At 44.8% G+C, this 1,134,188-nt stretch overlaps 12 protein-coding genes and 12 long non-coding RNA genes across 89 annotated transcripts; 17 read left to right on the top strand and 7 right to left on the bottom strand.

Annotated features, from left to right (window-relative positions):
- Positions 1 to 1,305: 1,305 nt before the first annotated feature.
- On the top strand, positions 1,306 to 30,118 carry VEZF1 (vascular endothelial zinc finger 1). 6 transcript variants are annotated; one of them, XM_079955659.1, is made up of 9 exons: positions 1,307 to 1,622; positions 14,349 to 15,067; positions 15,718 to 15,781; positions 18,200 to 18,383; positions 21,313 to 21,354; positions 22,734 to 22,886; positions 26,629 to 26,667; positions 27,580 to 27,624; positions 28,319 to 30,118. In XM_079955659.1, exons 1-9 carry the CDS (start codon positions 1,590 to 1,592, stop codon positions 28,744 to 28,746), a joined length of 1,707 nt encoding a protein of 568 aa, XP_079811785.1. In that variant the 5' UTR covers positions 1,307 to 1,589; the 3' UTR covers positions 28,747 to 30,118. The 6 variants fall into 6 exon arrangements, with proteins under 6 accessions (XP_079811788.1, XP_079811787.1, XP_079811789.1 ...); XM_079955660.1 differs by having other exon boundaries at positions 14,349 to 15,046; XM_079955662.1 differs by lacking the exon at positions 27,580 to 27,624 and having other exon boundaries at positions 1,306 to 1,622.
- Positions 30,119 to 33,061: 2,943 nt separating this feature from the next.
- Positions 33,062 to 39,156, bottom strand: LOC307204347. Its single transcript, XR_013833622.1, has 3 exons — positions 38,829 to 39,156; positions 34,509 to 34,611; positions 33,062 to 33,812 (listed from the first exon to the last, which is right to left on the bottom strand). It is a non-coding gene; the product is annotated as an uncharacterized lncRNA (long non-coding RNA).
- Positions 38,328 to 103,748, top strand: CUEDC1 (CUE domain containing 1). Of its 6 annotated transcripts, none has more exons than XM_079955787.1 (14): positions 38,328 to 38,346; positions 62,207 to 62,331; positions 83,415 to 83,540; positions 84,314 to 84,533; positions 85,950 to 86,586; positions 90,498 to 90,625; positions 94,990 to 95,116; positions 96,939 to 97,122; positions 97,787 to 97,870; positions 100,407 to 100,481; positions 101,005 to 101,098; positions 102,103 to 102,161; positions 102,529 to 102,592; positions 103,411 to 103,748. In XM_079955787.1, the coding sequence occupies exons 5-14, from the start codon at positions 86,296 to 86,298 to the stop codon at positions 103,415 to 103,417; spliced, it is 1,113 nt and encodes a 370-aa protein (XP_079811913.1). In that variant the 5' UTR covers positions 38,328 to 38,346; positions 62,207 to 62,331; positions 83,415 to 83,540; positions 84,314 to 84,533; positions 85,950 to 86,295; the 3' UTR covers positions 103,418 to 103,748. The 6 variants fall into 6 exon arrangements, with proteins under 6 accessions (XP_079811913.1, XP_079811911.1, XP_079811912.1 ...); XM_079955785.1 differs by lacking the exon at positions 38,328 to 38,346 and adding an exon at positions 56,423 to 56,548; XM_079955790.1 differs by lacking the exon at positions 38,328 to 38,346 and adding an exon at positions 56,424 to 56,548 and having other exon boundaries at positions 102,529 to 102,597.
- Positions 103,749 to 104,110: 362 nt separating this feature from the next.
- Positions 104,111 to 108,934, bottom strand: LOC307204332. The gene is made up of 2 exons (XR_013833598.1): positions 107,336 to 108,934; positions 104,111 to 107,269 (listed from the first exon to the last, which is right to left on the bottom strand). It is a non-coding gene; the product is annotated as an uncharacterized lncRNA (long non-coding RNA).
- Positions 108,935 to 113,543: 4,609 nt separating this feature from the next.
- On the top strand, positions 113,544 to 118,230 carry MRPS23 (mitochondrial ribosomal protein S23). Its single transcript, XM_079955920.1, has 5 exons — positions 113,544 to 113,701; positions 114,152 to 114,328; positions 116,031 to 116,108; positions 116,220 to 116,343; positions 117,799 to 118,230. Exons 1-5 carry the CDS (start codon positions 113,658 to 113,660, stop codon positions 117,946 to 117,948), a joined length of 573 nt encoding a protein of 190 aa, XP_079812046.1. The 5' UTR covers positions 113,544 to 113,657; the 3' UTR covers positions 117,949 to 118,230.
- Positions 118,231 to 127,437: 9,207 nt separating this feature from the next.
- Positions 127,438 to 134,954, top strand: LOC307204334. Its single transcript, XR_013833600.1, has 3 exons — positions 127,438 to 128,965; positions 130,247 to 130,465; positions 134,394 to 134,954. It is a non-coding gene; the product is annotated as an uncharacterized lncRNA (long non-coding RNA).
- A 25,591-nt stretch (positions 134,955 to 160,545) lies between these two features.
- LOC307204363 lies at positions 160,546 to 164,742 on the top strand. Its single transcript, XR_013833639.1, has 2 exons — positions 160,546 to 160,897; positions 161,159 to 164,742. It is a non-coding gene; the product is annotated as an uncharacterized lncRNA (long non-coding RNA).
- A 26,345-nt stretch (positions 164,743 to 191,087) lies between these two features.
- Positions 191,088 to 235,365, top strand: LOC307204319. 4 transcript variants are annotated; one of them, XR_013833574.1, is made up of 4 exons: positions 191,088 to 191,256; positions 204,826 to 204,966; positions 230,939 to 231,014; positions 235,167 to 235,365. It is a non-coding gene; the product is annotated as an uncharacterized lncRNA (long non-coding RNA). The 4 variants fall into 4 exon arrangements; XR_013833575.1 differs by having other exon boundaries at positions 204,826 to 204,942; XR_013833577.1 differs by lacking the exon at positions 191,088 to 191,256 and adding an exon at positions 196,356 to 196,408 and having other exon boundaries at positions 204,826 to 204,942.
- On the bottom strand, positions 231,218 to 644,586 carry MSI2 (musashi RNA binding protein 2). 44 transcript variants are annotated; one of them, XM_079955691.1, is made up of 19 exons: positions 644,477 to 644,586; positions 636,753 to 636,908; positions 630,913 to 630,976; positions 630,375 to 630,415; positions 629,726 to 629,807; positions 628,929 to 629,013; positions 624,584 to 624,625; positions 510,089 to 510,181; positions 417,080 to 417,128; positions 336,290 to 336,372; positions 319,615 to 319,729; positions 305,282 to 305,356; positions 287,594 to 287,632; positions 280,838 to 280,861; positions 278,345 to 278,461; positions 257,714 to 257,890; positions 245,202 to 245,410; positions 242,267 to 242,344; positions 231,218 to 236,662 (listed from the first exon to the last, which is right to left on the bottom strand). In XM_079955691.1, exons 2-18 carry the CDS (start codon positions 636,796 to 636,798, stop codon positions 242,303 to 242,305), a joined length of 1,383 nt encoding a protein of 460 aa, XP_079811817.1. In that variant the 5' UTR covers positions 636,799 to 636,908; positions 644,477 to 644,586; the 3' UTR covers positions 231,218 to 236,662; positions 242,267 to 242,302. The 44 variants fall into 44 exon arrangements, 41 of the variants coding, with proteins under 41 accessions (XP_079811817.1, XP_079811851.1, XP_079811850.1 ...); XM_079955725.1 differs by lacking the exons at positions 636,753 to 636,908; positions 644,477 to 644,586 and having other exon boundaries at positions 278,402 to 278,461; XM_079955724.1 differs by lacking the exons at positions 636,753 to 636,908; positions 644,477 to 644,586 and having other exon boundaries at positions 245,202 to 245,356.
- On the top strand, positions 364,325 to 369,282 carry LOC307203582. Its single transcript, XR_013833305.1, has 4 exons — positions 364,325 to 364,458; positions 365,725 to 365,847; positions 365,929 to 366,013; positions 368,493 to 369,282. It is a non-coding gene; the product is annotated as an uncharacterized lncRNA (long non-coding RNA).
- Positions 498,558 to 505,236, top strand: LOC307204498. Its single transcript, XR_013833716.1, has 3 exons — positions 498,558 to 498,807; positions 499,965 to 500,049; positions 504,446 to 505,236. It is a non-coding gene; the product is annotated as an uncharacterized lncRNA (long non-coding RNA).
- LOC307204350 lies at positions 518,173 to 523,009 on the top strand. The gene is made up of 3 exons (XR_013833625.1): positions 518,173 to 518,587; positions 520,451 to 520,533; positions 521,676 to 523,009. It is a non-coding gene; the product is annotated as an uncharacterized lncRNA (long non-coding RNA).
- LOC307204507 lies at positions 535,985 to 540,392 on the top strand. Its single transcript, XR_013833720.1, has 3 exons — positions 535,985 to 536,091; positions 538,374 to 538,455; positions 538,958 to 540,392. It is a non-coding gene; the product is annotated as an uncharacterized lncRNA (long non-coding RNA).
- On the top strand, positions 601,060 to 602,835 carry LOC307204577 (G2 and S phase-expressed protein 1-like; the record flags this gene model as incomplete). The annotated part of the gene is given in 4 exon segments (XM_079956182.1): positions 601,060 to 601,160; positions 602,154 to 602,622; positions 602,626 to 602,631; positions 602,635 to 602,835. Coding segments are annotated over 4 exon segments (777 nt in total).
- Positions 606,886 to 611,364, top strand: LOC307204439. Its single transcript, XR_013833694.1, has 3 exons — positions 606,886 to 607,531; positions 608,205 to 608,792; positions 609,330 to 611,364. It is a non-coding gene; the product is annotated as an uncharacterized lncRNA (long non-coding RNA).
- A 49,218-nt stretch (positions 644,587 to 693,804) lies between the features above and the next one.
- Positions 693,805 to 737,808, bottom strand: AKAP1 (A-kinase anchoring protein 1). Of its 4 annotated transcripts, none has more exons than XM_079955517.1 (12): positions 736,813 to 737,808; positions 735,101 to 735,228; positions 708,194 to 709,859; positions 705,923 to 706,056; positions 704,866 to 704,992; positions 703,516 to 703,643; positions 702,058 to 702,235; positions 699,455 to 699,605; positions 699,143 to 699,210; positions 697,753 to 697,826; positions 697,061 to 697,126; positions 693,805 to 696,277 (listed from the first exon to the last, which is right to left on the bottom strand). In XM_079955517.1, exons 3-12 carry the CDS (start codon positions 709,833 to 709,835, stop codon positions 696,215 to 696,217), a joined length of 2,631 nt encoding a protein of 876 aa, XP_079811643.1. In that variant the 5' UTR covers positions 709,836 to 709,859; positions 735,101 to 735,228; positions 736,813 to 737,808; the 3' UTR covers positions 693,805 to 696,214. The 4 variants fall into 4 exon arrangements, with proteins under 4 accessions (XP_079811643.1, XP_079811642.1, XP_079811641.1 ...); XM_079955516.1 differs by lacking the exons at positions 735,101 to 735,228; positions 736,813 to 737,808 and adding exons at positions 732,314 to 732,415; positions 733,356 to 733,519; XM_079955515.1 differs by lacking the exons at positions 735,101 to 735,228; positions 736,813 to 737,808 and adding an exon at positions 733,356 to 733,518.
- Positions 737,809 to 748,891: 11,083 nt separating this feature from the next.
- Positions 748,892 to 911,075, bottom strand: NF1 (neurofibromin 1). Of its 4 annotated transcripts, XM_079955334.1 has the most exons (59): positions 910,778 to 911,075; positions 901,275 to 901,418; positions 899,176 to 899,259; positions 896,851 to 897,041; positions 893,743 to 893,849; positions 891,983 to 892,050; positions 891,272 to 891,347; positions 890,072 to 890,229; positions 888,795 to 888,968; positions 887,482 to 887,604; positions 886,505 to 886,579; positions 884,847 to 884,978; positions 878,882 to 879,016; positions 877,254 to 877,367; positions 876,827 to 876,906; positions 875,340 to 875,463; positions 874,902 to 875,057; positions 874,029 to 874,275; positions 873,369 to 873,442; positions 872,679 to 872,762; positions 871,407 to 871,847; positions 864,913 to 865,052; positions 864,022 to 864,144; positions 862,585 to 862,668; positions 861,639 to 861,755; positions 860,790 to 860,971; positions 860,490 to 860,701; positions 859,825 to 859,986; positions 859,135 to 859,238; positions 857,858 to 857,993; positions 852,665 to 852,727; positions 848,746 to 848,904; positions 847,756 to 847,853; positions 846,185 to 846,331; positions 844,973 to 845,119; positions 844,520 to 844,630; positions 794,810 to 795,242; positions 793,770 to 794,110; positions 791,192 to 791,394; positions 788,497 to 788,690; positions 785,681 to 785,821; positions 783,702 to 783,981; positions 781,305 to 781,519; positions 780,442 to 780,503; positions 780,158 to 780,272; positions 776,431 to 776,532; positions 774,685 to 774,825; positions 773,530 to 773,656; positions 770,839 to 770,970; positions 769,570 to 769,705; positions 768,682 to 768,839; positions 768,121 to 768,240; positions 767,689 to 767,816; positions 766,504 to 766,604; positions 765,392 to 765,534; positions 762,705 to 762,751; positions 761,837 to 762,053; positions 757,933 to 757,983; positions 748,892 to 749,828 (listed from the first exon to the last, which is right to left on the bottom strand). In XM_079955334.1, exons 1-59 carry the CDS (start codon positions 910,835 to 910,837, stop codon positions 749,686 to 749,688), a joined length of 8,562 nt encoding a protein of 2,853 aa, XP_079811460.1. In that variant the 5' UTR covers positions 910,838 to 911,075; the 3' UTR covers positions 748,892 to 749,685. The 4 variants fall into 4 exon arrangements, with proteins under 4 accessions (XP_079811460.1, XP_079811461.1, XP_079811462.1 ...); XM_079955335.1 differs by lacking the exon at positions 757,933 to 757,983 and having other exon boundaries at positions 910,778 to 911,074; XM_079955336.1 differs by lacking the exons at positions 757,933 to 757,983; positions 852,665 to 852,727 and having other exon boundaries at positions 910,778 to 911,074.
- Positions 797,720 to 996,864, top strand: EVI2A (ecotropic viral integration site 2A). 3 transcript variants are annotated; one of them, XR_013833548.1, is made up of 3 exons: positions 797,720 to 798,077; positions 800,872 to 802,242; positions 996,630 to 996,864. XR_013833548.1 is itself a non-coding variant. In XM_079955852.1 (2 exons), the coding sequence occupies exon 2, from the start codon at positions 800,887 to 800,889 to the stop codon at positions 801,697 to 801,699; it is 813 nt and encodes a 270-aa protein (XP_079811978.1). In that variant the 5' UTR covers positions 797,720 to 798,077; positions 800,872 to 800,886; the 3' UTR covers positions 801,700 to 803,157. The 3 variants fall into 3 exon arrangements, 1 of the variants encoding a protein (XP_079811978.1); XR_013833549.1 differs by having other exon boundaries at positions 800,872 to 802,226; positions 996,646 to 996,864; XM_079955852.1 differs by lacking the exon at positions 996,630 to 996,864 and having other exon boundaries at positions 800,872 to 803,157.
- On the top strand, positions 819,704 to 822,991 carry OMG (oligodendrocyte myelin glycoprotein). 2 transcript variants are annotated; one of them, XM_079956082.1, is made up of 2 exons: positions 819,704 to 820,295; positions 821,171 to 822,991. In XM_079956082.1, exon 2 carries the CDS (start codon positions 821,177 to 821,179, stop codon positions 822,503 to 822,505), a length of 1,329 nt encoding a protein of 442 aa, XP_079812208.1. In that variant the 5' UTR covers positions 819,704 to 820,295; positions 821,171 to 821,176; the 3' UTR covers positions 822,506 to 822,991. The 2 variants fall into 2 exon arrangements, with proteins under 2 accessions (XP_079812208.1, XP_079812209.1); XM_079956083.1 differs by lacking the exon at positions 819,704 to 820,295 and adding an exon at positions 820,927 to 821,041.
- LOC307204562 lies at positions 827,279 to 832,347 on the top strand. The gene is made up of 2 exons (XR_013833741.1): positions 827,279 to 827,646; positions 829,071 to 832,347. It is a non-coding gene; the product is annotated as an uncharacterized lncRNA (long non-coding RNA).
- On the bottom strand, positions 924,383 to 929,260 carry LOC307204366. Its single transcript, XR_013833643.1, has 2 exons — positions 929,112 to 929,260; positions 924,383 to 924,917 (listed from the first exon to the last, which is right to left on the bottom strand). It is a non-coding gene; the product is annotated as an uncharacterized lncRNA (long non-coding RNA).
- WSB1 (WD repeat and SOCS box containing 1) lies at positions 929,347 to 948,558 on the top strand. The gene is made up of 9 exons (XM_079955766.1): positions 929,347 to 929,511; positions 933,438 to 933,606; positions 935,952 to 936,220; positions 938,086 to 938,217; positions 939,675 to 939,775; positions 942,757 to 942,929; positions 944,083 to 944,196; positions 946,225 to 946,332; positions 947,443 to 948,558. The coding sequence occupies exons 1-9, from the start codon at positions 929,472 to 929,474 to the stop codon at positions 947,600 to 947,602; spliced, it is 1,266 nt and encodes a 421-aa protein (XP_079811892.1). The 5' UTR covers positions 929,347 to 929,471; the 3' UTR covers positions 947,603 to 948,558.
- KSR1 (kinase suppressor of ras 1) lies at positions 971,188 to 1,085,106 on the top strand. Its single transcript, XM_079955947.1, is given in 21 exon segments — positions 971,188 to 971,943; positions 1,033,151 to 1,033,291; positions 1,055,843 to 1,055,990; positions 1,057,146 to 1,057,598; positions 1,057,601 to 1,057,603; positions 1,064,139 to 1,064,199; positions 1,064,914 to 1,064,997; positions 1,066,105 to 1,066,166; positions 1,066,325 to 1,066,431; positions 1,066,967 to 1,067,135; positions 1,067,596 to 1,067,637; positions 1,069,110 to 1,069,164; positions 1,069,746 to 1,069,794; positions 1,071,943 to 1,072,328; positions 1,073,291 to 1,073,387; positions 1,074,309 to 1,074,442; positions 1,075,296 to 1,075,427; positions 1,075,778 to 1,075,913; positions 1,076,873 to 1,077,006; positions 1,080,431 to 1,082,723; positions 1,083,120 to 1,085,106. Coding segments are annotated over 20 exon segments (2,766 nt in total). The 5' UTR covers positions 971,188 to 971,649; the 3' UTR covers positions 1,080,510 to 1,082,723; positions 1,083,120 to 1,085,106.
- A 9,916-nt stretch (positions 1,085,107 to 1,095,022) lies between these two features.
- NOS2 (nitric oxide synthase 2) lies at positions 1,095,023 to 1,130,232 on the bottom strand. The gene is made up of 27 exons (XM_079955946.1): positions 1,130,158 to 1,130,232; positions 1,126,760 to 1,126,963; positions 1,123,421 to 1,123,496; positions 1,121,886 to 1,121,999; positions 1,121,099 to 1,121,247; positions 1,119,976 to 1,120,138; positions 1,118,798 to 1,118,889; positions 1,118,572 to 1,118,713; positions 1,117,338 to 1,117,477; positions 1,115,633 to 1,115,807; positions 1,113,984 to 1,114,085; positions 1,112,318 to 1,112,512; positions 1,111,714 to 1,111,796; positions 1,110,429 to 1,110,573; positions 1,109,420 to 1,109,524; positions 1,109,273 to 1,109,322; positions 1,107,803 to 1,107,977; positions 1,105,779 to 1,105,911; positions 1,104,813 to 1,104,891; positions 1,104,252 to 1,104,430; positions 1,102,797 to 1,102,960; positions 1,101,720 to 1,101,930; positions 1,100,476 to 1,100,563; positions 1,099,064 to 1,099,182; positions 1,097,514 to 1,097,662; positions 1,096,466 to 1,096,660; positions 1,095,023 to 1,095,357 (listed from the first exon to the last, which is right to left on the bottom strand). Exons 2-27 carry the CDS (start codon positions 1,126,897 to 1,126,899, stop codon positions 1,095,229 to 1,095,231), a joined length of 3,492 nt encoding a protein of 1,163 aa, XP_079812072.1. The 5' UTR covers positions 1,126,900 to 1,126,963; positions 1,130,158 to 1,130,232; the 3' UTR covers positions 1,095,023 to 1,095,228.
- Between the last annotated feature and the right edge of the window lie 3,956 nt (positions 1,130,233 to 1,134,188).

Raw genomic sequence — 1,134,188 nt, forward strand, 5'->3', positions numbered from 1 at the left:
TAAGTATCTTAATAAATAAATTGAACTTTCTTCAGAGTAAACATGCAGGATTCTGCTGTTGACCTGACAAATTGTACTTCAGATTAGAATAAGGAAACCCTACAATACTAAAGAAATCTGTACAGGGTTCTGTATATGTAAGTTAGCTGTAAGTCATATCGCATTAGATGAGGCTCTCACCCAAGTGCTACACAGGGCAATCCTAAGCTTACTCAGAAGAAAGCCACATTACTTTAAATGGGACTTACTCCCATGTAAGTCCTTTTAGGATTGCAAGCTTAGATGGTGTAAATGGCAGGATTCTTTTTTTGCAGGATGCAACTTTCTAAACTTCCCCAATGTTGCAGTTTTGAATTTTAGGCTGGGGATTTGAGCTTGACATGGAAGAGTTACCCTGCTCTGCTTGGTCTCATTATTTGTGAATGGTGACATTGATTTCAGAACATTGTAACAAGCTAATTATGCTTTGAAAGGCAAACGAGAAGCCCATTTGATAAAATAATTCCTATTGTCATCTTGTGTGTGTGGTTGGGTTTTATTTTGCGTATGCCTTTGTCTTTGGGGAGATTTCTCCCCGCTAAGCAACACCTATTATACATATTTGTGTGAAGGAGGTTTTTGTGGATTTTAATACTTCTCAGGGAAAAATGGAATTCCTCCACTCCCAGATGCTGTTTTTGACAGGAATTCCTCTTCCCTGCTTTTCAACCTCACAGGACACTCTGTTTGGCTTTATTTTTAAAAAAAGTGAGGGCGGGACGGGGAATAGCCTTGGTGACCAGCCCGGGCCTTCACCCTCAGCCCTCTCTCCTCCATCTTCTCACAGCTCAAAAAAGGCTCAAACGCTTCTCTCTTCCTCCCCCCCCCCCCCACGCCCCGCGCTTCAGCAGCCTGAGGAGAGCGGGCCGTCCCATTCCGCGCCTCCGCGGGGGTGCCCTCCTCACCACCCTCGCCTCGCGCCTCCCCCCCGGGCTCCCCTTCACCCCTCTCTTCCCCGCACCGCACCGGAGCTCAGCCCCCCTGGGGCCAGGGCGCGGAGGAGCGGGGTCCCCGGCTCCCCATCCGGCTCCGCCCTCTCCCTTCTCCCCGCCGAACCCCCCTATTCGGGGTGATGGTACGGCCCGCGGGTTAGCGGAAGCGCGGCCGCTGTGGCGCTGCCATGTTGAGCAGCCTCCTCCTCTCCACCTCCTCCTCCTCCTCCTCCGCCGCCGCCGCCGCCGCAGCAGCCCCAGCCGCCGCCGCTTGTGCTTTGTTGTCGGCTCCATGTAGTTGGGGGCCCGGGGGAGGGAGGAGGGGAGGGGGGCGGGCGGGGGAGAGAGAGAGAGAGAGAGGGGAAAAAAAAAGAGAGGGAGAGGGAGGCGAGCAGGCAGGAAGAGCGAGCGGGCGCTGTGAGGAGCCGCAAAAAGACCAGGCCGCCGGGCCTGAGGAGAGAGAGGGAGGCACCATTTATATATATATATATATATCTATATCTTATAACTCTTATCTATCTATATACAGAAGGCACAATTTTTTATTTTTTTTTAAACATATATATATATATATAACCTTCCGTATTCCCGGCTGCCGCCGCCGCCGCTTCCAAAGCCATGGAAGCCAATTGGACCGCGTTCCTCTTTCAGGTGAGGGGAGAAAAGACGACCACCCTCTTCAAAAACCAACACCCCCCCCCGCACCGCGCGCGCACTTCTGAAAAGCCCCCCCCCTCCTTAAATGTCCCCGCCTCTCCCTCCCCCAATCCCCCCTCCCTCCCTCCCGCCCGCCCGCGCTTGCCTGCCTCCCCCCCCCCGCGCAACCCTCCCCGCCAGGCCCTGATTCTTCTTGCAAAGGGCCGGCTCGCTCTGTCAGCAGCAGCGGCGGCGGCGGCGGGCGACCCCCCCCCCCGGCTAGAATAGCCGTGCGCGAGGGGGGGGGGCGGAATAGCGGGAGGGAGGGAGGGAGGAGAATGTAGCTGCTCTCTACGGCGCTGTGGGAGGCCGGCTATAGCGCGCTCGCTCTCCCTCTTTCTCTCTTTTCTCCTCTCTCCCGCACCTTCCCTCCCTCCCCCCCCCCCCCGCAGCCGCCTGCGTCCGAAACAGCAGCCCCGCCACTACCGAAAAACAAACACAAACCTGTTTTGCGGAGGTGGCTTTCCTCTCCCCCCCCCCAATACTTTGCTGGCTGGTGTTTTTTTGTGTGTGTGTCCATTTTTTCTTCCCAAAGAAGGAGGAATTCGAGCTCTCTCTTTTTTTAATTTGGGGAGTGGTGGCTGCCCTCCGCTCTCCCGTCTACTCATCGTATTTGCTCAGATATTGGTGGCCGAGGTTGCGTTTTTTTAAGGGGACCATCCAGTGTTTTCTCCCCCGCCATTGAGCTAGAGTCCCCCCCCCCCCAATCTTGGGCTCATATCGGTGGCTTTTAAGGGGAACAAAACCTGTTCCCATATATATAATTGTACTTCTTGGTGCTTCTGTGCTTTTTCCTCATCTTGTGCTCAAGTATCCGTGCTCCTTTATATGTTAAACTCCTTGACACATTAGTTTTTCTTTCTCCCCACCCCACCGGATTTTTCTACTGATATATATATGTGTGTGTGTGCTCTTAGTTCTTTTTTATGTTCTAATTGTTTACGATTTTAATTAATCTCCCCTCCCCTTGTATATCCCTCTCCTCACTCGCATTTTCAGCTGCTGCATTCTTTGGCTCCCCCCAGTTCTTTAGGACTCATTTACTAATTTTCCCTCTTTCCTCCATGAGCTTCTCTGTGCACTCTCTCTCTTGCTCCTTCCCTTGCCACCACATTTTCTGCTGCATTCTTTATTCCAACTCCCTCCAGTTCTTTAGGATGTTTAACTAACTGCCTCCTATGAGATTCTCTGTACACCCTACTTTCTTCTCTCCCCTCAACTCTTTTTGCATTTTTCATCTCGTCCCCTACCCCGTGTTTAATTGGGAATCTTAAATTATTTTTCTCTCCTCGCTCCCACAATGGAAAATAGGATTTTCTGCATACTTTTCATTCACTTCAATCTCCTCTACATCTTGTGTTTTTGAGCTGCTTATTTTTCTCCCTCAATACTTCTGCTGCTTTGGGACTCCTTAACTAATCCTTACCATGTCCTCTCTACCCCCTCTAAAGATTCTCGACACCTTTTACTCCCCAGGCTCCTAGTAGTTTTTGGTCTGCATTATTTCTCTTGTCCCAAGATACTTTTGCTGCCTTTTATTATTAAAAATAAGTGGTGACTCCCTCCCCCTTGCCCCATTTATTTTGCTTTTATGTTTTCTTTGGTGCTTTATTTGCATTTATCCCCCCTTTTACTCCCATCATCGGCACTTTCCCTTTAGTCTTTTAAGGTGCAATAGGGCCTTATGTCTGTATGTGTGTGTTCTGAAACTAACGGCTACTCTGGAATTTCTTACTTTGTAAGTTGCTGCTTTTTGGCCGCCCTTACCCCCAGCATGTTACCTTTAACTGTTCCCTCTCTTTTTTTAACCATGTTTTTGGTGGTGCCAGTTTTACTGATTTTTCATTCTTTTTCTGTCCTGCAAATCATTGATCTTTTGACCCTCCTTACTTTGGCTTGTGGAATTCTGTATTCCTCCCCTTCTTTGCCCTCTTCTGTTGTTTTCCAGTTTTGAACTGAGCTACTAATTCTTGTTCCCTAAACAATTATGCTCTTCCACCTTTTGCAACTTTGTCCTCCCATTTTTACTACTTTTTTTGCCCTCATATTTTTCTATCTGCTGTGCCTCCTGGTTCCTTTTCCCTCTTTCTGCTCCCTCTACCTTTTTTCTTTGTTTCCCCCCAGTTTTTACCATGTACTTTTAAAGCATATTTTTTCTTTAAAGATTTATCACTTTCTCCAGTTTGTCCTGTTTCCTCTCCCTTTTTTCTAAAGATGTGTATTCACATGTTTCATTTCCTCTTAGCCCATTCTTCAAAAAATTGTCACTTTCTCTACCCTTTTGTTCTGCTCTCCTACTTTAAATTACTATTCTCTTCTCCCTTATTCTGTTTCCTCTCTGTTACTCTGTCACATAAAGCCCTTCTACTTACCCCCTGGGTTTTTACTATTCTTCTGTTAGGAAAGTAGTCCACTGTCTCCTGAAAATTATTTCTAAGTGGTTCTTTGGGCAAGTCTTAAGGACAAATTTTATTTTAATTTCCACGCCTAACCCTCATTCTTGGGATATAGGTCAGGAATCCCCTTACCTGCATGTGGAATCAAATACTGGGCTTCTTTGAGGAGAGAGCATGTTGATAATGTAGCTGGAATTTGTTGACTTAATAAGAAAATGTTGGGACAAACCATTTGGAGTGGGGGCAGGATATGTTCAGGTCCTAATCAATTTACTAGTCTGCAGTTTTGATTTCAAAGAATACTTGCCCATGATAATTTTCGAGGGATTGCTCTCTAAAACCAGGGCCTGAGTGAATGATGAACATGTCTTCTATTAAGCAGCTCTCCTTGCTTTAACCCCTTTGAAAAACAAAACTCCCATTAACTGCTTTTTCTTAAAAAGATGCCAGAATAATGTAGTCAAAATGATGCCTTATAGCCTACAACTTGAGTCACTTAAAAGCATTAATATTCTGTAAGGAATGCAGCATGCCAAGCTACTTCCTCCTTAAATCTACAATCCAAGTGAGACCCTAGATTACAAACCATTCCCCTTTTTTAGCTTGGAAAAAGTAAACTAATTACAATACCTCTTCTCCCCCTCTTTCTTGAAGGTAAAATAATCCTCTCTGCAAATTACAAGTCTGCGTCATTTTCCCACTGAGTCTTCTGTTCTCTTTAAAATACAAAGCATGACTCCAGTTTGAAAACATGAAGCGAAGGAATAAATCTGAGGCAAATGCACTGCAGTCTTTCTCTTCTAAAGGAAAATAGTCACCCAAGTACAAAGATGAGTCATTCGCTTAGGTGCCCAGTCTTTGGATGCAGGCTTAAAAAATCCTCTTGAAAACAGAATCTGTTTGAGCTTGTGATAACTAAGAGCTCTTGTGTGACTTTTATCTTTGAATACAAGGAATGAAATGTTTTACCATAGGCAGATTCTAGCAGTGATACATCTGCAGTCCAATGATGGGTTTGATTATTTTCCCTGTTTAGAGATTTGAACATTGTTAATCTCCTTAGTGAATCATAGGTTATAAGATACATTTTTTCTTCTCTTTACCAACCTCTACTCCCTTGGCTTCTTTCCATAATAACCACTTGAAGGAATGATTATTGTGAAAATATATGTTAGGACCTTAATGGCTGTCTCACAGTTATATTTGTACTTCACTTGGCTTTTACTGCTTAGCTAAATAATTTGGTACAGTATTTCAGAGTTGGGGTAAAAATTAATCTTATAAGGAGGTCAACTTCATAAAAATATGCTAATGTCAATTAGTATGCATGATGGATTTCCCCCCACTTTTTAAAGGTTTTTGATCTTGTTCATGTGTTGAAAATGTCCTGCTTTGAAGCAAGGTGGAGGTTTTAAGCCTGAGTAACTTTTGCCTACACACCGGTGTCTGAGCTTATGTATATGTTAAAGCAGATTTTATAGCTGCCTAGGAAGTACACGTTGCATGTTTAATACATATTGGGGGAAAGATAACCCATCTAATAATGCAACCAAGGTATGACTCACTTATGCTAATTGGTTGCTCTGACATCAAGGCTTCAGTGCAAAAAAACTTTGCTTCTGGCAATGAAAGTTCACAATGCCAATCCTTCCACCCTGGGTCTTGAAACTGTTTTGTTTTCTATCACAGAAATCACAGTAATAGAAAGAAAATCATAAGCTGTTGATTTGAATCCCAGGCTAAATAAAAACTACACTGCAAGTGAATGAAAATGACTTAACAAAAGATAGTCAAATGCTCATGCCCTCATTTACCATTTAGCCTCTGATCCTTTTTTAGAAGGCCTTAATGCAAGAGATCATTAGGAATCACAGAAACCATTGCTTTTGGCAGAAAAGGGACATTGATTTAGCAGTTTCAGCAACTCTTAGCAAGGTGAGATACCCAGGTCTTAAAGTACATATCCTTGTTCAAATTACTTTTATAGCAGAAAGCTTTATGAGTATATAGAGTTCAGCCATCTTAACAGTTAACGTAGGTTTTGTGTTAAAAGAATGGACCTAGTCTCCCTCAGACTTTCATGTTCCCCCTTGCCTGGTGGGGCTGCAAAGAAGAGTTTGGAAGCTTCTACTTCAATTTCAGATAAACCACAGTTTAGTCTATTATCCGAACCCTAAATCTTACTGGTGATTAGTGAAAGCATGGCAGCCTCTTTTAACTATGGTTTGAAATTAGACTGTTTCTATTAACCATAGTAAAATAATTCAGTTTTTCAAGATGTAGACAAAATGGCAAGTTGCTGGTAATAAAAGAGGGCCTAAATGTCTTCTCATGGTTGCATGGGGGTTGGGGAGAAGAGTGTGCAAGTCCAGAGAGAAGCTAAGCTTGTTCTAATGATGCTAAACCATAGTTTCTTGCTGGGTCCACACAAACCCAAAAGCTTTAAAAGGCTCTTATTAAAATGTGGTTTCTTGAATCTTGTTTGAAGGATTTGTGTTCCATTTTGAACTGATATGTTTGTGCCTTGATAATGTGATTTAGGTTAGGTGCCTTGGGCCAAATCTTTCCCTTCCATTATTTTTTATTGGTACCTCAGTTACCAACAGAGGTAAAGGGAAGGGCATGGAAGCAGATGTAGGAGCTGTGCTAATCACTAACAGGCTACTTTGATAGAGGTGGCTATGGCCCTGGCCCCCTGCTGAGAACTGCTTGCAGGCTGCCATCGTAGATAATGTGTGCAGTGTATTAAAATATGTAAAAACTTTGTATGAAGATAATTGGGCTCCGAATGCTTACTGTCTTCAGTTTTTTTGTGTAGAGCCTACAGGGAAATAAACATATAGTAAAAGAGTTAAAGCTTGTCTGAGTTGGGTTTCCAGTGGTTGCATCCTTGGCTGCAATTGTTTTACAGGATCATTATGATATTTTAGTTGAAATCTTGATGAAAAGTGGAACCTTGTGTTGGGTTCACGCTCTGGTCATCCAGCCTCCAATCCCTGCTATATTAAAGATGCCTGTGAGCATCTGGGGCAAAAAAGGTTCTGTGCAATTCATACAAAATTGGGCACTCACATTACCTAGCCTTGGAAAGTACCCCCCCCCCCCCCCGCCAAAGAACAACACAGTGCCATTTATCTTCAGTGAGCAATCATTTCAAAGGTCTCAATAAACTCTCAGATGCTGCATCTGACAGACGAACTTGCACAGGCTTTTTTCTTTTTTTCTTTTGGAGGGATGTGCTACTGATCGTGAATTAGTAATTAGTGACTTGCATGTTCTGTTTTATGCTTTGCTCATTTTATTGTATTGTTGTGGGTGGCTTTTATTGAATTTTGGGGTTGTAATATTTTAATTTGGTTTTTAATTCTATGTCGGCTACAGAAGTACATTTCCTAGGTAAATAAGTGAAATAAATAAATGTTAAAAACAAACCTGACAGCAACAGCTAACTTCATAATAATGGGAGGCTGGACTCTCCTAAACCCATCTTTTCAGCTTGGAATATAGTGGAGGACTCTGTAAGGACAGAAATGTCTCCTCTTCCAGCCTTGCTGAAAGTGGCCACAGGTGCTATCTAATTTCCAAACCATGTGCAGATGGAGTAGAGAATGGCAGAAAGGTGAACAGGGAAGCTGAAATATTTGGGAACTTCTCTTGTCACTTCCTGTACTCTGTGCCTGGTGGGATACTTATAATGGCTTGTGGACATGATGAAAAACCATGTTGTGGGTGACCCGCTGGCTGTTCCTTGTATATGAGGTGGGTTAACTGGTTTAAGTCAGACTATCTCAAGTGAAAATATATGGTTGAAATTGTGCAACTCATGAGAGGGTTCATGGGACGCAGGTGGCGCTGTGGGTTAAAGCCTCAGCACCTAGGACTTGCCGATCGAAAGGTCGGCAGTTCGAATCCCTGCGGCGGGGTGCGCTCCCGCTGCTCGGTCCCAGCGCCTGCCAACCTAGCAGTTCGAAAGCACCTCCGGGTGCAAGTAGATAAATAGGGACCGCTTACCAGCGGGAAGGTAAACGGCGTTTCCGTGTGCGGCTCTGGCTCTGGCTCTGGCTCTGGCCAGAGCAGCGATGTCACGCTGGCCACGTGACCCGGAAGTGTCTCCGGACAGCGCTGGCCCCTGGCCTCTTAAGTGAGATGGGCGCACAACCCCAGAGTCTGGCAAGACTGGCCCGTACGGGCAGGGGTACCTTTACCTTTACCTTTACATGAGAGGGTTGCATGTTGTTTAGACTTTGTTTTCCTCTGAAATAAGCTATCCAGGTGTTTCAGAACCAGCCTATGCTATCCAGAGAGCCCAGTTCTCACAAGGCTCATGCAGGCCTCTAGTGTGAGCATAACATGGCCTGGATTTACTCACTCAGCATGCCTTGTAAGTCTCCTTAAGCTATTTCTAATAGCAAAAGTTTGTGAAAGGCTTTGTTTTTCACTTTAGTACTTGATGGAGTGCCTCTAGACATGAACTGCAGAGGGAACTGTGGAGGTTCTTTCAAAACATGGTTGTTTAACTCAGCTTCAATAAGGTCTGTCTTCAAATGAAGAACCATTTCAACGCTGGATTCTGATTCAGACTAAAAATGTATGACTAATTTTGGTTAATCCCAACTATCGAAAAGCAAATGACAGTGTAGCTCATACAGCGTGAAAGGAAACAAGCCTCAATTTTTTTCTTACCTCTATAGACAAAATTTAAATAAACTGTACTGGTAACAATTAATTTGCCCAGTTGAAGAGAACCTATAGGGTCTGATTCCAGTAGGAGCATGAGTACAGGCAAACTGTTCATTCCTGGGAAATGACATAGTGTGTACAGTTGTCTTTCTCTGCAGTCATTCAGGGTCAACTTGTACTCTGGCAAGTTTTAAGAAGTCTCTGCTTGAATTCTCCCCAGTCCTATACAGTGAGACCCATTTATGGTTTTAAAATACTTTTCTTTGAAAGCAAGCTTAGTACAACTTAGATTTGTTAAGGTTGCCAAATCTTACATAGTACCCCTAGATAACACTCGAGTATGGCTGGAATCCACCCCACGCCCCTTCTTAAGCAGAGTCATGGAATACTTGGGCAACTGTGTACATGGGATCTCTTTTGTCTTCATGCTGGGCAAGTGAGTTTCAAAACTGGGATACAGCTAGCACCTATTCTCACATCTCCCTTGGTTTATTATTCTGTCTGATACAGAGCACTGTCAAAGGCTCTCATTACCGTAAATGCCAAGAAACAGGGCCATGCATACATTCCTTAAGCACAGGTTAGCATGCGTTTGAAAAGTTGCTCACCTGAGAATATTTCTCTTGTGAGCTCTTTTTAACATTGCAAAGTGAGAAATCCAACCAAATGTCATGTCCTCTCCTACCTTTGCTCCCTCTATAGAAGTGTGGTTCAGCTAGAACCATTCCCTTTGTCCTTGAGCCCAGCTTGTTTGTGCTCTCCATGGCATCCAGGTGATATGGCTTGCAGGCCATAGCCCCATTATGGATTTAGAAGTGAAACCTCTTGGGTTGTCACCAGATCCTTGATATTTGCCGATCTAAAATCTATTCCCCAAGGAGCTGCTGACAGAATAAGAAGTACATCTCTTATTTTCACCTGTCTTCAGCCTGGAATGCCTTAGTCATTGTGTTACTAAATATATACATGTCAGAAGGTGTGAGTTCCCAGTACATGCTCCTTGTGTTTAGTTCCAGCATGGACAAGTTATTACAAGTACAACTGACTTGGTTGTACTGTCTGTCTGGCGGGCTCATGGTTGGCTTTCAGAAGCAGCCTTCCTGTCAGTGGACTGGTGTCGACAGTTGTGTTATCCCCCATGTAATGTATCCACAATCTAATAGAGCAGACTGGGCATTATAATTGTATTTGTAACTTGTAGTTAACCAAATAGGCTGTCATTAAGATAGGGATCATGTAATATGTTGAGCAGCATGGCATACACCCAGTCATTAGCTGCAAGAATTGCTCCCCTCAGGAATTAAAAAAATGGTTTGCTGAAACATGCACCTTACTATATCCGCCTGATGAACGCCTGTATTTAGAAAGCAAGTGGCTTATCTTCCTTTTGGGGAAATTACTGTGGGTGGGATTATATAACTCTAATGTCCATTTACCTCAGTTCTTATGTTGAGGATTTGCTCCTGTGTTTATAGTGGGAGAGAATGGCATAGTAAAAAGGTGGAAACTTCAGTGGTTTTACAGGTGACATTGCTATTTAAGTTGGCCAGCAATTTACTTTAAAAACACACTCCTGGTGTGTCATTTGTTGGCAACAACAAATTATTTCCTTCACCCATTATATGGCTGAAATGAAGAAAGCTAGGAGTAGGGGAGGGGATCTTTTTGTGGAAGGACTGAAAGCTCTGCCAGTTGTACTGTATTAAAAACAAGTTATTGGGTTTAGAGTGTTTTAATTCTAAGTGTGTCATTTGTTCTGGTTGGAGGATTTGGGGTTTTAGTAAAAAAGAAAAGAAAAAGGCGATCCTGCATGTCTTAAGTCTGCCTACCTATATTCTAGGAGTATGCTTGGTTCAAGCAGGTTTAGTGATGAAGTCGAATAGTCAATACAGTGGTACCTTGGGTTACAAACACTTTGGGTTATAGGCTCTGCTAACCCGGAAGTAGTACCTCGGGTTAAGAACTTTACCTCAGAGTGAGAACAGAAATCGTGCAGTGGCTGCACAGCTGCAGTGGGAGGCCCCATTAGCTAAAGTGGTACCTCAGGTTAAGATTGGTTTCAGGTTAAGAACAGACCTCCAGAACGAATTAAGTACGTAACCAGAGGTACCACTGGAGTGATAATAAACGTAAGGCATAACCTCATGGTCCAAGTATTTGTTCCTCCAGCCCAGTGCAGCCTGCTCTAACGGGCAGCTGCTCTCCAGAAATTCAGGCAGACATCTTTCCCATCACAAGTTGCCTGAGATCTTACTTGGCAATGCTAAAAATTGAACTAGATACCCTCTGCAGTGCAAAGCTTGTGGTCTGCAACTCTTTCTCTTTTCTGGGTTCCTTGGAAATTTCTTGGAATCTTCTGCAACCCATAGCCATTCCTTAGCACTTAAGTCAAAATGGGAAAAGTCCACTGAAGAGAAAAAGTTTGAAAACCCTGTTGTTGTTTGTTTGTTTGTTTGTTGGTTGGTTGTTGGTTATATCACTTTTCATCACAAAAGAGTAACCCAAAGCAATTTACAAAAACTGTGGCAGTCTGAGTGGGCAGTCTACGTGAGACTCTCTGGGTCAGACCAATTATATGCAAATCTGTTCTCCTAATCTCAGTGGAACTTATTTTCAGTAAGTATTTGAGAACAGTGACCTAAAAAAAATGTTTTAACTGCAATTTTCAATCCTTACTGCCTATTTTCTATTATTTAGGATGACTTGCTCTTTTAAAAAAGTTCAATTCATCAACAGTCAGTCTGCATAAATATACTTCCCAATAATCAGCAATAAGAGAAACTGTTTTATTAATATTTTGAAACAGTTCAAGACGCGTCACAAAATAAAATGGGTTGTGTTGTGAATTTTACTGCTGCTGAGTTGCATTGAGCTTGCCTTCTGCTTTAACTTTATTTCCAGCCTGAAGGATACTGCAGGTCCTAAATGCTGTAGTCAGTGCATTGGTAACCTCGATGCTGGATAACTGTAACACACACTGTGTAGGGTCTGCCCTTGGGCCTGGTTCAGAAGCTTCAGCTGGTGCAGAATGCTATGACTACATTGCTGATGGAGGCATCTGGCTGACAGCATGTTATGCCAAACCAGGTTCAATGTCTTTGTATTGATTTACAAAGTTCTGAACAACTTAGGTCCAGGCTACTTTAGGGACCACCTGAACCCTTATATCCCAGCTCAGTCACTTCAGTCATCTGCTGGAGTGATAGAATCATAGAATTGTAGAGTTGGAAGGGACCCCAAGGGTCATTAGTGCAACCGCCTGCAATGCAGGAATTTCAACTACAGCATCCATGACAGGTGGCCATTCAACCTCTGCTTAAAAACCTCCAATGAAGGAGAGTCCACAACCTCCTGAGGGAGTCTGTTCCACTGTAAAACAGCTCTTACTGTCAGAAAGATGTTCCTGATGTGTCACCAACTATGTTGGTGAGGTTCATTTGACAAGAAACAAAGCCTTTAGTGGCACCAGCCCAGTATTCTGGAATGCTCTGCCAAAAGAGATTCAGCAGGCTCCTTCAGTTTCAAACTTTAAATGCCTGCTGAAAACTTTCCTATTCCATCAGGCTTATGTAGGCAGTTACGAATACATCTTTCCACAATAGTTAGCTGATCTTGATTTTAACTTTTTGTATGCTTTTTATTGCATTGTTTTACATTCAGTTGTTTTAAACAGCTCTGATATACTTTTATGAATAAAGTAGAATATACCTGCTGGGAACAAAAGGATCAGTATTACTTTCCTTTCTCTTGGATAAGTTTGTCCCTTCAGGTGCTAGATGGACCAATACCCCACTTTCCAAGTAAGATTGGCTCCTACAATTAAAATCCATACAAAATCCACCCCCAGTTGATAACATACAAAAAATGTGACTTTGGGCTGAGTAAGTACAGTTGTATTAAGTAACAGGTGAGGTGGACCAAACATTACTTGTTATTCCTGGCCTGTTAGCCAGTTGAGGATCAACATTCTGATCCCATTGGTGGCCGTGTGGGTGGCTTTCTTAATGGAGCATGGATTGGGATTTTGATGTCTTGGGAGGTGTATTGGAAGACTTTGGAATTTTGACATTCCCAGCACTTTTGGCAAATGATCATTAATGAGATGAAAGCACACTACAGTACAGTCATACGTTGGATCTTGAACACCTTGGCTCCCGAACAAATCGGCTCCTGAATGATTGAAACCCGGAAGTGAGTGTTCCGGTTTCTGAACGATTTTCAGAAGCCAGATGTCCAGCGCGGCTTCTGTGGCTTTTGGTTGGCTGCAGGAGCTTTCTTCAGCCAATCGGAAGCCACACTTTGATTTCCGAATGTTTTGGAAGTCGAACAGACTTCTGGAATGGATTCTGTTCGACTTCCAAGGTACGACTGTATATAGTATACAGCCCTCCTGGCCTTCCTCTCAGCTGCAGAGCACAAGGGAGTTAGTCAGAAGTGGAGCCCTGACTAGCTGTTTCTGTAGGCTCTCCTGCTCTATACATGTTCTGTGGTGGTTCATACTCTTAGCTTTCCCTCAAACCCGGAAGTTTGATACTGGTTGCTACTTAAAACGCATACAGTAAACAAAAGCAAATGCCTAAACCAGTACTTAAACTGCACTCTTCCATTTTTTAGCCTGAGGGTGGGGAACCTTTGGCCCATTTATAGGCAATTTTGACCAAGCCACACCTACTTGTCAATCACCTGTTTTGGTATTAAAAGCTCTATCAGCTGATCAGCAGAGCTTCAAAGTACTGCACAGCACTTTGAAATCCTGATTATCAGTAGATATCTGTGCATCACAGCACTGCAATGTCATTTGCAATGTCAGATGATTGATAGATGAGCAGCCCCCACATGTCAAATTCAGCCCATGGGGGTGGGTTGGGGAGCTACGGATCCAGTTTCCCACTCCTGCACTAGCTATAGCAAGTTTCCAGTACTTCATATAAAGAAGTATAAAGAAGATTTTATGAACTGCCTTCACCTGCTTCCTAAAAATAGAAAATGACGAGTTTAGGTGGATCTCCTGGAGGAGGTAATTCTATAAAAGGTGTGCCACAAACTGCTGGCTGGCTGTACATGAGAACAAGATTCATTTGTTAAGACAGGTTTCTTGCTTACAGTGTCAAAAATTTGAAAGCAGATTGACTGACTGATGACTTGAAAATGAAACAACTTTAGTCAGGCCTGTGGTAAAACTTGGATGTCTTGTCCCTTCTGTTTGCTCAGTCTGTATAACTTGCATTCATTTCTTGTGTCAGGCTTCCTAACTCTTGCTAATGGGGGGGGGGGCGAGGAAATTAAAAACCTGAATTTTGGTGGTGGTAGTATTAATTAGCAAGGTAAGATATGTACAGATTTGCTTTCAGCATTCTCTGTGTGCAGCTTGAATCCCTTTGTTGCCTTGTGTGTGCACAGTCCTAATGTTAAGTGCCATTTGAACATTAGGAGCTGGGGCCTCTCAAATCTGTTCCAGTGAAGGGCAGCTCTTGCCTTCCAAATTAAACCCTACCAGATTAGGTAATGCATGGAATTTACCATCTCAACAGGTTTCTGAGCAGTCTTCCCTTATCAAAGCTAAGTGGTGCGTTTGTAAGTTACAAATTAATATTTCTGTTTTTAGGCACACGAAGCATCACATCACCAACAGCAGGCAGCACAGAACAGTTTGCTGCCACTCCTGAGCTCTGCTGTTGAGCCCCCCGACCAGAAACCAATTTTACCATTACCAATAACACAGAAACCTCAGCCCCCACCGGAAACGCTAAAAGATACCATAGTCGGGATTAAAAAGGAGAAACCGAAAACCTCCTTTGTGTGCACATACTGCAGCAAGGCCTTCAGGGACAGCTACCATTTGAGGCGCCATGAATCCTGCCACACAGGGATAAAGTTAGTGTCACGGCCAAAGAAAGCTCCTGCAACGATGGTGCCCCTAATCTCGACCATCGCAGGTGACAACAACCGGTCAACGCTGGTTTCGACCATCGCAGGTATCCTCTCAACTGTCACTACGTCTTCCTCTGCCACCAACCCAAGCAGCAGTGCTGGTGCCACGGCCATGCCGGTGACGCAGACGGCAAAGAAGCCCAGTAAGCCTGTCAAAAAGAACCACGCCTGTGAGATGTGTGGCAAGGCCTTCCGTGACGTCTACCACCTCAACAGGCACAAGCTGTCCCACTCAGATGAGAAGCCTTTTGAGTGCCCAATTTGCAATCAGCGTTTCAAAAGGAAGGACCGCATGACCTATCACGTGAGGTCTCATGAGGGTGGCATCACCAAACCCTACACCTGTGGTGTTTGTGGAAAAGGCTTTTCGAGGTACCATGTAGAAAATCCCAGGCGAGCTCAAGTATTGGATTTTCATTCCGTGTTCGCGCGGGGGGTGGGGGTGGGAAGGGGCCGTAAGGAAAGTGAGTGTGGGAGGCGGGGTGGGGTGGGGGAGGGGACAGTGACCCTTCTTGGGTCTTAAAATCTGAATCTAAAGGCAATTTTGCAAGTGATAGGACATGCTGCCTGTGAATTTAAAACAAAAATTATTTATGTTGGTCTGCATTGGACCTTGCATGAGCAGGCCGTGGATGGAGATCTTAAAACAACTCATTATATACAGACCAGGAAGAGTACCAATCTAGCAATATTGGGGAAGCAGAGATTCTGTTCTATTTGGATGATCTCCAGTTCTAATAGCTAGTAGATCTTTCTCTTAAAAAGAGAATTATACCAATGGGGTATACCCCATTTATACCATTGCGCGGGGGGGGGGGATTATTTTTTTTCTAGGCAGACCTGCAAATAATCACAGGCAAGCCATGTGACCTCTTTGAGGAATGCACTTAGAATGCTGCTTATAGGGAAGTATGGATTTGAAAGATTTGGGTGGTTGGTTAATCGTTTATTGTGGAGGATGTTGGGTTTTATAAATGACCTACACTGTGTTATGTGTAACAATGTGTTCTCTTTGTGTCTCTACTTTTTTCTTCCTTATACAGGCCTGATCACTTAAGTTGTCATGTTAAACACGTTCATTCCACAGAGAGGCCCTTCAAATGCCAAGTAAGGGGTTTGGTGATCTACAGTGCTAAATTTATTTGCTGTCTGCTAAACTGCTTCACACAAGAGTCTGGATTTGGATGTCATAGGGGCTCTTTGAATTGGAAATAATGGGGCGTGAGAACCAGATTGGGTCGCATTATGGATCCTTGGAATCTCACCTTTAGGTTGCATCAGTAGGGCTTCACCTTGCTTTAGAGCACTCTTTCAGCTTATCTCCATGAGGCGACTTTGGCTAAGTGCTGAAATGGCCCAGAAGTCTTTTTACAGCGTAGGTGAAAAAGCACAAGGGAGAGAGAAGCTCCCGCTTCTGGTAGCAGCTTCCTTGATCTTGGGCTGACTTTGGTAGCCAGCCCAAAGTGGTTGGGTCATGTCTGTGCCATTATGCTAAGCTTGGCATGTCACAGAAGAGCATGTAAGTTCAAGGTGAATCTCTTCCCCTTTCCCAGCTTCAGAGCACCAAAGCAGGGACACTTAACTGTCATAAGAGAAAGTGAAAGAACTATAGCTCAGCAGTGAAGCATCTTCCTTAAATTCAGAAATTCCCAAATTCAATCTCTGGCGTTTCCAGGTATGACAGATGAATCAATGCTTTCTCTTAGTAGAAGGCAGCTTCCCATGTTCCTAATCTGTGGACCATTGTTAGGTGTGTTAGGTCCATAGACTGTCTTCATGGGCCCCAACCATTCCAGTGTCTATACGAGGTGTATATGGGTGTGAGCGCATTTTAATACTGTCATTGTAAGCTGCTTAGATAACGCTTGTTCTTCAACATGAATGCATGTACATGAATGCATTTAATGAGTGAATAAAATGTGTAGCTATGTTTACTTGGCTGAATGTACATGCTCCAAATGTTCTTGATAGAAGCATGAATGTATTTTTGTCTCTGTATTTGAGCAGGACTGTACACGTGGATTACCTGAGTGTCTTGTTTTGCTGTCTTAAACATGTTAACTTCACTGTTTCCTTCAGTGGAATGGAAAATGTCCTCCATCCTGAGACCATATCTAGTCTTAGTTCAGTAAGCACATTCTAAGGCATTTTCAGCAAATATTGCCAGTTCTAGCCTCAGTATTGAAAACAATTTCTTGTGACAAAAGTTAGCTAGGAACCAAAGTCAGACTTGCAAATATCTGTTTGCAAATAGGAATCTCCTTCAGCTGACTGCATAATTAAGCTTTTGTAAACTGAAGGAATAGTTGTGTTCTTTTTTCCCACTTGCAACTTGTTACTGTGCCATAAATGACAACCTGCATGCATATGTAGGCAGACTAGCAATTCTTTTTGTATTGGCTAATAACTTGTCAACTAGTTTACAAGGTTGAGCTTAAAGGCAAGCAAAATGGCTAAGTTGATTGAACAGTTGGCTGTTCTTCTATCTTGCTTCATCTGTGCAAGACTGAGCTTGTTCTCCATGACTCAGCTATGGCCAGCTAGTGCTTTGAATTAAAAGGAATGACTCTTCATGCTTTGTGCTTAGTTTTTGTCTTGATTTTTATTTAACTAAATGTAGCTGAACAGTGGAAAAATCATAAGCAGGAGTGTTGGCAGAAAACAATACAAGAGACCACCTTTGTGTGTATTCCTAGCATTTATAAGCCCCATGGCAGTTTGGTATGCGAGACTGTCTTGCTATCAAAACACAAAAGTCCCACTTTTGTCCTCTTTAAGTATTACTCAGCTCTATGACATGAGTGTGCTGTTCAGTGTTTGGATAATGGGTACATCAGTTAAGAGACGGTTGGAACCATAGTTGGTATCCAGTTCATAGAATCCCAGAATGTATTTAGATTGGTCTTTTATTGGCTGCATCTTCATACTGCCTTCATACTAACCAGCTGCAAAAGCGTACTTCGGTGGCTAAGCATGTTAGGCCTGGTAGATGTGCTAAAACTCCCAAACCACTTCATGGTTCACATAGTTGAGTGGCACTATACGCACACACAGATTCTTTCCAGAAAGAAGGAGAGGAAGGATTCTAGCCTATATGGCAAATAATTTGTATGCAGGAGGATTCAGTCATGATACTCTCCCCTGCTGTCTTCCCACTCTGGGCAGTCTAAAGCTGTACAGTCCAGATACAGGTTTACAATTTTACTTGTGTTTTAACAAATTAAGTTTTGCATCCCGTTTACACATACTCTGATCGATATGACTACTGGGGTGGGGTGGGGTGGGGAGCAGCCATACTGGTTGGGCTACAAATGAAAGGGGTCTTCCTTCACTGTGTATACTTACGAGGAGGAATACTGCTATGCTTTAATTGCACGTCAGAAGGGTTTGAACTAAATCTCAAATTTCAGTTCCTCCTTTGTGGGGTGTAAGGACTGATGGTGTATTTAAAATAAGAATATACCTAAAATTAGCATTCATTGGTGTAAGGGTACCTGCCCAAACCTTCTGTTTCCCTCCATGTAGACTTGCACGGCTGCCTTTGCCACCAAAGACAGGCTGCGGACACACATGGTGCGCCATGAAGGAAAGGTGTCATGTAACATCTGTGGTAAACTTCTGAGCGCGGCGTATATTACCAGCCACTTAAAGACTCATGGGCAAAGCCAAAGTATCAACTGTAATACCTGTAAACAAGGCATCAATAAAAGTAAGTGGACACCCCCTTTTTTCAAAACAGTCTTTCAACGTACTCTTTAGCATCAGCTATATGTAGTGTATGTGTGGCATGTTTAAAATATAAAATACATGCTGTAGCTCAGGCATAGGCAGACTCGGCCCTCCAGATGTTTTGGGACTACAGCTCCCATCGTCCCTAGCTAACAGGACCAGTGGTGAGGGGATGATGGGAATTGTAGTCCCAAAACATCTGGAGGGCCGAGTTTGCCTATGCCTGCTCTAGCGTATGTGAGAAATGGCGGGGAATTGTAGTCAAACAAATGGTACTTGCAAGGAAAGGAATTTCTGTATTACACTGGAGTTTGCACCAATTTTTCTTTCCTTACCTCAGTCGATCTCAAACATTGCCAGGCCTTACCCAGAGCTCTTTGAAGTTGGTGGAAAGTATCCCATTGATTTTAGTAGGCCCTGAATTGTCGCTTCAAAGTTCTTGGCATGCTAGAGCTGATGACTAAACAAGTTTTTTTAAACAAAGCATTCATCCTGATGGAGTTTTTAGGGCACTGAAGATAAATCTTGGTTGTTGCAGCTGAAATGCCCAGTCATGTTTAGCAGTGCAGATAATGAAGACATTTCCTCCCCTAAAACAGCTACATGAGAATGGAATTTTCAGTGGATCGTAAAGGAATTAGGGATCCAGCAGCTCACTTCAGTTCATCTTTTGAAGGATTTTCATAAAACAACAAATGTTTTCATTTTTTCCCTTCTGTTGTCTGTGAAAAAGCTTGAAGGGCACGTATTAGCTATGGGGAAAGCAAGATAAGAAATTTATAGGATCGAATTGTTCATCACATAATAGGTTTTGATTGTCAGAATTTGCTAATCCAAACATAGGTTTATAAATAACAATTTGTGGTGAGTAAGAATGGACAGGAGTTGTTATGAATTTTAAGTCACTTACAAGATTTGGCCTATACATGCAGTAGAATGAGAAGGTAGAGATCTGAAGTGGTACAGTAGGCTGTGTCACCTCATTGAGTGGCATTTTTGAATGCTAGTTAAAAATAAATAACACTTCAGACAGAAGACTGGCACAACAAGAAGCAGACTGCAGTAGATCCATCTCCCTGATATTCTTTGGTAGAGGGGGTTATTTGCAGAGAAAGTTTTACTATCAGTACTAAAAGACCTCCCATCTTCCACCTGTTGTCTAAAAGTAGTAAGTCCAGTCTACCAGCTCAGAAATCTTTTGCCTCATTCTATTGCATGTGTAGATGAGACACGACTAATAAGATGTGGGCTAGTAACTTTCATAGGTTTAGGCTGACTAAGAACTAATAAACCTACAAAATAAGTGATAACCTACCAGACTGAAGGAAAATAATTATGTGTGTTGTTGCCCAGTCTCCTCAGATACTAGAGGCAAGAGTCAGTCATGGATTAGCAGTCTGGAAGAAAGGTTTCTGTATTGCCCTTCCTCATAACTCCTGTTCTTCCCCAATAACTTCAAAAAGGGCATGTCTATGATTGGTTACATCATATCCAGGTAAATCAGATGTTTAGTAAAGACTTTAAAGAAAGAGGATATGCAGATAAAGATTCTAAATTTCAAACGGAGATAATAAATAATGAAGTAAAAACTATATCCAAGATGTATAGAATGCTGTTGGATTGGAATTTAAGTGACGAAGAAGTTAAATCAGTGATGATCCGTTGGGCAAGGGATGTAGGCCACTGCATACAATTTGAAGATTGGGAAGAGCTCTGGAGAGAGGGATTAAATTTTACAGCGTGTACAACGATAAAGGAAAATGTCATGAAGATGTTTTATAGGTGGTACTTAACACCGATAAAATTATCAAAAATGTATAAGACGGACAAGAAGTGCTGGAAGTGTAAAAAAGAGGAGGGCTCCTTCTACCATATGTGGTGGGAGTGTGGAAGAGTGAAACAATTTTGGGAGAATATATATATTGAAATAAAGAAAATTCTAAAATACACGTTTAGAAAGAAACCAGAAGTCTTCCTGTTAGGGATGTTAAGGCAAGATATCAAAAAAGAAGATCGTAGGATAGTATATTACGCAGTGGCAGCAGCAAGGGTAGTATTAGCCCAAAAGTGGAAACAGCAGGTAATACCAACGGTGGAGGAGTGGAGATTTAAACTGCTGGATTACGCAGAGCTGGATAAACTAACAGGGAAAATTAGGTATGTAAGAGACCAAGTGTTTATCAAGGATTGGGGAAAGTATGTGGATTACCTGGAATGTATTAGTGAGGGACAAACAACGCTAAAGGGATTTAGAGACGCACTGTGAAAGACAAAGATTTATTGTTTGAAGCAAATAGGAGATTGAGAAAAGTTTAACGACAATAATAAGTAGAGAAACGTGTGAATTTGATTACTACTTCGAAAGATTTATGGACAAGCTGAAGGAAGTCTCGAAAGGGATGTATATGTAAGAATGTCAATGGGCAAATCAAAGTTTATGTATTTTTGTTTACTTGTTTTTCTTTCTTTCTTTTGTAGATCTTTTTTATTGTATATGTGTGTTAGTTTTTCTTTGTTTTTCTTTCTTTTTTGTGGAATTAATAAAAAGAATGATGAAAAAAAAAAAAAAATAACTTCAAAAAGGGCTGCTTCAGAATATATATATTTATTTGTGATACCGTTGCAACAATCCAGTAAGGATCGATTCAGACTTAGCTAGTGGTCAGCTCCATGGCTTGGCAGGGGGACTTGAAGCAAGTTTTCCCATCTCTAAACTGTAGCCGTACTCACCACATAGGCTCTGTTGCTTTCCCTCCTTTGCCTGTGTCTCCCCCATTTTTTCACCTTCTCTGTTTGTCCACATACCCCTTTCCACATTGTGAGTGCAAAAGAAGTCTTTTGGTGGAGATAAATGGTGTCTTGTGTTAAATTATGCAAAGTTGCTTTACTCACATTCCTCTTAATTGCAGAATTTGGGTTTTTCAAGCAAGAAAATCTGCACCTCCCTGCTTGTGAGTAGCAATTGTCTAAAATTGATATTGTTAGTGTGTTAGGCTGGAAATGCATGATGCAGTAACTGATAACCTGCCTTTATTAAGATACTAAGTTTTTTGTTGATACGGGGACTGCTTTGCATGTTAAACTATGACTTAACACAAATGAGCAACCACTGTACAAATCAGAGCTGCGCCCCTCTTCTTTGCTGTGCCGGAAGGACACAAACCAAGTGTTGGCTTAAGTCTTATGTGCACCCAGGGCCCTTGATTGGTTCCTCTCCAAACAAGTCACAAGAATAATCCAAAGAAGATATTCCTTGTTCTTATTTGTTTGGAGAGAAACAAGCCACAGTCGCTGATGTCCATGTAACACTAAACTAGTGTTTATATTTGTTTTCTTCTGGCTTTGCAAAAGAGAGGAGGTGGGACAGGTGCAGTTTGAGCAGCATGCACTAGCACACCTGTTTATTCCTAGTAAGCCATAGTTGCTTAACTCTTGCTTGCCATTATGAATGAACCAGGCTACTGAGAGTTGTTGTATCTAACTAAGGCCTACTCAGAGAGGACCCATTGAAATAGGTGCTCCTAAATTAGCCATGTCTATTAACATCATTGGGTCTACTCTGAGCCCTTGTACAAGCCATGGTGGCATAGGTTTCCAGTTTCCCCCATAAATGATTGCAGCCAATCTGTCCTGCAGTGCAGTCTGTCAATGCAGCTAGGCCACCTTCCATCCATCTGCTTTATCCACAACTGTGGTCAAGGAACAGCTGCACACACTTGGCCACTCTGTGCACACTTTAGTCAGAAGTGGTCGTTTTGACACAACTACATTATGGAACTCCCTGTTGGCAGAGACAGCATACCTGCAGTTGCTGCAAGTTCGGAAAGCAGCTGGGTCTCTTCCAGTGGGAAGGTCTGTTAAAACTCATTTGTTCTTGCTCTTAATCACAAGGACTTAAGCAGGGTAACACCCACTCTGTATAAAGTAGACAGGTCAGTGTCCCTTAAAGAACTCCTGATCTAAAATGAACAAATTGGACCCATGAAATGAGAGGCAGTGGGAGGCTATCTTTGTCCCAGTCATTTCAGCAACACACTTAAAGGTGAGGGTTTGGTCTCCTAGTTCTTCTCCAATTTGCTAAATGGCTGGGTTTGAAGCTTTATACAGCTGTCCTAGCAGAGGTGATGTTGAAAGTGTTAAAATTATTCGCATACAACGGCTTCTGTTCAAAATCATGAAGGGATAGTTTTATGGAAATGCAAATCTTCCAAAACCCAAATCCACTTTCCTCAAGAGTTGCCAAACTTCAACAAAATTATTCCTTTTGATGAAAACTCTAACATGCATCTGTATATATGTGTCTCTCTTAAAAAATATTTGGCTGGAATAGCATGCATGAATGAAGAGAGTAACAACCAGAAGCAGCAGCAACAGCAGCAGCAGCAGCAACAGCAGCAGCCACAACAGCATGTCACAAACTGGCCTGGAAAACAGGTAGAGACCCTGAGATTATGGGAAGAAGCTGTTAAAGCAAGGAAGAAAGGTAAAAATCTATGCCCTTAGAATGTTGTTAAGTTATGCTATTGGTGATAGATCAAATTCACAATAACACCTGTGTCATGGCAGCAGCCACTAGATAATCTGGCATTCCCTCCTGCCATTGCCAATCAGACTCACAATAGGTCCTTACTGCTTAATCACCTCAAGCAATTGCCCAATTATGAGAGCCAGGCTGGGAGGCATTAGTCCTATTATGTGTTAGCAAGTCACCTGTCAGCGTGGTCTGCTGCTTAAATAAAAAATGTGAGCTTTTGCTCCAGTGTTAAGAATCGGGGACATATAGAAAACTTTGATTTAAAACCTTTTATGGCAATTTCTTTTGTTAAGCTATGAACTCTAGTGATAGAATTAAGACTAGTCAGAGGCATACTAAAAAAAGAAAAGAAAAAAGAAGTTACAAGTCCTTCATCAGAGAACTAGTTTCTGGGTTCCCCATGGAGAATTCTCCGCAACTTTGGAAAGCCAGAGAAGTTAAACTGGTATAAAGCCACAGTGTAGATATTCTCAATTTTGATGTCAGGTTGCTCTAAGTTGGCTAGGAAGGCATCTGGCCTAGGTTTCTTGACCTTGTTACCAATCTCATCCCACTTGCTTTTTATTCCCATCTTGTCTTTCACTTGACATTTTAACAACTTTCTGTTGCTTTCTTGTGTGATTAGTTGCAAAACAACAAAAAGTGGTATGTTCTCTTCTTGCCAGGGTGACTCCAAGACCTGCTGTAGGCTGAGCTGGTCACTCAGTTGCCTTTTTGGTAGCTCATTTTTGTCTTAACTTTATAACGCACACAAGTAAGCCAAGGAAGTGTTGGCTGACCATTGGAGGATAATGACATAACTCATCTAATGGAGTCTAAGTTACTAATTCTTCTCCACACTTGAGCTTCTAATGGCGGCCCTTTTGTTTCAGATACATTTTTTTCTTAAAATAGTATGAAAAGTACACTTCCCTTTCTATTCTGTGTCTTGCGGTGGTGTCCATACAAGGAAGTAGCAGTGACCTAATGGAGTGAAAATCAGTGCCAGATTTTAAAAATCACTGTTTAAATGTAGGTAATAGTGGCCTAGTTTGCACATATGTTAAGTCATGGCTTGTTAAACCATGATTTGTTGGCTTGTCTGATCCCCTGTCCAGCAGCTTAACTATGGTTTGTTAATTGCCAAGAAACCACATTCTGAAGCCATAGTTCGCTGGCTAAGTTTTGTTTTGACAATGTTTTGACATTAAGTGCAAATCCAGTACCTTTCCTTAACCATGGTTTGTTCAGCCACTGCAACCTAGATGCTTGCCAAGCTACAAAGACGGAAGGCAAGTGTAGCTAGGGGAAAAAAATCAACTCTTGAGAAGGAAGCCATATTTTGTTAAATTGCCTGTGGAACAACTCTTGGTTTGTTAGCCAAACGAGGGTTTTGGGTTATGGGTGAACTAGGCCAGTATAATATATACATGGTTTTTTTGCATGAATAGAAGCTACAGAACAACTCTTGGTTACAGGTCCACTTTGATATTTCTCCTTCCATCCACACTAACTTTTTCAACTGTTGTTGATCAGTGTACTTCCTTAAAGAATGTTACTGTAGTAGAAGTCTTGCAGATAATGATCATATGGCAATGTCCAGTTTTTATTAGGATTAATGAGTATATTGTTATCCTTATTATTTGGATTTTTGTGTTGTACACCAAAGAAATCTGGCAATTATAACAAACCATCCAGGTGTTCCTCTTGCATTATTCTGCTTTCAGAGTTGAGATTTTCAGGGCAAAGAATGATACAGTAGATTCCATAATTATAATTTCTGGGCCACTAGAACACACTCTGACACACACTAGTCTTACCATGCTTTCTTCTAATTTCCCTTTGAAAAAGCTAAGACTTCTTGGGATGCTGAATCCTGAACACTAAATCCCACTCTTTCTAGTGAAAGATGTAGCAATATTTAATCTTATAATCCTGTTCCTCCAATGGCAGCATGCATGGCTTCATGCTAATTTGGCTTCACAGATAAATTGAGAATGTAACTGGTTCAAGGTTATTACTCAATTTTATGATTGACTAGGGATTTGAACCTGGGTTCCCCAATGCAAATCCAGGTTGCTTATGTATACGATCCTGACATGCTCTTAATGCTTAATGCATAGAGTCTTCCTTAGGACCCAGAGTTTCCCTTCCTTCCCAAATAAAGGTGTGTTGAAGTAAACTCTAGTTCTTCAATAACTGATGTCATATTTTAGCCCCACCAAACACCTGCATTTCTTTCTTGTGTTGCCATTTGCTCCTTTATCTTCCTCTGGTGCTTATGGTGGCTGCTAGCATCTTAATTTTCATTGCCCTATTTTTTATGAACTGTGCATGTACACAGTACCAGGGAACTTGGGGATGGAGAGACTGTTCTTAGAGTTGTAGCTGGGTGGGGACCTGTGGAATGCTGAACTCTCCATAGGGTACAAAGACTGAACTGGGAGAGAAGCCCCCGCAACCTAGGAACAGGGATGGTTTGACAACCTGGTGGAAGCTGAGCCTGCAATTACATTAATGGCCAATTTTCTTGGGCAAGAAGCAGAAGGCATTGGCCATTCCTTAAGGCAGTTTTAACCATTGATTGTTGGAAGACAGAGTTTTCACACATGATGTAGACTGAGCATTTTTATACCTCAGAATGCAAGAAAAGGGAATGTCAAGAAAAGAAACCATTCAAATAATTTTTGCCTGGTAACTAAAGGGCTGTGGAGATAGCCTGAGAAAGGATGGTCAGAGTGCGAGTGGAAAGTACTTTAGTCTTTTTTTTAAAATAATATTTATTACTTTTAAACCTTACAATAAAGAAGAAAAAGGAAAAAAAGAAGAAGCAAAAGAAAGAAAAAAAACAATACGATACAATATATAAACAGTACACAACGCAACAGTACTTTAGTCTTAATCGATTCTGAATCACTTGCACAAAAGGAACAAAAGTTGCATTGCACTGAGAAGTGGAATCCATTGGCTCTGCTGCAGAAACACCAGCCACAGCACAAAGCAGCCCAGTGAACAAACAGAAAGATCTGACTTCAGGATGCATCCTGCCTTGGCTTCTTGGGACACAAGTGAGGATGTGCTCATCCCAGGGGTACCAGGAAGCCTGGATGCCCTACTTGTGTTTGCTTCTTTTTCTCTTGCACTGTTAAAGTCTGGGTGCTCCTTAACTCATTTTCTCTTGTGATGGCAAGTTACATTGGTGCACACTGAATTATTGGCACCTAGGTTCCAACAGTTATAAATGCAGGGCAGTATTGTGCATGCACAGTATCCTAAGGAATGTGATGGTCAGGACTGGAGTGCTGGCAGCTTCTGTATGCAATAGGTGGCAGATCAGGGCACGATGAGAGGCTGTAGGTCAGTTGAAAAAACCCATGCTCCACAGGTGGCAGATTCAACCCATGGCATCTTAAGTTTAAAAAATCTCAAATTTGCTGAGCTTGAAAAGTCCCCTGGTTCTCTGAAGACTTTGTATGCAGCTGCTAGTAAGAGTAGATAGTACTGGGATAGATTTTTGCCTCACACTTTGAGAGCCTATGTTGGCTGGGAACACTTGGCTTTGGTTAGAAATTTTAAAGTTAGACATGACAGTTTCATGCTCGTGTGTAAATGCAGCCGCCTCGGTTATACTAGAGAGTAGGGGGAAACTAGAGAAATGTCACTGAATGGCTTAATTGCAACACCTTTCCTCCACCTCCAATTTTGATTGCAGAAAGTCAACAGACACTGAGGCCAACTTCAGTCAAGCAAGGTAGGGTCAGATACATTTATATAGCTTGTATGGTAAGACCAGACCCTTGGCTCTCTTAGAATCTGATTCCCCAGATACAGTTCCTCCACGTTTGTGGGCTATAAGGCGGCAGTTTCCAGACTCAGACAATAACACTAGCTCCCTGTCACTAAGAACTAAGCACCCTGGGGAATTGTATAGGGGCTAGAGCCCTGTCTACCCAACCACCTTTTGCCCCTGCCAGTCTTTTCTTAATCTCACCCTCCCTAGTTGTGCAGTATGAGGCCCACCTTTTGAAGGGTGGGATACAGTCTTGGTTGTGCAGCAGAGCAATAGCATGGCACAACCAAGGCTTCATGCAAGTTGCTACCTGAAAGAGATTCTGGCTATATGGCTTTGATGCACTAGCAAGTATGTGAACAACTTTATGCCTTGGCTTTATGCCTGGAGCTTGCTTAAGTTGAGGTTTCCAAGAGCAGTTAGCTGTTTTCATGCCATAACTAGAGGAGTTAGTTGCACAACGTTTTCTCCCGCCCCCCCCCCGCCCCCCGTATGTGAGCATAAGTGTTCTATGGCTAGCCAGCAGGTGGTGCTGATATACTAGAGGTATTTACCTCTACCATCTATTCTTCCTGCTTATTCTCCCCACACAGTTAGCCCCAAGGGTCCTCCTTGTGTACAGCGTAAGCCTAACTCTTTCTCAAAATTGTAAAGGAAACATTGGTGTGTAACTTTTAGCCAACCTGAAAAGCTATGTGACCAGTGGGGTTTGATGCACACACCTTACTGACTAGGGTGTTGTAGTAATTTAGTAAGAAGTTACACTTACTAAATTATTCCGCCAACTGTGGTTTAAATTGATCTTAAGCAGGTAAATAGTAAAACCAGCTTTATGTATTGGTCCCTAATAATGACTTTTTAAAACCTTCACAGAATGTCAGTACAACTTTGAGAAGGCTATAGAGTACGTACCATTCGGTATGTACACTCTCCTCTACTTATAATGTTCCTCATGAGAGGATTTTCTGCTAATACTGTGCTGTTTTTATGAACAACTCCCCCTTTTATATTTTAAAAAACAACTTTCGAAGGAAATGTATTTAATTCAGATGAATTGCATGATTGAAGTTAACCTAGGCTGTAGAATTAATTGTATTTAATGGTCTTATTCCCAAGTTGATGCTGTTTGAGGATACTTAACTGTTGCAGAGAGAGAACTGAGAATTTGTTGACTGCCATTAGTTTTCTAAAAAAGAATCCAGTGGTTTTGCCAGATTACCAGGAAACCTGAGAATAGCCGCAGGTTGATGGTTAATTTGTTGGCCTGCAAGCACTCCATAGCCATTGGCTGAGCTGCTGTGAGGGGATCAAAACATTCTCACTGCTCAGGAGTGAACTGTCAGCAATGAGGGTCTGGAGCTGGAAGGGGCCATGTGTTGCAGTGGGAAGGGATACTTAGAGGTGGAGGGCTGGCTTTGCAAGAGTACAGGTATGAACCCACAAAAAATTGCAGTAAGGTTTATGTAATGGACTAGCCGTCCATTATTTAATGGACCCTTCTAAGGACTGCCATGCCAGGGGTTCAGAGTCTTCTCTGGGGTGTCTTTAATTTTAATGTTTAGGAAAAACAACAACCTTTGGTCTCTTTTTATATCTCTTTCTTGTTTTTTAGAAGCTGCTAACCTGTGCCAAACGTCCACTGCTGCCACTACGCCTGTGACTCTTTCTACTCCCTTCAATATAACTTCCTCAGTGGCATCTGGGACCATCACCAACCCAGTCACAGTGGCTGCTGCAATGAACATGAGAAGCCCAGTCAATGTATCAAGCGCAGTTAACATCTCCAGCCCGATGAGCCTAGGCCACCCTGTCACCATTACCAGTCCGTTGTCTATGACCTCTCCGTTAACACTCACCACACCTGTTAATTTACCAACTTCAGTAACTGCTCCAGTGAACATAGCACATCCGGTCACTATAACCTCACCCATGAACCTCCCGACGCCAATGACATTAGCTGGTCCATTAAATATAGCAATGAGGCCAGTGGAGAGCATGCCTTTCCTTCCCCAGGCATTGCCAACCTCTCCCCCATGGTAAAAACAAGCAAACAAAAACTCACAGCAGTATTAAAAAGAGGAATGAAAAGCAGGTCCTTACCAGCAATTATATTTTTGTTTCGTTTGTTTTTGTTTCGTTTTAGTTAGCAGCGGTAATGAAACCAGGCTAATTCAGCTGGGGCAAAAATAATAATAATCATGCACCGTTTTTAAAAATGGAAAACTATTATAGTGTCTCTGTTTAGTTAGCTGGCTGTTGATCTATATTACTGGACCACATTTGTTTCCTTCAAGCTGGCAGTGATGTTGGAAGAGGAACAGATCGGAGTTGAATCCAGTCATTTTTTAAAAAAACAAATAAATCAGCATTGCTGATAGCCCTGGAAATTGCGAATGAAGAAACAGTTTTAATCTAATGAAGAAACGGTTTTAACCTGAACATTAGAAGGCTTAAGAAAGGCCCTCCATGTTATCATGGGATGGAGATGGATCACTTGCCAGCTCGTGTCCCTCTGATTCAGAACGTAGTGTTTGTAGTGTTGTTTTTTTAAGTAAATGCATTACATGGTCCTTTTTTTGTTTTGTTTAAGAAAATGCATTTTGAGTAATTATGCATTTTACCTTTTGGGAATATGATAATTTCAGGCCGAATTCCCTATGGGAAAAGTGATACCAGCTCTGATATGCAAAGCATATGGTAACTTATCATTCTACCTGCAACATATACATAACTAGGGATTGTGACCTGATATTTGGAGATGTAAATATTACGAGACATATTACCCTAAGGGAATATAACATCATATTCAACATTAAAATGGAGAAAAAAAACTGTTCAATGTTTGGCAAGGAACAGCTGTGGCTGGTGGAAGAGGATTTGAAACCTACACAAGCATGGTCTCTGCTCAAAACCCAGTTGGGACTCTTTCGGAAGAGCAAATAATGGGCTTTGGAACACAGAAAAACAATGCTTTAAGCTAGAAGACTGGAGATGCTGGGGTATGATGTATGTATGCCCCCCATTCTCCCAATCAGAACCTGCTGACTGTGTTGACAAAGGAGAGCAGGTGTTGTTCACTAGAAGTTTTTTGTCTTATATTATGAAATGATATACAGTTTTTATTCTAACCACTAACTAGTTAGGATGCCCCTTCAGGACAAGCCAAGTGTGCATCTTATTGTTTTGTGTTCTTTTCTTTTTTTAAAGCCCCTTTCTTCCCTTCTCCTTAATCAAGTGTTGTGCAGATCTCTTCAACTTTGTAAATATTTGCAGGAGAAACCCCCCCCCAATCATTTTTACTTTTAGTTAATTGTGTTAACCCATAGTTATCAATTTGTGGGGGGTTTCCCAGTAACTATCTGACCTATCCAGTGAAGGAGAAATTCCCCTTTCCCCCACCCGATGGTCTCATATTTTTTTTAAAAAAAAATACAGCTACACATTTCTTTCAACTTTTTTTATCTGTACTTAAAAAGTAGGATGGAAAATCTAGGGAAGAGGTTACTTTTTTAGGCTATCATGTCACAAACATTTTTTAATCTTCATTAAGACCTGTCCTATAAACAAGATAACGTGAGAAATAATTGGAGGAGCAGCCAGGTGGCTATTGATTGGAACCAGGGGCCTCATGACAAAGTGGCTATCAATACTTTGATTTTAATGGGATGCAGGCAAGCCTGTGAGGGTCAAGCCCACTGGTGTGGTTTTTTTGTGTTAATACCCATCGTGTCGGTGTAAAAGCAACATATTCCGTACTTTTGAGGCATACGTCTGGGGTCAGGAGACGGATGCCCAGATTATGTGAAAACAATTCTAGGGGCTTGGACTACATAGTAAAAAAAAAAGGGGGGGGAATAATAGAACTTAGTGTAAAATAATTTTATAAATGATCTTTTGTACCTTAGGACATCAAATTGTACAACTTTTGTATATATAAAAGCTTAGGAACTTCCTGTGTAGCAGAAAGAGAACACATTCCTACACTTTTAATGTATATGTTTGTTATAATGTCATGTAAACATATGCCCCATGTTTGTGCCTTTTAATTAGTTTGTCTCAATAAACAGAAATGTAGAGACGTCGTAGTTATGTGTGTATTGCCGTACAGTATTTGTATTTATGCACTGTTCCGTTTTCTATTTTTGTCAAGATCAGTGCATGAGGCAGCTTGCAAACCTTGCGATCCGTTGCAAAAGTGCATTGTTCCAGGGATGCATATGTGCTCATTTGAAGATTTTGATCTGTATGTCCTGCCTGTTCTATACAGAAGAGCTAACCATTGATTGGGATGAAACCATCAAAAAACCCTCTTCCATTAGTGGGAATGCCTCCCTGCCCTGGAAGAACTGTTTCCTACTTTACAGAAGAATGAAAGACTCTACACAAGCTCTTTTCATGAATTCCCCCACCCAGCCACAAGTTTCCTTGCATCAACGTATGTTATTACTGTACTCCTGATGTATAGTGGCTCTGTGCAGAGGAGATAAGTCATTCTCTGTTAGCTCTTGCACAATAATTCATGGAACGTTACCAATCCATTTTATCCTCCTTCACTCACAGTTCTTTGCACCCAATCCATTGTCTGGATATGTGATTTGGTAAAGTGGTGAATCAAACCACAGCTGCTTGCAGCTTGCTTAAACATAACACCCCATACATACATAAATGTAGAAAGGGGGAGGGCTCCAGAGTTGGCAATCGCCCAGTAAGAACACTTGTGTAGGTGTTGCTGGTCAATGGTCCTGTCAAGAGCCTTTCCTACACATTGTAGGTAATGAATACATATAGAAGGTTGTATATAAAGACCAACCAGGTTGATGTGTTGGTTTTAATGGATGATTATGTATGGAATTCTGCAACACCGTGCTCCTACAAATTTAATGCATCCCAAATAGTTTGTGTGAATGTAACTCTTAAAAGAGTTCACTGCCTGTGCTTTGCAAGCTCAAAGTAGTGATTCATTCACCTTAGAAAGCAGGCAGCATTCTCAGCAGGTAAGTTCTATTGCCTCTGTTTCAGGTGTTTTTTTATTGTAAACCACCTTGTGATCCACATACGAAGGGTGGTGTAGAAATTTAATTAATAATAATAATAAAGTGGGCCACCCAGGGACAGTTCCTGTTTCCTGTTGCTCCAAACAGCAGTACTACAACAGATGGATGGAAATTGCAGGTTGGGTGAGGCAAGGTTTTTTAAAATAATATTATTTCTTCTGTCCAGCTGGCTGGACAGAAGAAGAGGGTCAGGAGAGGGTCAGAGCTCTTTCCAGAAGACTGAACTGATCTCTTGCAGAGGGCTTCCTTCCCATTCCATTGCTTCCTCTGTTTGGCTCCCCCCACCTACATTAAATCGAGCTGGCACATATCCACACCACCCATTTAGAGCACTCTCATGTCACTTTAAACAGTTGTAGCTTCCCCCCAAAGTACCCTGGCATGTGGTTAGGTAAAGGTGCTGAGAGTTGCTAGGAAACCCCTATTGCCCTTAAGAGTTACAATTTCCAGAGTTCCCTGAGAAGATAAATGGATAAACCATTCTGGGAATTGTGTCTGTGAAGCAAGTCAGGGTTTCACAGCTACCGTACTGTCGGCACCCTTAACAAACCAGTTCTTTTGGAGAAGCTGTGACTTGATGGTACAAGTGTCCTTTAAATACAGTCGTACTTCAGTTTACGGACTTAATCCATTCCGGAAGTCCATCCTTAAACCAAAACCGTTCTTAAACTGAGGAGTGCTTTCCCTAATGAGGCCTCCCACCGTCGGTGCCCTTCCACCGTTTGGATTCTGGTCTTAGACCAAGGTAAAGTTCTCAAACCAAGACACTATTTCCGGTTTTGCAGAGTTTGTAAACCAAATTGTTCTTAAAACCAGACTGTTCTTAAACCGAGGTACCACTGTATGCATGATATGGGTGTGACTGACTGCCAACCTCATTCACCAGAGGATCATTTTGAAATATTTGTGGTCTTGTAGTCGTGACTTCCTTGGGTTACTGTTGTTTGGGGGAAATGTAGGGGTGGGGGAAATCCCTTTGATAAGCTGGATCCAGGCCATTTTGGGGGTTATAGGTAATTACAGCCACCTTAAATTTAATCTGGGAGGCTCATTTGTCTATGCAAAGACCTGATGCCTGTAGGCTTAATTAAAATACTGGTTGGTTGATAAACTTAAGTTTGTTTGTTTTTTAGCATTTACTGGAATGTGTGAAAGCTCAAGAAAATAAATATTATGTGTCAAGACTGGATGCAGTCAGCTGTCATAGAGATGTATAACTTAGCAGTTGAGTGCCAGCAGGATTGGAGTCAAAAATGGGGGAGGTGGGTGTTCATCTGAAACAGGAATCTGCTTACTCAAGATTTATTATTTACAGACTTCATTAATTGCTTTATATTGGAAATACCAAACAGTGTATAAAAAATAATTTTTAAAAATTCTCTGCTTTTAGCAAACAAACTACATGAACAATTTTACCAAGCTTTCAGCTGTAATACTTGAAGCCAGTCGACCCAAAGCCGTGGCAAGCTCTTTCCTACTGCAGTTTGGGCCTGTCACACCAAATTGGGTGAAGTCACACCAAAGTCATGTTTTGGTCCGCCATGTTTATTCAAAATGGCACCCTGCATACAAACTTTGACAAAGAGCACTGCCTCCACTTTGGGGACACTCATGTTGAGTGGTGGTGATACAGTGAGAGGTGCACAAGCCTTTTGCCAAAAATGAGTGAAGTCACCCCATAGTGACGTTCCATCTTGATTCAAAATGGTGTCTGCCATACCAGTATTGACTGCCGTCATGACCTTGGGAACCCTCCTGCTGAGTTTGGCGATGATAACCAGCAACGGGACCCATAGAGTGGGCAGACCAGAGAACAAATGACTTTCCAAAATATATAGTACACAAATGGGGAGTGCCTGATGCTGCCAGGGAATCCTTAAAAAGCAAAAATATATAGTGATTTATAAATGGATAGTGTAATACGTGAGTTTGGACCCGTCAAGCCAATGTTAGGAAGTTTTGCCAAAGTCAAGTTTTGGTCTGTTTTGATTCAAAATGGTCAGCATCCAAACATCAGCAAAGCTTGCCCCTGCCTCCTCAGGAACCCTTGTTCTGAGTTGGTGATAGATTGAGTGGTGTCAGAACACATAGGAGGCAAACAGGACAGACAAGCAATAAACTTTCCCAAATACATAAGAGTCTCAAGTATGGAGCGGCTGGCTGGCTGACAGTCTGAACACGAGCACTTCTGTTATGGGATAAGGATGCAGTGCAATGTTTTGTTTCAGGCCCTGCTCATCTGATCTAAAACTCTTGTCAATAGTCTGGTTGATGTCTAGCTTTTTTAAAATTCTGGATTTTGTATTGTAAGCTGTGTTGTCAATTAACTTTGCTACAGTTCTATCAAGCTCCATGCCTTCTCTCTGACCTACGCTTTGAAACAAGACTGGATGATTAATATTTTAGCAATCATTTGCTGGCTGTACTTCAAAGCCAGCTTGAAATGATAAAAAGTCATTGGCGCTAGGCAAATAGCAGTGTTGGTTTTTAAAAAAACAAAAAAACCTGCCTGATTGTAAAAGTGCACTTTGCCCTCCTCCCATTTATAATAAAATGGCTTGAAAGCCAGACAAAAATCCACAAATGCAAAACGTGGAATATTCTGCATGTCAGACAGAAAATGACATGCACAGCACTCCAGAGGATGGATCACTGGGTGAGTGAACATTTGAGTAATTATAGCTGGCCACAGGCTAAACATGATTCATAGGAATAACTGTTCTTTAAAAAGAAAAACAAAGGAAGTACCTTTTGGGCATTTGACAGTCATATCCTAAAGATGAGTAATAGCTCTTTATTTCAGTTCCAGACTTCAGCTCCATTTTTTCCCATCATTAAAGTTGTGTTGATCCTGCAGACGATATAAATACAGTAACAGGCACTTGGGTTTTTGTTTTTTTTTGGTCCAGTTTATGTGCAGTCCTGGGCATATGAACCACTGTTTCACAGTGCTTAATCTCTAGTACAGGGTGGGAGTGGGGATTTCAGCCTACTTTCCCTAATGGGCACAAACAAATGGTGAGTGTGGCCCATTGGGACACGTGGGCTGGAATGCAGGGAGGCCAACAGTAGGTGGAGTCAGAGCCAATGGCAGGTAGAGTTGGAGTCAATGAATTTTGCCTCCACTCTCCCTGCCGAGTTCTCCAAAGGCAACACTGCTACTGAGAAGTTGGCACTGCCACCCCCTCGACTGGTTTGCAGCAGGTAGGCAGGTGAGGTCTGGCTGAGGGCACGCTGAGCTTGGCGGAACAGTGCCCCAATTTGCCCTGATGGACCAGGTGGGGCACTGGCTGTGATTGTTGCCCTTGTACAGTAGGCCCACTACATACATGTACATCTCTCTCCAGACAAGCAAGAAGCATGAATGTAACTGAAGGACACAAATAAACCCAGAGGAGGAGGAGGAAGCTGACAACCAGTGCCACCCCCTTGACTGGTTTTACAGCGTCTCAGCTTTGTCTACGTTGGCTTCGTCATGTCCACAGTATGGAAGATGGCAGGATCCCCAAGGACGTGGTCTATGGGGAGCTGGCTTTCAGCGTCAGGCCAGTTGGCAAACCAACTGTGTTACAAAGATCTCTGCAGCTGGCACATGATGTGGCAGCTAGCAACACCAGCTCTGCCATGTGGGAATCCCTTGCAGACAACCACAGTGCCTGGAGACAGGCAGTCAGGTCGTGTATCTATAGCAGTGAGCAGAGGAGAAATGACTGCTGGAAGGAGCACAGAGAGAGGAAATGCCCTGGTGCATCCGCAGCAGCACAACTGGGTGCCTTCATCTGCCCCAACTGCAACAAAACATGTCTCTCCCGTATCGGTCTCTGCGACAACAGCAGGTGTTGCAACCTTCCAAAAGCTTGGCCTCACCTCCAATGGCGCATTTAGGTAGGTGGGGTGCTGGCTGAGGGTAGACTGAGCTTGGTGGGGCAACCCCTCCCCACAAACAGTTCAGATTGCAAAGCACTTGAGAGGAACCTGAGGTTTAATATGTGTTAATAAAGGATAGTAACTGAGTGTTTTTTTGTTTTTTGGGGCAGATGAGATGGTGCTCTATTTATGGTGCTACCTCGCAAAGTGTGCTAATGGATGCTAAAAATACCAGCCCAGGTGACACAAGTAGGGCTCTGCCCGTCTAGAATGGTTGGGTACCTTGTGATGAATGGGCGGAAGGCGAGACTGACTAGGCCTGACTCATCAATCCCAGTTTGCATGAGATTGCCTTATACAGGACCAGACCGTTGATCTTTTTAGCTTGGTATAAGACAGCTTCCTATGTCCTTAAAATCACACCTATCACATGTGATCTGAGAGGTGGGTGTGTTGGACCTGATGCCCTCCAGATGTTTTGGACTACAATTTCCATCAGCCTGAGCTGGCAATGCTCGTCTACTCTGGTTTTGTCATGCTCATTATGTTCTGTGGACTGGTTGTTTTGGAGGAGGGGGAAAGCACCTGTCTCTACAGGAGCTCTGCTTCTCCAGAACATCTCAGTTAGCTGTGCACCATCTGGACCAGTGTTTCACAAACTTGGGTGTCCAGGTTTTTTGGACTAAAATTCCTATCACCCCAGCTTAGCAGAACCAGTGGTCAGGGATGATGGGAACCGTAGTTCAAAAGCAGCTGGAGACCCAAGTTTGGGAAACACTGATCTGGACCGTGGTCTGGACACAATGGCAGACTGGATGGGGCCCAGTAAACTGATCCTGAACCCTGGGAAGACTGAGGAGCTGTAGGTTGGAGGTTCCTGAGTCTGGGTGTTCTCCTGAATTTTTGTCACTAGAGGTCCAGTGGCTAGGATTGCCTTTTACCTACCACAGCTGGTGTATCAATTATGGCCATTCTTGGACAAGGATAGTTGAGGCCACGGTGATTCATAGAATCAGGAAAGGATCCAGCAGATCATCTAAGTTCAATCGCCTGCAATGCAGGAATATGCACCTGTCCCCTACGGGGATCGAACCTGCAACCTTGGCGTTATCAGCACCATGCTCTAACCAACTGAACAGGCTGGGCACTGATAGCCTCAAGACCCCATTATTGCAATGCAATGGGGCTACCCTTGCGTGCCTGGTCTAGAGGCTCCAACTGGTGACCTCCCTGGGGCACCAAAGTGACCTCCCTGGGGCACAAGCCTGGTTGGTGTGTATGGAGGTCCTGGGCTGGCCAGATGACAAGATACCTTTCTTGGCCTTGCTGATGTGGTCCAAAGGAAAGCAGAGAAAGTCATTTAGGAGCAGGAGTTGCCAGAAGCAGGACAAGGCACCATCCAACCGTCTTAGGGACTCCACTTCAGATTTGTGTAGGGTTTACTCCTTAGCCTTTTCTTCTCCTGAAGATGTCCTGCAACGCACTGGGTACAGATTTTTCCTCCCCCTGAATCAACAGAGACTTGATTACTGCATCTAATGTTACTGCCTTGGTCTTCTACGCCAACAAGTGTGCACTGACCCACTAGGAGGATTGGGTGGATGGGACATCTTATTGGGAGGGCCATCTCTCAGAGGTGGAGCATCTGCTTTGCTTGCAAAAGGTCCCAGGTTCAATCCCCAGCCTCTCCAGGTCGGGCTGTTAATGTCCCTTCCCCGAAACCCTGGGAACCACTGCCAGTCAGTGTAGTAGACAATACTGAGCTGTGTGCACTAAGGGCCTGACTCTGTATATGGCAGCAGCTTAAACCAGTTGCTACCTGGGGGAAGGTCTCAGTATTTTAATGTTGCTTGTTAGTAAAAACACATGGGAAATGAAATTTTGATTTTTTCAAAATGTTGGATTATGGGTTGTAGCCAATGCCAGTTTGCTAGATCGCTCAGAGTAGATCTACTGAAAATAATGAACACGAGTCACTTGGGTCTATTAATTTTAATGGGTCTACACAGAGTAACACTGAGTTTTGCCCACCTACCAATTACTTGCAGCACTGTCTGAAACGTATTATTATTATTATTATTATTATTATTATTATTATTATTATATTGGTCGTATACTTGTTGAGCTTGTCTTTTAGCCCGGGAGTGCAGTGCTGAGTCGTCGCAATTTGATATAATATGCTCGGGTACTCATGCCATGTGTTTGCGCGTGACGGACCGGGGCCACCACGCCTTGGGTCTGAAGAACCCCAACAGCAAGGGAAATTAGGGGGAGGGCAAACTCCCGGCCAAATTTGGGAGCTGCTCTAGTCCTTTGTGAGCCCCTCCTCTTTCTCTCCCCCCCCCCGCCGTGTTCTCGACACCCTCGGCTCCCCCCCCCCCCGCTTTCCTCCTCAAATCTGTGCCACTTGTGGCGAGGCGGCCTTCCTACGGGGAGGAGGGGTGTGTTACACAGCTGCGTTTCAAACAACCGGCCGCTAGGCTTGGGGAGGGGAAAAGGTGGGGGGCTAAGAGAGAAAGCAGAGAGAAAGGCAGCTTCGCCCGCCGTTACGTTGCCCTCCTGTGTTTGCAATGGATCTGTGTGACCATCGGGGAGGGAGAGGCGATCCAGCGAGCGGCCACGCCAGCATACATTAAAAGGCGCGCCTCCTCCAGCGACCAACCTGCCCCCCTCTCCAAGGTCTTGGATACGGAGGAGGAACAACTGCGAGGGAACTAACGTAGGTAGACCGGGGGAGCGAGCGGGGAGGGAGAAGCGGGCGTAGCTCTTCTCCTAGAGGGGAGGGGTCGGCGGCGGCAGGAGGATCCTTGCAACACCCAGCGCGCTCTCCCTACCCATATCTTCGGCTAGCCCTAGCCTGCTTCTTCCCCCGGCAGCGCAGCGGTGTCGCGCGTCTCCCCTCCGAGCCCTCCTCGAGTGGCGCGGGTAAGCTTTGGAACGCTGGGGGTGGGGAGCGGGGCGGGGGAGGGGCCCTTTTGGAACGCCGAGGCGCCTTTTGGAACGCCGGGGACGGAATTGTGGCTACTTTCCGCCGCTTCCCTTTTTGCGCGCGCCGAGCGTTCTCTTAGAGACCCTCCTCGCGGGAAAAGGGGAAATAAAGGGGGTTGGGAACCCCACCCCCGAAACGCGGCGGCCGTTCCTACCCTCCCCACCCGGGTTTCCGAAAGCTGTAGCAGCTGACTTTCCAGCCCACCCACCTACCCCGCGTCTCCCCTCCATAGCGGCCTGTTTTGGAGCCCGCGGTGCTTCTCGCCTCCCTCTCCCTTTGCGCCTCGGAGGGCCCTCTCCTCTAATGAGGCGCGTTCTCGGCTCTGCTTTCGGTTCCTCGCTCCTAGAAGGACCTGGCGGATTGGAGGCGGCTGGGTTGGCTGGTGTCCCTGCGCTTCTTCCTTCTCCTCCAGGCGGTCATGTCCCCCACCTCCTTTTTCCGCCACCCCCTTATTTCAACTGCGAGGGGCGTGTGGTTTGGAGGGCGCAGATAAGAGCGTCTTTCCCAGTGTAAAGGGGCAAAAAGGGGTGTGTATGGGTGTGTTTTGAAGCAAAATGAGCTTTGCTTTGGGAGGGGGCAGAGAGAGAAGCATGGCTGATGTGGGAAGGGAATCAAGAGTTGGGAGTTGATTTGTTGTTGTTTTGACACCTACCTTTCAAAGTTTACTTCTTTGGCATTCCTTGTTTGCATAATGAGGCGCTGGAAGGCTGCTTTGGAGAGGTTTGGAACCTCCTTTCTTTCCCCAACGCTCATTATTTAGGAGGAACTGGTCCTGGAATTGTATTTATGCCATTTCTCTCTCCTCTTCTCACAGCCCCTCTCCCAAATAATCTGCTTTCCCATCTCCATTCCATAATCGTTGCACATTTGTTTCTCTCTCAAATTTCTTCCAAGTTCAGCATCATAGTAGTAATAATCCACAGTATTCTCATGAATGAATATATATACTGCTTAATTGCCAAACACACCTTTTAAGCAACTTACAAGTATAAAACCAATTACAAAATAATATAATGGTGTGTAAATAAGAATGCACAATAAAACAATTCAAATGAAACGTTGAAATAAGCATCCATGTATAAAAAAGCAAACACCTTTGAAGAGCGCAGCAGTTTAAAAAAGCAATTAAAAGAATTTAAAATTAAATATAGTAATAGTAATAAGTGTTTGCATTGAACTGGAGTGTTTTGATGCTGCCGATAATGTATTCTTGTAATCCATGTGACACCCCTGTCAGGTATGCCTATGTTATTATCTCCACATTGCAGAGGGGATAACAGGCTGAGAGAGAATGGCTTTTTAAGGCTACATAGTGGGAGGTGAGATGAACTGATTTTACTCTACTATGTAATGCCAGTGCTTGGTTAAAAAAGAAAAATGAGAGGTTCTGTATCCTGAATGGTGGGCTATCAGTTGTAATAAATGGGACCTAGTTATGGCTGGTTTATTAGTTTCTTCAATTTTGATACACACCAATGCAGTTCCATTTCTGAAATCTGTCTCTACTTTGTCATATAAATGCTATTGCTTGAGTGGCATGGCAAATTGGCTACCTTTGTGCAGGTAAAAGCATTCACTAGTGTCTCTCAAATGCTCCAATTTGACAAAAAAGGTAGCAGAAAGCTTGCTGAGTGGGATCCACTGGTGGCCTACTAGGTTCCATTGGGTTCTTGGGCTGAAGTTGGAAATGACTGAACTGTCAGATTGTTTCCGAGTTTCCGAGCCGCACTGTTATGATTGAAAAGATTTGGTTCTCATTGCCTGACTCACTCTTGGCCAGTTGGAGTATTGCTTCCCACCTGAGAATTGATGCAGAAGCATCGCTGCTCACACTGTCTGCCAGGTGTTCCCAGCACACGGAAATAAATGCAGAAAGTGCTTTTCTAGGGGAAGGATGACACCTTGTTTCTGAGAAGAATCTTCCTTCTTCTATCAAAGTCAGTTTGATGGTTTGGATGTTGCCTGGGAGTTTTCATTGTTAACTGTTGTGACAGGATTTTATTTCATTGATGGTTGTTGTTGACATGCCCATCAAAGGATGGAAATACTTGAAATCTGCTTGGAATTTTGAAACTTGCAAATAAGGAAGGTGGCAGAGACCATGGATTGGTTTATTGGCTGGTGATGTCACCGATGTCCTTTTCCTTATTGCTGTTCTTTGTAGAATTGGGCAGACCACAGGTTTTCCAAGATCTGTTTATTAACTTTGACCCTCTCATCTTTCTCACAGCACCTCTCTCACTTGGGCGGATAAAAGATTTTAGAAGGAGCAATTTGATAGGCTCAGTTGCAGGAATCTGAAAGATATTACTTGTACCTTGATTCTACCACACAGAAGTGATTTTATGTTCCATTCTTCTGTGCAACACCTTAACAGAATATATTTAATTAGATGCAGATGCAATTCCAAAACGTGGAATAAAGTTTAAATATGAAGGTGGGAAATGAATACAAAACGAAATACGATTTTCCTCCTGGAATAGAATTATTCAGGCTCTGCAATCCTGTACACGCTTGAATTCAACAGGGCTTAACTTCTAAGTAGGCATGTATAGGATTGCACTGTAAATCTGCTATGTATTTGGACAGCTGCCTGTTAGCTATGCATTCAGACATCTCTTAAGATATAATCAAAATTTGTGTGATGATTCCTGAGATCCATGAGCAGGTTTTTGCCTGTGTTTGGATACAACTGAACATCACTTTGAATCAAGATGGTGGACTGAACCTTTCAAAATTGCACTGATTGTAACTACTACACGCAATACAAGGGATGAGGCTACTAGTAGACTATATATTTCATCCTGTGTTCTGTACATGCTCCCGTTTATTAGTGACCCAATTAAAGAAACCTTAGTTGGCTGATTGTATGAATTTTAGTTGGTTGATTAACTAAATTGCATAAATTCACCCATTGATAAAACAATATCTGAATAGTTCTTTAAACTTGTAAAACATCTTGACCTATTTTTTATTACTCATTTTGCATAGGTCTCTGAAAGGTGACCTTCTTCACCTACAGACCCACTTGAGTGTTGCCATCAACAAAGCAGGACCCTCTTGGTCCTTCTGTGCAGTGTTCAAAATTCCTCTGGCGTGTTTAGCAGCTGGTGTATGCCCAGTTGCGACCACCTGCATTCTGCCCTACTGGTGCCAATGAGCATCTTTTAAAAGTGGGGTTTGATCACAGGGCAGCATTTCAGATTTTGGAAGGTGGTGGGGGCAAAGAGAAAAGATAAACATCAAGGTTTAAAGCATATTTTTCCAATCTGGCGACCTTCAGATGTTGCTAGACTACAACTCCCATCATCCCTGACTACTGGCCACGTGAGCTAGAGCTAATAGAAGTTGTAGTCGAAAACATCTGGAAGGCACAAAGGTGATGTAAAGGCCATGGGTTTTTTTGATACCCTAGGAGTTAAATTACCAAATTAAATTTCCCAGAAACAGCATGCTTTAAGAGCATTTGCTGTGGTTACTTTTTAAAAGACCCATAATTATTGTGATATGATTGGCACAGATTAGAATACCACCCCCTCCCAAGTAATGGGACTGTGCCTTCCAGCATGCAAGCCCATTTAATAGTTTATTGTTGGTTTGCTATGGTCCTGTGCTTTCCTTGGAACAGGCCCCACTGAATGCTGGGAGACTTCTGAGTGAATATGCCTGGAACTGGGTTCGAGCTCTGAAGCATCTTTGAGCAGGCTCGAGATCTAGGTTGCTCCAGAGGTGTGTTGTGGAAGCCAGTTAGTGGGACAGATGCATGGACTTAGCCTCTGAATTTGATCCCTGTATCCTCAATGTCTCTTAGTGTATCGGAATTAATTTGGGAACTGCTTGCTGACAGCCTGGATCACAGATGTCTGTTTTCTAAAACGATGTGGTTTATTTCCCTTTACATTCCTGTGGGCTGACAATAACTCGGCTTTGGATGAAAGTCTGCAAATGTTTCCAACTCAGAGCATACCTTCTCTTCGCCTCTAATGTAAAGAGTACATTTTCCAGATACCATCTAATACTGCAGTAATACAGTATATAGATTTGCAGCCCTCCAGATGTGCTGGTGAAAACTGGCCTGGAAGAGGTGTCTGTGTGTGGGCAGAAACTGCTTCCACTTCACTTCCTGAATCTTCCTCACCTCCTTGTACTTTGTTTTCCTCTTGGTCTCTTTAATCTCGGGTGCTACCAAGTGTTTGGTCACTATGCCGTCGACTTTGAAGAGAAGCGGGAATCAAGCTTTGCAAGAACTGAGCTGCTAGGCCTAACCTCAGAGCACCTTGCGAAAGCTCAGCAAATCATAGAGAGGAGATCGGCTTAAGTTCAAGTTCAGACCTTGAACGGAGCAGAAGAAGACTTAAAATGAGTGGTGAAAGAGTAGGCCAACCAGTTCCATCTGTCTGATGGAGATCTGAAGTGGAGGCTGCAATCCTCTGTACACCTTCCTGAGAGTAAGCCCTATATAAGACAATGGGGGTACTTCTGAGTAAGCATGCATAACATGTGTCATGTGGCAACATTCTCATATTTAAATCACACTGGACACCAAGGAGAACTGCGGTAATTAATAATAATAATAATAATAATAATAATAATAATTTTTATTTATACCCTGCCCTCCCCAGCCAAGGCCGGGCTCAGGGCGGCTAACAAGCAATAATAAAAACAAGTTGAATGAATACAATTTAAAAACAAGATTAAAATACAACAATTAAAATATTGAAACATTAAAATATTAAAATGCAGCCTCATCACAGGAGGAGAAAGGAAAAAGAAAAAAGAAAGAGGTGGAGGGAATCAAACTGGCTCCAAGCCAAAGGCCAGGTGGAACAACTCTGTCTTACAGGCCCTGCGGAAAGAAATCAGATCCCGCAGGGCCCTGGTCTCATGAGGCAGAGCGTTCCACCAGGCCGGAGCCAGAGTTGAAAAGGCCCTGGCTCTGGTTGAAGTCAATCTAACTTCCTTAGGGCCCGGGACCACTAGGGTGTTGCTATTTATGGACCTTGAGGCTCTCCGTGGGGCATACCAGGAGAGGCGGTCCCGTAGGTACGAGGGTCCTAGGCCGTGAAGGGCTTTAAAGGGTAAGGGATGAAAGCCATGGCTGAATCCTCTTTGTAAGTAGGAGAATCAAAATTGCACCTGGGTGCACCAGTGTGGTAACCCATATGCAAAATGCCCCGGCTGCATGCTACCCAGGGAAGGAATGAGATAAACACCATTGTGCATGCTGGCTGGGACTGATGGGAGCTGTAGTCCAATAGCACCACCAGCCAGGGCTCAGAGGGGCTCAGCACATCTGATTACATAAGTAAAACTTGCATGTGATAAAGTGCTCAGAGGATTGTTGGGGCAGAGGACTGAGGAAGCCAAGCATTGCGTATTGGTTGGTATTTTCCAAATCAACCCTGTGGTGTTTTTTTAAATGGGAAAACTATCAGAATCCAGTGGTGGAGAAATGGGATGGCTGGCGGCTAATGGATTGAAGTTGAATCCCGACAAGACAGAAGTACTGTTTTTAGGGACAGGGGGCCAGCAGGTGTGGGGGGACACCCTGGTCCTGAATGGCATAACTATGCCCCTGAAGTACCAGTTCTGGGAGTCATTCTGGACTCATAACTGTCCATGGAGGCGCAGGTCAATTCTGTGTCCAGGGCAGCTGTTTATCAGCTCCATCTGGTACGCCGGCTGAGACCCTATCTGCCCGCGGACTGTCTCGCCAGAGTGGTGCATGCACTGGTTATCTCCCACTTGGACTACTGCAATGCGCTCTATGTGGGGCTACCTTAGAAGGTGACTCGGAAACTGCAATTAATCCAGAATGCGGCAGCTAGACTGGGAGCGGCCGCCAGGACCACATAACACCAATCCTGAAAGACCTACATTGGCTCCCAGTACGTTTCCATGCACAATTCAAAGTGTTGGTGCTGACCTTTAAAGTGGCCTCGGCCCTGTATACCTGAAGGAGCGTCTCCACCCCCATCATTCAGCACAGACACTGAGATCCAGCACCAAGGGCCTTTTGGCGGGTCCCACACTGTGAGAAGTGAAGCTACAGGGAACGAGGCAGAGGGCCTTCTCAGCAGTGGCAACCAGCCTGTGGAATGCCCTCCCATCAGATGTTAAGGAATTACATAACATTTAGGAAACATCTGAAGGCAGCCCTGTATAGGGAAGCTTTTTAAGGTTTAATGTTTTGTTACGTTTTTATATATGCTGGAAGCCGCCCAGAGTGGCTGGGGCAACCCAGTCAGATGGGTGGGGTACAAATAAATTATTATTATTATTATTATTATTATTATTATTATTATTATTATTATTTTATTATTAAATTATTTACAAAGAGTTAGATAATGCAGGCAGGAGTCAGTAAAAGAAAACCAATTTAGGGAGCAGTCCAAATAGCTCTTGAAATTGGTGCATTTATGTGCTCTGAAGCTCATGAAGTTGAGCAAATACAGACACAGCCATTTCTCTGAGGCCACATCAGTGCATTTCTGGGACGTCTGCTCTTGGGTATTTGCAGTCTTTTCCGCTGCACAGCTTTGCCGCCTGATGCTTATTGCAATGGCTCAAGAGCTAATGTCCTAAATCCAAAATAAATTAAAAGGTGTTCCTTCATTTACCGCAACAAAATGACTTCCTCCTCCTCCTGCCTCTAAATCCTGGGCTGGGTATTAGTTTCCTGGCTCCATGTTGGGGGAGTTATTATCCTCTGTTCTTCCAGCATCTCAAATCTCCCTTGCAAGATTTTTAATTTAAAATCTAATTAGCTAAGCACGCAGTCGGGTTGTCATAGGTAACGGAAGCGGACGCTTTGTTGTTGAGGCCTGCGGATGGCCTTTCAAGATAGCCTTTGTGCATTCAGCAAAGGACTTTCGGGGTGGCAATGGTGTTGTTGAGACCGCTTAACAATGATTGGTTGGGCTGCTGGGCTGTCACAGAGGGACTGAGCAATCGGAAGGCCTCTATTGGTTGCGCTGCTCAGATTCTAAAAGAGGGCTGGGGCAGAATGAATGGTCTGGGGCAGGGAACCTGGAGAACCTGTTGCCCTCCAGAGGTTGCTGGATTATAACCCCCGCCAATTCTGACTACTTTGACTACTGGCCATGCTGGTTGGACTAGAATCAACATTTGGAGTGCCCATCCCTAGCCTAGGGAATTTTGAAAGCCCTGGTGTTCTCTGGGGAATCTACATTCCTTCCCTTAACCTGAACCTTTGCTAGGTAAGCCAAATTAAACGGATGTCTAGTTGTGCCCACCTTTACCACAGACCCCACAAGTGTCCCAGATTATTCGGGACAGCCCAAATTGGCAGAAGATGCCCCTTCTTCTTCCAATCCCAAATGTCCTGGTTTTGCACCCCCGCGCTGGTTGAGGGAGCAAAAGACGGGCGATTTTTTAGTTCTGCTATGGTGCGAGTCCAGAAACAGGTCTGAAAAACTTAACCTTGACCTCCTCTTCTGGAAGTTTGTCTGTGGTGCTTGAAAAGGAGGCGGAGGGCAGGGAATAGCTCAGAGAATCACTGTCTGCCACCCACCTACTGAATTGAAAGTGCTGTAGGAAGGCAGTGTGGTGCAGTGGTTAGAGTGTTGGACTATGACTTGGGAGATCAGGGTTCAAATCCCCACTCGGCCGTGAAGATCACTGGGTGACCTTGGAGTCAGTCACAGCCTCTGAACCTACCTCACAGAGTCATTGTAGTAATTATCTGAGGGGGTGGGGATGGGCCACACACTCCTTGGGGAAAAAGGTGGGATAATAAACAGTTAAGCAGAAGGGCTTATTTATTTAAGAAAGCTGGAGATACCAGCCAGAGGGAGATGGCAGCTGGACCTCCAGAGATCTCTATGTGGTCGTAATTGGACCCACACCAGTCGTAAAACACATCTGGTGCCTGGCTAATTTATAACACTGTACAGGACGCGGGTGGCGCTGTGGGTAAAACCTCAGTGCTTAGGACTTGCCGATCGTATGGTCGGCGGTTCGAATCCCCACGGCGGGGTGAGCTCCCGTCTTTCGGTCCCAGCTCCTGCCCACCTAGCAGTTCGAAAGCACCCCTAAGTGCAAGTAGATAAATAGGTACTGCTTTATAGCGGGAAGGTAAATGGCGTTTCTGTGTGCTGCGCTGGTGCTGGCTCGCCAGAGCAGCTTCATCACGCTGGCCACGTGACCCGGAAGTGTCTCCGGACAGCGCTGGCCCCTGGCCTCTTAAGTGAGATGGGCGCACAACCCTAGAGTCGGACACGACTGGCCCGTACGGGCAGGGGTACCTTTACCTTTTACAGAACATTGGGTCAGCTGCCTGGAGACCCTTAGCCAATCATGGGTGGGATGATTTTATAGTTTAGCTGCGAGATAGGGCCTGGATTGGGAAGTTGGTAGGCTAGACATGGCAAATTCCTCAGGAGGAGGGAAAGGTTCTAGAAAGTGGCTAGACTTTTTGTTTTTTACAGGCGGGGTAGAGCGGATAGCCATTCTAAGAGAGCACTAGATTTCACACAAATGGTTTCGTTGAAGAGACTTGTAAGTAAATTTCTCTTTTAAGCCTGTAACAGTGTTTATGACGGATCCTAAGTGTTGTGCTTTTATTAGTGAAACCATTGAAAGTGTCTGTTAAAATAAAGTACAGTATTGTTTCCAGTGTGCCTCAGCTTTAATTTATTCCCAGAACTGGAAATAAATTGCCTTGGGAACTCCTCGCTGCAGATTCTTAGTGTTTGCATTCACACTTGATTTATACAGGGAGTGACCAAGGATAGGTTTCCTATTCTCAGTCCTGTTGCCTCGGGAGTTTGTCACACCTTCTGACTCTAAAATTCTGTAATTCCAGGTGGGAATGTTTCCAGTTGTCCTTTGCAAATGGCAGAATTGCAGCCCATTAAATAAGTAGATAATAATACATGGGTTCTAATTTTTCCAAGCTTGTTCTAATAGGCAAGGAGGTTATACGTTGCGTGCTGGAGCTGAAGTAAGAGGCAATAATTGAGTCCAGAATTAACATTCTCACGACTTTTCCTCTTCTCTTCCTAGCAAAAGTTGCAGGGTGGAGTTTGATTTAACATGAATGTTGTGCTCAAAGCTGCTCACAATAATCACAACAGCGGTGAAAAAGAACAATAATTGCAATCACGATCATATCAAACACAGTAGCATATAAAGCAAAGAACAACCAATTCATCAAAACAATTGATGCAATTTAATAAAACCATAGTAGTTCAGATTTCAGCGTGCATCATAAAAACATAGACTTGTGGAGCTGGAAGGGGCCAGAAGGGTCATCCGGTCCAGTCCCATGCAATGCAGGAATCTTTTGCACAACATGTGTCTTGAACCCACAACCCTAAAATTAATTGTCTAATCCTGTACCAACTGAGCTACCAAGGCAGATAAGAAAACACATAGGGCTCGTTGATGAGTTTGTCTTTGGTTGGAGTCAAACGTGGGTGTTCTTAGTCTGTGAAATGGGTGCAATGGCATAAGCTGGTTTGAGAGGCTGGCCAGGAGTGAAATCAAGGCCATCCAATTGTATCAACATGTGTCCCTGGGGAGGAGTCATAATTCTGTGCATGTGCAGTGCTTGCAGAAAGTCCTAGCTTTTATTCCTGGCGCATCCAGTTGAAGAGATAAGGTGGCAAGTTGATGAGGAAATCTCTCCAGATTGTTAAATTTCGCAGTCCTTGCGGACCAAATTTGTCAGGTGGGCGGGACTGCCCTCCTGTCAATCGCCTGATGTCACAATGGTGTCTGTAGGGATATTGCAGAGCGCTCTCATAACCACCTAGCACAGTGATGGCCAAACTTCACCCTCCAGCTGTTTTGGGACTACAACTCCCATCATCCCTAGCTAACAGAACCAGTGGTCAGGGATGATGGGAATTGTAGTCCCAAAACAGCTGGAGCTGTTTGGCTATGCATTTTTTTTAAAATGGCCAACACAACTGGCTTTGCTGCGGTAATAGATCAGCACAAATATTTTAATGTGCTGGAATCCCCATTGCTTACAAAGAAGGAGTGGGGCACAGGCTTGCATTACTTTTAGTGAGGAGGAAGAGGAGTTGGGCTACATGTTTTTCCTATTAAAAAAAATCCAGGCCAAATCTTACTACGAAGTTTCCGCAGTAGGTGGGAGGGAAGCAGGAAATCGAGTTATGTTCTGCAGAAATAAATATTTCTCTGGGTAGCTTTGCAATGGGCCTGGCAGTTGATTAGGTTGTGTGTGAGTCACTCTTAATTCATCCTGTAATTAAGACAGCTGTGCGTGTGTGTGTCGTGGAGTTAGAATAGTGTAATGATTTAGCTGTGGCTTTTCATGGTATTTTAATTTTGTTTGTTTTTTGTCCTATTGTATGATGTATTATTTAACATATGTCTCATTTTTGTAAGCCCGTCTGGGTACTTACTTAACGATCAAGTGATCAAGTTGTTTTCATTGCTGTCACTGTTGTATAGCCAAGAAACTGAAATACAAATCAGGAGAAGCCAAATTTGAATCTTGCCCCTACATTAATTCACTCACTGAACATAAAAGTATAGCAGGGCTGTTCATATGCTCTTGGGGGCACCTGGGTTGAATTTTTATTCATTTACTTGCTTGAAAACTGCACCTATATTCCTCCTTCCTTCCAAGGAGCTTGTGCTGGCGTTCATGACTCTTCCTGTCCCCATCTTATCCTCACAACAACCCTGTGAGGTACTTTAGCTTCTGTCTTTCCCTATACCTTCTGCTTGGATCATCATCCAGGACTTTTCTCCGTAGGCCCTGGATGACAGAAGGGTGAGAGAATGATACTTTTAGGGTGACGCTGTGGGTTAAACCACAGAGCCTAGGACTTGCCGATCAGAAGGTCGGCGGTTCGAATCCCCGCGACGGGGTGAGCTTCCGTTGCTTGGTCCCTGCTCCTGCCAACCTAGCAGTTCGAAAGCACGTCAAAGTGCAAGTAGATAAATAGGTACCGCTCTGGTGGGAAGGTAAACGGCGTTTCCGTGCGCTGCTCTGGTTCGCCAGAAGCGGCTTAGTCATTGCTGGCCACATGACCCGGAAGCTGTATGCCTGTTCTGTCGGCCAGTAAAGCGAGATGAGCGCCGCAACCTGAGAGTCAGCCACGACTGGACCTAAGGGTCAGGGGTCCCTTTACCTTTACCTTTACCCGCTTAAACTCCAACTCCCATAAGCTCCAGCCAGCAATTGTCAATGGTCAGGCATGAGGAGAGTTGTAGTCCTGCAGCGTCTTAGGAGAGCTACAGGTTTCTCAGGTAGCATTTATTTATTTTTTAAACAGAGCTGAAGCAAGCGTCATTGTGTTGCTGTGCTTCCTTGAGTTTTCACTCTGTTGCTCCGCTGCAATATTTCTGTTTGTTTCCTGTCTTTGTATTTTATTGGATTTTTATTCTAAGTGATGGGACTCAGAACACAAACACTGAGCGATGGTGGGGATGGTACAGCACTCTGCACACCCTGAACCATGAAAATGGCTTGCTTCTTTGGCCTGATCCCTGCCAGGCTGTAGAATTCACCTTCGTTTCATGGAAAACAGGCCTGCCTCATTATTCCAGCTGCATGCAAGCAAGTTCCAGCATGCAGCTGTTGCAAACAGCATGTTTGACCTGCCTCAGCCAAAGGCAAAAATCGGACTGCCTCTTAGGTTGCTGATGGCTCAATCATTCTCGCTTTTGCCAACATGCTGACTGAGGCGGATGAGACCTGGGGGCTGCCAGGCTGCCTTATTCAGATGCGGACTTTTTGGGCTTCCCACTCATACAGAGGCGCATGGGGAATGCAGCTATAGAGTGGCAAAACCCTTTCTCAGGCTCTGATTGGCCCTTGTCCTGGTCATCTGATTGGCTAGAAGTCCTGTAGAGTACACCCTTCCTTCATTACCAGTTTGGGAAAGCCAGGCTGGTTTTTGGCATTTGGGTCTTACTTGAGCGGCCACTGCTCAGTGGTAGAGCACCTGCTTTGCATGCAGAAGGTCCCAGGTCCAATCCTGGCATCTCCTGGTACAGATGGGAATGTTCTTTGAAGAGCTGCTGCCAGACAGTGTAGACCAAACTTGGTTCTCCAGCTATTTTGGACTACAACTCCCATCATCCCTAGTTGCAGGACCAGTGTTCAGGGATGATGGGAATTGTAGTCCGAAAACAGCTGGAGGTCCACGTTTGGGAAACCCTGATCTAAGAACTCACTGGCAGGGTAGCTAACTGATCAGCAAAAATGTAACCTGACCTGCTCCTGTGTTTTTAACTGAGAAAATTTAACAGTGCAGAAGTCAGCAGGCAAAACTTTTCACTGCTGATCAAGCTTGAAAACTTTGGTCCCCATCCTGTACTCAGCTCTCACCTGTGGCTCCTAGAAGCTGTCAGCATGTGACAGTGGCCACACTCCCAGGAAACTGCTTTGATTGGCTGGCTAAACCAGGTGAGGGCAGCAGGTGGGTCTCAAGCCCTCAGTGAGTTAGGGAGTTGTGAGGGATTTCACCTGCATGTGATGACAGGCTGCAATGGATTGAGTGGAAGAGACCAAGACTATTTTTCTTTCCTCTTTCCTTTTTGTTGTTGAGCATTTTTGGGGAAACCAAAGCTTTTGGAGCTTTTAAGCTTTTGGGTTTTCCCTGACATTTTGCCAATATGGCAAAATTCCCCCGACGCCATTTTTACACCCAGAAATTGGGACACATCAGGAATTCTCCTGTATGGCAAACCTAGGAAACCCTGATGCCAGTGTTTGAAATTAGCCAGGTGCGCTTTGTACCTGACTGTTGGCCACTTGCGACCAAGTGAAGACGCCTGGGTCACAGGATGGTGCCTGGCACTTCCACCATCTGGAGGTGCGTGCCTGGGAATCATTGAATCTTGACTGTTTTCACACACTAATGCCACATTCTGTAGAATTCTATCTGTTCTATTCTATCTGCCCAATCTGAATGATTTTCAGGAACCAAAATGTTTTTTCTGTGCAGCCTGAGCAGGAGCAGTGAAAAGCTTTACAGTTAATTGTTGCAGCTTGTCTTCACTTACCCCACCCTGGCGCCCTGCTCACAGTTGTGAATAATATTCTTACATTATGAATGGTGTGTGTCATCGTTAAGAGGCAGGCCGATATATGTGTGGACTGTCCCTGGATCAAGTGACTTTTCTTCTTTAAGTTTTCAAAGTTAGGGTTGCCATAGGTCCTCCTTTTCCAGGACAGGTCATCTTTTCCAGGGGTAAAATTTCTGTCCAAGTGGATTTTTGGAATTTGCCAAAATGTCTGGGGGTCTGGGAGCGGGCTGCTTTTTATGTTTCATACGCAATACTAGACAGCCAAGTGCAAAACGTATACATACTGTGTGTGAGTTTTGCATGATGCAGGAAAGGGATAAAAATCCAGGGGTGTGTTCCCCCCCCCCCAAACCACTGATGCCAAAGTTGGCATTTTGAATGGACATCAGAAGCATACTCAGCCCTGTATGTATAATACATTGGCTCACCCTATCTCTCCCCCTTCCATTCCTAAGCTCCCTACCCTCCTAGTGCTGGGCCAGCTGCTGTGGAGGATGAGTAGATAATTCATGTCAGCAGCTGGTATCCTTTTTTTAAAAAAAGAAATCCTGGGGAACCAGAGACGACTGCCTGAGCAATCCCACTCGATGGCAACCTTGTCAGCCGGCAGCCCTGCAGGGACAGCTTCTGTGTTCGCATAGCAGTGAGCGCTGTTGTCGGTAGACAGCTTGTTGCTTTCTCTGGGTACCTGCTGCACCGCTCTCTTGCCTCAAAGGGAACTCTGGGCACGGATGCAATTGGCCAGGCAGGCTTCCGAAATCGCACCACAGGTTGCTTCCCTTCTGCCTCCCGTCTGGCAGCAAACTCTGTCTGTCCCCCTCCTCTCTTAAAGCACAATCCAGGCTACCGCAATGATTTTTATAAGGCTGGTATTGCCTTTGTAATAAAAGGCACCCACCCACTGTAGCGCTCTTGCATAAGATGTTCTCTTAAGGACCAAGTCAGACTACTGGTCCACGCTAGCTCAGTATCTTCTATACTAGTGAGGAATCTGTGCCCCCCCCCCCAGATGTTCATGAACTACAGTTCCGATCACTCCCTACCAGTGTCAGAGATGGTGAGAGTTCATCATCATCATCATCAAACCTTTCATTGGCATCACATACAAACATCCAAAACAAATCAATACAGAATTACCACTTCCCCAGCGGCACAAAACATTTGCTAAAAGAAAGGAGGCAGAGCAGTCTATTGTTGGTGAGAGTTGGAGGCCAGCAAAATTAGGAGGGCCGCCGGTTCCTCACCACTGGGGATGTAATAAGGCACCATTCTCTGTTCTGCCTTACATCTATTGCGGAAATATTCTCTACCATTCCACCCCCCATGTGACTTTGCCTTAAAAATCACATTATTTCCTACATTGTTTTTGACGTTTCCCTTGCAGTTAGGTGCATTTAAGCTAATTAATCACATAAAGGTAAAGGTAAAAGGTAAAGGTACCCCTGCCCGTATGGGCCAGTCTTGACAGACTATAGGGTTGTGCGCTTATCTCACTCTAGAGGCCGGGAGCCAGCGCTGTCCGCAGACACTTCCGGGTCACGTGGCCAGCGTGACAAGCTGCATCTGGCGAGCCAGCGCAGCACACGGAATGCCGTTTACCTTCCCGCTGGTAAGCGGTCCCTATTTATCTACTTGCACCCGGGGGTGCTTTCGAACTGCTAGGTTGGCAGGCGCTGGGACCGAAAGACGGGAGCGCACCCCGCCGCGGGGATTCGAACTGCCGACCATGCGATCGGCAAGTCCTAGGCGCTGAGGTTTTACCCACAGCGCCACCCGCGTCCTACAGCACCACCCGCGTCACATACTGTAATTAATTACACAAGTTTTCAGCCGCAGCAGTGAGATGAATAACCTGGGTTTTAGTGGAAACCGAACTGTAGTGGAATAGAAGCAGCGCAGATTGCACTGAGCACTGGATGGGGGGAAATCGCTGTTTCCTCAATAGAAGGCTCTGTCCTGCCTACATGCCAACCACTTCTTTATTAGAGGTGTAATAGAGCCTCAAAGATCTGAGTACAGGCCAGGGATGGGGTAGAAATTTGTTCCGTTTGCATTTTAATGTGTACCTACCCAATTTCTTACTTGCCACACCAATGTGCAAACTGAAACGCAGCCGCTTTTTTCTGAATTTCGTGATGCACTCCTCCAACTCCAGTCCCCCCCCAAATGTGTATATAAAAAGCATGTATTAGAGAAGGATGTGCTCACAAATGCTTGTTGCATTAATGCAAAATGCTGTAAGAAGATGTCTTTTACATGGAAGAAATTACTTGCAAATTGCTTGTGTTTCATTAGGTTGAACAATGTGGCTTTTTATGCAGACTCTTTAATTGTGAAGCGATGTGAAAATGGGGAGAACTGAAGTGAAGGTTGGGGGGGGGGATGAGAAACCAAAATGGGCAGAATTGTCTGTCCCCAGTACAGGCCCAGCTTCAGTGAGCAGCATCCTTGAGCAGCTGTTGGGGATTGACTTGGAAGAACAGTTGCTAAATGGGGCCGGCCCTACCCTTAGGTGAGATGTGGGGGACCTTTGGCCCTTCAGATATTGCTGAATTACAATTCCCAGCATCCTTAGCTATTGGCCATGATAGCTGGGGTTGAAGGGAGTTCAGTAGCATCTGAAGGTTCCCTACAGCTGCAGTCACCATTGTGGTGGTGGATGCTGTCCCATTACCAGTGTTGAAGTAAGATTCAGTTGCCAGTACAGTCAGCTTCCATACATGGAACGGGAACACCATCTGGTCCATCATTCCCCTGTAGCTCAGGGGTGGAGCATCTGCTTTGCCTGCAGAAGGTCCCAGGTTCAATCCCTGGCATCTCCAATTAGGACTGGGGAATGTCCCCGTTCTGAAAACCTTAGAAAGCTGTTGCCGGTCTGTGTAGACAGTACTGAGCTAGATGGACCAATGTTCTGACTCGGTGTAAGTCAGCTCCCCCCCCCCCCCCCATCTCAGGCATTAAAATGCTTTGGGCCACTTCCTGCTTGGTAACGTGCAAACAGAAAATAAACGGAACAAAACAAAACTGGTGACTGTTTTGTGAAACCTCATGGTACTTTGCTACATGGTGTAAAAGAACACAGAAAGCTTTTTGGAATGCAGGGAAGAATGAGTCTTAACGGGGTTGTTGGTGGCAACAGGAGAAAGCAAACAGGGATGCATGAGACAAGCAAAAGAGCAATTCTTTTAAGATTGCCATTCTCATTGGGTGCTTAAGAATGTGTGAAGCTGACCAATACTCCCCCTGCCCCCATTGCCTTGCAGATATTAAACCCTGCATTTCTGAATGTTCTGTATACAGTGGTAAGGTAAAGGGACCCCTGACCATTAGGTCCAGTCGTGGCCGACTCTGGGGTTGCGGTGCTCATCTCGCTTTATTGGCCGAGGGAGCCAGCGTACAGCTTCCGGGTCATGTGGCCAGCATGACTAAGCCGCTTCTGGCGAACCAGAGCAGCGCACGGAAACGCCGTTTACCTTCCCGCTGGAGTGGCACCTATTTATCTACTTGTACTTTGACGTGCTTTTGAACTGCTAGGTGGCAGGCACAGGGACCGAGCAACAGGAGCTCACCCCACCGCGGGGATTCGAACCACCACCCTTCCAATCGGCAAGTCCTAGGCTCTGTGGTTTAACCCACAGCGCCACCCGCGTCCCATATACAGTGGTACCTCTGTCTAAGAACAGTCCTGTTAACGAACAATTCGGGGAACGAAATCTGCAAAACCGGAAGTAGGTGTTCCGGCTAGCAAACTTTGCCCTGGAAGACGAACGGAATCTGAATGGGCGAAGGGCACTGGTGGCGGGAGCCCTCATTAGCGAAAGCACGCCTCGGTTTAAGAACACTATCGGCTAAAGAACAGACCTCTGGAACGAATTAAGTTTGTAAAGGGAGGTACCACTGTACTATGATCATCCCCACATGCAGGATTGTGGTGTGTGCGTGTTTAACAATTCCTCACCATTTCCCAAAGCTAGCTGTTTTTTCAGACAAATTCAAACACAGCGAGTCTTGCTGGATGAGGCCCGTGGCTACCTCTAGTCCAGCATCCTGTTCTCACAGTACCCAAGTAGATGCGCCTGGGGGAAGCCCACAAGCAGCATTTGAGCGCAACAGCACTCTCCGCTCCTTCGGCTCCCGCAACTGGCATTCAGACGCATACTGGGCACACTGCCTCTGAGGCAGAAACTAGCTGTCATGGCTGGAAGCCATTGATAGTTTGGTTCTCCGTGAATCTTTTCTGTCTGGATTTTCACTGTTTGAAATATGGCGACCCTAGCTTACTCCTTAGCCTTTCCATCTCCTGAAGGTATCCTGCAAGACAGCGCAGGTTTTAGGATCCTGCAAGGATCTGTTGTGGAGGGTTTGGGAGCACCTCCAAAGATATATGGAAGGTGGTTTAGGAGACTCGCTATTTTCCATTCAAATTCTTGCAGTGTTCTTTACCTCCTCTAAGACAGCTGTAACTCGTCTCTAACAGCGGCTCTTTCCCCCAGCTGAGCAGACTATATTCCAGCAAAAGTCAGAGGTTTCGACCAATAGACACCAGTATAGTGGGATGAAGCTGGCCTTGGGATTTAGTCTAAAATTCCCTCACAGAGTTGTTGTGAGGATAAGATTGGGTCATGAAGATCCATGGAAGAAAGGTGAGCTATAATCCTGGAGGAGTGGCTCAGAGGAATCTGGTGGAATTCTCTTTCATCACACTGGTCTCCTAGCAGCTGCCTGTTTACCTAGTTTGGAGACCAGGTGTTCTCTTATCTTGAAAGTCCTCTTAAGAAGACCAGATCCAGCAGCTGAGGCTGGAGAGGCAGCCATCGCTCTTGGTTCTGCCATTTGGTATCTGGTGTGGGCTCGATAAGGAGCCTAGCCCACTGTTTGTCCTGTGTGATCAGAGAAGGTAGGTCTTTGGTACAATCTGTTACGTGTTCCTTACAGTTGGGTGTATTGCAAAAGTGTCCAGTCCAATCACCGCCACCCCTTGGGAGTGAGAAGCTAGGGATGATGGGAGTTGTAGTCCAAAAAAAGCTGGAGGACCAAGTTTGGCCACCACTATGCTACACAGTAGGTAGTATTTTATGACGAATGTTATTCTGAACACTGGGAATGGGCTAATCTGTCAATTTTGGTTTCTCTCAGATACTCAGTTTTTTTTCCATTCTTACATTCAGTTCTCCACATTTCCACATAATTTGTGATTAGTTTTCAGAAGGTCTTAAAAAAAATAAATCAGCATTTTAGTGTGAATTTCACCTAATGCACACATTTACCTGCAGTTTTTCCTAATTTTATTTTTTGCAAAGCAGTTCCCCATGATATAATATTTTTTTGACACATTGTTTTCACGGCTTACGTATTTTTATATACACTTAGTACACGTATTTTTGCACACATTACTTGGCTGGAGAACTGCATTGCCACGTTTAGAGAAGTGCAAATTTGGAATATGCCTGTGTTTCGGTTTGCATAGTGTTTTGGAAAGCATGAATTAGGTATGTTTGCCTTTAAATGCAAACTGAATTTAATCTCTCTCCCCCCCCCCCCGCATTCCTAGTGCCCATTGAGACTGGTGGGTCAGAAGGCAGGGAGCCCAAGCAGTAGGTGGAGACAGCGCTAATGGCAGGCAGAGCCAGTGAATTTTCTCTCCTCACCTCCTCCCTGCTAAGTTTTACATGGGTAAGATGGAAACTTAGGAGGAGGACGCTGACAGGCAGTGGCAGCACCTGGGCTGGTTGCAAGTACAGAGGCAGGCAGGTGTTGGGGGTTGAGGGCAAAATGAGGTTGGTGGAGCAGTGCCCCCTTTTCTGCAATGGACCTGCCTCCATGACCTGGAATAGACGGTGTCCCTTCTGTTGTCTTCAGAGCTTTAATTCAAGCATGTATCAGCGCTGCCCCTTTAATTAATGGTTCTTTTGCAGACAGCTGGTATGATTCCCTTTTTAATCCCTTCTGCCTCATTTGCATATGGCTTAGTCAATGACCTAGCCTCCTCCATCTGAGAAATGCAGGGATTCCCACTCGCCCTTATGGGCACATGCAATGCACTCTAGGTAAGATGATCTCCTTTTATTGACTTTATTTATTTGTGCAGCGGAGGGAGCAGGATGTAGGCGTTTGTGTTACACAGAACTCATTATCAGGCGTGGTTCTGTATGCTCCCTTTCTCAAAACCTCAACGGCTTATTTAGAAGATCACCTTTAAATATTTGCATGTCCTCTTCTGTGAGGCAAACGGTTGTGAAAAAGATAGCTCCTGCTAGATGATAGGCCGTGATTGTTGCCATAGGATGTACGGTAGAATCCTATTCCCAACCATATTCTTAAAACCTGTAATTCTGGAAAACTCTTATTCTGCATTTTATTTTATTTTTTATTTATTTATTACACTTACATATCACCATAGGGACGCGGGTGGCGCTGTGGGTTAAACCACAGAGCCTAGGACTTGCCGATTAGAAGGTAGGTGGTTCGAATCCCCGCGACAGGGTGAGCTCCCGTTACTCGGAGCCTGCTCCTGCCAACCTAGCAGTTCGAAAGCATGTCAAAGTGCAAGTAGATAAACAGGTACCGCTCCGGCAGGAAGGTAAAGAGCATTTTCGTGCGCTGCTCTGGCTAGTCATGCTGGCCACATGACCCGGAAGCTGTACGCCAGCTCCCTCTGCCAATAAAGCGAGATGAGCGCCGCAACCCCAGAGTCGTCCGCAACTGGACCTAACGGTCAGGGGTCCCTTTACCTTTACCTTTACATACCACCAGCTTCATGGCAGAGTGGGGATTCGAACCCTGCTCTCCCAGGTCCTACTTGGTAGGGCACACCATTTGCATTTTCTTCCAAGCCACATACTTGCAATATTGCAGAATCCTGTTGTTTTATTTTTGGGGAGTGTGTGTGTCACTGCATGATGGAAGAACGGGAGCACGAAGGGGCCGTAGCTCAGAGGAAGAGCTTCCACCTTGCATGCAGAAGGTCCCAGGTTCAATGCCCTTTATCTCCAGGTAAGACTAAGAAAGAACCCCCGTCTGAAATCCCCAGGAGCTGCTGCCAGTCCGTGTAGGCAGTAATGAGCTTTATGGACCCAAAGGTCTGACTCATGGGTCAGTACAAGGTTCCTAGAGGCAAAACATCTTTCTTTTCACTTAGCTGTAGCGTACGGTTGCCATATTTTCAAAAGTGAAAATCTAGACACAAAAGTTGTTGGTTTTTTGGCAAAGTTGTTGAGCTCAGATAATTATAATAAAATATTTTGCAAAATCTCCCTCCAAAATGAAGTTTTTGACCTATTTTTTTAAGGAAACTGGACAAAAAAACAAAACTTTTGGCATGGGTTGCTATACATCCAGGTTTTCCTGGACAGCTTTAGCAATATCGGGAATTTCGCCCGGATGCTTTTTTCAATGGACGAATCCTGGATATGTCTGGGGAAGCCCAGATGTATGGCAGCCCTACTGTAGGGCAGCTGTGACGAACCTTTGGCCTGCCAGATGTTGCTGAACTACAACTCCCATCAGCCCCTGCAAGCATGAGCAGTGGGCAAGCATGAAGGGAGTTGTTGGTTAGCAACACTGGGTAAACCAAAGCTTTCCTACACCTGCAGGTTACTAAAAGCAGCCAGAGTTGGGGCAGTAGCCCAAATATGGAGGAAGGAAATCCACCCAGATAGGGTGTGGAGGTTCTCACAAAACACCAGGACCTCCTGCAGAAAAGGAAGTGGTTGTTTTCAATCAGTGTTCCAGCATAACAGCCAGGAGTCTCACAGCTCCTATAAATCAGGGATTTTTGAACAGCTCTGTGGACCGCCAGTGGCTTGCAAGCTTCATTGAGCTAGTCTCTGGCAAGCCCACCTTCAATATATTGGTTTTTGTATTTGCATTGCTCCTTTTATTTCTTGTACTGTATTTTAGTCTATTGCAATTTGAAATGTGTGAAATTGTGTGAAATGTGTGAAATGTGCAAATTGTAATACAATATATGAAATAAAGGAAGCTATAAAGATACAATTAAAAACAGCATCTATCACAGCACGGTGCAGTTGCTACAAGAGGCCAAAACGTCATTCAGTCCTCATAACCAGGAGGACTAGGCACTTGACTTTAAAGCAAGAAAATTGATAGTTGGCAGGAATTCAGAATAGATTCCATCCATTTATTCTTAACCCGCTATTGATTTTGTGTATGTGTGTTAATCCCTTTTTGGTGCATCGGGATAATCTGGGCTTGCTTTCCTGTGTATTTCTAAAACATATATACAATGTAAGGTCAGAGATGAAGTCATTTAGTATCCGTGTGTGTGTGAGAGACATTAATGCACCAAGAAAAGGCACAAATGTCTCTTCCTCGCCCCTTGAAGATTTTTCTTAAATGTTCCCCTTATGACAAGCTGTTTTCTTTAGCCAAGCTGGTTTTAGATTAAGATATTTATCCAGTAAAAATGGAGAACAGAGATTACTCTTGACGGGCTGGATATAGGGCTGCAGGCTCCGAGTCTGGGTTGGCTGCATCTTTCGTGCACAAAATTAAGAAGGAAAAAAAATGTGTGTTGTGGGGGGCGGGGGCGGTTCAGTAGTTGCTGACAACCAGAGGACAAAAATCCTCCCCAATACTTCAAATTTATTGACCCATTCTTCCAATGGGAGCTATAAGAACATAAGATCAAGCCAATGCCTCATCTAGTCCATCATCCTATTTTCACAGTCACCAAATATTTTTCCCAATGGGAAGCCCGCAAGCATAATTTGAGCGCAATAGCACTTTCCTTGCCTGTAATTCCCAGCAACTGATATTCATATTGCTTCCCAGTCCTCCACCTCCAATAGGTTGTTTAGATTTGTGCTCTAAGGACCTCAGCTACAGCCGGGCAAAACGTGTCATTCTATGGTGCTGAGGGTGGTCCTCTGAACTAAGGGTTACCTGGTGGTCAATGCTCAGCTAACTTAGCAGCATCATTTCTATTACAGCGGTACCTTGGTTTGCATATGTCTTAGTTTGCATACGTTTTGGATTACAAACACATCAAACCCGGAAGTGCGTGTCCCGGTTTGCAACCTTTTTTATTATTATTACAACCCATTTTTTTGGGATTACGAACAAATTTTTTTTGGAGGCCCCATTGGCAAAAGCGCACCTTGGGTTACAATCTGTTTTGGTTTACAAATGGACCTCCGGAACGGATTATGGTTTTAAACCAAGGTACCACTGTATTTATGGGACGCAGGTGGCGCTGTGGGTTAAAGCCTCAGCGCCTAGGGCTTGCCGATCGAAAGGTCGGCGGTTCGAATCCCTGCGGTGGGGTGCGCTCCCGCTGCTCGGTCCCAGCGCCTGCCAACCTAGCAGTTCGAAAGCACCTCCGGGTGCAAGTAGATAAATAGGGACCGCTTACCGGCGGGAAGGTAAACGGCGTTTCCGTGTGCGGCTCTGGCTCGCCAGAGCAGCGATGTCACGCTGGCCACGTGACCCGGAAGTGTCTCCGGACAGCGCTGGCCCCTGGCCTCTTAAGTGAGATGGGCGCACAACCCCAGAGTCTGTCAAGACTGGCCCGTACGGGCAGGGGTACCTTTACCTTTACCTTACCACTGTATTTGGGCATCGAGGGTGCCATCTAGGCTTCAGTACCAGCCTGCCTGGACACTCTGTCAGCTGACTCTTGAGGGCCAATCCCAGGCCACCAGCCCCTATAAAGCCCTGGCCTCAGAGGATGCTCTTCAGCAGGGGTCAGCAAACTTTTTCAGCAGGGGGCCGGTCCACTGTTCCTCAGACCTTGTGGGGGGCCGGACTATATTTTTTTGGAGGGGGGAAATGAGCGAATTCCTATGCCCCGCAAATAATCCAGAGATGTATTTTAAATAAAAGGACACATTCTACTCATGTAAAAACACCAGGCAGGCCTCACAAATATTTTTTGCTCCATGAGGTGGCCCCTTTGCATCACAAGGACTGAGGCCTAGTCCCAGTTACCACAAGCAGACCAAGGATAGGGACACAGCACTGGTTTCCAACTCTGGGGAACCGGTTTTCCTGGCACATATTGAACGCTGACAGTCTGCAAACATTAATATTTGAGGAGGTGGTGAATAACTGAGGGGCGATGAGAAACCAACACCGTTTGTGACGTCTTCTTGTGCAGAAATAGCTTTAATGTGCAGAAATTGGAAGCACTTTTGTGTTTTTCTGGTCAGCGTTTAACGATCCCTCGTCCCAACACCTGGCAATGGGTTTGCTCATTTTATGGGTGCATTTATTGCTTGATGTTAAGCCCATTTTTGTCCCATTGTATGTCAGAGGGTTATGCGGGATCTTGAGAAAAGACCCAGAAATCTAAAGGTCCTCATGTGAAGCATTGCCTTGCTTCATTGCTTGATAGGAAGCTGCACAATCCATATCTGGAAATGTTCCATGTTTAGATGCGTGTGCAATCATATTGTTACTGCCGTTAACTTATTTGCACAGTGCTTCCAGCACACATCAGGACAGGCCGTAGCTTCAGCGGCAGAACACATGCCAAATGTTCAGGTCCCCAATCCTTGGAACCTCCACTTTTTAAAAAGGATATTCTCTGTTTCAGTGCTGCTGTGTCTGAAGAATGGGCCTTCACACTCCAGCTTGAGCGGAAAGCAGTCAACAAGCAGGAAGCGGGCATCGTTCCAAGTAGATTCCTAAGGGGTGCCAGCCAGCCAGTGCTAATTGAAGGTAATTGCCTCATCAATATTTATAATCCCTATTCTTTCCCCTCCCCCAAACGATGATCTGGTTATGCCAACAAATCAGCGTGGGCCTGAGGGGCCCCTAGTGTCGTCGTCACTCGCTAATGTTTCTTTAAAATGCCAAGGACTTGGTGCTTTACGTAGGAAATTAATGAAAAACCCACAGTGCCCCAATCTGCAGGCTTATGATTTACGTGTTGGGAGAGGAAATGGGGATTTCTGGCTACCTCTCAGTTGTGGTGTGATCTGCCACCAGGATTCTAGGGTCACATCTGCACCACACATCTAAAGCAGGATCATACCGCTTTAGACAGGGCTTCCACCAAAGAATCCTGGAAACTGTAATAGTAAATTATTATTATCATTATCATTATCATTTGTACCCTGCCCATCTGACTGGGTTTCCCCATCAACTCTGGGCTACTTTATTGTTATTATCATTATTATTAGTAGTATTTATTGCATTTATATACTGCTCTATACCTACAGGTCTCAGGGCAGTTCCAAGGATAAAATTAGAATATAAAACCACAAAATACATAATCAAAATAAAAACAACAGCAACCAGAGTGGTTAGGACAGGCATAGGCAAACTCGGTCCTCCAGATGTTTTGGGACTACAACTCCCATCATCCCTAGCTAACAGGACCAGTTTTCAGGGATGCTGGGAATTGTAGTCCCAAAACATCTGAAGGGCCAAGTTTGCCTGTGCCTGGGTTAGGAGAACCCCTATAAGAAAACACAATGGTGTTTTTTCCTTGAAAAAACGTTTAGGGGTACTCCCATTTTGACTCAAGAAAATCACCATTTTATAGTTAAAATACAGTATATGGACAAAAGTACAAAGATTCACAAAATGTTTAGGGGTATACGTACCCCTGCGTTTCCCCCCGTCCCAGAGGGGGGGAAAAAGCACGGAGAAGGCATCCTGGTTTAACCTAGTCCTAGCCAAGTTAACTGGCTGCATCTTTGCCTGGTGTTTTGGATACCCCTCTCTCTGTGATTTCTCCTTCCAGCAAGGATGAATTGGTCCACCAATGGAACAAGATTGCTGGTGGGGCAACCTGCCACATAGGTGAAGTTGGACAGGATGCTCCAGCATTTGCTGGGCTCTAGCAGCTGTTGCACAGGGTGAGAAAGAAGACGCTTGTACCTGTCAAGCAGCAACAGTTGGAGATCGTGGAGGTTTGCCACGGAGCAGCAATTACGATACAGCCTGGCTTCCTATAATATCTCAACATGGGTGCATTTGTCAACAAGAGAAGATCAATAGGAGGTTGTCAGATTTCCTACGCCTAGAGAAACGGGATCTTTAAATTCACTCTTCTTCTTTTGTTTGTTTTCTTTCTCTTTGACAAGTTTTAAAGCTGTGTGCTCTCGGCCTTGATGATCAGTGTGGCGGTGGGGGGAGGGACGATGGGAAATTTGGAGCTTATTAGAAAATGGGGCTTGACTCTATAAAACCAGCTTAGTTTGACCAGTCGGCTCTGCTGGGGAACATGGACAGTCTGCTGAATGAGGAAAGGAGGAAAAAGGAACCTTTTAGAACTGCCTTCTTCTATAGATCCTTGCCTTTTCTCTTAAGAGCTGCATGCTACCCAAAAATGGGACTATAACTTCTGTAATAGCTTTATATGTTGGCTGTCTCTCCAGGAAATAAACCAAACCCAGATGCATGGGATAAACCCTTTTTCTTTTAAAAACACCCCCACTATGAGCCATTTCTATTTGCAAGACAGTAGGAGGATTGTTTGTTCCATAGGCTTCTTTTGAAGACCTGATTCACTCTTGGCAATGCCAACTAAGCCCCCCAAACCTATCTATTGTCATGAAATATGAGCCAGGGTTCAATTGTAGCATTAAAAGAGTTGCTGTGACTTGGAATGTGTGATGTAATAATGTGTGGAGTTCCTTTCCGTTGTTCCGGCGAAATCAAAACTGCCCTCCATGTATCTGAGGTTTTTATTTGGGAGAGGGGCTTTCAGGAGAGGGGGGGGCGGGGACTTCAACATGGATGTGAGCCCCATCACTTATCTTTACAAATTAGCTGCACATTTTCTGTCAAAAGCGAAGAGAGGCTAGCTTCATGTCGTCAGGGATGGGCAGCCTGAGTTTCAGGGCCAGATGTGACCATCCAGTATTCTCTATCTGGCCCTTAGGCCTTCTTCCAGGCCACACCCCGTCCCTAACCACACCCCTCACTGGGCCTAGTATAATACATTTTTTAATGTACAGTGCAGATGGGGGCCTTAGCCATGTCTACTCGTTTTGGTGGGTGAGTAGCTCTAATTGGATACCACCCTTTGGTTATTAAATCTTTGCCACCATGTGGAAGGTGCCATTTTGGATTCTTTGCCTCAGGCTCCACCCCATTTCTGGCTCCTCCCCCAGCACTTTCTTTCACCTTATTGCCTTATTAAGGGCAGAAGGACCCAGCTTTACTCGTGGCAATAGAAAATGAGTATTCATGTGCACTCGTGTATTATTATTATTACGCTGGTGTGGTTTTTTAATGTGGTTTTCCATATTGTGTGCTTACTGTTTAATTCTGCAGTTATTTTTGCAAGCAGGGCATTATTATTATTATTATTATTATTATTATTATTATTTTGTTAAGCCAACAATGTAAGACCTAAATGACTTGCCTTCTGCTTCCCAAGCATTAGGCTGGTGGGTCTGAATTAAGCAGGTTGTGTCTCTCTGCATAATGAATAGCTTTAAATCTTTCCCCTTAGACCTTAATGGACAGAGCCCTGTCCTGCTTAAATAATTTACAGTGCCCATAAATGAGAGGGTTTTCTCTCCCCCCCCCCAACTCTTTTCAAACTGCACACATTCTGTTTCCATAGAAACACATGCAGTCTTTCTGTTTTTGCCTCGCCTTCGGCAAATCAATAGTGGTTTATTTCTCTTTTCCTACACACACACACACACACACACACACACCCCTCCTGCCTTTTAAGGCCTTCTGTGGAGGCCTTGGGAAGGAGAAAGAGATGTCAAAGGCACGGTTCCCTTTTGCACTCTGTGGGATAACTTTGTGGTGTAGAGCCTGGGGGGTTCTGAGCAGCAATTGACCCACCGGTGTGATTAAGAAGTGGCGGTTTTAATTGCACATTATACTGCAACCCACCTCCCCTCCCCGTGAACTGCTGCTGGCTGAGGACAACCCAAAGCTCTTGGATCCTCGAAGGACCCCCGCCATGAGGAACAGGCCCGTTGATAGTCAGGCCCCCTCCAATGTACAGGGGCGGCACTATATAAATAGCTAAACGCATTGCCTTTATGATTTGTGAGAAATTCCAGTCAGAGCTACAGGGTCCTGTTTCCTTTTGTACAAGAGAGCTCTGATGATTTATTGTATCCTCGGGGAACATAGGAAGCTGCCTTATTCCTAGTCAGACCATTGCTCCATCTGGCTCCGTATTGTCATCAGAGCAGCCCTCCAGGGTTTCAGACAGGAGTCTTTCGCAGCTGGGGAATTGAACCGAGGACCTTTTGCATGCAAAGCTTGTGCTGTGCCACTTATTGGAAGGCTGTGCAAAACAGGCAGGAAAATGGTTGTTTCTGCGCTGTTGGATTCTCAGAGAGCAATAATGCCCCTCCCTCTTCCCCTGCGCTTCATGGCTTAGGCTGCTTCTGGCTCAGCTAAACTCCCAGCTCCGTTTCCAGATATATGTGTTTGTAGATGTACCGCAGGTGAAAACGCTCTGATGGGTGTCTCATTCCAAAGGCCAGGGGGAGAGATTCCAAGGCCATCAAGGTATGAGGAGATACTTCCATTAGGTAGCTGCCTACCTGTTAGGTTTAGCAGGCAAAACTATAGCAAAGGCTCATTTTGATGAGTAAGAAGGTACCCATACTTAGAACAACATGAAAGCCAGTTCCTCACATTCCAACCCTTCCCATCTCGCAGCTTTGTTCCCCACCTCACCCATCCCTGGACGACTGCAGTTTTGAACCTATTTTGTAGGTTCTTGCATTAAAATAATCACACAGGATGGTGTTTTGTTTGCTTTTTAAAATCCCACAGTCATTGCCCTGTGAATAAGGTGCAGACATTTAGTCAATCAGGATGCTTTTAATTAATCAATTGGATGGATTGGCTAAATGTTTGCCTCCTTTAAATTGTATGTGTATTACTGCCAGTGGGTTTTTTCTGTTGCTACACTTCAGTATGGAGTTCTGGCACCTTTAAAAAAAATCCTTCTTATTATTTATTGAACTTACCTGCCACTTTGTTTACTAATCTTAATTCAAAGCAACTTACAAACATACACTAAAACCAAAGTAAAGGTAAAACGGAGTAAAAGCTAAAATGCATTCACATTTATAAAGAGGCAGGACCAAGACATTCTGCTCACTGAAGGAGGAGGTCAACGGCCTGGTGGAAAAGAAATGTTCTTGCCTGGTGTCCAGATACAGGTAATGATGGCGCCAAGTGAGTCTCGCTGGGGAGAACATAAGCAGGGGGCCACTACTGAGCAGGCCTGTTCTTGTGTTGACACCCCCTGTACTCCCTTGGAGGGGAAATGGGAGAGAAGGGCATCTGGTGACTAATGGGGGTCCGGGTTGGTTCATGCGGAAAGAGGCGGTCCTTGTGGTATTGGGTCTGGAGCTGCTTAAGGCTTTGTAGGTCAAAACTTGAACTGAGCCCAGAAAACTAAGTGGAAACTAATGCGGTCATGCCTGAATTGGTGTTATGTGCTCAGACCATCTTCTCTTGGTCAGCAGTTTGACTGCAGTTGCCAAACTGTCTTCAAAGGCAGACCTACATATAATGCATTACAGTGATCTAACCTAGAGGTTAGAAGGGTGTAGACAACAGAAGCAGGGTTGATGAACCCCTGATGCTCCAAATCGTTACTTCCCTTCCCACTGAATGGGCCAACTTTGGCAAGGGGTAGGCCCACCAACCTGTCAATCATCTGATGTCATAATGATAGTAGATGATTGATACTCGTGGAAGGGGGGCAAATGGCGCACATGAGTAGGCGTTCGACTCTTCACCTGTTGGACAAGGAGTTCAGTCCTTCTTTGTCCAGATTTGGGTGTGTGAGGGAGTTCTGTGCATGGTACCCCCTCATGCACCCAAACTGAGGAGTATTCAGCCCCCCCCCCCCATCAGCTAACTGGTTCGGTGTTGGTGTGTGATAATCCTGTCTTATGCCGGTTTTGTGTTAGTGAAGCAGGCTTTGAGTTACCCGCACCCCGGTTTCTGTGTTACAAAAGCACTGAGTATTGCCTTCACATTCTCGCCGTACTCCCTTCTTGTAAATCTTATTTCATGTTTGAATTCCCTCAGCTATTTCAAGAATGTCATCCTACTGAGGTCAGATTACTTTCCCATGCAATGTATAGAGAGAGCAAGCCTGCGAGGCATAGCACTTTTCAATTAAGTCCCTCTACTTTTCTCAATTAATTTCTTAATTTAGAAGTATAGGAGGCTGGAATTCTAGTATGGAATAGCAACACATCAGTCACAAGATACAAAGGGGGAGGGGAACCCCCCCACACACACACTTCAGATAGTTTTAAAGGCTGTTCTAGAGAGGGTCAATGCCCCCCAACACATTTTTCTGAAAGCCAGATGTGGTTGTTTGGGTCCTCGCCTTCGTAGCATTGAAGTATTGCTTTTTTAAAGACATAAATTTGCATTGTGGCTTGAGAGTTGAGCAAATAAGGTGGCAAGACAGATGCTCATCTAGTGGGGAGCGGGGAAGACGCCCACATTCTCCAGGAACGGAGAGACACAGGTTCAAATCCCTGACTAGTCTTGGACCCTGGACCCCAAGGAGGAGACACTGTTTTCCCTGTGTGGCAGGTAACCCAGAGCAGCCGTAGGAACAGAGAACCCCTTTCCTTCCCACAGTTGCTCCAGCAAAAGTGCTGCCTGGTGACTATCTGTAGGAGGCTAGTAAAACCAGGTCATTTTCTAGATCCCCCGATCCTCTTTGTATGCCCATTCTTTCCATTGCTGTGGTTGGTATCAGTTTGTTCATTTGTTCTCTCAGCTTCTGTAGTAATGCTCACCCCCAACCGCTTGCCCCTCCCTTCTCCTGTCTCTGCTCTCCGGCCAGACTAGGACGCCCAGGGCAAGGTTGGCGGGTGAATTACTTTTTTCAGAACAGAACAAACACGACCCGGTAGGGCTGCCACCACTCCCTATGTCCAGGGGACACCGAACCACAACCCAGGGAGAAGGCTGTGACCCATTTAACCTGGCTGTCCCCCTGTTCCACAAGCTGTATCCACAGACTTGCAGGCAGAAGTTCTACGGTAGAGCGTAACCAAGCGTAAGGCTAGGACTTAGCTATTCCCTCCGGAAAGGCACACAAACTGAAACAGTTTCATTCTAAAAAGGTTTATTTTAAAATAACATAAAAACATGCTAGATTAGCAGGCACTCTTTTGAACGTTACAGACAAGAAAATAAGAACATTGCATAGTATACCTAGCTATACATACTCACAAGCTCTAACACACAATAGGATAGTTGAAACCTTTAGGACTCTGCAAGTTGAAGGCTTTTGAAGATCTCCATTTCAAAAGGCAAAACGACGGCTGATAAGATGGGACATCAGAGCCGGGCCTCTATGCGGATTGCAGAGCAATGGCAGAGAGCGCCATTTCTCAAACAATTCCCTGATCCTTTATTCACAATTCGCATTCTGCGTCGTAACTTTCAAGCCAATCATAAGACTCAAATTATTTTTGAATACACCAATGACCGGCTTGCTGGTCAATCAATTTACTTCTTGACAGCTGGGCCAATTTGGAATCCAAACTTTAAATCAAAGGGTTTCCTCCCTTCCGTGGAAATTAGCCAGAGACACATTCCCAAGCAATCCAAGGACAGATAGCATCACTGAGGGGGGATGTTTGCACCCTCGAACTCAGGTGTTAGATCTTTCATTAAATCAAGGCTTCCTTGGTTCCCATAAAGCTTTCAACTAAGGAGACATCTAGTCTAGAGTTTAAAGATACACACTTCTTTCCCAGGGTCCTTGTGGCTGATGAAACTCCCACAAGGCCTCACTCCTTTTGCTTGACCAAAGAATAATTTTCTAAATAAGACTAACTTTACTACACCCTCCCCTCTAAGATGAAATTATAGGGTGAAGTCCCATAATTTCATCAAAGAAAATTATTTACAGACTGAGGTAGATCATCCGGTCCAGGGGGCTTTAGCAGCTTTTAAGACATACATCACTAGCAGCACCCCCCTAATCCGATTTTTCACAGTTCTTAGGCAATACTCAATAATAACATCTCATGGAACAGATTGGTACATCCTAGACAAAGTATCAGCAACAACGTTACTCTTTCCTGCGATGTGAGTGACTTTAAACTGAAAATCTTGAAGAGCCATACTCCACCTAAGCAATTTCTGGTTGGATGATTTCACCCTTTCCAACCAACACAGTGGAGAGTGGTCAGTTTGAACCTCAAAGGTGTTACCCCACAGATAAGGACGCAGTTTGGTCAGAGCCCAGACCAAAGCAAAACACTCCTTCTCTATGGTTGAATAATTTTGTTCAGAAGTGATCAACTTTTTACTCAAGTAAACCACAGGACGCCAGTTTCCTTTTTCATCTTCTTGGAGCAAAACTGCTCCTAGTCCAGTCTGACTGGCATCAGTCTGCACTATAAACGGACGTCTCTGATCTGGGGCCAGCATGACTTGGGAACTCATAAGGGCATGTTTTAACAAATCAAAGGCCCTTTGGCACTCCTCGGTCCAATTTACTCTAACTGGCAAAGACTTCTTACAAAGGTTGGTGAGCGGAGCAGCTAAAGTTGCAAAATGGTTGACGAAGCGCCTATAATAATTCACCAACCCGATAAAAGACTGCACATCCTTCTTCACGATGGGGCGAGGCCATTCTTGAATGCACTGCACCTTGGCCTCTAAAGTCTTGATGTTTCCTGACCCCACTCTAAATCCTAAGTACACTACTTCCCCTTGGGCAAACTGGCATTTTGATATTTTAACAGTCAGGTTTGCCTCTTGCAACCGGGCCAAAACTCTCTGCACATGCTTAAGGTGTTCTGGCCACGATTCAGAAAAAATTGCTAGATCATCTAAATAAGCACAGCAAAACTCATTCAGGTCATGAATCAAGGAGTTGATTAACCGTTGGAAAGCTGCAGGAGCATTTCGTAATCCAAACGGCAGCACTTTAAACTGGTACAAGCCTACATGAGTGACAAAAGCAGACTTTTCAGAAGCTTCTGGGGACAGCGGGATTTGCCAATACCCTTTTGTCAGATCCATGACAGTGATGAATCTCGCCCGTCCCAATTTCTCAATCAAGGTGTCAATCCTAGGTAAGGGAAACACATCAGGGACAGTAACTAGGTTAATTTTTCGATAGTCTATGCAAAAACGAATAGTTCCGTCTGGTTTTGGAACCAGTACTATGGGAGAAGCCCAAGCACTCTTACTAGGTTCTATAACTCCCAACTCCAACATTTCTTTCAATTCCGTCTCAATGTTCTGTGCATGTGCCTCACCAACTCGGTATGGACGTGAGGAAATGGGGGGAGTGTCCCCCGTGACAAAATGATGTTGAGCCAAGTGAGTCTTACCAGGCTTGGTGCTAAATGTGTTGCTATAAGGTTGCAGTGCTTCATAGAGCTCTTTAGCCTGAGTCTCACTTAAAGTCGGCAGCTGCAATACATCAGAAATACTTCCAGCCTGTTTGTATTCAGTTAAAAGATCCACAGGTGAAGCAGGCACCTCCTCCTGGCTCCGCGAAATGGCTAGCACAGAGATCTTTTGTTCCACAAACTCTTTCAAAGAATTAACATGATACTCGCGAGCAGTGGGGTGCAATTCCTTGCATTTTACAAGGTAACGCACAGGACTCAGCCTCGCTTCCACAACACCAGGACCTTGCCATTTCACATCTAACTTGTGGGGGCGAGACGGTCTTAAAATCCATACCTGATCCCCCACCTCAAACTGTTTGCACACAGCTTTGGCATCATGTACTCTTTTTTGATCTAATCGGGCGTTCTCTAAATTCTCTTTGGCCAGTTGCCAAATGTCTGCCAGAGTTCCTTTTAATTGGGCAAAATACTCACTAACTGAAGGCAGTTTTATCTCTTCCTCAGAACCTTCCCACTCTTTTCGAAGCATTGAGAGAGGGGTATTCAGAAGCCTTCCAAAAATTAACTGATTGGGTGCAAACCCAAGGCTTCTTTGATGGGCATCATTATAAGCAGCCACCACCAAAGGCAAATCTTGGTCCCAACTAGTACCATGGGCCAGGGCATACTTGCGCAGCATCTGAACCAAGGTCTTTTGCACTCTTTCCACCAACCCATTTCCCTGATGCTGGTAAGCAATGGATGTATGGTGGCGAACCTCAGACAAACGCAAGACCTCCTGGGTTACTTTAGCCATAAAATTAGTTCCCAAATCGCTCACCAAAACTTTAGGAATTCCTAGGGAACAGAAGGCAGAAATTAAAGCCTTAACCAGACTATTAGCAGAGGTATTAGTCAAACTTGTGGCATAAACATAACGAGACGCATAATCAATGATCACGCACAGATATTGCTTCCCTGAGCGAGTTTTTGGTAAGGGACCCACTAAATCAATTCCCCACTTTTCCAAAACATTTGCTTCTAAGGGGACACTCTGTAACTCATTGGGCAGGTTATCACGGTCATTCCCCACCTTCTGGCAAATTACACAAGAACGCACATATGCTTTAGTGGTTTGATACACATCAGGCCAGTAGAAGTAACGAGTCAGTCTCTCTAAGGTCTTTTGTAGTCCCATATGACCCGCCAAGCCGTCTTCATGGGCTAAGCTAAGAACAGTAGATCGCTTCTTTTCTGGAACCACTAGTTGTAAAACAAAATCTTTATCTTTCACCTTTTTTGGTACAAATTGTCGATATAAAAGTCCCTTTTTATACACAAATTGGGCCCTCTTCGTTCCTCGGAGAGGAGTTCCAACCGCCTCCCGACAATCCTGCAAGGAGGGGTCAGCCCTTTGCTCAGCAGCAAACTCTCCCAGGTCTCCCAGTTCCACAGAACCATTAAGGTCCTTCTTGGCAACCTCATCCAAGACAGGTAACTCTCCCTCCCCTCCAGGTTTTCCATCCAACCCAGTCTCAAACTCCACCACATCCTTCCCTGCCGGGGAGGGGGTGGGGGGAGTTGCCACAGTTACCGGATTCACATTCAGCTGTTGCTGCAGATAGACTTGAAACCCAAGATCATTCCCAACCAAAACGGGGCTTTTGCAGACTTCTGGGTCATGAACAATTACCAAATGGTCCCCACTATAACCTTTGTATTTAAGGGGAACTATTGCTGTTGGCTGGAAAATTTCCTCCACTCCATAAGGGCTAATCTTTAAAGGTTTAGCCTGCATCTGGCTGGGTAAAACCAGATCTTTCGACACGCTAGTAATATCAGAACCAGTGTCCCGGTACGAGTCCACAACAGTTTTATTGATCTCGATAGGGGCAGAAAACTCCAAATTTGCCCAATTCACATGGGGTGTTTTTACAGAGTTCTTGGTGCATACAGGACCCACGGTCACGGATGTTTCAGGTTTATTCCGAACAGGTGTTGACCCACCCTCCTCCTTCAGAGCCAAACTTTCCACTGCTCCAGGTGTTGTCGATTTCTCCTCCCAATTTTCCTCCTGCCGCTGTATCATACGGACAGCAGGGGTGGAGGTACGAACGGGGGGGTTTTTCCCACTCAACTGGGGACAAACTGCCTTTACGTGCCCCGGTTTTTTGCAAAAGAAACACAGTCCAGAACTCGGGGGCACCTTAGCACGCTCTCCCCCAGCTGCAGCGGAGTCTTTAGCAGGTGTAGGCAATCCTTTACTGGATTCTTTGATGGGGGGGGCGGACCTTCCCGACGATGCTGTAGATTTATACATGTTACTCTGTCCTTTATTGACAAGATGGGTGCGGTTCAGCCAAAAAGATTCAGCAAGGGCGGTGGCTTCTGCCAGCGTCCTGGGCTTTTTATCGGCAACCAAACTAACAATTTCCGGGGGCAGGGAGCGCATCAATTGTTCAATTAACAGCAGCTGCTTGATCCCTTTCAAATCCTCTACCCCCTCGGCTGCAAGCCACAGTTCAAAGTTTTGGGCCATTTTGGCAGAGAAGACTGCAATGTTGTCAGTGAGCCCTCCCCTTTCCACTTTCCGAAAAGCTTTTCGATAGTGTTCAGGATGTAAGCCATGCCGCTGCATGACTAATCTTTTAAAGCTTTCATAGTCATTCATATCATCTGGGGGGAGGTGTCCCATAAGCTCGGACAAGTCACCACAAACTAGGGGACGTAACACCGCCATATACAGTTCTGGCGCAACCCCCATGTCCCGGCAAGTCACCTCAAAAAGATTTAGATAACTAAGGGCATCAGTGGGGGGGTGGTATTTCTGGAACACCTTCCAGTTAAGATTACTTAAAGTCAGTCCTGGAGGGGACCGTTGGTATTGGTCTCCCCCCCTCCTCGGGACAGGTTCATACCTTGGTGTAGGGTTAGGAGGCAATTGCCCCTGGGCGTGTAGCTGTTCCGCCGCCGTTGTTGCGTATCCACGCAGGGGTCTCTGGAAGTACTCTTCCTCCTCCTCCTCTTCTGCCTCGTACCTTCGCACCGGCACACGCACCTCTCGAGCCCTCACCGGCGAGTAGACTCTGCCTGGGCTGATTGGACGCTGTCTCACCCTCCGGCGAACGTCCGGCGCTGGCGGCTCTCGACGGCAGTCTCCTACAGTCATCTCCTGTGGCTGCTGCGACAGGTCTTGAAAGTGAGGCGCCATCCGGCTAGCTCTTGGTCCCATTAAAAGAGACTGGTTCACTCTGGGATACTTATCACGGCAGCGGAATCCACCGTTCACCGGATCTCGCATCCACTCCACATCATGTCCTTCTGAGAAATCCATCTCTTTAGGCTCTTTAGGTTCTGCATGGACAGAATAATTCTTTCTAGAACGCGTGGAGTCCACCACGGCCTCTGCCTCCTCACGAGGGGATAGGGTTTGGTTAATTGGCGTGCCCTTCCCCCTGTCCACAATGCAGGACTCTCGCTGGCCCCTCCGGACCGTGCTTATTTTACTGGCATCCGCCAACTCTTCCTCCGATCCTGAGCCATCCGAAAACCAGGAAGCGGATTTCACTCCAGGGCTCACAGTTCTAGGGGGGTCGGTTTCCACCGGGAGGGAGCTATCTTCTCCCAAATATCCCCATTGATCTACAGTTTGTAATGATTGCTGTTGCGAAGTTAACAAACTGTCCTCCATTCTCCTAACTATCACTATCCAAAAAAAATAAACCACCTGTAACCCACAAAAGATTCGTGCCAAGTTTTAAAAGATCAAAGTGCCTTTCCGTGGGAAGTTCAATCCCACCACGCTGCCAACATGTAGTAATGCTCACCCCCAACCGCTTGCCCCTCCCTTCTCCTGTCTCTGCTCTCCGGCCAGACTAGGACGCCCAGGGCAAGGTTGGCGGGTGAATTACTTTTTTCAGAACAGAACAAACACGACCCGGTAGGGCTGCCACCACTCCCTATGTCCAGGGGACACCGAACCACAACCCAGGGAGAAGGCTGTGACCCATTTAACCTGGCTGTCCCCCTGTTCCACAAGCTGTATCCACAGACTTGCAGGCAGAAGTTCTACGGTAGAGCGTAACCAAGCGTAAGGCTAGGACTTAGCTATTCCCTCCGGAAAGGCACACAAACTGAAACAGTTTCATTCTAAAAAGGTTTATTTTAAAATAACATAAAAACATGCTAGATTAGCAGGCACTCTTTTGAACGTTACAGACAAGAAAATAAGAACATTGCATAGTATACCTAGCTATACATACTCACAAGCTCTAACACACAATAGGATAGTTGAAACCTTTAGGACTCTGCAAGTTGAAGGCTTTTGAAGATCTCCATTTCAAAAGGCAAGACGACGGCTGATAAGATGGGACATCAGAGCCGGGCCTCTATGCGGATTGCAGAGCAATGGCAGAGAGCGCCATTTCTCAAACAATTCCCTGATCCTTTATTCACAATTCGCATTCTGCGTCGTAACTTTCAAGCCAATCATAAGACTCAAATTATTTTTGAATACACCAATGACCGGCTTGCTGGTCAATCAATTTACTTCTTGACAGCTGGGCCAATTTGGAATCCAAACTTTAAATCAAAGGGTTTCCTCCCTTCCGTGGAAATTAGCCAGAGACACATTCCCAAGCAATCCAAGGACAGATAGCATCACTGAGGGGGGATGTTTGCACCCTCGAACTCAGGTGTTAGATCTTTCATTAAATCAAGGCTTCCTTGGTTCCCATAAAGCTTTCAACTAAGGAGACATCTAGTCTAGAGTTTAAAGATACACACTTCTTTCCCAGGGTCCTTGTGGCTGATGAAACTCCCACAAGGCCTCACTCCTTTTGCTTGACCAAAGAATAATTTTCTAAATAAGACTAACTTTACTACAGCTTCTTTCCCCCATTTTGAGGAATACAGACAAACTCTACAATTTGCCATTGGTTCTGCATCCCCTGATGGAGCTTTTACTCTGCTGTGGAGTCTTGGAGGATCAGTTGTTGTTGGAAAAGTATGTGTGTGCCTGGTTGTCCCCAGAGGGCTTGCCCATTTCATTTTCTCCTGATTGCTTTGCGTCCCTGCCCCCCGACAACTAGCTTAGTCTCTGCAGCTTAATATATGGCTGAACGGCATTAGCAAGGGATCACTCAGGTGCTTTTATTTTATCAGAGTTAGAGGCCAGCGCTCTCCTCTTCCTTCCCCATGTTTTGATGGCACGGCAGCAATGCTCTGAACTGGCACCGGATAGCCAGGAGCTGCCATTTTAATTTCCCACAATGCCCTAGAGCGATAGTCCTTCAGTTGCATTGTGGGTAATTTAAATGGTGGCTCTCAGACTCAAGACTGTTTTGAAATGGAGGCAGAGAGGCTAAGCAGATGTTGGTTTGATATGCTGCCACCAGGACCTTGTAAGCAGGGTCTGGCCTCTAATGACACCCTCAGTGTGGTGAGCAAGAATTTGGGCCTCTGCTTGTGACATACATATATGGTTTTGCCCTTCTCTGCTTTAACCTCACTGAAAGTGAGGTCACTCAGAGAGCTTCGTGGGCAGGTCTTCTACCTTAGAATCATAGAATTGTAGAGTTGGAAGGAACTCCAAGGGCCATCTATTCCAACCTCCTGCAACCTTCTGTGGTTTTGTAGGTGAACGCAAAACTACTTCAGCAAGTCATTAAACAGCGTCTTACCCTTTCCGGTCTTCTGTCATTTAGCAGCACTTCTAGGGATGGGGGAGAAATTAGATCCGGTTTGCATTTAAAGGCGAACCTACCTAATTCACAGTCCCCAAAACAGTACCTGAACTGAAACATGGTCATTCTTCAAAATGGGCTCGTGTTTAAATCTTGCAATTCAGTTCTCCAGCTAAGGAATGCGTACAGAATGCGTATATTGGTGAAAATACATGATATTAGGCGAAACTGCTTTGCAAACATGTGCCTATTAGGAGAAATTCGCACTAAGATGCTGGTGGATGAGACCTTTACTTTTTTTAACAAAACAAACAAAAATAAATTGGAAACGTATATGCAGATGTGGAGAACTGAAGACTGGAAAAATAAGAAACGGAGAGACGCTGAAATTGACTGTTCTAAGGAGAGGCTGTTTGACACAACACTGAGCTTGGTAGGCTTAGGAGGTTCGTTTTTGCAGCCTTCTGCTCAGTGTGTGTGTGTGGGATTATGCTCCCAGCCCTGGTAAGGAGGACAGAGGGGAGTTTCCACAACCGGCCTCTGCCACCTCTGCAAACCAAAGACAGGTGTTCGAAGTCTGAGCCGACGTGGTATTAAATGCTTTGGACTCCCACATACGAAGATCAGCTGTCAGGAATCCGCACAACTCACACAGGCCTGCCCAGGTCCACTGCACGATGACGCAAAGGACAGGGAGCCAAATGTATGCCATGGATGTGTGACCCAGTTTTGCCTTTCAGAGGGAACGTCTTGTCAACTTTTTGCTGGTGTGAACTCATAGTGACGCCCTTCCTCAGAATTCAGCTGCTGCTCCAGAGTCTCGAGGGGTTATGTCTGGGAGGGCATGTGTGGCATGCATGCATCTTCTTTTTAGTGTAAAAGGTAAAGGTAAAGGTACCCCTGCCCATACGGGCCAGTCTTGACAGACTCTGGGGTTGTGCGCCCATCTCACTTAAGAGGCCAGGGGCCAGCGCTGTCCGGAGACACTTCCGGGTCACGTGGCCAGCGTGACATCGCTGCTCTGGCGAGCCAGAGCCGCACACGGAAACGCCGTTTACCTTCCCGCTGGTAAGCGGTCCCTATTTATCTACTTGCACCCGGAGGTGCTTTCGAACTGCTAGGTTGGCAGGCACTGGGACTGAGCAGCGGGAGCGCACCCCGCCACAGGGATTCGAACCGCCGACCTTTCGATCGGCAAGTCCTAGGCGCTGAGGCTTTAACCCACAGTGCCACCTGCGTCCCTCTTTTTAGTGTACCCGCTGGCAAATACATCCATGCTGAGACTTAAGGCCATATCCGCACTCTCATACCTCTTTAAACTGTCATGGCTTTCCCCAAAGCATCCTGGGGGACTGTAGCATCCTGGGGGACAGGTGCTGAGAGTTGTGTGGAGACCCATGTTCCCCTCACAGAGCTACAATTCCCAGAGTTCCCTGCAAAGAGGGATGAATTCATTGTCATCATTTTTAATTTCTATCTTACAATACTCGAGGCGGTTTACAAGCTGAAGAAACAAAAAATGTACATCTTATAACAATCTAATGCAATACAAAAATGTGATAATAAAACATAACTTTAAAATAGGCAACCTCCTTCAAAAAAGTATCATTCAACAATCATTAGAATAGTATAAAATAATATCAACATATAAAAGTTAAACAGAAATCCACTCAACAGTTACAATAATGTCTAAGCTATAATCAATAAAACAACGGCAAGCCACAGTACATAAAACAATACAATACACATTGAGAAGCAGAGAGTGGGGCAAGGCAGGTGGAAGAGGCCTTGCCTGGTGGAGTCTCTCCCCTCACAGAATTGTTAAACTACTGTGGGGGATTATAGCTCTGGGATCTAAGTGTCTAGGAAGCTGCCTTATCAGCAGGCCAGATCAGTGACCCATCTAGCCCAATATTTGCTATAGTGACTAGCAGCTAATCTCTAGACTTTCAAGACAAGTTTACCTCATTCATTCAGGGACTTTCCGCATGCAAACCCAGATGCTGCACAATCCTTTTCCTGTCTCAGCCGGCTGGTGGCCCTCTCGATGCCAGCAAATTGGTGCTGTAGAGTTCACTCTCGCAAGTGGTAGTTACGGCCACCAACTTGGATGGCTTTAAAAGAGGACCTGGACAAATTCACGGAGGATGAATCTGTCAAGTGGCTACCAGCCCAATGGTCATGTTCGGCCTTCATGGTCAGGGGCAGTAATGTGTTCAAGCTCTTCTTGAGGATTTCCCACAGGCATTTGGTTGGCGGCTGTGAGGATGCTGGACTAGATGAGCCATTATTCATTATTTATTATATTTCTATACCGCCCTTCATCCGAGGATCTTGACAGGGTGGTTTACAATATGAAAACACAAAAATGCACACCATGGTAACAAACAGAAACAATAACCCCCCACAGTATTTTACTGTTCTTGTGTCATGTTCAATTCATTTAAAACATCAACAGCTTCTGTTTTTCTACTTCTACTGGTCAACTGTTCTCCAGATGCAACTGCTGGTTTCATTTCGCTTTTTTAATATTTAGCAGTCATTTATGCCTTCCTTTGTAAGCAATTTTTAAAAAGTGCTTCCTTAATGTTGTTTCATTAATTCCCTTCTTGAATTGGAGGGCTGGAAAGCTAATCAGTTCATGTGGAGCGGGATTGGTTTACAAATCATTAGCAGAGGATTTTGTGCCAAATACCAGAAGCTAGGAGGAGAACCCCACAGCAGAAAATTTAAGTTGATGAACATGGTCTCTTAGCCAGATTTTTAATCTAAATGGTTGAAATGTCCGTCCCCCCCGCCCCCACTAAAGCACTCTCAGTGATTTTTGTTTGCTTGCGTAGAATAATGGCTTCCAACCTGAGAGCAGCAAGGCTTCCATGCCACTGCATAATGAAGCGCCGTAATGATCAGGTGACGTGGCCATGGATAGCAATTGGTGGAGGGGAGGAGCCAAATGGCAGTCAGTCCTAGCTGAGCCAATGGAGGGTCCCTCCCTGTCTCACCTCTTCCTCATTGACTGCCATGTGGCCACCCAACCTCTGCTTAAAAACCTCCAATGAAGGAGAGTCCGCCACTTCCCATAGGAGTCTGTTCCACTGTCAATCAGCTCTTATTGTCATAAAGTTCCTATATTGTTAGAATCTCCTTTCTTGTAACTTGACTCCATTGGTTCAGGTCCTGCCCTCCAGAGCAGTTGAAAACAAGCTTGCTCCATCTTCCATGTGACAGCCCTTTAGATATTTGAAAATGGCTATGAGATCTCCTCTCAGTCTCCTCTTTACCAGGCCAAACATACCCAACTCCCTCAACCATTCCTCATAAGGCTTGGTTTCAAAAACCCTTTATCATCTAGGTTGCCCTCGTCTGCAAATGTTCCAGATTGCCAACATCCTTCTTAAATTGTGGTGCCCAGAACTGAACACAGTACTCTAGGTGTGGTCTGACTAAGGCACAATAGAATAGTACTATTACTTCCCTTGATCTGGACACTTAACTTCTGTTGATGCAGCCTAGAATAGTACTCATTAACTGTGTTTGCTTCTGCATCAAACCTGCCTCCTCGCTTTGTCCTGGGGCAGGCGCTCAGCAGCATAAAAAACGAGGTCGCTGCTGGCGAGCACATTTCTGGTTTCGTGTGCAAGGGTTCTTGAGAATTTCCAACATTTCTTTGCACTGGAATGGGTGGAATAGCTTTGAATGGAGCGCGTGGGAGGCTTTATTGGCCCGATGAAAACCTGCACACATGCCAAAAGCTGTGAATGAACAGTTAACATGCCTGTGCGGGGGGAGAAGCATGTGTTCAAGGGCCTTCTATGAGGCATTCGTGGACAAATTGCAGAAGGGCGCAATATGGTTTTGATCCATTTTGAAAAATGGCAGCGGGTGCGTGCCAGGTTTTTTCTAGGGCCGTCTGCGTAATGGTGAGGGTGATTATTATCCAGGCGCTGTTCTGTATTATCCAAGTGGGGGGGATGGAATGACATAGAAACCGTGAACACCTAGCTGTTTCCAGCAACAGGGGTGGGGGGCAGGGGGCTTATATTGAAATAATGCCAGGCGATCAACCAGGTTGCTGCATTTCAGGGTATGAAAGAGAATAATTCCCCATCTTGCTGGGAGCCGACAGCTGTGCTACAGCTGTAATCCTGCTCTGATTGACCTCCGTGCTTAGAGACTGCCTACCTCGGAGTGCCAGATGCTGAGGGCAAGCAGCAGAGAATGCCCCATTTCCCTGGAAGCTGCTGGGTGCAGAGAAAAACGTTGGACTGGATGGGACCTTTTGGCCTAGTCCAGCAGGGTTGTCTTCTTATAAGCCCCCGGAGAGGGTGCCTAGAACAGGAGTGGGGATCCTCAAGCCCTGGGGGGCTGAATGTGGCCCTCCAGGCATTTCTGTCTGGCCCTCAGAACTCTCCCTGGGCCAGGCAGCTCTGCCTGGAGATTTAGTGGATTGAACCTTGGACCTTCTGAATGTGATGCAGATACCCCAGTTGGTTAGAGCATGGTGCTAATAATGCCAAGGTTGCAGGTTCAATTCCCATTTGGGACAGCTGCATATTCCTGCATTGCGGGGGGTTGGGCTAGATGATCCTCAGGATCCCTTCGAACTCTACAGTTCTATCCTTCCTTCCTTCCTTCCTTCTTGTAGCTGAGCCCACTCTTTTGAGCTAAGACACTTTTCTGATAAGTAAACTGGGAAGTCTTATCGCCTTTGCTGGAATGCCTCTTTCTGGAGGCGTGCTAAATTCATGTCCAGCGGTGAACAATACAAAGCAAAAGTTGTTTGTGCAAGTGAGCACTCGGAACAGGATGCAAAAGAGACACGGGTGAACCAGTTTTGTTCCTCTGCGAGCTTGTAATAACCCGCTCCGCGGCACCTTGGAGATGTTCACTTAATTGAATTCAGTCTGCCGTCAGCTTAACGTCCCTTTGCTTGGTTGTTAATGAGGCTGGTACTAAGGCTCCTTGGCTCCTTCCCCAGCTTGCAGCAGGAAAGCTCCAAAGACTTGCATGGAAATGTTCAATTTGCTTGGGCTATTCCTTGAAATCCATTCAAAAGCCAAAGCATCTGCAAGGCAGATGAGCATTGGGCCTGCAGAGAAGTAGCCACCTTGAAACGTAACAGAAGTGGTTCGGGTTTTTTTTGGGGGGGGAGGGTTTAAGGACCTCTCCAGATGTCTTTTATTGTGCATTCATGATTATTTGTGATCACAATGGTTTGGGGGCAGGTATATGCAATCCCACTTTGTTCCTGCAAAAGCTTTGAAGCAGTCATGCTGCCTTTATTTCCAATTGGTGCCTTTTGCATAACTTCCTGCTGAAGCGCTGTAACTTTATATGAACAACAAGAAGAAGAGTTTGGATTTGATATCCCGCTTTATTACCCGAAGGATTCTCAAAGCAGCTTACATTCTCCTTTCCCTTCCTCCCCCACAAAAAAACACTCTGTGAGGTGAGTGGGGCTGAGAGACTTCAGAGAAGTATGACTAGTCCAAGGTCACCCAGCAGCTGCGTGTGGAGGAGCAGAGACGTGAACCTGGTTCCCCAAGATTACGAAACTACCGCTCTTAACCACTACACCACACTGGCTCTCACCACAGATGTTATGCTTTCATGGTGCTATAGTGAAGGAGTGACCCTCCCATGGCAAAAATGTGGTAACATCAGGGAATCATCACAGAACAACTAATAAAGTTGAATGATGTGTGGATGGTCCAGTATATTGGTGGTCCAGTATATTGGTGGTCCACCACCAATGCACTGTTACTGCATCAATGACGTGATGCAGAATACTCATGGCAAGAAAACAATAACCCTTTAGCCTGGAGGTATTTGGCCCAGTGTGTTTTTAAAAGCCACATCACTGTGGGACAGCCTCCCATGCTCAACCGAACTTTCTCACCAGAGTGTCTTTCTATGAAGGTTGGTGACCAAGCCGCTTGGTTGAGAACAAACTCGCATATGAAGCAGGTGAAAAGCCACACCCACCCAAGGCCTAGTCTCTGCAGCTCCTACGCTCTGTGTAAAAACTGGACTGGAACTGTTCCAAGCTCTGCTAATCTGGAACACATAAAACCTGGTCTGGATACCCTTAACATTGCAACCACCACCACTACCTCCCAGAATAAGGGCCACACCAGGAGCGTTTGTTTGAGGAGGATCTCAGGTATACTCATGCAATGCCAGTGGCATCGAATTTGCCCTCCACCCCCCCCCAGAGGATTCTGGGTTGTTTTAGAGGGTCCCCGCTGGAACTGCCTGTGGTTTCTTTATTTTCTGGTTAGTGGAGCAGGGAGCTGGTGCTTAATCTACGAGGCTCCCTGCTCAAGACCCACTGAGCAGAAGGTCCCTGTGGATTATGCCCCATGGGTCAGACCTCTCTGTGGATCCTTTGACAACCTTTGACAAATCGTTTTCTAGTTACTGCCAACATGTGATAAAAGGAAGCTCTCTAATATTTCCTGAGTACGGCAGGTATGAAGAAATTGCGATGGCATATTTACAAGATGTAATAATTGTGCTTGGAACAACTTTGCTCTTAATATTAATCGCCAGTCTGCAAACTGTCACTGCCCTGCAACACCCCCACCTAGGTTTCCCACAAGTTGAAATAGCAACATGCACCCTGAATTCCCACTGAAAGTTGTTGGAGAAGGTTTGTCTACATGCCAACCTTGTTTTGCTGGTTGGGGTCTTTTTTTTTTGCCGCTTTACTTTCCCTGCGAAACATTCCCCCACAACCGTTCAGCAAACTAAGGAATGACATAGCACTAACACAAGCATTTTCTTACAGGTTGCTATGGTTCCCCCACTCTCGGTCTGAACAGGCAATGAAAGAATCTCCCTCTCTTGGTAACAAGTAGCTTTCCTGGAATTGCTGGAGAATGAAATGGCGGTGCGGCCCCTGTGAATTATCCCGGTAAGTCTTCTATGTATTCCAAAACAGTTTAGCTGAAAACACAAGGTTCCCCCCCCCCCCTAATAAATTCATTTTATAAGAAGAGTTCTGCGGTGACAGGCCATAATCCAAACCATAATTTAATGGAAAAATCTGCTGGATTATACAGTCTTCAGTAAGCACCAGAAGTTCTGGCCTCAGTTGCATGACATCGGACCCACAATAGCCCCTGGTGGCTATGAGCCGAGGGGGGAAGAGTATAGGCAACTGGTGTTGAGCAGCACAGTTAGGGGCTGGCAGTCCTCTGCCCCCAACAGCAGCCTCCAGGGTAGGGCAAAAAGGACCAGTTAGGGAAGCCTCCCTTTTCTGGAATCAAAGAAGAGCCCTGCTAGATGAGACCAGAGGTCTCTCTAGGCCAGTGTCTATCAATTTGCAAGGTTTTTCTTTTTCATGACAGTTCATCAGCATTTCAATGCAGTTGCCGTCCGTACATTCTACCCGGCCCTCAGAACTCTCCCCGGCCCTCACCACTCACTGGCCCTGCTTCACACCCCTGTAGTTCCCTGCCTGTAGAACAGTGCTTTCCAAACTTGGGTCTCTAGCTGTTGTTGGACTACAACTCCCATCATCCCTGACCACAAGTTCCTGCAAGCTAGGGATGATGGGAATTGTAGTCCAACAATAGCTGGGGACCCAGGTTTTGCAGGGAGTCCCATAGTGGGCGGAATTGGAGCAGACGACAGGCAAAGCTGACTCATTCTCCTTTTGTCCCCATCCTTTTCCCCATTGCCTAGTTCTACAAGGGCAACACAGACTACTGTATAAGGAGGAGGCAGTTGGAAGGCAGGGCCACCTCCTGGACTGGATGTAAGAAGTCGGGCGGGCAGGTGGAGGCTGAGTTCAGACTGAGGTTAGTGGGGCAGCGCCCCACTCGTCCTACCAGACCAGCCTCCCGTGTTTCCAAGAATAATTCAGAGCGTTAAAAGGCTGCAGTTTTATCGCTGACATGAATTGGTTAGTACAAGAACAGAACATCTGTGCATAATATGTGTGCGTGATAAGAGAATTGTTAACGCATGGGTAAATTTTGCAGCTTATTGCTTTGCCTAATGGTGTTAAGTCGGCCTGCACGCTGTCTCGCTAAGAGGTTCTAATGACATTTCTTTTTCCTTTGCGTACACACACACTATTAATATGGTTCTATTATCTCGTTGGCTTTTGAAATCTTCTGCCTGCCACGTAATGGAAATGAGATAATGTGATGGAACGCTCCTCCCCCCCCCCAAAAAAACCCTGCCCAATTCATTCCTGATGTAATTTCATCCATCAGTGGAGTCTGTACCAGAAATAAATGGTATTTTCTTTCTGTGTTTTCAAAGGGGGGAAAGGCAATACTAATAATTGAATTGGTGGTACTTTCTGCTCTTGTGGATTTGAGGTATTTAACAGCAAAGCATAATACTATGGGTTGCATCTAGTGTTAAGTCATGCTCAGAGTTAGACCAGTTGAAAATAATGGGCATATTTAATACATGTCCATTGGGCAGTATCCAGCAAACGTGTCCTTTCAGCTCAAGGATTTCTACTTTTGCTGCCTTTTCTTCCCCATTCATGCCCCGTGCCCTTAGTGCTGCGTTGAGTAAAACCCACCAACTTCAGTGGGTCAGCTCGGAATAGAACTTGCTTGATTGAATACAACCCTATGAGGCACATTTCTGCAACATGTCTTGACGTATTGTTTTCCTATAAATTTTGTTTGCTTTATATATTTTCTTTTTAACACTGAAATCAACACAACCAACGTAGCAAAAAGAGAGTTGTTTAATTTTCCTGCTATGCAATTGTGGACACATTTATTAAGTTATTTTAAATTAGACGCTTGCTCTAGTATCTTCTTCCTTTTTGATGCTGCAAAAATCCACTTCATCTTGTTTTTTAAACACATTTATATCCAGGCTTGCCAGCCTCTAATTTCAAAAGCAAGAGCCGCAGCTTATTAATAGCACATCTGCCTTGCATGCAGAAGATCCCAGATTCAATCCCCAGCATCTTCAGGGAGGGCTGGGGGAGACTCCCTGTTTGAAACCCTGGAGAACTGCTGCCAGTCAGTGTCGACAATACTGAGCTAGATACCAACAGGTCTGACTCAGTATGATCCTAAAAGTAATGACACACTTGGAGGAGGCGAGATGCATAGCCAACACGAAACCTCCCTCTCTCATTATACCAGAACTCAGGGACATCCAATGAAGTAGAAAGTTTGTTCAGATGTTTGAATAAATTTTATTTGAGGATTTCCATCCCAAACTCAGCTCAAATTCTGCCAATTCCCAGTTGTCTCAGGAGTTGTGTGGGCAGGTGAACTGTTTAAAACCAGCTATCTCTGGTTACATTTCTCGCACAAAATAAAAAAATCTTTTTATTTTTCAGTCAAACATGTTTCTGAGGCTTCGGACACCGTACTGAAGGGCCTTCTCTTGGACTTCCTCCTGTGGTAGATTCACCTTGGTCCGAAATTCTCCAGGCGTATTCAGCAGCGTTGCATTTTGGCATCGCCAATGTCCCGCCATTTTGTTGTGGATTACTGGCTAGCGGTGCTGGAAGATGTTGACGTAGCTTCTTGACGACAAATCTGGAAGGCAGACTGCGTGCCTCCTCACCTTTTCTTCCTCCTGGCCCGGGGATTTATACGTTTATTCTCTTTCCTTCCTTTCTACCTCAAAAGCTGGTTTGAAGAAAAAAAAGTCTAAACATTTTCCAAAAGCAGTTATCAAAAATGACAAGTCTGTTCCGGCGGAGCAGCAGCAATGGCAGCTCAAGGAACGGCTCCTCTGCCCAGGAACTCAACAACAGCCGCCCCGCAAGGCAAGTCCGGCGGCTGGAATTCAACCAGGCCATGGAAGATTTCAAGACTATGTTCCCCAACATGGATTATGACATCATTGAATGTGTCTTGAGGGCGAACAATGGCGCCGTGGATGCTACCATTGACCAGCTGTTGCAGATGAACTTAGACGGCAGCGGGTATGACGACAGCTCGGATTCAGATGACAGTATTCCTCCTGAGGTAAACCTCACTGTGTTGTGGAGGCCGTCCGCAAAATGCCCTCTGGTGGACCCCTCCTTATGCTTGCGTGCCATGCATACCCAACATGGCAGTGCTTCTTCGATTGCTGCTGGGTGTCCTCTGTTTTTACTGCTGTGGGGCATTGTGGGAAGTGAAAATGGTGGCTGCCCAGCCCAGCAGTGAATACTGGGGGGAATGGGGAAATCCAATGAAAGGTGCCAAGGCACTGGTGCCAGCAATGATGCTTTATGGTGAAACCAGGCCTGGGTGTTTCCTAGCTGATGTTCCAGGGGTCGGCTGTTTTTCTTGTGTGGAGAAAATAAAACTAGAGGATTTGGGGGAGCAGGGAACTATGGAGTCAACAAACTGGACTGTGATTGCTGAGGTGGTGGTTGTATTTTATACTACACTTTGTCATGCTGCTTTGTTTCTAATCGGTGAATATCCTGTAATTTGCTGCGGAAAGACTGAAACTTTTTAGACCCCAAATGTTCTGGTTCTCTCCCCTCCCAAAATTTGCTGCATTAATGCCATGTGGTAACATTGGAGAAGCGTTGTGGAATGACTGATAGAGCGGAATAAACCCACCACTAATGCATTGTTGCTGTGTGAGGATCGTATTTTATAAGTCTGTGTTTCGCACTCTACTCCATTTTAAGCCATTTGTTGTTTTCTTCTAGGTTTTAGGTGTTTTTTTTTAATAGAATGTTGTGGGGTTTTTCCGCTCCCTCTGTTTTTATATAGATAGCTTAGCAGTTTGAAGTGTATACAGTGGTATCTCAGGCTACATACGCTTCAGGTTACATACGCTTCAGGTTACAGACTACGCTAACCCAGAAATAGTGCTTCAGGTTAAGAACTTTGCTTCAGGATGAGAACAGAAATTGTGCTCCGGCGGCACGGCAGCAGCAGGAGGCCCCATTAGCTAAAGTGGTGCTTCAGGTTAAGAACAGTTTCAGGTTAAGAACGGACCTCCGGAATGAATTAAGTACTTAACCTGAGGTACCACTGTATAGCAGTATATATTTAAAATAAATAAATACGCTAGTCCCTCCTGCCCTGCCCCGTCCCATGTTTTGGATTACAACTCCCATCCGCTTGAACCGGGACAGAAAAATTCTATAAAAATATAAGATGAGCTGTGCTGGATCAGGCCAGTGGTTCATCCAGTGCAACATCCTATAATTGCAGTGGCAACCAGATGCAAGTGGGAAGCTCTCAAGCACGATCTGTACACAGGAGCACTCTCCCGTCTGGTGGTTTCCAGCAACTGGTATTCAGAAGCATAACCAGCCAGGATGAATTTAATCTAGTCCTTTTTTGAGGCCCATCCAATTTGGCGTCCATCCTACCTCCTTCAGGAGCAAGTTCCATAGTTTAACTCTGCACTGCATGAAAAAGTCTATTATCCTGAATGTTCCAACATTCAGCTTCATTGGCTGCCCATGAGTCCCAAACACTACCGCAGCCAGTTACAGATACGTAGCCGTTATACATGACAAAGCCATTTTTCACCTTCTCACCCCTTGCTTTTTCCTGTAAGACCTATTGCAGTCCTTAAGAGTCGTCAACAGGCTCATCACAGCTATCTGCCAATCACCCAATCCCACCACCCTTCTGAGTAATACCCCTCCCCACCTTCTCACTATATAGAAGGGTCTGGTGACTTCTGTTTCAGTGTATCTGAAGAAGTGTGCATGCACACAAAAGCTCGTACCAAAAACTAACTTAGTTGGTCTTTAAGGTGCTACTGGAAGGAATTTTTTTATTTTGTTTTGACTACGGCAGCCTTCCTTCATAAGGGCTCCATCTCCTTGGTCATTTTGGTTGCCCTTCCCTGAGCCTTTTCCAACACTACAATATCTTTTTTGAGGAGAGGCGCCCATTCCAAATGTGGTCACACCATGGATTTGTATAACAGCATTAGGATATTGGGTTCCTTTTCATATGGGGTCAATGTCCTTCATTGAGCTCTCTACTGTGACTGACTACAACAGGTAGAGGCAAACTCGGCCCTCCAGATGTTTTGGGACTACAACTCCCATCATCCCTACCTAACAGGACCAGTGGTCAGGGATGATGGGAGTTGTAGTCCCAAAACAGCTGGAGGGCCGAGTTTGCCTATGCCTAGACTGCAAGATCTCCTGTTCCTGGTCAGCCACTGCCAGTTCAGGCCACACGCAGGTTTACGGGTTTGGGGCTCTCCTGTTAATAAATAAGGCGCACAAGTGTTATAGGGCATTAAAGGATAACATCTCCCGCCCCCATGCGGACCTTAAGAATGGCAGTAGGAAAAACTATGTGCAAGAGCTTTGCAGTGCAGAAAAAGACAAGGCGGGGGGGGGGAGAGAAAGGGATGACAACATCAGAGCAGCCACGGTGAGATGAAGCCAACGGCCTCACATTCTTTCAAAGCAAATCTGACAAGGGCAGGCTGTGTGTCGCGCTTGGTTAGAGGGACAACTGCAAGCGGGTTTCATGTTGCGTGAATAGCTCGTTGACTATTTGCGGATTTGAAAACATCCTGGCAAGATGATAGCACACGCTCTGTGCTCCAAGGCTGCCAGGATCTCGGTGGAGTTGAAACTCTTATTTTTGCTCTAGTAGCGGGAGACGTCAGGTGTGGAGGGGCATGTCCTGCCTTGGGGTGACTTAAGGCCGAGTGGCCGGTTGTCTGCCCAGTCTTGCAGTTCCCCCAGGGGTCTACCCGACTCACGGCCTTTGCAAGATGCATTCAGCCCACCAGCTGGGCACGGCAGGGGCCTCCAGAGGGCAATGGGAGCCTGGTTGTGTCGTGTGTTTGAGGCTGCAGAAGCAGAGGCGGTTGTGAAGCACCTGTCAGGCCCTGAAAGGTGGCTATTGAAGTGTATTTAGCTGTGTGGTGTCATAAGATGCTTAGCCTTGCTCTACTGCAGGGCTTTCCAAACTTGGGTCTCCAGCTGTTTTTGGACTACAACTCCCATCATCCCTAGCTAGCAGGGCCAGTGGTCAGGGATGTTGGGGGTTGTAGTTCAACAGCAGCTGGAGACCCAAGTTTGGAAAGCACTGCTCTACAGGCAGGGAGCCTCAGGTGCGTGAAGCAGAGGTGTGAAGCAGGGCCTGTGAGTGGTGAGGGCCGAGGAGAGTCCTGGGGGCCAGGTAGAATGTATGGAGGGCAACTGCATTGGAATGCTGATGAATTGTCATGAAAAAGAAAAACCTTGCAAATTGCTGCAGAAATGTGGAGAGTGAATTTAGGGTTGGACAAATGAGAGGCTGAGTGGATGGAAAGTTCTTCCGTGACTTGTCCATTGCTGCCCCCTCCCTTAACCCCCATTTGCTACTTTTAACCTTCAGCTCCTTCTGCAGATCTTATGAGTTCATTTTCCTTTGGCCTTCTGCTGTCTCAGTTCCCACTTCCCCTGCTCTTCATCTTACAGAGTCGCCAGTAGCTTTTTAAAACAACAACAAATTAAGAGCTGCCTCCTTTTAGAGAAAGCGAGGAAGCCACAGCTTCAGTGGGGGTGCCATAGAATTTGGTCAGAAATGGGGACTTAAATTGCCGCAATTTATATATTTTTTCACCTCATGTCTAGAACAGTATTTATGGTTGTATTTTTAGTCTGAAAACCTTATGGAAAGGATTGTGTTACTGTCTGTATCGTTTTTGACATTGCCCTTCTACTGAAATGCATTAATATGAATTATGATATCAATTGCACAAGTTTTGGCCCTAGCAGATAGAGAGGCAGTTAACATAGGTCTTAGCAGAAGTCAAACTGTAGCAGAACAGAAACGCTGCTGATTGCAGTGAGCACAATCACTGCCTCCTTTACATCCCTAGTCCTCACCGTTTCTGCACTTCTCGGATCTCTGTAATGTGCAAAGCCATTCTAAATTCTGTCTCCTTCTACCTCTCTCATTTGATTCAGATTTTGGAACGGACTCTAGAACCTGACAGTTCAGATGAAGAGCCGCCTCCGGTTTACTCTCCCCCCTCCTACGATATGCACGTGTTTGACAGACAGTACCCACAGGCTCCCCCGACACCACCCCCCAGGTAAGCAGGCTAAACTCTTATTTGGAGTTCACAAAATTCTAATGCATTTTGTTCAGCAGTCAGGCGATTTGCACGAGCTGTCCGTCTGAGGCATAAAGTGCATTGCCTTGCAGGCCTAAGAGCGGAGTGAAAAATAGCTGAATCCACAATATCTGGCCCACTAATCCAGTCTTGCAATTAAGCACTAGCCTGGTAGCCATAGGCAACCAGGAGTTTCATGTAAACAAGTAACCAGGCTGGCAGAGGAGGAATGGAATATTCCATCCTCTCTCTGTGTGTGCCACAGAAACCAAGCAGAGCAAAGCCCCCCTCCTCTGCACACAGTCCGTGGAGATTAGGAGAGCAGGGCAGGATGTTAGAAGCAGGGGTTTCATCACCAGCTGGAGATCACAGGCCTTTGGAAGCTACCCCCCTCCCGCCCCATCTTCAGCTAAAAGCAAGCTGCTAAGAGGATGCTTCAATGCAGGGACTCTCCTGGGCTGTGTGGAACCGGCTGCTGTTTGCAACTCGGGATGATGGAGGATTCCCACGCAAACAGAAACTGCTGCAGTTCATGTTTTCGTCTGTAGCCAGGAACGGAAATAATGCAGTAATACAAATCTATGGTGCGGCCGTATTTGGAATATTGTTCTCAGTTGTGGTTGCCTCACTTCAAAAACAGTATTGTGGACTTGCAAAGGGTTCAGAAAAGGGCGCCCCAAACGATCAAGGGGATGATCCCTCTTTGGGTCTTTTTAGTTTGGAGGAAAGATGAATAAGAGGTGACATGATGCAAGTTCATAAAATGATACATGGCTCGGAGCAACTAGACAGAGAAAGGTTTTTCTCCCTCTCTCATCAAACTCTCATCCACTGAAGTTGAACGCTGGAACATTCAGGACAAATAAAGGAAAGTTCTTGTTCATGCAGCACAGTGTTAAACTATGGTACTCCCTGCCACAGGAGGGACTGGTGGCCACCAACTTGGATGGCTTTAAAAGAGGATTAGACAAATTGGTAGAGGAGGAGGCTATCAGTGGCTACAAGCCACGCTGGCTATACTCTGTCTGCACCATCAGAAGCAAGAATGCTTCTGAAAACTAGTTGCTGGAAACCACAGGAGGAGACCGTGCTTTTTTACTCAGGTCCTGCTTGACCGTTTCCCACAGGCATCTGGCTGGCCACTGTGAGAACAGGATGGTGGACTAGATGAGCCACTGGCCAGATTCAGCAGGCTCTTCTTACGAGCCAAGCCAATGTGATCTGCGTTCCTCCACGCAGTGCTGTTTTTAAGTCTCAAACAATATGTAATTAATGACTTTATTTCAGCACATTGTGACGTTTCCTTTACCTTGAAATAAGTGCTAAGTTAAAAAGCAGACAGTGAGATGGAATAATGTAGTATTTAGCAGAAACTGAACTGCAGAGGAATAGAAACATTGCTGGTCTTTATGGATACAGGACAGAATGGAAATCGCTGCCTTCTTACATCCCATTTTGCATCCTGATATCCAAGGTGAGGGGCAGCACAGCTCTCGTCTGCAAAGCAATGGGGGGGGGAGAGGTTTGAGCCCCAATTTGTGGAAGGGCTGAGCCCCTGGCACACGTTGACATGGGATCGCTCCCCGATTTGAGGAGGCGTGTTTGCATCCTTGACAGCATCTCTATGCCCAGCTTCAATTACCTGCTCACTACTCCCTCTTTTTAAAAACCCTGCCCTAATGAAGACACTAACCTGTGTATACAGTCATAATTGCCTCTTGCCGCCCTCTCTGACTTTCATGCTCCAATGAAGGGGCCGTGAAGGGGAATTCCCAGCGTTGAGACGCTCGGTTATTAGCAGCTGCGAGCTGAGCCAAGATCTGAAATATAGCAGAGCCTGGGTCCCTGTGGCGTTCTTTCCTCATTTTTTCCTCTCCTTCTTTGGCTTTGAGCCCTCTTCCACGAGTTGGCCTCCCTCACGTTGGCCAGTTAAGGGAGCCTGGGCCCTTCTCTCGAAATCCTGGCACAGCGGAGAGACCAGATCTCGATGGGTGTTCTCAGACTCCTGCCTCGGCCTTCGGAGTTTGTTGAGTTTCTTTTCATAGAACCATAGTTGGAAGGGACCCAAAGCACCATCTAGTCCAACCTCCTGCAATTCATTGTGTGGAGATTTTCCTTCCACAAAAAACCAAGGACCCTGTTTTTGTTTTTTGCAGGTGCATTCTGCAACATGCTACTGACACAAAAATAATGGTCAGCCACTTAGGTCTTCAACCAGTGGGTCAGGACAAAGCTTTTGCTTATGTTGGTGTCTAGATAAAGCTCACCAGAGCACTCTATGACGTGTCTGGGCTAGATGTAAATGTCTGATGCAACACTCATTTTATCAGTTTCTATGAGTGCTGTGTTGTGGCAAAGGAAAGGCATGAGCCTTTTCCAATAAGATACGTATTTCTGATCAGTCATATCCCCCACTTTCCTGTGACTACGCCTGCAGTGAGGGAGTTCTCTATGGAGCAAGGGCACTCGGTTCACTTTCTAGTCTGCTCCTGTGGCTTTTCGAGACTCCTCGTAAAATGGAATTTTGCTTGGAACGCTGTGGGTTAAACCGCAGAGCCTAGGACTTGCCGAACAGAAGGTTGGTGGTTCGAATCCCCACGACAGGGTGAGCTCCCGTTGCTCGGTCCCTATGCCAACCTAGCAGTTCAAAAGCACATCAAAGTGCAAATAGATAAATAGGTGCTGATCCAGCAGGAAGGTAAACGGCGTTTCTGTGCGCTGCTCTGGTTCACCAGAAGCGGCTTAGTCATGCTGGCCACATGACCTGGAAGCTGTACGTCGTCTCCCTGGGCCAACAAAGCGAGATGAGCGCCGCAACCCCAGAGTCTGCCACGACTGGACCTAATGGTCAGGGGTCCCTTTACCTTTACCTTTAGTGTGCAGAAGTGTCAGCTGTGGTGAGGCAGCTTGGTTGCCATCATAGCAGCAATGGCAGCCCAGGAAGTGACAGCAAGAGTCTGGAGCTGCAGGAGGTTAGAGTTTCTGGAGGGAGAAGGGCTGCCATGTTTGTTTGTTTGTTTGTTTTTCATTCATTTCATTTCTATACCACTTCATATCAAATAATATTTTTTTTTAAATCTCAAAGTGGCTTACAATCTGCATTAAAACATCAAATAAAACAATCCAGAATTAAACATTATGGAAGAAAGTCAAATATAAAGTATACATTCAAAGTAGCATAATCAATGGAAGACTAAAATATTATCTTAAAAGATTCCAGAAGGAAACATTACAAAGGAGGTCGAGTGCAAGAATGCCCATGTAACGCAGCAAAGTTAACCCCCCCCCCCATTAATCTCAACATTTCAAATGAAAACCTTACTAATGGAAACCAAATATAAAACACATGTTTATTTTTTTTAAAAATAATATTTATTCCAGTTTTAAAAATTACAAAAGAAAACACTAGATTAAACAAGAAAAAACAAGACAATACATCACCATAAATACAGACAAGCAAAAAATTTAAAAAAACCCCAGAAAAATACAAACAATTAAGAAAAAAAGAAAAAAGGAAAGGAAAAAAACAAATCAAACTTTCCCATAACTTATTTTCCATTTGCTTATTTCCTTGACCTCCTCACACCTCTCTTTTTTGTATTCTAGTTCAATTAGATATTTCAGCAAATCCTTTCCATCTTTGTTTTTATCCCAATAATTTATCTTAACATACTGTAATTTTACACTCTCTTCTTTCACCAATTAACCATCCATTTTTACTTAATCCTTTATATCATTTCTGCTAAAACCACATAACTTCATTCCAACATCCTTCTAACATTATAAAACACATGTTTAAAACAGCATAATTAGCAAGAGACTAAAAATATTTTCTTACAGCTGTTGCTGTCCTGCCAGTGGTGGCACATGGCTGGTGGCAGCTGTGGAAGATCAGGCTTTGCTGACCTGGGTCTGCACTAAAGAGACAGCCAAGATGTCTCTGGCCTCTAACACCTTCAGCTTTTGTAGCTGGAGTCAGTCCGGGCTTTGCCCTCCCAGGCCAAGTCGGAGAAGGCCTGCAAGGCAGGGAGCACGTCATCCAGGACTCACGGCCAAGATTGTCATCCTCACTCCTCTCCCTGCAACTTGAAATTTGGTTGGGTCAGGGGAAATCCAGTAGGAGCACAGGAAGCTGCCTTCTTCCAAGTCAAGACCACTGGTCCATCTAGTTCTGTATTGTCTACACTGACTGGCAGCAGATCTGGTGTTTCATGGAAGAATCTCTCCCACTCCTACCTGGAGATGCCCTGGGCCTGGGCAGAGCAGATGCTCTAATAATCTGCTACTAGGTTTCAAAGCTTTGCCTTAATATGCCTCCCCCCCCCCCGCTGTTGACCCTGCAGGAACGATATCCAGAATTCCAGTGGCCCCCAAGCGCAAAGGCGGTACCGGAACTGGAATCCACCGTTGCTAGGCAACCTTCCTGATGACTTCCTTCGCATCTTACCCCAGCAAATGGAAAAGGTGCAGGTAGGGTGGATATAACTTTCTATATTTGGGCTATGAGTTCAAAATACAGACAAGGTCCGTTCAGTGTTTCGGCCTTTCAGGGCATTAGATAGCTCAGCAACTTGGGATTGATTGTGTGTGTGTGTGTGTGTGTGTGTGTGTTGCCACAAGCTCTTGAACCATACTTCAGCTCTCCTCAATTTGCATATAGGCCCTCATAGGTCTGGTACCACCCGCTGAACAATATAAATGCTTCTGGGACATTCTTGTTCCCTGATCTCAGCAACTTAGGAGTCATAGAATTGTAGAGTTGGGAGGTACCAAAAGGGTCATCTAGTCCAACCCCCCTGCAATGCAAGAATCTTTCACCCAAGGTGGGGCTTGAACCCATGAAGCTGAGATCTCATGAGTCTCATGCTCTACCACCTGAGCTATCCCTCAGGTCCTTGCTGCTTCCTGCCGGCCTCCATTGCCTTCCCCCTCTTCTGCCTTCTCCATCCTGCCCTGCTTGACCCAGAAGTAGCTGTGTCTGACGCTGTCATGCCTCCAGTCCTTGAAGTCCCTTTTCCTGCCCTTTTGGGTTAGTTTTAGGAGCAGAGTTCAGATCTAAGTTTCAAGTAACGCATTCAATTTTATATGTAATCATAGCACCCCAGGGGGGTATTTTATTACTTGTAACCGTTCCAGATCAGATTGGGTGGCAACCCTGTGAACCTGATCTTTAAAAGATCTGTTTCAACGAAGGAGGATTCAGGAGAGAGGAGAACTCCCAAGGAAAACCAATAATATTGAATGCGGTGTGCAAGCTTTTAGAGTAGGCTTTCTCAACCTCAGCCCTCTAGATGTTTTTGACCTACAACTCCCATGATCCCTAGCTAGCAGGACCAGTGGTTAGGGATGATGGGAATTGTAGTCTCAAAACATCTGGAGAGCTGAGGTTGAAGAAGCCTGCTTTAGAGGTAGGCAAGTTGTTGCTATGGTTGTTGTTGTTTATTTATTGTGTTTATATCCCACCCTTTTCTCCAAGGAGCCGTACATTGTTCTCTCTCCCCCCCCACTTTATCATCATAACAACCCTGTGAGCTAGGTTAGGCTGAGAGGCAACAACTGGCCCAAAGTTGCCCTGTGAGCTTCATGGCTGAGTGGGGATTAGAACTCTGATCTCCCAGGACCTAGTCCGACACTCTAACCATTATGCCACACTGAGATCAAAAGCTGAGCCGTTTCATTTGCCCCAAGAGAGACAGTTTAGGTGGTTCTGTGTTTGGAAGAGAGGAGACTTGTGGGTTTAGGGCCAAGCTGGACATCCAGTATCAGATTCCTGTCTCAAAATGTAGGCTCCCACTAAGGATCTAAAAAGCGTTAAATTTGGAGTGTATGATTTGGAGAGGAAATGTCGTGGGCAAGAGAACAACACTTTACCCTGTTTCCTGCATTCCTCTCCCCCAGTTTCCCCGCTCCCCGACCAAATCACACACTGCCAGTCCTAATTTTTATAGTAGGCAGAGATCTGGTTCTTCACTGAACATCAAGTTTCGTTTATTATGTGGACTGAAAAATGAAGCCTTGTGGATTTGAGTCCTCAGAGTGACAGCTTCATGTGTTATGTTTTGGGGGAGGGCAGGTAAAGGTGTACACGCAAGATTTTTAAAAAAGTTTCTATTTAAAAGAAGGTATGAATGCTGCAAAATGCATGCATCACACAGGTGGAGCCATTGGGAGTGGGTTCTGATGGGTTGGGGCTCTGGGCTCTGGGTCACTGTGGTGGTCATGGGTTTGCTGCCCTGTGAAGCCTGCAGCCCTAGCCATTCCTTCTCTCTCTATACGCAAATGCCACCTCCAGAGTCCACAAAGCTGCCACCAAAAAACGGCAAGCCCAGGAAGCCAGAGGGCCCATGGCTCATTGGACCAGGAGAGGAAGTGGAAGCAGTATCTAGAAGATGAGCGGATCGCGCTCGTCCTGCAGAATGAGGAGTTTATGAAGGAGCTGCAGAGGAACCGGGATTTCCTCCTGGCCCTTGAGAGAGGTAATTGCATATTTCAGAATCTTATGGTGCTTTGTTTGTTTGTTTGTTTGTTTGTTTGTTTTTTGGTAGGAATGTGGATTTTCTTTTAGCCAACCAATTTTATGAACAGTCCCCCGTCCCATTTTATTTATGTTTTTATTACTGTTGTCGTTTTTGTATGGTGTGCTCTGCTGTATTTTTTAGGAAACTGAGGTGTTTTATATATATGATGACACACATAAAAGAACATTCCTCAACACAAAGTCTTATCTGAGGCAGAGCAGTAAAAGCCTATCAGTATAGAAAGGTCTTGACTTGGCATAGGCAAACTCGGCCCTCCAGATGTTTTGGGACTACAATTCCCATCACCCCTAACCACTGGTCCTGTTAGCTAGGGATCATGGGAGTTGTAGTCCCAAAACACCTGGAGGGCTGAGTTTGCCTATGCCTGGTCTTGACTGACCAATGGCAAATGGCAGAGAGAGGGCCATTTGAACCTCAAGTGGCAAGGAATTCCATTGAGGATTGACCTGAATGCAAGGCAGCAGGTCTCCCACTGAGCTACGGTGCCTGAATGGAAATCGAGCCCAGACCACAGCAGGGAAAGTGCCAAATCCTGACCACTTGACTGCCAGTTTGTGACACTCATGCATTTCCTTCTCTTACTTTTTTGGTCGCCATCTAGATCGATTGAAGTATGAGTCGAAGAAATCCAAGATGAGCAGCGTTGCCCTCACTAATGATGTTGCTTTCACCTCTGTAATATCAGGTATTACCCCCCCAATAGTTCCCCCCCCCTAAAGGACGGATGTTAGCTTTGTGGTCAGCTGCCAGAATCTGAAGGTATCTGAAGAAGTGTGCATGCACACGAAAGCTCATACCAAGAACTAACTTAGTTGGTCTTTAAGGTGCTACTGGAAGGAATTTTTTTTGTTTTGAGCTGCCAGAATGTAAGGGTGCAAATCCAGTAAAAAATTATTCCAGTTCAATCAGTACTTAGGTTACTTTGACTTTGCAGGTGTGGCCAATGACTGGCTCAAGGTCACTCAGAGAGCTTTGTCTCCATATAAGAATTTGAACCTGACCCCCCCCCCCAGGCCTTGTTTGACACCAACAGTTAAGCCGTGTATGGGGAAGCTTTCTTTTGACCATTTGGCATGTTGTGAATTTTGAGAGAGTGCTGGGGGTGCCAGTCACAAAATGGCTGCTATGGGGGGGTGGGGCATAACACAAAATGGCTGCCGATGGTAACACAGAATTAGACAGTCACTCACGACAAATTTAGGCTTGCCATGGGAAATCGGCTTTGTCCTGCTGGTCCAGGTCGTGGAGATCACGCAGTATTGATTTTACACATGCACACACATTCTTTTGCTGTCTGATGTAACAGGGAGCATTCTTCTTCAGCAACAGAAATAAACCACACCATGTGGACTCCCATTTCACAGAAATAGCTTAGAAGAACTTGCACCTTTTTGCACCTTTTTCCACCTTTTTAGGAAGACTAGAGACTTTTTTAAAAAATGAAAGGTCAGCATTGGGGATCTTGCCCCAGGGTAACAGTGAGAGCCTCCACAGGCATCAGTTGCACCCATAGGTGCCAGTTTGGACATGCCTGGTTTAGTATGTCTTGGGCATCTGGGGCAAATAGCTGGTGTGACACAACAAATATGTTTTCAACTCTTGCCCTGTACATCTGCAAGGAAATGCTCATAAGTATCCTTTTGCTTTGGACTGTTGGATCAGGACTTAGTCTTCCCTGCCCTCCCCCCACTCCAGATCCTCCCCCATCCCATGAGGAATGGGCACAAAATGGTGAGCAACCTGCTCTGGTCCCCAGTCGTAGTAAGCACGGATTCCTCCTTCCTTTTCATCTTTGAACAAAGGGGATATTGCCTCGCTGGCAGAACGAGGACATAATCCTGCTTAACCTTCACTACCCGAGCCGAGCGGCAGCCTCGGAGGAGGGAATTAGAGCCACTGTCTGTCGCTATCACATGAAAACCGTGGAACCGTCGGGGCCTAGCCAAGTATTATAAAGAGACTGCTTTGGCTGAGGATGCTAACGGCAATTGATGCTACGCTGCAGGCAGTGGAATCTGAGCAAATGGGGCAGTGCCCCACCAAGCTCAGTCTGTCCCCTTCCCATGCCTTATCGCTTACAACTAGTCTGTGGGGTGGCCCTTCCTGCCACCTTCCTCCTCCTTAGTGTCCAAGTTGCCCCTTTAAGATCTCAGCAGGAAGATGGAGGCAAAACTAGAATGAGCCAGCTCTACCTGTTTTTGTCTCTGGCGCCACCTGCTGTTGGGCTCCCTACCTTCTGCCCTACCAATTCCCAGAGGGCACCAGCCACGGCTGGATTCAGGGGCAAAATGCTGGAAAGGGGTGTTTAAGAGAATTGGGGCATTCTGGGCATGCCCCACTGTCAGACCTCACAAGAGCCAAATTTGGTGTTAAATGCCGAAGAGTTGCGAGGAGACACTCTCTGGTTCTTTAATTATTTACTATTAAGTTCCTAGTCCTTGAGGCTGGAAATGCTGCACTGCGTGATCTGGAGAAAAAAGGACAAATATAGTTTCCTCCCCTATCATTCAGCAGCCAGGCTGCTCACTGGGGCAAGACGATTGCAGATATAGCACCAATCCTGGCCCAACTTCATTGGCTGGCAGTTAGTTTCCAGGCCCAATTCTATGTGCTGGTTTTGACCTATAAAGCCTTAAACAGCTCAGGACCGCAATACTTCAAGGACCGCCTCTCCCCACATGAACCAACCTGGACCCTGCAATCATCTGAGGCCCTTCTTCATGTGCCTCCTCCACATGAGGGTGGCAACATGAGAATGGGCCTTTTCTGTGGTGACTCCCTGCTTGTAGAATGCGCTCCCCAGGGAGGTTCACCTGGCGCCTTCATTACCTATCTTTAGGCACCAGGCAAAAACATTCCTCTTCACCCAGGCCTTTGGCTAATTAAACAATATATGACCTTTCAAACTGTGTGTGTGCCGGGGGGTGTGTTGTTTTTTGTTACTACGTTACGTATTTTTTTGTTTTTATATCGCAAACCGCCCTGTGATCCTTGGATGAAGGGCAGCGTAGAAATTTAACAAGAATGATAATAAATGGCAACATGCCTAACATGTTTAATCCCCTCTCTGTTTTTCAAAATGCACACGATCGGCTTTCCAGCCACAATACCCCCGACTTTTAGCATTTTGTTTTAACTGCACGCTAAAAAAACACACATTGAAAATTCGCCTCTGTTTCTTCAGCGTTGTGTTTTAATCCCGAGTTTGTTTTGCCTTCCAGACGATGTAGCTCGCTCCAGTGGTGCCGTCTCCGATGATGCCTTATTCAGGGACAAATTAAAACACATGGGGAAATGTGAGTTGTGTCATGGTGGGCAGCATGGCTGGATCTGGAGCTGCGGTGGGATTTCCCCCACCGGTCTGCATGAGTGAATGTATCGTAAATGCTGCACTAGACCACTGAATTACTTTGACAGTATATGGGAATCTTAATACCTGCCTGTTACTGACTGGAGTTTTTGGGAGGGTGCATGTGACCCTTGCAGTATACAATGCAGGCAGGAGCTTTTGCCAGCACAGAGGGGTGAATGGGGATGACTGCACAGTCAGCTCAGGCTTTTGGATCCATTTTCCTGGCCACAACATTTGGCAGAAAGCTAGGTGCGGAATTCAGTATCCCGAGAAGATCACGTCTTTTATTTTAAACAGGTTCCCAGTCTTTAAGGCTAGAACCTAACCCTGATTTCAAAAGCCAGAGTGAGTAGGGTTTCCAGTGGTCTTTGATTCAACAATCCCTAGAGATACTGCATGGTTACATCCTCTTTCTCCTTTAAAAAACAACCACAAACCTTTATTTCCACCCCACCCCTCCTTTCCAGCTACACGCAAGAAGCTCTTTGAACTTGCCAGGGCTTTCTCAGAGAAGACCAAAATGAGGAAATCGAAAAGAAAACAGTTGTTGAAGCATCAAGTGTATCCTTCCATTTGAAGTCTTGCTATTGTTTCTTGAGGGTGCTAAATTCCCTGCAGTTCCGAGCACATTTAAAGTACATGGTTTTCCCCGAAGAACCCTGGAAACTGTACTTTTACCCCCACTGTTACAGTTCCCATGGTTCTTTGGGGGAAGACCATGTGTGTAAAATACGCTTTAAATGTTTGATGTGCATGTGACCCTCAGAACCCCACCCCCCTTGCATTCTAGTGTGAGGTTGGCCATGCCAGCCAAGTTATGTTGCTGGCACAGAGCTGGCTTTCTGCACTCAAGTTCCTTGTGGCATGGCCCAGGGGTCAAGAGGGGCCTCTGTTTGGGTTTTCTCCACTGCCCATGCCTACCCCAAGAGCAACCAGTGAGCTTTGTGCTTGAGCAGGGAGTTGAACTCCTTTCTCCTCCTCCAACTTGAGAGTCACTGTGTTGTTTTAGACTTCAGCAGCTCAGCTGAAAATGTAATAGACCTAGATTTACAACACTCTTTGCTTGTTCTTGCTGATGTCACCGTCAGCACCAGCTGTGGTTGGTGTTCACTGGCAATGGTGGGGCTGATGGCAGGGAAACCAAACAGTAGGCAGAGCCAAGGAAAGGCAGGGCCTGCTCATTCTAGTTTTGTCCCCATCCTCATCCCTGCTGCGTACCTAGTTGCGAACCTGCTTCTTGATCTCAGGATTATGGTATTTAAAGAGGTGGCCAGGTGCATAGAGAACAAACAGCTTTCCAAAATATATAATAGGTGATGACGATGCAGTGTGACTTGGGAATCTTTGGATTCCCAATTGAGTTTGCAGATCACTGAGTGAAAGGCAATCTTGCACGTGTGTGCGCACACACAGAGGAACCCTAGCTTTGGCTTCTACTCTCCCAGGGCTGAGCCATAGACATGGAAATCATGGTTCTGGAGCTCAGATAATCTGAGGCCTGGCTTAGATTATGCCCTCCACATGCCATTGGTTTCCTCTTTTTTCCTCCTTAATCGCAAGTGCAGGATGGGAACAGCAGCTTCGACAGCTAATCTTCTTGATGACGTTGAAGGACATTCATGCGGTAAGACGAGAGCCTGTTTCTAACTTGAGTGCTACCTTTGGGTTGGTCCCAGCTAAGCTCAGTGTGCCGATTTATTTGTGATCTCAGCTCATAAGGCTACCGCTTGGACTGATTCACCCATTTAAGACCCTTTCAAACTGTATATAATGGTGCCTGATCCTTTATTGGTGCATAGCTCGAAAATCTAGCCCTATATCTTCACCTGTGGAGGCTGGTCTAACACAAGATTTCCCAGTCCCCCTGCTTATTCTGTGCTCTCTCTCGTTTGTTCTGTGGGGCCCATGTGACAGCAGCTCCACATAACTGCAGAGTGAGCTGCTTCTCACCGGCAGGTTTCCATATTCTCTTACCTTCCTCTGCCTTTCAGATGAAGAAGGCCAAGCAAGAAGGCGACAGCTACACACAGAAGATGAAACATCAAAAGAAGCACAGTAAGGTGAAGAGTATTTGGAGATGAGGGAGAGGGATGTAGCTCAGTGGCAGAGCATATGCTTTGTATGAGGAAGGTCTTGGGTTCAGTCCCTGGCATCTCCATATAGAGCTGGGGAAGATTCAGTGTCCGAAAACCCTGGAGAGCCACAGGTGTTCAGTATAGACTAGGTGTTGCTGAACTACAATGCCCATCACCCTTGGCTGTCAGCTTACCCGGGGATTATGGGAGGTAGTTAAACAGCATCTGGAAGACCAAAGGCAGGCGTCCTCAAACTCGGTCCTCCAGATGTTTTGGGACTACAATTCCCATCATCCCTGACCACTGGTCCTGTTTGCTAGGGACCATGGGAGTTGTAGTCCCAAAACATCTGGAGGGCTGAGTTTGCCTATGCCTGGCCAAAGGTTCCTCACATCCAAGGTAGACAATACTGAGGTTATATGCACTTTGGGGTGGATTCCTATACAGAACTTTTACCTTCGGTTCAGTATTGAATATTCCATTTTAAAAAAAAGATGCTTCCAGAAAGTGGGTGTTCTTTTTTTCTATTTTTTTCCCCCCTATTGACCCTTCCAGTTTGAGCCACTAAAATCCACTGTCTTTGTCGTAGCATGGTGCTAAAGGACAGCAAGACTGGTTTCAATTCTGGTTTTGGGGTGGCACAAAAAACATCTGAAGTTTTGAATTTTTGAAGTTTTATTCTGTTTTTAATGTTCTGTTGAAAGCCGCCCAGAGTGGCTGGGGTAAAAATAATAAATTATTATTATGATTAAGCTCAATTTTACTAAGTATTGAAATCTGCTCTCCTTTGTCTTCTAGATCCTGAGCTGGCCAATATATATATTTTAAAAGAAAAGGTGAATAATGGGAGAATTAGAAGATGTCAGAGAGCACGATGGTGTCAGGTGCTTTTGTCCTCCCCTGGAGCTGTCAGATGCTTCCCGAAGCCCAAGCTTTTTCTAATGCCAGGCACATGGTTGGTCCTTTCTTAGCAGTTGGGTTCGAAAACAGTTGCCGGTTGGTTTTTCCTCCTCCAATCTGAAGAATCACCAGCCCAAAAGGAGGAAAGAAACAGCGATCTGATTTTACAGCTGACCTGATTTTTTTTTTCTACGTCAAAACTTTGCAAACTGCAGAATGAATTTTCGAGATCTTAAGGATGGGTCAAGGACCTTTCTTTATTTGTTATATACTGTAGTGTTCAGACGTCTGAACGAAGGGCGGGGGGAGATGCCGTTCAAATGTGGATTCTGGCCTGGTGTTTTTAAACCATATCTCTTTAACTAACAGATGACCTTTCTCCAGCCACAGGATGGCCTCAGAATTTCATTGTATCATTGATGATTATCATTACATAATTATTGCTGCTAACAGAAAACAAGCCCAAATCAAGAGATTGGATGGTCAGGATGTTATAAACTTCTCTCCACGTAAAAAAAAAGAGAGAGAGAGAGTTTCTGCTGATTCCAACTAACAACCAGAAATGCCTCACAGTGGATTAATCCCCTGCCCTTGGTCCTTGTTTATTATTATTATTTTTAAAGTGGGCCTCGGAATCGCCGTCCCTCCAGCTAGAAACCACTTTCATCCCGTTGCTTCATCGTGGCCCCTCTCCTAACTATGTGTTCCTTGTATTGCTGAAAATTATGATTGGAAAATAGGATTGATGTAAAGGGTTGTATTCTGTATGTGTTTCTGTGAATAAGGCATTCTTCATGTGATGGTGTGAAAGCCATGTGGTTTTTGTCCCATGTTGCTCAGGTGATGCTTTGAAAGCCTGGAGCCAGTCGATAATTAAGTAGGAAGGAAGCATGCAGTTGTCCTCGCCCACTTAGGGACAGGCTTTTGAATGCTACCTTCGTGCTTTATGACAAGGCCATATGTGAGGGGACTCTTCACAAGAGGGTCCTTCTAGGACAGAAGTCTTTGGTTCCTCTGATACAGCGTCTGGCTGGCGTCCCCTGGGACTGGGGATGGGGGGCAGACTGAACTTAGTGGGGGCAGTGCCTCGTTTGCCCTAATGGCAAATGACCCTTTGTCAGGCCCACCATGCCTGTTGCTTGTGACTGCCAAGGTTTGATATGACACAGACACTCATCCTGCCACTCAGAAGTGACACTGACCATAGAGATCTGAGTTGTTTTGGTGGTTTTTTAATGCCCATCCAAAGCGGTGCCAGCAGCAGAACCTGTGCCTGTTGCTTTAAATCACAGGCGCAGAATGCCCAGCCGGGCTCTAACAAGAGGGGGGGGGAAGGGGGGATAACAACAACCCAAACCCTCAAAACCCTGAATGAAGGTTTGTATGTTCTCCAGCACAGAAGTGACGTCAGTGCAACTTAGACAAAAGTTCAGCCTCTTGGACTCTCTCCTCAGGGCTGTTTTGTACGGGATCCAAGTTTCCAGGGAGAGTTGGGAGAAAGCAGTATTGCTTAAAAAGATCCCCAAACTTGGGGGGCTGCCAGGCAGAAACGGTTCCCTTTTGGGGAGGGGGACTGGGGTAAGCAGAGAGAGAGAGAGAGAGAGAGAGAGAGAGAGAGAGAGAGAGATCCTTAGGATAAGACACAACCCCCCTCACCCAAAGCCGTCTTTGAGGCTAAGCATCCACTAGTTGCCAAGGAGAAAGCTGGAGGGTGGCCACTGGAAATAAACAGCCAGAGAAGTAGAAAAGCCTTCCAGCCTCTCTCCCTCTCCCCCCTTTCCCGTGGGTTCCTAGCTGAATAAGCCACCGGCTGTTCCTCTTTTGACATCTATAGCTGGACTTTCTCTCTCTCCCCCTCTATCTGAATGCTTGGAAAGGACTCAAGTTCTGGAATCGGATCTGCTAGTTTGAAGGCTCCATTGCTTCGTGGCTTAACTTTTTAAACTTTCCATTTTATTTTTATGACGCAGACAGAAGCCAGGGAAAAAATCTTGCTGCATGGCAGTGGAGGCTGCTCCTTTAGGGGCGAATGGGGCATTGCCCCACCAACCTTAGTCTGTCTTCAGCCAGCCCCCCCAAGCTGCCTGCTTTCTTAAGAACAACCTGTATGGGGCAGGGAGGGGTTGGCCTGCCAGTAGTGTTACCCCCTTACAGAACAGCAGGGAGGAGAGAAGGAGAGCAAAACCAGAATTAGCTGTCTCTGCCTGTCGTTGGCTCTGGCGCCCCCTGCTGCTGGGCTCCCTGCCTTCCACCCCACCACGAAGGCAACTTTGCAGGAAGTGTGTCGGGGAAGAGGACATGTCAAGGGTACTTGCCCTTCCTCAGGACACGCTGCCTGTTGTGTCTTTATCCCTCTAGCCTCCAACAGTGTAAAAAGCCATGCAGACAGCTTTCCCCAAGAGGTGGGGAAATGGCCCCACCTGTTTTGAGCGAAATGACTATAGGGGATTCATTGCACGGCAGGAGGACAGAAATATGAGTAAGCTGCACCCACAAGCTGCGATGCAGTTGCTGCATTTTCTCCCTGCCAGGCTTCCTGTGCCTTTAACGCTCTAGCTGGCAGCTAGTTGAGGAAGGGGCATAGCTCAGTAGCAGAGCACCTCCAGGCAGAAGGACCCTGGTTCAGTCCCTGGCATTTCCAGGCAGGGCTGGGAGTATCCCTCGTTTGAAACCTGGAAATCCTGGGGAGAGACAATCCTGAGCTAAATGGACCAACAGTCTGACCTGGTATGAAGCAGCTTCCTATGGCCCTAAGGTTGCAGGTGGAAAGGAGGAATGGGCCAGGGTCCTGTTGTATTACTACTCCAAAATGGGCTGTTGCAAAGTTTCACCGCCAAAGTTCCCAACAAATGTCCTTGACTCTGGGTTGGCAGTTTTTAATTTTTACAGGGTGGATGGGTGGGAAGGGATGCTTCTCAGGCAGGAGGGTGGTTTTTGCCTCGAGGCTTCTGGCTGCTGTTCCTTACGGACTTCTGCCAGGAGGTTATTCTTCCAGCTCTTTCTCCTTAGCAAGCTTTGCTTCTCCATCCTGCCCTCGTTGGCTTGACCAGGACTCCTTTCTCAGAGCCATGGCTCAATCGGTTCCTTCTGCCATTGCAAATTCTTTGCTTCCCTGTTGTCCTGCTTTATTTTATTTTATTTTACATTTAAAACCTCAGGTCAGTGTGGTCGCTTCTCTCTGCCTGGCCCTTGAGACTTTTCCCCAGGCAACACCCCCTCACCAGCCTTCCTTCACACCCTTCTTGGGTGTGTTTGCTTGGCTGGAACATGTCTTTGTTCTTGCTTGCTTGCCTGGATAGAAGAGGCAGAGGAGGGGTGAGTAGAAATCTCCTGTATGAAGGTAAAATCTGTACTCATTGCTCCACCTACCTTTGCCCCTGGTCCCTGCCCACCACTGACATGTGGCCCCTGGAAGGTTGCCAAAGAGGACATGCGGCTCTTGGGTTGAAAAAGGTTCCTCGCTTCTGTTTTAAAACAAGTGCTGGCTGCCCCTTGCTGTGACTGATTGATAGTTTCAGCATACAAATGAGAATCTGGGTACATTTGTTCAGCTCCCATGAAACCCTGAAATCCTTGTGAGTCTACACAGATGAAGCCTGGGCTGTTTCAAGCAGGTGCAGGGAACCTGTGCCTTCCCAGATGCTGCTGAACTGCAACTCCTATCACCCCTGGCCACTGCCCATGTTTCTGGGGCTGATGGGAGTTGTGGTTCAGCAACAACTGGAGGGCCAAAGGTTCCCCATGCCCAGCTTAGAGGCTGGGGAAATTTCTTTTTTGGAGACCCCTCCTGGTTGTTCAACAGTACTGCAGCCTGAAAGGGCACACCCACTCCAGATGACCCATTTATTGAGCATTCATACTGATTTGCTTGCCATAAAGCTTATGCAGAGGTTAGACTACACTTGGCCTTTACTGAATACCCATTCTCATTTGTTTGTTTATGACAAGCATTTGTCCTTATTTGCTCGCGCAGCGTGTTTAACATCTTCCCCGCTAAGCATCTGTTTGTCCCACCTTTTCCAATGTGTTTCCCTAACCGCAAAAAAGTCTGATCTTTCGAAAGGTGGGTTTGTTGCACTCAAGCAAACAGAGCGCTTTGATCCACTTCAGTTGCACAACTCTACGCTTCTGGTACAAGCTTGAATACATTCCTGCAGAATATTGGCGGTCTGGATGCAACTGTGGCCCTGTGCCCTTCGGCAGGTGAGAAGAGCAGGTGGGCAAAGGGGCCAGGAATGCGGATGGGAGAAGCGTAGTTGAGTCCTCCTTGGTAGCTGGGATAGGTCTCTTAAAGAGAGGGTGGTTTCGTGGATTGGCCGGTCAAGAGCAATAAGGGATTTGTTTCTTCCATATTTTCGGGGAGTTTCATGGATGGAAGGGAGCAACTGTTTCCAAAAGAGGCTCCCATATAAATAATAGCACGCACACACCCCAATGCCCAATGGATCAGGATTAGAACCCCGGCCCTCCACTTCTTCAGGTAGCAACACTGACATCCTTTTAAGCCTCGCACAGTAAAGAATGTAGGCTACATGAGAGACAGAAGTCAGGGAAGTGCTGTAGCTTAGTGGTGGAACACTTGCCTTGCATGCAGAAGGTCCCAGGTTCAATCCCTGACATCTCCAGGTAGGGCTGAGGACTCCCAATGAAAAACCCTGGAGAAGCTGCTTCCAGTTAATGTAGCCAATACTAAGCCAGGTGGACTGAGGATGGATTCCGTGCAAGAAAGTTCCCTATGTCGTCACTAGGTTTGGAAAGCAATTGGGGAATGGCCAAAACAGAATGGTTTTGTATTTGTGCAGGTGGGTTGAAACTTTTCAGACATTTCCTTTAGCAGCCTCTGGACATTTGGACCAACTGAGCCCATGGGGCATATAGCCCAGAGGAATGAGGGCGAGGATGTCATTTTTAAAGAATCTAATGTAAATGCATTTTAGAGGCTGCCAAGTTGGGCTCCTAAACCAAGCTGTGTTTCTCTGACCACCAAACAATGTCCTGTCCTTGGTAATGTTTGTATTCCTTTCTTTAAAAAGGGGGAGGGAGGGTTGTTGTTTTTAAAAAAGGAGACAAACCAACAAAAAGAAGAAGAGACTCCTGTGACATTTGTGAGTGTTGCTATTTTAGAATTTATTTCCATACATGATTTTTTTTCTCTCTTAAAGATGTTTAATAGTAATTCATATAATAAAGTCATGTTGTACTCTCGTAATGCTTTTGGCTTTGTGAATCTCCACTGTGGTTTGCTTATTTATTTTCAGAAAGGGGAACTCGAGGCAACTTGTTAAAACACAAACTTTAAAAAGAAGTGCAAAAAGCAAGGACAATAGCTCAGTTGGTAGAGCGCGAGACTCTTAATCTCAGGGTTGTGGGTTTGAGCCCCGTGTTGGGCAAAAAAATCCCTGTATTGCAGGGGGTTGGACTGGATGACCCTCGTGGTCCCTTCAAACTCTACCGTTCTATGACTCCATAACTTAGACTGCTCATTTAGAATATGGTGCAAGAACAGATTCAAAGGTCAAGCCCACCTCCTGCATCCCAAATGTTGGGTTTGGAAGAAGGGAGACAGACATCCTTTTTAGATACAGAATGTGGGCTTTGCATCGGCTGGTCTGTAATTAGAACAGTAGGAACCTAAATCTGGCTTACTGGTATTCTTAGGATGTATCTCATAGACATTTCCTGGAAATACTGGAGGTATGAGAAGACTGCTTGTTCCAGTAACCTTGGTGTAGGTGTTTGAGCGCATTAATCAAAGGGGATGGTTGGGAGTGAGTGAGAATACAACGAATATGATGTGAAGTGTTACATCTGGTGACATCTGGTGGACACATATCAGAAGTGCTGGTAAGCCTTCAGGAAAACATGCACAGAGACCCCGAAGACTAGGCCTCAAGCCTTCCTAGGCTGTGTAAAATGATGCCAAGCTAAACTTCCTGCACTGTGCTCAGATGAAATCTTTCCTCACCAGAACTAGGCTTGGGAAAGCCAAGTTAGTTGCATAACCCTACTCTGCACAGCACTGATTGCCTAAGACCTGTAAGGTCACAAACTTGCTGCCCATCCCCAGAGTAATTTTGCGATGCTTTCAAAAGCAATTCCCTGCTTTTAATTACAAAGGCAAACCAAACCAAAACCTAGAGCAACAAATGAGTAAAGCGAAGAAACAAATGAAGTGCCTGGTTCAAGGCTTGGGAGATCTAATGTTCAGTTCCCCGCTCAGTTATGAAGCTGCATGACCCTGGGATATCTGCTAGCCTACCTGTCATGAGAATAAAATGGGGTGGGAGGAGCTCATTGGAAAAAAGGTACGATAATGAATAATAAAAACCAGAATAAAACAATAATAGTCATTTTGGTGGACACCTCCTTTTCTAGCCATGCTTCCAGCCTGTTGAGGTAACCCCAGGTCTGGTGGCTATATGTGCCCCCCTGGGTTTCTCTACCTGGCCCTCAGAACTTCCCTGCTCACCACCCTTGCCTCCTCACACCTTCCTTGAGTGTTTTTGCCTGGCTGGAATGTGTCCTTGAACTCTGAGCATGCCTTTTGTTTTCCTGGATGGAGAACAAAGAGCATAGCTGTCAACTTACAGATTTGAAAATAAGGGACCAGCAGCCTTGAAAATAAGGGACCAGCAGCCAAAATAAGGGACCTGCAGCCTCACCTGTTCCAGGCACTCCAGTCTTCCTGTCCTCCTGCAGTCTGGTCAAACTCTTGCTGGTAGCCTCAAGAACACTGTCCAACCAACTTTGTAACCAGAGGTTCAACTGAATAGAATCTGAATCACATGCACCATAAGGCCTATGCAGCCTTAGCTTAAGATTGCTCCCCGGCCTGGCTTTGCACTGCAAGGTTTGCAGCAGCACGTGCAACAAAATGGCATCCAGTATTCAAAAAACCCCTCAGCTTGCATTAACTAGCCACACACAAGGCATGCAAGCTTCACCCCTCAGTCGTTCTTAGACTTCTTATTGGGTGAGCAACACAGCCAAGCAACACAGTTGGAGCCTCCCTCCTCTCTGGCCGGCAGGGAGGGAGGGAGAGGAGCTGCTTCCTTTGAAATTTAAGGGACATCATTTAAGGGACATTTAAGAGACATCCATCAATAAGGGACAGCAGCGGGACATGGCGCTGGAATAAGGGACTGTCCCTTCAAATAAGGGACACTTGACAGCTATGACAAAGAGGGCTGTGTGCAAGTGTGTAGAAACTAGCCTACAGTACAAAGGTAACATTTACCTTTGTTGCCCCGCCCACTTTTGCCTCTGGCCCTACCTACAAGAAGAGATTTGCAGGGTTTTCCTTCCCTGCTCTAAAGCATGGCGTATGTCACCCAGAGGTGAGGCGTATGTCACCCAGAGTTGAGGTGATCTATTAAAGTGTGTTTTTCCGTACAAGTTTCCAAAGGGGTATACAGTTTAATCATGGATTGCAACAACCAAAACACAGTGTGTCCTAAAATATCATATAGCAATTTAATCACAATTCAATAAACCATGACCAGGCTTGCACTGTGCCCTTCTGAAATGTTTTTGCCTAGCTGAAATGTTGTGCTCGGCATGGGATAATGCCTTCTGCTTGACTGGATAGAGAGGGGGGTGTTTGTTTGTTTGTTTGTTCATATTGTAAACTACCCTGTGATCTTCGGATCATAAGGCAATTTAATAGTGATTTTAAAAAATACAGCAACCTCTGACTTTCCTATGGCTGGAATGTCCCATACTGTACAGAGGTCCTTCTCTGCCTGTAGCCACAACTTCAATCTTCTTTCTCTCTCACTGGCTGCATTCCAGCTGTGAAACTCTCCCCTCCACCCACCTAACACACACCAATCTTTAATTCAAGCAGGTGGAGCTGTATCTGGGAGCCATCAAAAGCCAGCAATGCTCACTAAGCAACTGTTTTTAAAGCAATCGACGCCCATCTTTAGCAAAAGTGCTCAACAAGTCAAGCAGAGAAGGGGGAGGAAGTCCCATCCTTCCTTGACATCCGTAACAATGTCTTCCTATTACGAGATAATTGCCACAAAGTGCACATCTATTTATGTTTATGCCGGGGAAACAAAGCTGACAGAAGCCTCATCAAGCCTTTCAGGTTTGGGAGCCATCTGGACTCTACGCTCGGCCATATGGTCTGAGCTTAAGGACTTTAATTTGTGTTAAGTTGCAAGGCATACCGAGCGTCTGTCCTCCCCCTCCTCTACTCAGATGCGTTTCTTTCCTAATGGGAAGAAAAGTGGCATTTGCCAGCATCGCTGTTCCCTCTCACTGTCGCGCTCTGGGACTAATAAGCAGCTGAAATGCCTTCTGTCCCCGTAGAACCAGTTCACGTGCCCCTTTGCGATCATGAGGAGTGTGAAACGAAGGAGAGGGAGGGAACGCGTTAGCTGGTGCCCGGTGGGGCTGGAGGGGCGGAAGGCAGGGAGCCCCACAGTGGGCAGAGCCAAAACCAAAGACGGACAGAGCCAACTAAAGCCAGTTTGGCCCACCCACCTCCTCCCTCCCAAGCTCCAAAAAGGCAGCCCCGAGGCTAAGAAGGGGGAAGCCCCTGGTCTGGTTGCATGTAAGAAAGGGTGAGGTTGGCGGGGCAGTGCTCCATGGTGCAGCTTCTGTAGCCTTATGAGGCTTTGCCCTCGGGTGGGAAAAATATTGCGCCTGGGAAAGGGAAGTGGGAGTCAACAGACACTCAAGGAAGTGGGAGTCAACAGACACTCAAGGAATAGTTTCGGAGAAAAGGCTTTTATTTCTACCATCCATGAACTGGTAGAAGCAGCAAGTGTGATAAGTCACAAAAAGCATGCACGAGTTCACAATCATGTGCACAAGCATATATACCCATTCCAGATCCCTCCCCCTTTCTCCTCCTTCCAGAGTCCTGCCCCATGAGTTCCTCTGAGCATGAACAGAAAGCTGTCTTGGGACTATTGGGACTCTTGACACCCTTCCCAGGAAAGGGGTTTCAGAGTGTTCAGATATGTTTCAATCTCTTGTTCTGGCATGGTTCCCGGACAGAAAGTAAGTTGCAATGTGGTTCTTTAGCAAGGCCAGAAGGCATCAGAAAGGCCTGAGAAACAATGGACTGTGTTCCCTACCTTTGTTGCAATCTTTTTAGTTACAGCAAGCGGAATGTTTCTGATGCTTAGCTAATGCCTTTTAGCTGCTGAGAAAAATGATTTTGAAAAGCTCCGAGAAGCTTTGAGCCTGCTTTGGTGGGGGGTGACTTCGGGCCTAGGTGAGGTCACCTGTCCTCACCTTCCTTCACTTCCACTTCGAAGAGAATATAACCAGGATCCCCGTCCCCTGCACCCCCCCCCCCAAAGCCAGGCTGTCTGGCGCAGTGGTTCAGGTGGATGGTAGAATTGGAAGGGACCACAAGGGTCGTCTAGCTATTGAGCTGCTCTTCGATGCACTTTGAATGTTGACAGGTATACCATATGGGTTTTGACGTGAATTTACTTTGGTTCTTTTTTATATAATAATAATTTATAACAATAATTTATTATTTATACCCCCGCCCATCTGGCTGGGTTTCCTCAACCACTCTGGGCGGCTTCCAACAAAATATTAAAAATACAATGTTCTTTGATATATGATTGTCCTGTCTCCGATTCCATTTGGAGAAATGGTGTGTTTGGGGAGTGCCTTTTACAGCACATTTGCAGTTTCTTAGGTCGAACTAAATTCTACTCCGAAGGAGGGAAGCAATTTCACGCTCACGCTCCTTTACTATTAAGGAAGCAAGCCTACAAACAGTAACTTGAGAGTAAGCCAACTTCCCAGTAAACATGCATGGAATTATTATTAATGATAGTCACTGCATTACCAGTTGCATATTCTATGGCTGAGCCATAATATTGCAAATGGGTTCTAGGGCAGAGATCAAAGGAAAACAGTTCCCCGCTCCTCTATCATACAGAAGGCAGGCAGCGCCCTCTTCAGTCAGCCCAGCTCTTCCATCGATTGTTTCTGCCTGCCTTCGCTCATCCATACTTCTCCTGCTTCTGTTTGCAACTGTTCTCACAAGTCTGTGAGGCGCTCGCGTCCGGCAGGCGTCTCGCGAGGCTTTGCGTTTCCGGTTCCGGGTGCTGCGGGTTGCTAGGGCCTGCTCCGGGTTGCTAAGAGAGGCCTAGCGAAGGCCCGAAGGCGTTATGGCGGGGAGTAGGTTGGAGAAGCTGGGCAGCGTCTTCAGCCGGTGAGGCAAGCTTTGCGGGTCCTCCATTTAGCAATTCGGGGGGATGGGATGGTGAGGAGGGACTGTCGAGGTTGCAGACTCGGGGCGGCTGGTGTAGCGGGCTCGAAGCGAGGTGTCATAAGAGAACGCAAGAAGGGCCCTTTTGGTTGGGAACAAATGTTCTTGTAGCTCAGCTGTGTGTGTGGGGGGGGGAACCTGCGCGCCCTTCAGATGTTGCTGGACTACAGCTCCCATCATCCCTCACCATGGTCATACTATCTGGGGCTGATGGGAGTTGGAGTCAAATAGAAATCTGGAGTGCTACAGATTCACCCCCCCCCATTTCTTCCTTGCCCTATCTTAGACTGAGGACACCCTAAGCTTGTTTTTTGTTGTTGATGTCATACTCTTTCTTTCTTTCATTCTTTCTCTCTCTCTTCCTCTGTATATTCCCTTTTAAAAATACCGCAGCACACGGGACCTGCTACGTTCAGGGGTCATTCCTGAAGCCAAGAAACCCATCTGGTTCGATGTTTATGTCGCTTTTCCTCCGCTGAGGGAACCTCTCTATCGGGAACTTCGTCCGCAATATGGCAAGATCCAAGATGTGGTCCCCCCCATCCTGTACAAGGAGGACGAGATTAGAGCGTAAGTTCACGCCCTCACCTCTGCTACACACATTTCTGCTCTCGTTCATTCATTTGCTGATTGCATCATTATATCCCACATTTTCTCTCTTTCCAAGGAGCTCAAAGTGGTGTATGCCCCCATATAATCCTCACAACAACCCTGTGAGGTAGGTTAGGCTGAGTGGGAGTGTAGCTGGTCCAAGGTCACCCAGTGAGAGCTTTGTGGCCAAGTGAGGATTTGAACCTAGGGGTGGTCTAGTGGGGAAATTGACGAACAGTAGATTCAACATGAAGAAAAGGGCCCCCTTCTTCCTGATACAAGATGTGGTGATGGCAACTAACTGAAGAGGGCTTCACCATGGGAAGTGTTTATTTATTTTGAAAACTGCTTGTGTTTTAAAGTGCAACCAAACATATATGCAATAAAAACCATGTGAAAATGGTTAAAAATGGAGATCAGCTAACCATGACTGGAGTTGCTGTTGTTGTTAATTGCCTGTGTAAGGTTGGTAGCATAAAAAGGTTTCCAGCAGAGCTGGACAAATTTTTGGAAGAGGTAAGGCCTATTTGTTAACCATGAAGGGCAAATGCCATGTTCACACTCAGAGGTAGTATGCTTCTAGGGACATAGGAAGCTGCCTTATGCAGAGTCAGATGCTTAGTACATTCAGCTCTGTCTGCACTGACTGGCAGGTGTCTCTACAGGATTTCAAACAAGGAAAATACCCATCTCTACCTGGAGACTGAACCTGGGGCCTTCTGCATGCAAAGCTCAGGGTCTACCACTGAGCTCTTCCCCCAAATGCTGAATATCAATTGGGTTTTTTTTGGGGGGGGCTGTTGCCTTTAGGTTCTCCTTTGAGCTTCATTGACACATCTGATTTACTACTGTGAAAAGAAGAATGGAGGATTAGATGGCTCTTCTGTTAATTATTCCCCTGTCTTTTAATTCCAAGGAAATTACTGGTCGCTTGGCTGCCTGGTTATATGAGGAAATTCTTGCCTGAGCAGAACTTCTAGTAGGGCACACATCTCAAAAATGTTTGCCACTCTCAGTCTCCTGTGAATAAGTTTGAAGTCTTTAGTGGATGTAACCAGAAATGTCCACTGGAATTTCAAGTATTCCTTGGAATGTAAATATGTTATCTGACTGCTCATCACCCATGCCTGAACCTACATTCAGGAAATAAAAGATTTGTTTAGAACTCCATCCCAAGTGCTTGGAGTAACCAGCAATAGTCTTGTGCAAAATGTTTGTATACACACCTGCATGCTTTATCTAAATCTGTGTTGCCAGAAGGCAGCCAGCCAGAAGGCTGTCCTATGTTGGCTAAATCAATAATCAACTTTGACATTGGTTGGTCAGCAGGGAAGGCAGTTTCATAAGTTGATGCTTATGACCCTATAGAGGATTGGAAATTCTAATCTGAGGTAGGCATGGGGAGGGGGACTATCTTTATTATGGATTAGTTTACTTGCAACCTTTTTGCTTCTGGCTGTAGCCACCATTTGCACCCACTACTCACTGCTTGTATATAGTCCCCAACAGAATGTAACCTGACTTAGTCTTTAAGGGTGTAGGAATCTAGCTCAGATCATGAAGGGGGGGAAACCCTCTAGAAATTACATTTGCTTTATCACTACTGGATCTACATATTTATTGACATTACTGTCTTTATATAGATCAGTCCCAAACTGAAACTTCTTGTCTTATTTATTAGGAAATTTTATAAAGCTTATGGAAATGGTCCAAGAGCCTTTGAACTGTCCAGATTAAATTTCAAATCCACCTGCCAAAGGTAAGTGAACAAACTCTGACATGAAGATTTGCCCCTGAAATGATGGAGGAATAGGGATTCATTTCCCCTGCTTGTTGCTGTTTGACTGGTGACGGGTGCCTTGAATTTCAGGTTTGTTGAGAAATACATTGAACTGCAGAAACAGGGGGAAATCGATGACGACAAACTGTTTGAAGAAACAGGGAAAGCACTCTTGGCCGAGGGACTTCTTTTACGCAGAAAAGTGACAGAGAATGTAAGTATTCCAAAGAGTTGCTCTAAAGGAGAGGCAGGGGCTGAATTAAGTTTTTGAATGGTCTTTGGGGCCTCAGTATATGAGGGCCATGGACTTGAAGACTGGTGGTTAGAGTTTAGCTTTGGAAATGGCCTTAGTTGGCGATACTCCAGAGCTAACTTGACAACTAAGTAACCATTGCGTGCAAACCCATACAAGATAAATTTAAAAAGCAGTTTACTACTCAGAGGGTAACCGTGTTTTATTTCTGTCCACTATTGATACACATTTACTTTCACGAATAAGTCCTGATATAACACAGGCAATTTTAAGGTTACAGTGGTGGTCCTTGTAGCACATTGGTTATCCACGGGGCACTGTCACATAGAGGAGACCCTTTGGGGTAGAGTAGGGACTGGTGTTCCAATGTTTTGCTTGACTTTGGCCTATAAATGTAGAGCCAAATTAGACAAGACCCAATACACACAGATAAATTGTGTGGGTGCCTTTAAAAAAAATAAATGGAACGTGTGGGTGTGTGGGATGATCTGGATCAGAATGCTGGTGGGGATTGGTTAAGCCTTTGCTCCCTGAGGAAGGGCCATCACTCAGTGATAAAGCATCCGCTTTGCATGAAGAAGGTCCCAGGGTCAATACTTGGCATCTCCTCATGGGGCTGTGAGAGTTTCCCTGCCTGAAACCCTGGAAAGCTGCTGTCACTCATTGCAGAGAAAATTGAACCAGATGGACCAATGGCTCCAGCTCTGTATAAGGCAGCTTCCTGTGTTCCTATGCTGTGTTCTTGGTTAAGATCTTTAAGATCTTCCATTGGCATTAATGGAAACCCCCCCCCCTTTATAAAGCAAAATAGTAGGTGTGGATGCCTCAAGTTAGATCAAGACCACAGTGGCGGACAAAGGGTTTGAAACAAAAACCCTGTCCCAGAGTCCTCACCCACTTACTTCCAAAAACTATTATTTCAGTGGATAACTCTGTGAATAGCATCTCATTTAGTTTGGCCCTAATATCGCTGCCCATAGCTGAGGTCAGTAGTGGAGCAACTGCTTTGCATGCAGGAAGTCCCAGGTCCAATTGCCAGCTTTTCCAGGTCGGGTTGTGTAAGATTCCTTGTCTGAAATTCTGGAGAGTTGAGCCAGTCGGTGTAAACAGTATTGAGCTGCATGGATTAATGGCCTGACTTTGTGTAAGGAAGCATCATGTGCTTTAATTTCCTGATGCTACAGCAGGGGTGGGAGGTCTTCAGCCCTCCATATATTGCTGATCTACAGGTTGCATCAGCCCTGGCAAGCATGGCCAGTGGCTAGGGATCAGGGGAGTTACAGTTACAGTAACATCTGGAGGGCTGAAGGTTCCCACCCACAAGGATGGTACAGCAACCCTGTAAGGGGCTAGACTCGAGCTGCTGACTCTGTTTCATTCTTGCCTCTGTCTTGTTCATCTGCTTGTAACCTCCAGGTAGCCCAGCAGGCTTCTCTGGAAGCCAGAACCAGGGACCCGATGTTAGAGATGCGACTCCAGAGCATGCTGCAGGAGATGCAGGATGGCAAGCAGGAGCAGCAGCTTGAAACCACAGATGCACCAGAGAAAGGTCCTGCCCCATCCTAAGGGTTCCACATTTTTCAGTTGCCTTGTAAAATAAGGGTTAGATGCCACTGAATGTCTTCTCTGTGGGCATATGACTGGCTGGACTTAGAGACACTTACAAACAAGCGGTTGGCCTTTTTCCATCCACCTCACTATTTCATGTTGTTACACACATTGACTTGCAGCAAATGGATAACGAGGACTTTGTCTCATTGTGACTTGCTATGGCACAGGAGGGGCCAGTCCTGCACACTCATGTGCCTAATATGATGGATTTGATTATTAAAACTTCCTTCAGAAGTGTGTCTTGCCTTGGATGTTTGAGCTTTCAGTTATGCGGTGGGTGAAGGGTTTGTGGAGTCGTCTGGTCACTAGGCTGCTATCTTTTACACTCACTTGGCAGGAAGTCCTATTGAACTCAGTAGGACTGACTCCTTAGTGGATAGGATTGCACTGTGTGATGGATTATAGCAAGAAAGGACAAACTGAAGTTTTGTTTGCATCCTTTTGTGTGTGTGGAGGGGGTCTTTCTCCTTTGCAGAATGTAATTATGGCATATAATATGGACAAAGCTGATGGTTCTAGATGGGCAGAGTGATATCATGGGGACCTCTCCCTCCCCTGTCCAAATCTCAACTGAGTAGGTGACCTTCAGACAGTTGCAGTCTCTTAGGGATGAAGTACAGCAAACCTCTTACAATAACTTGCAATTGCAGATGAATTGCCAGAACACAGCAATAATAATAACAATAATAATTTTAGTTCGCCCTGCCCTTCTTTTCTTCTTCACCACAGGTCAGTATGTTTTGTTTTGTTTTGTTTGTTTGTTTGTTTTTGCAGCTTGTATCCTGAAATCTTTGTGTAAGCAACATGGTTTAAAGCATACTGGAGGTGGGAGGGAATTGGGAACACAAGGAGAGCCCTGCTGGATCAGGCTAAAGGCCCATGTAATCTAGCACTCTGTTCTCCCAGTGACCTACCAGATACCCAAGGGAAACGCATAAGAAGGACATGGGTGTGACAGCACTGTCCCAACTACAATTTCCAGCTACTGGCATACTGCCTCTGATAGTACAGAAGCACAGGAAGCTGCCTCATATGGAGTCCGACCCTGGGTCCATTTAGCTCCGCCTTGTCTTCACTGACTGGCATTAGAGCCTTTCCCAGCGCTACCTGGAGATTAAACTTGGAACCTTTTGCAGGCAAAGCAGGTGCACTGCCACTGTGCTTTGGTCCTTCCCCATAAAGATAAAGTAAGATTCCAGTCCTCACAATAAAATATCGGAGACATGTAAACAGGGGAAGCTGCCTTAAACCAAGCCAGACTCCTGGTCCATCTAGCTCAGCATTCTTTGTATGGATTCAGTGAAGTCTTTCCAGAGACACCTGGGATTTAATCTGGGATCTTCTGCAAGCCACCCAGCGACTATGCCACTGAGTCATGGACCTCCCCTTTTAGTTATGGCGTATGGCGCACTCCCTAAAATTTCCACAGTTGGGGTAGGACGTGGTCATTGTGAGCGTTAGTAGCTACTGAGAGCTTTCTCCATGAATTTGTCCTCAGTGTCAAATAAAGGCTGGAATTTTTCAAGGGAGGCCAGTCCTGCTTCTCTATTGCCACAGCCTGCAGCTTATAATAAAAATATAATAATAATAATTTATTATTTATACCCTGCCCATCTGGCTGGGTTTCCCCAGCCACTCTGGGCAGCTTTCAACAGAATATTAAAATACAATAGACAGCTTAAACAGAGATCGTTATACACCAAGCACACCTAAGCAAATTAAGGCTGTAATTCTATGCATGCTTACCTGGGGTCAGCCCTGTTTGTACGCATTGGGACATCTCAGCACCGAGGATTGTGCTTTCATTTCTGTTAATTTTAAAACTGGACTCCTATGTTATTCAATCCAGCACCATCTTTTTTTCTCCCTTTGCCTCCACTCCCTGCTTTTGTGTTTCTGTTCATCCTGACTGAAGAAGGGTTTTGTGAAACCCATAAAGTTTTTTCCACTTCTTTTAGTTCTTCTGTTGGTTCTAATAAATGGTATTGCTTGGCTTTGTATTTTGCAAGGAGGCAGGGATTTTACCTAACTGGCCAAATTGCCAACCAAATTGCAGCTGTCTTCTTAAACCTGATAACTAAATGGAAAACGCTTGCCGTATCTCTGGGGAACATGTTGGCTCCAGCAAACCTCTGGTGCAAAGGAGCCCCATGGAGCCCCATCTCGGTTTGCACAGTGTACCCAGATGGTTGAATTTAGGGAATGTTCCCTGCCCTCATCTCTTTCTTCAGTGTTTGGGCTACTGGGAATGCTGCTAACTAAACACTTGTTCTAAAATTAAAATTGACTTGGAGAAGAAGTCCCAAGGAATTTGACTTGTCCAAGGCTGGAGCTGTCGTCTTGGCTGCCGGTTTTATGATCATGGCTTGGCTTGACACGTTGCCACCTCTCGAGAGAAGCCGCAGCCATTGGGCCTGCTGCCGGAGGGGAGAGAGGCATGATGGTGTTCCGTGTAGCTAGTAATGTGGTCCAATTAACTGGAAAGATTTGAAATGCCTAAGTGAACAGCAAAGCTAAATGAGCTGGCAGGGGTCAGGACTTGCTGCTGATGAGGGCGGTTTGTTGGCTCTTCTGTGGCAACAGAGATGGGGAAAGAGTTGCTTGTTTCTCTCCCCACCCCCCACCCCCTCTTTAATTTTAAAGGCAGCTTCCAGAATTGGAAATAGCTTTTTGGAATCTAAGTTGTTTGTTGGCTGACCTCAATCCCAAAGAACACATCAGTTGGGGTAGTGGCTGCCAGGCAAGCTCAAGTCTCTCATTTCCTCCAGCTGGCTGGGAAGGGGGGCAATCTTTGGGGGTTCACCTTTTGAATACACAATGTGATTTGCAAGTATCTTTCGCATTAAGAAGGAAACAGCTCAGAAGGAAACCATGTGTCTAATCCTCCCTTTCTGTTGGGTGAGTCCTTTGTACTCTGGGCTCTGTCGTCCTTAGTGACCTTACAGAAGCTGGAGTATTTTTTAATTAAAAGGTTGTAAGCAAAACCCCCAAGGGTGACCTATTTACTTATTTATCAAGCATTTACCTTCCAGCTGTTAGCAAAAGGTCACTAGCTTCAGCTGATGCTTTAGGAGTTATGAGTGTGTGTGCTTTTTAAAATTCATTCCCCCCGTTTTTCTTTTTCTTTAGCTTAGATGAGAAAGATGCTCGATCAGTCACTCCACTAACCTTGGGGTGGGTTTTTTTTCTTTCTCTTTTTGAATGCATGCAACATTCCTTGCCAATAATGATGTTGACTTTTAGGATGCTGTGCCTGCCTAACATACAGGGACAAAAAAAGAGTGTGTTTCTCATTGGTGTTTGTTTCCGCAAAAACCAAACAACCGGCTAGTGATTATGGCCAATAATGAGATATTGATTGTTTTGCAAATGTCACTGCTGGAAGGGCAGCCGTGCTGGCAAGCAACATTGCCGGTTATGCTTCAATCCACTTGGTGGCACTGTAGGGTTTGCCATGACAGTCTGTTAATTTCTGTTTTTATATACAGTACCATGTTTTCAAGGAGCAGTGTCTCCCCTCCCCAATAAATCCACAGGTCTATATTAGATTTATTTAAATTGTTCAATTAACAGTTTTTAAATACCATGAAGCACATCTGTTTTATTGTTTGTTTATAACCTGTCTTTTTAATGAATGTATTTGAGGTGGCTTATATACAATCAAAATACTAGACAGGCGGCCGTATAAGTACAGTGTGTGCGTGCATGTGCATAAAACATTTCCAATATTTATCTAATTTTAAAACATTATAGCCAGAGGTGAAAATGTGAATTCTAACCCTTCTGGCAATTAACAGGAGCACACAATTTGCACATAGTTCTTTATGCGCAGACACCATTGGAAGGAATCTGCTAGTTGAGGTCCGCACCAAGTTCTCTTGCTTTGGCTGCACAGAGTCCCTGTTTTGTGAATTAAAATTTGATACACATCCCAACAATCTATCTACATTATTGGGGTGCTTTCATGTTTAAATGCACACACAATTTTGCCCTGAACTGAAGGTCGCAGGGGCAAGAGCAAAGGGAGAGCCAGTGCAGTTAGAGTGTTGTATTAGAACCTGGGAGGTCAAGGTTCAAAAACCCCACTTAGGGACCTTGGGTGACCTTGGGCCCGTTAATGGAGGGAGGGGAGAACCATGTACTCTGCCTTGTGCTCCTTGGAGGAGAGGTAAGATATGCATGCATTAAATCATAACAACTTGGAAAATCTATTCATGACTTTAAGACTTGGAATGCAAGGCCTGTAGCTGAGTGTTCAGAGTGTCTTCTTTGCAAGTAGAAGGTCCAAGGTTCATTCCCCAGCACCTTTAAGTGGGGCTGGGAAAGGTGTCCTGTCTGACATCCCAGACAGCTGCTGCCAGTCAGTGTTGAAAATGTACACCACACGCAACAGTGGTCTGCCTCTGTATAAGGCAGCTGTATTCCCTTCTGGGCAACTTTTCAAAGGAGGTCATAGTCTAGTGGTGGGTGGTGCCAGAGACAACAAGCGGGTGGCGTACAGTTTTTGCCTTTGTTCCATTGGCCAGTTTTCTACACACCTTTCTCTATCCTCCATCTAGACAAGCAAGAGGCATCATCACAGTTCAAAGACACATTTCAGCCGACAAAAACAGTCCAAGGAAGTTGCAAAGAGAGCCAGCAGAACAGGGGCCAGCAACCTTTTTCAGCAGGGGGCCAGTCCACCGTCCCTCAGACCTTGTGGGGGGCCAGACTATATTTTGAAGAAAAAAAAAGAACGAATTCCTATGCCCCACAAATAACCCAGAGATGCATTTTAAATAAAAGCACACATTCTACTCATGTAAAAACACGCTGATTCCCGGACCGTCCGCAGGCTGGATTGAGAAGGTGCTTGGGCCGCATCTGGCCCCCGGGCCTTAGGTTGCCTACCCCTGCAGTAGAAGGTGTGGCTTGGAAAGGGGAGGGTCCTGGAGCCCCAAGGGTCAGATAGAGAGTCTTGGAGGGCTGCATTTGGGGTTTGAGGTTCCCCACTTCCGTTTAAGCACGCATGGTTAGGTGTTGGGATAATTTCTGAGAATACAGTAATTCATTATTTAGGGCCCAGCCCTGCCCTGCCAGTCACACGCATATGTCACCTCATTCAAAATCCAGTTTTGTGGAAGTCACTGGAACCATCCTTTTTCAAGCTAAATACTGAGCATGGCAGAGAATGAGCTGATGGGAGTTATAGTGCAAAACCTCTGAAATGCACCTGCTTTGCTAAGGCTTGTTGGTCTAGATCAGGCATGGGTAACATCCATAGCCCTCCTGATATCGCTGGACTCTCTGTTCTCATCATCCCTGACCATTAGCCGTGTTCTCTGTTGTTGACGGAAGTTGAAGCTCCCATGTGCTGAGATGGCAGTGAGAGAATCAGCTTTCAAGATGGTTTGCATTGTCAGTTCTAGCCTGCCACTACATTGGATAATGAGATCCTTCATCAGGAAACCATTTAAGTAAAAACAACAGGCCCTCCCCTGGGATATGTAATGGGAAGGGAGCTTAATATAGTATGTAATAAGAGGGCCTGTCTTAATCTTGCACAAAACAAGGAGCTGAGATCTCTCTCTCTGTGTGTGTGTCTCAATTCACTTAAAATTCCCAGTCTAAGACCCATGGTGATGTGGAGGCGGGCAAAATGTCTGTCTTTTTGGGGGACATAAAGGAAGCTTTCCATCCAAGTCTGCAGCTCTATAGCTAATGAGCAGAGCTGGGCTTCATCTGTCTCTAGAATCCTATACCCCATTAAGAGAGCACCCAGTTGACCTTTGTGGGCTAAATTGCTGGTGACCTCCTTCCTGGAAGCTAACCAAAAGGGATATGGATCACGAGCCCCACACGAAGCTTCTGGCAAGCTTCATCAGAACACATTGTGAGCCAGCCAGTTAACAGTCAGTGGCAAGAGGTCAGCTTCTCGCTTCCACCATATGCCTCGAGGCACAATGGAGCTTTAAAATAACATCCTCTCATTTAAACGCTTCAGAGCAGGAATGAACTCTGTCACCCCCTTCTGCCTCCTCCCCAAATGGCATTCAGATGGGCCTGTGCTTCTCAAAGGTTTCCCAAATTTCTGATAGCTGAGGCACCCTTTGCTCCGCTGAAAAGATGTCCTTTGGAAGCACACAAGGTTCACCCACGTTCCAATAGTGCTTTATAGCCCCGTCACTGATCTGGTTATGCCTCCTAATCAGAAGCCAGTGTCTCTATAGGAGGGACAGTAGTTATTAAATTGCATCTAGTGCTAGGACGAAGCAGAATTAAATTGCATCCAGTGGTGAATGCATCTACAACAAAAGAACGTCTATTCTAAAAACATTCTAAAATCAGCTGTCAATCTCACGGGAAGGAGCCAAGGCCAGAGCAGTATATCGTACAGAGATGCAACAGGCAGCCTTCTGAGGGCGAGCGATTCTGTCTTGACTTTGCTTGCGAACAAATGGGTCATTTAATCCTAAACAGTACCATCCACATACAGGAGGAAAAGTATCAGCAGGCTTGGGAGAACTCGCAATTTTATGGAAATATTTAAAAAAAACACCTTTATTGGGGTGGGGGTCTCCCAAGAGAGTCAGGAACCTGGAAAACATTTCAGCTACAACTGAGCATGCTCACTAGCCACAGACTGCTGACTGGCGGCAAGGGAGAGGAGAATGGAATGGAACAGTCAACACTGCAACATTATGTTATAGGTTGTCATACCTGATACAGAACTAATCCTACCCTGGAAGAGGCTGATTGGAAGAAACCAAGGGAAGAGCAGTTAATCATACAGAGAAGCACTGGCAAACATTTGTCTTAGGTAAGCTATCTAATAGGTCATTAGGGGATACAGACATTAATTGGAATAATTTACACTTTCCTCTTCTAGGAGACCAGGACATTTAGTATTACAAGTGTATATCTGTGTGTTTGTGCATGCATGCACACACTTATAATATTTATTAGAGCTGCAACGTTTAGTCAATTAAAAATCTTGCTCACTTAAAAAAGCCTCCGACTAACCAAGTACCAGTGTTTTGTTCTGTTTCGAATAGTTGCTTTTGTAAGTACTTATAAATCCATAGGTGGCAGACAGGAAGGGACATTCCTACTTCTCTCACACAGGAGGGAATACCTGCTATGGCACTTACGTCCATCATCTTAAAAACAGAGGGATGTTCTCTCTCCGTGATACACACCACCCATTTCAAGGAACCCCCCTCAATAATCTTGGGAACTGTAGTTTGTTAAGTGTGCTGGAAGCTGTAGCTTTGTGAGGCGTAAACTACAGTTCCCATGGTTATTGTGGGTGGGTGGGAAGGAACGTGCTTTAAATGTGTGGTTTGTAGGCAACATTACTCTGAGGTAAATGGTAGCTCATTAAAACCAAGGCAATAGAAATGTGGAACATTGAGTGATATTGATTGATTGATTGATTGATTGATTGACAAACATTGCTTCCCTGATGGAGTTTGGTGCCTTGAGAATATTTAACCCAGGGCTTGATTATGGCAGGCCTCTGCATCAGTGCATGCTGAGCTGTATGTTAAACACTGGGATAGTTTATTGGAAACCAGTCCCTTTTGGTAAAACTTCCTCAGTCGGGATGGGAGGGACAGGAGAGCAAACAAGGAGTGCACCCCCTTCTGCATACTCCTCCTCCCTGCTTTGCACCCACGCTGTGCTGGAACAAGCATGTGTCGATCATTTGGGAGGCAATCCACGGGAGCTTCTCAGTTTGCCTTGTCCTCCCCCCCACCCGTGTGCCTCCGCCGCTGAGCATACTGCAAGCTCATTCTGCTGTGCGCTAATGCTATTATCCTCCCGAAATTAAATATCAGGCCCAAACCTATAATGTTTCACAGGGTGGGAATTGGGGTTATATATTCCTGGGTAGAAGCTACCTTCTATTTCAGTCATAGCATTTAATTATGATTGGTATGTTAGTGCCCACCAGAGCATAACAAATTGTCATTATGTTATTCTGCTGAGTCTAATTTAATTGGCAAGTTGTCACAAAAGCAATTATCCGTCATTTATTTTGTTGCCATAACCACATCTTGGAGAGCACCTGCTGTCTGTGATGTGGGGCGGTCGGGCGGGAAAGGATCCCCTAAGTTCCCCCCCAGTCCTGGATTCCTTCCACTTTCCCCAGCGCGAGAGGCCTTTCCTTTGTTCCTTTTTGGTTTGGCATTTAAAAATTTGTGTCCTGGTCTAGAAGATGTGACATCCTTTTGCCTAAAAAGTGCATGGCGTTGAGGGAAAATAGGAAATTGGGGAATGGCCCAACCGTGGGGCAGCAGGGTGTGGGAATCAGCCTGAACAGCATTTGGATTAACCAACTAGCTCTGCTCTTCTTGCTATTCGCTTTACTATTTTATTTATTGACAGTGAATAAGTGAATATATTTTGCCATTCTACTTGGTGCCCATGGAAGACCACAAATAATACTGCAAGTGACACCAATTTAAACTGCCGGTGTAAATAAGAGCTCTAAAAATGCAGCGGTCACAACACTCTCTGTGTGCCTGGACTTTGTCTTCCTATCAGCCAGAGCTTTCCCCAGGGACCAGAGCACTGCAGAGTGGGTCAGGCAAGATCTATGGAAGTGCTTTTCGTTTGTATCCCACCCAGTGGTAACACCAATCTATCAAAAAAACAGCAAAACCCTAGGAAAACTAATAGTTTTAAATTTGTTCTTTCACAAATACATTGTGATCTGCAATTGGCTTTGCAATAGGTTGTCAGATCTTGTAAATGGCTAAAGGTTTTAAGTGGTATATAAATTTTGTTAAATAAATTGATACTTAAAAAAAAGATGGAAGCAGAAATACAGTGGTACCTCGGTTTTTGAATGTAATCAGTTCTGGAAGACTGTTCAAGTTCCGAAATCTTTGAAAACCGAGGTGCAAAAGGTGGCCTGCAAATTTAATGGAGAAAATTGAAAACAACTCAGCAGAAGCCATTTGACTTCCGAGGCACATTCGAAAATGGAAGCATTTACTTCTGGGTTTTTGGTGTTCGAAAACTGAAACGTTTGACTTCCGAGACGTTTGACAACCAAGGAACCACTGTACTGATAGGGCAGGGTTTGCTTGCCTTACTCCATATGTGCTGTTACAAGTACCGCATAACACTCATTCCACACAAAGTAATAAGAAACCATTATTTCGGTGTGGCAGCACCTACTCTTTGGAACTGCCTATTGACATCAGGCAGGTGCCTTCACTGTACAGTTTTTGGGACCCACTGAAAAGGTTTTTCAGTAGGAAAGTCTATCTAGACATGCAGAAGCTGAGATTAAAACACACATCTTTTTAGCCTATTGTTGACTTCAATTATGCTTTGAATATTTTCAACAGTCTTTTATTAATACTTTGAAGGGGTTTTTGTGGACTGCTTTTAGGTTTTATTACAGTCAAAATTTGTTAAACATCTAAGGCCATGGGTAGGAAACCTGTGCTCATCTAGATATTGCTGGACTCCAACTCCCATCAGCCCCAGCCAACATGGTGAGTGGTCATGCATGATGGGAATTGTAGTCCAGCAAAACATCTGAAGGGCCATGGAGGTTCCCCACATTTGATCTAGGCATTTTATGAACATAACACACTTGGTTACATTACTTGTGACACAAAGGGGGCTTTCTCGCTGCCCTGTATGTGGAATGCCTCCTTCAGAAAGCCTCTTTTTGATGCTAACACTTATTAAGAAAGCTGAACCCTTCCTTGCCCTTAGATTTTTCTCTCAGAAGTGAACCGCACTTGAGGGAAAAAATTCTGCAGCCACAGAGTATGAAGAAATAAGATGGAGAAATGGTTTAGATCCCTTTAACATGTGTGCCATTTGATGAAAAAAACCCACAAACACCAGAGTACGCTGCCTCACTCCATGCTTTATATTTGAATGGTGTAGAAGACAAGTGAACAAACAAACATGGCTGCTGCCATCATGTCAAGCTCAAATTAAAATGTCTGAGGAAAATTTAATGGCTTTAGTCAAATGTTTAAAATTATTGCTGAAGTAGTACTTGAATGGAGTAGACAAGTGAACAAACAAACATGGCTGCCACCGTCATGTCAAGCTCAGATTAAAATGTCTGAGGAAAATATAACCGCTTTTGTAGAATGTTTAAATTACCGTTGAAGTAACCTAACAGGCTTTGGGGAGGGAGGGAACTGGTGGCTGCAGTTGGGGAGGAAGATGTCACCTCATACACAGAGTTCCCTTTTGCCCTGAACCCTTTTCCGTGCGCAAAAAAAGATGGTTGCGTTGAGCCGGCAGAATATGTTTCGTGCGAGCGAGAAGAGAAAAGGGGATCTCAGCCCTGATTGTAATGGCTTGGTAGGAAATTAAAGCTGATCTCCTGGCTCTTCAGAAGAGCTCGCATCTTCCTGATGGGCTCTGATTCCGCATTACTGAAAGGGCTTGATTATTATTCCGTGCAAATGAGAAGTAATTCCACCGAAGCCAGAAAGGCTGCTTTTTCTGTGGACTTTGCTCCTAGCATAGTTAAATAAATGCTTGGTGGTGCCTCCTTCCAGTCTACATTGCAAATTACTGAGGCCTTAATTGCGTCCTCCCCCCTCCAAATTTGGGCAAATTAGCCTGTGTTTGTGTGGCTCCAACTTTTGGCTTGAAATTGTTGGTGTGGATTGTGCCATTGTGTCTGGAGGCACATTACTAGGTTTGGGTAATTCGTGCTCCGGTAGCCTCCCAGTTGGATTACTGCAATGTGTTGCACTTGGGGCTGCCTTTGAAGATAGTCCAGAGTTCAACTGGTGCAGAATATGGCTGCCGTGATTTTAAGTGGGACCACAGGCATCATGAACACATTAATGTGTCCTTTCTGGCTTTCTGATTGTTTCCAGGCTCAATTCAAAGACTTGGTTTTGACCTATAAACTCTGCAGAGATTGAGACCTTGATACCTGGCGGACCACTTCCTGCCCTTGTCCTAAAATGATAAACAGAGGTCCTTCTCCAAGAATCAGGTCAGCCTGAGATATGGAGGGTGCCATACGGGAGGAAGGCTTTGCTCCCCATAGAGTGGTTTGCTTTGTGTTCATGCTGCTGTATTTTCTGTGCCAGGCAAAGACTTTTATTCTCCCAGGTCTTTTAACATAATCTTAAATATCTATTTTGCCATCTGTAGAACTTTTAAAGAATGTGTAGGTTAGCGTTACTGCATTTCAAAAAGTGAAAATCTGGACAGAAAAGTCATTGAGAATTTTTTTTACAATCTCTCAGAAAATTGAAGCTTTCCAGCTATTTTTAAGAGAAATCACCAAAAACGACACTGCCAACATGGGTTGCCATACATCTGGATTTTACTGGACATTTAAGCAATTCCTGCCAGGAACTGTTTGCAATGGCCAATTGCTGGCTATGTTCAGGAAATTTTGGACGTATGGAAACCCTAGTGTAGGTGATCTTTTGAACTATTTAATTTATTTTGTCTTTGTGGTTGAAGGTGGTGGGCTGTTGTTTTAGTTTTTGTGGTATTCTTTGAAAATTATTTCAAAGTGTAAAGTCATCTGCTATTATTTCTTATTGGGGTTTTAAGGGATTTTTAAAAAAGAATTTCTATGTTGATTTTTTCTGTATTTATCTACTATATATTGTGGAAAGTGGTTGGTCTGTCTGTCCATCCATCCATCTATCTGTTCTCTATATGTTTGGCCTCCTCTTGAGAGACCGTTGCCATGAGGGTTTCTGACGTGGGGGGCAGGGGTCGTCATCGACATTTGGACACTAGCTGCCATTTTGAACCAACATGGCGGACCAAAATGTGACTTTGGCTTGACTTCGCCAAACTCAAAAATTACACTATCCATTTAAAAATCACATTTCTTTGGGTTTTTACAAATTCCTGGGCACCAGTGACGTAGCGTGGGGGGTGCAGGGGGTGCCAGCCGCACCGGGCGCAACATCTGGGGGTTAGGGTTAGGGGGCACAAATCCACGGGTTAGGGGGCGCAAATTACTTGCCTTGCCCCGGGTGCTGACAACCCACGCTACGCCACTGGGCACTCCCCTCTAGTTATAATCTGCAGGTCACCTAGGCATCCCCTCCCCATAAATAAAATATGTTTTAGGCACATAAATAAGTCCAGATGGCATTGGACTTATTTATATCTAGGTGCAGTCATGAGTTCACTGTGTCCTGTTATTGTGAGAGTCAATTAAGTTTTCGTCTATCTTCCTTTGTCCTCTAAGCGTTTCATGATAGCATTCCATTTTATAATTATTATTCCTTTTCCCCACCACCTTTAGTCTCATTATGATGCAGATAGGAGGTGATTATGTTTTAAGAACATAAGAAGAGCCTGCTGTTTCAGGCCAGTGCTCATCTAGTCCAGCATCCTCACAGTGACCAGCCCGATGCCGAAGGGAAGCCTAAAAGCAGGACATGAACACAACAGCACTCTTCTCATGTGCAATTCTGAGCATTCTGCCTCCGACAGTTGCAGTAGAGCATAGCCACCATGACTAGTAAGTAGCCTTTGGGTTGTATTCAGCCAAGTTACATTCACAGACCCATTGGAATGAGCAGACTGGTTAGTCATGCACATTCATTTCAATGGGGCTGCTCTAAGCAGGATTAAGATTAGCCCAGCCCATCATTAGCTTTATCTTCCTTTATTTTGTTTGGTCTTCTCTTTAAGCCAAGTTGATGGCCATCACTACTTCTTGTGGGAACAAGTTTCAGAGTTTAGCAATGTGCTAGGCAAAGTAGCGTATTTTTCGCTCTATAAGACGCACCAGACCATAAGACGCACCCAGTTTTTGGAGGAGGAAAACAAGAGAAAAAAAATTCTGAATCCCAGAAGCCAAAACAGCAAGAGGGATCGCTGCACAGCGAAAGCAGCGATCCCTCTTGCTCTTCTGGCTTCTGGGATAGCTGCTCAGCCTGCATTCACTCCCTTACTTTTTAGGAGGGGAAAAGTGAGTCTTATAAAGCAAAAAATACGGTAATTGATGCTTTTGAATTATGGTCCTGGAGGAGACTCTTGAGAGTCCCATGGACTGCAAGAAGATCAAACCTCTCCATTCTTAAGGAAATCAGCCCTGAGTGCTCACTGGAAGGACAGATCCTGAAGCTGAGGCTCCAATACTTTGGCCACCTCACGAGAAGAGAAGACTCCCTGGAAAAGACCCTGATGTTGGGAAAGATGGAGGGCACAAGGAGAAGGGGACGACAGAGGATGAGATGGTTGGACAGTGTTCTCGAAGCCACCAGCATGAGTTTGACCAAACTGCGGGAGGCAGTGGAAGACAGGAGTGCCTGGCGTGCTCTGGTCCAGGGGGTCATGAAGTGTCGGACACAACTAAATGACTAAACAACAACAACAACAACAACAGGCAAAGTGATACTTTCTTTTGCTTGGCCTGAATCTTTCAGCATTCAGTTTCATTGGATGGCTTCAAGTTCTAGTGTTGTGAGAGAGGGAGAAAACCTTTTTTCTATGTGTTTTCTCTATGACTTTTCATTGCAAAATACACCATCATTTCCTTTTTTGGTGCAGGAGAGATATCTTGCATCTGCTGCCAGTTTCATTGAAACTTCATGTCTCTCTCCATCCCCCTGGAGTTCTATAAAAAGAAATGCTAGGAATTCTATACTATTTTTGTTTTGAAAGCTAAAGAGGTAAGCTGCTTTGATAGCTGAACATGGGGCTTGCCTCTTCAGCTTCCTGAAATGCTAACGTTGCTTCAAAATGTGATGGGAATTCTGGGGGATTAGAACAAATGAATAAATTGTTTCCTTGCATTGACTAGCTTTGTTTTGCTTTTTGCTAACATTGTAGAGATATTTTCAGTACACATGGGTGGGTCTTGCCTGTATATTCCTCTTCCCATTTGGATTACAGCTTGTGTTCTTGTTCCCAAACCTTTCAATATCCTAGCTCCTCTTTGCATTACAAAGAATTCTAATAAATTCAGTGCAAAGATGTTCAGAACAACACACCATTCTAACCTCCCTCCCCTTAAAAAATAAATTCTGATAAGTAGTGGTTGGCTATATGTATTTGTGCCAGAGAGAGGGGCGGGGAAGAGGGTAAAAATTTCCTAGCCTTCTTTTTTTCTCTCATTACTTCAGATTTGATTATTTTCTAAACCAAGGAAATAGCCTAAGACCACGATTTATTCATCAGACACACGTTGGGGTGATGTAATTCTGAATTGCAAGCGAGGCAGGGGCACCAGATCAGTATAATTCATTCCTCTCTTTCCGACACCAGCCCTCCTGCTGTAAAATCTGCACAGCGCTCTCCCTGCAGAGAAGCTTAATTGTTTCACCTGAGGGGGGGCGGTGGCTTTCCTGTCCCTTTTTATGCAGGAGCGCTCACTTTCAGAGGAGCATCTGCTCCTGTCAATGTGTTTATTATCCCAAAACCTTCTCCTCTGGTTTGCATCGCAGCTTAAAAATGTTAAGAAGTTTGCTGCTGCTAGCCTCAGTCAATAGCTCACAAGTAATATTCAGATAAACCAGCCTCTCTGGATCCAATTCTTATGCTGCACAGATGATGATGGTCTGTGCTCGCAGTAGTATCGGGGTGGTTATATGCGACCCTGCGTGTTGTTTGCGCCAACAAAAGTTCTGATACAGACACAACAGACTTGTTTCCAGTCAGTGCACGTCCTGTAGCTTCCTTCTGAAACCCTGTAACTTTTCGTGCCGCAAATGTTCCAGGTTATTTTTTTTTTGTCTCACGCTGTTGTGCTGTAGCGCACGAGTGCCCTTCCAGCCGGCAATAATGCAGTAACATTGGGGAAACATCGTTTGACGCAACCATGTGTAACCACTTTGTAAACAAATCACAGTGAATGCTCATTAAACAGCTGATGTCATCTAACCTCCCTACACACTTTCTGCAAATAAATCAGGATGAACGCTCCATAAACAGGTCTTCTAGAAGCAACCAGAATGTCATTTCTGGCTGAGGAGTGCACTGGGACTACATGTCCCAGCATCCCTGGCGAGAAATCAGGACCAGGCCCAGGTCCAGGGGGTGGGTTTCCTCTGATACCCTGCTGGGCTGACCTGGCAGTGAATGCAGTGGACAGCAGCAACTATTGGGTGACAGAGGGCCAGCGTTTGAACTTTCCACGATGTCCCAGAGTAAGGCTACTTCAGGGGCATTGTGGGAAAATTAAAATGGCATCTAGAACCAGTTACCGGCTGCTGTTCAGAGCACTGGGCTGCAGTGAAAAAATAAAAGGGGCCCCCGGGGTCTTAGCAGCTGCCTAAGGATGTCAGGGACGCGGGGGGCGCTGTGGGTTAAACCACAGAGCCTAGGACTTGCCGATCGGAAGGTTGGCGGTTCGAATCCCCGCGATGGGGTGAGCTCCTGTTGCTCGGTCCCTGCTCCTGCCAACTTAGCAGTTTGAAAGCACATCAAAGTGCAAGTAGATAAATAGGTACCGCTCCGGCGGGAAGGTAAACGGCATTTCCGTGCACTCCTCTGGTTTGCCAGAAGCGGCTTAGTCATGCTGGCCACATGACCCGGAAGCTGTACGCCGGCTCCCTTGGCCAATAAAGCGAGATGAGCACCACAACCCCAGAGTCGGTCACGACTGGACCTAATGGTCAGGGGTCCCTTTACCTTTTAAGGATGTCAGAGGCTGACATCTGCCTTGTAGGAAGGTGATGCTATTTGCATCATTTCCCACCAGTAAAGGTAAAGGGACCCTTGACAATTAAGTCCAGTCGCAGATGGCTCTGGGGTTGTGGAGCTTATCTCGCTCATTTCCACCAGTAGAGGGGGCTAAAGATTAGGATAACAGATGGAAGGTGTGGCAAACTTACCTGAGTAAAGAGTAGGAATGAAGGAGAAATTTAGGGCTTGTCCACACTTCTGCCAGGCCTAGAATGCGTGGGTCTAATTGGTTTTCCTCTTGATCCACATTTTCTAGGCATGGGTCTTATCAGTTTTCTCCTTGCCACGCTCCTTTCTCAGGGAGATCTCGCTCTTTTGTGCTAAATCAGAGCAAACATAAATCTGGAGAAACCCTGAATTGCTGTTTGTTCCAGTTGAGTGCTAAAGAGTGGGTTTTCCGTGGAGGGAAGCAGCAGGGCAAGAGGAAGTGCAGATAAGCCCTCTGTTGGCATTTTAATGTGAACCTACCTAATTCACACTTACTGGGCCAAAACATGTACTGAAATATACCTGTCTTTCAAAATCCGTAGTTCTCTGAATTTTGTAATGTAGTTCACTAAGCAAAACTTGATTGCAGCTGCATTTTAAAAAATTGTGTACATTAGGAGAAAGTGTGCAAAAAGGGTATGCATTAGAGAAAATAGCATACAAAAAAATTAGGGGGAATTGCTTGCAAAAATGTCTGTTGGGAGAAATGCTGATAATATTTAATGAGGACTTTCCCCCTTACTTTTTCTTTTAAATGCAAACTGATGCAGAAATTTAGCAAACTGAATTCAAGAATGGAAAAATGAGAAACTGAAAGAGCTACTCTGAGCCCCCCACCCCCAGACCTAGCCCACAGAGCTTGCAAAGGTTGGTCCCTTTTCTTGGACATATGCTTCCTCCTGTTTCTAAGTATGTTGGGCCTTGGCGAGAGACGTCTTCTCTTTGAAACGGCTCTGCTATTTTTAACATATTCATCCCCATCAGCATTTTGGATGGAAGGAGACTGAACAATAGCAGCCGCCACAAATATAAGACAGGGTGTGGAGGGTGAAATCCAGGAGTGGGAGGCAGGCAGGCAGGTTGATCATGGAGAAGAGCTTTTCCAATTTCCTGTAATTTGTCTTGACAGGTCAATTCTATTGTTGCTGAGCGGGGAAAAATGTGATTATGAGAGGCGCGTTTGCTGCTGTTGTGATTCCCACCCCCCGACCCCCTGATTAGGCTTCTGTTTAATGTGGCAAATAAATAAATAAATGAAGTGTAGAACATAGCTATTCTCAAGAGCCAGGTCCTTGGGAATCCTGCCCTAACAGGAAAATGCTATAAAAAAATTCCTTCCAGTAGCACCAAAGAGACCAACTAAGTTTGTTCTTGGTATGAGCTTTCGTGTGCATGCACACTTCTTCAGATACACTGCAACAGAAGTCACCAGACCCTTCTATATAGTGAGAAGGTGGGGAGGGGTATTACTCAGAAGGGTGGTAGGAATGGGTGATTGCTGTCAATATCCTGGATCAGCCAGGCTGCAGAGCAAGGTGATCAGATCCCTTCTCATGTTACATCTGGACGCATCCACGCCATATATCTAGCGCCCACGGATTATGCCAAAGAATCCTACGAATGTAGTTTAAGGGCAGTGGGAATTATAGCAAGCTCTGAAGGGTAAACTGCAGTTCCCAGGGGTCTTTGGGGGGAATCAAAATATGTTAAATGTGCTTTCAGCTTATGGGTGTGATGTGCCCTGTAATAATTACTTTGCTTCAGTAGTGGTCATAGTCACAATCAAGGGAGTTACAGAGTGGCAAGATGATGGATTCTAAGCCATGATTCTAAGTTACTGTCCACTAGGGCAATGTTCCACCTGTATGGTCAGAGGCATTATGTCTCTGAATTCTAGTTGCCAGGATTCACAGGAGGAGAGGTTGGACTCATGTCCAACTTGTAGGCTTCCCATAGGCATCTGGTCATCCACTGTGAGAACAGGATCCTGGGCGGGAAGAGTCACTGGCCTGATCCAGCAGGCTCATCTTATGTTTTTATGACTGTGATAGGGAACTCTGTATAGTTCCAGGGTGTCGTGGGCCAGGAGTTGGCTTCACCTGCTGAGCAGCAGCCTGAAGGGGCAGAAGGTGAAGTGACTCCAGCTGCAGCTGATCAGCCTTCTTGCTCCTGATGAGAACCAGCTGGCTCCAGCTTTCTTAAGCAGGGTTTCCAGCCTCAGTCAGTTGCTGGGAACAACCAGGGCCAGGCAGAGGCCCGGGCCAGGCAGATAATGTGCCCCCCCCCTTCTTTACTCTGGGGATAACTGAAGTCTTATAAATAAGTAAGTATATAAATAATTTTCACAAAAGTTATGCTGACAAATAATTTTATTTCAAGGCTTGAACTGTATCTGCAGATAAAGACAAAATGGAAAATATAGATAAATATGCTGACCAAGGCCCCCTTTGGAATTGGAGGCCCGGGCCAAGTGGCCCATATGCCCCCCCCCCTCTGTCTGGGCCTGGAAACAACATTTGTCATTCCTGGCCAGACCTTGCTGCTTCTTGTGACCTTGGAGCCTCAGCTTTCTTGACCCCCAGATCATCTGACTATGTGATCATTCCTGACCTTAGGACTGGACTGAACCTTGTATATGGACTCTGCCTACAGGCAAGTACCTCCCCCTGAGACTCCGCCAGTTGGCTGGCTTCTCCCTCCACTGAGCTCTCCAGTTGTTGGGCTCTTCCAGATGACGCATTAGTTGCACATTCATTCCGATATGCTTGTGCAGAGGTTGTATGACAAGGAACATACATCCTGATTTCATTCTGATTTGCTTGCATGGTGGTTGTGTGCAACTTCCAGTTGATCAGCTGTTTATGTCAAGGGAAAATGGCTAGGCCTAGATTTTGGTCTAGAAAACTGCTTATATGACAGGGGATGGGAGGGGTGATAAAGAAAATAGGAAGGTTCCGAGAACATACAGTCTGTTCTGTAATCACAAGGATATTATTTAAGCTGATTAACGTGTTTTGAGCTTGTGTTGAAAACACATTGTACAGTGAGATAAAGAAGTATGCTAGTATGGGGTTGTTGTTTTTCTACATGAGGTTGGTATTCTCTGCTTAGGGTAGAAAAGCTTGTAACGCTCAGTTGTTGAGTTGTTTCTCCCTGCCCCCTTGTAATAAAGGAGCACCAGGTCATGTTCTAATCAAAGCATAACACATGGTTCTTTTCCACAACATTTATCACAGTTTTTAGTGCATTTCCCTGTCACCTTCCTAACTGCAACAAGTCTGTTTCCCCCCAAAGTGGATTTGTTTCAATGGAGCCCTTTAATATACTTTAATTGCACAAACCTACATTTGAAGTATGCAGTTGAATCCCTCCCTCACAATACCGAGGGTGCTTCCCGACTGTCACTATTTTTGGATGGGATTCAGTCACATATTGACAAATTCAGTTTGTCAAGTTGAAAGTTGATTGGGAGGTCTTGCACAACCAATCTGTTCCCCCCCCCCCCAAAAAAAAAGATCTGACATTTTGCAATAAGTAGAGTGATAGCAAACTGCTCTGAAAAGTGTGAGATACTGCTAGCTTGGTGCAGCGTCGTATAGCTTCCCTGCAGACTTTGTGCAAATTAATCAGGATGAATGCTCAATAAGTAGCTTGTCTCAAAGCAACTCACATAGACACTGCCTACCAGAAATGTTTTACTTTGTACTAGAACACTGACCCCTCCCCCCATTTAAGCACAGTTCTGCAAATATTTTAGAAAATCTGGATACAATATCTTAAGAGATTGAAAATGTATAGTGAACAAACAACTTTCCAAAACATATAGCAGATTAATTCTGATTTGATTGCACAAAGCTTACGATCTGGTTAGACTATCTCTGGTCTTTATTGAGCATTAATTCTGATTTGCTTATGGGACAATTATATAACTATGAGCATTCAGCCTGATTTGCTTTCCACTTCTTCCTGTTATTCATCCGCCCAGCTCATATTTTTCAATGGATTTTCAACGCTTTCCCCCATCACTTTCCCAAATGCAAATAGTCTGTTTTGTAAATAAAGTGGATTGGGTTTGCTAGGATAACCCAGTACTTTAACCCACTTCAAATGAGCAAACATAAATTACCAGTGCATGCTTGAATCCCTCTTGCAAATATTGAAAACAAGGCAGCACCTCCCCTGCTTAAAATGTGAGTGAATGAAGTGTAGCAATTCCATTCCCAAATGCCTAGTGTGGAAGTACAAGTGTTGAAGTAGGAAGCTGGAAATGCAACAGTTTGGCAGTGATCTCAGTTGGGCTCTCCATGAAAACTCTGGGAACAAGTGATCTCTGAGCTGCAGGAAATGTCCAATGTGGAAGGAGTACAGACAAAGAAGAAGAAGAAAGAAACCACCTTCCTTAGTAGCAAAGGAAAGCTGGAAACTAGCTAGCACAGAACATTCTCTCTCTCTCTGGCCTTTTTGGATAAGGACTACTGGCTGGTGTCCTGGGCTAAAGTTCAGCAAGGATGGCATGAGCTAATGTTGTGGAAGCCAAGGCTCTTGCTTGACAATGGATTCTTTATCCGTTTCTCTGTTTGCATCATCACTCGGATGAGTCAACCTCTAGTCATCTAGGGTTTTTGGGAAGCCGAACATCTCACACGTTTTGTGATGGGAGATGCTGGAATAGAAGCAAGTTGATCTGGAGGTTTTGAATCCTGTAATTTAATCATTGGGGATATACATATTTTGAAGAAAATAAACAAGTAAAACAAAAAAGATTAGGAGAATTAGTTAAACGATTATACCCTGCTTTTCACATGTGCCTCAAACTGGCTTTCAAAAAAACTGAAAACCTAGTTGAAAACCTCAGAAAATAAAAACATTAGAACAGTGTGCATCCTGGAACAAATCTGGTTTGACCTGACATCTTACATTTTGCAGGGACAGTGTCTGCCAGGTTTCTACAGGGAGGAAGTTCCAGACAATGGAACTTTTTGTTGGCGTGAGTCATGCTTCTAGATCATGGGGGAACCATATAGTTGACTTGGTATCCCAAAGCAAATAGGTTGTGTGTAAACATGTCTCTTGAAAAAAGAACTTTGAGGAAAGGGGGAGCCGAAAGCTGAGAGCTCGTAGTACAAATCTGAAACAAAAAAAGTACTTCTGGCTTCAGAGCAATTATTAATACAGCTGGGGGAGATAATGGGTGCTTTAATGAAAACCAAAATTTGCATGTAATATCCTTGTGATTTTCTTGGAGACACGAAGGGTCACCCACTGTTTTAAAGCAATTTTTCATCCTAAAAATCCTTTTGCATAAAAGTAGGTGCTACGAGAAACAGAAATGCGTTGGATTCTTTCTAGGGTTGTATCAGTGCAGCTCATAAACCTACCTGCTTGGAAGCAGAATCAGGACTTCCTTCCAGAGGAGTTGCTAGTAGGGGCTGTGATAGAAAACATCTGGAGTTAGGTGCAGCTTTGGGGAATGACCTGGAAAATGTCTCAGATACCTTTTCAGAAGGAGCTCTGGAGAGCAGTAGTACCAGAGGGGCAAGCTGGAGTCTCTCTCAAGCCAGAGACAGATGGAGAACCTCTGGAGAAGGGAACATGGGTGCACAATGAACCCTTTACCTCAATGTTTGCTTACATGGAAATGCGGGAAGGTCCTGGAAGGAAATTGCAAGAGGGCTTTCCCCTTATTCAAGCCTGTCCCAGAAAAAGGCTGAGTCAGAGCTGCCAGGAAAAGGATAGCCTTGCTTGAAGTACGGTTAAGACTGCACTTATTGTTTGCAGGAGAGTGACATCACTGAGTGAGATCATTGGCATGGACTGGGTTATTCACAATGTGCTGTGACACCTAATGTAATGCCTAATAAAAGCTGTTGAGTTGAGCATTCCTTATGATTGTTCATTTGTATAAAAGAAAAAGAAAGAAGGGCCCTTTGATGTGCCCTTGCCCATGGATGCCCAACACAAAGGAGGATGTGAAAGTGAGATGGGATCTCTATGCTAGTAACCTTCAAAGCTTCCTTTTAACATGATGTCAAACCAACAATTTTTCCCTAGTGGGATGGATCAGGGAAAGGTGCATGGCTCAGTAGTGGAGAGCATTGCTTTGCATGCAAAAAGTTATGGCTTTGATCCTTGGCATCTCCAGATAGAACCTGAGGAATACTCCCACCTGAAACCCCAGAGAGCCTATGACAGGTCATTGTGTAGATTGGGGATTCCAAGCTGTTATTGGGTCAGAGGCACCACCAAAATACCAATGTCCAAGAAGGAAAAACCCAACACTTGGAACCCCTGTTTTCCCAACAGGCAAAACCACAAATAAAACACGCATTAAAAGAGGAGACAGCATCCCCTCAAAGAACAGGCAGGCCCTCCACACAAGCAACTAACCTCCCCTCATTTTATACTTAAATAATTTTTCAGAAATTGGGAAGGGTAGGAGACCTTGGCAGGTGCCAAGCATGTATCTGAGGGTACTGTGGGGCCTGTGGTTGCCACATTGGAAACCCTTGATGTTGAGCTAGATGAAACAATGCTCTAACTAGGGAGGGGCTGTGATTCACATGCAGAGGGTCCTAGGTGCAGGTGCACTTGACCTGGGCACCTGGAGGACAACTGACAGTCAGTGTGGCTAATACCGAGCAAAATGGACTAGGGCAGCTTTTTGTGTTCCTTGGGTATTTACCATTCTCATTCTTTGTGGGAATTCATGGAGAACCCAAGCTGGTTTTCTGCTTTGTCCTCACATTCGACATCATATGCTATCTAAAAGCTGCAACACTGCTGCCTTCTGCCATGTCCGTTCTCAGATCCTGATATCCCTGGGCCTTTCCTTTTGCTTCCACCTTCCTCAGCTACCTAAAGATCTCCTTCACCTCAAACAACTTTGCCCTGTACCACCTCATTGCCATTAGGAATGGGTGGCTCTGTCATTGTCGGTTTTCTCTGTTTCTAACTTTTCCAATCTTGCATCCAGTTCTTTGCATTCCTGCAGCATTCTTTTTTAAATCCTCATGAAAATTTGTCAGCATCTTAGTGTGAATTTCTCCTAATGAACATATCTGTATGCAGTTTTGCCTAATATATGCATGTGTGCAGAGCAACTTCCCCTTACAATGGATATCTCTGTTATTTTTACCAATACATGCAAACTGATCCACACTTTACCCTAGTATGTGCATTTTTGTACACATTACTTTACTGGATAACTGTGCTGCAAAATTGAAAGATGTGTGAATTTCAAAGGATGGCTGTGTTGAAGTTGGAGCATATTGTTTCGGAAAGTGTGAATGTGGTAGCTTCTCATTTCAATGTAAACTGAATTGAATCTCTCCCCCATCCCGTAGTGCCTCTTACAGCACCTTTAGGGTATCACTTTTCTCTTTCTTCAAATCCCTCCTCATCGTGACCCAGCTTTTCTGTGAAGCCTTTGCATAGCCAAAGATCCAATAGAGACACCCTTATTTTCAGCAAACAGGGAAAATCTATACAACTGGCTATCAACAGACCCTCTATGGCAGGGGCGGCCAACATGGCACTCTCCAGATATTGTTGGAGTCCCAACTATCATCAGCCCCAGCCAGTATGGTGAATGGCCAGAGGTGGTAAAAGTTTAACTTGTGGAAGTGGTATTATATGCTACGAAACACTGAAGTTTCTATGTGGTATATGATAAAATCACAAAAATGTACAGTGGGTAAAATCAATTAAAATAAGCTGGAAAATTGGAAAGCTTGCTTAAAATGCCTGCTGAAATAGAAATGTCAAGTGCCTGATGTACAACAGGTAGAGGGCCTTTCTGATCTCCTCCAGGATGGAGCTCCTGGTGGATGTAAGCTGTGCATCTGAACCATGGGGGAATCACTAACAGTGATTCCCTGAAAATCTCAGTGATTGGGCAGAGCTATAAGGAATTGGGGGGCCCTTAAGGTATCCTGCACTCAAGTTGTTAAGGGCCTTATAAATCAACACAAAAACTTTGAATTTGGCCTGACAACATATGGGCAGCCAATGCAAGCTTCTGAGCACTGGAGTATGTGTTGGCGGTAGTCTGTGCCCACCAATAGTTCAGCTGCAGCATGTTGTACCAGCCAGAGCTTCTGTACCAGGCCCAAGGGTAGTTCCTCACAGAGCTCATTGCAATACAAGCAATCCTCATTTTGTGTGGGGGTTACGTGTGTGTCAGCGGAGCCCACATAAAGCATTTGACCCCACCCCCATTCCACCCTTTTAGGGATGTTTTGGGGTCACTTCTGGGTTCGGCGCTGTTCATGTGTGCGCATTCGTGTGTAAATCGGCCATTGCCTGTGCAGCGAACTCCCTGTTTGTGTGGGGGTTGCATTCTGGGTCATTGCATATGTAAGCCTGTTCCACCCCTCTTCCGCCCCTTCCAGGATCAAAAGCTGTGTGCATGTGTTTGTGTGCAAAATGGTCATTCCATGTGATTTAGTTTTGAGATTACTGGTGCATGAATCACTGTGACCAGGCTATATCTGTTCAAGTATAGCTGTAATTGTCATACCAGATGTAACAGGTAAAAGGCACTCCAAGCCACTGAGGCTACCTGAGTCTAGGGTGGCAGGGGTAAATCATGGTGCATTTCCCAAACTATGGAACTTTTCTCTCAGAGGGAGCACAACCATTTCCAGAGTAGGCAACTGGTCAATTTCATGTTGTAGTCCAGCAACCTCTAAGGGTCACTACACTGGCCACCTTTGACATTTGAGCGCTTGGACATGATCACTTGCCTCAGCCTCAAGAGAGCACACATTTGTTATGTGTGCCTGCTGTACGATTTCAACTCCTTTGACTATATTTCAGAGTTTGCACCAGCAGAGGGTGCTGCGCTCACAATTTTAGCAACTCAGAGAATTCAGAGGAACAGCAAATAAGGTTACTTGTTCGGGGAATGTTGATATGAAAATGGAAATAACAAGACAACTTTATTCTTCCGCAGGTTTTTTTTGTCCAAAAAAATATTATTGTTATTAATATTTCCTTGCTCCCCAGCCAGCTGCTGTGGATCGTGATGATATTAGGAATGACAGCTAAGATTTCTTTTTCCACCCGCTATGAGAGAGGCTTATTTCAATTTTCTGTAATCCGGAGAAGGGGAAGGTGTCCTTCTGTTGTTGACCTCTGCTTGAAGACTCAAGGAGAAAAAGCATAAGCACCGGCCAACTCTTGGGAGGCTGGGTGTCATGGCAAGCCTCAAGAGAAAATGTTATGTCTCTGGAGGCTTTGAGCCCCAGAGCAATCGGATCCACCTTGTTCATAAATTCAGTTGCTGGGGCAGAATGAGAGCAGAATGAGGCCAAGCCCAGACAAAAAATGAAAAGTAAATGCATGGGCATAACCAGGATTTTTTTTTTGGGAGGGACAGGCCTTTGGTTAGGGGGGCAGAATCTGAGTTTGCTATGTATTTTTTTTGGGGGGGGGGAGCTGCCCTTCCCCGCCCCCCCGACTACGCCCATGAGTAAAAGCATAAAGAGGAAAATTGTGAGCTGCATTGTGTCCTTACGAAGAGTGAGTAATCTATGACTGTCTGGATGTTGCTGGACTGGAAATTGCATTATTCTTGACCCCCAGTGGTATCTGATGCCCATTGGGATTGGCAGGGCAGAAGGTAGGGAGCACAACCCATAGGGAAAGCCAGAGCCAATGACAAGAAGATGGTAAGGTGGAGGCAGATTGAGGTTGGTGGGGCAGTGCCCCAGTGAACCAGCCCCTAGTGCTGACCACTGGGTTTTCTAGCTGGGGCTGATGGGAGTTTGAGTTCAGTGACATGGGAACAATCATAGGTCCCTCCTACCTGTTCTGTACCACTATGGAACTGCCCATTCCATTTCATTTCCATTAGCTAGAAAAGTCTGTATGTCACTCTAGTGCTACCCACAATTCTGGCTCCAGGTTTTGCCAAGGTAGCTTGGCGGGGGTGTCCCCACTTTGAGTGGGCCCCACCACCTCTGCCTTACCCTGTCACCTCTGCCTATTCCCTTGTCCTCTCCTTGGGAGCTCACATCTGCTCAGTTTTCCTAAAGGAGGACTGAAGGCAAATTAAGGGTGTTGTTCCATTGCACCCGGCAATTCACCCCTCCCTTGCCAAGGGCAGATTGTCCAGAGAAGGAATATATATGATGCAATTGATCCAGAGGGGCAGAACTTAGCTACTTTTTACAACATTCTAAGACAGTGTTCAAGGGCAAAGCCTGGATCACGAGCTCCTAGGAAAGAGATTATATTATAGTCATCTCTCGAACGGTCATTTGATGCAAAATGTGAAATAATCTTTCTGTGTCATCAGAGAGATGTGCTGGGTGCCTCTTGCTAGGCTGAAATGTACTGAGAGACAGATTACCTGACCGTAAACAGAGGGAATGAACCTCACAGTTCCACACTAGCTTGGCTCTGCTTGTGAGACCATCTCCAGGAGGCAAATGCCTTTGTAATAGACACTGTTTGCAGGTACCTGGCAAAGGAATGGTGCTGAGTTTGTGTCAGGGCTGCGTACTTCGGAAGAGAGGTTGACATATATAATGTTATGCAGGTTTCATTCTCTGGTGGCTTGTAAAAAACCCTGAAAGATGCGCCATCTTTCTCTTGTGTGCATGCGTGTCTGTCCCTCCCACATGACCTTGGCTATTTTCTTAGCAATACTATTAATGTGAATTAGGGAAGACGGTGTGTGCAACATTTTACGGTAATGATTTATTACCTTCCCTTCACCCTAGGTTCCCAGGGTGGGTGACAACAATTTAAAACAACAAAGCTAAAAACAAATTACGGAATAGGTCCTAAATGTATACCTCTCAGGTCTCAAAGGCCCAGGTTAAGAGGTTTTTCTTCCCCCATATGATGAAAACTGTATAGTGAAGGTGCCAGATCCACCTCTTTCAGGAATTCTTTTGCTGTGATTCCTTTATTGCAGGGGGTTGGGCTAGATGACCGTTGGGGGTCCCTTCCAACTCTACAGTTCTTTGATTCTATTATTAAGGTGACTGACTAATAAAAAAAATGCAACTTAAGCGAAAGTCAAAAGCGAGGGGTGCCTGCTGAATCTCTGCTGAAGAGCATTCCACAGCATGGGACCAGCAACACTAAAAGTCTGGTTCTAGTTGAGCCTCTGTAACATGGGAGACAACTAATAGCACCCGGATACTTCAGGGTAGGAATGGAGTCCAGTGGCACATAGCGGGCGGCAGAGGATGGCTACCAAGTGCCACTCTTTGATCTGCTAGACTCCCTTTCCCCCTCCACATGCTGAGAATAGAGCTTGATAATTTCTGCATACAGATCTCTACTGTTAAGCTATGATGCACACACCTTCAAGATACAGGTTATGAACATAGCAACCTTCCTGGGAGCATTAATTTGTCATGCAAAGCGCATGCTCTACCACTGAACTTTTGTCCCAGTGCCTCGGACATTTCAGCGCTGCTTCCAGTCAGAGAATGCCATACTGGGATTGATAGACCAATGTCCCATCCTGGCTCCATGCATCCATCAGCGGGCAGCAAAAATCCATTTATCCTCAAAGCAAGGGTCTGCTGGGCTTTGGGCAATGTGCCCAGAGACCAGGATGAGTCCTCCACTTCAAAGTTTTTGCCTTCGCCTTGAATGCTGTCCTATCAAAATAATCTGCGGATTACCACCGGTTGAGTTTATTGGCTGCAGAGATAGTGTAGGTGTTTTTTTCCGGTCGTACAGGGGGAAGTGGAGATAAGAGGGAGGGGGAGGAGAGCAGGAGGACGACAACTTGACGAACTGACTAAGATAAATTTAGTGTGCTACAGGAAATCGAAATGGGAAATAAAGATCTCCAGGAACTGAAATATTTAAAAAGATAGAGAAGTTAGGCCACAGGCGCGAGCTGTTCCAAGCCCTGATTTCCCCAACAAGCTGATCCTTAAATCAATCTATCACCCTATCCAGACAGAATATTGTAAAGCTAATAGAATGGAAGAAAAATTGAAATGGAAGTGAGGCCATTCTATGAAGTAAAATGACAGAATCCCTGAAATTTCCATTATAATTACAAACATATTTCCATCTTTGCTGCTCCCCCACATCTGCTATGCCTTCCTCTAAGTGTATACATAGATATTATTAAGATCACCCCACTTTATTTGGTGAGAAGGCTGCAGCGCTTACCTGAGTTTGGTTTCCTTTGGAAGCATATTGGCATTCTGTAATGCTTGTGTCTATTTACAAATATACTGGCTGGTCCTAAGCCAGGAGCAGCCAATGTAGTACCCTGCAGATGTTGGTAGACTACAACTCCCATCAGCCCCAGCCAGTATTGCCAGTGGCAGGGATGATGGGAGCGGCCCTCCAACCACATCTGGAGGACACTATATGGGCTGTGTTCAAGGGCACAGGGAACACTCCCAACCAGCAGCCAAAGTCCATCACTCCCATGTCGGGTCACTCCAAACTCTGCTGACTCTGTCTCCATCTCTCCTTCAAACTTCAGTTTTCTCCCTTTGTTTTTCTCACAGACACTTGCCCGGTGGTAGAGCATCCATTTTCCATGCAGAAGGTCCTCTCTGAAACCCTGGGGGGCTGCTGCTGATCAGTGTTGACAGCATTGAGCTAGGTGGACCAGTTGTTTGACGTGGTATAAGGAAGCTTCCTGTGCTCCGGTGCTACTGCAATCAAAATGCCAGCATCAAACTGTGAGTATCAGAATGCCAGATTTCCTGATTTAATCTAGATTTACCCTTTCAGCAACTGAACTGCAATATCTGAATGACTCATTTCCAGTATTAATCCCCTATCTAGAAACTCCTTAAAACTGTTATCTATAGACATACTTACTTGGGTGTAAATCCTATTAGCTGGGTTACTTTGGGCTCCCAGTCTCTTTCTCCTCCCTCCCCTTTCCCTGGAGGAGATCACTTCGGTTCTGCTGACGCAGCGGTTTGGCTTCACCCCCGGAGGTGCACTCCATTGTGTCTCAATACAGATGGATGCCAACAACATATTTTCCTTGCAAAATTAGACATTCAGTATTCTGCATTGTATCCAATGTGAGTCATATTTAGGGATGCAAGTAGGCATCTTTTCTGGTCTACCCTATATTTGCTTCATGCAGCACTGTTTCCATTCCACCGCAATTTGTCTTGTGCCAAAAACTACATTATTTGTCTCACTGTCTGCTGTTGTGATATTACATCACTTCTGTAATTAATTATGTTGTCATTAATTTATGCCATCTCATTAGTAATACAGATGGGGGATGGATGAACATAAACTTGTAGCATTTGCGGACTGAAAGTAACAGCAACAGTGAATACCAATCGTATTCACTGGGTTGATTTCTGTTCTGGACATCGGACAAATAAGTGAACATGGGCAATTTCTGCTAAGGTTTCTGTTATCATTGGAATTCTCCAACATCCCTAGTTATGCCTGGAGTAGATCCATTGAAAATAATAGACATGACTATCTTCTGCCCATTTATTTCCATGAAACTAATTTGAGTAGAATTTGGTTAGTAAGAACGCCCTGTTTCAATTCCATTCCTGAAGCGTCTGTAATCTGAAGCGTCCGTAACCTGAGGTACCACTGTATTTTTAAAAAACTTACAATCTCCTACTTTATGGGGAAATGTTAAATGAAGTGGTAAAGTCAGCACAAATAAAGTGGGCTCAGGATTTAGGTCATAATATACAATTTGAAGATTGGGAAAAGATGTGGAAGGTGAATCTAAAATTTACAGATTGTATCTTACTGAGAGAGAATTATATGAAAACGATGTATAGATGGTATATAACACCAGAGAAAGTGGTCAAAATGTATAAAAAGGGATCCAAAACTTGTTGGAAATGTAAAGAAAAAGATGGTACATTCTATCATATGTGGTGGGAATGCAAAAAGATTAGAAATTATTGGGAAATAATATATAATGAATTTTTAAAAAATGTTTTAAAAGACTTTTGTTAAGAAACCAGAAGCATTCCTCCTAGGAATTTTAGACCAAGATGTAAAGAAAGAAATTTGGAAATTATTTATGTATGCAACAACAGTGGCAAGAATTATATTAGCATAAACTTGGAAGACAGAAGAAATACCAATGAAAGAACAATGGCAAGGGAAACTTATGCAGAACTGGAATATGCAGAACTGGCAAAACTAACGAAAAAATTACATGAAAAGGACAACAAAGATCTCAAAAGAGAATGTGAACCATTTACAACATATATGAAGAGGCAACATAAAGAAACGGACTCACTGGCAGGGTTTGAGTAAACAATCACAACTGTATACAACAAAAAATAAGACTATAGTGGTACCTCGGGTTACAGACGCTTCAGGTTACAGACTCCACTAACCCAGAAACAGTACCTTGGGTTAAGAACTTTGCTTCAGGATGAAAACAGAAATCGCACAGCGGTGGCGTGGCGGCAGCAGGGAGGCCCCATTAGCTAAAGTGGTTAAGAACGGACCTCCAGAACGAATTAAGTTCTTAACCCGAGGTAACACTATATATGTATTGGGAAAATTTTGAGGAAACAATACGCAGGGTGAACTATATGGAAATAAAACAAAACGGGAGTATGAGGGAAGTCCAGGGGAGGAGGGTGGAAATATGAAAAATTGTTAAAGATATATTGTTGGAAGAAGTATACATGGAAAAATCACATATATATATATATGTATTACACAAGATCTGGGGCGGGAATCTTTGCCCCCAGCAAGTTTAGAGTCCAAGTAAGTTATTGGAAATTGGATGCTATTAAGCACCGCCTTGTGTGTTTTTTTCCTGCTTGCTTCCATCACGTTGGAGGCAATCACGACTCCAGCCTGTCGGAAGATTGCCTTGTCCATTCCAATGATCTTTAACTGCCCGTTTTCACGGCAAAAATCACAAACGCTTTTCTCATTGTCCGGTTGCCTTGCCGGTCGCTTCCCATTTCTTTGCTTTCCAATCCCAGGACTCTGGGCCAGTCACATCCCATCAGGCCTTTTCTACATCTTGCCCCTTTCTTTTTTCCTTTTGGTTGCCAGCAGGTCTCCTGATGGCTTCAGCTTCTAGGAACATTGCCGCCATGATAAGCTAGGAGGTTATCATGTGTGTGTGCTGATATTCTTGGGCTTGCTGCTGAATGTATATTGAGATTTCTGTTTGCCCAAGGCTAAAGGGAGCGAGCATCAGGGAAAAGGGGGCACCATCCCACCACCTCCATCTGCTGTCAGAAAACCCCCCACCACCTTCCTGCCTTCTTATTTACAACCAGTCCAGCTTCCTCCTCCTTTTTCTCACTGATGCCCTTGCAGAACAAGGATGGGGACAAAAGTAGATTTAATTGGCTCTGTCTGTCATTGGCTCCGGCTTCACCTACTGTTAGGCTTCCTGACTGCTTCCTCATCAGTCGCAATGAGTACCAGCCATCACTAGGAGCCTTTTTTGTGGGTCAGAGTTCCTTCCCAAGATCAGGCCGCAAAGAATGTAGACAGGTGAGCAGGTGTCTGAGTAGAGGCAATGTAATGATGAGTAGGAACCAAAGGGTGCTATGAGTGGGTCCACAGAGGGAAGCAGTTCCAGGGAACACCAATGGAGAATGGAAAGCTACAAATGGCGGTTTTTTAAAGGCGCTGAGAATAGTTAGGAGACCTCTCATAGATACTCCCACAACAAACTACAGTTCCCAGGATTCTTTGGGGAAAGCCATGGTTGTTTGTGGTATAAAAGTGCTTTAAATGTATGATGGTGATGTGACCAAAGTTTGCAATTACATACCACCGCAGTTTCTATTTGCACATCTTAATTGAAATTAAACCACTTTTCTACAATGTAAAGTGAGATTGCTGCTGCTATTCGTAGTAGTAAATTTGCATGCTCCTTTTCTAAGCGAATGAGTTGTTTCCAGATGACCTGTTTCTGTGAGCACTCATCCTGATTTTTTTTACTGGGTGTTTACACATCTTCCCATTCAACATTCATTCACCCTGCACTTTTCAGTTCTATAGGACGCACTTTTTCCCCTCCTAAAATTAAGGGGAAATGTGTGTGCGTCCTATGGAGCAAATGCAGGCTCCTTGACTTCAGCGATAGCAACGCGAAGCCTCCGGAGCACAGCGGGAACTGGCGCTGTGCTCCGAAGGCTTCCGGGAAAGCCGCCTGAAGCCTCTGGAGCGCAACGGGAGGTCCTGTTGTGCTCTGGAGGCTTCGGGTTCCTTTTGCTGAAGCCAGGAGAGCAAGACTCTCCTGGCTTCAGCAGAGAGGGAGAGCTGCGCAGCGCTCCTTCAGCCAAGCAGGAGGAGAAATGGAAGGGGCTCCGTTTCTCCTGCCGCTTCGCTGAAGGGGCGCTGAGCAGAGAGGGGGAGACTTTTTTTTCTTGTTCTCCCCCTCTAAAACAAGGTGCGTCCTATGGTCGGGTGCGTCCTATAGAGCGAAAAATATGGTAGTTGCTTTTTCAGGTGACTGTATATGTGCCCAGTGAAACACCCCATTTACCATACTCTTCATTCTATTTGGTAAGCTTGGAATTTGACCCTTCCCACTCTAGGCTTCCCAGTCTCTTTGCAGGCCTTACAAAAGCAATCTAGTTTGTCTTTCTCCCCGCTCCCCCCACAACTTCCCACCAAGCCCCACTGTGCATACAGCTGCTCAATAAGAAAAGCATGTAATAGAGATAGTTGGATTGTCAGGTTTCATAAAGTAGCCTAGGAATCTACAAGCCAGCCTTTCTTCGCCAGCCTCGCTCCTTCTCCCGTAACTGAGCTAATAAGATATCTCAAGAATATTCCGGTTAAGTGGTTGCAACATGAGCAATTGGCAAGAAGGATGTTGGGTCGGGCGGGGGGGGGGGGGGCAGGTACTGTGCTGTGCTTTTCTGAAGGGAGAAGAGAAGAGGAAGAGACAGAGATTTGTGCCATGTGGCATCAGGTGAGGCTTTGCAGCCTCAGTGGAATAGGCGGATGAAGCCACAAGGTGGAAATCCAAGGGTCCTTGGCATCACTCAAATCTGGAACACTTGTTCAATATTTTCTTTACATTAAGTGCCTATTAGGGGAGAGGGGTTGGCTAGGTCCCCTTAGAGATATTTCAACCCCATTCCTGGATTGTCAGCTTTCATTTAAGGTTCCTTCAGGGACGTGGGTGGTGCTCTTGCCTAAACCACTGAGCCTATTGGGCTTGCTGATTGGAAGGTTGGCGGTTCGAATCTGCGAGACGGGGTGAGCTCCTATTGCTCTGTCCCAGCTTCTGCCGACCTAGCAGTTTGAAAGCATGCCAGTGCAAGTAAATAAGTACCACTGCAGCAGGAAGGTAAACGGCATTTCCGTGCACTCTGGCACTCATCACGGTGTCCCATTGCGCCAGAAGTCATGCTGGTCACATGACCCAGAAAACTGTCTGTGGACAAACACTAACTCCTTCTGCCTGAAGCGAAATGAGTGCCGCACCCCATAGTTGCCTTTCACTGGACTTAACCATCCAGGGGTCCTTTACCTTACCTTTTACCTTCACACAACTAGTTTGTTGAACACTCATCCTGATTTGCTCACACAAAGCTTAAATAGTGGTTAGACTGGGAATAGGAACATTCCACACTGCAACATTTTGTTGCCGCCATGTGTGTCCCCCTATATAAGATAGGCCTGCTAAGACAGAGTACAGCAGCTGCTCGTCTTAATGCTACCTAGTAACTTTTTATTGCTGCTGCTGTTTTAAAAAAGCTATTAAACACCTCGAGCATTTTGTAAAAAATGGAAAGACGGGGCATAACATATTTTGAATAAAGAATCCAACAACGATAACTTCAAGGTAGAGGAAAAATTGTGGGAACTACCTGGTCCAAGGTATGTAATATTGTAGTCGTGTTGCCAAATAACTCTCTGGTAGCCCTCCTGTTTTTCCTTCCTTAAAGCACAGTGGATAAATTTACCCCAGACTTTTCGCCTCAGAAAGAATAAAGTCACGGGCACCCATTATTGGCTTATTTTTACATCAGTTGATGCATCAACTGAGATGAATATCCCTTTTTGCTCCATTGGAGGGGGATAGAACAAAAAAAGAAAAAAAAAGGCAAAAAATGATGGGAAACATCGATATTCTCCATCTCCTAAAACCCAGCAACTTGCCTTTTGATACTCCATCTTCACAAAGCCTCTGCTCTCTGAAGATTAATTGATGTTGTGGTCCACTCAGCCTGTTTCCAAATCCCTTTTGAGCCACCTTTTAAAAACCACCTGCCTTTAAGAATAAATAAATAAATAAATAAAAGTCACCAAGCCTCACCACCCCCCTACACTTTAAAAAAAGGAACCTGGATTCTCAAATGATTGTCCGGCTTGACAAATTGGATTCTGAAAGCTGATTCTTGAAAGAAAAGGCCGCAGGTTTGACAAGACAAGAAACAGCTCATCCTCTGAGGCGGGAGGATAAATAAATAAATAAATAAATAAAGGAAAGAAAAGAAATCCCATTCTTCCACTCTCGTGCGACTCAATGGGCAACCCCCCCACCCTTGTTGCTGATAAGATTATCTCCTCTATGATAGGCGGCAGAGCCGTACAATGGAGACCTAAAGCAAGCTGTACTTTTGATAGCCCCCTGATTAATAGAACTGTCCAATGAGGACCTTGGCATCTGGGAAGAATGATTAATGACATTTTATGTGACCTTAGACCCTTCCCTCTTCCCCAGGAAACGGGGAAGAGAAGGGTGATAGTAGCTGGTGAATTCTCTCAGGCTGACAACTTGAGATTTGCGCCCGACACCCTTTTGTGTATCGGAAATGGCACTCTGGCAGGAGGCAGTCCCTTTCTCACAAAAATCAATAGCTACTTTGCCAGTCCCTTTACCGAGACATGGACTTGACTGCGCCTGTTCCAAAAAGGTGGCCTTTTTTTCAATAAGGAGATGGACTCCGCCGCCGCCCTGTTTTTGACATGCATCTACTCCAGGCTCCCAAATTCACTTGCCATTATCTGGAATGGGACTGCCCTGCAAGTGACCATGATGTTAAGGACAAGTCAGAGCCGGTCTGAAAATGCCCTAAACTGCATTTAGTCCAAACAAAACCTATTACCATGTGGAGTCAAGCTCCAAAACCCACAGTTGTGCAGTTTTGTAGTAAAAGTTAGTTGTCGAAAGTGCAGGGTGGTTTGGTCCCATGCTGCCATGGAATTCCCTAAGTGGTTGAGCTCTTCGATTTGATTTAATATTTCTATGCTGTTTTTCCAGTAACAAGGTTCATTATTTTATATTTAAAAGTTATATACCACTTTAATATTTGAAAACATCCTAGCCTAGATGATCTAGCTTGCACCAGCTGATGAACATCAGACAGATTTAAACAATACTTACCATAAGTCCCTCTACCATTTTTCCTATCTTTTCCATGTTTCCCCATCAGTTTGCACTGTTTTTTTAAGTCCTCATGAAAATTCAGCATATGAATGTGAATTTTCCCCAATATCCCAAATATTGTAAAGCAATATTTCCTAATATAATGCATTTTTGTTTGTGTTTTTCAGTAATTTATGCACACTTTATTTGTTTAACATTACATGTCTATCCTGCCCCTGCTCCCAAAGGAGCTCAGAACAGCAAACAACAAGTGATAAGAATAGAACGTGTTTTTAAAAGTCTTTAAAGAAATTCCAGTGCAGATGTAAACTGAGAAAGATCTCTTCTTAGAAGCCTTGTTGAAACAGGTTCTTCCTCCTGCAAGGACAACCAAAATGGCCCTTGTCTAATATTTGAGGGGAGGGAATTCTGAAGGGCAGGTGCCAGAACACCGAAGGACCAATTCCCATATTGTATGGGATGAACTTCCTGATAAGCTGGGATCTGCAGAAGGCCCTCTCTTCTGCAAAGCACAGTGACTGATTGATTATATAAGGGGTGAGATTATATTTCTGTTATTCTTGCTCCAACCTACTACATAGGGCTTTACATGGGTATAACCAGGATTTGGGAGGAGGGGAGGTAGGATTCATGGGGGGGGGGGCAGAACAGTTTTTTTATTGATTTACTTGATTTAGGTGTGGGGGGAGATGCCCCCCACTCCCACTCCCCTGGCTACACCTATGGGACTTTACCTTAATTTTGCCTTTTTGCATATATTACTTGGCTGGAGAACTGCATGGCAAAATTCAGAGAAGGACAAGTTGCATTGTCTGACTGTTTTAGTTCCTATGTTGCTTCAGAAAGTGCAAAGTGGGTATGTTCAACTATAAATGTGAACTGAACCAAATCCCGCCCCCCCCCATCCCTAGTGTGGGATGAGGCTGGTCAGTTGATTTCATTTAACCTTAGGATGTGGCACACTTCGTTGCAGGAATGTTTTCTTTCATTCTGTCTTTCTGTCTTTCTTATAAATACATGCCACACAACCTAGCAGCTAGTCCAACCAGGAAGGAGAAGGGCTGCAGTCAAATGTTCTCAGTCAATATAGAATAAAAATTGTCAGGCAGTGCAAATACTGATGATCTAAGTTGAAATGGGTAGGTTTCTGAACTGCTGAATCCCCGTCTCTCTCTCTCTCTCTCTCTCTCTCTCTCTCTCTCTCTCTCACACACACACACACACACACACACAGAGTTTCTAAGGAAATAATTTGCATTGTTGTTTTTAACCATAGTTTGATCCAGCTTAGCTGTGTAAAGCAGGAATTTAAAATCTTGCTCAGTAAAGGGAGTTTTCCATGGTGCTTGCAGCTGCAGAACTATTAGCCCATTGAATACCAAAATACCGTCCTCTGATACTGGTTTTTGCAGCCCCTCCACCCCACCCCCAATTCCACAAAGGGCCACTGAAGGGGGGAAACGCTGACACAGGTCCTCTAATGCAGAAGGTGCTTGTGAACTCCCTGCTGTGACTTTCCCCTCTCCCTTTTATCTTTTTGAATTGCAAATAGAGCTTCAGGTCTGGGGATGAGTCATTTGCTGGCTTGTTAGGCAATGCATTGAAGGCAAGGTGGAAGGAGCTACAAGCAGTTTCACTGCTCTTGCTGATCTCCAGGAGTTTACCTGGCTTTTTACTGTAGCTGGCTTTGTGCAAAAACTTCATCTCTGCAGAGATGGAGCAGTCTCCTATGCTAGGCAGTGTGACAAGTGACTTGCACTCCTGCCTATGGACAATGAGATGGCAGCCTTGAGAGATGCTCCTCAGTGCTGTAATGGTAAATTCTGAAGTGTAGGAAGAGCTCTGCACCCATAGCTGTGTCCCCAAGGAGTGCTTAAAAATGTGGCCATCTTACGCACATTTAACTTGTGCAATTTCAACCTTATGCGGTTGAAGGCTAGCTTGTTGAAATCCCATGAGTTAAATGTGGAGGCAGTGAGAGGAGAAAGCCTTGCTTGAGCCTTGTTCCTGATGAACATCTTCACTCCCCTCTTGTTCTAGGGGACGGCAGCAGCATTTTGTGGTTCATCTCAGGTGCCAAATGCTGTATTTGATGCATTTTACAGTGTTGTGACACGCCCTGACACATCATAGAATCAAAGTTGAAAGGGACCACAAGGGTCATCTAGTTATCTAATCCTTCTGTAATGCAGGAATCCTTTGCCCAATTTATGCCTTGAACCCACAACCCTGAGATTAAGAGTGTCATGTTCTGCCAACTGAGCTATCCCGGTGGTAATGATTTTTTTAAACACACACACATTGTGTGGGTAGGAGAGCATTTTAGTGAATTCCCTGAGCATGTTTACTAGACACCCTGAGAATCTGAGGATGAACAGAGCCTAAGGTCCATGTAGTTGCAGATCCCCCCCCCCCCGCCTAATTTTTGTCCTTACGGATTTATGTGGTATCACGAGTCACTTGCTTGAGAACACGACATCCCTCTCACAGATTACTGCTGTCAGCAGATGAACACGGTCACTCAGAAAAATCTATTTCTAGCCCTCTAATGCCATCCCCAGATGCTACTTGTGGTCACTGGTACTGTGTGAAAACAAAACAAAACGTCGAGATTTTTGCTGTAAAGGGTTTGCTTTGAATTTGCTTCAGCAAAGTGCTCAGAGATCTATTAATTAGGAGAGTTGCAGATTAAAAATAAAATAAAACCCTAGCATGATACAAGCAGATGCTTAGTGTTCCCAGTTGCGGGGACAAGGGGGGCTTGCGGGAGGTCAGCGAATACAATCTGAGGAGCTGGCAGTACCTAGTTCGCTATCATGGTGAAAAGTCTGGCAATCCTAGCCCCTGTGATATTGACAAGGAGAGATGCTTATTTCTCTGAAGGTCGCCTGGCAACTTCCAAACAGCTGTTCAGCATTGCACGACCTCAGGAATGTTCTGAAATAAGAGGTTTCACTCCTGATTTGCACATAACCGGAGGCTTCTTCAACTTGATGTCTGGTAATGAAGCCTTTGTTGGATCTGCTGTGCTGTATGGAAGTACATCGAGTTGACCATATGGCTGGGGAATATTGGAAGCTACAATCGTGACGTGGTGCTAATTAACTGGTATCTTTATCTGCCCTGTCTGCGTTATTTTTAACCGTGAAAGGCCTTTAATTATTATTATTATTTTTTTAAAAAACTAAGCCCTTATTAAATTGCCAGTGCAAACAGAAAAGCAGCAACAAATCTAACCCCAATGACAACACAGCCCGAAGATCACATACACGCCCGTCTGCTCTTTTCTAAGTCGTATGTAGAGCAAGCAAGCAAGACCAGCAGCCAAGATTGCTTGGCATGGCTTATTCTTCTGATTTGCAGTATTGGTTTTTCAGTGGTAATCTGGATTGTTTCACAGGAAAAGGAACAATCACACCTTGAAGGCCTATAAGATGCAGATATATGAAGTTTCAAAGTAGTGTTTTAGTCTCAGAGTAGCATTTGGGGGCACATCTACACCATACAGTGGTACCTCGCGTTACATACGCTTCAGGTTACAGATCCGCTAACCCAGAAATAGTGCTTCAGGTTAAGAACTTTGCTTCAGGATGAGAACAGAAATCGGCTCCGGCGGCGCAGCAGCAGCAGGAGGCCCCATTAGCTAAAGTGGTGCTTCAGGTTAAGAACAGTTTCAGGTTAAGTACGGACCTCTGGAACGAATTAAGTACTTAACCCGAGGTACCACTGTACATTTAAAGTACACAACAGCTGCAGACGTTAACCCTAGTTAAATGAATCCTTAATTGGAGCACATCTTTAGGTTGAAATGTATTCAGACGGAGACTTGGTATAAAATAACAAACTCCCAAGAAATAGCATGCCTGTTTGTTGTGCCACCCCTATCACTTGCTCCTGGCTGTTATTTGTGACCTCCAGGTTGTGGTGGTCCAGACTGATGTCCTGAAACTAGTCTTAATGGTACTGCTGTGTGTGTTCGTGAGTGTTGTGAGAGGCAGTGTCATGTAATGGTTATAGCCTCAGACTATGTATTTGGAGACCTAGCTTGGAATCCTTTATGGCCGTGAAGTTCACTGGGTGGCCTTGAGCCTGTCACTATCTCTTGGCCTAATCTACTTCACAGGACAGCTGTTAGGATAGATAACACACACACACACACACACAGAGAGAGAGAGAGAGAGAGAGAGAGAGAGAGAGAGAGAGAGAGGGAGGGAACAAACAAACCATATGCATCATCCTGAACTCCTAGGAGAAAAGGTGGGAGTAAAATGCAATGCCTATAATCACAGCCCTCCAAACGTCATGCAGAATACACCTGATATTGAGAGCTGCATTGTGAGATTGCAATTCATGAGCAAATTTAGCAGATGCAACTTGAGCTGTGAAACCAGGGCTCTGCCAAACAGCCCTGAAAAGTGGATGTTTTGTGTGTGTTTTTTTGTATCAGAGACCACATAATTCACTCTTGACAACCTGATAGGAGGGCCATTGGCTTCTGCTGAGCTGCAAGGTAGTTCGACATGATGTTACTTGGTGTAATGGTATAGGCGCTCCGGGCTACGGAAAGGCTTACACCTCCCCCCCCCCCCCAAAAAAAGGATTCTACTTTGACTCTTATCTGCTGTTGTTTTCTAGTCAAGACAGCTGGCTTCCAGAATTGCCTGACAGAGGAGAGGATGGTTAATCAGAGCAGAATGTTTTGGTACAGTCACTTCTTCTCCTCTTTCTTCTTCCTCTTTCCCTCCACTCGCCCCCTACTAAGATATCCTGGAGAGCTCCATTTAGTTTGGTCTGAAGTTTAGGCTCCAAATGATGGGAAGCCATCCCAGCAAACAGGGTTCCCACTGCGAAATCCAGCTCGGTCTCTAGTACTGAAAACACATTGTGCTTGGCGGTGGACATTTCGGCACAGACATTTTGTGCACTCCTGCACAGCAGCAACACAGGTTTGTTGCATGTAATGCTCCTTTGCCATCACAGCACTGCGCTGTGTCTTTCTACCAGGGGCCCGCCACCCTTACCAATACTGGTGTATAGAAGTTGCACTGGCTTCTTTTTGCCTGCATTTCCAAGATTAAAATTAGCACACAGAGCACTCTGCCTGCTTGCTTCTAAGGCTTGCTGCTTTCTTTGTTTCCCTTATACTTTATTTCTTTGGTCTCCAAATAACATTAGTTAAGAAGTTTGCAAATAATGATAATAATAACAAGGAGCACCTATCAGTTCCAAATGCGACTGTGGCTCCCACAAAGAGAACTTTGCTATATTAATGGGACACGAGTGGCGCTGTGGGTTAAACCACAGAGCCTAGGGCTTGCCAATCAGAAGGTCGGTGGTTTGAATCCCCACAATGGGGTGAGCTCCCATTGCTCGTCCCCTGCTCCTGCCAACCTAGCAGTTCGAAAGCACATCAACTTGCAAGTAGATAAATAGGTATCACTCTGGCAGGAAGGTAAACGGCGTTTCCGTGCGCTGCTCTGGTTCACCAGAAGCGGCTTAGTCATGCTGGCCACATGACCCAGAAGCTGTACACTGGCTCCCTCGGCCTATAGAGTGAGATGAGCGCCGCAACCCCAGAGTCGTTCACGACTGGACCTAATGGTCAGGGGTCCCTTTACCTTTACCTTTATTCCTCCTGGACTGATGAACATCAATATTAAATCTGAAGGGGAAGGACACATACTAGTTCGGTGACCCCTCCTCAGATTTCCCCCACCCTTCAAAGTCTGTTGGATGATTGGCAGTGGGGAAATTATGATCAGCTATAGAAGGAAAGTGGAGTTTTGTGTGAGAGTGTGCATGCAAGAAGGTGTGTGGGGGGGTGGGAGACTATGTTTTAGGGTGGGGGCATAAAGGCAAATACTAGTTTGAGAATCTAAAGGAAAACAAGGCCAAGAGGAAAATGGTTTCCAAAAAAGGACAACACAAGTGGCTTTGATATGGATATGTTCACTGCCTTGAAGAGACGCGGCTCTGGAGAAACTCTTTATCAGTGTCAAATTATGACAAATGACATTGGGGGGAAAGTCACAGGGGCCGCTGAACACTGTCGCAGCAGGAACACCTTAGAAATTACACAGGTATTTTTTTCCACCGCTCTGTGCCTTGGGGGGGGGGATAGTTCCCTCCCCTCATTCTTCTTCTTTTACTACTTCTCCTTCCCCATTTCAGTATTAATTAATCAGAAGGAATAAAGGATTGTCTTCTGTTCTATTCATATTTTCTGCTTTATTTTAAGCCTAAGAAAATGGGGGGCTGGGAGGGAAAGAAACATGAAAATGGAGCGTTTGGGTGAAGATAACACCGCCCAGCTTCTCGGCGCATGCAGAAAGACGTTATTTGCCTCTCTTGACAAGACAAATTGCAAAATTTGTGACCTGCTGTCTCGTCTGGCAGGACGGCTTGGCAAATGCAGAAATGTAAAATAAGCAGCAATTATGGGAAGACAATAAAAGTCAGGAGGCTTTTCTTTTTCCTTTCTCTTTTGGCAGCAGTTTATGAGAGGTAACCTTAGCATGGAAGCTAAGCGGGGGGCATCCAGACTGTCACTGTTTTATAGGAGGGGTTCAAGCACAGACCAGAACTTTTTAAGCTGTGTACACACCATGGATTTAACGCACATTTAACGCACATGGCTTCTCCAAAGCATCCTGGGAGCTGTAGTTTGTTAAGGGTGCTGAAAATTGTAGCTCTCAGGTTTGTGAACTACAGTTCTCAGGATTCTTTGGGGTGAGCTATGTACTTTAAATGTACTTTAAATGTATGGTGTGAACACAGGCTAGGTTTGCACAGTTTATTGTTATTATTTCTTAGTACATTTATATCCATCCTTTTATCTAAGGAGCACAAAATGATATATATATATACACACTTCTCCTTTCTCTTTTATCCTCATGACAATCCCATAAGGTAGGTTAGGCTGAAAAGTAGCCCCAGTGGGCTTCATACTGGGAGCCAGTATGGTGTAGTGGTTAAGAGTGATAGTCTCATAATCTGGGGAACCGGGTTCGCGTCTCCGCTCCTCCACATGCAGCTGCTGGGTGACCTTGGGCTAGTCACACTTCTCTGAAGTCTCTCAGCCCCACTCACCTCACAGAGTGTTTGTTGTGGGGGAGGAAGGGAAAGGAGAATGTTAGCCACTTTGAGACTCCTTCGGGTAGTGATAAAGCAGGATATCAAATCCAAACTCTTCTTCTTCTTCATGGCTGAGTGCAGATTTGAACCCTTGTCTCCTAGGTCCTAGTCCTGCATTCTAACCACTTCAGTGTAGAAAGCATTCCCTATTTGGAAAGTTTGAAAAACACTGATCTAGACCAAGAAAAAACAACCCTTAACAACTCTCCAGTCTGTTTTTAATGTTTTCTAACAGCTCCCTCAAAGCCTTGTCTATATAAATGTTGAATTATATGGTTCTTTGACTCTTTACTAGAAATTGCTCAGTATGACCTTCTTTATATAATCTTTTTCATTTCCGTCCCCCCAATATTCTGCCGTATCTCATAGAGGAATATCTATAACTGTCAAGAAGCACAACTCCCCCCCCCCCCCATCAAGAGACAGCTGTGTCGCTCACGCTTAATAAAGTTGTCCTCTCTCCAGCTATGGGGCAGTAATCTGAAAGAAAAATGTTACCAAAAAATGAGGTTGGTTGGATGGAAATCTTCAGCATCGGTTTTCTTAAGACACACACATACACACAGCATGTTGGAGATGAGATGGAACACAGAGAGAAGATAGTTTATCAACTTGTTATATTTCTGATTTCACCTTCTGCCCTCGTTCCTGATGGAATTCCAGCTGGGTCAGTATAAAAGGTTTCCAGCTGAACTCGCAGTGTGTCTCTGTTTACAAGATCACACCGTTCTTACTTGGCTTAATTCATCTGGAAGAAGTACCACCCTGTTTACCGTCCTCCTAAGAAACAATTAGGGTTTTCAGCCACAGTCTAAGTCAGAGGCAGTCAGAAGATAGATTACCGTATTTTTCGCTCTATAAGACGCACCAGACCACAAGACGCACCTAGTTTTTGGAGGAGGAAAACAAGAAAAAAAATATTCTGAATCTCAGAAGCCAGAACACCAAGAGGGATCGCTGCACAGTGAAAACAGCAATCCCTCTTGCTGTTCTGGCTTCTGTGATAGCTGCACAGCCTGCATTCGCTCCATAAGACGCACACACATTTCCCCTTACTTTTTAGGAGGGAAAAAGTGAGTCTTATAGAGCAAAAAATACGGTAGGTAGGATCTGCTGATCTGCAAATAGCTCTCTGGGCTATTTGCACCAAAGTTTTCTGATTCCCAGTCATTTCCCAGCAGCAAGTTAAGGCCATTTCTGCTCTGTAGATTTAAAGTCCTCTTGTACTACTTAAATAGTTGTAGGTGGTCCCAAAGAGTTCTGGGAGCTGTAGTTTGTTAAGGGTGCTGAGAGATGCTAAGAGAGACCCCCTATTCCCCTCACAGAGCTGTAATTCCCAGAGTTTCCTGGGAAGAGGGGTTGGTTGTTAAATCTCAGGATTGTAGCTCTGGGAGGAGAACGGGGGGTCTCCTCACAACTTGCAGCTCCCTTAACTAACTACAGTTCCCATGATTCTTTGGGGGAAACCATGACAGTTTAAAGTGGAACAATAGTGCATTACAAGTATGGTACAGATGTAGCCTAAAATAGTAAAAATAGGTTATCTTCAAGCCCTTATTTGTGTGGCCAGTGGGCCACTGGATTTCTACTAGTGAGCTTCAGAAGAACTGGGGAAACCAATACTGATGATTTGAACCCAGGTCTCTGCAGTCTAAAATTCCACCCCCTACAGAGATAAAAGCATTCCATGCCCAGCGCAGTGAGCAAACACGTACATTTTTTACCTCTTGGCATTTTGGCCAGGCGTGAGCCCCATTCTCACTTTCCCCTTAGCGTGTAGAAGGATCAATCAAAATAGAATTACAAGGACAGAACAGGAAAATATTTGCTCAGCCTAATGGATACGCTGATCCATGGGGAGGGGACATTTTCGGTTTTATAGGGCTGATGCCATCGGGATGCTATATTTAGGACCTTACACTTTAGCAGAAAGAAACACAACAACCCCTGCCCAAGTGCGAAACTTTCCTCAGAAATATTTAGTCACGCTTTTGGTTTCAAAATACTGTATTTACCCGAATGTAATGTGATCCTTTTTTGGCCAAATTACGTCACGGAAATTAGGATGTGCATTAGATTTGATGGCACATTTGCATTCGGCAGCAAATACCTCTTCCTTTGTTTTTGGTTTTAAGGTTTTGAAAATTGAGGTGTGCATTAGATTCAATGGTGCATTAGATTCGTGTAAATGTGACACTATGTGCAGAAGGCTTCTAAACTTATTTTAGTTGTTGTTTATTTATTTAAACCTCCACCCACTCTCCTCTTTATCCAGAAAGGCTCCAGAGTGAACCTTATATAATATCTGTAACAAATCTGACAGTCCCTGCAAGGCTAGGAGGAGTGGCGGTGGTTCAGGCTCCTGGCCTTAACTTCCTCCTAGCTGGATAACAGTCTGTTTCCCAGAAGCCTTTGTGGGGGCTTTATCCCCCATTGTCAACATGTATTTAAAGTAGCTACCCAGATCCATCGAGTTGTGGAGAAGTTTTGGATGTTTCTCTGTGAGATGGTGGGCGGGGAGTTATCACATTGTTCACTTTTTGAAAATGCCAAGGACTGACTCTCACGGAGAATGGAGCTGTGGGGATTAAAGCCTTTTCAGGCAGAAGCAAAAACTCAGCATTATGATCATTTCTCCCACCAACAAGGCAGAAGAATTGCTTAGCCCAATCCACAGGGGTATTAGGAGGACTAATGGGATGAAACTAAAGAAGAAGCATTTCGGCTTATAGCCTTGTGAAATTCGTGGCGGGGAGAAGAATTAGGCTGCCAAATAGCCTCCTCGGGAGAACAAGACTTTATCTCTCCTGGGACCTTTAAAATTAAGGAGGACACAATAGTCACAAATATTCTGAGGAGAACCTTTAGCTAAGTTATACAGGGCTGGGTACGTGTGGAGGACTTAATATGTGGGTGGGCAAAACTTCTAGGCATTTCCCATTTTGGGCTTGGCCGCCGGGATGTCTTTTAAGAAGGGAAGAATGATCGTGCTGTCAAATTATTGAAATTATTTTAGCCGATTAAACTGTCAGGCTTTTAACTTGACTAAAGCAATTAAATTATTTTGCATGCTAGGCTCCTCAATACAGGTGCTTTTTTTCAAAGTTTCTCTGGCAAGGTTACTGCTTTCCTTGATACACAAAAGGATTCCCCCCAAAAAAACTCTTACTGCAAGGCCCCACCTAAGTGAGATATACAGTATATGGAATATTGGCTGCTCTTTTTTTCTGTTGGCTTGGTTCCCCCACTCCAGTTTAATATATAAGTACTTTCAAAAACAATAATAGTCCTGGAATCAGTTTTGAGGAAGGGAAATATATAAATGTTTGTAAATAAATACATGGTAGCTAGTAGCCATCAGCTGCCAAAAGCGATTGTCTGAGTAGGGATGACCAATATAGCATCATTTCTGGACTACAAATCTCATCCTCCCTGACCATTAGCCATTGATGTCTGGGGCTGATGGGAGTCGTAGTCCAAAATATTTTAAGAGCACCATGTTATCTACTCCTGAATTAGAGAAGAAAGTTCCCTCTTTACAGCACAATAGCAAGCCTGTTGCAGTGCTCTCATTCTTGCTGATCAGGAGTAGAAACTGAAATAAAAACAATAGGCCAACAACCTGTAAGAAATAAACCTCCACAACTCACAAAATCAGAAGATAAGAAAATAGCTGCACATGATCAATTGGGCAAGTATGGTTTGACAAAGTCAGGTTGTGCTGTGCAATTTTATTTAAGCAGCAGGCCTGGCATATGTCATGCAACCAACTCTGCCATTTGCTGGTTTGACTCTGAGGTCACAATCTCATAGCTCAAGCCCACTTATGACCTACAATTGGCCTAGCAAGGATGACTTCAGGAGGAGCCATGGGGATTGCAGGACCTGCAGAGCTTCATTTCCCCTGCCCTTGAACTACCTTTAAGACCTAGATGGAAACCTGGAGAAGCTTTGAGCTTGTTGGGATGGAGTCAGGGCGACAGTCCCGAGAACACCCTTCAGAGTCTCCATCTGGTAAGACAGTCTTGACTGGCCCCACTCAAAGCATCTCAGCCTGCCTCCTCTCCACCATGACTTCTGCCGTTTGCACCCAATATGCCCTGGATTTGGGGAGATTGTGCCATGACCTGAAGAACACTCAGGAGGACATGAAGAACTTCCAGGACAAAGTCACGGGCACCTTGGTGAAGCTGGAGGGCATCCTTGGTTACTTGACAGAACTGGTGGCCAGGCTTGAAACCAGAATCCACAGTGTGGAGCAGAGGTTGAGGGTAGAAGAGGACAAAGGCACAGCACGGAGCAAAGTCCTGTCATTCCTGCTGCCCAGGGAGAATGATCTACGCAAAAGATGTGTTATAATGGAAAACATGTTTTTCAAGAAGTGGAGCTGGCTGGAGGAAATGGTCCAGAAATGGACCAAAGATTGGAGAAGCCCAGCACAGTTGCAATTTGCAATCCGTGAGAGAGGAAACAGAAGCCTTGCCCTCGAACTTGGGTCAGAGGACCAAACGTCAACAGGGAGTTATGAAGGACTGGGATGGGAATGAAACAAAATGAGGATAACTAATCATAATAACACATAGACACTGTGCATCCTAATGCTCCATGCTTTCTAGCACACCTGAGTATTCATGTGAACTTTGGAGGTAATAAACTAATTATTTGTTCCCTAGTTTATTTATTGTTTTAATGGTGCAAAGAGAAAGATTCTAGTTCAGGGGGTCAGCAACCTTTTCCAGCTGTGGGCCAATCCACCATCCCTCAGACCATGTGGTGGGCCGGACTATATTTTGCGGGGAAAAGAACGAATTACTATGCCCCACAAATAACCCAGAAATGCATTTTAAATAAAAACACACATTCTACTCATGTAAAAACATGCTGATTCCCGGACTGTCCATGGGCTGGATTGAGAAGGCAATTGTGCCGCATCTGGCCCATGGGCCTTAGGTTGCCTACCCCTGTTCTAGTTGATGCAAGAAATACAGTAGGTTGTTTATTTCAAGCATATATATGCTGCTATTGGGAAAGGTATCCTCTCTTCTTGGGAGCAGGATGAATGAAATGCTATTTAAGAAACATTAATACAGTGTAAAATTGCAACATACTAAACATTCTGAAAAGCCTGGATGAATAAAATTACTCAGCTGGTGCCAAGGAGATAACAGAGATGGCACCAGGCAAGCTTCCTTGGGGAGAGACTTGCAGGGGCAGAATGCCCCAGAAAAAAAGACCCTATTCCATCTCACACTTGTTAAATACAATCAGTGTTAGTCTTTATCCTGCCAATTCCCAGCCAATACAATAGCGTTAATGGGTCCTCTAATCAGGGTTCAAAATTGCTCATTAGGAACTGAGACCTAGAGAAAAGCATGGTCAAACCCATGCCAACACATTTAAAGCTCGTTTCTTCTCCCAAGGGAAACTTTAGTCTAGGGAGGCTGGAAATAGTAGCTCTGTGGGCAATAGACTGCAGTTCCTGGGATTCTTTGGCAGAAGATATGTGCTTTATATGTTTGTGTGGATGTGAACCATGATAAAAGACTACAGGCTCAAGTCTGTAACTGAAACATATAGATTGGTTTATTTTTTATTAATGTAGCAAAGCATCTATACTACTTGATTGCAATAAAATCTCTACGTTTACAAGGAATTGGTTATAATTCTTCATTATCATTATCTTCATATGGAAGCTAATGTTATTTTGAATTTGGGAGAACACAAAGTGGTTTAAATCAATGTAATATATAGCAACACAGTTACAGATAGGTAGCCGTGTTGGTCTGCCATAGTCAAAACAAAATAAAAAAATTCCTTCCAGTAGCACCTTAAAGACCAACTAAGTTAGTTCTTGGTATGAGCTTTCGTGTGCATACCCCTCCCCACCTTCTCACTATATAGAAGGGTCTGGTGACTTCTGTTTCAGTGTATCTGAAGAAGTGTGCATGCACACGAAAGCTCATACCAAGAACTAACTTAGTTGGTCTTTAAGGTGCTACTGGAAGGATTTTTTTTATTTTGTTTTGAATATAGCAACACAGTATCTTTGGAAAACGTAGTTTCAGAATGGCGTTAAGAATAGCTTTAGAACTGCATAGACAAAGGAATCACACTGTGTGTTTTTCCTGTTCTAGTTGACCATTTGGCCTCCTCCAGTGTAGTTGTAAAAGAGAATTCCTAAGTTTTGTAGCATCTCAGTATTTGGGAATGAAGTTCATAGCTACCTATCTGTGACTGTGGGCCAGGATCTTGTAGCCTTCAGCTGGGTGAAAGCAGGCCAAGCAGAATTGTATAGACAGCAGGTAGAAAGAGATCAAAGGATTATTTGAACACATCTTATATTGACCAGCAAATTGGGCCAGGAGGGCAGAATTTCCCATCTTTACGTCAATTTTATTATTTATGTAGGGGAACCCTGTAAGATATTGACTGGCATAACTCATCTGGGGCCCCTGCTTTTCCAGCACACCCTTTACAAACATTCCAAAAGCATTTATAATTCTACTGCCATTGTGATGTTGTTCTTCTTATCCCATCCCATAGCATTGCTTTCAAAAGACAAATGGCTCTCTATTTTTGCTGCTGGGACGCAGGTGGCGCTGTGGGTTAAAGCCTCAGCGCCTAGGGCTTGCCGATCGAAAGGTCAGCGGTTCGAATCCCTGCGGCGGGGTGCGCTCCCGCTGCTCGGTCCCAGCGCCTGCCAACCTAGCAGTTCGAAAGCACCTCTGGGTGCAAGTAGATAAATAGGGACCGCTTACCGGCGGGAAGGTAAACAGCGTTTCCGTGTGCGGCTCTGGCTCTGGCCAGAGCAGCGATGTCACGCTGGCCACGTGACCCGGAAGTGTCTCCGGACAGCGCTGGCCCCTGGCCTCTTAAGTGAGATGGGCGCACAACCCCAGAGTCTGTCAAGACTGGCCCGTACGGGCAGGGGTACCTTTACCTTTACCTTTATGATGTTATCTTTGAATCTTATCACTGTCCAAAATGCCAAGGTCTCACATGACTATTTCTGAGAGTCGGCAGAAAGTTCCAAGCAACTTACATAAAAGTGGCATGGAACTGTATTTTTTTTTCTTCCATTTTGGCCGAATCATGGCAGCTCTACTGTTTGCTAAAATTTGCTGTAGTTGATGGATCTGCAGGCTTAGGTGGGTCCAGGTTGGCAGCACCTTGCCTTTCTGTTGATAGCACAGGGAGCTACAGAATCGCCCTGTAGGAAGCTCTCGTTACCTGGGCAAGTTACGCTTATTTATTGAATTTATATCCCGCCCTTCCTCTCGAAGGAGCCCAGGATGGCAGACAGAAGCACACTTTAAAAATGAAAACAAAGCAAAAACATTATAAAACAGTCAAAACAGTCTAAAAACATTTACAGTTAATACCATCTAAAAGCAGTTAGAAACATACTTCCATCCAGTGATCTTGGGGTTGCTAGGAACAACCTAGCAACCAAATGCCTAGGTAAACGGGAATGTTTTCCAATTCCCCCTGAAAGTTAAGATGGAGACTGGCACACCTCACTAAGGAGGGCATTCCAGAACTGAGGAACCAACACTGAAAAGGCCCTGTTATGGGTCAGTGCCATCCAGGCACCAACAAGGCCTTACCTGTCAATTGTAGTATCGGAGATGGTTGGTATTGAGGAAGGCTCTCTTTTAAGTACTTGGGTCCCAAGTTCAAGTGGTCCTTGAGATCTCCCGGCCCTAAGCCTTATTAGGCTGCAGTCCTACACCTTTCTACAGTAGATGTAGCAAGATTGTCAACTTGCATCTTTCTAGATATAGCACGATTGCCAACTTCTTTTCACAAGCTCTACTGTTGCTTAAGCAGCAGGCTGATATGCAAAATAAAAGTTGATGGACGCTGCTTTATTTTGAGGAGTACATCTTCTTCATTACACTGAGACTTAGTTCTAAGCATACATGCAGAACTTCAAGATGGAAGCATTCCCCACCATTGATCTAACCATGGCATGAATAGCTTCACTTGTTTAATTTCTGCATTCCAGGCTGTGTTTAATGGTACAGGAGTACCTGCCTTCTGCCCCACCAGGCCCACTAGGGACCAGCCACTACTGAATGCCTTGGAATGATACACTGCCAGGTGTTCAGGGGCACTGTGGGTAATCAAAAATGGTGGCTGGAGGGCAACCAGTGTAGGAGAGAAACCACCTTGCAGAGACCTCCTCAGATCTGGACCTGCCTCTTCTAGCATCTGCTTGCACCTCCTCCAGAGAGAGGCCTGCCTTGCTCTTTGAGAACCACTTTGCCAATGAATCTGGGTTCTTTCCCCATCACTTTCCACGCCAGCTCCTTACCTGATGCTGATGCTACTCTGCCTGACAGCCAGTTTGAGACAAAACAGAACCGCCGCAAAAGAGATCCAGCCGGCTAATCGTACATGGCAGATAAATAATTAACCATCCATCTCGGCTTAATACCAGAACAAACCAAACAACACACAAACAACAGAAAAGTCAACATATTTAGGAGCGGGTGCCCGCCCGCTGCTGAAGGCCCCATAGCCCTGCCTAAGATTTAAAATTTACAAAATGCTAGTTCGCTAAATAATCAGACGGCTTTGGTTGTGTCTCAGAAATGGCCACCTGCGGCTAATGCTCCAATTTTAAATGCATCCCCGAGTCAATCTTTGTAAATTCCACATTAAAAATTGATCTGCCTGAGAGGAGCCTTAATATGGTATGTTTAGCATACACACATTACATTCAGAGAGAAGCCGCCGAGCCAGGAAATTTAAGAGCACATGCGATTAGAAAGAAGAGTAGTTGGGCTGTTCATCTGTAGTGAGCGGAAATTGAGTCAAGGTGATCCTGGAAGGGAGCTTTCTAAATTATGGTGGCACTTTTCAGACAAATACGGCTGTGCACAAATAAATTTGCATAGAAGTGTGGGCATCCAGACAGTTCCACCCAAGTCACGATGTGTAACAGCAACAACTGGAGGAAATAAAGACCTAACATCATACATGGAACTTGAAGCTTTATTAATTACCTAATGAAACAACATGAATAGAAATCATCAAGATTGCAGCTGCTCTATAAAGAGTTATAATTTTATCTTGAATGTAACTGAAACTATTAAGATTTTGGAATGCTGACAAAGAAAAAACTTAGGAAGCCTTCAAACCTAGCATGTGGGGCGCACTTTAATTAAAATGTATAATTTGGTATTTGAATAATTTGTATCAATGTATTAATTGGATATGAAATGCCATTGTTATAATGGGACCATTATTGGAATAATATTGGAAAACTAATAATCATTTATTTTTTAAAAATAGGAAGTGTGGGCAACTGGTCTAGCAAATCTCGTCTCTGCCCCCTGTTTTGCCGGCTCCAGTTGACTGTAGTAGTAGTCATCAGTTCTGAGAACTCCCTTCCTTTGTAACTTGGTTCATAGTACAGACTCAAATGGAACCTCTGTGCGGTAGGAAGTCTGTGAGTAGGTATGAGTTCCAAGTGCTGGTACAGTTCCCTGCAGGCGGATCTCCATTCAGCCTTTTTGTCTGAAACCTGGAGTTCTGTTCAGGTATTCTGGTATTATCTTGCTAGGTAGAATTGATGGTCTGACTTGGCTTTAAAGTAGCTTGTGTTTCTGTTTTTTTATTTTTATTAAATTTTTATTAAGATTTTAAAGGTTACAAAAAGAAAAAGAAAAGAGGACAATCAAAGAAGAAAAAGAAAAAACAATAAAGGTAAGGTAAAGGTACCCCTGCCCATACGGGCCAGTCTTGACAGACTCTGGGGTTGTGCGCCCATCTCACTTAAGAGGCCAGGGGCCAGCGCTGTCCGGAGACACTTCCGGGTCACGTGGCCAGCGTGACATCGCTGCTCTGGCGAGCCAGAGCCGCACACGGAAACGCCGTTTACCTTCCCGCTGGTAAGCGGTCCCTATTTATCTACTTGCACCCGGAGGTGCTTTCGAACTGCTAGGTTGGCAGGCGCTGGGACCGAGCAGCGGGAGCGCACCCCACTGCAGGGATTCTCAAAAAACAGAAATAAAAAGAAATTAAAAAAAAAACAAGTCAAACCTTTAACTCACTTATTTACATTCACTTATTTCCTTGACTTCCTCACGCCTCCCATTTTTGTATTCTAATTCAATTAAATATTCCAGAAAATTCTTCCAAAGTAAAGTAAAGTAGCTTATGTTTCTGTGAAAGAGTTGGTCAGAATTTGTAGAGGATCCTTAGCTCACTATCTGCTTTCAGTCCCTGAGATCTATGGGTGAAGGGCGGTATACAAATTTAATAAATAAATATATCCAGTAAAAGGGATCTGGTGGCTGGTGATGGGGCAAGCCCAGTGCTATAGTGGAGGGGGGCTGGGGCTGTCTTTTTTCTTTTCTTTTCCAGAGCAGGAAGTGATGATGTTCTAGTCACAGTTCCAGGGTAATTGATGGCTTATTCTGGCTTTGGCAAGTGAATGAGGTGATAATGAGGCTTTCATCTTTGTTTGTGATAGATTAGCATAGAGAGGAAGCCAGAGTCCTGGAAATGATAATAAAAGTGGTGACTGAATACTCTCCTTTTCTTTGATGGGGATCTTAGTTCACACTAGCAGTTTTAACAGTTCCTTGCAAGATTATTTGCTCTACTACTTAAAACTTTAAAAGTTTGCGTTTCGGGTGGTTAAAGGTCGTTTTGTTTAAAGCTCAGTGTGTTTTCCATCTGGAAGTAAGCACTATGAAGTTCAGTTGTAGTTCTACTGTGTATTGCTGCTCTTTGATGGGCTGGATCATGTGTGGCCATGACCACTGTTAGGATGAACAGTCTTCAAAATTGATCATTATTCAACTTCAAAGGCCTCTGCCTATCTGATACCCTGGAAGGCTGCTGCCAGTCAGAGTAGACATTACTGAGCTAGATGGGCTTACAGTTCGGCACAGTCATTTCTAAGCCATTTTTATAGTGCTGCTCAGTTCAAGATTTCCAGGTAATGGGTGTGCCCTATGCTTCAACTATAGTATGTTGTTAACATGTAGAATGGGTCCAGTTCAGATCTTCCTATCTTGGTCTGATAAACTGTGGTTTGTCAGGTGGGAAATGTGCCCACACAGTCCCTTTTCTCATATGCTGCTGATAATGCCAAGGCCATGGGTTTGATCCCTGTATGGGTGCATATTCCTGCACTGCAGGGAGTTGGACTCGATGATCCACCGGGTCCCTTCCAACTCTATGATTATATGAACTACAAATGTAATGGAGACAGTGGGGATATTTCAGATCCTGACAAGACATCGTGGGTGTCTTGGGGCCTGCCTGCCTGCTTGCCTGCCTGCCTGTGGGCTGTGTGTCGCCTACCGCAGTTCTTAACAGATCCATCATTTTGTATAATTCTATTTTCCTTGTTCCGATTGATTGGTCTTGGAGTGCATTGATCGGCCTTGAGCTCCATAGTGGACTAATTTGGGTAAATGTTGATTATAAGAGGAGATGATGGCTGGCTCTGGGGGCCCTGCCAGGCCGTGCAAAACTCTGCTTGCAACCGCATGGAAGGGAAAGTCGCACGAGTGTGTGTTTTAAATTGCAAGCCCATCCGTTAACTGTCATTTGCGTAGTTCCAAATAAACCCAGAATAAATACAGCACTGACTCAGATTTGCCACAACTACTCCATTTCTTACAGGTGAGGAAATTAATCTTATTTTCCTCAGTTTAAATATAATTACGCCACTAAGCTATTCTTTCCTCTTTACTGTAATTATACAGATTAAAGGCTACTCATTTCCTGTACAAAGATACGAGCACAACATATGGCAACAATGGAGCTTTTCATAAATTATATGTATGTTTCTCCCCAAAATATATTGAAAGCCAGGCTGAAACAAACAAACTGCCTATAATGGAGAACAGCAATCTTCCCCCACAAGAAAACAAAGCAGACGCATCTCATGACAGGTGTAATTTTGACAGAAACCTGCTTCATGAATATGGAATGGCAATTAGATGTTTTATTTAAAACTCGGATGCCCTTAGGGGGAAATCCAAGCCCCCCACTTCATTTATTTCCCTAAACAGAACCTGGTTTAGCATGACAACATATTTGAATGATTTTCTGCTCTTCTTTCGCACAGAAAAGAATTGAGGGTATCTGCACCACAGATGCCATTGGGTTAGACTTGGGAGCAGAGCAAAAGTCCATGAAGAAAGAATCCGCCAGGGACACACCAGGCTAAAAACAGGAAGCCACCAGTGTAGGCTGCAATAACTTGTGTGGGTGGTGTCAAGTGGGCCTCCAAACCATTCATAAGAACCCAAGCAAAGCCTTGCTAGATCAGTAGATGGAACCAGCGGCTTCAGACTCTTGTTCTTGCAGAGGCCAGCCAGACCATTGCAAGCTGGGTTCTAGTCATCATTAGGGTTGCACAAGGATTGACCCTGCACTGCATACACCTGTCTAAGGGGGCAGGTGTCTGGGGTCTCTTGCCCAGAGGGTGAGGGTGCAAAAGGTTCAGAGGAGTGCATCTGCTGAAGCTTCCACCTGGCTGTGACTTCTTAGCTGAGTTAATGTCCAGTACATAGCTGTCAACTTTTCCCTTTTCTTGTGAGGAATCCTATTCGGAATAAGGGAATTTCCCTTACAAAAAGGGAAACGTTGACAGCTATGGTCCAGTATTGGAGCCTGCCTAGAGTTAGGATTCCTTTAGGAAGCAGAGGGAAGGTCTAAAACACACACACACACACACACACACACACACACACACACACCATAAAACATGAGCACACAAGAAGAGCCTGCTGGATCAGGCCAGCAGCCCATCGAGTCCATCATCTTGTCCTCACAGTGGCCAACCAGATGCTTCTGAGAAGCCCACAAGGAGCAATTCTGCCCGCTCGTTTCCTTCAACTGCGGGAGATTTGACTAGATCCCTTCAGCTTTATGACTCTAAGAAGCCAGATCTTCCCAATTCCCCCTTTTTTGGATAACATTTTCTTCCTTAACTTAAACTGATAACCTCTTGTGTGTGTATCATTAAGGCTAACCTCTGTTTGCATTACCAGCTGGCTAAGCAAACCAGCCCTAGCTCCTTTCCCACCATGATGGACGTGTGATGGAAGCTCAGGAAGCATTTGGTGGCAAGTGTGGGCAACATCTTCCCAGGGTGATAATTTATGCACCAGCAAAGGCCATGCTTTCCAGTTGTTTGAGTGTGCAGAGTTGGGTAAAGCAACATCTCAGTTCTGTTGGACAAGTTTTTTGGGGGCAAGTACTCCTCATGCTACAAGCTGAATGGGTTTGGCAGGCTCAGAAAACAGTGCCAGTAAATAAGCTTGTGTACAGCTTTTAACAATTTTTGTTGGATCTTTACTATTTTTCTGTCAATGTCACTGAGAAGGGCAAGGGCAATGGCTTAGCACTTTTCTCATAGGTGCTCCAGCAAAACTAAGGAACCATGCTCATTGAGGCCAGTGGGGGGGGTGTGAAGCTGCCCCCCAACACCTGCATCGGTTGGGGCTTCGCAAATGCACCAGTGGGAATGCCGATAGTTCTCCCCCAACTTCATATGCTCATTCACTCTCTGCTATGTCTGCTTCTCCACTTGGGGCCTGCATCACTCTAGCTTGGCGATAAATCGGGTCCTCCCTTAAAGAGGGCATGTATTGCGGTGAGACCTGGAAAACTGACACCCTGTGTTGTGGGTCGGTACGATTGGTCAGCCACAATACCTGATTGGTAGGTCCCTCGAAGCTGGGTGCAATCTGGCCAATGGGGCACAGTCCAAACGGTTCAAGGGACCTATTTATGCCCATGCACGTAACCCAGAGCTTCCTCTTTCGGCGCATGCATTAGAAACACCCGCCCACCTCTCCCTACTTTTAGGGCTTTGCCCTTGACCTTGCTATGCCATCATGTGTCATCTGTTGTTGGGACAGGGGCATGACAGGAATTTTCCCCACTTGGCTGATTGGCTGTTGCCATTTGGGTTTCGCCTGCCGCGTAGCAAATCGTCACTACTTGTAAGGTGGCGGATAGGCTCTGGTTCAGGTGATAGGGATGGGAGAACGCTCTCGCCATCCCTATGTGAAGGGTATTCTGTTAAAGGAATCCAGGGACTCGATGGTTTGGTCAACCCCTGAGAGGGGGTTGTGCCCGTGCCTGAGTCTAGGGGGACATTTGGGTAGTGGAGTTAGCCCATTCCCGGCGTTCCGCTTATCCAGGTGTTCACCCTTGGCTGACCTATGCTGGAACCCTGGGTCAGCGCTACCTGCATGGCAGGGAGCTAGTCGAACCAGAGCCTATGCAACCACTCACTTTCTGTAATCAATAAAGTTGTGGCCTAAATTCTGCCAAAAACCAGAACCAAATTTTTGAGTCAAGTGTGAATTTATTTAGGGGGGAGGTTTCTGGGTCTGAACACGTAATCTTATGCATTTTACTCAGAAGCAAGCCCCATTGTCTTCAATGGAGCTTACTCTCATATGCGTGTATGTGGAGTTGCAGGCAAGGTGCCCTGCCAACCTTGGGGTCACCTGCTGCTTCCTCACTCTTCTTCCTGTTCTGACTTGGTCTCCTAACTCCTGGCAGTGTGTGTTCGCACACACGCACGCTTTTCAGCCAAAGATAGAATGTTTTATAAATCTGAGTGGTACAATATCGTGATTTCGTCTTGTTAAACACCCCCCAGGCTCCTGTGGGATGGTTTTTGGAAACAAGATACAGCAATCTCAGAGAGCTTATTCCTCAGCGCTTGAACGTTAAGCAAAGAGAAGTGTTCCATGCAACACTGTATATAAAGAGAGCCAGGATTAGATTTCGATTTGCTCCCTGTGAGATGGAGTGCCTTCCCAGTTTTTCTGTCTTTTAAAATCGGATTTCCCTCAGATCCCCTTGTGAGATAGCAGGATATCTAATGAAAGCACCAGAAGTGTTTGTTGTGGCAAAGTAGTGGAATGTACAGGCTGACCGCAGGACCTGGCTTCCTTCCTCCAGACCCCCCAGGTGTCCCATTTTCCTGATTTAGAGAAGCCATCCCAGTTTCTGATTTGTTCCCAGAATGTCCCGCTTTTCCTTAGGATGTTCCTGTTTTCATTGGAGAAATGTCGGAGGGTATGGAGTTACCTGACCCCTGAGCTGTCTAAAGGCAATCCTGTATAGGGAGGTTTTTTAAAAAAAATGTTTAATGTTTTCTTATGTTTTTATATATGTTCGCAGCTGCCCAGAGTGGTTGGGGCAACCTAGTAAGATGTGTGGAGTATATATACAGTGGTACCTTGGGTTACAGACGCTTCAGGTTACAGACTTCGCTAACCCAGAAATAGTACCTCAGGTTAAGAACTTTGCTTCAGAATGAGAACAGAAATCGCGTGGTGGTGGCGCAGCAGCAGCGGGAGGCCCCATTAGCTAAAGTGGTACCTCAGGTTAAGAATGGACCCCCAGACCAGGGGGTTCTTAACCTTAGGTACCAGTGTAGTAAAGTTATTATTAAGGAATGGAATGTCCCTGTTTTCATTTGAGAAATGTTGGAGGGTATGTTCCTCACCCTCGCCTTACCTTTAGACTAAGTGGCACCCACAGCAAATAGGGTATTTGGCACCTCCCTGCATTTGTTCAACCTTTCCATATCTTCTTTTTTCATTATTACATTTATTTGTTCATTTCACGACTTTGATGCATGATTTATGCCTGTCACATAAGGTGAAAAATTTGTACACATTGATATGACCGCAATCGCTCTTGTGCACACTGCAGTATGTACACAATCTTTCTTTGTTGGGGGGGAGGTCATTGAGAGTGTTTCTAGATTTGCTTATGTTGCTGGCAAGATTCAGTGGCATGCTGACAAATTCAGGTTGCCCCTATTAAAGTGGATTAGGAGTAGGGCTGGGTGATACCAGCTGTTCAACATCATGGTATATCACCAGCCAAACATCGCGGTCAGGCGATATATCGTGATGATGAAAAAATAAGCCGCAGTGTCCTGAGCCAATGGCCTGCCCCAGCTCTCACCGTAGGAGCCAAGGTGGTTTCACCTTAGTGCCTTGCGAGCTGGGACAACGCAGCTTGTTTGCATGGCTCAGCTGGGGCGGAGGAGGGCTCATAATCTCCAGCAGAGTAATCCTTGGTTCCCCACTCCACTTGTGTGGGAGCCAGTGCTGGGGGATCTTTTAACTGCTCGGCCGAGAGGAGTGCTTCCATTTTTCTGCAGTTTGTCTTCCGCCAAAGCCTGCCTTATTTGTGCTGCTGTGTGTTGTGATGAAATTACAAAATTAACTATGTGAAGAAAATTAGCCAGTGTACGCTGTCTTTATGTTATTCCACCCTGTTCATTTCAGTGCAAAGGAAACACAATGCAAATGAAGGAAAAAATGTGATCAATTACATATTGTTTGCGGACTGAAAGCAATGACAACAATGAATGCCAATCATATTCACTGGGATCAGGCATGAAATGAATGGGAGTTTTTTTAAAAAAAAATATCCAGTTTATATATTTCCCTTCCTCCCAAGGTAGCCCAGGGCAGCAGACACAGCAGTGTGAAAACATTAAAACTAATAAACTAAAAAAAAATTCTTTCAAAACATTATCGCCACCAGTGATCTCAGGGTTGCCAGGAATAGTGTACTTCAGCCATCAAGTGCCTGAGTCACCTTCAGCAATTTCTGCTCCTTTTTTCTGTTTTTCCAGGGATTTCCTGACATCTGCAGTTAATAGTGGCCTCAAGGAAGGCCTGACTGGCTATCTGAAGCCCTGAATAGGCCTCACTTGTAATCAGAATATATAGCATTGATCCGTTCTATGTCTGTTACTTTTATGCACTGTTTTATATTTTACAGTTGTGTTTACTGTTAGCTGCCTTAGGCACCATTACACAAAGAGGAATAATACTTATTTAAATAAATAAAAAGACTACAGCTAAAAATGTGAAGGTGTCCAATGTCTGCTTGCAGTCACCTGTGTCATACAACAGTGATTCCCAAATCTTTTCCCCCATGGATTTTTAATTTTATTTTTAGTTGAATCAACACGGAACATCTTAATTCTAGCCTCCCATTAATTTTGCTGCTAATGCTTTCTACTCATTTCAAGCCCCTCCTCCTCTGGTTGTTTCAGGTTCTCATAATGCAGAACAGCCACTGAGTCCGCTGTTTGTGCACCACCTGAATGGATCACCCGTGGGCCATGGGCCACCATTTGGGAACCCATCATACAGCTTCACCTGTTTGGGGTTGCAATTGCCTTGCGGATAGCTGGATAGCTCAGTTGGTTAGCGCACGGTGCTGACAACACCAAGATTGCAGGTTCAATCCCCATAAGGGAAAAGCTGCATTTTCCTGAATTACAGATGATCCTCAAGGTCCCTTCCAACTCTATGATTCTGTGAGATATCTATGAGACTCTGGGAGACCTGAGTTTGTCCTGCATAATCATATATGCGAAATGCTTCTTAGGCTGTGGTCCTCCCCATACTTTACTTGGGAGTCAAGCAATACCTATTGAACTCCTTCTTGAGCAGTGTGTCTTACAAATATAAATAAACCAGATACTGGAGGTGGGGGCAGACTACGCTCATTGTATCATGGGGGTTATTTCTTAAGTGCTGCTGCAAATTCAGCAGATGTGCGGCTTCTACAAAACTGCTTGCTTGTGTCATATGCATATTTCTTGTTGATGTGTGTGTGTGAAAGCTCCCCACCCCCCTCCAAAAACAAGAAATAAAACAACCCTTCCAACACCACTGGAAACCTTTTTTCAAAAACCTGAGCACTTCATACTTGAGTGGCTAATTTGGATAATATCCTTCGCCGGTGGAAACTTGCTCCGCTTCCCCGCCGCCTCTCCGTGTGGCGTTACTTTCACTCCGATAAATGTGCTCGCAGCTGCGTTTGGCAGGGAGAGGCATTGATCTACTGTGGCCGGTTACTTTAATCCGAGGTATTGCATTCCCCCCGTGGAGATTTCCCCCCAAGGCTGCCTCCATTACCCACTCCTGACAGCTGAATGTGACAGCTCAAATTACCTCGGCAACACGATCGAAATGGTGACTCTCTCCTTCTCTCGCCCGCCGCCCAGCCGCCAACCCCCACGTGCACCCCCGGTTTGTCTCGTTTCTAATTAAGCAGTAATGTCTCCTGTCTGGATTGCTAAATGTCCAGGGCCGGAGACAGCCCACAAGGAAACGTTAGCAACAGAAACAAGCAAAATAAGTTCCTTTTGCCTAACCTTCCCCACCACTCCTTCCTTTCTCTCTCTCTCCAGCCCAGCGATATTATTGATCGCCGGGACATACAAGTCTTGTGCAAGAGTCAAACCTGCCCCCGGGCGCTGCTTGCTGACTTCCATCCTGCGCAAGGAGGGCAACTCATCACGCACATGCGACGTGGGGCGGAGAGGAGCGAAGAAACGTGCCATTTGGCCACATTTCCCACGGGCCTTGCTGTGCACAAAATGAGCAGCTGACATTTTGACCTCACAGCCACAACAGGAAGCTGCCTTCTGCTGTGCCCTTGGCCCATCTGATTCATGTCCTGCCTACAGTAGCCTTTGCCCTCCAGGGGTTTTGGACTACAACTCCCATCAGCCCTGGCTTGCAAGGCTGCTCTCCCACCCGCCCCAGCACCATACAGGTGACATTGATGGGAGTTGAGGTTCCTGGTCTTTATTAAACTCGTGAGTGCTGTATGACGCAATTTACAAGTTGTGGCTCAAAATATCTGGAGGGCAGCAGGCTAGCGAAGGCTGGTCTACACTGACTGGCAGCCAGCTCTCCAGGGATTGAGGCATGGGTCTCTTTTCCCGGCTCTACCTGGAGACTGACCTGTGGACCTTTTGAACTGAGCTACGGTAGCTCTCTGCAAATTCTGCCAGCTCTTTCCACGGACACAAATGAAGCTGCCTGGTTCTGAACCACTTCATTGTCCCATCCAGCTTGGAAATGTCTACACAATTTCAGTGGGTCTGAGTTGGACTAGCATTGGATATAAACTTTATATGCATTTGCTCGTAAAAGAGCAGCTTATAAAAATCCGTAACGAATCTCTCAGTGTTAATCCCTAAAACAGGCTTGTACAGTTGATGACATTGGGTGGTATTCAACTAAGTCATCTTGCGAGTAAAGGTAAAGGGACCCCTGACCATTAGGTCCAGTCGTGGCCGACTCTGGGGTTGTGGCGCTCATCTCACTTTATTGGCCGAGGGAGCCGGCGTACAGCTTCCGGGTCATGTGGCCAGCATGACTAACCATGGCGAACCAGAACAGCGCACGGAAATGCCGTTTACCTTCCCGCTGGAGCGGTACCTATTTATCTACTTGCACTTTGATGTGCTTTTGAACTGCTAGGTTGACAGGAGCAGGGACCGAGCAACGGGAGCTCACCCTGTTGTGGGGATTCGAACTACTGACCTTCTGATCGGCAAGTCCTAGGCTCTGTGGTTTAACCGACAGCGCCACCCGCGTCCCTCATCTTGCAAGTAGACACATTTGAATTAATAGATCTTAAGTCATATGCATTCACTTCAATGTGTATACCTGGAGTAGAACTAGCATTGTATACCTCCCTTTAATTGTACCCCATTTTTCCTCCAAGAAGCTCAAGGCTACTGGCTACAAAAGATAAAAATCTGACTGAGCCTTGGAAATGATTGGCCACACCTATGAGAAGACACCAACTTAGGGTGCAATAGTAGGGGTTGCTCATATGAACACCCCTCTCATATAGATGTGTATATCCTGCCTGTTACAATATCCTCCTCTTCACACACCAGCTACCTCCAATACACGTTTGTTGGGCCTCTTCCGTGTGATCTTGGACCATTCAGGCTCCCTCTCACATGGATGTAGCAATGGGCGAATCTGTCAATCTTGGCTCATCTCAGTTTCTTGCTTTTCCATTCTTCAGTTCTGCACCTTTCTACATCAGTTTGCGATGACTTTTTCTTTTAAGTCCTCATGAAAATCAATCACCATCTTAGTGCAATTTTCTCTGAATACGCATGGCATCGTATGCATTTTCTACAAAGCAAATTGCCCCCCCCCCCCACAATGCATTTTGTACGTAATTTTCATGAATGTATATATTTATATGTACACGTTACCGTGGTGTATGCATCCTTCTGGTACACATTACCTGGATGGAGAGCTGCATTTCAAAATTCAGAGAAGTGCAAATTTCGAAGGATGGATGTGTTTCAGGTCGCATACAATGGTACCTCGGGTTAAGTACTTACGGTAATTCGTTCTGGAGGTCCGTTTTTAACCTGAAACACCACTTTAGCTAATGGGGCCTCCTACTGCTGCCGCGCCGCCAGAGCACGATTTCTGTTCTCATCCTGAAGCAAAGTTCTTAACCTGAGGTACTATTTCTGGGTTAGCGGAGTCTGTAACCTGAAGCGTCTGTAACCCGAGGTACCACTGTAAGGTTTTGGAAAGTGCAAAATGAATTGCATTTCACCCCTGTTCCCTACTTGGATGCGCTGAGTGCCTGTAGGGGCCAGTTCAGATGGCTGAACGTATGGCCGGCAGGCGACACAATGAGCTCAATCGGGGACGGGTCTGACACGTGCGCACAAGCTGGAAATGACACAGAACAAATGGCCAGCCTCCAGCTTCTCTGCCTTGTACTTTTGTGTATCGGTGCACCGACGCGTTCTTTCACTGTCACATCGGTTCTAATGAATGTTATTCGCACACCTGCCAAATTCGAGGTGGCTTCTGAGTGTCATTTATAAGCTGAGGAGGGGGGGAAACATGGACGTTTTCTGCTTTGCTCATTTCGGTACAAATCTCCCAAGTAGCTGTCAACACCACTTTCCTCTTGTACTTCACCCCCCTTCCACCTCTTTCGTATAATTCCTTGCTATCTTCTATGTGGTCAGCCTCTTGTTCAAAATACATTTTAATAGCGTTAAGGGAAAGGGGTGTGTGTGTGGAAATACACCCCCAACAACACTATAAAGAAATTGAAGGCTGTTAGTAAGTACTGAGAGGAGAAGATGGTTTTTAATCTCTCGTACGGCGTTGCTTATGCAGTAATGAGATTGAAATAACAGCGGGGCGCAATGTTATGTATCATAGCAAATTCTGCCCGGCGTTTTCCCCATGCAAATAGTCTTAGTGAAGAGCTGGAATTGGGGTGGGTGGGGGGTGTTATTGTTTTATTTTTACAAAGGAAAGAAATGGAGCATGTAGGTCAGGACTGTGTGTGTCTTTTGGTTGGATAGCGCAAGGCAAGCAAATTATCTGGCCTAATTGTGAATATATTGTCTGTCTTGGCTTGTTTCTCGCCTGCTCCTGCCTCTCCCTGCCTGCCGCTCCTTCTCTTGCTGTGGCTGTGATATTTGAATGCCTTTGTGAAGTGCTGAACAGATCGGTCAAAAGCTTGTCTGCACACGGAGCCCCCCTCAATTTGTCTTGTGGTTAGAAATTGGCCACAAGGGGGATCCCCAAGGGTTAGCCGGTCATCTGCTGCCGTTAGCCTTAGGGCTACAAAGCCAGCTGGAAATGACAGAAACCCTCTTGAGCTGCAGAGGACATTGCAAGGTTAAACTAGGTTCTTTCTTCTTTTCCATTTTTGTTTTTTAAACAAGGGTGCATTATTTCCCCCCACATCCACCTTTTTTGTTTAAACTGAACAAGTGCATATTCAGCAACCATTTTACACAGGGGTTACGTTCCGAGGCCCCGCACGTTTAAGTGAAATCGCACATATTGGGAACGGCATTGAAAAAGCTTGCAAACAATGCAGTCACTCGCTCCAAATCTGTTTCCTCAAATTCCAGCTCTCCACAGTCCTCAACAGCTGGTGCAAGGGCTCATGGGATTGCACTTGCAAAGGTTCGTGGGATTGCTAGGTGCTGTTTTCGCCCTTTCTGTGCTCTTTTAGGTAACGCTGGACTAGATAGGGAATAACCTGACCCGGTGTAAGGCTGCTTCCTCTGCGTGTGGCATGCTGCAAAGCCCTTATAATGAGAGAGATATTACAGCTTGTCAGACCAGCTGGATTAAGTTGACCTAGGGAGCCTATACAGGTGCTGCTGGCCTTCTGATTTGAGCTTGGCTCTCCAGCCTGAGCTTGGGTTGCCATATGCCTGGAATTTCCCAGACATTGCCAGGATTTGCCCCTCGGAAACAGTGTCCGGGCGCAAATTGCTGAAACGTCTGGGAAAATCCGGACATATGGCAACCCATGTTGGAAGTGTAGGTTTTGGCGAATTTCCTTAAAAACATCTCAAAAACTTCATATTTTATTTTTGCAAAAAAAACCCCCACAACTCAGCAACTTTTGTATCTGGATTTTCAAATATGGCAATCCTAGCCTGAGCTATGTGTTAGATTGCAGGGATAGAGACCCCTTTTCACCCTGAGGGCCACTTTCCCTTGTGAGCAGCAGCCAACTAGGGGTCGTGAGCCAGTGATGAGCGGAGCCAGAGGCAAAAGTGGGTGGAGCAACACATGCAAATGTTTACCTTTGCGAAGTAGGGTAATTTTTACACACACTCGCTCACCCCTATTGTACCCGCCATCCAGACAAGGAAGAAGTCAAATGCCCATCCCTGCTAGACAAAAGCACTCTGGGTGCGGAGCAGAGCTGGTGAGGTTTGTAGCCTGGGGAGAGGTAAGAGGGCCAGATGAAGAGGTCTGGAGGGCCACATTCGTCTCCTAGGCCCGAGATTCCACACCCCTATGTTGCTTTACCTGTTCTTCTGATTTCCGAAGCCTAACTGCTTGTCGGTCAAGCCTGCCTGATGGACAGCACCTGCTTCTGGCTCCCCACAGCTGCTGTTTTGGGAAATTGACTTGCACCCTGACCTCGACTGCAGCTCTGGCATCTGATACTGACAAGGAGTAATCCTTCAGATCCTAACCCTAAAAACTGGGCCTGAGCTCACTGGGTTGTTGCGGGTCTTAATTTGGCTGCCAGGTCGCAAAGCCCTTTTGCGTTGCAGTGAATGCAGACAATTTCCTTCATAAGCGAGGCCAAGAATATGTCAGGCTCTGTATTGCAAGGATTTCAGTTCCTGGGAGGTGAGCAGCAGCTGTCGTCCCACAGCTCTTAGGGGCCAAAACAATATCAGAATACAGTGGTGCCCCGCAAGATGAATGCCTCACAAGACGAAAAACTCGCTAGACGAAAGAGTTTTCCGTCTTTTGAGGGGCTTCGCAAGACGAATTTCCCTATGGGCTTGCTTCGCAAGACGAAACGTCTTGCGAGTTCTTGCGAGTTTTTTTCCTTCCCCCCCTTTTTCTAAGCCACTAAGCCGCTAATAGCCGCTAAGCCGCTAATAGCCGCTAAACCGCTAAACCGCTAATCCGCTAAACTGCTAATAGCCATGCTTCGCAAGATGAAAAAACCGCAAGATGAAGAGACTCGCGGAACGGATTAATTTCGTCTTGCGAGGCACCACTGTAACTTGTTTCTGTCAGGCACCTCTGTAATAATGCATTGGGCTTTTTCTTCTTCTTCTGCTTGACCTTCGGGCGACAGACTGTAACTAAATGGCAATGTGGGAAAGGGAGGCCTGTTTAGGAGAGAACTCTTCCAGACCGAAAAGAGTTGCAGCTTTGGCGTCAAAGCGACGACAACATGGATGGACTTTAATGGGTTTTGTGCGCTTTGGTGGACCCCTGTGGGCTTCTGAGTTGTTTGCTGGGGGTGGGGTGGGGATAGAAACACCTTTTAAAGTGTGCACGCAGAAGGATGAAGAGAGAGAAAACAGGAATGACAAAATAAAATTCAACCACAGTATAGATGATTGTTGCAAAAATGAAGCTCTATTCTGTGAGCGGTGCTCTACAGGTGTTGTGTCATCTCTATGTAGTACAGGAGTGGGGAAACCTTTTTCAAACCAAGGGCCACATTTCCCTTTGCATAACTTTCTGGGGGCCAGAGGCAAATGTGGGTGGGGCAGTGGCAGTGGCTCTTGTCCCAAAACACAATGACAGTGGCTGTTGCCTGAGGAATTTCATATTTGAGAATCCAGTATGAACAACTGAGATAGCTCCGTAAATAGAGCATGGGACTCTTAATGTCAGGGTTGTGGGTTCAAGCCCTATGTTGGGCAAAAGATTCCTGCACTGCAGGGGGCTGGAATGGATGACCATTAGGGTCTCCCCTCCAACTCTACAATTCTATGATTCTATGTGGAATTCCCTCCCCACAGAGGTGCATCTGGTTCCTTTGCTGTACAGCTTTCAGTGAATGCTGAAGATGCACTGGCCTTTGACTCCGGAGATGTGTGTTTGCAGAACCTGCCCTATTCCCGTGTCATCTGTTTTAGAACTCTTTCTAATGCTATATCTTATATTGCTAAAACAAAATAAAAAAATTCCTTCCAGTAGCACCTTAAAGACCAACTAAGTTAGTTCTTGGTATGAGCTTTCGTGTGCATGCACACTTCTTCAGATACACACTGCTGGTGAAGGGCAGTTAATAAATTTTGGAGGATTAAGAATCTGCACCTGTTTTTCACAACAGCCACTATCTTCCTCTGCCAATGTGGCTGCCCTGGTTAGGTCTAGTTGTCCTGCCTAGGAATGGTGGGTCTTCAGGGGAAGCAGAGGTCAAGCCCAGCAAGGCTGTGCAAGAGTGGGCACGACCTAGTAGCACAGAGCTGAAGTCAAACACTGGTCAGCTGGATTCCAAAAGCAATATATCAGCAGGGTCAGTAGCACAAAACCAGCAGTGCAACCCCAATAGCCTACAATGCTCCAGCAAATAACAGTATTCGGTGGAGAGTTCATGTAGCACGCGGAGGGCCCACAGTTCAGTGGCAGAGGGACCAAGGGCCTGACTCTGTATATTTCCTATGCTCCTGGTTTCCCAGACCCAGCAGCAATTGGTTAGACCAGCCTTCAAGAGTCTTTATTTCTCAGGAGCTCTCTTACTACCAAGGACCCTTGAGTCACACATACCTTTGAACCACAGGTGGCTGCCTGCACCTTGTGCTGTGCCATTCCTGGGGCTGGGAGATAGTTTGACTTCCCACCCAGTGCAGGCTGGTCCATTTGGGTGAACAGGGCACCACCCCACCAACCTTAAGTTTTTTTAACACCCGGTTGCCACCTTACATTAAAAATGAAATTTTCTAAAGCAGTGTCCTTCAGATGTTTTGGACTACGATCTCACACATACCATTCATTCAGAGCACGCAGCATCCCCCAAAGAATCCTGGGGACTGTCGTTTGTTAAGGGTCCTGGGAACTGTAGCTCTCTGAAGGGTAAGCTACAATTCCCAGAATTCTTTGGAGAATGTGTTTTAAGTGTGTTGTACATGTATGGTACGAAGGTGACTAAGCTCCCATTCACCCGTGTGATGGGATTTGTAATCCAAAGCAGTTGGATGGCACTAGGTTTTAGGATCCTAAAGGATCAGAGCATGAGGAAGTCCTTTGCTGGAGATTCTGAAGGGCTCCTTCCATCCAGACCAGACAATATATCTGTCAGGGAACTGCCATCGGAAGGACAGGTGGTGAGAAGGCTTCAGGAGAATAGGAGAGACAATTCTTCAGCAGAAGAGGGAACCAGTAGGGGGAGTGCGGGAGCTCCAAAGGAAAGGGAGTCGGAGGGGAGGCTCTGGGATACTTCCAGTGAGAACAGTGAGGAGGTATCAGAACAGCTTTTAAGGACCCCCACCCCCCGCCGGAAACTGTCACGCAGGGAATCCAGGAGGCGCATGTCCGTGAAACAGCTTTTATGTTGGAAACGTTTCCGCAAACGCCCACTGTCAGATTCTACCAGCGACTGACGGAGCCATGCTGAAGGGCTCCGCTCAAGGCAGGGTTTCACTACACTGAGTGAGCTCTGAGGGATCCAGCTTCAACGCACAAGCAGCTCATCATCCCACCACAGCAATCTGACAGTCACTGAAAAGCAGCTTGTGCAAAGAGAGGCATCATGAGCAACCCAGCCGGAGCCGGAGATGGGGGAGCAGCTGCAGCCGGTCCTAGCCTGGAAGAAAGGTACAGGATGTTGGAGGTACAGTTAGCTCTGCAAACGGCGAGGCTGGAGGAGAGGAGGGCTCATGATGCAGAAAAGGGGAAAGCCGCCCAGCTCTCGAGGAAAGTGCCAGGACTGGTGCAGAAGTTTGGGGGTGATCCCAGGAATTATCAAGCCTTCAGGACAGAGATGCAATATGCCCTCAATCTGCAGTTTGATGATTTTCCTGATGAGGATTCGAGGGTTGCTTATGTGATTGGGCATCTCGAAGGCGGGGCCAAGGATTGGGTGAGGCCACTAATGGCAGCCAATAATGAAGCCCTAAGGGACACAAGGAAGTTTTTTCGCGCCATGGATCTGATGTTTTCCAGCGAGATTGAGCAGGGAGTGGCGCGCAGGCAGTTAATGGCGTGTAAACAAGGGAACCGATCTGTCCGTGAGTACTGGACTGAGTTCACCATGTTGATCCATAAATTAGGATGGGATTTGTCAGCGGAACCGATACAAATGCTGTTCGAAGAAGGACTATCTTCGGCAGTGAAAGACGAACTTTCCCGGGGGCCCAGGGCGGAGTCTATGGACCATCTGACTAAATCAGCGCTGGCCATAGGATCACGCCAGGAGGCCAGAGCCTTGGAGAAGCGGGAAGGGAAAGGGGAGCGTTGGAGGGATTTCCGCATTCCAGAGATGCCAGAGCAGCCTTCTCTGCCAGCAGAGCCGATGGAAATCGGAACAGCGCGCGCGCGCGCAATTTCAAACCCCAGTGAGGGGCGGAAGAAGGAGGGAAAAGGCGCCAAGAAATGTTTTCTCTGCCAACAGCCAGGTCATTTTGCCAGAGTTTGTCCGCAAAGAAAGGAATGGCAAGGAATGGCGGGAGCTGTTGGGGAGGAGGGAGAAGGAGCTAAGGAGCAAGTAAAAGCCAACGCCTGGCTGCCACCGACGGGGCACAGCAGCCAGGCCAAGGAACAGTAAATGTGCCCACGCCAGAACCCCCAAGACCAGCTCTTGTAATAGAGGTATTGCTGGAGCTGGCAAACGGACACCCACTAAAAGTGAAGGCGCTATTAGACTCAGGCAGCTCCTGCAACTTTATGAGTAAGGAGTTTGCAGCCGCCCATCAGATACAGACCATTCCTTTAAAAAATCCCCTGCAGGTGACCACGATTGATGGGAGGGCGCTGTTGGGGGGAGAAGTAGACCAGCAGACTGTCCCCATGACAATGAGGGTGGCAAGACACACGGAACGGATAGCGTTTAATATAGCCACGTTGGGCGGAGCGCCCATCATTTTGGGGATGAGCTGGCTAGCGCTGCATGATCCGCTTGTGGGATGGCATCAGAGAGTGGTTTCCTTTGGGTCAGCACATTGTATGGGACACTGCACAGAAAAAGGGGGCCAAGTAGGCACTCAGGCCACGTTAGCAAAGATAGAAGCAATGGATCAAGGTAGGGTACCACGACAATATGCAGATTTTGCCGACGTCTTCAGCGAAAGGGAAGCAGATAAACTACCCCCGCACAGACCCTTTGACTGCCAAATCAACTTACTTCCAGGAGCGCAATTGCCAGTGGGCAAGGTGTATGCAATGTCTGACAGAGAGATGCAGGAGCTAAGGGAGTTTATTGACAAAAACCTCAAGCGTGGGTTCATCAGGGAGTCACGAGCGGTGGGGGGTAGCCCAGTGTTCTTTGTAGACAAAAAAAACTCGGACAAACCGAGATTAATTGTGGATTTCAGGGCCCTAAACGCAGTGTCCGAACCCGTGACTTTCCCTATGCCCAGAATCGATGACATTCTGACCCGGGTGAGAAAAGGGAAGATTTTTACCAAGCTGGACCTGAGGGGGGCGTATAACCTGATACGTATGAGAAAGGGAGATGAGTGGAAAACCACTATGTTCACCCCCTTGGGGGCATTTGAGTACTGCGTTATGCCTTTCGGCCTCCAGGCGGGTTCAGCAGTATTTCAATCATTCATGAATCACGTACTAGGACCATTGCTGTACAAGAACTGCGCTGCGTTCTTGGACGATGTACTGGTGTACTCAGAGGATGAAGAGCAGCATGTGCGAGATGTACGAGAAGTACTGAGCAAACTGCAAGAAAACCAGCTGTGGGTGAAACTGGAGAAGTGTCAGTTTCACACCAGGGAGGTGGAATTCCTTGGGTACCGGTTGTCGGACAAGGGGCTGGCCATGGATCCTAGCAAGGTGCAAGCGGTGCTGGAATGGAGGCCACCGAAAACTAAGAAAGATGTGCAGAGGTTTTTGGGGTTCGGAAACTTCTATCGGAAGTTCATCAAGAACTTCGCCCATTTAACAGCCCCCATCACGGATTGTCTCAGCAGTAAGAAGAAATTTGTCTGGACGGAAGAAGCGCAGCGAGCTTTCGAAAGTTTAAAGAGGGCGTTTGCTTCGGAAGAACAACTCTTACACGTGGATCTGCAGCAGCCGATGAGGGTGGAAACCGACGCGTCTGACAGAGCGGTGGGCGCCGTGCTCCTGCAGCCAGGAGCGAATACGTCGGAATGGAGGCCGTGTGCCTTCTTCTCGAGGAAATTGAACAAGTCTGAGAGGAATTATACAGTGTACGACAGAGAATTACTCGCTGTCCACGAAGCGTTCAAGAGATGGAGACACCTGTTGATTGGGGCGCAACACAAGGTTCAAGTGCGGACAGACCACAAAAATCTAGAATACTGGAGAACAGCCCGAGTATTGAACCAGAGACAAGTAAGATGGGCGCAAGAGTTCTCCAAGTTCAATTTTGAAATTCGCTACGTGCCAGGGGCTGAGAATGTCAGGGCGGACGCTCTCTCCAGAAAACCTGAGTACTTGGAGGGGGAAGGAGGGGCGGAAGAAAGACATATCATCTCAGAGGACCACTGGGTTTGTGGGGCGGCATTGGTGGGGCAAAGAGAACTGGTAGAGGGTATTGAAAACGATGAATATGCCCAAGAGAAACTTAGGGAACTCAGGGAGACAGGTGAGAACGCAGGGGGGTTTGAGGAAAAGAACGGAAAACTATATTACAAAGGGGCGCTCTACATACCAGGTGGGGAACTAAGAGGGCGGGTGCTTAAACAGTTGCATGACAGCCCCACGACGGGGCACTTCGGGCAGCACAAGACCATGTGGTTGGTTACCAGGGAGTTTTGGTGGCCCAAGGTGCGGGAAGACGTGCGGGAGTATGTCAGGGGATGCGACAGGTGCCAAAGAGCAAAGGGAGAGAGGTTGGCGCCAGCAGGGTTATTAGAACCCTTACCCACCCCAGAAAGGCCATGGGAGATGGTATCCATAGACTTCATGACCGATCTACCGAGATCCAAAGGGAAAACCGCGGTCATGGTGGTGGTAGATCTACTAACTAAGATGTGCCACTTTATAGCTTGTTCACATGCAGTGACAGCGGAAGAAACCGCAAGGTTGTTTGTGGAGCACATTTTTAGGTTGCATGGCGCCCCCTTGAGGGTTTTGAGCGACAGAGGAAAACAATTTACTTCTAGGTTCTGGAGGAAACTAATGGGCATGTTGCATGTGGTGGTAAGTTTTTCCACCGCCAGGCACCCAGAAACAAATGGGCAAGCAGAAAGGGCAAACGGGGTTTTGCAACAATATCTGAGGTGTTATGTAAAGGACAGAGAAACTGATTGGGTAGACTGGTTACCTCTGGCAGAATTTGCCTACAACAACGCGGAGAACGTGTCCACAGGGATGAGTCCCTTTCTAGCCAATTATGGGAGTCATCCTCGGGCGTTTCCAGGAGAGGGCGGGGGAAGGTGGAGTGTACCTGCAGCGGAAAATTTTGTTGAAGAGATGGAAGCGATCCACCGTCAGCTCCAACTCAACTTAGAGAAAGCCAAAGAAGAATATAAGAAGCAAGCAGACAGAAATAGGAGGGAAGGCGAAACCATAAGGGTGGGTAACCGGGTGTGGCTATCCACCCAAGGACTGCCGTTCAAGGGAGGGTGTAAGAAATTGAGACCCAAACGGTTGGGACCCTTTGAGGTCATACAGCAGGTCAACCCAGTAGCATTCAAACTCCGATTGCCCAGTCACATGAAATTGCACCCAGTATTTCACAGGTCATTACTGTCGCCATACAGAGAGGGATGTGAGTGGGGGGAACATGAGAGGGAGGTCACCCGGACACCCGTCATAGAAGAGAGAGAGAACGCAACATGGATGTGGCAGGGATCATTGATTCCAGGTGGAAGGGGAATCAGGTGGAATACTTGGTAGAATGGGAGGGGGAGGAAGAGTCAGAAAACACATGGGTACCGGCAGAGGAAGTCAAAGACGAGATTTTAATAGAAACGTTTCATCGGCGTTTCCCAAGGAAACCACAACCAGTGGCAAGGTTTAGGAGGGAACACTTCGGGACTACAGATGAGGAAGGGGAGTTTGAAGGGTTCCCAGAGTCGGGAGTGGAGGTGGAAACAGATTCCGACGAAGGAGAGGAAGAGGGGGAAAGAGGCGGAAGGCCGTGGTTAGAAGTGTTTGAATCCTCGGAGGATGAGGGGAGTTCCTTCCAGGGATTTCCGTCCTCGCCGCCAGTAAGAGAAGAGGCGGGAGGGGGTGAAGGGGGCCCTGGGGGGGAGGTGGATGTCAGGGAACTGCCATCGGAAGGACAGGTGGTGAGAAGGCTTCAGGAGAATAGGAGAGACAATTCTTCAGCAGAAGAGGGAACCAGTAGGGGGAGTGCGGGAGCTCCAAAGGAAAGGGAGTCGGAGGGGAGGCTCTGGGATACTTCCAGTGAGAACAGTGAGGAGGTATCAGAACAGCTTTTAAGGACCCCCACCCCCCGCCGGAAACTGTCACGCAGGGAATCCAGGAGGCGCATGTCCGTGAAACAGCTTTTATGTTGGAAACGTTTCCGCAAACGCCCACTGTCAGATTCTACCAGCGACTGACGGAGCCATGCTGAAGGGCTCCGCTCAAGGCAGGGTTTCACTACACTGAGTGAGCTCTGAGGGATCCAGCTTCAACGCACAAGCAGCTCATCATCCCACCACAATATCTGACCTGATGTGAAGCAGATTCCTATGTCCCTAATGTTGCCTTCCTTTATGAGGCAACAGTGACCAACAGCATGTTGGGGGAGCCAATCAGGAGTTCATTTTTAATAGAAGCTTCACAAACCTGGTAGTTGGGGAAAACATGGGCGATGAGATTTTTCAAGGCAGCTCAGAAAAGCAGGGTGGAAGCAGAAAGCCCTGGAAGAAAACAGGAATTGTGGCAGAAGGGGAAGAATTAAAGTCGAGGGAAATGGAAATAAAGGGAAAAGAGGTGAGCATATTAGTCAAAACTGTTGGAACAGGTGGCTGCGTCTTTAAATACAGATATGGTATACAGCATTGTGGGAAGACTCACTTTAGACATGGAGTCAAATAGTAGATTATACTAATCTTATAGGTCAAACCAGTGCTTTTTTCTAAAAAAAATGTTTAAGGGTACTCTCATTTTCTTACTCATTTTGAAGTACTGCCCCTCACTGGGGCCAAACTTAGATTCACAAAATGTTTAGGGGTACATGTCCCCCTGCGTCCCCCCAGAAAAAAAGCACTGGGTCAAACCATGGTTTGAGTTTTTTAAACGTTCAGAGAACATGATTTAGAACTGCGTTTCCATCTGTTTAGCAGTCCCATCTCTTAAGCTCCAGCTAGTTTTAGGAGGCAGTGAAATGACCACTTGTTATGGATTTTCAGTTCATTCCTCATGCCAAACCCATAGTTAGCTATCTAATTTCAAGCCATGTTTTTGGATTCTAGTTTGCTGGCCAGTTACAAACCATAGTTAAAGCTTTCACAGCCATGGTTTGGCATGATATGAATTGTGCCGGTGTCCAAGAGACTTAGCTGGACACTTGGTCCTGCCAATTTCAATATGCTGAAGAAAATCTATAACCAGTCTCCTGCCTGAATGTGGCTCCATCAGCACTGTATGGCGTTTCCGTGCAATGCTCTGGTTTCAGTGATCTGTTGCGCTAGAAGCAGCTTAGTCATGCTGGCCACATGACTGGGAAAAACTGTCTGTGGACAAATGCCGGCTCCCTCGGCCAGTAAAGCAAGATGAGCACTGCAACCCCAGAGTCGTCTACGACTGGACTTAATTGTCAGGGGTCCTTTACCTTTACTTTTTATAGTACTTTAAAGTGTCATGGCTTTCCCCAAAGAATTCTGTAAAGCGTGCTGAGTGTTGTTAGGAGACCTGCATTCTCCTCACACAGCAACAGTTCCCAAAGCTCCCTGAGAAGAGGGATAGATTATTAAACTACTCTGTAAGTTGTGGCTCTATGGGGAGACTAGGGGTCTCCTAACAACTCTTGAAACTTTTAAACAACCTATATTTCCCAGAATTCTTTGTGGGAAGCCATGACTGTTTAAAGTGGTAAAACAGTGCTTTAACTATGTAGTGCGCAAGTCTTTGCAGTTCCCAGCAATAAGGTTTTAGAAGGGCTGAGAACAAAAATTGTAGGAACCACCAGGGGTGTTGGTGGGAAGATGAGTCAGGAATAAATGTGATGACCGAGAGAGAAACCTCAGCAAAAGCAGCAATGGAGTTTAGGCAGCAGATGGATGGCAAAGATGGATGCCAACTCCTTGGCGTGACCCGCTATATATTGTGGAATGGTTTCACAATGTCCCTAAACTTTCAAAGTGGAAAAGAAAGATTGTGTGGTGGATTGCTGCCTCAGCATTTACTGTAGCAAAGAGCTGAATCGGGAAGCTGGCCTGGCAATGACTAACGAGGAAGGGAAGGTATAAATGATGTTTCTGGGTTCTTTTTTTTTACGTCACATTGTTTTGGATGGTAACTGCCTGTGTTTTCTGGAGGAAAGTCTGCTCCCTGTGAGGTGGAGAAGGAGGAGGTTCAGACACTTGATTTGAATAGCAGTGTTAGGCTAGCAGGTGTTCAGGCACTCAGTCCGGATTAACATCCCATTGGCTGCCTTCCCAGTTGTGGTTGCAGAGGATCTGGGACTGGGGTTCCCACGTTTCAGCAAGTTCTACACAGGAGGAGGGATAAGGAGATGAAGGAAACTTAATTCCACTGAAACCAATGAGGCTTCAAAACAGGTGGCTAACCTTTGGCCCTCCAGCTCCTATAATTCTTGATAATTGGCCATACTAGCTGCTGCTGTTGCTGCTGAAGAAGAAGAGTTTGGACTTGATATCCCGCCTTTCACTCCCCTTAAGGAGTCTCAAAGCGGCTAACAATCTCCTTTCCCTTCGTCCCCCACAATAAACAGTCTGTGAGGTAAGTGAGGCTGAGAGACTTCAGAGAAGTGTGACTAGCCCAAGGTCACCCAGCAGCTGTATGTGAAGGAGCGGGGAAGCGAACCCAGTTCACCAGATTATGAGTCTATCGTTCTTAACCACCACACCACGCTGGTGCTCCTGAGAGTGTTAACTCAGCCACCTTCTTGACCACACCTCTGTGGCTTAATTGGCCATGCCACCCTTCCAGGTCGGGGCCTACCAGATGCCACTGCTAGAAAGAGTCAGTCCTCTAGCTCTTGGATAGAGATGTAAAGGTAAAATACCCCCGGACGGTTATGTCCAGTCAAAGGCGACTATGGGGTTATGGTGCTCATCTCACTTCAGGCTGAGGGAGCTGGCGTTTGTCCACAGACAGCTTTCCGGGTCCTGTGGCCAGCATGCCTAAACCACTTCTGGTGCAATGGAACACTGTGACAGAAACCAGAGCACACAGAAACGCCATTTACCTTCCCACCGCAGTAGTACCTATTTATCTACTTGCGCAGGTATGCTTTCGAACTGCTAGGTTGGCAGAAGCTGGGACAGAGCAACAGGAGCTCACCCCGTCATGCAGATTCAAACTGCCAACCCTCCGATCAGCCAAGCCCAAGAGGCTCAGTGGTTTAGACCACAGTGCCACCCGTGTCCCTTTTGATAGAGAGGAGTGTGCAGACACTAGCCTACTGTACAGTGGTAACATTTATATTCTTGGCTCTGGCCACTTTTGCCTCAGGCCCTGCTCACCACTGGCAGGTGGCCCCTGAGAGGTTCTTCAAGGGAAAGCTGCTTACGGGCTGAAAAAGATTTCTGCACCGCTGCTCTAGGAGACGACAGCCTTTAATGTGTCTTCCCCCAGTGGGTTCAGATCAGCACATCTTTACTTATCCTATGGCAAGTAGCTGTTCTCAGGGCAAGCAGAGTCATGTGCTGAAACAGAATGCCCACAGGTTTCCCTTTCTCATTCATGTGTGTGGAGAGACTGACTGCCGTGAGACTCTAGGAAAGCAGGGCTTCAACAAGTTCCTTATCTGATTGCAGTGCCCTCTTGTGCGTCAGAGCGCTTGGTTTTATAATTGTGGTTCACTTGTTAATCTTTCAACGCCAGTATCTGCAAGGTGCTGCAAAAATAAGCAGTATTTTGCTTTAATTGAAGGTCAAGTGTCTCTGTGGAATATGTGAAGATTGTAGATGGATCAGTGATGGGCTCTTGAAGCCATCTAGATAACTCAGGAGCATTAATAGTTCCTTTTTCTCCCTCCCAGGAACATACACAACTCTTCACATCCTCTCGTTTGATTCATCCCTTGTGTTTTATACCTGAGGAATTCATTGGAATAATACCTCCCACCAACACCAGGGAAGAAAAAAAACCCCTCCCTAATTTGTAATGCCGTATTTACTTTACCTTCACTTACATTCAATGCTTAAGACAGCCTTTCCCAACCTGGTGCCCTCCAGGGTACAAGGCAGCTGGAGGGCAGCAGGTTGTGAAAGACTGGTTTAAACCATTTGAAGGATGAGGAAAAATAATGTGGGTCTCTAGAAGCCAAAGCACAAACATTAACAAGACACACAATATAATAAAGGTTCCCCTTGGATATTGTGGCTTCACTTTGTTTTGTGTTTGGAGTTAAACAAACCACAATGCTAGTTTGGACATAATGCTGAGCCAGGGACCATGGTTTGTTGCTCCGCTGTGTGTTCCATCTGTGTTCTAACTTGAATAGGGACAAGGTTTTTAGATTTATACTACATGTGCTAAGTGTCTCACCCTTGAGCCAGTGTGGTGTAGTGGCTAAGAGTGGTAGACTCCTAATCTGGGGAACCGGGTTCGCGTCTCCGCTCCTCCACATGCAGCTGCTGGGTGACCTTGGGCTAGTCACACTTCTCTGAAGTCTCTTAGCCCCACTCACCTCACAGAGTGTTTGTTGTGGGGGAGGAAGGGAAAGGAGAATGTTAGCCGCTTTGAGACTCCTTAAAGGGAGTGAAAGGCAGGATATCAAATGCAAACTACTCTTCTTCTTCTTCTTCTTCTTCTTCTTCTTCTTCTTCTTCTTCTTCTTCTTCTTCTTCTTGTATATCTTGGTTATCAACAACTCTCTGTGTGTCTGTAGCCTCCATATTTAATAATGCAATTATTGCTGTCTGCACCTTGCTTCATTTCCCTTCCTTTTGATCCCAGCATTTACAATCACCATCAGCAACAGCAACCAATGTGTAGACAGATATACATGTAACTTAGGCTAGCACACCATGTATTTGATGGAGTGCGGTCTACAAAAGCTTATGCCCCAATAATTTGCTATTATTTAGGTGCCACAAGACTCTTTGTCATTTTCCCATTAACTATGGTTTACTGTGACATGCAAACAGAGCCATTGTGATGTAATGCTTAGAGTGTCAGACCAAAACTGTGAAGTCCCAAGTTCAAGTCACTGCTCAGTCATGTAGCTCACTGACCTAGGACCAGTCACCCCTCTCACCTTAACCTGCCAAGGCTTGCGGCTCACAGGGCAGGTACAAGACAAGATAAATCAGGAACCTGAACAGTTCCTAGCAAGTCTTGCTAGCTGAATTTGGAAATATGTTGTTACAGCAAAAGCCTGCCTATCCCTGCTTGCCAATTTTAAAGGACCAGTAATCTGGTCTGCAGTCACATGCTCCTCAGTAGGGTAGAATGGAAGAGGTTGCAGAGAAATCATCCTCAGGCTCTGTGGATGGCAGTAGACCCACATACATAGGCTAGGGCAATGTAAAAGTAGGTACTGAGGGCTCCCCCTTGAGTGGGGTGACTGGCGCACCATATGAATTAGACGCTGGGGCTCAGAGGCAGAGGACAAGACAGAGTCTGCCTCGCAGGATTGTTGTGAGAATAAAACGTCAAGTAATAAGTGTTCCGTTAGAACCCTTCCCCATGTTATCTTTTGGGATAAAGCTATCAACAGCTACTAGTTATGCTGACCACTGTAAAAGGCAGGATGTCTCTGAATGCCAGATGTTGGAAACTGCAGGAGGGAAGAGTGCTGTTGTGCTTCCCAAAGGCATCTGTTTGGCCACTGTGAGAACAGGATGTTGATGGGCCATTGGCCTGACTGAGTGGGGCGCTTCTTATGGTTCAGCACTGCTAGTGATGCTGCTCACAGCTTACTGGATGTACTGACAGGACTCAGGAAGTCAGAGTGAGTCTGGAGAGATATCTCTTGGTGGGGTCTCCGTGAATAAATCTAATGTGCCTGATTGCAGCAAGATCTGGTGCATGCTTTGGCTTGGGGTAGAATTGCTTTTTCTTAGGGACAAAATATTGCCATTTGAGCGCCGGAAAAATGTGTCTTCACACTATCTTGTGGAAAGATGACTGAATACACTCGTGCACATATACACATTAACATACTGTGTGTATATCATCCTACACTTCAAAGAGACTTCCCCAGGATGCCCCTTTATCACACAAAAATTTATCCCCTGCCTTTTCTCATACAGCTCGATGCAGTTTGCAAGTATAATCAAATGCACTCAAAGAGCAATCTATAAAAAGAACAGAATACAGTGAAATCCGGCAATCAAACAACTTTTAAATGTTGCAATAAGAAATGCCATATAAAACACAATAATAACTGGATTTTAAAAAGTAAAAAAAAAGCATCAACAGAAGGATTGCATATAATTTATATGAAATACCATTCATAAAGAAATAAATAATATCGCTATGGTAAAAGGTAAAGGTAAAGGTACCCCTGCCCGTACGGGCCAGTCTTGACAGACTCTGGGGTTGTGCGCCCATCTCACTTAAGAGGCCAGGGGCCAGCGCTGTCCGGAGACACTTCCAGGTCACGTGGCCAGCGTGACATCGCTGCTCTGGCGAGCCAGAGCCGCACACGGAAACGCCGTTTACCTTCCCACTGGTAAGCGGTCCCTATTTATCTACTTGCACCCGGAGGTGCTTTCGAACTGCTAGGTTGGCAGGCGCTGGGACCGAGCAGCGGGAGCGCACCCCGCCGCAGGGATTCGAACCGCCGACCTTTCTGAAGCTGCAATGAATGACCAACAAGGAGGGGGCAAGATGAATATTTCTTTAGATAGAGAGACTCAAAATTTGGGTGTGGCAGAAATGGTCCTCTCCGTTATTATAACAAAATGTGGGTTTGGAATTGACAGGATGGCCTCTGTTGATGATCTTAGCGAGTGGGCAGGATCAGTTGGAGGAGCTGATCTGCGAGGTATGAGCAGAAGCTGTACATTCCTTGCACATAAACACACTCTTTGCATTGGAAAGGCCTTAAGTTTATGAAGGGAGCCAGTTCCACCCATCACTGGACCCCGTCTTCCTCCCCTGCTAGTCCCTGAAAAGGGAAGGGTGTCATGCTATTAATTCCAAGTTGCGAAAATGCAGGCGATGGTTGCAAAGCTGGACTCCATGCGAAATATTGTTGGGGATGCAAAGCACAATGGGGCCAGCTCAGATGCGAAGAGGATTATTTGTGTGAAGTGGTCTTGCTGTTCTCTCTCTCCCCCCGCCCTGCTTTTTTTTTTTGTGCTGCAAAAATGCTGGCAACCATAACGTGATTATTGAGGAATATGATGCACCGAAAGAGGTGGTGGAGGAGAAAGAAATGCCACTTAAGTCGCAAAAGTGCTTTTCAGCCTGAACAATCGAAATGAAAAAATAATTGCACTCCCCTTTTTTATTCTCTCCAGCCTTTCTTATCAAACGACTTTATCACCTTTTGGGTTTTATTTTACACATTATTTAGACTTTCCTGTAATCCCTGCTATTCTACCATTGACACCTCCTTAATACCTTGTCTAACGCCTCTGACACTTCTGGCGCATGCCTGTGCCCTCCTATAATAGAGAACAGCTTTGGCAAAGGAGGAAAAGAATCAGGGGGTGGCTGAGTAGCGGGAGAAAAGAACAGAGGAATTATTTGCTGCTCAGACTGTGAATAATAAAGTTTGAGAAGAGAGAGTGGTGCCAGTGAACTCTTCCCTGTCAGGGTGAACTTTGCCGTCTTGTGTGATGTCTGTCCTTGTTCAGCCACCGCCTGCAGTTTGAAGATTGGGAAGACGTGGGAGAGGGTTATTATGTGCAAGAAACGGCTTGCTCTATGGAACCAAAGCAAATCAGTCCCTCTTGCACAGGTGCAGACTACTGTCTCCCATCCTATTGCCAGGCTTCGCCCTTCTTTGGCCCCTGCTGGCCCTGGCACATTTTGACTGCCAAGGATATTGCTCTTCCTCACAAATCACTTGTTCCCATTTTTGCAATGGCTTTACAGCTCCTGGTTCTCCCCCAAGCCAATATGTTCTTCTGTCTTGGCTTTGTATGTTGTGAAGAACACAATGCTAGCTCTTTCCCAACTGGGCACCATCTGACAGCATCCTCAGCTTGCTTCCTGAGGTTATTGCAAAAGGACCACTGGGGGATTTTTTTAGTTCAGAGGAAAGGCAAGTAAGAGAGCGGGGTATGGCAAAGGTGTATAAAATGATGCAGAGTGTGGAGAAAAAGGATAGAATTTTTTTCTTCGTATGTCATAATACTAGAACTTGGCTGAATTTTCGAAAGTTCAGGACAGACAAGAGAAAATACTTCTTCGCATAGCACACGGTTAAATTGTGGAATTCGTTCCCACAAGAGGCCATGATGACTTGTGACTCAGCTATACAGCTGCAAATAAAACGCTTTAAGTGTGTTTTAAGTGCAATATACAATTGTGATACTAGATGGTGATAGTGAGCCTTATGGAAAATTCAATGTATTTTTAGAAACGCTTTTACAAAAAGCGTTTTCAGAACGTTTTTTTTACATGTGTGTAGATTCCACCTTGGATGACTTTAAAAGCAGTTTAGACACATCCATGGAGGGTAAGGCATTTTTGTACAACATTCCTCCATGCAGTCTGGCTGTGGACTAATCCTGCCAACTCAGGCTGGCCATTCAGCTGTCCTAGATAGGAAGCGCTGCAGGTTAATGGCTCCTCCAGACAACCTGTTTGTTGAAAATTTATCCTGATTTGCTTGTGCAAAGCATGCACAGAGGCTATATTATGTCCACTTTTAATTGAGCTTTCATTCTGATTGGTTTACAGCAGGGGTCAGCAACCTTTTTCAGCCATGGGCCCATCCACTGAACCTCAGACCATGTGGTGGGTCAGACTATATTTTGAAAAAAATAAATGAATGAATTCCTATGCCCCAGAAGTAACCCAGAGATGCATTTTAAATAAAAAGATACATTCTACTCATGTAAAAACACACTGATTCCCGGACCATCCGTGAGCCAGATTTAGAAGGCGATTGGGCCGCATCCGGCCCCCGGGCCTTAGTTTGCCTACCCCTAGTTTACCGGGAGGTTATACCTCATCCTGTCCAAAAGTGGTTAGCCCATTTTTAGAGCACTTCCCAGTCACTTTCCTAACCACAAAAAAGTCCACCCTCGGCTTGCTTTTAGGTGGTACTGTTGCAGCAGAGCACTTTCTTCCACTTTTAATTGCAGAAACCTAAATTTCCAGTGCACAGTTGAATCCCTCCCACCACCTAGGACTTGGCATGAGTAACAGTGTTTATTCCTTGCTCTGGTGTGTTCCACTGCATCCCTTGGGGGCATTCCTCTTGGCTCTTCCCCTTCCTTGCTCATCACTTCACCTACAACACTTGCCTATGGCTCAGCCTTGGCTGAGCATTAGAAAGCCCCTCCCTGCACTCCCTACATCCCATCTCTCTCTCCCCCCCCCCCCAACACCAACTCAGCGAGTATATCATGAAACCCAGCAAGGTATTGCTTGGCCTTGTAAGCAACACAGGTATTGCTGCTATATATATACCTGGATCTAATTTCCTATTAAATAAACTGTATCTCTGAAGTGGGGACTTGTGGCGGCTTTATTGTAAGTATATTACATGCTAATTCAAGCAAATAAATTTGCCCTGGCTGTGGAGCTGAAGCGATTAATAAGCCTCGAAGATCACTTGGCTGCCCTGATGAGTTTCTTCAAGATAGTGGAGTATATTTGGGGAAAGCATTTAGACAAGGGCTCCCCCCCCCCCAATTTTATAGGCTTTAATTATTAGTGACACTGTGCAAACGGCTTCATATGACTGGAATACCAACTACTTAACTCCCTGACCTTATTATTCAAATAAACACTTCTTATTATAGCAGTGTGGCTCATTCGTCAACACATCAAATCAGCTGCCACAGCAGTGGATTTCAATGTCCCCACTGCGTCAGCAGAGAGCATACGGACTTCATTAAGAATGTAATGGCAGCCTTTAAGGCATCGCCACCACCCCAACTTTGATTTAAGCGCTATTGTGTGTTGCTGAATGTACAGCTTGATGCTCTTAAAAGGGTCTCAAAAGCCGTTGCCTTCCTATCTAGGAGGGGATGTTTGCGAAAGAAGCCTTTCACATCTCCTTCAGCAGTTTAGTGGCAATGCAGAAACCTGCTCCCCCTGCAAAAAAGCAGGGACAATGTGACTTGGCCAAGGTTCCCAAAGACATTGCTCCATGGGGCTCACAGAACTTAACTAACCTGACAATTTCCTCTTATTTTCATGCACTGACTGTTACCTTTACATCACCTAAGGCAAGGAGTGGGGAGCACTTTCAGCCTGGGGTTCCCATTCCCTCATGGGCAAGCTTTCAGAGGCCACATGCCAGTTGTGTGGGGGGCCAGAGGAAAAATGGGCAAGCAGTGGATGTGACTCTTAACTTTGCATGGTAGGATATATTCCAGCGATTCAAAAACAGACCCACCCTTCTCCATCCAGCCCAGCAAGAGGCACCGTCACAGATCAAGGACACATTCCAGCCAGGCAAAAAGATCTAAGGAGTGAAGGGTGGGCCTGTGAGGAGGACCAGACAGGGAGGATTGGAGTGCTGCAATTGGCCCCAGGCATGACTGTTACAGGGACGTGGGTGGCGTTGTGGGTTAAACCACTGAGCCTAGGACTTGCTGATCAGAAGGTCGGCGGTTCGAATCCCCGTGACGGGGTGAGCTCCCGTTGCTCGGTCCCTGCTCCTGCCAACCTAGCAGTTCGAAAGCACGTCAAAGTGCAAGTCGATAAATAGGTACTGCTCTGGCAGGAAGGTAAATGGCGTTTCCGTGCGCTGCTCTGGTTCGCCAGAAGCGGCTTAGTCATGCTGGCCACATGACCCGGAAGCTGTACGCCTGCTCCCTTGGCCAATAAAGCGAGATGAGCACCGCAACCCCAGAGTCGGTCAGGGGTCCCTTTACCTTTACCTTTATGACAGTTACTTATTCCTGACAGTAACTCACACCTTCTTCCCACTGTAGCCCCTCTCCATAGCCCATAAGAATGTGAGAAAAGCCTGTTTATTGGATCAGACCAATGGCCCATCTAGACCAGTATCCCCCCCCCCACTTCTTTGAATTTGCTACTGTTCTTTAAAAGCTAACTAAGCTAGCAGCTACCTGTACCTTTAAGGCAGCCTAAATGAATTGCACACTTACGTCAGTGGTGGGAAACCTGTGGCCATCCAGTTGTAATGCAGAAACACTTCAGTAAAGTAACTCCTCCTGACCATCTTGAATCTCCTGCCCATCCATTTCATTGGATGACCCCAATTTTAGGTTATGGGGGAGGGAGGGGAAAATTCTCTCCACCCACTTTCTCCACACACCATGGATACTTTTATAAACCTATTATCATACCCTCTTCTCTTGTCACCTTCAACCCTCCAACTACTCCTAGAAAAGCTGATCCAGCTCCCTAATAATTTTGGTTGTACTTTGTTACACCTTTTTGAAATCTGCAATATCATTTGTGGTAACCTTCTGCATTAGGTACTCTCAGCAGAAGAGAGTGATGATGATGATGATGATGATGATGATAATCACTATAATTATTTGCATAGTCACCCCACCTTTGCTATTGGCCAAACGAGTCTTTTTGTATTGCTTCAAAAACCTTTCAAACATATTTGATTGGAGGTGAAACTTTAGGACCTGAACAATTTTTCAGTATTTTATTTACAGCCTCTGTATTCCACCTCTTAAATTCTCTAGGCAGCTTGCAATGAGTAAGAAAGCCATATAAATACAAAAAGAACATAAAATGCAGCAAAAACCAGAGACGTTGTGTCCCCACAGTTAAAACACAAATTTAATAACTGAGAGGCGCAGACTTCATCAGGCCTAGGTGTGACCAGAGCGATCTTCACCTGGAGCCAAAAAGGTCACAAAAGATGGTACCAGATGAACTTACCTGGGAAGGCTGTTCTATAACTGGGGCTAGTGTCCACCATGTAATAATAATAATAATAATAATAATAATAATAATAATAAAATTTATTATTTATACCCTGCCCATTTGGCTGAGTTTCCCCAGTTACTCTGGGCAGCTTCCAATCAAGTGTTAAAAACAATACAGCATTAAATATTAAAAACTTCCCTAAACAGGGCTGCCTTCAGATGTCTTTTAAAGAGAAGATAGCAGCTTATTTCCTTCACATCTGAAGGGAGGGCATTCCACAGGGCAGGCGCCACTACCGAGAAGGCCCTCTGTAACCTCACTTGTCGCAAAGAGGGAACTGCCAGAAGGCCCCCGGTGCGGGATCTCAGTGTCCGGGCTGAACAATGGGGGTGGAGATACTCCTTCAGGTATACAGGACCGAGGCCGTAAAGCAAAGCCTTATCCCAAACACATTCAGTTTTCTTTGGGATTTATTGTCTGTCTCCAGCCAATCTGTCCACACCACACACCCCTGCAAACACCTGGTTGGGTGATGCTTTCTCTTATAGCAGGGAGGAAAATGTCTCTCAAGGCACTGCCAGTCACTCACTCCTGTTGAATGCAGACTCCAGGTTACCACTGCCAGATCTCAGGAGGTTGACCAAAAATTTCAGATTGGAGTCTCTAGCAGAAGGTCTCTAACATTCAGTGGTGAGGGACTAGGACCAAGGATGTTTGTTTTTCCCCTGCTTGGCTTGAGGGAGTTTTCGTTATGAACAGGGATAGACAGATCAGTCTCTGCAAATTTTGCATATGGTTCATTCATAAGCCTGTTCCAATTTCTGCATTAATCTGCATTAAAAAAAAAAACAAACTGAAGATTTGTATTTAAATATATATTTTACTAGAATATACGTATTGAAATGTATATTGTGGGTGGTATGCAATTAAGTTTTATTCAGGGTACACCCACTGAATGACCACAACTAAAATGGAATTTACACACATATAAAAAACGCTGTGAAAATGTTTTTTTTAAAAACGTTTTTAAAAATACATTGAATTTTGCATAGTTCACTGTCACCATCTAGTGTCACATTTGTGTATTGCACTTTACAACACATTTAAAACATTTTATTTGCAACGGTGTAGCTGAGTCCTAAGTTAGGCCCATTAATTTCAATATGTAAAATTCAGTTGAATACCATCCTTTACCACGGTGCCTGAATTTCTAAACATATTTTTTCTTTTAAAAAGTTTCCCTAAAATATGTATATTTAATGTGTTTTGATAGTCATTTAGTTGAGAACTGTACTGCAAAGTTCAGAGAAGTATGAAATCATGTTCTGGACCATGTATTAGTTAGGTAAAGGTCCAGTCGTGACCGACCCTGGGGTTGCGCGCTCATCTCACTCTATAGGCCAAGGGAGCCGGCGTTTGTCCGCAGACAGCTTCCAGGTCATGTGGCCAGCATGACTAAGCCCCTTCTGGCGAACCAGAGCTGTGCACGGAAACGCCGTTTATCTTCCCGCCGGAGCGGTACCTATTTATCTGCTTGCACTGTGCACTTTCGAACTGCTAGGTTGGCAGGAGCAGGGACCAAACAATGGGGGCTCACCCTGTCACGGGGATTTGAACCACCGACTTTCTGATCGGTAAGCCCTAGGCTCTGTGGTTTAACCCACAGCGCCACCTGCGTCCCTTTATGTACTAGTTAGGGAAGCATAAATTTGGTCAGTTTGCTTAACAATGTGGACCAGGCAAATTTTTCCACCCCTAGTGTATGAACTCCCCTGCTCCTCAGTTTAATCAGACTTCACTCTTAGCCACCGAGAGCACCCTAACATGCCAGATGCCATTAAGCTCCGCCCCAAGTACAGCAAGATCCACTATATGAAACATTCAATCTAGGAATCTGAAACTGCAACTTTCCATGTTGAACTTGGATCAAATGCAGGAATATCCAACTCCTTTCTTGTCTCAAGCCTTCAATCTGATCAAAGGTGTTTTTCCCTTCTGTCTCTAGTGTAACCCTCTTCTCCCTCCTTCCCCCCCCCAAAAGAAAAGCAACACCTTATAGGAGAGCATGCAAAAAAACAAAACAAAAAACCCAGTGTTAAATTTCTGCCTCTGCTGAAGCAGTGAATCAAATCAATTCTCCCTTTCTTCTTTTTGATTCCCTGAGCTTTTACATTTTCAACCCTGTCACAGAAGAACAGGGCTGGAGAAGCAATCCCTTTTGTATTCCTATTGACTCAATTATTTTGCCTCTTGATTTTCTATGAAACGGACCAGAATGGCAGGCTGATTGCTAATGGTCCACGTATTGTTAAAAGCGATGTGTTTTGAAGGTGCTAAGTAGAATATCTTTTGTCTTTTTCTTATTTTTTTTTTCTTTTAAAGAAAGAACTTGGACTGCATTGGAGTTTTATTTTGATTGATACAAATCATAGCGGACAAGGAAGGATATGCAAGATGAGCTTTTAACCATCGGCCGGGAGAAATAAATGTGGCTGCATCGTAAGCCGGTTCTCACAATGAAAGGTCATGCTTTGTCATTCTCTGTCTGTGCACTGCATCGCTGACCTTACTTTTTCTTTGACCCACTTGTACTAATAGACTAAGTCATATGATACCCTGAAGAGCCAATGAGATTAATCTCCTGCACACTTTGATCGATAGAGGCTTGGCACGGGGCGTTCTGTCGATGTTGCATTTATACAATGTCATTGATGATCCGTATTGACAGCTGAATGGGTGTTCTCAGCATCACAGAGGGAGCTGCTTGTCACAGGTTTTTAGGTTTTTTTAACTCAAACAGCTGCTCCTTGGGCAAAGAAATCTGGCGTTGGATCATTCAAGTGCTATAATACATATCTTCAGGTCTCTTTCTAAATGCGGCTCTGGTGATCTTAACTGGGAAATATCCTTGCTCTCATGGGTGCCTTAAAGAATACAAACTAAAGAATTGCAACTCCCAAAGCACTTTGTAAAAAGCCTGTGAGTACAGGTTAACAAACAAACAAACAAACCCCAACGCCTCTTGTTTTTGAAAACTAAGTTTCTAGTCCTTATAGAGACAATGTTAATAGTAATAGTAATAGTAATAATTATTATTATTATTATTATTATTATTATTTATTATTTGTACCCCGCCCATCTGGCTGGGTTTCCCCAGCCACTCTGGGCGGCTTCCATAGAAACCAAAAATACACTAAAATATCACAGATTAAAAACTTCCCTGAACAGGGCTGCCTTAATAATAATAATAATAATAATAATAATAATAATAATAATAATAATATTTATACCCTGCCCACTCTGGGTGGCTTACAGCATCTATTGAAACATAATAAAATATCAAACATTAAAAATTTCCTGGTACAGGGCTGCCTTCAGATGTCTTCTAAAAGTCAGATAGTTGTTTATGTCCTTGACATCTGAAGGGCAGGCATTCCACAGGGAGTGTGCCGCTACTGAGAAGGCCCTCTGCCTGGTTCCCTATAACTTTGCTTCTTGCAGTGAGGAACCACCAGAAGGCCCTCAGAGCTGGACCTGAGTGTCTGGGCTGAACAATGGGAATGGAGGTGCTCCTTCAGGTATACAGGGACGAGGCCGTTTAGGGCTTGAAAGGTCAGCACCAACACACTGAATTGTGCTTGGAAACGTACTGGGAGCCAGTGAAGATCCTTTAGGACTGGTGTTATATGGTCCCGGTGGCCACTCCCAGTCACCAGTCCAGCTGCTGCATTCTGGCTTCGTTGTAGTTTCTGAGTCACCTTCAAAGGTAGCCCCACGTCTTGAAAATTTGATGGGAAAGGACTGGAAATAGGCCGGTAGTAAAGAAAACGGTATAGAATTATTGAATGTTCTCTCAATGTGTCCTCTGGTTCTAGCTTGCTGGTTAGTAGAGGTGCGGGGCGTCAGTGCTGAATTCCTAAAAAACAATAGAGGAGGTGCTGGGCTTTTTAATCTGTGTGGCAGATATATGATCACTTCTGTAAGCCTTTCTTGAATTCTGTGGGAAGACCGCAGTGAGAAAGCCCTCTGTGTATGCGCAGGTGCACCATTTTCTTTGTTATTTCTGCATCAGAGCTCTGCCATGAATCTACTGGCTAGTCCTTTGAAGTGGGGCCAGTGCCCTTAAAATGGTATGAGCCAAACATATTTTATTTTACATGCCATGTAGTGAAGCTCACTTCAGTGATTTTGTTATCTGGAACCATCTACTTTTGATCATTCAGCATTTTTAGTTACTGCCATATTCGAAGCTCATTTGGGTATGGATTTTGTTGGCCTGGCATTGTGTTGACCCATCATCCCAGCCTGTGCCAGTTGAGCTCCCAGACTTTACTTGCCCCTTCTACTTTTTCCTCTGCCTCCACCTGTCACCAGCATGTGGCCCTTGAAAGGTTTCCCAGAAGGAAAGATGACACTCAGGCTCAAAAAGGTTTTCTACCTCTGCCCTGATATAAATACTGCTGTAATATTTTGCTCTTCGGACTAGCTTCATTCCACCAGGGATTTGTACCGTATTTAAAGGTAAAGGTAAAGGTACCCCTGCCCGTACGGGCCAGTCTTGACAGACTCTGGGGTTGTGCGCCCATCTCACTTAAGAGGCCAGGGGCCAGCGCTGTCCGGAGACACTTCCGGGTCACGTGGCTAGCGTGACATCGCTGCTCTGGCGAGCCAGAGCCGCACACGGAAACGCCGTTTACCTTCCCGCTGGTAAGCGGTCCCTATTTATCTACTTGCACCCGGAGGTGCTTTCGAACTGCTAGGTTGGCAGGCGCTGGGACCGAGCAGCGGGAGCGCACCCCGCCGCAGGGATTCGAACCACCGACCTTTCGATCGGCAAGCCCTAGGCGCTGAGGCTTTAACCCACAGCGCCACCTGCGTCCGTATTTACCGTACCGTATTTACTTGAGTCTAATGCGCCATCGAATCTAATGCACACCTCAATTTTCAGAACCTTGGAAGCAAAAAAAGTATTTGCTGGCAATTGGAAATGTGCCATCAAATCTAATGCACACCTTAATTTTTGCAATGTAACTTGGCCAAAAAAGGTGAGCATTAGATTCGAGTAAATACAGTACAGTGGTACCTCTGGTTACGTACGTAATTCGTTCCAGAGGTCCGTTCTTAACCTGAAGCACCATTTTAGCTAATGGGGCCTCCTGCTGCCGCTGCCCCGCTGGAGCACAATTTCTGTTCTCATCCTGAAGCAGAATTCTTAACCCAAGGTAATATTTCTGGGTTAGCGGGGTCTGTAACCTCAAGCGTATGTAACCTGAAGCGTATGTAACCCGAGGTATCACTGTATGTGTGGGGGATCAACATAATTAGCAGCCCCCATTCCCCTTTAAAAGCTGAATGTTTACATGTGGTTGGTAAATGAAAGTAATAATAGGAAACTTACCTTTAAACTGGTTTCAGTGGAGACAAGTGAGTACAGTGGTACCTCGGGTTACATACGCTTCAGGTTACATACGCTTCAGGTTACAGACTCCGCTAACCCAGAAATAATACCTCGGGTTAAGAACTTTGCTTCAGGATGAGAACAGAAATCGCGTGGCGGCGGCACGGCAGCAGCGGGAGGCCCCATTAGCTAAAATGGTGCTTCAGGTTAAGAACAGTTTCAGGTTAAGAACGGACCTCCGGAACAAATTAAGTACGTAACCAGAGGTACCACTGTACTATATTTCTAGCAAAAAAAAAAAAGAGGGCTTGAGGGCATTGTACCTTTTTTAAAAAGCTAATTGAATCTGCTTGAGGGCATTCTCTCATTTCTTCCTGAATGCACCCCTTTTTGTATTTTGTCTGACAAAATTCAAACTGAATAAAAGACTTTTTTAAAGAAATATTGCTGCCTGGATTTTTCCATTCTGGTCTGTATTCTGAAGTCCCCAACAATTCAGCATTGAAGGGTTTAGTTTCCACTCTTTTTCGCTAGACAAGGATTTTGGTGAGTTATCAAGTTTTAAAAGTGTTATGGGGAAATGACTTTGGTATGGAAATAGAAGATTGGGGTTGGTCTAGCCCTGTGCTGGAACATGTGCTGCAAACTGTTGCAAGATGTGCACACAGCGCTGAACCTAAAAATGGCCCCAAAACGTTACTCAACACATCACAAAAAGGGCAGAATGGGGTGGGGCATGTTTATACGTGCTCCAATGATGCACACGGGGCCAGAACAGATCCCTTGCACGAAATGGTAGTTGGCTGTATAATGTAAGGAATTCATCAGACAACTGCTTATGGCTGCTTGTTTAACAGTTGCTAGATTTGGAAAAGATTTGTGGATGGAGATTAGCCTTGATAGAGATCTTGATGGAGTTTATATACTTATAAACTGAAAGTTGTCAGGAACTGTGCAAAGAGGGATTGATTACCGTATTTTTTGCTCTATAAGACTCACTTTTTCCCTTCTAAAAAGTAAGGGGAAATGTGTGTGCATCTTATGGAGCGAATGCAGGCTGTGCAGTTGTCACAGAAGCCAGAACAGCAAGAGGGATTGCTGCATTCACTGCGCAGTGATCCCTCTTGCTGTTCTGGCTTCTGAGATACAGAATATTTTTTTTCTTGTTTTCCTCCTCCAAAAACTAGGTGCGTCTTGTGGTCTGGTGCATCTTATAGAGCAAAAAATACGGTATTTTGCATGGGAATGGTTGAATTTCTTCACTTTTGTTAACAAACAAACAAACAATGAATAAATAAATGTGGTTGGTAATCCACTCTGAATGAATGCTTTAGCGATGGTGCTAATATTTGAAATGTGTGTGTGTGTGGGGGGGTACTTTTCTCACTAGAAATACTCAAAACTGGAGAGTACAATCCAGTCAGAACATGTGCTTTTAAAAAATCCTGTTACTATCAATGGCAAAAGTTAAGCAGACACTGAAACCTCCCCCATTTTAATCATTGGGATATCAAAGTTCTTAACTTTTCATTGGACTGTGTTTGGGAGGGTGGGGAAACTGCCCCCTGAAAGTATTTGGGCCTCTGACTCTGTGGTTGAACCCCTGAGGTTACTTGAAAGAAAGGCATTTTTATAATATGTGAATGATAAACAGATTATAAACCAGACAGAAATAATAAGGCAGCAATCCTAGGTGTGCTTCCTTGAAAAGTTAACACCATCAAAATCAATAGGGTGTGCTTCAGCAGGAGTGTCGAAGTAAAATATACGGTGGTTTGGTTTCCAGAATTCTCATGTGGGACAAAGACACACATGGTGAAATCTACTTTGACCTCTCTGCCCCCCTCATCACCAGTATTTTTTTGCCTAGTGCTGTTGCTCGGCTGTCGATTACGTTTGAGAGGAGGGGTCCAGGTGGCAGCTGGGCCAGGGTGGTTATGACGATCTATATCTGTCAATTAATGAGAATACTTTGCATCACATAGGCGAAGGTGGTGATTCTGCCAGACAGTGTTTTCACACGCAGTGGCGTAGCGGATTGTGATTGCATGTTGCTCCAGTTATTAATACACCAGGCAAACCGATAGGATCCAGTCTGTTTTGGTTAGCCTCAGCCCTGAACACCCATTCTGTCTGCCACACTGATATTTTACTGGCCCTTTTGTCAGCATAAATCAGGGTCTTGTCGTTATTTTGACATCACCTTTCGACGATTACAGACTCAATAGAGGCAGTGCATAAATCTCTCCGGCCGTGGCTGTGGTATGTTATAAACCTCAGCAGTAATATATTTTCCTGTGTAAGCCGTGTGTGGGTCCTGGCTGTCCTGCAGCCACCAGCAAAGGACGTTATCATTCAGACGGAGCTGGAAGGCGCATGGCTCAGTGGGAGAGCATTTGCTTTGTGTGCAGAAGGCCCCACGTTTCAACCCCTAGCAGCTCCAGGAAGGTCTGGGAAAAGACCCTGGTCTGAAACCCTGGAGAGCGCTGGCAACCAGGGTAGATGACACAGAGCTAGACAAACCAATGGCCTGGCTTGGTATAAGCTTCCTAATTTTCACCAGTTTAGACGGCATTTAAAATAAAGGATTAGACTAGTGTTTCCCAAACCTGGGTCTCCAGCTGTTTATGGTCTACAGTTCCTATCATCCTTGACCACTGGTCCTGCTAGCTAGGGATGATGGGAGTTGTAGTCCAAAGACAGCTGTAGACCCAACATGGGTGTAGTAGGATTTTTGTGGGGGGGCAGGCCTTCTGTTGGGGGGGGGCAGAAGAACCTCACTTAGCTATATTTTTATTGGTTTTTTTGAAGTCGCCATTTTTTTCTCAGCAAGTGCACAGAAGCAGTGATTGTGAAAGGCCTTGGCCCTTGCTTTATATATTGAAGTTTGCTAGTTTTCTTCTGATCTCCGTTTTGAAAGGCTAAAGAGGTGAAATCTTCTTTCTCTTTCTCTGAAATCCTTCCTTCTTCTCCTCTGCAATAAAAGTGTGTATTGGTGAGGTGTGTTCCTGTCAGTGCTGCCTGCTCACCCTTGTAGTTCTTACATCATCTTACATCTTTGCAAACTCATTGCAAAGAAGGCACAAGAATCTCAACAGCTTTTGAGACGAGAAATTGCTCTGTAGTAACACCCACTCACGGGACGCGGGTGGCGCTGTGGGTTAAACCACAGAGCCTAGGACTTGCCGGTCAGAAGGTTGGCGGTTCGAATCCCCACGACGGGGTGAGCTCCTGTTGCTCTGTCCCTGCTCCTGCCAACCTAGCAGTTCGAAAGGACATCAAAGTGCAAGTAGATAAATAGGTACCGCTCTGGCGGGAAGGTAAATGGCGTTTCCGTGCACTGCTCTGGTTCGCCAGAAGCGGCTTAGTCATGCTGGCCACATGTACGCCGGCTCCCTCGGCCAATAAAGCGAGATGAGCGCCGCAACCCCAGAGTCGGTTACGACTGGACCTAATGGTCAGGGATTCCTTTACCTTTACCTTAACACCCACTCACACCAGCTATGGGTGTATTTTTTAAGAGGTAATATCAGAATTTAGGCTTCTTAAGCTGCAATCCTAAGTGAGGGTTTTTTTTATTTGGCAGGTGGGAAACAAAATTCAAATGTACTTTGGTGGGAAAATCCTGCACCATGCTGTGATTAAACTATCCTTGTATTAATTTTTAAAAAAGGCTTTTTAAAGGAGTGAGAGATTGAGACATGTTTCTGAGCCTATCGAAATTTCATCCTGGTTTAGGGTGGGTCAGGGAATTTGGGCAGTTGAATCCTTCAGATCCAAATTGCTTCCAAGTTCCTGGTCCTCCCCTGGCTTGCCTCTGAACTGGTGGACATTAGAAGTTTTTGAACAGAAAAGAAAGTTCTCCTTTCAGCACAGTTAAATTGAGGCACTCACTCCCAATGGAGGCAGTGATGGCCACCAAATTGGATGGCTTTAAAAGAGAATTAGAAAATTCACAGGAGGACAAGACTACCAATGGCTACTGGCCACAAGGGCTACACTCCCACTGTTCAGAATCACAGGTGAGAAGAATGCTGTTGTGCTCATGTCTGGCCTGCAAGCTTCCCACAAACATCTGGTTGGCTACTAAGAGAACAGGATGGTGGATTAGATGGGCCATTGGCCTGATCCCACAGAATTGTCTTCTGTCCTTATTGCCCCATTATGTCTCCATTTTGGCCATACAACATTGAAGCTCTGACCTCAGCTCTTCCTCCAGTCCTGGAGAAGGGGAATCTCAATGCCGGAGCATCTGATTAACATGCAGGAGGTTCCAGTTCCAATCCCCAGCATCTCTAGGTACAGCTGGAAGTACCTGAAACCCTGGAGAGCTTCTACCAGTCACTGTGGACAATACTGAGCTAGCTGAACCAGCAACTTCCTTTGTTTCTATGATCCCTAGAACATCCAGTCAGCCCTATGATCCCTAGAACATCCTCCCAGGAGTCTTTGGTCAACCTTGAAAACAAAACAGTTTGCCGAAGCAAAGAAATTGATATTTGGGCAGGAAAAATAAGACTTACTCGTGCCTACAAAGCTGCGCAGACATCGTGTGTCCACTGGGTGCCCACCAAATCACCCAGATTGTTTTGCCAGGCCTTGTTAACCGGCCTTTGAAACCTTTGTGCCGCAAAGAGTGCGGCAGCAGCAGCAGTGTGGCTGTGAGGCATATCAGTGTCAGCAAGCCAGCGGTTTGGGGAGGATTGTGTCTCTTTGAGCAGCCAGCGGAAGGCTGCTGCCAGGGAGATGGGACGCGTCGCCAGCCCCAGGGGTCACCCCTGATTGAATCCCTAAGCCAGGTTAAGTACCTCCAAAGCTGTGTGAGCACTTAGCGCAGGCCAACCTAGACGTCCTAATTAGCTTTGAGCGAGGAGCCAAATGGAAGCCAGCGGCGAGTTCAGCCTCTGTCAAAACAGGCGCCGATGCATTAACTTTTAAGAGAGAGGGAGAAAACAAAAATGGTCTCATTTGAGCCAATTTGACAAACTGTACAGCACAATCCTTTTCTTTTCTCTTTGTCCGTAAATTACAGTGTAAGAGAGAGGCGCACTTCTCTCTCCTTTTTCCAGCAGGGGAGCTGCCTACTGTAGTGTCCTTGTTGGGCTGGTTATCAAATACAGTAGTTCTCAAGAAGAAGACGAAGGGCGGGGGATGAGAGCCTCTAAACCGGGTCATGTTTTCTCTCTCACTGTGGCAACCTTGAGTTAAGTGTGAACAGGGGATTATCCTCTGAAGAGCCAAATTGCTATAGTTTTATCATTAGAGCAAGTCCCTATTCTCCCGGTTTCCTCCTTCCCAATATATCAGCACCAGGCAGGCCTGTTACAAGAGGAGGGGTGCAATGAGGGGGGGGGGGGAACCTCTCCTTCCCCTCCTATTCAGAGCAAGAACGTGTGTGAGTTGAAGTAATGGGAAATGGATATTCTCAGAGCTCAAGTCAATCAATCATGATGGCATGTTCTGCAGGGGGAAAGAACATACAAGGGAATAACTGTTTGAGCAGAGCATCATTTCTGTTCTATAGGGATCCACTAATTTCTTTGAGGTGTTTTTTTTATTAGCAATTATAAGCCACCATGATTATGTCTTAATTCAGAAACTTGACAAACTGCCTGCATTTATAACCATCACAGAATTTCCAGGATGCCTCCCCTTCCTACTTCTGCTATATAATTTAGTAGTAAATACACTAAAATTCTGGTTGGTCCCATTCCATACATTTAAAGCACCCAAAGAATCAAGGAAACTAGTTGGTTAAGGGTGCTGGGAATTATAGCGCAGTGGGTGGAACTGCAGTTCCCAGGATATTTTAGGGGAAGCAGAGTGTGGATGAGACTGAATATTGTGACATTTCAGTTTAGGTGCTACAGGAATTTTCAAGCAGAATTTTCCAGTTTGACGTCAAATGATATATTTCAAGTTCATTTTCCCCAATGTGACAGCTGCAGAATGCATGTGTATTAAAGTGGTATCTATTCCTAATGTATGTTTTCCCCTTGTGCAGTAAAGAAACTGGCCAGCAATTAATCAGGGTAAGATGATGACATTGCTAATGTAACAACACCCACATAATAGCTTGAGAGGGAGAGATGAACGCTGACCCCCGCTCCTGATACCAAGCTGAGAATAAAGTTGGTTGAGAAGTGTTTGACTATCCATCCAACTTGTTTGCTACAGACAGTTTGGGTCAGATCCAGACTTTGTCATATTCAGAATAGTCCCACTGAAATAAATGGGATTTAAGTTTATTGTGACTAAGTCCCATAGATTGCTCAAAGCAATTAGTGTAATGTTGTTGTTATTGTTTAGTCGTTTAGTCGTGTCCGACTCTTCGTGACCCCCTGGACCAGAGCACGCCAGGCACTCCTGTCTTCCACTGCCTCCCGCAGCTTGGTCAAACTCATGCTGGTAGCTTCGAGAACACTGTCCAACCATCTCGTCCTCTGTCGTCCCCTTCTCCTTGTGCCCTCCATCTTTCCCAACATCAGTGTCTTTTCCAGGGAGTCTTCTCTTCTCGTGAGGTGGCCAAAGTATTGGAGCCTCAGCTTCAGGATCTGTCCTCCAGTGAGCACTCAGGGCTGATTTCCTTAAGAATGGAGAGGTAATACTAAATCATAATTTGGCTCTAGAGGAGCACGCCTCTCTCCTCCTCTGATGAACAGCCTGCAGGAAGGTTCATTATCCCATAACCATGGTTACTTGTTATGTTTGAACCTGGTCAAAATATTAACTATGTTAACTGTGGTTTTGGGCAGGCATGGGGACCTAGGGCAGGTAAGATGTCGCTGGAGTACATATCCCATCATCCTTGAACACTGGCTATGCTGGCTGGAGCTGATGAGAGTTGGAGTCTAACATCTGGAGGGCCACATGTTCCCTACTTTTAGTTTTGGCAAGCAAGCAAACTTCAAACAGTGGTTAATGATCCTGGCTCCCCCCACCCCCAAAATGTACTGCTAGCCACATTTCTGTGCTCTAATCTGTAGTAAAATAACTACAGTCCTCAGTTTGGTCACAGCAGATAACCATGGGTAGTTAAAAATGGAAACGAACACTTCTGATCCTTTCCTCTTTGTCTCACTAGATGCTCGTGCATGTAACGAAAAGCCAGGAATGGGGAACTTTCAGTCTTCCCAGTGATGACTTACCGTACATCATCGCTGGCCACTAGCTGTTCTGGCTCGGCTGATGGGGGTTTGAGATGGGCAAAATTGGAAGGACCAAAGTCTCTGCAGGTCTGACCATGATCTTTTAATACAGTTGTGGTGAATCTTTGTTCTAAAACCACAATCCCCATCGGCCTCTGGATGTGTGGCTCATGGCCAGGGATGATGGGAGTTGTAATTCAGCACCATCATTCAGCACCAAAGGTTCCCTACAGCTGCATTAAACCGTAGTTTGGCGCTGCATGCAACCAGGCCTGTCTGTCAAATCAGCTATTGAATGATACCTTTCCTCGCTGATTGTAAAGAGGGCAGTGAGTCGCTTAATAAAGATTACCATCCATGGAAAAACGATATCTGGGTTGCAATTTCTATATGCTGATCAGATGTTGCCAGTTTGCCTTCTACAGACCTTCCTGCTCAGAATTTCATGAGGAAGCTGGTATATGCCTTTTCTTTTATTAAAAACTGATTATTAAATATAAATGCACAATCTGCATCTTAAGCCTATTCCTTTATATATTTATTAAATCTGTATACCACCCTTCATCTGAAGACCACAAGGCAGCTCACAACATAAAAATACAAAAATGAAAACACAAAATACATAAAAACCAACCAACCAATAACCTTCCTCTGTAGAGTTAAAAGGCCATAAAAGGTTTAATCATCCAAAGACCTGGTTATAGAGAAACCTTTTCATCTGATGCCTAAAAATCGGTAATGTAGTTGCCAGGTGAGCTGCTCTGGAGAGAGTGTTCCACTAACAGGGAGCCACCACAGAAAAGGCTTGTTCTCATGTTGCCACCCTCTGGACATCTCATGGATGATGACTGCAGGGTCTGGGTCGCTTCATAAGGGGAGAGGTGGTCCTTGAGGTGAACCCAGGATGCTATCCACATACTCAGTTTCTGGATAATTGCTGTCTGAGTTAGGCTATAGGGACAGAAGAAAGATGGGTGCGCCATAGGGGTGAAATCTCTCTCAAACCACTATTTAAAAAGCAGAGAGTTGAGATTTGCGTTGCTTGCTTGTAGTTTGACCTCTGAACTACCAAGCCTCGCAGCTTTCTAGTTACCTTGATTATCTTGATCTGATTTGATGAAGAGTTGTTGCTCCTGGGGTGGGGTTGACCCCGCTGGTGCCGAGTGCGAGCTATGTGGAAGCAGATGAGCCTTTGTTCCAGCCGGTCTGGCCAAGTCATCTGAATGTTTATTTCGACTAAATTTGATTGCACACACTGGTACAGGAGGGCTCTTTAGGTTTTGTTCACCGCTGTGTTTTAAATTGGAGGAAGAGAAAAGATTGAATGCTTGTCTCAAATCAAGGCACCGAGGTGCCCCAAAGTGACTGCTGAGATAATGACCCCAAATTAGCCAGATACTATACACACAAACACTAAAACTTCCTAAATGATGGGGAGAGAAGGAGGGGGCGAGGGACTTAGAGGGGAGAAGCAGCTTATTATACCCTTAGCATTAATGAACATTTCACTTGCGGCAAGAAACACAGAGAGCACACTGGCTTCCTGGTACATCTCTAAAGTTATTAATTTTGCTACTGGTGTCATTTTCCATTTACAAAACAATGAAGCAAAGGATTTAATTATGCAGGCTTAAAAATAGAAGACGGTGTATTTTGCAGGCCCAGGGATTCAAGACATGCATACAAACAAAGGCAACTGTCTGTGGGTTTTGCATCAAGGGCTGTGGCAGCAGCACAGGAAGGGAAAGCAGCAGCCCAGGTGAAATTAGCCGCTCTCTCCCCATAAATCTCTGGGAAATTCAAACAGCCATTAATGTTTGTAGACATTTTAAGCGATGATTTCATAATCGCGCCAATCTATCTGTGGCTTTGCTATAGATGAGGGTCGTTTGGTTTAATGTACGTTTCAGTCTTCATTGCCTTTTAACTAGTTTTTAATCAGTAATTATTGCCGAGCTGGAATGGTATGCGCAGTCCTTCCTGCCTGCTTCCCCGGAAGAGTGCCAGTCAATATGTCATGTCAATTAGCCCGCGGTGCGTGGGCTGGCAGGAAGCGCCGGATCTCTCACTAGCAGAGGGCAGCTGGATAACTAGCCTGTCTGTCTGATCAACCTGGGGGAGTGCGGTGGGGAATCTCCCCCTCCCTCCACTCACATTTGCAATTCCCCCCCAGGCATCTCAGGGCAGGAAAGGCCAGGGCAGCTAAGTTGTGCAAATTAAAGGAATGCCGGTGCCTTTGGGTTTGCTTGCAACCAAAGCAAATAAGAAAGTGAACCAAGATTCCCATTTCAGTTAAGATAAGTTAGTTTTGGTGATAATTTGTGCTGCTTCCCAGTGCACTTGTGTATTCACTATTCTGATAGATGCTTGGACTGTTCTGTGGTTCAGCTTGTTACCACATCAAATATATGCACATAAATATCCATGTTACCCTCCTCCTGGTTATGTCACAAGCTTGTCCTTTTATATTTTAGTTGTGTGCCATAATTTTCTCACATTGCCCTTCTTTGGGATTAGTTTTTTTCTTGTTTATTTTACCCCTGTGTCCTGCTGCTGTACCTTGTGTTACCTTTCTGACTGGTTTGCTCTTAGAAAATGCTGTATCGCTGTATTACTGTTTCCCCAAAGCACATTTTTCCTCGAGTACTGTTGTGTTTTAATGCAAGATTTCACCACTTAAATAATTCCACTCCCTCATCTCGTGGAACAGTTTCCTAAGCATGGGAATGCAAGGTAGTATTCCACAGTCTGGGAATACAAGGTGGGGAACTTAAAGATGGATGGAAATTTGATTCAGTGCTCATTTAAAGGTGGCTGTACCTAATTCACAGTTTCAAAAACAATTTGCAAACTAAAAATGTTGCCATCTTCCAAAATCTGCAGTTTTCTGAAATTTGCAGTGCAGTTCACCAATCAAGTAATGTGTATAAATGCACACTGAAACTCTGGTGAATTTTCAGGAAAATATATTTTTTACATTAAAAAACAAAAAACAAATGTGGAAATGTGGAGAACTGAACTAAGACAGGAAAATGGAGAAACTGAAAGAAACCAAAACTGGCAGATTCACCCATCACTAATGGTGATACAATATAGTCTTTTTAGCTGTGGCACCAACATGCTGGAACTTGCTCTTGCAGTAGACTCATGTTACCCCCTTCTTAATCAGATTTTAGATTTCAAGTAAAGACTTAATTTCAGACAGCATCTTGGGATCTACTAAGTGCATGACTCTGGATTTAATGGTGGATTCTTTAGAATATTTTTCTGTTTTTTGTTTTTTATTGATTTATGCTTCTGGAGATGTTCAGAGTGCATTTTAAGTAAGTAGAGAGTGTCCTTGTACATCAGGGATTAGGGGATTAGATCAAATAATTCTGTATCCAGGAGTGAGCCCCAACACCACTTTTTGCTAAAAATTAACCAGTGCTTTATCTATAATGATTCCCCCCATAACAATTGTACAGTAGTACCTCTGGTTAAGAACTTAATTCGTTCTGGAGGTCCGTTCTTAACCTGAAACTGTTCTTAACCTGAGGTACCACTTTAGCTAATGGGGCCTCCCACTGCTGCCGTGCCGCCGCCGTGCAGTTTCTGTTCTCATCCTGAGGTAAAGTTCTTAACCTGAGGTACTACTTCTGGGTTAGCGGAGTCTGTAACCTGAAGCGTTTGTAACGCAAGGTACCACTGTAGTTTGATGAGTGTGCTGCGGAGCCTTCTAAATACATCCCTAGCCCTAAACGGTAGTTCACAGGGTTCTTTGGTACAGTATAGAGGGAATCACTCCTAGACCATTGAAAGTTTATCATGTAAGTATAATTGGGGATCTGAGGTGACCTGCAAAAGTGAGTTTGGTCTATCTCATCTGTCCAACAATCTATCTGCTACATTGTTCTGGTTGTTGTTGGATAATGCGGCTTTATCATAAAAGAATACCCAAATAAGTAGGCTTTATAGTAATAAAGGGCTGAGATTTTTTTTTCTTTTTCCCCTGGATAGATAGGTGACACATATTAATGGGTATAATTGTTCAAGGATGAGAATGATAGCTCATTACTGAAAAGCAGATGTTGCACCAAGTTGAGTTATGCATCATGAAAGCAAAGAGTTGACGGGACAAATGGAGAAGGGAAGCAACATTTCTCCAGAGCATCGATATAGGCTGCGTGTGGCAAGGATTTATTATGCTACTATGCATTTCTGCCTCCCCAGAAACTTGTGATATTGGGGTATAGCTTTCACCCACCTTAAGGGGTTGCTGCAAGGTTTATTGTGATGATGTACACATGAGGTGTCTCATATGGAGTTGGGCTGCAGGCCCATCTCCTGTCCAACACTGTCTACTCTGGCCAGCATCAACTCTCCCAAGGTCTTTGGCAGAGGTAGATATTTTCCCAGCCTTCTGTCAGAGATTCTTTTCACTTCATCCTTTAAGTGACAGTGCAGAGTGCCTTGCACCGATATAGCTACATTCAGGTAGTGATGGCTGCTGACTTGGATGGCTTTAAAATAGGGTTCATCATCATGTTCTTCATCATCATCATCATCATCATCATCATTTATTATTTATACCCTACCCATCTGGCTGGGTTTCCCAAGCCACTCTGGGCGGCTTCCAACAAAATATTAAAATACAGTAATGCATCAAACATTAAAAGCTTCCCTAAACAGGGCTGCCTTCAGATGTCTTCTAAGAGTCTGATAGTTGTTTTTCTCTTTGACATCTGATGGGAGGGCGTTCCACTGGGTGGGTGCCACTACCGAGAAGGCCCTCTGCCTGGTTCCCTGTAACTTGGCTTCTCACAGTGAGGGAACCGCCAGAAGGCCCTCGGCGCTGGACCTCAGCGTCCGGGCAGAATGATGGGGGTGGAGACGCTCCTTCAGATATACTGGACCAAGGCCATGCCACTGTTGGAGGTCTGAACGCTAACTGAATACCACTTGCTGCAAATTGTAGATGGGAAGAGTGCTGTTGTGCTCTGCTCTTGCTTTTGGGCTTCTCATTGGAGCACCCAGTCGGCCACGATGAGAACAGGATGCTGAACTGGGCGGGCTTCTGGCCTGATCCAGCAGTGCTCTTTCTATGTTCTTGTAACTTTTTGTTCCAATGCACACTGGGCTGTGCTGACATGTGGCTGAATTTGTGGCAGCACAAATTTGGGTCCATCATTGTGATAATGGGCATTTGTGAAAATAGCATTTTTTAAAAATAAAAAAAGATGGCTCACATCTCTTCTTCAGTATCAGTGCACAGCAAACTAGCAGGTATTGTTTCACTCTGTGTCCATGGTGGTTCCCCATGAACTCAGATGGAAAGCAGGATGGGGGCAAAAAAGAACCTCCCTTCCTCAGCTCCGTCCTATTTAGAGCTCTAGGGGGTACCTCCTCGACAGGGACAGATTTGAGAAGTCTCTTGTCAAAGACCCTCTGGTGTCATGCCTACTCTTGTCTGTGGGCCCACAGGCAGCTTACTTAGCAGTGGCAGCAGAAGGTCTCTGAATTAGAGCTGGTGGGGTCCCATATACATTTTCCATAATTTCCAGGGTGATGATCAGGGCTGTTTCGTGCTATTCTCTTCTCGCTGAACATGTTACCAATGACACCAAGGTCTACCTCACCAATGATCCTATCAGCTCTAAGCCCTTTCCTGGTTCTCCCACTGGCAGTGGGGGTTCTCCCCACCAGTCCTAGGTCCATCTTACTTATCCCTCTCTCTCTGTCATCCTCGCCCTCCTGCCATGTACTAATAGTTGTCGGAGCCAAGATTCTCATGCAGCTGTTACCCTAAGCCACTGTGGAACACCAGAAGACAGTGGGTATATTGCATCCACATTTAAGGGGCTTCATTTAGGTGATTTACTGTTTCATTCCGCCCCGCCCCCCGAATTAAGAGAACGTCCTTATGGTGCTATTGCCACAATATCCTGGAAACAAAGTCTGTGTGGATCTGACACAAACAGCTTTGCTACATAAAAAGGGATCTGTTTACATCACTGTGTCTGTCAACACAAGAGGAGAGTTTTCCTTCTGGCCTTTGCAGATGGCTTCGCTTTCACAGAGTCGCAAATTTACAAGATGCCATGGATATGCACCGTGCTTTTAAAAAAGCAAATTAGCAGCTGCCTCTGTGACTTGGATTGGCAAACAAAAGGGCTGTTTTGCAAAGGGAGAAAAACGAGGTCCGAAATACCTTCCACATTACAGAAATACTGAAGGGGAGGGGGTGGGGATCCAACCATTTATTTATCATTCATTTACCATTTTGATACACTGATTTTCAACCATAATTATTATCATCATTTAATATTTTAAGATACAGTTGATAGGTTCTTTATTTTATTGTGTACTGTATGGTTGGTGGTTGGCATCGGTCAGTCTCGGGAGATAATAGGAGAGTGCACCTTCGAGGGTGAATTCACATGGCTGGAGAGCTACTGTGCCTGTTTTGGCTATAGAGACCAATATGGGAGAGACATGTTTTATTGCAGCTGGAGCAGCGTCCGGTTATGTTGCTGCAGATGCACCACAGCGTTACTTTTCTCTGTGCTCCTCCCAGTGGTCATTGACTGCTGTGGATACAGGACCTGACTGTCTGTCTCCAGGCACTGCAGTCATCTGCAAGGGATTCCCACACGGTAGGGCTGATGTTGCCAGCCTTCATGTCACTTTGCAGACATCTTTGTAATGCAGAGTTGGTCTGCCAACGGGCCTCGTGCCTAAAGCCAGCTTCCCATAGAGCACATCTCTGGGATCCTGTTATCTTCCATTCTGTGGACATGACCACAGGAGAGTGACCAAGCTGGGAATGTGGGCTTGCGAGAGCGCATCTTTCTTTGAGACTCTGTCCTGCCCAAAATCTTCCTGAAGCAGCGCATGTGGAAGGCGTGGAAGCATCACTCCTGGAGGGTGTCGATTGTGTACTACTGGACATGAATAGGTGGCATGTAACAAGTTTTGGGAACAGAATTAGAAATGATGGCAAGAGCGTCAGTAGGCCTTGCGCCTTGACCTTCCAGCAACAGCCCGCCCCCTCAAGGTAGGTGAGGGAAGCCATTTTCTATTCTTGTCAATTTGGCGCCTCAGCCTTCATTCCTTCTCAGAAAGTCAGTATGTTTTCAAAAATGTATGTGGCCCAATGGGATCTGGGTGAATGGGCGGCTGTGTTCCTTTTTGTTCTATCTGTATAACTGAATGTGAGACAGATTGTGAGCTGTTGGAAGGAGTTATTGGATCTGCTGGGTCATCTCTGTGAACTGTGGCTGCATATGTGGCCAAGAGACTGAACTATAAGCAGAAAAATCTCACCCACTACCACAAAGTGATCAGGCGGCTTAGGCAAGTCGTTTTGGCTACACCTTGGCGCCCAGTCTCCCTTGTTAAGTTGATGACACCAGCCAACTTTCCAGGGTTGCTGTAAGGATTCTAACAAGATAATGCTTGAAAGCTCCATTTAACAGCTAGATATTTGTTGATAGAACATGAGACTCTTAATCTCAGGGTTGTGGGTTTGAGTCTTACAATGGGTAAAAGATTCCTGCATTGAAGTGGCTGGATTAGATAGTCCCTTCCAACTCTACAATTCTATTATATCTCTATGATTAATACAAATCGCCATTCAGCCATGAAGTTGTTTAGTGCCTTTGGGCAAGGAGCCTCAGCCTGAGATGTCTTTCAGGGTGGGCAGGTGCAAAATCTTCTGCCTCATATAGTGGCTGTGGCAACAGAGTCTGCTAAAGGTAATAAAAAGCTTCAGAGAGCTGTTTGGATCTCCTCACTGCAGATCCTTTGTAGTCCAGACAAGATAAAGGGCATGCTAGGGTTGCGCTGGATCTTTTGTGGTCATGGGTCTCCTTGTGGGGGTCTTTTCTAATGCTGAAGGCCTCAGGCTCCCCCCACCCCACCTCTGGATTGTGTGTTTGTTCAATAGCCAATTCTGACTGTTTTATGAGCATAGATGACAGCATGACAAAGCATCTGTAAGTGGATTCATGGCATGATATCAAAGGGGGTCTGTCTAGCCCAGCAGCTGTTGCTGGTAAAAAAAGGGGGGAGGGGGAGGGAACCAAACAAAGCCAGGACCTCTTGGAAACAGCCCTTTTGCTTTCTTTCACTAAAAAGCTAAAATAAGGGCTTCCCTTTCAACAGTGGCTGCCCAAGAAACTGCCTCTTAGAGTTCACATTTTTCACACAAGACTGTAAAAGGTTTTGTTTCTCCACTAGTAAACTCATACAGGAAATGGGGTCAAGTGTCAGGAAACAATTGAGGGACCCCTAGACTCAGTGGGGGCCCTGTATTCAGCAACGCTGGAGGTAAAGACTCTGGGAATAACCCCCTTTCTGTACTTTTTAAAAATGAGAGTGAATCCTTGTGCATCATATGACATGTTAAATGATACAGATAGCTAGATATATTAAGTGAGCCAAAACACCTGGTTTTCCTTGCGGCACTTTAGAACATGGGACTGTACAATGAAAACGAAAGCAAACTCATGGAGGAGAGGTTTCTATGCCGCCTCCATTTTCAAAGGCAGTATATTATGCCACTAGTAGAAGCTGGGGAGCCACAATGGGGAGTGGACTATTTCCATCATACGGGTGGGCATCTCTCAGTGGTTGTACCTAGATCACAGAATGCCCTCCCACCCCTTAAAGATGCTTCCAGGATTTCTGCCAGGTTCCACCTCTTGTTGCATTTAGGTCAGCAGTTAGGACTTGTTGCTGCTTTAAATCTCTGAAGATTGCTCTGTAAAATTGGCACTGCTATCCGTGTTTCATTGTCGTGTTGTTTCATGTTAGAATTACTGATTTTTGATGTCTGACTCTTCTTTTGTTTTGATTAAGTCATAAGCTGCTTTGAATGCAACATACCAAAGTGTTGTGTGTGTGTATGTGTGTGCGTAATACAATGAATTAAATTTTTGAAATAAACAAGGAAGTGGTAGCGAGGCCAGTGGCATAACAACAACAACAACAACAAAAATTATTATTATTATTATTTTATTTATACCTCGCCCATGTGGCTGGGTTTCCCCAGTCACTCTGGGCAGCTTACAGCATATATTGAAACATAATAAAACATCAAACATTAAAAATTTCCTGATACAGGGCTGCCTTCAGATGTCTTCTAAAAGTTATGCAGTTCTTTATCTCCTTGACATCTGAAGGGAGGGTGTTCCACAGGGAGGGTGCCACTACTGAGAAGGCCCTCTGCCTGGTTCCCTGTAAATAATAAGGCATGATTTTCCTTAGGACAGAATATGACTCACCTGTGGTTCCCAACAAGGGATGTAATAAGGCTTCTTTTTCTGCTCTGCTCTGCAGTTGTCACATGCAGCACTGTTTCCATTCCCCTGCAGGTCATCTTTCACCAAAAACTAGGTTGTTTGTCTTGCATACCACTGTGGCAAAATTACATAACTTATGTAGTTTTTGCAATTAATTGATTGATTGGTTAAATTTATATACCACCCTATACCTGCAGGTTTCTCTTAATTCCATGGATTATGCAATTACATCACCATATTCCACCCTTTCATTTCAGAGGAAAGGAAACCCAGTTGCAGATGTGTTTGTTTGTGTGGGGTGTTAATCAATTTTCAATTTGTGGACTCAAAACAACAACAGTGTATACCAATCGTATTCACTGGATCAATTTCCATTCCAGATATGGGATGAATAAGGAAACCCTGGCACATTCTGCTCCCATTTTCATTGGAATTCTCTGGCATCCCTACTCCCAACGCAGCAATCTTAAGGTTGCAGCTGGGTGTCAGGTGGTTCTAACCCCAGGGACCAGCTGCTTAGCAACATTGACTCTGACACTTGCTTCTGCAACTGGCTCCTAGGGGGGCGGCATTTGCGTCCAGCTCCTCACCCTCCTCTTGCCAATCAGTCGTGGCATGGTGTTGGGTGCTTGGAGGGCTTAGATCTCCGAATTTGTTTTGGGGATAACATCACCTTTACTAACCAATGGCCACTGTTATCCTAGCTGGGAGGGTGCCATCTTTTAGGCAGCCCAATCCCATGCGTGTTTACGCAACAGCTGTTAGGGATACGGAAAGGAGTTGGATTCAGTTCGCATTTAAAGCCCTTCCACACATCTTTTTTTATTTCACATTCACGATGTTTTGTACTCATGCTGGTATCGGGGCAGTTAAATACAACCCCACTTTCAATCGTGTTTGCTCTTGCAAAAGTTGCAGGGCAGGCATATAGCTTTGTTTCCAATCGGTGCATGTCCCATAGCTTCCTGCTGAAATCCTATAATTTTTCACATCAGAAATGTTCTGGGGAGCTGTGTGTCTGTGTGCTATAGCACTTTTGTTGCACTATAAAAAAAGCAGAATGTGTGGACACTACCATTGCACCATTACTGTGTAACTGATATGTTGCAGAATATAACTGCCTCTCAAAAACTTTTCCGGAGGGGCTCAAGCATGTAAAGTGTGAATGCACTCACATCTGTCAATTCAGAATTCTTGGCTACCCTGATCTGATAGTTTAGAATAAAAGCTAATTCCCTAGAGGAAGTGGAAGAGATGATTCACTTTGATCAAGTTTGTTTACCATGCTTATAGGAGTCAATTGTTGGTTGGGCCATTATAGAAGGCAGTTATTTGATCTTCTCCATATGTGTGAGGGTTGTGTGTGTGGTGGGGGGAGGAGTAGAATAGAAAAAATTCTATTTTTGAAAGAAAGAAAAAGGAAGATCCTTAGGGTAATAATCAGTCTGAATTACAGCTTTCAAAATTAATGCCATGCAGGGGTGGCAAGTATAACGTGTGCATTTTTAATCGGTGCACCCCCCCCCCCGTCGGTAATCAATATGCTGTATAACGAATGAGCTTTAATAAGCACACTCTGTTTTATTATTCTTATTAATAATAAGGAGGCCCTTGAAAATATCCATGAAAGGAGGCACTTAAGTTGATAATTAATAAATGCTGGTTTTGGTTTCCGCTGCTAAACAGCTTCCATGAGTGGGCTTGATAGCGGCTAGATCTTCATTCCAGCAGCAGAGGGAGGAGGATGAAAGTGTGTGTGTGTGTGTGTGTGTGAGAGAGAGAGAGAGAGAGAGAGAGAGAGAGAGAGAGAGCGCTGCAGATTAATAAGCAACTATAGCAGAAACTGCTTAACACAATGGAGTTATTTTGTTCTCCAGTTAGGAACATGAGGCAAGGTGGTGAGCTCAGCAAAAGTTCAGCTATGGCAAAAATTGTACCATCTTGGCTAGGTTGGGTCATTTCCCTACCTAAAAAGAAAACTTTTTCAAAGTAGCTTTAATTTGTTCCACCTACAGCATCCCTCTCTGGATGCAAACTGTATGACAGTTTATGATAAACAAAATCAGTAACTTGTACAGTGGTACCTTGGGTTACAAACACCTTGGGTTACAAACACTTCGGGTTACAGACTCCACTAACCCAGAAGTAGTACCTCAGGTTAAGAACTTAATAATAATAATAATAACCAGAAGCCAGGCCCCTGGCTCTAAGACAACTGTTGCACATCCTACAGACTGGGGAGCACGACGTACAGAGATGGGTTTAGTTATGGTGCCTGACCAGCTGTAGTGTTGGCTTATATCCCTGCAGAAGGGAAAGCAGCAACAGATTAGCGCATGAGGGCAACCTGAGGTATTGCTGCCCAAAGCAGTAGTGTTCGAATGAATTTGGGGGTGCACACGTTGGACAGGAACGCCCACAAACCTAGGAAGGACATGGAATGAGGGCAGCATTTTGTGCTGACCTCCCCAGTGCCAAAGGGATGTACTCAATGGGTCACAGAAGACGTAAAAATGGCCTGCCTCCTACTTCGGACTGGATTTGTGGCACGACTGTAAACAAATAATCATCAAGAACAAAATAGGCCGGCCACCACTGGACTATAGATAGGGTTTCAAACAGTGTTATATTTAACTATGAGGCTGCTGGCCTCTGCACATGAATCGTGGAGGGAATGGTAAGGACCATCAGTGCGATCCAGAAGCCCCACCCCGACTCTGCTACATATTGGGCAATCCCCAGTGGCAGCTCCAGACAGGGCTGGGAATGCTCCCTGCCTAAAGCCCTGGAGAGCCCCTGCCTGTCAGTGCAGACACTACTGAGGTGGATGGACCATGTTCTGATTCAGTATAGAGCAGCTTCCTAGGTTCCCAAGTTCCTCCTCCACCACACATGGGGGCAGCAGCTAGTTTAGGGGGCCAGGACAGGCCATGCGGCAGACACAGCTCTTGTTCCGTGTGGGGCTGCCACTGCAGCTGTCCCCCAGCCTCTGCCCCCTGCAGTGGTTGCCTTTCTGTGCCTAACAGTTCGACCAACCCTCGTAGCTGCATAATTGTGCAGTTCGTTCTGCTTCCACGGTGCAGCTTTTTAAAGACTGGGGCAGGTGGGTTCAGGACTGAAATGTAGGAATCGTAGGTGAGTTGGAAGGACATTGAATCGGAAATGAGTTTTGGGAAAAGGAAAGGCGGGAGTCCACAAATGGATAGCAGAGTGCGTGCTCTGCATGCAGACAGCACCAAGGTCAATCACCAGTTTAAAAAACCTCAGGTGATGGGGGGCGGTGTGCCGGCTGATCTATCCATCCCCTCCTACCATGAAATCTAGAATTTGATTGGAGACAGGCATTTTTTGGGGGTTTTTTGTTTTCCTGAAAGAGTTCATGAAGGACATAATAAAGGCATGACCACCCAAAGGGCAATACATCACAAACCTGTAGAAGCTTCTCATCAGAGGCCTCAGGTACACCACAGGAAATGGCTTCTTTGTCATACCACCTCCAACTAGCTGAAAACTAGTTAGCTGGTCTTCAGCCTTTGGGCACAGAGCACCCATTCATGGATTTTTAAATAGAAAAGGTACAAAAAACCCAACCCTCTTCATAGAAGAATTTTCTTCGAACAGCCTTTGAATAATTTTGGATCTTATTTTACTCTTGTGACAAGCTCCACCCCACAGCTATTAGCAAAAAGCAACTTCCCTCTCCCTCCCATCATTCTGCCCACCCCCAATGCACCTATCTGCAGCTCAGGTTACATAGTAAGAACAGTTCAAACAGCATTTTAAACCCATTGTAATCTACCATCATTGTTTATGGCATGAAGAAAAGGTCCTAAATTGCATTTTTAGGACTTGCTTTCTTCATCAAGGGTAGTAATTTGACAAGGAGAGGAAATTTTGGCTTCTTTCACAAGCTTGGCCTAGGATTCGGATTTAAATTTTTGAGAAGCTGCAAGGGGAACAGAAAACTTATTTCTGATCATTTGGGGAGTGGGTAGCTGTGTGGGGAGTGTCTGTAATAATAAAAATAAAAATCAGTTTGTTGACACCAAAGGCGCACGAGCATATTTTTAGCTGAGATATAGGAGGCCGTTGGGCATTTTGCAAGCGCATAACCCAACAAGTAACACACTCATAATTCACTAATGTTTGCTGAATGACAGGGTTAAGTGGCTGCTATTCCCGGCCTCCCACCACACTAATGTATTCCAGACCTGCTCTCCTTCTCCTGGATGGAAGTCAAATTGTTGCCTGCCTGCCTTGATACAGCAGCAGCCTTCCACCGCAAATAAGCCCCACTTCCTAAATGATTTTCATTTGTTTTTCTAATCTAATTTTTCCCTCAGTACCTCACTAATCATCAGTCCCATTAAGGCTTTGATGGGTTGACTGCTTTCCAGAGACGAGGCCATCCCGCAGCCAGCAGGGCGCTGACCTTCAACCGCAGCAGCCCCAAGTCCATCTTCTCTTGTTAAGCAACCTGAGTGCTGAGGTCTCTCTTTCAGCAATGGAAGAAGTCCCCTTAAGAGGGGGCAGAGACCCTTGTGGAGTCTCCACCGTCCCCATTTCCTCTTCCTACCTTGTCGCCATCTAAGATGAAACTAGGAGCTAGATTATTTCTTTTTTTAAAATGTGAAGTTCCAGCTCATCTGAAAGGCTAGGTATCTTATAACTTTCAATCTTTGATTCATTGAGGGGTTTCTGGTTAGGCGTGTGTAGAGATGAATGGAACTGTCACTTTTCAGTTCTTCCTTTTTCTGATCTTAAATTCAGTTCCCAACATTCCTGTCACAATTTGCGATTACAAGATTCTAATGAAAATTCATCAGAATTTTAGGGTGTGAATTTCTGCTAATAAGCACATTTTGGTATGCAGTTTTCCCTTATTTATATATTTTTTTGCAAAGCAGTTTCTCCTGATATAATGCAATTTTCTATGCTACTGTCATTTATCAGCTAGCACACTTTCCATCTTTGTATATGCTGCCTCCGAAGGATCGGCGGTATATTTTGGGCTGTGCCTAGATACGTCACTATCACTAGAGGTTCAGGTGACCTCCGTGGATTGGAGCACCCATTCCCAACTAGTTGGTTCATCATCTATGATTCCTGGACAGGGATAGCTTTGCCATCTAAATCTATGCATTGGTAACCTCACATCTAGATTACTGTAATGCACTATACATGGGACTACCCTCGTGCCTGATTTGGTTGCTGTAAAATGCAGCTTTCAAGATACACAGTGGGGAACCCAGTTTGCTTATATTACATTAGTGTTAAGAGGCAGATTAACTACTGAGACAAGCAAAAGGTTTGGGTGTTGATATGGAAAGCCCTAAGCCACTTGAAAGTGGGGTACCTAGCAGTTCACTTCCCCCAGTACAGACCAAGCTGAGCAGTAAGATCTTCTGAGGAAAGTCTGCTGGTCATTCTGCAGCTAATGGATTCTCGCTTGGTAACAACACAAAAGTGGGCCTTCCTCAGTGGCGGCACCCACCCTTGGAATGGCTCCCACTTCAGCATTTGAGAGGCTGAGATTGGTAATCAGCTTTCAAGCCTCTTAAAGACGTGTGTGTGTGTGTGTGTGTACTATTCAGTTTTATCCACTGTGTATTTATTTTTATTCTATTCTTTTAGTGGTGTTTTACATTGATTTTTTAATTATATTTTATGCAGTGCTATTTTTCTAGAAAAAGAGGTGCTGGAACTCACCAAGAACCAGTATACCAGTTTCTGGGTATCACAAGTGGGGAGAGACAGTACAGGTGTGCTCAGATCCTGTTTGCCTGCTTCCCAAAGGCATCTGATTGGCCACTGTGATGATGCTGGTATAAATGAGGGCTTTTGGTCTGATCCAGCTGCAGGGCTCTCCTTACAGCACTTCTGCCCTCACCTGGCTCCCCACACCTGTTGCATCATTCCCTCTTGATTTTAGCCCCAGGAATTAATTGTCCCAAGGAGCCACCAGCTGTTATCTTCATGGTGTAGATAACAGTAAGTCAGATGGGAAAGAGCTCCCCGCCCCAGCAAAAAAAATACCCCTACCCTTGTGGTGAATGCAAAGTGGTGCCTGAATTGGGGGCTGAAGCAAACCTTTGCAGACTATCTGATATCACTCTGGATAGAGTCATACTGAATCTCCCCCATACAAAATTAGAAATACATTGAAGCCCAGTCTGGCAAAGAACTATATGCTATCAGGTCCTTGCGCCTCTTCAGACAGCTCTAATATTCTTTGTAAAAGAAGAGAGTGATAAGCTTTTTTGAATCAAGGAACCTAGAGATGCAGAAGGATGGTTTTTAATAATAAGTACCACGGTGCAGCTCGCAAGAGAACAAGCCACGCCAGCCTTTCTCAACTCCCTCAATTTAAAATAACCAGTAAAAAAAATATATTTAGTCATTTAAAATATGGAAAGCCCCCGTTTCCAAGGCCGTTGCATCCGATGGGCAGTTAAACACCTCATTAGCCAAAACCATAATGGGCAAGTTGATGCTAGTTGGTGGTGGCTTGATAAATGGTTTGATGCTTTAGTTTTTAAGAGTCCCAGCGACTCTTTTTGCAAGCACCCACCTGGTGGGGACTGTGGAAAACAATCCATGAATCCCTGGGAGCTATGATGTCACACACATCCTTCTGAAGTCTTTCTTGAAACTTTGCCTTTCAGAGTTCTGATGCACAGGAGACAAGCATGATTAAAAGAATGGGGCATCTAGTTATCAAGAAAAGAACCTTCATGCCAGGTAGGTTTATGTCTCCTCCTTAGCAGATGTGGAAATGCGTAGAACACCTTGTCCGCTGTAACAGAGTAATTAAGAAATGATGATTGACTAACCAGAGCATATGGGCACCTTTTTGAGATGAATGCAGGTAAGGGAAGTGGAAAAATAGACATTAACAGCTAGGTGTCAAGCGATTGATGCAAATGACACATCATACAACACTGTTCAAAACAGATTTTTTTATTATTTTTTTCTGAGACAAACACATTGATTTTCTGGACCACAGTAGAGGATGGAAACCTTTCACAAACTTATTTATTTGAAAATACAAATATAAAATTATACTTTCCACATCTGTGATGTGAGAGACCCCCATCCATGTAGTATATTTTTACAACAGGGCTTCGGAAAGCCATACACAGAGACCTGAAAGATGCTTGATATATATAGATACACGTATATATATATATGTATGTATATATATATTTATATATGTATATAAAAAGTCACTACCAAAGTTCGCATCAGTTCATACTAAAATATAAAAGGAAGGGGCTAGGCCTGGCCACTGTGTCATTGTTGATTAAGTACATTTAGAACCACCTGAAAATGCTGAGACTTTGCATTGGATTTACTGATGGAATTCAAAACATGTACAACATATACAGTGAGATTATTTTGCTATCACTAGAATTCAATTGACACTCACATCCCACACATGTGTGGTGGTGTTGGCATATGTACAAACACAGGTTATTCTATAGCACGGGTGACTTCTTTTTTTGTTTGTTTGTTTTTGTCTGAAACAAAATTCTATCAAGACAATACATTCTGATTGTTTGGTAACTGGCAAACAGATCACTTTGATTTTGAATTCCTTTTATTTTTTGGTAATTTTTTTTATTACAGTATTAAAGTATTGCTTAGCTTGCAGAATCTCATGTAGTGCTTGCACACAGTGAGAAAATGGATTGGAATTAGATTCTGCGCACTTTATGAAACTCTACAGTGTATTGATGCAGATTTTTTGGGAATCTGCCAGTGTGTCTAAGGCCCCCTGTCACTCAAAACATAGTTAGACTAGCTTCAGTTTGCTCTTCCAACCATTTTGCTTTTCAGAAAAAAACCCAAAACAAAACAAAAAGGAAACCTTTCAAAACAAATACACCCAAGAGTAAAAAATAAGTAGTTAGTGTTTTTTTTTTTTGTAAACAATTTCATATGCAATATATATATTACACAACCATGGCTGACCTTCAAGAAAAAAATGTAGGAAAACTATATTGCTTTAGTTTTGTTTTATGTTGCATTGAATTAGATGGCAAATGAAACAGGGTGGTTTGGTGGCTGGAGTCCCTAGCCCTCATTCACACTCAAGATTGAAAGAATCGTACAGGGTTAATAGCTGGGTGATGGAGAAGAGAAAATTAAAAAAAGTCTGTACACCTTTCAGGTCATTATTATTTACCAACAATTACCCAATGATTCAACTAGCCTAGCAAGATGTGTAACATTCATCAGCTTGTGTATATACTGCTGTACAAGGGGAAAAAAATTACAGCAACAGAGCCATGCTACCTTAAAGTCCAAGCTACAAATTCAAATTAAAATGAACATTATGTAGAATAGGAAACAAAAAAGGGACAGGTTGCTCTTCATTTTAATCAAGTTAAGATTGGATGGGGTGTGTTTTGTTTCTCCCCTCCCCTCCTTCGGTGGGAGGAGAAACAGGCAATGTGAATTAAAAACTCCCAATATCCCATGAGTGAAATTCTGGCCCTCTGTTCAAGTCAGTAGCAAAAAAGAAAAGTATGCCAGGATTTCATGCCAAGCTCTTTCCAAACTTTTAGATCAATTTTGACATCCAAACACCACGGAAACAGAGAATTTCTCATAGAGTTTCCTGGTCTCTGGTTTTCACAAGATTGTTTTTAAAAATTAACTTTTAACTTGAGGCACAAAGCAGCATTTTCCAATGCTTTCTCCATGGAGGTGTGTAAAGAATCCACCACAGTACTTGAGTGGTGCTTTTCAATCCCTGTTTACACCATTCTGCTCCTACATTTTGGTTTTTGCTAACTCCAAGGCATTGTTTGGAAGGGGAAGTTTGGAACAAAATGATGAGATGCTGAAGATGGGGCTTTTTGCCTGCTCACCTTGACTAAAATAAAGATGCAGCTGAGCCTTCTGTGCTAAAATTAATTGTTTTCAAAAACAAACAAACGAATCCAAATCCTCTGAAACAGATTTCTAGATGAGTGAGGGAACTAAAACGAACCTTAGCCTAGGAAGCCACTTCAGAAACATACCAGGTTCCACACAAGTTGTGCTATGGGCCACTGGGGCTTTTCAAAAGGTATAGAAACATCTAAAACATATTCACACAGGTTATCAATTTTTTTCTTCTGAGCATTCTTTTTTAAAAAAATATTTTTTCTCTTAGTAAAATCATTTTATTATACCATGCCTCCCTCTTTTTTTATTTTAAAAAATAAATTAAAAAAATCCAGTTTTGCATATCTAGCGTTAGCATTTAAGGTAGTATGGCACACCCTCTTTATAAAAGTCAAAGGGTGGGGGAATCTATAAAATGCCGCAGCAGTTTTGCTAGCATTTTTTTCCTTCTTCTTCTTCTTTTTATTTTATTTTAACATTGTGAGACCTTTGGTTAGTTGAAACCACATGAGATCAGCAGAAAGAAAAAACACAAAAAGAAAATTTAAGTTTTTTAAAAAAACACCTGCCCAAAATTATTAGCATTTCGTTTTGTCTTAAATAAGAGAAAGTTCTATCCTTACTGGTCCTAAATCTGAATAACTACATCTATGTATTTAACCTTAATTACGATACAACTACCAATATGTACTAGAAGAGGAAGAAAGAGAAGAAAAGAGAAGGGTTTGGGGGTTGTCACTACACTAGCATCAGGACAGCACTCTTACAAGATAGTCATTTTTATACATTATTAACATACAACAATGATCAAATAATCTGCTATGAGGTGACAGGGAATGAATGACGAGGAGGAACACATGGTAGTATACAGTACAGGCACACGCTCCCGGGAACTCCTCACAGGAAAGCTCCATTGAAATGAATGGGAGCTGCGCAGAGCTCCTGGGAGGGAGAACTCGACATCATTTGAAAGGAGCCTTCAGAGAAGTCGTCCCTGATAGGTGGTACTCTGATGTCATCTACATTGATTAAAGAGTAATAAAAAAAAATTCCCTGACTTTTTTTTTTTTTACACACTTGACTCTCAGGGAATTTGGTTTGCAGTTAATTACTTTTCTTTCTTTATTATTATTATTAATAGTATTATTATTATTTAGTGTACTACTTGATCAAGTCTCAATTTTAAAAAGCGTCCAGCATTCTGGCTTTTAAACCTGGTTGTTTTGAAATAAGAAAATAATAATAATAATAATAATAATACAACCAAAGACATTACACAACCAACCAACAAACAAAAAACAACCCAAAATCAACAACAAACAAAGAAACCCATGTTTTTTGTTGTTTAAAAACAAGACCCTCCCCCCTCCTTACGGTTAGCATTATGGTGCCTCGGTGAGTGTTCAAAGATGCTTTGCTCTAACTTGTCTATTGAACAACTATGTTAGCCTACTTGTTAGTAAAGTTTTACAAAAATAGGAGCGCAGCAGCTTTTTTTTCTCTTAACAAATGTCGCATTCAGTGTCTTATTCTGGCTGTACCTAGAGTACCAAATTTATAAACGTAACAATTTAAAAAAATATTAATAAACCTTGTCAATATTAATGTTAAAAAAAAGAATATATCCACACTATAGTTATGCTTGTAATATCACCTACTGTGTTGTACTTCGAGTTGCTGTTGCTGGCCTATTTGACCCATATTTAAAAAATTAAATTAAAAAATATCCTTCATAAGACTCCTCCCCAGCAGAGGACCATATATATAACAGCCAAACATTAAACATGTGCAAATTGGAAATTGTCAGTTTTTCCCTACCAGTCACAGTGCAATGATGTTTTTTATACATTTTTTTTTTTCAAATCTGTTTTCATCTACAATAAATTAAATCTTCTCTTGCGTCTAGGGTGATAAACTTGTAGCACTGAGGTATTCAGAACAATATTTTCTTTTTTAAAAAAACAAACAAACTTTGCTTTCCCTAATTTGTTAATATAGGAAAGAATGGATGAGGTGAGAAGATGCAAGGCTTAATTTGCACCCCCTGCCCACAGCGTGGGAGCTTCCAAGTGGACTCGCTTGGCCAGAGAGCTATAGAAGGCGTCAGGGTGGCTGAAATGAATGGACAGTCAGTCAGGTGATCTAAAGAATGGTTTAAAAAAAGTGTGCTTGGATTTTTAAATACCGTCTTAAATATTATATTTGTAGCTTTTTCAATCTTGGGAAAAGCAGTTTTTCCCCCCTTCTTAACTTAAAAATGTAACTAGACTGTTACTTTATAAGCTGTGCACAGATGTCTAGTTAATATGCTGGTATGACGCTAGTACAGTTATAAGGTCTAACACCTACAGAGCAAGCTAAACAGTGTTGATCTAACTGCTATGGGCCAGCTCTGGCAGTCGATCTCAAACGTTTAAAAATGTCAGGGTGCGACCCACTGGGAGCTTTGCCATTCCATGTGCTGGCGAGATGAATGGGAGCCAGGAAGGAACTGCCCTTGGGCCTCTTCTGTTCACTTGCAGAAGAGAAGCTTCCAGCAGATCGGGGAGCCCTAATCTTTGTCTTTTTCTTCCGTTCAGTACAGAAACTGCCTTAGTCTGACTCCATCACAAAAATATTATGCATTTCTCTTTTTTAATAGTTTATATGTAAGTTAATGGAATTGTATTTACAGTATTATTATTTTTTCAGAAATCACAATTTCAAAAAACCTTATATCGCCTCTTTTTCAACAACAAAAAAATGCACTTATAGAAAAAGGACGCACAAAAAACTTTGTAGTCCTTGCCTTATTGCCGAAAATAGATATAATTAGGTTAACTAATACAAAGAACTGCTAGAGATCTTGTTACTGAGCCAGCCTCCCATTCCCTATACAGCATAAATAGAATATGTCCGCTCACTTGTCTTGCTTGCTCTACTTCTAAATTCAGTGTGTGCTAAATTCCACCTGAAAAAAGTTTTTTTAGCTTCAGAATTGGTACCAGTCAACTGAGAATCGTGTTACCACTTCAGCTTCTTTTAAGCGACAAAAGTACATAAAACAAAATAAAGGGGTGGGAGGTTATTAAAAAGCAAAGCCAAAAAAAAAAAAAAATCCTCGTATTATATAAACAGTTATATTATGGTTAGGCTTTTTCTAAATACACAAAGTAGTTGGTCTACGTGACTACAAGCCTATGTCAAAATACTACAAAAGAGTGATTAAAATAGATTTCAAAGGGGAAAAACATCAAGAAAAATAATAAAATGAACAAAATGGATTATATATATATACACGTATTCTTTTCTTTAAAAAGCTGTTGTTCTATATAGTACAGCAGGTTTGTGAGATGATAGAGATTGTGGACAACCCAAGTCCGCTGAATGCCACCTCCAGTTTGTGTGGGTTATTGGTGATGATGCAATGCTCAAAGTCTGATTGATGATGTATCACCTAAACATGGAACCATTCAGAAACTTCGCCCTGTCTTGCCTGGACATCCAGATATACTCTACAGTGCGTTTTTTGAAAAGGAAAGAGAGAGAGAGAATGAGAGTGAGAATTGATAGAAACAACAACAATTATAGCCAACATTTCAGAGACATGTTACTAGTTCTAGGGGCCTTCCTATGGGTTTTATGGTCACATGTTGAAGGTGGTCTACCTGGGATGTCATTTGTTTCCCAACAGGCCACCATACGTTTGTGTTAAAGGGCGAGGGACTTATGCATGTTGATATCCAGAGCTGTGTGTAACCAACTTTGTGTTAAGAATATCAAAATGCTGCACCACATCAGCTCAAGTTCAGAAACAGGGAAAGTGGAATTCTGGTGCTTACATACACTATGCAATTATGTCGTATGCCTCCTTATTCTGTGATTCACAGGGAGCTATTTGGCGTGCACGAGTCCCCTCCCCCGACCGGTGGAAAGCAGATTTAGCCTCCCCACACCCAACTTCTGATATGTTAGCGGGCACAGCTTCCAGGTATAAGGTTAGAATTTAATCTTTTTTCTTTTTCTTTTTTTTAAAGAAAGCTGAAATTCTTAGGGAATCTGATTTCGGTGGCTAATATCAAATTCTCCAGCTTTCTGCCGCTCTAGTGGCACCGTAGCATACACACAGAGTCTATTATTCATGTGGTAACTGCACCTATCTGCCGAGAAACGTGATAGGGAAAGAGGAACTGGGTGATTGAGACTCTTAGGCAAATGACCTACAAGGAGAGCTAAGATGGTAACTTACACATAATATGAATTACCCTTAAAACAGAAACAGGCAGGGAGCTAATGCTGCAAACAGGGACTCTCTGCTTCTAGGTCCATGCAACAAAATAAGGGTTATGTTAAGTGCCAGGAATGTTAATATTGACAATAACTTGGTCCTAGGGCCATAGCTCAGTGGCAGAACACATGCTTTGTATGCAGAAGGTCTCAGGTTCAACTTCTGACATCTCCAGGTAAGGCTGGAAGAGACCCCGTCTGAAACCCTGAAAAACTGCTGGCAACCAGTGTAGATAGCACTGAGCCATATGGTCCAATGTGTCTGACTCCGTATAAGGCACCTTCCTATGTTCCAAGTGTTGTCTTCCTTTTAAGGTCATGCGCTGTGGAGCCACAAGGTCCTCAAAATTAGAGTTCAATGCAAACCCTTTAAAATTTTTATAGGTTGGAGTTACTTGTGAGTGAGAAGAACTTCTGTTTCCTTGGGGTTCTTGGAAGGACGTCATGTGTCTGAGATGGCTCCTCCTCCTGCGCGTTGCCCCCAAAGAGTTTTTCTTCATACCATCCTTATGGGCTTTGGAGACATCATCCCTGTTGGCCAGCTCCTCCACCCACAACCTGCCCTCATGTTTATCATGGATTCCTGGGGGAATCTACTGCTGGTGCATTCAGCTTTCCCATCACCTTAGGCGTCACTTGTTGTGTCACTTGTTGACTAGTTTGTGTGATGGTTTATGTTTTCCTAGCATGCCCCATTCAGCTTTTCATAACTCTTGAACATGGAGAGTGATGCATGGCCATGCAGTGCCACTGGTCTGGAAAGGCAGCTTTTGGCTTCTTACAGCAGTTCAAGGAGCCTTCTTGCTTTGACCTCTCAGGAGAGGGAGCACTCAGTCTCAGAGAGCCTCTGCCCTAGGCATTCTAACTTCCTGCTGTATGCCTTCTTGAACAGGCTGGCCTTGGTGGTTCCATGCCTTATGGAATGTGCCACTAAGATGGACCACTTGTGTCCAGAAGATGGAGAATAGGAAAGAGGAGGGAGAAGAAGAAGAGGGCAGAAGGAATGCTGACTTAGTGCACCATTCTTCCTTCAATGGGACTTAGGTACATATTTACCCCTTTCCAGTCCTGGACAGGGGGACTGCAATGGTAGGGAAGGGCCTGTTGCTGGTGAGGACCTGGCAGCCTGCATCTCTCTGACCAGTACCCCTGTAAAACGTTTGAGAATTCCTTTTCTCCAGACAAGCGCAGTATTGAGAGGACTTAACCCCCTCCACTGACAGTTCACTTGCAGCCCAGGGCTTTAGCCTTCCTTGGACGTGGCTTGGAGGGCTCTCCTGTTCACCTGCTTCAGAGGCTTCTGGTTCCTACAACACGTTTCCCTTTGAAGGTGACTTTGCCCTGCTGTGGGGCATAGTGTTTGGCTGTTGATGCCAGCCAAGGCTGAGATGCGGGTGGGGAGAGATCCAAATGGGCTCTGCAGGCTTCTCCATCACCTCAATGAATCTCATGGTGCCTGCTTGCTCTCAGCCATCTGGGCACAATCTTCTCCACTATCCCACTTGGGGCTCCTCTCTCTCTCTGCCTCCTCCTCTTCTGTGCAATTGTGCCAGTGTGAACCACAAACCTCCTGTGCTACAGGAACAGCCTCCCAAATGCCCCAGCAGATGGGGAATGAAAGGGGAGGCAGGGAGAGAGAGAAACACACAGAAGAAGGAAATACAGAAGACAAGCTAGGAGCTCAAGTTGATCCCAACCATCCAGCTCATGAGGCAGGGTGGTCTGGTGAGAAGGATGTTCCCTCCCCCTGGGTAGTCTCATCTAACTGGGGCCATAATTTGATCCAGCCAGAGGGAGGAGCCATCCCAGACACATGGCTGCTCTCCAGGAACCTGTGGGGGAACTTCATTTACACATTTTTTAGAAAAGTAAGAGATGTGGTTGGCAAACAACTTGGATGAAAAAGCATGCCAATAGTTGATGTAAAGTCTTCCTTTTTCTGAAACAAACAGGCCCTCTTCACAGGACTTCAAAACCAAGTATGAAGGTGAACCTGTGCTCTTTGATGCAGGTGGTGGTGGGTGCATTGAAGGGCAAAAATAAAGAGAGTGGCATGAAAAGGGAAGACAGAGTGGTGTGTAACTAAGCGCCATGGTGGAGTTAAGAAAGAGGCATGCTGCATTTGTAATAATGACTTGGATATGGAAGTGATTGTTATTGAATCCCACCGGTACCTAATTTTTAATTTTTCTTACTGGCTTCAGCCAATATAATCAGTGAGAATGAGACATCTAAATAACACGTGTTCACACTGCCTCTCTAAAAATTAACTTCATGTTTCTATCCACCAAGCTCTTTATTCATTCTACTTGGCCTGGTGCCAGAAGGGATACCCTCTCCCAACACACCTGAAATCAGGCCTCACATATCAAGAAGTTCCCTAGAAGACGTTCTCAGAGCAAGGCCCTGGGTTTAAGGCAGCAAAAGTCATTTGTGGCAAAATCCTACTTGAAAAGAACAGAGCAAAACTTGAGTCACAGCTAACTCAAATCATGCTGGTGTCAGTAGGAATTAGCCATGGCTAGGGTTTTTTTTTTGCCAGTTTGTGCCCACTCGGCTATCAGGCTCTGGGTCTGTTTCAAGCAAGGCCTCTCTCTGGAAACCTCTTGAGTAGCTTGGCTTTCCCAATAGGCTTATGGGAAGCTGTCAGACAAGGCAGCTGCAGTGGATGGAGGTAGCACAGCTGACACCTCTGAGCTTCTGATCCCCAAGCTTCTTTCCTGTTTGGTGGTCTTGGTGTTTAGGAGGAGACGTGAAAAATACAGGTTGGAGAGGAAGCTATGAACCAGTAAATCCTCGTTCAGATCTTAGCTCAGCCATGAACTGAGCTATGCTAGTATCGCTGCTTCAACTGTGATCTGACCTGCAGCTCTACCTACCTACCTACAATGCAGGGCTGTTGTGAGAATTACTGAAATGTTGTGTGTGAAGGACTTCACTGGACTCCAATGCTAAGCATAAGAATAATGATCGGCAGAAGTATGTGGACCAAATGGTACAACCTTTCTGTAATTGGGAACAGGTTAGGAAAGGCTATCCAGGGCCTGTTTTTGCCTGTGTTTGTGTGGTTGTCAAGAAGAAACAAGGATTGCCGCAAAAGATATTCTCAACAAGGCTCACAGAGGACTAGATGTCTCTGAAGCTACAGCAGAAGATACCTAGTGGAGTGAAGAAAACATGGCGCACAAATTACAGAAAGGCTCTTCATTTGAAATGGGCTTATTTCAGCCACTGCTTATTGCCTTGTTAATGGCGGTTACAGCGCTCATGTGGGTACTGGGTGAATTAATGCCGTATGGTTACCTGGTTAACACTTGTTAGCACCAAAACACCATTTTAAACTGCTCATGTAGTGTTTTTTCTGTGAGTAGCAAGACTGCATTTGAACCTGGTTGCTGTTAGTAACTTTAACATAATAAGCAAGCAACCGTTAATGGCACCAGTTTGAGACCCTGGTTCACCTAGAATGGTGTCCTGGTTTTCTTTTTGTTGTATCTCACTGCCAGTCACTGAGATCATACTCCATAGAAATACATGTAACTGCCTTATACTGAGTCAGGCCATTGGTGCATCCACCTCAGGCAGCAGTTTTAGGTGGGCAAATATTTCCCAGCCCTACCTGGAGATGCTGGAGATTGAACCAGGGACCATTTGCTTGCAGGGCAGATGCCTGACCACTGAATTATGGCCCTTCCCCAACTGCATGTTCTAAAGGTTAGTGACAAGTACAGAATTTATTTATTTCAGTACATGTAATACCCTGTCTTTCTTCCACCATAGAGCTCAAGCTGGCATATATGGGATTCTCAGGCACTAACCAGACTCAGACCTGCTTAGTTTCAGCAAGGTATCTTTATCGCGTCACACCCTCAAGTCACACCCTGGGTATGATGCAGAGCATGCTCCCTAATGAGAATCATGGAGCATTGTTATGTGTTTTGCAAGGGGTGTGTGTGGAACAGATGCAACTCAAATGCCTTAGCATCCTTGAGAACCTTTTTAAAAACTCATTTGTTCATGGTCGAAAAACCTTGGGTCACTTAAAACCACACCACCATATACTTATTCACCCCTCTGACATTCATAAAGCCTTTCACAAGCATCATGCCAAATTCTCCTAATTTCAGCAATCATTATTTTAATTCCATGCATTGATTTGGAATTTAGAAGGCATGCAATTAGCAGCAAAATAAAGCATTTACCACATTTAGATATATATGTATATAAGCTGGTCATGGACTGTTTTCTAGGAGTTGTTTTTACTCTTTAGACTGAATATTTATAATTTGATATGCAAAGACCCCACATTGGGGTGGTCAGTTGAAGGGTAGGAAACAGGCAGGGATCCAGATAGGACATTAGTAAGTGGATAGTTTTAATTTGAGGTAGCTGTTCTGAAAGTACTAACAGTCCTTCTTGTGCTACGGGATTTGACATAGCACTTAGAGGTGGATTTGAAGCAGTAAAGCATTGCACTTTTGAATGCTGCTTTTTCCACAAGTCTCTAGTCCACATTAATGGTACTTATTAAAAAAAATGCTCAGAGAAGGTTGAGGATTCCTCAACAGCTCTTTGTATCTGAATAATCAAATAGATTGCATAAAAATGAAATTAATGTAAAGACACTTAGCAAAATTTGCTCAGGATCCCTTTCCACTTTCCATCCCAGAAAACTGAATAATAATAATAATAATAATAATAATAATAATAGTAATAATCTTACAAGGAAAAAAGGATTTAAAGACAGGAAGAAAGAAAAGTGTAAGAATGTAAAAAAAATGACAAAATATAAGGGACATAGTTGAAAATATAAATGCTATATACTGGAATACCTCCAAGTGAGATGGCAACCAACCCTGTGTAACGTTTCAATGGTATCCATTTGTAAAAGCCGTTGCAATCAAAGGCCCCTAAAATTGTACAATTGTTAATGTCATCAGTGTGATACATGGGAAGAGATTGTGATTTTTATTTATTTTTTGCATGGATTTATCAAAAATCTCAAGTGTGTGTGGTGCCAGCATGAATATTTAGAAAAGCTGCAATCTAGTCCTGCTAACATCTCTGTGGATTCAATTCTAGGGATATTTTTCCAAGATCACATCTGAAAAGTAAATTTCTTAAGCTGCTGTTAGTAAATGGATGGCGTGAAAGGTATTAAAAAGGCAGCTACTTTCTGTAGAATGTTATTGAACGTAAAATTAAAGAGCCAGCTGTGTGCAGGCACACACAAAATAATTTTAAAGGCCACATTAGTGCAGACAAAGCACAATGCTGAGTGCTGTATTATTCTTTGGAAGCCAGGCTGCTGCAAAAGGTCAACAGCGCACACATTTTCAAGAACAACCCGATCTTTTCTTTCTTTAGGCGAAAAATGGAAATGAGGGGTGTTGCAAAGTGGTGATAGATGGCAGTTTAGATTGATGTAGGTTTTAACAGAATAATAATCTGTCTTTCACTGTACAGCTGATCCAATGGGATTTTGCAAGTTACCCAGCTGACATTACAAGGGGAATGGAATTAAAACAAAAACCATACATGTCCGGGTGTTAACTTTTTTAACGCAGTAAAACACTTTTGGAACTTTGTCTGCACTTTGGGTTAATTAGGATATAGCTCCAGATACAAGAAAATGGACAGGAATAATCCGTTTGGCTTAAAATAATTTGGTTAACTGGCCACTAAACAGCGTCAGACATTCATGCTAACATACACAATTGAACACAGTAGAATTGAGATGGGGGGAGGGGGGACTTGCATGCAAATTTGTTGAGCAAAATTTCCACTCGAAAATTAGTAATTTTCCGCTTCCAAATTAATAATCACACCACATTAATACTAAAACATCTTGTATTCGCTTGAGGAAAAAAATACGTTAAAAACTTGCTAACATTTTTGCAGACGAACAGATTTAAAGCATCAACTTCAGTTCTTTATAAATTGGATTCACATAACCATTCCTCCACCCACCCATACACTATGCAACCTTTTTCCACCTTCCAAAAACGGATTAGATCTTAAAACTGAATACAAAACAATGGCACAGCAAGAAGCCCCTGTTCTGGTGATGTGAATCCATTCACTCATGGGTAGCTGGTAAGGTGAAGAGCAAGGTAACTTTCCATGCTAAGTGTTATTATATCAGTAGTTCATTTCTAGCCCAACTAAAATTTTAAAAAGTGATACAGGCCATTCCTTGCTTCCTGTTTTAAGGTTATAGGAGTGTTCCTGCAAATTCCTCCTATTCATACAGTGGTGCCTCGCAAGACGAAAAGAATCCGTTCCGCGAGTCTCTTCGTCTAGCGGTTTTTTCGTCTTGCGAAGCAAGCCCATTGACGGATTAGCGGATTAGCGCTATTAGCGGTTTAGCGGCTTTTAGCGGCTTATCGGCTTAGTGGATAAGCGGCTTAGAAAAAGGGGGGGGGTCATCTTGTGAAGCAAGCCCATAGGAAATTTGTTTTGCGAAGCACCTCCAAAACGGAAAACTCTTTCGTCTAGCGAGTTTTCTGTCTTGCGAGGCATTCGTCTTGCGGGGCACCACTGTACATCTACTTTTGACAAAGGGTTAGGGTGCAAGGAGCTGCTCCCAGATTCTTGGGAGCATGAGCAGAGTTCTCAACCTTTATAACTTTTGGGATATGGAGGTTGCTTGGAGGAGTACAGATAGATCTCATCTTACACTGATTTTACATACGTGATTCCAGCGTTACACAGATCACAGAAAAAAAATTAAAATAAGGAGGGGTGGGAGATCAGGGAAAACCCCCAGGAAGGCCGTCTAAGGTTATGCAATGGCTCCTGTGAGATCTCACGGGAGCCCTCCAGGGCCTTCCAGAGCCCAATAAGCGAAGTGGATTGGGGGGGGGGCAAGGTCCACTCGGTGACGACTTTAGACAGGGAGGGATGGTTGTGAAGAGCTGTTCCGGGGATCGTTCTGCCTTTGTGCAATTTCCCTTATATGCACAATAGCCGGAATGTAACATGTAAGTGGAGATCTACCTGTACTTTAGGATCTCAAAATTAGCTCATGTAAGCATTTTTGTGGGGGTGGGGTGGGGTGGCTTATAGCCAGAAAAAAACTTAAGCACACCTTTGGAAATTAAGCACTCCTGTTTTTGTAGGATTGTGGCATTTGTTATCTTTCAGCTGCTCGAGTGGGAGCACTAAAGTGAGATCTCTCACCTGGGTAAGATTGCTATGAAAAAAACTTAACAGGTTTCCTTAAACAGAAGCGCACACACATTGCTAAAATTAAAAAAAAGACACTTGGTGTGCTGTGCTGCTTGATGGATCAGAGGAAATCTCTGCCCCCCCCTTACAGAAATAAATACACAGTGCAACTTCTGTCAAATGGACACCTCTCAGCAGCTGACGTTTATCTGGAATAACGGAGCACAATGCAAGTCCAGTATCTGGCAAAAGATCTAAATATGTGGTCTGGCTGAATGAAGTCTTATTGTACCTTGCAAGGGAAGTGTAACGGTTTGCTGTTACAATCAAAAGAAAGTGAAGCTTCAGATATATGGAATCCATAGAGGATGCCGGGGCAAAGGCAGAGCCACACAAATAGATTCAATTTAGCTTCTAATACACGGGACAGGCTTTGTGTGGCTTTGAAGGCCTATTTAGAAAGTGTAGTAGCTTCTATAACAGGAGCCTACCCTGACAGCGGTGGGAGGGATTGCACTCGTTGGCAGCTAACTCTGCTCATTTCAGAGCCCAGGACACGCTAGGAGGAGAAACGGGGAAACGAAGAGGACTACTTACAGCAATTCCATGCCCAAAGCCGGAGCCAGGCTGGGGGCTGGCAGCACTTATGTAGTTACCAACACCGGAGTCTTGACTGGCTGTACCGTAGAGGTCTGCAACGGGACCCGGGCTGTTCGCCCCTGGGAATCCTCCGGGCCGGGCTGGGTTGGAGCCTGCCGGGGAAGCGGGTGCGCCAAAATTCGGTTGAGCACTGTAGCTATTCAAGACTGGTGTGCAGAGAATAAAGCTGGGTATGAGGCCAGAAGCCGAGCATGCACAGTTATTACAAAGCCAAACACTAAAAAAAGAAAAGAAAACAGCCTAGGTCCAACTTCTAACACTTAACCAAGGCCATGCGATAGGAGAGCAAGTACTCAATAATAGTCAGCCCATACTACTAAGAAGCTTGGAGCTCCAAATATATAGAAATATGTATAAAGAGAGAAGGAAAAAAAAACACCATTCAACACACTACTGCAACCAGAGACGGTAGGTGCTCAGTTTCACCAAATTATCACAAAAATATATATTTTTCAACATCTGATTTGATGCTCATGCAGTAGTAAAACGAGTTTTCTAGATCTGGGCACGTCGAGACAGCATTCACATCCCATGCAAACTACAAAGGAACTAGTTTTAGACTACACATTGTGTTAATATTGATATTAAATGTTGATAAGCAAAGAAAGAAAACCGTTTTTTGGATCCACTGAAAACTTTCAGATGAAATATATGTCCTGTCCACCCACCCACTTTTTAGCTCTCAAGGTACATGAAGACTGGGAGGTTTGAAATGCTTTTCTTTAAAACAAACAAACAAACAAACAAACAAACAAACAAACAAATGATATGCAATGGAACATTTGGGGTGTTTTAGGTACCAGAGGAGGGTTGGTTTCCCTTTCCTCCTCTCCTAATAATGAGTGTCTGTCTCCATCTCCAAAACTATTATTTGGGCACTATCGGAATGCACAAAGAAATGAGTAGCTAGAAGCAGAAACAATCCTATAATCTTAATTATTTCCAGAGAGGGAAGGAGGGAGGGAAAAAATGTAAATAGTAATAGGGAAGTCAGCTCCTTTAGCTGAAAGCACGATGCATCTCTTTTTGTCAACTATTTGGTAGAAAAAGTGAAATTAGCAGATTTAGTGGAGGAGGAGGAGGAAGACCCAACCATAAGTAGTATGCTACAAAGAGAGAGAACTGCCAGCTTTATGCTTTGAGACCATCCACCTGCCTTCATGACTATATCAAGGCAAGCAGTGCTATTTCTTGAGCTGATCATTCTTGACCTTTTAAAATCTATTGCTTAATTATGCTGAACAAGATGCTCTCAAATAGCTCTGACTATAATGCAAACCTAGAAAATGATGTTCCAGGAACGCTGTTATTAAATAAACCTTTGCTGTTATTGGTCTATTTGCATTGTCTAGAGATGTTTGATATGTAAAATAATTGGTGGAAGTATCTGAAAAATGCTTTTAAAGAAAAAAAGAGAAAGAAACAGGATTAAATAGCAAAAAGACACAGGGCCTGCCCTCTCTGACAACAAACTACAGAGCACCGTTCCCTCTATACATCTAGGCAGAGTGAAATGGGAGGTTGCAAAGCCTTTACCATAGCTTTGAATCTTTCAGCCCACCAAAGATGCAAGCTTGTAAGTTTCCCCAGAGGTCAAAATGCCATGTTGCCTGGAGGTATAGTTGGGAATCCTGCCTCCCCTTTCCCAAGCTGGGAGAAAAAAACTATCTGGGAGTAATATGCCCCTGGGCATTTCACATTGGTTTTCTTTCAGCATCTTGCTAGATTCCACACTTTTGAGGGAAACAGCTGTTTGTCTATTTACAGAAAACTCCACAACATTTCCTGGAAAAGAGGGGCTTTCCCCAAAGCCTCACACACCAAAAGGGAATCTTTCCACCTCTAACGAACACCCATACTTAAAAAATAGATAAATTGAAAAACAAATCTGGTACATCTTGAGCAACACAAATCTGCAAAGTCCTAAAATAAAGGCCAGCTGTAAATGTGCAGCCCCTCCCATAGCAAAATATTGTAAGTATTAACCTGGCAGAGATAAAATGGGGTCTGTGTGCATGGAGAGAATGCATGAAGCAGTATCCCTAGTGTTTGGCAGGGGAACAGGTGACTACAATCAGCACTGAGGCTGGGGAGAAAGATCTAGGAAAGTAACTGCATTGTGCTGGACTGAAATGGCAAAACAACGTACTTAAAAAAATATTAAAGATTAAATGTCAAGCTAACATTTGGCGTTCTCACTCATGGAGAAAAACATCCAGCTGAGATATTCAGAGGCCCTTTATTAACTTGCTAGAGCAGACTTTTCTTTTCCAGTTCAGTAAAGTGGATACAGGCCTTGCTGACAGCTCACCAGAAAGCCTCCGTTACCCAGGCAAATAAATGCTTAGGCTTCTGAAGTGAGTGATGCAGAGCCTCCACATGGAAGTGGCTTTAAATCACGCCAGATGGAGGCAGCCGCCTTAGTGTGAGCCAGAGGTGGCTGTCCTGGTAAGGTGAGGAGTCCTGGCAGGATGGGTGCACCCAAGGGAAGCTCAAAATGGCCACCATGCAGACATGGGCAGGCCTTGGTAATAGGACGCCCCCCTGTGCGAGGCCAGTGGACGCCTTCCTTACAGCCTTCGCAGTGCCGACTTATGCTGGGCTTGGGGAAGGATGTAAGAGGGCTCTGGCAAGGTCCCAGAGTGCTCCTACCTTCCCAAAGCCCAGTAAGCGCTTGCTTGGCTTTGGGAAGGAGGACGCTAGGACCCTGCCAGAGCCCTCCTCCCTCCTTCCTGAAGCCGGCCAAGCGCTTGCCTGGCTTTGAAAAGGCGCCCTCCTTGGCTTGCATGCCTTGTGCAGCTGCAATGCTCACACTGAACTAAATCTGCCTCTGATGTAGAGGCCCTTGCTGGGGAGCTGCCCAGATCTCCTTATTTCAATGTGCTTACAAAGAAGCACAGGGAACTTGAAGGGATATAATAATTTTTAGTTGTCTCAGGATTGTGCACCAAAGGAGCTGCCGTGTTTTTGGGAAGAGGCAACTGATGGAAGAGATGGTCCTGCCTTGTGCAAGATGGCTCCCTGACCTCTTCTAACTGTGTTCCTGGTTGCCCACGGTTATCTCCATTGCTCCTTTTTGTGTGTGTTTCCTGCTGGCTCAGGATAGATACCAAAATGAGTGCATTTCTGAAAAACGGATGCAAAGCTAAACACACAAAACATTCTCAGTAGATAAAAGACAAGCCCCTCCATCTCCACTCAGGTTTAAGTAAACCTGTCTGTGGGGGCCCAAAGCGCTGAGGGGGGGTTGACACACCAGTCAACTGATCTGTCAGATTTGGCAGCCTGGCCACCTGTTCTTTAATGGTGGTCCAATACTGTAAAAGTATTGCGAAGTAGGAAGTTTCAAGGACTGTTTTTGTCTCAACTGCTTGAATAAATATTCCAGGAATGCCTGTTTTATTTTATGATGCTTCCTTTCTTAGCAACTATAGGAACAAGGGCTTCTTGCTCCCTTTCCCTATAGTGGTTAAGATTCCATAATGATGATGGTGGAGGAAAAGAAGAAAACAGCTGCTGTTGGAGGGAACACTGCTTACCTAGCGCTATTGCATTTAAAAAGGGAGCTTTGGCTTTTCAACTGTACTGTACTGTGCTGTACTTTGCTTTCTTTCTGTTTTCATTTTCACGCAGTTTTGCAACTGCAGGCCCACCCTCCAGTTCTGGGATACAATCCAAATAGAAAACCAAGGCTGAAATCCTAAAACTGGGGAGGGGAGGGTGGTGGGGGCCAAAGGCAGCTTATATACCTCATCCAACAACCTGTTGGGCTTTTGACAGCAGGGAAAGAATGAGGGTGCAGGTTCACTCTTGCTTGCCTATGTCCTTGGCCTAGGGTTTTAAACATTTGTTTAAATCAGTGATTTTCAACCAGGGTGCTGTGGCTCCCTGGGGTGCCCTGAATGATGGTCAGGGGTGCTGTGGGCATCACTGGCCTCTGCCCCTCTTTCCTTCCCTCCCTCCTCTGATGCCCCCTCACATCTCTGCTTCCCAAAGGCTTGCACAGCTCTTTATTGCAGCAGCCCTGGCTATAAACTCTGCAGGCGAATGCTGCCTCTTGGAGGCCCCTCTCTTTGGGGTGGGGGGCAGCACAGAGATCAGGGGGCAGCAGCAGCTGCTCAGAGGACTCCCAAGGGAACACTCCACAAGGGAGGGTGTTCAAAGAAGGGTGAGAGGCTGCCAGCTCTGCAGACGGGGGTGATATAACTGGGTTCCTCAGCCCAATGTTGTGCCACAGAAGGAATGTAGTTGGTTAAGGGAACCACGGACTCAAAAAGGTTGAAAACCTCTCATTTAAATTATTCCCCTAGCATTGGTTCCATTGTTGGGGTTTAATCTTCAGTTTGGGGTGTGTCAGAGGACTGGGAAGGCTTTAGATCCAAGCCTTCCCCAGGTCTACACCTTCTCAGCCCCATTGATGTCTGAGCATCAATATTGGTAGTGCAAAGGCCGCCAGAGTTTCCACAGCAGGAAGGGGGAATAAAAAAATGAGATCTCTGTTTCCACTCTCAGAAGCTTCCTAAAGTTCATAGGAACCCTGCCAGGGACCAAAAGATTTTAGGACCTGTGAATTGTTTGCATTTATAGATGCCTTGCCAGGTATCCTAACAAAATTAGATTTTTTTAAATAATAATAATAATAATAATAATAATAATAATAATAATAATAGCAGCAGCAGCAGCAGCATTGTTTCCCTATAACAGTGATCTAATGATTATAGTGTTTGTTGTCATCATAAAAGTTAATGCTTTAAAAATTCTTGATTGAACACTACTCAGGGGAAAGGGGCTGTTGCCCAGGTGGGCCTGAATACAGTGCACCAAGCCCACAGGGCCATGTCAACAGTTTAGCCTCAACTGATTGCACACCAGTAGAGGATGTACAACTACACACAAGGCCAAGTTGCTTGGAGCAGTATTTTTTCCTTCTCCAAAATGACATCCACTGTTTGCACTCATACCTAGGGAGAGCATTTAACTGGTCTCTGCTGTGCTAGTGGAAAGAGCCAAATAAGCTCACTCTGCCAGGGGAATTCTGGAAGATATCGATAGGGGGAAATGTCCTTCTTAATGGGAACAACAACTGCAAAACAGACAATTTTCAAGAAAGTGTGAGCAAACTTATCAGATTCCAGAGGTTGGGGACTTTTTCCTCAGTGTTCTGCCCAACTCTCTGCCCAATAATTTTGGGCCTAACTGTTTTAGACGGCAGGAGCTTAGGGAACAGGAGCAAGCCCCCACAGTGCCCCCACACCTTCAGGGACACTTGCCCCCTCCAAACAGCCTTGCAACCAACCAACTGAATTCACCAGAACATATTGAAATGTATCTTTTCACAGTTGTTAAACACACACACATATGAATGATACTGTTTGTACATTCAGGATTTGCTTGTGAAGTCTGAACAAAGACTGTTGACTATACAAAGTCAAGGGTAATTTCCCATTGTTTGAACATCATTTTGATAGTTCGCTGTGATCGCAGAATTGACTACAGGAGAAATGCAAAGCATAAAAAGCACGCCCACTGGGACATTATCTTGCAAATACACTAGAGGAGTAGAAGATGTCTCGGATCCTTTTTTGTTCATGACCTACAAAACAGCGAGTTGCAAAAACTTCAGAGGAGCGTTTGGAAAAGCTGTTACAGAGCTGGCAGTCTGCAGTAGACCCAACACATTAGAGAAGACAGGTCTTGGAACTGCCACAGAGAAAAAGCACCTTGCAGAGACTGGCTTTTAATCAGAATATATTGCTGTAATATACTTCTCCAATACAAGCATCCTTGTAAGACTTAAAAAATACTGCAAGTTAGACGTGAAGTATCAAAAAGGAAGGGAGTAGTCATCTGATAATGTATTTCAGAAACAAATCTTAAATAAGCATGGGAGGTGATGGGAAAATCAGAGAACACGCCAAATCTAAAAGCTTAAAAACCTATTTGAAGTGCCAGAGAGAATGTATAACTTGCAGGGTGTAATTTTTTAACTCAAACTTTCTTATTTAGACTGGACAACAAAAAGTGGGAACCTGCTGCTGTTTTGTTCAGAAGAACACTGAAAATAAAATTAAGGAGTTTTGAAACCAGGCTGGGGGGGGATGCTAAAGAGAATCCCTGTGAGAAACAGGTGCAATGGCCTTGATCTGAAGATTAAGGCTGACTGCCTGGAGTCTTCAGGGGTCTGGTGGGGTTCTTTGAGGACTGGGTCTGCACAAACTTGTCCCTTGGGATTGCTTGGAATTCCAGTGTGCAGCCTTCTCACACTGCCTTTACCACTGGAAGATTCTTGCCAGATGTCAGGGTCCAGGCTTGGGTTGATGTTTTGAGGGCTGTGGCTATCTGGGCTTGGGGTCTCTAGGTGTGCAACTTGAAGGGAGAGCTGGTCTTGGAGTGAGAAGACCATGTTTCTTTAAACAGACATCTCATCTCTTTTTTCCCTGAGTGGTGAGCAAAGACTTCTTTTTGTCCTTTGTCTTCACTAACACTGTCTGGGGGATCTCCAAACAACTCCCTGCCTGAGGAGGACACCCTTGCCAGACTGGCCTAGATCTGGTGTTGGTTCCCCAGGTCTGGAGCCAAGGATTGGTTTCCTCTTGCCACTACATTATTCCTTTACACAGCATTTATATATTTTGTATTTATATTCAGCCCTTTAACCAAAAAGGCTCTGAGCGGCTTACAAAAAGCATCTCGCAATCTGAAAAAAGGCATCACATGAGGGAAAAGGAACAGGAGGGAGGATGGAAAAGCAAGTTGTTGTGTTCCCTGATGCTATGCTAGTGTTATTTTATAAATATGAAACATATAAAACTAGATACATTTTTTTTTCATGCCTTGTTGTAGGCATCTGTTATTTTGGGAAACCTGGAATGTATTCATATGTAATATGTGTTTAATATTATACATATAATTATGCATATAATATGTGGCAATTATATGTAGTTTAAGCAGAACCAGTAAAAAATAACTTGCTTCGCTTCAGGACTGAGGCTGGAATGAGAAAAAAAAGTGTGTCGATAATCAACACTGTGGTTTTTAGAAAATCCCATCCCTAAAGTTGACCCTTATGAGTTTAGTTTATGGGTTCTATTTTCAATGCTGGGCAAAAGATGCAGTCTGGGGTGGGAGGCAGGAAAGAATAAAAAGGAATACTCTTCTACGGATGGATGGCCATTGCACAATGCTTTCTCTTCATCCTCTTAATTTTCAGGTTGCCCAGTATCTTGTGCAAATGAGCAATTTGAGCGGTAACATCCTTGCCATTCAACTTGAGATGAAAACATGATCTCTGCACTGAAAAGCTATGGAATAAGTCAATTCCATTTCGCGGTCATGAAGTTTTATGAAGTACAGGGCAAAGCAATATTTTTGAAACAAGTAAAAACAAAAATGCACAAACAAAAAGTGATGGATTACTATTTTGGGCTCTTTTTAAATTGGGGTCATGCAGGTTGATGACTGCAATGGGAGGGGGAATATAGTGGTAAAAGCAGCTGTAATCTCCAGGTTTATTGGACAGTGGATCTAACCTTCCTGTCAACGCCAGCCTGCAGCTCCCAAATGAGTCTCTGGTGAGAAACTAATAAAGTAGTAAAAGTCTGTTTCCCACCTTCCCCTTCAGAAAACAGAACTGGGCCACAAACAGGAATGAGTGTGGGAAGCTCTAATGCCACATTGTGTGTCCATTAACCTAGATTACACACAGAGGTCCAGCAAGTTCACATTCAATTAGGAGCTAAAAATAATGACATGGACTCGCAATCATGCACTTCACGTCGCAGACTCAGTTCCTCCGGCTGCTTAATAGAGAGAACAAGATGAGTGTGAGTCAGCAATAATGCATTGTTCAAAAGCAAACCAGGGGAAAAAGCCCTACAACCTAAAACGTAGCCCCTTGGGGGGCACATTAGAGAAAGCGATGTATCCAAGCAATGGAAAACAACAGCATCATGCTGATCGAGTCTCCGATGACCAATTTTGTCCAGTTGGGCTACCATAATTCAAAACAAGAGGTGGGAGGAAATAGGATTGAGAGGATCAAGGCAGAAATGGAATGTTTTCAGATGTAAGTGAAGGGGAGAAACTGAAGGGATAGCTTTTTTGCTGAACCCAGAGAAAAGAAGATTGGTGGCGGGGTGGGCTGGTAAATATTGGGACTGCCATAAAGAGAGAACTATTCCCAGAATCATTTAAGGCCATTTGGCACATTAAACCAAGACAAACCTGAGTCTGGCACTGTGAGCTTTTAACTACAGACCACAGCCAATCGCTGTACCTGAATAGTATATGTGTTTGCTTCACTTGCACATTACGTTTTTTGATGTACACCTAAAACAAATAGCAGGCAGAGTAGCAAGAGATTTAGCTTGTAGAAATCTAAGATACCACCTTCCACATCGCAGGGAAAAGAGAGACCACTCACTTAACAGGTTTGTTTAAGCAAGCTAGCAAAACATTCAGCAGGCTGAATGAAATGATTCTGGATGAGCTGGTGTCTACCCTATTATTTCAGGGAGGACTAAAAGGTGCTCAGGAGACTGTCAGTAAAGGAACGCTGTGACACCCCTGCTCCATCTTTTTTACTGTGAGCTCTTTTTTATGTATCTATAAAAATATCTGCAACTCATGTTTTCTCCAAGGAGCTGGAGGTGGCATATATCATCCTGTCTCATTTCCACCCCTGTAAGGCAGCATAGCCTGAGGTGGTGACTGGCCTAAGGTCACCCAGTGAGGCCCATGGCTCAGTTGGGGGCAAGTGGAACCTGAGTCCCCAGTCTTTATCCAACATTACAACACACTGAGCCCTGGTTTTCAAAAACGGGAAAATTATCACCCAAAGGGCAAATAAGTAAAAGAGCTCAGTGGGGGAGAGCTTTGGAGAAGGGAGTACAGAAGGCAGCACTGATGCCAAGACAAGCACTTTTTTTCTGGGAGTACTCAAGGCTACGCAGTACTACTGACACCTTTTTTCTAGAAGAAAAGCACTGGCACCAAGAAAACTCACTCTGTTCTTCCTCACCAGGTGCATATTGAGTCCAAGTTCTAATCCCTCCTTTTCTTTTCTTCTGAGACAGGAGGAAGTTAGGTGGGTATGAAACAAGACTGAGACATGTGACAAGTTACTCTTCCCACAGCACACTGAAGGTGCCACATGTTGCTGTGGATTGTGAAGGTTCACTGCAGTATCAAATCTGGCTGGAGAGGGAGGGGGCTCATGCTACTACTGTTATTATTTATACCCTGCCCATCTGGTTGGGTTGCCCCAGCCACTCTGGGCGGCTTCCAACAAATATAAAAACATAATATAACATCAAACATTTAAAAAACATTTTTAAAAAGGTCCTTGCTACGGAATGTGGCATTTAATATAAATCCCTCCTGCTTTTCTCTGCTGGATCTCATCTCTTTCATATTCAGCGTCCTCATTCTCTGAGGACTTCATTTCCAAACTTCATTAGGGACATAACTGTTTCAATATACGTGTTAAAAATTCACACACTTCTGTACCCTAAACCTATACATTCCAACCTATATATTTTAAGCATTATTTCTGTAGCATCTCTTCGGTAAAACAATGTGCAACGTTACATGTACACAGAGATCTCGCCTTCCGAACAGGATTCATTCCCAGAAAATACATTGTCTGGCGAGTATTCACAAAACGAGATGATCATATCCATTATTTTCTGTGGGAACATGTCTAATGCATGCTTTCTCCCTTCATGCTTTCTGCCTGCAGCCAATCAACAAAAGCCAAAGAAGGAATAGCTAATTTGTCCAATCTTTCCTGCTTTCTGATTTGTCTGATATCTCACCCTTCCTCTGTGGTTTCCACTGAAAATGGCTGTTGCGGACCAGCAAAACACAACTGAGTAAGGAAGTGGGCAAACTTTGGCTGTTCAGATATCTGAATCAGCCGTTTGTGTAGTAAGGTTTGGATATAATTTGTTGTGTTCAGATAACTGAGATTTCAGATATAGAGCGTTCTGACAGCGGGGCCTGAGCGTATGTGTGTTTTTAATCCAAAAAGTGAGTTTTTATTAATCTGCAGAATAAGGTGATTTGTGGTGATATAATGAAAAGAATACAGCCAGAATTCTGCCTGATGGCTCACCAGGACATAATGCAATTAAACATTCTGGCTGTTCTGCAATGATCCTTAGAGCCCCCTCACTGTTCAAAGCACTTTTGCATGCACACTTAGAATCACAGAATTGCAGAGTTGGAAGGGACTCTGGGGATCATATAGTCCAATCCCCTTCAAAGCAGGAATATGCGACTTTCCTGTATGAGGATCAAACTGTGACCTTGGCATTATCAGCACCAAACACTAATCAACTGAGCTATCCAAAATACCAGGCAAACTAGTCCCACAATTTGTTTTGATCCTGGCTTGAGTGTTCCTACTTGCTGATTTTAAACTATTGCATCTAAAACAGTTTTAGGTGCGCCTCAATGCTGGTCAATTTTTAATTCATGATTTGATGAATTAACATATGCAAATGGGAAACAGGACTTTCTCTCTGAGACAAAGGGGAATCTACTATTCTGCTTACTGCATGATTTGGAAGCAAGGTGAGGAGCCCAAATGGTGAAATCTTAAAGCACCTCCCCCAATTTGGTGCCCTCCATATGTTTTTGACTACGGCTTTGATCAGCCACAAGCCCCATGACTGTGCTGACTGGGGCTGATGGGAACTGTAGTCAAAAACATATGGAGGGCACCAGGTTGGGGAAGGTTGCCTTAAGGAGTGCTTGTGTGGCAAAAAGCCCAGAGCATGATTCTGCTGGCACTGCTGACAAGTGAGAGCTAAGGCTGGCTTATCAGGCACTTTGTCCTATGAACTGGCATGTTAACACAAAGCCTGCACACAAATTACTCCAGTTCTGGACAAGAAAGGTCACCACTGAAAGATAAACTCTCTTTGATAAAATGGGGAGGAATTTCCAGCCATGATTCATTATGACATCTGCCTTAGCATATGGCGCATTATACTGAGGTGGATTCACAAAGTGAGGAGGAAATGATGGCTTCCTATTTTCAAGGCAAAAGCACTTCAGCAATTTTACAAGACTGTCACAAAATCAACCCCATGTACAGGTATTTAGGCCAACTAGTTACGTAGGATTTTCCAAGGTGGGGAGGGGAGAGTTGATGGCTAACTCATTCAAGTGGTGAACTCTATATAAGTATATATTTAGAAGCCACCACATGCCTATGAGCAACAGCAAGACATTCCTCCTCTTATTTAAACATTAAGGCCAGTAGGAACTCTTTCAACACATAATGTAAACCAAGGTTTCATTGTGAGAGTTCATTCTAGGTGGAATGCAGAATTTGCGAATCTGCATTTGGTGATGATTCAAAAACAGGTGTGAAGGGGCCCTGAGAAGACTGTCTGTTTCAAGAAAGAGTGTGCTAAAAATCTAAGTCATAGATACATTTGTGGAATCCTTGTAGAAAACAATGACCAGATTTGGACATAACACTAAGTTGTATTTTAGTGAGCCTGACTTGGTCTGCTCTCCCCTCTCTTCCTGTTATAGCCACAAAGAACAAATCAAAAGCATTTTCAACTAACCACTGTTTATTGTTTCATCCAAACCTGCATTTTCATTTAATTTCAACAATGGTTTTATCCAAACAAGTCAGGATCAGAAAACACAATTAGATCTTGGATTGTTTGGAGAAACCATAGTTAAATCTAACAATAGTTCCCAGTTCAGTTGAAATGATAAACTACATGAAGCTTATGCAGCATAAGATAGGTGCACTGAAGAGGTATTTAGGATCAGATTGCTAATGAAAGAGCTCATCAAATGTCAGAAACAAATTTCTGGAAGAAGCAAAGTAAAAGATTCTCAGGAGGATGAAGTATCATTCATGCACAAGCACACACACCTTATTCTAAGCATCTCTTTCAGGTCAAATACCTAGCTAATAATGACTTTCAACAGAATATGCAGTTTGAAACCTTTTGCATCAAAATCTCTGGGGTTAAGAAGAATCTTGAAAAAATCAACACAAATTATTAGGGTCCTTTATTTAATCTTTAAAGAATACAGCTAAATTTTGATTCACACCCATCTTAAGAGGAGGGAATGCACTTTTTAGTAACTCAAGACTTACTTTCAAGTAGACATGAATAAGATTGCCCTGCACATCTAATGAGCTACTTCACTCTCTGCTGTCATGCCTCTACAAAAGGTTTTGATTGACATTTGATCAGATCTGGAACAGCCCCTAAAAGAAAACTGTGCCCTTCACAACTGAAGCAAAGTCGACAAAAATTCTAGAACTGAGTAAAAGGATGGAGTGAAGTTTGATTGCCAACCATTAAGTGGCATACATAGCATGCAGATCTCTTTCTGTGCATTGGTAAATATGTAATGCTATTGCCATTTTTCTTTTCTTTTGCTTCCCCAAATGAATGAAATTCTATACAAACCTGGGCTTTTAAATTGATCCGGGCTGGGAAGGTGGTGAAGGGGGGAGTTACTCGCTGAAGCAGGGTGCTCGCTACGAAGCATCTGAGCCACCCGAGGCCCCATGGAACCATAGTCCGCGTAGGATAATTGAGCCCGTTGGTCACCGGGCGGAGAATAGAAACCGTAATCGGGGATCCCTGGAGATACAGTGACTCTATCATTGTGGATACTGGATTGGTTCTTATTTTCAATATTAAATTGTACTTTATTATTTTTTTTTTACAGTTACAAATCACGGAAACAAGAGCAAAAATATATGTATGTAGGATTTTGAGGAGCAAGTAGACCACAGCTTGATCATACACGCTCCAGGGTCCTTACTCAGACTCATAGGCACTTCAGACTTCAGAGGCATTGAGCCTGGATTTTGTAAAAAAACAAACAAAAAAAATAAACCCACCATCTGATGTACTATATATTCTTTTCCAAAACAGGGACAAGAACAGAAGTATGAAAACACAGAGCCCCAACTGATTAAAATGACAACCAATGCAATACATACTGAGAAGTGTAGAGAAAAGCCGAACCAAGCTGACAGGGCCTAACCTTGCAAAGCTACAGGGGTTCATCCACATGAAGTCCCGTTCCCCAAACTCATAAAAGGCAAAAAAAAAAAATCCCCAACCACCAGGTGCAATGTATACAAAGTGTGTGTGTGCGCATGTGCGCGCGCTGTGTGTACATAACTATTTGTACCAAAGTATATCTATGTATTGATTGAGAAATGTTCCTTATTTGATCTTACCTGGATTTCCTGTTGTACTGGATCCTACAAGATCACTCCTACCCCCCCCCACCTCCATTTTAGTACTGCATAGTGCAAGGTTTGGAGTTTGTGTTAATGCCCTGGCCATAACTCCACAGAGCCCCAGATGAGATGAGTGAGCCTCACACCATATAAAGCTATGGCTTTAGTAAGGCAGTTTGTAGATTTCATTTGGTTTGGGTCCCAGTAGGAAGTAAACAGAAGTTGATTTCTATTAAACCCCGTCACAACCTTGAGACTGAAAACTAGTATAAGTAACAAAAATTAATTAATAGGCAAGTATCACAAATAGTTGATCTACTCCACATTTAACCTAGCTAAGCAGGGGGAATCTCAAAAGAACTAAGAGCCATGCTCAATCAGGGCAATGAACCATCTTGTTCAGCATCCTGTGCTCCCAGTGGCCACCAGATGCTTCAATGGGGAGCCTGCAAGCAGGAACTGAGTGCAACAACACTCTCCCTTCCTGTGGTTTCTGGCAACTGGTATTCCGAAGTATACCGTCTCCAAATAGTGGAGGCAGAGCATAGCCATCATGGCTAGTAGCCAAGTTTGACCAAAGCAGTGAGTGAACTTCACAATGGGTTGGGATTTGAGATATTAAGCTTGTTCTTATTTCACATCATGGGCATCCTTTAAAGGACAGCAATTCTCAAATTTGTTGGTGCAAAAATGTCTGCATGCATTTTAACAAATCAGTCTACACATTTATTCTCCCAAGCCAAGTGGACTAAGAGGTACATTTTAATATCTGTGATAAACAAGCCACTGCTAACAACCAAGAACGCCCCCCGCCCCCCAGCATCAGGAAGACTTTTGCTCTTCCACATTCATAACTGCCTTCCAGCAAAAGGCAAGAGCAGGTCTGAACTTGCAAGACAGAAAAGATGAACTTAAATAAAACAGAAAGGAAGATTTATTTATTTATTTATTTATTACTTTCAGCATCAACTGTATCACCAAAATAGATCACTCCATTATGAAAACAGAGCCTCCAGATGGTGAATTCAAGAAAGAATTGAACAGGGAAAAATAAATAACTCTCAGGAAATTACTTTTCTGCTCCAAACTTCCATGAATCTCTGCAGAGTTTTGTGATAGTTTCTTTCTCATTAGATCGTAGCACAAAGCACCTGTATTACTGAGTTTATCTCTTTTTTGAGGTTTGACCAGTACTCTTAAATATGTGCTGCAAAGCAGGCACTTGCCTTGTGCCTTTGTAACTTGTGAAGGGTCAGACAGCTACCTATTTAGGTCCCAAAGACATGTATGGCAGATCTCCCAGAAGCCAGACAGAACGATGCATGTGGACTCTCTTCTGTTTCTCAACACACATCCTAAGAATGCACACCGAGAAAAATGAGAGAACTCACTCATGCAGAACTCACTCATGCAGAATTAATTTCCATGCCAACTAATTCCCCTTGGTGTGGTGTTCCTTGCAGGACTGACAAACCCTGGGCTTCCAACTCTTTCTCTTTCCAAGTGCATCAGCCATTGGGAAATGACCCTAAATCTGTTTGTAGGCCATTTTCTGCAGGATCGTGCAACATGGGGAATTTCTGCCCAAGTGGATGTAAATAATTGGTCTCTATTGAGAGCCTTGGCCCTCCAGAGGACACTTAACAACTGTGTGTTCCGACTTTAGCGCAGAATGATGGCAGCGTGTGTAAACGCTCCTTTATTAAGGGTACTTTCCAGAAGAACAGCTGTACAAACACTGCCTGAGATTCTGCTTCATCTTGCTATCCTTGCCTGGCTGTGGACCACAGTGCTGAGAAGTGAAGAGAACCCCAAAAGTCACTTCTGGAGGTCAAAGCAAAACTTCGGGAAGACTCAAAATGCTCTCAAGATTGAAAGGTCTCACTGACAGCAACCTGTCGACAGAGCTCCCTGTCTCTCTTTTTCTCTCCTCTCTTGCCATAAGCAGCCACACGCAATTTGGCAGCCGTTTGCACCATCAGTGTTTATGATAATAACCGTGCGTGCTTGAAAGCAGCAGGAAATTTTCAATATAACTATCATTAAGACAAAACACTTTAAATCAAAGCCATTACTGCTACTGAGAGTTAAAGCTCACAAGATTAGGCCGCTTTTTATCTTTATGAAAAATTCATAGAACAAGCTGCCAAACATCATTTTCCTGCTCGAGAGAGTAAATGATATAATAATATTTAATGCTGCCGATACAGATGAAAGTGGAGGCAGAAGCTGCGTGTAGTAATGTGTACATCAGGGAGACACTGTCGAACAAGGAGCGCCGACACTCAGCACATGTAGCGCTGGGCATACAAGCCAACGGGAAACCTGCTGTTACCGTCTCCAACTTTTATACTTCAAAAACCAGCGGCTGTTCTTTGGCGTTGCTTAATTTGGGTTGCTAGTAGAGGTCCAATGTACAATGTTGGAGCTAAACGGGTCCAAAGCGTGCTTCAGAACTGGAAGGCTGGAAGGACCCAACAATAGGACATGCTCCCTGTGTGGGGCTTCCCTCGAGATTGGCAGAGAAGCTGCAGGCAGTGCAGAATGCAGCTGCCAGGTTGTTGACTGGAGCACCGGGACGCACACATGTTCCACCTGTGCTGAGGGACCTGGACTGGCTGCCAGCTAGAGTCTGTGTCATGTTCAAAGTCTTGTTATTAACATATAAAGCCTTGGACAACCCTAGGCCACGTTACCTGAAAGACTGCTGCTATGGAGACTTGTAAGGACACTTATAGACAATTTGGAGGGAAATGGCTTGTGGCACCATACTCTACAGACTATCATAGTTCTCCACTGTTGCCTCTGCCTTATGGGTTGCCCTTTCCTCTGCCAGACGTTGCTTCAGCCACTTCCTCTTGCCTAGAGTTTCCCTGCCCCTTAAGACTGGACCCTGTTTTGACTAGAATTGGTTTTATCTGTTTTTATTATACAGTTTCGCTGTTTTTATGTTTGCAATTTTCTACATGGTTCAGAGATTTTAAATATTAAGTGGTTTAGAAATGCTTGTAAACAAGTAGAAACAGACAAGTGTGAAACGCCAAAATACTTTGGCAAAAAATGTCCCATTGTACCTTCTGTGATTGACGAGGGTCAGGTATTGCCATGAGCCCTGTGGCCAGGTACCTAGCCCCCTGACTGGCTGGAAGAGGAAATGCAGGCAGTTTGAGCCAAGCTACAACTCCGCAAACTGGCATCTTCCTGGTCCTGGAAGCCGGGTGATACCAAAGATTCTGTGGCTCTCCAGATGTTGCTGGACTTCAACTCGCATGAGCCCCAACCAGCCTGGATAATGTTCAGCGACTGATGGGAGTTGTAAGTCAGAGGTGGGAGCTGTTGTAGGTTTCCCATCCCTGGTGCCGGGTCAGTGCAGTACATGGCTGCTTAAATCTCTAGTTCATCAGCAGTAGTCATGATTGACCAGTGCGACTGAGTTGCTTTGTCAAGCAAGCCCTCAATAACTTTACCAAAGGTTTCCTTGTTGCAGACTCAGGAAGAAAGTGTCATAATTTCCCCTAACACCTGCTGCAAACATTCTACACATTACTCAATGGAAAGCCTTATTCTAAGACATCATGCAGGCACCATTTTAAGGTGGGATACAAGACAGACAGACAAGACTCGCCTGCCCAGGGGAGATAATACCACACTGTTAGACTTTACCCAAAGATGATCTGACTGATTTTCTTTTTTATCTGAATCTGTCTTTCTTCAATAGAACTCAATGAGATTTATGTTGAGGTCCCAGTCAGTCTCCCATCCAGGCCCTAATGAGAGCCAGGCCTGCTTAGCTTCAGCAAGGCTGCTGCATCAGATGCCTTCAGATTTTAGGTCTATATCTAGTTGAAACTGGCATTTGGGATTGTGTTTGTACAATCTGCCATGGGATTATAAACTGCCCAGTCATCATGCCAATTGTGCAGGTCACTCTCTAAAGCTTTAGCCAAGTGACCTGCAAAACTGGAATGATGATTGGATCACAGGGCAGAAAGGCCTTTCTTAAGCGGATGGGGCTCAGTGTCTTTGAAAGCAAAGTATATAGGATGATATGCCACTAAGAGCACATTTATGTAAATTTGGTGGTGCTTTCAAATCTTAGAAAGTTGAGAACTGCTGCTGACCCGCTGACCACAAGAATTCATCAACTTAAGAATGGATAAAAACATTGGCAGGATGCTTTGGAAACCCCTGCTACAATAAATCAAATTGGATAATTGCAGTGATTCTTTCTGACCACAAATACTGTGAATTAATTAACTGCAAGATGAAGAAAACCTAAACCAACAAACAATAAAAAACCCTAATACAATAAACAATAAATCCCACAAGAACACTTTCCTCCCTGAAACATAATCAAGTTGAACCTTTACCTTGCTAAGCATCTATTGATGCCCATAGGCATTCGCAAAAATGGTAAAAGGGGCTCCCAGGTATCAGGAAAGTGCAATATCATGGGGGACTCTGTGTACCACTTTGCCACCTGAACACACTCTTAAAAATCTGCTCATCTCTGGGTTGTCTCTTTTTATAAACGTATGAGCTAAGCAGCAGCAGGGCAGGGCATTGAAACAACTTGAAGAAAACAGGGAACATTCTTCACCTTCAACAAGGTGAGGAGCCCTTGTTCTATTGAGGGCTGCGTTCCTTTGGGGGTCAGCTGGGGAGGGTGTTGAATGCTAGTGGTGGCAGAACCAAAGAGAGCAGTGGATGAAGCTAGATACAAAGTGTGTGCATAGGGACCACTCATTTTCTCTATCACCCCTTCTCATCCCCTGCCTGATGGGCAACCAGGGAGAGGCAGATCACTCTTGCCCATGGTCTGCAGTGTCCCTTTCTTCTCCTTCTTTCATTTGTCTCCCTCTGTCTCTGCTTTCTCCCCTGGTTCTTCTTCCTCCAAACCTCCTCTTTCTTTCAACTTTCCCCACCAGCATGACATTAGACCAAGGGCTCCATGAGATGAGACGGAGGGCAACATGCATTAGGCTGGTTTGGTTGCAGGTTGCCCACCCACTGCCTAAAAGCAAACATCCATCATGCTGGAAGGGCCTGTAAATATTCTAGTCTTAAATCCCTCATCTGCTACATGATGGTGGTCTCAGAATTGGACTTTGGGGCAGATGACCAGAGCCCCAATCAGCAAAACGAGCAAGAGGGCTACAAAATGCAACATGACTAAACCTAAGATCTAAGTGGTGTGTCTGTGTATAAGGTTAGTAAGCCTAAAATTATCTGACTATGCTACTGGTGTCACTTCCACGATGTTGCTCTAAATAGGAAATAGTCTTGGTGTCCCTGTACAAAATGAAGACCACCTGGATTTTAGAGTCTGTTCAAAAGGTTAGAACATTCCTCTCTGCAAGCTTTGGAACATATTGATTGCTTCATGTAACATAACTGGGTAACATAATCACAAGGGAGGTTAAATGCAGCTCAAAGAGCCATTGTGCAGCTGGGTTCATGATACAGCTCAAAAGATATTCGGATACATTTGTAGAAGCTAAATCCCCATGGCATGTATAAAAAGAGCTGCAATCTCCAGGCTTTAGCATCCTGCTTTGTGGAATATGGACACAAGCCAGCGACAGCTAAGCAAGATCAAATCCCATTGAAATCCATACAACTCAAAAGGGTCAGTGGATGTAGGAGAAATGCCATACATCTCTTGCTGCATAATGTGGTCAGAAAGGGTTGTGGTGTTACCAGTTGCATCTGTAGCTTAAGAGCAGCATCAACAAGAGGATACATGGCACAGAGGAATGGAGGAACATTGGCAAAGACTGAATCCAGAATACATACAGTGAAGCGCAGTTTGCAAATATTGCTGATAGGTTGAGAATATGATTAAGAAAAGAGCTGTCTCTTGCAACTGGTTTCTATATGGAGATGGTGCATCAAAGAGTTTTGCACAGATCACATGGTGCTGAATTGTAGAAATGGCCCAAAATACTCCTGTTCCAGGTTGACAGGCCTTGTTTGTTGTGACCTACGGAGAGGCCAGAATGAGAACTCAGGAGAGCAGGAAAGATGTGCACCTCTCAACTTGCATCAGTATTATCCTCAAGATGGTTTATCATAAGACACGAAGGATTTCCTCTTTCCCAAAGTACTGCTAGGGACATAGCAACTGTAGTGTAGGGAGGGTGTGGGGGAATTACTCTTTCGCTGTGCCAGACAGATGAGGCACCGGGGCGTTTAGACAACCTCTTTAAAGCCACTAAAATGGCGATAGGCTGGGGCACTTTGATGTCTAAGTTAGCCACCCGTCCAAAGCCATAAGTATATTAGAAACAACTGCATCCTTAATAGCTGTTTTAGCTGAGTTTAAACTTGCACACTGATAAAGGATTGTCGACAAGTGATTGGGAACAGATTAACAAAATACTTGACACACAGCAAAGTATATAAAAAAACCCTCACAAAATAAAATCCTGCACTCGCTCATGGAGGCAAATAAATACATTTCTCATCTTAGCTATGATGTTTCATGAGCAATCAATATTTATAACCTAATCAAAATCTCCCATATTGCGAATTAAACACAGTGTCATTTTCAGATGGGGCCAGTGCCATCACATGCGAGGCCGTGCAAAGCTTCTCCAAGAGAAACGGCAATCAGGGCGCCAGTTCTTCTTGCAGCATTTGACAAAAGAGTTTCCACTTGAGGGGCTCATCTTTAATCATTACAAAAGCACAGAAGTTTAATCCATTTTTGATGTAAGTGCTAATAGCTCTGTGTCCTTGAAGTTCAAAGTGGTCTTCGTGCATGTCACTAATTAGCCAAGCAAGCAGCCAGTCTGCTCCCTCTCATGCTTCTAATTAGATCCTTAACAACAAACAAATGTCGACCTTTCAAATGCTGTGCTACATTTTTCTCTCTTTTTGTTACATAGTTTTGGAGGGCAGAAGATAACCATCCCCTCGGAAAAACCTGCACCATATTTTGACATCTCGTCCAGATATTATTATTATTTTTGAGTGGGGGGTGGGGAGAGAGAAGACAACAATCATAGAGGCTGGGGATTCCAAGGCAACCTGTCAAAATAGTTGACCATGCCAATCAACTGGTCAGCCATTTTGTTTCTTGGAATAGAAGGAAGAAGTCAATGTTTGACAGCAACTTCAACCACTGATTACCTGTTCCCCTTCTGAGCTATTCATTTTCACTTTTTTGCTTTTCTGCCATTAGCCAGCATGACGATTGATGCCACTATATCATAAAGCATTTTGCTGTGTAGCTTCTTCACCTCCAGCAATGGAAGCTGGTGTTTTGCTGGTCATGTTCTTATCATGGTGAATTTTTATTGCTAAAAATAGCTACTCACGAAGCCACAATATATAGCATGTGCTCCTTATCTCACACCTGCACTCGAGAGCAGTCTGGACTCCAAGGAGCTTGTCCAATGAATAAAGAGGAGAAAGGAATATTCAGAATACTTATCTTTTGAATGTCTTATCTGATCATGAGTGAGTCACTGAAAACAGTGGGCAGAACAAAGAGGTTACATGATCTTTAACACAAGTTGATAAAGCCAGGAATGAGCTGGTGGTGGCATGCAGCGGAATACAGCATGGTAAAAAGTGTGAAGTGGATTTCTGGAAGAAGGTGCCAGGTGAGGCCCAAGGTGCTTCCAAGGAATATCTCCCCAATCAGTGTCTTCACTGGGTTAGAAGGCAGCAGAATAAAGCTAAGTTGATGTGCTCTAGACCTTCACATGGTTGATTACTGCTGCCAGGTATCTGTTTGCCATTACTCTCTATATGATCCCTCATCTGAAACCCAAATACTTCATCTTTCTTTGCCTGCTTTGCTTGCTGTGTTGAAGACAAATATGGGCCCTCCAAGGTAAGTGTCTATGTTAGTTTCACTAAGAGTAGGGCTGCCATATGTCCGGACATAGCCAGAGTTTGGCCCTTGTAAACAGTGCCTGGGAGGAAATTGCTGTAATGTCCGGGAAAATCCAGACATATGGCAACCCACATCCTAAGTGTAGATTTTGGCAAATTTCCTTAAAAATAGCTCAAGTTTTCTTTTTTGTGATTTTGCTCAACAACTTTGTGTCCGGATTTTTACTTTTTGAAATACGGCAGCCCTAACTAAGAGAGGCTCTGGACATTCTGTTGTTGCTCATCATGATGAAATTTTGGAACCTGCAACACAGAGGATGTTCTTGATGCTCCAGTGCGAAGTCACAGCCACAAGGATAGTGGAGAGAGAACAGAAGAGCAAAGACTGAGGAAGCTGCTGAAAGGGTGGCTGAGGGCAGGTTGCTGCCTTTTTTATATTGCTATGTAAAATGCCCTTCATGGCAACAGTGCTTTCTATATTCTCTATTTCTCAGGACTGAAATACTTCAAGGGCCACCTGTCTCCATATGAACTAACTCTGAAAACTTCATATATCTGTTGTCCAGCTCTATTCAGAAGCCCAGCGGCCATTCCATTATAAGCAATACAACAACTCATCCTGGGTCAATATAGAATAATTTCCAAATCATTTGCCTTTTTTATCCAAAGGAATGGAATAATCTCTCTTACTTTTTCACTCTCATTTTAGCAATGAGTCTTTTACTGCTACCTTTTTACCACTGGTGACCAGATTTGCATTAATTGTTTACCACAGCCTGGACAGGCCTTTTATTAATATTAATGAGTGACTGGGAAGAAAGGGACCCTTTATTTTTAGCCTACTCTAATTGTGTAGTAATTATTCATCTACAAAACAAATGAGCCGAACTCCATTGCTATGGCAACTGAAACTCTGGCCTCCCACTGTAACACATTAATAGGCTATTGTTCCTGTTAATTTTAAATTGAGGCCTTTTGTGCAGCTACAGATATGAAAAAGAGGCAAATTAAAATAAAACCGGGACTTAACCTCACATTTAAGTCAGAATGGTCATTGTCCAGGCATGGTTTTAAGAGAAAAGTCACTTGTTGAAATGCACTGTGGTCCACTAGGTATTATTTATTAGGGGTGTTTAGATATACAGCTTTTCAGCAAAAAGTTCTAAAATGGGTTTACATAGTAAAACAGGGCAACAACTTGAAAACAGTATTTTTTAAAAAAGATCCTGAAATTTCCCCAATATTTTTATGGTTGGGACGTGGGTGGCGCTGTGGTCTAAACCAATGAGCCTAGGGCTTGCCAATCACAAGGGCGGCGGTTCAAATCCCCGCGACGGGGTGAGCTCCCGTTGTCCCTGCTCCTGCCAACCTAGCAGTTCGAAAGCACGTCAAAGTGCAAGTAGATAAATAGGTACCGCTCCGGCGGGAAGGTAAACGGCGTTTCTGTGTGCTGCTCTGGTTTGCCAGAAGCGGCTTAGTCATGCTGGCTGCATGACCCAGAAAAACTGTCTGAGGACAAACGTCGGCTCCCTTGGCCAGTAAAGCGAGATGAGCACCGAAACCCCAGAGTCGTTCGCAACTGGACTTAACTGTCAGGGGTCCTTTACCTTTACCTTTAATAGGGTGCTACTCTTTGCTGCGGACAATAAATAAAACCTGAATGTGTGAAGGCACTGTTTGGACCCAGGAACTATCAATGGTCCTGGAAGAAATAAGCAGAAAGGTGACAAATGATGACTCTGCATCGGAAGGGGAGGGGAGATTATTTGTGGCTCTAATATATAGCTCTTGCATTGCTGAGCTAATATGAAAAATAGCAGGAAAAAGGTGAGCTCGCACTCATATTCACATGGGCAACGTTTATGCACAGAGGTATGTGTTCTGCAAAGAAAAGGCATGTTAAACTAATAACTGTGCATGCAAAACTGTTGGGATGTGCAAGGAGTCTTCCAATCTTCATCTTTTTCATTCTTATAGCATCTCTTTGAGGTAAGGCATCCCTATTCTTAGCCTAAGGAAATTGAGACTGAGAGACAGCAGTTTGCCATCTCACAAACCTAGTTATTTGTATCTGACACTCTCTCAGAAAGACTCAGGGCAGCTGTGCTGTGGTTCCCTAGTGGTTTCCAATCTATAAAGTGTGGCCTGCTAAGTTTTAACTTGCATGAGTTCAAACATTACCTTAGTTGATCCCCCAATGTCCTGAGGGATTTGAACCCAAGTCTTTTGAGGTATGGATCCAACACTTGGTCTACCCTGGCTCTCCATCATTGTGCTTCTGCCTATATCTGAAGAAGTGCCTGAATAGCTTTTAGATTGCCAGAGTCCTCCTGGGACTATTATAATGGAAAATGGATAATGATTGCAGGAAAGAGAAAGAGAAGACCTCACTCTTCAGCTTTGTTCCATCAGGGAAAAATTGAGTTACATCAAGTGCCTGTTCCAGGGCTTGCCAAGAGTAGAGTAAAATTCATTCATGGAGCGAAAGAACCTTTTAGAGCCCCCTTTCCTCTGAACACATGATTAGTCTGTTTGGATCACAGGAGTGAAGTGAGGCACCCTGCAAGTCAGAGCGGGTTCCGTGGAAGAGTGTTTGCCCATTGAAAATAATTCCACTGATTGAGAAGACCATTAAAAGTTAGTGACTACATTCATTACAGATTAACTTATACCGTACTTAAGCCTGCTCTCCTGAGTTGGTCACTAATTGCGCTGGAGATGATTTATCAAGTGCCCTGGATTTTCTATTACAAAATAAGTGATTAAAAGCTAATACATTTTACCCACAATAGAATCAAGTAAAATTACTGCAGCCAGAGTCAGAACTTGGCCGCAGCATTCACAGAACTCCTCAGTGTGCAGGAGGGTGAGTGCTTCACTAAGAAAGAATATTCTGCCCTCGAATGAAGAAAATTAATGGATGGGGTGCAGGTGGACATCCCAGAATAGGCTCACAGGTATCCAACTTCTATAATGGTAGGGGTTTTCCTCCAGTGAGCACCTCCAGAAGCTGAATGGAAATCATTCTGCTTTAAGTTCTTTTTGAAAAATAATGCAGGAAAGCATTACTTGCAGGAAAGTAATTGTCGTATAACTGGGAGGGGCAAATCAGCATCACTAGAATTCTTTCTCTCACTCTGCCTACTTAAGGGAAGGGAACCTTCAGGGGCCTAGTGATGGCACGTGTTGCAATTTATTTTTCTCTACTGATGTGTCACCCAGGCTCACAATGCCTTGCTGCAACCCTTTTAAAAAGAGGGTTGATTGGCTGATTGAGGAATGGGATCCATGGACAGTTTCCCTGCAGCGTTTAAAGAATTCTCAAACAAGCAGCAATCCTCAATGAAGTTTGCCAAAGCAAGCTCCCCATGACACTTTTTCAGGCACAGAATAGAGAAAGGTGCCTTACGCCAACACATTGGCCTATCTAGTTCAGGACTATATACGCTGATTGGTAGAGGTTCTCCGTGGTTTCAGACTGAGGGGGAGCATCTTTTCCCAGTCTTACCTGGGATTTAACCTGGGACCTTCTGCATCCAGAGTATGTGTTCTACTAAAGAGCCACACTGCACTTTGAGCAAGAGAGGAGCCCCAGTGACAAAGCATCAAGGTAACAAGTGAGTTTGACAGCAGGGCGAGAACACCAGGGCAGCAAAGTGTCTCACCTTTTTATCTATCAAAGCACAATTTTTCAAGTAAACAAATTCAATATGTAGCAACAGCAGGCATGCAGGCAGAAAGCCAGCAGGGGTTTGAAAGCTTTCCAGCGTACTACATAAAGAGCCACATCAGGGCCGTACTGACTGGAGTCAGATAGTTGCCTTGAGTGGTAGAAGCCCAAGAGGCAACACCCAGTGCAGCAGAAAAGCAGCACCGGCAGCTGGCAAGATCTCAGGAAGTAGCTCTTGGACAGCATGAGATCTCCTAAGATTTTGGCGAGACCTTGGCAGAAGCCGGCGCTCTGCAGGTTGCCACCATGCCACACAAGTAAGGAAGGCTTGAAGGGCAGCACATTCCCATTATGCCTCAAGTGGAGAAATGGGATGTGCCACCTGAGTCGCATGCATGACTCTCTGTGGGACAGGTAAAGAAGAGGCTGTGTGCAGGCTGAGCTGAGGAGTCTCAATGTCTGGATCAGACCGTGGCACTGGGGGATGTTTAGGGACAAGCCAGGCCAGGATGAAAAGGATCGTCTCCATTTGAACCAGATAGCTGGCACTTAAAAGTTAGCAGACCAGCTTTTAAATGTGGGGAAATTGACAGGAGCTGAGGACCGTCCAGTCTGGGGTGAACCATGCCTAAGGAACCAGGATAATAATTTTTTTCTGGTGGTCCAAAAGGGGAAAAGTAGAACTAGGCAATGGAAGTGCAGGGGGGCGCAAAAGCCATTCAAATAAGTCAATGTGCTATAAGTTATATATGCTAGTTCAAGTGCTGGCTTTTAAAGGAGAGCATAGATACGGTGGTGGAATGAAGAAAACCAATGGACACAGTTATCTCTGGATACCAACCTACTATGGGAAGCACAAGGCAGGGAAGGGCGTACTAGGTTGTAGTGTTGTTCTTTACATTAAAAGACCCTTTCTAAGCCTTAGCTTACTATTTGGTCTACTGGATAACCCTCCTGCTCTGAACTTATGGACAAATCATTCCAGTCTCATTCTGCTGGCTAGGCAAATAGAAGCATTTATAGGGCTAGGCAAATAGAAGCATTTATAGATGCATCTTCTTTTTACCACACTATAGAGTGAAAATTAGTAGGTGCATTAAGATGCATTAAGATTTTCTCTTTCTATTGCATCAGCTGTCTAGGGCTCCAGTTGTAATTATTGGGTCTTTCAGAGGAGAAAGACATTCGAAAACCACTTGCTATCCCCCAGGTGGTGCTTGTTAACATTCTGACTACATGACTTGGATTAAATGTTATACACTTTTTAGACAGTAATATATATACATTTAAGCATCTAGGGCTTGCTTCAAGGTCTATCCCTTGGACTGTGAAGAAAACACAAGTGGCTATTCAAACTGTTCCAACATGTTGCTACAAATTTCCCCATCATCATTCTGTGTACACAAACCAACTGTTGCTCCCATCTTTTTTCTTTTTTTATTACTGCAATTTGCAAACAAGAGAGGTGCTTAATGACAAGACTAAATATTTGAAAGTACTGGAATTAAGTGTACGACGTGGATTGCTACTTCCCATGCAATTTTCCGCTTTGCTAACTTTTAGATACGTTACCCATCTAATTTTCCTGCATCACACATTTAACAGTGGGCCCCATTTCTTGTAGTAGATTTGCTGCTTAAGAGACAAGTAATATAATCATACCTCGAGTGCGTAAGATTTACAACTATACTGGCGCAATAAGGGAAGGGGGACACCTTCAATCAATGAAGGGTATGTACTCGTCATCTGGGTCAACAACATTTGGAGGGGGGGAGTCTGTGTGTTTTACGATCTGTTAGAACAATATTCTTAACTGCACAATGAAACAATATTTAGCGTACCTTATTTCTTCCAGTAACATATGCTGAGTTAACTGCTTGGATTTAACCATCTACACTGAGCATGCTCGGTAAATTGAACACACTCCAAACCAGCAGTGCATCTTCAGGCAAGATGTCGAACTGGGTGGGAGGGGAATGGTGATGTACGCAATCTACTCTCAGCAGGATATGTGCTGACAAAACAGTAGCAGCCACAAACCAAATGTAATGTGGCATTCAGGACTTGAATTACCAGCTGCCAACCCTACCCACTGCTGCTCATTTGGAAAACAATTTTGAGAAGCTGAGTACAGAAAACTAGGTGCAAAAAAGAAAGAAAGAAAGAAAGAAATGCAGGGAGGGAGAAGAAGCAAAAGACAATTTTGCTGGTTTGATGAGGAAGATGATGAGACTTGCCTTGGGACACCTAATATTGACTGTTCATGAAATGTTCAGTAGTGCTTGAGGGGAGGAAAAACCAAAACATTATCCTAAAACTTGGCAATGTGGGAATGAATACAAACAGTGGCAAGTTTGTGGCGTAGCCAAATTTGCACTTTAGGATCTAAAACCAATTCCCTTGTGCCTCTGCATACTCTGACAGTTAGTCATTGTACATACTCTCCAGGACTTAGGTCTCCAATGGACGGCTTTCCTGCTCTGCCGGCCTGGTTTAAGGCCTCCAAAAAGGATTCGGAGCGCTAATGCAGAATATTAAGAAGGTTAATGTTCTGTAGGAAGCCTTGAGTGTACAATGCTTGCTGAAATTAAACTTGGCCTCAAATCATAAAGCACTTACATATGAGTAACTCCCATTGGCTTAAGTGGGAACTACTCACAAGTAAGTGTATTTAGAATTAAAAGAAGGGTCGCTTTTTTTCTTTTACAACAGTCAATTGACTACCCCCCGCCAGACCACCAAGGGCCCTTGCAGAATAATAAAATGTCCTGATTGAATTTGGTAGGCCCAAGTTTGGGAGATAATGATCACTGTACTATGCATCCAGGTGTTCAGCATTGCTCTACACAGGTTGACCTACACTTCCAATCAAACCGCGGCTACACTGCAACTGCCATGCTCTTTCGAGCCGACAAGAACCTATAATATCAACTCAACAATGCATGTTCTACAACTACGTCTACTGCTACCGGTTACAACTACGACAAGTGCATGCATTTAGTTCAGTCCCACAGATACATAACACTCTAAGAACAGGCAAGGGGAGATGTGAGATGTTTCACGAACAACAAGTGTTTTGTTTTATTAAGTAAGGGAAAGTAATTTTTTAAAAAACCAAAAGAGAGAAAGTGTACTAAAATAAACAAAAATAAATATATATTTTTAAAAAGAGAAAGAAAGAGAGAGAGAGAGACATTTTTCAAGAGTTGGATATGAGTCGTTTCTTAAACCGTTTCATCTGAACAAGCAAAAAAAACATGCAACCAGCTGCTACTAACAAGAAGCTGGACACAGAGAGAGGATTAATAGGTGTGGACAAACCTTCCTGCTGAGCGTGCTCAGAAGAGTGTTTGAGAGGAGTGCACGTCCCAGTGTAAGAGAGGCCGGAAAGAATGCCTCAGAGACACCCTCTCTCACAGCAGCCCCAACCAAGCAAGAGAGAAAACAACAAGAACATAACTGCTCACACTCACCATCAAGGTCAGTAGCTCATGTTATGAGATTGGTTATAGCTGGCAAGTATAAAGGACAGTAAGGAACTGGTGAACTCAGGATTTCAGAAGTAGGAGCAGGACTCTGGCCAAGGTGGAGGGGAGCAAGAAGGAACTCTGGGGGATCTTTCTGTTTGGGGGTTTTACCACTTTGTTCTTAGTGCAGTCACTCACAAGTGGTCAAGCAAGTAGACTTTGGTGCCTCCCCACGGCCAGGCAACAGAATCACTGGCCATCTCATTTTCCAGCCACGAGGGAAGAAACTAAAGCCACAGAACTATCTGGCTAATGCATTTTACTTGCCAAATTTTATATTCCTTTAAAAAACAAAGCAAAACCCCGGATTAACCCCGCTCCCCAACTTCACCTTTGTGAAACAAAGAAGCAAACAGCATTTTCAGGAAAGGGTGAAATCGGCTCAGTGTACTATTAACGGGGTAGAAGAACGGACATGGTGGTCTTCCACCACCTATCCAAATAAAGCATGTGAGGGGTGCTCCATGCAGGGGCCTGTATGCATGATGGCCCAATGCAGGAAGAACTGCATGAATCAGGGCACTGGATACACAGAGCTCCCCCAGGGGGGAGGAGAAGGGCACCCACCCACTCCATGGACTGCTGACGATGCTTGGTTGAGTGTCTGAACTGGGCGGGGGGGGGGGCACACTAAATACTGGCGCTTTAAGTATGCCAGAGGAAAAAATCACCTCCAACCATCAATATCTTTCCAGTAAGCTCTGCCCCAATGGCTCCCTTCCCTACAAGTGGATTTGGCCAACAGGCAAAGAGGTTTGTGCATCAAGCTGCCACCTCCATCAAACTGAATGGCGAAGCCTGCCCACGAAATCCATATATGCTTGGAATCGTAACAGAAATGTGGTATTGATAGTGAAACTTGTGCATTGGAAGAGTTTGTTACAAGATGCAGACCATCATGCCAATGTGACCCAGGTCCTGATTCATCAATAACATAATAAGAGGAAAGTGAAATGTTGTCAAGGTGGGTGTAAAGGCTTGGCTTATATGGAGGGTTGCAATGTCCTCAACAATTGCGTGGTTTTAATAACGGTCTGGCTAACGTTTGGCACATGGGCACTGCCCATGACGGTTACCAGGCAGAGCCTCTTTGGTGATAGTCCCACAGCTGCAGAACTCCCTCCCAAAGGAGATACAATGCCATTCAGAGAGGCGGTGGTCAATACATTCTTTTTCCTGCCAAAGTTTTAGTTCGTGTTGTGGCCTGCTGGGAGGCTGGTTTCATTTGCTTTCTCTTGGCTTCTCTCAATGCTCTCCAGTTGTAATTACAGAAGTGCTTTCACTGTTGTAACCTGCCTTGGGGGACCTTTCAGGGCTGAAAGGAGGTACATAAATGTTTCTATAAATATGAACGAAGAAACATACAGCCCCAACTCCCAGGCTAATATCGCCCTGTGATCCTCGGATGAAAGGTAGTATAGCAATTTAGTAAAGAAAAAATAAAAATAAAATAAATGTTTCCCCACCAAAATTAAAAGCATAGGCCCTTGCTCCCGGGAGGGGTCATCTGCCTGTGGATTGTAATTGGTAGAATAGCCTTACGGGAAGCACAAGAGGCCAGAGTGGGGAGTAAGGACAGAATTCTCTACATCCAACAGCCAGCCTTATGAAGTGTGGTTTAAAGAGCCATGAACACACAAATTCTTATGTTATGAACCACCTAAGAGTATAGGGTAGTATACTATTTTAATAAATAATAATTGTGTGTACGGCAGTGCTGCAATCACAGGGCCCAACTACAAACTTCTGCAGGGGTGCAGGCCTCGCCCCCCCCAATCTGTTCAGCAGTGAGAGATCAATAAATATACACTGAACTGATGTCTTGTGGTTTAGACATTTAACATTCATACATCTTAAGACACAGGTGTGTCTTCGCTTTAGTAGTCATTTAAGTCATCTTGCAAGTGTGATATTGCTCTAATCATCAAAATATTGAAGCCAATTACTTCCATTTGTCATTCCCCCTCTATAATGAATCAGGGCTGAGTGCCATTAACATGAAGCTGACTCCATTGCTCTTAAATACACTTCACTATCAATGCTATTCCCTTTGATGGAAATGGCTGCAAATGGAATGCTGTCCCTGAGCCGAAGAGACTTCTTTGTCAATGGAAACCACTTCTGCACATCAACAAACAGTTTCCTTGAGGGAGCACTAGGGTAGATCTGCAAGTGCAGAGATTTTTTTTCAAAAACACACAAGAAATATATACAGGGCACCATACTGCTCTTTAAACTTGCCATATATGTTGGTGTTAATTTCAGGGTTAGAATTTTCTTTTTTTTTTCTTTTTTTTGGTATCACAAAGTTAATCTGTTCTTTAAAAAAGAAAAAAAAATCCAAAAAAAATGAAAACAAAAACAAAAAAAACAACCAAATGATATCAAGCAGAGAAATTGGCTGACACTCAGTTCAGCTGTGATGGGACACTCTGATTAAAACAGGACAACAGTGAAGATCAGACTTAATCTGGCAGAACCCTTGTCCTTTCTGTGGGAAAACTGATCATCTCTATTTAAAATTAAACTGGAACCAAATGGGCCCAAAGTGCAGGTAAGGGATGAGGGAATCTGTCCATTCTTCCTCAAATAATAAATGGAATCCTTTTCAGAAAAGGATTTTAAAAAGGAAAGGGGGGGGGGAAATCCCTTTGCTATCTTTGAGCAAACCAACCCTTGGACTTTCCCTACATACAACGATAAACTGCTACGGATGAATCCTTTGTAGCCCCGCAAGCAGTGCCAGTTTGCATGGAACGGAGTTCTCCAAACATCCCACTTTGGACCCTAAATAATTCAGTCCCCACCCCACCCCCGCCAAAGTCTATTGCGGTGTGTGTGTTGCTGCTTGACAGCACGTTCCCCACCTCTGGGACCTTTTGTTTTGTGTCAGTTTGAAGAGGCCTATAGCTAATGAGTGTAGAAATTTCCATGTCAAAGAACAAGCTTCATCATGAGAGAGCTGAATAAAAGTTACCTCCAAGTTGTTTGCTACATGTCTCAACGTGTACAATCTGGCTGGGGAATTTGAGCCCAATTGTGTTGTCTCCAATTGCCCCCACCGCCACCCCCAGTGCAACAACCCAGTTAATATTAGCAAGAACAAACGGCCGGATAAACGCACAAGACAGTACACAGAGATGAGCAAGCAAGATAGATTGGGGAGCAATAAAACCCACTGAAAGCAGCAGTCTACCCTTTGTCCTTGCTTTGTATTTAGGGTTCAGAATGGCTTCAGGCACAACCAAGGTATCAGCCAACAAGCAAATACAGCAAGAGAGAGGCACTGGTAAGTCTTAGCAGCCCACTCATGATTTCACTCAATTATGCCAAAGGGATAATTCACTTTCCCCTAAATTGGAATGCTAGGATATAATAGCGGCTTAACTACTTCCCCTAGCAGGAGGGGCACTGGAGAACAGAGTGGATGGAAGTGGAGCTTTTTATAGGTGGGCAAACATTTCTCAAGAAACTGGAGCCAGAGTTTGCAGCAGGTAACAAAAGATGGAACAATATTCATGCTCAAAGAGCAAAAAGTATTTTTAAAGGTGTCTGCAAAAGGTTATACCCTTCAGAGAGCCATTCCATTGTACGCCAAGGTGGAACACCCCTGATTTAGGTTGCACTCCTAAAACTGCAACTGACTTCAAACTATGGTGCAATTTAGACATCATGCCATGTCGCCGTTTGTGCTAACCCTAGTTTAGAACCAAAACCTTGGTATGAGCTTCCAAACATACTAGCAGACCACAGTTTAGAACAGCTTGTCTGCTGTTATATTCTGCCACTCAGCTTCCATCAAATCACTCTCATCTCCCTTTTGGTACAGCTTCTGGAGGTCAAACAATGGCTATCAATATCACACCAAACCAGAGTTAGCACAAAATCCAGTTTGTAAATCAACTTCCCTCATTGTATCAGATTCTGGTTTGTTGGCCAATTGCAAACTATGGTTTTGTCAATTCAAACATCACACCAGAACCATGCTTAAGCACCCCAACCATATTTTAGTGAGATGTCTGAACTGCAAAGTAACTGGGGAGAACTATTTTTCTAGCATCCAGGTCCAGCTGACCAGACTTGCCACCTAAAAATGGCACGAGAGAAGGCAAGCTGCACTGCTCACCCTATTCTGTATAATACTAGACCTGTTCGCATTGGCCAGATCTGGAGTGCCACCATTTCAAAGGGCAGGGACACACACTATAGTTCCCTTTTCTCACAAGACAGATGAATAAACGGAACTTACTAAATAGCTGAATGCTAAGCTGATTTGTAGGAGGTTGATCATGGTACCCTCCATAGATCAAAGTTTGATAGAGCATTCCTAAACACCATAATTTGGAATCCTTGCTGATATTAATGGAAATGTGGTTTCTTGCTTTGGATTGGGCCACCACTGAGAGTAACTTACTCACTGCATTCGTCCCAAACATTAAAGTTGGAGATGCAGGTTGCTGCCCTAACAAGTTGAGGAATTAACAGGTGTGTGTATATGTGGGTGTGAGTGTGGTTGCGTTGTTAGCCCAGTGCAAACTGTGGAGAAATGAAAACTTTTGTTGTCCTTGACATTTTCATAAAAGGTCCAGTTGACAGCTCCCAGTAGGGTGGACTTTGTACTGGGTGGATCTGCAAAGACCATCTGGTCTTACAGCCTATGCTCTGCTCTGAGTCTTATGGGCTCTGCTTGTAGTATTTGGTTTTGTTTGGTGGGTATCCCCGCACCCCCAGATCACTGTGAGAAAAGTCAGAGAAAGGGATGGACAGGTGCAGCCACATAGAATACCGACAGAGCTTTTACCTGGCCCTGCATTCTGAAGGTATGCCATGTAGCCGCCTCTTCCACGGCCCCCCCTACCTGATCCTCTTGCTGCTGCCACTGCCGCTGCTACTGGTCCGTAGGCTGCTGCCGGAAAACCTGGCCATGGGGAAAAACAAGAAGGGGTAAGAGGAAAGGTGCAACGGACAGCCAGTGTTTACAACGGCCACAACAAAAGAGGCAGGTTAAGGGCGAGTATGAGCGGGAACAACTCTGTGTGTGTGTGTGTGTGTGTGTATGAGAGAGCATTGACTGCAGAGGAGTTTGGGTGGGTCTTAAGAGTGGAAGCGCTTTGATGCCATTCCCTTTCTCCTGCAAGGTAAAAGTGGCAGCTGCCCATGGAGAAATTCAGAGCAATTCAGCACAGTTGTGAATGGGCAGCCAGTGGTCCTGCCAAAGCAGAGACGGGAGCCTATATTCCTTCTTATTTTGTGCAAAAATTCAAAATCAACATGTGAGTGGATCTTCCACTGAAGCAACACAAAATGAAACTCCCGGGTCAAAGCAGAAGGCAGGCAGGCGGTGAGCCTTAGGTCCAGTGGTTTGGGCTGGAGGAGAAAAGTGCTTGAAGGGATGCGTGTGGCCGGGGGAGGAAGCAAGCTTCAACTCCTGCCAAGCCCTGCACTCTTTTGCAATGAACATCAAAGCCCCCACCAGGTCCAGCATCAATACACAGCACACACACTTTTTAAAAAGTATTTCTGGAACCCTGCTTAGTGAGGGACACCCTTTTAATCCTCCACAATGCTCTGAATGGAGGCTATGGAAGGGGCACTGTGGGAAACAAAAATGGAAGCTCCCCCAGACACAACTGCCTGGTACTCATCAGAGTGCTGCTGCTGTGTGTCGATGCCAACAGCTAAGGCTACAGGGAGGTCACTGATGTGGGAGGGAGCCCAAAAGGCCCATCATTGTTGAGGGTTCCTCTCATACCTAGAGCTGGCCCAGTGTCCTGCTTAGATGTGAATGAGGAAGACTCCTGAATATGGCTACCCTGAGATAGGTCCACTGAGACAGGGCAGGGCAGAAGGTTGTGAGGAAGGCAATTCTACAGGCCAAGAGTCTGGAAGAGCTGACAGTCAAGTCAAGGATCTGTAGAACAGCAGTTGGGGCTGCATGATAGGGACCAGCCACCATTGAGGAGGAGCTTCTCAAAAGCAGTAAGGAGCTGGTAATCAAAGATGCCCCGGGCTGCAGGGACAAGGAGATGCTGGGAGGGTTTTCTGCCCTTTGTCAAATTTTGTCCAGGGATGCTGGTGCAGTTCTCTGAGCTTGGGTTCAGAAACAAGCTCAAATGAGGGGCGAGCTTTTAAAAGCCCTCAATTTCCCCCCTGACTTTAATCAGAATGTGAACTCGCTTCTCTCCTGCCTATTCCTGCCAGCCATCTCAGAACACACTCTCCTCCCTTCCCTACCACTGACAGGGGTGGATCTCAGTAATACAATGCCTTGGGCGAGGCCAAAATTTGACACTGAACTTGTGCCGCCTTCCCAAAATCTGGTAGGTGAGGTGCCGGGCTTTGGGAAGGAGGCATGAGGATTCTGGCAGGGTCCCAGAGTCCTCCTGTGTCCTTCCCAAAGCTGGGCAAGCACTTACTAGGCTTTGGAAAGGAGGCTGGAAGGCACCCCCTCAGCTTGGCGCCCTGTGTGGGGGAACCGGTCGTGCTGCCCTAAATCCACTTCGGCCACTGAAGCTGTAGCAGCGGCAGCAGCAGCAAAAGTTGCAAGTACATGGAGCGAAGAGAAGAGAGGTTTTCACCCTCTCTCATTACTTCTGTCATCCAGTCGGAGCAGAGGACACCATAGGAGATGTAGTTGCCTTGCCCCCACAGAATCCATATACCCACCCATATTTGATCTTAAATGAGGGCAGTGGCTCTTCAGAGAACTACATCTGTCACAGTTCCCCATGGGCTGGTAGGTTGTTAGCTAACATGTTGGTCTGCTTTCACTGTTGCTACCATTACTTCAAAATTAAGATCATGAAACGTGTGGGGGAGCGTGTGGGGAGACCTTTAAAGGAAGGAGAAGGCAGAAAGGCCAATAATTTCTCTGAGCCCTCGGAGTGGCTCAGAAAAATCACCCAAGTTCCTTCCATTTTTTCCCAAAGAACTCAAGTAATTTCTGAGTTAATTTGAGGTGAGCTTTGGAGAACTCTAATTTGTATTGCCAAATTTGGTTGTGATGACAAAAGACAGGAGGCACTCTTGGCCAGTGATTACGCTGCTCATAGTTCCTCATTATGAAGACAACCATATGGAGGCCAGAGGCAAAGAAAATAAAAAGAGGATTCGGAAAGCAGAGGAAAAGATAAGAGAGAGAAAAAGAGATCCAAAGAACTCAGCCAACTACAAGCCTGCTAGCTCTAGTTCTATCACCGTAGCTACATGTATTGCTAACAGGGAAAAACTGAACAGAAGTGAGAGGCTAAAGTGTCTCTAAACTACTGCAAAATATGAATTAAGAGAGACATACTTGCATTTAAATATGGTAATAGGGCTGTTGGAGGAAAAAAACATTCCAGGTAAATAAATGCAGCTGTCCTCGAAGCCCGTCCCCCATACACAAAACATTTGCTCAAAGAAAAGCTAGGTCCCATTCTCATTAAATGCAGAGGTTAATTGGCATGCTCTTCAATTGTGGTGCTGAAGTGGTTATCAAGGTTGCAGTGGCTGGGCAGGAAAGAAAAGAGAAACTGCTTGCAGAGACTAGACCCAACAAGTGCAGAAACTAATTCATTTTCAGTATGTCCACACCTGGCTGCCATGTCAGCTGGGATGGGCATGCGGGTCACCTATCAAGTATACCTGCTTCCACCTATCAAGTACACCAGCTTCCAGAGGCTGCCACACCCCAGATCTAGCGATCATGTTTTCTTATGACACTTGTGTACAACATCAGGCTGAACAATAGAGGGATACGATGGGTGTCAGCAACAGCAGGAATGGAAGAGGAAGGAAGTTTGTCTGGATGTTTGCTACTGAAAGGCAAAGATGTGTAACAATTTAACAGATTACTTTCTGGACCGAACAACTGGAAGCTAAAGGAAGTTTTCCCTTGTCCCTTCCAACAAATCCTTGGCCAGTCATAGCACCAGCCCCTCAGCTTGCCTATACAACAGCTCTGCTTCCTGGTTGCCATGATGCCATTTTGGGGTCGTGTAGTGCAGCCAAAGGTAGATTGGGGTGGGTGGGGGTGGGAGCCTTGATTATTTTTAACAGTGACTCAGATTCTCTGCTCCTCATAGACCTCTGCCTGAGACATTTCATCACCCAAGAGGAGGCACAACACATCCCAAGACTCCTCTATGATACCAGCCTTGGAGTAAACCTTTCAGATTGCATTTATAATAGACTTCTTACTTTTTTTGAATGTTTTCCTCTGAGGATCTGAGAGCAGCAGACATGGGTCTTCCTCTGCTCCCAATACACCTTTCACTTATACCCTGTGAGGTAGGTTAGTCTAAGATATGGAAACTCTGCCTGAAGTCACTTAGTAAAGTTCATGGTGATTTGAACCCAGGCCTCACTTGTCTATCTATTGCCCTATCCTTGCCTTTACACACTGCTTTGTACACACTTGCACACCTAAGAATACAGCTGCTCCAAACGTGTTGCACACTTCCTTGTGCAGTTCTTACGAGACAAACTGTTTTTATGAATGTAGATAGCACCCACTTCACTACAGAACGCTTCTTTCAATTATTATTTCCTAGTGTGATGCCATCACCTGCAACTTGCAACTCCAAGGAGTTCAAATCTTGAGGTGTAGTGAATGGGTACTGCCCATAGCAGCTGTATCTGCACTCCCACCAAATAATTAAGCTTTAGATACTCTCCAAATAAGCAGTGTAGCTGTTGGTATTTGTGGCACTCTGAAACCATCATCAAAGCTTAATATGAAATATGGTGCTAGCCTTCCAAAATCATGGAGTGCTTGGCTGGATAGCGCATTTATTAAATCCTGCCTAAGAACCAGGAAAGCATCGTGCTTTTAATAGAATGGCAAGGCACAATATGGCACATAATATGTAATATGAAGGTTCTTCCAGATATTTCGGATCACAACTCCTCTCATCCTGTGAGCTGCCCGGCTCCGTTCAAGGTGTACTAGGGTACAAAGCTCTAAATAACCTGGGACCAAAGTACCATCCATTTCAAAATTTCCAAGGGGGGGGGGAGGTCCTGCTTGTGGTCTCATCAATAGGAATAGCATGAGGGACAGGACACAAGATAAGGCACTCTTAGTGGAGGCACCCCAGCTATGGATCACACTAAGGCGTTTTCTGCATTCAGAAACACATAGAAGACTTTCATTATAATTGTCAATGTTAATCCAGGTTTTTGGCTAATAGCTTTATGGAGTTTTTATACCACAGTTTGCAAGACATTAAAGGTTATTCTTGTGAACCGCCCTGGGTTCACCTTGGGAAGAAAGGAAGGGCTATACATTTGAAACCGTATATAAATCCCTGGCCATTGGGCCATGCTGGGTAGAGTTGATGGGAGTTATAGCACCATGTTGCTCCTCTTGCAGCACAGGCTGGAAGAATATAAATCAAAGATATAGTTCGGAGATCAGGCTTGAGGGTGGTAGTCAAATGTTTTCCCAAGTCTGGCTTCTTGCCTTTACTTGGGGGAGGAAAGAAACCCTGTGGGCCCCTTTCACCTTTCAATAAAATTAAGAATGTTACGACTGGAGTCATCAGGAAAGGCTGGGGCCTACAGCAAGAAAGGACACAATTTGGTTTGAGCTACATTCCCTTCCCTAACCCAATGGATCCAGGGGCACAGGCTGCCATACAAGGGCGTGTTGAATTTTTCAACTTTCAAATTCCATTTGGTAAGTAAAATGTGTGTAAAATTGTATAGAAATCATTAAAAATGATTGTAAAGTACTTGCAGTTAGATATGATGATGATTATTATTATTATTACTGAAAGCAGTTTATGTGCTTTGTTGACAAATGTAGACCTACCAAGCTAAATGTTATCCATTCACAAAAATAGTAACACCCAAGAACATATTTTCCTTACACCCAAGAACATATTTTAAAGACACCTCTGAAATTTGCAAAAATTAAGTTTTATCCCCAAAATGCCATGCCCTACAGCCATACCTCATCTTGAGCACATCCCTTTTATGAACCATGATGTTCTTCTCAAATCAATTCAAATGCTGCACTCAAAAACTCAGATGCTACTTTATTTTTCAATATGTCATTTGGACAATTGTGTAAAAAATTTGCCACAAACTCAAAAGCCACTATATTACACTCTATTGGACATAAGAAGGTTTTTTGGGGGGACACAATTTCCAAGCACTCAAAAAACAGCATCTTGTTTCTAGGAAAATATACCTCTGCCCCAGATACGACATGTGTAAATGTTGCTGCTGTCACTTCAAGGCTGGCCCTCAAAGGATGGGAAGCAGAGCCAGTACTGATCAAGAACTTCCCTCCTACAGATCCTGTGCTGTGCCAGCTTATTAAAGTTTGAAGGAGGACACCTGAGACTCCATTGCAACCTGGTGTGTTATCCAAAGGCCCAGACACTCCTGTCCCTGCTGAACAGATCTCTCAAGCTCCTTTGTCTGTGTTGCACTTCTAATTGCCTGGAGAAAAACAAGACGCCAGAGCCATTCAAAAGCACTAAAGTGGATTTAGGCATTCCAATTAGCGGATATTTTACAATTAATGTTTTGAATGGGCTCCAGCGCTGCCCAAGAAAGCCCCCAGGATTCCGATCAATTTCATGCTGCCTTTATTTGTCAGCGAGAGCTAAAGCCGGCATTTAGAGTTCAATTTTTCACAGATAATATTCTACCCCCCCATGCTTCCTGCATCAATAGGTTCCCTAACTACTTGAACAGCCATGTTGAGAAGGACACATCTGGTTTTGACGAAGAAGCCCTTAGGCCCCAATTTGGTGAGAGGCTCAGTTCAAGCAAGTGCTTTCTCCACAGCGCAAACAACATCATGAGGGGAAGGCAAGCAGTCTTTTGGACAGATTATTATTATTAACATTATTAATTCACTTCTGACCTCACATTTAATTTGACAGGTTTAAAAGAACCTGGAACAGCCTGGTGGTATGCTGTTGCTTTTCAAGAAAAACTGTAAATAAAATATCTTCTTTTGGACTATTAAATAAACATTATTAATTGACTCCCTGATTTAAACAAATGCTCAAGTATGTCACTGAAACCACTGAGACTGACTGTGCTGAACTTTGGCTGGGTGGTGTCTGGTGTTTCTTGAGCTGAAGGGGTTCTTACAGGTCATCTAATCTGATCTGCTGCAGAGGAAGGTGGTCAAGAGCTAGAGCTCTCCTCTAGGAAACCTCCAGTGAAGGAAAGCCCATCACCCCTTTAGGTGTGTTATGAGGTCACTTTTTTATCAGCTTGTTTGAGGGAGTGGCAATTTAATAATTCCATTCTTTTAAAAGCCCAACAAACAGGGGACTGAACAAAAGCACCAGAATGCTGGTTCTAAAAAGGCAAAACACCTGTATGGCATTAAAACTTACCTTGCCATTATGTTCCCCATCAGGGATTAAATGTGATGACAAAGGTTTCATTCAGACAGGCTTGGGCTTCAGGAGGAAAAATGGAAAGAGCAAATCATTTTTACGCGTGCCCAATTTAAGTGCCAAGTCTGTGGCTTAGTTCGGATTGCCCTTTAGTGACCAATAGGCTTGAAGGGAATTAAGCAAAGTGGAATGTGATGTACTGAATTCACAGCCTAAGGCCTTTCATAGGTGCCACATGAAAAGAAACCAGAAGAGACAATGCTCAGGAAAGTGTTCTAAAAGTTCATCTAAAGGAAGATGCACAAGGATGAGGAAAGCACCAACTGTATCATTGATTTTATCCTTTTAAAAAGCACTTCCCCTCCCTTTGCAGAATACGTAGTCTTCAAAATACAAGTCTGTGGTTAGGTTCGTACAATACCTAGGTCAAAATATTGTAAAGCCAAGAATTCAACAACTGTCTTCAGGTTGAACAGAGAGAAATAAAGCAAAAGGAAATTTTGATAACCTTCCCCCCCCCCCAAACATAGTTTCCAATCCCTTTGATCAGCCTGGAAAAAGAGTTAAGAGGCTCCCAGCTGTTCCTGCAAATAGAGACTCTCTTTCATGATTCCTTTAACTGGGCCAGGCTGAGGCTACGTTCGGAAAAGGCAAAAGCAGGAAATGTCTGGGGTGTAATATTATTATGAGCAATTTACTTTAAAAACTTGTATATTGATTTACAATCCTTGGGTGAACATGAAATACCACTGCTGGTTTCTTTCTCCCCCCGATCAGTAATCCACACAGCTCCAGAAGAGCTGTAAATTTTTGCGGATGTAATATTAAAACTGCCATTGCAAGAGTTATAACTAATAACTATGGCGTGTGATGCATGCACTCCTCACAGAAGTTACCCATGTAACACAAGGACTGTGGCTATGCTTTAACACACAGAACCCTTGCCTCTTCCATCCCAACTATCATCTACAGGGATAGGTAGCTGTTCACACAGTACAGAAGGGAAACAAAGGTCAGGAAGGCATGAATTTGATCAAAACTCTCCAGAGAATTCATAGTTGAGCTACAATTCAAAATCTGATTTTCTCAGGTTTGACTATAAATAAACAAATGAAATCCTCCTCATTGGATCATGGTGCCTCTAAAGCAGGACTAGGTGTACTCCAGATGTTTTGGACTACAAATCCCATGAGCCTGTGCCAACAAGGCTGTGCTCGCTGGGGGTGATGGGCACCAGGAGGGGGAAAGTGAAACTAGAGAGTCAGAGGATGCCTGCAAGGTCTGCATTTTGGCAATCAATGAATACTCAAGCCTGAACCCAGTCAAAAATAGCTTGCGGAGGGTGAGCCAGTTCTTTATCCAGCCCCTGGGCTGAAAAGGGGTTTCTCACCCATTTTAAAGTTCAAACCCAGCACCTTCCACTAAGCCAAGAAGCCAACTATAAGTTAATGAACTTGTTTCAAAACTGGCGTAATGCAATCTCCGGGGCCTTCCCCAGTCAACATGGGGAGCTAAATACTGAACTAGTTTGGAGATTTGATAAGTCTTCAAGGGTAGCCCCACACTGAGAATGCTGCAAATCCAATCTGGACGTCACCAAAGCATGAATTACCATGGCTCTAGGTCAATCCTCTCTGGGAAAGAGCTCAATATTGGTCCAGGTCACTACTGGGGCATCTGGCATAAGAACATGGCTGACACTGAGTCAGACCATTGCGTCCACCCAAGTCACTATTTTTGACACTGACTGGCAGCAGCTCTCCAGGACTACAGCGGGGTTTCTCCCAGTCTTCCCTGGGGTTTGAACCTGGGACCTTTTGCACACAAAGCAGATATTCCTACCTGTGAGCTTATGCTCCTTCATCAAAGAGCATTGCCAAACCCAAATCACAGATAAGCTGGAAACCAGTCTTTAGGGCAAGCTTTCCAAACTGTGCGTCGTGACACATTAGTGTGCCGGTTGCTTTGTATAGGCCTCTTGTGTGAACGCTCCCCACGCTCCTCCCGGGGCTGGAAAGGGGTTAGGGTAACCTCCAGTTTGCTAGTAAAACTGAATCATTATGTTGCAAAATGATGCATATCTAAAAAAGCATGTCACCAACATGAAAAGTTTGGAAGCTCTGCTTTAGGGGAAGTACAACCCTGTCCAATAAAGGTACATATCTCTAGCATCGGCCCAGCTAACAATACATGTGTCTTTTCAAATTTTGCTCACACTCATCTAATTCACGGCTGACTTAAGCCCCCTATTTAGAATTCACACTGTATTCCCAGGGTCAGATGAAAGGGAGAGTTAGAATTGGGTATGACTGATCTACAGATGACGCCGCACTCCAGACATTGCACGTCTGGATGATCTCATCCAGCCATTTCATGAAATGTTAAATACCATGAGTGACACGATGGAACTTCTCGTTGCGTTCTGCAGCTGTATGTCACAGATGCAGCCCATGGCAAATCTCACTTTGGTCACAACCCAAAAAAGGATGCTGTCAGCGCAAATCTTCCTAGTGCCCTGGTGAGTATTTGTTCCATTTCCCATTGAAACAAAAGTACACAAAGCCAGGAATGTTTTACAGAGATTATTAAAAGCACAACAGAGATGTCCATCGTTGCATCAAGAGAGACAGAATTCTACTAAAAAGTTCGGGGGTGGGGGAGGAAGAGGTGGTTTAAAAAACTTTTAAGTGTAATGAACTTGCCTGGGTAACTGGGTTTGATTGAAGATCCCACGGTAAGCACTAAAAATCCATAGAATCAAATATAGGCATTACTGGGCAGCACAGCAAGCTATAAACTAATTTAAGAAAAATTGCACGACCTCAAAATTTAATCCATTTCCCCCTCTCTTTCTCTCTCCAAAGAAATAGTTTAACCCTGTGCTTTAAAATGCCAAATAGAGGTATACAAACAGGGCAGGCTCTCCTGGGTGCTTCTGATGGATTAATCCTATTAACATTTTTAACATCTGCCCAAGAGTGCTTTATTTTGACAGCCACGTTAAGTGTTTCCCTTTGTCTTTAAACGCTGCTCTAGATCAAGCTTATTAAAATATATTTCACCGGGTCAGGAAATTAGTGCATTTTGGGCTCAGTAGTGGCACGCATAATGAGGTCATCATTAGAGAGGCTACTCTGGTATTCCAGGCACAGGGGCTGACAAGAACAGAGGCCTCAAAAGAAGGGAGTGTGCAAGCAAGAATCCCCTGGGGTCTGGTTGGGTTGGGGGGTTTTCTTCCCAGCCTCCACATCCTTTTCTCTTACCCTCTCACCCTCTCACTAGTAGGTGGCCCATGGGGACTGAAAAGCAGTTGCCCAGGTTTTCCCGATTTGATGGAGAAAACAATTGGGAAGCATGTGGAGGTTCAGACTATGAAGAACTGTAGCCAAAAACGTGAAAATTCCTAACGGATGGGGAAATCAATGCACAACAGCCAGAGCATAAATAGTACAGGTAGCCTAAATATTATTTAACATTGTTTTGTGGTGAACAGCTGGATAGAAAAGTTATCTGCTGCTGCCATTAACATTACTAGCCCACTGGCTCGCAGTTGCCTATGTCAGATATTTGCAGCCTAAAACCACCACCACCACACATTTTGGGCCATTTCCCTGACCAGCTTTTCATGGTTCCCCATAAGAGGTTTCCACTTAGCAAAGGGTCACTGCCACTTTGCTGATAGATTTTGCCCAACTTGCAATGCTCACCAGGCAACAGCAAACACTCAGAGGCACCAAGATGCCTTGGAAGCAAAACAGGCTGGGCATGCGATTCATTTGACCCCAGTCCTCCAGCGGGACAACCCTCTTTCCACTCGCCATGCACCTGTGCTTCCATTTGTGTTGCTTGGCTTCTGTGAATCATAGTTCATGGAAAGTCTCCCAGCAGCTGCACCTCTGGGTTCCTCTAAGGGAACTGTGAGAAGAAATGAGGGGTGGACTTCCTGGCCCCATTTGGAATGGGCCAGATTAAGAAACAGAAATTTAGAAATAAATTCCAAAAATGTATATAAATGCATCCCTTTAAAATTCTGAGTCTGCTTCAGATTCAAAGGAGCCACACACCTGCTAATAGCCTCTACACCAGGCTTCCTCAAACTCGCCCCTCCAGATGTTTTGAGACTACAATTCCCATCATCCCTGACAACTGGTCCTGCTAGCTAGAGATCATGGGAGTTGTAGGCCAAAAACACCTGGAGGGATGAGTTTGAGGAAGCCTTCTCTATACTTTTGGGATGATAGCTGCAGCCCTTCCTTGTCTGGGCAACATTATGAAAGGGGGTACGAAGGAGGCAGCAAGGGCTTATGGGGAAAGGGACAAGATTTCCCAGTGCCTGGCATGCAGCCATTGGCAACATCCCACTTGCTAGAAGGAAATCCCTCCCTTCATTCCATCACACCTGGAGCATCGAGGAATTAAAGTGGGTGAATGGGTTAGGAAAGAAGAACTTGAAATTCTTCCCTGGCGCAGATTTTTAACCAAACTGAAGATGAACTTTCAGGACTCAGATTGCTGGCCTCCTAATACTGAAGTTCCAAGCCAGGTAATACAAAATCTGGTGACAGTGCAAATTTCTAGATGTCGCTTGTAGGACATTTCCTGATTTGATCTGCAGAAGACCCTCAGGATCAGACCCTGAGTGGATAGAGAGATGATGTGAAGCTGCTGCAAAGGAGAGAAGGCCCACATCTCCCCATCTCTCCTCCCAATCACTGAGACTGTCAATGAGAAGTGGGGCAAGTGGGGAAACCGACCACAATGAATTCATGTTTCACATTTTGTGGTCATAGACATACAGTTCTTGCCAAAGAGAACTGTAAGAGCCAGCCTATGACACACAACCAGCAACAAATGCTTGATGCTAACTAGGCTGATTTAGGGCCCAGAACAGCCAGGCGTCTAAGATCAAAGCCTGCCACACAACAGTTTGATTTAGTGCAGAGATTTACTACCACCTTTTATTTCATGATAACCCTTTATATTATTAGCTTTTAATGATGTTGCATTTACAGCTACGGGAAATTTCCTATCAAGCTGCCAGGCAGCTATAAAAGGCTTAAGCAGAAAATGCTTGTAAAACCTCTTATTACCACCAATCCTGGGCATTTAGGGAAAACTTAACAAGCACTTACATGGGTAGTTGAAGAACAGCACAGAAAACTAATCAGAACCAATAAGGAGGAGGATTTTCAAAATTGCTCAGGGTTGTGCAAATCTCATTTGAAATCACTCATTAGTTTCTCTACTGCTACAAGTAAAGCACTCTTTAACCAAATCCTGACTAGATGGAACGCCCCCTCAGTGGATGACGCTGAATCCTGCCCCTTTAGCCCCACCAGCTGCATTTCCATTTACCTGAATATTTGTAATGTCCCTTCCCACCCCAGTCTTCAAGGGCACAGAAAAATTAAACTGGCAGCTTCACTGAAGCACCAACATAGCTGCCCCTGCCTAAAAAGTCCATGGCACCTGCAGCTCCAGCTTCCCTGTCTTCACACCAAATCCCTCCCACTTTGTGGCTTGGTTCAGCAACCTTCCACGTGACAGAACCGCAGGGTGGCTCCTCAGGGTCCAGGCAGGCTGCCCTATTGGTGGGTTTTTGTTCCCCCTTGCGGTGACCGTGAGACCGTCTGAATGTCTGTCTCTGCAGAAAGATGGTGGCTGTTAACTCCTCAGGAATCTTTACCTGGAAACTGGAGCTCCTGAGGGGGTTACTTCAAGTCTCACACTATGAGGCTTTTGGGTAGCTGCAGTCTCTCCTCAGCCTTGGCACCAAGAGGCTTAAAGTCAAGAACCCCTGGTGGCTGGGTTAGTGGGAGTGAGGGGCTCCTCCCTTGGTGAGTCTTGGGTTCCTCAGCCCAACCTTTCCTCTTCCACCCATAGTCCCCCCTCCCAGCTTAGGGCCATTTAAGTCCGCTTCATGTACCTGCCCTTCATTGGGCTCATGCGCGCCAGCTGTGCTCCCATCTGCCCACCAGGCTGGTATGTGAGAGAGACCCTTAGTGTCTGCTGTTGGATCTGTCACTGGTACCTCAGCACTGTTACTGATGAGCCCAGCTGCACAATGGGCGCAGCAGAGACAATTACAGTGGCCTTAAGGGAGCAATCGGCACTGAATATGTTAAGGGAGGGGATCAAGTCCTGGAAGTTTGATTGTTTTTTGCTTTTAAACTTAAAGCTAAAAACTCTGAAAGGGGACCTGGAACATCCCTGAGTGGGCGGTAGGTCCCAACTTCCCCCTCTTCCCAGTGAAATGACTACCCGTGAGATTTTAGTAGGGCAACCAAACTTCTTCCCAACCATTTCAACAGCTCAGCATTTAATAATGTTGCTGCCACGCCTTGGAAGTAACTGGTTAAACATCTGTTCAACCTGGTATACAATACTCTAAGTCAAAATACCAGCAAATATGACTGGGCTAATCCAGGGCATTTCAGGACAGCCTGAAGCCAGTCATGTGACAACATAAAATCCTCCCCTTGTCACGGCAGGGTGAAGGAGGGAGAGGGAAACATTCAAATGTGTGTATTTTTAAGTCTTTTAATTTTTATTCATGAATGACCAGCTGAGTGGGGAAGCCTTATCGTTACAAGGCTCAGGAGAGACAGACTTTTCCCAATGCTATGCTCCCTATGGACTGAAAAAAGGGCTGGGGAAGATCTTCTGCCTGAAACCTGAGCTGCTGCAGGTCAGTGTAGGCAATACTGAGCTGGATGGACCAATGATCTGACTTGCTAGAAGATAGCTTCCTGAATTCCTATGATGCCACACTGCATGGAGACAGGAAGATGAAGACCAGCCTAATCTATCCTGCATAACAGATGTGGATTGGTAGTTCTCTGGTCCAGGAATTAAATAGATTGTATGTTCTGGATAGAGTCGCACCTGCCTTGAAAGAACAGATTTGTAGTCTAGAGGTGCTCCTGGAGCCAACTCTTTTAACTGGAAGCCCGAGTGACCTTTGTGCAAGGAGTGCCTACTATTAGCTTTGGCTGTTCCTGGATGGTAATCCCCACTCTACTAACCTCCTGACTGGAGGACTGTAATGTGCTCTATGTAAGGCTACCCTTGAAGATTGTCCAGAAGCTGCTAACTAGTCCAGAAAGCAGCTGTAAGACTGCTGACTACTACCAATAGGCAGGACCATAGAATGTAAGTCCTGAAGAACCTGCACTACTTGTCTATATGCTTCTGATCCCAATTCAGAGACTTGGAAGGAACCCCAAGGGTCGTCCAAACCCCGGCAATCACAGCTAAAGAATTCCTGACAGATAGCCATCCATTCTCTGCTTAAAAACCTCCAAGGAAGCAGAGTCCTTCGTAGGTAGTCCATTCTACTGCTGAACAGGTCTTAACATCAGAAAGTTCTTCCTAGTGTTTAGCCAGAATCTCCTTTGTTGTAATTTGAATCCATTGCTTCAGGTCCTACCCTCTGGAGTAGCTTGCTCCATCGTTCACATGACAACCCTTAAAAGATCTAAAAAAGGCTATCATATCCCCTCTCAGTCTTTTCTTCTCTAAACTAATTCAACATGTTAACCTTGCCATATAATAAAGCCTTTTACCTTAAAACCCAAATTCCTGAAGGATCACCTTTCTGTCAACCTGCTCATGTACCGAGATCAGGTTCTTCTCGTGGTTCCACCATAAGGGGAAGTGCATGGCATGTTGGCACAAGAAAGACCATTTAGAGAGGATTCTGGTATTGAGCCTACTTGAGTTTCGGTGCCTGTTAAAGAGGAATCTTTTTTTTATCCAGGCTTTTGGAGGAGGTTAGGCAATGTGGCCAGCTGCTATTTGTGTGCTCACCTGCTACACTAGTATTGTATGCTGTACTAAGGATGGCTTGAGTGGCTGTTTTAAGTTTATATTGTTTGATGTTTGATGTTCTGCTGTAACCTGTCCTGGTACAATGAAGGGAAGGCTTACAAATTTAAATAAAGAGAAATGGCAGCAGCTGGTCCCTCCCTCCTCCTGCCATCATGGTTTGCAAACAACATCTTGAATGCCCACCATGTTCTGTTTTCACAAATTTGTGCCAAAGAGAAACAAAAGTTTTAGAACTGATTAAAGAACAGGAGGCGGGTAGAAGTGTGTGTGTGCACGCGCACGCGCATGTTTATGGAGGGCATCCAGGCTGTGCCATATCATTTCACACTGATGAAAATTAAAATGGAAGGGCCTGGCGAATGATAATTAAACTCACTCTGGCTGATTTAATATGCACTTTGGAAGGGGGGGGGGTGTTTTATGCCATGCAGATGTTGCCGGCACCTTTTGGGTAAACAAAGTGGGTATGGAGCTGGAAGGATTAGGTCACAATTTGAAGAGCTAAGCATGAGCTGGGGGGAAGGGGGGGGGAGGAACAGATCAAGTGCTGCAGAACCAAAGCAGACTGCCATTGTTTGCTAGCCAGAGGAAAGGCTGCAGATCACAATAAGGTCAGAATCCCCAGGGAAGTTGCCCTTTGCAAGCCAGCCCAACTGAAATCAACATGGATGGTCGTGCTCTTTGTGCTACTGCCACAAATTTCAGTGATGCTTGTGCAGGAGACCTTTGTCCCGGGTGTGTAGGACTCAGACATCTTTTCCTAAGGGAGTGCTTCTGCTGTGTGGAAAGCACATCACTCCAATGGTCCAGATGCAGAATTCTGTCCCTGGGAAAACGTATAGCTGGGAGATTTAAAAGCAAACGAAGAGCCCTGCTGGATCAGATCACCAAACCCAGATGCTTCTGGGAAGCCACTAACATGCCAATAAGGAAATAGCTGTCTGTGCCACTAAACATTTCCCTTTTTGTGCCATTAAACATGAAGGAGCCATGAAGCTCTGAATCTGAGTAGACACATATAGACTAATAATTCATATACAGTACTGGTCAAATTTCTCTTTTAAAACTATCTAAGCTAGTGGGCGATGTCCTGTCTTGCATCAGTGAATTCCCTAAGGGAATGATGCCCTGTGTGAAGAAAGTCTCCCTTGTGTCTGTCCTGACCCTACTGCCAGTTAGTTCCATTTGATGACCTCCTGTTCTAGTATTATAAGACAAGGAGAATGTGATGCTTATACCAGAAAGGTCAGAAACACTGTCCAGCAGATACCTATGCAATAACATTTTATCTACCATTCAAAGTAAAAATAAATACTGCATGTAGTCCTGGTTGCCCCATCTCAAAGGGATATACCACAGCTGGCAAAGGCCAACCAAAACAATCAAGTGGGTGCAATCCAGATGTTCTTGGACTACAGTTTCCATCAGCCCCTATCATGTTCAGCCATGATGGGTCTTGTAGGCCTGTAACATCTGGAGAGTGCTAGGTTGGGGAAGATTGGGCTAAAGCATTTGAGGACTTTAGCTTAGAAAAGTCCTCAAATGTACTTTAGCTTAGAAAAGTCCTAATGATGCATCTGAAGACTGATGTTAATACAATTATCAATGACAAGTTGAATTGTTTTCCTTTTTCATTCCCTTGTTACATTGTTAACTTACAATTTTTTTTATTCCACCTGTGATCTTTTTTTAAAGCAAAATGTAAAGGCCAAACTCTCCCATGCTCAAGTGCTGGAGCATAGGTGTGGCCCTTTAAAACAAAAACAAGATTATCTACTCCCCCCCCCACTCCAAAAAGCATTCCAAGGGGATGGAAATTTGGGCCACAGTCATCACCAATGTTATTAAAGCACTAAAATGTATTACTTTTTTCATTATCTGGAAAGGCTCCTGCTTTCCCAAAGTTCAATATAAAAACAGAAGCAAGGTCACTGTTTTGCCCAAGCTATGACCTTTAAAAGAAATGCGTGTTCAAAGTGGTGTTTGTCTTGTGAATTTTAATTATTCTTCATCTGTGCGATGGATGCGTTTTTCAGTCCGTTTGTGCTGCCATTTCATTTTGCTTGCATGGAATCCAGGGAAACCCAGTGAAAATACACACATTTTACCTGTTTGGCCATACACCTGTCTGCATGGTGGGGGAAGGTGACACAAACTGAAAGCAGTGGCAGACTGTATGCACAAATCCAGTTGATCCTTTCCATTTTTGCAAAGTGCCTTTAAACTCAGATTAAAGCCATGTTTCTAAAACAAGTCAAACTAACTGGTTGAGTTAAAAATACTTTCCACCACCCTGGTATAGACTTTAAATTCCCTTTTCAATTTTTTATTTGCGGAATAAAATGACGGTGGTGCCACTGATGTGACCCAGCTAAGGTGGGGTGTCATTCAATTGTGGGGTTTGAGCTGTACACCAATACAACAAAGAATGCTCTCTGTCATGGACCATAATGATTCAGTAAGTAAGTAAGTAAGTAAGTAAGTAAGTAAGTAAGTAAGTAATAGATGAAAGTCTCATCAGAACTGCAGTCTGACACATTTCACAAATTTTGATGAAACCTGAAACTTTCAGAATTAAATAAGTTTTTGGGGTCCTACCCAGGGTTGAACACAGCTAAGTCAGGATGTAAAAACTCCATTTGATCACCCTCTTCATTTACTCATTTTATGTGCGTGCACATTCATGCATGGACACCCCAACACTGCAGACAGGTCTAGCTTGGCCAAACCAGGGCAGATTTCATGAGCTGAGAAAAACTAGCACCTAAATAATTTTATGGTCAGAGCCCTGCGAAATTAGGCATGACGTGAAGGAAGGCCTCAGCAATGTTGTATTCTTATTCTTGCATGTGATTTGCGTTAATGTGATTTGCGTGTCATTCTTTTTTAGAGAGACAGGTGGCAAACTGCAGTGGATGGACGAATTGCATTTATTTTACAGTAGAGTGCTACTCACTCCCATGTGTTAAAAAACAAACAACCCCAACAACTCATCGAAAAACACTTTTCAAATACCTTCCAGAACAGATCTGGAAACCAAGAGCTTGTCCACGATTGATCTGAGCTTCCTTCTGAGTATTTCTTTGTTTATGAATTCAGTGGGCTTTTTGTCATCCCAGTCTCTAAAACAGGGATGGTTAACCCATGGCCTGCAGGACGTATCCAGCCCAAAAGAGGTTCTTTGGTGCCCCTTAGACCTCCTTTCCCCAGATAGTCCTTTTTCACTAACTGCTCCATAGATCCCCTGCTGTGATTCTGTGATGCAAAAGCTTCATTGTGGCTCTCCAAGGACCCAGACCACCAATTTGTTCGTTGAAATGTTATCATTATCTTTTAAAAATAAAATAAAAACTACTTTATACTTCCAGTCCCCTGCTGTGATGCCAAAAGGTTTTGTGACACTGCCCCCCAACCAACTGACCTTAATAACAAAACGACACAAAAACTTTTGACCACCCCCACTTTGATGTGTGACTCTTAGTATGGGTTTACTATGAGTCAATGTGGCCCATTTTCAGACTGAAAAAGTTAGCTGCTGTTGATCTAAAATATTATTTTGCCCATGAAGCCTATTTTTGTTTAACATGGACAGCTAGGATACTCAGAGGTCAGCATGGTCCATTCTTTGTGCTGTCATAACAAAAAAGATACAACCCACCAGTAATCTACATATTCCCATTGCTTTTATACTTTCATTTAAATATATTGAACTAAAATGCAACATTTAATCTGCAGCAAAACTTTGACGTATGTTGAAAAGAGATGCCATGCTTTTTACTAAATTATGTATTTTTTCATTACATTGTTATTGGTACTGGTTATTTGGTACAACCGAATTGAAAGTGCAAGCTAAGAGAGCAAAAACACAGCTTGTCTATTGTAACAATTTATTATCACTTTTTCTACCTTTTCTACAAGGATTTTTTTTTACCAAAAAAGAAAAGCAAAGAAAAGCACAGATGAACTACTTACAAAAGAAACCAAAGGAATTAAGAAAAAAAAATTATACAACAGTTAAATGTCTGCAAAATCATGCATTCTAGGACAAGATCACAAATGCAAAGCAAATAATAGCAAAAAACCCTCCCCCGCAAAATAATAATTAAAAAAGCCATACAGGTTTCAAAAGCCATAGCTTGCAAAAAAGAGAAAAAAGAGAAAAACTAAACAGTTATTACATCAAGCACCATTATTAAATGAACAGCACAACTCCGATTGCAGTGACTTTGACATTTTAAACAAGTGAATTAAACATATATTTAAAAATGCATCCCAGTCCTACTGTAAGCATGCAGCCAATTTCTCACAAACTTAGGAAATAAGTAGAAGGGCCTGTTTTCTTTGTTGCATTATCAATATAGGAGGGTGCCCAGACTTGTCATACAGCTGGAAAGCCAATTCCCATGGAAGTCTCAAAGCCACAGAGCAGTGACAGTGAGGCCCAGCTGTCTGAACTGCAGGCAGTGGCTCACAAAACAGAATGCTCCTTCGGTCTCTGCACACAGAGAGCTAGCATGTCAGGAGGAAGGCTAGGTTGGAACTCAGACATCCAGGTTTCTATGTGCAGGGAATGCCCCTGTGCAAAGGATTATATCACGGCACCCCGACCTAATGTCTGAAGGTGGTAAGCCCCTTGCACATATGGACCACCCACATCAAAGACCAACCAGGCCTCATCACAACAACTCAGATTAGTCTGCCAAATTGGCTGCCAGCAGTTCACTCAATTAAGCCTGGGAAGGGCTGGGCTGCTGCTAACCAGGAAATGTGTCATGATGATACCACAACACGACCTGGCGTCAGGGATTCTGCTTTCGGCAGCAACTCAGTGTCAGTCGTACGATGAACACCAAGGTCCATGAGTTGATTGGCAAGGCAGCTTCACATTTAAGAGGGAGCACAACTGAGTTCTCTAAGCAGAGCTCTTGGTCAGTTATTTGAACCAGCGTTTATGGCTTTTGTGGTGGTGCGGAGCAGTCCACAGCATAATGGCTACTGAAAGATCCATCCCAAACCAAAAGTGACCTCCACCAACCAGATTAATTTTAATCAGATTCCTCCTCCTCATTTGTCCAATAGCTGTAGCAACCACCATTCTGAACGCCAACAAGGGATAGCTGCTGTTGCGTCTCAGAGCTGATGTATAGCAATAAATGCCAGCCGAAATCTCCTTCAGGACTTTTTAAGGTGGGTCAAACAGCACATCTCAGTGAAGACAAGAGAATTGTCCCTAAAAGTTTGTGAGAAATTGTAATGCCTTCACCCGCAGCCAACCCTGATGTGAGTTACATTCCATGTGGGTATTAAAAAAAACAAACTCATACAAAGCAGGGGGTGGGGGAACAAAAAGAAGGAAAAATCAAAAAACAGGAAAAAGATATGGAGATTTTCTTTTTTAAAAAATATAGTCCAGTCAGCCAAAGGAGTCAGTAAGAGCAGCATATTTTTTTTCCAGTGGATACTGATATTAATGTACAGACCACCCAGGCTTTCTCTCTCTCACTCTCTCTCACTCTCTCTCATTAGCACTGCAGTAAACCCCGATTAATTTGTTATGCATCTTTAAGAACTAGTTGATAAAAATTATGTCTTGTGAAATCGGCAAATAGTCTGCAAAGTGAAATAAGAACAGAAATTAATAGATTAAACTGTAAAGATAAGTCCGAGAACTTTTTTTAAAAAGGGGAGACAGGATAGCGAGCAATTTCAATTGGTTTCAAAAAGCATAATGGGGACTAAGGAAAGCTAGAAGTGCAGCCTGATCCCATCCATGTCTGTTCAGAAGAAGGTCCCATTGAGTACAATGGGGCTTGCTCCCAAGTTGTATGCTGAGGATTGCGACCTTAGTTGTCAAAGTGTGTGGCATTCCTTCCACCTTCCCAGAAGGTGACAGACACCATTTCTTCCCATGAATTATTGAGCATATGACAAGGTTTATATATTATATACTAAACGTGTATACCACTTTCTGACATGTTTTTTTTTTTACAAAGCAGTTCACAATTCAAGCAATAAAACCACAACATAAAATAGCAATGAAATAAAATAAAAACAGGCAAGGTGACACATTATAGAAAGGAGAGTCAAAACAAGCAAGGCTTAGGACTGCAGCATGAATAGTCACCTTAAAAGGGGGAATGGTTTTTCCCCCATGCCTCCTAAAGGCACAGAGAAGGAAGAAAGAGGGAAAGAGAGAGAGAGATGGAGAGGCAGACAGGTGATGTTCCACCATTTGGAGTTCATGGATTTGGGAGCCACTTCTCTTAATTTCTCAGGAGGAAGGGTATTTGCAAGAGGCCCTGCTCCTCTGATCTTGATACCCTGGGAGAGGGTTGTATCGGGGGTAAGCATTCTTTCAAGTGACCAGGGCCTACCTAGACCAAGTAGGGCTTAAACATCAATGGCAATTTCTTCAGCTGTGCCAAGAAAACAACTCATAGCCACAGTGCAAATGTAACACGGCCCCAGGAGACACTCTGTGTCAAGAGTCCAGCCAATGCCGCTGTGGGCCACTTGTAAGTCAACTTCATGCAAAGGAAATTAGAGGAGCTTTGCCAAGAGGTTATCAAGGAGAATTATGAAGACACCGCCACACGTAAAGCTTGAAAAAGAAATTCTGGCCACATAGCCAGAAGCAACACCCAAGAAGCAACCAGAAACACCCCCTCAAAGCTGTGGATCTATTCCTTCTATAGAATGGCTACTCATTAAGGTGCAGACTGACCAGTTGCCTACTCCCAGATGGTGATCCACCTATTGCCAATAATCATTTGTTGCAGCCCTGACTCTGTAGACCTCTGCTCAAGAATGCCACAATTGCAAGGATTTGAGGAAAAGGGAAAGGGCAGCTGGGTTTACTCCAGATCCAAACATCACCTCTTTCCAGTGGTTTCATGCAGACGTTTAGTACCAGAGCAGACAGAACAGAGCCCTAAGGACAGCCCCAACAGATACCTCCACTTGAATAGCGCTAGAGTCTATCTCTCTCCCTGTTTCCTGAAACTAACGCAAAAGTTAGGTGTAGGACCCCTGCAAGGCAGCGTTCCCTATTCCCAATCTTGTCAGATATTCCAGAAGGACACTACAGTGAATGGTACCGACAGATACCGAAAAGTAGAGAATCAATAGTATCACACTTCCTCTGCTCCCCATGCAGTAAAGGGGGCTTACATGGCCAAGGCTATTTTTGCCACAAAGCCAGGCCTGAAAACATTAAATGTGTCCAGATAATCTAAGAGCACTTGGAGATGACCAACCACATGATCACCTTCCCCAATAAATTAAGATTAGAGGCACATCACCAGAAACTGGTAAGCACTGGAGAGCACTTCTCCCTGCGAAGAAGAGCCTATAAGCCTGACAGTTTCAGACTATACTTCACCGCAAACAGGTATCAGGCACTGAGGAAGATGAATTCAGAGTATAAGTGGTTATATCAACCGCCCCAAAGACCTTTTCCACATCCTCAGTCCTCAATAATGGAAACTCATCCAAGCAATAAGAGGCAGCCAATGACTCCTGGGGTAGAGACTGTCACCCCTGAGAAGGCCAAGTTGACACAGATGCCAGAGATTTTATCCAAAAATTATTTTAAAAACATGCCACAGAGGCGACATCATAAAGAAAGCAAAATGGCTGCAGCTAAAACAAACAAACAACCTCCCCCCAAAAGAAACCCATGTTCCCCTCTACTCAAATAATGAAAACAAACACGCATAATGGAACAGGTGGATTGCGGCATTGTTTCACCTGACAAGAGTAAATATCACATTACCATGCAGTGTCAACTGGCATTTTATTTGCTTAAAAAGCAAGCAAACAAAAAGCAAATTTGAAAGAGAGCACTTAGTGGTGAGTCTGCTGGTATCAAAATATAAAAACCAACGGCAGTCCCAGGTTCTCTGCAATTGTAACTTAACAGCATAATATTTCAGTTTAATGCAAGGAAGAGACCTGGCAATGCCTCAGGGTAAGCGGATGTTTCTTAGTTTAGTTAAGACTACAGAACCATACTTTTTTATAACACCAATGGGTCTACTCTTGAGTAAAACTTTTTTTGGGAGAAAGTCCATACTATATTTAGGTTCCATACTGTTAACAGGTGGTGCGGGTGGCGCTGTGGTCTAAACCACAGAGCCTAGGGCTTGCCGATTGGAAGGTCGGCGGTTTGAATCCCCGTGACGGGGTGAGCTCCCGTTGCTCGGTTCCTGCTCCTGCCAAGCTAGCAGTTCAAAAGCACGTCAAAGTGCAAGTAGATAAATAGGTACCACTCTGGCGGGAAGGTAAACGGCGTTTCCGTGCGCTGCTCTGGTTCGCCAGAAGCGGCTTAGTCATGCTGGCCACATGACCCGGAAGCTGTCTGCAGACAAACGGCGGCTCCCTCAGCCAGTAAAGCGAGATGAGCGCCGCAACCCCAGACTCGTCCGCGACTGGACCTAATGGTCAGGGGTCCCTTTACCTTTACTGTTAACAGGAACTGACGAAGGGACTGCACTGTAATGAATACTTCTGACACACAGTGAGAATGTTTAAAGAAAGCCGCATCCAATCAAACCCAACTTTATTGTATCCTAGCAGTTGCTGTTTCTGAATAACCCCCAATTTACTTCCAAGGGACTTGGATGGCTCCAATCCTGCCTTATATCCTCTGGATATAAGGTTTAACAGTTGTGGGGGCCAGAAGCTTCCTTAATGTGCAGAGACCCATTTGAAGACAACAAGTCAAAATGTGTGTTCACCAATGACTCCCCCACTCCTCCGTGCAGGCTGACATCATGCTGATTTGGGAAGGCACTCCAAGCCAATGGGAATGAGCCCCTGGCTTTCCCCTCAGCTCCAAGCCAGCAGCAGCTCACACCTGTTTGTCATGTATGCTGCTCATACATTTCATTTACACAGCATTTGCCCCCAGGTTAAATTAGCTCGTATCTTAAGGCTGACCCCAGAAGTAAAACTAGAAGCAGACAATAGTCATCCTCTGATAGACACATAATACATCCAGTTAGCTACATGCAGGCATGAATAACCTATTTCTGCTCTGTATCCCTCTCACATGGGTTCAAGCTTAAGTCCATTCCATCCTGTTTCTGAATGAATCTGTGGTTATTTTTCTTAAACTGCACAACAATTCCCCTTATTTTTTAATGCATTTGTATTTTAATATGCACTGTGGTCCTTTTTTAAAGCTGACAGCTGCATCATCAAGTCTGAAGAAATGCAGAAACCAAAGGAAACAACTGTGTCCTGACTTGATGTATCAACCCAGGAAGTGTAATTCTTGTCTGTTTGCTGAAAAATGCGAACCAAGCTAGATCCTTGAGTATTCCCAGCTAAAGGGCCTGTTGCAACGAAGCCTGTATAACAGAAACACACACTTATTGTACCTCTGCTTACCCTGTCTTCAGTTCCTTTCCCTTCCTCTATTGACTCACTTGTGTCTATTTTAGATGGTAAACTCCTTGAGGGAAGGTACCTGTCACCTCAGTCTTTGTAAAATGCCAGACACAGCATTGCTGCTGGCATACAAACAACAATAATGATACCATTTATTGGTGGCTGGCAAAAGATAGAGGAAATGGCAAGAATAAACAAAACCTAGAAGTCAGTGCTCAGAGTGGAGGAAAGGTGTGCAAGTGCCCTGCTGCCTCCCACCTAGTCCCAGGTCTGGGGACCACTCCCTGGATGCTGTGTCATTTAAACTGGCAGCATCCAACACATGGAAGCAGCTATGGTAAAGTCTTACTGACATCAACATCTCCCAGGGGAAATGGCGGGGATCTCAATTTTTGCCTTTTTTACTTACGCTCAGTAGGATGACAGACTTGGCCCAGCATAAACCAGACCCACTCACCCCTTTTTAGTAGTAGTATTTCTGGCAATTGCTTAACCAAATATTTACTGATCTTGGCTGCAATAGTGTCAAGCTGCATGCACAGACCAAGCAAAGGATCAACCAGGTTAATTGCCACAAAATATGGAATCCCAACTGTCCATGGTAGGCTAGCAGGCCAAGCTACCATCAGTGAGAGCTTCAATTTCACAGTAAATGCTCCGCTGGGTCACATTCAGCAGCTGATGCTGACAGCCACCAAGTCTAGAGCAGAAATATTTGGGTTTCTTTATTGCAAGCTGAAGAATCTGCACTTAAGTGATTTTTAAAAACACCTTTGATGCATCCACTGGTGTAAGAGTATGCAAGCTTTTAAAGATACAGTGGTGCCCCGCAAGACGAACGCCTCGCAAGACGCAAAACCCGCTAGACGAAAGGGTTTTCCGTTTTGGAGGCGCTTCGCAAAACGAATTTCCCTATGGGCTTGCTTCGCAAGACGAAATGTCTTGCGAGTTTTTCCGACTTTTTCCCCCTCCCCCCCTTTTTCTAAGCCGCTAAGCCGCTTATCAGCTGATCCGCTAAGCCGCTAAAAGCCGCTAAGCCACTAATAGCGCTAATCCGTTAAGCCGCCAATGGGCTTGCTTCGCAAGACGAAAAAACCGCTAGACGAAGAGAATCGCGGAACGGATTCTTTTCGTCTTGCGAGGCACCACTGTACACTGAACTTGTGGTCAGGCAGAATGAAAAGGTAATAGTTCTCAGTCAAGACTAATGCAAAACATACCAACAAATCACAGTTGTTGTTTTAATGGAAACAGAACAAAATGGACAAGCTGAACCTTAACACCTCAGTTTCTAACCTAGTCTGTCCCACCACAAACCTATGACCAATGTTTCCTCTACCCTCAATTTTCACAAAACAAGGAGTCAAACAGTAGTAATGTTCACTGACTTGTCCAAGATCACATAGGAACTTCCAAGTGGGAGCAGAAGAGGATTCCCAGCAACATGCAGTTGGTACCATAACTATCATTACATTCACAACTGCATTGCAATGTACGGTACTGAAAATATGCAAAATAAGGTTACTGTTTGTGGCACTTCTGAGTATTCAACTCAGTGGCAGAACAAATGCTTTGCCTTTGGAGAGATCCTTTGGGGAGGGTCCTTTTGCAGCTTGGAATCCCTTTTGTTTTAACCACCCTTAACAACGGGGGGGGGGGGGAGAGATGGGGTTAACCCCTTTCCTTCAGTGCCATTTCCCCCTCCGAAAATGATCCTATATCCGGCTGCTATTTGTCCTGTTTGGAGAAACTGATCTGATCATGGGTCTCCATAATTTAATCTTGCCAGGGCCTAAAAGTGTTTGTGCAAGACATGGAAATGAAGACAGAAATGGTGGAACATTTGGAAAATGTTACAACAGTGAATGTGACAGGCCTCTGTCATTGGGAAAAATCTAAAATACTCTTAAGAGGCCTTGTTTTATAAGAATAAAAGTTGGTGGGAAGCTTTCCCAACTCTCTAGAATCCAGGAATGGTTAACCAAATAAACCTGGCAGTATAGATTATCCTAGGTAGTTTTTAAGGCTGTACTTGCTTCCTTGAAGTCTAAAATATTTCTACCATAAGACCTTGTTTTCTTTTGGTTTCTATTGATTTTTTTAAAAAATGAAGCTGCCTTAAATTTGGTTTTCTTAATTAACCTTAGAAAGGCTGTTTCCCCATCATTTCCCTTGTACGCAATTACAGAATGCAGGGCAAGGTGGCATAACCTCACACTTTGCGACACGCATTAATGAATTTAACATGCAGTGCAACAGTTTCCTTGCTGTGGTCTCCAGGTGGGCCTTTGCTATTAGCAAGCAGCAAGCTCACCGGTCCGAAATTGGCTCCACAGCCCTACTTATCCTGAGGTGGATAAGATGCCGGGGGGAGGGGGGGCAGACACCATACACTTTCTGGAATCTCCAGTTTAAGCTTGAAGCGTTGCTGGCATAAAAACAAAATCCAGGGCGTTTGGTTTCAGTGACTGCCTGTTGATAGCGGCAGAGATGAAATGCGAGGGGCTGCTCATTATCGGCAGGAGGGGATGTTTAAAAGCCAGCCAGCCTACCATTTCAAAACCTCAGGAGTTCTCAAAGTGACGACTGGAGGTATTAAACACGGACTGAACAGAGATTGCTAAAAGCAGCAGATCTGACAGCTGCACAAAATGGAAGAAGAGGGGAAGAGAAACAAACAAGAGGGAAGGTATTAGGTGAAGCCTCATCTCTGTGCAGAGTACAAGAGAAAGAGAAAGAGAGAGAGAGAGAGAGAGAGAGAGAGAGAGAGAGACTCTTCTGCATAGCACTACAAACAAACTCAACTTTGGGGGGGCAGGCGGGGAGAAAGACATGCCTTACAAAAAGGGAAGTAAAATACCTAATTGTGTGCTGTTTCAAAGGAATTCTGTTTACAAATAACCAGTACCAATTAAAACCCAAAATGAAATCAGGTTCTCCCCCCCCCCGCCATTTATTTCAGTAAACCAGAAAGAAAATGACATCTTGAGCACTACCAAAAGGTCCTCCATTTAGAGACTTTGCTGCTGTTGTTGTCTCAGTTGAATTATGGACTTGCAGTGCAATCCTATGCATGCTTTGCTCATGAGTAAGTTCCCTAATAGGATGTGTTTGGAATTTTCTTTTCTTTTGCTCGATTAAATTATACATATTAAAATTTCACGTACCTGGGAACTGATAACTGTAACTGGGGGCAAATCCAGGGTATCCTCGGCCATAGGTCGCGACAAAATTTGGATAACCTTGAATGTAGAAGTGTTTGAGAGAGAGAGAAGAATAAGATTTAAATGTTGAATCTTAAGTTGCACAAATACCAACAGGTTATATATAACCAAGTTTTACTCAGAGGATAACAACTGAAATTAATGGGCCCAAGTTAGTCATGCCCATTATTTTCAATGGGGCTACTCTGAGTAGGACTAGCACTAGATACAATCAAATTACACCAAAGACAGGTGAAGAATAATAGAATAATAGAATTGTAGAGTTGGAAGGGACCCCCAAGGACCGTCTAGTCCAAGCCCCTGCAATGCTGGAATCCATGACTGATGGCCATCCAACCTCTGCTTACAAACTTCCAATGAAGGAGAGAAAACTGACTTTGTACAAAACATTACAAGATTACTGTTCCTGTACAGAATTAATACCAAGTTAATGCTCAGCATTTATATATGACGTCAGCGTACTCAAAGTGCTTCACACATAATATCTGAATAATCCTTACAACAATCTGCAAAGTAGGCCTGTTCTATATTATATTGGCCATTTTGTAGGTGGCAGAGGGAGGCTGATGCTTTGCCACTTTGCCTGCAGCTAATGTTTCCTCTACATCCTGAGTTGCACCCTCAAAAAAGAAACATCTGGAGACTGGCATCATTTTCTTGGCCACCCCCCCCCCCGGTCTATCTCCATGTCTGAGGCCTGCTACTCATAATTAAAATGCACTCGAGTAGCTCAAGTCCAAGGACTGTGCCTACTTTTCTCAGCTGGGAAGAGTAAATGCCAAACGCTTAAGCTAAGCACATAACACAGGTTTGCTCTGACATTTGGAGAGCTTACAACAAATGTACTTTGCTTCAGAACTATTGACAGTTGGAGATTAAGGTACTAGTAATGCTTCATCCCGAGAGTGTGAAGGACAACTGTTAACGCAGCCAAGAGTCAGAGGCAGCAAGATCAAGGAGCTGGGAAGACCAAGAGATTTTAATTTGACCAGAAACTGAAATTCAACAAAGGGACCACAAGTTGCCTTCATGGAACACAGGCAGTTGCATCTGCAACATCGCAAAGTGTATCTCTGTAGCACACACACACTCTCTGTAAGAGTGAAATTAAACCATTACAAGAGAAACACAAGGCTCCCATATATCCCTCATGGTGCTAATAATGCAGGACCTGGGGACATTTAACAGAGAGAATCTGCAAGGTTCCTATACAGTGGTACCTCGGGTTAAGTACTTAATTCGTTCTGGAGGTCTTAACCTGAAACTGTTCTTAACTTGAAGCACCACTTTAGCTAATGGGGCCTCCCGCTGCCGCTGTGCCTCCGCCGCCCGATTTCTGTTCTCATCCTGAAGCAAAGTTCTTAACCTGAGGTACTATTTCTGGGTTAGCGGTGTCTGTAACCTGAAGCATCTGTAACCTGAAGTGTATGTAACCCAAGGTACCACTGTATATGTATCATGGTTCCCCTCTCTTGAGTAGTTATATTTTGAAGCCTGGTAAGGGGAAACAGCCTCAGATTTTTGATGGGGAGAACTGACAGGCACGGAAAGGGTTAAGATCCCCCTCTTCCTCCTACCCACCCATCTTTCTTTAGAAGCTGTCCTGGACCTCACTTTTCTGCTCTGATGGCAGATGCCTGGCGTGCTCTAGCCCATGGGGTCATGAAGAGTCGGACACGACTAAACGACTAAACAAAAATAGTGATTAAATGACCGCACACTCAAAACTATCCTTCTGATGGGAGCTGGCCTTACTAGAGAGCTTTCCGATGCTCTGACCAGAGAGCCTGGTGGGTGTGCAATGGCAGTAGAGCCCACAAAAGCCTGCCACAATGAGGCAACCCGATGCCTGGTATAGAATGGCTTGCCCCTGGCACAGGCAAATTGGAAGAACCAAGGCCAGAACACTGAGTTGGGCAGCAGCAGCACTTTGATGGGTGGATGTTTTGGCCTCACAAGAACTTTAATTCCTTGTAGCACACTAGCATTTCTGTCATGCTCCGGCAGACAGTGTGGGAACTTCTGTCCTGGGATAACACACACACTTTTAAAAGATGAAAGTAGCCAACCTCTGTTCTTGAGAGCAGGGGTTTATTGCAAAAGTGCTTTCTGCGTTTTATCTGGGCAAATCTTTCCATTGGTTTTAACCGAGATCAAGCTCGTGGAGTGCCCTGTTACCAAATGTAAATTTTGTTCTTTTGCTGAGGTTTCATCCCTTCAATTGTGTTCATTTTTAAAGAGCTGTTGCACTGCAATGCAACATGCTCAATTATTTTGCCAACATAGCATGTCCCCTCCATTTCAGATGAGATTTAGACGTCCATATTGTTTGCTATTAATCATCATTTAGAGGTGGAACATTAAACGCTTGGATGAATTTTGATTACTAATTATGACAGGATGGATCTGTGCACGCAAAGCAAAAAAGCAATGGCCAAACAAGGCACTCTAGCTTTAAATGCACGCGAACACCCTGTTTGTCTCCTTAACATGCATTTCACAATGCAAATCCTGCCAGAAATTTACTGGATCGTTCAGAGGTAAGTTTTGCAAACCGTCTCTTTGAATAACTATATTGATAAAATGCATTTCTGACCAAGGCACCAGCATCCACCAGGACAAAAAAACTCATAGTAAAGTGCTGTTTTGAAACCAGATACTATTTTACTCCTTAATGAGGGCTCACTTCAGGGTCAATGGAGTAATGAGTTTGTCACACTGAATTTGAGGCGCTCAGTTCTAAAAATTAATGGCTGGACCACATAACAATATAGTCATTCCCTATGGTTTCCGCAGTAGTGATGTATGGAAGTGAGAGCTGGATCATAAAGAAGGCTGAATTGATGCTTTTGAATTATGGTGCTGGAGGAGAATCTTGAGAGTCCCATGGACTGCAAGAAGAACAAACCTATCATTCATAAGGAAATCAGGCCTGAGTGCTCACTGGAAGGACAGATCGTGAAGCTGAGGCTCCAATATTCTGGCAACCTCATGAGAGGAGACGACTCCCTGGAAAAGACCTTGATGTTGGGAAAGATTGAGAGCACAAGGAGAATGGGGCCGACAGAGGACGAGATGGTTGGACAGTGTTCTCTAAGCTACTACATGGGTTTGACCAAACTGCAGGAGCCAGTGGAAGACAGGAGTGCCTGGCGTGCTCTGGTCCATGGGGTCACAAAGAGTCGGACACGACTAAACGACTAAACAACAAGAAGTAAAGGGGTGGGACATACAAGCACTGTTCCCAGAACAGTTCATGGGCAGATTCACATATTTAATTTTCCAAGCACCAAACTGCTCCTGTGGGTGATCCCTATGAAAATATATTGTGCAAATATGGAATCCATATCTACAGCATATGCTCCAACTGTTATTGTTTACCTGGCTTATTTTCTGGTTTTGTTTGTTTGGACCTGTCTCTGGCAAATGTCCCTCTTTTTGCCTTTCGGGAATACTGTGTCAAATGTAATTAATGTGTGTTCTTAGAGTTGTTATTTTCTAGGGTTCAGCTTCCACCCCAAGTTCTCAGAGTTATGAAGCTACATCTTGTCTCTAAAGCACATGCATGTAGATGCAGACAAATGAACATTACGGTGCTACAGAGGACACAGCCTGTCATTGTGCATGCCTTGATAAATAACTGTAGGATAATTATATTCTAACCCCCACAAAACATGGGAAGCTGCCTTATACTGAAGTCAGACTACTGGTCCACCCAGTTCAGCTGAGAGCCAGTGTGGTGTAGTGGTTAAGAGCAGTAGCCTCGTAATCTGGGGAACCAGGTTCGCTTCTCTGCTCCTCCACATGCAGCTGCTGGGTGACCTTGGGCTAGTCACACTTCTTTAAAGTCTCTCAGCCCCACTCACCTCACAGAGTGTTTGTTGTGGGGGAGGAAGGGAAAGGAGAATGTTAGCCGCTTTGAGACTCCTTAGGGTAGTGATAAAGTGGGATATCAAATCCAAACTCTTCTTCTTCTTCTTCTTCAGTATTGTCTACACTGACTGGCAGCAACTTTTCAGGGTATGAGGCAGGGTTCTCCCCTGGCCACACCTGGAGATGCTGAGGATTGAACCTGAGACCTTCTGCATGCAAAGCAGATGCTCTACCATTGACAAACCTTTCGCTAACAAATAGCCTTTGAGCTTTTAAAACAGTGCAGGCAAATAATTGTAAAGCAAATAAGAGCAGTCAGAGTAGTGCTGTAATACGATGGTGAGAAGATGGTTTGGGCATATTTTCAGAAGTGAAATATTGGAGAATAAGGTATTGCTCCTCTTCCATTCAACTCTGCAGAGCTGGATCTTGTGTGAAGGTTGGCATGAAGAGACATTTTTAAGGTACATTTTCCTCATCATTTCTGAGTATGTTTGCAGAATGACTTTTCCAGCATACAGTTGTCAAACTGGCCTTACAAAGGGTTAGTAATGTGTGCAGGTCATGGCTCAGCACGACTCCTGAGTCCTCTAATCCACTTTTACAGGGTTTTCAACAAATGCTGAGCCAGTTAGGAATATGTGATGCGCACAAATACTAGGGAAAGGGGGACAACACAACAACATGAGGAAACAATACTAAAAATCACCCTCGAAGCCAACCTACGTGGAGATACAGTCGTACTTTGGATTTCAAACAGCTTAGTTCTTGAACATTTTGGATCCTGAACACTGCCAGCCCGGAAGTGACTGTTCCGGTTTGTGAACTATTTTTGGAAGCCGAATGTCTGACGGGGCTTCCGCGGCTTCCAATTGGCTGCAAGAGCTTCCTGCAGCCAATCGGAAGCCATGCTTTGGTTTCCAAACGTTTTGGAAGTTTAACAGACTTCCGGAACAGATGCCATTCGACTTCCAAGGTACGACTGTACTGTAATGTTACAAGTACAAAACTTCTGGAGGGGCAACCTGAATTGAAGGAATGGCAAGACGGCAAGTGTTAACCCCTTTCCTGGTCCAAATTGCTATTCCCCAAGTGCCTTTTCCTCCTGTGGGGAAACACATGTTTTTCATTGACTCTGCAAAGAGAAAAAGCCACAGGTGGTGTTGGGGAGAATCTAGAAACAATAGGTAAGGACCAACATTCTCTGGTTCTGATCAATTCTCTAAAAGTGCTTTTTCTTGCTTAAAATGAACTCGCTGCCTATTGATATCAAGCAGGTGCCTTTACTGTATTATTTTCAGTGCTTATGAAAAACATTCTTGTTTAGATAATAATGATAATGATAATGATAATTATTATTATTATTTATTATTTATACCCTTCCCATCTGGCTGAGTTTCCCAGCCACTCTGGGCGGCTAGACAAGCTTACCCAGATGTGGGTAGCGCTGTGGGTTAAACCACAGAGCCTAGGACTTGCCGATCAGCAGTTCGGTAGTTCGAATCCCCGTGACGGGGTGAGCTCCCGTTGCTCGGTCCCTGCTCCTGCCAACCTAGCAGTTCGAAAGCACGTCAAAGTGCAAGTAGATAAATAGGTACCGCTCTGGCGGGAAGGTAAATGCCGTTTACGGTAAATGGCTGCTCTGGTTCGCCAGAAGTGGCTTAGTCATGCTGGCCACATGACCCGGAAGCTGTACGCTGGCTCCCTTGGCCGATAAAGCGAAATGAGCGCCTCAACCCCAGAGTCAGTCACAACTGGACCTAATGGTCAGGGGCCCCTTTACCTTTATCCAGATGCTTAGAAAGTTGATGTGCATTTTAACCTGTTTCAGTATTTTAACTTTTTGTATATTTTTACCTATTGTGGTGTATTTTTCTTGATTTTACTGCTTTACCTCGTTGTAAACTGCTCTGAGGTTTGCTTTTACAGTCGAGCAGTGCATAAATTTAATGAAATAAATAACTACATAAAATGGGAGGGACATTACAAAACCAAATGCCTAGTTTGGTCCTCACACATCGCACTTTCTTAGAGTGCAGGACACAGCCATGTGTTTTATGAATCGGCTCCTCAACTTTAGTTCCTACATGAAAAGGGGAACGGGTATACTTTATCTGTTATGAGCCTTAGGTGGCAAGATGATCAGAGTAAGAAAAATCTTGCGCCAGAACACACGGACTACAAGACTTCCTTCAATTTAAAAGCAAAAGAGAAAGAGAGGCTCAAAACCAATCAACCAGGATCACCGAACACCACAAGCACACCTGTGTCACTCCCCCTCCCTCCCACCAGCCCCTTGCTTCATACTTCCTTGAAACTGCATCACTTCCAACAACAAAGACAAAATATACAGCTGACTGGATAGTGGTTCTCATCCATATATCCCATCACAGAACATTTCTCGAGGTCAGGCAGATGAAATCATAAATTTATAATACAACATTACTTCAATTTTCCTCTTCATTTGCCGCTGCAGTGCCCAGCTCTGCTCTAACGAGTCAGAGCCTGATCCGCACGGGGGGAAATTGGCTGGCTGAATATCAATAGCACATTAACACCATGCCCATGTGGATGCTTCATCAAGCCAAATTATGGGCAGGCAGGCCGATCCGCCATTTCCCATTTAGCCGCCATTCTTGCCTTGCAATGGGTACTGAGCAATTTATTTGCTTCAGTACTTCTGGCGAATGATCAATCTTGCAGTAATTATCTCTTGTCACTAAACTGAAAAATCAAGGCTTTGCCTCGATTACCTCCCTTGAAGAGAGAACTTCCTATCCATGAAAGTAGAGACCTAAATCAACAATCAAACATGCTTTTCACAACACAACTTCTTTCTCCACTCTTTCTCCTTTGCCCAGAGACAGAAACACTGGGGCAACCCTGCTCTTCAGATGCCTGATAGGAAACACTGCAGATTTTTAGGCTAGTGTGGGCATGCAGCCAACACTGGCACTGTTCCCTAGAACCTGGGGACCACTGACACCCCTGAAATGCCAAGTCTTGGGATTCAATACAAGTTTACTGTCACTTTTTATAGGAGACTTCTGCCATCTGTAGTGCTACACTCTGAAGTGACTCGAGCAGCAAGTTAATGGCAGCAAGAAGCTTCTCAAACTGCCCACTACAACCAGCCCAACATACAGCATAGTGGGAAATTAAAAAGGAAGCTTCCAACCCATTGCTGCCAGCAGGTAAGCCTGCTGGGAGGCACACTGGCACACTCAAAAGCTCAACACAATGTCTGAGAGAGGAGCTGAAAAGTGGTCCTGAGAAGAAAGTGGGAAAATTCTGGGAAGTGCCGCTAAATCGGGGATTGCGTAGCATTAAACATGATGCAAATGTCCCCAAAATGCTGGACTTGATGTGAGAGTGCAAAGCATAAGGAATCCGTTTCCAGACGAGAGGAACTCTCCGTCACAGACAAGAGGATCTTTATAAGCTTTGCAACATGACGGTCACCATTGCCCAACCATAATGAGAAGCCTGGTTGTAAAAGGGTTGTGTGCATCAGTACTGCACAGATGCAGCCAGAAAGCCTGTACAGGTGCTACTGGCTGTGTCTGCTCATTGCCTGATTCTCACTGACCTTTTGCTGTGGGATTGTGTGCCCACGTGTGGCCCCAGTAATAATTCCAGCCAGCTCAAATGGAGAAGAGGAGCCTGGTCCTTGCTGCACACCAGGCAAGAAAGAGGTGGCAGGGCTCAAAAACTACCCCAACTCTGCTGCCCCTCTCTCAGACACCCTGCCTCCTGCTCAGCTGGGGCAAAGGGAGAATAAGCAGATCTGGAAAGTGTTCCTGGATCTCAAATGCCACCCCTGTGGGGCAACCCTCCGAGGCAGCAGGATGCATGATAATGCTTTGCTAAGTGGACAGCTGCCAGAGTTCCCCAGTGTGAACGTGAGTGTTCAACATTTGGCTCCTGGAAAATCAACTCTTCCCCTCTATCCGCCTTCTCATTCAGATAAGAATGCAGCTCCACTGCCGAGAGTACCAACTCCGTTTTGTCAAGGAAAGAATAATTTGCTTGTATCGATTTTGAAATCAAGGATCGGAAGCCTGACATGTCCAGACCCTTTCAAACTTAACAGCTGAGTTAGTTTACCTTTCAATTTGCTGCAAGCTTTTTTCCTGGAGTGGGAAAACTAGCAGCCAGAGCCTATGCATGTTTACTTGGTGGAAAGTCCCACTAATTTCGGTGGCAATTAATCCCTAGTACATGTGCACAAAACATAGCCTTAATTGCTTAGTAAAAGCATTTTTTTCTTGAATCATGGTACCTAATACACTATTCACAAGGCCATATCTTGACTAAGGCACTTTCCTATGTTGCAGTGTTCCTGCTAAATCTTGCAGAATCCAAGGGTCCATGGGAGGGGTTGTCTACTGGACCCTCTCTAAAGAAAATGCTCAATGTGGGGGCCACTAGGGAGCGCATCGGAAGATGGCTGACAATAACATCTCTCCGACCCACACGAGGTAATTTGGAGGCAATGATGGGAGTAATTAGCCTCCCTACCCCCCCCCCCCGGATGGTGGGGGGGACTGCCCTTGCCTGCTGTGCCCTATGCAACCCCCAGATTTGTGGGGATGGGGGCACTAGGCACAAAGCCCTCCTGTGGGATTCCGGCACTCCTGGACGCCGTCCCTGATCCGCGCCACTAGCTACAAGAACTTCAAAAGAAACAATTTGGATGAAGGAATGCATATATCTCAAGGAAGGAGGGGGAGTAAAGACTGCTAACAGAAGAGATCTCTGATAAAACAAGACAAGAATAAAACATGAGAAGATACGCCAAGATACGGTATGGCAAATGACTGATGGGGGAGGGGGAAAAACTTTCCTTTCTTTCCTTATGTGATTAAACAAGAATCCCCTCCCCTCACGAGTCAGAATTGTCGTTTTAAGGACTTAAGCTGTGGATTTAAGGCTGTGTGGAGATAAACTTTCGAAACAAAGCATGTTTTAAGAAGAGCGTGGAATGTATAAGAGCTTTGGAATGACACAGTTAAAAATGCCGTCGCCATATTGGGAAGTTCTGTCGGAGGACTTAAGTCTGAGAGGAGAAATAGAGCTGTTTTTATATTGTGGGTGAAACTCCTCAGTGGGACTTAAGAATGACAGTTCTGTAATTAATGATGGAAAGAGCGCTGTTATCTATGAAGGTGATGATATATGGAAACCATCTCGATTTGAAGATTGGAAGAACGTAAAATTCACACAGAATTATTATTGGTGTTTATCAGCTTAAGGAGACTATCAGAAGAGATCATAAAGAAAAAAGAGAAAATATATGAACAAGATGTGATGTGGAAACAGCAAGGTAAGACTGGATAGAATTATGAACTCTGTTTGGACTGATTTGGATTGATTTGGACATTAACGCAGTAGCAAGAAGATGATCAGAATCCCCCTTCGGATCTTGAAATATGGGTCCCCCCAACAAAATTTAAAATTCGGCTTTGTAATTCAGAATTTATGTGATGTGATATGTGTGTTCTGAGTTCCCAGGCTAGTAGAACCTCATATCTTCCACCCATCTACTCGGAAAGAAAACTGCCTCCTTGTGACATTTCCAAAAAATTAAATCTCAGGTGCTGAAACGAAACTGGGTTTGCAATGTTCAGATTTTTAGATGTACCCTTTACGTGTTTTAAATGAACCTCAAGAGTATGCTTCAAGTGCCTGAGGCACCCCATCCTCCCTGCCATCTTAATCACCTAAACTATACTCCTGAAGTAAGACCAAGAAAAGGGAGGAGGGGGAGAGAGAGATTTCTCTTCTACTCAGCCTTTTCCTTCCTTTGTCTTAGCTCAAGCCACTGTCCCAATTTCCAGTTCTGCAAAAAATGTTACCTGGAAATAACACTAAAAGCTAAGATTTGGGTGCCTGAGATGGTTTCTAATGGGACTTCAAGGCATCGAGCCTTTGGTGTACTCGTGCCAATGCCACCCTTTCCTTTGCTTTCTCTCATAAGGAGTATCTCCTCTACAAGAATGACTTTCTTTGAAGGGCACAAGCCTCTTTTATGCATGAATGCAGCCCAGCTAGATTGAACGTGTGCACTATTGCGGAGCTGTGGTCTGGCTCCCGCAGTAATATTAAAAAGTCAGTCAGAGACTTCCTGGAATTAAGACGTTCACATCAGGTAGTATTTCAGTGGTCCAGAGATATAAATTTTACTGGCTGAGCTTTTTTGTAGCCTGGGAGGGAAAGGAGGTGGCGAGTTAGAAGCTTTAGGTATTGTATTTAACAGATGGTCACAGCTAAGATGCCTGCCACTGCCGGGGGGGGGGGACAAAAGAAAGGAACCCTAAGTTTTTGTATTGGAAAGGTGTGGCATATAAAAAAATCACACGCTCAAAGGACACCTTGAGACTGGGATGTGGGTCCATTACTTTTTAAAAAATATGACCTATGTCTCAAGTTAAGGCCTTATCTTCATGAAGGATTAACCAAACATAACTTTTATTTTGTTCCACTACAGTCCCCTATGGAACTGGAGAGGCTGCTTGAACAAATTTCAATGTGCTAGGACTCCAGAGAGTAGGAAGTAAAGTAGGCATTCATGCATTTCCCCATCTGATTAAACAACTGAAAGCAGTACAAAAGTACATCCACACCTGCAAACTGGCTGCCATGATTTGTTTCAACATCCCTGCGAACTGTATGCTAAATACACTTCGTACTAAAACAGACCACTACGAACAGCTGTTGGCTGTAAGATCAGAACTGGACCGATGTGCATCTAAGTGCGACCTCTCTGAACCTCAGCCCAGATCCTTCAGACACCAGCTCAAATTTGGCCCACTATGTAACTTCTAAGAGTCAAATGTAACTCACATCAGTGTGATATCACATGGTCCCTGTAACAATCTGAGGGCCAACAGAGACCAGACACAGGGACAAATCTTCCAGATAATTAACCTATTGCTTGATTGCAACCAAGCCATGAGTTTCACATCTGGCATGGGGGAGGGGGGCGAATCAAACTGGCATGCTATTTTGTCTTTCTTCATCCAAGTTGCTGACACTGAAGCAGGGGCACTGACTTGGGCCCCAGGTTATGGGTGCCCAGTGGCACCTGTGATGTAACACGATGTCGTGACATCATGACATCACATTGAGTCAGCGGCATGGCCTCACGGGGTCTTGGAGATTACATCCTGTTCAGAGGCCTGGCAACATCGCCTTGGGAGGCTGCGTCAGGGCTCCAACATGACTTTCAGTAACTGGAAGTTACGTCGTGTTGTGGATGCTAAGCACCCAGATTTTTTGTGGGTTCCCTGGCACTCAGGGCCCCCTAGACATGGCGCCTATATACTGAACGCTGATACAAGACTCCATGGCTAGTCTACCAAGACCCAGTTGGGGGAAGCTCCCAAATGAGCATAATCTCAGGCAGCCCTGACTTTATATCCTGTATGAAAACTCTCCACAGCTCATGTGGGTCACCAGCAGAGCTGCTGAGTACCAGACCCATTCTTCTGATATAAACGTTCTCTTCTACAGGCACCTTCTGACTAAATGTTTTGTATCTACACTCTAGCTTCTGGAATGACTCCTAAAGTAGCTGCCTAGAAAACGCATTCAGTCAGAATGGGTCACCTATGTTAGTTCTTGAAAAGCAATCCTGGGAACTGATTATGCTTTTTAATCCAAGCTCAGGTTGACCAAGCTGTATGGACTCCAGTCCTCAGCAGCTTTGGAGGAAGGCTGGCTGCCAACATGGAGACAATGCTTTCAAGGGTATAAAAAATAAAATAAAAATACTTGGTTTCATTCTCTGAGAATCTGCAATGCAATTGTGCGACTAAAGGTCTTTGGCTAAATATCAGGCCACATCACAGTCTCCCTGTGCTAATTTTGCTTGATGAGTTAATTACACCCTTCTTCTGTTCATGGGTGGGATTTCACTGCTGTGCAACTGACGAGTAAGGAATGGAAAATTTTGATTGCATGCTGAGAATCCGCTGACAGCCGTCGACCTTGAAGCTGACTTGTTGGAGGCAACTAGGGATACATGCACATAATGGACAAGACAGACTCAGACTTATCTGCTGCAACTTGGCGGCTTCGTAATGATGCTACCTCAATAACCAAGAGCTGGGAAGGGGATAGAGGGGGCCAGAGAAGAACTGGAGCAGATAGTTAAGCATCTGGCCTTCATCATGAATCAATCATTCATTCAGAGCAAGTCAGGGTGATTTAAAATCTAATAAGATCACATTAGGAGTCACCCTGCAAAAACCAGTGGAACAGAACCAATTTGGATCTCTTAATGAATCCATGCACTCTACATGCACTAACAGGCACCTGTGTGGCAAGAGATGATCTGCCGAAACCCACACATGCCATTTCTTTTCAACTGAGGTGCCAGCCTGCAGTTTCAACAAGCAGCTCTATTTTAATGTCTAAAATAATCCAAGAGCTAACCCAAATAGTACTGAGTCATAAATATGTCTCAGGGTTAAACCTTTCTTCTGATTAACAGTGGTAAGCTTGGCTTTGAATACCCTTTCCAGATTTTTGGAGTGTGGATTGGTTTAAGGCGATTTAAATCAGCAATAAAATAATAGTAATCAATGATTTAAATGAGCAAGAAAAGGGGTAATTTAAATCAATTGATCACATCTCATTTCCCCTAAACAATGGTGCGATTTTGACCACTGAACCATGCGAACTTAGAACTAAAGTAAATCATTTATATTATTTTAGTATTTATGTGTGAGATATTATTTATAGTGTTGTTGCATTCTCGCTATATACATCTGCCAGGCTTTACTTTTATTTATTTCCAGAAGCAGGGATGGGCATCCTGTGGGCCTCCACATGATGGACTCCACCCCCTGTCAGTCCTAGTCAGGATGGCCAGTTGTCAGGGATGATGGGAGCTGTAGTCCGACAATATCTGGTGAGCACATAGTTACCAATATTATGCTCTACACATCTTGCTAGACTACAGCTCTCATCATCTCCAGCAGAACATAGCCAATGATCAGGGATGCTGGAATGCAACAACACCTGGAGGGCACTGGAGGTTGCATACCCTGCACTGCAAAGCCTTTCAAATGATCGGTCCCTGTGACAGTTTGTGAGCTTACATATGGGAACAGAGGGATCTGAGAACTGCACCATTTTGTCTTCCCTTCTTTTTTCCCAGTTTCTCCTTTCTCCACTCTCACAAAAACACAAAGAAAAAATGAAATGCTTATATCAAAGCTAATATGCTTTTATTCAAATTGTTTCATATTAATCTAGTTACAGTGGTACCTCTAGTTACGAACTTAATTCGTTCCAGAGGTCCATTCTTAACCTGAAACTGTTCTTAACTAGAGGCGTGCTTGTGGGGCCTCTTGCTGCCGCTGCGCCGCTGGCACACAATTTCCGTTCTCATCCTGGGGCAAAGTTCTCAACTCGAGGTAACTCTTCCAGGTTAGTGGAGTTTGTAACCTGAAGCGTTTGTAACTCGAGGTACCACTGTATTATTAGAATAAGGTGCTCAAGGCCCAGGACCTTCCCAGCGGTTGTGGAAGGAAAAGCCCAAGATTAGCTAGAATACTCAGGGCTCAGACAGAAGAGTGGCCAAGGACTACCTCAATGATATTAAGGAAAAAGAGGTAAGGAGAATCAATTTAACATTTAAGGGATGGGAGGTAGTGGGGTGGATAATCGGCATCTCCACTGGGGTAGACCTATCTCCCCCCAGTTTTTAATATATATTTACAATCAAGCAGTTGTCAGGTAATATAGGAAGAACAGCTAAGGAGAAACAAATGAGAGCCAATTATAACTAAGATGACCTGCCACGCAAATAGAATTTCAGCATTAAATACCATTTATCCCATTTAATTAGTACTTTCTGGACACAATGGTCTGGGCTCAAATACCGTCCTCTCTCCTTGGAACTTCTAATTATTGCTACAACCACGCTATTATGTTTCTCGCTGGGCTTTCTCCATCTTCTGTGCCATTTAAAGCCATGAAGATTTTTAATTATCTGTGCTGAACTGTCAAATATACCTTTAAGAATGTGTGACTCAATTCTTTGGGGGTGGGGTGGGGGGAAAAGGCGGAGGAAGAGAAGAGTTTTATGCATAATTCTGCTTTTGTGAATGTGTGTGGAAGGGCCCACTGAAAATATCCATTTAAATGCAAATTTGGGTATTCCAGAGTGTGCATGTGATCGCCTTTTAGCACAGAAAGGATAATTGAGCCCCCATCGTCCATACCGCTGTATCTTGCACAAGTCATGCAATTTTTGAACCTCCGAATCTTGGAACAGGCTCTTGCTGACTGCTCATCTATTGCACACAACAGTTTAGGCAGCTCTGAGCTTTGGAATATGTACAGAAAACATAGACACATTCTTGCCGATGGCTCATCTATTGCACACTTACCCAACATTCCCATCCCTAGCATAAAAGCATCCATGGTATATGGTAATCCACGAGCCCTTCCTCTCGTCCCTGGCGGAAACATCACTTCTTTAGGTTGTGCTTTCTTACATTCCACCTATTAAGCAGAAACATGTACAAATGAGATGCAAATGAATTCATGTAAAATGTCAAATGCTGAACTGATCTGGTTAAGTTGTGGGGGAAGGGGGGTTATTTTTAGCATTGCTCTTCTGTAAAATGTGAACTTTAAAAATAGGCCAGCGGTGTAAAGTGATTTTCAAAGAGTAAATATGTGTAATGTGACTTCAGAAAGCAGACAGTACAAACCCAGCTAAGGCAGGGATAATGTGTGGATAGGTCACACAGCTAAAAGCTGCAACCCATAAGTTAAGCTGTATTAACTTTTAGTGTGTTTCTAAGTGGTTACCTTCTTTGTGAAATAAACATGCAGCTATTGTTGTACAAGAAACAGGCTTATTTTCACTCCAAATGCTATTACGTTTATCATTTCTAATGCAATTGCCGTACAGAGAATGACTGCAACAGACACCTGTTGATATTACCTGTGACACCAAAAACAAGTACTGCAACTTTACCACCCAGGACTACCTTGGTTAGAGTTATTTGCTGGCTGAGTAGTCCTCTGCTTAAACACTTATAAGCATGAGCGTTCGTGTAGACATACAAAACAATACACAGTGGACCACCAGCAAGGTTAACTTATCTCCATACACAAATTCCTGACAGCAGTAACTTCCTACTGTCTCTCCTACTGTTGTTTTGATTGATTAGCTCTTCCTTTCAAAACACTTCATTGTTCTGGAGAAATCAAAGGCTAGTTGCCAACACAACCTTATTGCAAAGCGATACAAGCAAATATTGCCAACAGATTGGGTTTGTGCGGGAAGAAAATTCCTATTTGTGCTGGGGTTGGGATTCTGTACAATGTACCAATAAAGGGTTATTCCTGGTACCTTTGGAAGCTTAATACCATTTTCATCACGTTGCAAGTGTCTGGCTATTAATAACCTTTGAAGAGTGCATAAGGCCAACTATGGCCAAAAGAAAATGGCAGGGCACAAGGTCAAACTAAGAACTATTTCTAGCTGCTGAAACCAGGTGGGATGCTTGGAGGGAGAAGGTGCTTGATGTGAGCCAGGGAACAGACTAGGAGCAAGGAAGTGTTCTGGCAATTAGGTGCAAACTAGAAAATTTAGAGCATCCAATCTCAGGCTTGCCACCACATGTGAAAGAGACAGAGTGGAAAAGGTATGTCTGATTTTCATCTCACTTTTCACTTAGACCACCACTTAGGGCCAAATTAGGCAAATGTGATTGCATTTCAGGTCTCTGATTTGTTAAACAGAAGGCATGGTGGGGGGGGGTGTTCAGGACCAGGACTGCAGCATTAAGCAGTTTATAAGGGATTTTAGTTAGAACTCCTAGTGAAAGGAAACAGATACGCCCCCACCCCACCCCACCCCAGCAGTCTCAATTATGACCATTGCCTTCTCCAGCATTGATGATATTTAACGAACAAAAGAAGATATGAAATGCAATCATGAAATTCACATATTATCTAGTTTGACTCTTGGTAATAAATTTGTCAAAATATGTACAGTATTTTTCGCTCTATAACACACACCCGACCATAACACGCACGTAGTTTTTAGAGGAGGAAAATCCATAGGCATGCCACCCGTAGGCATTCCCTCCATAACACGCACAGACATTTCCCCTTACTTTCTAGGAGGAAAAAAGTGAGCGTTATGGTGCAAAAAATACAGTAGTTCCTTCTCTGTAGCCCTGCAAAGTTTATTCTCAGTATATGTACCCCCTGCCTTCCCCATCCACTTCCTAATATATGAACTGAAAGCTACTGGGGTTCAAGTGAAATGCAGTCATTGAATCATATTGGAGAAAGAAGAGAAGCCCTGTCATTGACAACTTTGAGCTGGGGCAAAATCTGCCCCACCCCCCAACATCTCAAGAAACAGATAGCACTAAACCAGTCTTAACCTGCATGGTTGCACCACCTCATTTGCACAGTCCCATCCTGGGTTTGGTTTTGAAGAGAACAAGTGAGACCTACAACAAGAGGTCACAGCAGGGGTGGACACCACCACTTGCCTGTCCATCAGCTGACATCAGTGGATGACATCAGCTGATAACCAGGGGTGCTTCTGTTCTTGCTGGGTGCTGCTTCGCCAAGATGTTCCCCAAAGCCAGCAGGACTGAAACCTCTGCTCATAAGCTGGTCTGTTTCATAAGCACAATTCCTGCAAAGCAACACCCCCCCAACCCACAGCTCACTTATCAGTCATCTGATGTCATCATGACACCAGATGATTGACAGAAAATAACCCTGCTCCCGTCAGAGTTGGCCAGCGGGGGTGGGATGATTAATAATAATAATAATAATAATAATAATAATAATAATAATAATAATAATTTGGGTTTCCCTAGCCACTCTGGGCAGCTCCCAGCAGAATACAAAAGACACAATAAAAGATCAAACATTTAAAACTTCCCTAAACAGGGCTGCTTTCAGATGTTTTCTAAACGTCAGAGGGCATTCCACAGGGTGGGTGCCACTACCAAGAAGGCCCTCTGCCTGCCCCCCCCCCCGCCACATACAATCAGCATTCTTTGGCTAGTGGGCCTGTTCCGTCCTCATTGGACTGTTTTTGGGGAGGGGGGATTGCCCCTTAGCATACTCCCTTAAATATTGTTCTACTTCTGCAAGTCTTGGGGTTTCTGCAGGCAGCCTGATAACTCCCTCTGGTTTCTCAGTAGCGCCATTTTGGCCATGTAGTCTTCATAACACAGCACCTGAACTCACCACTGGGCAAAAACATCCAAATTTGCCAAATATCTCAAAGGATCTCTTATCCCGCAGAGATCGTTTTTTCTTTTGGCACTGTTTGCACACGAACTCTGTCATCGGAGCGAGGAAGGAAAGGTGGGCGGTACTTTGGAGGTGCAAAACAGGTAATTACACGAGACAGAACTGGCAATGTAGGATAATGCTGCTAACTGGCTCTATTTCTAATAGCCCTATCAGTAACAGTGCATCCATTGTCTTATGGTAACCAACCGTCTGTTCCTAGGCAACCCAATCAGCGAAAATTTCAGGTTTGTACAATTTTCACTTAGGTAACGTAAAGGTTAACTGACTGTAAATGGGAGTATTTTAAACAAAACCACCCACCCTTTCTCTCTCTCTCTCTCTCTCTCTCTCTCTCTCTCTCTCTCTCCCCCTCCCTCTCTCTCTTCCCACCCCACCCTAACCCACCGCCCTGCTGCAAAACCTCACGGCATATCTTATTTATTCAGCTTGCAACATTTCACAGAGCAACAAAGCTTCCATTCTGCCAGCAAACTGTCAAAATACTGGTTTCGTGCAAACTGCTCTGCCACAACCTTTGGTATGTCAGAAAAGAAACACCTCCAAGCTCCACCAATGGACATGCCATGCAAAGGTAATGTGAACAAGGTGAGCTTACTCTGCTGGGTGGGAAGAGAGCCAATTGGGAGGGAAAATAAGGGAGTGGGAAGGAGGAAGCCACAATGGCCCATCGAGTCAAAGGAGCTGCAGAAGCTAAAGAGAGGCACACTCTGTCAGGAGAACCAGGGGTGCTGGGAGGCTACACCCCCTGCCTCTCAAGAAGAATACTATGGAATATAAGAGTACAGGAACCTGCTTTATACTCAGCCAGACCACTGGTCCAGCTAGCTCAGTACTGACTACACTGATAGGCATCAGTTCTCCAGGGTTTCAGGCAGCGGTCTATCCCAGCCCTTCCTGGAGATGACAGGGATTGAACATGCGACCTTTTGCATACAAAGCAGATGCTCTACCACTAACCTTCCCCCCTTCCCCAAACAGGTGATTCCTTCACAACAGATGGCAAGAGGGAGACCAACATGGCTCCTTTTGTCAGCTAATGAAGCAGCTGTCCCAATGCTTGCTTTCCTCTTCCCTCCTCATTCCAGTGCTTAGAACATTTTAGGTGCTTTAGAAGTACTTAAATAAATAAATAATCAGCAACCACCCAGCAGCTGGCCCCACAACGTTGGTTCCTGCAGGTAGCAATAAGTGTTGGGTGGCCTAGTAAATGTCTCAGGTGACAGCAGATCCACTCAGCTACCCAAGAGAGGCCTGTCGTCTGTGAATATGGGCACTGGCATGTGCAGGCTAACTTATGTCAGAAAAACATACACATCTTTGTTGGGGTGCAGTGGGCAAAGTGGTCAGATATTGACTGGGCTAAAATCTGTACTCAGACATGAATCTCTCCCTCTCCCTGTCTAAACAATCTCACAATGTTATCATGAGAATTTAAAGAGGGAGTGGGAAATAGTGGGAACCATTTGTGCTGTCCTGCACTACTTGGAGAAAAGCCAAGACAACTTTTACAAGTACTTCAGTTAAGTAGGTCTGGTTTATACCAAACACACCAGGCTCTTCTCCAGGTCTGAGCAGGACCTTAGCAAAGAGCACTCCTTTTGGGTGGGTGGTACCCCCTCATTGTCATCTCTGTGTGTGTCTCCTGGTATGAGAGAGCACCAGACTTTTCCCTTATAGAAGAAACATAATGCATGGCAAAGGTTCCTTTGGACATAAGCTGTTTTTGTTTCTATCACGATGCTCTAGGGCAATGTTTGTGGAGGGGACAAAATGGCAGATGCCACAAAAACATGGTGACCCTCCATATTTTCTCTGGCAAGGCCCAGAATTTTAGCCAAAGGGCCCAAGGGCTGGCAGGCACCAGGGTAGCTGCTCAAGGATGCACTGTGTCAGTGGCTGGCCTGACTAATTCAAGGCTAGCGACGTCCTCTCTGGAAACTAGAAGCTAAACTTTTGCAAAACACACTTTCTGTTTATTGTTTTAAACTGAGAATACTAAGCCCTAGTCAGCTGAAGTTGATTTCTTCAAAGCAAATTATCCTGAGAGATCAGCAGAGGTGTATCCATTAACACCTGAGCTGTATTACTTTTGCACCTGCCCACTGCTTGTATGCCATGGGGTCATCAGTGACATCTCCTAGCCATGTCTATTTCAAGTCACTCAGATCAATATACAGTGGTACCTCGGTTTATGAACTTAATTCGTTCTGGAGGTATGTTCTTAAACTGAAGCCATTCTTAAACTGAGGCGTGCTTTCCCTAATGAGGCCTCCCGCCGCCAGTGCCCTTCCACTGTTCGGCTTCCGTTTGTAGACCGAGGTAAAGTTTGCTAATGGGAACACTACTTCCAGTTTTGCAGAGTTCTTATACTGAATAGTTTGTAAACAGGGCTGTTCTTAAACCGAGGTACCACTGTAAAAAGAAGCAAGCCAGCTTACACGGACCATTAAAAGTGACGATGAAGCTTGGATTAGTACTATTAAAACAATAAGCTAAGTAATTAGCTTCTGCAATAAAACAATTGAGTTGAAACAAGCCGGAGTTGCAAAAAAGAACTCTATATATTTATTTTTTTTATTTATATCCCACCTTTCAACAGAAGCATCCTCAGGATGCTCAACTCTCAGCAGACAGGTCTGGTAAAACGTATTTTCTCTGTGTTACAAAATGCCCATGACTCTGTATCTATGGCTCTCCTCCAAGGTCAGCCCCCCCCCATTCTGGGTGAAATTTGAGGTGCTAGTTGTGCCTTGTAAAGCTCATCTGGTAAAGACTACCGCCTCCTCCATAACCCAGCTAAAGCAACATCCTTCCTGCTTCAGATCTGAATAGTGGACACACATGTTTGCTCTTAGGTTTTGGAACTCTTCAGCATTGTATGGAGGCAGTTTGGTGAGCATTTGCCCTTGAGCATTGTTTAGAGGCAGCCCAAACACATTTATCTGAGAAGGAATAGTTTAGCAGTTGATATATATTTTTTTTTGGGGGGGGGGAGAGACAGGGCTGCAGCATGTAATGTATTAATGGATATGATCAGATAATCAGAAACATTTTGACAGACTAAAAAGGTGCACTAATTAATACAGCAGTAGATATTTAATTTTTTTCCCAATTTTCTTTTTTTAATGGAAGTACTTAAATTGAAGATTGCAAATGCTGTCTTAGAAGAGACATTCCCTCCTGGGTGAAAAATTGAGAATGTCTCTTCCAAAAGGATATGGGCTGCAACACATAACGAAGGAAGTATGCTTTTTAGTAATTTTCTTCTGACGTGCATTTCCGCCTCCCCCCCCCCCCCAACTTTAATCAATCAACAACTCATAGCAAAACTACATAGAATCATGGTTTATAGAGCTACGTTTTCCTTTGCAGTACTGGGAACCAACCCAGAGCAGTAAGTATTCATTATTTTAAAAAATACAAAAAATACATACTATTCTGTATCTGTTAATAAATGCAGAAGGAGTCATTCCTACACCAGGGAGCATCAGGAAAAGTAATAGAAGCAAGCATGTTACATCCTGTAACCAAATATTCTGCCATGATGAAATTCATATATTGTAATGAAAATTAGGCAGAATTACTTGCTTTTGCATTATTCGGCATAACTTGCAATAACTGGGTTTGTTCAGGAATCCATTTTTTCCTTGTTAAAGAAATAGATGAGAAAATAGAGATAGGGCAGGCAGTGGTGCAGGCAGTAGGAAGTAGCAGTCACTGAAAGATCAGCTACCCTCACAAAGCACATCTACATCTACCTTGCCTGATGCAACTCATTTCTCTGGCATAGGTCCCCTTGGCTTCCTGACACACATTTTGAAACATCTCTCTAGAGCTGGGCACTAGAAACTTAGTCTATTAATGGCTTTTAAAATTTGACAGTGGAGTTTCTCAAGAATCCAAGTTTCAAGCAGCTTTTTTTTTTTTTTTTTTGCATTTCCCAAAGGATCTGACTAATTTTATTTACAGCTTAATGCACTGTTGCTTTTCTTGTTTTTCTTGTTTTCTGTTTGTTTAACAGAGCTTTTGATAATAATAATAATAATAATAATAATAATAATAATAATAATACAAGTTTCAGCACTTGTGGAAGTGAGCCCAGTTTTATCTCTGTGGCTGCCTTAAACTTTCCTGGAGTATCACCAAGTGAGTCTTGGAGAAGTGCAGTGCAATCCTAAGCATGTTTACTTGTGAGTAAATCCCAGTGGGTTCAAGTAGGCATGTATGTTTAGGATTGCAACGGGCAGCTGATATCCTGCTCTCCCACCAGGCACTTTCAACACACTGACTTCAGTTGGATAAACGACGGTTGCAGCCAAACGTTATGAGCATTCTGCCTGGTGTTCTAGTGCTTTTCTCATATTTATTGCCCCATCATCATTTCATACAGCTCATGTTATTTAACCATACTGCTTTCGTTAAAAACAAGGGAGGGGATTAGGCTATAATGTGAAGATTAACAAAGATAAAACTCTCGTGGGAAGCGGACTGTGTTACTCCTTAATAGGACACCTCCAAACAGCTGCATTCTACATTGGTTACCATTGCCTGCTAACTACACCGGGGGACGGGGGGGGACGGGGACGGGGACGGGGACGGGACGGGACGGGACGGGACGACACTCACATAGGTTTCATTTCTATACACAGCCAAAATGATTCCTCATGTTTGGCAGTATCAGTTAAAAGCACTAAGCAAACTCAACTGAAGATACACAGAGCACATCTCACAAAATGTGGCCCTGTGAGTTCTCCCTGTTCAGCATTCCAGCTAATCAGACGTGTCCATCTCTATGATACTCCATTCCATTCTTTCTCTCCCTCATCTGTGAATACTCAATGGACACTGGAGATACTCAATTCTCACTGAGTTGTTCTGGGGATATTTGCTCTTTCAATCTGCACTCACCTGAGCATACCATGACTTTCCCTTTGTGTGCTGGAGTGCTGTTTGGGTTACATAAGCAATGGGAGAGAGGTGGATCTTAGTATGCAGAATGAAAATATGCCTTCCCAGCTGACACATACAGGAAGGCAGTGTCCCCAAGATGAGGAAGGAGGGAGGTCAACATTTGTGAGCTAGTTTGCAGAAGCAATGCCCCACTCCCTTGTATTGACCACCTACCCCACTCACAGAGGTCATCAATTGAAGCCCTGCCATTTAGTTGTCCGCCACAAGAGGAGGGCGGCCAGTTACGCACTGTCAAAAATGAAGATCTGCATCACAGAAAGAGGGACACCAATTTGCATATTGGAATTCATATGTATGGATGTAAGCTTAAAATCAATTGCTACAATTTAAATAGAAATGCAATGCATCTCACCAGAGTGAGGAAGACACCAGGTGCCAGCTCAGTCTGCTGATCAGGTGCTACTATCTGGTGATGAGCAAGTTCACCTGCTCTCCTCTTCTTCTTTTTTTTTTTGGGGGGGGGGTTCCTTATCTTTAAACCAGATGCAGACTGAATGGCCTTAGGATAAATGCCACTTTGAAACAGAGGGCTGTCCTCTTGTCAAATAGAGTTGCCCCCATAGGATGGGCACAAGACAGAGCATTTTCAGCGGTGGGGCTGATGTTCCAGGTGGGCCCATTTTGTCTTATGGAGGCCTACTGGGTAATGGCAGCTTCATTTCAGAAGGGGCTTGGGATTCAGTAGCAACTGCCGGTCACTTCTGGGTTATTAAAAAAAATTTTTTTTGTTAGTCTGCTTTTATTGCTTTAATCTGACTGTGTTGCTGCTACTTGTTGCTGTCATTAAATTTTTGTTTTTGTAGAGCCACTTTGTGCACCTGCTTGCATCAAAACACCAGGAGGAAAAGTATCGTAAATGAATAAAAAATAATGAAAACAGAGAGCCCTCTGGTCTTGCAAACCATTCCCCAAGGCTTTTCTTTTATAGGATCTGCTATTTATACCTTTATCCAATTAACCGGGATGTCTTGGGCTGGAAGGTGCAGGCCACACACACCCAAACGCACACCCACACCCGGTGCTCAAGCATATGCACTTAAGTGTTGCCAACTGGTAAGTTTCTGGGTCAAATGGACTGCAGTGATGGGAGCTTCCTCATAGTATCCACCAATGCCAGTATAGATTTATTTGGGGAGGGGTTCACAGGTAGAGCACATGTTTTACATGCAAGTCTCCAGTTCAATCCCCAGCATCTCCAGATAGGAGTGGGAGAGGCCACTGTCAGAAACCCTGGAGAGCCACAACTGGTCAGGGCAGAAAGGCAATGGTGTGCCTCAATATAACGCAGCTTCCAGTTGTTCCACGGCGTTCCTGGGTCCCTAAGCTAGCAACCTAGATAGGCAGCTTGAGGGGGAAAAACAAGTAGAAATGCAGAGAGAGAAAAGTTGGGAGAGGAAAGTTGCCTCCCTTCCTCCCACCACTGTGTCTACTCACAGATTCTTGAAAGTGTCAATGTGTACACGTAACTTTCTAAGAGCACAAACACTGCAAATAGGAGCATCTGAAACATGCCGTATGCTGCTGCTTCCTCTTCCCGTCCTTGTTACGTGCATCTTAAATTTGTGAGCCTGCTAATGAATTCTCCTGCCCCCACAACTCCCCCCAAACACTGACTCGATTAAGTCAGTGCATGTTCTGAAGGAAATTTGCACATGGACAAATGTGTGTGTGTGCCTTGGTTGTGATGGGTGCAGAGAGGAGATGAAGAAGGCTGGATTTCCTGTGTGCCCTCTTCTTGAGTGGCTGGTAGACCTAGCAGGTGTGACTAACAATGAGAGCTAAATCAGCCTCTCCAGGTTTAGAAACAGACTATCCTGTGGGGAGTTAAAGAGGGCTATTGCCTTCATGTGCATTCGATGTGGAAAACAAGGTGTGATATCAGCTGGACCTTCGACCTGATCTTGCAGGATTCTTCTGCAGTTCTTAGGTATTTTGCATCACCTCCTGGCGGCTGGCAGCTTTAGTGGGGAAACTTTTTAAGCACCACATTTTAAAGAGCGCCTCAACAACAGAGCAAGTGATGTTGGTGGAAAGGGACGCGGAGAGGCAAGGGCCAAGCTGAAAATAAACCAGTTGGAAGGCAACTGGAACTCCATGGTTTTGCAGGCTGCCTTTTACTGCTGGCCTGAATTATCCTGCAGGAAAAGTCTCCCCCTTCACTACGCACACAAAGTATCGCACGCTGTTTCTATTTTTGAAACACCTCCGTTTCGTAGGTAAGTTATTTTTAGGGTGCCTGTTGTGTTTTCTTTGATGCCTGGCAAGAACCTTTTCACTCCCACACCAATAGTGGGTTTCACGTTCAGCGCCTCGCTAGCATTTGCCTGCTTCTTTCATGCTGCCTGTTTAATACGCCATTTGACATTCTAGCTTTATAAATGGTGACAAAAGTGGCGCAGAGACTCTAAAATTAGCTCCTCCGTGAAAAGGAGGCTGGAAATAGGTCCACCAACACAGTAGTGGAATTCAGCTCTTTCCCTCCCTCCCCATCACCACTTCAGGGAACAATAAATATTGTGGAGACACTGAGAGAGATTTCAGAATGATGAGCCTCAACTTAGAAGTCTAAAAAGGAAAGTGTCCTTTGAGGGTGGATGTTTTTCGTTGCCACGGCTGCTAAGCATTCTCCAGTCAGCGATAAGACAATAGTCTGGCTGCTGCCTCTGGCCAGCTGTGCCAGCTTCTCTTCCCACATGCTGGGTTGAGAACTCCTCTACTGGCTGAGCAATCCATTTGCAGGCATTCTTCCTGAAGGGATGAGTCAACCCCATGCTTGGATCACACATCATGACCTCCCGGAAGGCAGATACTGAGATGAGGTTTCCACAGGTGGGATGGAAAGGAAGGGACTCTGGACGCACAACGTTTTCATGGAGGTTACACTCACACAGCACGGCACACCAATGTGTAGAATGTTTAGCATGAGTGAGATCTTATTTATTTTCCAGATTTATTTAAATATTTATACAGGGGAGGCACTCTTTCAGGGTCCCAAGCCGTTTAGGGCTTTGTATACTAATGCTAGCACCTTACATTGGGCCTGATAGCTCACTGGCAGTCAGAGCAGTTTTTTCAGGAAAACAAAATTTTCTAAAGGCGTTCATTCAACAACAGGTATAAAAACATGAGACCTACCCCATCCCACTAAAAGATGAACACCACAAACAAGTCATAAATCATATTGCAGTGTAATCTAAAATAAAGTCCGAAAGCCTAGGTATTACAGAAATGTCTCAGCCCAAGTGCCTAGAAGAGGGTGATGCTGGTGCCAGTCATTCGGGCGAAGGAAATTGGGACAGGGTGGCTGGAGAAGGAGGGCAGGACCTGCTCCAGTGGTGGGACCCAGCACCGGAGAGCGTCAGCAACATCTCTTGCCTGCCACCTAGCCCAGCTCAGCCATACCCAGCACCCACTTCCTATTTTCCATTAAGCTGTACAGGAAGAGAAGGGCAGCAATTGGGCGAGAAGCAGGGTAGGAGAGGCCAGGGGCACCATAGAGCTTGGAACAGAGAGATCATAATTGGGAGTTAATTCCCTGTGGTGCTATGGGGGGGGCAGGGCGGTGAGGCACCACAGAAATACAAAAGAATAAGGTAAAGGTACCCCTGCCCGTACGGGCCAGTCTTGACAGACTCTGGGGTTGTGCGCCCATCTCACTTAAGAGGCCAGGGGCCAGCGCTGTCCGGAGACACTTCCGGGTCACGTGGCCAGCGTGACATCGCTGCTCTGGCGAGCCAGAGCCGCACACGGAAACGCCGTTTACCTTCCTGCTGGTAAGCGGTCCCTATTTATCTACTTGCACCCGGAGGTGCTTTCGAACTGCTAGGTTGGCAGGCGCTGGGACTGAGCAGCGGGAGCGCACCCCGCCGCAGGGATTCGAACCGCCGACCTTTCGATCGGCAAGTCCTAGGCGCTGAGGCTTTAACCCACAGCGCCACCTGCGTCCATACAAAAGAATAGAGATCTCTTAATCTGGGACTTTCTGTGTTAAAGGCAGAATCCATTATTGAAGTGTGATAGTGTTTGTACCAGCAAAATAGTGACAATTGAAGGGTATGGGGAAAGCATCCCACAAATGAGGAGCCTCTAAATGAAGATTAGGCAAATTAATGGAAGGTAGGATTTATGTATTGAGGGCTAATAGTCATAATGACTATATGGAACCTTCTGGTTCAGAGGCAGAATAGCAGCAGCGGAGGAGCAACAACAGGCCCTGCTTATGGGCTTAATGGAGGCACCAAATTGGCAATCCCTGATCCAGCTCCTCCTCCTCACTTGCACAGGGCAAACCTTGCTGAAGGTGGGGAGGAAATTGGTGCTAGATGAGGTTTTTGGTTAGGATGGGGTTAGGTCTTTGGGGTGTTTTTTTTTAGCACCTGCACTGGATAAAAGGAGGTAATAAGGAAAGGCTATTGACAATGACTGGGTCTCTACCAGAGTCCTTGGCCTAATTTTCACTGTGAATTTTCAAGAGGAGAAAACATTTCCATTGACTCCTAGGAATGCTGCATCCCACAGAGCATACAATGTCTATATGTGCTAACTCATTTCAGTTTATGCAGATTAAATATCTAACCATTGATAGAAGTGGAGGCCTAGCTGGGGAGGAGGCAAAGCAACTGTGGGGCAGAAAGAAACAGCCAGGCCACAGATGGTGACTCTTCTTCTTGCCCCAAGACATCAATCCCCATTGCTGAGTCATTCGGATGCACATTTGTTAGGAAGTCTGAAATAGCTGTGACATTCACCCCAAAGGAACAGATCAGTTTAAGTGTCTCTGGCTACAGGTAGATTCTCATGCAGTTTTCTGCCAGGTCGCACAGAAGCTGACATCTCTCACACTGTCATCTTCCACTCCTCACATCCCAGCAACTCAAATCCCATTTCCTTGCTCTACAAGGACCAGCATCCATATCAACAGAGCTAAGAAAACAAGGAAGATTCTGAAACGGAATTCCATCACTTGGAACTGCTAAATGCCCCTTATGGGTACAATTGGCTTTGCCTTGTTTGCTGCATGGTGGTCTCCCACACAGACAAACATTACAGGTGATCGCACCTCCTTGTGAGGACAACACTGCTCTAATATGGGTGTTATAAAGCACTTTAGGCTGCAGTGACTTGAGACTAAGGTGTATTTTGCTTCCCACATGAACCTGCCTGGCCATTATGGTCTTCTCGTTCACTACTAGGCAAGAATTCAAAGCATTACTATTAGTATATAAAGCCCTTAATGGCTTGGGATCAGTTTACTTCAGAGATCACATTGGTGCCAATCACTTCAATCTGCAGAACTTATATTTCTACACATGCCGTGCAATTTTTGAGTCTGCATTTGTAAGGAACCATTCCTTTAGTGTAGCAGCAGCATGTGCACTTTGGAATTTCCTGCCTACTGGTACCAGGCAGACACCATCACTGCATTCTTGTATATACTTGCTAAAAACTTTTCTGTTTCAATAGGCCTGGGAAGACACCTGATTTGGTGTCTCAAGCATTCAAAACAACCAGACAAGCAGGATATAAATTCTTTTAACATGCACACATTTCTTTTGTTCTAGTTCTGTCCCTCTAGTCACACAGCTTTTGTAGGTTTTGGGAGAAAACACAAAAACCTGCCAAATGTGTTTACCACAGACCAAAGTGGGATGAATGGAAGCAACAGAAATGCCTCTGTAGAAAAACAAAAAAAAAAAGCACAAACAGTTTTTGGTCTTCTCAGTGGTATTCCTGAATTCAACCCAAAATTGGCTGTTTTAACTTTTTCCACAATGTCCCTGTCTGCACAGCTTTTTCTGACTAATAAATATGCCAGAAAAAGAATCTGGGTATTCTGGCAGCAGAACCTGAGTGCCTTTTTTTTAAAAAAGCAGGACATCCTATGCAGCCTGCATATTTAATAAAAGAGAAGGAAGAGGTTTCTTTTTAAAAATAATAATAATACAGGCTGAATTTGTTTCTATCCATATTATTAAGTCTCACTGGAGGTTATAGGGGGAAAATTAGTCTGTGGCAAGAAAATATAAATGAAGAACCCTGTCAGTCATCTGGGAAGAGCAAATATAAATGAAGAACCTGTCAGTCATCTAAGAAGAGAGCTCAAGCTCAGTCTGTGAACGTGAATGGAAGCCTCTGCTTCAGGATCACCTCCTTTTGTAGCCACCCTTTTAAAGTCCAGTCTTGACATCTCAACACAGAGCATAAAAGAGGACCTGTTATTTTCATTTCAGATGCATATTGTGCCGAGAGGAACAATGTGAGGGATATTATTTCAGAGCCCTGGGAAAAATTAGCAAGTCAAATATTGAATCAGCCTCTAGCATATGGTAAGGAGATTGCTTTGATCTTATCCAGCCTAAAAGCCCCATTATTGAATTTAAAGTCTGTGAACACATATCAGACCAATATATAAAGCCTATCTGAATATAGGTTTGAGAAGCAGATGTTTTGACGAAAGAGGAGGGGGAGAATCTTTTAGCTCAAAATATCAGTTAAAATACAGGTGCCCTTTTCTGATTTGTTTCTAATAATCCAAGCCAAATGGCTTTACTGAAGGTGCAGTCCATTTCCAAGGCAAAAGCAGAGAGAAAGAGAAAAGAAGGGGAGCCGGTCCTATCCCTAAGACTAGGAGAGAGAGAAACTTTTAAAGAAAGAGTTCAAGTTATGAAGTAATAATGCAGGGAGCTGGGGCGGGGCAGGCAGAACCTCAAGGTTAGGCTGATAAATAATGACTAGTTCAAAGTCACACAATGAGCTGTGTGTCTAAGTGCAGGATTCAAACCCAAGACTGCCAGGTCTATATTCAGCACTATAACCTGGCTTGGGCTGATGGCAGTTGGGCATCCGAAACATCTAGAGGGCATAAGGGGAAGGCTGCTGTCACCAAGTACATACACTGCACTGGCCATTTGAGGTACATTTAGGTATTTCTCTTCAGTGAATCTTGCAGGAGACGTCTTACTGTCTGCTTCCGAAACAAATGGTCTGACCATCCTCAGGTCAATTTACAGAGAAGGCACAGGCCTCTCAGGACTGTTACTACTTCAGAAAGCATGTGTGGAACACAAACCGCTCCTGCAAACAACAGAACCTGTATCTGAAAAGTCCTGATCCTGGGGTGTTTTCTTTTTTTGCTCTGAAAGAGCTTTTAGTTGCAACAGAGAAGGTCAAATACTTTGCTCCCTAATTCTAGAATGCACAGTAAAACATAAGCGAAAGAGAGAGTATTATGGGTATTAGATTTGAGAAGTGTGAGGACGCTCAATTTTAAGTCATCCTTTAATAGGATAAAATGTACACTCAAGTAAATTGGCAAAATTGCCCTGACAGAAGATTTATTTCATTTTACAGCCTTGCCTGATCCCAATAATTCAGCACTGCTGGCTGCATCACAGACACCATGTCAGCTTCACTGGACCGAAGCAGCAACCGCTCCTCTAGATCAGAGTGGTCCAATACACAACCCTTAATACCGTTTTTGGCAGCCCTCAGCAACATCTGACACCCCCTTCCCACAGTCCTTGCACTGCTTTCCAAAGGGTAAGCAAGGCACTGGGCTTTGGGAAGGAGGAGTTGAGGGCTCTGATAGGGTCCTAGAGACATCTTGCCTCCTCCCCCAAACCTAGTTAGCACTTTCCCAGCTTTGGGAAGGAGGTGGGAGGGGTCTAAGACACTCGCCAGAGTCTTATGCCTCCTTCCCAAAGCCCGGCACCTTGCTCAGCCGGCTTCGGAAAGACAGCGTGAGGGCTGGGGATGGGGGCATCCAATTTTGGCCTTGCCTCCCCCCCCCCCCATGACAAGGCAGTGTTCAGCCCACAGGTTCCATGCTGTAGTACTCTTGCAGCCCACTTGGTATGAAAAGTTGGGGAGCCCTGCTCTTTAAGATGCTTTAAGTTCACAGAACTGTGGCGCCCTGGATCCTAATGTATACTATCAATACTGCATAGCCTTCTTCGTTTCACAGATGAAAAATAACAACGCTCTTGTGTATGTATGCCACTCCTACTCCTCAGTTCTCACACAAAGAACTGCTGCCTGAAGGTTCTTCCGCTCCTACACATTGCTGGTATTGTTCCACTCACTGACACCCTGTTCATATACCATCGAGCACAGTCTTGTCTACTTGGCTGGCAGTTCAGGCAGAGCGTCTTTCCCATCAACCATCAACAGTTTCTGGGGTCTTAACCTGGGTCCTTCTGCATACCAAGCAGGTACTCTACCACTAAGCTTAGGATCCCTTCCATGGCTATTTGCCCCTCCTCAACAGTCTCTTCTGGACTGACTTTAGAAGCAAGGCAGGGTAGCTATGCTCACTATGAAACAGATTGTTTTTCCCCTTTTTAAAATCTCAGTAAAATTATGCTTAATCTCAAAGTGAAGTCAGTACTTTATGGCAGAATAGCTGCCATTCGAAAACACATTAATCAGCATTCGCTATTCGGAACAGTAAATTTGTAAGGATAAAAGAGAAGCCACTGCACACACAAGCAACATTATTTAAAAGAACCCCAGCATCTCCTGAAAAGGCAAAACAGAAACACTCGATTTATCAAGGGCCTGCACCAGAAAAACAAATACACCTCCTAGTATATAGTGACAGTTGGAGCCTTATATACTTCTGTGCAGGCCTAATAGTAAGTTAAAGTTTCTGATCAAGCATGCTCAGAGACACCATTGATTTGTGAATAAATGTCACAACAACCCCCTCAAGGACAACTGAGAGACACCCCACCATGCCTATGAAAAAGAGACAGATATTCCTCAAAAACAGATGCACCCGCTGGGGAAACTTACCATTTTATTATTGATTTCATGAAAATGGATTTCACAGACTTTTTCCACCACATCTTCATTCTCAAAAGTTACAAAGCCAAATCCTATTTTTAAAAAGAAAGAAAGGAATATTAATCATGGTAAAAATACGTTTACCTTTTTTTCGGCTGCTTACAAAACAAATGTCTTTAAGGCACCTTAGTTAGATCACCACACAAATACGCATTCAAAAACCAAAGTGTGTTTCATCAAACCTTTAAAGAAAAACTCTTGAAGATTAATATGGATTAAATCAACAGGGGACTGCTAAAGCTGAAAACAAGGGCTATGTCTATATTTTTTTCTCCACGCTCTTTCTATACATTTAAATAGACAGTTGCTTTTCTGGAGAAGGGTAGACCAAAAACATGACATAAAAAGGACATAAATCTCAGCTGCACAGGATAGCTTCTGAGGAATAATTGTCCTTATATTCTTTCCCACCTGTCCATGAAGCCCTATTGGCTTCAGGTAGAGTTAAACCCTATGGGACTCTTCCTATTATGGATGTCTCATTAAGCAGCAAGGGGCGGGTGGGGAAGGGTCACTAGTACAAAAGGAATAATCATGAATCATCAGCCACACACTGCCAGTAAGAGGGCAAACGTATCAATGCTTCTGCAAACACACTGCAGTACATTTGCCTCCTGGAAAACAAGGGAGGGGGAAATCCAGCCGCCTGTTACTGATCAGGGTTAAAAGAGACCAGCTTTGCTCTCCCCAGAAAGCAGGCAGTATAATAAGCGCTCCTTGGATCTCTGCAGGTCCCAGGCTGTCCTTTCCGCTCATTGCGGCAGTTCAGCCCTACGGGTCAGCCAAGATCCAGAGGTGGTTATTTGTCTCTTTTCTTCCTGAATTACTTCCTCTAATACCTCATCAGGATATCCTGAGGCCTTGAAGGAACTATGAAAGTTGCAGGCCTCTCATCTGATCACTCATCTGTTCTGCACTGCCACTTCAAACGCAGCTTCTGATTCAGGCCAGTTTAAGGTCGTTTGATGCCTGCTGTCTGCCCGTCAGCTATACGCTGTGTTTACCCTGTCAGGTCTTCACCATCCCAGGCAAAACCAAGCTGAAGATTTTTGGCAGCATGCTCCAGCACCACATAATGATTCCCACACATATCTCTTCGGGGGAGCGGGTGGCAAGGGGGGGGGGAGGAATCTACCGTCACGTTTCTGGCATCCACTCAATGGACGAATAAATATAGAAACCCATTAAAATAAAGTGACAGCTCCCTGAGTGAACCTATAGAACAGAACCCCATTCCCAAAATAGTGACACAAGAGACTTGGCAGCTTCTAAGAGGATAGAAATTCAACACACAACAACAGACACAGAAGGCTTTTGCTCCAGGCAGCGACCACAGGCTTGGGAAATAAAACTCCGGCTATGGCAATACGATCCACATAATTTGCGCTACGCACACAAGCCAGCTGCAGGTGGCAAAGTAAACAGATCACATATGCTGAACCCGTGTGTGGGATTTGGAATGAAGGTATGTAAATGTATAGAATTGACAAACTGTCCCTTTGCAGTTTGTAAAACTTGGCAGTCATGTTTATGCAAGAAGACTGTAAGACCTTGTCAGTTCTAAGGAAGCTGACACCTGTCTGCAGCCAATTGCCCCCAAATCATGAGAAGGGACCTAAAACAGTCAGTGACATACAGAAGGTAGACAAGAAGACTCTGGGTTCGGAGTTCCCGGTTTGAATGCTTAACTCTGCTATAGGATCACCCAGACTCACATTCCATAGGGACTGACTAGATTCTTCTGGGAAGCCCACAAACAGGGCATGAAGGCAAGAGCCCTCTCCCATTGTTGGGTCTCCAGCAGCTAATCAGTGAGGAACTTGGGGCTTCTCTCCCTGAATTCTCAACTGGTAAAATAAAATACAAACATTCATGATCTGCATTAGGAGGATACTGCAAGGACATCTGGGGCAAAGGCTGTAAGCTAATGTTGCAATTCTAAGCATACTCGCTTGGGAATGAAGCCCACTGAAATGACTGGAACTTATTTCTGATTAAAGAGATTCAAGACTTTTCTGTAACTCAGTCACCTGTATCAGGTCACCTGACAGCAAGGCTCTTCCTTTTGTAAACGGGAAGGGAGCCAGTTGTGGTTTTCCTTTCAGCCACTGATGGTCTACAAATTGCTATAAATGTTATGTCTCTAACTAAAAATAATAGAATAAAATAAATCTGGGCTGGTATTTTAGCAGACTTATTTGCAATAAATACATTTCCTATTTACAAATCCATCATCCTATTTCTCCTGACTCACCATTAGGAAGCTCAGGGGTTAATAGCCAGGGTTTGTCCACTGTGTCCTCCCACCTATGGGGAATACACACCCAAACACCCACACCCACCAATGCTTTTTCCCCTTAGGAGAATAAGAGAAAATCATAGCAATGTTTCTACATATGTAAAAATCACTCACAAACAGCAGCAATTGTAATACCAGCTCCCTCCCCTATTCTCAGACCTATCTGCGTGATTTCAATGCCCAGCACTATCTGACAAGCACCTGCAATAGTCTACTCAAATGGAGGGGCCTCCCTAACAAGCAATCAACCCTCACTGCAGACAAAGCTGCTCATCTGTACGGTGGCCTTTGACCACTTCAGTGGCACTCAGGAAACAATGTGTTCTGTACTACTGACATTCGGAAGGATTAGGGAGGGGAAAAACAACAACCAATGGTAAATTGAGTGTCCACCTCAGGAATCCAGTTTCAGGCTGACATACAATGGGAACCACGGAGCCACTTTCAAAGATCCCTGTGACACAGATTTTCAGTTTCAGACTTCTCTTTAAAATGAACCAAAACAAAACATCTGTGTTGCCTGGCCTATTTTCTCAGACCTGAAAAAACACCTCCTTTGAAGAAGACATTAGTACAGAACAGGTACAGATCTCACTCTATTCAGGGAAAACAAGCATGATCAACAACAAAAGTTGTAAACAATCGTTTTCAGCTTTTTAAAGATCAGCTTCATTTCAAGCACATCTGGTTGCCTGGCTTGACAAGAGGGGGGAAACTGAACTTGATCTCATGAAAAGCTGTTTACTTATGGACTTGTGGAAGAGTCACAACTCAAAAAGAACACAGGCTGCTCTTTAATTATGTGATTGTTTTGCATTCTGGACCTGCAGCTTATCAGAATTAATGTTTCATTGTTTAGGTTCAAGATGGGAAATTTGTGCCTTCCAGATGTTGCTGGACTACAACTTCCATCATCCCTGACCACTGGCCAAGCTGGTTGGAGCTGATGGGAGTTCAACAACATCTGGAGGGCCAGAGGTTCTCCCTCCAGGACGCAGATGATCATGAATGCAGCACAGCTCATTCCTTAGACTCTGCTGTCCTCTCTCCTTTGCACACTTTAGAACAAACCACAGTTCTATATACCTCATTAGTTGTCCACATTTCAAAATATACACTGGAAGCTACTGTATGTAAAATAGCTGGCAATGTGTGTGTCTGGCGTGCAATCATGGGCACTAGAGAGAAAAGGTGCCTATTCGTCACCACAGATTTAGCTTCCCTGGAGAGGACAAGTCGGACAATTCACATTAAAATAAATTTAAATGGGCACTTTCAAAAGGCAAAGGCAAGGAGAGTATTTACCAGGCTCAGAACATTAGGTCTGTGGTCAGTAAACATATAGAAACTTGATCCTGCTTTGCACACTATGTGAGGTGCAGAGATTGAGGAGAACACATTGGTCAACTTCTGAACCTGTGCACCTGGCTAATAGACCGAACTGGTTCTGAGCAAAGGCAGCACTTGTGACACAGCAACTTCTAAATGCTGCTCCTAAAATGTAGCTTATTATAGGTTACACAGCATGTGAGCCGCTCTCAGCTACCCAGCCGTAGTCCTGAACAATCTGTGTCTATTACTAAAATGCAACACAACAGTCTTAAAGGCTACACAATGATCTCTTTCTGTTTCTATTTGTGGTAGCCCTTTAGGTAAATGGAAGACACAGTCTCTCCCCCTCAAGAGAACAGAGCAAGCTTGCTGTACTTCTAAATGGAGAAGCGTAAAAAATAATTAAAAAGCAAATCAATTCATTAACAAAATAGATGGACAAAGATGGTGGTGTTTCAAACACCCACACAATACAGATCCAAAGCTTAGCACGGACAGTCTGCACCTGAAAGGCTGTATGTACAGTAGCTACTTGGCAAGATGTGAACAAAAGAAATTGCCTTGGTAGTTTGGGGGAAGGTCCAGTATCATCTTCACAACAGTGGTTAACCAGGTGCCTTTAGGAAGCTGAGCAGCAGAAAATGTTGGTCATAGTTTACTGCTAACATCTGGCAATCCATGGTGTATTGCCTCTCTGAATGGAGGTTCCATCATGCCAGATGTATGAACTGGCCACTACATGGTGGGTGTCATCCATCAACATCTGGAAGACCACAGGTTCCCCATCCAAAACTAAAGCATGGAGCACCGGCTGATAATGCACAGCATTCGGCTGATTGATTGACTGAATTTCCATGCCACTTTCCATTCCCATGAATCCCAAAGTGGTTTACGCACCATAAATAACAATGACATAATAAAACATCACAAGTACAGCGTAAATCATATAATTAATGAAACATCAATCTATTAAACCATCTATTAAACACTATTAGCATACCAGCAACTAAGGCTAAACATCAGAATTACAGCGCAAGTCCTATTATATAATTAACAAATCATCAATAAAGCATTTATCATCTATAAAACAATATTGACGAAACAGCAACAAAAATAAGCTAAACATTATTACATTCACACACACACAAACACCATTCCCCCCCAATGAATAAGCTTTCACTCTGATCAGCCTCTTCAGTTCATTAAAATACACATAAACATCAATCATACAGGACTAGTCCACATTACAGTTGACTTAAAACCATTTCTCCATTCTCCTCACATATACTCAGAGCAGCATTCAAAGCCTAAGTTTGAGGTAGCTGTCCCAGGGCTTACCCATCCCACTCCCACCCACCACCCCACTCCCTCCAGGCACAGGTCCATGCCCCAAAGCACTGTGTATGACCCCCCCCCTTCCCCACAGAGCTTTCCCTGTGGAAACATCCCCCAGCTGAATTGGAGCAAACAGCAGTTCAGGTCCACCACAGATTGCCAAAGAGTGGGCCTCGGCAAGGAAAGCCCTATGTGTGTGGGTGGGGGGGGGGGAGGGTGCTCAGGCACAGAGCTCCAAAGCTTGGATCGTGTCCAGAAAGTGCAGAGGAAAGGCAAGTGCAGACCAAGCCCTCAGTCTCTCCTCCTTGCTAGTTGCCCACCTCTGCTGAGGCTTCCCTGTTCTGTGCTGACCACAGGATAAAATCTATCCGAGTTCTCAAGGGACACTGGCATTGGACAGACACCAAGGAGAGGAAGAGCTGAAGGGGTGGGGGGGCAGAGAAGGGGCCCCTAGAGGGGCCTTTGGCATGATCTTTTTATGTTCATAGGTCCAACTTGCAAAACAGACCCATAAGGAGCAGAAGGTTTTCTTTTTGAGTCTTTGCCCTTTCATAATCCCATTCCTTTGGCTTGTCTCCCCTGCAGGCAAGGCCCATATATGTGCCCTGTGCAGGAGAGCTTTCTGGCAATCTAACTATCAATAACATTTAACCTGAAATGAAGCTTTATTAAAATTTCCACAAAGAATCGGCTGATTCAAGGTCCCCACATCTCTCGGTATTTAAAATGCAACCCAACTGAATAATTTCCCCCTAAAGTCCAGAATCTCTACACAGTTAACTTAATCTGAAAGGAAACATCATAACCCAGGATGCGCTTAACTAGGGGTGGAAGGCATCTGTCCAGAATCTAAGAAACACAAGTACAATGTATGCCAAAAATACCACACACCCAAAAAACGTATTTCCCTTTCTTCATGCCCCATTAGTCAAGGTAATGAATACACACTCATTTTTAAATTACTTCAAGTCTTAGAAATCTTTCTGGATTAAACAGACAATTGTTTCTTATGAGTGGTACAAAGAGTCAACAACAGAAAAACCCATTCCACCGAAAGTGTATGAGAAAGATTAACACAAAACAAAAGAGGCTGTTTAAAATGGTGACATAAATAGGAATCTGGTTGTCAAGGAGTGTGCATTTTTAAAATGAAATTATACTGCATCCTCCTGAATGAAGCTATTATTGGAAGCTAACAAGCTCTATTTAAGAGATAAGCGGTTAACAGAGTCAAACAGGGTGGCTCCCCTCCCTCTTTATTCAAATGAAGAAAAACTGCATATACATTTGAATAATCTTTTTTGAGGAAAAAATAAAAGGATATGTGGGGGGGGGGGGAGGGAGGATAATGAGGGTGGAAGCAAAGACAAAAAAGCTCCTAAAATGTGGTGATCTGAGCCAAGTGAAATCACTGAAGGAGAGACACAGGCAGAAATACATGGTCTGGAGGTTTAAAAAAAAATGAAGGGGGGAAAAAGCAAATACAAGCAAAAACAATTCTGGAAATATATAAAAAGTCATCTCATTCAGAGGCAAGTCAATAGCCCCTGAGGGACACTGAAACTCAGTGAATCATCCAGGAAATTGACTGATGTACTCTGCACTATTTTAGCTGTTTATATTGCTTTATGATCCAAAGGAATTCGGCATCGGCCTCATTATCAGATCAAGTGCATGGCAACCTTCAGAGTCACCCTTTTAAAGGAGGATGAACTTGGGTCCAAGAGTGGGAACTTAAGTCCTCAAAGCACTCACTCCAGAGTCATCTCTTTTGACATCTCTGGGTTTATACTCCAGTGTAGCATCCCAATTCAGTGAAGCCTTGCGAGACTGCTTCATTCACAGAGCCTGCAAATATCTGCACATAGAAATAATAAGGTCATTGTACACAACGAGATTCACTTCTGATTAAGCATGCACAGGATTACTCTCTGAGATGCACAAATCTGCCCACATTTTGGCCCCAAAACTGGAACCAACACGTTTTAATTTATTCACTGACTCGCTTAAACAGCCATCCTCACCCCCCAATTGGTAAAATAATACTACCACCAGAAATGACGGCCATTTGGTCAGCTGATTGGGGGGAGATTATGGTCCCTTCCCCACTTATGAAACAATCAATTTGATGATTTGGATGGAAGAGATTTGGATCAGGACATGGAGTTGGTTGTTTATTTTTTATTTTCTCTTTTTGCTGCTGCCACCAAAATTAGAGAGGTTTCAGGGCCAGAGCTGGCACCCCAACTATAAAAAGTTTCTGCTTTCCAGCACAGCTAAAAGGATTCCTTCCTGATCATGCATGCTTTTCATGTTTGACCATTAAGAACAGCACTTTTTTTCCTGAAAATCAACACTCACATACTGGAGATCATACATGTATGGTGGGATCCATCAACATATAAGCACCCATCTGAAATGTCAACTTCAGTTTTCTCTGGAAAGGTTTTACGCATGTCTGGAAAAGCTGCTGCTGAGTCTATATTGCTGATCCCACAGCAAGACTTCCAACCCTGCTCCACTGTTAGCCACCGCACCTCCTACCCTTCCGGCCACCTTGACAGCACCAGGCAGTTAGAGAGGCTTGCCAATAAGAGATATACTGTTGAGGGCAGATGACTGAAACCACACATGATTAAAACAATTAAAGAAATTGGTAGAAGCCATAAATAAAGTTAACATGGAATGCCAAAGGCGCCAAGCACCAATTGCTTGGGAAAATTATGCCTCTGCATGCTGAGTTTTGGTGGGCTTTCCCCACCCCTCTCAAAGATAGCTATATTTCATACTTGCATTGGCTGCTGGAGAGGCCTCGTATTAGGTTGGCAGAAATATGGCTTGGATGATACTACTGCCATGAAACACTGCAGTGAGTGGTTTGAACCTGGCAGGATTTATTTGTCTACACACTGGTAATTGAACCACACGCAGTATGGGCGTCTATTCAGCTGTGTGAGAGTGGACACACACACATAGCAGCAGCATAAGGCCAAGCAAGACGTGGCATGGAAAATCCACTATAAGGCCACCAATGCTTTAAAATAGTAAAAATAGAAACAGCATCTTAAAATATTTTTAAAAAGCATTTAAATATTTTAATACTTTACTATGTATTTAAATCAGTCTTCACCAACTGGGTGCCCTCTGATGTTTTGGACTACAACTCCTAGCCAAGCTGGCTGGGGGCTGATGGGAGTTGTAGTCCAGAACATCTGGAGAACAACAGGTTGGCAACGGCTGCTTTAAATTCTCGTTAAAGTATTATTAGCAGCATGAGGAAAAGGATAAGTCAAATCTGGAAAGTGGTGCAAAGTTAACAATTCCATTCCATTACACTTGCTCTATGGTAATGCATATGCTAAGGTGTTAAAATACCCTAATCACAGCACCAGTGCTCCCACTAACTGTCCTGAATAGCTTTCAACTGATGGTGAAAAGTTCCCAGGTATTATTTGTGTAAGCACAAAACAACATGAGCCACTTATCCCAAAACGTACTGTTTAACTAACCTGGTCCTCTACAAACAATCAATCTAACAAATGCATTTATATATCACCTTTCCCATAATAAAAGTGTGCTCAAGGCAATTTACAGCAAACACAACCTATCAGTGGTAATAAAATAGCAAACTGTAACAGATACAACATCAGCATAGCAAACAAATTTGGTAATAATTCACTGCACAATTACCATTCAACATAAGGAGGTAAACTACAGAAGGTACTGCAGGAACCAGTATGCCCTCTAGTGGTGTGGATGAATCTACTTGCATAAATACGTTAAAAAACATTGACAGCTTGTTTCCCAGAGCTCCGAAACATACAAGAAGGGGTGCCCTTTTCACCCTGAGGGTAGCATTCCACCATGAGCAATATTCTGGTTGCCCATTTTAGTGGAGGGTGTGGCTAGATGCAGAAGTGCACAGGAGATGCCTAAAGTGGGCTACATTCCTACTCCAGAAAAGCCAGGGGTTTCTGCAAACACATGAGGAAAAGGATGAGTCAAATCTGGAAAGTGGTGCAAAGTTAACAATTCCATTCCATTACACCTGCTCTATAAAGGTAAAGGTACCCCTGCCCGTACGGGCCAGTCTTGACAGACTCTGGGGTTGTGCGCCCATCTCACTTAAGAGGCCAGGGGCCAGCGCTGTCCGGAGACACTTCCGGGTCACGTGGCCAGCGTGACATCGCTGCTCTGGCGAGCCAGAGCCGCACACGGAAACGCCGTTTACCTTCCCGCTGGTAAGCGGTCCCTATTTATCTACTTGCACCTGGAGGTGCTTTCGAACTGCTAGGTTGGCAGGCGCTGGGACCGAGCAGCGGGAGCGCACCCCGCCGCAGGGATTCGAACCGCCGACCTTTCGATCGGCAAGCCCTAGGCGCTGAGGCTTTAACCCACAGCGCCACTATGGTAATGCCCTAATCACAGCACCAGTGCTCCCACTAACTGTCCTGAAAAACACGCCCCTCTCCATCCCATCCAGGCAAGCAAGAAGCATTATCACAGAGCAAGAACAACTGAGACAGTCAAAACTACTCAGGGAAAGTGAGGAATAGGACCAGTGAGGGCTGCTGCGTGCGAAGAGAGCATGTCGCCTGGGGAGAGCCCCAAGGCCACACTTCACTTGTGTGTGTGTATATCCTCAGCTTCCAGGCTTTCAACTACAGAGTAGCCTACTTAATCAGGGATGCATGACCCTATTTGCCTGCTGTGAACTGAGTTGGGTAGGGGTGGGATTTCAGCTTTTTCAGGGAGCAGGGGCAGATTTCAATAGCAGGAGGTTGGTGCTCAGTTGTGCTCCTCTTAGTCCCCTGCTGCTGCCAGATGCTACTCCCTCTTCCCTAGAATGCCCCACTGTTTTTCCAGAAGAATGATCCTATAAAATAATAGATGTAATTCCAGGGTTTCTTAAGAGTTCTAACAAACATTACTGCCGTTTGATAATTTGCTGAGTAGGTATTTTAATGGAAAGAAATTGATTTGAAACATTTGTACGTGTGTGTCTCTCTGTGTGTCAAACATATATTAGTAGTAATATCATTTTTACTGCAGAAAATCTGCCCTCAAAAGGATAAATTGAATTTCTTCCATTGTTTATTTAATGAAATATTCATTCATCTATCTTATTTGTTATTTTTCTTCTAAGATGCCTAATCGGTTTGTCCTCTAGCTGTAGCTAAACATCTCTCTTATCTGTTTTTGGTTTTATTATTGATACTTATTATTTCAGTTTTATCTCTGTTTAATTTATATCCAGCTAATGATCCATATATTTCAATAATATTCTCACTCTTTCAGAGATTTGAGAGGTTTTGTAACAGTTAACACTATATCATCTGCATACAATTTTATTTACCTTATTTCTTTTTATCTAAACCCCAGTTATCTTAATAGTTTCCTTTATAGCAAGAGTTTCCAAAGCTAAAACAAAGGGCATTGTTGCCTTGTCCCTTTACTCAGTTCAAATGCAAAATCCCATTTAAGCAAATTTCTGCTTGAGATATATACCATGTATCAATTTCCTAAAAACTAGTCTAAATATTTTAATACTTCAAAAGGGTGGGGGGGGAGGAAATTCAAAGTAGGTAAGGAATGCTTGTGCAAGCCCCTTGCGGATGCCAACTTCTTACTCTGAGAGTGTTGGGAATAGATTATCTCTAGAAGCATCAAGTAGCCCCTCCATAGTTCTCTGATGGCTACCAATTGCAAAGAAGTATGTGAGAACACAGTGTGGGGACATGGGAGGTCCTTCTCACAGACTGTTGAGAGTTCGTTTTTGGTTGGTGTGTACTGGAAAAGTGGTGTGCACTGTGCTGAGCAACGAAACCATAACAAACTGAATAATTTAGCCCTGGAGGTGAAATTGCTGCTGAGACTGGTGCACAAGTCCCTTAGCATCATTCCTAGGCAGCCCAGCTAATTAAGCAGCAGCAAGACCTCCCAAGAGCACACTCTCTCTGCTGATTCATGCAGCGCCTCGACTGCTGCGGAGCCAGGGTTGCAGGATGGTTTTTGTCCCCAATGGAGACCAGAAGCACGAGTCTGGTGCTGTCTTATTCTAATCTTGTTGCCGACACTCATATCTTAACACGTATTCCGCCACCCTGCACCATCTCTCACTGGATGCACATAGAAATCCACACAGAGAACATTTTTTTTTACAATTTATTCCAAATTACTCTACTAGTTCTACAATTATGAAGAGCTAAAATTTCACTCCAAAAAGCACAACTGCCCTCTTTATAAGAACTATAACTTTAAGAACTGGTGCCTGAGCTTCCTTTTTCCCCTCCTTCCTTCCCATTCTTATTTTCCTTGTGTGTGCTGTGTCTTTTAGAGTGTAAGCCTGAGGGGAGGGACTCTCTTACTACTGATTTTTGTAAGCTGCTCTGGCAGCCAGGTAAATATTATTTCAATACCTCAGCAGCTGGCAGGCTGTGTATTGCATGATGGGTTAGTGTTCACACGGGAGCACAGCCATGCGCACATACGCCTCAGACAAGATGCCCCTCTTCTCCAATGCAGAGATTTAACTACCTGAGACTGTGTGAGAGGGCCAAGCACTGCAGAGCAACAATTACAACAGCAAACATTTAACTCAGGCCCTGGTTGTATGCTTCCCATAGGCATTTGGCTAGCCACTGCAATAACAGGAAGATGAGTAGATTCTATCTGGCCCCTGTGACAGTTTATTTTTGGGGGTAAAATCCTAAAAAAGCTCAATAACTTTGGTCAGCCCTCACACATGTTTACTTCATCAAATCTGGCCCTTTCTGAAAAAAGTTTGGGCACCCCTGGCCCAGTGGCTTGATCCAGCAGGCTCTTCTTATACTCTTAGCAGGACTGACCAGTGGTTCCCATGCCCTGCCCTAGAAAAGTTCCTCGAATCCTCTGACATGCACAGGGGTTGCAGAAAGTGTGGCCAAAACTGAACTGGACCTTGAGCCAGATGGAGCTGCAAATTGGACTCTTTCTCAAACCAGATGAAACTTCCTACTGTAAAAGCTGTGTTGAAATTCCAAACTGCTTGCTCTGACCACCTTCTTGCCAACATCATTATCATCTTGATTTTTTTCTGCATCTAAGCAGCAGGTAAAGAAAAGCACATACAACTTCCAATTTCTCCTCCCCAATAACAATGCAACATGCAGGATCTCTTACTATTATTATTATTATTATTATAAGGCAGCTTGACAGCCTCAGCCGCTAGATAGCTTACTAAGTAAGGTTTCCCCTCCTGATTACGGGGGAATGTGTGAATAAAGCAGAGCCATATTGATTCACACCAATCTATGCATCGACTGTGCGAAAGCCACTTGCAATTCCCAGCAGCACTAGTAAGCTTTACAATGGGGAAGAATATGACCAGGCAAGTTGAGAAAATAAATTAAAAGAGTGTCAACTTTTCTTGTTGCTTCCCTCGTTATTAATGGATGGAACGGGGGCTCGTTTATCAAGGAGAGGAAAAAAATTAATTGACGCTGGCTTTAATATTATTATGCCCAGCTTGTCTGGTCACATTTCTTCATTTTTTTAAAGGCATTTTATTACAGTTTACAGCAGCCAGCTGCCAAAGCTAGCGGTGTAAACAAGAAAGCAGGTGCATGAATAATGGGGCAGCAGAAAGACAGCATTTCTTTCCTGCGCAAGCTGAACTAACTTAAGTGCAGGCAACGGGACAGACAAAGTAAATACAGACCTGAAAAAGATCACCTGGCAAGAAATCATATGAAAGGGCATGACAACAGGGGAGTAATATTTCTTCATTATTCAGCTCAAAACTGCAGAAAGAGGTTTTGGACAGTGGTGGGGACAAGATATTGCATGTCCTTTTATCACATGAGGTGATTTGCGTTTGTAAAGCCCCAGCAGACAACCCATTTTTAATGGAAAGGTCACAATTTCAGCTGAGCAGGATCTTAAGGACTAGTAACCTCAGCTGTGTTCAATGATTCTTTACAATACATAAGAGTAAAATAACAAATAACACAGTTTGAACCGGATACTGGGCATCAAGGTAAACATCAGGCAAATGTTAGCCACTTAGCACCTGAGCAGCTGAAGACTGGCTAGGACCCCCTTTCAACAAAATTACACATCTTTTGTTTTTGTTTTCCGCTGCTCTGATGCTTCTCAGCTTCCAATCATCATCTTGGTTTACTTTCTGGTGCCCTGGAAATAATTGTTCTGAGCCATTGCCTGGGGTGGAGGAGGAATCACCACCCCGCGAAAAAACATGGTGGCCAAAAGCTGCTCAATGTACCCTTCACCAGTTAAATATAGTGTAAGTTTTTTTTTAACGGGAGGCTCAGTTGCACTTTTTTTTGGGGGGGGGGAGTGAAACAGGACAACACTTTTCCAGTGACCTCTCAACTCTGGAGCCAACCATGCCAGGTATAGTGGGGCCTGGAAGCACATGTATACCCCAAGCATAGGACCATGATCCTAGAACACCAAAGATCGCATCTGAAAGGTGTATTCCCAATGTGAATTGAATCTCCCCCCTCTTGTTCTCAGCTGAAGGGGAGGGGGGTAGAAAAGCATAGCTGTGGCCAAAGCTAGAAAATCCCAACCTCATTTAATTCTAAAGCTCTTGAACAGTGAGTCTGTGAATGACACTTGTCAAGGGAAAAGATTAGCTCGCAGGTGCTTTTTGGTGAGTGCGCAAGGGTGTCTGAAGGGAGGGGGAGGAGAAACACATTGCTGCTGTTTCTCTTGACAGACACAGGTATGACTGCCACTAAGATGTGCAAATGCACAGCCCAGGCCACAAGAGTAAGCTCTCAAAAACTGAAATCGGCAGACAAGTGCCTCCGAGCGAGAACTTCAGAAAAAGGTGCTAGCATTTCAATACAAACACAGCAGGAAAGCAGAGAGCTGAGGTCAGTAACACAGCTGGATAAAAGGGCAACAATATTCTCTGGCTTTTGCTCCAATTCTTTTTGTTCCAATTCTCTTCCCCTCTCCTGGATGGCTTTTGCAAGAGAGCTCATTCAAAGGTGTGAGGGAGGAGGGGGGTGGTTGTGGAAAGCGCACACAGAGCAGGAGGAACACTGCAGCAAGCATGATCCGAGCTAAACAATCACACCCTGCTAGGGCTCAAGCTTTAATTCTTGCAAAGCATGAAATGGAGACGAGTTTCTGCTTCCTTCCGATTTTTGTTGTAGAACATTTTCAAATTCAGATGCTAAAAGATGGATCCTAAAGCCATACTGAGATAACAGCAGTCTACTTTAACAAAATCTTGAGATGCCAATCCTGTCTGTCTAAAGAAACACTATGATGCTTTGGCATACGGGACCAATCAATATTGGCCTGTGCCACAAACAATCCCTCCAGGGAAACTTGACTGCACAGTCTATTGCTGCAGAAAGCTTGGGCTATGGACTTTATTTTGCCTTTTGGCAAAATATGCATTTCTAATGCAGAACTACACAAAATAAAATGCCATGCAAGCACTTTCAAAAACTACACCCTTGTATTTAACACCGTGCTCCATCTAAACTTATATATAGTCCTTGGCTGATGTCTCGAAGCATCACATTTAATTAAGAGGTTCAAAATGGAGCAGGGACATTTCCCCCCTTTAGCCCAGGGCGGTCCGATTTTTCATACCAAGTGGGCTGCAAGAGTACTTTGATGTGGAACCTTCTCGTGCAGTTGGGGGGAGAGAGAGCAAGGCTATAATTTCACACACACACACACACACACACACACACACACGAGAGAGAGAGAGAGAGAGAGAGAGAGAGAGAGAGAGAGAGCGCGCCAGCCCTTGGGCTGCCTTTCTAAAAACCCAGGAGGCGCGAAGCTCTGGAAGGGTACTAGAGTAAGGTTACCAGATTTTTTTTCAATGAATCCTGGGACACTTTTCAACTTTAATGAATTTTGTCAGGGGACTGGTTTGTAAATCCGGGGACTGTTCCCTGGAAATGGGAGGTCTGGTAACCTTATACTAGAGTCCTCCCATCTCCTTCCTGAGCTGAGAAAGCGTTAACTAGGCTTTGGGAAGAAGGCTGGAGGACTCTAGGACCCTATCAGAGCCTCACGCCTCCATCCCAAAACCCAGCGCCTTGCTTACTCCTTTGGGAGGCAGTGCGGAGGCGGTGTCAAATGTTGCTGGGGACCGCACAAAAAGGTATTGAGGGCCATATGTTGGACCCACTTGTGTTAGCCCTTTGACCAGACCGGAACTGAAACTGCATATCTCCTATTTATGTTCCCAAAAAGGGGTGGGGGAGGGAGAGTGGGGAGAGGGCAGGATGGGAGGGGGGAGGGAGGGGGCAAAGTCATGCCCGCCCTGAGAAAGCTGCTGTCAATTCTCCACAGTTTATTACCAAATTTCTGAAATATTACATTTTTTTATTATAGCCAAACTCACTTCATTGCATTTGACAATACAGATAATCACATACCATATGCTTGAGTGTTTTGAAAGCGATGTATGTTGACAGCACTTTTTATTCATGATGCATAATTCTATTCACGGCTAAGCAAAGAGGCAATGAAGCACCCAGGCTAGGGTGTTTTTTTTTTAGTGGCTTAATAACAGATTAACAATACTGCAAGTAGATGACACTTCACTTTCAGTCTAAATGGGAAATGTTCTTTGGTTGAAAAGAAGGGCTTATCAGAGGGATACTCACAAACACATTTCTAATGACTTTCGGCTATCGTAACCTGGCTTCTGAAACCTAATATTGAAAACAAAGGGTAGGGCACCATCCAATCCATGCTTTAATCTCATTGGCGCATGACCTCCTGACTAGCACACTGAGCTATTAAGATGTTCAAAATGGGCCCAGTAGAGGTAAAACAGCAATATACAGAGTTCTAAGTGAATGGCTTAAAGATAGCAATTCAAAGTGAAGGGCAAATGAGGCTCCACAGAAACACACCTTTTCCATCCCAGAATATCTCCTTGATGCAAGAGAAGGCTGTGAGGGCTCTGGTTCAACTACTCATCGGACCTTCTCCCAATTTTAAACTAAACCACCACCAATTAAAAGGTGGAAACTGGGAAGCACAAACCATATTCAGATACTGAAAACGTGAGATTATCCACACAATGATATAAAAGAGAGATTACAGAGAAACAGGCGTACGTTGTCTGCAAAAGCTTCCAAATCCAAGGAAGTGAAAGTTTCTTCCTCAGACTCTAAAGAACACTCCAATATGACCAGTCCAGAAAGTAAGGAAAGAAGAAAGACTGTAATATAGCCAAAGTTTGGGCAGTAGCAGCAGAAGGCTTTGTCCATCCCAGGGTCACCCAGTAAATGTCTAACATCAGCCTTGTCAACCTTGTAACAATTAAGGAAGAGCAGAGAACATTTATTTACTATGCTTATATACTGCCTTTCTGCCAAAATAAGGCAACTCATATTTTATAATAGTGTTTAAGGCTGCAATCCTAACCCCACTTATCTTGGAGTAAATGCCAGTGAATTAGACAGGGCTTACTTATGAGTAGACATGTTTAGGACTGCAATGCAAAAGGGAATAAAGGGAGAAAAAAATAAGCACAACTGAGGCACCAACTGTGAACAGAAGTGTGCCAATCTGAATTTTTTCTATGGTTTATTACTGTGTAGATCATGGCATGAGTAAAGTTTGGCATAGCTTAATATGAAAAGAGATCCCCATGATGAACTTGAGTCTTAACTCTAACGTGTCCTGGAAGGCACAGAGGAAACACCCTGAGCTCTTAATGCTTTGTGTAAAGATCAGTACACATGCAATATAGTTACCAGCAAAATCTATTGAACAACTCCTGTTAAAGAATGGCTGCCACACAGAAAAATAGTAAGATAACTTTAAGACAAGAAACAAACAAGTAGCGGCAGTTTAGTCAGTGGTCACTAGAATTATATTCATTCAGTTTATAAGAATTGCTCATCTCAAGGTCCCCTTCCTTCTCCATTAAATCTGTACCTAAACCCAACATTTTCGATGGCTGGCTGGCTGGCTTTCAAAGCTTCAAGAAAGCCCCTTTTCACCCTACGTTCTCAGGGACCAGCTTGGCACAACATGCTTTGCTTCAGGACACGTATGCCTTTCCCCTTTTCTTTTTTTGCATCACTATTAGCATGGGTTCTGTGGCAAAATTGTCATGCACACTTTCTGTAGGCTTTTGAGAATAGTTAGAGGTTCTTCCAGTCTTTAGATCAAGGTGTGTATGTACTGTAGGATTTGCTGCCTGCTTAAATTGTAATTTTGCTGCCTGAAGCAACTTCTATCTGTTCTGTCACTTTAATTTCATGTAATAAACCAATCTTTCTTTTATTTCTTTGGTGTGAGAACCTCTTGTGGGCACAAGGTCTTTCATTAGGAATTGAATTGCATTAACTGAATTGCAGAAGATAGTTCTGGGAATGGAAAAGCCAAATGGCAATTGGTTGTGCCTAGACTGCAGGAAGGGAGCCTTCTCTGTCTCACTTCCCTTTCAGATATAGCCAGGAAAATGGCTGCTGATGAAGACAGTCCTGAGAGGTGAGGAAACAAATGGAAGTCGGTCCCAGCCAGGCTGGTATATGTTTGGTTTTTTTTTTTTGGGGGGGGGGGTGTCTCAGCTTTCCCTCTGAAGCTGGGCATGAATGACATTAGAGATTTATACCATGATCTGTTTCACAAATAACACTAAGCCATGGTTTCTTTAGCTTAACTATTGTACATCTGTTTGTACATCTGAACCTACCAACTCAAGTAAATATGGTTAGTTTGTGGCCAGCAAACCAGAAAATGAAATTCTGGTTAAGGTTGACTTATGAACCTTAACCTCTGCTTCTGTTAACTGGTTTCTCATCCAAACATAGTATTCTGGAGTAACTCTAGTTAGCCTCAGTGCTCCACCATAAATGTCTACTAATTAGAAAATAATTCCAATATTAGGCAAAACAAACAGTAATTATTTTACTCATCTAATCAAACATACCATGCTTAAAACAAACCATGGCTTAGTGTTAGTACAAATGCAGCTTTTGTAAACATGAGGGACTTGCAGCACATGTTTTCTGGCTGGGCACCTTTGCCTTTAGCAGTTCAGTGTGAGACATCAAATCGACAGATGAATCTTTCCCAATCAATATATTTCAGTGTTGGGAAAACCTGAACCTGGCTGGATTTTTTTTTTACTTGGCACACGACTGTTGAAGGCACAGAAGACCCACCAGAGAATGTCAGCAACTCGTAAGTGTCTTGCAGAGGCTCCACCTGGGCCACAGGGTTAGTTTTCTTGGATAAACAACAAGCCCCATAAGCAGCAGCAGGTTCTGCTGTTCAAAACAAGTCCCAGCCTACCTATCCATATACCTTTTTGGCATATTAACATCCCGAGTGACACTTTGAGAGAAATGAAACGCATTACTCTTTCAGCAGCAATGCAAGGGAGAGACCTATGAAGCTATTTTCTTCTTTTCAGTGGAAAAAATAAACCCTGAACCGAGACTTTCTGTAACCAAAGGATGGATGATTTACACTTTATCCCAGGGCTTTAAAGTGTCCCTCTTAGAACAATCAAGGCCATTTCATGCTTCTCTTAAGCTTTTTCATTTGCTACAGAGATTTGCGCAGAACAACTGTAAGCCTATTAGATTATGTTACATTTAGAGGGGAAAGCGTCTAAAGGAAGGGGGGGGGAGCCCAAACTACTCCATCAGAAATGCTTGCGCTTGATCTGGCATGCTTTTAATGCTCGTGGCTCAGCATAACTCAGGGTCTTAACCCAGAACATCTCTCAGATAAAAGGGGTGGAAATGCTCATTTTCCCCAACCAGACAAAATAATAAAAATAAATGGAGGGGGCATATGTTCAAAGCCGTAGAAGGTGGAAGAGATATAAGAAATGGAGGCAACTTTTGCCTGGATCCCAGTGCTGGTGTGAAAAAGCTTTTAAACAATTCCTGAGGAGCAAAATAGACTGGAGATGGGCAAATGTTGGCTCCATCTTCAAAGGGGGGAGGGGGGAGAAGACCCAGGTAATTACAGTGGTACCTTGGTTTTCAAACGTAATCTGTTCTGGAAGACCATTCAACTTCCGAAATGTTTGAAAACCGAAGCATTTACTTCTGGAAGGCGCGTGGCATGTTCAACTTCCGAAAAGCGTTTGAAAACTGAAGCAGTTACTTCCAGGTTTTCGGCGTTCAAAAACAAAATGTTTGACTTCCAAGACATTTGAAAACCGAGGTTCCACTGTACCTGGTTTTCTCCTGTTCTGGAGGGTAGGACTCGAACCAATGGCTTCAAGTTGCAAGAAAGGAGATTCTGATGAAACATGGGGGGGGGGACTTTCTGACAGTAAGAGCTGTTCAGCAGTGGAACAGACTGCCACAAGAGGTGGTGGACTCTTCTTTCTTGCAAGTTTTTTAAACAGAGGTTGGATGGCCATCTGCCATGGATACTTTAGTTGATTCCTAAATTGCAGGGGTTGGACTAAGTGGGATCCCTTCCAACTCTAAGATTCTATTATTATTATTATTCTACTACAACCTAGTGGTGCAGCAATAAAACTGCTACTACATTTGCAAAGCTAAGGGTTTGGTATGGTTTCAAATTGGGTGGGGGACTGAGTGTAGAACTCTACAATTTCTTTCTTTTTGATAGAGTTCCTGGATTGGTATTCCTTTCATGTGATGATTTTGAGGCAGTTGGAGCTGGAGTTACGAAAGCAATGGGAAATTGAGGAGAGATGGGCTCGTGAGGAAAGGGGATCCTTGATGGTGAATCAGGAGAATGCTGTGGATGTAGTGTATCTTGATTTCAGTAAGGCTTTTGACAAAGTCCTCTATGATATTGTTGCAAAGAAGCTGGTAAAATGTGGACTGGGTGAGGTAACTGTTAGGTTGGTGGACATATCACGCTTTGAGGGTGGTAAGCAGCTAAGGTTTACACAGCAAACTAACTGGCATGTGTTTCATTACAGAGGCCTGCCGCTACCAAGGGAGGAACATTCTGGTTGCAATTGATGGAGAATGTATCCAAGTTAATTATCAGAGCTGTGACCCACTGGTTGATCCTCAGCAAGGGGCCCTTTCCCTCATGAACCCATCTCTCCTCAATCTCCCATTGCTTTCATAACTCCAGCTCCAAATGCCTCAGAACCATCACATGAAAGGAATATCAATCTGGAGCACCCTAAGGTGGGTTTATGCTTAGGCCTAGTATTCACTGGTATAGTCAATCTCAGGGCTCTGCCTGCTTCAGACTGCAGGTGGGAGATCATTTATTCATTTAATTGCCCATCTCCATTCGAAGGAGAGTTCCACAGTTGGGTTGCCCCTACACACAAGGCCCTCTCCAGTAAACACCCTCTTGACACACTTGGAGGCAGGTGACACACAGAGAAGGTCCTCTGTGGATGATCTCAGAGGAAGGTTGATGTGGGAGTAGGCAGTCCTTTAAAGGTCAGAACCAGTACTTTCAATTGCACTCAAGAAATGTACTGGGAGCCAGGGAATATTAAATTTCTTTTCTTTACCTAGAAAACTGGCATGCCAAACAAAGAGAAAGGAAGTGGGCAAGGGGGGCGGGTATTGCCTTACATTTAGAGCCCACCTGGAAATATTTTTATTTTCTTTCCTTTTTTAAAAAAAATCCCAGATCAGATTTTGAAGCCAAATTTCTGCTGGAACCAAATGTGAAATGAAGGGACAATCCACATACTTTTAGGTTCACTCACAACATCTATCAATCATGAGTTAGGCTCTTCTTTGAGGTACCTAATGGAGAAAGCAATCAATATAATGCAATTCAGCATATTTCCCATCTGATGGGTTGTTACAAATTTCCATCTTAGACAGAAAGTGAGGCTCTGAAGCTGCAGAGCTCAGTCAAAAAGAGCATAGGAAAGTAACTAAACAGAACATGCTGGCTTAATAATTAAAGTTTCCACCTCTCATTTTAAGGTACAATAAAAACCTACTACATAAATCTTTGTCTTGGGACCCCTGCCCCACAAACCAAAATGCAAAAGAAAAAAAAGTAAGTCTTTTGGAAGATGGGAAGGAAGGGGGTTCCACAATTATAGAGCAGCCACTTCAAGTGTCTCTCTCGGTGCAAATTCAAGGGAGCGCCATCAGAGAAGGGAATGAGATATGAATGTGTTGGTCTCGCATATGCTGAGGTCATAATATAGTCCTACTCAAAATGAACTCATACTTAAGTGCTAAGGCAAGAAGTCTCTAGGTCAAGACCACAGTCCCAGGAGTCTTGTCCTTTTCTTTGTTGAATCAATTGCCAAAAATATATGTGTAAGAGAGACATATTAATACAACAAGCTAGAAAATGGCACCCCCTTCCCCTTCCATCAACCCCCTGCCCTGACAGATCACAGCTTTGCCTCAGATCAAAACACAACCAACAAGCAGCCAAGAGCTAAAGGCAAAGTGACATGTACAGCCACCATGAGCTAATCTGGCACAAGATGGAGCAGATGTGCCAATCGCTTATTAAAGCTGCTCCCCATTTCTCGTAAGGTACCAATTGCCGACAGATCCTGCCTCTTGAAAGATGGAGGCACAGCACACGCCCAACAGAACTCTATGTCTCAATTAAGTTGTAACGGCCTGTTCCAGGGGTCTTTATTAGTCCGGTAATGATCACTTAAAGAAGGTTAGAGTCCTAAGCCAAGGGCACCCAATTCTATTAGCTGACTTGTTAAAAGCTGCCAAGCAAGTCATTATTTCTATAACCACTTTCTTCACCTTTAATGATGGCGCTTTTACACTTTTGTTCCCGATGTAAATGACTGCAATTCACAAAAGCTTGGAGGGGAGTGGGAGAAAGAACTTGCCAGCTGCCGCAGGAATGGCCGGGCACAGCTATTCCACCATGAAGATGATTCATGAGATACAGTTCTATAAGAGTCTGGCTGCTGATTCAGATCAAAGGCCAGCACCCTGTTCTCACAGTGGCCATCCAGATGCCTAAGGGAAGCCTGCCAGAAGGACCTGAGCGTAACAGCACCCTCATGCTCATATTCCCCAGCAACTGGTACCCAGTGCATATTGGCTCTGGGGCTGGAGGTAATACAGCCATCATGACTAGTCTGCTCTTAAAGCCAACCAGTTTGGTGGCCATCACTTCATCTTACGGTAGTGGAGTTCATAGTTTAGCTATACACTACGGGAATAAGTACCTACTGTTGACTAACCTAAATCTAGTATTAAGAGAGAGGAAAGAAAAACCTCGTGTCTATTCACTTCCTCCACACTGTGCATAATTTTATACATCTCTCCCCTGCCCACTGTTCCTTGCCTTCCCCCTTCCCCAAATTAAAAAGGCTTTTCCAGATGCAGGAATTGCTTCAACCCCTGGATCATAACTCACGTATTTGATTTCAATTAGGCTTACCACCGAGTACACATGTATATGATTGTACTGTGAATCATTCAAATAACAAATTAAATTTATTAACTCTTTGACAGGAGCTGCAATCCGACAGGCACATGGTCTTGGTTGCCTGTGTGGTTTCTGGATAGCAGCAGGAGGAAAGACTTTAGAGTATAGTCTGTGTTTAATAGGGATGAATACATCAGTGTATTTCCAGTTCATGTTAATTTCACACGAGTCAATTCTATCCCATTTCGACAATAAGCTGGCAATTTTTTAAAAGCAAGAAAATGTATTTTAAAAAACTTAATTAAATACTATTTTATCAGAAACTATTATTTATTTCAATGTCTGCATTTCTAACGCTTCCTTTCTTAAACACTACCAATCCAGAACACATTTACCATCTTGGGAACAATTCATTTAAATCTTGTTTCTTGAAATAATGATGTTGTTAGACTGACCAATATTCATATAATTTTATTGCAAAAACTGCCTATGCTTCATTTCAAGGTTCTCTCTCTCTCTCTCTCTCTCTCTCTCTCACACACACACACACACACACACACACGGAGCAAGAGAGCGAGAAACCTGTGATTCCTGCTTAATACAAACTCATTAGATCTTGAGCCAGGGCCAGCGTATCCATGAGGAAAGGTGAGATGACTGCCTCAAGCAGCAGGATGCAGAGGCAGCAGATCCCAATTTAGATCTTTATTTTCCCACTACCAACCTTGTTCCTGTTGTAGATCTTCACTCATCATTTCCTCTCTGGTGAGGAAGGAGATTCCAGTTTGTGGTTCGCCTCAGGCCCCAAAACGTATTTTTACTAACCAAATGTTTACTACAAGGCAAGGTAACTCTGAAGGTCAGACTGCTGCTGCATACCAGGTGGCATGACAACAAGTAGCTAAGATCTCTCATTTTTATTAATCGGTCATCTAGTCGACCTTACTGTCTTTAAGATATGAAATCTTGTAACTTGCAGAAAGGTTTTTATGCTCTTCATCTCCAACCGATGGGTGCTGGGAGATACAGCAACACAGCAATGGAGGAAAGGTTACACCCATGTAGACCAGGTCCATAATGTGCATGACTGTCCTTTGTATAAAGCCTGCTGAGACACTCGGGATGTATGCTTGGTCAGATGGCTTTATGGCCAGCAAAATCTGAATAGATTTTCATGCTGAAAGACAGTAATAAGATGGTGACCTAGAAAAGAAGAATCACTTGCAGTGGGCATAGCTTACGTATGATCACAAATTGTGAGTAATGAACTATCAAACTGCAGAAGTGACAATCATAACTGAGTGTTAGCGGACTATACTGTGCATTTGCAAGGATATAGTTTTATATATCTGACATGCCGTAAAGCAGAGGTTTTTTGCTGAGCAGTAGAGAAATATTAAGATTCAGCTCTCCCCACCTCACGATAATCCCTTTCCAAAACACAAGGTACAGATAGCTCCACTGAAAACACGAGCTGCAAAGAGAGAGAGCAAGACAGAGACAAAGAGACAGAATATACTCTTTTATCTATTTTAACCCTTAGATTAATTAACACTTTAAATCAGCTAAGTATGGTGCGAACCAAAACATATAAAACAAAACTCTACAGAGACCCCCACACTGTGGCACTCCAGCCAAACAGGTCACTGGTGAGTTACCTGTACCCTGTGCGCAGAAAGGAACTGAGCAGAAACCAACCAACAGCCAAAAAGACAGGCTGGGCATATTCAGGGAATGTAGGGGGATGGCAGACATGCTGCCACGTTCAGGTTCTCTACCTTGATTCAGCCTAAATTGCATTCTGCTCTCTCTTTCTCCCTCTGCTAATTAGGTAAATTTTACTCTTATTTTGTATGAAACGTATCTATTTTGTTCTTAAGCTTTTAAAAATGCAACTTGTCTGCACACAAGTCAATGGAGCACAAGGCTTCTAAGTGCTTTGTTTTTGCTGGGAGAGGGTTGCAGAGAGAAATGTAACTAGACTGGATGCTGCTGAAGGGAAATCTAAACTGTCTCCAGTCGTCCCATCCTGTCCAGCAATATTAACAGTGGATTACATTACAAGACAGTCATAAGCCTCTACTGCTCTTCAACACACACACGCACAGAGCCATTGCCACGAACCTGCCCCCCCCCCCCAGCCGCCACTTACAACTGTGGATAATGGGCTGCATTAGCATAGTACTTTAAAATGTATTTGTTAAAATAAAAAATGTTTCTCTTGTGAAATGAGACCTCGGTAAGAAAGTGCATCAGCGATTATTTTTGCTGCCCAAACACAAGAATGCTAAAATCCTGGATTTTTCCATTGGGCAGCTCTCACTTCCATCCTAGGGGATGAAATAACCTAAGCTTCAAAAGATAGAGCTTCTCTGGCAATTGAACTATAAGTTGAGAACCACCCTACATCAATGGATATTGCTCCTTCACTTAGATGCCAATCCTACTTCTCTCATAGGCTCGTTTATGATTGGGCACAATACTATCCACACATTCTGCCTGATGATGCTGATTCTAAAGGAGCTAAAGACAGACAGACAGACAGACAGACAGACAGACAGACAGACAGACAGATCAGAATCTTGACCAGCTAACGGGCCACACTGGCATCAGGTGGCATGGCCAGAATCCAGGCAAAATTTGCCCAAACAAACCATATGTGCAAATCTAGCCATAGATTGGCTTTGGCCTTTTGGAAGAATATTGCTAGGCGGTACTGGTGTTGCGAAGTCCTGTGCACAATGATGACCTCATTGTTTAAAATATGTAGATAAGATGCTCACAAAGGTATTTATTATGCAAAAAGGGGAGCTTAATTTCTAATTATTTGCTCCAGTTTCCCATGTGTACCCAAAGCATACCTAATACAGAAGTATCTTTTCCAGTGTACCCATACCCAGCTTTGCCACTTGGCACGATATCTTTGCTAGTGTCTTTATTTTGAATTTTAAAGTCTTTGAGGAGCTAGGCTTATACAAGGGAAAGAGCTGCAGTTGGTATGAGAAAAAAGTACTTTCAAGAAGAATACACACATTTTGAAGATAGTTTAAGAAGGTGTGCAAGATGCTGGTACTTATGAAAGTGGCTTACTTGTTTCCGCATTACAGTAAACTGCAGTTCCCTTAACACAGTTGTGTCATTAGTTACTTGACTGGCTTGCTTCATGCACAGGTAAACATTTAACACATCTTAGGTGTATGCCTACAAAATAATAGTGCACAGATCTGGTTACCTCACATTCAGGTGGACCTGTTGGAGAACTGCAACTTGCTGTTGAATGTATAGACAGTGGTAAACTGGGGTTGGCTGTGCACAATGTGCAAAACAGTATTTAGGTGAATACAAGCATGTACAGTGGTGCCTCGCAAGACAAAATTAATCCGTTCCGTGAGGCTCTTCGTATAGCGTTTTTTTCATCTTGCGAAGCAAGCCCATTGACAGCTTAGCGGATTAGCGCTATTAGCGGTTTAGCAGCTTTTAGCGATCAGCTGTTAAGCGGCTTATCAGCGGATCAGCTGATAAGCGGCTTAGCGGCTTAGGAAAAGGGGGAAAAAGGGGGGGGAACCCGCAGGAACTCGCAAGACATTTTCGTCTTGCGAAGCAAGCCCATAGGGAAATTCGTTTTGCGAAGCGCCTCCAAAACGGAAAACCCTTTCCTCTAGCGGGTTTTCCGTCTTGCGAGGCGTTCGTCTTGCGGGGCACCACTGTATACCTGTGTGGGGTTTTTTTCCTGTTTGGGACTTGTCCGAGAGGTTCATGGATCGTGAAACAAGTGTACCTGTTTTTCATCCAACAAGTGTTGGAAGCCATGTTAGCACAACGCATGCATGGTCACAAGAAAGGTGGCATGTAGAGACAGTGGACTGAATATGGCATTCTTGGATGACAACTGGTCGAAGCAGCTGTACTTTACAGTAATCCAGCATGACCAATACTATGGATAACACACACAAGCTGCCAAGCTTGGGAACTCATAACTGTCAAGGTACAATATGGCGGCCTGCCAGGCCCAGAGCTTTCACATTCACTATGCCAGAACATCCACACACAATTTAATTGCATTATAATTTCAAAAGTGCTTTTCAAACTGAAAAAAGACATTCACTGATTAACCAGTGAAGAGCAAAATTGTTTATGAAATTGAATACAAAAAGCTACAGAAATGTAATTGGGTCGTTCTAGCACCTAATTTTCAAGCCATTTTCCCACTTATTTAATCACGAGACACAAAAGGAGCGAGTGAATTGACTTCATACTAATTAGATTACTCCCTGCGATACTCACAGCCCATATTCCAACTGGTTGATAGCAACGTTTTAAAAATGAAACAAAAGCAGGGGAAAATGACAACAGCTTGTCTGTGGGATCCACTTATTTCAAAATTGGCTCCTTGTCTATGGGAACGCCATCAACGGGCTGCCAGAGGAGACCTTCCTCAACTGCAGCTCTTCACTCCCAAAATAGGCCTGGCAGTAGCATGTGAGAGCCAAATAGCACCTCAGAGAACAGTTTGGGATCCTAAAGGCCCAACTTGTACAAAAATGAGAATTAGAAATATTATGCATAATAGCGATGCATAACGAGTCTCAGTAGATTCAAGGTTATCAGTACACGGCAGCCAATATCCACTCTGTCAAACACAGTAATTAGGGGAGAAAATTATTCCTAAAGGCACAGTCCACTGGGAAGTTCTCCTACTAAAAGATGTATTCAACAGAAGATGGCGCCCATTCATTTCCACGAGTCATACGAAGAGAAAGATTTCAGTGGATTGTGTCCACTCTGATTAATTTAAACAGGCAAAGAGAAACAAACATCATAAAGGCTGGAATCCAGTTGAAAAATAAACATGCCTGATTTGATTCAAACAACTCCCGAGTAGCAAACCTAATTATCCACATTCACCTTGCAATGCCAAAGCAATTGAAAATAGAAAGAAATTCCATCTAACCAAATCTCTGGTTAATAGTTATTAACTGCCTCTTTGAACAAGTCATTTGTTCAAAATTACTTAGAAGGAAACACAAAGCTCCAAATAAAAATAAGAAGGGCAATGAAATAAAAATGCTTCCTAACTCAAATGCTGGTCTACCTGTCAGGTGCTCTCTTTCTCTTATCGACTGACATGAATGAAATTCCATTTTCCCCCTGAGCCATAAGTACTAACTTATGGGGAGATACCATAAGTTAGTACTAAGGAGGGTCCCAGCCACTCTTACTTTCTCCAGTTAAAGCAGGAATAGGGTACCTGTGGCTCTCCAGCCCTACCAACCCTGGTCAATGGCCAAGTGGGGAGGAACCAATGAATACTGGGAATCCAACCACATTCGGAGGGCCACAGATGCCTCAGTTGAAGATCTCATGGGAGGGAAGGGCACCCCTCTCCCTAGGGAGACCTCAGGATTGCCGCCAGCCAGAACAGATGATAAAGGCAGGTATATAGGTTCACATTGTATAGGTCTAAACTTACACACACATATTAGACGTGGCTTCGCAGAAACCAACGGCTATTTAGCTCTTCCTCTCCTCTAGCCATTATTACGCTCTCCCTCCACTGCCAGAGGCAGTATGCCTCCGAATACCAGTTGCTTGTTATCACAGGTGGGAAGAGCACTGTTGGGCTCAGGTTCTGTTTCCCATGGAGATCTGGCTGGCCACTGTGAGAACAGAATGCTGGACAAGATGTGCCCTTGGTCTGATCCAGCAGGGAGGTCACTTCCTATGTTCTTGCGTCCAAAACTGTCTTCCTCAGTAGCTGTTCCTACCTGGCCGTAAAACAGGACTGCACGAAGAATTAGGGTCTGAATTTGCTTGCAAGGTATCTCCCCCACCTGAAGGGTGTTTCTGAGGCACACTGTGTGCTTTGTTTGGTCTCAGATAAGCTATGTACCATGTTATATCTGAATATATGTGCATAGCTGTAGTGTTGTCTTTATTTGGACCCCTCTCCCCTAGTTGTGTCATTTGCATATCTGAGGTTGTTGATATTTCTTCCGGCGATCTTAATTCTGGCTTGGGATTCATCCAGTCCAGGCTTTCGCATGATGAATTCTGCATATAAGTTAAATAAGCAGGGAGACAACATACAGCCTTGTCATACTCCTTTCCCATTTTTGAACTAATCAGTTGTTCCATATCCAGTTCTAACTTTAGCTTCTTGTCCCACATAAGAGATTTCTCAGGAGACAGACGAGGTGATCAGGCACTCCCATTTCTTTAAGAACTTGCCATAGTTTGCTGTGGTCGACACAGTCAAATGCTTCTGCATAGCCAATGAAGCAGAAGTAGATGTCTTACTGGAAGTCTCTAGCTTTCTCCATAATTCAGTGCATGGCAGAATACCTTGATGGCAGCAAGTGAGGAGGAATTAAAGAACCTTTTAATGAGAGTGAAAGAGGAAAGTGCAAAATATGGTCTGAAGCTCAACATCAAAAAAACTAAGATCATGGCCACTGGTCCCATCACCTCCTGGCAAATAGAAGGGGAAGAAATGGAGGCAGTAAGAGATTTTACTTTCTTGGGCTCCATGATCACTGCAGATGGTGATAGCAGCCACAAAATTAAAAAACGCCTGCTTCTTGGGAGAAAAGCAATGACAAACCTAGACAGCATCTTAAAAAGCAGAGACATTTACCTTGCCGACAAAGGTCCGTATAGTTAAAGCCATGGTTTTCCCAGTAGTGATGTATGGAAGTGAGAGCTGGACCATAAAGAAGGCTGATCACCGAAGAATTTATGCTTTTGAATTATGGTGCTGGAGGAGACTCTTGAGAGTCCCATGGACTGCAAGAAGATCAAACTTCTCCATTCTGAAGGAAATCAGCCCTGAGTGCTCACTGGAAGGACAGATCCTGAAGCTGAGGCTCCAATACTTTGGCCACCTCATGAGAAGAGAAGACTCCCTGGAAAAGACCCTGACTAAACAACAAGAACCGCTAGTTTTGTTTTGTTTTTACTTTGGAGTTAATGTTATTCTCATCATTGTTATTTTCATTATTATAGTAAGCCACGTTGAAAACTTGATATGCCCAAATGATATATAAGCACTTCCTTCCTTCCCCCGTTTTCCTTTTTCCATCTTCAGTCTCACTCCTTGTTTTCATGCTTTTCTGACTAAAAATAGAAGGATGGATTTGTAGCAACTACAGAGATGCCCAGATCTATAACAACAGGGACATTTAATTATCAGAAGCCTCCTTCCTTCCAGGTAGTTTTGTGCCATTCCCCCACCCCCCAAAAATTGTGCATTTTTTGTTCAAATTTGAGTTATAACGGTTCTGCATTTCAGTTACAGATACTGACAGATCTTTAAAAACTACTGATAGGAACTACTGATGGGAAAGTAACAGCAGAAAGGCAGATAAAGGTATAGGGTAAGGGACCCCTGACCATTAGGTCCAGTTGTGATCGACTCTCGGGTTGCAGCGCTCATCTCGCTTTATTGGCCGAGGGAGCCGGCGTACAGCTTCTGGGTCATGTGGCCAGCATGACTAAGCCACTTCTGGCAAACCAGAGCAGAGCACGGAAACACCGTTTACCTTTCCGCTGGAGCGGTACCTATTTATCTACTTGCACTTTGACGTGCTTTTGAACTGCTAGGTTGGCAGGAGCAGGGACCGAGCAACGGGAGCTCACCCCGTCACGGGGATTCGAACTGCCGACCTTCTGATCAGCAAGCCCTAGGCTCTGTGGTTTAACCCACAGTGCCACCCGCGTCCCAGAAAGGCAGATACACATTCTTTAAACAATTTAACTATACAAATAAAAACTAAGTATTTATAAAGCATGTGCAAAAGTTCTCCTGATAGTCAGGACCAGTAAGCATCTGCTTTGATGACAGCTGAAGTCAGAAGGGAATCAGACTAGACTCCTCCCACCTCACCAGGTGACAATCCCCCTGGGCGGCTTCTTTGTAGAGAAAGACTAGAGAAAGACTCCGTTGCCGCTTGAAGACTAGCCAAGAACTTCCAAATGCACCCAAATGAGTCCCGACCTGGCACAATCTCCTTGCCGCTTTTGTAACTCATTTGAAATTTTATTAGGTGCAACATAATTGATTACATAATCAAACGAAGAACGCACATTATCAAGATATTGTAGCACTTCACGGGACATTTAATCACCCTGCCTGGCACAGTGCCAAAATGAATTAGCCTGCATTAGAGCTGAAACACATCTTAGTCCTCATATTTGTTTCCATCCTTAAGGAAGGAACTTGCTTGTGCAAAAGGGCTCTCCAATTCATCATGAGGTTTCTCTGTTACCCAGGCTGCTATATTATCCAAAAGAAATACCATTAAATTGCTGGGTTATAACTAAGCTAGGGATAGGGAACTATGTGGGCTCTCTGCATGCTGCTAGACTCCAACTCCCATCATCCCTGACCACTAGCAATGTTGGCTGGGGCTGATGGGAGCTGGATGCCAGAAACATCACAAGCTCCCCACCCCTAAACAAAGCAGTACTTTTTCAAAATGCCACATTGATTATTTCCTGGCACAAGGAGGCAACATATAAATATTACAATAAATATTTGTAATATTGATAAATATTGGAATATAGATAACTATATTTCGTGCAGACTTTCCAATATAGAGTCCCCAAAGCAGTTTACAATCATTGGGTTGTATTCAACTAATGGACCCAAATTAGTTAGGTCCATTATTTTCAGTGGGCCTACTCTTGAGTGTGACAAACTCTGGAAACTACCCATAAAAGAAGAAGAAGAAACAGGCTATCTTGGACTTTTGACATGCTCTACCACTTTTTATTCTTCCTGAGATATGGAAGATGTAAACATTTATAGGCCCAAGATGCTTAAAGCATCTCACTGGATTGCTTTAAGTTATTATGCTGTATGATAACTAGTGACTTCCAGCTTAAAGGGTGCTATATAAACTATTTAAATAAATAAATAAAGGCTTTAAAGGTTCAGAACAATACTGACAATCTCCTTACAGCAAAAAATAATAATTATTTTTTAATATAAATGATTTTTTGTTATGTCAAGGAAGGTGCATTCATATAAGGACCAAGAAAACTGCAAGCTCTTTTCTGTCTTTACCGTACATAAAAATCAATAAAAAGGTTAATATCCAGGCAATTAAAATCTTGTACCAAGAGCTGAATTCTGCAAAAGTTGCACAAGTACATTTGAATAAGTTCTATCTTGCACAACTTATTCCTTAGTTATTATCAGTTTGCCTTGTTGATTCCAGATTTGTTTGTCTGGGGTAGGGTAAAGAACTATCTGCCGGGCAGAGAAGCCACTGGAACTCTCAGCCCTCCCCCTATGTGACTTTGGCTAACAATGTACTCCCAGAAGCACTAGAAAGTCACTCTTTTTTCTTTCTTTTTTTTAAAGGAAACACAAGATTTTAAGGAAAGTTAAATCTGTACCCAGTCCCATATTTTACACTTTGACACAGCTTTTACTTTATGGCAAGCATTTGGCTATAGCTGCATGTCTGATGTAACTGAGAAATTTAAGCCAAAGTTATCAGATATTGGAGCTAAGCTGCACTGGTTGTTAGAAATGCCTCCGATGCACCTGAATAAAGCCGCAAATCCTACCAGTCCAAACTACCATGTATCTGACTTAGGCCCATCAATTAGGAGGCGACACACCTTCCTCCCTGGGAATCATCGGCATCTGGCAAAAGAAAGCAAAGAAAGCATGGAGCAACTATTCTAGGGGTGGCTCATCATCTGGTTTCAGACAAGGGGGGTGGGAAATGATACGTTGCATAAAATGCAGCATTGGCCATTTACCAAAGCTAAGCCGGAAAAGAATGCCTCTACTCAGAGCCCTCCCCGCTCTTGCCACTGAAATTATTTAATTCTCATCACCAGACTCCACTGAGGCGATCAACAGCTGCAGGACAGAGCAAAAGAGCAATGACGTGTCTGCAGCACTGACTTCGCATGGGGGAATTTTCTCAACAGCTGAGGCTCAGCGCTCAAGGTGACTCCTAAGTGACTGGTTATTGAGGGAAGAATCAGGGTGGATAGTGAAGGAGAAAATCATATGTCCTTCTAATCACAAAGATATTCATGTGTCTTTTTAATCATGCCGAGAAAAGAGAAAACACAGCTACCAGCAGCAGCATTTGGTCACTTTGAAGGGTGCATGTGGTTTTACAGTGTCCCGAGTGGCCTTGTCGTCCAAGGTCAGATCAATGGCTGCCCTAGCCTGCCTGCCTTGTGAAGTGGGGCTGCTACAATTCCAGTTGGGGCTTTAAATAAACAAAATGTCTAATTGCCCAGATGTTTTTATAGGACAAAGAGTTTTGTTGCACTGGGTGTTGTTCCAAAGACAGGGGCACTGTGACAGGAAACAGGCCAAGGTTCCTTTCAACCCTGATTTGTTTGGGAGAAAACTCTTGATCCTTCCACTCACTCTGCATGACAGACATTGTAGAGGAGCTGGAAGGGGCTGGAAGCTCAGAAGTCCACAAAGCAGATACAATAAAAGCACTGACTGTGGTCAAGAGAAGTAAGCGCAAAAAAAATGACACACCTGACCTTGGGCTATAATAATTCCATTGATTCTGTAATAACTCTTCCCCTTCAGGCTTTCGCTTCAGGCAGCATTCCATAATCATAGCAACTATATTGCTGGGCAGACAGCAGCTGCCCAATACTTAAGATAAACTGGCATATAACATTAACCTGGGAAAAAGATAATCTCTGTACAGTCAAAGGTTTTATCCGAGTGTAAGGCATCAGGGAGATGAATGACCAATACTTTGTGCAGCTATAAAAGAAATGATTGGTTGTGTTTAGGACTTTTTGAGCTTGAAAGCAGATCTTTGCTATGGGCTTTCTACAGGTTGTTGTACAAAACTCTGTGGGATCTGCTCTGCATTGCATGCCTGTATATCATTCATCCACTGAACCACACCAAGCCCAGTTCAATGTAAAGCATAAGATGGTACAGTCAAAGAGTGGGCAGCCAGTACATAGAGCAAAATCCCCCACTCATTTTCCATTTCCTGAAAGTTCAGAGTTATCTATAGTTTAAAAAGAAAGAAAACAGTATCCCTTACACAGTATAGATGTAAATTGAGGAAGGGGTCGGGACATTGGTAAAGCATTTGCTTTGGTGCATAGTTATTAATTATACTGTATTTCCCCTTGAATTTGGGGCTTCTAATGACTGGGGCATTTACACACTAGGCAGGTTCAGAGGCTCCTTAGCCCAGTCATAAGGAGTGGGGGGAGAACGGCACCTGGCAGGCTCATGACCCGGTTAGGATGATATGGAGGTGCCAGCTATATGAACTGATGCCCCCATGCACACACATGAAGGTGCCAGTTCATACAATTGACATCTCCATCCAATACCAGCTGGGCTGAAAGCTTATTGCCTGCACCATGCACGTCTTTGGGCAAATATGTGAAGGCCAAGAAGAGTGTGGACTGGGCCTCCATGTTGCCTCTATTTTAGAAAGGTAGAAAATGGGATGGGAAAGTTTAGACACTGTTGCTTCTGCTCTGTTTACAGCTCTCCTGGTTGCCACTGACCTACTGCACCAAACACACAAAAGGAGCCTTGGCACATGCAATAATTTTTACTATTTGGCATGGCATCATCAAGAAAATATTACGTGAATATCAATGAAGACCCTCATCTTACCCACTTACAAAAGTAGAATATATTCTATGTAAATAGCTCCTCAACGAACACCACAAGCAGCAACACAACATAGCTTTAGATGTTTCACTCACACACACACGTCCAGAGCAAACTCACAAACATACCAACGTTTGTTTCTGATCCATATTTTCAAAGGAAAATTGAGCTGTTAAGGAGTAAGGAGTGAGCCTCTCATATAGCATCAGATTTGATGCGTCTGCTTTAATGTTCAAGGCCACAGGCAACAAGAGGAGGATAACATCAGTTCCTTAAATGCATATCAAAGCAAACAGGTCTGGGTTTAACATGAACACCAGCAAATGAGAAGTTCTATTAAGATAATCATGTTTTACATATATCTTTAAGAACTGGGGAGTACAGGGAGACATGCCAATTACAGAAACACCCATTTACAACCCCCATGTCAGATTGTCAGAAGGAAAGAAAAATCTCCTGCGGCTTTAACAGATAACGGATGCCTTTCAGACAAGCCCGGTAGGTATTAAAAGAAGAGCAACTGGTTGCACACTGAAAAAAAATGCAGCTTTCTTCGGCAGCTGTCAGCAAGTGCAAAGAACGGCATATATACCTCTGCTCTAGCAAACAGAAAGCTCAGGCATCTGTGTTGGGGCGACAATCTGTTTGGAACTGGAATGTATGTAAATACAATCAAATCGGAGATGTTCCTGCCGTCTGCGTAGCAGACAGAATCTATCGCCAAAGCTTAAAACTAACAATGTGTGTCTGCTTTTTCTGCTGAACAAAGGCAGCACCCTGTTCTCCCCCCAAGTTATGTCTATATCAAAAGCTGACAGAACTAAAGGCCCCTGTGATCATTTTCAAAGGCCTTTTTGTCACAGAGTGAGGGTTTGCTTCCAACAGGACCAGCCTCTCCCCCTGCCGCCTCTTTCTTTCATGACGGCACTGCATAAAGATGAAACTTTGCAATGAGGAATATCTCAACCTTCGTCTTTCAGGAGGAGCCACATCAGCACTGGTGCCAAACTATGCCCAGGTGTACATCACACAGGTACTTTTTACTGCAAAAATCCATCCTGAGAAAACAAACTCCCACCTTCAGCATATTAAAAAGTGGCCATATGAATCTTCCAGAGACATGAGTAGAAAGGCATACACTGTTTTCAAAATGTGCTTTGTTGCCCTTGATTCTAAGTTTCCCCTTGAACAAAAATCCTTCTCTGTGCTCAATTATAACCGATAAACATCAGGAGTTTTGTACCCAGGGCTCCTGGGTCCCCCATGTCAGTCAATACCAGGGGTCAGCAAACGTTTTTAGCAGGGGGCCGGTCCACTGTCCCTCAGACATTGTTGGGGGCCCGACTATTTTTTTTTGGGGGGGGGGGATGAATGAATTCCTATGCCCCACAAATAACCCAGAGATGCATTTTAAATAAAAGCACACATTCTACTCATGTAAAAACACCAGGCAGGCCCCACAAATAACCCAGAGATGCATTTTCAATAAAAGGACACATTCTACTTATGTAAAAACATGCTGATTCCTGGACCGTCCGCAGGCCGGATTTAGAAGGCGATTGGGCCGGATGCGGCCCCCAGGCCTTAGTTTGTCTACCCATGGTCAACACCATCACCATCCTATTCTTCAACAATAATGGCCAGACCTCCTTGCCCAGGCCAGCCGAGATAGCTGCTAATCCATTTTAATTAGTCCCATAAGTAGAGAAGGGGGCAAACAACACTTTTTCTCTTTTCCATGAAAACTGCTGGTTGGACACAATTTAACTTTTCTTCTGATCCATCCAGATGAAAAAAGGCTGGCAAAGGATGGGAACGGTCAAAGTTTCCTCTGAAATACTGTAATAGGATGCAAAGAGAGAGGGAGAATGCAATGATAAAATCAAGATCCGTCACTACAGTGCTGGTGCCAGGCTCTTTTGCAGTTTAGGCAAGGCTAACTCTTGCACCACCACCACTCCAAAAAGATTGCTAACTTCAGAAACAGATGTATTGTAGAAAGAATTAAAAGCACAAAATTTGAAACTGCTTAATTCACTTTAGATTGTCAGAATAAGTAATATTTGATTATCCTTCTCAAATACAAAAGAAAATGGTTTAGCACACAAATCATTTTGAATAAGCTTGTGAATTGTGATGTTAAAATTTAAGTCTCTTTAAAGTTTCAATTTCAGGCACATCAACATCTTGCTTTGTGTGCCTCTTCCCTTGCAAATTTTGTCACCAATTACTACAGGTCAAGTGCTGATGCTTGGGCATGTTCAACTGACATAGCTGTCAGGCTAACTAGTTTCTTTCGCAAAACTGTTGAGCATATGTGATTTTTTATAAGTCTGAGCTTTGAGAAACTGGGCTTACCACTTTCCCGTAACACTGGAAGTGTAGGAAGGATCCTTAGAGAAACAGAAACATTAGACACTTTGTGCAGCAGTTTTTGTTGTAGTATGAGGCGCTGTGGGTTAAAGCCTCAGCGCCTAGGGCTTGCCGATCGAAAGGTCGGCGGTTCGAATCCCTGCGGCGGGGTGCGCTCCCGCTGCTCGGTCCCAGCGCCTGCCAACCTAGCAGTTCGAAAGCACCTCCGGGTGCAAGTAGATAAATAGGGACCGCTTACCAGCGGGAAGGTAAACGGCGTTTCTGTGTGCGGCTCTGGCTCGCCAGAGCAGCGGTGTCACACTGGCCACGTGACCCGGAAGTGTCTCCGGACAGCGCTGGCCCCTGGCCTCTTAAGTGAGATGGGCGCACAACCCCAGAGTCTGTCAAGACTGGCCCGTACGGGCAGGGGTACCTTTACCTTTTTACCTTTATGAAGAGAAGTACTCCTTGCAGCAGCATAGATTTTGGAAGCCTTTGAGCTATTGCTATAAGGTCACAGCACAGATATAAAAGTGTGCCCCTCAAGGAGCAGTACTGCACCCTTTTGTGGTCTGTGCTCTAGGCGGCTGCCTAGCTGGCCTAATGGTAGCACTAGACCCAAGTCATTACAGCTCACAATGACCTGGTTAGCAGTAATAATTTGTCCATCTCATAATGTTTGATTCCAACTAAATATATGGGAAAACTTTCTGACAGTAAGAGCTATTCAACAGTGGAACGGTCTCTTTCCGGAAGTTGTGAACTCTCCTTCCTTGGAGGTTTTAAAGCAGAGGTTGGATGGCCATCTGTCATGGAGGTTTTAGCTGAGATTCCAGCATTGCAGGGGGTTGGACTAGATGACCCTTGGGGTCCCTTTCAACTCTACGATTCTATGATTGCATATGCATGGCACCATCAGTGCACATAACAACAGTATGAGCAAGGATGGAACCCTTAAGAAAAAAATGAGCTTCCCACCCAACTCAAACACTGGCCTAGAAACCCTATAAAACCAGGCCAATTTCATATCAAGCTATCCATCATTAATAGAAATCTTACTATGCAGTTTAAACACAGTGACTAAGTTTGGCTTTGTTTTGCTTTTTAATCTGTGCAGCTTTGTCCTTCTGTCCACAGATAGGAAATCACACTTGTGGGGGGGGGGAAACAAGGTAGTGTAGCAGTGATCCAAACTGGGAGTGTTCAAATGGTCACCTGAAGTGTCCAATCAGTTTGTAACATTGTTGCTTTGACCCGACTGGAACCTGATCCCATTGTTTTTTTCCTAACATGAGCTGTGCTGTTAAGGCCCAGAGATGCTTCCTGCTGCTTCAGCTGTCTGTCTTATGCAAAGACCACGGATACGACAGGTTCATCCTGCCGCAACCTCACAGCAGACAGGGAGCTAACCAATTTGTTCCTCCTTTGATCAACTGAACTATTCACCAACCGAGATGAGTACAGTAAACTGAACATAGCTAAATCAACCCAATAATCGCGAGGTCAGCAAAGGCCAACTGGGGTGCAGACAAAAAGGCTGGAGCAGGCTAACACTCTTGATTGCTTAAGTGTGGTTAAGTAGCCAGGAATGTTACCTCTACATCTACGGAAGGAATCGTGCTGGATACTGACATCTCAGCCTTGGGGGAAATTCTGTCTTACCCCCTTGAGTCTCAAAGTTGACAACATATACTGCTTACATGTTTCAAAAATTCTCTACATTTGGGGATAATTCTGCATAAGAATCGCTGGTGCAGGGTGGAAAATATTGTGGAACAGAAATTTCCCCTCTTTTAGTTTTTCCAAGGACAGTTTTCTAGTTTTAGTTTATTTTATTTCAACCTGGCATTTATGTACCACTTATTCAACAAAGCTACCTGTATGGTTCGCAAAAAAAAATCTTAGAAGTACACTAAAAAGGAGGAGGAGCATATGTCAAAACTGTATTAATTTAACCAAGATAAGAGCAGTTTTCAAAATGCATTGGGTCACACAGTTAATTAGTAACATAATTAATGAGTACAATATGAGTTGAACTGGGGAAGCTGAAATGATACGATACTGGTCAAATCTAAAATCAAAGCTGTAATTAACATTTCCCCCCCAGGTGAGTCTCCCCAGGAAGCATACATCAAATATTTCAGTTCATCTATTTCTGGCTACTGGAAAAAAGTCAGATATTTATTTTGCATAACAAATTAATAAGGTGTGATAGGACAGATTGTAGCCTGCACTGTGAGAGGGCAGGAAGACAACCAACCAACCAACCAACCAACCAACCAAACAAACAAACAAACAAACCCTCTTCTTGTTAGTTTCAAGGTGCCACCAAGTGTGGACATCTTTATTTTATTTTTGCTGCCTCCAACCTTTTGGAAACTTGGTGGTGCAATGGGTCAGTGCATCTAGCTGTTAAGCAGAAGGTTTGAGGTTGGAGCCCACCCAGAGACAACTGTGGACAGGATTCCTGCATTACAGGGGGTTGGACTGGATAACCCCTGGTATACCCTTCCAAATCTACAATTCTATGATTCAGCTGTAACACTTCCCATGCTGAGGACTGCTTGCTTGAGACTATAATTGTGGCAGAGAGGGAAAGCCCCTATTGTGTGAAAATCCCAGCACTTGTTTTAAGCACGAGGTTGCACTATGCTCCAACTAATTTCAGAATCCAGTACCATGTCTAATGCAAGCAACACCTTCCACTCAGCCAGTAAAAGTGAGTATCAGCCAGCAGCCATACCTCATACTAATTAAATGAAGTATCCTTTTGCATTTCCTGAACAAGTCCAGGCCAGTCCCCTTTCAACAAGGACGAGGGCCCATTGCTAATAAACTGTTAGGCGTACTCCATTTTATATTTCCAGAGAACTTCCAAGTTCACTCATTTTTCAGCAAAGGGTAGAGCCAGAAATAGATTGAACAAACAGAAATGCCCCATGGTTGGGCTTTCACCCTATGGCATGACATTTAATTAACTCAGCTCAGGGTGTCTCAGGAGCTCTCCACCTGTGTCGTTCATTACAAAATTTAAGTCTGGCCCCTTTGTGAAAAGCCCCCTTCACATTCAGGGAGGTGCTGTGTTAGAATTATTCCCTAAAGCACTGTGAACTTTTTTCAGCATTCTGCCCAGGAGGTTGCTCCAAGCTCCATGCCACACCAATTCAGCTTTTTCAGACATTTCCAGGAGGCTGATCCATACCACACTTCTCCAAGACATTCTACTCCTTTGATGGACAGTGATGTCAGTGGGCTTTTCTGTCACTCACACTTTAGCTAGACCCCTTCTTTACCACCACCACCCCAGTTTCCTTGCCTCCAAACCTTGTTTGTTCTTTGTTTTCGGGACTAATCAAAGACTTAGTGGAGAATCAAGATTTTGGCTCAAGGGTGCCCAATAATCACTACCCAAGCTTTAACGTTTAACCTTCCTGTGAACTTTTGACTCTCCTATGCAGCAGAGCCTCTAAAAGAAAAGCAACGATTTTACAATCAAACACAAAATGGCTGAAAGTCCTACAGAGTTAGTAACACATGCTATACAAGATTGCCATGGGTTATATGATATACTTTCCAATTCAAAATTTTCTAGAAATCCTACATCAGTAATCAGAAGTCACATTCCATGCTTCTGTGGGATCAACTATATATGACACATCTGTGGAACTTCTGGCCCTCCAAATGTTGTTGGACTATAACTTCCATCATCCCTTATCATTAGGCACTGGCTGGGGCTGAAGGGAACTGAAGTCCCAAGTACAGCTGAAGGGCTACAATTTCCCCATCCCTGAACTACAGTTATAAGTCTAAATAATATTAGACATATCATAGAATCATAGAGTTGGAAGAGACCACAAGGGCCATCGAGTGCAACCCTCTACTGAGTCCAACATATCTACTGAGCTCAATGACCATAAAGCTGACTTTCATTATGATTCTCCATTAAACATTTATTGAACATCGGGGAAACCCAAAGTTAAAGAACAACATACAAGACCAAATATCACCTGCAGGGAAGCAGAAAGAGAAGTGAATACATTACGAGCACACTCAGTGCTATCTTCCTGAAGTGTTTTCACAGCCTTCTCTGTGCTGTCTTGCCCAGGCCCAAATCTATGACCCTGTACTTCCCAGCACCCCAAACTTAGAAAGAAACCATAAGGCTCCATTTTCACTCACAGCAGAAGCCATTACACACTTCCTGTCAAATACGTTTGAATGTGAAAAGGCAACTCCCTACAGAGACCATGTCAAAGGATTGTTAGATCTCGGGTTTTGAAGTCTCCAACCCAGAGTCTCAAAGGGAAGTAGTTAAATCCATGGGTGCAGAGAAAGAAGCAAGAGAAGGACTGATTTGGGTTAGAAGCTGAAGGGAGGAGGATTATTTTGGTCAGAAAATCTGATCTTAAGGCAGCAATGACTTGAGAATGCACTGCCCTGATACTGCTGGATATGGAACTGCCTGGTCTTGATCTTCGTGTGTGTGTGTGTGTGTGTGTTTTCCTCCACAGCAGTGAAGCAGCAACAGTATAATTTGTTGGAGAGTAGCCAATGCACGTGAACACATTCTGACTGCTTTAGTCACTACTGCTGGTGGGATGGGGCAGGAGCAGCAAGAGAAACGCCCCCACATCAAGGGACAGAAATGTGTGATGACACCTCTCCCTGGTTGCTATTAGCCCAAGTGAGAGTAGTGGGCACCTGCTCTTTCCTGTGGCTATTGCAGAACTTGAACAAAACATCAACATTAACAGCCAAGGAAGGCCTGATGAGTGGACAGATAACATAGCTGTCTTCAGTCGGTCTGCATTGAGCCAGGAGCCACAGGCTTACCTGCTGCTCTAGCCCCAGGGCCAAAATAATGGGAGAGACTATTTTCAGCACTTGGAACATAGGAGCTTTCCCAGTCAACGCTGCCTTCTTATTTTGAAAAAGAAAATTGACACAGAGCTTAAATATAAGGTTGGGTTAAGCCCTTTAGGGAAATCAGTTATGGTTGGTTTAAAATCACAAGTCACCACACCTTAGGAGGTTAAGGAGACACATTATTATCATCATTTCCCCCACAAACATTTCAGCGGAGAGAGCACTGTCTCAGGCCACCCAAATATTTTTTTGCAACCAGACTTGCTATGCCTCCCAACCCAACACTTGATCCCGTGTGCCATGCTGGTGCTCCATGCATTATATCTGGAAGACCTGCCATTAACTGCATTTACAAAGTTCAATGCCATCCAACACCCAGTGCTGTCCAACGATCTGTGTTATTTTAAATATTGTGATTCTCCCCATCGGAACGTGATGGACAGCTAATAAGAAGGCAAGCCAAAGTGCTGAATGGGGGTAATTATGTGGTGGTTCAATAGGCTGAAACGACAACTGCGTGGATCTTCTACTGTGAAATGTAAGCATGCCCTTTCCCCAGGGCTCTTATTTAAATACTGCTCCGTCTCCCACAGCCTTGTGCTGGAAGGATACTGCTCGCCACACTCCTCATAAAACCACATAATTATGAATAATGCCTCGCTTTAACAAAATAAATCACCAAGCGTCCTAGAAAAGGCGGCTAATTCTGACATGCTTCAGGAATTTTATTAAAAATGCCAAGCAAAATGAGGCACCCTTTTCCCTGAAAGGCTGATCTTCTGCTGTTCTTTTTCACTGCTTGCCAGTCTAATAGGGATTCCGTGGGACAGGAGATGTCAGGGGGTGGGAGACAGAATGGTCACCTGATGGCAAGTCCAAATGCTTTAAGAGTGATATCCAGTGGCAGAATGGGACTTTATCTATTGACATATTTAAGACTCTTGCACAGGAAAACGGTCTTCTCAATGGCCAAAGTAGCAAAATAGAACCTCCAGGTTCAGAGTCAGCACACCTCTGAATACTAGATGCTGGGGGCAAACAACAAGGGAGGCCTTTGCATCCTTCTTGTGAGGTTTTGAAGGCTTGTGGTTGGGCACTAGGAGGAGCAACAGGCCATACCAGATGGATCTTTGCCCTGGTCCAGCAGGGCTCCTCTATTTATGTTTTTTTGCCTCTTTTTTTTTGCTTTTGTTTTCAAAAGAAGTACAGCATAGTTTGCAGTTATGGTTCAAGGCTGCCTTTTAAAAACCCCAGAGTTCTTTACAAACACATGTGTGACTGAAATTTCCCCAAGCTCCTAGGTGGCTTCCTGAATCTTAAAGAAGCTGGAGTTGACAGCACAGTGTGATAGGGTGTTGCTGCTGCACAGCTCCTACAGCATTTAATGCCCCTAGAGTTGCATCCAATATTAGTGCATTAGAGAGACTCTTGGTGCTGTTGTGCATGTGGGCTCCATTTCTGGTTTAGGCCACTTCAAGGGCACTCTAGTGCCCAGTACTCTAGATGCATTAAAACAGTTAAGTGAAGCACTAACGGGCGAGACAGAATCCAGGTCATATTCCACTGCGCTACAGAGCAAAGGAGAGATGGGAAACCAGGCCACACCAGCAGATCTGAGAACACCTGCATTTGCCTCTTCCTCAGCTGTCAACTAGCAGCAGCCATTTCATCAGGCTGAGGGAGTGGGGAAGAGATGGGAAGCAGGCCCGCTCTGTTAGCTCTCCTAAGAGAGCTTGCTCACTTTCCTTTTCCCTCCCCATCTGCTTTTCCTTTTGCTTCACATATTTCAGATTGTAAGTCTGAGGGACAAAGGCTGCTTCTTTTAAAAACAGTGATTTGTAAGTCTCTCAGGGAGCCCTTTTGGCTGAAATGGGTTAAAAATGTGTTAGATAAATGTATGCATGTTTGTTTACAGAATTTATGGGGAGGAGGGGGGGATTCAAATCCACCTTCAATTCCACTTCAGGTAGACTTTGGTGGCAACCCTTTCTTTTTATAAGCAGAGCACAATATGGGCTGTGCTGCCAGTTCTGCTCAGCTACATTTCTAGCCACAGCATAAGTTGAGGTGGTCCAAGGAGAACCATTTTTAATTACTTTTAAACACTTTGGAGAGCTGGCAGGGAAATCAGTAATTGTAATTACTTATTGGTGTCAAAGCCTTTGAAAGCCATCTAAAGGGTTTTGAAGTACCTTAACTTGAATGCAATCCTGCTGTGTGAGCTGGAGGAAGTAAATCCAATCGCCCCACCTTTTGTCTGCCTCCAAGGTTTGGATTACAGAAATCCGTTAGCAGAGGGCAATTCGAGGGCAATGTTCTTAATAGCTGGTGCAGCCCACCTTTTAGTCCTCAAAGCAGGACAAAAACATCTGACCAATATATTTTAAGTGAAATGAATCCATGGAGATGGATTGTTGTGAATCCATGTTACAACAGCTCTTGGTGCCTCACCACCACCCTTTCCTCTCGCTTTGCATAGACCAATTAGTTTCCAATCTTTATTTACATATGTGAGAACTGTTAAGCATCCATAAATTTTTATGCCAGGCCTCTAGAGAGATAATTTAGAAGTTGGGAAAAGCAATTATCCTGTAGGCTGACAAAGTCCTCACCACCTCAGCAGCCAAAAAGCAGCCTCAGCCATTCCACCCCCACCTGCCCGCAAAAGCTACCACTTTCTCCTTGATTTTAGGGTGCAACTACCCATTGCAAATTAACACAAGCCTGTCACCAAAAAGAGCTAACTCATTTCCCTTTAACCCAATAAAAAAGCATACTATATTTGCATACCGGATAGCACTTTTTAAAAACATGGTGCCTGTGATAAAATGTTGCAGCACATCCCTACTTGCTAGGATGAGTGTTGCTGTTCAGGGCTGCAGACAGCCAGGATGTGGAGCGTTGGAGTGCGGCTCAGGCCTTAGAATTTCATAGCTATACAGCAGGCAAGAGAGTGGATTCTGAAGAGTGGAAAAGGAACAGATTCCTTTTTGCTCTCCTCTCTACGACTTAGAAATGCAGAGTCAGAAGGGACCCTGAGGACCATGTAGTCCAACCCCTTGAAATGCAGGAATCTTAACACATGGTCCTCCATCCCGTATGAAACCATACTGAACCCTGCTTAGCTTTGCAAATGTGCTAGAAGTTTTATTGCTGCGTCACCCATGAAACATTCCCATACAGTTCAGGGAGGAGAGTTGAAAGCCCCCAATGAGCAGTTTGGAGCATAAGCAGGTTGATTTCCACCTTTTTGCCCCCCCCCCACTGACACCACAATCTTCTATTGGAAGCTCACAGATGCTTATTATACTACTTTGTATTTTAGAAAAAAAACATCTTAAGTTAAAAACTTTCCTGCTCTTAGAGAGAATGATGACCCCCCCAAAAAAAAATTCCCCAAGAGGCAAGAAATAGGAACAATGGTTTACCAGGAACAACAAACCATCACGATACAGGGGTGACTGAGTGTGTTGTGAGAGCTCAAATGCCAAAGGATTGGGCCCAATCCTTCCTCACTCTTTTGAAATTAGTTAAGTTGCCTTAAATACCCCCCCCCCAAAAAAAACTAAGATACTTTCCCCTCAAGATGGTTGATATAAAATCTGTGGTGAGATATATACGGTATATTTGCAAAGAAAGTTTTCAAGCCATCAATCAAAGCTGGCCTGAGGCAACTGCCTCCCTCTGCTACTTTGACCACACTGCTCTCTTGAGATAAACACAGGACTTTTTACAATTATCTTTTGCCCACGAGCAAAACCAAAAGGGGAGGGGGAGCAAATCTTTCTACCAGTCAATAATGGAAACTTTCAATAGATCACAAAGAGAGATATTTTCAGTGTGTTTCAAATCAAGTTCAAAAAGACAGCTGGTGAAAAGGAAGTGGGAGGGGGGAGTCACCTATCTGCAGCTTTTTGCACTTTTGGAAAATGGTGTTAATTCTCACAACTTAAAAAGGAAACATCTCTGACTTATTTCAAGAAAAAAAGAAGGTTTTTTGAATCTCGTCATTCCCACTCCCCACTTCCACAAAGCCACTCAGTCCAGATTAGGGTGCTGGCTGACTTCAGTGAGGTAATTTTTACCACTGAGGCTAACTAGTCAATTTAGGAACAAGTGCTTTGAATGCTTGAGGCCAAGTTCCTCCACTGAGAGGAGGGGGTGGGGAAGGTAGGTTTAAAAAACTTCTATGAGCCTGTTCTGACATCAGTCTACATTGTGCAGCCCAAGACACCAAGGCAGTTGGCCCCTCACACCCCACACCTGTGACTTGCCTTCCTGAGGCGGCACTTAGTCCCCCTAGGTGAGGTCTGCCTCCTCCATACATTCTCCCTAGCCTAGCAATATCTACTCTAATCTTCACCAACCTGGTGCCTCTTCAGATGTTTTTCACTGCAACTCCCCATCAGCTGGTCTACCACAACTGGGAACAGCTCAAAAAAAACGCAGGAACTCGCAAGACATTTTCGTCTTGCGAAGCAAGCCCATAGGAAATTCGTTTTGCGAAGCGCCTCCAAAACGGAAAACTCTTTCGTCTAGCGAGTTTTCCGTCTTGCGAGGCATTCGTCTTGTGGGGCACCACTGTACTTGGGCGGTGGCGGAAGATAGGCAGGCAAGACATAATGCCACAAAGGGTTGGGATTTCCTTTTCAACCCCAGACCAGCCTGTCCAATGAGCAGTTTGCAGGACACAACAGAGCTCCGACACCACACCTATACATAGAAGTTTGGTTTCGCAAGCACCTTGTCCGCATCCTCAGTCCACAAAAGCTGGAACTGTTCCCATAAAACCAGATCAGATGATGCATTGCACCTGCAACAACAATGGCATTAAAGTAGTCATGCAAGCGAGCAACTTTATCCCCATTGTGCTTCACAAACTTGTCACAGCAGGCCTTCAGTGATTTCGAGTCACCATCCCCCAGGGCAGCTGTTAGCATACCCCATAACACTCAGAAAAGTTCTCCTGGGTGCAATGGAGGCAGAAAAAGAAAACCCTCTCTGCTACTTTCACTGCTGAATGATGCACATGTTTGGAAGCCTTCACAGAGAGTTTCAGGCCATTTGTGCTCCAGTCGCCTCTCCCCCCCCCCCCCGCCCCCGGGCTTTTCCCAGTTCCGCTACCTGAGATCCTTTTGACAGGAAATCCTGGAGATTGAAACCAGGGCCTTCTGAAGGCAAACGGTGTGCTCTACCACTGAGCAACAGCTGTAAAATGACCTTCTAAAACAGGCCAGGTGTTTTATATCTACATGTGATAGCTATTGTGTGGCTGAAATACTGGCTTCTTGAATGCCACACACCTCATTCGTGGCTGAGCTGAGCCAGGAACTATCAGCTTATATCAAACGCTCTTAACCATTGCGTGGCGAGTTCCCGCCCCCCACCAGGATAAATAAAGACACAAGATACCATAATTTAAGGTTAAATGGGCGAATTAGGCCACAACTTTATTGAATTCAGGAATGAGAGGCACTGGCTTAGGCATTGGTCCTATCGACTATCTGGCTCCAGCCCATTTGCTGGAGACACAGGAAGGGTTAACACCATAGAGGGGGAGTCTCCTGCTGGTTCACCGCTCGGGGGCGTGCCTTTGGCCCACACCTCCATAGGCTTCGGACAGGGCCACGCCCCCCAGAGTCCTTTATCGGACCACCCTTCGTTCACTGGGGGGAGGTGATGGCATTCCTCCCCCCCCACATCCTCTTAACCCCTTCTTACCAATGCCTAACCGCCAATGACGAGGAGTTGTGATGAGTTGCTATGAGGTAGGCGAAAAACCAAATGGCTGTAAATTGCCAATTGGGAAAAATTCCTACCATGCCCCTTGCGGTGACAGACCGAAGTCCATAGCAAAGTCAGAGACCTGCCTAAAACCTACCTAAAGGGAGGGAGGGTGGGAAAACGTGGAGGCTAGCTGGCAAAGAGGGCGAGCCCCCATCTGCGCCAGTCCTAAATAGGGTAGGCCACGCCCCCCAGCCACCCGATTGGCCAGCTGGGGGGAACGACGCGGACGGGATTCCCCTGCTCTCGCGGGGGCTGAAACCAGCCCCCGCTCACGTGGGGTGGGCGTGAAGCCCGCAACCCCACCTCCTGGGCAGGCCGGAAGTGGCTTTGCCACCATGAGGGAAGGAGTCTTTTCCATGGTGTTCTTGTGCTTCTAGAATGCATTACTAGCTTAGTGTCTGTCAGGCCCCATCATGACAGGCCTTTAGGAATGCAAGACCTACTTGTTTTTGCTGTTTTTCCTTAAGACAGAATTTACTGAGTTCCTGATGGCTCTTGGTTGCAATTATGGATTGGATTTTACCACTCTGTGAGCTAAATGTCTGTTTTATTATCATGGTTGGCTTTTAATTATTTGATGCCTGTGATTGAATTGTATTTTATTTACCCGAAATTGTGGCTTTAAAGTGTTTTAAATAAGTAAAAAGAGCATAAATGCAGTGGTACAATAGCGGAACTGGGGGAAAGGAGAGGGAAACAAACTAGGTTGCTCGCGGGGTTCCTGGTGGTCAAAATCAAAGTACAAGAAAAGAAATATGTGCTCTAAGCACCCATATCTCTTCCACACCCCTATAAAACCAGCACTTCCTTCACTTGTAAAGAAAAAAGGAAGGGCAGATTTATTTAAATTCGTTTAATTGGACATTGTATCTCCAATTCAAATGGCACATAATAGTGTACCCTTTTCCTCCCCACAACATTTGCTTCACTCAAGTGTAAGCTGCATCTTGCAGCTTCAACAAGCATTGGTTGGACCCAGAACATCTGGATTCTGTCCTCCTTCACTTGAAGTGAAGGCAGTTTTCAGCGTAAGCAAGACAACTTGCCTTATTTACAATCTCTAATGTACTGGAACTGGCATGAAATGAGGTACATTGGGTGCCCACGTTAAGAGTGGATTCTTAGAAACAGCCTCCATCACCCAGCCCTGTTGCAACAACGAAGAAGCCACAGAGGTTAATATGAATGTGGAATGATTTTGCCTCCTTCCCTTGATAAATGAGCAGGGCCAATAATTGCACTTTGGCAAAGAATTGGAAGATGGGGGGGGGGGACTCCCACTCTCGCTGCTGATCTGCAATTGAGAAAAAGAGCAACCAGCTGCTTTCTGGACAGACCTAGGCAGCACCCTTCATCTCAAAGCAAGGATGAAGGGTGGGGGGTATCCACAACCTCTCCTCCTCCCTTCTCATATTTTCTTCTCAACTTACATAGGCCAATGAAGCATCCTCCCAGCAAACTAGTCAACTGGGATAGTTATTTCTATTAACCTCCACACCTGCACTCAGCGGCAATGGATAGCAACAGAAGAGGCACAGAAGCGTCTCTGTTTAAACAAGAGAAGGGAGAGAGGGAAGCTCCAATTTCACCTCTAGCTGATTTCTGTCTTCTGGTTACCTACTGCACTTCCATGTCCCAAACTGGCCAAATATGTAAGGCTGCTGGTTGCTCTCTGCAATGTCCCTGCCTTCTTTCCTCAATCTCATCTCCAACTGTGCAATAGAATGCAAGTCTTAGACTTCTCTGTAGATAATTTGATGCTCAAGGCCGACATTAGCAATGCCTGTCTCTCAGCTAATCAGCAGGCAATTAGCTAGGAGAATTCAGTATGGTGAATGAGATGGAGAGTAAACCCGCAGACGCTAAATTATCATTTCACAGTGATAATACACTGCAGTCTCTCCCCCCCCCAATTCCCCTTCTTTCGTTTTTACTTTTAAAAATACATTAAAAAAAACACACACATACAGACTTCTGCTTAATCCAATATCACATTCATCACTAGATTTGAGGAACTAAATTGTAATAATGGAACAAACGATTATTTTGGAACATACAAAATACGCTTTCATTTGAATGAGCCATCAAGAGCAGTGGGGAGAAACAGGCCTAATACTCGCGTGTTCTTTCCATCAAAACTCGTTTTAAATTGTTGTTGAATATTGTGAAGTTTTAATTAGCTCTCACACTAGCTCTTTCCTGCAACATTTTTTAATAACTGATTGCAGGCAGGGGAAGCACACTGTGGAGCTGAGAGATGGCATATGACAGAGAGCCAAAGGAGGGGGGAATAACCTAATGTGTAAGTGTAGATTAATTAACTTAATTTTTTAGAAGGGAGGCAAATTTTAGTACCATTTAAGGTTGCAGCCCTACACACACTTAACATGGGAGTAAAACCCACACAAAACACAGTGGGATTTGCTCAATGGGGAAATATGTACAGGATCGTATTGCACATGATGTTCAGCAGTTGAGAGTCATAGCCCTGAACATCTTAACTCAGACTTAAGGCCTACCATTTTCAACAGGCCGTACTCTTAAGGAAGTGTGCATATGCTTGCAACCTTAACCAATTTCTCTGGTCACTTCAAGTGTGCTGTTGAAACTATACAGAATGGGGAAACAGCTTGTGCATAACTACCCCAAAAAACCAAAACTAGGTTTGCAATTTTAACAATGAAACAAAAAAAGAACCAACCAAGCAACAGCTTGAGGAAATGTCATTTTTCTTCTTCTTCATGGCTGATGCACTTTTTAAAAGGAAGGGTAAATATACAGATATCAACAGGGCATCGTGATTACATAATCTCACATCTGTCACGAAGGCCGGAGCTCCTCAACTTAGAATCAACATGGTACAAGGTATATTATTAGATCAGTTCCATCCAGGATTATCTCAGGACAGTGTCTCACTTATCCTTGACATACATTCATGCTCTGCCTACACCCACATCATCTTCCAGGCATCATATCATTGGGCTGCCAATTCACTACGGAATTGCCATCGATTAATCACATGAATTTTAGTCAATGAACTGACTGATTGAAATGACATAAATCTGCATACTAACAAGATGACAGTTTTGAAGCAAAAAGCTTAAGAGTCATTTTTACATGACGTGAAACGGGAATTCATTTTGCATGTGTCAGAGAAAGGGGGATGCCTTTTAAGGTGACTGTCATCTGTAGTTTTTATAAATCTTGCATTAATTCTACAAAACTATCTGATCAATCAGGGCTCCTTTTTAACATTTGTTAATCCAACTAATTAAACACTAAACGATTGGAGAGAGGAAGTAGAGTATGAAGGTGCAAGTAATTAGGCAATGCAATACTGAGGCAGTTTTGGAGTTGAAGATATCATTATCAAATGCTACAAAGGCATTGTCTAGATTGGATCTTTCCTGTCTTGTTCACACCAGCCTTTTCCTTACCCAAGTCAAACCTGGGATTAGTGGGGAAACATGGTTCTCCCCAAACTTGGTTCACCTGTCAATTGCTGCTCTTTAGCAGGAACAAAATGCACAGGAACCAGGCAGCACAAGGTGCTCCTGCCCAACCAAAAGCTTATCATCAACTACAAAGTCACATTAAACTTTGGACTAGATAATGTCTTATGAAATCCCAGACTGCAACTCAAGTTGTATCCTTTGACCTATAAATCTTTAATAGTCTGAGTATCTCAGAAATTGCCTCCTACTACAGGATCATCCTCAAATTTAAGAGCAGCTAATGAGGCATTGCTTCCACTTCCCATTTATTTTGAAACCAACTCTCCTCCAAGAAGAAGGGCTTTTTCAGTTGCTGCCCTGAATCTGGTCTGGATATTCTAAAACTAAGTGACATGTTTTGGGGGGTCACTGTGGAGAAGGCCCTGCTCTGGGCAATATCTAAGTGTACCTCAAACAATGGAGGGACCACAGCAGGACTTCCAAAGGTAGGTTCACATGGGAGGAAGCTACCCTTCAGAACATTTTATTCCTTAAGGGGCTGTGGAAGAAATGCTACCTGCAACCCTCACTTCTGCTTCAAGGAAAAGAGAGGCAGTTTTCCCCCTTAGCATTCACAGAAGTAGATGTGACTCCTGAACTGTCCAAAATGCACATACACACTACAAAATACAGGTTAAGAAAGACTTGTTATGGATTGAAGCACAGGTCAGGCAATCTAGCAACCATGCAATAGGGGTGTGGGTGTGTGTGTATCATTTTTGACATGAGAAGCATCTCTCATTGTAAATTCTTCTTCCATCCTCTAATATAGGACACGTTAATTCTGAGGTGCCTATAGGCAACACACACAAAAATTCAATAGGGATACATGCCACGGTAGTAAAAATTCCAGGATATCTAGAACGTTTGTTTCAGGTTTTGTGTAGCAAAGCTACTGGCAAGCAGACAGAGATCAGTGTGCACTAGAATAGAATGTGCACAAATATAAGATGGTGGACACCTGACTTGCCAGTAGTACATGTGAAAATGATCTAGGGGTCTTAGTGGACCACAAACTTAACATGAGTTAACAGTGTGATGGAGCAGCACAAAAAAGCAAATGCTATTCTAGTCTGCATCAACAGAAATGTAGTGTCCCGATCAAGGGAACTAATAGCATCACTCTATTTTGCCTTGGCCAGATCACACTTGCAGTACTGTGTCCAATCCTGGGTACCACAGTTTAAGAGGGATACTGATAAACTGGAACACCCTGAGAGGAGGGTGACCAAGATAATCAACTGTCTGGAAACCAAGCCTTCCTGAGAGATGATAGCTATTTTCAAATATTTCAAGGGCTGTCATATGGAAGATGGAGCATGCTTGTTTTTTCCTTCTCTGAAAGGCAGGACTTGAACCAATGGATTAAAGTTACAAGAAAGGAGATTCAGACTAAACATCAGGAAGAACTTTCTTACAGTAAGAGTTGTTCAACAATGGAAGAGACTCCCTCGGAAGGAGGGGGACTCTCCTTCCTTGGAGGTTTTTAAGCAGAGGTTGGATGGCCGTCTGTCATGAATACTTTAGCTGAGATCCCTGCGTTGCAGGGGGTTGGGCTAGATGACCCTTCGGGTCACTATCAACTCTACATTTCTATGATTCTATGAAGGTGGGAGTAAGTGTCTGCACGATACAGAAAAATGTTTTCAAATGTTGAACCTAGTGGGAAGTGAGTGTCATTTGGGCTCAACTTCAGGCAGTAAAATACATTGGTCTCAGGTGCAATTCCATTAACTCTGCTCTACTAGTTCTCCCCCTTGGAAACTGGGGGGGGGGGTGCGAGGGGCTGGAAATATGTTAACGACACTGGAAATCTTGAAGCTACCATTTCCAAAAGGCATGCCACTGTCTTGCTAAGTCAGGATGCTTCTGTTACTTTGATCAACGATGCCCACAAGGACCCACTGTCAGTTCCATAAGCACAGACTTAATCTCATCTAACAAAAACTATGCCCTATCTTCTACTGGTGGGATGTGACTACTTCTCCCTGTTTATTTTATTAGAACAGTTTTATATCACTTTTCCAAAAAGCTCAATCTGAATTACATAAAAAATGCAGAATAAAAGAAAATGTGTTGTTGTTGTTTAGTCGTTTAGTCGTGTCTGACTCTTCGTGACCCCATGGACCAGAGCACGCCAGGCACTCCTATCTTCCACTGCCTCCCACAGTTTGGTCAGACTCATGTTTGTAGCTTCAAGAACGCTGTCTAACCATCTCGTCCTCTGTCGTCCCCTTCTCCTTGTGCCCTCCATCTTTCCCAACATCAGGGTCTTTTCCAGGGAGTCTTCTCTTCTCATGAGGTGGCCAAAGTATTGGAGCCTCAGCTTCACGATCTGTCCTTCCAGTGAGCACTCAGGGCTGATTTCCTTAAGAATGGATACGTTTGATCTTGCAATCCATGGGACTCTCAAGAGTCTCCCCCTGCACCACAGTTCAAAAGCATCAATTCTTCGGCGATCAACCTTCTTTATGGTCCAGTAAAGAAAATGTAACTATGTTTAAATCCACAGTAATATGAAACATTAAAGAGCCACAGGTTCAATCCTTACCCAAAGGCTTGGTGAAAAATAAAGGTATCAAAAGGACAACAGCAAATAAAACTTTCCTTGGACTTCTAGGAGGGGGCTCCAATATTTGGGGGCAATTACCAAGAAAGCACAGCCTCCAGTTGCTGTCCAAACTCGTCATATAGCTGGTTCTCACTGGAGTGCCGGCAGATTGCCTCAGGGGGGCTGCACAACAGATCCAGCAACGGAAACAGCCTTTGTCAGCCACACTCAAGCCTTTCTAAAGCCACATTAGTGTCAATCAGTGTATGCACAGAAAGGCCTTTTGCAGCACCAAAAAGACTGACGCACTTGGCCTAACCAAAAGCCAAGAACTGTTCAGTGTAAGCCTGGACGCCACCTACTGGCACGTTCATTTGTTTGACATATTCTTTCATCTATGGGCACCCAGTCATTTTAAAGCAAAGAGTCTCAAACTTGGCTTTTGTGTTTTATATTATGCTAAATTATGTAGAAAATTCCTATTTTCGTACTTGCATGAATTTACAGAAATCTGGATACTTCATTTCACCAAGCAGGAGGCATCCTTAAAGATGTACTTTCTTTCCCTAAATTGCATCCATTCCATTTTTATCCTGGACCTCTTTGAGGTGCTCTCCCATCCCATTTTAGTTTCACAACTCTGTGAGCAAGGCCACATGGAGTGTCTGTGGCTGGCTCAAGATCACCTAGGAACCTTCATGGCTAAGTGGGCCTTGGAACCTAGCACCTCCCTGTTCCTGGTCTGATACTCTTCTACACTGGCTCACTTTATCCACTTCTGCTCACTATACAGTGGACCCTCCGGATACGAATTCGTTCCGGGGGTCTGTACTTAACCTGAAAAGTCTGTAACTGGAGGCGCCATTTCTGTGCACACACGCAGCACAACAAAACGCTTCTGCGCATGTGCGCGCAGTGAAACCCGGAAGTATACATTTCCAGGTTTGCCACGTTTGCAACCTTAAAGTATCCAGAGCGGTACTCAACTCGAGGGTCCACTGTATTTCCTACATACACGTCAAATGTGCGTGGGATTTTCCCTTGCTAGAAAACTATGGGTGCAGAACTTCTAAGAGCAGTGGCGGAGCTTCATGCTCCGGCACTGGGGGTGGGGGGTGGAGAGCAGGCGGGGGCGCAGCTGGTGCACCACTTGTGGGGGCAGCCGCGATGGCACCCTGTCGGGATCGCGCTGCCGGGGGCGGTGCACTCCTCTTCCTCTGCCAATGTCTAAGAGTACAAAAAAGTTAGTATCTGAATGCACAAAACACAGACTAGTGACATTGTAAGGATACATCCCTTCTGAAAACAGCCAGAGTTTGAACTGACCTTAACCAATGGCTCCAGAATAAAATAAAGCACTCTCACTAGACACTTGCTTGAGTTCTTCCGGTGTGTGGCATAAACAGATATAAACAGATATAACCATAAACAGATATAACCATAAATCATAAGGTTCCATTTATGTGGCACATCAGCGTAAGAGGCAAAGCCACTGTCCTACCCTCTCCTACAAAACCAGCAACACATGGGGGGGGGGGAGAGAGAGAGAGAGAGAGAGAGAGAGAGAGAGAGAGAGAACAGTCGCCCCTATTTAGTAAGCATACTTGTATTCAGTGGAAGTGAAAGAAAGGGGGTCCACAGTCAATGCAAACACTCCAAGTGTCCCGGTTTTCCAGGGACAGTCCCAGAATTACAGAAGCTGTCCTGCAATGTCCCTATTTCCCTTTTTCCTCCCCTTGTCTCAGAGAACAATTAAAGTTGTGTGTGTAGATACAAAACCAAAGTCCTTTACATCCTGAAAATAAAATCCCTGAATGAAGGAGTGTTTATTTCTTTATTGTACTCTCTGATCTTCTTCTTCTTCTTCTTCTTCTTCTTCTTCTTCTTCTTCTTCTTCTTCTTCTTCTATGTTGTTGTTGTTTCCCCCCACATTTTCCCCTTACAGGGACTCAAGGCAGCTTACAGTTAAAATCTTATTTCATTCAATTTGTCTGTGGAAGGTATTGTACATGATCCCTTCCCCTGTACAGTGGGAACTCAGGTTAAGAACTTAATTCGTTCTGGAGGTCCGTTCTTAACCTGAAACTGTTCTTAACCTGAAGCACTGCTTTAGCTAATGGGGCCTCCTGCTGCCGCTGCGCCACCACCGTGCGATTTCTGTTCTCAACCTGAAGCAAAGTTCTTAACCCGAGGTACTATTTCTGGGTTAGCGGAGTCTGTAACCTGAAGCATCTGTAACCTGAGGTACCAATGTACATTTTTTCTTTACAACAATCCTGTGAGGTAGGTTCGGCAGACAGGCTGTAATTGGTTGAAGTTGACAGGTGTAGATGCATATATGATGCCTATGTGTGTGGGAGATCAGACGTGGGAGAAGTTTCCTGGTGTAGAATAGGATGTCCTTATTTTCATCAGAGAAATGTTGGAGGGTATGCCAGCATGACCCTGCACATACCTGCACATGCCATATCTGCACATTCAGCTGAACATTTACACAGGGCCTACACACATGCAAACCGAAGACAAGGAGGTCTGGGGCAAGACCAGCATAACCAATCCTGCTCTCCCCCTCCATGCACTTGCTAGATACTAACGTGTCTCTTGAACAAGGCTGAAGTGTCACAAGAAGACATCTGCAGCAGTTTTCGTCGTCACAGTTTCACTCCTTATTTAATCTCGTTTTATGTGATGAGCAGTTAAAGGTAAATAATAAAGAGGCTGACTGACAAGAAGGGAACAGGTCACTCCAAATGACTTTAAGCATGGGAGCTAAGCCATGCACAAGTGTGTGTGGCCACCCAGGAGACCCCAGGCCAGCTGATGGGGGAGGGAAGGAAAGAGAATGACTTCCAAAAATGAAATATGGTGGCTGGCTTAGGTCCAAAACAGCACTGATCCTCAGTGTTTCCACAAAGGAAGCTAATAGTGGATACATCCCAGCATCCGAACGCAGCAAAAAGTCCTGCGACAAGGGAGGGCAGCCCAGAGCACAATTGGCTACCTCTAAGCGGATTAATATTAATATTGATCACTCACATATACACAAAGAGAGGGCTGGTGTTGATAGCGCGCTATGCTGCAACTCTTCACTTCACATCACCCCAGCGGACTAAGCTGTCCCCACCCCTAGTTTCTCCTAGACAAGTTAATAAGACGGAAGGCTCCCTCGAGGCCTGGAGCCAGTGAACATTATCACTTGGAAGCAAGGCAGAAATACTGACATGTCGGAAATGACTCCAAACCTATTAATTACCCTTTCTTCCCTGGCACATCTTTGAGAGAAAGCTTGACAAATTGAAAGGCAGGATAGATCAGCCTCTCCTGCCCCCTTCCCTCGCTAACCAAGGGAAGATCTTCCCTTCCACTTTATTATCAATTAATCCATTGCAAATTATCTAAGCACAGGGCGCTTTTTAAGGAATGGACACAGATGGTCTTTGCTCCCCCGTTTGAATTTTTATAGGTAACAAGCCAATGCGTATCAACAAAGCAGTATGCATTTATTTATACAGCACAGTGAATTCTAAAAAAAAAACCAAAAAACCAAAAACTTTGGAAATAAATGCAATCAATAAAAAGAAATTAATCCTGGCTTCTTTTCATCAGAAGTGTGGACAGGCAAGTGTGCACAAGTTTTCTATTAATTTTTGATAAGCAACTCTTGCTCCTGAATCTGCTTCCCTTAACTCACTCATAGATTCATATTTGCACTCACATATAAGCAAGGACTTCCATCCATAGCTACAGCAGGAACGGGGCTGTAGCTTTGTGGCACAGCACCTGCCTTACATGCAGAAGGTCCCAGATTTAACCCTCAGCATCTCCAGGTAGGCCTGGGAAAGACTCCTTGTCTGAAATCCAGGAGAGCTGCTGCCAGTCAGTGTAGACAATACTGATATGAGTCAGTATAAAGCAGCTTCCTATGTCCCTTTCCGCAGAAGACAGTGAAAACCTGGGTTGCAATTTTACCAAACGTAATGCTAGACTTCAGGCAGGCATACAGCAACCAGGGATAATCTGCGGATATATATATATATGGATGGTAAATCAAGGGGAAGTCATTTTATAGAATTTCAGAGGAAATAATTCAATGAGCATGAAGGTATGCACAAAGGGTGCAGGATGATGGCAGCTGTCAGAGTTCTGATGCTAAGACCATCAACGGATTCTGCAGTTTTAAAATGTAACCAATAGAAAAAGAAGATGGTGATGATGAAGAAAAAGCCCCTTGGCACATACGTTCACACACACTCATACGGCTAAATTCACACTCACTTGGCAGGGCAGTCTGGTATTGTTTGACGAGGCAACAGAGTTCCCATTGACCCAGCCTGTGTGCCATTTGGCTTGCCGTATTCCATGCCGATTCCATGTCCCAGGTTAGATTTTAAAATGTCTCCCTATCAGTCTTTTCTAATAATCAAATCATTTTGGACTGGGCATACACCAAACTTCAATTCTCTAGCGGTTGTAGACATGCACTTTGAGCCCTCACCCCATTTTTCAGAGAGGTGTATAAATGCCAGATTTCTGTAGTAATTAGGATGCACTGAACTACATTTGCAATAAATTTTAGCTAAGTCATGCAGAAGTACCCTAACTATGTGATAACCTTTCTTAGCTAGAGGCTTACCCACAACTGTCAGAATAAAAGGTAGCCCTGAATATACTCCCCCCCCCCACCGCAGCCTCAAGACTGATAATATGTTTTCCTTTCCTGCCTTCCCACTGAAATAAAGGACATTCCTATTTCTAATACTTGTCTTGATTTGGTCAGGCATCAAAGCAATTAATGCAACATTCCCCAAACTCCTGATAAGCAAAGCACTTTTTTCTGAATTAAAACTGGCAGCACACTTCATTGTCACATCTGAAAAGCTTTCCCTAGGGTAGCAAGAGCTGCTTGCCCTCAGAGGAATCTCTCTGCCGTTGCTTTCTGAGAATTCATGTTCAGAGCATACCTTCTATTTGGAAGAAGGCAAGCTAAGAGTCATAGCTCAAGCAGTGAGCAGGAATGGTTGCCCTTCAGCATTCGAAGTGACCAACTGATTCAATCACACCCTGTGCAGAGCTTAAGGAAACTGACTATTCTCAGAGGAGGCTGACTGGAAGTGGGTCAGACCAGGGAGTCATACAGAGATGCAATGGACAGCCTCCTTTGTAAACTGGTAATTCTTATGACTCTGTATTGGCGTAGATTGGATCATTCAATCACACTCATAAAAATCAATCATCAGTAGAATCCAACTGGAAGGATGACATGACCAGAACAATGGATCATGAAGAGAAACCACGTAGAAGCTCCTGGGGATATGGGCTCCAGCAGTGGCAGCAGGAAAAAACATTAAGGAGCGCACAGAAGGGCAATGTGTCTTTCTGAGTGGTGCGGGGGGTGTTATTCCACATATTAGATTTTGGAAAGGGGAAAAAACAATATTTTTCTCTTTAAGACCTCCACCTAAAATGTATTTTCTCTGAAATAAGTCCTATTGATTTTGATGGAGTTAACCTTTCAAGGAAGCATGTTTAGGGCTGCAGCCTTATTTTAATTTCCAGTTCATGATTCAATCATAATTTGTGTGTGAAAGGAACATTTTATTTAAGTAACCACAATGAGTCCAGCACAAGGCTGGTGGTGGGGGCAGCTCCTTCCCTGCCCCTCCTGGTACCACTTGTGGGCTCAGTAGAGGCTTTAATATTATTTATTGTTTACTGGCACAGAGTATGGGAATTCCTATTTTAGGGTCACCAAAACCTGGCTATAAACAACAAAATATTTTATCCACATCTCCAGCATAGAAATCTCACTGATATAATTGATCCTAATTACCCAAGCCAAGGATATAAATGCAGTACTGGTTTGCTGTGCAGCTTCTGCTTAAGGCTTTATGAAAAGGCTATTGTATAAATAAATGATTGGATTCCCTATTCAACTTCTCTTTAGATCTGACAGCCTTAATTTTGATGCAAAGTAGCCCCTGCCACAGCACAGAAAAATTCACCACCGCCTCTGCTATGGTTTTATTTTAAAGGTAAATTTGATGATATCTGGTGTTCTGTTGGCCTTAAAAAAAGTTTTAAACAAAACTCCAAAAGCCCATTTACGCAGGTAACCATCAAAAACACTGTTTGTAGTTTTTTTTTATTAGTGTGGCTGTAATTAAAAGAGAATTTCACACACACACATACAAACAAAATCTTTAGCAGCACTTATCAAAACCCATCCCCGCAGCCTATCAATTAGGATTACAATAACCCCACTCCCCTGTTGCCTTGGCTATTAGCATTTTGATTGAATGTCTGTTGAAAAGTGACTGGAAACAGAAGATTGTGCTCGGAAAGTAATGTCACTTTATTCGCTTTCATTGAAGCTTGTCTAGTTGTCTCCAAGCCCAACTCAAAAGAGACAAGACAGTTCCAAAAAGCAGCAATTTTTTTTGATGGTGAATTATTTATTCCCCCCACCTTCTCAAGGTGGGAGAGATTGGTTTATGGAAGGGGCACAAATGCTATTAAAGCACTTGACAGTAGAGGTCTTGTTCTGCTCAAAACCAGAATCAACTCGGAATTAGCTCATCCAAATGCTCAGCGTCCTGCAAAAAGCATACAGGGAAACAATGCTCCTCTTCCTCTGCCTGCTCCCAGCCACAAACCACCAAAAATACAACCCTAACAGTGGCCTTGGGTGAGTGACCTTCCAAGAGACTCTGTGCTAGCAAGCTATTTTCAGTGTTCGACACATGCTCCAACTGTCCCTGTTCACCAAAGACAGCCTCCATTTTCTGCTCCCAGTCCCTCGCTGTCTCCGTTTTTGTCTTTTGGGAATGACTTGTTGGTATGAGTTGCAATTCTTCAGGGTTCAACTCCTTCCCAAAGCTGTCCAGAAGACAAATCTCTGAAACTAGCTATAATAAAGCCCCTTGAAAGAGGGCTGGTTTGTAGCTGAAGACATCAGGCAAAAGAGTGGCCACATCCTCCCATGCAGATGGCCAGATGGTGAAATGGGTAGAGTCTCAGACTATGACACAGGAGACCCAAATTAAAAGTCCAACTCAATCCTGGGGCTCACTTGCTGACCTTGAGCCAGTTGTTATCTCACCACACATGAGACAAAGGAAGTGGGCTTTCATTGAATCAGATCACTGATCTGTCTAGTTCAGTATTTTCAACACTGACTAGTATCAGGTCTCAGACATTTTTCCAGTCCTTCCTGGAGATGCAGTTCTACCTCCACTGGGAGGCAATGCCTTTATCAAACCACTTTTAAAAGATTTACTGTCTCTCCAGCTTACTTTTAAGAATGCACACAAACTGGGAAAGCGACGGAAATGGACGTGAGATGCTGTGGACTCTTGTGCAGTTGCCTTTCAGGGTCATAGTTGCAGACAGAAAATTCTGCAGGTGCACTGCACCCAACACTCATGAAAAATAACCTATGATTACGGAACTCTTCACCCTCACATCAAGCAAGTGGCATTGTTTCCTTCTTCTCCTTTATGTCTCCCATCTGCTTTGTTTTGTTTCTGGTCTTGCATCACAGTCCCAGCAACGAACTGAGGAAGACCTAGCAGAAATGATGATCCAACTTGCTGTCAGCTTTGCTAAGGTCACCTTGATTGCTCTGGCTAGGTCCCTCCACCCCCTTTCACTAGAGCAGCAGTTCTTCCCACCCATTCAAGATCTCCCGCTTCCTCTCCCTTCCATCTCACCCTCACAACCGTCTCCCCACCCAGCAACAACTCCGTTATAATGGTATCTGGCAGCACCCTTTCCCCCCATCACCACCACCCATCTATATATACAGAGAGAGAGAGAGAGAGAGAGAGAGAGAGGGCGTATTTATCAAAGATTTCAAGGGAAAGATATGAAAAGACAAGTAAATTGTCATAGAGGGAAATAATGTATAAGTGCACAGTATTTTACAAATGAAAACAATAAAAAATCAGACAGTAGGATTATATAAACCAAGTATGCATGTGTGTGTGTGTGTGTGTGTGTGTGAGAGAGAGAGAGAGGGGGGGGAGGGAGGGATCTGGATTGTGCAGGAGAGATTGCAATTCTTTTGCCAATAATAATAATTTTTAAAATAATGTTATTCTTTATATGCCGCCCATTTGACTGGGTTGCGCCAGCCACTCTGGGCGGCTCCTGACAGATATCAAAAACACTCGAAAACATCAAACAATAATAACTTCCCTTTACAGGGCTGCCTTCAGATGTCTTCTAAAAGATCCTTGAGCACATGGAAATGTAAACACACACAAACACAATTTTATCTGACTGTCTCCTCAGGTGAAATATATTTTGCAAGTTTTTAAAATGATACAACACTCTCCAGAGCCTATTTGCCAGAGGAAAAGGTGGGAGGGATGTGTATATTACAAACAGAAAATTCCCTTTTCAAATCACTGTCAGTTCCATAATATACTCCATACTATATCCATTCTGATCATACCAGTTGTATCTATGGCAATATATTTAAATCCATACAAACTACAACAACAGGAGCTAGTTTGGTTTTCTGAGCACAGGTTCCAAGCCTGACAAGGGGAGTTCACCCTATGGCTATTTTCAACTTACTTTGGACATCACCTTCTGTGTTTGCCAAGCGTCATGTAGATATGAACAAGAGTTTGAGTGCAAGATTCTGCCATGAATGTGGGTCTCTTCCTGTTCCAGAGAGGAAGATACCTCAGCTCAAGGCTTGCTAACAATTAGGCAAAACACAACTCTCTTGCCCATTGCTACTGAAGACAGGAAAACAGACGGGCAGCAATTTAAACTCCTTAGACCCCAGTTGCCTTTTAATTTTACAATCACACTAAACTTCTATCCATTTTTTTACGTCAACTCCATGGGAAAAAAATCTGTTTCCCCACCAAACTCCGAAATAGTCAACTATGCACTGCTCCAATGATTGCAATGGGACTTCAACAGGCTCCACGTCCTCTGAATTTAGCAGTTACAAACGTGGTTGAACTATGTTTTGTTCCTCTCTCACATTTGTATTGTAAACTCCCCTCCAAGTAGCTCAGAACACAACCCCATGACACAGGCACAGTTGTGAATGAGAATGGCTGAGCCAAGGTCACCCAGGTGAGTTTCAGACCCATTCAAACCCAAGTATCCTCAAGCTCAAGTCCAGCACACTGATCATAACACCACACTGGCTCTCCATTAGACTTATTCCAGAGTTCATCCACCAAAGTGCCATTCTGTCTTCCTCAGTGTGATACCTAATTAATCAAGCATCTGATTGGTTTGGATACTAGGTCAATGAGCACTGCATAACATAAACATCATATATAGTTGCACCCTGGTTGTCGAACGGAATCTGTTCCGGAAGTCCGTTCGACTTCCAAAACGTTCGCAAACCAAGGTGCGGCTTCTGATTGGCTGACTGGCCCCGGAAACAATGCCAACAGCCGAAACGTACATTCAACTTCCAAAAAGTGTTTGCAAACAGTAACATTTATTTCCGGGTTTGCTGTGTTTGGAGCTGAAGCATCTGCGTACCAAGGGGTTCGAAAACCAAGGTATGACTGTACTGTATTTCAGAGCCCTAAGCCATTGAAAATTGGTACTGACAGCCATCATAGCACTGCAGTCGAAGCCCTCCCTTTCTCTCTACCCTTATATAGAACAGTCTCTGTGGCAAAATTTTCTAGGAAAGAAATTACTGATGGCAGTTTCCACTTGGCTGACAATAGACTCCGGTCTAGTCTGCTTCCCTTGCAAGCCTCACACTCCCACTTAACTGCACAAATAAACTTAAGAGATTTACATACATCTTATGTATACAGGCCTCCTGGTTCATGAGGTATATGGCGCAGGAGGATAGATTGTGACCATTTTGGAAAAGAGGTTCTACAGACATACCCAAACCTGTACATCTATCTATTTTCCCTCCATTCCAAGCTCTGCCTTCTATATCTTCCAAGTAGAAATTTCCACCAGAAATTCATGTGGATGTTAATTACAGAGACAGGACTGTTGAGGGCAAATGTTAAAGGTAATTTGAGGGGTGGGGGAGAAACTATGTATGCCACCTTGGTCTCCTTGGAGGAAAGATGGGATGGACTGTGCTATGGCAACTGCCTATCCTGATTTCATCTTGGCCTTCTTTCCAGGAAGTGTGGAGAAACACAGAGTAGGGAAAATGAATGGGCACAATGGGAGAAAAGAAGGGTAAGGACAACAGGTAACTGTTGCTGATCCTAATTCTTTACAAGGCTAGTATATATATGCATCCCTATGAGTATGGATATAGGATATTTACATTTCTTGTACACCCTGAGAAAGAAATACACAAAAAGGAAAGTGGTAACAAGATAACTGGCAGAATCAGAAGATTCAGGAGTTATACCGGATTGCAAACAGAATCTACCAAGTTCTTTTCTGGTGCAAAAGACTCTAGGAAAAAATACATTTTAAACAGCACAATTGTAATGCATGTTTACAGTGAGGTTTACTCCTCAGCATAGGGCTGCAGTCCTAAAGTGTGATTCTCCTCTCTGCCCGCCTTCAACATCTTGGCCTGTGGCACTGGAGCAACGTACTCAAGTCCTTTCAAAAATACACAATAAAAGAGACAGACTGACAAATGTGAAACTGGTTTGGCTTTGTTCGGTAAGTAGCAGCTGCACCAAGATGACGAGAGCAGCTGTGGGTCTGAAATTAGCCATTCTATGAAGAAATGGATTTGATAAATAATAAAATAGTGGTATTAGCAACAGATGCTTTGCACATCAGATGACTCTGAACATATGCAACAACTGTGGGTCATAATTTGGGGGTGGGAGAGACATGTCTACCAACATGCAAGCGTGAAAGTACATTAAAGTGCTTTATATATTTGACGCATACAGACAACACTGTTTGCTTCTGTCCACACCATTAGTACTACCAACATTATTAGTTTAGCTTTTAAAAGCAAAACAAGAACAGAAGATTGGGGGGGGGGGTGAGAAGAGAAAAACAGGTTTCTATGAGGAAAAACTCCTAAGGTGAAAAGTGAGACCTTGGCCAGCTGACCAGGAATTTGAGTCAACCACTCTATAATTTGCACTATCCATAGTTTTCTCATAAGGACTAGAATCTTCCTTTAAAAAACGCTGAAAGCTGAGTTCCCCACCCCATAATCTCTCCATAGCCATGGATTCTGTACCTGAGGCTGCATGGATAGTTTCATGGTATTTAATTATTGGATGACACTGAATTTAGATGTGTCTGTGTTGGGTCAGGAGTTTCCTGCTCTGTTGTTGTTTAAGAGACACAATGAAATTTTCTTGCTAGATTCCTGAGTGTAGTGTTCTCTACACTTTCTATGACCGGGACTATACTTCATGCGGTGTGTGATTGCAGCCACATTGATTTCAAGATTCACAGCACCAGCTTTCTAGAAAATGTAAGTGTACAAAAGCAACAGGGTTAGGAAGAAGCCCAGCCCATTATTAAAGAAACAGAAGGTAGTATATAAATGGTTCATTCCATGTGGCAATAACACAGTTGTAGCTTGGGGATTTAATTACCAGATAACCTCCTTGGGATCTGCCCTGCACAAGGAGCCACAAATGCAGGTCCACTGCGTATGGTGTGTTTTGATAAACATGGAAAAAATTGGCAGGGCTGGGAAAGGGGACAGGATAGCAAACCTCTGGTGGGAACAGGTTTACTCATTTATTTGCACCCGAAGATGACATATTAAACTAAGTGGTTAAGAAAGAATAAAAGACATGACTCATAGGCAACCTGAATTAATGCTAGCGCAGATAAAGCCTCTCTTAATGATGCAACAGGCTGCTTTCTAAAGTAAGTTATTTTTAGGGGGGTGAGGTGGAATCAACACAAAGAGACATTAACCCAATTGTTAACTGAGAGCCAACATTATTTCATGTTCCGTTCAGAAAGTAGCAAAATGATGCCATCATTCATACTAGGACTCTGACCTCCATGGAGACAGAAGGATTTTTTTAAAAAAGCCACTTCTAAATTACACATTTGGAAACAGAAATAAGTCAGATTTTAATCCTCAGCCTTCAAAGCCTCTCCTTCACAGCTCAATGGCTTGAGCCATGCAAGCAAGCACTAGCCTTTTTCCAATTCAGCTCCTGCTGTATCCCAAATTTATTTTTGAAGCATTCAGCAGCATCAGGAAAGCTAATATAATGACGGAGGAAAAGAGGATCTCAAACTCTGTCACAGGTGTATCCTTCAGAGAGAAGAAAGATTCAGTCTTCCTATGCTGAGCCACACTTCCATGTAGCAGTTATAACATGGATAATTGCAGAGCCAGAGTCAGCACAGACACGGAAACTGCTTGCACAGCCTAAGGCAAACTGGCACCCTCCAGATCTTTTGGGGTACACTGATGGGACTTGTAGTCCAAAGCATGAGGGGGACACCAGATTGGTGGAGATTGGTGTACACCATGGTGGCAGTCCATGCTGCTGAGCCACTCTCATGTGTTACGGCCACTTTCTTGAGCCACGCTGTTATGAGGAAGCTTCTCCAATGTTACCTCCTGTTGCTTTGTGGTCAAGGAAGTCGACAAAAAGGCTTCCATTATCCCTCAATATTTCCCTTAAAAAAATAAAAAAAAAGGTGGCAGATTCACCACATCTGCTTGCAGAACATAAATACGAGTCGGCTTTCTTTTTACCAAACCCATTAAAAACCACACTCAGAAATGACAACGTAGAACAAATTGTTCAGTATGTTAAAATGTTTTATGTAACATTTTCCTCGATGCTGGAGGGGATCTGCCTGTTTTCTCAAGGCTGCCTGCTGATTTATTACACTTGGCATCTTTAATACCACTCACTGCATTAAATCTGTCTATGTAAATGTTGCATTTTGTTCTTTCCCTTCGTGAGCACTTGGATTTCTACCAATTAATGTTTTGAAACCGTCCCACATGACTTGAAAACGCAACCTGATAATATCTCCGCTTTTATAGTTCTGAGATGGTACAAACAGCAATAATGCTCCATGAATTAATTCATAACATAGAGGTAGTAGGGGAGATATGTCCCAGTTTAAATCTAGAGAACACCACAGGATATTCTTCCTGTGCAGGACCTGAAGTAATTCATTATGATTCTGCACACAGTTTCTGGTAAACCTCTTAAGAGTAAAGTAAGTCTGCCAGATAATGGAAACGGCACTTCTTTGTATCTTAAGCAACAAGACCCTTAAAGCTCATCCTTCATACTGGAGAACACTTGGAAGAAGTTACATTAAGGTTGTTTCTGGACAGCACTTTTTATTTTAAAAAACTACAAAATGTCAAGGTTTCCAGTTATGGACAGGTTTACTCACCATCACTTTAGAAAAACAAAACAAACGTTTCTGTATTGATTCTTTTTTCTCTGGCTGCCTTCTGGAGATTCCTGCTTGCCTCATGCCTCCAAATTTCTGGAAGTGATTTCCCTTCATTACGGATCTTATATTTAGCAATAAGGTATGACAGCCAACATGAAAAATGGCAATTATTCTGCACCCCAGGTAGCACTGCACAGCATAGGAGGGGAGAGGTCAAGTGAATGGAATCACTAAAGATGTTCACTAATCTTCAGATTAGTCTTTAGTATGTTTACATGGAAAGGTTGCACAGAAGTGATCTAAGATTTTATTATAACAACTTAGGACCAAACAGGTAGTTGCAATGGCCTTATGTGCACATCACTTGAAACCACAGTTAAATTAAAGGATGGTTTAAAGGTGAATATGCAGCATGCTAGTGCATGCTGCTAAAACCAGGAGCATTTCAATCCTCCTCCGCTCTTGCTGTGCTGCTAGGAGCTGAGCCATGGTTTGGCTTACCATGACATCTGAACCAGGGCTAACGGTTTGTTTCCTCAAACCGACTACAAAAGGAACTTACGACTTTTCTTTTGGTGGCGGCATGACTACTCATAGCACAGAATCAGAAAGGACTTGAGCATCTACATATCACACGATAGTGACAGACTGTATGGACAATTGCTTTATCTGAAAAATTTACAAGAAAAGTGTGTACGCTTTGAATAGCAAACATGATGCAGATGTTAACAAAATATGAGACCCTTTTACAAGATTTTCTAATGAATGTTTCAACAACTGGCATCCACCAAGTTCACTAACAAGGTTATGTCAAGATCTGATAAACTGATCATCTGGGAAATGGGAACTTCTGCATTATGTTTATAATCTTTTGAAAATTTAGATACACACACACACACACACACACACACACACACAACCATCCAACCAAACAAGTTCAGGTAACACCTCATTGTTTTGTCTGGAGAGAAACAAACCACAAACCAAGGTTCTGATGTGATGCTAAGCCAGACCATGGCTTAGCTTCCAGCAGTGCAACGTCAGAAGGCATAGGGGAAGAAGCAAAGTGCCTGTAATTTTAGCAACTTATGTTACCACATTCACATTTAAAACCATTTACTTTGGCCAAGCTCCTTTTGGGAGGGACGAATGGCTATAAATGTAATAATAAATATATCGATTTGACCAGGTTTTTAGTTTGCACAGAAAAGGAGTTATGAATCTTAAATAAAACCTGAGTCAGAATTGCTCCAAATTCTAGTATGCCAAAGTCTGTCAAACAGACTTTTAAACATGGAGCAACATCAGAATGCACCAGGCTGGCCTGATAGCATGCATGGTTGCCATCAGCACAGCAGGGAGCCATCACCTCCCTCCCTACATGAAATTGATGATGTAATGATAGCTATTGGAACAAGCTGGTCAGGAGGAAAAGGATATGAAAACAAATATAGAACCAAAGATCTAATGGGAGGCAGTCTTGATGGCTACTCCAGTTTGGCTGGCATGAAGAAAACTGAAACAAGAGAGGGCTTCAAGTCCTTAATGAATCCTTGCTTAATTTCCTCTCTTAATTTCCAATTAAATAACATTAATGAAAAGCACCAGGTTTCTCAACCCTGGTGGAAAATGAATTAAATGGTGAAATAGATGGGAACGAGTGTGAATCGTCAACTTCTCTGCAGCTTGTGCAACCAGTGGACACTATTCATGCAAGAGAAGAGAGAGTTTTCTGCCAGTTTTGACACTGCCACCTCTGATCTGGAAACAAAGCTGTTCCCTGTGGATCAGAGAATGACTACAGCCACTATACCTTCTGTGGGGTATACACAAGCAAATTGCTGGACAAGGGCATTTATGATGACAGCCATTAAGCATCACATACAGTAGAAGTTCTTTACAACACCAATACTTTATAAGGAATCTTTGTACAGTGCTTAGAGTGCATGTAAATATGCCAGGTGGCATAACCACAAGTCAAGATCTATAAACCCAGGTAGGATTTATAGTATATCAAATCTTGCCATATGAAGGGACCTCAGCAGCTTGTGCTGCTGTATAAACACTTCCAGCCATATTTTCATTTTGAAATTACATTTTATGAATAAGTTTCTGAAACAAGGTGTGCCCACAATACCAATTGGTGCATACTTGTTGAGAGGTATAAAATTCCATTTGTTCATTAATGGTCCTTCTGTGTCTACATAGTCCTTCTGATTCCTTATTCCCCTCCCTACCGTGCCATTATAAGATTTAACAGCAAAAACCCCCACCACTCATCAACAGTAATTTTTAAAGGCTTCCTACAACTCTTCATTTTCCAGGTTTCTTTATGAGATAATATACACTATCCAAACCATGCTCCTTTTTTCACTGGCAACCCATTCCTTCTTACTGAAGCCTCAGAAGGCACACATTGATTTTCTGAATTTGCCCTAATACTTGCAAGCAGCAGCGCACCCAACATTCCAAAAATGCTATGTAGGGCTGGAGAGACCTGGGTTCAAATTCCCTCTTGGACATGAAGCTTCCTGGATGGCCTCTGAGAACAAGGCATGGTCCCTCAACCCAAGCTACTTCATAGGTTTGTTGCAAGAAGTGTATACCACATGTGCACAGCTCCTTGGAGGATGGTCAAGGTGGGAAAGTGTTAATTTTTCAGCGACTGTTAAATGGAACCAAGGGTCACTTGAAGGTATGCGCAAGACCTGTGATTTAGCAGCAGAATTTGGAAGGCAAGAAAGAACTCCGTCACAAGCAACTTAAGGCTACTGCCAAATTAGGCAATGGAACTGCCTCTTCTAAATCCATTTGTTGGTAAACTTCTGCAGGATCTTTCTTTAAATTTTTTTTAAAATGCATGACTTTGTTTTGCTTGAGCCAAACAGCAATAAACAAACAACGGCAGCAATTCTTAATCATCTTTATATAGTGTAGATAAAAACGTCAATTAGAATTTCAGAGGTCGGCTACAGAAGTGAATTCCTGGCATCCGTACAGAACAATGAAAGGCTATTTTTCTCCTTAGAAAAACATTATCCTGAGCCGGAGCTTAGACAATATCTCACCAACAACATCATTCCTGTCTCCTTCAATAAACAGAGTGATTACACCAACTGGCCATACCTAGACAATTACTTTTATTTATCAAGATTTGCTGGAAGCCAAATTCCTCGTCTTTCTTTAAAAGCAAAATCCAAAGGAAGGGAGGGGGGAGGGAGGGAGGGAGGGAGGGTGATGATATGGGGCAGAGAGGGATTGCTGAAGGGTTACACCGCTAAACTAAGCTGAAATTCCCTTTTACAGTATCTGAGACACAACACACACACACACACACACACACACACACTGACCCAGTAGAATCAGGGCTTGTCTGAACAAGTGTTCCTAGTTTGCTTAAAGCGTAACTGCTGAGAGTGAGCAGAAAGTAGATAGGAGATGGTGAGTAATAAGTGTCTGGGTGAGAAACGAGTGCAGCAGGGTAGAAAGGGAGGGTTGTATCCAATGCTGTGTGAGCAGTCTCGCTTGTGCAATGGCACTTCCTCTTCTGTCCCGGTGTGCTCCCAAAATCTGCTCCAGAGATTCCCCCGGCTTTTGCCGGGAGTGGGGGCAGGGGGAGCTGCTGCATAGGAGAGCAGAGGAGGGGGAAGTTCTGTTGCAGAAGTGGAAGTCTGCTGTGTGAGTGGAATGGCAACATTCAATACCAATCTAGAATCTGGGACCACTAAACTTGCAAGGCTATCTCCTCATGACCAGGACCCTGCTGCCTGATCCTCCCTGCATCCCTACAGCATCAAGACCTCCACCTTCTTTTTGCCTGACTATTCCTGGGGGTTGGACTAGATGACCCTCGTAGCCACTTCCCACTGCAATTCTATGATTCTATGAATAATAAAGCCCTTTGTGAGGACCTGATGAGACTTAAATTGAGAGGCTTTCAATCTGTGTACAGCTGCCCTGTATGGTGAACTACCACATGACATATGTTGCAGCATGTTTCTGGGCAGTGAAGTGCCACCAAGGCCACTGGATCCTCCTGGAGAGAGATAGAATAGGGCTTCCTGTTCCAATCAATGAAATCTTCCCTGAGTCGGGTGTAGTTCTATGTTCTGTGACTGTCCTTCAGTCCCGAATTTGGGCTTAATCTTTGATCCTGCCTCCTGGTTTGTCCGTCTGCTGCTTGAACCTGCACCCTGGTTTTCACCCATCCTGATTACTGGGCCTCACAGCAAGAACCCCTTCACGCTGCCTCCCACCTTCTTAGATGCCTTGTGAAAAGCAAGAATGGCTCTTGGAGCAAACAGCCTTTCTGCCAGTGTATGGGCCTGGGCGAGAGCTGGACACTGCCAGCCTCCAAAGCCAGCCTGGCTCACCTGCTCGGCATGCTCAGCAGGAGCCCGCGTGCCTTTTGGAGCTCTCTTACCTAATGAAGTTAGAAGGACATCATCTTGAGAGATCCTTTCCAGCCCGCAAGATCAATAACTACTGCTGAGTTTAAGATCTTATCTAGGAGGCTGCAAGGATAACAAAATAAAACTTTCCCCCCATTCCAATTACTTAATCCCTTCAAGATTGATCCTGGTACTTTTAAAAGGGGCTCAATCAACTTTTTAGAGAGAGTCAAGAGAACTCTTTTAATACGCTATTTAACCCCACCCCAACTCTTTTTTGGGGTGGGGTGAGGGATTATAAACAGAAAAACAGCCTATGGACACTTTATCACAGTCTTGTACAGAATAACCGGCCTGCTTGCCTGCCTACACTCTCCTAGTTGTCAGATGGGTGTTTTGAGTGGTGGGCCTGACAAGTTCCTGACCCAGAAGGAATCATTATTTGCTCCAGGTGAGTGGGCAGCTGCTAGGCTAAACTATACTTATCAACAGAGCTAAACTCTATCCTTAACTCCCAAATTACAGAGGAAACAATACAGCAGGCAGTTCTCCTGTCAACCACCAATGTACCAAACAAGACTTGTGCAAGAAAACTGACTGGTGGATTGTGTCCCTTGTCTGAAATCCCAAAGAGCCCTCATGCCTGTCAATTCTGAGCTAGATGGACCAGCTCCCTAGGTTCCTATGTATAACTTCAACAGAGCGCTATTCATTCTGGTACATCAAATGGAGCACCGGGAACTTTCTCTTTCATAGGGATACCCCCTTCTTCCTTTTATATGAATGCAGTATGTAGAATTTCACATCTATACAAGCAGAAACAAGTTTTTGCATTCATTGGATCTATCCTTCCTTTGGCAAATGCTGCTCTGACTGAGAAAGCTACTGACAACCCACTGCAATCTACCACGTTAGACTGCTCTTTCTATAAAAAGCTCAGGGTGGCATGCATGAGCCCACCTTTAATCCTCACAGCAGCCTGGTGAGGTAGGTCTGCCTGAGAATGTATGATTGACCTCAAATCACTGAAAGAGCTTTGTGGGTTGGTAGGAATTTGAATCAGGGTCTCGCTAGTCTAAGTCCAACACTCCAACCACCACATCAGAGTTGGGGAAACTGTTTTGGCCCAAGGGCTGCATGCCTCTGGTAGGCATGGCCAAGGCAAAAATGTGGGGTGGCCACAGACACACATACATCACACCCACACCCCTCGCTCTCTGACTGTGACCATCTGAAAATGAGAGGCTGGAGTTTTCAGCAGGAGGGAGGACTGCAATTCACAGAGAGGGGTGGGTTAACTCTTCCTTCTCCAGCTGTGAGCTCCCCACCAAAACCCAGTTGAACACTCTACAATTAAGCTAAGGGAAAGCTTTAAACTGGCTACAGTAGAAGGCTGATTTCAAAGCTCAATTGCATGGCGAGGGAGCAGGAAGGAGATGCTACAGGCCAGACAAGCATGCCCCTTGGGGGAGCACCCAGCCTGGTGACTGTCAGTTCTCTACCATGGTACTGCAACACACTAGTTCTCATTTAGATAGGGGCGAGAGAGCGCAGCATGCTGTTTGCACATGAGCGCACAACTATGGTGTTGGACTCTATCATTTATGGAGCTGGGGTGGAATCCGACCAGGATTAGAGCCCTGTCGATGGAAGGGCTTAATGCAGCTTCTGCCCACAAGCTGCCTATTGACAAAAACTGCATTAAGCCAGCTGAAGCTCGTTTGGAGAGCAGGCATGTAAAAAGCCTTAGGGAAGCTGTAACGGACAGCTGAGCTAGGCCAGAGTCTGCGGATGCAGTGCCTCAGGATTCCACCAGAGGGCTGGAGCCTCTCTCTGATTGGTAGAGTGGGGTGGAGCCAGCACTTTGGGAGGGAATATAAAAGGAGCCATTCCCAAGATAGTTGGGAGATAGTTGAGAGAGAGCTTAGCAGAGAGTTTAAGGGAAAGAGCTGGAAGGAGAGTTAAGAGAGCTGGTTCTGAGGTGTGTGTAACATCCACTCTCATCCGCATCTACAGTCAAGAGAAAGGAGTTTCTGAGCTTAGATAGAATGACAGTTTGTAGTGTCTTGTGAGAGCATTCAGACAAGAGTTAACTGGGAGGGCTGAGTTTGGGCAAGGAGAAGTAGAGCTGTGAGGATACACTCTACCTGGGTCTCATTTTGGTCAGGAAGGGAGTGATCTTCTAGAAAGGGAAGAATCCCAAACGAGTTAAGAAGGGTTTGGTGATCCCCTGGATCAGTAATACTGTGAGATGTACCTCAGGAGTGAGATTCATAGGAGGCTGGGAAAGTGACAGAAAGTACCACCTTGTTAAAAACCCAAGTAACAAGCTGTAACACCGCAACAATTAAGTCGAAGGAACCGAAGTGAAACAATGTGAAAGAACCTAAGCATTTACCACCTAGTCTAGAAACCTGCAACATCTAACTGAAGAGTAATAATTGAAAATACGTAACTGAAGTTTAAAAGAAGCTGTGTGTTTGCTAACTTTTCAGAAGCTTGTAACATCCACTAAATATATATATATAATTAGAATTGACTGTTTCCTGAAAGAGCTTTATCACCTGACGCATCATTTGTTCTACCAGCTTTGTTCTGTAAAATAAATCTTTCTTATTTGTTCAACTTCTGCCTGAGTCTCCAAGTATTAAAGTTTTATCTCACACAAAACCACAAGTTAACCTATGGAGGTTATATAACCTATGGAGATGCAATCCGCTGTAATTGGTAACCAGTGGTGGGATCCATTTCAATTGGTGATAGTGGTAGGATTCACTTCAGTAGCCTACCAAAGCTGATAGGCTGAAGAAAAGTTATTCTTCCTGGTTTTCTGGGGGTTGAGGTTGGAGGGGACATTGTAAAACAGCAGTCAAAGGTGCTGGTGTGCTGAAGTATGACTCAATAACCCATAAGATGTGGTTGGTGCAGGGCAATGTGAATGTTAGGGAGGCAAAGCAAAGGAGCAGCTGGAATCCTGCTTCCCAAACACACACATTTCGTAGCACATCACACCAATAAAAACATGTTTTGTTAACAGTAGTGTTAAAAATATAGCACTGAGGTATGTGGAAGAGGGAGACAGTGAAACTGAGTAACTGTATGCACCAAGGAGGGGATGATTCTGCCCCCAAATAGATGCTATGGATTGAAATTTAAAATGCGCCTCCTTTCCAAGCCCCGGACAAAAGCAATAAGTCTGTGCCAAACATCCCCAAGGACCTGTCTTTTTCATACACCTTGACAAGGCCAGCATATTTGGCCCTGCTGGTAGGAATGGATCCGAACTGGTTCCCCAGGCAACACTTTGATAAAGGCGCTGTGTCTCCACGGGTCTCTTGCAGAAGCTAGCAAGCGCACGCCTAACTTCTTGTTGCAGTCCTCAGAGGGATGAGCCTAGTCTAACCAGCAGGTCCTGTTGCGCAGACATGGCTAGGCCTGTTCCTTATGGACAGCCCCTGCCCCACTGAATTCTCCGTTTCTCCTGAATGAATTCCTTGTCCTTGTTTCTCTGGATCTTTCACATGCAGCTCACATAACAATGCTAAACGTGCACAGAGACACTACTGAGACCAGTCGTAAAGTGAGGCTATAAAACAAACCAGAGCCAATAAAAGTCCTCAAAATCCACACCTGCCTTGCTTCCAAGCAAAAGGGCTTTTGCCAGTTTACCTTAGAGGTCTCTGTTGATGTCAAAAGTGTCCTCTGTAGAAGCAGCCCTAATCGACAGTCCTTAACTCTGTGCTAGATAAGATAAATTGAAAGGTGTTTTGACAGGAGAATCTGCCCTCCGATGGCTTGTCACTCATGTTTGTACCTGATAACACCAGGTTTCCCAAACACCTTTTTCTACTTCCCTCTGGATCCTGCATTTGTTGCAGTTCACTCTAAGAATTAAACAAAAAGCATAACATTTACATGCTTCTCATCGAAGATGTAGTGGCTTGGAGTGGTGTGACAGCAGCACAGGCAGAATGTGTCTGCCTCCATGTGCTCATGAAAAAGGGGACTTCATTAGGATCACATTGAAATAAATACAGAAATGGCAGTGATCAACTTGGTTGTGCAGGAGGAGAGAAGAGCCTGAATCTCAGGAACTACATACTGCTAACAAGTCACTTTTGAACTTGTTGACCAGAAAAAGCCTGGCCTGGACTCCAATCCCTTATTCCAATCTCTTGGTGGGAACAAAGGAACTCAGAATGAGAAAAAGAAATTAGACAGCAAGCACAGGTATCCCTTCGGGTCGGGTTTTAACCTGGCGGTCCTGGGGATTGTGAGCCAAAGACAGGGAGAAAAGTAGTATTCTATCAGGCTGGCTAGGAAGAAAGAAGCTATGGAAGAAGCAGGGAGAACCAGAAGCAATAGCAAAGGCTGTGGCTCTTAGCTATTAGCTATTCTCCCGCTGCATTTCCAGTGTCTCTGAAAGGTACTGCGAACATGGGGGGAGCTAGATGCAATGATGCCAAAAATGCACACTGAATCATGTAGCTGATAGAGGGTAGGGTTGGTGTTCACAGGATGGGAAAGCAGCTACTGGACATGCCCATGGTGTGCTTTCAAATTGGCTCCACCTTCATTTTCTTGCACATTGGTGGGAACTACATTCTGATACGTAGAGCATACAATCACAATGTTCAGTTTCTGCACAAGTGCACAAATAAGTAAATATCCCCACTAGGGGCTGATCCCAGAACCCGCATTTGTCACAGAATATGCCTACTTCTGACCTTACCTATTCTCAGTGATTAGAACAGCAACACAATTGGCAGTAATCACACCACGACCATACTTTTATTAAGGTGTGCCTGGCCTTAAATGGGCTAGGCCCCGCCTCCCCTGCCAGCCGATTGGCGGACGGGGTGGAAGGCACGCCCAGGGATTCCCTGTTCACGCGGGGGCCAGGTCCCGCCCCCGTGTGTGTGGGAGGAGGGTTTTGCCCACAACCCCCTCTCCTCCCAGGTCGGAAATGGCTTAATCACACCACGACCATACTTTTATCGTTTGTGTTGTATCTAATTTACAATGTATTTGATAATCTTTATCTAGTTTCGTCCTAGTGGAATGCACACACAGGTATTTAAATTCTACTCATTCCATGAGACGAAGAGAAGCGATTCCAATTGACCCCAAACACCTCAATATAGTCTGGAATTAATTTATAAAATAATTTGATGCCAACTATCTTTTATTATAATAATTCAGTTCTAAAACTTTGATATATACATCTCCTGTAGCACACTCCCTAGTTCATATCAACCTTTTCTCCTCTACCAGCATCAAGGCAGTTCAGCATCAAAAGAGATGAGACCCTCTTAAATCTAGTCCCTCCCACCCCCTCTTTAAGTTAGGCGGCTAACATGCACAGTGCACAAACATGTTTGCTTCCCCCCTCCCCTTCCCTCTCTGACACATCTTTAAAACATTTCCACATTCCTTTTTTCTTTCTTACATTTTATCCGGCAGAATAGAGCATTACACTCACAGCAACCCTATGAGGTAGGTCGCAATCGGTCTCATTTTATTGGGGGTGGGGGGGAAGGAGATGGGAGTTTTGGGAAGCATGATTTGAAATGCAAACATTTAAGAGAATACTATGCTGATCATTTTTACTCCAGTTTTCTGAGCTCCCGGTTCTGCCGTGACAGTGGAAGGTGAGGTCAGGCTTTCCTCTCACCAGCTGTTTGGCATTGTAGGAAATGGGGTTTGGCTACTGTCCTCATGCGAAATTTCCTGGGCTTGTAACAGACCCTGATTTTACTCGAAGGCTCTAAACTTTTGTTTGGCAGATTCCCTAAACAAATTCACTACACACATTACTCCAAGAAGCTGACACATTTGTGGCTTATAAGACAATCGGAGCAGCCACTGGCAAAATGCCTTCCTCTTCTCAGAGTATAAACACTAAGCAGTTCAGTGCTTGAGAAATCAATGGGACAACTCTCGGGAGCTCTGTTTCCAATTGGAAACAGAAACCATAAACTATATCTGCCTCCACCTCAGCCATCGGGTTTAGTGTTAAACATGGTGTGGGTGGGTGTGGCTTATATCGACATTATACCAAGAGTTTGGTATTGAAACAATGGATATTTTAGGCCTACCTCTCACTGAGTTGGAGCAAATCTAATTTATCTGCACTGTACTTCTCTAGGCCACATAATGAACTGCTCCTTCAAATTAGAAAATAAAGAGTGGTGGAATATCTGCACATAGAAATAGAGAAGGGCAGGAGGAAGGCTGGCATTCCTACCATGTTAAATTTCTGAGTGCAGTGCGTTTGTGTGTGTGTGTGTGTGTGTGTGTGTGTGTGTGAGCATTCCATTATGTGAGCTCCTACATGCAATCTGAAGTGATCTGTCTCACCTCAGTGAGAATCAGGCCCTCTGAGCCAACACAAGGTTGAAAGATTAAGAATATATCATGCCCTCCCACCACCCAGGAGCCTGCATTCAGAATCGGTCTCTCTTCCTCCGTCTCTCTGCCCACTCCCAGAATGCCACCATAATGACAAGAACTCTATTCTCCCCAGACAGCAGAACAGAGGTGACAGTCAGGTTACAACACAATCTGATTGCTGGGAGGCCTTGTGTAAACTGATGCTCCCTTGGTAAAGGTAACTGACCTCCATGGGCTCTGGCTGATCTGTGCTGTATATGGAGCCAAACAGAGGGAACGTTGCAATGGTTGTGATATACTATGTGCAGGTCAGCCAAAGACCACATAGCTCAATTATCTTTTCCTTCTGGAAGTGCTTATATATGCTTCCTCTCCACTTGCAGGCACATCAGTTGCAAACCGGGTGAGTCGATCCGGGGGTATGATGAGTCCTTACGAAGTTTCCTGAGATTCTGAACAAGGACTTTGTCTGGAGTCTCCCATTTCCCACACAGAACTACAATTCCCAGGGTGATTTAACAGTCAATCTCTCTTCCCAAGGAATAAGGATATCCTGAGGACTGTAGCTCTGTGAGAAGACATGGGGTATCTCATAACTCTCAGCACCCTAAACAAGCTAGAGCTCCCAGGATTCTCTGGGAGAAGCCATAACTGTTGGAAGTGGTATGATACTGCTTTAAATGTGTAGTGCAGATGATGCCACAGAGGTATAAGCTTGCTATGTTCTCTCGTTTCCTCAGCTTAGATGCAGACCCTTCGAAAGAAGGGAGGAAGGTGGGAAGGCAGAGAGAAATATTGCCAACGTTCATGCCCAATGCCACTAATCAGTAGGGACTTCCATTGCTTGGTCAATCTAGACAGATTCTGGGAGGCAGTTGGTGAGCAGCTCCCAAGGGAAGGCTGCCTCACACTTTCCTATCAACTAGGACAGCTGTTCTTAAGCAGGCTGCAGCTTGCCTGGAGCTCAGCTGCCAGGAAGTCCAGCACCAAGGAGCAACAGCCTAATTTCACCCACAGCACCCTTTGCAGATCATTGCCAGAGGGCGAAATCTGAAAGAGGTGGGAAGGTGGGGAAGTTACTGATGGGAATTGGCTCTGCTCACACTTCAGCAAAGCTACAGGTGAGAAAAAGTGCCAACAAGAAGTTACTGTAGTCTGCCTCAGGGACATTAATTAAATCCTTTTGGGAGGGAAAAATCTACTCCCTTAACAAGAAAAATCAAGCCCCAGAATTTGACACCAAAGCGCCTTCGCTATTTCCATTCTAAAACTTGCCACCTTTTGTGCTGCCTGAGGGAAATGGCACATGGAGACCACACCAGGGCTGTTTGGCTGCTTCCCTATTGAACATCTTCTCATTATGTCTTTGCAAGCTGTCAGGCTATCAGATTTCAAGGGGGGGGGGAATAAAGAACCCAAACTTTAACTGGATTCAAATGTGAGAAATGTTCCAAATGGTTACAGTCGGGGAGCAAGAACGGTGGATGCCATACCTGTTCAAGCACCAATAAGCCAATGCCACACAAGACAGATAGCATTGACTGTGCTCGTTCACCAAGGTCAACTGTAACCCCCAAAACTCCTCAGCTGCCCTTGGAAAGGACACGTATTTCCAGTCAAGACAGTTAACTGGCAAATGCAAAACATGGGTGCCCTCACTTCAAAATCCTTTCATGCTGAAAATTCCAGGGAGAAACAAGTGGACAAACGGCAGAGGTGAACAGTCAAGCAGCGATTTGGAAAGAAAGCATTAGAAGTGAACCTGAGGGCCTTGAGGAGGGAAAAGCACACTACTCTCAAGGCAAGAGAGACAAAGGTTTTAACTTAAGAGGGCACAGATGCAAATTGGCAGCCCTGTAGACAGGAGCCATTGTTCAAAAATCTCTTGCAAAACGCTTGGCTGACACTCCACTGGTTTTATTCATGCAGTGTTACCCCACCTGCTTACATTTCACAGAAAAGCCTCCAAAGCCCAACACTGACCATGATCCAGCCCCTAAAACATTAGCCCCCCCCCAGATGTTTCTCATGATGTGTTTTAGTATCCACATCCCAGTAAAAGACACATTCCAAGGTCCTACTGTAGCTGAGGAGGACTTCAGACTTCAAGGTCACTCAGTACTCCCCATGTGAATCCTCCACAGAGTTATAAAACCCTACTTATCTATCCACAGTCCAATGTATTTGCCAGTTGTATGAAACCAACTGTAGAGGACATCCACAGCTTATTTGACCAGCCTACTATAATGCTGGGCCCTTTTGTATGGGCTCAGAAACTGGGATTAAATCATGTATGCATAACGGAGGCCATCACAGACCAATTGCAGCGCAAATGTGTAGTGGAACTTCAGCTCACCATATAGAAAAACAACGGCGACAGAGAGAACTAGACCTCTCTAAAATTCCTCTCTATGGGCATTTGCTTTCATTTGCAAAAACACAAAACCAAAGACCTACCTTGCTTCTTTTCAATGCCTTTGTGTGCACTAATGTTCAACATTTGGTGACACATTTGCCAATGGGAAACGGCGAGGCTACAGCCTCCATTTCAAGCAAGCTTCCATGTATTTCCAGAAAGGGGATACAAGTGAAAAAAAGAAGTCCCCAGTGTACATGAGGTCTAGCGGCACAATGAAGATTTGTCTTAAACAGTTTCCCCTTTTTCTACTAGGCTACTAGTGAGGACGATAAAGTGTTCAGGTGGCGACAACCAGTAGCAGAAAACAGTGTGTGCAAACTCTCACCGCTATATGAAGATTTTGTAGGCAGCTCATCCCTGCTATGAGTATGAATTTTCCCCGCTCAAATTGGAGGGAATTTTCCCTGCTCAAATTGTTAGTTCAAGGCTTTCATAGCTTCCATGATTTGTTTTTTTAAATCCACATTCTCATGTGGATACAGGATACAGAAGCCACAGCAATGTAGTTTACAACTCAATCTCTCACCCTTACCAGGGATCAAATGTGTCAGGAACCAGAGAAAGGTTTCATGTGCAAACGTTTAGAACACCTTTGGCTGTGGTTTCTTCCACATCAGCTAGAGTTGTAGTGGTAACCACGTAACCTAAGCAACTGTTCTGTCACTTTTTATACTTGTCCAGATCCCAAGTCTACCAACACAGAAACCCAAAGCAAAGCCTGAAAAGGGAACTTATCAAATATGACACAATGGATTCAAGCTATAAGAAAGAAGATTCCAACTAAACATGAGAAAGAACATTCTGACAGGAAGAGCTGTTTGACAGCTGAATGGTCTCCCTTGGGAGGCGGTGGATTCTCGAGGTTTCTAAGCAGGGGCTGGATGGCCATCTGTCATGCATGCTGAGTTGAGATTCCTGCACTGCAGGCGGCTGGACTAGATGATCCACAGGGTCCCTTCCAATTCTACGATTTTATAACTTCAAAAACCTCTTGAAACACCCGAAGCCAAATATTATCACTGCGGAATCTTGGTCACTGAGAGAGAAAGATTCACAACTTCACAGCTAGATTGGTGCTTCTCCAACTGAGGGGAACTCTTGTTGTTTGGGGAATTAAACTATCCTTTGGCCCAGAAAGCCATTCACAACACACTCCTCATTTAAACACAAAATATCCAACCAATGTGAAAAAGTAGCATCAGACCTGGGGATTGTTTCCCCAACTTACCTCTATGTCTGTTGGTTGTCTTGTCAAACATAAGCATGGCATCCTCTACCTGCAAGACACAACAAGTTTGGTTTAAAGGTCTTCAAAAAAAGTGCTTAAAGTTATACCAGAAAGCTGCTGATGGTCCCCAAAGCCACTTTTCCTTTGTATGACATCAGAAACATATAAATATTTGCATACACGCATAAAATTGATTACAAAAAGAAAAGAGAGCATTTATAGATGAGGACATAAGAAAGGAGTGCAAAGTATTAAATCTTAATGTAGATAATACCAAATCCATTGTTATTATTAGCATACTTATGCATGGTTTAACTTCAAAAGGGGCAACAGTTGTATCTGCAGTAATTGACTTTTGATAAAAACTTTTGCATATTGTCCTACAAATATATGAATGTGCATTTTCAGTGTTTTATTACACTGGTATCTGAGATTCAAGGCAACAGCAGCAGAGGTGCATCCAAAATAAGTGCATCCCAAGAGGTCCAGCATCACCATGGGTTTTCCCATTGGCCCCAGACAGTTCCTGTATCGTGGGTTATGTTGGATCCAACCTTGTGACAGCTTTATGAGTGGGATCCAAGTAGAGTTCCAATTTTAAAAGAAGGCTACTGCTGAACAGGGGCCTGTATCCAACCTGCTCTGTCTGCTAATGCATGAGCCCTTGCACTTGCAAATGGCAGGCTGCACAAGAAAGGACTCCAACACAACAGGCGTGCTAGCGGAAGCTTGTTGTATAACAGCTGGTGTTGTTGTTGTTGTTGTTGTTGTTGTTGTTGTTGTTGTTGTTACTACACAATAATGTGTAGACACCCAAAAAAAAAGGTAACAGAGGAAAAAGTAGTGCAACAGCTTATTCTTGTTGTACAATACATTGTGCCACAATCTTTGTAATGCTACTTGTGTTTTCCCTTGTGCAACAACATTCTGCCGGCGCAACAAATAAGTGACTTTAACTTAAAGGTTGACATTGGATACAACTCAAGATAGCTCCCTGCCAGCTCACCTCACCAACAGTCCCTACCTTCAGGGGAGCTGCGGGGAAGCAAATAAGTACAACCATTAGGAGCTTACTCCCCCCCCCCAAAAAAAAACCCCGTAATAAAACTGATACCACACACAGTATTGCCCAGCTCAAAAGCCTCTTTGTCCAAAAAAACCCTCCTGAAATTGAAGCCCCCCCCCCTTCTCTGACCCCCTCACCAATCTACCACAGCAGCTGGGGGAACATAAGAGACACACCCACAGACTCAGCTGAAAATATAAAGCCCTGACCTTCCTTGGGGAAAGCCACTGAACCTTAAGAGGTTCCAACAGGGTGTCCAAGGCAGAAACCTGATCAGCCACAAAGGTATTCAAAAGCCCTTTTGAAAAGCCACAGGAGATTGTGGGAAAGGGGGAGCGGGAGGCTACATTTGCATTGGTTCTGGCATTTCCACTTCAGAGAAGAGAAGGGTCTTGACTGACTAAATGTATCCAAGTGTGACAAAAAATGGCTTTCAAGTTCTGTCATTATTTGCATGATTTATTCCACCTACCTTTAATCTGCACAGCCACACCTAGGTTCAACACTCTTTCTGAAAGTACTGCTTTCAGAAAGATAAAACAGTACTCTGAATTATTTTCAACCACATCACTCATTCCCACCATCACCACGTACTGTCCCTGTAGAGTTTTCAGGACGTTTCACTGGCATAATACTGTGCCCTTAAAAGAAATGTCCAAAAGAATTTGTCTGGAAGTGAAGCAAGTCAAAATAATAGTCTTAACCAAATGGAGATTTAATAAGGAATCTGATTTATAAAAAAACAAACAAACCAGGATGGCAATAAATAAAAGCCTCTTGAATGGATGTCATGCTTTATTTAGCTCTGTAGATCAGCAACAACTTTGTTTGATCATCAACAGCGCTTGAAAGGCTCAGAAAGTTGTGAACTATGGGTCTACAAAACATTTTATCATCTGCATTTAAAGGAGATGCAATTCTTAAAAATTATTGGTCGGGTGAGATCCTTTCCTGCCCCTCATTGTGTATAAAGGTACTCTTTGACTCACTGTTGTAAAAGAAAGGATAGTACAGTGGTACCTTGAGTTAAGTACTTAATTTGTTCTGGAGGTCTGTTCTTAACCTGAAACTGTTCTTAACCTGAAGCACCACTTTAGCTAATGGGGCCTCCCGCTATTGTTGCGCTGCTGCTGCACGAATTCTGTTCTTATCCTGAAGCAAAGTTCTTAACCCAAGGTACTATTTTTGGGTTAGCGGAGTCTGTAACCTGAAGCGTATGTAACCTGAGGTACCACTGTATGTAGTATCAGCACCATCCACTAACGAACTGAACCACTCAGGCTGCCTGTACCATTTAATGGTGCTGACAACACCAAGGCTGCAGGTTTGATTCCCGCATGGGACAGCTGCATATTCCTGCATTGCCAAGGGTTAGATTAGATGATCCTCAGGGTCCCTTCCAACTCTACAATTCTATAGTTCTATATAGCTTTATCACCTGCAGCAGGACTCTGCCACTTCATTCTGCTAAAATGGACTGTGTGTTTCGGGAAGGAGGAGCCAGAGTCGGGCAGCCTCATCTCCTGATGGCAGATGGGTTCAGCCCCCTGGCCCCTACCCCGGGTCAGTTTATAGAATCATTAACTGATTTGAACCGGATGGAACTCATCGTGATGGCGAAAAGTTTCGGTGAGTTCCCAGGAGGCAGACACTCTGAAGTCCCTTTGTTCACAGAGTTGCTTTAAGCTACTTTTGTTGCTAGGGTAACAAACAGCAAGGAACTCAGTCGACAAGGGAGCTGCTCTTTGTCTAAGGGGAGAGCACCACACACGGTGACGCAGTCACCTCCGCATTAGCTGTAACCTAGGTGACGGTGCTGCAAGCCAGTTGGTACATGAGTTCCCCCCTCACCAAACTTCAGCCTACCAGAGCAACAGGTTCATAAAAGTATTACACATGCATTTGCAAGAGCAAGTTTGGGTGCAGGGAACTGTCCAATGCCTTCATTACTAACATATTCCTCACTCTCTACTGGAAAATTCATTCATCTAATTTTACTTGATGGACTTATGCCAGAGGTTATTGTTGTTGTTGAATTCAAATTGGTTAACAATGGCAACAATAAAAAGGCTCTCCTCCGCTACCGAACCATAAATTAGATTCCTAATACCTCAGATATTGATTTGTAACTGTATATGCAGGACATCCCAATGTATGGATTGTGGGGTGCAGTAAGCATTTTTTTTTTTAATCCCACCAGACAGTTCATATGGTTCCCCTCTCCAGTTTTATATTCACAACAACCTTGTAAAGTACTGAGAAGTATACGTTTATGGCTGAATAAGGGTCCAAGCCCAGTTCTCTCTGGTTCTAGTGTGACATCGCAACCACTTTACCACACTGTTCCATTAAAACGCTGTCATGCATAACACCATCATGCCTTGACATTCTTGGAAGACTGATACATGAACAATCTTGCCATGGGGAGTGGAATCGGCCCTGCCACCTACTGGCTCCTTTAGAGCTACGACCTGCTTTAGAGGGACAATTTTGATTCTCGTTCTTTCTCTACTGTAACACTTTTATCACTCTGTGGTGAACACTATCCCTTGTATGACTGGGGTGGCGTGGTGCCTGGACTCCCATGGGATGCCCAGTGTGCAGTGCACAGCTATAAAGTGCTCAAATATGCCAGGGTGATGAGATGAAAGTTCGGGCATTCATACTGAGGAGCAAACGGCAGGGTTATGACATTTCTGATTAACTCAGACTGATGACGGTGGGAAAATAAACAAGAATTTTGGATTAGGCTCTGAAAACAGCCCAGTAAAAAGGAAGGGGGGGAAAGGTTTCAGCAGAGACAAAAAGAGACAGACAAAGCTGGGAGTTATAATACTGGGTGGAGCTGGACGAAGTTCTCCCAAGCGCCGCTTTTTGTTTGTACCTATCAGTGGGTGATACCCCTGGATGTTTTAAAGCCAGGATGCCCTTTCAAGCCAAGCCTAGTTGGTTATCCTTTTTGTTGTGCTTCCTAAGGTCAGAACATTTTATCTCTGCCTCAGCCCTTTCTAAGTTTGCCCCACCCCACGTGATTTTTTTTTTTGTAGGGCACCCATTGTCACAGAAGAATAGCCTCTTTCCTCAGCAGCCAAGTGACACAATGGCACTACTCAATACCCCCTGAACAGATAAAGTGCAGCAAGGAAAGAGAAATTCTATAAACGCCTCCACAAAATAAAACATGTAAGTTGACAGGAAAGGGGGGAGTTTAGGGGTCAATATGAATAAGGCTGAGTTCTTAGAAGAGAAAAAAAACTTTTTAAAACACTCACACACAAACACACACACACACACACAGAGAGAGAGAGAGAGAGAGAGAGAGAGAAAGAGAAAGAAAGAATATCATATCATTGCCAGGTAAAGGGGCTGAGAGTTAGAATGCAGTTATTCATTCAGTCAGTCCCATTAATGCCCCTGAAATCTAAGCACACCAGCCTGAAGAGAAACCAGTAGGCATCTGAATATGCAAAAGCTAAAAAGAATAGACTTTCTCACGGGTGTCTGTTCCATCAAGACACAAGCTTCTTGTGCCTTCCCATCAAGGGAGGAAAGAAAAGTCAAGGTACCTTGCATGAAAACCAGAGGTTAAGCAAACTGATCTCTCTCATTCCCCCAGCCATATTGGCCCATGAAGCCCTAATGAAACTGTAGCAAGATTTGGAAGCAGTTTGCAAAATATAGTCCAGGAGTTAATCCCATTTGTCTTGGTTTTGATTCATTACAAGGAGTGTGTAACCAAGAGGAGTGCATGTATGCACGCACGCCTTTAAAGAGAGATGTGAAATAAATGAAGTATCTTTTTTATTTATAGAAGTATTTATATACATTCCTCTTACAAAACATCAATCTTGTCCAGTACCCTGCCTCCCACAACAGCCACCATTTTCCTCCAGGAAGCCCACACAAAAGGACAGGACAAAGGAAAGGACAGCCTCCCCAGTACAGTGGCACCTCTGGTTACAAACGCTTCTGGTTAGGAACGCTTCAGGTTACGAGCTCCGCTAACCCGAAGTAGCTGCTCCTGGTTATGAACTTTGCCCCAGGATGCCAATGGAAATTGCGCACCAGAGTCGTGTGCACAGCGGGAGGCCCTGTTAGTGAAAGCGCGCCCCAGGATAAGAATTGTTTCAGCTTAAGAATGGACCTCCAGAACAAATTAAGTTCATAACCAGAGGTATCACTGTAATGGTATTCAGTGCCATGCTGCCTCTGCCTCTAAACATGGAGTACTGGAGTCAGAACTCAAGTCACTGCAGTTTTCACATTTTCAAAAAGAAACCGGCCATTGCCTTTCTCTCAGTAACCTTTGGTTCAATTGTGTGTGTTTGTCTGTTTTATGAAGGCTGGCCAAACCTAGCGTCTTTTTTACTCCAAGTTAAGGCTGTTACAAACTTCAGGTGTGGAGGAAGATTAAGGTCCACCAAACACATCCCCTCCCCACCTCTTTCTGTCCCGTCCCCCCGCCATAGCCTGATGAAGAGTTTTGGCACTTTCTTTGTGGATCAGCTTCCTTGTGCCTTTTTCGCTTGTTCCAAATAAAGGCACTCTCTTGTTACTCTGTGATTATGTCTCCCAACATGGCTACCTGCAGTTTTTGCCAAGCAAGGAGAAGTCATGGGTGCTCCTCAGGGATGGCCCAGATGTTCTACAGGCAGGTCTTGAGCACTACAAAGAAGCTTTTCCGCTGAACAAAATAAAAGCATTTACCAGTGCAAAATGTTCCTTTGTAAAAGGCAAAGCACAACCACAAAAAAGCAGTTATCCCCACATGGCTCGATATGGCAGCTCGCAAGAACTGATTAATCCAAACTAATTAAGAGCATCAAATATCAGGGCATTACTAAATGCTCTCAAAAGTCTCAGCAGTTCGCAACTGTGGTGAGGGTAGACAGAAAAGTAGCATTTGCTGCAAAATTAAAAACAATAACAAACTTAAAAGTTAATAAATATGTCCCATTTCCTCTCTCTGATCAAACAAATATAATTTACTCTCTGACAAAGTTCAAGTAATGGGCTTTGGTTTATTTAATGTTTACTTCCTAAGGCAGTTTTTAAAAAGGAAGGGGGGGGGTGCTGCACTGTCTTTAATCAGTACTGCTCAGGGAGAAAACAGGGATTTTATACTACTGGTGAATTCCTGCTCTTGAGTAAGTCAAGCAGGGTGTCACTATCCTTTGGGATACCACTTCCATGAGCTACAAGGCAGAGCCCAGTGACTGAATAACTCCTCCTTATGACAGGCCCTTCCACAATTTCTCCTGCCAAGAAGCAGAGCATCAGTCAGGCTCCCTAAAAGCCTGTTAGTCTTGGGTCAAAAGCGATTTGAAAAACAACCCTTTAAAAAAAGTTAAGTTGACATCTTTCAACCCCTCTCCCATGTATTCGGATGGGCCTTTCACTAAACTAGGGAGAGCAATTGTCATTGCAGGAGTTTCCAAAGCACCAGCCCAACTGCTAACAACCTCAATTCCCCACAGGAATTGTCTGGTGGGAAGGATCCTGATTACTTTTATATGCTTATATGACTTATTATGGTTTTTAATGTGTTTCTGGTGTCACTAGAGTGGAAGGATTTTTGCTCTGAAAGGGAGGGTATAAAATACTGTAATAAATAACTATTTGCAATGATATTAATAATGTTTGCCTGGTATAGAGAGAGCTCTTTCAGTTTACTAACTGGGAACCCAAGACTCTCCACAGGAACCCACAGCTAGAGCTGTGATTTAAGCAATTTCCCAGCCCCTGTTTTAATGCTATAAACCAGGCATGGGGAACCTGTGGCTCTCAAGAAGTTGTTGTATTACATCTCCCCTTGCCTGTTAACTACTGGCCATGCTGACAGTGGCTTATAGGAGGGTAACAGGGTCACCATCCCTGCTCTAAAATCTGGCTCACATCAAGCTCCCCAAAACTGCGCACTTTAGAAATCTGGTACCAACTCCGAATCAAGTCCCATGACAGATAATCTTGCTTCTCTAATGCTGCACTATCATCTGCCACTAAACCATATACTTTAAATAAGATGCAAGTAAATGCTGTCTCTCTGGTGTAGTCATTTAAAATGATGCCAATGGCATAAAAGCAGGAGAGCCTAGAGCACTTTGGTGTTTGCTATGTGTCTAAGTACATCAACTGAATTGGAGCAAGCAGACATCACTAGGCCCTTTATGCCCATATCCTGGCCCAGGCAATGCGAGCAGAGAGTTGGGGCGGAGAAATTGTCATTGAGCACCTTCAGCAGGGATGGTTATGGGGGGAAAGGTGGTAGTTTAGTTAATAGACAGAGAGAAAGAGCCGTGATGGGCAATTACTCAAGTAGAGAGACAAGAGCACCATCAGCCACTTATGGCTGGGGAAGAGGGGGAAGCAACAGTTTCTTCTGACAGATGTCATGCAGAAGCAGCATTTGATGTTGGCGCATTGATCTGTGCTTTCCTTGACTAGCAACTGCTGCTCTTAAAACCCCATATTACAACTTGCTGTCACTTGCCACCTCAACAGATGGCTGAATCAGAAAGAACAGTTTCAACTTGATTCTGTAGGCTTTCCCCTCCCTCCAGTTATTTTAGAGCTAATAGACTTATTGCAGGGGATCCGGATGTCTTAAAGATGTGGTAAAACCAGCCCTGCTGTCCCCAAGTCCTGCCTTTGTGGCACCAATTCCCCACCACCACCCCTACATCAATGGATCAAGCAGCTAACTGCATTTTTTATTTTGCAGGTTACATGCAATATTATTCTTTACAGACAGGCCTATAAAGACTTTGTGGAGTGTGTGTATGTGGAAGGGATTTGATGCAAAACAGAAGGAAGCTAAGGTCCAAGTAACCAAAATTATCTTATGAAATATTTATACAAGTGTTTCATTAGTGAATGGCAGCTACCCAATAGACTTGAATTGTCTAGAATCATGGAAAATTAACTTCTTATTAAGTAAATGGTTATAGAATATTGCCTGCACAATTTTCCTTGTGTCTCCATGAACTCTCTTAATCGTGGTGTATCTGTCTCTGCATCTATATGACATCTTTCATTTTAAAAAGACAACCATGGCATTTCTGCAATAAAATAAATCAAAACTGTACTCCAGTTTCTTCTTGGGAACTTTGTTCAACCACTCAAAAATGGAAAGGCATATTCAGCTCAGAGAAGGGAGTGGGACCTATTGAGTTTCCAAAAACCAGTTAGGAAAGGATCAACAATGAGAGATTGTGGAATACAGAGTGGATAGCGACCTGTCCTTGCATGAGTATTATTAACTTGAAGAATCTCTAGACTGACCTTTAATCAACATTACCAGGGTGGTTTACAGGAGCGTGCGCGTGCGCGCGCGCACACACACACACACACACACACACCAGCACCAGATCTCATGAAATAACAATAATAAAATTGACTCTAGACCCACCCTTACAGAACCATCATTTCTAGGTCCTGGAGTGGAAACTATAACTGTAAAGTCAGTATTCAGGTTTGTAGCCCAGGCATGCCCCTGTGCATCTTTGCCCAAGAAGCATCTGCCATTAAGTGTAACATTCACCATTCACTTACACCCCAATTAATGAATGTTGACCGAGGTGATAATTGTACAGATCTATCTTGGGCTCTGTGGAATCAACGAGTTTATTACTACTGAATCAAGGAGCCTGTCAATAAGCTAATCTTTTTGAATACGTACAGAACAGATAGTGACAGCCGTGAAATAAGGCACCGGGAAAGAAAAAACAACACAAAGCAAACTCTCTGCAGCCTCCATTAAAGCTCAGTGCTGAACCATCAGGGTTGCCAGGCTTCATTGCTCTTTGGGCGGGGGACTGGCAAGCAGATGGAGGAATCTGGCTTGGGTGATCAGTGGGGTGAAACTTGTTTACTCTGAAACATGAAGGGGTCCAGGCATGCTGCTACTCTGCAAGAGGACCAAACTGAGCATACGTCTCCTGAACATGGGAAGATGAAGCTTTGCTAGATGAGCAAGGCAGCACTGCTCAGTTTACTTCTGTCTACTTCAGCAGGAAAATCAAAATTAATATCCATATTGAAACAATGAAAGCTTAAGGTAATTGGAAAGAACAGAAATTCAAAGTATTCCCTCTAATCCCAATACCATCTTGCTCAAGGCAGGTCAATGAAATGACTGGAGCTTATGTCCACAGGACCATTTCTCAGAATGGATCCTGGTGACTTGCTGAAGGTATCACCTCAATATGTACACTTCTATGCACAACTGCTGATGATGCATCCTGGAAAGGATGTTACTCATTTCTCATCAAGCTAATTCTGGCCAAAAAGAACGAAAAGAGTCAGAAGAGCTCAGGTGTGGCCTTCCAGATGATGCCCATCTTGGGAACTGCTACACCCAACAGTTTATTTTCAGGCATGAGTGCCTAAAATGAGATGCCCAGAGTAGACAGATCACCACTCGGGGTGACCTGGGGGCAAATAATTGCCCGACTGTTTTGATTTAAACTGACATATCACCTGATCTTGCCCAGAGAAGATGAACAAAGTCCACTTTATAGGACAGATGTTCAGAACTCCCACTCCCAAATAATCTCCTGCAGCGAGAATAAGACATTTTTTGGCACAGCCCAAAATTACAAAGCAGTTTGCAAGTTTATAACATTCAGAAGAGGATGTGCTTTGCAGACTTAAATATGTTTGTTCCTCATGGCAAACAAGTACTCAGCTTGCAGCAGGACACAGTGGGGCAAAGAATATGCATTAGGAGTAGCTGACCGGGCCAGAAAAAAGGTTTCCATTTCACCTGTTCTATGATTCGATATTAATTTCAGCATCACTATAAGGAGCTGTTGAAGATCACTTTTGTTTTGACCACTGCTGATTTGCTTAGCTCAGGATTGTTGTTGTTGTTTGTCTTTTAAAAGCTAAGAAGGGATTTAACAGTGTGACCTCCCTCCCCCAATAGTTTGAAAATTTAGACAAAGTCCAAGAACAAGAATGAGATCAAACAACACAGATATATGCTGCATTTAAAATTTGCCCAACCTCACGTGCGAACTTTCCTGCTCTTTCCGTTCTCTCACTCTGGAACCATACTGGGCACTGCTGGCTTAATTCCTCCGATTATTTATACACATTGCACAACTCATACAATATTTTGCTTTCTGAAGCAGAAAAAAAACTCTTAGCTACTCGTAAACTGTCAGGTGCTATTATTTTAAATACCCAAGTGAAACTCTAAGAGCCAGCAACTCACTCCTGCAGATTTACTATTTCCCCCTGTATAAATTAAACAAGACAATTGCATGTTGCAAAGCCAGATGGGGGCGGCGCTGGGGTGGGTGGGAGGGAGATAACACCCCTTTTTATCAAGCCTTGCAGTTAGATTACAGTGCAGTTGGACAAAAACAAAGTATTTTAACCTGATTACCCACCTCTTTTAAAATCCAATATGAGCTCTCAGGGCATCTTTTCCTTTCCTTCTGGTAATGAAGATAAACCACTGACTATTTACTCAAAATGTCACAAGGCTGAACTGTCTCTACAGTGCTGGCCTTGTGTGCTCTGGCCTCTACAAATAGGCTCCTTTTGTGGGGTGCTGAGCCAACAGCTTGTTAATAATGGGGTTAGGCTGGTCAGGAGTCAGGGCCAAGTCACTAGCCATGTCTCACAACGCCAACTTAAGCCTGGGCACAAACCAAAGCATAATTGCCAGACAGCTGTGTTGAGCCACATTTTTTAAAACCTGCAGTAGTTGACTTCAGCTCCAACTCCTGCCTGCAAAGACCTAAAAAGGTAATATCTGGAGAGGTGTTAGCAAGGGTTGCCTAAAGTGCAGAACTGCTCCATTCAGCAGAACCTCCTGGTAACATCTGAAGAGAGCATTAGGTGCTAGTTAAATTTTAAGAATTTACTGTCACAAAATAGGGAGACCATCACTTGTTTAAATGGCTTTATAAGAGGCTTAGAGAAATTCATGGAGGAGGAAGAGAACTATCAGTAGTTGTTACTCATGATCATTATGTGGCACCTCCATGTTCAGAGCCATACTTTGAATATTGGTTGATGGGGAGCAACAACAGGAGAGGATTATGACCCCCATGCCCTGCTTCTGGGCTTCCCAGGAGGCTTCTTTTGGGCTGTCGAAGAAAGAAAGATACTGGCCTAGATGGATCTCTGGTCTGCAGAATTTATGTTATATTGCTCTAAGACATGTAACAATACTAGTCTGGAATCTTTTCCAAAACTACTCAGATTTCACATTTACTCACTTGCGCAAGAGTTGGCCTTCCCCTTCCCCAGCAGCAATAACAATGCTTTTCTTAGAACATACAAGATGTTGAATTGTTCAATAATAATAATAATAATAATAATAATAATAATTTATTATTTGTACCCCGCCCATCTGGCTGGGTCTCTCCAGCCACTCTGGGCGGCTGCCATAAAAACCAAAAATACACTAAAATATCACAGATTAAAAACTTCCCTGAACAGGGCTGCCTTAAGATGTCTTCTGAATGTCAGGTAGTTATTTATTGCTTTGACATCTGCTGGAAGGGCGTTCCACAGGGCGGGCGCCACTACCGAGAAGGCCCTCTGCCTGGTTCCCTGTAGCTTTGCTTCTCGCAATGAAGGAACCACCAGAAGGCCCTCGGCACTGGACCTCAGCGTCCGGGCAGAACGATGGGGGTGGAGACGCTCCTTCAGGTATACTGGGCCGAGGCCGTTTAGGGCTTTAAAGGTCAACACCAGCACTTTGAATTGTGCTCGGAAACGTACTGGGAGCCAATGTAGGTCTTTCAAGACCGGTGTTATGTGGTCTCGGCGGCCGCCCCCAGTCACCAGTCTAGCTGCCGCATTCTGGATTAGTTGTAGTTTCCGAGTCACCTTCAAAGGTAGCCCCACGTAGAGCGCATTGCAGTAGTCCAAGCGGGAGATAACCAGAGCATGCACCACTCTGCCGAGATAGTCCGCAGGCAGGTGGGGTCTCAGCCTGCGTACCAGGTGGAGTTGGTAGTGGGCATTTTGAGGGAGTCACTGGAGTTCAAGGGCATTTTGAGGGAGTCACTGGTGGGAGCCACTATTCTTTGTCACTCGCCATTTGATTAAGAGGCCAAACAGCAGACCAAAATGTTTTTAATTCACTGCAAGGCAATTCCGCCCCCCCCCCCCCGTCACCTTGCCATGAGATCCCAGGGCTGGACTGTAAGTACCACTTCCATATAGCCAGTGCAGTGCACATATCAAAAACACAGAGCTACAGAGCTTCCTATGGCCTTCCATGTACTGTATGTTAATCAAGTTTGATGCACTTTGCGATCCCAGTCCAAGACAAAATTTAGCATGCTGCAAAAGCCATCAATACACGGGGGAAATCTATCCTTCCATTCACAATGAACAGACTTGTATAGGTATAGAAGAAAAGACACAAGGCCCATTAAAAGAAAGGAATGCCAACCTGTTTTGATAAGGATCAGATTTCCTACTCTGCAGGATGGAATGCATTATATAAACCTGCTACGTTTGCCAACACATTCCTCAAAACAGAGGATGAATCTGGGGGACTGTGATAAAGAAAAAGGAGCAATGTCTTTTGCCTTTCTACTAGGAAAACCAGAGGTGGCCGCGGTCTAGAACTTAGCAGGTAGTGTTTCTTTAGCACCATTTTGGACTCAACAGAGCAGGCCATGGTTCATTTTCTTTTGTGGTGCCTTCTCTCTGTGGAAAGCTTTTGCTGTAAGGTTGCCAAGATAGGTCACTTTTTCTCTCTAGAATGCTGGGGATGGCCTCCAGTACCAAACGCCAAGCAAACTACAGATTGTGGCACCTATTCATAGTGTTGCTATCAGTGCTTCTGCGCCTTATATGATCCAAGTTTGATCCACGTCCACCATCCTGTCCCCCAGAGTGGTCAGTCCTGGAAAGCCCAAAAGCAGGGTGTGTATGCAATGGCCCTCTCCTGATGCTGTTTTCCAGTGACTGGGATTCAGAGACATGCTACTAACATGGAAGCGCCACTTAGCTATCATAGCTCATAGCTGCAGAAAGAGTCATCAAAGCCAGGGGCCATTCATCACTACCTCTTGTAGCAGTAAATTCCATAGGCTGACTGGGTACTATGTGGAAAAAGCATGCCCTTTGTCTTGCCCTGAATCTCCTGCTGATTGTCCCACTGGGTGGTTGACAGTTCTAGTATTATGAGAAGCTGTCTTAATGTTAACATGCATAGGCTGGATTCACCTTTCATTGCAGTTCTCTACAACTAATTCCATATGCTCCATCATGATTCTCAAACAGCAGCCCCACTCAAGGCCCATGTCACACAGCAAACTACTTTTAAAACTGCTCCAATTGCCAGTTGTTCCTGGGATCTGACGGGAGGCACACCATGTCACCAGCCAGGTGCTGCGTTGAAGTCTCGCAGGAAGATCATGGCAAGAAGGAGACCAAGCTGGCTCTGTGGATCAGCTACTTCAGGGCTTGCTCCGTCCCTTTGTATCCTGTCCATTAGACTGTGAGTCTGTGGGAAAGTGGCTGATTTATCTTTAAGTAGTTGTACAGCACGTAAAACATTTTAGATGCTTTGTAAGTGTTAAATACAAATTGAGGGTGAAAGAGGAGAGTGCAAAATATGGTCTGAAGCTCAACATCAAAAAAACGAAGATCATGGCTACTGGTCCCATCACCTCCTGGCAAATAGAAGGGGAAGAAATGGAGGCAGTGAGAGATTTTACTTTCTTGGGCTCCATGATCACTGCAGATGGTGACAGCAGCCACGAAATTAAAAGACGCCTGCTTCTTGGGAGAAGGGCAATGACAGGCCTAGACAGCATCTTGAGAAGTAGAGACATCACCTTGCCAACAAAGGTCCGTATAGTTAAAGCTATGGTTTTCCCAGTAGTGATGTATGGAAGTGAGAGCTGGACCATAAAGAAGGCTGATCGCCGAAGAATTGATGCTTTTGAATTATGGTGCTGGAGGAGACTCTTGAGAGTCCCTTGGACTGCAAGAAGATCAAACCTCTCCATTCTGAAGGAAATCAGCCCTGAGTGCTCACTGGAAGGACAGATTGTGAAGCTGAGACTCCAGTACTTTGGCCACCTCATGAGAAGAGAAGACTCCCTGGAGAAGACCCTGATGTTGGGAAAGATGGAGGGCACAAGGAGAAGGGGGCGACAGAGGACGAGATGGTTGGATAGTGTTTTCGAGGTTACCAGCATGAGTCTGACCAAGCTGCGGGGGGCAGTGGAGGACAGGAGTGCCTGGCGTTCTCTGGTCCATGAGGTCACGAAGAGTCGGACACGACTAAACGACTAAACAACAACAACAACAACAACAAGTGTTAAATAACAATAGCCCAGCACCCTGATTCCAACAGGGACAACCAGCTCACCTGAAAGGAGGTGTTTAATAACAACAAGCTAACTGCCATAAGGCTCATAAACCAAGCATAGGAAGGATCACCACCCAAGTCTGATTCCTAAACAGCTTGCAGCTTCATTATACTAGCTGACTGGAAAAGGAAAAGCAATTTTACTCCCAAATCCTGACACATTCTTGCATACAAATATACAAAGGTGTCTTATACAAAGGTGTGATCTGTGGGCGAAGGCCGGTATAAAAATTAAATAAATGATAAATGATAGTAATAACATACCGAGCCAGACCACCCACCAGTCTGTCCAACTCCGTGCTTTCTCTAAAGATTGGCAGCAGATCTCCAAGGCCTCCAAGCTTGCCCCTCAATATTTTATTTTTACAGGGGATGCCAGGGATTGAAAACCAGGACCTTCTGCATGCAAAGCCTGGTGCTCCACTGCTCAGATGTGCATCCACTCCCTTAAAAAAAATGTGATGCCACCTGCACATCAGCTGTGTAGCCTGGATTGACTTCTATTCCCCACCAGTTTTAGGTTCCTTCAGCACAAGTCACTGCCGTGTGTTTTGACTTAAGCATTTAGAACTATTGAAGCAACTGTCATGCATAATCTCTAACGCTGTCAGATTAACAGTGATTAAACATCTTGCCATGCTCTGATTCAAATTATCAGAATCGCAAACATATTTGCTTGAAAGGCAAGCCCCAATCCACCGCGCTCAATGGCTTTTGAACGAACTTATTGATTTACAATGGGGAATTTGTTTTAATGGAACTTTTTTTCTGCTAAGTTGTTAGACCCGCTTCAATTATAATAAGCACTTTCTTTTGTCTGTACAACAAAAATGTAATTGCAGTTACCAATTCTTGGAAACTGCTGTGGCTAACATACTTTGCAAAGAGCACTGATTTCCAGTGCAAACAGACCTCAGTTCTCTTTCTCCAGCACAGGTGGATATACATCAGCGCCAAGCTCAGGAGGCTGTGCAGCAGAAGGGCTCTGAGCCCACTTCCGAAACAGAGCACTCTCTCAAAAAACAAAATCTGGAGGATGTTAAACAGCCATCAGTGTCAATATGGCTTTCTTCACAACATAAAACTGACAGAATGTCATGCAATGTACTACTTCCCTCTAATCCTAGCCAAAATGTGACAGCTTTATGTAAATAAAATGTCGCTGAATTATTCTACTAAACAAGCGGGGGGGGGGGGGCGGAGAGAGAAAGATGCCTGATAGGATTCCTTATCAAGGACTTGGTTTTTTTAAAGGTTTCTTCTTTGTTCTACAAAAGCGAGCTGAATTTTAAACCCTAGTCTTATGTGAACAATATTGGTTCACCCCGTCAGCCCTCAACCAAAACCAGTCTTCCGCAAGCTCATTTCCCCCCAGCATCAGTGGTGAGAGACACAAAGTCACAGCAGTCCCCTCCTGCCTGTTTTGCTGCAGATGGACAGCAAACCAGCCAGCCTGAAGTAATGGCTCACCCTTAGGGCCGCTACCCAACCAGGAAAACCAAAACCAAAAAACAGCATAGCCATTTTCTTGACCAGTTTCCAGATTTTCTCTCTCTTAAGTATTCATGATACAGGTTTTTTAAAAGCCAGAGTTCAGGTGCTTCTTTCTTGTCTGTTTTCAAGTTTCTTTCTACAACTGCGAGTGGTAGGAATTTTTTTAATATTAAAAAAAGCTTTTAAAATTTAGCACCCTCCTCAGCTAGTGCAATGCTTGACATGGGTTGACTAAGGGGCCAGACTGCTAAGCTCAGTGCCAGATATATATGAGGGGGGAAAGAAAAAAAAGCCACAAACTCAGCAGCTTCTCTCATGCCTGTTGTTTATAGTTTTCCTTTCGGTAACCATAAGGACTAGGGACGCTTGTTAAAAATTAAGCCAGATATTCACAGGATTTTTGTCTGTCAAGTAAGTTGGCCTACCTCTGGACAGAGATGGTAGTGTGGGGAGAATGACTCAAAACTGTGACTTGTGCAAATGAGGAATAAAGTGCTGCATGGAAAACCCCGAAACATAAACAAGCTGCTCTTAATCTGGGCTCAAGCAGTTCTGCAGTACCATATGAACTACCTGGTGTGTGTATGTTAATGTTTAGTGGAAACAGCACAAGGCAAGAAAAGGGCCTATTTCCTTTAGAAGTAGGGAGCTTCTTCCTTAGCCTCTCACAGCACTGTAATTTATTTCCCAGCAAAACACTGGGTGTACAATTGTCCACGTTAGCCTGATGAGGTGGGGGGAGCAGGGTCAGTATTTTGCATCCCAGCGCATTCAAGTCTAGAGCTGAGCCCAAACCAAGCTCTACGAAACTTATGTTGTAGCCTTTGCACAGGCTACAAACTTGGGGGATGTAGAAAATCCCTGCATTGCCTTGGCAAGTGGGCAGCACTGCCTCTCTCCCGGGATCGTAACACAGCAGAAATAATTACAAGAAGCATCAGCTTTCTCCTACTGCCTTTCTGCAAACAGCCATAAAAGAAGCATACTTAAAGCAAATTTTGGGGAGGATTTCAAGCTGGTGTGTGTGTGTGTACCTCATGCACACCAAATTCACACTGAAGACAATCGTTTTGGCTCAGTTCTATTAAAGACAAAAAATTCTGAATAGGAGGTAAGCAAACCAGGATAGCATTTGAGTCTTCCCTTTAGTGACTTGCCTGTATGTGCATGCACAGCCATGCATATGCACAGATTGTCCTCCACACTTAGGGAATCCAGATTCTGTGACAGCCTGCCCCAACCTGCTGTCTCCCAGGTATTTTGGACTACAATTCTCATCAGCCGTAGCCAGCACAGCAATAGAGGATATAACTCAAAACATATGAACATCACCAGATCAGAGAAGCTGCTCTATCACATTCTTAGCATAATAGCCAGTCCAGAGCTGGTCAAATCACTCTGGGATAAGAGTCTGTTTGGGAAAGAAGAGTTGATTCTTGGACCAGGAGCTCTGGTGACACCACTACAGAGAGGCTGGAGGGAACATTGCTCCTTCAGCACTTTGAGAAACCAGGTGCAAAGCAGCTTGCGTTTTTATTTTCACGGGACATTAGCCATCGTCAGCAGGAATAATTCTTTTTCCTTTCACGGGGCTTGCGTGCAGATTAACAGTACGAGGACTCTAGAGTTGCAACCTATTTTCTTTTCCAAACAATACAAAAAATGTAGGTAACACACACACACCTGTCCATCCGTACATACGTAACACCTTAGTATGAACAGCTATTGGGGGAGGGAGGGTACAGAGAAGGGAACAGGTCAATGCCTAAAACCTTTTGGCCAGTTTTCTGAGGCTCTGCAGCACAAGGCCCGTCTCGATCAGAAAGGATTTTATAATTTATTGCAGCCCGGTCCCGATCAAAGTGTCATGCCGTGAGGTCAGATTGCTGGCTCCCCAAGTCAAAAAGAAAGACACCGCATTTTGTAGCAAAAAGAGCTATAGCGCTTACGTTTGCAGGGTAAAATAAAATTGCATGCACACACAAGCTGTACCGAATGTCATGAAGTTTAATTATTCAGAACTCACCCTAACTAGTCTCTGCCTATAAGCCAAATGTGAGAAGCAGAACTGGATAATATTAAGCCAGGCAGATGGTCAGAAGTCCTAATTCTTATTTTGGTTTCCTTTTCAAAGAGCACACATCTGTTCTTCCTCACCAATTGCTAAATGGATCTGCACATACACCACACCAAAGCAAAACGGAAATCCAAGTTCTGTATCAGAATAAAACTCTGTAAATAAAGGAAATGTGCAGGTGTTTAACTTTGCCTGAGTTTGGCTTTTCCATTTGTCATGAGCTGGGGAATAGAAGGACAAAAGGATGGGGGGGGGCTGAAGAGGAGGGGGCTAAGGACAGCAAGAAGTGTCATAAAGCACCAAAGTTCTGCCTTCTGCCCTGGCCAGCAGAAACGGTGACGGGCCCCTCCTAATTTTCATCAGATGTTTCTAAGACTTTCATTTTAACTGTAAGAGCGTAAAAAGTAAAATCCAGCCACCAAGGTGATTCTGTGAGCATCCTTCTTTAGACAGAAGATAACATTTTTGTACATTACCACAAGTATAACTCAAAAGCTTATTTTGCATTCACATGGCAAAGCATTAAAACAGTACAGAAAGCTGCAATACAAATCATTGCACAGGAGAGAAAATGGTTAACACAAGTGCAATGTATAAAGTTTTTCTTTCGGGGCCCTTTTCAACGTGTGGGGTCAAGCAGCATATTTTTTTATATATAAACGCTTTAAAAAATCTGTCTGCTGCCTAAGCCTATTAGAAATAGGAGTATATCCACCTCCATCAATTTAAAATTATCGTAACCAGCACATCTAAATGAAACTATTTTATTAGCATTACTATTTTGCATTAATTGCAAAAAGAAAAAAATCAACAAAACACCATGTTAAAAACCTATACAATGCAGATGAAAGAGCAGTCAAAGTACAAAACAAATTCCTGTTCTCTCCTAGCCATTGTCTACTCTGCTGCCCTAGGGGGGCACACTGAGGACATTCAAAGATTGACTTAGCTGTTAGATGTGAACCAGCTCATTGTCACTGATTCTGATCTTAGGCTGTAGATGATAGATAGATAGATAGATAGATAGATAGATAGATAGATGATAGATAGTTTTAGATTTGATGTATTTATACTGATTTAACATGAGAGTGGCCAACCCCAGTTTGGGGGCCTGATCTGCTCCCAAAGCAAGCATTTCTGGCCCAAAATACCCTACTGATTTGAGTGGTTGGCCAAGGGTGAATATGTTCCTGGGATGAAATATTATCCTGTGATTTAACACCTTGCAGCACTGCATTGTAAATATATATTTACATTGCACTGTAAATATTGCAGTGGTAAATATATAAATTTGAAGCTAATGTGTGAGTGCTAAATGACTTCAAGTTACCTCTAGCTCTTGATTCCAGGGAACCATGTTCAGTCCAACTCCCAGCATGCCGGCCCACCCATGAGGCAAGGTGAAGCGACCACCTCAGATGACAGGATCCATGAGGGCAGCAGATCCGGCCTCCAAGGAATGAACACTCCTTGGAGGCTGGATCTGCTGCCTCCTCGGCAGCCCCCCGCAATGTCACCTTTACAGCAGCATCTTGGCAAATGGGAGGTACTCCTTGCCTCCTCACCTCCTTGTTCCTGATGGAGAGGCTTCAGTCACCCCTTCTTCCCTGACCTGGGAGGGGCACCATTTTATAGTTTGCCTCAGGTGCCAAAATGTCTTGGGCTGGCCCTGAGTCCCAGTAACTGAAGAACCCACATGCTCAACTCAACTAGCACACCAAAAGCAACATTAACTATGGCATTGGGGGAAGACACAGCGAACTAGTTCAAGTACAATGAGCCCCTAAAGGTGACAAAGTCGAAGCATAGCAGGAACTGAAGGGGGGTTATCCCCCTGGCCACCCCCTGGCATTCCCAAGACACAAACCAAGGTTTCGAAGGAAATGATTTGAGCATTAAAATAAGTTCCAAAAAGAGGATTGTAACCACTGCCAACTGCAAAAGAAGAGCTGATCTCACAGCCTACATTGCTCAGGCTGCCGCTTTCAAACCAGGTTGCATTGCTAAGTATCCCAGCTAAGCAGCAAAGGATGGATGAGGTTGTGCCAGTTTTCAGCTGGAGGAAAGCTGGTTGCACCTAAGCCACTTCCATCATATCAGAGAGCACCAGCCTACAAGTGGGACTTACAGATCACTCTTCTAAGCCATTATGCTGTCACAGCCCTAAGACATAGAGTAGCATGAAGTCAATAAGGTTTGTTAGAAAAGGAAATACACTGGGCGAAGAAGCAAAGGCTTTATGGCAGCTGTGTGGCCCTAAGGTAGGAGAAGCAGGTAAGCATATCTGATCCGGACACATCCTGTACAGAGTTAACAGGATTGAGTTGAAAGACTTTCCCACTGCCCTTTTGTAAATACCTGCTGAGTAAGTGTGAAGATAAGACAAGTATTACATTACGCTGGTTCCTGATGCATGAAGGACTTTTTTTAATGCACAAAAGTTCTGGCGGAAAAATAATATATATTAAAAAATGAACAATTGCCACAGCCAGTTTCACAGAAAGGCTCAGGTGCAAAATGAGAGTGTCGTTTATTAGCAGAGAGAAATTTATCTAGGTTTCCCACAGCTGGAAAGAAAAGGAGGTTAGTTATATTTCCTGTTTGATCTCCCTGCCCCCGTTCCTCTGTCTCAGACTGCCTTCTACATTAAAATGATTGTTTTCCACCTAAGCCAGTCTAGAAACCGAGACTAGCTCATGGGTTTATCAAAACAAGCGCACCCAAAATATTCAAATCATGAGCATTATTTTTCTAAGTCAGGAGCACATTTCCATAGGATTGCAGTGATCTAATGAAGGCAGCATGGTTGCAGAACTGTGGTCTAGCATGATACGATGAAAGCTTATTGAAACTAAGCAAGTTTGCATCTGGTCAGTGCTTGAATGGGAGACTGCCTAGAAGGCCCATGTACACTGCCTTGTGTTCAGTAACAAAAAATGTCAGACATAAACAAAATGTACATAAATTACGAACTGAAAAAATAAAAATAAAAATGTGGAATCTGGACAAGATCAGCTAAGTGTTGTGACTATGCCTGCTTCAGAGTCCCTTCAGCTCATGAGTTTTAAAGATATGTAGAAAACAGAAATGTTTAATGAATTAGAAGGATCCTTATGAGAAGCTGTATTTAACCGTACACAGAATTGTGTGTAGGGTTCCAGTCTCCCACAATGCTAGCATGTTTAAATCTACCGTAATTAGTGAAGAAAAGGGTTAAAACTATAGAGTAAGCTGTCCTGCCAGGCTTAGTCTATATTCTCACCCCTCACCTTGAAATGAAATAGGTGACCAAGCCTTTGTTACCCCTCTCTCTCTTCATGCGGCTTTCAGCATGTAAGGAACTCTGCATGTAAGGAGCTTTAACCAGCCTCTTTCGTTTCATGCCAGAATGGAATCTGAAACTAGTGTTCTTCCCTACCAATAGTTTAGAAAGTTTTACCTTTTGTAACTAAGCAATGTTTTACTGCCTGTGCAACGGGGAAAGCACATGAATCTGACATTTGAAAGGTTTTGTAAGTAAACCATTTTATGACTTACTAAACATGTGGTCCATCTAGGGATGTGGGATAGCTTGGAAAGAGCTTTTTAAAAGGGATGTTTTGGGACTCACTGGAAGGGAGTTTTACAGCCTATGTTTCCTCGCTATTCTTTGCTGCATGTTTTTGTGGTGTCAAATCTCTGCTGGAGTTCTCTCACCAAGGAGTGTGTGTCCCAAACATGCGACTTGGCTTCCAGGATTGCAACAGTGTGCCCCTTCTTTACTGCACTGGCTGCCAATTAGTTGCTCGGCTAAGGTGTTGGAATAGATGTATAAATCCCTACACAGCATGGGACCAGAATACTTAAAAAAATCTTCTCATCCCGTACATACCCAATTGGATCACTGTGTTCTGCAGCTATCTGCAGATCCCATCCTATCAGGGGGCCCTTCCGCACAATGAAGGAATCAGGCCTTTGGTGTGCTGGCATCTACTCTCTGGAAATCCCTCCTATTATAAATCAGGAAGACAACTTCTTTCAACAAGCATTCTAAACTGAGATCAATATCACAGCTAGAGTCTGTCTTGGATTTGAATGGATTTTATGTTGTGTGCTTCTGCTGCTGTTTTAAACTGTGAGATACACACACACACACACACACACGCTTTGTTTTTAAATATGCAACTGTTTTAAACTGTTTTTATATATGTAACTGTTTTACATGTTCTGATTATGCTGCAAATGGCTTTGGGATGCCTCATGAGAACCAATTCACAATTAAATAAATAAAAATAATAATAATAATTTGTTTTGAAGAAATGTGCATTTATCATGAAGGGAAAAACATATACACACTTCTGAACAGGGACGCTATTAATTTCAGCTCTCCAGAAGGTACTTTGAACACAAGGACCTGCCTAGGGCAACGTTTTGCTTCAGTCAAAAGAGGAGATTAAAAGAACTAGCTCTTCCCTGTGTGAATTTATCCTGCTCTGGAGGATCGGGAACCAAGGGAAATGCTCAGGGCCTTGTGTTGTATAGATGGAAACAAGGTACGTTGCTGTTGTTGGTGTGGGTGTGAGGGAGCACCAGGGAGCTGCTGGGGGGGGGAGAGGACAATTACCAATGGCCCAAAAAGTATCTCAACCCACCCTGCATTGCTTCCCTAAGGTTTCTTAAATAAAGGTGCTTTTCATACACAGATTATAACTGACTCACAATCTGAAAGTTAAAATAAGCCTACAACTCTAAGTATATTTTCTTGAGAGGGGATTCCGTTAAGTTCAACAGGACTTATTTCAGAGGAAATATGCTTAGGAAAAAATTAAATTAAAAAGCCAAATTACTGTTACTTCTCCTTCAAAAATCTAACATGGGCAAACCTCACTACCTAAACTGCACTCAGCTCCCCAGCCACAAATTGTTTCTGGTCACTGGGAGAAAATAGGGGGGCTTTTAATTAAATCCACAGGTCCTCTAATTCTTCTCCCATTTTAGCCAAATCATTCCCAGCCCCAGCACTCTAAAAACAGTAGACTTGACTACTCATGTGTAGATCAATTTATCAGTCGCTTGCCACCCTCTCCAACATCAACATGAACAAGCAAATCACCACAAAGACTCCAATGCCAGCAGTTCCCCTCCCCAAAGGAACTGCAGCCCACTCCGCATACTTTATTTTACACTATTTAGCAGCGGCAAGAGCAACACATTAGCCTGGTTTCGGAGGCTTTGCCATCATTTATTAATGAACAAGCTTACCCGCCATATAAAGGTTGTTCGAGGTCATGCAAAACCTGAAACATTTTGTGCAGTACTGCAGCATGCCAATCATACACCCCAGACCCGTGCCTCTCCAGATGATTATAAGGTTTTGCTGACCCTACTAGGTGAAAATAATTATAGCTTGAAGGTTTCGTGGTTCTGTGCTCTATGCGTCCTAGCTAAATTGCCTGTGTTGTGTTTTTTTAAAAAAAAAATTCCAGTCCATGTTCATTGTACCGTGTGTGTGTGTTTTGTTACAGTTATAAAAATATAAAACGCTCAGCTAAGAGGGATGAAACAAAAGGTACAAGGTAAGGGCCCCTCACCGAATAACCTGCAAGAGAACTTAAAAAGAAAGTGTTCTAAGTGGGTGTTTGATTAAAGTGTAACCTGAATTTTGGCTCCGTGTGCAGTATGGGCAGAGGGAGTGGGAGCTGAGGCCCTCCAGCAGAGGTTGGGCAGCTGGACAGGTGTGGTTTAAGGCAAAAGCTGCCCAACAAATCAACAAATGACGCATAACCAAGTTCCACATTCTGTAACCACCCAAGCATGATTAGGCAAGCCGTTCAACGTTAATTGTCAGAGTGGCCTCTGCCCAGGTTACTTGCTTCTGAAAAAGACTTGAAGATCTCTGATGTGCACTTATTGGTGAGTAAATTGAGTTTTTACACGTCAGCAACAAAGAGCTCATCATTTTGACAGATAATTTGCTATCCATTTTCTAAACGCCTTTGAAAAAGGCAACACACTTCGGCTAATTTTTAATTACGCTTCACTAGCACTGGAGTAACCCAGAAAGTCCTCGTGGTATTCAGACTGCCCCATTCCCCACCCCACCCCCAGCCACGAATGGAAGGACTGTAGCCACACGGAGTTATTTTTATTTGAAATCTGACGCCCTGAGTTTCCTGTAACCATTTACGTCAGTGATGACCTTCGAAAGTCAGGGTCAGCAATTGTTATTACTTTTGGCATATCTCCACTAAGAGGCATTAGCTACACAGGGTATTGTCAGGGGAAGACTCCTGAAAACTTAGGAAGGCTGTCAATGCTTTGAGGGAGACGGAGGAGGATATCCACGAATCTATTTCCCCTCTGCATGCATGTGATTTTCCCCAAATAGATCCAGCTGTGCCGAAACACCAGAACGAGAACATATGTTTTGAGCAGTGCACTTTCCTGAAGCTGCTGCCAAACACGTGTTGATGCTCTTCCACTGAAAACTGCTAGCATTGCCGCATGCAGAAACAACAGCAACATGTAGCACAGAAATGGGAATAGGTGAGGATCTTTAGCTGGGTAGGGACTGAAACAACCGCCTTGGAGTTGAACCGCACATGAAAGCTGTTCTCACTACGCCATTAAGTGGCACGAGCTGACGTCCTTTACTTGCTTTGCACGTGATGTGGCTGTTGTCAGTTTAGGGTGAAGACAGACGTAACGTTTTTACAAGTGCAACAGAAGCTGACTGCAGGCAGAGCCGACCGACTGGCGCCTGCAATGTCACCGACAAACCCTCCCAAGTGATCCCCAGGGCAGTTTTGCACTTTCAAGAAAGTAATGATTATGATTAAGGAGAAGCACGAGTGGATTACAGAGAAACAGAGACACGGTACTTTAAGAAATGGAAAGGTAAACACCCCACCTAAAGCACAGGGGTAATATTACGTCTGTCTTCTCTCAGGCTGCTTCAGAAATCCTTTAAAAATGCATCCAACAAATCTAGTGCATCTATGATATCTCTCACATATGTAGCTCTTTAGCATGTGGAGAGGGCTTCAAATCAGAGTTATCCTTACGACAACTCTTTAAGGGAGGCAAGCATTATTGCCCTCATTTTTCATGCGCAGCTTACCAAAGGTCTCCTTGTGGTCTCATAGCTGAGCATGGATTTGAACTAGGGGCTTCCCAGTGTATACTGTATTTTTCGCCCTATAGGATGCAATTTTCCCCCTCCAAAAATGAAGGGGAAATGTGTGTGCGCCCTATGGGGCGAATGCAGGCTTTCGCTGAAGCCTGGAGAGCGACAGGGGTCGGTGCGCATCACGGTGCGCAAGCTGTGGGAGAGCTGCACGACTTCGCACAGCTCTCCCACGGCTTGCGGAGAGCTGCCTGCACACAGAAGCTTGGGGCGCGCTGAGCTCAGCACGTCCCAGGCTTCGGGCTTCGCGCAGCTCTCCCACGGCTTGCGGATAGCAGCCTGTTCTGGGGGCTGGGGTCGGGGGAAGCTCGGGCTTCCCCTGCCCCAGCCCCGCACCGGGGGGGGGAATAATTTTTTTTTCTTTATTTCCCCCAAAAAAAACTAGGTGCGCCCTAGGGGGCGGTGCGCCCTAGGGGGCGAAAAATACAGTAGTTAATCCTTTCAGCCACAATGATGTAACATTACACAACTTTACTATCCGAGTAGCTGAACTGCTTCACAACCCCACACTCATTCATCCAGGGCACTGCTTCTTTTTAACCACAGCATCTGAGCAAAGGTCACAGATCAAGTTATTTTAACTTCACAGCTTGTCAAAGCAATTAAGCCATTCAGGAGGTTATGCCTCTATGTGTAAATTGAAACCTGACTGGAATGAGATGGTCTGTGCCAACGCTTACCTGCCTAACTCACTTACCTGAGGTCTGAAATATATGGAGAGAAAGCAAAAGAAACAAAGGGCAAAGTGACCAAGAAGCAAAAGGCGCCTTAGTGGCAGAGACCAAGGGCCACACTGCTCTGTGGACGATCTTCCATTGGTGGGCAGGGCCAAAGGCAACCGCAAACAGAGCAGTAGATGTGGCATTAACTTTCTGCAGTATGTTACATTTCAGCAATGCAAAGGCAGAGGTTTCTAAACACACACATTTCCCCATTCCCTATCCAGGCAAGCAAGACGTATTATCACAGTTCAATGATGCATTCCAGCTTTGCAAAACCACTCAAAGATGGGTCAGAGCAAGAGCAGTTTGAAGGTCCAGTATGTAGACTCAAAGCATGTCTACAGCCTACTAACTTATACACTACTGCCCACTGAAGGTATACATCTCAGCTGGGATCCAAATAACGGCACTAGTTCTGGACACACAGAGGGGTATTCAGATCTGTTTCTCAAACAGCGAGCCCCCAGTGTCACACAGTAAGCTGTCAGAAAGCTAAGGGGAGCACCTCCGTGTTAAGGGATTGGAGAAAGGTCCAATCATCAATCTTCAAAGATTGACAAGCTGTCCACTTGCTTGGGGCAGGGTGGAGGGAGAGAAATTGTTCCCTTGACTTCACTTTATAATATTGAAGGAACACAAGATACAATAATTAAGCCCTGATCTCGGTCGATTGTTCACAATGATAATTCCACCTTTGTAATGCAAGCTTCAAATAAACCCCCTTTGTTCTGTCTTAGAACGCAGATTCTAGTATCATTCAAGTATATTAACTGGAGCCTATTACTGTCACATAGAAATGCTCCCTGAGCCATAGCAAAGAACTCCCCAGACAAAACTTTATGTCATGTTAATCCAAGCTTTAATAACTAGGAGAATATATAACTGTATTCTAATTGCGCTTTGTGCTTCTGCATACAAAAACCCCCTCAAAGACATAAAAAATGACATACACAGCTTTCTTCAAACAGAGCAGTTTAACACCCCAAATTTGGGTGTTTAGGAGTTTTCTTTTCCCCCTCCTCAAAAGGGCAGTTTAAAACAGACTAGCATTAAAAAGGTGGTTGACAGTTAACGCCAAATAAAAAGGATCAGGCAGACACTAAGAGGGAAAAGGGGAGGGGAGGGACTGGGCACAGCTGTGATTTTGGCAACAGAAATCAACGCCCTCTAAGAGAGCACTTAAACAGGAATCATCAGTATTATGGAAATCTTTCATATTTAATTCTAGAGTGCCAGCTATAAAACCTTACAGGATAAAAGGACCATAACAAGACAGACCATTTTGTTAACTTGATGCTTTGGAAAATAAAGAGCCTGGGCAATTAACATACTGTATTTCCATATGAATGGCACAAGGCCCAGAGAGTGGTAACAAAGGCCTTCTTGGGTCATACTTCCCTTATCCTTAAAATGGGTTGGGATTTAAAATCTCTTTGCTATTGATCTCCCTTAAGTCAAGAGTATGGTACACACCTAATTTCCAGTGGCAGCGTTCCACAGAACTGGGAAGGACTGGGTTCGCGAAGCTTGCTGAGTAACCTGGGACAGTTCTAAATAATCTCTCAAAACTAATGCACATCATAGGGTTATAAAGGGAGAGGGGCCTCTGTATGCACCCCAAATGCCTTGGAGGAAGGATGGGACATATATGAGGGTGAAGGACTCATCTGTTTTGAGAACTGTTGGCATCCATCTGTCTTGAGAGACAATGAAATGTGGCTGCAGGGACTGGTAACTCCTAACTGCTGCCTCCTGTGTTGTTTTTGCTGCATTAGAAGCACCCAAGTGACATCTCCGGGGTGCAAGCCTGGGCAGTGTGTATGGAGGTCCTGGGCTGCCCAAACAACAATACCACCCTCTCGGCTTTGCTGATGTGGTCCAACTGAAAGGAAAGCAGTATGTGTGGCACCAGCTTGGCTGCAGGAGTTGCCAGAAAGAGGCATACAATACACCATCCAACCATCTTAGGTACTCTGCTCTGGATTTGTGTAGGGTTTACTCCTTAGTTGGGGGTGTGAAAGTAGCAGCCTTATACACAGTCAGACCATCTCCTAGTAAAGTTTGAGTTGACAGTGGCAGTACCCCAATGAAGAGATAGGAGAGTGAACCCCAATGAAGAGATAGGAGAGTGATTTTGATGGTCCTTCCACAGAGATTTGTGGAATCCTATGGATACCTGAATGCTCTGGGGATTTTCTGGTTGAAATGTTTGGTGCTCCTATTGAGGCTCTAGTTCCACTAAGGAATGGAGAGATGGGCAGGACCGTTGCCACGATTGCCACCAAGTGTCCTCTCAGGAACTGTGGAGCACGAAGTGCTCCCTTGTTTTCCAGTGAGCTTTGGATGGTGAAACCGGCAAGATAGCAGGTAGAGAGCAGACCGTGAATGTCTTGCAATGAATGTGCTATAGCACAGGCTATAGCACATAACTGTGCCCACCAGGTGGCGGCGGTGAAGAAATACCACTTCTTCTGCACAACTGGGTCCTTGAATAGCCCTCTGGTGTAGTTGTAGAGTTGGAAGGAACCCCAAGGGACATCTTGTCCAACCGCTGCAATGCAGAAACTACAACTAAAGCAAACATGATAAATGGCCATCCAACCTCTGTTTAAAAACCTCCAATGAAGGAAAGTCCTCAACCTTCCAAAATAGCCCATCCTGCTGTTGAACATCTCTTACTGTCAGAAAGTTCTATCGCAGAACTGTAGAGTTGGAAAAGACCACAAGGGTCATCTAGTCCAACCCCCTGCAATGCATCATTCTTTAGCCCAATGCGATTACAAGTCTCACGCTCTGCTGACTGAGCTATCCACTGTCAATATTTGTTTATATTAAGAGCAGGGTCAGAATGCACAACATGTTTTTCTTCCACTCAAAGATAGCTTCCTATGTACCCACGAACTGAGTGGCAATGTGCTCTTTGGCTGTTTCCAAAGCCATCCACTGCGATGAGGTGAAATGCTTTACATATAAACACACTTTTCTATCCTCTCAGCCCCCAAGCCCGGAAGGCATTCCCAATGCATTAATGCCATTAAGCAAACAGCTAATGAAAATAAATATTTTACATTATTTACTCATTACTGATTTATGCCTGTTAATCACAATAAAGGCTTGCTTTGAAATGACATTTAAAATGGTCTCCATATTTTAGCTAAAGAGCGCTGACAACTCAACTAACCCTTCTCATTCTTTCTTGTGAAATGCTCTGCAGCAAGGCAAAGTACATGTTAAAGCAACCAAAATTCCTGTCAGCATGAAAGACCCATTTCTGCCTCAATGTATGAGCTCAGTGTTCTTTAAACCTACAAAGGTAATCTCTGTTTTATACTACACACACACACACACACACACACACACACCCTAGATTGAGTCAGTCACTCCAACAAATTGCCCCATAAACACTGTTCTTGAGGGACAGTTATAGACACACAATTTATTTATGGATCAATCTCTGGGAGATGTTATTTGTTCAAAACAAAACAACTTGTTAGTTTTAAAGGGCTTGTGAAAAGCAGACCTGCCGCTTGAAGGGAAGCTTCTCAGCGCTGTTATATCCGAGAGAAATGCCCCCAAACTGTTTCCATTTCGGACAGGCTACCCCTCTACCTAAGCAACATGTCTTGTTTCATGATAAGAATCGAAAATGCTTTTGATATTCTCAGTGAGGGTTATTCAGAACAATTTGGTGTGGTGATTAGAACGTCAATCCCACTCAATCACAACGGCTGCTGGGTAACAATGGACCACTCACCATTTCTCAGTCTAACCTACTTCATAGGTTGAATAGAAAGTTGTAATAAAATTGTTAATGTATTTTCTTACCCTCATAAATGCCACCTACCCCCCCCCAAAGAACACACATGAGGGAGGAACAAATGCAATGTATATACTGTTTTCTCCTCGTCAAATTAACAAAAATAATGGTAACAATAGCAGCAAATGATCACCAGTAATTGAGAAGAAGTTGAGAACCATCTCTGTTCACAGAAACTTAAAAATCCAAGCCCATGAAGTCAGACAGGTAGGAAGCTTGCCTCTAAAGAAAAGTAAGAATCAACCAGGTGACTGCAGCCCACTTTGAGGAGAATGTGGATATAAATAGTAATTACTTCAGGACAGAGATAAATGTTACAAGTGTTTAGCTCATATGCATTTAGCAAAGACAGCTGCCCCAGTCCATACTGAGGAAGAGTCACACAGAGACAGAACACTACATTCACATTTTGTTTCTGGCTTCCTTGTGTTTTATATAAGATAAAGGTAAAGGTAAAGGTACCCCTGCCCGTACGGGCCAGTCTTGACAGACTCTGGGGTTGTGCGCCCATCTCACTTAAGAGGCATGGGGCCAGCGCTGTCCGGAGACACTTCCGGGTCATGTGGCCAGCGTGACATCGCTGCTCTGGCCAGAGCCAGAGCCAGAGCCGCACACGGAAACGCCATTTACCTTCCCGCTGGTAAGCGGTCCCTATTTATCTACTTGCACCCGGAGGTGCTTTCGAACTGCTAGGTTGGCAGGCGCTGGGACCGAGCAGCGGGAGCGCACCCCACCGCAGGGATTCGAACCGCCGACCTTTCGATCGGCAAGCCCTAGGCGCTGAGGCTTTAACCCACAGCGCCACCTGCGTCCCTTTATATAAGATACGCAGACATTATTGAGCTGCAAGCTAAGAAGGGGGGAGGGCGGCTATAAAGATCAAACACACATGCTCTGAGTGTCAGGAAATTTCAAAAACAGCTCCTTAAACCCTCCAGACTCTAATTACAGAGAATCTTCAGAATACTTCCTGCAGTAAATCCAATCATCATAAAATAAGAACACATCTTACTGGGAATAGGTTTTGTTTATTGGCATGAACTAACTGTATACAAATGCAAATTTCACCAGATTTGTTTAGACGCACGTGTGTGCAAACTCACACCAGACACAAACAGGAAAAAGCCAGGGAAAGAAAAGGGAGTTTCCTGCACCAGGAAGACAAGGAGCCATGTTCTATGACATCAACAGCCAATTAAGACAGAAAGCGTGGCCAAATCTGCCGGCCATGAGGTAATGGAAGCATTAAAGAATTACAAATACTTGCTTTCTTCATGCTGGTGGCGTGTGTGTAAAACAGAGGCTGCAATCAAAGGAACACAGGAACCGGCCTTATACCAGCCAAAAGATATCTTCACCTAGTCAGTACTGCCTAGTAAGTAAATCTGTCTCTTTAGACTTTACTAATGTTGGTACCCATATAAAAAGTGTTATTAGAAGATCACTTCAGAGAAGATGTCTGAAAACTTACATGGCCTCCAGAATGAACTCTTGACTCCTGTAATCTGAAACCCACCCACATCAAATAACACGTAACTTTCGGACTTTTTTTTCTTTAGACTGTCATTTCTTTGTGTAAAGTTTATACATAAAACTTCAGGAATCTTCATGAGAGTTGCCTATGTGCATGTCTGCCCCCCACCCCAGTTTTCTTCTTTGCACTGACCATGCAGAACCCCAGTGCAACCTGGGACTTTAAGCAGCATTTTGGGAATTTGCTGCAAGCATCTACTAAGATGTTTGAATTTAACACTATCAATTCCTGAGCAAAACATATATTGGTTGCACACTTCCGATTCTTGCCTTCCATCTTTCCTCTCCGCTTTCCTGTTTTCTGACAACCCAGTGCCGTAGCGTGGGGGGTGCAGGGGGGGCCGGCCGCACCGGGCACAACATCTGGGGTTAGGGTTAGGGGGCGCAAATCCACGGGTTAGGGGGCGCAAATTACTTGCCTTGCCCCGGGTGCTGACAACCCACGCTACGCCACTGTGACAACCCACATTTCTATATGAAAACTGGAAAACCTTCACTGTGCTTCCCCCATCTCTGTATGATCCACAGTGAACTCTGGAGTGTCTCTGGAGTGTGCTTCTGCATTCCTTCAGAAGCAGTGCTGGGGCTTGCAGCTCATAATCACCCCTCTTGCTTCCTTTGGAAGGAGAGGGGATGTGCAGGCAGCCTACATCTTTCAGCTGGGATACTAGCACTTCCTAGCTATTTCAAGTTCCTATTTCAAGCCACCTGGGTTGAAAGAGGTTCCCCAACCGTCCTCTAGGAGGAGAAGTCTGAGGTCTTTTTTACCACCAAGAAGTGCAAGGCTGCAGCCCTGTTTAGCTCTTATGTTTCACACCAAGTCTCAGGATGCGATTCAGCCTGTTGAACCTTACAGAGAAAGAGTCACTTAGAATCACACTCGGGATTTCCCTGTAAGCTGCCTGTTGTGGCGTGGGGTTATGGCAAACAGTTGATCTTTCAGGGAAGTCTGGTCCATCAAGACTATTTTTTCTTGCTCCCTCATTTGAGAGGAAGGGCAGGACAGTAAATAAATAAATAAATAAATAAATAATCAACTTCCAAAGGAATCCCAGATTTCAGCTTGAGAAATTAATGTACTAGTCATTTATGCTTTTGATTTTTAAACTCAAATTTCTGAATAAAATGACCTGCCTTGTGCTGCCCTTTCATTAAGGGTTGATAATAAATGCATATTAATTAATTAATTACAGCATAAATCAAAGACATTCACCGTCTTGAGGCTACAAGCCCACATATATCAGGGGTGAACAACTTGTTCAGAACTGACGTCTGCTTGAGAAACCAGAGGCAGGAGGGTCACACTAAACTTGAATGTTTTAATTGCACATACTTTGCAGAACCCAGCAGATGCAAAACTACTGTTAGCAGATGTCCTGCACTTATTCTTACAATGCTCTGAAATTGTTTCCAACCCAAATGTGAAAAACATGAACTGAATAATACTGATACAGAGACTTCTTCACTCCTCTCTCAAACACTGTTGTTACGGAAGTTCTTCTATATAACAAACTGAACTATAAGAAATAGAATGTTCTTTCCATGGAGTGCATTCAAGAAAAAGGGAATTAAAAAAAGACTAAGTAAGGAAAATCACTCATCATGGGGTGATGCCTGGATCAATTAACAAGGAACATAATGAATCTGCCCTTCTGTTTGCTTAGCTGCTTGATTCCAGTTCTTTCAGACTCTTACTGTCATAATGTTGAACCTGTGACTACATTCATGAGTATTAAGCATTTACTTAAAAGAAAAGCTCAACATTTCAGGATTCAAGAATAGAAGCAATCATAGGTGGAAATAAAGAATTCTCTCTCATACATAAATATTTACTTACTTCTCTTTTGTATAATATAGATGTATGGTAAAGGTCCACATTAAGTATTGCACTTCAGTCTTGTCCACAATCCCTCCCCAATGTTTGACCCATCTTCCCACACACCCTAAACTTGCAAAGTTAACAGCACTATGGAAACAACTAAAGCAGGAATAAGACAACTGGGAGAAGAGCCCTAGAACGTGCTGTAATAAACCAAATTCAGGACACGCAAAATATAATAAAACAGAGTTCTCCAGAGTACCTAGTAAGATGACAGTGTCAAAGTAGGACTGGGAAGACGCGGGTTCAAATTCCCACTGATTCATGTTAGGGATGTAAAAATGTAGGGAAAGAATCACGTGTGCTGTCCTGAGCTACTTTAGAGAAAGGATAGGATTATAAAATAAAATATATAGTATCTTGCTTGTGGAAAACTTAAAAGGATCATCTTCTCCCACCTGAATTTCAACCTGCCCAAAGTTTAAAATTCATATCAGTGGCACTTCTGTACATCTCTGCCTCCAGGTGAACTCAGGCAGGTGGTGATTGGGAAATGAACTTTATTACACCGTGATGATGGTCTATTTGAGGAATGCCCTTCCTGGACCAGTAAAGGAAGCACCAACCCTTGTATCATTCAAGAGACAAGTTCAAATGTATCTGTCTGAGAGGGCTTTCAATGGATAGAAGAAGTTATACAAAACTTGACATTTTATGTCTCTTATTTTTGATGGATAGCTTACACTTGCCTTTAAGTTTTAGATTGAAGGTAATAATTTATTGTTCCTGCACATTTATCTTTCACATTTTCATTGTTGTTGTAAGATACTTTGAATATGATTTTAATACAACAGCAGCTAGTAAATGTTTTAAATGAAAGCATACATAAATAATTATCTTCTCCTTCTAAAAAACCCAAAACCCAAAATAAGAATGCTTGTAGACAATTAATTATGTATACACAAAGTGCTCAGAAATAATAAAGCAATTCATTAACACAATGAGTTAAATTTTAAGGTGACTAATCTCTCTCCTTTTCCTCCCCCTCATTTGGCTTCAGTGAAGAAATACCACTATGACACTGCACACACTTAAATACATTTCAAGTCTGAAGCGTGTGATTTTTGGTCCACTTCCAAAATAACGTTAGCTGGTGGTGTGAAACATCTCTTTCAATTTTCTGCAGTGGATCTCCCTGGACAACACCAGATAAAGAGGCAATTTATCATTCAGCTGAAGGTTGTGCGTAATGCATTATCTGCCTTCCATGAGGATCGGCACATTTTGTGCAAGCCCTCTGTTTCTGCAGAATGACCTACAATCCTCCATTTTGAGACACCATGGCAACACCAAATTAACACAAGGAGAGGACTCTTAGGCAAACACATTTATTGATTGCTCAAAATCTTGCCATTCATAATTCTATTATCTCCCATGTCCTCTCAACTTCTTTATACGTACAAGAAGGCAGCAATCAGAGGTCAACCCTGAGGGGAAAGCCCTGTGAGAATATAAAATAAAATATACTAATAAAGTACGGACTGAGGGGGTTGTAGTGTTCACCAAGCATCACTTTCTACCAGGGCCTCCTTTAAAAACAAAAAAAAGGCCAATAGATTATGGGGAAATATTTTTTATTTTTTATTCTACACTGCTTTTCCACTTCCAGAGGGCCCTCATAACAGCTCATAAATGAATCGGTATTAGTGAATGGGTAAATGGCACAAATGGATGAAAGGATTCAAACTCCAGATTTATAGAATCCACCCTTTCCAGATTCCTTTTGGACTGGAGGTTGACCTCTCAGGAGTTCTGAGATGGCCCAGAAGAGATCTGATCACAGCAATTCCCTGTTCTTTCCTTCTACCACTTCCATAACTTTAGCAAGGCAACGAGGTGCTTTTCAGGAAGGGCTCCCAGGGATTGCCATGAGGGGATCTCAGGTGCCTCACAGAAGCTTAGGAGAGCCAGGGATGGGAGGCGTGTCACTGATTCAAAATGGAACCAGTTAAATATGGTTGATTTTGGATTTCTGCCAGTCATTCTCCAAATTAATCTGCTTTAAAAAGAGATCCAAATTGTTCCAAATTGTACCTTGGCGAGGGAGCACTCATCCCTAGTTAGTGGAAATTGCAATTAAAACAACCCAGAGTCTAGTCCATCCATTGAGCTATTTGTCCTGCCCTTAGACTGCTTGCTCTCACAGATCAATCAAAACTAGGGTATTTTTGTGGAAGAAATATCACCATCTTTGATCTGCCAATCATCACTTTGAAATCACCAAATGAATGAGAAAAGGAGAGACGCGGGGGGGGGGGACGGGGGACGGAGGGCTGGAAGCATGAGCTAAACATACTCTATACATTCAATGATAACTGTGAGTGTGAAATGCATTTCAACAGGCTTCTCCAATACCATCAACTTGCACACCACCATTCAGACTCAATTTAAAGGATATTTATAAAGACAATACATTGAAAGATTTCTTTTCAGACTTATTTATTTTTGTAGAATGGTTTAGATTACTTTTGTCATATGCTCTTCAGCAAAACGGATACTCTCCATTCCATATATATTGGAGGCTGCAGATTAGTTTTAGCAATGCCCATGCGTTACAGTTGCTCAAGGGAGAAAAGCAATGACAGCGCTAGCCTATCGGTGCTCAAATAATAATTTGGTTCAGTGTTTTTTAAAAGAAACTGACTTGGTTCCACTGGACCTGACTTCTCCCCCCCCCTCCGCAGTTACTCTTATTTAACATCTCTATGGAGCATAGCTGTCAACCTTCCCTTTTTTTGCGGGAAATTCCCTTATTCCAGCGCTGCTTCCCACTGCTATCCTGGATTGTTAGATATCCCATAGACTGTCCCCAGGACAGGTGAGGCTGCTGATCCCTTATTTTCGAGGCTGCTGATCCTTTATTTTCAAATCTGAAAGTTGACAGCTATGGTACGGAGTACCATTGGAGGAATGGAACTTACACACACACACACACACACACACACACACACGTAACTGGTAACTCCAGTCAAAACTATCTACCAGATCTCCATTCATAGAATCATGGAGAGACCCCGAGGGTCATCTAGTCCAAACCCCTGCAATGAAGGAATATTTTGCCCAGTGTGGGACTCAAACCCACAACCCTGAGATTAAGAGTCTCGTACTCTACCTGCTGAGCCATATCCATCTTTTTTAATCCTGATAGCTGGTGTAAGCAGCATCTGAGGACTGCCAGTTCTTTGTCCTAGGGCCCAAGCAAGACCTGGCCTCAGAAGAAGAATGAGGCCACCTTACTGAACCTAAGTAAGTCTGGATGTGTGGAAGAGTGACTGTCTGGGAACTACAAATATGCCATAATGGAAAGAGATGAGTGATACAAAACTAAATTAAAAACATTTCCTAGACACATTTGTGACAAGCACCCTCTATCAGATCCCAAGAAGCCACATCCTTGCAGAGCTCAGACAGATGGTTCCCAAAGAAGGAGAAGTGCTTGCTGGCCTGCCTGGGAACTGCCTCTTTAAGGGATGGAAATTAGTTAGGGATGGAAACCTGAAGTGGTTTTTTAAAGAGCTGTCACCAATAAAGCATGCAGAGTTTTTCACCTGTCCCACTCATGCCCCATGCCAGACTCAGGAACAGCAATCCAAATAAGCCCAACAACTAGGCATCTCTGCAGAACTCCAGATATCTAGCCTTCTAGTTTACAGCCCAACATCAAGAATCAGCTTGCTCATCTCCTTGCCTTCAGGCTGGACAACCCCAGCTGGCCATGTATCCCTCAGAGTTTGAGGTTCCTGACAAGTCTCACATAGGAACCAGAGGAAGCCTTCTACACTTCGCTTCTCATTGTGCCTTGCACTCCCAAGCAGGACATATGGGACTTGACAGAATGACACAAAGATCTTGAGCACTCAAGAGCACGAGAGATACAGATTTCAAAAGTATGGCCAAAAAACCCCACCTCCAACAAGGTCCTCAGCATCAACTAGTTTTATGAACACATGCTGCTCATTTACACCGAGTCAAAGAGTCAAGTCTGGAAGTGCTTTGACAAAGCTATTGTTACCATCGCAATAGCAGGCTTTTCGGCACTGTTCAAAACTAACAGTTAAGAAGTACAATTGGCAACTGACAACTTCAGCTTTCCCCTCTTTTCTTCTGTACTCACTTTTTTCCATAGAGACCCAATCTCTCTTCCCCTCTTTTTCTCCCCAAGATGTATGTTTTCAACTCAGATATAATGTCGAGGGTGTCAAGGTCACACAGAAAAGAGTGTTTTAAAGCTTTCGCAGTAAATCCAGTGCAGCATGCAGCAGACATTTTGTTTAGTATTACCTCCAGAATTACAGATGGCCACACGAAAAACAACCCGTAGCTCACGGAGGTAGAGTTTTTAACAGCACCGACTTTACTTCACTTTGTCACTTTCCCTAAACCAGCGAAGTTTGTCAGACTCTGAAGGCTGAGCCGAAAGAATTGCACACAATACATTCCATCATTCACTGTGCACAGCCTCCGCTGCCCTTTCCCTAGCGCCCCCTTGGCAACATCTTGGCCAGGCAAGGAGTCAACTTTGTCCTCCAGACTAATTTCCTGATGCTCAGAAAGGAAATCAACTCTACATAGTCTTTGGCTGGCTTCAATCAATAATCTCCATAACTTACCAGTGCAAGTTTTCAATGGTTTCAAACTACATTTGCCCTTTACAGGGAGATAAAATAAACACAGAGAAAAGGTGGTCCTAATACAGGGCTGCTGAGTAAGATAAAGAAGGAAGGAAGGAAGGAAGGAAGGAAGGAAGGAAGGAAGGAAGGAAGGAAGGAAAAAGCGAGAACTGATTCCAGTTTAACTGCTTGTGTATTTGATCAACGCCGCTCTCAAAGCAGAGAGACACAAAAACGACAGATACATTAAAAGGAAACTCATTTCTGATCAGCAGTGTCAAGTACTCAAGAGCAGACTTTCTTGTTTGCAGCCTGCCAGACTTTTAATCCATTAACCATCAGTTGTGTCTGTGGGAAGATACACATCAGTGGTAAAAGAGGGGAGCGAGAAAGAAAATAGTTTAAGGCCAAATGCATGTTATCTTTGAGACTGGAATTCTATATTTACATGTCAAGAATAAAAATAAACACTCGCTGGTGAGACTCTTTTTTGAGGAGGGGAGGAACACTATATTAGAATACATTTTTAAACGACTGGTTACCTTTATATCCCACCCTTTCCCCCAGGCATCTCGGAATGGCAGTTTTGCTTCACACAGTGAGTTTCATGGCTAAGCTGGAACGTGAACCAAAGGTTTCCTGTACACGAAAGCCCTGCCCTCTGGACCAGGGAAATCAAACTGGCTATCCCTGGAACTAATATGAAACACAAAGCAATTATTATTGTTGTTACTATACCTATATTAAGCTGTCTCATAACACTGTTCTGAGGGCAACTCACAGATATTTTATAGTCACACTTCTAAATGTTTATTCAGAATAAACATGAGTCGGACAAAAGAAAAAAGAAAAAGGTGAACCAAACCATCCAGGGCTTCAGACAAGAGCATCCCACTCACCATGAGTTAGATTTCTGGATCTCATAGAAACTACCACTATGAAGAATGGGTTATACGGTGTTACCCCTAGTGGGGCACCACAGTATTCTTAATAGTGGTAGTTTCTACACTGAGATCCAGAGAAAGGAGAGTTCGTTCTGAAAGCAAAGCATGCGCTCTAGGCTTGGTGCAAAGACTTTCCTTTCTTATTTTCCTTCTGATAGTGGCCTCATTCACACATAACAACAAGCCTTGGTTAATGGCTTAATGGGATGAAGTAGCATGCTAGTGCCTGCTGCCAATCACTCTCTCTTTCCTCCTCCCCCGCCCCCAGATGCACTGGCTTACAGAGGAGCCCCCAGGGCAAGGCAGGTTGCTCACCAAGGATTACTCCTAGTAACAACTTGCTCTGACAAAGGTTGGAAGCAAACACAGCTACTTGGAGGCTCTGCTTCCCAGTTCACCTCTCCTAGGCTGCACCCCTTTGTGGAAAACAGGGCTCTCTTATTAAAGGGCCAACATTTTAAGGCCTCCTACCTAGTGCACTCTCTGCGCACTGTGAATATTCTACCCTTCGTTTCACAGGTCCTGGTGCTGTGGGATCTGGTTCAGCAAGCTCCTGCCTTCCCAACCTCAAAGTTCAGCTGGCCTCTCAACAACATGAGGCTCAGAGCAAGGAACCCGGTCTGGCTCCTTAGCTGGTAGCACTGTAGCCTCAGACTTTGTGTCCTGATCACGGATGGACTCTGGAGTCATGACAAAGATTGTTATCTCTCTTGAAGAAATTCTGGTCATGGTTTGCTAGCAAGGAGGGGGGAAACATCAAGCCAAGGTTTCATGACTTGTACTTCTGCTTGCACCAAGAGAAAAGTGAAGTGGGAGTGATAAGTAAAGATGCACTAGCATGGCTTATCCGTGTGTGGACTAGTCTTCATTTATTCCTGATTTCTAGTACAAAATGAGAGACCTGAATGAATCCTGGCCGGGTTTCATATTCATACAAAGTTACTTCAAGGTACCTGGCATTCCCTTTAGGGAACTTTGTTTACTTCACACCTTTGAGACCAAAATAACCTACCTGGTCTGGAGCAAAGACCTTGTTTCTAATCCTGGCTCTATCTCCCACCTCCAAAAGCTTCCCATCACCTTTCTTCTTAAATAAGTCACTTTGACTTCCTTCACCTCCACCTTGTCTTGTACATTTAGGTGTTAACCCTGTTCAAGCAGACACCATGTCTGCTTCTCTCGACAGTGTCTTTTTCATGGGGCCTGTTTCTGTCTAGCTTTGAGCATTTTTAAAAATAGGGTTAGCAGGCTTTCTGTGAGTTCATGGAGCCTCTTAGGAGGAAATAAACTTATTAGGCCATAGGCCTATTGGCCTTTTTATGCTAAACTGTTTTTGTGAGTTTGGATAAACGAATGAATTGTGAATGTAATGCTGTCACTACCATATTGTTATTTATTCTACTAAAACAAATGGTTGATCTGGTCTATGATCTAGTTGAGATTCTTGCATTGCAGGGGGTTTGACTAGATGACCCTCACAGGCCTGTCCAACTCTACAATTCTATGATTCTATGTTAGGAATTGAGCATTATTGTATTAACTACTGAAATTAATAAAACCACTGAATACTCAGCTAGATTCCTTTTTCATTTTTGTACTGTTATGGGGCGGAAGTTGGGAGTGATGTTATTGTTAATACATTTACATCTGCTGTGAAGCACCTTGAGTGCAGTAACTGCGGGAAAGGAGTATAAAGACAAACACATGTCATGACTCAAGTATGCTGCCAGATGTGAGCATCAATGAAACTGGTGGACTGCATGACCTGTGAGGTACCTTCCAACTCTGTAGTTCTATGAAGCTGTTCAGGTGTTCAAATCTTTGTTTGAGGTCTGTTCTTCTTTGCTTGATGGGAACTGTAGTCTAAGGACTCATGGAAGGAGACAGTCTCTCCATCTGTGATTTACAATGACTGATAAAGCGGTCGGCTTGAAGAACAGAAGGCTTTAGAGAAATATAAGAGTGGCTGGTTGGCTGGGCATGGGTTGCTGTTGTCCACCCGCAGAAGAACACAGACAAGGTACCAAGGTACCACTGCCTCACAATTCTGTAGGGCACTGAACTCTGGTTCAAGAAGCATCCTTGAGTACTTTAATCCAGCTTTTCTCAGATAACACGTCAGTAGCCTCTACTGGTTGTGAGTTATAACTAGCAAACGACAGTGTTTTTCTTATGTTTCTGGTTAATACCATGTAACTGGAGCCACAACAGTTAAACACAGACATCATTAAACAAAGGGGAGAGGGAGGTAAACCTCCCCACCCCAGACAAGCTCAAAAAGCAGATCACTGTGAAAGACAGAAACAATCCTGCTGAAGCAGTGCCTCCACACAGGGGTCCTTAGATGCAGCCAGTATAAAGTGCCTTTGACTTTGACGCGCTGCGCAACGGAGACACAGATGAAGTGGAAGATACTGTTTGCTGGGAGTATGTAGATACAATCCCCTACACCTACTTTTATTCTTTTTAATCATTTCATCTGGTTAATGTACAACATTCAAAGGGGCTGAGAAAGCACAAACAGTGTGCTCCAAGAAAATGCATTGTTTTTCTTTAACAACATTAGCAAATGGGAAAAAAAAAGTATGAAGAAGCAGCAGCTCAAGAGCTAATCAGGACTCTTAAGGCATGGTGCTCTCTGCCATCTCTCTAACATCATTTTCTCTTCATTACTGCCTAATACGGTTTCCAATTGTTGTATTATAATATGTTGGTACCTGGGGCTAGGGTTCTGGGGGCAGAACTCAGAGATTTTCGAAGGGGCTGAGAATGCCTATTATCCTAAGATCATGTTTAATCTGTGTTTCCAGTAACTAACACTGGGTTCAGTTCACATGCAGAACTAATTGTGATAAAATGAGGGCAGAGAGAGAGGTATTCTCGGTGGCTCCCCCTGAAACTATGTCCAACAACCATGGTATCCTTCTGGATTGTTTTGCTGGGATTGGGGGTTTGGTGCAGCTGTTTTGGGTGGCTCCAATCTTTCTTGAAGGAAGATCTGGTGCTGGAGGGTTGATGCCTTGGCCTATGGCATGAAAAAACAACATGGCAGCCCCCTGCTGTTGTGGACTACAACTTCCATCATTCCTTTCCATTGGGCTAGCTGATTGGGTTTGATGGGAGTTGCACACAACATCTAGAGGGCACCATGCTGCTTGCTTTCTGAGATAATCTATGAAGGTTGGTCCCAATGTGCAAAAAGGGTTTTTTCTGTAGTGATACCTGCTATGTGTCCCTTGAAGTTAGATTATCTCCTCCTTTGCTGGCATTCTGTTATGATTTCAAAACCTTTCCTCCAGCAAGCAGTTAAAGTTAGCACTCTTCACAGAAGAGGCATCCTCCCACCCCGGGTGTAAAGAGACAGGGAATAATGTTTATTTTCACTAGTCACCTCCAGCTGGCTCACCCCCCCCCATTATTATTTTTTAGTTATTCCAATTCATTTTATTTTTATCAACCAGACATCATGCAATTTCAGTGAAAAGTCATCCGGTTATTGGCATCAGTCTGTCTCGAAAGACAATGGAGTGTGCCTCAAAGGGTGAAGTCAAACCGCTGTGTTAGCAGCATCAAAGTGACCTCTCTGGAGTGCAAGTCTGGGCACTGTGTATGGGAGTCCATGGCTGCCAAGATGACAAAATTCAGTAATGTGGTCCAAAGGAAAGCAGAGCAATGGGCCTGGCATCAGCATGGCTGCAGGAGTTGCCAGAAGGAGGCACACAAGGCACCATCCAACTGTCTTAGGGACTCCACTCTGGATTTGGGTATGTTTTACTCCTTAGCCTTTTCTTCTCCCAAAGATATTCCTTCCACAAGGCAGCGGAGGTTTAGGATCAGAGTTTTCCTTCTCGTAGATGGGCTACCTTCCCAGGTTTCTGAGCCCCATTTGCCTCTCACTTCCCTCTACAGCATTTAGATTCATATTGGACAGGACTCCCACATAATTATGATTGTACACACTAAAAGATACAGGCTTCTGAGGGGGAAAGTAAAATACAAATGAAATGTCTATTAAAAAAAAAAAAGATGAAACACAAAAGTTATGAAACTCATTTCCTGACCTTTGCATGACATAAGCACTGAGACAAATTCCTTTATATAATCCTTTTGGAAATAAATATATTGTATGTATGTAGGATCTATTTTAGGAATCCCACTGTATCATCCAACAATTAAATTGTTTCAATATTTACAGTGCCTTAGGCTGCCAAGTTTGAAGTTAGAGTAATGCAATAGTTATTTAAAAGAAGAAGAAAAAAAAACTAGAAACAAGGAGGTAAAAGAGTCTCAGAGGCCCCTGGGCGGAAGTACCCAATGTCAGGAAGCATTTGTTTTTATTTCCTTTGCGCCAAATGAATTTTACTCGTGGCGGTGGTTTAGAGCTGGACCGAATCCATACAGAAGCTAACCAGAAGCATTTGTTTCTTAAATAAATGCCTCTGCTGGGAACAAGCTATATATAAAGAGGAAACCTCTTTTCTTAACAGCCATATGCTACACAGCCAGCATGCTATTTACTGCTTTAAAAATAAAATAAAAAGTGAGAGAGGTGAGTAGCTTTAGGTTCCCAACAAAAAGCATTCAACGCATACACAAACACCCCCATTTCTGCATTTGGATATTTCTATTGAGATACTAAAAAGTCAAGCCAGGATCACAACTCCCCTCAGAGTTTTAATGTGAGCTTTACACACCACACATTCAGGGAAGGGAAGGGAGAGTGACGCATGCCTAGAATGGCATTCCTGCTTTTCCTGAGTGAACAGTTTGATGCTACCCCTAGCTCCCATTCCCCGCTGTAACAAAGTCAAAGTACATGTAACTGCAATAATCACGTATTCTCTCCGTTTACCCCTACACCTTTTACAGTTAAAAGCAATAATTGACACCACTGTCTCCGATACCATGTTCACTAAAGTATGCCAAAAGCCACTTACTACAGTATGTCAAGAATGCAGGTTGGGAAGAACAACATGAGATGTGGCCCTTCCTAGACTATACTTGTGAAATGCTCACATGGTGTGACATGCCATCTTAAGTTCCCCAACAAATAATATATGATTTGCTATTTCAAAGTAACTTAATTTTGGTTTGCCATTGCCCTTATAAACAATGGAAGGTTACACAGAAGAGGTTAGAGGTGCATTCTGAGAAGAAGTTCTGTGCTTCAGACTAAAATGTGGAAGTTCCTAATTATAATTCACTTTTTGGAATGGCTGTGTAAAATGATTCGGCTTCAGGTATCATGCGGGAAGGGGTTAAATTAAGAGATTACTAATCTGGCCATGGAGTGAACAAGACCTTGCATAAGATTATCAGGGCAGCCAGACAGAGGCAGCTGCCTCCATCAACAGCACAGAACCAGCTCATGCCAAGGCTTTAACCCTTTCCTTCCACAATTATTTATGCGAGTGTGAACAAATGAAATGGCAGGGCCCACAGAATGCTCATTCGCACCCTTTGTTATCTGCAGCTAAACGTAATGGAAAAAATTGACTGTTTGCTTGACGCAATAGGGCATGACTCTGTTTACACAGAAATAATAGCTAAACACTGATGGATTCTAAATCTCCATTACGGCAAAAGATTTGAAAGAGTAAAGCGGTTAGGGAAAATAATTAGCTCTCCCGTTTGGATTTTTAAAGAGCTTTTCACACATTTGATGGAACGACGTGGCCCTCTTCACTACTGGTTGGCTCTGCAGGGATAGTCAGTTTTAAATGCACAACCAAAGGAACCCTTCAGCTCACATAAGGATAAGTGAAGAAGGGCCATTCTTTGCCATTAATCCTGAAGGCCTGGAAAGCCCCAGGAGATGTCCGATCTATGCTTCCCAAATGCTGTTGGACTACCTCATAAAAGAAATAATAAATTCTGATATAAAGCCAGGCTTCAATGAGATAAATATATAAGCTCTACATGTCACTGCTTGGATTTGCAGAGCTGAAAAGCACTGTTTCCTCAGTGCTGCATACCTACAGACAGATGGCAACAACTAAAGCTGTGCTGAATTTCCACCCATTTTTTCCCCCTCCCAGCAAAAGAGTATGGAGGAGTTTCACAATGCTAACACCCACCTGCTTGTTAATGTACCACTTGACACCTGCTCACAGAGGCTTAGGCACTGGGTTTGCTTTTGTTCAATACACAAAGCCTTCTTACTGAGGAAATCCCAGCCACTCAAGAATCACATGATCAGAGTGATGACATCACATTATGACAGAGCCAAATAACATTTGGCTACATGATACCGTAGGGAGATTAAAGTTTCTTGCATTTGCTGTGCATGGGGGGATGTTTGCAACCCAAACCATTGTGAATATGGGAGGAGGTGTCATTTTGCACTGTGTGAGAGCGGTATTTTAATAAAACATCTCCTCCCACACACCACGTTTTCTTCTCCACCCTATCAGCAGGTATCAATGTCATTAATTTACAGGTGAAAATATCTGATGGAGAAAGGCATTCCCATGAGATTATATGGAATGCCAGGTGGGGGAAAAACTAGGGGTTGGCAAGGATGGCCCCTGCCAAGGGCCCAGGCCCGGGGGGGGGGCACAAAACTCACACTTCTCCACTCTGGCTCAAAGTAGTTGCCCATTTGCCTGCTCCCTGGGCAACTCCTGTGCTGCTCAGGGTTTCCAGGAGGAAGGCAGGAATAGCTCCTTGCCAAGGGCGCAAGGGAGTCTTAGTATGCCTCTGAATGGCAGTAGAAAGACAGATGGTCAGTTTTTCTTGCTTGCACTTCCTCACTTCTGTCCTGCCCATGCAAACATACGAATTAGTTGTTTTTTTAAACTCAGAAGGAACCAGATCAGGGTTGTTATTGTTCACTGTGTTCACTCCTAGTATTCCTGTTTGCTGAGTTTCCTATATTATCAAAATACAATAAAAGCATAGAAGCATGTGAGCACTATAGAAAAAAGTAATAACTTGTATACTGAAGAACATTTAAAACTACAATTACAAATCCATTTGAATCAAGAACAACTGATCAGAGGAATGAACTCAAACACCTGATACAGCACTTTTAACAAGTTTCTAATTATCAAATGCCTGACGCATTTTGTAGAAATGTGTAAAAGGATTGTGTAAAAATGCCAGAAATGCTTCTGATATACCCCCAAACCCAGCTAAGTCCCAAACTATCTTCTCCAACTCAAAAGGTACACACAAACTACTGTTGTTGTTGAGACAAAACGGGAAAATATGCCCAGGTTGGTAACATCTGAGCTCTAACAATTCAAGTTTATATCATCATTAAGGGCTGACTAGAAACCCTGGGATTCACTAACTGGAAAAATTCAACTAAGGGGAGGAAATCTTTTAAAAAACAAACAGTGAGATAGGAAAATTCTGACTGTTATGAAAGTCTGAACCCTGTGGGATGCTTGCAAATATTTTAAATGTGGGGAGGAGGGAAGAGAATGACCCAAGGAGGCAGTCATCATAAGCTGGAAAAGTGAGGTCAATGGGCTGCTGTGTATGTTTTCTAAAGGCAAAAGACCCCTTTCTTTTCCTTGCTTCCCTTTAAATCCCTTTGAGGCAACTTCTAAATTATTTAGCAGCGACTCTGATTGGTGTGTGTGTGTGTGAGAGAGAGAGAGAGAGAGAGAGAGAGAGAGAGAGAGAGATTGAGGAAGATGGCAGGAACCAGGGATGCTGGCAAGGGAAGAAGCCTGCTGGTGACATTTGCGCTATCTCTGCGGCACACTCTGAAAAGCCCCGAGTGCGCCTATTTGAAAATTGTACCATCACTGGCAACAATGGACCACCGGCTCCCCACATTGCTTTAGGTCATATTTACATACAAAAGCACAGCCACTGTGCAGCTATTGTGCTACAAAGTTTCCATTTGTGACCCATGGTGGGCTTGGGAGAGGAGAGGTCACTGGCAAGTGTATGGAACCTACTGAGACCCCATTAATTTTTCAGGATTTCTCAGGCTTTGGCCTTTTCAAACTTGGCAGGAGGAGAGAAAAAAAGAAGGGGAGGGAATCTAGTTATGAGTCTCTCTCTTCTCTCTCTCTCCTACCCCCCCAGTAGCTCGCTCCCCTTTCAAACTGTTTTTTGTCACAACACAGAAAAGAATAGAGCTTGCTCTGAACTTAACCATGTTCCCTAATTAGAAAAAAAAAATGGATTGCAGAGTGAAATAAGCGGCACCTTTCTAGAGGGGGAAGTGAACAGGCTCCAGACACACTGGCGTTGCTCTGAAGTTTCTCTCTGTGGCCCAATTTCTGGAAATTTATTCCAGTTGTAAACCATTAGATGCCAATTTTGTAAATCAATCTTACGATTCAAAAGAACCGAGAGCATTTTCTGCCTAATAGACTCTGAAAATCTTTTGCCAATGCACAGCTGAGCAAATGTTATCTAAAAACATCTTTATAAATCTCCAGCTATTCTTTCACCTCACTGCTTTTAAAAGGAGTCCAGCCAAAGGGAACGTAACCCAGGTGTTGAAGAAAGGAGAGGTAACCACTCAGAATGGAGCAATCCTCCCCTCAAATTAACGTGCTGTGGGGTGCCTTAGGGTTCCCATGTTGGCTGGAGTAGATCTATATATTTATAATCTCCAAGAGCACTTATCCGTTCTTGCTGGAGTTTCACACTGCCTCCTTCCCGTCTGGAACAGAACAGCCCTGAAAACTATGCCCATTGGCAAAGCCTGACAATGAACGACAAGGGGCGGATAACTCATTTGTCCTGTGACTTTTTATGAAGCATCTGGGAGATGCAGATTAAGTGAAGATCATTTCCTTTTTATTGGGCCAACTCTAGCTGTTTAAAGATGTTCAGCAAGCTTCAGAGCCGCAGATGGATCTTCATCCGGCCTAGGGGTTACGAGCACGAGAACAATAAAATCAGATTTCATTTGTTATACACAGGCTATAATTGAGTAACAGCAAAAAGTTTTTGGAGCAGCCAAGGAAGATGCCAACAGCCTCCATAGCAAACATAACTCTGTCTTGAAGCTTTGCTTGGAAAATATGCAGGCACAAGTATGTGATCCTGCAGGAGGTGTTTAAATTTAAACCCATCCACCCAGTATCCAAACCTCCCCAGTATTTTGCAAGAGGAAAGGCTGGCTCATTCACTTCAGTGTTGCACAAGGCTTTGTGTACATCATACTTGCAAAGCATTTCCATCACCTTGAGATGAACAGGCAATCGCTGAACACATGGCATCATGGCCATGCATCAGTCCTCACGCATACGAAGGAGATGCTGGATGGGGGTGTAATAGATACAGACATACACATTATCCTGCTCTTATGTGGGACTTGCAGCAGGCTCCCATCTGAAGAACTGATCAGGCAAACTCCAGTGCCAACTAGACCATTCACTTGAGCACATTTGCCACTTGAAGTCAAACTAATGCCAATACTTTTCAAGCAAAGACCATTCATACATTTAGCTAAGAGCCATTGCAAGGAGCATCCAAGATATGAGATCTACTGGTTTGTGGCACCTATTCTGGAGTAACTGCTATGTCTCTCCCAAGACAACAGGCTCTTCCCTTTCTACAGTATGGTCTTGCATATTTTAGTGCACCTGTGCTTACAGATCAGTCAAGTGTAGCAATTTCCTTTTGATATTACAGTCAGGGGTACAAAGTAGTGTGTGAATGGCCCCAGATTCCTGTGTGACCTTGAGTAGGTCATTTTGCTCTATTCTGTTCCTACAAAAGGCAGAGAGGTGCCCAGTCTCACAGGGCAGTGAGAAAGAACTAAATGCTGCTGGAGAGGCTGTTCAAATGCTATGGAAATGGGGGCCAGATGAAACTCTAAAGAAAGAGAGATAACAAATGAAGTCTTTTCTCTGCCACTCACACCTTTTTGTTGGCTCCTTGCTTTAAAATTGCACCTCAAGGCAATAGAGTGCACGCATCGGAGAGCAATTTGGGCTTCTTTTGTCAAGTTAAGCCACTGTGGTTTTTATCGGAAGGCGCGAAAGGAACGTGCAGCCATAAGTTCTTACATTTGCTCTTGTGCAAATGAAAGGGTTGAATGCTTTTGTGAAGAAAGCTCCAAGTGGAGAGGCTGAAAGCTCTAAAACCAAGTTTCATAAATGGAGGGCTAAACCCTCAGGATGGAGAGAGGGGAGAAATATCCGAGGTTATGTTAATGCTGACAAATTCACTGTATGTTTTAACACAACTTTTCTGTTGTTCCGAAAAATCCTGCGCTCTCTCTTCCGAAGTCTCACACAACAGCTGCTTCATTCCTCATCCTCAGACTCCACTCATGAGGAGCTTTCAGAAATAGCCAAGCCATCAGGCAAAGCAGAGATTACAGGCAGGGAGCCGCTCTCTGCCTTCCTGTGTAAACAAGGGCCAATCTCCATTAACTAGAACTTCATGCTGCCCTAGAAACAGCCACCTCTGGGATCATCAATGCCTCTGGGGCCTCCCCATAGGGGTCGGGGTGGGGGTTTGGTACTAAAGTTTTTTCAACACCTAAAAAGGCTTACTACTCTCTTTAGCAAAATAAATTTTTCATCAGTCAGCACTTTGGGGGTTTTTTATGTACTTATTAAAATTTAAGAAACTGAGCCACTGACCCCTATAATTTTTCAATTGTTCACACCACAAAGACTGGCTTGGCTAATTACGACAGAACAGCTGTTGGAAGCGACCTTGCGATCAGCAAGAAAAATAGCGATGAAACGCTGCCTATCTACCAAGATCTGAAGAGTGCATTCTCCTCTCCCCCCACCTTATTCAAAATAAGTTCAGAAGTTAATTACACACAATATCTCAAAGGGTTATATATGAGCAAACAATTTTGAGAGCCAAATGAACGACTGACCCGAGGAACACTTGCAGAAAACTTTGGACAATTTCTCTTTCTCTAGAACTGCGGTCACTGCTGTCATCTCAACTTGGGACAAGTATATTGCCTCATGCTCCGTAAGGAAAAAATTAAACAGAGCAGGTGGAAAAACCTAGTATGATACCCATGCAAACAGGCCCCAAAGAAAGACGGTCCACGTGATCAGCTAGTGCCCATTCCATTTCACATTGTAGTTTTTGTGGCAAAATAAAGGAAATAAAAATTGGGTCTTTAGGAAAAACAAGTGGAAGCAAAACACTCCTCTTTGCCTGCCTTTATACCAAACACAGTTAGCAGGTATGCAATCTAAAGGCCTCCCTGGTCTCAAGAGAGGATCTTAGAATGGGACCCTCTCGGCTCCACATTGTACAAAAGGTGCAAAACTTATAGCCCCAAACTCAGCATTACATATTTTGGGCTTCTTCTTTTTTTCTACATAATTCTTTAAGCTCAAATTCATCAAGGCTTCTATCCTATGCATACTTGCTTGAGAGCAAGCTCCACTGAAATCAGTAGCACTCTAAGAAACTGAAGAAGGCCTACCCCTTCTTTGACAGTAGTGATCAATCTAGACTTCGTCCCATGCTGCACAGTACTTTTAATGTGGGGACCGGGAGTCGAACATTCCTTCCTGGGTCCCTCCTTTTTATCCCTCCCTTTGCTTTTTCTCTTCTAAAAGAGCAGAGACTCACCTGCCCAAGGCTTTCTGTTGCCACAGTATTTGCTGGAACGTAACACCAGCCACTTATTACTTCAACATAATTTAAGTCAAAACAGGAGCCTGGGTGAAGTGCATCTACTTGATAACCCTTCCAAAAGTATGGTCACGGTATCAGGATGCAAAAGCCAACCTGATGCTGTTTTCAATTTGATCCTTAGACGTTAGCAACAAATAAATGTGTCAAAATGGTAACTGCTGATTGCTGCATCAGAACAAATTTGCAAGTCCTGGCTCCAAGATTTGGTCTGAAAGGCCAGGAAGCCGCAGCCTTGCTCAAACTAAGGTCTGGTCAGTGCCTAGATGGGAGACTGCCTGGAAGCCACAACTATGCCGTGTTGAATTCTATGATGGAAGGAAGGCAGGATAAATAAATAAATGATGATGTAATGCAAGTGACATCTACTGAATCCCTTGAAAGTTCTCACCATTTTCAACTTTCCCTAAATCACATTAGTAAAAGGGGAATGTCAAAATCCCACTGGCTTATATAAGGAAAACTGCCAGTGCTACTGAAAACCCAAACAAGTGCACTCTGCTTCCTGGGCAACTGGGTTGCAACAAAAGGAGTTCTCTGGGGTGCACAATTATCCCCATGACAAAATTACTCTGCCTAACCAAAACAGATGCCTCGCTCTTTCCAGGAAAACAGCATAGGAGACAATTTGTTGGAAATATAGATGGCCACAATTCTCACGAAATGTCATCCATTTCAAAACTGGAGAGAGATAAAAAGAATTCACATGGTTTCTTGAATATTCAAACAACAGTAGGGAATAAAACTTTTATTTCCACAGGGAATCAGCAACAAGCAATCCTTCTATACAAATTATTACATTTATATTCCACCTTTTTCCATCATGGAATTCAAGGCAGTGTACCCAGGCAGTCTCCCAACCAGACACTGGCCAGACTCAAACCTGCTTTGCTCCAACAATATGGTTGCCCCCAGTTCTTTCAGACCCTGTCCTGTAACTGATATACTATGTCATTGTAGGGTGCCATCTGAAAACCTTTGGGCAAGCCCAATGAATACACAGCTCTTCAATATATCTGCCTGTGAGAAGCAAAGCTGCAGGTTTATTCTTCAATAGGCAGTATGCAACTTCTTTGGCATGGCAAACTTCATCAGGGATTTTTGCCAGTACACACACAAATTTAATTCCAGCTGGGTCAACTAAGGTAGTTTTTATCTGAAATGAACGTCAATATATTTAACAATAAAGCTCAAGGCGGCTACAATGTGCCCTCCTGTTAAGTATTTGCCAAATGCAGCTGTGGATGTGCATACTGTGGAACCAGTGAGAATGTGACAACATTGCTTTGCTTATTTTTTATAAACAGGAGTCCCAAGCTGCAAGAGTTAATTTTTAAACACAGACAATGAATCGCACTACGCCAACGCTGAATAGCTGTTTAAAATTGCACATACAGCCTGTGCAAGCAAGTGCAAGGAAAAGACAGCAAATTAACATGACAAGTAGCATTTTACATGCACCCTTCTGAACATCTACCCTATTTGACACCCTGATGTTGCCTTATGCAACTTTTCTCTCTCCCCCTCCCCCTTGCACAGGTTTTACACTGACAGATGTTCCCATTTTGGAGGATAGCATTAAACCATAGCAGATAACACACAACTGTTTAGGGAAGCTGTGACAATTCTTTATGCTGCTGTTATGGTATATGTAGAAGCAAATTTTAGATTCCTGTGTTTTCCACTTTAGTCACTTATGGGACTAAGGCCTAGTTTGAACATAACAGCAAGCAAAACTATGGTTTCACGGGCATGAGCAAGTGTGCTGGTACACAGCGATGAAACTGGTTGCTTCACTCACTCCTCCAGTGCTCCTCTTTCTGCTGTGCTGGCAGGAGCTAAATCATGGTTTGGCTTAGTATTACTTTCAAACTTGGACTTGTGATTTGTCTTGTTCCTAATAAACCATGAGCTGTAACTCATGAGAGCCAGCGTGGTGTAGTGGTTAAGAGCGGTAGACTCATAATCTGGTGAACCGGGTTTGCATCTCCGCTCCTCCACATGCAGCTGCTGGGTGACCTTGGGCCAGTCACACTTCTTTGAAGTCTCTCAGTCCCACTCACCTCACAGAGTGTTTGTTGTGGGGGAGGAAGGGAAAGGAGAACGTTAGCCGCTTTGAGACTCCTTCGGGTAGTGATAAAGTGGGATATCAAATCCAAACTCTTCAAACTCTTCTTAACTAAACTCTGTTCATAACTTACTGCTTGTGGAGGCGTTCATAGAAAAATAAAGTATTTTCTAACAGAACAGACATGTATTATTCTCAACTACCCAACATGCAAAACCAGCACATGAGGAAACTGATGAGCCCTTTTGAATTGGGAAAGAGGGGGGATCGAGAGACCAGCTGCACAGGAAGTGGTGAGCATGGTATGTATGTGCGCTCTGGCAGCCTGAAGGATTCCAAAATTTGCAAAGTGATTGTTTCAGATCTTTTTTCAAATCAGCACCTGCCACCAGCTGAAGAGGGCAGATGATTATTGTAATCCACACACAGCTGAAACACCTTGATTCAGTGCTTTCCCTACAACTGAACTCTAATTATCCCAGTCCTGGCAAGACCAGTACCCTGTAAGGGGTTAATGGGATTATACTCATGGCACTGGCGCCATGGCAGCCATGCCAACCTAATAGGTTTTCAAGGGTCTACACATTGTTTTCTTAATCTGGTGGTGGAAAGTGAGCTGTAGGAGGCAACAATGGCGGAGCTGGAATGAAAACTATTTTAATGCTGCAGAGCAAAGATGTTTTCAATTTAAAGCTAGAATGCCAGTGAGCACCTGACTGTGGAAAGGGGGGGGGGGTCAGGCAGAAAGAAAAAGCAGCTGCCCAGAAGCTAATTCCTAAGGAAAAACAGCAACAACAACACAGCCATGACAAATCTGGGCAAATAAGCATGCCTGGCACCAGCACCCAACAAGGCCGGGCAGTTGCCCAGGTCAAGTGGATGTTCAAAGGGCTCAACAAGCCAAGGCCTTGACCCAGAACAATCCTTAATCTATCCTCTCTGTAGCTCTTTGGCACATAGAAGACCTGAAGGAGGGTGAATTACAGGCCACCGAACGGAAGTGGGGAATTGTCAGATCTCCTGTCCAGGAGGTGATGACCAATTGCAGGTCTCTTGGCCTGAAATACAGGCAGAAGGCTGGGTAGGATCCTGGCTGTGTGAGATGTTTTTCCAGGTTATGGGGTAGTGATTTGCATGAGGGGAAAGTGGTGTTAAGCCTTTAAAGAGACTCAAGTGTCTAAAATTAGAGGCAAAACGTTTGAAAAACCCATATCTACAGCAATGGTCATGGGAGCATGTAGCCAAAATTCTATTATATTCAGGCGCTTTGAAGGACACCAGAATGTAGCTGAAAACAGCTGAGTTGCATCGGCAGTGGAGCTACAATATAAGCATCCCTGGTAGGTGCCCCAGAAACTGAGAGTAGAATTTGACAGCACAGTTCTTGAACTGTTTGCTTGATTCATATTAACTGCTTAAAAGTGAAAAAAGAATGTATCAAATAGGATAAATGTTGCTAGCCAGGCCGGTGTTTCTTCCCAGGACAGGAATTCCCGCAATTTGCCATCTTCCAGGCCTCCCCCCTCTTTAGTCTGAACCTCCTAGCTTCCATCCTGACTGCTCTGGATAGGATCAGGAAGCAACCACACACATGACAATGTTGGCCATTTATAACACCAACAATTACAACACTAACTCCTATTAATCTGCTAAGAGGTAGTCAGGTGGTTTCTCAACCATGATGGAGAAATCAAAGGACTTACTATAGAAAGTAGGTTCCATGAAGCTAATTTGATGAAAGAATGTTCAAAGCTAGCACCAGTCTAAGACCTGGAGCTCAAATGTGCAATTATGTACAAGCCAGCTTTTCCCAATCTGGTGCCCTCCAGATGTTTTGGACTACAACTCCTATCAGCCTCAGGCAAGCACACCCCATGTCTCATCAGCCTCATCATATGGCTGTGCCAGCTGGGACGGATGGGCATTGTAGTTCAAAACTTCTAGAAGGCACAAGGTAAATGATCTTTAAATTATTTCAAAGACTACCTAGACCTAGGCCAATAACACAAGCAACTATAAAACCACTGGCACAAGTCTGTGGGCTAAATAAGCTTCACAAAAGACTTACTGCTTTGGGGAACATGCAAAAAACAGAAAAGGATAAACACCAATGTTTCAAGAAGTGCATACTGGTGCAAATATGTTCAGCAATGAAGCAGCTGTGCAAGGAGCTCACCATGTTTTGGGCCCACATATAACTGTCTCCCTGTTTGGGCTATGGGGAAAACTGATCTTCTACTTTGCAGTAGAGCAGGGGTAGGCAACCTAAGGCCCATGGGCCACAAGCGGCCCATGGGGGTCATCTAACCAGCCCATGAGCTGCCCCCGAACTGAGCTGCTCACTTGGCGAGTCCCCGCCCACTGTGCTAAACCAGCGCAGTGTGGGGACTCGCTTCCACGGTGCCGGAAATCGTGTCTGCGCAGACACAGACGCCAGAATTTGCGGCTGCGTGCGTTCATGTGCGCGCACTCCAGCCCACAGAGGGCTCCCCGCTGGAGTGAACCAGCCCAGGCGAGGTAAACCTTGCCAACCCCTGAAGTAGAGACTCAGTTTGCACAATGATGATAGGCCAGCCCTTGCATCAACTATGAAGCCACTTCCTCTGTTCTCAGAGCAGGGCTGTGCACTGCAGTATCGGTCTGGCCTTTATGTTGATTCTCCACTCTTTTTAAGGCAGATTTTAAAGTGTAAAAAAGCCAGCATAATAAAACTTTTTAAGGAAAGGAAAGGAAAGGAAAGGAAAGGAAAGGAAAGGAAAGGAAAGGAAAGGAAAGGAAAGGAAAGGAAAGGAAAGGAAAGGACTAAAACATTTAAGCATATAACTAAGAAGACACTTGAAATGCAAAAATCAAAACATCTGATCTGTGTGCAAGAGAGTGCAGGAAAACATTCAGTTTGGAGCCAAGCATATGCATCTGTTGAGAAGCAAAGGTTTGGGGAAGAGGAGGGAGCAGATTCTGTCCCATGCGAGGGGATCCTTCACCTTCTGCTTTTTTCATGTATTATCCGTATACAACCCAGCTAAAACTAACCTAGTTTTCATTTACTTTATCGCAATGTGATGAGCATTCCTTTACACAACTCTCTTCCATTCTTGTTTCTTACTCCGTTTTTCTTAAGTTCTATTTTATTGGTTTGATGTTTTAAAAAAGATTGCACTTTTAAGATGAGAGTTTCACCACAAAATGAAGAAAAGCAACACCCTTTTCTAAATTCTTAGAAATTCAGAGATTGTCTGGATGGCTTTTAATACGGTGCATTCCATCCAGCTCTGTCCAATATGCTCTTATGAGAACACAGATAACAGAGTGAGTCTTCTGTTTAGTGGAGGGCCAAGCATCAATTCCGTAGCAGAAACGACCTTTGCTTGAAGTTTCAATTAATTGCCACCTGCACCTTGATGGGGAATTTGCAAATGCTAGTGACTGATGGGCAGGTAATAAAATACATTTTTATCTGTGCGGCCGCTGCCTTTTTGGCTGCAGAGCCCTGCTGTATCTCTGAAACCAAGGCAGGAAGGGGGTAGCCCATCTAACAACAAGGGTCACATCAGAAATCTATCATGAGCTGTAGGGCTGCAGCTAATTTGCATATTTTCAATTTGTGTACAATTTGCATATGGCGAATGGGGGCGGGGGAGAAGGAAGACACCGCCAATCTCACCCTGATACTCTAGGGCAGATGGGGGGGGGTAGAAATGCCATTTATCGAGAAGAGGAGGCTGAAGTTCATATCAGAGCGGGGTATATTATACATATTTGATACAAAATGAAATTGAAATATTGAGCAGGCATATAGATTTTGCTTTTTAAACACAAAGCGAGAAGACAAGAACTGTTCTTTTATTAACCTCCCAACCTGCATCCCACCCACAACCAGAGTGACTAGACTATTTCTTATCTGTGAAGGTTGTTTGATAGATATTTTTAAGGGTGAAGTCAAACTGGCATGAGTTGAAGGCAGGTCACCTGACTAAGACAACAAGGACTGCAAGCCAAAGATGTATGGCTCACTTTGTGTGAAGGATCGGCCCCAGCATGCTTCCAATGCTGGGGCTCAACTCTGGGAACTACAAAATAACAGACAGTGCAGAGTGCATTCCTCTCACTAGCCAAAGGCCTACAAGCAGAGAAGAGGGCAGGGTGGTCATGTGGCCTGCTTTACAGAGGGAACGCCTCTATTCGAAGGACTGTGTTTGGTCTACGTCTGGTTAAAGACCCACAAAAAAGAAGGGCCAGGAGGTGTCTTAGAACCCACACAGCAGTCTGAACAGGCCCATGGATCACCTGGCCACAATCTTCCCCACTGTGGTGTGACGTATGGTGCTCCCATTTAAATTATAGTAATTATTTCTATTTGTGCATTTATGCATGTAAATCAGCACATGCAAATAAATTTACACCCCTTAGGATGTGTAAGTGGCCACCCTAGGGGAGGAGTTCCTTGCAGACTCAAAACCCATGTCTGCTTTCCTAGAATGAAGCGCTGCACCAGCGAGGCTGCGCCTGGATTTTGCTGGTAGCATGCACAATAGCGCTCACCCAAAAAACCCCAACCCTATCACTCCAATCAGGCTTTCATTAAAATGGCACTTCAGGGCACAACTCCCAAGAGTAATTTAGAGACTTTGGAACCCAAATCTCACTAGAAATTAATAAGACATATACTCAAGATCATTTAATGTGGATTAGTTATCCCCTTAACACCTTTTAATGATCAAGCACTATCCACAATCAGAGTGATTAAAGGGTAGATTTTCCCTACCACCACCTTTTCAACACATGAGCAAAATTGCAACTAATTCCTTTCAGAATTGTGGGCACGGAACCAAGTTTCCCCAGATTAATTAACGAAGTGTACAAGGACGTGATCCTGCATGTGTGGAGGACATTTCGTAAATGGGACTCAGCAGTCTAAGCTGCTTTTTGAACACTGTACTCTTCCTGTATGGTCTACATTTCTAAACATGTTACCAGACTACGAAAGTTTATTTTCCCATCCAGCTTTAACAAGCCCTGTGAGTTTTCCTTCCTCCTGTGCTGCTAAAGTCCCCTACATAAGATCAATCAGCTAGATTTGACCAAGAAAGGCGGAGAGGGGTGGGGAGGAAAAACCTGCCGACCTAAGAGGTGCTCTTCATTTTGCAAACAATGAAAAAGGCAAGCTTTTTGTCCCTAGAAAGTTCACACAAAGTCATACATCACACTGGTTGGCATGTTTACTCCTGAAGCCTCTAAAATGCAGCAGCTGGTCTCAAAGGGTTTCAGAAACTAGGAGCCAACGAGGAATTTTTCATTAACAACTCAGAGCAGAAATCAATGTTCCCCCAGTGTCATGTTATTTCAAGGAGTTGGAGTGGAGGGAGGAAGAGAGTTGAAAAATGCACAATGCAAGTGGTTTTTGGGCCCTTGCCAAACTATACCACACATTCAAGGCCTCCATTTCTTTTCTTAGCACGAAATATTTTTTCAAAGCTTTTAATTGTCCCTAATAAATTACCCACAGAGGCAGCAAAAGCAGGATCTCCCCCCACCATTCATTTATTTTGCACCACTTCATTGTTAGCAAGGCAACACCAACAAAGAGATAAAGCCTCCACCTGACCTGAAAGAGATAAACAGGAGGGCTGAGGCTGAGACAAATCACAGATAACAATCCTATAAACCAATGATCCAGACCAGTGGTCCATCTATCCAGGCTGGCAGTATTCATTCTCTTCTTCTGCAAAGAATACCTCTGCCCTAGGCCAATATTCTATGAAAAGCAAGGCCATGATTCTGGTACTGAGAACTGGAGCCCTTTTCTGAAACTGGGATGAGAGATCTGATGGAACAGGAGAGTAATGAATAAGGAACATTTCCTAGTAATCCTGCAGTCCCTAGGATAGAATAATCCACAGAACCTAAAGGCAGCTTCCTGCATCTCCAATGGAAAGGCAGAGGACCTGGTGCTAGAAGAGGGGCAGGTAAGCAGCATCCTGTTACCATGGTTTGCCTTAGCATGTCATCCAAGCCTGAGATTATGGGAAAGGACTCTCTTCCTTAAGCATGATCTACAGACAATGTCTGTCCTAAGGTTAAAAAGGTAAAGGTAAAGGACCGCCGACACCTAAGTTCAGTTGCGGATGACTCTGGGGTTGCGGTGCTCATCTTGCTCCGCAGGCCAAGGGAGCCGGCGTTTGTCCGCAGACAGTTTTTCCGGGTCGTGTGGCCAGCATGACTAAGCCGCTTCTGGCGCAATGGCACACTGAAACCAGAGCAGTGCACGGAAACGCCGTTTACCTTCCCTTCCTACCGTATTTTTCGCTCTATAAGACGCACCAGACCACAAGACACACCTAGTTTTTGGAAGAGGAAAACAAGAAAAAAAATATCCTGAATCTCAGAAGCCAGAACAGCAAGAGGGATCGCTGCACAGTGAAAGCAGCAATCCCTCTTGCTGTTCTGGCTTCTGGGATAGCTTTTTAGGAGGGAAAAAGTGAGTCTTATAGAGCAAAAAATACGGTATTTATCTACTTGCATTTTTTTGTGTGCTTTCGAACTGCTAGGTTGGCAGGAGCTGGGACCGAGCAATGGGAGCTCACCCCGTCGCGGGGATTTGAACCGCCAACATTCTGATCAGCAAGCCCAAGGGGCTCAGTGGTTTAGACCACAGCGCCACCCGCATCCCTGTCCTAATATTACAGATGGTTTTTAAGGAGGGGAGACCTTAACCACGATTCTGGGTTTGAACAGTGTGCCAAGCCCAGCTTTGGCTTAGCTCCCGTGTTGTACTGCACCAAAGGAACAGATGAGGAGAAAAGTGGGTGCAAGCTCCTCTCTGGGAGCCTGCATGTTAGTGCAGTCCAGGTAAGCAACAGGGTTCACCATGATATGTAAATGAGGACACCGAGAGGCACCCAGACAAGCAGCAAGTTCAGGCCCAATATATAGAGGCAATATAATGTCACTGGATAGACTAGCTGAGGAGCAAGAGAAGGGAAGGGCTACTGCCTGCATGCCCTGTTTGAGGTCTTCGCAGATTAATTTGGCTTGTTTGGCCACTGCAGGAACAATGACCCTTCAGATGTTGCTGAACTACAACTTCCATCAGTCTTAGCCAGCATATCCAATGGCCAGGAATGGTGAGAGCTATATTTTGGCAACAACTGGAGAGTCAAAGGTTCTCCACATGTGCTGTAGTGGATGGACCTTTGGTCTGATCTAGCAGAGTGGATCTTATGTTCAGTGGAAAACTAGCTATCTGGCAGGCCTGTAATAAAAGTAAGCCCCAATCAGGTCACCACAAGCCATAGGGCTAGGCGGAACTTAGGGCCAGGGAACTGCCCTGGAGGCTCCAGAAATCAACACTAAAGATGACAAAGTGGTTTACTTTCTTACCTGAGGGCCCAGCGACAATCTTGGGTAAACAGACGCTGGTCCAAATTTCATACAGGCCATTGTGCAGAAGTGGCATGTGGGGCGGAAACACTGTCTGACAAATTCCATTTCAAGACTGTTTAAGCAGAAAGTGTTTGGCAGTTTGAGAGACGCTCTCTATGCACAGAGAGGAAGCACAGCAACACCACCACTAAAGCCACGCTTCAAATCAGGAAGTGCTATTTCATTCTAGCCATTTGGAACAAGTGCCACATCATACTAACGGTGAACTCATGACCAGAGTATGAATGTTTATGTAGCCGAAACAGAATTGCCCGTAAACGAAAGGACGGTATCAGCAGGCCTAGAGGCACTCCCAAGTTTTTTTGAAGCCTAACACATTTAGAAAAAAATATCCTAAAGGTGCAGGGAGACAATCCAGTGTGGAATGAGCATGCTCAGTAGGTACAAAATGCTGGCGTTTGAGAACATGGCTAGCTGGAACCCAAAATTGTGTTAAGAGTTCCACTTACATGGCATCTTCAACCTAAGCTGGAGGTGAGAGGAGAAGCACCACAGAGACCTCACCTTTTATTCCATTTCTGAAATCCAGATAGACAAGCACCTGCTATACAAGTCATGGCATGCTCTCAAAGGTTTATGAGAAAGACTAATGTTGTCTTCCAAGGAGAAGTAGGAGTAGATTGTGAAGGTACATCTTCTTCATTTACTCATAAAAAAAAGTCTTGCTGGAGAATGATGATTGATACAATGCCATCAGTATACACGTTACTTTAAAGAGTCTCTCTCTCTCTCTCTCTCTTTCTCTCTCTCTCTCTCTCTCACACACACACACACACACAGAGAGAGAGAGACCTGCCCCGGGGTGTTTAAGTGGACCTGTCCAGGAAGCTTGCATTGCAGGTAAGCCACCCCCTGCACTATCTCTGCACATTATTTAAGGGCATCAGTAGCCCGACAGCAAAGCTACTAAGGATAAAGGTGCAACACCCAGAAGCATTAATTGAACTGAGCATTAGTCAATCCTACATTTGGATAACATGACACTTGTTGCATCTTAATACATGCAGCTTCCACTCTCTAAACTGCTTATGAAGACTATAATTTTCTCCACTAAAAACACTGTCTAATAGCACCACCCCCATTCTAATTATAGGCGGCTCTCTTATGCATTATAATCTTTACACAATTAAGCCCACTTAAAAGAGTAACTGATTGAATACCCCTCCAAAAATTAAAGTGTTCAGGGAGCATGAAGGTTGTGATGGCAAATGACAAAAGACTCAGAAAACTGAAAATTAGGGCATTTCACCCCTTACATTTATATATCAATGGGTTGGAAAAGCAGCATCAACTTCCAAACTCTAGCGATCAACAACTCACCCACCCATTATTGTTTCCGTAATGTAAAATTACATCCTTTCTGAGAACTGTGTGTAGAAAAGCGATCAGTCCCTCACACTCTATACATTATGTGAAATAAAGCTGTCTGGTTTCATGTCAAGTGGAAACCTTCTCTATGGAGTGTTTCAAGGGTTTAATGAAGGTGAGTCCTTGCAATTAAAACACAATAGTAGTAGACATGTAGACTGGAAAGAGCTGGAATTGATCTGCTTACATAAACACTTTCATGCTGTGGGTTGGGGTGGAACAAAGCTATACAGCCTTTGCAGGGCTCACCTGTTGTACATCTAAGCTCCCTATAAACATTAATACAGCGGGAAACAAAGGAACAAAGCTTTTTCTGATGTAGGTATTCATGCGCACAGGCAACTTTTGCAGCGTCTCTGAATAGTTATGTTTTTACACAATGGTAGGGCTAAATGAGGAAATGTATCACAGAAAAAAGGGGACATGGATCCACATAAAATTTGCATATGTATATGTACTAATGTATAGATATATACTGTGCATAGAAACATTTACTATAATTTTAATAAACAGAGACTATGTCTAACCATCATGGTGAAGACTGTGACCTGTGTACCTGCTCGCTCTCCTGCCCAGGTGTTATGCTTATTATCATCTTCAAGGCCCCCTCCTGCTCTCCCCTCTCATTTCATCCTTAAACCAGTTTTGGACCAGGCAGGCCTTCAAATAGATGATTGTCCTTGACCCACAGGCACCCAACATAGCTGAGAATTCAAACATCAGTTGTCCCCTCCTGGAGCCTGACCATGCAGCCTGTGGGGATCCTGAATACTACAAGTAACCAACTGGGTAGAAGGGGTGGATGTGAGTGGGCGGTAGTGCGTAGCTAAGTATAAAACCTGATAATCACTGTTTTGTCCTATATTCACTGCAGTGCCATACAAATTACACCATGCACCCAAAAATCTTCCCAAACTTGGTCCTCAGAAAGCAATGTAACACTTTCTCAGATGGCTGTAAAAGTAAATGTCAAGACAATTAAATGGAACCTCCATATCACGGTTCCATCACCTTTGTGTTTTGCTTGCCAATGCCCAGAGGTATGTGGCTGACAGTATTTGGGAGCAAATGATGGATTAACCCAGGGGCGAGGGACCTGTGGCCCTACAGATGATGCCCATCTACAACTCCCATCATCCCCATCATTTAGCATGCTGACAGGAGATGGTGAGAACCAGGAGTCCAACAACATCTGGAGGGCCACATAAGCCCCATCTGGTGCTGGGTAGAATGACCCGCTTTACAAATTCCTACCCATTTTAGATCCTGTCACCATTAAAATAATAATACTCCTCCAGGCTCCTCCCTCCCCAAAATTGCCTTCTCTAAATGCCCCCTATGATAAAATATAGTTTACTAAGCTATACAGATGTTCTTAAAAACACCTGTTTCTCTCAATCACATCCCCAGCTCAATCCAAAACTAAGTCCTCCTGCCTCCAAGTTAAAGAAGATCTAAGATAAGGGGCTGTTATCCCACTGGCAGCCACAACAGTGAGCCTCACCTACCCATCTCTACCACTCTGCCACACATCAGAAGAGGGAAGGTGCCAACAGAAGGCTTCAAGGTTGCCTGGAGGGGCAGGCAGGGACAAACCCTATTCACGCAGCTTCTGCTCCAGTGCCAGGTTTCTAAAAATCCTGCTACGTCGTCCTATGCAGGGTTTGCTGTGTTTGTTTGTTTGTTTGTTTGTTTGTTTGTGTTTGTTTGTTTGTTTAAAGGTACTGTGCATGCAAGACATCCTTGAAGCATGCTTTCATTTATTTATGTTCCACAAAATGTGCAATGCCAGTAGTGCATGATTTAATTATTCTATTACAGTAGAATACAGTGACAGGATCATCTACTATATGAGGAATGGCTACGGCGTTTAGGGCTCCTTAGTTTAGAAAGGGGGGGAAAGGCACCTAAGGTGGGACATGGCAGATGTTTATAAAATTCTGCGTGTTGTGGGAAAAGTGGGCAGAGGGGTGGGTGTTTTTCTCCCTCTCGCATAGCACTAGAATTCATAAGGTATCGAAACGGATTTGCTGCAGATTCAGGACAAATCAGAAAGTGTGCTTCTTGGTGTTTATTAGAATTTCTAAATTGCCATCTCGTTAAACGCACAGATATAATTATAAAAATAATAACACAGAGAACAAATGACCAACATGATGCATAATTCATGCATGGCATTCACCGCCACAAGAGCTGATGACAATGGCTTTTTGTTTAGATGGCTTAGAAGGGGATTAAGGCAAATTCATGAAGGAAAAGAGACCCACCAACAACTATTTGTTATGATAGCTATGTGAACTCTCCTGATTTGGAGGAAGTGTGTCTTCAATCACTGGTTGCTGGAGGCAAAAGCATGGGCTATTGCTTTCATGCCCTGCTTGTGGACTTCCTAGAGCAGGGGTTGGCAAAGTTTTTGTGGTTTGGGCTGGTTCATGGTCCCGCAGACGAAGCGGTGGACCCGAGTGTGCGTGCATGCACACACGTGCAAATGCTATTTCTGGCACGGAGGAGGCATGCGCAGCTTCCCATTGACTGCAGGAGCTTCCTGCAGCCAATCGGAAGCCGGCCAGCATCGCGGAAGGTGGTCCTCGCTCTGCTCTGCGCCAGTTTAGCGCAGCACACGGGATCCGACCGAGTGGGTGGTGGGGGTCCATGGGCCGGTTAAATGACCCCCATGGGCCGCTTCCCCAAGGCAAGAGGGCTTAGAGCCAGGGCACTGATGGTGGGACAATGATGAGTAGGCAGAGGGAGAAGAGGCAGCAGACTGAGAAGAGGTAGTAAATAAGCCCTTCTGCTTACCTGCTTAAGAAAGCTGGAGGGGCCTGCCAGACAGAGATCTCAATTGCCAACCTGGCACCCACAGATCTCCACACGGTTGCAGCTGGTCACAAAATGCACATGGTGCCTGACTAACTTCTAACACTGGAGGCATCTATCTGGTGGCTCACTGTGGCATGTGGGATGCTGGAAGAGATGTACAGTGATACCTCTGGTTACGAACTTAAATCGTTCCAGAGGTCCGTTCGTAACCAGAAACCGTTCTTATCCTGAGGTGTGCTTTTGCGAATGGGCCTCCCACTATGCGTGCCTCTGTCACGCGATTTCCACTCGCATCCCAGGGCAAAGTTTGCTACCGGGAGCAGCAACTTCCGGGTTAGCGGAGCTCGTAACACAAAGCGTTCACAAGGAGGACGGTTCACAACCAAAGGTATTACTGTATCCAGATTCTTCTTACATGCATTACTTCTTTTCAGAATAGTTTTTAACTTTACACATTTGGTGCACTGATAAGTCATCATTCCCCCAACCTAGCAGAGTTAGTTAACCAATAGAAAATTTCCCTCACTTTCTGATCCACCATATGTACAGCGTTTTTTCCAGCCCACTGTACCACATACTCCCTCTGGGGTTTTCTTTCTCTCTCGCTCCCTTTCCTCTTTCCTTCTTAACTGACATTTTGGGGTACATTCAGTCAGAAGCATCTTGGTTGCTACAAAAGAGGGTGTCTCAAAACAAGCCAAGGCAGCTAGCTGCCTTAAAGGCTCATTAGGCGATATCAACAGCTGCTGCTATTGGACACATGGCATCATCCGAGGAGCAAAAGGACAGAAACTTGGTGCAGATGGCTCTTTCCTCTTTCCTCTTTCAAGCAGCTTCCGACAAGGTGATTCGGCAAAACTCTTTGCTGAATGTTAAAAGGGAAAGTTCGTTTGTTTTCACCCCTTCACTTGGAATCTCACAAACAGCTTTAAAAAGTTAACACAGCAGTTAACACAAAGGCTAGGACAGCCTCTGATTACCACAGTTCCTGAGCTGTACACTTCTCGTTTCATCTGCTCAAATAAAGACATATTGCAGTTTGTTTGCACGGAACGTTCAAGCGCTTCTTGATTCAAAGTGGCTAAAGACATTCTTCCCTCATCACTTCTTTAAAACAGTTGAAAACCCTTTTTTATTTCCAAGATAGTGACCCTGAAAAGTTTGCAGTCCCCAAAGTATACAAATTTAGAGGGTGAAACTAATTTCAAGAATGTTATAAACAATACAAGGTTAGCAAATAATCATAAAGAGGGAATGCAGGAGGATTGGGCTGGTTTGGAATAACACATATAGCGAGAGATGGCAGGAAGTAGACATCTGCTTGTGGACCTCTGGCCAATTTCCATTGGACCACCTAGCACAGATGTGGGCAACCTGCAGCTCTCATGGCTGCCCAAGGCACACACCCCCTTCAACCCTCCAAAAAAGGCAATTATGATGGGGAGAATGGTGTGTGGGAAGGGCAACCCCCTTTCTTTGTTACCAATTCATTCTTCCCCCACACAGCATCATTCAAGCTCCTTTGCCCCCTGGCCAAATGCTTGCTGGAGCTGCATCACCCAAATCCATAAAGACTGAACTATAGCACAACCCCATCTAGATCTCAGGCAAGTAGAACACTAGGTCTCTACAGAGCTTACCCAAGAGTCAAGGCAAATGTGATGGGGAGGAAGGCAAAGACTGTACACAACTGTAGCTAACAGCTGGCAAGAATCAAAAGATTCAAAAATTGCACTGCTCCCAAAACTGCACAAAAAAAGCTGTTGCCAGAATTGGTGCATTCTGCTGTGCCACTTCAGGATTTTACTGCTTCTCTCTTCCTCCTGCGTAGGTAAAGGGTAAAGGGACCCCTGACTATTAGGTCCAGTCGTGGACGACTCTGGGATTGCAGCGCTCATCTCATTTTATTGGCCAAGGGAGCAGGCGTACAGCTTCCGGTTCATGTGGCCAGCATGACTAAGCCGCTTCTGGCGAACCAGAGCAGTGCACGGAAAAGCTGTTTACCTTCCCGCTGGAGCGGTACCTATTTATCTACTTGCACTTTGACGTGCTTTAGAACTGCTAGGTTGGCAGGAGCAGGGACTGAGCAACGGGAGCTCACCCCATCACGGGGATTCAAACCGCCGACCTTCTGATCGGCAAGTCCTAGGCTCTGTGGTTTAACCCACAGCGCCACCCGCGTCCCACCCCTGCACAGGTAGACCAGGCCAAAGAGGACTATTGAGCCAAGAGAACAAAACTATAGACCTACAATGTTCAGAGGCAGTTTGTCTCCAGATACCGATTTCTGCGGGTGATCCAGAGAGGGGTGGGCTACAGTCATCATGCCCAGCCTATGAGCTTCCCAAGAGCCACTGACTGACCGCTGTTAAAAACAGAGTGCTGGGAAGGAACAACCTCTGGCCTGATCCAGGAAAGAAATTATTCAGTTCTTCAAGCAGGTTCCTCCGAGCCCAACCACTGATGCAAGACCTCAGCAAGCGTGTGAGTGCCGCACAGCAAAACAAATGACAAGCTGAAGCTTCTCATTAAAAACAAACTTTTGCATACATTAATTTGATCGCATGCCTGTTTTGCATAACATTCGCTTCCCCTGCCTTTTCACCTTCTTTCTGCTGTTGTTTAATTGCTAGCAAAACAAACCAGGTCTCTGATGTTACCTTCTGTCTCTAAATTGGAAGACTCGCCTGAAAGAGACATGTGGCAATTAAACAAGTGTTTATATTACACCTTGTTCTAGCTGACAGCAACAGAGCAGGAAGGCCACCCACGCACTCGCTGGGCATTTCTGCATCACATGCCACAAGAAGCGGAGGGGGGGGGAGATGAGCAAGAAGCCAAGCACAGCCCTTCAGCTGGACAGGAACTAGGAGTTCTCTCCTACCAGAGTTGCTCCAAGGTAATCCACATTGGAGACAGAACCTACAAGCTCACCATGCCAATCTCAGAGGCAAAGGAGACATTCTCCGCAAAACACATTCTTGTTAAAAACTGACGTGGGGCGTATATTAAGAGAGTCTCATTACTCTTGGCGTAGCATCCTCACACAAGCAGCAGAGAATACAAAATGCAAGTGTCTACGGTGTTGGCCATTCATTAAAAACAACACGATGGCACTCAGCCAACATTATAAATAGCCCGGTTTGTTCTGAAACTGACCTGCATCAAGAGCAGCCACTTCAATTTTCTGTCCCACAGCGCCAACTGCTACTGGCAGGAAAAATCTCTCAAGGCCCATTATAGAAGAATAAGGCAGGAGTTACTGTTATGCTAAGTAGTTTATAGAGCAGGGGTCTGGCCAAATTTAGTTCTCTGCTGGGCCATTATCTAATTATTTGAAGTGTGTGTGTGTGTGTGTGTGTGTGTGTGAGAGAGAGAGAGAGAGAGAGAGAGAGAGAGAGAGAGAGAGGGAGAGAGATATTTCCCCTCATATATGCATATATATATATATATATATATATATATATACACACACACACACACACACACACACACACACACACACAAACCTCCTCTGAAGTACATTATGCTGATACAAGAAAAAGCGAATCACTGAGACTTGAGCAGAGATCTGAATCAGGGTTTCCCACATCCTCACTGTTAATCCACCGCAGTGTTTCTCAACCTTTTTCTGATTGTGGCCCCCTTCCGCCCTTGTTTCCTCCCTGTGCCCCCCCCCCTCCTACCAGTAGAAAGCTAGCTATTTAAATGTTTTGTTTGTAAATAGAACACACAAACACTGCTGCAGCCACACACCTTGCCCTTGACAAACAAGATTCAGACAACTTGGTCCATGCAGCGGTGGAGTGTGGAAGTGGGAGGGAGAAGGAAGAGGAAGCGACGTTGCTGCAAAGTTCGCGTGGTGATCCATCCACTGGGAAGCACGGTCAGTTCTCTGTTCACTCTACTTTTCTCTTTTCTTCACTATTTTCTGTTTTCTCTTCTCAGTCACTTCTCTGTTTTCTTTACTTCTCACTTCCCTCTGTGGCCCCCCTAGTCTTGTGCCTTGGCCCCCCATTTATGCGATTTTCAACTGTGGCCCCCCTGGAATATCCTGGGGGCCATATGGCCCCAGTTGAGAAATGCTGATCTAGGGCACCACAATGGTTCTCCACACCCTGCTCTATCAGAGCAGGGACTGCATACTGGGTCTAGTTGCACTGCACCCATTTGGGAGCTTGGGTGAACTGGTTCCAAAATAGGCCTGATAAAAGGAATAAAATTATCAAGGTGTCTCCCCTGCCCTGTTTGGCAGGGCAAGAAGCCTCAAATAAAATTTAAGATATTAGCTGATGCCAAAGAAAGAGGTGGATTTGCCCTGCCAGATCATAAACTGTATTATGAATCAGCGGCTTTTTGCTGGCTGAGAGAATGGCTGCTTCTTGAAAACACTGACGTGTCGGACCTAGAAGGTTTCAATAATGCTTTTGGCTGGCATGCCTATTTGTGGTATGATAAGGTAAAAGTACACAAAGCGTTTAAAAATCATATTGTTAGAAAAACATTGTTTAATGTTTGGATAAGATATAAGGATTTGTTAGAAAAGAAAACCCCAAGATGGTTGTCACCAATGGAAGCGAAGGCACAGAAAAAACTCAACATGGAGGCCAAATGGCCGAAATATTGGGAAATTCTGGAACAAGATGGAGACAGAATAAAATTGCAGAGTTTTGAAAAATTGAAAAATAAAGTGCGAGATTGGCTCCATTATTACCAAATAGTGGAGGCATACAATTTGGACAAAAAAGTTGGCTTCCAGGTGGAAAAATCAAAATTGGAAACAGAATTGTTAGATTCAAAAATCAAGAATTTGTCAAGAATGTATAACTTGCTGTTGAAATGGAATACTCAGGATGAAATGGTGAAATCAGCTATGATTAAATGGGCACAAGATGTTGGACATAACATAATGATGGCTGACTGGGAACAGTTATGGACAACAGGTATGAAATTTACGGCATGTAATGCCCTAAGAAAAAACTTAATGAAAATGATTTATAGGTGGTACATGACACCAGTCAAGCTTGCAAAAATTTACCATTTGCCCGATAATAAATGCTGGAAATGTAATGAGATTGAAGGTACATTCTTTCACCTTTGGTGGACATGCCCAAGGATTAAGACATTCTGGGAGATGATTTATAATGAAATGAAAAGGGTATTCAAATATACCTTCCTGAAGAAACCAGAGGCCTCTCTCCTGGGCATGGTCGGCCAATTGGTGCCAAAGAAGGATAGAACATTTTTCATGTATGCAACAACAGCAGCAAGAATACTCATCGCGAAGTATTGGAAGACACAAGAATTACCCACCCGGGAAGAATGGCAGATGAAGTTGATGAACTATATGGAACTGGCGGAAATGACTGGCAGAATTCGAGACCAGGGAGAAGAGTTGGTGGAAGAAGACTGGAAAAAGTTTAAAGATTATTTATGGAAATACTGTAAAATTAATGAATGCTAGAAAAATGTTGGAATGAAGTTATATGGCTTTAGTAGAAACGTTATAAGGAATTAAGTATAAATAGATCAACAGAGTATTAAAGGAAAAAATAAGGTTAGAATGTGCTAAGATAATTATAGGATAGAAAACAGAGGAAGATGGAATGGAATTACTGAAACAATTGGCAGAAGTGGAATACAAAAAGGGAGGTGTGAGGAGGTCGCGGAAACAAGTGATGAAAGATAAGATACTGAAATTATTTGATGTGTTTTAAATTGTTTTTGTTTTGTTTTGTTAGTTTAATGTGTTAGTTTTATGTAGTGTTTTTGTATTGTATTGTATTGCTCTTCTTCTTTTTTTCGTAGTGTTTAAATTGTTGGAAAAGTAATAAATATTTTTAAAAAAGATAAAAGGAATAAAATGGCTTTGGATGTCCCTGAAGCTTCAGGGTCTGCTATGATACCCAAAGATGTTGGGGCTAAGAGGACTCCAAGCTTACTCCATTCTCTTCTATTTCCCATGGTGTCCTCTACACTTTCTCCCTTGGATAGGCCTTGATGTACTTCCATTGAGTACAGTGGGGAAAACTGGGGTCTGGGATACTTTCCTTATCCTAAATCCAAAGAAAGCTGGTTAGTGTTTCAGACATATTCTTTTTTTTAAAAAAAATAATATTTATTAAAAAAATTAAGGATTACAAAAAGCAAAAGTAAAAGTAATAACACCATATTAAACAAAAACAAAACAACACATCACAATAAGGAAAAAAGAATAAAAGAGAAAAAAAACACAACTAATCTTCCCATAACTTATCTTTCATTTGCTTGTTTCCTTGACCTCCTCACACCTCCCTTTTTTGTATACTAATTCGGTTAACTATTTCAGCAAATCCTTTCCATCTTTTCCAATTTTTGTTCTGTAATTTATCTCAATATGATGTAACTTTACTTTCCCTCCTTTACCAATTAACAGTCTATTTTTTCCTAAACCCTTATAACATTTATGCTAAAACCACATAACTTCATTCCAACATGTTTCAGACATATTCTTAATCAGGTGTTTTATTTTTAAAATTAATTTTGGACTGGGCAAAGTAGACACTGTCCATCATCTCTACCTGAAGCTACATACATACTAGGAATTACTTCTATTTAACCAAATCTAATATTCATTTATTCTTGTTCCATCATACTGGAAATACAGCAAGCTGAGAGCAGGAGAAACTGGTTTCGTCCCCTGAATGGACCTTCATTTTTGTTTGCTTTAGTGAGCAGGAAAATATACCCCTCGTGCTTGTTCCTATGAATGGGAGTTACAGTTCAGAAGCATCTGGTGGGTCACAGGTTCAGGAGTTCGGCAGTGTGCAACTGCAGGGGCCTCAATGAGTACCTGACATGCTGTTAGCCTGAGGTCCCTTCACTGCTTACTGGATCCTCCACTTAGTATTATCAAGAGGAAGGATATGGCATGCTTAGAAAGCAGGGAAAGAATTCTAAGATGTCATCAGATGACTTTACTGAATGAGACCCTCTTTATGGGAAAAGGGAAGGAGTGCACTACTGCATGTCAATCAATCAATCAATCAATCAATCAATCAATATTATTACTCTCAAGAAACCAAAATTAAAAGCATACAGCACACAAGAATCAGCATATGATATATGCATGAACAATACAGAATTAAGGCAGTGATTCACAAATCTTTGCTATACAACACTCATATGCCTTTGTTTGTGTAAAGAGGTCCAGGATTGACAGATATGCTTCCATTCAAATTTCAAAGACGTAATCACGTTAGGCCTCCGCAGCAAAACCAACAAAAAGTCCTATGACACCTTACACCATCATTTGTTCGGTCTTTAAGGTGTCACAAGACTCTTTGCTCTTTTACTCCCAAGCAAGAGAGTGCAGCCAAAGGCAATGATCACATGAAATAAGGATTGGATCCTGTTTAAAGCCAACCCGTCTTACCCATACAAAATATAGTTTTCCTTTCTAGATAGCCAACACTCACAAGAGTTAACTAGTTCATGTGCACATCAATTAAAGAGGGTGTAGTTTAGCAAGCCTGAGATCTAAGACAGGGCTCCGTGCTAGCTCTCAGGCAACACAGCACATCCACCTGGATATGAACGGCAAAGGATCCATATTTCTTTCTGGCTAAGGTTATATGGAAGGGTAATCTTCCTTTCATTATGTATAATTATGATCATTATGGGCAACTTGAAAGAAATTCAACCATAGTAGTTATTTACAACTGCACATATGGGGCTGATGGTTATGGCAGGCTACCAAATTTGCCGTAAAGCTGGCCAAGTTTGCTTTATTAATTCACATTGCTCCTCTATTATACATGCCTTTCAGAATTAGGCAGGCTTCTAAAAGCTCATCAGAACAGGGCGATTACAGCAATCTGGAAGCTGAAACATTGCACCAGCCTGCCCAAACCTGGCGGGGGGCGGAGGAAATGCCTCTGTAGGAAAGAGACTGGAGGTGAAAAGGACTGGAACAGAGGGCAAGGGGACTGGGTTGGCATGGCTATCCATATGGCTGCCTCCCCAGGCATTCCAACATTAAGAGATCTTACTAGAGTGCTTGTGGCATATAAATTTTGCACAGTAAAGACTCCTCAAACCAACAGTTCAAAGTGTGACTCTGCTGATCAGATACACACACTGGGTGTGAAATAACCATTTTTAAAAGGAGAAAAATCATTTGCATAGACTTTATTCCATTTATCTGGACATTTACAAGTTCCAGGGGGGGGGGGGGGAACCATGCAATGACAGAATGAGATTGAAAGCTGGATTCCAAAGCCAAGTCTATTCCAGCTTTGACAATGTCCTGCGGGACATGCTATGGTCAAGTTACCTTCCCTCTCTTTGCTCAGGTATTTCCAACTATACAATGAATGCAGTTATTTTGACCTCTACAGTCAGGCACTGTTAGTGATGAAGACATACATTTATGTACACACACAGCCATGATACACTCCTCCTCCATGCATCCGGGAGTCTTTTCTTCCATTTTTTACTTCTTTAAGACGGTTGACCAACCCACTTCTCAAAGAGTTCTGCCTTCCATTGCAGCAGCCATAGGTTGCTCTGTCCCCAGTTCCATCAGTGTGCTACTACCTCCAGCACTGTGACTACTGCCAGAGCTTGGCAATGTATTAGGGACAGGGGCAGTTTAGCCACTTCACACACTTGCATCTCCTTTTGAGCCCTCTAAAAAAATGGGTGTTCTCTGTAGCATTTCAAGGTGTTTGCAAAACTCCCGTCTTCCTCCATTTTCACTCAGTCCTAAATTTCTGCCAGGCCCAGGTTTGAACCCCACTATATTTGCCAAATGCAGGGTTTGAATAACTAAGTAAGAACACCTTGGCCTCTTCCAATCAGAAGTATCAAACTGAGCTTCCTCAGCCCTGAAAGATCCTGAAAGAACGTCCAGTACATTGGATTGTTCACTAGGAAGAGGATGTGATACTTTCCTCACAAGGTTGCTGTGAGAACAAAGCCTTTCTCTTTTTTGTAGAAGGACCTTAAATGCAACATAAATGCTTTCTGCCAAGCAGAATCTATCCAGCACAATAGTAAACAATTAGATAATAGGAATTTTGGCTGGGCCGAACCCTTTCCGAGGCACTTGAATGAGTGTTTTTCAAGTGATATTTATAAAGTGTGGAAACCTTTCAAAATTTTCACCTTAAAGCCCTCACCTATAGAAAGGGACAGGAGCCTCTCTCCTTGGGAGCAAATCAAAGGACTCCATAGGCCCCAGTGGGAGAAGGACCTTTGCTTCAAAAGGCATTTCAAGCATTTCAGAGCTGGTGCTTTGATTAATAAGCTTTCCCCTCCAGCAAAGAACCATGTCGCCGGCTTTCAGCGTTCCTCGGGATATTGCCATGTTTGTTTTGTCTGCATGAGATTTTCTTTTTTTAAAAAAAAAAAAGAACAAAAAAATAACCAAAAGAGGGGTGGGAGAGGGGGAGACTGGGGGTGGGACAGAATCTCTTGGACACATTTATAAACCAAACTGTTTACTCAGTAAGTTGCCTTGACCTTCTCTCGTGCCACCATCCCGTTCTTTCCAGTCCCAAGCAACAGAAATTAAATTGATTCAGTCTATCAAGGCTCTGCATCTAAGTGATTAAAATTCCGCTACCGGGGGGGGGGGGGAGGGGGGCTGGCTTGTGCTGCATCTAAGAAATACAAGCCTTTGTCACCGCATGTGATCCTACCAGAGGTGGATAAGGGACAAGGGGAGATATAAAACACACCTTGCCATTGTGTTTTATCACAAGCACCATCTTTTTGCTAAGATGGGACAGAGGGGACAGGGAACTGTTTGCTACAGAGGTTAGAGGCTCTTGGCACAGGTGGTGCGAGAGGAGTGGAGAGCTTTAACCAGAGAACTGCTGTTTCATTAAAGGCAATCAAGAGGGAGAAAGTGACCATTCCACCTTCACTGGGATGCCCAAGCTTATTTGAAAACCCCCCCCCCTTCTGTGTATGGGCAGAGAGATTGGCAACTCTACCTTCTTTCAATGGCCAACCACCACTGTGTCAGTCCTCTTCAGTACTGCTTTGAGCCACAGGCAACTGCCAAGTGGGAACCAGGAGCCAGGAACTGAGAAACAAGAGGTCAGAACTGGAGAACATGACAACACTCAGGCAAAACTATCATTGGTTACGCAGCCTAAACAGGAGGCATGGTCAATGGCCACAAAAGATGGGAACTGAATTTCAGCAATATCTGATGAACCAATAAGTTCTCCACACCTACCCCATCTGTAGCCAAGGTGGCTGACCACACAGTTGACATGCACAAGACCAGAGCTTCTCAATTCAAGCCGAAACAGCTCCTAAAACATACTACCTTGAAGCTTGTTTCTGCTTTCATCTGAAGTATTCCCATACTGATGGGGCTTTCCAAGATAACACAGGCAAATCTTTAAAAGATTTGCTGGACCAATCACAACAGTACCCTTTTGCAAACGCTCAAATCTTCTGCAAGTTAATTGTTAAAATGTCATTAACATTAAACAAAAGTTTTGCTTACAAAATCTTGCAGAGGATCCAAGAAGCGTACAGCTCCCTGCATATCACACAGTCCTCCAGCAAATGTCTGACACATCACAAGTAGACTGGGTAGTTTCACTACCCAGAGAATGAGGGAAAAGATAATACCCTCTGAAAATCCACACATGCCAAGGAGCCAGCTGTGATGCCTCAGTACCACCTTCTGGAACTGGCCACAAATGCCTAATACAGACAATATATAATACAGGTAGTCCAGCTAGAATAACATCATGGTGGATAATAACAAAAGTCTCTGAGAGGTCCAGGAGAAACAACAGGGTCTCTCAATTCCTCCTGTATCTTTTAAAACCCCTATGTGTATTAATAATGAGAAAAGACTATTGCAGTGAAGTGGCATTAAGCTGCAGCACCATCTAGGAGACATCAGACGAACAAGTAGTAACTTCAGGTTCAGCCTTTTCTACACAGGAGTTATAGACACAAAACCCCAAGAGGGCAGGTTCACTGTTCGACCCTTTAATAGTTTCACTCCCTCTGAAATTTGTTTTCTGCTGCTTCTCTATGCCTTTATTTTAGAGCTTTAATGTTGTGGTGTTTTTAATAATTTTACTTTTAAATATGCCATTGTGGAAGAAAATATTTTTGAAGACCAGGACATGTATTTTATGCACGCACACGCACACACCACTTAGACACTAACATATACAGACAGACCATTTTTAAAAAACAGCCTGGAAACAGTTTGGATCCTGCAGAAAGCTGTTTCCTGCATTTCTTGCACTGCGAGTGTTTTGACCTGACCTGACCTCACCCAACTGCATCAAAAGAACCTCAACTAAGTAGGCCATTTCTCACAGAAGGGAGTAAAGTCGAGGGGAAGTAGAGAGAATTAAGAGCTGCCTTTCCCTCAACAACACTCCACAGTTGACAGGGGAGTCTTTTAAAAAATCTGTAATCGTTTTAGCAGATATAAAATGTTGTAGTGAAGAAAGGTACACATGTTCTGGGATAACCCACAAATTCAACTATCGAAAGTCAAATAAGCACATCAGGGTAGGTGGGTGGGAGGCTAAAGCGACAAGTTTTGCTGTACTAAATGTGGCTTGAAATTACCAATCTCTGTGCAGCAGAATAATGGTCAGGGGTCCCTTTACCTTTACCTTTACGCAGCAGAATAAAGATGGGGGAGAAATTTGTTCTGTTTGCTTCCCAAACAAATTCATGCTTCCCAAACCAATAAATACATGAACCAAAATGTAGCTATGGTCTGCTAGATTCACCCTTCTCCAAATTCTGTGCTACGGCTCTCCAACAACAACAACAACAAAAAGAGTACAAAAAGGCATTGTGTATATAAAAATATGCATATCAGTGAAAATAATTCACAAAAATGCATTATATTAGGGGAGGGGACTACTTATAAAATTGTGCATAATATGTGCACAGAAATGCATAAATTGACAAATTTGTCCATCCCTTGAGCAGATTTAAACGCACTCGATTAAAAAGGTATGGAGAGCTGCCTATCAATGAAACTAAAAGCTGGTACACCATTTAAAGTGCTTATTCGACACACATCTGTTTTCCATAACCATATTTCTAGCCTGGGGCTAAAGGCACATGATGCAGCAAAATTTCTGAAGCTGAGCAGGTCTGGATCGGGTCAGTGCTAGGATGGAAAGGCGGCTTGGGAACTCCATGAGCAGCATGGTGCAAGAAAAGCCAAAATATAGGTCACAATTAATCTTATTTATTTATTTAAAGTTATAACAAAATAAACTATCTGGTAAGGCAAAAAGTCACAAGGAAACAGAACAAAAGCAAGATGTGCTAACAGGCAGTCTTCATGCTTACGAGAGAAAATCTCATTTTTGATGTTAAGTAAATCTCAGTACACTCCTGAGACTTGAAGCCATTTTATACATTCGGCAGGATCAAATGGTAAGACTACTCCAGAGCTGGACGATTTCAGATACAAAGCCCCACGTACGGCCTGCAGTCATACAGTCTTGGAAATGCTTTGCAACTGCTGCCGTCTGAACTTATGTTGCATTGCAGCAATGGGTCCAGGACCATAATTAGGGAGCCTCTTAATCTTTAAAACGAATGGCTTTACAGGTATGAAAACAATGCACTGGTGAGGTCAGGTAGTCAGCAGATCAGCACTACTTCTGTGCAGCTCTCACATTCAACAGCAGTTGCTTGAAGCAAGATGTCTAATACAGCTGGAACTTGCTGGAGCCTTATGTCAAAGACAGCTGTTGCGGCCAAATAACCACCACATTTACTAATTAGGAAGGATCAGTGTTCAAGAGAGCCGATTCCCTATTCCTCTCCTGCAATCAGGGAAAATGCACAGGGTCAAAGCGAGGAGAAGTTTAGGTGTCACAGCTGAGAAACACAGGCTGCTCTTAGGATAATTTAGAAAAAAGATAAAGAAAACAGCAGGAAGACAAATTTTCATTGGAACTATTACTGGTGTGACAGAATATTCTCTTGGCAGAAGAATTCTAAGATTTCAGGGAGAAATGCAAAGGTTAATTTTTACTCTTTGGAGATTACAAGGACACATGAACACGAGAGAAAATTTAGAACATTAATGAGAGCAAAAGCAATTATATCACCTCTCACTGCCACTCATATATTTTAGATTAAGGTAGTAGGGATGGTTTCACTATACTTAACCAATGGAAACAAAAACAAGAGCCTCCTAATAATAGCTGAGCCACAGGAAAGGTAAAAAGAGATGAATGAAAGAGCACTTAAAAGAATCAATGTGAGCCTTAACACCCTCCCCTTGAAATTCCCTGTGTGGAAAGACCACCAGCATCCTGGGGAATGCTCAACCTTCAGCACGAGTGTCACAAGGTCACATGAGTGGTGGGAACGCTCTTCCTCAGAAAGGAGCGACTCAGCCTGACAAGGTCTCAGGCGTGACTGATAGTCAGGAACTCACAGCATTAAGAGACAAGGTCAAATTCCAGAGCACCAGAAACCAAACCAAAATAATAAAAATAAGTGACTGCCTAGTTTGTGTTGATTCACTTTGCATCTACAATCATGGTGCATTTAATCTCTCGCTGCCTTTTTTCTTCTTCCTCCGACACAATCAGCTCCTCGGGAGCCAAGGAGGGGCCAGTGGAGACCCATTGGAGTAAACGAATCCAGATTTTATGAACTGCTGGCAGCCAAATACTCCCACAGTATGGCCTATTATTAGATCACTTGCCTTACGTGGAAAAGGTTTCTTAAACTGCAGAGAGAAATAAATGGGCAAATCTAACACTGGAGTTAAAGTGGGTCTGCCAAGTGCACGCAGCAGTAATCCATAATGAGATGCAAATAGAAGAAAGAACATATATACCGGATCTCCTAAGACATACCGTATCTTTGGTTAAAAACCTGAAAAATTTAACAGGGAGTAATTTTCTGTCTGCGAAGTTCTTTATCACAAAAACAAAGCAAAGCAATATAAACCTATCTAATTTTCTGCTCAAATTGCATAATCCATGTTCCAGCCATACATAAATTAAGTAAAGATACTATTTCTACTATACTGTTCTACTTAGTACATGCACGTGATTATGCCAGACAAAAATTAGCTGTCATTGGTTTTAAGTGGAGATGAGCAAGAACACACAAAAAACACACTTTCCGACAAATTAAAAGGTAGACAGACAAACAGCTGACATATCCTTGTGTGCGTGAGAGAAGTGACTTGTTTGAACCAATTATCAGGAATAGTCTCTTTCCTGTTCAACATCTTCACTCAGTTTTAGGTCCTTCTTGGTCTCTTTCCTCCTTACACCCCACCCAACCACCAGCCAAGATGCAGATGGGGATAAGAGGGTTTTTTATTGTGCTGCCTAAATTATGTAACAGCATCAAAAATCAGGTTTATCTACCCTTTTTAAGAAGGCTCTTAAGAGCATTTTATTTTGGTGAACGTTCTTTAACCAGAGCCCCCTAGACAATGCCCCCCTTTCATTTCCCTGTTCCTGGTGTATTTTTTATTGTGCTTTCTCACAGCTACTGTGCATAAGTTGCTGCTCTTTTCAGAACTGTAATTCCCCTACTTTTATATGCTGTATGCCATCCTGAGTATGCCCTTAGCATAAAAAGTGGGGTACATAATTGCTAACATAAATAAATACATAAATTATACAAACCTATGATCATATCTATGGGACTTGTTCTCCCAAACACTGCATCAATGTGTCTCCCCTAAAAGCATCAGAGGACCTGATCTGGGAAAATCTTGGCAACAAGCAACAGCCAGGTTTTTTGCTCTGAGGTAGTAAGGGAATTGTATAGCTGCATAGATTTTTATTTATTTACTAAATTTGTATGCCGCCCTTCATCTGTAGAACTCAGAGAGGTTCACAAATACCAGCGGTCAACTTTCCTTCCCCCATATACTCTGATGAATTTTTTTGGCTATTTGGAATAGAAAACAACTGAACCCATAAGCAACTCTTAAAGCTTGGCAAAAGTAATGATGCCTTTGTTAAAATTATAGATCCAAAACACCACCAAGTTATTGTCACACAGCAGGTAGGGTGGAGCTATCAGACCACAACCAGCATGGCCCACTAAAAGCACAATGCCACGAAGGGTTAAGTGACCATGCCATAAGGCTGTGCTGAGTACTGTTGAATGTAAATCCCTTCCAACCCCTTCTATCTGATGTCATGTCAGAGCACAAATAATCCTGGCTCAGAATGCTCTAAAACCCAGTTTTTGAATAGGGCTGTCACCTGATTAAAGAGAGCTTGGCTGATAAATTTGTAATGAATTTTACTCTGCTAATTAACTCTATGAATTATATCTGTATATAAATAAAAAATGCTGCCAGCAAGCAGGCATTACAGAAGGCCTTGTCTAAGAAGAGGCATTCTCTCCAGTGAGAGGAGGGAGAATTCTTTTTCAAAGATGGCAGGTGCAGGTTTTATAAGTACTCACACTGAAAATCCTAGTGTTTGGGGGGCAATGATGGACCTGGGTGTGTGTGCTGAGGAAGAGAGTTCACATGTGAAAGGAAAGGAAACAGGGAGGGTTCAAAGGAACTATGACCCGCCACCCTAAAAAAAGGGGCTTTGCACGGCTCATACAAAAACAGAACCTCCCAAATGCCACATTGCACATGTAGTTTAACCCCACAGGCAAAAGTCTTCTCACCAGCAGATCTTGGTAGCCAATAGGTCCTTTCTGTTTTCAGCATGCATACTTGTCCCTGCTTTGCTCCCTTTTAAGCAGAAATAGGCAGGGCAACACCTGGAGCTCAACATGCCACTGTGTTAATGGGAAAGCACAAAGGATGTTGGTCGCCTTCCACGAGCTCATGCCTCTGTGCAGAGCTGCTAAGTCCCCCTCCCCTTGCGGAGGGTTGCTTCACCTGATAAACAATGTATCTATAAATATACCCACAAACACATTGGCACTTCTGCTAGTTCAAGTTTGCATTATCATCAACTATCTCCTGGGAGTGTCGGGCCACAGAAACAACCAGCTGGTGCACCACAATGATTGCCCCTTCAGGAGAAGCATATAATAAAACCTGAAAGCTGCAATATGAACTTCGCACATACTTGTCCTTTTGGTTTATTCATCAGAAATAATTATCAGTAACAGACATTCAGAGCAGCACATTCTTTATGATGGGCATTAACATTTAGCCCGTCTCCATAATTATAATGCTGCAAGCTCAAAGGAGGTGTACCAGCCTCCCCAATTAAACTAACTCTACTCAGGAAAAAACTCACGTTCTCCCCCGAAATGACATCATAATTATTTCTGTGAAGGAAAGCCTTACCTTAGTGTAGTAGTGGTTAAAAGATGAGGTCCTGAGTCCCCAATCTCACAGGAGTATTATTACTTGCTGTACTGTCTTCCAACATGCCACTCTCTCTCTCAGACGAAGCCCACCATTTTTAATACTGCAATAGCAAAGGCCCTCCCTCCAAGATTGTTGTAAGGATTAGTGAGATAATGTGAAGCACCGAAGCCTTGTGCACACACAAATGTATTTCATCTAAACATATAGATGCTATTTTGCTCTTTTTTATAATGACTGACAGCCTTTCTCCATGTATGCCTCTCATCCAATATAAGACAGGTTTCAATGTCAGAGAGGACAGTTCAGCCAGGGCACCCAGGTTAATAAATATCCTCCCCAAGGAAATCTGTGGGGCACCTACATTGTTAATCTTTAGGTCCCAGGCAGAAAAAGAGCACATTTTTATTGAGATTTGGGTGGCTGATATTGTTATATTTTTTTTATATTTTATCCACTGATAGTATTTTTTGTGATGTGCACTGTTGAACTGTCATGCCCTAATACCCTTGTAAATCATCTTGAAATCTAGTAGGTTGAAGGGCAATACATAAAGTATTTAAAAATAAATAAATAAAACACCTCTTCCTGCAGCTGACCACAGGGTTGGCACTATACCAAATTGATTGAGGCTTTGGGGGGGTTGCGAGGGGCCAGGCAGAAACATGAAGGGCGACAGGGGACATGCCCGTGGCCTGCAGTTCTCCCTCCCTAATGTATTACAATGCAAAAATGGTGTCACCAGCTCTTTGGATCAATATCTATTTATGGGCCAAGAAATTACATGTATGGTGACCTCGCCATCAGTGACACATTCTTCAGCCGCATCTGAGTCACCCGAGGCCCATAAACAAGCTTCCAAAAATAGGTCCTGTTTACTAGAGTTAAAACCCAGGCACTTGAACAAAAAGCCTGCACTGAAATGGGGGGGGGGTGTAGGAGGGGGAGCCCTGAAAAGCAAGATTCAAAAGTGAAGCGTTGCAAGATTACTGAACAGGGCCTATTAGGTGGCACCAAATTGCTATCTCGGTTTTCAAACGATATAAAAAACAAAGCAACTTCTGATGTTAAGAGAGCTGCGTGTGTTCTTTATAACCATTACCAACATCACAAATAGCCTTCTTGTCCTAAGAATGATGCCAGAGCATCCTTTGTGATTCACAGGTTGCAAAAACATACACATATATAACCATGGGTCATAAGGATCATTCACAGGAGGAGCTGGAAGTAATTGCTTAGAAAGTAGTGTTAAACAAAGGGTTGAAACCACAGAATTGCTGAAGAGGGAACATTAAAAATGTCAGCATGGATGAAAGACATTCACCAGCGCTTACTGTCAAGAAGCTACTGGCCTGCAGATGTCCTAAAGGGTACTTGGCTAATGGGATCAACATTACCGTTTATGATATAAATTATATTTCGGAAGCAAACAACACAACAAAAAAGCACAGAAATGGAGTAAGTTCAAACTATTCTTTTATAGTAATAGTCTCCAGTTGAGCATAATCACCAAAGCTACAAGTGATAAGATTGCCAAAACTAAGCAAACATCTGTGAGATGAATTCATCTCCGAGGGGAAGCCAACAGCTTGTTATCATTAAGGAGGCGATGCTCTCTCTGCATTTGAACTGCAGGCCCTTGTTACAGCTTTTGGAGAGGCAATTGCACCAGATGTTGGCAGCTATCTTCAGATGGACGACAGGCACCTGCTGTGGAGGGTGGAGGACTTAAGTTTTCACTGCCCTTTGGGGGGGTCCATTCTGGAAAACAAGGAAGTAGTTGACCCCTCTGTACAGTGGGGAAAGTGTGTGCTTATGAAGAAAATTCAGTGTGTACTTTCCAATTGTTCAAAACCTTCCTATTTTTAAATAAGATTCAATAGGGTTCAGTCGGGAGGCAATACCTCCTCCCACTTGAGCCCAAGAACTCTAGGCTTATCTAGGGAAGCTGAAAGAATTATTATTTCTCAGATGTTATCCAGACAGAGATGGAAGCTCCAAATTACCTAAATCTACTCTTTAAAGTGGATTTTAGTCATAACATAGATGGTAAAACCTGGCTTCTGTAGCTTATGTTGTTCTTTGTGTACTAATTACACAGCCAATACTACAATGAAATATCACAAGCGTTTGGAGTGTGCCTTCTGAACTTCTGCAGATGTTTCACCCAATGAGGACCCTCAAATTTGCTTCAATTTTGCCTGAGAAAAAACTCCAGTGGCCTCCCTAGAAGAAGTCACTGGTGAATCATGCCCACTGTGATCTTATCAGCAATTAATAACAAGACAGTCAATAGCAAAGGGCGCATGTCCTTTTTTACTTTACGTTGGGTACCTTGAAAAATAAAAAAAGGAAAGAACACTTAACCCTTAAGCTGATTCCACTACATGCTGTTGAGAAAATTAAGTGTTCGCCTCTGGCAAGGAATACAACCCTATCAGCTTCAGCTCATCCCAAGATCAAGGGGCTTACAAGGTCTATTTTGAAATAAACATCATGTTTGACACAAAATCATGATCTTCACTGTGCTAGTGCAGCTTTGAAATCAAAGCCCTGCTAGCGGGAATAGATTTTTCGCTTCTCTTATTGTTTCACCTGTGGAACATTTCTTTCAGGCATCAAGCAGACTGTAAAATAACCTATTGCAAATCTTCAGCTTGTGAAAACAAGACAACGCGCCATACTTTAAATAAGCACAAGGTAAGCGACTTTCAGGCTAAAACTCTAGGATCTTCGATCAGTTATCTGAAGATGCCAACACAATTCCATTTAGATATACTCCAGTATATGGCATACAGAGATATTGGAGCCAGCCATTTTCACAGTGTAGTTAGAACTCTGAAACAGCCTGGTTCATCATCAAACAGGCTGCCACCACATCCTAGATCTGGGTGGAAAATACACAGCAACAAAACTGTAATGTTGTTTTGTATGAAGAGCACATTTAGCTTCCCTAAAAAGCTAAATACTAGTATGCCGTAACCATACCCCAAAACTGTTTTATTTCAAGGCAATACACCTCGTAGGGGAGGGGGTTTAAGGGAAAGCAGCCCTTTCCCTGCCTGAGAGTAAATATGCATCTGGGAACCCTAAGGAATACAAACTGACTGATAGTAGTAGCTGCAGACAAAAGGCAGTATTTCTTCACACAACGTACCAGTGAAACTTCTTAAAATAAGGGTTATATGAGTTCTAAATGAAATTCCAGTCAGTAATCTGGCTGTTGCATTTTTGATCAGTTGATGCTTCTCAGTTGTTTTCAAGTGCAGCCCCACCAAGAGTGCATTGCAATAATCCAATATGGGAGCTAGGAGTGCATGGAGCATAGCGTCCAAACTATCTCTGCCCAAAAGTGGCCAGAGCTGGAAATAGGCACTCCTAGCCACTAAAGACATCAGAGCCTCCAGTAATAATGTTGGATCCATGAGTAGCCCAGACTACAGACTTGCTCCTCCTGGGGACTGCAACCCTGCACAGAACCAGCCATCTCTCAAGTTCTTTGTCAATTCTTAGTCAAGAGCACTCAGGACATGTAACATCCCTGCCTTATCAGGATTCCGCTTCTATTTATTGGCCCACATCCAGCTCATCACCACCTCCAACACTTCTCCTGGATGGAACAGAGAGACAGAATCTGGTGTCCCATTTTGTTCTAAAACTCATGAGGATCGCTCCCAGCAGCTTCAAACAGATGTAAAATATAGCATGCAGGACTCACCATCTACTTCCTGAAGCCACTCCCAAAGAAGAGGGTGGTCAATGGATAAAAGGACATGGAAAGGTCAAGAAAAATGTCAAGCAGGGCAACCAAAACCATTTCAGGGCCATGACCAGTCCTGAAACCAGACAGAAATGGGTCCAGATAATACTGTGAGTTATAGTCCAGCAGCATCTAGGGGGGCCACAGTCCCCTTATACCTCACTATATGAACCCAAACATTTCTCGCCTGCCTCTCTTTCAGCATGGAGTTAGGAGAGAAGTGTTAAGACATCCACAATTTCCAGGAAAAGGATATGTGAATTTTAGGCCTATAAAATATGCCAAAACTCTACCTCCCGAACAAAACTCTCTTTCAAAAACCAAAAAAGACATGTCCAAAAGTAATTTGAATCTACCAGCACCGTTAACTGCTATTAAGCGCAAATGCAACTTCAGGAAAGGCCACATGCATTGACTGGGCCACTCCAGCAATGACTGTGTGCATTGCAGACTTGTTTCAGATTATGAGAAAGCTAATCCACCTTCTCTTTAGATTACCCTGATCGGTTTTCTACCTGAGCTACTTTATCCTTGTCTCCCTTTTCATATGAATGATCCTATCAGCATACAATTAATTATGATTTTTTTAAAGCATGCAAATTATAGGTATGCGTGCATTTCTGTCATGATTATTAGCACAGGTAATAGCAGTGTGGAGTTCCAGAATTGGGGTGGGGGGCTTGTGTATCCCCTTAAATGTGGGCCTCCATACTTGCCACTGTTCACACTGGCCATTCTCTCTCCAACCTCTCACTACTGCCCAGAAAGAGAGGCAAGAGGAGGTTGCTGCTGTTCCTCTCTGCACATGCTCAGTGGCAGGGCATCTGGTCTGCTAGCTGACAGTCCTCTGTCCTCCCCCTGCCACTTCTAAATTTTGTGGCAACTTTGGCAAACCCACTATTTTTCTGCAGGTCTGTATGTACTGTGTATATGCTGTGTGCCTCTCTCACATCCCACTGAGAAATGTGAAATCCCTAGGCATGCTAAGACAGAAGGGAGAAATAAAAGAGAGGAAAGGCTTGCATCACAGCATCAATGTTGGCAGCTTAGGTTTTCTTGGCTGTTAGTGCCTTTCTTGTTCTGACAGATTTGGAGAAGGAAACCCAGTGACCAAGACTGGAGCCTTCAGAGTTAGCTAGGCATGGCTTTTCTCTTACAATCCCTCATGAGGGTGGTGTGTGCTGCTGTGACACATTTCCTAGCAGTCTTATCATAAAGCCACTGAAGAGACAGAGACATAAAAATACAACAAATGCTCAAAAGGGGAATGAAAATTGCCAGAGAGACTGGCTTGTCTCCCAAATGGAGCCAAGTGGCTGATGCACTACATCCTAGGTCTACCAGTTGCCTAAAAGCCTTCCAGCCTTAGACAATAGCACTGACTGTATATATAAAGGCACTTGAACAGGTCATAAGTGACCGATTTATGGCCATTTGCTTGCATGTAGGAAAAAGTGTCATTATACCCATTTCCCGCAGTACAGTGCTTTTTATCCACACCCCTCTCCTTACAGCCAAGGAACACTCATCTCTCAGGGATATTCTAAATGCTTTCCAGCTCTTCTGAGTATTCAGACCCAAAAATGGTCTGCTTAAAAAAAAACCAAAAAAACCAGTAACAAGCACTTTACTCAGGATGTTAACATTTTTTTGGTACGGTGACAACAATGTTTTGTGTCATTATCCAACACAATGCATTATTTGACAAGAGTCTTCCTTCCCCTCTTGCCCTTAAAAAAAGTCTTATTTCTTGAAAAAGTTCAAAGCAGGATGTATCACATTTTATTTTAGTGCCTTCAACTCTGGAGTTCTGGTCTGGACATCTTGCAGCACCATGCCAAGTTACTTTTGCCCCATCTGGCTCATGTGAATTTCAGGGCTAAGCATGGCAAAGGTAGCCAAAATGAACAGGACTCCTAGTTGCTCAGACCCATGAAGCTTTTTTTCAGAGATTAAGGAGTGCCACATCATCTCATCTGACCTACTAGTGTAAGGAAGCTCTCTTGATTCTATCTAAGCTTCGAAATAGACTGGATTCGCCCACCATGATCTTACTGCCACTCTTGGGCACACCCCTTGTTATGTTCCCATATCCCAATATGCCTCTCATACTGGTTAAAAAGATCCACCAGAGGAGGACAAGCATTTGGGAGGTGATGGCGGAAATGGTTATAAACCATTCCTTAAAGGTAATATGTAAATACTGCCTTCTAAAGTAGACTGGAATAATTTTCTTTCAAAATGGGTTTCTTTTCAAAGTTAACTGGACAATATACATCCAGAGTCAAAGTAGGACAATAAAATGAGATGCAGGTTTTTGTCTCCAGCCGGCTTCTGTAGGCACAGGGGAGATTAGCAACAGCCATGCAAAAATGCACCAACATATTTTCTCCAATGCATATTAAAATCTTTTGGGTACTCTTGATTATTACAAATTCAGATTAAGTCAAGACCTGACCTTCTATTACTCTGAATGCAACTAATTTACAAATATAGTGTCTTGAAATGCAGCACTGAAAATTGTAACTGGCTAACAAGTAGTCAATTTTTTTTTTTTTAAAAAAGAGAGATTTCTGAATAGAGGAACAATAATAAAAAAAAGCTTCAGTGTACCCTACTTACTAAAATAATCTACATTTCAATGTGTAGCAGAGGAAATGTGCCATTCCATCTGCCTGCCCATGCTAGAATAAATAACCCTTCACTGCTAGGAGGATCACAACCCTTCTCACCAACTGGCATCAGGCTGAAGCCAAGGTTAGGAGGTTGCACTGCCAAATCTCCCTAAAATGAACCCATGGAGAGAATATTGCCTTTTCTCATGCTAACAATCCTATTATCATGACATCTTCAGAGGCCCTTGGGGCCTCAGGGAAAAATAAACCTTGGAGTGTTTAATACTCCAATGGATCATTAACTTGTTCACACCCAGGTATCCATGCCAAAAGAGGCAGAGATCTCCTGTCTGGACGGGGTGATATTTCCACAGCTGTCAAAAGAGAAGGACTTGAAAAAAGCAACTAATAGTGTGACTTCTATCACTCTTTTGGGACATTCCTCAACTCCCGGGATTCTTGCGGATTGCACATATACACAATTTGAAAACACACAAGCGCATTTGCTGGGTTAAACAGGCCATTGCTGGCTCCTTGCTTTTTATTCAAATGTGTGATGTATTAAAAACATTAACAACAGGCTAGTACATCTTTATTTTCTTTGGAGATTACAGCACACTTTGGCATTCACTCTACTATTCTTGCAACATAAAACCCAAGCTATGCTCAGGCACACCTAAAGAAACAGCAAGTTTAATCCTTTGTTTCTTTTCTGTTTAAGAGTCAAAGCACCCAGGAAGGACCTAATGGGACAAAGTTTAGAGAGGCAGCATGATGCACTGGTTAGTGTGTTGGACTAGGATCTGAGAGAGACCAGGGTTCAAATCCCCACTCAGCCATGTGGGCCAGTGTCTCATTCTCAGCCTAACTTATCTCACCTGGCTGTTGTGAAGATAAAAATGGTGAAGAGGAAAACTATACACAACAGTGTGAGCTCCTTAGAGGAAAGGTGAGATATAAGTGCAATCAATCAATCAATCAATCAATCCTTTCCTGCCTTATCTGTGGGTGTGATCAGACACCTACTTCTCCTAACAGCAACAGTCTCTTCCTGCATTCGCCTCACCTGTAGAGACTTCAGTAGGAAGCAAACCACTGCCATTCCTCTCCGCTGAAAAGAACAGGCTATCCCATGCTTCTTTGCACCCAGTAAGGAAAAAAATCTGCCTCTGAAAGGGACATTCTACTCAACTATTTATGGCCAGGAGGACGGAGGTAGATCTGCTCTACACTAGCAAACGAGCAATAGTTTTTCAAGCAGCCCAGGGGCACAGAAAAACGGAGCCTACGTGGCAGAGAGTGTATCAAAGTGACTGAAGAGGCTTCTGTTCAAATTCCCTACTACTTGATCACGAAGCTCATTTTGGGCAAATCACCCAGCCCAATAGTGCTGTGATGACAAAATGGGGGTATATCACCAAAATGCAATTGAAGGAACGTAGTCATAATGAATTAACACTGAAGCACCGCTGGCCAAGCACCCTTTGCTCAAGACTTTAACAATTTAACTGGGTGCTAAATTTCATCCCACCTTCAATCTCTCACTTTAGGATAGGAAGGGGGAGGAGGGGGAAAAGACACTGAAAGCCTTGTCCACTTGAGGGGTTTTTTTTCTCTCTTTTAAGGCAGGCACATAGCAAACTTAACATGCCTCGCCTGGCTACTTTTCAAGAGAAATGCCTGAAGTCCAAGAATAAGAACAAATGCTTAAGGAGTCTTAAAACATCCTTGATCTTTTAAGAGAGATAATGTAGCACAGGTATTTTATTATATTTTATTTTATTACTACTTTTACCATTACACACAGAGAACAGAAAAGTGCATTGGTGTACTAAGTTGGCTTGACACATGCATCACTACTTCTCAGATCTGAAAAGTTCAGGCATCTACAACACACTTTTTACATTCCCACCATCTTGCTTACACATGGTGAAAAATAATATCGTACACCTTGCGATTCAGAAGACTGCAGCTGCAAAAGCTGAACACAGCTCTTCTCCAATAAGATCCTGCATGACTGGAGCAACAAACAAACAATTAAACAGCCCTGAAACTCCAGCTACTTTTAGCATTCCTAGTGTGTAGTGGCTTAACCTTTCTCTGCCCAAAATTGCATGTATGACCTAAATATTCTGGTACAGCATCCCAATGCTTGAGATCAGCAACTTCCAAGTACTTGTAAGGTGAAAAAGTAGCTTAGAAGCAAAAAAATTAAAAAAAATAATTAACATTTCACAAAGAAGGGCTGCATCTTGACACAAACCCAGGAAGACATGGGAAACAGGGCAGCTGAGGTATATAAAGGCCTGATTGTAGCAGCCCACTGGATTGGAAATGACTCGTAAGCCTAATGAAACAAAACTTTTGGCAGTAAAACAGAATGAAAGGAATGAGACAATAAAAAGACAGGAACAAAGGGAGCAGAGTTGTTTCAGCTTAGCAAAATAAGCTCACTTTGTTGTTGGGAAAAGCCAAAGCCGATTAGGATAAACCAGTGACTAAGCATAAGTCTTCCCAACTAATTACACAGCTCACCATATAAAGTATAAATTGCAAGTCTCCAAAAATAAGGACTGGGTTACTTTCACAGGACTTCTGGAAAGCAAGTGGTTACCTACATAGGGGTGGGGTGAGGAAAAATAACAATCCCTTTTATTAGCAGCAGCTTACAGCTTTAAAAGAAGCAGAACATTCAGGTCTTAGGATATTTTAAGTGTAAGCTTTAATCAAGTTTGGAGAGGCTGGCGACTTTTTTATTGCAGGATATTACTTACACACACACACACACACATGGATATATGCAAATTTTAAGTGCTTCTGTGTATTCTAGTTGAAGTATAGAGGTAAAAGTGGAGAAGTCAGAGTAAAATCTGGGATTCTCAGTTTTATCCCTGGTCTTCCCATAGATTCCTTGCACAATTGTGGCTATACCCATGCTGTATCTGAAACCGCAGCTCTCAAATAAATTGAGCAACCCTATTAAAGTTCATAGAATTACTCCAGTTACTTTATCAACATGGAAGGTGAGCTGCATTTCAGTTTCATGTCAATTTCTCTCCCAAACTGGCAAAAGCTAATAATAATAATAATAATAATAATAATAATAATAATAATACTGACGAAGATCTTAGGCCAGAGATATGGCATTCAAGTCAATAAAAAGAGAATGTCTAAAGAGGCCCCAACTCAAAGGTCACAATCCAGCTCATTTCAGCAAGACTTACATATACTTAATGGAGCTGTGGACTGAGGGTTGTATCCAATTAAGTTTTACTCACACTACACTGAATGAAATTAATGGACCTGTTAGTCAAGTCCAATATCGTCTGAGTAGGACTAGCATTTGAAACAACCCTCAACCTCTGAGATATTCAAATATCGTTTGTATTCGTATTCCATTCCAATCCCCTTCATTTGGCTGCTTTTTTTGGGGGGGGGGAAATCCTTTAGGGGATGATGATAATAGCCGAGTAGCCCTTTCTCTATACATACTGTAATTGACAATCTTTGCATATAATAAAGGGAAAGTTCTAAAATAAAGGTGAAATGGTGAACTTCTGGATGCTCCACAGGGAGGGAGAATTTCACACACAGCAGTGTTTGGGATTTATTGGGGCAGCTACATGAAACTGACCAATCAGTATGGCTAATCAGTGTAAAGCAATTGGAAAGATGCTCCCCATTTTAAAACATTTTACAAAACTACTTCTAAAAATGGCAGGTGGCAAACACATCTGAAAAGATATATTCTCCTTTCTCTCTCATGGGAGGGATGTCTCTTCTAATACGAAGCCTGCTACAACACATTTGTTCATCTATGAAAGGCAAAGAAGATCCACAATAAATCAACCTGGGTAAATTAGAAACTCATAAGATATATAGACTGAAATATTAGTAATCAGGTGACAGCCTTATTTCTTATTATAAACAAAGCATTGAAAACTGGTATTTTCAAAAAGGTCTGCTGAAATGGGATGCATTCAGCTATTAGGATAGCAATAAAAAACAAGTGTTGTTTGTTGTTGTTTTAAGAGGGGCATGGTTTAAAAGAAAAAGGGCCTTATAAGAGACTAACATAGAGAAATCTCAAAGAGGCATCAAAACCCACTTAAAACGCTTGGATGATCTCAGCCTGGTTGTCTATTTTTCAGACTCAGCATGAAGCCACCAGATGGCAAAACAAAAATGATTCCTCAAGGGTGCATGCGAGAAACAGGGAAACATGCATGCGGCAAAACTGTTATTAACTTCAAAACTAGATGGAGGAGTTTGGCAGATTTGACAATAACTAGGGAAGAAACATTCAAACGCTGCCATAATCCTTTAATAAAGGGCTCAGCGGGCTGTAAACATCATCCTGCCGGAATCGAAGATTATCATTGAAAAATAAAATGAATGGTTTTGCAAAACAACTATCAATCCGGCAAAATAACTATTTAGAAGTTCCCTCACCATGAAAGGAAGGTGTACACAAAACAAGGCATTCAAAGGCTACCCTAAAAATACAGGATACAATTTCTGGAACTTGCCCGTGTAAAACTTCACTGAGAAGGATGGCAGCTGCACAAGTGCAGCCTAAAAGCCCTCTGGGGGCAGGGACATCTTGGGTGTAATTTGTACAGTACCAAGCTCACATACTCACACCCAAAATAAATATTAAAAATAGTGGTGAATCTTTCCTTCTCTTTAACAGACCCCACGGGAATCAAGAGCTGGCCTGCAAAATATAATAGCACCCCCTTACCACTCATTAACTTGGAGCACATTCTATCACTAGTTCTCCAAATAAGCTGTGGAAAAGAATGCTAGTTGATACTTCACAAGGCTTACACAAGAGAACTTCATCCCATGGCTCAGATCTGTCAGCACCCAAAATACACCATCTCCAGCAAATGTGGCAAGGCCACTTATGATTAAAATGAATGAGAGCTGCAGACATGCAAAAGAATTGACCCCATCTCCACCCTCAGACCTTTTGTTTAATTAAAGATGTTGAAATTGATCTGGCTTCCAGATACTTCCATATCCTTCTATCAACAGCTGCTGTTGCAGGATTGAGCATAAAGAATCACAGCATAACCTACAAGAACCTTTGGTTGAACTGAGGTCTGTTGGATAACATCAATAGAATGTAAGAGATGTTTGATTTCTCTGAGGATCAGCTTATCCAACACCAGGTTGCTAAGATGTATGTGTGTATGTCTAAATATAAAGGCAAGTATCCCACAAATATAATTTGCAATTACAAGCAACTGTAAGTTATGTGCATGCCCATGCCCTCAACATTTATCCAAGCTGGACAGGCTCAGAGGGCCACAAGACTGCACTGCATCACACAAAGCCTCCTGCTTGTGTACCAGTTTGAAGGTCTGAGGAATAGACTACCACTGGACTGGTCCCACACAGGGAACAGCTATAAATTATCTAGTCCACAAGCCTGGCACCAAAACTAGCATCCCCATGTCAAGTTCTCCACTCTATTATTTAGTTCAGAACTTCCCCATATGCAAGTGCCATCATGCTATCCACTTCTCTGCCTCCAATCCACATCATTGCCTCCACTTTTAAGAACAAAGAAAAGCATGCCATGGTGACATCAATATATGGAATACAGGTTATGGAAAAGGAGAGCAGAGAGGAGTGAGAGTTTTTCTTTGGCAGTGAATCCTATACATGCCGTCCTGCCCACAGATGTGACCTGCTACCCAATCAACTCTTATGGTCCACTCGTTTAAAGCCTGCAGAAGAAACCAGACCAGCCACATTTTGGGGGATGGAATATAGCCTTTTCACAAAAAGAGCTCTACTGACTGTCATGGGACCATATATTAGACTAGATGTCTACTGCTCCCCCCATGATACACACCCCTACGGAAAAAGGAAACAAACTCTGCAGTTCTGCAGTCATCTCACAAAAACTTCTCCAACATGTGTGCTATGGCAGTGACACGCCACAGCCCTTCTCTGAACAGTTCAAAATGAAAGCAGATTAAAATGAATTCATTTTAAACTGAACAGTTTAAAACGAATTCATTCATTCACTCACTGTTTTACACGCACACACTTTACTATGAAAAAACCCAAAAACCTATCCTCCACTTCTTATATTACGCAAGATAAAAGAGTACATCATCGTGCCTGATGTGGAATCACTGTAGGGCTGAACAGCATGCTAGTTTGATGGCTTGCAGAAATACGCAAAGATCACCACTTCTCCAACAGCATGAGGCTCTTTGGCAACATACTGAAAGCAGCACTTGTAGACTTGCGTCACTGCTAACACAAAACTGACCATCATTAGAAAAAACCTTCATGTTTCTCACAAATAAATTCAGATTGTAAATTATGTTGACTCATGACTTACCTTGCCAAACTGTTCGAAGTATTGCTTTACATCTTCCACTACTGTATTAGCTGATAATCCACCTACAAATATTTTCTTTGTTCTCGTGACCATCTGTAAGAAATTAGAAAAGAAAAAGAAAAAAACATTACCCCAGATTATTAAAGGAAAACAAAAAATACAATGCATGTCATAGACATAGCTTTCAGATGCTATCCCTTTAATCCAGTTAAGGGTAAATCTCTTTCCCCATGAAAAGGAATGTACGTTCAATTCAATTATATGAAGTACTGCTGTTTGGTTAAGACTGCTTTGATGGCTGGGTTTAGGCAGCCACCAACCCCAGTGCCCACTGGGTATTTTCTTTTAATAAGCATTTTCATTTTGAGAAAGCTCCCTCACCCCCACTACCTCACCTCCATATAAAAGCCAAAACCAAAAATAAGTTGCAGCCAAGTTTCAAACAGTTTCTGTAGCCTGGCTGCTGCCTCAAAAGAAGTCCCCCTCCCCACCACACAAACACACTGGCCTCCTCCAACAATTTCCATAATTTAAAACAAATCAACACTTGTGTACCAACTGCTCCCCAAGTTGCTCAGGATGGGTGCCTCATCAACAGCCCCCCCCCCCCGGATTAAAACCTGAAGGAACACCTCTCTTGATAAATATATTTTTGAATTTAAAATATTTAAATCCCATCTTTTGGCCTAAAAGGTCCCAGAGGCAGCCCATGACAATTATTAAACTACAGATTCACAATTTCTCAAATCCACTCCCAGAGTAATAACAGCCAGGCCTACTTTTTTTTAAAAAAAGAATGCTGGATATAACCATTCACTCTGTCTCCCAGCATATCCTTCTAGGAATCTCTTAAAAATGTCTGCTGTAGTACAGGTATGACTCTGAAGGAATGAAAAGAGCAATGCTACATAGGATTCCCTGCTCAAAAAAGGCGCATCTGATATGGTAGGCCTGTGGCCCTTCAGATGTTGCTGGGACAGGATTGTCAATAGTCAGGGGTGATGGGAGCTGCAGTCCCAAAACATCTGGACTTGACTACAGTTTGCCCCATACAGGAACAAGGGTTTGATTTTTCTACATGCACTTCAAACCCTCTCATGTCACATTGGTGTGCTCCAGCGCACAGCCTGGGAATTATCAGCATGAGTGCCCACTTTTTTTTATTACTACAACAACTATGAAGCACATTAGCAGATGGCCAGTGAGCTTCTTGGCTGAGCAAGAATTTGAACTCAGTCCGTATCACTGACTGCTACACCTTACTAGTTCTGACAATGGGCTGGTCTATTATACATGCAGTAGAATGAAGTGCAAACGAGGTCGTAAAATGCACTGACAGGTACAATAATGAATATTCCACATTGCCCCGGGGCAGAGGGGGAAGAGAGATCCTAGCAATTAGGATCGTTCTCCCTGTTGCACATGTTTTATACTTGGACATCCAAAAATGGCAGAAAGCCCTGTCAAAAGTAGTCAGTATATTCAAAGTGCTGCACAAATGCTAACCAACAGAGGGGACCTAGAGCACTGCCTGTAAGATGGACATGGGTGGGCAGACATACTTTTAGCAGCTCGTGAAAACCACAAGAGGGATATACAGTGTTCGGAACTCCCATTGTTCTAGGCACATTTTGCAACAGGGAATTTTATCAGCGCGAGCAGTTTCCGAGCTCTGGGCGCAGTACTGCGCCTAAGATTTCAGATTAAAACTGCAGAGTGGAAGGAAAGGAGGACCTTTTTTGGCCTCCCCACTTCTAGCTACTCTCTGTAGACTGGAGAAGAGACCCTCTTAAGAATACTAGGGAGCTGAGAAGGGGAAGGACCAGAGCACGTGAAAAATGAACGTCCTATTTTAGCTGCAGTTCATTCATTTTCAGCTTTGTATTATTGCTATAAAAAGTGCACCTAGGCATTCCGTTGTTGCGTCCATAACCTAGGTTTAAGGTGCCATTTAGCTCCTAGCTTTCATATCTCGGTTTCTAACACTGGGGTAGAGGGGGGAGGGGAGCCTGTATAGCTACTGACACAATGGATAAGGTCCATTAAGCTAAGGTAAAACATAAATTTTGAGGGGAAACTCTCCAAGTTGTCTCCAGTGTTGGTCCTACTCAGCTTAAACCCACTGAAATTAATGGACATGACTAACTTGGGCCTATTCAAAGTAGAATATAGTTGGATACAACTCTCTAATCCCAACACTCTCTCACCCTTTTGAATGCTGAAGGGACTACATACAGGAGATGGAAATGGATTAAAACTGAGGTAAATTATTTTCCAAAGAATATTTGTGAGGCGAGGAAAAACTTCTAAAGACAGTTCCTCATCATGTTGTTCAGACAGTGGTAAAAAGAGAACCAAGGGGAGGGCCCTCAAGGCATACAGGATGAGGACAGGGGCTGCTGCATGGCTCTTTGAAGCCTCCGTCGTTTCCAAAATGCCGCTCTGCAGAAGCCACACGCATGACTGTGCACAGACCACAAAGAGCTTCCAAGCTTGGCGAGGCAGGAGGGAAAGAATAGAGCAGGTTGGAAAGAACAATAAAGACTTCACCCGAGATCACAAAAGATTTGCATTAAAAAATCTTAACAGGTGTCCAAAACAACTTGGAGTGCCTTTTGGCCACAGCAGCAAATGTGTTGTGACTTGCGCTGCACGCGGGAGCATTCTGTTACTCTGAGGATCAATTAAAAACTAATTTTAGTGAGATCGTGTTGTGTGTGGCTTAGGCAGCTCAGAGTGGGAGGCATTCAAGAGGAGAAGCAACAAGGGGAAAATTACGCCTTGGCTGCCAACAGTGCTGCTAGAAGACATTAGCTGCGACAGAAGCTCACAAACTTTCCCTAGCTGAGCTGAGGATGCTCTTCACTTCAGGAGTCAGAAAAGGGTTTACAGGACAAGGAGAACACACACATGCGGTAACCCCAGCACCTCGGTCCTGAACGCAAGAGCTTTCAGGTGAGGGACAACAAGTCATACCACAGTCACACCCTGACAAATTTGCAAGGAACCAGAGCATGGAGGTCTGGGTGAGCTCTGACCCCCCCCCCCAAAAAAAAAAAAAAGATTCAACGTGCTTCTATCACCTATGAATGTAAGGCACTGCATGTGATGGTGGAGGAGGGACAGATGTCTCCATTCCTCCTCCACCAGCCTACTTGGTTGTCCATACTACTAGCCACAGAGGAAGGAATACAATGCTGGATCATGGGGGAAGGAGGATTCACTTAAACTCTCCAATGCCAATCTGCATGCTAGAAGGCAATGTTTTACTTAGCCTGGCCTACCAGCAGGGAACCACAGATTGTTGTTGTTGTTCCTAAACTTTTGTAAGCTTATTTGCAATAGCTGGGTGAGGTGCATGCCACTAGCAACGCTGGTTCTGATTCACCACCTTCAACTTTCTGGGAGGAAACCACACTACCCTTTGTCCTTGGCTCCAAAAACCCAGTGATGGGCCAAAAGGTTGCTGTCCCAGGATTATTGCCTGCATCAACAGGTCCAAAGATTTCTTCTGTTTTTCTTGAACCTACCCATGCATTTTGCTTTTATCATAATATTAGAAATGTAATCTGATTTAGATCTAAAAAGAATGGCAATTTGTAGACTGGTTCTCCTGTCAGCACAGGAAACAGACTGCAAGAAAACCAAGAGGGCAGCTGTGATCTGGGTACGCAAATATCTGAAGCCCCACTCTCTATGTCCAATTGGCAGGCATGCCCAATCTCAGCAATGGCAAGGCCTAGAATCCATGGCTCTGTGGTGTGATGAGCCTCCAAGGCTATAATATGGACACTGGGCACTGACAAATCCCCAAGAACAGGTTTGACTCCTAACACTCCAAGTGTCCATTGGCTCTCCTCAACAGCAAAGATTCTAAAGACTTCCTGTTTAGGCTAGAACTTGTCTGGGTAATAAAAGCCTTTCCTGGATGACTTGGCCTGGCATTCTGGCTCCACATCTACTCCAAGGCACAACTCTGATACTCCAGTTCAAAATGCACATAACATTATACAGAGAAGACATGCATGCAGTTTTCAACAAATTCCAATTAAACCAAACTTGCAATTAAGTCTACAAAGTTTACCAGCCCAGGAAAATAAGAAGGAAGGAAGCATGTATTATTATATAGTTCCCACTAGGAGCATTTCAATGGTCTCAATGGCGGGGGCATAAGACTTTTTACAGATTTTTTCCTGCCTGTCTGGAGCCAGCCTTTACTTTCCACAAGCAACCATGCATGGGGATATTTATTAGCTTGATTTTGCTACAAATTGGGCCCTTCTTATGTATACTGTAAAGTGAAAAGTGCTGAAAATGTACCTGTCATACTTGGCAACTTTACTTTCCAATGATGGACACACACCTGAGTACACCAAAAAGCCATGTAAGAAATGGCAGACAGTTAAGATTCCAGGCAAATTCTGACCTTGCAGAGCAAACTGATAGTGTTCAATAAGAGGAAGAAAGAACAGGGTTGCAACCTTTAACTGATTAATTGGTTAGAATTAATTAATCAAACAAAACAGACTAAAAAGGCATCCCTAATAAAATTGGGTGACAACTTTAAAAAAAGTTTATTAATTTAACTAATACTAATTAAAGCTGTGAATGGCAGGCACCATCTTAGAAGAGGCATTCCTCATTCCATCTCACCGAGGAAGGAATGCCTCTCTTAGGATGGCACGTACTATGGAATATATATGCACAATCTAAAAACATTTCCTTCCTACTTGAGACAGCTTAATGCAAATTTATGCAGATTTAAATTGATTAAAAGACGATTTTTAAAAATCATATGACAGCCTTAGTTACTGAGCTAACAGCTTCAGTGAAACTCCATATGGCCCCTCTATATATTCTTGGGAGTCCCCATAATCATACTCCCCTCCAGTGCAGCAGCCAAAAAGAGAGAAAGAAAATCCCAGACAGAGCTAGGGAAAGGAAAGAGCATGTATTTATCAAAAAGCTGCTGACATACCAAGATGGCCTGGAAGACAATGGCTTATTAAAAGGAAGTTGTAAGCTCCAGGCACATACAAGTAAAGACAAGAAGCCAGGATGCAAACATTTCACAAAGAACAAAAGTTGCAGCAGTCAGTACCACAATATACTATCCTGACCTGGTGGTGGAAGGAGGAGCTGGAGGCTGTGGCATGAGATCTTTTGGCATGAGAGGAGAGAAAAGGAGGCTGCCTTCCCCCCACCAAAGCACAGGCACCCACACAGGGGGAGGTGCAAGAGACCACTTTCCCTTTAATGACTAAGTGCCCTCCTCCATCCACAGAGCTTGAAGGACACCAGAGGTTGGAGGAAGGGAGTTGGAGGGGGGGACGGACAGGAAGCAGAAAATCCACCAGCTGTACAAGTGCATCAGCAGCCATGGGACCAAAGACGCCCTGGCTGGAAAGAAGGCGTGTGAATTGATACTATTATCAGAGCTTATTGGAAGCAAGGATTCATTCCCCACACCCCACCTGAAGTTTTCCTCTGAGCTGCATGGAAGAGAGGGGAAGGTGGAGCATGTGAGCCCAATGCAGCAGTTCCATGGAGCACCAAAGCTTGCTCTAGTACTATGTGTGAACATAGTTGGTGCCTCTGTGCATGTGCAGAGAACCTTTCAAAAACCAGTGCCGGAGCCAGCCTCTGTGCACCTGAGATAGATGGGAAAGAATTCCAGCAAGCATCAAGCCCCAGAACATTCTCACAGTCCTAACACTGCATCTACCCCTAATATCTGAAAAATAATAATACTGAATTGGGAATGCCAAGAGGCGCCACTGGACAACGAGGGACACAATTGCGTGTTGGGATGTAGCCATGATCAAAAGCCTTCTTAGATTTTCAGTATTGCCATACACAACCCGTGCCTCCCCAAAGAACCCCAGGCAGAGCATGGAACAAATTAAACAACAGTCCAATTTCAAATGTTCACCCCCTTTCCCCAAACTGCAAGCCTAACTATCTTTCAGTGACTTAATTCACTCTATTTTAAATAAAATCACCCTAAAACCGAGCAGCATTAAAATTCAATTATTCCTCTCCTGGCTGCAATCCACGGCTCTACAATTGAAGTCCAAGCATATATTTTGCTGTAGAAAATTGTCATTTACAAATAAGAACTGGCTGAAGCAGCCTTGTAACTAAAGCATTTGCAGGCCTGTCAGGGGGCCTTTTGCACGCCAGTGTTTGATTTAATATGGGGCCAAGCATTTAGTGTCACAGAGGAGGGGGAGAACAGGGGAAAGGAGGGGGAGAGGCAATTATTCTGAGTGTGTGTGTGTGTGTGTGTGTGTGTGTACACATATGCAATTATCAATTTGATATGCAACATCTCAAAAAAAGAAAGAAGGGGAGGAAGGAAAGTGACTTCCTTTCGGAAACTGAGAAGGAAGGGGGGAAGCTGGGGGGACATCACTTTGCCTCAGTGACTTTGGTCAAAGAAATATTGGTAATGACAAGGAAACACACAGCAACAACATTTTAATGCTTGGAGATGCATTGCGAGGGAGGAAATTGTTTCAGAAAGCAGCTCTTTGGCGCAAAAAAATGGAAAGCACAAAATTAAGTCTCACTGTGGCAATCTATGTTTTCCTGAAAAGACAGTTCAATTGCTTCGTTATACATGTTCCCCTCCATGAGGGAATAAAAGTCATTTGTTGCCTTAGCAATTCTTTCCACCATGACAGGCTTAAGCAGATGTCAGCGCCCTCCTCCTCTTCCCCCGAGTGCAAACCACGGCCGTGACCACGCAACACCATGCCACCGAGTGATGCCACAAACCCAAGCCCTCCCTGAACGTTTCAACCTTTTGACTTTGTTCTGAATCGGAGATAAGGAGGTGTCACCAACTGAGGGGAGGGTGGCAGGAAGGCAAGCTAGAGTGTGGTGATTTTTTTCATTTATAAATAAAGTCAACATATGAAACAGCTTCCTTGCATTCCAGCCTTAATCATTCAGATACGTACTTATTCGGGTGGCTGCTTATGCAAAATAAAAATAAAAATAAGAGAGTCAGATTTTGCACAAAATTTGCATATGCTTAGAAGTATAGATGCACGTTTAGAATTAATCACTGTAATTTAAACAACACATTTTCATCATAGCAGGAAATAATCGTGTAATGAGGGGCTAACTGTTGACAGGGAACTCCAAGGCCACTGCTCCCTTATTATGGTTCCTTGTATTTAAACCGTCTCGGACTGGCCAGCCCTTCAAAGAGGAGACACCGCCAAATCAAAGAGAGTCACATGTAAAAGAGGACACCCACACACCCTGGAAGTTCTCTAAAAACAGGCAGCATGTGCCAGTGACATAGCATAGGGTTGGGGTGGCCACAGGGGCGGTTTCCCCGGGTGAAAAAATGGTTTGGGGCACAATACAGCTGTGCACTCCATCACTGGGCTCCATTGAAAACGCCTTCTCCATGCAAACCAGGAAGTGAACTCTCCAGGCAACGGAACAACTCTTCTTATCTCCGTGGCTGCGATCTCTCGGGTGAATGTGCACGCACCATTAACATATCACGGGAAGCAGCCGGCATTGCCCTGCTGCACAGAAGGCCCAACTCTGACCACAGGAGGCAAATCAATGGCTGTTGGCAACAACCTAACCCCAGAGGTGGTGAACCTGTGGCCTTGGACTACAACTCCCATCATCCCTTGGCCATGCTGGGAGATGGGAGTCCGAAGATTGCTTGGAGGGCTGCAAGTTCCCCCATCCCTGGGGTGGGTGGGTGTGTACCAACTGGCAGCTGGTCTCCCAAGCTTCTGACACATGTCTTTCCCAACCCTACCTGTAAATACCAGAGGGTGAACCCGAGACCTTCTGCATGCAGAGCACACGCTCTACCATTGAGCTACGGCCTGATCTCCACTGCTAACTCACATTACTCCTCCCAGCCGCCAGCTTCCGAGCTCAACTCTCTCATCTCGCCTGGCAGTTGGGAACTTACTGACAGAATTTCGGAGTCAGTGTTCCAGGTTGCCCCTAGCAACCCGCCACGTAGAGAACAATGGGATCAGACAGCTGGAATAGGCCCGGAGTCCAAGCCCCTCATCTGAGGACAGGATCCTGCCCATGTTAAGATCGCAGTCGCAGCACAAATCAATCAAACCATATACATTACAACCTCCTCAAGAGTGAGAAGCGAGGCCGAGCAACAGAGCGGCAGTCCCATTGACAGAAGACAAACAATCTGGTTCCAGGCCTGAAACACCCTTAAGACTGAAGGGGGAACTCTCAAACAATCAATAACCCATCCCCCCCAACATGTAGAAAACAAGCATGTGAGGGGGGAAAGCTAGCTTTCTGTGTGCAGGGTCAGAATAGATCGGTGCCCTCATTCAGCGGCATTGAGATCTCTTCTCTGCTGTTCTCTGACCTCAGTGCCTCAGTCACTGCGATCTTCATCAGCTATAGTCACTTCAAAGTGAGAATCATGACTTGGGCTTCTAGGAGACAAAAAAGGCACTGGTGATCACTGACAGTTTGAAATATTAGGTTAAAAAGATCTTTAAATAATCCTTTGAAATATTGATACTGCCTTCCTCTCGCAAAAGACAAGGAGGTTTACAAGGTTTATTCAGAACCACTGAAGTAAAAACCCATGTGCTGGTTGAAGATGATGAGTACTGCTACCTCAAAAATTCTTTGAAATTTCTATTTTGTCAAATATGAGCAAGAAAATTTTGCTGCCTTCTCACTACATTGAGGTGGCCAAAACAAATAATCCACCTTTAATTTCAGCAGCCAAGGGAGGAGATTGGAAAAAGAAGTTTCTCTCATTCAATACACTTCGCAAAACTGAACCATCCTTACCCTGATTCTGGCTTAGACTTAGTTTCAAACTAGACTCTGATTTTGCCTGCCAAAAAGGGGAGGGGGAGTTCAGGACATTCCAGATACTGAAGGACTCAAGGCTGAAAAAAGTTGGGGAGCTTCTGGTATCTCTATTCCACCATCCATGACATTTGCTGAGCTTTCACTTCCCCAGCACTTCAGTTTGACAGGGCTTGTCTGGAGAACTAAAAAGGTGTAAAGTGTTTTAATCTGCATCACAAATTGCCAAAATTAATTTAAACTTCAGAGGAAACTAATTAGAACTAAAGCTAATTCCACACCCCCCATGCCTTCCCTTCATGCAGATCATATATTTGAGAGAGAGAAAAATATTAGTGAGAAGTATTCTGCCTCATACATTTAATCTCAACTTTTGACATTTCATCCTTCATGGGTGCTTGTGTCTTCTAAATATATTTATAAGTGATGAGAGAGGAAGGGAGCAGAAATCACCATCTGTATATGCAGAGTTACATTACATACTCCACTGTGCTCTGCATTCAGAATACAACGTTACATCTGATTAAAACACAACTTCCCTAATGGGAAAAGTGAACTTGTAAATGAATTACCGGTGCTCTCATATCAGAATACAAAAGACAGTGAGGAACAAGTATTTCCAACGTCTGGAATTTCTTCAACTTGCTGGCAATATTCATAATATTTCTTAACAGTAGCCATTATTTTAATAAAAATAAAAATAAAATCCACTTGTACCCATTTGTTAAATCTGTATCCCTTCCTCCCAAAGGACCCCATTCAGGCAACCATCACAATGTTAAAACAATACTATTTGAAATACAAATTTTAAAAACTTGTTTTAAACATTTAAAAGTAATTAAAAACAATCTAAAAACATTCAGAACATTTTTTAAAAATCTAAATGTGCTAGTTGAAAATACCGCAATTTTTCGCCCTATAGGACGCACTTTTTCCCCCTCCAAAAATGAAGGGGAAATGTGTGTGCGTCCTGTGGGGTGAATGCAGGCTTTCGCTGAAGCCTGGAGAGCGAGAGGGGTCGGTGCGCACCGACCCCTCTCGCTCTCCAGGCTTCAGGAAGCTATCTGCAAGCCTTGGGAGCCCGCGGGAGTTCCCGCCGGGCTCCCATGGCTTGTGGAGAGCTGCCTGCACCCCGAAGTCTGGGCGTGCTGAGCACTCGCACCCCGGGTTTTGGGTAGCTCTGCACAAGCCACGGGAGCCCTCCCACGGCTTGCGGAGAGCAGCCTTTACTGGGGGCTGGGGTCAGGGGAAGCTCGGGCTTCCCCCACCCCAGCCCTGCGCCTGGGGGGGAAATAAAAATTATTTTCTTTATTTCCCCCCAAAAAAACTAGGTGCGCCCTATGGGCCGGTGCGCCCTATGGGGCGAAAAATACGGTAATGGGAACTGGCTGCTGCTTGCTTGCAACCGATCATTCTTCTGTCCAGTTCTCCAGATGTTCAGTAGACCCCAATGAGATCAAAATGCTCTGTGCTGTGGAAAGCAACAATGACTGCTACCTTTAAAACGGTTTTATTTTTATTTAGTGTCAGTCTGCTGAAACATGTACAGAGGCTAGGAACCGACTCTAAGCAAGGCGGTCTTGAAGCTTCTCAGCCTGCACACTAAGGCAAGAAGTCAAAGCTTGGTGATCAATATTGTATTGAAATGTACACACTGCTGTCTCAGAAGACAACAAATGTTTTTGGCCTCTAGGAAACATGCATCCCCCTCCCCCCCAACAACTGTTGCAGTCCCCTTAAACGTATTCTGTCTCTCCATCTCCATATTTCAGCTTCTTGTAGCTGGAAGCAGTGTGAGTTTGCTTGCAAAGGGGCTTTCAAACAGCCCCATGCTATGCTTTGAAGTCCCAACAATTGGGACTTCAAAGCACAGCAGCACCCGATGTCCCTACAACAGCATGTGTCTGACTAGTGTGTGGCCCCACCCACCTGTCAAATTTGGCCCATCGGGGGCGGGACAGGGGGGTAGGAATATAAGAATCTGATCCACCAGCCAGAAAAGGTCTTGCACCCCTGCTGTTCCAGCTCTTCACCTCCTTGTGCTCAAGTGCATCCCCTCCTGTGTACCTACTTTGTACCATGTTCTGCTCTAGGCAGCTGATGGGATTCTCTACTGGTGGCCCTGTGTGTTTATTTTCCTAAACTCCCATTTCCATCATCTTCGCCCATGTCACTCTCTCTGCCTAGAGCAAGACTCCTGCCATCTGTCAAGCTTCTCCTTCCAAATTGGCCCCGCTTTCCTAAGTCATGTTTGTCTTGCCCACTTTGCCACTGCCAACCATTCATCATCACAGCTCCTTGAGGAGAAGGGTGCTGGCAATAGCTCAGTGGCAGAGCTTATGCTTTACATGTAGAAAGTCCCAAGTTTGACCCCCAGTTGCTCCAGGCGGGGTTGAAAAGGATCCTGCATGAAACCCTGAATTCCATTGCTATAAAGTGCCATGGAGCCTTGAAGACACGAGAGTGTAAAATGCACCACTGAAACAATTTCTAGACGTCACCTTTTTGTAATAGTAATGCTTATCTGCTCTGTAGGTTCTGTTTGTTCTAGGGTTATGCATACATTTTATGGATGAATTTTAATTGCAACTTGTGGATTTTTATGTAGGTATTTTGTTGTATTCTGCTCTGGTTCAAGGACTAATACAAAGATATATATTATGCAGCTCTAGAGAGCTGCTGCTAGTCAGTGTAGACAGTACTGAGATAGATGGATCAATAATCTGCCTTCCTATGTTCCTCTCCCCAGCCGAGTGGACTAAGAGATGCCAAAGACCCCTGCTTAAGAAGAGCTGCCAGTCAGAGTAGCCAATACTGAGTTGATGGATAAATATAGTGTGACGTGGTATAAGATCAGCATAAGTTCCCATGTTCATCCTGCTCCTAATGCATTCCTCTCTTCCACATCCATAGCCCTCCCCTCCAGAAACACTGGCAACCTGCACAGTGTGGCAACCGGACACGTTAAAACACCCAGCTGCTTCTAATCATCAGAATGGCAAGGACCAGCTTCCTAATGGCCTTGTCCAATCAACGCCGCTGCTAAGAATCTAGACCTTGTTCTACTAAGACTGGAAAACTTCAGAAGGAAAGGGGGAGGGGGAGAGAGAAATAACAACGTTTAAAGCAATTTTCCTCCCTGCCAAACTACTCCAGATGATTTCTCAAAGAAGAAGAAAAAACCTGAACAAATGGAAAAACTTTAACCCTTAGCCTTGATTAATTTCATCTACATAATACAGATGCTTGCAGCAATCAGCCACTGATGAGCAAGTCTTCCCTTAATCGCCCGAGAGAAACCAATGTCTGCGCAACACTCCAATTGGTTTTTTCCACAAAGATGAGCTTTTCATCTGAAGAGACCCCGACAAGCACTCAGAAAAGGCCCAGAGATGCAAGGTTTCTCCTCCACACTTTTGTTATTATCACCATTTCTTATAAACAGAGCACCTCTTCACTGCCTGGGAAGATCTCTCAGGCTCTGGCCATACCCAGAAGACCTTGAAACCAACACTGAAGGGAGACTTCCCTTCCTATTGAGCCCAAACACTGCCCATGACCCCAAGGGACCCAACATTCCTGCAGAGCCTTCAGGCCCCAGCATTCAAAAGCTGCAATTTTGGAGGATTTGATGACAGTTGCCTGGGCTCCCAGCCAGATCCCAGAACTGCAGCAAAGCCAAACAGGAACTATGGCGCTGCTGGCAATGTAACTTGCTAGATGCACTGGGCTACTAATCTTATAAGACTACTCAAGAGGAGGAGAAAGTCTGTGTAAATGCCTGCTTTTGTCATGGTCCAGTTGACAGCCAGGAAGGAGCAGAGGTTCCAACTACTATGTAGGCTCTCTATCTGTGCCAGGCCACTGCTGGGCAAGGTGGCATGCGGCAAGTTCCCATCCATGTCCAGCCAGCAGCCAGGCTCATTTCGACTCCTGAACAAGAGGCAATGGGGAATAACCAGGATCTGAATAGGGAAAGCAGCATATAATAGCTTAAATACTCAATAACCTGAGCATGCAGGTTGTATCTAACACCAGTAATTCTCAGAAGAGACACCTGGAAATAAATGGGCATGGCTGGCATAGGGTCATTCATTTAAATGCGTCTACTCAGAGTAGAACTTAGCTGGCTACAACCCAACCTTACTAAAAAGGCTTGTTTAGACACAACTGCCAAGCCATGGTTTGTCCTAACTGTAGTGCAGGCGCCAAACCAAAGTGTGTGCTCCAAACAAGCAAACTATGGTTTATAAAGTACAGCCTAGCATCACCACTGCTAGGACCCAGAATGGGCAGGTTCGCCTGGGTGTTGGTGGTTCTTCAAGTAACTTGACGCCCACCAATAGCCCTGAGCGTGGAGGCTGGAGCCAAAGAAACCAATGCAGTTGAAGCAGCTAAATTAATATGCTTTGGAGGGAGCCATCACCCTAGCAAAAGTCTAGAGGAGACTGAGGGGGCTTGCATACTTATTTAATATTATCTGTATTCCAATATCCGTTTTTAAAAAATAAAATACCAAAGCACTTTACATAGCAACAAAAACAAGAACACAGAACAAAATGTAACAGTGGAAGTTATCAGCATCAATGATAGTAGCCAGAGGGGCCAGGAGCAGCTATTAACTGTCTGGGAAAGATTGAGGGAAGAACTTTGTTTTTCATTGCCAGCAAAAGTGCCCAACCATCGGCAGCCATCTGATCACCAAAGGGAGATTAGTCCACAAGTTAGGGGCCACCACAAAGAAAGCCATTCTTAGCACCAATGAGAGGTGGGCATCTGCAGGCTGCAATACAGATATTAGGGTTTACTTGTAGATCACAGTGACCTCTACCAGGTCATAGCCTGCAGCAGGATGATGGCTTGCAGCTGGGTCTTCTCCCTTTTCCTGGGTAGATCCTTCCTCCTGAGTAGCCTCCCTGCCAACAGCCCTGTCTGGCAGCAAAGCAGGTGCTCTGTGCCTTTGAGCATCCCGTGTGATAATGACTACCAGACAGTTAATTTTGATTCCTTTCAACACAGAATCCATGAGCTGATTCAAGCTTTCAGGAAAATAATGTGATACAGTCTCCCAAGACAGTACCACTTCAGAACATGTTTCTAGGCAAGAGAAGACTGAATGTGTGCATCTTCTCCAAGATTGGTTGGTTTTTTTGTTCGTTTTTTAAGAAAAAAGTTCGAGGAATGTAAAAATTAAGTGCAACACAGAGAAGGATTTGAGGCTTATCTTCTACATACAGGGAGTGTTAGGGAAAGGCACAGTAGGTTAGAGAATGGTGCTGATAACACCAAGGTTGCAGGTTCAATCCCCACATGGGACAGCTGCATATTCCTGCACAGCTCATACTCTGGTTTCTCTTCAGGTCGTAGAAATCTTTCACCTTTTATTAAGTTTGTTCCTGCACTGCAGGGGGTTGGACTAGAAAGTGGGGGGGGGGGGGGCGGTGATGGCAGTTAAAGCACCACCAATCAAAACAGTCCTCAAGTCCTGTAGAAACCTAAGTAAATGTGTAATGTCACAGATGTCGCACAGATACCAACGTCAGTTCCATTCGGATCATTTTTTCAAAACCCAGCAAGGAATAATCTCCCACTGCTGAAAACCATGCTAACAGGTCCTTTGGAGCAAGAGTTTATTGAAGCACAGACAAAGCCAGGGGGAAGCAAGGAACTTGGAAGCCAAACCTATGGGGTTGTTCAACAAGGGAACCAAGAGACGCCCGTCCTCCAACTTAAAACAGCCTACACTGGAGGTAAAAAAGCAGCGTGAAGAATACAATGCACCACCACCCCTGCCACAAATGAATTAACCCAACGCAGAGATAATAAATTCAACACTTGACCTGAACCATCAAAAGACTAAATGACAAGTAAACTGAGAAAATAATTTGTAAACGGCCACATCTTTTTATTTAAAAAAACACTACTTCTCAAGGGGCGCATGGCTTGGGTTCACCTACTGACGGACTGCAGAAACATGAACTTCAAAAGTGTACAGTGACCAATAGTTAGGAACATAGAACCTGCCTTGTACTGAATCAAACCACTGGTCCATCTAGTGCAGTATTGCCTACACTGGCCGGCAGAGGCTCTCCAGGATTCCAGGCGGAGGTCTCTCCCAGTCCTACCTGGAGCTGCTGGGGATTGAACCTGGGACTTTCTGCATGCAAACCAAATGCTCTACCACTGAGCTATGGCACCAGACTGGCTGCCCCTAAACAAACCACAAGACTGAATCCAACGTTCTCTTGTCCGCTTACACAAAAGGCCTCTGTGATCCAGCACAACAGTTACACCAGTGGAAACGCTGTGTGCAACAGATCTCCTCTTCCCAGGAACGAAAGTAAGTAAGAACAGAGTGGAGGGCATGCAAGACCAAGTTTCCCCATTACATTTGAACAGCTCTCTCTTTGAGGCACACATCAGCTTGCACGCTCAGCTTTCCTTTCAAAGCCTATTAACGGAGTCTCCCAATGCTGGAAGATTTATTGCTCAGTACGATAGCTGCTGCACACCGCTTTGTTTGTTAATTGCGATTACTTTGCCTGCAGAAGAGTAGTCATCTAATAAATCAGTTATCTCCAGGAAGAATTGATTTTAAAAGTTGTTAGCATTGTAAACTGAAGTACTTGGTAACAGCACACAGTAAAAAAAGGAAAGGTCCAAATCTTCTGTTTATATGCTCGTATTAGGCAATTCCTCCCACCCTTTTTTAAGGTTTTAAGAGACTCACAAACCAAGGAATCTTTATTGTTTCTTTGAGCTCATTGGTAGAATCCAGTTTCATTGTTACGGCATTAAAAAATGTCAGCACTGGAATGATATTTGTCAAATTTGAAAACGTAAAAAATAATAAATCTCACACTGATCATTAATATTCTGCACAGCAAAAGCTGGATTTCAGCTAAGTAAAATACCACTGAATGGATGTTCTAATGCACAACAGGGCAGTTTTGGCATAACAATAAGCTATGGTTTGTTTAGCTAAACTACATTTGTATCTACTTCTGAACCAGCTCATTAGCCTTGAAATGCTGGGGACTGACCACAAAAGATCATAAAGCAGTTTGAAGCTGGTTGGTGAAAATAATCACCCCCGTAGTTATTATCATAGGTTAGGGAAGCCCAGGTGGTGCTCTCCAGATGTTGTTGGACTCCAACTCCCATCATCCCTACCAACTGGCTATACTGGCTAGAGTTCATGGGAACTGGAGCCCAACAACTCCTGGAGGGCACCACCCTTTGTTGTTAGGATCCTGGATTCATTTATTTGGATGTAAAATTCATCCCCATCTTGGGGATGAAAGAAAATTAGCAACATCTGACAGATATGAAGCTCTAAACAAGTTTCACATACTGGGGTCTGGATTTTCCCCATGTGAAAAATACACACTACAGTGGTACCTCAGGTTAAGTACTTAATTCGTTCTGGAGGTACGTTCTTAACCTGAAACTGTTCTTAACCTGAAGCACCACTTTAGCTAATGGGGCCTCCTGCTGCTGCCATGCCACCGGAGCACGATTTCTGTTCTCATCCTGAAGCAAAGTTCTTAACCCGAGGTACTATTTCTGAGTTAGTGAAGTCTGTAACCTGAAGCGTATGTAACCTGAAGTGTATGTAACCCGAGGTACCACTGTAATTCCAAATTAAAATTGGAACCCTGCTACAGCCTTGCACCTTAAAAGTTTTATTATTAGGTTGTATAAGGGAAATATTTGCCCAGACAAGCCCCTCCTCCTTCTGGATTTGTGTGTGAATCATCACTGCCCTGGGCATAATTCCTGTCTGGAAGAAGTAAGGTCCATAGCAGTGAGTCACCCATAGAGACACAGACTGTGGCTTCCCCTTCAGGTGGGCAATGCAGGTCTGCCTGAACAACCCAATCACACGTGGCACAGGGATGCAGCAGAATTGACCACCCCCACTGTGGCTGATAGGGAAGAGGAAAGGTCATGCTACGTTGGTTTGGTTTTCCTCGAGCACCTGATAGGCCAAAGGCCAGCACACAAGAACATCCTTCATCTGTTGCAGGGACTCCAGCACCTTGGCAGCGTCAACCAATTTACTTGAGGGATCGCCTTACTCCATGCAGGCCAATTTAGTCACTTCAGTCTGCTGATTGTGCCCTTCTACAAGTGCCGTGCAATGTCTATTCGGTACAGGTTGTTCCTTTAATGTAGCAGCACCTGCACTTTGGAACACTGGAACATTAGGTACCATTACCGGCTAAAAAAGTTTTCTGTTTCAACAGGCCCATTCAGACGTATGGTTTGGTTATATCTAGCTTTGAATTTGTTTTAGATTATTTTTTTTTTAAAGTTTCCAAATATGTCCTAAATATGTTTTATTTTTATAGATGTGTTTGCCACGATGCGCCCCTATTGAACAAAGGACAGGATATAAATTTAATAAACCAACTACTGCAGCGTCCTTGCTTCCAAACCTCTGGCCATGTTTGGAATGTAGCCTGTCATTTCTTGCTCTGCTCACTTTCACTTCTGGCCCTCCTTACTGCTGCCCTGCTGCCCCTGGAAGGTGGCTCAAGAGGTAACGAAGCCCTTGGACTGAAATTGATTGATTGATTGATTGATTGATTGATTGATTGATTGATTGATTTCTCTTCTATCACATTTCAGGCCCACCTTTCCATGATAAAGTTCAAGGCAGCATGGATGCTTTAGTTTAGATTCTTGCAACAGGTAAAAAGGTAAAGGAGTCCTGGGTGGTTAAGTCCAATCAAGGCAACTATGGGGTTGCGGCACTGATCTCGCTTTCAGGCCGAGGGAGCTGGCGTTTGTCCAGACAGCTTTCCAGGTCATGAGGCCAGCATGACTAAACCACTTCTGGTACAATGGGACAGAAGCCAGAGTGCACAGAAACACCATTTACCTTCCCGCCACAGCTGTACCTATTTATCTACTTGCACTGGTATGCTTTCAAACTGCTATGCTAGGTTGGCAGGAGCTGGGACAGAGCAACGGGAGCTCACTCCATCATGTGGATTCGAACCGCTGACCTTTCGATCGGCAAGCCCAAGAGGCTCAGTGGTTTAGACCACAGCGCCTCCTGCATCCCATTGCAGGGAGTTGGACTAGATGACCATTGGTGTCCCTTCCAACTCTACAACTATATTATTCTACGTGGCTCTTCTCCAAGAGCCCAAGGACACTCACTGAGCTTCATGGTGGAGCCGGCACTCTTAACCACTACACCACAACAGCGTAATCTTCCCAGCCTTGCACTTTATAGCAAAAAAAAGGCTCTCTCCCCATTCAAAGGCTATACAACCTATTTGCCCTCCTCGCAAACCAAGTGGACCTTCTCAGCGAAATGCAGCCTCTCAAAAGATTGTGGGCCTGCTTACCTGCCCGCCTCGAGTCGGCATTCGAAAGCTTCCAAGTCACATGGCAACAGAAGAGGCTTCTGCACCATGTCTCTGTCTAATCTAACACGTGCTGGCATCCTGCTGAACCCGAGAGGAATCGGAAAGGAAAGCTGGAACGGAGGAGTGGATTAAAAGTCAATTGCTGTCGCGCTGCCGGGTCTCGTCACCACTCTCCCGTACCCAGAGCTATTAAACCTGCAGCGCTCCAGGAGCTGCTGAGTGGTGTCACTTCAGTCTTTCGCCTGAAATCACAGCGTACTTTAAGGATGTCAGTAGCACAGTCACAGCTGGGGAGAGTGGGAGCTCAGTGGTAGAACACCTGCCTTTGCATGCAGAAGGTCCCGAGGTCAATCCCCAAAATCTCCAGGTAGGACGAGGGAAAGATGCTTACCTGAAATGTTGGAGAGCCTCTGCTAGCCAGTATCAATAATACAGAACTAGATACACCAGTGGTCTTGACTTGGTACAAGGCAGCAGCTACCTATGTTCCTAAGGGAAGGGCCATAGCTCACTGATAAAGCGTCTCCAACTTTGCACGGAGAAGCTCCAGGCCTCAATTCTCAGAATCTCCAACTAGGGTTGAGAATGTCCCCTGTATGGAAAGTTGGAGAGTCGCTGCCAGCCAGTGTAGGAAATACTGAGCTAGCTGGACCAATTGTCTAGCTGCCTATGTATCTACAAGGCCACAAAACTCAATTCATCCACATTATCAAAGCCATACAAAAGTTTGGGGCATGGAAGATTTGTTTTCTTCTCACATGTTGATTTGACATGTCCATCCCTCTTCCTCGGAAACTCTGGGAATCATAGCTGGGGGTGGGGTCCTCCTAACAATTCCCAGCACCCTTAACAAACTACAGATCCCAGGACTCCTTGGGGGAAGCCATGGCGGTTGAAGTAGGATCAAAGTGCTTTAAATATATGGTGTTGATATGGTCCAGTTCTCAAAATGGAACGTAGGAAGCTGCCACAGGCTGTGGCTGAGTTGCTCAGATCCTAATAAATAATGGGAAAGAGGAGGGAGGGCCCTGGAAAAGGCAGCTGGCCAGAAAGGATAGTGGCTGAGCAATGGGAGCGATCAAGAAAAGAAAGCTGGAAGATGAAGTGGTTCAGAGAGAGGCAGCGTCAGGAAACAGAGTCCATATTTGCAGAGCCCATATTTAAAGCTCTTATGCCATTGTAGCAGTTGTTGCTTCCCCCAAAGTATCCAGGGAACTACAGTTTCATTAAGGGTGCTCAAAGTTATTAGGGGATCCCCCTCTATTCCCTTCATGGAAATGCAATTCTCAAGAGTTCCCTGGGAAGAGGGATTGATTGTTAGCTTGCTCTGGGAATTGTAGCTCTGTGAGGGAAATAGGGGGTATCTTAACAACTCTCAGCACCCTTAATGAAACTACAGTTCCCAGGATTCTTTGGGAGGGAAGCCGTGACTGTTTGAAGAGGTATCCCAGTGCTTTAAATGGATAGTGCGGGTGTGGCCTTATACAGACCCAGGGGAATAACAGAAGGATGATGCCTTCTCCGTCTGCAGCAGAACTAATCATTTAGCATGCAGAGCACAAGTGCATGTCAGAAATGCATGCCACATCCAAATGAGTTTTTGATACGTTACCACAAATAGCTAATAAGGAGGGGAGAAGCAGAAGGGAGGGACAGGCCACACCAACCTTTAGCATAATTGCTCTCCTCTCCTGCCAATACTCTTAGTCTCATTTGGGACTAATGGTCTGTCTTCAATTAGGCTCTCAGGCTTCCAAAAAAAATATGAAAGCAGCTTTTTATTGTACCCAAAGTTTATCTAATAAGCACATACTTTGCAAAACAGCAGGGCAATGTTTGGGAGATTTGTTTTGCTTTTTTCAAACCAAGAGAAAACATGGACTGGGGGGGGGGGGAGAGATACCTAAGCCAATGATGGGAGCAGGGTTGGCTGGAAAAGAAAAACAGCAGGAAACGTAAGGTTTTGCCTTAGGAGCTGATCCAGTGGAAAACCTGTTCTGGACTGTCCCACTTCAGACTGGATGTAGGGGGGATTGCATCACAAATTCTCTGAACACAGGTCAGTAGATATCAGAATAGAAGAGTTCCAGCCTATTATGTCATGGATTCTCTCCCCCATCCAAGGAATCCTGGGAAATTGTATAACTGAAGGAGCATTTCATTAAATATTTTATTTTTAAAATGTTTGCATACAATATTAATTGCATTCATCCATAACTATTTCAGTATTTGTATAGGTGCATTTCAGCCCACGTCATTCAACCTGGATAGTGAGGTCCAAGTTCCAAGGGCCTTCTGGAGGTTCCATCATTGTGAGAAGTGAAGTTACAGGGAACCAGGCAGAGGGCCTTCTTGGTAGTGGTACCCACCCTGTGGAATGCCCTCCCATCAGATGTCAAAGAGTTAAACAATTATACAACTTTCGGTAGATATCTGAAGGCAGCCCTGCTAACGTTTGATGTTTTGTTTTGTCTCTTCATGTTAGAAACTGCCCAGAGTGGCTGGGGTTACCAGCAACAAGTTGTTGTTGCTGTTGTTGTTGTTGAAAGGTTCTCTAACATCTAACATCTCTCAGCACCCTTAACAAAATACACTTCCCAGGATCCTTTGCTGGGGCAGGGACAGCATGACTCTTACAAGTGGTAGAAGAGGTATTTAAATGTGTAGTGCCGATGTGGCCTTCGTGAACAAGGGCTCTATCCTACCTGAATAGAGTGATATTACACCACTGGAAGCACAATTCCAGTTGAGCTTTAAAAGCACATCCTCCAAGCGGGGTTACCGTACAACACACTTTTCCAGGAAGCACAGCAAGTACTCCTTATCAACCAGCCACAGTAAAGAAACAGGATCACTGCCATATATATATATATATATATATATATATATATATATATATATATATACACATACACATACACACACACACACACACACACGAGAAATAACCTCTCCCGACAGCGTGACAGCTGACATTCTAAACTGAAAAAGCTATTTGCCAAGAATTATCAAGCCAGGCTTCTCCCTCTCTGATAGATGGCAGAAGAAAGAACAACAAAGGCCACACACATATCATAAATCACAACTATTATTGAATGCCTAGCCACATAATAGCAACAGTCAAACTGAATAAAGACGCTTTTCAGGGCTCATCTGTACAGGGGAAAGGGGGAGGAGGGAGAAAAAGGTAAGACTAAAAAAATCTGGAAAAAATCCCAAGATGTGATCTAGCATTTAAAAAACAAACAATCAAATGGCAAACCCATACCCTTTAAAGAAAAGGTATTTAATATTGTGCCTGACTTTTATTTATTTAGGACAGTATTCTCCAACCTGGTGCCCTCAAGATGTTTCTGAACTCTAGCTGTCATCCGAAACAACTGGAATGTACCAGGTTGTCAAAGGCCAATTTAGAGCATTAAAATGCTCAAGGATGCATACAAATACAACATGGTGTTTATTTATTTGCTGAAAATATTTGTTGATTGCTTAATAATATTCAGTAAAGTGGTCTGCATCTTGTATGTTTGCTAAGAGGGTGGGAAAAACACATCTCAGACAGATTTTATTTTGTTTTTTAGTCAAGTTGCAAGCCCTCAGTGTTCCATAGTTAATGTTGCTGCTCAAATGGGGTATTCGACAAACTTAAGAAACCATGCCAAATATTGCCCTAAAAAAGCTAACATAAAATTAAGAGCCATACTGCTCATTAAGAGAAGATGAAAACATATTAATAGATGTAAGGAGGAGGAACCTCCCAAGGCAACATTTTGTTTAAGAGAATATGTATATAAAGAGATACTGCGGCAGCTGTGTACACAAGGTAACATTTGGTCTTTTGTCTGCTTTGGCAATTGTTAAAAACTACATACCAGTTTTCTCCACTCCAACTGCAACAGAGAGCACAGTGCTGCAGAGCAGCTAAAAGGCTGAGCTGCATTGACCCTTGCGCCTGGTTCAAATTACACTTCTACCCTGAACTCAGCAGATGGACTTAGAGGAGTCATCATTCTCTCAGGGCCGGGGCGAATGTGTGGTTGTGCGGATATCATTGCTGTGTTTCAGCCCTTTTATGCTGCCTGGGTTGATGGGAGTTGGGAGTCCAGCAACATCTGTAGCGCCAGAAGTTCTCCACCTTTGGGCCAAGGCAATGGGTTAAGACAAACATCACACCAAGCCATGTCTTGTACTAGCCATAGCTTAGAACCTAGATGATGGAAGGCAGCATCCCTTGCAAATTCTGCCTTGCATGATTTAGGGGGAAGTGTTCTCACGGCCTTCCACGTGTTTTGGGCTGAATGTCCCCAGTGGGGAGTCTTGTCAGCTCACCTAGACTTTCTGTTGTCCTGCACCCACCTAGCCAAGGAAGGCAACTGGCTGGTGGTAAATTCTTTATTGACAAATGCATGCACTTATGGCAGCTCCTAAGGTGCTCTGGACGGACACAAGCCTTTAGCACCCACTTAGCTGACCTTAACTTTTCCAGGTTCATGCCCTATGGAGTGATGGAAGCAGCAGTGGGACCATGCCCTGCTCCTAGGCTTATGTACCCTCATATTCCAGAGTGTGCTCACATAACCTGACACTTCTCTTGCATGAAGTTGTTGCTGATCTTTCCTCTTCAATCCCCCCCTGGCTCCAGGAGACAGTGGGGATGGCGTAGATTTGACTGGCCTGCTCCTCGCCTGAACAGAGTCTTCCTCCACTTCCAACATGTCCTGAGCCCCCACCTCCATCCTAATGCTCCAACCCTTCCTCTCCCCCCTCCACCCGGCTCCTGCTGCATGGGTGGCACCAAACCCCTTAAATCGCTGGGTCAGTCACTGGCCCCCTTCCCTCCACCACACACTTGTCAGAGCCCTGACACCCACACAATTTAAATAACAGACTTGCATGGACTCAGTATTTGCACTGGGACTGGTCAGGTCAATTCAGGACATTATAAGAACATAAGAGCCTGTCTGGATCAGGCCAATGGCCCATCTGGTCCAGCATCCTGTTGTCACAGTGGCCAACTGGATGCCTCAAGTGGGAAGTTTGCATGAAGGACCCAAGTGCAACAGCACTCTCGTCTGCTACCCGTTTCCAGCAACGGATATTCTGAAGCATTACTGCCTGCAGCCATGTAGGCAAAGCATAGCCATCATGACTAGTTGCCATTGATAGCCTCCATGGATTTGTCTAATCCTACATCCGAATTGCAGATACTTATGAAAGCATGAAGCCCAACCTTCAGCATGAACGCCCCCCTATGGCTGCCAATAAACATTCTAAATGGTATTTTGCATTTCCATAGCGCCTTTCATCTGAGCAGTTCAAAAGAATCTTGGCACTTTGATTTTCAGAGAATAAAGAGCCAACATGCATTTGTTTTCATTCTTCCCCAGTTAACGGGAGAGAGCTTCTAATAAGAACTCTCCCAAAAGATAAACCCAAGGACAGCAGCAGCAAGAGGGGATAATGGAACAGAGGAAAGAAAGAATAATTATCAGCCACTTCCCCCAAAATGTTTCTTGCACATTTTTTCTGCATAGGCAAGGGTAGGCCTGAGATTGAAGAACTGCCACAGCCTCTCTCAGTTCTGTTGGCTCGGCTGCTCTGGTAAGATCCCTGCTGGATCACAAAAAAGTCCTATCTAGTCCAGCAGCCAGCTTCCCAAATGTTCAACCACTCAGTGCTTCAAGACTAAGAGGAAGGACTATGGCCCAAGTAAGTGTATCTGCTTTGCTTGCAGAACGTCTCCAGTTCAGTCCTCAGTGGTATCTCCAGTCCCCTGCCCTGAAACCCTGGAGGGCAGCTGCCAGTCAGTATAGACAGTACTAAGCTAGATGGTCTGATTCAGTACAGTGGTACCTCGGGTTAAGTACTTAATTCGTTCCGGAGGTCCGTTCTTAACCTGAAACTGTTCTTAACCTGAAGCACCACTTTAGCTAATGGGGCCTCCTACTGCCGCTGCACTGCCGGAGCACAATTTCTGTTCTCATCCTGAAGCAAAGTTCTTAACCCGAGGTACTATTTCTGGGTTAGCGGAGTCTGTAACCTGAAGCGTATGTAACCTGAAGCGTATGTAACCCGAGGTAACACTGTATAAGGCAACTTCCTGTTTTCCTAAGGATATAGCAGGGCATGAAGGCAATGCCCCCTGCCTCAGCTACTGTAAACCACTAAGATGTAGTAGTTAAGAGTGTTGGACTAGGCCCTGGGAGACCAGGGTTCACATCCCTATTCTGGGATGAAGCTTCCTGGGTGACCTTGGGCCAGGCACGCTCCCTCTCAGCCTAACATACCTCACAGGGTTGACTGATGTGGGGATGAAATGAGGAGAACCACTTCAGCCTTGATTGAGCTCCTTGGGAAGAAAAATGTGGGGTATAAATGAAAATAAAACTGACTTTCAGAGAGAGAGAGACTCCATTTAGCTACCATAGCTGCTACCCATCAACAGATCTCTCTCCTCCTCCATGAATTTGCCCCATTTTAATGCAATCTAAGCCCAACCTGGTGCCCTCCAAATGTCTGGGGCTACAACTCCCGCCAGTCCCTGCCAGCACCGTGGCCACACCCTCACCGTTCATGTAAAAGATTTTAAATGTGTGATGTGGGTTTGACCCTGCATAATTTAACAGCAAATTCCAGTCAATTAAACTACACACTTTTAGGCCTGGATTAAAGGTGTGAGGTCTGAAAGCCAACAGGCGGGAATGGCCTAAATCCCATGTATCATATATTGCAAGAAGAAAAATCATGAAGTCAAACAAAATGCAAAATCACCAAACTTCTTTCTTGTTTTCCTGGCTTTGGCTGAATGTCAATCCTCCAAATGACTCAAGGTGGACTCATTCTGCTTCCCCCTTATCCTCCCAACGGTAAGTAAAGCTAAGAGAGTGTGACTGGCTTAAGTTCACCCAAGGAATTTCTGGCTGAGCTGGAGAGCTTAGGGCCTCGGGCTACAGCCATTTTAGAATAATGGTTAATCCAGCCCTGTTCACTGTGTCAATAAACAGCTTCTCTCGTCTGCCCCGAATCTTCATCCGGATGAGCTCTGGCATCATTAGACAGATGGAAGGTGGGGAGAGCTTCTCTCTCTACACCATGCATAGCTTTAATAAACCTCTCTCCTGTTCCCCATTCACACTGCAATCCTCTGCTCAGAAGTAATCCCGCTGAGCTCAATTAGATTTACTCCCAAGAAAATGGGCATAGCTTCAAGGCGATCCAATTTCTTTCCGGAACTACTTCTAGCTTTTTATTTTTATATATATTTATTCCCTAAAGACTTTAAAACTGCCTTTCATCATCATCTTCACCATCACCATCATTAACCTGCTCTGAACTCTAAGGTCCTAGGGTGGGATGATGTTGTTGATGGTGATAATGATGATAATACCCTTTTGAAACTTCAAATGAAAAAATACAACCACAAAATATAGGGTTTACATATCAAGACAGTGGCAGAAATGCTTAACAATATACTTTTCAAGATGGAGCAGCCAAAAGTCTACCAAGTACTCCCAGTGTGGATGTAACATGGAATATTAAAAAGATTTGGGTTATTAAAATACTGGCAGTATCTTGGAAGCTTTCGTTTTACTGATGTCATAAAGAGGCTTTCTGGCCCTGACTTAGGGCTCGCAAAGCTTTTCAGACTTTAGAAACTGAATTTCATGGTCCATGAGCAACATATGCAAACTCCAGCCTCCTCTTCCGATGTCAATACTTCTCACGTTTTAAAATGACACCTTGTTGGTGAACTTTTGAGGAAAACAGACACTCCATGGTTATGTATGTGATTTCCCCCCCTCTTAATGTTACAGTGAATGCCCAAACTCTGATGAATGTTGACGTTCCCATGTGAACGCTGACAATCCCAGATGGATTCTGAAATTAGATATATCTATTTCCTCACTTTTCAGACATATACCAGCAAATGTTTTGACTGTGACATTTAGGTGACAACGTCTGATTTTTCAGACATTCACATGTGAGCGTCAATAGTCAATGGATTTTGGACATTTTCTGTCTCATATATGTGCAAACATATAATCACACACATAATAGATAAAAATGGATGGATAGATAGAGAAATTTCCATTAGGTCTGTGAGAGATCCTTTTTTGGTCATATAAGAAGCATAATTTTAAAGGAAGACCAAGAAATTGTTATCTCTCTTCTAGCAGCCTCAAGAATATGTATTAGCTATAACTGGAAAAAGAAGGAAGTACTGTACCAATAACTTCTCAATAGTTGTTGAAAATCTGGGCCACACCAGGGATATTAAAACTTATAAACTCTGCCCAAACAAGGTTGGTGAGGAGACAGTGTCTCCCTGTTATGTTTTGGAATTTGAAAGTGGATCCTATACATTAATATGAGTTTAGTATGGTATAAGCACATTATGGCAGACATTATTTAATTGGGGGCGGGTAATTAAGTTCATTGACAGACAGAGAAGAGTGAGCACTTGGTTTTATCCCAAGAATTAGCTATGACAGGAGAGATGCCACCACCCTCACCTCTCCACCTCTGAGAAGAAAAGGAAGACTACCCTGGCTTCAAGTCTTCACCCCATGCTTTGCACCCTCGGCATCAGAATGGAAGCAATCCTGGAAGCCGGATATGAGAGCAAGAGAACTCTATGATCTCCGCCAACCGGCATTGAGAGTTGTGTGGTGACTCTCCACTTATGCCCTGGAGAGTCCTTGTGGCTCGCAAGGAAACCCTCCCCGGAGCCCGAAGGGGACATCCTCTTTGGGCTCTGGGGAGGGTTTTCTGGCTTGCCACTCGTCACCTCCGGGTTCCCAGCACTACGTGTGTGCGCTGTCATGTGCAAGTAGATTGAGCAGAAGTGGGGAGTTGTTTGTACTGGAAGAAATGTAACCTTCGTAACAAGGAGCCAACACGTTAATCTGCCTCTCAAAAAAAAAAGCTGAGTCTCCAGATCTCTCTCAATGTAGCAGGTAGAGTCAATTTTTTTGGAAAGAGGAAAAACAAAAAAACAAGCAAAGAGGGAGTGAGCACGTGGGGCAACACCCTATACCACAGCAGCAACATTTAAGACACCCAACTCTCTTCTGTCTAAAACAGCTTGGGTGGGGAGAGAGGTAAAGGTCCAAGCAAGTCTCCAGCCAACTCTCACTGTCAAAAATTCAGGGACTCCTGACTATCCTGCATTGGAGGGTTGGACTAGATGATTATTTGTGACTCTTCCAACTCTACGGTTCTATATTCCTCCAGCTCCCAACAAAGCAGTTCTCCCCCCACCCCTAGCTATTGCATTTCCACCAGTCACAGCTCTCCCCACCCCCTTAACACCAGAACTGGGTAAAAAAAAGACAACTCAAATTCTCGAATCGTGCCAAGTGGCACCTACAGCATCCATTGCCCTCGAGTGCCATTATTCACAGAGCCTCAAAACAGGCAGCTTCCTGCAACACTGAATTCCCACGGCGGTGCCAGGCACATCCCCAGATATTATCAGCCAGGCTCTGCGGTAAACAGAAAACAGGAGATGCACTTCCCAGGGGCTGCTCCATTTCAGCGCTGGGTGAAACCGTTCCTCCCCACTAAAAAGTTTCCTGCTGCTCTCATGCGGTTCAGGCTGGCTGTTACGGAAAGTGCAACACCATGCCCATTGCAAAACAGTAAAATAAATTTAAAGAAACACTGTAAAATCCCCCACTAAGGAAGCTTTGGAACCCAAAACGCCACCACAGAAATCTTGTCGTCCACCCCATCTGTTCTTGCTGTTACTCTAGCCGGAAAGCCAGTCTCTTCTACCCTGACAGGTTGCACCAGAAATAGCTATGCCATCACACAGCCAGCATTGAAAGGGGGGGGAGTTGTTCCTACATGGGAACAGGCCGTAGTAACGACAACAAAAACAAATAATAATGCCTTCCCTCTTTTGCTACCCTCTTGTTTCTCCTTGCATAGGGATAATAAAACACAAGAGAATGCAAGATCTAAGCAGAATCATTTTTAATCCTCCACCTCCGTTGCAAGGTCTTCAACATGGCATTATTTAATTTTCCACTTTTTTCTACTGTTTGTTTATGCCAATGCAGGGTGGCAGAAGCAGAAAGAAAAGCCAGATTAATGAAAATCCAAGCACGTCTGTGTTCACTAAGCAAGCAGTCATAGACTTCAGTGGGTATTTTATTATTTCTAAGGGAAAACACAGGAAGGGGGTGAGGCACAGCTTAAAAAAAATATAGCTGTGTCACTCTTTCTGTATAGATATAGAAGGACCCACGACTAGAATGTACTTTATTTGCAAGTCTCATTTTCCATCCCACTGTTCGAATACATTTCCAGGCTCAGAAAACAAGCCAGGAGTTTAGCTCAGCCAGAGCTAACTCAAGCTGACAGCTATAGCACTGATGCCTGCCAGACTTGATTGACTGGTTGGATATATTTAGACCTGAGGGAGGGAACGAAGAAAAATGGAGGGTGGGTGGGTGGGGGAATGAGAAAGATAAGGAGGAGGACACTGTTGTACGTTTGAACTAAAAATATAAAAACACAAAGGCTATTGTTAGCAATGATAAATAATAAAAAAAGTTAAGGGGCATCGCCTCCAGCCAGGTCTTCATCCCCACCCATCTCACACTCCATATGAACATAATCTCAGACAGATATCCATTTGCAGTTTTAGGTTGGAGAGAGAGGAAGGAAGGACACCTTTCTATACGTCGATGGTCCCTGGCTCCATCCCCAGCAAAGTTATGAAGATCTCGGGAAGTATCCCTGCCAAAGACTCTGGAGACAGGTGCTAGCCAAGATGAGACCAACCTGAGCCTAAGGACCAATGATCAGGTCCAGCAGGAGTAGTGTTGCACTTAGGTAATTTTAGACTTAATGGACTTAATGGAAGCCCCTGCATTGGACGGCATGAAACACAATGCTTCACCAAGATCAAAATGTGGTATGTCAGTCCTATGAGGGCCTTCCTGCTCATTCTGCTGGGCCCTGAACGCCTACCCAATTGCCCCAATGGTGCAGTTGAATAATATAAGGCACCATGATACACATATGCTAATATGATTTAGCTCTGCGGAAGGTCAAATGCTCTACAGGCACAAGGCTCAATCCCTGGCATCTCCAGTGAAAATTATCTCAGCCAGCATGGTAGAGCATGAACCCTGTTAGAGACCTGCTGTTGGACAACAATGGATCACAAGATATATGGCCCATCTAGCCCAGGGTCCTGTTTCTCACAGCAGCCAACCAGATGCCTCTGGGATGCCCAGAAACCGGGAATGAAGCCAACAGCCTCCCGCTCTCCACTTCCTGTAACTGCAAATATTTGCAATTGCATACTGCCTTTAGGAGAATGGTTCCTCTAGCCCTGCAGGTGATGCTTGGCCGCAGCTCCCATCATCATCCCTGACCATAGGGCCAGGATGGCTGCAGCTGATGGGAGCTGGAGTGCAGCAACATCTGGAGGGCCAGAGGTTCCCACGCTCTCAGTTCTAGAAGCCCTACCCCACGGACCAACTTTGACAGGTCTTAGGAACAACTGAGCGCCTCAAAGCTCTATGACGGGCGCCATTTTCACCAGAAACCAAAACAGTTTCCTGCAATAGTTTGAAATTTCTGTTTTGTTAGCCACCATAATAAATAGGTGGTTTTTGAGATTAACGGCATCCTGCCAGAACAAACTTGCCTGAAGTGCTGCTCAATGCTTTCATCCCCGCAGTCGCCTCTATATATCATTCATAAAGTTTGTTACACATCATGGAGAAAGTGGGGGTGAGCAATGCTGTAATAGCTGGTGACAGGGTGGGAGGAGCCGGTATTGGATGAATGAAGTGTGATGATTGCTTCTCCAGCACAATAATTCAGGAACATGGTTAACGGGCACAATTCCTTGTTCTCTCCACTCCTCTCTTTTTACTTGACCTTCCATATACCTTAATTTCTCCCTCCTTTACTCCCGTCCACTCTGCCCAGTGCCCTTGTGGCCTGATTATGATGTCTGGGACTTTTTGCTTGCCTCTGTTCCCAGGACTTCCTCACTCTCCCACACAGAGCGTCTAATTCCCCCGCTCTGCATAATCTCCCTCTCTCCCCCGCTCCCCCATAGACACACCCTCTTCTTCTGGCCTTATGGACACTTGTAAAAGCATAAATATATGCGTTACTCATTTTTACTGAACTGAGCTGTGTCTGTCAGTTGTTGTTGTTTTTTAAGTATTTCTTGGGTGTCATAAACAGAGCTAGACATTACAAGCATTCCAGATGTGTGGGGTGGATGGGGAGCTATGGGGCAGGAGGAGGAAGACAAGGAGGCAGTGATGGCCACCAACCTGGATGGCTTTAAAAGACAAAATTCATGGAAGATAAGGTTATCCATGACTACTCGCCATGGAGGCCATGCTCTGTGTCTCCTTGGTTGGAGGCAGTACAGTGGTACCTCGGGTTACAGACACTTCAGGTTATAGATGCTTCAGGTTACAGACTCCGCTAACCCAGAAACAGTACCTCAGGTTAAGAACTTTGCTTCAGGATGAGAACAGAAATTGTGCTGCGGTGGCAGCAGGAGGCCCCATTGGCTAAAGTGGTACCTCAGGTTAAGAACAGTTTCAGGTTAAGAACGGACCTCCAGAACGAATTAAGTTCTTAACCCGAGGTACCACTGTAATGCTTCTGAAGGCCAGATGCTGGAAACCACATAGGGGAGAATGCTCCTGTGCTCGGATCCTGCTAACGGGTTCCCCGCAAGTGCCTAACGGGTGGCCACTGCTGGACTAGATAACCCGTTGGATCAAGCCAATGGCCTATCTGTGCTTTGAATGTATGGCAGGTATGGGGGGGGGGGGAAGCTTGCAGACAGTTCCTATAGTATTTGAATGGTAGAGAGGAGAATCCCAAACAAACACATAAAACAATACCTGAGATTCACTGGGGCATTTTTCTTTTTAAGTGTTCTGATCACTTTTTAAGTAGGTTGCATGGAAGATGCTGGCTCTGCAGGGCCAAACACATCCACATGCAGAATTGGGTGCACAGGTGTCAAAACAGCAATGGACCCTTAAGCACTCAATGCACAAATACTAACACCAATGCCAGAAGTATTATTCTTATTTTCATTGTTATTATCATTTACGCAAATGCCGCTATGGCTTAAACCCACTAATAATAACAACATATTTATATCCTGTCTTTGATGCTGAAGAAAGCCAAGGCAGCTAACAGAAACTGAAACAAAGCAAGGTATCCAACAAACCAATGCACCTTCTTTAAAGCCAACACATCAATGTAACCCAAATAAGCCAAGCAGTGAAGAAAGTGTAGCAGTAATACCAGACAGTCAGCTTGCCAAATTCTCCAAAGGCCTTCCTAAAAAAATAATAATAATAATAAAAGGCTTTCACCATACAGTGAAAACTGAGCAATTAAGAAGCCCGGTGGGCCTCCCTAGGGAGAGAATCAGAGACCACAGATGCCCTCAGCTTCTCATATCTGTCTGCCAAAATTCAGACGTCAGGAGGACATGGAGCAGAACCTTGGATGCGCAGCTAAGCTTGCGAAAGGCTACACACTGGAGGTCCTCATGGGTTCCATCTCCACGGGAATAGCCAAGTATGTTGCTATGCCCTGGCCTGATGCATGTCCCCCAGCCCCCTGCTCATGCAGAGCTGCAAATGTGGATCAGGGCACCAGGTTTTGATCCAAAACTGTTTTCCCCAAGACAGATGCCGACTTAAAGGATAAAGATTTCGAAGAAAACAACACACAAGCCTTAACACATACAGCGGCAGATTAGAGCCCAAGAACCTTAATTTATCAATTAGACACCATCTGCAGATTGTGCTCCTTGAAATAATTGTCGAATCTGACAATGCACTTCTGCTTCTAGAAAGTTTCAGCCAGCTTTGCTTCCATTTAATTAAATTTCTGCACTTAACTTTGATTGCGCTGAAAGCACCGCTGCTTTGCCCAGATTGAGTTCCTTCGCCACCTGCTGTGTTTGATCTAGCCACGTTTCCACAGTTATGGCAAAAATTATGCCTGATTTTTTTCTCTCTCTCCCCGCCCTCCCCAAGAAAACTGGCTTGCCTTCACCCTTACCCCACATCTCTTCATAAAAATGCAATGGTGGAACAGCAATGTAAAAATGCAGGGCTGTAGCTAAATGGTGGGGCGCATGCTATGCATGCAGAAGGGCCCAGGTTCAACGCTTGGCAACCTGTAATACCCCAAGCCGGGTGCAGCCCACCAGATCCTGGATAACCCATTCACACCACCCTAGTTTTGCAGTCTCAAGCAAGCAGGAAAAAACAAAACTATTCAGTGGGGCAGAGGGAATGACTACACATGCCTTAAGCCATATACAAAACCAGAACATTATTCCACACTAACTGGCAGAGGCTTTTTGGAGTTTCAGGCAGAGGTGGGGGCTTCTTGGCCACCCCCCTGGCATGACCAGGTTGCTTCTCTTCCTCCACTCTGCTACGATCTCCAGAGCAATTAGGCAAATGTTAAAATGTCTTTTTTCTTCTAAGTTACAGCATAAATGTATTCATTTCTATGGGATTTTTTAAACTGCTGACCCCTTTCCTTTTGTAATTGCTTTGTTCCATTTTTATGAAACTGCAACTTTTATCAAATTGCAAAGCCACGCCAAGTGGTGCATTCCTGCTAGAAGGTAAAGTGCAGGTGCTCTAATAAATAAATAAATAAGATGCAAGTGCAAACGTGCGGCTTTAAAATTAAAGAAGGCTGAATGGCAATAGGAAGGTTGCTCTCTCCCTGCTGGAGCGTCTGCTTTACATGCAGGGGGTCTGGGGTTCAATTCCTGGCATTGCCAGGAAGTACTGGGAGAGAGCCCCGCCTGAAATCCTGCAAAGCTGCTGTCTGTCAGTGTAGACAACACTAAGATGAACCAATGGTCTGACTCAGCATGAGACCACTTCCTCTGTTCCTGCAGAAACAAGACTTGAGGACTGACACATCACTTTAGCAAAGGGGGATTTCTAAGTGCTTCACTGCAGAAGGAGGGGGTGCACCTGCTTGTAACCCAGGTTGCAAAGCTGTGCTCACATTGGTTGTGAAGACTCTACAGCGGCTACCCTTTGAATTATGCATCTACCTTCACACCCTTAGTCACTCGCGGGATAATTATTCCTCCAGGACATGCTGGCAAGGCAAGTGCGTGGGCTGGTAAACTGTGTCGTATTTATCTGCAAAGTTCGTTGAAGGAAAGCCACGACGTGCCCTGAAGCAGGTGCAGTTGTAGTTACTTCCGAGAATAAATTTAAAACAAAACAAAGCATTTTACCACTGGCAGCAATGTTAGCGAAGTCACTTAAGTAATGCAGCTGGAGTCCAGAGAGAAAATACCTGATAACACTTCACTAAGCAGACTGAACAAAAAAGAGTGTCTAATTTGACAAGAAAGGAACAGAAAAGTTATGTCTTTTAGTTCAGGCCTTGAACAAAGCAGGGAGACATACAACTAATCATACAGAGGACAACTCCCTCAGAACTACATAGCCAATCAGAGGGTGCACTACCTTGGCAAAGATCAGGCCACTCTTGGGTAGCTGACTTCACAGTTAACAGAATTAACCCTTAGATTAAAAACTAGTTGATGCCAGATATTGCACTTCCAACAAGTAGTAACCTGCTGGTATATTTATGTAGGGTTTAACATACATAATCCTTTGCTAAAAAAAACAGAGGAGTTGGCTGCCTGCAAAAAAGTGCCATCAAAGGTATGTGCGGTTTGTTGGTTGTTTTTTTTAAAAAAGAATACCATACAAAGTTTACTGCTGAGGTAATCTAAACCTCTCCAAACCAATAATGTGTTTCAGCAAGTTCCTAAAAATAATGTATTTTGGCCTTGCAGGTACAGGAATGGCTTCATCTTGTATCATACGGTACAAAATGGATTTACAGTCATACTGAACGAAACAATACAGAACCTGGTAACACTCTCCAAGGAACCATCATTTCAGCATAACTATGTTGAAACATCAAAGACTGAAGAGGCAGTAATGCTTCTGAATACCAGCTGGCAGAAATGGCAGGAGGGGAGAGTGCTGTTGTGCTCAAGTCCTGCTTGCAGGAATCTGGTTGGCCACTTTGAGGACAGGATATGCCCCTGGCCTAATCCAGCAGGACTCTTCTTACATCTGCCAGGATGACCCATAATATGCCTTTTCTGAAGGGGAGAGGCAGCTGGCAGTTGGGGTGTTCGTGGCCAGCAGAGGAGTTAACACCTTTTCTGGAAGGCAGGGTCAAAACTATAAAAAACTTTTATTAGCAGCCAGCAAGAAGAGGAGGGAAACTTTGTAGAGTCATGGGCACATTTGCAAATCAGAGGTCATGGGGAACACACACACACCCCACTGCCACTGTACACAAAACAAATTTCCCCTACTGGTTATAATGCAATGCTTCTTTCAAACCTAAATCTTTTTTAGAGGGGAGAGACCCTGTGTTCAACCCTCTGCAATGGAGTAATCTCAGCTAAAGCAATGGACATGTGTACCCTCAGCTACCACACTGGCAAACTCTGTGCTAAGCTCCTCGTTTTCACAGGGAGTTGGCTTATGCCGAGTGAGACCAATACTGTTTACACTGACTGGCAGCATCTCTCCAGGTTTCCCAGCAGGGTCTGCCCAATACCTACCTGGAGATGCTCTTGATTGAACCTAAGACCTTCTGCATGCAAATATGTGCATGGCCCTTTCCTTAAATCCAAGTGGATGGGGTACGCACACGCACCTTAGTTACCTACAGAAGGCTGTAAAAGGGAATTCTTCAGGAAGAAGAAGAATTCTCAGGCTTCATCCATTTTGGCTAAACAGAGCCTCCATGTTCACAGACAGTGTATCTCTGAAAACAAGGTGCTGAGGGACAAGAGCCGTCCTGGAAGAGGGATGTGTGGACCATTTGTCTGATGCAGCAGCGCTTGTCTTAAGAGTACAGAGAGAAGAGAATGAAGAAGAAGGTGGTGTGCCGGCTTTGTTTTTTGTGCAAAGCAAGGCCAAAATGCCAAGCAGTGCAGGAGACGGTTGCACAGGTGTGCCAAAGTGCAACACGGAGGACAAATGAAGACAAGCCCCAATCAGGACAAGATCTCTGGGCTTACCCTCCCAAGCAGATAAAGTTCATGCCCGTAATGAACGGCATCTCCTGTTCTTGCTGCAGGTGCCCCGATGTCCTTAGCCCTCCATGGTAGAACTGCAATCTCGCAGAAGGGGTCAATTATATGACAAGAAGGGGAAGCAACAGAGACAGGACCATGTCCTGACTTTCAATCCTGCCCTAAATTAACTTTTAATACGGAACAGAATGTCACATTCACTTCTCTCCATAGTCTAAAAATTTCTCCTTTATGTTGCAGCAATAAAGGGGAGTATTTAAAAATTAAACAGAGCTTAGGGAGGAGGGCAGCATGCAGGAATATATTTCATTTCCACATGACTAGGCATTTTAACATCCAAAGAGGAGAGAAAGGTCTCTCAGAGTAGCAAGCAAGGAGATGAAGGGGTTAAATACAGGGGAGGGTATTTTACAGTGGAATGAATACACATTTCAGTTTAGTGAATTGTCAGGCTCCCAAAGTCCAAAATGTCTAAAATTTGACACGGAAGACCCAGCCTCCAATGTGAGGAGTAAAATAATTCAAGTTAAGCGTTTGTATCCAATGTGAAAATCCCTTAGCGGTCTGCTTACTCCGCCGGCAAAATGGTTTGCTCTAGTGTAATGTTGTCAACTTTGTGCAACCTGCTGCACAATGAATTTCCACTAGTGCAACTGTAGCATTGGGTTCCTCTGTTGAACAGCACTGCACATCTGCTGGCACACGAGCCTTTGCACCAACCAAGGTAGAACACCGGATGCAGACGGTCTATTCATTCATCATGTCAAAATATAAAAGGCGGTGGCTGCTTGTCACAGTAAACCACAATTAATGGTTTACCGTGCATGCACAGAAGGCTCCTACTTGAATGCATCCGTCTTACCCTCAGGAGCAACAACCCACAGGGCCCCGTTTGCTGTTACATCCCAACTGGGGATTGTGGTTTGACTCGCTCCAAACAAATCCTAACATGAAACCAAAGTTTGTTATTCACTTCACATCAAACTTAGCCAAAGTCTAGACTTGTGATATGCATGTTCAAATCCTCTTTCAGTCTTTTTAATCTAAAAATAAAAATTAAAAAATCACTAAGGCTGCAATCCTATGCACACTTACTTAGGAGCACAGTGGGACTTACTTCTGTGTAAACACATACAGGAATATATTGTAAGAGGCACTGGGCAACCTAGACTCATGCTCTGTTCTTCATCTGTAAAACAGGAAGAATAACAACCCAGAGCTATTACATGGACCATGAAAGATGAGAGGTTGCATCCAAGGAAGTTTAGACTCACTGAAATCAATGGACCTAACTTCGTCATGTTTATTAATTTCAGTGGGTCTACTCTGAGTATGACTAACGTTTGATGCAACCCAAAGAGTACTGAACTGAAGAAGTTTTGGAAACCTTGGTCTAGACTAATTGCGGAGACTGTCTCCAGGGTTTCAGACAAATGTCTTTTCCAGCAGTACCTGGAGATACCAGGAACCTGGGAGTTTCTTTATACAGAATAGGTGCTCCACCACTAAGCTGCAACCTAGGCCTACCGAGTCTATTATGGACCGGGACCTGTCGTGAAAAAAGTGGCCAAGAAGCCACATTAGAAGATGCTCCACCACCTTTCACTCACCGTTTCAAGAGGCCCTCTGGAACAAGCGGTTGTGGATAAGGTTCTCTAACTCCTTTATTTTTCAAAGAATTGTGAGGCGAGGCTGCAGGCCCTGTGAAGCTGCTTGCCTTTCCACCCTCACCACCTGTTGAGGATTAAGCCCAGGTGCATTGCAAGTGGCTCTGAAGGAAAGGAAGCAGCAGGGAGGCGTTCTGTGCTTTGCAAGCCACAGACAAAGAAGGGGCGTGGGGAGAGGAAAGAAGCAGAAACCTATTTCTATAGAAGGCTTGGAATAGTGGGGTTAACGGTTTGTCATGATATAAAATTACGCATGGCATGCAGAAAGAAGGTAGAGGAGGGTTTTTCTCTCATAACACTAGAACTCATGCACATCTAACAAAACTGAATGCTGGAAGATCCAGGACAGATGAAAACTTATTCAGGCAGTGCACAAGTTTATTTTGGAAGTCCCTCCGACAGGAGGCCTGGATGGCCACCAAGTTGGATGTCTTCAAAAGAGGTTTTGGACAAAATCATGGAGGGCAAGGCTATCAATGGCTACTAGCAAAACCAAGAGAGAGTTGCCACAAACAGCCCAACACATTTCGGAGAAATACCTTCATCAGGAACATCCTTAGAAGTAAATCTTAGCTCATTCATCTTTTTCTCACTGAACCAAACTTTTGGAGGCAGTATGTTCCGGAATACCAGTTGCTGGAAAATATAACTGGAGTGAGTGTTCTGGCCCTTGGGCTCTGCTTGCAGGTTTTCCGCAGGCATCAGGTTGGCTACTGCAAGAACAGGATGGGGTACTACATGGGCAACTGGTCAGATGCAGCAAACTCTTCTTAATTTCTTATCTCCAAGGAAGTTGGAAAGGAGACGTTGCCTTTTATCCTATCGTATAAGCAGAGGCTCTTAGACCAAATTGCCATTTTGCCCATTTTGAAAGCGTCAGTTCTAACACAGGTCTCCTGATCACTATACCATTTGAGTAGCACTCATCTTTAGGCGTAAACAAACAGAAGTTGAGGCTATCATAGGAACATAGGAAGCTGCCTTATACCAAGTCAGAATGCAAGTATCTAGCTCAAAACTGTCTACACTGACTGGCAGCAGCACTCCAGGTTTTCAGGCAGGTAATCTTTCCCAGCCCATCCTGGAAATGCCAGGGATTGAGCCTGGGACCTTCTGCAAGCAAACCAGATGCACCACCATTGAGCTCTATTCTGAAACCTCCCCCGACAGACTCTATTTCATCAGGCCACCTGGGCATCACGGATTCACTAGCATAGCTCTCAAATCAACACTGCATCTTCCACGGTTGTCAGCCAGCCCTGAAACCCTCCTCAATGCTCTCAACCCTGCATTTTTCAAACCCATGTTCAAAAACACAATAAAAATGAACGGAGCTTTTTTTTGCAAATGTCTGTCCTGGGAAGGTGGCAGCATTAATAATGACCCTTTTGTACAACTCAAACACATCTGCTGCCATCTGCAGCCATCACTGCAGAGTCCAAATTTAATCTGACAAGCTCTTCTCCTTCCTTTGGCACAGCCTGATTTTATTTTTAATGCCTCTTCCTTAACGGTCCATATTACAAGGAGGAGTTTTACAGGAGGGCACACTCACTTACTTTCAAAGTTAAAGGAAGGACAGCAGGGAGTCAGGCCCAAACTGGAACATCTTGATTTTTTAAAAAGCCATAATACATGGGCCATTTATTATCTATCCTATCCCACCGGCCTCTAAGAAGTTGAAATCAATTTCATTCATTTTCTTTTTTAAAAAACAACAACAACCCAACTAGCCGATTTGCCTAAACCACCATCCTTTTAAGTGAACAGGAGTCCACAAACAAAAATAAAAACAGGCATTCGCAAAAAGCAAAAAATACAAAAGCAAACCACCAACATGCCCAGTTACTTGTGGTTTCCACAATACGGAGGTGTGCCTTCGAAAAATAACTTCAGCTAACTAAAAAGCAGCACTCAATGGTGCTTTATCTGGGACACAGAACAAGTGCTAGTAAAGATGACCCAGCCTTTTAAAGACCCACTCAGATCTGGAGAGTTTAAAAGCAGCGGAGGTAGTAAAGGAAATTGTGTCAGAAAAGATCTCACACATGCATCCAGTTTGGCCTTTTGCTCTGATACAGGGGTGGGCTCAGATCAAGACCTGGCCTACCATCTGCCGGCCATTTTCAACAGGCAGGAGAGGCCACCCAACTGTCAATCACCGGACATCATTATGACATCAGGAGACAATTTCAAAGCCCGCCCTGACATTGCTGAGACTGGGACTGGAGCCATTGGGCGAGCCTCCACTTCCTATGAAACTTCTCGCGAGAACCAACATTGTTCCAGACACCTTCATCAATGCCGGTTGTTGAGAATCACAAGTGGGGAGAGTGCTGTTGTGCTCAAGTCCTGCTTGTGAGCTTCACAAAACCGTGATCAAAATTCCCCGGGCACGGGGTGCGTTTTGCTACTGGCGTGGGTCCAGCTGCGACTGCACAGTTTTCTGGGCTCTAGGTTGGCAACTGACATTTCCATCGAGCCAGCTGACTCGCACGCAGTCCATCATCATCACATCAAGGAAAGTAAGTGCAGGCAAAGGACAGATACAATGGGCTGTGCTGCAACCTTTCCACAGGCCACCCCAATGGAACTAACAAGACACAGTTCAAAAACTTCTGCCTTAGCCCATTTCCACTTCCACTCTGTGTGTGTTTCTCCTTCTTGCATACTGGGACAAGTGAATTGTTGTAAGAGCAAGCTACAGTTGAGCAATGTAGCGGAGATCATAGAATCATAGAAGTCATAGGCATGCCATTGTGGCGACCATAACCTAGGACAGGGGTCAGTAAACTTTTTTGGGAGGGGGCCGGTTCACCATCCCCCAGACCTGGTGGCGGGCCGGACTGCGTGCAGACAGGCACATGGTGGAGGGGGCTTCTCTCTCTCCCCCAGCCCTCCCCTCTCCTTGCCTACCTCCTCTGCCGCTCTGCCTGAGGTTGGGAGCCAGTGGCAGTAGCAGCGCCGCTCCTTTTCAGGCCAGCTTTCCCAGGTGCCAAGCGCAGGGCCAGCAGGCGCACCAAGCACCAGCCCACAGAGCAGCCATGGGGAGAGGCCGGCGGGTGGGTGGCGAGGCTTCCTATCAAAGCCCAGCCCCCTTCCTCCACAGGGCGGGGAGAAATCAGGAAGAGGGAGTGAGGAGGCACTGCCGCGTTGAGGGGGGGGGCGGGAATTGCAAAAAATGGCACCCAATTTATTTTTTAAAAAAATGGCAATCACACCGATCCAATCGGTGATTGCAGAACCATTTGCGGGCCAGATCCAGAGGGCAATTGGGCTGGATCTGGCCCACGGGCCTTAGTTTGCCAACTCCTGACCTAGCTTATATGTCTGAGTTTCTAACACTGTCCATAGGCATCTCATTGGCCATTGTGAGAATAGGATGCTAGACGAGATGCACCTTTGGCCTGAGGGGGTAGATTCCTGATTGTTCCTTTGCAGCCACATCTTTACTCTCGCCACACCTGATACCACATCAGGTGTGGGACAGGTGTTTGTGATTTAGAGGAAACTCCATCCCTGGCATAATTAGCTGAGTGGGCCAGGGGTTTCCCTACTGCTGTTCTCAAGCAGAACACCGTCTACTGAAGGAACCCCAGTCAAATGCATGCCTATTCCCTCACAGAAACCTCTAAACAAGGTTACCTAACAACTCCTGAGGCAAGACAGTCCACCTGTTCTGAAGGTGGAGAGCTACTCCTACTGTTTAAACACTGAGATCTACTTTAAAGTTTCAGATCCCTTATGGGCCTTGAGCTATCCAGGGTTAAGGAAAGAGGTATTTCCCATTATGTGTTAGCAAATCCTTTTAAACTGGGGAGGTGCCAGGGATTGAACCTGGGAACTTATGGATCCAAAGCATGTAGTAAATGAAGATCTGGTAGATATTCTGATATGCTACCAGGCAGGCTGGTGGAAAATTGAAGCTTCTCTCCACCCCAGAGATGGGAAAACCCAAATCTTCAACTTCCTGCATCTTGGTTTGCTTCTAGCAGCAGCAGCAGCAGCAGCAGCAGCATTTCAATATTAAACACAGAAAAATCAATTACGTACAAAAATAATCATGCAAACAGAAAGCCCCATTACAATTGGCAACTGTAACAAAAAATTAGTGTCTCACTATGCCTGCTTGGAGGGTGGTATTTGTTAACTAAGGCTAATGTTCTATGCTCACATAGAATTCACCTATTTGTAAAGACTTTTGGCAAAGGTTTGCCATTTTCAGATTGGTATGTTAAAATTATGGCGTTCCACCAATCTGCTGAAAACGTCTTCTTCTTCTCCTGACCTCTTGCCATACGCAAACTCTGCATTATTTTCTCAGTGAGAGCTAATTCTCAGACGTTCTAGCACATCTTGGTTTGTTACTGACCCCAGACCCCAATGAAGGCACCAATTAGCTCAAATCCAGCAGATTTGTCAACATCCAATTTCAGGAAAGGATGCACAACATACAGATACCAGATACAACACTAAAACAAGAGCAAAGTGGCCACAGCATTGGAATTTAAGAAACAGCTGTTAGAGGCTGAAGGCCTGCTTCAAAATGCTTGTTTAAATGACATTGTGAATAACAAACAACTGGTCAACCATGTGTTTAGTTCCTGAGCAAAGTGGCCTTTGCGATCTTCTCTTTGTTTTAAGGAGGTTCTTCCAAGAAATCAGCCTCAAGATAAAGATTCTTCAGTGGTTTCAAACATTCTCCATTTTTTACAACAAAAAGGCTCTTGAGAAGCAAGCAGGTCTTGCTCAGAGCAGCTGTCTTAGCCTGCCATTCTTTGTTCTACCTATTGGCATATTAAAGTCAGCTGCCTTCAGCTGCTAGGTAAGAGCTGTACACAGACCTAAGCTACCAGCCCCACCTTCAACCAGCTGAAATTGGGCACCTGAAATTATCATTCTATGTATTCCCTGCATTCAAAAGGGGAATCTCTGGTGTGCAATTACTGCAGCAGAATTGTATTCTGTTCATCTAGGATTCAACTGAGTCCGAGGGTTTATTTTCCATTAAAGGTGGGGAATTTAGAAGATTGTGTGATCGCCAATTGCAATTACCGTTGGCAACTGTTCTTATCTCACATGCATTTGAACTTTTGAGAATATCAGACTATATACCCTCTTGCATTTTCGGGGGGGGGGAAGTATTGTACAAATATCATTATGCAACTAGAAAGGTTTATCAAAAAAGAAATAGAGAAATTAAACATATTAAAAATGCAGACATTAAGACTGCTAAGAGAAATTAAGAAAGTTAATTAAAAAAATTTGACAAGCAGTAACAATAAATAAAAATTATTCTAAATTAAGTTTAACATTGCAGTATTAAATCCTGGTATTCATTATATGAATTGCTACAGGAGACCATGCTTAATTTAATTTTGTGGTAGACTTTTGATAAACAGTGATTTTAAAAACAAGTGCAGGTATCTTCCCCCTTTGTGAGAGTGCTTTTGTTGTGGTTGCATCTTTCAACATCTAGCAAAAATTACTGATTCTGCCATAATGAAATACTGCCTAACACTAATTTTCTGAAATAACATTTTTGGGCTGATTGGTCATTGGACATTAAGCATTTCTTAAATACTAGTAGCTTTGGTATCTTGTACCTATTGCATGCACTGTGGCTTTTTATTTGTTTGTCTGTTGTTTTATTAAGACATTTCTATACCGTCCTTTCTCAAAAGGCCACAGGGTGCTTTACAACACAAAAACAACATGACAATACAAGAAAGTTAAAGCAATTATTTCAATAAAACTCCCAACAAAAGCAGCAGCAACAAAAGCATTCACAAATTGCTACTGTCCCTGTTCCCTCAATATTAAATTTATATCCCACCCTTCCTCCCAAAGGAGCCCAGAGCAGCAACCAACAAGTGATAAAACAATAAAAATGTCTTTAAAACAATTCCAGTATAGATGCAGACGGGGAAAGATTTCCACTTAAAAACCTTGTAGGAAAACAAAGGTCTTCAGTAGGCAATGGAGAGGCAGCAGAGACAGCCGGTCTAATATTCACAGGGAGGGAATTCTAGTGGACCAGTGCCAAGACACTAAAGGCCAATCGCTATATTGTGCAGAGTGGACCTCCTGATAAAATGGCATCTACAGGCAGTGGCATAGCATAGATTGCTAGTGCCCGGGGCATGGAAAGTATGGCGCTCCTTAACCAGCACCTCCATGTGGTGCTGCTGCCACCACTGGGTGCAGCTGCAGAGCAGTCGCGGGACATGCGTGTGCCCCTCCTTGGGCTGGGGAGCCACCACCACCACTCCCTTCAGGCATTGACCTGAGCCAGACTTCCTTTGCTTCAACAAGGTGGCTGTATTGTGGGCATCAAAACCATGCCCTGGGAACTGATCGCATCTCATGCTCAGGTTTCTGCCACAAACAAGGAATGTTACCTTGCTAGGACCCGGTTCCATAACACCTCGTTTCAAAACCATTAGTAGAGTGGAAGCACAGAATCCGACACAACATCAGTTATGTTTTTTATTGAACACAAGGTGACCAGAGAGAGAAGCCAAGGGGACAGCTGTCATTCACGGGAGTCATCCGCGATCACCCAGAGGATTTTTTAAAGGAGAAGGGAGAAGAAACCAGGAACCTCTCAACCTCCCACAGTGGTGGCAGCTGTGTCCAAAGGATGCGGATCCCCACTGCTCTTTCTGCCACTGCCAAAGAAGGCCCTCACATCATCCTGAAACAGAGGGCGGTGTTGCAGTGGGACGTCCTCCCTCGCCAAAGAATAAAAGCCGCTTGCTTGCTGTGTCAACCAATTAAGTTTAGAGACATGGGCAATAAATATTTAAAGAGGACCCCTTTCTTCTGAAGCCACAGGCTGTCTGAATCTACTTTCCGCTCCTCATGCTTTCCTGATAGAACCTCCCAGCGGCTGCAGGCGAGGTTTAAACAGTTGTGGAAGATCAATAGGATCGGAAGCCCAGCCAAGTAAAAACCCTACCTTGTCTTGCTGTTTCTTATAAACTAGAGCAGCAAGATGAAGATGGTGCGGGGCAGGAGAAGCAGGGGAAACCCGTTAACCTTTTCTGCTAGATATTTTAAAAGTGTTTTATAGCCTCTTATTTTCTCTCTCTCCAAGATCTCTTGCTGGTCTTTTCCAAGAGCCTCATTCCAACAACTTTGCTGAAAGACCAGCTCCAAAAGGCACTCCCTGCCACTGAACTGTTTCCATAGATCATTATAAGAAATACTATCTAAGAACTGGTGTCTGTGTTGGCTGCTGCTGCTGCTTTTCCTCTTCCCTCCCTGTACCTTTGCCTTGTGCGTTGTGTATTTTAAATTGTAAGCCTGTAGGCAGGGACTGCCATGTTTTAATTGACTGCATACGTAAGCCACTCTGGGAGCCGTTTGGACTGAAAAGCAGGGTACAAAGGCTCTCTATATATAAATAAATGAGTCTCCATTTAGCACAAAGCCCATGTAATGATGGCTAAGGTCTGAGCTGCTTCCAACATGGCACTGCATATTGGCAATTCTTAACACAATGCAGTTGCTGCCTGCTCACAAGTACCTCTGCACCTTGAAGCAATGGCCTAATCTCACTCAGTTATTGCTCTCAATGGTATTTAACATAATAGCGTTGACCACGATGAGCTTATTTGAAATTATCGTGGAGATGGTTGGCAGTAGGATCTCCGCAGCAATTCGCCATTAATTACTGCACTGTTATTTTTAAGTGTTAGCCATAAACCAGGCTGCTGCTACATTTGCATTCAGAAGACACAAAAAAGAAAGAAAAAGATGTAGGGAGGTAAATGAGAAATAAATTAGAACAGAAGCTAAGTGCTGCTTCTAACTTTAATATTCCCCAATTAGTTTATGATCTGGAGGTAAAGTGTTTAACCTCGAGGTCACGATCCCCCCTCCCTCTCCTCCCCCCATCCCCTGCAAGGGCTATGAATACATTTTCTCTAATTTCTTACACTTTCATTTAAAAGGAAATACCAAGATGGGTAAAATATGGCCTCCGGGATCCATGAAGCTAGCTATTACCATTTCGCAGTCAGTGTAGAGAGTTTGGATGCCATGTCTTCCCAGGGCCATCCCAGAGACAGGAGTTAATAGCCCAATATTTATGTTGGGTTGAATGTGAGGAGAGATTTGGGGTGGCTCTCGGTCTTGTGCCAAGTTGCGCAGTCCCTCTTCAGATAAAGGGGAGATCCAGCACACAGACAGCCAAGGTATCTATCTACCTATTTCAGATACTGTTCTGTTCTCTCCTTTCATCACTTGCCATGATGGAGGCTATGTTCTTCCTCTACAGAGGTAGCAACGCTTTTGAATACCAGTTGCTGGAAACCACAGGAGGGGAGAGGGCTATTTTGCTTGGGTTTTGCTTGAAGGTTTCCCCCAGTCATCTGGAGGGCCACTGCGAGAACATGATGCTGGATTAGATTGGCCAGTGACCGGATGCAGCAGGCTCTTGCGTTTTTTCCCATGGAGTGAGCGTATAGGAGGTGAATGTAAAATTGTCTAATAATGTCCAAGCTATACAAGGTAAATCAAAACCAGGAAATCCCTTATGCAGTTTGGTATCCTTTTTATTTTGTATATACCATGAGATCGGGCACTATGAAACACCCTCCAACAGAACTACAAAATGATCTAGATTATAACTTCACTTTCCCAGTAAGATGACGATTTCTGGTCTTCCTTTAAATTGGGATCTTCTGCTAACCTCCAAGTTAGATTAGCACAACAGAGACATCAGCTGGTGCAAAATTCAGTGGCCAGGTCGCTCACCGGAACAAGACGGTTTGAGCATATTACACCAATCCTGGCCTGACTGTGCTGGATGCCAGTTCATTTCCAGGCCCAATTCAAAGTGGTGGTTTTTACCTATAAAGCCTTAAACGGCTCAGGACCACAATATCTCAAGGACCCTCTCTATCCATATGAACTGACCCAGACCCTGTGATTATCATCTGAGGCCCTCCTTCGTGTTCCTCCTCCATGTGAAGTCTGGAGGGTAGCAACACGAGAACAGGCCTTTTCTGTGGTGGCTCCCTGCTTGTAGAATGCTCTCTCCAGGGAGTCTTACCTGGTGCTTTCATTGCATATATTTAGGCTTCAGGTGGATTGTTCTTTTTTCAATTCATTACCCGCCCTTCAGGATAAGGTCTCGGGACAGGTGATGACAACCAAAATGCAGCGTTAATACCAAAACACGACATTACGCAATATTAAAAACAGTTTAAATCAGCTTAAAATTACAGAAATAAAGGGGGGAAACAGGAATGGGGGGCGAGGGGAAACGAGTCATCAACACAACAGGAAAACTGAGATGTTTGCAATGCATATGAAAAGAAAATGCAACAGAGAGAGAAGGCATAAAAAGGCATTTAAAACAATTAGACCGTTAAAGCACAGGTCACAGCAGTATCCTTACATGGGAGAGAGAGCAAGCCAAGTAGCTCTGAAGCAACTAACAGCCAGCTTTAGAGCAACTAGAGGCCCCCAGTGAACAACAAACTGGTCATTAACAACAGGTTTGGAGGAGGATTACAGTCTTAACAGCTATCATCAGAATAGGTGTACTGCTTAGAAGCTAAGCAGTTCCATATGGTTAATTTACAATTTCAGGACCAAACCTGGATAGCTTCTAAATAAGCAAGGCTCTGGAGGAAAAGGGAATCTGGAGCGGGGGCAGATTGTGTACAATTGTTCATTCTAACAAACATTCAAAACCAGACTCATGCCATGTGCCCTGCGACTTGCAGAAAGGGACCTGCATTTTACACGAACTCTTGGCGCACACAACTATGTTAGCTTCTGTATTGTGCTCATCCCACAATTCAAGTATTATCAACGCAGGAGCAGGTTCCAGGGAGTTGTGGCTGCGGACCTGGGCTGTGCTCCCATAAGAACCTAAGAAGAGCCTGCTGGACCCATCTAGTCCAGCATCCTGTTCTCATTGTGGTCAACCAGATGCCTGTAGGAAACCCGTATGCAGGATCCAAGCACAAGAGCCCTCTCCTCTCCTGCAACTGGTATTCAGAAGCATTACTCTCTGAAGAGGAAGAGCATAGCACCCATCATGGTGGGTAGCCATTGGCAGCCATGAATTTGTCCAACTCTCTTTTGAAGTCATCCAGATTGAGGGTCGTTGCTGCCCCCAACCCTGGTGTGGGAGTGGATTTCATCGTTTTATCTATGCACCATGTGAAGAGGTACAGTGGTACCTCTGGTTAAGAACTTAATTCGTTCTGGAGGTCCATCCTTAACCTGAAACACCACTTTAGTTAATGGGACCTCCCGCTGCCGCAGCACAATTTCTATTCTCATCCTGAAGCAAAGTTATTAACCCAAGGTACTATTACTGGGTTAGCGGAGTCTGTAACCTGAAGCAACCGTAACCCGAGGTACCACTGTACTTCCTTTCATTTGTCCTGAATCTGCCAGCATTCAAACTTCATTGGATGTCCAAGAGTTCGTCTTAGGAGAGAGGAAGAAAATCTCCAGCAGGAGGGCAGAGTGCTCTGATGCTCAGGCCCTGCTTGCTGGCTTCCCATAAGCATCTGGTCGGCCACTGTGAGAACAGGAAGCTGGACTAAATGGGCCTTTGGCGTGATGCACCTGGGCTCTCCTTATGTTTTTTAAAACATGTGTTTGGGCCTCTGGGTGCCTGTCTGCTGTACAGTCACATGTCGGGTTGAAGTAGCTTCGGGTTAAGCATTTTCGGGTTGCGCTCTGCGGCGACCCAGAAGTAACGGAGCACGTTACTTCTGGGTTTCGCCGCTTGCGCAGCCGCTCAAAATGACGTCATGCACATGCACGGAAGCGGCAAATCGCGACCCATGCACGTGTGGGTTGCATTCACTTCAGGATGAGAACAGGGCTCCGGAATGGATCCCGTTCACATCCAGAGGTACCACTGTATCCCACTTCAAAGGAATTTAAACCTGCAGCTTGGCTGGAGGTGTGAGCCCACAAAGGAGAGTCCTAAGCTCCAGCAATGGGTGGGAAGGCATGGGGCAAGCCATTCATCAGCTGTCCACCTTAGTAGGTAAGGCCCATGTGGTTGCGCATTTAGGAAACCTCCCTTCAACGGCACAAGCAGCGGCTCAGGGAATGGACAGCTCCAATGCGGCTTGCAATTATAAAGGTTTCTGGAACCACACTGAATCCCCCCCCCCCCATTATTGCCATAAAGGAGTGCAAATGGCACCGTGGCTCAAACATGACCTTCAGTTCTTGCACATTAGCCATTGGGGCAGACAATGCAAGGGCTGGGGTTACACCAGGTTCTTCCCTTGGGGAGGGGGGTGCAGTGCTCAGGTGTGCTCCATGGTGGTGTGAGGGGGTCAAGGCAAAGCCTCTCTCTTTCTCCTTCCCTCCTGCCCTATTATAGCATGGCTGGCCTTTAAGCTAGTTCTTAATTAAAACAAAATCTTGGAAGGAAAAAAAGGGGGGGACACACGGGCAGACGGGGAAATCTTCAGAAATAATTGGATCACACAGCAACACTTTATTAAGTTCTTAGCCTAATCCTGTAAATTTAATGATCAACATTTAAGTTGGAATAATTCATCCGCTTTACGCACACACACACATATATCAACTCATAATTGTGCAGTTACAGGTTCCAGCTAGTGGGATTGCACTTCAAAAAGGACTTTAGCAGCTCATTGACATCACCGAGGCAATTTTAAAAATGAGCTTAATGCTTCATTTTTTGTACAGACCTCTAATAGCTGAGGCATAGTTCCCCCTCCCCCATTCTTGAATGCCATTTTATATATATATATATATATATATATATATATATATATATATATAATGTAAGCACACTCCACCCAGAAAGGTTTTGTTTTTAAAGTATCAGCAATTAGAACTATCTGACTTGAGAAGAGTCTCTTGCTTGTGTCTCTGCCTGAGTTACTGTTCTGGGCTCAGCCACCTGTAAGCGCACGTAATCCTTCAGAGCCTCTGCCTCAAAAGGGATTGAATGATTGAATTCAATTTTATATCTCAATTCCATTCTTCAGCCCTGTGGAGAATTATTAGGAGGAGGCACAGCCAGAGTAATGGATCGCACAGAGGCACCAGAGACAGAAATAAAGGGAGGTCAGGGGGGAAAGAAATACAGAGGGGCAAGAAAAGAGAGGAAACAGATAGTGGGGTGCAGAAAGATCTATGGGGTGAGAGGAAAGATGGTAACAAAGATGAGGTGCATAAAGATTTGCAGCTGTTAGGAAAACTAAAACTAAAAAAAGATGCAGTGGTGCAAAGAGAGAGCAGGGAGCTGCTATATTTCAGGGCAGATGACTTGACCATCTAACTCTGCATTGTCTACTCTGACAGGGACACTCCAGGGTTCTCAGGCAATATATATATATATTTCCTGTCATCCGTTATCCTGTTATAACTGGAGATGTCAGATTAAACCTGGGTCCTTCAGCATGCAAAGAAGGTGCTCTACCACTGAGGAACATGAGGACGTAGGAAACCTCTTTGCAGTGAGAGTCATGCCATGGGGTCCATCCAGCTCAGTACCGTCTACACTGGTTGGCAGCAGTAATTCAAGGTCTCAGACAGCCCTACTTGGAGATGCTGGTGTTTGAACCACAGGCCTTCTGCATGCAAAGGAGGTGCTCCCTACCATTGAGCCCAGATCCGTCCCTGGCTGCAGAGCAGGCGCTATGAAGTGCAAGGAGAGAAAGTGGGGGGAGGAAGGATTAGCACAGGGTCTCAAAACAGAGGCCTGTGGTGGTACAGAAGAGAGTAGAAACCACAAGGTGCAGAAAGAGAGGAGCAGAGTTAATGAAAAGAGGGAAGGAAAGCTGTGCTGAGAAAGAGAGAGAGAGAGAGAGAGAGAGAGAGAGAGAGAGAGAGTTAACACAGCAATACACAGCCCTTTGGAATAATAATATTATAAAAATTGTCCCCTCTGAGCGCTTTGAGTTGTGCATGCCTGTAGTAAAGCATTATACATTCGTCGGGCTTTAGGTGTTCCTTGTGCAGCCTCTGCCAGTGTGGTTCTGACCCCTAAAACAAAACATGCACACAAAATGCAGCTCAAGCATGAAGTTCTTAGAAAGATTATAGGCTGGAGGAGAAACGGCTAGGGCTGGGTTCACTATTCTTTTTTCTCTCTCTCTCTCTCCTTTTTAAAAGCACCTTTAAGAGTGGTGAAAAGCGGCAGCAGTTTCCAGTGCGTCTGACAGTAGCCATGTGCATTCAGCTGGGAAAACAAACAGGGTTAGGAAAGCAGACCAAGAAAGTGGAGGTGGTGGTAGTGGGTGGGGGAAAGGAGCTGCCCATTTTCTCCTGGTTAAATGGGGAGGTGCAAGATGTCCATGTCCAATGAGGTGTTGTGCCAACATCCCTCAGAGAACCACATCAAATATAATTTTCAAACCAATTAGCTTGGGCGAGCGGGACTGGGGGGTGGGAAACATTCAAACCAAAGCAATGCCTTCCTCATTCTAATTACTAGGGCATCCTATTCAATGCCTAATGAGAGCAGAGACAAAGGCAGTATATGCATTAGGGTCTACTTCAAGAATTCCTTTTTCTTTTTAGCAAACAGATCCTCTTTTGTTCTGGTTAAACACCAATTACTCCTTTCTCTCTAACATGCAAATCAGCTGAAAATAGGGCAGGGTGCTGCCCGGATCCTGAGCCACTGCAAGTTTTTGAATGATTTGGGGGGGGGGGGTGAATCAAGGGGGGCAAAGAAAGAAAAGCAGCCCTCTAGGGGTTTTCAATTCCAAGTACTTTGTACTCTGATAAAGCTCTTTTCAAAGAGCTTTTTGTATTATCAACAGCATTTCCCATAAGGAGGGATTTTTGCCATTATCCAAAGAGAGAGAAAGAAAAAGAGAGAGAGAAAGAATTGGGGGGGAGGGGGGAGAGATAGCACATTTTTAAAAGGTGTACAATATAAGCAAGGGAAGCCAGAAGTAGCCAACAAAGCTGTTTACATGTAGCTTCGAGTCGCGCCATTCACAGCAGGGACGTAACAACTCAGAACATTATGAAAACTATTGTACCTAGGGAAATAGCTGGAGCAGAGAGAGAGAGAGGGATGGGAGGAAAAGAGAGGGGGAGATGGAACCAGAGCCCAGATTCACAATGTGTTCTTTTGTGCAAGTTGGAGAGTATTCATAAGAAAAGCCACATTGAAAGCCCTGGGAAGTACAGTGCTCCAGTCTTTTCAAGTGGTGGGACACAACCTGAGTTAACAACCCCTCCCCACCTCCTACTCGGGCTGGAAAAGGGAGACCTGCCTTCTCTGCTCTTGAGCACCTAGCAATTCCTCAGCCCACCCACCTAAAAAGAGACCTTTTAGGAGAGAATGGTCAACTGCGGCAAGGTGCAAGCTAAGAGCAACCCTGTTTTCTTCTTCTGGCTGTTAATTAGATTCATATTCCTCCCAAAGGAGCCCAGTGTGGCAAACACACAAGAGGTAAAACAATTAAAAAGATCTGAATACAATTGCAATGCAGAATGGGAGAGAACTCCACTTAAAAGGCTCCCTAGAAGAGAGAGATCTTCAACAGACTTGGAAAAGATGACAGAGAGCAAACCTCCTGATAAGATGGCATCTGCAAGAAGCCCTCACTTGCAGAGCACAGTGATCAGTTAGGTAGGGTCCCATACGGGGGGGGGGGGGGGAGAGGAGAGGATTTTTCTGGCAGTGGCCAACCAGACACCTCTTCTGGGAAGCTTTAAAACAGGACCTGAGCACAACAGCATCCTCCCTACTTGTGACTTCCAGCAACTGGTATTCAGGAGCATATTGATTCCAAAACTGGAGGCTGTACACTGCAATAATAAATAGTAGCCACTGATAGATAGATGTCTTGGAGGATGTGGCTATGTGTACTATACATGCAAACCACAATTTCATTTAATATATATATATATATATATATATATATATATATATATACACACATATATCCCAAAGCATTTACAATTATAGCTATACAATTTTTTTTAAATGCAAAAATCTAAAGTCACGGACCATCAGCTAGCTATTGAAGAAGATGTTTTCTTAAAAGGTAAAAGTAAAGGTACCCCTGACCGTTAGGTAGAGTCGCGGACGACTCTGGGGCTGCACGCTCATCTCGCTCTATAGGCCGAGGGAGCTGGCGTTTGTCCGCAGACAGCTTCCGGGTCATGTGGCCAACATGACTAAGCCGCTTCTCATGAACCAGAGCAGCGCACGGAAATGCTGTTTACCTTCCCAGAGTGGTACCTATTTATCTACTTGAACTTGACGTGCTTTCGAACTGCTAGGTGTGCAGGAGCTGGGACTGAACAATGGGAGCTCACCCCGTCGCAGGGATTTAAACCACCAACCTTCTGATCGGCAAGCCCTAGGCTCTGTGGTTTAGACCACAGTGCCACCCACGTTTTCTTAAGTGCATGCATAAGCTTGGCAGCAAAGATAAGTTTACAGCTAATGTCTGAAAGTTAGTACACCTGCTGAATCTCTACTGGAAGAGCATGACAATGAAGGCTCAGTTTTGTATCAGTGTCAAATGAGCCTCACCAACTCGGAGGGTGACCAATGAAACTGGTGCAGGTGATCTGGGTCAAGCTGGGATATTGAGGTCAGGGGGTTCCTAAGGTACCACGAGTCTAAGTTGTTCAGGGCTTTGCAACGCAGCAGGACTACATGAGGACAACCTGCTGCCCTCTTGATGATACAGTAGGACAATTTTCATTAACTCTGATCATTTGCCATCTTGCCTGGGGTTGATGGGAACTTAACAACATTTGTGCCATTGAAGGCAGCTTTCAATTTCATCCCAGTTGAGGTCAATCAACTGAGTGTCCACTTTTGAGGCCCTCCTTAAGAGACATGGCAGTGCATTCCCACAGAAAACAACCAGAAAGAAGCTCTCACTCACTCACTCACTCACTCACACACCCCTATGACTCTTTTATGCAATATAAAGGAATGGCCATTCATCTGAAAGAGGACTGGGGTATTTCCCAATCAGCCCCTGAATTACTGAACTTCAACATACCTAAATGCAGATTTAACTTCAGACCAAGGCTAAACACACTGTATTCTCCAACTATAAATACAGCCAAAAAGGAGAGAGAAATAAGTACAGCCAATTCATCTTCTCTGCCAAGCATTAAATTATAGCCCACGAGCCTTTCAAAAGTTCCTTATTCTGTTTTGCTGGCCCTTTTAATATATTTTTGATTTATGCCAGCTCGAAGAGGTTTCAATGCAGCTAAGGAGAAGAAAGCGTTCTTGTAATTCCAGATTCTGACTAGCTTTAAAGAGACACCAAAAAAACCGTAATAAATCTGAAATGTCATGCTAGTACTGTATCATATGCTAGCGAAGAGCGTTACAGGCTTGCATAGACAGCCACTTCCGAGGGAAAACCTGATTAGAACTCTTCCACAGGCAGCAACAACAACACAGAAATGAATGCTTGTTGCAAAGCCTGCTTTTGCATAACAGATCTCTAGTACTTCATTCAACACTCTCTGGATGAAAGCAAGCCCGGGAATGTACACGAAGCCAGACAGAGGGTGAACCAATGCGAGTCCGCTCAAACCCACCAAAACAGCAAGACAATCAATCCACAAAGCATTTACAACAAAGTAATTGGACGTAGGTTGACGTCGTCCTACTAAAGCCAGCAGGGCTTGAAACAGCCCACAGTTGCTTGAATTTCAGGCTTAATTTGTTTTGCAGAGCAGACTTGAAGAATCAGCACACCTGAAACATATGCCCACAGCAAAGGGACTGCAGATTTCATCTCCGCATGGATTTGAACCTTTGAAGAGTCTTCACAATCTGCAACTGGTCCAGAAGGCAGCAACAGGGATGCTGGCTGGCACTTGTTTACGCAAGATCACATTACACCTGCCCTGCAAGGGTTGCATTAGTTACCAATTTGCTTATTACGCGTTAACTTTAAACTCATGATTGGCCTAGGTCCAGGAATGCCCTCCTTCCACAACAGCCTACTTAAGCCTGAAGAGGTGATGGAGAGCTCCCTTCTCTATGGTGCAGACACAGATGACTAGAGGAAATGCCTTCTTTGTGGCTGCACCTAAACTGTGGAACTCTATGCACCAAGAGGCTCAGTTAACCAACATACTACATGACATTTTATCATATAGCAAGAAGTTTTCTGTTTAGGCAGGCCTTTGTATTATTAGATAGTGGGGGTTTTTAAAAAAGCATTTCACTATAAGCAAGTGTAAGGTAATGCACACGGAGGCCAAAAGTCCTAATTTCATATGTACACTAGCGGGAGCCTGAACTGGCAGTGGCTGACCAGAAACAAGGCCTTGGTGTAGCAGTGGATAGTTTAATGAAGATGTTGACCTAGTGTGCAGCAGCTGGGAGAGTTTCAAATTCCACATTAGGAGTTTGGTATACCAACAACAAAACCGTAAATGTGGCCTGGCAGTCTACTGAGGCAGTCACTGCAGTTGTCTCAGCAGAGGCAGGCATTTTTTGCCACTGAGGCAAACTTGAGCCTCAAGCGGCAATTACAGATCATGAAGTTTGCCCAGACTATGTACCTGATTCTTCAGCAGAATGCCATCCTGTCCAGAGCAGGCAACTGACTTAACGCCTGAACCACTCAGCCACAAGCCCTCAGTCTTGCCATTTTACCTTTACTGTATTCTTCTTTCTGGTTGGTTTACTTGTTGTTTGCTGCCCTGAGTAGCGTGCAGGCACCAGAAAGGGAGAATATAAGTCTGTATATAAAAATAAATTGATAAAATACCGATGGAGTAAGGAACACTCAGCAGCAGCTCCCTCCACCTTTGAATGGTGAAATATGAGGACTGCCTTCTTCCACACTGAACGTTACCATCTTCTTCCTCCAATGTGCATTCGCACCATCTGAGGATTGGTGGGCAATCATAATTGGTTGGGACCTTCTCATGACTTGGACCAAGAGGGCTGATGAGTCTGCCCAGGGAGGTCCCTCTCACTCCCTCCTTGATGCCTTTTAGGCACTAAGCAAAGGTGCTTCTCTTCCAGCAGGCGTTCAGAGCTTGGTGACTGTACTTTGTATATTTCCCAACACTGCTGTAATAGTTTTGCCAATGACGCTGCTCTGCTCAAGAGCATGCACTAGTCTAGCAGTAAGAAGGGCAGAATCTTTTACAACAGTGGTTCCCGACTGTGGCCTGTGGACCCAAGAGGGTCCACATAACTCACCCAGGGGATCTGTGGCCTACACCCATCAACTGTTCGGGACACCCCCTTTTGTGCAAGAGCACAACACCCAAAACACGCAAGACTGCAGCCGGATGCACGTCTCGTGTGAGATCATGGTGCCTCCAAGCATGTGTTTTTTGGTGTCGTGTTCTCACATGGGTCATGTGACTTGCACAGGAGTATAGCCTGGAAGACATGCATCTCGGTTTTACACTGGGACATGCTGGCAGGTAGGGTGGTACCATTCACATAACAAAAACTACTACAGAGATCTCAACATTTTTTAAAGGGGGAGAGGCGGTTCTATGGTTTGGCTGTTGAAAAGCAAGAGGTCCCAGTGCTTAGCTAATCGGGAACCACTGGGAACCACAAGATACACTGCTGCCCAGCAAAGAAAGCCATCTAGGGGTGCTTAACAGCAAGCCAGACAGTCGAACCCACTTCACTGTCCCCACTGACAGGCACTGCCAACTCCAGCTGCTGTTGGCTCATTCAGCTGCCAATGACATCCTGCATTTCTCTCACACTTCATAAGGATCCTCTTCTCCCAACCACGTGAGTCTCCCAAGTCCTCTCTGCAAGACATCAATGCTTTAGAAGCAATTGCGCCTGACTACCCTCATAATACACCTCATTTGGGTCAAAGTGATGAGGAATAAAAAGAACTTCTAGCCTCAGAGATGGATGGAAATTGAAGGGAAAATGAATAATGAAACCAGAAATAAAAAAGACCAAAGAAAAAGCAGTTAAGCTCCAAACATACATCAATAGTATGCTTAGCTTGGTTAACTGCTAGCGACCGGACAACTCCAGGTTGTTGGTCGTTGTTGTTTTTTTACTTTCTACAGGACCAAACTGCTTTCACCTCAGAAATAATGTTATTAACTAACCTTAATATTAATCCATGTAAACACTTATAATAGCACATTTTCATCGTTGTGAAGCTGTTTTCCTTGAGAACTGTTTTAGCTAAAAAGTACCTAATTAATTTATAATAAATAAGTAAGAGGGTGCTGTGAAGAATTCAGTCCTTTGTATACATTACTGTTCAATTCACCTTTTATATACAATCCTCATTTTCTTTTAAAGTTATTTGAGATTTAAACATGCGCACGTCCCCAACCACAGGCCATGCTGGCTGGGGCTGATGGGACTTGGAAGTCATTGGTCTCCTGAGGGCCACAGATGTTCCCCATCCCCAGTTTAAGTGGAGGGGCATTCCTCCACTCTCCCCTCACCAGGAATGCATAATTTTATCGTTTCTCTTCTTACTTGCCTTTTCTCTAAGCTGAAAAGCAGCAATTGCTCTATGCAGCCTTCCCTCACAGGGAAGTTGCTCCTTCCTCTTGATTGTTTTAGATGCCCTTTTCTGAACCTTTCCCAACCCTACAAATATCTGGCTGTTCTATTATATTTGCAAACCACCTTGGGGGCTCTATTATAAAAGCCAAAAGGCAGGATCAAAATGCAGAAATAAACGCAGGTTCATCTTGTCTGTCTGGGTACCTGGAGTGTCATTCCTGTTCTCCACTCGTGGTATATATTGCTGGACTGAATCGTAAGAAGTGGGGGTAAAGAGAGGGGGAAATGAAGAAGTAAACTAGACTGGAGGCCCTGGTGGTCTGGATCAGGCACAGGCAAACTCTGGCCCTCCAGATGTTTGGGACTACAATTCCCTAGCGCTAGCTAACAGGACCAGTGGTCAGGGATGATGGGAATTGTAGTCCCAAACATCTGGAGGGCCACGGTTTGCCTTTGCCTGGTCTGGATGCTTCCTTGGGGGGAAGGGGGAGGCTCCTGTCCAACAACCTCAGGCCTCCCTATCTTCACTAGTCCATTCTGAGCCCTGATTGTGACACAGCTTCCTATCTGGTGCCCCAGCAGCCTCTAACTCCATCACTGAATCACTGCTAGATTCAGGGGTCCTGACAGGCCATGTATTTTAAGAGCATTTGCTATGGTTACTTCTCTCTCTCTCTCTCTCTCTCTCTCTCTCTCTCTCTCTGCCACCTAAATACAGGTGGCTCCCGGAATAGTCACATGTTGACTGAGACAGGAGAATGGGATAAGACAAATAGACACACACACAAATATACTCCCAAGTCACTAAACAGCACCCCTGAGCCAAAATCACGGGACTAAACACTGGTTGCCGGCATTTAGACCCAGCTTTCCCAAATGTCAGGTGCGGCTCTACAGTTTGTGTCTGGAGCTATTCCACTCGCACAGTGCAGGTGGGGACTTACAGGAGACAATGCAAACAAACAACACCTACAAAAGCCACGTTTCCTCGTATAGAAAATTATGATGTCAGCAAGGATAAGAGACAAGTGTCCTTCTCCTTGACATGCCAGAATTTTATGTGAAGGGAACTTTTTTTTTCATAGAAAGGAGCCCCTACCTACAGTGGTATTCCCTAGGCCTGAGTGTACCACCTCATCTGCTTTTATAGCAGCCAGGTCTTGTTAAGTAAGCAGGTGACGCCAAAGTTAATATCCCTTTGGCACTGGCATCACACCAAGAAAGCAGATAATTCCACTCGCGCTGTATTGACGCTTCCTTTTCATACACATATATTGCAGTCCTGAAACATTTACTACCAGGGTGGGGTGGGGATTTAACTCCACCGGATCAATCCCATGCATTAATTATTGTACCAAATGACAGGACACTACATAGGAACAGTTAGCTGTGAGCATTTTATTTACAGTGTGAGCTTCCTGCGGAGTTTGCTGCCTACAAGGAACTGGAAACTCTTCGCATCCAACCCTCTGAAGTTATTATTCAACAACAAATGAGCACTATTTTTAGAACATTTTCCATGCGGCGCCCGTCTCCAAGGGCCATAGAGCCAGGAGGCCTTCAAAGGTTAAATGAGTCTATCAGACACACACACACACACACACACACACACACACACACTCACACACAATTTCTTTCTACCCCCCTCCCCCCAAAATGCCAACAAGTTTCAGTGTTAACTGCAATACTCCATTTTCAAAATGATTTTACTAGGGAACAAAACACACTTTAGTTCTGTAAACAAAAACAAAACCTAAACATAAATAATGTGTGTTTCCTTATAGGGAATAGTGACTTTATGTTTTTGCAGGAGTTGAGATGAGGAATTAACCATTCATTTGGATTATTGCCATTGCTGTCCACAATCTTTTGAGTTGGAGGGAAAATGCATGAGTAAAGGTTCGGGGCCCGTAAAACCTCCTTAGAAATTTAACAGTATTCTACAAAACAATAATCCTTAATACCATTTCATGATATTTTTACATGAATTTGTTGGACACTGCTGTGTGCATGCGCATGTATTAGACTGCAACTTAATTGGTGCCTACCTGACCCCAATACCAGATTAGTAAAGTGCTTTCTCCAAGTGCAGGAGGGTTAATAACAAACAGGCTAAGAAATTATTGGAAACCTTATCTTTTCCTGATGTTACAAGAGAGCTATGAAGGATTTTCAGTGCCGAGAAAAATATTGTTCTGATAAAGCAGCCATGCCGAAGGCGAACGATGGCCTTGCCTCAACCCATTCTCAGAGAATCTTTAACACTCTGAACCACCCGTTAAGGGCCTTGCATCAGACGGGCCAGACTCGGATATTTCAGTGTGTGAAGACAAAAGTGTCACAAGGCCTGGAAGCAAGAGTATTTACACACTGCATGCCATTTTCGCAGCCACAATGGAGCCCATTCTCTTCTGGGGGAGTAAAGGGATGAGTCGTTTATTATTTCAAACACACAGCAAAGTGGTTGAACTACAGAAAAAGAGCCTCACGTGCATAATTAAGCTGCATTTCAACTGGCTGAGCTGCTTTTAATGACCTGCATATTACATTATACTCCCCGAGCTTGAGGCACCCTTGTTAGGGAACAGAAGGTGGGAGGAGAAAACAGTATTAGATGACAGGCAAATAATGATGCTCTAGCTGGGGAGGAGCAACAGAACCACCCCGGGCTTGTCTTTGCAGTGGGGATGGTGAACAAATTACTCCCCTCCCAAAACTTGTGCCACAGGCCAGGGAGAAGAGGGTGGGGCAGCCAGGGATTTAAAGCTTTTCCATGCATCACCATCTGTTAGTCTTGCCCAGGACTCGGATGACAGGGAAACCAAGACCGCTCTTGAGACTGCTCTCCACTCCCAGCACACCCCCTTCACAGTTAAAGACTGGATGGGAACTGAATCTAGGCAGCACTTCTTAGTCATTGAGCAACCTTGGTCCACTTGCTTTTTCCACTCATTTATTTAAATTTTATTTGAGATATATTTTTATCCTCCCTTGTTCTCTTATAATGGCAATGGTACCCATCCAGCTCCAGCAAGTTCCAGCTGGAAAAAAAGCCCTGCCTGAAATACACTTTGCCTGTAAATGCATATTCCCCCACCCTTGCCACCCCAGCTATTCAAAAGTGCTTGTGGTTGTGCAAATCTGGGGAGATTCGGGAACGTGTCCCATATCTGATAAACGTTGTTTGGAACCTGTCAACAGAACCTCTGCTAGCTATGCAGCAGAAACTTCTGCCTCTTTTCACCATTTCTTCCTTTGCCACATGTCCTACTTTGCAGAGGCCTGCATTCATCACCTGTCCTCCTGAGCTGGAAATCTTAAGCATCCAAATGTCTTCAATTGGTGGAGAGTCTTCAGGGTGAGGGGCTGGTGGACAGACCTATTTATTGCTGCATGTTTGGCCTGAAGAGGGGGGCTTCCAGGGATCCAAAGTGAGTAGCAGTGCCCATGTAACATCTCACCCTTGGGGAAGCGAGGGAGCAACAACTCAAAACAGTCACGTGACCCCAAATATCCCGTGTCAAGCTCATGCAAATATGTGGAGGGCAAGCCTCCTCTTTCCTCCCAAGCCCTTTTCTGTTTATGTCCCTCCAGTGTTTACCAACTTGTCCCCCCAAAACACTGCCAGGCTGGGCATTTCCACAGAGTGCTCCAAAAGAGTTCAAAAAGGGAAATTTTTAGAGGGGGAGGGATGGGGAAACTGGAACGTTCCAGCCAGCACACCCACACAGAATGAGTGAGTAATATTAGATGAGGCGTAAGTTATAGCTAAGTCTAATACTGACAAACCTGACAGCTTCTCGACATGCCGGGCCCCCAGAGGCAGCTGGTCAACAAGATGAGAAATCTGGATTTAAGTTAATAAGTCCCAGCTGGCATCCCAATTTTTTAAAAAAGGTAGGGAGAGCAGGGTGGGGCACAGAGTAGCATTCGCCTGGCGTTTTTAGATTTCCTTTGATCAGGGGACCAGTTAAACACGTTCTGCTTCACCCTTTCCCATAAAAAAACCAAGCAGTTTGGTGGTGGGGAGGCAGCTTTGTATGCAATCCGCGCTGATGAGAAAGGGATCTTTGCGCTGTCAAAGCCTGATGGCCTGGAAAACTAGGAGGCCGCGTCATGGCTAGATAACAACCGGCAGCAGGAGGGGGGGGTGGAGGGAATTTCAGACGCAGACATCTCTAGCTTGGAAAGTCCATTGCATGCCAAGCTGTTTGAAATTTTGGAAACCGGAGAGCAGGGTTTCAAGAGAACACTACAGGGTTCTCTTTCTGCGGGTGCAGACAGGAGTGGGATTTGTGGTGAGGAGCAGGGAGCAAAAAACAAACTAGTTTCTTTAAACAACCCGTCACACACCCACACCCAAAAAATGAAATTAAGACTGGTGAACCATCTTTAGTTTTGTAAAAGCCACCTAAAAACACTCCCCATGTAGGCTGGTTTGTTTTTTGGAAAAATAGAAGACATTGGTTAACTAGGTCGAGCATCAATCTAATCCTTACCTAGATGAATACACACACACACACACACACACACACACACACACACACTGTGCATGTGACAAACTAAAAACAACAACAAAACAGCTCCTACCAACAGCCAGCATTTGAACTCCTGTCACACTTCATTAGAGTTAGCTCAAAGATGATGAGCAGGTATCGCCCTAATGACGACAGCCTGGTCAAGGCTACGTGTGCAGCTAGTCTCTTCTGGGTGCAAGAGAGAAAAAGAAAGCTTGGATCAGAGACTGGGCAGGGAGAGAGAGAAAGAATCAAAGTCTGGAGGATGTACTTTGAGGCTCATTAACCTGGCATGTAGCCAAGTGACAAACAGCACACTGGAGCAGCCCCCACCTTCGAAAGTGCATTAGAAGAGATTTCACCTGGAACACACCAGAAAATTCTAGCCGCTCATGCAAGCAGCCTTTTTATTCCTCAAAATCAACATGGATAAGGCAGAAGGAAAAAACAGCCAACAGTATGTTGGAAATAAATATTAGTATATTTTATGTATTTGCAATATTCCTACACAGTCTTTCAAGACTATAATCTTCCCATGTGGCTTACATTAATAGGAAATACTGTATACAATGTTATCAGTAACAAAACACCAAAACACACAATTCAATTTGCAATAAAAACAACATGATAAAATTCAGTAGTCACCAACAAAAAGCCCAGCAGCTACATAATAAAGCTTCAACATGTTCTTATATAGTATACATTATATTACATGTTGGGGCAACAATGTTTAGATCTGTTTGATTAATCTATTAAAATGTATAGATTACTTTGCAGCACCACTTTCCTCTTCTACAAATGTCTGTTGTGGCACATAAAAAAAGCTTTAAAACTATTTTTTTTCTCATATACACATTTATGCATATGGCTATATTCACTGTAAATGATTAACATCTGAACTAAATTTTAGTCTGCAATCCTATGCAACGTACCTGGGAGTAATCCCAACAGAACTGAAAGGGACTTGCTTCTGAATAGACATGTATGGGATTGCAATGTAAGTCAACCAAGTCTCCATTCCTAAACTCACTTTCCAGGAAGCAAGTTGGACACAGTGGAAATTACCTCCAAGTACACATGTATAGGATTCTAATGTTTCTTTCATTGTCTGACTATCCTAACACACAGGGTGCAAGAGAACTGCATCAAGGCCGGATGGTTAAAACATGTGCAAAGGGGAAGGCTAGCAGACTCTTTTGTATGCTACCCATGAGGAGGACTCTCAGAAGCAAGAAAGAATTAGCCTTTTGGCTCCCATACTTGTAACCTGATCTCAGTTTATCCTTAAAATAAAATGGTAGCCTGATTCACACTTTTTCTTCCACTACAAAGCAGTGAGAATGTAAGAGCCCTGCTGAATAAGGGTTCATTTAGTCCAAATTCCTGCTTCCCACAACGGCCAATAAAATGCCTCCAGGAAGTCCGCAAGAAGGGCCTGGAGGCAACAGCCCTCCCTGCTTATCTCCAGCTGCTGTACATTTAAGTTCCATTTAGCTATCATGTTTTAAGAAGCTGTTGATAAGAGTATAAAGGCGGCTCTGTGCGTTTTCAAAGCAACAGTTTTAAATCAAGGAAGTCTGCCATGGACTTGGAAACAAACTCTGATTTTTGGACAACTGGAAGCAGGAAATGGTTGTGGGAGTCAGACTCCTCTTCGTCAGGTGATGGAAGTGAGAGCTCTGAACCTGACGTGGAAGGACATACACCCCTGGCCTGAGGATGTAGCACTGCTGACTCCAAGGACTCCACTGCAAAAGATCCTGAAGAGACCTGATCCTCGCTTCTCTGTTGCAGTAGGAGAATACTGGAGAATGCTGGGCTCCTTTAAGTCCAGCAGCATCTTGCAGAACAGGTGGTGCTAATAACCAGGCTGCACCTGGTGCTATTCTTTTATAAGGGCTTGGCTCAGTCCTTGCTAGTGCAACTGCACAGTTCTTTGTTTCCCAGTGTCTAGGCTTCACCTCACCTTACCCTACATCCTTGTTGAGCCTTGCCACACCACAGAGCACGACAACATTCCCCTTTCCCTAAAGGGGTTTTAGCCAAAATTTAGACTGCAGAGATTGTATTGCCTTGGTCCTCTTGCCACTTCCTTACCTGTCGCAGCATCCCCTCCGCACTTGCTATTTACACTTTCTCTCCAGCCTTTGCAAAGGGTGCAGATCAGAGACCAGTGAGCTCAGGCTCAGGATGAAAGCAGGTTTTGCCACATCTAAGAAGGGAAAACAAAACCTCCCTTCCTTTTGTCCAGCCTAGGATCAGAGATCAGACACATGGCTCCCGCAGGATTGCTATTCTCTCAACTAATGAAAGGGGTATTTCCATAACTAATATTTAAGAAGAGGCACTTGAGCATCAGGAGATTACAAGAGCCCAGAGTTGCTTTTGATCTTTCAATTTGAGCCCCCTCCCCACACCCCTCCAAATAGAAAACTGGCCAAAAACACACAAATCACTTTTGTTGGTGGATTAAAAACTGTAAGAACTGTGAGAGCTGCAGTCTGGGAACGGGTTACCCAACATTAGGGCATAAATGGACCAAAGAGTACAGTATCAGCTGAAACTCTAGACTCATGAGGGCTGAATTCTGACACGATTTAGGAAGTTTCATTTCACCAAACACCAAACGTTCCTCACTTTCTCCAAAGCTTAAGCCACGCTGTTCTGAATAGCTGCATATAGGAGGATTGTTCTGATTTGATCTGACTGAATCCTATGTATATCCATGCACAATGATGGAGTTAGCACAACTTCAAAATACGCTAACTAAATGCGATGGGGACGTTTAGCCGCCTTGGCCAAATTCATCCCAAATCACATGCTGCATGCTCAGGAAGGGTGGGGGACTTTAAATCTTTATGCTGCCATACCAAGATAGAAAGAGACCAGAGTATCACTGCATGTAGCCACCGGCAGTGATTCTCGATGCACAAAATGGCAGCCCTCTATACTCTGGCATTGTCATGATGAAAACACGCACCGGAAGTTGAAAGCTGGAAACCACTTCAACTTTAGAACTAAGTCCCAAGAAACTATTGTTTGGGTATTCTTCCCCCTTCTTCTGGAATAAAACCTATTCATACATGGAAGGTTGAGGAGAGAATGACGTAAGAGCCCTGCTTGGAACAGACCCAAGGCTTAGTGAAGGTCACAGCCATTTACCCCTTGCAGAGCTACAATTCCCAGCACCCTTAACAAATGGCAGTTCCCAGAATTCTTTGGGGAAGGCAGCACACTTTAAACGTGTGGTGTGGATGTGACTCTATCTCAAGAATGCCACTTTCCACCGTGGCCAGCCAGATTCCTATGGGAAGAGTACAAACAGGGCAACCATCTCTCCCACAGCTGTTCCCCAGCAACTGGCAATCAAAAGCACGCTACCTCTGATGCTACAAGTAGGGGGAATTGTAAGTAGCGACTCACATGCCATTATTGCTTCCTGATACATGTTATTTATCTAGATGCTGAGCAATTCCAAGACCCACGGAATCTGCTCCCCCCCCACACACACACCATGTTCTCTCATCTCTCAGAGGGGGGTGGTGGTGGTTTTTTGGAGGAGAGAATAGAGCTTTTGGCACACGTCACTAAAAGTGTTCTCATTTTCAGCTTATCTCCACTACCATGAAGGCTAGAAACTTGATCTCTAAATGCGAAAGCTCATATTCTCAGCAGTCTTGGTGGGAAGGATCTCTCCGTTTGCAGGTTACCATGGCAGAAGCCAATTTCCATGATTGGTAGCATGATTGCAACGATGCAGTAAATTAGCATCTCCGTTTATGGACATTTCCATAACCAAATGAGCCAAGAGACGAAAGCTTGTCTGAAACAAAAACAACAAACATCACCATGGCTTCCGAAGATGACGAGGGATAGGCAATAAACAAATAAATAACAAAAATGCACGGAAGACATATTGTCAGGGAACTCCAGATGTTGCCTGAATATGTATTACACGAGCACACAATGCTGACACAGGTACTTTCAATGCCTGGCGTGCCAGTAAATGAAGTGTGGGAGACAAATTGATCCAGATTCCTCATCTTCCTCCTGTGACAATTCAGTAAACATTAGGAAAATTTACATCTCTCAAAACATCACTACCTGAATTTTAACTAGACCAGGTGTTATGCTGTGGCAAAGCAGCTTCGTTGCCATGCTTGAACGCATCACCCGAGGTCAGGGTCACAGAGGCAGCTAAGAGGCAAAGCCCTAGTAGTTGTAGCATTTATTGGACACGTTAGCCCCTTGTAACCTGAAGGTCTCTATGCGATTTACAACACATTGAAAACCCATACAAACAGAACAAAGCGACTCCCATGAACAGCCACTGGGAACTTTTGAACCATAGAAGCAGCAAAACAACATCAGCGTATCAAAAGCCTGGGAGAGGAAGAAAAGTATTCACACGGAGCTGAAAAGATGTCAATGAAGGCAGCAGGCAGACCTCACTTAGGAGAGAATCCCACAACTGAAAATGCTCCACTGTCCCATGTCACCACCCTCCAAGCCTTGGATGGTTTTAAAAGGGGAATAGACCAACTCATGGGTGACAAAGCTTATCAGTGGCTATTAGTCATGAGAGCTGAGAGGCAGCAGGACTCTGAAAACCAGCTGCTTGGAGAAAACAGGAATAAATAGTGATTGCCCCTATGCCCTGCTTGTGGGCATTGCAGAGGCTTCTGGTTGGCCAGTATGGGGAAGAGGATGCAAGAACACACAGGGCTTGGGTTGAATCCAGTGGAGCTCTTTTTACATTTCCATGCAAACCAAGGACTGTCCTGCCTGCACTTAACACAGATCTGTGGTGGTTTGAAGCTCTTCAGCCCTTAGCTGACCTGCCAAATGGAGACCAAAAACATCTGGAAATGTGTAGGTACTGGCAGACAACCGCTTCTGTTCAGTTCGGGTTGCACCTCTTTGAAGTGTGACAGCGTTTAATTTCTGAAGTGAGAGGCCCTGGGGCGCCTGTCTATCTTGAAATCACACCCTCTGCCCTAAAAGTTAACCTAACCTCAGATGTGTGGGGGCTGGTTGCAATTAGCAGCAACGGAAAGGCACTCTGCAGGTCCTCTCCAAATCAGAGGAAGGCATTCACAATCCTTTCAGCACGGATGGTAGTACTACTTACTTGCCGTCTTCCAGACTGGTGCCTCTCTACTGAAACCTGTTTAGTACAGCAATAAAACGACTAGCACATTTGCAAAGCTAAGCATGGTCTGGTATGGTTTCAAAATGCATGGGGGACCACGTGTTAAGAATCCTGCATGGCAGGGGGTTGGAACACATGACCCTCAGGGTCCCTTCCAACAATTGTATGATTCGAAGAAGCTCTGTTGATCTCAGTGAGAGCTGCTTCCATGCAAACATGCATAGGACCAGGCAGAAGATAAACTGTGGTGATGAAGGAGAGACTGAGCAATGCAAATCACCTATGCGGTCTCAACCACGAACTGCCAATTGGTAGGACTCAGGGAAGAGCTGTAACTTAGCAATGCACATGCAGAGGTCCCAGGTTTGATCAGCAGCAGCTCTAGGTAGAACCAAGTAAGACTACTATCTGAAATCCTCAAGAGATGCTGCTATGTCACGTACCTAATGCTGAGCTAGAAGGAGCAAAAATCAGTATAAACGATCAGCTTCCCATGTGCACTACTGGCATTTAAAAACATTCGACTTTGGGGGGTATTTTTCTATGTCAGGTCTTCAGTCACTGAAGGATTCTGAGGCATACTCCATCCACACATCAAATACAAGTGGAGCCTACAACACCCACCAACCCCTGCCTGCTTTTGCAGCTACTCTTTGCAGGGGACTATCAGCTGTGCGGGACAAGCCTGTTTTGTTCCTTCCACCAACCACTAAATGCTGACTTTTGTCCAAGTTGATGAACCAGCATGCAGGCAAGTGCGAGGAGCAACCAAGGAAAGCTTTGCACCCAAACAGATGCTCGCATTGCGCAATTTGTACCCAATATGCTTGGAACATGTCAATAAAATATTTATGGTTATACTGTGCCTCATTTCCAACTGTTGTGATTTGCTCTTGGCAAGAGGTTAATGCAGTCCTGTCACCATCCTGCAAAACTCTGTCGTAGTTTTTGCAGGAAGCAGACTATTACGGGTGAATGGTTAGTGAACTCTGCAAGCAGCATTTTAGATGGACAGCATCATTCAGCAACATCAAGCCTGGCTTGTACTGGACGTGGGATACCTGCATTAAGTTTTCCACGTGTGCCTGTTCACTCTGAAATCAAGCTCCCACATGCAACTGGCCCATCCATACGTTAACTTAGCACTCTAGCAATCCGACGTGTGTGCGTGCATGTGAGCACCACTGGTCTCTGACAACATGAGATGTGGATTGGCCAGTGCCTTAAAATGTGCAATGTCCCAAATCAGACCTTTTCTGGTTCACACAGCCCCAACAGGGCTGTGTAGCACACACTTTTCCTGAACATGCTGACCAGCTCCCCGTTTCATAACCCTGGAACATTTAGAAAAGTCAGGGGAGACAAAAGAAAGTACAGTGAATACCTCGGTTATGGAATTCACTCCAACAAGAGGCAGGAACGGCACCAGCCTGGATGGCTTTAAAAGAGGACTGGACCAATTCATGGTGGATAAGGCTATCCATGGTTATGCCACCATCATACCTGTCAATGCATCATGCCAACAACAATACCTTTGCTGTCAGAAGCAGTATGGTTCTGAATACCAGTTGCTAGGAACTGCAGGACAGGAGAGTTGCTGCTGCAACTCAGGTTCTGCTTTCAGGCTTCCCATAGGCATCCAGCTGCCCGCTGTGTGAACAGGATGTTGGGCTATGCGGGCCTTTGGTCGGATCCAGCAAGGCTCCACTGATATGTGCATTGCTCTTAGAGAGCAGGGTTGCACACCAAACAGCTTGTGAGCGACATGTGGTCTGACAACACATTTTGTGCTGCCCGGAAAGGGTCTGTGGTACCCTCAGGTTACTGACAACTCAGTCCTCCCAGCAAATGGCATCCTTTTAACTGGTGATGCCAGCGACTGGGCAGTGGTAAAATAGGTGCTGTCACTCAGCTTGCAGTAACTCTGCATTGACTTACACTGGAAATGGGTATTGCCAAGAAACCAACTACCATATCTACGATTGCTCTGTACCAAACAAGCTCAAATTAGGAATCCTCAGCAAATAATAACAACAAAAAGTTAAAATGGCACCTCCCATCTGAAGTTGCCACTCCCTGCTAATTGTTGCCCTAGGCTAGGGATGGCCACCTGGCAGCCTGTGTCAAAACCTCTTGAGGAAATTTAATCTGACTCTTAGCAGCCCCACCAAATTTCAAATCAAAGTACGGTAAAAAGCACAGGAACACTAGTACTAGCAAGAAAGAGAGAGAGAGAGAGAGAGAGAGAGAGAGAGAGAGAGAGAGAGAGACTGCACACATTAACACTGCATTTCTCTTTTGGGGTTTGTATGCAACATATCTGCAATGTGTAAATACTTGCACTTTGCGGTGTGCTTGAGCGCCACTTGCTCTATAACTGTGAAGTCTTTGGGACTATAAAGTTATGTGTTGAGATTCCTGCATTGCAGGGGGTCGTACTAGGTGACCCCTCTGGGTCCCTTCCAACTCTGCAATTCTCTTATTCTAAAACATGTGTAGCTGCCTTACACTGAGCCCATCCACAGGTCCATTATGACCAATATTGCCAACCACAGTAGCCAACATAGTGCCCTCCAGAAGCTGTTGGTCTACAACTCCCAGGCACATGAGGCCAATTTGGCTCTGATCAATGCCCGGAAAGCTCACATAGGTAGCTCTGCCTTATACTAAGACCACTGGTTCATCTAGCTCAGTATTGTCTGCACTGACTAGCGGTGGCTCTCCAGGGTTTCAGGCTGGGTTCTCTCCCAGCCCTACCAAGAAATACTTGCTGGGGACAGAACCTGGGACCTTCTGCATGAAAAGAAGGTGCTCTACCTTCCTGGTGAGGGCCTGGAAACCTCATGCACACCACCCTGGAAGAATGGGGGGGGGGATAATAAGTGAAAGAAAAATAGTGAATAAATGAGTAAATAAGTATCACCCCACCGCTGGCCATGCTGGCTTGGGATGATGAGAGTTGCTTGCCTCCAGATGTTTTCGGACTGCAAGCTGACAATCCTTGCCTGGCTGTCAATCGTTCTCCAAACCCTGTGTAATCTAGGACACCCAAGCACTGAAACAGGGACTTTTTATCTATGCAAACTATGTGCTCTACCGCTGAACTATGACTCATCCAGCTCAAGTGTTGCCTTCACCAACAGGGAGTAGCTCTTGGGAACAGCTCTCACTCAGGCTGCATCTACACCATACATTTGAAGCACTCTTATGCCACTTTAACAGTCATGGAGAATCCTGGGAGCTGCAGTTTGTTATGGGTGCTGAGTATTGTAGCTTTGCGGAGTCAGCACAGTTCCCAGGATTGTCCATGACTTAATGTGGTACAATAATGCTTTTAATTTTTTGCTGTGGATGTGACCTCAGCCCTGCTACAAAAGATCCTTTTCGCTGGAAATTCTGGGAGCTAAAGCTGGAACATGGCATTTGCTCAATCACTCACCTACAACCCTTGCTAGGTGGAGCCAACCTCACTGTGGAGCCTGACTATATATGGAGGAGTTAGTTTGTACAAGTAAAAAGGCACGGCCACATGGCCAGCCCTCCCAAGAATAAAGATTTCTGCCACAGGCAACCACCAAGAGCTGTCCAATGATTAAGTTCCTGGTTTAAATTCTGGAGCAGACAAACCCAGTTGACTTTTATCTTGGTGATCTTCATTTAAACATATATTAATAGAGTAAAGCCCCTGTGAGGTTAACTGCCAGCACTGTAAAACACGGGCAGGAATCAAATTGTTTACAACCACTTTGGAACCCGATCAGAAACTGGGGAAATATTAGCTGGCAGGCAGCTTGTACCAATTAAAATTTATTTTCACTCTCTTTTAAAAGTGCTACAATACTGGGAGGCAGGGGGAAAGCAAGAAATGTTTACTCTTCAGTACCTAGCACTGAATATAGAAAGTGTGCACAGCAAAGAAGGAAGAAGTGGGGGAATCAGCTGCTACCCTAGAGCAAAAGGTTACCTCAATAGACTGAAATCTGGAAAAGCTACTTGAAGCAACAAAAGAAAGCGGATGCACAGGTAGATTTTGTTTTTCCAGGGGGGTGTCCCAGGAGTTACATCAGTACTGGGGAGGACAGCGTGCTGATCTAAAGGGAATGTTGCTGTTTTATGAAGCCTTAATATGCTCATCTAGGGCAGATCAATGGAGTTTTGAGTCTTATTTGGGTAACCCAAGATACATGCACTGAACTAGTTTGGGGAACCTGTGGCCTCCCTACAGATTGCTAGATATTTTTATAAATACACAGCGATTATTTTGATTGTTCTAACTAATTGTCAGTTTCCCTGGGTGTTCTTCGGAACTTAAGGGCGAGGTACTAACTATGTCAAACAAAATCATTCCCTGCCCAATTCTGTCCTGATCACATATGTCTGATTTGCCAAACTTTATGTCCACCTGTGAGCCAACAGGACCTATCCTGGGTCTGCCTGTCACAGCTGTACACCCTGGCTTGAAAAGGTAGAGGAATCAGGCAGGATGAGTGGCAGTATCTCTATGCTCAATCATGGCGGCAATTAAAGTGACTGGTCCACGAGACTCAAGAATCATAGAATTGTGAAGTTGGAAGGGACCACACACAGGTTACGTAGTAAACCCACCTGCTATGCAGGAATCTTTCGTCCAACGTGGGGTTCAAACCCATGCCCCTGTGATTAACACGCTCTGCCAACTGAGCTATCCCAGAAGCACATTTGGTCTTGCAGTGTTCCTTACAGTCGCCCTCTCTGCCATGCACTTTGCCACAATACTCAGGCCATTTTCTGTAGTGCCTAACAACTGCAGTCACACTAACCTGCACAAATATTAACAGGCACTCTGCTATCTGCGGGGAGGGGATGGGGGGGGGGAGAGAGAGAGACTTTTATACTTATCGTGTGTCAAACACACACTGCTTAATTATTTCCCCACAGCCAACACAGCTTCAATTAGACTGCAGAAAGTCTCTCTAAGAAAGCTCGAGTCTTTCCCATTTGCCAAGCCCTCCGGTGGGACCTTGAGAAGCCCGGCTCCGTTGCCAAGCAGGATCTTTCCCTGAAGATTAATTTATTAACTCCGTCAGTGTGGCTGTTTGTTTAGAGGAACCTGAAAGAGCCTCCAGGTGAGCAGGCTCTTCCGGGAGGATAAAAGAAAAGACACAGGCTTCACAACAATCAAGACTTTAGCGCCACATGCGTAGACGGGCCTCTCCCACAGAGGCCTGTGGCAGCCCTCAAAAATAAAGCAAAATTAGAAGCAACTTGTGCACACACCAAGATCAAGAGGCATATGCATTCCTGCCATTTAATTTTCTGGGGAAAGCCTTGATACACGCCATTCATTGGCACTGGTGAGCAGGGGCTGTTTTCATATTTCAAGGAAATAAACAACTATTTGACTTTTAGAAGACATCCAAAGGCAGCCCTGTACAGTATAGGAAAGTTTTTAATGTTTGGTGTTTTTAGCATTTTGTTGGGAGCCGCCCAGAGTGGCTGGGGCAACCCAGTCAGATGGGCTGCATGTAAATAATAAAAGTATTATTATTATTATCGTTGTTGTTGTCGTCTGCAGGAAGGGTCACACTTTTTTTGTATGATCCCTGCTTTGACAAATGAAGAGCATTCTGAAACCCACAGCAAAGTTTTCTACAAAATATCTCTTGCAGGTTCTTTTGTTCACTGCATCCTTCTGCAAACCAACCAAAATGTCAATATGGCTTTTCCATAGCACTGCTAGCAAACACCCACCCATCATTTTTTAAAACTTCAAGTTAATACATTGGTTTGGGGGAACAAAAAGCCACTTGGCTTATTCCTTTTCTCCCAGCAGAACATGTGGCACAGTGAGGAAAATATTATGTCCACTAAATAATCCATTCTGGATTCCAACGAACTTATTGTGTGTAATCTCAAAAGTTCTGCAATTTATGCAATTTATGAACTCGGGAGTCTTTGAAGACTCATGCAGTCTTTCTGTTTTATGGGCCTCTCTCTATTTTTTCTCCTTCTGAATCTTTGGCCTCCATTCCTTTGCCTAGTCTTCCCCAGCACATTGAAACTTCTGCATTGTTGGCAAAAGGGGCAGCCTGGCTGACTATGAGTGAAAGGAGTTTCCGCCCATCGTCTCTTCTTAATAGGGAAGGAAGCAGAATCCACAAATATGGATGGGGTCGTCAAGCACCAGGTGTCTTGGAGCCCTCTCTCCTCAGATATATGCTGGAGTGGATCTAGGCCAGCTTGAGTCCAGGCCAACTTGAAATGGATCCATATCAGCAATGTGTGCCCCATGAAAGCGTCACCAACAGCCCACACTATTCCAGGCTCACTGAGAGGCAGCTGGCCACGGTCCTAGAGTTCACCCTGTGCAGTAGACTCCAAGTCTGGAACCCAGAATGTTGCCAAGAGCACATATAGCAGCATCCAACAGAGTGGACAGGGCCCAGGGGAACTACATTTCCCATCATTCCAAAGCATCCATGTGCATTGCCACACATGCCCATGGCAACATGTAAGGCTAAGCACTGCTCAGGGAAGCTTATAAAAACACATCCGTACCATAAAAAAAGCATAAAAAACAAACATTCTGGCCAGAAAAATGAGGGACTGTTGCATAAAAATTTCACTGGGGCAAGAAAACTCTTAACTAGCTGGTGCTTGGGAACTACAGACTGCAGTCCTATGCACACTGGGAGCAAATGCCACTGAAGGCAGTGAGACTGACTTCCGTGTAAACTTGCACAGGATTACTTTTTGTTCATATGCAGATTTAAATAGACTGTAACTTGTATCATTAATCAAGAAAATTGGATGGCAAGCCTAATAATTAGCATTGCAAAAGAGTATGTCTGGCACAGTTAATATCAAAAGCAGAGCAGGATCTTAAACTTAGGAAATAAATTTAAGGCACTTACTGGGGGCCAGGGGGGTAGGGGCTAGATCCACAGAATTATAAAGGGAAAACACAGGCAATATCCAGCACCACATCCCAAATCCTTCCCCTACCTTAGTTTTAAATGGAAGTTCTTCTCAGCCATGCACTATTAACTTCTCCAATTTATTACCAAACTGAAGGAAACAAATTAACTTTGATGAAAATGCAAAGGGATAAAAAGTGAAATAAACCAATGCATTCAGTCAGCAGACAACTTTGATCCAGGACAAAGAGTGGGAGGCGGGGGCAAATTGGGAGATTAGAAGAAATTAAAACTGCCCTAAATTTCTTAAGAGGTGAAAATTCACCTATATGGGTTCAGAGCCAACTATGGAAGCAAAATAACCAATCACCCACCTTGAAATTAAAAGCCATGGTGATGCAATGGCTAGCTAAGGCAGCCTAGGCTCAAATCCGAGTTCAGAGAGTGGCCTTCGGCCAGTCACAGTCCCTGAATCTAATCCACAACACTTGTGCGAGAACAAAAGGGGGGGGGTGGAGAACACCCTTCAAACACTTCCCTGAGTTCCCTTGAATGAATTACAGGACAGTCATGTCGTAGATAGAAATGAAAGATGACATTATGCAGTCACCTTGATAAAGCAAAGCAGGACTGGGCCTAGTCAATGCCTGGCTGAGAGACTGCCTGCCACTGAATACCAGTTGCCAGTGAATTGCTGGTGGGCCAAGCGGCTGCTACGCTCAGGCACTGCATTCAGGCTTCCCACAGGCATCCAGTCAGCCATTGTAAGAACAGGATGCTGGACTAGATGGGCTGCTGGCCTGATCCAGCAGGTTTGCCTTCTGTTCTTAAGAACCCCAATGTGTGCTTCCTTGAGTTCCACCATGGAATAAAAGCAAGATATAGAATGCAATAAATAAACAGCAAAAATAAATGAGGGCAGAAACTAGAGCGTTGTATTCCACATTGGAGATCTTTGCTTTGACCAAGCTTGATCAAGATCTTAGGCAGAGATCTCACCACCACCTGATGCTCAAGAAGATCCTTTAATTGAACCCAGGGCCTTCTGCATGCAAAAGCCTGTGTTCTCCTCAGTGCTTTTGGGGGTAAAAAAAAAAAAGAGGTACAGGTGCTTATCTATTGGTAAAAGTGTTGTGATTATCAACACAAAATGGCTGCTACAGACAGGGAGGAGAGAGAGAGAGAGAGAGAGAGAGAGAGAGAGATGACAATATTCTGTACTGGTGAGTACTTTCATCAAAATAAGACCATTAAACTACAGGTCCCCTGCTTCTTTGCATGCCAAGCCTACCTTTTCTATTCATTCACGACTGGGCCCACTCATCCTCTTGCTCACAATGTGTACCTGCATTGCTCAACGTCACTCTCTCAGAGCCTCTCTCTTTCCCATGGGTTCACAGCACAGTCAACAGGTCTAGTCTATTATGCTCTGGGCACACAACCCAAATGCCACCCAATGAAGCCAGGTGCAGGTGCTCCTATTGGGGATCCTGGCCAGCTCTATATGGCCACAACATCTTTTATCCTCCCTCTGTAAACAGAGTCATTAAGAGTACTCTCATCCACTCTAAAAGTCGTGCTTGGATTTTTTTTTTATTACTGGGGGTTATATGCCTGTTTAGCTTTCTACTGCACAAATTCCCCCTTCAAGAACTATGAAGTTATCAAGCTGCAAAGGCCATGTAGACATACTGAGAAATTCCCTAGAAGTGCATTCACCTTCTCTCTTGTGCTTCAAAACTTCACACCAGGTCTGGGTGGATCCTTAAAGGTAAAGGTAAAGGGACCCCTGACCATTAGGTCCAGTCACGGACGACTCTAGGGTTGCGGCGCTCATCTCGCTTTATTGGCCAAGGGAGCCGGCGTACAGCTTCTGAGTTATGTGGCCAGCATGACTAAGCCGCTTCTGGCAAACCAGAGCAGCACACGGAAACGCCATTTACCTTCCCTCCAGAGTGGTACCTTTTTATCTACTTGCACTAGCATGCTTTCGAACTGCTAGGTTGGCAGGAGCTGGGACCGAGCAACGGGAGCTCACTGCCAACCTTCTGATCAGCAAGCCCTAGGCTCTGTGGTTTAACCTACAGAGGGGTGGATCCTTATTTGTGCCCAATTACTGGGCTGGTGGCTTACTTCAGAGATGTAGAACTGGTTGTCCTTAGACAACCTCCAACATCTTTATTCTCTGGAGAAAAGTCACCACACTGCCTGAGTCATATCCCAGGTAGATCACGTTTATATCCATGCAATATTTTCTTCTCTACTTTTGACACTTCCGCTTTGGAAGACAGTCTGGCACAGGGGGAGATCAGTCGTGAAAATTACGCTCACCGGATGCTGGGCAGATGTGACCCCCTGACCTCCTGTTTGAAGTGCTTCACTGGCGCTGTTCCCTTCCTTGCCTTTCAAAACACAGACTTTCAAAATGCAAGCTTCTTTATGCAAGATGCAAAAGAATCGTTTTCAAATGGGCTTCAGCAAACACAACTCTGTATTTGGAAGGTTTGCTAAAGTATTTGTTCCCCATCCTTTAGTCAAAAAAAGAAGGCTTCGAGACCATTCTCCCAAGTTGAATAGCAAGACTTTCCCTGTTCTCAGGCTTACAGTCTAAACCAGGGGTTGTCAATCTGGTCCCTACCACCCACTAGTGGGCATTTCAGGATTCTAGGTGGGCGGTAGGGGGTTCCATGGCACAAGCTGAATCCTCCTTCCATCGAGCACCGGTGGGCATTAAGGAAATTTTACCATCAAGAAAGATGCGTTAGTGGGCGGTAGGTATAAAAAGGTTGACTGCCCCTGATCTAAACAGAGGCATGGCACACAAGGAAAAGGGGGTGTGAGTGAGGAAAGGAAAAGCAAGCTCAGGCGTCTGTTCTTACTCTTATCTTGCAACATAGTTATATAGCTTTGTCTGATAGTCTACAAAAGCAAACCCTCGGGCAACACATAGTTCTTTCCTCAGACAGCTGGCATGATGGAAGTGGGAATCTCCTCAAAAGGAGGAGGTTTGATAGAGTTGCCTTGCTCCCTTGTTGATGGATCAATAGTGGCTCTGCCTGCCTTGGCCTTGGCAAACAGCCACTCCTCTCTGGCAACTCTCCTCGTCCACAATGTGAAAATCTACTAGGGTCAGTCATGACCCTATTACAATGGCCAAGATCACATGAGCGGCTTAATTCTGAACATGCTAAAGGCACAGAGAAAGCGTGGTGCTTTCCAAGACAGGAGAACCCAATTTAAGCCAAGCAAGAAAAGCAAACCTACAGTGCACCACCCTCAAAGTGGTGCAGAAATCAATACTCTCCTGGGTGCACGCACACGCACACGCACACACACGCATTTGGATATTTGGAAAGATTTTCCCCCAGAGCCCAAATTGCAAGGTGCTCCTCCACAGAGTTCAGCTCAGGAAAACAGACTCACATTCTGGGGCCCAGTGCCAGTTCCCATGTCATAATCCATTTACGATGCAAGGGTCATCGAGCAAGCACAGGCTGCGCTGCACACCAAGAGCCCCGTCCAATCCTCCAATGGCAAAACATGTTGATAATTCTTGCTGTCTCCCAAAACACATGGCTTCCCGGGAGGCTTCTGCCAAAAACTGCAAAAGCCCCAAAACCGGAAGCCCTAACTGTGACTAACTGAAATGCTGTACCAAAGCAAACACATAGCTGAGATTTATGACAAAAGTCAGCAGCTGGACTCTTGCCCAGTGTTAAGAATGGAAGAAGAAGGGAAAAAAGGTCAAACAGTTTTTGATTTGTGTCGGTGATGCCCAAACCTTTAAATGTCCTCGGCTCAGATAAAACCACATCTTTTTTAATTTTTTAGGGGGAAAAACCCTACCCAAAAGTAGTTCCGAGTCTGAAATTTATGTATTTGTTTGCCAGATTTCTACAGCACCCCTTCAACAGCATTTCCAGGATGGCTTATAAAAACACACAGCAATCCATCAATAAAACCCATGCTACTACAAGAAAAGAGGGAATAAGAACACCACAGTCATAAAGCAATAATTAAGAAAGCTCTTGAAAAGCCTGGGGAAATGAAAAACCATGTGCCCCAAAAGGCATCAAGGTAGGAACATAGGAAGCAACCCTGTATCAAGTCTGAGTACAGGTCCATCTAGCACAGTATTGTCTACACTGACTGGCAGCAGCTCTTTAGGCAGCAGACTTTCTCAAGCCTACAACAACTGACCCAGCAATCTTTTGCATTTAATTCATGTGCTTTGCTACTAAAGGGAATTACCCAAATGGCAAATCATAGAATCAAAGAGTTGGAAGGAACCCTGAGGATAATCTGGTCCAACCCACCGCAACACAGGACTATGGAGCTGTCCCTTATGGGGCTCAAACCTACAACCTTTGAATTATCAGCACCACATGCTATCCAACTGGGGAAGAAACCTTCTCCTCTGTTGCCACCCACCCTCAGATGGAAAAGGTTCCTGGAGGAGGACGGGTTACGGCAAGGGAAAGTTGGGGTGCAGAAAAACGGACAGGCCACATCATGCACCCGCAGAAATGCCCCACAGCGGAAACAGGAGAACTATTCGCAGACATATTGCAGCCGGCCAAAGAGATTCCCCTCTGTTGCAAGCCAAAGCAACAGCTGGAGGTGGGGGGAAGCTTGTGAAAAATTTGTTAGTCAGCTATGTGAACCTTTCCTTCTGCTTCAACAAATAATATAGTAATAGCAGCGAAGTTACCACAGAGCCATCTTCCTCCACCACCCCCATTACAAGGAGGAAAAGGCGTTCACTCTGCATCCTGATTAGCTGGGAAGAAAAGCACGGCATATCAAGCCGTCTTCTGCCAACTTCTACAAAATGTCCAGCATTCAGAATATTTATTTTACTGGCCATTTCCACCACCACCAAAGAAATTTCAACTAAATGTGTGTTTGCCTTGAAATGAAACATCAATTTCTCCCCCCCCCTTTTTGTAAAGAAAGGTTCTAACAAGGATTCTGCAAAACTTGTCTTCCACCATTTAAAGGTCCCGTTAAGTTGTCACTACAACAACCACCCATTTCCAAGTGGTAAAGAGACCTAATTCAGGAACATCCCACAGCACTTGCCCCTGTTCTTGCCTTACCATTGCTGCTTCCTTGCAAAACACTTAACCTGACTGTGGAGTATCATATATCTATTCTAAATCAATTCAGAATTATGTCTTTATGATTGCATTCTTGACTTACCCCTTATCCATCTTATTCCTCTGCACATGGTTCTCTCTCACACATGGATGTGTATCTGCTTCATCTCTACCCATTTTTCAAACACTGACTGAAACCCCTCCCCATCCCCATTTTGAAAAATTGTCCTGCCAAGTTAAAAGATTTTGCATTTCCCCCTTCAAGGGCAATATCTCTTTCTCGCCCACCCCAATGTGCAATTAGGTTTGAAAAAGATTCCTCTTCATTCCTCTTGGTCTAGAGAGACCAAGACTATTTTCTAGGGTAACTCCTACTTAGGATGCCCGAGCCCCTTTTGTATTTACTGGAACTCCAGAGCCCTTCTGATTCGAGTTTTCATGCTGCCCTGCCTTGAAGTCTTCACACTGCACAGATGGGACAGCCACAAACACAACAAGATAAGCAAGCTGTTTTATTGAAGCTGCCATTACACGATGCTCCAGAGAGGGCATAACTAGCAGCAAGATATTAAATCGGACTTTGTTATGGCATGCATCGACTCAGAGTGGCATTATGTTTACAGAGAAGCCATACGTCTTTCTCCCCCTCCTGAATATGCTAAAGGCTGTGTGCCGTACTTATTTCATTAAAACCCTATTAAGGAATTAGACGCTGTTGTGCTGCAGAGAGGAGGGTATTCTTTACTACTTTAAAAGGTCCTGTGTTTATATATACAGGTGCAAGCGGTTTAATTAAATGTGCAATAAATCAAATATAATTTGCTACAAGAGGCGGCTGCTAATCTCCTCCAGGTTATTTATTGCTCGGGCTTCATTAGTGCTAGGAGACCTTCCAATATACAAGGAGGGTGGGTCCTTATCACCCAGCTAACCTCACACCTCACAGCTGATTCAGTGTGGTAAGATCAATGCAAAAACGGTATCACTTATAAAAGAGCTCCCTGGACAACCAATGTCTTGGCCAGAAAAAGGGGTGTACCATAGGGGTTGGGGTATACTGTAGACAACTGCAGTTGCTAGCTTCTGGTGTGTGCCAGTATCTAGCTACAATTAGCCTTGATCTTGCGATACCTGGACACAGCGAATGCGCTAGGCTTCTCAGTTAACTTTAGGTCACTCATTTCACTGAGTTACCTTCCTCCCCCCGCCCCCAGTAATAACATCACAATGAATTAGGTTGCCTCCTCTGGAGAGAGAGATCATGTATACAACATTTTATGAAATAAGTAAGTAAAAAAATAAATCTTGCTGGCTTTCAGGCCTGGCAGCCACACCAATAACTTGCTAGGATGGGATTAGCCAAAGGAGAACCTGAATTCAGTTCCAGTCCCTCTGCCTGAGAATTGATCCCTTTTTAAATACATCAAAACCACCAATCAATGGTCTATTTCCATAGCTTTCACCTATGACAAATATGGGGAAAGTTCTGCTCTCCACATGTTACTGAACTACAACTCCCATCATCCCTTGCCATTGGCCATGCATGCTGGAGTTCTCATTCATGGGAGTTGTAGTTCCCCAACATCTGGAGAGCCAAATGTTGCCCCACCTCTGTCACATAATGTCACCAGCTGCACAGAGATAGCACACACACATTCTTCATCTGGGCTTTTTGTCACTAGAGTGGCTGCATGTCCTACGTTACAGACAACAGTCCTCAAAGAACGCAAGAGCCTGGCTGCTGGACCCGTCCAAAGGCCCATCTAGTCCAGCATCCTGTTCTCACAGTGGTCAACCAGATGCTTCTGGGAAGCTCACAAGCAGGACATAAACACAGAAGCCCTCTCAAGGTTATGTATTCCTTCCTTTCGGCACTTTGTAAGGGGTCAACCCTATTTGTGGCAACCTTTTAGTAGGACTCAGAGGGGCATGAAAAGAGGAAGCACAGGAAAGTTTGCTTTGATCTTATTCAAGCCAAGGAACTGTCAAAGAGGAAGGGCTCATACACGACCACTATGATCTCACAGAGCTTCCAAAACAAATCATTTGGGGCTCACAGTCTTATTTACAGCTCAGCACCACCTTTACGAAAGCAACCTTCCCAAAGCAGCATAAAATGCTCAACATAATATTTAGCAGTCAACAGGGCCTTCTGTTCCAGTAGGAAGCGTGGGTTTTCCAAATACACCCTCAGACCACCCATTCATGTCTACTTATATTTACGTTTATTATTTTCTCCAGATTCAGGTGCGGATAGCAAAAGGCGATGGCCCAGTATCACACAGGCCCAATTCAAGAGTAAGAGCACTGCTAGGAAAGACCAAAAAGTCCATCTACATGGTAGAAGACAACTTGCTGTGTTATTGAGTCAGACCATTGATCCATCCAGCTGAGTACTGTCTATGCTGGCTGGCAGCAGCTCTCCAGGGTTTCAGGCAGGGAATATTTCCCAGATATACCTGGAGATGGCAGAGATTGAACCTGGGACCTTATGCGTGCAAGACAGATGCTCTACCACTGAGCTACAGCCTTTCCCCAGCATCCTGCTTCTGAAAAGCCCACTAGCACGGCATTGAGAAAGCAGTCGTCTGCCATTGTTGCTCTGAAGACAGATTCCATTTAACCACCATGGCTAATCGACTTCTCCTCCCCAATGAACCCATGCACGTAGCAAAATGTGGGCACAGCAGCACAGCCCCAGCCCCTAGTATGCTAACACAGTATGCACAGAGAAGGGAATACTATCTAAGTGAGATATAGGTTTTATGAGGAATGCCCACAGGTAAGCAAGCTTCTTTCCTCTATGTGCAGCGTTGCATTCATAATACGGCCTCGAAAGAAGAACAGAAGGGCACGTCCACATGGGAGCACTGTGCAAAATCAGAGACGTGGGTTCCAGGTTCAACACACACATGCACACCTAGAGCGAAAAGTGTGATTCTGCACAAGGCAGTGCACGCCAGCCCTGGCCCTTCTCCCACATGGATTATGCTGCCTGTAAACAATTCCCATGTACACAGGTGAAGAGGATGATCAGCACAGGATGTGCACCAGGTGCAGAGTGGCTTGGAAGGATCAGGTGCGCTGAATGAGCACAGAGAGCCAACAAGGAAGGTCCCCAGTGCTTCCAGCTCACACTCTGGCTGTAGTTTGGACAAGGAAGAGTTTGAGAGCAGAGGTATCAAGTCGTATCTAAAACTGCAACTTAAAGAGGGGGAAATTATTATGCATTAGATGGAAAGCTCTTTCTTTGCAACTTACTCCTTTGATCTAGTTATGGCTTCTTAATTTTTAAGAGAAGCAAACTGTACTGAGATCAGAGATAAAGACTGCGCAGAAGCAAAGCTACTAGAGCAGCAGGTTACAAGCTGGCACAGAATAAGAGTCAGATCTGCAGAGAACCACTTGGCCACATGGTGCTGGCATCTCATTCTGGATTTCCTGCTGCTTCGTTGCATACAAAATCAAACGGCACTGCCTTCCAAGTACAGGCAATTGTGGCAAAATAGAGACACACATGGATCTCACGGGTGACTGTGGAAACTATCAGTCCAGTGTTTCTTCCATGCCACAGACATGCAGAAGATAAGCAACACACATGAAGTGGCTCTTGGCTAACAGACATGTGGACAACACATGTGTTGCAAGTCTGCACACCAGTTCCAATGCCCTTTGGTCCAAGTCATAGGCTCTTCTCAGTGCTCAAATTACATGGGAGCTGAGAAGAGGCCTGGCTGCCTTAGCTTTTGTGATGGCTCCTTTTAGAAGGCTATGGGGCTAGAATTAGGGGGGAGGGCAGAGTTTCCCTCCCAACTATTCTCCTCTGTCCCCACCCTCGCAGTTCAAGCACAGACTTTTTTTTAAATGTTACATTTCCAGATCCATGTTCTCCAGACACAGGAATAAACACAGCACTTAAAAATATGAATGGAAACTTGGAACTTGCAAAGAGCCTAAAATAATGACTGAAAAAAATAACTCTCAAAAATGGAAGGCTATCGTCTCTTCAAGTTTTAAGCATATAAACGGACCCCCTCCTAAAAACACTGTAGTATTATTAGTGTTACAAGTGGCACAGTCATGAATGCAATACGAGCATATGCAAATTTATGTTTACTGCATCATGGAACTAAAAATGTAAAACTAGTCATGGGACTTGAGTTCAGGAAGGGGTTTTTTTTCCCTTTGTGCTAATTAAGCTGCCGCCCTCTCTCCTTTGCCTCTTAAACCGTGCAGATTTTCTCCACTCCTGCACACATATGAAATCTGTGTGAAAATACCAGAGATTCTCAAGAAACACAAAATCTGAGGATTTCCAGAGGCTGCAAGGCTCAGGAAATACTCCCTTCCCCAAATTTCACAGGACTCAAAAGCTGGCTCTCAATTCTCTGCTCTGAAAGCAAAGTGGGGGCGGTGGACACCCAGGATAGTCTATTTCTGCTACACCAACGAAAAATGTTAAGAGCAATAGCAAGGATCAGAGGAACAAGTTTCCCTGTCTCCAGTACTCCTCCACAGCTACTGTTTCAAAAACAGGATTTGAAATCCGAAAGGATGTTTTTTGGCAACAGCTCTTCCCCCACCCCACCCCCAAGCAGAATCTCTGCTTCCAACACAGCCATACGCACGTGAGGAATAGCAGGAAGCATTCAGGAGGGGGGAGGCGGGAATCACAAATTTAGAAAGACACACAAAGCCCTTCTCTCTCTTATCAATGAAATGCACAGACAGCAACAGAGAAAAACACCATTGCTGAAGTTATCATAGTCGACACATGCTAAGTGAAGATTTTGAGATGGAGACTATTACACGCACACACACACAAACAACAAACAAACACGACACTAGCTACCCCTTAACTCGGCACATCAATAGAGCTCAGCAAGAAAAGTTTTGTGGGGGTTTTTTAAAAAAATATCGCAAGGTCAGAAGTGTTATGAGCTAGATGGGAAAATGCTGGCATCTGATAGGATAAAATGTCTACGCCTCCATTGGTTCAGGAAGCCCCAGTGCTAAACCTGAAAGAGATTATGTAACCTAAGCTGCCCAGCCATCATCTGTTCCTCCTGCTTTGTTTTAAAGAGGCAGTGTGACCAGCAGCCAAGCTCAAGCACAGGGCAGGCTCCTGGTAAAAAGCAACCCCACTCCTCCTGCCCAACAACTATATAAGATACAGCATCTCTTAACATTTTTAAGCTTATCCCAACAGCTTACCTACTTAGGCCCACCTGATACCAACATTATAATTCCCTACCACAAATTAAAAAGAACTGATGCACATTTTAAAATGCTTTATCATCAGGCACCCCAGTTCTGCAGAACTGCAGAACTGTGGTTTGCACATAATAATAACCATGGCTCATCCCTACTTGCACAAGCAAGGAAACCTCTGGGTTCGCGTGTTCCTCACTCACTCTGCACAGCTGGGAGAAGGACTTTGCTAGTGTTTAGTTGTCACGTTGTACAAACAGAGACTGTGGTCTGAAGCAAGCTTTAGTTGTAGTTACGTTAGCCAGCTTCATAGCCCATGGTTTTAAGGTGGCTGGTTTTGAAAAGAACCAGAAGGGAGGAGGAACTGCATCAACCCAGGGCTCTGTTCACACACACAGTGCTTAGCACAAGAACTGCCAGTGCCGCACTTATGGGCACCAAGTTTGCCCACCAGTAAACATCCCAAGGCTCCTGTCAAAGCCTCAGTAATTTCACAATGTAAAAATCCACAGTGCCTGAGAGACAGTTTGCTCTGCATTGGTTTGGCCTCTCATACCTCTCATACCTGCCCCCACAGCAGCCATTTTGTGTTCTGCCATACTCCCACAGCAGCCATTTTGTGAATGGCACCCACAGCCCGCCCCCGAAATTCCAAACGTGACCACCAACTTCCAAAGGATGGTGACCCCCCCGGCTTAGAATTAAGTGAGAACTTGGCCAGTATCTCTGTCTCGCCGAGGCAATTACATGACTGAGCTAAGCAGCTCTGAAATTCTGGCACCTAGGAAGCTGCCCAGCTTGCCTCAATGCCTTGGACAAAGCACCTGAAAATATTCACAGTTGTTTTTAATTTAAAATATTTTTATTCAGCCCTTCGTTAAAAAAAAAAATCCCAGGGCAGGATAAAAATCAGATAAAACACATCAAACAATGCAATGTAGAAAAAGAAATACAGTAAAATACAGCAGAACAACCGTAAGCAAGGCAATTCATGAATGGCCCGATATCGGTGTTCAACAAAAACCTGGGCCTGAAGGCTATCAGCATTAACCCCACCATATGGGAATTCCTTGCAGGTGATTGCAGTGCCTGGAGACAGACCTTCGGGTCATGTCTCGACCGCAGTGACCAGAGGAGGAATGACCACTGGGAGAAGTGCAGAGAGAAGAAATGCCATGGTGCAGCTGCAGCAGTAAAACCAGACACCTTCATCTGCCCCACCTGCCTTATCTATCGGTCTCTACAGCCACAGCTGGTGCTGCAGCTCTCCAACATTTTGACTTTACCAATGGAAGGCACACTCTTCCATTGTCTCCCGAGAGAGGCAGATACCAACAGTAACAAATCTGCACTATGCATTTAAAGCAGTATCATACCACTCTGAACACTTGCGGCTTCCCTCAAAGAATCCTGGGAACTGCAGTTTGTTCCTGTTGCTAAGAAGTATTAGGATGGCCCTATTTTCGTCACAGAGCTACAATTCTCAGACTGATTCAACAGTCAATTTCTCTCCCCTGGAAACACTGGGAATTGGTGCTCTGTTTGTCCATCACAGTTCCACAATTCTTTTTTTTTTTGGGGGGGGAGCCATGGCTGTTTAAAATGGCATTATACTGCTTCAAATGTATAGTGCAGATGGGAACTAAACATTTTCTCCTCTACAAGATGCCACACAAGACTCTTGGTGGCACAGAAACAATGCAATTCAACTGTACCGATTATTAGTTTTTAAGCACACACGCAGCAACATATAGCTGAAGCACCTGAGCAGCAAACACAAAAGGGACTCAAATCATTGCTAGACTGAACCCCAATATTAAGCAGAGGAGGTCCTTCCAAATTTTTTTTTTTAAAAGGGACTATATTGCCTGGCTAGTCCATAAGTGGTACAAACCTGAAATAGACTCTAAGGAATTTAAAGCCACCTCAACTCTTTCCCTCCCTCTCCCCTTGCATCTCAGCTTTCAAGTCTTGCCTTTCATTTTGGCGGGAAAGGTCAGCAGTATAATAGCCCCTTGTTGATGGAGGCCAAAAAATGTAGCAGACGCTTACCTCAAAGAAATTAGAGAGCTTTAAAAGGGAAGAAAATCTCTCTCTACTCCCCCCCCACCCATACATACACACACCCTCCTTTGGAGACTACAAAACTGGCAAATTCTCCCCTAATTCTTAGCAGAACGGCAGAAAACAAGAGCCCTCTCAGTGTGAGGCGGGCAGCAAAGACTTGATTATCAGCAATTAGCAAATCGATGGTTCCCAGAAACACTGATTTAGGCCAGCAGCCCTTATTAGTGACACTCAAGGAAAAAAGACAAGGGCAAAGTACACAGAGACAGAGCCTGTTTCTAAGGCATGGGGAGGAAACAAAAACACCACCTTCCAGAACTACAAGAGTTGAAGAATTTCACTCTGCCACCAACATAGGATCAGTTTGATCTAGTTTGTGCCACACGATGCCAGAGCCTAACCTTACAGGAGTGTGAGGGGCGAGTACCCCATATTTTCCTCATGGGAAAAGGCACGTACCACCACGTCTGTCACTATTTACTCATCTTGATTTGTTGAACGAATGAATAAAATTTTATTGATGAAAGCAATGGGACACCACAATATAAATACAGCAAACCATCATTATTTACTCATCTTTGGTTTAATGTATTTCCTTTATTTCGACCATGAAAAGGCTTTGCATAATTATTAACCTGTCTCAGTAAAATTCATGTTAAAAAAAAGGGCCGCTATATTCCGCCAGAGCACTATAAAGGCAACCTAGGAAGAAGGACAAAACTGCCCAGCTGAAAACACAGTCTAGCACTGACCTAGCACACTCCCAAGAGTTGTAAAGACACCAATGTACATTATCTTAGTCACTGGTATAAAAGGTCTGCCAGGTAGATAGGAAGTTTAATCTCCATGTCAAAGACATGGAAGGGGAGGCTAAAAGAGGCTTGAACATTGGGTATCTCCTGGACCCACAGAGTCTAAGTGACACGAGCACCCCTTTAATTTTTTAATTTTTTAAAACAAATGTAAAGTTAGGTTCCCGCACTAAGAGTACTGACCCCAGACTGGGTAGCTGAACCTGCCACCATCTGAAATCCCCCACAATGCCTCTGGTTCCTATGTACAGTGTTAGAAACTCAGGTATATAAGCTAGGCACCAAATGTGCTCCTTAAACCAGGGTTACCATTGTAAAAACAGAATACCGTACCTAGTTGCCATTTTGGGGACAGACGGCTCAAAAGTCAAATTTTTTCAATACAACTTTTTAGTTCCAGAAATTCATTCTGATTGCCCAGATAAAATATAGCCAATAGAATTCTATAGGATGTGTTGCTAGTGTGTGCAAACAGTTGAGATCCAAGGATCCCCAGGCACGCACCTCCAGATGGTAGAGACATCAGGCATCATCCGGGCACCAGGGCATCTTCACTTGGTCACAAGTGGCCAACAGCCTGGTGCAAAATTGTTTGGAGAATTTAAAACGTTTTACCTATGTAGTGTCACTCTATGGCTTTGAGAAGCATTATGGGGCTGGAGTCACCCCTCCTTTCAGCCCCACCACCACCACTCTCTGCTGCCCATAGTTAAGTCTGGTGGGGAGGTGCCAGGGGACCAACAGAAGATATCCATCCAGCACTGGCTTTAAATGGAGGGCAGGCAGAGGTGCCAAGCGCCCATGTGTGAGCAGCGACTCATTCTTCCTAGACCAAAATCCTAATCACACTTACTAGGAAGTTAGGCCACACTGAACTGAAAATGGCATGGGGAAAGGTGTTAAGGATTACTCTGCTGAGGAGGTGGGACAGAAACAGTTCTAACTAAAGAAGTGGCTGTAATAGGTTGCATCCAGTGGTAGCCCTACTCAGAACAGACCTATTAAAAATAAAAGACACAACTAACTTGCGTTCATTAATTTCAGCGGGTCATTTCTGAGCAAAACTCGGTTGGATACAACCCAAACATAACAATCTGCCAGCGCCATGAAAGAGAAAAATCGCTTTCATTCTGTGTGGCTGCCTCTTCAAAACTATCACAGGAATTTTAGCACACACTTTATATTTATAGTTTGCTAATCCCTTCGCTTCCAGAGGGGTTACTTGCGCACACACAGAAGTCTAACCCACTTATTTTAAAAACCAATTAGGCTCTTCCCCCACCTCACAATGCACCAGGAAGCTAGAGAAGTTATAACTCCATTCAGACACCATGCCAAACCACAGTTTAAAAGAAGGTTGGCGGGAATCTGTGGCCCTTCGGATGTTGCCAGACTACAAACTCCAAACAACACTTGACATGCTAACAGGAATTGCAATCCAACATCTGGAAGGCCGCAGGTCCCCCATCCCTGGCTCAGCACCTAAATCACAGCATGAACTCCCAGACACACACTTGCCAAACCCTGACATGGAGCAGTTTTGCTGCTTCTGTTTCCCATTCACCAAACACGACCATCCCTGCACAGAGAAAGGGCCACAAGTCTGACATCCCGAGAACCTAGGTAAGTTATTTGACATTGGTTTTGCCATGATGACGCTAGGCCCGGGCTCCAGTTGTTATTACCTGATAAAGTCTGACTTCGCTCCCCCCCCCCCCCCTTTCCCACACTGCTGCCCCTTTCACTTTGTGTGCCTTGTAGTAAAGACTATAAGCCCACAGGCAGGCACTATCCTGCTTTAATTGACACTCTGGGAGCCTTCTCAGCAAAGCAACTGGCTGCATCTATCTCCCAGCAATCCCACAAGTGCCAAAGGGCCCCAACCAATTTCAGTACAGCTGCTACCTGTAGCCACATCCCATTGGTAGCAATCAATTGGAGGGGGGAGGCAGGAGGAGACTGCAATTTTTAGCGTTTTCTCACTTCTATAGTGACGAAAAGCTATGTGAAGGCAAATAAGGGTCCCTTTCTATTCAACAGGTTTCTCATTTTCAGTGACCACCTTTTGCAATATTTCTGGGAAGACAAGAGTAGTTTGAGGAGTGAAAAAAATTAAGGGGGGAGGAAACTTTTGTAGTTGTTTTATTACTTTGCTTAATGATCCCCCTCCCTTTTGAAGGTTGACTTGGGGTATATTTTAGCCCAGGAAAATATACCCCAAGTATATTTGAAAATCCCCACTCTGCTATGAAGCTCACGAGGTGACCTTGGGCCAATCACTACCTCTCAGCCTAAAGTACTTTACAGTGTTGTTCTGAGGATTAAATGAGGAGGGGGAGAAGCAGATCAGTCTCCTTGGAGGAAAAAGGTGGGAAATAAATGCAGTAAAAAAAAATTAAAAAACCATAGCCACACGTACATAACTTAAATCTCTGTTAGCAGAAAGATACATCCTGCCATTAATGTGAATGCTCACACATTAACATTAAGATACAATGTGGCACACAGCCTGCTTTTTCACATGCATTTCATTTTGAAGTGTTGAAAACAGATTGGAAGACAACTGCATTTTTCTAATAAATATTCACACACACACACACACACAGGGAGGGAGGGAGGGAGGGAGGGAGGGAGTTTAAAAAACAAAGCAGGAATGGTTATTGCAGTGGTTCTCAAACCTTTTTCTCTGGGCCTCATTTTCAGAACCAAAGTCTGCTTGCACCACACCGATTTTTTTTAATTACTATTGATAAGAAATACATGAGGGGGGGAATCTCCTAGCACTGCTTGATTTATAACATAGAACACAACTACTTTATAATATGATCATGGGACATCCAGAAAGGATCAAACAATGCAGCTACATAAGAACATGAATCATTCCCAAAATATAATACCGATCGTCCTTGAATCTCTCCCGTCACACTTGCCATCCTCTCCTGCCACACCAGTGTGGCACACCACACCCTTTGAGAACCACTGTGCTATTGCAAAGTAAACTGTTTCACTAAAGTACAGAGACTTTAACAATATGTTATCAGCTGAGGACGTGCATGGGCAATAATGCTTGGTATGAGGTATTGTGGGGTATTACATTGGTACCTTGGGTTAAGTACTTAATTTGTTCCGGAGGCCCATTCTTAACCTGAAACCCTTCTTAACCTGAAGCACCACTTTAGCTAATGGGGCCTCCTGCTGCTGCCATGCTGCCGGAGCACAATTTCTGTTCTCATCCTGAAGCAAAGTTCTTAACCCGAGGCACTATTTCTGGGTTAGCAGAGTCTGTAACCTGAAGCGTATGTAACCTGAATTACCACTGTACTAGCATGTGCTTTTTTCCCATATGCGAACACTGGAACAGCCACACAACCACCAGCAGCATCTGAAGCAGGGATGGGGAGCCTGGTGCATTCCTGGTGTTGGACTCCCAACTCCCATCACCCCAAACCGTTGGCCACACCAGGAGAAGCTCTAAGGCATCATGGGTAGGCAAACTAAGGCCTGGGGGCTGGATCCAGCCCAATCGCCGTCCAAATCTAGCCTGCGGACGGTCCGGGAATCAGCATGTTTTTACATGAGTAGAATATGTGCTTTTATTTAAAATGCATCTCTGGGTTATTTGTGGGGCATAGAAATTGGTTCTTATCTTACTGCTGAAAAAGTTTGCTGACCCCTACTCTAAGGCTTGGGGAATAGGCGCTTTCCACCACTGTGTCTGCAGAGCATTAATAAGGCACCACTTCCTTTAAAAACATTGCTACATTAAGTTATCTGCCTTGAAGTCTTCTTATCAGGCAGAAAATCAGGCTGCAAATATTTTAAATAAATGTTGGAGGGTATGTTTTGCTTGACAGTATCTAGTCAATGAATGCTGGGCAGACTGCAGAGGATTCTGGGGGCAGAGCTGCTGGTAGACCAAAGGCATGGTAGGCGAAAGGCAGCACTGTAGCTGCTCATGATCAATAATGTTGGACAGGGTGCCTTGAAAGGTGCTTACCCATCACTAGTGATCCTTCTCAAAGAATTCCTGATAAGCTTTCAAGGAAGCTCAGGACACAGTTCAAACATTACGGCTCCAACTTTAAATGGGCAACACTGGCGAAGATTGCTGTATTTCCTGCTGTATTTCCTCAAAGGCAAGAAGCCTTTCCATGCAGTTTCCCAATGATTCTGTTTAGGGAGGGCAATGTTGCAAAGGAACTACTGAATCACACCAGCAGTAAACATCAGACTAATTGCACTGGTATTGGACTACCTCTTGCATGTGCAAAATAATTCCTAGCACAAGATATTAAATTAGCAGAGAGAGAGAGAAAGTATAAACTATACTAAAATCCTACAATATATGACAGCTTTATTTTTGCACTTTGAATCTCCAAATTCTGTACCCAGAACTGTAAACTGTAATTACACTTGCATGTATCTCTTTTGTATAATTAATTCTGCTTTCAAGTTTCAGGGATTAACACTGAACAGTGGTGAACAACAAGCAAATATGGGGTATGCAGGTTAGATCTAAATGGGAAACAGCACAGGAAATAGCACAGTGGTAGGAGGGGGAGACAACAAAGGTCCAATCCTGATTAAGGCTGCCATCCTGTACACAATTATATGGGAGTTAAGTCCCATTTAACTCAATGGTACAAACAGCACAATCCTATTCTTCTGTGTTCTTGGGTTTAATGAAGCCTCTGACAACTTCCATATGTTCCACTCTCCTCTCAAGAACCATGAGAACTACCAACTTGCTTAAAGAAAAAAACAATGAAGAACAACGAAGGATTATGTCCATTAAGCAAAAAGATTCTCAGAACGGCAACCTCTGCAATAAGTGCTGGAGTCTATCTAAATTGTGCTGGGAACTGCAGAGTACACATAAATATATATATATATATATTCAAACAGTCGGCTGAAAGATTAGGCTGGAGTAGAAAACCACACTGTAAATTCACCAGGAATGGACAGGATAGAAAATGTCACTGAGTTAGAGCAACAAACATTTTGTACTCCAGACCACCTACAGAGCCAAAGATATGGTACACGGTGCTCCATAATGTCCCTTAATTTAGAAGTATTTCATCTTGCAACACTAACACATTAAGGTACATTTTAAAAAGAAGCCATTTTCAGTTTTCATCTCACAGCTATAACACTGTGTTATTGCTGAAAGGCCAGGAGAGCAGGTATGGGAACAGCTAATGCATCAAACAAGGGCTTTCGAGAATGTAAGAAACATTACAACATGTAAGCAATTCTAAAACAGACTCTTGGGTTGGGGTATTGTTTAGGCAACTTGGGGAGGGGGCGCATTCTGTTGCTGTTAGTAGTGCTGTTAAAATTGTTTTAAATTATTTTAAACTGCTTTTTAACTTGTGAATTTTTAAATTCGGGGACAAGACAGGTTGAAAGCATATTACATCAGTCCTGGTCCGACTGCACTGGCTGCCAATCAGTTTCCAGGCCAAATTCAAAATGCTGGTTTCGACCTATAAAGCCTTAAAATGGCTCAGGACTACAATATCATGGTCCCCATATAAATCCAGATCCTATGATCATCCTCTGAGGCTCTTCTTCATGTGCCTCCTCCACAAGAGGTCCAGAGCGTAACAACATGAGAACAGACCTTTCCTGCAGGGGCTCCCCTGAATATTCTTCCCAGAGAGACTCACCTGGCACACTCATTGCATGCTGTATATTTAGGCACCAGGCAAAAACGTTTCTCTATAACCAGGCCTTTGGCTGATTAACATTATAAGGCCTTTTAAATGGCGGACTCATTCCTCTTAGCGTGTCGCTTCAGCCAGTCGTATCATGGATGACGAAGGAAAACAACCTTGCATTCAGAATGTAAAATGACAGAGGCCAAACCCAATGAGTGTGTGAATAATGATTTTTGCCACCTGTCTGACGAAAAATTTGACTTTGACCTTTCGCTGTCTCCTATAAGTGAAAATGAGGGTGAAGTTTTTGTCGGGCCCATGGGCCATAAAGAAAAATGCATTGCGATGGCTCTTAAAGCAACGAAAGACCCAATTCCTCCATCACCACTTGCGGATGAACTAACACAGAGCCCCATTTCTGAGGAGAAATTTGTGGAGATTTTTAAGGAAGCTCACCAGATAGCAATCCAGATACAAACTGGAAGCAAAGCAAAAAGGAACAACGGCCGCCAGCTGGAAGAGCGAAAGACAGAAGCTATAGAAAAATTTGTGCAAGAATCTAAATCAAAACTGAAACTCCTTGAGAAAGGAATAGTGATGGATCAAACCCCAAAGGAAGTTAGGAGAGAGACTTAATGTGTGTGAGAGAGTCCACTCACCCCACGGCCACCTTCGTTTCAGAAACATTCTAGGCAGCCGATTGCAGGGATGGACAGCTCTTGTTCTCCACAAATTCCTCTAAATACTTCTAGTCCTGCCAGAATGAGCAAATTGCCCCACACACCACTTGCATCTTTAGCGCAAGGGAAGAGTGACACAACAAACCGAGCACAGTTCAGACTGTAAAAAATGCATCTGCATTTGGAAATGGTCTCTTGGCAGCGGGATCTGAGCTCTCCTCTCATCATTTTTACAACAGAAGGAAATAAAGAGAACTTAGATTCTCTTCTTCTGAAGTTTTGATTTCTTGAGCAAATCTCTTAACCTGGAAGAGTTTGAGCGCAAAAACTGATGTTTCACTAAGCAGGGTGTGGGTGGGTAACAGATGAGTAAAATAGACGTGAAGTTTTAAAACTGAGCACTTGACCAATGTAATGTTTATGTGTTGTTAAGGAATAATAATAAAGACTGCTTAAATATTGATTACTCTGTACTGTCAATAACTGATTGCAAATGCCTTGTGTGTTAAAATGTCTAGTTTTCCACAAATTTGTCAAATGTCATGAATTAAAATAAAGCAAATGCATTCAAAAAAAAAGGCCTTTTAAATGTGTTTGTATGTAGTTTGTTTTGTTTTTGCTTTGTTATGTATTTTGTGTTCTCATTTTGTATTTTTACATTGTGAACCACCCTGCGATCTTCGAATGAAGGACGGTATACAAATTTAATAAATAATAACAGAAGCAATAATAAAATCTTTAAATAGTACACACACACACACACACACACACACACACACGTACGTACGTTTCCAAGGGGAGAAAACACAGGGAAATTTCCTCCCTTGATCGAGCAGCTACATGCTCAAACGACCCAATTAGTTCATATCTGCCTAAATTTATTTAACATGCATGATCTGGTCCATGAAAGCGCATGAATTTTCTTTTGCAGAGGTTGGAATCCCATCCAACCACTTGGGGTAGGGGCAGAGAGGAGAGAGATAAAGGACCAATTCTGAGTATCCAGATGGTCCAAACACACATGCCCATTTCAGCCCCATTTATAAACAAATGGTTCACAAGTTTGGATATATTCAAGGTTAAACTGTACATTAATTGTGGTTACAGTTCTGAGTGGGGGGGAGAGAACACACAAGGTCCATAGCTTGGCACAGAGCCCCATAGTGTCTCACCCAGAAGATCCCAAGTACAACCCCAGGCATCTCCAGTCAGGAATTACCCTAAGGGAAATTAGGAGCTTCCCCCCCAAAAAAACCATTTCCGTCTATCCCATTGGCTCCCCCAGCTTTCAGTCACTGGATATTTGCATTTGTGCACAGCATACTCCTTGCTCCCCTTGCCACTTCTCTGCTCACCCAGAATTGCTGTTTTTCTTTTCTTTTCTTTTCTGAAGTCAGTTGTTTCCAATTAACAAAGCTCAAGCAGCAGGCTGGGAAATACCCCTCTCTGCCAGAGAGCTGCTGCCAATCAGAGTAGACAGTACTGGGTCTGATGGACCAATGGCCTGATTAAAGTTCGCCTCATCCATTATCATGGGCATAGCCAAAGGGGAGCAGGGGGGCAGCTGCCTCCCCCCTTAGATCAAGTAAAATAATAGAAATATTTAACTAACTGACCGATCACGTCGGTTTTGCCCCTCCCCCAAACCCCTCCCCTCCCCCCAAAAAATCCTGGCTACGCCCATGTCCACTATACACCCAACTGATCACTGTGGGAGAGGGCAACCTGCAGATACCATCTTATCAGGAGATCTGTTCCACACGAAGTTGGAACAGGGCCAACAAAGTAGTGGTCCCAACCCCTTGGAATTCCTTCCTGTTCCCTTTCCGGCAGCTACCCTATTGCGTGTTGAAGCCTCTCCTCCTTTCATCAAGCCTTCTAAGTCAAGCATTTTATCCAAGTCAGTATCTGAATTTATTTGAAATTGGTTCATACACGCAGCTATTTTCCTATGTATGGTTATTTAATTTTTAAATTTCTTTTCTTTACTTTTTTGTCGTCGTTACTACATATGCACTGGCTTCAACTGTTCCTGCGGACTCAAGATGTTTTGCATATGTTTTTTACAGTATCGTGAAATGCTTTTGAGATTATTCGTAGGAAGCGATTCATAAATGAAACAAAATAAATAAGGCAGGTGCGTAGTATTCACAACTACAGCAGTGTTATCGACAAAGGCCAATCACACACATACATCTGCACATTAGAACTGGTGCCTATGGCATATAGAGCTAGTAGGCAGGCCCATTTATGGCATTCAGTGTGTAGAACAAGCAAGTGGCGACATTGCTGCTCCTTAGGGATAGCACAAAACATTGGGGGGGGGGGAACCACTTCTTATCCCACCCTGCAACAGCATCCCTGAATGAGAGGAGGGCAACACTAAAGAAGAGCTAGCTCCCTGCCTACCCCCCTTCCCCAAAGAACAGCCGCCGCAAAATTTCAGGGAAGTTTAATTCATTATTAGGGATCTCTTCAGCGCTTTTACATGAAAAGCGCTTCCCTACAAGCTCCCAAGTCAGTTCGCAATACCTACTTGAGTGTTGCAGACAGGGAAACGAAGAATGACAAGAGAACCACCAACCCAGGGCCACCCATCAAGTCCAAACTGGGCTGGGATTTGAAACAAGGTCAGTCGTGTCTCCCTCAGTTCGATCCGATGGACCACACTAAGACTTCCCTCCCCTCTCTCTCCCGTCCTTCCCAAGTTAGATTTAGGAGCAATTGAGGAGATGAAAACAAGATGCTGTATTGCTTTAAGTAGCAAGGGATATTAAAACATCAAATGAAATGGGACCCCTCCTTTTACGAGCTACTTATAGTCGAAAGGGCTGCTTTTTTTCTTCCCCTCAAGCATGCAAACACACATTAAAAACATTTTTAAGGGACCAACGAGAGTTGTTTTAAAAACAGGCAGCAGACACCTTTTTTCCTCCGTGCAAATTTAAAAATACACAGAAAGAGAGAGAGAGAGTGAGTTTAATGCTTCAGGCTTGGTTATTCCCTTTTGTAAAACCTTTTTTCCACGTACATATTTTCTTGGGAAAAAGAAATGGAGGGAGGGGGGTAGAAAGAGAGAAAGCTTAGCCCCACAAAGGAGTATGAAATAAATTGCTTTAGCGAAGGTTAATAATATCCTGTCGCCCTGGTAAAAGACTCAATTACAAAACCTTCAGAAGAGCTCCCAAGGAAGCCATCTGCCCGCAGTGACAGAGGCTTAAACAGGCAAAAATACGGAAGATGGCTAAAGTGTTCCCCCCCATACAAGAGGGACTGGATGGGGAAGGAACAAGGGCAAAGAATGGGAAGACCATGAAAGAAAGAAAGAGAAAGATACAAAGAAGGAGAAGAAAGGTTAAGGACTGTGACCTGAGGACTCAAGGTTATATAAAAGAAGAAAAGAGTGGGGGGAATCCAGACCCAGAAAAGCTATAAATCACTGGGACACGCAATTCTCCATAATCTCAGGAAAGAATTATGGCCCAGGGAGACCAGCACTAATTTTAGTATTGGAATTATTATGCAGGAGGGAACATGAATGAGCAATGCCCATCTCCCTGCTCCTAACAGACTGATCTAGATCAGGAAAGCTCCAATGAAGGAGAAAGGAGAAAAGAAAGTGGGGGGAGCCTTTTGGCCAAACCTGCAAAAAGAAGCCCAACCAATGTGTGTAGAACAGGGATGGTGAAGCTGTAGCCCTCCAGGTGTTATCTGCACATGCAACACCTACCATCCTCAGGTCAAATGGTCAGGAGTAAAGGGTGACGGAAGTTGGAGTTCAGCAACTTCTGGAAGGCACCGAATTGGGGAAAGCTGGTCTTCAATCGGGACCCTCTATTGTTCAAGACGGGTTGCAAGAACAGCACTACTACCATCACATAAATACATCAGAGAAAACTGAGAAATGCATGCTTGGGCTGAAGATCACTCTTGGGTTTGAGACGTTTGAAGATTTATTTTTCCACTCTAGCACCTGTTCCCCAGGGTCACAGGCCGGGGTATTCCCCAGCTCTGCCACCCGAATTAATTTTAGCAGGAGATACCAGGGACTGTCTGCATGCAGACCTAGTCTGGACAAATGATTCATCGTATGGTCAAAATGTTGATGGACTGAACCACTTGGGAATAAAAGTAGCTGATAGCACTCTGCAGTATTCCATGGTTTTGGGAGGATGCTTTCAGGTAGAAAAATAGTACATCAGGAAAATGGAGTTTTCCACACGCAAGCAGGAAACAAAACAAAAACAAAAAACTACCAGTAAGTCTTCAGACATGCAACCCCTCCAACAGCCTGGAAATAGTACAGTCCAGGAATAGGTGAATGTGAACACAGACTTATACCTAGTAAGGTAAGTGGTACATCAGGTCCCAGTAATGTCTGCTCTGATTGGCAGTAACTACCTATGGTATAGGAGCATTACTACTAGAGATCTTCTAGCTTGCAATGTGGTGCAATGAACCTGGGACCTTCTGCATACAAAGCATAAGCTCTACCACCAAGTTACAGCCCTGTATTTTACATGGAGGCCTCACCATGACATTTTTATGGGTCAAAGAAAGCCACCCCATAACAAGACCAGCCCACAATAGCCTATTATGCTGTAAATAATTTGCTAGTCTTTAAGGAGCCCAGACTCTGCTTTTTGTGTTTTAACAGCAATATGGGTCTCAACGTAGGGAAGAAGCCAGACACAGTTTGAGATTCAACAGGCAGCAAACAGGAACACACAGAATTTTATATTCTCTCGTGGCTGGATTAAGGAGTTTTACCTTTTCCGCCTGCCTGCACTCAGCCTGTGCCCACTTCAAGGGCATTTAACTGCCTCCGTTTCCAATTATTCCCACTCAGGTAGAGCCAAAAGGTAAAAACAAGCAGGTGGTGTGATGTTATCTGCTTCTACCTCTCTTTTTTTCTTTTTCCATTTTGGTTAGGTTCCATAGAAGCAAATCTAAAAAGAAGTCATCCACAACAAGAGGAGAGCTGCACCTGCCAAACAGTTTTAAGAACATTATGAAAGAGCAAAAGTTCCTTTGATCTCTCCTGTGTTAAAGGAGCTTGCTATTGCATGCAAGCTCCCAACATGGGGTGCGGAGCCTAATTTTCAAAAGAGATTCCAGTGATATGCATTAACCTAAATTAGAGGTTATTAAGAAAACATGAAGCGGCTGTCCAGTAAGAGAAAAGGAACTGGCACCCAGCATCTTTTAAGGCATCAAGCACAGGGCCAAATCCAGCCCTGAGGACCACCAGGTGGACCCTTCAAGTTACCCAGTTACCCAGGTAGGAACAGTGTCTGTGCTCCCCACCTGTAAAAATCAGGTGCCAAGATTTGCTCAAAAGATAAATGAACTGTGAAATGGCAGACGGTGCCCTGGAGATTATATCTCCTCCATCACACGATGTGTCCGTGGTTCTCAGTAACGAGCAAACAAGCGGAGCACCCTGCGCATGCTCAGAGGCATGCTAAGTTAGATGACGGGGGCTGAGCCCTGGCATTCACAACTCGTGTTATTTCTTTGTATTTCTCCAAATAGTTCTGGCTGGCACACACGGTTCTCTCCCCTCCCTGCAACATTGAGAGGTGGGTTATGCTGAGAGAATGAGAGTTAGTACCTGGCTGAAAGCCATCCAGTGAACTTTGCAGGTGAGCATGGATTTGAAGTCTGTTGCAAGTCCAGTGCCGAAGCAAGTATACCATGCTGTGCGTCAAGAACTGGGTATTAGCTGAGCTCTTTCAGTTCAAGACTAAGTCACAGCTCATTTCATTCTTCAGGCATCACTTCCTTGTATGCAGCCTTCTAATCGCCAAAGTACACCACTGGCCTCTTAAACTCAACTTTATTAGGAGCTGCCATTTTGCACTACTTGAATTGTCTGCTTATAGTGTTTTTGCTACCTGCAGCCCAATGTTGGCGGGTGACACTCATTAAGTAGTCCATCCAATATTTCAGAATGCATGACCCTCTTTCTCCTGTTAAATACTAAACGCAGGGTCAAAACCTGAAGGTCAACGCACACAGCAGATGCAAATTTGTACAATAAAGCTTGGTGGTTTCATTTTGCATGAAAAGCAGACTCGGGAGGCTCCAATTGAAGTCAAGAAGCAACAGAGCTTTACAAAGGTAAATATCAATGTAGAAGGTCTCAACTGGGCAGGTGAGGAGAGAGAAGCGGCCTGGGGGAGTTTTTGAGCAGGAAAGTAACCAAAAGAATCAGCCCCTCCCCATGGCTCTCAGATCAAAGCCTTCAGTGGCTGCTTTTCTTTTTAAGTTGTCTTATTACACAAATTCATGTGTTGTTTGCCTCTGAAATCCCAACTTTTACAGGCAAGCAACATGTCTTCCCAACATCTAGTCAGCCACATACGAGTGCCCTTTCACGCTGAATATATTTGGATGAGTGGGCAGAAATCTTTTGGATTCCGAAGGATGAAAATGTTGGATTCAGCTATACTGAAAGACCTGCCGTTTTTGGCTCTAATCTTTTCATTCCAGCTGGATATTTTTAATTGTTGTGGCCTGCTCTGGGACCTCAGGGTGAAGGGTGGGAAATAAATCAAAATAATACTAACTGTGTAAGCAAGAAATGATGCCTAAATTTTCTTTCTTTTGCTCCTTCATCCCTCTTCATCCCTTTTCCTTTTGTGTTGTGTCTTTTAGATTGTAAGCCTGAAGGCTGGGTCTGTCTTTATCACTGGGATTTATAGAGGGAGCCTGAAAAGCAGGATTTTAAAAATACTTTGAGTAAATAAACAAACCGTGCTCTTTTAATTTAAAAAAAAATTCTGAAAGCAATGTTTTATCGCAACTTGTACCAGCTAGGATTACCTTTTGAAAAGAAGTGCGAACTAGGAGTCCAAAGGATATAGGCTGTTATGTTTTGCAAAGCCAAGGATGCATCTGTTCTAAGAAAAGGGAACATTCTCAAAGTTACCTTTCCCAGAAGTTGTTCAGTCTCATGAAAGAATAAGGCAAGGCTGAAGTAGCCAGAGCTTCCCACTCCTTCGCTTGGCAAAGCACCATGACGGTTTCCAGCAGCAACTAGATAAGAGATGCAGGGAACTCTTGAAGAATACAAGGAGTGAAACATCAAGGACACTGCAAGGCAGTTCAAGGTCACTGGTTGCAAAGAGGAAGGCTAGAAAGACACAGAGAAACTCCAGACACCGCGCGTGGCTGTGCATACGTTCGGCATACGACAGCCACATTACTGACCAGAATCTGTTGGTCGCAAGATATCTCACTAGTTTGAAAACAGTTTTGCGGACTTCTTATGCATTTTCAGGCACAACTGTAACTGTTTTAACCTTGAAAGACCTCTATAGCTTGCAGCCACTCAAAGGACCACCAGCTCCAACAGGATGACCCCATCTGTCAATTAAGATAATCAGAGGCCAGGTGCTCCCCACCTGACCCTCTTTCCGATGTTTTGATTGATGGACAACAGGCAAAGTCCTTTGTATCTGAGCAGACCGCTGTGAGAACAGACAACACTGAGCTCGATAAACCAAGACAGCTTCCTATATTCCTAGGTTTCCCTTCCTAGTCCTCTCCTATGCAACCTCATGTGACCAGTGACCTATTTGACAATATTTTTAAAAACCTAATCATCTAACAAATAAAGCAGAGCAAGTCCACAGTGAACAGAATCCATAATGCCACTGCCATGCCATGGCACCAGTCCCCATGATGACCAGTAGAAAAGCATTTGGCATCACCTAGAAGGGGGGGAAAGGGTGCAATGCTGCGTCAGAAGGCACCCAACACACACAGCTCCTGCTGTATCACAGGACTACAGCCAAGATGCTCACTTTACCAAAGAATAGGGACGAACTGGATTGACAGCAAAGGTTTGCAAACTCATTTTATAATGACCTCCCTAAGTCAAGAAAAACAGCACACTATTTGGGCATCATGAAGGCAGAAAGACAGCTCAACCAGCAGCATTTACTGTCATCCTTGCCCAAGGGCAGAGAGAATTCCAAACAGAAACTGCACTTTTAAGAAGGCTTAAAAAAAGAAAAAGAAATGTGTTGTGTTTGTGTGTGGGCAGAAAAGAAGGGGTTGCCTTGTGGATTTACCATGCCGTCAATCATCACAGGTATAGGACATTGTTCTCATTAGGGAAGAGGTGGGTTGACATTCCACCATGAGTCCAAAACAGGAATTAAGGGAAATGCATTAAGGCCAAGGATTTATACCTCTCTGAACAACCTTAGTTTACTTTTAGTGGACACACACTTCACTTTAAATGCCATCTGGTCTGCTTACTTGTGGAGGGTGGTAGGAGAGAAGAGAAACCTACATCCACAGGGCAGCCTATAGGATCTTCAAAGCATTGGTTAGCAAATCTACTTTAAATACCACAGATTCAAGACTGAGAAACACGCCGCACTGATGATTCACCTTTAGATGCAGATGAATCATAACACGGTCCAGCAGCAAGGTGCAAAACATACTGTGTGAAACCTGCCCTGTCTAAAACCCAATTTCTCCTGTGAGGAAACCTTATAATTTTTAGGTAGAGCTTCCAGAAAAAGAGAAGAGAGCAGAATTAGATCGCTAATGGCTTTCCCCTCCAGATCCATTTCTGGAACAAGATTTTTAAGGTTTCTCACGTAAAAAACCTCATAGAGAACCCAACGAGCTGCCAGAACCAAAATTGACGTGTTGAAAACATGTGTGGGGTGGATCCAAGGAGGACAGCTTAAACTTAAATAAAATTTAGAAGTACAGTGAAGCAGGCATGTTTTTCCCCCAACACACAAGTTCAGCCCAACCATATTTAATGCAGAACTTGCTTGAGGGCAATTTCAATTTCAAATGAACATTGCTGGCTTTAGTGATAGACAGCCGTGCTGCTCAAGTCCAGCTACTACTTGCTCTACAACCATGCGTGAACAGTCCTTTTAAGATAAACATGGCAACAAGGAAGGCTTTTTGCTATGGGCAACTTGGGCCATGTCCAAAACTTGAGCACAGCCTTCCTCTCCTCAACCCACCTGGCTATACTAAACTCATTCTCTGCTCTCTAATTCCTGGCTCGGCGTTGGCGTCACCATGTCCTGCTTTCATTCATCGTGTGTGTCAAGAGAGGCAGATAGTGGAGAATCTATGCAAAGCAATCCTACGTAGGTCTTCTCAGAACCAAGTCAAGGTAGGTCTTCATAGAACCAAGTGAGTTCAAAAGGACTTACTCCCACGTAATCATGTACTTACTTACCACGTAATCATGTACTACTTTCATGTCTATATTGTCTTTTGCACAGGAGAAGAATGGGACAAAGCCATAAAGAGTTGTCTCTGGCTCCTGTGAATCTTCAGCCCCACCTATCATTAGTTACTAATTATTTAACTACCCGCCCTTCACCCTGAGGCAGCGTTAGAAACTCAGATATATAAGCTAGGCACCAAATGGCTCCATAAACCAAGGTTACTGCTGCCAAAACGGAATTTCTAGTTGCCATTTTGGGGCAAGATGGCTCTCAAATCTTATTTTTCAAATGATGGAGTAACTGTGATTGGTTCTCAGTTAAACATCTGGCTAGTTCAAGTGGCAACCTAGAGCTAGGTTAAGAACTTTGAAAACTTAAAAGAAGAAAGGTCACTTTATCCACGGACAGCCCGCATATATATTGGCCTATTTTTTTCTTAATGAACACAGACCGTTCATAATGTAAGAATATTCTTCACAACTGTGAACAGGGCAGTGGGGTGGGGAGAGTTAAGCAAAGACAAGCTACAACAATTCACTGTAATGTTGTTCACTGCTCCTGCTCAGGCTGCACAGAAAAAGCATTTTGGTTCCTGAAATTCATTCCAATTATGCTGATAAATTATAACTGATAGAATTCTGCCTTATTCCAAACAATCCCTGTCCTTAGAGGTTTGAGGCAATGTAAAGAGTGGCAGAGAGCTCTTGCGAGATATATCTGGCAAGGGAAAAGACCCCGAATAAAAATGAAAATACTGGTGGATAAAAAAGAAAGAGGGGGTTTTTCCTTGCCAGATTTGAGTCTTTATTATGAGGCGGCATGTTTAGTATGGTTAAAGGATTGGATAAAATTGGAAAATACAGATATATTGGATTTGGAGGGCTTTGACAACAGGTTCAGGTGGCACTCGTACCTGTGGTACGGAAAAGTCAAGATACACAGGGGCTTTCTAAATCATATCTTCAGGGGACCAATATTCCAGGTATGGGAGAGGAACAAAAATCTTCTGGAAAGAAAGACCCCATGGTGGATTTCACCAATAGAGGTGTTGACTATTAAGAAAACTAATATGGAAGAGAAGAACGCCACATATAAAGAACTTATAATTAAAACAGAGCAAGGCATCAAACTTAGACCATATGAGGAGATAAAAAACCAATTCACTAGCTGGCTGCAATACCACCAGGTGAATGGTTTGTTAAACGAAGATAAAAAAAAACAGGATTTGAAGATAAAAAATCTAGATTCAATACAGAAGTGGTAGAGGGTGAGAGCAAAACTTTATCTAAGATCTATAATATATTATTGGATTGGTACACAAAAGACGAGGAGGTGAAGGAGGCAATGATAAAGTGGGCGATGGATATTGGCCACAATATTGATTTTGAAAGATGGCTGGAATTATGGAACAACAACATAAAGTTTACAGCTTGTACGGCATTGAGGGAAAACATCTGGAAAATGATATACAGGTGGTATCATACGCCTGTGAAACTGGCTAAAATGTACAGACTAAAGAATAAAAGATGTTGGAAATGTGGAGAAGCAGAAGGCGACCTCTACCACATGTGGTGGTCTTGTAACAAAGTGAAAGCTTTTGGGGAATTAATTTACAATGAACTTAAAAAAATTTTCAAATACACTTTTCCCAAAAAACCCGAAGCCTTTCTGCTGGGAATGCCAGGTAAAGAAATTAAAAAAGAGGACAAAACGCTATTCCTCTATGCCACCACAGCCGCAAGAATTATGTTGGCGCAAAACTGGAAAATGGAAATCATACCTAGTATAAGTGATTGGCAGGTTAAAATGGTAAATTATGCCGAACTTGCTAGATTAACAGATAGAATACGAGACCAAGATGAACAGAAATTTCAAAAAAATTGGAGTAAATATTGGAAGTATATTGGAAACGAACTGTAGAAAGCACTGGCGGTTTTGGAATAACACTCACAGAGAAAAACCAATATTTAAGATTAAAAAGAAAATACGTGACCGTGGAATTTATTCGATACTTACCAAAAGGGTGGAGGGGAGTCCAGGGCCCTTAAACAGAGCCCAAATATAGGGAATTTTGTGTTTGTGTTTTTGTTTGTGTTTTGTATAAATGGGGAGAGAACACAATGCGCTATGTAAATAATTTAGAATTAATACGTTTATTAATATATGTGCACTATGCTTTTGCCTTGATATGTGTATTTGTATATTTTGAATAAAAATGTACTGGGAAAAAAAAAATAGAATTCTGCCTAGGCTGTGGTATCAGTGTATGAAAACAGTCCAGATCCAAGGATTCCCAGGCATGCACCTCCAGATGGCAGAGATATCAGGCACCCTTCTGGCAGCGAGGAATCTTCACTTGGTGGCAAGTGGCCGATAATCAGGTGCAAAATGCACCTTGCGCCTGGCTAATTTCAAATACTGCCCTGAGGTCCGAGGACGGGTTACAGCATCAAAACACAGTACTGTATTAAAAACAACTTAAAACAACTTAAGTTTCCCTTTCCTCTGCCCCACCAATCCCAACGGGCACCGAGCACTATTAAGCGGCGCCCAAGAATGGAAAGGTAAAAGTGAGAAGTCAAGGGCAACCCAACAGATAGGCAATCAATTGCAACCGAAGTATTTGAACTCAACACCATGGCCTATTCAGGTCAAAGCAAGAACAGAAAGCTCACACAAACCACACACAACTCATACTGTGCATGCACATTCGCTGTTTAAAAAAACCCCTCCTGCAAGTACTTTTGAATAGTCACTGTGCACCCAGAGGCTATGTGTGTGTGTGTGTGTGTGTGTGTGTGCGTGCGCGCGCACGCGCGTGCGAGTTGTCTGCTGTTGCTTTGATGTGAAGAGGTCATGGTGCTCAGTTCATGTATTTTGCATGGCTGGCAGTAGGGAGCAACATCGTCAGCCTTGGAGGGAGAAGACAAGTGAATAAGCAGCAGCGAAAGGAGTGAAAAGGCCTCCTGGCCAAGAAGCCCAAAAGCATGGAACCAAGATGGAGTGTTCAAGCTACAGATGGAACCCAGCTCTTCCCTGCATGTGTTTTTAGAAGGCTGGAAGGAGCCAGTTTGACAAAGATGGAGGAATTACAGGATGAGCTCTTGGATTTTGTAAGGCACACCTTTCCCCTGATGTTCTTAACTCACAGTCAGCTAGTGGTGAACATCACTGAGGCCAGAGGAACATCGCCTGGCTGTGGGGCATGAAGGCCACTCCCCGCAAAGCCCTTTCCACCTGCCCTAGGGGGCGAAGCCCACACTCACCCAGCCCTACTGAAGAGGCTCCTCATGAGGCCAGGGGAACATCGTCTGGTTATTGTTTTATTGGTTTAATATGCTGTAAACCGCTTTGAGATTTTTATTAAAAATATAAAGCAGTATAGAAATAAAATAAATAAGTACATCAGGCGCGGGGAACCTTTGGCCCTCCACATGATGCTGATCTACAACTCCCATCAGCCCTAGCTAGAGTGGTCAATGGCCAGGGATGATGGGAGTTAGAGCTCAGCAACATCTGGAGGGCCAAAGGTTCCCCACCACCCCCTGCTGCCATGCGCTGAATTCAGCATCTAGCACACCATCTTCACTGCAACTTTGAGCACTTGCCAAGGCATGTTTGGGGCAGCATCTTGTGCACACAGCCACACACAGCCAGGCTGGAAGCTGGCACATGGACCCTTTTCAGTGTGCTCCTCCCACAGCTACCACCTATCTTGCACTTTCACACATCTGCCCCTGGAAGTACCAGCAGAATGTCAGGATTTGAGACGGCACCTAGAAACACACGACACTCAATTTCACTCCCATCCACATAAGCTATATCTAAGGCACATGCTGCGTGAGTTATGCTATTTCCAGCATCTCTTGCTAAAAATAAGACCTGCGTTTTCTCAGTAATACCGATTCTCAGCATATCAGGGGGCGGGAAGAGAGAGAGAGAAAGAGAGAGAGAGAGAGAGAGAGAGAGAGAGAGAGAGGAATCAGACAAGGCAACCGGCTAAAAAAAGAATCTATTATCATTAACTGGGCTGTCAGTGGCAGTGACAAATAAATGAATTTGATGGTTTTAGATTAGTCATTAGCAGACCAACCCCTAGGCTGAAAACGGCTGCTCAGTAGGCAGAGATGCTCCAAAAGTTGGGCAAGCAGAGAGAAGAACTGAAAGGACCCCTTGCTGCCCTACATCACAGCAGCCAAAGGCCAGCAGGGCCACAGGCCAATCTTCACCCAGCCCTCTTAATATACATTTGATATCCTCTCCTACCTGTTAGAGAGGGGGTGAAATATAACCCTGTCCTGTAACAAAGGGGGACAGAGGAGAAGAGAATAACAAAACACAAATCATCTGTGCCTATCCCAAATTGGGCCATTATTAATTAATTAATTAGTGTTTTTCAAGTTCCTATTATAATTTATTACCCACCCTTCGCCAGTGGGTCTACGGCAAGTTACAACAATTTAAAACTCAGCCTTTAAAAACAAATCACAGTGGGTCCCCAAAACACACATAGAATTGTAGAATGGTCAAGTTGGAAGGGACCACAAGGGTTATCAAGTCCAACCCCCTCCAACGCATGAATCTTTTGCCCACCGTGGGGGATGAACCCACCGCCCTGAGATGCTTCTTCAGCATCCTTCAAAAGCTGCATAGCATAGGTGCCAGACACACCTTTGTAAGGAGGGAATTCCATAACCTAGGATCTGCTGCAGAGAATGCCCTCACTTGGGCCACCACCAACACCCTGAACATCTGAGGGTAGTGGAACTATAAAGGCCCCCTATGCTGATCTTAACACTGATAGGAAAGGTGTTCTTTCAGATATTAAGAGCTCAAACCATTTAGAGCTTTAAACACTAACATAATAAAGGAAACACAGATTCAGACTTAATATGTATAACTATCCTTAAGTTTATTTACATGTCCTCCTTCTCCCTTACCTAAACTTGCAAAGATGCCAAAGACTCTTCCACCATAACAAATCAACACTGTCCCTAGGAAGCCTTAACACTGTACGTATTTAGTTTTAAAAATCCACCCTGCCTTTTTCAAGTAACCCAGTGTCAAAGTGTTGGCTCTGGGCAAATGTATCTCTGGAGGGTGTTTCATGACGAGGGGACCACCACCAAGAAGGCTCAACTCTACCAAGTGCAGATACTGTTGCACAGCAGCCAAAATGGGCAGAGAAACTAAGTTGATTATGAAGATAACTGCTGTTGGAATTCCTCAACAGCTATCATGAAAGATCATCGGTAAAAGTTAATCTTGGTTTTCAAGGACAGACAACAGAGAGAGAGAGAGAGAGAGAGAGAGAGAGAGAGAGAGAGAGATGAGGCAGCAGCCTTTCTCCTCTCTCAAAGAGGAAGAGGTCCAAGACTCTATAACCATTTAGAAAAACAACATCTTCCGAGACTGGCAACATTCACCGAATTAGAGATGCATTTCCTCTGTTGGCTCAGAGTGTGAAACTCCTGTCCAAATGAAGAAATACAAACACAACGGATTTGGTCTGTGTGTTCTCACACGTGCATTTTATCACTAAAACTCGTTAAAGCTTTCAATGTTCTGCAAGACAAAGAAATGCTTTGGTACAAAATTTAGAAGGCAAATGCTTTGGTACAAAATTTAGAAGGCCATTAGAGTCTTTCTTTCTTTCCTTCTTTCTTTCTTTCTTTCTTTCTTTCTTTCTCTCTCTCTTTCTTTCTTTCTTTCTTTCTTTCTCTCTCTCTTTCTTTCTTTCTTTCTTTCTTTCTTTCTGCATCATGCAAGTAACTGCAGGTGAAAGCTAATACTGCAGGTATTCCCCACCCATCTGCCAATAAGCCATGAGAACCAGAGTTTATTGAAGCTCACCGTTATAAGTCGTCTCAGACAGCAAAAGTAGTTTAGGATTACAAATGATGTGACCTGCTGTAAGCAAGCAACTGTGGAGACCCGGGCTAAGGTTACTTTAAGGAAAAGAGGTCCACAAGGGCTTTCAAGTCATTATAACCTGCATCTTTCCCCCTTTGAATCGCTTTGCACTGGCACAGGGGAATCCAGATGCTGATGGCACAGGATGAACAGCTGCAAAGCTCCCACTACCAATCGCTTAACCATTTCATCACTGTTAAATCTGCAATGGGCCAACGAAAGCTGTGAAATGTATTTCTGCAGCCGTTAAGAGAGCTAGCTTACAAGATCTCCTGGAAAGGCTCATAGCTCAGTACATGGTCCTAAGGTCAATTCCCGGCATCTCCAGTTAGACGGATTGGGCTACATGGACATGACTCAATATGACTCAATATGAGGCTACTTCATCATTCCAAATGATCAAGGATAGCATAGGTTAGTGATTCACAGTTGCTATTCTGAATCAGTAATCTGACGCTTTCAAAAAAGGCAAATTCCCTTGCCTTTATGCTGCTTGCTCTTCTTCACTAAACCAATTCACTCTCAGTCGAATTCTGAACTCCACACACCTGTACACACCAAAAACGAAGATTCATTGATGTTAGTCACTTGGCCCAAGGTGAAGCAAAGAGGTAATCAAGAACCCCTAACAATGCAGGGATCTTTTTGACACTTTGCTTTGGCCTCCTATTTCCTAAGCCATGCAGACAGAACCCAGGAACACAGCTGATCAAATTTATATCCTGCCTCTCCTCCAAGGAGCTCAAGGTGGGCTTCCTCTCACCCTGCCTCCTCCATTTTATCCTCTCAACAACCCTTTAAATAAGGTGAGGAACATCAACTGACCCCAAGGTCACTCATTGAGTTTCATGGCCAAGTGGGGGTTTAAACCAAGGCCTTCCTAGTCCTCATCCAACACCCTAACCACTATGCAGCGTTGATGTTTAACCTCCATTGCTAATGGCCATTCACGTGGGTCTGGACTGGGAAACTATGGTCAATGGCATTCAAACACACCAGGATATTAAGCCAACTTTAAAACATGGCTTCACAGGTGGGTTCATTTGGAAGCTGTTAACCATAGTTTCCTGGTCTGAACATAATGGGAAAACAGAGTTTATTTAATGAGGCTCGCTAGCTTCTTCACTTACACACACAAAGGGGACAAAGTGGCTGTGTGCAAGGCTCAGTCATGTCTCCGGCTATTAAGCTAACCTATGATTGTCCAAACACAGTCAACAGGGCTAGAAAACCCATTCTCTCAAGTTTTCCTAATAGGAAAGGGACACAGATCAGTACCACTGAAAACAGGCTTAGGGTTCTTAGGTACATATTGCAGAAAACAGGTCTTAAGGTATCTGATCCTAGGCAATAGAGGAATTTAAAGAAGCATAGAGTTGGAAGGGACCACCTGGGTCATCTAGCCAACCCCCCTGCAATGCTGGAATCTCAATTAACGCATCCATGACAGATGGCCATCCAACCTCTGCTATAAAACCTCCGAGAGTCCCCACCTTCCTTCCAGCACTTTGAATCGAGCCAAGAAACAAAACAGGTAACAAAGGAAGATGATACAAAATCAAAGTTATATGATCAGATCACAAAGCCCCCATGAGAACCCTGGCAGCTATGCTTTGGAACATGTTGCAGGCTTGCTAGGAACTTCTGTGGGCTAATTTGCAAGGCTGCACTAAACATGAAACAGTTCACAGCTACAAGTTAGGGACTAAATGCACAAAAAGAATGATTTCGCACTTCAGGAAGAAGCAAGCATTCCTGCAGATGAACAAAGCAAAGGCCAGAAAAATTCTAACAGCTGCCTTCTCAGATAGTTAAAAAAAAAAAGGGGGGGGGGAGAAGCCTAGACAAGAATGGGAGATTTGGGGACAGAAGCATCCCTCCACTGTATGTTTTGTATCAACAAGAGCTTTATTACAATTTGCGGAAAAGACAACCAAGAATCTTAGGCAGGGATGTAAGGAGGCAGCGATTTCCGTGCTTTGCTGGATTCATTACTTTATATTGTAAACCACCCCGTGATCTTCAGAAAAGGGTGGTATAGAAATTTAATAAAGGATAATAAACAATCACAATCAGAACAGTTTCTGTTCCACTGCAGTTCAGCTTCAGCAAAAACCTATGTCTATCACGCTATCCACTACAGATGAAAATAACATAATTATGTAATTAATTTCAATGCATTTAAATGGAAAAGAAATATCAACACAGCGTTTTTTGGAGTGAAAAGCAAATACCGCTCTTATTCGCTTGTGTGATTTCTGTTCCTGACCTTGGATGAAAATGCGGCAACTTCCACTCCCAACAATTTCTGAATGAATTCTCTGGCATCCTTAGTTGCGGGGCACTTTAAAGGAGGGCTACCTTGCTACGGTCGTTGACCCTGCTCCACTTCATCAGAGGAAGCTAAGTTTTATTGCAAATCAACACATACACAAAACAGCCAACAACCTTGGAGTTAAAGATCACCACCGTGCTCAAAGCGGGGATAGATGCTACGGTTGCAAGTCCTAAAGTCCTTTGCTTACACCGGAAGAGGTATTTCATGAGTAACTCATTTCTGCAGAAAGAACTGTCAACTAGCTCAGCTGAACGTCTGCATTTTAAAGGCAAACACTGGCCATTTAACTGTGAAAAATTAACTTTTCAGTTTAGAAGCCTCGTGGGAGAAAGGAAGCTAAGAAAAACCCACACAGGGAGGATCGCAACAGCACGGACGTTGCAAGTCCATTCCGCCTTGGAAGATTTTTGCCCGCCTTTGATATCATTTTACACATCCTGTCCATTACAAGCCCCTTTTAAAAAAACACAAACCTCAACAAATTAGAATGGATTAATAGGGAGGAACATCCAAAAAAGCAGGTGCGAGGCAAAAATACAAGCTTTCCACCTGGGGGAACCACATGCTCAACACAGAAGCCAGCATATGTTTTAATATTTTCACTGCACCTTTGAGACACTCACTAAGGGTGGGTGGGTGAAGAAACAATAACCTCTAAATAAGGGGGATTTAGGTTGCGTGCCTTTACGAGAAATTCTCATGTTACTAAAACTCCAGACCTTCCGATTTGAGCCTTAAAAAAAGAAGTTTGTACCAAGCTACAGAGAAGTCACTGCAAGGAAAGAAGTTTTAATAGCTATCGCAAGGTATCCTGAAAAGTAGAGATAATTTTGGTGAACCTCAGCAAATGAAGACAATGAGTAAAAAACAAATGATCCAGATACTTTTATAAAAAGAAAGAACATGACAGCAGTGCCTTGCTTTGTGTATAAATAGAGTATTCCAGAGCTTTGAGAAAGGCACCTTTTGGACAAGATCCAATCATAAGTTAAGCACTTTTCCAATGAAATCCGTAGGGCACAAACATGAAATGGGTTCTTAATTCTCTTCATTAAAAATCAGGACCTTAAAAAGTGCTGAACTTTGGCTGGACTGTGCCCCTGAAATACAATCGTACAGCCTCCTAAATTTGGAAAATATGGCGGCATTTGTATGACATATTGCTGTTCAGGCAATTTTGAATCCTGTTCAGAGAACCTGGGCGGTCATACAAAATATCCACCACGCTTTTAAGGAATCTACTTCACTTTTGTTCTGTATCAGAAAGTGTTAACTGAGTTACCACTCTTATATCTATGCACATTGTGCAAGAGCATGCAATCGACACACTTGCACTTCCCAACTCTTTTTTCCTACCACATCGGACATGCATATATGCCAGTCCATTTCCTGTAACCATGCTCAAACCTGTGAAATCCAATGTGAACTGAAAACAATGTGCAAGAAAGGGGGGGGCGGAATCTATGCACTTTAGTATCAGAGTAAGTCTCATTCAGAGTAATCTTGATTAACTTGGTTCAGAGGCAATCAAGTTCAATCAATAGGCCTAAGCTAGCTATGTTCATTCATTTCAATGGGTCTACTCAGAGTACAGCTAACACTGAATATAACAGTTTGATTTCAATGAGCCCCCCCGGAATACAACCTTATAAATGATGTTGTAGTGCAGCCTAGAGCAAAAACTCTACTATGTGAAACGTTCAGGACCTGTATGTAAAGAAACCATTTCTAATATGCAGTTGGGATTTTACATGAAAATTAAGACAGAAAAAAGACAGAATTTATCATTGTAAGTTTTACCGATCAACTTTTCTAGCCAATGCTGTAGAATGCAGAGATGACTCTTTTTTTTAAAAAAAAAAAAAGCTTATGTGCAGCATCAGCCTTGCAGATAATTCCATCTGGGCAAACTCGTTAGCTTAGTTCATGCCAAACCACAGTTATGGGTGCTTAACAATGGTTTGGGCATTCTGCCTGAACTGACAAACCATGGCTTGAAGCAGGTTTGCAGCATCTTAGATTGGCACAACATCTGAATTAACAAACACCAAGTTTGGCCACTGCTCCACTCCAGAGACCATTTACACCATGAAGACAGAAGCATATATGCCCAAGAACATAAAGCAGACAAGCCACTCTGTGCTATGGTTTTCCCATTGCAAGCTCAGACCATGGTTAGCCCAAACAAAGGTGGGTGGGGGTGGGTGTCCTGAGCTGCTGAGCCTCAAACTCTTGCAAAAAGGTGCATAAAAACACATTCCTCTGTCTCTTCCTGGGGGAGTGGGGTTGGGAGGATATTGTTTGGTACCTGAAACGGAGACACTGCTTAAGCTGCCCAGCAGAAGGGGGGCCAATAAGCAGAAATGGTTTACAACATTATTTATGCTTCTGCCTTATCAGCCCACACAAGAGCTCTGCACACACCCAGGGCAGTTTGTTCTGTGGAAGCAGAGTAGGGCCTTCTCAGCTATTGAGCTGCACCTGCAGAATTCCCTCCTTAGGGAGGCCCACCAAGCAGTTTCATTACTGTGCTTTAGAAGGTTGGTGCAAATCTATTTTCATATATGACTTAAAAGTTGAATACATCAAATAGTCTGGGTCAATATTTTGTTAAGCAGCTACATATTCTAGGAACTCCTTGCAAAAAGGTTTTTTTATATATATTTTTGCATCTCACTATCTCAGGAACATACATATTTAGATCTGGGAAGTGGTCTCACACAGCTTTTGGGTTCCTTCCCCGCTATTACCACCAAAACGTCATCCGGCAGTTTTAAAATCCAACATCATTGGGTGGTAGTCCACTACTGCTATTTCTAAAGAGCTGCACGCTGTTCTTCTCTAGACACCCTTTTATATTTTACACCACTGTTGCACAAGACTTAAGTTCCTTCCCTCGCCAAGGGTTGCATGCCACGAACAAGTGTTCCATTTGAACAGCTTCTCCCGGTCCAATTCTGACACATATTCCCTTGCTGGCTTGTGCCTGCAGTATCACACTCAAGACATCCTTCCTCTTAACAAATGGGCAGAATGGTGCCGAGGCAGGGAGAGAATCAGTTCCAAGAGAATTCAGTATAAATTAGCTTTGGAAACCACGTGAATTAAAAAGGTTCGGCAGCTGAGATTCCTCCGAGTCAAAAGAGGGGGGCAGCGGAGAAGCAGAGTCAAAGAGAACTCTGTAGAAACCTGGGCTTCCTACTAGCCCAGCAAACTGTAGCAAACATACCAATTTCATAGTTGTACTCATAAATTCTAAGAAAGTAATGCTGTGTGTTCCACCTTGGGCAGACCAAACCTACCCCGTACTTACTAACTTACACTGTACTTACTGTGCTAACCACTTCATGCCTGCGCTGTGCAACTATTTCATTAACCCCTCCCTAACCAGAATGGGCACAAGACATACCGTCTTTCTCTTACAGACAGATTTGAGTCCACCTTTCCCCCGCTTCCAAGAACACAGACCAGAGGGATTCCAGCCATGATTTTCTGTCCAAGGAGAAAGAACTAACGGGACCCAACTGCAGGAACACTCTGGGGGACGTGCCGTTGACGCTAGATGTTCCAGTACTGGTTGAGAAGGACTATTTCAGCTTGCATTTTTTTAAAAGAAAGAAAAACATCGCCTATGCCGAAAGTATTTCCTCCACATTAAGAGGATGAATGCAGCACCACTGCCACCACCTTGCGAACTAACAGAGCCAACCCTGAAAAGCTGGCCCCAACAGCAGTCTTGGTTCTGAGTTTTGTTTTGGAGGTAGCCTTCGGACAAAAGCTCTTTTGAACATGACTGACATGTCCTTGCAAGCAACCAAATGCATTACAACAAGGCGGCCCTGAATAAAGTGGGGGGTGGGGGGTGGAGAACAGGTCACTTATCCAATCAAACTTAAGGCTCTTTGTTCCAACGCTTCTTCCGCAGGCAATGCTCAGAGGAGCTCAGGCCTTCCAATACCAGCCAGAGGCTCCCTGGCTCAAAAGCTTGTGAGTGAACTAGCACTTCTCAAAGTTATGCACTAGGAAAAAAGGGGGGGCACGTTGGGAAGAAGCAAAACTAAACAGGAGGGAACTGCCCCACATAAAGGCACCAAAAAGCAGACAGGGAAACAGACAAGCCCTTTACTTTGTCAATATACCACAGGCACTCAACATAGTTGTCATTTTATTATTAAGATCCAAGGTAAGACACGAAAGGCTACTTGTACCAAACACACAATGACACAAGGAGATGGATCTGCGAGAGACGGGCCTTCCTTCACACAAACCAGTAATTTTCAGAGAACCTTCAGACACCAGGTATTCCAGCCTTAAAAGTCTCTGTTGCACATTCTGGTAGCTTCTCCCCGCCCAGCCCCTCAACATGGTCCATTCCTCTCTACATTGTTCAGCAATGTGAGATTCTCAGGATGCCTTGAACCCCCCCCCCCATTATTGATCTTTCTTACCTTAGGTTGAGCTCGTCGAGGAAATGCAACTTTAGGGTCAATCTGTGAGGGAGCAGGAGGGAGGAGAGAAAAGAAAAATGAAAAGCAACATAATTTGCGCTGATTCTTCAGAGAGGCAAAAAACAAACAAAAAAGATACTGTACTGAATGATTAAGCCTTCATTTCTCAGGTACATTGAGTTTTGCAGAGTTACTAATGGGGTGCAGAGGTGTAAGGGGGGTGATCATATGGGGGGGAAGAACACACAGAAAGTGAACCAATAATGTGTTCTATGAGCTATCAACAATATACAGTACTGTTTATAAAAAAGATTTTGAGCTAAGTAGAGGAAGGAGTTCCCTGTTGCTAATTTGACCATCAAATCCTGGATGCTAGACTCAATTTGCATATTCTGCAGATTGCATGCATTTAAAAATATGAGCAATTGGGAGGGGAATGCAAACCATTCTGACTTTCAATGCACACAATCTTCGTGCCGTTTGTGTTTGTTTTCTTTTGGATTCTTAAAGCCTCTGCAGTTTAAGAAAACTATTTAAAAGAAAGAACAAAAACAGCAACTGCCAGTTTTTAAAAAATCAGCTGGAATGCCTGAGAGGAAAGCTTTTTCCACCCCAAACTGCATATCCCCAATTTCACTTTTAGCAGGTCACCCTGAAAGGACGTTAACTGTGAAAAAACTTCCTTTAAGAAAAAACCACAACCACAACTAACATACAGTCTTGAACGTCCAAGGCTAACTATATGAAAATCAGTATCTGTTTAAGGCAGATTTGATTTTTTAAAGCTAATTTAATTCAATAACATGCAATCCCACCCTTCTAAAAAAATGAGAATAAAATAATAAATCAGGTAATAAAACTCTGAACCAAACCATAGAATTTTTTAAGGCTATATCCTTAACTGACAATGGACTCCTGTCTTCCAAGGTGCTAAAACCACAGATTTATAGCTGCCACGTAAATAATAAAAATGGTGACTTGTCAACGGGTATCTCAAATAAAGGTAATAAAACAGATTCCTAAAGCTGCGGTCTTAAACTCACTCACTTGGAAGCAAGTTCCACAGTGAATTAACTCCCCCGCTCAAGTAAATTTGTACAGGGTAATGTTATTGGTCTCGAATCTCCTTTGGTTCTAGACACTGCTCAAAATACAGTATTTCTGAATCACTTGATTTAATTAAAAAATGTCATGTACACCTCTATGAACCTCTGCATAGCAAACTTGGGTGGAGGACAGAACAGGGCAGAGAAGAGATTCCGACTGACACAGCTTCTTAATAAACTGCCTATGAAAGAATTAACCTTAGACATGAATAAGCATGTTGCAGATATGGGGTACAGGTTCCATTAACCAAGTTAATAGGATGCACAAAGCACAATCCTATTTCCTACTGAGGTCAACAGGGCTCACATACACATACCCCAAAAGTGGCTACAAGACTGCAGGCCTGAAAATAATTTTCACAACTTACTCCCCAGCTTCGTCAGCTGATTTGCTCACTGCAGGCTACTCGTATCACTTTAAAGCCTAAGTTCTGCTTGGAAACCAGGGGCGAGTCTTTAAGAGTCACTTTCAGCAGGTTAAGAATACCTATTCACAGCCTGCATAAAACAGGGATATTTTCAACCTGCTTTCATTCAACTTGTGTCCCTTAGCTGGCATGTGTCATCACACCACACTCCACTTACGATAAAAACTTAAAAAAATAATAATTAAAAAGCAAGAAAAGAAAAACCATATACCTGAGAAATGAGTGACTATATACCACTGTAACAGTTCGTGAAGCATGAAGAGAAAACTCATAAAATCCTTAATCTACAAAGCTAACCCTTTCATAGAGATTAACATTGTCTACATATATATACACATATATATTCAGCACTGGCTAGATACTTTTCTACCAGAGAAATACAACAGGTGCAGATTTCCCATTGAGTGATCTAAAAGTTTGGGGACGGAAGGGGGGGGGGGCAGAGAACAGGCCTACCATTATTATACAACTATAATGTTTGGGAGAGTTGATGTAAGTCATCAAGCTCTAAAGTGTAGGTTAAACTCAAAAGGTTGGGTGTCTTTCGTACAGTGACTCTTTTGACTGCTCCAAAATGGGGGAAATGTTAGCCTAAAGCAACCAGGAGATTTAAAGCACGACCCACACGGCAAATCCATACCTGTTGCGTATCCCTGTCAACTATTTAAAAGAACAGCCGACAGAAAAAAAGGCTACTAAAAATAAAAATTAGTTAGTTAAGATAGATACAATGCTACTTACTGTATCTACAAGTCCTCTAGGAAATGACTAATAATAATAGTACTATTTCTGATATGAATGGCCATTACCTAAACCAAGCTTTTAACGTAACTGTAAACAAGAGCGGCGCCTTCCATGTCAATACCCAACCGAGCTGCTTCCTGTGCTGAACGTTGAAACAGAGTCAAATGCTATGCAGGACAAGATACTATCAGAGGTCTAAGAAGTCAGCAGCTATAAAGCGAAACCCCATCTTAGCTTTCTCTCTTTTTAACTCTGGAGAAAAACAGATTTCGGGGCAGGTAACCCCATGCCAATCCGAGTGTGCTTGGGCGACATCGTGGTCAAATAAATGCAGTTTTGGCCTTGCTTACATCACAAACTAAGTGATGTGGGTGCACCGCAACCAACTGCTTAACACGATTCCCCATCCCAACACCACCCTATGAGAAAGTGGCTGGGCTGCCAGCCCTTTTACATACATGTAAAAAGCAATTTCTCCTATCTTTTGCTAGCCTCTTCTCTCCTTCCCCTCTATATTTCCCACTGTGAGTTTTAGACTGTAAGCTCCTTGGGGACAAAGATCTCTCTCTCTCTAGTTCCTCTGTAAAATGCCACATAGTTAATTGCACTGTATAAACGACAACGGTAATTAGTACACTCTCGGGATTAATGGTCAATAGGTGGAAGGATGACCAAAGCAGTGTACTTTCTTTGTACAACCCACGTTTACAAAAGGGCTTTTTCCTGCCTGGATTTTTACACCTAAATAAATAAATTTGTATAAACATAAGGAGACAATTTCCCAGGAGCGTAGCCAAATCTCATGAAATGCTACCACCCCACCAAATAAATAAATAAACCCCAAAATTATGAAATGCTTGAGCACGGCTTACATGCTCAGGCAAGCCCAGCACAATTTGTACATAAAAGTTATTAACAGCTCAAAAATATTTCCACCTGCTTTCATGCAAGCACGTTACTAGAAATTGGAAGGAAAAAACTCCAGTTTGATTCTATTTTTTTTTGTTTTGTTTTGTTTTAAAAGGAATCCATTACAAAACAGATCTTGGTAACATTAGTGCATATGTTGCGTCAAAGAACCACACACATAGACACACACACCTTTTACAAAATGGACTGTGCGCTATTAATGTTGAAGAAAAACATTCACATTAATTAATTTTATAAATGTCATGGGTGTACATCAGACAACTGCATCAGATGTCTCCCTCCTCAAAATTAAAAGGGGGAGGCCCCCACTCCATACAGAGAACTGCTGTAGCAGAGGTGACCTTTCCCAGTGTCCTTTAATTATAATTTTGCTCAAAGATTACTAATGAAGATAACAGGGCACAAACTTCCCTTTTTTCTGGTACGACAGATGAGTTAGGACTTGTACTGGGAAAGGTGGTGATGGCAGGAAACTCTTACGCTCTTAAATCAAACTAGCATTTAACTCTTCAAGCCGTTTTAAGTCCGGTACAATGGACGGACTTTGAATAACATCAACAAGAACTAAACAATGACTACGATCCCATTGAAACTTATTAGTTGCAGATCCACAAAACACACCTTGTTAGGTTAAAAAAAGGGGGGGAGCATAACTTTCAAATATCTGGAAGGGCATTAAGAAGAGGATTTTGAAGTTTTGTGGTAAGAATAATAACAAAACTTTTAAAAAAAAAAACCAACACTGAGCAAAACTAACATTTTTCTGACATAACAGAAAGCTTATTTTGTTGTTGTACCAGAATGCAGTTCTTTAAGCTGAGTAGCTCAAGATGCAATTAGCAGAAAACAACTAAGCACAACAAACTGGTTTAAAACTGAAGTGGCTAGCAAGTTATTTAACATTTTAGGAGATTTCATAAAGCCAGAAAGAACTTCCAGGCTTAGTAACAGACTGGTGCTTCTTTTAGGGAGTAAAAAAAAACTGAACGAGAAACCTCCGGCAGACTCGACAACAACAAAAAAGGGGCACTGTCTCTTTAAATAAGCCTGTCACAGTCATAATATTGCAGGAAATAAAGGAGACATTAAAACGCCGCACACACACAAACACCAATTCCATCACATCATATAACATACCGTCTTGGAATCTAATTCGTGGTGGGGTTGAGCTAATACTTTATCTACGCTTGCCGGATCAGCAAATGTAACGAAACCAAAGCCTCTGAAATGAGACAAAGAACAAGAGAAGGTGGAGAGGGAAATGGGACACAGCGTGAACTCAGCACTGGAAAAGAAGCGGCAAAAATATATAAAAAAAATATGGACACAGTTTCATCCTCTCTTGCCCTCTTTCAAGAAACTACCACCCTCTCGTTTAAAATATACACTTTGGTTCCGAGGAAGGGAAGGGGAAGACTTTATATACCGTTCTTTTAATCGTTCCTCCTCCTCCCCCTCCCCAAAAAGAGACCATTCCGCTTTGCTTTATGCAGAAGTGAGAAGAAGTGATGGGATGTGACCTCTTTATTAAAAAGAGGGTAAATAAGCCAAATTTAAAAAAATAAAATAAAATAAATTTTAAAACAACAAAACACCTAACAGCAGAAGCAAGTTTCTCCAAGAGATAAAGTGGGATATAATTTAACAAGTTCCCACCAGCAAAAATTAAGCAGTGTCCATCAGCATTTGCAAACAAGACTCAGAACTGTAAGTCAGAACTAGGAGTAGTCCAGAAGTTTTTTTTTAAAAAAAGATATATAAACTTCCAAGGAATCATATATACTGTGTGTGTATATATATATATATATTCTTAAATATATTGACACTTTCTTCATAGACAGAATATTCAGGCTTCCATAAAATACACACAGAGACAGAGAGAGAAAGAGAGGAGTATCCATAGGAAGAAAACTTTGATTTGAAAGATGACTTACCTGGAGCGCTTCGTAGTCGGGTCTCGCATGACCATACATTCTCTAATGTCTCCAAATTTACTAAAATAATCTCTAAGGTTGTCTGTGGGATGGGAGAAAGAGAGAGTGAGAGAGAGGAGGAGATGGGGGAAGGAAAAAAAAAACACAGAAGCAAACGTAAACATAAAAATAATAATACATTATTTAAAACCAGCCACTGGGGAGGGGAGAGAATGACCTATTATTTTCTTTCACAGAAGATGGGAAAGGATTCTTTGCTGGCACAAGGAAGCTTCTTTTGCTCTGCCCTCCCCCTTGCCCCCCAGCCTGCCATCCCTTAAAAGTGCGCACACGCAAATTTAAGGTCGAATAGAGGACTCGAGAAATGGATCTGTTATTTGGAGCAAATAAAATATCGCATCTCCTTAACCTTGTGGAAGGGGAAAACAAAAACAAAAAACGTGTGTCTGTCTGTGACTGTGTGAGAGTGTTGGAAAGGAGTGGGGGTTCTGGAGGGGAAGGAGGGGGGCAAGAACCCGATGCAACTGACCTGGGATAACAACAAAGACCTATCAAAGGAGACAGGGCTGGAGGGATGGGGGGGGAGTGGGAGATGGGGGCGCCCCCCACCTCTCCCCACACGGCACACGCACCCTCACCCCCGTCTTACCTGGTGATGTTTGCCAACTCAGGCCGCCAATAAACATTTTACTGGAAGAAGAAAACATAACAGAGTTAAGCACAGATGTCAGATCGGCCATTTTGACGTGTAACTTACAAAAGCGAAAAGGAAGGCAGAGGTGGAAAGGGGGGTGGGTGGCTGGGGGGGGGGCGCCGAGGGAAGCGGGAGCCTGGTCTGGCCAAGGGGGGTGGGGGGGAAGAGAGAAGAAGAAAAGGAGGTGGAGAAGCAAAAGAAGGGGTGAAGCCGGGAACGAGCGGGGAAGAGGAGGGAGGCAGATCAGTGCAACCCACCCAAGGTGAGTAACTCAGAAAGAGGGGGGAAAGCGAGCCAGAAAGAGCCGGCACCGGATCAGCCATTGGGGGCTTCTCACGCGCGCGCTCTCAGCCCCCCACCCACCCCATTAACCCAGTTTTGTTAAAAAGGTGGTGGGGGAGGGCAGGAGAGCATTCTAAAGTGGCAATGCGAGAGGAGGAGGAGGAGGAGGACACACGCGGAGGGGAGGGGGCGCGCGGACGATCCAACTCACCCAGGGTCGTGCTGAGAGTCATTGGGGCTCCCAGATATCGCTTGGCTCCCTTCCGCCTCCATGGCTGCAAACGAGAAGGCGGCTCAACCCCGTGGAGAGAGAGAAAGAGAAAGAGAGAGGGGGAAAGAGAGAAAATAGCCCCCACCCTGTAGAAACCCCCCACCCTCCCCCCTGGCTCTTTCTTTCTCCACCCCCCTTTTTGCCCCCTTCCTCTGATCACTTCTCTTCCTTTTATCTTTCTTTTCCCTCTTTCTCCCTCTCTCTCTCTCTCTCTCCCTCTCTCTTTTCTCCCCCCCCCTTCTCCCCCCTTCTCTCCTCTTTTTCTTTTCTTTTCCTGCTACCGGCGAATATTACTGGCTGGAGGGGAGGAGAGGGAGAGAGAGAGAGAAGCCGGGGAACCAGCCAGATCCTTTCACACGTGGGATCAGCTTAGCTTAGCTCAGCTCAAGCTCCTTGCTTTCTCTCCCTCCTCCCCCCTCTCCTCTCTCTCTCCCTTCCGCGCACGGCCATCCTCCCCTTCCAGAGCCAGCCAGCCAGCCAGCCTTGCTCCCTCCCATCCACCCCTCCTCCCCCTCCGCCTCCTCCCCCTCCCGGGGACGCACGTGGGGCGGAGTTCTCAGAACGTACAGTAACCGATTCGGGAGACGTCACGAGCCCCGCCGAGGCCCCGCCCCCTTCCCCGGCTCCCGCTTCTCTTCGCCCCGAAACCCGCCCACCGCTGGCGCTCCAAGCGCAAGGAGCCGGGCGGACGCAGGCAGCCGGATTCCGCCCGGCAGCCTGGCTTGACCGTGACCTGGATCCTCTGGGGCTGATCTGACATGCGCCGCCTGCGCCTGGCAAAACAGCGCTCTCGCTCTCGCTCACGGAATGGCGAGCCGGACAGCCCCACTACCTTGCAGTCCCCTCCACAGGTTTCTCCCTTGGTGGGAGCAGGTTAGTACTTAATTCGTTCCAGAGGTCAGTTCTTAACCTGAAACTGTTCTTAACCTGAAGCACCACTTTAGCTAATGAGGCCTCCTGCTGCTGCTGCGCCACCGGAGCACGATTTCTGTTCTTATCCTGAAGCAAAGTTCTTAACCTGAAGCACTATTTCTGGGTTAACGGAGTCTGTAACCTGAAGCGTATGTAACCTGAAGCATATGTAACCCAAGGTACCACTGTATAAACCAACAAACCCATTCATTGAAACAGCCATAGAGGGGAAAAGCCTGAAAGACAGTCCTGTTTTTAAAAAACGTCCCACCCAGTCAAGGAAGCCACAGATGATTAAGGGCCTGGCAGAAATGAAATGTTTTTGCCTGGCTCCTAAAGTTATGTAATGATGGTGCCAGGAGAGCCACGCAAGGGAGAGCACAGGCGGAGAGTGACCCCTGAAAAGGCCTGTTCTCACGTTGCCAAATGCACCCTCCGCGGACCTCCCAAATGGCGGGCAAACGAAAAAAGGCCCACAGGCACCACAGGCGTGCCTAGGGTCCCTTGAACCATTGGCAAGGAGCTGTATTGGCACACATGCATACATAAAATCGCTTTACCGCAATAGCCACATTAGAAATTACTGCAATTACTTGAAGCGTCCTGAGTAAGGGTAAGGTGAGGAGGAAGGGCAAGAAAATTTGCAACGCTTTTGTGCCATGGTGCAAGATGGAGGGGAAGCTTCCCCTACGTTTGATCTCGCCAAAATAGTGGCATCGTGTTGCCACACATATGTGCAGCATGTACTCCACACTTACAGGTTATTTTTGCACACGCACACACCAGCTTGAGTCCCCAGTGGGGGCTGGCTACACCGTTGACGAGCATACAAAAGCTTCCTTATATACTGGATCAGATCCCTAGTCCACCTAGCTCAGTGTCATCCACACACTGGCAGGCAGCAGCGCTCCAGGGTTTCAGACGTCTCTCCCAGCTCCACCTCAGATCCTATTGCGGTTTGAACCCAGGACCTGCATGCAAAGCAGCTGCTCCACCCCTGAGCTGCAGCCCTTCCTTATTGCAAAGGATCATCCTGAGATTCCAGAACAAGATGTAGAGCCCAATCCCTATGCATGTTTGCTCAGAGGCTATGCCAGGGGTAAGTTGGATGTGGTCAAAAATGAGATGGCAAGAATAAATATTGACATCCTGGGCATCAGTGAACTAAAATGGACGGGAATGGGTGAATTCAGTTCGGATGATCATCATATCTACTACTGTGGGCAAGAAACCCGTAAAAGAAATGGAGTGGCCCTCATAGTCAACAAAAGAGTGGCGAAAGCTGTACTGGGATGCAATCCCAAAAATGATAGAATGATCTCGATACGAATCCAAGGCAGACCTTTTAACATCACAGTAATCCAAGTTTATGCACCAACTACTGGTGCTGAAGAAACTGAAATTGACAAATTCTATGAAGACTTACAAGACCTTATAGAAGTGAAACCAAAGAAGGATGTTCTTCTCATTATAGGGGATTGGAATGCTAAAGTAGGGAATCAAGAGATAAAAGGAACAACTGGCAAGTTTGGCCTTGGAGATCAAAACAAAGCAGGGCAAAGGCTAATAGAGTTCTGTCAAGAGAACAAGCTGGTCATCACAAACACGCTTTTACAACAACACAAGAGACGACTCTACACGTGGACATCACCAGATGGGCAGCATCGTAATCAGATTGATTATATTCTCTGCAGCCAAAGATGGAGAAGCTCTATACAGTCAGCAAAAACAAGACCTGGAGCTGACTGTGGCTTAGATCATCAGCTTCTTATAGCAAAATTCCAGCTTAAACTGAAGAAAGTAGGAAAAACCACTGGGCCGGTAAGATACAATCTGAATCAAATCCCTTATGAATACACAGTGGAAGTGAGGAACAGGTTTAAGGATTTAGATTTGCTGGACAGAGTGCCTGAAGAACTATGGGTGGAGGCTCGCAACATTATACAGGAGGCAGCAACGAAAACCATCCCAATGAAAAGGAAATGCAAGAAAGCAAAGTGGCTGTCCAACGAGGCCTTACAAATAGCAGGGGAGAGAAGGCAAGCAAAATGCGAGGGAGATAGTGAAAGATACAGGAAATTGAATGCAGATTTCCAAAAAATAGCAAGGAGAGACAAGAAGGCCTTCTTAAACGAGCAATGCAAAGAAATAGAGGAAAACAACACAATGGGAAGAACCAGAGATCTGTTCAAGAAAATTGGAGATATGAAAGGAACATTTCGTACAAAGATTACCATAATAAAGGACAAAAGTGGTAAGGACCTAACAGAAGCAGAAGACATCAAGAATAGGTGGCAAGAATACACAGAGGAATTATACCAGAAAGATATGGATGTCTCATATACCCCAGGTAGTGTGGTTGCTGACCTTGAGCCAGACATCCTGGAGAGTGAAGTCAAATGGGCCTTAGAAAGCACTGCAAATAACAAGGCCAGTGGAAGTGATGATATTCCAGCTGAACTATTTAAAATTTTAAAAGATGATGCTGTTAAGGTGCTACACTCAATATGCCAGCAAAATTTGAAAACTCAGCAGTGGCCAGAGGATTGGAGAAGATCAGTCTACATCCCAATCCCAAAGAAGGGCAGTGCCAAAGAATGCTCCAACTACCACACAATTGCACTCATTTCACACGCTAGCAATGTTATGCTTAAAATTCTACAAGGCAGGCTTAAGCAGTATGTGGACCGAGAACTCCCAGAAGTGCAAGCTGGATTTCGAAGGGGCAGGGGAACCAGAGACCAAATTGCAAACATGCGCTGGATTATGGAGAAAGCTAGAGAGTTCCAGAAAGACATCTACTTCTGCTTCATTGACTATGCAAAAGCCTTTGACTGTGTCGACCACAGCAAACTATGGCAAGTTCTTAAAGCAATGGGAGTGCCAGATCACCTCATCTGTCTCCTGAGAAATCTCTATGTGGGACAAGAAGCTACAGTTAGAACTGGATATGGAACAACTGATTGGTTCAAAATTGGGAAAGGAGTACGGCAAGGCTGTATATTGTCTCCCTGCTTATTTAACTTATATACAGAATTCATCATGCGAAAGGCTGGGCTGGATGAATCCCAAGCCGGAATTAAGATTGCCAGAAGAAATATCAACAACCTCAGATATGCAGATGACACAACCTTGATGGCAGAAAGTGAGGAGGAATTAAAGAACCTTTTAATGAGGGTGAAAGAGGAGAGAGCAAAATATGGTCTGAAGCTCAACATCAAGAAAACGAAGATCATGGCCACTGGGCCCATCACCTCCTGGCAAATAGAAGGGGAAGAAATGGAGGCAGTGAGAGATTTTACTTTCTTGGGCTCCATGATCACTGCAGATGGTGACAGCAGTCACGAAATTAAAAGACGCCTGCTCCTTGGGAGAAGGGCGATGGCAAACCTAGACAGCGTCTTAAAAAGCAGAGACATCACCTTGCCAACAAAAGTCCGTATAGTAAAAGCCATGGTTTTCCCAGTAGTGATGTATGGAAGTGAGAGCTGGACCATAAAGAAGGCTGATCGCCGAAGAATTGATGCTTTTGAATTATGGTGCTGGAGGAGACTCTTGAGAGTCCCATAGACTGCAAGAAGATCAAACGTATCCATTCTTAAGGAAATCAGCCCTGAGTGCTCACTGGAAGGACAGATCATGAAGCTGAGGCTCCAATACTTTGGCCACCTCATGAGAAGAGAAGACTCCCTGGAAAAGACCCTGATGTTGGGAAAGATGGAGGGCACAAGAAGAAGGGGACGACAGAGGACGAGATGGTTGGACAGCGTTCTTGAAGCTACAAACATGAGTCTGACCAAACTGCGGGAGGCAGTGGAAGACAGGAGTGCCTGGCGTGCTCTGGTCCATGGGGTCACGAAGAGTCGGACACGACTAAACAACAACAATGCCAGGCATAGTTAAATAAATTGGAATAATTAAGCACTCCCCCATTGGGGACTGAAGTTTAGACCTTCTGCATGCAAAGCAGATGTTCTACCACAGGGCTATGGCCCTTACTCTTAAAACATAGGAAGCAGCCTTAAACCAAGTCAGAACATTGGTCCCTATCGCTCAGCATTATCTTAACTTCTCGCCAGGAGCTCATCAGAATTTTGGACAAGGAGCTTTCTTAGCCCTACCAGAAGATGCCAGGGACTGAACTTGGGACCTTCTGCATGCAGAGCAGATCCCACTGAGCCCAGGTTTCCCCTGTGCTGAATTTTAGATTGTTGTGGGGTGGGTGGGTCCTGCCCTCTTGTACATTGATAATGTTGCATTTATTTTGCCTACTTGTAAACAAGTGCATTTAGTGGGAGATCTGCGATGATGTCTACTGATGTTTTCATTTTTATTCTAATGCAGCTTGGGGTGGGGGGTGGTACTCAAAATTTGGTTGGAGCAGCAATCTGCTTCTTTTAAAGAGGGAATATGGGACAAACTGATTATTATAGGATAGCACCAGTGGCTCTAGCCTTCCTTACAAAGTGCCCATGGGAAGGTTTGCTTTTGAAGGGGAGAAGGAACACGGGGAAAGGCAGCACGTGCTTAACCCTTCAGCTGAATTTCACTTTTCGCTGGTACTGTGTGTGTTTGGGGACTGTGTTTCTCTTATAAACATGCACCTTGATAGAAGCAGCCGAGGGAAGAGTTTTGGGAAGGGGAAACTGATTGCAGGGACAGGGCTAAGAACCCCTTCCATCTCCTCTCTTCTGCAAAGCAAGTCATAACCTCCCCAAGGCTATTTTGGTAGGGAAGAAAGTGGGGGCCCTTGGGGATTTGTTGTTGAACGTGACTGCACCGTAACATATCGTTTGCTCCTTGGCAACAAATGGGAGCTGGTAGCTCAAAACGGGAGGAACAGTAGGGCTATAAGAAAATAAAAATACCTGCAAGAAATCTGTGCTTTGGCTTACATGACTGGCAGCAACCCATTCTGGAAAAGACATTCAGAAGACACACTGAATAAAGGCCTTGGGGAGGGGGTCTCCATCCCGTTCATCGTCTTCCACCTCTCCTTATTCATATCTTCTTCCCTTGTGCCCCTGGAACAGACAGAAAGTAATCCCACAAATTGCATTATGCCGATCAACTTCTCTCCGGTTCCTGGTTTAAATATAATCACATTGGCTGGAGTGGTAGGTAGCGGATCACAACCGTAAAAAATGTCCCCCAAAAGGCCTGATCCCATATGCCACTCGGTGGGACTCCTCACTTTATTCTCCGCGGGGGCAATTTTGCTTGCAGGTGATTCTGCAAATGAAGGAAACTTGAAAGAGACTGTGCTTTTAATCAGAATTCTTATTTTTGCCTTCTCTTAAAAAAAAAACCTAATTGTATTTCCCCACCTTCCTCAAAAATAATAAGAACACTGTTACTACTTGGTAGGATAGGGACAATTCGCTCCAAATGAGCAAAGGCAGGAAAAGGAGGAGCTGTTTATAATGTCTTACAATGTGGTGCCATTTCAAGGTCAAGAGAGGATTTTAAAAAATGTGTCACAATCCTCCCAGTTTATGGAAGACTCCCATGCAAAGGTTTTGGACACCTCCAGCCTTCATAAATATGGGGATGATGATGATGATGATGATGATGATGATGATTCTAGAGCATCTCACATCCATCTTTGGATTTACGCCTCTTCAACTTCTCTCCAGTATTCTCTGTTTGCTTCCTGCACCCACATGGTGTCATTATATTTCTTTATATCTCACATTTCCCCCAGACTCAAGGCTGCTTACCAGAATCAACACAACATGGACAAAATATGAAAAGCTGAAAGCATATTTTTAAAAAATTAAACAATGTTTACAAGTAATTAAACTATAATACAATTAAAACTATATAAAAACTAATATATTGGAATACTAGTAAAAACAGCACAGAACTATTAAAAACAGCCAGTTCTCAAAAGCCTGTAATAAAGCGGCCCTCCAACCTGCCAGAGGAAGGACAGCAAGGGATATCGAGTGCTGTTGTTATTGCTATTCAAATAAGAATAATTAATAATAATTTATTATTTATACCCCAGCCACTCTGGGCGGCTTCCAACAGAGTATTAAAATACAATAGTCAATTAAACATTAAAAGCTTCCCTAAACAGGGCTGCCTTCAGATGTCTTCTAAAAGTCTGGTAGTTGTTTTTCTCTTTTACATCTGGTGGGAGGGCGTTCCACAGGGTGGGTGCCACTACCAAGAAGTCCCTCTGCCTGGTTCCCTGTAACGTGGCTTCTCACAGCAAGGGAACCACAGAAGGCCCTTGGCACTGGACCTCAGTGTCCAGGCAGAATTATGGGGGTGGAGATGCTCCTTCGGGTATACTGGACCGAGGCTGTTTAGGGCTTTAAAGGTCAGCACCAACACTTTGAATTGTGCTTGGAAACATACTGGGAGCCAGTGTAGGTCTTTCAAGACCGGTGTTATGTGGTCTCGGCGGCCGCTCCCAGTCACCAGTCTGGCTGCCACATTCTGGATTAGTTGTAGTTTCCGGGTCACCTTCAAAGGTAGCCCCACGTAGAGCGCATTGCAGTAGTCCAAGCAGGAGATAACTAGAGCATGCACCACTCTGGCGAGACAGTCCACAGGCAGGTAGGGTTTCAGCCTTCGTACCAGTGTCCTGGACACAGAATTGACCTGCGCCTCCATGAACAGCTATAAGTCCAGAATGACTCCCAGGCTGGGCACCTGGTCCTTCAGGGGCACAGTTACCGCATTCAGGACCAGGGAGTCCTCCACACCTGCCCACCTCCTGTCCCTCAAAATCAGTCTTGTCAGGATTCAACCTCAGTCTGTTAGCCACCATCCATCCTCCAACCGCCTCCAGACACTCACACAGGATCTTCACCACCTTCACTGGTTCTGATTTAAAAGAGGTAGAGCTGGGTATCATCCGCATACTGATGAACACCCAGCCCAAACCCCCTGATGATCTCTCCCAGCAGCTGCATGTAGATGTTGAAAAGCATGGGGGAGAGGACAGAACCCTGAGGCACCCCACAAGTGAGAGCCCAGGGGTCTGAACACTCATCCCCCACCACCACTTTCTGAACACAGCCCAGGATGAAGGAGCAGAACCACTGTATAACAGTGCCCCCAACTCCCAGCCCCTCTAGACGGTCCAGAAGGATGTTATGGTCAATGGTGTCAAAAGCCACTGAGAGATCCCGCAGAACTAGGAAACAGCTCTCACCTTTGTCCCTAGCCTGCCGGAGATCATCGACCAGTGCAACCAAAGCAGTTTCAGTCCCATGATGAGGCCTGAATCCTGACTGGAAGGGATCCAAATGGTCCGCTTCTTCCAGGCCTCACCTTGCCCAAGATTTGAGACTGGGCAATAGTTGGCCATATTGGCCACATCTAAAGATGTTTTTTTAAGAAGCAGTTTGATAACCGCCTCTTTCAGTGGGCCTGGGAAGGCTCCCTCATGGAGGGAAGCATTCACCACCCCACGAAGCCCATCGCCCAGCCCTTTCCGGCTAGATTTTATAAGCCAGGATGGGCAAGGATCAAGGAGACAGGTGGTTGGTTTCACTCGTCCAAGCAGCCTGTCCACATCCTCGGAGGTAACAGATTGGAATTGATCCCACACAACTTGACTAGACAGGACTCTAGCACTCTCCCGCCCCAGCCCTGCTCCCACGGTGAAGTCTACCTCTTCCCGAATCTGAGTGACTTTCTCTGCAAAAAAACTTTGCAAAATCATTGCAGGAGATCATGTGGCCCGTAATGGGCCCCGATGTAGCAGGTGGTTCCGCTAAATTGCGAACCACCTGAAAGAGTCTCCTGCTGCTGTTTTCTGCAGATGCAATAGAGGCGGTGAAGAAATGCAATGCAAGAACTTTTTCTCCAAGGTTGGGCTCGAACCCATGAGCCTGAGATTAAGAGCCTCATGCCCTACCAACTGAGCTATCCTGCAATGGACACTTAATGACTTTAAAAGAGGATTAGACAAATTCATGGAGAATAAGGCTATCAATGATTACTAACGTTGCTGGATATGTTCTACCTCCAGTGTGGGGGACAATATGCTTCTGAGTACCAGCTTTCTGGAAACCGCAGGAGGGGAAAGCACAATAGCGTTCAGATTCTGCTTCCCCATAGGCATCTGGTTGGCTAGGATGACAGGACGCTGGACTGGATAGGAATACCTGCCTGCCCTCAGCATGACCGGTAGCAGATGTGCCTGTTGGATAGTGCCCACAATGCCTAGGCTGCCATCCCCTCCCAGCGCCTAAGAAAGTTGTTGAACTTTAAAAAATAAAATTAAAAAATTCGGTGTTTTTTAAAAAGGTATATGGAAGGACAGGTTTATATATTCCCTCCTGCAAACTCACTCTCCCCCTCTTCACTTCCTTGCCATGAAAGCAATCTTTTTAAAGTTGACTTTAGGAGTGAAATTAACTAGGCCACGGTAATCTGGTCCAGTCAATCAACTTTCCAACAAAGACTCCTGAAAGCAGTTTACAATCAAAATGAATAGCACACAGTAATTTGTCCTTGACTCATAATTCTTTTTCTTGAGAGCATTGCATACGTACGATGTGGGAGGGTGGGGGTTAGCCTTGGTGCTCAGCCTGAAACCATGGTTAAACCCTAAGCTAGCCATGGCATCCAAAGGTGGTCATGGCATGGCAAGATACCCTTTCTCAACTATGAATCATATGCAAAACTGACTAAGGAGGAAGGTGAATATATATGTTTAAGATTGGGCCACAAGTCAATGAGCATCAAACAGAAGATCTTTCTGGTGTTTAATGAATAGGGTGGAGATACGGAGGGGGGGATTAAAATTGTTTTCACACCATGCTTAAAAATTATTATGACTATTATTTAAACTGTATAGCCTGCCTTTCTTTAGAAAACAAAAATTCAGTGGGGCTAACAGTTGGTAATTAAAACAGACACAAAAGCATTACAAATAACATGAAAAGGAACAATTAATGGGCAGTCAGAAAGCCAGAGAAAAACTACATTAGGAAAGGCAATCAGCATTCTCTAAAAGCCCAGTCTAAAAGCACACATATTCTAAAAAGAAAAAGGAAATACGCTTCTTGTTCAAAACTATTGTTGGTACCTATGCAGAAATTTAATGGGTAGATGATTTGAGAAATAGAATAAAACTAATATGGTTCGACCTTCAAACCCTCTGTGCTTGTATTTCACATAATCATAGAATCATAGGTTTGGAAGGGATACCAAGAGGCATCTAGTCCAACCTGCTGCAATGCAGGAAATGGAATCACAGCTAAAGAAGGCCTGACAGGTGGTCATCCGAACTCTGTTTAAAAGCCCCCAATGAAGAAGAACCCTTGCAAGACAGTCTGTTCCACTGTTGAACAGCTCTTACCATCAGAAAGTTCATCCTAATCTTTGGTTGGACTCTCCTTTCTTGTAACTTGAATGCATTGGTTTGGGAACTACCTGCCAGAGCAGCAGAAAACAAGCTTGCTCCATCTTCTTGATCATCTTGGCCGTCCTCATCTGCAGGAATTCCAGTTTGGCTATACAGTATACTTCTTAAACTGTAAAGCCCAGAACTGGACACAGTACTCCAGGTGGGGTCTGACTAAGGCAGAATAAGAGTGGTACTACTATTTCCCTTTATTATGTTGTTGTTGTTGTTGTTGTTGTTGTTTAGTTGTTTAGTCGTGTCCGACTCTTCGTGACCCCATGGACCAGAGCACGCCAGGCACCTCTGTCCTCCACTGCCTCCCGCAGTTTGGTCAGACTCATGTTTGTAGCTTCGAGAACACTGTCCAACCATCTCGTCCTCTGTCGGCCCCTTCTCCTTGTGCCCTCCATCTTTCCCAGCATCAGGGTCTTTTCCAGGGAGTCTTCTCTTCTCATGAGGTGGCCAAAGTACTGGAGCCTCAGCTTCACGATCTGTCCTTCCAGTGAGCACTCAGGGCTGATTTCCTTAAGAATGGATGCGTTTGATCTTCTTGCAGTCCATGGGACTCTCAAGAGTCTCCTCCAGCACCATAATTCAAAAGCATCAATTCTTCAGCGATCAGCCTTCTTGATGGTCCAGCTCTCACTTCCATACATCATTACTGGGAAAACCATGGCTTTTACTATACGGACCTTTGTTGTTCCCTTTATTATACATATAGATAATTTAATTTGTTTCTTAGGAATGTAAGGTAAATAGATTTATGGGAAAGTATATATTTATAATATGTTAGAATACAAATGATACGATTATGTCCTTTTTTCTCTTCTTTCTTGTGCTATAATTTATTATATGGGGTAGTAATTTTATTTAATAACAATGATTTTTATTAAAAAAAAAAAAAACCACACCTCATGATTGATCAGCTAAAATCCAGCTGCAGCCCTAGTAAGGACGTATAAGCAGCCAAGCTGGACCCAAAGGCAAGTCCATTTCTCACCCTCCCCCCCCCCAAAAAAATAAGGACAACACAATGCAGGGTAATGCTATAGGTTATACCCAACATTAGTCATGCTCAGATTAGACCCATTGAAATTAATGGACCAATGTTACTCATGCCCATTAATTTCAGTGGGTCTATTCAGTGTTGACACCGCAGAAGAGAAGATATGTAATTATCCAACCGAAGCATCAATATTTCAGGTCACGGTGGCGACTGTTATCAAGCATCATTTTTAATTTGAACTATAATGTTTGATCTGTCTTTCATGCATGCCTTCTTGAGCTCCTTGGGGGGAAAGGTGGGATATAAATATAATAAATAACTAGATTCTTTTGCTGGAGGGCAAACATCTATGAACATGAAAACCAGCCTTACAGAGTCACAGCAGTGGCCAATCTAAAGATCATAAGATGAGCCTTGGTGGATCATGCCAAAAGCCCATCTCCAGCATCCTTTCTTCACAGTGGCCAACCAGATGACTTTGGGAAGCCTGCAAGGAGAACCTAGATCCAATAGCCCCACTTGTGAATCTGATCAACTGGTATTCAGAGACATATAGCCTCCAAAAGTGCAGATAGGACATAGCCACTGAGGCAGGCAGCCATTGATTGCCTTATCTCTATGAATTTGTCTACTCCTTTTTCAAAGTCATCCAAGTTGGCCACCAATTGCTACATCCTGCGGGAACGAATTCTTTGGTTTAACCAGGCACTACATGAATAATTACTTGCTTTTGTCTGTCCTGAATATTCCACATCCGGCTTCATATTGGTTGTGGGCAACCTAGTGCCTTTCAGATGTTTGTGCTCCATTGGCTGTGGCCAATGGAAGTTGGGACCCACAACAACTGGAGGGTACCACATTGGCTATAAGAACATCAAGAAGTTGGGCTTAGCCATCTCTTTTAAGAGACCCAGTCGGCTTCCCCAGAAACAGGCATTTATAGAGTCCTTCATTATCCTTTGACGTCTTTTGTCTCCTTTTCCCCTTATCCTGGAAGAGATTTGACTGCTTGTATTGTTAACATTCCCATATTATTATAAGATCTCATCTTATAATAATATTTTGAACATTCAATGCTCTTTTTTCTTTCTTTTCTTTTCCCATTTAAATTGGCTCTGGCTCTGGCTCTGGCTCTGGCCAGAGCAGCGATGTCACGCTGGCCATGTGACCCGGAAGTGTCTCCGGACAGTGCTGGCCCCTGGCCTCTTAAGTGAGATGGGCGCACAACCCCAGAGTCTGTCAAGACTGGCCCGTACGGGCAGGGGTACCTTTACCTTTACCTTTATATTCCAAAGCAGACTTTTAAGCCTTGCCGAGACCTCTGCCCTGCCAACAAGCACTAACTGAAAAGGCACCACCAGTGTTATTTCCAGCCAAAACAATGTCCTATCAATCGCAAAGACTGACTGCCGCTCAGGCCTGTGCAGAACACTGGTTCAACTGCACACACTGAACCCCAGTGGGGTAATCAGGGTTTTTTAAACAGATTTGCCAACTGCACGAACACCCTGTCAGACACAGAAAAAGAAAAAGACGAATGCTTTGCTCCTTGTTTACAGCCTGCATCAGGGGTACTCCACAGGAGCCTTACCTACTACCCGGCAACATTTCATATTTTAATCTGCCTTAGTTCAATAACGAACAGGTACAAAAATATTTACAAGGATGCAACAAGGCATTAAACTGCCTAAAGATGAAGGTGTGGAAGACAAAACTCCAGCTAAAAGAAGATCCTTTAATATGGTTTGGACAGTTTGTTTTAAGTATGGAAATTGAATGCATTCCAACCTTTCTATAATTTGCGTGCATGCTGTTCCTGACATGGCCTGTCATTCAAGTGCTTAATAAACACATACTTCTAACATGTCTAATTTCCCCATTATTCAAAATGAATATTATCAGCTTTCCAACTGCACAAATCCACACGCACCCCGACTCTACATTTTGTGTCCAACTGCACACTAAAAAAAATATAAAAATAAAAACCTTGGGGGTGATGATTCACTGCGCATCAGTTTGGGCACATGCGCAGCCTCCCGTTGCTCCGACCTTTTTCTCAGGCACACTCTCCTTTTGCCCACTCGCCTCTGCCACGTTTGTTTCTCTCCAGTGGGAAGCTTTATGGGATTCTATACATATTTATCGTATTAGAATGATTACATAAGGAAGCAAACAAGAAATGGAAGAGCTGTTGAATATGAATGCAAAGTACCCACCCTGTGGCACATCCTGTCGCTTGAGGCACTGTGGCCTACATTTTGCAGAAATATTCATTCATACCAAGTATGAGCCAAGTAAACACTTCAACGTCTTTGGAAGGAGCCTCCTGCAGGAGAGAGAGGCACGACATGAAAAAAAAAGCCAATAACTAAACGTTTTCATTTGGGGGAAGATACCCATCCATTGCTTTATTTGGTTTGATCTTAAATATCTCAAAATAAAGGCACTGTTTTGAATATATGCATACATGCACACAATTTCACAGTTAATAGTCTCCTAGGAACCCTAGGAATCAAGGCAGGGCCAGATGCAGTCTTAGTAAAGCAATATGTGCCACCTCCAGCTCATTCTGCTAAGTGGGGCCATGGACCTCAGCCCCCAAGTGATGCCTTGACTGCACCCCGGATGGACCTTTAGGATGAGTACACACAACTTTTCATTCTAGAATCAATGGAGACCAACTACTACTTTTTTCCTCTTTACTACACACACACATTAGATCTCTTGCATTTTTTTTCTTCTTTTTTCTTTTGCCCCTTAAAAGTACTTCTTAAGAAACAGTTTTCGTTCTGCAGAAGACAGAATCAAGATTCAAGATGACCTTAATGGATTGGAGAACAGTCCCAAGCTAACATAATTAATTTCAATAGGGACGGATGTAAGATTCTGCACATAGGCAGGAAGAACCAGATGCACAAATATAAGATGCAGGACACCTGGCTTACTAGTAGTACTTGTGAAAAGGATCTAGAGGTCTTAGCAGACCACAAGCTTACCATGAGTCAACTGTGTGATGCAGCAGCATAAAAAGCTGGTGCTATTCTAGGCTGCATCAACAGAAGTCTAGTGTCCAGATCAAGGGAAGTAACAATACCACTCTATTCTGTATTAGTCAGACCAATTTGGAATACTGTGTCTAATTCTGGGCACCACAATTTAAGAAGGACGTTGACATGTGCAGAGGAGGGCAACCAAGATGATCAAGGGTCAGGAAGCCAAGCCTGATGAGGAACAGTTGCGGGAGTTGGGTATGTTTAGCCTGGAAAACAGGAGACTGAGAGGAGATGGGGTAGCTATCTTCAAGTATCTGAAGGGGTGTCACATGGAAGACGGAGCAAACTTGTTTTCTCCTGCTCTGGAAGGTAGGACACGAGGCAATGGCTTCAAGATACAAGAAAGAAGATTCTGACTAAACATCAGGAATAACTTTCTGACAGTAAGAGCTGTTGTACAGTGGAATGGTCTCCCTTCCCAGGTTGTGGACTCTCCTTCCTTGGAGGTTTATAAGCAGAGGTTGCATAGCCACCAGTCATGGATGCTTTAGCTGAGATTCCTGCATTGCAGGGGGTTGTAAGGTAATCTAAAGGTCATCTCATCCAACCTGCTCCTCAGAAGTGGAGACTCTCACAGACAGATGTGCAGCCTCTGCCTCAGGGTTGGGGAGCCTTTTTCAGCCAAAGGGCCACATGCCAGCCGTAGGCAGAGCCAGAAGCAGAGATGGGTGGAGCCACAAATGCAAATTTCACCTCTGTACAGTAGGCTAGTTCCTATCAGCACTCTTGTATCATTCATTAAAGGCATTATGGGAGAACATCAGTAAAAACACTAAAGGAAGGTATGAAGCAGGGGTATGGCCTGGGAAAGAGTTTCAAGGGCCTGATAGAGATATCTGGAGGGCCACATTCAGCCACCAGGCCTGAGTTTCCCCATCCCTGCTCTAATTTAAGACCCCCCATAAGGGAGCCAGTTACCCCTCTAGGCAATCAGTTCCACCGGAGTAAACTGCTTTTACCATCAATACATTTTTCCTAATGCTCAGTCAAAGTCAATTAAGTTGATGGGCAGGATGTAAATTGAACACAAATATAAATCACCATGGTGATGCAGCTGTGTTTTCCCTCCCTTTGGCTTTCACCCGTCACCACATCAAAGCGAAATATGGCACCCCTTTCACCAACGGCCTGGCACTTGGGGTGGGAGGCTATTGCATTGTGGGTGGGGTCTCCGTTCACCAGAAGACAATCACCCCCAGGAAGCATGTTGCAGTAGGGGCAGATATTCAGTAGTGCTCCTACCCCCCTCCTTTGCAACAGGATGTGGGGTGGGAGGTTGGGAACAGAAAGTGAAGGGAATGGGAGCAATGGAAGTAGAATATGCCCCAAGATCTGTGCTTAGCTTAGCCCCAGGCTAGTTTTATCTACTAGTCACAGAATACTGTGCTCCTACAGGTTGCAATAAGTAGCCTGGAATTGTTCGCACTTTACCAAAGCAATGTGCTAAATTCTGCATCCATTATGTACAACTTTATTTATCTTAAAACTTGTACCTTGCCTTTTCTGAAAATCGAAAGTAAATTCAAAGCAGCATACAGCATGAAAAATACAATATGTAAAAACATATCCACAATAAAATTGCCACACACAAAAAGCAACTCTCACAAAACACAAGCCCCCAAAACAACAAATTCAAGTAAACAAACAGCTAAAATCCATCTTTGCTCTGTACCTGATTTATACTATTTTTATAAGCTGTCCAAATCTGCATCAGCATCCTCTTCTTTTGCATAAATTATTCTGCTCTGATTCTATGTGGCATGATCTATCCTGGTTTTGTTAGGTCGTGGGAATCCTTGTTCCTGAACGCCTGGAAATCTTAAGCCACCCTTCTGGCTTCTGAGATTTCAACAAACATTCCTATTTCACTTTCAGCCACTTCACATCTATAAGGCCTAGAGACTAGCTTTGTTTCAAATAAAATGTGAAACCTGAGATTTCCAGGAAGCTGAATATTGTTGCTTAGTCCATGTTCCCGTGGAAATCATGGGATAAGCCCAGTCCTGTGAAATACGAGTTCCGTAAATAAGTATAGTTGCAGTCCCATACCCTCCAACATTCCTCAGATGAACATAGGGCCATTATTCACTCTTGCCCCCTGCTGACCTTTCTCAGTCCCCTATTTTCTGTTCCCTACTTACTCCTGCAGAACACTTATCTACAGAAGGGTGAGTACCTCCACCACTGAAAACAATAGGACACAGCACACAAACCCTCCACCATCCTGAGAAAACCCCTAACCACAGTTTTGTTTTACTTTTTTCTTCTGTGGATTTACAAAAAGAAAAACGCACACCAACAAATAAATTTTAGAAAGGGGCAAGATTAGGCGCAGAAGCACAAAGTATTTTTTAAAATAAAAAAAATCAAGACTCCTTGCGTTCCGCTCCGCTCTCCCTTTCTTCCAGCCCAGGGCAGCCCTGCCTTGTCTGCACCTCAGAACTGGCGCGTCACACGAAGCTGGTCCTCAGTGGCAGCAGCCTCTCCTCCTCAACTGCTCTCCAGCAGCCGCCACGAGCTGCCCAAGGGAGGAGGCTGGCAGCAATGGCCATGGAGAGGCAACAGGATGCTCTCTCGCAGCTGCCACTGCCATTGCCCGCAACTCACGACAAGCGCCAGCTCATCTTCCTCCCCAAGCTCAGCAGTGGAGCTAGTGAGGGAACTAGGGGCATTCTGGGATCAAAGCAGCTTTTGTAATTTCAGGGTTGTCCCTGGGAAAATCGGGATACTTGGAGGGTATGCAGTCCAATTTGGTACAGTGGCCGAGACTAATGTAGTTCCTTCTGACATCTGACAGCACACGAGGCAACCACCTTGCTAACTAAGTAGGGCTGGGACCGGTCAATGCCAGGATGGGTGTAACACCTTGGGTTCCACGACGGAAGACAGTTGCTTCTGCAAGATCCGAAGCAGAGATGCTAGAGATTGAACCTGGGGTTTTCTGCATGCAAGCGTTCAGCAGTCTAAGGCTGTGTAAGCAACCCTACATTTAAAGCACATGGCTTTCCCCTAAAGAATTCTGGGAAGTGTAGTTTACTCCTCACAGAGCTATAATTCCTTAACAAACTACATTACCCAGGATTCGGGGTGGGCGAGAGTAATGTGCTTTACATACATGGTACATACACAGTCAGGTGCCTACCTAAATATTAACCAGAATCTACAAGGCTCCTTTAGACAGTCAGACTTTGGCCGTGGTTGTGTGATCCTATCTCAGCTTATTAATAAGCTGAGATATAAATGAGCCTGATGGCGATGAGAACAGGCCTTTTCCTCGTCTTTCTCTGTGAGCCAATAAAACCGTCCCTGTTTTTGAAGATGGCTTAAAATCCTTGCCTGTTACAACGCGGAGAGGCATTTTAGGTAAAAGAAAAAGAAAAAGAAACTGCTTTAAGAGACTTGAGCTAATTGGTACTTCCAGGTACAGTATGACTAAACTTAAAAGTCCAGCTGTGAAAGACTATATTGCCGATGCTTCCCTATTACTCAACTTGTTTATTATTTATTTAAAACGCTTGTGGTCCCCTCCTCACTGCTGAGAACAATCCCAGGGTCTGATTACAATTGGAATACACTGAAACTCAACACATTATAAAGGCAGTAATGCTAAGACACCCAGAACAACATTCCTCATAACAAGAAACTCCAAGGTCAGCAGATCAAGCAATGCTGCTGCCCATTCTCAGCTGTGGCACACCGGCCAGGGCAGCTGCACCCCCACGGTCCAGCATGACCCACAGGCAGAAAGAGGAGAATCATAGCAACACTGCCGCACACTCTCCTCAGCTGCGGTGCACCGGATGTGGCAGCTCCACCCTGGGTCAGGCACTTGGGGGCACTTCCTGCCTGCGCGCCCCAGGCTGCGTTGCCCTACGCTCCGCCAGGGGGAATTGGAGGTGCATGTGAACATGCAAGAAGAGTAGCCAGTGTCTGAGGAAATGACAGTATTTTCCCCAGTAGAGGAAAACGTGCAGGAAAACTCTAGGCCAGTGTCATGCGCCACAGGAGCCATAAAGGACTTTGTAGTTAATGGAAGACTTCCTGGTGTGTTGGTTCACTCCTGTGAAGGAAGGAGTGAAGGGGCTGGCTGCATACAAGCAGCAATGCTCATTCGTATCTTCTTAAGCCAAGATACGATTATCTGAACGTGACCTACCCATCTAGCCCAGTATTGTCTACCCTGATTGGCAGCAGTTCAGTAAGGCCTCAGGGAGAAGCTTTTCCCAAGCCTATTACCCGAGCTCCATTTAACATGGGAGAGGCCAAGTCTTCCACCGAGCTTCGGCCCCCTTGGCAAGCTATGTTAATCTTGATTTGCTGGATTTGTTTTCATCTATTTAAAATATTTATAAGCTACCTTTCTGGACCTTGTCCGCTCACGGTGGCTTATTGCTTTAATTCCGGTACCACTGTTGATCCTATTGTTAATCGTGTTATTCCATTTTGATTATTTTAATTTACTTTGTAAGCTGCCTTGATGAGAGTTCTCCATATGGAGAAAAGGACTAGAGTACCAATTTCCTAAATAAATAAAAGGCCATATGATGTGTCACTAAAATTAGCTGAAGTTGGGAGTTTTTTTTACACAAGTTTTTAAAAACAGTTATATAGTATATAATTTAATAACAAATAAATAAAAATAAGCCTGAGGAGATAAACAAAAATATAACTATTAAATGGTGATAGATGCTCCTCAAAGCAATCTTAAAGTTGAGTTTAATCTCGTAAAGCAAAACCCTGAACTGATTTCACCAAAGAGCTGTAACATTAGCCAGGGCAGAATGCAAACCCATTATTAAACAATCCAGTGTGTGCAGGTAGAGACTGCTGCCCTCTATTGAACATGCTCTGAAATAGCACCCTCTCTCCCCTGTTCTTTCGTGCTGAAATAATCTATTGCTGGCTTAACTCCTTTGCTGATTGAGACTTACACACACACACACACACACACACACACACACCTCACAAAGAGAGAGAGAGAGAGAGAGAGAGAGAGAGAGAGAGAGAGAGATACCTCTGACTGCCCTGTTTCTTCTAATCCTGATGCCAGAGACACAAAGCTAGGCTGGCAGCAACAGGGGCATTGATGCAGGCAATCGGGGTCTGTTATTTGCGGCGATGCCTTACGATAGAAGGTATTAAAAGGAAAGGCATTATGAAGAAATGCTAGGCAATCTAATAAAGAAGAAAGGAGAGCCCTGCCATGTACGTTATATAATAGTGCTGTGTGTTTGTATACACATACACACACGTACACGGAAGTGCTTATGAAAGGTACAATCATCTTGACACCTGGTTCACCCCAAGAAGAAACAAAATTTGTCGTAAGATGCGCATGCTTTCTTTCATAAGAACTCCAAAGGAGAAGGAGAAATATTGCAGAACAGTGGCTAGAGTCCTAATTATACGTTGTCTGTAGTACTGAGATCCTTTTTCTCAAGGCCTTTCTCTTTATCATGTAAAGGTCTTTGTGGGTAGCTGCTGTATGCAAGCCATCCCCTCGACCACTAGGACCTTCCCCTTCCTACAAATGGGTACAAGGCGGAAGATGCAGTAGTCAAACAGCAAAAGGCAAAAACACCTGCACCTTTGTAGGGCTATATTAGAAACCAATCCTGCATCGCACCATATCAATGACCACGTCAGGGGATGTTCTCAGGGGCTTAGGGCCCCAGTTACAGAAGACAGACACCTTCCTCAACAGACTCACCAACGAGGACAGGGTTGCAGATACAACGCAAGCCAAACAAGTCAAGCACAAAGAAGCAGGTCTAGAGCCAAATGTGATCCAAAGGCAAAGTCAGATGGCAGTCTGTGGTCTATCTCAGGAGTTCGGGTCCATCACAGCAAAACAGGAACTAGCAGGAGACCTGTGTTAGTTTCCAACAACTGGAAGGCTGAAGACGGAGGACTTATATACTCTGGCCTCCTTAACTATGCTCTAGCTACAGCTGCTGGCAGTGGCGTATTAAAGAATGCTTACAAGTAAACCAGCAACTCTGGGGTTCTTGACACATACTGTGTCATTGCTCTTTGGCCTAGTCCTGAAGCTTTTGCCATCAGTGCTCTTGAGGACTGGCTAGGGGTGGGCGCTGCCTCCTCTGACAGTTCCAGGGGTTCTCCATCAACTCTCAACCTCAAGGGGATCTTCAGCCTTGGACTCAGGGGGTCCTGCCTTCTCTTCAAGATCCTCAACCTGTGGGGTGTCTGGTTCATTCTCTGAGGACTCCATACCTGTTCAGGGCTGAACAATGACTATGTCAGGATCAGAGATAGCATGCCCCCAGAATACATGTCACTGGGGAGCAAAAGTGAGAGAGGGCTACTGTTCTCATGCTTTGCTCATAGGCTTTTGAAGAGACATCTGGTTGGCTACTGTTGAGAACAGGTTGCTGGACTAAAAAGGCCTTTGGTCTGATCCAGCAGATTCTTAAATCTTGTGTTCTGATCCATGGGTTCCCAGGCCTCTTCCTCAGAGGAGGTCTCCCTAGGATCTGAGTCAGTCACGATCCGGACAAATGCATGGAGAAGAATTTACCTGGAGCCTTTCAAGGATCTTGAGCTCATGTAAAACCAAAGGAGGGGGAAATTTATCACCCCATTTGGAAATAAGCAGAAGTTTCCAAAAGTCAATTGGGGAAAGGGGTCGGGGGGAGGATGGATGCAAAAAAGAAATCATAAATTAAAACGTATTGCCTGTCCTCAGTGTGTTCTTGTTGGTTGATGTTACGATAGAGAGAAGCTGACATTATGTGGAAAAGAGTGATGTATCATCAGGATAGCATTGTTCCGAGGATGTATGGTGCTAATACATCACCAGAGCGACGGAGCTTTAATGATGTATGACACCAAAATGGCCCTGGCCAGGAAAAATGCATCCAGGAGACTCCGTCCATTTCGATTTATAATCAGGAAAAAACTTTCAAAATTGGTTGTCTCTTTTCTTTGTCAAAGTTTCATTGATTAAGAAGAAAGTTCAAGGATAACCACCGGTGAGCACAGGAATTTCAAGGCCTGCGGTGGATATGCACAATGTTTTCCTTCCTACCCATCACCATAAGATCACCTTGGGCTCTGACCCCAGGTTGACGAGTGCATCATGGTCTTGTGAACAACAGAACATGCATCAATTGCAGGCCAGTTTCAATTTAGCAAGCTCAAGTCTTGGCAGACTCACCGTGAAAGTTTGGATTCCAAATCTGAGTTGCGTCCTTTCCACAGTTCCACCTGCTGTCCGCTACAAAATGAATGGTGTGTTTTTTTATAATCATTAATTCCCTCTAATAGCAAGCTCAAGTGGCTGAGTGCCTATCAGTCTGGAAGCAAAACAAGGCTATCCAAAAATAACAACTGATTGGCTTCTACATACTGGGAACCGTAGTTTATAAGGGCTTCTGGGAATAATGGCTCTGTGATGGGGAAATGACAATTCCCCACATGCTTTGGGGAAAACATGTGCTTTAAATGTTAATTGAATGTGCTTTAAATGTATGGTATGGATCTGCCTGAAGAGTTCTGGGGAAGTTGAAAGTATACATACTTTTTCATAATATTTTGGTGGGCTACTAACGGTATGTCGCTGATACTGATTTTGGAATTGTCCTTATGAGCCAACATGGCTGCCTTTCCCTCCTTTAGGAAGATACTTATCATCTGCACTTGTATTAAATGTAATTATCTAGCTACTTGTGGGATGCCTAGGGCTTGCCAATCAGAAGGTTGGTGGTTTGAATCCCCACGACGGGGTGAGCTCCTGTTGCTTGGTCCCTGCTCCTGCCAACCCAGCAGTTTGAAAGCACGTCAAAGTGCAAGTAGATAAATAGGTACCACTCCGGCGTTTCCGTGCGCTGCTCTGGTTCGCCAAAAGTGGCTTAATCATGCTGGCCACATGACCTGGAAGCTGTATGCCGGCTCCCTTGGCCAATAAAGCGAGATGAGCGCACAACCCCAGAGTCGTCCGCAACTGGACCTAATGGTCAGGGGTCCCTTTACCTTTACCTTTATCTAGCTACTATCCATACCTCTTTTTCACTGTACCTGAATTTGATTATGGTTTGGTTTTCTCTCCATTATTTCATATGCAACAGTTATTTTCCAAAAGAAGAAGTTTCCTTTTTTAGTTCACATCTTATAGTAGATTTGTCTTTTAAAACTTGTGGTGACTTCTGTCTGAACTCTTGCCTAGATGGGGAAAAATATGCTGGTGCCCAGTGGTTTAATTGTGTTTACATCTAAATTACTGCTACACATCTTCCCTTTCTTGAGACTGATCTTTTTTCTATTTAATTTCATAAAACAATATGAAAGAAATAAATCTTCATAAAAGTTCTGTGTCCTTTTTTCCCTTTCCTTTTTCCTTTTTACAAGATGCAGGAAGGACTCCATAATGTTGTCTCTGTCACAATCAAACTTAAGAGGGAATGCCTCCATCATTCTGATTGAACTGTCCAGTTTACTCCAGAGTCTGACTATTCCCAAAACTAGATCTCCAAATGGTAATTTTCTGCTGCCCTGAATTTTAACCATGCCAAGACCAGTAGTGTAGGGGCAAATTCAGATGTGCAGTGTTCCTTCATGATAGTAACAGCCATGCCCCCTCACAGGCCCGCTCTCTTCTTAGATTCTACAACCTTCTAAGGTTATACAATAATCTTGTTGTTGTTTGTTGTTGCTTAGTCATTTAGTCGTTTAGTCGTGTCCGACTCTTCATGACCCATGGACCAGAGCACGCCAGGCACTCCTGTCTTCCACTGCCTCCCGCAGTTTGGTCAAACTCATGTTACAATAATCTTATAATTATACAATAATTATAATGAGAGAAACAATGCAGATCTCCTTCTAGCTAAATCTTCTGTTTTCCGTACAGATAGACAAATGATTGGGAGTGCTCCAATATCTTCTCTCTCTTTTTTGGAGCGACTTAATTGTGCTTTTCTTGAAGTTCCACTGTACATACTTACTCACCATTCTATTGGAAGTGAAAACCTTGTGTTTTCAGTGTCTCTAAATGCTTAGCTTGGAGCATGCAAAAGAACCTCTGCGGTGTTCAAGCCAAGTACCTTTTCCAGAGTGATCCCAGGAGCCAATTCTCAGCACCTGACTCACCTCCTTTCACTCTTATTGGCTCCAACCAACAGAAAGAGTGAGGGGGCTTATTCTCAGTGGCTAAAAAGCTCCCCTTTTGTGCTGATTGGGAGGCTTGAGGACTCTGGAGAAGGGGACCCTGCTGCAGAACTAGTGATGGGTCTTTGACCCCTCATGACCCTGGAGCACTACACCTCTGGCTGAGACAAATGGAGGTCTCAGGACATCACAACAGATAAACAGAGCCCCACTCAGCAGAATGAGCAGAGGGTCCCTCCCAAAATCAGCAGGTCTAGTGGAATAGGCATCCACTGGGAGGGGGCAGTGAACCATAACCTCCAGATCCCCAGCTTTCATTTAAAAAGAGAATATAAACTTATAGCTTTGGTAGACTCTGAGATGGGAGGTAAAATGTACAAGTACTATTCTTCTCAGGCTGCCATCCATGGTGTGCATTTAAAGCACATGACTTCCCCCAAAGAATCATGGAAACTGTAGTTTGTTAATGATGCTGGACGCTGCGGCTCTGTGAGGGAAAAACTACAGCTCCCAGGATTCTTTGGGGGAAGCCATGTGCATTCAGCCTCAGTTTTTGTGAGAAACCAAACCTGCTCTCCATTTCAGACTTTGATTTTGCTCCTGGCACCCCTGGAAAAACTCCTGCAAGTGCCCATGAATGCAAATGACCATCTAAATAAGAAAATAAGAAATAAACAACTATCTGACTTTTAGATAGCGCTGTTTAGGGAAGCTTTTAACATTTGATGAATTATTGTATTTTAATATTTTGCTGGAAGCAGCCCAGAGTGGCTGGGGAAACCCAGCCAGATGAGCAGGGTATAAATAATAAATTATTATTATTATATTATTATTACTAAAGATGGGGGAGTGTTCATGTGTTCATTAAGTCCAGAGTCTACAGTTATGTAACTGTTAACCTGAAGTTACCTAACTGTCACCTCCTCCATCGTCTCGGACACAAAGATGCCAGCACCAACATGAATAGATAGGCCAGACCCAGCTGAAGTCAGTGTTCCCATCTGCAGGTGCAAACCCAAGCTGCATCCAGCTTGCCACTAGTTTGCAGCCATGCCTCTTTTATAACAAGCCCAGGGGGCACATCAACTGTTGGACCAACATCTTAGCTCTCCCAGTCATGCCCTGCACTGATGGTGCTGATGATCCTTGCTTTACTTTTCTACCAGGCAGTAAAGACTATAGTAGAAAATGAGATCTAAGATCAAGTCCTTCATCCAGCAGGAGCCAGGACAACCTCCTTGTTCACCTACCTTTTGATATGGCCAAAAAAGAATGAGCAAACAAACAATGTGTGGTGGGCAGTAAGATGCCACTGCCTGCCTGCTCCTTGGCTTTGTCTGGGAAGCAAACAGGCGGAAAGGAAAACTGAGTTGGACCATTGGTCCATAGAGTTCAATACTGTCTACATTGACTGGCAGTGGCTCTCCAGAGTTTCAGGCAGGAGTCTTTACAGTAATGGCCCTACCTGAAAATGTTGGGCATAAACCAACAAGGCTGAGAAGACACCACACATTTAAAACACACATACACACCCCAAAAATCCTAGGAACTCATTTGTTAAGGCTGCCAGCAGTGCTATTTTTCTAGAAAAAGAGGTGCTGGAATTGGCTTGTTCTCTTAGAATGGCAGTGGTACCCATCTGAGAGGTGCCGGGACTGAGTTCCCCTGAGTTCCTGCTGGCCGCTGGGAATTGCACCTCTGTGAAGGGTAAGCTACAGTTGCCCAAAATGTTGGGTGTGCAGAATGTGCTTTAAATGTATGGTGCGTACACGGCCAGAATTTCTGCTTGAAAAGCAGATGACGGCATTGAGAGAATCGACTCGGCATCAATAGAGGAGTCCCCATTGAAGCCTTCTTCCTGAAAGACCCGCCAAACCCCAAAGCCAGAGCACTGCTTGGTTGCACTCCACCCCCCTCCCCACACTCTCACAAGGTACTAATTAAAGGATAATGTGCAAGGAAGCCACTAATCTGCGCCATCTTAAGACAGCAAATGCATACCAAGCTGCTGTTCAGCTCTCATGGGGGGGGGGAGGCAGTGAGGAAATGGGGTGCGCACTTCAGATCAAGGCTGCAAAAGTGGCGGGGAGTGGGGAGGTTGGCAGAAATCCTTGGCATTCTTAAGGCGTGAAACTGGATTATGCTTCTTTGGGTGCTGCAAGGCCCCATGCCAAAGCTTGGTCTCTACAGAGCCTGGAATCCCCAATGATTGAAGCACAGCAAGCAGGGCTGTGGTGGGCAAACAACACTGAGGGGTTCCCCCCCCCCAGCAGAGTTCCCATTGCTTATCTAATCTCCATTTTCCTAATGATGCAGTTAAAATTAAATTATGGTGTGTGTTTTTTAATCTAGTTACGAATGCATTTACTGGGCACATTTCATCTTGAGTTACGTAGTGCTGGCATTTAAAATAAATGGCTTGTGGTTGCACAAACCCTCCTGGCTTTATGGACCCTTCGGCAGCCTTTCCCATGCCCTTTGAATGTGCCTCACCTGTGGCTAAAGATTTTAAAAGGGGGAGGAGGTTGGGCCAGATTCACACTCAGTGATGGGAACGAGGCTGGTGGCTGCTTCTTTGTTCTCAGTTCCTTATTCCCAGGTAAAGCCTGGGGGATTCATGTGCTGAAGCTGCTGGTTCTGCAGAAACCATGCTTTAGCCCAGGGAAGAAGCCTGCGGCATCTTGAAGAGGACTGGAGATGTGGGGTAGCCCAAAGCTTCTTACGGGACGCAGAGGCATAGAAACTTTATTTATTTATTTTATCATTCATTTATTGAATTTATATACCGCCCGATACCCGGAAGTCTCGCAGGGCGGTTCATGGAATAAAATCAAAATGTAAAACAACAAAAAACATAAAATAACAACAACAACCTTAGTTCCTTATTCAGGCTGCGAGGTCTGCCTTGTGTGAGCGACTGCCTCTTGTGCGCAGGAGGTAAGCTGCTCTTTTGGAGAGTTTTAAGGGATTCTCTCTCCTCCCCATCCCATGCTGGAAAGCTACACAGCCAAACCAGACAGCATTGCATGTTCAGAACGATGAAATTTCTCACAGCCCTTTATCACTCATAGACGGGTCTGTGAATTGGGGTAAGCTTGGGGAGGGGGGAAATTTAAAAGGCTGCCCTTTGGAGGAATGGCCACCTGTCAGGGATTTTTCAGTTGCGATTCCAGCATTGCAGGGGTTTGGACTAGATGGCCCTCAGGGTCCCTTCTACCTCTACGGTTCTGTGATGCTGTCCATGCAGTCGTGCCATCTTCAAACTATAGGGTGCCTATCCCTTTCACAACTGCAAAGCAGGCCAAACCCCAGCAGGGAAAACTCTTCTGGGTGTGGACTGGTAGGGAAAGCCTCAATTCCTGATTCATTTGAGCCTCTTATTCAATGCCTTAATAAGAAAAGTCCTGCTAGATAAGGCCAAAGGCTTCTCTAGTCCAACTTTCTCTTTCTTCAGTACTAGCCAATCAAAAACCATGAGAAGATCAGTAGCAGGGCAGCAAAGAAACTGTGTTTCCCAACAACTGGTACTCAGAGGAATATGGTGTCTGAATTGCCAGGTTCCATACAGCCATTGCGACTAGTAGCCAATGCATAGACCTATTCTCCATTAATGCACTGCGCCATAGCTTTTTTTTCTGATCAAAATAATCACACTGGCATCTCCACTTAGGGAGATTTGGATCAATACCCTGCAAACTAGAATATATCTCTCTGACTCAAGGATGGGGGACCTTTTTGGCTCTGCAGGATGAGCTTTGTGCACCAAATTTGACAACAGGGACGTGGGTGGCGCTGTGGTCTAAACCGGTCTTGGGCTTGCCGATCGGAAGGTTGGCAGTTCAAATCCCTGCGACAGAGTGAGCTCTCGTTGCTCTGTCCCAGCTCCTGCCAACCTAACAGTTTGAAAGTACACCAGTGCAAATAGATAAATAGGTACCGCTGCGGCAGGAAGGTTAACGGCATTTCTGTGCGCTCTGGTTTCCGTCACAGTGTTCCATTGCGCCAGAAGCAGTTTAGTCATGCTGGCCACATGACCTGGAAGGCTGTCTGTGGACAAATGCTGGCTCCCTCGGCCTGAAAGCGAGGAATGCCGCAACCCCGTAGTCGCCTTTGACTGGACTTAACTGTCCAGGGGTCCTTTACCTCCTTACCTACCAGATTTGACAGTCAAATCACCTGATGTCAGCTGGCACTTCAATACACATTGCAAGGTGGTGTTAAAAGGAAGAGCTTCTCCCCTCCATTTTGGCAGGGGAGTCCATGGAAACCCCTTATTGACTAACTTTTGTTATCTCACCCTCCCTTGCTTGCTGTTATCAATGCAATGCAGTTGATCCACATCTTACGCGTGGATTACATTCTGTAGATGGCGCGTATACAAAAAAAACCATGTAGTCAAACCACCCCTTGGAACGGCCCCCATGCAAGCGATCTTCCTTTCCAGACCCAGCATGCCAAATTGGTCTTCCCCACAAGCAAGGCAGGGAGCTTTTAAGCTCTCCGCCTTGCTTACTGTGGCTCTGGGGGGCTCTTGCAAGATCTCACGAGGCCACCCAAGATCTTGTGAGAGCCTCCCAGAGCCCGGTAAGCAAGGCAGCGAGCTTAAAAGCTCTTTCCATGCTGGGAAAACCCTGCACAAAAAGAGCTTTTAAGCTCTCAGCCTCCTGTGCATTTAATTTGTGCAATTTCAACCACATAAAGTTGAAATCGCATAAGCTAAACACACGTAAGTTGCAAGATGATTGTATATACCCATGGTGATTGTAATTCTATGGGTGCTAGCTCTTGTGCAGCCAAAACAGCAGTATCCAAGAAGGAATAGGAGGCTCAGAGGTGCCCCAAGGTATGCGGTGGGAGGGGGGAATTATATATGAAACCCGAGGAAGGGTGGAAGTTCCCAAAACAGACCAATGAGGATTCTGACAGGGTTGGTGATTTGGAAAACTGAGGGTAAGGAATCATAGACTCTTAGAGTTGAAAGGAACCCAAGGGTCATCTAGTCCAACCCACTGCAAGGGGGGTTTCCTGAAGAGCAACACTCCATGCTGCAATGCTATGTGCAGTGCCCACTTGTTTCACCCAAAGCAGATCCTCAGACCATCCACTGGCTCTAGCAGATCACCGTGCAGTGGTTCTAGCAGATCACCGTGCAGACACAGCTAGCATACAGGGTACACGTTGCCTAACCTCTGACAGCAAGCCATGCTTTGGATGTAACAGGAAACGGGTTCAACAAGCCCTAGAAGTCTTCCTTTACAGTGTGAAAGAAAAGCAAAGGAGGACGGGAAGATGGAGCATGTGAGCACAATGTTTGCTCTTGGTTCAATAAGACACCACTGGATATACATGCTGAAATAGGATCATTATGCCCTGAACTGGGCTACCGTGAATACTGTTGTTATCCAGACAAAGGGTTGCCACCGACATTAGTCATATTTGGAGTAGTTAAAATCAATGGACATGGCTAACTGAGGTCCATTGGTTTCAGTGGTCTACTCCAAGTAAACCTTAGTTGGATGCAACACAAAGTCTGAACAGGAAGTCTTTACCTTCCTTTAGGGAGAAGCCAATGGCAGGCTTAGGTGGGCAGAGTCACCCTAAAGCTCAGAAACTCTTTAGCACTTAAGAAGCACTTTGACCTGTGGCCCTGGTGGCTCACCACATAAGGCAGCACCACACAGATCCGTGGGCTTCTAGTTGCATATGGAGGTAGGGGTTCAGATCCCACTGCTGACACCATGTAGAATTAACAAAGAGCCAGCACACCATGTTAGGAAGGGCAAAACACGCTAGCAACAAGCTCTAACCTTCATGCATTGTGCCACTCATTGCCCCTTGTTCTTTTACAACTAACATCACACTAGGATCAGTAAGGTAAAGGTAAAGGGGGCCCCTGACCATTAGGTCCAGTCATGACCAACTCTGGGGTTGCGGGGCTCATCTTGCTTTATTGGCCGAGGGAGCCGGCGTACAGCTTCCGAGTCCTGTGGCCAGCATGACTAAGCCACTTCTGGCGAACCAGAGCAACACACGGAAACGCCGTTTACCTTCCCGCTGGAGCACTACCTATTTATCTACTTGCACTTTGACGTGCTTTCGAACTGCTAGGTTGGCAGGAGCAGGGACAGAGAAGCAGGAGCTCACCCCGTCGCAGGGATTCAAACCGCCGACCTTCTGATCGGCAAGTCCTAGGCTCTGTGGTTTAACTCACAGCGCCACCCGCGTCAGTAGCTCGCCACAAAATTGCTGATTCCTGTGGGTTGTAGATGGAAGCCTGTATGGGGTGTGGGTTATCTATTGCTGATGTGGCTCAGTGTCTGGGCACAGAACCCCTTTCCCTCTGCATGGAAGCAATTCTTGTGATGACGACACCGGGGGTCCCAACATCATAGCCATTACCAGCGATTCCCCCTCTGCAGATTTTGTTGGCGGGAGAACACATAGCCCGGTAGCAGGAAAGCATTGGGGATCAGCCAACAACATAAAAACCTGCATGGAAGCATTTAATTAACAAAAGGAAAGTAAACAAAACCACTCAACTCTCCAAGGTCAGTCAATAAACACCGGCAATTATGAGTTGTCATTTGCATAGCATTCAGCGGGAGGAGTCCTTCCCTGAATGCAGAGCACCTCCAGCTGAAGAGCCTGCCCTGAGGATCTTACAATGCAAGGCAGGAGAGCCAAGCAAGGAATGAGACATCATTTTCAACTTGGGGGAAATAATCAGCGTCTTAACAGTGCCCGAGCTCAAAATTCTATAATAGTGTTTTGTCAGTGGCTTCACCCCAACTGTTCAGTTATTTATGCTGTGAGTCACTGATTAATGGGTGCAATTTGAATTGATTGGGTGGCCATCTTACCAAAGCAACGAAGAAGAGGAGGAGTTTGGATTTGATATCCCGCTTTTATCACTACCCGAAAGAGTCTCAAAGTGGCTAACATTTTCCTTTCCCTTCCTCCCCCACAACAAACACTCAGTGAGGTGAATGGGGCTGAGAGACTTCAGAGAAGTGTGACTAGCCCAAGGTCACCCAGCAGCTGCATGTGAAGGAGTGGGGAATCGAACCCGGTTCACCAGATTACGAGTCCACTGCTCTTAACCACTACACCACACTGGCTCGCATAGTCAACATTATTGGCTTGGCCAAATTGCCACAACCCAGCCTCTCGGAGGTGCATGAGCATGACCTTGAGGTGCATGAATCTGACTCAGAACTCCACCCCATGAGACTGACCAAGGCACAGGGAGCTGTGCCTTAGAGAGAGGGTCTGCCCCCGAGGCCAGGAAAGTAAACCTATATAATAAGATGTGGTCCTGCCGTATGTTGGCAGGGCTTGAATGTCGTATTGCCGTATGTTGGAGTGCTATGGTTCAAAGGATGGGCTGCCGGTCAGGGATGTTGCAGAGTAGGCTTTTGTCTCACCTCAAGCTTAAACTGGATCCTTTAGTTCACAATATCAGCTCTTATGGGTTGCAGCAGAAGCAAGGAGGAAAAGGTGAAAGAGAAACCAAACTCGTGACTCAGAAAGGCCACCCATCTTCCTGGGCCTAGATCCATCAACTTCCTTGTGGCTTTTCTCAGCCACTTACTCCAGCAAGGGAAGAAACTTATAGGCTGCTTTAGATGGGACGCTGTTAAAGTGACCCATGATCCCACTGTTCCATGAAGTCAGCTGATGCCAAATGGCCAATCATATGCTACCAAGAGGTATCAAGGGTTGCAAATCTGCTGACATTCTTCAGTCTAGGCATCTCTTAGCTGGAGGACGACACATGGTCCTCCCTTCTGTGTGCCCAGTCTTCTGGGTTACCTGTCATATCTAACCTATTGCCCTCAGCCTTAGCATTTTTCTCAGAGCATACCCATGGGCAGCTGTTAGGGGCTGAGGAACCAGAAACCAGGAGTTATGCTAGGTGGTGAGGTCCAGCTGATACTGGAGCAACATCTGTGCTTCTTGGGATCTCTCCAAGATCCTGAAAACTCTACCCATGACTCCCTGGTAACAGTAACCTACTGACTGACTGCTGTAAGCTATAACCTAATGCTTAGACCCTGCTATTTGCTACTATTGTCCTCAACTTGATCCAGCACCAATGCTGGCCTCATCCAGGCTGGTACAGGACAAGCACAGGTCATCTATAAAGTACTATTGAGATAGGAGAAATGGAGTGGATTTGACAAAATGGTGGGGCAAGCAAATTTCTACTTTTCCTAATATGGGCTTAGAAGGAAAAGTAAAACTCACTGCTATCTATTTTTAAACTCCATCACAAAGGGGATAATTGAGATGGAGCTTCGTCAAGGAATCCATGCCAGGTTATATCCACACTATTCATTTTACCCAGCACGTTTTTTAAAAAGAAAACCTGTCTGTGGAGAGAAAACAAATGCATCACGAAGGAAGCCACAGATTCTCAATGCCATGCACATCGCCCAGTCTGAGAGTGCAAACACCATCCGTCTTTATTTTGGGGGTGTTCCAGCTTAGTTTTATCATCATAATGGATTGGAAGCAATGAAAGGAGCGGTATTAATACAGGAAAGGAATCTGAGGGAAGCAGCCTCCCCTGGGCATATTCAGGCCAATTCTGGATAGAGCTGGATTGAAAACTCCCTGTCTGTTAAAAACTAGCCTGTCAAGGAAATATCTCCAGGGATTTGTTTAATTTACCTACTTACACACAGAGGAGCATTTCAACTTGCAACTTTCCTGAAGTGATATGGTCCTGCACTACACAGCTCCTTCTGAATATGCAGTTTGGCTGAGGATGGTAGAAGCAAAGATGAAGAGGGGTGAGGACCGATGTGGGACAAACTCAATTCAGTTCACATTTAAAGGCAAACCCGCCATATCCACACTTTCCAGAAAAAATATGTGAAATGATGATGATTATTAATTTATTTATAACCAACCTTTTTCCCTGATGGGACTCAAGGTGGCTTGAAAAGCAGCCATCTTTTGAAACTTGTGCTTCTCTGAATTTTGCAGCACAGTTGTCCAGCCAAGTCATGCGTGCAAAAATGCATATACTAAGTGCATATACTAAGTGAAGTTTAAATATTCATCAAAGCAACATGTGTAAATGAATTGTACTAAGGAAAATGGCCTTGCAAAAAAAATGTATATTAGGCAAAAGTACATACAAAATTTAGAAGAAATTCAGCTTGAAATGCTGGTGAATTTGCACAAGGCCTTTAAGCAAACAAACCAAAAGTCCAAGCTGATGTGGAGAGCTAAACCTAATGTAGGAGAAATTATAAACTGAAATTGACAGATTCACCGACCCTAGGCAGGTGTTGGGCAGACAGAGGACACAGTGGATTGGGCCTGAAAAGACTGATTCACACAGAACCAGTGAGTCAGAATTAGACCTGGAAAGTCATTTCAGTCTAAGCCCCCTGCTGCAAATCCATTGCTAGAGCGCCTGCAGAAAGGTAAGAGGGGCTGGATATTTAAGTGTCAACCTAACTCTTTTCATTTCCGCAATTTATCTTGGGTGTTTGTGCTTATTTATTCCAGAATGTCTTCCTACACAATACTGTACGCACTTAAGGCAACTTACAGCTATTTTAAAAAACAACAAACATAACCACAACAGAGCCAATTAAAAATAAAGTAGCTGCAGAACACCTTTCTAAGAAAAGGCAGATATACATTTCTTAAGGAAACAAGAAAATGACTGCCAGTAGTTGCTAATAGGAGCATGCTGCTGAATCCCTTTTGTAACTGTTAAGAATCTCAAAAAACAAAACTGTCCTGAATCTTCAGTGGATGTCCATCAGTTCTAGTGTTGTGAGAGACAGAGAAAAACTTTTCTCCATCCACTTTCTCCGTGGTGTGCCTAATTTTATAAACTTCTATTACGTCACTTCTTCCTTGTCCTTAAAACAAAAACTGCCAAACGCTACAACTTTTCTTCATAGTATGAAGGGTGGCGACAAGAGAATTGGACTTCTCAGTGGTGGCTCCCCATTTGTGCAATGTTCTCCCCAGGGAGGTAGGCCTGCTGCCATCCCATCACTGTTTTTAGGTGCCAGGCAAAAACGTTTTTGGAGCTTAACTCTCACCATATTTTTAGAGAGATGTGACTGATTTAAATTTTCTCTTTTATGCATCTTATTGTATCTCAGGTTGTTTTTATATCTGTTTTAGTGTTTATAAGGTGCTTTGAGTTCATTTGGTGGTGGCAGGGGAGAGGGAGTGACTAATAAATAAAATAAATAAAAATAACTCACATCAGCCCCAGCCAGCAAGTTAGCAAGAGCTATTTGGCCCAGTTCTAAGTCCAGAGACTGAAGGAGCATTCAGAATTAGCATCTCACCAGCAGTCTGAACTAGTTTGTTCTACCACCTCATTCTCCTGCAGAGGTAGACCAGGCCTAAGACCATTAGCCTTATAAAATGTTGCTTCTCTGAGCAACAGTTGAAAGTAAGATTTATTTAAAATTATTTTGTTATCCTTCCTTTCCATCTAGCTGAAACAGCTTGCAAAAAAGGGGGCGGGGTCACAAAGCCAAGGATAAAACCAAATTAAAATGCAATTCAGAAGCACATTAAAAAGAATGTGTGAGAGGAATACAGCAGCACTAAACAGATCTTAAAAAAACCCAACAGCCATCTACCATGAAATGGATTCTTTCAATTAAAGAGAACTTTAATAGATTCCTGTTACTAATGCAGAAATCCAGGTGTGTGTTTTAATAAGGAGGTCAAGCTATAGTATTCCCACTGGGCTACCTTTGAAAGCTGCCAACAGCTCGACTGCTTTCCAGAGGATATAACCTTGATTTCTTAGTGTTGAGTCACATGGTATATTTGCAGCATGTATTTAAATTTTTTAGTCATGTGCTAAGGACAATTTAACAGTTCTGGCTGCCTCACCTCAAAAAGGATATTGTAGAGTTGGAAAAAGTTCAGAAAAGGGCAACCAAAACCATCAAGGGGATAGAGCAACGTTCCTGTAAGGATAGACATTTATAAAATTGTGCATGGAGAAAATGGAAAAAGAAAAGCTTTGCTCCGTCTCTCATAACACTGTGACTCATAGGCATCCAATGAAGCTGAAGATTCAGGACTGATAAAAGATAGTCCTTCACGCAGTTCATAGTTAAACTACGGAATGCATCATTTTAAAAATGTGTCTTTGTGTTTCCTGAAACACAATGTTGTCCTACAGACGACACCCAAAGCCAACAATCAGTTAGCTAACACCATTGAAGTCAACACTGCCATGTCATGTATCATGATATGACATGATATACCATGCAACTTCAGCTGCTGCAGAATTTGGTGGCCAGGTTGGTTTGATCATATCACATTGGCCTGACTGCACTGGCTGCCAGTTAGTTTCTGGGCCTAATTGAAAGTGCTGGTTTTGCCCTAGAAAGCCTTAAACAGCTCTGGACCGCAATATCTCAAGGACCGCCTCTTTCCATATGAACCTACCCGGATCCTGAGATCATCTTCTGAGGCCCTTCTTCATGTGCCTCCTCCACGAGAGGTCCGGAGGGTGGCAACACAAGAATGGGCCTTTTCTGTGGTGGCTCCCTATTTGTGGAACGTTCTCCCCAGGAAGGTTCGCCTGGTACCTTCATTATACACCTTTAGGCACCAGGCAGAAATGTTCCTCTTCAACCTTTGGCTGATTAATATTCTATGGCCTTTTAAATGTGTTTTGGGGTGGGTTGATAGTTTGTTTGTTTTTGTTCTTGTTTTATTACATATTTAGTGTTTTCCTCTTATATTTTTATGCTGTGAACCACTCTGAGAGCTTCAGATGAAGGGCAGTATACAAACTAACAATAAAATAAACAAAATAATGGATGGGTGAAGAAGAAACTGGTCCACTATGGTGAATAGGGCTTTGTGCCACCGGCCTCAGTCTGTCCTTGGCAAGCCCCCACCTGCCTACCTTCCTACTTCCATCTAGCCCAGGGGGTTGGACTGCCTGTCACTTTCCCCCTCCTATTTACAGCATTGCCCTTGCAGAACTCAGTTAAGAGGATTGAGATGAAGCTAGAACTAGCAATGACAAACCTAGACAGCATCTTAAAAAGCAGAGACATCACCTTGACGACAAAGGTCCGTATAGTTAAAGCTATGGTTTTCCCAGTAGTGATGTATGGAAGTGAGAGCTGGACCATAAAGAAGGCTGATCGCCAAAGAATTGATGCTTTTGAATTATGATGCTGGAGGAGACTCTTGAGAGTCCCATGGACTGCAAGAAGATCAAACCTATCCATTCTGAAGGAAATCAGCCCTGAGTGCTCACTAGAAGGACAGATCCTGAAGCTGAGGCTCCAATCCTTTGGCCACCTCATGAGAAGAGAAGACACCCTGGAAAAGACCCTGATGTTGGGAAAGACGGAGGGCACAAGGAGAAGGGGATGACAGAGGACGAGATGGTTGGACAGTGTTCTCGAAGCTACCATCATGAGTTTGACCAAACTGCGGGAGGCAGTGGAAGACAGGAGTGCCTGGCGTGCTCTGGTCCATGGGGTCACGAAGAGTCGGACACGACTAAACAACTAAACAACAACAACAACAAAACTAGGGGCACCAGTTCTAAAACTTTTCTGGAGGAAAACACCAGGATAGGCCGAATGCACCCTCTGCTTCTTCTGCTACCCAGTCCCCACCCCACCCTGGATAAAGGTTTTTGGTTTTCTCCCCTGCCACAAATGGAGTCGTGTTGCATCCAACTCTGGCGTCTCCATTACCTACATCAGCATGACCAATTGCTCCCAAAAATAATCATGGCATTTAATAAAACAAAAATACCCCCCTTCTATTTTCCACGCAGCTCCTGGCTGCACTTCCCCTTAATAACAGCACTCACTGAACATTTGTCAGGTGCAAACTGCAGCTGAGTGCGAGAGCAGGCAGGCAGCAGCTCTGAACTGACGACCGGCGGGACTCTGGAGACACAGCAGCCAATCAATCTCAAGAACTTACTAAGTGAGAGATGGGATATAATGTAAGCCATTATTCCTTCCTTATGCATGAAAATGAATTATTCAGTAAAGATTTAGACTCCTTTTTATTACCATGTTGAATTTATGCTGCATACAAACCATAAAGGCAGATTGGAAGTTGCCTGTGCGCCTCCTCGCTAAAGCCTGCAGCGACAGGACTTGCGCGGCATTTATTCCTCCGTTCTACCTGGCCCTGTGCATCCAGAGTTACTGAGAGTAGGTTCGGGCCTGGGGGGGGGGAATTGGACCCCCCCCAGCAAGGGTGGCCCAGCTAAAAATATTTACACTGTATATAAAATAAATGCATGATCTTGTTTTTATGTTACTAAAATGCCTTTTATGTGAATTTTAAAATACCTTTTATGTGAATAAAATATTCATACCTGTTGAGAATATTAAGAATGTTAAAACCCTAATGACTAATATCAATAATATGGGCACCCACACGATCGCTGCTGAACTATCCGTACACTTTACATGTCAAACTTGTACGTGTAACACATCACAATGCGTATCACACAACTTTGTTGTATCCGCATAGTGTTCACTTAAGAAAACATGCACATGTGATTACACATAGAATCATAAAATTGTGGTTGGGAAGGGACCCCGAGGGTCATCTAGTCCAACCCCCTGCAACTCAGGAATCTCAGCTAAAGTATCTATGATGGGTGACCATCCAACCTCTGCTTAAAAATCTCCAAGGAAAGGGAGTCCACAACCTCCCGAGGGAGACTGTTCCACTGTCAAATTAGCATAATAAGATGAGACTGCACCTTCATCCCGTCAAAGCACAGAAGTGAGTGTTCGTTTGGAGTCTGAAATACTGGAAATGCTCAGTTCATGGCACTGGTTCGCAAGCTGTTATTCAGAATTGTGTGTGCATTGAACATGAAAACATTTGAGCAATAATGATACCACCGAGAAAGACAAAAACATATGGAAGACAGTCGGGTGCCGGGGTCCTTTCCGGACTGCTGGGAGCTGGTAATTTGTACTGGCTTTCTCTGCTCTCTTGTTGGTCCTGTGTGCCCCATTTGCAATAGGTTGCTGCCATTCCAGCAACTCATGCATTACCTCTTAGAAACAACTTCATATATTGAGTCAGACCATTGACCCTATCTAGCTTAGTACTGCCTACAATGACTGGCAGCAGTTCTCCAAGGTTTCAGGGTGAGGACACACCCAGTTACACCTGGACATAACAGGGATTAAAGCACCAAGGAACACTCTTCCCCCTCTTAACTGATGCAGTTTTACTCTTCCCATTTTAAAGATGGATAGCAGAGTCTGGGACTGCTGAGTACCCAGGCCTTAGCCTTTGGAGGCTAAGGATGGAGCTCCAGCTCTTCAGGCATCAACCTTTAGTTTAGAGAAAAGGCGAGCAAGAGGAGACTAGCTAGACTAGATGGGCCTTCGCCTTGATCCACCAGGAATCTTCTTATTGTTCGTTGCATTCTGATACCTTCTCACCAGGAGGTCAAATCCATACAGTGTAGAAATCAGGCCTTACCTTTGGAACTCCCATCCACTAGATAGTTGCCATCATTACAATAAGAGGTGTATAAAAATTACGCAGGGTGTGTAGAAAGCGGAGAGAGAGAGAGAGAGAAGTTTTTCTCCTTCCTAATATGAACTCAGAGGCATTCAAGCTGAATGGCAGATTGGGAACCAACAAGAGGATGTCCTTCTCATAGCACATAGTGGAACTGCTATCCCAAGATGTGGTGATGGCAACTAGCTTGGACAGCTTGAAAAAGAGAATTAAGATAAATTCCTGGAGGATTAGGTTATCAGGGCCTACTGGCCAATGTACTACTACCTCCAGTGTCAGAGACAGCATACCTATGAATCCCAGTTGCCGGGATCATGAGCTGCTACATTTGTGTTGTGCTTAAGGGCTTTCCGGAGACATCCGGTGGCCCATTGTGAGAACAGAAGCTAGACTAGATGGGCCTTGATACACCAGAAATCTTCTTATTGTTCATTGCATTCTGATACCTTCTCACCAGGAGGTCAAATCCATACAATGTAGAAATCAGGCCTTACCTTTGGAACTCCCATCCACTAGATATCAGAAAGTTGCCAACATTACTGTGTTTGTGGCACCTGCTGAGGGGGGGGACCCTCCCCTTTCCAACAAGCCTTCAAAGTGAGGAGTTATACCCTAGTGACTAGTCTGTATCTGTACTTTCTGCATATGTTGATGTTTTAATTGTCAAATCGCGTTGGGATGTTTTGTAGGGAGCAGTTCCTAAATGGCATAAATAATTCCACATCTCATTTGGCCTCCACAAGTGAGGAAATTCAATCCTCAGTCCATCCCTCATTCACATATAAAGTGGTGGTGGAGCAGGAGAGAATGATATTACTTTAGCAGTGAGATTAGAGTGTAGGTGAGATGATTTTAATTTTTATTGGTGCTCCAGGTAAAAAATGACCTTTACGTCTCTCACTTTTTCTCTCATATCTGGGTAATTATTTTAGGCTTAATTTGTTTGCCCATTCCACCGGTTCAAAGAAGTGCTTAGTGTCATATCCCAGACTTGAGACGCCTCACGATGACAGTGCTGCAAAGCGGGTTTCTATGGATGTGGGTCGATGGAAGTCTTCATCAGGGATTCTTCCAGAATTTCCAAGTGGGCGTGAGGGACAGAATGATGAAGAACCACCCAAAGAAAGAAAGGGCTTGTGGGATTTGACACAAAGGGCCTCTTTTGTACTGGGGCTCTAAGCAAGAAGAAGCTTTTATTTCTGTGCCTCTCATCCAGTTAAATTGACTGGAATATTTTAGGTTCAACTGGGGAGAGATTCCATTAATGGCAGTCCCAGGATCACCACAGAGTTTTCTGAGGTAATATGACTGAACCTCCCTCAATTCTGTTTACACAAGAACCCTGACCACCCACTCATTGCTAGGGATGTGGGAGAAATCCAACTGTCTATTTTGACTACCTAATTTGAACTAATTTGAAGTGAACTGAAACAATTCACACTTTTGAGCTGCAGTTCTTCAGCCAAGTAACACATACAACAACAAATACGCATACGCTAAGTGTAAAGTGTGAATATAAAAACATATGTCAGTGAAAATACCATACAAAATGAATTACGGTAGGGAAAATCTACTTTGCAAAAAAATTGTATTTTGGCAAAATTGCATCCAAAGATTTCTATACGGTATTAGGAGAAACTGACACTGAAATGCTGCTAAATTCTTATGACATTATACGGATATGTGGAGAACGGAACTAAGAGTGGAAGAATGAGAAACCAGAATTGACCTATTTGCCCACATTCGTTGCTACTGAACTGGAATCAGGATGTGAGGCTATGAACTTGAGAGTATAACTCTTTTCTCAAAAGTCAAGCCTTTTCCAGCCAAGCCATTTGTTTCTCTTCATCTCCTTTCCTCTCACTCTCAGAACGAAGGATATTGTGTAAAGAAGACTTGTGTTATAGAGAGCCTTTGTGGGGTGCTATCACTCCTCATCTGTTTCCGGGCTTTAAAGCCAATGTGTCTGGTGAGAATGTATTTTTCCCACCTGTAGGAAGTGTGAAGATCTGATAAGATCTTAATTGCACTGGCCATCTAATTGCTTTATGGCCCCAATTAGCCCCAGTGGTCCGGCACGCTCCCAGCCAAGCTGCGCAGACCTTTTTCTTCTCCGGTTTCGTCTAGCAGAGTAAAAACACAGCGGATCAAAACTGTCGCAGTCTGCTTCAGATCCAGACAAACACACGAAGCACCTGTGTGTGTCCAAATTTCATCAGTTCTTTATTGTAGCAAATATTTACAGCTCAGCATTTCCCAAAATCTCCTGGACTGCTAGCATTCATGGCTTCCGTCCGTCTCTCTCAGAGACACAGAGAGAACAACAACTAGAACTCCTCCCTCTTTCCACACGTCAGAATGTGAGGCGTCACAGAACATCTTAACCCTATAAGTTCTGAATCCCAACACCCCCTCTCGCTGAGCATTCTGACAAGACCTGTGGATGTACCTTTGCAGACCTCTGTGAGATCAATCCCTTCCCCAATGCCTTGCGCCCTCTCCTGGCGTTCCTGTCAGGCATCTGTGGAATATCCTCACAACTCTCAGATTCGCACTGTGCGAAACTTACCCACGCACCCGTGGCCTGATACCTCTCAGGTGGAATTCCCTTCGTTGTGCGACTGGACCTTCTGGGCACAAACTCAGGCACTTCCTCTGACTCACTGTGGTCAGCAGGTGTGTCCCTTGCATCCTGGGATTCCCCCTCTGACTTAACACGTCTTCGAACCCTTGGAATTACCCTCACAGGAGAACTAGGCTCACTCTTGGGCTCCCTTTTTACAACTTGCGGAGATGCCCCATCCTGCTCCTGACTTTGGTCAGTGAGCTGATCGTCATCAGCAGACTCAGCCCCTGGCTCTCCTTCCTCCTCATCAGAACCTTCCTGCTCTGAATCGGAAAGACATTCTGAAAGAATATCGCGTCTGGCAGGGGTCTTTGACCTTTCCTCCTGCTTACAGAACTCAGCGTGTTTACTGATCAGCAGCTTACTCTGATCACCTGACGGATATGCAAACCTCCATGCACGAGCCGTTGGCTCATACCCACAGAAAATCATTTTCTGGAACTTGGGTTCACCTGGCCCTCGCAAAGCTTCAGGCACCGGCAGCAAGGCCGTTGATCCGAACTCACGGAGGAAGTGAACCTGCGGTTTCCTCCCGTGAAGCATGAAAAACGGTGTGTCTCCTACCACTGCATTGTAGGACCGATTCCAGGTGAAGCTCACATATTTAACTGCCTCCATCCAAAACTTTGGAGATAACCCAGAATCTGACAGCATCACCTGTGCAGCTTTAACCAGAGCCTCACTTCTGAGCTCTGCCACCCCCCTCTGTTGAGGAGAAGTCACTGTGTGACTTATCCCTTTCTTGTGAAAGAACTTCTGCAAAGCAGACCCAGTAAACTGTGAACCTCTGTCACTAGCAATTTCCCTGACTCTGGTGGAGAACATTAGTTCCACCTCTTCAATCCAACGACTAATCAGCTGTGCTGCATCTTCCTTGGATTTGAGACCATGTGTCCAGGTGTTCTGCGAAAAATCATCCTGCAGTGTCAGCAGAAACCTGGCCCCTCCCAAACTTGGTTCCTTCATGGGACCCAACAGATCTATGTGCACAAGATCAAAAGGTTTTGTGGTTACCCTCTCCACCCTGGGGTAACTGCACCCTCTTACCTTCGCCTGTCTGCAAGCCTGACAATCTAGGACTCTTGCACATTCCGCAATTCTACAGCCTTTGGAAACCTCAGGTAGCACCTGTAGTTCTTCAAGACAGGCATGGGCTGTCTTCTTATGCCACACACACGAACATGAAACATGAGTGGGAACTGTAGCACGCAGGGCTTGTGCTTTCTCAACCTTCCCCTCACCCTCCAGAGACGTTTTAAGAATGAAGAGATCATTCTGCCCCTTTGCAACTCTAACCAGTTGCTTCCCTCCTTTGGAGATTGTACAAACATCGTGTTCAAAGCAAACCTTAAACCCCTTTTTCAACAAATAAGGCACAGATAAAATACAGTGTTGCACTCCTGGCACAATGCAAACTTCCATCTGCTCCTGCAAAACAGAAAACAATACATTTGCAATGTTAGTCACATTTTTCTTTGTCCCACTTGCAAACTGAACAGTTTTCCCAGCCGGAATTGCCTTGCAATTCCACATCTCGACTGCAGGGGTCTCTGAGATCAGGTTGCAGTTAGCTGCTGAGTCGATTAGAAAACGAAAATCAGTGTGTCTCTCAGAGCTGTCCTCAAACAAAGCCATACTGGCAGCCAGCTGATAAGCTTCCTCTTCGCGTTTAGCACGTCCGCTCTGCTCAGCTCCACGTCTGGCTGCCTTGCCAGACTGGTTGCCATGGAAACCTGGCTGGTTCCCGTGGGAAGTGACCTTGGCAACATCCTGCCTTGCCTCTCTGCTCCGGTGGGGGCAGTTGCGACGCAGATGTTCAGTCGAATTACAGATGTAACAACGACGAACGGAAAAAGCCTGGACCGTGTATTCCGCTGGCTTGGCTCCGCCCTTACACCCAGAGCTCCCGGTGCCAGCTTTGCCCTCTCTGTGGCGGCGCTCTTCTTCATCTGATAAGCGTCCTGTGACGTAATTCAAAGTCAGCGTTTTCCAGCTATTGTGAAGCTGACTTCAAGACTTCAAAGCTCACCGGCAGACTCTTAGCAACAGTTTTATTAGCGGTAATTAGGTCCTCCCATAACCTGTGAAGATCTGATAAGATCTTAATTGCACTGGCCATCTAATTGCTTTATGGCCCCAATTAGCCCCAGTGGTCCGGCACGCTCCCAGCCAAGCTGCGCAGACCTTTTTCTTCTCCGGTTTCGTCTAGCAGAGTAAAAACACAGCGGATCAAAACTGTCGCAGTCTGCTTCAGATCCAGACAAACACACGAAGCACCTGTGTGTGTCCAAATTTCATCAGTTCTTTATTGTAGCAAATATTTACAGCTCAGCATTTCCCAAAATCTCCTGGACTGCTAGCATTCATGGCTTCCGTCCGTCTCTCTCAGAGACACAGAGAGAACAACAACTAGAACTCCTCCCTCTTTCCACACGTCAGAATGTGAGGCGTCACAGAACATCTTAACCCTATAAGTTCTGAATCCCAACAGGAAGGACATCTTTCAAGCCTGCTGAAATCCAGGTTTGACTTGGCATCAGTAGAATTTCTGCGTCTCTCCTCTCATCAGGGTAAACAGACAAAGCTGATGTCACACTTTAGGTTTAATCTGTTTGAGAAATCTAACGGAAGAGAGTTTTATAACTAGGGATGTCAGAAAATTCAGACAAAAATGGAAGGCAAATTGCTGGTGTTTGCTTATTCATCAATCCGGTGAATACAATCGGCATTCACTGTTGTTATTACTTTTAGTCTGCAAACGAAAAGCAATTGATTATGTTCCCCCCATTTGCATTGTTTCCTTTGCACTGAACTGAATGGGATGGAATAATTTAATTGACATTATTAATAACATAAGTAATGTAAGTTCCATAACGTTATGACAGTGGAGAGTAGGACGAATAACATGGTTTTTGACAGAAGGCGAACAGCAGCAGAACAGAAAACTAATCTCCATTCTTTTTACACAAGAGACCAGGCCACACACTGGTGTCCACTGAACTGGATTTAAGAATACATACAGTGGTTGTTAAGTATAATTGTTTAATTGACACTGAAATGGACAATGCCTGGGTGTGTATTGCTAACATTGGGGATTCTTCATGGCAGCATATTAAGAGCTCTCTGAGCTTTAACTAAGTTAATGATTAACTGAGAATGTTCTCTTCTCTAACATGTGAGTGTTTAACCTTATACCACATGATTAAAGTATTCAACTGCAAATCGCCATCATAAAGGGAGTTGCCTGAAAGTCTTTCTCTGGATGCCACAGAGAACAAAAGGATGAGATAATGGCTCTCAATAAGTGGCACAGCTTTAGGCTGTATTGCAGGCTAGTGGAGAGACAGACCTCTGATTTTTGGTCTATTGGAATTATTGTATATTTTGTAAGAAGCTGTGCCTGTGCTGGACATGCACAATATCCTGTAAGCAACTATTTTGGATGTATCACTATCGTTGATGTTCTGTTTAGAAGGAAGTTCTGCAAGTAAAATTTTGAACAATACTTACAGGGCTGGAGTCCAAAAGGAGTCTGCCTTTATCCATCCATTTGCTTCAAGCTGTGCAAAATTAATATTTGCAATAGTGGTACCATTAAATGTGAACTTTGGGATCAGAGTTGGTGAACCCACAGCCTGGGGGAGTGGAGGGCAAAAAGGATGCTAGACAGCAAGAAGCAATTGACAGTGGTTGCACCAGTCCAGAGGCATTCTGGAGAAATGAAAATGGCAGGTGGCTGGAGCATTTGGAATACTGCTCTGCAGCACGTACCCATCCAGTCACCCAAAAGAGCTAGGGATGGGAAGAAATTCAATCCAGTTCACCTTTAAAGGCAAACCTACCTTATTCACCCTTTCCAAGAACTGAAACACAGCCATCAATTGAATTTTGAAATTATCAAAATGTTGTAATACAGTTCTCCAGCCACGTAAGTCAAGTATAGTGTACTAAATGTGTACACTAAGGTAATATATGCATTAAAATATATATATTAGTGAAGATTACAAACCAAAAAAAGTATGTAATGGAAAATTGCTTTGCAAAAATAACTGCACTAAAATGCTTTGCCACCATAGGAACAGGTTATTGTGTCCAATTAATGTTTCTGGGAGTGGGAACAAAACTAAATTCTACGCTATAATATTGTCGCAATTCTAACTTCTAAAAGAAGAGTTTGGCAACTCCCTTTCAACTTTGTCATTTATAACAGACTAAAAGCATTTCTGGCTCTGCCTGAAAAATAGTCAAAAGTTTTGCCTCCACATCCTGCCAGCACCAGGTATGAAAGACTGAAAGAAAGAAAAAGAGAGCAAACCCCGAATGACCAGACTTGCAGAAGAAATAAGGCAGTAAACTCCATCAGTACTTAAATTTGGCACAACTGCCGTGAGGCAGCTCCTTATCAAGAACTGTTCCCAGGCTAAAACAGGAACACTTAAGCTTTTCTGAGGATGTTAGGAAGCTTCTAATCCCTTCCGCAGGTGGAGGGAGGCCAAAGGGCTTGGATTACGCCAGGAGGCAACCAGAGAGACAATGCAGGAGGATTTCCACTAACTTTCCACTCCTAGTTGGTTCTGCAGCTTGTTAGTTTTGTGGTTCAGAAGGAAACAGGCATGTGCTTTGTATTGTGCATTCATGATGTGTGCTCATGATGTTATCGGGACACCACTGGCGTCATCTAGCCAGTAATGTGGCGAATTCAGAAATGCAGGTTCCATTGATGAAAGTCCAGTCACACACTGTCACAACCACTATCACTTCCAAGATTATAATTATTTTATAAGATTATTGTATAATTAGTGGTGCATTGTAGTGATCAACGCAGATCGCTGTGTGTTACCTTTCAACTATATCTTCTGTCTTCTGTGCAAACAAGCAGATTATTTGGAGAGTTCCAATATCTTATTTTGGAGTGACTTCAGTTGTGTTTTCTTTGAAGTCCCATCGTACGTAACAGAAATTACACACCGTCATCTTGAAATGGAAGTACCTTGTGCTTTCAGTGTCCCTAAATGTTTAGCTCTGAAGCAGGGAGAACAACTCCTTCTTGGTGTTCTACCCTCATGCCTCCTCAAGAGTGATTCTAGGAGCCCATCCTCAGACAGAGAGCCAGTGTGGTGTAGTGGTTAAGAGCGGTAGTCTCATAATCTGGGGAACCGGGTTCGCGTCTCCGCTCCTCCACATGCAGCTGCTGGGTGACCTTGGGCCAGTCACACTTCTCTGAAGTCTCTCAGCCCCACTCACCTCACAGAGTGTTTTTTTGTGGGGGAGGAAGGGAAAGGAGAATGTTAGCCGCTTTGAGACTCCTTAAAGGGAGTGAAAGGTGGGGTATCAAATCCAAACTCTTCTTCTCTTCTTCTTCTTATCCAACTCACCTACTTTCACTCTGATTGGTTCCAATTGGCACAGAGGGTGGAAAGACTCCTTTTCTGTGGCTGAAACGATCCCCTTTCATGCAGATTGGGTGGCTCTAGGAGGCAGGAGGTAGGCTCCCTGCTGGGACCCTGCTGTAGAAATAGAAAGAAGTCTAAAAACCCCAAGACTCTGGAACAATACACCTCTGCATCATTATTGTTGACAGTGACTGGCAATGGCTTTGCACTAGCTGCCTACCTGCTATGGGGCCAGGTTCAAAGTTTACGTGTTAATACACAAAGCCCTGAACAACTTTGGTCCAGGAAACCTAAAGGACCACCTGAGCCCTTTTGTCCCAGGTTGATCACTGAGATCATCTGGAGGAGTGCTCTTAGTTGTCCCCTGTGTTATAGAGGTCCAACTGGCCTCAACCAGAAGCCAGATATCTGCAGTTGCTGGTCTCGTGTAATGGAACACTCTTTCAGCAGAGATTTGGTAGGCACCCTGGATTTTGGCTTTCTAGTGTCTCTTGAAGACAGGCCTGTGCAGTTGCATAAAATGTTCTTGATTAGCCAGTCATTTTGATTATTATTCTGTATTTTTAAAAAATGCTTTTTTAATGTTGCTGTTTCATGAGACAGCAGTATATTAAAAAAGCCTTTTAAATAAATGTAATTTAATTTAAAGCAACAAGACTATCTTAGGCTCATTCATTTCTGTGGTTTTACTATGAGCAGAACTTTGCTGGATACAACCCTAAGGGGCTGTCTTATTTATTTTATTAACGGGGGAGAGGGGAGTTGCTCTCCCAAAAAGAGAATGTGCAAGACTAGTAAAATGCAGGGTTATTTGGCTGGAGTTTAAGCCAAGCAACCACCAGCACATTATGTATTTTGAAACAGTTAATGACTTCTTTTCAGTAGGAAGCAAAAAAGAAGAAGACGAAGTGTCCATCAGGAGCGACAAGGACTTGTCATTTTGAGTTTGTGGAATCTGCAAGTCAAAGGTGATGATGAAATAGCTGCTCCCAGCAAAGTGATAAAGGTAAATATATACACACATTTCTCATTTTTACGGAAAAATACTTTACAATGCAACAGGAAGCAGGTGGCCCAAGATTTAGTGGAATGCCAAATTGCCAATCATTTTTATACCTCTGTCGTTCAAATTGCAATAATGTGCTGAATTGCAAAATTGGCTGGGCTGATGTGGCTTTTGCTTATTAAAATACAAGTACCGGGGAGATGAACATTCTGCAGTTTCTGATGCATCGTTGGGAGATGGGAAAAGGCTTGGAGAAGGAAATCATATGGAATGAAGCATAAAAACAAGACAGGAGTGAAATTTGGGAGATACGGTTCTGAAAACGTCAAGGACCAGATAACAAAATGTTACCTGCTTAGTATAGTGAATAACACATTCAATCAGGTGCAATCATCTTCTGCCTGTTGGTCAGTTAGGACCTCAGGCCTGGCTGGTCCAACCATTTAGGGAGAGGTAAAGTGCAGGACGGAGGAACGTGGGTGGCGCTGAGGGTTAAACCACAGAGCCTAGGACTTGCTGATCAGAAGGTTGGTGGTTCGAATCCCCGCGACGGGGTGAGCTCCCATTGCTCGGTCCCTGCTCCTGCCAACCTAGCAGTTCGAAAGGACATCAAAGTGCAAGTAGATAAATAGGTACCGCTCCGGTGGGAAGGGAAACGGCATTTCTGTGCACTGCTCTGGTTTGCCAGAAGTGGCTTAGTCATGCTGGCCACATGACCCGGAAGCTGTACGCCGACTCCCTCGGCCAATAAAGTGAGATGAGCGCCGCAACTCCAGAGTCGGCCATGACTGGACCTAATGGTCAGGGGTCCCTTTACCTTTAAAGTGCAGGACAATTCCCTAGGTGAGTTGAGGTGGCTACTTCAGGCAACTGATTTCAGGCATCATTTTAAAAAGCAGCAAATGTTTCTTCAATTAATTGATTACTGTTGCATTTTTACTGAAGAGGCACCTGCGTGGGATTTTCTGTTCCAGGTGCCAAAATAACTTGACTGGCCTTGGGTACTATTCGGGATGTCAGGGAATTCCAACAGAAACAGAAAAAGGAATAGAAATTGGCTGGCGTTAACTTATTTGCTCCATGTCCAGAACAGAAAGCAGTCCAGCAAAGGCAATTGGTATCCACTGTTTTTGAAGTTTTCAGTTTGCAAACGATACGCAACTAATTACTTTTTATACTGCATAATAATCGGTCACACAGAACATAGGAAGGTTCCGTATGCAAAGTTGGAGCGTTTTTTCCATCTAGCCCATACTAACTGGAAACATCTCTCCAGGGTTTCAAGCAGACCTACCTGGAGAACATGGTACCTTCTGCATGCAAAGGGGGGTGTTCTGCCACTGCACTATGACCCTTCTGCATCTCATGTATATGTCTTACATAGTCTGAAACCTGGGATGGGGAAATTATCTCCCCCTCTCAGTGGGTGTCCCTGCATATTAGATAGGAACTCCAGGTTGAAATCTGGCTGCTTTAAAGATGTCCATAACTCTCTGGTGCTATAGCATTATTCTCATTCCAAGAGAGGTGTAGGGAGGTCTGCATCCCCATCGCCCTGCATCTATTTCCCCACCCTGCTGCTATGCCCTGCCTTTTACGCATTTCCACAAGATGCTTCCAGGCAAGCCAACTCACCATTGGTTAGAAAACCTTGGCCAACTTGCAGCCATGTGGTACTCAGTGTGTCTCCGTAAAGAGACATTTTTCTCCCTGAAACAGGCAGCCATTACGCAGCGTGACAGGCACATAACTCTTTTTTGGATGAATAGATTCCTTAATCTACGATTTTTACAGCCCTATTTATATATAAATATGCTCCCCTTATAAAAAGGGTATGCGCATGCAAAAAACAAAACACCAAAGCTATTTCTTCATAAATGTGATACCCCCGATAAGAGGGTGAAAACATGATGTATGTAGGGATTGTGTTCTCCCCCCCACCATCCTGCGTCTGAAAAATTATTGCATGATTCATTAATCCTCTTCTCTGTTCCCACCCAAAGCATCCCCCCTCCTCTCTCCTCCTGCTCCCCACCTCAACGCAGCAACATATAAATAATCATTTCTCTATCATCCACGCCAGGTGTCAAAACTTCTGCAAAGTCATTCCAAGAACAGGCCTATCGAGGTAGGCCAGGAAAGGAGGCTGTTTTAGGTAAACACAAACATTCGGAAATACAGTACAGAATAGCAGATTATGTCTTTTTTGTCACAGCGGCAAAGGGTAGGGGGAACTGGCAACAACAATTTTTGGGATTAACAGATTTTAGAGAAGGGGCCGTAGCTCAGTAGGTAGAGCATCTGCTTTGCATACTTAAGTCTCCTGGTTCAATCCCCAATTGTATATCCAGGTAGGGCTAGGGGAGACTCCCTGCCCGAAACCCTGCAGAGCTGCTGCCAGCCAGTGTAGACAATGCTAACCTAGATACACCAAGGATCTGACTCAGTATAAGGTAGTTTCCTTATGTTCCTATGTTCTGTAATCTATGATTTTGCAGTCCCACCTGTGTATAAAGGTAAAGGTAAAGGGACCCCTGACCATTAGGTCCAGTCGTGACCGACTCTGGGGTTGCAGTGCTCATCTCGCTTTGTTGGCCAAGGGAGCCGGCGTACAGCTTCTGGGTCATGTGGCCAGCATGACTAAGCTGCTTCTGGCGAACCAGAGCAGCACACGGAAACACCATTTACCTTCCCGCCAGAGCGGTACCTATTTATCTACTTGCACTTTGACGTGCTTTCGAACTGCTAGGTTGGCAGGAGCAGGGACCGAGCAACGGGAGCTCACCCCTTGGCCGGGATTCGAACCGCCGACCTTCTGATCGGCAAGCCGTAGGCTCTGTGGTTTAACCCACAGCGCCACCCGCATCCCCCACCTGTGTATACAGATCTACAAATACAATCTAAACTCTTTACAATTTTTGTTGGCGTATGTCTCAGGAGCCAATGGAGGAGCGCGCCTCTGGGGGTGAAGTCAAACCACTGGAAGGTTACAGAACCTGCTGCGGCTGTAGAGACAATGCAGAAGAGACACGCAACTGTAGTACAAAATAATGACTTATTAAAAATGTTGCTATTCTATGAATGTGTTTGCAAAGACACCGGCCACAAACCACCCCCTCTCAGACTTAACTACCTCTCAGAGCTGTTGTTAAGGATAAAATGGGGCAGATCCGGGGGGGGGGGGGTTGGAACTATGTACAATAGCATCACCGAAAGGGAGGGCCAGAGAGGACATGTGGTGACCAGGTGTGTCTTCTCAGTCTGGGCAACTTCATGGCCCCTGCAGGGGTCTCCTTTCTTAGGCTTCTTCATCTTTAAGCTGTCTCCCCAAATTTCTGATGTATCGTGATGAGGGCCTAAAGCAGGGGTAGGGAACCTGCAGTCCTCCAGAAGATGTTAGAACTAAAACTCCCACCATCCCTAACCAATGGCCCTGCTGGCTGGGACTGATGGGAACTGGAGTCAAACAACATCTGGAGGGTCACAAAACACCTTTGGGGGCCCTGCCCCCAAACCCTTTTCCTTCACGGTGCAGGCCAGATTGGGGCGAGGTTTCATCCAATGCAGGCCAAGGCCAAGACAGTCTTCTCCATCTGCCACTATTTTCACTAGGCTCTTTGACTAAGCTTTAGTAAACATTTGCTTGCTGGTGAAATCAAGAGGCTGAAAAGTCCTCAAAGAAATCCCTCAAGCAAACTTTTCTGAAAAGTTCCTTCTTGTCTGCTCTTTAGACAGTAAGTCTATACATTTATATCCCAGCTGCCTTTTGACACAAGATCTGCTGGTTGCAATTTTAATTTTGCTGTTTGTTGGGGAGAGGTTCTTATGAAACTCTGACTTTTGGATCGCTTAACTGCTGCCATTTTTATTGTGGGCATGGGTGTACTGTTTTTAAATTATTTTTGTTTGATGTACTTTTAATTAAACAGAAAAGCAAGATATAAATAATAAAATAAACAACTCAGATAATTATTATTTTTTATTTTTAAAAAACCTAAGTAAATGAGAAGGAATTTATTCCCTTTTCCTCAAATTTTCTTTAAGATACTGCAAAGGAAAAAGGAGGTGGTACAAGAGAATTGAAAGTCCAACATAACAAAGACACCAAGGTTGTGAAGATTAACTTTTTAAAATGTTAATTCAGAAGAACAAAGGCCTCAAGACGTGAGATGAAATGAGAAAGATTCATTTTGGAGGATGCGAGGGACGCTGGCAGGCTTGCGCTGACCAGCGACAGGAGAGGCAGCCTCGATTTGATAAGCAGATGAGCAAAAATTGTGAATACGAGGACGGTGCTGATGGGGAAAATATCGAGGGGGATGGCAAGAGATGGAAAGGTGGAAGAAACAGCTGTGCACAAGGAGAGACACATGAGGCATTATGGAAAAGAGAAGGTCATTATGATCCATGAAAAGCCTCAAAAGAAATAGTGGCTATGGGAGAAAAGTGGAGGATTGCTGGGGAGACCAGATGTTTCCACGCCAAGACAATGATAGAACAGTAATTACAAAGAGATAGAGCATCCTTCAGACACACAGGGGGGGCAGGGGGAGTGGGGGGGAGAGAAAGGAGAGGTGCTTGTCTGGAGGCCTGGGTAAAGGATGCAGCAATAAGCACACGTCCCTGGCTATTATTGCACAGGTGACAGGCAAATGGGGGGAAATAGATGCTTCTCTACGTAAAATGAAGATGAGGAACCACTCCAAACTGGTGGGTTTGGGCAGGTGCATTCAGCAACATGTAAATACTGACAGAATAGTGGTGCATTTATACTGGACTGTCCACACACCAGCTTTGTAAGTTGTTCCGCAATGCTTATTGCAGTACAGTGGTACCTCGGGTTATAGACGCTTCAGGTTACAGACGCTTCAGGTTACAGACTCTGCTAACCCAGAAATAGTACCTCGTGTTAAGAACTTTGCTTCAGGATGAGAACAGAAATCGTGCGGTGGCAGCAGCAGCGGGAGGCCCCATTAGCTAAAGTGGTGCTTCAGGTTAAGAACAGTTTCAGGTTAAGAACAGACCTCCAGAACGAATTAAGTTCTTAACCTGAGGTACCACTGTATTGCCATCTGGAGGGGCACTCTTGCACAGGTAAAAAGCAGTCCTTTGCGCAGGGCACGGTTAAACTACGGAACGGGCTCCCACAGGAGGCAGCGATGGCCACCAACTTGGATAGCTTTAAGAGAGAACTGGACAGTTCATGGTGGAGGCGGCTACTGATGATTATGGTCAGAGGCAGTAATATTTCTGAAAACCAGTTGCTGGAAGCCACAGGTGGGGAGAGCACTCTTGGGCTCAGGGTTGTGGGCTTCCCCTAGGGGCACCTGGTTGGCCACTGTGAGAACAGGATGCTGGACTAGATGGGCTGCTGGCCTGATCCAGCAGGACTCTCCTCATGTTCTCTATAGTGCAACAAAAAGTGAACAAAAATACAAACACGTGTGCAAAAAGTTACAGGATTTCAGCAGGAAGCCACAAGACACGCACAAAGTAGTATGTCCACCGCCAACAGTATTGAAACTGGGATTGAGTGTAATTGCCCCAATATCATCATGAGCACATGCACAATAAAACAGGACAACTGGAGAGGTCTGTAATGGCATTACAGTGGTACCTCGGGTTAAGTACTTAATTCGTTCCAGAGGTCCGTACTTAACCTGAAACTGTTCTTAACCTGAAGCACCACTTTAGCTAATGGAGCCTCCTGCTCCTGCTGCACCGCCGGAACACAATTTCTGTTCTCATCCTGAAGCAAAGTTCTTAACCTGAAGCACTATTTCTGGGTTAGCGGAGTCTGTAACCTGAAGCGTATGTAACTTGAAGTGTATGTAACCTGAGGTACCACTGTATTAGAACTACAGTGAGAAAAAAGGGACCATCACAATTGGAGGATGGGGTGCGATAAAAATAGGGATGGCGGAACTAGGGATATGTTAACTGAAACAAAGTCATCCTTTGAAATGGATGTGGTTCTTTGGATACAAAGTCTACATTAGATTTGAAGAACCATGTGATGGAGGGCCTTGGCACATGTCGTAGTCTATTATTCCTCATCCTCACACCTGAAAACTTAGTTGACAAGTGTTTCCTTATGCAAAGATGGCCGAACTAGAAACTGGCCACGTTTGCACCTCGAAGGAAAACCTTGAAACCTGATAATCTTGCCAGCCTAAGTGGCTGCGGCCAGACCTCCATTTATGATGCTCTTCTGAGCAGAAACAAATATTTGCTTCTACTACTTAACCATAAGGAACTGTAGTCTTCATTAAAGGGCTTCCACGCATCCCTGCTACTGAGCTGCTGAAATGTTTGCTTTAACTTGGTTAATTAATTGATTAAAAGCAAGACACAATCAGCTGGGGGGGGGACCCTTTTAATTGGCGGGCAGACATAAAACAGAGACAAGGGAAGAGTTGCCACATCAGCAACATACATTTAAAGGAGTGCCATACAACTTTTAACAGTCATTGCACCCCCTCCAAAGAATCCTGGGAACTGTAGTTTATAAAGGGCACTATGAGTTGCCAGGCAACCCCTATTCCCCTCACAGAGGTATAATTCTTGGATTTCCCTGAGAAGACAGATTGATTGTTTAATCACTCTGGAAATTGTAGCTCTATGAGAAGAGAAGGAATCAGGGGACTCTTGCACCCTTAACAAATTACAGCTCCCAGGATTTGGGGATGCAATTGCTTTTAAAAATGGTACCATAATGCTTTAAATGTATAGTTCAGGTGTGGCCAGTGTTCTCCCCCACCCCTCGCCGCTCAAAACAGGGGTGGCCCAAGGCATTTTGATGCCTGAGGCAAAGGACCTGATTTCCATCCCCTCCAAATTCCTCGTTCAGAAGCCAACCAGAGCGGCAACTGAATCTAATTTCGACACTGACTACCACAGGGGCAGCAAGTTAGCTCTGAGAGTGTAGGGCAGGCTATAAAAGGGCAAGGCTGGCCCTAGCATTGGGCAGAGTGAGGCAACCGCCTCAGGTGACAAATGTTGGAGCACGCTCTCCTCCAAAACCTCACAGCCACTCCTTGCTCTCCGACATTTGCTGCCTGAAGCAGTTGCTTCACTCTGCCCAATGTTAGGGCCAGTTTTGCCCAGGAATTTAAAGCAACACTGAATTACCAAACACAGGTAACAGTTTGCAAACTGTTATCCTGGTGGCACAAGCCAAGCTTGAACTCAGAAATCTCTACCTGCTTCTGCTTCTTCCTTTGTCCTTTCCTTCTTAAGTGATGCTAACTTTTAGATTCCTTCCTTCCTTAGCTGACAGATATAAATCAAAATAACCTGTACATGTCATATCCCAAAGGGGAGAAAAAGTTTTTTGTGATGCATTATGCCTTTAGAGCCTCAATAGCTTCCTTTCAAGTGGTGTTTTTGTCAGTGTCAAAACACTGATGCAAATGCTTGCAGACCCTGGCCTATGTCTAAGATATAAATAGGCTAGGAGGGAACAGGGAAAGAAAATAAAGATACCATTTAATTTATCATTACTATTATTCTTATGGCACTTCAGAAGAACCAAAATGTAGGTGAGTGGTTGTTTTTTCTGCAAGCATGAGTTCAACGATAGCATTAAAGATATTTCAGCATCTAACATGGGGGGGGGGGAGGCAAAATTAATATCTGCTCCAAGATCAATAAATAAATGGTGGGCGGGGGATTCCTTGCCAAGTTTACCAGTGTAAGTCTGCTTGAAGTGAATGGAAATTCAATCTCATTCATTTCCATGACAGAGATGGGGAATCTCAGGCCTGGATCCAAATCCAAGTCTTTCTATACAACCCCTACGACTCTCTCCCAGAACACACCCCTCACCAGCCTTGCTTTGCATCCTCCTTGAGTCTTTTTGCCAGGCTGGAATATGTCCATGGAGGTCTGATAATGCCTCTTGCTTGCCTCGATGGAAGACAGAAGTGTGTGTGTAGAAACCAGCCTACTGCACAATAGTAAAATGTACAGTGGTACCTTGGTTTATGAACTTAATCTGTTCTGGAAGTCCGTTCTTAAACCAAAGCGTTCTTAAACCAAGGCTTGCTTTCCCATAGCGGCGGGGGACTCAATTTACAAATGGAACACACTCAAGAGGAAGCAAAACATGTTCTTATTCCAAGGCAAAGTTCACCAACCAAAACAACTACTTCTGGGTTTGCAGCGTTCTTAATCCAAGTTGTTCATAAACTAAGCTGTTCTTAAACCAAGGTTCCAGTTACAGATAGGTAGCCGTGTTGGTCTGCCATAGTCAAAACAAAATAAAAAAATTCCTTCCAGTAGCACCTTAAAGACCAACTAAGTTAGTTCTTGGTATGAGCTTTCGTGTGCATGCACACTTTTTCAGAAGTATCTGAAAAAGTGTGCATGCACACGAAAGCTCATACCAAGAACTAACTTAGTTGGTCTTTAAGGTGCTACTGGAAGGAATTTTTTTATTTTGTTTTGACTTAAACCAAGGTACCACTGTACACTCATTTCAGGGGGGAGTAATACAAAGGTCTCTAACATTATTATTATTTATTAAATTTGTATACCACCCTATACACACAGGTCTCAGGAAAAAATGAATCAGAAACAGCGTTAAAAATTTCTGAAGTAAAGCAAACTATTTGAACCCATCTTGTTTCCTTTTAAGGAAACCGGCCTTTAGTTTAGTAGCAAAGAAAACTTTGACACTTTGCCCCCAGAGAATTATATCCTACTGACTTTTCCTCAGAGTAGACCAACTGAAATGGCTAGACTGAGGTTACTCATGTCCATTACTCTCTGAATAGTACTAGCATTGGACAAAACCAAATTGCCTATTATAAAAATAAGTTGCAATACAGCTTATACATACAAACTGCACCCTCTTCCTTTATTGCAACAGAAAATACTTTCCTGAATCTTTTTATTTTGTAAAAGAAACTCCTAGAATGAATCTATATATTTTTTTCAACTGTGTAAGAAAAAATGCACGTCAAGATTTTATATACGCCAGATTTCTTGAGTCGTCTTACACGCAACTGAAACAAGCGAGGAGCAAAGCATTCACTGTGATCCTGTCTTGTTTCAACAAATCATTGTTTAAAAGTAGTCCACGTTCCCAGTACAAATGCAATGAGAAATTCCGGTTATTTTAAACCAGGAAGCGGATACTCCTAATCTCCTCATGGCCACAGCAGAACTGGGGCAGCAGGCAAAAAAACACGTGGGCCAGAAGTTTGAACAAGCTGATTCTTGCAAAGTTAAAACTGCAGGTTAGCATTACATTCAAACCAGACCGCTATCTGATATAGTAGGTTGGGAGAAAGCCAGACCATTTTGAACAATTCCCGTTTTTATTTTCTTTAAGCACAGGCACATGTGCCTTTGATCCATCTATGTTAGTGTAATCTGCACTGACTGGCAGCAGCTCTCTAGGGTTGTAGACAAGAGGTCTCTGCCAGCCCTACCCGGAGAAGCCACGACTGAACTTGGGACCTTCTGCATGCAAAGCAGATATTACAGCTCATCCCCAAAGAAAACTTAGATCATCGGGCGGGGGAGGAGAGCTAAAAGGTACATTTGCCTATGGCTACTATGTAAAAAGAATGAACACAAGTGATGATTTAAAAAAAGGGAAATAACAGCACACAGTGGTACCTTGGTTTACAAACTTAATACGTTCTGGAAGTCTGTTCTTAAACCAAGGTGTTCTTAAACCAAGGTGTGCTTTCCCATAGCAGCGGGGGGGACTCAATTTACAAATGGGACACACTCAACAGGAAGCAAAACATGTTCTGCTTCCAAGGCAAAGTTCACAAACCAAAACACCTACTTCTGGGTTTGCAGCGTTCTTAATCCAAGTTGTTCATAAACTAAGCTGTTCTTAAACCAAGGTATCACTGTAGTTTCATTCGATCTTGTCTGTGAAGTTGCAAAGACAGAAAGATGCGCAACCCTAGACAGAAGACAGTGCTTGCCCAAAACATTTTGCTACCTGAAGCCAAGAACAAATCACCTCCAGCTGGGCCAACACTTTAAAAAGTATTGTATGACTCCCAAAACAGTGCATAAAACGAATAGAAATGTAAATGATCATTAGAAAAGCCATAGATGTGGGAAAGAATAAGAATTTGGGTCCCAAATAAGGAACAGAATGGAGAGGATGGTGCAAGTACAAGTAACACTGCATATCAGTCAGCTAACAGACCATTTGCATGGTCTTGTTACTCATATAGAACACCTGAAGACCTTGGTGCCAAGTTACCCAAAAGACCACCTGCCCCTATATTGACCTATACAATCACTCAGATCATCTGGGGAAATTTTACCTGTGACACCACACCCTATAGCTTATCACCCTATAGATTTAACCTGAGAACAGGTGTTTTCTGCCTTTGCCCACACACTGTGGAATGCCCTGTTACTTCCACACATGAAGCAGCAACTGTTAGTTGCTTCAAATGTCTTGCACATCATACATAATACCAAAGTCAGGCTTTCCCTGAACCGTAAAGTTGGATTTTGTTGTTACTGAATTCCCTTTTTTATAATGCTGTCTTATTGTTTTGGTGTTGCTGTATTTTTGCATACTACTTAGAGGTTAAAATAATAATAGTAAGTGGTTTAGAAATGCTTTTAAATAAATAAACTTAAAAATATCTAGAACCCCTTTTATTTTAATCAGCTAAAACAAAAAAAAAGCATGTTTCATAATTCTTTAGTATTGCTTGCCATGCTGTTTTCAAATTAGAAGTGTTACATGTTTAAGCAGCAAACTTTCTTAGGAGTCTAACAAAGCACCTTGGAGTGGGGAAAGGTGGAGAAACAGCCACAATGTGCAATAGCAGCCCACTGCTACTCTCAGTTATCTCAGACTAAAACGTATGGGACTAGTATTTGGTAGCTTGTGCTACATCGCCATCTACTGACAAGTATCCAGCTGAGCCATATCAATGGGAGTCAGAACTGTGCACCCTTTCACAGGAACTTCAAGCGTCTTGTCTTTTGCTTCCTCCACTCCCTCACTTGGCTAATGCTTTTTCCATCAAACAACCACGCTCCCCCAAACCCCACAAGGGCTGCAAATAAGCCCTAGAGTACCCTGTGTTTCTTACTTACTTGGGTGCAGAATCAGGGCCCCAATTCCACAGAGGCTGCTGCTAGGGACTCTGATAGAAAGCAGCTGGAGTTAGCTGCAACTGCAGGGAATTACCATGCATCCTAGTTAAAGGGAAACAGCCTTACATTCAGATTTCTGGAGAAATTTGGTAAACGAATGAGATTTCATCTTTTGTCTGCAAGGTGCAATGGGTGGAGAAGAACAGATCCAAGGAGCTATTATCAATGGACCCATGGCAGATGCCTGCCCCTCCCCTCTATTAATTGCCTTCCACATATATATTTCAAGGCAATGTACGAAACATAATAAAAGCAGCTAAAAGAAAGTTAAAAACACTACAGGAAACAATAGCAAATGTATTTTAAAAACCACACAGTACATATAACTAGCCACCCATGGCAGAGGCCCATTCATCCCACTGGGAAAGATTGTCACACACAAAAACGTATTCAATTGTTAACGGAAAGTGCAGAAAGTTGGCATGGGTCATATCTTGATAGGAATGCTGTTACATAAAATGGCGGCAGCCACGCTGATGTTACTGCAGAGTAGGTGTTACAGAAAAAATATGGGGGTTGGCTTTTGATGCCCAACTCCCCAAGGGACTGAGTCCCCTAAGTCCATGATCAGATATGAGTGAATGGAGGCAAGATCCATAGGAAGCAAGGCAGATCTTTTTTTCTGTTGCAACAGAGTTCCCCCTCCCCATCCTCGCAAGGAGGTAGGAGAGACCCAGAACAATGGTGCTCAAGACCCTATAAAGACTTTGAATACTGTCCACCTTGTAGCCCAAAACCACCCCCCAAAATATCTCCAGCAGAAAATTGAGAGTGTTGCTTCTCTCCTGTCTGCCAGGATACCTGATAATGCCTTACTTGATTGCATTTTCTGGGTAGCCTGGCTATTCCTTTGAGCCTTTAGTTCCTGAATCTCTCTCACATATTGATAGTTTGCTCAGCTTAACAGATACTTGCCAAACTGCATTCAAATAGGGAGGTGTAAGCCCCTACCCTCCAAAGACCATCGGAAAGCTTTTCCCATTTCCTTCCTCCTTGCAGAGAAATATTTGAGGTAAATTTGGGAGAGTCCAAAATGGCTTCAGGAATGCTCTCCTGTACTATTTCAGACCCATGGCTTATATACTTACTTATGCATGTGTGTTTGCCTTGTACATTATGGATCTTTATTCTATATCTGAGACCTTCGAATTCTTATAATGATGGCTTCTGAAATTGTTGAAGGAGAAACTCTCCTGCAGGCCACAGCAACCCTTCTGGGTATAGAAGGGCCTAACCCTGTGGAGGTTTGCTCTGTAGCAGGAGCTACATGACAACTCAGCCAAAATGGCCTCATCCCACACTCTCCTCTGGCTTCTCTCAGGCCTGAAACTCTCCAGTAGTTTGATCCTTCCAGCTTGAACACAACCATCTTGTTTCCCCCTCTCGGCCTTGCTTACCTGCTGCCTTGGCTGGCCTCTAAAGTAGAGCAGGAAAAGATGGCTGTTTGAAGGCTGACTGGCCGATCATCTCCTCAGCTCGGGTTGGGAATGGAGGATGTTTGAGAGCCAGAGCGGCCTTGGTAACTGGAAGGACGGAGGTGGAAGGAGGAGCCAGAAACTAGGCAGCTACAGGCAAGCTCAGGCCCATGAGGGGGCGAAAATCCAAACTTAAGTTGTGGGAGGTAGCGTATGCTGTCTGGGTCAGGGTATTATTTAGGGCTTTAGGCAAATGTAAACTTGATTTGTTCTCTCTCTATATAGGGTGTCGTACGGAAACGCTGGCCACGTTCGCACCCTTTACGTTCAATGCACTTTTGCCATGCCTTTCCACAAAGGATTCTGGGAACCTGTAGTCTGCTAAGAGCGCTGAGAGTAGTCAAGAACAATGCCTTTTTGGGTATATATATAAAAAGGAGGCGCCAGTACTCAAGTGCTGAGCACAAAATGGCTGCCACACACAGCAAAACAAGAAAGGTGTGCTGGTACTCTGTACCAATGAGTGCTGTCACACACACACAAGCTGCAATTCCCAGATTTCAATGGGAAGAGGGATTTATTGTCAAACCACTCTGTGAGTGAAAATAGGGGTTACCCTGCATCTCTCAGCACCCTTTAAAAATCCAGTTCTTAGGATCATTTGGGGGAAACCTTGGCTGTTAAAAGTGGTGAGATAGGTTTTTTGAAAGAATAGCATGGATTGGGCCAGTACTGAACACTGGACAAGTCAGGCCTCCTTTTTTCAGGAGTTTCTAGGTCCAGGAGTTGTTGTTGTTGTTTTCCTTTTTGGAACCAGAAGCCTGTTATTCCCTTGCTAAGAAGTTTGGAAGCCATCTTTCTAGGGTCCTTGCTAACGGGAACTTCAATTCCCTGATTTCCATACATCAGAATAAGCATTTTAGTAAATCAAGTGGCGTCAGAAGGGCTGGATTTGAAGGCAACACCTCGGCGCTATGAGGCCACAAAATAAACCTCCAAATGCAGCATAAAACCATTAAGTGCAGAGTTCAAAATGGCTGGACTTTTGATTGACAGCTGCTGAGAGTGCGCTTTTGGGGGTGGGGGACAAGTGTTCCTCCCCCCCCCCTCCACATACATACAGGGCCGATGGAGGCTGGCATTTCACAACTGGCAGGAAAACACAAACAAACATCATTCTTGCCAACCTTAAGATGAAGCAAATATTCTGAGCCTGTGAAGTTTCACATTTTAAACTCACGCAGCTCACTTTTCCTCGCTTCCCACCTTAGGCCAGTCACTGGCTCTCATCCTAACCTACCTTACATGGATGTTGTGGTGACACGTCTTCATATCATAGGCATCCAATGTTGGTTCCTTTAACCAGAATCTTTGCACTGCAAAGGACCATGGGATGTAGCTGTTAGCCCTACCCAGAGTGTAAAGGTAAAGGTAAAGGTACCCCTGCCCGTATGGGCCAGTCGTGTCCGACTCTGGGGTTGCGCGCCCATCTCGCTTAAGAGGCCGGGGGCCAGCGCTGTCCAAAGACACTTCCGGGTCACGTGGCCAGCGTGACAGGCTGCATCTGGCAAGCCAGCGCAGCACACGGAAACGCCGTTTACCTTCCCGCTAGTAAGTGGTCCCTATTTATCTACTTGCACCCGAGGGTGCTTTCGAACTGCTAGGTTGGCAGGCGCTGGGACCGAGCAACGGGAGCGCACCCCGCCGCGGGGATTCGAACCGCCGACCTGACGATCGGCAAGTCCTAGGCGCTGAGGCTTTAACCCACAGCGCCACCTGCGTCCCTACCCAGAGTGTAGACTCATTTAAATTAATGGACACGACCAACTCAGGCCTATCAATTTCAATGGGTCCATTCTGCATAGAACTTAAGACCCTCATCTGAACCACACATTTATACTACTTTGAAGTGTCATGACTTCTTCCCCCAAAGAATCCTAGGAAGTATAGTTTCTTAAGGGTGCAGAAATGCTAAAAGTCCCTTATTTGCCTCTCAGAATTTCAGGTCTTGAGTAGTTTAACAATAAATCCCTCTTCCTGAAAAACTTTGGGAACTGTAAGCTCTTTGAGGTGAATAGGGGTCCCCTAACGAATCTCAGCACCCTTAACAAGTTCCCAGGATTCTTTGCAGGAAGCCATGACTGTTTCAAGTGGTATGATACTGCTTTAAATGTATAGTGCTGCTGGGGCCAGAGTTGGATACAATGCCAATTTTCTATTCCTCCAGCTCAATTTAGTAATCTCCAAGGCTTCAACCAATCTTAATCTGGCCAGATTCTTGCATGTTCTAGATGCAGAAATACCACTCATGTTCAACTGAGCTTACTCCCAGATTAGTGTGCACAGGGGTCTGATTCCTAAGAATTATCATCTTAGGCCTGCAGCCATTTGGGTGGGGTGGGGACACTAGAAAACATGGGTGATCTGTTCTCATTTTTAAAGTGCAAAAAAAGTTCGGTGCCTGGCAACTCTAGAATCAGGGAAGCAAAGTGATAGGAAAGACACTGCAGAACTGGTGCCAGCAAGTTGCTAACACCAAGCAAGATGGAGAAGCAGGAAGCTACTTTAGTGAGATGAACATGCATTCACATATCCCTCTCTGGGTACCATATTCTGCATGCCTTGTAACCATGGCTGCAATGCACTTCTTAACCGCCAAGTATATTGCTAATTTCACACCTTCAAAGCTGGGAGGGGTAACCTGTGTGGTCTTCAAGTTGTTGTTGGACGTCAACACCCATCAGCCCTGACAGTTGGCCGAGCTACCTAAGGCTGATGGGAACTGAAGTCTATCGTGTTTCCCCATCCCTGTTAGAAAGGAAGAGACTGTACAAGAAGATTGGTCAATCTGTGGCTCTCCCAATGTTATTAGAATCCAATGCCCAGCAGTAAGGGATGATGGGTGCTGGAATCTAGCAATATCACCACCTGTCTACTAGAGGATATAGAGTAATTTGCTTCCCAGCATCCGGCGCATCAATGCAACCACTCTCTCTCCTTGTCACAGTGTGGTCTGGGTGATGTGTATCTGACTGACCAGGCCTGTGTGGCCTCTAGCAGGATAAACACAATCTGTCAGTCATGTATTGTGAGGTTTATGAACATCCCATTATTCCACTCTGAAAAGGCGAACCGTAATACTGTAGGCTCCAGGCAACATGAGTTGGGCCAGTAGTTCTTATACTATCCGCCCACTGCAACAACCAGACATTGTGAAGAAATCGCAACAGACCAGCTGACACGAAGCATGTTTTTAGCAACAAGATTTTATAAGCAGAAATCCGAACACTTGTCAACAGTGCTCTCTCAATGATCAAGGAACTCTGTACAGCTGAAGTTTTGATGCTTGACCTTGTATCAAAATTGCAAACAGACTTTAAAACACATTGCTGGTAACAGGTGGGAAGAGAGCGGCATCAAAGATTTTTGAATCCGTGTAGTTTTATGGGAGTTTCCATGCTCTTTATTTTGTATATTTTTATCCCAGTTTTAATATACTGAGGCATTGAAGACGCACCCACAACCAGTCGAAAATGTTACTTGTCCATTTGCCTGCCGGAGTACTTTTGCATTCATGAAGGCTTGAAATTTAATGATTCTAAGAAAAAAGCCCAGGACTGTTTTGTTTTTGCATCCCCATTTTCATACCATTTGTATCCAGAGCAGAAGGAAGTGTGGAAAAGAAGGCATATTAGAACTATTTCCCCAGGTGCTTAACAACAAAAAAATGTATGCTATAATTCAAGGGGTGACGGTGGTAATGTATTCTAGATCTTCTGAACAAATTTAAGCAAATTTAGCAGCTAAGCTTCCCTTGAACACACTTAAACTTTTATTAAGAAAGAAAGCAAATCCTAAAGCCCACATAGATTGGATCCTGCAAAAGGCAGCTACACCCAACACTCATTTTTCTAGATAATTACACACAGCTTTCTACAGCAGGGATGGGGAACTTGTAGTCCTTCAAATGTCGCTAACTCAAGCATGGCCAATAATTAGATGATGAGCAACATCTGAAGGACTACATGTTCTCTACTCCCATCCTAGAGGAGCTCTGAAGCTGCCCAAAATCAGCTTCTAATGTGATCATTTGAATACAGACTCAAGTCTTTGAAGAGATAGGCAAGCATCTTACCAAAACAATTAAATACAAGTTCCTTGCATTTGGAGGCATTTAATTGTTGAAAGTTATCAACTTGTTTTCACATACAAGGTGTCCTACAATATCTTAGGAACAGGAATTGTGCCGGATATTTTATATGAGAAGGCAAATCTGAAAAACTGTAGTTGGTGGTCTAAATACAAAAAGTAGTCCCAAGCATCTTCCCCCACCAGTAATAACTCCCAACTCAATGGCCATGTTTAGATTCATTTATATTTTAATAGTATTAAATTAGCTTAAATTATTGATTTTTTTTTTAATTCCACATTTGAAACCAATCTAAAAAGGAGCAAAAAAAATAAATTGAGACACACCACTGCAATATTAATTCCAAATGTTAACTTTCCCCCCCTTTACGTCAGATCTGTACAGCAAAAAGTAGCAGAGTCCATTGATTACTGTTCCTACCATACAGCAAGCTAGAGAAAAGCCATCCTGTACACAAGAGCCTATGAAGGATCCTCCTCAGACCTTCTAATGCTTAGCTGCCAACAACAACACGCCCCAAACCGTTTTCTACCTACAGAGGACATTTTGGTGTGGCAAAAAAGGAAAAAAAAAACTGATTTTCTTTGAAGTTCCCTTTTTAGTTCTCCAGTATTTTTTTTCTCTTGTACAAAATATTACAATGATTTTTTATATATATTTACATAGGTTTTTGCACATCTAGAAAAACAGTTATGAATTACAATCAGGCTTGGCAATCAATTTTGTTGTTGTTAAACATGATCTAGGGATTTAAGACAGCTGCAGCTGTAGTGGTTCACTTAATCACATGATTTTTAAGGAGGTCTGCAAAGCAGTGTTTTCCATCTCTTGCGAAAACAGCTGTAATTTTAAAAAGTCAACAATATACTGTTAATGAGCGCTATCTGTTCATTCAGTCCTTCAGCCTCCCAAAGCACAGCTGAAGAAGACTTGCTTTTGCTGTTTGGAAGCACAGGTCTATGTCATGCGCCCAAAATTCAGATTAATCACCACAGGGGTTTTTTCCTCTTTTTGTGTCTGTGAGGGGGCTAGGTCTGAAAACAATTTTACTTCCACATAGAGTCGCCTTCATGTTAAGGCAGCCAGTTTAGAAAACTGGGTTGTGTTTAACACACATCTTAAATCCTCTGAGGACAAGTGTTATACAACCCTCCCCAGACATTTCGTTTCCCCCTTCATTAAAGTTTTGTTTAAATTTCGCTTTTGGACCCAGATCAGGGTGGGGTAGAGGGGGGCAGAATAAAGAGCTGCGTTTTAAAGCTGCAGAATTTTTATGGCTTATGGTTCAACTCCTTGCTTTTCTGCAAAATGAGGTATGATAAATAAACTGTGTCCGTCGGATGAGTACATCAAAACAGACTTAAAGCGGAAGTGACATATGCTGGGGCGGGGAGGAGGAAAGATTGCCAAACCCAATTCCGAAACAGTGCCAAAAAAAGAGGGTGGGGAAAGGATAAGGTAGGGATGGGGAGAGGAAAGATTAGTCAAGAAGACAGCCAAGAACTCTCCTAGTAGCTTTCGATCCACTGCGCAAACCCTCTTTCCACCAAGGTTCGGTTTATAGACACCAACTGGAAAAGGAGAAAATGAAAGGTGTTAGAAGTTCTGCTGTCCTGTGCTAAGGCAGAGATAAGCAGCCTGTGAGGCATTGCTGGACTCCAACTCCCACCAGCCCCAGGCCTGCATGGCCAGTGGTCTGGGACGATGGGAGTTGAGTCCAGCAACATCTGGAGGGACCTACAGGTTCGTTTCCCCCCCCCAGCCCCACAAGTTAACAAAGAAACTGAAAAACATAGGGTTGTAGCCAACTCAGAGTAGACCCAGTGAAATTTAACAACTCGAAGTTAATCCTCTCCATTAACATCAATGGGCCCATTTCATGGCATGGTTAGCGCTGGCCTGCTACCCATAGCATTCTGAATACAAGGCGTGTTCACATGCAGATTTACTGAAATATCCATCCTTTATTCTGATCCCCTAGCCCAGGAACCCCCAAACTTGGCCCTCCAGATATTTTTGGCCTACAACTTCCATCATCCCTACCTAACAGGACCAGTGGTCAGGGATGATGGGAACTGCAGTCCCAAAACAGCTGGAGGGCCAAGTTTGGGGATGCCTGTGCCTAGCCTATGAAATGGCAATGCACTGGATTTGAGCAGGGATACCCAACATGGTGCCCTCAATACGTTGCTCAGCTGAAATCTCCACCGTCCCCAGTCACAGGTTACGCTGACTGGGGCTGATGAGAAACATCGGGAGGGCACCATGTTGGCTATGCTGGAGTAGTTTTCATTCCTGGGCCCATTTATACATCAAAGATCCTGTCCCGATGCTCTATTTAGTAGCATAAATACCTCTTCTCCCATCATGCTCCACAGCTGTATTAGGGGCAAGCCCGTTGCACTGTCATAATTTGTCACCTGGAATCAGAGATGTCTATTAATGCCTAGCAAGAGAGGAGCAGTAGCAGCAGAGAGTGCACAATTATCCTCCAGACATATTCTGGTACGTTGCAACATACCTAAAGACAGCGGAAGTGATCTTTCCAGTTTTACACTAGCAATGTCACCAAAATCTGCAATTACCTGGCTCAGTATACAAATCTGCCTGGCTCGGAATGGCCAATGTATTACAAGTTCAGTATGCTTTTTGTCTTCAAACATTATTCTGTGGCTCCGAATGGAGCATGAGCAGCAGTGGCTGGCAGCCCCTGGTGGGATGGCTGTAGCCGAGGAGGTCATGTAAGTGGGACCGATAAGGTCACATGGTGGTAAAAATGGGCAGAACCAAGTTGTTCTGGTTTTCTTGGCAAAGATGAGGAGAGTAAGGCATTGCAGCTGCATAAGTACTTAGCCTAACTAAGCTGAAAAGTGTCTAACCTTGTTTTAAGAAACGGTCATTGCTGCCATGATTTTTAGTGCTGTTCAGAAGTAAGCCCCACTACATTCCAAGGGGATGGCTCCCAGGTAGGACTAGAGCCTTGTGTCAAGTTTCTCACAACAAAAGGGAGCACTAAACAGTAAAAGCTCACAGCCATGACACATACCTGTGCAAGCAAAGGTGTACCTCTGGTCATTTCACTAACAGCTGTGTCTGCCTCAGATGAAAAGTGATCGTCATCTTTCAGGAAAGAAGGAAAGGAAGGAAGGAGTGTTACTCTTAAGGTAGCACCATTTTCCTGTATATCTGAAAGCTGCTCCAACACACACAAGAGATCCTGCTTGCATGGAGAAAGCTAGCACATCAGTGATGTAATATGAAAGCACGGCATGGGAGGTGCCACATTGGGGTGAAGGAGGACAACCCCCCCAAAACAATATCACCCCCCACTTCCATCACTGGACTCCTATCATTAACATGTACTTTAATTCTTCTTTCAGAGACCTTAACATGCGGGACATATAGTATCTAAATTTTGGTAATAAGGAGGAAATAAAAAAATTACTGGCTTGACTGTATGGTCAAGAGGCATCCTGTTCCTTGATTCTTAACATTACACCTGCCTGCCTGAGACGCTATTTTGGTTGGTGGGCCTGTCTTAATGTGATTTCAAAGAACTTTCGTTTTCACACAAACCCATCAGGGAATTGCCAAGTTTGATCTGCCTACCTCTTGCCTTTGTGCTCACACACAGCCCCACAAATAGCAGAACACAATCTGGTGTAACTTTTAAATGAAAACTGAAAACTTCTATGCCAGCCAAGTTATGCAGGCCATTAAGAAAACAACTTTCTGTAACAGTTAGTGGACAATTTGCAACTTCAACTTTTTTTACGTGGTTTCTATTGTACAGCCTCCGTAAAGCATGTTGGTGCATGAAAAAAAACACAATGAAACAGCAGTGTATAAATATTTAGATATGGTAATTCTCCACAAAATGGAAGGAGTAGTGCTCCCCCCTCAAACGGTGCAGTCTACCTTTGACTGCGCCATTCCACCCACCTTTGTTTTTGCAAAATTGGTCTGCTACTGCAGCTGTACATGCAGTAAATCCAGCATGATGGAAGAGACCAAGTTATGTTTGAAAACAGCCACTATCCAGTTCCTAGCCTTTCACAGGAAGAGTTCAGGTCATGCAAGAGGGGCCAGGGAGAACTTGGGAATATTCTCCCATGGTTTCACTGAAGAGGGTCCCAATTACAGACACTACTAAGGCATGACTCTGATTAACTTTGAAGGGACAGCCTAATCCTACTGGCTTTAACCTCCGTAAACAGCCCCCTCTCTGCAAGAATGCAACATGAGCTGGAAGTAGAGCCTGAGTAGGCTCTACTGTTTTGCTGTTAAAGAGTTCTTACGCAGTTTGAATGGTGGGTCCTCCCTAAAAACCCTCCGCCTCATCTCACACCCCTAGACACGAACCGTGCCACTTACACAGGCACAAATACAAGTCCTAAAGGTAAAAGGAAAAATCTGCCACCAATGACTGACATTACCTGGAAGTGGCACTACGTTGTCCAAGAGGACCTCTGCTCCTTGGAAAGGTAGTGTTACAAAGTCAGACCTTAAAAAAAAAAAAAAAAAGCAAGGTGAGAGATTGCCAGAAAACAAGAACTCAACCAATAAACTATCACAGCTTGTTAGGGGCAGCAACAGAAGTGTGTGGCTTGAGGACGAGTGCTGAACAGGTTGAAAAGCTTCTCTGTGTATCACACCTTCATCCCCATTTTTACAGGACAACTTTTCCCTCTCCTTAATGATGGGAAGGGACAGGCACCCGCTATCTGCCATTTCTGAGGGCCGCTCACCTGATCTGCCTGAGTGTGTCAATCTTGACTCTCTCGTATCCACCATAGTCCACGTATCTGATCTCCACTTCAGTGGTGTCTTTGAAGTAGCCAATTACTTGCGCTCGCCACCAGGCCCCTTCCATGCCTGGCGCAGCACAGACAACGCCAACTGCAAAGCACAAGAGTTGGAAAGAAAGGATCCAATGTGAGATCACACACCAGCTTTTCTTTTTTTATAGAGAATAAACTATATTAGGGTTTATAAAAAGAACTACAAGGCTTAATATCAGATATCTTTTTTTAATCCAAACTAAGACATTAATGACATGACCCGGAAGCTGTACGCCGGCTCCCTTGGCCAATAAAGCGAGATGAGCGCCGCAACCCCAGAATTGGCCACGACTGGACCTAATGGTCAGGGGTCCCTTTACCTTTACCTTAAGACATTAATCTAAATAAGATATAAACAGAGGGGGGGGGAGGAGAAAGAAATAACAAAACAGGATATAGAAAAGGTATTAAAAGGGAGAGAAAGAAAAGTAAGAGTTCAGAAACTAAAGAACTTCCAATTCTTCATTTGTCCACTATATATAAACAATCTTCACTTCAACCACTCCAATATAACACCCAAAAACACCACTCTCTATAAACAAGCATTATCTTCAATAATGGAATCTAAGTGTCATTATTTCTCTTTTTCATGCAAAAAGTCTTCGAGAGTTTCCAACTTCCTGTTCAGTGCAAAAGCCTCATCATGTTCCCCAGCAATCACTCACCCACTTTGAACCTTTACTCAAAGATAAGGTTGCTGTTACTCTCTTTTAGGAGCAAACCGAAAACTGGGAGAATGACTCTCATGCTATTCGGTGCTAAAGGTAGAATCTAAAGTGAAGACTGAAATTAACTTGGCACCTTAGCCATTGGTTTGACTTTCTCCTACGTTTGCATCACCTGAAGAGACAGCCTGAATATACTTCTGACAGCACTGGCACTTTAATAATAAAACCACTGTCAATTCTTCATTCCATCATAGGCCATAAGTGGCAGGTTTATCTCTGAGTGGCTGGTGGCTATATTATAGAGAACTGACTGACTTGTTTGTGATCCAAAATGCTGCTCAGTTCACCTGAAATGGCTTCTAGAACTCTGGGAAGGGCCTTAGCTCAGGGTGTAGAGCAAGTTTTCCCAAACTTGAGTATCCAGCTGTTTTTGGACAACTCCCATCATCCCTAGCTAGTGGGACCAATGGTCAGGCATGATGGGAACTGTAGTCCGAAAACATCTGGAGACCCAAGTTTGGGAAACATCAGCGTAGAGCATGTGCTTTGCATGCAGAATGTCCCAGAGTCAATCCCTAGCATCTCCCATGTAGGGCTGGAAGAGACTTCTGCCTGAAACCCTGGAGAGCTGCTGCTTATCAACACAGAGCTAAATAGACCACAGGTCTGATTCTATAACTTTCTGAATTGGATCAGATTATTATGTGTGTGTTGTATATTTTGTTGGTGAAAACCTCCTTGTGTATAGCAATATAGAAAGGTGGTATACCAAATAAAAGGAAAATTAAATGAAATATATAAAGCAGCTTCTTATGGCTGTAATTGCAGGAAAGAAAGAAAGAAAGAGACTTCTGTTTGCTCCCTTGGCACCCTGCTCCTCTGACATCAGAGCAGCTCAACTAATAGAACTGAGTCAGGACAGAGAGATTAGAATAGAGAGATTTAGCAAGCTGGGCTGTGGCAAGGAACATTTTAGGCATTTCCCAGCCTAAGGACTGTTAATTGTTTGTTCGGTATATGCAACACCGGCAGCAGCCTGGAGGAACTAAACTTGTGTTGCTTTAGTTAGCAAGCTTAACAGCCAAAATGAGGAATTAAGATGGAAAGAAAACAAGAGGCAAGTGGGACCATTTTGAAGAATATTTAAAGAAGAGTGGTCTTAAGGTTAACTGGCAAGTGGGATAAGCCTATGGGCAGCAGCACACAAGACAAAGACAAGGAAAACAATAAACGGGGGAGAAAATAAAAGGAGATGTAGCAAATTAAGAATATGAAATAAGATAAATGGAAGGTAAGTTGCGAAGTGTAAGACTAAGGTATGATTTGTATAGATGTACCATATTTTTTGCTCTATAAGACTCACTTTTTCCCTCCTAAAAAGTAAGGGGAAATGTGTGTGCGTCTTATGGAGCGAATGCAGGCTGCGCAGCTATCCCAGAAGCCAGAACAGCAAGAGGGATCACTGCTTTCGCTGCACAGCGATCCCTCTTGTTGTTCTGGCTTCTGAGAGTCAGAATATTTTTTTTCTTGTTTTCCTCCTCCAAAAACTAGGTCGTCTTATGGTCTGGTGCGTCTTATAGAGCGAAAAATACGGTAATATGGAAAATGAATATAAATAAATAATAATAAAACAAACTTGGGTGCTTTTTTAAATTCTGCAAGACACAGGGGAGAGCAATGTTGTGCTGATCAAAGGCCTGGGAAACTACATGGGAAGAGCTGTGTTTGCTGGATCCCTTTCCACATCCAATGCAAGCGGCTTGTGCTAAGAGCCAGCGACGGTGGAAGTCAGGCAGATTCTACCAAAGGCGTCCCAGAGACATCGAAAGGAGAAGCACTCACCCTCCACCGGTGTCGGCATGGTGGGAATACCTGGCTGGGAATAGCACAGGTACATCTGTTGGTCTAGACTACGGAGGACGTGGTAAGTGGGGTGCGTGTGCTGCTGCACAAACAAGTGTCCCGCGTTGATTTGGTTGACCACGATCACTTCCACCGTGACCCCATCTGGAAGCATGAGCTGTCAGAGAGAGAACATGTTTTTCCACTCAGGTAACATCTTGGATTATTGCAACGAGCACTGCCCCTGAAGATGGCTAGGGAACATCAGTTGCTCCACAATGCAGCCGCCATGTTAATGGCTGGCTTTCCCACTTAGGTCTCACGTAAAACCCCATTATAAAACAGCAGCGCTGGTTGCCCATTCATTCCCAAACCCAATTCAATGTGTTCACGTTAGTGTTTAAATCCCTAAATGACTCAGGCCCCCAATATCAGAAAGACCGCCCCCGTTCCTACAGACCCTCTCAGGTGCTGAGATCGGCAAAGGAAACCCTCATGATAGCCCCTCCATCCTCAGAGGTTCTGTGTGTTTGTGTGTGTGGCCAGGGAGAGGGCCATAGGTCCCCCATTCCTCCCCTAGGGGGCAAATATCTTCCATTCCTGCCCTTCAAACGCAAACCAAACATAAAATTTTAAAAGTGCCTTAAAAAAAACCACACAACTGTACAGATCTACCCACACCTACACAAAGCCTGTTATATATGCTGGGCACACATTACACATTTTGAGAACCTAGGAGCAGTGGTGTGTGGTCAGTGGGCATGGGGCACCAGGCTAGTCCCCTAAATGTTCCTGGTAGAGCATTGAAGTATTAAAAGTCTGGCATCTCCTTCCCAAAGCCTAGGAACCTTCTGCCCAGCTTAGGGAGGCACAATGCTTGTGCACATGACATCGCCCTCACAAGCTGGCACCTCTGGCCCTAATTGTTCCACTACAAAAAAGATTCACTGCACGCCACTGCCCAGGAGTCTTAACTACAGAGACCTGCCGAAAAGGGGCCCACATGATACTGCAGCCCACCTACCAGTTGACCAACAGCTGGTGTCTCATGCAGCTCTTTAAGGGATTTTCCACCTTTCCGCAGGGCCTGCAAGACGGAGCTGTTCCGCCAGGCCTTTGAGCAGGATGCAGTTTGACTTACTTTCCTTTGTATAAAACAAGCCCGAAGGAGGCCCCCAACCTGCTCACAGGTCTTTGTATGATCAGTGGAAACAGTTGACCCCGGCAAGTATTAACCACTCTCAATTCCAACCTGATAATTGCCACCTGCCCAGATTTTAACTTGTCTGAATTAATTTTAAGATGTATTTTAATTAATTGATGTCGGTTTTATGCATATTGTTTTTATGATGTTAGCCGCTCTGAGCCCAGCCTCGGCCAGGGAGGACGGGATACAAATAAATTATTTATTATTATTATTATTATGCCCCAAAGATATCCCACAGACCCTGCGCTTACCCAGGAGGTCATGGGGAGAGAATGCACTGGCAGCGGGGGTGGTGGTGGAGCATAGATATTGGTGAGGCTCAGGTCCTTGAACTTCTTGCCAATCAGGCTCAGGGCTTTGTCGACGTTTTGCTGAGAGCCTTTTTGGGGGCAGGTGGGGGTGAAGGAGAGAAAAAGAGGCAGGCGCTTAGGAGGTTTCCAGAGACAAAGCAGGAGATCAAACTTGTCTGCATCTCTGTGAGGCAGGGTGATTAACTGTGCTCGTCACAACAAGAGTGACTTGTTCAAGGCTGCACAGATAACAGAAGAACAGCTTCTGCCAGGCTAGGTGGACCAACCATGTGACATGTAAGGGTGTAAGAGGAGTCCTGGTGCATTGGGCCAAAGGCCCATCTAGCTCAGCACTCTGTTCTCACAATTGCCCACCAGGTGGGGAAGGGCCATAGGTCAGTGGTAGAGCTCTATGACACTGGAGTTAACTGCTTATTAGCAAGAAAAGGGTCTGCACAGACCTGGTGGAGTGTCAGGCCTAATGAACACAGGAACTCATCCCTGGTAGGTCTTACCCCCCTGGACCAGTCAATGAGACTAAAGGTCCCTGCCTCCCCACAGCTGACTATGTCTCCTCCTCCACTCCAGGGTTTTTTCCAACGACCCAAGACTGCCCCTGCGTGCTTGTCTTTCCTCCTCCCGCTTCATGCCTCTTCTGGTTCTGGGAGACCAGGTGGGAAGGGAGCTTGTCGCAGCAGGACGGGGAGACACCTGTGACTCTTCAGCAGCCTGACTCATCTCTGCCTCTTGGCCTCCCTCATCCCACTCACCAGCTTCAGCTTCTGCCTCTTGACTTCTCTCTGTCACCAACTCTCTTCACTCACTGAGCCCTGGTACCTTATTAGCTTCCGACACCTCCTCCTCCCAGTCTTCTCCCTCTGACCACTCATTGTTGTCCCACCACCACTGCCTGAGTCCTGAACCTTCTTCCCTTGGGAGTTCCCCGGCTGGTTCCTCCCACCATTCCTCTGCATCCAACCAGGCCATGACACCTGGAAGGAAATCCTTGTCCGAAATCCTAAAGAGCAATTGCTAGTCAGTGTAGACAATGTTGAGCTAGGTGGACCGATGGCCCAAAAGGCAGCTTTCTATGTTCCTAGCTGTCCTCAAGGGAAGCCCCACAAGCAGAACCTGAGCGCAGCAGCCCTCTCCGCACCCGGGATTCCACCTGCAACTGGTGTGCAGAGGCATACTTCCTCCAACAGGGGACCCATGGAAAGGCAGCTCCCTAGACACAACCTCTTGGTTAGACACCCTGCTAGAGACCCAGCCAAACCACTCGCTCGGCCATCTGCCATCCCACCCACTCACCTTCTATATGGCAGATCTGGAAGTCCTGGGTGTAAGGTAGTGTGGAAATGTAGATTTTGGCACCGGACGTTTGTTTCAAGAAGCTCACGTACCTCCCCTGCTTCCCAATCAGCCGCCCGACTAAATGCTGCAGGGAACAAAAACAGCATGAAGGAACGTTCTGCACACAGAATGAAGCCGAAGTCGGTGCGTCCTGGCTGAACATTGCGAAAACCTTCTTGCAGTGGGCCCTGTTTGGGGTCTCCCTCACTGGAGGTCTCCAAGCAGACGTTGGAGAGCACCACCTGTCAGGCTGAAGCTCCATCTCAAAAGAGTTTGAGGAAGAGTCATAGCAGACAGAGCATCAGCTTTTCTGGTCCCAGGTCCATTCTCCAGCATCTCCAGGGATGGCTGGGAGAGCTGCTGCCAAGCCCATGTCAACAACGCTGAGCTAGATCAGATCAGATCCCTTCTGAGTTCTGAAGTCAGGAGAAATGACTTGCTGGGGGCTCTGTGCCAAGAGGGGTTACTTTTTCATCCTCTTTTTTATTATTTTGAGAAGCATTTGCTCTCTCAAGTTGCTTATGGTGTTTATGCTCTTTATGCTTAGCTCCATGCACCATCTTCTTACAACAAGTCAGCTACTCTTCCAAGCTTCTACACTAGCCAGGCCACTCCCCTCCAGGATGAGCTTCTTCAGGCTGCAGTAAGACACCCAAAGAAGCCCCTCACTACCACCCATCTACTTCTCTGTATTTTTAAACGCCTTGAGCAAAACTGTCTCCAGGATTTCTCCTCCAACCTGCTCTCTTATGGGCCCTGAAAGCTCCCCCAAAATCCCAGTTGCTTGCACAAACGCCTCCATGTCTAAACATGCGTGCTCATCCACAAGTCCTTGGGGAGACAGGATTAATATGAAGATGTATTCAACAATTCCTGCTTGGCATGTCTTATATGTTTCCATTACGTCTGAATGATTCTGCATTGATACAGCCATGTGTAAATATAGTCAACACACTTTCAGGTATGAAGCAAAACTTTGGTTAGGCCAGATTCTACCAGAAATGTGGGGCGTTACCTTTGGTACCTCTATCTCCCAGATAACAAGCTCTGTCTTATTAGAATCTGCTCCGGTCTTCGAATTCTGGCAGCTGTCCTTATTTCTGAGGGCACAGCCAATGTCCACTGAATCCATGCTATTTACATCCGAACCTACAAAGAGAGATAAGTTCCGCAGCTCTGAGGCACGTTACAGAATCTTATACATAAATAAATAAGTTTGAAATATGAGGAAGTATTAAGAGCCAGGGCGAAACTACACACCTAGCAGGAGTTCTGAAACAGGATCCTCCTTATTCTACAAAGCAGGGTGAGGGAAAGGGGGTCTTTTCCATTCATGGCACACCATACATTTAAAGCACCTCTCCCCTCTACAACACACACACACACACACACACACACACACACACACACTATGGGAATTGTCTCCTTGTGTTGTATGCAGACAAGGCCTACTCAGAATAGACCCAATGAAATTTATGGGCCTAGGTTAGCCATGTCCATTAATTTCAATGGGTCTACTCTTGAGTGGGGCTAGAACTGGATACAACCCTCTGCGAGAGGTAAGCTACAGCTCCCAGGATTCTTTGCAGGGGGTGGAATGTGCTTTAAATGTATAGCTTATGTATAGCCTGCATCTTCCCACATGCATGCTCCTGAAAGTGAATGTTCAAGAACCCATAGGGCCCTTACAAATTTTCCACTTTGCTACTGAAAGAAACTCAGGTGAGGAATGATTTGGCATAGAGTCATGGAGGGGAAGACCCCCATCCCAAAACAGCCTGAGCCAGGGTGTTCATTGCCTTCAACAAACACAGCCATCAATACAGCATTAAACACTAGAAACCAAGGCTGAAGTTCTACACACATTTAGATAATGTGACCCTACTGCCTTCCTGATGCTTGTGGACTACAAATCCCATCAGCTGGGGCTGATGGGAGTTCGGTGGCCAACAATAGATAGAAGAAGGCTGCAGGCTAGCTGCCCCTTGTGTCTAAGAGAAAGGCAATATTGTGAGAGGTTTGCGTTGGTTCACCAAAAAAAACTCCTCTAAAGTCATCTTGAGTTTAAGGACTGTTCACGCTAACCCACCTTGATAATTCTAGTAAATCTAACATACACACATACTTTACAGCAGAGTGAACAAGTTCTGCGGGGCCTCCTGAGCTGCCAGTTCTGTCTATAAATATAAATAAACACCATTCAGCAAAAGGGGACCTTTTAAGAATATATCTGGGTCCAGACCTCTACCAAAAGATCTTGCAGGTGAGGGGAGATGGAACACCTAACAATATGTTATCATCCTCATCATCAACAACAATAATAAAAACAATTAATTTACATACCGCTTAAAAGCCAAATGGAGCTTCTATGCAGTTTACAAGTACAAAACAAATCACACAGAAAATTTAAAAATAAACCCATGTCACTAAAATATGCTACTGAAAAAAAAAATCATCAAAACATGCATGGCTACACCATCCGTGCTGGCTTTCTGCCCATTTCCAGGTCCAATTCAAAGTGCTGGTATTAACGTTTCAAAGCCCTGAACAGCTCAGGGCCAGGTTACTTGAAGGATCATATCCCTCCAGATATACCTGCCCAGACTTCAATATCATCTTCAAAGGCCTTTCTCCAGATGCCCATACCAACCTGAGGCATGTAGGCAACTAATGAGCGGTGGGACTTTTTGGTGGTAGCATCCTGGTTGTGAAGTGCCCTCCCCAGAGAAGCTTAAGAGTGTTTTAACAGTTTTAGAATGCTTTCATTCTGTTTTTAAATTGTGGACATGTCTGCCGTCCTGGGCTCCTTCAGAAGAGATATAGAGTCAACATGCATACATACATCAGGAAAGCACCATGACAGCTCCTCTGACAACACTGGTTCCACTTAAGTTATCGGACCTAACAATAACAAATGAAAGAGCCAAACTCCATTTTAAAGCCTTTTAAGCTGCCTCTACATCTCACAATAGCAAACCTGACACATTCATGACAAGCTGAGAAAAGCAGGACTTTTGGCTGTGCCCCGAATCTGCTGCCAATACATTTCTAGAGTGACCCCAAAATTCTAGCGTTTATGTATTTTGAAGGAGAGAAAGCAAACCCTTACTTTTACACCCAGAGCAGCCCAGTGTAAGATGCCCATAGCTCTCCAAGGAAGCAGGACTCCATTTTATTTACACAACCCTGGAATCTTTGATGATGGGCAGTTAATGCTGCAAATAAATTTGGTGAAAAAACAAGAAACAGGACACATGCAAGAAAACCAGGACACAGGAATCCTTACCCCCTGAGTTGTCTGCATCCGCTTCTGCCGACCACGGCTGGTCGTGCCTCCGATGGGGGCAGTCATCCTTCAGCACTCCATTGCTGTACGGCACTTTGTTCTCCGCTAGCGTAGGGGAGGAGGGAGGCTTTTTGCTGGACGCCAGCTTGTGTTCCGAGTCTTTGAGCGCGGGCATGTTCAGCAAATCCAGGCGCTGCCCCAAAGCGGGAGAGGAGGTGCTTTTCAAGAGGTCCTCCGCACTCGCCCCATCTTCCGAGGTGCAGGCGCTGCAGCCAGAATCTTCTGTCATCGTCTGAGCGTCTTCCAACTCATCTTCGTGGTTTGCGGCTGGGTCGCCGGCAGGCTGCTCAGCGCTTCTGGAGTCCCTGGAGAGGCCGTGGCTTGGGTTTCCCAAGAGGCCGTGCGTCAAGTGGCTTGAGTACATGGCGTGGCGGTTGACGTTCTCTTCCAGCAGGGGAGTCACCTCTACGGCCGCCGCCTTCTCAGCGACACAGCCGTGGCCCTTGCTGCACTCTGCTTGGCCGGCAGCTGCCACGGAGATCTTCTCAACCCGGATGGCCATCTGAGAAATCCTATCCGACACGTCGCTGACCGACCCAGAAAGCACTTCCTCGGTGGCTGCCTGGATGACGTTGGAAATTATATGTATGGCAACCTGCTCAATCTTCTCGACTTCTTCTTTGTCTAAGCTGATGCCTCCCACCCTCGCTTTCTCCAAACTCCCCTTACAGCCAACATCTCCAAATCCATGGCGCTTCAACGTACTACCAGCGTTCGAACTGGACGTCTCTTCTTTCTGGGCCAATTCTGCGCTAGCAGGTTTGACGCATTTAGCCTCCGCTTCCATCTCTGTGGCCGCCGCAGAAGTGCAGCCACCACCAATCTCTTCCTTTCCAGCGGCATCCACAGAGGGTTGAGAAACCGCATCATCTGCCACTTGGGAGCATGGGGCGGCCAAAGAACCCGCATCTGAGGAGGTGGCTGCCACAGAACAGAGGCCTTCTTTCAAAGGCTTCTCTGGTGCATCATCCTGGACCACCTCCTCCAAACCGCTATCCCCAGACTTCTCTAAACTAGAAGACTTTTCTAGCAGAGCTGCTGCCGTCGAGACTGGTGATGGCACCCGGTCTGCCACTCGAGTGGCTGCCAGTGGCCTCTCGATAGACGCTTCACCAGCACAGGTACCGTCAGCTATCTGGGCACCCGGAAGGGAAGGCTCCTGTGCGGGGGATCTAGGTACATCTCGGCACCCCGTCACTTCCAGTTTTTCACTGTCGTCCTGAACCCTGTTGGATTCAATGGTTGTTTTTGCCGTGACAGGCCGGTCTCTTGGGGGGTCCCAGCGCCGAGCGCCACTTTCCAAAGGGGCCTGCAGGCTTGCCGAAGACTCGACGGTAAAGGCTGGTTCAGCAGGCCGCTTGGCTTCTGGGGGCAGGGGCGGCTGGCTGTTCAACGGCACCCCTTCTCTAGCGGAAGGCTCTTTCTTGGGGGAGCCTATCCTGTGTTCTTCTATGTTGGCCAAGTCTCGCCTGTCGTGATTGCTCGCACGCTCCTTTTTGCGTGAAGAAAACCACCACCACCCGATGAGCGCCAGCACTCCAGGGATGGCAAAGGGCAGCAAGGTGCGGAAGCGGAGCGCCATTTTGCAGATCCTCAGCGATTACACCTAGAGACAAAAAGAAACAAAAACACAGAGCGTCACGTTAAAGGCTTCAGTTTTCCTCGCACTGTTCTGAGAACATCTAAGCCAGCTGGCATGCTCCAGCATTCCTTGACCGCCATCGCTGACTATTGGCCACTCTGGCTGGAGATGATGGGAAGGACAACATCCAGGAAGTGCCAAGTTGGCAAAGGATTATTTTTGGCAACATTAACAACTGAGCGGCTGAGCTTGCCCAGCATTCACCAAAACGCCACCAAAACCTTGTGGCCTTGCCATTATGAGAGGCTGTGTAGCCAGGATCACACCAACAGTGCTCAGAAACACTCAAGACTAGCCTGCAATCAGGCATCCAAGCCGCAGAAGCTCAGAAGTCTAGTTTCTCCATCTTGAATAGCTCAAGATTTTTTTAAAAAATAAAGTTTCTACTCCTCAAGGGCTACGAAAACACCCTTGGAAGGGGGGGGGGTGATGCCTGCTAACATTTCAGAGGTACCTCTGAGGGCGCAAAGCAGGTTTTTTAGGAATTGGGAAGGGAGCGTGTTTTGATTTACAACTATGCAGAACCTTCTATGAAGACTTGGCTGTGAATATTCTAAGCATTTAAGATTCTTCCCTAGAAAGAGTTCAAAGGCAGCTCCTCGCATACAAAATAAGCCACATGATCAATACTTAAAAAAAAAAATCCTAACAAGTAGTAGGCAACATGATAGAGGCCTACAAAATAACAATGGAAATAAAAATGGGTTGCAGTGGGTCAGAGTGGCCCAGTCGGTTTAGCTGCTAGGCTTTGAAGGATCTAGGAGGCATATTTTGCCTAAAAGTGGGGAATGTTGGGTATTAAAGCAGAAACAGCCAACATACTGGCCTACGTAATATAGGAAGAGTCTGCTGGGTTAGGCCAATGGTCCAGCATCCTATTGTCACAGTGGCCAGCCAGATGCCCCAAGGGGGAGCCCACAAGCACAAACCCAAGTGCAAGAGCCCTCTCCCCACCTGCGATTCCCAGCAACCAGTATTATCCAGAAGAATACTGCCTCCAACCATGGAGGTGAATGGACTACAACTCCCATCAGCCCCAGCTAGCGTGGCCAAAGGCCAGAGATGTTGGGAATTGTAGTCCAACGGCTTCTGGAGGGCACCACTGTATTAAGGAACCCTCTGCCTCCCCGCATAACTGAGCCCTGCTGAATGCTTGGACTACTACTTTCAAATCAAAGACAACATGCATCCCCACCTTTGACCATGAAATATGCACCATCAACATATGCAAGCAGAGGAAATCACCCACCAGAAGAAAATCTGTGCTGCAAACACCTGGTTCGATATACTGTGCTGGTCACCTTTCCATAATCTTCCTTCTCAAGTGCTCCCCCCATGCTCTGCCCAGTAGCCCCTGATCTTCATTTTGACCTCAAGACCATAAAGATCACATGATGATTATTCGCTTTTGGTTTACAGGAGCAAAAATGTTTATAGTTGCAGATAAGGATCTCAAATACAGCAACATGCATCAGAGATGTTCGTCATAGATCCACAACAGAACAGAACAACACACACACACACACACACACACACACACACACACAGTGCTTTTTGTTGCACTGAATGTTGTACAACAAACTGTACGGCACAAGAAAGGCTGGACAACGGGGGACGTGGTCTATCTGTTGTGCATCAGCTTCCATCTAAAATAAATTTGGAAATCCCTGCCTTCATGAGAATCAGGGCTAAGTCCTACTCAGAGGAGACTCAATGGAATTAATGGACCCAATTTACTCATGCCCATTAATTTCAGTGGATCTACCCCTAACAGGAATATTCCACAGTCAAGATAAGTGACAAAAATTGAGGTTCACATTGTATTCTGCCCAACCTGTTACTTGAGCAAGAGCTCCCCTTGAGTTATAAAAAGACAAGGCTGGCATTCCTTTCCTTAACAGAGGAGAATCTGTGGGCCTTGTGGCTGGAATGTCAGGGGTAAACAGCTGCCCATTCAGAGAGCTGCTTGCTGCAGAACACTCTCACAGTTTACATTGGCAGCCAGCAGAGTTTGGGTGTCTCCAAGGGCACGGACTCGTCCTCCCAAGGTTGGAAGTGTAGAACCAGGAATATCAGCTCCAAGGTCTAGTTCTCAGAGAAGTGGGGCAAGCCTGTGTCCCGGCTGTACCTCATAGACTTGGAGCGGGGAGGCTTACGTGTCAGAACGATCTTCCATACAAACTAAATACACTCCCTGCATGCAAAAAGCCTGCATGTGGGGAAAGTGCCTGACCCGCTCTTTTTCTGCATGCAGAGGACGAGGTCTTTGTTGCTCTATGGAAGAGCCCTCCCCAACCCAAAAGTCTGGAGGGGTACAGCACAGACACAGGCTTGCCCCACTTCACTGGGAACTAGACTATGATGACAAGGTGCTTATGGAGTTTTCTAAAAAGATTCTCTCTCTCTCTCTCATACAGAGGAAAATCTGCAGGGATTTCTTCTATTGCCATTTAATGATGATGGCATCTTGAGGGCTCTCCAAGGGGAACCCAGGACACTTTCCAGAAGTAAGAAAGCAGAAGGTAAGCTGAGTGAGAGACATTCGAAGCATGCGAGGAGGGCGAGGGAAGAAGGCTGCATTGAGACAAAGCAGGTGCGAAGCCCTGATCTGAGCTGCTGGAGGAACAATCTGGGCTTTAAAAAATAAATTAAAAATTGCTTGTAACATTCCAGTTTATTATTTTTATTTTTATTATTATTATTGAGCCATGAGGACTGGTGATTCCCAAGACACAAGAGCCTCTCATTTGTGAATATTCCACCAAAGTTGGGCTTTTTCCAGCAATTTTGTCAGGACTCAGGTTCTCAGAAGCCAAAGGCAGGCTCTCCCCCTTATGTGTGATGAAGCAATGAAGCATTCAAGAGCAAAGCAATCCTCTTACCCACCCCCCTTTGGAGATGCTGGGAATAAAACTGAGCAACCAAAAGAAGAAGAGCTAAAGCAGCTTTAAGTTTATAAACCATCTGCAGCTGAAGGCTTGAGAGTGCATCACAGCGCATGAACATGAAAGGAGCCCAGCAGGATCAGACAGACGTCCTTCTAGTTCATCATCAGTTCTCTCCCACAGGTCAGCCAGATATAACAGAATCATAGCATTGTAGAGATGGAAGGGACCACGACGGTCATCTAGTTCAACCCCCTGCAATGCAGGAATGATTTGCCCTAAGTGGGGCTTGAACCCACGACCCTGAGATTAAGAGATCCTCGTGCTCTACCAACTGAGCTATCTCATGCCTCCAGGAAGCACACGACAAGGGAAGGAGATAGACAACAGCCCTCTCCCATTGCTGTCCCCCCCCATCTTCTGAGTTTCGGAGATATTCTGCCACTGAACATGGAGGTTCCATTAATTACGATGGCCAGCAGCATGAAACAGATCTCTAATAATAAAAGATGCGGCACCAATAACATTTGATTCTGCAAAGCGTAGATTTGCATTCAGGACTGCAAGAGGACAGAAAAGGCAGCAGCTGTTCAAAAATTAAAAGAGTGCCAAGACATTTAGGACAGGGGTGGGGAACCACTTGCTCTCCAGATGCTGCTAGAACTACAACTCCCATGCTGGCTGGGGCTGACGGAGTCCAACAAAATCTGGAGGGCCACAGATTCATCAACCCTGCTCTTACGAAAACTTACACTGCATATGATCTGTTTCTAATTAAGGGAGGTGGGCAAGGAGACATTCACGACACCTCCCCAGTTCACTATTCAGCCAACTTTCTGGAAACTTCACTAGAAATCACCCACAACAGGACTAGAAACTTGGCATGGGGCAGTGGGGTGGGATTCTATATGCATGCAAAAGGTGCTGCGATTCCCCAAGAAGTAGCTGTGTTGCCCTGCACCAGCCTCTGCTCTTCCCCTATTGTGCTGCTTCTCTCCCTACCTTCCAGACACCCTTGCTTACAAGGGAATTTAAAATTCCAAGTGTCGGGGATAATTGGCATGCAATGCTATTCAAGAATGCATTAACAGCATCCTGCACTGCAGAGGGTTGGAATAGTTGACCCTCGGGGATCCCTTCCAACTCTATAAAATATTCCTCTCTAAGGCAGCAAATATATATATCCCTGCATGTAGAAAGCAAGGATGGAAATGCTTCTTCTAGATACAGATTTACCACCTCAATGAGAACTTGGGATAGTCCCCTGCTCCCTCCTCCAGTAGGCAATTCCCTTAGGTCTGGTGTTGGGAACATGTGGCTCTCCAGATGTTCCTGAACCATCAGTGCCAGCGAGCATGATGGGAGTTGTAGTTCAGCAACATCTGGAAGGCCACTTGTTCCCCATGCCCACCTGAGGCAATGAGCTGAAATTGCACACTGGGTCAGATTCAGACACACCCTTCTAGCAATATACTCTTCCTGTGTTGCCTGCAGCTTCTGCCTGGAAATTTTTTTTGTGTCCGCTAGACATTGAACACCTGGTTCACATCTACTAAATGGGGTTGGGTGGGCACAATAGCACCAGATCTCTTTGGAAGTTGGTTTTTTTCTTCCCCCAATTCCTCCTTTACGTGCTGCAGAATCAATAAGCCCAGCTCCCCTCCAGAACGGACAAACCCTGCAGTAAGCGGATCCATATAAGGGCCGAAACGAACTAGTTGTGCAGGGTTTTTAAGGGGCGGACAAGGCAGCTCTGCCTAAGATCTGAGAAAGGAAGAAGTTGGCTGGTGTTCACTTCAGCACACGCATACATGGCAAGCTGCTGTGTTGCACATGCTGGCATTGTTCCCAAGCCTGGGATGGGACTCCAGTGTCGTCAGTAGACTCAAGGATTCTGCACTTGGCAAATGCACAAACGCATGGAGCACCCATTTGCTGGTGCATTATCTCCTGGGGTGAAAGGGTTGAAACCTTCCCTGGATTCAGGTCAGGCCCATCAAAGTGCTTTCAAATTAAAACCCAAACACTGGGAGACAGGAGGAACCAGCGTCGCGTTCTGCAGCCACAACAGTGTCCTTGAGGGCCCCAAAAGCTTCTGAGCTCCGCCTCCCTCAAAACTCGCTGCTCCTTTGGTGGTAACTCCCCCCCCCTAAAAATTACACAAAAGGGGAGGAACTTGGGCAAGCAATGCTCTTTCCCTCCTCCTCTTTCAGCTCTATAGGCTTATCAGGGCTCGGAAATTCTATTCATTCTGACTGTCACACAGAACGTGCAGAAATGCAAAATTTGTATGTTTGTGTGCAATCCTTCCCTCTTTGGGGGGGGGGAGAACTGATCTGGGGGAAAGGTGAAAGATGTGACCAGAGGGAGCAAGTACCCACAACACTTGCTCCAAAACCCAAATTTGTCCATGAGCCTTTGGCGACCCCTGAGCTAAGGAGATCAGTATCATGAATTTTGCATACACTGTCTGGCTCTCATTCACACAGTCCACAGACAAAAATGATTATCCACACCACCGTTAGGTTTCCAAGGAACTTTGGCAGAAGTTTAAGAGAAAGGGGCTTACGTATTTTCTGGAACTGGGAGGTGAAAATATCCAAGAAACTAGTCCTTGTTGAGCCCGGACAGCTCATAGGCTTTGGAATGGGAGATGAGAGAGGGATGCAAGAAGATTGCATTTGTACCACAAAGTGCCAAGACAACAGCGCAATATTAACAAGCTCGTATTCTTTCCCCTCCCTGGATTAAGGCTATTTGCACTCTGCATTTAATTGCATAAAACACCAAGTTTCTAGTCCTCAGTGGTGAGATGGTAGGTCGAACCGAGAACCAGAGGAGCAAAAAAGAAAAAGCCCGGAAGGAAGCAAGAGGTCAACATAGTGGGCGTAGAGAAGATTCTCAATAGGAAGCACCTTTAAAATTTCACAGCCTTCTCCCCCTAATCACATAACGATATAATTGTGTAATGCAGTGGAATTAGAAGGATGTGCGACACAGTGTCAGGGAATGCAGCCACCAGGGTGAAGAGGCATGCCGGATAGGACCCGGTTGCATTAAAAACTGAAGTCACAGGGGCCTGGAAATTTTTTCCACGCTAAAAATAGCCAAAGGGCATATGAGCTGCCTTATAAGCCACACAGAAGCTGGAGATTCCAGAAGAGATAAAGCTAACTTGGTATGCTAGCTTTTGTTATGTTTTGGGGGGGAAGCGGACTTCCTATTTCTCAGGTGAATCCATATTTTGGAACAAGGAAGCTACAAATTACTTGCAAGGTCAGAGAACAGAGTCCTGTCTTTCTCTAGGGTTTCTACTTGGGCAGCTGGAGAATCACCTGCATGCAGTCGAACCAGCACGAAGCACAGCTAACTTCAGCCGCTTTGACAACATTAAGAGGAGAAGCAAAAGGGAAGCAGGGAGAAATTAGTTGGGCTCCGCTTCTGAAGTGGGGATTGTGTTACAAATGGAGCCCTTGCCCTCAGAAGTTCAGAGGCACGGATTTTACTTCTATTTAAATATTTACGAACCACGTATTTTCATTAAAAAATTATCACAAGGAGGCAGGCAAAACAGGAACTCGAATCCAGAATTTTAAGGCTAGCTCTGCCCTCACAATTACAACCGCTCAGCAAAATGGCAACTAAAACAAAATGACACCTTTTGAGCTCCTCTCACATAAAATAGGTCTTAGCACATATTAGCAGATGGGTGGAGGGGGAGAAAGAGACAAATTGTGGCATAAAAACATGGTTTCCAGGTGGGAGAGACACTTTTAGGGGTGAAGCAGGTGTGAGAAAGGCTCAGCTGCTGCCCAGGACAGTAGGGTGCTGCCACTGCGCCAATGCCACGGGGTTGTAAAATGGAGGACAGCGGGAGAATTATTTGGGTTTTTTAAATTAAAAAAAACCAAACGCTTGCCACTGAACTTGTACCCTGCTACCGACTGTGTGAGCCGCAGGCCGTGCCCAACAACAGCATTATTTGGGGACTAAACCGAGATTCAGGTGTACTTTGCCCCGAATTATACAAATAAAAGCAGTCTGGCATTAAAGCAAACAAGGAGAAGCACCCAAGACAACAATGGAGGACAGCAAACACGGCAGCCGAGGCTGCGGTAAACCCGTTTGCCTTTAAAAGGGTACCATGAGACTGTTGCATTTGCTGCAATTTAAACAGAAACCTCCACAGAAATTGGACTGGTAGGGAAAAAAAGTTCAACATGCTCATCCTTCTACACCTTGGAAAGTAAAGGGAAGGGTATCTCTATTGAAACAAGGGCGGGGCTCCATTACCTCAAGGCTGACCACCTACTTCAGTCAGAAAACCACCATTAGATGCCCAAACATAGCTAGGAGGGGACAAGCGCAAATCACTTACTGTAAATCAGTCAGCAGAAGATCTCATTGTGTAGACAATACTGGGCTTGATGTGCCAATGGTATGACTCGGTAGAGGGAGGTGGAGAGCCGCCGATAAGACTTATTAGCCACAGCAGTGAGATAGAACTTCCATATTCACACCAAGGACATTTCTGATAAGTCACCTGCTGGAAAGCCGTGTTCAGGAGAGGCTGCCATATTCAAGCCCTGCCTGCAGGCTGTCTAGAGACAGTTGGCTGGTCACTGTGGCAAGTCAACTGCTGGACTAGGTGGACCTGATCCAGCAGGGCTAGAATCATAGAATTGTCAAGTTGGAATGGACCCCGAAGGTCTTCGACTCCAATCCTCTGCAATGCAGGAATCTCAACTATAGCATCCATGACATATGGTCATCCAAACTCTGCTTATGGTCATCCACAACCTCCGGAGGGAGACCGTTCCACTGCCGAACAGCCCTTACTGTCAGAAAGTTCTTCCCGATGATTAGTCTGAATCTCCTTTCTTGTAATTTGAAGCCATTGGTTTGAGTCCTACCCTCCAGAGCAGGAGAAAACAAGCTTGTTCCCCCTTTCATGTGACAGCCCTTGAGATATTTGAAGATGGTTACCATATCTCCATCTTCAAATATCTCAAGAACCCAAAGTTTGGGAAAGATTGTTATATCAGTGGAAGACTTGCGGTGATTAGTGGAGGCAACCAGAACGAGGAAGTTTAGATTTTTCGGTGATCCTATCTGCGCTCACAAGACTGTGAGGGGAGGCACACACAAAGCAAACAAATCAAGTGCCAAGTTTATTCCGGAAACAACGGAAGGCATTTCTGTTCTGACAAGCTTTCTCAGGTGGCTAAAGGGGACTTTGCCACGAGCATCTACTTGTTAGGGTTTCAGTCTTGCTTTAAATATATCTGGTTTTGTAATTTTAACTATTTCAATAATCTTAGGTGTAAATAGCCTTGAGAAGGTTGCTTAGAAGGCAATAAAAAAAAGGATGGTGATGACAATTTAACACTTTTATTTTCACTAGAGATGAAGCCCAAAAGTGTTTCTGGCAAGGCATGAGCCTCTGTTGATCTGGGACCAGCCATCTGAACACAGAACACAATGCAGGGTTCCCTGAGCTGTCGACAGCTTTGATGAAGTTGAAGTGAGTCAGAGCATTTTATTTTTTTTAAGGCAGCTTTCTTCACCAATCCAGAAGGACAAGCTCAAGACAACTGATTTAAGTCCTTAATGCATCTCGAGCAGCTAAATGAACCATGAAATCCCAATGCTCACAATTGGCTTCATTCATGTATCTGAAAGAAACTAGAGCTAGGGGATGGGTGGAAAAATTAGGAGGCATTGAAATTAACAGACTACGCAGAACTACCGTATTTTTCGCTCTATAACACGCACCCGACCATAACACGCACGTAGTTTTTAGAGGAGGAAAATCCGTAGGCATGCCACCCATAGGCATTTCCTCCATAACACGCACAGACATTTCCCCTTACTTTCTAGGAGGAAAAAAGTGAGTGTTATGGTGCAAAAAATACGGTAGATAAATTAACAGGGAAAGTCCGAAACCAACGAGATCACAAGTTCACCGAGGACTGGAGTAAATTTGTGGATTATATGAAAAGCATATGTGATGAACAAATAACGTTTGTGGGTTTATAGGAAGCTTTGTGAAGAAATATGTATAGAAACATTTTAAAAAATGGAAGAGGGGGAGTAGGTGGATTTTAAGATAAAAGACAATGACAAATTTAGAACTTGCAGTATAAAGACGAGAACACGGAGGATTCACAGATGAACTGATGGAAGTCAAAAATATGTATTTGTGATTGTATTGAAAATGTATGACTAAAAATTCTTTTTTATTGGAAATTAATAAAAAATAATTCAAACAAAAAAGTAAAAGAAAAATTAGGAGACGTACATAATAAGGACCCAGCTGGCTCAGACCAAAGTTCCATCTGATAATGGAGAACTTGTGGCTGTGTTCAGATGCTGCTGGGCTAACAACTTCAACCATGAGCTGCAAAGTTGAATAAGCTGTATCAAAGGGAGATGGAGCTTCAGAACCCAGCAAGAGTCTACCACACCTCCACCTCCAGCTGGGGCATAAAATAAGTGTAGATATCTGGTTGACCTTTCCCCTGCAGCCCTGCTTAGGAAGTCACCACCACTCACCATCCTCATGATCTCAGTTGTTTTTGGTACACACTGCCAGATTTGTCTCAAAATACATCCCACGCTACACCAGAAATAGGCAAGGCTACAGCAACCAAGCCAAGCCCTTGCCATGACTTAGAAGCATCCTTCCCACAATGCCAAGGATTTCATAGGAAGACTGTGAACACGCAGTCGCCAAAGGAGAGTAAGAAAACTGCACCAGGCAACTAAGCAAAGCTGTCTAAAGACAGAAGGAATAGACTCTTAATACTGCTTTTCCATGAAACTAAGGTAAAGGTAAAGGTACCCCTGCCCGTACGGGCCAGTTGTGTCCGACTCTGGGGTTGCGCGCCCATCTCACTAAGGAGGCCAGGGGCCACCGCTGTCCGGAGACACTTCCGGGTCACGTGGCCAGCGTGACGAAGCTGCTCTGGCGAGCCAGCACCAGCGCAGCACATGGAAACGCCGTTTACCTTCCCGCTATAAAGCGGTACCTATTTATCTACTTGCACTTAGGGGTGCTTTCGAACTCCTAGGTGGGCAGGAGCTGGGACCGAAAGACGGGAGCTCACCCCGCCGCGGGGATTTGAACCGCCAACCATGCGATCGGCAAGTCCTAGGCGCTGAGGTTTTACCCACAGCGCCACCCGCGTCCCACTTCCATGAAACTGCGCCCCAACAAACCTTACAGTGAGACAAACATGGAAACAAAGAATAGAAAACTAGTAAAAACGTAAGAGCGTGAGCACATCAAAAGAGAAATAACAAGCCTTGGGCAATGTGTGGGAAGGGATCTGGCTCAGTGGAAGAGCCTCTGCTTTGCATGCAAAAGGTCTTAGGTTCAATCACAGGCATCTTCAGGTAGGGCTGGGAACAGCCCCTTGCCTGAAATCCTGGAAAGCTGTTGCCAGTCAGTGTCAACAACAGATGGACCAAGGACTCAGTAGAAGGCAGCTTCCTGTGTCCCCATCACTTATCTGTCCAGTTGGTTCCTGAGACCGCTCACTTCTTATAGCCACCCCACCAACCCTGCTCACCAAGCCCAACATACCCATTGCTTTTTATAAGCAAGTAAAAAAAATAAATAACATTCTTGCCGGGGTGGGGGGGGCAAGTGGGGAGAGGCACTCCAGACAGCAGACAGTTCTCTGTCCTTGCACAAATGGAACAAGGGCAAATTGACGCTGGCCATGTGGCACCCGACGAGACAAAAATGGCAATTTGCAAAAATTCTAGAAATATTTGCGAGTCTAGGCACAGTCAGTGATTTGCATGCCCTTCCCGTGCATTGGGGGGAGAGGAGCCAAGCAGAGGATCGTGTTTTCACTTGTCCAGAAAGAAGTCTCCCTACGGGAAATGGGTAATAAGATTCCAGGCGGGTATCAGCCTTGTTCGGTCTCTTTTTGGGCAAAGCGTTGCAACAAGGAGTGGGGGGAACCTTGTGGCCTTCTAGATGTTGCTGAACTCCCATCGGCCCGTCAACATGGCCAACAATCGAGGCTGGTGTGAGATGGGAGTCCTGCAACAGGTCCCCCATTTCAATAAAAACATATCAAGAGCCCTGCTGGATCAAAGATCCATCTAATCCACTCTTCCTAAAGTGGCCCAACCATATGCCCCAAAGAGAAGCCCACAACCAGGATCCGAGTGCAACAGCACACACACCCCACTTGTGACTGTTAGCAACTGGTACCCAGGACTGTTCTGCCTCCAACAGTGGAGTAGCTCACAGCGAGTGCATCAGCACAATCCTCCACACATTTGCCTAACCTCCTTTGAAGCATCCAAGTTGGTCTCCATTACTACAGCCCATGGGAGCAAATTCTGAAACTTCCAGTGTTAGAAACTCAGATATACAAGCTGGGGGCCAAATGGCTCCTTAAACCCAAGGTTGCCGTCGCCCAAAAAGGAACACCATTTTGGGGCAAGACGGCTCTAAAGTCTTATTTTGATGGACTGGCTGTGATAGATTTTCAGCTAAACATCTGGCTAGTTCAAGATGACAACCTTGAGCTGTGTTAAGAATGTTGAGAACTTAAAGAATCATAGAATCATAGAGTTGGAAGAGACCATAAGGGCCATCAGGTCCAACCCCCTGCCAAGCAGGAAACACCATCAGAGCACTCCTGACATATGGTTGTCAAGCCTCTGCTTAAAGACCTCCACCACACTCCTAGGCAGCAGGAGTGTGGAGACTCCACCACACTCCTAGGCAGCAAATTCCACTGTCGAACAGCTCTTACTGTCAGGAAGTTCTTCCTAATGTTTAGGTGGAATCTTCTTTCTTGTAGTTTGGATCCATTGCTCCGTGTCCGCTTCTCTGGAGCAGCAGAAAACAACCTTTCTCCCTCCTCTATGTGACATCCTTTTATATATTTGAACATGGCTATCATATCACCCCTTAACCTCCTCTTCTCCAGGCTAAACATGCCCAGCTTCCTTAGCTGTTCCTCATAAGGCATCGTTTCCAGGCCTTTGACCATTTTGGTTGCCCTCCTCTGGACACGTTCCAGCTTGTCAGTGTCCTTCTTGAACTGTGGTGCCCAGAACTGGACACAGTACTCCAGGTGAGGTCTGACCAGAGCAGAATACAGTGGCACTATTACTTCCCTTGATCTAGACGCTATACTCCTATTGATGCAGCCCAGAATTGCATTGGCTTTTTTAGCTGCTGCGTCACACTGTTGGCTCATGTCAAGTTTGTGGTCAACCAAGACTCCTAGATCCTTTTCACATGTACTGCTCTCAAGCCAGGTGTCACCCATCCTGTATTTGTGCCTCTCATTTTTTTTGCCCAAGTGCAATACTTTACATTTCTCCCTGTTAAAATTCATCTTGTTTGTTTAGGCCCAGTTCTCTAATCTGTCAAGGTCGTTTTGAAAAGTCACTTTATCCAGGGAGAGTCTGCATGTTTTATTTTCCTTATACTATTTTGCTTAATAGTGACACAGACCATTCATAATGTAAGAAAATTCTTCACAACTGTGAGGTGGGGGCAAGTGAAGACAAGTGACAACAGTGAACTATAATGTTGTTCGCTGCTCCTGCGCAAGCTGCACAAAAACGCGTTTTGGTTCCTGAAATCTATTCTGATTGTGCAGATAAAATGGGACACATAGAATTCTACAGGAGAGGGTATTAGTGTGTGGAAAACGGTCAAGATCCAATGATTCCCAGGCACGCACCTCCAGAGGTGGAGGTGTCAGTCACCTTCTGTGACCCAGGCATCTTCACCTGCAAATGGCCAAGAGCCAAGTGCAAAATGCGCCAACCACACACTGTGCTAAGCAGTACAGTGGTACCTCAGGTTACATACGCTTCAGGTTACATACGCTTCAGGTTACACACTCCGCTAACCCAGAAATAGTGCTTCAGGTTAAGAACTTTGCTTCAGGATAAGAACAGAAATCGGGCTCCAGCGGCGTGGCAGCAGCAGGAGGCCCCATTAGCTAAAGTGTGGTGCTTCAGGTTAAGAACAGTTTCAGGTTAAGTACAGACCTCCGGAACGAATTAAGTACTTAACCTGAGGTACCACTGTACTTCCCTTTACCTGTCCTGGGTCTCCCAATAGGTGGGACATACTTTGTGGCAGAGTTCTTCACAGCAGCCATGCCATCTTCCCTTTTACATCCTAGAATTCAGACCATCATGGAAAACAGGAACGCCGCTGTGCTGGGACCCACAAACCCCACGTAAGTTAGCACTCGCATAGAGTTGACATAAAACAGATGCTGCATAAGCCATTAGTTGCATTTGAGGAATGGACTACCCCCAGGGATGTGGACTGGGAAATTTAGAACTGGGAAGTTTTTTTGCCGCCTCTTAAGAATGAACCGAGATTCAACTTATATTTCGTAAGCAAAACTAACAGCAGACTTACAGCATTTCACACTTGGTGCTATCTGAATCTCAAAATGTTTTGCCAATTAGCCAGAGGTAGATGAATCAACAGATTCCATTAGGAAGCCTTCCATGCAGAGTGCACTTAAACCTCAGTCCTACAAACGCTTATCTGGGAATAATTGGCACATAAATAAGCCGCAGTGTCTTCAAAATAAACAGCCACAGGATTGCGCTGTCAGTGAGGTCTAAATGTTATATTCCGATTCAAGTTCCTTTTATTGGAGGACTTGTAAATATTTTAAGACATGGCAACTCAATGCTACCCACTTGTCTTAATATAGAGCTTAAGGGGGGAAAATGGAAAGTAACGTAGACCATTTTGGCAGGCCTAATTTTAGCAAGCTTGAGGCACAGGAGAAGCGGGTTCTTCCTAGAGGGAAAAAAAATGGTAAAAACACTTTCCTGTCAAATTTGGCTATGGCTATTTTCCATTCTAGTTGCCCAGTTTGATTAGTATTGCACTTGTTTTGTTTCGCCACTAATTTTCTAAAAGCCTGCATTTCTAAAATTAGAGAATGGAAGAGAGAATCAGAAGTATTGCAACAGGGGAAACGAATCTGGATCATTTGTTTAGAAAACGTGTTCCACCACACATCACAGACTGTCTCGTACCCAAGGACTCCTGTTTAGCTTTAAGGCAGCCAACAAAAGATCACCTCTACCACCACTCTCTGTTTGTTTGTGCTGATAAGTATGCAAGCTTGTGAGCAGCACAGAACACCTGCCAAGACAACGGACTGACTGACCGGCACTTTCTTCACTAACGCAAGGTTAATAAATAACTATTTCTTCAGTAGTTCGAGGTAGGTAACCCTTTGATCAACCTGTTTAGGAATTCAAATACAGGAAAGGCATACACCCATCAGGCTGAAAAGTGTTGAAATGTGTTTAATTCCCCTCCTGCCAACATCATTATCACTTCATACCCCATATATTCTCCAAGGGTGGGTGGTTCTAACGATGTGAAGGCTTGGGGGGGAAGGGAATAGGAAAATTGGGAGGGGAAAACCAACTTTTTTGGAAACAAGAAAGGAAAATAAACTGGGAGGACCAAACACATTGGAATAGCACCTGGCTGCATGCACAAGATCCCGGGTTCAACCCCCTTCGCTCTCCAATTAAAAAGATCAGCTGCCCAAGACCTTCAGTCAAGAGTGGCAGACAATCAGAATGGGCAACCCTGGTCTACAAAACCAAACTGTCCAGCTTCCTAGGCTCTATATAATAGGGGGCCCTACTAGGATAATACAATTTTTGCAGCCGGGGGAAGTGGGGTGATAAACAGAAATTTTAATTTATGATTTCGTTTTGTATGTCACTTCCCCCCACATCAGTGCTTCCAATGTGGCTCATTTTGGAAACTGGTTTGTCTTTCTGTTTTCTATAGGCCGCCTCTCAAGATGTCTCCACCAAACCTGGCACAAGGGTTCCTGAACCAGGGGCAGCAGTCGTTGTCAATGTCTGGATACCAGCTGCCAATTTGAATCCAGATGGAGAACCCAATTGTGACTTTGGTGTGACTTCACCTAATTTTTGGCATGGCAGGTCCAAATTCACTAACTGCACTATCCCTTTTAAAATAATTATTTGTTGTTGTTCAGAAGACATCTTAAGGCAGCCCTGTTCAGGGAAGTTTTTAACGTGTGATATTTTACTGTATTTTTGGTTTTTATGGAAGCCGCCCAGAGTGGCTGGGGAGGCCCAGCCAGATGGGCGGGGTATAAATAATAAATTATTATTGTTGTTGTTGTTGTTGTTGTTTCTACAAATTCCTCGGCAGCGACATGCATTCCCCAATAGTAAACATTTGAACTACATTTGGAGCACATTATTTCTCCCAAAGCATCCTGGGAACTGCAATTTTTTTTCAGGGCTGCTGGATATTGTAGCCCTGTGAGAGGGAAATTACAGTTCATGGGATTGCTTCTTTGTGGGAGATAATGTGATTCAAATGTGCTTTAAAATTATATTGCATATGCAGCCGAAATGGTGATTCATGTCAAAACAGAAGGGGTTTTACTCAGAGTAGAACCACTGAAAAGAATGAACGTGTTAGGTCTATTAATTTCAATGGATCTACTCCAAGTAAAACTTAACTGAATACTGCCAAACATAACAATCCAAATAAATAATTCATTTTGATAACCTAGAGTACGCGCCAGTGAGAAAATGACACGATTTCACTGGAGTGCAGAGAGAAAGGAAGAGAAAAATTATACATAGAAGCCACAAAAAGTAAATTTTACCAACACTCCCTTTGAGCAAGTTTCTAGGCCTCATTGATTTTTTTTTTATTTAAAAAAAACCATTTACAAGCCTGAGGACGTCCTGGGGAAAACTTCAGGTGGCAGAGATAAGACCCCAGCAAGTCAAGTAGGGTAGATATAATGTTTATGGCACCCAGGGCCTTTTGTGTCACACCCTCAAACTTATTGCAAACACACCCTTGAGTCAGAGACTGGGGTTCCACACCCCACAAAAGCTCCTTGTTATCAACCAGCAGAAGGCGTCAAGTGAGAGATCTACGAGAAGTCTGCCCATTTACTGCACTGCAGAGAATCCAGATTCGCTGCTCACTCAATTACCGTATTTTTTGCACCATAACACTCACTTTTTTCCTCCTAGAAAGTAAAGGGAAATGTCTGTGCGTGTTATGGAGGGAATGCCTACGGGTGGCATGCCTATGGATTTTCCTCCTCTAAAAACTACGTGTGTGTTATGGTCGGGTGCGTGTTATAGAGCAAAAAATACGGTAACTTAGTACAGGATTTATCCTTCAAAAACAAAACAAAAATTTAAACGCGATGTTACACACGTAACAACTCAGCCAAGGACTTAGTTCAAACACAGATAGCAAAGTAAAAACTTTCCCCTCTTCCTACAGAGAGCAAGCACATCATTAAAGCAATTCCAGACCAGGCAGAGCTGCTCTATCAGACACACCCCTCTCAGCTTTGAAGTTCTTTCACTCCGTTTTTTTTATGTTTATGAGGAGGGAGGGGCACGCTTTCCCTTTGCTACCACTAGTCAAGTTGCAGATTTGCAAGGGGGGAGGGGGGAGAGAGAGTCAAGGCAACAAAAATCACCTAAAGGGGAACTCTTATGGGATCAATTTATTTTGGATGCAAGACTCTACAGGCTTCTGAGCTACACAGAACCTATCCCTGGGGCAGTTAGAAGTCTCGGCTTCTGGGTGAACCAAGGTCACTGAATGCAAAGTGGAGAGAGAGAGAGAGAGAGAGAGAGAGATATCACGAACTAATCAAGTGTGATGGGCAACAGGTGCTGTTACAGGTTCCTCTGAGCCAATAGAAGGCCTAAACTTCACAGCTTTGATTAGTCCGGCTGCTCTGACATCACATAGGGCTGCTGCAAGACTTGAGCCACAGCCAACTGCTTTGGGGCAGCAGGGATTCTGACTTCAGAGGCTCGGGAACAATTGAGGGCTTCAGAGGATGGTTTAACAATCAATGCCTCCTTCCAGGGAACTCTGGGAATTGTAGCTCTGTGAAGGGAACAGGGCTCTCCCTAGAAACCCTCAGCACCCTTCACAAACTACAGTTCCCAGATTCACTAAGGGAAGCCATGGCCGCAGCCCAATATTGCGTTAAAGGAATACTACAGGTTGGGTCCCAGAGCACTTAAGCTGCCTGCCCTGCAACCAAATGGCTATATTTTGTCCTCAGTGCCTTTTATTTGGCTAATTACCATTCTCTGGTCTTTTAAATGTGCCAGTGAGAAGGCGGTTATTGGTTTGTTTTCATTTATTATGCATTTCACGTCTTCATTTTGTACTTTTATGTTGCAATCTTCGGGTGAAGGGTGGTATAACAATTTAATAAAGAACAATCTTTAAAATGGGAACAATGAGCGTTTAAGGCAGAGAGGGATGCAGACATTAAAAGCAACAATATAGCTCAGTCAGTAGAGCAAAAGACTCTTGGTCTCAAGGTTGCAGGTTTGAGCCCCACGTTGGCCTGGGAGGTCTCTTCCAACTCTGATTTTATGATTCTGTTCAGCAAGCTGCAATTATTGTCTGCATCACGAAAAAAAGAGAAGAAAAATCCTTGCAGGTCTCTCCCACCTATGGACTTTGAAGCAGAACACAACCCTCTCCAGGTGGGGAATTGACCAAACGCTTTGAATCACCAAACACCTTGTGAGCTGAAAGCACAGGAGGCGACTTCAGTTTTAGTGTCTGAGGTCTGCACTAGTCCAAGTGTTAGGACAGGAATGTGGAGAACAAGCCACGATACCCACCAACTGGCCTTTGGGCAACTCCCTACGGCTGCATGCACACCACAGATTTAAAGCACATGACTCGCCCCCTCAAAGAACTGGGTGCTGGGAACTGTAGCTTTGTGAGAGGTGGTACTACAGTTCCCAGCACCCTTAACAAACTACGGTTCCCAGAATCATTTGGTGTGAGGGTAAGTCACGGGCTTTAAATGTACGCACCCAGCCTCGTTCTCAGTGTATTGGAAAGACAAATGGGGAGGGCGGGAGCCATGTGCCCCATTTCAAGTGTCAAGGAGAAAGGGCAGGACAAAAGTCATTTTTAAAAATGTAATTCCTGTGTGCCAGTTATGACCTCTCAGGTGAGACGCACTTTAATCAAAGGCCACCTCTGCTTTCTCTGTGTGTTGCTATAGTCACACAACATTGAAGAAGTGTACCTTCTTTAAGTACGCACCAAGTCAACACTGGAATCATTGCCTGTCAAGTGTGGAACTCCTTCCGGGTGCTGACTTGCCAAAATACAAAATCGTCCAGCCATTATCCAAAAATTGGGGGGGGGGCTGCTTCCCTCCAGTTGTTGATGGACTCCAGCTTCTATCAGCCCCAGCCAGCAAGGTATGATGGAAGTTGGAGTCTAGTATAGGTTTCCTACTCCTGGTCTACGAACTGGGCAGTATTTTTATATTTAGCTTTCTTTCGGTAGGGTTTCTAATTTCAGCAGCTGGATTTTAAAAAAACAAAAAAAAACATGCATTATTTTTAAAAAATGACTTCCTCCTAGCAAGTATTGAGGGGCAGCACAAGGCCTTTTCAGTGGTGGCTCCCCACTTATGAGATGCTGTCTTAGGTGAGGCACCCCTGGTGCCATCATTACCTATTTTTTAGGTTTAGGCACCAGGCAAAAATATTTCTTTTCACCCAGGTTTCTGGCCCTTAACTTGGGAGAGTTTTTTGGTATCTGTGGCCTCTGGAGTGGGATGTGTTATGACTTGCCTTTTTCTAAGTGTATGGATGTGTTTTTAGGTTTGTTCTGGGTTTTTTTATACTCGGTTTTAATGTTTGGATCACTATAAGTCGCTTTGGGTAATGAATAAACAGCAAAGCAGGCCAAAGACAACACAGCCTGTTAAGACACCACTGCCTCAGGGAATGGTATCTGAGCAGTATTTAAGGCTGCAATGCTTAAGACGGCCCTACATCTGGGAGCGGCATTACTCAGCGACATTTCGTCACGTGGCACACAATTAGCCTACGGAACTCATTGCTACAAGAGTCCACAATGCCCAGTTGCTTTACAAAGGATGGTTAGGCCATTTTGGGGGGAGGGAAAAGAGAGCCGTCCATGGCTGTACCTGCGCTCCTGTTCAAAGTGGACTGTTCCTACCCCTCCAAAGATCATCTACCGCCAACTACCCAACAGGGACAAGGTAAAGGTAAAGGTACCCCTGCCTGTACGGGCCAGTCGTGTCCGACTCTGGGGTTGCGCGCCCATCTCGCTTAAGAGGCCGGGGGCCAGCGCTGTCCAAAGACATTTCCGGGTCACATGGCCAGCGTGACAAGCTGCATCTGGCGAGCCAGCGCAGCACACGGAAACGCCGTTTACCTTCCCGCTAGTAAGCGTGTCCCTATTTATCTACTTGCACCCGGGGGTGCTTTCGAACTGCTAGGTTGGCAGGCGCTGGGACCGAGCAACGGGAGCGCACCCCGCCGCGGGGATTCGAACCGCCGACCTGACGATCGGCAAGTCCTAGGCGCTGAGGTTTTACCCACAGCGCCACCCGCAACCCAACAGGGACAGATACTGATTAATTGCAATATTTCAACATGGTCATCATGATTATTATTGTAGCTTTATGCACATTAGAAGAATTTGTATCCTGAAATGAGAGATATAAATGATGTTTTATTTTACTGCAAACAAACAAAAAATACAGTGGTACCTTTGGTTACGAACTTAATTCGTTCCGGAAGTCCATTCTTAAGTTGACGTACCACTTTAGCTAATGGGGCCTCCCGCTGCTGCCAGTGCGCAATTCCTGTTCTCATTCTGAGGTAAAGTTCTTAACCCGAGGTACTACTTCCGGGTGAGCGGAGTCCGTAACCTGAAGTATTTGTAACTTGAGGTGCTTGTAACCCAAGGTACTACTGTACCAGACTATGTGCCCCCGCAGCAACAATATGATGGGGAGCAACAACAGTAAAAACAGCAGCTCAGCATCAGGGATAACTTATTATTACATTTATATCCCACCTTTTCTCCTATAAACTCAAAAGTGGTGCCGACCCTTCTCTCCCTTTCTGTTTTATCCTCACAACAACCCTGTGAGGTAGGTTAGGCTGAGGAAGAGAGAGCAACTGTCCTCAGACTACCCAGTGAGCTCCACCATAGAAACCAAATCCTTGTCTCCCAGGTCCAAGTCCAGCACTCTAACCACTACACAACACTGCCTCTTGGGAGTTACCATCCCAGGACACACAATATTCCAGAATGACACCCTCTGCCTCCATCCAAACAGTCCCAGGACTCTTGCTTTCACTGTGACCACATGGCTAGCTCTACCACATATCAATGGCAGCCACTTGAAAATGATTCTTTTTTTTCAAGGCTTCCATTTAAAACAGCTGTACCTTCAGGAATCCGCCTAAGCGTTGGGGGACTGAGGTCTCTGCTCCAGCAGAAAAGCGAGGCTCTTGGGCTCCTTCCATTCCCCCCAAAAAACCATCTGAGTTTGCTTAATCATTCCCCCGCTTGCAAGAGGAAGGCATCACCAGCAGCCAATGGGAGAAGACTGACTCCAGCGGAGGAGGGACTGGAGGAGGAAAGAGTGAGTGACATTTCTCAAGTTACCATTCAACACTAGCCCCCCTCCAGGGAGGGAGGGAGAGAGCAGTGCAGGGAGGGTGACCTCCAGCAGCCTCTTACGCCAGGAAGCGCCAGTAGGGCAATTCCTCTCAGAAGGCAAGCCAGCTCACTAGCCTGCTACATAGGCCTTGCTTGGGGATCCGGGCACCAGGAACTTGCTCACCTCAGACAGGACGAAAGCAAACAAGGGAAGCTGGAGAACTTGTCCCATTGAAACTTCTTTTCCTTCTCCCTCCTCATCTGCCACACTCAGGAAGGTGATAGAGGGCACAGTCAAAGGGCAAAGGCCAGGGTCACCACTACAGACAGATCAATAGATCCTAAAAGATGCCCTTGGGCACAAGGCACCCTCTTCTCAAATCTGCCAGTGTCATATTTGTGGATCACAATGCAAATTAAACTGCAGTCTAGTGGTTTGAGCAGTGTTTCCCAAACTTGGGTCTCCAGCTGTTTTTGGACTACAACTCCCATTGTCCTTAGCTAGCAGGACCAGTGGTCTGAGATGATGGAAATTGTAGTTCAAAAACAGCTAGAGACCCCAAGTTTGGTAAGCACTGACTTAACAGTGTCAGAGCAGAACCTGGGGGATCTGGGTTCAAATCTCCATTAAGCTCACTGGGTGATCCTGGGGGGTAGTCACTACCTCTCAGCCTAACCTGCCTCACAGGGTTGTGTGGGGATTAAATGAAGAGGGGGGATACCATGTAGGCCACCTTGAGCTCCTTGAGGAAAAAGATGGGATGTAAATGCAATAAATTAAAAAGTACCAAAAAAGCACATCGGTTCAATTGGTGATTCACCTGCTTAGGAAAATCGGAAAGCGGCCTTCTGCTGAGTGAGACCATTGGGCCCATGTAGCTCAGTATAGTGTACACTGACTGGCAGCAGCACTCCAGGGATTCAGGAAGGGAGCTTCTCCTGCCTGTAGCTAGAGATGCCTCTGGGGTCTGAGCCAGAGACCTTCTGCACACAAAGCAGATGCTCCACCCATTGAGCCAGAGCCCCATCTCCCATTGGAGTAATGTCAGGGCCATGAGCATGTAGTTGCGTTATACCAGAAATTTTCCACACACACAAAAAAAATGTGTTTACAATCAAATTATTTCCCAGGAATTGTCAAAGGGTTTGCCTGTGTATGTGTGTAAAAGCAAAGGCACATGAAGTAACTGAAAAGGCAGACACAAGGTGTGGCAATTACTCTAGAGGAATTATCACAGTCCACGTAGCCGAAACAAATGTCAAACACTCACAAAACACACCCAAGCCAGCTCTGTGTCTTGTATTTGGGATGGAGGGGTAAAGGTCAGAGAGGACCTCATTACTCCTTGCAGCATAAGAGGGTTTGGTTGTTTTTTGGCAGGGGAGTGCTAATGAGTTTCACACCTGAACAAGTATCTTAACCTAACTCAACAGCCACCCAAACTCTCACCCATTGTGTGAAAGACCTACAATGCAAACCTCTTGTTAACAGCCAACAGCAGCCTCTTGCTTCACCAAACACCACCTGCCACTCAATAACGCTAGGTTTAACACAACATTTCCCTTACAAGCACAGAGCAACTCAACAACCCTGTGAGGTAGGCCTCGGCTGCAGATACAGTGGAGAAAAAGGCAACTTGACCAAAGCTACCCAGAAAAGTAGATTTTGCTCAGCATGCTGTTGTACCAGAACTTAACACAAGGGAAATATCTACACTGTATATTTAAACCACACGGCTTCACCCAAACAATCCCGGGAACTGCAGTCCGTTAAGAGTACTAGGAACTGTGGGGGGGGGGTAAAACTACAGTTCCCAGGATTCTTTGCAGGAAGCTGTATGCTTTAAATGTATGGTGTGCATGTTATCTACATGTGCATTATGTGTGTGTGTGCACAAGAGTCTACACATAATGTTTTCCCAGCATATGAGTTTAAAAGCAGCAACCAGAGCAAATCACACAGGCTCAATCCAGCGGCATCTTCATGGGATGAGAAGAGAGGTGACACAGACCTGTGAGTCTTCATGGGCAGACTCCAGGCAGGCCTAGCACCTGTTCCTCCAAGCCATGAACACTTTCCACAAGCCAAGGGCTCAGAGAAGCCACAACACCACCTGCAACAACGAGGGAGAATCTTACCAGAGGTCCCAGGTTTCCTACTTAAGGTGACATAGCTCCATAGTGCTTAGCTGTTCAAAGTTCATAAGGGGGAATGGAGGACCCAGAGAGCAGAGGAGAGGGAAGAATTAAGGAACATTTTGTCTCCGTATTCCCCCCCCCCAAAGTGGGGAGACATGAAAAGGAAGATACACATTTCAGTGCCACACAGCAAAGAGGCGCTCCCAAGGGCAGGCTAATGACAGTGCACTGGGGCCAAGGAGGAGTGGCTCCACGTTCAACAAAATCACGGGTGCAAAACTTTTCTGAATTTTCGAAGGACACTATAAAACGCTTTCTTTTTGTTTAATGCACAAGACAAAGTCGGCGAGAGCACCGCGGAAGAGCCGCGCTTTAACAAGGGTTAATCTCCAGCCTTGGCTCGAGCGAAGGGATCCCCTAAGAAGCCGCCGCTTTACGAATCTAGGGTGGGTGGGAGAGTGCGTGTGGGGTGGAGAGCGGCCCATAACGAGGAAGGGCCGAACCACGTGCCGCGGGCTGGGTGGGCGAAACGCCAACGCGGAGCAAGGCGAAGGAGGAGAGGTTACCGAGGCCTGCTCCTGGTGCTTCTCGGTGCAAAATGCCGCCCGCCGGCGGAGCTGAGCGCTCTCTCACCTGCTAACTGCCGCAGACCAGAAGACCCTTAAAGGGACACAGCTGCAGGGGCGAGTCGGGAAGTTGTTGCGGGAGGGAGGGGAGAGAAAACGGCAAAAAACACCCAACAAATGCAATTTTAAAAATCGCTACTTGGGAAGGAGCAACCGTACGTGTCATCCAGCGGAGGCCCCGAACTGCCGCTCTGTCCTCCCACAAAAAGCAAAGCGCGTGTTTGATGATAAAGCAGCCCTCCCCCATGAGGACTGGCGCCTTAACCCTCCAGTTAAAGCCGCTACTCACGATCCGCCCGGTGATGCTCGCCCTCCTCCGTCTCCTCCTAGCCGTCCCACCCCCGGTGCCGGTGCCAAGCCCCCGTGCGCTGCCGCCGCGCCCGGCCCCTCCACCCGCCGCGGGCTCCTCGGTCGTCCCCCCACGTGCTGCCCGACCGGGCCTTTCGGAACGCTGAGACATTCGACCGATATACACAACGTTCCGCTCGCCCCGCCCACCGCTCGCTCAACGTCCCCTCGCCCCGCCCCTCCCGCTTACCCCCTTCTCGGCCGCAGCTCGCGCGAGACGGCGAGGGGGAAGCCACGCCCCCTCCTTCCCCAGACTGGGCTCGTGAGTCAGAGGGCAAGAGAGAACGAGAACAGGGAGCGTGGGGAAGGGGCAAAGTGTGCGCATGCGCACCCCCAGCATGCTCTCTCTCTCTCTCTCTCTCTTCACCGCCCCCCCCCATGCAAGGAAATAAGAGGCGGGGTTAGTTCTGACAGGGTGTGTTTGACCCTCGTTGAGGCTGTCAGTCGCTTAAAGAGAACTTGCAGAGGAGGGCTCTGTGCGCATTTACTCTGAAACAAGTCCCACTTTCCCTAAAAGGCCTACCGCCTAAGTAAACGTGCATAGATCGCACCATCAGGCACTCTTGCTTGGGATCAAGCCCCGAAAACGGGCTTGCTTCTAAGTAACGATGCATGAGAATTTTGATGCAGTGATCCATTAAACATGCAAACATTTGCATCAGTAGAATATAAAAGCTCAGAGTAGCAGTCCTTTCTGTGTTATGAGAGGATGCAAGAGGCATTGTGACGGACATGGTGCCTACCCCCACATTTAAATTAATTATCGTTTTAAAATCAATCTGCCCAGTTAATTGGACAGACATTTTTAAGGTTGTCAACTTATTAATATTATTGATTGATGAATGTTCCAGCACTGATAGAGATTGAAAATATATTTTTGTCAGTCTTGTAGTTAATTATTATTACTGTATTCAGGGTTCTCTTAAAAGTATCAGTTGTCAGCTATGAAGTCACAGCTGGCCTTCCTTGCAGGGCTGTTGGAGGTTTTTGGGCAAAACACTGCCAGTCTATCCTATTTTACAGAGCGTTTGTGAGAGCTAATGCTGCAATCCCAGGCATACTCAGCTTGCAAATAACTCCCTTGAAATCTGGGGTTCATACCCCAGTAAATGTGCTTGGGATCAGGCTGCAAAAATGCTAAATCAAGGCTTTAGGTGGGATGCAAATAAATAAGCTTCTTCCACAGGGTGTCTGTCCCTCTGGTTTCCAAATTCCCCCTGCCCTGAACCCTTTCCACCTGGTTCGCCAAAGAATGCCCATACACTCCAAAGGATTCTTAAGAATATTAGTGGGATCACGATCATGCAGAGCCCCAGTCCCCAGCCCCTATTCTTTGTACTGTGGTACCTCGGGTCACATACGCTTCAGGTTACATACGCTTCAGGTTACACACTCCGCTAACCCAGAAATAGTGCTTCAGGTTAAGAACTTTGCTTCAGGATAAGAACAGAAATTGGGCTCTGGCGGCACACTGGCAGCAGGAGGCCCCATTAGCTAAAGTGGTGCTTCAGGTTAAGAACAGTTTCAGGTTAAGAACAGACCTCTGGAACAAATTAAGTACTTAACCTGAGGTACCACTGTATATTGTATTGTTGTTTTATTGCTATGGCCGATGGCTGACGTAAATAAAGATTCATTCATTCATTCATTCTTGTGGCTTGCCCATTGCTGGGAAAGATTGCTCACCTGGCACTATCAATCTTCAAAAGCCCAGGGTGCATGGCTGCTGATTTTGTCATTTAAATGTTTTGAAGGGATGCACCAGGTTACCCCAAACCCACTGCTATAGCAGAATCGAAGCCGGAGTGTGGTTTCTAAGAGTGAGAACAGAGAGCAAAAAGCAGGTCAGATGGATTATTTGTCTGAGAATGAAACTCCTGCTGTGCCCAGCTGTTGCCCTTTGTGCCAGGGAAATATGCACACAAATTAAAGTTCCACCAACCCCACTCTTTTTATGAGGTGGGTTCGTTCAGCAGAAGCCACTAGGATCTGGGTTAAGGTAGGTTTCCTTTCAGTGCTTGAGCAGGTCTTGTCAACTTATTTCCTAATGAAATATATTTGCACTTGATTTGGGGGTGAGGGGTGTGGTAGTTGATGCTCCAACCAATATAGCAGAGGAGCTGATTCCAGCTGTGTGTAAGTGGGAGAGGACGGGAGAAGAGTCAGCTGCAGGGACTCAGTGGGAGAAATGCACTCTGCACGTTCCCAGGGATACTCTTTTCATAGCGTGTGAGAGAGGAATAAAAACACAGGAAGCACTGCCTATCATCCACCTAGTTCAGTATTGTCTACTCTGACTGGCAGCGGCTCTCCAGGGTTGCCGCATGGATTATTCCATCATCTGCTTCCTGGTTTTCTTAAACTAGAGACACTAGGCATTGGATGTGAAACTTTCTGCATGCAAACTCTGTGCTTTTTCACTGGGGTTGTATCCTTCCCCATTGTCCTTTGTCAGGGACCAGCTCCCGTTCACAGGGCCCATGGAGCAGCAATGGAGAACCTGTGGTCCTCCAGACATTATTGGACTGCATCAGTCCCAGCCAGCAGTATTTCAGCAACCTATGGAGGGCCACTGCTCTGCTCTGGAGAGTGGGTGCATAATCCCTAGGGTCAATGAATGTGCATGAAGATTAAGGCACCATGGAGCCTGCCAATGTGCACACTGCCGCTTCTGGGGAAAGCTTTCAACTACTGACATGGCTGGGCAATTATGTTCCTCCCTTAGTTTATCTTTAACCAAAAGAACACACACTTTCTTTGCATTTAAATCATCAGAAGATAGGCAATCATAGAGTAAATGAATTAGGCATACAAACTGGTCCCCTCTACAGTTTCAAGAAGACATGAGGCTTTCTCCAATATGTACTATCTGATTCTTTTAACTGGAGATACTAGGGAATGAATGTGGGATCTTCTGCCTGCAAGGCATGACCCCACCTCTGAGATATAGTCTCTCCTTATTTTAACCCTGTTGATTTTCCTTTGGTTTTAAATCAGGGATGAGGGATGTTGCAGGACTATAACTCCCCACATCCCTGAGTCCATGTTGGCGTCCAACAACCTCTGGAGGGCTGCAAATGTTCCCAACTAATCCTCTGCTTTTTTTACCCATATGCATGACTAAGGCTTTCCAATAGGCATTGGCTCTTCTCAATGAGCAGGCAGAATGGGCAACAGAATATAACAAAGAAGAATTCTAAGAAGTATCGGGGAGACATGTAGGTGGGCCAACAGAGGGTGGAGATTTGAGTATGGTTGTTTTTCAGAGACACCAAAAGCTCTGCATTGTGTAGTGGCACTATTGAGATTACATGCAACCTGTCATGGTCTTTGGACAGAACAATCAAGTGGTTGGTTGGTTGACTAAATGTAGCTACCAAATTATGGCTCTATCTTACCTTGATCATCTAATACTGGTCATCTCTAGGCAATCTACAATATAATAATAAAGGCATATAAAAATTCAACCATATGCAACACAATAAAGCATTCCATTCTAATGACCACATCAGTAAAATACAAAATTATTAATAAAAACCACTCTCTTGACATGATCACCACACAATGCATACAAGTTGATCACACCCTACGAAGCAGTAGTCAGTCAACTGGAATACAGGTGGAACCTCCCTTGGTAGAGCATGCTGGAGTAACTGGACATGAGAAAGGGTTAATTTCCTTCATGAGCATAAATCATCCCATGAAGGAGCTAATCACAGGTGCAAGGTCATCCAAGACAGTTGCTATGGTAACAGCCCAGTACCCCAACTGTATCTGTGATTAATGCACGTCAGCAAAATAGTCTGTTAGTCTGCAGTTTGTCTGTTAGTCCAATGTTGTGTCTTGAATTGCTGAATTTATTTAGACCAGTGGAGATACTTTGCACTTGTGTGTATCTGTTTATATCTGGGTTTGCAAAAGCCTACAAGCTGTACATATCTACATCCAGAATTGTTTTGCTGAGCCTTATCTTCTACAACAGTAAACTATCTTAACATTTGTCTACTTCTACATGGCAGCTGATACTGGGAGCAAATTCTACAGCGTGGGTATCTCACTTATGATTCCCACCAGAACATTCAATAGGAGGTTCCCTATAGGATTGTACCCAAAGCAACACAGGGCTTGACCTCCCATTTTGCATAATTGGTGATTTTGTTACTCTGACATCAGAAGAAAGCCTACTGTAAATTATTATTTTTTTTGGGTGGAGGAACTCTGACCTCTCTTAATAAGTCCACAAATTTGGAATTGACTCAACCTGTCTCAGATCACTAAAAATGTGACCTAAACCATGGGTAGGCAAACTAAGGCCTGGGGGCTAGATCCAGCCCAATTGCCTTCTAAATCCGGCCTGCGAACAGTCTGGGAATCAGCGTGTTTTTACATGAGTAGAATGTGTGCTTTTATTCAAAATGCATCTCTGGGTTATTTGTGGGGCATAGGAATTAGTTCACTCCCCCCCCGAACAAATTATAGTCTGGCCCCTCACAAGGGCTGAGGGACAGTGGACTGGCCCCCTGTTGAAAAAGTTTGCTGACCCCTGACCTAAACAACCATCACAGCTAATGCTCCCGTCTGTGCTACAAATTGTACTTAATATTTCAAAATGAGTGTTCTTATATCATGTGCTCTCCTGCCTTCTTTCCATCACACTGGCACACACCCTTGATTTTTTTTTATTTTTTTTAAGTCAGCAACCTTCCATCTCAGGCCTTTTTGGAAGACAAAACCAGCAATCTTGCCTGCTGAAACAGGCCACAGCAGAAAAGGCAGGAGGTAACTCTCTTGCACAGCCAGAGAAGCTTATCCCGCAGGGCATGGGATTCACTGCCTGACAAACCAGCTGAACCTACCTACACCCGCTCAACATCTATAAAGTGTGGCCCTGATTTGAATAAGAATGCTCCCTGGTAGGGCTGGGAAATCTGTGGCCCTTTGAGCATTGTTGGGTAGGAATTCCCAGCATCCCTGACCACTGGCCATGCTGGGTGGGGTTAATGAGAGACCTATTCATTTTTATTATTATTTAAATTTGTATACCGCCCTATACTTGTAGCTCAGGGTGGAACATGAAAATCACAATATAAAAAAACACAAAATACATAATAAAAATGAAAATGAAAACAAAGACAACCCAAAAATGCACCTTCCACAACACACTTTAAAAGGCCCTTCGATGTCAATCAGCCAAAGGCTTAGTTAAAGAAGAACGTTTTCGCCTGGTGCCTAAAGACGTATAATGAAGACTCCAGCCGAATTCCTGAGGGAGAGCATTCCACAGCGAGTCACCACTGAAAATGCCAATTATTGTGTGGCCAGCCTCCAAATCTATCGTGGAGGGAGCACACAAAGAAGGGTCTCAGAAAATGATCCCAGAGTCTGGATAGGTTCATATGGAGAGAGGTGGTCCTTGAGGTATTGCAAAAGTTGACTCATTCTATTGGTCCATCTAGTTCAGCATTGTCTGCACAGACTGGGAGCAATGGCTCTCCAGGATTCCAGGTAGGAGTCTTTCCCAACCCTAGTGCTTTCCCCCCCTGGGGGTAGTCAAGAGTACGCAGTACAGACACCTTTTCCCCCCAATAAGAAAAGCACTGGTAGAAGGTATGGCACTTACTGAAACAACTTCATGGTGAGCACAGGGACCTTTTTTTCTAGAATAAAAGCATTGCCCAACCCTACTTGGAACTGCCAGGGATGGAACCCAGGACCTTCTGCATGCAAAGTAGATGTTCTAACCACTGAGCAATATATTTGGCACCAGATTGGCTGCAGGAGTTGCAGGAAGGAGGTATATAAGGTGCCATCCAACTGTCTTAGGGACTTTGCTCCAGATTCGTGTAGGGTTTACTTCTTAGCCGTTTCTTCTCCTGAAGATGTCCTGCAAGTATATGATTTGTTCAAATAAATAAATGTAGAAGGCTTGCTCTCAGGTCTTGCTTGCAGACTTCCCACTGGGGCATCTGGTTGGTAAGGACAAGATAGATTTCTTATATTGCATTCTATCGTCTCACAGTTTGAATTATATGGAATTCAGATTGTAATATAATAAAATTAAAGGAAGGAATTGCAATACAGCATATTACAATTGCTACAGCAGGCAGAAAAATCACTAAGTGGTCCAACATGGCCATCAGCAATTTTCAAGTGGTCCATGGAGGGTAGGGTGGGGGGAAGGTTTGCAACCATTGTTCAGGACTGCAATTTTTATGGGGATACAAATCCTGATTTATGTCTCAGGTGCTTTCTTTACACTTGGGGAATTTAGATTAATTTCATGTTTAAATCTTAGTTGAAGACTGCAACCTTTGTTGTTGTTGTTGTTTAGTCGTTTAGTCGTGTCCGACTCTTCGTGACCCCATGGACCAGAGAACGCCAGGCACTCCTGTCCTCCACTGCCCCCCGCAGCTTGGTCAGACTCATGCTGGTAACCTCGAAAACACTATCCAACCATCTCGTCCTCTGTCGCCCCCTTCTCCTTGTGCCCTCCATCTTTCCCAACATCAGGGTCTTCTCCAGGGAGTCTTCTCTTCTCATGAGGTGGCCAAAGTACTAGAGCCTCAGCTTCACAATCTGTCCTTCCAGTGAGCACTCAGGGCTGATTTCCTTCAGAATGGAGAGGTTTGATCTTCTTGCAGTCCATGGGACTCTCAAGAGTCTCCTCCAGCACCATAATTCAAAAGCATCAATTCTTCGGCGATCAGCCTTCTTTATGGTCCAGCTCTCACTTCCATACATCACTACTGGGAAAACCATAGCTTTAACCATAGAAAAAAATAGGACATCCCTGAGGGCATCAAAATTTGTTAAAGGAGTGATGAGTCAAAGTTGTCTGCATTTTAAGGCTGTTTTTGACTGTGGGTTTTGTTATTCTCCTAGTTAAAAAGACAAAATCTGTATGCATGTATATGGTGTCTTTCACTGCCCCCAGCCCTGGGGTTGTAATTATTTTGCTAACCGTGCACTGTATCTGATATGTATCGATGTTGAACCATTGAACTCAACATTTAAGCTGCAAAACCTATGGACACTTTCCTGTCCATTGATCCTTGCCCATCCTGGCTTATAAAATCTAGGGAAGCTTTTAATGTTTGATGTATTACAGTATTTTAATATTTTTTTGAAAGCAGCCCAGAGAGGCTGGGGAAGCCCAGCCAGATGGGTGGGGTATAAATAATAAATTATTAATTATTATTATTATTATTATTATTATTGCCGGGAAGGGCTGGGCGATGGGCTTCGTGGGGTGGTGAATGCTTCTCTCTGTGAGGGAATGGCACCCTCACCTGCTGGGTGAGGTGGAAATGATATCTGGTAGTCAGCAGAGGGAGCTCCAGGACTGCTTGTGTTTAACTTGCACAGTCCGGCTCCCAAATTTCTACCTCGCTCAGAATTAGAGCTGTGCCAAACTCTGTCCAGCAGGTTCTCAAACACTTTCTCCCACAAAAGGCATTTTCCATTTTCCTCCTTCATCCTCAGGGCACTTCAGAATTGGCAGGGCATGGCGTTCTGAACTTCATTGCAAGGTGGGTGAGGGACGTGTGTTGCTTTCTCCCTCAGTAAACTTTCCTGAGCTCTGCAGCACCTCTGATTTGAAAAAGCTTCTATAACAGATCCCACCGCTTATATACCAATTGCAGCAGATCCAAACTGCACACACACTCTATAATAACCACCACAGGTTATCTTTTTGGATTTTGTGTGAGGGAAAACTTTGGTACTTGGGAGACTAATGCAGAAGTTGGAACAAGTAAGAAAGATTTGTTTAACAGAATGACATGGATTTAAAAAAAGGATATAATGTTATTTCAGGAAACCGTTCACCTAATGGTATTTCTACTGAATCTAACGGATGTTATGGGCTTCTAATGAAGCACAGCTTCTTTCAAACTTCAGTTGCTTATGTTCAGTTACTTCCCTTCAGGTAGATGCTATAGGTTTCTAGACTAGATGGTAAACGCTCAGCTTATTTCCAGTTATTTCACTTCAGTTCCTTAACTCACTTGTTGCACAGGTGTTGCAGCTTAATACTTTGGTTCTTAAACAAGGTGGTACTTTCTGTCAGTGACCCAGCCCTTTGATAATCCTACTCCTGATGTACTCCAAGTAACAGACCCAGGAGATCACCACACCCCTCTTAACAGATTTGGGAGTCTTCTCTTTCTAGAAGAATCTCTCCCCTCCTGACTGGAATGAGACTTAAGTAGACTGTATCCTTTTAGCTTCTACTTCTTCTGGCTCAGCCTCAGCCTCCCAGTTAACTCCTGGCCTAATACCACACACCGTCCTTCACACTAAGCTCAGAGACTCCTTTCTCTAGCTTTGGATATGTTTCTCAGTGGCTGTTTCAACCCAGAACCAACTCTCTCTCCTCCCAAACTAAAGCCTATCTGAACATTCTCTCAGAAACGGCTCCTTTTATATTCCCTCCGAAAGTGCTGGCTCCACCCCCTTCTGGTTAGCTGTCTTGGTAGTTAATCAGAGAGGTTCCAGCCCTCTGGTGGAATTCTGAGGCACTGCATCCTCAAACTGTGCTCTGGCTCTGCTGTCCGTCAGTTTCACATGCGTTGTCTTGGGACACCTTTTCCTGGACTTTAACTGAAGCCTGAGCACCCAAGAAGGCTGCAGCATTACCTCAGCTTAAGAACTTAATTCATTCTGGAGGTCTGTTCTTAACCTGAAACTGTTCTTAACCTGAAGCACCACTTTAGCTAATAGGGCCTCCTGCTGCTGCTGCGCCGCAGCTGCACAATTTCTGTTCTCATCCTGAAGCAAAGTTCTTAACCCAAGGTAATATTTCTGGGTTAGCAGAGTCTGTAACCTGAAGCGTATGTAACCTGAGGTACCACTGTACTGAGAAGGATTTGTAGAATAAAAGGACACCTTGTAGCCACCTGCACCTCACCCATAACTCAATCCACCCCTCTGATAATTTTCAAATGCAATTTTCCCCCTCATAAACCAATGGCAGAACTGGGAGGGGAGGAGAGAGGGAACCATGGGAGAGCTTTTCTGCTACCTGGAATTTCATACTGTGGATGCACAAGGTCCCATGCTCAATTCCTGTTTCTTCCACACTGGAAAAAAAAACTAGGTAGCTTTCATCTGAGGCTTTGGAGATCCATTGCCAATCAAGAACACTTGGCAATGGTGGGCAGGAACTAAGTGTTAAGAGCAGGACCACCAGCATTTCAGTTTTATGAAAAGTACTATAAAGTGTGAAGCAGAAGTCATTCGTGTAAGGCACTCAGCTCAAGGCCACATAGAAGCCTCTTTTGGAAGCCCCTATTAGCATGTGTCTTTTGGGAGTGGTTATTAAAAAAAAAAAAATGATTGGCCATGTTCTGTGCCATGTAAGCAAAAGCACATGAAGTCTCCAACCAGAGTACTGTACATAATTTACTCTGAAACATTCACTGCTTTGAATGATTCATTTTGGTTTTGCTAATCCAAAGGGGAGGGGAAGAAGCCCTTAACCTTTGACATTTTATTCCCGCCTACTTCCTCTGGCTTCTGAGATTATCCCATACACTGACCCACCCACCTTTCAAAGCTGTCTTTGCCGCTCATAAGGGTTAGAAACTTTGAAGAGCATAAAGAAAAACTCAGAATCGTTGAAACCTGGACTGTGCATCCTGTCAGTTTGCATTTCTTAGTACAGAAAGTATTGATCTGATGTGTAGAGATTTTTCCTATTCTACTTAATTTGGGAGGGTTCTGGAAGCTTATCTGTGTCAGAAACAAGCAGAAGGTTCATTATTGTTTGGGTTATACTTTCAGAGAAGCTAAGTGCAGCTGGTTTGAACTGGTTCTCTTATCTCTTTCAATCAAGGTCATGCTGACTATAAAAGTAGTCCAGAATGAGCCTGAATTTCACTTTCTCTCTTTTTTAACTCTTTCCCCTCTGTGTGGTTTTCTGTACAAAGTAAGCATAGTGCTAAGGTTTTAGATTTATTATATGTTATTGTAAGTGTAAGGTTAAGTCTGCTGCAACTGGATTATTTATGGACAGTGCCAATTCCGAATGTATTGGATTTGTGACCATTATGCTCATTTGCCTTCAGTAGCAGTAAAGTTCTGCTGGATGAAATATTGCCTCTGGTCTATTTTTGGGAATCCTGCAACATGTTTAAAGTTTTTACTCTGCTAACTATACATTGGAATCTACTCTGGATCATATTGAGTAGATTTTCAACGACACACCCAACCCATATTCTGTACTTTTTCTACAGCTTTGTGGCATCCTGGTATACAGATAGCCTCTTATTCTGAGATGTGATCAATGGCTTTTGGGAAATGGCTGCTCTGCCATTAGTATTTCACACACCCAAGATGAAGCCTTTACAGATTAGATTCAGGACTGAGCCATGACCCAAATCAAGTGATGAAAATGGGTTTAGAACCATTAAAGACGCACAAGCAAATAATTACTCCAACAAGTCAAAAGCAGGTTGAATTTACATTTTTTACTTCAAAAAAAGGGAAGTACATACATGAGGGAAAGTGGGGGGTAAACAACAATTGCTTGAAACCATGATCTCTACAGGTTTATTTTAATTTTAATATATATTTATATATTTATATATATACCTCCAATTACCCACCCATAAGTGTGCAAGTCTGCGGAGCTCACGCCCAACGCCTTGCACAAGCACTTACAAATATTAACAGGATTGTAGACAGAGGAGGAAAGGGAACCAGTCTTCAAGGTTGAGGCCCCAACGGGAAGTAGCAAGTTCTATAATACATGGCGTTAGGTTTATAGTACACAGCATCACTTCCTTTCAATGACAGAACGCAACAGCAGGGGGGAAAGAAGCACGTTAACAGTTACTAAACAGTAAAAGATATTCAAATGTCATTATGTTATACATGTACAGCAACTAACTGCTTTACAAAAAAGCAAAATAATACAATATATTGTCACATGTATTTACAGTGTAGTAAATATACTTTTTTCTGTCAAATTTTACACAAAACTATTTACAGGGTGAATATACTGCATTAAAAAAAAGTGTGTGGCCAATGCAAAAAAAGTGACTTCTGTGGATAAGAGTCTCTTGCATAACATTAAGACGTGCTTTAATACATCGTGGGGGGAAATTAAAACTAGAAACAAAGCAGGAGGAAGGGGGAGAAGAAGCCCTAAAACCCCACAAACCCATCAGGAAAAGAGCACCAGCCACAATCTTCAGCGCTCAGTCCCGTAAAACGTTGACCTTGAAATGTTTCTTGGTTATCGAAAGCAAGTGCATGCGAATGGAAGCGTAACAGACTGGCGGATTTAACAGGGATTCTTCTTTACGCGCAAGGAAAATGCATCAGGCTTAAACTTCAATATCGGGGGAAAGATTAAAAAAAAAAATACAAAAAGAGAACAACGCAAAACAACTTTACAGTACTTAATAGTGCACATGGAGCCCGTGCTTGAAAACGAGGAGTGTCAAACTGGTTTCCTTTTATTTAGTGTGAGAGTGGGGAAAGGTTGACCCTGCAGACGCCACCGTACTCCTTCAGCCCCAGCCAGCATGGCCAATGGTCAGGGACAGTAGGAACGCTAAGCCCAGCGACATCTGCGGGGCCACAGGTGAATAGCCCCTGCTGCACAGCCTGCAGCAACCTTACGCTGCAGGTCAAAGTTACTTAGTTCTCGACATGATATATTGAAATCCTCTAGGAGAAGGTTCAAATTTAAACACAACAATCAAATTGCTAGCCCTCTGCCAAAGCCTGATAGAACACCTCTGGTTGAGAACCTCTTTCCTGTGTTCCATAAAAAAAAAGCAAAGGAAAACACTCCCAGAGGTCCCTCTCTTGTCTAAACATGCTAACGCAATAATTTATTCATGGATCTACTTTGTTTTAAAGGCACATGGATGCCACCAACGCACAAGCAGCTCAGCAAGATGCACAGCCTCCTCCAGAGCAGGGAAGTGTATTCTGCTGCTTTCAGATACACAGACGCCTTGGGCTGGAGAACATGAGATGGCCCCCAATGGCCCAGGACCTAAGCGTGAGAAGGTGTCCTTTTAAAGCAACAGCACGGAATTGTTCGCTGGGTTGTGTAGCCGATATCCGAAAAATAAAGAGTGAAGGCAGCAACAGTTGGTGGAAGGGCAAATCAGCTGCAGTGGCAGCTGAAGGAGAGGACATTTTTCACCAAGTAGATGAGAGAAACACTTAAGGCACTGAGCAAATCAGCCACTAAATGGGTTTTGTTCGGGGACAAAGCCATCCATGCCACCCTCTGCGCCCACCTTCTCTGCATTGGAAAGAAGCATCTCTGAATTGCTGCTCCCTTATCCCGTTATTACACCTCAGTTCAGAAATCAGCTCTACTAAAGCACATCTTGTAAAGTAAGCTTTTCTATCTTTTTGATTCTAGGAAGTCTGCCCAGATGAGTTTCTGCTGCCCTCTCAAGGGTGTAGAGTCTGATTTCTTTCGAAATATGCATAGTTTGGATGGCCGAAGAATGCAACAGATTCACTTACTATGACTGTGTACAGCACTAGGTCCCCGTGGTCTTTGGCCAACTGACCCATGCTGATTACTACATCCAAATAACATCGAATTGTGCATGTAGCTTCTTACAGGCTTTTAACATACAATGTGGCATCAGCTTTCATGGACTAAAGCTGACTCCACTGGATGCATCAACTTGCACATATAATGTAAATATATGTGCTGTGAAGACGACACTTTATGCACCTGACAATGTGGGCTCTAGTTCAATTCCTTGAGTGCATAATTCACCAGTTTCTCTAGAATCTGAACAATCCCCACCCCCCTTTTTAAAGGCTAACTTTGCAAAGAACACGAGAAGGGTCCTGAACACCCATCTGGAAATATCCCACTAGCCTCCCCTTCCAGGGAAGATGCATGCTGGCAGCAAGAAAAAGCAGTGTCAAAACTGAGATTAAAAATGGTGGGGTGCAGGGCTAGAGTGACCTCACTCCAACTCTCTTGATTTGTACCTCTGGAAAGTTATATAGCTGAAGGAAGTTCTAAAACTGAGTGCTTACATAATACAGCCTAATTTTAGAAACCAGGAAAGTCAGATTGTCTGGAGATCCTGATGTTTGGCAGGCTGGTGGGAGAAGAGAGAGAGAGAGAGAAGGAAATTACTTCCCTTGCCAACCCCACTTTGGGTTCGCTGGCCTGTTTTGCCAAACCCATGATTTGATGATGCAGCCTAGAGGCTACATCAAGACCTACTACTGTTAATGCTTCTCCTCCTCCCCTCCTGTATCCCTCTGCCCTCAAGAGTTCTCTTGGCTGTTCACAGTGACTGCCTGTGCAAACCCCAGCTGCCACACACCTAAAACATGGACGTTATCATAAGGAAACCTGGTGGGTGTGCTTGGAATTCTGACCTTTGCTGTGAATGGGCTGGCAGGCTGTGATCCTCTGGGCAGAGGATTAGCTGTGCCTATTCAGAGCTTACACTCCGCCACTCCCTGTTTCTGTCACATCTGCCATGAGAGGTCCTACTGGCTCAAGCTTTGGGTGAGCCCTCAAGGTATGCGATGGAGACAAAGGAATACATCAGAGGGGGGAAAGGATTAAAGGGGCTTCTGCGCAGGGCTCCCTTTGGGAAGCCAAAGGGTTCACCCACCTTGTCCAGTCCTCTGGCACCACAAGCTGCACATCTCCTGACCTTGGCTTGGGGGTGCAACATCTACACATGGCCCAGTGAGAGATGTTAGCACAGCACAGCACTCTTGAGGACTACACCGTGCTATTTTTCTCTCAGACTTATGATTTGACACTCCAGCACACTGCAATGAGAACAGGAAAGCTCCCAATGCAGGTGTGACCTGGTGCAATAGGCAGTCTTTCCTCTGATCACATAATGGGAAGAAACCTTAAGGATTCTAACCTGCGACAGTTTCATTGATCCTACTTTAACCCTTCCCACTTGATTAAAATATATTTCAGCTGAAATTCCAACATGATCAAGAGCGTTTCCTTTCTCTACCTCGAAAAATAAAAAAACCTTTCTTGATTTGGCAGACTGTTGTTGGCACCTTAAGACTGTGTTCCAGGAGTGGAACAAAATAAAATAGTTCCTCTCTGAATCAATACACCAAAAGCAGTTGTTTTATACACATAAAACCCATGACATTTTAAATGAATGTTAATAGCTTGCTAATGGACCATTCATTTGCACCCTCTGTCTAATGCTGTGGAATTTGATTTACCCAAAGTCAGCATTAAAATGTCACTGTACAGTTTCAATTGTATGTATATTATTCCCTTTGAAGCCACTGAATAACCGATTATGTCAGCTATACATACATTTCATTTCATTTCTGACTGACATGCTTTTTTAGAAGTTGAGAATTTGTGCTTCCAAAATCTAGGCAAGCTGCACACATTTGGACAGCCAGTCAAAGCAGCACGTTCAGCATCCATGTTGCTGCTGGGACTCTGGTAATCTCAACACAGAGTCACAGCAGTCTAGTGGCTGAGTGTCAGACAAGAACCAGAGAGACCCAGATACAAAACCCCAACTCAGCCACAAAGTTCAGTGCCTGACTTTGGCCCATCCATTCTCCAGCCCAATCAGCATACATGTTTCCCCCCTGTTAATATAGCCTCACAATACTGCCTATGAAGTATGGTTAGGCTATGAGAGAGAGGGGGGGGGATGGGGATGGGGAGGGGTCAAGGGTCACCCAGCGAGTTTCATGGATGAGTGGGGATTTCAATCCCCATCTCTCTGATCCTAGCCCAACAACCTAGCCCTTATTCCACATGGGTTTTTCAGAAGAGATATCTATTGCCGCTATAGCATTTTAACAAGGCCTTTCATGGTGGCTGAAAGCTGTTTCAATCTGTGGTTCCTAAAGCTGAAACTCTGGGTTTGAGAGCAGCAGTTGCTCCTTTAAGAGTAAGTAAAACTTTGAGTAGGAGCAATGTGGATATTTTAGAAAAAAGGGTTATGAGCCAAATAAAAGTCTAGGGAGCTTGGGAATTGTTAGCGACACCTTTCCTTAACTGGGAACATCAATGAGTTATGTCAGTGTGGTGCAAGGAAGGTGGGGGAGAGTTATCACATGAGAAGCAGCCGTAACAATCTTTGTGGGAGCGACAGCCCAAGGTGACACAAGCACAAATGGCTGTAGTCGAGCTTCCATACAGGAGCTGCTGTGGAACGAATTAAGTCCACACAGAACCTCAGCTGGGGAGGGCAAATGAGCAGGAAAGGCCCACACAATCACGACATTCACCCTAGCCATGCTGTGGAGTGGGACGGAACATTGAAATAGCTAGGATAGCTCAGTCAGTAGAGTATGAGACTCTTAATCTCAGGGTCGTAGGTTCGAGCCCCACGTAGGGCAAAATATTCCTGCATTGCAAGGGGTTGGAATGGATGACGCTTGTGGTCCCTTCCAACTCTACAATAAAGAAGTGCCCCTCCCCACAGATGCATTCATTCATTCTCTCTCTCTCTCGCAAGATGGAAGTGCTGCTGATCTATTATATATAACACAGCCAGCTTCTTCCAGTCTGGTTCATGTGCCCCCAGGAGGCTATTTTCTGGAGTATCAAGAGAGACACCCTGCACTCTGAAATGCCTAGATCATTAAAGATACACCTTGACTGGGCAAAAACTCTCACCCCTTGGTTAAACTCATTGCACTGTACTTGTGCTCAGAGGCAATTTAAGCTCAGGAAAAGGATGTCCACAGCTACAGGGATGTGGGATGGAAACCAGGATACTGACTGCGTCCACTGGCCATCAAAACCTCTAATGTGCAAACAGGATTGAATATTAACACTCCCCCCCCCCCCTTTAGATACAAAACAAGCCATAAACAAACAAACAAGCTCCCCCCCAATAAGGTAACAAAAACATGTCTGAAATGCGAGAGACATGATTTCTGCCTTTCGACACAACCTACGGTCATTTCCCTGCTTTCTTCAGATTCTTAAAAGTGGTTCTGTTCATCACAGTTTGGCTATTACCAGCTTAAAAACAAGAAAAAGAACAGAAGGGTTGTTGTTGCTGTTGCTGTTGCTGTTGCTGCTTCTGTTTTGTTTTTTAAAGGTGGCAAAAAACAGAAATGAAAATCCAAAATAAATTCAGACAAAATGTTTCGAGAGTTGATCGTCTGGCACCACGGCTGACGGGGTGAGTGGGCAGGAGGGTTTGAAATTAAGTGCGACACGACCACTTGTGGAGGTGGGGCAGGAAGTACTTACGCCACGTTAGAAAACCAAGGATGGAAGGAAGGGAAAACAAAGGGGAAAGAAGAAGGCTTCAGACAATCTTTTTGATGCTGTGGCGCTTGAAGCTGCCAGTGCTGCGCTGCTTCTGCACCTGGCTGGCGGAGCCGTGGCGCGTCCTCCCACTGCTGGAGTGTGCCGTGGTCGGGGAGAGCTCCACGTTCTCCTTATCGATTCCTAAGGTGGTGGTGGGAGTAAAAGAAAGATAATTAAAAAAGGAAGTGCCATGAGCGGGAAAGGTAATGTGGAAGCTTCCGCCGGACGACTCCATCTGAAATGGCCAACTGGGGGTCGGGGAGGGTCCGGTCCGTGGCCCTCCAGCAGGACTCCCAACATGGCCAGTGGTCCAGGCTGATGGGAGCCCAGCAACCTCTGGAGGGCCATACGGGTTTCCCACCCTGCTATTATCATGCAAGGAGGAGCTCCGCCTACAGTTAAGATCAAAGAAGCATCCAAAATGGGTGGCGGGGGGAAGAGAGAGAGGCAGGAGGCATTCTCTTTTGTGCCAAGGTTATGCCATGGGAGCTGGGAAGGAAGGCAAAAGCTGCTGGTGAAGCGAGAAGCAGAGATAGGGCTTAATGGGATTCCAGGGCAGTTCCAATAGTTTTTTCAATGCACATCCGACCCCCAGGTGGCGACTGCTGAGTTGCTGGGGAACGCATTGCCATTTAGGGAGCAATCAACTTCTCTAAAACAAAAGTGGCACTTTTGCCTCGGTTACAAGATGTTCCTGACTGTTTATTTAAAAAGAACCGAAGTAACCTGCAGGGCCATGGTCTAATAATCACATCTGCAGCTCTTGGCCTTTCTCTTTTTCTCCGGCTGCTCCAGCCTCCTCCCAGCTGCTCAAGCCACTTGGCCTGCTGTGTAACTCTTTCTTGCTCTGGGAGAGCCGCCCCCCAACAGCTCCAGATACTGAGGGCTGGCAACTCCCATCTCTCCCAGCCAGCGGGGCTAAGGGTCAGCAATGCTTAGGGTCTGGTCAGCTCTGCCAGAGAATCTTAGCCTGTCTCCTCTGTGACATCAGTCATCTCTTAGCTAGTCACAGCAAGTTACTTCCCCTCGTAGGGTGTGACTTAGCCCACCCTTTCGTGTCATCTGTATTGTTCTGATAGATCATTCTTTGAATCAGCATCTCTGACAGGCATCCTTGGCAAAGAGCATCACATTCATTCATTCCTTGAGGAACACCACTATCTGCATTTGGAAAACGCAGGGCAAGGGTGCAATTTTAGGGCTCAAAATGAACCACTGGGGAGTCTTTAGGCTCCTGCCTTTAATGTCTATTATTCCCTAAGCTTAGTTCATTTCACAGTTGCCAGGATGCTACCCACCGTTCAGATGGTTCAGCACTTCCAGGGGAAGCAGAGCAATGTATACATTTTTATGCCTTTCCTTGATCGATTATGGAGGCCTCACAAAGAACCCTCCCAGTAACAGATCACACTAAAACAAAGGCAGGATATGGAGGGAGGGAAGACAGGCCATGAAGCTAGACACAAGCAGTCCAAATGACTAGATTTCTTCATTCTTGAAGCCTTGTTGCTAAAAATGTTCCCTAGAGCCTCTGCTCGGCAATATACCTTCAGCCTCATAACACCCCTCCAAGGTAGGCCAATCCCCCCATTGGTACTTGAAAAGGAGTACCACTCTGAATTCCTGGATCTTGGGCACTAGCACTGACCATGCTAGTGCCAAGCTCTACAGCAGCATCTTGTAAGTGTAGAAGGGAATAGAAACACACACACACACCTTTTTCTCTTCTGCAAATCCTCCTTCACTGACTGCATGGATGGGGAGACTGTGTTCCACCAGATGTCGATGGACTTTTGGCTCCCATCACCCCAACCATTTATCATGCAAGTTGAGGCTTAAGAGAGCCCACCCAATGAATTCTGGAGGGTCACAGTTTCCCTGGCATCCATGAGGTTGCTGGATGTGCAACTGCCTGCATTTTCCACTGGCAAACAGTGAGAGAGGAGGGCACGATGTGCCATGGGTGCCTGACATCACCTCAATTCAAACTCACCATGCAGAAAGCACTCCAATTTCTTACTCGGTGGGTGCTCCCTCATGCACAAACAGAATATTTCTCAGGACAGGAAAACAAGAAGACTGGCTTGAAGGCACTTCTTTCCACAGAGCTTTCGCATGTTCTGCTAACTATTTTTCCCCAGTCCACTTCTCACTGCCATTATTTGGGTATGAGAACAAGTTCCCAGCCACACAGCATTGCTTCCAGTCACTTTGGAGCCTGTTCAAAGAGCTGCACATAAAGGAGATGGGGCAGAAATGGGTCCATGTGGCTTCCTCAGGCTGAAGCTTTCTCCAGCTCAACGTTGTGCTGCTGTTGACTGCCTAACTCTGGGGTTGTCTGCTTGGCATGATGCCACCCTGGAGGGCTGCTTCTGGCACCTGCAAACCTTCTTGGTCCATTTCGCTCACTGCTTCCTTCATCATGAGGTAGTTGGGGTAGTTACCTCCACCCCACCCTGGCAAAAAAAAGCACCTGGAACTCAAGGGGAAAGTTGAAAGAGCCACACTTTCCTACTTACTCTTTCAGTTCTATTCATTTTTCAAGGTTCATGTTGACACTTGGGGGGGGGGGATTATCAAGGCAAAAGAGGAAGAGATTCCCTCCCATGTCCTCTTCCAGCTTCATGCGCTTTTCGAGCCAGAGCTCAAAAGGAGAATGATCTGTAAGGGAAATGGAGCAGCTGGCAGGGAGAAAGTGGGGTGCCACAGGAGTCAGAGGGAATATGCACACACACACACAAATGCTCACAAAGCATCCTCCTGAAATGGCATGTTTTTGTTACTTGTTTCACCTACAACCACCATCAAATCACAGAACACATCTATCTCCATTGACTGAGGCATAAAGATCACAGATCCAGCAATGCTATGCCACAAAGAGCTGGGTGTGATCCTTATAGATCACCTGGGTTCATAGATGTGGTTTGTGATTTGCTAGTGTTCCTGCCACCATCCTGCATAAAAATCATAGAGGTCTCTGAGCATCTTTGCTTTAGATTAATGCTCCTGTGCTGCTGGCAAGCACTGGATCTGTGGTTTTTGCTGTTCAGTCTGCCACTGTATGCTTTATAATTCAATTACATGGGGCCGCGGGGTAAATTCATGCAAATTCAAGAGGATCTCTTTTAATTCTACTTGAGCCAACCTTCACCCAGACTCCTTGGGAAAACAATGTTTTGGGGTGTGGGTGTGCCTTTTCTCTGTTTGTCTGTCAGGTGGGGGAGAAGCAGCCAGACAGGGCAGGGGCCATGGCACTCTCAGAATTGCAAGTGGGTCAATGGGTTCAGAATGGTTGGCAAATTTGGAAATCTGCTGCCAAGAGGTTGATGCCATTTACACTGTTGAGAAGCACCCTTTCCTTTGGGTTTGAATTCGTAGGGGTCAGAAGAGGCCCAACCTTTTGCCTCTTGTGAAGGTTCTCTTAACAATGGTTGTTGGAAGGTGGGGGCATCATTTGACTAATATCGGGGATGTACGTGTGTGTGTGTGTGTGTGTGTGTGTGTGTGTGGTGTCGGAGCTCATGGATTTTACATGGGGAATCCCCAACTCCTCCCCCCAAATAAATGAGGCATGCCCCACTTCCTGCTTGCCACCCTAGACTGAAAGTTATTCCAAACATTCTCAAAACCCTTCTCACACTGAAAGGCAAGGATAGGTGGGCATATGGTCACTTGCATGAGGTAGAACAGAAAACTGAACAAGGCAGAAACATGGTTGGTCGGTAAAGTAGGGGCACACAGCAGACAGTAACACCTGGGCAGGGATGGGGTTCACACATTTTTATAAGCAGTTACAAAAGTCCTGCAGGGAGCTGAGACGGTCCTGCGATGTTGTAGTCCCCACAGGTAGCAACATCTACGGGTGTAAGACCCCCTCGAGTCCAGCAGCAGGCAAGAGTCAGTCAGAGGCTGCAAAGTCTACACCTAAGGATCTGCAGCCTGCTGCTAAAGATGGGGAGACCCCCCCTGAGCCTAAGATTCTCAGGCAGGAGCCCCCAGAAGAAGCTCCCATACCCTGAGGACTGGTACGGCTAGAGTCAGGCCCTTTACTTCTCTGGGGGAACCTAGTGCCTCCCACAGCATCTCACTGGCCAAATGGCACAAGGAGCACACCAGGTGGGAGGCTGTGGAACAGAGGGGGAGTGTTGGTCTGCAGGCCAGGGGGTTGGCCTTTTAAGAATCTAAAGTGATCCACAAGGGGGTGGGGCCTGGGAGAGGTAGGTGGAGCCTGGGAAAGGGGTGGGTGGGTTGCAGAGGCTTAAAAAGGCTCACTCTGCTCCCACCCTTTGTCCATCAAGTTGCTCACATGGAACTGTCTGTGGTCCTGCAACTCCTGACCCGCCTTGCCTCCCACCCTGACACCCCTGCTGCAGCTTCAGCACCAGACCAGAAAAACACCACAAACTGGCAGCATGGATTTGTTATTCATAAATTCTGGATGTACCACTACATGCGGTTGAGACTCAGGTCAAATGAAAAAGGAATGTTTTTGAAGTCACCCTGAGGGAGCCATGGGGTAAAAAGGTCTGTGTGGCTCCCGTGTGCAATGCCTTCCTGAGACTCGTGCCGCCGAGGAGGCTGACAGCAAGCCCTAGCTAAATGTAGGTTAGCCACATTAGGCAAAATGTGAGTGCTTGGCACCCAGCTTTCCCTTGTATCTTCTCCACCTAGGAAAACTGTGTTTTGTGTTAACAGAATGATGCACAATGCTGACAACCAGGCTAACAAGCTGCTGAGTTTGCATCCTTTATTCCAAACCCATTATTTGAGTGGTTTTAAAAAAACAAAACGAATGGAATTATGAATGAAGAAGTGGGATGGCAGAAAAAGAGGCACAATTCAAAAGGGCAATAGAAATATCACAGGTAGAGGGGCAGGAGTCCAGGAGGAAGAAGACGAAGAGAAACTGAGAAGATCAAGGGAGTGGATCACCTTCCCTTTAGGGAAAGGCTGGAGCCCCGAGGGATCCTTAATATAGAAGGGGTGGGGGCACACAACTAAAGGGAAGGGGCCTGGCAGCCATGTAGAAAACATGCACAGGGTGGGGAAAGTGTAACTGGTGCCTGTTTGCTGCTCCTACTGATCTTCCCAAACCATCCTTTCCCCCCTTCTTTCTTGTGTGCTATGTCTCTCAGACTAAGCCTGCAGGCAGGGATTGCCTTGTTTGCTACTAAGCCTGTGCAAGTCACTCTGGCAGGCGTTTTCAGCTGAAGGGTTTGATTTTTTTAAAAAATTTTTTAAAGAAACAAATGTGAAATTTGATTGGCGGTAGATGTGGGACAGGCACAGTGGCGTAGCATGGGGGGTGCAGGGGGTGCCGGCCGCACCGGGCGCAACATCTGGGGGTTAGGGAAATCCACGGGTTAGGGGGCGCAAATCCATGGGTTAGGGGGCGCAAATTACTTGCCTTGCCCCGGGTGCTGATAACCCACGCTACGCCACTGGACAGGCAGAAGAATGTGCAACGTCACATGGTGCGTCATTCAAAGATGTGGAGAAAAGCCGCTGGCTTGGATGGCTTTTGAAAGGAGAAGGATTTGGGGGAGATAACCAGACTCGCCAAAGGGTATCATTTACCATTACTACTGGCAACTTCCATGTTCAGAGGCAGTCTGGAATGAGGAGGGGAGAAGGGAAATGTAGGGGAAGGCTATTACTTCCTGTGCCCCAGTTCTGGGCCTCTCAAGGGTACCTAGCTAGCCAGTGATTTTTTTAAAAAGGGTGATGGACAAGAGGGGACCTTTGGTCCAAACTACTCCCCCACAAGGAACTCTTTTTGCAGATGCAGCCCTCAATGGAATAAATTTCTGTGCAGATGCTTGCCTGCTTACATCCTTTTGTGGCTGCAAAACTTGCATTGGAAGTGTGTGGCCCACACTTTTAAGAAATCCTTGGGGTTGGGGCCTTGTGGATGAGCAGGGGGGCGGAGCTTCTGTGCCCTGCACAGCTCCACCTCAGCCCGCCTACGACTAGCAGAAATAGGTATGCTAATATACATGATTTGCATAAAGAATTCTGGTCAGGTGATTGGAGCAGAAGGTGGGCTTCACTGGTTTGCAAGGTTGGTTCTCGCCATGCTGAGTAAAAGCAACCTTCAGTCAATCAGTGTTGCATCTACGGTTCAGAGAGAGAGGGAGAGGGAGAGAGAGAGAGCGACAGGTCGCAGCATGGAGTTGCCGCACAACTAGCCTGAACGAACAGCCCAACCAACAATGTCTCAGCCAGTTACCTGGTACTTTGGCCTCTTTAGTATTCCTGCAGCATCAAAATGAACATGTGCATGCCATATCATTTCTTTCTGCAGCAACTGTGTTATTTAGCCATTGTTCTGCATGCAAATGAAGCCTGCAGAGAGGCAACGAGGAAGACCAAGAGAGAAGGCAAAACTCAAAATTGGACTGCTACATGGAACAGCATAATTCAAGAGGTGCCCGTGTTCCCTTTCCAGTATAGTAAGCCTCTTGAGTGAACTGAGCATGCACCTCAGTGTCGCCTGAACTCTTGCAAAAGAGTTGCACTCAGGGGCAATCTTCATTTGCACATGTATGGGAGCTGCTGCTAGGAAAACAAGGCACAGGTCTTCCTCTACCCTGGCAGTAATGCAAGTTTTGCAAGGTGTGACCTGGGGAACACTGAAATGCACAGGGCAGAAGGAGAAGAGAGAGGATCCTGAGAGTGTCATTTCACCGATAAGGCAGCCAGCGATGGACAGTAGTCAGAATGCTAAGCTTAGACTAGGAAGCACTGGGCTTGAATCTGCCCATTTGCCACAAAGCTCATTACGTTATATTGGGCCAGTCTCTCTCTCAATCCAGCCTACCCCACAGACGGTTGTGAGGATAAAATGGGAGGGACCACCTATGTCCCCCTCAGTCCTATGGAGGGAGAATGCAAGTAAAAATACTAACAGGAATATAAGCACTTTGATTCTCAAGGTATTTATTTATTTAATCAAAACATGCTGGCCCTTTTGTATTGTGTGAATCAGCCTTTTTGGACAAAACTGAGGGTTTTTGCTAAGGGGTGGTTTAGCGAAACCACTAAGAAACCCTGAATTGACCTTGTAACTCATTCGTGACAAAAATGTGCTGTGTGATACATGTCCAACCAATTTAGACTTTAAAGTATACAACAGCAGACTTGTCTAATTAGACTTGGTACTGCTAAGCTCACGGTTTCTGTGGGTTATTTCATTTTTCTGTTTCTCAGCAACACAGAAAAACCACACAATGTGGAAACACCTACACAATGGGAAGTATCAAAAGGAACTAGTTTCCTATTATTCTTCAACGTTCCTTCTTCCAGGCAAAGAAGCATGAGAGGCAGATGTGCTGCGATATATAACCACTAGGAGTGCCGCTTCACGTTTTATTGTCGACTTTGGTTTGTGTGGTGTGTTTTTGAAAAGCTATCTTGCCACTTCTGAAGGAAACAAATTGTGTCTCTCAGTAACAATGTCAGTAAAATGCAGCTTCGTAGATTAAACGTGTGAGGAATACTTAACGGGTTTGGGGAACTCGAAGTACTTTTCTGAAGGGGGAACTCTAAGTACTTTTCTATATGGTTGGGGCCGTTGCAGAGGAGATTCTCACCTGACAGCTCCATCCATTTTGCTGCTAAAAGGACAATTCTTTGAGAGCAAAGTTACAAAATGTGGCAATGGTGGCTGGCAGACATAAAAAGGGAGAAGGCAAATTTGCAGAGGTTTATCACTGGCTATTATTATCTATGGCAGGTAAAAACAACATTGGGGGGGGGCAAAAACAATGGGAGAGGGGTTTTTTCCTTCATACCCTCCTGATGGGTTTGCTGGGAGACACTTAGCCGTGCCAATACAGGGGAAAAGGTGCTGGATCCAGCAGGGTGCTTTTCTTATGCCCTTACAAAATGTAGTTGGGCACATAACTGTCGTCTCTACAGCACCATTAGTATGCAAAGTGCGTTGAGAGATTATTAATATTTCCATTTTCCAACCCAGCCAAGAATCCTAGGGTTGATGCAGGGTTTCAACAAAGGTCCAAATTCACTGCTCTGTGCCCTGGAACACCCAGCCTCCCAAAATGCCCAGCAGCAGAAGCACTACAGTCGCGTGCTAAAGGCCCACTCCCTGCCCCTATTCTGTCCTAGGTTTTGGGATCTCTGTTTGCAAAATAAAAATAAAACTCCTCTTCCTGTCATGAGCCCCAGCTCTGGCACAGATCAAAGCAGTAGCTCGTGCAAGTAGAATGAAAATTAGAGAGAGTACCTGGATGAGGAAGTTGCATGAAAACTGCAGATTTAGAGCAAGGCAGAGAAGCTTCACAGACACAGAATGAAAGAGAAAAGATGAGCGATCAACATTCATGATTGGAAGACAGACAGAAAACATTTACAGGACAGTGATTATGGACAGGGAAGGGAAACCTGCATCTCTCCAGATTAATGAATGAATTGATTTTCACTCCATCCTTAAGTATCTTTTATAATAAATCCTTATGTAAGTTTTTATTTCACCATCAAATAAATTTATTTATATGTTGATTTTATCCCACCCTTCCTCCCAAAAGAGCCCAGGGTGGCAAACAAGGAGAAAAAAACACCCCCAAAACCAAAGGTTTTTTTTAAAAAACAACATTTGAAATATTGTTGAACTAAGTCTCTCAGTACAGCTGCAATTCTCAGTCATTTAACAATATTTCTCTCTTCCTAGGGAACACTGTAAATAGTAGCTATGTGAGGGAACAGGGTTTTCCTCACAACTCTCTTCACCCTTAACAAACTACAGTTCCCAGGGCTCTTTGGGGGAAATCCATGACTGTTTAAAGTGGTAGGAGACTGATTTATACGTGTAGCGCAGATATAGCCAATGTCACAACCTGCTGTGCAAAATCAGAACTAGAGGGTGACTGCCCTACAGGTCAGGAACACAGCTGAAGAAGCATTCATGGATGGGAAGCCTTAATTAGCACATGGGTCTTAAGAACTGAACACACAGGAGTCCCACCTGCCCCATGCTGAAAAAGTTTTTGGTTCTCCCCCCACCCTCCGGATGGCAAGAGCTGCTTTTCAACAGTTCTATGACCCGCAGGGCACAAAATGACCTAGAGCTAGAGAGGTCTGTTTCTTAACAATTCCACGCTAGCTTGCGGTACACGTTCCTCCTCCTAGTTTCAGGTGGGAGACAGTGAAAGCAGCAGCAAGAACAGGATTATGTGGTTACTCTTTGCTCATTGCTAAGGATGTGACTCTTAGCACAGGACAACAAAACACTTCCCAATTGAAGAAAAAAACTGTGTTTGGATATAAGAAGCTAAGGCATAGCTACAAAAGCCAGGAAAGGATTAGGGTTGAAAGACGTTCCCTTTCTGTAGCACTGGTCCAAGTCAGAAAGCATTTCTGGAGCCCTCCATATGAATATCTGGGGGGGATAGACGTGGGGGCTCTAACCTAGTGATGTGTAGGATATCAGGTTAGCCACAGCCCCTAGCACCTCACTTTCAGTTAAATAGCTTGTCAGAGTACAAAAAGTAAATTCCCATTCCTTTTCACCCCCCCCCCGTCCCCCATCCCAGCCACATAGAGAGTTTTCAAACATTTGCTTTTCAGACACTAGTAATACTATAAAAAGACAGTGGTGCCTCGCAAGACGAAATTAATCCGTTCCGTGAGGCTCTTCGTCTAGCGGTTTTTTCGTCTTGCGAAGCAAGCCCACTGACAGCTTAGCGGATTAGCGCTATTAGCGGTTTAGCGGCTTTTAGTGGATCAGCTGATAAGCGGCTTAGGGCTTAGGAAAAGGGGGGGAAAAGGGAAAAACCCCCGCAGGAACTCGCAATACATTTTCGTCTTGCGAAGCAAGCCCATAGGGAAATTCGTTTTGCGAAGCGCCTCCAAAACGGAAAACCCTTTCGTCTAGCGGGTTTTCCGCCTTGCGAGGCGTTCGTCTTGCGGGGCACCACTGTACTAGATTTGTCCACACCAGGTGTGGGGGAACCTTTGGCTGCACTACAGCTCCCATCACCCCTGGCCATTAGCCTTACTTACTGCAGTCATAGATCAGCAACACTGAGCTAGATGGACTAAGGATCTGGCTTTGCAAAGGGCTGCTTCCCCTGTTCTTTAGCCTAGGGAGGCAAAAAGTCTTCCTGACCAAGCTCTTAGGGCCTGGAGCCTTCTCAACTACAGAAGGAAAGACAGCTTTGCAGGATACAATAGATGGAAATACATCTTAAAATGAGCCAGGGACTTTGGCAAATCCATTTCTGCATCTTTTTTAAAACGTGTATTAGCAAACCAATATACATTGCTTAGGAATGGATATATATCTAGGCCTCTATGGAGCGGAGGCAACCTCACACAGCTACATTGCATGTTACGGGACGAAATGGGAGCTTGTACTTACTACTTCCATTTCCATCACTAATGCAACTGCCTGACTCTGGTACCCTTCAAAGTTTTCCCTTACTGTCACATCCCACCCATCAGCATTGCTTTACACCCAGGGCGGGGAATCTTTGGCTCACCAGAGGCTGCTGAAATACAACTCCCATCAGCCCCAGAAAGCTTCTCAGAGGAAATAATGAGCCCCTACCCCACCCCACCCACCCACCCACCCACGCAGGTGGCGCTGTGGGTTAAAGCCTAGGACTTGCCGATCGAAAGGTCGGCGGTTCGAATCCCTGCGGCGGGGTGCGCTCCCGCTGCTCGGTCCCAGCGCCTGCCAACCTAGCAGTTCGAAAGCACCTCCGGGTGCAAGTAGATAAATAGGGACCGCTTACCAGCGGGAAGGTAAACGGCGTTTCCGTGTGCGGCTCTGGCTCGCCAGAGCAGCGATGTCACGCTGGCCACGTGACCCGGAAGTGTCTCCGGACAGCGCTGGCCCCTGGCCTCTGAAGTGAGATGGGCGCACAACCCCAGAGTCTGTCAAGACTGGCCCGTACGGGCAGGGGTACCTTTACCTTTACCTTACCCCACCCCTCCAGACCTAGTTTTATAGCTTTATAGCAGTGGCAAGGACTTTCAAAGGCTGGGGCACTGCCACAAGGTATAGTGAGGATAGTCAAAAGCTTACATAGCTTTAAAGGGGAATTAGGCAAATTCATGGAGAACAGCAATTCCCAGAGCCTTGATAAGGAACAATGTCTCCCTGAGTATCAGATGCTAGGGAGCAAAGAACAGGGTGGGGGAGAGGTCTTCCCATGACATCCTGCTTGTTAGTTTCCCAGAGGCATCGGGCTAGTCACTATGGGAAGCAAGATGCTGGACTAGATTAAACCTGCAGCCTGATCCAATCGAGATTTGTGTGTTTGGGGTTTGTTTGTTTTTTACTTAACAATATCCTTTTACTTATACGCCCAACATGCTTTTAAGCGCAGACCTAACAAGTCAACGTAGCAAACTCACAGTTGCAGAGAGATTCGCTCACCAAAGAGCTGTGAATGAAAGCAAGAGAGCAGATTCTGGTAATGCATGTTTGCCTCTGGGTAACGTGGGGAAGGACTCTAGCTCAGCAGCAGAGCACCCGCTTTGCATGCAACAGGTCCCTGGTTCAATTCTCAGTGGCATCTGGTGGTGGGGCTGGATATATATCTGCTGTTAAAACCTTGACGAGCCACTGCCAGTCAGTGTGGAGACAATGCTAAGTTAGATGGACCAATAGTATGATACAGTTTAGGGAAGCTTCCTATGTACCCTAGCAACTGAAGCCAAAGGGTGTTTATTTTTAAGCTTCTAGGGACATTTCATTCTGCCCCCAAGAACAAATTCTGCACTTGTACATTAGTATCAACACTGCCATTTGGGAACAAACCAAGTCTGAGTATGCTTTATCCAAAGCAGTTAGGAAGCCACCGGGCTGAGATAAGATCTGATCCCATATTGTTGTCTATGAAGCTGGACTACTTCATTGCATGTATTATCTCATCTTGATTTGTGCCAACTTCAGGAACAGGTGAGTGGAAAGTCACCCCACCTTTGCCCCCCACAAATTCAGTGCAAGAAACGTGTCTGAGAATAAGTCTAATGAAGAACAGAGCCTTGAGGCTCAACAAGGGGTGATGATAAGCTGCCCCAGTGAAAGACCCTGACACCCAAAAAGGGAGCAGTGCCCTCAAAGGTGTTTTAACAAATCCTTCCCCCTTGACGTAAGCAATGGAAAAGCATGGCGAACTGACCTGGGGAATGCTGGGAAGTTGCAAGTGAGGTCATGGAATTGGAGAGATTTAGGTTTGCCGTAATACTAAGCTGACTCTGCACGGCAGGAGGGTAAGGAGAAGTTGGCGTCAGCAGGGATTCCTCGCTGGTTTCCTCATCAATCCCAGGTAAGTAGGTGTCAATCAAGGCATCAAGGAACTTTACTATGAGCTCAGCATAGTCTGGGATTTGTGTTTGCTGGAAAAATGAGAAACAGATCAGCACCATCTCTACCTGTTAGTTCTCACTGGGGGGAAAAAGCCTTTGGCTTACAGTCTAGTGCGTGCGTCTGAATAAGCTTCCTGCTGCCCCACTGTTACTAGGATGTGCAGTTCCCACCAATGAACAGGTCCTACACGTTCAGAAGGGAAAGACTGGTGGAGTGCTGTTTCTCCTCCTTGTGCCTCCAGCTAGATGGGGCAGGGAGGCCAATGGGGAAGCTGCACAAAGCAAACCCAAAAAGTTTTTAAATGTTTTGAAGTTATGAGCCTGAGGGATCTCACCAAAAAGTCCAGTGGCACTGCCAGTAGGAAGGGCCAGCCCAGGAGGGCACAACGGCTCCTCTCCTGGAAAGAATCCTCTTGACTGGCCCTGTCTGCTGCCCAGGAGATGAGGGTCTACTCTCAAAGGTTTTGGACATCATCCAGGAGACAATACATTTTTTTAAAGCTGCTGACTAATAAGTCATGGACAACTATTTAGCCTATGGGGGGTAATTAAATAAATTAACCAACATCAAAAAAGTGTGTGCAAGTTTTATTAACCTCCAACAGGGACTTCAATTGTCCACTCAAGAATTACTACAAATGCCATGTAAGGTTTCAGCTGAAAGAGGCCCCGACTGCTCACCTTAGAAAATGGTCCCGCAAACCTCCACAAGCCATTAAATCCAAAACCTGCAACCAGCAAAAAAAGCAAAACATGAATGAGCACCTTAGTAAGAAAGATGGGGTAAGATGCAAAGAAGTACGTTTGCAAGAAGTTCCTCATACTTTGCTCATCAAAAGCAAATGTTTGCAAATGCATAAACATCACTTGACAACATCAGCAGCCTGTGATAACTGTTCAATGGGCCATTCGAAGAAACCACAAAGATTCTTTTTTTTAATAGAAAAAACAACATCACTTTTTAAATTATCAAAAAAAACTGTAAAAGTAGATACAAGGACAAATACAAAGCAGAAGTAATGACAAAATATTCAACTTTTGGTTTTTTTTAACTGTAGAAACAAAAATGCAGATAAATAGAAAAACAAAACATTTTTACAAATTTCCCAATTATAGTTGTGGTTTAACATTCTCCTGTACTGTATTTTGTTGAACTGATACATTTTTCAACCTTCTCCCAAACTTTTGTATTTAATGTGGGTGGCATTTTATTTCCTCCAGTAGTAACTGTCAGTCAAGCAGTGGCTAGGAAATATGTTACCATTTCTCTGTCATATGACAGAACACATTGCTTTTAGGCTACAAAAGGGACTATTATGTGCTAGATTTATTGGTAGAGTATCTTGTTATACATTTTCTGTTTCCTTTTACACACACTTTCATTTCCCCTCAAATGCACTTGCTTTGCAAGGGTATCCATTCACACATTTCACTGCCAAGTAATTCAGTGTGGAAAAACCAAGAGATGTCATACACATGAGCCCAAATCAGTGTAGTACAACATTTAACATTTTAATTGCCCCACTGTTGACCCATTTATTGCCACTATCAGGTCCGTTAATTCCAAAAGGTCTACTCTGAGTATGGAGTGCGTTGGATACAGCCCATTGTTTTGATAATATTCTCCTATCACTCGCATATTAGCATCTGATGTAGTACACAATAAAATAATCCGTTGCTCAGGGCTGCTTCCATTAAAATAATAAAATGCAACAGTGCGGCATAAAAGCCATTTAAACACATTTTCCTGTCTCTCAAGGGAAAACAGGAGGAGAAGAAAAGAAGAAGATGTATCAAAGGGAAGTTTCAGAATCTAAGGTGGTCTTTCTGACCTTCTTAAGAAATGATGAACAAAAAATGAGGAGTGATGGCTACCAGATTGGATAGCTTTAAAAGTTGTTGTTTTTGGCATTCGTCTGGAGAGAGAGAGAGAGAGAGACAGACAGACAGACAGACAGACAGACAATGGAGTGCGCCTCTTGGGGTGAAGTAAAACCACTGCATTAGCAGCACCAAAGTGACCTCCCCGGGGTGCAAGCCTGGACAGAGTGTATGGCGGTCCTGAGCTGCCTAGATGACAAGACCTCTCTCTTGGCCTCGCTGGTGTGGTCCAAAGGAAATCAGAGCAATATGTTTGGCAGCAGCTTGACTGCAGGAGCTGCCGGAAGGAGGTATTGCAAGGTGCCATCCAACCGTTTTAGGGACTCCAGATCTGTGTAGGGTTTACTCCTTAGACTTTTCTTCTTCCAAAGACATCCTGCAAGGCAGCGTGTGTTGAAGACCAGAGTTTTCCTTCTCCTAGATGGGTTACCTTACCAGGTTGACAAACCCCACCCGCCCCTCACTTCCCTCTACAGCACATGCAGAGACTGCCTTCTTGACAACTGGACCCACTATTATTTGTTCAATCTGCTCAGTCCTTAGAAGATAAGGCTACCAATGGCTCCTAGTCACAATGGTTCTGCCTCTACTGCTGGAGGCATGCGTCTCTAAATACTAGTTGCTGGGACACACAAGTGGAAAGAGCACTGTTGCCTCAAGTCCTGCTTCCTGGTTTCCCACAGGCATCTGGCTGGCCACTGTGAAAACAAGATATTGGACTGGATGGGCCACTGGCTTAATCTAGAAGGCTCCATCTTATGTTCTTAGGGATGGGGAACCTCCAGGTATTCTTGAATTACACCTCTAATCCTAGCTGACCACTGGTTGTGCTGGCTGAGATGGGACTTTGACTCCAAGAAGATCTAGAGGGCCACAGGTTCCTCATCTCTGACTTGAGAGCTACCAAGTGACACCAAAGGGTCTGCTAAAGCAAAAGCAAATGCAGCCAAGGGTGGTTAGGGGAGGAGTTTTGAGCACTGCTACTCCCAGGAAGGACCTTCTCCTGAATGAAACACCAAGGCCTCAAGATGAGCCACTGGTGAAACACAGAAACCAACAGAAACTCTGCTCTTGGTGCCTTCCTTCAGGAAAGAAAGGATGGCATCTACCAGGAGCAGGACCTTTTCTGGCGTAAAAGATGGAATATACAATACAGCTTGTGCGGTCAAGCTTCTCTTCTGGTTCCCTGGCAACTAGTAATGAAACAGACCAGATTCCAGGCTTTTGTCTCCGGAGGGAGGGAACAGATGCACTTGGGGGAACGGGCTTTGATGGGACACACGCCCACAGAAGCAACACTTTGTCATTTTAAAATGGTAAGCCACTTTGTTCACAGTTTTCTGTTGAAAGGCAATCCAATTTGTCTTTTGGAGAAAAGCAAAGTATACAGAATTAAAAACAACCATGCTTGTGGGGTTTAAACGTTAGCCTTTATTCTATACCTGAACATCTGAGACCTTTTTTCAAAGGAGCTGCAAGATACCTACTTTGTAGATAAGAAGTTTGGTACTGTGGCGGAGATTCTTCATGGTAAACCACGCTCTGCACAATGCCATGAATTGGATTCAATAAATTGGGATCCTGACACTGCGACAACAGGGTATTTATCTTGAAGTCCAATAAATTGTGCCTAGGCAACCAAACACACCATGTCAGTTCATCAGTTGTTAAGTTTTCATCACAGTGAGCAAGGTGGACTGCACAGCCTATTTTAGCCAACAAATCTATCCTAACAACATGTGGCTTGCAATGGAGGGCATATGTGCATTACAGACAGACAGGCATCAACAGTTGTTCCCTTTTGCAAGGGAACTGTATTTCTATAAGGCTGGCTAGGGATCTATAACAGATCATTATCAGCACCTTTCCAAACTACAATTTTTGAGATTCTTTGGGTGCACAGGCTAAACTCAAGATAAACATGCACTTCCTAACAGCTGACGACAGCTGGCTCCAGTTCATTTTGACTGTAATAGCTGTCCAACTACGAGCCTGCTCTTAAACAGCATACACAGCAAGATGCACATCTGTATGGTTCTAGGCTTGGGGAATTCATTCCCAGAGATGCATTGGCAAGTGGAGTCAATCCTCTGAACAAATATCAACCTTGAATGGAAACTCTGTAAGGAGTTATCTACCATTTATCCTCACTGTATGGTGTCTTTTTCGTCACTCCACTCATCTGGGAGAAAGAGATATCAGCAAAAAGTGGGGTCAGGTGCCTATCGGGACACATAGAGCAAAAGTTTGGAGGCCAACAGTAGGTAAAGCCAGAGCCAATGACAAGCACATCCAACTAATTATAGTTTTGTCCCAATCCTCTTCCTTGCTGAGCACTGAGACCTAAGGAGGACCAGCCCTGGACTGGTTATAAATGAGAAGGCAAGCAAATGGAGGCTGGCTGAGGACAGAGTGAAATTGGTAGGGCAGTGCCTTGTTTAACCCAATGGACCAGCCTCTATTGGTAGATTAATTCCTAAGGTTTGAACCCTCATTAGATGTGTTTAAATTTCCTTTCCTTTAGCAGAATTTGTATATCACTTCATCATTAAAAACCAAGCAGAAAGCAGACGTGTTGTGAGAAGATGTGAACACTTACACAACAGGAAAGACCTTTGGGAACACCACACTGGCTTCTGCTAAATACTCATACAGGATTCTCTGGTCAAACTCATCTGCCGTATATTTTACTAGTGTTGCCTGCCAAAAAAAAGGGGGGGAGGGGAAAGAACGAAAGAAAAAGGTCAACATCTAAGTCCCAGTGAGCTACTGCCTTGACTACTGTGCTTCTAAAACATGCTGGAGGAAACACAATGCAAGCAACTGACTAGATTATGAATCTATTCACTGCAGAAGAAAACTAGAAAACCCAGACTTTAATCAATCACTTCCACGGGGCAACCATTTAAATCTGTTGTGATCTGTGCCGGGTGGGAATGGGAAGATATCTTATGAACACTGACCAAATGTACACATAATTTCACCCAATACAACAAAAACTTTACACAAACAGGTTTGGATCAAATCCCAATGTACCTTGGAGTAGTTCCCCAAACAAATCTGAGTCTTTTATCCCTCCAAGGCACTTAAATCTGCTTCCCTGGATCAGTTTTGCTTCAGAAGCCCCACAGGACTGCTTTGGTACATTGGTTTGGCCAAATAAGCACCCCAAGGCAAGAAAATGGATTTCTTGGGATGTTTTATGTCCTGGGTGCTTTTCTCTTTACAGAAAGAAAACTGAAAACAATTAAGAGGCTAATATTTAGGGGTGTCATTTACTAAGGGGGGATGGCAGGTTCTAGGTGTACTTTCTGTGTAAATTCTACAATAAAAAGCCCGCAGTCAAATCTGGGAGAAGGATTTTTATTTTTCTGGTGGGAGATAGGGAAAGAATGAAGTTTGTATTTTTATACAGGATGGGTGTCTTGAGCTGGACAAAACTGCCTCCTGAATCAGGTCATTTTGACGTTACTAATAGCAGAAGAACATCAAGTGGGCTGGATGCCTGACAATGCACTTAGCATAGCATTTCCAAGCCCCAGGTCATCTGGAGTGACTCTGCCTTGCACTATAAGATTTTGGTGAGAATTAAGATAGTGTTTCTTGCCTCAGAATTCAGCAAAGCACCAACTTCCTCCATAAAATTCCCAGCACTACTTGGAGGCACCAGGGGTCAAACTTGGGACCTTTCGCGCGCAAAGCAAGAAATCCTTGCAAACTGCCCATGGTGGGAATCTAACCACACCCCTGAAGACGCCAAGAATGAGATAAAAAGTGCATGTACCAGGATGGTCAGCAACAGGGCTTGGATTTTGGGATCTGTGAGGACTTCTTCATCCAGGAGGACATTGGACTCTGACACTGATACTTTCCGGAGATGAGGGTGCTGCTGTGGCGATATCCTTTGAGTTTCTGCAGGAAGAGAGCAATGTATGTAATAAGGAAAGCAAGAACGGACATATCTACTTATTGTGCCATCAGAACAGATGAAAATCACTAGTATGAGAGCAAGTGTGTCTCACTTGAGAGAAAGTTGATATTGTACCTGGGAGACCAGGCTTCAGTTCCTGTCTCAACCATGATTGCCATGTGGCCTCAGGCAAATGATCAATGCCCTAAGATCAGCTGGGTTCCCCACTCCCCTGCTATATTTGCAATCCTTCATATTGCCAGGACATGTTAACTAGTAGCTGGGTCTAATAGCTTTGTTCCTTACCCATTTCATAATTTTCTGCTACCCTTCTCATTTTGGGAGGTGTGGTGATCCCAGATTCCATTTCTTGTCTTTTAGGCGCTTTTGTGTCAGGCATCAAATGGTCAAAACTCTTTCTTGTACCTATATATATATATATATTAAAAATCAAAATCAAAGAGCGGGGCGTGGGAAACAGATCAGGAAATGAAAACAGTAAATCGGCATGCACTCACATCCACTCTGTATCCTGCCTGAACAATGATGCTTTGATATTTGTGGCTGAAAAAATTAGTCATACACCAAATGTTTGCTGGCAAGTAACTAGGGATGGCTTACTTTAATAGGGCTGTTAAAGGGTACACATTTTCTTGAGTGGCAGTCTGGTCAGAACAGGAAGCAGAATGTAAAGCTTGCCACAAAAGTGGCAGACCAAAATTGTTTATCCCCCACCCTCCCCCAGCTAAGAGAGAAAAATAAAAAGGCGATCAGCCCAGGGTCTCTTAGGGCCGGGTCTGCAGGTCTGCCTTCTTCACACATGCCTCTAACCTAGTGACAAAGAGAGCCGTGAAACTCCCCACTAACCTAGTAGCTTTTTAGTGTTGGCTTGAGAAGGCTGTCCCATATCCAAACTCATGGACTTCCTCGTGCGTGGGCTGATCTGCCCCACCGTTGGGTAACTGGCAGCGAGATGTCTGTCTGAGCCCTTGGGAGAAGACCATGGCTGGTTTTCCCTTAGTGTCCTGAAAGAGAGGACAAACCAAATGTTCAGAAAACAATGCACCACTTATTGTTAAAAGAGCAGAGTAAGAGCGATATCAACCCGCCCCCCTCAAAAGCAGCCAGCCCTCAACTCTCTTGCAACACACTCTGCCATGCATGCAGTTCACAGCTCCCCTCGCCCTTGAAATTCAAGTTTTGGCCCCAAACTGGTAAGAGCTGCAACTCAGCAGCTGTTCCAGCTGCCTGCCTCCAAGCGAGAGGTGAGACAATGAGACACCATCAATTAATCTCTCCCACATGGTCCTCCCTTCCGTTCCTCCTGTCATTGCTCTGTCATGTGCCCTCAACTTAAAGCATCACACACCGCTTACCTTCCTGTCCACTTTGCCTTTTGCAGATTTTGAACCTATGGCTTGAAATCAGGGACGGGCAACCTGCGGCCCTCCAGATGCTGCTGAACCACGACTCCCATCATGCCTGACCACTGGGCTGGGATCAAGGGGAGCTGGAGGGCCGCAGGTCGCCTGTCCATTTTAAATTGTGCTGTGAACACAGGAAGCTCAATATTGTCTACACTGGCTGGAAGAAGTTTCTCTGCAGGTTTCCTTCGCCAGCCCTACCTCAAGATGGCAGCAACAGAGCCCAGGACCTTTGAAAGCAAAGCATGTGAGCTACGGCCCTCCCCAGACAACTTCCTTGATCCCAAATTAAAATGTACCATCCTATGAAAAGTTTAGGAGGACCCCTGACCTGAAGCTGCCATCGCTGTGATGTATGTGATATGTCTCCATTGGTACATTTTCCATTGAAACGTCTGTCAGGAGGAGAGACTTCCTATGCTTTAGGCTGCACCGACTTCGAACCTCCTCGGACACAGTGAGTAAAGCTTGAATGATAAAAGGAAGGAAACAGATGTCCAAAGTATATACTTTGCTGCAGAATCTCCCAAAGCCTACGTGATATGTAAAGCAAGGCAGGATGTAGCTGCTCTCTTATTACTCAGTGAGGTCCAGAAGCTGCTATTGCATAAAGAATTCAGTATTCCAAGCCTCCTTCAAGGTAGGGCAGGCTGGAATCCAGCCCTCAGGACTCCAAAGGAAGGCTACAAAAACACACTGGCAAGTACTCAGAAGAAGGGGTTCAGGTTGAGCAGAGTCCCAGTGGTGTCAAAATGGGACTTTGGTGCCTTGCACGACACTTGTCTATTCTCCACGACAGGCAGAAACAGAATCAGTTGCAGAAAATAAGCACAATGCACTCCAATGCGCTTGCTTGGCATCATTTTTACAGGTTGCCAAATTCCACAGGGGGCCCCAGGGCACAGTCCAGAGGCACATGATGCTGCTTCCTTGCTGAAGCTAAGCAGGGCTGGGTATGGTCAGTGCCTGGATGGGAGGCTGCTTGGGAACCTCCGCGTATGCTGTGTTGAGCTCCACAGAACATAAATTCAATAAACCATTTAAAAAACTTTTTAACTGAGGTCTAGGGATGAAGAGTGGGATATAAATTCCAAAATCAAACACATTGAAAAAAGCTTCAGTGATTGGCTTAATAGAAACAAACAAACAAATTTGCAGTATAAAATGAGGAGTCGCTCTACAGATCCGTACTGATGAAAACACTCCAAAAACCATCCTATTGAGCTGGGAGAGGCTTAACCTTTAAAAAGCCAGCTCTTCAGGGGTGGGAAAGGGAAAACGACACACACAACGTAGTTCTTCCTTTATTGTATGTTCTTCCAAGGAGCTCAAAGCAGTACACACATTTCTCTCCCCATCCAACTTTATCTTCACAACAACCCTCCGAGATAGGTTAGACTGAGACAGACTAAGGGACCCCAACCACCCAGGGAACTTCATGACTGGGAGAGGATTCTGCCATAATCTAGCGCTACAATCACTGTACCACACCAGCTCTCTCCTTTGTTGTTTACATTTTGTTAATAGCAAAGAGAAGAACGGTCAGATTGGATGCTAGAATTGGATTGGATACAAGCCTAATAGAGTTGGGTTTTTTTACCTGCAAGGTAAGCCACACTCTGGGTATTCACCTCAAACTTGTCACAGTTCCTATGTTTGTTCACCAGAGCGAGGAGCGTGTGTAGAATTCTGACTGTTCTTGCCACGATGGTTGGAGAGGGATGCCGATAGCCTAAACGGGTAAAAAATGCGTTAAGCAGTCAGTTATCTACAGGGACAGGGAGATGGTTGCAAAGCACTTTATGGATGGGGGGTTTGTGTGTCACACAATGTATTTCAGGGTCTTTAGTGAGGACAGAGATAGGCACCATTAACAGGGACTGAAATTCATTGAAGTTATAATCTGATTAAGGATGCAATGACAACTGTGAGTCAGTTGTGAGTCAGGAGCAGCTGCCCATCTCACTAACCAAATTCAGGTGTTCTAATAAGGAAAATTTGTGTGTGTGTGTATGTTTGGCGGGGGGTGGACAAGCACATTGCCTTCTCTTCCTGTTGCCCTCCACATGTTGAAGGGCAACTGTTTGAAGCAGGAAGCCTCCTGCACTCCTGGAAATTCAGGGGTCTACACCGCCCAGAACTTTCAAAAGCAGAAGCAGGCTCACCTCTCCAGGCAGCTGCCCTTCAGATCACAGAGGGAGACAAGAACAGAGGAGAGCAGAGCTAGTGAGCTCCTCTCTGCTGCCCCTCGATCACATGTTGTGGAATTTCCCAATTACAAGAATGCCTGAATAGGGTTCTGTTGGGCTCTGTCTGCACATGGGGGGGGGGGCTATAGTACAGACTAGCTCACCTCAACCTGCCAGGTGGAAGATGCCATTCCCAACACCGTAACCACTCCCCGCAAGAAGAAAACTAGCATCTCAGGAAGAAGAGTTCTAATCCAGCCTACTCCCTGTTGTGCTGTTTCTCTACCTGCACAGATAATTTCCCATAGGAGAGCATTCCAGGAACTGCTTCCTGGAGCCCAAAAGGGTTCAGTTCATCTACCTCCTCTGCATCCACTGCGGTTCTCAACCACAGTGGAGGAAAGGCAAACTGGTAATCACTCTGGAGTCTAATGAATATGAAGATTTATTTATTGTATAAGCACACACATTTAAATGAGGAAAAGATGCACCCACCCACACCCCACTCCCAATGTGCACACACAGCCCAACCCAAATCTACCACTTGACTGTGTGTCTGTTGACAATGCTGAGCCAGGGGGACCACTGGCCTGTCTCAGTACAAGGCAGCTTCCTATGTTCCTAGCTGAATAAGAACATAAGAAGAGACTGCTGAACCAGGCCAGTGGCCCATCTAGTCCAGCAACCTGTTCTCACAGCAGCCAAGCAGATGCAAGCAGGACCTGAGCACAAGAGCACTCTCCCCTCCTGTGGTTTTCAGCAATGGATACAGGCAACCCCAGATTTAGCAGCGCGTACAACGGAGCCCAAAAATGGCCCGCACATTTGGCTTTGAACATGTGCAAAACAAGGATTATCTGTATCTAGAAACATTATGGAATACAGTGGTGCCCTGCAAGACGAATGCCTCGCAAGACGGAAAACTCGCTAGACGAAAGAGTTTTCCGTTTTGGAGGTGCTTTGCAAAACGAATTTCCTATGGGCTTGCTTCGCAAGACGAAAATGTCTTGCGAGTTCCTGCGGGTTCCCCCCCTTTGCCCCCCCTTTTCTAAGCCGCTAAGCCACTTATCCGCTAAGCCGATAAGCCGCTAAAAGCCGCTAAACCGCTAATAGCACTAATCCGCTAAATCGTCAATGGGCTTGCTTCGCAAGACGAAAAAACCGCTAGGCGAAGAGAGTCGCGGAACAGATTCTTTTCGTCTTGCGAGGCACCACTGTACCTCTCAGTTTGCATCATAAAAACAGTCTTTCAGCCTACTGGCTCTGCTGCTTGTGTTCACTCTTCTCCTGCTCTCTGAGGTCTGGTCCATTTGCTTTCTCCTCCACTTCCTCCTCCCCACAGGTCTCTCTCCTCAGCTCCTTCTCTCCCTCCAAGTACTGCCAACTGACTTGTCCTTCCCAGCCCTCCCTCCCCTTGCCCTCCATTCCGTTGATTCGGAGGTGTTCTGTATTCTTCACTGCCGCTCTAATGGCAGTGAATAAAGGCGGCCCCTTGGGAATCCTAGGGAACAGGAGACTAAGAGTTTCCTTTTATGTATTAACAGAGAACAAAGCTTTACAGGTATGTAAGATTCACATCATAAATAAGATGTGAAAAAGCAAGCAGAAAACATATCAATAAATGCATCCTCTTTCACAGAATGTCAGCAGAAAGACAACACACACAATCTGTCGTCTACAGCACAAGCAGTCAAAATACTGGCTGTGTTGGGGGCTGCAACTAATCTGAAGCCAGCTGCCAATCTGATCATGCCCCCCTCTGAGTCTGCCAAACAAACAGAGGCTGTGTGCATACTATGTATTTAAAGCACATTCAAAGCACTTCCCTTGAAAAATCCTATGAACTCTAGTTCCTTAACTGCGCTTGGAAGTGTCACTCTGTGAAGGGTACAGTTCCAGGATTTTTGTGGTGGGCTGATTGGTGTGCTTTAAATGTCAATTACCTGGCAGCCTGACCAATGAAACTGCCTCTATAAAACCTGATGGGAATATTTACCTGATGGGGAAATGTTTCAGTGAGTGTCTGTAAACAGTGGGTCACATACCTTCAACTGACATGGTCTGAGACAAAGGAAGTAGGCCCACCTGGGCTATCTGCCTACCTTTTAACAGGTGCCCCACCAAGGCAAAGTTGAAATTGGAGTTGAAATTGAGTCCCACAAAATGGTCCATCTGCTTGCAGTGCCACTCCAGAGGCCTCCTGATCTCCATGAAAACTTCTTCAGGGCTCTGTTGGGAAGCCAAAGTACAGACCATCACAATCATCCGGTGGGGGGGGGGGGTGCTGGTCCACTGTGCTCATGAATGTCTAATACTATAAAGCACCAGGCATATAAAACAAAACTATAAGTCTGCTAAAATTATTACGTATTTGGCAGGGCTCATTTATTAGAAATTATATTGCTATGGTTTTCTATTTTGTTTCGTCTGTTATTATTTTATATATTTGCACAAAAATGATTATAATAAGGGTGGGGTTCTCAGGAGCTCCTGAATCCACGGCAGCCAGGACTCTTGAGAACCATTCCCAAGACCACCTGCCAAGTTAGCCAACTCTTTTATCTAATAAAGTCTCGCCACCAAAACCCGAGATAGGAACCACGGTGGACTCTTGTGGTACAAAAGAACATCCACGGGAAAGGAGCTTACTGTATTTTTCGCTCTATAAGCTCTCCCTCTCTGCGCAGCGCCTCTCCAGCGAAGCGAAGTCAGAACAGCAAGAGGGATCGCTGCGCAGCAAAAGCAGCAATCCCTCTTGCTGTTCTGGCTTCTGGGATAGCTGCGCAGCCTGCAATCGCTCCATAAGACGCACACACATTTCCCCTTACTTTTTAGGAGGGAAAAAGTGAGTCTTATAGAGCAAAAAATACGGTACTTTGTAGTCTTCCCAGACAACCTGCAGTTCCTCTGGCTCCAGTGTTTTAATGAAGCCTGCAGCACAACTGGACAATTCCCATACACATCATCTTCTATTATTATTATTATTATTATTATTATTATTATTATTATTATTATTATTATTAATTATTATTATTATTTGTTGTTGTTGTCATTTTTATTATTATTTTCTCCATTACTGTTTTAAATAACCTGAAGTAGGGTGGGGGAATTGCTTCCATTCTCAACACTCAAGTTATCACTCAAAAGGAAAGACGCACCGTTTTTCAAGCAAGTTTCACCTCCAATTGCCGGCACGACTAAAGAGTATTCAGGTGTGTGTGTGTGTGTTGATGTTTCCTGACAAGTGGCTGACTTACTTTGTCATTGAATACTCGAAGGTTGTCCAGGGTATGGAGATTCTGCTCGAGGAGAGCTGTGCCTGCTGAATACAGACTGACTTCGTCCAGCTGCAGAACAGCCATGGCCACCCAGAAGAGGGCCTTGTGCATAGGCGAGTCCTGGACAGGGGAAGGGAAAAGCCACCAGGTTGAAATGCAAAACTTGTTTCTGTGATGAACAGCCAAAGCAGAAAGTCACACGCTGCATTCATCACGTACACTGGATTCATTTTGCAATGTAAACAACCCTAGAAGCCAAAGGGGGCCTATAACTGGTATAATATATGCAAACTGGGGAAAATCACATTTGTGTACCTGTTGGCTTGGTTTGGATAATATGCTGAGGCTCAGTAAGCCACAATATATAAAGATGCAAGATGGAGCTAGCTTGTTTTCTGCTGTGCCAGAGGTTGGGGCCCAAATCAATGGACTCAAATCACAAGAAAGGAGATTCTGACTAAGCCTTAAAGGTAAAAGGTAAAGGTACCCCTGCCCGTACGGGCCAGTCTTGACAGACTCTGGGGTTGTGCGCCCATCTCACTCAAGAGGCCAGGGGCCAGCGCTGTCCGGAGACACTTCCGGGTCACGTGGCCAGCGTGACATCGCTGCTCTGGCCAGAGCCAGAGCCAGAGCCGCACACGGAAACACCGTTTACCTTCCCGCTGGTAAGCGGTCCCTATTTATCTACTTGCACCCGGAGGTGCTTTCGAACTGCTAGGTTGGCAGGTGCTGGGACCGAGCAGCGGGAGCGCACCCCGCCGCAGGGATTCGAACCGCCGACCTTTCGATCGGCAAGCCCTAGGCGCTGAGGCTTTAACCCACAGCGCCACCTGCGTCCCTTAGGAAGCCTTAGGAAGAACTTAATGATGGCAAAGGCTGTTGGACAGTGGAATGGGCCCTCTCAGGTGGTGGATTCTCCTTCATTTGAAGTTTATAAGCAGAAGTGGGATGAACATCTGGCATGGATGCTTTAGCTGAGATTCCAGCATTGCAGAGAGTTGGACCTTTCCAATGCTACAATTCTATGTGGCCAAACAGCCTTTTGACCACACATACAGCTACTCTCTTCAGGAAGTCTCTAACCACAGTTTCCCATTTCATCAAAACAAGGAAGCTACAATTACCAGCTCTGAGAAAAGATGGAATCCTAAATTCCATTTCAAACTGTGCTTCAGTATCCTGGGCTTGGGCTGTCAGAGACTGAAAACATGCTAGGCACTTACTTGCTAAACAACCAACTCAAAATCACCAGCATTTAGCTGTTGGTGCCACATCTCGGACTCAAACACCCCCTCTACACCCCACCCCACCCCGCCTGTGGGTGCTCTGATTCCCTCCCTAACTTCCTGATTATGACCAAGTCAAGTAAACTACCATTAGCGCAAACCGTAGTTTGCCTCTCAAACAGAACAGAAAACATGGTTTGCTGAGAACCAAGAAATAAGGCGAAGAAGTAGAATGTGCGAGGGAGAGAATGTGCAAACCCAAGGAATGGTCCTAATGACATCAGGCCACAGTGTCTTAAGCCAGGCCATACTAAGTCCCATCTGCCAAATATGTACAGCAGCAACATTTAAAAATTCCTCTTCAACAAAGAAGATGTTCAGAGAGGAAAGACGGGTGGAAGACCTGCACTTGAGCTACCGGAGCCTCCTCATTCGAACCACCTTGTATTTGCTGCAAACAGCAATGCAGAACAGGCTGTTGAGCACCGAGGCAGCTTACCTTATTGAGAAGTGGCTGCAGCTTGGTCAGTGCTATGACCGTGGCTTCTATTAGAACCTGGCTATTGTAGTTATCGGGGCCTTTTAAGCAGCTCTCGAGACCCTGTAATCAAGAAAGGAAAAAAAGAGGATTGGCTTGTAATTGCAAGGCATGGCTCCCCTTCTCTTTGCTCCAGATTTTAAATGCTGATTTGCATTGCCCCTGCCCAATAACACAAGGTGGGATATCACTAAGGAGAGGAGGACCTATTCAGTGGTGGCACCCTAGTTACATGGATCGGTCTTCCTGCAGAAGTTCACCTGAAGACCTTGTTGCTCCCCCAGGCATTTTCAATAACGTATGTTTCATGGAGTCATCCTCTTAGTTTTAAAATCTGCGCTTTTAGTTTTTATTATTATTTAATATTTTATATTGCAGAATATGCTTTGTTGGGCAGCTATGTAAATATAGTAAAAACAATAACACTGAAATACCAGGCTGAGGCTCAGTCTCTCCTTTTGCATTCTTACTCTCCAACCACCTCCCGCTTCTGTCAATCACAAATGCCTCTGTTAAAGTGAACCTCTCTCACCCACATGTAAACTAGAGTTTCACCCCCTCAGAAATGCTTTCATGTTTATTTTCATTCTAGCATCAAGCTGTTAGTCTACAAATTGCTCCCATCTTTTCCCTTTATTGATCCCTTTCACAGCTGAGCGAAAGGTCTATCTGTTCCCCTCTGCTCTTTCTATTCTTTATGCCACAATTTTCCCCTATTTGTGCAGAAGATTGAGTCCTGTGATGACAACACTTTGCTTTGGACTCATTTGTTCTACAGTCCCATTCAGGATCAACCACAGCCTCTCTCTGCTGTACCAGTAGCATGCAGCTCTAGCCTAAATATGGAATGCAGGAAGATGCCTTAAACCATTGCTCCATCTAGCCTGGTACTGTCTACACTGACGGGCAGCAGCTCATCAGGATTTCAGACAGCAGCCTCTCCCAGGAGATGCTGGGGATTGAACCTTAGGGCTTCTGCATGCAAGGCAGGTGCTCTGCCAGTGAGCTATGGCACTTCCCCTTCTGGGAACAAAGAAGCAACAAAGGTACCTCCCAGCTGAAAGATTTAAGCAGAAAACCAGCTGGATATACAAGTAAGCCCATTACAAGATCAGAAGAATCTTTATTTGCATCAGCCACAAGCCATAGAAATTTTTCAAAAATCCATGTACTGAAGATAGAGGTAAAAACTTAACTATACAAAATATGTTCTGGAGGTTTAAATCAATAATCAAATAATAGATCTTATTCTAATTGCCCCTGCTATTTTTTATTTATTTTTTTGCAGTTTTTGCTGTCACCTGATCATCTTGATCTACTAAAAGAAAGGACATGGTAGCAATGGTTGAGCCACCCGGCATGGAGAATAACAGAAGGGTAATAACCTCACTCCTCAACTCTTTATAAAGAGTGCAAGCCAGAAGCACATGAGCCACTGACTCAATACTGCCACCTCCACAGGGACACAACCATTTTCCCAGTGGATTTTTTTGAAATCGACCCACAAGTACAGCTGAAGGCAGTATATTCAATATTGTGAAAGTGAAAGCATGTCTGTATTTTGGAACTGTTAAATTTTGCAAATAGGGTGCCAATGTGTCAAAATGACTAGGTGCAAAATAATCATACCATGAACAAAATTTCCTTACTGTGGCCACTCGATATATAGGTGCTGTCTAATTAAATTATTTGCTTTGATAACTGTTGTGATAAACCAGGAAAGTAAAGATTTTGGTTGACAATAATCTTGTGATACTAAGAGTAGTAGACCAGTGGGGTTTAAATTTAAGCAATGCCAATAATTAAATGTCTTGCACCAAATTTGTAATTCAACAGAAGGGAGATTAGCCTCCAAGCGCAATGAAGCATTTGGAACACAGGACGGAACAGGAAAAAATTGCCTTAGGAACTTAGAATGAACAGCTTCTGTAGATCCAAGATGAGCGCCTGTCCAAATCTGAGCCCCAAATAATAACTGTGATGGGTTTAGCTTTAAACACTTCAAGTGTTGTTGGTATGTGATTGCCACCTTTTGTATGGAAAAAGCATGTCAGGATTTTGGCGCTCTGAGACTCCTTTTCTTTGCATACTTCTGATGACCCTGTTGACTGAAAAATAAGGCCGAAGTACTTGTTCGATCAACTGATTATCCATATACCATCTATGTGCCCTATAGTTTCGTGAAAACACCATGACTTCAGTTTTATTGTAATTCACAGCTAGCTGTTCTCTTTGGCAGTATCCTGAGAATGCCCTCACCAATCTTTTTAGGCCCACTTTTGCATTACAAGATCTAATATGTTAACAATAGACAAGCAGCAGAATCCTAAGCATATCTACTTAGAAGGAAGTAACACTGCCTTCAATGGGTCTTACTCTGAGGTAAGGGTGCCTATCATTACAACACAAGCAGTAAAGCAATAGGATAGCAGACTGGCCTCCTGCTGGACTATGCAATATACAGCAGCTGGATAACTACTTTCACATTCTGACTCACTCACACAGTGACAGATCCAACTGTGAGATGCATCCTTTAAGGCCTCTAGGAGAAAACTGAAGCCGCTGAGAGGAGCGTTCCTCATGTAGCCTGAAAGCCCTGCTTCCCCCTCCACAGATTGTCAGTTTCTCATTTATGGGCTTGTTTCAAAAGTGTCATCAATAGGGTTGGATCCAGGGTTGTTTTTCAGAGTTGGGTTGTGAGCTAAGCAGAGTGTAATCCTGGGCAACCACAATGGCGAACTTATTGACAGCTAAAGTACAATGTGATGGGAAAAATGCCCACTGCCACAAAACGTGGCAGATGCCACAAGCTCAAGCATTCTAGGTAGTAGTGCCAGGCCCAGGAGAAGCACATCCAAGTGTGAGGGGGCAGACAAGCACCCCTAAATTTTTTTGGGTGCCTTGAACCACCATAACTCCTCAGACAGTGCCACGAAAAGGCCACAAGACTTCAAGCCTTCTTTTCTATATGCCACAACAGTTGTGAGAATATTACTAGCGAAGAACTGGAAGAAACAAGATTTACCAACTATCGAAGAAAGGCACAAGAGATGATGATGGACTATATGGAACTTGCTGAACTGACTGGGAGACTCTGAGGCCAGAGAGAAGAGATGGTGGAAGAAGATTGGAAGAAGTTTAAGGAATATTTGAAAAAATATGTAAATATTTAAATCTTAGAATAGCTTTGGAAGTGGATATAGGCTGTAGGGTTAAGAAGTAGAAGATAGTGTATTTTAAAATAGTATTATCTGTAAGTAATAAAATGTGAAGATTTTTATGGTTAAAGTAAGTGTGATAAAAAAAAATAACGGTTAGAAATTATTATATATGTAACTACTAAAGATGAGGTAAAATGAAAATCAGATAGGGGGGGATTTGGGGAAGCCCACCAACAATGTTTAGAAAAAATAAGGACAAGACAAGAATTTGTTTGTATTGTTTGTTTTTCTGTTTGTGTTGTTTATTTGTGTTATAAAATGAATAAAAAAAATTTGGAAAAAGACGACGACTTCAAGCCTTCTGTGACTGCAGTGTACTGAACAGCACTGAAATGTTTCACAGGAGGAGTTGAATGCTTGCTTGCATTCCAGACGGTATGCGTTTCAATGGGCTGAAGTGCCTTAGCCTGGAAATAAGAGCTACATGAAAAGAAAAGCAACAGTGGACAGGAAAAGAGGGTACATACCTTGCTAAGAATCCGGATGATCTGCTTTATCTGTCCGTGTGACACCCGTTTGCTAATGCAGCCAAAGACAACCAGGGCTCTTGGCTGGAGGGACGGATTATATTGGAATGCAAACCTGTGGAGGAGGGAAAGCAGCTATCAAGCAGGCCACCGACTAAAAGAAGGCCAACAGTGAAATCGGATAGGGGTGGGAGATGGCTGAAGGAATAGCAAATGTGACACAGGGGTACCACCAAACACAGGGGTGCCACCAAAGCTTGGGGTTGGGGGGCAAAATGACCTACTTCTGAGCTAGTTCCGTCCACTGGTCAAGCCACTTGCAGGTCGGAATATCTCTCATACATGCCTACGGAGGAGAAAGGCAAAAGCAACAGTGTCTGAGCAAACAACGTTAAGGTAAAAGCAATATTAAATTTCAGGCGTGTGTTCGCTTTCTCTTTCTGATGCTTGTTTTTTATTTTTTAAAATAAAGCAAAAATAAATGCAACATTACATACGTATAATTGCCTTATATATAAGACGTATAAATTAGCTGTTGGTAGAGCTCGACTCTTAATCTCAGGGTTTTGGGTTCGAGTCCCACCTTGGGCAAAAGATTATTGCATTGCAGGGGGTTAGACTAGATGACCCACATGGTCTCTTCCAACTCTACTATTCTATGATCCCATTCCAGTAATTAGTAAACAACAGCTTTCTTCCTATGGATACATTGCCTGCTGTCTTTAACTGCCAAGTTAACAGACAACTTTTGGTGTTATCCACAAAGGTGTCCTTTGTGAGGTACTAAGGTACAAGGCAGGGAAGGGGAACCTGTGGTCTTCAAATGTTGGCGGTCACCAACTTCCATAACCTTAGCCAGCATGGCCTATGTCAAAGATTATGGGAGTGGTACAATCCACTACCACCTGAGTCTGCTACATGTGTTGACTAAGCCAAGAGCTGCCATTCACTGTCAGCAAGGTCATTTGAAACATTTTCTTTCTTGCTCCCTCCAAATACAAGCCCATGTACTAACTCTTGGCATCACTGATTAAAATTTGTCCTGTCCAGAAACAACCAACCAAAGTTTTAACTGAGTACCAACTACAACCCTGAATTCAACCCACAGATGATGGCACATTCATGGTGTGCCTTGCACATATCATACCTCCATAATCTCCAGCAGAGCTTCTGTCACCGTTTCCAGAGAAGTCAGTGCAAACGTCTCCCTCTCATAGGAGCCGGGAGAGAACGACCGGTCCCGGTAACTGGATCGGAATGCAATGACAGCTGCCGACTTCACCTTGCTTATGCCAAACAGCAAGTAGAACTTGGGGAGTGAGAACTCTGTTAAGCTCAGTCTCAACACTTGTTTGGTCTCCTCTGTTGAAGGAAGTAAAAACAGGTACTTCAAATCTCATTCCATCTGTTTAGATTAAATCGCAAACATACACACGCATATGCCACTACAACGTACATATTATGGTAAGTGCTTATTTTAGGACCTGGCCTGAAATAAAGTAAAACCATTAACAATGTCCTTCCATAATGGTCATGCCTCTGATGGTTCTCCTCATTTTACTTGCCCAGCTCTGGGCGATGTCAACAACCAGTAAGATTCCGAATCTGCCCAAGTTGTAGTTCCAACTACCACTGGAGGACACGAGACTGGGGAGGATTGGAGCAGACAATACTGGGGTTAGATGGGACAAACAGCCCAGCCTTGTAAATAAGTAGGCAAAAGTTACTAGCCTGCAAATAATGATTTTTACTCACCTGGATAAGAGGCTAGCATTCTGAATTTTCATGCTGGCCACAGGAGAGGACACTCTCCCCTCCCAAAGTGTCTAGTACAGAAACCCTTGAATACTAGCCTCTTAGTAAACTAGCAAAGAAAATAAAAATTGCATCCTACCATGTGTGCTGGCAGAGGGAAGTTGAGGGACTGCTCTTCAACCAATACTGAAACCAGGCAGCCAGATTCCAGGCAGCCCACTTGTGTGCCTACACATAATTCCTTCTCGCCTCTGGCTACCAGGTGAGTTACTAAACACAGGGCTGAAATAGTCTGACCTGCTTTAAGGCAGGTATGCTCTTGTAACTGAATCAGAGAGCCAAAAAAAAAAAAAAAAAAAAAAAAAGGTCACACTGGATGCTTGAGAAGAGGGGGCAAGGTAGGAGCTCAAAGTGGAAAACTTTGGGTGACTTCAGATCAGCAAAGGTAAGAGTAAACAGAGCAGGGAAGCATCTTACCCTGGGCAGAGGAATTCTGTTTCATCACAAAGTGGCACTGCCTCTTATGTGGAGACCGCTTTACCCACCATGGGAGATTGAGAATTGTCTAAATGCTCCACATTTCGCTCCAGCTATTGATCTCTACACTGTATTCTTCTTTAACCACAAAAGCAAAAGGTTGCCCTACAATTTATTTTTAAACCCGATGGCAACACTACATGCATCCCTAATTTACGGTCATGACAGGCAGTCAATTTTGTTCTACCTTACGATGCTTGTAGAGCCTTCAGCGGGAGCAAACTGATCTTAGCATTCCTAAGACCTCACAGTGTGATTTTAAATGCAACACTAAAACCTCACTCTATTAAAACACAAAATATATAGCCCCCAAGTCTAAATTGCAGCTTTGTATAGTGAGACTACATGGAAAATGAGAGAGGAGGAGAAGATAAAGGAGGGCTACAGGGGAAGAGCTAGAGGTCATACATAGCTCGGTCAGCAAATATGGAGCACAGGTTCCATTAGCTCTCTTGATATATAATGTATTTAAAATAGAGAGCGCAGGGTTTTGTTTGGTTTTTGCTTACCTTAAACAGTTTCACAACACTGTACATCAAAGTTTGATCTACCATACTGGCTATAATTCAAAGGGCTTATGCAACATCACTTACTTGTATTAGATTTTTAAGCAAGGGAATGTCTGTGGTATCTAACTCACTTCTCCAACAATTATTAGGAACATGTTCAAGCACCTTAATGGCTCAGTAGCTGATGAGACAACTCTAAAATCAACCCATCACTACTGAGTTGCCTTCCTATGTTCAGTTTAATGCAGTGAGTGTCACACTCACTGGATATATTGTATAATCGCACCTGATTCTTCAAATAATTTGTGTGCACTAGCCTAGATCTTTGTTCCTCAACAGGTATCTTGCGACCCAGATAAGGCCTCTCAAAGCCTTTCCCCTTCCTTGCTGTCAGGACTGTCCCTACTTTGATGGCTCCTAGAAAATCCCGGTCCTGATTGGTATGTGCAGGCAGGCAGGCTCACGCACAGCTGAGCAGCAGGAGAAGAAAGCACTGTGTTTAGGAGGGAGACATTCACAATTCCTGCAAGTAGCAGAGAGAGAAATGTAGGGACAACAGAGACGGGATGGAAAGAGGCAGCAGGTAGCTGCTCATCACTGATACAGACATTTGACGTACCCAAAATTTATACTGGACCCTGCTGACCCTTTAAATCTGCCCCAAGGTCAGCTGCTAGGAAACAAAGTACAAGTGTAAAGGAGAGATCAACTCAGTCAATAAAACCATCTCGTAAAGGACTTACCACTAAAGTGGAGTTGTGAACAAGTGCACAGAGAATGAATGATGTTGATGACCAGGCCATGGGTGGAAGCTCTAAGGGAAAGAGGACCGGTGGCCACCAACAGAGTAACTACATGGAAGAGGTAGGGGAGGTGTGCAGCCACATCGAGTGAATTGTTAAAGGACAGCATCAGCATGTAACGGGCTAGAATGGCAATATCATCCCACATCAGGTGCTGCTCTAATGTAGGAGTTGGAGACAGACAGGTCTTGTCGATTATTTTGCACATCCTTCCAATTACCTGAAAGGGAGCAACCAGTCACTTTTAGTAAGGAGCGTTCTACGTTCAGAACAACAACAAAAGGTAGCATCACAGTTCGCCTGAGGGACAAGGTGTTCCTGAGGGACGCTTGAGAGAACCATCAAGAGGGGAAAGGGACAGGGGAACAGAGTCCGAGACTCCCAAAGAAAGAGACATTGTGCTTGTCAACAGCTGTTGGTGCGTATCCTGACATTTAGGTTTCTTTTCCACTGTTAATCCTACATAGGATTCTTTTCAAGTTCCTCCTTGAAACACACCTCTTCCAGGAAGCCTTTGGGCTTAACCTGCTAAGGCACGTACAGGTGTACCTGCAACGAGGAACCGATGCAGACTTTATAGCTGCAGGACTAGTTCTTCCCTGCAACCCCACATTTTCCTTCCTTGACTGACATGCACAGTGGCCAAATCAAGAGTTGTTCCGGCTTTTCCGTCCCCTCACCCGAATGCTTCACGCAGGCTATCTGCTTTGCTCTGATTTCTCACCCCACAAAATACATGCTCTAAATGGCACCAAGGTTTGTTCAGGGCTATGGAAAAGCCTTTCTTCACCTCATGAAAAAATATGTTCTGATGGATGGCTTTATGACCAATGTTAGGGCCAACCAACCATTGCTGTACTCAAAGGGAAAAAGAGAATCTGAATGCTCTACACTATTGTTGGTATTTGTGACACTTTATGGGTTTTTTTATTTGACATGCTTTTAATTATTATTTTGTCTTTGTAAACTGCTTTGAAATTTATTTGGGATGACAAGCAGCACAGAACATGTATATTTAAATAAATAAACAGCACCTTAAGCTTCTACAAGGGACGCAGGTGGCGCTGTGGGTTAAAGCCTCAGCGCCTAGGGCTTGCCGATCGAAAGGTCGGCGGTTCGAATCCCTGCGGCGGGGTGCGCTCCCGCTGCTCGGTCCCAGCGCCTGCCAACCTAGCAGTTCGAAAGCACCTCCGGGTGCAAGTAGATAAATAGGGACCGCTTACCAGCGGGAAGGTAAACGGCGTTTCCGTGTGCGGCTCTGGCTCTGGCTCTGGCTCTGGCCAGAGCAGCGATGTCACGCTGGCCACGTGACCCAGAAGTGTCTCCGGACAGCGCTGGCCCCTGGCCTCTTAAGTGAGATGGGCGCACAACCCCAGAGTCTGTCAAGACTGGCCCATACGGGCAGGGGTACCTTTACCTTTACCTTTAAGCTTCTACAAGTGGACTCACCACTGAAATTAGTGCCCATTCACAACTGTAACAAAGCCTACAGCTAGGAAGGATTGTTGCCTTCAGAGTCATGCTTGTGCGCTTCCCAGAACATCTGGCTGACAACAGGTAGGGCTAAATAGATCTCTGGTTTGAACTAGCAGGTCTCATCTTATATTTTAATGTTTTAGTGCCATATCCACCAACATGAACTGACTACCACACAGCCAACAGTGTTGCGCTGCCTCTGTAGGAATTATCCTGCGCTCTGCCTGCTGCCCCAACAAAGCAGGACAGAGAAGGGAGCTAACCATTCCCTTCTTTAGGAACTACCTCCCTTATGGTTTGCAGCTTTCTTAGATTAATATAAGGAAGGATGGAGGGCAGGGAGTGATGACTTCACACGACCATACCGTTTCTTTTCAGATGTGTAGAGACAGTGTCAAAACAGTTCACTAGGTTTAAGCTGGTTAAGGAAGAGAAGAACTTACTTTACTGGAAACCAATTTCACGTTTCCAGATGCCAGAGCTACAGCTGTGTCTGCCATAACCTCTGCTTTGATGGATCCCAATCCCCCTGTGGCACTGGTTTTGATGAAACTGTCCAGCACTACGTCAAGCAGGTCAGTAATCTGTTGTAAAAGACAATGAATCATTTGCATCCGTTAACATAAGAACTTCAGCCGAACCTCACAGGAGGCTCTCCACAAACAATCTGCCATCCGTCCACCGCAATCCTTGACTGGAAAGAGCCTTTTTCCCGTGATGGGTTCTTGCATTTCGATTGCTCTCCCTGGAGAAGGCTGCTGGGTGCCTTTGCAGCTATCAATTAGACTCCAGGTAAGGGCACTTCCCATACTTTTTTTTAAAAAGTCTCATGCTGACATTTTTACTTAGAGCAATCTTCTTTGACTATCTACCTGTGCAAGCAAGCTGTTGCTCTTTGCGCGTACTGTGTTAGTTAGTTTGCTTCATTTTAATAATCCATTTATTTATTTTTAAATGGCACTTTTGCATTTACTACTTATCGGGTGACCTGGAAATGCAAGACTTTTAATGGTAAGATACAAATTTTGTCAAACCAACCAACAGGTGATCTCATAGATTTTCCTACCCCCAAGTTGGGAATGCTTAGCATATGGGATCCTTTGGGACAAAGAGTGGGATATAAATTTAAAAAAAAAACAAGGGGGGGGGACCTGAAGCAATCCAGAGACACAAGGGAACACCAACAGCAGCAAATTGTTAGGAACAAGGAGAGCTGAGCTAAGAGGGAAGAAACAGAGCAAAGGACTAGCCTGAGGAGAAATATTAAGGGAACTTAAGCAAACCACTGAATTAGACGAAGGCAAGAAGATGCTGTTAAGGTGCTACACTCAATATGCCAGCAAGTTTGGAAAACTCAGCAGTGGCCAGAAGATTGGAGAAGATCAGTCTACATCCCAATCCCAAAGAAGGGAAGTGCCAAAGAATGCTCCAACTACCGCACAATTGCACTAATTTCTCACGCTAGCAAGGTTATGCTTAAAATTCTACAAGGAAGGCTCAAGCAGTATGTGGACCGAGAACTCCCAGAAGTGCAAGCTGAATTTAGAAGAGGCAGAGGAACCAGAGACCAAATTGCAAACATGCGCTGGATTATGGAGAAAGCTAGAGAGTTCCAGAAAGACATTTACTTCTGCTTCATTGACTATGCAAAAGCCTTTGACTGTGTCGACCATGGCAAACTATGGCAAGTTCTTAAAGAAATGGGAGTGCCTGATCACCTCATCTGTCTCCTGAGAAATCTCTATGTGGGACAAGAAGCTACAGTTAGAACTGGATATGGAACAACTGACTGGTTCAAAATTGGGAAAGGAGTACAACAAGGCTGCATTTTGTCTCCCTGCTTATTTAACTTATATGCAGACTTCATCATGCGAAAGGCTGGGCTGGATGAATCCCTAGCCGGAATTAAGATTGCCGGAAGAAATATCAACAACCTCAGATATGCAGATGACACAACCTTGATGGCAGAAAGTGAGGAGGAATTAAAGAACCTTTTATTGAGGGTGAAAGAGGAGAGTGCAAAATATGGTCTGAAGCTCAACATCAAAAAAACGAAGATCATGGCTACTGGTCCCATCACCTCCTGGCAAATAGAAGGGGAAGAAATGAAGGCAGTGAGAGATTTTACTTTCTTGGGCTCCATGATCACTGCAGATGGTGACAGCAGCCACGAAATTAAAAGACGCCTGCTTCTTGGGAGAAGGGCAATGACAGGCCTAGACAGCATCTTGAGAAGTAGAGACATCACCTTGCCAACAAAGGTCCGTATAGTTAAAGCTATGGTTTTCCCAGTAGTGATGTATGGAAGTGAGAGCTGGACCATAAAGAAGGCTGATCGCCGAAGAATTGATGCTTTTGAATTATGGTGCTGGAGGAGACTCTTGAGAGTCCCATGGACTGCAAGAAGATCAAACCTATCCATTCTGAAGGAAATCAGCCCTGAGTGCTCACTGGAAGGACAGATTGTGAAGCTGAGGCTCCAGTACTTTGGCCACCTCATGAGAAGAGAAGACTCCCTGGAGAAGACCCTGAGGTTGGGAAAGATGGAGGGCACAAGGAGAAGGGGGCGACAGAGGACGAGATGGTTGGATAGTGTTTTCGAGGTTACCAGCATGAGTCTGACCAAGCTGCGGGGGGCAGTGGAGGACAGGAGTGCCTGGCGTTCTCTGGTCCATGGGGTCACGAAGAGTCGGACACGACTAAACGACTAAACAACAACAACAACAAAGAAGCAAACGAGAGGATGATGGGAGTAGCCTACTTCCAAAGAGTTTGTTCCTTCCTTGACCAGAAGGTGGAGCCTAAACCCATTCTACTAGTCCTGCTGGCCAAACGGAAGTAATATTACAATTTATTACACTATTAAAATAAATGGCTTTCTCAAGACCAGCCACATTTGCATACCTAAGCCAGAATCAAACACGGAAACCGTAAAAAATCAACCGATTCAACAGATCTCCCTCAACAGTTTCAAACTGGATGCTTACTTTTTTGAAAGATTCTGAATATGACATTTTGAGCCCCTTTCCTCCAAGGTCCAGCAAAAAATAACAACAGATGTTGCAGGGATGGTTCAAAGATAACAAGAGTTGGATATTTAACATGAATTGCAAACACTTAAGGTAGATGTAAATTTATCTTTATTTGTGACTCTAGCAAGACTAGAAGCAAACCTTCTAGTAATTAATACTTAACCAACTGTTAAGGACATTGTTTCTCCCATAAACAGATAAGATCTGCAACATAAAAAAGACAATACCTGGCCCAAGCTCCCCCATATCTTGGCTTGAATGGAAGGGTACATCTGCTTCTCATTTATGGTCATTGTGATGAGCTTATCGAGAATAGCAGTGACCCGCTGGCGTTTGGCATCGTCATTGTGTTTGCAGAAGCGGACCAGATTCAACAACCAGGGGGTCATGTATTCCAGACAGAGGTGTTTCAGTTCAATACCTGAAATAAAATACATACATATTGTAGTACGTGTGGAGGTCTCAGAGAGGGCGTTTCTCCCTTAGAATAGGCAGAATTCTGTGCAAAAGTTTTCAAGGTTATTATCCTATAACACTGTCCAATGAAGATTACCATATTTTTCGCACCATAGGGCGCACCGGACCATAGGGCGCACCCAGTTTTTTGGGGGGAAAATAAAGGGGAAAAAATTATTTCCCCCCCAGGCGTGGGGCTGGGACGGGGGAAGCTCGAGCTTCCCCCGACCCCAGGCCCGAAACAGGCCAGTCTCCGCAAGCCGTGGGAGCGCTCCCGCTGCTTGCGGAGAGGTCTGCGAAGCCTGGACGCGCTGAGCTCAGCGCGCGCAGGCTTCAGCATGCAGGCATGTCTCCGCAAGCAGCGGGAGCCCAGCGCTGTCCCCCGAGTCTGCGAGGCTGGCGACGGGGAGGAGCCGGCTTCTCCCCCCCGCCAGCCTTCTAGCCAAGTCGGGGGACAGCGGGAAGGGCGCGCTGCGCCTCTCCCGCTGTCTCCCGAGTTTGCGGGGCTGGCAACGGGGAGGAGCCGGCTTCTCCCCCCCGCCAGCCTTCTAGCCAAGTCGGGGGACAGCGGGAAGGGCGCGCTGCGCCTCTCCCCTGTCCCCCGAGTTTGCGGGGCTGGCGACGGGGAGGAGCCGGCTTCTCCCCCCCGCCAGCCTTCTAGCCAAGTCGGGGGACAGCGGGAAGGGCGCGCTGCGCCTCTCCCCTGTCCCCCGAGTTTGCGGGGCTGGCGACAGGGAGGAGCTGGCTTCTCCCCCCGCCAGCCTTCTAACCAAGTTGGGGGACAGCGGGATGGCGGCGTTCCGCCTCCCCGCTGTCCCCCAAGCTTGTGGGGCTGGCGGTGGGGCTCTCCTGAAGCCTGGAGAGCTAGAGGGGTAGGTGCGCACCGACCCCTCTCGCTCTCCAGGCTTCAGCGAAAGCCTGCATTCGCACCATAGGACGCACACACATTTCCCCTTCATTTGTGGAGGGGAAAAAGTGCGTCCTATGGTGCGAAAAATACGGTACTAGAAAGAAGGAACGACGTCTGGGATCCAAAGAAGAGCAAATAGTTCTTCTGCATGCTGCCAAAGGTGACTTAGGATGGGTGTTTCTTGAAGTGCATCTTCCCATGCTGCATGGCAAACTAACTTTAAAATGGAGGGGGTTTTCAATAGCAGTTTGAGCTGTGGCACTGAAGAAAGCTGGCAATTCTGCTGGGGCAAACAGACCCCTTGGAAGTATGGATTAACTCTCTGGAAAAACAGGGGCATACATACCACAATGTATGGACTGGGACCAGAAGGCCTAAACATATATTACATTTCATGTGAAGGGCAACCACATGAGAACTGGTCTATTTAGTCCCCGCCACCCCATGAAATGCTATCTCTAGGGATTTGTGACTAGAGCCACCATTGCCAAGTCTTTTAAGTACCAGACCTTTTTGTTTACTCAGGCCTCTTGTAATTAAGTTGCCTCCTACGGTGGTGTTCATTTATTAGTGAGATGGGTAGGACTTGCCCTATTGATATATTATTGGATGCCGGTTCTACGTATATTGCATTGTTCATTGTTTTAAATTACTCTTAACTGGTGTATTTTATCTTGTTAAGTCACTTTGAGGCTTTTTCTGCTGTATAAAGTGACAGAAAAATGTAAACAAACAACAACAACAATATAATGCACTCAAAGGCAGCCCTTCAAAAGAGGGTGGCGGGGCTGGAGACAATAGATTTCAATCTTCACATGGCCATTTATATACAAGCAAGGCCAACATCCATGGGCTCAGGAACATCCAACCAGCACGAAAGCCTGCAGTCTAACACTGTATCCCTTTGACGTCATAATCTATGCCCTACGTAAACATCTTATTTTGGCAAGTTAAGAGAGGCTCACTTGAATTCTGCAAGGTGTGTCCTGGTAACATTGGGTTGCATCCAATTGAATTCTATTCAGGGTAGACCATTGGAATGAATGGCATTAAGTTAGCTCTCTCCATTCATTTCAATGGGTCTACTCTGAATAGGGCTAATTGTCAGATACAATTCATAGCCCTCTGCTTAATTTCAGAAGAGGCAGCAGACCGCTAGTGTAAAGACAGAGCCGTTTTTAAAAACACACTTTAATATTGGACAGCAAAGTTTATTTTACAAAATTGGTTCAATCTTCCGGGGGGGGGGGTGCATTTTCCCTGTAAGCAAGAAACCAGGAAGACATGGTTGATTACTCAAATAAAATAAACTCGGCTTGGCGTCGTCCTTGGCACTCACGGACTGCAGTCTGTATCATAACACTGCCTGGCACCAGATTAGGACAGAGATAAGTCTGTTACATTTGGAAATGGGCACCAATGGACTTGCTATGGGTTGTGCAAGGAGGAACTTGATCGGAAAAACACTAACCAGGAAACACTTCCATTTATGACTACCCAAACCCAACACCTTTCCATTGTCAGAACAAGAGCAGAAGGCAAGTGTATCTACTTACTAGATTTGCTAAATCCGGAAATGCATTCCTCCAAAAACTCTAAGGTGAGGTGGGGCTCATTAGCTGCCAGAGTCTTACTAATAGAGACAATAAAAAGGGTGTTGTTGGCAGGGATACACAGACCTGAAGTTTCCAGTAACTGGCCTTCAATCTTTAAATTAAAGGTACAGGTTAAGGCACAGAGAAGATTATAGGCCGCAGACCTGCAACAAAGAATAAGGGAAACAGTTAAAAAAAAGAATCTTTCATCAATGGGGACTAAAAGGCTTTACTAAAAAAACACAATTTCATAACACTTGAAACCAGGGTTGCTCTCTGGACTGTAGCACCGGCTCCAGCTACCATGTAGGATTAATCAATTGCAAAAACCCCAAATTTAAATCCCAAGGAAATCTCTCTCTCTCTCTCTCTCTCTCTCTCTCTATCTATCTATCTATATCTGTGTGTGTGTTTGGGGGGGGGGAGAACTCAATTAAAATAAATATTTGTTGATCAGTTATATGTGCATCTGTTGGTGAATCAACTAATTAACTCTACAAAAACTGGCATACGAGAAAAAGGGAGATCTAAACTTCCCGTAATTCCTTTCTTAGATATTCTAGGGCAGAAAAGTATTTGACTGTTCGGACCTCCTCTGATCACCAGACAGGGCCAGCAGGAAATGATGCCGTATGGGGAAGTACTTCTCCTCTAGCCCTAGAGAGAGTCCAGACTATGGAAGCAGTTCACTGACCCTAACTCATAAGAAATCAAATAAAAAACTAACCCAGGCATAGGCAACCTCGGCCCTCCAGATGTTTTGGGACTACAATTCCCATCATCCCTGACCACTGGTCCTGTTAGCTAGGGCTCATGGGAGTTGTAGGCCCAAAACATCTGGAGGGCCGAGGTTGCCTATGCCTGAACTAACCTGTCCCTAAAACAGGGGTAGCAGGCGGGGTGGGGGGGACCTCTGGTCTGTGAGCCAATACTGGCCTACTGGGGGTTCCAACTTGGCCCACAAGGCCATTTCCCACTTGCTGGCTGTCAAGTGACATCACCCGATGGTTGGAGGTTCAATCCTGCTTGGTTCACTTGCATGCACAGTTCCCCCCTTAGAGAAGTAGTGCACACAGCCAATCCGTACAGGCAGCAGGACTGAACAAACACACACCAGTTGATGTGCAGAGAGTTCAGTCCTTCTTGGACTGGGAACAGGAGTTCCCTCATACACCAAAACCCTGCAGAAAACAGGATTACGGTTTCAATTTCTTATCTGCTCTTCACCACAAGATTCCAGGGCAGGTTACAGAAATTTAAAAATGTGATATTAAGAACAGTTTAAAACAAACAAAACTGGTGTGCTTTGTCACTGAAGGCTTTGTCACTATCTCACGCCTACAATGGGCCAACTTGTGACAGGGTGGTAGGAATGTTCACCAGCTTTGGTTGTCATTCCCTTGACAGGAATGCTCTGTCCTTGGTGATACAATGTCCAGACCCCAGATGTGGAATCCGCTGCATCAAGATAAGCTCGTGGAACCCTGATTATAAAGCTATAAGGATGTTTGTTCCACATCCTTTCTTCCTTGAAGGAAGTTGGGGATTTGATTGCAACGATGTCTAAGTTAGGGAAAAATGAGACTGTCCATACCGCTGTGGGTGGAGATGCACCATCACTTTCACCAAGAGCTTGGTAAATATGCGACAGGCAAAGGAAAGGTCAGCTATGTAGACAACATGAAGTTGCCTTTATTCATGGCTTCCAGGATCAACTCTAGTGTTTCCATCATGAGTGAGTATACCTTCATGCACTGGTTCAGCCACTTTAAATCCAGAGTGGTTCTGAGGCTGCTGGGGTATTTTTTAGGGGGAGGGGGAGTGTTGATAAAAAAGTTAAGTAAACCCCAGATCAAGCTGTTTTCCACGTGGTGTCCTTTCCTGTTAACCCTGTTTGGTTACCAGAGAATATCTTTCTAATCCGTTGAAGATTAGTCTGCCTAGGGACCTCCAGAGAACACAATTAAAGAAGAGAGCACATTTTCTTTCTAGATAGTGTATGGGTTGCCTTGGGCATGTCCTTAAAAGAGGCCTTCCCCCCTGTGAATGAACGAGAGAGCATGGGGAATGCCTCTTCCAAGATGGCGTTTGCCACACAGTTTTCAGAAGTACTTGCAATTAAGAAATGTTTAAAACACGCCAACCAATGAATCAAGAACTTCTTCTTAGTCTATTAAAATACTTCACAAGTCAATTGGTTAACACCTCAATGGCTTGAAAAATGATACAAGTGTATATATGAATCCTAAACATTTGTACTGTATAGCATTAAGTTTCAGTAACCTCAAAAGCATTTACTTTTACATAATGGCTGCAACTGAGACAATCGGGCTTCAACACTAACCAAGGCAAGCAAAGAGCTCTGAATGTAAAGGTGATCCACAATACACAAGGAGAGAACCCTGGCTGCATATACAACCCACCGGCTAAATTGTAGCCTGTATGCTTCAAAGCAGGATGTAAGGAGAAAAGGCCAATAACACCCTTAAAGAAACTGGTGCCTGTTACAAAGTTTCAGTTGAAATTAACAGATCCATACCGTAAGCTTGGGTCTGAGCTCCCTAGATTGAGCAACGCGATATTCAGCAGTGTCCCAGGCACATCCTTTGGGCGGATTTTAGTATGCTGCGGTATGGAGTCGGGCTGCGATAGCTCCCACCGCGTCCGTATGTGAATGATGGACTGGACGATGGCATCACACTCCTGGTGCATGAAAGTGAGAGGCGTGCCTTGGTTGGCGATGGTTAAGGTGAACTGGTTTTCATCCACAAGGCAGATTTCTTCTATTTCAGAGGCATAGTAAATGTCATTCAAAAACACCGTCTGTCCCAGGACCCTTGTGCGCTCCGCTGAAGTTACTTGGACAGCTGTAGAACCAACCTATGGGAAGGTATTTAGTTTGTACAAAGAAAACATGGTCAACAGCCCCCCCCCCCCAAAAAAAAAACCCAGTTATGTTACCTCCTTTTAAAAAGAGTAAGGGATTTCATTAGTTAACAGTAAGCTCAATTTATTCTTTATGTGCCATTTCCAAAAAGGATGGCAACCGATCTCTATGGGAGTATGTGTATTAACTACATCCTAACCACTCTGAAATCGGGTTCTTCTCAAGGAGTCAAGATATTTAGCAGGAGAAAGCTGTGTGAACTGGTTACTTTAGAACAGAAAATGGTTGACTAGCAAGCTAACATTTCTCCTGGTTGATTTCTAGCAAGTGGTCAGTCACTTTGAGAGAGATGGTGAGAGACAGAGATAAAATCTGTTACTGATCAGGAAATCTTGGTCACAACAAGGCAAGCAGTCTTGTGCATGGCTGTGCATGAATAAAGCTTTCAATAAAGCATAATTTGTTTACAACTGCATACAACTGTACAGCTAAGCTTAATAAACCCCAACTCCCATCAGCCCCAGCCAGCACAACCAGTGGTCAGGGATGATGGGAGTAGATGTCCCACAACATCTGGAGGGCCATGCAACGCTCTGCACTTGCTCATTTTAAATGGAGAATCCACACTGCCCTAAGTGTATATATGGCACAATTCCCTAAGGGCAAAGACCACAGCGTTGCATGAGACTCACTTTAATAGAAACTTTGGTGTCTTTGTGGGCCAGCTTGAGCGCATTGTGGAAAACCTTCAGGTCTTCTTCCAAGGCCAAAGTGGCTGCCGGGAGCTTCTGCTGCTCATGCTCTATGTGTTCTGCCAGCTTCCCAGGCGAGTCAATGAAGATGAGTCTCTTGCTGCCTTTGAGGCCCGTCAGAAGCCTCTCATGGTATTTCGTGTACTCCCTCACCCACGAGTTGCAGTTATAGATGAAAACAGCAGTGACGTTTTCGTAAGCGAGTCCTGGGAAAACAACAAACCACTTGGAGAGGAAGTCCGTTTTGAAGCGATTGCTGGGGCCGGCGTGAGTGAGGTCCACCACAATCTCATATGGCTTAGCGTAGTATGGCTTCAAAGTTAACAAGACGTGGTATATCAGCAGATCACCATTTATCTGGCCAGTCTTGAACCTAGAAAGGAAAAATAAATAGCTGAGAGGGGGGAAATGTTAGGGTGCAGCTTGGCTTGAGTCTTTAGCAACAGCAATAAAAAAAGAGTGTGAGAGAGAGATTACCCCTTTCCCCTAATGGAAAACAGGAGCACAGAAGAATTAGCTCCAGGGTGACTTTGTTGGCAAGGGACAAACAGCAGTGATTAGAATTTAGACTTTGCTCATCTGTCATGTTAGAGACAAGAAGGAATTTTAAAGAACGGAAGAAATAACACTGAAATTTTCATCTCCTCTTGAGGAAGAGGCCACAATAAATGCAATTATTATAGACAGAGCTGGTGCTATACTAAAGGCAAATATGGGGAGATGTGGATGGCCCAGGAGGGCCATAATTATTTCACCACATATCTGAATTATTTTTTTGGGGGGGGGGATCCTTCGACTAGGGGCTGGGAAGGAGAAGAAATGTGACTATATGAGATCTGAAGATGTCATCCTGTGGAGCAGGAGTTGTGCCCTCCAGATGCTGTAGACAACAACTCCCCATGTTGTTTGTGGGCTGATGGGCACTGTGGCCCTACAACACCTGGAGGGCACCAGGTTGGGGAAGGCTTTAATATATGAATGTGAATCACTGGTGTTTGGAAACAGACATTTCACATGGTTGTATTTCGTCAGAGCTGCGATTGCGTGCAGCTCCTTGTAGGAAACTGCAGTCTGATTAAACCAAAGTTTGCATTCACGCACTGTATGGCTCAGTCTTGAGGACTGATTCAGACATTCAAATGAGGCAGGAACTGTTGAAACAGCGCACATGACATGCAAAAAAGACTGATGACCCTCATTGTAGTCTTCCAGATTGCATGGACCTTGTTGCAGGAGATACACACATTTATGCTTTTCATAGATGGAGAACCTCAAGTCCATGGTACAAGTGTGGCCCTCAAGGTTTCTCTATCTGGCCCTTGGGACTTTTCCAAGGCCACACCCCTCACTGGTCCTGCTCTGAGGCCCCTCGGGTGCTTTAGCCTGGCTGGAATGTGTCCCTGACCTATGATAGTTGTGAGGGTGAAGAAACCTCTGGCTCTTGAGTGGCTAGAATGTAGCCTACTGTATGATGGTAAGAATCACATCTACTGCTCCACTCACTTTCCCCTCTGCTCCATCATCACCGGCAACCAGAAGGCTGCCCATAAGGCATGGTGGCCCTCAGCCTGAAAAAGTCTCCTCATCTGGCACTGGATTTTGCTGGATTACAATTCCCATCATCCCTGACCACTAGGCCATGCGGTTTGGGGCTGATCAGAGTTGAAAGCCAACAACATCTGGAGGACCACAGGTCTCCCACCCTTGCTCAGAAATGTGAGTCGCTTTTTGGTCCTTGAACACCATCACTATGAGAAACCTATGGTGCACAAACATCTGGAACTCCCCCATAGGACCTCCTCCAACTCCAAAAACATTCCCTTCAAAAAGCACAGTGACAGATAAATTTCCAAACCTCTCAACTGGAAAAGCCGCAAAAGGGAGTAATAGCACATCAATTACTTCGAAATTGGCCTTCCCACTTAAAGGCACTCTTAAACTTTTCCTCTATAAAAACAAACCAGCAACCATATCTCAGCAAGGATTCTTCATCAAACCCCGATTTATTTGCTTTCCCTAAACTTTCAAATTACGCCCGCGCTGAAACACGAAAACGAGGTCATTTATTAGAGCAGTGCTGCCCTAATTAAGCTAGGACTGGCATTTCCATTACAAGCCCGCCATTTGATGGGATTATAATTCAGATGTTTCATTTGCCAAGAGCTGAAACGTGGCATCCTGCTGCTTAATTGGATGTGTCTAAGAGCGCTCAAATGAATAGCAGGAGATGAAGGGACAGGAGTGGAGGCATTTAGATGCTTTCAGGACACCAAACAAGCCCATGTAAAGCAGTCGTACACTTAATTAAAAGCTTTGCTGTTGTTTCAGGAGGAAAAGTCGTTCCAGCAGAGAACGTCTTAAAATGCCGAGCGCGATAGATGTATATGCTGCAGATATTACTCAATGAATCTAATTCCTTAGGGAGGCGTAACAGGTACACTAATCCTGGAGTAGTGGAACATCACCACCATTATTTGTTCAACTGTCCTGTGTACAAACGGCTAGAATGAAGCGCTTAGCCCAAAGGATGAACTCTCTGTAGTTTTACGAAATATAATGAGGAAATTGTGGCCCTCCAGGTGTTGCTTGGCCAAACCTCCCACCAGATTTAGCCAGCTAAAAAAAGTAATTACCCTACAGGCAATTAAAATAAATGTGAAAGCAGCCCTGGAAAGAAACACACACCAATAATTTACATGGAAGTCTGAGTGTCAGACAGATCTCAATAAACTGTACAGTGAATCTTTGCCTCCATACTCAAGAGTTGACTCAACACACAGGCTCTAGGAGCCTGCAATAAATCAACTTCCCCACCAAATTGATTTACATAAAAAGAAAAGGGAAAAAGATGACCGTGGCAGTGTACTCAGCTGCTTGGAGAAACAGGCTTGCCTTAAAGCAAATGCTTTATCCGTCAATCTGGAGGTCTAATTTAGGCAAGATGGTGGTTCTCCCTCCCTCCCTCTTAACACGTCACAGGGTACTTACACCAGAAAGGAAATGTGTCATCTCTGTGGTTTAGTTCTCTAAATGGAGAACTAAACACCATGTTTCAGAGGCACATTCACTTTCAATGCATAAAAACATCCCCACCTTCTAGACTCCAGAATCTAGAGTTTGCCACTGTAAGGCAGACAAATATTGAGGTGCGATTAGCTAGCGAATCACAGACCTCCCAAGTCAAACCCTTCGCTGACCTCTCCTCCAGGTAAGTGTATGTCTACCTTTTATACTTGGTTCTGTTTCTATCTTTTCTCACAGCAGGTCCCAGATTGAGGTTTCCAGTACCAAGAAGTAAAACTAACTTGTTCCAATGAGCCTTAGGCAGCAAAGCAGGAAACTTACTGAAGAAAGCGAGGGCCTGGTGCTAACTGAACCGCAAATGTTATTTATGTAACAGAGGAGGAAAGGCATTCTTGTAGGAGAAAAAGACAATTAGAAACCTGTCAAGGTGCTTAGGGAAAGCCCAACACACTGTTTTCTAACAAAACAGCCACTTTGCCAGAGTGAGCTTAGGTGGAAAAAGAGAGAAAGAGTCCTTAATGGTCAGTTCCTTTGCTCTTGTCTGTTTAAGTGAAATCCTTAACACCAACCATCAGCTACTACAATTAACAGTGAGTGCTTTGTGCCGGCAGTGGAGGCACATAAGGCAGCATTGTAGTCATCGCGGTGTGGCAATGGTGGGCATCCGAGGATGCTTTCAGTTTTGTATGACTGGCACCATCCAGGTAGGACAATCTAAAAACAACAAGAATATCTGAAAGGTTGGGGGCAGGGAAGGAAGCCTCTGGGCATGAAAAACAAAAACCCAAGTTTTGCACAAGGAAGAAAAGGGGCGGATGTACATCTATTGTAAATTTTTAATCTGGAGTCCCTGCCCTCCCTTTGTGGGAGGGAATAACAAAGATTGAGGCAGTAAGGCCTCTAAATACCAGTTTCCAGAAACCAAAGGAGTAGAGAGTGTTTCTGTGCTTGTGTCCTGCCTGCAGGTTTCCCCCAGGCATCTGGTCAGCCACTGTGGGAACAGGATATTAGACTACATGGGTCATTGGCTCCTAGCTTGTGTCTGGTTCAACACACAGCCAGAGAGTGCAGAAAGAGCTGGTCAAGCAAACAGCAGAGGGCTAGAGATGAACACAGACTGGAGTTGGTAGAAGACAGCTTCATCATTTGATGCTCATACACAGATGCTGTAGTTCAGCAGGACACCACGGACTCTGTGTGCACAAGTTCCCAGGGTGAGTTCCTGGCATGTCCAGTAGAAGGAATTTGGGAAGCAGGGCTAGGAAAAGCCTCCACCTGAACCCTTGGAGGGTCATTGCCAGGCAAGGTAAACAATGCTTGGGCTAGATCAGGGGTGCCCAAACCTTTTTCAAAGAGGGCCAGATTTGATGAAGTGAACATGCGTGAGGGCCGACCAAGTTGTTGCGCTTTTTTTTTTAAAAAAAAACAATTTGCCCCCAAATTTTTGATATTTGCAGGACGGTACCACTTCAGGTATAGGGGATGCGGGTGGCACTATGGGTTAAACCACAGAGCCTTGGACTTGCCAGTCAGAAGGTCAGCGGTTCGAATCCCCGCGACGGGGTGAGCTCCCGTTGCTCGGTCCCAGCTCCTGCCAACCTAGCAGTTCGAAAGCACATCAAAGTGCAAGTAGATAAATAGGTACCGCTCCAGCGGGAAGGTAAACGGCATTTCCGTGCGCTGCTCTGGTTCGTCAGAAGCGGCTTAGTCATGCTGGCCACATGACCTGGAAGCTGTATGCCAGTTCCCTTGGCCAATAAAGCGAGATGAGCGCCGCAACCCCAGAGTCGGCCACAACTGGACCTAATGGTCAGGGGTCCCTTTACCTTTGCCTTACCACTTCAGGTGGAGCAGCGTTGTAGTTTTCAATGGGATCTCTCACTAAAATTCTCTTCCTTACAACATGCAAAGTTAGCACAAGGTGAGTGGAAGGAAAACTCTCCCAATATGGGATAGATCTGCAATCTATTGTTATATGATGTGTCCTTTTTTACATGTGAACTGGCTTTATGGACTCTAGGACACCCAATTCCATGGTGGATGTCCAATTTTTGGATTGGGCACCTACAGATCTACAGGATGCACACAGCCCCCTCTCTCCAAAACATTTCATACAAAGGAAGCACCATGCAGGCATCAAAACAATAGGATGCCCCTTCACTGACTGCAGAAGGAACATGTTATATTAGATGAGTAATGTAGCTCTCAAAATGAACTGCTGAAGAGTTGCTTTTGTGCTCTTCTTTATATGTACAGATTGCCTGGGGCTCTTTGTTCATGATCACAGGAACATGAGGGCGTTGTCCTTTTGTTTTGCTGGAAAGCACTGGTGTATCTGAAGGTTACCAGAGATATAGCAAAGGCACTAAAAAAACTTCTCAAAGAGTCTACCTTCTGAAGGGCTTTTTCATGAAAAAATGATACATTTTGGTTGTACTGTATAACTAAAAACCTCCTCTATTACTTTTCTGCAAGGCACTGATGGCTTGTGGAAGAATCTTTTGCAGAAGCAGTTTAAGTTTCAGCACAGATGGGAAAACAGCCATGACATTTATCCCTTCCAATTTTAACAGAACAGAAGATGCTATAAATAACCAAAAGAGAAACTATATTTTTCTTAATATCTATGAGGCTTGAGAAGAAAGAACATGAATTATGAGCAATCAACCTTCAATCTGTGTTTAGTTTATAAGATGAAAGCCATTATACCTTAGACCCAAAGTCAGATTAAGCTTTAATCCATAATAACAAGCTACACGGGGCTTGTTGATTTTTATTATGCTTTTATAGTGTGGTGTTTATCTGGTTTAAAACCTAGGGATGTGGTAATTAGAAACGAATAAGCAAACCATGCCACAACACAATTCAAACATGATAATATTTAAGTTCTCCCTCAGGAGAAGCCTCTCTGACAACTGAAACAAGTGTTCCTGTGGGTGCAAAACAAACTCAACCCTGTCACTTTATTATTCTTGCAGGCAGCAAACTTCCCCATGAAGATGAAACTGATGGGCAACTCTCACATGGATTTGGGTTTCCTTTGGTGGGCCATCTTGCTATTTCACATACAAGTAAGAGCGGACACTACCACAACTCTTTTGATGACTACAGAAACTCCCACCGTCCCAACAACTCAAACCCCAACACACACCAGTGGGGCTCTTACAACATTGCCTTTGGGGGAGACGTCTACTTATACAACACAGATAAGCACCTTTGAATCTACATCCACAACGCAGCCAACTACCTTTAGTTGGACATCCACCTCTCAATCCTCATCAGAGACTTCAGCTGCCCCGCAAATGCCCTCGACGCTTGCACCAGAAGTGCCCCCATCTCCCTACACCGTTACTGGTCCAGATCAAGAACTTGCAACTCCTAGTCAGGATCAAATGAAAGCTGAACTCTGCGAAGAGAATAGCAAAAGGCTAATACTGATTTGCCTCATCATCATCGGGGTGCTTATCTTCATTTGTGTATGTCTACTCGTGGCCACTGTTGCAATGGCAAACAAACTCTCCTATATGAAGAAAAGGCAGCCAAGCAAGCGGCCCCTCAGGAGCAACGGCGATTTCCTCACCACAAATAGCTTGTGGCCAGCTGGATTAGAAACGTTGCAGAGGATGACCAACGAGGCAGCAGCAGCAGAGCTGATGACACAAAGAATGGGGTCGGAGAGAACAAAAGCGGGACAAGGGAAAACTGGCGAAGAGGCTAGCAAGAAACTAGCGAGTGAACTGTCAGACAGGCAGAAGCTCAAGGAGGTGTCAGCAAAGCCACCCAGAAGCACCACAACCATCATTTAGATTCAAGCATCATGCGGACACCCAAAAAAGGTTGGGAGGGAGAGAACTTGAAGGCTATGCGCCATCACTGCAGAGGCATTGGGTTTCCGGGCAGTAATGAACTTTCCAGGTTGGAATTCCATAGCGAGAGGTAATTGTCCACGATGCTTCAGAAATCAAGCAGTCCACAGCTCCTGAAATGTAGGCGACTTGTTTTAAGAAAATTCAAATGCTACACACGCAAGGAGGCAGGTGAAAAACAGAGCAGATGCGAGGCTGGAAGGGGAAATGTCCCCTTGCCACCCACACAGAACAACCAGGATGGCTGAGAGGCGGAGCCAGTCTTTGCGAGGAAAGCCTTCCACAAATGTATGCATCATATCCCTGCTCATTTTCCTTACATTAGAACACTGGGTCTCAGCACAGGAAAGCAATGCCACGGAGGTGTTGCAAGCTCTTACCTGCTTGCTTCCTCCCCCTGCCCCAAGCTACCTGGGTGCATCCTGACTGGACTAATACAGTGGTACCTTGGGTTACAGACGCTTCAGGTTACATACGCTTCAGGTTACAGACTCCTCTAACCCAGAAATAGTGCTTCAGGTTAAGAACTTTGCCTCAAGATGAGAACAGAAATCGTGCTCCAGTGGCACGGCAGCAGCAGGAGGCCCCATTAGCTAAAGTAGTGCTTCAGGTTAAGAACAGTTTCAGGTTAAGTACGGACCTCCGGAATGAATTAAGTACTTAACCTGAGGTACCACTGTACAGCAGACTGCCTCCACCAGCTGCTCATGTCTAAGACTGCAAGAGGCTTGTCTAACTCCTCATCCCCCAAGCCTCTGATTCTTTGCCACTACATGAGCTCCACCTCCCTCCCAATTCTCTCTGTTGATCTTTATTTAATACCTGTGTACCAACAAGAGACAGACAAGGAAAAAATCCCAGATCAATCACCCCTCCTTTGTTCAGTCAAGTGCTTGGGAGGAACCTGATCAGGGCTAGCAAAATGCCAAGTTTCTTGCTTGTGGCGGAATGTCTACGTCGTACTTCCTGTCCCCATCCCTTAATGCGGGAGCCGATATACCAGGAATTCTCCTCTGTTAGGTCGATTTAAATGAACTGATTACAATCAAGGTCTGTTCTCAGCTTCTGTAATATTGTTCCTTGTAAGTAATGAAAAATAAAGCAGGCTTCTTGGGGTTTCCTTTTACGGAAGTGGGGAGTGGGGTGTTTTTTTCCTTTTAAAACAGGGCCACAGTTAAGTTTTCAGCGATAAAATGTTTGCAGGAGATTGTGGAACAGCCAATGTCAATACATACTAGATTGCTAAATGCAACTAATGTTCTTGCAGAATACTCAGTTTGTTCAGAGTAGATGTTTTTGCCTTTCCTGGATTTCTTTATGCATGAGTCTGAAGATGAAACCTCAATTTCCTGACACATACGAAGTATAACAGCTGAGCAATAAATTCACTGCACACAATCCCAAAGTCACCAGTAATTATTATTTGTGAATCTGGAACCTGGGGGAGCCGAGTATATGAACTCAATTTCAAAAACCATCGTCCCCAAGACTGATGAGCCTTAGAACAGATCCTTCCAAACTTTGTTCTGGCTCAAATTAGAGGGCATCAGTGAGACTGGATAAGGAATGGTGAGATTGGATAAGGAATTTCCTGCTTTCGTTATTTATTTATTTTTAAGGGAAATCCTTTCCTTAAAAGCTGGTATTGGCAGAAGGTTAAGATGGGATACATGGTGAATCACTGGGTGATCTGCAGTAGATTGACCAGGGTTTCAGAATCCCAACTGCATATGCAGATCGAAGCATGCAGCTGATAGAGTGCCATTAGGTGATCTCTCCAAACCAGAGTTTGGCAGCTCTTGTTTTACAGCTGGCTCCAACTGGTGAATCTTGGGGTATGAGGAGGTGTTGATTGAGACAGTTATTATTCTGAATACCAGTTGCTGGAAACTGCAGGAGGGGCAAGCATTCTGGTGCTCAGGTTCTGCTCGAGGATTTTCTAGAGGCTGCTGTGAGAACAGGAAGCTAGACTAGATGGGCTGCTGGCCTGATCCAGTAGGGTTCTTCTTATGTTTAATCCCCTTATATGGCAACACAGAATTGGGAACAACACCTGCTGAAAGCACGCAGCAGAACAGGAAAGGAGTGGCCAGTATTTCCAGCAAAGAGGATCAGGAATTCAGTACCTTGAACATCTCAATGACTAGCAAAATTATGTAACATGGCATAATTTGTTTAGGTTGTAGAGCTCAGCTTTCTTGGCACAACATTAAGTATCTAAGAACACACCCAGTTTTGGATAGAAGATGATGATGCGTTAATGGTCCATTTAGCAGCTTGAAGTTGTTTACATTAGGCACAAAAAAACCTCCTCCCTTATCCTTCATTTGCAAAATAACTTCATAGACTTTTCCGTGCTGTGTGAGGTTGACCACTCTTCCCATTTTGCAGATAGGTTAATATATATTGAGTGAAGGGAACAATTTACGTACCGTGAGCTCCTTGGAGGAAAGGCAGGAAAAAACCAGGGATGGCTAACCTGTGGCTCTGTGGAGGCTGTAAAATTCCTCCTCCCATCAGCTTTTTGAGTTGGGGGTTATTTTGTGTGTGTGGGGGGGTGTTCTTTAGTGTACAGCGCACAACCCTGCATATCTGAATGGCCACAGGTTCCCATCTCTGGTATACAGTATACTCAGCATGGCACTTCAATGGACACCTAATCCCTTTACTGAGCAATACAATATTTTCCTGTTTATCAGGTGTTTATGCTTCAATTCATACATTACCACAGCAGGATAGAAACCTCTACTTCTCCAGCGCTTCTTGTCATTCCAATTTAGTAATTTCTCAGTGGAGAATCCATTTGGAGTGGAGTCAAGAGTATGTATTGTTCCTACACAAATGCTGCCTTGTTTCCCTTAGGGAAACATTCATACTGTATGAATCAGGCCCATTACTCTATGAGCCACACTACCATACATATAGGCAATACATATCATAGAAAACCGTATTTTCAAGATATCCTGCTTGAACAGCATACAAGGCCAGAAGGGAACCTGAGAAACCTTTGCCATCACTATATCCTGTGGTAGCAAATTCTGCCGTTTCACCCTGGAATGTGTGAAGAAGTACTTTTTGGGGGGTCTGCCCAAAAATCTTCCAACATTCAGTTTCACCGGATGATCCCAGCTGCTAGTATTTCAGAGAAACTTTTCAGTCCAAAAAGGGACTCCCAGAACAGCTTAAAAGACAAAGACAAAGAAACCACCAGCAAGCAATAAAACCAACTGGCCGATTCAGAACAGAAAGCAGCAGAGCAGTCAACACACCGAGATAAAATCAAGGATAAATCTGAGTCAAAAGGCAGAGGGGAACTTTATTTAGAACAATATTTGGAGGCAGGAGGTCCACAGGTCACACACACAAGCATGCATTCCGCCCTGCCAGCATTCGTGCACTAGAGGAAACCCACCCAAACACACATTGCCTCACTCCCATCTGCTTCTTCCTGTCCCACCCCTTAAATATTGTGCAGTCTATGAAGTAGTCCTTCCAGCTGACGGCGTTCTCAACTTTGAAGATTTTCCTCAGCTTGGTCACTTGTTCCCTATAATAAGAAGTGTGCAGCTGCTATTCCCTAGCTGAAAGCTGTATTTTGAAAGAAGAAAGCATGGGAGGTTCAGCAATAACTGGCTCTGTTCGGTGACTCACTCCCACACAAGCAGATTTGGAGGCTGTGTCCTTTTAACCCCCTCAGCCCCCAATGCAAAGACATCCCCATTCATCACACATGATGAACACTGCTTGAGGCAAGAGGAGGCCCTTAAGATCAAAAGCTATGCTAGGGGGTGGGGAGGTGAAATGCAAAGTCCTGCCCCAATCTCCATGTTCCGTGAAATTTTCAAAAAAGAAGAATTTAACTCAAGGATGTGGGGGGTGAGCTCCTATGCTGGGCAGGGGAAGACATATGGATAACGACACCATAGAAAAACCTCATAATCTGTCTGGGACTTTCTGCTGCTGCATACTTAGCCTAGTGATTAATCCATCTCCTGAATGTGCTTGGCACAGCATGAGACTTTCTGAACTGCCGTGCAGTTGAGCCAAGTCATTTTTAGTCAAGACTTACAGCAGGTGGTTCCATGTTAGGCATGTCTCTCCCTCCACCCATCCACCCCCAGGAAATAAAATTACTCAATGGGATTTTAAAAATGATCATACTGCAAAGTGGCTCAGCTTATTCCCCAATGAGCAGATGATGTGATCTCTTCCTCTCCCCACCCAAGATACGTATGATTTTGGTTTGGGAAATAAATATCTATATATTAGGATCAAACTTCCAAAGCTGTTAGTGAACATAGGCTTGAAGCCCTAGCCAACATCATACAGCTGATGTGCAGGAAATATAAATTTATCAAGCCCACTTACCCCAAACCCAACACAAGCTAAGGGAATTGGCTGCAGCTCAGCAGTAAAGTACACCATTTGCACGCATAAGACCGCAGACTGAATTCCAGCATCTCCAAGTAAGGCTGGGAAAGACCCCTACCCAGAACCATTGAGAACTACTACCAGATAATACTTGGTTAAATGGACCAAGGGCCAGATTCAGTATAAGTCAACTTCTTACGTGGGAAGGGTAGAAAGTGAGCAAGCATATTGACTGTTAATGCCAGCTCCTATCCAGGGACTGCTAAGTAAAAGCTGAGGGAAGCTGGGGGGCAAAGCTGGGGTTAATATTGTGGGGAGGGAGAACACAACACCATCCACAACCCAATGCACATCCCGAAACCCAGGTGAGGAGAAAAGGAGGAAGTTAAGAAGGCAGGTAGGACCTGAGCTGAGCTAAGATGCTTGTAGCAAGAGTGGCTGGGAGAACCCAGCCACACGGGCAGAATGTAAATAATTGAAGTAAAGTAAATTAAAGTACCGTATATACTTGAATATAAGCCGACTTTTTCAGCACATTTTTTAATGCTGAGAAAGCCCCCCTTGGCTTATACTCGAGTAAGGCGGGCGGCGGCGGCGGCGGAACGAGCGGCCCAAAAGGAGCCCTTTCTCACTGCTGGTCCCGCCGCCTGTCTCTTTCAAGGGCAGGCACAGGAGCCGTGGTTGGGAGAGGCAGGTTTGTGGTGTGGTGAACCGGCTTATACTCAATAAGTTTTCCCATGCCTCAGCTTTAATTCGGGTCGGCTTATACTCAAGTATACAGTGATACCTCGGGTTAAGTACTTAATTCGTTCCAGAGGTCCGTTCATAGCCTGAAACTGTTCTTAACCTGAAGCACCACTTTAGCTAATGGGGCCTCCTGCTGCGGCCGTGCCGCTGGAGCACTATTTCTGTTCTCATCCTGAAGCAAAGTTCTTAACCCGAGGTACTATTTCTGGGTTAGCGGAGTCTGTAACCTGAAGCGTATGTAACCTGAAGTGTATGTAACCTGAGGTACCACTGTATACGGTAAACAAAGTCCAGCCTGCCTAAATAAAATAAGACCATCTACAAAGAGAAGAGACTCATTGACCTAGCACCTACTAACTGATATATACTTAACCAAAGCATGACCATATCCACTTAGAGAGTTTTATGATCAGCAACCTTATTTTCAATAGGCAGTTTAATGGATGCTTCTGGAACGATCCCTGGCCCCTGTGCACATGCATGTGCATGTATACTCAGAAACACATATAGTAATAGGTGTCAATGTGGACAACAGGACTACAGAGGCTTGCCAAAAATGAAATGCCACCTTCCATGTCAAGAACCACAAGAACATGCTTAGATCTGCAGTCCAAAGTGCAAGAATGCACAGGTGCAATGAAACATTATGGGCTGGAGAAATTTGCATTCCTAACTGAGTCATTTTGAACCTCAGCAACTTCCCCGTGCAGGGCTACTCAAGCTGAGAGTTTGGGCAGGGAGAACAGAAGACTTCTCCTCCATGTACCCAGCTACTCAAACCCGAGTGAGAACATCCAAACAGAAGTTTCTGAAAACGCCAAGAAGCCTGGCAACCGCTCCTTCAACAAGGAGCCAAGCAAGCAGAGAAGAAAATTCCCCTTGGAAGCAAAAACAGCAGCTTAGCTAAGCAAAGAGGAGGAGGAAGAACTCCGAGCTACACAACACCCACTTGCAACCACAAAGGAACACAGCGCTTCCTGTTCACAGTTGCCTCAGTTGCCAACAGTCACTACGGAACTTGCTCATATGGAAACGCATCCGGGCAAGTGCTCGGTGTGGACCTTCAGCTTGCTTCTTAATGCTGTTTAGCAGCTGAGAATGGGGAACGAAAAGCAAGCCCTGCACAGGCACCTGGCTCTCTGATAGGCTTAGCAAACTGAGCTATGTATTGTACTGGGCTCTGGAGGGCCACAAGATGTGGAGACAGGCAATCTGAACATGCATTGACCGGCTCAGAAACTCCCACAACTACATCACACTAGGTTCGCATCTTGATTTTGAAATAAGGGTGAAGGCCCTGGTTCAGTAGGAACTTGAATATCATAAGCCAAGGTTAAATCAATGCTTTGTATCACTGGGGCAAAGACTGAGGTACAGGAGAGTCACATGGAGGATGGAAGGGTTTGCGGAGGAAGAACACACTCTTACAGCCTGCTCCTAATTTTTTAAACATGTTTAAAAGAAATAGATGTGTTACATCTATGCTGGACCAGCAAGTGACCATATACCGTATTTAAAATACACAAGTTCCTCAAAGAATCCCAAGAACTCTAGTTCATTAAGGGTGCTGAGAATTGTAGCTGTTGAGTATTCTACAGTTCTCAGTATTCTTTTTGCAGGGGGGGGGGCGAATGTACTTTGAATGTATGTAAGCACCCTCTGAGCAATTATTTCCTTGGCCTTTCAAGAAAAAGAAACAGAAGCACCTATATTTGTATCAATGTAAATGTCACATAATTTAACAACATTTGATTGGCTGTGTTTTCTCTTCACAGGCACAAAAACTCTCTAATTTCCATCTGCTACCATTAAAATTTGGTTAGACACTGAAAAATACTTCTATAGAGAAAGCTGCCCAGAGTACAGCCTTTGCAGAGAAAAATGTCCACACACTTAATCACTTCTCAGTTCTTGGGGCTTCCTGCAAAAAGTGTTGATAAACTTCCTCTTTAAATGAAAATAGGATCATTTTGCAACGTGTAAACCACCAGCCATTTAGAAACACTTTGTTGTGTTGTGCTTCCTTTTCTCTGCTCTTGAACCATTAAAATGTGAACTTAAAAACGAGAACCTGGTTAGAACAAGAAACGATATCGAACAGGTAAGACACAATTATACTTCTTTGGATAAAAAACATCTCTAGAACAGTAAAACTGGAATTGAATATCTTAGGAATGTGTGCTTTACTTTTTGGAATGTTCTTTTTTTAAAAAAAAAAAGTTTTGCATTCCCTATCACATGCAAGGCTAATGTTATATTAAGTGAGGATTTTTTCTTCCAAAAGAGATATATACATTATGCAAAAAAGAAAAAAAGCACCAGTGACCTGAACTGTCCCCCAAAGAGTGATTGCCACTGGAACGCCAATCAGATCTGGGTACCAACTCAACTTGGGGGTTGGGGGGGTGAGAACAGACCTCTCTTTGAAATGAACAAATATAAAGAGAAAATTGGAACATTAAGGTGGTCGTGCCTCAAGTTTTTATTGTCTGAGGGAAGCCTTATAGGTTCTGAAAATACTCCCTTCATTTTATTCTTTATTTTTACTCACTACTGGGATTATAACAACAAATGCATGAATTCTTTTTTTCTTGCTTGCAACTTTGTTATCTTTAGTAAAATCTCTGGATGTAATTTCTGCAAGCAACAGTCATATCACAACAAAAAATCCACATACTTTTGGGGCATCTTAAGTACCAACAAATTTATGTAAGTAAACACAAAGGTGGAAAAAAGGAGTATCTATGTGTTTCTCTGTAAATATATGTGTGTGTATATTGGAGTTAAAGGGCAATTGGCTGCAACAATTGAATTTGAGCTGCAATGAAAGGAAGTTAAGTTCAGTGACCTTCATCACAGGAGTAATTCATGATAGCATAAAAAAGTAAAAAGGCTCATGGCACAACACTGTTTACTTTGAAGTAAGCCCTACTTAGTTCAGTGAGGCTTACTCACACGTTTGTATAGGATTTCACAACAGAATGTGTAGTTCAGAGCTGCTAATGTAAGCTATTGACATATATAGATAATTTGAACTGTTGCAAAAGAGTGTTCCACTTTCAAGATTCCATGCTACCGCTCATTCTTAAGATTTCCCCAAAAGAGGGGGGCGGGGGGCGGGGTTTACATTTGCAGGATTCAATCTGGAGCAAGAAAAACAAAACCCTGTATTGTTAAGATTTCTAGTTCCATCCCTTCAGGTTTGCATTTTTAAAATGTTATCCTTTAAAATGGATGCACAGACCTTGAAAACATTTTACTGAGGACAGCTGCTATTAAGATTGCCTTCAGAAGGCCTGCCCCAAGGCCAGAGTTCCCACTCATAGGGTTCCTCAGCACCCCAGCAGGACCCACTGCTGGTGCCTTCCTTGCACCCCCTGCCCTTAAAAATAATTCTGACCTGGTGCTCTAAGCATTCTCAGCAGCTGCATCGCACTGTCATTTTAATTTTTCACAATGCAGCTTCCCTCCAGGAGCACTGTGGGAAATTTAAATGGTAGCTCGACCCAGTCACCCAGAGCCACTTGCCATGCTACTGCTGCTCACCACCTACCGATGGATGAGGGGGGCTTGCCAGAGGGCATTTTGCCCTGGGCCCCCTCAAACCTGGAGCCCTTCCTGCAGGGGCCTTCATTAAACCAAGTGCCACAAAACTTGGTTGTTTTTGCTCTGGGCTAGTCTCCTTTCAGTCAGGCCCAGTTAGGGGAAGGGGAATTCTTTCATTTCTTTGTATCGGCTGTGAAGGGATTAATCATCCCCCATTTAAAGATGCAGGCTACCTACTCTGTTTCTGTGGGAGTTACTGCTCCAGGCCTGCCTCTTTCCAGTGAGTAACTCACACTCCAAACAGGGATACAAATACATACAGGAATGGGAAGTGCTCTTCAGACGTTAGGAATGAACAGAACCACAAATTTCTGGTCTGAATCGATTTTGGATGTGTTCACGCATAAGTTCGTTCTCTTCCATTTCTTTCTATGTTTTAGTGGTTTTTATTTTTATATGTAAGTCGCCTTGAGTCCCATCAGGGAAAATGGTTAGGTATAAGTAAGTAAGTAAGTAAGTAAGTAAGTAAGTAAGTAAGTTCTGCATTAACCTGCAATGAAAAAAAAATCTACCCCAAAATTTGCATTTAAATAAGTACTTTTGAACATGTTTTCTCACAAAATACATGTTTCTAAAGTATTTCCCACCAAAATATGCATTTTTAATCTGCATGTTTTAATCTGCATGCTAGTCACATTGGAATGTACAAAGATCAGATTCTTCAAATGTACCTAACTCTGAGGCCACTTAATTCTCACACTCTCGCACTTCCCAGTAAGGGAAGTCAAGCCCATGTGAAAGTTTTAACTTTTGTTTCTCTAGGAATCCTGGCCATCATAGCACGAGTCAGTACACTTGCGTTACAAACAACACTACTTATTTAAAAAATCAAAGATACTCAGTTGTATCTAATGCCACACAGAACAGACCCGCTGAAAACAATGGATATGACTTCCTTGGGTTCATTAACTCCAATGGGTCTATTTTGAGTACAACAAAGTTGGATACAACCCTCTAGGTCAGGCACCCCCAAACTCGGCCCTCCAGATGTATTGGAACTACAATTCCCATCATTCCTGACCACTGGTCCTGTTAGCTAGGGATAATGGGAGTTGTAGTCCCCAAACATCTGGAGGGCCGAGTTTGGGGGTGCCTGCTCTAGGTTCTGATAATTTACTGCCTTTTATTCCCTTTGTGCCACAGAAGCGTTTATCAGCACTGACGCAACTATGGACTCCAGAGCCATTGTGCTTGTTTTCTTCTACGGGCAGCTGTGGTGGAACGTATCAACTACACTTCCGATCACTACCACTGCAGTAGTTGGCACTGGTGGGAAAAACCCCATACACTCATACGAAACAAGTGAACCTGGAGACCCTGCGAAATTCAACCAGCAAACATCCACCACACAGCCCCAGGTTCCTGCAGCAGAAGATCCCAAATCTCACGATGGTGGACACTTCATAGCAGCGGTAGTAATTGGGGTCATCCTGACTGTCATGATTGTAATAATTGTTGGCATCTTCCTATGGAGGCGATGGAGAAGCTCCGCTACACCTGTCCCGCACTGGGCAGGCCGTTCCCCATTTGCAGATGGAGAAGTACCAGATACGACTGCGGATAAAGAACCTATTCAAGACACGAGGCGGACTTCAGTTCTCTCCTTCTTGCCTTGGAAATTCAACAAGGATACACAGCTATTGGAAAATGTGCAGGGACAGTTGTCTGAATCAAGCCAAGGCCCAGATGTTCCCCCTATATGTGGTGCTGAAGAGAGTGGCATGCAGTCAAGCTCCACAGCAACAGCTTCTTCTGCAAGCATGCAAACTGCCATTTCTGAAGAACCATGCAGCTTGATAGATGTTCCACTCCAGTCTGATAGTCCAGAGCCACTTGATTTGCCTCCACCGCCAAACTGGCTTGATGGAGCTAATGAGGATCTCTGTCCAAAGCAGACAGAGTCCCTCTCACTTGAACCAATTGCAGAGATCCAGGGTTCTGGATCCCTAGTTCTCTCCCATCAAATTCCAGGCGAAGAACTGCTACTACCACCTCCTCCAGAAGACTTGTTATCTAACTGATTTAAAGGAGGAAAATGTTTAGGGAAACAAACCAATCAAAGAAAAAGGCCAAAAACCTATCAAATGCTGTTAGTCTTTTTCACATAAGAACCCAAGAGCAACGGTCTGGCTGCTTCTAGGGTGTCAATGTTCCCCACTGTGATCAACCAGAAGCTTCCAGAAAGATAACTAGCTGTGCATGCAGGAAACAACTGGCCTTCAGAGGTACACAACCTTTGCAAATGGGATGCAATGATAAAACATTTCCTCCATGAGTTTCTGCTCCTTTTTATTCGCCCTCATTTGGGCAGCAGTTGATCGCATCAGAGTACCTTTCCATTTGTTTGTACCCTTTACGAACCCATGGCATCCTTTTTATCTGCGGTTCTACTACATTGGTCTTACATAATCTCCAAGTGTCCGGAAGAGATTTGAACCTTCTGGCACTTCCTTTGCAGCTTCCTTTTAAGCAATGCCTTCTCTTTTAAGAAGCCGTCTTTTTGACTCTGAAAATGTGACCTTGCTGGACTTCCTGGGAACCACTTGCATTTATGTTGACTTTTACAGCACTATGGTCACTGTTTCCAAGTCGATCAACAACATCTGCATCTTGCCTTGGTTCCTGGGCACCACTAAGTATTAAGCCTCCTTTCCAACAGGCTCTATTATAACTTGTTAAATAATAGCATTTTTCCCCCGTCTACAAATTTTGCCTTTTTTAAATCTAAAAGCAAGCCACCCCCCACCCCACCCCAATTTTTGTTTGCTAATATTATGAGCGCAAAGCAAATTTTATCAGAACTCATGATTGCAGGTTTAGATATATCATATGCAACAGAAGCACTTTCGCACCCACGTCACTGCAGTACTATATAGAAGTAACCACAACATGGCTATATAAAATGAAACGCGGGAACCCATTGAGCACATATTTAGTGCCAACCAATTTGACGCAAGTGAGGCAGCAGTTTCACCGAGCTCCAGAATCTCAGAGGGTTCAGCAGGTATAGTAAGCCCCAGGGGATTATGGGATGAGTACGCTGGGAAAAGGAGCATAGCTCAGTGGTAGCATCTGCTCCACATGCAGAAGGTCCCATGTTCAATCCCTGTCTGAACTCCTGGAGAGCCACTGTCAGTCATTAGATGAGCAAGTGTCTGACTCAGCATAAGGCAGCACTATGTTGTTGAAGATAGGGTGGGAGACAGAGTTTTGGTGCTGGGGCTCAAAGGGTGGTGGTGAACTCCGCTCTTTTTTTGGCCGAGGAGAAATGTGTCCTGGGAATATAAATCCCAGAACAAGGGGAAGCGGGATAGTGAACTCACCTCTATTCAGCCACCCTCAGCCCCATGACCGGTTTTCCCAGGGACCAAATTCTGCAATATCCAACCGCTTTCACCTCCCCTGGAAGCAAGAACCTCTCCAATAATTCTACAACACAGACATGACTCGGATTTCTTTCACTTGCACATTTGAGCCAGTGGAGTAAACTGCTGCCAGTTTTGATCAAGGGGATCTTATGTACGCAGAAAAGATCCCTAGACGATGCTTTCGTTTCCTTGTTCAAAGTTCTACTGCAAAGTGCATCCATGAGAATTAAAAGCTCTGCTGCAAGCAAGAACACTCGCTTTGGAATCTGGCCGGAGCTGATTGGGTGGACCTTGGGGAAATCAACTCTTGATTCTAATGCTAAACTTTGTGCTCTTCCAACACTTAAAAAAAAAAAAAGTTACTGCAACTTCAGCATCCTGGTCTTTTGTTTCTTTTTTTATACATTGGTTAAGTGGTGAGATGCACCAAGATTTGCTAATCGTTAGCATAAGCGGATGTGACGGTCTACCAGAGCCTTGTCATGAAGTTACAAGTCATGAAATAGTCCATTCTATATTTAGATATTTTTTTCTGCCTCCATTCTAAAGGGCTCATGAAAATGTACAGGTTTCATTCCCGCAGCCTATGAGATAATTAGGCTTTGAGACCTTAACTCCTCCATATCCACACAAAGCTATATTGCCAAGGGTCACACTATTCATTTCACTATACCAACTCAGGCCAGAACTGGGTGTTACTGCCATGGGGAAAAAGCAGCCTAGTTCATCTCCTTCTCTCCTGGGGAAATAGGTAGTTACAAAATGTGTGTCCTGACATCATCAGACTCCAGGTTTCCTTACACCCATTCCATTGGCTGCTGTTTTGAAGGACAGGGAAATTCTCAGTATGCTGATGCTGCATCAAACATCAGTTGTAATAGATGTTATCAAGAAAATAGATGGGTCCCATTTTGCAAGCTGGGGGTGAAGGGTGGATCCTGGGTCTGAAAAGTAGAAGACTATTGGGTTAGGATGTATGGGTGGCAGCCATCAGTCAGTCATACCCAAATTTGTAACATCATGAAAGCAACCACTTCTGGATACATGGATTGACACTTACAGATAAATTATCTGACCATCTTGGCTGTGAATCCTGGAAGACCTGCTCCCTGCCTTGCAGGTCTTTTCCCACCTGGCCTGGAAAGGCAGGGCCCTGAATGACTCCAGCTGCAAAAGCTGAGGCTGCTGGACAGAATCTTGGGCCAGGGTATGGTTTAGGGAGTTTTGTTGGGGGCGAGGTTGTTGCTGTTTATTTTGGATTACGACTTATGTGGAAATTGATTTGGTTGTGCACTTTTTTGATGTTTTGTTTATTGTTTATGACTACTATTGCTATGTGTGTAGTTCTGCAATTGTTTTTATAAGCTGTAAACCACCATTAGCATGGTTTTAACTTTGGAAAGGTGGCAAACAAATAAAACGATTGACTGATTGATTCTGGTGCATGAATTGGCAAGCTGAAGTATAATGGGAAAGTGAGCATGTTCCCACACCGATCAAACCTGGCAGAGTGAATTGAGATCACCTTGGATGTGCTGCAGTACCTCCCACTTAAAATCCATGGCAAATTTCCCATAGGTTTATCTGTGAGTGCAGCCCTTCTCTCCATCTTTTTTAAAACATATATTGCACCATGCCTACCAGGCTTCCAGTGCAATAAAAATATGAAATAACACCAAGCAACCTGCTAAGGACATCTGCTCACCTGTGAACCACTTCAGAAAATATAACATTTCATATCTGCACAAATGAAGCATCATCTCAGCTGGGGCCACTGAAAATATCCACAATGTTCCCTATTAAGGCAGTTGGTAATATTTTTTTTGGAATCTGATGCTAATACCTTTTTAGCTACCTTTTCATGTTCATACTTAATGCACGTGAGCGTATTCGGTTTTACAAGCTCTTAAACAGCCAACTTTCAGCAGGGGTCTTATTTTAAAGGGTGGGAGTTTGTGTCCTTTTTAAAGGACATCATTCCGCCTGGTTCAGCTAGCAAAATCTCCCCCACCCCACCCCACGTGCAGTTTGTATATTCCAGTGTATATCATTTTACCCGTGCAGTGTTAAAGGTACTACTCATTTTACTCTTCTTGGCTGCTGTTGGCTCTGCAGTGCTGAGATCTTGCTGAAATCTATTCTGGCGTATAGAGTCTCAATAAAATAGCTAATCAGCCTCCAGTCGCAATCCCGAATCTGTCCTTAGTTACCTCTGGATAACATGATTGATTGAAAAAGGCATTCCTTGGCAGTAACAGAAGGCAGTATCCTTCCTTCTATTTCTGATGTTCAGGCATGAGTGCCACGACTTATGCCGCCAAGATGGCATCACCCACACACAAGAGAGGGGAGCTAACAGCAGCCTTGGGCGAATTCCAAGGTTTGCAGAAGAAAAAGAAACCTTGCTGAAGGGTAACTCCCCAAACAGTCCGTTGAAAGCTTGAGCACGCTTGGCGACCATGGAATGCTGGCTGATTATGAAGGGAGAGGAATGGGAAACCAACTGGAAGGGGGCATGGAATGGAGTTGGCTAACAGGGGCACTCCACACTGCAGCATTTTGTTGCAGGTGTATTCACACAGGATCTTTCAGTCAATAGTAGGATTACACATCTTGTGTATCAGAAACAGCCTGCAGGCCACTGGTTAAGAAAAAAAAAGTCAGAAAGTTGGTCCATCTAGCTTGGTGCAGTTGGCATGGATTTAGTGGCTCTCCAGGGTTTCCCCCCAGCCCTACCTGGAGATGCTGGGGACTGAAATGGAGAACTTTTGCATGCAAAATGTGTGCTTAGCACTGGTAAAGGAAGCAGCAGTGTGGAAACCCCGTTCTCCCTGGAGCAGTCTGCACCTTGCAGAGCCCACACTTTGTCTGACACGTCTGTCAGCTGAGCCAACCGGCAAAAGGGCAAGAGCAGGCTGGAACCCCTCTGTGCAGCAGGGCTGAGGAATAGTGAAGCCCAGCATCTTTGGGCTGAGTGATGATGCCTTTGGGTGGAGATTGAGGCTTAGTTGCTGTTCCTGATCACATTTGCTTAGAAGGAAAGCCCACTGATGCACCCCGCCGTCTCCTTTTCTTGGCATGAAATTGCAAAACAAGGCTGTTTATGAAACGAAAATAAAAACCCACAAGATCTACCAACAAATTCAATAAAAAACACCAACCGCTACCAGCCTACAAAAATATTGTCCCTGAACTCCAAATGCCTGTCTTAAAAAGCAATCTTCAAACAGGATGCTGGGGCTCTAAGCAGGCAACCCTCAGCTCTGGAGGCACTTTGACGCCATCAGTCAGTATAAACAAAACACTGAGCTAGATGGATCGGATTGTGTATAAAGGCAGCTTCCTAACTACCAGCTATACTGGAATGCAATGCAGGTGACAGAGTCCTAGTCCAAATAGGCTTACATATGGAGCAAGCAAAGGTCACACAGTTGAAACAGTAAAAGTAATTAGCAGTAGATTGTTAGGGGTGTTGGGGAAACAAGTCACCTAGTTTGCGAGACAGAGCACAAAACAAAATGGCTGTTGGCCAAATGCTCTAGCATTGAAATTGTTGTTGTTGATATTATTTATTATTAAAATTTATACGCCATCTTTCCTCCCCAAACAGCCCAGGGCAGCAAATGCACAGGTGATACAGCAATCAAAACCTCTGGACACAATTCCAATACACATGCAGTCAGGAAAAGATCTTAACTTAAAAGGTTTGATGAAAGAGGAAGGTCTTCAGCAGGTGTCAAAAAGGCAACATTGATGCCCTCCATCTAATATTCAAGGGGAAGGAATTCCAATGGGTAGGTGCCATAGCACTAAAGGCCTGACACATACATTGTGAAGAATGGACTTCTTGATAAGATGGTATCTGCAGGCGACCCTCAGCTGCAGAGCACAGTGATCGATTAGGAATATAGGGGGCGAGACTATATTTTTAAGTATTCTGGTCCCAAGCTATATCAGGCTTTGTAGACCAAAACCAGCACCTTGAAGTTAGCCAGGCAGCTAAACAAGGAAGCAGCACTGAAGAAGTCAAATTCTCATTATAACCTCCATGATCAGAGGCAGACTCCCTCTCACTATCAGTTGCCTTTGAGTATGAATGTGAAACCCAATGGGAGGGCTGTTGTTTTATTTCCTGCGTGTGGGATTCCTGGAAGCTGCTGCGGGGGAAAAGATGGCGGATGAAATGGCCACAAAAGGTCTGACCCACCGGAACTCTTCTTATATTCCTAGTCTAGTCTCCAGATAGAACTGCGGAAAAGACTATTCAACCATTGTAAGGAATAGCGCCAACTCAAAATAGACAAAAATGTGAGGGACTTTGAAAAGACGGATGAAGGACAAGAAGTTACAGAGAGATGTGGTCTTTTCAAAGCTGCTCTTGGAATTAGTTGGTTATAAAAAAAGACATCGTAAGAAAAAGATGTTTCAGAGTTTTATTTTTCAGCACACGCTGTTACCTTTTTATTAGTCATGTGCACCACTAATTCTCAGTGTGGCTATATTATATTGCAGCTGGCAAGTCATTAAAACCAATTGCAGTGCTGAGAATAACGGGCTTTACTTGGTAGTTGCTTAAATCAGACAGGCAATTTTGGCACAGGGTCTCTCTGTTAGTGGTTGGGTCAGTGGGGGTTAATCTGTTAGGTGGGTGAAGATGACATGAAGATGTCAACCCAGTGTGCAGCAGCTGTGAAAACAGCAAATTCCATGCCAGAGCTCGTTAGGAAAGGAACTGAAAATAAAACCACCATTATCATAATGCCATTATACAAATCTATGGCGCGGCCGCATTTGGAGTATCGTGCGGAGTTTTTGCTGCCTCACCTCAAAAATAATGCTGTAGAGTTGGAAAAGGTTCAGAAAAGGGCAGCCCAAATGACCGAGGGGGTGAAGAAGCTCACCTATGAGGAAAGGCTAAAACATCTGGAGCGTTTGGGTTTCGAGAAAAGGTGAGTAAGAGGTGACATTGGTATGTATAAAAAGAGGCATGGAATGGAGGAAGTGGATAGAGAAAAGTTTTTTCCCCTCTCTCTCTCATAACACTGTAACTCCAGGTCACCCAACGAAACTGAACATAGGAAGATTCAGGACAGACAAAATAAAATAATGAACTGGAATTCGCTCCCACACAAAGGAAGTGATGGCCAACTAACTGGTAGGCTTTAAAAGAGGATTAGACAAATACATAGAGGCTATCAATGGCTACTGGTGCTGGAGGAGACTCTTGAGAGTCCCATGGACTGCAAGAAGATCAAACCTATCCATTCTGAAGGAAATCAGCCCTGAGTGCTCACTGGAAGGACAGATCGTGAAGCTGAGGCTCCAATACTTTGGCCACCTTATGAGAAGAGAAGACTCCTTGGAAAAGTCCCTGATGTTGGGTAAGATGGAGGGCACAAGGAGAAGGGGACGACAGAGGACGAGATGGTTGGATAGTGTTCTCGAAGCTACCAGCATGAGTTTGACCAAACTGCGGGAGGCAGTGGAAGACAGAAGTGCCTGGCGTGCTCTGGTCCATGGGGTCACGAAGAGTCAGACACAACTAAATGACTAAACAATGACAACAACATCAATGGCTACTATCTGTGATGGCTATATTTTCCCTCCACTGATGAAGGCAGCCTGCTTCTGAATACCAGTTGGTGGAAACCACAGGAAAGGAGAGTTGTGTTGTGCTTCAGGTCTCATTTGCAGGCTTCCTGCGGAGGCATCTGCTTAGCCTCTGAGAGAACAGGATGCTGGACTCAATGGGCCACTGGCCTGATCCAGCAGGGCTCTCCTTTACGCTCTTAGACAGGGGTCAACAGAAGAAATGCCTCACCCTAAAGCAGGGGGCTGGACTAGGTGATATTTGGCTTTCCCTGAAGTGCTACGAAACCAATTATATTTAATACCACCCTCCCCCGCAGAGAGATATTTCAAGTGCTGCATTTAAGGCACACAGAGAATCCCAGCAAGACAAAAGCTGGTTAAAAGTAAAAGCAGGGAGCAGCCGGGAACAGTCAAACGCTGAAGCAAGCTTATGACTAGCACAAATACCAAAAAACGAGACTGGATGCTATTTGCACAGTTAAAGTATGCATGTCGTATCCTAATGTACTGAGACACATCCCAGGGGGAGGGCGGAGGGAAGGAACATGCGGAGAGAAGTTTGGAAACTTGGGCTTTTGCTTTTTTTTTTTTTAAAAAAAGAAAAGACTGTCCATTTTGTTGAGTATGCAACCCCTTGCAATAAATTTGAGTCAGCACCAAAACGACAGCTCTGCAGTCCTCCGATGGAGCACTGATCAGGTGGTTGCAGAGCCCCTGGAAACGGCAGTACGATGCAGCTGAGGAGGCAAAGCACAACCCACAGACAAACTGTGGCTACCCTGGAGAGTGAGCCGACCTTTGCGTTTCGGTCTTTCAGGGAAACGATGCACTGATACTGCAGCAGGGACTAAGGTAAGTTTGCTTCTTTTGCTCTTTCTTCCTCTCATTTGCTTTTAAGGCCAAATGCTGCCACAATGTACGTGTGTGTGTGTGTGTGTGTGTGTGAAAGAGAGAGAGAGAGAGAGAGAGAGAGAGAAAGAATATATATTACTATATAGTATATAACTCGGCAGCTTCTTAGACCAGCTGTCTACTGCAGTGACAGCTACAGAATCTCATCCCAACATTAAACCCCGATTTGAAAATGGACACCTTGCCAAGCTTGGGGAAAATTAGATTAATATTATGGCAAAGGGGGGGGGGGACACAATTAGCAGTCTGAGTTTAAGCTTGCACGGTTCCGAATGCATGTCTGAATTGAAAATGCCATTTGATCAAATTATCTTATTTACAGCAGATAACAGAACTGATGTATAGCTGCAGGGATTTTAAGACTATTCTGTAGCCAGTGATCCTGTCCCTGCTTTATAAAATAATCCATTGTAAAATAAAGAAGGGAGAAAACCCCATAGATAAACATGAAATTCAAAGGGCTCAAAACAGAAAGCAGACATTGTATAACATTTGGAAGAGACTAGCAGTTTAGGAAGAATGCTACCATTGGGAGCTGGAGGCGGATGGGGGGGGGAGAGAGAAAAAGGAGGGAGATGGAAATAGATGAGCCTCTTTCTGCCAGACAGCAAGACAGTAGGATGAAGAGATCCTTTGTAAATAGCTGTGTTTTTTACACCAACGAGGTCTATGCCACAGCGATGTAGGTATGCGTGGTCTTTTTCTTGAAATGCAACTGGAAAGGAACCAGTGTTTTAAAAAATAAACACCACCTTCTGAATTGTATTCATAGTCTGTGCAATAAACTGGCTATTTTGGCATGTATTTGTTTCCAGGCAACAATGGAGAACCGGGTCTTGAAGGCATCGCCCTGCGTCCTGGCGCTTCTCTTCTTCATACCAGCTGTCCAGGGTATCTGCCCTTTGGCGTGCTTGTGCTCAGGAAATGACAGAAACGTGGACTGCTCCAGCAGAAACCTGACCACGCTGCCACATGGACTTCAGGACAACATTACCTATTTAAACCTGTCTTATAACCACTTTGCTGACCTCAACCACCAGCTCACTCGGTTTGCCAATCTGAGGACCCTGGACATTTCCCACAATTGGCTCCAGAGCCTCCCGGCTTATCTGCCCAGGTCGCTGTGGGAAATATATGCTGCACACAACAACATCAAGGTCCTTCAGAAGCTGGACACAGCTTACCAGTGGAACCTTAAAGTCCTCGACGTGTCTGGGAATATGGTGGAAAGGGCTGTTCTGATTAACAACACCATGATCAGCCTCAAGTCCCTCAACCTCAGTAGCAACAAACTGTGGACGGTGCCCACCAATATTCCTTACAACACCGAGACAGTGGATCTATCCAACAACTTCTTGACACAGATACTCCCCGGCACACTGGCGAGGCTGGCACATCTTTCTGAACTTTACCTGCACAACAACAAGTTTGCTTATATTCCTGATGAGGCTTTTGACCAGCTTGCTCAACTGCAGCTCATCACGCTTTACAACAACCCCTGGTCATGCGAGGATAACAAGCAGGACCTCTCCTATTTGCAGAAATGGATAGGAGAGACGAGGGCTACCGTCGTAGGGTCGCCATGCTCAGATGAGGCCACCACCCCTTGGAAGGCTGCCACGCCATTCTCGACAGCTGCAGAGAGCCACCTCCTTGTTAAAGCCATGAAGGCAGCGGACGCAGCTGGGTCTCCAGTGGCAACGGAGCAAACCGGACAAGTGCACCAACAGTTTAGAATGAAGGATGTTGGCCTGAGCACCACCGCTGGCCAAACCATCGCCTTCACAAGCACGGACAGGCCACTGGTCCTATACCCGGAAGACCTGAGCACAGAGAAACTCAGCTCTTACGAAGCAGCAGCAGCCACGAACGGCATCTACATGCAAGAGACGACCTCTGTGAATTCAAGCACAATGGGCTTGGTAGGACCGTCCACCACTCCCATGACCTTAAGCATCACCAGTGGGATGCCTACAAACTACTCAAAGAGACCACAGAGCACAGCTGTTACTGTAAAGAGAGAGGAGACGACCACAAAAATCAACCCTCGCGCACCCTCCAAGGCAAATATTCCCAAGGGGTGTTTGGCCTTCATCGTAATGCTTACCACAGTGGCCCTGCAGTCTGGCTATGGATTTGTGCTTAAGTGAATGAATTGCTTCATTTATTCCATATTAATAAAATGGTCAAAGGGGGGGAAACGCTCATGTCCCGCAACGATTCAAATGCCAAGAAGAAATGCCCATTTAGATTCTGAAATACGACCGTAAACGAGAAGACTGCACAAAATTATGTCTTGATAACCAAGCTGCTACTTACTTTAACTATGTCTTACTGAAATTAAACAGAGAAAGCCTAATTCTATCAAATATAATCGTTTTTATGAAATGTGCTTATTTTGTATTTACATTTTTAATTTTCTTCACACAAAAATATGAAAAATGTCAGTATTTTATGTATTGATTATGAATAGTTTTGTCATTAAACATCTGGAAAAGAAAAAAAAAACATGAAAGGCCTATATTATATATGTATTGTCTTGCTTGACTTGCCAGAAAGTCTTGTAATATAACAGTGCTGGTCCTTTATAAAAGGTGACATGCAAAAGGGAGGAAATAAAGTCATCTAAAACTTAACTGCTTCTTATTTTGAGGCACATGGCTGGTGCATCCATGCATAGGCATGTGCAAAAGTTAAATTAATGTAATGATATAACAGAATCATTTTAATATCTACAACAGTGTGTGCATCGGAACACTTGGGCTGCAATCTGAGTTGCCTCACCTAAAAAAAGGATATTGTTGAGTTGGAAAATGTTCAGCAAAGGGCAACCACAATTATCAAGGGGATGGAATGATTCTCCTATGACAAAAGGTTGCAGCTTTGGGACTTTTTAGTTTAAGGGGCAAAGCGAGTAAGAAGTGACATAAGTGATTATGGGATGGAGAAAGCGGAGAGAGAGAGAAGTTTTTCTCCCCCTCTCATAAAGCGAGACATTGGGGCCACCCAATGAAGCTGAATGCTAGAAGATTCAGGAAAGATAAAAGAAAATACTTGTCCATGCAGCACATACCGGTAGGTGGAAATCAGTCTCACAGAAGGCAGTAATGGCTACCAACTTGGATGGCTTTAAAAGATAATTAGATTAATATGGAGGAGAAGGCTATTGATAGCTACTAGCCATGATGTCTATGCTCTGCCTCTGCAGCTGGAGGCAGCAATGCTGCTGAATCCTAGCTGCTGGAAACCACAGGAGAGGAGACGGCTCCTGTGCTCGGGTGCTGCTTGTAGGTTTCCCAAAGGCATCTAGCTGGCCACTGTGAGAACAGGATGCTAGACCAGTTAGGCACTTGGCCTTATGCAGCAAGCTCTTATTATTTTTTAAACCCCATCAACCAGGTAATAAGCCCCACTGAACTCAACAGGATCTATTTTTGAGTAGACATGGTTAGGATTGCACTGTTGGCTAGGCTTACCACTCACTGCAGCTGGTTGCCTTAATTCACATTCTCCTCCCAAGCATACAATAAAGTCATTACTTCAATTTGCTGAGTTAAGCCCTGCCTCTGCAGAGGGTACAGATAGGGAGACAGTGGCAAGACCAATAGAGGGGACAGGAAGCTGCATTGCTCAAGGCAGATGAAACAATCAACTGTGGCTAAAACCAAACAAGTGTTCTGCAAACCCCTTTCATATCACAACTTTATGCCATGGTTTGCAGTCAATGCATAACCATGGTTTAAAGTGTCATAACCTAGCACAGCCAAAGTTAAGGAAAACAAACCATGGTTAAGCATTAGTGCATGTATGCAGCCTTAGCATCCAGTTCTCTAGAAACTAACAGGAAGGTTGGTTTAGTTCAGAGATAGCCCTTTTGTATCTTTAGGGGGCAATTCAGATGGGGCACACAATACATCACAACACAAGAGTTCATAGTGAAAAATCTGGCCATTTCTTCAGAACAAAAAAATATGCTCACTGGGTGGCCGTATCTTTTAATCTGGTATGCACTGGTCCCTAATCTCCCACAGGGCTCCAGAGAGGCTGCTCCTCTATCCCCATCTGTTTGACCAGCACTTTTACAAAGAGTTGTTTGTAGATAGAAGACCAACACCTGCAGGTTGTAACTGGATAAGGCAGGGTGGGACAGCATGAGCCCAATCCCGTTACAACTTGCTGCTTGAACACAGGAAGCTGCCTTCTACTGAGCAAGACCACTGGTCCATCTAGCCCAGTAAGGGAATATACTAACTGGCAGTAGGTCTGCGGGGTTTCAAACAGGGAGAGTCTCCTAGCACTGCCCGGAGATGCCATTGGGGATTGAACCTTTGGCCGTCTGTGTGCAAAGAAATTGCCCTGAGCTACAGCCCTTCCATGCACAGGGCTCAAGTCTTGTCTGAGTAACCTTCAGTTTGTATCCAGAAATGACAGAATGTTTGATGAGGATAATGCGATCCTAAGAACCCACAAAGATTGGGGGGGGGGAGGCAGCATCCCCATGCAGCTCAGAGGTAGGACACCTGCTTTGCATGTAAAAGGTCCAAAGTTCAATCCCCACTATCTCTAGCTTTAAAAAGGGATCAAGCAGCAGGGCGTGGGAAAGAGACTGCTCTGTAGCTGCAGCTGCCAGTCAGAGTAGGCTAGGTAGACAAATAATCAGACAAGACAGAAGGCAACTTTCTGCACTGTCCAACATGAAGCTTTCACTAGAAGCGATCAGGAAACTCCATCAAAAAACCAGTTATCTGAACGGATGTACTGACGACAGCCATGCAGAAGCCTGGTTTCCCTGGAAATGAAAGCTATGGGCAAAGTATCTGCTTTGTAGGAACTGGGTGAACACAAAAAGCAGGAATAGGCGGTGGCTGAATGATTAAGCTGACCTAAAGCAGCAGGAGCAGCATATTCTAGTTAGTTGGTTTTTTGGGGGGGAGGAAAGGTTGGGTACTAATCCAAAAGAGAGACCGGTAAATTCATGCCTTTAGTTACCTCAGTAATAAAAGTCAGAGGCTGTCTAGGCTTGGAGGAGTGAACTCTGGAAATAAACCCAGGCCAGTGTCCTTGTGAGAGGCTGCGGAAAACCACGACTCTGTTTGGAATGCAAATATTCCTTCGCGAGATGCTAAGGTAGAGAGGGGCAGAACTGGCAGCGAAAGCCTGACACGTGCCAGATCCTTGCTTTGCAGCTCCCACAACAGGTTACATATTGCAGCAGCCATTTCCATGGTTACCAGAAGCAGAGGATTCAGAAAGGGAGACCAGTTTTACATTATTATTATTTTTTTAAAAAAACCAAACCACAGAGTTGTTTTCCCCCAGCGTGGTTCAAGGAAATCAGAACCGAAAAACAAAGAGAGAACTAGGATTAATATGCTCATCTCATAACTGAAGAAAAGGTGAAGTGGCAGTATCCCAGAGGTGCTAAAAATGGGCCTATTGCTCACCTACACTACTCTGGGGCCAAATGAACCAGTGCATTCAGACAGCTTCCTCATAGCTGGTTTCGAGAGAGATGGGAGGGTGAATTCCCAGACACACAGAAGAGCCAGAACCTGCCTGACCAGGGGCCCTCCATCTCAGCCAAATGTGCGTTGTCCCTTTTAGTTATTGCTTGCATTTCTGCTCTGCATTCTCAGCCTAACAGGGCTCTCAAAGTGAATGTGAGGATGCTGGCAGTGTGGTATAATAATAATAATAATAATAATAATAATAATAATAATAATAATAGGAGATGGGGCAAGTGCTTTGGCCTCTCAGCCCTATTAGGTGTGGAGAAAGTAGAGAGAGAGAAATCTTGCCAATCTATCCATTCAAAGATTGCCAGCAGATCCCTAGCTTCTCCCACCTCTGCCTTCAAACACAGCAGCCTTGCCCTGTGGCAAAGCATCTGAGGTGAAGACTGGTCATGGTGATCTCAGGGAAGCTCAGCTTCCATTGCTAATCTTCTCACTGAGGGTATCTGACAAGCTTATTAGCAAAGGCAGGTTTCTCCAGGATACACCCTGAAAGCCACTTGCTTCCCCTTCTCATCTCACGCACGCCACCTAATTTCTGATTGATGCGATTTCTGATTAAAACAGTGCTGCTCAGTGATCCATCTTTCTACATAAGATGTGCAGGAAACACGGAATGTGCTTATAGCCTTTTGCTGCTTTAGTTTGAGGTCTCCGGGCGGCCAAATGCCTCAGCCATCAAAGCATCGTGCAGCACCCAGATGTAGTTCTTCTTTTGGAGCATTCAGAAGCCTGCAAGCTTAGCTGCCCCAGAAGGTTGTTCACAGCCATACCACTGGGTTTGGAGATTTCATCAGACCCTACCCACAGTAAAAAGGCAGGTGCACAAAATATTCACAGCCTAAGACACAGCTTGCCTTTCTGAATGACAGACCAGCTTATCTTCACATCATCATGCTTGAAACATATGTTGTCGATATTTTTCCACATTTATTATGTTATTTTTGTGATATACATATGAGAAAACTTGGTATACTTATTTGTATAAGATTATTCTTGTTTATAAAACCCAATTATAATAATAAAAGGTATAAGGCAAATGGAGCCGTCAACAGGTTAATGAAATGCCAGTGGGTTATTAGCTTTAAACTGATTTGATTAAATCTGTAAATTTACATTGCTTTTTGCAATATAAAACCACACATTGTTTTTAGATGATGCATCCACCTGCCACTACCTTAGATGTGCTATTTTCCTCCTACATATGAGAGAATGGGGAATGCTGATTTTATTAGCATTTCTACTGAAATGAGTTAAGAGTTTTAAAAAAACTATTCTGATTGACTGGGGCAACTTTCTACAGTTTTACTCAAAAGGTGGTTAGCAGAATAGATTGTTTTTATTGATGCATTTATTTTCTTACATTTATATCCCTCCTTTCTTCCAAGAAGCTCATCAGACAAAGGCCTGCTAAAGTTCAACAAGGTGCCTTCAGACCATACCTATCTAGACAATTGATCAAGAAGACACTGAAGCTCTAGATTTCAAAATATACTGCTGCAAACATTCAAGGTTGAAAATGCTTTCAGCATTTCTATTATGCTTCCTGAATGCTCCATTGAGGTCTATTTTTATTAAAAACAATATTTAGTTTGGATTATGCTTTGCAAACAAGGAAACGAACCTTTTGTTAGCTGCATGGTTACATCATTCTTAAGCTCAACATAAATTGCAGTCCCCAATATTCCTGCCCAGCTGTTTCTAAGACTGAGAGGTGGATAAGCCAAGGAGGTGCATTTGATCTCCCAGGACGAGGATCCGAAGGGGAAAAGAGAGAGGTATGGAACTTGACACTGTGATATAATTGCCTCATTTTGAACATGATAGTACCTGCTCCTTTGATTGATTTATATTTTGTCTGCTTTCCAACTTTCTTCCAAGGGCACAATAATCACAACACTGGTACTGGTGCATTAGATCAGTGGTTCCCAAAGTTTATTCTCCACAGACCACTTGAACATTGTTGAGGGTCCTGGTGGACCACTTAATTTTTTTACTTGTTATCTGCCTGATGTTGCAACTGTAATAATATTTGGGGTGAGATTTTGATTTATTGCACAGTGCCCAGAAATAATGAATGCTTCTGCATCTCCTTTTTTATTTTAACAACTGAGTGAGTCTATAATAAAAGCTGAAATTCTAAAGAATCTAAATTCTAAAGAATCCAAAAAGTCACTGAAGGAACTGGAGGGCCTTCTCAGTAGTGGCGCCCACCATGTGGAACACCCTCCCATCAGATGTCAAGTAGATAAACAGCTATACAGCATTCAGAATAAATCTGAAGGCAGTCCAGTATAGGCAATTTTTTAATGTTTGATGTTTTACTGTGTTTTTATATTTTGTTGAAAGCCAGCCAGAATGGCTGGGGCAACCCAGTCATATGGCTGGGGTATAACAACAAACAAACAAACAACAACAACAATAATAATAATAGGGACTTGTGAGACTCCCTCTTCTAATTATGTAGTTCTTTGGCTCTCATTCTAAGTTGGGGGCCCAGGAAATAAAGCATACAGTGGTGCCTCGCAAGACAAAATTAATCCGTTCCGCGAGTCTCTTCGTCTTGCGGTTTTTTCGTCTTGTGAAGCACGGCTATTAGCAGCTTAGCAGCTATTAGCGGCTTAGCGGCTATTAACGGCTTAGCGGCTTTAAGAAAAAGGAAACAAACTTGCAAGAACTCGCAAGACGTTTCGTCTTGCGAAGCAAGCCCATAGGGAAATTCGTCTTGCGGAACGACTCAAAAAACGGAAAACTCTTTCGTCTTGCGCGTTTTTCGTCTTGCGAGGCATTCGTCTTGCAAGGTACCACTGTACTTAGAGGAAAGCAGGGGCTGGGCTTGGGTCAAAAACTTCAATAAAGTGTACTAAAAGACAGCATCAAAAGCAACAAGATTTGGCCCGCTTAGCTCTCGTTTTTTTCTTATGATGTTGTGTGGCATGCAAAACAATGAATCTCTGCTTTGATATCGCTATATCCAAGGGCCAATTTACATCACTTTTTAAAAAGTCACATAGGATAGACATCTCAGTGGTAAAGGTGCACCACGTGCTTGGCAAAGTCCAAAAACAAGATCTCATGAGCCCTGAAGGTGACTTTGTGAAGGAGGCACAGTTGGATGGCTTAGTTTGAGCAGCCAGCAAGCCATTTACAAAGACAACTGTGAGTTATATATTAATTGTATTGTATTGTTGTTCTCTACCAGAACCCCAGGTGCAAGATGCAGTTCGGTCCACACTCCATCTTTATCCTAATGCTCAGTGGGCTTCACTTCATTAACTGTGAGCCAATGGCAAAAGACTCACCCACTACCTTCCAAAGCACCAACAGCACATCCAGTCCTGGCTCAGCGAACACCCCCTCTACCCCTTCTACTCCTGGCCCAGTCAGCAACATGGCCACATCACCAGCCAACACCACCAGCACGTCCACTAAAGGGCTAACCAGCAATGCCACTATGTCGCCAGCTAACAATGCTATCGCTTCTACTCCTGCCCAAGCCACCAACACAGCCAAAGTCACTCAAGGTCAAACCAACGCCACTTCATCTTCTCCTGGCCAAGCTACCAACGCAGCCAAAGTCACTCAAGGTCAAACCAACACCACCTCATCTTCTTCTGGTCAAGCCACCAACGCAGCCAAAGTCACAAAAGATCAAACCAACGCCACTTCATCTTCTCCTGGCCAAGCCACCAACGCAGCCAAAATCACAAAAGATCAAACCAACACCACCTCATCTTCTCCTGGCCAAGCCACCAATGCAGCCAAAGTCACTCAAGGTCAAACCAACACTACCTCATCTTCTTCTGGTCAAGCCACCAATGCAGCCAAAGTCACAAAAGATCAAACCAACGCCACTTCATCTTCTCCTGGCCAAGCCACCAAGACCACAGCCAGCCAGGACAATGGCACTACAAGCGCTTCTCAAAAGAAAACAACCAATATTGCTGTATTCCCAACTTCTTCCTTTTTGGGATTTGCATTGCTTGCCGTTTCCGTACTCTGCCTGTAAGGAAGTATTTCTCTGTTGTACACTGCCATCCTTGGAGGGAAAAAAGGCTTTCCTCTTTCCACTGTTAACTGGTCTGCGAGTTGGTTCTTTGAGAGGTTTCACCTCCTATTTGAAATATTCTACAAATACCCCAATCTTTCACTGAAAGATCGAGCAAATCCAGCACTGAAGCTAGTGGATTGTGAGACTGAGGTGGGGACAGGGCAGCTTTTATCTAATCATGGCACATATTCATAAACTATGTAAGCTCTGGGGAGGCTGGAATTACAATTTATTTACATTGCTGGATATGTGAACAACAGCTCACTTGCAGCCATGGGTTTTCAATGATCCAGACCACAATTCCTAGCTTTGCTCCCCAAACTGAGGATCATGATCGGTTTTATTCCAAGCAAACCATGATTGTGATGTCAAGGTTTGTTCTTTACTTCAAGTCGTAGTTTTGAGCAATCCCGGTTTTGTCCATTATGCTAGGTCAAGGATTGTAGCTTTTCTCCCACATGCTAAAAGTGGTTGAGATGCTTTTAACTATGATATGCAATCAAGGCCAATGTGAGCAAATAATGAGCTGTGAGTAAATACTCTCTGCTCCTAGCAAAAGAGCTAGTGCCTTCCAAACACTCCCTTCAATCTTCCTTAATTTTGTGATGGAGCAACAGGAGGCAAGAACTAAGCTGGGTTCCCTTCTATCTATCTCATGGTGCATGGGAGACTTGAGGTGTATCATTTGCTGCGTTGATTTGGGGGCCAATGGAAATGGTCCCTAGGCCTCCTTCCCTTGGCACACTTGAAGCCTACTGCACATCTGTGCAATCTGCCTCTCTACATTTTTGCTTTACCCAACTAACCCTATGATCGGATCTAGAAGAGTCACTGCCAAGACAACCTTGTTCTATCTCTAGGCATGCCCAGCCAGCAGTTTCTCGCAACAGTTGCTACAGTGCCCAACCAGAAGGAAGACAGTGAAGCATCCTATGGAAATGGACAGGTAGCTGTTCCCCCAGGATTCCACCAAATTTATTGACAAAAGCCTATCATGAAGACTGTGACATCTCTGCTGGTCTCTGCAAATGGTCTGCAGCCCCTGCATGGACCATCCTGCATGGACCATGTGAGGGAAGGGGGAAGAGAACAAAATGTGTCTCAAAGACCCCACTGCATCAGGAATGTCGAGGCCAGCAATACAGAAACAGTCCTGCATGGATCAAAGGCCTCAAGGAGTTCTCCTTTATTTTACCTTCAGCAAATCAATAACTTCCAAGACCTCAGGTTGGAAATTTAATGTATTTCTACTGCTTCTGTTGTTAGCTTGTTCTGTAGAGGGGTGTTTTGTCTGCTTGCCTTTTTTATAGTTTTATTAATTCTAAAAACACACAGAAACATATTTACACAAAATGCAAACATTAACAAACACAAATTACAATTCCCCAATTCTACCCAATTCATTTCTGATATACAAATCACCACTGTGTTATTTTGAGCATACCATGCAAAGCTTTAAGTTTAAGCATTTCCAACTGATCCCAATATTTTTTAATCAATTTGGGTTTTGATTACACTTCAATAATTTAGCAAATAACATTCTTGCAAGTGTACTTATATTTAAAACAGTCTCTATGAAGAGAACCTGTGGCCCTCCAGTCCCCATCATCCCTAGTCAAGAGCAATGACGGCTGCAGCTCATGGGAGTCTGACTATCTGGAGGGCCACAGAATCCCTCTCCTTGTTTTATAATGCTGTGTTTTATTAATCTGAATTAGGGGAGATTGGGGTGGCTGGGTATGATGTCACAGCAACTAATTCAAATCGCACCAGATATTAGAGGACATGTCAAACACTATTCAGGATCATAACAGTGGTGGACTAGAAAGTTAAAAAGAAGATTAACTCCAGAGAAAGGTGGAGCGAAGATCCAGACCTCCTTTTTGAATTAGGAGCATTTATGTTATTTATTTATTAGCAATTAGATCAATGTGTTCTACTGGGTAATCAAGAGGGGATGAAGCCATCTGTAAGACAGATATAAAAGCAACCTGCCTAACGAAACGCTCCATTCAATGAAAGGGAAACAGCTGGTGGATCAGTCCCAAATGAATTACATGAAAAGTCAACAGGGATGGCATTTCTCACTGTTGATCCCTGGAGAAAAGAGAGCAGACAAGCTGGGCATTGAGCATAGGGGACGTTCATGGGGAAAGAGTGGGTGATGCGCAGAATTTAACATATGGTTGTTTTGGTGCCACTGTGAAATGGAGGCTGTGCCACTCCTTTTTACAAGCAGCAGCTCAAGTTGCACCTGGCAGGTGTGGCAATTGATAGCGGTGAGATCTATAGGCAAGAGATGGATAGGAGAATTTCTATGCTATAGCACTGCCTATAATGCCTTTCTACATGTTTGTTTTAACTGGCAGAAACAACAAATATGCCGTGTCGGACTGTATTTGCTTGCATTAAACATGGCCAAAGCGGATTTATTTTCTTCTGTCATTGATTTAAGCTTCCACATCCATGTAACCACAAGACAAACCACCTTTTGGGCTACGCTTCACAACTGATGATGTACAAATAATTCTCTTGAGAAGAAACATCGGGCCTGTACTCTTGAAAGGAGAGCAGCGATCAAATCACTGACCCTTCCCTCCTTTCCTTGTACATTAGACCTTTTCTCCCTTGCTAGAGACTAAAGTGATGCTTACACCAACCGCATTTAACTGTGAATGTTCAGTCCCTTCCATTGATAGATGTTATCCAGAAGTCCTACTTGATTCAGGGGAAGGGCCCCAATATGGTGGATGTTTTGGACTACAATTCCCACCAGCCTCAGCCTGCATGACCAATGTTCAGGGATGATGGGAGTTATGGTCTCTAAAACATCTGAAGGGCACCAGACTAGGCTATGCTGATTCCTCTGTGCTTGGTCCCCTTCAGTGGAAGGAGCTTCCCCCAAACCCCAACAACTGGATGGCCTTCTGTTATGGATGCTTTAGCCCAGATTCCTGTGTTGCACAGGGTTGAACTACAGTAGATGGCCCATGGGGTCCCTTACAACCCTACAATTCTATGATTCTACAGTGGTGCCCCACAAGACGAATGCCTCACAAGACGGAAAACTCGCTAGACGAAAGAGTTTTCTGTTTTGGAGGTGCTTCGCAAAACGAATTTCCTATGGGCTTGCTTCGCAAGACGAAAATGTCTTGCGAGTTCCTGCATTTTTTTTTCCTTCCCCCCCCCTTTTCTAAGCCGCTAAGCCGCTTATCTGCTTATCCGCTAAGCCGCTAAAAGCCGCTAATAGCACTAATAGCACTAATCCGATAAGCTGTCAATGGGCTTGCTTCGCAAGACGAAAAAACCGCTAGACGAAGAGACTCGCGGAACGGATTCTTTTCGTCTTGCGAGGCACCACTGTAGCTTGGTCTGATGGGAGGAAGACAGCAATTTATGTGTGAAAAACCAGAAAGGAATTAGGCTTATGAGGCAGGGGTAATGCTAAATATGTACATTATTCCAGTCCACAGTGATATCCACTTGTCGTAGCCTACAATGAGTGCTAGCTCTGGTCCATAAAACCCAACATTTCAAGCAATCATTTCAATAATATGCAAAACACTACAAGCTAACTGGCTGGTTAGCACACACACAAAAAGTTTTCCTTGCCAAACACGGATCCAAATACCAGAGTACTTGACATGTAGAAATGGGAGGCGTGATTTAAAGCAGTGTTCCAGGAAAGCGTCCACCATGCTCAACTTTTAACTGAAGCCAATCCAAACCAGCAGACCAGAGCATGATAACATTATCTGGCCTGTAGATGGGAGGATGCAGGATTTGTGAGCAAGTTCCAGCATTTCAACAATGGCAGGAAGTTCTCCAAAGCAGTGACCATAGCACCAATAAAACAAAAGAAGGCTTCCGCCTACACCCCAAGTGAAAGTTGCACGTAGACCTTAAGAAAGAAAGCAGCCCCTCCCGGCTGAGGAAATTATACGCCCACAAAAACGGCTGAAAGGCAGAAATAGAACTTAATTGTTGCATGCAAAGCAGCGGCCTTACACCTCAAACACTTGCATGTGGAAGCCCTACTGTGGGAAGAGGGGTTGCAAGCGCATCTGTAAAGAGATCTTTAAAGCACTCCAGTTCCTTAATAATTTTGGGAATGTATCCTATGTAGTCAGGCAACCAAAAGCATGAGACTCTTAATCTCGGGGTTGTGGGTTCGAGCCCAACATTGGGCAAAAGATTCCTACATTGCAGGGGGATGGACTAGATGACCCTCGTGGTCCGTTCCAGCTCTACAACTCTATGATCCTACATTTATGTTTTGGAGGGGCAGCTCAGGAGTTTCAAATGCATGCTTGAAAATTTAAATAATGAATATGTGGAAGATTGTAAACAAGTGCATTGTGTGCATACACATGCCCCAAAACATACATAATTATTAGAAAACCATCAGATATGTAGTTTCACTTGTCAGAATCTATGCTGGGAATCTACCTGTATCTTGCAGGGAAGAAGCTGTCCTCTGTTCAATTTTGAGGGGCAGGAATGAACAAGGGAAAGCTCACTCGCCAGCTCCTGAAGTTGTTCAAGGTCTGGATTTCATTGGCTGTCCAGGATGAACCCACAGGCTACTGGGCAGCTATTGAACCCTGCTCTTTCACCAACTATTCAAAGGCATTTAGTTGCTTTGCAGAGCTGCCAATGTACAGATCTCAAAAGATGCAATGCAGTATTTCAATCAATTCTAGCAAAAGCTTTATGAACTGTTGCTGCAAATAAACAAACAAAATAGAGAGATTTACTGAGGAGCTTGGGTGGCATAGCAGAAGCAGCTAGCTGGAAGGCTTCTGAGGTTGAGAGTTGGAGAAGGAGGTTTCAGGGTGCTGCGATTTTAAAGTTAAGATCTTTATACAAACTGAAGAGAGGTGAGATTTTAGGTGGGTGCGCCCTCTTGTGGCCATATCACACAACATAAAAGATGCAAGTACTGTACAGTAAGCACTTCAGAGATGCAGAAACACTTGCGGATGCTGTACACCTAGGTTTAGATTTTCAGCACTGATGTTCTGGCTTGATAAATTCTCCCTCCCTCTTATTCTCCCACCCCCTCTGCTGCTACTATTTGCAAAAGAGCTCTTTGGAAAACTAAACAATTTCCAAGATGAACCTTATGCGCAAGGTTTGATAAAGGCCCTACATATTTGTGTACATCCTACCTTTCTCGTGCCTGACCCCTGCCATACTTAGTGTACACTGGTACCTTGGGTTAATAACTTAATTCGTTCCGGAGGTCCGTTCTTAACCTGAAACTGTTCTTAACCTGAAGAACCACTTTAGCTTAATGGGGCCTCCTGCTGCTGCTGTGCCACCGGAGGTACCACTGTATTTCAAAAGCAGTACAAGAGCTTTATGTAAGGAGAGGACATCAGGGGTGGTAAGGAAAAGTAGTAAAGCAGTAGATGTAAGAGTTGATCACACTTCTGAATACCTGCTAATCATAGTCTTATTTAAATGCAGCACCAGGTGTTTTAAAGAGCCTTACCACACAGGTCTCCATTCAGAAGAATCACACCTCTATAAATCAGGCTGAGGCACCTTGTACACACAACATTAGCAGATACAAAACACCTGGGCAGCAAGTAAATGTGGATAGCTCAGTTGGTTACAGCATGGTGCTGATAACGCCATGGTTGCAGGTTTGATCCCCACATGGGACAGCTGTAGATTCCTGCATTGCAGGGGGTTGAACTAAATGATCCTCAGAATCCCTTCCAACTCTACAATTCTATGTACCAGGAACCCAACTTGTACATGATGATGAACTCTTGGTTAACCCACAAGTTCCCACTCTTTCTTGTTGACTTAGTGCGGTTCTCTATCATGAAGGTTCAGAAACTGTTCTATTCACTGACTTGTTATCTGATCAGCAATATGAACTGCTCAGAGGCGGGTGTTAAGCTGCAGTTGCCTTTTAGAAGAAGATGAAACTGAAGGATTCTCTTGCAAGAAACAAAAATGAAAGAAGGTGGCATAGCATTGTACCACAGGCGGGTTTCATGACAAGTGTTCAACTGACTCAGAGGCAAGCGATACCATAGCTACTGGTGCTTTTGAAAAGAAAAAGAAAGAGATGCTTTCTCCTCTTAACAGTGAAGCCACAAAGCTCAAAACACATTTGTGTTTCAGACTATCTGTTCCACTCCAGGAAGGGATAGAATTACAGCACTATTGTGCCCTTTTAAGAAGAAAGTCATTCCAGAAAAAAGTCACCTTCGGCAAGCGCACCTATCAGGAAATGAAGATGCACACAGTGTTGTTGCTACTGGCAAATGAAAATATTAACAATAATGTTGCTCTGTAACGACGACTTTGAGAACATGAGAGCAGCCATGCTGGATCAGAGCAAGAGAACATCCAGCCCAGCATCCTATTTGCCATGTGAGCCAATCAGGCACAAAGGCAATAGCTTCCCTCCAAGTGCTGGTCCCTAACAACATGGAGGCTTCTTTTAAATTATTTTGGTATGCTGCCTTTCCATAGTTAAAACCATGCTTACAATATATTAAGAAAACCGTAATGCAACAGTAGTCAGAAACAGTAATGTGACAGCGACAGCTTTCTCTCGCCATGGTTCCCCAGTGACCAGAATTCATACGCATCCTGCCTCTAATCCCAGAGGTAACATATAGGCATCCTGAGTAGGAGCCATTGATGGATTTATCCTTCTGTAAATTTTATAATTCAGGGGTTCCCAAAGTGTGGCTCATGGACCACCAGTGGCTGATGAGATACAATCAAGTGGCTTAGGGTGTGGCTTTAAAAATACAATTAAAAACCATATAGCACAGCCCATTACAATTGTTACAACAGACAGAAAAATCAGTATGTGGTCTAGCAATTTTCAAGTAGTCCACGGAGACCAAAGTTTGGGAGCCAATGGTCTAATCTCCTTTTAAAATTGTTTTAAATCAGGCGCTTTCAGAAAATATGGAGTCCTATGTGTGCATGTGGAGTGACGATCATGCTCCATTTTACTTAGCAAATGGCTTCCAAAGAAGGAGGTGGTACCACCGACAGAAGTGTGTCAGTTCCATCCTAGCCCACTCCCAGGAAGTGTCCAGAAAACTGTGTGAAAACCCAACTCCAATCAGGAGCATAAATTGGGTGCCCACTTGTATGTTCCAACCATCAAAAGGAGAAGGGAAGGGGGCAAGTTGCCTTACCCCACGGATATTGCAAGCCAACATCAGTTTCTTAGTTTAGATGAGGCCATCATTTTGTGTTACGCAGAGCTGAAAAGAAATCCAACTTCCTCATGAGCTGCTTTCCGAATTGCAAGCATTTTTATAATGTGTGGGAAATATTCAAAAAATAGCACCCCCCCCTCCTTGCCGCGTGAAATGGTACAGTTCTCACTACCACCCCATTCCACTGCAGGTGTACACGCTGCCTCTGTAGCCCACCTGAGTCTAAGCTTAAAACTTTAAATAGACTTCCAAGCCATTGGAGAAGTACATAATAAAATTAGGATGTCTTTAAATTGCTCCTTTTTCATGCTACATTCTGCAGTCGATATTCTGCAGTCTTAATTTTCTGCAATCATAAAGCTACACTTTTTTTAAGGAGACCAGGAATCCCAACAATCTTGGAAAGAATTCTTCCTGTGCTGTGTGTTGTCTGGCAGTCCTTTATTCAGATATGAAATACAGTGGTATCTCGGGTTACAGACACTTCAGGTTACATACGCTTCAGCTTACAGACTCCACTAACCCAGAAACAGTACCTCAGGGTACTATGTAGGAACCTTGCTTCAGGATGAGAAGAGAAATCATGCTCTGGTGGCACAGCAGCAGCAGGAGGCCCCATTAGCTAAAGTGGTACCTCAGGCTAAGAACAGTTTCAGGTTAAGTACGGGCCTCCAGAACGAATTAAGTTCTTAACCTGAGGTACCACTGTATTCTCTTCTCTGCTCTCTTCTTTGAAAAAAAGCATAAAGCTGGAGGGAGAAGCCCACACCATGATTTCTAACTCCTCTTACTTCCTCCATCAAATTGCTGGGTGGAAAGTGTTTCATGTTTGCATCCGTTGCCTTGGAAAAAAAGTGACATTTGCAAGCCACAGGAGCCAATCATTATGCGGCTTGTGGTTGCATAATCATCCTGAAATTATATTTAAATGGCAGAATGAGCCAACACATCTACCGGCTGCATACAAGGGAGCTCCTCGGAGGCTTCTGTATTTTACTCTCATCATAAGCGTCTGAAACTCAGAACAGGTACGGAACAAATGGTAAAATTAATTACAAATTTTAAAAGGGTGATTAAGCGCCCCTAGCTGCCTGATATGCTGATGCGTCAAACTAAGAGGAGATATTTTTATATTGAAACGTGTGTGCATACTGGAAGGAAACTAGCAATCCAACCTGCAAATTTGTTCCTAAAACAATTCTTGGGTTATCTTGGAGCAGTTATGGCTTAAGTAAGCTGTTAAGATTTGAATCACAGAGCCTGCTGTAAAATATGACATGTAGCATAGAACTAGTTAGCTCTTGCAGAATACTAACTGCCTGTGTTAAATAAATAAAATAAATACATTTAAATCCTGCCTTTGAGGTTAAACCTCTTATGGCAGATAACAGGAAAAATAAAATGCATGTTTAAAATAAAAAAGAAGAAGTCAGGAGGTAAAAAGAACAAAATCTAAACTTGGAAAATTAAAAAACCCCACATCCCTACCCCTTGCGATTAATGTTTCTAGCCCTCATGATTAATGAGAAGAAGGAGTGAAATCAAACAGTGAGTTTGTTGGCAGAGGGTGCCTGCCATGGAGGGCTGATTCCAACACACTACAGATGATGCAAGGGATTTAGAATCACCACTGGAAAATGGAGGAAGGTAGTACCTGTCCCAAGTTTGGATTGTTAAGTGTTAAGCAACGAAGGCCTGGGCTGGGGCTTTCGGTAATTACTGGAGGCGGGCCCCTCTCTGTAAAGTTCTCAGATCCTCTCCTTAGCGGTCCCCATCTCCCTTTGCAATCTGTTACTGTCATTGTCCCTTCGTCTTGAGAATATCAAGCCTCCTTCCATAATGACAAATAAACCAAATCAAAAAAAGGAAACCTAAAGCCTGTTGAGCATCCAGCTTCAGGCAGAGAGATAGACTTGGAACTGATGTATTTTTGTTCAGTTCTGCCCTTGGGATGTTTCCCCCCCCCCCAAATTGGCTGTTGTTTTTTTAACTGCAGCTGATGTAGAATTTGGTTCTAAGAACAAAATCCTGGGCTGCATTCCTACACACATTAACCTGGCAGCAAGACCCATTGAAGTCACTGGGGCTTATTTCTGAATAGACATGTATAGGATTACACTGTTAAGCCTATAATCATAAACCAGGCTTCAGAACAATGCACAAATCCTCATTTCTGGCAAAGAAGAGAAAATGAGCTATGACTTGGAAAGCTCCCCCACCCCGCCCTTCCCATTTGAATCGCTTTTCTGCCGTTAATTCCACAAAGTGACCACAGGCAAGTCAAACTTGCTTGAGCCTCAAACCCCCCCCCCCCCCCCCCGGGGACAATGATACTGACCCTCCCTTACAGGATGGTTGTAAGGATTAACACAAGATCACGTGTGTGAAATAGTGTTGTAATCTTGGCTGTGGCTCCCTGGCTCTGGAATTCCTGCCCAGGAGAGTCCTGTCCATTCAGCCTTTTGGGTTGGCAATAAAATAAGCCCTTTTACCTCTTGATTTCTTGTCCCCAGAAGGGATTTGGGTTTTATGGCTCCATTTTAATAGTCTCCATGTTTAGTTTTATATTGCACAATTCTAACCTAACAAACGTGCCTTGGGATGCTTTTAAGAGCTGGCTAACAGATGCAAATATTTTTTATAACTAATTAAATATAGAAATGCTCAGGTACAAGGCAATTGCCTCTGGAATATTTGAGTCCAAGACAGAATACCAATATTTTAATAAAATAATAAATTTCAAAATCTCATGGGTTTTCCAAAAATATACAAACAAGGCGTTCTGATTTTTACTCAGAGTAGCCCCACTGAAACCAGTGGGACCAAGTGAGACATTTTCATTACTTCCAATGGGTCTACTCTGAGTAAGACTATTACTGGACACAAGCCATGCTATCTTGATTTTGTTCATTTTAGTGTTTGGGATTGGCCATGCTTTCATTCTCTCGTTGAGGTCCAGAAATGGGGCTTTGTGACCTAAATTCCAAGTCATTTCCCCCACTACATTTGGCCCACTTGTATGAAAACATTTTTATGTGCAAACACACACACCAAAAGTGAACTCTCTCAGTGTGTGGATTCCTATGTAGCCAAATCCTCACCATCCTCATGACAAAAGTCAAGTCTTCTGGAAATGTGTGAATTGTTAACTAATGTTCACTGTTGAATATGCAGAATGAAGAGGCTGTTGAAATGGCTCTGGCCTGCCCTGGTGGTTGTAGTTTTGTGCAAACCTGACTTGGTTTCCGCAAACACTACTATGCCTGCTCAAAATGCCACAGTGGGAACCAGCACACTCCACAAGATGACCACCCTTTTAAAAGTGTCGCCCACCAATTCTGCTCCCTTCAACAGCAGGATCCCTGTGATGGCAACGCCGCTTCTCTTCACCTGCTTCATCCTTGTGACTAGTCTTTCTCTGCTAATGTAAGCGTTAAGTTATCCCATTAATCACTTAAAATTGTATGTAAAATTCAGGAAAATCCAATCCAATCCAATTCTGTGAGTCCTGGTGTTTTTTCGGGTGAGCACGCACTCTGCTAGCAAATCCAGTTATCAAGTGTAAACGTTTCAATTACCGTAATTTTGCCATCCCCTCCTCTTTGTGGTTCTACATTTCTCAAAGAGATAGCAGAATCATAGCACTGTAGAGTTGGAAGGGACCCTGAGGATCATCTAGTCCAACCCCCTGCAAGGCAGGAATATGCAGCTGGTCCATACAGGAATCGAACCTGCAACCTTGGCGTTATCAGCACCATGGTCTAACCAACTGAGCTATCCAGTCCTTTCGTTGCTCAAGACACACATGAACCGCAGCACTTCTAACGCAAGCTAAGTTGGTTGTCAATGATGGGAAATATTCTTAACTTCAATGCATGTAAGGAAGTTTCTGTGTTGAAGAGAGACGTTATACAGCAAAATGAAAAATGGAAGCTGGTGGCATGGCAACTGAACTACAGAGAACAATACAACATTTTAAAACCACAAGGAAATAAGGGATGGGTGGACAATTCCAGGGGGAAAGGAGCTGAGGAACAGATCTAGAAGCAAAGTTGCACACTTTGTATTCAAACGAAAAATTCAATTAGTCATGAATGTTTGGAGATCTTAATAAATAATGTCATTACGGTACATGTGTCTCTCGCAAGAATTATTTTTAAGGAAATAAGCCTCTGCTTGCACTGTGGTATACATGTTCAACTTCAGTAAAGTCAGCAGCATGCTAAATCCAGAAAGGCAGGTCACATTATGTTAGCCTACTAACCCCAATTCTGCAAGTCACTGAAGAAGTTAGGGTAGTGGAGGCAGATGGCGTACTGTACTGCCCCATCAACCTCAGTCTGTCCTCGGCCAGCCCCACACATGCCTGCCTTTCTACTTGCAACCAGTCCAGGGGGTGACACCACCGGCCAGTTTCCTTCTGCTTGGTCTCAGTGTTGCCCTGGTAGAACTCAGCAAGGCAGAGGATGGAGGATAAAACTAAAATTAGTTGATTGACTTTCATTGGCTCATCGTTCTGCCCGGACACTGAGGTCCAGCTCTGAGGGCCTTCTGGCAGTTCCCTCACTGTGAAAAGCCAAGTTACAGGGAACCAGGCAGAGGGCCTTCTCGGTAGTGGCACCCGCCTGTGGAACGCCCTCCCACCACATGTCAAAGAGAACAACTACTACCAGACTTTTAGAAGACATCTGAAGGCAGCCCTGTTTAGGGAAGCTTTTAATGTTTAATAGGTTATTGTATTTTAGTGTTCTGTTGGAAGCCGCCCAGAGTGGCTGGGGAAACCCAACCAGATGGGCGTGGTATAAATAATAAATTATATTATTATTATTATTATTATTATTATTATTATTAGGCTCCCCGTCCTCGGCCCTGCCAGTTCCAATGGTCAGCAGCCGCCACACAGTTAGCAGTTCACACTTCCCAAGCATACTGCCCAGAGCCAGTGCAATTCTGGCCATTCATCTACCTGAATGATACATGGGAAACGTCGGAAGCTGGCTTAGAACAAATTGGACTGTTTGTCCATCCAGCCCACTATTGTCTACTCTGACTGGAAGCAGCTATCCAAGGTCTCGGGTAGAAAGGACTTTCCCCATCACCTGGTCCTTTTGTCTGGAGATGCCAGAAACTGAGGCTGGGGGTCTTCTGCATGCAAAGCATGGGTTCTTGCCTCTCCCCACAAATACTTTGTGCCATGAAAATCACAATTTCTATACAGGGGTTCAACTCTGCTAACAGTTACAAGGCATTTGCAACTTGGTTAAGAGATCAGGGCACAAGTGGTTTGTAGGCTCCCCCCTCATTTGGCCAGGACACCCCATATTTACATAACCTTTGTGATCCCCACCTACGCAGAGCTCTTTCCCTCACAAGATTTAACGTCTTACCGTCTGCAGTTTTGTAAGGTAGATTTTCAAAAATCCCGTTCTCTGAGAGATACTGCCCTTGTGGCACAAAACAGGTTGAATCCATGACGCACGTTTTATTTTCTTGCCCATTTTATGTGAAAATATATGATAAGTATTTGGCCCCCTTATTAAAGGAGGGGATTTATCGCACTGACTCTTCCAGGGTGTCTTATCTGCCGAACAATTCTAGGAATGATGTTGTGGAGAATGTGGCAAGATTTTTAAGCGACGCAGTGAAATTACGTTACCATAGGTCCCAAGAGCCGTTTTCGTACCTCACAATGTCTGGACAGTTTTATCCTAAAGCATCTCCTACTGTTTTGTTCACTGTGTCGTGTTCTGATCCATGTATATGATGCACTTTCTCTATGTCAATAAAGGAGATTGGTTGTTTGAAGTGGTGTGTATTTTTAATGATCCGGCAATAATGGCTATGGTTCAGCCAGATAAGACTGTTTGTGGCAAGGTTTATTTAAAATTCCCCCTCTTCCTGCACATGTCACAAATTTCAAGCACATTGTTCCCCTACAACCAGAACACAAAAAAAACATATTGTCACACACAAGCACCCAGCATGCCTTAGTGATGCCTGTAGAGTCAAACTCCGCTTACTATTTGTCAGTAATTTTATGGACAAAGTGCATGGCCGTTTTATGGACAAAGGATTAAGCTGGCGTCATAACTAACAATGGTGGTAGTTGTTTGAAAACAACGGTGTTTTTATGCCTACTGACATGTGGCACGTAGACCGCAGTAAACAGGAGAAACAGAGTAGAAAAAGCAGCAAAAATTAACTCCAATGGGAGGCCACTTGAAAGAAGAGAGTCAGAAGGAAACGTAGGTATGGCTACAGCATAACAATGTGCAAGTGTGGTTTCACACCTCAGTTCAACCCAAATTTCCCTCCCATGTCGAAAGAGCCATCGCCTTGTGTCCTTCCAGTCCCTGTGATGCATGGCATACGCGATGAACATCCTTGCTGCACATGAACATATAAAAATGCCTTCTTCCAAAGCAGCAGTCTACAGTGACAGGCGGGAACTGATTTACTTCCAAGTGCCCCAATAACTTCACTGGCCTTGGGTACGACACACCTTGACTTGGCAGGGCAGGGTTTGGTGGGTGGGGAATTGCTGCTTCATCTCAGGGAGCAAAATGTCTTGGGCCAGTCCTGCCCAGCAGGCAGCTTGTGGGGCACATGCAAACCGCACCACATCCAGTATTTTTTTTTCACATTTGCTTCGCTTGCTCATCACACTTGGACTCCACTTCTCAAGCTCCTCGACTTTACACTTTTGATGTTTTGTCAAGGATACCCTTTGCTGCACAAGCCTCATTTAGCTCAAGCACAGATATTCATATTGAACTGGTAGTCCAAAACAGGCACACCAACAAGTGTGCACGGTGCAGACAATCTATGCCATACAGGCACTTGCACACAAAACAATGGCAAAAGTTATTAGCTGAGGTTCAGGATGGTAAAGATTCAAGTTTGTTTTTGCATCTGTTGAGAAAACCTATTTTTAAAAAAACCCAAACCCACAGAACTCCACAAGAGCAATAAATCTGCTCTCTCATAGGAGTGCATGCAGCCTTCCACATAAAATACTGAAACACAATCCAATGGGCACACAAGAGTTGTGCCGATAGGGCCTATCTATGGAGGTCATGGAGCTTTTCGCAACTCTGAGAAGCCTGCAAGCAAACCCAGTGGCCACAGAGCACTTGCCTGAGCAAAGGAGCAGCTTGAAGATGGCAAAAATCCTCACTCCTCTTAAAAAGTGAACCAGCGCTAGAAGCACTTGTGGCATATTTTGCACACACAAATAAAACTCACTTTGCTAATATGTTCAGAACACAACAAAAACATTTGAAATGACGGAGGCATTGCTGTTGCTTGGGAAGCAAGAAAATGAATGAGTTTGCTCCTTCATATAGACTTCACAATTCTTAATAGTAAATAATAAGGAACAAAGAGAAGTGGTCTTACCGGCGAGCAATGTAGTAGAAAACAGGGTTGCCAGCCTTGGATGTCCCAGCTTGATAGAAAATATTTAGTGTTTTCAGGGCCTTGAACTCCTCCTTTTCGTGCACCTGGTGCCTAAGGAGGCAAACATAAGCACACTGAAAATATCAAATTAAGCTTGAGTGTCTACATCCCACCCCCAACCAAAAGCTGACTGCCATCTTTTTCAGGCTTATTCAAAACCCTTGAATCACATGTTGGAACTTCTACAAAAGTACTCCTGAGGCATGGCAGAACATGCAAGCAAAAATAATAATAATCCTGGAATCTAGGAGTATGGGAGAATGTGTGGGAAAAGAACCATGAGCATTCAAAATAGGAAAAGAACCATGGACAGCATTGTATTTGCATTGGCCCCATGGCAACAGATTAATGCTAAAAGCTACTACTAACAACAGACATCTACAGATCCACTACCTAGTCATAAATTCTTCAAACTTGGAACTGGTGAGATTGATACTGGACCACTGCGTGTCTGCCACTGGCTTGTGCTCAGGAGGACCAAGGTATGCCAGCAGAGTCGCCATCTTGTCAAATGGCCGTCTTCCAACAGCTTTGTGGTCCCTAGAGAAACAACTGCATGTTATCAACAAAACCCAACAACAACATTTGTAACAAGCGGTATTTTTAGATTTTCCTTCTCTTCCATTTCGGTACAACATGCATCATCCTGCATGCATTAATAAGGAAATCAGACAAACATTTGGTGTGGAAAATACCCGCGTTATTTACGCGGACAAAATACACTACAGAACCCAGGTTGCTTTCTGCAAGCATCACTGGCTTCCAATGCCAATCCTCCTCTCATTCTCCAAGGTTTAATAAAGTGTGTAAACAGATGAGTCCTATCCCATGTTCAGATTTCTGTTCCTGATTATCACTGCAATTCCTCCTACTACCCATGCACCACCCATCCTATCTGTGCTTTGCTTGCTCTGTGCCGCTGCGCTGGATGCTATAATGAGGCAGACTTTAAGCTGTATCCAATGGTAGTCATACTCAGAGCAGATCCACTACAGGCTGATTCATTTCAATGGGTGCACTTTGAGTAGAACTTACAACCATGACTATCCCAGCATCCATACTACTAAAAAGCAAAATCACCCACAGCAGTCATCAGAGTAGAGGGTCACCAATCCGGCACTTGGGGAGGTTTTCCTGGATGCCCCTGTGCAGGTACCCCAGACTCTCAGCTTTCATTTAATGAAAGAATTAAGTTTCTAGCCGTCCTAGAAATAACATGATGGGCCAAAATATACAGGTACCTTCTAAGTGATTTCTATGAAGAGTGAGTGGTTTGTTTTCCCAGGTAATGCTCCCTGTTGCTATTAGATAGCAACATCACCAGGACTAGGAGGATATAGCTGACTTCTCATGGTACACAAAGTTGGCTCTCTCTTTCTCTAATGTTGTGTTATGCCAAGCGCCTCATGGTAGCCATGCTGTGTTATGCCACACACTCCATGGCAGCTATTTAGTGACTAGTACCCCCAGCACATTCTCAAAATTCAAGACATGCCTACTGCCCCCCCCCCAAATGGCAGCTGCTGCCCTACAGCATGTTCCTCGCTTTCTCCTTCAACTCTGACAAAGCCAACGATTCTTGGCCACTGGTCAAGCTACTTCTACCTGTTGCTGGAAAGGTACTGGCCAATCTTCTCCTGATTGTTCCAGAGGAGCCGGTGCAAAGCAAGGACGTTGCAATCGCTGATGAAAGAGAGGCTGTGATTGACCGTGTCGCTGGCTGGACAATCTGATGCAATGTCAAGGAAAAACCTACAAAGAAAGGAAAGCCGTTGCTCTCTTTAGCAAGGATCTCACAGCTTCTCACTACAACCAACGGGGTGCTGGCTTTGTTTCTCAAGGCACACACGTTGTGGTTGAATAGTACAGTGTTCAAAGTAATATTATTAAAATTACAAGCAGGTACACCTAAAGTATGCTTGTTGCTAGGGATAAGGTGGCTACAGTGCGACAGTTAAAATGATCAGTCATGGCAGTCATATACACTCTGACAGAAAACCTAATGGAGGGCATGAGGCTCTTCCAGACTTTCCCTGCCCTTGTCCAGCGCAACACAGCACACACCATGACCAGGAGCTGCATAACAGCAAAAGGAATATTCTTGGAATCCACAATGTATGCCACGCTGACATTGATCTCTGCACATTTCTGCCTCTTTTATTTCTGGGAGATCTGTTTTGCCACGAGAGTAAAGGCAAACGTGATACGAGCTAACCACCCCACACTTCCCACCCCCAATGTATTTTTAGAAATAAAGAAAAAGAGCAGCTGTGCTGGAACAGACCCAAAAGATCCAACCAGTCCAGCATCCTGTTTCACCCAGTGGACAACAAGATGCCTCCAGGAAGCCCACGACTACAGCCAGAAGGTGAGAGCCACCCACTGCACCTTGCTGCTTCCTAGCATCTTGCACTCAGGGGTGAAACTGCCTCTGAACTGAGTAAGCCCAGATCTCATGGCTATCCTCTTCCATGAATTAGTCCAATCCCCTTAAAGCTGAAAGACTTTGTGGACCAATTCCATGCATGCTCTGCACCTGCCTGATCTGCCTATGCTGGATCACTTCTCCTGTCTCTGGTCCTTGAGACTTAACGGTTGCTATACTTGGATTTAGCCATTTGCCAGCCTCTGGCCTGTTTGACTGCACCCTCTGGAAACCCAGCCCATGCTGGAGAGACTCCATCAGGCAAGGCCTCTTTCCACCTGCCTTGCCCCCCCCCTTGCTTCCGGCCCTGGGACTCTTCATAAGGAAGCTGTGCCTCCAGTCTCTGCTTCTCATTTTGTATTGTGCACTGTGGCTTGCTGTTGTTTTATTGGAGTTTAGAAATCACTTATTGTAACTGTTAAGAGGGCATTTCTGTTTAATCTTGAAATGCTGATATTTAATATTATCCTATATTATTTTAATGAATGCTGAATGTTATTTTATTTGCATATTGTATTATGCATATTGTCTTATTTGCATGATGTTAGCTGCTGTGAGCCTAGCTTTGGCCGGGGAGGGCAGGATACAAATAAAAAATTAATTTATTAATTTATGCATGAATGCATGCTGCGGACCACACTATTTGCCTCTGGCCTTTCCAACTTACAGAGCCTGCAGATCCGACCCCTCGTGACCTTTACAGACTTCTAAAGGCAAAGCTCTTTTAAACTAAGCATTGCAACTACTTTACCTTCGTGCTGCATCAAAGTTGCTCTTCACAAAGTCATTAAAAGGCCGCATGTGCTCCTCCTTTGTAAACAAGACGTGGTTGGCAATGCTTTGCAGTACCTAGGTTAATAAAAAGAACGGGTGAAGCAACCAATCGTGCCGTGGCAAGCTGTGCCATGGCGTTCTCTTCCAAACGTTATTCCTGCGTTACAAGGGATTTGCTTTAATCCAAGACGACTGAACATTTGCAGGCATGCTCTGGTCTAGTCCAGAGGACAAAGGGCCACTTTGTGGAGCATGGTTCTCAAAAAGCAGATCACAAATGCTTTACATAAATAAACTAACAACATATGCTATACTAGCAGGCTGTAAGAAGGGGTGACTTTTTTTTAACGCTCTCCCCCCCAACCCACGAAACAAACAAACAAAAACTCAATCTGGGGCAGGCAACCTTTTATTCCTATGGAACACCACAGTGTGGTGTGGTAGTTAAGAGCGGTAGTCTCGTAATCCTGGGGAACCAGGTTCGTGTCTCCGCTCCTCCACATGCAGCTGCTGGGTGACCTTGGGCCAGTCACACTTCTCTGAAGTCTCTCAGCCCCACTCACCTCACAGAGTGTTTGTTGTGGGGGAGGAAGGGAAAGGAAAATGTTAGCCGCTTTGAGACTCCTTAAAGGGAGTGAAAGGCGGGATATCAAATCCAAACTCTTCTTCTTCTTCTTCCTGCCAGGGTAATGTGCTGTATACTGGCAGTGGGCAGTACTGAAGCCAGTGATGGGTGGATCAGGCTTCCAGGAGAGGGATGCGTCACTCTCGCCAGAGGTCTGAACTTGCAGAGGGGTTTGGGAGTCATGCAAAGGGCCGCACAAAATTAAGCAGAGGGCCAAAGCTTTCCACGTGCGCCTTAGCTCCATTTCAAACCCCTCACAGCAATAATTTGCCTATTGTTTCACTCTGCACCTCACTCAAAGACCCAAAAAAACCCACACATGCAAGAATTGCAGTTCTTTACCTTTGACATTAGCTTCAAGCCCCTTTCGATTCTTGGTGGCGGCTTCTTATCCAATATCCCAGCCTCATATGGCGAGACAATGGCAGGGTTGATGAACCTCAGGAACATGGCACTCCCAACGGCTCCGATGCTGTTCTGAGGGAACCGCTGGCTGACAACCTAAATAGCACAAGTTGGAGTTTGATAAGGACAAAACTTAAATGAAGGGCCGGAATGAGAACGGAAAAGAAAAATAAGAGGCCTTTTCAGCTCCCTATTCGTTGCCAAACCTTCCACATGTGTTACTGTACAGGATAAACAGAATAGGGTGCCAAACTGGACCTCTCTCGTTAAACAGGTCAGATCATTATTAGAAGTTAAGGAAGAAGAAAAGAGTTACTGATAATAGTACAGACAAGACACAATTTTACAGCATGATTTTCCCACCACCACCCCCCTCTCTGTCTCTCACACAAATATATTCAAACTCCGTCTTGTGGTGAAGCCCTTGTATGAGCAAATCCGTATGAGCAAGGCCAAAAACTAAAAGGCCATTTTGCAGTATGCTAATCTAAAAGGAAGGCAAGAGTTTCTTTGTACCTGAATTGTTTATGCACAAACCTTGTGGTGTGGAATGACAACTTTGCCAATGAAACCAAAATGCTCATTTATCAAACTAAAAAAACCCAAAAAGAAAAAGAAATGTTTTGCTACAGTACACCCATCAGCAGGGAACTCTCAACAAAACAGGGAAGTCAGCAAGGTGTAGAGGTTAGAATGCCTCGCTAGGACTAGGAAGAAAAGGGGCCCAATTCCCACTTAGCTAAGAAACTCACTGTGTGACCTGCGCCCAGTCACCTCTCAGCCTAAACTCCCTCATTGGGCTGCCATGAGGATAAAAGAGAGTGGGGCAGGAACATGCATACCACCTTGAGCTCTTTAGCAGAATGGTGGTATATAAATGTAATAATATATAAATAAAAGTCATGAATAGAAAGAGCCCATTCATTAAATTCCTGATTCACATGTCACATTAAATCAGTGTATCCCAAACTTGGGTCTCCAGCTGTTTTTGGACTACAACTCCCACCATCCCTAGTTAGCTGGACCAGTGGTCAGGGATGATGGGAATTGTAGTCCAAAAACAGCTGGAGACCCAAGTTTGGGGAACACTGCATTAAACCATTGTTTTAACATTGCTCTTAAGTTCCCACAGTACTCCTCTGCCTCTCCTGCCACACCACTGGATGAACAAGTTTACTGGGCTGTCTGAACCCAGGTTCCCGTTTGTCTCTTTGCAAACAAATCATGAGGTTGCCACTTGGGAACTGCTTGGGAGGTGGGGGCCGGGAACAAAGCATGTGCACCAGAGCAGCACGCATTCACAATAAACCATGGTTTGTTTTAAACCACGGCTTAACGTATTGTGTGAACTGGACCAGTCTCTGCCAAGAAATTGCAAAAAGCACTCCTGTGTATGTTGCATGTGAGAAAGTAATGGAGTGTTTGCAATATTAACTCTGGGGGGAACATGCAGAATACTTATTTCCTCTAAAAGGGAAAAAAAGTCCAGAATTAAATTGTTCATATGCTTTTCTGCCAGTAATCTTCGAATGTTCTGGTTTAGATGTAACAGGGCTACTCTAACAAACCGCAATTTGCTGGAGTGTGAATGAGTACGACCTCTTGGAGCTTGCCAAAGATTGGATCACAGTTCACAATACTGATTTCTAGGCAGCTCTTCCTGGGTTGGGTGGCGAGGAGGTTCAGAATCATGCTGGCCCGTACGCGAACACAGACAATGCCCATCTGCAAAGGATCTTGGATGTGAAACCCCAAATCTGCCATCCAACACAAGGACATTAGGCAAACTCAAGAGGCAAGGTGAGCAGGACAAGCCAGCTGCAATCACAATTTCCCAGCGCATAATAATAATGAACAGTGGCATAGCGTGGGGGGTGCAGGGGGGGCCGGCCGCACTGGGCGCAACATCTGGGGGTTAGGGTTAGGGGGCGCAAATCCACGGGTCAGGGAGCGCAAATTACTTGCCTTGCCCCGGGTGCTGACAACCCACGCTACGCCACTGATAATGAACACACTCACATCCATACGTATCCTGCTTTCCTCCTATGATGAGACTCAAGGAGGAATACCTGAGTGTTTCCCAGTCTCCCACTGAGGCACTGGCGAGGCCCAGAACTGCTGAGGTTCAGCAAAGCTACCGAACACGCACATAGGCCAATTCATGCCAATTCGTAGAATAAGCAAAGCCAAGATAAACTGGCTATACAACACTAGACATTAACAATTGCAGGACACTTGGAATTTCAATGACTAATTTAACTCAGAACACTGTGTTGTTCTTTAAAAGGAAGGACAAAAGAACTGGCACTAGATCCTTAAAATGAATACTGGTTTCTAAGAACTGGGTATTTTTCCAATGGCTCTTCATATTAGCAACCTGCAGATGGTAGCTGCTGGGTCCCAAATCCCACATATACCAGACTGCCAATCCAGCATTTTATATAGATAGTCTCCTGGAGTGGCACTTGGATTAGTGGTTTATGAGAAGGGTGGCTGCAGAGAGAACAATGCCTCAAGACATGGCAGGTGTCTTTGAGCAACTTGTGTGCATGGCTGCAGCCACAGAACACGTCAGAACAGGCCGAGAGAGTTGGGCCAGTGCCCATTTCATCTTCGAGACGGGCAGGAGCACCCAGGAAAAAAACCCCCACAGAAATCCAATTGGAGTAAGAGCTCTGAAGTTCTGTCATTGTGCAGTGGGCAAGATTAGAAGAGAAGAAGCACATCCATGGAGGAAAACACAAATTCAACTTCCACCCTCATAGCAAGTGGAAGTAAACAATCTTCTCCCATCTTGTGGACCAGTCAACAACACCCTTTTTTATTAAAAAAAAAGAAGTTCTAACTGAACAGAAGGTCACCCGAAGAGATTTGTTCTCTGAAAGGTAGGCAAATGGCCAAATGTCATTAAGCATCAGGAAAGTCTTGTGTTTTAAAAACAAAAACATGAGCAAAGTAGATAAAATACTGAACCTTCTATCCATGTGCCCCCCATAGTAGCATTTTGGTTAGGAAACACTTTTGGAAAGTTTGACACAAAGGACACCCAGCACCTTTCGTTAAGGTTCCCAGGTTCACTTCTCTTTCACACTTTGGAGGGAAAGTTAGAAAGTAAGGCCAATCCATTTGTGTACACGTATTTTACTCCACCCTAACCAGGTATAGGTGAACAACTGAAATATTTAGAGTATGTTATTGGGGCATTTTCCCCATCCCGACCAGTTTTGGAACTTGTTTTCATAAAAAGAAGGTTGCCAAGGGCAGACACTTAACTCAGCCCATCATGCATATAGTAATTGAATGAAGAGCCTCATGCACCTTGCAATCCACATCTACTTCCTTGCTTGCTGTTGCTCATACTTTAATGCTATCTACCAACTGGTGTTGCTTCCAGTTCTCATCAGAAAGGTCCACCTACTTCTCTCGAGGAATGCCTTCTTTTTTTCCTGGAGGTCCCTGCAAATACCAGTGCACACATATGCCTCACCCTTATTTTCTGACTTTCCCCTTCTTATTTAGCATTGCAAGTGACGACAAAGAGAGGTTCATCAGAATGATGGTGCAGAGCTGCAGAGGTACCCTTCCGAAACAGAAATTGAAAGAGGCACATTCAAGATTTATTTTTATTTTTTTTTGTAAAAAAACAACAACAGATGTGACTTCAAAGTCCAGTGTTAATTGAAATGAAAGCTCTTTGGTGCCAGAATTAGTAGAATGATTTTTACAATGAAAGTCAAGTAGAGGCTTGAAAGTGAAGAGCTTTTGGAACAGAGAGAGCAAAAAAAACAGAAATCAAGAAAAGGGGTGTTCTGTGTGCTTTGAAAGAAATGGCTAATAAAACTTCTCCAAAACTTACTGATTTTTTGTTTTCCTTTTTTTCTTTTACGGTAGCTTTATTCAGGAGAGAGTGGCAAGTTGCCTACAGAACAGAGATGAGCACAAACAAGTCACAGCACCAACCACATACACAGCAACAAAAGAAACCCCCAATGTCCACCGGTACACAAAATTACACGATCAAATGTAACAAAAACAGAACAGAAAATGAAATTACACACTCATGTTGGATGGAGTTTGTGTTTCATGTGAGTGACCACAATTTGTCCACAAATACGAAAGCAAGCAAATGTCAGGTTCCAATCATTTCTACTATTTCTGGCTAGGTTGAGAATTTTTAAAGAGTATTTATTTGCTAATCTGTTGTGTGTTATTGCATGTATTGTCCAGAATACATGCATTGAGAGGGTCCAAATCAATTCTTCCCAGTCCCGAAGTTAGATGCATAATCAGCATTGTACCAGAACTTGTAAATGGTTTTAAAAAAAAATCAACACCAAGCCCATATATATGAACTTTTTTTTTTAGTATACCATGTAGAATATGACACCAAAGATAAAAATATTCAGGTCCCCATTCTTGCAAAGGATTGCAGTAGTGCTTCTTTTCTCCCCGCTACCCACACAAAACCTTTTGCAATGCATAGAGGGAAACTTCGCAACCTTATTTGACCAGTTCAGGCTTTAGAAGAAATATGTGCATCTGCTTCAGCTGAGTAAATATTTGGCAACTGTGGCAGGTCAGCTTCTCCCAATCCACTCATGCATTGGGCACAGGCTAAACACCCTTATCCAGCAATGCTTGCAGGATATTCCAGGTCAACTGTTACCCCAAGAACTGCAGCTGTATAATTCATTCTATCCTTACCCCACACATGGCTCTGTGACATGGTGCACCTGCTGCCTAGCAGGCAAAGCAAATGAAACATTAATGATTAAACTCTCTGCCCTGTTAGAAAGCAAGCAAAGTATTCTCGAGGTATTTACTAGTCCCTCATGACAGAACTGATCTGGAAGGTCTGGGTCCCTGGGATAATTGGTCTCTTATTCACGGGGGGGGGGCGGCGGGGGGAGGGGGGGAATAAACCAACCTATGCATTACTAGAATAAGAATATATTACTTATACCATGCCAATCTTGACCACAGCTATCAACTTTTCCCATTTCTAGCAAGGAATCCTGTTAGGAATAAGGGAATATCCCTTTAAAAAAGGGAAAAGTTGACAGCTATGCATCTGACTGGGTCGCCCCAGCCACTCTGGGCATCTTCCAATATAATATAAAAATACAGGTTGCATGTAATTTAGTTAGGCAGCTTTTGTTGTTTCAAAAATGCTTCTATTTGCATACATTGACAATGATTTATGTACAGCATTTAGAGTTTTTTTTTTAAATTAAGCGGTGTGGGTGTATATACATGCTCCCCAACTCTAGAGATAAGGGAACAATTGTGTTCCCCTTCCCACAATCTCTCAGAGCTTGGGATCCAAGACTCCCGCAATGGACTGGCAAGCCTATTGAGACCAAGTGCCAAGCCAGCCACAAGAAACGATCTGTTTTCTCCCACCAGAGGCTGGAACATACATGTTTCAAGCTAGCAGCCACCCAGTGAAATTAGACGCCCAACCAGCTTCTGGTAGGAATCAGTTGTAATTAAGGAAGCTTCTCCCCACCCACATGCAGCACTGACTTGTCAGAGGAAGTTGCATCAGGGCTTCCTTCTATCCAAGAGGAATGGGGCAGGAACAACTTGTAAGGGTTAACCAGTGATGGCCAAACTTGGCCCTCCAGCTGTTTTTGGACTACAACTCCCATCATCCCTAGCTAACAGGACCAGTAGTCAGGGATGATGGGAACTGTAGTCCCAAAACAGCTGGAGGGCCAAGTTTGGCCACCACTGGGTCAAGCAGATGGCATATCTGGGGCAGAGGGTAGGGTGGGGTGGAGAGGAAACCCAGCCTCAGGGAATGCACATCCTTGCCTTAAAACCGACACACAGATCTTCACCGCTTTTCACCTAGAACAGCAAATGCAGCCCAGTTAACAGAGTCATTTGAGGAGCTTGCTCTTGGCCCTCGCTTTGGCAGTTCTTCCCCATTTCCATGCATGCATACACTTGGGAGAAACGTAGGGGGATGAGCGGCTGGGAAGAGAAGCCTGTGGACCTCACCCTGGCGGCTTGGATCCTCCCAATCACGAGCTGGAGCATAATTTCCTGCCTAGGATGCCTCCAATTCCATCAGTTAGGCAGAGGAAACTGCAAATCCCCTTCCCCCCGGAAGAAAACGATGCTTCAGTGCATGCTCAGCAGCATCCAGGTTTTAAAGATGATGCCTAGAGGCCTCTTTGGGTCTCTGGTCAACCCCCCACATTATCAGCTCCCCCTTTACACAAGAGCAAGTTTTCTGGGGGGAGGGGAAGAGAACAACTGGTGGGGAAGGCTGGCAGCAAATTTAACACAAGCCAGGCCCAAACCTCAGTTACGAGCTGATTCAGAATGTGCTCAGTCACTACCAATTAAGTTATTTACAACACCAGGTATCCCACATCCCACAACGCAACCTTTAGGGAAAATATTGTTTATGCCTCATGAGGATGTAAGTAAGTAGATACTCGATCCATTAAATAAGGGAGAAACTGAATCATCTTCACAGCAGTTCTCTAACAGCCTCTCTCCAATGGAGAAGTAACCTTGAATGCTTAATACTTTCCATAGCATCTCAAACTTTACAGTCACTACACCATAAACTCCATTAACAAAATTCATTGCACGCTCAAAGAGTTGGCTGCAGGTCTGCATCTGAAACAGAAGCTGCAGACTCAGCTATTGTCCTGTACACTGTTCTATTGGGGGCTGGACAGAACCAGTTTTTACTTGGCAAAGGAGAGCACCTACGTTCTATACCCAAAGAATGAGACTAGCAAGCAAGGGCATTTGGTCCAAGTTCCCTTCCTTTACTTTGCAAGGCGCACATGTGACACGTCTCCAGTAAACGAGAGGTGTGGACATAATCACAGAACGCTCTTCCCTAACCCTCGGAATTTCATGCTGAGTGACAGTGAGAAGCAGTCACACCTATTTCCCCACTCAGTTAGTTGTCATTTCCAGAGGAAAAGCTCTTGGGAAGGATTTCACCATGATCCTTCTCTAAAAGGCACTTCATTCTTCCTGAGCAGCTTTAATATAAAGAACAGGGATACAAACATCAATCTCATTTCACCGCTGTCCCTACAGAACTGGCTTCTCAGTTGGATGGGGAGAGGAGCAAGTTGACTGATATTGCTGATAGCACAAAGCTTTGGGGAAAGAGAACAGATGGTAAGAGAGGAAGATGTTTGGAGGCAAACCGATTATTCCTGCCCAGCAAAGCAGAAAGGACTACGTTGCTTCAAACGGACCTCCATCTTCTTTTATGACCCTTCCTGCCATCTCTCCTATGCAGAAACTCAACAGCTGCTTGCAGGAGTAAGGAATACCAGGCCCAGGGATTGAATGCATCCCTTCAGGCGCTTGGGACTCTCCCTAGGCCACACATGCCCTCGCTCACCAGCCTTGCCCCACACCCTCAAGCGTGACCTTGAAATGTGATGACAATGCTTCTTGCTTGCTCATAGCCTGGAATGCAGGCTGCTGTGCAAAAGGCAAGAGCCACCATCTCCTGCTCCACCCACTTTTGCCTCCGGCCCCACCCACCACTGGCACATGTCCCCAGAAAAAGGCTCCCTACCCACTCAGTTCAAAATCCAGATTTACTCCTTTATCAAGCCAGCTTCTCTTCCTTCCTCTTTGTCAGGGCTCTATCCAGTTCAGAAATATTGCGTGATGCTGCCTGAAACAGGACTACTTTAGAATGCACAACTAAATTCACCACCCAAGGGGAGGGAGAACAAACCTAAACCCTCCTTGCATTGAACAACTCACCTTCTTGCTCTAGGTAACCAGGAATTCCATGCAGGTGAGTGTATGAGCTGGCAAAGAAGAGATGGGATTCCTTCATTTCTCTCTGTCAGTTTTCTTGGTTTCTACACTGGTCAGAGAAGATGGAAAGCTCTCTCTCTCTCTTTCTCCTCTATCAGATTGTTTAGTAAAAGAACTTTTTTTTGAACCACCCTGCCTAGTGTCTAGCATTTCAGCCATCATAGTAAGAGATGTCTTTATCCATCTAGTTCCTATTCGGAGGAGACCCATTGAAATAAATGTGCCTAAGTTAGCATGCATTTATTTCAATGGATCTAGGACTAGCACTGGATGCAACTTAGCAGGCAAGTATTTTAATTTTTATATTTGCAAGCTACTAAAAAAGTTTAGAGTTTATTACCAGGGCTGTTGTAGTCTACCTGCTTTTTCCTTGAACTACTGCTTTTAGACATGCAAGAAGCTTTTCATGTAGAGGATGACACACACACACACCCATCTGCATCCTCAAATGGGCAGTCCCAGGAGAATAAAGAGATTTTCATTAATGTGCAAGCTCATCTCTCAAGCATATAACTAGCCTTTCAAGTACAGACAGCGGACACAACTCATGTGCCTTGCACAGTGCATATAGCAGCACACAGGTGGAACTCTGTAAATCACTGCAACAGTAAGTGATGCATCAAAACCTCAGCAAAAAAGGTTGGCCCTGGTAACAACCAAGGTGTAATTTATTGTGCATGAATGTCCCCAGTCCAGCAGAAGCAAACACAACGAAAGCAAGATTTCAAAAATAAATAAATCAGTAGCAGTGCCCTTGGAGGGTGATCTGAAATGGTTTAAAAGGCTCTTTCTTGTTGAATCAAGGCCAGGGAGCCCATCAGCCCTCAGCCCTGTCAGTCAATAACCTGGGGAAGAAACACAGACCACACGGCATTGCACTGATCAGACAGACAGACAAAGAATTCAAGGAGAAGAGAGAGTGGCTCCCATCTCTCTGAGCCAGTTGCCCATTTCCTTCAACCACTGAGAACGCCTCTTTAACTTTTCCTCAGGCAATAGGCCCTATGCAGCTGCAACCGAAGGGACCCTCACCTTCATGGCACAGATAAGGGGAAGTAGTGCTTCTCCAGAGGTAGCTGGACTCCCAACTCCCATCAGCCCTATCCAGCATGATGGCAGTCAGCGATGATGGGAGTTGTAGTCCAACAATGTCTGGAGGGACACAGCCTCTCCACCCTTTTCCCAACACTGTCCAACGAAGTGTACAACCTAGTGTTGCCAGATTCAGGCATACCTGATAGAGACAATGGCACACGCTTCGAAGCTGAGGTGGAAACTCTGCAGAGGAGTTGATAATGGCATGGAAGAATTTCTCTGTCATCTGGAGAAGGCTCCGCTGGTTATCATCAAGGCTTTCTGCGGATTCCAACCTGTAAGACAGGTCTGTCAAGGCTTTGCCATGCTCCCTAGCTTTATTGGTGCTGCTAACACCAAGGCTGCAGGCTCGATGCCCATATGGGACAGTTGCATATTCCTGCACTGCAGGCGGGTTGGACTAGATGGTCCTCTGGGTGCCTTCCAACTCTGCAGTTCTATGATTTCTCCAGCACAAACTACAGCTTTGTTTCCTTCTGCCTATCGCTAGCTACAATGCTGGAGAGCTTCCAAGCAGCAGATGGGACTGGTCTGCAGGTTTATCCCCAAACCTGGCATCTGGATGGCATCAAAATGCAGAAAGGGCTGCTTTTGTGGGCTGGCCTCCTTAGCATCAGCCAGCTTTAGTCTGAGACCATCTGCAGATTTCTGCCCCCTCCTGTCTGCAGTGAAGAGCCTGGAGCTTGGTCTACATAACACACAGAGAGCAAGATATCCCTAATTCTACTGCACCAGATTTTAATTGTAATCTGCTCTGGCAGCCAAGCTAAAAAGCAGAACACAAATAAAATAAACGAGCCCTGAACAACGGTAATGTCGTATCAGTCATGCACAGCTGGCCGTTATCTGAGGATTCAGATTTGTAACTTGAAGGCAGGTTATGATAGATTAATGAGACGAGAGATGGGAGCAAGAGAGTTGGCGGAGTTCCCTGCTGATCCGGAAGCAGGGGAAAGCATCCAGCGAGCTCCAAATCTACCCAAAGGGAAACCAGAATGGGCGCTGTGACTACAATATGCCAACTGTGACTCTTGACCTCTCCCTATAAGGCAGGGGCAGCCAACATGGTGTCTGCCAGTTATTGCTAGGCTACAATTCCCATTATCCACGCTAGTGGGGGCTGAGGGGAGTTGCAGTCCAACAACACCTTGGAGGCTATCACATTGTCTGACTTTGGTACGAGGCAGCTGTGGGGAACCTTTTGCTCTCCAGGTGTTGCTGAATGTGAAGCATTGCTCAGGGCCAATCTGCTGCACCCTACATTCCCTGCTTAGAGTTAGGATCAGGGCCTCAAGCAACGGGGCTTGCCGGTGGAGGGTGGCTGGGCTGCAGTGTGTTAAGGGGAAAGCAGGCAGAATATTGCAGACTTCCTCCTCCTCCTCTCTCTGCTTCCTTCCCACCCACCCGGATTCAAACCTTGTAGGGTCCACCTCAAAGCTGACGTGCTGCCATTCATTTGATGTAATTACTGCCCTTAATAAAGGCTCCAAAAGCTTCTGGAGGTAGGTTGCCCCATAAACCTGCAGGAGAGAGAATAATCCGGTTGGCAATTTCAAATTTGTGGAAGTTAAAAAAAAAAAAAGAGCAGCGCTGTGCCTTTTTGTGCTGCGCTGCTTTAAGAAGTCAGTAAGGCTTCAGAGAGTCAATGAAAATGACATCTCCATCATGTTCAGGCATTGCAATATTTTGCTTTGTATTTTGCCTAGCTCCACACCACTGACAGCTCTCTGCCAACTAAGGATCACACTTCATGCATCTAATGAAGCGGACTCTAGCTCATAAAGGTTTATGCCACAATGCTGTAGCCTGCTTGGAATATGCACTTATTTGTTTTTTTAAAGAAGTTAAATGTGCTGCCCTAAGTAAAATCAGGACACGGTTTAAACTAATCCCACGTTTTAGAGTTGATGGCTTTATTACAGCTATGGAATTTAAGACACAGTCTGCATTGAAGTGATTTTAATCTGACAACAGCACAACTGCAGTGGTGCACCTAGATGCCGAATTTTTTTTTAATCCATCTGATTTCATGTTCTGGGTGAGCCTTCCGCCCCAGCTCTCTCTCTCTCTCTGTGCCTCTTTTGAATTTATTAAGATCAAACGTACCTTAAAACAGAACGTCATTATTTTGCTAGCCAGACTGTTTCCCCTGAAGAGCGTCTGCATCGAGTCTGCCAGCTCAACCTCTTTAGAAAACATGTTCCAAAGCAGCTGGTAGAGCAAGTGTCTGGAGTCAAAGAGGGTGACCAGGACACGAGCCAGTTCATCCTTTCAAAAACAAAACACATAAACCCAGTCCTAAGTATTATTCTCTATGTGGCAAACAAGAACAATGCCAGGTCAGGATGGTGGGTTCCCATCTCCAATTAAAAAGGATATAAGGAAACAGTGCCTGGAAAAAGCTTTCTATGGAAAGCTGCTGCCAGTCTGAGTGGGTGCTACCAGGCTAGAAGGACTAACAGTCTGACTCAGGAAAAGCAGCTTCCTACATTCAGAAATAGAAATATATTCTATCAGTAAATCATCTTGTGAAGCTCTGATGGCAATAAACTCCAGTTTAAACTCTACAATATTCCCTGTGTGCATCTCATTCTATTATTTTGCATCTCCAGTGCAGCCTGAAAAGAAGCAAGTAATTTTAATCAGCAACAATCCATTTCATATCAGTGGCCACAAACAAGCCTTGAGGGTTGCACACGACCTGCTGAGTTGCTCGCACCCGGCACTCACCAATGCTCAAGAACATTCATGAATAACCAAAAGCATCTTACCCACTGTGAACAAGGCACTACGTTCGCCAAAGCCATAGCAATGGGCAGCTCTCCTTGGTCACCCATCATGGTGACCAACTCCACCAACCTCTCGAACCGGTCTGCCAAGACAGTTTCTGCCAGGGTATCAAACTCTGTGCCCTGCTGCAGAATTTTGGTGAGGACCTCCATGAACGTCGCTCTTGTCTGAAGATCTTTGTGGTAGCCCAACCCTGCCAGCAGACAACAGAAACGTTTAGATGATGAAGCCCTGCACTTCGCTGTGCTTCACACAGCTATGGTGAAGTTCCCCTGTTTTACCTATTGAGTGCATAAGGCCACTATCCACATTTGCGTTGAGCAAGTTTGACATGGCCAGGACTGTGCAGTGGCGTAACGAAGCCAGCCTTCGGGACATCCCTCGTTTTCTGCCGCCTGTTTGCGCGCTTTCGTCTTCGACTTCGCTGCAGTCATTGAGGAGGTTCATAAACAGGGTAAAGTACCTAAAAGCGAGACACAGTGGCTTGCATCTCTCTGGAGAAACAGTCCCCCTGCCCTAATATGAGGACTCCATCTCTCCTACAGAAAACCAACATTTCCCAAAAGGGTACGTGTCTAGGCACTATGCCCCATTTACAGAACTCTGACCCCAAGGAATTCACCTGGCTTCAATCTCATCACTTTCTGGAACAAGGAAAAGCCCACTGTAGTTTCCCCAAGTCTTTTAACCTTATATTTGGCCTTTCTGTTGTCGTTTTAATTGCTCTCCCTCCTATGTATTTTATTGTTTTACTGGGAAGCCACTCTGAAAATAGTTATCACTGAAGAGTAGCCAGTGAACCAGCCAAAGCTGGAAACAGGAACTTCTACCCAGCAAGGCCACTTGGGCCATTTACAACTATGTTGGATCTAGGATTAACCCCCAAGCTATGAACGTGCTCCCACTGGAGTGCAACACCATCCAGAACAGGCCAATGTCCTGCTTCCTGGATTTGAGAAGTTGGACATAACAGCTCTGTCCTTTCAGGATTCAGTTATGCTTGTATGTCCTACAGACTAAAACCTGCTGCCCTTCCACAAGGCTGGTGTGTCAGCATGCCCAAGTGGTAATAAAATTCTAGCTGTTTTAGTCAACCGGGTACTAAATAAAATAAGGTAAAGGGCCTTTACTTAAGGAACAACTGGGATTTAGCTTCCATCAGTTCAACTCCATCTCCTTCTTCAGGCTGTAATGGAAGTCCCGCAAGAAGAGACACCACAGCTTCCATGCTTGCTTGGTCCAAATCTCTGAACAAAGCAGGAAATAGACCATCGTTAGAATGGGGAATGTGCAACCCCCTTCACACATTCTGAAAATGGGCCAGAGCTTTGCTCCTGCCCTTTGCCGTGCTACACAGAAACAACTGGTCACATCTTCCCCATTGTGCCTGTGGGTTTTTTTTTATTTAAATGTTTCATAATCTGCCCTTGACACAAGCCACAGGACAGTTTACAAGGCAAATAGATAAGAACACGCAAAAACACCACAATCCTTTGAAAACACATAATAAATCACCGAGTAACAATTACTAATAGCAGAAGCGGTAGCAATCGGACCTCTCCTCTGAACACTCGCTGAAAAAGATGCTTCTTAACCAACGGCCTAAAACTACAGAGACACAGCCAGGCATACCTCCGTAGGCAGGGAGTTGTGTCTATGAGAAGCCATCACCCGAAAAGACCCTTTCCTCACACAACTATCTCATAATGAGGCAGGGCCACCAGGAGGTCAGTATGGAAGAACCTGGGACTCCCAAGTGCATACTTGCTATGTGTTTGTTTGTTGTCTCCTCTGCTAATTTACACAGGCCACTAGAAATGGGAAGGCTGGAACCACAGCCTAGGCCAAGTGACGCAAACACTCATGTAATTCAATATGCAGGTGTTATGATCTTGGATCAGCTCTTTCTTTCTTTCTTTCCCCCACCCTATAGTGAGTGGAAAACGGACTCCTATACAGCAGCTAGTTCCCACTTGCTATTAACAAAGCACCCGTCAAAAAGAAATCTCTGTTGTCCTGTTTCTGCAAAAGATAAGCATTGTGAGATTCTGAAGTGGCATCTTAAGCCTCTCTCACCTTGTCAGACACTTCACATCCTCATCTGTTGCCTGGTTGGATGTTCCCATAACCCAATCTGTCAGATATTCCACCATCTTGTTCCTAAAATTGCATATTACATAAGATTCAAAAAACATATTTATACTAAATTAAAGCAAAAACATAGCAGTGTATTTTTAAAATGCTTAAAAAAGATACCTTCCACCAAACCTCTACACACACAGAGCTCAACCCAAGGCCACCTCTAGATCTGTCATTTCATCACTAGCTGAACACCTCTCAGTTCCCATCTTATGACTCTTTGTTTGCTGTGTTTGAGCTACTATATAAGCTTTTGTTTTGAAGTTCCTCGGGGTAGACCTTCTCAACTGGCACAGAGTTGAGTGAGCTGTTCTATTGCAATAGCTATAATAAATGCTGGCTCTCTAAATCTGAATGCTGGACTTGAAAATAGTGTCCTTGGTTCTGTGGTTTATTCAAAAGGTGGTTGTTCTTCACCTGGGTAACAAACAGGTGTAGAGGCTAACTCTTACCACAGGAGGATTTAGGCTCAAGCATTCTTCATATCGTTTTGAGCGATTGTGCAAACTGGTCCAAGTGGCAGATACTAGAACGGCTGCAGGCACTAATAGCAAAGGTATTCTTGTATTGTGGCTACTAAAGAGCCATCCAAAAAATGATAGATGAGAATGGTCTTGTGTTCAGATGAAAAATGTAATTCTATGGCGATTTTATCAGGATCAGTGTCAGCACTGTTCCCGGGTTGTTGACCCCTGCCTTAATTTCCCCCCCCGACCTGGCATTCTTGAGCTATGTAGGCAGTTGGATCTAGTCATCCTTTCAATTTCCCACAATGCCTCTGACCTAGTGTTGCTCTGGAGCCTACAAAGCATATCTATCACCATCACTACCTGGATCTCCGTCACCAAAGCCAAGTAATCCTGCCAAAGCCCGCTGACGGAGAGGAAAGCCCAACCATCAGAGAATATTTTGCCCAGGACCCACTCAAACCTGGAGCCAACCTCACATTGATTTCGGTTTTTTATATATATAGCACCGGTAGGCAAACTAAGGCCTGGGGGCCAGATCCAGCTTAATCGCCTTCTAAATCTGGCCCGCGGACGGTCCAAGAATCAGTGTGTTTTTACATGAGTAGAATGTGTCCTTTTATTTAAAATGCATCTCTGGGTTATTTGTGGGGCATAGGAATTCGTTCATCCCCCCCAAAAAATATAGTCCAGCCCCACACAAGGTCTGAGGGACGGTGGACCGGCCCCCTGCTGAAAAAGTTTGCTGACCCCTGATATATAGCCATCAGATAGACAGATAGACACAGACATAACTAGGTATAGGGATAATAACTGTGGCAAGAAACAGTCCACCTCAATCAACTATTTCCAAGAAAAACAGGAAGATTAGCACAGTATTCTTCACTTAGGCAACACCAACCCTCACCTGAATTTCATCTCTTGACAGAAGGAAAGATCATCACGCCTCTCCATCATTACCTTCACGAGCTGACAGAGTTTAGTTTTTATCTGAATAGCGTGGACCAGATTCCCCAGGACGCGCACATATCTGTGAAAAAACAGGCCCAAGCCTGAGTTTAGGTTAAATCTCCTTCTAAGGACTCGAGCATCTGGTGGACACCTTCAAAACAAATACATGTCAAAACAACAACAGTCTGAGAGGTATTTTTCTGATAAACACACAGGCCTCTATTAAATGCTGGGAGTGAGCCATCTTACTACGATTGTAAAAATATAGGCCATAGAGCACGATGACAAAAAAGAAAAAGAGAGTCAAGACTTACTTAAAATGGTACCTGAACTAGGTGGTGTCAGGTGAGGAATTCAGCCTGGGGGAGGAATGCAGGAATCTCAACTGCAGCATTCATGACAGAGGGCCATCCAACCTCTGCTTAGAAACCTCCAAGGAAGGAGAGTCCACAACCTCCCGAAGGAGTCCAAAGAACCAGTACATCAGGGTGGGTCACCTGTAGTCCTCCAAAGGTTTTTAGACTACAATTCCCATCATCCCTGATCCATTGGCCATGCTGGCTGGCAGGCAGGCAGCTGATGGAAGCTGGAGTCCAATAGTGAGGGAGGGAGGGGTTCACAGGAGTCCCAGTCCTGCCCCTCACCATTTCAATCTCCTGTAGCCAACTAGTAAGAATAGGCTAACTTTTTAAAGTGGTTTTAAACTGCTTTAAATATTGTGTAATACTGTATTTTAATAGTTATGTCGTGTTTCAATTGTTGGAAGCTATTCTGGGACCTTAGGGTAAAGGGCTGGTAACATAATGTAGCAGTAACTGCAGTGGTATTAACAGTAACAACAACTTGCCTGACAAGGTTCAGCATCATGGTCTCAATGCTGGCTTGTCCCAGGTGTTCTGAACTCCCTTCTGTATGATTATCAAGCAGGTTCTTCATAATTGCAATGGTCTGCTCCACAAACTGGGTGTTGCTGTCATTCAACAAGACCTGTAACAGAAGCAAACTGTGCTGTAGTTTGAGTTTTCTGGCCGGCATGCCAACGAAACTCATAAGCCTAGATTAAAATTGTAATACCCAGTGGTGCTAAACCAAGCTGAGTTCATAGACTGAAAGGGACACGAGTATAATTATTCGCTTAATGACCTCTATATCTGTGATGAGAAACAGGCACGCAAATTTGCTACCTCTGGCTGCCTCTGAAAGAAGACATATTCCGCACTGAATTGGGGAAATCCCTCCTACAGCTTCCCAGTGGCTGCTAAAAAGCCCTGAAGGGGAAGGCAGGAAGCAAGGAGAAGGTTCTGGGACTCCCAACAGCCTAAAGAAATTCTGTTGTATTCTTTTATCTTTTCACGCTACAAAAGTACTAAATAAAAACATGGCCTTGAGCGCATTGGCAGAATGGTGGTACAGAAATGCAATCAAACCTATTGCTGGGAGGGGCTAATAATAGGCACTGTGCACATCTGTGAATACCCCTAAGCTATTGACATTTGGCTAGTCTCACTAAAATGCTACAAAATTTGGGAGCCACCCATTATAGGAAATTGGGTGCTGAAACTAATCAGGTCTGGGTCAGCTCACTGCCTGGATGGAAACCCCCTCAAGTGACGCCCCCCCCCCCCAGTCAGCTATGTTAATGCAAAAATGCAAACTAGTGTTTGGGCTGAAATTTAGGGGTAAGCTGGGCATAAACTCCCAGTCTAAAAGTGTTCTAGGGACTTCGCTTATCTCTTACATACTGTATTCACTTTTTTAAAAGCCAGGTGAATTTAACATTTTTAAAATTCTAATAAATGGGTTCAATTGAAACTAGTAACCAGTAGACCAAGATATCCAATTGCCACAGAAATCTCTCAGGAACAAGGAACAGTTAAGGAAGAAAATCAAGAAAGGGAGGAAATTCTAATCTCCCGCACTTTAAAAAAGAATCAAAAAGATCCACCATTACGTCCCCCACCGAAAGCAGCGACAAATGGCTGTATCTGCACAAGAAAAAATTCCTCGCTGGACTTAATGACAGAACTAGAATGACTAAATGCTGTCAACCAGCCACCAACCCAAAAACGGATCCTACGCCTGTTGTCCTGGAATATCGCAGGGTGGGGAAACAAAGACGGAGACCCAGATCTAATGAACTTCTTTAAGGATTTTGAACTAATACTCCTACAAGAAACATGGTCAACTAGAGATATTAAAATTAACGGATTCATCTCCTATACGAAACCCGCATTGAAAACAAACACGAAGGGCCGGCCGAAAGCAGGGTTCTGTTGTATGATCAAAGACAACTTAGGGTTTGAAATCAAGCAACTAGAAATATGTTTACCACTTGCACAAGCTCTACTTTTAACCCAAAAAAAAGACTCTTTGCTACTTGTAAATGTCTATATCCCCCCAACCAAAAACAACATCAGTAGTGAAAATTGGTCACAACTAACCTTTTATATAGAAAATCTGTCCGATAAATACCCAAATGCCTCACTGATAATAGCAGGTGATTTTAATGCCAGAGTGGGAACCAACAATGAACAACTATGTAGCAAACTAAATTGGAATACTGATAATGATATCGCACATGCCCTGAAAATAGGACGATTCTCCAGAGACAGGGTTGTTAACAACGAAGGCTTACGCCTACTTGAATTATGTAACAACTTTAATTTGCAGATTGTGAACGGTTCAACAAATGGCGATAGAAGCGGGGAGTTTACATACTTCTCCCCCCGAGGATGCAGTGTCATCGACTATATTCTTGTCCCTTATAATATTATAAATTCGATCATGGACCTCAAAATTGGAACGCGCACTGAAAGCGATCATCAGCCATTATTGCTGTCTATTAGCTTAAAGGACGAAACCAAAATAACTAAGCACAATATCATAGAACCTTCTCAATACAAACAAATGACCCAATTAAAATGGTCCCAGGAAATGAGTGCAGAAGTGGGGCATAAACTTACAGCTAACCTGAGAAAACAAGTATTATTCAACTTAAAGACCACTAATTCCTACTGTGATATTCCTAAAATTTATAATGAAATCTTCCAAATGCTTGTAGAGCTTAGTACTCCACCTAAAGTTTGGGAACTTAAATATAGCGCTAGCCCTTGGTTTGATGATGAATGTTTCCAGCTAAAAAGAAAACTGCGCCAAACATTTAAAAATAATCGCACTAAACTAGAGCCCTCTTATCTTGATGAAAAAAGAAAATACCATTATATTCTGGCCGAAAAGAAACAGAAATACGCAACCCAAAAATGGCTACAACTATTCGACTCAATTCAGAGTAAAAACAACAAAGCGTTCTGGAGCCTAGTGTACGGAGGACTGAAAGCCGAAAATCAACTAACTCTGCCACCAATTGCAGAATCCAAATGGTCCCAATACTTTACATCTGTATTTAACAATCTACACGGTGAACCTAAAGGAAATGAAACCATTAAAAATAAAATTAATAAACTCCAGGAGTGGCCAAGGGTAGAGGAAGAGGAAATTAGAGAGATAGTTAAAAACTTCAAATCGGGGAAATCTCCTGGGCCAGACGGTCTACCAATAGAACTATTTAAGACCTATATAGATTGGTGGGCAGAACCCTTAGCTCAATTGTTTACTCTTATAGATAAATATGGGACCATACCTGAGATATGGTTAAGATCAATAATTATTCCAATCTTTAAAAATGGCGACCCAAAAGAACCAAGGAATTATAGACCGATAAGCCTACTATCAGTGATAGGGAAAATCTACGCTAAGCACCTCTTATCTAAACTTCTTACCTGGATGAAAAATCTAAATTTACCAGGGAAAGAACAAATAGGTTTCTCCAAAGGTTGCTCTACTCTAGATCACTGTCTTACACTTATGCATCTGGTTGAAAAATACAGATCCCAAAGGCAATCTAAGATATACGCTGCTTTTGTAGATTTTCGTGGTGCATTCGACTCAATTGACCGCCCAAAGTTGTGGAGGAAACTCACAGAATTAAAAATTGATCAGCGCTTATTGATTCTAATGCAAAATCTACATTCTTCCAATACCTGTCAAGTCAAACTTAATACCAAAGGTCACCTCTCCTCAGACATCCCAAACTCGAAAGGGGTAAAACAAGGGTGTATTCTTGCCCCCTTTCTATTTAATTTATTTTTATCAGACTTGCCAGATTACCTTCAAAAAATAGAATCACATGCCCCTAAACTCAATCAGAAACCAGTTCCTCTCTTATTATACGCAGACGATGCTGTCTTACTATCACTAACGAGCTTGGGTCTGAAACGTCTTATATCTTCACTGATCCTTTACTGCGAATGTAACAAACTCTCTATAAATTATGAGAAGACAAAAATTTTGGTCTTCTCGAATGGTTGGAAATTAGAGAAATGGAAAATAAGAGGGCAAGAAATCCAACAAGTGAAAATCCATAGATATCTGGGAATCTTATTCCAGAGCAACTTAGGGTGGGCAACCCATCGCACAAATGCCATAAAACAGGCAAAGTGCATCTCATCAGCAGTTGCCCGTTTTTATTATCAGAAAGGTAATCAATTTATTCCTGCGGCCAATCAGATATTTCAAGCAAAAGTGCAATCCCAGATATTCTATGGTATCCCGCTATGGGTCCAAGCATATAACAGTGATATAAAAAAGATTCACTCCAGCTTTTTGAGACGTATTCTTGGACTCCCTCTTATGATCAAATATGAAACAATGTGTGCAGAAATAGGCATACACACAATGGAATACTGGGCATGGTCCACCTCAATAAAGTATTGGTTACGCTGCCATTTTCGCTGCCCTCCATCAAGTCTGCTCGCTGATTTGCTCAAAGACCCTTATAAATCAAGATGGTATCAGCACCTTGAAAAAAAAATTGAATCTTTAGGCATCGAGCTGGAGCTCCTGTACAATTCTAATGAGCAATATATTCTCCATAATATCCTAACTAGACTAAAGGATGTCGAGAGACAAAATATTATGGCAGCTGTAAACAAAATTTGCTCCCCCAGATTCTACGATTTAAATATCTTAGATTGCAGAGCCAATTACGTCTCTAAATTAATAATCCCAGCCCAACGTAGGGCTTTTATGCTGGCCCGTTTGAATGTTTTTCCCTCAGCATTTGTCTGGGGAAGATATCAAAACATTCCCAGAAGCAAGAGATTCTGCAGATGTTCTATGAATGTCCCGGACACTGTAGAGCATATCCTCTTTCATTGCCCATTGTACAGTACGCTCCGTCAACGCGTGCTGTCCCCCCTTTCGGGTGGTCTGGAACCCCAGCAAGCTGAATGTGTGGGACTCTACCTATCCGACGCTGACCAAAGGGTAACGGCGGGGGTAGCCGAGTTTTTGGCAGCAGTCCTCCAAGGAGCAGGTTAACAAGGAAAACCACTGATTCTATATGTATATATTTATATTTGTATGTAGCCAACTCCTGCCTTTTTATATATATCTCAAGGCTTTTATATGTTATTTTCCTTTTATGGTTTTACCAACATAATGCCTAATAAAGGTTTGATAAGTAGTAGTAGATATCCAATTGCTTTTAGCTGCACACCAATGTATTCATTTAGGTTACGGAATTCCCTGCTTCAGCCAACACCCCGGAATCAACTTACAATAGCCATTGGGCTATTGGGAAGGAACACACATTTTGGCTTCTGCCCAAGGTCAGAGGGCAGGATCAGCAGGGAGGCTGCTTGGCCCTTCCAGGCAGAAAGAGGATTGTGTTTAAAGGGAGACCCACCTGGCCTCACCCATTGCCCAAAGCAGGAGGAGCTGTGGGGAGCTTGCTGGCCAGCTCTCAGCCAGAAAAAAAATGCTCTCCTCCCACAGCTACCTGTTGCCTTGGGACTGCAAAGGGACGGGGAAAAGACACTGGACCACCATCCACTGGACAAAGGACCAAGAGTCACCAACTGCTATTCAAGCAAGCACAAAGGGATATTAGCCTGGCTCAAACTGGATCAGCACACCCACTTAGAGCTCACCATTTTGTTTTGGCCTTGGAAGGACTGAGCTACCCCTTTCCTCTACCTTTTCCCTCCACTCACCCTTTCCTTTATTGTGTCTGCTCTTTTAAAGTTTGCAGGGCCTGTCTCTAGTTTTTGTTGCCTGGAGTCATTTTTTGGAGACAATAGTTGTCTGAAAAGCAGGATAAAAATAAATAGTTGTTTACACATCCCCCCCTTTGTTCAAAAACCCTTGAAATACTCACAGGGAAACTTGGATGATTAGCCAAATAAAACAGGTGAGACTGCGTCCAGTGTCAAGCAAGTGTGTAGCCAATATACCGCTCACTGATCACACGCTAAATTCCTTAAAGAACCAAAGTATCCTATGCCACTGGCCTCCTAGGCAGAGTTGCAGAGGCAACCATCACACCTTGAACTGAACTCTGCACCCTAGCACCTCCATAAAAAGCAGGCATTGAAAAATGAAACGATCCCCAAAAGCTGCCCCCTTTGGACAGCTTCTTGGAACAACTGGTTTTGGTGCGCGGTGGACATTTTTAGATTTTTATAATGGATTTTATGTTGCCATTATCATTTTTTTCCATGTGGTCTCTTTCGCCTCTCAAATCAAATGATTTCCATTTAATATAAACTTCTTAGGGCAGGATTATTAACATTGGAGGGAGGGAATGCTATGAGCGCAAGGGATGGAATAGAATATATATCAAGAGGGGGAGCATCAGTCAAACATTCCCTTATACTGCCAGGCAGTACAACTCCAGAATGTCAGGAAGATATTTGGGGGCAGGACTTCAAAGAGAAGTGTGAAGCTGTGTCTGTTCCTCAAGGATGACGCTTTCAGCCTTCTCTGGAATGTCCCTCTCAACCAATCTCATCTCTAACTATCACTTCCCTTCTACACTCTACCTTTGCAGCCTCCCACTTTGGCTAATTTACACAAGACTTCCCAGAAGAAAGGGGCAAGGCAGAAATGTAAAAAACAAACAAACATGTGACCCTCAACTGACGGCCCACTTTTGGATTTGGCTCCAGTTCATCACAAAGTAGGCAGTGTTGGCTGGTGCCCATTGCGATTGCCAGAGCAGAAGGCGGGAAGCCCAACCAATGAGTGGAGCCAGAGCCAATGGCAGGCAGAGCCAACTAATTCTGGTTTTGCCCCCACCCTCCTGAGTTCTACAAGTGCAAAACTGGGATGGAGGAGAAGCAACTGGACAGCCAAGGCCACCCTCTGGACAGGCTGTAAGGAAGGAAATGGGTAGGCTTGGCAGCCTCCACTGTATGTAGGTAGAGAGGCCCTGACCACTTTCCCCAGGGAATGCAGTCCCCAAAATACTGCCCATCTCTACATTAAAGCAAACCCCTTTACCTGCCCTTGAGAGTCAAAGAACTTGCTGATGTTGTTCTTCAGTTTGTTGAAAAGCATGGGGTAAAGCGCCGGGCTCAGTTCCAGGCCCATGAGATCTTTAATGTTGGTCCGTATCTGCAGGCCCACTTTCTCGTGGGTGCAGACCATGAGCGACAGCAAGCGGTCCATGAACTTGCTCACGGGGGTCTCCGTGTTGCCCTCGGTGGACAGCATGGATATCATGGAGCCTTTGCGCTCGTTCACGGGGGCCATGGGGGGGCTGTAGGTCGCGAACCCGGCACTGCTGCGATGCTGCAGGCACACCCCGCCCAACGCGCACAGGAAGCCGGTCATGTTGATCCACTCCTGCAGAGAATCTGTGTCTGAAAGGTCTATAGAGCCTCCCCCGCTGACATGGGACATTCGCCTCTTGACGATGGTCTTGTGGAGGCTTTCCGCGACCTGGAAAGAGTTGCACATCATGGCGCGAGGTGGGGAGAGAGAAATGCAGTGATGCAAATTCAGAACGCTCACCTGTTATTTGGATATTCCTTTCGGAGCAGCGTGCTTTCTGGGAATTGCACCAAAACAACCCCAGGACATCGTAAATCCCCATTTACAGAAAGGAACCGAGGCTGAAACAGTCTTGCCCACGCTTTCAAAAGCAGCTCATCCCCAAGCAGAAATTTGAAACCAGGCTTCTGATCCTATATCCAACCCACAATGGCACCATCAGAAATGGGATTTGCCTCTAGATGCTTCTGCCGTGCTATTGTAACATTAGCTTCTCTTGTTTCCTGTTTTTCCCTGTAAACTGATCTAGGAATTTTATTGAAAAGCAGTTTCCCAAAGCAAACTGCCACCTCCTTCTCAAAAGATGGCTTGGTGGATGGCACAAGATGTGCTATGGCTGAGGAAGTGGCAACCAGGGACGGGTCTGAAGAAAAAATCAATTACTTGGCTTTCCCTAAGCATTATAAGTCAGCAAACCAGGAAAGAGCATTAAGAAGACGATGACAGATCTTGGCTGTATGAGCCAGCAAGATGAGAAGATCCCTATAAAGCTAGATTCTCTGAAGGGCAGCACATTAGCCCAGGGCTGGGGAACCTCTGGCCCTCCAGATGCTGCTGAACTACAACTCCCATCATCCCTGACTGTGGCCGTGCCTACTAGGGCTGATGGGAATAGTAGTTCAGCAAAAAACGGACGGCCAAAGGATCCCCACTCCTGTGCATTAGATGCTAAAGAGAAGCAGAGAAAAAGATCTGCAAGGTATTTCTGAAAGGCCTTACCTGGCCATCTTCCATTTTAGCCTTCGGAAAGTTGAGGATCAAATTTGTAGCTGTCTCCCATTTTAAATGTGTGGCTTCCCAAGCCTGGAACACGACAAAAGAAAAAGAACGGTTCTAAATACCTTCTAGAAAATACCAGATGGCACTTGGTGAAGACCTTTTTCCCCAGCAGGCATTTCAAGTAAGCAGGTTTTACGATTTTATGGTAAACTGATTTTTATCTTTATTGCAGCATTTTAACCTTATCATACCCAGCTTAGAGACTATAAAGTGCTTAATTAATTAAATAAGTGTTCTGGTCCCAGCTCTCTGTAATTGGATGAAGGGGCGATATATAAATTTAATGAAACAAAATGAAACAACAACAACAATAATAATAATAATAATCAGCTTACAACTGAAATAATAGATATGGGAACCAGTATTTTTGCTTTTAAGTGGCTGCTGGAAATTTGTATTTTAAAGAGTGCCTTCCATGAAGTGTGACTTGGCCATTATACAATGTGCACTGAATTCATGCACTGAATTAAGGTTTGTTTTCATATTTCTGTGTATATATTTACTATTTAATCTGTTTTCTGATACCTTAATTTAATGCTGCCATGGAAACATTTGTTAGGAAGTCCTTATCCAGTGTTATCCGACTGCCAAGGAAGAATACTTTTGCCCAAGAAAACTGAAATAATGTACCTCAGTGTTACCTGCCGTCGGATGTTCAATTCGCCTTAGCAATGCCATCACTCTTTTCTGGAGAGCTGCTCTTCCTAAAGGCATGTGGTCAGAAATTCAGTACATTTTCAACTTTTAAAAGGTTGCTTTGTTGAAAACTTTATGGAAGTTTCCTCTACCAATAAACATCCTTAATCAAAAAAGACTGACAAGACATATCTGCATTAATGCTTGCCTTTGAACAAACAATTGCCCTTTAGTTTTCACAGAGACATTTTTGGTTAATGGGATTTAATGTACAGTGGAACCTTGGCTCTCAAACGGCTTAGTTGACGAACAAATTGGCTCCCAAACGCCAAAAACCCAGAAATAAGTGTTCTGGTTTTGAAATGTTTTTTGGAAGCCAAACATCCGTTGCTGCTGTCGGCTTTTGTTTCCGGGGTGCCTGCGCCAATCGGAAGCCGTGCCTTGGTTTTTGAACATTTTGGGAGTCCAACAGCCTTCCAGAAACGATTAAGTTTTAAAACCAAGGTTCCACTGTATCATTTTTAAATTGTTTATTATTTTTAAAGCAAAATTTCCAGCTTGAAACACCAACCTAAAAGTGCCCTCCACCCTCCTCTTTTCTTGTTCAATTTTCCCAAGCTCAACTGACAAGGCACCTTCTCTGCCCCTTCTCACCTGTTGACATCATGTTGCTCACGGAAGCAAACTCCATAAAGGTGTTGTAATTGGGCAAAAAGTTGTGAACCGACACCTCGTCCACGCCACATCTGATATCCGCTTCCTCGCAAAGATGTCGGAAACAGGACATCGCGACAAGCACTGCCTCAGTGTCGGGGCTCCAGAGGGACATATACAGGGCCACCTCCAATTTGGTCTGCGCTTGACGGCATATCGGCGTCCCGCTGCAGCCTGCAGCGCTTTCCTTGGGAGAAAGGACAACGGGCCACGCTAATCATTGCTGCTCTCCACAAACACAGTCAAGACAAGCCATGGCATTTTAAAGGACGTCTGCAGAGCACAAATGAATACAGCTCTCTATTGAGCTAGATCAGTAGTGGGGAACCTGCAGCCCTTCAGACGTTGTTGTGACTGCAACTCTCACCCGCCCTGGACTGTTGCAGCTGATGGGAACAGGGGCCTTGATGTTCAGCGAAGGGTGTTTCAAGCACGCGGCAGCCAAGGAAATGCCTTCCAGATGTTTTGGACTGCAACTCTCACTAGCCTCAGCCAGCATGGCCAGTGGTTAGAGATGATGGGTGTTCATTGCTGTAGTTCAGTATCTCTAGTGGGCACACCACTGGCTATTTTTGCTTCAGCAAGTACATTTCTAAGTGACCCTAATTCTATCACTGATGTGTTTTCATGTTCTTCCTAGCTTTCAGCAGCTGATGGGATACAGAACTAGGAATGTCTTGGTTCTGTGTGGCTGCTCTGCGTGGTGAGGTATCAGAATTGACTAAGGTCTGAAATAGCACCTCTAACTACTGTAGCAGTAATAGCAGCAGCAGCAGTGCTCTGTATGACAGCACTTGCGTTATGGTCACGTACCATGCAAAAGCTCCCTTTTCCTTTCCTAAGCGTAGCTCCTGGGATACAACGCATCATCTCTTCATGGTCAAGAGAAATTTGATTAGCTCCACCCCCAGAGACATCGCATCCTACCCCATAAAGGAAGAGAAAGGGACAGGAACTCCTATCTGATTGCTATGGGGAGAAAGAGAGGAAAAATAAATAAGTCACTCTGCTTTTGTAGGAGGTAAAGGAAATCAGACATGCACACACATACACAGGAGAGAGAGGTGTGTTTACTGGGGCTTTATCTATGAAATGAGAAAACAAAACACAATTTCACTTCCCTTTCTGAGTGGGAAAGCTAGCCAAATTTCCTTCCCATCCAATAACTATCCAATAAGCCAAGAGCTGGAGCAAGTCAGAAGCAGAAAGCCCCTTTTGAAATGCTTTTCAAGTTTCAAAGTGCTCACTTACTTTGTTTTTCAGAAGAAATGTGTTCCTGCAGATCAAAATCTCTCGCAGCCACTTGAGGATTTCTGTGCTGCTGAGAATCTGATTGCTTGTTAGCCGCTTGCATATACAAAACAGCATTTGTGAACTGCAAGAATTAGGAAAGTGCCAATCAATAGCCACTTATTAAAGTGCTTCCCGTAACTTCAGTGGCAATATTTGCAATAAGCAGCACATTACAACAGCTGTGATGACAAGAAGTACACATACTCAAGCCCCTGCAGGGGATCCCAGTGGATACCTGCCTTCTCCCCACACCAACACCCTCTCCTTTTGACAGTTTCCTAACTAGCATTCTAAAACCCTTTTGCAGGGCTACAGAATTTGTGTCAAGAATTTTGAGCACAACATAGCCTAAGAGATAAATAGGGGTTGGGGGGCAGTTTGGGTGAGGGGAACTAGAATAAACTGAGCTATTTCATTCATTCACTTTTTGGACCCACAAGCACATCTGAAAACCAGAGCAGCTGTTATGGGCACCACACACAAACTGCAACCAGGCACCCACCGCAACCTAACTGGCTACAACAGAATGTCTATTTTCAGAAGGGCCCGGGGCGGGGGGAGAGAGGCAGGGATCCTGCAGGCATCTAGAAAAGTCTTTGCGAGTACATGGGGGCCTGCAGGCACTACACTAGTAACCCTCTATTGTATACCCAGGGCTGCCTCGGCTGTCCACATAGGCAACAGTGGGTGCTCTTCATGTGAGGGGATGGACGGACACAGCACTAAAAATGGATCTGCTGAAGGGCTAGAGTGTTTGAAGGGCATCATAGAGCCTCTACAATTGGCAAAGAGAGTCTATGTGAGCCTCAACATAAACAATAGGGGCACCTCATAATTCCCAACTCCAACCCCCAAATAGCACATCTCAACAAGGAAGATCACACAGGGTCCTGGATAAATCATGTAAGATGGGGTATGGAATCTTTTCTGGCCAGCAGACCAGATGCTTATCTCCCTACTCCTGGGCAAGCCACGTTGGGCGGCTAGGGGCTCTGAATTTTCTACACCTGTGTCCTTCCCTGACATCCTTTCATTAGCACTTTCTTTCATCATGGGGCACTAAGTTGACATTTTCACCAGGCTTATGTAGTTTCAAATTTACATTCTATTGTTTCATCTCCTTTGCATGGGTCATTTTTTATTTTTATTTTTGTAATTGTGGGCATTCTTTCACTGGAAGGTATTTCCTCAAATAAATCTAAATTAAAAGCACTCCACTGGATTGAGCACTTCTGTGTCTGTTTCACCGATCTTTGGAAAGGGAAACCCAAAATATACAGAGTGTCCCACTGTATTGAAAAGAATAGGCAATTCAGTCTCGCCTCAGAGCAGCATTGTTTATACAGTATATAATTTTTGATCGTTTGTAGTTATGGTGCGTAGCCCAGGAAACTAGTCAGGAGAGAGACAATTCTTACCAAGCCCAAAACAGACAATGTACCCACCTGATCTCCCAGAATGTTTCGATGGGTGCATCTGGATTCCACAAGTCAATGCTGTCTAACTGATGGAGCACAAGCAAGGCCTGAAGGGGCCAAAAATGGAGAGACCGCTTAATTAACTTTATGCTCTACATATATTATTATTATTATTATTATTATGCTCTTCGTCTGTAGATCTCAGGGAGTTTCACAGCATAAAATTACAATATAAAAAACACAAAATGCATAATAAAAATAAGAACAAAAACAAAGCAATAATCTGCCTAGTTATGAAATGGGCGAGAGCCCATTTTTAAAGCCAGGACTTCAGACTGTGACACACTGTCGTTTTTTAAAAGAAGACTGGCTCACTTTGAAGCAGGGCATGGGGACACACATTCAGAGCTGCAAACAATACAGTAATGGGCTTGCATGTCACTTAGCTCCTGACCTCCATGGCTTCTTGTGCTATTTCAGGCATGCTGGATTGTGGCACCAGCTGGACAAGGCCTGTTATGAGTTCAGCGGTGCTGCCCTGAGTCTCAGGACCTTGTTTCCTTGGATTCTGTAAAGGAAAGTACAAAATGATAAGGTGCGGGTTCACTGACATTCATATTCCAAATTCACTGGTGTAATTTCCCTGTATACTTTAAAAAAATATTGCAGAGAAGTAGACCCCTGATCCTCCAAGCCAGCTCTTGCCCTGCAGGTCATCCTTGGAGGAAACCTTTGTGTCTTCTGAAAGACTTCTGTATATTTCTTCACTAGAGGGGGAGCTCACACACCCTGCCACCACTAGAAACAGCCCTTCATTAACATAGGGAGCCAACCTGAGGCTCTGTTAGGTACTATGTAGGTTTCAGGTCATACCCCGGGCTGCTAGGAAGAAGGAACAGGCAATGCTTGATTCTGCATGTTTGGAAATATACAATCCAGTTGATATCCACACCCAATAAACATTTTTTTTTGTTTTTGAGATGGGGGATTTAAACATAGACAATTCCTCTACATGTAGTGCATAGCAGTACCGTCCAGGAAACATTCAACAACTTGATTCTTCTGGGCATACTAAGTGACTCCAGGCTTCTTCATAACTTTAGATTGAAAAATTCTACTAGGATTGGGCATTTTGTTTGTCCTAAGGGTCAGGAATGCTGCGCGCCTTCCTTTTCTAGGCTCAACGAACCAAAGCATGCAGCAATGAAACTATCTTCCAAAAAAAAAAGGGTTGTCTGCACACTGATCATAGGGTTGCATGTATGCATACATACATAATTTTATTTGTACGTTGCCTTTCCACAGTTCAAACAATGCTCATGGTGGCTTACATGAAAAATATAACACTACAATATAATAAAAGTAATCATAAACAACTGCTCCTTCTTCTGCTTTCACTTAATCATGCCATATTCTGTATGCTATAAATTGTACGAACGTAGGTTCATGAGACACGTGATGAAGGAGGGTGGTCATTTTAGATAATAGCATCCACAAAATTATGCCAACCTACTAATAAGGGTTAAGGGACGTGGTTGGTGCTGTGGAGCCTAGGACTTGCCGATCAGAAGGTTGGCGGTTCGAATCCCCGCGACGGGGTGAGCTCCCGTTGCTCGGTCCCAGCACCTGCCAACCTAACAGTTCAAAAGCACGTCAAAGTGCAAGTAGATAAATAGGTACTGCTCCGGCAGGAAGGTAAACGGCGTTTCCGTGCGCTGCTCTGGTTTCACCAGAAGCGGCTTAGTCATGCTGGCCACGTGACCCGGAAGCTGTACGCTGGCTCCCTTGGCCAGTAAAGCGAGATGAGCGCCGTAACCCCAGAGTCGGCCACGACTGGACCTAATGGTCAGGGGTCCCTTTACCTTTACCTTACTAATAAAGGTTACTAATTCTTTTTTCCATTCCAAATCATGTGTTCTATCCCATTGGAATGGAAACTGCTATCAATACTAAACTTTCTTATGGAAGTTTAGTACAGGGAAATTGTTGGAAAGTCAATGCCTTGTTTTTCATTCAAAGACTGTAAAAGAAACCCCGAGAGTTGGTGTTTCATTTCATTTTTAAAAAATAACTTTTACTTACACAGAGCAAAAGTTTAGGGTCAGCATGGATCAGCTTTACCATAGATAACAACAAGACCTTGTAACTTCTGGTTTCAACATCTGTAGGCTTTTCTTTAAACTTAAGGCTCGTCATTTTCTCTTTAAATGTAAGACTCTAAGGGTGGGGAAGAAAACATGATATGACTGTCAACAAGGCACTAAATACTCCAAATATGCAACTCACCACTCTTTTAAAAAGTAATACTTATACAATTAATGTCATATAGCATAGTAATGGAAAGCATTTAAATATGAGTAGACTAGCCAGGTTTTATCATTCAACCTCTTCTTGTTAGCTGAGCTGACATTTCCATGGAACCTTCAAAACGATCCCAATATTTATTTCCTGAGCACTTTTAGCCAATGCTGAATCTACTATTGTGACGACCCAGGAAAGAAGAGCCCAGGTGGGACAAGCTCGCTGAAAACGTAAATTTGGTCTGCAGTATAAGTTTTTTAAAAAGCAAACTGACTGTTGGAATCATCAGGAACAAGACTGAAAACAGAACTGGCCGCCTATTTTGTAGTTGCACTTGGAATACTGGGCAGAATTCTAGTTGCTCCATCTTAAGCAGAATGTCACAGAACTGGAAGTAGTAGCAAGAACAAGGTGAGGCCAGGAGGCTGAACAGCACAAGAGACATTTGTGTTCCATTATGATAAACTCTGCAGGAAAAGGCCAAAGGTCCGTCTAGTCCAGTGTGCTATATTTCACAAGAGCACGACTCTGAGAAGCCCAAAAGCAAGTCATGAAGGCAACAGTCCTCCCCTGCTGTTGTGTTTGGAGCTGGAGTCCGGTGCAGGCCAGCAATAAATTAAAACGCTATGTCAGTGAATTAACGCTTTATTCAATGCAACCAAAACAGTGCAGGCCTATCAGAATCGATTTATTACGGTCACAGACCAGAGACATGGACATATACAGGAATAGAGAACATGTAAATAAAAATAGGTTAAAATTAAACTCAATGCAGGCTTAGTGATCCCAGCAACTCTTCCCAGTAGCTCTTGCTCCAAGGAGGCAGACGTGAGGACTGAAGGTCCCTGCCTTCCCACAGCTGCCTAAATACCCTCCTCTCCAGGATTTTTCCCAAGCAGTTGTAGACTGAGCCTGCTCACAACCACTCTCTGCTCTTTTTCCTTTCTCTGCATGTTCTAGGAGATCAGGCAGGAGGGGAGCTGGTTGCAGCAGGAGGGGGAGACTCCCTGGATTCTTCAGCAGCCTGTCTGATCAACCAACCTTCTCTCCAGCCTCCGCTTCTGCCCCTGAACCTGGACTGTTTTCTGCCCCAGCCACATCCTGCCTACTAAACCCTGTTGCCCCTTCAGCTTCCAACATCCGCTCCTTCCAGTCTGCTCCCTCTTCTCTCTCTGACCACTGATCATCCCACCACCAATCCCTTGGCTCTGACGCTTCTTCCCCTGGGGTGCACCTTGGGGGTTCCCCGGCTGCTGTCTCCCACCATTCCTCTGCATCCAGCCAGTCCATGACATGTTGCTCTCAAGAAAGTGGCCTTTAGTGGCTGGCTGCCCCTGAACATGGAGCTTCCATGTAAGCAACACGGCTAGAAGATGTTTGTAGACCTATCACACTATGCAGAATCAAAATTGAACTACGGTCCAAGGACACGGTGGTTAAGGATACAAGTCGGGGTGGCCTTATTCCAAACTAGTAAATAATGAGCTGGCAAAGCAGATGAATGCTGCTCATGTACACAGAGGAGCAATTGCTTTCCCCATTGAACGTGCAACGCCCAGTCTCAGTTTACCGCAATTCAAGATAATGACAAATCAGCAAATGAAGCCCTACTCAGCAGCTTCACACTGAAACTTTTTCTGTCTTGTGTGGGTGACTTTCGTATTTGCTGTTGAATGTCCAAGATATGGCAAATAGGAGCATGGAATCAAGGAGAAACTGCTCTCCCCATCTTACACATTCCAAAAAAACAGATCCTGGTTTGGCAGTCTCTTAAAAACCATGATTTACTGAAGGCTGCCAGTTAAGATGCCATACCAAACCACAGTTTGGCAATACATCCCAACCACCTCAACACTGATTCCCTCCCTGCCACATATTTAAAAAACAGAAAATAAAACGTAAAGAACTAAATGTAGAAAAACGCCACTGCCCATTTAAAATTGTGGCTGATCTCTCTTTTAAAAAGCAAGTAAATAAATCTATGAATGTTTTTGCTAACCAAACAAACATATGGGCTGCTTCAATCCAAATCTGGACATTTTTTAAAGTATTTCCCTTGGTTGTCCGCAATTGACCAAAAGCTATGGAACTCAGGGCTGCATGTAAGCTAGACAATCACCAGGAAAAGCAGAACATGAAATATGAAATCAGCGGTCACTCTAAGAATCCAAGTTTACTTGGGAATAAAGCTTCTAGGCCTCAGGCAAGCAGGGTATTATGAACCAGAGGAGGTTTCCAAGAAGGCCTTCGAGCGGCAAGGTTCTTTCTCTTTACAAACTCCCCTCCAATCCATGACCACATCAACCCTTGCCATAAGATTAGAAATTCTTGGCAGTCCTGAACCTTAGGAGCAGAAATGCACAAATACAAGCACAGTTATTCTCATTCCTAGCAGAGAATGATATTGATAACTAAGCAGGCACAGTCCTAACCCAATCTGCACACAACAATGTATGCATATTAATGGCGATAAAATACAAAATATGTTTTCATGTTAATGAATTGTTTTCTATTTCTACACACACAAGACACCCAACAGCAGGACCAAAATCGTATGCATCAACATACTAAAAACAAATTATCTAAATGAAGGTGGGAGGTGGGCAGAGAGAATGAGTTGATCATTCTTTGAGGGTAAACCCTCTAAACCATCTCAGTGAAACTGCAAACTTTTTAAAAATAACAATGGATTTAGTTACTCAGAAATAAAAAGAAGTTTATGAATTTGTTCTCAAATCTAGTATTTGATAGCTGATGTTACAACTGCACACTATTTTCACAAAGAAATCTAATAAGAATACAGATTTAATAGTGCTTCCTTCTGAACAAGAAAAGGGTTCCGCTTTCAGAAGCCAATTCCCTACTCACATCTTAACTGCAGTCAAGGCACTGACTGCTGACTTCAGCATTTATCTTAACCATGGTCAGGACTACCCAGGATTTGAAACCGACATTGAACTGCATGCTGAAACACTAGTTTGTCACAAACAAGGTGAAGGTCGGTGCTGATGTATCCTCTAAACATGGTTGAAGCAGGGAAAGAGGAATTTCCTCCTGAAAGAGGGAGAATATACAGCCCTATGGCTGTCTCCTAACCATGGTTATACTTACACCAGCCCCAGAAAAAAATCTTTATTGTTAACTCATTTGTCAAAGAGCAAAAATAAAGAACTCGCAGTTTATACTGAAGGAGGGCATCACTTCATGTTTAAGAAAACAAGTTGTGATAAATTAAGGGATGCGAGGGCAGGGGAATAATGGAGAGAATAAAACCGCTCATGTCACCTGGTCTGTGAAATGGGTTTTAATTGTTTCATTACAGCCAACAGGTGAAAGCATGCTACATAATCAATCACTGAAATGAAGTGACATGACTGTAGTGGTAACTATACACAGAAAAGTCACGGGGGGAAATAAGGGAAAGCTTTTCTGTGGTAGTTAACAATGGGTCATATACTTACAGCAACAGAAGCCCACTGCAATGCATAGCAGTGACTGGTTGGCATCTGATCATGTGAGCGACAGCAGCCAATATGAACAGAAAATAAGAAGCAGAAGACAAAGTGCCGCCAATCAGTGTCAGAGCTGCAATGCACAACTGTTCGTTCTTTTCCTCCCCATATATGAACACATAGATCCTTAAATTTCCAAAGAAATCAGTCCCATGGCTGAGTCGTGAGGAACAGTTTCAGCTGCAAAGTGGGTGTGTTTGTATGGGTATGTCTTTGCATCTGACAACACAGCTTGACAGCTCAAGGGCCCTTTAACTCAGCTTGGGACATCACATTCCCTCACCTGAACCAAACTCTCAATACTGCTGTGAGAATGAGTGTGTGTGTGTGTGTGTGTGTGTGTGTGTGTGTAGAGCTATATCTGTGTATAACAACACCTGGTTTTAATTCATTTTTCTTAAAAAATGTGGGTAGCAAATTAAGAAGCAAAGATGCAATGTGAAGCTACCAAGTAGCAACAGAGATGCAGAATTCATTGAAATAAAGAGGGCCAAGGCAGCCCTAATCATCTGAATGTAATTCTACACAATCCTCCTACGGCAAACCATCTGGGACCACCAGATGCTGCAGCTCTCTAGAAGCAAGAGTGAACTTTGGGAGAGGAGACTATGGAGAGCCATATGCAAGAGTGGAATGGGTATCTTTGATCAACAGCAGAGAAGACAACAGAACACTATTTGGGGAAGGGTCTGTAGCTCAATGACTGCTTTGCATGCAGAAAGTCCCAGAGGCAATCCCTGACATCTTCAGATAAGGCTGGAAAAGACCCCTGCCTGAAATCAAGGACAGCTGCTGCCTGTCAGTGCTGATAATACTGGTCTGGGATGGACCATGTGTCAGCTTCCTATGCAGTTACTTTTTCTGAGAGACAAGTGTTACTATCACAATACAAAGAGATTCAAGAAGCTGCAAGGCATTGGAACCAGCGTGAACTACAGAGGCAAATGCCTGCAAAGCCTGAGAACCACAAGCCTACACTGTTCACAGAAAACACTCTGCATATAGCATACATAATTCTTGTTGCCAAAAAACCCCACCCCAGCACAATTCTCCTTCTACACTCCTACATTATCACTGATCTGAACTGCCAACATGCTGTAATATGGAGCAACGAAACAACTGACAGCACAAGAAACTTCCATGAAAAAACATCTCTGTAATTTGCTGACAAAGCCGGAAAAGCAACAGCTTGGCAGTAGAGCGCATGCAAAGCACGCAGAAGGCCCTAGGTTTAATTTGCCAGCATCTCTTGATTAAAAAGAAAGCATGGAAAAACCTGTGGTCCTCCAAAGGTTGCTGGACTTCAACTCCCATAATCCCTTGACCATTGGGCCATGCAGGCTGGGGATGATGAGAGTTGGGAGTCCAGCAATGTCTAGATGGTCACAAGTCTCCCAACCCCCAAGATAAATGACCTAACAAAGCAGGTCCCCTGTCTGAGACCTTGGAGAGCAGCTGCCAGTGAGACAACTTCCATCAGCTTCAGCCAGCGGCCCAGCTGTGCCCCTATCTCAACAGGGACACCCTAACTATTGTTGTCTATGCTTTAGTAAACCTCTAGGTTAGATTACTGCAACCCATTACACTTGGCCTGCCTCTGAAGACAGCTGGGAAATTTCAGCTGGTGCAGAATTTGGCAGCCAGGTTGCTCACTGGGGCAATCCTGGCTTGACTGAGCTAGCTGCCAATTCGTTTCCGGGCCCAATTCAACTTTTTTCATTCAATGGATCACTTCTATGATCTACATTTTTATGTATATTTTACATGTTTCAATGCACTTCATATTCATGTCACTATCTATGTCTGGGTCAGAAGACTCAAAAAAAATGGGGGGCAGGGGGGGCAATGTTGGTGTGAGCAGTACTCCTCTGACCCACCTGTCCCATGTAAATTTCACCCTTCAAATATTTCTGGAATGGCATAGGATCCAAAGCCCAGGCACTCCAGTAGCCAAGTCTACTCGTGTTTGACTTTTCTTCCTATGGTCTTGGAAGTAAAGAGTACCACTAGCCAAACTCTCTTCTTGGTTGACTTGGGACAAATCCAAACCTGGGATTTGCTTGGGACGCAAGAAATATCATTGGGGAAAGCATTAGAACTTCTGCTTTTAAGGACTGCGGCATTTGCACCACCTTCTATGATATAACAGAACATCAAGGAGAAGTAATGAACACACTTCCTTTTTTTAACAACAACAAAATCTAACAACTGAAAAATGAGGAGCAGGGCCTTACCGGTGTCATGCGAATCGGTGTGTGCATGCCAGAACCTTGTAGAGCTTTATGGAGGGTTTCACTAAACATGCTGCGGAGTTCCACTGAATGACAGTATACAGCGTCAATCTTGGGCCACCAGTCAAGTGCAGACTAAGGTAATGCCGGGGGTGGGGGGAGAGAATACCAACAGAGATCACAAAATGAAACCTAGAAAAGATTTCAATGGGGCACGCAGGCCCAGCAGCCTGATCCTGCGAATCGCATCCCTAAAGCATCCCTGACTCGTGTTCAGTGATCCCTTGAAAGCCTCCAGGGAAGATCCCATTTTCTTCTTTATGTTACTATTACATTTAAATCCCACTTTTTCTCAAGGAAGCTCGAGAGGGTGTACACTTTTCTGCCTGTCTCCATTTTATCCTCACAACCACCCTGTGAGGTAGGTTAGGCTGTGAAGTAATGACCGGCCCACAGTCACCCAGCAGGCTTTCATGGCTGAGCGGAGAGCTGAACCTAAAGTTTTTGTCTGCGTCTCAGAACTCAGAAAAACGGAGGAGTGGGGAGGCAACGGCCGTTAATAACCGTGAGCAAAAGTCTCCTGCAGAAGGGCGCTTCCAATTTCAGTAGGAAAGAAGCCCTGAACGGATTGGCGGCTTAAAGAAACACAGCTTTGGTAGCGATGGTCTCCAGTTGTTAAGTTTTTGTTTTCATGCTGTTTCTAGAAGTAGCTAATAGGAATCCTTGCCGCCCTCCTTCCCAGTGGGGATGAATCAGTGGTGCTGAGCAATACAGCACCCTTCCAGGTGGTAATCCCATACATAACATCTGGAAGCCATTCTTGCTGCTGTGGAGGGAGGCCTGGTAAAGGCCAGTGGACACAATGCTAGCCAATCCTCAGCTACGGCTAAGGGATCGGGAACAAACCACAGGAATTGCATGCAGCCTTCCCTCTCGGGCAAATTCTCCCCAAACTGCTTGACCATCGTTTTGCCATTGCGTCTGCATGGATGTTAAAGGTGGCTAATGAAAACCAGGAAGCCTTCTTTTGAAGGAGGATTTGAAACTCTAATTCTGAAGCTAGCTTGAAATGTCAGGGTCTCACCTGGCTTGCCTTAACCGGTTTATATCCATGCAGACATAAATGTGAAATCCAGATAAAGAACATTGGAGGTGTGTGCACATCTGAAGGAAGTGTGCAATTTCAGGGCCAAATCCTGACCTTCCCATCCATGCTAAGTGTCTACTATTTATTTATATTATTACTTTTATATCCCACCTTCCTTCCAAGGAACTCACAGTGGCAGACACGATTCGCTCACTTCCCATTTTATCCTCATAACAACCCTGTGAGGCAGGTTAGTGAAAGGACAGTGGCTTTCCCAAGTTATTATATACAGTTTACAATTTTCAATGATACTACTTATCACGTACATTTGGCATCTACAGTTGCTGATGGAATGCCAACATATCAATAGATGGGCAGTAGAAATGGGATTCTGATGTCTAGAAAGCCTCTGCTGGTTTGGGGGATAATCCACCCTTGAAATGCAATTGCCCACGTAACTTCAACAGGCAAGCTCTCCACCTTCCCCCAGTCCCATTCTCCTTTTCCACTTCTAATCAAATCACTACCATTTCTGAACAAATTACCAAGTCTTTTTGATAACTCAATAACTTACATTTGTGATTATACGGTGGAGTGAATTTACCAGCACATAATGAAATGTTGATGGGGAATTCTGTGCCAGGCAAGTCTGCAAAAGAGGAAGGGAAACATTTATAAGGTTTCCTTCTGCAACAAACACAGAAGTCAAAGGGTTACAAAGCTCCATCGAAATGAGCAGGACTTGTTAAAGGACAATTTTCTGCAGGAATGAAGTGAACACCTTTCCCCATGCAACCTATTTATTTAGTTAAAAGCATTCATTAAACTACTTAAGATTTTTAAAAATCTAAGCCATGTGAAAACAAAACATATAACTGAAACAAAAACCCAACCTAAATCCAACAAAGCAATACAAAAACCCATGAAAATGTATGGAAACAAACAGAAACAGAAATACGGAGGATTCAAACATGTAAAGCGGGGTCAAACCTTACAGGTTAGGAAAAATCTGAACAAAAAGATACATCTTCACAGAACGCCTGAAACAACTGGTGGCAGCTACTTTGTATATAGCAGAGGGAATGGCATTCCACAGTACAGGAGCAACAGAAGAAAATGCCGGATTTGGGGTCACCACCCAATGATACTCTGAAAGGCATGGGACTACTAGTAGAGTTTCCCCAGATGTTCTAAGTGATCTTATAGGTCTATACAGAGGCAGGCAGCCTGGTCTCACAGTGGTCCCATGTTGTTGGGTTTTCAAGGGAGGCGTTCTTGGTGGACTGTGTCCAAAGAAAATAAAAGATTACTAGGGCTTCTTCAGTCAATTCAAAACTTTAAAGTCACTAAAGAGCAGCAGGAAAGGTATCCTGAAAGCTAGCTACCTAAAAATAGATTTCTAGAAAACACTCAAACTGTAATTGCTGAGAAACAGAATTCTCTATTATTCATGACTCCCCAACCGCTGCTGACCCAGCCATCCTTCATATCCAGCGGCTCAAAAATAGCCTCAGGCTAGAGAGCATGTGCCTGCAGAGCCACAAGCCTCACCTTGAAGTGCTGGTTATTGTGTGGGTTGATGCGGAAGCAAGACACTAAGCAGTCGATCATGAGGTCTATGTCCGCATTCTGGTTGCCTCTTGAGAACGGCTTGCTAGGATTGAAGAGCAGGTTCTGAAAAACCAACAAACATGTGCCGCAGTTATTTTGGTCGGCACGTGCCGCGGGGCTACTCTTCAGAGAATGAGAAGAGCAAAGTGGCCCATCTTTTCTAAAGGATTAAGCGGCTATTTGAGGAAGTATTTTTGTCCTCCAATAAGAACAGAAACAGAAAGCTTTTGGGAACTAGTGAACCTTTTATGAAAAAAGCATGCCTTACAACAGAGGGAGGCGTACATTGGCCAAGGAAGTCAAAGTCAATGGGTCTGCTCTTTGAAGCGGGCATCAACTGATGCCACTGAGTGGCTTGAGCCAGAAATAGGGAACTTGTGGCCCTCCAGATGTTGTGGGACTCCAACTCCCATTATCCCAACATCTGGAGGGCCCTGTCATAAGTCTCAGTTGTCACAGTTAAGCAAGCAAGAGGACAACCCCCTGCAAGATTTTTAAGGATTTCTATGCAGCTTTCTCCTTGGACCATCTGGTAAAAGACTCAGGAGGCCTCCCAGTGTTATTGGGTGGCATTCAACTAGGTTTCACTCGGAAGAGATCCTTTGAAACTATTCTATGTAACTTAGACATGTTCACTAATTTCAATATGTTTATTGTGAGTAAAATTTAGTTGAATGCCACCCATTATCTCCCCTACACCACCATATACATGGTGTCCAGCGAGAGAGATGTTTATGTAGCTGGAAGAGTTTGGTCAAGCCTGCTCTATGCTAAAGTGAGAGTTTCGGTCTATGGCCAACTCTCAGTCCCCCCCAACCAACTTTTGATTTTATCAGTAGGGCAGAATTCTTTGCCTAGATTTTATTTTACAAAAATCCTGTATATGCACAAAATAGCACACCCTGACCAACCAAACTGTAGCTCAATTCTGTCATCACATCAAGCAACAGTTTGTGCCAACTCTAATTTAGAACCCACACCAATGGTTTGAGTTTCTAGGTGTCCAATAAGTAAACTATGGCTCTGCTTCCATTTCTTCCCACAGCTTTAAGCTCACTTCCATTTCCAAGTACAGCAGCCCCAGGAGGGGAAACAGTTTCTGTTAAATAGGAGTTGTGAATTCAGACCTCACACAAAGCCATGGCGAAGCTTCTCTTAACCACTCTTTGCAATGATGAGCCATGAAAGTTTCACTTAACAGTTCAAACTCCTAAGCTGAAATACACACACACAGCACTACAAAATCTTTTTACCTTCAGATCTACCACCATGGATTGAACTAGAAGGAAAATGACAGAGTTGTCTTCCCAGCTGATGTAGGTTGATGCTTTGCACAACTTAACGCAAGCAATGGCAGCACTTTCTGTCAACTGTCTGCTTCCACTGTGGCCTGAAAGTGCCTTCCTGAGGTTGTCCAAAAATAGCTTCTGCAGGATTCAAAACACAAAATCGGTCAGAAAGAGAAAAGAACTTATAACTCCATCCTGAGATACCAGGGCTCAAATTCCAGATCAGACACTGATCTGCCTTGAGGACAGTACTGCAAGACTCGTTTCCTGCTTCTCTGTCTGGCTTCCTTCCACCTGGCCTCAGAGACCAGGGCCTTGGATGACTCCTTCCTGCAAAAGCTGCTCCTTCTGAGGAAGGCACCTAGAACACTTTTCCTATGCTGGTTGCTAATGTGGATTTGCATAATACATTGAGAAATGATTGTTGCTTCTCTTGCACTTGCATGTTGATTTGCTTGCAGGTTTTGTCAGCCACTTTGGGTATTATGTGGGAAAGCAGCATATAAATGAATATGATGAGCAACCAGCAATAGTTTTTGTGTAGTCTGTGCTTTATCATATTAAGGCCATAGCCAATGCCTAGAAACATCTTTATATTATTATACCACAGTACTAGAAGGAATAATCCTTAACTTTTTTTTTTAAGCACACACAAAACTGACGCCACTGTCTACAACCTAGTACTCACCGAGACAGTCAGTCTGTCTCTGGACTTTACCCACTTCAGAAGGCTAAGAGGGCAGAATGCCCCTTTATGGAGAACATTCCCTGCACACAGAAAGCTAGAATGTCAGAGCAAATGTTTCTTGCCTAGCATTCTCTCCCATGTGCTACTTTGCTATGCGCTAGGAAATTTTCTTCTTTGGGGGAGCTCTCCTTCCATTAGGAAGAGACAGCAGTCCCAACACAGATTTTAAAGCATCTCATTGGATTTTAAAAACCGTGACTCAACTGGGGTCTCTCAGACACCAGTACTAGATCAGCAAAGTGGAATATTTTTCCTAGTTGCAGGAAAATTTAAAAAGGGAGAATAATGAAGCAAAAGGCTTTTAAGTACTCAAGCTCTTAGATTCAAGGAAGAATCATATGCAAATTATTTGCATGTAACGAGAGAGAAAGAGAAGTTCCAGTCCAGCCTCTTAATCAACATGCTTGCTTATTTATTTGTTTTTAAATCATCTATTTTCATATATGAAAGCCAGACTGGCATCAGCCAGAGATGGTATTGCAGCTCCCTTTACCTTGTTTATTTTGTTCTCCTCCACCCCATCCTTGTTAATGTTTTGGATGATTTCTGGACACAGGACGAGGAGGATTATTTGCAAGGGCCAAACAGCCGCCTTGCGTTTTGTGCTTTCAGCAAATCCATCCACCAAATCAAACAGCTTCTCTGCGCAATCTGTAGTGGAGGGAGGAGGTGACAACACATGCAGTTACTTCCGGGTAGGTTGAGGTGCAAAAGCTGAAATACCTCCCATGTTTGCCAGGAATGGTATTTCATAGCACTGTGATAACACTGCTCTTGAAAGGGAAAACACCCCAAGTCGGAGGCAGTATGCTTCTCAATACCAGTACAGTGGTACCTCAGGTTACGGACATCTTGGGTTACAGACACTTCGGGTTACAGACTCCGCTAACCCGGAAGTAGTACCTCGGGTTAAGAACTTTACCTCAGGATGAGAACGGAAATTGTGCGCCGGCGACGCGGCAGCTAAAGTGGTACCTCAGGTTAAGAACGCTTTCAGGTTAAGAACAGACCTCCGGACGAATTAAGTTCTTAACCAGAGGTACCAGTGTAGCTGGGAAATGCAAGTGGGGACAGGGTTGTGGTGCTCAGGTCCTGCTTAAAAGGTGTCCCACAGGCACCTGACCACTGTGAGAAGAGGACGCTGGTCCTCTAGATGGGCCATTTGCCTGACCCAGGAGGCTGTTCTTATGTGCTTATTCATTGTCAAATGTAGGATTTCATTTCAGCAATGTTTTTAATACAGAAACGAGTATCTGACCATGTTTTATCATGGGCAGGCTAGATATTTAACCAAACACATGGTACAACCCTCCTTGGACATTTCAAGCTTCAGATCACAAAAGCACACTTGAATGCTCTCCTCATAAGGAATTCCCCGAATATCAAGCTACATATCAAGAATACCTATTCCATTTCATATATTAGCTTTCTGCATATACAGACATTTTCTGCGAAGGGAAGAACCCTAGGACCCAATGGGATTTTGCAGGAAATAAGTCGACCACTGAAGTTTGCCAGCAATATAGACCTGCCCTCAATCTGCTGGAATGGAAAAAGGAGGAGTGCAACTTCTCCTCCGTATTGAAGTGGGTGACCTCTGAAATCAGGCAACAGTTGAGGCAAATAGTGGTTAACTGGAGAGACCCCACACCAGTTTATAAGGTATACAATCCAACTTCTGTTGATGCCTTACCCGCCAGATCTGTCTGCGGTGTCTGGTACAGCTTAGTAAACTCGTCCGGATAGTTTTCCACCCAGTTCCAAAATGCCTGTGGAATATAAAAGCACAGTTAGTTCAGGGAATTTATTTTGTTCAGGAGCAATAGTGATGAGTGATACAGTCGTCACCTTTCCAGTTTTATCTGGCAAAGCTCTGAGAGCCACTTCACTCGCTACAGACCACATGGTCTTGTGTGGCCCTACCTGGAGATGCTGGGGAGTGTTCCTGTATGCAAAGCAGATGCTCTGAAACTGAGCTGCGGACAAAATTCATGGGGAATATGGCTATTAATACCTACTAGCCACAATGGCTGTATGCTAACTCCAAGATAAGAGACTCTATGCTTCTGAATACCAGTTGCTTAGGGAATAATACCAGAAGGAGACTATTGTGCACATGCCCTCCTTGTGGGCTTCCCTAAAGAGGTATTTGGATGGTTATTGCTGACAAAGAGGAAAACAGACTAGGAGGGTCCTTAGTGTGATCCAGCTGCGGGGATGCTCTTCTGAGAAACAAAAGGCAAAGGTTTTTCGATAGTTTTGCATGGCCTGATTTTGGCTCTCTCCTTCCAGCAGAAAGAGTACTGGGTATGCACTCCAGTACCACAAAAACCCACAACAACCTATGAGCAGACACCTACACTCTTGCAGCTTCTGAAGACTTACAAGCCAGGAGGAAACTTGCCTTTTCAAGACTGTTGATAACCGCCAGTTGTGCTACTTTCTTGAGGGCTTTAAATTTAAAGGCCGTTTCTGTGAAAACAAGAAGAAAAAATCCACTCGTACAATGTGCAAGATGACAATAATGCTACGAAAACTGCCTGAGAATCACCTAAACAGCCACCCAAGTAGCAAATGCTGCATCATGGCCCATTATTTTTATACTTTGTTATGAACTTTGCTTCAGGATGAGAACAGAAATCGTGCTCCGGTGGTGCGGCGGCAGCGTGAGGCCCCATTATTTAAAGTGGTGCTTCAGTTTAAGAGCAGTTTCAGTTAAGAACGGACCTCTGGAACGAATTAAGTACGTAGCCAGAGGTACCACTGTACTTGACTATTCTTATGGAGACCATTGTGGTGTTGGGGTCAATGTTTGTACATTAAGATCTCCTGGATAGACTCCTTAACATCCCTCCAATATCTGAAATGTATTTGAGTGGGGTTGTGGGGGGGGGGGTTGTGGTGGTGCCTCAGTTATGGAACTGGTATTGTTGCGAGACCCTCTCTCCTCCTCCCACTTGTAATGATGGCCTTCCATCTCTATGTGAAGATTGTGGGTGTTTTGTTTGTTCGTTTGCAAACATGAGGTCCTTGAAATCAGCTAGTTTTTAATTTCCTTAAACATGGGTTTTATCCGTTGTTTTATTCCTCTGTGTTTGAGATTTATTTTATTTTATTGATGTTTTAATTTGCTGCAAGCCACCTTGAGCACTAAAAATGAATAGGTGGGGTGGAAAAAAAGTAATAAACTTTAATAACAAAAGCAGCAGCCAGGAAACTCCTGAACTGCACCTCAGCAGGGAGTAGACTTCTTTTTCATCTCAGTCCAAGAATCTCCCCAAATCCAGCTAGCTGTTAACAGGAGAGTAATACTACTAACATATCCATCAACTTTCAAAAGTAAAAATCAGGGCCAAACTGACTGAAAAAGTAAAAACTGAAATCATGAGGAGCCAGGAGGTGGCAAAAGAGAGAGAGAATGCAGATTTTACTGGAATCATGGCACTTGCCTTTGTGCCATATTCTTGATGCATCCTCAAAACCACTACCTACCCAGCACAGACAAATTTGCATAGTTACCTGCAAATTTTCTCCCTCATGTGCAAGCAGCAGCTATAGGGAGGCTAGCAAAGATTATTTGTAAACCGCTTTTAGGTTTCTGCAAACCACTTAGAGGTTTTCTTACAAATCAAGTGGCATATGAATTCTGTCAAATAAAAATAAAACAAACAAATAATAGAAAGCAATAGAAAAATAGCATACAACAAACATCCCCACCCCCAGGTAATAGAAACTAAAAACTGTGTGACCTGAAGGAAGGCAGAAGCCAGGGTGACTAAAGCAAAGGTGATAGTACCAACAGCTGCTGAAACAGGCCTGAGAATATTTCGCACCATTTGTTTGTGTTAATGTTTTAATTGTAAATTGCCTTGGTGCTTTGGCACAGCTCATATTTCAACAAACCACAAACAACATCTACACAATGCTTATGCACAGGCAATTATTAGTCAAGCTAGATCAGTGTTTCCCAAACTTGGCCCTCCAGCTGTTTTTGGACTACAACTCCCATCATCCCTAGCTAACAGGACCAGTGGTCGGGGTGATGGGAACTGTAGTCCCAAAACAGCTGGAGGGCCAAGTTTGGCCATCACTGAGCTAGATCAATAGGAGGAACTGTAGCACCCTGTCCTTAAGGATATATACTTAGGAGCAAGACCCACTTACCTTGCAGTATACGCTTTAGTTTTGCACAGTCGACACTGATGTACTGTAAGAGTTCAATGTCATGAACATCAGCATTGTCTTCAGAGCACACAGTCAATTCCTGCAATCTGCAAAAAACAAGCAGCTTCTCAAAATGGATGGGCTTTTGACATAATGAAGGGAGAGGGGACAATGTGAAATGATAATGCACTCAGATGTTTAGGACAACCAGAATTGGTCAAATGCACAAAGGCGACACAGCCATGCTTTGGATTTTAAAGATTCAGAACTTGCCAACACTTCCTTTTCATTCAATTTCCACACTGACCATTAATTTTATTTCCTTAGCTGTTTGATAGGATTTATAGTTTACCTGAGAGCAGAGTTCTCAGAGCGGCCCACAAGAAATAAAACCATGTTAAAAGTACGGGGATTCAACTATTTTGATTTTTCCCCTTTTTGACATTGACATGGTCAGGTTAAGATGGTTATTCACCACGGATATTGCATGATGTGAGGAAGGTGCTGCCTACACACTTAAATCCAGATTCCTGTCGCCTCCCTTGCCCCCTTCTTAAGGTGCACAAATCACGCAAGATATGTCTCCACAGGTAGGGTTTACATCTAACATTAAACATGTGGGAGCACATACCCACTCCCCCTTGGCCATGCAAAAAAATCACCAGTGCATTAAGTGCCTGAAACAAGCTTTCATTTTATGAGGCCAGGGGACAAAAGCAGAATAGGCAAGTCTGTGCTAGCTAATCTCTAAATCATGTTATTAATTTACCAAATTGTGTTACTAATTTTTTAATGCATGAGCCTGAGGAGCCACATGTCCATCTGCATTTGAAGTCCACCTCAATATGCTAGAGGACATAAGCATAGATCTGAGCTGAATGTGAAGTTATTCACAGCTTCACAGCCCATTCTGTCAAAAAAACAAACCAACCCCATGGCGCCTCACTGCCCTCTTTTGCCTTGACCCTAATGAATTCAATTAGCCATGAAGTCTTAAGTGCATCTCACAGATTCTTCTCCCACCCACACCACACACTTGGTGATTCAGCACTTTGGCCCACATGCAACTAATATCTAAATCATGTGTTGAGCGCAAGCTGAGAAACTGCTTTGCTCGGTCTTAAATCTACAGATGTGTGTGCGCGACATGATACGTAACTTCCAGCGCCAACCAGCAAGGGAGCTCTTCATTTCATCTATGTGGAGAAAGACTTAACTCTGGCATGACATGGGAATGTGCCAGGAATTCAAAAGCATGGGTCACAGGACCCACAACGCTAAGCCTGCACCACTGAACACCCCGCTGCCGCCCCCCACGGCAAAATAACCCATGGGGACAAGCAATGAATGGCCAAATGTTTAAATTAATTTCTGAGCAAGAACATCATTTGAAACGATTTCTCTCTTTCATGGTCCCCTCCCAGGTCCATGCAGCCAAGAACAGGAAATATGAGACCAAACAACACTCAGAAGTTAGTTCAAGGAGAGGTTTTTATTTAATTGTTTCTGACTATTCCCCATAAAGGAAATGCAGTGTCTCCCGTTCTGTATGGAACTACTCTCCATCAAGCCATTTAGCAAAAAAGAGAAAACCCACATCCTCCAGAGCTGGCTGCCAAGAACAACTCCTTGGAACAGAGGTTATGAAAAGGCCCTTAAAATTTAGTTGAGGTACCCTTTAACTGCAGGACTTTCTATCTGTTCACTAGAGACTGATGTTGCTTCTATGCTCTCCACTTCTGGATCCAAAATTCACATAGGGGAACACAGGAAGCTGCCTTATACCTTAAATGATTTGCCCAATTAGACCAGCATTGTCTCCTCTGAGCGGCAGCAGTTCTTGAGGGTCTTGAGCAGGAAAATTATCTTATGTCAGGGCTTGAACCATGCTACCACAGAGCTCTAATTTGTCCCCCTATGAAACATTACATCACTTGGGAAGACAGGAGAACTAATACCAGTGTACTGGAAGAAGCAAAGATCACCAGTGTTGAAGCAATGGTTCTTCAACATCAACTTCGTTGGACTGGTCATGTAGTGCGGATGCCTGATGATCATCTTCCAAAGCAACTACTCTATTCCAAACTTAAAAATGGAAAGCGTAATGCTGGTGGTCAACAAAAGAGGTTTAAAGACAGTCTCAAGGCAATTTTTTAAAAATGTTGTATAAACACCAACAATTGGGAAACACTGGCCCGCAAGCGCTCCAGTTGGAGAACAGCCTTTACCAAAGGTGTTATGGGCTTTGAAGACACTCGTGCTCAAGATGCAAGGGAGAAACGTGCTAAGAGGAAGGCACAGTTGACAAATCCACACCGTGATCAACTCCCATCCGGAAACCAAAGTCCCCACTGTGGAAGGACGTGTGGATCCAGAATTGGCCTCCACAGTCACTTATGGACTCATTGTTAAAACTGTGTTTATGGAAGACAATCTTACTCAGCTATGATTGATCGCCAAAGAAAGAAGACGACTAATGAAATATCCATCTTCAGCTTGTTTGGTTTCCAATTCTTTAGGTCTGACTTGATGCAAAGCCTTCTAAATGAATCAAAATTACAGTGGTACCTCTCGTTACAAACTTAATTCGTTCCATAGGTCCGTTCTTAACCTGAAACTGTTCTTAACTAGAGGCGTGCTTTCGCTAATGGGGCTTCTTGCTGCCGGCACACGATTTCCTTTCTCATCCTGGGGCAAAGTTCTAAACTTGAGGTAACTCTTCCAGGTTAGCAGAGTTTGTAACCTGAAGCGTTTGTAACCTGAGGCATTTGTAACTTGAGGTACCACTGTATTAACATACACCTGCGTTCAAAGAGATGACCCAACAGCCCACAAGCAGAAGGAAGGTGCAGAAATAGACTATACTAGGTCAGAAGAGACTTGACACTCAGAAGCTCAATCAACCACACTGATTTTAACCTTCCTTGAGATGTATTGATATTTATACATGATAGAGGCTGACTGGGGTCAGAAAAATTTGACAATATTTTAAATGGGGAGTGGCTGGGGAAACCCAGCCAGATGGGTAGGGTATAAATAATAAAATTATTATTTATTAAATGGGCCTTCTAGGAACGATGGGGAAAGTAGCTTCTTTCACTCACTCACCTGGTGGAGATGCGGCTGAAGACGGCGTTGAAATTGTTGCAGCTGAGAGAAAAGAGAACTCCAGAGGCAGAATTGCGAAGCTCTGCTGCGTGTTGATTCCCTTCGCGGTAGGTGTGGATAAAGTGACAGATCTCCGGCAACAACTGCTTGACCAGCATCGTCTCATCGAGCCTCATAGTGTCCTTTGGTTGCTAGGAGGACAGTTTGTAAGTGACTGCCTGCCTGAAGCGTTTTCACAGTTCTCTTCCCCCATTGTTAGTTACCCAGGAAATCTGCTCCACTCCCAAGCTATCACAGTATTTTGTAAACAAGATGTGTGTGTTTGCACTCATGAGACACATCTCGCCAGGCTGTGGGAAAACGCTGCACATGAACCAGCCACATCTGTCACGATAACTTGCAGCAGGGTGTTATAATGACCCTTGAGGAACCCTTAATGTGGCTGGGGGAAAGGTCGCTGCTATCCTTTTGTTGTATCCCTGCAGAAGCAGCTCTCTATCCTTTTCCTTGGCCACCTTTCTCCTCTTGAACCTGCCTGCGCCTCAAAATCTGCATTAGAAACCCTTTTCTGCCTATCAGCAATTAACGGGGGGGGGGAGCAACCAGGAAAAGGGTCTTTTCAGTGGTAGCACCCCTATATCTTAGTTGAGATGCCAAGTTAAAGACTTTTAAAGTGATTTTAGCTCCATAATTTAATGTTTTCTATCGATTTTAACTGTACTTTGTTATTGTCTAGTGGTTTTATTTCCCCCCCTGTCGTAAAACTATGCAATTTTAAATAGATCACCTCCATCTTGCCCATCACACCTTGCTGCAAGCAAGGACCCTTCTTCAGATGGAGGCATAGGCAAGTGGCCTGAACGGTCCTTAACAAGTACCTCTGCAACAGTCATAGCCATTGACTCAGACAGCCTCTGCAGGCCAGCAGAGGCTATTAGAGGGGGGGGCAGTGGGAAGGAGGGCACACAAGACCAATCCACTACCTGAGGCAAAGGGATCACCTTGCCTAATGGGTGAGCCTTGCACACGGTCCAGAGAAGGGGAGTCGTGTGATCGATCCAATGCTCTGCTGCTCAGAGAAGCACAGGAACACGCTGCGGGTCTCATGACTACATTTATAGATTGTCTGCAAGTATGTTTACACAGGTGTCAAATGACAAACCATGAACTATTCCGTCTGCAATGGCTTGGAAAGCGATCTTTTAAAACCAGTATGGGGAAATCACAAGCAGCTTACAGATGATCTCATTACACTAAGCTTGGAACTGTGTGAAGGAAACCCTCAGGAATAAACAAAGACTCTTAGATTTCACCAGAGCCCAAGTTTGGCTTTACAGCTTTGCAGAAAGAGCTAAACCACTAACTGCATTCCCAAGGTTGCAAAAGAGGAAAAAAGCAGAGAGACTCCAGGAACAAAGTTAAGTGAAAATAGGATCACTTTTTCTGGAAACCTCAGGACTGCATTCCCACTGGAAGTTTAGACAAAGTTAACTAATGTAAACTAGGAAGCACCTGCAAAAGTCATCTTTAGCAGCCAAAGAGTAAGCTCCATTATCTGTGTACAAAACTAAGCCAAATTGAAAGAAAACCACAGGAGATCTCAGGTGGACTTATGTTTTAAAAATTTAACTTTTAAAGTGAAAACGTCTTATCTCTTTGCAGTGGCTGAGCCACAAGGAAACACAAAAGTTCCTTCTTCTTCTTTTTTTTTTTGTATATCAAGCTGCATCAACGCCCTTTTTTGATGCAATATTTAGAGCCAAAGATACCAAAATCTTTTAAGTTTGCTTTTCAAGTCCAACATTATTTTCCTTTCCAAAATTAGTCACATTTTTAAAAAAAGCACATGATACAGGAATTAGTTACAAGGAAAGTTGCATCCATTTCCTGATGCATTCAGCAAAAAGGCAAACAAATATCAGCAATCAGCTGCAGGACTTGGCTCTCTACCCTGCAAATTGCTGCCACGAAAATGCTATTAGCCCACTTGTCTACATTTTCTAGACAGTTGTTTGTAGCACTGCAACAGTTTGAAACCGTCCGTTTACAAAAAAAATCCCTGATTGCCTGGAAGTCACTTCTATATTATTTTTATTAAATTTATTTGGTATGTAGATCAACACATAAAGAAGTTAAAACACACCATAGTTCAAGTGCATTTGGAGGCAACTTCTCAAGCATAACAGGGGAGTGACTTTCTACAAATCTGACATATTATCATCAAGAACATGACTATTTCAGAAGACAGACATTTCACACATCTTCACAGTTAGATTGTCTATGAAGAATTTGCAAAGGCAACTAATTGTTAAGCAGGCTACTCACCCCAGCAAGACATTTTTCCAGTGTATCCAATATAATCAGCTGAGAAAGATACAAATTCTTTTCAGCAGCTTCTCCAAATATTCTCTGGGGTGGGGGAGGTAGAACACAGGAAACCAATTAAGTTCTCATTACAAAAATGGATTTGCTTCCCATCATCCCACACAGTGGGTGGTATTCAGCTAAGTAGACCCACTGAAATTAACTTAGCGATGGCCATTGAATTCAGTGGGCCTACTCTGAGTAAAACTTAGCTGAATACCACGCAACAGGTTGCATTCAGTGTTAGTCCTACTCAGAGTAGACCCATTTAAATTAATGTGCATGACTAACATTAGCCTATACATTTCAGGGGGCCTACTCTGAGAATAAATTAGCTGGATATAATCCAATGCTTCCCAGATGAGCATCAGGAGACCAGTAAATTATTTTGTTTCTTGAGAACTTCAGCAAGATCTGGAGCCCTTGAGGTTAATTTATTCAATCAAGACATTTCTATACCACCCATCAACCAAGGTCGCTGGACAGTTGCAAACTTAGAATCAGAAAATACAACCCAAAAATTGACAAATAGTATTTGTATTCAGGCAGCGACCATTTTGTGTGTGTCCAGTTGATGCGTGGCCACTGACACGTGGGTAATTTTGGACCTGGAAGAGGGCAGAATGTGGGAGACAGGGTGCACATGCAGGGGCGAGGAACAGAACCCCCACTCAAAATGTTCACTACCTGTACTAGAATATAAAAACCTGCACCAAGTCAGCAAATATAATTGACAAAAAAATCAGGAGAGATGTGGTTAGCAAAAAATATTGTAGGCGGGGGGGCAAAACAATCCTCCCTGGGGAGGACACTGCATAATCAGGATGCCAGGACCAGAAAGGCCTTATCCACTGTGCTACCACTCCTCCTCATTGGGTGTGGGGAAGGTGGAGAGCTACATTTGTGGAAGGCACAGAAATCAAACAGGGCTTCACAGCTTAAACACAGGTCTTCTCTCTACCTTCCTCATTCCCTTTCCTCTCCTGACCCAGTCATGTTCTCTGTACCTAAACCATCCTAAAGCACATGAAAACCCTATGTATACAGGTTTTATTCCAAACACAGGATTCAGATTACCTTGGGAACAGAACTTGGACTTTGGGGTGTGCAAACCAGTCAAACCCACAACATTCAGAAGAGAGATAAAACGAGGAGGCATCCGTTCCCTAGTGCAACATCTGGCCCTCCAGATGTTGCTGAACTACATCTCCTATCAGCCCCAGCAAGCATGGTCAATGCCAGAGAGCATCTATAATGATCCCTGCTTTTCAGTTAAAATTAAAGGGCATATCCCTCAGGACTAGACAGTGGGTGGGTGGCAGGGAAGTTGCATGATGTTAAAACTTTGAGCTAACTCCCAACAGATACAAGACTGAACATGGAAAGATGAATGGCATCCTATAGGCCTCACCATGTTCACTAAACCCCTTAATGTGTGCCATAGCTTGCCCCTTCACATAGACAATAGCAAACAATGGCCGTGCTTGGCTTTTTACCCTGTCCCAAAAGCCACTGCAATCTGCAATTGAATCAGGATGTCTCTAATTAACCACAATTTCCTGTTTTGTCCGTACTGGAAACTATGGTCACCAGTTTCAGAATTACCTAAAATAATCAATTTCAGACCATGGTCTAAAAACCTGGTTTGTTCCAGTGTAATGGGAATGCTTGGCTAGTTAGAGACTTCCTGCTTTAACCACAGCTCATGCAAAGAGTTCCCATGTCTGTGCAGATCTTGGCTTCATAAGCTGCAATTGTCCAAACTGGGCCAATATCATTTGTCCTGGTTACACATAAGATAGGACTTATCTAGTTTGATCTTGTTTTAAAGAAGCTTCTTATTTCGAACGAGGGAGGGGAGCATTTTTAATCAAAAGCACTGCATATAGGAAATCAATATATCAGTGTGTTTACCAAGTACCAACGGAACCACTGGCATCCAATATCCACTGGTAACTGGGCAAGCAAACACACATATTCCCTTCCCAACCTAAGGTTCCTTCATCTCATGCTTTCCCCGCCTACAAGCAGCCTATTAAGGGCAAGAGGATAGCACTTACCATATTGTTAACATTTTTTAATATATTGGTGAGGCCACTGATGACCAAGGAAAACTTGTACTTTGAAATATTGATGAGACATTCCTTGTTATGTTCCGTGCTGACTTTGGTGTGGGTATTCTGTTGACTAGCTTTGATTGGTAGCTGCAGGTGAGGAGGAGAAAGAAAAACAGTAAGCATTCACTTAGAAGAAAACTTCCAGAGCTCCAGTGTGTTACACTGAAGGCTTTTTCCATTAACTTTTCATGCAAGAGCTCTTTGGGTATGCCAAAAACCAACATGGTGGCAGTTTCCAGCTCTTCCCCACCACCCCCATTTAAACAAGCATGGGAAGTGTATGCGAATGTTCATGTTCAGATACAACACTAAACCATGAACGAGCCTAAATTTCTCCTGGGCTTGCATGCTCTCTCTCTTTCCTCTCCTCCTACCACAGTAGCAGGAGGAGATGCTTAGAAGCTTTTACTTTTGCTTTAACTAAAAGATCCAAATTTGCCCTCTTGAGAGGATGAGAGGGAACAAATCAGAGGGGAGGTCAGGCTCATTCACATAGTGCTAAATCACAATTTAATGTTGCATCTGAACAAAGCCACTGAATTTTCCCGTCTTAAAATGTTTACAAGTATTCAATGAGCAGTTCTCCAGTAAAAAAAAAATTGACTGTAGCATTTAAAGCACATGGACAGTGAAATCCTATGCGTTTCTACTAAGCCATCCTGAGTTCAATGGGACGTACAGTAAATTAAGTGTGTATAACAGGTGTGGAGGAGTTTTGGCCCTCCAGATGTTGCTGAGCTCCATCTCCTATCAGCCTCAGCAAGCATGGTCCATGCCCAGGCATGATGAGAGTTGTAGTTCAGCAACATCTCGATGGCCAAAGGTTCCCCACACTGACAGTATAAGATTGCAGTCTAAGGCTGTGTACACTCTATGCCTTTAAAGCACATTTGAAGCAGTTTCCCCCTCAAAGAATTATGGGCACTGTAGTTTGTTAAGAGTTGCTGGGAATCGTAACTGTGTGAGGGCAAACTACAATGCCCAGAACTCTGGGGGGGGGGGGGAACGTTGCTTTAAAAGTTTAGTGTGTATGCGTGCAGCCTAAGTGTGCTTTACTGTTCAATTACTTCTAGTTATTGGAAAGAACTTCTGACATATTTATACAGCATGTACAATTAAAGCACGGCCTTCTAAAATAAGTTGTGTTTACCACCAAGAACCTTAATTTTAACCTGCCATAGCAAAAACTTTGTGAATGGGAGCTTCTGTGAATGGGAGAAGCCCCAGCCATGTGAGACTGTCCACAACAGGATAGCACATATGTTCAACTTTCTCAGACCCTAGGTGCACCCTGAACCCCACCCACCCTGAAAAAAATGAACTGCGCTCTTCCTTCCTTTCACCATCCATGCCTATCTTTCTCTTCCCCTCCACCCTGAGAACAATTTGAAAGAACATGAAACAGTTCTTCTGGGGAAGCTAATCAGATTTGATCCTGACAGTTGCCTGGGTGGGAGACCACCTGGGAAACATAGCTAAGCTGCTCTGAGTTCACCACAGGAACTCGTTTTAGTAATTTATGCTATAAACTCGTTGAATAAAGCAATTCATTTTCTCCCCGTTTCCTGCCTACTTATGACTGGGGGAGGGGGGAGGAGACCAAAGAAAACGAAAATGGTGGCAGTGCTGATGTGACCCACCTTGCTAGGTTCCAAAGACCACAGCCAATACAAACAGGTCTGAGTCCAAGATGGAGCTGGAAAGAAACAGCTGGGAGCCTTAAAATGCACTCCCCGTTATTCCTTAGCAAATGGGGCTTGCCTTCGCCACCAGTTTGGAACTGGCTTGTTTCCAACCAGCAAGCATAGTTCGCATTAACCACAGTTTGTTGGATCAGATAACATTATAAACAAAAATGGAAGCGAAAGCCTCTGAGCTCCTCCTCATGGTTGCGCCAGAGGAGATGCGGGGGTGGAGGAGCGCATGAGCCCAAGGCTTGCTGTGGATCACTTCTGTCATGCTATACCATGGTCCAAGTGCAGCTGCTGTGGCCTGAGATATCCCATACAGGAACTGGCTATTGTCAGATGTACTTCATCATTGAAATTAGAATCAAAGAGTAACTTTGGGTTACATTTCACTACCTGTCTTTTGTAACCTACTGCAGAGGTATTGGGCAAAATGTGTTTCCACCAATGTTTAGCTTCTCTCTGAACTGTATCAGTTAAAACTCAAAAGTTCGGAAGTCCCAGCAGCAGCACAGATAAGACTTGAAATGACTCCACAAATCCAAGATATTAATCCTGCTCCGTGAACACTAGACACTTTGTTTTAAGCTGCATCCATAAATTCTTCAAAAGGTCACAGACCAATCATTTCCCTCATGCGTCATTTACCAGTCAGTTGGTCTCAATTGTTGAACAAAACCTTGCAGAAAACCCCACTTTGAGGAAGTTTTACTTTTGATCAAAGCCAACAGCTTTTTGATGGAAGCAGCACACAACAGACACAAAGTGCACTTGGGGGGGGGAGTATTTCACACAAAGTGGGGATGGTTAATCGGCAAAAACGTACTGAAATTGTTTTAGTTTGCTGTCTGTTAAAACCTCTGAACACTGGAGACCTCCAGCTGAATCACTGTGAGGAGCCACTTCCTTTATCAGCATCTACTATTATCACCAGCTGCAAACTTAGTAGTGCACTGGATAAGTTTCAGCCACTCTTAATGTACTCCTCTGCTAGAATTTAATTCCCACAGCTGCTATTCCCTGACACATGAGCATACATGTGGGACTGAAATATATGGAGTTGCAGCCTAATTTCTGTCTACTAGTCCACTTTCTCCATGAAGCCAGACAGACAGATCGGAATAAAAATGCTTCTCACCAGATTGCTAAGTCTCGGTCAGAGTAGTTCCCAAGGTTTGAGACCCATGAAAATTAGTTCACCTGTATACATTACGTAACTTTATGCCATGTTTATTGTGACTTTTCTTGAGGAAACTTGTCACCAAGAAATGCTTATCTACTTACTTTTTTAAATGAAGGGGGACATTTCTACAACTCTTCCTAGAAAGAGGGGAGTGTACACCCAAAATGTTAAAGAACTTCCAAAGAACCTGAAATTTATCTAGCCCCACAACACAATGGTTACTAAAATAGTCCCAAAGAATGCTTCTGTATATCTCTTTAAAATGGAAGGGAGCAAAGAAGCGTAACCCACCCCCCAATACTCAAGCCACAGGCCAGCTTAAAGCTAAAATTTGGTGAGCGCTTAGTCCCAGTTACACTGATTAGACAATTCTGAATACTGGATATTTGCATACCTAACTGGGAAAACACGAGAGCATAAACTAAAGTTTACCTCGCAAGAAGAGCCAGTGTGTAAGCCACATATGAGATGGAATGCCAGGATCTGAAAATTCCATTACCTCTTCACCAGATTCAGATTTTTTTTATTTTGGAAAGCAGAGAAGTAGCTCCCAGGAAACATAATCTAAACTTGCATAATGCACACTTCATTTCAGAGTATATATGACAATGGTTTGTTTATTTGTGTGTTTTTAAAAAGCTGCAACTCAAAACTACTTCCCAGATGAGCAACCACTAAGCAGCTATGAAGGCACAATCAAAGACTGTTGCCAATTTCTGCCTGTTTATCAGTACTGTACCTCTCTCTCCTATATGATCACGTTTGTCAGGAACACAACAGGGCCTTTACAGCAGTGACCCCTCACCTTTTCAACTCCCTCTCCCTGGAGATATGTTTATGAGGGGCTACCTCCTCCGAAGATTTCTTTTTAACCCACGTTTGGTTAGGGTTCCAGTGCAATTTAAAACTTGCTTTTATGTTTTTTAATATAATTTCTATTTTGTCCTTCATCCGAGAATCACAGGGCACCTTATAATATAAATACACACCAAACAAAAACAATGCATTTCACAATAATCTGGTGGTGCAGTCTAGCTAGAAACATGACATATGCCAATGAAAAAGGAAAAAAAGCCTAATTTTATAGCCCACAGCAATAGCTCAGAAAGTCCCATTTAAAAAGCAACTGAATTTACTTCCAAGAAAGCAATGTAGGATGAAGTGCAAGATCCTACTAGGACAGTAATTTCCAGCAACTTCTCTTTGCAAGGGAAATCACATCTTTTGTAGATCACTTTGAGAGCTTTGGCTGAAGAGTAGCTAGTTAATGCCTTAAATAAATAAAATACTTTGGGGGGAATTTACTAGCATGAGAAATTAGCTCATCATTAGAAAGTGTCATTCTTCCAAAGTAGGAAATAACTCCCTCAATATCTCTTTTTTTAAAGATAGCATAGCAGCTACAGGAAAGTGTTTGAACATTTTAAGTCCATAACTCCTATTGTGTTAGCCAGCTCAATTCTACAAGGAAAATGACAAATCTTACGGTGTTTCACACAAGCAGTATGCCCCATTTTCCATACATTACTGCCCCCTTTCATATGGAACAAGGATGAAGTCTGCCATATTAATACCCATCTAGCTGAATGGAAGCAAATGAAAAGTGATGCATGATGGGGCAAAATTATGGGGCCAGAACTGGCACTGACTGATTGTTGTATCCTTAGGGCTGTAGGGGGCAGCTCAAGGAAAATGCTGATATTGTGTGCAGAAACTGTGAAAAATGTGAACTTTGTGTTAGAGATTCATTAGGAAAGGAAGTTAAAATAAAACTGCCAATATTGTAATGCCACAATACAAATCTATGGTGTGGTGTGTATAGCTCTGGTTGTTTTCCGCTGCTCAAAAAGAACACAGCAGAGCTGGAGAAGGTTCACTAAATTATCAGGGAGGTAGAACAGCTCTCCTGTGAGGAAAGACAACGTTTAGGCCTTTGGCTTAGTAAAAAAGGGAGTAAGTAACAACAACATGATAGAGGGGCATAAAATTATGTACTGTGGGGAGAAAGTGGACATAAAGGTTTTCTTTCTCTCTCAAAACGCTAGACGCTAAATACTGGAAAATTCAAGACAGATCAAGGGAAAGATGTCTTCATGCAGTGGACAGTTAACCTATGGAATTCAATGCCGCAAGATGAAGTGATGGCCTCCAACTAAAACTGCTTCAAAAGATTAGACAGATTCATGGAAGATAAGACTATCAATGGCTATTAGTCACAATGTGCTGCCTAGGACTAGAAGCAGTATGCCTCTGAATACCAGTTGCTGAGAATTTTGAGTAGGGGGAGACCTACTGTGCTCATGATTGCTTAGGGACTTTTAAGGGGCACCTGTTTGGCTAACAGGATAGTCGACTAGATGGGTCTTTGGCCTGATCCAGCAGGACTCTTCTGCCCAGAATGTCACAAAACAAAGCTCTCTTTCAATGGGTTGCTTTAAAATGGATCTAGTAGGCCACTCAGAAGGGCAGTTCCATAATTATCTCAAGTTAGTGTATCCCCTTATTTCCCTTCTCCCAAGTTCAACTCACAAGCAGCAAGTCCCAATTTGTTCCAAAACTTCAACTGATGTGAGTGGTACACCCACTCACAGTGGTATCCCCTATTCCCATGCTGCATAACTGGGCCTTCACTGGGCCCAGAAGACCCCTTCAATGATCAACAGTATGTCCACCTGGTCTTTCAATCCTGCTGCAAACCATCTGTGCCCCATTTTCCATACATAAGCACCCCCTTTCACATGGAACAAGAATGAAGTCTGACTACATCTATTACTGCATCCTTCATTCCACAGGGCTCCCAGTTCCCACATCCAGCAAGTGAAGAGTTCCAATGAGCCAAGCTGCTTCCCCTCCTTTTTCCCTCAAAGACCCCAACTTTTACAAATCCCAGAATCATACCTTCCCAAAACCCAAAGCTTGAGCCCAATTTCTTCTACATTTTGACTTCCGGGTTGGCGCCATCGCCGAATGGCGGACTCCCTCCGAGCTCCGGAGGGAGCCTGCTCGGCAGGGGCTGGGTTCTACCGCGCCGGCGACGCGGGGACCCTCAAAAACCATGGGCGCTGAAACCCATGGGCATGGTGACTCGGCGGGCACCGTTTGCACCCCCCCGACCCGCGAAGGAGCCTTTTTAAAGGCTGCGGAGCGGGTGACAGGGGGGGTGCTGTGAGTCCTCCGCTTCCCCTGCCGAGCGAAGCCGCATGCCATTCGACGGAGAGCGCTGACTTCTTCCATTGAAAATTTGGTCTTTAAAAGAATAACCCGTGAGTAATTGGAACTTGGATTAAAAAAGGGGGAAAATTCTATTTAAATTCGGAGCGAGCGGGGGAGGTGCAAAAAGGAAGTCAGCCTCCCCCCTGTTGTAGAGGAGCTAAAGCAAAGGATTTGACAACTAAGATTGAGTGTAACCTTTTTTTGATAAAGTTATTAACTTCGCAATGGAAAATTATAAGACTGGGCTGGAGGAGAAAAGTGGAATGTGAATTAAAATGCAACACCCCCCCCCGAAACCCCGGGAGCGATCTGAAAGAGCGCCGGGAGAGGAGAAATAGAGGTTTTGACAGCTGTCAAAGGAGCTGTCAAAGCGGAAGAACAAAAAGAGAACTTTGTTACGAGGACTTTGCTGGTCACATTTGTTACAAATTGGATATAAATTGTTTAAAACAAGGAATAATAAGTTACTTTGACTGTTGGGTGTGATCGGGAAGGAAACTGAGTTACTATAATCCCTCTAGAGGAGCTGTGGGACACTACAAGTATTGTTGGCATCAAATTTGAATAGGACTTTTTATCGCCTGGGAAACTGCAGAAATGGAACACTATTTTGTCTACAGAGGTCTACACACTAAAGGAGACAATAGATTTATCTATTGAAGAATGGAAGGGACTTGACGTAATGTTTTGTTCCTGAATAACAAAGCCTCTGCAGAGGAATTAGAAGCTTTTTGGAATTAGAACATTTGTGCAGGAGAGCAGGGGAAAAAAAAAAAAGAGGAGGAGGAGAGAGAACGACAAGAACAATAAGAATAACAAGAACTGGACAAAGTTGGAAGATAGACTCCTTCCAAGATTGGACATGTGAAACCAAAGATGACCAAAAGATGGCAAAGACTAATAAAAAGACGGCAAAGCGGACTGGTGAAGGACCGTGGTTTAGATGTGGGAGCTCCAGGATGACAGTAGACATTGATGGACATTGGGAACGCAACCGGGAAAGGGGGGAGGGAAATTTGGAATCCAAAGGGTGTTAAATTACATTTTATTCTTTTTTTATCTTTCTGTTTATCTTAATCTGTATTGCATATTAAAGACGGGAACTCGTGGAAGGGAACAGGTCGATTTTAGGGGATGGGAAAATATTTTTTTTAAATTGGGCCAATGATAATAATTTTAAAATTTGGGGTAAGAATTTGTTGAATCTATTTGAAAGAATTGGAATACAAGAGGGGGAGGGGAGGGGAAGTCCTGGAAAGATGCCAATGAAAATAAGGTTTTAAATTTGGATGTTTTTCTTTTTCTGTTATATTTGAAAATCTTTAATAAATATTATTTTAAAAAAAAACAATTTCTTCTACATTTTTTCTCTTGAAAGAACCCTAGATGGGGCAGTTCCTCAACTATCCACTAACAAGCTATCCCACACTGCAATATCACAACAGGTTCCCCACATCTGCAGCTATGTGGGGTGCACAGTTTTCCAGCGCTATATTTTTTCAGTGGAAAATGTTCCATTTTGTAAGTTCATTAGGAACAACAAATTGATGCCAACTGCAAATGCAATACTAGGCAAACTTAGCATTAGCAATGCATTTAGCTTTCTTTACTAAATACAGGTAAAATAAAAATGTTCAACTGGCTAACCCTTTGACACTGAAAGTTTCCTACTGCGAATTATCCTATGCAAATCACCATTTTTTGGGAAAAATATCTGGATAAACCACATCTTTCTTCCTTTAAGAGGAAAATGCTGGACCGCATCCAGCTACTTCTTTATTCCATTCAAGGAAGACCCATTTTCCAGTTCTCTCTTGACTTAAACACACACATCCAGCCCTCACAGAGTAGAAGTCAATTGGTACAGTTGCCAGCATCCAGCTCAATTGATTAGAGCGTGGTGCTATAATGTTGCAGATTTGATGTCCTTAAGGGACAGCTGCATCTTCCTGCATGACAGGGGGAAGGACTCGATGATCCTCAGCGTCCCTTCCAACTCTATCCCGTGCCATTTCCAAAGAAAAGGAATCCAGCACATCCTTAGAAAGGGCCAGTAAACTCCATCCCACAAGACTGACGAAAAGTACTCTGGTACCTTACAAACTGGCAGGTTTATTGTGACAGAAGCTTTCAAGGACCACAGCCCAATTTTGTCACATGCACAGCCACCTCTAGACCACGAAAGCTTCTGCCACAACAAATGTTTTAAGTATTTGAGGTGTCATAAGTTTATTTTATTGCAAACCCAGAGATAAAATGCAAAGGCAGAACAACAGCTTTTTCTCATCTCCCCTCAAAAGTCACACAGCCCGTTGGTACCACTGATAAAGTGACACCCAACTAGATTAGCTACTGCTCTTCAACTCACCTCCAGGATGCCCTACTACAGCCGTAACTCAAAAGAACAACAACACACAACTCCAGTGCATCTTTGGCGGGGCAGAGGGGAAAGTGGGCTCACCCCACTAGAAATGAGCTTTAGCACATCCTCCGCACAACTCAAAGCAGGTTGTGGGTAGGGTTCCTAAATGGCCAACACCAACTCTCATCCCTCAAAGACCCCAAGAACACTGTAAGCAACAACCATATATACAAATCCAGTGCAAACTTGATGGGGGGGGGAGTGGAAAGATGGATCCATGCCCACCACAAATGTGCATGTTCCACACTCTTTATGTTCTTGTATAGAGAGAGAGGGGACTCTCCCCCCCCCACCCTTTAATCAGTTTGGGTGTGTATTGCCTGGGAGATCTGCAAGGATGCTCTGCATCCATAAACAGACACACACTGACTAAAAGGGACTAGCACATCCCTAAAGGGTCCCCATCTCCGCTCCCTGAAGAAGACCAGAGAGAGTGAGGAAAACGCACACACGCTTTTCCCTTGCATGGCACCCCAATTCCTCAATCTTTTCCCCAGGAAGCTTTGCCTTCCCACCCAGTCACCCCCCCCAAAAAAAAATAAAAATCACGGCATCCTTTGAAAGGAGCAGAGGGAGTTACCTCGCAAAGGCATCCTCCCTAAGAGGTTGTGGGCTCTCCTTCCTTAGAGGTTTCTAAGCATCTGTCAAGGGATGCTTTAGTCGAGATTCCTGCATAGCAGGGGGTTGGACTAGAGGACCATGGGGGGGGGAAACCCCTTCCAACTGTATAATTCTAGGATCCGACGACGACACTTTCTGAGGGGAAAACGGGCCCCCTCAGAAAAGAGACACACACACATATATAAATTTGTATGCATTCGTCCCTGCTTGGAAAGCCCCCCCCCCGAAAGGGCCTTCCAGCTCTTCCCCCAAAGGGCCCCCCACCCTATGCTGCCTCTTCCCCCCCCCCCACATATCCTGCAGCCCACAGGGCCGTTACCTGCTCGTCGAAGCGGCTGACCACGGCCTGCACCCACTCCACCGGCTTGTGGGCCGCCATGTCCCGCCGCCCAGCCAGGCGGGGGAGGAGGAGGAGGAGGGTCTCGACGCCCCCGCCCCTTCTTCCCCCTCGGCTCGATCCGGCCGCCGCCGCCGCCGCCGCCGCGCTCTCAGCTCCCCTCCTCCTCCTCAGCCATCACAGCCTACGAGCCACCATGACACCACACCGGAAGCGGGGACCAGAGTGTCCGCCCCCAACGCCAGCCCCGGACGCCGGGAGAGAGAGAGAGAGGGAAGCTGGGGGGAGCGACAAGTGGGGCGGGGGTGGGGAGGGGGGGAGAGCGAGCGAGCGAGAGAGGAGGGAACCAAGGCAAAGCGCATGCGCGACGGGCGGAGGGAGCTCGGGCCGCGACGCATGCGCGCACGCGGTGGGTGGGTTGAGGGGGAAAAGAGCTCGGAAGCCAAAGGGCAGCGGCGCACGCATGGGGAGAGGGTGGGAGAAAGCCGAGGCGGCGCAGGCGCGGCGGGAGGGGATGAGGGCGCATGCGCGCGGGAGGCGGGGAGGGGCGCGGGAAAGGCGAAGGGGTAAGGCGCAGGCGCGGCGCGGAAATGTGCGGCAGGGTTGGAGAAAACTGTGAAAGCCGACCAGCGGGCGAAGGGAAGCACTACTGCGCAGGCGCAGCGAAGAGGACAGGGTGGATTGGAAGAAGAATTGCAGAGTTGGAAGGGACTCCAAGGGTCATCTAGTCCAGGCCCCTGCAATGCAGGAATCTCAACATGCCATTTAGCTCTCTAGCTATTACTTTTGACGAGTCAGATGGACGTCATACAATAATGATGATGATGATAATAATAAACTTCCTAGTTTCCTGAGCTAGATTATTAGGACAAATGGGACTCTTCCCACCAATGTTGAGTCTGTTTACGGTTCTTACATTCCTTCGTGACTCTGATACTTCTGCTACCAGTTTTGTAAAAATTTTTTTGCCAGTTTGTCCACTAGAGGTCACTCGCTTGACGCGAAAACATTTGGTGCGTTAAGGGGTGGAGCAGAGACAAGAGAAAACCAGAGCGTACTTTGCTTTTATTGATTCAGCAATTCTCTGTTCCCATATTTCTTCACTGTCATTGAGACTTTAAGCTGGAAAGTTCCCCCCACCGAGCTACAATTTGCAGAGCGGCTTACAACATGCAAAAATACATAACTGCAACACAACGAAAGAAGACTGAAACAGTAAATTAACCATTAAAAAATACAAAACCAAACAGAACAATTTCCACATAAACTGCAACAAAATAAAAGATACAAAAAACCAACAGCAGCAGCTCTCCCCTTTCCATATGCCTTTCCTTCTAGTTTGTCTTTTTTCCTGTTTTGTGAACATTAATAAATATAGCTTTTTTTAAAAAAAAAAGGTTGAATGGAACGGATGTTGAGGAGAGCAGGTTCATGGCACAGAAGCTGTTCTTCGCATGCAACTCCTTGCCTTTCTGGACACAGCTCTCTGTTCAATAAAGCTTTCGTTGCAGGCCTAGCCTTTGCTCCTTCTGTCTTCATCAAAACAATAGTGCTAGGATGCTCTGTGATACCATTGCATATCATTAAGGTGTGTTCCCACCCTGGATCCAGTTCCCTTTGTAGGATCACATTGCTGGAGACACTGCTGTCTGACCACATTTTTTGTTCAGCGTTGAGCCCGATGAGGCGTTCTAGCTCACAACTTATCTTGGCCGACCCTAATGCAGGTGTTTTTACTGCTTATTCCAGCACTGATGTTAACAAAGACTCACTGCACAATCTGTTATCCCACACACCCCAATAAAGAGGAGAAATACCAGGATTAGAGAGAGGCGACTGTTGTGTGTCTGTTGTGTAAAACCCTGCAGATCAGAAGTAGTCACATGGGCCTAGCTAAAACGCTTGTTGCCTCAGGCCCTTTTCACTGAAAAAACAACCAGGTCTGATGCTCCGTGAGTCTTGTGACCTTGTCATTGTATCATGAACTCTGGATATAGCCACCTCCTTATATGATGTCATGGCATCAGGGTAATGAGGGAGCTCCATTATTCTGATCTGTAACTTGAACATAGCAAAGACCAAACAACTGGGTGAACTTTCTGTTTTTACGCTACAGGAAGGAAATGAAACAGGCGAAAACTATGTCAAGCTGCAGGGCATCAGGCCAAAAGTCCTGTTTGTAAAGCGTGAGTCAAAGCCTGCGAGACTAGCAGAATATCCAAGCCTGCCAACATATAAATCTCACATATTCCTCTGCTTTAAAATAATAATAATAATTGCTGCACATGCATGCGCCCCGATGTATGTTTTGCTCTAGAAGTCTTAGTTTGGTCAGAATTGAGTATACATTTGCAGAGTTAACGCTAAATACATTACAGTGGTACCTCAGGTTAAGTACTTAATTCGTTCTGGAGGTCTGTTCTTAACATGAAACTGTTCTTAACCTGAAGCATCACTTTAGCTAATGGGGCCTCCTGCTGCCGCCGCGCTGCTGAAGCACAATTTCTGTTCTCATCCTGAAGCAAAGTTCTTAACCTGAGGTAATATTTCTGGGTTAGTGGAATCTGTAACCTGAAGCGTATGTAACCTGAAGCGTATGTAACCCGAGGTACCACTGTACTTCTGGTAAATGAGCCACCATAACTGCTAGAAGGCTGTGAAAATTTGTGTCCCAGGCTTTTCAGACTCTTCTAACTCATGTACTATCTGAAACCAAAGGGGCACATTGGTTTCCAGATGTGAAATATATTAGCATTATTTTCAACTCTCCTACCCTGCGACATAGGCCTGAAGTTCCCCACCTTTGGGTTATGTTCTATACAGGCTTCTCCTGCTGCCCCACTTCTGTCCTTGCAACAGCCCTGTGAGGTAGGTTAGACTGAGTGATGGTGACAGGCCCAAGATCACCCAGTGAGCTTTAAGACTGAAGGAGAACTTGAAACCTGCTCTTGCTAGTCGCAACACAGTTGGCTAATCCTCATAGATCCATTGCATTAGTTTCTTCACTTTCTTTACATGGGAACACAGAGCGTTGGCAAGAGATTGGTCAAAACCTGAGTTCAAGTCTAAAACAACACCAGATGTTCCTAACAGCTGCCCTGACAAATCCGCTTTGGCCTTGTTTGAGCCTCATTTTTCCAGTTTATATGTACTGCAGAAGGTGCTCCTGGAACACTGAGCAGACCTGAGAGTCTTCTTCCAACCACACCTGTCTGCATAAGCTTGTTTGTGCTGAATGTACTTTAGGATCCAGCGGCATTCCAGTGGAAGGAGTGGTTGATTCTCTGCCAGGATCTGCTTCTGCCTCCAGGCAGGTCTGCTTTTTACTGAGAGGAGAGAGCAGGGATGACAACTGTCACGGGATCCTCCTTTGCAATGCATTAAGCACAGGGAGTGGCAGAAAAGAAAATGGGCTGCTTTTCCTGAAATTCATGAATCTAGGTTACCATGTGACAGCCCCCTTGGAAAGGGTGTACAAAGTTTGCTTTATGGCATCACATGCTTTAAGAGACCTAATTCCTCAAATTATTAGACTTTAAGTTTTTCTCTCCCTTGCTGTAGTTGACCTTTCACTAAGCTGCAACACCCAGCACCCTTTACAAACTATAATTCCCAGGACTCTTTGGAAGTGGGGATGTGCTTTAGATATAGCCTTAAAGTGCTATTGTGCCACATCAGTGGTCATGAAGAATCCTGGGAACTGTGGTTTAAGGTGCTGACCTCACAGAGCTACAGTTCCCAACGCCCTTAACAAACTACAGTTCCCAGGATTTTGCATCACTATTGAAGTAGTGTAACAGCACTTTAAAGACTTTCAGACTTACTGATTTTCCTGAGTCTAGACAACTTGTTTCAGGGAGATGCCCTCCCTCTTCCCTCTGTTTCACCTGTCTTCTTGCTGCCAACCCGTCAGTAGGCTACAGTATATATATTTTTAAGAAGGCTTTTGACACCCTTTATTAAGGTCGCCATTATTAAGGTTGCAACCCTATGCAAATGTACAGGGAAGTAAACCTGAATGAGCGCAAGGGGACTTGCTTCTAAGTACAAAGGAATGCACTTAGGAATCCTAAGTGGAATGCTTGATATCCTTTCATTATAAATAATTTGCCTTTTAATAGATTTGGATGCACCAGTTTACCAGGACAGGTCACATCTACAACACAATTTAAAGTACATTTAATGCACATGGTTCCCCCCCCCCCCAAAATCATGGGAACCATAATTTACCTCTCACAGCGCTACAATTCCCAGCACCCTTAACAAACTAGAGTTCCCATTATTATTTGAGGGAAGCCCTGTGCTTTAAGCGCATGTTGTGGACGTGACTGCGGTACTGTCACATGGCACTGTGTCTTAACTCCGTGCAAGGCAAAAGAATGTACTCTGATGTAATTCTGCAATGTACCGAGACAATTGTGACACTTTAAGATGAATGAGGCAAAACAAATAGTAGAGGGTGTGCCAACTCAGATCTGGGGAGTGCCAGACACGACTTTCCCTTGCACATCTTCTGCTGCAGCCCTTGAGATTCTCTTTAACCTCAAATCCAGGCAGGGCAATGGAGCACATACAGTAATTACAGGGTTGCTACTTAAATTGGAAGCATTGATCTTTGTGCCAAGATGCAGGTAATGAAATTAATAGCTCTGCGATTATATAACATGGCCTTTCCCTGAAAGCAAACGTCGTAAGTTTTATGTAAACCATATTGCCTTGGCTCTTACTGCCGGGGAAACAACTCAACCTCTTGGTTCTGTTTCTGCCCAAATATTTATTGCATAAATTGGATCAGTACATAGGCAAAGCACTGGTTACAAGGTATTGCAGGCAGAAAAAAGGCCTAGGTGCATGGCTGAGCACTAACTAAGATATTAATCCAACAAGTAGCACACCCCCTGCATCTTCCTTTCAAAGACCGGGGACGGGGGGGGGGGGCGGGCACAGCTCTTAACATGGCAAGCAGCTGGATCCTCAGGAACTGGCAAGTAACCACATAGCCATCAACTGTCCCGATTTGGGCAGGACATCCCAGAATGATAGAAACCATTCTGTTGTATAAGACGACCCCGAATTTTAAACTTAAAAAAATTGGGGGAAAATATTGTCTTATACAGGGGGACGCAGGTGGCGCTGTGGGTAAAAGCCTCAGCGCCTAGGGCTTGCCGATCGAAAGGTCGGCGGTTCGAATCCCTGCGGCGGGGTGCGCTCCCGTCGTTCGGTCCCAGCGCCTGCCAACCTAGCAGTTCGAAAGCACCCCTGGGTGCAAGTAGATAAATAGGGACCGCTTACCAGCGGGAAGGTAAACGGCGTTTCCGTGTGCGGCTCTGGCTCTGGCTCTGGCCAGAGCAGCGATGTCACGCTGGCCACGTGACCCGGAAGTGTCTCCGGACAGCGCTGGCCCCTGGCCTCTTAAGTGAGATGGGCGCACAACCCCAGAGTCTGTCAAGACTGGCAGGGGTACCTTTACCTTTACCTTATTGTCTTATACACAGAAAAATACGGTAAATAACTTGTCATGTTTGGTTCTGTGTGTATTGTAGATATAAAATCTCTTATTGCTTTATTATTATTAAAATGTTGAAGAAATATAGAGAGAAAAATAAACTGCCGAATAAAGGTTATCATCTTGTTTTGCAACCACAGCAGAACAGCGCTATCAAACTGCAAAGCAGAGCTCCTTTGAAGTCCTCTTTGGAACAATGCGTCCTCAAACTCGGATCGTGTCCATGCTCTGAAGCTGAAAGACAAATGTTAAGCGTCCGGGTCTTTTTCTTAGGGAAAGGGTAGCCAACAGGAGGAGATGCCTGAACAAAACAAGGCAGATATAGGATAAAGGCAGAGTTGTTCATAGGCAAACAACTGTGGAAAATGCATTTGGCTCTCAAGAGCAGTTGCGCTGACAGAAGGAAGCAGGCCAAATGGCATCTCAACAGCCAGACTTCCCTTTGCAAGGGGTGGGGATGGAACTGGAGAAGAAGGGCCTCTCTCAAACCCTTGGAATGGTTGGCCTCTGCACACAATATCTGTGTTATGTCCCATAGTTGAGTCAGAGGATTGGAATCTTTGCCTGCCCAGCAGCTTATTCGAGTTAACCACATCCAATCGACATGTTACTCTGCGTCTAAAGGGCCTAGTGACAGTTCGCCTACCCACAGCAGCGACCAGAGGAGAAAGGGCTGCTGGCGGGAGCATAGATAGAAGAAACACCTTGGTGCATCTTCTAACAGCAAAAGTGGAGGCCTCCATCTGCCCCAGCTGCAACAAAACGTGTCTCTCCCATATCGGTCTCTGCAGCCACTGTAACACTGCCACAGTTTAAACTTTACCCCCAACGGCACAGTCTTCCGTACTCTCCCAAGACGAACGGATGCCAACAACAGCTTTGTCGCTTCTACCACATGACGTGCCCAGACATTGTTTTTGCCACATGAGACTCTTCCCCAGCTCCTACGTACCTATGGAACGGCCCCAAGGGTCACCATTCAAGGACTGGTGGTGCCACCATTGCACATGGAAGGAACCAATGAATGAATGGCAATGACGTCACATCCCCCATGGAGCGCTATGTGGTTCCATAGCCTGGCTCCTGTATGGGCCAACCAGACTGTTCGCTCCACCACAGCGATTGAACCTGGGACCTGATCTCATGCAAATCATCATGTGCTCACCCCTGAGGCTATGGCCCTTTCCCTTCCACAACCTCCTGGCTGCAACCTGGCAACTTTATCTCAGCTGGGAAGCTATAATCCTTTAACGTAGGTAGGTGACAAGCTCCCACATAAGCAGCCAAAACCCTTTTTCCAGGAGCTCAAGTGTTTCAAATAGCTGCTTCTGAGGTTGTTTTGACGAGGCATTTTAATCATTAACCACTTTAAAAGCTGCTTTCCTAGAGAGAGGCCAAATATGGTTATTGTATTATAGGGTAAAAGGGTGAGATGCCTTACATTACATTAAAGTGAGAGAGAGAAAAGGAGAGACCCTGGACGTCATTGCACCTAGGCTGTCCTATGTCACCTTTGCAGTTTCAAGCAGGGCGACCAGATGCAAAACACACCACAGCTGTCCTATAATCGTACGCGTCACCCTCATTATCCAGGGTTGGCGTATTTTGAAGAACAAAAAAGAGGACACATTTGCCGACATACTTTTAACTATGGATCTCTATGCGACTCTCATCATGGCATATGGACATATGGCATGCCAAAGTTGGCTTCCAAGCCATTTACAAATACAGCGGTACCTTGGTTCTTGAATTTAATCCATTCCAGGAGTCCGTTCGACTCCCAAAATGGTTCAGAAACCAAGACAACGCTTCTGATTAGCTGCAGGAGCTTCCTGCACTCCATCGGAAGCCACATCAGACGTTCAGCTTCCGAAAAACGTTTGCAAACCAGAACACTCACTTCCAGGTTTTCGGCATTTGGGAGCCGATTTGTTTGGGAGCCAAGCCGTTCGACTACCAAGGTACCACTGTATACAACCAATTACAGAAACATAAACGCTCCTAGATTTTAAAAAATACAGTAAAACAATCCCATCAACACATTAAAATAAACACCTGCAATTAAAAGCTTTGACTCTCTGGCTGTTGCTGAACAACAACTCCCAACCACCTTGGCTTGCAGGTTTCCCATTGAGGCATCTGGTTGGCTACTGTAAGAACAGGATGCTGGCCTAGATGGGCCACTGGATTGATCCACTAGGTTTGACATATGTTCCTTAGGTATGGTCAATTGCAGGGATGGTGGGAACAGCCGTTCATCAACACCTGGAGGACCAAAGGGTCCCTGCACCTGGTGCAGATGAGGTAATTTCTGTAGGTGTTACCTTGCATAACAAGCTAGACTTGCTGAAATCCCGTCTTTTACACCAGTGTTAATGGTTGGTGCGGAAGGGAGCCCTGTTTTCTTACGCATCTGGTGACTCCTAATTTGAACGCTATTACTCAGAAGTTCATGCTGTCAGGGCTGTTGTTCAATAAAGCTATGAGCTCAGGAGGTCGTTGGTCTATCTAGTTCAGTTTTGGGTCACCGTGGATAGTACCATAAAATAGAATAAAAAGAAAATACCAGGAATGGCCTATACTAGAAAGTTCAAGTAACTTAAGGGCTGTCACATGGAAGATGGAGCAAGCCAGTTTTCTCCTGCTGTGGAGGGTAGGACTCGAACCAATGGCCTCAAATTACAAGGAGATTCCAACTAAATATCAGGAAGAGCTTTGACAGTTGTGGACTCTCCTTCCTTGGAGGTTTTTAAGCTGAGGTTGGGTGGCCATCTGTCATGGATGCTTTGGTTGAGATTCCTGCATTAACCTCATTTGTTTTGTTTTTTTTTGTTTTTTTTAAAATAATATTTATTGAACATTTTCAAATATAACAGAAAAAAGAAAAGAAATAAAACATACATTTTATAACCTTATTTCCATTGGCATCTTTCCAGGACTTCCCCACCCCACCCCCTCTTGTATTCCAATTCCTTCAAATAGATTCCGGGTTGGCGCCATCGCTGAATGGCGGACTCCCTCCAAGCTCCGGAGGGAGCCTGCTCGGCAGGGGCTGGGTTCTACTGCGTCGGCGTCGCGGGGACCCTCAAAAACCATGGGCGCTGAAACCCATGGGCATAGTGACTCGGCGGGCACCGTTTGCGCCCCCCAGACCCGCGAAGGAGCCTTTTTAAAGGCTACGGAGCGGGTGCCAGGGGGGTGTGGTGCTATGAGTCCTCCGCTTCCCCTGCCGAGCGAAGCCGCATGCCATTTGGCGGAGAGCGCTGACTTCTTCCATTGAAAATTCGGATTAAAAAGAATAACCCGTGAGTAATTGGAAACTGGACTTAAAAAGGGAAAAAAATTTAAATTTGGAGCGAGCGGGGGAGGTGCAAAGAGGAAGTCCGTCTCCCCCCGTCGTAGAGGATTTAAAGCAAAGGATTTAACAACTAAGATCGAGTGCTACCTTGGTTTGATAAAGTTACTAATTTCACGATGGAAAATTATAAGACTGGGCTGGAGGAGAAAAGTAGAACGTGAGCTAAAATGCAACACCACCACCCCCCCCCCGGGAACCGGGAGCGATCTGCGAGAGCGCCGGGAGAGGAGAAACAGAGGCTTTGACAGCTGTCAAAGGAGCTGTCAAAGCTGAAGAATAAAAAGAGAATTTTGTTATGAGGACTTTGCCGGTTACATGTGTTACAAATTAGGTATAAATTGTTTAAAACAAGGAATAACAAGTTACTTTGACTGTTGGGTGCGATCTGGAAGGAAACTGAGTTACTATAATCCCTCTAGAGGGGCTGTGGGACACTACAAGTATTGTTGGCATGGAATTTGAATTGGACTTTTTATCTCCTGGGAAACTGCAGAAATGGAACACTATTTTGTCTACAGAGGTCTCTACACTAAAGGAGACAATAGATTTATCTATTGAAGAATGGAAGGGACTTGACGTAAAGTTTTGTTCCTGAATAACAAAGCCTCTGTAGGGGATTTAGAAGCTTTTGGAATTGGAACATTTTTGCAGGAGAGCAGGAAAAGAAACTAGAGGAAAGTGAGGAGAGAGAATAATAAGAACAACATGAACAACAAGAATTGGATAAAGTTGGAAGTGGGAACATTTGGGACATCCAGATTTGAAAGGTTTAAAGAAACAAAATTGGAGTTTTACTCTTAAATACAGAGATCTGGATGGAAAAAATGGACCTTTTTGAGATAGAGTTTTTCTGAGATTGGACGCTCGAAACTAAAGATGATTAAAAAGACGGCAAAGACTATTAAAAAGATGGCAAAGTGGACTTGTGAAGGATTTCGGCCTAGATGTGGGATCTCCAGGATGACAACAGGCATTGATGGACATTGGGGAACGCAACCGGGAAAGGGGGGAGGGAAATTTGGAATCCAAAGGGTTTAAATTATATTTTATTCTATTTTCTATTTTCTTTTATTTTAATCTGTTCTGCATATTAAAGAGGGGAACTCGTGGAAGGGAGCGGGATCGATTTTAGGGGATGGGAAAACATTTTTAACATTGGGTTAATTATAATAAGTTTAAATTTTGGGGAAAGAACCTGCATTAACCTCATTTGTACTCGATGACCCTTGGGGTCCCTTCTAACTATGATTCTACAAACCTTCCTACAATTGAGGTTTTGATAATGTGCCATTTCATTTCATTGATTAATTACTTGGTTAACAAGCAGGTGGTTAATCAGCAACGATCATTTGACCAGTTGAAAGCAATCATAAGGCTGTGCTGATAAGATCTGCTTACAGCTCCGATGCACCATTTTATCAGTCAACACAGGAAGAGTGGGGAAACTAACAGCAGTAATCAGAAAAGGGGAAGCTCAATATTTGCTTTCTTGTTTGCACAAAGCAGTTGGAATAACATGGCTCACAATATTTTTGAGGTTCAGTGTTTTTGTATTTTTGTTTTTCAGCCCATGTCAGAGATCAACTCCCCTCCTTCCCTGATGTGAAATATACCGTAAGAACAAGAGCAACAACAACAAAACCCACAGGGTTAATTGGAAGAAAGGGAGGGTTTCGCAACCTGCCATCGTTTATTGGTGTTAATAAATTACTTGTTGAGATGTTAGATTTGGGGCAAAGGTATGGCAAAGGGGGGAAATTGATTAAATGACTTTCCATTCTGTTCATAACAGGAGTGGCTGTAGCGGCCTGTAGCCTTCCCCACGTCAATTTTACACTCTTGCCAAGTTGTGTACCTGTTGCAAAACCTTGTAGTAGAGCAGGCCTTGCTGTTTCCCAGGCCCCAGCAACGTCACCAAACGCCTCTCAATAGGTTGTACCCATGCTAGCCCGACTCTGAGTAAACCCACTGAAATCAATAAATGAGACTAAGTTTGGTCCTTTAATTTAAAATAGGTCTACTCTGAGTAGGACCTGGTTGGATTTTACCTCAGGTAACTGCACTCAACAAACACTGAGCTCATCTTGGCGCCCAGGAAAGGTGCCTAGCTTGTAAGTCTGGGGAAAAAATGAGAAACCAAGAGAACAAACATCGAGAGACCCATCCCTAATTCCATCTGGTCTATTTTGCAAAACATTGCTTATTTATAGCCATAAGTAAGTGAGGATTATATTTCTAGAGCTGGCACAAAAGTTGGTGTGATTTTTGTTCTTGTTTTCATTTAGCCACGCTACCCATCCTTTAAAAAAAAAAAACCACAAAAAACTCACAGAGATTCAGTTCTCCCAACTTCCCCTCACAGAACCTACAGTTCCCAGATTTCACTGAGAAGAGGGATTGAAGGACAAACCATCCGATAAGCATTGCTCGTAGGGGCATCCTAACAACTCTCAGCACCCAGATTAACTACAGGTTGCTCTGGAGGAAGCCATGACTGTTTAAAATTGTACAATACTGCTTTAAATGTACAGTGTCAATGTGTCCAGAGAAGGGAAGCCCACCAAGCTTGGAGTCATGTGGGTGCAGAAAGTTCACGTATTGGCTTGAAATCACCCCTCCTACCTTTGACTGTAGTTACTTTTGATGTTACAGGGATACGGCTAAATGTCACTCAATCATTGAGCTGGTCCTCCTATCATAAACAGGGGCTGCCATAATCCCCACACCTCTTCTGCACCTGCAACACTCCTTTGCCCTCTTCGTCAAACCTTCTCAGCATCTCCCATCAAAGCAAAGTAAAACTCATTAACCATTAACGGCTTTAATCATAAACTCAACATGCTCGTTTTTTAAACACGCACAACACCTTCCTTCCAAGTGCTTCTCGGCCGCCCTCCTTGGAGTAACCCTTGCCCCCTGTTTCCTCACTCACCTGCTTTTATCACTGCTCTGTTGCTCTTCAGATTTTTGGTGCCAAAGTCTGACTTTGTTAACTCATGCATTGAGTTATGCAGCTGCACAAGAGTTATTCCAGCCAGGCCATACTGAGCTGCACCTGGCCTGGAGAACCCCATTCAGCACAGGAGCACCATCTGCACAATAGGTTTAAAGCAGTACTGTACCACAAGTGGCACTGTGGGTTAAACAACAGAGCCTAGGACTTCCCAATCAGAAGGTCAGCGGTTCGAATCCCCACAACGGGGTGAGCTCCCGTTGCTCAGTCCCAGCTCCTGCCAACCTAGCAGTTTAAAAGCATGAAGTGCAAGTAGATAAATAGGTACCACTCTGGCAGAAAGGTAAACGGCATCTCCGTGCACTGCTCTGGTTTGCCAGAAGCGGCTTAGTCATGCTGGCCACATGACCTGGAAGCTGTACACCAGCTCCCTCGGCCAGTAAAGCGAAATGAGCGCCGCAACCCCAGAGTCGGCCACGACTGGATCTAATGGTCGGGGGTCCCTTTACCTTTACCACTTTACATGGTCATGGCTTCCCCCAGAGAATTATGGGAACTGTAGTTAGTTATGGTTGCGGAGAGTTAGTGGGGGACCCTTATTCCCCTTACAGAACTACAAATCCTGAATGGTTTAACAAGCAATACCTCTTTCCCAAGGGAACTCTGGGATTTGGAGAGCTCTGTAAAGAGGGGTCTCCTAGTACTGCAGCTCTCATCACCCTTAACAAACTACTATTCCCAGAATTCTTTGGGGAAAGCCATAACAGTTTAAAGAGGTAGGAACACAGTTTTTAACACACCCTGTTTTACTATTGTGTTGAATTTAAAACTGTTGTAACTTGCCCTGGGATCTGATGGCGAAGGACAGGTAATAAATTGACTAGGAATAAGAATAAAAATTATTTAAAGTAAGAAACTGCATCTTTTGTCTGTGCATGAGAGCATTATGAAAGATACTGTCAAGCCCTGTTTGAACTCTCGTCTTCCAGGATATGCTATTCTTTCGCTAATGACATATCATCGTACCCAGAAACTTGTTTTTGTTTTGGCAAAGTGTGCCACAGTAACATGATACTCAACCTCCTTGTTCTTCATGGTCAAACAATTTCATGCAAGAGGAAAGGGAAGCCATGTTGCTGCACGCCAACAAAAAGCGTTCAACAAACACACACAGAAAGCCTGTAGGAAGGCTCTGTATCACTTGCCTAGATCTGCAACACTGACAGGTCATTTAGAACTCGAATTAATGAGGTGGTTTTTTACTTTCACACTTCCACTCCTTGCCACATTTTGGACGCCTTCCTGCTTGCCTGAAAGTAATCCTTAATCTGTTAGTTATTTCCAATTCTGAAAAGATACTCTTAATTAGGGTCATGGGATCGAGTCCCTAGTTGGGCAAAATATTCCTGCATTTTGCAGGGGGTGGACTAGATGGCCCTCGTGGTCCCTTCCAATTCTACAATTCTATAAAAAAGCACAAAGCCAGGGGGACATAGCAGTGAGGCTCTAACACAGGGGTGGGAAAACCTTTTCACCCTTCTGGAGAATCTTCCAGCGGCATTTAGGGCAAGAGGTAAAAGTGGGAAGAGCAACAATTTCATATTTTACCACTGTACAATATGCTAATTTACACAACCGCCCGCCTCTGCCTCCTCTATTCAGGCAAGAAAGAGGAATTACCAGAGTTCAAGGACACAGTATTAACTAATTAGTATTTATTTCATTATATTGATGTTTTCATGGATCTTTTGTCATCTCTATCCTTTTATTTTGCACTCTGTGTATTGCTATATTTTTATGGCAGTGCAGATTATAAATTTGTAAAGCAAATAAACGTGAGGCAAACTACACCCCTGAGCCCTTCTGATGTCTCTTTACTGCCATGGCACTCATTTGTTCCTTTGACATCAAACATTTTCTATGAATCTGTGGAGTCCCAGCGCTTCCTTGCTGTTCTCTAAAGCTCTTTGTGGCAGTCAAGTACTGCAGGGCCACCAGCAGCGCTTCAAAAAGAGAACGTGCTTTGCTTGTCTCCTATGCTGTTCTCAATTTCTGAGCCTTGCAACAAGGTTAACCAAACAGTGGTTTTTATCAACGGCCTTGATTGTCTCTGTCCAAACAGGCTTGCAATGTGACTCACTCCAGCTGAACTGCTTGCAGAGTTACTCCAAAAAGCATCATGTGGAAGATGACTCCATCAAAAGGAGTGAGCCTTTATACACGTACTCATAAAGGTTTCACATCATATTTCAGCTGTGATGGGTGAAAATCCATTACTCTGCGATGTTCAATCCCTTGTCATCTACTAAAACAAGGAAAAAGACTGTTGTGACTCAGTGGACAAGTCTCTGTTTTTGCACATAGAAGGTCCCAGGTTCAAGCCTTGTTGGTTTTGCTTTAAAGAAGAAGAAGACGAAGAAGAAGAAGAAGAGTTTGGATTTGATACCCTGCCTTTCACTCCCTTTAAGGAGTCTCAAAGCAGCTAATAATCTCCTTTCCCTTCCTCCCTCACAACAAACACTCTGTGAGGTGAGTGAGGCTGAGAGACTTCAAAGAAGTGTGACTAGCTCAAGGTCACCCAGCAGCTGCATGTGCAGGAGCGGAGACGCGAACCCGGTTCCCTAGATTACGAGACTACTGCTCTTAGCCACTACACCAAACTGGCTCTCTTAAAAAGGATCGTGATTAGCTAACTCTCTCAAACATAAGTTTTCTCTCCGCATAATGTCTGCAGATCATGTGAAAAACACAGGAGCAATGTATGTGTAATCTTAAGAGTTATTGATTCACTTTCTTTTCATTTTGACCTCTGATTCTCCCTCTGAATTTGTCAAATTAAAGGTTAATTCAGAGGTTGTTATCAATATGCATATCAGCTATTGCTTTTGTTCTTTGGGAATCTAAAGTCTTTTAAAAACAAAAACAGCTAAGGGACAAACTTCAAGAACCTTTTCGTCTTAGGCATGAACCAACACACCAGTCCTTAAGCTGTGATAGGAAAGTGGGATAATAGATTGTGGCAATACTGGGAGTCACAGTTCCAGAGGTTCATTTAGGCAGTTTTAGACTCTGGACTTCATGGTCTTACAGACAGCTTCCTCTTTAAATGACAAGATGTACGACTTTGCTTAATTAAAACTGTGGCAAACCAGCCCTGCTGTGTTACAGGACTGTTCTAGGTCATTATGATGAAAGGGGCCCTGGATTTCTGCCTCAAAATCTTGCTCTGATGGCACCACTTGCCAGTTTCCACATAAGGTTTTGCTGTCCAGTGTTCTGAAATCAACAAATACTAGCTGCATTCACACAATACATTTAAAGCACATGATCTCCCATACCCTCCAACATTTATCTGATGAAAAGACGGATGTCCTATTCCATAATGATAATTTTACCATTTATACCCCACACATCTTACTGGGTTGCCCCAGCCACTCTGGGCAGCTTCCAACATACATAAAAACATAATAAAACATTAACCATTAAAAAAAGCCCTTCCCTATACAGTACAGGATTGCCTTCAAATGGCTTGCTGGTGGGTGGATAACTCCATATCCTCCAACATTTCTCTGATGAAAACAGGGATGTCCTAAGGAAAAGCGGGACATTTCGGGATCAAATCAGAAACTGAGATGGCTTCTCTAAATCTGGGATGTCCCTGGAAAATAGGGACACTGGGAGAGTCTGGGTCTACCCACCCCCAAAATACTGGGAACTGTAATTCCCCTCACAGATCTACAATTCCCAGCACCCTTAACAAACTACAGTCTCCAGGATTCTTTGAAGGAAGCTATGAATTTGAAACGGGCTTGAACTATATGGTATGTATGTAGCCATTGTTTCTGAGGCAGATGCTGGCCACTTCATCAAGTGATAATTGTTTTCACTTCCCCATTCCACAACAACCCATTTTAAACTTGAGGAGCCCTCAATCAGATTGGCACTCAGTTTAGTAAATAAGCCGTGCATCTGCTGTGTTAAACCAATTGTGTGGTTTAGCAATTTGCGACATTATTGGAATGTGCAATTGTGTGTTCCCTGTCGTAATGGCTTGACTTTGAGAGCTGAATGACAGAAGGCACGTTTGGATTTTTCAAATCTAGTTCTTTTGTAAAAACAAAAAAATCCCGCCACCAATTCCCCTTCAACTTCTTCAGAGTTTATTTTCTTCCTTCGGGCAGTCAAGGGCACATCTGTTTGCTGCAACAACCTCAAAGGATGAGAGAATGCATTTGGAACACATTTTGACATCAATAACCCAGGAACAGAGACATATTGAAGGGGTTTCCAGACCACGGCTATTAAATTTATTTCCAGCAAATGCCAAGAGACTGGAGATTTACGGGTGAGGCGGCATGAATATCTTGGCATCATATAGAGTGCTTTTGGGGACGCAAAGGCACCTCTCCCAGTTGCTGTCGTTGGAATAAGTTGTGGCAAAAAGCACAGCGCTGAGAAAGCAGAAAAATAACCACTGGGGTGGGGTGGGGGGTGAGCTGTGTCTGCCAGCTGAAATCCTAAACATCTCAGTAATAAGTGCCACAAGTAAAATGGGGCTACATCTAAATGGGTAGAGCATTGCAGGTGGCATCTTTCTGAATCTACAGCCCCTGGTTCCCACATGCACCTGAATGAGATTATAGAGGATCAAGGTGGGAGATAACATTTAGGAATGTTCCCCTATGTTAAAAACAAAAAAGCCCCTCTCTGCAAATAGAGAACCAGCACAGCAGGCAACAATCTGGGAGAGACCATCTCACCTCCCTCATGCAGTAAGAGGACAGAACAGCACCTTTGCACTCTCCCTGGGGGAAATTGTATGGTTTGGGCCTAGAGGAAAGGGGCAAATGAGGGCTTTTTGCTCAAAGGCGCTACAAAACTTGGCAGCGGGTGCCAATACGATATGGGAATTGAATGAAGGAGTTTTTCTTGATTTACTTTGAGATTTCCAGGCCTCAAGTTTTTGAGAACCTCTGGTTTTGGTATTAGCCAACACACCAGTTCTCGGGATATAATAGGAAGGTGAGGTCCTGGCTTGGAAAGGAAGCTGAGCCTGTATTTTTCCACAGACCTGGAATCTGCCCATCAGTATTCCAAATATTAGCCAGATAGATCCTTACATTCATTTATTTTCCCCAAAGCTTATAACAACACTATAACTTGGGGTCATCTGTCAAAACTGATTGGCAGTAGGGCTATGTACAGCCCACACATTGAAAGCACATTCCACTCCTGCCTGAAGAAGGATTCTAGGAACTGTATTTTATGAAGGGTGCTGGGAATTGTAGCAATGTGATAAGTAAACTTCAATTCCCAGGATTCTTGGCATCAGGTGTGTGTGAATGTTTGTGCCAGGCAGACACAAACAGGACTTATTCACTCAGCAAATAATGGGTCGCATCCCATGTGAGCCCTACTCAGACTAAGCTTATTGAAATTTATGAATATGATTCAATTCCATTAATTTCAGTGGGTCTATTCTCAGTAGGACTGACATTGGCTACAACCCAATGTAATGAATTGCCAGAGGCGTACCTGGGGTTGGACACAAAAATCACCTTTCTTGCACCGTGGCACAAAGGTGTGCAGTTTTTCCCCGAACGTCTTCCTCACCTTCGCCCTCACTGGTCCCTTTGACTACTTGTAAAATGTAGTGATTTCTAATGTGGATATTGCCATAATTTCCCCTTTTTCTTTTTTGAAGGGGAGCAAAATGAGCAAAGGACCCAAGGTACACTCTGTGAATTACCACACAATGTTTTGATATCCACTGACGTAAGGCTTTATCCACACTTCCTCCTGTCCTGCCCCCAGAGCGAAGAAAACATTATTTAGGAGTAAACAGCAATTCAGGTTTTTCCACGGATTGCCATTTGTTCCAGTTTAGTGCCAAAGAGCAGGTTTTCCCTTGGGAAGGAGTGGGGCAAGGTGAAAACCACTCAGACCTGTGCTTTTTACACACAGGACAAGAGCAAGGTGGACAAGTCCTAGATTCCTTCAAAAGGGAGTTATTAACAGGATCTTGATGGCTTTATGGAAATTCTCTGTTCATTGGCACTGTACCATTGCACACCATTTTCTTAAGATTAACAACATGGGAGGGTATTTTCTTTCGCCTTCTGCTTCTGCATTTCTCCAGGGTTGGCCACTGCAACTAGCAGGATGCTCAACTTAGTTAGGCCTTTGGCCTGACCCAACATGGCTGCCCTTATGCTCTTAATCCTTAAACATTTACAGGTGGAGAAACTGCACATTTTTAATCTTTGATGTTTTATCGTGTTTTTCATATTCTGCTGGGAGCAGCCCAGAGTTGCTGGGGAATAAAATATTATGATTACGATTATGATTTTCTGGCACTTAAAAGAATCAGGGAGCTCCCTAAATTCTTTTAAGTGCCAGAAAATAATATTATATATTATATATAATAATAATATATTACATATATATATTTACACACACACGCACAAGTTTTGGAACAACTAGCTCTAACATGAGCCACCTCAGCTTTTAACAGTTCCTTTTTCCAAGTTACGTTTGCCCCCTTCCGCAGAATGGTCTCGCCCAAGAGCTAGCTTATTTTATTGAGGTGGGCTCGTTCTATTTCGGAAGAACAGACCTCAATACGGATTCCCTCCCTTTCCCTTACCCAATCCGCGACTCTCACGTAAGGGGCGTGGCGTTGAAGGGCCCCCGCGGCCACGCCCCTCCCTTATAAGCCTTCCCGCGGCGGCCATTTTGTCTCAGTCTTTAGCTCTTGCGGCGCAGCGGAAGGTGGCTGGGAAGCATTCGGAGTCTTTCGTTCCCTTTGCTCCTTTTTTTCATTCTTTGTTCAGAGCCGGTCTGAAGGGCGGCTCCGTAGATGGCCAGCTTTCCCCCGAGTGTTAACGAGAAGCTCATTGGTGAGAGGCGCCCCCTTCCGCGGAGAAGGGAAAAGGGATTGCTTATTGCTGATTATGTTTATTCATAATGCTAATAATAAAAGGATCGAAAAGGTGGCAAAGGAGGAGAGGAAGATGGCTCAGAGGCGTTGGTTATGGTTCGTGCTGCTTGAAAACGCTCGTTGGCAGCCGAATTGCAGGGCTTGCTTTGAAAGATGCGATAGGACTCTGCTCTTAAGTGGGTTGCATCCAGGGCGATTCCTTACTCGGAGTAGACCCATTGAAATGAATGGGCATGTCGGAATCGGGTCACTTGGTTTCGAGGGATCTGCGGCGAGTAAAGCTAACGTTGGATGCAACCCCAGGTTTGCAAGGGATCAAGTAAAACATTAGTAAAGGGAGGGGTACGGGAACGTGCAGAAAACTGGCTTACGAGCAAATAAAATACAAAATAAAACGAGCACGTCGTTCCTGTTGCCTTTCTGCACAATTCGTTGGAAGTTGCTTATGCCCGCGCGTGTACAGTTTTGCATATGTGGCTTAAGCTTGGAATAGGCCCAATAATAGGAGGAAATGAGGGCTGCTGGGGAAAAAACGTGGGGTTGAAGGAGAGCATCTTGGTTGTTGGGGATGTAATCATGGCGGTGTGCTATTAATAGCAGTGTGATTTGGTGTGCTAAATTACGTACACCTTGCTTTTGTTTTGTCTTTTGGGACGGGCTTAGCAAGTTATGAATGCCATTAAGGGGAGACGGTTACAGGGCAGGCTCTCGCAGGCTGCTTTGTTAGTCCTACGTAAGAGTAGACTCATTTAAGTTAATGGGCATGACTTGATTTCAATGGGTCTCTTCTGAGTAGAACTGAATTGGACAGAGCCCAATGAAATCCATAAGCCTCAGCCCCCCCCCCCTCGTGGCATGTTCCAATTTTAATTACTTGTGACCACCTCCTTCCTACAGCCTTCTAAAAACAGTAGCTTAAAGGTGTTGGGTTTCCCCTCAACCTTTTCACTCCTCTGTAATTTGAGAGTTGTGTGGTGGGTATGGCTGTTGCATTTGGAGGCAGCATAGAAGCATTTGACATAGCATTGGAGAAGTAGATTATAAAGTGGATCCGGTTGGGTGTGGTGGGGCTGGGCGGTGGTGATAGAGCAGCCTAAAGAACTTTAGGAGAGCAGGAGGGTGACAGGCAAAATAGAAAAACAAGTGTTGCTAAATCTGAGACAAAAGCTGGCTGTGGGCAAGCGACTAGATTTATAATTGGGAGTGGGGATCCTGTAGCCCAGCCCCAACTTCTCTTATCTCTAGGGCTGAGGGGAGTTGGGAGCCCCTCACCTTTTGTTGGGCTTCAGGTTCCCCACTTCCTGGTGTGCAGGAGACATTGTAAGGTCTCCAGCTTAGGGAGATGCCATTGCATTTTATCCAGGTGCATGTTTTGTGTGTAGACTGCTCAAAACTTTCCAGAAGATTATAAAACGATATACTGGGTGTAGCCTGTGATAATCATCTCTGATAATGAGGAATAAAACAACGCACACATTTTGGCTCGTGGGATAACCTCAAGGAAGCTCTTGTTTCCTCAGATTGAGAGGTGCTTTTTTGTGAGACACTGAGGAAGGATCTAGTGGTGACTGGGGGGGGGGCGAAATCTAGTTATAGAGATTTTAAACAATTCCTTCAATGATTTCAGTGGCTGTGAGAGTACAGAAAGTTGCAAAATGATTTTTTAAATGAAGCATAGAGAGCAGGACTGTAATGTAAATTGCTTGCATGCAATTTCCTTCTGGTTTGACTGAGGAGTTAAGGGAGTATTTCAAAGCCCAAAAGAGGAACAAGTCTGTTCCGCATTGAAATTCTTTTGCAGTTAGTTGTACATCTGCACGGGCTTGCAGTGTGAGTGACTCTGATTGGAAGTTGTGTTACGAGTCAGAACTGAGTCAGAACTGCTGCGTGTCAGGTGAATTTTTTCTTCTCCCTTCCCTGCTTTTCCCTCCTTTTTTGGGGGTGGGGTGTCAGCCTGGAACCTTCCACCCCTTCACTCATCCCAAATAAGTGAAAGAAATGGAGGAGAAATTCTTGCTGGTAATACAAGACGCCCAAATTATCTCGCTTGCTAATTTGCAATGCACTTAAAATGTGGATTATTTTTTTTTACCATGTCGTCTTCCCCCCCTTTTTTTAAAGAGACCTATGGGTCACCAAATAAGGGTAGGTTTTCAGCTTTAGGGTTTGCTTGCTTATTGCCTTTTTGGGCATGGCTAGCACTGCTGCCATTATGTATGCTGAGTTTCTCATGTACACAGCCCCCCTCCTCCATTTACATATGCAAGTGGAGCTCAGTGGGGAATGAGTTACCCTGCCTGTAATGTTCATTTACCCTGCGCTAAGGGATTACTGACCCTGTATTAACTGAAAACAAGCTCCCTTCTATCTTCATTCTCATCTGTTTTATGTTCTGTTTGTAGTGGGGTATTTGGGTTGAGAGAGAAGCAAACTTGGATTCTCAAGCTCCTCCTCCCTTGTTGCAGTGAAAGAAACTGCTGTTGTGTCCACAGGGGGAGTACACATTTAGTGGAGGAAAATAAATGATAGGTTACTTTTAGTGTCATCTTTTTAAAATGTCTGTGGAATAAACCAGTGAAGGCTGTGCATACTTGGGTGATGATGTAAGGCAGGGGAATAATTCCACTACAGTTTTTTCCAGTGGTGACTTCCATTTCTTTTGTAAAATTGGGAAACAAGATGTTAACTGGAAAAGTTATTTCTTATTCTATATACATTTTATTTATGATTTTATGTTTTATTTCTTGTAACTAAGAAATAGAGCGTGAGTTTACTTTTCTCCTCCTCATTCCCAATCTTTTCCCCCTCTTGTCTTTTTTAGATATGTAAGCTGGAGGTCAGTCTTTTCATTGACATATGTAACTAACCTCTTTGGGACCCCCCCTTTTTTGGGGGGGCAAGAATGCTAAATAGATACCTAGTCAGTTTTGCGCTCTGGGGGGGGGGTCATTTCCCCCAAAGTCAAGTGCTGTAGGAAGCCTCACTTGAACAGTGGGAATTACTTCTGAGCAAAGGTTCATAGGATTGGCCTGCACAGAAACTCAGGCTTGGGGATAGTAAGAGAATTAAATGCTTTTAGACTAAAGTGGGTGTAAGTGGAGCCATCCTTTCTTTGGTTTACTGAAAAGGGTCAGGCGTAAACCCTCTTGAATCAGAGCTAGGCTTCCTTTAGTAGATACTATTGTGAAATTTGTGATTGTGTGTAGACACAGGTTCTGCACATGCTTCTCCATTTGTCATCTGCAAGCATATAAAGACAGGAAGTGCTTTTTAAAAATCTAGGCTACATCAAGACAGACTTGATATTTTGTGTGTGTGTGTGTGTGTGTGTGTGTGTCGAAAATACCAGCAAGAACTCTCTTACAAAGCAGCACTTCTCAAAGTGTGGGTCCTAATGTGTTCCTGGGTGGGGGCTTGGTGTTATTCAAGAGCAGGAATGGAGATCTGTGGCTCTCCAGATGTTGTACTCCACCTCCCATCAACCCCCACCAGCATGGCTAGTGGGGTAAGAATTATGGGAGTTGTAGTTCAACAGCTTCTAGAGGACTGCACATTTCCCATCCTTCTTCTATAGAGATGCTGCAGTTGTGATTAGTTTAGATTACCTTCACACTCCTAGGATGCTATGAGTCCTTCCATTTCAATTGACTTTTTTCCTTTCACTAAACCAGCAGCACTTCATTCCTGACTTTTAACAAGTCACCTCCCTCTGTCATCCTTAAATTCCATTCACATGAATGCTGTGTCGGATCAATAGCAAAAATCAAAACGTATTCACCGTTGACTACTGATGCGATGATTCAGTAGCAAGGGTTCAAAAAAGTGGAGTCGGAAGCATATTGGATTTCTGGTTCACGCTTACAAATGGTGCATTCTCTTTTTTAGGAAGATCACGGACAGTGGGAGAACTTTTAGCCCCAGTTGCTCCTTTCGACAAAAAGTGTGGGCGTGAAAACTGGACGGTTGCCTTTGCTCCAGATGGCTCCTACTTTGCTTGGTCACAAGGCCATCGCATAGTAAAACTTGTTCCTTGGTCTCAGTGCCTGAATAATTTGTGAGTACAGCCTGTTTTGAAAATAGCTTTGTTTCTGTTCGTCGTGTGTTCTTTACAGAAATCTCTGGAAACAGTTGTGTTGAAAGCAGATTTTTAAAGTTAACAGGCAGTCTGCTTTCTACTCGAAAACAAATTGTGTCATTTCAAAATAATTGGTTTTGCAAGTCTGTGGTCCTCCAGATAGTGCTGAACTCTATAAGGAAAAGAGCCTGCAAAATCAGGCCAATTGCCCATCTAGTCTAGCACACTGTTCTCACAGTGGCGAAACAGCTCCTTCTGTGAAGCCCAAAAGCAGCCGCACCCTCTCCAATTACAATGGTGAGCCACAGACATTCATTATCCAACAGGGGAGGTAGAATTTCAACTCTCCAACCCTCATGAACCCAGTTAGCACAGCTGATCATCAAGGATGATGGGTGTTGTAGCGGGAAAATCACAGGTTCATTACGTTGTGCTAAGCCATGGCTTCATGTGAGATGTGTATACATGCCCTCCTGCTCATGCAACCGGGAGAAAGCTTTTGTTTTCCCTTAATCATGATTTGTCATGCCATCGGATATAACAAACAGATTAATTTCCAACCAGACAGCTTCAAATTGTGGTTTCTGAAGCTGGCCAAAAGCGGAAGCTTCTGGATGCGTGATTTCAGCAGTGCAGATGGATAGGCAGAGCACATGAGCCTAAAGCTTGCTGCAACTCAAATCATGGTTTAGCGTGGCATGTGTGAGCATAGAATGCAAACCAGAGGTGTCGAAACAATTTGTTCAGTCTGCTTTTTAGGAGGAACGACCCAATCAGTGCTATTTAAGTTGCTTGCAAGTTGGAACACAACTCCCAGTTGAACTCTGCACGTCTTCAGATTTTGCTGTGCGGTTTCTGTACTCTGAAGTTACGCACACAATATTTTACGTGCAAAGTGTGTGTTTTACGGGAAAATGCACTGACAAATGTATATTCCATGCCAGTATACAATTTAAAAGCAGGCTTTTCATGTGTCCTTTCAAAAAACGCACCGAACGCAACGGACCTTTGGTTGCACACCAGCAGGACTGAAGTAGGACTGAATTAGTGCTTAGTCCACCCCCTCGTGCAAGCACAGCCAATGTGTAAACTAGGAGAAAGAAGGGAACTTTCTGAATGGAAGATTGGTAAACCTGTGACCCTCATCGGCTCCAGCTGGCATGCCAGTGATCAAGAATGCTGGGAGTTGTAGTCCAGAAATAGCTGGACAGCTACAAGTTTCCCGCAGCTATGGTGAGAAACATTGGGAGCTGATGTATACCATTCAGTATTGTCTACACTGATTGGCAGTGACTCCAGGTTTTCAGACTGGGAACATTCCCAGCGCTACCTGGAGATGCCGGGGATTGAACTAGTGATTTTCTCTATTCAAAGTAGATGCACACCCCAAAACAAAAGAGGGAGAGAGAAAAGACCCATACGTCAAAGCACTAATTCAGTCCTACTTCAGCGTTGGCAGTGTGCAACCAACGGTCCGTTGCATTTGGTGCATTTTTTGAAAGGGCACTGCTTTGGGCTTCCTTGTTCTCCATGCAAGGGCCACCCATGTACTCAGAGCAGCCCTTTGCAGATTAACTCTCAAGTTCCATGGGATCTATTGTCAGGCCACTAATGCGCATGCCATGCCAGCCTTAGGAAGGAAGGTGTACAAACCATACTTCATTTTGATGGTAACTAACGGGGGTGGGGGTTGGATTAGGTGACCCTGGGGTCCCTTCCAGCTCTATGATTCTGTGAATCCAGAAGCATTGCTGCCTCTCAGTGTTGAGGCAGAGCATGAGAGCATGGTCATCGTGGTTAGTAGCCATCAACAGCTCTCTTCCTCCATGAATTTGTCTCATCCTCTTTTAAAGCCACCCAGTTGGTGGCCAGCACTGCCTCCTGTGGGAGGGAGTTCCACAGTTTATGTGCTGCATAAAAGCTAACGTGGTCCAGTGGACAGAGGTCTGGGTTCATCCCACCTCCATGTTCAGTGCTTTCTGCTTTGGTTCTTGCAGTAGCAGTGACCCAATTCATAAAGTTAATGGGGAAATAGTAAAACCTTTACTGTTGGAATTTGTTAGTTTCCCCCATACATTGAACAAGTTTTCATCATTAGGTTGGCCTACCCTGCATGGAGAGAATATTATCCATAGCCCCCCCCACACGATGGTTTGGGCTACAACTGGTGTCAGCTCAATGGTCAGGGATGCTGGAAGTTGCAGTCCAAAGTATCTGTAAAGCATTAGGTTGGGAAAGCGTGCTGCATATTGACTTGTTTTATCAATGTTGCCGTTTGTGTGTACATCTTCCTTCTAAAAGATTGGCTTGTTTTTCCCTCCCAGTTCATTGCATGGCGTAAAGACTTTCACCAATTTAAGCCATTCCAAACTTTCGAGGCAGAACAGCAATGGAGACCAGAAAAACAAGCCCAGCGAGCACGTCATAGATTGCGGCGACATCGTCTGGAGTTTGGCCTTTGGATCTTCCGTGCCTGAAAAGCAGAGCCGGTGTGTGAATATAGAATGGCACCGGTTCAAATTCGGCCAAGACCAGCTTCTCCTGGCAACGGGCTTATCCAATGGTCGTATCAAAATATGGGATGTCTATACAGGTAAGCAGCGTCCTAGTAGTAGAAAATAAATTCAGTTTGCTTTCTTTCTAAGAACCAGGGAAGGGTACCTTAAAATGTGATTCTGATGCCTGAAAGGGCTCCGGTTGTCCCTGTGGATGATTTCCAAATTCATGGAGGGTGGATCTGTCAATAGCTTTGGGTTGTGGCAGATAAATAGAACTTCCAGGTTTAGAGTGATGGTGGATCTGAGAAATGAAGGGGCGGGTTGCTGCCATGATGACATAAAACCTCCCTTTTGATTTCATCAGAAGGATTTCCCCCTCCGAGCCTAATAGCCACACAGGCAGAGAGGGCGCAGGACTGATGGAGGGGCCTGGCACACCTGACCTACAGGCCTGTGGTTGTGCTCATCCCCAATGACTCTGAACTTTCCTTGAATTAGGCTGGGAAAGTATTGGCCCGTAGGCCACTCTTGGCCGGCTGGGGGATCCAAATTGACAGCCCACAATGCTGTTCCATCTCGTATCATCTGATGAGTGGGAGGATGTGGCAAAATCCTGCCTTGGCTGTGCACATCTGTCCCCAGCAGAGAATGGATTCACAGCCCAACTGATCAGATGATTGGGGGGGGGGGAATAAGTCATGCTCAGTTTGGCAGGATCCCATGAAAAATGGATTGCATCAAAAGTTCAACTAAAACAGAGGAAGAATACTTCGTTTTTGCAGCATCTTGCAGGTGCTTTGAAGTTCTGATTTTGGGGTGTCCCCATTCTGCTGTCAAAGTCTTGATAATTATCTGATCCATAGAGCCGAAAAATGACGGGCTTAAGTGTTGAGCTAGACAAATTCTTGGTCGTAATGTTGCACACATTTTGTAGCAGTCATTAGCGAGATAATTTGGGGGTTTGTGGTTGCGGTTGCTTTTTTATTAGTTGTTGTCCTCTCTGATCCCTTTAAAATGAATTTCTTTGATCGCTGGAGACTGTCTTTACAGTGGCAGTTTTCACCTAGTTAGCTTCTGGTCTGGTTGAAAAATCTGTACCTTTAGAATGGAAATTGGAACGATGCACTGCATAGGACAGTGTTTAAATGTCAAGCAGACTGCCAAGTTCCTTGAGTTTCAAAGTAAATCTTTGCACTGCTTAGAAGATAAGCTTTCCTGGCATCAAGTCTAAAAGCTTATCCAGCAGATAACACAAGCATATTAACTGAAATATGTTTGGGATCAACAAATAACATATTAAAAGTACTGTGTAAGACAGCCTTGCATTTAAGCACTGGCCTGGTAGCCATAGACAAGAAGGAATTTGATAGAAGGCCTGTGGGTGGGCGGAGAAGAGATGGATTACACCCTCCTTCCTCTGCCAGCAATTAAGTAAAAACATACTTCCAGGCTGGTAACTGTTACTTACAAGACTGGCACAATATTTGATTTATCAAAGGATATATCCCGCCCTTCCACTCCAAAGTGGATGTGCTTAAACCTGCTTTCCTGTTTGTAATTTTTTTCCCAACAGCCCTAAACATTAATAAATATAAAGTAACACCCTGTTACTGCAAAGTACACATCTGCTGCAGTACACCCCGCACATTTAAAGCACCCCCCATCAAGGCTTGGGAACTGTAGTTTTCCCATCAAAGAGCTATATGCAATTTCTAGTGTCCTTAACAAACTACGGTTCCCATGATTCTTGGGGGGTGGGTTTTTTTTAATGTGTGTTGTGTATGTAGCCATTGTAACACATCAAGGCTTTTGTTTGTTTTTAACAATAGTAAGTATTTAAAATGTTAATACAGAAGGAAAAATGCCAACCTTTCCCCCAAGAGTTGCAGTAAGAAAAGAAGCCTTTGGCCCTTTGTTCCTGACTTTCCAGGTTTAATTTTAAAATATTTTATTCCAACAGGAAAGCTCCTCCTTAATTTAATGGACCATACAGAAGTTGTCAGAGACTTAACCTTTGCCCCCGATGGCAGCCTGATACTAGTGTCTGCTTCACGAGACAAAACACTAAGAGTATGGGACCTGAAGGATGATGGTATGTTATCAGGAACGTTTTGCGTGGCGTAACAAACAACAGGGACATAATTTACTGTCTAGCAATGGAAAGGGACGCGGGTGGCGCTGTGGTAAAACCTCAGCGCCTAGGACTTGCTGATCGCATGGTCGGCGGTTCGAATCCCTGTGGCGGGGTGAGCTCCCGTCGTTCGGTCCCAGCTCCTGCCCACCTAGCAGTTCGAAAGCACCTTTAAGTGCAAGTAGATAAATAGGTACCGCTTTATAGCGGGAAGGTAAACGGCATTTCCGTGTGCTGCTCTGGTGCCGGTTCGCCGGAGCAGCTTCTTCACGCTGGCCACGTGACCTGGAAGTGTCTGCGGACAGCGTTGGCTCCCGGCCTCTAGAGTGAGATGAGCGCACAACCCTAGAGTCTGTCAAGACTGGCCCGTACGGGCAAGGGTACCTTTACCTTTAATGGAAAGCTATGATGCATTAGTAAAAAAATTTTTTTTGATGTTTTGAGATTGTTTTCTTTACATACAGCAAGTTCAAATGGTATTTGTAGAGATGTTCCCAGTGTCCCAGATTTGTCTGTCTATAATATCTGCCAGCCTTCCAAAATTGTCCTCGCAGACAAGCATGCACACATTAGATCTAAATTCTTGACTAGAAATTAGGCTTGCGAACCACACCTTGATCCTTGTTTGCAAACCAGAATTCTAGCTGGGGTTTTAGAGTTTCTCATTTTGGATAGAGCAGCTTTTATTTTTGTTAAGTACTGTGTGTGTATGTGTATGTGTGTATATAGATAGAGCACAGATACTCTCCAGCATTTTGACTTCACTCCCAAAGGCACTCTCCTCCATTGTCTCTTGAGACAGACAGATGTCAACAGTAGCAGCACAGATAAATCATGGACTCAAGCTGTTTAGGGCTTGGGCAGGTTCTCTGAAGGACTGCCTTCATCCAATTCTGCCTTCAAGCTTAGCTCTACCGCAAGGGCCAGATCAGCTAGGCTGGCATGCATAAGAGACCAAGCCTCCTTGGTGGTGGCTCCCAAAACAGTAGACTTCCCTTCAGTGGCCTTGTGTCCTCAGCTCTTGCATTTAGGCAGACCTTGAAGATCTTCCTCTTCGTGGCAGCCTTTCCCTGATTCCGAAAGAAGCTTGCATCTCCAAAACTAACCTGTACATGTGTTCTGCTGTGACTCTTTTCCTTCTGCACTTCCTTCTGTACCTATTGGGGGAAGGACCATGGTTAGAGCATCTGCTTTGAGTGCAGAATGTCCAAGGCTCGATCTACAGGTAGGGCTGGGGGTGTCCCCAGCCTCAAACGTTGGCGTGTTAATGTAGACAACACTGAGCTTGATGGACCAGTGGCTTCCTTTGTACTTTGCTTTGTGAGGCTGTAGCTCTTGGAAGCACCTCAAATTATTTCAAGTGAAATATGAGTGTTTGATACTAAACTGGCTTTATTCCCTTCCCTTCCATTTTCCAGGAAATATGATGAAAGTATTAAGAGGGCACCCAAACTGGGTCTATAGCTGTGCTTTCTCTCCAGATTCTTCCATTCTCTGCTCTGTGGGGGCCAGTAAAGCAGTAAGTATCAAAGTTTCATGTTCTTCAACCTGTCTTTGATTGTGAGCAAAGAATTATATTGAATCTTAAGAATATAGCCAGCTTGTGCTCTGTGTCATGCTGGATGATGATGATGATGATGATTTAAGGAATTGCATGACAAAAACATTTGTAGTAAATTGGCACCAGGCTTTCGTTCGGTTATCATTTACTGAGCTGAACTTTTTATTGCTTTTAGTCTCAATAAAGTTGAGGAATCTTGCAAATTAGCCATGCATATCTCCATCTGTTCCATGACTTAAAAGAGAGAGAGAGGGCACAAACGTTTTGCTTAAGAAAGGAATAGTTTTATAGTAATACTTTGTGACTCCTGATATTCTGCTGTTACGCTCATTTGAAAGATTACTTTTCCAAAGCCTGGGCTGCTGATCTTACTTGACAGTAAAATGTCATTCTTGGACAGTTTCCAACAAACTGCCCTTGAGCTCTCAGTGCTTTGGAAAGGATGAGCAGTGAGTTTTGCATCAAACTGCGTTGTGCTGCCGTACTTGCAAAATGCAACACAGGGCAGTCAAAGAACATAGAGTGAGCTGCTTCTTTGTATAAAGCAGGAACAAGGCACCTGTCGCCACCCCAGGTGTTGTGGGGCTATAGCTCCCATCATCCCCAACCACTGGTCTTGGGGTGGGGTGGATAAGGAATGGCCAATGCTGCTAAGGGCGAGAGCCCAACAACATTTGGGAGGCTGAAGGTTCCCATCCCTGATATAAAAGTCTAGAATAGTGCTAAGTCTATAAAGTTGCAGTCCAAGACATGCTTATTTGAGAGCAAGCCTGCACTGAATTACTTTGGAATAAGCATGCTGGGATTTGAGTTGTGTATCTTCTGTTCAGTTTAATATTAGAAAACCTCCAGGTAGGGGTAATAGAAGGGTGGACAACTTGTATTGCCTGAAGCGTGAGGACTGGAGTTTTGTTAGAATCTGGAACCCTTAAATCCCATTTTAGGAGTTAAGTTTCTAGTCCACATGTTGGGCAGAAATTCTGAAAGTATAAAATTTGCGTTTTTCCCCAGAAGTTACGCCTGAGTTGACTTATTACAACCCAGAGCCACCGGTTGCGAAATCAAATGTCACAGAATAAATTCACCAGCCGCCAATTGTAATGTTTTGTCACATGGATTAAAATGCCGGTGCTGCGTCTCTTTATCAACTACCCACCCCTGAGACGGCCTTCGGGGTCAAACAAGTTGTCCATCCTCCGGGCTAGTAAAAATTGTGGCTTTCAAAGTTAGCAACTTGAAGGTTAGCAGAGAGATAGTGTCATTTGAAAAAGAAATATAAAGGAAAGCCTATTGTGATTATTATTATTACTGTTACTATTATTATTATTTTAAAAAAGGAAGCCTAGATAAGAAAGACTTATCAGTAAAGCCCTTTAAAATAGAACAGATGTAGATGTATGCATTGATCTTTTTTTTAGGCTGTGTGTTTTCCATAAGCTTCTTGCTTTCCCTGTCACAGGTGGTGGCAGCAATATTGGTGTGATTGAGGGTAAGCTGGCACCACTCAGACAAGCGCACATTGGTGTTAGCTGGGCAGAAACAGTGGCATCTCTGGCCACCAGGCTGGAGGCGAACTTTACCATAGGACGAAGTAACCTTGCATTCGACTGCAGGGTGTACTGTACGTACGCAGGTGCTGGTTGATGTCCACTTTCTGCTTCCCCTTCCCCCTTTCTTTTCCTTTTTATTTTATTTTAACGTTGGTAAAGAGATCCTCTGGCTCCTCTTAAAATTTTAACAATAGATATTTCCAATTCCTATGGAATTCTGGAGTCTCTTAATAAAGCTGAGCCGGTCCCTCGTCGCTTACTGTGACGGACTTAGTAACGAAGTTTCAGTACAGTACAGCAGTGGCGTCACTAATTAATATATTTATTTGCACCCTGCCTTAGTTCCCCACCCCCCAGACCAGTTTTATGTTTATTATCTCTGCCTGTTCCTAAAGTTCAGGGTGGCTCAACAATTTCGCATACATACATAATATATTTATTTAAAAAACGAAAAAATATTCTATTCCGTAAAAAGGCTAAAAATTATATGCCAACCTGTTTTTGTAGCCACAAACCTTTGCTAGCTTGTTGATTGTATTACACTGAACTTTGTAGTGCAATTTTAAGATCTAAATTTTCCTGCACATGCTTAAACTTACTGACTACAGTATTAAGTATACAACTGCATGTGAAGTGTGCTAAGCCGTGCCTGTTTGTGTAAACTGCTAATTACTGAGACCTTTTTAAATTATTATTTTTTTATTAAAAAAAATCTTGGCAAATAGCAGTGCTTGATTTTTATTTTTGTTCTTTTTCTTAAAAAAAAATAAGCTTAAAATGTGTAATATAATAAACTTGGTTTAATTTCTGGGTTTTTTTGCCAAAGTCATGTCATTTGGCTGTGACAATTCCTTTTTTGCTTGCAGTATCTGTTTCTCTTCCTAGGCTGACGTTGGCGATCCAAGCCTATTGTAAACAAGTGATCTTAAACTCACAGGGGATTCCACGGGAGTAACCATATGTTAACCTTACTTTTTTTTCTGTCTGTATATTTCTTAAAATTTTGTTAGTTAATTGGAAGGGGGGGCGGATGTTAGTACTTAACCCAGCTACTGTATACATATCTATATATTCTTTTACTTAAAACAGTTAAAGTAATAACATGGGATTCAGTAAAACCACCACTGTTGATGTAAACGTTTTAATTTTTTGGCTTATTTTTATAAATAACACTTAATATGCATGTTTGCTTTAATTTAAATAATTCTGAGTATGGCACTGAGCATTTTCCGTAATTGTAGTAATTTTTAATGCTTGGCTTTAGTTGTAATCCTCAGTAAAACTAGCAGAAAACGTAGTTTTGCAGGGAGTGGGGTGGTGGGAACATGTTGATGAAATGTCCCCTCTGTGCCTGGCCGTCGCTATAACATGAGCTTGTTTTGATTGCAGGTGTTGCTTTGGGATATGGATAAGTACACTCTCATCCGAAAACTGGAAGGGCACCACAACGATGTTGTAGCCTGCGAGTTTTCTCCTGACGGAGCTTTACTGGCTACGGCATCTCATGACACCCGCGTTTGTGTCTGGGACCCGCACACTGGAGCTGTTCTGATTGAGTTTGGGTGAGTGAGTTGGGTGGAGTGGGCACAGGAATAATCTTAAAAACTTGCCCACCTTTGGCATTCTTTATTTTACAAAGGCAGCCTCTGCTTAGATTTGTACCAGGTTAAGAAGAATCGGACGAAGCCAGGAGCCGGTGTTGTTCATCGGACAGCTCTCGGCTGGGAGGGAGGACTGGGTTCAGGTCCCACCACAGCCAGGAATGCTTTCAGTGGCTTACTTTAGAGAAGCGACTCCAGTTCTCTAGGTGTGAAATAGGGATTAGTGAATAGCAAAATAGAAACTTGGGGACCCCAGTTCACTAGTAGAGAACACGCTCTGCTGGCACACATTAAGAATGGAGTGTCAGGCGGGGTACAAGGCTTGAAAGACTCTTCTGCTTGGAGACCCCAGAGACCACGGCTAATCACTGAAGATTCACCAACTGGTGCCCACCAGACGCTTCGACTCCCATCGGCCCCAGCCAGCATGACCAACAAATCGGGGACGATGGGAGTCGGACGTTCAGCAACATCTAGAGGGCACCAGGTTGGGTAAAGCTGGTAACTGTTTTTATTTCATAAAAGTTGCGCACTGCTTGATTGGTTTTTGTGTGTGTTTTAAATCCTCAAAGCAGTTGACATACCTTCATGCCCATACGTGTGTGTGTGTGTGTGTGTGTGTGTGTGTGTATGCGTGTGTATGCGCAAGCCATGGTTCTCTTGGCTTAACTATGGCTTGTTTGTATATTCAAACCCACCCCAGTCAGCTAGCTTATGGTCAGTTTGTGGCCAACAGAGCAGAATGTGGAACTGACTTGCATCTAATGTTAGTCTTCCTTGGGAGCAGACACATTGAAATTAAAGGGCATGAGTAACTTAGATCTGTTAACTTCAAACTTAGATCCATTAATGTACGAAGGCTGTGTGTGTGTGCCCGCCTTCCATTCCAAATGCATGGCTTCCCTCAAAGAATCGTGGGAGTTGTAGTTTATCCCCTCACAGAGTTAGAATTCCCAGCACCCTTAGCCAACTACAATTCCCAGAATTCTTTGTCCCTTAAATACATGGAGCGTACACAGCCTTAGTCCTGGCAAGCCCTGTTGAGTGGCTTTTGGTTAATGATTAAACGCAGAGCAAATGTCCCGTGAACCAAAGTTCTTAATTTCATCCTCAGGCATCTGTTTCCCGCACCGACTCCAATATTTGCTGGGGGAGCAAATGACCGCTGGGTCAGATCTGTATCTTTTAGCCACGACGGACTGCATATTGCGAGTCTTGCCGATGATAAGTAAGTATGGCAAAGCACGGCTTGGTTCCGCTGGTTCTTGCTGGCTGGGAAATGAACTTTTGTGCAGTGTGTTTGAGGGTGAGGGAAGCTTTCCCCCTCGCGGATGACCGGCGCTTGAATTAGGCAGTAAGAGGAAATCGGCCAGAATTATTTACCTACGCAACCCGAGGGTCTTCAAAGCGCCCCACAAGCACACAATTTTAAAACGCAGTTGAATGCAATAATCAGATGAGCTGCACAATGAAACAGCACAGTCAGCAGGAGAGAAGATGAAACTTTAAACTCAAATTAGAATGATTAGGTGGTGTTGCCTTGCTGGTGATTATGGAATCCTCAGCTGACTTGCCCAGTGATCAGGGTAATGGAAGTAGCGGCTCAGAATACCTGGAGGTCACAAATTGGGAAGAGTGGTGTCTGTAATAACTCGTGGGCAGATAAATAAGAGCCATGGAACCTCAGATTGTCTGCTCAGCCACATAAAGCCCACAGCAAGAAAGAAACTGGGACAGAAGCTAGAGTCACGACTTCATCTGAAGTTAATTGAGCAGTTTCTCAATATTGAACAGTCGTCTGGCAAGTTAGAACCTGCTCCTATGTAAACAGTCATTATGCAATAGGAGACAATCTGACAGCTGGGCATGTGGCTTTCCAGCACCTTTGTCGAGGGGTTGCTGAAAAGTGCCCTGTCCCAAGACGCAGGACTGGGCTCACTTGCGCAAGCAAGCTTCCTTCTAAAACCTTTCTGCAACATTCCTGGAGACCTGACACATTTTATCATTGAGGTATTTAGACCTTTGGTCTGAATTTCCTTGAGCAACAGGGAGGAAGAGTATTGCTCTGACACGTGGCAGAATGAGGAGGAAGAATACCGGGGCTGTATCGTGGTGTATATACCATTTCAGACTGCATTTAGGGGATCCCTACATTACCTTCCGTTATATGACATTAACCATGGGCTTGCTCACTTGCAGTGGATTCAGTCACTCAGGACACACAGTTCTTCCTCACCTGATCCATGCAGATCCAGGGGGTGGGTGTCATCATCACCCCCAACCCACCACTTTACACATAATCGGTGAAGATCGAGAAGGAGGAAAATCTTAACCTCCCCCATTCCTTTTCCTCACTGGTGCCAAAATCAGGGGGTTGGGTGGATACAGGGGTGCTTATCCATCCCCTAGGCCAGGGATTAACTATTCTTCCTTAGAAATGGATTGGAGGCATCCTAAACCTTGTGGCTTTCCTAAGGCCCTGCCAGTGAGGTCATGCTTGGGTTGAGTCCAAACACCCCCAACGCGGGAGGCCTGGCTAGATCTCCCAAGTGCATTTTCTCCCCCTTTAAACTACAGGCAGCTTCAACTCCAATTCCAGCCGTTGTGCAGAGGCTAGGGTGTCTAACCTCTTCCCCGTTGCTATTTCAAGGTTTAGGTCTCCAAGCTGCAGCACGCACCCCCCCACCCTTCCTCCCCAGTATTGGCACAATATTTTCCTGGTCTTTCAGCAGCTTGACAGGAGGTCAAGAAAACCGGAGGAGGACTGGCAGTGGGGAGAGGAAAACTTAAAATGCCCATATTCCCAGATCAAAATCCTGCCATTTAAAAGATTAAAAGGGTGGGGGGAAGTGATCCAGTTTTGTATTGCCTGCATGACATATGATTGAAGGGCCTGTACAGTTCCCAGCTAACTGCTTGGGCTGTCAGCCAACCGTGCTGCATCAACTCTTTGCAGCGGCACTTGCAAACCACCAGGACCTTCAGTTTTCAGTCCAGAATGCCCTGGATTTATTTTGGACCAACGGCTAGAATGTGCATGTCGCCTTAGGCCTCGCATCAGTCCCTGTTCCTCTTGCTGGCGTAGCGGTGAGACAGCTTCATGAATTTGCTCATCTTCATCGTCCCTTCCTCCCTAGATGTCTTCAGCAACCAACAGAGCTGCCTCAATTTCCAGCTGTTGCTCAAATAAAGCATAAAGTTTAGCAGTGATGATAAAATAGAGGCTGTCAACTTAACCTGTTTGCTCTCTTTTCAGAATGGTGCGGTTCTGGAGAATTGACGAAGACCACCCTGTCCAAGTTGCACCTCTGAACAATGGGCTTTGCTGTGCCTTTTCTACTGATGGCAGTGTTCTAGCTGCTGGGTAAGCAAACCTCAAAGTAATAATAATAATAATAACAACTGCAAAACATGCATACTCCACTGGCAAGGCAGTTTCTTAAAAGCCAAGTGGATATTTTAAAAGAAAACCTCTCTGGTGTTATTTATACAGTGGTGCCCCGCAAGACGAATGCCTCGCAAGATGGAAAACCCGCTAGACGAAAGGGTTTTCTGTTTTGGAGGCGCTTCGCAAAACAAATTTCCCTATGGGCTTGCTTCGCAAGACGAAAATGTCTTGCGAGTTCCTGCGGGTTTTTTTCCCTCCCCCCCCCCTTTTCTAAGCCGCTAATATCGCTAATCTGCTAAGCTGTCAATGGGCTTGCTTCGCAAGACGAAGAAACCGCTAGATGAAGAGACTCGCAGAACAGATTAATTTCGTCTTGCGAGGCACCACTGTATATAAATATATGCACTGGGGCCTGTTTCTCTAGTTGCTGCTTGGAAGTAACTACTTAAAGCAGTCGCCATCAATGCTGCTTGATAGATAATCCTCGAGTAAAGAAATGTGTGAGCCTTTGATGGCAGTAAATGGTTTTGATCTGGAAAGTTTCTTCCTTCTGACGGAAGGGCTTTTTTCTGTTGAAGGAAGAGAACCTTTTGACCCCACTCAAATTGTCTACAGCTATTGTCAATCTGGCACACCATCCAGATGTTGTTGGACAGGGGCCAGCAAACTTTTTCAGCAGGGGGCCGGTCCACTCTCCCTTGTGGGGGGCTGGACTATATTTTTGGGGGGGAATGAATTCCTATGCCCCACAAATAACCCAGGGATGCAATTTAAAATAAAAGCACACATTCTACTCATGTAAAAACACGCTGATTCCTGGAACGTCCGCGGTCCGGATTCAGAAGGCAATTGGGCTGGATCCGGCCACCGGGCCTTAGTTTGCCTACGTATGTTGTTGGACATGGGGCAGCAGGTTGGCAGGGCTGGTTCTAGACCAGTGTTTCCCAAACTTCAGCTGTTTTTGAACTGCAATTTCCCTCATCTCTAACCACTTGTCCTGCTAGCCAGGGATGATGAGGATTGAATCACATGGGGCGTTAGGGGAGCCTAACCGACTTCCATGTTTTATTTTGCTTTTGCCTGCAGGACGCAAGACGGAAGTGTGTACTTCTGGGCCACTCCCAGGCGTGTTGCCAGCCTCCAGCACTTGTGCCGCATGGCCATCCGGCGAGTGATGCCCACCAGCCAGGTGCAGAATCTGCCTGTCCCTCCCACAATTGTGGCTTTCCTTTCCTACCGGATTTAGAAAGTAAATTGGAAAAGGGGAGGAGGAGAGCAGACTGTCTGGCACGTGTAAGCCTTTTCGAGCTGAACACTTCACATGTTTCGGTCGTTATTTTTCCTTAAGAATAAAGAAGGGGAGTTTCCTTAAAGACAGTATTTATAGAGAAGATCAGTAGAGGTGTTTCTGAAAGCGCCAGACTTTTCTAAAGAAATTCTAACTGTGAAAATCTGTAAATAATTAGATGTTAGCTGCTATGTATTACCTGTGTATATCATTTGTGATTGCTTTTTTAATGTAGAATATAGCATGTATATAGGCATGTGTGTGTGTTTGTGTGTGTATGATACATATATACGCGTGCACACAAACACACACACACACATATATATATAGATTCTGGAGCCACAAGCTGTATTGGTGCTGTGTATAGAGTGGTGTTTGTGGCTCAGGGGTAGGAAAACAAAATTTAGTGGCTTCTGTATGTTGTGCATTTTTGGCAGGGGGCTCTCAAAATGGGGCCCTGGGTTGTGTACATCTTGTGTAGCAGAAGGAGTGAATTTCCTTGAGGCCCACAGCACGGGAGAGGAAGAAAGCTTGATTTACCAGACACGTGTCATCTTCAGGGAGGCCTTAATTTTGCCACAAATTGAATGGTGAGTGTCCAGGATCGCTTGGGGGTCCTTAAACCTTTGAAATCCAGCTACTGTATTAAATCCTGGCAACTTCTCTATCAGGTGTGACTTCTTCACAGGCTCAGGGTTCCCACCCTCCACCCCCCCCAACACTTCAGTCAACCTTTGTTTAAAGGGGGTGATAACTGGGTGAACTACCAAAGACATGAAACCATTCTTGTTTTCATATGCTTTTGCCTTCTGTTCATCTGGACTTGCAGATGCAAAGAATGTATGCATTGCATAAAATGCCTGATTATATATATTTCTTCTTTTTTTTGTATTAAAAAGTTGTTACAAAAAAAATACACCACCCTACAGAGTTTTGAAAAGCTGGTTTGTTTGTTTGTTTGTTTGTTTGTTTGTTTGTTTGTTTGTTTGTTTCGTGTGAGCTGCATCTTGAGTTTGAAAATGGGAATGACAGAGAAGAAAGCGAAGGAATATGTTTGCTGACTTTCTTTTCCATCTAAGTCTGGTGTGGGGGAACCTTTGCTGAACCGACAACTCCCAACTGGCCATTGAAATGTTAGGAGGGCTGTTGCCTAACATTTCTGGCTCCCAACAGTGAAGAGAGACAGTAGCTGTCATAATAATAATAATTTATGATTTGTACCCCGCCCATCTGGCTGGGTTTCCCCAGCAACTCTGGGCAGCTTCCACAAAGACCAAAAATACACTAAGATGTCACACATTAAAAACTTCCCTGAACAGGGCTGCCTTAAGATGTCTTCTGAATGTCAGGTAGTTGTTTATCTCTTTGACATCTGATGGGAGGGCATTCCACAGGGCAGGCACCACTACCAAGAAGGCCCTCTGCCTGGTTCCCTGTAGCTTGGCTTCTCGCAATGAGGGAACCGCCAGAAGGCCCTCAGCGCTGGACCTTGGCGTCCGGGCAGAACGATGGGGGTGGAGACGCTCCTTCAGGTATACTGGGCAGAGGCCGTTTAGGGCTTTAAAGGTGAGCAGCAACACTTTGAATTGTGCTCAGAAACGTATTGGGAGCCAATGTAGGTCTTTCAAGACCGGTGTTATGTGGTCTTGGCGGCTGCCCCCAGTCAACAGTCTTATCTGCCACATTCTGGGTTAGTTGTAGTTTCTGGGTCACCTTCAAAGGTAGCCCCACATAGAGCGCATTGCAGTAGTCCAAGCGGGAGATAACTAGAGCATGCACCACTCTGGCGAGACAGTCGGCATCATGGCTAGTAGACATGAATTTCTTTTGTTGCATGAATCTTCCTAACACTCTGGTTCACTGGATCTCCCCAAATTCTAGAGGTATGAGCAAGGAAGAAAAGCATCTCACTATATCCCCATTTCACCACCCCATAATCCTATCTCAGTTTACTTGCCTTTCTGAATGTTTAGCTCCAACTCTTTTATCATTTCGGGCACCTTTTCCGGTTCTGCACTGCCATTTTAGTTGAAGCAATGGAATACAAAACAACATTATTCAAAGTATGATCTCGCCAAAGTTCTGTATAATAGATTGGTGGTGAGGTGGGAGGGTGCCGCGATTTCTAGGAAGGCCTTTGAGCCCAGCTCTTGGGATTGTCTCTGCAATCTGCCTGTTGCTTCCCTTTATTCTCGTGGAGGAGGAGATGAAGCAGCTGCATTCGGTTAACAGGAACTGGCTGCAAAACGGGAACTTCAGAGCTGTGAAGCACAAATCACGCTGAAGGGAGAACCATGGCAGCCTGAGTGCCAGGGTGAAAACAATCCTTTGCTTGGGGGGCGGGGAGGAGGTAGAGGTAGATTTCTATCCCTTTGCATCCCTGCCAGCTATCAAGAGACCCAACTGCTCGAGTTTCTTGAGAACAGTGGCTGGAAGCTGTTGCAGTACGAGCAGTCAAAATAATGATTATAAACACTGCAATGAGCTGGCCTACTTGCAAAACTCCCTCCAAAATGCATGGGGTGCAGTGCCCATTACGAAGCAGCTGGTGTTAAGTTTAATGAAGCAACTAATTTGGGAGCTAGACACTGGATTCAGAGGCAATGGCTGGGTGGGGGACACTAGACCACAGCCAGTTTTGCATTTGTGCTGGGAGAGTGACGAGGTCACAAGGCTTTTCAGGTTTGCCAGTGCCCAAATGTCTGGGGGACTAGCTTTGCTGTCAATAGGAAGTGAGCAGGACCCTAAGATGGCGTAAGGCAAGAAGGGCTGCAGCATGTTGGCAAGTAGCACACTGCACTAGGGCATGATGGGAGTTGTAGTCCAGAACATCATGAGGGCAACAGGTTGCTGAAGGCTGAAATGCAATAGAAAGCCTGCTGGGAAGAACTGGGTTGCCCCCCACCCTCCATTTCACTTCCCAAGGGTAGAGCTATGGAATAGACTCCTGGGGGAAAAGGCCTAGACCAGCCTTTCTCAACCTTGGGTCCCCAGGTGTTGTTGGACTACAACTCCCATCATCCCTCAGCTCTGGCCTTGCTAGCTAGGGGTGATGGGAGTTGTAGTTCAACAAAATCTGGGTACCCAAGGTTGAGAAAGGCTGGCCTAGACTCTTACCAGCGCTTTTTAGAAAAGAGGTGCCTGTACTACGTACCCTTGAGTGCCCCCAGAAAAAAGCACTGATTATTATTTATTATTGGAGCAACAATTGCAACCCACTGTGCCAGTACAATAGACTCTGAAGAAGCCGAGTTAAATAGCTCAAAGAAGAATTCAGGCTGTCCTTGGAGATGTTGGGTTTTTATCTTGCTTTGCTCAGAGGACTGGACTGAAGCGGCTGGTGTATTCAGATCGGAGTGGAAATTGCCTGTGTGTGTTTCTGCATGGAGTGGCTCTGCATTGCTAAGTCTGCAAAATATATGCCAGGCTTTTTGTTTGTTTGCTCTCTGCAGTGCTGAGTGGTCCCGGGAGTGCCTTTGAGCTTAGCCAAAATCCATGTTCGAAATGTGGGGTTATTTTTACCATCTGCAAAGTGTGCGGAAACATGCAATAAAAAAGGAATAAAATGAAAAATCAGGAGGGAGAAAATAAAATCTGATTCAGCTCTGAAAGGAATGACAAGGAGTTAGCAAAGGAGCATCTGGGGACATCGTGTTTAATGTCCCCTCCTTTCCTGCTCTTTCTGCTCTCTTTGATTGACAAGCAGGTTCTCTCTGGCAAGGGCTTTTCATAGTTAAAAAGCCAGATTTGATTTATTTACCCCACCCCCCAGCAAAGCTTAGCTCTGGAACATGTGGCACAATGATAATAAGTGAGACTGTCACTGGCCATGTACAGAGCTCAAGTGATCACCACAGACGGAGCCCTTAGACATCCAAAGTAATGGGATTGTCACTTTAGAAATGAAGCACAGGATAGGAACCACTTGGCACAAAGAATCCTGGGAATTGTAGTTTACACCTTACAAAGGGTTCCCCCGATATTAGTCCTACTCAGATCACACCGATAGTGAACAATGGGCAGGATTAACTTGGGTGCATTAATTCCAGTGCATCGGCTCTGAATAAAACCAAATAAAACCCAGAGCTACAGTCCCTGGTGCCCTTAAACTACAGTTCCCAGTATTCTTGGGGTGGATGGAAGGAATGCACTTTAAATGTATGGTGTATACACAGCCTAAAGCGACTTGACCTGGGATGACTCCTTGAGGAGCAATATCATCATCAGGGCTGCCTAAACTTGGGGAAAGGGGCAGGATGTTAACTTTATGCAGCAAAGCAACCCAGATTCTGTACCCAGAGAGAAGCAGATCAAACCCACAATATATGAGTTTGCTTATCATGAGAGTCAAGGAGGTAGCTGGAATGAACAGTAGGCGTGGAGAGGAGCCAAAAATTGCTGTGCCCTCAAGCTCATAATCTAAGAGACATGACACAAAAGGAAAATGTGCTGGGAGAGAGGAGGAAAAAAGCAAGCTCGCACACACCAATTTTTAATTTCGGAGAAGCTGTAGTGAATAGCAAAAATGGGAAATTGGAGAGAAGCCAAAAGTTGCTGGTTGCTAGCTTACTATGCCAGGCCCCAGCCTGCACTCATGAATCCTGGTTAAATCACTGCAGACCCCGTCAGCAGATAGTTTTGACAGTGGGTTTAGTTAGGCAGTCTTCCTATACCTCCCAGACTGGCGGGCTCATTTACATTTACCTTTAGATAAGTAATCAGGACCTCACTGAGAGGCCATGGAAATGTTATCAGCAAGGCTGGCCTTGTCTAACCACTGGAATGTAAGTGGTGATAACGGAGGCCATTTTGAAATGCTGGTGTGAAGTTTGAAATCTGGGAACAACTGAGGAAGTTTGGAGGCATTTTTTTTTAAGAGGGCAGATATCCTCCTCCCCTCACAACAGGTGTCCATCAATGCATCACTGAAAGCCTTAGCCTGCATTAGTTTCTCATGAGCAGAATGCCATATTTGCATTGTTAACAGATTCCTACTTCTCCCCCTGCCACATCAACATTTTGAGGTGATGAACAGCATTCATTATGGTTTAAAAGGTCACCTCAAAAGCTGCTGGTGTGCAGAAAAGAAAGAAGGAATGAGGGGCAGGAATATGCTCTGGAAATGAGCAATAGCTTTGGGAGACCAGCACATCCCTGATGATCGAGGCTGCTAACAAGGGGCCTGTTTGCAACTGTCTGCAGCACCTGCTGCTCTCTGGGTAGCCACTTGCTTGGGCCCTGCTGGCTGTGGAGCCCTGGACTTTGGTCTTGAGGTCCAACACGAGCCGCTCTGCTGCTTCATTTTATCACATTTGACCTGCGGTGACTGGCACCCATTGGGAAGGGTGTGGCAGAAGTCAACAAGACCACACAGGAGGCAGAGCCCATGACAAGAGGAGCCAACTAACCCCTGGGACAGCTCAGGAGGTAGAGCATGAGACTCTTGATCTCAGGGTCGTGGGTTCGATTCCCGCATTGCAGGGGGTTGGACTAGATGACCCTCGGGTCCCTTCCAACTCTATCATCCTATGATTCTATGAACTCTGGTTTGCCCCCCATCTTCTTCCTCCCTGCTGAGGTCTGTGAGGAGAGTGCCAAGACTTGGGAAAAGAAGGAAACTGACCCACCCTCTGGCCTAGATGAAGGGTTATGGTGTCCCAGCCACCCTATCAAAACATGCAGGGGCATGAGAAGAGCCTCTGTGAGTTTGTCGAATGCTCTTTTAAAGCCACCCAAATCGGCTGCCGTCGCTGCGTCTTGTGGCAGCTAATTCTACAGTTTTAATAATGTGCCAAACAAGGCGAGGCCATTAGATCAGGCCAGTGGCCCATCTATAGTCCAGCATCCGGGTCTCACAATGGCCAACAAAGTGCTTGTGAGAAACCTGGAAGCAGGATCCAAGCATGAGAGCACTCTCCTGTCCTGTGGTTCGCAGCGACCGATATTCAGTGTTGCTGCCTCCAACTGTGGAGCAGAGAAAGGGGCTGTGTCCCAATTGGAGAGGATCTGGGACACTTCCGGGGGAGATCGAAATAAACCAACAAAAAATAAAACCCAGGATGTTTTTGTCAATTTGTGGTTAGCTCGTTAGTGGGACCGAGGGAAGCGAAAGCAGGAAAACAACACAACCCATCTATGTGCAAATTATCCTCCCTCCCCCTGTGGGTTTGCTGTTACTAAATTCACCACTGGAAGTGACTCAACCAAAACCACAACTGTGTGTTGTGCCACCATTGGGTGGGTAGAGCTTCCCCCCCCCCTATAAAAATGTAAACCTATGCTGACAAAATATTACTTGAAACCACTTGGCAAAGAAAGCATAATCATAACAGTTTGCTATTTACAAAGGCCCAGGCATCCCATAACGATAAGCCAGGTGTGGGGGACCATTTGGCCTTCCAGATGTTGCAGAACTACAGTTCTCTTCAACTGCAGCAAGCATGGCCAATGGGAGTTGTAGTTCAGCAGCATCGGGTTTCCCACACCTGTGCTAAGTAGAAAAAATGGCTTAGTGCAAGTGAGCAAACCATGCAGGTGCTTTCCTCAGCCCTGCTGCTGCTGCTGTGCTACCTAGAACTAAGCTAAGGTTTGGCTTAGTATTCTGACCAGGACAGGGATGGGGACCATCTGTGGACCTCCAGGTGTTGCTGGACTCCAACTCCCATTGGCCCCAGCCGGAGACCCTCTCACCAGCAAGTCCTTCAAGACCTGTTCCCCGCTTTGCTGGCCTGTTCCCAGCAGGCTGGCAAAGGACAGGCCCTGATTCCAGCTACCGAAACTATTATTGCTGCTGCTCACGTTGCCAGAGCCCCATCTGCACTGCCCCTTTAACCAGTTGTGTCTTCCATCTAAATAATCCTGGGACCTGAAGTTTGTTATGGGCTCTGAGAGTTGTAAGGAGACCCCTCTTTCATCCAAGGAACTCAAGGTGGTTCTCTCCAATCTCACAAAAGCCCTGTGAGGTAGATTCAACTGAGAGGCTGTGACGGGCCCAAGCTACCTGTGAGTTTCATAGCCCAGCAGAGATTTGTACCCAATGGTCTCCCAGGTCCTAGTCTAACACTCTAGCCCAGCCTTTCTCAATTTTGGATTGCCCGATGTTGTTGGACTACAACTCCCATCATCCCTAGTGAGAAGGTCCAACAGCCAGGGATGATGGGATTTGTAGTCCAGCCAAATCTGGGGACCCAAGATTGAGAAAGGCTGCTCTAACCACTACATCACACTGGCTCTGTCCTTAGTATGTAATACTAATTGGTGAAATAATTGGTGTAATAATGTATTTAGAAATATTGTGACAGCAGAAAATCGCCACAAGATCATTTTGTCTGAGTGTGCCCAGGCATCGATATGCATGCTCCCCTATGTGGCAAGCCCCTGAATTGCAGGCGGCAGGTACTCAGTGCTTTCAGGCCCCAGGCTGACTTTTGACACCCAGTCAGGGCCAGCCCAAGACATTTTGAAGTGGACCCCCAAACTGTGCCATGGAAGAAAGGGTGAGGGAAGATTTGCCTCAGGAACAGGGAGTGGGGTATGTGTGTGAGAGGTTGACATTGGAATCTGCTGCTCCAGTGTATCCTGCCACCTGAGGCGGTTAAACTCACTTTGCCTCACGGGTGGGCCGGCACCTTGCCTCATTGGATCCTGGAGAGGAAGGAGGATAAGAAGGGAGGCGGATTTTCCTCATTTAACCCCCACTATGTGGCAGGTTAGGCCGAGGGGCAGTGGACACACACTGAGCTTCCTGGCCAAGTAGAGATTCGAACCCTGGTCTCCCCGGTTCTGGTGCAACACTCTAACCATTGCCCCACACCAGCTCTATATCTGGGTAGTTTTGGGGGGAGGTGGAGGGGTGAAGAACCACTGGTGTTTGGCGTTTAATGATTGCAACGCAGCCTTGCAATATTTATCTTTCAGGAGGTCCACCGGAAGAAGACCCAAACATGTAACCTCAAAGTATCCCTATTTTCCAAGGACGGTCCTGGAATTACCAAAGCCACCCGGGGCTTCTGACTTGATCCCGCAATGTCCCTTTCCCCCCTGCCAGCGCTGCTGCTGCCAAACTCGGGGATGAGGATGATCCAGCACTTGTCCACTGAGGCCCAGCCCTGTGTAATGCACCAGCTATGAGGGGCAGGCAGAGGGCAAGGCCACCCTGGGTGGGAAGGAAGGGGGAGCAGAGCAGAGGGCAAGGAGTCTTGATTAAAAAGACCCTGTCTGAGAGGCAGGGAAGCGGAGATCTCTCAGGGTGAGAGGCTGGCAGAAGAGGCAAATTCAGGTGAGAGATGGGAGAGTACAGCCTTCTCTGTATGCGATGCACCCGTATACCTGTAACCCATCCCTCTGTAAAACCTAGGCTATAATTGCAGGAGAGGACTCTGTTTTATTTTAGCACTTTTCTTCTTTTCTCTTTTATTTTTAGCTTTATTATTATTATTATTACAGTGGTACCTCGGGTTACATATGCTTCAGGTTACAGTCTCTGCTAACCCAGAAATAGTGCTTCAGGTTAAGAACTTTGCTTCAGGATAAGAACAGAAATCGTGTTCCAGTGGTGCGGCGGCAGCAAGAGGCCCCATTAGCTAAAGTGGTGCTTCAGGTTAAGAACAGTTTCAGGTTAAGAACAGACCTCCGGAACAAATTAAGTACTTAACCCGAGGTACCACTGTATTATTATTATTATTATTTGAATTGTAATGCAAAATGTTTTAATAAAACTTTATTTGAAAAATAAAAATAAAGGAGTCTTGATTTTAAAAAATCACTCTGTGCGTCTGCGTCTAATCTTGCCCCTTTCTCAAATTTATTTATTGGTGTGTGTGTGTATATGTGTGTGTGTGTGTGGTCTTTTTGTAAAAGGTATCAAACAACAAACTAAACTTGGAACTGTTGGGTTTTCCCCAGATGGTGGAGGGCATGTTTGCTGTGTCCCGCTGGTATAGTAGCAGCGGCACTCGCCCTTCTTCTGTTAGGAAATGCTTGGGGGGGGGGTTATGGGAGGTTGAGGAGAGTCAGTTGGGGGGGGGGAATGATAAATGTCCCTATTTTCACTTGAGGAATGTTGGGGGGTATGCAAGCACAGTGGATGATGTGACCTGCTTTGCTCGAACGTGTCCAGAGGAGGGCAACCAAAATGGTCAAAGGCCTGGAAACGATACCTTATGAGGAACGGCTAAGGGAGCTGGGCATGTTTAGCCTGGAGAAGAGGAGGTTAAGGGGTGATATGATAGCCATGTTCAAATATATAAAAGGATGTCACATAGAGGAGGGAGAAAGGTTGTTTTCTGCTGCTCCAGAGAAGCAGACACGGAGCAATGGATCCAAACTACAAGAAAGAAGATTCCACCTAAACATTAGGAAGAACTTCCTGACAGTAAGAGCTGTTCAACAGTGGAATTTGCTGCCAAGGAGTGTGGTGGAGTCTCCTTCTTTGGAGGTCTGTAAGCAGAGGCTTGACAGCCATATGTCAGGAGTGCTCTGATGGTGTTTCCTGCTTGGCAGGGGGTTGGACTCGATGGCCCTTGTGGTCTTTTCCAACTCCATGATTCTATGATTCTATAGGTCTTTGATGACAATAGCAAGGGCCCTCCTTTCAAGACTGACCCACCCCCTTCCACCCCAATTTCCGGCCATTGTCTCCGATTTCTGTTCCGCTGTGAGCTGCCTCTCAGTGAACACAGCAGCTCATTTCCTGTCCCGGCAGTGACACAGCTCTGCCTCTGGAATGGCTGCCCCGAAGCTATCAAGAGAAGGGTGTCTGTTCCGCCTCTTCTCTTCATGAAGACTCTTCTGCCAAATATTACCGCCTGTAGGTGGTGCCAGAGGATCAGAATGAATTTCCTTCCAGGTCCAATCTAGCCCTACAAGCAACCCTCACAAGGCTGGTGCCTTCCAGATGTTTAGAACAACAACTCCTGGCTGGGGCTGGTGGGAAGCCAGCCTCCGAAACAGGTAGGCAAAGGCTGCCTTGCAACCTGACTGCAATCATATAAAGCAGGGTTTCCCAAAGTTGAGTCTCCAGCTGTTTTTGGACTACAATTCCCATCATCCCTGACCACTGGTCCTGCTAGCTAGGGATGATGGGAGTTGTAGTCCGAAAACAGCTGGAGACCCTGCTATAAGTGCTTATTTAAGCCACATTCACACCATATGTTTAAAGCACCGTGATACCATTTTAAACAGGAACAGCTTCCCCCAAATAGTTCTGGGAGTTACAGTTTGTTTTGTTATTTAATTTTTACTGAGAATTTTTTGGAGGATATTAAACAGAATGGAGCAAAATCTTCTTCTTTGGTGATCACTTGTAGCCGAGTAAGATGTTCCATGAACACGGTTTTAACGGTGAGTCTGTAAATGACTGTACTGTAGAGGCCAATTCTAGATCCACACGTCCTTCCACAGTGGGGACATAGGTTTCCGGATGGGAGTTGATAATGGTCAGGGTTGCCAAGCGTGCCTTCCTCTTAGCTCATTTCTCCCTTTCATCCTGAGTTCGAGCGTCTTCAGTTTCCCAGTTGTTGGTGTTTATACTACATTTTTTCAGATTTGCCTTGAGAGAGTCTTTGAACCTCTTTTGTTGACCACCAGCATTACGCTTTCCATTTTTAAGTTTGGAATAGTGTAGTCACTTTGGAAGACGATAATCAGGCATTCGCATAACAAGATCAGTCCAACAAAGTTGATGTTGAAGAATCATTGTTTCGACACTGGTGATCTTTGCTTCTTCCAGTACTCTGGTACTTGTCTTCCCAAGTGATGCGTAAAACTTTTTGGAGACACCGTTGATGGAATCTTTCGAAGACTTGGAGATGGCGTTTATAAGCGCTCCTGTTTCACAAGCATACAAAAAGGTTGGTAGTACAATAGCTTTGTAAACAAGTATTTTGGTTTCCCTGCAAATGTCCCGGTCCTCAAATACCTTGCACTTCAATTGGGATAAAGCTGCACTTGCAGAGCTGAGGCGATGATGGATTTCGGCATCAATGTCGGCCCTTGTGGAAAGATAACTGCCCGGGTAGGAGAAGTGACTGACACTTTCCAGTGTTACACCACTGAAATTAAAAAGGATGGAGCAAAATAATAACTACGGGTAAATGAAGGTTGCCTGCTTCTTTTTCTTGATAGGCATAATAAGGAAAGAGTTCAGTCGGTAAGCCATGAGACTCAATCTCAGGGTCCTGGGTTGGAGCCTCACATCTGGCCAAAAAATCTGCATTGCAGGGGATTGGACTAGATGACCGCCCCCCTGGTGGTTCCTTCCAACTGTACAATTCCATGGTTCTATGATTCTAAGAATCAGGGAGGGAGATAAAGTGTCACCTTAGGGAAGAGGCAAGTAATGATGTTTAGGTAGTGGATTAGAACCTAAATGTTTAAGAAGCTCATTCTAAAGGACAAAGGTGTTTGGGGAAAATGTCAGATCACAAAGGATGATGGGATTCAGGAGGGAGGGAGGCTTCTTGTGGACGTAAGACAAATTCCGTAAATGTGACTGAAAAGTATGGCTTACATTTAAGTCCCCCAATTTGTCTGCTACGTTCTATAAGTTTCTTAACCACTGCCACTTGTCAAACCTTGTTCTATCATCCTGCCGGAGAAAAATTGGTATGAGACGATCTCCAGTGGCATGCAACTTCTAGTCTGGCTGCCATTGCCAATAGCATAATCAAATATTTTGTACAAAGTGTTTTGCATATTTTATGGAAAGGCTAAACCTGGGCCAGGAGGGTGAGTTGTAGTTTGTTAAGGGTACTGCTAGGTAAAGGTAAAGGGACCCCTGACCATTAGGTCTAGTCGTGGACGACTTTGGGGTTGCGGCACTCATCTTGCTTTATTGGCTGAGGGAGCCGGCGTACAGCTTCTGGGTCATGTGGCCAGCATGACTAAGCTGCTTCTGGCAAATCAGAGCAGTGCATGGAAACGCCATTTACCTTCTTGTCAGAGTGGTACCTATTTATCTACTTGCACTTTGACGTGCTTTCAAACTGCTAGGTTGGCAGGAACAAGGACTGAGCAACAGGAGCTCACCCTGTTGCGGGGATTCAAACCGCCGACCTTCTGATCGGCAAGCCCTAGGCTCTGTGGTTTAGACCACTGCTAGAAGATCCTTATTCTCCTTCCAGAGCTATAATTCCCAGAGTTCCCTGTGAAAAGGGATTGATTGTTCTTTCGCTAAAGAAACTGTAGCTCTAGGAGGGGAATGCGGGTTTCCTAAAAGCACTGAGGAGCTGCTGCCAATTGATTTCCCCTCTCCCTGGGAGCCTACTGTGGAAGACAGGGCGCATGAGGAACGTGCCTCAGAGGAAAACAAACCAAAGGATGGAGATGAAAACCTGCTGCTTTGAGATCTCTTCACTCCATGTATGCCAGAAGGTGCAGAGGAGATGAAAGAGGTCTGCCTGCATGAGCAAGAGGAATCGGTGTCTGCGGAAATGCCAGGAGAAGAGGGACAGCAGGAGAAATTGGAGGCACATGTGAATGGGCAAGAGGAACATAAATGGTTGTGGAAGAGAAAGGGCAACAGGAAGGATCAGGCTCTTAACCAGAAGGTTGGTGATTCGAATCCTCCCAGGGACGGCTGTGGGCAGGATTGCGGGGGTTGGACTAGATGACTCTCAAGGTCCCTTCCAACTCTACAGTTCTGTTTTCAGGGCTGAGGTGGGTGAGATAAAGCCCTCAAATGTCTTTGCCCCTTGTGCTGTCGATGGCTCTGTACCAGCTGAACCACAAGCAGATATTTGGCTGTCGCTCCCAGGTCCCACTTGCGAGTTTCACATGGACCACAGAGGGCTGGAATAGATGGGCCTTTGGCCTCATCCTGCAGAGCTCTCCTTCTGTTCTCATGACAGGCTTTGCATTGTCACCGGCAGAAGCGGGAGCTCCAACTCAAGGAGATTGGTCCGGGAAAGGAGCCAAAACTGGCCTGCGGTTTATGGCATGGCGCCAGGTGATCAGGTCATCAGGGCAAGCCAGGGCTGCGTTTCAGGCCCACTTTCCCCACCAGGGTTGCCTTCAGCCGGCTGGCTCCCTCCTTGCTCGAAGAAGAACAAACCTTTCTTCCCTTCAGCAGCAACAGCCCCCTCCAGAGAAGAAAAATCCTGCTGACCATTATGTCTAAAAAAGGTTGTGGAATGCTTGCCTGAACAGGCCCTCCGGGTAAAACCGCCCAGGCCGGCTGCAGCATAATCGAAATTTATCCCGTGGAATCTTCTGTTGTTTTTTAATGTCGCTCAGCCTTAAAGGTTTTATCCTACTTTCAACTTTCCCATGGGAAAAAAAAATCTAGCATGCCGTGAAGGGGACGGACAATGCTCTCTCTCCCCCAACCCCAAAGCACTGTAATTAATTCCAGAAGGAAATCAGGGAGCAGCAGCAGGAGTGGGAGACACAACAAAATCTGCAGCAGATTGAAAAGGAAATATAAACTTGTCACCTTGTTAAAGGGGAAACTCTAGCACCTGGTTAGCTTTCTTGGAAAGGTGGCTTTTGGGTGTTCCGCCCCAGACGAGGGTTGGGAAACAGACTCTTGCCATCCCCAGCTTGGCCCAACAGTCAGGGATGATGGCAGTTCAGTTCAGCTCGGGATGAGCGAATCTGCCAATTTTGCTTTCTCTCACTTTCCCATTGTTCCACTCTTAAGGTCTTCTCTCCACATTTCCACATCAGCTTGCAGTATTATTTTTTTAAAGTCCTCATGAAGAAGAAAAAGAAAAGTTTGGATTTGATATCCCGCTTTATCACTACACTAAGGAGTCTCAAAGTGGCTAACATTTTCCTTTCCCTTCCTCCCCCACAACAAACACTCTGTGAGGTGATTGGGGCTGAGAGACTTCAGAGAAGTGCGACTAGCCCAAGGTCACCCAGTAGCTGCATGTGGAGGAGTGGAGACGCGAACCCGGTTCACCAGATTACGAGTCTACCGCTCTTAACCACTACACCACACTGGCTCTCATGAAAATCTAACAGCATTTTGGTGCAATTTTTTTTAGTATTTATCTGTCTACTTATTTCTTGCATATATGTCTCCACCTTTTCCTCCAAGGATCTCAACACGGCACGTACACGGTCATCCTCCACTCGCTTAACCCCCACAACAACCCTGTGAGGCTGGCAGGCAGCGTGACTGGCCCAAGGTCACCCAGTTGAGAGCTTCATGGTAGAGTGAGGATTGGAACTCTTCTCCCAGGCCCTTGTCTGACATTCTAACATCTACTCTGTGGTCTTGCCTAACAGACCCATTTTTGCAAAGCGATTTCATGTTTGCGTTATGTTCGTTACTGTTCACTTTTATAGGAAGACTGGTGCATGCACAAAAATGGGTTTGAGAACTGCAAAATTTGGATAATGTGCACATTTTGAAAGATGACCATGCGCACCTGCGCAACAACCACACAAAACCAACTGTGGAATATTTCATCAAGTCACAGAACTGCAGGACAGGAAGGGACTCCAAGGGTCATCTAGCCCAACCCCCCTGGGGTCACTGCAAGAATGGCAGCTAAATAATTATTGGCAGGTGCCCATCCAACCTCTGTTTAAAAACCTCTAACGAAGCAGAGCCCACCATCTGATGCATGAAACGTTGCAGCGTTTTAGCAGAGAGCTGCAGGAGCTGCTACAATAGCTCAGTCGGTAGAGCGTGAGACTCTTGACTGGAAACCTGTGTGTCGTCTTCCTTTCTAGTGCTTCAGTGTGTACATCACCACGAGATTTTCAGTATATCTAGCCTTTTGCTGCACAAGTGAAACTGATAACAGAACTTGAAAATAAAGCGAGGGAAAAGCTCTGTCTTTTACAGCATTGATGCAAGTACTTTCCTCTCTCCACAAGGATACTGAAGCTGAAAGCAGGGAGGTTATGCTTCTCTTAGGCTGACCCCAGAGGCATCTATTTCCTTTCATCATCTCCTCACTTTCTACCTTCCAGTCTGTCCAATGTGCCTTTTTTAACCTGCAAGTTCATGGCCCTTGTAAGTGGCTTAAGCATGGCAGGGGAGCTGACCTCTTAATCCTAGGTGAACACTTAGTCTTTAAACTTCAGCAAAGTTTAGCTACCGTGTACACTTAAAGGGGACGCTGGGAAGAAATGCCAATTGTAATCTCCCCTCAGCTTAAATCCCCTCCTGCCTCGTCATTCAAACCTCCTTTTTTGGGTGGGCGGGAAGAGTCGGTATTAAATGACCATTTAATGCATTGTCAACTTGTGACAGTCTGTAGAGACAGGCAAATCCATTTCAGATTCTCATTTGTCCAGTCTTAAGTTCAGTTCTCCGTGTTTCACACCAGTTTGTACTTAAACTAACAAACAAAGAAACAAAATCCACCAATCCTCATTGTAGTGCAATTTTCCCCTAATTAACACATTTTTGTATGGAATCTTGTTTAATAAATAAATAAATAAATTTTATTTGTATCCCGCTCTCCCTAGCCAAAGCCAGGCTCAGAGCGGCTAACATCATATATATAAGACAATACGCATAATACAATATACAATATGCAAATAAAATAACATTCAACATTCATTAAAACAATATAGAATAATATTAAATATCAGCATTTCAAAATTAAACAGAAATCCACTCAACCGTTACAATAAGTAATTTCTAAACTCCAATCAATTAAACAACAGCAAACCACAGTGCACAACATAATACAATACAAAATGAGAAGCAGGTGGAAGGAGGCCTTGCCTGGTGGAGTCTCTCCCCTCACAGTTCTTCCTATAATACATCTTCCTTCCTTCCTTCCTTCCTTCCTTCCTTCCTTCCTTCCTTATTTGGAATATGTTAAAGAGAAGATTGCAGGCCAGCGTAAAAATACTGGCTAAGCTTCCTTTCAAAGCCAGGACCTCACCTGGGAAAGAGCTGTTAACATGACAAAAAGTGTTGAGGGCCCATCACAGAGGAATCCTTGGGCAGAGGATGGCCAAGGTGATGGGTTAGGGAGGGACATCGCAATGTTGGCTCCCCCAATCACCCTCGGAAACTGGCGCCTCTGACCCTAATTGTTCCCCTATGAAAGTTTTCACTGCCCGCCACCCGGAACCCCTTGCAATCTTGCTACCGCTCAGCAGAGAGTGGGGGTGGCACCCAACTTCTGTAACAGTATTATTTCCAAACTACCAAGTACAGCACTTTAGAACCAGGAAGGCAAACCCTGTGGCCTTCAAGATGTTCCCATCACTTCCAGTCGGCATGGGCAGTGGTCATGGATGATGGGAACCGGAGTCAGGCCACATCTGGTTTAGAGGAAGGCAAAGTTAAAAATAAAAATAAGGTCCGTATAGTTAAAGCTATGGTTTTCCCAGTAGTGATGTATGGAAGTGAGAGCTGGACCATAAAGAAGGCTGATTGCCGAAGAATTGATGCTTTTGAATTATGGTGCTGGAGGAGACTCTTGAAAGTCCCATGGACTGCAAGAAGATCAAACCTTTCCATTCTGAAGGAAATCAGCCCTGAGTGCTCACTGGAAGGACAGACCCTGAAGGTGAGGCTCCAAGACTTTGGCCACCTCATGAGAAGAGAAGACTCCCTGGAAAAGACCCTGATGCTGGGAAAGATGGAGGGCACAAGGAGAAGGGGACGACAGAGGACGAGATGGTTGGACAGTGTTCTCGAAGCTACCAGCATGAGTTTGACCAAACTGCGGGAGGCAGTGGAAGGCGTGCTCTGGTCCATGGGGTCACAAAGAGTCAGATACAACTAAACAACAACAACAACAAAAGCTAAAAATCTGCAGATTATTCCAAACAGAAGTGCACAGCTCCCCTTTTCCCTGCAGCTTCCAGGAGATCTCGTGCATGCCTCAAGAGTACCAAACCCGGACTTGACATCCATCATGTGGTGTCTGAGTTTGCCTTTTCCCCCATCTCTTCTCTTCCTTCCTCGCCCCATTTCCCTTTTGTTCCCTGCCCTTCTTTACTGAAAGCCTGAGGGGCAGAGACTGAGCTTTTATGGCTCTGCGTGAGGTGCTGCGGTAGCCTTTCCTGGGTGAAGAGCAGGGTATAAATGTTCCAAACAAATATGAGTTCAAAAGTCTCTGCGACTGCATGGCAGCTGTTTCTTGAAAGCTTGTCTAGAACTTTTTGCAGAACGGGTGGGGAGGAGGAGGAAGGGGGAGATGGTGGCGGGGAACTCCATGTGACCATCCCAGTTACTCACGCCCCATCCTGAGCGAACAAAAGGCTTTAAAGCGCTGCTGCCCACGTAGGCTGTCTAGTTGGCTGCAAATGAGCTATTTTGCTCTAATGAGGCATCTCCCCCCCCCCCGCGTACTGTACCAAGGAAGCCCAGATTGCACACGAAGCATGAAATCCAGACTGCGGGAACAGACGCCGAGCAGAACATGCTTCTTCCCCTGCCCTTTGTGGTGGTTTTGGAGCTTCCAAAAACAGATGGAGAAATGAACTGCCTGTGTCCCTTCATCTTCCAAAACGCCTGTTCTGTGCCTGGGATTATACACAAGGGACTAAGAAGAGCCTGGCTCCTGGGTCAAGACAATGGCCCCGTTTTATTTTTATTTATGGAATGTGTATACAGTGGCACCTTGGTTCTCAAATGCCTTGGTACTCAAACAACTTGGAACCTGCAAACACTGCAAACCCGGAAGTAAGTGTTCCGGTTTGCGAACCCTTTTTCGGAAGCTTAATGTGCTCCGTTTTGAGTGTTACGCTTCCGTTTCAAGTGTTACGCTGACGTCTGTCTGTTTTTGCTATTTATTTTGCGCTTTTGTTTTCGCGGCTCTTTTTGTTTTGACTGTGTGGAACCCAGTTCACCTACTGATTGATTTGATTGTGTGACTGCAGTACATTGTTTATTGCTTTCATTTTATGGATCAATGGTCTCGTTAGACAGTAACAAACACATGTTAAATTGCTGTTTTAGGGGTTGTTTTTAAAAGTCTGGAACGGAGTAATCCATTTTGCATTACTTTCTATGGGAAAGCGAGCCTTGGTTTTGGAATGCTTTGGTTTTGGAACGGATTTCCGGAACGGATTAAGTTTGATCTGAGGGCGGATAACGACATAAAAATACAACATGAAAGCACAAAACACGTAATAAAACAGAATCAATCCAAGAACACCACTCCCATGAACACATTTCAGAGGACATAAGGCCCTTGCCTGAAACCCTGGAGAGCTGCTGCCAGTCAGTGCAGGCAGTACTAAGTGAGATGCACCAATGGCCTGACTTGACCTAACACAGCTTTCTAGCATACTACTGTCATGGTAAAGTAAATAAAAATGCTGCTGTTACAGTCACAGGAGAGGCAGCCAAGAAAATATATTAGTCCGTCTCACGCATAAGGCTGGGGACCCACCAGGGCATAGCAGCTAGGCTATGCAGGTTTGGGTTCAAATCCCATTATTAAATCTCCGTTCACAACTAATTTCTCCATATAATCACATCACGTCGCCAGACCTGCTGCTCTGTCTCATGGTGTTATGTACCACAGACCGAAAAAAGGTACTCTATAGGTGTGTGGGAGGCAGCCTTTGAGGGGAAATCATCGATAATAAAAAGCTTTCTTCCTCTGAAAACAATTAGCGCCCCAGCTCTCCAAATCCCGGTGCTCTAAAGCTTCTCAAAGGAGCATTTCCGTTACCTGTGTTAAAACAGATCAAGTTGAGTAATTGCACGTTAAATATTATGATTTCACCACAAGGTAACTCTCTGCTGAAAGGTATCGTGGGTGTTTTGCCGAGCTCCACGTAAAGTGCACTCAAGCCACATGTTATTTCCTAAATAGATTTCTTTCTTTCTTTCTTTCCTTCTTTTTCACAAAGAACATTATGTATTACTGGGAGGGAGAAACTTCGCAAGATCTCAGCAGCGATATCCAACTCAACCCGAATGCAGCTGCTCTGCAAGACAACAAGCAATTTAGGGCATCTCCATATCACCTGTTTATGCCCGTGTTTATTCTGGTTTGCTTGTGCAAGGCTTACACAGTGGTGAGACTATGCCCAGTTTTTATTCAGCAGCTATTCTGATTTATTTATAGAGCAGTTATAGTATAGAAAGCATTCAGACTGATTTACTTATGGGGTATTTACACATCTTCCTGTTGGGCCATCTGCTCACCCCACACTTTTCAATGCATTTCCCTGTAACTTTCCAAACTGCAAAAAGCCTGTTGTTGTTTCTAGAAGTGGATTTGTTTCAACTGTGCTTTCTCCCTCACAGAGCTACAATTTCCAACATCCTTAAACTACAGTTCCCAGGATTCTTTGGGAGAAATGTGTTTTAAATGTGCATTGAGTGTGGATTTGCCCTGGCTGCAGACACACTACAGTGGTACCTCGGGTTAAAAACTTAATTCGTTCTGGAGGTCCGTTCTTAACCTGAAACTGTTATTAACCTGAAGTACCACTTTAGCTAATGGGGCCTCCATTTGCTGCCACGCCGCGATTTCTGTTCTCATCCTGAAGCAAAGTTCTTAACCCGAGGCACTATTTCTGGGTTAGTGGAGTCTGTAACCTGAAGCATCTGTAACCTGAAGTGTCTGTAACCCGAGGTACCAGCGTATAATTTTAAGGTACATTTGTAGCACAAAGAATTCTGGGCACTGTAGCTTGCTAAGAGTTGCTGGGAATTGTAAACTCTGCGAGGGGCAAACTAAAGTGCCCAGAATTCTTTGACAGAAAGAATGTACTTTAAAGGGCCACAGTTCCAAATTCTGCCTAACGTTAGACCCAGGGACTTGCACAGTGCTTCAATTTCTTTCTTTCTTTTTACTGTTTCTCCGTCTCCACCCCTCACTTTTATTTTTTTAAAAAAAGGTAAATGCGTTGTCTGTTTGGCCTAATGTATAGCACTGCTCAGACCTTTATGGAAGACTCCATGAATTTCCCCAATCCTCTTTGAAAGCCTTTAAAATTGGTGGCACCGCTGCGTCCCGTGGGAGTGAGTTTTATCGTCTAACTACTGCACGGTGTGAACTCTGGCACTTTCTCTTCTATCAATCCTGAATTTTCCAATCTTCAGCTTCGCTGGGCATCCAGGAGTTCTTATGAGTGAGGAATGGAAATGTTTCTCCATCCACTGTCCCCAAGCCAACACTCAAAAGTTGCAGTCATGTGTTAAAAGTCTCTCTCTCTCTCTCTCTCTCTCTCTCTCTCTCTCTCCCTCCCTCTCTCTTTTTTTTCCTTCTGAAGGGAACAATGGCTTTCCCTGTGAGGAGAAGAGGCTCCCCACTTTGCCATCTCCTCCTCTCAGTTCTGTCTGCAAAAGGCCTGCATTTGTCTTTTGTCTAATCCTCGTCCAAGGACCCAAAGCCTCTCTCTGACTCTCTTTCTCTTTTCCTGCCCCCTCCCAGCTAACACCATCTGGGCCCTTTGAGCCAAGGGGAAGAATGTGGGGATGTAGACATTCATGCTAAATTGGGGGGGGGGGGGAGAGAGAGAATGTTTAGTCAGCACATCGCTTCCTCACACGAGCCTGTTCTTTCGGCACATTATCAAAGAGGACTGTGGCCTGCTCTGTGGCAAATGCTATTTATTAAGCCAAATGTTCCCAGTGGAACACAAAAATCAATGCAAACACACCCACCAGCGAGCTTTAAGGGTTTGACGGCCTCTCTGAGCTGTTGCACCATCCTGTGACTCAGAAGCCTGACCCCCTAGTCCTTAAACGCTTGTGGGTAAAGCACTCTGCCTATGCTCAACAGCTCTCTTTAATGCTTCGGGTGCTCTACGGCTGAGCATTGGATCAGATCAAATTATATGGCTGGGAGCCATATAATGTTCCAGAGGAGGAGGGCAGATAAAGTGGACAACAAGTGCAGCTGGAAGAGGAACAAGATCAAGGAGGGAGCTGGACTAGATGGTTCTCAGGACCCCTTCTGACTGTGCAATTCTATGATCCTAAGGACTCCGCTCTGAATGTTGTTGGATTACAATCACCATCAGCTCCAGCCAGGATGGCTGGTTGCTAGGGATGATGGAAGTTGCAGTCAGCAACATGTGGAAGGCACAACATTGTCTACCCCTGAGGATGGGTATGAATGCAAGGTGTGTGTTTTAGCTCTGCCTATTTAGGTGTTTAGCCCCAACCCTTTCCCCTAAGGAAATTTGGCCTATTGGGAGGGGAGAAGCTCTTACATTTAAAACACGTCTCCCTCCACGAAAGAAATAAATCTTTCAAGCTGTGGTTTTGAAATATACTCGGAGTCGAGTGTGGATTTCATGCTCTTTATTCAGCTCATAGTAGTGAGGGAGAATGGAAGTTCCCCCGAAATGTCTGCTTTATATACATTATTTACACAATGGGCTCCACATGATTGGCTAGTTCCGGGATTCTCCTGTAGGCCAATCAGGTTGCGGATCCACTTCCACCTGGAGTTGGATTGGGTGGCTCCTGTGGACCAATCAGACTGCTGCATTCTGAATCCTATTGTTCTAGGACCAATCAGACTGCTGCAATCTGGATCCTATTCAACTCAGTACATAACAGGTTTATTCCTACAGAGCTACAATTCCTGGTACCCTTAAAAAAAACCTGCAGTTCCCAGAATTCTTTGCAGGAAGCCATGCACTTTAAATGCACAGGGCATACATGGCCCTAGGGCAGCAAAGCACATGTTCTGCACCCCTGAGCTTCCCCACCCTACTTCCTTTCTTCCACTTGTTCCAGCGAGGGGGGGGGTTTCACAGCCCACGTTGGCAAGAGAGCCCTCCTGCCTTATTCTGCCATGGGGCATCCTGCCCACCTGGGACCACAACAGCACCAGGCCTCTCAGGGTGCTCAGAGGAACCCACACGACTCCTGCGCTTAAGTGTTTATGTTGGCCAAAGAAGTCAGTTTATGCAAGTGCCAAGTGTGAAAAGGCCACTCGTCGTCTCTTTACAGAGTGTAAACACGCTGCCCTGATGTATTTATGGAACGTGTTGGGAAGGTAATTTTTAGAAAGGCATGATGGCCCGCCTCGCAAGCACGGCGCTCTTCGGCATTAGCCAGGAATGTCTCTGGAGTCATTCCAGACCAGGTATAGCACCTTGAGCTCCTTGGAAGAAGAAAAGGTGGGGCATAAATGCAATATATAAATGAATGAATGAATGAATGAATGAGAAAGACAGAGGAAAAACCTAAACAGGAGGATAATTAAAAGGTAATAATAAAAATAATAAATAATAAATAATAAAATAATAAAAATAAATTAAAAAAAGTAAAACCCCATAGTGCCAAGGGATTGGACTGGATCAAGATAATAGTTCCCTTAAGAGCTGCAGTATGTCTTAGTCCTTCCTTTGTTTTGCTTAAATTTGGAGGGGTATAAAACACCTAGGCAGGAGTTCCACAGGTGGTGCACCCCAGCACCCCTCCACACTCACGCTGCCAAAGCCTGCAATCTGCTTGCCACCCAACTCCTTCATCATCATCATCAAACACAATAATACCAACCCAAACTATCACTTCGCCTTTGCACAGCGCTTTCAAGGCGTCCAAAGCACTTCACACGCATATTATCTATAGCTGTAATGCTTAACAACAGCCCTGTAAGGTATGATGATACCATTAAACCCTTTTGCAGATAGGAAGACTGAGGCTGGAATAAAGCCATCTTCTATATAGCGAAGCTCGCAGCAGGCATGAAATCTGAACGAGGGACTTCCTGATTCACAGCTCTTTCAGCCACTAACCTTCCCAGCAATACTAAAAGGTTTGTTGTTGTTGTTGTTGTTTAGTCGTGTCCGACTCTTCGTGACTCCATGGACCAGAGCACGCCAGGCACTCCTGTCTTCCCCTGCCTCCCGCAGTTTGGTCAAACTCATGCTGGTAGCTTCAAGAACACTGTCCAACCATCTCGTCCTCTGTGGTCCCCTTCTCCTTGTGCCCTCCATCTTTCCCAACATCAGGTCTTTTCCAGGGAGTCTTCTCTTCTCATGAGGTGGCCAAAGTGTTGGAGGTTACATACACTTCAGGTTACAGACTCCGCTAACTCAGAAACTTTGCTTCAGGATGAGAACAGAAATTGTGCTCCAGTGGCGCAGCAGCAGCAGGAGGCCCCATTAGCTAAAGTGGTGCTTCAGGTTAAGAACAGTTTCAGGTTAAGAACAGACCTCCGGAACGAATTAAGTACTTAACCCGAGGTACCGCTGTACGGACCTTTGTTGGCAAGGTGATGTCTCCGCTTTTTAAGATGCTGTCTAGGTTTGTCATTGCTTTTCTCCCAAGAAGCAGGCGTCTTTTAATTTCGTGACTGCTGTCACCATCTGCAGTGATCAGGGAGCCCAAGAAAGTAAAATCTGTCACTGCCTCCATTTCTTCCCCTTCTATTTGCCAGGAGGAGATGGGACCAGTGGCCATGATCTTCGTTTTTTTGATGTTGAGCTTCAAACCATATTTTGCGTTCTCCTCTTTCACCCTCATTAAAAGGTTCTTTAATTCCTCCTCACTTTCTTAGCATTGTTTTAAAAGCAGCAACCTCGCAGCATTGTCTTGGCTGCCGTCCTGCTTTTGCGCGCGCCTGCAAGACCGCGAGCAGCCGGGGAAGCGCCCTCTCTCCCCGCCCTCCGGCTCCCAACCAAAACAACACCGCAGGACTACAACTCCCAGCATCCTCCTCGACAGCCGTGACCTGGACCCCAGCTGATATTCAAAGCTGGCTGGAAAGCGAAGCTCAGAAGAGGAGAGCGCTAGTTTGCAGCGCGGCTGCTGCTGCTGCGACTGACCCCGCATCGCCGCCACCCACCTTCTTCTGCCGCCCTTTTCTCCTCGCTCCCTAGGGGGAAATAAACTCATTTTCAGTTTTCTTTCTTTTTTTGTGGGGGAGAGATGCACTTTGGGTCCCTTTTGCATTGATTACTATCATTTAAAAAAAAATAATAATTAGTGCATGCAATTGGAAAGGCAATTCATTCTGCCCAACGTCGTCGGGGCTTGATCGGGCAGCGGCGGCGGAAGGTCTAGCTCCGGCCCGGCCCTCGACCCGCTTCCCCGGCCCTCGCCTGCCCTCCCTCCGAGAGTCGCCGCGCCAGCCCCTCCCCCGCCTCCCCGATGCCGAGGAATGGATAGAGCGTCTGCCGCGCGGAGAGGAGCCGAGAGGATGGTGGAGAAGAAAGAGTGCGCCGCGGGCCGGACGGCAGGGGCAGCGGGGGCCGGAGGAGGAGGAGGAGGGCGCAGCGGCCGAGCCCCCCCGGACGGCCTGGCCTCCGGACGCCCCGGCCGGGCCGGCTGCGCGCTGCAGCAATGCGGCCAGCTCCAGGACCTCATCGACATCTCCCTGTCCAGCCTGCAGGGGCTCCGCACCAAATGCGCCGCTTCCAACGACCTCACCCAGCAAGAGATCCGCACTTTGGAGGTACGCGGAGGGTTGCCTTGGTGCCAGTTCCCCAGGGGGTCCTCTACCATCTCCTCGCTTTCCTCCCGCCCCCCCCCCCCCCGCAGCTAGCTTCCGCGGGAATTAATTAATTTTTGGGGGGTGGCTGGGTGTGGGTTGCGCGCGCGCGCCTTTGATTTCCTCTCTCCCACCGATATGCGCGGACAATTGTCACAAAGAATCTCTGGGTCCCTTTCCTGAGCTGGAGGCGCAATCCCCTCCCTTAGGGAGACAACCCTCTTATTTATCCTTGTTACTGATAGGTATATTGCATTTAATAATAAATAATAGCCTTTATTATTATAAATATGTACGCCGCATGCACTCTTCTTGCTGGGCACTGCGTTTATTATTATTATTACTAGGATTAGGTATTGCGGTTTCTTGGATTTTCCTCCTTTTTGTAATGGGACCAGCATGGCCACTTGCGATTAAAAATAAAAACAAAAACAAAAATTGAAAAGCTATACCTTTCTATTTCCCCATGCATTTCCCCCCCCAGTAGTGATTACATTGGCAGAATAAAAATAATCTGTCCTCTCGGTGCAAGCCTGTATGCATGTCTGCTTGGGAGTTGGCCTCGCTGAGTTCAATGGAACTGACTCCCAGGTAAGTGTGTATCTATAATAAGCAGTCCCTAAGCTTTTGGGGCTACCTACCAGGGGCGTATTTTGAAACTGAGAAGACAAACCAACCTGTTGTTGGGCACTGTCAAATACCCATTTCACAGGGGGAAAGCTGTACTGTATATGTTTGCAGCCTTGAGGACAGATCGCTCCTGCAACCGTGAGATCTTTCCTTGCAGCAGTACACTGTTTGCTAAAGAAACAGTGCCCTTCCCCTCAGTGAATGCTTTTATTTACTAAAACTGCAATGCTCTGCACACTTACCTGGGAGTAAGTCCCATCCAACTCCTTGGGGACTTTGCTTCAGAGAAGATATGTATTGCGACTGCACGGTTAAGGATTTTATTATTGGTGGTGGTGGTGGGTTTTTTGCTCTGACACAAAAGTCGTGCTTTACGAAACCGTGAAAACAACAAAAAACCCCAATCTTAACCCATCAGTAATTTGCCCCGTTCTAATCAATAAAACCATTGCTGCAGGTTGGAAAAATTCACTGCCAACATCCTAAACATGCTTAAAAGCTTCTTTTAAAAAAAAAAAGAAGAAGAAGCAGCAATGGTTAATTTTCCAGGAAAAGGTGTGTGTCGGTGTGTGCTAACCCCACACACAGAAAAGGAAGTGATGTCTGCACTGTGCAGTGTGGGGGGGGGGGCGGAGGTTGATGACTGCCTTGTTGCAACACTTGCTTTTTCAGAGGGGAGGGGCGCTGTCTGGCTGCCTTATACAATGGTGTTTGTTTAGGATTCCTTGGGCCTGTCCTTCTGTTCTCTTCTTTTCCTTCCCCCCATCCCACCCCACCGCCCCGTTTTGCTGGAGAGGACATGCGCTTGCAGTAGGATTTTTCTTCTGGGGTGGTGCTGAAGGGGAACATGGTGAGACAGAGAAAACCTGCTCCCCTTTTAGCTGCCATCATGCATTTTTTCCATTCAGCAACGTTCCAGAGGAAGGACAGAATGATATGTCCTATGGATGTGCGTTGAACGCAGGCAACCTGTCTCTCAAGCCGTGTGTCTTTTAGTAAAGTAAAACCACCCCTTCTGCACATGCCCCCCCCCCAGGCTTACCTACCCTGCCGACTGGCCTGGAATTTGGCAGCACAGCTGGAGATAGTGGCTATATTGCAGGGGCTCCCTCCCGCCTCTACAATTCTAGGATTCCACATACATACCATACATTTAAAGCACATTCCCCCTGTAAAGGGGGCTTTTGCGTCTAGCACCCCCCCCTGGGAAGAATCCTGGGAACTGCAGCTTACTCCCACAGAGCTACAATTCCCAGAACCCAGAACAAACCCCAGTTCCCAGGATTCTCTGAGAGGTGTGGGTGCTTTTCAGACATAATGGTGCATATGTAAGCCACTTTGCCCGGCAATCTTGGGTGGTATTTAATTTCTGCTGAACTAGCTATGGAACGCAACGGTACGACTGCTTCCTCTTTGGATTAAAAAAGATAAAATAAACGGCTCATTTCAGGTAGAAGACTCTGGGGGCACTGGAGACATTTTAGCCTCTGGACTTTAATGGGCGTATGGGGTGGGGACTCGTAATGTGGCAACCGGCTCTGCTTCATTTTGGTTTCCTTCAAAACGTGGCAAGCCTGTCTTTCTGCATTTTGGGGGGCGGCTCCTGTTCAATCTATTGTGTGGGGGGGCTCCCCCCTCGGCTTCTCAAAGCAGGGATGGCACTGCTGAACTGAGGGCGGAGGGCAAACCTTGCTCTGCTGCCCCAAATCGAGCAGATTGGATAGAACGCCTTGAAGCAGCTCTGCAGCTGTGTTGGAGGGCTAGCAGCTGCCTCTTGCCAACTCAGCCCATTGAGCCTATCTTAGCTTAGTATGTTTTGAAATGACTAGCAGAGGCTCTCCAGTGTTTCAGACCAGCAGACTTTCCCAGCTCTGCTGAGCTACGGCTCTTCCACGCAAGATGGATTTGCTCTGACTGGTAATATCTGGGAGCAACTGGGTGCGTTCTCAGGTGGCTTCAATGCTATTGGCAAATTCCTTAACTTGTTTTTTGGGAGCGGGGCTTGTAACCCATGCCTGCTATCAGAGATAGAAATTAGCCAGGCGCGTTTTACGACTGATGCAGATCCAATAGTGACCACGTGAAGATTTCTGGGTGACAGGTTGGTGACTGGGGGAAGCAAAATGTCACTTAGAGAAGGATCTGATCTGAAATAATTTTCCTTGAAGTTTGAATTTGGTTTTCTTTCTGGATTGTTTTCTTTGATGTTTAAGGCGTTGCAAACCGCTTTGAGATTTGTTATTTAAAATATAAAGTGGTATAGAAATGTAATAATAGTAATAAAATGTAGTAATAATAATAATGATAAATCCCATCAGGGGGAAAAAGGTGCCTTGACATTCTGTTGTGGTGACCGTAACCTAGCTTCAAGGTGCCATTTAGCAATTTGCTTATACAGTGGTACCTCAGGTTATAGACGCTTCAGGTTACAGACTTCGCTAACCCAGAAATAGTACCTTGGGTTAAGAACTTTGCTTCGGGATGAGAACAGAAATTGTGCGGCGGTGGTGGGGGGCCCCATTAGCTAAAGTGGTACCTCAGGTTAAGAACAGTTTCAGGTTAAGAACGGACTTCCAGAAGGATTTTAGTTCTTAACCCGAGGTACCACTGTCTAACTGCGTTTCTAATACTGCCCAATATGGCATTTAGCCTTAAGAGGGTGTGCATATTTTCTAGTAACACAGGGATGGGGATCCTGTGACTCTTCAGATGCTCTTGGACTCCAACCCTGCTGAGCCCCAGCAAACATGGCCAATGGGGAGGGATGATGGGAGTTGTAGTCCAACATCTGGCTTGCATCACTCTGGCTATCCCTGTAGTGACAGCTGCTTCTGTGGGGAGCATGTTCCCCTCCAGATATTGCTGGACTACAACTCCCATCATTCCTCCCCATTGCCTATTCTGGGCTGTGGTTGACAGGAGTTTTATCAACATCTGGAGGGCCAAAGTGTCTCCACCTCTGTTTATTATGGATCAACATCCCCTCCGCTGATACCCTTTGATTGTGTACTATTTTTGGATTCCAATGCTATGAGGCCTAGTTAATTCCAGGAATTCCATCAATATGAGGCCCAGATTTGGGGGGTGGGCTTGGATTAGATGCCTTGCAGTTTCCCCACTTTCTCCCCCCTATTGCTGCTGCTACTGCTGCCCAGACACTTGCCTTCTTTCCTTGAGCACAGTCCAGAGGCAAATAGAGGAATCTGTTTCATGTCCTCACTCTGGGCCCTTGCTCCCTTGCTGAAAGAGGAAAGGCGGACAGGCAGCCATAGCAAGTCAGAGGAGGAGCAAGATGGCGGAAGAGGCTCCAGAAATTGGCAATGGCAGTGCAGGCCTCAGTGAGTGCCTAACACTGCTTATTGGGCTGGCTGTGGTGGAGCCAATTAGATTAATTCCCCACCAGAGAATATAGAATTGGAGGATGGTAGCTAACTCATTGCTTGGAGTCTGTTTTTACATGTTTGACTCTTCTGAATTTGTTTTCCTAGAATTGTAGAGTTGGAAGGGGCCAACCCCTGCAGTGCAGGAATCTTTTGCCCCACATGGGATTCAAACCCACGACCCTGAGATTAAGGGTCTCATGCTCTCCGCACTGAGCTATCCCAGAAAATTTTCATTCGCCTTGATATATTTATTTTGCAAAAACAGTGGTAACTCCAGTTACGAACTTACAGTGGTACCTCGGGTTACATACGCTTCAGGTTACAGACTCCGCTAACCCAGAAATACAGTGGTACCTCGGGTTACATATGCTTCAGGTTACAGACTCCGCTAACCCAGAAATATTACCTCGGCTTAAAAACTTTGCTTCAGGATGAGAACAGAAATTGTGCTCCAGCGGCACAGCGGCAGCAGGAAGCCCCATTAGCTAAAGTGGGGCTTCAGGTTAAGAACAGTTTCAGTTTAAGAACAGACCTCTGGAACGAATTAAGTATGTAACCAGAGGTACCACTGTAATTCGTTCCGGTGGTCCGTTCTTAACCCGAAACCATTCTTAACCTGAGGCGCGCTTTCACTAATGGGGCCTCCCGCTGCCACTGTGCCACCGGCGCACAACTTCCGCTCGCATCCCGGGGAAAAGTTCACTACCGGGAGCAACTACTTCCGGTTAGCAAAGCTTCTTACCCGAAGCGTTTGTAAGGAGTACAGTACGTAACCTGAGGTTCCACTGTAAATTCTGCTTGATTGTAAGAAAACCTGTACAGTCACTGGCCAAAATAGATGCATGGTTTTTGTTTTTTTAAAAATACTGCTTTTCTGCTGGTTTGAGCTTACACTTTAAGGATATATTGTTTGTTTTTAGAGTACATGCCACATAGAGGGTTGGTTTTTTTTGGGAAATATTCCATGATATATAAATGCTTTTAAACAAACAAATGCATAAGTAAGGCTGGAGACTGAGCACTTGGCGACCCATGAGGCTGCCGGGTGCAGGGCTGGGTCTCTGTGTGCGTTTGTGCACAAATGCCTGAGCACTCCTGCCTCTTGCATTTCCTGCCTCCCCTGTGACCTGACTGTTTACTACCATTTTTCCATCCCTTTCCCCCTGTGTGTCTTTGGCAACGGAGGATAACAACTGAGTGAATCTGATGAAACCGGACTCCTAGCCCATGAAATCTTACGCCGTACGTTTTTGGCTTTCAGAACTTCAGGTGCCGCCTTATAATACCGAGCCAGTCTGTCGGTTCATTTAGCTCTGTATTGTCTGCACTGGCTTTCAGCAGCACTCCCAAGATTACAGGCTGGGAGTCTCTCCCAGGCCACCTTGGAAGATGCCATTGTACATTGAACCAGGGGCCTTTCTCAGGCAACGCAGGTGCTGTACCCACTGAGCCACCTCCCCTTCCCTTTGACCTTTTCAAGCTCTTCATGGCTTAGGGCCAGAATGGGGGAACCCATTGTGATCTAGCTGGGGCTGATGAGGGCTGTCGTTCCAAACAGTGTTAGAAACTCAGATACCGTATTTTTCGCTCTGTAACACGCACCCGACCATAACACACACGTAGTTTTTAGAGGAGGAAAATCCGTAGGCATGCCACCCGTAGGTATACCCTCCATAACACGCACAGACATTTCCCCTTACTTTCAAGGAGGAAAAAAGTGAGTGTTATGGTGCAAAAAATACGGTATATAAGCTAGGCCCCAAATGGCTCCTTAAACCAGGGTTACGGTCTCCAAAATGGAATGCCAGATTTTGGGGCCAGATGGCTTTAAAGTCATCTTTTTCAATACAACTTTTTGGTTCCTGAAATTCATAACCATTGTGCAGATAAAATATAACAGAATTCGACAAGATGTGTTGTTAGTGTGTGAAAACAGGCAAATTCTGGGCATGCACCTCCAGATGGTGGAGAAGTCGGGTGCCATCCTGGTGCCTGGGCATCTTCACCTGGTCGCACGTGGACGATAGCCAGGTGCAAAATGTTCCTGGCGAATTTCGAACGCTGGTTCCAAATATCTGGAGGACATCGGGGTGAGCTAAAATATGGCCTACGTATCTACTGGTAAAAAGCTGTGTGTATTATGTAAAGATCTCACCTAGAGCCAGTTTAGATTTCATGACCCTTTTGATAAAGCCCCAGGTCCTTAGTTCCTAACTTATATAGGACTTTTTTTATATATAGGACTGGAGAAAAACATTTTAGATGTTTATCCCCTATAGTATTGTTACTGTGATGCTGTCGCTCAGATTCTGTCCTCCATATGTAAAAATGTAGCTGGATTTGCCATGGCTGCTCTTCTCAAAAGGATCACTAAAAGTTTCCACAGGAGAACGACAGCAAGGACGATTCAGTCAGTTGATAATTCAGGTATATCAGAGTGTTCGAGACCCACATTGGGCAAAAAAATAATCCTGGATTTCAGGGGGTTAGACTAGATGACTCTCGTGGTCCCTTCCTATGTGGTGCATGGAACTGGCTCTCGTGCAGGAGGCAATGACAGCCGCCATCTTGGATGGCTTTAAAAGAGGATTAGATGAATTCATGGAGGATGAAGCAACCAGTGGCTACCAGCCATGAGGGTTATGTCAAGAGGCAGCTTGCCTTTTCATGCCATTTTTTCCCTCTCTGGGCTCTTTCAAGGCTGTTTTTGCCCTTTCCGAAGTCACTTCCGGGTTCAGCCCAGTCGTGCGTCAGTGGGTTGTCGCCTGTACTGAGGGGCACAGCAGGAACTGTAGACTGGTTGGAGGCTTCCTAGACATGGCTGCCATTGTTGGATAGGCCTGGGGAACAGTGGGGAGATGAAAGCAGGCGTCTGTGGGGTCTGCCAGGGCCCTGGGCCCCAGAAGCTGTTCCAGGTTCAGATGGCCTCTTTTTCTCTGGTGCATTGATGGGGGCTTGTGTGGAACCGCTGCACATGGAAACAGCTGACCAGACTTTTCCAGTTGCCCCCTGCCCTCCTGTTGAAGGTTTCTTGCAAGTTGGGGCCGAGAACCTTTCGTTTGGGCTGGTTGGTTGATCTGGGATAACCAACACTCCCTGGTTTCCTCTTCCAAGTTGTTCCTGCGAATTATGAAGTTTGTGGCTTTTTGCTGGGGCAGATGATTTTTTGTCGTGAACTGTGCCTAGGTAGGTGGTGAAAGCTGGTTGGAGGGGTGGCTGGGAACTGGGACGCTCCGAGAATGGGGTCCTCGCTGCGGGATCACATTCACCCAGTGCTATACCAGCTGCACTGGCTCCCGGTGGAGTACAGGATCAGGTTGTAACCTTTAAAGCCCTATATGGCCTAGGACCCTTGTACCTATGGGACCGCCTCTCCTGGTATGTCCCACGGAGGACCTTATGGTCTTCAAACAAAAACACCTTGGAGGTCCTGGACCACAGAGAGGTTAGGCTGGCCTCAACCAGAGCCAGGGCTTTTTCGGCTGTGGCTCCGATCTAGTGGAACGCTCTGTCACAAGAGACTAGGGCCCTGCAGGACTTGATATCTTTCCGCAGGGCCTGCAAGACAGAGCTGTTCCACCAGGCTTTTGGCCAAGGCACAGCCTGACCCCCTCCTTTGGTAATTCTTCACAGAACTCTAGCCCAGTGGTTGCCATCAATTTGATTTGAACTGATTTTATAATGAATTGATTTTAGAATGCTGTATTATTTTACTGTTGTTAGCCACTCTAAGCCCAGCTTTGGCTGGGGAGGGCGGGATATAAATAAAATTTTAATTATTATTATTTTTATTATTATTATTAACAACGAAGCACCAGCCTCATCCTCAAATGTCTCGTGTACATCTTGGAGGATGTGCATGGTGGGCGGTTTATGCAAGAGGCAGAATCAAATGGTAGAAAGAAACTTTGGCTGGCTTGGCAGTTTCTCGAGCTCCATCGGAGGAATTTAAAAGCATGCAAGGGCATTCTGGCACACGGAGGTGCGTGCGAATGAGGCTAGAGAGAAATGCTAAATTGATTTATAACCCTACCTTTCCTCCGAGGTGCTCAGGGCAGCATGCATCGTTCTCCTCTCCCTTTTATCCTCACAACAACCCTGTGAGGTAGGTTAGACTGAGAGTGAGTTGATTGGCCCAAGGTCACATCCAATGAGCTTAATGGCTGATTTAAACCCCGCCCTCCCAGGTCTTAGTCCAACACTCTGGCCACTAGGCCACCACATTGGCTTCTCTCCCCTAGAAATTTCTTCCTCTTAGAGCAGCCAGCCCCAAACTCAGCCCTCCAGATGTTTTGGAACTACAACTCCCATCATCCGTAGCTAACAGGACCATTGGTCAGGGATGATGGGAATTGTAGTCCAAAAACTTCTGGAGGGCCTAGTTTGGGGATGCCTGTCTTAGAGGAACATCACAACATCCAGGGCCCTCTCCTGCCAGTCTGTAGCCTGGAGTGTTACACCCCAAAGAAAAGATTGATTCAGCTATACATGCCTCCCCCCTCCCGACTTCTTCCCTAGTTATTTACTTTTAATTTATACATATTTGTATTTGCCACTTCCCCCCCCAGCAAACCACATATCCTCCAGATACTATATAATATTTTTCCTAGGCTTTTCCTAACCCATAAGATTGGACTCTGTAATTTCTGAATCCGTTTTCTGAACTGATAAATGATTAAAAAATAATAATTCTGTGATTCCAGGTACACTCAATGAAATGAATGGCTCTAACTCAGCAGCGCCTATTAGGTTCAATGGGTCTATTGTGAGAAGAGCTAAATGTGGTTATAACCCATTGTGTTTTGTTTCGTTGGTTGCATCTTTGTATACAGCTTAAAGGGATTTTTTTAAACAGGAAGCGGCTTAGAAATGCTTTAAAAGACATAATAAAATGAAACGACCAACAACCAAAACCAACAGGTGGTTTTTATGTGAGCCCCTTTCCCCCTCCACCACAAATCATAGGATGATCTAGGAAGTTTCCAACTGAAAATGCACAGTTCTCTTGTGAACGAGCAAACCAAATTTCCTGACAATCGCTCCCCCTGTGGTTGTCAAGCAGATGTTTCTGAGAAACCTTGGGCTTCCCCAGAAATGCAGAAAACGCAAAGATCGGGAGAGATTTTGCGACAAACGAATGGAGAAAACATCTGACTCTGACCCCAAAGGCCTCTTCTTCCTTTGCAGTGGGTGACCTTGGCATCTGCGTTGCTTCCACAGAATGAGGAAGGCAGAGCAGGGGAAAGTGAGATGCTATTTCAGCAAGCAACAGGAAACTCCAGCCGTTGGCTCTCCAGTAGCTGAAAACAATGATGATGTCAGTGTGTGAGCCTTGAGGAGCTGGATGGTGCAGCCAACGAAACAGGCTTTGGCCTTCAAACGGGGCTGGACTGCCCATTAGGTAGGCTGAGGCAGTCACCTTGGGCATCTGATGCTGGGAGGCAAGGAGCGGGTTGAAGTTTTGTTTGTCAAGCACCTATGATGAGGAGAAGAAGAATAAGAATCTATTATTTATACCCCGCCCATCTGGCTGGGTTTCCCCAGCCACTCTGGGTGGCTCCCAACAGAATAATAATAATAATAATAGCAATAAAACATCAAGCATTAAAAACTTCCCTAAACAGGGCTGCCTTCAGACGTCTTCTAAAAGTCAGATAGTTGTTCTTTTTTGTTTTTTTGTTGAGAAACACCCCTTTTCCCCCCTTTCGGTCTTTTGCACTCCCCTCCTGACATCTGGAAAAATTCCTATGCACATCCATATGCACGAAGCCTGACCTGGACAGCCCCCAAGCTAGCCAGGTGTCTTCAGGTTGTGGTAGAGGACGTTGTCTTGTCTCCAGTGTTGAAGCAAGAGTCAGCTGACAATCTGGCCAGCTTCATACTTTACAATTGGGGTGTGGGGGTGGGGTCGGGGTGCCATTTTGCCCTTTCCTGACCCACAAAATGTCTTGGCTCGGCCCTGTCTTCAAAAAGTTGTTATTCGGCAAACCAGGAAAGTGGGAAATATTTTGAATATTCCTTGAGATGTAGGCAATAATCAGTGTCTCCGTAACATGGCCAGAGTTGTACCTGCGGCCCTCAGGATGTTTTTGGCCTCCTATTGTCCCTAGTCAGCATGTTGGGGGCTGATGGGAGTCACAACATCTGGTTTTTCATGTTTGCTCTTGCGACTCTGCTGTGGAAGACTCAATTTCCTTCTCCTGGATGTGAAGTCATAGGCAGAATCTCCATAACTTGATCAGAACTTGGCCAGAGCTGCTGGACTCAGGATGAAATAGCTTTGCAGGCAATTCTTCTGTTGGCAGATTTAGGGTAGCCTGGAGTTCAGTCCTCAGAATCTCCAGGTAAGGCTGGGAAGGAGCTTTTCCTTGAATCCCTGGAGAGCGGTTCCCAGTCAGCTTAGATCAGGAATGTGGAGCCTGGTTTCTCCCAAACTGCAACTCCCACCATCACAGATCCTTGGCCATGCTGGCTGGGGTTGAGGGGAGTTGGGAGTCCAGCAATATCTGGAGATTTTTGGGTTTCCCACCTCTCAGACAGACAATGTTCAGCTGGATGAATCCATGGTCTGATTCAATATAAGGTAGCACCCTATGTCCCAATGAAATTGGGCCTACTCTTGACAAGTGGGTGTTCACATGTGGTAAAAATGGAGTGGGAGTTTGTGGTCAACCAAAGAAGGAAGCGGGCATCTCTCCTTCCATTAATTTGCCATAGGAATATAAAAAGCTGTCGTATACAGACAGAGCCGTTGGCTCTGCTAGCTCAGGGTTGTCTGCACTGACTAGGAGTGCAGAGTTTCAGGCAGGGGCATGACTTGGGGGTGCTGGAGATGGAACCTGAGACCTTCTACATGCAGAGCATGTGTTCTACCACTGAGCTCTTCTGCACTGTACTGGATTTATCTTACAACTGCTTGACATCTGCCATTAAAAACTGGTCAACGTTGAGACATGGTCCATCTTCACTTCTGGGACTTTGGTAATCCTCTGGTGCCGATGAGGGAGGTGGTAACATCTTAAATATGCAGAGCCGAGGCCTGGTGAATGCCAGAGACAGCCCTGGGGTGAGAATCTCCCAGACTTAATGGACTGGATCCAGACTTCATAGGACAGTAAACTCTTTGAAATGCAAAGGTTATGATGGCCAGAGTGGCAGGGTCATTTCACGTTGAACTATGTGCATTCTGAATCAGCAGGAGGTAGGTGCCATTTTGAATCTCATTCATCCTTGGGCGCTAGAACTGGCATGGGTTGCTTTTGTTGTTTGTTCTGTAACCAATACGAAACACGGAGGTTGTCTGTGAACACACAATCCTGATGGCACCAACTTTGGTGGGCAGAGGCTGGCATCTTCAAGGCGTTCTTGCTAAACCCAGCACAAAAACCTTGCTATTTCATGTTGAAGTCCTTCTCCTTTGTGCTTTCCCTGCAACATAGGAGTGTAGGAAGCTACCTTAATACCAAGGCAGAACATTGGTCCATCTAGTTCAGTATTGTCTGCACTGATTGGCAGTGGTTCACCAGGGTTTCAGACAGCAGGGCCTCTCCCAGGCCCTACCAGAGAGCCAGTGTGGTGTAGTGGTTAAGAGCAGTGGACTCGTAATCTGGGGAACCGGGTTCGATTCCCCGCTCCTTCACATGCAGCTGCTGGGTGACCTTGGGCTAGTCATACTTCTCTGAAGTCTCTCAGCCCCACTCACCTCACAGAGTGTTTGTTGTGGGGGAGGAAGGGAAAAGAGAATGTTAGCCGCTTTGAGACTCCTTCGGGTAGTGATAAAGCGGGATATCAAATCCAAACTCTTCTGCTTCTACCTGGACATGTCTTTGGGGATTGAACCTGGGACATTCTGCCTGCAAAACAGATTCTCTGCTGCTGAGCCGAGGCCCTTGCGTGCGTTGGAACTGCTCTGCGTTTTCACTTTTTGCCAGTTTACTGGGTGTATGTAAGTGCCGTAAACAGCCTTGTGGCTTTGGAGTTCTCTCCAGGGACTTACAAACTCGGCACTGGTCGGGGCTGCGAGTTGTACTAGCAACTGAATTTGCTGGCTTTGAACTTGGTGGAGAGTTTGCAGATGAGACGGCTGCTGCTGGATGTGCTGGCCTGAGGAGGGGCTTGGAACGGGGTGGAGGGGCGGTGAGGAAGGAAGGATGTGGTTTCAGTGACCGTGTTCCTTGGAATGGCGCTGCCCATTTGAGGTTGCACTGGCATATTTTTTTTAGGGTATGAGTTGGCTCAATTATGTTAGAAACTCTCTCTCTCTCTGTGTGTGTGTGTTTGTGTAAATTCCTGACTTTCCTGCCGAGCCAAATGTGGGTTACATTTCTCTCTCTCTCTTGGGTTATGCAAGAATGAAAATGCAACAAAGCTTTTAGTTCAGGGATGAGTGAGGAACCTGTGGCCCTCCTAATGTTATGGGACAAATGTTATTCATGTGAATGCATGCAAACTCTCCTACGCTAGTTGCTTTTATAACTTCCTTTGAGTGTCTTTTTACATGCTGTTCGGTTGCAACAAAGATGTTCTGAAAGAGGCTACCTTCCCATAGTTCAGATTAGGATGCAAAAAGACCAAATGCTCTTGGAACCCAATAAGAAACGTGTTTTGGCCTTGCAAGCTGCTCCAGAGACGATGGATAGCCAATGTGGTTCTCTCCAGACATGGACTACAACTCCCATCATCCTTTGCCAATAGCCATGGTAGCAGGGGCTGCTGGTTGATAGTGGTTGTTGCGATTGCACGTTTGTGAAGATCATGTCTCGTTTGGCCCCTGAAGGAGGCATTAAAAGTGAGGGTGTAAGCAGGGCATTGACATATGTTGAAGGTTGACTGGCACTTCTGCAGAACTATTTGGGGCGGATCTTAAGCACCTTGAGTCATAAGAAGAACCTGGTCAAAGACCCGTCTGTTCTCTTTTTTTAAAAAAAGTTTTATTAGATTTTCCACAATTATAACAAAAACCACAAAGCAGAATGACACACAAAAACAGAAAAAAAGAAAAATACGTCAATGAACAAAAAAAAGAAAAAAGGAACAATAAACAGATAAACAATAACAACAAACTTAATTCTTTACAAATCCAACCTTTTAAACATCTTGGTTGACTTCCTCTAGTCCCTCCCTTCTGAGTTTCCTTGTAGTTGAAAGTAACAGCTTTCCAATATCATTATTAAACTAAAACAATTTCCAATTATAATCCATCTTATTCACTTTTCTTAATATTCATCTGTTCTCTCAATGAAAGCCTGCAAGCCTGCAATTCCTGGAAACTGGTATTCGGAGATGTACTGTCTCTCACAGTGGAGAGCCATCTGGCCAGTAGCCATTGATAGCTTCATCCTCCATGAATTTGTCTCACCAGCTCCAAACGTTGAGTTAGACTCTTGTCTGCTAGAGGCCAACAAAGGCTGCTTCTCTCCCGCAATTTTTAAGTGGAGAAAAACTCTGTCCTGTGTTAAAAGCAAGTGCTGATGAACCATCCTTGACGTACATAGAGAGGTGTACCTTGGCTTCCTTGTGCCCTTAGGAAGGAGTTACACTGGCACCTCCAAAGCTGGACAGAAGAGTGGCAGATGAAATGGATGGAGTATTTAGAATCAGGGAGTTTCACAAGTAAAATTAGAGAACAAAAAAGAGACAACCATCAAAGAGGATTGGAAATTATTTGTTAGATTATTTACTAAATCATTGTAACAATGTTAAAAACGCTAGCCGGTTTGGAGTAAGCTGTTAAAAATTGCAATGAGAAAATTAGGTGAGAATGATTAGAAAAAGCAGAATATGCAGCAGAAATAGATAAACTGAGGAAACCATGGAAGGATGGAAGTTGACTAAAAGAAACTATTTGATGAATTTATTGAAATGTACTGTCTTTTTCCTTTTTTCTCTTTTTCACTTAGATTGTATTTTGAAAAATCTATAAATCTATATATATATTTAAATCCATCACTCTGGGCCGCCTGGTTAGAAAGTCAGAAGGCCCACTCCAAAATGCCTTTTTTATTTTGTGCATTCATGTTGACTTGTGCTCAGGTAGTGTTAGGGTGGTTATGAACGACCCCCTTCTTTCCCTACTGTTTGTGCCTGCAGAGGTTTCTAAATCAGCACATTTGCTGTAACTTCCTGCTTTTCAAACCTGCAACTTTTCATACAACGATCTTTTCCACGCTTTCAAACTTTTCCCAGGTTTTGTTGTGCTGTAGCGCATGGGGCTCTTTCGTACCATCCTCTTCGTCCAGCCAGTCCCCCACAACTGATTAACTCTCCCTGCTCCTGCAACGTATCTTGGAGACAGTAGGGTGGACGATGTCCCGTTTCAGATCTAGTCCTGGTCCCCCTTCGTACCTGACCAGAGCTGCCTGTCTGCAACCTTCGCGGACTAAACCAGAATATTATTTGTTCCTCCTCCAGCCACTGTAACCTCAGGTCACGTGGTCCTCTTGAGGTCTCCTTTGTCGAGAGAGCACTTCCTCTAGAGAACAATGAGAGTTTAGCTTCCCTGGCTTCCCATTTGGCACACGAATGCCACAGGGTTTGAAGGCTGTTAAGGTGCTATTGGACAACATAATAAATAACTTCTCAATTTCAGGGTTTGGCCCAAGTGAGAGGTACAGAGAGGAAGGGAAACTCTCTCCCCCCTCTTTAATTTGTGGGGAAATGCTCACACCTCTGGGCTAAATTTATGGGTCTCATGTGACCAGAGGCGGGTTTGTTTTTCTTCCTGCAAAGAGAGAAAGAATTTTTTTGGGTTTTTTTGGTACAGTGTAGATAGCCACCCTAAACACACAAACACTTCACTCGCTTCCCCGCCCCCAAGAGACTGGATAACTACACTGGACTGCATTGCAGGGCTGACTTAACTCATGTTAAACCACAACAGAATCACAAAACTGAAGAGTTGGAAAGTACCCCAAAGGTCATCTAGTACAAACTGTTGCAATGCAGAAGTCACAGCTAAGATACTAGGACCTTGTGCCATGGCCCTTCCTCTCCATCACAAAAAATTGCAATAATTTAATTTAACTTTTAATCAAATAAACAGACAATGCAAACAAGGAACAGTTGTAGAAATAGTGTGGAAAACAAGGCACAGAGGAAAACGATGCACACCTAAAGAAAACAAAATCCTTTCTCATCTAGCCTTCCACAGCCCTGTCTGCACAATATCGTTTTAAAGCAGTATCAAAGCCCCTTTAAAGAATCATGGTTTCCCCCAGACTCGCAGCGGTTCTCAACCTGTGGGTCCCCAGATGTTGTTGGGTTACAACTCCCATCATCCCTGAGCTCTGGCCTTGCTAGCTAGGGGTGATGGGAGTTGTAGTTCAACAACATCTGGGGACCCACAGGTTGAGAAAGGCTGCCCCAGAGGGTCCTGGGAAGTGCAGATTGTTAAGGTTGCTGAGAGTTGCTAGGAGACCCTTATTCTGCCCACAGAGGTACAATTCCTGGAATTCCCTGGGAGGAAGAGGGATAGACTATTAAGCCACTCTGGGAATTATAGTTCAGCAAAGGGAGTTGTAGCTCAGTGGGCCCCCTCTCTAATCTGAGCACCCCGTCAAACTACAGTTCTCAGGATTCCTTTGGGGGGGGGGGAGCCGTGACTGTCTGTAAAGTGCCAGATACTGCTTTAAATGTATTGCTCGGATGGGGACTTAAATAAGCCACTCTGCACTGGAGAGGCTAGTCTGTGTATGTGAAGCCAATGAACGGAAGCTGTTCCCCATAGAAAGTTTTCCTGCGCTGTTTATTAACCCTCTGCATACCCTCCAACATTTCTCTGATAAAAATAGGGCCGCCCCGTTCCATAATGATAATTTTACTATTTATACCCCACACATCTTACTGGGTTGCCCCAGCCACTCTGGGCAGTTTCCAACATATATAAAAACATAATAAAACATTAAACTTTTTAAAAAAACTCTCCCCCCATACAGATGACTCGGGGGTCAGATAGCTCTGTACCCTGCTCCCAACATTTCTCTAATGAAAATAGGGACATCTTAAGGAAAAGGTTCAAATCCCCGCGATGGGGTGAGCTCCCGTTGCTCGGTCCCTGCTCCTGCCAACCTAGCAGTTCGAAAGCATGTAAAAGTGCAATTAGATAAATAGGTACCGCTCCGGCGGGAAGGTAAACGCCGTTTCCGTGTGCTGCTCTGGTTTGCCAGAAGCGGCTTAGTCATGCTGGCCTAATGACCCGGAAGCTGTACGCCGGCTTCTTCAGCCACTAAAGCGAGATGAGCGCCACAACCCCAGAGTCGGTCACGACTGGACCTAATGGTCAGGGGTCCCTTTACCTTTTTAAGGAAAAGTGGGGCGTTCAGGGATCAAATCAGAAACTGGAACGGATTCTCTAAATCAGGGGCGCTTGGAGGGTCTGCCTATGTGTTGCACAAGGCCTTCAGGTCCTCCTTTAAAAACAGGGTCTTGTCTCTGGAGGCCCGCTGCACATCAGAGTGCAACCTCTTTGCCTCTCTCCCTGGCCTGCCCCCTCCAGCTTCTCTTCCTAGGCCAGCAAATGTCTTTCAGCTTGGTTAGGCAACAGTTGTGTGCATATATATATATATATATATATATATATATATATGCACGTTTCAAGGGAGCAGCAGATGGTGCATGCTGGGTGTGTGGCCGCTAAGCGCTCGCAGCTCTTAAATACACTCTCGGCGTCTCCTAATGGAGGGGAGTCGATCGCAGCGACTTCCTGTTTTCTGCCAAACACTTTTTCTAAATGAAGAGCGGGAGAGGTTGGCAGAGCTGTTTGCGTGGGTGCTCTTCTTCCCTGCCTTCTCCCCCCCCCCCCCGACTGCCCCCGTGTTCCTGGTCTCTCCCAGGCAATGGTCTGCATTAAGATTGGGATATGTGGTCTGTATTAAGATTTGGGATATACGCAGCAGCAGGAGTTGAGTGCATGGCGGCGTTTTGTGTGTGTGTGTGTGTGTGTCAGAGGGAAGGTCATCGCAGATAGGCTGCAAAAGCCTTGTGACAGGCTAAAAATAGCCTCTGCCATCTCCCCTCTTCTTGATTGGCGCCCCCCCCTCCGGGAGAGATCAGCAAATGAGGCGGCCCGGCCAGGGTGGGGCGGAATGAGCGGGGCCCTGGGATCAATACGTGTCTGTCTTTGCAATGCCAGTTGCGAGTGGACTTTGTCCGGCTGTTTCTCTCTGTCTCTCTCTTGCTCTGCAGTTTCACGCATGGGATGGAACATTGGCTGAAATAGTTTGGGGGCACATGGTCAGGCACCCTTAGGATACGGGGTGGGCAGATCTGTCGTTTTCAGCTTCTCATTCTTTCCGATCTTGAGTTTGGCTCCACGTGAGCTTGCAATTCCACGCTCTTGGCATTGCGATTTGCTTTAAGCTGCTTCTAAGTTGTTGTGGTTTGCCCTGGAACCTCAGAGTGAAGGATGAGCAATATTTGTTTTATGGATTGCTTTTATGTCTCGCTGTTTCTCCAAGGAGCACAAGAAGGGTGTACCGTACGTGGTTCTCCCCCTCCTCATTTAATCCCCACAACAACCCTGTTGTTGAGAGGCAGTGACTTCGGGGCCGAGTGCGGATTTAACCCTGGGCCTTCTTGCTCTTGATCCCGACGCTCTTAACCACTATGGTACACTTATCATTATTAGCAGTAGCAGTAATAATAATGCAAATTCCCCTGGATACACACATTATTTTTGTAGGCAGTTTTGCCCAATGTATGTGTTTATGCAAAGCAGGTTTCCCTTATATACAGCTCTGTACGTAATTTTTATCCACATTTTCCATGTGAATATTTGCACGCGTCGGTTGGCTGGAGAAATGCGTCGCAGACGTCAGAGAGGGCTGAATTTCGAAGGATGGCTGTTTCTCAGTTCGCATACTTTCTGAATTAGGTAGGCTTTCCTTTAAATACGAAGAGAATTTCTCCCTCTTCTGTACCTCAGAGGTGGAGGGTGTTGGAAGCTGCTGAGCTGGGAGGTGCCTGTTGAATATCCTCTAGCATTTGGACTGAAGATTGTGTTTTGGGTTGAATGTTTAAACATCTGTAAGATTATTTTTTGAATAGTTGATTTTGAAGCCGGTGGCCCTTTTCCAACTCCTGGTGGGCTGCGGCAACCAAGGGGTTAGAGTGGGAGGGGGGCGGGTTGTGAACCTTTTTGGACCAGGGTGGCACAGTTTGAATTTTGAGACCATGCTGTCACAAAATGAAAGAATTTGCAAGTGGCTTCCCCGAATAATGTGCATATTTGTATGTTCTTTTCACTAATATTTACATTTTTATCCACATTCCCCCCCCATCCCTAAAGCAAACGGCATTACAGTGGTACCTCGGGTTAAGTACTTAATTCGTTCTGGAGGTCTGTTCTTAACCTGAAACTGTTCTTAACCTGAAGCACCACTTTAGCTAATGGGGCCTCCCGCTGCCGCCATGCCGCCAGAGCACGATTTCTGTTCTCATCCTGAAGCAAAGTACCTGAGGTACTATTTCTGGGTTAGCAGAGTCTGTAACATGAAGCGTCTGTAACCTGAGGTACCACTGTAATTTTGTGCGTATTGTTTGGCTGGAAAATTTCACTGCAGAATTCAGAGGAGTGCACATTTGAAGGATTGCTCTGTCTTGGTGGGCGAATTGGCTGTGAGTTAGGGCATTTCTCACGAAAATGCAAACCGTTTGAATTTCTACTCCCTCCTTCCCTCCCTCCACAATGCAAGGCGATGTCCCCTTGGCCTTCTCCCTGTGAAAGCTGGTTGCCTCATTGTGCAGGCGCATCGAATGACTTTCTGACCTGCTTTGAAGTGAGTTGCGTTTAGGAAAGGAAGTCGGCGTGCTTTGAGTGTTCCGTGTGGGTTCCTGGTGCAGCTCCACCCGATTTGCATGCCTCTTGTTATGAAACCCTACATTGCTTGTTTGGGCAAGAGAGGGGAGAGCTTTCTCTCTGCCAGCCTTCCCCATCCTGGTCCCCCCCCCCCCCCGTTCCAAAGGCTGCAACTCTAATAGCTGTCTCATAGGATGAGTTCAGAAAATGGTCCAAAGAGGAGCACACAGGTTCCATCTGCACTTAAAGCAGTATCGTACCTGTCAGAGCTGCCTCTAGGTCCCAGCTCACAGAGGACCAACGCTAGGCTGTAGTCATGTACAAAAGTCTTTATTGAGGTTCAGTTTCCATTTTAAAGCCGCAGCGCGCAGCTCTACGTCTCAACCCTAGACCGGCGAAGTCCCGTCTGAGTCTCCTCCCCTTCCACACCAGTTTAAGACTCTCGCTTTGCTCCACCTCTTCCTAAGTTCCTTTCTCCTCTGGGCCCTCCTGCCCGCTAGGGTTTCATCCTTTCTGGACTCCTCTGACGCTGACCCTGATGATTCTTCCCCTTCCTTCCGGCGGGCTTTAGGACCTGGTTCCCTATCCGGGCTACCTTCTGTGCCGCTCGCCTGTACATTTGAACTTGGCGCGCGCGCCCAGCCTGCAACTTTCCTCTTGACCGTTCCCTCGCTCTCCGATGGAGGCGTGGCCACCCCTGACTCATCTTCTCTCGCTGGTGGTGAATATGTGGGCTCTGATACCTGGGACTCCCCCCCCACTACGCTCTGGTGGGGAAGCTGGTCCTGATTTCCAACTGCTGCTCTGGGAGTCCCCGCTGGCCCCTTGCTTCTGGGGTGTCCCCCTTGGGTCCCCCCTTGCCCTGCCCATCGGCGCCCCCTTCTGTGAATCTTCCGATTCGCTGGAGAGGCTCACGGAATCTATCGGGCTGCTGTCATCCTCTCCTACGCTGCCCTCGGATTGCTCCCCCTCGCTCACCATCTCCTCTCCTCCCTGCGCTCCCGCTGAGTCCCTGACAGTACCACTTTGTGCAGTCATGGCTCCCCCAAAGGCTCTTGGGAACTGTAGTCTGTCAAAGGTGCTGGGAGTTTCTAGGAGACCCCATTTCTCTCTTAGGGAAACAGTTCCCAGAATTCCCTGGGGAGAGGGATTGATTGCTAAGTTTTTTGGGGGATTGTAGTTCTGTGAGAGGAATAGGAGTCTCCTTGCAACTCTCAGCACCCTTAACAGACTACAATTCCCAGGATTCTTGGAGAGGGAAGCCATGACTGTGCACAGAGGAAGGACACTGCTTTCAATGGGGCCAGAATTAGGGTTGACCCAAAATATTCTGCTTCCTGGGGCAGGTACCCTGTTGCATAGCACACACACCTCCCCCAACACCCATGGAGATAGCTTGAAATGGATTTTTTTTCCAGATCAGTAGGCAGAGGGAAGGGGGGGGGGGAATCGCCAAGAAGAGACCAGGCTTCTAGTAATCAACTGTTCATTCTGCTTATTGCGCTTTGGAGAGAGATTCCTTCATCAGGAGCCATGTACAAAATGTGGTTCAAAATAGTGACAGTGATCAAGAGATGACAACAAAAAGTAAAAACCAGGACACCCAAAAATCCTTGAGCTATTTCAGTTTACTTGCCAAAGATCTAGGACAAATCGCAGCCTTACAGAAATTCCCTCTGAAATCCTGGTAATGTCTGGGAAAATCCAGACGTATGGCAGCCCTATGCTAGACACACTCAGAAATGTAAAACAACGCCTAGAACCATAAATTCCAAACTGTACCGTGAATAAGACAGTGAATTTGGGGCTATAACCAGACCTCCATAAGTAAAAAGATGAGCACTGTGATACGCCCATTCTAGTAAGATTCTTACAGAGTCTTAACAGAGTCTTCATTTTGAGTAAGATACACTTGTATGTTTGGGTCTCTGCAGCTGGTTGAGCAAACCTCTCGCTCCCAGTTGTTCTGCCTTTTCTTCCTAACAGGCAGTATATAGCGTTCTTCAGAACCCAAAGGTGAGACCCAAGATCAGTATTTTCTGTAACATAAAATATATTCTCAGGATGTGGGTGGCGCTGTGGATTAAACCACAGAGCCTAGAACTTGCCGATTAGAAGGTTGGCGGTTCGAATCCCTGCAACGGGGTGAGCTCCCGTTGCTCGGTCCCTGTTCCTGCCCAACTAACAGTTTGAAAGCACGTCAGAGTGCAAGTAGATAAATAGGTACCGCTCTGGTGGGAAGGTAAACAGCGTTTCCGTGTGCTGCTCTGGTTTGCCAGAAGCGGCTTAGTCATGCTGGCCACATGACCCGGTAGCTGTACGCCGGCTCCCTCGGCCAATAAAGCCAGATGAGCGCCACAACCCCAGAGTCGGTCACGACTGGACCTAATGGTCAGGGGTCACTTTACCTTTACTTTAAAATATATTCAGTGGTTCCCTCTGGCCCTGTCTCTACTCACTATGAAGAATTTACTTGTGCGGCCTGATTTCTCCATGTTGGAGTTAGGGGGACTTGGAAATAGTGGGGAGGGGGCTGGACTGCTGCTCCGCTGCCCCCCCACACCCTCTGTCTGACGGCATCTCCCTCACTTTGCTCAGTGGTGGGGCCGGCTCTGCACACACCCTTCGTTTCTTTGTGGGGTGGGGAGTAGCATTGAACTCTCTTAAAAGCATTTTCTCCCTCTTACATTTGCATGTGGCTTTTCCTCTGAGTGGTTTGAGGCAGTCAATGTGTCTCTCAACCCTGCTCTGTCATTGCAGCAGCCTTTGAGGTGGATTCCAGCAACTGACCCTGCCTGTCAAACTCCTGCTCCTCCTCCATCTCAGTGTCGCCCTTTGTGGAACTCAGCAAGCAGGAGGGGAGTGGGAACAAATCTAGAGTGCGTTGCTTCAGCCTGTCATTGGCTCTGGCGCCACCTACTGTTGGGCTCCCTGTCTTCTGACCTACCAGCCACCAGCCTCTGAAGATTGAGCCCAGTGTTCTTCCACTGGGCGAGTCAGTAAATAACAGCAGTGCTGTGCAAGAGTTTCTGCTGCAAGCATATCATTTTGCGTAGAAAGCAGAGGCGGTGCTTCTTATTTGCGATCTTCCGTTTTTTGCTGGCATCTAAATAGCTGGGACAGTGCCTGGGCGTTCCAGCTTGTTTTTTGCTCACTTTCCCCGGGCGTCTCAAGAAACAAGGAGATTTCACTTTCCCGTGACCTGTAACTGGAGCTGCTGGAACGAATGCGGAAAACAAGTTATTTCTCTGATTCTCATGGATCTTCCCAGCGTAAGCGGAGATCCTTTTCTCCAGGCGATGCTCTGAGGCCGGCTGAACAAACAAAACTATGATTGTCCCGGTTTTATTCCTGCTGGATAATGTTATTTACTTGTGAGGTTTTTGTTTGTTTGTTCTGCAAGTAATGAGCGGATGATTTTGGAAATGGGAGCCGTGGGGGTCTGTCTAATCTGCCACCCTCCAGATGTTTGGGGCTAGAGCTGGCATCAGAGAATTGGGAGTCCAAAACCCGCCACATGTGCTGAGCCCAGCATTATTTGAGATAGGCCTGTGGTTGACATGGTGTTTGTGAAGTTGCGAGCCTCCCCAGACAAGGTTCTTCAGTGTGGATCTTGTTGGTGCCCACTAGAGTTTTTGGTGGGCTGGTGGATTCCCCAACACCACTTCTGTCAATTCAGCTAATAAGACTATTAGACAGCAGGATGGTCAGTAAGCTAACAGAATGTCTGTTGGGTCGCTTGAGCCCAACACCAGGTACACATGGCCAGAGATGGACATCTGCAAGGTTGGGTCAGGGAGATGGGCTGTTTTTGTGCCAGGGCTGCCCCACGTCCTCACCCTTCCAGCCAGGACTTCTGCTGCATCTGGAAACTTGGTGGGCACATCTGGGAGAGGTTTGCCCTTCCACTCTCACCCAGCCTGGTCTCAGTGATGGCCCAGATAGATGTGATGGTCAAGTGGCAAGTCTGGGATGAAGCAGGCCTTGCCATCTGATGCCTTGATGTGAAGCATCACCTGTAGACTGGAGGCAGCTGCTGATAAGCTCCCTAACCTATTTAGGTTGGTGTGGGGGGATGAGCGGAGAGTAGAAGGACCAGGCTTGTACTGACCATCCTTCCTTATGAGCACCACCTCCTGCCGCCTTAGGACTCTGACCGCACGGTGTCTGTTGTCGCCCTCGACACATATTTCTGCTGACACAACACACCCTGAACATTCAGCAGGCCGACACCTGGTGCTGCTTTTGACTGCTTTCACTTGTCACGTCGCAGGCTGAATGGCTGGTGACATGACACTTGGCTGCTTTTTGGAGTCACAGAGAGTGACCTGGAAGCAGCCTGAAGATGTACCGTATTTTTCGCCCTATAGGATGCACTTTTCCCCCTCCAAAAATGAAGGGGAAATGTGTGTGCGTCCTATGGGGAGAATGCAGGCTTTCGCTGAAGCCTGGAGAGCAAGAAGGGTCGGTGCGCACCGACCCCTCTCACTCTCCAGGCTTCAGGAAGCTATCCGCAAGCCTTGGGAGCCCGGCGGGAGTTCCCGCCGGGCTCCCTAGGCTTGCGGATAGCAGCCTGCATCCCGAAGCCTGGGGCGCGCTCTGCAGCATGCCCCGGGCTCCGGGCAGATATCCGCAAGCCTGAGGAGCCTGGCGGGAGTTCCCGCCAGGCTCCCACGGCTTGCGGAGAGTTGCTTGTTTTGGGGGCTGGGGTCGGGGGAAGCTCAGGTTTTCTCCAGCCCCGTGCCTGGGGGGGGGGAAATAATTTTTTTTTTCTTTATTCCCCCCCAAAAAAACTAGGTGCGCCCTATATGCCTGTTAAGTTGTGGGTTGACATAGCAGACGACACAGTGATTTCTCCAAAATAGCTCTTTATTTTGTAAGCTGGAATAGAACTGACTAGCAAGCAGCTCAGCCGGCCTGCTTTTATAGACAGCCGGCTGTCAACATTGTAGCAACAACACCCAGAGTTTCCCGCCTAAAATAACTGACGTGGACCTAAGTGAAAACTATCTACAGACCTGAGTGAAAACTATCTACTGTATCCCCCCTGCTGGCCCAGGGTGAAACTTCACTACATAACAGTGCCGGTGCGCCCTATAGGGCGAAAAATACAGTACTTCTTACTGAGATGGTCTGCCAGTGTTTGGACTGTACCACCTGCGTTTGGACTGCACCACTGTGGATGGCCAGCGAGGTGGGGCTCTTGTGATGGGATTGTTCCGTTTGTGAAACACCTAAAACTTCTAAATAATGTAGATTTGCTGCCCACAAGCTTACAATCAAGAGATAAGGACGAGACATAACGCGGGGGAGAGGAAATGAGCAAAGCAGGAGCGGTCAATGAGGATAAATCGGAGGAAGAAATCTGTCTTCAGGAGCAAGCTTGAATGTAAAAACAGAGAGGGAAAGAATCTGCTGCTGGGTTGGTATTGCAGGAACCAGGCAGCTGCAAAGGGGAAAAAACGAAGGTGGGAAATACCAGATAATGCTTAGTTTGACTGTGACATGGATGGTCTAAGGAGTTTTTGTGTATAGATACAGAAACACACACACACGTCCCTGCGCATAGAACTATAGCAAGTTGGGGATAAAGCCAGACTATAAATTTTGTCTTTGTCACCTAACTTTCTGTGTATATGGATTTTTGTGTTGCTTTTTTTTTGGGGGGGGGAGTTGTGGGTGGGTGTAAAGAGGCACAGCAGTCTGAAGTGGCACAGCTCACATAACTCTGTATGTAATTATGTAGAACTTCCCAAAGGCAAAATGTAAAAATAAGACATTTATATTCCACCAAGTGTCCGTTTCTTTAAATACAGTGGTACCTTGGGTTACATACGCTTCAGGTTGCATATGCTTCAGGTTACAGACTCCGCTAACCCAGAAATAGTGCTTCAGGTTAAGAACTTTGCTTCAGGATGAGAACAGAAATCGTGCTCCGGCGGCGCGGCGGCAGCGGGAGGCCCCATTAGCTAACGTGGTGCTTCAGGTTAAGAACAGTTTCAGGTTAAGAACGGACCTCCGGAACGAATTAAGTACTTAACCCGAGGTACCACTGTATAGCCTTTACATAAGCTATGCAATTCCCAAATCACGTTCAAGCGCAATATGGGATGTCTCAAAACCAAAGTTCCCTCCAAACGTTCATTCAATAAAGAGAAAAGAATCGCTACAAATATCCTTTTGCTACAGGATAATCCACAGGCTGGAACAAAGCTATCCACATTGCCAGTGTTATAGTGTTGCTCTCAATAACTCAAACCGCAGTGGCAGTGCCCCATCTGTGTGAACATCCAAAGTGGTAGAGCCCGGGCACAGGTTGACCTACCTACCCGTGAACTAGGAGGCCTTAATGAAAGCCTACATGAGATCATCATGATGGCCAGCACCCGGTTTTCTTGCACTTTACTCAGATGGAAGCCCTGTCACAGTTGTCGTCGTTGGTGGCTCCCTTCCCTTTGACCACGAGAAATTCCGCCGCAGGTCTGTGCTAGGAACCCGACCAGGGTGTTGTCTATAACCCGTGTTAGGTTTTACAGAACTTGTGTGCATTGCTGACATCCGTGTGGTATCTGAATCAGTGGTCAAGGCTCGACTGGGGTGGATAGCACACAGACCAGTGTCAGAAATATTCTGCTTGTGGCTTTTCAAACTGGGAATATTGCAGGGAAGCGGGCTTAAACTGGAGAGAGCCTAGCTTTGCAGGACCAGATATATGTGGCCATTGGCTCTATCCGAAGATCCTTGCGTGTGTTAGACATTTTCCCCTTGCAGGCTGTGTGGTATGCACTACAACTGCAGTTGTACGTAGGAATCCTTGTCACTAGGGTGGCGACTTCCACATTGCTCCAACAGGTGATGAAACTGTTTGGTGGGCAACTTCAGAGACCTCATTTTCCCTTCTTGTAGCACTTTCTCTTTACACCAGATGGGACTCTCCTTAGGCCACACCCCCATACCACTGGCCTTGCTTTACATCTGCCTTGTGTATTTTTGCCTGTATCCTATACCTGATGGTGCTTCTTGCTTATCTAGAGAGGGTGAGCAAACTAGCAATTGTTGCCCCACCGACTTTTCCTCCTGGCCCCGCTCATCCTGAGCATGTGGCCCCAGAAAGGTTGCATAGAGGGGAACGTGGCCCTCAAAGTGATAATAATAATATTCCGCCACGGGAATGCTGTAGCGGCAGGGCAGTAGCAGGCAGGAAGCAAGGAAATTCTCCCCAGAGGACATATTTAAATGCAATTTATCTTTTTTCATTACTGCTGTTCTCTTTCAGGCCGGCACGTTCCAAATAATTCTGGTGAGCCTCTGGGAGGAACGCGGATTCCTGGAAGCCTTGATTTACATTTGCTCGGGGTGAGACAGGGCAGTGGAGGGAGGCTGGAAAGAGCTTGTGTAATTTCAGAGCGGGAAGAGTTCTCCCTGTGACCGGGAAAAGCAGCCTCTTTTGTGCTTCCCATGGTCACCGACCTCAGGATCCGCCTTGCCTGCTTGTGCAGTTTCTCCCCTGTCGCCTTTCAGAGCAGAGTCAAGCAGTCAGAGTAGCCCGCCTTGAAATGGGTGGCTGGGCAGATTTACATAAGGCTCAAAGGAACCTCCCAGTTCAGGAGCAGTCTGCTGTCCAAACACCAGTAAAGGTAAAGGTAAAGAGCCCCCTGACCATTAGGTCCAGTCGTGGCCGACTCTGGGGTTGCGGCGCTCATCTCGCTTTACTGGCCGAGCGAGCCGGCGTTTGTCCGCAGACAGCTTCCGGGTCATGTGGCCAGCATGACTAAGCTGCTTCTGGCGAACCAGAGCAGCGCACGGAAATGCCGTTTACCTTCCTGCTGCCTATTTATCTACTTGCACTTTGACGTGCTTTCGAACTGCTAGGTGGGCAGGAGCAGGGACCGAGAAACGAGAGATCACCCTGTCGTGGGGATTCAAACCACCAACCTTCTGATTGGCAAGTCCTAGGCTCTGTGGTTTAACCCACAGCGCCACCTGCATCCCAGTTTGTAGCTGGGGACAAACAGTAGGAGAGAGAGTTGCATTTCCTCCTATTTTCTCTGGGCATTCCAGAGGGATCTGGCTGCTTACTGTGGGGAAACAGGATCCTGAACTTTGTCAATTCCAGCAGGTCTCCTCTTCCGTAATCAGTAGTTATGAGTGGAGCCTCCAGATGCAGAGGCAATCTACCCCAGAACGCCAGATTATTGTGGGCGGGTTTTTTTGCTTTGATGCTGTGCTTGTGGGCTTCCCGGCAGCATATGTATGGCCAATAGCTGGGAAATGGGATGCTTTATAAGAACCTAGGAAGCTGCCTAGGAGCCAGACCGTTGCTCCATCTAGCTCAGTATTGTCTACACTGACTGGTAGCGGCTTTCCAGGGTTCCAGGCAGGGAGTCTTTTCCTAGCCCTGCCTGGAGATGCTGTTAGGGACTGAACCTGCAACCTTCTGCATGCAAAGCAGATTTTCTACCACTCAGCTATGGCCCTTTTGGTTCTGATCCATCAAGAGGCTCCTTATGCCCATTTCACAGCTGTGTAGGCATTGTGGCAGCTGCATGCCCGAGCGCTCCTGATCTCAAAGGACCAGGTGGCAAGAGTGCTGCCCCAGCAGCAGTGTGCTCTCTTTCTTGGCCCTTGTAAGTTCAGAAGAGGTCCTCTGTAGGCACAGCTGTTTGCTCTGCAGGTGAGACTCAGGTGGGTTGGCAAGCAGAGTTGGTCTGAGTTCACAGAAATGGGTGTGGCGAGAGAACTGTTTCTGGACTGTACTACTTCATCCTTATTTTATTAATAGCTATTTTTTTTCTTAAGAAAAATTAACAAAGGAGAAAGGAATACTGCCAAATAAAATGCAGCCAAAAATAACAAAACAATGCTTTCAGTTTGCCCGTTTATGGGGGAGGAGGGGAACGAGCTGGTGGTCCAAACTAATCCAGTTCCCATTCATGAAATTAGATCTATATATGGAGTTCGTAGATCTGAAAACCTCCCATCTTGTGCTTGCAGAAGGTAACCTTCTCTTAGGCTGATAGCGGAGTCATGTCTTCTGTGCAGTGTCTGGTAGAGTGTGTGATGAGCAGGGGAGGTAGAATCATACAATCATAGAATTGTAGAATCATAAGGGACCCCTATGGTCATCTAGTCCAACTCTCTGCAATGCAAAAATCTTTTGCCCAACATGGAATTTGAACCCATGGCCCTGAGATTAAATGTCTCGTGCTGTACTGACTGAACACTACTGATGTTTAACGACACCAAAGTGTTAAATATTTAGCCACCATGAGTGCCTTCGCTAGCCAGTTATATTATCTCTCTGTCAGGTTTCAGAGTTCCAAGATATAATTCAACTGTACATCGACAGCTGTAAATCTCAAAAATACTATATTTTTTGCTCCATAAGACGCACCTAGTTTTTAGAGGAGGAAAACAGGAAAAAAAATATTCTGAACAAAACAGTGGGTGTATGATTTTTGTTGTTCATGCTGTGGCCACAGACATGTGATTTGATGGGGAGTTTGGGGTAGCCCAATGCAAAAATCCTGAGGATCCATGTGGATCTCTGCTTTGTTACCACGTTTTTGCGCCATTGCGGCCCCACGAAACAGTGGATGCGTGATTTTTTGGTGCAGGCTATAGCCATGGACATACTGTGTGATCTGATGGTGAATTTTGAGTGACCCAATCCTGAGGATCCATGTGCTTTTACCTCCCCCCCTCCGAGGCAGCCTCCTTTATCGCTAGAGTCCCTTATCTCCCTCCTGATCGTTTGCCGATCAGCTGCTCAGCGGCTTTGTTTCAACACCCCCTTCCCTCTTTCTTAAAAAAAAAGCATGATTTGCTTTTCGCCCCTGGGCAATTCGGCTCCAGGGACCGCGCATTCACTCCATAAGACGCACAGACGTTTCCCCTTACTTTATAGGAGGAAAAAAGTGCATCTTATGGAGTGAAAAATACGGTATGTCTATGACCATATTTATGTGGCCAATTACCCTTACTGTCTCTTTTGGGCATCCTTTCAGTGAACATGCCATGGTTCAAAGACACACATAACTAGTATTTTTGGGGAAAGATTTTGTTCAGTTAGCGACTGTCAATGTGTCTTTGGGGTGGGGGAAGGTGAATTCAGTCCTGCAACCCCCCAGCCCATTGCCCCATCTACTGCTTGTGTGAATGTGGGGGTCAAGGCCACTGTCTTGATCTGGGCTCAGTTTAGACATCTCTCCCAAATAACAATTAGGGAATCTTCATGATAACTTGGTGCAAAATATATAAAATGGGAAGCTATGGTTTGTGATTGACTAACAAACCTGAATCCACAAGACATGGTTTGCGTGTTTAGCAGATAATAGTTTGTGGTGAGCATCAGGTGGTGCAATTTTCTGAACTGACCAACTGGAGTTGGATGAGCAAACTATGGTTGGAGTTCTAAACCAGGGATTGTGCAAACAGTGGATTAGTGTGATGTCTGAATGTAGGCTTCCTCGGTTCTTCCTATACTTTACTTTTTTCCATTTGGGGACACAGTCCCAAGAATTGCATGCATCTGATAGAGTGGAGGAAGGGGGGGAATTGAAGAGAATGAAAAGAAGCAGCTCCACGAACCATTTTGCAAGCCCCACTTGAATTGCATTTTGAGCAGAGTTTTGAAAAACGGGCAGTTTTTTTTAAAAAAAGAACAGGGCTGCACTCAGGCATTTGGATTTACTTGAAGGCTCTTCCTTGCACTTCAGCGGATGAACGAAGAGCCTCTGTTTTATATAAATCCCTGGCACGAATTAGAAGATGTTGCAACCCATCGGTACATAATGCTTGGTTTTCTGTGGTCTCCCGGTTTGGAAGAGCCACAGCTTGCCATCTGTCGCTTGCGGTTGCCCGTAAAAATCCATTAATGGCTCTTTTCCAACCCCTCTCTCTTAATTAGATGATCTTCTTCTTTCAGCCTGCTCGCCAATGAATTATTCACAGTTGCTTGGCCCGAGGGAGTGCTTACCTTGATAAGGAGCAGGCTTAAAGATGATGGAGTTGTTTTCAAAGTGACCCAAGGAGATCACTCCATCCTTAGGCACCTCAGGGCTTGTCTGGGTCCAACAGGTTGCTGGAATGTGGACTAAAGTTATTATGACTGTATTTGCATCTCACCTTTTTCCCCAAGGAACTCTAGGCGGCATTCATCGTTCCTCCCCACAGCCACCCTGTGAGGTAGGCCAAGAGACAGTGCTGAGGCCAGGCACCTAACACCGGTCTTGAAAGACCTACATTGGCTTCCAGTACGTTTCCGAGCACAATTCAAAGTGTTGTTGCTGACCTTTAAAGCCCTAAACGGCCTCGGTTCAGTTTATCTGAAGGAGCATCTCCACATCCATCGTTCAACCCGGATACTGAGGTCCAGCGCCGAGGGCCTTCTGGCGGTTCCCTCACTGTGAGAAGCCAAGTTACAGGGAATCAGGCAGAGGGCCTTCTCGGTAGTGACACCCGGCCTGTGGAACGCCCTCCCACCAGATGTCAAGGAAATAAACAACTATCTGACTTTTAGAAGATATCTGAAGGCAGCCCTGTTTAGGGAAGCTTTCAATGTTTGATGCATTAGTGTATTTTAATATTTTGTTGGAAGCCGCCCAGAGTGGCTGGGGAAGCCCAGCCAGATGGGCGGGGTATAAATAATAAATTATTATTATTAATGTTTTAGCTCAGGGGTAGGAAGTATTTTCCACCATTCCTTTCTGGGCCTCCACCCAAGGCCTAAGTCCAGAGGTGGGCAGTGCCAGAGGCGAAGTATGAAGAGCAAGGAATAAAACGTTCCATTTGTACAGTAGTCTAGTTTCTGCACAAACTCACACACCTTTCTCTACCCTTGATTCAAGGCAAGCAAGAGGCGCTGTTGGAGTTCAAAGCCACGTTCTAGCCAGGCAAACACAGTCAGGCTCCATGAGGCGTGAGGGCCAGGTGCAGAGGGCCACATGCAAACTCTGGGCCAGATATTCCTCTCTTCTTTTGTGGCTGATGGAGACCTCTCCTAAGTTAGGGCATTTTGTTGTGGTTCTGTGTATATGTGTATGGTGGATTCAGGCAAGAGTTCAGGAGATGAGCCTTGAAGTTGCTGGCATCTCAACAATGGAGGCGTGCACCTTCAGTGTACAAATGGTTGGAAGGTTGCAGCGCCTGCTGTGGTCGCGGAGAACGATACGGGAGAGACATGTTTTGTTGCAGGTGGGGCAGATGAAGGCATCCAGTTGTGCTGCTGCAGATGCACCAGGACATTTCTTCTCTCTGCACTCCTCCCAGTGGTCATTTCTCCTCTGGTCACTGCTGCACGACCTGACCATCTGTCTCCTTGCACTGTGGTCGCCTGCAAGGGATTCCCACGTGGTGGGGTTGGTGTTGCTAGCCTTCACGCCATGTTTGCAGACATCTTGTAATGCAGGGTTGGTCTGCCAACAAACCTGACGCCTTAAAAATTACCCAAGGCAATTGATCTCTACATATACACATTACTTCTTAGATCACTTCTTTCTATGTGAATCTTATACATTGTTGTTGTTGTTTCATCGTGTCCGACTCTTCGTGACCCCATGGACCAGAGCACGCCAGGCACTTCTGTCTTCCACTGCCTCCCTCAGTTTGGTCAAACTCATGCTGGTAGCTTCGAGAACACTGTCCAACCATCTCGTCCTCTGTCGTCCCCTTCTCCTTGTGCCCTCCATCTTTCCCAACATCAGGGTCTTTTCCAGGGAGTCTTCTCTTCTCATGAAGTGGCCAAAGTATTGGAGCCTCAGCTTCAGGATCTGTCCTTCCAGTGAACACTCAGGGCTGATTTCCTTCAGAATGGAGAGGTTGGATCTCCATGGGACTCTCAAGAGTCTCCTCCAGCACCATAATTCAAAAGCATCAATTCTTTGGCGATCAGCCGGTCCAGCTCTCACTTCCTTACATCACTACTAGGAAAACCATAGCTTTAACTATACGGACCTTTGTTGGCAAGGTGATGTCTCTGCTTTTTAAGATGCTGATCTTATACATACATGGGAATATTGGGGAACAGGGGGAGTTCTTTGGAGTTAGTTTATCTGTATTTACTACTGAAAATGCATTATATAGTTTTAAAATTCACCCCAGGCCAGACAGTCCATGGTGCCCCTTTGGGGCACTCAGTCTGCCAATGGGCCAGTGCCAAGGTGGGCCCAGACCCAAAAGCTCCATTACCCCTTCTGTGTCGACATGGTTATAACAGCTGCTCTGTTCTCTGTATCTCTCTCCTTCCTAGCTGCAAAATATTTCCCTGGGCCAAATCAGTGAGGTTGAATATTGTGCCCGATGGAATTGTTTGTGTGGGTGAATAAAGCACACACACACTGCTTTAGCCTGGCCTTTGACACCGGAGAGATACACTAGGGATGTAAGAAGTGGCCTCATACAGAGTCAGAAAATTGGCCCACCAAGCTCAATAGTGCCTACACTGACTGGCAGCATCTCTCCAGGTTTTCAGAGAGAGACGCTGGGGATTGAACCTGGAGCTGCAGATACTGAGCCCTTATCTTTTTAACCCTCTCCCTCTTCTTATTTGTTTTCGAATGTTTTTAACGTTGCGCCTGAAGGGGCGGGTAATGAACTGAGCAAATAATAATAGATCTGTCTCGGTTTCGACTTTCTGGTGAGACGTAATTGTCCTTATCGCGGTCCCAGCCCTCCTGGTTGCTGAACACCTGGTTGATCATTAATTCCTCTTCCACACAAAGGCAGGCTGGCCTCCCTTGCATCTTCCATGGGGAAAGGGAAACTTTTGGGTAGGTTGGGATGCCTGGACTTGAACCCAGTGGGACAGCGGTTTGCTTTATACCCATCACTGCCAAAGGCCGAGGGGCGTGTGAGCACGTGTGAAAGGAGCCGCGGATTAGATGTGCATGATTTCATCCTGACCCGGTAGCAGAGGGCGAGCAGGAAGGAGGAAGGTGGTGACAAGAGAGGGCTGGGCTGAGCAGTTTTGCTGCCATGATACTGATCAGCTGCTGCTGCTGCTGCTGCTGCAGGGAGGCAGTTAAGAGTTGGGCGCTCCTGAGCCGGTAATCTCAGCAAGTCTCTTTCGCCTTGCACTTCCTGGAGGGGAAGGGAGTGCTTCTCTGTTTCTGTCCTGTGCCCGCGAGTCGTAGCTGAGAGTGATGGGCTGTGGCAGGTAAGAAGCGAAAGAGGATCTGTGCGACAGTGCCTCTTTGAAATGTGCGACTAGGCGGGAGCTCCTTCCCCCCTTCTTCCTCCCAGGATTGCGGAGAGATTTTCAGATCCAGGCAGGAAGGGCTGTAGGTCGTGTTTTGCGTGCAGAAGGCATTTCTAGCTATTGGTTCTGTCTATATCAATATTGTCTGCACTGACTGGCAGCAGCTCTCCAGGGGTTCAGGCAAGGGACATTCCCAGCCCTACCTGGAATTCAGCCTCAGAGCTTTTGCATGCAGATCTGTCACTGAGCGATGGTCCTTCCCTTAAAAATCAAGTAGGATTCTAGTCCTCATGGTTCCAAGTTAAATGGCTGAAATAGGAACAGAGGAACTGAGCCAGATGGTTGGTCCATTTAGCTTAGTATTGCTTACACTGACTGGCAGCAGCTCTCCAGGGTTTCAGAGGTAGAGAGAGTCTCCCATCCCCACCTGGAGATGCTGAGGATTGAACCTAAGACCTGCTGCACCTGAAGTAGATGCTGTACCACTGAGCTGTGGAGCATCTCGGATGGCAGGTGAGGAGAAAGATCCTTGCCTTGGACACTGGAGAGCAGCTGCCAGTCAGAGTAGAGCCTCCCAGTTCTCCAGGTGTTGCTGAGCTGCAACTCCCCATCACCCTCGCAAACATGAGGGATGGAGTGATGGGAGTTGTAGTTCAGCAACATCTGGAGGGCAGAAGGTTCACCGCACCTACATTTCAAGGGGGCTGGGGCTAGATGGACCTTCTGTGAAAATTCTGGTTCCATATAGGTTGTTCGTTGCATACTTTGATCTTGCAAAATGGAGAGCAACTCTGTTGCTCTTGTCTATGATTCTAAGTGGGTCTTGGGCCCACCTGGGAAGGTGACTATAATAATTCTATTTTAAAATACACCTTTTATTGTTTATTTAACATAATTGTTACAAAATATAAGCAAAATATTGCAAATACATGCATGCATACATACATACATACATATTTCAAATACCGTATTTTTCGCCCTATAGGACGCACCGGCCCATAGGACGCACCTAGATTTTTTTTTGGGGGGGGAAATAAAGGGGGGAAAATTATTCCCCCCCCCCCAGGCGCGGGGCTGGGGCGGGGGAAGCCCGAGCTCCCCCTTCCCCCAGCCCCCAGAACGGGACCCAGAGCGATGCTGAAGCTGCGTGCAGGTTTGGCATCGCTCTGGGAGCTTGTGGGGCTGGAGGAGGGGGAAGTCCGAGCTTCCCCCTCCCCCAGCCCCAGAACAGGACCCAGAGCGATGCCGAAGCTGCGTGCAGGTTTGGCATCGCTCTGGGAGCTTGCGAGGCTGGAGGAGGGGGAAGTCCGAGCTTCCCCCTCCCCCAGCCCCAGAACCAGGACCCAGAGCGATGCCGAAGCTGCGTGCAGGTTTGGCATCGCTCTGGGAGCTTGTGGGGCTGGAGGAGGGGGAAGTCCGAGCTTCCCCCTCCCCCAGCCCCAGAACAGGACCCAGAGCGATGCCGAAGCTGCGTGCAGGTTTGGCATCGCTCTGGGAGCTTGTGGGGCTGGAGGAGGGGGAAGCCCTCCGCCAGCCTTCTAACCAAGTCGGAGGATAGCGGGAAAGGTGCGCTGCGCCTCTCCCGCCGCCCCCCGAGTTTGCGGGGCTGGCGACGGGGAGGAGCAGGCTTCTCCCCCCCGCCAACGTTCTAACCAAGTCGGGGGACAGTGGGAAAGGTGCGCTGCGCCTCTCCTGCTGTCCCCCGAGTTTGTGGGGCTGGCGGTGGGGCTCTCCTGAAGCCTGGAGAGCGAGAGGGGTCGGTGTACACCGACCCCTCTCACTCTCCAGGCTTCAGCGAAAGCCTGCATTCGCCCCATAGGACGCACACACATTTCGCCTTCATTTTTGGAGGGGAAAAAGTGCGTCCTATAGGGCGAAAAATACGGTAAGCACATATACCTGCAGCAAGGGTGGAGGACCCCAGGCCCCGAAGGGGGCAAATGCGACCCTTGTGGCTTCTGCATCTGGTCTTAGGGGCTTTCCCCAGGCCACGCCCCCTCACTCCAGGCCACGCCCCCTCACAGGCCCTGCTTTGCATCCTCCATTACTGCCTGGCTGAAAAATATGGCCCTTTGCTTGCCTGGATGGGGGAATAGAGGCCCATGTCTGTGCAAACTAGCATACTTGACAAAGGCAAAGCCGGATATCAGTTGCCCTGTGCACATTTGCCATTGGCTGAACATAGGTCATAGCCAATTTTATCCGCCATGACTGTGTCTTAGAGTTGAGTTGGTATCTGTCTGAGACATAATGGATTGCACCTCCGGGGGCGAAGTCAATCCACTGTGTTAGCAGCACCTCCCTGGAGTGTAAGCCTGGGCAGTGTGTATGGCGGTCCTGAGCTTCCCAGACGACAAGACCTTCTCTGCCTGGCTGATGTGGTCCAAAGGACAGCAGAGCAAGAAGTTTGGCACCAGCTTGGCTGCAGGAGGCATGCAAGGCACCATCCAACTGTCTAGGGACTCCACTCTGGATTTGTGTAGGGTTTACACCTTAACCTTTTCTTCTCCTCAAGATGTCCTGCAAGGCAACGGAGGTTTAAGATCAGAGTTTTCCTTTTCCTGGACCGACTACTTTCCTGAGCCCCATCTGCCCCTCGCTTCCCTCTGCAGCACATGCAGAAAACAGCCTTCTTGACCCACACTTGGTCTCCTCTGCTCAATCCGCCTGAGTCTGCCTTCCATGCAGGGGAAGTCCCTAACCCATCAAGGATTTGAGACTCGTCAGCTACTCTCACCTGATTTAACCAGTTGAAGCCGTTCCTGGGTTGTGGCCACTGTCGCATGCTGACAGCTTCTAGGAGCCACTAGTTATAGCTGAGGGCAGCGTGTTCCACTGCCAAGCTCCTTGTGCTGCTGTTTCCCCTTTTAACTGATTCTTCAGGAGGCAGGCTGTAGTTCACTGGTAGAGCATCTGCTTTGCATGCAGGTCTCAGGTTCAATCTCCAGTGGCACCTCCTGGCAGGGCTGGAGGAGACCTGCCCCCCAGCCTGAAACCCTAGAAAGCTGCTGCCAGCCAGTGTAGCCTGTGCCGAACTCAATGGAACCAATGGTCTGAATAGGTACAAAGCAGATTCTTCTGTTTCTGTCAGGATTTAGAGCTCTGTCCCCCTGTCCCCGTCAAAGGTGACCCAGAGCTCTGAAGGTGGGGTGAATGAAACTGCCTTTTCTAGTGTAGTCTTCCAAGAAGTGAAGAGAAGCAAGGGACTGTTCTTGATTTGCAATTAATTCCAGATTGATTTAATAGTTTACTGGCAGCCCCATGTGGAAAGGGAAGTGATGGGTCTTCAGCGATCTTGCAGCAGATTGTTGTTGTTGTTGTTTAGTCGTTTAGTCGTGTCCGACTCTTCGTGACCCCATGGACCAGAGAACGCCAGGCACTCCTGTCCTCCACTGCCCCCCGCAGCTTGGTCAGACTCATGCTGGTAACCTCGAAAACACTATCCAACCATCTCGTCCTCTGTCGCCCCCTTCTCCTTGTGCCCTCCATCTTTCCCAACATCAGGGTCTTCTCCAGGGAGTCTTCTCTTCTCATGAGGTGGCCAAAGTACTGGAGCCTCAGCTTCACAATCTGTCCTTCCAGTGAGCACTCAGGGCTGATTTCCTTCAGAATGGAGAGGTTTGATCTTCTTGCAGTCCATGGGACTCTCAAGAGTCTCCTCCAGCACCATAATTCAAAAGCATCAATTCTTCGGCGATCAGCCTTCTCTATGGTCCAGCTCTCACTTCCATACATCACAATTTGGAAGAGGTTCTACCATTCATCACTTTCTCCATTGTCCCCATCTTCAAATGAAAGTCCATTTTTCTTCCCCCTCCCCACCCAAGCTATTCATTTCACCCCCCCCCCAATTATTATTTTTTTACACTTTCTCCTAGACAGAGAGCAGTCAGGAAATTTCTTTCTCAGCCAGATTAATCTCTCTGTATCACCTGATCCTTGCAGTGTCCAGCGGCACTTGTTGCTTTATCACCCAGGAGGAGGAAATTGCCTTCGTAAAGCATCTCTTAATTTTTTTGCTTGCTTTTCCAACTGAAGCCTGGTCTTCAAAAGTGAGGGAGGCATGCTAGCCCGGGCTGTGGCTAGCTGGAAAAAGAGGCATCCTCTTTTTCCTGGAATGTGCCGTTTGGCTGAATGAAGCCATTTCCTCCAAAGATCATGTTCTTTGTGTTTGTTTATCTGTCTTTTTAACAATGCCCATTTCCTTTCTCCTGCTCCTATTCACTCTTATGCATTGGGTTCTTATGTTTTTTCTAGTTATTGCCCCCCCCCGACAGAACAAATGCCGTTGCATGGGGGAAGCATTGCAGAACTGCTAACAAAGCGGAACGATGTCTGGATGATCCAGTATAAAACCCAGCGCTAATCCGTTCCTGTTACATCTAGGGCATGTTGCAGAATGCACCAGTCTTGGCTGTGTGTCTGTGTCCTAATCAGTCTCTTTTGAGGAGTGGGGCAGGTTCAAGACCTAGCAGGGCAAAGATGAGGCAGCTTTGCTCTGTGCAAACCACGGGGCCCTCCTGCAAGTGGATTTGGGCCTCTAAGGTCTGTTTCACTTGATATCTCCGTGTCCTTAGAAATAGAGGTGGAACCAGTGCTGGTTCAGTGTCCAGCTTCCTCTCAAGGAGAAGGAGACTCCTAAGGGTCAGGACAAGATGGTGGTGACTTGAGGGGTCCAGTAAGACCCCAGAATCCAGCTCCAGACTCCCTTGACCACTGGCCCCCTTCTCCAGCTCAGACATTTGTTGGGGGCATGATTCTCCCTCCCCTGCCCATCCAGCTAGGATCCTCCCCAGGGTCATCTGGCTCCAACTCCCTGATCTCCTGCTCCTCCTCAGGATCTCATGACCCCTTCCATGACATCTCCATGGGGCTCAGGACAACAACGCTCTGTGGCCCTGCCGGGTATTTTCCCATCTTGCATTTCTGTATTTCATCTCCACCTCGCCCACCTGCCCCAGTCCAGAGCTTTGCATTTCTCTCCAGTGGATTTCGTCTGGTCAGCTTCAGCCCAAGCTTTCCGTTCCGTCAAGGTCACCTTGGGTTTTCTATTCCTGCCTTTGGAGGAGGTAACTTTCCCTCCCGGCTTTGTGTCATCTGTAATTTCCCCGGGGCTGCGGCAGGAAGAGGAGCACCCTGGGCTTGACGCTCTTCTAGTTGCATTTTACTTTGTAGGGGCTGGTAAGGGATGAGCGGAGTGGGTTTTTGGCAAGGTGGAAAAGTGGGTGGAATGATCAACCTTGCCAGCTCAAATCTGGATGGGAAGAATCCTGGAATCCTTTTTTAAAATATATATATAATTTTTATTGATTTTAACGTATAAATTCTAAAATGTACCACAAAGCTTATCACTTATACAATCTTTTTAGACTTCCATCAGCACCTCTGATGATCCACCATTTTAATCACTTCTTATGCATTTCTTAACTTTATATTGCCTTTACATCTCTTAACAAATCATCCTTCCCCTTCTCAATTTTTGCAATACTTCCAATAATACTCCTCACAAAACTTCTTGCAAACCTACAAACCTCGTCTGATCTCCACAAATACTTTTCAAACAGTCCGTAAATTTACTCCAGTCTTCCATGAATTTCTGGTCCCGCCGGTTTTGAATCCTTCCTTTAGTTTATCTAGTTCTGCACAGTCCATTAACTTCATCCTCCATTCTTCAATCGTCGGTAGTTCTTCTTGCTTCCATTTTTGGGCCAGTAGTATTCTTGCTGCTATTATTGCATATAAAAAGAGCTTATATTCCTGGGAAGAATCCTGGAATCCTAGGGGAGGAGCCATTGTATCCTGTTGTCGCCATAGCCTTTGAGGAAAAAGGCTGTAGCTTAGTGGCAGAGTGTCTTGTTTTGCATGCAGAAGGTCCTGGGTTCAATCCCCGGCATCGCCAAATAGTGCTGGGAATTTCCTGTGACTGAGAGACACTTCCAGAGTTGACCAAGCTGAACTAGATACACCCCATGATCTGACTCACTATGGCAACTTCTCATGTGCCTATTTAATTCAGTCATTTATCCAGAAGCATGAGGACTAGATCCTTAATCTAGTTGTTGTTGGAGTATCTGCTTTACAGTCCCTGTTCCAGTCCCTGACACCTCCAGACAGGGCTGGGAATGTCCTTTGCTTGAAACCCCGGAGAGCTGCTGCCAGTCAGTGTAGATAGTACTGAGTTAGATGGGTGAGCAGCCTGAATTATTATAGAGCAGCTTTGTAGGGGAGTTTGGGGGCATCTTGAGAAGCCTCTTAATCCTTAAATGGCATGGGGCCAGGATACCTGAAGGACTACCTCTTCCCATATGTTCCTGCCTTTCCTTGAAGATCTTCACTGAATGCCCTTGTCCAGGTTCCCCTACCTACTGAGGTGAGGCGGGTGAGTCCTGGGTAAAGGGCCTTCTTGGTGGTGTCTCCCTATAGACTATCATTTCCAGAAGGGCTTGCCTGGTGGCTGGCTACACTAAATATTTTCAGCACACCCTTTTTATCTCCCTTTCCCAAAATGCTAGAACTCGCAAACATCCAACGAAGCTGAATGTTGGAAGGTTTAGTATGTATAAAAGAAAAGTACTTGTTCATGCAGTGCACAGCTAAACTGTGGAACTCACTGCCACTGGAGACCGTCATGGCCACCGACCTGGATGGCTTTAAAAGTGGGCAAATTCACGGAGGACAAGGCTACCTAACCCTGATGGCTATGTTCTGCACCCACTGCCAGAGGCAGATATGCTTCTGAGTACCAGTTGCTGGAGAGAAGGGAGAGTGCTTTTGTGTTTGGGTCCTCAATGTGTGTTTCTCATGGCCTTTTGGTTGGCCTCTGTGAGAACAGGGTGCAGGGCTAGATTGGTTTGATCTAGCCATCTCTTCTTAAGTTCTCACTAGGTTCTTCTATGGCTGTCTCTGTATCTCTGTTATAACAGAAAGAAGTGTCAGTTCCCTCTAATATTAATATTTTTTTTTAAAAAAAACTTCTGGGCACTTTCTCCTCCATCACTTCCAGGCTTCCAGCAAAGGATGGTGCTTGCCTTCTCTTCTTTGAAATTGGTTTGTTTGTTTGGTTTTTTTTTCTTTTTTGCATCTGGGCAGGAGCTGCCACCGAAATCCAGCCCCACCCTGTCGGCGTTCAACAGATCATAATCACGGGGTTTTATTTTTAATCTGGAAGTGATAATTAAGCATGACGTTGTTGCAGCAGAGGAGAGAGAGAGAGAGAGAGAGAGGATGCTTAGGCAGAAGGCTGAAAGTGTGGGGTGTGTCAGAGCACGTGATATTAAACCCCCCCATGGAAGGTTTTGGAAATGTGATGTGCCCCCCCCCAAAAAAAAAATCTGGGTGCACCAAAAGGCCCTTTAAGACTTGGAGAGGGAGAAGAATTAGGTCGATCTTGCCTTTCCAGGGCTAATAGCTGCAATATGGTATTGTTAGGTAATTTCAGGCTCTGAACTTAATGGTTTTATTGGGGGGGGTCTTTATATCAAGGGTTTGGGGCCAGGTTTGATACATGGGCAAGGCCACCGCAACCACGTCTGGCTAGCCATGGAGGAGAAATTCGATTCAGTTCACGCGTAAAGCTGAATCTTATCAAATTCACACTTTCTGAAACAATACGAAAAGCAAAACACAACCTTTGAAGTTGGCACTTACCCAGATTTTGCAGTACAGCTCTCCAACCAAGCAATGTTTAGAAAAATCTGTTTTATTAGGGAAATGGGTGCATAAAATGAAATATATTTGGGAAAATGAGGCACGTAAGTGCATTCTGTTAGGAGAAGCTGTCTGCACAAAGGTGTGCGTTAACTGCATGCAGAAATGTCCTTATTAAAATTTATCTCCTGCCTTCCTCCCAAAGGAGCTCAGGATGGCAAAAGAGCAAGTGCTAAAACAAAAAACATCTTAAGAATAATTCTAATTTTTAAGATGCAGACGGTGGAAGGTCTCCACAAAGCAAGGGTCAGCAAACTTTTTCAGCAGGGGACCGATCCACTGTCCCTCAGACCTTGTGGGGGGCTGGACTATATTTTTTTAAAAAATAAAAATGAACGAATTCCTATGCCCCACAAATAATCCAGAGATGCATTTTAAATAAAAGGACACATTCTACTCATGTAAAAACACGCTGATTCCCGGACCATCAGCGGGCCAGATTTAGAAGGCGATTGGGCCAGATCCGGCCCTCAGGCCTTAGTTTGCCTACCCATGACTTAAAGGGCTTGTTGGAAGGTCTTCAGTAGGTGCCAGAAAGACAACAGAGATGGTGCTGGTTTGCTATTCGAGGGGAGGGGATTCCAAAGGTTTAGGTGCCGGGACACTAAAGGTTCAATTCCTATATGCTATGGAACAGCCCTCCTGACAATATGACACCTGCAGAAGGCCTTTCCACATCAGTCTGCGGCTAGTGCTTATGAAAACTCACCAGAATTTGGGCACAAATGTCTCCTAATGCAACTTCCGTATGCAGTTTTGCCTGATATATACCGTATTGGCCTGAATTTCAGCCACACCTCCAAATAAGCCTCACCTTTGAAACTGAAGGGGGCAAAATTTAAAAAAGACAATACCCGGGCTGCTTTCTGGGGGGGAGGGGAGAGAGCTATGCTGCTTTGCCGGCAGCCTCCCCCCCCCCCCTTCCACCATCCTTAGGTGGCTCAGAGGAGGCTTGGGAACAGCAAATGGGATGGGAGCCATTTTCCCGCACCCCGGATGGCCCTCGTGGGCAACTGTTTCAGCAACGATACCGCAAGGTTGCGAATACAAGCCGCACTTTAACTTTTCACAATCAGAATTGGGGGGGGGGAGTGCGGCTTCTATTCAGGCCAATACGGTATTTTACGAAGCAGTTTTCCAAAATATCCCACATTTTCTATGCTAATGTTTGCTAACGTATGCTTTCATAAACACACTTGACCCTAGAATATGCATTTTTATTTGAGTTCGCTACTTGCCCTGGAGAAATGTATTGCAAGACTCAGAGAGGAGCGGGTTTGGGAGGATGGCTGCGTGTAGGTCTGCGAATTGTGCCCGAAAGTACTAATTAGCTGCATTTGCCTAGAAATGCAAACGGAATCAAGTTTCTCCCAGATCTCTGCACATGACTCCTACCCCTGTGGAAGAATGATGATAACGATATTTAGCCCTTAAAGGTAAAGGGACCCCTGACCATTAAGTCCAGTCGTGGCCAACTCTGGGGTTGCGTCACTCATCTCACTTTACTGGCCAAGGGAGCTGGCATACAGCTTCCGGGTCATGTGGCCAGCATGACTAAGCTGCTTCTGGCAAACCAGAGCAGCGCACGGAAATGCTTTTTACCTTCCCGCCAGAGCGGTACCTATTTATCTACTTGCACTTTGACGTGCTTTTGAATTGCTAGGTTGGCAGGAGCAGGAACCGAGCAATGGGAGCTCACCCCGTTGCAGGGATTCAAACCGCCAACCTTCTGATCGGCAAGTCCTAGGCTCTGTGGTTTAACCCACAGTGCCACCCGTGTCCCTATTTAGCACTTAGGAAAACCCTAAAATCTCTAAGCACTGCGCACACCCTAGTCTCCATGTGTTCCAGCGCTTACCCAGGGCTCAGTTTCCTAGGAAGGAAGGTCGCTTGGAGACAGAAGTGTCTTTAGAATATAATATTTATAGTTAAAATACAACCTTTGCATAGGGTGGACAGGCTCACAGCATTAACCCTACAACCAGGGCTGTGAGGCGGACTGAGGCAGCTGCCTCAGGCAGCAGAATCCCAGGGATGGGGCCTGTGGGCACCCCACCCTCCTCTGCCACCACTGGAGAAGCAAGAAGGGGTGCTTCTTGGTTCCTACAAGATTTTGCTGACCTCTTGCAAGATCTCTCTAGAAACCACCACCCCACCACACGACCCCAGTAAGCGAGACTTTGGAGCGGAGGGGTTGTCAGCGGGGTGACCCCAGCACCTTCCCTTGGGTTCTGCCTCAGGCGGTGAAATGGGCTGGGCCGCCCCTGCCTCCAAAGTACAGAACGAAGAGCAAATCTCTGTCTCTCCAGCTCCTCGCTTCAGCCCCTGCCCATAGACTCTCAATCAGACAGACAACGATCCGAAAGGAAAAATGAATGGGGAGGGAGAAGGAAAGGTTAGCGGCATGGCCTTTTGTTTTTCTGCTTGTGTTTTATAATCCAGCAGGCATCTCTGCAGCCAGCTCATGCCTTTGCTGAATTTCCCCCAGAGCTGCTGTAAATTCAGAGCCCTGACTGAAGGAATTTATTCCGTCGCTGCCGCCACCTCCAGAGTACTAACATGTTGGATTCCTTTTTGATACTGTAAACCCAGAGAGGGTGGGTGCCTTTTTCTCTTCAGACACAATCATCTCTGTTTCAGCCACTGTGGGTGAAATCCTTGAAGTGTAATGTTATCGCTTTGGATTCCCCACCCTACCCCTTCCTGGTTCAGCCTGGGAGGAGGTTAATGTGTCACTTTTCAGCATTATCGGATGCCGAGAACAGCGTGGTCTTCAGATGATCATGAAATGTGCCCTGTTGCAGCAGTTGGGGAACGTGAGGGCCTTTCGGGTGTTGAACTCCCAGCTTCCATCCAGTCATATTTTATTTTTATTTTATTAGATCTATATACCACCCTTCATCAAAAGTTCTCACAAGATAAAATACAAGATAAAAGCACAAAAAGTTAGAAGCAATGAAACAATAACCTTTCTCACAAACAAATTTAAAAGTCTGTAGAGTATTGATCAGCCAAAGGCCTGGTTGAAGAGGATTCTCCTTATTGAAAATTCTGAAAGGGGAGGAAAATTTATCCCTAGGTGAGTTGTATGAAGCGCAAGGCAGAATAAAGTCCTCCTTGTCTTCAGTCTGTTTTGATCTAGTTGTCGGTTTGTATGTTTTTTAAAAAATAAACACTGCTAAGAAATCTAATCTGCATGAAATCTAAACTGAGTATACACACAAAGCTTTACGCCTTGCTTGTCTATGAGTTTGCAAAGTTGTAAAGTCAGCTCTGAACATATCTGACTTGTATTAAGAGGGTAGGTACACAATTGGCTACTCCTGATTAAAATGCATTTATTTGTTCCGCAAGTTTGATATACCTCTTGAGTGTAATAAAACCTCACAGCGGCTTACAAAACGAAATCGGTTTACAAAAAGCAAATGTGCAACTTTTTCTTCCCCAATGAGTTGAGGTGATTCTTTTTGTAGCCATTATATATTTTCAAATAGAGCAGGAGAAACTTGTGGTTTTGTGTGTGTGTGTGTGTGTGTGTTTTAATTAAAAGCAAACAAACTTCAAGGCTGTCAAACTGCTCCAACAGTGGCAGTGTAGTGAATTAGTGTCCCTTTCTGAGGGAGAAATATTTATAGAAACGCGTTAGTCGTGAGAAATGCAGGCTTGTCCTAATTTGCTTTCTCTTCAAACGATGCTTTCAGTTCATTTCGTTTTATTTCAGTGAAAGATATTTCTGGTCCTTATTTGAACATCACATATTTGAGGTCAAACCATCCCAACTGTGAGGCAAGAAAAGCTTCCCTTGGGATAAGCGTTGAAACATGTGTGGCAATTGGGATTTTATGTTCAATTACTTTCCCGTAGACTCTTTTGAGGTCTACTTCCGTCCAGGAAGCTTGTGGCCTAGCCTCTGAGGCTATTGTGATCCTTTTTTTTTTTTTAATGCCCAGCAATTTCATTTCTTTCTTTCTTTAAAGAACAGTGGCAGACGAATAAATCTTGGAAGTTGCTTTTCTTATTATTTTGCTGAAGTATGTTGGGAAATGTTGCCCCTGCAGGAACTGTTTTGCTTTAAAAATCTTGGCCGTCCAAATCTGCTCGGCTCAGCGGTTCTATGCACTTGTCTGTGTGCTGTTTTTCCTGAGCCTCCAACTGTTCATTTGACGTCACGGTTAAAAGAGAGAGAGAGGCAAGCTTGTGTCTCGAGAGGTTTAGCTAGTTACGGTATAAATAGATCAACAAATAATACTGAGCTTGGCAGGGAACCCCTGGGTTTGCGCTTGCGCAGATATAATAGGCGCACGCTGGATCTGCCTTTGTTCGGACCAATGGGCTGGGGTTTAATTCTGGGCCTCTGGAGCGTGATATTCTGAGCTCAGGTTCCGCCCCCTTTAGAATGTGCAGAGAATCAATTGAGGAGAGTGCCTCTGAGCATGAACAGAGAACATTTTGCTCCTCACATGCGGTGGGTGGATCTGATCATTTTGGTTCTCTCGGTTTCCCTCCCCCCCCCAACTTCAGTTTTTCACATTTCTGCAGGAATTTGCGTTAAAAGAAATCCTTATGAAAATTCGTCCTGTGAACAAATAAGCATAATTGTATGTAGTTTTGACCCAGCGCAATGCATTTTCATGTCATTGAGAGCCAGTGTGGTGTAGTGGTTAAGAGCGGTAGTCTTGTAATCTGGGGAACCGGGTTCGAGTCTCCGCTCCTCCACATGCAGCTGCTGGGTGACCTTGGGCCAGTCACACTTCTCTGAAGTCTCTCAGCCCCACTCCCCTCACAGAGTGTTTGTTGTGGGGGAGGAAGGGAAAGGAGAATGTTAGCCACTTTGAGACTCCTTAAAGGGAGTGAAAGGCGGGATATCAAATCCAAACTCTTCTTCTTCTTCTTCTTCATTTGCAGTAATATGTTCATTTCATGCACACTTTCCCATAATATGTGCGTGTTTGTAAACATTGGTGGGTTGGAAAACCGCACCACAAAATTCGGATGAGGGTAATTTTGAAGCACAGTTGATTAGTTACTCATTAAAATGCAAACTAAATCAAGTTTCTTGCCCAGCCCCTACAGTCCTCAATGAATAATGCTATACAGTGGTACTTCGGGTTAAGTACTTAATTCATTCCGGAGGTCTGTACTTAACCTGAAACTGTTCTTAACCTGAAGCACCACTTTAGCTAATGGGGCCTCCTGCTGCTGCCACGCTGCTGGAGCACAATTTCTGTTCTTATCGTGAAGCAAAGTTCTTAACCTAAAGCACTATTTCTGGGTTAGCGGAGTCTGTAACCTGAAGCGTATGTAACCCGAGGTACCACTGTACTTCTCCCCCCCCCCAAAAAAAAGACACATTTTGGATGTATTGTATTTATTAAATAGATTATATTTGCATCTCTCCTTAATTCCAAAGAGCTCAAAGTGGCACACATGCTTCTCACTCTTTCCCCCGTATGTAATTCTCACAACAATCCTGTGAGGTAGGTTAGGAGAGCAGGGGGGAACTGGCCTTCTGGTTGAGAAATAGATAGGTTTGCCACGTCTCAAAAGGCACAGAGCTGGTTGTGTGTGCGAATCCTGAGAGTGAAACGGTTGGGGATTAGAATACCCAGATAATAATAATAATAATATAATAATTTATTATTTATACCCTGCCTATCTGGCTGGGTTTCCCCAGCCACTCTGGGCGGCTTCCAACAAAGTATTAAAATACAGTAGTCTGTTAAACATTAAAAGCTTCCCTAAACAGGGCTGCCTTCAGATGTCTTCTAAAAGTCTGGTAGTTGTTCTTCTCTTTGGCATCTGGTGGGAGGGCATTCCACAAGGCGGGCGCCACTACCAAGAAGGCCCTCTGCCTGGTTCCCTGTAACTTGGCTTCTCGCAGTGAGGGAACCGCCAGAAGGCCCTCGGTGCTGGACCTCAGTGTCCGGGCTGAACGATGTGGGTGGAGACGCTCCTTCAGGTATACCCAGAGGGTGGAAACTGGGGCTGGTAGCACGGAGTAGACCCTGATCTCTCCCCCTGCCCCAAATTATGCGTTAGACTCCCTTGAAACTCTGAAAATCTGGAAACTCTAAGGGTGGGACTTTTCAGAGGCAGGGAATGTGGCATTAGAGCTGGTGGGGTGTTGTAGTTAGGATGTTGGACTGACCAGAGTTTGAATCCCCGCTCAGCCACGAACCTCACTGGGACTACCTTGGACTACTAGTCCCTCTCTCTAAGCCACACTGCCTTCCTTGGAGGAAAAGGTGGTAGATAAATGCAAGAAATAAATAGAATAAAAACCAGGCAGGTTTAAAGCCGGATCCTTTTCACTTTAGCAATTAAGCACTGCATAAAAAACAACACTTCAAAGCACTTTTCTTAGCATGGAAATAATTCAAGGATCTCAGTGAAAGTTGTGACTCTGCTCCGTCTCCAAGTATCTCAACACACCTCCAGAATAATCCTTAGGATTTTTTAAAAGTTAAAGTTTAACTCTTTAAAAAGGCAAAGCTTTAAAAAAAAATAAAAAGGTGCATTCCAACCAAAAGAAGGTGCTGCCTTATTATTATTATTTAAAAAATGTTTACAATGGCTCCAACTGCTGAAGGCACCTGATGAGTTGTCTCGAATCAGGATTTTCCTGGATGGTTTATTTTTCTTGTGAATTACTGGAATTGCTTAAGGGTGATTTTTTTGTTTTGTTTTGGTTACAGGAACTTGTATTTAATGAGTGAGACCTGCAACGGAATGTTCCACTGTGGTGTGTTCCAGTTCAGGTGGTTGGCAGCCAGCCAGCCATGCCCTTTGCTACGATACTCCATTACATTGCCTCTCCCCTCTGGTTCCCCACCCACCCAATTGGCAGTCAGCATTCTGAGCAGCCTCACTGAGCTGTCTGCGGGGTGGTTTCCATGTTGAGGGTTCCCCCCCTAAATTTTTGTCTTGCAAACCATGAGGTCCCCTCAAGTCATCTGTGCACTGACTGCATTGGAACTGAGAATGTGTGTGCTCTTAGTTTATATGATGACTAAATTATTAGGTGCGCTTTCTCTGTCCCCACCCCCCCACCCCTTAAAAAAACTCACTGGACTTTGTTGCATCTTTTAACTTTTTAAAACAATCAGAAGGTGAGCCCAGTGTTGCAATTTCCTTCAATTATTCAAAATAGCCACAAGTGCACAATTTTTCACATTCTTTGGTTTTTTTTAAGTACAGTGGTACGTCAGGTTAAGTACTTAATTCGTTCTGGAGGTCCGTACTTAACCTGAAACTGTTCTTTTTTTTTTTTTATTAAATATTTATTAGCATTTCAATAATACACATAGACACACACAAAAAAAGAAAAAATAACAAAAAATACAAAAATTTAGAAAAAGAAAACAATTAAAAACAAATGAAATTTCAATTACTTATTTTCATATAACTTCTTTCTTAGACCTCCTCTCCCCTCCCCTTCTTGTATTCCAGTTCAAGTTATTAGTCCTGCAAATCCTTATTACTTAATTCTCAACCTTAAACTTAATAATTTTTAACATACTGTAATTTTACCTTTCCTCATTCTTCCATAAAATTATTATTGCATTCCTCATTTTCATTTCATTTTAACCATTTTAGACACCAATTTTAGCTTATCTAATCTTAACCATTTTATACATCATTTCTTATTCTTTAACATATTTCTTAAAGTCAATATTTCCCTTCCATGGCTTTCCCAACTTCCATACATATATCAAAACAAATTAAAAGTAAGTAATTAAGAATTCTGTACCCTTTGGATTACCAAACTCCAACCCCCCTTTCCCGGTTTGGTCCCCAATAAATGTTCATCAATCAATACTGTTTAACCTGGAGATCTCACGTCCGAGGCTCTCAAGTCACCCTCAGTTCCTCTCTGCCGGCCTCTTGGATAGTCCTTTAGGTTAAGCCCCAAGGCTCGGAGGGGCTCTGACCCAACAAGATCCATGATTTTTCCAGTTGGCCCTCCATATTTAAGATTAATGCTCATGAGGTGCTCCACTCTCAAATTTGCAATTTCCAACTCAGTCCAAACTTTCCACCTCAAATTTTTATTCTCCTTTGTTGTCTGCATGCCAGGCCCCAAACTGTAATTCTCCCTTGACATCTGCAAAATTACCAGTCCACCTTCCTTTTCCTCAAAATCCACAGTCTCATGGCTCTCAAATTCCTCTTGTTGTTAATGTATATAAACTTCCTGCCTCCACTCCCTGTCAGCTTCAACAATGTTGTTTACTGCCAGGGCCAGAGTGTTCGCATTTGTAGTCAAAACATCTGTCTGATCTTGTAACTTTCCCAGGAGAGCCAGTATTTTGTTGAGTTTAGTCTGATTATTGCTTCTTTCAGCCATTTTTGCAGTGTCTCTCAGTTTAAAAACCAGTCAGTAAGTTAATTTGTAGCTGCTCTCCCTTATTTTCTAGAAGTTGCAACAAATATAGCCAGCAGATGCAACAAAGACAAAGTTCCCTTTATCCTTTCCTTTTGACAGCTATTTTGACAGCTGTCAAAATCTTCAATAGTTCCTCAACAGGTTCTCTCGCGGGGCGCCCCCGGGTTCTGGGGGGGTAAAACTTTAGCTCCAAACGTTAAGTTTATCCTCCAGTAAAGTTTATAGCGTCAAGCCGTGAAGGTTTTTTTTTTTTATAAAAAAAGAGTTCTCTCGACCTTAAGTTGCAAGCTCTTTGCGTTAGAATATCTACTCAAAGGGGGGGGCGACTTCCTTTTTGACCCTTCCCCGCTCGTTCCCAATTCAGGAAAAATTTGTTTAAGATCCAAATTCCATATTTACTCACGGGTTCTTGTTTTTAAGTCCGAATGTTCCAAGGAAAAAGTCAGCGCTTCTCCGACAATGGCATGCGGCTTCGCTCCGCAGAAGGAGCAATCGACTCACAGCACCGCGCCGTCCCCCGTCCCCGTTCCTGAGCCTTTAAAAAGGCTCCTTTGCGGTTTGGGGGGGCGCAAATGGTGCCCGCCGAGTCACCACGTTCACAGGCATCAGCGCCTGTGATTTTTAAGGGTCCCCGCGTCGCCGGCGCGGACAAGACCCGATCCTGCGGAGCCGATTCCCTCCGGAGCTCGGAGGGAATCCGCCATTAATCGGCAGCGCTAACCCGGAAGTCCCTTAACCTGAAACTGTTCTTAACCTGAAGCACCACTTTAGCTAATGGGGGCTGCCGCTGCGCCTCTGGAGCACGATTTCTGTTCTCAACCTGAAGCAAAGTTCTTAACCTGAAGCACTATTTCTGGGTTAGCGGAGTCTGTCACCTGAAGTGTATGTAACCTGAAGCGTATGTAACCCGAGGTACCACTGTAGTTAGTGTGAGGCACATGGAATTGTAAGCAAGATAATTTCTCCCATCCTGCCATAAGCACGGGAGGTACTGTTCCATAGCCTTCTGGCTTCTGACATTTCCCTGTATTCTGCTCATGAGGGCTAGAAGCTTGTTTTAAAACAGTTAAACTTAGATCACATCCACACGGGACAGTTAAAGCACATGACTTTCCCCCAAATAATCCCGGGAACTGTAGCTGAAGTGTGCTGGAAGTTGTAGTTCTGTGGTGGGTAAACTACAGTTCCCAGGATTCTTTGGGGGGAAAGCCATATGCTCTGTGTGTTAACTGTATGGTGTGAATGTGACCTTAAAAGCTGAGATTCTCTATAGGATTTATCTTGTGCCTAGTACTACATTCAGTAACTGCACAGCAGGGTTGAGGAATATGCATGTCGCATGCTCAGAACTGTCCCAAATAATTTAAATGTTTGTATAGAGAAAATCCAGCCCTGTTTATAACCCTTGGAAGGGTTGATTTTCAGGGAAGAATATGCTTTTCCTTCTGAATGTCCCAGGTTCAGTCCCCAGTTGCATTTGCAGACAGGACTGGGAATGTCCCCTGCCTGAAACCCTGGAGAGCTGCTGTCAGCCAGTTTAGACAATACTGAACTAGATGGACCCGTAGTCTGACTCTGTATAAGACATTTTCCTATGCTTCTTGCTGGTGAGGAGGGAAATAAATATATTTTTAAAAAAGCAATCTTAACAATGTTAATAATTTTGTTTTTTTTTAACTTCCAGAATTTGCTGAGAATGCAAAGCTCTTAGTCCTTCAGGACTAATTAATTTGAGAATTCTTTGGTTTGCAGTCAATTTGTGGCAGCATATGGTTGTTTGCAAACTGCATATAAAAAGTAATCAAAATATGAAATCCTTTTTGTTTCCCGTCTTCAAAGATGTTATTTGAACTTGATGGGAGCAGTGTGCATTCCCCCCCCCCCGTCTTTTAAATGTGCGCTCCTGTATTTTTCCAGCTGTTTTGGATCCTCTGTCTATATAAGCATGTCATTATTATCTGTAAAATGTTGGAGAATGTGTAGTTTTCTGTCAGTGTCTCATCTGTTTCCAAAAACACAGAGAGTAATTGCTGCAAGAAAAGTATCTTGGAGCATTAAGTTTGGGAGTCCTGTTTTCTATTTGTGGCTCTCTTTTCCCCTTATTTTACTTTTTCCCTCCCCTTTATTTTATTTTTTTCAATATTTGCGTCACGGGACCGTGATGCCTCCCCCCCCTTCCTTCTCAGAAGTCGGTTTTGTAACACACCCCAGCCGTTTCAAACCAAGCAGACAGCTTTACTTAGAAGCCTGAGCAGGAAATGACAAAATGGGATTTGTTCCGGGGGGGGGGGAGAGGAGGAGGAAAGGGGCGGGGTTTCCACGGAACAATCCACCTCGTAAAATGGGTATTCACAGAATTTGAGGCTGGGGGATTAAATGATAAAGCCAACACCAAGACGACCGCTGAGGGGAAATCTTTGGGGCCCTTCCTCTCTCCACATTTTCGCACCAGGTAAACTTCTTCCTTTTGCAACCCCAAAGGTTTTACTACTAGTAAATCATAGGGACCTTTCCCTCTCCCCCCCATCCCCCACCATAGTGAACCAGTCCTGTGGAGATGTCCTGGAATGGCAGAAGACTGGGGAGATGGAGATGGATGGTCCTGAGGAAGCTCCCAGCGGGTTGGGGGATGGAGATCCAGAATGGTCCCCCCTCCCAAGATGTTGGCTGTCTCAAGCCTAAAGCCTCCTTCTATGGAGGAATCTGAGAGTAGATCTGATGCTGAGATGGTTCTGACTCAGCCAGCGCGGAGATACCAGCCTTGGCGCAAGCACAGCTCCCAAATCCAGCGCACTCAATGGAGTGACAATTTCCTTGCCCAGGGCTCCATCTGGGTCCTGTGCAGTTAGCTGTGGGAGCAAGGTGCAGGGGGTGTGTGTCACCCTGTTGGATCAATGCCTTTTCTAGCGCTTAGCCATGTATCTTAAAGGTAAAGGGACCCCTGACCATTAGGTCCAGTCGTGGCCTACTCTGGGGTTGCGGCGCTCATCTCGCTTTATTGACCGAGGGAGCTGGTGAACAGCTTCTGGGTCATGTGGCTAGCATGACTAAACCGCTTCTGGCGAACCAGAGCAGCGCACGGAAATGCCGTTTACCTTCCTGCCAGAGTGGTACCTATTTATCTACTTCACTTTGACGTGCTTTTGAACTGCTAGGTTGGCAGGAGCAGGGACCGAGCAATGGGAGCTCACCCCATCGCGGGGAATCGAACCGCCGACCTTCTGATCGGCAAGCCCTAGGTTCTGTGGTTTAACCCACAGCGTCACCCGCGTCCCTTTCAGCCATGTATCTCCGGCTAGATGGTGGCGGGGTATACCGTATTTTTCGCTCTGTCAGACACACTTTTTCCCTCCTAAAAAGTAAGGGGAAATGTGTATGCGTCTTATGGAGCGGATGCAGGTGGGAGGCTCTGCTCAGCGCTCCCTTTAAAGAATTCCCCCCCCCCTTGCATTCCCTCTAAAAACTAGGTGCGTCTTATGGTCAGGTGCGTCTTATGGAGCAAAAAATACGGTGAATAATAAAATTAGTATTTCAACATTATTAAATAGTAACAGGTCTTTGACCCCCCCTCACAACACCAGACCAATACACCTCTGTTTGTCTCCCTCTCCCCCTCTTTCTACGTATATTTTTATTTCTCAAACTTGAGATTGCAGCACCTGCAGGCAGCATTCAGCAGTCGTTTGGGGTCCAGGGTAGGAGGGGAGAGCAAGTAGGGCAGAGAAAGGTCCGGCCACTTCCCGAGGCATCCCTGGAGGAAGAGATCACCCCCCTTTCTGTACAGCAGGCAAGACAAGCCCCTCGCTCCTCCTTTCAGGGTTTGGTAACCGGTTGCGACTGCCTAAGGAGCAAAGTCCAAAGAGCATCAGCCGGCCAGGCCATGCCAGAATTGTGTAAGGGCAAGGGGGAGGCGGCATTTAAGCCGCTCAAGTAGGAAGTGGCGTGGCCAAAAGGTTTCTTGAAATGTGAAAGGTTTGTGAAACATTTCCTGGCCTTGGGGGGATCCTTCAGCTTCTAGGCTCGGGATGAGTTTGCACCCATCTTTCTTGCTTCAGCAAATTCAGATTTGCTGCTAGATTCTAAGGGGCCCCATGAGCAGTATTAAAAAGGTAAAGGTAAAGGTACCCCTGCCCGTACGGGCCAGTCTTGACAGACTCTGGGGTTGTGCGCCCATCTCACTTAAGAGGCCAGGGGCCAGCGCTGTCCGGAGACACTTCCGGGTCATGTGGCCAGTGTGACATCGCTGCTCTGGCCAGAGCCAGAGCCAGAGCCGCACACGGAAACGCCGTTTACCTTCCCGCTGGTAAGCGGTCCCTATTTATCTACTTGCACCTGGAGGTGCTTTCGAACTGCTAGGTTGGCAGGCGCTGGGACTGAGCAGTGGGAGCGCACCCCGCCGCAGGGATTCGAACCGCCGACCTTTCGATCGGCAAGCCCTAGGCGCTGAGGCTTTAACCCACAGCGCCACCTGCGTCCCTTATGAGCAGTATTACAGATATACAATTCCCAGACTTCCCTGGGAAGAGGGTTTGACCACTACACCACTCCCTGAGAGGTATAGGAGGTCTCCTGAGAACTCTCGGCACCTCTCAGTTCCCAGGATTTTTGGGGGAAGCCGTGGCTGCTTAAAGTGGTACCATACTGCTTTAGGGTATAGTTCAGATGGTGGCCTAGGTCAGAAATTTTCCTGCGGGAATCTTGCTTTTGAAGTTTTTCTTTTGGCTTTCAGACCACCTTGGGATGCTGTTTCTGCTTTGAGTCTTTATTCTTTGTTGGGGAATCTGTGGCCCTCCCAAGATGGTTCTGTACTTTTCTCTCTCATCATCCCATTTCAATAAACCTTCTTAAAAAAAATATACCCGTTGGTATCTGCCCAGGATCCGAATGGCTTTTACACCATGTATGGTTGTTTTAAACTGTTTTTATATTTGCAGTCGGGTTTTGTTTTGATATAGAAAAATTGGGGCGGTTGGCTTTTGCTGCCCAACTCTCCTAAGCCCATGATCGGTCAGAGATGAATGGATGGAGGCAGGATGCAGTGAAAGCAAGGCAGTTCTTTATTTTTCTCTGGCGACAGAGATCCCTCCCCTCCTAGCACGGAGGCAAGAGAGACCCAGAACCAAGAAGACACATCTCTTTTAAGGGTTTGCATTTTGGCGTGGAGAAGGAGGACATCCGCTCTACAAAATTGCATCACACATAAAGTGGGGTTACTGTGGCTCAAGCAGGCCAAGGTGTGATATTCCTGAGCATTTAGCAAGTCAGGATGCCTGAGACATCCCTCAATGCAGAGCATCTGGGCAAACAATGGTTCATAGATATAGGAGAGGAATCCCTTCAGGAACTTCCCCTGATTGCTGTCTGCCTATATGGCAAGGGGGATTAAGGAGGTAGAGGAAATATTTAGATTCTTTTGGAGAGCCAAGATGGCTTTTGGATTGCTCTCCTGTACTATCTTAGACATGTGGTTTATATACCTATGTATGTGTGTTTGGGACGCGGGTGGCGCTGTGGGTTAAACCACAGAGCCTAGGACTTCTCGATCAGAAGGTTGGCGGTTTGAATCCCCGTGACGGGGTGAGCTCCCATTGCTCGGTCCCTGCTCCTGCCCACCTAGCAGTTCGAAAGCACATCAAAGTGCAAGTAGATAAATAGGTACTGCTCCAGCGGGAAGGTAAACAGCGTTTCTGTGCGCTGCTCTGGTTCGCCAGAAGCAGCTTAGTCATGCTGGCCACATGACCCAGAAGCTGTACGCTGGCTCCCTCGGCCAATAAAGCGAGATGAGCGCCGCAACCCCAGAGTCAGTCACGACTGGACCTAATGGTCAGGGGTTCCTTTACCTTTACCTTTATGTGTGTTTACCTTGTGCAATTATCAACATTTATTCTATATTTGAGACCTTAGAATCCCTATAACAGTTGATTAAAAATCGTTTTTATACATGCAATTGTTTTTAGATCTGTAATCTTCATATATGTCATGATGTTGTAAATTGTTTTGAGATGCCTCCAGGGGAAGCGATTTGTTAATGAAAATAGATAATAATAAACCATAAATTAGCTAGTCTGGCTGGGACTGATGAGAGAGGGGTTTTTTTTGGTGGGGGGCAGGGGTTCCACACCCCCCGTAGCCGAGACTGTCTTGCTGACCCTGAAGGATAAAGCAAAAGTGTGTTCCTGGCAGGAGATGGTGAATAATTATGTTTCAGAAGGCCTGAAATCCAAACCTCAAAGAAGTTTCCAAATATATATGTAGGTATATGTATGAATCTAAAGTCATGTGCACCCATCACCTCTGGCTACTTGTTCTCTGCCCCTCGTCTCACAAGTTTGCTGGTTCCAGGCTGAGAAAGCAGTAAAAGTGATAACAGGTTTCAGCTGAAAGCAGTTCCACTGGATTTTGAAATCGGAGAACTAGAAAAGCTAGTCTTGCTGGATACCTGCCAAGGCCAGGTGTAGAAAGGAACAAGGCACAGATTGGAACAATCTCTTGGATTGGCCACTTTAGAACTTGTGTTAATTTATATGCAGATCCATCTCTGAGTGTTTGTGTATCTCAATTGCTGCATGTTCAGCAGGGGTACGAGAGCTTCTGTGTTTGCTCATGCGTTCCAATGGCTATCAATCCTCATTGTGTTGTTTTTGGATTCCTTCTTTCTTTCTTTCTTTCTTTGCCTGTTGTTTAGCAATTGCAGTGTGCTAGATGCTAAAGTAACTTTTTTGAAACTTATGGTCTCCGAATTCTCATACATTAAAATATCTTATCTTTTTTCTGCAATAAACAGACACTTATGTTCTCTCTCTGAGCTTCTCCCCATCTTTCTCGCTGCTTCCTTCATTCCTGCATATGGACTTGGTTCTCCTTTCCCAAATGCCTGGTCAGAACCTTTCCCCATGTTCCCATTGCTTTATTCTGCTGGGGAAAGCAAAACCCCTTTACTTCATATTTCATCCTGCTCAACTTCAGTGCAGGCTGCTGGGTTGCAACCTAAGAACATGAGACAAGCCCCGCTGGATCAGGCTGACAGCTCATCTGGTCCAGCAATCCTGTTCTCACAGCGACAGACCCACGAGCAGGACCCAGCACTCTCCCCTCCTGCTGTTTCCAGCAACTGGTATTCAGAATCACTACTGCCTCCGGTGGTGGAGGCCAAGTATTGCCTCCATCGCTGCAAGTAGACATTGATAACTTTCTTCACGAATCTGTCCAGTCCTCTTTGAAAGCCATCCTAGTTGGCAGCCCTCGCTCTGGGATGGAGTTCCACAGTTTACGTGCAGCATGAAGAAGTTCAGAATGGTCCAGCAGACCTCTGATGGTTTGTGGTTTTCCAGTGAAGCTTGGTCCATTTGTTTGAATGGGGGCACTTGCCCCACCACCAACTTCATTCTGCCTTCATCCAGGCCCCCACCCCCTTGCCTGTCTTTTTACACCCAGTGAAGACGGTGCATGGCCTGTCCCCTTCCTCCCCCTTCGTCTTGGTGTTGCCCCTTGCAGACTTGCCAGGAGAATGGGGTCATGGGAGAAATAGTCAGCTCCACCTACTGGTTCTACCTACTGTTCGGTCTCCCTATAGGCCTCAGTGGCCACCAGCCACCATTAAATTAGCCAGTCCTTCAATTTATGAACAAATCAGTTTGTATAAGGTGCTCTTTGAATCTGTTGTTCTGTCTGAATTTCTCCTCGTCGCGACTGACTGTGGGTTTTTGTTTTTTTGCTTTCGACTGCATCTCTCTCACTCTCTCTCTCTCACACACACGCCCTTTGACACCCTGAAAAACGTAAAAATAAAAACCTGCTTAAAATTCCAGCATGCTGTTCTCAAGACCTGTGAAAGTAACTGTGTGGGAAGTGAGAAAACCTCACTTGCCCCCAAAAGCTGATGTTTTAGTCAGCTTCGCTGCTCGTGCAAAGCACACCCCACCGTCCTCAGTTTGGAATCTTGGGTCTGCCTTGTGTGAACAGAATGTGAACAGCAATGGCAATCCAAGCGGTGCAACTCACCTCCCTATATTCCCGTGCGGTGTAAGCCAAAGGGAGCCAGCAAGCAGCTGCCTTGTAAGGACAGATGAGGCTTTTATGTGTCCCAGGCTCAGAGCTGAGTCCAATATCTTTTGGCCCTAGAGGTGAGAAATGCAAACAGTTTACCGTTCTGTTATCTGCACTGGAGGTTTGTGTCTGAGTGGGAATAGAGTTGTAAGAAGGGCGTCATTTTCCATTCCGCCCTGTGCTCATTTCTTCCAGCACCGCCTCCATTCCGCTGCAGCCCGTCTTCTGCCCGAAACCCATGCTGCTCACCTCACTGTCCACTATGGCGAAATGGCATAACTTGCGCCGTTAATTCCGTAAACGTTATAATCATACCGTTCCAACGCATTCATTCCAATACAAAGGAAACACAAAGCAAAGGAGGATGGAAAGGAGCAGGGGACCTCAATCAATTGTGTATCATTTGTGAACTGAAAGCATCAGCATTGTGAATACCAAGGCAGGTTGATTTTGCGGACATGGGATGTATAAGCAAATGCTGTCCGTTTCAGCTCCTGTTTCCATTTTCCATTTTCCAGATCTCTGGGTGAGGAACTGGTGGCTGGCCAGAGGTCCCAGCCAGCCTGGGACCAATCAGGGATCATAGAACTGTAGAGTTGGAAAGGGACCACAAGGGCCATCTAGTCCAACCCCCTGCAATGCAGAAATCGGCGGGGGGGGGGCATTCAGCCGAAAGAGCAGAAGGACTCTCAAGATAACTTCCTAGGAATCTGGGTTGGCTTTGATGACGACTTGATAAGCTCAGTGACCTACCGAGCTTTGAGAAACCCTGGTCTGTGTTGTAAGTTATCTAAAGGTAAAGGGACCCCTGACCATTAGGTCCAGTCGTGACCGACTCTGGGGTTGCGGCGCTCATCTCGCTTTATTGGTCGAGGGAGCCGGTGTACAGCTTCCGGGTCCTGTGGCCAGCATGACTGAGCCGCTTCTGGTGAACCAGAGGAGCACACGGAAACACGTTTACCTTCCCGCTGGAGTGGTACCTATTTATCTACTTGCACTTTGATGTGCTTTCAAACTGCTAGGTTGGCAGGAGGAGGGACCGAGCAATGGGAGCTCACCCCGTCGCGGGGATTCGAACCGCCGACCTTCTGATCGGCAAGTCCTAGGCTCTGTGGTTTAACCCACACGCGTCCCTTGTAGATGCACATAATTCAGCCACTGTGTTGGAGAAAAACGTCCTGGATTTGATCATAGTCCAGGTGGGAATGCCCTGTACTCCATGCTGAGCTACATTACAAACACACACACTATGCAATGTGCGATACGAAAGAACATAATGAGATCCCTACTGGCTTTCAAGCTAGTTTCTCATCAAGTCCAGCAGTCTAGAATCCTAGAATTGCAGAGTTAGGAGGGTCCCCGGGGGTTCATCTGGTCCTGCCCCCCGCAACGCAGGGATCTCAAATATAGCATCCACAGGCAACCAGATGCCCTTAAGGGGAGCCTGTAAGCCGAACCTGAGACCACAACAGCGCGCTCTGCACTTTTGATCCCTTGCAAGTTGCTTTCAGAGTCATGAATTCCCCTGACAGCGCAGGTAGAACACAGCCGTCCTGGCTTAGTAGCTGCTGATATTCTCCAAGAATTGAACTACAGTAATCCTTCTTTTTTTAAAATCCCACCTTGCTGGGCATCACTGCCTCTTGTGGGAGCAAAATCCATCCTTTCGCTGTGAAAAGTGCTCTTCCTTTCTCCTGAATCTCCCAGGCTTGTAACAGACTTGCAAAAACATTCCCAGAAAACTTATAGGGAGGAGCAGCAGCCTTTGCCTTAAAAAAAGGAAGAGAGTAAAAAAAATAGAGGGAGAATAGGAACGCCTGCCCACTGAATGGAAATCTTTCCAGGGCAGACCTGATGTACGTGATTGTTTAGACGTTATCGCAGCTGCAGAGATGACATCGCTTAGCAGAGACAACCTGCGGGGCTGTGTGTGTGCGTGTGCACGTGTATATGTGAGTGAATGATCTATTCTAAATATGAAGGCGAAATCAGATTGCGTGGGCCTTTCCCATGGAACCGGTGCCGCTCCCACCACGGTGCTGAATCAGCGGGAAATGTATATTTCGGGTCATTTCAAATGTTGTCTTAGCTGAGTCAGCCTTCTCCATCGCTGATAAGGAGTATTTACACGTCTGGGATAACATTTGCAAGGCTTCATAGATTTGACCAAGACTGAAAGGAGGTGTGTGTGTGTGTGTGTGTGTGTGTGTAAAAGGTCTTGCGTTTCGCACTTCTCCTTTTTCATCCGCTGTGGGGCAATGACAGGAGAGAGGACTGTTTCCTTTCTTCCCTGCTGGGGGGCTGCCCAGAGGCACCCGATTGGCCACTGGAGGAAACAGGATGTTTGGACTTCAGGGATGTTGGGGGAGCTAGGTTTTGGCCTGCACTTTTTAAAGAGAGCAGGCTAGATTTGCAGTTCTTGGGCTGATACTATGTGGATTGGAACAGTGTTAGCTAGCCTTTGGCTTTCACACCCTTCTCCACATTTGCAATACAGTTCTGGGCTCAAAAAATTGCATTGATTTAAATGCATCCAACTCCCCCCCCCCCCCAGTATTTTACAATAAAATGCATACGGAAATACATGTTGTGAAATGTCCATGCAGGGGCCAGGGGAGAGAGACATTAAAAATACAAATATTGTGCATTAAAAGGAATCCACAGGTTGCTACAGCAAAGGAATGGGCTGGACGTTTGAATGCATATGTCTGAAAGTGGCCCAGTCCACTTTCACCCTTCTTATTGGCTAGATCAGTCTTCCCCAAATTGGTACCTTCCAGATACTCTGTGTTCAAGGCTCTTGCTTCAGTCTCCTGGCACCTCCAGTTAAATGTATTAGGTAGCAGAATTAGGTAGCAGGAATTCTAAGAAGTCGTTGCTTTCTGTTCCTGTATTTGCTGCCTGCAGCGTGGTTGCCATTCCACTGCAGTTCATCTGCTGCCAAAAACTGCATGATTCATCTGCTGTAGGAAAATCACATAATTTGTGCAATTATTTGTGTACGTTTCATTGCCCTTACGGCCATTCCGCTGCGTGTAGTTTGGTGCTAAGGAAACACAATGCAAATAGGAAAAATAATGTTATTGGTTATGCTTGTGAACTGAAAGCAACAACAACAGCAAATTTCAATCATGTTTGCTGGATCAGTTTCAGTCCTGAACATGGAATGAATAAGTGAACATCGGCCGGAGCCTGTGACAGGTGGAACCAAATAATTGTAGCTTTGCCCTTATCTTGTTGAGTTCTGTGTGGATCAAGGAGGGCAGAAGTGGATAACTAGTGTGTGTCCCCCATCCCACCCCCCACCCCAGACTGGGCTGGTTGTAAACAAGAAGGCAGTCAGGAGGGGGCTGGTTAAGGCAGACCAAGATTGATAGGGCAGTGCCCTAATGGACCAGCCCCCCTTGCAGTCAAAAATACCTTCCTTTGGGGCAAGTGAAACTATTTTTCTTAAAAGAAACTGCCTCACTAAAAGAACTTATAAGAAAAGAGCCTGAGCACTTCATCCCTCTTGCTTGAGAAGCTGGAAGTTCTGCCAAATCATTTACCTGTGGGAGAAATGGGAAGCAGGGCTTATTTCATTAGCTTTGCTGAAGGACCAGCTCCATTAAGTGCTATTATCTTTTGAGATTCCTGCATTGCGCTGGGCTCGGTTAGATGACCCTCGGAGACCCCTCCCAACTCTACAATTCTGTGATTCTAGAAGTGCCTCCTTCCACTGAGTTGTTTTTACGCCCGCTGGTCCTTATAAGAACTACTGTTTAAGAGCTAGTGCCCGAGCTTGCGTTTTTCCTCTTCCCTCCCTGTCCTCTTTCCTTGCGTGCTATGCATTTCGGGTCGTAAGCATGCAGGTAGGGGCTGTCCTTTTTAAAACGGATGGCAAGTAACCCTGGGAGTCTTTTCAGTCGAAGAGCCAGGTGCAAATGCTAATGATAATAATAACCATGTCTATTAATGGGTTACCGGTTTGTGCTCTTAGATGTTTCCTGGTGCCGTTTGTGATCCTTTTCCCTCCTCTCCCTTGGCAGGTGAAACTTGTCCGTTATATTGGCACCCAGCTTCAGTGCAAGTTGAATGTCCCCCTGAATGACAGGACAGTGGAGCTGAACAGTTACCCGCGGTTCAGCGACTGGCTGTATCTCGTCAACGTGAGGAAAGACGTCGTTCAGGTAAGGCGGTGGGAACGTACGTCCGAGCTTCCCAGTCAGGAGAACGGAGCCGTTTCGTTGTCTAAAAGTAGCTGCGTACCCTTGAATTTATTTATTTATTTTAAAATTAATGGTAGATCCTGGGTACAGGTAGCGGCTGTTTTAGACGCAGCCAGTAATGTGCCTGACTGCATGTAACACCAAACCCAGAAGTGACCTGAAAATTTCGCAAAAAGGGATGGAAGGGGACGGGGGCAGAACTGTGTCTTTGCAGACTTTTTCAGTGGTGTTTCAAATATATATACAATCTTACTTAAAGGTGTGATACCTTGGAACGTAAACCCCCCCCCCCAAATTGGGAGCCGCCTGTATCTTAAAAGATTCCCCCCCGTATTGGATAATGTTCGTGTTAAGTTGTGGGTTGACATAGCAGACGACACAGCGATTTCTCCAAGTAGCTCTTTATTTTGTAAGCTGGAATAGAACTGAACAGCAAACAGCTCAGCCGGCCTGCTTTTATAGGCAGCTGGCTGTCAAACATTGTAGCAAGAACAACCCAGGTTTCCCGCCTAAAATAACTGATGTGGACCTGAGTGAAAACTACATACACAATACTCCTAGTGGCCTGAGTGAGAACTTCAATACATAACAGTTCACTTGTACTACTTTGTGTGTTTAGTTAGAAGTAAGGCCCCGTCTGCCCTATGCATTTAAAGCAGTATCATACTGCTTTAAGAGTCATTGCTTCCCCCAGAGAATCCTGGGAACTGTAGTTAAAGGAGCCGAGAGTGGTTAGAAGACCTGTATCCCCCTCAAAAGATCTTACAGTTCCCAGAATTCCCTGGGAAGAAGTCTTGATTGTTAAACCACTCTGGCATTTAGAGCATTGTGAGGGGAATTACAGCTTCTGTGGGAACAAATTAAATTAAATTAAATTAAATTAAATTAAAAAATTCCTTCTTGTAGCACCTTAGACACCAACTAAGTTAGTTATTGGTATGAGCTTTCATGTGCATGCGCACTTCTTTTATTTATTTTATTATGTTTCGACTACGGCAGACCAACACGGCTACCTACCTGTAACTAGCTTCTGTGGGCTACACCAGCTTTTCATGGCCCCCCGCAACACTTTCCCTTCGCTTCTCTCCTCTTCTGCAGTCAGACAGAATCTCCCTAATATCTGCTTTGAAAACGGCCTCTGCACATGCTCGGGAGTTCTTGCTTTTCTCCAGCTAGTTTGAGCTGAAAGAGGAGACCCACCCAGTTCGTGACATTCCTCACTTAGCTCACCCAATCCACAGGCTCTTTGGTTTATGAACTTAAGTTTTGTTCAGTCTTCTTTGATGCGGTGAATGAATTGTGACATTATTGGTTTCCTATGAAAGCCCTGGAACAGGCTTGTAAATATTTTTTTGACCCAGCTCTGTCTAAAGGACATTTTCTTTGTATCTGTCACCCTGAAGGCGTAAGACCTAACCATTGCATGCCGCTGCCACTTGCAACTTCCAAATTCCACCAGAGGGCTGAGATTTTTGCACGCAGATTTTCTCACTTATCATGGAACATGGCAGAACATCTCTCTCTCTCTCTCTCTCTCTTTTTGCAGAGCTCTTTGGGCTTACTGCAAAAGCGAAATGTCTGTGTATATGTGAAATTCTTTAGATTAACCTTATCTTGAAGCTGCAGCAGGGATGATGTCACTTCCTTATCTCATGTGTCCTCCAACACGTCAGTCACGATTTTAATTTGTTTTGTTACAGGGGGAACTAGAAAGCATGAGTGATGTTTTGGCCACCCAGGGATTCGATGGTCTCTCACAGTGATTTCCAGCTCTTAGGTGCTCCCTGCACTATGCATTTAAAACAGCCTTAAACAGTCATGGCTTCCCCCAGAGAATCCTGGGGACTGTAGTTTAAGGGTGCAAGAGAATTGGTAAAGGTAAAGGGACCCCTGACCATGAGGTCCAGTCATGGCCAACTCTGGGGATGTGGCGCTCATCTCGCTTTACTGGCCAAGGGAGTCGGTGTACAGCTTCTGGGTCTTGTGGCCAGCATGACTAAGCCACTTTCTGGTGAACCAGAGCAGCGCATGGAAACGCCGTTTACCTTCCCGCTGGAGTGGTACCTATTTATCTACTTGCACTTTGACGTGCTTTCGAACTGCTAGGTTGGAAGGATCAGGGACTGAGCAATGGGAGCTCACCCCGTCACGGGGATTCTAACCCCCAACATTCTGATCGGCAAGTCCTAGGCTCTGTGGTTTAACCCACAGCGCCACCCGCGTCCCTAAGAGAATTCTTAGGAGACCTCTATTCCCCTCACAGAGCTACAGTACCCAGAATTCCCTGGGAAGAGGAACTGACTATTAAACTGAGCTGGTGAGGGATTAGGGGTCTCCTCACAGTTCTCAGAACAAACTACAGTCCCCAGAATTCTTTGGGAGAAGCCATGATACTTCCTTAAATGAGTAGAGCATAGGTACCAACTCCCTGGGGCCCTGGGTGCCAGAGCACCCACAAAATTCCCCATGAAGGGGCCAGGTACCCACAAATTTTGGTGCCAGGGCCATGCACACTGCGTGGCACCCACAACCCTAGGTGCCCACGGTTGCGGGGCCAAGTTGGCACTCCTGGCAGACAGAGCCTTAATTTGAAATTTGTCTGTGTGCCGAGTCTCAGGCCTGTTTTGAAGCTTGTGCCCTAGAACCCTCGTTCAAAATTTGTCACCGCCCGGTTGCAGCAGAATTGAAGCAATTTGCAGAGATTTTGGAGGGCTTTCTTTTTCATCGTGCACAAGTTCCGTGGTCAAACTGTGGCAGGGAAAAACCGTTCCTGGGGCTGTAGTTAAACCCAGGTTGAGGAACCTTTTCCTGGCCGATGGGATGAGTTCCGCTTCCCAGCTTTCCCACAGCCTGATGGAACGAGGCAGCCTAATGGAATGCCTGCCTGTTACTTTGATTTAATTCCAGAGGGCTTCTTAATGATCTTTTAAAGGGCAATTCTTCCAAACCAGGGGGATGTTAACACCATGAAGGAAGATGGACACCTTTATCAATGTCAACTTCAGTGTTTGGGGTTGAGGGGGCTTGGTCAATATGCCCTAAGTGTGGGGTTGGGTTGGGGGTGGGGAGATGTTGCCAAAGTTGTCGCTGCCTATGTGCTTTCTCTGTCTTTCTTTCCGGGCCCAATCCACCCCAAAGCAAATGCTCAAGGCAGCTGGAGGCTTGCGTTCCTCCTTCTTTTTGTTATCACAACAGAGAAATGAGGGGTGCTGTGTCACCTTCCCTCTGGTGGCGTGTGAGCTTTGGCTGTTGCTGGGGGGCGGCCCTCATTCTGCAATACTTGGGCCAGTAGTTTTCCATAGGGTTTGACTGAAGCGGGCGAGTGTATCTCAGCTGTGATGTTGACGTAACACAGCATTGGGGGTTTCTAGAATTACTTAAGCCCCAAAACGAAAAGTCCCCACCCCTAGGGTATTTGTCAGTCTCACCAGAGATTTCAGTTTACTGCAATTGCAGAATGCAGAGAGGGAAAACACCGGTTCTGTGATGTCCAAGATGTTATCTCCCCTGCTTTGTCATTGCAGTTGTTTAAAATACAGTGATACCTCGGGTTAAGTACTTAATTCGTTCCAGAGGTCCGTTCTTAACCTGAAACTGTTCTTAACCTGAAGCACCACTTTAGCTAATTGGGCCTCCCGCTGCTGCCGCACCGCCGGAGCACGATTTCTGTTCTCATCCTGAAGCAAAATTCTTAAACTGAAGCACTGTTTCTGGGTTAGTGGAGTCTGTAACCTGAAGCGTATGTAACCTGAAGCGTATGTAACCTGAGGTACCACTGTAGTGGGAAGCAGGCCCAGCACAGGTGTTATATGCAAGGGGGTGAGATCTTTAGCAAAAACAACAATAGTTGCAGCGTGAAGAGTTTCTGTTCAGGTGCCAGCCAACCCACTAGCTGTGCTCCATTCCGTTTCCCCTCCTCTTCGTTTTCTCTTTCTGAATGTCAGTCGGCATTTCATGGTCACTCTGCCTGCGCAGCCATTGTCGTTCTCTCCCCCCCCCCCCTCCTTCTGCCCAAGCTTTATGGTACTTCTGCAAACTTCAGCTAGAAAAAGCTCTATCTAGCCTTGCCCTTTGGGTCTAAGTTTCTCCTTGCGGTGAGCCCTTTTTCTTTTCAGCAAGCATTTAAAAAGTGGCTTGTCCACCCACATCCTGAAGTGGTACAGTCTCACCTTTGGACTGTACCACCTTAATCTGCTGCATGGATACATCCAGGCTGAGGCAGTTCTCGCACATAAGCATGCTTTGAACAAATGTTTGTGGTGGGGCATGGGGTCGTGGAGGCAAGCTTCAACCCACTCACTGCCCGCAGTCTGCATGTGTTTCTTATCATGCCTGCAATGTGGTGTGGCAATAAAACTGCTAACACATCTGCAAAGCAGGGTCTACTATGGTTCCAAACTGGATGGGAGACCACAAGTTGAGATTCCTGCATTACAGGGGGTGGACTAGATGAACCTCGGGGTCCCTTCCAACTCTTCAATTCTATGATTCCATGTTTGCATGACACATAAAATTTACATGGGCTCTGTTCAAATTTCTGTGATGGACCTGGCAAACTTGTGACAGTCTAGATGTTGTTGGACTCCAATTCCCATCACCCTTCACCATTGGCTACAGTGACAAAGGTTTATGGGAATTGCAGTGCAGCAACCTCTGAAGGACCACAGTTCTCCCCCCTCCCTGGCCATTTCTTCTAGACCAGGCATCCCCAAACTCTGCCCTCTAGATGTTTTGGGACTACAACACCCATCCCTAGCTAACAGGACCAGTGGTCAGGGATGAAGGGAATTGTAGTCCCACAACATCTGGAGGGCCAAGCTTGGCCATGCCTGTTCTAGATCGTAAACTTGGATAGATCACGAATGGAGATTTTAGTTCATTCGTGGGATATATCTTAAAGTAGAGACAGCTGTTTAACATGGGAAATGCGTTGCTCGCTCTTTGGGATAAGCCCCTGGGATCTCCTGAAATGAGAAATAAAAAAATTAAAGATAAGAATAGGCAGACTTGTGTAACTCTACCTTGGGCGTCATCTACACTCCACATCCTGTTTTAAACAGTCATGGCTTCTCCCAAAGAATCCTGGGAACTGTAGTTTGCTAAGCCGGCTGAAAGTTGTGAGGAGACCCCATTCCCCCTCACCAAACTACAATTCCCAAAGTGATTTAACAACCCTTGCCTCTCCCCAGGGAATTCTGGGAGTTAAAGTTATGTGCAGGGAATAGGGGTCTCTTCACCGCTTTCAGCAGGATTCGATGGGGGAAGCCATGACAGTTTTACCAGTAAGTGGTCTGCTTCTTTAAGCCCATAGCGGGTATATATGGGGCCAGGACAAACTTGGTGGTTGAGACTCACCTGTAATCGTCATTACTTGCCTGTTAATCTGAACGGCACAGTGCAGTTTCATTTGCCTTTCCGCACAGATACTGTCCAGATAATGTTTGTCTGTTACGAAATAAATACGAAACAAGGCGGGGAATGGAGGGGACGTGGGTAGTGCTGTGGGTTAAACCACAGAGCCCAGGACTTGCCGATCAGAAGGTCGGCGGTTCGAATCCTCGCCATGGGGCGAGCTCCCGTTGCTCAGTCCCTGCTCCTGCCAACCTAGCAGTTCGAAAGCACGTCAAAGTGCAAGTAGATAAATAGGTACCACTCTGGTGGTAAGGTAAACGGCATTTCCGTGCGTTGCTCTGGTTGCCAGAAGCGGCTTAGTCATGCTGGCCACATGACCCGGAAGCTGTACGCCGGCTCCCTCGGCCAGTAAAGCGAGATGAGCGCCACAACTGCAGAGTCGGTCTCGACTGGACCTAATGGCCAGGGATCCCTTTACCTTTTACTGAGACCCTTCTCTGCCTCTGTCCCTCCCTCTTCCTCCCGACAACTCTGCAGAGCCAGGGAGAAATTGCACTTTCCCCATTTCAGTCCCTGCGTGGTGTTATGAGAAGGTCAAATCCAGAGCAGGGGCTGAAACATCATGCTCACTTTGAGGGGCCTCTTCCTTTCCCAGCCACCAACCTTTCTCTTTCTCTCTCTCTCTAATATTTTTATTAAATTTTCAACAAAAATAACAAAAAGGAAAAAAGGCAAACCTTTCAAATGTGTTAATGAAAGGGAAAATGCTCAGTTCATCATTGATGCGCTGAGGTCAGTACCTGGGAAGAATTCCCCTGGAATCCATTTGCGAATGTGGAAGGTTTGATTCTGATGTGGGCAGCATTGTTGGAAATGTCTGGGCGGGCGATGTTTTGTTCCCCTCCTCTCCGTTGATAGTTCTTTGGAACTTTTCGTGGGAAAGGTTATGTTCCCGTGAAGGCTGTCCTTTGGGGTCTTTTAGGCAAGAAGAGTGGAAAGAGATTTTCTTCTGTGGCAGTGGGAAACAGTTCTTTTTAAACGTTGAAAGAAAGCAGAAGCAAACCGTTTTTCTCGGCATTTAACTTTGCACAAAATTTGGTCCCCGAGGTGCCACTGGGGATTTTCCTATGAAGTATATGGTAGTCAGGTGCTTCAACAAATTGTTGCAGCGTGGAGTTGTGCCTGCTCAGGGTGCCAGCCAGTCGGCTGTGCCCTTTTCTGTGGTATTCCATTCTGCCCTGTATCCCAACAACAGCAGCATTGCTTGTTTGTGCTAGATCCCCCAGTAGGCTGTTTTTGGTCTACTTAAGATCACCCACCCCCAAAAGTTATTTTGTACTTTTCAAAGCACACACGTGCCGATCCATCAATTGTGCACGATTGGTGCCGTTTTAGTTACATATTATTAATCATTATTTTTTAGTTACTTTATTTAACAAAAAAACCTAGCTTAACAGGATAAAATATACCATATTACAGAAGGATCCACGGTGGAAAAAAATGAGTTTGCCATGAGTATATTGAATATGATAGGTCATCATTTATTTTAGAGGCTTTTTACCCCATCCATTTCCCACCAACCATCTCAGGGTGTTGTTGAGAGTGTGTGTGAGGGAGGGAGTCTCGGGTACAAAGTCAGGGAGCAGCAACATGACTGGGTCGGGGTTTGAATCTCCGTTTCCCAGGCTTAGTTCACCACCCTGTTGGTCCTTGTTTAACCAAAGAACAGGCTGCCTCCTTTTCATCTCTGGTTACCCTGCAAAAACTTGTCCTGCAAATAGACCGTGGAGCAGATGGAGATGAACTCTTTAGCAATGTGCTGGGGAAGGGGCTCGTGGGAGAACTGGGTTTCTATCTGAGGCTGCATATGCACCATACCTTTAAAGCACCCTCTCCCAAGAACCCTGGAAATAATAGTTTGCCCTTCATAGAACTACAGTTCCCAGACCCTCAACAAACTACAGTTCCCATAAATCTTTTTTTGGGGTGGGGATGTGTTTTGAATGAACTTTAAAGTTATGGTGTGTACACAGCCTTGTTCCGCACATAAATTTGTTTTATACAGAATATGCGGAATACAACATAACTATCCCAATTCTATGGGGGAGTGAAATCCTTTTAAGGTTTATAATTAATATATATGATCTAGTATTTACCGAAATATAAATACAGAGGAAATGGGTAATCAAATGGTGTCCTCCACTATTGAAACTCACCCTATCTATTTATCCAGGCATGGGTTTTTTAAACCCGCACTTTTATAAATATATCTAGTCTATTCCCTTCCCTGGACCCCCCAAAAACACTTTAGGTATTATGTTGCCAGATATTTTGGTCTGAGAAGGGGACTGTTAACACAGACATCAAACAAGCCCCTATTTTTAAAACCTCGGAAAACCTCGTAGGATCTGAACTTCCCTCCACCTTCCGAACACAAACAAGCAGCAGGTCTCTCCTCACCGCCCACCTCTCAGCCGATTTGCTCCCCTCCTGCTCTGCCAAATCCCAAAAATAAATCTGGCAGGCACTGGGGAGGCTGGAAAGCCCCAGGACCACCCCCCTTTTCAGAAATAGCCTGCCGGCTACAATTTAAAATATCTGCTGACTCCACCACATCGGGCAGAGAGAGGCTTGCCTTTTGCTGGGCTGGCTGGCTGGCTTTTCCCCTCCCCGATCCAGTCTGGTATTAATCTTGGGAAAACTCCAGTTTGTGGCTTGTTGATTATTATTTTTATTAAACTCCCTTTTCATTTTTTGCTGCTGCTGCTAATTTGAAAATTCGAAAGCCTATGGTGGATTTTTTTGTAAACACAACAAAACAAGGCAAATGACAGCTTGTAAAATTCTGTAGTTTGGGGGGGGGGGCGTGAAGAGATTACAGTGCGGTAACAATGCAGTGCTTGTGGAATTGGGCCACAGCAAGAAGTCCTGAAGACCTGAACGGGAGCCAGCCAGTCACGCTGCGGAGCGTGAGAGGCCTCGCCTGTCCCGAGACGGCGGTTCCTGAGGTGAGTTCAGAGAGTGTCTGCCGTGGCTTCTGCTACTGAAATCAGTATGTTTCTTTAAAAATAAATAAATACCACCTGGAGAAAAGAGGGAATGGTAGAGTGAGCTGGATGTGTGGAAGTGTGGAGGCTGTTAGGAGAAGAGGCGGCTGTTTGAACCGAGGGGCTACAAAGAACCGATCTACCCATTTCGCAGGAGGAAGCGGCAAGGTAGATTGAGGAAGGAGACGATTGGGCAACGTTAAGACTCTGGACTTAGTGGTCTCAACTGAGAGGGGTTCCCCCCCCTTTCCCATACCCCTCCAACATTCCTCAGATGAAAATAGGGACATTTCTCATTCCCGCCCCCTGCCAATTGATCCTCCTCAGCCCCTCAATTTTGCCCCCCCCCGCAGGGCATTTCCACTATCACTATACCAACGGGGCACAGCCCTTGAGCAAACCCCTCCATCCTGATTTTATTTCATGCTTTGGTAGGTTTGCAAACAGAAAAGCACTCACCAACAAATAAGTGTTAGGAAGGAGCAAGATTAGATGCTAACACACAAAGGCTTTCTTTTTTAAAACAAAAACAAACCCCTAGACTCCTTGCGCTCTTCTCTTCTCCCCCTTTCTTCCCACCCAGGGCGGCCCTGCCCCTCAAAGCCTTGCAGCCGCAGTCTCTCTTCCTGCTTGCCCGCCCTCCAGCAGCCGCTATGAACAGCCCTCATCCTGCTCCCCGAGCTCAGCTGCAGCGCTGGCAATGGAAATGGGCATGTTCTGGGATCAAATCAGAAGCCGGAATGGCTTTCGTAATTCTGGGACCGTCCCTGGAAAAGGGGAAACTTGGAGGGTATGCCCTCTTGTTTTGTCAGATGTTGAAGTACATTACGTGACTGACTTTGCTCTGCTGATTTCGTGGGAACCCCTGAAAGTCCAACCTCAGTATAGACTATACCATGGGTAGGCAAACTAAGGCCCGGGGGCCGGATCCGGCCCAGTCGCCTTCTAACTCTGGCCTGCGGACGGTCTGGGAATCAGCGTGTTTTTACATGAGTAGAATGTGTCCTTTTATTTAAAATGCACCTCCAGGTTACTTGTGGGGCCTGCTTGGGGTTTTTACATGAGTAGAATGTGTGCTTTTATTTAAAACGCATCTCTGGGTTATTTGTGAGGCATAGGAATTTGTTCATTCCCCCCCAAAAAATATAGTCCGGCCCCTCCACAAGGTCTGAGGGACAGTGGACCGGCCCCCTGCTGAAAATGTTTGCTGAGCCCTGGACTATACTGAGCTAGATGGACCAATGGTCTGGCTCCATATAAGGCACTTTCCTATATTCCCTTCTGTGGCTGGTTCTACCTGGGAGCTCTGATTAGAGTTCCGGAATGGTGCTGATCACAGGGAGATCTGCCTTCAACGAAGATCCACCTGCCCTTTATTTATTGAACAAAAGTTATATGCCACTTGAACAGAAAAAAAACCCCGAACCTCTGAACAGTTAACAAAAATGTAAATTTTTTATTGTAAACATCTTTAAACGCTAGCCGGATTAGAATAATCAGAGCAGAGAAAGTTTAATAAAATAAGAAGGAAGGTGAAAATGAAAGGGGTAAAGACGCATTTTGGATATGCTTGTTGAATAGGAGAAATTTTAATGGACCACGGAAGGTGGGGAAAGGAAAGTCGTGGATAATGAGATGGTTTCAATAATTATGTATTTGCTGCAAAATTGAAAACGATGAACAGAATGTTTTTTAAAAATCGAAAATTCTTGGTGGACGAAAATTTAAAAGCAAGTCTACCAAAGCATTCTACGAAAGTATGGTTAAAATCCCGGTAGCTAAAAAAAGAGATGAAGCACATGTCGGCCTTCCGTGTGTCTGGATCACCTTGCCTGTGCAAAAACGTTCTCGGCAGGTGCTGAAATAGTGCAGCAAAGGTGCTTGCTTCATGTCAGCAGGCAGGAAGGTCCAACTTGCATACGCTGCTGCGCTAAAATATGGGTTGTTTCCAAGTGCAGGGCGAGTATTTTGAGGCACCTTTAACAGGGCCAGTCATGCAGATTGGAGCAGTCAAGTGGGCCCAGAATTGTATGGTCAGAAGGGACCACAAGGATCATCTGTCTAGTCCAACCCCCCACAATGCAGGAATCCTTTGGCGATCCTGCAAGTTAACTTTGCCTTAAGCTGTTAAGGGCTATGCATTCTAATCGTAGCACCTTCAACACCAGGGTGCTGATTGGCAGGTGGGCAGCCATGCTTGTTGCATCCTCCAAACCTGAGCTCGCGGTTGTATTTTTCCCAAGTGTTAAGCCAAGAGCAGGCCTCCCCTCCCTCTCTTTCTCTCTGTCCTGGATAGTGGAGAGGCAGGTGGATAAAACCACCAGTGGCTATTAGACACAACTGCAATGGTTCTCCCTCCACTGTTGAAGGCAGTACAGGCGTAAACCCCACCCCCTTTACGTGCGATTGCCTTGCTCGCAAAGTGCGGTGCTGGGAAATGAGTAAATAAATAGAATCAGACCAGGACAGGGGGCAGCAAACTTTTTCAGCAGGGGGCCGGTCCACTGTCTCTCAGATCTTGTGGGGGGCCAGACTACCGGTATATTTTGAAAAAAAAATATGAATGAATTCCTATGCCCCACAAATAACCCAGAGATGCATTTTAAATAAAAGCACACATTCTACTCATGTAAAAACACGCTGATTCCCGGGCTGTCTGCGGGCCGGATTTAGAAGGCGATTGGGCCGGATCCAGCCCCCGGGCCTTAGTTTGCCTACCCTTGGACCAGGAAATGGCTGGAGGGAGCTGGAGATTCCTTGTGGCTTGGAAGGAGTTCTGAATACTAGTTCCTGGAAATCACAAGCAGGGACAGCGCTGCTGTGCTCCAGTCCTGTTTTCAGGCTTCCCATAGGAGAGGCATTTATTTATTACATTTATATACTGCTTTTTCATCTAAAGAGCTCAAGGTGGCGTGCGTGGTCCCCCCCCCCCATTTTACTCTCGCAACAACAATATGAGGTAGGCTAGCCCAAGACACCGTGACTGGCTTACGGTCACCCGTTCAGCTTGACGGCTGGGCGAGGATTCCAACCATGGTTTCCCAGGTCCTTAGCCTGACACTCTAAACCAGTGTTTCCCAAAACTTGGGTCTCCAGCTGTTTTTGGACTACAATTCTCATCATCCCTGACCGCTAGTACTGCTAGCTAGGGATGATGGGAGTTGTAGTCCAAAAGCAACCCAAGTTTGGGAAGCCCTGCTCCAAGCCATTACCCTACACTGGCATCTGGCTGAGAACAGGATGCTAGGTAGGCTTTTGGCCTGATCCTGCTCTCGATGTTCTTAAATAACGAAGAAAGCACTGCCAGGAACAAAACACCTTCCCTTTGGCAGTTTTCTCCTCCCTCAAATCCCTTCCTTCCCCTGTGTATGCATATTTGCGTGTGTGAGAGCGATGACGGATCTCAAACCAGTTTTTAGCAAGCTGCCTGGTTTCCAAGGCGTGCCTGAGCCGGCCCCGCTCTCTCCTAGCAGGGGTTCTCGTCAATCAAGTTTCCGTCTGTAGCGTTTGATTGCTGGGAGAGGCTGGAGTTCACCGGAGGGGTGCGTTTTGTGGGGAGATCCTGACCCCACAAAGAGACTTAGGTGGCCGGAGGGAATGTTTGAACAGGCTCCTGCTTTTCCTAGCTGGCTGTGAGTGCACCTTTAAAATGTGTGGATCGGTATACAAGTGCCATTTTCTGCACAACTTTGCTCTCTCTCTCTCTCTCTCTCTGCCTCCCCAGCCTCCTTGTATTTCTGCTTGTGGATTTGAGATTGCGCTGACGCAGTCCTGGTTTATTTCCCTCTTGTTTTGTTTTGTTTGTGGTGTTTGCGCTTCAGATCTAGCAAAAAGCTCCCCCCCCCCTTTTCTTCTTCTGAAAAAACGTTCATGTGAAGTCTGGCTTGTACTAGTGGGGGGAATCTATCCATTGCACAGGGGGGTAGGGCTGGGCCAATCATGTCTTTTGGATCACGTGAAATAAGGGGGCCTCTGAGCTAGTTCAGAAAGTCTTCTGCCTGCTGCCCTAGCAACTGCAGCCTTTTTGCATTTCTGAGCTTAGCAGGGGAAAGGTTGGTGCTTAAAGTATGACTCCCAGGAAGGGGTTGAACATCAGGATTTCTCTTTTTTTTGTAACTAAGCATTGGTGCGCCTGTGTCTTGCAAGGAGGAGGGTATTTTTCTGTTGGGGTTGCGGAGTAGGAGCAGCAGAAGTAAAATAAAAATGAATCCTGTTCTTTGGGCTGGCTTCATAGCCAAATAGGTCCTCCTCACCCTCCACATGTCCCCGGATTTACAGAAGCTGTCTCAGTTTCTGATTTGATCCTGGAATGCCCCGCTTTTCCTTAGGACATCCCTGGAGGAAGGGCATTCTGGGAGGCACAACCACAAAGAAGACCTCACTTTCTTGTTGCTGCTAGATAACGCTCTCCAGGTCATGGAATTATACTGACAAGGCGTCCTCAAAAGATCTTGATGGTCTACTGCAGGCACCCCCAAACTTGGCCCTCCAGATGTTTTGGGACTACAACTCCCATCATCCCTAACAGGACCAGTCATCAGGGGTGATGGGAATGCCTGGTCTGCTGGGACTGGGTGCAGTGTTACGCTTTAGGAAACCTGGTCCCAAGGTGTTCTGTGCATTGTATGTTAACCACACCTTGAAGACGACTCTGTCGTTGAGAGGCAGCCAGTCCAGTACCTTTGGCACTAATGTAATACAGTGGTACCTCGAGTTACAAACGCCTCAGGTTACAAGCGCTTCAGGTTACAACCTCCGCTAACCTGGAAGAGTTAGCTGGAGTTGAGAACTTTGCCCCAGGAAGAGAATGGAAATTGTGTGCCAGCGGTGCAGTGGCAGCAAGAGGCCCCATTAGCGAAAGCACACCTCTAGTTAAGAACAGTTTCAGGTTAAGAACGGACCTCCGGAATGAATTAAGTTCGTAACTAGGGGTACCACTGTACATGGACAGTCAGATCTTCTCGTTAGTAACCCAGCCACTGAATTCTGCACCAGTTTCATCCTCTGCACCAACCTCAAGGGCAGATCTCCACAAAGTGGGCTACAGTAATCCAACTGTGAGGTTCCCGGGGCATAAATCACAGTGGCTAAAATGCTGCTATCCAGAAAAGGGTGCTGTTGGCGCACCAACTGCTCTGGTAATTGGTTACCTGAAGCTAGGAGCACCCTCAAATGACGTACCTGTCTCCTTCAGGGGAAGGGCAAACCTGTTCCGAACAGGCAAGCTTCCCAATTCTTGGGAACCCCTCACGGTGTCTGCCTTATTGAGTAATTGCATTAACTTTGTGTGTGCTGGTGTTGTGCATCTTTCCTGATGCTGATGGTGGGGACCTATGGGTCTCCAGATCATTGGCCATGCTAATGGGAGTTAAGTGCAGTCACACCTGGAGGGCTGCTGGTCCCCCCCCCCCCCGCCTAAACACTTTAAAGTCTAGCAAGCTAAAGGGATAGTCCTTCCTGGAAGCCCATTCATAGAGCAGCTGCAAGGGCAAGCTAAGCACTCACCTGATTTTCCCTTGGGGTTGAACCTGGGACCTTCTTCAGGCGCAGCAGATGCTCTCCCACTGAGTCACTATTTATTCAAAATAAATAGACTTTAGTTGACACATTAAGCAGCCTCTCTACTTTCTTGTGCTTTCAAGAAAGTCCAGCCGTGGGCTTTTTTTTTTAAAAAAGGGGGAAATGAACACCCAGGAAGGCTGCAGTTTGCAGCCTGCTGATGAGATTATTTGCAGGCTATGAAAAATCCTCAAAATACCTCCTGAGCTTCTTCAGATTCAAGGTAAGCACCACGAAACTCCACCCCCCCCCATGAGAATCTTTTATAATTCTCTTTATCCTTTTGACCATTTTTCAGATGCAATTTCTTTTCTTGGTGATTGATGGAGAGAACAGTTGGGGGGGGGGAACTGGAGGAGAAATTTTCGGTACAATGCTAGTCTGAGCGTGGGATCCTCCTGGCTAGGTTTGACAGACTCCACATGGCAAGGAAAGAGGCAATTACTTTCCTGAGCATGCTGAGATGCTTTTGTTTTATTTTTTACTTGGAGGCGGTGTGCCAGCCCCCTCTCCCTGTAGGCTAGACCTCACCATTGTGGAGGGTTATTAAAGGCAATACATGCTACTCAGTGCATGCTTAAAACTATGGAACTCGCTCCTGCAGTGATGGGCACCAACTTAGATGGCTTTGAAAGAGGATTGGACAGATTCATGCAGGAGAAGGCTTTCCATGGCTACCAGGCATGATGGCTGTGCTCTGCCACCCAAGTTGGAGAACATAATGATTCTGAATACCAGGAGAGGAGAGGGCTCTTGTGCTCTGGTCCTTGCAGGTTTCTTGGACGGATCTGGTTGGCAACTGTGAGAACAGGATGCTGGGCTGCAGGGGCCATTGGGATAATCCACCAGGGCTTATCTTTCTCCCACTCGTTGCTGTATCCTTCATGGTTTGTTTGTTTTTATCCATGGTTGTTTTATACCATGGCGATCCTGCAAGCCTACTTACTGCATCGTTGTATGAAAACAGCATTTTAGGAACATGCCTGTCAGGCAGCGAATTCCTTACTTGAGAACTCCCCTGTGTCTGGTACTTTGAGTAGGTGTTACCTATGGGCTTTCAGACATACCTTCGTAATCATAAGGACCAGAAACTTGCTTTTAAAAGATTCTTAAGAAACTGGATTCTGCAGCCAGTACCATGCACCACACAGCTTTTTAAAGCAACTGCTCATCCTCCCAGGACGCATGCAGATATAATGGTAAAATATCAAGGTGTTCTTCTGTAGCCTCACACTGATTATTGTGGGACGTACGGTTTGGTCTACTCCTCACTGGTGCGTTTAGGTAATTTTGGGCTGTGGACTCAATGGTCTTATGCCCCCCCCCACACACCTCAAGCCAGGATGGGGGCTCTACCTGGCTCTTGGGACCATGCCCCCTACCATCCATGTCCCTCTCCCCATGCCATGCCCTGGCCTTGCTGCACACTATTATTTAGTGTTTTTGGAATGTGCCCTCGATCTCTGATATTGCCTCTTTGCTTGCCTGGATGGAGAAGAGAGATGGGGGGGGACCCTGGAAATGAGGTGAGACCCTGGAGAACGGCTGCCAGTCCGTGTAGACCAGGGGTCAGCAACCTTTTTCAGCCGTGGGTCGGTCCACCGCCCCTTAGACCAGTGTTCCCCAACCTTGGGCCTCCAGCTGTTTTTGGACTACAATTCCCATCATCCTTGACCACTGGTCTTGCTAGCGAGGGATGATGGGAGTTGTAGTCCAAAAACAGCTGGAGGCCCAAGGTTGGGGAACACTGCCTTAGACCATGTGGTGGGCCGGACTATATTTTGAAGAAAAAAAATGAACAAATTCCTATGCCCCACAAATAACCCAGAGATGCATTTTAAATAAAAGGACACATTCTACTCAGGTAAAAACATGCTGATTCCCGGACCGTCTGCAGGCCGGATTTAGAAGTCGATTGGGCCGGATCTGGCCCACAGGCCTTAGGTTGCCTACCCTTGGTGTAGACAGTACTGCATTAGATGGACCAGTTCCCCAGTCTCTTAAGATGAGGTTCTAAATGCCCAGAGGCACTGATTGAGTGCCTGGATTTGGGGGCGGGGGGTTGTTGCGATGAGGAGATTCTGCTCACTGAGACCTAGCCACTTGAGAGCTTAACCTTTCTGGAATGCCCTCCCAGCAGATAAAATGGGTGGCGGCCGCAGCCCCTTTTGTTGCACGTGGTATTTCTAATATAGCGTGTTTTTCCAGCAAATCCTCCTAGGAAGGAGCTCAGAGATCAAGTCTAGTTTTTAGTTTATTTTTGTCTCTTGGAACTTATTTTAAGATCCTGCTTAAACTAGTGACCAGCGGTTTCTTTATTGCGTTGGCGGGAGGTGGGGGGGGGGCAGACACAGAGATGAATCATATTGGGCTAATCTCCCAAGGATGCTGTGGAGCAGTTTGTGTGTGTGTCTCTCTCTCTGTGTGTTTTAAATGTTAATCTGTCACATATGTACAGTGTGTGAGAGTGGCTCTTTTAAAGAGAGCCTCTTTATTTGTTCCATTATAGCCCCACTGGGTTTAGCTGTGTGTGTGTGTGTGAGAGAGAGAGAATAAATAAATGAGAGAGAATATGCATGCACCCACATTGCATGTCGTGAGGGCCGGCAGCAGGCTTTGAAAATCCTGTCTGAGCTCTTCCAATTCAAGGTCGTTGGGATTGTTTAAATATAATCTCCTTATACTTTTTTCCTACAACTCACCATTCCGGTGTTCTAAAATTAAATTCCAGGCGAGGGACTACAAGCCGGGGGGGGGGGAATCTCAGACCGAGGCTGTGCACGGACCACACATTTAAAGACACATGACTTCCTCCAGAGAATCCTGGGAACTGTAGTTTTGCTGCCTCACTGAACCACAATTCCCAACAGCCTTAACAAACTTCTGTGTGCACACCATACATTTAAGGAACGTGGCTTCCCCCAAATAATCCTTTAGAACTGTAGTTTGCCCCTCACAGAGTTACAGTTCCCGGCACCCTTAACAAACTACTGCGTATGCACTGTACAGTGGTACCTCGGGTTACATATGCTTCAGGTTACATACGCTTCAGGTTACAGACTCCGCTAACCCAGAAATATTACCTCAGGTTAAGAACTTTGCTTCAGGATGAGAACAGAAATCGTGCTCCGGCAGCACGGCAGCAGCAGCAGCAGGAGGCCCCATAGGCTAAAGTGGTGCTTCAAGTTAAGCACTTAACCTGAGGTACATTTGAAACCCATGGCTTCCCCCAGAGAATCCTGGGAACTGTAGTTTATTTCTCGCAGAGCTACAGTTCCCAGCACCCTTAACAAACTGCAGGATTCTTTGGGAGAAGTAAAAAACAACAACAGAGAAGAAATCCCAAATATCAGGGAGGAAGGTGGATAGGCAGAACCCTTTTCCTTGATACATTAGATGTCTGCATGCAGGGAATGTTTTTGAGAGGAGGAGTCTTGCCTGACTAGGCCCCTTCTGCACCCTGAAGCTGTTCAGTCTTCCCGTTTTCCACCTTGGTATAAACTAGGCCTCAGCACTGATTGTGAAGTTGGCGCGTTCAGCTGATCGCCCACTAATAATAGCTCGCTTTAGTTCGAACGTGTGCCGGATGGGGAGACATTCCTGCCTGCTGCCGCCCCAAGCTCTGTGTATCCTTCAGCCCTTTAATCCTGCCCTGTGGATCCCTCCACCTTGTGTCTGCTCCTGCCACAGCCCCCCCCCCCCCCGGCAAGGCTTTGAATGTCTTAAAGCAGCCTGCCACGTGCAGAATGAGGCCTATTACGGAGCCAGATCTCCCCAGGTTTTCCGACAGCCTCAGCAGGATTCAGTTCCGACAAACAAATCTCCACCATCAGCCCCAACCCGCTTTCTTTGCTAGTTTGGGTCGAATGGCATGTTGCATTAATCACACGTTTCACTGCAAGCATCACCTTTGAGGGCAACTGTGGAAGCGGGAGATTGGAGGTGGGTTTTGGGCAGTGTGCTGGCGGAGGAAAACCACATGCTTGTACTTTGTCAGAGGCACCCTTAAACCTGGATGTAATGGGAAACTTGTAATGTGGAAAGTTGTGGTGGCGCTTAAGAGCAGGAGTGTGGCAAGTGAAGAAGATCTTGCCCCTGGAAACCTGAATAAAATGCACTCTAGTCTTGGAATCTTTGATGGACGCTGCCTTCATTCTAAAAGTTGCTTTCCACCGTAATGAGGACTGCATGCTTAGCTTGTTTATCAAAAGTCGATGTTTCGATAGTCAGGGATTCAGTGGGTATCTCAGGGCTTCCTTTTGTGCATTGCTCCACTCCTTAAAAATATGTAGGCCGGGCGACAAACCTTCGTCCAGGAGCCTCTGCAAAAGAATCTGGCTGTGTCATTTGTAAAAATGCAAAGAAACTTAATCAGCAGATTGCATATTTTTTAGACAAAATGTTCCTTAGGACTGTTCTCTCTTGCACACGTGTGCCTGCCGCACTTGTTCGCATGCGCTCCATTTGTATGGTAGCAGCTTTTCTTTCGGATCTGGGTGTGAGCCAGCCCGTTGGTGAGAATTAACAGCGTGTTCCGGAACCCAATTCAGACACCAGATTATGTGCGAAGACGGCAGAATAAAAGAGGGAGGATGCTGCTTTGCCCAGCTTGATAATGATAATAAACAGGCTAGATTGTGCCTGCTGTCAGGGGTACGAGCTATTGATGGCATTTCTCATACAAGGACCCCAAAGGCACTTGTGATGTGACTGTTCTTGGTTGCATCTTTACCTTTGTGGAGATTCAATAATGTGTTCTGTTTGGGGAAATTCTGATGAAAATAGATGGTTTCAGAACAGGTCTTTTTGATGCCATTTCCCTTCCCACCTGTCCTTGGCTTTGCTTGTCCACAATGATTTTTAGTCTGTTTGTTTTTGGCAACCTCCAGTGTCCCCCCCCCCAAACATTGTGACTACACCACAACATCCTTAGTGTCCAAAAAGCAAAGCACCGCAGCCAGTTGGATGAAACGGGAGTTTGGGCAAATGAGGGCTGCTGAGGGGAAGTGACCGCAGAGGCAAAAAAGGGGAAATGGTGCAGAGAAGAAGAGAAGAGTTTGGATCTGATATCCCACTTTATCACTACCCGAAGGAGTCTCAAAGTGGCTAACATTCTCCTTTCCCTTCCTCCCCCACAACAAACACTCTGTGAGGTGAATGGGGCTGAGAGACTTCAGAGAAGTGTGACTAGCCCAAGGTCACCCAGCAGCTGCAGGTGGAGGAGCAGGGAATCGAACCCAGTTCACCAGATTACGAGTCTACCGCTCTTAACCACTACACCTCACTAGCTCTACACTAGTAGCGGTTGCTGCCAGGGAAGCAAAAAGGTCCCAAAGAGCATTAAGCTTCTAAATATTTGGCAAGGCGTTCCATTTTCAGTAATTTGTTTGGCTGCCTTGAATGCTGTTACACAGGCGATATCCTCCCCCTACTTTTAGTGGTTAGGTGGTCTCCTGTTCTTCTCATGGAACTACAGTTCCCAGAGTGGTTTCACAGTCAATTCCTCTGGGAATTGTAGTTCTCTGAGGGAAATAGGGATCTCCTAACAACTCTCTGAACCTTTATCAAACAGCATTCCCCGGGATTCTCTGAGGGGGAGCCATAGCTGTCTAAAGTGGTATGATACTGCCTTAAATGTGTAGTGTAGATGAGGCCTCGGCTGGTTTACTGTATGTATGATTGGATCAGGGCCCCAAAACAGGGTTTCCCAAACTTGGATCTCCAGCTGTTTTTGGACCATCACCCTTAACTAGCAGAACCAGTGGTCGGGGATGATGGGAACTGTAGTCCAAAAACAGCTGGGGAGTCAGGTTTGGGAAACCCTGGCCTAAAATTACGCTTCAGCCTGGCTAGAATAATATAGACCTCTGGCTAAGTGTTGTGCCTTGACCCAAGGGCTAGGAAGAGTCAGGACTCCCAGTTGGTATAGGCAGGGTCAGCACCTATAGCCATTTTGGTGTCCCCATTATGCCCTTGAATGTTGTTGTTATTATTTATTCAATTCCTATGCCTCCTTTTATCTGAAGATCACAGGGTGGTGTTGTGTTGAGGCATTGTGTGGGGGGAAAATGGCTTCCCTCAGCAACAGCGCAGCAGGCATATATAATGTAGACGCATGGTTTTGGCTGTCTGGGATCACCTGAGCCTAGAACCAGGAGGATTCTTATGCTCCATCCGCACTATGCATCTAAAGCCCTATTATGCCACTTTAACTGTCATGGCTTCCCCCAGAGAATCCTGGGAACTGTAGTCAGGGGATTATAGATATGTGGGGTGGTGGTAAACTACAGTTCCCAGGATTCCTTGGGGGACAGCCATGATGGCTGGAGTGGTACGGCATTGCTTTACATGTATGGTGGAGATGAAGCCTGAGTTGTGTTTGACGTCCCAACGTTGAACCTTCCCACAGTCTCCATGTCTGACCTATGGGCTCTATTGCTGTGTGGATTGGGGAACCGGTCCCTGCCCCTTGGAGTCAGCTGGTTCAAGTCTGCACTGCCTGACGGTGACGCCACCCCAAGTTTCATTTGCGCTCATGTTAAGATGTTTGTTTCGGGAAAAGAGGAGGGAGGGAAGGAAGGAGGAAACGGATTGGAAGCATTCCTAAAAGAAGCAGTTGTCTCGTGCAAGTACATGCTAACTCTGTCCTTATATCATCTGGTGTCGGAACGAGCTTCCGGAACACTCAGCAACTCTCTCGCTTCGTGACTTGGATTCCAGCCTGGTTTTTTAAGTTATCAAACTCTCTTGTTTCTTTTCTTCCCAGCATGCCTCTTGCTTGCATGTGGAGGATCTTCCTCCCTCTTGTCTTCTGTTCTTGGTCTTGGGGGTCCAAAGATTGTCTCTTCAGAAGCTGGCATTGCGTAGGGCAAGAGTGGGGAACCTCTATTCTTCCTGATGTCACTGTACTACAACTCCCATCAGCTGCAGCTAGCAGGGATGGTGGCCAGGGAGTTGTAGTTCAGGGCAACAGGTTTTCCCCATCCCTTAGAGCAGCCTTTCTCAACCTGTGGGTCCCCAGATGTTGTTGAACTACAATTCCCATCACCCCTAGCTAGCAAGGCCAGAGCTCAGGGATGATGGGAGTTGTAGTCCAACAACATCTGGGGACCCACAGGTTGAGAACTGCTGCCTTAGAGGGTCAAACTAGGACCAGGGAGGATGAGCTTGAATCTCTTCCAGACCATGATTCTCGCTAGGTGACCTTGGTCCCATCTCTTTCACCCTGAGGAAAATTTGGAAGACAAAGTTTATTGTTGAAAAACATATGGCAGTGAAGGGGAAATGGTGGCTGGGCTATAATTCCCATTGGCCCCTGCTAGCATGGCTAATGGCCAGGGATGATGGGAGTTGTAGTCCAATAACGGATGTTCCTAACCCCTGGTGCAGGGGCCAAGAGTTTGCGTTATGAATCAGGACATCCCTCGTTTAAATCTCATGTCTGTTATAGACTCACTAGATGCCCTTTGGCAAGTCATTTTCTTTCTCAGCCTCGGCCCTCTCCTACAATATGGGGGATACTAATACTGACTTCACTTACTGTGGGATGCATAATATCATAAGAATAGGATAGGAAGATGGGGGGAAGCGGAGGTGGGGGTGGCAGAGTAATAAAAGGGGGTGTCCTGTTCACTCTGGCCTCTGGCTCTAGCCCTACTTACTGCTGTTATGTAGACTCTTGACAGCTTGCACATGAGAAAATGCAGTCCTCAGTGGCCAAAATATCCCATGCGCCCACTTTGCAGCGTTGTTTGCTAACCATGCCAGCTGCAGGGTTCTGTCTGTGAGTCTCTTTTGTACTCTCGAAGGCACTCACTTGTTTGCCCTCTCCCTCTGAGCCCAGTCCATATAAGCACCTTTGTGGCTGTGCACATGCTCAGAGACTGGAGGTGAATGCAGGCAGCAACCTCAGAAAGGGTGGTCCCCCCTGCATGGGCATGGGCCTCAGCAGCTGCCCAGTGATGGCTACTCCCGGCCCCAGCCCCAGCCCCATTTGCAAGGGCTGAGGTTAAGCATCCAAGTCGGTTGCCCCAGCCGCTTCAGGTGGCAAATGATGCTGAGCTTTTGGCAGTTCTTTGTATATATTTTGGCACAGATGCCACTCCAGGAAAGGCCGTCATTGCTTACAGGGAGAGTGCAGTGATGGTTGGGCGCAAGTCACAGCCAGCTTTTCCCGCATCTGCCTCGTCACTCTTTCAAAGCCGGGAGCGAGTGACTGGACCGTCCAGTCAGAAACAAATTTCTCGTTGTTCCTTTGTTCAACCTTGTTAAAACACACACACACACACTCAAAACAAGGCAACGCTCTAGCCAAAGCAGCTGTTGCTTGTCACCAAACGAGCCACACCAGGGACCAAGCTCCTGACCGTGTTCCTTGACCCAGCAATCTGCCTGAGCACGTCACAACCACATAGCATGATTAATTCGTTCCCCAAATAGGAGGAGAATAGGCAGGGGTGGAGACAGGACTCCATCTTCCTGCAAAAGTTTCCTGAACAAATAAATGACAGAGCTTATAAAATTCACACACACAAACCACTGCTCTTTCTTGCAGAGGATACCGGAGGAGTTGACCCTCGATGCCTTACTGGAAATGGACGAGTCGAAAGTGAAAGACACCATGAAGAGGTGCGGGGCCAGCGCTGAGGAATGCTCCCGGCTCAACGGGGCTCTCGCCTGCTTGCGGAAAGTGACCCGCACAGGTAAGAAGGCTTCCAGTTCTGCTCCTGGAGACTAGCGGGTCTCCAGTGGTAGATCTCTACTTCAGTAAGCAATAGGCAGCATTGCTGCTAGCGACTGGTAGGGTGGAAGACAAGGAGCCCAACAGCAGGTGGCAGCAGAGGCAATGACAGCTACTGTGTGGTCTGCCTATTGCGATCTATCGTAAGAGCCTTGCTAGATCAGACCAGAGGTCTATCTAGCCCTGTATCCCAGTGGGCAGCCAGGCACAGATGCATGCCGTACATTTAAAGCACAATCAATGCACTTTGAAAGCGTGTGAGTTCCGCCCCCCGCCAAGAAGCCCAGGAACTGTAGTTTTTCTCCCTCACAGAGCTATAATTCCCAACACTCTGAACAACCTGCTGCTACGAGGACTTGTTTGGGGGAAGCCGTGTGGTTTAATTCTACACCAGGTGTGCTTTGAATGTGTGGCATGGGAGGAGGATGTATCAGAAGCTGGAGAGGTAACAGGACTTAGTGAGCAGGAAGAGGCTGGGGTAGAGAGCAGTCCAGAGGCAGAGGGAGAAGCAGAGGCTGGAAAGGGGGGGAGAGGCAGAGATGAAGCAGGCTGCTGAAGAAGCCAGGTACTCACCTCTCCTGCTGCAACCAGCTCCCCTCCCTCCCCCAGTCTCCCAGAACCTGCAGAGGTATGAAGAGCATGGAGCAGAGACAGAAAAGGCGAAGGAGCCTCAGATTGCTTGGGAAGGACCTGGCTGAGGAGGAGCCTTAGAGAGCGGTGGGGACCTTCAGTCCACACATTGGGGCAATAGCTTTGGGGAAGAGTTGCTGTGCTCACTAGGCCTGAGTTGTTTTGTTTCCTTGAACCAAGAGTTAACTTTACTGATTCCTTGTGAGTTATTCTGCTTTGATAGCAGGATGCGAGAGCAATAATCCTCCCTTGCTGCTGTTCCCCAGTAGCTGTTCATCAGCTCCTGATCCTGGACATAGGAATCAGCCACCATGACTTGCGGTTAGTGGGCACCCGCCATGATGATGATGATGATGATGATAATATAATTTGTACCCTGCCCATCTGGCTGGGCTTCCCCAGCCACTCTGGGCAGCTTCCAACAAAGATTAAAAATACGATCCCTTTTCTTAAAGCCGTCTAATTGCGATCTCCTTCTCATGTGCAGGTGGAGAGTACAAAGACGACCTGGTGTGGAATCTGCCGGACACGCGCCGTGAAGCCAGCTTGATGCCTCCCTCCGAACTTTCCCCCTGCCCCACCTCGCTCACGTGGACTCATGGCAGCTTGACGTCCCTGAAGGGGAACGGCCCGCAGGCCCGCTCCGTCTCCACGTCCACGCTCCTGTCCTCCTCGGACCAAGGCCCCCCCGGCAGCGCCGACAGCCTCTTGGAGTCATTTGCTTTCCCCACCCACTGCGGGAGGCGGAACCTCAGGACTCCCCACAGCATCACCATCACGCCCCCCACCACGCCCCAGCTCAAGAGGGGGAAGCCGCCAAGGACTCCCCCACCGCCCAGCCGGAAGGTTTTCCAGCTGTTCCCCAACTTCCCCACCCTCACGAGGAGCAAATCCCACGAATCTCAGCTTGGCAACAGGATCGATGAAGTCCCTCCTATGAAGTGAGTATCCTTCTTCTCCCGCTGCATTGTGGTCTTACTATCACGCAAAGGTTGCCATTTTGACGAGGCTCTGCCTTACACAGAGTTGAACCCTTGGTTCGTTTTAGAACAATTACTATCCTTTTTTTTTAAAAAAAAAATGTTTAACAGGATCTGTGTACTGCTTCCTCATAATTTGAAACCTCAAAGGTGTTTACATTAAGATTATCAGTCAAAAAGAAGGTAGCATGAAATTTCTCCAACATAAAACCAGCAGCTTAAAAAAATAATCGAATTAAATATGGAAACATGCCAGATTTACCGTGTCTGGGTATGTTTGCTTAAATATAATGTTCAGCACGTGCTGAAAACTGTACAGGTGGTGACCATTTCGTGTGGGAGTTCTGTTCCTGTGCCCCGCCCCCGCACGCATCGGCGGAGTGTGCATAAGCCTGCGCCGCCCCCATTACTCCCTCTCCCGGGTCCAAAAGGACTTGTGTGTCAGTGGTCATGTGTCAATCGGATGCACACAAAATGGTTGCCACTTGTACAGCAAAGGCACCTGCTTAATATCAATGGACAGGGAGTTCCGAAGTGTAGGTACAGTTGCATTGAAGGATCGATTCCTTGCAAGTGCAAGACAGGCATTGTGTGGTGTTTGTAAAAGTGTCTGTTTCACAGATAAAATTGGCCAAATGGATATACACATATATATGGGGTGATGATATATTTCAGGTAAACTGGTTCTAAACTGGTTCCTCTTACTGCAAGTATTGCGACGGCACTAGAAAACCAGCTGTTGCCATCCCCATTTTACAAATCAAGGAAATAGAGGCTGAGTTGAGCACTGGCCTGCAGTTGTATGACCTAAGGCCACCTCTCTAAAAAGAGATTGGGACTGAAACCCAAAACACACACCTATTAACACCCCCCTCCTCTCAACAGACTGAATTTTTCTATTTTATTTTTTTGTTCGTTTAATAACATTTATATACTACTTAATTGTAAAAGAACCCCCCAAAAACCAAGAACCTCTAAGCCAGCCTTTCTCAACCTGTGGGTCCCCAGATGTTGTTGAACTATAACTCCCATCACAAGCAGCTAGCAAGGCCAGAGCTCAGGGATGATGGGAGTTGTAGTCCAACAACATCTGGGGTCCCACAGGTTGAGACCTGCTGCGAGTCAACAAGTCATATTGGCTTCTTGGAACTAATGCCAAAAATACTGCAAATGGAGCCCAAAGGTGCATTATTATCAGGAGGGCTGCATTGCTTTGGTTCTGACGATTTGGGAGGAGCCCTAGCAAAATAGAGTAGCATTTGCTTTGCTTGCAGAAGGTCCCAGGTTTCATCTCGAGCATCTGCAAGAAGGGCTGTCCGAAAACTTGGAGAGACTCTGCTGATAAGTGCACAGCCGTGTTCTTCAGTGCTGGGTGTTGTTTGGACATTTGGCTAAGTTGGCAATGGATGGTGTGGGTGGCAATCCCAAGGATGTATAGGGACCCAACACTGAAGAACACTAATGTAGAAATACCGGACCAATGGTCTTGCTAATTTTGTTTTATTTCATTTCATAGTATCATAGAGTTCTAGAGTTGGAAGGGACCCCAAGGGTCATCTAGCCCAACCCCCTGCAATGAAGGAATCTACTTCACCTTTTTTTATCCAAGGAGCTCAAGGTGGTGTACATGGTTCTTTCCCTCCTCATTTAATCCTCACAACAACCTTGTGAGGTAGCCTAGGCCAAGAAGCAGTGACTGGCCCTGGGTCACCCTAGTGAACCTGATGGCTGAGGAGGGATTTGAACCCTGGTCTTTCAGGTCTTGGTCCAATACTCTTAATCACTACGGTAAAGGTAAAGGGACCCCTGACCATTAGGTCCAGTCATGGCCGACTCTGAGGTTGCGGCGCTCATCTCGCTTTATTGACGAGGGAGCCAGCATACAGCTTCCGGGTCAGCATGACTAAACTGCTTCTGGAGAACCAGAGCAGCACACGGAAACGCCGTTTACCTTCCCGCCGGAGCAGTACCTATTTAACTACTTGCACTTTGATGTGCTTTCGAACTGCTAGGTTGGCAGGAACAGGGACTGAACAACGGGAGCTCACCCCGTCGCGGGGATTCAAACTGCCGACCTTCTGATCAGCAAGGCCTAGGCTCTGTGGTTTAACCCACAGCGCCACCCATGTCCCTTATCATATACTGTGTCTCATATAAGGTATATGGCAGCTTTGTATATACAGTGGTAACTCGGGTTACATACGCTTCAGGTTACATACGCTTCAGGTTACAGACTTTGCTAACCCAGAAATAGTACCTCGGGTTAAGAACTTTGCTTCAGGATGAGAACAGAAATCGTGCTCCGGCGGCGCGGCGGCAGCGAGAGGCCCCATTAGCTAAAGTGGTGCTTCAGGTTAAGAACAGTTTCATGTTAAGAACGGACCTCCGGAACGAATTAAGTACTTAACCCGAGGTACTACTGTATCTTTAATATATGCCTATGGCTCAAGTCTAACCCCCTGTTTTTTTCTTTCTCTCTCTCTCTCTTTTAGATTCGGTAAGAGAGGCATTCTTTTGGCAACCTTCTCGCCATCGGTGGAGTGGGGGGTGAAAAAAACATGACTTCCATAGGTTTGGAGGGTAGCCTTTCGCACAACCTTCTGCTTGCCTGCATCTTGCGCATTCTTCAGAACAGTAGGCCCAAACACTCACTCTGCTGCAATTTCCAGAATCCTCTGGGAAGAGGGGTTGGCTGTTGAACCGCTCTGTGAGGGGAATGTGAGATTGTCTAACATCTTCTCGGCACCCTGAGCAAATTGCAGTTCCTGAGTCTCTTTTGTGTGGGGGGGTGGGGGGGGGAGACGTGTCTGTTAAAGTGGCATCATGGTGCTTTAAATCTGTGGTGTGGATGTGGCCCTGGAACACCACAGGTCGTCCGTCTGTCCCCGTCCTTGTTTTCAACATTCAGGCCTGCTCCCATTGTGTCTAGTCTGGGTTGGCTCTTTATAGGGATGGATTGTTTTAAAATAGTTGTTTAAAAAAGAAACTGCGTCATGCATGAAAGCTTGGTTTGGTGGTGTGGCTGGGCTGAGTGCGAAGTGTGAACCATGACTCATTCCGAGCATGTGAGGAAATTCCAGTGGCAGATAATTTTTACGATTCTTTTGTTCTGCTGCCTTTACTTCCTTTGCCTCTACTGACATGTTGTGCGATGAACCCTAGCAGGTGGGGGGAGGCCTTTTAGTCCAGCAGATGTTGCAGAACTACAACTCCCAACAGCCGCAGGCACTATGGCCAGTGGCCAGGGAAAACAGTAGTTCAGTAACGTCTCGGGGGCCAAAATTCCCCACTCCTGATCTTACCTTTTGCTTTGTTTTAGATTTTTAGCAAACTAAGTGCTACTAAGGGACGCAGGTGGCGCTGTGGGTTAAAGCCTCAGCGCCTAGGGCTTGCCGATCGAAAGGTCGGCGGTTCGAATCCCTGCGGCGGGGTGCGCTCCCGCTGCTTGGTCCCAGCGCCTGCCAACCTAGCAGTTCGAAAGCACCTCCGGGTGCAAGTAGATAAATAGGGACCGCTTACCAGCGGGAAGGTAAACGGCGTTTCCGTGTGCGGCTCTGGCTCGCCAGAGCAGCGATGTCACGCTGGCCACGTGACCCGGAAGTGTCTCCGGACAGCGCTGGCCCCTGGCCTCTTAAGTGAGATGGGCGCACAACCCCAGAGTCTGTCAAGACTGGCCCGTACGGGCAGGGGTACCTTTACCTTTACCTTTACTAAGTGCTACTAAGAGTTCCTTCATTTCGTTGGGTCTGCTCTTGAGTAGAACATCCAAAGGCCAATAGCAGATACAAATACTGTATCTATCCACCTAGAGTAGAGCTTATTTGGATAGAAACACCCTAACTGTGCTCTGGAGATCCTCTTACTGCCCCCATCTAAGATCCTGCATTCTGTGCTGAAGGTTGCAGGAGACGGACAGCAAATTAGGTGCTCAAAATAAAAGGGCACATTTATTTTTCTACATGGTGTCAGGCTCTAGAGAATTTTAGGTAACAGTGAAAGGGTAGAAAAGACGGCAATGGAGGAGAATGAGGGTGTTACCTGGTCCTTACCTTGTGATGTCAGAAAATCCCATTGGAGATGGAGACAGGAGCAGAAATTGCAGCAATTTGCGTGTTCATCGAAGGCCAGGAATGGAAATCGCACAAGCAAATATGCGTAGCACCCACTCTTCTTGTAGAGCTTTTTTTAGTTTGCAAATGTTACATCATAAAACATTATTCTATTTGCTGCATATTTTTTACATTACCCTTGTGCTGAAATGCACTGAAATTGATTGTCTAATTTATTATGTTAGTTTCAGCCATGGGAAGAAAATTTCTGCCTCTAGTGTCTATGCAGTTAAATGGAATAATTAAGGGGGCCTCTGTCCCCCATATCTGTCACAAACACCTTCTGCCTGCCTACCTTCTAGGGTATGTCTCTCCTCCCCACCAAAAAAATGAAATTCTGCTGAAAAGAGGAGACACAGAGGGAGAGTTTGTTCCTTTCGTATTCTCACGGTTTCTTTGGGTGCCTTTGTGTGGAAATATGTTTCCTTTCTTATCTCAGCTATTCTTGTGATAAGAAATACAAGCTCTGTGTGTGTTAGACCAAGAAGAATGGGCCAGCCCAGAGACCCACACTGGGTCTCGCCTCTGATGTTGCAGTTCCCCAATCTTGTTTTAAAAGGAGTCTAGGCTGAACGTCGAAATGCTGCTATGTGTGAAGGACAGTGGGGTTTATGTGGTGAATTTATGTCGCTTTGCACTGAAACCAAGTTTCTCTGTGCTGTTTCAACACCTGGGGCCACAACTGCAGGCATATTAGTCATTTAAAAAATACGAATAATCAGTTGTTTCAAACAGAGCTGTGGCTTATGGTTTCTGAGTTTATGAATTGTATTGTTTTGGAATTTGGGGAAACTTAATTAGTGGGGGTAGGAGAGCTGGAAAAAAAATCACATCTGGCCACCAATACGCCCCTTGTGTTTCAGACAGTACATGGGTAGACGAGTCTTAAAAGCCCAGGACACAATTTTTCATGGCCCTCTAGCAGCTGTGATGGCTTATTTACCAGAGGTAATGTACAGTGGTACCTTGGTTTACAAACAGTCTGGTGTGCATACGTTTTGGATTGCAAACCCGTCAAACCTGGAAGTGCATGTCCCGGTTTGCAAACTTTTTTTGGATTACAACCCATTTTGGGGGATTATGGAGGGGGAGGCCCCATTGGTGAAAGCGCAGCTTGGGTTACAACCTGTTTTGGTTTACAAACAGACTCCAGAACAGATTATGGTTGTAAACCAAGGTACCACTGTATTTAGTGTTAACTCTGGAAGTGTATGCTCGATTCTGACCAAACTAAGCCTCCTGATGTATTTGTGCCTTAGGATGCTTTGTTTTAATGAAGTGTATTTAATAGATTTATATGTGTGTGAGTATACGACTGTATATAAAACTCTCTCTATATAATATGTATATATAGTTTTAATTCTAGCAATGTTTACATGTTTTTAAATTATTGTTTTTTCCTAGATAGAGAGATAGAGAGATAGAATCTTTATTTGCATCAGCCACTAGCCATAGCAATAAAATAAAATAAAATGTACTGAAGATAGAGGTAAAAACTTAACTATAGAAAATATATTTTGGGGGTTTTCATCAATAATCAAATAATAGATCTTATTCTGATTGCCCCCGCTAAAAACCTTGCAGTCTTTGCTGTCACCTGGTCATCTTTATCTGTTAAAAGAAAGGACATGGTAGCAATGGTCGAGCAACCCGGCAAGGACAATAATAGAGGGGTAATAACCTCACTCCTCAAATCTTTATAAAGAGTGCAAACCAGAAGCACATGAGCTACAGACTCAATACTGCACTACTATGTTTTCAGCTGTTTTTGTTTTAATCTATAAGCCACCTTGCATCCCTGTTAGGGAAAATGGTGGAATGTAAATAATAATAATAATAATAATAATAATAATAATAATATTTTTAAAAATGTAAATGGCTGCAAAAACAGGGAGAACCGAATATAAGATTGGATAAATGAGAAACAAAAAACTGAAACTGACAAATTCGTTCATCTCTAGCACTGCCTTCCACCTTTTCATTTTCAGTGGGCACCAGATACCACTGGTTGGACTACAGTTCCCATCACCCCTGAGCATTGGCCATGCTGGCTGGGGCTGATGGGAGTTGGAGTCTGGGAACTTCCCCAGAGCCACGAGTTCCCCACCCCTGCATTAGTGGCTTGTGCCATTCTTCAGCCGTACGACTTGCCCCTTTGTAACGTCTACTGCCAAATGACTTGCGGGAAATGAGAGCTCCTGGCTCTGGCTTCCCGATAAATCGACAAACCGGGAAGTATCGCTGTGTGGAGCTGGGATTTGCTGCCATCTGGAGTCGATAGGAAGGAGAACCTTCCCGACTTGTTGCATGGATGGGCCATGTGTTGTTTCACAGTGTCCACCTTTCTTTCTGGTGAAACCTAACACGCTGCCTTTAATTTTGGCTTCTCAGATCTCCCCCAGGGATCACCTCAGACTGTACGAAGAGATATTGGTCTGTCTGTAACACACAGGTAAATACTCCACATGCTTTCAGTGGGTGATAAGCTACTCAGGTTGGATTCTCTGAAGACTTAGCTCACGCCCATTGGGGGGTGGACATACTCTTGTTGCTGCATCAGTATGAATTTCCCCCATGCAAATCTCATTCCACTGTCTGCGAAAGAAGAGTTGGGTGGGTGGGGGCCTTCAGACTGCAGCCTTGGAAACCCCCATGTATGGGACCATCTTAGGAATGCACCGTTCTGCCTCTCCTTTCCCAGCCCTGCTAACTCGCCTGCATGGAACTCCCTGTCACCAGTGGCGACCAGCTACTGCTTCAATCCAGTAATGCTACTTGGTGACTCAACAGCAGTCTTCTGGAACCTTCTGCTGTGCACAGGACCTTCTCTGTCCTTGTGCTATGACCTCTGCTTGAAAACATGGCTCTAAAATGTTTTCTGGGGCGTGATACTGGTGGGGTAGAGGGCAGATAGGAATGAACCGTTCCCTGGTAGAATATAACCATGTGAAATTCACAAATATGGCTCCCTTCTTCTTTTTTCAGATTTCAAATTTTCCCCCTGATAATACATTTTTTAAAAACCTTCCTCTCCTTTGTGTCTTCTTTGTCAATCAAGATCCTTTATTAGGCATAGCAAACCACACATTATCAAACAGACACCGTTTACAAATTGTGCAAAATACGAACGTGTCTTCTTTGTCTTGGCTTGCTTCTTCTCGTTCAGATTCTCCGCAAAGTCATGGCTTTCTCAGGTCTGCCAGGTGTGTCAGAAAAGCATGATGTTTGGCGTGAAGTGCAAACACTGCAGGTAAGTGTGCGATGAGGACCTTCCCCCTTCACCTGGCCCAGCATACCTGCGAGGCAATTCAGCCGTCATAACCCAAGAGGGTGGTGGGCTGGTCAGTGTCTCTTAGGCTAACCTGCCTCACAGGGTTGTTGTGAGGATAAAATTGAGAGAGAGGGAACCCCATTCAGCCCCCCTCCCCCGCTTGAGCTCCTTGGAGGAATGGTGGGCGATAAATGCAATTATGTAAATGAAATTTGGCATTCCAGTTCAAAGGAATTCAACTGGAGGCTTCCTTTCTGTGACTTTAATTCCAGAGCCCAGGGTGACATACTTGGCTCTACCCACTAATCGTTTTAGCACCCCTGCTAATTTTACCCGCACAACAATCCTGGGTGGTAGGCTAGGCTGAGAGAGAGAGAGTGACAGGCGCAAAGTCACCCTGCGAGCTTCATGGTCAAGTGAGGACATGAACTGGGACGTGATGGTTGGACTAGATGACCCTCGTTGGTCCCTTCCTTCCTTACAAGCATCCCCTGATTTGCACAGTGGTTACGTTGCAGGTCATTGCGCGCTTGCGTGAAATCGCGTGCCATTGAAACACCCCATTCTGCCCCCCCTACTCTGCAGTGCTCTGTCCTCATTCTGCCCTTTTAGGTAAAGGTAAAGGGACCCCTGACCATTAAGTCCAGTCGCGGACGACTCTGGGGTTGCAGCGCTCATCTCGCTTTATTGGCTGAGGGAGCCGGCGTACAGCTTCCAGGTCATGTGGCCAGCATGACTAAGCCGCTTCTGGTGAACCAGAGCAGCGCATGGAAACGCCATTTACCTTCCCGCTAGAGCGGTACCTATTTATCTACTTGCACTTTGCCGTGCTTTCGAACTGCTAGGTTGGCAGGAGCAGGGACCGAGCAACGGGATTTGAACCGCCAACCTTCTGATCAGCCAGCCCTAGGCTCTGTGGTTTAACCCACAGCGCCACCCGCTTCCCATTTTATTGACATCTTTTAGGATGTTTCCATGTTCTGCACTGTGCACATGTACACAATGACACACATATCAGTCACGTCTAAAACGGGATCCCTGTATATAATGTTATATAATCTCTAATTCACCTTTTCTTGTTTGCAGATTAAAGTGTCATAACAAATGCACGAAAGAAGCCCCACCTTGTAGAATATCTTTCTTACCCAGTAAGTGTGAGGTTTTTTTAATTGGGTACCCCTCCCCCCTCCAACATTTCTGCCCTACTCAAGCTAATTTGTCACCTTGGTGTTGTTGCAATAACAAGAAATGGAGATAAATTGTTTCCTTCCCCCCCCCTCTTTTCTCTTCCATCCATCTTCAATAGTACCCCGATTAAAGCGGGCAGAGTCTGTCCCTTCTGACATCAATAACCCGGTGGACCGACCATCAGAGCCGCAGTTTGGGACTCTTCCGAAAGCTCTAACTAAAAAGGTACTGGGCTTACAAAAAGGGTGCAAAGCCCAGCAGAGGACCCCCAGAAGAAGATTGTACTCCCATGACTGGCCAAACAATAAAAAAAACAGAACGAGGCTGCAATCATAGACACATTTACCTAGGGCTAAATTTCATTGAACTCAGCAGATTTCACTTCAGAGTTATTTGGTTTGTTTAAATTAATTGCTTATTAGAAATCTGGCATACAGTAGAAAGAAACTTTGCATAACTGGAAGCCAGTTATAATTTCTTTGCTTAAAACATTTGCTTCCTTGGGTGCAGGTCTGAATTAAATTTAGCTTGTAAAACTTCTTTTTTTGTCTTCTGGTAAATGCTTTGCACTATGATAAATATTGCGTTTTATATTGAACAAGTATTTGATAATTAATGTGCATGTGACGTGCTCCTCCCGGTTCTTCCCCTGTTTCTGCGAGCTTCATAACCTTTTAGAAGTGATGGGAAACATTCTGGCTGAATCAGAGCTACCAAGGCTTAAGGCTCACGATTTCTGCCTTCTCTTGGCCGTTTCCAGGACCACCCGCCAGCAATTAACCACCTTGACTCCAGCAGCAACCCATCTTCCACGACCTCCTCCACGCCGTCTTCCCCAGCCCCCTTCCCGTCTTCCAACCCCCCCAGTGCAACACCACCCCCAAACCCATCTCCCATGGGCCAGCGGGACAGCCGGTTCAACTTTCCAGGTAAATTTGTGGTTTTGTTCTCTGGGACCAGGGTGGTAGAGCAGGGGATGCTTGGAGCTTAAGCCTACCATTAGGTTAAGTTGTTTCACTTATACTTTTAATGCCAGAGAAGGGGAACTACACCAGTAGGTTTATCCACCTCTGGGGCCATGCACCTTGATTTGGAGATGTGTGGTTTGCTATAAATGGCAGTTAAATCAAGTTTTGCATTGTTTTTCTGAATGTGAAAAGAGGTGATGCATTCTCCAACCCAGCTGCAATCTTTCCAAAATGCATGCACTCAAATGCACCCGCCTTGCCTGTTTTGTTTTACAATTTACTAATGATGAACTTGAATTAATTCACTGAATTTATGGGGGCAGTTGCTGACATGGTTTTCTCACATGCTAATCTCTTGTGATTTTTTTTACATTTTGTTTTGCTGTCCTCTCCTCCTTTTCCTTCTTCCTTTTTTAAAAAGCTGCCTACTACATTCAGCATAGACAACAGTTTATCTTCCCAGGTGAGTTCTTCTGCTTCTAACTGGCTGGTGCCATTTCTTCTAACGCTCCTGTTTCCCCCTCACTCTCAGAAGGGAGGGTGGGCTTAGGGCGAAGTGACTTAACTTCCTTCTGCGTGATGCGTCGACGTTCTGCCCTGCTTGCATGAACAAACTGGAACACTTCCTTTCCCCTGCAATGCCAACGTTGTTTAAACAGCACAGAAAGTGCTTACGGGTGCAAACCAACAACTATTATTATTATTATTATTATTATTATTATTATTATTGATTTCCTTCAATGGAATTGTTTCAAGGCGATGTAAAATAAAAACTTTGGTTTACTGATGTGGTGGCAAACATGGGGCTCTCTGGATATTGTTGGACTCTAATTCCCATCAGCCCCAGCAGCTGAGGCCTGTGATCAGGGATGATGGGCACTGTAGTCCACAAAGAGCCAGCGAAAGCAGCACTACAATATCTTGTTTGGTGCTGGCAGTGTGGTGAGTTTTGTATAAAACACCAAAGCAGATGTAATAGTGGACAGGCACAGGAGAGAGAGATGACGGTATTGTGGTGGGACACAGATTCTGTGGATCTGGAAGTCCCAGGTCTGATCCCAGATATTTCCAGATTAAAAGGGACATTAAGGATGTGATGAGAAAGACCTCTTCTTGCAAAATTGGAGGGGCACTGTTAGATAAATCAGGGGTCAGCAAACTTTTTCAGCAGGGGGCCGGTCCACTGTGCCTCAGATCTTGTGGGGGCCGGACTATATTTTTTTTGGGGGGGGATGAACGAATTCCTATGCCCCACAAATAACCCAGAGATGCATTTTAAATAAAAGGGCACATTCTACTCATGTAAAAACACACTGATTCCCAGACCGTCCGCAAGCCGGATTTAGAAGGCGATTGGGCCAGATCTGGCCCCCGGGCCTTAGTTTGCCTGCCCATGGATAAGATACTAGGCTAAGGTAGTAGTTTCCTGTTACCAGCAAAATTGTTTTGCTCATATGATTCACTAAGCTTGGAGTGCTGGTCTAGTCTTGTAGGAGCTCAGTTACTGTAAAATGGTGCAATCTGCTTTCCAGCACTGCATAGTATTGCCACTGTGTGATGACTAGGGTCACATAAATGTGTAACAGACCTCATGGGAATGTACCACTTCAGTCCATAGTTGAGGGGCGAGGAGGGAATCATTTATTAAAATGTTTTCCCTGCACTGCATGTAGAAAGCACACACATCAGGAAGAGAGATTTTAACCTAGATTTCTAGAAGGTTATGTAGTAGATTTGATTCCCCATCAGTCTGAAGTCGTACAGTCCAGGATTGCTACAGACTGTGATTCTTCTGAATTGTGTATATTGGGTCTTTAGTTCTATGTGGCTAGGTACTTATTGGGTGAATGTTACTGCAGCTGTTAAAAGCAAAACAACAATAACCTTGAACTGCAAACATCAATTTCTTTTTTCATATATTGCTCTTTTCTGTAGAAATTCCCAACACCCCCCAAGTAACACAAACTTCGGAAACTACTGAAAGCACTGAGTAAGTCAGTTAGTCTTTGTTTCTCTCTCTTTCTCCTTCTAACAATTCTATTTGGACAAGAGGAATCAACTAATAAACATTATGGTGTATTCTCACTGCCCAACAGGGGTGCTCCTGTTCCAGCCAACTAGATGTGCCCTTCTCATAGATACTCCATTCTGTTCCCCTGCCCAGTTTTCCATTTTTCTTTTCCGGTCGGCGTTCAGTGTTCCATGGTTACGGAGCATGGTCAGCCCTCACTGGGTTGTTTTTTTTTAAAAAAAATCATTTAATGCCAGTGTCAGGCATGCTGACATAATCATGTGACTATTAGACAAAATTGCATATATAAAAATATGTACAGCAGGATAAATTTACACTAAAATGCTGGCAATTTTGGGGGAAGACTTACAAAAAAATAAATTGCAAACCGATGTGGTGAACTGAACCTAAGGCAGGAAAAATGAAAGAATCAACAGTGACATAGTCTCCCATCTCTACCTGAACCTCAGTCATTGGGCCATCATAACTCAATCATTTGTGCCATCTTGCGCTGTCAACTCAACTCAACTTTCTCGTTTCCCTTTTTCTCTGTCAAATAGTGCTGATGAGCATCTAGAGACGGACGGGGTTGAAGAACGTGACGTGGAGGTAACTTTCCATTTGTTGAGGGGTTTTTTGAGGAGTGAAATTATTAATTCTTATAGCTGGGGTTGCCAGCCTTTGTGAACCCATAGGCACCCACACTCACCCTGCAACCGAGCGCACACAGAGCAGCCTATTCTGTTGGCTACACTGGAATGTTTCTGTTGTTCTCCAGGGAGTGCCCCTCTGGAGCTTCAGTCTCAGGAGGTAAAAGCCTTTCCCCGAAACACTTATCCAACACTTTGGGTTCAAGGTGCAGCCTTGTCTCTACAAGCCAAGGTCAAGCACAGTCAGTCTTGGCCCAAAACACGACCCAGAGGCTAGGTCAGGCCACAGTTCAAGATTGATTAGCACAGAGTGTTCAGGCAAGGTGCAACTCATCAAGGCAGTGGAATCAGGAACAAGAAGTCAGAGACTTATGCGAGTGCCTGCTCCATCCCAGTGCCTCTATACAAATCTGTGGTGCAACCACATTTGAAATACTGTTTACAGTTCTGCTTGCTTCACATGAAAAAGGATATTGTGGAGTTGGAAAAGGTTCAGAAAAGGTTCAAAATTATCATTTTCATTTCACTTTTAATTTGTATACCGCCTTTCTATATTACTATACACAAGGCGTTGTTTGCAGCAACAACATAAACAACAAAGAACGCACACCATATAATGAATACAAAAACAAAACATAACTTTAAAATGGAACGGCTTATATCAAATAAAGTAATATTCAGTAATCTATTAGAATATAATAGTACACAATAAAATGAACTCCCAAAACATCAGCAAATAATTAAACAGAAATTCGCCCTTAACCATTGTAATAAGTAATTACTAAACTGTGAGAAATAAAAATAACTGCAAGTCACAATGCATAAAATACCACAATACAAACAAAATCACGTAAAAGGGTCAAAATGAGAAACAAAGACTCACAACTTATGAAATTATTTAATTATATAAGGGGATGGAGAAACTCACTGCTGAGGAAAGGTGGTAGGAACTGGGACTTTTTAGTTAAGAGACAAAGTGAGTAAGAGGTGACATGATAGCATATAAAATGAGGTCATACATTTTCTATTACTGGGGAATGATCAGGGGCTCACCAAGTTAGTGGCTAAATATCTCTATTTGGTTTTTTGTCATCGAAATACACAGCAGACGTCTGATCTCCCTGGAGACCTAGAGATGTGACGATAGACTGCTCTGCCTCCTTTCTTTTAGAAAAAGTTTTGTGCCACTGGGGAAGTGGGGATTCTGTGTTGATTTGTTTTGGATGTTTCTATGTGATGCCAATAAAAGGTCTGATGAAAATATATATATAAAATGATTCAAGGCAGGGAGAGAGCGAACAGAGAAAAGTTCTCCCCCACCCTCTCTCACAATGCTAGAACTGAATTCAAGATAAACATCGGAAGATTCGGGACAGACAAAAGAAGGGCCTTATCTTCCACTATTAAACTATTGAATTTGCTTCCAGAAAAGGCAGCGGTAGTCATCAATGTTCCTGCCAACCAAGCAGTTCAAAAGCACGTCAAAGTGCAAGTAGATCAATAGGTACCACTCTGGCGGGAAGGTAAACGGCGTTTCTGTGCGTTGCTCTGGTTTCACCAGAAGCGGCTTAGTCATGCTGGCCACATGACCCGGAAGCTGTACACCAGCTCCCTCAGCCAATAAAGCGAGATGAGCGCCGCAACCCCAGAGTCGTCCGCGACTGGACCTAACGATCAGTGGTCCCTTTACCTTTAGTCATCGATGTGAATCCATTAAAAGAGGATTACACAATTTTTCGGAGGATAAGACTATTTGTGGCCGCTAACCAACATGGTTATACTCTTCTTCCACTTGCTTCTGAATTCCAGATTCTGGAAACCACAGGAGGGAAGAGTCGATCAGGTCTGGCTTGCAGGCTTCCCACAGCCATCTGTCTGGCCTCTGTGAGAGCAGGATGCTGGACCAGATGAGCCATTGGCCTGATCCTTCAGGGGTCTTCTTATGTTCTTAATGCAAGGTGTTAGGGGGCGTGCGTGTGTCCAAGGGTATTGGAGATTTAGCCATGCTGAAGTGGAACGATCCAAAGGATTGCCACCACAAGGCCCTAGGGAGGGAGGATGTGGCAGGCCAGGACTCGGTATCTGATACTCCCATTTCTTCCCCAAGCACGTGGAAGACCAAGAACAGAACAAATCGGAAGCCGAGGATGATGAAGATGAGGTTGACGACCTGCCGAAGCGGCGAGACCGCTGGCGGCGAGGGGTGATGTCCCGGAATGTCAGCCAGACCAGCGTCTACCTGCAGGAATGGGACATCCCCTTTGAGCAGATCAAGCTGGGCGACCCCATTGGCCAAGGGCGGTGGGGCAAGGTCTACCGGGGGAAATGGCACGGGGAGGTGGCCATCCGGCTGCTGGAAATCGATGGGAACAATCAGGACCACCTGAAACTGTTCAAGAAGGAGGTGATGAACTACAGACAAACCAGACATGAGAATGTGGTGCTTTTCATGGGGGCCTGCATGAACCCCCCTCACCTAGCAATCATTACTAGGTAAGCATCATGATTTTTAAAATTATTATTGTTGTTATTATTTTGGCACTTAAAAAGAAGTTAGATCTGCTAGGGCTTTGTTAGTTCAGCAGTTCCAAACTGCATATTGAAGGTGTGGCTGCTGGCCTCACCTTTTACTTTCCAAAGTGCCCCATCTAAAGTTTACCCTAAAAGAATAATATTGAGCAATAAGCAATAACTTTGTAAACTACCATTAACCGAACAATCCACAAATTTAATGAATCAGAAGAAGAGGTGAATAATCCTCTAAAACCCAAGGGTGCGTGGGATGAGCCTAATGAAATTGCATAGGCGGATTTCAGAACTGGTATTGCATTTCTGAGGGGAGCATTGCTTTACCTTTGATGAGAATCTTACAGAATTTTCATGGGATCATCTTTTACATTTTTTAAAAAAACAAGTTTTCAGTTTGTGCTGGTGTTGTGTACTGGTGCTCTGTTGATTATATTGCATGCTCCTTTGAGTTACTTGTTTAAATGTGTGTTGTTGTTTTTTAAAAAAGATATAATTTAGTGTAGTTTTGATATTTGGTCGCCTCTTTTTATTATGAGCTGCTCTGTGAGCTTGCTATTAGGTGGAATAACAATTTTAAAATACGAATCAGTGCATCGTTTGTTCGAAAAACAAAATCTGGAGATCCTGATTGGCAGTTATGCTTTTGACCAAGGTTGCAAACCAGCCCCTAACCTCAGTTGCAAGCCCTGGTTTGAAGACAACCACGCTTAGTTCTGACAGTTAATCATGCTGCATCATTTATACCCTTGGACTCTGTCTTCTTACCTGCCTACCTGTGGATCTGTAGCTTTTTTCAGCCTGGGTATGTGCCTGTTTGTGATGAGATAGTATGAAGTGGGCATAACCAATCCTTATATCATTTACTCATCACAAGACAGTTCTGATTTTTTCTTCTTAACTCAATTGTCTACCCACATCTGCCTTAGCTTCTGCAAAGGAAGAACGCTTCATTCGTTTGTAAGGGATCCCAAGATATCTTTGGATATTAACAAGACCAGGCAGATCGCCCAGGAGATCATTAAGGTAAGAAGCATTTTGCATAAGATTATTAAGGTAATATGTAAGGCTACCTGGGATAGGAAACCATTTTTTCCCTGTGGAAAACATGAATTGGGGGCTGGAGCCAATGGTGGATGGAGCCACTCCTCTGCCTTTCTGCCCCGCCTCTTCTGTTTCTCTAGTAAACATTTGAACAGGGATGGAGAACATCTGTGTGTCTCCAGATGTTCTCCCATCCTCCCCAGCCAGCATGGACAATGGTAGTGGATAATGGGAGTTGTAATTCAGCAACACCTGAAGGCCACCGGTTGCCCATCCGGGATCTAAAACATTGACTGTCAATACTGATTTTGGCAGTGGTACTTGGAGGTTAGGTTTCTCTTTCAGGCGCTCAGGCAAGGACATCTTTAAATACAGTGGTGACTCAGGTTGCGGACGTGGTCTGTGCGGGATGCATGCTCGCAACCCGCAGCGTTCGCAACCCGCATCTGCGCACACACGGGTTGCGATTCAGTGCTTCTGCGCATGCGCGACTGCCAAAACCCGGAAGTAACCCTTTCCAGTACTTCCGGGTTTCAGCAGTCTGCAACCCAAAAACCTCAATCTGAAGTGGCTGTAACCCGAGGTATGACTGTAACTGGCTTACTGTTGCCCACAAATGGCTGATATAAACTGCGTAGGGCAACAAAGCTAGTGATATTTGCTGTGGGCTAGTAACTTGGGGAGATTCATTTCAAGGCTGTGCTATTCCACCATACCATAGGAGCCCACGCTGTCCCCTTCTACAGTATGGGTGACAGGTGCATGCAAGATGAGCAGAAAGAGAAGGAAATGTTATAGAAAGCAGGAGGGGTCTAGGAGTGGACGTAGCAGGGGCTTGACCAGGTAGCACGCCAAGGAATGCAGATCTGCCTGCAAAAAGGCTAACACACTGATGTTTTCCAGGGCATGGGGTATCTCCACGCAAAAGGGATTGTGCATAAAGATCTCAAGTCGAAGAACGTTTTCTATGAAAACGGAAAAGTTGTGATCACAGACTTTGGTCTGTTCGGGATTTCTGGTGTAGTTCAGGAGGGAAGGTAAGTTTTTTTTTTTTTTTGCTGCCTCTTTCTCCATTCGCTTCTATGTGAACCAGGAATTGAACGTTGGAGCTTCTACCACTGAGTTATGGCGCATATAAAAGCCCCACCCACCCCCACATTTCATCTTATTTATTTATCTTGTTCCACTGAGTTATCCCCTCCTTTGAGTTCCCAAGTTGTGTTGGCCTTGTGGAGTACTGGCTTGGGTCCAATGCTAGCCCCGCTCAGGGTAGACCTGCCAAAGCGAACCGACATGGGTTCGCTCGTTTTAATGGGTCTGCACCACACCAGCGGCAAGACAGGAGCAGTAGCCAGGTAAAGCAAAAGCAGGTAAAGCTTTTGTTGCCATCTTCCTGCTTTGCTTTGCTGCTGCATCCCCCTGAAGGGAGAGGAGAGATGCCAGGGTCATCTCTGGATGACCCACCCACTACTGATTTGTAACATTGGCCTTGACCCCAGATTTCTGGGTGGGGTGGAAAGGTTAAATAGGGGGTGGGAATGCTGGTTCGATGGGGATGATTTTTGGACTAGAGGGAGATTGAGGTTTTGCTCATTTGCTAATTGGGGGGTTATAGTATTGCTTTGCTTATTGTTTTGAGTATTGTAAACGTTGTATGCTACTGGCATGTCCCTGTCCCCCCGCTGCATGGATGTTATATGAAATATTCATGTATTGTATGACGCACACCCCCTTTGCCTATAGTATTGTGTATTGCATACCTTTTTTCATTTTGATGTAAGGAACTTGGAAACCTTTGGGTGACAAGTGACTAATAAGTTTAATGAATGAAATGAAATGCTCTGAGCAGAACTTTGCTGGGTACATCACGCTCCCCCTTTCTGACACCAGGCGCGAGAACGAGCTGAAACTGCCCCATGACTGGCTGTGCTACCTGGCTCCAGAGATCGTGCGCGAGATGGCTCCGGGAAAGGATGAGGATAAGCTGCCTTTTTCCAAGGCAGCTGACGTCTATGCTTTTGGGTAAGTGTGAGAACATCAGTAAACGCCGACTGGTTAAAAAGGAGAAATGTCGTATTGCAAAGGCCTGCCTAAACAGTCCAGTTTTCCAAAGACACACCCGAAAGAAGGGAGGGATGGTTCCCGCTGAACTTCAACTGGCAGGGAGTTCCGCAGGGCAGGATGTTCTTGGTGACGTGTCTGTCGTTGGGCCAGTGATAGACTTTTGGCTCTCAATTTTAAGTTCTTAGCAACTTTTTAGTTTAAGTGAGAATACCGTAAGTTCTTGGGGACGTAATCCTTGGAGGATGGGCAGAGATGTACATTGATAGTTTTCCTGTTTTAACTTTTCAAAACCTCTCTTTGCCTCCCAGGACCGTGTGGTATGAGCTCCAAGCCAGAGAGTGGCCCTTTAAGAGCCAGCCAGCCGAGGCGTTGATCTGGCAGATTGGGAGTGGCGAAGGCATGAAGCAGGTCCTCTCCACAAGCAGCTTGGGGAAAGAAGTTGGAGTAAGTGGACAGGGGATTCTTCCATTGGCAGCTGTGCTTAGTACATCAACCACCCGGGGCCGGCCCAAGCGTTAGGCAGAGTGACAGGATCTCAGATGTTGGAAAGGGGGATAGCGGTGCTGTGTTCAGAGGGCAGGCCTGCCTTGTGCCTCCTTAGCTAGCCCGCCATGTGCTGGAGGATGCTGTCCAGCCTTCATTATGGGAGAAGCACCGTCTTGTCCTTTGCTTCAGTCCTCAAAATGTCTTGGTCCGGTGGTGTGGGATGATGGGAGTTGTAGTTCAACAACACAAGAAACTGCCTTATACCGAGTCAGACTATTGGCCCATCTGAGCTGATATTATCTACCCTGGCTATAATTCATTGGCTCTCTGGCAGGATTAAACCTGGGTGATCTATCACTAAGCTATGGTCCTTCCCAAACAACTGGAGGCCTATAGGTTTCCCACACCTGCTACACACCTGTCTTCTGACTGCATCCCTGTGCAGGACCAAGCCTAAAGTAGCTGGGAACAGCCCAGGCACCCACAAATTGGTTGCTCCAGAAGCCGAGATGGTAGCTAAAATGTCCTCCCCTATCACAACAACCCATGAAAGCAACCCCAAAGGATCCTGGGAGCTGTAGTTAAGTGCGCTGAGAGTTGCTAGGAGACTCCCATTCCAGTCACAGTTCCCAGAGTTCCCTGGGAAGGTGGCTGGATTGTTAAACCACTCTGGGAAATCGTAGCTCATTGAAGGGAAACTCAATTGCCTCTAACTCTGGAGCCAGGATTGAAGCTTAAAACTCCTTGCACCTCCCTTGTTATAACAACCCATGAAAGCTGCCTTTAGAGTGCTCCCCAGTCTGGTCATGTTTCTCCCTGAGCTGCTTTTCAGAAACATGTCTACCCTTGTCATAGCCCCTTTCAAGCTGAAGTCAGTAACACAGCTGCCTGTTAAAAATGCAATGCCGTCTTTTTAGGAAATTCTCTCTGCGTGTTGGTCTTTCGACGTTGGTGAGCGTCCCAGCTTCACTCTCTTGATGGAAATGCTTGAAAAACTGCCAAAACTCAACCGGAGGCTCTCTCATCCGGGACATTTCTGGAAATCAGCCGAGTACGTATTGCCCTGTGTCCGCTTGCCTCTAAGCTGCTTCCGGAAATCGCAGTTGATTATGCTGGTTGGGGACCCAGTATTTGAAACGGGGTGAAAGCTTCTGTAGGTTCATGCATATTTGCATTTAACACACTAACACTGCAGGCCCATGTGTCTTTAGTGTGCCCACCAGTGCGTCACAAAGTTGTGAGTAAGCTTGTACATGGTAAACCATGGTTTGCAGGGAGAGCTAATGAGGCGGCCTCCAAAAATTGTTGAACTCCTATTCCCATCACACCTAGCCTTTGCCCCTGCTGGCTGGGGCTGATGGGAAATGTAGTCCCAACTTTTTAAGAGGGTGCCATTTTGGCTCCCTCTGCAAGCCATGGTTTACTGTGTCTGAGCTGATCACCCTTGGCATATGACATAAATTTAAAGTGCACAATTTCCCACAAATAATTCTGGGAACTGTAGTTTGTTAAGGGTGCTGGGAATCATAGTTCTGTGAGGGGCAAACGACAGCTCCCAGGATTCTTTGGGGGAAGTTACTTGCTTTAAATCTATGGTGTGTACATGGTCAGAGTCCTGCCCACTGCTAAGGAGAATGTCTGAGATCCCCTGGGTCCTAACTTCTCGCTACCTCTGCGAGAAAGACTCCTTGTTAGGTTACCAGCTGCCCCTCCTGAATTCACTTGTGGGTTCAGAGGGGCATATACGCGTGTGGTAATTCAGCACACACCTAGGCACAAAGGTCTTGCTTTCAAACAGCTACACCTCCCCTACCCCCAACCAGACTATCTACAGAGAAATGGGGGGAAAGAATTAAGGCACCTACAGTAAACATGCTGTTCCAATCTCTGCTTAAAGATACAAGCATCATTCTGCTGTGTGCTGGGATCACAGGAAGCCGGCTTATACTGAGTCAGAGCCTGAGTCCATCTTGCTCAGCGTTTTCTGCACGGACTGGCTGCAGTTCTCGAGGGTCTCATGCAGGGGACATTCCCAGCCCTACCCGGGTGCAAAGCAGATCCTGTACCGCAGAGCCCTTCAAAGCTAGCTCTTCTGTATGGCTGAGTTTTTAACGGTGAACTAACACTCCTTCTCTTGTCTTTCTCCCTTTGCCTTTCACCTCCTTCCTTATAGGATGTAGCTACTGATGCAATAGTTGGGTTCTGCCTTGCATGCTTCCTTGTCTCCTAACCCACTCAGCAACTTGGACAACTGCTCTAAATGTGTGCACGCAAGCACACACAAAAAACCACACATGCTGCCGGTTTTTAATCCTCGGATGCCCCTGCTGCTTCTACGAATTCCTTTTCCCCGCCTCTTCTCTTGGTGTGGGCTGCTGTAACTCGAAATAACCATTCCTGTCTGCAAGAACTGTGGCGTTCTACTAACACCTGGTCCAGATTAACCCTTCTTCCGAAGCGTTTTCAGCGGCTGCAGCACTTGTCACTTCGCCTCTTCCTGTCCCAGCATTCTCCTCCTTCCTCTATAGACTTGCCCCCAGCGGTTATTTCTCTGAACTTTTACCAACCAGCATCTCAACCAAGCAGTGTTGCATGCTTCTCCTTTTTGGTGGGGTGAGAGGGGCTTTAAGGAAATTAATAAATCCATCTGTGCATTTTTGGGGCTGGCCAGCAGCAGCAGATTGGAAAACTGCTCTCAAGTCTGTTAAGTTACAGCTTCAGTTGGGATAATTCTTGATGTGCATATTTCCCCCTCCCTCCCCACGAGAGATGGGTTAAAAACAAGAGCGTTTTCAATCAGTTAATTGTTTAATCGGTTAAATCTGTGTAAATTCACGCAGGAGCAAAGCTAGCCGTCTTGAAGCCTGCAACTGTTTTTCTTCTGTTTTTCTTCCTGTTTATTTATCATTTTGATCTGCCTCTCGCCTTTCTGGCTTTTCTGAGAGAAGGCAGTTTTTAACAAGTTCTTTGTATTAAAAAATAATTAAAAATAAATAAGGACTTAAATAAAAACAACAGCCCGCTGCTTGGTTAATCTTCTGCGGGCAGTTTTTAACTATGACCAACTTAACTGACTAAATTAATGTCAGTGCAGTAGCTCCTAGTTCATTTTAAAAAAATCCTAATCCCATTTGTGTGTTTGAGGCAGCGTTCAACAGGGGCCAGCATTGTGGGGCATGCTTTTGCTTGTGTTTCTGCTTCTCGCTTGTCCCTTCAAGGTGTAGCAGTGGGAAATCTGACTTAAGAGCAAAATTCAGAGGGGCACCTCACCCATAACATTTTTCCTCCCCAGAGATGAGCTCAAGGGCAAGAAAGCCAGTGCTATCCACTAGAAATTTGATTCCATTTTCACTTGCAAGCAAAGCTACCTAATTCGCACTTTGGGAAACAATAGGCAAACTGAATCTCAGCCTCCTTTTGAAATCTATACATCCTTGCTCTCCAGCCCCCCTGCCCAAACCCCTTTTGAGTGAGTTCTCCTTCTCAGGAGGCCATGGCTGAACTGCTCTCCTTGGGTTTGGAGCTGAGCCTGGTTCAGTTGACTTCCTGCCTCAGGAGGCTGTGGACGCTCCTTCATTGGAGGTTTTCAAGCAGAGGTTGCATGACCATCTGTCATGGAAGCTTTAGCTGAGATTCCTGCATTGTTGGACTAGATGACTCTTGGGTCCCTTCCAACTCTACAATTCCATGATTTGGCAGAGGAAATTCCCCTGCTAGTCCTTTTCTAGACAGGAGAGTATGCCCCCAGCTTCGTAGTAGCAGAGCCCGTGAACTTTCTGCTTTCCTCCTCAGGGAGGGTGGTCCGAAAGGGACAAGTAGGGTGGGGGATCTTGTCCAATCTTCAGTGCTTTATAGATTTTCATTGGACCTGGGTAGGGAACTAGCAGACCCTAAGAGGTTGCTGAACTACAACCCCGTCCCCCTTATCCTGAGCTAGCTGCAGTGATGGGAGACGAGAGGGCAGCAACATCTGGAGGGCAGGAGAGCTTCCTTCGGGTTTGTGTCCAAGTAAACTAATGTGGAGGGGGAGCAATTCATGGAGGCCAAATTTGGCGGCAATGTGTCTTGACCCAGCCCCAAAGTATGTTACTTTTCCTGCTCACAGACTGGGTCAGAAACTTGGTGCTCCTGATCAACATGGCGCAGCAAGAGAAACACTTTGCAAGTGACGCTGCATGTTTGTCTGTAAAATAGGTCACGCCCCTCTCCAATAAGAAATATTTCCATATCAGCAGAATGTCATAGGTGAGGTGCCCCCCCCCCAAAAAAAATCTTCTCCCCAAGAAGTTTCCTTAAGTTGTACAGTTTCTGCTGTTTTCCTCCCAGACCACTTCGGTGTTTTGCTCTCTTGTGTTAATATATGGAACCAATTAGCTCATCAGCAGCACATGTTGTTTTTGTACAAGGTCTCAAAGTGAAACTGCTTAATTTCCCTTTTTTCCCACCCTCCCTTTACCCTCCACCTTCCTCTTCAGCATTAACAGTAGCAAAGTTGCCATCCGGTTCGAGCGATTTGCCTTGGGAGATTTGGAATCCAGTAATCAAAAGATATAGCTTGTTGTGTGTTCATGGTTATCTCTTCATTTCCACTCCCCGGAAAATATATATATATATCTGTGTCACTCACACACCTGGAAGTGGATCATCGGAGTCCTCTGCAAAGTTTCCCAAATAATTGAAGGGCCATGGGGTGATGCGCTCCCCTCCCAGGCCCCCAGCGAGATTTCATTTTGACTTTCGTTACTTTTGCTTCTGACATCTTGAGTCAGCATCTTCTTTACTTTAAAAATGTTTACATTCTGATGGACTGTTGTTGTCTTCCTCTTTGTGTGAATTATATTTTTCATGGTTAATAATAAATGTGATAAAAGGTTTTTTAATCTTAAAAAACAACAACCCATTTCCCCTCTCCCTAAATGTTCAACTGGCACTGTTAAAAACAACCTGACTATGAATCTTGGTTTCATCTGTGAAGCAGCGAAGGTTTTCTGTTTCGCCCTGTGGAAATGTTCGATCTGTTCAAAATGAAATTTGCACACACCCCCTTGGGGCATGTATACATGCAAAGTGTGAACTGGTTTGGAACTGGTTCAGCCGCCTCAGCTTGCTCCCAGAGAATGCTAGGAACCGTTGCTTTTGTGAAGGTGTGCGGAAGGAAATCCCATATTCCCTTTTGAGAAATACACTTTCCTAGCCTGATTTGAGAATGATAGCAGAGGAAGAGTTTGGAAGTGGTTTAAATTTGTGTAGACAATCCCATTGTTTTTGTTTTAAAAAATAAGCTTAGAGGCTGCTGAAGCAAAGTGGAATAGAGTCTATATATTTCTGGGGAGATCTTCAAGTGTGAAATGTTTATTGCATTCAACGCTGTTTAAATGCAGCGTCGAACCCTGTTTGCTTTCCAGTAGGCGTGGATTCTCCAGAAATATAATGGCATCGGGTGATTGGCAGGTGGGTGGACCTATCAAAACTGCCCCATGAAGGGGTAGGTGCTTTTGAATCTGGCCTGCTGGACAAGAGTCGTGTCCCCCCCTCTGCTCCCCTGGCATAGAGGGTAGTAGGTGATCATTTTTTACAGCAAGCTTCCTACCTCATGGTTTTTGGGGAAGGTTTGGGGGTTTTTTGGAGGTATGTAGGCGGTATCTAAAGAGCTGGAGACACTAGAAGGGAACTGAATAGGACTTTTTTTCTGGAGGGTGCTGTCACTTTCTGAACAGCTACTTGTGTCTCCCCAATAACCACTATTTCTAACCCTTTGAGGCAGAGCTGGTCATTCTGTGGAACTCCATGTGTTTTGGGGTTTCTGGTGTGTACAAGGGGGTTATGGTAAGATTTTTTGTGGAGGTTGGAAAGAGGGCACTTGTTCCAGTGATCCTCGGATGCTTTGTGTAAGCTGGATGTGGGGAACCCTTAGCACTCCAGATGTTTCTGAACTACAGCCCCCATCACCCCCAGTAAGCCCAATGGACAGGAGTGATGGGAGCTGTAGCCCAGCAAAACCTGGAGGGCCTGTGTACACCTGGTGTAAAGGAGACACAGTTTCTCATTCCACTCCTTCCAAAGGATCCCAGATGAGGAATGATAAAGAGGGTTGCTGGAGACTGTTTGGGGAGTGGGACCATGTTATGTCTGTCTGCTGAGGGAAATCTCAAAAGTTTTTGAGGACTTAAAAGTGGTAATTTATTAATGCTGCTGTTGCCCTCTTCCAAACAAGCAGGGTCTACCCAAAGAAGAATCCTCACTAATGGCTCCAATAAGTGCTCAGCCTTTATTATTATTAAGAGCAATTTCCAAAATATGTAGGCCAAGGTATGGTAGTGGGTTAGTCTTCGGGGTTGGTGGCACAAGCACTGTCCAATAGGTCCTTTGTGGCAGGGTAAAGAAATGTCACAAGGCAGTTGTTTGTCTTGGTGGTCCACCAGTCCTGCCATTTTCTTAGAAGACTGTGAAGAAGGGGGGAAAGCTCATTTGAGGCTTTTTCTGTGTGGTGATAACTTGTTTGGGGTTCATCCTGAACCGTTGACCGCACTCCTAAGTGTTGGAGACGGAAGCCTATTTCTGTGGGATAGAACAGTTTTTGCCTTTTTAAAGACGACAGACTGAAGGCAGAACATCTTATTGGAAGGGAGCTTAAATGTGCTGCCTTCACACTGAAAGTACTTTAGAGAAGTACCTTTTTTTGAGGGGGGGGCGGAGAGAGAAGAGGTGTTTCTGGTTACTGCGATGCAGTGAAAAGGCCACACCTGCCCAATACATTTACAGTACGCAGTTGTGGCTTCCCCCAAAGAATCCTGGGAACTGTAGTTGGTTTAGGGTGCTGAGAGTTGATAAAGGTAAAGGTAAAGGTACCCCTGCCCGTACGGGCCAGTCTTGACAGACTCTGGGGTTGTGCGCCCATCTCACTTAAGAGGCCAGGGGCCAGCGCTGTCCGGAGACACTTCCGGGTCACGTGGCCAGCGTGACATCGCTGCTCTGGCGAGCCAGAGCCGCACACGGAAACGCCGTTTACCTTCCCGCTGGTAAGCGGTCCCTATTTATCTACTTGCACCCGGAGGTGCTTTCGAACTGCTAGGTTGGCAGGTGCTGGGACCGAGCAGCGGGAGCGCACCCCACCGCAGGGATTCGAACCGCCGACCTTTCGATCGGCAAGTCCTAGGCGCTGAGGCTTTAACCCAAAGAATCCTGGGAACTGTAGTTGGTTTAGGGTGCTGAGAGTTGATAGGAGACCCATTTTCCCCTCACGCAGCTACAGTTCCCATCCCTCACATCCTTTAATGTTGCTCTGTACACATTCTCTGCACATAGAAAGTTAGCATTTCAGGGGGAAATGCCGTGTTCAGTTTTTTTATGAGCAGGGATTTTTGTGTGTGTGGTGTGCATGCGCATTCAACCACCACAACAGACGGACGTGGTACAGACATGTGGCCCAGGCGCAGGTCAAACACTGAAAGCTGCAGTTCTGGTGGAAAGTGCAAGTTGTTTCATGTAAGCCACATAATATCCACAGTGCAACTGACGGGCCCAATTTTGGCTGCTTTATCAGTACAAGGATCCAGGTCCTTGGATTATAATACAATGCACTCCTTTGGTTGCCTTTTCTAATGAAGAGAGATCCACTCATGCTTGCAGGGAAAAAGAGTTGGTTTCAACTTGCCTGGGGTTCAAACACTTGCCCCCAACAGGAGGTCTTACCCTAAGGATTCTTACTAAATTATTTTAATTCCTGTTGCTCTGGGGAACTGTACCCCCCCCCCCAGCATTGCATTCTCAGTTAGGATCATTCTCACTTTGGCACACCTGAAATTAATAAAACTGCAAAGGAAGAGGTAGCAATTCAGCATGCATCAAACATCACCCTGAGTGCCCAAGAGCATGATGGGAATATCTCTCTTTATTCCCAGCATCTGGGAATGTACTTGCCTAACTAGGGGTGACTAACCTGTGGCCTTGCAGGTGTCGCTGGACCTCAGCTCCTATTTGCTCCAGCCAACTTGGCCAGTTGAGATGATTTCAGTCTGGAGTTCAGCAACATCTGATTGACCAAAGATCAGCCATCCCTCAAGAGAGAAAGAGAGACTGTCTTTATAGTCATTCGTAGCTCTGCTCTCCATAAATCTGGCCTAACCCTTTCCCCTACAGCTATTTAAGCTTTAAAACGTGTGATCATTTTCAGACTGAGGGCCACACTTCCTCCTTTTCAACTTTCTGAGGGCCACATGCCAGCAGTGGGCGGGGCCAGAGGCAAACGTGGGTGAACCAATGATTGCACAGTAGGCTAATTTCAGCATGCTGACACACCCCTTTCTGTCCTCCATTCAGACAAGCACGTTGCATTGTCGGTGTTCAAGGATACGTTGGAGCCAGGCCAAAATCCTTGGGGAGCGAAGCAGGGCGAGTGAGAGGCATGACCCGACACTGTTTACATTGCTGTAAATCCAGAGTCACTCCACTAAACCCATGCGGAAGGCAGGGTGGTGGCAGGGAATGAATGGAGTCCTCTCAGCTGTGGCTGTAATTTACCCACTTACCTAGAGTAAGCCCAGTTGAATTTGATGAGACTTACTTTTAAGAGGAAACAGAAGGAATTGCATTGTACATCATTGCCGCAGGAGCATTGGACGGGGGTGGGTGGAAGGGATCTCTGCCCCAGTTCGTTCCTAATTATTTGTGGGTTTTCCTTTTTGTGGTGATTGTAAGCGAGTGAATTAGCACTGTGAGGCCGTATCTTTTTTTCTTTTTCTTTTTGGTGAACCGCAGCTGCACATTAAGGGTCCCCCCTCCTCAACCGCAACTTTGACGGTGTATGTAAAATGAAGTCTGTAATATTGGTGAAAATGGATGTGTGTTTGGGGTTTTTTTTTTCTCCCCCTTTTCAAATGTATTGTAAACTTTGTACAGTAAATATATTATAAATATATATATAAATATATAAATATATTTTCTATCAACTTGAGTTTGGTCTTCCAGAATGGCTATTAATTTAATTTTAAAAGAAATGGTTAGTATTAACAGAGAGCTCTGAGTTTAGTCTGTGCAACTGTTTAAAAAGAGAGAGAGAGAGAGAGAAAGAAAAGAAGTACATTCTATGCTAATGAAATTCTGGATATTTTAAGAGTTCTTTTAAGTGAATAAAACTTTGCTCTGGATGAAACACCTGAAGTTGTGTGGTTGTGTATGTGTGTGTTGTTGTTTTTTAAAAAATATTGTCCGCCTGTTATCTATTCTTGTTTTGAAAGTAAAAAAGAAATCATAGAATCATAGAGTTGGAAGAGACCACAAGGGCCATCGAGTCCAACCCCCTGCCAAGCAGGAAACACCATCAGAGCACTCCTGACCTATGGTTGTCAAGCCTCTGCTTAAAGGCCTCCAAAGAAGGAGACTCCACCACACTCCTTGGCAGCAAATTCCACTGTCGAACAGCTCTTACTGTCAGGAAGTTCTTCCTAATGTTTAGGTGGAATCTTCTTTCTTGTAGTTTGGAGCCATTGCTACATGGAGCCATGTCCTCAAGGGTCATCTTGTACAACCTCAAATCTGCTACTGCAGCATCTCTTTTTGGTGGCTACTTGGGCTCTGCTTAAAATCCTGTAACGAGGTCTCACTACTTTCCAAGGCGACCTGTTTCACTGTCAAGCAGCCCATTTTTTTTATGCCCCCTCCAATGTTGTTGGACTCCTCTTCCCTATCCACTGAGCTTTCTTGGGTTCATGATTGCTTAGAGTAGGGGTCAGCAAACTTTTTCAGCAGGGGGCCGGTCCACTGTCCCTCAGACCTTGTGGGGGGCTGGACTATATTTTGAAAAAGAAAGAAAGAATGAACTCCTATGCCCCACAAATAACCCAGAGATGCATTTTAAATAAAAGGACACATTCTACTCATGTAAAAACACGCTGATTCCCGGACTGTCCGCAGGCCGGATTGAGAAAGCAGCTGGGCCGGATCCAGCCCCCGGGCCTTAGTTTGCCTACCCATGGCTTAGAGAGCCAGCAGGATAGGGAAAACACTCTTCCATCACTTTCAGAGCCATTCCAGTGGTTCACTGGAAACTCTTGTGAGCTGTAAAAAGAACACCCTGCAGTGACTCGTCAAGCCTTGTGCAAGGAAAACCGGCATTTAAAGTTTTGCTGCTTTAAAAGAAAAACTCCAAACTGCTGGCAAACCGTATCAAGCAGAGAGTCAATAACAGAAGAGCGCTGCTTCTCAAGGACACAATGGTCACTTACAGTACAAAGAAAAGAAGTGCATGTTATATGTATTCAACTTTGTACTCTTCAACCCCCCCTCTCTCCCTGGTGCAATTAATGCCTATTCAAATAAACCACTTGCCACAACTTTTATGAGGCTCATAAACAGATTCTAAATAAACCCATTGAGCTGGAAGAGCTGCAAAGAGCCATTAAAAATCTAAAAGGCTCTAAGGCACTGGGCATTGACTGGCTTACAGGGTGTCCCACAAACAATTTAGCAATGTGTTATGTACACACTTAATGGCACTATTTAATGAAATCCTAGATGGGAATAACAGTGCTCCCCAAAATGGGGAAACCTGATTTAGTGTAATGTGGCACTGTGGGTTAAACCACAGAGCTTAGGACTTGCCAATCAGAAGGTCGGTGGTTCGAATCCCCATGACGGGGTGAGCTCCTGTTGCTCGGTCCCTGCTCCTGCCAACCTAGCAATTGGAAAGCATGCCAAAGTGCAAGTAGATAAATAGGTACCGCTCTGGTGGGAAGGTAAACGGTGTTTCCGTGTGCTGCTCTGGTTCGCCAGAAGCGGCTTAGTCATGCTGGCCACATGACCCGGAAGCTGTACGCCGGCTTCCTCAGCCAATAAAGCGAGATGAGCGCCGCAATCCCAGAGTCGTCCACGACTGGACTTAATGGTCAGGGGTCCCTTTACCTTTACCTTACTGCCCAATTAGCCTTTGTTTGGAAAGTTTGGAAAGCTCTTTGTTACACAATTTAGCAAAAACAATGGTCATTTTCGAGCAGTAGCCTTGCTGGATGTCTACAAAGCCTTTGATAGGCTGAGCTGACTTTTTGTAAAGTGGATTCGTGATATAGAGTTGGACAACCCAGAATCAAGGGCATGGCTCTCTTTACCTATTTCTCCAAGATTGCTCATGGGGGTTGAAAAATCCTTTCCTGCTTAACACATTGAAGGTGTGGTGCAGCAGATGTGAAAAACTTCCAGCACCAATTTCACTGCTGGTCCCTATTCAGTATTACCCATTCTGGGAAGCGTGGGAGACTCTTGACCAGGTGGGTTGGGAGCATGCAGGCTTAAGCAGTGTGGTTTTTTCAGCCAGAGTTCAGTTCTGGCATCTCTGAGGTGAGTGCTATTGCAGGCCGGTGCTCCCCCACCCGCTTCTTGCCTTTATGCACTTTGGAGAAGCCCAAAATGATCATTTCAAGTCAAAACAAAAGCTGGCCATTGTGTGCGCGTCTACACTTTTTTTTTAGATCTATGATTTCACCTAGCTCTTAGCCGCAATTGGTCATGCCTCTACCATTGCACACACATACACTTGTCTGAAGGCCCTTCCATGCTGCCCTAGCCATCTGCCTGAATCTAAGAGAACAAAGTATGACTATTTTCCACCTTCCCATTTCGACTCTCTGGCACCCTATCTGCATAACCTAGCAATTCTAAAATATAGACGCGCTTTTACTCTTGCAAGATTGAATCTATTTCCCTCGGCTTTACTTGAGGGACGATTCCAACAGATTCCACACGAAAAACGCTTATGTCCCTGTGGAGGTGGCAGTCCCGAATAGGTGGCGCATGCCCTTCTGGCTTGCACTCTTTATAAAGACTTGAGGAAGGAGATTATCACCCCTCTTTTATTGTCCATTCCAGGTCGCCCAACCACTGCCACAGTGCCCTTTCTCTTGGCAGATCAAGATGAGCGGGTGACAGCAAAGGTTGCAAGGTTTTTAGCTTGGGCAATCAGAATAAGATCCACTATTTGACTATTGATTCAAAACCCTAAAATGTATTTTATATAATTGACTTTTTATTTCTGTTCTTTGTATTTCATATTGTTGTTTTATTGCTATGACCGACAGCTGACGCAAATAAAGATTCATTCATTCATTCATTTATTCATTCATTCATTCAATTCACTGCCCTAGCCATCTGCCTGAATCTAAGAGAACGGGGATTGGGGATGCATTTATTTGACCTGCATCAGAACCAGGGTTAACCCCCAAACCAGCTAGGGAGACAGCTTGCTGTAGTTTTTTGCACCACAGGCGGTGAATGCAAGTGTTATAAAACCAGCATCTGTTCAGGGCTGCCCCAAATCACCCGGAGACTTACTGTAACAACTTCATGGTGAATTCTGCCTCCTTAAGCACTGGGCTTTACGGAAAGATCAGCTTATGGACAAGATTTCTGGTTTAAATTGGTCCTGGTTTAATTTTAATCAGTTCTATTTTTTCTTGTTAACACCATTTGTTAGTTCTCAAGGTGATAGAAAATTGTCTGCTCTGGAACAGATAATAGCTAATGTTTCCACTTTCTCTAAGGGTTTGGTATCTATCATACACAAGCTGTTAATTGAAACTGAATTTGGCACCCTCACAGCTACGAAAACCCCATGGGGAGCCCAGCTAAGAGAAGCATCACTGAAATTACTGCATCTCTCCCCTGCTCGGATGTCATACATAATATCGGGCACCTCAGATGCTTGCTGGAAAGGATGTGGGGACGCTTGGTCGGTCATATTGACATTGGCTGAAAAACTGACATGTCAGAGAAACCAGTAGGAGAACACTTCAATCTCCCAGGACATTCTATACACGATCTCAAAGTAGTTGTCATATTACAAAAGAATTTCAGAAATAGACTGGAACGAGAAGTTGCTGAATTACAACCTATTACCAAACTTAAAACCATGGAGAGACATGGTCTGAATAGAGACATTGGATTCTTATCTCATTATGCATGATAAAGCTATTTTGGGCCATCCCATCCCTTGCTTTTACCTGTAAGACCAACTGCAGTCGTTAACAGTCGTCAACAAGTCTACCACACCTATCAGCCAATCACCCATTCCTACCACCCTTCTGAGTAATATCCCTCCCCACCCTCTCACTATATATAAGGGTCTGGTGATTGTAACTTAAAAGGTAAAGGGACCCCTGACCATTAGGTCCAGTCATAACCGACTCTGGCGTTGCGGCGCTCATCTTGCTTTATTGGCCAAAATTCGCACTGAAAGCCTAATGGGTGTGATAGATTGCTGCAGATATGCAGACAACAGAATTTCAAATTGGCAAAAATGAGAACCTCAAATTGACAGATTTGCCTTTCCCCTGTGAAAGCAACACCAAGGTTAATAAAGTGCCAACTTGTGCTTTTTGTGAGCTGCTGGTGCCATCTGGTGGCTGCTCCTCAGTGGCACACCTAGTCCATTTTTGCCTGTCAATATCTCTCCCTGAGCCACCAAACTCCCAGTTTCTCCTGGGGCGCGGTGAAACTATTAGCGAAATCATCCTGGACAAGTGTTAGCTTGGGTTTCACTCCTAACATGTACAGGCCTGGTTTAGCCAAGCAGCAGGTGGCGGTGGTAGAGTCCTGGGCAACTTTAGAAATTTGCCGGGCACATTTGCCAACTGCAACCACGAGGAGATCTCTGGATGCCAAGATGGCAGCTGACGTCTCCATCTGGCTGGCTGCTCCAGCTTTCTTAAGCAGGTAAGCTGAAGAGCTCATTTATTTCATTTATATCCCACCTTTTCCTCCAAAAAGTACGTGGTGTTTATTGTAAGAAGCCAGCTAGATAAATAATACGCCAGCACAGGTTAAAGCTGTACGACCCTAGGCCTCAAATTGGAGCCATCATACGCTTTCAGAAAAAGGCACGTGGGGCTGTCCTTCGGGGATTGTGCAGCATGGCAGAATGTGCTCTGCTATCAAATATCCCCTGCCCTTGGAAATATTAAAACCAGGGATGGAGGACGGGGCAGTTAAACGAGTCCCCAAAAATCCCAAGTCCCCACCACAGCCTCAATCTAAGGCCAGGACAACGACCGTTTACATAAGCACCATACATTCATAACAGCAAAGAAGCTGAGAAAAGCAGTCTATAAAACTGCAGCAAAAAGCAGATACCATGTACAGTGGTATGTCGGGTTACATATGCTTCAGGTTACAGAGACTGCTAACCCAGAAATAGTACCTCGGGTTAAGAACTTTGCTTCAGGATGAGAACAGAAATTGTGCTCCGGTGGTGCGGCGGCAGCGAGAGGCCCCATTAGCTAAAGCGGTGCTTCAGGCTAAGAACAGTTTCAGGTTAAGAACGGACCTCTGGAACGAATTAAGTACTTAACCCGAGGTACCACTGTATTATACAGTTTCCTCTGACTATGCCAGGCATGTCCGAAGTCCAATTCAGGGGCTTAATCCAGCCCGCCGGTCGGCTTAATCTGGCCCCTGTGGCAGTTTATTTCCTGGGGTAAAATCCTAAAAAAGCCTGAACAACTTCAATCCTAAAAAAGGCTCAACAACTTCAACCCTGAAAAAAGCTCAAAAACTTCAGTCCTTAAAAAAGAATTGAGGCATCTAATCATAAGCCTGCATTTTTATCAAAGCTTATATTTTTGATTAAGGCCTGTATCTTAAAAAGAGCTTAAAGATTTTCAAATGTTTATGCCAGGCAGAAGACCAGCTGCCTAAGAACCTTGGCAATGTTTATTCTCCTGGACAAGGGGGCCCCCTGATTTATAGCAGAAAACAATTCTCAAAGTCGTAAAAAGGGAATTACAGGCTGAGAGCCAAGGTTACACTGACCCTACATATTACAGAAGATAAAAAAAAGAGATAAACATAATTAAGAGTGGGTAAATAGTAAAATAAAACCATGTGCCTCCCATTAAACTTGAGCCATATTTTCCTAAGGTTGAAAGGTCAAGAGCAGTGAAAAAGGCAACTGGCTTGGCTGGAGAAGATAGGTTTCTTCCTATCTTATTTTGAGGCTGGAAACTGTTCCTTCCTTTTTTACTTTGAAAAGGTTTATTCTTCTAAAAAGCTATCTATGTTCTGTATTAAATATATTGGCTTAAATGTAATTATGCAAAGGATTTAGAAAGAAAGAAATGTTAAATCCTTATGCTAGATTCTTATTTCATATAGTTGGAAGAGATCACAGGGGCCATCAGCCATCAGCCCAGCCCCCCTGCCAAGCAGGAAACATCATTAGAGCACACATATGGTTGTCGGGCCTTTGTTTAAAGACCTCCAAGAGAAGGAGATCTTTCAATGATGATGTGAACTCAAGATCCTTGACATCTGTTTAAGATAAAAATTTAAGATTAACCATTTGTTTTGGAGGGCAATAGGGCAAGGAGGGCAAGAGGTGAGCTGGTAATTAAGGTTCCTTGTTGAGACACATGTAAGATATATTACTACTTATTTGTCATTTATAGATAGAAGAATATATAGCTTTTTGTTTCCCATAAAAGGGCAAAAGGAAATGGGTGTATCTTTTGTGATTGGTTCTAGCAAACAGCCAATAGGAATTTCAACCAGGCTGATTGGACAGAGGCAGCCACAGGAGGAGCAAGGGGGCTGGATTAAGGAAATATAAGTGCTGGCCAGAATGGCAGGAGGCCAGGCCAGAGCTTGGTAACCATATACCACTGTGCCTCTCATTTATTTGTCTGACAAATAAATTATTATTTTAATTTCTCTATTGCTGCGTTGAATATTTCATTCCAGCTAAGCGTTAACCACAAGCAGGGTGCTACAGAATAACAACTTTGGTTGGCCCTTTGGTCGGCCCTCATGGCCCTTCATTTCATCAAATCTGGCCCTCTTTGAAAAAAGTTTGGACACCACTGGACTAAGCGATATAGAAAACTGTAGAAACTTCACACATAATGACCAAAATTCAAGGGTTTGGCCGATTTCCTTGGCTCCAATGGCTAATGACTCCTCTGGAAGAGGGGGGGTCCAGGGCTCCCCCTGCCTCCATAATCCCTTAAGCATAAGGTCACATACTCCTTGCCCCTCCATAACGTGTGAACTCAGCCTCACAATAGGAGGCAGGAAGCGATCAAGGGCAGCATATACTCCAGACAGAAATCCACCGGGATGGTGGATTGAATCCTGAAACTTTCAAAGGAGAAGCGCAGGAAATCCTTGCAGCTAGGGGATGTGTAAATACCTTTATTCTTTGGGGAAGAGTGTAGTTAAAAGGTGCTGGGATCTGGGGTTATTGACAGCGGTGGCTGATGGGCTCATGTTTCTACATGCCAAGCATCCATACTTTGTGACGTATATTTGTGATGTATCAATAATATTATTGTATTATCAGTTGTCTTTTACCATTGGCCTTTTGTAAGGGAGGGGATCCCTCTCTGTGAGTGGGAGGGGCTGTGAATATTGTGGGTGGAGTCTTGTGCATGGAGCATGCCCAGTGGCATGACCTGGTAGCAGTGGCGTAGCGTGGGTTGTCAGCACCCAGGGCAAGGCAAGTAATTTGCACCCCCTAACCCGTGGATTTGCGCCCCCTAACCCTAACCCCCAGATGTTGCGCCCGGTGCGGCCGGCCCCCCCTGCACCCCCCACGCTACGCCACTGCCTGGTAGGGCCAATGTCCTCTTGACTCTGGAGCTTGCCAAAAGCGCAGGCTGATGCCAAAGGCATGCCTCACACTTCACACAGCAAATTAAAATACACATTTATATGTCAGGTATTTTACACCACCCCTCCAACTGAGTAATGGATGCGTCAAACTGGGGTTCGTAGTTAACTCTTTAAATGTATAGTGTGTGTACACAGTCCTAAACAGCATCACTGATCAGCTTTACCAGTTTTGCTCTGCTGTAGCTAAGGAACTGGTGAAGATATAATAATAATAATAATAATAATAATAATAATAGTAATTTATTCCCTGCCCATCTGGCTGGGCTTCCCCAGCCACTCTAGGTGGCTTCCAAAAAAATATTAAAATACCATAATACATCAAACATTAAAAGCTTCCCTAAACAGGGCTGCCTTCAGATGTCTTCTAAAAGTCTGGTAGTTGTTTTTCTCTTTGACATCTGGTGGGAGGGCGCTCCACAGGGTGGGTGCCACTACCGAGAAGGCCCTCTGCTTGATTCCCTGTAACTTGGCTTCTCGCATGAGGGAACCGCCAGAAGGCCCTCGGCGCTGGACCTCAGCGTCCGGGCAGAACGATGGGGGTGGAGACGCTCCTTCAGGTATACTGGATGCCTCCTTTAACCTTCCTTGGCGTGGATGTGACCTTGGGCTCCTCAGTCCTGCCGGTTCATTGCATCAAATATCTCAGGAGAGCCAGCTTAGCAAGTACACAAGAGTCGGCTGAACAGGAACAATGGTTTATTTCCCTTATAAATTAAAACAGCACCACTAATTAACTAGCAAGCACACACACACACAAGTAACCTGCGTTCTGTTGCTGTCAATTAAAGGTTGCATCAACAGTTTATAGCACTGGATTCTTTTTCTTGCTGCAGGGAATTTTAATTTTGTTTGGGGGGGCGTTGTTCCTGTCCCCTATGCAGATAGGGACCAGTTTCTTCACACCAGTTATCCCCGGGCAGGGCTTCCCCATGGCATCTGGTTGGCCACTGCGGGTGAGGTGGGCCGCTGGCCTGATCCAGGAAGCTCCCCCCCATCCTCGATGTGCTTGGATTTTATTTAGCACTTTTGCCATTTGTTCTGACAGAATCCTGCTCCTGCAGAGGTGCACTTAATTCTCAGAACAACCCTATGAGGTAGACTAGGCTGAGAGAACATGACTGGGCCAAGGTCATCCGCGTGTGGTGGCTGTGCAGGGGATCTGAAGCACTGAGCTCCTCTATCCTAGTCCAACACTCCCCGAAGAAGGGAGTGGGGAAGCAAGGATCACACTCACGAGGCAGGAAATGGGTTCAAGCACAGTCATTGCTCCCCTCCCCGAGAATCCTGGGAACTGTAGTTTGTTAAGGGCGCTGAGGGATGTTGAAAGACTTCTGGGAAGGGTGATTGACTATTAAATTAACCTGTGGGTTGTAGCTCTGTGAGGGGGAAGAGAAGGTCTCCTAACAACTCTCAGCAACCTTAATCAATTCCCAGCATGCTTTGGGGGGGGGAGCCATGGCTGATAAAAGTGGTATGAGACTGCTTTAAATCCACAGTACAGATGTGACCAGGGTTGGTTACAGTTTGCACAGTTTCATACAATTGTAGGGTTCGGCTCCTACCCAGTGGTTCCAGAAAGCTGTGACAATGGCAAACCCCCCAAAAGCTTTGCTATGGAAAAGGCAAACACCCCAAAATGCTTGAGTCAATCGAACTATGGGTGACCCCCCAACCCTGTCTAACCAGCAGCTAGCCTCAGACCGCAGCAAAATGATGAGCGTTCCAAAAGAAAGTCAAAGACTGGGCCTTGATCTCCATGATCTTAAGCATATGCGGCGCCAGGGTGCAAAGATCTGCCCGGCGCCCCCCCCCCCAGGTTGCCCAGTCCCAGGCGTGCTGGAGGGCGGAGCCGGGCGGCCGCCTTAGCATCTCGCTGGCTCAGTTGCCCCCAAATTCGTGGCGCAGAGCCACCCGCAGCAGACGAGCTCGCCACAGCGCTCCAACCAATGGGTGGGCTCTTCCCCGGATTCAACTCTCGGGCCCCGGACTCTCGGCCTGGCGCCCCTGAGAGCCAGGTGCCCCGCACCCCTAGCACCTATGGGTAACAGACCCTGTTCCAAGCCCCGCCCCCTGAGACCCCCAGCCCAGCTGATTGGCTCCTGGGGGGGGCTGGGCTACGGTGCAGCTGGACGAGCAACCAATGAGACTGCCTCCCAGCTGCACCAATGACATTGTCCTTTGCCTCATTGGTGCCCCGCCTCAATATGCACTTCGTTCGTTAAGTAGGAGCTGTTGATTTTGTCTGCTAATCTGCTTGCTTGCTTTTGTTTCGTTTTAAAATCTAGATTACTTTTTGTTCCCTTTTCTAAAACATGTAATGCAGGGTAAAATCAGATCACAAATCTGAGAGCCTTTGTCCAATAAAAGATATTCTCTTTTTTCTCTTTTTAAAAAAAGAGCTGACTGACTAAGCTTCTGATAAAATATACACAAACTAAAAAAGGAATTTACAGAATAAATAGAATTAAATATGTAGTGTTTCGTGTTTTTGATGTTGTTGTTAAAGCTGAGATTTATGGGACAAATCTTGCTAATCGCCTCCACGTAGGCAGAGTATGGAGAGAAAGCAAAATTTGCCCCCAACCACGATGGAAAATGTGGACAAGTGTGCAAATTATGGCTAAAATTTCAGTTGAGGTTGAGGTCTCCAGTTGCTGATGTCTCTGTCAAGTTTCATTTCTTCCAGTTCTCTTTGGTTCTCGTGGGGAAACACAGCCCCAAATATGTCCTCGTGGTATCGCTTCTGCCTCTGTAAAAACAAATGAAATAAACCAGCAATCAGTATTATTTACCACAACATTTACTGGAGAGGGTCCCACACTTTTCAGTCAATTTCCCCATCACACACACAAAAAACCATTGTTGTTTTTAAAGTGGATTTGTTGCACCAGGGTAAAATAGGGATTTATTTTAATTGCACTAAACTATGTTTTTGGTATACACTTAAGAACACCAGAAGAGTTCTGTTGGATCAGATCAGGGGCCCATGAAGCCAGCATCCTGTTCTCACAGTGGCCAACCAGATGCTGCAATGGGAAACCCATGAGCAGGGCCTGAGCACTTGAACCCCTCTTTGACAAAATACTGACAGTCTGCAGGAGACACAAGCTGAGTGTACTGGAAGAAGCAAAGATCGCCAGCGCTGAAGCAATGATTCTTCAACATCAACTTCGTTGGACTGGTCATGTGTGAATGCCTGATTATTGTCTTCCAAAGCAACTACAGTGGTACCTCGGGTTAAGTACTTAAATTGTTCCGGATGTCCGTTCTTAACCTCAAACTGTTCTTAACCTGAAGCACCACTTTAGCTAATGGGGCCTCCTGCTGCCACCGTGCCGCCAGAGCCCGATTTCTGTTTTCATCCTGAAGCAAAGTTCTTAACCTGAGGTACTATTTCTGGGTTAGCGGAGTCTGTAACCTGAAGCATATGTAATCCGAGGTACCACTGTACACTATTCCAAACTTAAAAATGGAAAGCGTAATGCTGGTGGTCAACCAAAGAGGCTGAAGCCTCTCTCAAGGCAAATCTAAAAAAAGTAGTATAAACACCGACAACTGGGAAACACTGGCCTGTGAGCGCTTCAGTTGGAGAACAGCCTTTACCAAAGGTGTCATGGGCTTTGAAGATGCTCGAACTCAGGATGAAAGGGAGAAACGTGCTAAGATGAAGGCATGCTTGGCAAACCCTCACCGTGATCAACTCCTTTCCGGAAACCTATGTCCCCACTGTGGAAGGACGTGTGGATCCAGAATTGGCCTCTACAGTCACTTTCTGTTAAGACCGTGTTCATGGAAGACAATCTTACTCGGCTACAAGTGATCGCCATAGATGAAGAAGAAAGAGATTTTCAGCGTACCTTCAGCTGAAAGCAGTAATCTTCGGCCTGCTGTTCCGTCAAGCCCAGATACTTGGCAAATATCTCCCTTAACGTCTTAGCAACTTCTCTGGCCATACGGACATCCCCACAGACGTAGAGGTGGCCCGCCTCTCTGTGCAAGAGCCTGCACACGTCGGACTCCAGCTTTTTCCGAAGAAGGTCTTGGACGTAAACCTGGAGCGAGAAGAACAAACCCGTATGTTATTATTCAGCTCCATTGTTATTGTTGTTGTTTAGTCGTTTAGTCGTGTCTGACTCTTCGTGACCCCCTGGACCAGAGCACGCCAGACACTTCTGTCTTCCACTGCCTCCCGCAGTTTGGTCAAACTCATGCTGGTATCTTCGAGAACACTGTCCAACCATCTCGTCCTCTGTCATCCCCTTCTCCTTGTGCCCTCCATCTTTCCCAGCATCAGGGTCTTTTCCAGGGAGTCTTCTCTTCTCATGAGGTGGCCAAAGTATTGGAGCCTCAGCTTCAGGATCTGTCCTTCCAGTGAACACTCAGGGCTGATTTCCTTCAGAATGGATAGGTTTGATCTTCTTGCAGTCCATGGGACTCTCAAGAGACGTTTTAAATTAGGGCTGCAACATTTAACACAGTGTTGTCTACTTGGACTGGCAGCTGCTCTCCAAGGTCTCAGGCAGAAAGAAGGCTTTCCCATTGCCTGTGGCCCATGTTGGGGTGCAAAAGGGTCAGTTATTTAATTTGTTATAAATGTCCTGGACCGCTGGTCTTCAGCTGGTGGGTCTGGACCCTCTGGTGCAGCCCCCCCAGACTCAGCCATCCAGATGTTTTTGGGACTACAATTCCCATCATCCCTGACCACTGGTCCTGTTAGCTAGGGATGATGGGAGTTGTAGTCCCAAAACATCTGGAGGGCTGAGTTTGGGGATGCCTGCTCTAGTGATTTGTGGCCTGACCCAAGGTGGATCGCAACAGGAGCAAGACCGCCATGCAAATATGGAAAAGGTTAAGAAATGCATGTTTGGGTTAAAGGTGGGTCCTTCAAGATAAGATGAGACTTACTTTGGGACAGCCAGGCTCTCTGGAGTAAGCTGTGTAGACCTCTTGAAGGATCCCTTTCCTTTTCATTTCTTCCATTTCGTCTTTGTAGAGGTGATCCAGGCTGGCGTGTCGGCAGCCGAATAACAGGATCATACTCCTCCCTTTGATCCCTAGAATCAGAAGCCTCCAAATCAGTTTTCAAGCATGGGTTGGGGGGGCGTGCGAACAGATCTCCTTCTGTCCCAATTTAATTCATGCCTATTTGGGATGCCTAGTTCTCACTGAGGTGACTGGCCCTTTGTGCAATAGATGCACCCCCCCCCCACATAGAAAATTAGTGTGTCAGGAACTAGAGTCCCTGAAATGCTAGCTTTCTAAGTTTGGTGTTTTGGGGCAGGTGAGCATTTATTTATTTATTTATTTATTTATTTATTTATTTATTTATTCATTCTGCAAGGAAGGGCCAGCAGAAGTTGAGGTTTCAGGGTGAAAATTCAGTGCCCATCCCTGAAGCATTATAAGAAGAAAACAGAGAAACGAGAAACATGATAGCAAAGAAAAAAGAAACAGAAAGGCAATGACCGTCATCTGAGGCACTTCTTGGTGTGCCTTCTTCAAGAGAGGCCCAGAGGGTGGCAACACCAAAATTGGCCTTTTCTGTGGTGGCTCCCTGTCTGTGGAATGTTCTACCCAGGGAGGCTCACCTGGCACCTTCATTAGACATCTTTAGGCACCAGACAAAAATATTTCTCTATAACCAGGCCTTTGGCATTTACCCATCTGTGGCCTTTTAGAAGTAGGTGGGATGGTCTTAATGTATTCCCCCCCTTGGTTTTAATGTATCTATGTGGGGGTTTGTCTGTCTGTCTGGTTGTACATGGCTTTGGGTTGCCTTGGGTAAATATAAAGCGATCAACAAATCTAATAAATAAATAAATATTTTTATTTATTTTTTAAGGGTGGAAATGTTATTGCTTTCATTTATAAATTGCTTCTCATGAGCCTCCTGAAGTGATTTTACAATATAATGCATATAAAATAATGTATGAAAACTGTTGTAACATAACAAACAGCACATACATAAATTCAGTTCAAATCCAAGCCAGAGAGCAGAGGGGATAAAGATTTTTGGAAGCCACGTGGAAAGGGGAAACCCCCTTAGCTGAAAAGACAACAGAGATGGTGCCCGTCTGATATGCAGTGGCCATGAGTTCCAAAGGGTAGGTGCCACCACACAAAAGGCCAAATTCTGACATTATTAGTAACAGGCCTCCTGATAGGAAAGTATATGCAGGAGGCCCATAGCTGCAGAACACAGTGATTGGCTGAGTATATTAAGGATGAGACGATCTTTCAGGTTTCCTGGTCCCAAGCTGTTTAGGGATTTATACACTAAAACTTGGATCTTGAAGTGTGCCTGTTTCCATTTGCTAGCATGCTGGGAACTGTAGCTCTGTGGGAGGTTATACAGTTCCCATAATTCTTTGGGGGGAAGTCACGTGCTTTATGTGGCCGTTAAAGGGGTGGTATGTATGCAGGCCTAACAGCTGGTGACAAATGTTCCCTTTCACCTTTCTTTTCCAAATCATAGAGGCGCTGTTGCCAGAAGCTTCTGAACGGGGCGATTCCTGTGCCTGGCCCAATCAGGATGCACGGTTCGCATGGGTCTTTTGGAAGCCGGAAGCCAGCACTAGACAGAAAACAACAACTGAGTAATGCTATAGCCAAATGATAATGCATATATTAATATTGTGCAGCTTGAAGCAACTGGATGCATAACAACTGACTCCTTTTGGAATAAAAACATTGTCAAGGTCCATGTTTAATTAAAGCTTTACTTGCAGAACTTTCTCCAAAACAGAACAAAAAATGGTAAATAATACATCCAAGTACCGTATTTTTTGCACCATAACACTCACTTTTTTCCTCCTAAAAAGTAAGGGGAAATGTCTGTGCGTGTTATGGAGGGAATGCCTACGGGTGGCATGCCTACGGATTTTCCTCCTCTAAAAACTATGTGCGTGTTATGGTCGGGTGCGTGTTATAGAGCGAAAAATACGGTAATTCTGTACAAGGTCTTGTGCAGTCCAGCAGAGGCTCTGCTTTCTATAAAATATGAAATACTCCAAACAGATCTAAAACCACAAGTTTCTCTCTTTACAGCCTCTATTTTGCCTGAGGAAGTGCTCCGGGAGAACTTCATTGACATCCATCTGCCACGGAGCCTGGGAACAAATGCTAAACACAACTCCCTTTCAAAATGGAGATTTGCAACCAAATACCTTTTCTATCTGATCTAAGGTTAAACACTCAGGTGTTAGCTAGCAGAAAGCAACAATGGTTAATTATCAACTCATCAAGGAGCTCAGAAACCACTTAGTATACTCCAGTGCAATTTCCCCACTTCAAAGCCTTCACATTTAGGCAGTCTGCATTTCAGTGTCAATTAAACAATTATACTTAACAAACGAGCCCCTGGTTCAAATGGTGAAGCCAGCAGATCAGTCAGAAGCTCACTCTGCATTAACTTGGAGCAGGGCCTTTAGTGTGGCTGCCCCATTCTGTGGAATAGCATTGCCACCTACTTTGTAGCATCTAACCAAGCTTTTCCTCTTCCACCAGGCCTTTGGCTGATTAACATTCCACAGCCTTTTAAATGTGTTTGTGGGAGTGGGGGTTATTGTTTTGTTGTCTCTTTTTTAACTATTAATTTGTGGTTTATCTTGTGAACCACCCTGAGATCTTTCGATGAAGGGTGGTATATAAATCTAATAAATCTGATAAATTAAAATAAATAAATTGTATGGGGGTGGCGTTGGTTGGTTTCGGCCAGCAAAAGCATAAAATCAAGTTAATGTGCTTTATGCAAAATCAGGATAGGGCTGACCTGGAAGATGTGGCACTGCAGGCATCCCACATGTCATTTTGAAGCTGTGAGTTCACCAACATTTTCTTACAGCCCAGTTCTTGGGTGTGTCATTACCTGCGTACAAAACAGGGGATGGTCTCCTCTAGGTCGACAGTGTTCAGCCAAGTGCTGCAGACACCGTGATGCACCGGACCTTCTCCATCTGAGTGGAGGAATGGGGGAAATGTCAATTAAATCATTGCCCCCATGAGAGGCTAATGTCAGATTCAAAACTCAGCCAGCTGGGTAAAGAAAAAGCGCTTTATATGCGTTGTCTATGCATTACAACACTGTGACACCAGATGGCACTGTGGAGTTCCGTTTTTGCCAACCCAATTTCTCATACAAAGTTTACAACGCGTTTAAATGAAACGCTTCTTGGATGTGTCTGGATCCAGCCTAAGTCAATACCAGGTGTCAGCATTGCTGGGCATTTCCCAAAGCACACAAGCTAGCAAGGAGCTCACTGAGCCCTGTGGCCCTGCTGCTCTCCCACCTCGAAGCCTCCGCTGGTTCCCACCCTCTCCGAACCAGAGATAGAGAAATAATAAGTGTCCAATTTGCCCATCTCATTTTTTCAATTCTCTACATTTCCACATTCACCTGTGATTTATTTGGTCTTTTGAAAAGTCCCCGTGTCCACTTTTTAGTGCAAATTTCCCTTAATAGACACATTTGTGTATGTGTTATTTTCCCCAATATATGTATTTTTATGTACACTTTATCCTAGGACGGGCATGTCTGTACAGGCAACTTGGTTGGAGAACTGCATTGCAATATTCAGAGATCCAGGAATTTCAAATGATGGCTGTGCTTTAGTTCAGGAAGTGCAAAACGAGGTAGACCTGCCTTTAAATGCAAGCTGAATCTCTCTCTCTCCCTCTCCTGCCCTGCCTCCCTAATTGCTATGCCCAATGCCAAATGTGAGGGACAAACACAGTGTTGCCATGTTGCCATCACACTGTTTTGAAGCTGCTGGGAAGGAGTCACCCAGTGGTGCCTGCTGCCCATTGAGACTGGCAGGGCAGAAGACAGGGAGCCCAACAGCAGGTGGCGCCAGAGCCAAGGACAGCCAGAGGCTACTCATTGTAGTTCCCATCCTCTTCCCTGCTGAATTCTACAAGGGGCAACACTGGGACTAAGGAGAGGAGGAAGATGCCATCTAGGACCACTTCCTGGACTGCTTGTAAGTGGGAAGGCAAGTCGGTGGGCTGGGCTGAGAGCAGAGGTTTGTGGGGCAGTGCCTGACTAGTCCCAATGGACCAGCTTCTGCTGAATTTCCCATACTGCGGCATCGCACTCCAGGAAGCCCCTCTTACCTCTGGTCCTGTAGGTGACCACGGCGATCGTCAGGTGGAGTTCTCCGGGCTCCTGGTCCTGCGAGGAACTGATGGAGTAATACCTGGGTTTCAGCAAAGGCAACTGCGACAGCAAGAAAGAGGTTGAGACCTCGGCCGACGGAAACTCCTGCAACACCTCCAGGAAGGTGGGGCCATTGTAAAACTTCCACTTGTTGTACTCCTCCAAGTTCTGAAATGCAAAACATGCAAAAAGCCCATCAGAGAGCCAGCCGGCTGTAAATCACAGTTGGAGTTAACCCTACTATAGGCATTTCCCTCCACATCCTTCTGCATCACGAAATTTGGAGGAACGTGGATTTCAAAGGATGGCTGCAATTCGTGAAGTGCGAATCAGGCAGGCTCACATTTAAATGTGAACTTTTAATATGTAGCAAGCTCAGGACCGCAATACTTCAAGGACTGTCTCTCCCCATAGGAACCAACCCAGATCCTGAGATCATCTTCTGAGACCCTTCTTTGTGTGCCTCTTCCTCAAGAGGTCCAGAGGGTGACAACACGAGAACAGGGCCTTTTCTGCAGTGGAATGCTCTCCCCAGGGAAGTTCGCCTGGTGCCTTCATTATACACCTTTAGGCACCAGGCAAATACGTTCTTCTTTAAGCAGGCCTTGGGTTGATTGTCATCTAATGCCCTTTTAAAATGTGTTGGGGGAGTGTTATTGGGTTGTTTTGGTTTTGGTTTTGATTATGTATTTCATGTTTTTATATTGTAATTTTATCCTGTGAACTGCTCTGAGACCTGTGGATATAGGGCGGCACACAAATTTAATCAATAATAATAATGTGTGCTGTATCGCCATTGCTACGTTGAAGTTATTTCATATTTATGTATTGTATGATGTTGCGGTGTCATGCATTTATAAACACATATTTTTTGAAAAGTGAACAGAATCGATTTTCTCCTTATCCCCATGGGCAACAACGCAGTAGCAACATTAGCAAATGAACAACAGGCCCACTCCAGAAAACTCTATGATTCAGCAGGCTTCTTCTTCATTTTTTAAAGGGAATGTCAATTTTATCATGGCAAAACTCACATGAGATAAGAGGTCCAGCCTCTCCTTCTCACTCTCTTCTTTTGCCAGCTGAGAAAGGATCCGCAGCAACTGTTGGGAAGGCGGAGTCGTGATATCCAGGAAATGAGTCAAGGCCTGGGAGAGGGTGCAGGCTGGGAACTTGCTGTCCGCCGTCCAGTAGCCACCTGGAATCGAAGAGGAAACGAGTTGGGGGGAGAAATCTTCAGATCTCCAAAAGAGGAAGTCAGCTGGGGATGAGGTTTTGCGCAAAGGAGACGCAGAGCAAGAAATAGGTGTGGCCGTTTTCCTGCCCTAAAAGTGTTTTTTTTCCAGACTTTGGTTGAACTCAGAAACCAGTGCCAGTTAGAGGTACCATTAAGGAAAGGCTTTGGGGGCAGATGTCCAGGGCAGAACGGAGTAGGAACCCCTCCCATTGCCACCACCGCCAAACATAGCAGGGCTGGCTTCCTGCATTCTGAAGAATTTGAAGTACTAATATGCATTTACCAGCTGAAGAGAAAGTCCCCTGTAAGGCCAGTAAACTCAGAGTCTAAAGTTACCCAAACTGTACCACTAATTCCCATCAATTTCAGCCCTAAGAGAAAAGGATGGAGCCCTGCTGAGCTTAGAGAGGGCAGCCTTGTAGTATTTCACCCAGTAATAAAAACAGGAGTTGACATAGCTACACAAGCACTCAAGTGGATAAGTAGACAGTGGAACCTTGGTTCTCAAAAGCCTTGGTACTCAAACATTTTGGCTTCTGAATGCCGAAAACCCGGAAGTAAGTGTTCCAGTTTTCGGAAGCCGAACATCTGATGCAGCTGTTGGCTATTGTTTCCAGGGCGCCTGTGCCAATCGAAAGCAGCGTCTTGGTTTTTGAACGATTTGGAAGTCGAACGGACTTCTGGAATGGTTTACATTCGAGAACCAAGGTACCACTGTATTCATATGCACTCCCAAAAAATATTTTTATTCTCTGCAGGGCCTCTCCAGATGGGTTGCTTTTTATGGTGGCTGCAGGGGTGGGCGTGTTGCAGCTGTATTCTGCAATATGTCGTTGATGCAATAGTAGTGGACATTTAGTAGAACATCCACATATAATTCCACTTCATTAGCTGTGCCATGATGCTTTCCCAGTGTTACCACAATTACTGTTGCCTGGAGAGCAATCTTAAACTACAGTTCCACAACAGTGTGGCAACAAACATACAAGCAACAGAATGTTTGAGGTATGAAAAGTTACACAATTCAAGCAGTAAGCTACAGGATGTGCACCAATCCGAATCGAAGCAGGAAGTCCACCCCAAAACCTTTGCAGACACGAATGGTGTTAAAAGTGGGTTGTTTACAACCACCCAGGTACTATAATGAGCGCCAATAATTATGAATGCACAATGCAAAAGATGTCTGGAGGGACTCTGAGATTTGCTTTGGTTTCAGGTTTTCGGGTTTCAAATTGTACAAGTCCTGACTTACAATCGCTGCGCCTTTCCAGTCTAATGATCTCATCTGGTGGAGGAGCATCTGTGATTCGGGAGATGATGCCATCCACGAGAACCTTGCAGTTGCCAGGGACGATCCCGAGATGGTCTCCAGGGAGATACTTGACTTCCTGATTTCTCTCACAGGAAAGCTTAATTAAGATAGTCGCTCGACTGAAACAGCAAGCGAAAACAGACTCATCAAACCGTCACAGGATTTCCTTGTTGACACTTTGGGACAGGATACATTTCTGGTGTCTAATGGGGAGAAGTATTGTCTCTTACTTAGATTCCCTGAAAGCCTCTTGACCATTTATGGAAAACCTTGCCAAATTGCAGGGGTTTTTTCCCCAATCAGTTAAAGGGAAATTTAGAGACGTGCCGATCAGCACACAGTAAACTTCAGCACGTGTGAGTATCTTTCTACCTGTTGGTCAAATGACTGCAGTCCAAATAACCCCCAAAGTCCAGATTAGTGTTTTTTTAAAGAAAAGGGGGGAAAGAACCATGCCTAGGATGGGTTAAAAGAGGGATATTCAGAATATGACTTGAATACCTGGACTTTGAACTTTGCAGGTTCTGTCGAAACTTTAGTTTCATTGGAATGATGTTCTTCCCATGGACGTCACCAAGTGCTGTGAAGGGGGAAACATTTGCTAAGTTGGAGTATGGAACATTCTGCATGATGTGCTTACACAGGAGATTGCTCCAATGATATCTTCCTATACACATACAAATGTAAGGCTGTCATCACAGATCCCCCCCACTGGAGGGCTGCATCACAATCCTTGATTTCCACAAAGTCAAGAGAGGGGAGAGAAACTAAAGAGAAAGCAGGTTGCAGAACAGCAGCAGCCATGGCATGGGAGCAGATGGGAGAGACACTGAGAGGGCAAAAGTGGAGCTTTAAAACAGGGGTCAGCAAACTTACCGCCCCTCAGGCCGGTGTCTCCAGCACTGATTGCATTGTGAGCCTGAGGGCAGGGAAGCGTGTGCCCATACGCATGTGCACATGCTATTTCCGGTGCACTTCCGGGTCAGAGGAGCACCGGAAATAGCTTGTGTGCATGTACACGAGCCTCCTCCGGCTCGGATGTGCACCAGGATTAACGCTTGTGCATGCGCAAATAACAGTTGTGCGTGCACACAAGCTGTTTCCGGTGCTCCTCTGACCAGGAAGTGGGCAGCTGCACAGCACAGTGCCGGTAAGAGTGGGTGGTGGGGGTCTCCGCGGGCTGGATAAACGAGTCCCTTGGGCCTTATCTGGCCCGCGGGCCTTACTTTGGGGACCCCTGGCTTAAAACAACAGCAGAAGTTTGAGTGAAGCAAAAATGGAGGAAACTGAGAGGAAAATGGTGGCTTTAAACAACAGCAGAGATTTAAGTACTATTAAATATTTGAAGGTGTGTATAATGATGATAATGATGATGATGATGATGATGATAATAATAATAATAATTAATACAGTATATTGCACACACACACAAAAGTATTTGAGAGGCAAGGTGGGAGGAAATTATACCTTTCCCCAAGTCCAGAAGCTGAGAGTCATACACAGTCCTAAAATTCTCTGGATCCCAGGTTGAATTACATGTATATGCTTTCGGAACCAAGATCTTGTGCTTTTCACGGATAGCAAACATTTTGCAGGCAATCTTTTAAAAAACAGAAAAGAGAAGAAGATAGACTGAAATTATGGAGGGCTATCATCTTGAGTTAGCATGGACTGTACTGTAAGTAAATAAATTCACTTCAACTGATTATGTTAAAACATGTTTGTTTGTTTGTTTGTTTGTTTGTTTGTTTGTTTGTTTGTTTGTTTAAATCAGTTCAGGTTAAATGTAAAGATGATGCAAAACGGTGCCATTTTCGTTCTTCTCTAGAACTGAGACAAAACATGGAGGCAGGCAGCAAGCAGCAAAGAGGGGAAGAATTTTCAATGACCAGTTCATAAGCACCGAAAACTCAGCGAGTTCTTGCAGATAGCTGCAAAGGCAACACAATTATCTTCCTGTCCGGGAAGGATTGCCTGGAATAGGCTCTGTTGCTCCTGTATTCACATAGCTGCCAACATTTCACAATGAAGAAGGATGGTCCTGTGTCTGAGAGAGTGGGGCTAAGGCTGGAGTTTTGTGTGTGCCACATGTGGTGGACCACACAATCCAAACTCAAAGCATTCCACAAGTAAAAAGCAGAACCCAAACAACCAGGCAGCTCACAAAAAAAACCCTGAAGGCATACTGCACACTGCACATGGCAAGCTAAACACATAAGACACCTACATGTGCAGGAGGAAACTGGTCCCATTTTACAGTTGATGAATACTGAGGCACAGCAATAGGCTTTTAGCCCAGCAGCTTCCAGCCAATTCACAGCCAGAACTCCAAGCAATTGTTAGTGGGTGTCTCTGAGCATGTGCAAATTGCTCACACCCAGCCCTGAGCCACTGCAGCCTCCCCATTCCTCTCAACCTCAGGGATGGGAAAACAATGCCTTTCTAGGTGCTATCAACCTACACCTCCCATTATCCCTGACCATTGGCTGTCCTGGCCAAGGCTGATGGGAGCTGGAGGCCAATAATCTGGAGGGCCAAAGAGTGGTGTTAACTCTCCTTGATAGTCTGCACTAATTTGCACAGTTTGGTCAGTTGCAGGTGCATTCAACATCAGAGATGATTACTGAAGAAACCGGTGACTGAGGCTGGGAGACGACAGCTTGCATGCAATGCTCATTCTACCCAGAGTAGACCCATCGAAAGGAATAGACCAGCCTAACTTGGCCTATTAATTTCGATGGGTCTACTCTGAGGAAAACATAGTTGGATATAACCCAATTAATGTACAGTGGTACCTCAGGTTACATACGCTTCAGGTTCCACACTTCACTAACCCAGAAATAGTGCTTCAGGTTAAGAACTTTGCTTCAGGATGAGAACAGAAATCGTGCTTCGGCGGCACGGCGGCTGCAGGAGGCCCCATTAGCTAAAGTGGTGCTTCAGGTTAAGAACAGTTTCAGGTTAAGAACAGACCTCCGGAACGAATTAAGTACTTAACCCGAGGTACCACTGTACCAGGCATGCCAACTCTGTGGGGCCAAGGTGTGTTTGGCCCCCTCAATATCTGTTGGGAAGGGGCCGCCCCCCCCTCAATTTTGGCTGCTATTGCAGACCCCTAAGTTCCTAATTTCAGCCCCCCACCCCCAGATTCCCGGAACAGGGGTCAGGAAACACCCCCGTTCATGGCATTGCCCATTTCCCTACAACATTTGGACCCAATGTCTTTCCGAATCCTTCCCCTCTCCGCTCCTGAATCTGGTGGCTGTTGGTACAGATGTCAAGGCAATAAACAACTATTCTACTTTTAAAAGACAACTGAAGTCGGCCCTGTTTAGGGAAGTTTTTAATGTCTGGTGCTGTATTGTTTTTAATATTCTGGTGGAAGCCGCCCAGAGTGGCTGAGGAAACCCAGCCAGATGGGTGGGGTATAAATAAATAAATTATTATTATTATTATTATTATTATTATTATTATTATTATTATTATTATACCTTGAAGGTATTGAGTGCCCACATCCGGAAAGCTTCTTCCTGTCCGTTGAGCTCATCTCCTTCGCCCATCGGGGTGAGAGGTGATGCCCCCAGCTGCCGGAGCTTTTGGTAAACAGTGCGTGCAAAGGCACAGAACTCTGGATACATGCTTGAACCCAAGCCAAAGACGGCGTATCTGTTCCAAGGGGAGAGCTGCGTTAGCTGTCGCTCTTCATATCATCAAAAAGAAACAACGGGTGATGTGCAGAATGGTTTTGGGAGCATCTGAGTAGATATGGGGCCCTGATCACCTCTCTGGGAGAGAGAGACTTGCATATGGGTGAGACAGACGTATAATAGACAGAGGTGGGAAAACACTTTTGGCCTAAGGGTCACGTTCCATTTTGGGTGACCTTCCTGAGGTCACATGTCAGTGGTGGGCGGGACCACAGGCAAAAGCGGGTGGAGCCATGAATGTAAATTTTAGCTGCTTTCTATATCCACACCCCTGTCTGTCCTCCATCCAGACAAGGAAGGGACATTGTCAGAGTTCAAGGAGCCAGCCCAGCAGGAACACCCAGGTGTCACACCACTTGTATGAAAGCTTGATTAATTGTATATTTTAGTTGATTACTCAAATAACGAATTAAATGTGCATAGGTTTGACATTCTTTCACACAAAAAGCAACAACTTTTGCTTTTGGATGATGTACAGACATCAAGACAGCTTGGATCTAACACACAGCATAGTGTTAAGAGGACAAGTCACTGTGAACCACAGAATCATGCGCTCCCTCCATCTCCCCCAGCAACGTCCAAACCAAAGTGTCACTGATTTTATGGTTTGTTGGGAAATGCCAACGTCAAACCATTGTTTCATAAGAGTGCTTATTTCAGCAAACCATAGTTAAACCCACAGTTTCGACTTTGGACATAACGTTAAACTGTGTTTAATCTAAAATGTAAGCAGAGGCATTTGATCACCTTATTACAGCCATACCAGAAGAAGAGAAAGGAGGGGGTTTAGTGTTACATAAAAGTGAGGCAAAGTGCAAACCACGGTTTAGTGTTCCATGCAAGCAATTTTTTTAACGATTTACCAACCGTACATAATTGGGGACACTCTTTTAATCAATCAAAAGTGGTTTTTTTTTAATGTATTCAACTATCAGGTTAATAAAAGTTGCAACCTTAATAACTAAAAACATTTCCTTAAAATGAACAATACAAGAGCAGCAAGCAAAAGGAGTGTCACTGAGTGACAGAGACCCTGATCTGAAACTTTTGACAGCTGCTGTCACTCCGTGTTGACAATACTAGTCTAGATGGGCCAGTGGTCTCACTCAGAATAAGGCAGCTTCCTACACTCCTCATAGGAACAGACGGCAAAGCATGATCTCAGACCAGAAAGGCCAGAAGTTCAGAAACCGGACAGTATTGTTAAGGGCAAGATGAGGGCTGCACACCCCCAGCCAAAAAACAGTTAGTTACCTGAATCTGTTGCTCAGTTGTTTCATAGACAGCAGCGTGTTCTGCAGCGTCTGTGGCAAAAACAAAACAGGAGACACCATTTACATTGCATTGATAAACCTCACTCACACTGGAAATTCATTTTGCCTCATGGCTATGGAAAGTTACTTTTCCGTTGCTGGGTGCGTCTCCATTTCCAAAAGTGCTGGTGACCACCAGGAGGAGGGCTTCCTTCTCCAGATCCCTTGGATCGTAGTCATCCATGCAGATAACCTAGAAAAGGAAGTTGGATTTATAAGCAGCTGGGGGGAGGTTGGAGAAAAGGGACAAGGTTTTGTGGAGGGAATAATAATAATAATAATATAATTTATTATTTATACCCCGCCCATCTGGCTGGGTTTCCCCAGCCACTCTGGCGGCTTCCAACCAAATATTAAAAACAAGCACCAGACATTAAAAACTTGCCTAAACAGGGCCGCCTTCAGTTGTCTTTTAAAAGTAAAATAGTTATTTATTGCCTTGACATCTGATGGGAGGGCGTTCCACATGGCGGGCGCCACTACCGAAAAGGCCCTCTGCCTGGTTCCCTGTAACTTGGCTTCTCGCAGAGAGGGAACCGCCAGAAGGCCCTCGGTGCTGGACCTCAGTGTCTGGGCAGAACGATGAGGGTAGAGACGCTCCTTCAGGTATACAGGACCGAGGGAAAGCTATAGTCAGCCATACCAAGCTGGGAGAGCTCCGCTGGGAGAGCAGGACAAGCTTAATCTCAGGTGACAGAGGTAGGTTCACCTTTAAATGCAAACTGAATCACATTTCTCCTGCACCCATAGTTGCTGGGAACCCCCAGGAGGGGAAAGTGCTCTTGTGGTTAAATCCTGCTTGCTGGTTTCCCACAGTTCAGCCACTGTGAGAACAGGATGCTAGACTAGATGGGCCATTGGGCAAACCCAGCAGGGCCCTTTCTTACATTCTGATGTAGTTATAACGTTACTCTCCCCTCACAGGGAAAATATATTACAGGTCATAGAACTGTAAAGTTGGAAGGGACCACACGGGCCATCTAGTCGAACCCCTCTGGAAGGCAGAGATATTTTGCCTAGTGTGGGGCTCAAACCCACAACCCTGACATTGAGAGTCTCATGCTCTGCTGACTGAGCTATCCCAAGGAGCCTCTTACCCGGGTGTTGAAAGCACAGTTGAAGAGGTCACCAAGGTTCCGCGCCAGCGTTTCTGATCTTCCTGTTTCCGTCGCGTACAGGACAGTTGCTTTGATCCTGCTCGCTGTGGCTCTCCGCATGAGCGACGATGCAAAAAGCACAGCCCTGGGAAATGAGGAGCGATAGATTACTTGTCAATTTAATTCATTAATAATTAATAGCTCTAATTAATAAATAATATTATAATGAATAACGTCAATAGGATTTATGTGCCATCTTTCATTTCAAGAAGTTTCATGAGTGAATACAGTCGTACCTTGTTTTTGGAACAGCCTAGTTCTCGAATGTTTTGGCTCCCGAATGATCGGAACCCGGAAGTGACTGTTTCAGTTTCTGAACGTTCTTTTGGAAGCCGAACACCCTACGGGGCTTCCACAGCTTCCGATTGGCTGCAGGAGCTTCCTGCAGCCAATCAGAAGCCGCGCTTTGGAAGTTGAACGTTTTGGAAGTTGAAAGGACTTCTCAAAGGGTTCCATTTGACTTCCAAGGTACGACTGTAAAAGCCAACCACAACACAGCAAGAATCAAGCCCATTCTAAAAACGCAGCTGCCCATAATTACAACACACAGCAAAACAACGACATTAAAAGCACCCGTAATTAAAAGATATGTTATAAAGAAACCCGGGGTGGTGTCCAATGCTAGTATTATTTGGAGCAGACCTGTTGAAAATAATGAACATGAAGAACTTGGGTCTGTTACTTTCAATGGGTCTACTCCGAGTTGGATGCAAGCCCGTTAAAGCTGAAATAACCATCAAAGCAGGAGAGTCAGGTGATCAGGAAAACACTAGTCTAAATAGGTGTGTTTTCAAGAGGTGGTGGAGTGCCAATACGGATGGGGCTTTCTGCGTTTCAGCAAGGGAGATATTCCACAACACTGATGCTACCACTGGGGGAAAAAACGCCTCTGTGTTATCATGGCATAACATAATAGATGAGAAAAGGCTGTTAACCCTTAAGGGACAATTTCAAGGCCTGTCCTGCCTTCTTTTCTGGCATGTCATTAGTTTTAAACAAGACTTGGAGCAAAAAGCCTTTCAAAAAGGGGAACGTCCTCTATAAAGTTAGCTACACATCCATCCCACTTTGAATGTGCAGACAGTGGACATAACTGGGTGTGCAGGATGGGAGTGAAACTTGTTCCTGTGACTCCCGAAACACGTTCTTTCAATGCATCAGGCGGGCTCTCCAAAACTACCTACACACCGCAGACATGGCAACAACTTTTCTCCTGGAAACATACCTGGCCCAGATGCGGAATCTTATCTCTCTTTTCCGTGGCTTGCGCCCCTCGTCTTTCCAGACGTGCGTTTTCCATGCTTCTACCTTAAGCGGGAAGAAAGTTGGATATTTTAAGAGGACGTTGGGCTGGCTTTCTTTCCACAGAAGGTGACAAATAAACTTTAAAAATATGAACCAACAACAACAACTCTGGTGGGAGACCTCTGGCCATTTTGGCCAAGCCCTACCTATCATATAGGACATCCGGTGTGGGGCAGATGAAACAGGAGAGGTCAGCCTAGCATCCTAGTATCAGAGAACTGTAGGGTTGGAAGGGTCCCCAAGGGACCCCTGCAAAGAAGGAATCGTAGCTAAAGAATCTCTGGCTGATGGCCACCCAACCTCTGTTCAAAAACCTCCAATGAAGGAGCGTCCACCACCTTCTGAGGGAGCCTATTCTCCTGTTGAACAGCTCTTACAGCCAGAAAGCTATCCCCAATATTTAGTCATAATCTTCTTTATTTTATTTTAAATCTATGGGTTCGGGTCCAACCAGATGCCCCTATGGGAAACCCCCAAGTAAGGCCCCACCCCTGGCCGCTTAGACCTGAGATTGTTTTGCTCACCTGGTAATAATAGAAAGGGGACAGGATGTAGTTCAGCATCTCCTGGTGGAACACAGGTGTAATGCTACCTGAGATGGGAGGCACCAGCCAAACCCAGTCAGCTGGGCACCCTCCTCGAATCCGGTACTCGTTCTGCATGTATTTCATGAACGACTCGGCAGCAGAATGGTGGTCCATGATGGTGACATTTTGTTTCTGGAAGAAACACACAAGCGCTCACTAGTCACTTCTAAGAGAGGGACGTCAGAGAATTCCCGTGAAAGCAGGAAACAGGAGCGGAAATTGCTGAAGTTTGCCTATTCATCCCATTCATTCTTCCCAATACCATCTTCACTGCTGTTGCTTCCAGTCTGCCAATGATATGTAACTGATTACACACACACACACCCAATTTGCATTGCATTTCCATTGCACTGAAACAAATGGGATAGAATAATGAAACGACAATGTAATGTACGTCAATAATTACATAAATTACATCATTGTTTACATAAATGACATAGGTAAAAGGACCCCTGACCATTAGGTCCAGTCATGGCCGACTTTGGGGTTGCGGCGCTCATCTCGTTTTATTGGCCGAGGGAGTTGCCGTACAGCTTCCGGGTCATGTGGCCAGCATGACTAAGCCACTTCTGGCAAACCAGAGCAGTGCACGGAAACGCCGTTTACCTTCCCGCCTATTTATCTACTTGCACTTTGACATGCTTTCAAATTGCTAGGTTGGCAGGAACAGGGACCGAGCAACGGGAGCTCACCCCGTCGCAGGGATTCGAACCGCCGACCTTCTGATCGGCAAGTCTAAGACTCTGTGGTTTAACCCACAGCGCCACCTGCATCCTTTCATAAATGACATAGCTGCGGCTAAATTACATAGCTTATGTAATGACACAACTTATGCAATTAATTTATGTAAATTGTGTAACTTATGTAATCATGAACAACTTTCTGGGGAGGGAGATGAATTGCAGCAGAGCGGAAGCAGTGCAGCGTGAGACTAATACAGGGCAGAGCAGAAAACAAGGGCTTATTCCTACTTCCAAACAACCTGCTTATTGAGCATTCATCCTGATTTGTTTGCCCATACAGTCTGCAGACTTTAGGTAGGGTTGCCATATTTCAAAAAGTGAAAATCCAGACACAAGAGTTGTTGAGCTTTTTCCGCAAAATGAATCCAGACATATGGCAGCCCTGCTTTATGCAATGTTGGCTCCTCCTTGTTGAACATTCATCTGGATTTGCTTGCAGGGAGAGGTTATGGACCAGTGAGGCAGCTGAGAGCTGACTCAGCACAGGTAGTACCAGGTAGGCACAAACACCACCTCCTCAAATCTGCTGACCTTGCACAACTGCCTGTAAAGGTATCTGTTGCTGAAGACTGAATCTGGGACCATTGACATGCAAGGCAGATGTTCTGCACCTGAGCCACAACCCTTCCCTAAATAGGTTGCTGCCTTAGACTTGGCCAGACCAGTTGTCCATTTTGCCTAGTATAACCTGATCTGATTGGCTGGGCTCTCCAAGGTCTCAGGAATAGTGCACCCCCATCTCTGGCTCTTTTGAAGATGGAGATTGTCTGAGATTGAACCTCGGACCTTCTGTGTGCAAAGCCTGGACTCTACCCACTGGGCTACAGCCGTTCCCCTCCTCTCCCCCCGTTCCCACTCACCTGAAAGCTATGCAGCACGGCCACATTTACTTCTATCACAGCTTTGTCTTTCCACAGGGAAGAGAGCTTGTTGGTTTCCAGGCCCATCCGCCTCCCTACATCCTACAAAGAAGGAAGAGATGAAGAAAGAACAATTCCACCTTCTGGACTTCAAGGACCCTCATCACCACACCAGAGGAATGGCCTTGTCAGTAAACCATCTAAGAGCAGCCCTTCGCCAAGATGGCACCCACCACATGCTTTAGACAACAACTCTCACAATTCCCAATGTTTTGCTGGCAGAGGCTGATGGGAGTTGGAGTCTGGAGGCCACCAAGCTGGGGAAGGCTGCTGTGAACTACCACCACCCAGTTACAGAAATGCTGTAGTGCTACAGAATATTTGCTAACATTCCAACTGCTGAAGGGGAGGGGCTGCTCTTTCCTCCAGTGCAAACTGAACAAGAGGAGTCCTTAGCAACGTCCGCACAGTAGCCCTCTATAGGACGACCAGTAGAGATGGAGGAGAAATTTGGTTCAGGTCTCACTGGAAGCCAAATTGATCAAATGCACAATGTGCATTTAACAACGTTAAACAATGTGCAAACCGAAACGCAGCTATCCTTCTGAATCTGCACTTCTCCAAACTTTATGACGCAGTTCGCCAAACGAACGATGTTTACAAGAATGTGTCCATCAGCCAAGGTGGTGTCTTTCAGCCTCTGCGCCGAGTGCAGCCGCAACTCGTCACTGCAGAGGGACAGGCTCGTCTCAGACTTTCTCAAGTGGGAATGGACCTCTGGATTGTTGAGAGTGACGTGGGTGAGTTCCTCATCAATGGCACCTGGGCAGGCTGCCTGGGGTCAACATCCACCTGACCACTGGTGGTAGTCCTGAGAGCCCCACCATCTCCACCACAGCCCACTACCCAAGCCTCCTGGGTAGCACAGAGAAATGAAATGGACAGAGGGTGGTCATGTACAGAAGCAGCCTGAGACTGCATGGGAAAGACCTTGGAGAGGAGGAGTTCTAGTGGGCCCTGGGAAGGTGAGGTCTTTCAGTCCTGGCAACTGCATCATCGAGGCAAGACATACTGAGAAGAGTTGCTGAGACCACTAGGCCTGAACTGTGCTTGTTTCCTTGAACAAAGCATTACAGTGGTACCTTGGGTTACATACGCTTCAGGTTACAGACTCTGCTAACCCAGAAATAGTATCTCGGGTTAAGAACTTTGCTTCAGGATGAGAACAGAAATCATGCTCTGGCGGCGCAGCAGCAGCAGGAGGCCCCATTAGCTAAAGTGGTGCTTCAGGTTAAGAACAGTTTCAGGTTAAGAATGGACCTCCAGAACAAATTAAGTTCTTAACCCGAGGTACCACCTGTATCTTTGCTGGCCTCGGATGAATTATTGCTTTGTTGACTCCAGCCCTGACAATAATGCACTCTCTATTGATCAGGGTGCATGTGCTTAACAGCATTTCATTCTGAAGCGGAAGCAGATAGGTCCCTGTATCCAGAGAATATCCAATTTAAAAAGCAAAAAAAACAAGCATTTTGGGGTGGGGGGTGAGGCATGGGAAAGGGAAGGAGGAATATAAGTCAGTCAGATATCAGTTAGGAATGTGCTGCCACTCAAACCACTTTATTATTATTATTTTAAAACGAGAGTACCTGAAGGATATTGTAGCGCTGTGCATCGCAGAAGTCCCGTACCCCGATCTCGGTCCCCATGTACCAACCATTGAAAGGGCAAGCTGTGAACTCCAGTCCTCCACACTCAAGGAGCATGTTTGAGACGGCAGGAACGGCGTACCATTTCAGGTCCAGTTCTTTAAACCATTCGTATCTGGGGGGGAAAGGGAAACCAAACGAAATTCCACCACTCCATATGGCTGCTCAGAAGTGAGTGCTGAGGTTTATGCAGCCAACACAGCACCATCCATTGGGATGGCCCGTAACTCAGTGGTAGAGCACGACAAAGCCACTTCCGACCTAGGGAGGAGGTGGTGTTGCGGGCTTCCTGCCCCCAACACCCGCACAGTGGCTGGCTCCCAGCCCCGCGCGTACAGGGGGAATCCTCTGCCGCGTCATCCCCTGGCCAGCCTATCGGCTGGCTCAGGGGGCGTGGCTTGCCACATTTAAGGCAAGCGTGGCAGAGGAGCTTCCTCTTTGCCGCTGATCAGCTAGGGAATTTCCCACCCACCCTCCCTTCCTTCAAGGTTTCTCCTTTGATCTTGCTATGGACTTCGGTTGGTCACCATTAAGGGGCCTGGTAGGAATTTTTCCACTTGGCAAATTGGCACCGGCCATTTGGTTTTTCCGCCTTCCTCGTAGCAAATTGTCACAACTTCCACGGTTTGGCGGTGAGGCATTGGTCGGGGTATTGTTATGTAGATGAATGGGGGGGGGAGCGCCATCACCTCCCCCAGTTGCGAAGGGTAGTCCAGTAAAGGACTCTGGGGGCGAGGCCCCGTCTGAAGCCTATGGAGGCCAGGGCCCAAGGCATGCCCCTGAGCGGTGACCCTGGGGGAGTGCCTAGTTGATGTGCATCAGCAGGGCTCCCACTGCTGGTGTTAACCCTTCCCGGCCTCTCAGGCAGACAGTCTGAAGCAGGATAGTTGATTAGGACCAATGCCTAAGCCAATACCGCTCACCATCTGTAACCAATAAAGTTGTGGCCAATTTTTGCCCATTAACCTTAATTATTGTGTCTCGTGTCTTTATTTCTACTGGTGGGAGGCGGGAACTCACCACGCAAAGGTCCCAGATCCAACCTCTGGCATTTCCAGAGGAAAGAAACCCTTGCCTGAAAACCTGGAGGAATTGCTTCCAGCCAGGGTAGACAATAAGGAGCTAGATGTATATTGGCTTAATATAAGGGTGATTCCTCTGCATCCATGTGCAAAAGGGAGGTGACAGCAAGCTCAGGAGAGCCCCAAGACTTGCAGCAGAAGAAAATATATTTGGGAAGACATGTCAATCCGAGGGTGTTTCCATTGCTTATTAAACTTTCCTTCTGAATTGTTTGTGGAGAGGTTACATGATGCTGAGTTAAATCAAAGGTCAACTGACATTTTTGTGTGCATTTTCTTCTCACCTTATTTATTCCCCAAAGTCTGATATTTCAGGGAAGTGGGTTTCTTGCACAAGACCTCCCAACCAACTCTATTGGGGCATCCTGAAATTGCGGGATTCCTCCCCCCAAATGGAAACAGCCTGAAGCACCATTATTCAATGTAATTTTGCTCTGGCAAAAGCCAACAGATCAAACCTCCCCAGCACACGAAGCCCCAAATAATAGCCTCTCTTCAACAACGGCCTGCCCGCCCGTCAAGAGCAGGTCCCGGCCACTGTCATCTGAAGCCAAGGCACTTACGTGGGATGTTCCATAGATACTTCAAGGACAAGCTCTGGCGGCAGCTCAAACAGTTCCGGGTCTTGGCCATCGGCTTGGAGGATCAGTGGAACAACATCAAAGCGGCCATACTTGGGCTTCCAACCAAGCTGGATGCACAGCTGAGAGAAGCGAAAGAAAGGAGGTGAGCTGGGTTTGTTTCCCCCTCTTCTGGCCAAAGCAAAAAGAGAGAGACTTAACTCCTTGGATGCTCCTGAAGAGCCAGCAGTGCCTGACGCAAAATGGGAGTGGTGGGGTGGAACGCAGGGAGGCCAACAGTAGGTGGCGCCAGAGCCAATGACCAGCAAAGCAGACTCCAGTTTAACAATAACAATTTATGACTTATTACCCCAGCCACTCTGGGCAGCTTCCCATAAAATATAAAGGGACAAAACAAAACATCAAACATTTAAAACTTCCCTATACAGGGCTGCCTTCAGATGTCAGATAGTTGCTTATCGGTTTGACATCTGATGGGAGGGCATTCCCCAGGGTGGGTGCCGCTACCAAGAAGACCCTCTGCCTGATTTCCCGTAACCTCGCTTTTCGCAGTGAGGGAACCGCCAGAAGGCCCTCAGTACTGGATCTCAATGGAGGCAGAAGACAGCCATCAGTAGCCATTAATAGGAAGAACAACAGCAGCAAGAGTCTTGATAGCACAAGGATGGAAGAATGAGGAAATCCCAATGAAAGAACAGTGGCAAGAAAAATTGATGAGCTACACAGAACTGGCTAAATTGACATACAAACTGAGGGCCAAGGACAACTGTGACTTTAAGGAAGAATGGGAACTTTTTACAAATTATCTAAAAAGACAACAAAATGAACTGGACTCCTTGGCAGGTTTTGAATAAACATACACAAATTTATTGGTTGATAACATGATAGATAGACAACGCAAGGATATGTATAATTTTATAACATGCAGAGAATAATATGTGCAAAGAAATCAGAGAGAGGAGCTGAAGGAAGTCCTTGGGGGGGAGGGATGGAAGTGGGGTGGGAAAAAGGGGGGGAAATAATGTATGTGATTATATGATTTGATAATTTGATATGTTGAAATTGCTTAATAATTTTATTTTATTTTAAGTAGCCATTAATAGGAAGTGACTGGCTGCTGCAAGCTGTCTTCCAAGATCACTGCCAGCTTTGTCAAAAGGCTAATAGACAGCTATTGTTTCAATATTTTGGTGGTGTCTAGTTTCTCCCCACATACCTGTGTGAACTCCACATTGGCTGGGTCACCCACAATGGAGCCATCTGGCATTGGGTACCCAGCATATCGGATGAGTTGGCTGTTCCATATCCGGAAGTCATGCATCCCATCCGTCCTCTGGGGAAAGACAGTGATGGCAGATCTGTTGCAAGAGACAGAGTGAATGCCAACCAGCTCCTTAATTTCTGAAGGACCCAAGCAGGACGAAAGGAAAAAGAGCTCATACCTTATATTCCCTCCGTTGGTGGAATACTCCAAATGGCGGCAGATGTGCTGAAACATCTCCTTGGCAGTTGTACAGCTGCGGGCATCAAAGACCTAAAAGGCAACAACATGACCAAAATCAATGAGCTTTCCAAGACAATTCAGAAGGCAACAAAAGGAAGATGGTGGCAACCTTAGAGGAGACGAAGAAGAAGAAGAAGAAGAGTTTGGATTTGATATCCCGCTTTATCACTACCCGAAGGAGTCTCAAAGAGGCTAACGTTCTCCTTTCCCTTCCTCCCCCACAACAAACACTCTGTGAGGTGAGTGAGGCTGAGAGACTTCAAAGAAGTGTGACTAGCCCAAGGTCACCCAGCAGCTGCCTGTGGAGGAGCAGGGAAGCGAACCCAGTTCACCAGATTATGAGTCCACTGCTCTTAACCAATACACCACAATGGCTCTCATGACCTATAAGGCCACGTCTGTGTATTTAAATGCGCTCTTATAGGTCATGCCCTCCAACATCTGGGTGATACAAATTGAGATGCTCTTTTTTCCCATCCTGAGCTCTTACAGGAACCAGCTGACTCATGCCAGAGTGCTGGACCAAAAAACAGGACATTTCAGGGACAGATCTGAAGCCAGGATGACTTCTGTAATTGCAGGATGCTCTGCTTACATTGGGATGGCTGAGTGGTATAATATCTACTCATGTCTTTCCATATAGAACCCCGGGAACTGTAGTTTGCTATGGGTGCTGAGACTTGTGAGGAGACCCCTCCCCCCCCCACAGAGTTACAATCCCTGGAGTTCCCTGGGAAGAGGGGTAGATTGTTAAACCATGTCGATACGGGTGACGGCAGTCCTTCAGAACCTACTCATAGACTTTAATGTGTTATCGACACGGCCAGCGATAACTGCAACTGTTTTGCCTTTTATATTGCAAATTGTCCTGCTCATTGGTTGTACATTTGTCACTGTCAGCTGCATGCAAGTAAGCAAAGGAAGAAATTGGAATGACAGCTGCCAGACGACATGCAGCCAGTCATAGGGGCAGCCCAGGTGACTTCCAGCTTCCTCCAGCCACCCTTGTCTCATTGGTGCCCTGGAAGAACTCAGCAGGAATTATTAGGTCCTGCTTGCCTTCCACCCCACCAGTCCCAATGCGCACCAGCCCACGACTGCAGACAAACCAGTCACCTTTAAATTGGACCACTGGATTCTCCCAATGCACCTGGGAGCATTTCTCCAGGCCTGCTTGGTGGCAAAGATGAGCTCTTCCCCAGTCATCTGGTAGGTTCCTGTTGTTTCTATCTCTTGGGCCACAGTTTCAAGGCGTGCGAGGTGCTTTTCTATTCTGGGCCTGGCAGGTGGAGTGGGAGAGGAAACAGCAAACAATGAATAGCAACACTTTGAGCTGATGTAATTCCAAGAGGAGAGGGCAAGAATAGCCGTATGCAGCTGGGTGCACAAGAAATTCTCCAGGAAAGACCCCAGAGACGAGAGGACCCCCCTCCCCTTATCCCAAACTGGGAAGTGAATCTGGGACTCTGAACTTTCATGGTTTTCTTTGATGGCTGCCAATATTCATTACAGCAAAAGACACCATGAAAGAAGAAGCTTGTTAGCTTTCATTTTGGGGGAAATGACTCTGAAGCAATCAGCAGGGCATGAGAATGATCTTGGATATTAGAAACTGCTTTCATAAAAATTAATTGGTGGAAAGGAGATGGTCAATTTAAATTACTCCAGGTTTTCATTATTATGTTTTAAAGCCACCTGGATCATTTACGGAGATAATTGGGAGCAGGAGAGATGATTGAAAGCTCAGCCTTGGGAACCAGTAAGAAAACCTGGGTTCATCTCCACTCCCACCAGCTTTGAGGAACTACCCATCATTAATAACATTCCTCAAACACAAAATAGATCAGGGGTTCAGCAAAGACTAATCAAATACTCCAGACATTCTTTTTTGATGATGATTTGTTTTGTTTTTTTGTGATGGTATCAGGGCAGTTATATAGAAGTGGTATGTAAGTTAGCAAATTATTATTGCCCTCTGGTGGGGCACTCTTGTGTGATGGCGCAACAAAAGCAGGACTAAAATAAAATAAAGCAGAACATTTGTGGCATAAAAAGTTAAGGATCTGAGCAGGGAGCTACGGGGTGTCCACCGACTGGTAATGATGCAGTTTGAGCTTTGAAAGTGGGACTGCATATAAGTTCCACAAGATGTTTAGGAGCACAAATCCTTGTGAATGAACAATGGAAAGTATGTCTGAAAGGCAGGATCAAAGAACAAAAAAACCCCACAACCACTCACTCTTTAAAGGATTTGTAAAACAGGTTGATGAACTCTATTGCTTGAGGTAATAATTCATCTCTTGGGGTGAGCCCGTTGCGGGGACTTCTGACCAAACCTTTGGGGTTCATGACAGATCCCTGGCATACCTTGGTCCTGCAGTGAAAAACCTGAAGCGAGCATAACGGCAAGAGGGAGAAAGAAACAGGTGGATCAAACCCATGGCTGGCAGTGTGGAGGGAAGCTGTGCGCATCCCGAGTACATTTGCAACATTACAATTCCCATGCTTAAAGAACAAGAGGCACATGCTGCCACAACAGGTGAAGGGCTCCTCTTCAGAATTCAAACCAGCCAAGTCCCTCTCCAAAGCGATTCCATGTCACTCCATTCTGCCTCCTGGAGAAGCTGACACACAGGGCCATGATCCCCCTGGACTGGCTCTAAGTGAGGCAAGCGTGGGCTAGCCGACGGCAGACTGAGAGAGGTGGGGCACTGCCCCATTGCCCCTAACGGGATAGGAGTCTCCACTCAAACCCATCCCCAACGCAAACCCAGCCAAGGCCCTCCCATCAGTTGTGTCACCAATCTCTGGAGCAAGGCTTTGCACCTGTCGCATAGCACAAGAAAGCAGCCTCATGGATGCTCGAGTGACAGACAGGCAAAGTGGGCATGGGCTCTGGGCTCCACCCACTTTGGGCTTTAGCCCTGCCCACTGCTGACAATGTAGCCCTAGGTTGCATTGGTTTCCCTGGCCCTCAGGAGGAAGGAGCACCCACAAAAAATCCATATAGCTCTCTATCGTGTTACCTCTTTGGCCTGATAGTGCAATGTGTCTTGAAGGCTGCTCCCAGTTTCCCAGTTTTTGATGTTTAAATGCCTTGGGCACCGGGACGTTTGCTTGGTACCATTTGGGGAATGTTTCTGTTCAGGAAAGGAAGCAAAAACACAAAATAAATTACGGTGTCATGCTTTTAAAGAAAGGGACGAGTTGAAGTGAGAGTCAGGAAAGGCAAGGCAGCAGAGCGAGAGGAAGAGAAAGCTAAATGTATTGATGTATATACTTATTTGAGGGACACGGGTGGCGCTGTGGGTTAAACCACAGAGCCTAGGAATTGCCGATCAGAACGTCGGCGGTTTGAATACCTGCAACGGGGTGAGCTCCCGTTGCTCGGTCCCTGTTCCTCAAAAGCACTTCAAAGTGCAAGTAGATAAATAGGTACTGCTCCGGCAGGAAGGTAAACGGCGTTTCCATGTGCTGCTCTGGTTCGCCAGAAGTGGTTTAGTCATGCTGGCCACATGACTGCGGACAAACACCAGCTCCCTCAGCCAATGAAGTGAGTTGAGTGCCGCAACCCCAGAGTCGGTCACGACTGTACCTAATGGTCAGGGGTCCCTTTTCCTTTTATATACTTATTTAATTTACATCCCAACTTTCCTCCAAGGAGATGGAAGCAGAATTGCAGAGTTTGAAGGGACCTCAAGGGTCATCTAGTCCAGGCCCCTGCAATGCAGGAATCTTTTTGCCCAATGTGGGGCTCAAACCCACGACTCTGAGATTAAGAGTCTCATGCTCTACTGATGGAGCTATCAGGAGCACTTGAACGAAGATGAAGGGGGAGCGTATGGTTCTCCCCCATTTTATCCTCACAACAACCCTGTGAGGTAGGTTAGATTAGGAGTGAGTGACCAGCCTAAACTCTGGAAGAGTTTAGGGTGTCTTTTGGGTGACTGGTGCTGTGAATCTCCACCTGTGCTCAACCTGTATGTGGAAAAACCAACCAAAAAATGCTGCTAAGTTCCCAGTGACCTCTTTCCAAAGGAAACATATTCTAGAAGCCCGCTGTCATGGATGCTTTCGTTGAGATTCCTGCATTGCGCGGGTTGCACTAGATGTCCCTCAGGGTCCCTTCCGACTCTGCAATTGTATTCTTTCTAAATTGCCTTGTAGCGAACAAGATCATTGGTCCATCTAGCTCAGAAGTGTCTACACAGGCTGGCAGAGGCTCTGCAGGGTTTTAGGGAAAGGAATTTCCCAATCCAAGCCAGAGTTTGAGCCCAAGCCATGCGCTCTCCCACTGAGCAACAGCCCGTCTCCCCAAAAAGCTGGTGTACTTGGCTCATGACTCCCGTGTTATCCTCTCAACAGCCCTGCGAGGTCGTTTAGGCTAAGGGAAAGTGGGTCACTCCTTGGACTTCTCTGCCCAGCAGGAATGAGAACCTGGACCACTCAAATCCTAGTCAGACACTCTATGCATCACATCCCCTAAATCACCATACATAGGGCATCAAGGCTGTAACGTCTTACGCCATTTGGAATAAGGGCACCCCAAATTTAAACTCACCTCTCTTGCCGTTACAGTGATCACGTCAGGTTTCTTGCTTAGACCATTTAACGAAGCGACTTCTCGTTTTGCCAGGCTGTAAGAACAAGGAGGAATTGATTTCATAAGAGTCAGGGATGCGGGGGGGGGGGGGGGGAAATGTCGCTGAAAGCCAGCCTTTAGTATCTTGGCACCTTGGCACAGATATACTGGAAAATAGTCTTGCCCAGAAGTCTTGCCCAGAACATCTGTTTTTAGAAGATATCTGAAGGCTTTTATATATGTTGGAAGCCACCCAGAGTGGCTGGGGCAACCAGACAGATGAGTGGGGTATAAATAATAAAATTATTAGTAGTGGTGGTATGCACTAGAAACTAGGCTTTTAGCATTGCAGCTCCAACCCTCTGGAATCAGTTACCTGCTGAAATCCTGCAGGTGCTAAGTATCTGACTGTTTTGTTTAGGCTTCCCCCGAGGTGTGGCCCAGTCATTTATGGTATATTAATTGTACATCTGTAGGAACACAGACCCTCCCAGTGTCCCTGTTCTCCAGGGACAGTCCCAGATTTACAGAAGTCGTCCCAGTTTCTGATTTGATATCAGAATGTCCTGCTTTTCCTTAGGACATCCCTGTTTTCATTGGGGAAATGTTGGAGGGTTATGGGAACAGCTGTTGCTTTACGGAATTCGGCTTTAGTCGTTTTTAGAATTTAGGTGGCGCTGTGGGTTAAACCACAGAGCCTAGGGCTTGCTGATCAGAAGGTTGGCGGTTCGAATCCCCGCGATGGGGTGAGCTCCCGTTGCTTGGTCCCTGCTCCTGCCAACCTAGCAGTTCGAAAGCACTTCAAATGCAAGTAGATAAATAGGTACCGCTCCAGCGGGAAGATAAATGGCGTTTCCGTGCACTGTTCTGGTTCGCCAGAAGCGGCTTAGTCATGCTGGCCACATGCCCCGGATACTGTATGCCGGCTCCCTCGGCCAATAAAGCGAGATGAGCGCTGCAACCCCAGAGTCAGTCACGACTGGACCTAATGGTCAGGGGTCCCTTTACCTTTACCTTTACCAAGTCAGACCATAGAGTCCATCCACCTCAGTACTGTCAGCACTGGCTGGCAGCAAAGGGTTGAAGACAGAGGGCATTCCAAGCACTCTTTGGAGGTGGCATTGGGGATCGAACCTTCTACTTGCAGAACAAGTGCTCTGTCTCTGGGCTATGGCCCTATCCCAAACTTTTGTATTTGGTCTTGCTTCAGTGGCCTCAGGCTATAAAGCAGCTTGCAAATTTGCAAAAGGAATCAAGCTAGAAGAACACCGCATTGGGAGGACTCTGGGGTGGTCAAGGCTGGTACTATACCACTTTGGTAAACAGGGAAAGGTTCCCAAGCTTGGGTTAAATTGGGAAGTTTAAGCAGGAGATTCCCAGGGGGTGCTGGCTGCGATCAGGAGCCACCCAAGGAGTAACACAAAGGGCCCACGTCAACCAGCTTCAAATATAATCTTGCAGCAGGCTAGTTATAGCAGCAAAACAAAGGGAGGGAAAGTGCTGGACAGAACTTGCTGCTTTGGGGAATTCGCTGGAGGGAAGCTTCTGAAAAGAAGTGAGGACTGACAGCTCGTTAGGAAAATAACTGTGGATTTCCTGCATAGAATTGGTTTCCTGTATAATGATGACTCCTGAACTCTTCTCTCTTCCTTTTCACTTCGATGCTGGCTGGGGACCAGGAGACTATTTATGGAAGGGCTGCCTGTAGCTCAGCGGCTGGACAGCTGCTTGGCAGGCAGAAGGACCCAGGTTCAATCCCCAATGTAGGAGAAACTGGGAGAACCAAAATCGATGCATCTTTCTGTCGTTGAGTTGGGGTGGGTGACTCCTATGATAAGAGATCCACTTGGTGAATGCGTTTGCTGGCAAATTAGAGAGCCAGTTGTGTTGGCCTGTTACTGCAAACACACACAAAGAGATTGAGGGTCTGGAAGCCAAGCCTGATGAGGAACGGTTGAAGGAGCTGGTTATGTTTAGCCTGAAAAAGGGGAGACTGAGAGGAGATACGATAGCCGTCTTCAAATATCTCAAGGGCTGTCACATGGAAGAGGGAACAAACTTGTTTTCTTCTGCTCTGGAAGGTAGGACTCGAACCCATGGCTGCAAGCTCCAAGAAAGGAGACTCCAACGAAACATCAGGAAAAACTTTCTGACACTAAGAGCTGTTTGATAGTGGAACGGTCTCACTCGGGAGGTGGTGGGCTCTCCTTCCTTGGAAGTTTTTAAGCAGAGGCTGGATGGCCATCTGTCATGGATGCTTTAGCTGAGTTTCCTCCATTGCACGGGGTTGGGCTAGATGACCCTCGGGGTCCCTTCCTACTCTACAGTTCTATGATTCTATAAGCTTTAAAGGCTAGCCACACTTTGGAGCCCTCTTTTGTCTGATGCATCAGATACAACACCTTCGTCTGATGTCATCGCTGCACAGGAGTCAGAAGGATAAAAAGTACCCATTGCACCAGTGTGATCCAAAGAAACAGCTGCTCTTCTCGAGGTTTATTGGGAAGTTCTCCTTGGGCATTGCCTGGGACTTGCTTCCCCCACCATTGGCTCCTACTCTTCAAGGAGGAAGGAAATAGACAAGCATCTTGGTGGATTAGACCAAGAGGCTCCATTGAGTCTGGCATCCTCCATCCCATGGCAGCCAATCAGATGCTTTAAGAAAACTCACATGCAGGCAACTTCTCCTGGCTTTCAGAAGCACACTTCCATTGAACATGGAGGTTCTATTAGCATTTATTCATTTATTTATGCTGCCTGGCTGCAATCACCACATTGGCCACCTCTGATATAGACCAACAGCGAATTCAGTTCTCTTGACTGCTGGCCCTTATGCGTCTGGACAGTACTATCTAGGGACAAGAAGGTGGCATCTACAGGTTTGGAGACGTATTTTATTAAAAAAAAGAATGGGGAAAGCTGAGAACAAAATAAGCATCAGCCCCAAAGAGCTCAGTGAGCATACTCAACAGCCAGGGAATGCTGACTTGACTGCGAAAGCAAGGTAAACCACGACAAGGAAATGGAATGGAGTGTCTTGAAAAAGGTCATGGCTGGCAGGCTGGCATGGAGTGTTCAGAAAAGGGTGGAGCCCTAAACATTGCATTTCGCACCGCAGGCCCTACTTGGGAATATATCTGACAACCTTTGAAAGAATCCGAGCCAGTAGCCCATCACACAGCAGTAACATCCTTATGCCGATTTTGCATCGCAGGAAGAGGAATTTCCTTTTTCGCCTCTCCTGGATCTACCGCCTGTCAGTTTCGCCAGGTGAAGTTGCTGTGGTTATGAGTGAAGGAGAGAAGGAAGCACTCTCACCTGTGAAAGTTCCCGGTTGTTTTTTCCATGCTGCTGCTGCTACTGTTGTTGTTGTTATTGTTGTTGATATCCTTCCCTTCTTGGGACTCAATCTTACTGGTTTGAGGTTTAAAAAGGAAGGGGCACATCATCCTTTGCATAGCAGGTGTGTGTGTGTGTGTTCCACAGCTCACAAACTTTGCTCTGTGCAAGGTAGACACCTGTCTGCAAAGGAAACACATACAAGGAAGTTCAGATGAATGAATAGCCCTTTTTAAAAAGCAAAGAATAGACATAAATTTAAAGAAGAATTGAGCGGGGTATGGAAAGTGGCTGCTGAATGGGATACAGCTGGAGGCAGCCTGTGGGTGCTCCAGCAACCTTGGACCTGCACATAAAATAAGGTTGCCATGTTTCAGGAAGTGAAAATCCGGACTTTTTAAACGGTTTTAAAAAATTCTGCCAGGACGCCATTTTCAGCAGACGAATCGCGGGTGTATGGCAGCCATAAAACACACTTCTAGAGTGAGAAACTGCGGTGATGTCAGCTCTTTGCAGCAACTCTTCCCAAGGTGAGACATTTGTGGAGGAGCTGAGAGTTTGTCCAGACTCTGGGTGACAAGGGTGCCAACTTGAATTAAATATTGGGGAGGGGCAGGCAAGCCCCACCCCGCATAATCGATCACATGGCATAGTGCACACACACCATTTGAATGGCAATGCCCATCAACTTTTTTGGGGGGGGCCTCTCAAATATTTTATTGGGGAGGGTGAAGCTCCCTCGGACCCTAGAAGTTGGCTCCTATGCTGGGTGAGAGCCAGGAGATGAAGAGGGTTTGTCGAAAGGAGAAGGAGCTGGTTTTGTTTCATGTTTATTAGTAATTTTGTGTTAATGTAAAAATTTTATACATGACTGAATTTTTTGTAATATTGGTTGTTTAAGTTGTCTGTTGTTGCTTCAGCTTTCTGTAGAGACATATTTTAATCTATTAAGAGGTACAGAAATAAAAGCAAATGTTTGGTGCCTTCTTAGTTTTTAGAGCGGGGATGGGGAACTTGTAGTCCTCTCAAGGTTCCTGGACTACAACTCCCATCATGCCTGACCATTGATCCTGCTGGGAATAATGGGAGTTGTAGTCCAACCCCTAGAAGGCCATTGGTTCCTCATTCCCTATACAGGGCTTTAGATTATGTATAACAGAATGCTTGCTGTGCAATTATTTTTGCAGTGCAATTGTTTTAACTTTGGATAACTTAATTAAAATGGGAAGGGGTGTGTGTGTGTGTGTGTGTGTGTGTGTGTTATGGAGATAGAGTATTTTCCCCCTATCCCTTTCATTTAACATCAGACTTTAGGCTCACCCAAGGAAATCAATGGATCACAGATGCAGGACTGACAATAGCCCTATTTGAGTGTTCACACAGTGAAAATTAGAACATGGAAACCTAGCCAGCGGCCCTTTGCCCAGTCAGATCATGAGTCCATCTAGGTCAGTCTTGTCTACCCTGACTGGCAGAAGCTTTTGAAGGTCTCAGGCAGGGAATATTTCCCAGCCCAACCTGGAGATGCTGTTCAGGATTAAACCTTGGTCCTTCTGCATGCAAACAGCTCAGCTATAGCTCTTCCTCGTCTGCCACCCTAAATCAAGTAAAGAAATAAAAAATACTTAACTAAAAGTAGGAATGATCTGAACATTTGAAATTGAAATGCTCTACCACCAAAAAAGGCTCTGTTCATCTCTCTTGCTGAGCCACTAGAGTGGTCATTCAGTACTTTGCAGAGAGTACAGTAAAAGACCTGGCTACGGTAAACGATTGCATTGAGGGGAGCATCTCCATGGGCTCTGCTTACTGAGTGCGCACATAATAACTGCAACGGAAAAAGGAGGAATCTGAGAAAGAAGTGCTGAAAAGGTTTTCAGCAAATCCAAGAAAACTTGTTTTAGTTTAGATTTTAAAAATAAAAATGAAATGAAAAGAAGAAGGCGTATTCTTTGCAATTTTGCGAAATATACTCCCTGATGTTTTTTTATTTAACTTCCTAGTTTTCAAATGACTGGAGATTTTGACATATTTTTCTGAGCGTGGGGGTCACATATAATATAAAACAATCAAAATTTGAAACAGATTGAGACATTTCATTCTGAATCTGACAGACGGAACCAGACGGAGGAGGATGACAGGCGGGTGTCCTGCTCTCCCCCCCCCCCAACATAAATCTTGGCTATGCCCATGAACTCTGATTATCTCTGCGATGGCGCAGCTAAAAGCGAGCCTATTTCAGACCTTCAGCTTGAGAAAATCAGGTTGCAGTGCTAAGCTGAAGGGGTTGGGGTACTCTTCTCCACCCTGAGGGCTGACTTCACTTCTGGGCAACTTTCTGAGGGTTGCATGCCAGAAGTGGGCAGGGCCAGAGGCAAAAGTGGGCAGGGCAACAAATGCAAATTGTACCTTTGCACAAGAGTATTGACCTACACTCCCACCCCTATCACTGTCTTCCACCCAAGCAAGTGGGAGGCATTGTTACAGGTCAAAGACACAAAGTCAGAGGTGCAAAGTAGGGTTAGTGAGGAATGTGGCTGGAGGTGAATTCCGAGGGCCGGATAGAAAGGTCTGGAGGGCCGTGCCTGGCCTTGAGGTTCCCCACCCATGATGAAATCAAGGGAGCCCCATTGAACACAGAAGAGGGTTTACTTCTAAGAAGATATGCACAGAGGACTGGGTTGCCTACTTCACCCCCAGGCATTCGGTAAACAATTTAAATACATCAAAAATAAGTATTCCTCTCCTCTTCAGATCAATCATTCACTAAACACGTGCCCTTAACACTACAAGATTCCATGCACTACAACTGAATGGTTACGATTAAGGAAAGTGCGTAGTAAACTTTCCCTGGAAGCACTGGAATCAAATGCATAAGACAGAATCCGAACTGTGCAGGCGCAGAAGTCAATCTCATTTGAGTCCAGTGGAGTTTACTGCCAAGAGAAACTGGGCCTAGGGTGGCAGCCTTGTTTTTTGCAGGATCGGGCACACTGATGCCTTTTAAAAACCCCAAAGAGATAGGATGATGTTCTACAATATTTCAACAATGTTTCTACGGTTTAACTAGAATGAGCATTGCTCAAGCTTCGGGTAAAAGACACACACACACACACACACACACACACAACCTAATAAAGGCTTAGGTTTAACCCCCACCTCAATTTCCATGTACAATCCCTATTCACTGAAATCACTTTAAGAAGCTAAGTATAACTTCAATCTAGGAGCCGTTTGTACATTAATTTATTCCAATAGGACTATATGCGGTCCTTGGACAAAACCCAAGCAAAATGCCACACTTTCACCCGTCTTTTTTCATTTTAGCAATAAAGCTAGGTCTTTGTTTCCATCTGTCCTGCTGAAAAATCATTTACCTTTGTTGAACTGGGACTTCTTTATGATAAATCTCCTCAGGATACCTGTGGATCAGTATCTGATGGCTGGCATCTGCCTTGAGCAGCTGGAATCCCTAGATCTTCCCTGCCAGATTTAGCGTGCTCCACTCATCTCTTGTTTTCTCCCCGGTACTCATCCAAAGAAAGAGAGCTTTGGTTTCCTGAATCTCAGCCTTAATGCGGATTCCTCAGCAGACCAGACTGTGGCAAAGTTTCTGCAGCAATCCAGCAAGAGGGCAGACTCAGCTATTCCTCCCTACTGGAGAAGCTGGAATGAAAGGCTCCTTTCCCCCAGTTGGAATAATCACTGAGCTGTCAGCAAAAAGGAATTGTCTTACCTTGAGTGATTTTTTTGTTTGTTTTTGTTTTAACCGGTCATTTGGGAGAAGGTCTTTGCAAACGAAGAGTCTCTCTCTCTCTCTCTCTCTCTTTTTAATCTCCAGATACCCTGAAACTAAACTCTGAAATCCAGACAACCTGCAAAGCAAAATGCATTTTTATACCCTTCTAGATGCAAATTGAGAAGGGGGAAATACATGAGTGTGGCAGCAATAACAAACAAATAAAATTAAAGAGGAAAACCCCTCAATTTTGGTGAGCATTGCCAGGAGAGAAATTTGTCCGGTCGGCTTCAGATGACACACACACACACCCAACCCACCCAACATGTGAGTGAGTGAGTCCATCCTTCTTCCACGTAAACTTCCCTGAATCGTGAAATAAGGAAATACGGTCACTCCTGATGCTATTTTTGGAACAAGTGAGCCTAGGAAGGGCATACGCAACAAATGAAGCAGTCTGGTGCAGCAGTCTGTGTGTAAGAAGCCGGCTGCGAAGTTCTCAAGCAAAGTTGAAATAAGTTAAGAAAGCTCTCTCTCTCTCTCTCTCTCTCTCTCTCTCTTTCGGTTGCCTGGCCTGTTTTGCAAAGCATCCTCCATCACTTCCCAGATGAAAACGAAGAAGCACAAATGCCCCACTAACCGCTGTTCTCACACAGCAAGAGTTCCCCACGCCACAACAACTGTGTCCATGCCATGAGAAGCAGACAGGTTTCGGTTCGTTATTGGTTTCTTATCTTTCCTATCATGAATTCAGATCTCCACATTTCCAGTGGTTACTTTTCTTTAAATCCTCTGGAAAATCGCTGGTATCTGAGTGCAAAGTCATCCTATAAAACACATTTTTGTACGTACACATTTTTGCAAGCAATTATCCCCAACATAATACATTTCTGCATGTCATTTTCACTAATATCTTCATTTTGACGCATGCTTTCCTCCTAAGGTGTAATTTTTGCAAACCCGGTTTGACTGGAGAGGTGCATTGCAAAATTTGGATTTGTGTGAATTTTGAAGGACAGCTGCCTACCGTTTTTTGATAGAGCGGATTTGATGGATTCGTCTGAACAAACACGTGTGTCCGCCACACTCATGTATGTGACGTACAGCTCTGAAAGGACCAGAACCTTTTGCATGGAGCCAGTACGTGCACCAGTTCAAAAGGACCCTGTCCCTTTAACCCTTATGCCTAATAAAGAACTTATCGCACCAGGAAGCAGAGAAAAGCAGGTTTATTGCACGGAAATAAAGAGAGATCCGGATGCTGATTCGGACAGCAAGGTTACATATATATACATGTAGGCAGCCAACGCCGTCATTAAACATACATGCACACCTTAAATATAGAGAGCCCTTCGTTATCCAATGTGAGACAATGTGCCACAGACCCACACTCAAAAGACAGAAAATAACACGGAGGGCAAGACCAGCTCTATGATCAAGCGGGGTGCAAAGCCAGGGATTGAGATCTCTTACTTTTGTGAGAATTAAGCCCTCCCCTTCACTCTGGGCAGGGCGGTCCCAGTATATTTTGCTTCTGAGGCAAGATGGGAAGTTCTGCCTCTTCCCCACTGATACCTACATCCCTCTGCTGGAGTTGACTAATCCCTCGTCCTCAATTATTCCTCCGCTGCTCCCCCTCCCAATGTCTAGGTCAAGAAAAAGGGGAGGAAAAGGAGGATGGGGAGGAGGTGGAAGCGACAAGGCGGGCAGAGGAGGAGCCGACAAGTGGCGAGCTGTGCGTTCCTTGAGGGCCCAAATCTGTCGCTTCTGCCAATGGTCCTGAACCTGCCGCCCCGAGGCAACTGCTTCACCTCGCCTTATGGCCGAGCCGGTCCTGGTTCTGGGAGAAACAGGTTCATCCTGCCATTCCTTAATGAAAGTTATTACAGTTGTACCTCGGGTTACATACGCTTCAGGTTACATACACTTCAGGTTACAGACTCCCCTAACCAGAAATAGTAACTCGGGTTAAGAACTTTGCTTCAAGATGAGAACAGAAATTGTGCTCCAGTGGCTTGGCAGCAGCGGGAGGCCCCATTAGCTAAAGTGGTACCTCAAGTTAAGAACAGTTTCAGGTTAAGAATGGACCTCTGGAACGAATTAAGAACTTAACCTGAGGTACCACTGTACCTATATTACCCTAACTCCCTTCCTTGTTTGCCTTTCGCAATGTTTTTCCTGGGGTTTTTCATAATTTTGGGGTAAAACCTCTGAGGTTGGGAACGCATTAGAAAATCCCCCGTAGGAATCCACGAAAATCATTGACTCATTATGCAAACACTCACCTAATGAACGATTTCCTGAGAACGCATCGTGTTCGGACAGCAAGACCTTTGTGTGCTTGCCAACAGACTTCCCCAAGCTGACTTCTGAAACAGGATGGGTCAATTAATCGATCGAAACTGATTGTAACAGGGGTTTTTTTAAAAAAAAGAAAACAAAGCAAAAAGACAACGTCAAAAACATTTGATAGAACGTTTGATCCAATGATAGAAGTAACAATAAAAGGCTATTTCTCCTTCTATCCTTAGTCGCAGGTGACCAGATGAGGCTGGGGACCATTAATTTGCAAGTCAGACAATGGAAAAGAATCTCATTTAAAAAGGCAGTGCCCTTACGCCTCCAACCCGAATCTGACCTTCTAAACTCTTGGGTCTGGTTCTAACTTTAGTAACTGGGTTCATTTTTCTTTTTTTAGTCTTCTGGCTCCTCCACCCATGTTCCTATTGCAGAACCCTTCATCAGACAGCTTGGATCGTTACCAGCGCAAGAGAGCTTCTGTGCAAATCGGCACGCTTCCCCCTGGGAAAAAGAGATTGCAGCATGGAACAGTTCTGGTGGGATCTCAAGAAAGGGGAGGAGTCAGGAAAGCAGGACTAAAGACTCAAAGGGCCTCAGCAGCTCTTCTTGGCATGGGGTTAGCAGAGAGGTGGGGTAGGCCTGTGACTGTCTCCATGTGTGGAGATCCACGCCACACACTTAAAGCCCATTCAATCCGCGTTCAGAGCTCATGACTCCCCCATTTAACATTTGTTAAAAAACCTGAAATATTTTTGTTAGGGATTGTAGGGAAAGATCTGCCAAAAAAGCTGAAAAACATCTTCCTGTATGCGACAACGGCCGCGAGAGTTTTAATAGCACAAGGATGGAAGACTGAAGAAACCCCAACTGAAGAATCATGGCAAGAAAAATTGATGGACTATGCAGAACTGGCAAAACTGACATACAAGCTACGGGACAAGGATAACTGTGACTTTAAAGATAAATGGGAACCCTTTATTTGAAGACGCAACAAAGCGAACTGAACTCCTTGGCTGGCTTTGAATAAACATTCACAAACTTTTTATTGATAATAATCCGCTAAATAGTTTGAGGATCTATACAACTGTGTAACATGCAGGAAACAGCATTTTTAGAGAAATCAAAAGACTGGAACTGAGGGAAGTCGGGGGGTGGGGGTGGGGGTGTTTCTGTGGGGGGAGGGAGGAAATATGGGGGGAATAAGGATGATATGTTTCTGGATAATATGTTTTGTTTTTATTTTGAATAAAAAAAGTTATTAAAAAAAACAACAAAGCTCATGACTCCCACCCGCCCCAAAGAATCCTGGGAACTGTAGTTCCCCCTCAACAGAGCTCCAGTTCCCAGCACCTGTAACAAGCCAAAGTT

The sequence above is a fragment of the Podarcis cretensis genome (assembly GCF_951804945.1).
Source record: "Podarcis cretensis genome assembly, chromosome: 15".
Classification (NCBI taxonomy): Eukaryota; Metazoa; Chordata; class Lepidosauria; order Squamata; family Lacertidae; genus Podarcis; species Podarcis cretensis.

Coding starts and splice junctions, on each gene's coding strand:
- VEZF1 (XM_079955659.1), top strand. CDS start 1,590: ATGGAAGCCAATTGGACCGCGTTCCTCTTTCAG. Junction 15,782..18,199: donor AGAGGCCCTTCAAATGCCAA/GTAAGGGGTTTG, acceptor CCCTCCATGTAG/ACTTGCACGGCTGCCTTTGC. Junction 27,625..28,318: donor TATAGAGTACGTACCATTCG/GTATGTACACTC, acceptor CTTGTTTTTTAG/AAGCTGCTAACCTGTGCCAA.
- CUEDC1 (XM_079955787.1), top strand. CDS start 86,296: ATGACAAGTCTGTTCCGGCGGAGCAGCAGCAATGGCAGCTCAAGGAAC. Junction 90,626..94,989: donor CCCCCGACACCACCCCCCAG/GTAAGCAGGCTA, acceptor TTGACCCTGCAG/GAACGATATCCAGAATTCCA. Junction 100,482..101,004: donor ATTAAAACACATGGGGAAAT/GTGAGTTGTGTC, acceptor CCTCCTTTCCAG/CTACACGCAAGAAGCTCTTT.
- MRPS23 (XM_079955920.1), top strand. CDS start 113,658: ATGGCGGGGAGTAGGTTGGAGAAGCTGGGCAGCGTCTTCAGCCG. Junction 114,329..116,030: donor AAGGAGGACGAGATTAGAGC/GTAAGTTCACGC, acceptor CTTATTTATTAG/GAAATTTTATAAAGCTTATG. Junction 116,344..117,798: donor GCAGAAAAGTGACAGAGAAT/GTAAGTATTCCA, acceptor TGTAACCTCCAG/GTAGCCCAGCAGGCTTCTCT.
- MSI2 (XM_079955691.1), bottom strand. CDS start 636,798: ATGGGTTGCTGCCAGTCATGTAAGCCAAAGCACAGATTTCTTGCAG. Junction 417,129..510,088: donor ACTTCGAACAGTTTGGCAAG/GTAAGTCATGAG, acceptor TGTGTCTTGCAG/GTAGAGGATGCCATGCTTAT. Junction 257,891..278,344: donor CCTTCAGAATGCAGGGCCAG/GTAAAAGCTCTG, acceptor CTGTATCTCCAG/GGATCCCCGATTACGGTTTC.
- AKAP1 (XM_079955517.1), bottom strand. CDS start 709,835: ATGGCGCTCCGCTTCCGCACCTTGCTGCCCTTTGCCATCCCTGGAGTG. Junction 706,057..708,193: donor GGATGCAGACAACTCAGGGG/GTAAGGATTCCT, acceptor CTCTCTTTGTAG/GTTCGGATGTAAATAGCATG. Junction 702,236..703,515: donor CTCTCCCCATGACCTCCTGG/GTAAGCGCAGGG, acceptor TCTCTCTGACAG/CTCATGCTTCCAGATGGGGT.
- EVI2A (XM_079955852.1), top strand. CDS start 800,887: ATGAAGATGAAACTGATGGGCAACTCTCACATGGATTTGGGTTTCCTT.
- OMG (XM_079956082.1), top strand. CDS start 821,177: ATGGAGAACCGGGTCTTGAAGGCATCGCCCTGCGTCCTGGCGCTTCTC.
- NF1 (XM_079955334.1), bottom strand. CDS start 910,837: ATGGCGGCCCACAAGCCGGTGGAGTGGGTGCAGGCCGTGGTCAGCCGC. Junction 876,907..877,253: donor TAGCACAAGAAGCCATGGAG/GTCAGGAGCTAA, acceptor TGGCCCCTTCAG/GCCTTGCTTGTGCTCCATCA. Junction 859,239..859,824: donor TAATGACGTTCTGTTTTAAG/GTACGTTTGATC, acceptor TCTCTCCTGCAG/GTTTATGGGGCAACCTACCT.
- WSB1 (XM_079955766.1), top strand. CDS start 929,472: ATGGCCAGCTTTCCCCCGAGTGTTAACGAGAAGCTCATTG. Junction 929,512..933,437: donor TGTTAACGAGAAGCTCATTG/GTGAGAGGCGCC, acceptor TCTCTTTTTTAG/GAAGATCACGGACAGTGGGA. Junction 942,930..944,082: donor GCTGTTCTGATTGAGTTTGG/GTGAGTGAGTTG, acceptor TTTCATCCTCAG/GCATCTGTTTCCCGCACCGA.
- NOS2 (XM_079955946.1), bottom strand. CDS start 1,126,899: ATGCAAAGGATGATGTGCCCCTTCCTTTTTAAACCTCAAACCAGTAAG. Junction 1,122,000..1,123,420: donor TCACTGTAACGGCAAGAGAG/GTGAGTTTAAAT, acceptor TTTCCTGAACAG/AAACATTCCCCAAATGGTAC. Junction 1,097,663..1,099,063: donor CTATGATTTGGAAAAGAAAG/GTGAAAGGGAAC, acceptor TTCTGATTCTAG/GGATCAAAGGGAGGAGTATG.